This window comes from Nomia melanderi, chromosome 2 (assembly GCF_051020985.1).
Source record: "Nomia melanderi isolate GNS246 chromosome 2, iyNomMela1, whole genome shotgun sequence".
Lineage (NCBI taxonomy): Eukaryota > Metazoa > Arthropoda > Insecta > Hymenoptera > Halictidae > Nomia > Nomia melanderi.
The window spans coordinates 3,389,079-4,482,500 of NC_135000.1; the positions used below are offsets into that span (position 1 = coordinate 3,389,079).

Below are 1,093,422 nucleotides of genomic sequence, written 5' to 3' on the forward strand. Positions count from 1 at the left end.
CTGGAAAAAATGGGCCATTAGTTCTATGAAAAACTGCCAGTCTGCTAAAGGTTAAAGGTGGGTATACTGCGACACGTGTTTCGGAGCTCGAACCATAACGGTATCGCAAGGCACTAGTGTCTTCTGTAACGAGATTTCGTTCACGTTCGTTACAAATGTCGATAATGTTATCCGTTCTTTTTTTGCAGTAAAACTGGAATCTGGTATTGTGTGCTTCAGGTTCCACTGATGTTTTGGGCGTGTAAGTGATGTATCAAGGATTTAGAAGATCTTACTTCGAAGACTGTACTAGACTAACAATAAGAGCCAAATGGTTGTGGAAGGGAATCGGAATCTGTTTACGTTTCCGAGAAACTGCTGAAAAGGAGCGGTGGTTTCGATAATTGGACTGGCCATTATTGGCATACGAAGAATCCCCGCCTACTGGGATCGAATGTTTCCCTCGATAGCATGCCCCGGCTGTGTTGTTTCGTTAATCCCATTCCCGTATCGTGAATGCGCAGAGATTTTTCCATTTTATCCACGACCGGATCGTCGGCTAACCGAAACAATGATGCAAACGTCTCGGAGATCGTCCGCCTCGGGACGATAAAAGTTCCGCAAAGCTGGACGCCAAGATACCGATGGACCGACGCTAACCGGTTAGCCGGCTGTGAACCCGAGACCCTGTCCGATAACACCCGGGCGAAACAAAAAACCGATGATAACGCTCACATGATTTCATTGGGAAAGAGGGCCTGTACGAATGCATCAGGAAAATAGCAAAAACATAATCTGCTCGTCACAAGGATGATCCTAGGTTCCCTGCCTAAATGCGAAGGAATGGCGGTTCATAGTTAAAATTAGCGGAGGTGTTGCTCCAGAAAATGTTTAGCCTCTGTTTTAAAATGTTTGTATCCTTTTCATAAACTGGGAGATGGCTACTGACATTAACCCCTTGCCTTACAACAACGAGTGAGACTCGTGGTGAAGATTTTCAACATGATTCAACAAATATATGTATATTATTCAGTTAATTCGAATTCAAAGTAAATATTGTTCCTCTGTAATCAACTATTATACTTAAAAGGAAATACAGGCATAATATATGCTTAGAAGTTTTCCCTTTTTCCAATAAATTATTAATGACAAAGTAGCCGTATCGATCAGAGTTTAAAAAGAAGTCATAGGCCAAGGGATTAGCCCCTTGGCATACCATTTACTTTCTTTACTAAGCTCGTGTAACATTCTACTATCGACAGTTTCGAAGAAATGCAATCAAATTTTCCATTTTACTTCAAGTGGAAATTCCATTTGAAGATAATAAATTGATAATAGCGAAATAGTTCTTTGCTTCGATCAGTGGGTAGAGAATAACATTGATTGTTGTTGAATTGGTCTAGAAATCTTCGTCACGAGTCTCACTCGTCATTGTACGATGTTAAGCTTAAGGATTATATATTGTACAAGTATAAAGAAAGGATTAAAGAAAGAAGGATTCATTATATTAAATGTTATCGATAATATCAAGCGGAAATTGGGGGTGCCGCAGTTCCACAGTGCCTATACGCGAGCCGTCACTGATGCAAAGTCAGGTGAGATTCCACAAAAACGTCCACAAAAGCGGCATTAAGCAATTTCTGTAGTCCGCCAGTGGACGTCATCTGCATGCAAATGATGCGGCCAGATTGTCGAAGGTACAGGATCACCAGGATAATTGTTTCTAATTTCGATCCCCATGCGAATCGATTTCGAAGTCTTGCTTCCGGTCAGACAAGCTTTTCCATTTGCGAGCTATACAAGGAGAATTTAACACGTTGCATTCCACGGGGATCACCGGTGACCTCAACTACATTGAGTTACTATAATTCATTCGATTAAACTATGATTATTTGAAAACTTTTCTATATTACAAGTAATACCACCTAATGCAGACGTTCGACGAGATAAACCTGCAATAATAATAACGTAATTCAATTACATAAGTTGATGCTACATTAGTTCCATTTTGTATATTTTTCTCGGCAAAATCGTGCGGCACTCAACGTGTTAAACAATAGTTCACAAAATACCACGCCGCTCCAGACGCTACAAAAGGATGTTTTCGAGTCACCAGTCAAAAGCTGTTCGCACTAGCATTGGCTATTTTGAAGTGCAGGGCAGTGTAGAATATTGCAAAAGCAAAATATTAAAATTTATTTAAAAGATATGCCCGAAGTTTCGTTTCAATTCATTACATACAATAAAGATATATTGAAGCTCCTTCAGATTGTTTCACTTTCGTATTTAATTACAAAAACCGGTAACATAGCATAGCTTCTGCGTAAAACTGTCGGTCAAGAATGTGTTAAAACCTCTTCCTCCATTGCGCGTGGAAATGACTTCGTAACAACATTAGCGGCAACATTCCGTCAGACTGAAACTGTCAAAAGAGAGACAGGAAAGCGTGGAAAACCGTCGATGGAATCAACATTGAAGAACGAATTTTCAGAATTATTACGGATTTCCTAGAAACTAGCAAATATGTATATTCGCGTGTCATACAAATGGCCGTCATCCTGAAGCTGCCTAACTCCCGGAGTAAAAGCTGTCCCCGGTGATCTTTGATTGACAGTGTACACCGGGCTGGCCGGGCAAACACGCCGGATTCGAGTGGCAACGAACGGACTCAGCGACTCTGCCCGGGACAAGTAAGTGTCTGGAAGCGGCTCGTTATTTTAATTAATTCCGTGAAACGTCTCCGGGCGCACGCGAGCCTCCGGCAACGCCGACGGAATACTTCTCGCGCTTTGTTAGCCCGTTATCGATTGACTGTCAACTATTATCTCGTGCCCGTTCGCCACCGGACGAGCATCGGTCTTCTCGTTCCTTTCGTAATTAATCGATCGCGGCGAAATGGTACGAAATAACACGGAACATTGGTGTATATCAGAACGGCGTTGATCCGGTTGCCTTTCTCCGGGGCGGCACTCGCTTTTAACACTAGGTTTACGGGCATTTATTGTACAGTTTATTCTATTGTTCCTAGAACAGTTGACATTCGCCTATTTAGATTTTGAAAATTATAAATTTAAAAATAGACAATTAAGATATATTATTGAACAATTAGGATCAACCAAAACCGACCGAATCATTTACCAAGTGATGTTTACAAAATTCAATGTGCGTCAAATTGATGCACTCCGTAAACCTAGTGTTAACATTATCGTATCAGTCAAAATGGCTGGTTTCGATTTGTTTGTGTCGCGATTATTGATGTCTTAACACGTTGACTGCCACGAGAATTTCTAGCGTTTTGAATAGTAATACTTATTCTTTAATAACAAAGACAAATGATATTGAAAATAATTATTAATGACTTAGTATCACAGTAGTCATATTACGCTATGATCCAGTTACTTATGTTACTAAATATTCTTATTTAAAATCAAGTTTTTCATTGTAACTGTTCTTCAGTAATTTGGAAGCTCCGGTCATCGGTGACCACCGTGGCAGTCAACGTGTTAACCCTTTACACTCGGAAGTTTCTGAAAAATATTCAGGTCTTATTTCCGCTACATACAAGGGCACATAGGGGTACAAATAAATGTTTGCGAAATGGCGAAGAACTTAATTAGATTGAAAATAGTGAAAACAATGAAACTACTGTTAACCCTTTGCACTCGGAAGTTTCTCACTAGAAATATTTAACGTTTTTTGACGAGGCGAAGACGATATTCTTTGAAACTAATCACAAGTGCATAGAGAAACAAAACTATTTTATTCCAATGTTTCACGTATCGAGGCATTATACAAAGTTCAACATTGAATGTCAGATTTTATAGTTTTACTGCGTCAAATCAAGTGACTGACCTCTCGAGTGCAAAGGGTTAATACTAGATTTACGGGACCCGTCAGTTTTACGGATATTGAAGCTTTGAAACATTATTTTGTAACAGTTTAACTCGATCTTAATTGATGCAATTTTGCGAATACTCATTGTAATTCTCTGTTCTTGAAACACTAATTTCCGCGATATAGAAACATACACTCTTTTGGGAACGATGGAATAAAGTATAGAATAAATCTCCGTAAATCAAGTGTTAAAAGCATTGAATATTCGAAATGATCTTGGAATTAAATGGTTTCACTTGAATACTATGATGTGTGCTTGAAGAGACTGAAAATAATTTAATGTTGCAATTTTTATAGGAATTACATATTAATCATATTAAATGCTTGGCAGTTCTAGAGTTAAGTTATCGATCATGCAACACGGTTCAGTGGTTTTCACAGTTACCACCATAACGGTAGGGTGTATCCTGTGATCCATGGTTCGATCAGCATTCCCTGAACGACATTCGAGACTTTCCGTTGGGAAAAATTGGAAATCGGTAAATTTGCTGATGAAAGGTGAGAAAACGTGTGATTGAATAGTGTTGGCGATTTTATAGGGAATTGTAAAATTGGGGGAATGTATAATCCCGGATGAATTAAATGCAATTCATTATTAAACGTCCTTCTCAATGACTGTCGTGTTCAGACGAAACTTTCATTAGCGACTTTTGCTGATACTTTCAGCTGCAATAATTAAATTTATTAGCGATCTTTTCCAATTCGTCTCGCAATTCCAGTGGAATTTGGGAGAGGAATCTGGAAGTGAGGGCTGTAACATGAAATTGTAGGACTCTTCGATTTCATTAAACAATCGTCGTATTATTACGTCGTGTGTTCAAGAGAAGCAACTAGCTCAGCCTGAAATCGGACCACTAGAATTCTCTTGAAAATAAGTTAGATTTCACGGTACCAAGTGAATCCTTGAATTTTATTGAAAAATCTTACGTCAATTATCCACGATGCTCAACTAACTCAAACTTAACTCAGATTACTATAATTCTCTTCAAAACAAGTCAAACTTCATGATACCACGTAAAACCTTCAATTTCATCGAATAATTAAGCGTCGTATTAATATGTCAGCCATTCACAGATAGCAATTTCCAGGGTCAGCTCTAACACCAGGTATCCACATTAACACGAGGTTCACGGAACGCGTCAATCTAAAGCATATTGAATTTTACAAACATTATTAAACACTAGAACTACCGAGCGTTTTATACAATTGATATGTAATCCGTACAAAAATTGTAACAATAGATTATTTTCACTTTGTTCAGACATTCATTATAGTATTCAAGTGAAATTTTCGGAACCATTTCGAATACTCAATACTTTCAAGGTATCGATAATTGCGAAACAGGGAAACCGAAACCAGTCGTTTTGACTGGCACGGTAGTTCTAGTGTTAATAAACGTTTCTGTCGACGTTAATTGATGCAGCAATACAAATGTCTATTCCAATTGTCCAATCATTAACACTAGAACCACCGAGCATTTTATACGATTGATATGCAATCCCTATAAAAACTGCAACAGTAGATTATTTTCAGTTTCTTCTGACATTCACTACAGTATCCAAGTGAATCTATTTATTTTCAGGATCGTTTCAAACATTCAACGCTTTCAAGACACCAATAATTGCGAAACAAAAAAACCGAAACCAGTCAAAATAACTGTGTAAAATGTAGTTTTACCGTGAAACTTCTAATTTCCAAAATCTAAATGAACGAACATCAAATTTTGTAAGACCAATAGAACAAACTATACAATAAATGTCCGTAAACCTAAGATCGTCAAATCCCTGTGTACGTAAATGGCTGCAAGCTGATAGATTCAACATGTTGTACAAGACTCAAGAGGATCTTTCAGTAGAGGATGAAGTACACATCGACAAGATCCTCGACTGGCCGAGTAAACGGAGTGGATCGAAGAGGACGTCGATCGCCGGCCGGCCTCGGCAGAAAGTAGCACGGTCGTCGATCGATACTCGGAAAGAGCAGCTGCAACCTGTGTTCATTAGCCAAGCAGCAACACGATTTTCGCGGGTGGTATTGTTCCACGAGGTAGCCGGGATTAACGTTTGATCCACGTGCGCATTAAACGTTCCGATCAAGGCAGCGTTGCGTGTGGTATCGGGGCTGACGTTACACGCCGCCGCTGCCTCCCGTCCAGCCGCCTCCTCGTTCCGTGTTCTCGCCGGGGATTTCCCGAAACTGCCGAAAATTTGCTATACATTTATGACCTGACACGTTCGATCGATTTGCATCATTAAGAGGTTTACCTCGCAATTGGGGCGAACTTAATGAATTTGTTTTATTTTTATTCGTCCGGTTAAAATTGCGTTTCGTTAACGCGATGATCGTTTTGTCGGCCATTTTAGGGGACGTGATTGATTGAAGTTTGCTGATTGATATCAATGATTGGAGGCAAACTTAATGAATTTTTTTCCTTTTTATTCGTCTTAAAATTGCGTTTCGTCGACCATCTTAGGGGACGTAATTGATTGAAATTTGCTTATTCACGTCGGTGATTGGACTGCGAATGTTTATGCGGATTTAGAGAAATTGACATTAAATACGCTACTTTCTCTTTGGAAATGAAATAAATGAGTTTTATTAAAATCGTTGGTCCTTCAAATCTTGGAGATTTCGATCGCGATGCATAAAGATTCACAGTCTAGTAATAATGTTTTTAATGGGTACTGATATTTTGTGATTGTAAGTATTGAAGTTAACAGTACTCAGTGAAATAAATGCACGAAATGTAACACACTGCGAGTCAATAATTTTACACGTTTTCCTTTTTTGTAATGTAATGAACATAATCTTTCAATAATATTTTCCAAATTAAAACGGTAATAAGGGGAATACGAGACTATGGCAGCCATTTTGTCGAACGGCGTTCTATAAAATGGCGTCCGCGGTAGCTGAAGATATTTCGATCTCATCTGAAACGAAACATCGGAATTGAATTAAAACAAAACTGACATGAAATTATACAAAGTATCGTGTTAAATATAGTATGTGATACATACAATACTATATAGGGTGGACAGAGGCGAATCGGATCGAAATAAGATGCTAGGCCATATTTATTACAAACTATATTCCTCATTTCCTACTTGTCATTTGCCAAAGACAGATTACAAAATTCTTTTTCAACTTTTATTATTATATTAACACTTTACCGAAAGCCTAATAATAGACTTTACAATAAAAAATAAGTTTGATCGTTTTCTTGTACATAATAACCTTAAAAAAATCATTCTTCTATGTTAAACGAGATGGTTGATCGATTTACAATGATAATTACTATTGCTATTGCGAATTTTCTTAAAAAATTCTCAGTTGTTAATTATTGATCTCTCACACGTTGGATGCCAATTATAATTACTATATTTCATTCGATTAAACGATGATTATCTGAAAACTTTTCTATATTATAAGTAGTACCACTTAACGCACTGATATTCAAAAATTCAAATCTGCAATAATAACAACGTAATTCAACTACATAATTCGATATTATATTATTTTCACTTTCTATATTTGTCTCGGCAAAATCGTGCGGCACTGAACGTGTTAAAGGATCAATAAATAACTGCCGGCAGATGTTAACGGTTAAGTAGTTTTATTTCTTTATTATCAAACAGACGACAATCCAATTTGCCTTTGTTTACTAATACTAATTCCTCTAAAAAGATGTAATACGACATTTAAGTTATATATCGGGCGTTACTCACGTCTCGATGAAGACAATTCGCAGGATCGTTTGAGGGACGACGGTAAGCGTGCATTGTTCCCATTCATTATCCGCTGCTGGGACAAAGTGTCGTTCGTCTTTGTTTGCTGGTGACGGAATAAATGCTTCCACAGTATCGTATAACCACAAAACACGAGCACTGAGCACGTTGCGGTTCCAATAGGAGCGTATTAGGTCGCAGTCTTTCCTCGCCGCGCGCTTCCGCGGGAAATATTGTCTAAGAGCAAGGATAGTTGCTCGGCGAAATCACTTGTGCCGGTGCCAAATGTCCGTACGGGGCGAAATTAATGCGAGTTCCCTGTCACCGGGGATTCGACAGTCCAAAATTGCCAATATCAGTGTGGGATCGCGAAAATAACCGGGAAGAGATTCACATCTGACGCTCTGAACCTTGATACGGCGTTATATACAAGGTAGTATGAGAAAATTGGACGAAATAACCATTCGAGCAACGGAATATGTGGACTCCAATATGGTCGCCATCTTATATACGAAGCTTGCAAATGTTAATGGAATTTAGGTTATGTCGATTGATAATGTTCAGTATATTCAGTATAAATTTCGAATTTACTTGGGACATGATTTTTTCTTCCGTTGTTGGAATGTTTGGTGATTGAATTAATTACTGACACTCTGTTTTATTCCTACGTATAGTTTCTTTCTCGAAATACATACGTAGATTCCAATATGACTGCCATCTTGTATACGAATTGCAAATGTTAATGAAACTTAAGTTATGATGATGGATAATATTTAGTATATACGGTACAAATTTCCAATCTTCTACTGACAAATAATTTGTTTCATTAATTGTTGGACTGTTTAGAGATTAAATTAATTACTGGCACTTTTGCCACTGTTACGTATAGTTTCCTTTCACGCGCTCTGTTGAGCTCAATAAACTGAATTACAGCATCCTCTCTTTGTAGATCCTTTAGTACTTGCGACTATGCAGTGGTCAACAATGTAACCTCGTAAATCTTGTATTCTTCACTTAATTCAACACAACTTTCATGCAAATACGACTGTTCCCTTGTTTCTCGTAAAAAATTCTTTTCCCGATTGTGCATGGCTCTGGGAACCCTTGCTCGACAAATCTATTTGCGCTTTTATACAACACTTATTTCCTTCTTTCACATACAAAATCTGATTCATTGCATGTCTCCAAGAAACTTCATTCAATAAATCTATTTTTATTTTTCAGCAAATCCCTAGCTTAAATTAGCTCAGTTTCGGTGCAATCCTTTGGCGGGCCGTCGAATCGACTGTCCGCCATTAATTCGGATCAAGAGATCTTCTCGCAAGTTGTTTGCCTTGTGATTGTTCCAGGCCTACGAGGACTGTCTCTAACTGAACTGAGCCTTATTATAGAACTGTGAGGCTGATTCGCGCCATTTTCCTGTCGCGTTTGAGTGTCCCTGGTGTATCCCATGGCTAGGCTAACTGCTCGCCTTCGTGAACCTTTGCAGAAAAGTAGCTCCTGGATCCCTTTGCGGAAATTTCGTGAGAGGAATGCGTACAGCAGAGGATTCAGGCAGGAGTTTGTGTAAGAGATCAAGAAGGTGGACAGAGTGAGCAGCGTGCTAAAGTCCGATGTCCGGTCGTAGCTCGAGTCCCAGTGACGCCAAATGATTCGGGCTTGTTGCGGTAGATTGCACACGGCGAACATCATCACTACCGCGATCAGCATCCTGGAAAATCTTGTTGCTAAATGGTCGTTGGAAATGCTTAGAATGCATTCGAATTTATTCGTATTCTTATTCGAAGAGATGCTATTAAACTTTGATCAACTTCGCTTACAAGTAAATTAAAATAGAAGATACCTTTTCACCAGAAAATTATATAATTGAAAATATATGTAGTATTTTTTTAAAGATAATCATCGAAATTTCTTCAGAAGGTGGAACGTGTCTAGTTCTTACTATAGAATACGAAATAAACTAAAAATCGATTCGACAGCTAAATAATATAATAATTCACAGAAAATTCATTGCTGCCCAAACAAACTGATGCATAATTACTTTAACACGTCATTGAGAAAAATAACAACGTATTAGTTAACACGTTGAATGCCAACCAAATCGAATTAGTGTAGTTCACTCAATTAAACGATTGTTTGAAAACATTTGTGTATTATAAATAGTGTTATCTAATTCGATGATATTCAACTAGATGAACGCGCAATAATAATAATACAATTCAATCGAATGAAACATTATATTTTTTCCGTTTTATGTAGTTCGCTCTATGAAATCGTGCGGCATTCAACGTTTTAACCCGTTTGCATCACAAGCGCATACATTCGCGCCACTGTTGTGCAATTTGTATATTACAAAAAAAAGGAAAGATACATCTTATGAGTGCAATAATTGCCGTGTGGCTATATAGGTTCTTAATTTTTTATACATTTCAAACTATTTTCATTTTGATGCAGTTGAAACATTTGTGAGGGTGAGGACCAATTTTCCACTTTTTCGTATGATGCAAATGGGTTAAATGATAATAATAATTTTCAACTAATTTTATTCGAATAGTACCTGATGACGCCTCGCCTGTCCCTCAACACATTCCTACTAGAACTGTGCATGTGATGACTCTTGTCGTTCTTGGTCCTAGCCACCATGCCAGGGGTAGCTAACGTGGCGCCACTTCTCCACAATCCAATCGCAATCCTCGAGTACAAACAAGTCATCAGACACAGTGGCACAAGGTACAGCAACACCAAGTTCAATGCTTCCAGGACATTCTTATTATGTTTCTTGATGTTCGCTATGCAAATGATGTCCACGTCACCAGTGATCAGCCGGTTGCTAACTGTCTCCACGTAAAAGAACCTTGGCGAGGCGTAAATTGCCGCTATCAGCCAGACCAAAGCCACCACTAGCCTCAAACGTCTTCTGGTTAGCACTGATCTACATTTTATCGGATAGACGATGGCCAGGTAGCGTTCCACGCAGACTAGAACCAGGATCAGCACGCTAGCCGTGTAAGACAGCGCGTGGACGAACATGTAGACCTTGCAGAGCAGGTCTCCTAGTTGCCAGCTGTTCGTCAGGTAGTTGGTCAGCGTTTGGTAGACGCAGAACACGCCCACGCAGAAGTCAGCCACTGCTAGGTTCGCCAGGAAGAAGTTGGTGATGCTGCGTAGTCGTCGGGAGAAGCTTACCACGAAGATCACCATAAGGTTACCTGTGACAATCACCATCACCGAATCGCGAAACTTAATTCCTTCGTAGCAACTTTCAAAGGTTGTAACAAGAATTATAATTGAAGTTCGAAGACAATTTTACACGATGTCACTTTAGAATTTCGTAAAAAGACTTCCCTGTATTTTCAACTTTTTCCCTTGTAACATTAGCCTAGATTTATTCTGAAGATGTCAAACTGGACTTAACCCCGTACCATATAATGACGAGCGAGATTCGCGATGAAGATTTCCAGACTAATTTAACAAAAATCAATGTTGTTCATCGCGCATTAAAGCAGAAAATTATTTTGCTATTATCAATGTATTATCTTTAAATGAAATTTCTGTTTAAGGTAGAGTGGACAATTTTGCTGACTTTTCTTACAAATTGCCGATAGTAAAATGTTACACGAGCTTAGCAGAGAAAGTAAATAATACATTAAGGGGTTAATAAACGTTATACTTGCACTTTTAAGTGTTCAACTTTTAAAGCGAAGGCTTAATTGAGAACTCGGGGAAAGGAATTTCTATTGTTCGATTAGATTTTTAAGGTTAATGAGAAAAGTTTCGGAAGAAACTACAGCGGGAGTTCATTTCATAGTTAAACCCGAAGGCCAAGAGTACGATATTGTTTTGGCGCTGCTGGTCTAGAAAGATACAGATTTGCATAAACATCTGCAGTCCGGTGATTAGGAAGTTGCTGCGATTTTTCATGATCGGGGCGTCCCCGAAGTTCAACAGAATCGCATTAGCCTCGTTCCCGTTTATGTACAGTCGGACCGTATCGCGGGTGCTCTTCCCACCGTAAATCCACTGTCCGACGTCCATCCCCATCCCCCTCATACCGGGTCCAGGACGGAACTCCCTTGGAACCGGACCTCGGCTTTTATCGACCATCTCTTGGGAGCTCAGACGATAAATTGAGACGTGCCAATCTATGGCGTCGTCTACTGGACCTGTTTGCTTCGGATAAGTTAGCAAGATCCATGATTATGGCAAGATAGATGAGGGTATAAAGAAGACTCATGTGGCGACTGTCTTGGGGGCTAATGAAGCGACTGTTCAATCGCTGATTTCCGTGTATGTGGCCCGTAAATGATCATGATGGAGCATTCTATTGTAAGAGAACCTTTGCTGGGTAGATTCAGGGAAGTCTTCGGTTCGAATCTAATCTCAAAATGTACGTACTATCCAAAAGAAGTGATCAACAGAAGTGGTTGATTGCTTATTTTGATGTACATGACTTCAGCAAGTAATTTGACGATGATGATAAAGATGTTTGTAGTATAGGGTTTGTTTGATATTCTTATCACGTTGAATGCCGCATGATTTCATAGAGCAAAGTACCCAACTCGAAGAAATATAATATTAAATCAATTTGATTGAATTGCATTATTATTATTGCTTGTTCGTCTAGCTGAATGTCACCGTGTTAGGCAGCGTTATTTATAATATATAAATCTTTTCAAATACACCTGACCCTCGATTTACGCGCAAATCCGTTTCACGTGGGTTCGTTTTACGCGAACGAAAATCGTGTAAATAGAGCCTGTCGGTAGAAGAGAAAACAATGTATTGAAGAGAAAAGCTGGTATTAGTTTTAGAAATACATATTTATTTCACATAGCTTAACAAAAGAAATAATAATAATGACATTTTAGAAAACAAAAGTATATTTTATTCGCTGTTACCAAATTCAGATCGTGTAAATTGAGATCGCGCGTAAAAACTACGAAAAAAGTCCGCATAAATCGAGAGTCAGGTGTAATCATAGTTTAACCCTCTGTGGGCCCGTGTAACTTTGAAGTCACGTATCAGTATATTGGAATCTTGTCGATTTATTTCATTCAGCATTCAAACCGATGAATAAAATGGGGCAATCGATTAACTGCAACTTTTATACGCTCAGGCGTGAAAGTTTAACGTCATTGTAACTTGAAAGTTACGAAATATATACGTTCGATGATATTATGGAAACTATTGAATATATTGTTTATTCGCATTCATATGTGCATATTTATTAATTTTGTACTGCGTAGATTTTGTTATAATCGTGAACAAAAATTCGGCCTATAGAGGGTTAACTGAGTAAATTATAGTAATCCGATTCGGTTGGGATTCACCGGTGATCCCCGTGTGTCAACGTGTTAACACGTTGAATGCCACGTCGGTCACCGATGATCAGAGCTTCCAAATTACTTGACAGTAATTACAGTTCACCAGATAACTAATATCGAATGAAAATATTTTCTAACGCCAATTACTAGATAACGGTATAACGTACGCATTGCGATACCGAATAATAACTGTTCCTCTTTATCTTTGCTGCGAAAGAATAAGCGATACATGAAACTCTGAAGGTTTTCGTGGCAGTCGACGTGTTAATGAGTAGTTTCCAATTAGACCATAACGTCAAAATTTACATATTGATTGTATATCTGGGACAAATGGTTAATTCATAATTCTCGCATAGATAACTTCGTCAGGCAATCAAGTGTCCTTAATAAACACGCGTCTAAGACAGTCTTGCGAGTAAATCTAAATTATGACAAGTTCTTTGAGGAGGGATCCAAGTGAAGAAACGATATTTTAACCGGTGTCTGCTAAAGACGTGATTGCGCATATATTTCCATGTTCCACTTGGATGGTTCTAATCAGACTAAATTAATTAGTCGCGGCAGCCGCGCGTGTGTATGCTAAAGAGGTTCTTGCATTTTCTCTCCTTGGGTAATTTTCTAATGAGTAACTTAGTGGTTCATAACAGGTGGACAGAAGTGACGGGTTCTAGATTAATAATCCGGCTCACACAAACGCTTTTAGTAAATCACTTAGAGTGCACCTTGCTTTTCCTCTATTTATCCATTTTAGGTTATGTTCACTGTATTCAAATTTTATTCATCACTTCCTGTCAGCAAAGCCTTTCTGCCCATTTTACAGTCACTTTTGTTAATCTAATTATTTAGAGTAAGCTTACGTTTGCTCATTTCTGATGTTTTAAGTTATGTTCAGTCTTCTTTGGAATTTTAAGTTATGTTTACCCTTCTTAAACCTTATTTTTGTCAAACCCTGTTCACTTGCATCGTTTTTCAGAATTTTTCATAGAAAGCTAACTAATTCTAATTTAAAATTTAGTGACTCGTTCGCTTTAAAGATCTTTCTTACTTTAAGAATCGTAGAGCTAACATAAGTCAATCATCCCACTTTATTTCGCAATCTTCATAAACAACGCGTTTGAATAATTAAACGAGAAAACTAAGTAATGAATTTCTCCATCATAAACAAATAACTCAGGACAGTATTAACACTAGAACTACCTAATGGGTCAAAATGAGCCATTCCTTGATTTCTTCTTTTGTGACTACTGAAAAGGTACGAATACCTCTTTGAAAAATGACTAAAGAAGCTGATTAAGTAATACCTAAACTAAAATATAAGCCAATTGAAATCCTAATAAATTCACGCTTTTAACTCTTATAAAGACATTTTAACCCTCTATGGACCAAATTTTGTTTCGTGATTATAAGAAAATGTATGCAGTATGAAATTAATAAATATCAATATATGAACACAAATTAACAATGTATTCAATAGTTTTAATAATTTTATTGAAACAAATATATTTTGTAACTTTGAAGTTACAATAACGTTGAAAGTAAACGTCTGTGTGTACAAAAGTTTAAGTTGATTAATTATTTAATGTCGTTCGTCATTTTGCAATAAAAGATTGAATAAATCAATTTAACCCAGTATATTGATGTGTGATTTCAAAGTCACACAAGCCTATAAAGGGTTAAAAAGACGGTTTAAATGCTCAGTAATTCTAGTGTTAACCCTTTGCAATTGAAAGTTTTTCGCTTGAAATATTCAATCCTTTCTAGTTAGATGTAGACAAGATTCTTTAAAATAAATTTATCAAAAAATCACATGTAAATTAGGGGACAAAGCTATTTCCTTTCAATATTTCACGCATTGATGCAGTATACAAAGGTTAATGGTAAATACCAAAATTTATAATTTTCCTGTATCAAATCATCTGGCGGCTAGGAGTCGCCTCTCGAGTGCAAGGGGTTAAAGCAAAAAACATAGAATATGGCTATTCTTTTTTCTCGTTTTTTAAATAAATTATTAACGACAAACCTAATAGAACTGATCGTAGTTCAAAAAGAAATCATAGGGCAAGGGGTTACAATAGTAAAATACACAAGAAAATGGAATATGTACTGGAGGCACGAGTTATAATTTTCTTGTATCAAATTATCTGGCGACTGGGAGTCGCCTCTCGAGTGCAAAGCGTTAAATATTCGAACCTCAAGCTACTTGCGTGATGGTTCCCGCAATCTCCGATCTGATAAACGGGCGTATCACTGATCTACGACCACTATTATTCTGTTCTGGAGGCATCTTGGAGGGACAAAGCGTCGGGAATCACTAAATAGCGGACTATCGGGACCGCCTGTCAGCATCTCTGTCGCGGAAATGCAAAGGCATTCTTTTAAAAGCTGTCGCCGGAAGTGACATAAGTCTCTGCAACGTGTCAAAGACGAGAGTATGTCTGAATATTCCTGAGTGGAGTGCAAATGTATCCTTTTGCCTCTAATCCTAGCAGCAGGCTGTCAATCACGAGGCTCGACACGAGATCGACACCTTCTTATTTCTCACTCTTGTCTCCCATTTCCGTCCTTAACACGTTAACTGCCACGAGAATTTCTAGCGTTTTGAATAGTAATACTTATTCTTTAACACGTTGAACGCCGCACGATTTCATAGAGCAAAATACACAAAATGGAAAAAATACAATATTAAATCATTTGACTGAATTGGATTATTATCATTGCACGTTCATCAAACTGAATGTCACCGCAATGGATAGCATTATTTATAATATAGAAATTTTTGCGAATAATCATCGTTTAATTCAGTGTATTATAGTAATTCGATTTGCTTGGGGGTCACCGGTGATCCCTATGACATTCAACGTGTTAATAACAAAGGCAAATGATATTGAAAATAATTATTAATGGTTTAGTATCACAGTAGTCATATTACGCTATGATCTAGCTACTAGCGTTACTAAATATTTTTATTTAAAATCAAGTTTTTTATTGTAATTGTTCCTCAGCGATTTCGAAGCTCCGGTCATCGATGACCATCGTGGCAGTCAACGTGTTGACGTAGGCGCAACGTACGAGTCGTGTTTCTCCGGGGAGATTTTAGTATGCTCTTTTTCTCTGCACGGAGACGCATGCACGGTCGCGGAATTAAGGGACGTATAGGCTGTTCCAAAATTAAACATTTTTCAAGATTAAACATTTTGTTCGTTGCAAAGAACCGAAGGAAATTTTGTGCTTTTTGTTTTTTATTTTAGTACAATAGTGGTAGAATATTCTGGTAGAAGGGACTGTTTTGAAGTTTGAGTAATTGGCGAGGTTATAGTATTCAAAATGGCAGTGATTTTGGTAGGGAGACATTTTGAATAGTTTTTCGTTGCTAATCAGATTTTTCTTAATTTGTTTATTGAAATTATTGAAGTTTACCGTACTATTTTGATACGTTTCCTTATAAATACTAATGAAGAATACTACGTTCTTTATAAAATTATGTAAAATATAATCTATAATGTTTGGATACTTCAATATGGGCACCGTAACCTTTTCCTTATTTTTAAAAGTCCTTGGAAAATCGAAAATTGTAGCAGGAAAAACTGATTTTTGTTTAATTCAGCATAAGACTCTCATTTTCTATATATCAGTCGCTTGCAATCAACAAACCATCTTAAGTAACATATGTTACTCATAATACTTTATAAAATTAACAATCAACCGGTAAATAAAACCTTAATATTATCTTTCAACAGAGTTTCCTGCATACGTGCAAAAACAATGATTCGTTAACACGTTGACTGCCACGGTGGTCACGGGAGACCGAAGCATCCAAATGACTTGAGAACAGTTATAGTTCATAAAACAACTGACGTCGCATCAAAATGTTCAATAGAGTAAATAACTAGATAACAGTGTAACGTAAGAATCCTAATCGCAGATAATCAATAATCGTCTCCTTTTATCTTTGCTACAAAGGAACAAGTGATACCTAAAACACTGACGTTTTTCGTAGCAGTCAATGTGTTAAAGAGATTCACGTTACCGTAATACGACAACAATTTCTGAACGTTCAATTTTGAAGCAGCCTGTACACCGATCGACAGGTAGCACACACTCTCCCGGTGGGAATTTTTCTCCGCGACGTTCCCACTCGATTTCCATAACTTAAGGCCCGTCTCGCGTCGGACGGAGCGGCAACTTGTCCACGATCAAATCTCACCGCTCTCGGTTCCTGAATACCGATAATCAAAACTTCCGGTTACGTCGCAGACCGAAGCTTTCAGTATCGAAGGACCGGACTCGAGGCGATCGACGGTTGAAAACTCAAGGGGGGGAAAAAATGCCGCGCGAAATTGCTAAACTCTTCCGCTCCGTCGGCATTTCCCGTGGTTTTCAAAAGTTCGCGCCGAAGTTAGGTAATATACCGACCGTACCGGGAATTTTGAAATGTCCGAGAGTTTGACTTTGCCGCTGATACAGGGTTATATACGAGCGTGCCGTGCAGTTTACTTTGTGTATTATCGTCGATACTATATCCATCACTTTTCGACTGGCACTGTGCATTATCGCCCGCGCGACAACACGTGTTTCCGGACCGATACGCGGCAAACGTTCGATCCCCTTTGAGATTTCCTCCGAATCGAGCTCACTGGGTTCCATTAGAACCTTGCTTTATGACCTTTTTCTGCTGCTATGTAGGTTAAAACCATTTCGTTCCGAACTGTTGTTAGGTGTAGAAGTTAATTGTAATTTCATTTTGAATTTAAATATTCTTCCCGCCATTTTGAAGTCGTCCATTTTTAAAGATGGAGTATATTCTTCGAAAGTAATGCTGGATATTTTGAAGACTAAAAAAGTGTATTATGTTTTACTTTAAATAGGTATTGTATTAATTGCTAGATTTAGAATTAATAATTGGACAAGTTTGTTATAAATAAGTCACTAGGAGAAGAAGACAATGTTTGAAACACTGTTTCAGGATTAATTACAGAGAAATACTAGTAGAAGTTTTATTTGTATACATTATTATGCTATTATAAATAATTATAACAAGAATTGATGAAATGGACGGTTTAAAAAACAAGTGAATAGTACTAATATTTATCATATCCAATTTAAAATTATCTTACAAAAATCGCGGCGCTATAAAGCAGCGGGTTAACGTAATTCAAAGAAATTTAACGTTTCCTGAAATTCCAATTTCCGAAGTTTATATTTTATCTCGCAAATTCAAGATTCCCCGGAATCTACACGTGCAAGCGTAACCAATCACGGCCCGCTTCCGCCGTTGCGCTGAGAACCATGGATTACTGGTTCCGCGTTCATCTCGAACCAGAAAAGATCTTTCGGAGGTCTGGTTATTTCTAATGGAAATCCCGGTATCTCGGCGCGATCGACGCTACCCCACTCTTTTCCTTATGTCGTGCTCAAAGTGGCTCTCATTCGAGGAACGTTCCGCGGGTAAACACTTTACGTCGTAACGAGATTACGAAACTTGAGAGGAGGGAATAACTTCGCGGGGGGCGGGGCGTGAGTGTGCGTGAGCGAGCACGGCACTGTGCGACGGCAGAATTTCGTTTGAAAAACCGCGAGGAAACCCGTCGACGAGAACTCGCGGCATAAGAATGGAGAAAGTCGCGAAGGTCCGAATTGAATTCTATTAAAACGTGTTCGGGTAGGCGGTCTGCGTAATGCAGCCCCTCCCACTTCGCCCCACCCACCGCCCACTCGCTTACCTCTTTCCCGCCGTATTTTATGATTTCGTCCCAGTGACGCTCACGGTTGGTATATAACGATTAAATAGATTAAAATGAAACTCTGCGTGGAAGTCCTCCGCGAGCATTAAGTTTCACGCGTTTTATGGGAGACTGGATGGTGCGGTGGCTGGGGGTTGCATGGACGACGTAATACCGGAGCCAATGTTAAGGGAATGGAAATGAAATTTGCGGTGGGTGGGGCCATGGTGGCTGGGCTACGAGTTTCTCGGGTTTTCCCGGTGGTATTGTCAGTCGAGTCGCGTTTAATCCCCCTCGAAATGTTCTCGGCTGTTCGATTTATGAAACTCCGTGAAAAGTTTCCGCGGAATTGATAAGTTTGCATTTACGAGTCGAGAAGCCGGACTTCGCCTTTGATGTTTCAAATGGTCTTGATAAATAGTGGAGAACTTGGGTACGACGGTTGCATGCCGGCAATGTGCACGTGGAATTCTTGAGCGCATGGAAACTGGTCCTGGGGCGGCTTGGACGTGATGTTATGTGACTCCTTAGGGAGGTCCATAAGTTTGTCACTTTGTAGCGACGTCCTGTGCCATTGGACGTGATTGTTAATCATATTATAATTTACTATATTGTCATGATTTTAAATGTAATCGAAAGGAAATACAATTATGGAATTAATGGAATAGATAGAATAAAAGACCTAACGGAATTTTTTTTTGATTTTGTCGAATGATGCAAGTTGGTCAAGCCACACCTAATTGGGGCGGAGCTTTTTTTTCTCCGCCTATTATTGGAGGTTCTCATTTTAACTTCGAGTTTTCTGGATCTAGATATAATGAAACTTCGTTAGGGGATCATCGATTAGATCACTTTTTTTTCTATTAATCCTCATCTCCGTTATTAAAACGGTGCGCTCTAATATTTTTCAGCTTCCTTTGTGAACTTCGGGGCTGGTGGACTGTTTCTCGCTCGTGCCGCTTTTTCTTCTTCTTCTTTAATTAATTCGATTTCATCTATCTTATCTTGTTTCATTTTAATCACGTTTTCCAGATCAATTAATCACTAAATCTTCGATCTCATTTCTCAAGACCCTCCCCATAACCCACACCCCGCCCCTATCCCATTATCTCGTCTACCGTCGCGTCAGTTGTCATTCACATGAAACAGAGGGAAGGTTACGGTGAATGGACTGCGAACTGCATGAACGTTTTCTCCGAGGAAAATAAAATCATTGTTGCTACTGTAAGGTGACTGTTAACTGTCGCAAGCTTTGCACAATGAGCAGTACCGCTTTTGTTTATCTTTAGGAAAACGTTGGAAAGACTTTTTACTGTTTCCTTTAACCTCTGGTAACAGTCTTCTAAACGCGACAACGCTGCAGAAATGAAATTTATTTCTCAGAGATCCAATAATATATTTTTCTCATACTCTACAGTAAATATTGAAAATATACTGATGGATAATTGTTTGTATATGCTGTTAGCTTTTTTTAATAAATAAACTCTGAAATTTGACGATCGAAATAATTTTTACCGTAAAATTGAAAGCCAACGAAGTTTTATTTTTGAATGCTACACTTCATGGAGTATTTAGAGCATCTTTTTTTGCTTTAGTTACTGGAGTTTCACTTTGTTATATGTCGACACGACTCCGAATATTTCGAATATTTTACTGCGAATATAAAACCAGCTCTGGAGTTAATTAAATTTCATATTTTATTAATTACTGTACTAACACCTTACCTCCAATATCAAATTTCGAAAGAAATTGTATTCCTCAATTCCCTCATAACCAATTATCCCCAAAATTTCCTTACTAATTCCCCGACATCTAATTAACAATTTCACGTACGTACACATTCTGTCATTGTTTAAAACAAAAATCCCATTCCTCCATTGATCCTCAAACACAAGAATCAGCACATCAATCACTATTACCATTCGCTGAATCAAAGCACACGATTCTTCCAGAGAATAATGGCGGAAAATTCAAATTGGAGCAATTAAACGAACGATTCATCAAAGTTAAATCGTTTCTTCCAAATTGCTGGGCGCAAAGCGTTCACAGGGAAAGATTGCCCTGTAGTTTCAAACTTCTCAAACATCTCCTTCTCTCTTTTACTTTTTTTCTCCGGCGCTAATTGAATTTTTACACAACGACAATGAGGTCGACGCCGGCGGGACACAGAATTTATTTCGCGATGCGATTGCCCAGGTTTAATACGCAGCAGGCATTTGAATCACACAGGCCCTTCATTTTTTTCCGTAGCTCGCCGGGCCACTCCGATGAGTTGTTTCCTCGCCAGCGTTTCTAGCCCCTTCCCATCCCCCTTCGTGTAGCTTATTCACCGGGAGTCACGAGTTTCTCTGTTTCTCGCGCAGCTTTTTCGTTTTCCCCGTTGTACCGGCCCGTTTGTTCAGCGAGTTTACACGACGCGATGAAAAAAAGGGGGGGGAGGGGAAGAAGAGAAGCAATTTCGCAGCGATGACAATCGCATCGCGCCGCCTCGAATTTCGAGACAAACGAGAAAGCTGAACCGATCGTGATCCGGACCTTTCCCGTGCACGTTAATATCGTACATTTTTTCCCTTTTAGGTGTGATAGTCTTTCCTTTATGAATCCTTTAGAATTGAAACGTGGCTCGACGGGAAATAGATTTTAAAATAGAAAACGATAGAAAAATATGGATAATTCTAGCTTGGTGATGTGGAATATTGCTCGGAGGTTTTCTTGTAGGAAGAGAATTTTCTTTTTCTTGTTTTCTTGTGAAAATGTTTGTAACTCGACATACAGTGTAGTGTAATGGGAGTGTGTTAATGTAAATACGATTTATTTGTATTAATAAATAAATGTTATGTAAATAAGTAAAAACGTATATACAGCATATAATATATAATATATAATATGTAATATATAATGTATAATATATAATGTACAATATATAATATATAATACGTAATATATAAATATATATTAAAAATACGGTTTTGAATATAGTTTAAAAATATATTTGACACAAAATATCAAATAGCACAACAATGCAAAATTATTTGTCAGAATTCTGAAATAAATTAAGTCTCAAAACTTCGAACAGAATCGTATTCCATGAAATTTTAATTCAACAAATTCAGATCGTTCCATTTCCCAGAAAATCAAGTATTATCCTTCGATTACCTATCAGTATTCAACTTTCCCAGTAAAACATGGAATTCTAACGAACATAAAATTCCCTTACGTCCCAAGAAATGATTAAAATCATTGTTATTATTATCGCTAAATTTTGATTATTATTAAATTTCATTTGTAATTTTTATTATTAAATTCTATTATTATCATTTTCTTCCTAAGTCTAACAAAGAAATCATAAAGCAAATGATTAACCTCTTGCGCTGGAAAGACGTGCCACGCACGTCGAGACGTTTTTGTTCCCAAATCGTCACTGATATGTTTCACACATTGATAATCTCGCTGCATCACACATATCACATTGTTTCGAAATGTACCACTCTATATAAAATTATTAATAAACAAAGTTAGCGTACATACCCGCGTGAAATAGGTAAAAACAAAATTTTTCTCGCGAGACTTTGCCAAATCTCTGAATTAATTCCTAATGCAAGTGGTTAAACTATTCTTCCTAAAAAACTTTTATCCATAACACTGTGCAGCTCAATTTTTCTCTTTTCTTAAAATTCAGGTTATCGAGGTTTAATTATATACAGATGGTCGTATCGAAATAATATGCACTTCGAACCGAGCGGAAGTGGACGGAAGAAACGAGCTCGAAAATTAAGAACGACTGCAGTCCGATCTTGTAAGGGACAATGGACCGGCAGAATTGGCGTTATCGATTTATACATTGTTTACGAGGCCAGTCCCGTCGATAAATCTTCATTCACGGGAGACTGACGTCGCGTATTTGGCGTTCGTTATTTTTTAATTGCTGAGCCCTCGAGGTCCGAGCCACGAGAATATTTTCTTAGCTGGGGCGGCTCGCGCATTAGCACTGCGGAACTAGAGCACCTTCAATTTTGTTTCATGTATAAATATATTTATTAACACGTTGAATGCCACGGGAGTTACTGGTGACCACGACCAAATCGAATTACCATAGTTCTCTCAATTAAAGGACCATCATTTGAAAATTCTCGGTTTATTTATTCGGGGAATATACGAAGCGAAGAATACATTTACTTAACTACTGAGCAATTATACTGACTTTTTGAAATTACTGTATAGAAGTTCTAAGAATGGATCTATTAAGAGTTTAATTGATTTGCAATTCAGTTTGCGTATTGGTAAATTAAATTCTTTTTGATTTTAAAAGCAGGAATGGGTCATTCGGAACCGTCTGGTACTTTTAGTGTTAACGTTCGCGACCAGTGTTCGTTTCAGCAGCAATCTTTATAGTTACAATGTTTTATTAAATGCAACACGTCATCTGTCTAAGAAAATAATAAATTTCAGGAAACGAATTGCGTCAACTTCTACCATTTTGCACCAAGTGTTATTGTTTTAGATACAAACGCACATCAAAGTAATGGAATTTTCTTTGTAAGATACAAGGTATTAAGGTCGTGAACGAATTAAGTAGTAAAAAATAACGAACACGTTGAATCTTTGTACTTAAGAAGTATTTCACTGGAAATACTCAACATTTGCTAATGAGATGCAGACGATATTTTCTGAAACTAACTTAGTGAAAAGTCGCATATAAATCGAGGAACAAAACTATTTTATTTCAATATTTCACATATTAATGCATTATGTACAAAGTTTAGTATTAAATATCAAACTTCACAACTTTGCTGTATCAAATCAATTGCTGACTGAGAAGTTATTAAGATTAAGAGAAATTATTAATAACGTAATTAATTAGAGAAGGGCCTCTGGAGTGCAAAGGGTTAATAGAATACGTCGTTTCGCTATAATTAGAACATAATCGAATTTCTAATATAAAGTCTTACCAACACGTGTGTTACAGTGTATGTATGTTTCGAATATTATAATAGTTCATTATTGTAATATTAACACTTTTTTAAAATGTTTTACAATTTGATTAAAAATTCTCCGTTTTCCTTCGTTCATTTAACATTAAGTCAATTCCTTCGTTATCTGATTAATTAATTTTTCGAGTATTGTCTATCCTTTTGTTTGTATTTTCAGTTAGAAATGTTGACCGTTCGACTTGTTTATCTTTATTTTGCAACTAGTTATTTGGCTGGTTACAATAGGTACGTGTTTGTATGGGGAAAGTGCAGGTACTTTCAGTGTTAAATAGAACTATTAAAGTTTCACGTCTCTTCGAACTGTTAGAAATACCAGTTTCACTGCAACGACGTTTCCACTGTTATATTTCGGTTTGCTAAACGAGACAGAAACATTTTTCTTCTCGCGCGAGTAAATATAAAACGTATCGCAGGCGGCGAAACATTTATTCCAGGGTTCATGCAAATGGAGCACTTTAATCTTTACAAAAGTAGGTGAAAGTTGTACGGGGTATTTCTTGAATTGGAGCAAAACCGAGAGAACGGGGAAAGTATAATGTCGTGCATGAGTATTTGGATAATTGATGTGATTTTAGTGAAATTGTTATGTTTTATTGTTATATGATATTATTAATATAGGTATAATTGTAGTTTAATAATATAAATGTTATTTACGTGATTGTTAGTATTTATTGTACACCCCCTGCGGCAGAATGATCTAAGTCCGATTTCGAGGTTCGATGTATGAAATTGAGAGCTACAAATGAATAATAGTTCCATAGTTCCATAGTTCCATAGTTCCATATTTCCATAGTTCCATAGTTCCATAGTTCTGTAGTTTCGTAGTTTCGTAGTTACATAATTATATAGTTATGTAATTCTATAGTTATACGTGTTATATACTACAGTTACAGTTATAGCTTCTATTTTCATTCCTCTTGTTCCTTTCCGTTTTCTTTGTATAGGTATTATATTTATTCTGCTGTATTATACGAGAGAGGAGATATGAATAATAGTTACACTGCGGGTGGTTATGCAAATTCGAGTGTTCGTACGGTGGTCGGGCATTAGTGATATTAAACTCACGCTCGTCTCCCTTAGGAAACTTATGAAAATTCATAAACTTTACTATTCTACTTTGTTTTGTGACACAGTCAGCGTAAGATTTAAAGTAACAAGGATCAATTAGAGTTAAGATATGTTTACAACGTGTCGGAAAACTTTTGCAGTCTAATTGGTGATTTTGTTAACTAACCTTGCTGTAACAGAATTCAGTTCATAAATTTGTATTATTGTTAAGGTCTTATTCACTGACTAAAGTTATATACCAACTTATTTTTATTATCGCAAGACAGTATTCGATTGCCGTTCAATATGAATTTGCAATTATATCTAACTTTATTTTACAATAAAAAGTCGAATCCGTGATAAATGGTTTATGAGGAATTTAATAAATATAAATTAAAAACAAATATTGTTTCTCTCTGATCAATATTTAACAATAAAATTGCAGGTATATTTATCATCGTAACTCATATCCTTTTATAGTCAGTTATTTCCTTTTGTAAGCGAGGTATTAATGAAAAAGTATTATTAACACATTCAACAGTACAAAAATTACGAGGCAAAAGTTCCGTGAAATTCATAACGAAAATTAATAAACACAAAATGTGGAGTACATTACGCAATAAAGCACTTTTTCTTAAATAAAATGTTTCTCATCTTCATCTAAATATCCAATCAAATTTATTTGTATATTTAATCCGGTGTTTAAATATTTAAGTTACTTTCTTAATTAATAATTAAACAATAAATTAATTTCTATTATTCAGTATAAAAAGTCCAGGAAACACAAATTCAAGCCTAAGAGGGCTCATTGAAACGAATTAAATGAAACAAGCGAATTAATTTATTGGAATTCTCGTATTGACAACCGAGTGACTCAGAATAACAATGGTATAACTACTGTTTCTGAGTTCTCGATGAAAAAAAGCATTTGTGAAATGTTCTTGGAATAATTAAATGCCAATATTATAAAGCTATTAATAATATAAATTATTATTGATTATTAACATTAGAAATTTAGTATTAATTGTTATTATTTACAATTATAATTATTCACATGAATAATTGAGTATTAATCATTAACATTTATAGTTACGCACTGTGCGTTTGATAGTTTTAGTGTTAACCCTTTCCGATCGTTGCCGTCACAGTGGCGACATTTAACATTTATTTTCGAAATCGGCATCTTGAATATGGCATGTACTTTTTTCTGAGTACAGTGTTATTTTATGATCGAGAGGTATTGTATTTATTATTCTTTACAGTATTTATATTCAACAAAACACATTAACTTCGGCAAGTTTCTAACATCCATATATTTATTACAAACCACTTATAGAAAAATAACTTTGAATATATATATATTTACTTCGACTAGTTGGTACTGTCACCAGAAAAATGTGCCGATCAAAAAGGGTTAAATCAAGAAACGATACTTGCCATCGGAAAGATCGACTCACCGAAAAAGCAGCAAACGAAGACGACAGTGTAGAGCGTGATGAAGATCACTTTCACGTCGGTCCTGTCGAAGATGTAGTCCTCGATCAAGGACACGTTCTGCAGGAGAGTTTCGTTCCGTATAAAACTCTCGTTGCCGCGGATCTCGTAGAGGATCGCGTCGCGGTGCTCGATCATTCTGGAACAAATCGCGGGAAAGTTCGTTTCATACGGTATCCACTGGCGAACATCCTTCTGCTCTCGTAATTTCATGGAATATCCAGGCTACCTCGCTAACTTCTTTCCACTTTTACCAGCAAAGTGGATTTGCCTCGTCTTCAGTGGCCGCCATATTGGCTGCGTTGCATTCCAACGGGAATCGTGAAATTCCTTTCTTCCGAAACAATAAGGTAGTGAGAAGTCTTGAATTGAAAATGGTTATTTGAGCTGTTTTCTTTTAAAGTGGTATACGTCCATTTTTTCAGCCGTTCTTTTTTGAATGGTATAAAACCACTTTTGGGGAAAAAATGAGTTATAGATATTTTCTTTTTATGTTTATAGTCACAGAATCAATGACATACGATATCCTCATAAATTAATGAAAAGAAGTTCAACTGTGAAATGTTATCGCAGAAATGTTTTCTTTGGAATAAGTCCATTTATAGCTGAACTATTATTGCATAATAAAATTTGACAAGTTTTGTGGTTTTATGAACATTACCCGGATTGATTGTTTGTCGAAAGTGTAAAAAGTAAAGCGTGATAAGTATGGTTTACGAAGAATAGCAAAAGATAGCTCCAGATCGTTTTGTGTGTTTATCGCTAAATTTTACAATCATTTATACGAAAAACAGGACTTTTATTCCCACCCTATCCTACTTTGCAATAATCAATTCTTCGCGAAGCTGAATAAATGGAATGATAATAAATTTCTGTTACGATTACACAAGGGATTTTTATACGATTATTATTATGCGAATGCAAATTTTTCAGAGCATAATTATAAGGTAGAATTACAATTGAAAATGCTTATTTTTCTAATGAACGCTATAATGAACGCTACATTTCAGATGTGTTACTTATTTCTTCTGTTATGTGGATTCTCTGCAATTTTGCATATGAAAATGTACTACGCGAAAATCCGCGGTCTAATAATAACTTGAAAAAGCATTTTTAGGTTACTTTATCAAAAGAACCATGCTGACTCATAATTATAATTGTTAATTAGCACTAGTAGGGAAAATGCTTATTTATATTCAACTCCTCGTTGCACTTGGCATATTGTCAGAACGAAATTAAACATTTGCTGGGAAATATAAATAGAAAGGCAGCAACTTGAATTAAACGGGTTTTTTCTTACAGTATATTCCATTTAAACGAAATACTAATAAATGAAATAAATAAATCCCAAAAATTTTACACCCACGTCGATTAATTAAAGATATAACTCAATAATATCGTACAATAACGTAAAAGTGATCTGGGTATTTAGGAAGTCATAAAATACTGATTCTTAAATTATGAATCTTCATTAAAGGGAGAAATGATAATTTTCATAATGATGGGCCACTTTACAGAGATTGAAATCAAACTGTTCAATTTACTCGCAATATTCCTATTCATTCGTATTCATATTCATTTTCAGTTGATTTTATATCTGACTTGCAAATATAAATGAAATTGTAATTACGTTTATCACAGGTTGAATCACTTCGATTTCTTTTCCATTCTTCATAATTATTATTTCTGAACACGTTCGCGATTAAAAGTTATCTGACTAACAAATTAAATTTTCTATTAACTTCGGAAGAAATTGATAATATCATTGAAGTTTCTCAGATTGTCTATAATACAGTATTCACATGAACAATGTATAAAACTCGTAGTCTAATAACGACAAATCGAAAGACCTGCATTTGCAGCTGCGAACGGGCGTAGAGATTTATTAAAAACGCGAAAATTGATTTATTCCTCGTCTGTAGACGTCGGATTCACAAATAAAGAAGGCCATCGGGTCAAATGTGCCGTGGATCGGCGATGGCGTGAAATATGCGGTAAGAAGGGAATTTAATCACGTCCATATTTGAAGCGCACACCCCTCCCCTGATTTAAATGCTACTTTATGTATACGATTTCGATTTTACACGGTTTTCAAAATAACAGATTTAACATTGAAACTACCAGACGACTCAAAATGACCCATTCCTGATTTCTTCTTTTTGTAATTATTAAGAAGACGACAGATGTGTCTTTGAGAAATTATTCGAGAAATTGATTTAGCAACACACGAACTGACTTGTAAATCAGTTAAAGTTTCAGTAGATGCACTCTCGGAGTTTCTGTAGAGGATTTTCAAAAAGTCAATTTATCTGCTCGGTAGTTTTAGTGTTAAAAATAAACATTCTCGCTGCGCACATACACTGTTGGTCAAAAGTTTAGGCCCTATCGGTCCTATGTTTTATTCTCTGTAGTATAGTTTTGCCAATAAGAATTATTTTGTCGGAACTTCTTTCTGTGTAAAAATGAAGAAATAATTTATAATTATGTTAAAAAATATTAGAAAATAATACATAATATATAGTACAATAATAATACAAAAAAAATGTTTTATTAAATGTACCAAGCTACACAAGTCACTATTAATAACGTAATTAATATAATTTATTATTTATATTTACCAAATGACGCGGACATCATTAATAATGGCCGGTAATTATTCATACAAACTGTATTTATTGTATCAACCGTAACACAAATACACTGTCGGTCAAAATTTGGGACCAATATATTGGTTAAAGGAAAAAGTACTATTTTTTGTAAATAACTTTTTTGGAGAAGTTTTGTGTATGATGAAGGGCATATGTGTATTAGTCAAATATAAAGATATATAATTTTTGTTATTTTATTTTATACATTTATAAGATATATCGTTTTTAATTTGTGACGTCACATAAGTGTTTTCAAACTTTTGACTGGCAGTGTATTTCTATAGTAAATTTTTTATTTCATTCGATTGGTAACACTGGCGTTAAATCTAAAAAAGGGAATTGCCCAGAATTTTTTGAAACGTAATATTCACTGGTTGATAAACAATTATAATTTTTGCAGCGCTTTTATAATTTAATTAAAATTGTATGGTTTCTTAGTCCGACTTTTCGTTCCATTTTTCGTGGATTTTATATTTCTCGTTTCTATGAAATGTTATATTAATGTAACATTTAGTAATCTAATATTTTTATGTTTTTCATGGTATTCCACTTTTATCTTACGTTGAAATAAACGAATTTAATTACGTACGCGACTGAGTTGTTTTACATACAAAAGTCCACGATTTCGATTTACAAGATATTCCGTGGAACTTAGTGAACGATGGTAGGAGTAAATTACACTTTATGCAAATTCGCATTATTCAACCTGTATGGTGAAATTACGTTTAAGACCCTGCAGATGAGTTTGGCCTTCGGTTCATCTAACTGAGACGAAATTTCGGATAATGTTGAAGAGAATTAGCGAGCCATTAGTTCCAGGGTTTATTTAATTTTTGTTCACCTTTTCGGAAAAAAAACCGGTGAGAAATTACGTTGGTGAAAGTAGTGCAGGATTTTTTTCGTAAAAAGCAAAGTTAGACTTACTTAGCATATTTTGCCCATTTTCTGAATACAATACATCTTCCACAGGACGCAAAGTGTTTTACCGGGTACCATTTCTTACAGAAAAATTAAATTTATGAAATAAATGACTTTGTTTCGCTTTTTCCAAGAGAAAACTGCTAGTTTTTGAATGAATATTAATGTTCACCTACCGTTTATATTTTAAATAAATAAAGAATCTTCAAATAACGTTGATTGTGGAGTATTTAGTTGCAAAATGAATTCAAACTCTTCTCACATTGCAACGATGGTTTCAACAATAATTTAAATGTAATAATAATTTTATAAACAATGATTTCCAACCAAATAAGGTTTCATTAGTAATATGATATTTTTTTATCGCAACAATTGCCAATTCATGAAAAAAGAGTTTTCTGTCAGTCCATCTTTAATTTCAACAAAAATGTCTATTAATAAATATAAAATTTTATTTCACCTTGTAACTCGTAATTAAGGAAAAACAGAAAAATTAAAAGAAAAGTTAATTCAAAAACATGTCACGCGTCAGAGTTAAATTTCACGTGAAAATGTGTTAGTGACAATTCAAAGACCCCTTTGGAACGTTTAGAAAGGAGACATTAAAAATAACTGGAAGCAAAACAGGCATTATCCATAAATAAAGTGAACGGCAGCATATGGACTAATTACAGAATGATTTTATATAACTGAAAATCAACAGACGGATTCGCATTAGCAAGCGGGAACACGAATTGAGAACAGCTGCGGCCTGCACGCCATATTTGCTTCCTATTCGAACGGAGAATTCGATTTACTTTTTCATTTGTTTTTCACTGCCAGCCGACCAAACGGAGAGCGTGTAAACTGCCTTTAATCAGCTTACGTTTGATCGAATGAAGTCATTGTAACTCTCCGCTGACGAGAATAACTACGCCGTACTAACAAGACTCGCCGCGGGACGGGTTATAGTTTGGCAACTACTGTGAATTCATACTAATAATTTGACACGTATAGTGTAGAATATATTCCTATTCTTATAAATATAAATATTAGGTTTTATATCTAATAAAAATATTCTTTTACATTACTATTTAATGAAAATTATTTTTATATTCAATATTTAACATAAAAAACATACATTAATATTATTTTAAAGTCATATTGTTAAGTTTATTCCAAAAGTTTAGTTTAAATTTGAAGATATGACTTTTGGCTAGGATTTCAGTGTTTTAGGCAACTGTATGAATTAGTACCAATAAACTGATATGCATAGTGTAATTTTTATTCTTATAAATATAAATAGTAGGTTTTATATTAAAAAAAATATTATTTTACATTATTATTGTAGTATCTAGAATATTTATTGTAGGATGAATGGTTTGTTGTGCGTGCGTAAGGGCGATCAGGTCGTATTGCGACGGACCGGCGCCGGGATGTTTGGAAAATAGTGTGACTGCGTTTAGACAATCTCGAGTGGCTGAAAGAATGCGAGGAAGATTGTCTGGAACTGAGCGACTGAACCGTGAGAAAAGCGTGTACGTGACTGCGTGAATTTGGACTATGGACGAAAAATGCGAGTGAGAAGGGTGCAAGGGTGAGAAAGACAGAGCGAATGGGGGTGTGTGTTAAAAGCGAGTGGAAATGCGTGCACGAGGACATTTTGGTGAGCGACAGCGGAGAGGAACATTTTTGGTGCGAGAGTCGTGTGTTGTATTTTTAAGTGTTGTCCGTATTGTTTTCTTTATCTTATTAAATATATATTGTTTTCCTAATTCTCTTTTTACTGAAGATCCACATTTTCAATATCATCTAATAGTAAACCACCACTATATTATTTAATGAAAATGATTTTTATATTCAATATTTACTATTAACACGTTGAATGCCATGGGGGTCACCGGTGACCCTCAACCAAATCGAATTACTATATTTCACTCAGTTAAACGATGATTATTTGAAAACATTTCTATATTATAAATAATAATAAAAGCAATAATAATAACGCAATTCAATCAAATGATTTTTTTGTCAATCTTAATTCTCGGTTATAATTAGCATGGTGTAATGTTTCTGATGATCAGGTGGTATGTAAGGCAATAAACTCATCATATCATTATGTTTCTCTCTTGTTATTCACCTTGTTGTGTAAAGAGATAACAGAGGAAGAAACCGAAAATAATTAGGAAGTGTCTTCAACTATTGATTAGTAAGAATGGACTTATTATATTAAAAAAAAAACATTGTTGCAATAACATTTTACAGTTAAATTTATTTTAATTAGTGTATGGCAATATACACCATTGGCTGTATTATTATAATTATAAAAAGTAGTCGTCTATGTCTTATTAAAACTTTCATTAATTCATTTTTTTCCAAAAACGGACTTATTTCGCTTTAAGAAGAAACAGTTCAATTTATTTCGAAAGGTTTACGTTAAACTTATTAGTTATGTTGTTAGTTACGTGAGAATTTGCTCATAAACTTTTGATTCGACACCGCTGATAATCAGAATAAACATCGATTTCGAATTAAGGTACACTTCGACGATAGATTTCGCCGATCATCTCGCTCGATGATCGATCGTTGATTTATCTGTCACGTATGCAGGCTTCGTTTACGACACATGTCATCTGTGTATCGCAGAAAAGTTTTTAGCGCACCTATAAGCGCTTTTTCAGGACTCCCACGCGTCGAGTACGAATTTAAATACACTGAGGTTCGTTTAAATGTCACTAAATTCACTTAAATGTCATTGAAATTTTCAAAGCTCATCTCCGCTTTTCTTCCATAATTCAGTCCTCGAGCTCAACAAAGCTTCATTTCAATAGACAAGGATAAAGAATGAATACAATGAAAAGAAAGAAAACAGGCACACTTCAATGAGATGCCACGATTATGAAAAGTAAACATCTAATAAAGAAAATTTCATTTGCAGTAATTTTTGTCTGATTACCATGATTGTAGCATTAACGGATAGTTGAGATTTTTCTGATTAAAACGAACACACACAAGACGTAAATCGGACTAATTTTAACCATTTAAAATTCATAACAAAATTAATATATGAATTTTCGAAATGGATCGAACTAGTCCGATTTGCGTCGTGTTTGGACTCATTTTAATTGGAAGAATCCCAACAATCCACTGGTGTTATTCTATAAAGATAAGGTGAAAATGATTGAACCTGAAATTTTCTATCTTAAAAAATACTGCTCGCTTAAATTTCACTACTAGCTCCTGAGTTTTGTGAAATTTAAATGTAACATTTAATTGTCTACTTTTACATCTCCAATTTCCAAGATATAAACGAACGAACATCAATTTTTCTCAGAACGATGGAACAAATTATACGGTAAATATTCATAAGTCTAGTGGTAAACGCTCTTCGAAGCAGGCAAAATACTCTGTACCTACCATCTTTTTCAAATATTTTTCTGTTTATTTTGGAAACAAGGAGTCCGGATTAAAATGAAAATATACTGTACGGTAGGGCAGAAATATTGCACACAATTATTGCGCGGGAACCGTAAAAAAGTAGGAATATAGACTTTCTTTTCCGCTAAGGAAATTATATAATTCTGGCTCGAGGCACCGTCAGTACATAAGCCTCGACGTCAACGCTTGTTCAATTTTATTTTCCAGTAGAAGAAAGCTATTTTTATAACCAGGAGCATTGTCAGAATAATTCAACATGGAATTTTTAATCCTTTGTACTATCATTTCTGTCATAAATGTGCTTCAGAAAAATACTTTCACGTTAATAATTTATTGGAGAAAAAGCATTTGGTATTTATTCTGTTCACTACATTCGCTTCAAACGTTAACGAATGACAATACAAACAAAATATTTCATTTATGTTTAACAAGAAATAAATCGCATTTAAATTTGTCAAAGGTTCAAATTGTTAAGCAAGGAATGTGACTTTTTGATGTTGAATTTTTTATTTTATTTTTAAAGGTTGTTTTATGGATCCTTATGATTGAGTCGTTTTTTAAAAAGTGGTACAAGTCCATTTATTCATATATTGACATATTTAAAGGTTTTCATTCTTAACAACTAAAAAAGATTGGTAAACACTAATAAATTCGGGTAGCTTTTTTACAACTGTGAACACGTTAAATTTTATTATGTAAAAATAATTAATAAAATTGTTAAAGGGAAGAATCGGTGTTTTTAGCTACAAGTGGACTTTTACCACTTTCAATAATAACAAATTTTGAAAATCATGAACAATTGCAATTTGCAATTTATATTTTAACAGAAGTTGGCTATTTTAAATTGTATTTTTCTAACGTTAAAAATTATAATTGAAATGAAAGCATGTAAGCAAACGGATAATTGACTTTATTAAAGAATATTTCAGTTGTATTAATAAAGAATGAAAAATAAACAACTATGAGAAATAAAATATTTCGGTGAGAAAAGGGCAACTCAATTTTAGTTTCGAGTATGGGAATGTTTATTGTGGATTTAATGAGCTTTCGATCGATAAAATAGGTTAATTAGTATTTGAGATGTATGTATAGATATATATTATACAATAACCGCCGATTGTGACGGTCTTCCAATTACTACTGGCGTAATTGCTCCACAATCTGTAATTATGCGATTCTTCCGTATAGGGGATTTCTACTGTGGGCGATGGATTGCTATCGATAGACACCACTTGAGTAATTGTCGCGGGAAATCTAGATTCACGTAATACGATAATAATAATAAATTAACGCAATACATGGACCACTAAAGAGAAATTTATCTTTACACGAAATTAATTGAAATTCTTAAATTAACAATTAGAAATAGAATATAACGTTTGGAGAATATAACGTGAATAAAATGATTAATGCAAATTAAAGAGTTTTCCGTTAAATATTAATTTACTAATGATTTACTGAGGAATAAGTATTATTTGTATCAATTACTATAAAAGATTATTCAATTGAAATTGCATTTAAACTAGATTTAACTAATAATATTAAATATCAATGATCAAATGACTCAGATCTAAACATTGAATTTAAATAGAATCAATAAGAAATTACTCAATCCAGATCTAATTACATGATACTTATCTGAGAATCCCAAACTAATTTCTATGTAACCGTTCAATGTGAATACTAAATAATCCGAAGCTGTTTCATTCAGACAGAGGAATCTATTAAAAAGCTACTCATTCTACCAGTGATTTGAAAAGCATTTATGTACAAATTTATTTATAAACAAAGACTTTGTTAAGGCTATAATGAACATCTAAAAATGTCACTGTAAAATAGAAGCCTAGAAACGAATAGAATTTCCAAAGAAAAAGAACAAAAAAGGAAAACGAATATTAATAGATTGAGTGCCATGGGGGGCATCAGCGACCCCCGACCAAATCGAATTGATGCACAAGTGCAAGAATAAAAATATAATTCAATCAAATGATTTAATATAATATTTTTTCCATTTCGTGCATTTTGCTGTACGAAATCGTGCAGCATTCAATGTGTTAAGAAACACTTTGTGTAAAATGAATCGTGGCTACTAATTGGAATGCTTTAACTCTCTGATTGAGTACCTTAATTTCTCACTGAATCTCTTTATCGGCTAATTAGTCACCGGCGACCCCCGACCAAATCGAATTATTATAATTCAGTCAATTGAACGACGATTATTTGCAAACATTTTTACATTATAAATAATGCTACCTAATATGGTGACATTCAGCTAGATGATCGTGCAATAATAATAATACGAGTCAATCAAGTGATTTAATATAATAGTTCTTTCATTTCGTGTATTTTGCTGTAGGAAATCGTGTAGCATTCAATGTGTTAAAAAATTCTTTGTGTAAAATGCATCGTGGCTACTGATTGGAATGTTTTAACTCTCTTTCTGATTGAATACTTTAAATTCTCATTGAGTGCCTTGATCGACTAATTAATTGGTAAGACGATTCGCGGCGAGATCCAATTCCACGATTGAAAATGAAATTTCCTATCTCGACAGGAGAAAAGTGAGACGGTTATCCGATCATTATCATCTGAGTAAGACCGTTATTAATAATAGGGAACCTGACGGGAACTCCGGCAAAACAATTCATAAATTTTCTCGAGTGTTTCATCGAAATCCCCTGTCCCGAAAATGGAAGATTGATGCATAAGAAACACATTCAAACACATTTTCGTTGAAACACATTTCCTGTGCCTCGTCGAACAGTGAATAATAAAACGGGCAAACATATACGAAATGCATTGCAACAGGCAGAAACCATTAAAATTCCTTAACCAACTGAATCTGTCTCTGTTGATTGCTGACAGATTAGTGTATTAGAGCTAATCTGTGCATTAGCAATTCAATTAATTGGTAATAACTATAATTGTATGTTTAGAACACTTTAGTGTTAGTTTAGAGTTAATTGAATTATTATTTGGTTTGATGAAGTATAACAGTAATATAAATTGTAATAATATTATTATAATATTGTAACAATATTAACTCATTATAACGACTGCTATAAATTTTATATTATATTGCATTTCATGTTTATAATAATATTATACATTTTATTATATTGAATTATTATAATAAGATTATTATGAAATAATAATATTAGTAAAACGTAATACAAAATTGATGAGGATTATTATTATATGATGTAATTTATATATTTAAATGTTCTTTTACACAGCGTAACTGCTGTGTAATTTGAATCTAATTTTCATAGTTGTAGTCAATAGTAATGGCACACTGCTTCATTGAATTTTTCTCTCTGTTTCCAACCCTTAGAAACGATTTACACTTTCTCCTTTGTTTATCGTGGGATCGTAATGGCGACGTAATCAAGAGGCAAAAAGTTATTTATCTCTGGTTAGATAGGAAAAATGCATGCAGAAGAAAATGATACGAAGACAGAAGTGACAAATGGCACAGGCAACAAAGACAAATGAAAGGAATCGCGTGAACTTTAACGGAAGAAAAATGATGTTGGAAATTCTTTCTATCAGTAAATAATGGGGTGAAGTTTAAATCTGTAACAATTAGAGTGCTTTTAATACGTTTGTCGTCATTGCTATTTTTGAAAAAATTTTTACGTGTGCAATATTTTATTAAGTACAGATTATTTTCTAAAGGAAATATTGATAAAATATAATTAAAAGAATTCTTGGGTTATTAAATATTGTATCGTATGTCATAACTTTAAATATTCACAAAATTGAATAGCAAATATTTACAAAAATGGAGGTATTTGCAATTTTGATAAATTTTTAATGTTTATAATAATTAATTAATATTTAACACCATTCATATTTAATCAGTTTCAATCAGAGGTTGCAGTTTATTAAAGAGTTATTTATGATGAGCAATTATTTAAAATTAAAACACTTAATAAATCGTACTTAATTAAAAGTTTTTATGATAGTTTCTAATTAAAATCTATACTTGTATTTGTTACTGTTTGCAAACAATACAGCCAACTATCCTACAGAATTTTAATTCTGAGAAAATATAAATAAATATTGGAAAACTGAACTTCTGTTTGTTTAATTCGTGGCACGGTTCATGAAACAGGGAAAAAGCAGGGATTTCGAATGAATTGAAAAGTGAACAGTTATTTATCCAGAAAAGTGATGGGATAATTTTGAGAAACTTTATAACTGTTATAATTGGAATGTCGGAGCGAGAAAAATATTCACTTATTTTCTGCAAAGTACCTGCGACCGTTGATTGATTAAATGAAATTCAGAAAAAGTGTTCATAAGTGGCAAGGAACGTCGACGTAAATCTAACGGAAAAGCTGTGAGAGGAGTTTGCTTAAGAAAGTGAGACAAGAAGTGTCCAAAATAATAGCGAACCATTTTTTTGAGATGAAACTTTAATGAATTTTTAATAACTCTGATAAGATTCTAGATAAACTATGATCACAACGTAAAACATTAAAAAAGGAATTAAATTTTCGGAAACATTCTAATCATTCCAATAATGTGTTTATATCATTACGAAATTTCAAATGTTTTTTGATTTTTGATTTGGAAATTTTTGTGTCGATTAACCCTTTAGATTCGATTTATGATTAATGAAGTTACACGTGTACATATGATAGAAATATGTTCTTATAGAGTAATAGTACATGTATGCAATATTTTATTATAATTCAAAATCTAAAAGTCATTTTCAAAAAAGTTTAGAATTAATACGTTCAAACAGCATAATAAAAATATCTGAAAAAACAATTTAATGAAAGATAATAAAAAAAGTGTAATAAAATAGTAACATTGTAAAGTGTAAGTAATAGTAATAGGAATAATAAAAGAAAGTAAATAGTATTATACCAAAAGTAATAAAAAAGTGGTCAGTACCATTTCAGAGAAATATATACAGTACAAACAAATTTCATAGCACGATTTCATACGAGAAGTTTTCTATAACTGCACAAAACGGAAATAAACAAAAAAATGTCTGTCCAAAGTGAAAAAAATAAAACGTCTCTCTCGTATGTGACGCTAGTTCATAACTTTGTTCGTATTTGAGTCGTTTGTACGACCCTTTTTGGTATCACGATTAGAATTCTTTTACAGGAAAAAAAATTGCATATTAAACTTCAATTTCAACTTAAACTTCATTTAAACATCAATTGATTTAAACAGCAAAATGTGTTTTGTTCGTATTATTCTGTAATTTCAAAAAATAAGAAAGAACCTATAAACCAACCTAATACTTTACGAATGCACAAGGTATCCCATTTTAATCTACAATCACAATTATCTGCAAAGTTATCTGTTATTTCAGAGAAACATTCAATTTTAAGTTTGCTTTTACAAATATAACATAGCATTAAGTATAATTCAATATTTTCACTATTATTTCATAAATTCGTGCAATTACTCTTGCACCCATCAACCCATCAAGTCATCTACACCCAAAATCCATAAAAGAAAATACACCAGTCACGTCTCCTAAATAATCCCTAAGTCCAAAAATAATTGCACCAATGCATTCACTAACAATTGTACCCACTGTATTCCAACTAATAAAATATTCACAGTTCTCCCTGGAGAAGAATTCTAAAGGCTCTGTATTTCTCATTGAAATAAAAAATAAGATTCCCACCCTAATCTATTCAGCCCTGGAGGATCAGAAGGTCCGCGAATATTTTTCCTGGTGTCTGGGGAGAGGTATCGCGATAAATAAATAAATAACGCCGACCGCTGGAAAGTTCTTACCTGGACATCTGTTCGCTCGGGAAATCCACTTCCGGCGCAGGCATCGCGTCTATTTCAACTTTCCCACGGCGAGCAGCCTCGCCTCCCGTATGAAACCGTTTGCGGAGGAAACGTCCCTCTTCCACCCATTTGTTTGCACAATGTTTCTCATTTCGTCCGCCCCTTGAATTTGCAACCACCCCCACCACTGTCCCTCTAACGAACGCACGCACGCACACGAGGACAGACCGGATCACAATTGCATCCTTCCGCAGGAAAGGAAAACAACGAAATGTGGTAAGTACTTGTGTATTATAAGGACTACCCTTGCTTTTCAGAAATAAAATATTAACCCTTCGCAGTCGAATACCACCATAATGGCGACTTCGAACTTTGATATCTAAATTGGACAGCTGCAAATGAATTATTTCATTACTCGAATAATGAGAGATTGATGTGTGGTCTTCGTTTGTGTTTTGTGGAAAAGGTTTTCAAGTATTTTACAGATTTTCTTTAGGGTAAAGGGTTAATAATGATAGTAATAATAATGGTGATGGCAATGATAATAGAAAGTTCATAATAATAATAATGAAATTTTACATTAATAATAAAAATTTAGCAATAATAATAATAATAATAATAATGATGATTTCAATAATTTCTTAGGAAGTTAGGAAAGGAACTCGTACTGATATAATAAAGGAAAATAAAATAAATGATAATAATATTAAATCGATGAGTACATCCCATTAACCGTAGAAATGAAAGAAATATAGGAAGAAGAACGAATGAAAATAATACTGATAGTTATATTAGCAACGGAAGTCACATCGGAATCCTTGGTAGAAAGTATTTAAAAAATGGGAATTAACCTAAATATTGTCAAAACAAACAATGAATGTTCTGAAGTTCGGCGCGGGCTTTTGAATATTTGTAACATAATAATAATAGTAATAATAATGATCATAATGATAATAAAAATAAGAAGATAAAGAAGAAGAAGAAGAAAATACAATAGAATATCCTATAATGCGATTAAAATATTGCCTGTTACAAGGTTTAATTAAGTTGGTATTAACAAATTGTTGACCGGCAATTTTACGGAGAAGTTATCTCATGTCACTGGTTATCATTCCATAATTAAATATGAAAATGAAACAATCTAAATGAACTTCAATGTACTTTATTTGTACATAATGAATTGAAATTAAACTTTGGACATACCCTTTAGATAACTTTTAATATTTTATTTTTGTAATATTCTACGTTGTCCTGCGTTTCAAACATTGAAGTATCTAATGCATGTGTAAACACGAGTTAACTCGTGACCGGTCAACCATGCGTTAACGCTAAAACTACCGAGCAGTTAAATTGATTTTTTGAAATTTCTCTATACAAACTTCAAGAGTGAATCTATTGGGACTTTACTTGATTTTCAATTCACTTTTATTGCTTTATTAATTACCCAGAGGAACGTGTGTTGTCATTTTAATAATTGCAAAAAGAAGAGATTAGTAATGAGCCATTTTGACCCGTGTGGTAGTTTTAGTGTTACGTTCGTCCTTTGTTTAAATCAGTTTCTAATGGAAGATCTCATTTTTACACTTATTTTTCGACGATATTTTAAATCGCATTATAGGGGAGTCCTACTGTATTAAAAATGTGTTGTAATATTAAATAAATACTAACCCAAATCTAACTCAAATGTTTGACCAACGCGACCTTAACCAGTTAGCTGTTCTTGACGAGTATACTCGTTACGAATAAAAAGCAGTTAGAATTTGCTGTTTAAATTAAAATTTTAGTGAAAACTAAACTATATTCATAAACAAGATGTTTTGAATACTTGGAAGCTACAACGAAATAAAACAGACAAATAAGAAGATGTAAATAATTAGTATAAAAAATACTCTATGTAGTGTACATTGTTACAACAATAATATTCAGAAAAAATCAAGATATCGGTGGTCGACTTGCGAAGTGCTGTCATTCATTGTATCTTGCTGTACTCAGTATCATTTCACAACAGCAGATTAAAGTAATCACTTTTCTAAGTAATTAATCTTTCCTGAATTTTTTTCTTTCAAATGCGAACTATGTATGTTTGACTTGAGCAAATGAATGAATGTTATTAATAAAATTAAAAAGTAGAACAATCATTTCATTACAATCTAATTCTATATTATAACGACTACACGTACTCTATGTTTGACGAGTATATTCGTCACTGTTTCTTTTTACGATACATTTTAGGTACATACTTTTCAAACAGATCGCAGTAGCTAACTGACTAAATAATGTAACACGAAGCAGTCACGTTTAGCACAATACACGAACAATAACGATAATGCAACTCGACTAAACGATTTGATTATCTTTAGGCATTGTGCACATTTTGCTCCGTGAATACTGATTTCCGTTTAATTATATTGCGATTCAATTTCGCCGGCGAGACATTCAAATCCGCTACCTTGTGCGATCAAAGGTTTATGAAAATTAATTCTGTACAGCGAAATAATGAATGATTTAATGTTCAACTGATTTTAATGCGAGGTTATAGTGATTGTATTAGTTTATGGCGATTGGGATTTGCAATGGTCTGAAGGAACGATTTCTGCTTGAAGATGTTGAGACTGATGTTGCGATGATTAGAAATGCTATAGTGATTTTTATTGACGAGTTAACTCGTCGTGAAAGTGTTTCGTTAACCCTTTGCCTGGTGAGTTCTTTTAGAATTGGCTAGAATTACTTCGTCATTGATAGTTTACTGAAAGCAAAGAGTAATGTTTAAATACAGACAATATTAATAAAAAGTAAAGTAATGAAGAATAGATGACGAGATATCTCGTCAATATTTTCTTACAATTGCGAGTATTATAACAACTATAATACTTTAACTGATAAATTCTTTACTGATTGTTGCACCCGTCGAAGGACGAGTTAATTCGTCAACGTCTTCTCATAATTTAAAAAATTCCAATAACCCTTCGCTAACTTTTAAATAAAAATTCTCCCAATCAAAAGCAACATACAAACAAATTTTCCACTGATTCTTGCACCTGTCAAAGGACGAGTTAATTCGTCACTCTCCACTAAAGAGCCTTTTTGATCATGAATCACATCAGTTAACAATTTAAGGGTATCTTAATGCCAGAGATTTATTTGTGTCTTTATCAATTCTCATTTCTATTTTTTGTTTTCTTTTTATTTCGAAGGATGGATCGTTCTGCAAACGATCAAACGCGAGCCACGAACACGCGACACTGTCCCGCGCGGTACTGAGGGCTTCGGGGTTTTCATTCATAGCCGCGGAGCTAACCGAGATGTCCGGGGTTTCGCGCAGGCGTTACATATCCGTTTCCTCTCGGTTCCTTTTCCTTCGTCGAGGACGTGTCGAGTCGCCGGGAACCGGACGCGATTTTTATTTGCTTTCCGAAATCGATGACCGCACGACTGGCCATGCAGAGACATCCTGTTGGAACTTTACTTCCGATTGAATCGTGCAAACTGAATACTGAGCTGACTATCTTTAACCCTTTAACGGTGGAATTTTATTTTAAAGTTCTTTATTTGCGCGTGTGGTTGGAAACAAGTGATGACGAATGTACTCGTCGGAGACCGTTAAGGAGTTAATAATTATTCTTCGAGGTATACGTCATTGATTACAATTTCTTGACACTCTTTGATAGTGAAATTTCATTTTAAAATTCTTCATTTGTATCTGTAATTGGAAATAAGCGACGACGAGTGTACTCGTTAAACACCTTTAAAAGGTTAAGAGGGAAACACTCTACTATATCAGTGAAATCAATTAATTTTACAATATTAATTTTGTAAATAATAAATTATGAATGTTTATTAATTTATAGGTACAAAGATACGTTCAAAAACTAGTTATAAAGTATTTAGCTAGTAAATATTTGAAACATGGGTTTATTTAACATTGACAGAAATAGTGATCTATATTTTATTTTTGAGATAAAAACATAGATCAATAATAGTAGAGGTTATTGATAATAATTCCGTAAATAATATTTTATTTGTTTTATTAATGAAGTCGGAATTTACTAACTTCAAATAATATATTTTAATATCTTTCTAACGCCATTAATGAAAGTCTGGTTTGGTACGAAGGCTCTACACATTTTAAATATAATATAAATTGAAAGGAAAGATTTAAAAAATATTATACTGAAAATAGCAAAACATAAATGATAATGATAAGTGCAAAAGGAATAATGAAATTGAATGATATTAAATGCTAAATAAATTCATGAAATATAGTGTGAAGTAAATTATCATACGAATTACTATATAAATATAATGAAATCAGGCATCCTAATTATTATTCAAATATAGTCAAATGAATTGTCATACATACAAACTACTACACAAACATAGTGAAATTATTGAAATACAGGGAAATAAATGACAGTACAAATTACTATGTAAATGCACTGAAATAAAGTGACATAAACTATTATTCAAATTACTACACAATTATATTGAAACAAATTATTGTACGATGGTACACACACACACACACCACTAATCCCGATAAAATTCTTCAATGTAACTCTGTCGCTATATCAATCCCTAATACCATAAATTAGATTCTATCTATTCACGTGTACTATCTCCGGATCTCTATACTTCCTTTCAACGGTAGTCAAGTGTGCTTAGATTGCCACTTGGAATGAAAATATAACATTGATAGGATAAAAAGACAATTTCAATTATTCCAGAAGAACATAGTATCTATAACAGATATCACGATACGATTTCAGTGAACACTTTCTTCCACTATGAAGAGACGTTCACTGTATTTGGGGATTTAGAAAATCGCCGAACAAATGATTCCCCGGGAAGATTCGTTCGTTTTCGCTATTCCAAGCAGAAATCCTACCATTATCGTATGCAATATCGTACAGTGACATAATAATATCGTAATGTTAAGTACCTATGTAGATACTGTTACTTGAAATTGGAAATCAATTGGTCCTACGATAAGATTGTCGAGTGGACTTCCCTCTGTGAAGTATGCTGTAGATAATAAAAAGAAATGCTAGATGCCAAATCTTTGCTAATCTTGTACAGTAATAATAGTAAAAGCAACGGTGATGATAATAATAGTGGGAGAGGTTTCGGGAAAATTTTGAACAAATACCATTACTTCTGACGCGAAAGCGTCGAATAAGAGAGGAAAATTGCAGTCTATGCAAATTGTATACGATACCATCACATTTCTTTGGTGAGATTCACCTTTATCGAGCGGACGTGATCAGAATAAAGAAAATACGAAATATTAACGTTTTTTGAGGAACTATTCCTCTGCGTACCATTCAGAGATAATCCTTCTCCGTTTCATTTATATTTTACATTTGATCTTTCGGTATCTTAAATCTGAACTCTATTATGTAGTAGATACTATTATGTACTTTATAATATGTTCTTCTGTTGCAAAGGGTAATTTTTGAAATCTAATTTAATCTCAAGAAACACAAAAATGAAAAAAATTCTCTTATTTAGTTTTCTTTATATTTTGTTTATTTATTGTGATACTCCAATTGTTTTTTAATATTATAATTATACGTTATTCGTATTATTTAATTTTAATATATTTTTTATGTTCATTTTATGTTTAAATTGTTACTTTTTAATTAGAGTTGATGTTGAGGAGTGTGGTTGTTAGTAATTATTATCGTTTAATACATTGTTCTGGATACTGAATCTGGGTAATGAACATCAATCTGGGTAATGCGTGAAACGAACGAGAAAAGATCAATGGGAAATGGGTGTTGCACAGTTAATCGTTGCAACAAGTAGATACAGAGAGCCATAGACGGACACATTAGTCAAGCCGCGTTCTATTGCGCGAATGCACGGCCAGCTATAAAATTGTTCTTCTCGACATTGTATACCTGGTGCAATATCACGCAATATTTTTTTTATTCTCTCTGGTATGACCACCAATATGTTTTCTTTCCCAATTCTTTTATTAACAATACCTCGTTATTTGTGAATGCGTGAATTCAAACGATAAAACAGTGAAAACAATTCCACCATTTTAAAATTACAATGTATTTACATTTATTGTTTCTTATTATCCGAACTATATCATTTTTGTTCTATTTTATTATTTTATTATCGATTTATAAATTTTTATAACTGGACAAAAGATTCATTTCTTCCATTAATAATAAAACATTATAATACATTTTTCAATAAATACGAAGAAACCTTACAAATGTAAAATTGTGTTTCTGTTTTATTTTAATATCGACTTGTACATTTTCGCAAGTAATTGGAGGATTCGTTTCTCTCGTTAATATTATAACAATATTATTCACATGTAAGCTTGAACAAGGATAAACAGTTAAAATGCTGAGATATTATTTATTTATTTATTTGAATTATATTATCTTACTTCATTTTCATATATAATTTATAAATAGCAGCAATAACGCTGATGCATCTTTCAAAAATACTATTGCAAAAAAAAGGCAATGACATATAAAGAGGAAAATAATGTATCATCGAGAGTTACGTCGCAGGAAACGATTTTCTTATATATAGTTATATTCCCCAAGGTCCCATGATCATCTATATTTCTAGGAAATAACGTAGTGATTAATCATTCAAGCTTTATAAAAGAGAAGCCGCAAATAACAGCAGAACAGTTTACAGATATAGGAAAAAGGAAAAAGAAAAATGTCACACCTACCTAGTCGATAAAGAAAAAAGTAGAAATATTGTTAGTTCAAAATATGAGTATTTATTACAGATAAATGTTGATTTGTTGGTATATCTATTATTAAAACAATGTAGAAAATTTGTGAATATTAATATTTTTTTCCTTTATATTTTACCAACTTACAAACGTTATAAATGCATGAAAATCAATTTGATTGGAAAGCTTTATACATGTATAATATAGTATAATTTAAAAGTATTGATTTTGAAGAATATTATAATGAAAATAGTAAAATATACAATGGCAATATTATTTTAAAAGTTGTATAGAAAATTCGTTTTGTATTCTAAGGAAATTCATTCATATATTATTATTTACATATTTATTTATAATTCGTTTATTATTTCTTACATAAAAACTATTATAAGAATGCGCATAAAAAATGTTTGAATTGTAACTAGAGAAAAAACTCGAAGAACATCAAGATAAAAAATCAAAAGAAACTCACTAATATAAAACCACCAACAGCATCCATACAAAGAAATTCATCAAAAAAAGAAACAACCACAATTGCTTTCCAAATGAAACAGCAATTAAATTTCATTTAATCAAAATGAAATCAAAAGATAAAAAGGAGTTCAGCAATACAAAGCCAACAACAACAGCCACACAAAGAAATCCAAGAAAAAAAGAAAACTGCCGCAATTGTTCTGAACAGCTGGAATCGCTATCAGCATCAAAAGATCAATGCTTCATAAGTACCAGACAAACGATTCTTCACGATCGTCGGATCGTGAACCGTGTTGAATCGAATGAAAGGAGAGTGGGAGGTGAATAGCGTCGACGGAATGGAGTATGGAGGGAGGGACGGAGAGGAGGGGAACAGTTGATAAATACCAGGCGATTACTCGGGATCTACGGATCGTGGATCTGTGTTGTAACGGTCGGTGGCCGTAGTTTCTTTCCGGGACTGCGAGCGAGCACGTGCCGTCTCGATTTCTCGTTTCGCCGGCGCGTCCCGCGACAAACGATTCGCGTCGACGGACGCTGATCCCCGTGAAAATTGACGGCAGCGAGGTACGTGAATCGTTTCACCGAACGCTTCTCCCGGAATTACCCGGGCATGGAGTCCGGCGACAAGGAGGCGCACCGGCCGAATGAGAAAAGTGAGTTTCGACGAGGCGCTTGGTGGATTAATGCGGAAAAAATGAAAGAAAAACGGATGGAGAGAGGGAGATGGAGTGAACTTGCGAGGGAAAGTGAGTGGGAATGGGGGTGAGGGAGAAAGGAGTGAGAGGAAAGGGAGAATGAATGAAGGGGAAGTGAGTGAGAAACGAGGGGAATTGGAGAATATGGAGTGAGAGGGAAAGAGTGAAGATGAGGGGGAATTGAGAGAGAAAGAGTGGGGATGAAGGAGGAAAAGGGAGTGAGGAAGAAAGAGTAAGGATGAATGAGAAAAATTGAGTGATAGAGGAAGAACGGGAGAATGAAAGAAAATTGAGTGACAGAGAAAGAAAGGGGCTGAAGGAGAAGAAGGCAGTGAGAGGAAAAGAATGAGGATGAAGGAGGAAAATTAAGTGATAGAGGAAGAGAGAAGGAAGATATATAGGGGAACAAGGGTGAGAAAGGAAGGAAGAATGCGAATGAAGAAGAAGGAGAAGAAGAAGAAGTGAGTGAGAGAGGAGGAATAAAAGTAGAGGAAAGAGGGTGAGATAAAATTATTGAAACTGAGGGTGTGGAATGAGAGAGAAAGAGTGAAAATAAGTTTAAATAAGAGAGACAGAGTGTACTTAGGGAAAGAAGGTGAGTAAGAAAGAATAAAAATAAAGGAAAAATAATGAGAATGAAATGAGTGGATTAAAGTACAGAAATAAAGGAAAACAGGAAAAGTGAAAGGGTAAAAATAAAAATAAAGTAGAGAAAGTCGGGGGTAATAGGGAGAAAAATTCAAGAGAAAGGAGAAAAAATAAGTGACAGAGATGAAACAAAAACAGAAAAGAGACAGCGGAAATGAATTAAGGGGGAGGAACAGAGAGAAAGTGGGACAGGAAGAATGAAAATAAAACAAGGAAACTGTGAGAGAAGAAAAAGTGAAGAACAGAGAAGGGATGAGAGCAAGGGAGACAGAGAATGAAAGGAGAGAGTGAGTGAAAGAGGGACAGAAACTGAAGGTGAGACGAAGAATAACAATGAAAGAGGTAAAGAATGAAGGTAAAGGAGAAGAAGAGAGTTAGAGAAAAGTCGAGTTGAGAGGCAAGTTGCAGACGCTTGTCCTTAACAATACGAATGCATTAAGGCTGTGGAACTTATTTGTATAATAATTAACTTGGAGACTGTCCTCGACTGCTATCGTAAGTTATCGGGTCATTTGGCGGAATGAAGATACACAATCCATTACTGTGGGACAGCGAGCGGACGAAATCGCGTTGGATGATTTGATAACCAAACCGTGGGTTCTGATGCATCTATAATGAAACGGATTAAAAGTTTGTCAAATAGAAACGGTGGAATGTAAAGTTCGGTGAAATTCAAAGTAACTTCAGCATAGCTTTCATCCATTGAAACTATTTTTAGTGGGAATCGATCAGACTTTTCGTTATTCGACTGTAAACATGAAAAATTGCATTGAAATACTTGAATCGATTAATTACTTTTGGGGGAAAATTTGTATTGTTCTGTAGTTGAGATTGAGGCGTAGATTAAGAGGTTTAAATTATCATACAGTAATTGGTTATTATTCGCTGGTAAACGGAGTTTTAGCGCGTAAAGAGTAAACAAAGGTTTATAGGATCAAAAGTAGATTGAAGTTCATAAGTGTTGATCCTTAAGTGAAGACGCGGCTGAAGAAACGCTGCAAATGGCGGTTTCACGGCCCGGAGCTATCAAAAGCTAATAATGTTCTTTCAACTTACGCTGCCAGTCGAAACTTTGGGAAGAATGTCCGAAAGGAAACTTGAATAATATAAATGATCGTATTCATTTATAAAAACTAGTAAATGAAAAATTATCGCGGCTCTTTTGAAAAATGGTTGCGTTGAGCCGCGAGAAAAGTAATTACAAAACTCTACTTTGTTGGAAATGAACGAGTTTCAAATGGTTGATCAGCGATGTCACTTCTTTAATCGAGGCGAATATTTTGAATTTATTAAACAATTATTTATGAAATGATTATAGAATTGAAAGACATATTTTGAATAATAAAATTCGTAAAAGCTTTGTTTTAAATAGACGATCTCAATAGAAAAATCATCTAGCATTTCACATACTATAAAATAACTTAATTTTGTTTTAATAGTTTAGTTACCTTATTCCAATAATCTCATTATTGTCTCATTATTTAATCAAATATTAATACCACAATTTCCTAACGAACGAGAATAATAATGCACACATTATTATGAATATGTATATATTCACAGTAAAAATAAATTAGAAAACAATTACGTAGACAGTAAGTTTGTTTCCATAATTTTACAGAATTTAACTTACAAAAAATGTTATATATAATATTAGTTTTTGTATAATGCATGAATATGTGAAATGTTTCTTTAAAATCGCTTTGTTTCTTAATTTACGTATGCTTTTTCATTAGTTCGTTTCAAAGAGTGTCGTCTATGTCTCATCGGAAAGTGTCGAATATATCTAGTGAGAAGCTTCCGAGTGCAAAGGTTTCATTGATTTACCACTCAGTTTGCGTATTACTAAATCAAATTCTTGAATAAATCCTTAGAGAAACGTCTGTCATTTTTTAATAATTGCAAAAGGAAGAAATCAAGAATAAGGTCATTTTGACCAGTCTGATAGTTTTAATGTTAATAATTGCAAAAAGAAGAAACCAGGAATAGGTCACTTTGATCCGCCTGGTAGTTTCAGTATTAAATTATCTTTAGAGGACTTCCAATACTATGATTACCATGAAAAATCTAGTGTAAAAAACTACGGTGATCCTAATTCTATCAAGGACTAATAACTAAGAAACTGAAATTATAAAGAACAACTACAATTTGAGTGGATTGTTAAGCTGTATAACCGAAAACATGAATCCGAGAAATGGTAATGTCCTGTCAACTGTACCTCATTGTTCTGTTAAAAGTGTCTTGGTTCAACAAAGGCGCTTGTTGCGCTTACGTGAAACGGAGGTTGCCGGTTCTGTCGTGGTCGACGGCTTATAAGCTCGCATGGCTGCCCCAAGACGTGCTCGCTGGCTTCACGGTCGGACTGACCGCCATTCCTCAAGGGATCGCTTACGGTATCGTCGCTGGACTGAATCCCGAGGTAAATATAAGCGGGACAATCGACCAGGATCCACCATCTTGAACCATATTCACTTATCCTATATCGCCTAATACCATTAGTATGGACTCTACTCGTCGTTCATGGCATCTTTCATTTACATCGTCGTTGGATCATGCGAGAGCATCACCATAGGACCAACAGCCATCATGGCGACAATGGTGCAGAGCATGGTAGCTAACTATGGGGCTGACATTGCAGTGCTGATGACGTTCTTGAAAGGATGCATCATTACTGTTCTTGGGCTGCTTCACCTAGGTTTGTTTGCATTGTTAGTTTCTAGGTTAAACAAGTGTTCTGGTGTCTAAGCTGCATTCTTGGAGAATACGACTGTGATTGAGAATCTGAATTAGGTGAAATTAGGGTATAAGCTGGACAATTAATTGTAGATGAAGATAAGATGTAGGCCTAATGCAGTAGGGGTTACTTCGAGTAGCAAAGGTTACTTTAATTAAGATTAGATGTAGGTGTAAGTTAGTTGCGAATCAAGATTAGATAGAAGCTTAATCTAGGCCTAACTCATTTGTGAATTGAGATTAGACATAGATTTAAGACAGATATTCTCACTTACGTATCAAAATTAAATTTAGATTTTTCTGACCTAGACCTAAGTCAGCTGTAGTTTGAGATTAGATATGGATATAATCTGTAGAACTGATTACTAAATTAATTTAGTCGGGGTTTAGGTAAACCTAACTCACTTGCATATCAAAATTAAACTTAGACATTTCTGATTCATAGGTAATTCAGAATTAACCTAGTTGTGAATCGAGCATAATGTTGTGAAGCTCACTCGGTTTGCTTGAAATTCATTTAATTAGAGAAGAATTAATAAATGACAAGTTGGCGCTTGTCAAATTCTCCAACAAACTGCAGATGTTTCTGTTCTCTATTTCCAGCTGCTCTAAAGTAATCCATGAAATCTATTTCTCCGCGAATATCCGCAGTGTAGTCACGGGGATTTTCAGTGAAAATTTATTAGGTCACGCGTAATCGAAGGTAACAAATGCCGCATGAATAATTGACCCAAATGCCATTTTGAAGACGGTGGAAGCCATTCTTCATTTCCCCTAAGAAACTCGTCGTTTTTCTGTAAGATTAAGCTCAGGATCCGACCATATTTTTCAAGAAAAGCTCTAGACAAGGAAAAGAAACCTTAAACGAAAATAATTGTAAGAAGTCTGTTTGTAAATGCTTTATTCCTGATTAACAATCGGTTATTCAAGTTCATTGACCGTGTCCAAGACTATACTACTGTCTACAGACGATATGTTTTCACGTCTCCGTCGAACTGAACGAGCAAGTGCGGCAATGGTACACGGAGCACAGTTTGACAAAGTCAGAGAATGAGTATAATGAGAAGAAGTGAGACCGACACAGTCCTCCGAGTATCGAAGGTCAAGATGCGGGACTTCAAAGCGATGCCGCGCGCGTTAAATATAAGCATGCAATAAAGGAAATATGAACTTCATTAATTTCAATCTTACTTTCTCAAACGTGGTGCCAGTGAATTGTTGAGATTGTCGTGATTAAAATAAGTCCAAACATGATGTAAATCGGACTAGTTTTACCGATTTAATGTAATTAACAAAATTAAAGGTTCATTTCCTTAAAATTGATAAAACTAGTCCGATTTACATCGTGTCTGGACTTATTCCAATTACGACAATCTCAACTAACCACTGGCACTACGTTTGAGAAAGTAAGATTGAAATTAATGAAATTAATATTTCGTTTGCTGTCTGCCTTTATTGCGTCTCAACCCTCGATACTCGGAGGTCTGTGTCTGTTTCACTTCTTTTCATTATACTCATTCTCTGATTTTATCAAACTATGCTCCGTGTACTCTTTTGCAGCACTTGTGATCGAACATAGCGTCCTTAGAAACCTATAGATATAAATTAAAATGAAAGAATTTAGTATTTCATAAACTTCCATAAGAAATAATGTCTTTTCCTAGGTTTCCTGCTGGATTTCATCTCTTTGCCAGTAATAACAGGCTTCACTGCTGCCGCGGCCATTAACATAGCTGCTTCACAATTCAAATCGTTGTTAGGAATACCCGGTAGATCTGAAGATTTACTGGATTCCCTGATTTCGGTATTCTCTAACTTGGAGAAGATCAGATATCAGGACACATTACTGGGCATCGTTACTATTGCAATCTTGGTTCTGCTAAAGGTATTTACGCCCACCAGTGGGTTAATGTTTGCCAATTAACATTATTTGCTTGAAGTACCACGTTAAGCAGCTTTGGATCAGTATTTTCAGAAAACATTATCCTTTTTCCTTATTTTGTTCATAACTGTGTTAATTAAAGATACTCTATAATTAGTAATTAATTGTATTTTCTCTTCTCGGTCTCTGTATTTACAAATAATCAATTTTGATACTTATCAATTTTTATTAGAAAAGAAAAAAGACCGTATCTTTTGTAAATCTATATTTGATTTAAATATTAAATATCGAATATCTCTGTGATTTATTTCGACTTCAAACAAACAATTAATTTTGATATCTATGAATCTTTGCCAAAAAGAAAAAGTATCTGTTATATATATTATATAGATACATAGAGTAGGTAAATATTACATAACAAATACATTAAACATATCTCTTATAACCCTTTTGTGTTAAATATTAAATATCGAATGTTGTAATTTATTTCAATTCCAAACAAACAAATGATGTTAATACTTATTAACTTTTGTCAGAGGCAAAAAAGAAATCTGTATTTGTTGTAAATCTACATTCGATTCAAATACTAAATATTGAGTATGTTTACGATTTATTTCAAGTCTAAACAAACAAACAATCATAATATTCTATTACTTAATTTTCTTCAATTTTTCTAACGAATCAGAGATTTGATATCGTAAAGCAAGAGGACAAGGCATGCCGGAGAATCTGGCACTGCGATCATGCATGAGTAGTTATAGAGTATAGAAACTGTTAGATCCTAGAGACTCGCATTGTTCTATCTATTAACTGCTGAAAATTCTGATCGCGTCGTCATAACTACAGTCAGACTGTCTAACATTTCTCTGTTAACATTTGCACAAGAATTTGCCTGGACGACGTACCGGCTCATGGCCTCAAAAGCTTGCATGGATCGTTACATTAGCGCGTAACGCTTTAGTAGTCGTCGCAGGGACTGTGATGGCGTATATATTTTTCGTCAACCACCAAGAACCATTTAAGCTGACTGGTGAGGATACAGTTCATCGGAATTTTTATTTAGATTTTAACTCTTATCACTCCTTGGCTGTCAAACTGCCAAACGCGAGCAAGCGTTTTACTTCAATCGCTAGTCTCACTGCCAAACATCAATACAATGTAGTTTTATATTATTTTACGTAGTTTTATATAGTTTTGTATGGTTTTGTGTAGTTCTGTATAGTTCCATATAGTTTTCTATAGTTTATTATTATTATTTTTCTATATAGTTCTATATAGTTTTCTATAGTTTTCTATAGTTTTCTACAGTTCCCCGTAATTTTATATTATTCCATATAGTTTCACACTATAACAAATACAATTATAGAAATAAAACATGAATTAATTTCTTGTTCGTTGGCACCATTTTATGGTTACTATCCCGCGTTTATAAGTATTCTTATCGACAAATAAATATTTTATAAGTATCATATCATGCCTCTGTTTTTATCTTGATATGGTATTTAATAGAATTTATCTCTAGTTACTAGCAAACATGCTATAATATTCTGGGAGTGATAAGGGTTAAAAATGCCATATAAACATTATTCCTCGACATACATTATCACTTCTTTGCTTTTAGAAACATGTCTTGTTTCTCGTCGATAAAATGAAAGATTGATAATGCGAGAAACCGTTTTTGAATCTTTTAGGGACGATGGGAGAAGGTCTGCCACCGTTCGCGCCACCACCTTTCACGATCAGTGCCAATAATCGCACATACAATTTCTTGGAGACAGTTTCTTCAATGGGGACCACGATTTTCACACTTCCGGTGGTTTCTACGATCGAACACATGGCTATAGCGAAAGCTTTTGGTACGTTGGTAGCAAACGTTTCTAATAATTTGTGCTGAGATAATGATTTTATGTTCATACTGTTCACGAAATTTTTATATTGCTTTTACAAAATTTGTGAAAGCAGCTAAGAATTCTTAAATTCAGGTATACAAGAACTAGATAGACAAATAATCGAAAAGTGAAGTTTTCATTTGAATCAATTGAAGTGAAATGAAATGCAATACACATTGTTCTTTTTCATGTCATATTTATACTAAAAAATTTATTTTAAATAGTGATTTTTAAGGACGTTTCTTAATAAGGATCTCAAATTTATGGAGATTATATTAGATTATGAAGATTATATAAATGGGAATAATTAAGAACATAACCAATGGAAAGATGCATTGTTTTATTAATAATTTTAGAGCGTGTTGAAAGTTTTCAAAGATTTCAAAGTAAAATCACGAGAAACTGCAATCCCTTGCTTGAACAATTCTAGAAGCGAAGTAAAATGATTCAACGGCTATATCAGCAACAGTCAGTTTCTGATCAGCAATTCTTCACCGATGTCAGTTCTACTTTTAATCAGTTTTTTAAGCCAACTTAAATGTTATGCTCTATATTGCAATGATTCTAGAAATGATAAAAACATCTCGCAGCCATCATTAAAATCAAAAGTTGACATATACGTTACAGTGTGTTTCTGAATATTTTCTTCACAGCCATACTTCAGGTCATGTCATTAAAACTTTCGTTTCGAACAAATACATTAAAGTCTTTTGTAGTTTGTCTTGATATAAATCAGGAAACTGATATAAGTAATAAAATATAAATATAAACTTAGACTGACATCAATAATAAAATATAAATATAAACTTAGACTGATATAAATAAGAAAATATAAATATAAACTCATACTGATATAAATGACAAAATATAAGTATAAACTCAGACTGATATAAATTATTGAAATCGCTTCTTGCACGATATCTGATACACCAAGCTTGCAGTTTTAATCTTCCAATTCATTACTAGCCTTCGCTTTTTGATACAAGCAACATATATCCGCGTTTCCCGGGTAAAATGATGATGTCTGGATTTCTACTCCAGTGGATTAATTTTTATCGCCGAGTTCGCAATTGCTCATATTTCGATGTAGCCCAACTGTTATTTCATTTGAGAAATACGATATTTTTGGAAAATATAAAAAAACAATACATCACTCATTAAACTCCCACGTGGTCGAAACAATTTTTTAAACGAAATAAAAATAACAAATTTCTAATTTCTCGTGCCAATTGCTTTTTCAATCTTTCATCTCGCAGAACAAAATTCGAGCAGTCTAATATATCACTTAAATTAATTCTTAATTAGAGAAAAATCATTTTTAGACCTACAGAGTCTTTTATATAAAATTCACAAAAATTTCTTCTTATAAAATTTACACATTTTCCAAAGCATGTTGGAAATTGCATAGAACCCGAGGTTGAGCGACGTAGTAATCAAAAAGTTAATTATTCGACTGACTCGTGATACGACGTATACGTTCACGAGATAGCTGAAGCATGAGCCATAAATAACGCTGTACCTCTCTAAGTATATACGTATTTGGTTTCGGTTTAGCGATGGGAAAATCTTTGGACGCGACGCAGGAGATGTTCGCTTTGGGTGTGTGCAACGTGTTTGGCTCGTTCGTGCGATCGATGCCGATTACGGGCTCTTTCACCAGGACCGCCGTCAATCACGCGTCCGGCGTGAAAACAACTTTCGGCGGTTTGTTCACAGGTGAGTCTTCCTTCGATCCTTTTCAACCAGCAGCGATTTCGATCAAACTCATGTGAGACATAGTTCCCAAAAAAATATTTGACACGTATTTTTTCTTACCGGTCAATATCCATTTTGAAGGGGTAAAAACACCCTTAATAATAATTTGAATTCTATTTTTATAATTGTAGCACCAATGGATAGTCGAGCTTCTTCTGATTAAAACGAGTCCAAACAAGGCGCAAATCGGACTATTTTTACCCGTTTAAAATAACTAACAAAATTCAGTATATGAATTTTCGAAATCGATAAAACTAGTCCGATTTGCGTCGTCTTTGGACTCATTTTAATCGGAACAATGCCAGCAATCCATTGGCGTTGCGTTTATGAAGATAAAGTGAAACTGATTGAAAATGGAATTTTCTTTGTTATATATTTGTTGTCTCCAGTCGCGGTATACCTTCGAAGTATCGAGTGCCGACCATGGTGCTCGACGCACTGCGTCTATCCCGCTTACGCTCGTTATTTTTATTCTCTCACTTCGTCGAGTACTGCGGAGTCATTTCTTATAAAAACGACTATACCCTGTCCACTTAAATGTCATTACTGGCTCCGGAGTTTTTTGAAATTTAAGCGGGCATCACTACGCTCCGCGCGAAGCTCCGGAAACGAGGTGGATCTGAGGCAATCGTAGAAAGTCATTTCCGAAGGGTTCCCGGAAAATTGCTTCCACCCTCACCCTTCAAACGGTCGAGTTTTCTGTCATGGACCGCAAACTTTACGTTAATTACGTAGCTTCTTTTCATCGCAGGTTGTCTCGTGATGCTCGCGGCCGGTCTGTTGACCTCCACATTCCGTTTCATACCGAAAGCCACCCTAGCAGGCGTTATTATATGCGCCATGTACTACATGCTCGACTTCAAGACGTACGCCATGCTGTGGCGGGCGAAGAGTAAGTGTTCGACGTCGCATTACTTATGTAAATTGCGAGCGGTGAACGTGAGCGATGCCTTCGCCTCGAGAGCTGAGCAACTGTTTGTTCACTCTTTACGGGAGGAAAATTGGAACGGTTTGTAGTTCATTGCGGAGGCGCGGGGTGTGCTTATAGAGAGGCGCAGATGGGGTTTAGTAATTGTTTCGTCGGTTGATGTTTTTGTCTATGCTTTTCTTTATGTAAATTGTAAATGCAGAGAAAAATTGGATTGTTTATGACCTATTTTGGGTCCTCTTTTTCAAAAATATTGAGAAAGCACAGATGATTTTCTGAGAAATCGTTAGATTGATTTAGGTGAAATCGAGGTAGAGTATAGACAAACTGGGATCCTAATAAAAGTATTTTTATAAATTCTGTATTAATAGATTAATATTATTAATAATATCATAATTAATATTACGTAATACTGTATTACATAACTAATATAATTAATATTATTATATTATGATATAAATTATTATTAATATTACTAATTATTAATATTTAGTTGTAATATGAGATTGATTTATTAACATAACATTAATAATTTCTTAATAATGTTAATATATTAACTTTAAAAAATCTATATTAATATTATTAATTCGTTAATTCAATATATTAACATTATCAAAAAGCTACTAATTTTATTAATAAATTTCATATTATAATTAAACATTTTTACATCTAATACTGCTCGATAGTTTCAACGTTAACCTGAACCATGTCTCTTCCAGAGATAGACTTTCTTCTAATGCTGATCACCTTTCTGTTCTGCGTGTTCCTCAAGCTGGAATGGGGCATAATCATCGGTATAATCGTGAACATAGCAATGTTGCTCTACTTTTCGGCCAGACCGTCCGTTCACACCGAGATCCGCCAGGTAAACGAACTCAAACGAACTTCATCCATCTTCGTGTCGCGCATTCCTTTGAAAATGGGACTGATTCTGTCCAGGTCGACGGAGCTGAGACGGTAATATGCGTCACGCCGGAAGAAGCTGTTACGTTCCCGGCTGCAGAGAACTTCCGAACCGCTATAATGGAGTTATCCGAGAAGAACCCGTGTAACGTCCTATTGGACTGCAGAAACTTGAAGAGGATCGATGTCACGGTCGCAAAGGTAACCGCGATTCGCTCCTATTGTCTTCAACGTGTTGCTCGCCACAAGAATTTCGAGCATTTTGTAGAGAGTAACGGTTCCTGATATGGAACACTTGAATTGAAAAACTTGCCAAAGCAAAAGTTACGCGTTTCTTTCAATGAAACCTGCAGAATCACGAAGAAATTAATAAATGCTCATACTGTGGCGGTATTTTTTCCACTCCGCCAGTAGAGGGCTACCGATACCTAACAGCCTTTTCCGTTTCTGCTCAGTCCGACGCCTATTTGTATATGAATGGCTCTGTCGTTAAATTGGTTAACTCCACTTTCTGAATTTTTTAAGAGTTTATCGTTAAAACACTTCACTAGCTTTTGACTTTCCATAATAAAAATAAATTTCCTTACTACTGGGCGTGACATCACGAAATAAAAATTTTAATACCTATGCAAAACTTGCAGTAATAGTAAAAATTACATCAGAGTTATTTTATATATTTTACATATTTTTTAAATTAAAGTTACGCCTGTAATAACGAAGTAAAATACGTTCTATAATGATTATTTCATTTTCTATTTAACGCGAAATTTTGAAAATCATTGTATAATTATCGTATTATTTTTCACTACTTTCTGTTTTATAAAGTTAATCGATTTGGTAAGTGAGCCATTCAAATATACTATGTGTAAGACACGTGTCTACCAGAAAGCCTGAAGGACCCCATTAAAAAGCAATAAGATATTGTATTTTTTTATATTTAGTGATGTAAGTTAATCTCATTGAAAATCGCCAACTACAAGCCCAGTTTTTTTTAAATTAGCCGGTACACAATGTGTTAAGATTTAATTTTCTTTTCAACCGCTGCTCATGTCTTGTCCCGCAGAACTTGAAGTTGCTGGCGAACGATCTGCACCTCCGCGGCCAGAGCCTGACTTGTATTAACTGCCAAGATGGTGTCCTAGCGGTGCTCAGAACGATCGCACCCGATCTCTGCGGCAGCGACACGTGGGAACGATAAAATGATGGAAATGACACGTTTTAGGTGTTTTGTTCCCATTTGAATGAAAGTTAATCCTCTATAGGTTCGTGTGACTTTGAAGTCGCATACCAATATAAATATTGTTGATTTATTTCATTTTGCATAGCAAAGTGGCGAATAAAATGAAGTAATTAATTAACTTAAACTTTTATACGCTCAGGCCTGAAAGTTCAACGTCATTGTAATTTCAAAATTACAAGATAAAATTAATTTGTATTTACAGGTTGGTATTTGTTAATTTTATATTATATACAATCTTTTTATTGCGATGAAAAGAAATTCGGCCTATAGAGGGTTAAATTAAAATAGTACTTGATGTTAACGTGGAACCGACGATTGGTTGGAATAACTGGTTCGTAGATTTCCATGGGATTGATGAGAGTCTGCTCAAGTTATTCGCGATTTTTGTCGCGATGACGAGTTAATTGCTAACAAGGGAAGTTATCGAACCTGGGAATTCTGAAAATCATGAACCTTTGTGTGTAAGTAGATTAAGTCAATCCTAATACATCGCAATTCTTTTCTAAATTTTTCAAAATTTCAACATTTTTCTTTCTTTTCAATACAATAAAATTTTAATTTTAATTTTATTTTATTAAAATTTTATATTACAATTTAAAATTTTTTTGACTGTCTCTTACCGTTTTCAAGATAATCCATGGTAAAGAAAAATTTGCATTTTCTTCAAGGGATGGTTTCACCCCTTCAAAGTGAAACTCGACACGAGAAAAATTGCAATGTATTAGGCTTAACTTACTCTAGTTAGACACAAAGTTTCATAATATTATTTTGAATTTCCGGGTTCGACAACATCCCTTGTAATTTAAGCAACTAAAGCTATAAAAACGAAGGTCTTTTCCGAGAAGAGTATGATTTAATCCACTTGCGTCATACAACAGTATTAAATATGTTTAATGATAATAGCAAGTGATATGTAACACTTGAGTACAAATATTTGAAACAGTACAAATATCTAGAGGTTCCAGTGTTTCATGAATGACTGAAACGAAGAAATAACTATATAGATCGCAATAGTACGTAATAACCCAATGATGCAAATGGGTTAAGAAGTTGATCGATTTTCCAATTTTAGGAATTTGTTGAACTCACTTTTCAAGAGTTAAATCGTTCTTTTAGCAATCCTGCTAATAAAAGTGGTAACGATCAAAGAAAGTTGAACGATAGGTGTAAATGTATAATAGCGATGAAGTAACAGATTGTAAACATTATTAATATGATTAATACGTATTGATTCATCATTAACAGCTAAGGGAATCATGAACGCCTCAGCCCGTTCGAGTAAGTACTTTAATCATGAAATACAGCCCGAGTTCACAGGCCGCTAACGTTATCGAAAGATATGAAATACGAGTCGAGATTAGTGCTGGCCTGAAACGCGTTTAATCCATCACTCGCGCATCCAATCTCCGATATTTTCTATTCTCCTTTTACCGAACTGTTTTCCTCATTTCCTCGTTCCGACGTTTCTGCAAATGCATTTAACGCGTCCCTTAATAACGTTCTTTGTGTCGCGCGATGCATCTGGGTTAGATGTTCCAGTGTTAACTCGCTAATTGGTCCCGTCCTCAAAATCTCATCCTGACCTAACTAAAGCTCTTCGAAGCTTGGCTACATTTGATTAAGGTTCGCGCGAAACTCGGTTACAAAAGTTTGGTTCACAAGCGAGATCTGATTCCGAGCTAATACGAGTTAAGCTGCTTAGATCTTGGGCGGGGTGCATCTGAATTATACTTGGAAAAAGTTAGGTTTCAATTAAGTTTGGGTACACTCAGTGAAATGTAAGTTAAACTAGATAAAACTCGATTAGATCTGAATTAAGTGCACTCAAAATTGATTGAATACGAGTTTAACGTGGTGGAACTCGGTTAGGTCTGAGTTACGCTTGGACAAACTGAGTTAAGTTTAAATTAAACTAGATTGGACCTGGCTAGGTCTGAATCAAGCTTAGTTGAAATTGATTAGGATTAAGCTTAGCCTAGTAAAACACAATTATATACTTACGAACTAGTCGAGGAGAAGCTTAGTCAAGTGTGAATCAAATGGGATAAAAGGCAGTTAGATTTGTGCAAACATAAAGTGAACGTTTTGGGCAAACAAAATCCAATTAGTTCCAAATTAAACTAGTCAAAACATGGTTAAATCTAAACCAGTCTCACTCAAAACTGACTAGCTCTAAGCTCAGCTCAGTAAAGTTAAATTCGCTCTGATTTAATCTTGCTACTCTAAGTTAGTCTTACGTCAATCGAAGTTAAATCTGCTGTACACTTCAACAGACCCAGTTAATTCTGAACAAGGTTTGACATACCTAGATAAATTTACTTTAAGCTTGTCCAAACTGGTTAGTTTCGTTTTAGTCTTCTCAGTTATGTCTCTAACGCACCTGGCACAAGAAGATAGAAGAAATTTGCAAGTGAATGAAGTAGAGCACACAATATACGGTAATATGTATATTTCATGGATGGACAGATAATGGTAAACGGATAAGACGGGTCCGTATAAGGATTAAGTTACATATTCCGTGGTGTATATAGAAGCTAAGCTGGTTGGCCGAAAATGTTGGTTATCATCCGACGTGGTCAGACGTTAGGGGTTCGTTGGGGTAGTTGGATCGATTCGATGGTTGGTCTCGACGTGTTTCTCCATCGTTTCGTTTTCCAGTAAGATCCAGTAACAATACTTGCAGTACGCTCGACGGTGAAACTTGACGTGTGTCGATAACGATAACAAAGTGGCAATCTGCTCGCGACAGAAATTGCACTCGAATCCCAAGGGTCGTTGCTCTGAAAGCTGTTGTTCGAAAACTTGCTTGGTCTGACTCGAAAAATATTACTTTCGTATTTCCCATTGATGGTCCCGGAACCGGCAGACCAACTCAGAAAACGGGGCAATAGGAAATAAGTGGAGTATAATATGAAATACAATTTTTCGATTAGAACTTTCTCTAGTTTTAGATTGATTCTTGCCGCCAACACCGTGCGCTGTTCATATAAGAACGGTAAGAAATGTTTGAGGCGTGTATTTCGTACGGAAGCTTTGAATTAATGTACAGTATGTAACTGTTTGTATGTTTGCCAAACTGTAAACTGAAGGAGAATGTGTTATTTTGTACTTAATACAGTGGATGGATATTTTGAGACTTGTGGAATAAATTGTTTAAAAATATTTCTGCTGTTTATTGTTTAAAGAATAGGCTACCTGAAGTGTGTATATTTTTCATGCAAAAGGGAATCGAACAAACCTCTGCTATTTTGAGAGTTCAAGTTTTGTTTTTAAAATATTGATAATTGTAGTTTCAATTTCCCCGTTTTCAACGCGTTTTTCATTTTATCTACTAATATTACGTAAATGTATTTTTCATAATTTTTCATATATGAACTTCTCGTAAACATATCGTTTTATTATAAATTTGTGTAAGTATTATGTTCCATTTATATAAGAAATATAAATGTTCCGGGTAATTCTAAACTGTTAGGTCACCCAATATAAATCATATTTTGACATAGAAATTAATATTCAATTTTTTTTAATGTTTCATTTTCATTATATTTTTAGAAAGCAGCTGGTGATATTCTGAATATAATTTGTATATAAATAATAATGTAAATAAATTTGGATATGGTAAACAATAATTCGAATAAATTGCACTTACGTTCGTGGCATCTCCACCGCCGCCATTATCATTCTTCTCCGTGATTACCGTGTACTGAGGTGCTTTAGAGTCTGAGTTCTGTTTGCGACGTAATTGTAGTGGCAACACGACCGGATATTTCCCAGTTTCGAACTATAACCAAATTTTTTTCATTTCAACATCTTGCACGACACTAATTACTCGGAAACTGCAGGAACGTTCGAACCACTAAAAGTTACACCGCCATATTACCAGAGTCAAAACTTCCTACGCAAACTAATTTATTTTGCATATTAAATGACAATATACCTTTGACAAACAACACATAGAAAATCGGTCATATTAAATCAAAAAATTAATTTTAGATCCCATAATAAACAGAGTATAATTATGAACAATATTTTCAAGTAACTGAAATATTAATATCACTTCCGTTACAAAACGTCTACTCAAAATCATAAATATTTTTGATAAGTTCATTTCTTTATAATACTTTTTTTACTTGGTTAAATAATGTATTAATTAGTAATATTATAATCGTAATCGATCGATCCAACGGTCAAATTATGATAAATATTACACAATTGTTCTTATAAATATTTCTTCCCGCGAGTTTCATAGTTGCGCGGTCGAACTTTTCAAGAATCGCACTGCGCATGTCGTCGACTTCAGTCTGTGCGTAGTTTTCGTAGAGTGCGCGTCGCTTCGAACGGGCTGGTAAGATTTTTCATTTTTGTGTTAAATTTTGTACGTAATTATCATAATATTGCATAATTTCGATAGTCGGAGAAACATAGAATATAAATTTAGTAAATTCCAACCAAATTTCATGTTAGTATACAAAATATTCCTTAAAAACTATCGTCGGGCAACGTGTGACGTCACGCGCAGTCGGTTTACCATAGCGACACCTTCGTTTCAAACATTCTGGGTATTCGATTCCATTTGTCTCACTCGTAATTGTTGATTACATTGCAAATTCAATTCTAAATTCGAGTATAAAGCATACTTGTCACGGATCTGATCAACTTTATTGCAAATTTTCGGAATTTATCTTATTTATTTGTCATATACTTTTCGCGGAAAATTCAATGTCATGGCGGTATAAGTGACTGTTGCGTCATTTTCGATTTAAATGTCTGCTCCATATAAATTCAACGCATAAATGTTACATAACATTAGAAACTATGATATTCCTTGAATCAAGGAAACATAATTCTTATATTTAATGCTTCACAATTACCTAGAACTTTCGAGCCAATAGTTTATTAGTATTCAATGTAATTCGGTGAAACTTTTTCGCGGTAAAACGCCGCGCCATCTTGCCTCGCCCAACCGAAGCCGTTACTTGTTTCAAATATTGGCGGTATTTAAATCGCGCGATTTTTCGTTGTCGAGTCTCGCGGTTCGCGTTAATTTGTTCGTTAATTCGTGGCCGAGGAACGATAATACCGTTGTCAGTGTGGTGGGAAAAAAAGTGACTAAAGAGACAATGGATGCGCCCGGGACTAACCTTTCTGAAACTTTGATTCGGCGGACGAATGTCGTAGACGAAATCCTTTTTGGACATCTTCTCGCTGATGTTGCGATTGCATCGCAGATTATACTTGGATGCATCCCCCGACATCGGACTCCTCGACGATTTCTTGCAGCTCTCGTGAGTGTTCATTACAATTTCTATCATTTGTTTATATCATTTGTTTCCGATGCTCATTTGCTTAAAGACGAAAAAAAAGAGATTTGCTGGTTTTTATTATGAAACGTATTTATTAATTTTTTTGTAATGATAAATTACAGATATCCCTTAAATTATTATTTACTTATTCATTATTATTATTCATAATAATAGCTTCGAAGATTTTGCCAGTAAAAACTATGTTCGTAGTAATTTTTGTTACGCGTTATTTTTTATTGAAAGATCGTTAATGCATGAGCCATAGTTGTCATTATGCGAGTTAGTGAACGTATTACGCGCAATAAAGAATAATGATGAGCTAAATTGTCCCTCTGTGCCTCGTAGAAACCCGCAAGTTGTTTTTCTTTTCGGAAAGGACAAAGCTTGCCTCGGGGTCCTTAGCTGCGCCATGACAGTGTCGAAAACAAAGAGATATTCGCGTAATATATACAGGCGATGTTTACGCGTGCCTCGGCCGTTCACGTTCAGCCACCGTGTTGATCGAGTAACTACGTTCAACAAATAAATAAATGTTTATTCTATGGCGCGCGATTAATTTCACATGACTAGAGAATCGTGGCATTGGGAAACTAGGAGACGACGTTATATCACATAGAGAAGATTCGTGTTTTGCAAATAAACGCAATAATGTTGTTATCTTTCTTTTAGTTATGCCCCTAGCGAATTCGTATAGAATTCAATGCCTTGTGCAAGCGCATGAACAGCAACATTTCGAAAGAACACAACAATAGATTACTCGTATCCACTCGTATTTAGGCCCTTCAGGTCAAAGTAGGCATTCCTCGAAATTGTTGACCCCTTCACGCGAGTCTAGTCAAGCAACGTATCATTAATTTTTGTATTTACATCGATAACACAGAAGCTATACCCTTGACACAAAAGAAATGATGAGGTCCTCGCAGTCGTGAGGCGAATAAAAATCAGTTTATTCTCAGAACGGTGATGACGATGATGATGAATCACTGCTCACATTGTTCAGATGCTATTCAAATGAGTGTTCAAGTTGTATTTTGATTCTCTATTGTTCCTTATCGAAGAATCCTGATGCAGCAGCAAGGGTGCTCTCTCTTGCCTAACCTCAGGAAGCGTAGCTAACTCTTGAACAGGGCTTCGCTGCCATATACTCTTAGTGGCCATCTCTTGATAACCTCTCCTCTGAATCTGCAATAGTAAACAAGTAAAATATTATATTCTTGCTATGGTGTGTGATGTATGAATAGGATTTTTTGAAGTAATATACTTGTCTGTGATGAAGTTCATGCAGGTACAATGTAGACAGAGACATATCGACAGCAGTTAATTCCACTGGTACGGACAAATCATTTGAAAAATCAGGACCTGAACCAAAGACAGAAGCGCCTATAGATTGGTTCGTCATTCCTTGTTGCAATCCGGAAAGGAACCCTTTGTCGTTATATATTGGACCCTCCACTTTGCTTGAACCATGTCTAACAGGGTGCAACAAAATGTCTGATTTCATAATCATAGGTTCCTCCACCATAACCGATGCAGTTGAGGTGCCAGGTTGATTCATAAATACATTATTCACACTGGGCATACTCATTTGATTCACCATCGTACTACGAATTATGTTGGACACTATGTCATTGTACTGAAAGGATAGAAATATTTGAATTGATCTTATCGTTACTGTTGATTAAATGGTATTCAATACTCACCCCTGGTCCAAGACCTGACAAACTGTTCAGACTTGCTAACAGAGGATTAATTTCTCCAGGTACTCCTTGCACTTCTTTCTTGGCCCTTTCTCTGAGGGCAGTCACAAAATTCTTAGCTTCATTTGGTGGTTTCCATTCGGGATTGGTCAGAGTGAAATGTATGAGAGATAACTCCGTTTTCCCGTCTTCAGCCTGGGTGTACTGATTAGACACAGGAATCTGAAGCTTCTCCGGGTCCATACAGTAACGATTGTCATATCCTGCGGTGTGGTCTTCCAGAATTGGGCTCTGTGTCACTGTTTGCCACATGGGGTTACCATGCTTTCGAACGTCCATTTGCGCGAAACTGCACACATCACCCACTCCTGTGACTTCGATGGTAAAATTGCGATAAAAGTCAACGATGTCCAAGGCTCGTTGCCTCATGTGGAAGCACAAAATAAAAGGCGTCAGTAAGGGGGAAATTAATTCTTCTAAAAGGTAAATTGCACGGTACTGGAACAGCTGTGCCATCTGAGCTCTAGTCGTTTGGGTATGAGCATGGCCACGCCAGCTATCCGGCCTGTAGTGTGTATGCGCTAGGACAGCGGTTAAAAGTGTTTCCGGACACCAGACCAAATTCTCATCAGGTATAAATGCCCTGGCACCGGCCACCACAGCACCCAGTATTGTTATAGTAGTTAAGACGTGTTCCACGGTCAAAACATCCTCGTCGTACACGGTCAATATTAATAAAACTGCTAGTATACTTCCAGCCACGAAAGCGATGTTCTTTGCGATAACTGTCATAATGGGGGACGTAAATATACTCATGTAATTTGAAGCTGGACGGTATGCACGGTTCAACCGCGCATTCAATTCGTGATCGAGTTCGTTGAAATGGCGGAGATACAGTCGACCATATAAAGACCACATTCTTATGCCTAGTGTACCTGGTTCTCGTTTGATGATCTGTGATAAGAGCAGCATTTGCATCTGTCAGGATCATTGAAATTAGAATTTGATTTATAGACAAAGCAACCTACCTCTACATAATTAAAAAAAGAATATAGTATCTGCCATAGTAAGATCAAGGGACAGAGTACAAAGTTTGCTATTCCAACCCATAGAATGTGTTTAGACAAAGCTCTTGCAAGTTCTTGCCTCTTGTTAGATTTCTTATAATCTCCTTTCAGGTGCCAATTGTTTTCGAATGGCGACCAAGGTCCCCCTGAAACAGTTCATTGCAAGGAATTAATCTTATATTAAATTGATTCATACGAAAGTTTGGAAACTTACAAAATAGAAGCAATTCCATGTTATACTTTAATCCTCTGGTCATGAAAATAACTTCTCCTATGATAGGGACTTTGAGTCGTACGGGCAGCAAGGACTTGTTGATCATAGCCACCATGTAGTTTTTGAATCTTAGTATTCTATGATATATATCTAACTCCGTAAGCTCTCTTTTATGAATACACATCTCCTGCTCCTTTTGAACTTCCCTTACTCGCTTCTGTACCTCGTACCAGGTCAAATTATCCAAATCGCAGTCTTCGATTTTGAGAGCGGTGTTAAAGAACAATTTTATATCCCAGAACTGTGTGAGATGGTATAAAACTTTTACCGCTCTTAGAATCCAAAAGATCGCGGCTACCAAAATACAAATCCAAGTGATCAGACCCATGGACGCCGTACATTCCCCGGTAGACAGTATAGCGTCGTTTATCGACGTTTTGTGCGAGGTATTGTTCATTACTTTATCTCTGGAACATAAAAGAGTCGCGTTGAAATAATTAATCCTGTCCTCTTATTGCTCATACCAGATTTTTGGCACAGCCTTACTTAAATAATACGGAGTAGTCGATGCAATGAAAGAGAAAAGTGGAAAAGGTAACTACAAAAATGAATTGTCCTAGTTCGAGCCCTTCTTGCAACATCATACAAGTGAACCCATGCTTCTGGTGGTAGTGATACATCCTTGTAAAAAATGAATCCAGATCTTCTATGTGATTCCATCTGGCCTTGTTTCCTTCAGGTACCACATGTATCATCACGCCAGACTCTTGAGGTGTTTCCTCATGCTTGTCATCGTCTTCTCCATCGTCCTCCTCCCCCTCGTACGGCTCCATGCGTTGGTAGCTGCCATCCAATACCGTTGTCATCTAGAAGTACAAGATTTCATAGGACCCCTTAAAAGACACAATCCTGTAATGATGCCTTCTCAAGAGAAACAGAAAATTCATAATGCATCCACTTTAAGAACTAAATTGATCTTGTCTGAATGTTGTATATGTTAGAGAAAAGATATAATGAACTTAACAGGAGCATGCAATTCGATGTATTGTGTACGAAGTCCCGCAAGACAGAGCCTTACCGTTTTCGCTCGTCGGTTTGGCTCTACACAGGTAATGACAGTTTCTCGTTTCATTCTTTCATGTCATTAAGATTAATTAACTACCGGTTGACAGTTGCTCCGTAAGCATCTAAAATACAAAGTCAACCGCCAAATCAACGCTTTGACACAACATAACGTACAAATAGGTCAATCTATCAGTTACTCTACTATATGTTAATCAGTGTCGAAAGAAATCCAACTCTTGCAATCCATTCTCTTTGTCTACCACCCCCACCCATGTCGTTCTTATCTGCTGATCAAATCATGATTGCAATTATTTCTCAATACGTTGCGACCAAAACAAAATAGGGGGTTTATGCTGTTCGCGTTATCAATGAGCACCAAGTGAATCACAGTGGTGACTCCGTTATCGCGACAAAAGGGGAAAACACGGAACAAACGGTAAAACAAAAAAACCAAAAAAAAAAACAAACAAAGAAAAGAAAAAAGAGGAGAAAATGATAAGGAAAATGTTACCACGTGAGAGGGACCGTTAAAACAACGCGGATGACACTGCACGAATTTCCCGTTACTCTTCGAGGTGCACGTGAACTGTTACGTGGGTAAATGCAAAACACGGCGTAGAAAATGGGATTCAGCTGAACGTGGAGCTGGCACGAACCAGCCAGTCGGTCGTCGCGTGACAAAAGATTCAGTCCATTCTCTGATAGGAGAATGCGTTTCATTTTTTCCGCGTGCATGGACATTTTTTTTGCTCGGTCTGTCGGTCTCTTCTGCTCGAACGGAGTCGAGAGAAGACCTCATCGGGGCCTTTCGGGTCAGAACGAGTCCAGCTGACGACCTGCGTCGCAACGCCGCCGTTTTGCTTTGTCTTTTCCCTTCCCGCGGCTGACCTTTATCCGACGAAAATAGAAGCGTCGTGCAGACGCGGCCAGGCGAAAGCGACACGAATGTTTGGTAACACAGCTGATCTCCATAAACAAAGCACATCTTCTTGGCCGTACCTTCGTTTATCGCGAGCTTTGTCCCGCACTCCAAATTGACCCGCGCTTATTCCTACCAGCTGCAAACTCATGAACCCTCACTCACATATTGGCCGCAATAAGGGTGGACGTTCACTAACAATTTAGACATTAGAAACGTTAAAACCGTTCCGCCAGTCGACCGTCCTGGCTCACCATCTTTACTGAATTTTCTTTTCTATTTGTGGTTCACCTGTACGCTAGTCGCTCGCCGCCTGCCGTGTGTTGACTTTTGGTACCGTTATGTGGGAACGATTGGTAACGATGATCTCTTCTTTGCCGTTGTTTCGTCGATAAGAGAAATTCGTGTAATTTATAATCTCCCTTTGTTCAGTGGATTCAAATTTTGTCTGTTGAAGTGATATTTGAATTACCATTTTTTCAGCTGATCTTAAGCCTGTGTTCTGGTTTTGTTAATTTAAATTCAAATTTAAGTTCTGTCATTATTCAAATTTAACACTAGGTTTACGGACATTTGTACGCTTGATTCTATTGATCTTCAAAAAATTCATGTTCGTTCATTCAGATTTTAGAAATTAGAGGTTTAAATATAAATAATTGAGATACTGCTGTGACGCATTATAAAATTCAATGTGCGTCAAATTGACGCGTTCCGTAAACCTAGTGTTAAAATACAGTTTCGTCGTTATTCGAATTCAACAATTATTACGTACCTACGCGTGGACTTGTACAAGTGTCATTTACAAGTTCTACATGTTTCTTACAAATTTTGAACAACCGTGGTTACTGTCTCGACGGTGGGTGAGAATCTAATATGTGCTGTCTGGGTTTACCGAATATACAGTAAGGTAGTGGTGGGGAAGTACACAGACATTTACCCCAACTACCTGCTGCAAGGGTGTAGACGTAGGTTTGCAGCTTGTAAGTACATAACGGGACATTTCTAAAAATCTCCGGTTTGTCAGATTTGGCGACCACTTTCACAAAGATTCCGAAAGTTCCCAGCGATGAGTCTATCGGCAATCAAACAGTTAAGGGAACTTTCGCTTCTGAGAACCTTCACGTCTCAACGTCAGTTCAATTGAAATTTAAATGAAAAGATTACCAGTTAAAATGATGCTCAAAACTACAGTTTTGTCAGACGAATTGATATTCGAATGTAAATCGTGTCAGCTAAATTTAAATCTGAGTTCTAATTGTATGAGTTGAACCATCATTGAATATTCGTTATACAAACAATAATTTATTGCGAATAAAATATCTTTTCTCTTCAACGTCATTCGTCATTGAAAAGGTGTGACAGTAGGACGAGGAATGCACACAGAATGCAGTTAATTTTACACACGTTTAATTGCAATATCATATCATATTTACAGTGTAACATGGAACATTGTAATTACAAAAATATTATTACTAGACTGCGGATGTTCACGCCGGTTCGCGCTCCTAATTTACAAACACAGGAATTAAATAGAAACTCGTTTCCCCGTCTAGTTCTTTTTCATCGCCGCGAAAAGCACAATAGAAACATGATCAAACTCGTAGCCATTCTGTTTTTTCTTCTACTTTTCAATCGCGCGATATCCGCAGTTCGATTATTATCATGCGTCGATCATTCTCAGCGACTGTTTTCTCCTTGCTCGATTCCGTCGCCCTTAAATAAAAAAAGATCGTTTCCAATTCGCGCTCTCATTGGAAATCCTAGCGAAACGGAAGCTCACGTTGGTATATACCAGGTCTCTACTATGGCGTCGCGGACGTATATCGATCGCGTCTCGCGCTAAATATCGTGGAAAAGGACGCGAAAATTCACTATGTACATCCGACCTTTTTAGCTGCGAGCTCGAGACACCGTTCACCAAAACGTAACGCGTTCGTTCTTGCGTTCGATTCGCGGACCATATCGCGTCGCTCATGCTAGCTCCTTCCCCCTCATTCGACCCTGTTCTCGCTGGAACGAACATCATGACCTCGTAAACGACGGACGTCAACCGTCTCTCGAAATCAATTCGCCCTCCAGGCCGGTTTTACATATTTTCAAGATGCCAAAAACCCTCTGGAGATCCTCTATAACCTAAACACCTGCCTATGTCTTATCCTCTAAGTACGCTTAATCAGACACGTTCAAGTTGAACAGCTCTTACGAGGATTGAAGAAAGTCATTAAACTTCTTATTCAAATTAACAGAGGCTCATCAAGATTTCTACAAGCTCTAGACCCTTATATTCCTCGAGTCCCCTTCCATCATCTATTTCTGAAAGTACCCAATAAATCAGCCCTACCAGTTAGTATAATTACCAGCTCATTCAGCAGTAGCCTTTAAAGAGTCACTAGATCCGTTCCAACGAGAACCGTCTCAACAATTTTGCAACGAGTGATTCCCTGTCCCACTAAAGACGCTGTTTGTCATCGATGAATCAGACGTCGACGATCTACCGGGTGTCCAGGATCCCCGTCAGCCAGCTCAGTCATGATCATCGCCTGAATAGAGGTGTCTCGATGGATGAGAATGCTTTTTCCTGTTAGAATTGGCATCGAGAGCACCTGGCGTCCGCGTTCTAGGCAGGTCTACCTCCTCTACTTCCGGGAGATCTGACCAGGACGCCGAGGAGCTATCCTGCGCCTGGGCGCCAGCAACCCGCTCAGTCTCCGCGTCTCCTCGTGTCTCGTGCTAGCAGCGGTGCTGGTCTCGGCAGATGTCGCCTCGGTTGGCTCCGTTTCGCTGCTGGAGGTCTGCGGCTCCTCGGATACCTCTTCCTGGCTGGTTTGGGGAACAGGCGCTTCCGTCACTTTGCGACGGGGCAGCAGTGGAGACCTCCTCGTCGCTAGGGACACTGGTGACCTGGTCGTCGTCTTGGGATGCACTTGCAATCGGTTCCGATTGCGGAGCTTGTTCAGGGGATTCACCGTGGTGGACTTGGCAGGAGGTGGGCTGGTCTCAGCGGGCGCCTAAGCAGCACAGTGATTTGTTGGTTAGATTGTTTACGAGAAATTTGTTTGAGAGGGTTAAGATATGATTTATTTAGGGAAAGCTGTAGGAATTAGATTGAAAGAAATAAGAGAGGAGAATACTTTTGAATTTAACACGTTGACTGCTACGGTGGTCACCGGTGACCGGACCAAATAAAAATATTTGGTGACACAAGTAGCTGAATAACAACGTAATAAGAGTACTGTGGTACTAAATCGTTAATAATTATTTTTGTTACCATTTGCCTTTGTTATGAAAGAATAAGTATTACGATACAAAATGCTCGAAACTCTCATGGCAGTCAACGTGCTAACAGTACGTGTTAACTCAGTATTACTGAGTAGGTAGATTAACTGGTTTTGTATTGTTTTATATGAATTATAAGAGCATATTTTTTGAAATTCTGTTTCACTTATATTTTCGTTTGGGTGTTTAATTTTAGTCAATAATTTCTTAGAAATTTTTCTATGTTGTTTACATTACTGCGAAAGAAAATAACAATCAATTGGTCAGTTTGAGCCTGGTTTGTCATTTCTAGTATTAAATTCTAGCGAGATAATCGAATATCCAAGCATTACATAGACGAGAATTCTGTAATTGATCATTTCGACTATCTGATATTTCTAAAAGTAAATTCTAGTGGAATAATTGGGTACTTAGAAACTAGGTGAAGAAAAAATCTGTAATTGGTTACTTTGAACTATCTGATATTTCTAGTGTCACACTTCAATGGAATAATTGAATGTCTAGGAGCTAGGTAACGAAGAAATCCGTAATTGGCCATACTAACCTACATCTCTGATACTTCTAGTGTTATATTCTAGTGAAATAATCGATCGTCTAGGAACTGAATTTGAAGTACGAAACCGATTGTTGGTCGATAGTGTTGCAATACGGAACAGGAGGTTTCTCGAAGATTTCGGACAAGTATTGTTCTTTGTTCTCGTGAATTGATATTCGAAATGGAAATTATTCATGCGAGTACTCGCGGGATCGATTCTTCGAGCATGTCTCGAAAAGTAGTCGCGCGAAGTGTGTCGGCCCGTGACATTTTGCGAAAGGCCATTCGGTGAAAGTGAATCTCGCGGGGAACTTCGGCGAACGAGTCGCCACCCGGGATCGTGCTCTCGATTTGTGGAATTGCAGGCATTCCACGGTCCTTGGAGAAGATATCACGAGCTCGTAAAATCAGCCACCTGAGCGTTAGTGTCCCTGATCAGTCGAGATCTAATTGGATCGTTTATTGAATCCGAGACAATGTCTTATTTCAAAGAAAGTAATTTTTAAAGTGCAGTTCCAGCGAGTTAACTAAAATTCAAGGCCTAAGGATTAATCATTAAGAGAGTTTTAAAATCACGAACGAATGATTTCATAATTTCCTGCTTTTCCAGCATTATATTCACGCTTTAACAACCGGTACCTATTTAATGGCTTTTTGAAACCAGCAAGTTGCAGCTAACGATTTCTTAATCGAGCCTTCAGTAGAAATGGCAATTATGATCGTAAAACAACGTTACTTCTCTTTAAATTCGCACCACGTAAGAGTTTCTTTTACGATTATTACTTAAAAAAAGTTGGAGAAATCTGTTAACCTTTGAAGGATTGACATTTTTCATAAAAATATTAATGAATACTAATATTTATGAATAGTGCTGGTTTTTCCTTCCTTTTCGTCGTTTTATTTCTTATTGTAAAAATAGGTGAATAAATGATTCGTAAATAATTGTATGTACATAAAAAGATATAAATAATCAATATTATACTAATACGAAAGGATTTCGTTCTCTAAAGGTTAACAGGGTAATTCTTTGGCATACGAAGTGTTAGATGAAAGTTGAATATATAATTTAACTTCTAAGAACAAAAGAAGGTTCTAGTACTTAAGAAAATCCTTAAATTAATACTATAAACTTCAAACTCTCAAAAATCCTCAGACTTTAATCCTTCAAATTTCTAATACTAAAACACTCTCAATCTTTAACCCTTCAAATGGTGATTCCTCAAACATCTTCAGCTCCAACTCAAAACATTAAAAAATCCTTAAATTAATACCATAAACTTGAAACACTTAAAATTGCTCAGACTTTAAATCTTTAAATTTCTAATACTAAAAGACTCTCAGTCTTAAATCCTTCAAATGATGAATCCTCCAACATCTTCAGCTCCAACTCAAAACATCAAAAAATCCTTAAATTAATACCATAAACTTGAAACACTTAAAATTGCTCAGACTTTAAATCTTTAAATTTCTAATACTAAAAGACTCTCAGTCTTAAATCCTTCAAATGATGAATCCTCGAACATCTTCAGTCCCAACTCTAAACATCAATTCCAACCTATTTCCCAACACTTACTTCATGAGTCTCTTCCTCAGTTCCCTCGCCAGCCGGTTCCTCAATGGACGCCTCCTCAGAGGTGTCCGCAGGCACAGCTGGCGCAGCGGTGCTCGTAGTAGTCGGCTGGCCCGGTTTCTGTCTCAAGTTCACCCTAACGCCTCCAGGCTTGATGACCGGTGGTCTAGCTCCTGGTGCCGGAAGTCTCGATCGAACCGTAGACTTCGGCGCAGCCGTGACTGCTTCTTGAGTCGTCTCTTTAGCAGCCTCTTTAGAGTCTTGGCTCTCTTCGCTGGCGCTTGGTGTCGCGGTAGTTGGTCTTCCTCGGCGTCTGTTGATGTTCAGCTTGTTGAAGCTTGGTCTGGATACTCCGCCAGACGGCGTAGTCGCTCCTCCGCCATTGGATGGCGAGGAAGTGGTGGACTGGGCGGTTGTCCTCGTGTTGCCAGTGCCACGAAATCTGCCTCTGCCGCTGGTAGACGATGGTTTTTCAGCGTGGACTGAACTGGAGCTTTCTTTCTGCACTGCGTCTTCTTCCACGGGCTTGTGACCTGGTCTTGACCTCTTGAACCCGCCGTTCGAATTGTTACCACCGAAACGAGCTCGGGTACGCGGGGTTTGCTCTGGTGTCTCTGTGGTCGTTGTGCTACCACCTCCGTTGTTGGATTTGAACCTGCAATTGATTAGAGGCAATTTGCAATACCAGCCGTAGTGTAAACTTCTTTAGGGTATTTATAGTAAAATTGAAAATTGGGATTAGATTGTAGAGTTCGATGAAAATGAATAAAAAATTTTCACTCATTTGTTTGATAGATAAGTTATATAGATAAGATAGATAAGAATAGTTTTGTAGACAAGCTCTGGAAAACTATTAGAGAAATATTGCTTAAGATCCTAGGTTTAACATTTTCTAGACTTTCTAGAGTTTATACTCTTTTAGTATGCAACAGTTTGATATATAATTCGATTTTCTATGAAAAATCTTCATTTTGTTAACGTTCGAAAGTCTCATCTACAAAAGTTTGAAACCTTACCTGTTTCTAGAAGTTGCTGGTCCACTCAATCCGGGTCTCCTAAATTTCCCTCTTCCAGCTGCCTGAGTGGTAGTAGTCGGTGCTTCGGTGGTGGTGGTAGTGGTCGTAGTCGTCGTAGTAGTTGTTGTAGTAGTAGTAGTCGTTGGTTCAGGTGTAGTGGTCGCCGTGGTGAGGTCAATGGTAACTGTAGTACCTGAAGAAGCTTCTGTGGTAGCTGCCATGTCAGTGGTTGTTTGATCATCAGCTAGAGTAGTGCCTTCAGAAGAAGCAGCTTCGCTGCTGGAAGCTTCCACGAGATTGTTCTGGCCCTGTTGAACGAATGCGTACAGGTCCAGAGCTACTTTGTCCATGGCTGAAGGATACTCTGTCGTTGGATTGTCGGTGGCTGAAGAGACAGTGCTCGGAGAGATTGACGAGGAATCTTGTTCTTCAGAGTCCTGTCTTTCTAGAGAAGCTAGCTTTTCTTTGCTCTTTTCCGTTGAGGATGAAGAATCTTCCTTACTATCGGTCTCTTCGGCTGATCTGGAGGATTGGATGGGCTTCGATGCATCTTCATCTTCCACCTGAAAAGTGAAGAAAGTTCATTAGTAGAAGAATAATGAAGGAATAAAGAAGAAACGTTTAATAGACAGTTCAAAAGGATTCAACAATTTTAGAATTCAATTTTAATCTTGTACTCATGATTTAAACATTTTGAGAAGCAATATCTTATTCTCAATCTTATATTTATTAACTAAAATTTCAAAAATTATTTTATTCTCAATGCTCACTGAATAAAATAAACTATCCACTAATTATTATTCGAAACAATATTCTAGTTAATATTAATAAATAGTCACCTCGGTCGATGGTGTGCTCGTCAGTGGTCTCCTTCTAGTCGTAGGAGCTGGCGAATCATCAATGATCTCTTCTACTGGGGCAGGTTCTTGAATTTTCTGAGGTCTGCTTCGTCCTCTACTACTCGTTTTATCTTCGCTCTCTTCATGTGGCGTTACTCCTAGGAATCTGACTGGACCTTTTGGTAACACTTGAGGGAACTCAGGACCTTCCTGATGAGTCCTGAAGCTGCTAGAGTCCACTAGGTCTAAACTAGGTCTGGGACGGTTTCCACGAGTTCTGGATGGCTCTGTGGTCCCTGTGTTGTGGTTCGACCTTGACCTGTTTGTTCAACAGCCATTTAACTTAAATAGATAAGGTTACACAAGGGGTTAATAACATTTTTCTACGGTTTTTTGGAAAGATACATACGGTTAGGCAAAGAGTTAATACCATTTTTCTATATTTCGATGAGGTGCATGGAGTTAGGCGTAGAGTTAATATCATATTTCTGTTTTCCAAAAAGATTCATAGGTGTTAGTTATGTACCAGTTACGAGTTAGATCAAAAAAGTTATACAGTGATAAAATGAAATTAACGTATATTTACCATTGAAAAGCAAGTTTGTAATGAAGTGATTTTTTCTATTTAACTTCTTTCCTTTTGATTTCTCATCATAGTTTATCAGTAGATAAAGATTTATCAGTAGAAGTGAAAGAAACATAAGAAATTAAGTATGATCACTCAATGAAAAACCTAATTTAGATGTAAATGCATCTTCAATCAGAAACAGAACTGAACCAACACAGGAGATAAGAAGCTAATTGCAACCACTGAATTACTAACTTCTCTTCAATAACATATATAGATATATTCTTTACTTTCTCTCTAACGCTGGACAAGATTAGGATCTGAATTAGTTGTAAGAATTTAAAAATCAAGTGAAAAACTATCTCCACTACTGAAAGTAACAGATAAAATTGGGTACGTACTTCTACAGCCACAAATCACCAGACACTTAAATCTTTAGATGGCAAATACAAATGGATCAATCTAATGAAATCTTGTAATGATTATTATTAGATACAATCTACTAAAGTCTTGTAACGATTATTGTTAGATAAAAAATAAAAATGAATCGATCTAACGAAATCTTGTGATGATTATATTATTAGACACAATCTACTGAAATTTTATGACGATTATTATTAGATACAAAACAGAAATGAATCGATCTAATGAAGTCTTGTAATGACCATTATTAGACAAAATCTACTGAAATCTCGTAATGATAATTATTATTACACAAAAGGTACAAATTAATGAACCTAATGAAAACTTGATAACAGAGTTCAATAGCAGCGCAGCTAGGAGATCACTTGATGGCTAGCCTGAAGCTATCAGTTTCTCTCATCCGATTTCCTATTAATTTTATCCCCTAATTCCAAACATTTTCGATTACTAATTTACTATTCTTCAATACAGTCACACGTAACCGATCAGAACTACAAAACTGAATCAGAAAGGCACTGTTTGCAGTGTGCCATTTCGCTAGACATCAAGTCACCTCTCTACAGTATCATGTTAGAGGTTTGAATGATAAAGTTCTCCGTAATATTAAAAGACGAAATGAATTATATACCTGGGCGGGAACCTGGTGTTGGCTGGTAGCCTTTCTTCGGACACGTCCTCAGCGTCGGACAATTGTCTTCCCCTGTTACCATTTCTGTTGGGTATCACCTCGTTGCTGGCTGGCTCGACAGTGCTCCGTTCCACGCTACTGTACTTGTTCCTGTTGCTGGACGATCCGCCGCGCCTAGGCGCGGACGTCGTTCTAGAAGGAACGTCGTAAGAATTGGTGACGGAAGAGTCCGCCGAACCCGCCTTATTCTCATCCTCCTCGTCATAGTAATAATATACGTACTCGTATTCGTAGTCCTTGCCGTTCGGCCCTTTCTTTACCTGCAATTTCATCGTGGAATGGACCAATTATAGTAATCAGGGCACGTCTAGTCGATTTCAACGATTTTCAAACCGTCGCACTTGAAAGTGTTTTATTAGAAATATTCGATGTTTCCCGGTACACGTGACATTTTTTAGAACTTTGACGACGATTTTTATGTATATTAAGGAACGAAGCTGCTTTATCGAAACGCATCGATGCATTATATAAAGGTTTATATTAAGACCTATAATATCGTGTCAGACTCGTGATAAAGATTTTACACTGAATTCGAGAAATCTAAGTGTTATTTATTTTTCTTGAATATATGTTAAACATTACTTTTGTAGTATCAGTTGTTAAGCTTTGGAATAAATGTAGGCATAGAAGAAGTATCAAACTTGTTTCTTTTCCTAATGAATTGTTAATGATAAAGTAGTTGTATAGATTATATATAGTTAACACATTGCGTACCGGAAACGAGAAATCTCGTTTTCATTTGAACCTATTTTTGTAATTTAGCGAACTACCATACCATTTAAAGAAATATCAAATTTTATTAGAATTGATTACTTGTTTAATACTTATGAGATAAGATATTTGAATATGTTTCATATAGTGATACTTCACGAACTTATAAGTTGATCTCATTGAGAAATCGGCCAGTTTTCTAAGAATTAACCGGTATGCAATGTGTTAAGAAGTAATCCATAGGTCAAGGGGTTAAATATCAAAATTTCTAATTCTGATGTATCAAATCAAGTGGCGATTGAGTGAGTCTAGTGTAAAGAGTTAAATGTTATTATTCGCAACTTGTTAAGGTTTACAGTCTGAATAATTTCACTTGTAGGCGTTTGAATTTAGTCTCCGGAAATGTTTTCTTTGGTTTGTCTCAGTTTAGCTTGGTTTGTTTTGATTCACTTTAGTTCATTGTAGTTTGCTGTTACTGTGAGTCACTCTGGTTTACTGTCGTTAATATGGTTTGAGATGCTTTGTTATAATTTGATTTACTCTGTTTTATTTTATTTTATTCTGATTGATTTCAGTTTACAGTAGCTTACTTTGATTTCGTGCTAAATGCTTAGAAAAATACTTAGCTACTAGAGGTCATATGCTTCGGTAAATAGCAAACTGACCTTCTTTGATACTTTTCAATTTGATTCTAGACACTCTTAAACTTTTTGTTAAGTTTGGATTGGATTCGAGTTGTTGTTAAGAATATTTTCGTGAATATCTCGAAAATTAAATTCGACTTTCAATATATGTACAAGTGAAATTACTCAGCATCTTGATCCTAACTATACGTTTGGAAATGCTGACTCTCTTTATTGTTATAGTTTTTATTATTATACCTGGATACGCGAGTTACTGCCGGCCGGAACTAAACTGACGTCGCTAAAGTCGCCGAAGTTTCTGTCGCGGAATGACGTCTCTTTTCCGTCGTCGCGGATTATGTTCACCGGGACGAAGTCGAATCCGCGAGCCTCTCGAGGTGTCGTCAGCATCGGCATCATCGTCGTAGGGTACTCATCACTGCGGAAATAATATTAATTTCCTCATTCATCAAAATTTCAAATAAACACCAGTAAACGATGGTGTCGTTATTAGACTGCCGAATTTTTGCATTACAAAATTGTTTTTATAACATCATCAGTCAACAGTTTTATAATTGTAAGGTTGTAAAGAAGATTATTGTAAAGAAGACTTTCCATGATAGTATTGTTCTTCTAATTATATTGTTAGAAATTTAAATTTTTAAGTAAGTATTTCTAAGTAATTGACAAAATGAAGTGAACAAGTTTGAAAAATTTTCCAAAGACCAAGAATGTTTCGAATTGCAAATAATGAATTTCTTAATTTAAAGAGTTATTAGAATGAAATGTGAACAATAATTTATAGTGTTTTTCTCAAATTTTCTAGTAAATGAGATTAAATCTACTGAATTCAAAAGTCTTCTAATAACTTAAATTAAATCTAGTAAATTGAAAAATCTTCTAACAAATTAAACTACATCTAGTAAATCCAAAAGTTTTCTAACATCTTAAATTAAATCTGGTAAATTCTAAAACTTCCTAATTCTACTTGTATTCGCATCGAGTATTATTAGATTAAACACGCGTTTATAACAAACACGATTTCCGTTTCCTTTTAGCAATTTCGTAACGGTAAAACGGTATTAATTTTCTTCATTTCTCTCACCTGACACGAACTCCAGGGATCACTGAATCCCTTTGGCCCTCCGATCGCGTCCTTTGCCCATCCGTCCTCCGAACCCCATCTTCCTGAAGAACGCCTGTATCACTGAAATTCTCGAGCTCCACTCGCACTTGTCTCTTCGTGTTTGCTTTCTCATTCTCGCCGAAATCGAATCGGCGGACCGGATCCAGATTCACCGGCTTCTTATCGTAGCTCTCCAGCCACGGTATCACTTTCTTCGCGTGTTTGCTGTCCTTCGAGACCGTTTTCCTCTCCACGTCGACCACATCATCATCTTCATCCTCGAATTCCGTCCGCCTTGCTATGCTTTCAGGCAGCTTGTGAGACGTGACGAATTCTAGGGTGAGAAGGTTTCCTTTATTAATATTGGTAAATGTTAAAAATAACTTAAATTAATAAAAAAATAATAAAAATAGCAGAAAATAATAGAAAATAAAAAAGTAGTGGACGATAACAGAAAATAGTAGAAGATAATGAAAGGCAATAGAAAATGATTAAAAATAATGAAAAAATCTTTTGTTACTACTTTATCTACTGGTGAGCTATTAATAAATTTTTTAATGATTTCTGATCTTATAATAACATGATGTTACATTACTGTACTCGTGGCGACATATTCAAATATCTATTGCTCAATAAATAAATGACGATTATAAATCTTCAATAAATAATAAATTCCAATAATAATAGTTTAACAATGATAAATGTCGTTCAATTCTTTCCCAAATGAAATATTATTTTTCAACAAAGAAGGGACTCTATTTTCATAATAAATTACTGACGATAAAGTTCTAACAAGGGCTATTGCAAAAGAAATCATAGGGTAAAAGGTTAAAAAGAGGGTTTAGTAATTTTCTTTGAACAATGTTCCTCAAATAGTGATCAAATTCTATTACTCAATATCATTATAGTAATTGCTATTATTAATGAAACTTTGAATAATAAGTCTCTAGGCAATGATTGCTATTCTCCAATAAATGTTGACCAACCATCAGTGAATAACGTGTTAGTATATTCTATTAAGCAAATAATATCGTGGAAAAAGGTTTGAAGAATGTTTTCAGTAACTGTACCTTCGATTTTCACTGGTTTGGTGTTTTCAGCCGAGTCTTCGGTTAACACGCTCGCGAGGACGCAACAGAGCCTTGAACAGAAGAAAAAGTATTGGGAAATTATTGCTTACTGGCTTTTCTTTTTAAGAGGAAAAGTGGATTCAGAGTTGCATGTGATCGTTTGGATTAGTAATTGATGTCTGCAGGTTTTACTCTGGAAAAGGTAGATCTTGAAAGTATTTTTCAGTTAGACACTTAACGCATTGCGTACTTGCTAATTTTCAGAAAACTGAATTGCGCGGATGGCGATTTTCAGTGAAATCAACTTATATTATTACATATAGAAAAACTTAAATACCATATTGTTATGTAACATATTTTAAATGGATAACCAGTTCGAATCGTATTTAATATTTCTTAAAATACTGTGCTAATTAACAAAGTTACACAGCTAAGTGCCTTTATATAAAAACGAGATTTCTCGTTGCCAGTATTCAATACGTTAATATAATGTTTGCGGTAAGAAGTTATTAAAAAATTTCTCTCGATAATGAAATTCTTTCGTATACAGATGCATGCAGGTGCATAAGATTTGTTTTAGAAAGTATCAATAAGTATTAATTATATATTTAAGCATAGAAGTATAATAACTCTATATCATATATATCATTACTAAAACATAAACGAAGACATAAACTATCTTTAATTTCAGTGATCGATCATTATAGTGTAATTGAAATGTACATCGTGTTTCGACGTTGCGTAATGGAAATATGTGATCAATTTACGACCGTTGTAATTAACATGTTAACACGTTGACCGTTATGGCGGTCACTAATGACGCTTCTGAATTGATTAAGAACAATTATAGTATTGACCAGTTATTTTGAAAGTAGTGCAAGTCAATTTTTTCTTCTTTCGAGATATGCGAAGGTTTTCATTCGATTCAAAAGTATAAATAAAGTATATTAAATTCGTCAATGTTTCTATGAATTTTTTTACAATGAAGAATATTTAAATTGTTTTTTACAATAAATATTAAATATTTCAATTAACTTACTTTTACGTGAATTTAACTAAAATAATGCAAACTTTCTAGGTCATCAATGGACTGACACAACTTTCATAATTACTGAATTGTGAAAATCATGAAATTTCGATGATCTCGGTTAAATTTCACTTGAAACATAATTGTGTTTTATTCTGATTTTATTCATAAGTGAGAAATAAAATAGTGTTTTTCATTTTTAAAGTTAAAAACATTTACTTATAGTTAAACTGTTCAATGATAAGTTTATTATTATTACGAACGTAACGTTAAACACTGCTTCTCATTTAGGCCGGTTACGTGGAATTCATATTGCATTCCATTCCGTCACATTACGCTTTTACTGATAAAATTCTTCGTTACACTCTTCTATTATAACTGCTTAATTAGTCTGCGAAAAATGGACTTACACCAGTTTCATAACGAATCGTTAAGCAGTTTCATTCACTGGCGAATTACAAATTCATCAGAACATATGGATATTTTAAACTACTAAGTGTGAATTGTTTAAAAAGAGAAAGTTCACTTTAAATTATTTGTATATCTCGTGATTTCTCACCTTTTTACAAAAGAGAACTTACACCACTTTAAAAATAAATGGTCCGTGTATAAGATGATCGACGTCGAACAAAAACGTTTAATAACGTAAGTCGATGATAGTGTAATGCAAGGATTGCGACGACAAATGAGCCACCTTTTTTTAAAATACCATAAGTTCATTCTTTTCAACATTGAGGTAGTTGGTAATTAGATAGCTTATCTGAACCAGAAAATTCCCTATTTAAAAAATAAGGTACAAATACTAATATTTGGACACAAATATTTGAACCGTTTTTTAAAATGGCACAAGTCCATTTCTTCAAACATTGAGATATTTAAGGGTTTGCGTTTGAGTTAACTTAAAAATATTGTCAAACGTCAATTAGTTCTGGTAACGTTTATGAAACGTTAAATTCTATTATGCAATAATAAGTAATAGAACGGCTAAAAAAAGTACACGATTTTTCAGCTACAAACGGACTTACTCCATTTCCAAAGAAACTATTTTCACGATAACCTTCCGCAGCTAAACTTCCTTTGATCAATTTATAAGGATATCGTACGTAATTAATTCTATGATTATAAATATAAAAAGAGAATATCCATATCTCACTAAAACCACCATTAACTAATTTTACTCCAAAATTAGACTTATACCATTTAAAAAAACGGCTCAAATAGCTAATATAATCGTTGCTATTTATCTTTGCCAGCAGAAAATCTGCGTTATCGAAAACGCTCAAGATTTTCGTGGCAGTTAACGTGTTAAGCGTTAAATACGAGAATTATTCACAAGTGTAGACGCAGTGTAACGTTGGCGAGGCAACGTTCGCCACGGTGAAAGTTTGCGTCAGGCCAAGACCAGCTGGAAGCTGCAACCGACTCGGCCTGTTCCCAACGGGCTGCCACTCGGTTCTTTAAGACCACTTTAATCATTCGATTGGCCTGCATTAAAGTTGAACAACAAAACGCTCGAAAAGTTTCGAGTTTCCCGTTCCAGTCGGAACAGGTGCGTTTGCGGGAGTAACACGAAAAAAACCGGAGAACTCGGACTGTCAAAAGGTGAACTTGTAATTCCGACAGGATTCGAATAAATTACGATTTTGTAATTGCAGTTATAAGAAATATGAATATTATAATATTTATGATTGTGACGAGCGACTTTGCGCACATTAGTATGCATGAGTTGATCAACAGTACAATTGGCCAGTTGAACCGACAGTTTTCATTGACGAAAGTTTCATAAATAATTGGAGGTACTTGGAATTTATAGGATTTTCAGTTATGTTTTACATGAACTTTATTATATTAGTATGTAATTAATGTAGTTCTTATTCGATTTGCTTTAATGATTAATGTTTAATACGAATATTCTTGTTTCCTGAATATTTCTTAGATGACATAAAGGAAGAATTAAAAATTGTGGTTTATATATTTCATGAAAACTTCTATTGGTATTGTATCAGTTCGTATTGAATTAAGTTCAACTACTGTTTCTCTTTTCCTTCAAATTAAGAGAAAATTAAATTAGTACTAAGTAAACTTCACAAGAATTTCCATTGAAGCTCTATCAATTCTTATTTAACTTCTTCACATTTCTATTTCTAATTTTGAATTTCACTCATGTCGAATGATAAAAGTAAATAACACTAATCATAACAATAATAATATAAATGCATAATAAAACAAAAACAAAGTAAAATACTGACATCGAAGTATTACGTTACAAATTTTCCAAAACGACATTCAAACAATTAGTATTTCAACTATAAATATTTCTCAAATGGGTTTAATCAAAATTTCTCTTCATTAGCCAGTTAATTTACCACAATTCCCACGAAATTGTTACACTGCCATTAACAATTTAACGCGTTTCACATTTATAACGAGTACACGTTGCGCGTGGAACGGGAGCAATGGCGGCGAGTCCCGGAGACGTAAAGAGCAATTTTCGTGGCGTTGAAATAATTTGATCGAAGGAAAAAGTCAAGGCCGTCTAGTAGTCTGCCTCGGGACACACGAGAGCGACCTCGTCCTCGTTCTCTTCAAGGTTGTTCGACCGGGTTCGCCAACGACCCGAAATTTGGTGAAAATCGGTAGCGTTGCACTTAAAACGTTCCTCCGAGCTGGTCGCTCCTCGATGACTCAGTCCAACGAGCAGATCGATCGATCCGTTTCAAGTTTTTCACGAAATCACCCTTGTACTACAAGATATTTATTGAACCACCGTATTTTAAAATTTATAAAATACTATATTACTAGAATAATAAAATATGAACCATTTTTTTTAAGTGGTACAAGTCCATGTTTGGTGAAAAATGAGTTAATGGTAGTTTTAGTGGAATATAGATATTCTGTTTTTATATTTATAATCATAAAATTAATGATGTACGGTATTCTTACAGGTTGATCAAAAGAAGTTTGATTGTCAAATGTTATGTCAATAATGTTATTGTCAATAGTTTCTTTGATAGTGGAGTAAGTCCATTTATAGCTGGAAAATCATTTATTTTCTTTGGTAGTTTTTTTAATTATTATTGTATAATAGAATTTGATAAGTTTATGATTTCATAAATTTTACTCGAATTGGTTAACGTTTGACAATACTTTTAAGTTGATTCAAACGGAAACCCTTAAATGTCTCAGTGTATGAAGAAATGGACTTATACCGATTAAAAAAGAAAAACAGCTCAAATCTTTATGTGTCTAAATATTAGTATTTGTACCTTATTTTTCAAATAAGGAAATTTCTGGTTGAGATAAACTACTTTGCTCTAGTTTTTGTGAAATGATTGAAAATGGAAATCGTATGAAAATTCACGATGTGTTTTCATTATTAACCATTTTAGTTAAAAATTTGGGAAGTCTATTAATAATTGTTTATTAAATAAAGTGTTAATTATCTCTTATATGTTGTCTATATTTTCTTTCGCTTCTGAATAATAATAGATTCTCGATAATAATTTAATTTTCCGTACGGAATTTATGAATATAAGAAAATGGAATTTCAATTTGCTAGAATGATAATCTCTATCCAAATTAGTAAATAACAACCAATTTTTAATTAAAATTCGTCTCTAATCGTCTCTAATTTGCTATAAATAATTTTCTACTTGCTTTTACAAGTAATCTTGTTAGAAATAATTGAAAACGCAGTATTTGTGCTTTATACTTCGTGTTCTACATCAAACTCCAACCAAGCGATAGTTCCTCTGATTTGCAACTACTGTTTGTAAAGGAAAACTGATTTTTCCATTTTTCTCAATGATTTTGAATAAATATTATTTACGTGATTTTCAACCAATATTGAAATACGATTGGTATTTATTCCTTCTCCCTTATCTCGTAACATGTTTCTCTTTGAATGTTGTAAATATCGTTCCCACTTTTCTTTTCTGATTCTTTCCTCGAATTTTACTAAATTAGATCAATTGGTTCGGTATTCTTCGCTTAACTACAGTACTTTCGATCAACATTAAAAGAGCTAATCATATTAACCCTTTACATGAATTCAGTAAAACTTATGTTTCTTAAATTCTGCTCAAAATCTTCACCATGAGTCTGACACGATATTCTAAGACAAGAAGTTAAACAGCAAATTGTCACTACTTTTTATACATGACGAGTATACTCGTCGTAACACAAAACCTTCCCATTTCATTATGACAAGTATACTCGTCGTAACACAAAACCTTCCCATTTCTCTATGACGAGTATACTCGTTATAACAAAAAGTCCTGTCATTCCTTCGTAGCGAGTATACTCGTTATAACAAAAAGTCCTGTCATTCCTTCGTAGCGAGTATACTCGTTATAACAAAAAATCTTGCGATTCGTTCGTGACGAGCATACTCGTCAAAAACAGCTAACTGGTTAAAGGCGGCGCGTGAGCGCGCGCGCGCGCCCGCAAGGTCGATCGGTTACGATCGATTACCTGCGACGAAGGAGAGCGGCTTGTAAAATAAAGGCGAATATCAAGGGCTTCACGTTTCTCGAATGGACGATTATCATCCTGTCTTCTCTTTTTTTTTTACCTCTTTCTGTACGGCGTGCCGGTGTTTCACAAGTTTCCACGTCCTTTGCCTTTCAGGGAAGGTCGCGGCACGTCTCTTTCTCTTTCGTTGTCCGTCTCGGACGTTCTCTTCTCCGTTCGATATAGAAAGTCGATGGGTTCGCGGACCCGAGCCCGCGACATTTACGAACGCGATCGAAAGGAACGGTAAATATCCTGTTTGTCGCGCGCGTGCGTCAAGCCGTACTTTAATACGTATTCTAATCACGTATTCCTTTCTTGCCTTTGAATCGCTGATTGATTTTCATTGCCTCGCGCTCGTGGAAACATGCAAATTATAAGTTATACTTATAATATATAACTATTATTCTAATTATTATTATTACATTATTGTTAATATTCTCGTTTTCGTTTGGATTGACATAGTTGGGTGTTTCTTACCCAAAGCAATTTATTACTTACATATTAAATGATAACTGAGACTTTATTATAGTGAAGAAAAATCACGATGATCATGAAAATGAATAATAAAATAATTATTATTATATATAATGGTTATTATTATTATTAATTAAATTTATTATTATAAGTTGTAATACACAATAATATACTTATAATTTACATTTTTCCACGCACACGATAACACGGTTGCACATTTTCCACGAAACACGGTTATAATATGTAAGTGTTAAGGACTTACGTAATCGGAGATAGGATTGAGGCGTAGAGTTGAAGATAAACTTCAGAAACGTGAGGTAAGGAATGAATGGAATGTATGAAAGAAAAGAATTAATGGGTCTAGGGTACAAATGTAAATCAAGTCCACTTTTCTTGACTTTGAAGCTCTATCTATCTTATAAGTATTGGTTGTAAGTAACATAGCAAATGATACCTAGATGTCATATGTGTTGTATAACATTTTGCTAGAAGTGGATAGTAAATCCTGGAGAATCTTAAGGCAAATTAGTGGCACACTTAAGATTACCATAAGTAATTAATTCTTTGATTGATTAATTCTAATGTGTTTTAATTGATTACTTATATTTCGTTTTAATGAATTAAATTTACTGTGTTTTAATTAATTCTAACGTGTCTTAATTAATTAATTGTAGCATGTCTTGATCAATTCATTCTAAGGTGTTTTAATTGATTACTTCGAAATTCCTGAGTTCACTTGGAGTTTTACGATCAAGTTCCTCGATTAATCGTGTGTTTAAAAGTTAATTAAGAATCCCATAGTTAAATGTTACTTGCGTGTTTAATTCTGAATTTCCGAGTTAATTTGAAATTCCAAGATAACCTGTGGGTAACAGAGAAATCTGAAGATTCATTATTCATCCTAAGTTTCATGGTTAATTTCGAATTCCTTGATTAATAGTTAATATTTAGTTTCCCAATAAAGTATAAGATCTAGAAATTATTAATTCGAGTCCATCCATGAATTTTTAATTTCAAGACGATGCCCGACTTCCATACTTCGTATGTTCATCCCACGATCAACTTTAAGTTTTATAATGAATTTCCACTTCTACAATCTACTCTGAATTCCTTTATTAACTCTCGATTCAACGACTAACTCCGAGTTCCTCAGTTAATACTGCCTTTCACAATCGACTCCGAGTTTTCCAATTAATTATAACTTCCTTCGTCAATTCTGCCTTCCGTAATTAAGTCTATCTTCCTCAATTAACGTTGACTTCCACAATTAACTACAAAGGTTTCTCAATCGATTCTGAAAAATTCTTCCTTCAATTTCTCCAAGATTAGGTCTATTACGCCATCCCATAAGCAATGTCGTTTTTTAAATACCAACTTCTAGTGTAATAAAATTAATAATTACGGTTTCTTTTAATCGTCAACGTATTAACCTTTTTCAGTTTTTCAGTTAACTTCTTCATGCCATTTGGAAAAAATATCTTACAAAGTGGGTGAGAGACGACGTTACTTATGGGGAGACCTAATATCAGACTGAATTACCATAAAATGGACTACGTGCCATATATGGAATATCACGATATTAAAAAATTCTAATGTTGCCATCTATTACATAAATCAGGCAATATTAAAGTATTATTAAATGCAAATAAATATTAAATTGTACAATGTTCATTATGTTAATTTTCATGGATATTCGGGTTTCAAAGCCACCCAATTAAAAACATTAATTCGTTCGTTATCAATGTACAATAATATATCTGTGATGGTGACAACCTCGTATTTTACGCAAAGAAAATAGAATTCACACTGCAAAACTTGTTATTAAACAAGATGCAAGAGTTAATCATATTTAGATGAAACATTCCATTTAGGGATTCAATAACTCTTCTTATCTTCATTTTTTCAATATTTTATTTAGAAGTTCTGTTGGATTTCAATAGAATATTGAAGTGAATTACAAACGAAACATTACATTGCAGATATATATTCATCCATTTCTACCACGAATTATCATTATTATATCTTCTTCTTTGAATACCTAGAAATTTCCATGGTTTTACTTTGTTCATAATTTATCCAAGAATGATTGAGTATCTCTATTTATATTGCTAGATTCAGAAATAAATACACTATTACACATCTTTCTATTATTATGGTTTTCTGTATCTTTCCACGTATGCATGAGACAATGTCAATTCTCGTTATGTTTTATATTAAAGATTTAAATCTAATTCTTATCGTGATTATTACTGTTCGTGTTATATATATTCTCTTTATTATTCGGTCTCATAACTAAGAAAAAAGACTTGCTGCACATTTCCTACATATACATGTCTTATCAAGCTAACTTATCCACTCATATTTTCACTCATTCGTACATTCATTCCTTTACATTATTAACCCTTTGCACTCCAGAGGTGACTCTCACTCACCACCTGATTTCACACTGTAAAACTATAAAATTTGATATTTAATATTCTACCTTGTATAACGCATCAATTTGAGAAATATTGAAATAAAATAGCTTTGTTCTTCAATGTACGTATAATTTCTCTTCGAGTTAGTTTCACAAAATATCATTTCTATCTCATCAGAAAGTGTTAAAATATTTCTGAAAAACTTCGGAGTGCAAAGGGTTAAATATTACACGTGCCTTTCTTTGATTCTTATTTTTAATTCTATCCCGATTTAATCTTATCCTAACATTCCTTCCTTTTTGTTCCTTCATTCCTCTTTTCTCTAGTTTTCAATTTCTCGTAACCACTCTACCACCCTCTCGTCCATCCTTCCACTCACTACCTCCTCGATGTTCATTCCTCTTTTCATTTCTCTACAGTGCAGAGTCTACACTCTCTCATTAAATGCTCCAACTAAGTTCTCCATAATTGAAACAGTCATGGAGAACCGAATTGAAATTATAACTGTTAACACGTATGTAGATATATCAGTTCTGTAGTTATATAAAAATGCTCACTGTTTATTAATATTTTTATATTATTATAGAACCGATGTTAAATATAATAAGCATAATAATAAATATAATTGTAGACAGCAGTAATCGGAACGTTTTTGACTAAGTGGACTTATTAATAACCAGTCAACAACTGTAACGTTTTGATTGCTGCAGTCTACAATTATGATACATCCGAAGAATACGTAACTCTAATTGCTTATATCTCTAGAACTATTGATTAATTACACCCAATATTTTGCATATATTAGGAACATATTATCATCTCACAAAACACTATCAGAATCGAAATCGGACAATCGGGAACCTTCTCTTATCACAGAAAATTCAAGTCATAGAGGTGATGATAAAAGAATTGGTACAGAACAAAGAAGCGCTGAAATCATTTAACAGAAGAATAAATGAACATTGAAATAATCATACTAATCCAGAAACGATATTTATAAATTAAGCCCAGCTTTTTCGTTCAACAGAAAACTTCAAATTATACCAACAAAACTAAGAATTGGACACACGAATCTTTCTTACTGCTATTTTATTAACAACAAAAACGAACCAATGTACAATCGATGCAACACAGTGAACTCAATCGATGACAAAGAAAGGAAAAAAATATCAAATAAATGAATGTTCAAATGAGCAATCAAATGAAGACCTTAAAAGAGTAACCTAAACAGTTCACTCGTGCTCTAATATTTTGAAATTTCTAAAAGAAATCAAGATACTACACACAGTTTAATCAGCCAACCACAACTAAGGAATGAACAATACAATTATACATAGATAACCCATCTGCATAATTTAAAGTAGTTGCCAATGGCTCAGTTGGGTTGACGCAACTTAACCCGTTAACCGTGAAATTTAGTTTCAAAAATCTCTCATTTTGCACGCAATAGAATAAAAAAATGACGTGTATACTCGCCAAACCCAGAACGAATGCACCTAGGGTACATTTTAACGAAAATTCAAAGCAAAATAGAGAAAAATTACAAGTTCATCTGAAAAAATAAATAATTCATCGTTGAAAGGTACCATTTCAATCCCTACCATGACGTGTGTACTCGTCAAACCCAGAACGAGTGTACCTAGAGTACATTTTAGCGAAAAACCAAAGCAGAACAAAGAAAAATTACAAGTTCATCTGAAAAAATAAATAATCCATTGTCGAATGGTACCATTTCAATCTCTACCATGACGTGCATACTCGTCGACCGCGGTTAGCTGGTTGAAATACAGGCTAAAAGAACAAAAAAAGAGAACGATCCACCCTCGCACATCCTCAGAACAAGAATCCCCGCGTCTTCGCGAGGAATTCCTCGTGATTCCATATGGAGAAAGCCGCGTCTCGCGCTCGCCATCTACGTAAGCACCGCTAGGCTACGTGGGCATGTATAAGTACCACCTCCGGCAAGGAACACGCGCGCACAGGCGCAGCGCGCGCGGACTCCTTACGTAACCGACAACATTACCTCGCGCCGTGCGCCTATCGCAAGTCGGTAAATATTCCCCTCGTTTTTTTTTCCTACCGCTCCTCCCCCTGTGCTCCTCTTCTTTTTCCCTCTCGCCTACGAAACCAGCGACAACGGCGCTAAACGCGCGCGCAAACAGCGGGAGATGCAACCTTTCGAGGGAAACTTTCTCTATCCGCAAACGAAACGAAACGAAACACGTTGCTCGTTCGTTATGGTCACGCGACACCCGAGGATCACTTGTTAGACGGTGGTTTTTTTTCGTCTGTTTCGTTTTACAGAAGTTTCTAGGGAAACTGGATCGAGATTAGGATTTACAGGAGCGCGACTTGTTGCACGGGGATCAGCTCGGGTCCCACGATTCGTGGGTAGCATCATCTGTCGAAGTTCGTTGGGCAATCTTCGTTGCCAGGGAGAGTCACTTTCCTTCGCTGAAGAATGAAGTTTAGAGAGTGCCGGATGGTGGCAGTTTGTTTGCTGTTGCTGGTGACTGTGCACAGGTTTCGGAGTCATTGGAGGGTTGGGTTTACCGGATGTTTGATGGTTGCTCTTGGAGAATGGGGATTTTTGAGTTGGTGTTTTATTCGGGAAGAACGGTGGGTGGAATGTTTTATTGTAGATTGTAGTTTGGGAATAATTGGGTTGACAAGGAACAACGTTTCGGAAATAATTGATTTGGGAAGAGATACTGTTTGTAATTAATTCATTTAGAGGGAAATAATATTTTTAAAATAATTCATTCCAAGAGAAACATTGTTTTAAATTAATTACTTTGGAGGGGAACAACGTTTGGAAAATAATTTGTTCGAAATGAAACAATACTTTATATTCATTAGTTTGAAAGGAAACAGTGATTAAGAATAATTGGTTTGAAAAGAGATATTATTTCAAATTAATTCATTTGGAAGAAAACAATATTCCAAAAATAATTAATTTAGAAGAAAGAATATTTTAAAAATAATATATGAAATACTGCGAAAGGAAAGCACCATAAAATTTGTTTATTTTTAACGAAGTGTCACATCACTGAGCTTCCTTTATTTTATTACTATTTTTTATATTACTCTTTTTAGTATTATTATTATTTATCTATTTCACAATGTAATATTTATTTTAATATTAACATTCTTTCGTTTCTGTTTTCTTTTTCTAGATTTGCATGGTTAATCAACATCCTCTGAACACTTTACACAACTTTCCAATGGCGGTTGTTTTTGGTAAGAACCACAGACATGTTTATCAATTCCCTTAAATCCTTTCATTACACTTTACTACTAAGTCTTCTAAACATTTTACCCACCAGCGATTTGTCGATAATCTTTTAGAAAACACACGATTAACAATTAAAGATTCCTTAGCAAATATTTCAATAGCAGTAGCAATTATAACCATGAACCATCAATCTCTTTCAGATAAAATAAACAACTTTTTCGTAGTGATTATCCAAAATAATATTTTCAGTTCATTTTCTAGTACAACACGGACGTCGAAAAGTTTATTAATAAATTCTCGGTAGGTAAAGTATTAATATAATCAACTGATAAGTGAAGTCAGGTGAAAGAAGGCAAGAAATTACGTAAAATCATTGAAAATATGGGCCAAAATGGACCCAGGCAACAGTTGGCTAGCAAGAACATGCTTGAGATGAAAATGAGAGCGAGATCGAGCTAGATCCCAGTCCATTGATCGCTCCGCAGACCGAGACCAGCCGTGATTTTTAATTAGACGGTATCGTGCTACCGTGTCACGGAACGATTTCCTTTGGTTGCAGGACAAGTTCTTCCGTTTTCAACACTTTCCTTCTCTTTCTCGTGGCTTTGAATTTTTCCTTCGTTTCATAGATTTACTTACACAGTTATATAGTTCAGTATTTTAATATTAACACTTAGGCAACCGTTTATAAATAACTGCACCTGTAACCGTTTCCATTAACTTCAATTGAATTCATTCAACAGGTTTTATTCAGAATTATGTTTCATAAAGCAAGAAATGAATTTATCGAATTGCAAGTTTTGCGAATTTACTTATCGTATTCCCAGTTTAGGACTTACTAAATAAGAAACCAATAAATAAAATAAATGGCAGTTCGTTGCTAAGGGAACAGTGGTATATCTCTTCATTCGATTTTCTAAATGTTACAATACACTTAATATAGTTATGAAAATATCAAATCATTTACGACTGTAATTTATTTAGAGTATTGCAATTTGTTCGGAGTCGTTCAGATTTTATTTATTAGTACTGGAGTCTTGGTTTCTCAAGGAAAAGTAAAATTGTACGTTTCACGAGGAAAACAGAAATGTATTCTATACCATCCTATTTTCTTCTGTTATTTCACACAAAACCGTTGTTAAGAGTTAAGATGAGTTGATTAGATGAAAAACAAACAAATTAATTACCTAGAACCATTTCAAAAGGTTTATATCTTGTTTTGTATCGGAATCGTGGAAAAGGTTAATTACTAATTCATTTATTCTTCATGCGATCGTCGACAGTTCTGTTAACTGAAGCGTTGCTAACTTATTATGGTATATTTCTCCTAATTATAAATGAATAAACGAATAAATGTACGTTGTTAATTTTATCGTAGCATTTTTGTTTCTACTTAGAAATAAATAAAGAAATATATAGGTAAATATTAATATCTATAATATCTAATAATGATAGAACTAATTTTTCCATTAATATACAGAATAAATAAATAAATAAATAAACAAATAAATAAACGTTGGTCATCTCAATATTATATTTATCTTCCAATAAAAAATAAATAAATAAACATTACTAATCTCAATATAGTACTCATCTTCTAAACAAAAATAAGTAAACGAACAAATAAATATTACTAATTATATTACAATATAATACTACAAAATCAGCAACGAAATAAATCAAATACTCCAGAAATAATTCCCAAACACTGAAAAACCAAAGGAAAATTCAATTCTTGCATCGAACAATACACGACCGGTTCGAATAATCGAGTTTCCATTGTATCTGACCTCTTCCAAGAGATCGTTTCGTCATTCTCCGTCTACGTGACGATCACACACACACAAACATACGCGCAAACATGCGCACACATATTTTTCGTGAACCGTAGACGAACCGTTAACGAGCCGAGAAATTTTCCCGTTAACGAGACCGCGTGCCACGCCACGGACTATGAATCGGTTATAGTCGGTGATCTCAGAATGATTGTTAAAACATGCAGAGGAAAGCGATCACGGTTGCGAAAGAAGGCGATTTCTGAACCAACCGATTGAGAAACAGGACACCGTGACTGACTTTCGAGACGTGCGTTCACGCATTCTGTGCTGTGTCCCGATCCTAATCTCGTGAATCAAAATGGACATTACGCTTATCGGGGCGCAAGTCGAGGCATGAAAGACATGTTTCGAATGACAGAAATTGGAAATTGACACGTTGCCGCTGGGACCATTATTTTTCTTATTATTACATCATAATAAGTACGTTCTTGTAGTGACGCGTTTACACTAGAACTTGTAGTCTTCTTGGCAATTACTGATATGTTAACAGTACTCAATATCCAGTGTGCTTTTGAAAATTGTTAGATTATAAGACCCCGTTTCAAGAAACTTGAATAATTTCACTTAAACACTGTAGCAAATTGAAAGAATTGAAGAAGAATGTATTGTTACAGTCTTTCTAAGGATTGTGTATGAACAACAATAAATGCTAAGTGGTTCCAGTGTTAAGGAACGCGTGTCGGCGTCGGAATTATCGATTCGGTTATAAACAATCGGTTCTGGCGTTGTAAATAGAGCTCGAAATCTAACCGCGAACACCGCGTATCTCGCGTGAAAGGGTTCTAAAGATAGGAAGGTAATGCTGTTTGTCTACGCGACATTAAATTGCGACCAGTTTTATTCCGCGGACTGGAAGCTGTCTGCGAGTAACGCTGCATGTACACTTGGCTATTGTGTTCTATTAGATAGATAACAATTTTTCTTAAGGAATATTGTCAAGCGAATAGACAATGTAAACCGATGGAGTTATTTCTAGATCAAAGTTCAATGCACGATTGGTCGTATTTTTATAGGGATGTACTCAAGTGAATACACAGCATAAGCTGTTATAAGTAGTTCAGATAATGCAGTTTAAGGCCCAATTTTAGAAGTCTAGTTTAAAGTTTTTTTGATTAAAGTATGTTACTCTTAAGTAATGTCTGAGTTAATGCGAGAATTCTACTTCGAAGTAGGCATTGCAGCTTAAGGCCCAATTTCGAAAGAGTAACTAAAATATTTTTTCATCACTACTGCATACATAGCCTGAGATACTGAAGATAGTTAACATACAACTGGACAATTTCACTTCTAAGTGGGCCTGGGACTTAATGCCCAATTTCAAGGGACTGATTCAATCCTTCCTCGATCAAACAATTTCACTTCCAAGTGGTCCGAGTCTGAACAAACTGGCCAATTCTACTGGGCATGTAGCGTAAGGCCCAAATCTAAATCTGTCTTAACTAAACAATTCCATTCTCAAGTGGGCATACAGGCTAACTCGCTAATTACGATTCAAATATGAACTAAACAAACGATCTCACATAAATTAAGGCCCAAACCTTCGACTATAGCGATTCTACTCAAGTGAACACATATTGTAACTTAACACAATCCTATAATTCTCCTCTCAACTGAACACAGCCTATCAATTACCCCAATCACACAGTCCCTCCCTCAAGCGTACATTCAGCCGAGACAGGACCAGGACCCAGCACAAAACCGCATTAGTGTCCGGGCCCCTTTACCTAAATCTAGTACTCACAGTAATGCTTTCAGCCACATGTCGAACAGTCCCGTCGGTCCCTAACTCGAATCAGTCCAGCTCCTCCGAAAGATCTGTTGCTCCTGCTCCCTGGAGATCTTCGTTGCGAAAGTACGCGGACACTGCGCGATGCGGTTCGGATGCGGTTGCGCTACTGCGAACGAGAACACCGATCAGCAAATATCGTCACCGGACACTCGCGACCATCGTTCGTCCACTTCGTCTTCTAGAGTCAGTCTTAGGCACCCTGTCCGCCTGCTGGCCCGATCCTTCAACGAGTACCGAAGGGATCGCGCGCGAATCCTTGCGATCGAGATCCCTTACTCTCACTCTCGGTGATCTCGTTCCCTTAACCGGGACGAGTGAGAGAGATCGTGTACGTGGCCTGTCCGTGTGTGCCCGTGCGTGTGTGTCTCTGTCTCCGGCCCAGCGACAGGAAACTCTCGGTAGAGAAAGAGAAGCAACGGGGCCCCGGGTGAAAAAACGTGCTCCGAGCCGCGGAGTAAAAGTAAGAGGTAGCCGAAGGACGTGGTGAGGGTATGAGAACGGCGGCGAATGCAGGCCTCTACTTATACGCCACCCACCACGGCCGCCTGGAGCACACCCCACTCGACCCATGAAAACTAGACACCGCGTAGCTCTCCGGGCTCGGACACGGTGTACGCGTGTCTCGGGATACCGACTGTTCGGTCGCTCGGTGAACCTGTGTTGGATTAGCGGACTCGTATGGTCTTCGTGGGTGAACGGATAGGTCTGGGTCTGGTTTGTGGGACGATTGGTGTTGGGGTTTTGGGGGTTTGAGGTGGAGATAGGATTCTTGAGGATTTAGCTTTGGGATTTCGTTTGTCTTCGCAGGCTTGTGACCGTGAAGAGTTCCTCTGGGGTTTGGGGGTTCGAGGTGGAGCTAGGATTCTTGAGGATTTAGCTTTGGGATTTCGTTTGTCTTCGCAGGCTTGTGATCGTGAAGAGTTCCTCTGGGGTTTGGCGTGTTGAGGTTTGGAGCTAGGGCTTGTTGGTGTTGTGTCCTGGGAGTTGTAAGAGGATTTTTCTTGAGTTATCAGGATTTAAGAGAATTTTTGGAACGGTGCTAGAGGATAAGGAGGTTCTGGCAGAGTTCTAAGAGTGAATCCTTAGAATTCTGAGAGTCTAAAATAGTTATTTGAGGGGCCTAAGAGATCAAGGAGTCTTCAAGTCCAAAGAGTCTAATAGGATCCTTGGAGTCCTAAAATTGCAGAATTATTAAAATGTTAAGGTACCTAGAAGTTATGAAGCTTTAAAATCCCATGAATCCTAAAAGAAGGGTCTGATAGACCTAGTGGTCTCAAGAATTTTTAGAGTCCTGTCATCTAGAAAAAAGGTCCTAATATTTCGGACTGCAATAATTCTAAAGAAGTATACTTCAAAGTTTGTACACTCTTCAAGTAGATACTGAGTCAAGGCAGTAAAAGTATTCGGGAGACTGAAGCCTGGATCTTGGCGCGAAATTTAGGGGATGACGCAACTGAACGCGTCCTTGCTTGGTTGGAAACCGGCAAGTGTTTCGAAGTCCTATGGTTACTTCTCGTTCACTCGTAAGACTTCTTAGTCATCGGTTTCGGATCTTTGAGAAATTTGAATCCTTTTTCTAGAGTGTTTTTCTCCGTATAATCCTGGTCGTTCACTGACTCAAGGATCCTCGAATTACGCGTCCGGGAATTCCAAGGAGGTTTCGAATTGTTCCTTGATCGACGCAACCGAACTTTCACGAATCGCGTGAATCACTTGGCTCCGCCGACCGCCGCTCCTTCGATCGAAGAAGATGGTCTGGTCACCGTTAGATCCGTGAGACGGGTCCGCTGAAATCCGACATTCGGAGGCTGCAAGTGTTTGCTCGGGAAAGACGACTCTGCAAATAGAAAAACTAAATACTCCGTCGCTTCTAATTCATCAACTACCCCAAACCAAACTCAATTTTAAACAGTTCATCATTGTCCACTTCATTTTAAAAGAACCGTTTCATCAGAAAACGATTTCAATCGCACTATAGAATACCCATTCTATAAAAGAACGTTTTCAAGGACAAGAGTACAGACCTGCTTCACTACCTGTCCATCAACTTCCTCAAAACATGATAATATAAATGGAGACTTTAAAAAGACAACTCCCACTTGTCCCTCTTTTAAATAAATATCTAACCAATAGACGATTTTAAGAACAAAAGTGCTGATCTGCCTCGCTAATTGTTCATCAGATATTTCAAGCAGAAGTAACGCGAAACTGTTGTTCCTAGAAATCATGAAACTGACCCAAGAAAAACTGTCTGTCAAAAAACGGTTTCAGGCAAAGAAATCTCATCTTGCCTCGTTACAAGTCCTTCACCGGGTGTCCCATTAATAAGGGTGTACACTACATCCCGTTCAACTGCCCTGGTATCGATATATCGGCGCGTTGCAGGTGTCAAGGCCCGGCAAAGGCCCGAGTTTCGTAATCATATAAAGCATCCGCGCCCGTAGCAGAGCGCAGTACAGAGAACCAGAAGGCAGTAGGCAGCGTTAAAGGTCTTTACGTCTCGTTGCGCAAGAAGAATGTCGATCCATTAGGACCAGGCCAGGCCAGGCCAGCCGATAGACGATCCGCGATCGACCAGGCTATCGTGCCACTCGTGTCGTCGCAATTCATTCGATCGCAAATTATTCTAAATCGAAATTCCTCTTAAAGCATTAACGGCCGGTAACACGTATGCGTGACTTCTCTAAACCACCTGTTATCAGCTGGTGTGAGGCAAATGTGACTTAAAATTACAAATATTCGTGTTTTGACATTAACGGTGACTTGGTATTAAAAATAGCTTCCAATATTAAATGTAAATAAATGTTATAATCCTTCACGTGTGATGTTAAATTTCTTAATGAAGATCCTGATGTTTGGCAGCCTTAGCAAGGTAGCTAATTAGAGTCCTACTTTATTTGCTTAGAAAATTTGATTAAATTTCGTATATTCGTTTTTAATATTTATGGCATCAGTGATCGAAGGTATTCTCCAATGTTAAATTTAAATAGATACACTTATCCTATAAAATATTTAATTATAGCGTCCCTTTTGACGGCTGACGCGTTAGCAAGGTGGCTAACTAGAACCGTCCGTTACTCCTTCACAAATTCAACTAAATTTCCAACACTCGTTTCTCATTCTCATGGTACCTATTGTTACACAGATATTCCATGATCAAAGCTAAACAAATACCCTACATCCCCATATAAAATCTGTAATTTCGTAATGAAGCCTTAGCAAGGTAGCTAACGAATCCGCTAACGTTCACCCGGAAATTCGGCTTCCCAGCATGTTCTCGCTAGCAAACTCGATCCAATTCGTTAGTATGCTGAACAAAGCCCAGTCAAAGCTTGTTCCTCGCGGTCTACGCAGTACTCGAGGCGCGGAATTCTAATAGTGAGGCGGGTCCGAGCAGAGACACACGAAGAGGAACGACAGGACCTTCTGTCGAATCTTAGACCACATATACTTATAGGCCAAGCTTTGGATAACTGTCACTGTTTCATTTAAATAAAACTCTATGTTTTTCTTGCATAAATAGTTTCTATCCACCATTTTCCATAAGAAAAGATCAAGACATTATCATTGGAAATTGAATATTTTTCGAGACATTTGACTTGGAAAGTTCGATACTCGAATACTTTCTCACATTACGATCACTACTCTGATATCTTATTTATTAACAGCGCGTTTCTAGTGACCATTCGAAGTAAAAGAAACCATTGATGTAAAAAGAGAAACATAGAATTTTATTTGAAAAGAAAGTGCAGCTGGACTTCGCAACTGTATCGATGCATTTGTGAAAAAGCTGGTATTGTAGCGCGAGAGATTCTGTCAAACAGTGCAAACGTTTGTACAATAGTTTACGATTTCCTCCGGGCTTCAAGAGGAACAGTGGTATAGTTTGTACTGGTTACTAGATACACCCTGTATATGGTCTAATTGTTAGTGTCGAACAACGTAGTCCTCGGGTAGGCGTCGCGCGCGCACGCCGATATACACCCACTGACGCGCGGCTGTCGCGTGTATCCGCGAGAGAGAACTTTCTCTCGGCAAGGAGAGCGCGCCCTTTTATCGAGCAGGCATGCGAGACGCCGACGCGGAACAATGTCGACGATACCCGCGACAGAACCTTTCTTGTCGCGACACTGCGCGCCTGATTGCGTATCGTTGCGATTATTGCACTTTTGGGTTGCTGATAGGAGTTAGGAACATTGTAATTGGCTCAGGAGATTTTGGTTGTGGGATTCTTATTGAGTCGGCGGTATTATTTTTTAGTGAATTTAGTAGATTTAGTGGATTTAGTGGATTTAGTGGATTTAGTGGATTTAGTGGATTTAGTGGATGTAGTGCATTTGATAGATTTAATAGATTTAGTACATTTAGTGGATTTACTGAATTTATTAGATTTAGTGAACTTGGTAGATTTACTAGAGTTAGTAGATTTAACAGATTTAGTAGATTTAGTAGATTATGTAGATTATGTAGATTTAGTAAACTTAGTAGATTTAGTAGATTTAGTAGATTATGTAGATTATGTAGATTATGTAGATTTAGTAAACTTAGTAGATTTAGTAGATTTAGTAGGCTCGGTGGCTTTAGTAGAGTATACTTAGTAAATTTAGTAAATTTAATATATTCAATAAATTCAATACACGTAGTAGATTGAGGATCTCCATTCATTTATAACCTATAATCACCTTACAAATTCAAAGCATTACAAATTCCAAAAACTACTTAATATTCTACTTATTACTAGATTGAAACTCACACAGTCGCTAAATCTAAGAAATTTCAAGAATCAAAAACTATAACAATGTTTACAGCATCTACTACTAGCTTACAAATCTTCTTGCAATTTGACTTTCGAGTTTCCCCTAAATTCCACAAAATTTCCTATCAATATCAACGGTCTACTTCTAACCGCGCAGTGAGTAACTAGAAGCACTTTCGAACTCTTTCCTACAACAGTCTAGTATATCGAGGTTCCGCTATAATGACAGACTCTTGTCAGTGACGGTGACGCCAGTCTTTGTCTTCGCCGTTCTTTCTCTAATCTCTGCACAGAACAGTTGGAACTTCCAGGTTTGTATTCCGGGCGCATCGCCAGTGGATCCTTATCTGCCATTATCTGCACCAGATCGAAGATCGTCGTTTAAAGAGGTAGTCGATTACCATTCAGCCCGGCGCTTAACTATATCCGCTGCGACGCGGACCTTCTGCGTACAAATCGAATGCTAAATACGGCCGGCCATTGACTGTGGCGCGCCCGTGAACGCAGGTGCAACGTGCACCACGGCGAATTATGGCTAGACGAGGCCGGCCTCTTTAGGTCGAGCCGTTCCTTACATTTTTCCAGCGTCTTATCGAGATTCAGCATTTTCTCTTAACACATCGTACGCCGGCTAAATTTCAGTTACTAAAAACACGAGCGTCAGTGACTATATCGATACAATTTTTAAACATCAAACAAACCGAAATTTCTAACGTACGAAAGAGAATAGGGAATTCGATTTTGTAATTTTACTTTGGATCTGTGTTATACATATCTAAAATGTTGCATTAACGAAGGATTAGCGATTAAACGATATACTAAAAATCCCGCATTATCCCGGAGCCGGCGCGCAATGTGTTAACACTAAAACTACCAGACGGTTTCTTCATTTTGCAGTTGAGTCGCTCGGTCAATGCGTCCATTTTTTGATAGTTTCTGATTTTTGTCAATTTTAATGGAATAATTAATATTCTATAGAGCGTACACTTTGGAGGAAAACTTTATATACTGTTCTGATCAAATTAACATTGCGTACCGGCTAATTATCAAAAAATTGAATTGCGCGGATTTTCAATGAGATCCACTTATATCACTATCTATAAAAAAACTCAGGTATCATATTATTATGTAATATATTTTAAATGGACAATTAGTTCTAATCAAATTTTATATTTCTATAAATGCTGTGGTAATTGGCAAAGATATTTTACTAAGAGTTTTTGTATAAAAACGAGATTTCTCGTTACCAGTGTTACACGCGATGTGTTGACAGATCAAAAATTTTTCAATAATGTATTGAAAAATACTAATTTTCTCGATTTTTGTTTTCTAGACTTAATCACATTGGCTTCTGAGTGAATCAATTATTAAAACGGTGACAGATGTTTCTTTGAAAAATTATTGAGGAAATTGATTTAGCAATACGTAAATTGAATTATAAATCAAAGTTTCGATAGATGCACTGTTGTAAATTTAATATTACTGTTCAAATGAATTACTTTCGCTGAAAAGTACATTTACTGAGGTTTCGATCGATTTATATTTTAAATTTGCAGAATAATAAATCAATTTATTGTATAATTTGTCGAACAAACATCTGCATCTGTTTAGTAATTGCAAAACAAAAATACAGAATGGGTTGTTTTGAACCATCCGATACTTCAAGTGTCATGAGCTTGATATACAATTTACCTTTCTAATGGAGAATGTTTCCATTATAATACTGCAGAAAATCCTCGACTGCAAAGGTTACTTTCATCGAACTTTGTAAGTACGGGTTTATAATGAATAAAGTAAATCTACCATCCAGTAAAGAAGAGAATCCTCGGGCTACCAGGTTAATGCCGTGCATCTTTATGCATCTGTTTCTTTTTTATAGTTCTGCTATGCTTTATAAGTTCCTCTCGAACTTCCTTTAAGCTTCGCGAATCTCTTTATACGTGGGTTGCCGCAAAAGTTTCGGGAAAGTATAAGAACAAGTCACAAATAAGTTTGGACTAATGAGTCCATTGTTTTTCGCAACGTTCTCCTTCGAAAGTAACACATTGTATACTAATAACGAGAAATATCGTTTTTATATAAAGACACTTGGTTATGCAACTTTACTAATTACCGCGGCATTAAAAAAAATTTTAAATTGGATTCGAATTGATTATCTATTTAAAATACATTACATAACAATACGATATCTGAGTTCTTGTATGTATAGTGATATAAGTTGATAATTTTCAGTGAGATCATCATCCCCACAGTTCAATTTTCTGAATATTTCCCGGTACGCAATGTGCTAACACATTTCCCAGCAATCTCTAGGCTTAAAAATGCAAAGCTTTACGGACACAACGGGCAACCGAATGGCAGTGCTAGGAATGACGGATTCCCGAAACTTCTGCAGCAACCTACGTTCAACTATATGAGTTTCTTCCTCGTTACATGAGACTTATAAATCATTATAGTTCAATTTAATATTAGACTTTGGAAGCCTTACAGTTTCTCGGAAATTTTACACGTTTCTCTTTCGTATCGCGAATCTTACGAAACACTGATTCACATTCATCTAAAACAATTTCCATGTAATTTACGTAGAACACAGAACTACATAAAACTTACGACTCTATTCTATAATATTCTATATTTATTAATTCATAATTGAAGTAGTTACAATTAGCTTCATGTCTGTTCTATTTTTCTACGTATTTTAGAATCTATAATATTTCATTTTATAATTGATACTTGCATCTATAAGGTTTCAACTAAATAATAGAAAGAGGCAGGTTCCATTGGAGACAACTCGGTAAATTGAAAGTTTAAATTATTCAGCCTCCACCGGCGCCCGGGTCACCGGCGACCCACGCAATATTTTCCACGCAACTCACCACCGTTTCTCGCAATACACGAAACCGATGAACGCATTCGTGTATCTATTTCGCTCGAGGGAAATTTATTCATGCAGAAAATTGATTTACGAAACGGCTGACCGAAAGAACCGAGCATCTCGGCGTTTCTGAAACGTTTCTTCAACGTTTTCCAGTGAAACAACAATGATCGCGAAATCGTCTCGCAATCCTGGATACCTTTTTATGCTGTGCTCCATACGCAAAATGCTTGCAAAACGCGTTGCGAGGTCGGAATGCGCTGTGTGACGCATCTTGAAAACAGCTTCTGGCGTGTGGGCTGCGTTCCTCATCCTCTGGTGCCCTCGCTCGAGGGGACAAAGGATCGGTAGCATCCTCCACGTGATCCCAAAAATGTAAAAATCGTCGTTGGTCCTTCAGGAACGACGTCTCTGCGCAATATTGATTCTCATGCCAATCGCAGCTGCTGATGTTACTCTTTTCTTGTTTGTTCCTCGTGTTCTATTCTTTTCGGAATTGAAGGTGGTGGGATAAGTAAATGGTGTTTTTAATACTTAGATATCATTTTTTGTGGCTTTTGGGATTTGGGGGAGGTGTTGGGAACAAATAGTATTTTTATTATTTAATTATGATCTTTTCTTCTTTTTGAAATTCAAGGGAGCTGGGATTAGTAAATGGTACCTTTAATAGTGAGATATCATTTCTCGTGGCTTTTGGGATTTGAGGGAAGCGTTGGGAACAAATAGTATTTTTATTATTTAATTATGATCTTTTCTACTTTTTAGAATTTAAGGTAGGTGTTGGGAACAAATAGTATTTTTATTATTTAATTATGATCTCTTCTTCTTTTCAAAGTTGAGGATAGCTGTGAAATGTAAATAGTATTAATATTTAGATATCATTTCTTGTAGTTTTCAGAATTTGGCTGTTAGAAATGAATAACGTTTTCATTGTTCAATTATTATTGTTTCTGAGTTAGATTAATATAGATACATACATTAGATTAATATAGATACAGATACATTTTTCTATAAATTAAAAGGTTTCAACTGCCAATAGATAATTGTAACATCTACAATGAAGGAAGAAGCATTTAAAAGAATCGAAATTCCAAAGTGTAAAAAGCTACAGTTGAATTAACTATTCTCGATGCAAGTTTCACAGTGAAAAGCCAATAACACTTCATAGCGCAATTAATATTATTCCTTACTTAAACTTCCTTAAACTTCTCTAAATGTCTTTATAAAACATATAACTGTGAATTTCTTGCGATTTCAATTGTCTTATGTCACTGTAAGTATTACTAAATCTGCTTCTTTAACGATTTCTTGAAGAAGCATCGGTACCTTTTCAGTCATTGCAAAAGAAGAAACCAGGAATAGATCATTCTGACTCATCCGGTAGTGTTAATGAATAAAACAATACCATAAATACCATCAAACATGCTTCATTCATCGAACAATCGAAGTATCAGACAGAAATTTCGGTGGCAGCCGGGATTTGTATCGAACCAATGCGACTCGAGCGAGAAACACGACGCGTGCTCGGGATGAGGGAACCTTGACTGCACTTTCGCGGGACTCGAGCAGCATTTCAATCGACCTTTACGGTTCACGCGATTTCTCGATACACTTTCGAGAGAAGAAAGAGACGACCGGGCCAAGGGGGAGAGAACTTCTGAAAAATATCACGGATTCTCGATCCCCCGACACGCTTTCGGATCGAAATTCCGTGCACGGATTACAATTTAACGTTAAAAGCCCGCGGCTTCGATGACCCAGGACTCTGTTTACCGACTGTATGCATTCTTCACAGTTTTACTTTCTCCCTGTTCACGTTCTAGATAGCATATGTAACTAAGATCGAGGCTGGACTCGAATTTTCCTTCGTTACAGGGCGTGTGAAAAGTTTGGCAACTTGGGAACGCCGTTGCACTTGGGTTATCTTATTTGGGGAAAATGTTTAAACAAACGTGTAATAGTATGCAATGTATGAGCTATTCTTTTTTAACTCCTTGTTCTATAATTTCTTTCACAATTGTACTTGATAAAGCTACTTTATTGTTAGTAATTTAGTAGAAGAAGAAAAACTTAACTTACTAAACTTACTAGACGGGTCAAAATGATTCATTCCTGGTTTCTTCTTTTGTTAATGATTAGAAAGATGGCAGATAGTTTTCTGAGGAAGTATTGAAGAATTCGATTTAGCAATACACAAAATGAATTGTAAATCAATCAAAGTCTCGATAGATATACTCTTCAAGTTGTTATAGAGGAATTTCAAAAAATCAATTTAACTGCTCGGTAGGTTTAGTGTTAAAGGTTAAAGATTGATGATAGACTAGTAATATTTCATTTATACGAAAAATAAATAAATAACATTTAGATTTGTCGAATTTGGTTAATAATTTTCATCATCCGTCTGACACGGTGTTATAGGTCAAAGCGTTAACTTTAGGACTATTGTATTTTCTAGTTAGAATCTTATTATTAGTTAGTGTATCTCAGAAGCAATTGAATATTCGTAATAATTTTGAAAATAGATTTATTTAAATACTGTAACGAGTGTTTGAAGGAACTGAAAATAATCTATTGTTACAGTTTTTATGGGGATTAAGTATTTTTATTTGTTTATTATCAGAGAGGCTATATCGATACTTTAATTAGTGAAATAATGTAAGATGGATGTATGGGTTTCTTCTGTTTGGTATTCAAGACTTCGATGTAGAATTCAGTTTTTATGGAGAGAGGTTTTAGAAGTTGGAGGAATCCTCGGAAGGGTTAACTCTTTGCACTTAAAAATTGTTCAGTAAGCTGGATCAAACTGGATCAAACTCTGTTCATGCAATCAAAATTAAAATTCCTCGAACTAATTTGAAGAAAGAAGGGTGGAATAGGAATTGTGACCTTTTGTTAGAAATTTGAATAAGTTGAAAATGAAGTAACAGTATTCTTGAATTCTTAGAAATATTTCTCTACTTTTAATTCCATGTGCTTAATTAGTTATCATAAATATGTAAAATTCACAATCATTAGACAAAGTATAATATTGAATGTCAAGATTATTGAGTTAACTGTGTATGACGAGTATACTCGTCACGAAGAAATGGCAATTTTTTACGTTATATACGAGTATATTAATGAATATACTCGTCATGCATAAAAAGTAGTTACCAATTGCTATTAAAATTGAAATTTTCCGTGAAAACCAAAATACGTATAAATGAAGAGAAAATATAAATTGAACAAAGAGAAAATACATGAAATCATTATGACACATTACACAATATAGGCACACACTTTTAATTCTTTGCACTCGATAAGTACCTATAAGTCGCCATTTGATTCGAGTCAAAAGAATTATAAAACGTAAAATTCAATACTAAATTTTATATATTGTATCAATGCATGGAACATTGAAATGCAATAGTTCCACCCCTTAATCTATGTAAAATATTTCTTTATGTTTGTTGCAAAAAATATCATTGCCATTTCATAAAAAATAACGAATATTTGTTAAAAAAAAACATTCTCGAGTGCAAAGGATTAATATTAAGTTTCGTATAATGCATCTATAAGTGGCATACAAAAACAGCTTTGTTCCTCAATTTATGCGTGACATCTCATTAAGTTACTTTCAAAACATGTCCAAATTTCATCAGATACTGTGTTAAGTATTCTACTACAAAGCTATTCGAGTGTAAAAGGTTAAAAGAGGGCAACACAGCTAACCGGTCAACGATCGAAAATCGATTTTCGAAGAGTTAACCCTATGCAGACGAAGATTGTTCGAAGTATTGAAAACGTTTCCCAAGGGAAATTAAATTGTACATCAAATTCTTAAATGCCGGAGAAAAGGCATTCACTAATCACTGATTTTTCGTTATTCGAATAAATCAATTGCCTGCTCACAACTTTGTATTCGAAATATGAAGTCTTGATGTCGCCAAAATGACATTCGTCCTTCACAAGTTAATACGCAGGATTTTGAATATTTCTTTCTCGGCGCTGTCGATCATTCGCGCAGCGTATAAAAGATCTCGATCACGTCGCATGGGAGCGTCCAGAGAAAGTGAGTTGAAAAGTGATAGAAAACAGAGGAGGACACCGCGAGCGTCGTCTCCTCCAGCGAGTCGCTCGCATTTTTCCCATAATTGCTCTTGTAATCTCGCGACACTCGCGCCGGAACGTTGTTACACACCGCGGCGGCGCTCGCTTTCTATTCGGATCGCGGCGTGCCGAATGGGAGATCTTTTGATCCTCATCAATCCGTTCGATCGCGTTTCCACGGTACCCCCGGGCTACGTTCCTGTGATTTTAAGTAGCCGCTCTTCCACCTTTCACGTTTCCTGACTGTACAGAGCGTTGCGGAAACGTGGCGTGAATGGGAATCGACGGTCGGTACGGTTTTCTTCGGTACACGATCGAGGATCGATCGTTGGATGCGTATGAAATACTTCGATGGTTTCATATTTTAAATTTTATTAGTCTTTTTGCGTAGTTTGTTCATTTGTTATCTGAGTTTACTGGATAAAGTGGCAGTGGGTATTGTATTTGTATTGAAGGGGGCTGAGGTGTGTAGAGCGCATGCGCGAGTAGGCGGGGTTTGGTCTGGTAACGCCCAATATTCTTAAAAGACTGTTACCGATATGTGATTGTAGTAGATATTTTTCTGTTTCTATTGAGAAGTGGTTTTAAGTGTGTTTTTTATGATGAATTTTAACTAATTGTTATTAGTTTGTTATTCATTTTTATTGGTTTCTATTATTGATTCTGTTTGGCCCTTTCCACCAATTGTTATTGACTCCTCCTGTAAAATTTCTACGGTTCTGTAACATAATTTTTGTTAGCTTATTTTGAACTTGGTTCATTAGTTCTTGTTAGCTTCTTCTTGCTGTCGTAAGCACCTTCAATTCTGTTTAGCTCCTCCCACTAATTCTCATTGACGGTCCTGAGAAATCCTAAATGATTTGTTTCAACAATTCTGATTCGTTCCTCTAAACAATTCTAATTACTTTACGTCAACGATTTCTTGTACTGTACCTTCTTATTCTTAACTCCTCCCACTAATTCTTCTTGGCTCCTCCCATCAGCTCTCATTGGCGCCAACGAACAATTTTACATAACTGGTCTCCGAAAAGTTCTTTCTATTTTTATCCACAATATAATACTTTCTTCGACATTATGAACTATTTTAAACTACACTTTCCAATTCGAATTCAAATTTCATTTGCTAAATTGATATTTCATTAAATGTTATCAACTCACGACACATTAAATGAACGAATGCCACAAAATCGTATCAACCCAATTTCTCCGTTCTTATTCTTCGACACACATCGATACACATATGCCAAACCACCGAATCAGTCCACATGAGTTCACCACAGCCACGCCCTGCGCATTCAGGGTCAACCGATCACACGTCGCCGCCCGTGTGTCCCAGTCCCCCCGAAATCGAATCGTCGATCCACAATATCTCCGTGACATCGTCACGGGACCCGCGAGCTTGACGAAAAAAAAGAAAACCTGCGAAAAAAAGGAATCTGAAAAGAAAAGAAAAGAAAGGAGAGAAAAAAGGGGTTCGGGACCGGTTGACCGGTGGCAGAGACAGGTGGGAGGGGCCAATACGCGTGAGGGGGCGGGGCGGGGGAGGTGGAGGCTCACTTTCCATGAAATTCCTCGAGGCGCCTCGAGACGCCGACGCTTTCGTCATCGGGCCGTATCCAACGAAATCGAAAACTATTATCGTCGATGCATTCCTCGTGGCCGCGGTCCTCTTTTAACGGTACCCGGGGCCCGTTTCACGACGGATTTTACGATTCTCTTCGATCACGGCGATTCCTGTTCGCTGTAAGCCACCGATCCTTGCCTTTTGCTTATTCCATTTGTGATTAGGCAAACCTGTTAATAATAGTAATATTTTATGTATTTGTTGGATTTTCATTTTATGTTCTCGGTTATTATTGTGTTGTATCCGTTGTTCCTGTATCTTTCCGTTGTTATTCATTTTCACTTTTGTGTAGGTCTAAAGGGTACTGTTGTTATTATTTCTGCTATTACTACTATTACCATTGTTACTATTCATGTTATTGTCTATGTTTATTGTTGTATTCGTCATTGTTGTTGATGTCGGTGTCATTGATATTGCCATTACAATGCTGATGTTGTTGCTACTATTCTTTTGTTTCTTGTTGTTGTTATTATTACTATCATTATTGCTGCTGTTGATGCCACTATCGTTGTTCATTGTTGTATTCGTCATTATTCTTGTTTCTTGTTACTGTTGTCATCGTTGTTGTACAGTATAGATTTTTGTAATTCTCCAATCATGTTCACAGTACTAGATACAACATACCGAACTCGGTTAATTGACAATTACTTGCGAATTAAGATACTTACGCGTGATCCCGACGTCCGAACATGGCGTCGGCTTCCATTGTCTTCGGTAAACGAAAGTGGCGCCGGTTTTTACGCGTGTCTTAGATTCCGGTTCTCGTTTGTCCTTAACATTGAACGGGCTGGTCGTGTCCGACCTCACGACGGGAGGATGTTTTGCAACCCGGAGATTTCACTTCGATACTCTGCATTCCCGACCCAGCCCGATTTCAGTCGTCCAGCGCGTTTTTCGATGATCGATACACCCCGTCGATTCTCCCCGGTCGTTACATATTTATTTTCCGTCCTGATCTTAGCTATTTACTTTTCAAGGTGATCCATTTTTGCAAAATAAAAAACAGGCAAATTTGACGAATTTGATAGAGTTATATTCCATGGAAGTACACTACTTCTGGCACTAGCAAATGTTCAGAAATTATATTCGTTTTTGGCATAGGTAAATATTTCAAAAGAATATAAATTTTTTAGTGAGATTGTAAATTGCAAAATGTATTTTCCAACCTGGTGATTTCCGCGAATTAAGAAATAGAAATGCGAATATTTGAGAAAAAGTGAATTTTAAAGTGAGATTGTAAATTGTAAGATAGGAATACTTGAAATTATTAATGTTTCTCTATCAGTACATTTGTTTTGCAATTTAACTTTCATTGAGACTGTTTCGCAACGTTTAACAATCCAAGTTATTTTATTTTGATTATTTTTCAGTTTTACTTGGAGCTATTTAATTCACTTATATTTTAATATTATCGTGGTTGTTGTTAGCGGGTATGTTATGCAAATTAATTGTTATCATTAAGTAACCGTGAAACTAGTTTGAAAGGTGGAAGCTATTCTACCACGAATTGAGTTTTTTTCCCCATTTGCTACCAACTTTATGACTCGTTCGTATACTTCCTCATTTACTAATTTGTTTACGTAATTATTGGTTTCATGCAGCAACATTCTGGAGTTCCATATTCAACATTAAATTCGGTAGAATGCGTTAAAACGCGAAATATCGAAATCACATAGTTTCGTTCTTTAATTTCTGTTTGATTTCTAATTACATCATTTATAAGTAGTGTCAATAATGCAACTATTGAGATTTCGACTGATTTATAATAAGTAAAAAATCAGTCATTTTGGACTATCCATTTAGTTCTAGTACTTAAGGTTAACCCTTTGCAGTTGAGAGCTGACTCCCAAGCACCACTTGATTTCATGTAGCGAAATTATAAGGTCTTGTTTATAATATTAAGCTTATATTATATAATAATACAAATATTATTAATAATCTAAATTAATATTATTGTATAATATAGAATAATATATAATATAATATAATATAATGTAATATAATATAATAAACAATACACAAAACCTTCAAACAAAGCATCCCTTAACCCAAGTACATCGCCCAATCAATTAGTTCCAAAGAATGTCCCCTACATCCCACCTCTCAGACGCCGAGCATTTCCACAGAAAACCATTCGATTCCAAAGACAAATTCAAACGTAAACCCACTCACTCCCAACAAGTTCACCAATCGACAATCCTAGCACATCTCTAGATCGATTTTTTGGATCGATGGGAGACGGAATTCACTCTCGACAGATTACATTCCGGGCAGGTTTCGCAGAACCGGACATCAACTTGACCCACATCGGTGTCTACTGTGTTGCCGAGGATGGAACGACCTTAACATTGGACACGCGAGCACACGTCGTAATGATCGAGCGATCGAGCACCGCGATACACGTCCCACGGTGGACGTAGAAAAATCGTCGGTCTTAGGACATCCGACTGAAAACGAAATCGAAAAGAGATTCTCCGATTCTCTTGTTTCACTTCCCTTTCTTTTTCCGTCTCTTTTGTTTCTTTTTTCTTTTTTGTTTTCTTCTGCGGACGTGTCCTTACGGGAGATCCTTGGCCAGTCGGTGCTCGGACGGACACATGATATCAGGGAAAGCGAACAACAAGGATTCCTGCACGGGAGAAAGTCCTTTCCTCGTCCTCCTCCCCCTTGCTCCCCGAGACGATGCTCGGTTTTAGTTTCGATCGGCGTTATCGCGTTTTATTCGACGCGTAATCGACACGCCGTCCTTTCGTGGATGGTTCGTGGTGAATTCTTGGGTAGAGTACTTAGAGACAGGCTGAAAGTTCGACGAGTAAGAAGTGACGAATTGAAAATCATTATTTGCGCCGTGTTTCTTTGTGGAAATGATATAAGTTTAGTTGTTTCTTGTGTATCATAACTATAATGATTTACTTTTTCACTGGTTTTTGGTTGGTATGGTCGTTTTTTGTTAAGTTATGATATGCATTGTTTGCTAGTTCAAAACGGACTGATAGACAAGTGAGCCGTTTTTTTTAAGTGGTATAAATCCATTTATTTATAATAATAAGAAACACAATCCCGAGTTGTCTTTGTCTAGCTCTTGTAAACTATAACTATCATGCTTTATTTTTACACTGATTTTTGGTCAAGAAAACAAAAGGAAATTACGTAGAGTATCTAGAAAATGAGTACTAATAGGTTGTATATATGAAAAAGGAATGATTTAGTAACTGTAGTGTCTGTTAATTGGAAAAGAATTTCTTAATTAATTTTATATTACGTGATAAAATGTGCAATATAAATTGTAATCATCACAATTATGTCATAATTTTTATTAAGTATTCAAATACCGAACACTTGAATACTTTAGTACTTGAAATTCAGTTTCTCTATAATGTACTCTAAATAATTGAACGTATTTGGTTAAAAAATGCATAATTATTCAGTAATTAAGGAACTCGAGAATTTAAATACTCTAAGTAATTGAAAGTATTCGGTTCAAAAATACACAATTGGAAATTAAAGAACTCAAGTATTTAAATACTCTAAGTAATTGAAAGTATTCGGTTCAAAAACACATAATTATTTGGTAAGATACTCAAGTATTTAAACACTAAATACTTATTATTCTTCAGTACTTTTCTGGTACTTTTCCTTTAGTGAATTCTCACCAGGAAGATGAGTAAAGTCGGCCACGTAGAAGCGAGTATTTACGTGAGCCCGAACAAATGAAGTATAATTATGAGTGATACTCACGAGTTCCCAGGGGCGTGTTCTTTCGGTGCCCGTGTTATTCCTTGGTAACACTAAACTACACCGAATCGCATTAGTGATGGGACAAAGTTAATAAAGAACAAAGTTAATCAATCGAACGAAGTTTCAGTTTGATAACTTTGTTAGTAATCAATTATTCATTTTATTCGCAGAACTAGCAAACTGAATCTCTATTCAATTGATTCCATTGGAATCGTGTTGTTCACGTCTAAACAATTGTTTCTTCCCTTTTATTTCTCAAGAAATGACGGAACATTGTTATGGAATAATGAAAAATTACTTTGGCTAGATTTTTAATAAAGGATCTTCTTACAAACTGAGAAATAAAAAGAATAATTCAATAATTTAGAAGAAAATCATTAATATTGATAATCATGCTCTTTTCTGTAGAAACTTTTGAACAATTCATAACAATGGCACCTCTCCCAAATTGAGAAATGAATATAATAATTTAAAAGTATCTTCTTAATATTAATAATAACTAGAACATAGCTATTTTAAAATTTCTGACCTCCAGAATAACAATTAAGAAACAAAACTTCGTAGAAACGTTCTATACATCACCTTCTGCCCTTTCTTTACAAATTTCTGAACAATTTATAACAATGGCACCTCTCCCAAATTGAGACATGAATATAGTAATTCAAAAGTATCTTCTTAATATTAATAATAACTAGAATATAACTATTTTAAAACTTCTGACCTCCAGATTAACAATTAAGAAACAAAACTTCGTAGAAACGTTCTATACATCACCTTCTGCCTTTTTCTGTACAAACTTTTGAACAATTTATCACAAAGGGCCTTCCGCCAGTCACCAATTCAATTGTCTTATCTCCTTTCGAGCAAGAATAGTCAATCGGATCGCTGCCATCGCTGCGCGTTACACTTTCAGCGACGTAATGAGAAGTAATACCGTCCGTCTCAGTTGCATTTCTATAATCGTTTCCTCGTTTCGCAATGACTTTCCGTTTGCGACACAACGGACCGTGCGTCGCCGCGTTCCCGCTGATAGAAGGAGCATCATCTCGCGGAACGGAATTAGAAACGGGAGCCACGGGAGGAGATGTTGTTTTTCGAACGGCTCGCGGAACGAACGATTCGCGGACTTTCTAAAATTTTAGACAAGCTCGCCGACACAGACGTCGTTTTACGTAACTTCCTTCCGGCGACGGAGTGCCGCTTTCGAGCCGCGCAACGCGTAATTAATGTTAGTTGTACTTTCGAAGTAAAATTGCATATTTTTTCGTTTTTTATTATTATTATATGAGGTACCACGTACTTCTTCGTTTATTGTTGTCATTATATCAAGTATTGCGTATTTTTTCATTTATTAGTATTGTTGTAGCAGATATTAAATATTTCTTCGTTTATTGTTATCATTGTATCAAGTATTACGTATCAAATATTACATATTTCTTCGTGTATTGTTATCATTGTATTAAGTATTACTTATTTTTTCATTTATTAGTATTATCGTATCAAATATTACATATTTCTTCGTTTATTATTATCATTGTATCAAGTATTACGTATTTTTTCATTTATTAGTATTATCGTATCAAATATTACATATTTCTTCGTTTATTATTATCATTGTATCAAGTATTACGTATTTTTTCATTTATTAGTATTATCGTATCAAATATTACACATTTCTTCGTTTATTGTTATCAGAGTATCAATTATCACGTATTTTTCCATTGATTAATATTATTGTATCAAATATTACACTCTTTTTTATTCATCATTATTACTATATGAGATATTACATATTTGTTCATTTTTACTGATATCGTGATCTCTTCGACAGTAAAGAACTATGATTACTTAAGCATTAATAATAATTGTAGACTTTCTTTTGCGAATAGGAGATAAGAAATGAGAAATATAATTTGCGATATAATAAATCTCGCATAAATTTTAGTTTCCATCTGATTCGCCCGGTCTACCTTATTATTTTGTGTCGTTAGTCATATCATTAATCATATCGTTTATCATATTATTAATCATATCATTATATCATACTATTTATTTTATGTTTTCATTGCTCTTACAAAGTAATTAACTCCACTTTCCCAATGTTTTCAGATTTTGAAAATTTGGCGCCGTTTGAAGAAATTAAGAAGGTAAGGGTAAAATAAAAAGCAGAAAAATACTAATTGAAACACTTACATACATAAGGAATTAATTAAGTGGAAAATAAATGGCAAAAACATATTTCTTTTGTTATTTAAATTTATTTATATTTATATGTTTCGTCAATCTTCCTGTTCTCGATTCAATAACAATTTTAATATTTTTCTTAAAACATTAAAATATAAGATGTATTATTAAAACGTTGAATAATGAAAAATAATATTAGGTGTCGACTATCGTAACAAAAATGAGTTTTCTCCGCATTTCTACGACACTCAACCATTATTTAAATTAGTTACCTCGATGTACTCCAGTTTCTGTAATCTCTGCCCATAGCTAACCTCTGTTGTCTTGTATGGTCATTCCCATGGAAACCACTTGCGTAACTTCGTTCTGACGATGAGACGCGCAATTCTGCGTCTTCTGATGGAAAAAGGGCATATACGTCAAAATGCTGTTTTAGGAAGATTGGTTTCAGTGTTTTTAATGTTTCGTTACTTCGCGTGAGAAGTAGAGTAACTAAATTCAATTCTCTTTAAAGATGTAGTAACATATTATGTGTGTAACACATACCCAAACGATTTGTGGAGATCAGGTAAACAAGTCAACATTCTAATATAAAACTATTAAAACAAGAATATTAGATAATATTATTAAAATAAGTGATCCTATTTATGTGTAACATAAAAAAGTAAATAATATTATACATTACACGTAGGTAAAGTGTATATAAAATAGTATTTTATATTATGTTGATAATGTTTTTTATAAATCAACGTAAAACAATATTAGAATACTACTAACAAACGCCTTTTCCACGAAAGGCTTCAATTATTTATAATAATTCTTCAAAGTCGCATGATATTGAGTAAAATTATTGTAGTTTAAAAGAAATGAAGATATACAAGTTCTAACATGGTGAATATTTCAAGTGACAGTCTCCATAATGTTCGTAGAATCTCAGAGAGCGTTAGTGAAGGCAGTAGAAAAATATAAATAAAAAGTTCCACTTGAAACGAATGAAAATGATAGCTGATCAGACAATTTTCTCGTACAATTATGTTAATTATAATCACGGCAACAATGCGAACGCGCAATTGTAATACGAAGTCTTCCTAATTCTTACGTAACTCTTACCTAATTCCAAGCAAACAGGAACATTTTCCTCTTATTTTCACTTGTACCGTTATGCTATCGCAATTTGCCGGAAGAAACACTGTAAACACCCTGTATATCGCGAGAAGCAACGATCAGAGTTTATGAAAGGCGCCACGTGGACAGATAGAAAGCGCGATGATCGCGATGACGGTTGCATCGGTGTCGACGACATTACCAAAAGGTCAGCGTTGGGTCGCGAATGCACTTTTAACACCGTAACCACGGGGCCCGTTACGTTGGAAACTCGTATTGAATGTTCAAGATACTCGAATCACTTAAATCTTCATCAAAGGAATGCTAGGAATAATGTCCAATCAATTATGCTAACCATTTGCTACTAAATCTCAAAATAATACTATGCCGTTTATTTAATTCACTTAATTTATTTTCATTTATATTCATATTTATATCATGTGTTATATTTCATTTAATTGTAATGAACATAAATTATATGAAAATAGAAAAATATTTGACTCGACGCAATATTGAGTCATTGATCCTTGAGACGTTAAAAATTGAATATAGGAACGTATCATGTATGCCGGAAGGGATGGATATAACGTCGCGTAATTGTCACGTAATTGATTGAACGAATAGATTAATTAATGAGGCTCAGGTCGTTGATCGAAACCTGACCTGAACGCTTAAATATCAGTTTTGGTCGTCGTGAATATAAAGTATAAGGTATGCGTATAAGGTCCCGTTAGATAATTTGGTTTTATGTAATGGAATCTATATTGAACATCATTGTGTACAGGGTGATTCATATAAAGTGTCCCGACTTGATCAATAAGAATATAATGAATATTTCAGTTTCATGACGACGAACTTTTATTAAGAAATACTGTGCGCAGAGGGAATGTATCAAGCGTTGAAATTTTCAATAAAAATCTAATGCAATAGTTGAATTTTGTAGACAAAAGATCTGTAAACAAATTATTATAAACGAATAACTGAGTTTTACAGAGAAAAGTTTTTTTAAGCAATAGCTAGTTAAGAATACATATGTTTATAATGGAACACGAAGTATTTAGAAACATAAGAATAATGCATTGCCAGTTTAATAAATAAATATTAGATAATTATAATAAAATTACGACAAAATATTTCTATCGAATATCTTGATATACCAGGTGCTTTAAAAGAAAATTTTATCAGATAAAGTGCCTTTTATCTGTAGGATAGAAACTTCTGTATTTTTTATAAAAAATCGTACTCTCTTTAGTTATGGTTTAAAATTGCACAAATAATATGCAAATCCCCGAACAAAATAAATTAGGACCAAGTCTCATGATAGCTTCAGAAAGTGACACATAACCTGGAAAAATTGCATCCTCTTTATTTATCATCACTTTTTGAAATTGCCTAAATAATTTTCAAATTCTCAACGAAAATAAATGGACAATATTAATTTTTGAAACGAGAATGAAAATTGAACCGAAATTCCTACCGAAGATAGAACCAAGTCTTATGGTAGCTTCAGAAAGTGATACATAACTTTGAAAAATTGTATCCTCTTTAGTTATTAATACTCTTTAAAATTATCATTACTTTTTAAAATCGCCCAAATAATTTTCAAATTCTCGACGAACCTAAATCAACGACACAGATTTTTGGAGTGAGAACGAAAATTGCACGAAAATTCCTGCCAAAAGCGGAGATGAAACTCATGAAATATTAATGAATGTCCTTTTGCGAATGGAATACACGATGGATCCGCGAAACAGCGTTCCTGCGTGGACGGGGATGCGCGTGATCTTCGTTGCTCGCCGTTACGAAACCAGCGGCGTCGCGGGAGCGAATAGTCGGCGAGGAAATCGTGGCATAACCTTTAGTATAATAATAATGGTAGAAGCTCACGGTTCGTTCGAGCAGGGTTTCCACTCGCGGCGCAAAGAACAGGGGAGACAGTCGCGACGGAGGTCGAGAGAAACGGGAAATCGTCGACGGAATGCCGTCGCTCAAGGATCACCGGTCAACGGTGAGATCCATCGTTTCCGTTTCTCCATCTGGCTGTCGTTGGGCGAGCAATGCAAACAATATTAACCTCGCATTAGCTGAAACCTCTGAGGATAAAAGAGAGATGTCCGTCGTGGAAAAATTCATTTGTATTGTTGAATACTCAGGTGAAAGTAGTTGGAATTGCGAAAATAAAGTAAACGAAGATATGGCAGGCTATTGGCAGAACTTGAAATTAGAAAACAGACGAGTAGAAACGTGAAGGTGAACTACTTGTAGAACATTTTGTTCCATTATTAATGATTTATTTGAATTATTCAGTTCTAACATTCGTGTGAAATTTAGTTGAAACACTCTGCAGAATTTAAGGTTGAATTAAGTTTGAGACTGTTGTATTAAGGCTAATGAATGATTAGCGAAATATCTTTGGAAACAAATTACGTTTGAACCTACACTAATTGGATATCACGTGATATTTTATCTTTTTTAAAACGTCCTGTATAATCGAAAAGTTTCACTGTACAATATTATATTAGAATCCAAGAATTATCATCCAATTCTTTCCATCAAAGAATAATCATCATACCGTTTTCCAAACACCAAAATTCACTGTATATCTTCTTGAAACACCCGGTAGAATTCAAACTGCTCAAAAAAATTGTGCGAAACCTCTGACAAACACTGAATCTTTTCAAGGAAATTACTCTAAAAAATTCACTCTCAAAGAGAAAGCAAAGTGTAATAGAAAGATGAATATCTCAGGAAACATACTAACCCAATACCAAGAAGCCTCATCCGAAGACCTTAGCGAAGATCCTGGAGTTCTCGGAACCCTCTAAAAAATCTCGCAAAGCGAAAAGAAACAGAGGAAAAGCACGAGGAAAAAGGTAAAAGAAACCCGAGGACCTTCGACCTCAGCCAATGTCTCCGATTTCGGGTAGCAGGATCTGAAGGAAGAAGGAGATGGCGATGATAGCAAAGAAAAAGAAGAAGCGAGGGAGGAGGATGGAGGGAGAAAGGTGGTCCAGTGGAAACACGCAGGAAAGCGAGTGGCACGAAAGTGAGAGGAGGCAGTATCTCGTCGGCCTTGAGGCCTTCGCGAGGGAACATTTCACTTGCAAAGACCATCCGAGCTGCGTCACGGATCCTGATAACGCTCCCCGGGACCAAGAAAGGAAGACGAGGAGGAGAAAGAACGAATTCCTCCACTGGTCACCGAGATTTTTCCAATGAGCGCTATAGTCACAGTTGGCAATGAGAAGCAACAGTGAATATGAAAGATATATTAGGCATTACTCAGACGTAGAATGATTTCCTGATAGGAAATGCTACGTGCTTAGAATTTTTTATGGAATTGATTAGCACGATTAGATCTGTCGATTTTAATCTACGAGTTGTGTTTAATACCTGTTGGTTACACATTTGGAAATTGGTATTATTTAATGTGCACTTGGTGGACGATAATGTTCGATGTAGTCCTTTTTGGGAACACTTGTATATTGGAAGATTTAGTTGTTTTAGAGAATAGTACGATTCGTGGTTGGTTATCAAGGTATCCTTGAAAATATGCTTTGGATTTGTGTTTATTAGACTTCGAAATTTCCGACAGGTTTTTTTTGAAACTCCCTGTATAGGTCAGGGTTAAATTGTTTTAGAAAATGTTAGTTTTAACCTGTATGATTTAAGGTTGAATTACTTTAGAAAGTAGCAGATTCCATGGACGATTATTAATGCATTCGTAGAAACAAATGTTCAAATGACTTGGGCCCCGTATTAATCAGACATTACACTTTCTCTCAAGGTTTCCTGAAACGCCCTATATAAATTTGAAATTCTATTACCTTGAAAACTATAACACTCGAATCTATTGATATTTATTGGTGTACATATTAAGAAACTACTGATTTTTGGAAGTCGTATTCATTATATACTATCCCACGACACGTCATAACCTATTTTGAATCTCTCTGTATAACTCAGAATTCAAATACCATGGAAAGTATTAGGTTTTATAGGCAATTATTAAATTATCCATAAGAACAAATTACTTCGGTCCCATATTAATGAGACATTAAACTTTCTCTCAATCTTTTCTGGAACTCCCTGTAGAATTCAAGATTCGAATACTTCAGAAGGTGTTAAATTCTATAGACGGCTATAAAAATATTCTTAAAAACAAATAACTTCAGGCCCATGTTATTTACACGTCAAACTTTTATCAACCCTCTCTGAAACATCCTGTACAAACCTAGCATTCAATTAACTCAAGAAACACAACACCAATATCAAACAATTCCCAGAACCTCAAATACCAAACGACACTGCATAAAAATTTTGAAACTCCCTGTACACTTCAAAGATCAAATACTTCAAAAGGCATTCATTTCCACAGATATCCCGAGAAACAAATAACTTTGCACCCAGATTTCACACAATAAAAATTAGTTCGATGCTCCTTGAAACCTCCTATACAAACGCAAGATCCAACTACCTTAAACGATACAACATCAATCGAAAACGATTCCTGAAACCTCACCCAACAAATACCAAACCAACCACAAGCTACTTCGAATCTCCCTGTACAATCGAATACTCGAGCAGAAAATTTCCTCCCATCGAACATCCTTAAAATATCCTCAGACTATCGGTCCCGACAAAGAACATATGCGTCGCGTGGAAACAAAAAGTATCCGAAAGTTTCGGGTGCGTTGGACTGTAGCAAAAGTGGGCGGAACCATGTTTAAAGGATGAGCGTATCGAGCACACACGCCCACGACATTCCGCAGCCAGCGTCGGAATTTCTCCCGGTGTTAAAACACGCCGTCACGTATGCAAATAATGTCCGTTCGAGGAAAGGAGTAATTTACGAGATACAGATCGTCGCCTGGTAGAGACTAGTCAAGGTTCCTCCATCGAGGACACCGGGGTGCGGGAATCAAACACACACAGGCACACGCTGGTACGATATCGTTATCAGTTCCGTTGCTTTCGCTGTCTTTTTACTCCATCGATTCTTTTCTCCTTTTGTGTTTTTTTTTCTTTCTCTTTTATTCTTCTCGCAGACATCGTTTTTTTTTATTTGTCGTATTTAATTTACATTTATACAAGTTAAGTGGCTCGGGGGCGCGTTCTGCAAGGCAGCCTTTTCTTCTATATACAGGATGTCCCGCAACGAACGGTACAATCGAGAAGCAGACGAGATCTCGTAGTAGTAACTTCTTTTTATTAACAATTAAATATACAAAAAGGAAGAATTTTTATTTCTTAAATTATTAGTATTTTTTCATTTCTTTTTCGATTTATTTTCCGTTTTTTTTCTGTTTTGGAGCTTGGAAACGTTTTCTTTATTCTCCTCTGGGTTGTACCGGTAATTGCGGGACACCCTGTATACACAGATACATTTAGTTGACAGAAAGTGACACTGGCGACCGTCTCGAAGGAGTTTTGCGATGAACCCTCGGCGAGGAAATTGATGCGTGGTCGCGTTGAGGTTAGGTCACCCCGTCGGTTTTCTTTATTCCGCGTGGTTTACAGAAGCTGGAACGAGGAATCACGGGATCCCCCGGTTGACGGGGATTTTCTTATCCCCTGCGATAAGGCTTCGGTTTTACTTGCACCTCCTCCCGTTGAGTCTCCTCCACTTCTTCCTGTATAGGCTTTCCTCTGGTTCCGCCGAACCTTCCGCGTCCTGACGACTTCGTTTCTGTCGTGGCAGTGCTTTTAGCTCGGCTGCTTGTGCTTGCTCTGAAAAGAATTGATACATTTTTCATTTCTTTAATTATTTGAATTTTTGAGTCTTTGAGGCTTTGAATCTTTGAATCTTTGAATCTTTGAGTCTTTGAGTCTTTGAGTCTTTGAGTCTTTGAGTCTTTGAGTCTTTGAGTTTTCGAATCTTTACATTTTTTAATTTCTGAATATTTGAACATCTGAATTTTTTTATTAGTAAAATGTACTGTAATTATTAATAATTTAATTAACAGAAAAATGATTTTCAGAGTATTTAACAGAGAATACAATAACATATTTTCATTTAAGCAGTTTACGAAAATTGATGTAGAAATATGAGTTTAACGAACAAATGTTTTCAACGAATGAAATCAAGGATAACTTATACACCAACATCATCCTTTCCTCAAAAAATTCGAATTTTAACATTTTTAAATTCAGATTGCAGTGGGTAGATAAGATTACGATGATAATTACTTATTGTTAGATTTTGGCGTGGTCGGTTCTCCAGCCGCCCCACTGGCAGACGTATCTCGATGGCTGGGCACTTGAGCCCTTCTTCTCTTCAACGCCGCCAATAGATCCTGATTCGATCTGTAGAGTAATTAAAGAGATCAGTTTTAAAGAAGATTTCCTGGGAATTGAAGGAATTAAAGTTAAATCACCTGAAGGGTCGAACTCCACCTCGAACTATCTTCGACGATTCCGTGGTGGTGGTGGGAACTTCCTCCTGTTGCTCTGAATTCTCTTCCAGTTCCTCGTCTATCTCCTCTTCCGCTTCCGCTGGTTGTTCTACTGGTTTCGCTGTGGTAGCTTGTGTCTGTGAAGAATATTAGAAAATTGTACGGTTACGATCAGCATAATTCTAATTAATTCATAAGGGATTAAATAACAGAATACTACATTATTATTCTTAATTTAATAATATCAAATACAAACCAGTACAATAAGAGTGTTAAATAAAGTTCTCAGACACTGGTAGCAATGGTATTAAGAAGGAAAAATATTTGTTTAGTTTACAAATCTCGGTTTCCATTTATCTATCCTTTGCCACTGAAATTTGCATAAGTATGCAGTATTGCGTGCAGACTGCAGGCTCGCATTTTTATGGTGAAAAGTCATTGAGATAAGATATTCAGGATTTTACTTACTGCTTTAATACCTTTCCTATTAAAAATTCAATAATTCCCTATTATAAATTATTTCTAGTTTTCCTGTTAACTCTTTGATCCAAGATACTATTTAATCTATGTGCCAGTTAATAGCAACTCGGTATTGATTGTAGAGTAATTAACATACTGAGGCCGCTCCTTTTCTTCCCACGCTGACTCGCCCTCTCGAAGACAGCAGCCCTCCTAGGCGACCGGAAGTCGGCCTAGCCGGCGCCGAAGGAGTAACCGGTGATGCCGCTGGTTCCTCTTCATAGTCGTATTCCTCCTCGGATCTGACCACGGCTATTAGGCAGCCGGTCGCCAACAATCTGTCAATGTTATTAATTTTACATTTATCATTACGTTGTTTTGTGTTTTCAACATTTCTATAAATTACTTTGAAAAATATTGATAAGTTGAAACAATGAAACAATGAATCTTTTATTAATATAATTCATTCACAGATTTAAAAATGAATACAAGTGGTATAAACATATACAGGGTAGGCATAAAGTTAGTTTAAGCATTTCAGAATTTTATTTTATTGTAATATTTATTACAGTATGGACTAGTTTATTAATTATCTGAACTGCCTCAGAAATTATTTGGGAGTATTCTAACTTGTTGTTATAGAATAATTATTCATTATATTATTATATAAAAATCTATTAATATTCTATATAAAAATTTCATTTTTCACTGAAGATAACTTGCATTTTACGAATTTTTAATAATATCCTCGCAATGTTCATTTTCATTGATTCAGCTTGTACAGAGTGGCGAAAGTGTTGCCACGTGCTGCACTATTTTCGCGTCACCCTGTATGTGTACACGATCCTAGAAATTCCACAGTGTCAGCAACGGTGATCGTCGTGTATCGGTGTGCGATTCCGGATTTCCACGGTGAGCGAAATAAATAATTAGCCTGACGCGAAGATTTCGAGCGATAGTGAAAGGCGGCCGCGCATGCAAACGATAGATCGCTAGCTGCGTGTTAGAAAACGCTTTCCTCCGGCGCGGTGTGCGATCGGCTGAGAACAGGAAGTCGATACGACTGCTTCTTGAACGGGCCGCGTGTTCCTTATAACACTGCATGCGGTCTAATGAACAGCTGTTTGATACATGACGATGATTCGTGAGAAAAAATCACTTGCCCGGATAATTGTCATATTACGGACCCGTATCTGTGACAATTAATGAGGGAAATGCTGCGTCTGATTAATTCCTTCAGCAGGATAATTTCTAATCAGAGAAACAAAGATTCTTCTTCCGGATAGAAAGTGTTGTTTATTAAAATCTGCGTAGAAGGTGACTCATACATAATGGCCGGTGGATTATTATATTTTATGTGTTCAGAAAATGTTAGTGTCGGGGGAAATAGATTGAAATTGTGAGTATACGGGAATGTGGGGGTACAGAAGAAAGAAGGTTAAATTGATATGTACAGGGTGTTTCAAGAAAGTATGATAAAGATTTGTTTATCATGTAATTTTATCGTTGTTTGAAGGACGTTATAAGTTTGTGTGAATATTCCTTTAGAGTGTTATTTGAAGCAACCCGAAGATAAACAATTACAATTTTTTATGAACATTAGCGGATTCTATTAATGGATACATTAATATTAATTGTTTTAATACATTAATATTAATTTTCCCTTGTAATATTTTATGTAAGATAAAGATAAATTAAGTAATTTTATAAAATACTGTAATGTTAAAAATAATGAACCTGTAATTATTTTCACGTGCAAATCACAAGAAAAATTAACTGAAACACGCTGTACGTAGATACTTATATTATTTCGTATCGTCAGAAATTAATCGTTTTGAATATTCATATTAATAATATTTTCGTCAATTATTCTACTCTCGACCGTGAAAAATGAAACAGTTTATACCGTTCCAATCCAACTCAGACACTGTATACATAGCTATCGCAGCTACCATTAGGTAATTCCTACCAAGGTAATTTAATCATTTTACACCTGAACCCATTCCCTTTCGTGATCCCCATTTGGGAACCTCTTATTACTATGTAATATAATCTTGGTATTATACTGCACACGTTACGTTGAATCGTTCCCTATTATTATATTTCCAAATTTATTCTGGATTATTATATAAATTAATTTTTTGAATCGTTATATAAATTCCACGGTTACATTAAAAACAAAGATAAAAGATACACTTATTATTTGCTTTCTTGGATTGTTAGTTTCTTTATATTAAAATGTTACTTCATCCAAAGAAAAATTGCAACAGCTAAATTTGGTAAGAAATGGGTATATTATTTTCTTTTGTTACCACATTCGTGTAACTTTTTGTAGTCAACAATTCGCAAGGAACGCAAAGAAACTTTAAAAGACAGTTTCCTGTTTTGATCCATGTTAAATTCATAGTCACGAGACTCGCTGGTTATCTTATTGGCCACTCATTAACTCCACGAAACAAAACACAGAGAAAAATGGTACACTAGTACACTGCTTTTCAAAATTTCTCTATAACTGTAAAATGAAATAAACATTACAAAGTATTCCACTTTACAAGCTTAATATATCCATTTCTTAACAAATTTTGTTTTTGCGATTTTTCTTCGAATCAAGGTACATTTTAATGTGAAAAAATCTAACAATTTAAGACATTTTCAAGAAAACAAATGAAAAGTATATTTTTATCTCCGCTTTTAATATAACCGTGGAACTTATATATCAATTCCAAAAATTAATTTAATAATCCAAGGTAAATTTGGAAATGTGATAATAGGGAACGATTCAACGTAACATTTATAGTATAATACTAAGAATAATTATAGTATAATATATATGTACAGTACAATACTAAGTATAATTATGGTGTAATATATATGTATAGTACCATACTCAGTATAATTATAGCATAATACTATTCTCTAGTATATGTCTTTCGTCGAAAACAAATGGAACACACGATAGATCCCGTCGAACCAATACAACCGGGCAAAATTCAATCGAAAATGGCGACTCGCTGTTTCGCGTGGAAGGGCTGCACCCACTCGACGAATGACTGGGTTCCCAGAAATATACTCGTCCCCGAAAAGGCGCGGGAACAGGACAACCGAGACGCGTGCCTCCTCGAGCGCAACTTTCGCCCGCGAAAGGATCGAGAATAGAATACCGAGGACGAGTCGTTGTTTTAATCATGCAACACGCTTCCAGTTGCGCGGGTGTGTGTTCCCATCCACGATGGAAACTGTAATGTACGAGTAACTTTAATGTTCCCGTGGAGTTGCTGGTACGAACAGGTTTCAGCGGATCGGCGAGGACGATTAGAACACCCGGTATGAATAAGATGTAATGGACAAGTGGTATTTTCAAGAGAAGACGAGTTGGTGGTTGAATTAAGGCCATGGAAGTTGATTCGTTAAGAGTATTTCGTGGGTAATTACTCGTAGAAGCAACTTTGTTCAGGATAATCGAGGTTCGATTTATTTTCTGCCGTTTTCGGTATGTTCTGGTTTGTTTATTCCTGTAAGTATAACCTTAAAGATAATTGGTAGTTTTAGAGTAATGGCTTTCAAATGGTATAGTCTACTTATATTTGTATTGTAATAAGATATTGCAATGTATAATATTATACGGCTTTTCCATTTTGTATTGGAACATAGAAGTAATAGTTAAAAATTGATTTTTGTAATTGAGATACAGTAGTGATTCTGAAACTAGCGTCTCTGTTGTCTGTCGTGTAACATTATAGAATGTCAAACCGTTTTATAGCCCATTAATCAGAGATAATAATGATAATGAATGAACTGTCTTAAAATATCAGTGGGACATGCGGTCGTTCGCCACTGTCAGTGCAGGCAGCGAGTAAGAAAGGAGTTAGAAAGGATGAATTAGCATTTAACAGTTTCTTCTATCAAATTCCAACCAAAAGTTACCAGTTTCTTCTTGATCATAATTTCCAATTAATATTATTGTTAGGAAAGCGAGGTTCCAATTAGAATTCCTCGAACTGTGAAGCTTAATAATACTATTAAAAATAATAATCTTATAAAATCTTATAAATAATGTATTTAACGAAATTTATTTTGAAATGGTTGTTCAAACGTTCAACATTTTTATTTATTGAAGAATAAATATTGAAATGGAATAAAAACAGACGAAACGCAGAAAGGAACGGGGAAACTGGATCCCATGCAGAGAACACGGGCGAGGTGTTAAATGATTAATGCGTCGATCGCAGTGTTGGCCACCGGTGCGGTGGTCGATGCCGTAATTAATTAGATCACGTGGCTCAAATAAACTGTAGTAGGTGTGAACCTATCAACGGTGCGTATTCTGTAATGCGAAGTAATAAGTCTGGACAAGATAAATACAGAGAATATAATGACAAGTAACGGTTGAATAAATTTATTTCTGCTCGTATTATTTCCTCGTATGACGCGAAACGTCAGTGACAATTACAAATACGTTTACAATGAAAATTTATATTACAATCGAAAAAATTAGTTTAGATAATTCGAACAATTAATTTATATAACAATTTATATAATAATCCAAGATAAATTTGGAAATGTGATAATAGGGAACGATTTAATATTTACATTACATATTTTATTCTTCGTATAATAAGAAATATCCGTAGCAATTACAAACGCATTATCAACCATAAATTAACTACACGGAAAAATTTATTAATTCAGAAAAATAAATTTATGAAATGTGATAACAGGAAACGGCTCGATAAATGCATGAATATTACATATTTACATTCTTCGTATAATATGAAAAATCTGTAGCAATTACAAACGCATTTACAACCATAATTTAATTACACGGTAGAATTGATTAATTTACTAAAATAAATTCATGAACTGTGTTAACAGGAAACGATTCAATAAAACAATTCATATTACTTATATTACTCGTGCAATACGAAACATTTATAACAATTACAACCGTGTCGTCCATGATAATTTAATAACAGTACACTTTATTAGTTTAGCAAATAAATTTACGGAATCCTGATAATATGGAGTGATTCAATACACCAATTCATATTGTATATTTATATTCTTCGTGTAATACGAGAAAATTGCTACAATGAGAAGTGTGTCAACCGTGATAATTTAATAAAACAGTAGAATTTCTTAGCATAGTAAAGTAAACTCAGGAAACGTGGTAATGGAGAACGATTCAATGAAATTTCATACATTTTACCGTTACTAACTCTTCGTGTAATACGAACAATCTGTAATAATTGGAAACATACAAACAGTGATAATTTTGTAACACAAATCGTGAATTTTACCGAAATAAATGCACGAAATGCGGTAACAAATACGATTGAATAATCCTATACAATTTACCGTTGCATTCTTCGTATAACACGAAACGCGTGTAATAATAGCAAGTGTATCAGCAGTGATAATCTCGTAATATAAATCACTATAAAAAAACAGCTACAACAAGAAAATAAAGTAAATTCACGAAACATGATTTAATCCATACCGTTTACCAGTACATACTTCGTACAATATAAAAAGTCTATTGCGAAAGTTCTACTAGTGTTAATGTCGTAATATAAACCATTATAAAAGGCAAATACAGGGGAAAACAAATCAAACAAATGAATTGGACATGTTTGAACAGTATCACAGAGTTATGAAATACTTCGTACTATAGGAAATATTTGTAATAATTTAAATATATCAAAAGGGATAATTTTACGACAGACGATAGAAGTTCTTTAATGAACTAATTAAGTTCATGAGACTTAATAATAAAACTCATCATAAAGAAACAAAAGAATGATAGAAAAATGAATTAAATAAATAAATTTAATGAAGAAATTAAATAAATTTATTTAGAATCCATTATCAACCTTTTGGTGATAATGTATAATTAAATATTTTAATAATGTAATTGGACATGCGATATTAAAATAAAATAATCCTATCCGTTGATTTATGTATCATTTGTTTTTAATAAAATTTGTTTCATTAGAGTAACGCATATATGTAGGATTAATTAAGATAATACGAACAGAATTTATGACCCCACACAATTCACCATTACATTCTTCAAATTAACGCAAATTCTCTACTAATTACAAACATACCAACAGTGTTAATCTACGAGTAAAATCGTAATAAAAAACAAATACAAAAAAAATAAAAATAGATGAGGTGAATAAATAAAATCAGTTTATTTGAAGTTTAATTAAGTTAAATAATGGTACTAATTATCAGGATAACAAGCGTGATACAAAAATCTTCCACTAATTAAGATAAAAATTCTCTAATAATTACAAACTCAGCAACAGTGTTAATCAGATAACATAAATCTAAATTCCTAGGTAAATAAATTAAATCAATCTATTCGAAATTCAGTTAAATAATAGTACTAATTACCACGATAACACACGTGATTTAAGAATCGACCGAATTTACTACTATATCCTTCGTATTAACAAGAAAAGTCACTACCAATTAGAAACATACCAATATTGTTAATTTCTGAACAAAATCGTAATAAAGAAACAAATGCAAACGAAAACGAGGAACAGATCAAGCCAATAAATTAAAAGAATTTATTTGGAATTTAATGAAGGCAAATAATAGTATTAATTGCCGCGATAACACACGTGATTTAAGAATCCCACGCAATTTGCCATTACATTCTTCGTGTTAATGCGAAAAGTCTCCAATCAGCCAGCTAGTTAAAGAGAGCGTAAAACCGTGTACCGGACGTTTAGTCCGGTTCCACTGCTGAACGTATCGGGGTGGTTAGCGCACGGTTCTTGGTTCACGGCGAAGGAAAAGCTGCGAAATCGGTTCAGCGACGAAAACGAGCAACCGTGACGTAGTGACACAATCGCAGTTGCGGTCGGTCGGCGGCAGCGGGAGCAACAAGCAACAAGCAACAAGCAACAAGCAACGCGAACGGGCGCGCTGCCGTTGGTGACGGTTGCGTCAGCGCCGCCGGGGCCAACAAAGGCCGCGAACGTAACAAAGAAAAAGAAAAGGGACCGTGGCGTCGCGTTTGACCGTGGCTGGGATCGCGCGAACATGGAAAAACGGGTGCTTTCGAAACTCGAACGGTGGAAACCCGCGCGCGGAACGGAGAAACGACGAAAAGAGAGCGGCAATTGGACTTCCCCGTGGCGCGAATCGCGAAATCGATTGAATTTCATCGCTCGTTCGAGAAATTCGTCGATGTGAATCGTTTCTTTCTTTATATAGATCGATTTTTCCTCAATATAGACTGTTCCTTGACTCGTTTTTCTCTTTCTAACTGTTGCGGTTTTTCCTTTCTTTTTCTTTTCTGTTCCATTCTTCTCCTCTTTTTCTTTTTATTTTCTATTCCTTTTTTACTCCTTTTTCTCCTTTGTTATTCTCTTCTGTTTCTTTTCTACTTCCATTTTCTTTCCTTTTCCTTACTGTTTCCTTTCTACTTCATTTTTCTCTTTCCTTATCTTCATTGTCTCCTTTCTACTTGCTTCTTTCCTTTCTTTTTCTTCACCGTTTCCTTTCCATTTCACTGTTTTCCTTCCATATCTTCACTGTTTCCCTTCCATTTGCGTCCTTCCTTCTTCATTATTTCCTTTCTATTTCACATTTACATTTCTATTTCTTCATTGTTCCCTTCCTAATTCCTTTTCCCTTTCCTTTTCTCTTCCCTTTTCCTTCCATTCGCTTTTTCCCTCTCCTATCTTCCCCTTCTATTCCCTACCACCTTTCGGCTTCTCTATTTTCTTCTTTAACCCACAACACTGATTTCTTATTTCTTAATTCCTCATCCTCCCTCCCTTAATCCCCTTTTCCCATTCTCCCTTCATCTTCACTTCAAACCCCTTATTTCCTTTCGTTTCAAAGCATTCATTAATATAGACTACTCGTCCCTTGCCTGTCATTCTTTTTTCTGCATTCATCCCCTCCTCTTTTCACTATTTTCCTCGGTTATCCTCATTTTTCGTTCTCCCCCTTGTTTCCCCGTCGGCGATATTTATTAGCCGCGTCACGTACGAGCTCGCGCGCACGAACGCGACACGTCCGCGGTAACGGATCGGCCAATCCCGATCCGGGAGTAGCTTGTTGCACGAGCCAGCGAACAGAGCCAGAGAAAGTGAGTTTCGTATCGTGAATGTCACAGGTCAAAATCCAGCCGGCGTCGTTGGCGGATCTACAACGAGAAACGTGAGCACGCTGCGCCGGCCAGATGCGGATTTCTTTGGCCCCGCGAGCGCTCGGACGAGCGAGGGATTATTATGCGTTTCGGAAAAATCGCGGATTGCGAGAGGCGAATGCTGCGCCGCGCCGCGGATACCACCGGAGGATCTGTCGGCCATCTTCATAGATCCTGTTCACGACCGAAACATTCGGTTGGTAGCTCCTTGTTATTTATTTAGGTTAGAAACCTTCGAAACTTACATGAAAAATTCGCTGAACACGTATTTAAATATTAACTTGATTTCCGAGACGCAGTAGATTCTATAGAGAGTAGAAGAATGTACAGACACATCGAATGATGATTAAATGTTTATTAGTTTCTGTGTATAGAGTTAAAGAAGACTAGTGCAGATCCCTCTAAGTTATTAGATTAACGCAGATAAATAAAATTCTTGTCGATACATGGGATATTTATTCGACACTCGGTATATTGAAGTTTATCAACAGTGGCATACAATCTCTAAGAACAGCTCCAAGTGAACTTAATTCAAACTTCAAACAACCGAGTCACAGAGATGTATACTAAACTTTGAATTCTTACAGTTTCTTCAAATAACATTTCTAAAATACAAGAATATCATATCTAACCCTACCAAAATTACATATATATCCAAACTTCGATTAAATCGAACCCGATCAAACCTTTAGCCTAAAGAACGACCTACTTTTGGACCAACCTATAGATCGATGGCGCCCCAAGCGAAATAGCAGTCCTAGTAAAATCGGCAGGCTTCGGCGCGTGAATCCGCCATCGTTGTTCGTATTGCGTGAACGTTTGGAATCGTTTTCACCGAATCGCGCTCGCTTTCCGGCGCGCGGCACTTAACGGACGCGGTACTGACGCGAAGGAAAAGCAACGGTACCGGAGGAGCGGCTACGGCGACGTAATCAATATTTTTCATCGGACTCGTTTTCTAATCGATTTCCTGGTTCGCGGAACGGACCGGGTTTGCATAACGCTCTGACCAACGTCCCGTTATTACACGGCCAGTCGGGTATACCGCCGTTACCCACGTTGTCTTTTGTTTGACGGCCCCTCCGCCGTTGGTTTTCGCAACCCCGATTTCTTCCTTCGGAAATTGTCACGGCGGCACCCGTTGCGACAGACGTCGAATACCGGACACGGTGCCCGGCATGTAACGTTAGATAAACACACCTTTCGATCGCGTCCAAGGAGCCTGGCCTTGGTCACCGAACGCGTGCGCGCGAGAGTAATGCTTGGCCGAGGCGAGAGCCGACTCCGCCGAGTCGAATTCGATAGTGTATGCACGTATGAAAGTGACCGTTCGATGGCTGCTGCACTCCTACGGGGAACAATTGTGGCGCTGGAGGTATTGTTCGAAGGGACTTAACGCCGAGTGGGGGCGCGGCTTTAAGTCTATTATTTGAGATTTGTGTGTTCGAGGTGGCTGGGATTTACTTTCAAGTGGGCATAAGGATTCCCTTTGGAGTTAATGTTAAGTAAACAATTCGAGAAGCTGTCTGGATTGTTGTCGAGTGGAGACTCGACGTAAGAGCCCTTCTTGATTTCCAAGTGGATACGCAGGCCAAGAGTCGACTTTTGTTAACGACTCGTGCAGTATGCAGCGTAAAAGCCAGTTTTCAGAGTTAATGTCACCCTCTAGTGTTTTCTCTCAAGTGGATATGCGACTTTAGATCTTCTCCCGGTGGGGACTATCAAGTGGATAGGTAGCATAACAGCTGATTTGTAGAACAGTGCTGTCTGTTCGAGTCTCAGTGTAGGAATAATTGTTGATGTTTATTCTGAAGCGAAGACGTAGCTTAAGATCTCCTCGGTAAAGACTCTCAAATGGACACGCAGCATAGGAGTTGAACTTTAAAAGAAACCCAGTGCCACCGACTAATGATCGAAGTTTAATTTCAAGTGGATAAGTACCTTAAAACCCTCTCTCGATAAAGACTCTTAAATAGATACACAGCCTAAAAGCCTAATCTTTAAAAGAAATACATCAATTCCTAATCAACCAATCATTAAACTTTAACTTCAAGCGAATATCCTTAACACCCTCTTCCGATAGACTCCAAAACGGATACACAGATACCCTCAACTCAATCCTCAACACCGACCATCGAACCTTTCCCAAGTGAACACGTAGCTCAAAGCCTCTCGATAAAGACTCCCAAGTGTGCCCACAGCCTAAGAAGCAATCTCCAAAGCAAATACGCCAGCCTAGTCCCTATCTTCAACCTACACAAACCGTCGAGGTCTCAACTAGATCCCCAACCCAGGCCAAGTCTATCACTCCAGTGGCCAAACATCCAGTCTACCAACAGTATCAGTCATCCAACTGAAATATACAAGGTACTCACGCGAACAATGCGAGCTTCATGCTGCGGATCAACGAGAACAGGGGTGGGCAGCTACGGACGAGTGCAGGCGTGCTCGGCTCGAAGTCGACGGTGGAAGCAGCGTGTCTCGGGTGTCCCAGTCGCGGGGGATCGAGACGTGGAGGATCGGAACGGACTCTTTCGTTGTTAGCACGTCCGCGACACCGCGAGGAATGGATAATACCGTGAGGGAACCGAACGAAAGCGGCCAACCACCACGCCGACTGCAATCGCGGAGGCTGTGTACTTTGGAGTGCCGCGCCGGGTTTCCCCTTCCCTCTTATATATATTGGCACTCTCACTCGCAGCCGGACAACCACCCGTTCGTTCCGGAGAGAACGAGCCGAACCATCCACCTATGCGTGTGCGATCTCTGATGTGTCCTGGCTAGCGAGGGGGCAACACCGACAATGACGACGACGTCGACGACGACGACGACGACGACGACGACGACGACGCTCGTCGTCGCCGTTTCCTCGCGGCCGTGGAATTCCGAATCTTCTCCTTGGCGTCCGCTACCTGTCCACCATGCCGCGAACGAATGACACTGGAATTCCTGGCGAGCCGAGGTTTATGGGCTAGCCGAGCGGAGGATTTCAGATTCGATTTCATCGCGTTTGATTCGTCTTGCGTGCTGGGGACTGCGGCTGGGTACAGGAATCCGGGATTTTGCGCCTACGGATGCGATGGAATGAGGATTTCCGTTGGTCTGGTGGGTGGCGAGTTTGGTTTCGATTAATTCTGTGTGGATGGTATGGGTTGAAATGCAGTTTCATGTTGATTCGATGATTTGGATTATTGCTGGGGTAGTTCGGTATGGCGATCTTGAGATTGAAGCATGTTATTGTATGTATTATTGTTTAGGTTGGTTTAGACCTATCGCTGGTTGAAATCCATCGAATACTATTTTGACGGAATCGTTAAAGATAATGGCAGTCCTGGTAAGCTTGTGTTTATGGGTTTGAGTGGAGGATTCCGACGTCCGTTTCAGTGGATTATTCTCCTGTTTGCTCTTCTCGTTTTCTTACGATGCGCTCAGGTTGTTTGTCCGTGGTATTCCTGGAGATCCTGAATCTATAGCACATTGGAAACAGAATTTTATCTGTACGTTGGTGTTATTTGAGATTTTGGAAGTGGTATTAATGGGTTTAAATATGCTTCGATAATTGTCCACGATATTTTAAACCCATCGCTACTCACCCCTCGAATCTCGGTAAAAACAATTCAATTGTCTGAAATGTAAAGATTGTTCATCGACATATTCAAGATGGACAACTGTACTTAAAGTGATCGAATCTCAATTTCTAATTATCACTTCCAACCATAGTTTTCGAGGCAGTATTGTAGTTTTTAAGACAATATTCTATTGCAATTTTTAAAGCGATATATTGTAGTTCCCAAGATAATGTACTGTAATTCTTAAACTGATCCATCGCAGTTTCCAAGATGATATATTTCAGTTCCCAAGACAATACACTATAGTTTCTGAAACGATCACGATATTCATTCTTAAAACCCACAGTCTTTATCCATCTCAAACACACTAAAAAGAAACTAAACATCTAACTTAACCCGTTGACTGCCAGAGTTTCGAGCGCTTTGTTATAACATTTATTCCTTTATAATAGAGGAAAATAGTATTAGAAATAATTATTAACGTTTTGATATTACAATACTCACATTACACTATCATCTAGCTTCTTGTGTTACTAAATGTTCTGCTTCAATACCAATTATCTTATAAAAACTGTCTCCAAGCAATTAGGAAGCTTCAGTCACCGGTAACCACCGTGGCAACGTGTTAACATTGATATATTCCCCTTAACCCCTATACTGCTCGCCATTTCTTAAACCCATCACTACTCACCACTCAAATCCCATCAAAGCCCATTCAAGCCTTCAACCTTAAAAAACACTATTCTTTAGAAAAACTCAGATATATCCCCAATATAACCCTGATATATCCTTTCGTTATTTGCATACCGCTCTACCGGGTGTCCCGAGAGACCCCGTAAAAATCGAATTCGTTCCCCCAGAGTGCTGGGAATCGAATCGATGCCCTGGTCCGCCGAAACGAAACCGAGAGCCGGAGCTTTGGACGTGTTTTATAGTTAGATCGAGCGTCACCGGTGAAAGTAAACGACACGGTATCGCGGCCCCGTGGCCGAGGAATGTCGGAGGAGACACCCTGCTGTCCGCGATGCCCTATCCGTTTGAATCCTCCGCGGATTCGGAACATTTAGCAACGGAGAACAGATGAAACAGAAAAATTGATCATCAATGAGAATGCACCCTGAGTTGGAAACCGTAGGCCTTTGTCCGCATGATAAAATCAATTCCAGACGGGTCGAGCCGCCGGGAGCCGCGACGCCGCGCATCCCAGAGACATTCAGAATCTTCCGTGTGTAAATGTCAAAAGGTATTATTGCGGCAAGTGCGATTACGCGGCGCACGTTTCTCGGATCGTTTGCCTCGCCGGCATCGTTTCATGGAGAGGAACTCCGTGGTGCCTCTCCGTTCCCTTTGCTCGTTGCTTGGTACCTTGAAGCTTTCGGCTTTCCATGTAACGGGTGTTTTAGAAGAAACCACTCTATGATAGACACTGTGGATTTGTATTATTTGTGCTTCTTAGGAATTGCATATTGTATTGTAACGAATTGGTTCTGCATGGAATTGCGTATTGTTTTGAAGTGATCCAAGCTTTTATATACAGGGCGTTTCAGAAAATTTCATTTTGTCACCTTTGATCTCTGGGATTGAATGTGGGTTTTATTGGTTGAACATTGTTTTCTTTTAATTCGTTATTGTCTTATGGAGGGGTTACATTTTTTGTAATTTGATTTGTAATGGTTTGGGTTTTCATGTAACGGGTGTTTTAGAAGAAACCACTTTGTGGCAGCCAGTGTCGATTTGCATTGTTTGCTCTTTTTAAGAATTGCATATTGTTTTGTAAGAGGTTGGTTTTGCTTGGGATCATGTATTGTTTCGAAGTGATTCAATTTTTTATGTACAGGACGTTCCAGGAAGTTCCATTTTGTCACCTTTGATCTCTGGAATTGAATGTGGGTTTTATTGGTTGAACATTGTTTTCTTTTAATTGGTTATTGTCTTATGGAGGTGTTATATTTTTTGTAATTTGGTTTGTAATGGTTTGGTTTTTAATGTAACAGGTGTCTTAGAAAAAAGCACTTTGTGGCATCAAGTGTGGATCTAAATTGTTTTTTTTTTTAGGATTACTTATTGTCTTGTAAAGGGTTATAATTATGTAATTATGTATTGCTTTGTAATAATTCAATTTTTTATATACCGGGGATTTAAAAAATTTCACTGTATAGTTCTTGGTTTTCTGGAGATGAATATGAGTTTCGTTGGATGAACACTGTTTTCTTCTAATTAGCTGGTGTCTTATGGAGAGCTTATATTTTTTGTAATTTGGTCTTTAATGTTTTGGTTTTTTATGTAACGGGTGTTTAAAAATATGTCACATTGTGATATTGGATAGTTTAGGATTAAAGGTGTATTTCACTGGTTGAGTATTGTTTCTCTGTAACTGTCTTACTGTTCTGTAATGTCACAGTTTTTCATATACCGGAGGTTTTATAAAATATCATCTTATGACATCGAATATTCTGAAATCAGATATGAATTTAATTGGTTGAACATTGTTCCTTATACATAATTGCCAGGTACTTTATAAGCAACGAATTTGAATTTACAATAATTGTGTGAACATTGTTTCCTTTTAATTGTCAACTGTTCTGCAATATTCTGCCTTTTCATATACCGGATATTTCATAAAATGTCACTTGTGACATCGAATCATCATTATGATTACAAAGGGACTGAATTTAAAGAAGTTTCAGCAGTAAATAATTGGAGTATTGCAATTCACAGACTGCAAGTCCTATCTACTTTAAAATTTTCTGTAAAATAAATCATTGTTCTATCTTATCAGAATTTTAAATACTTCTATGACCACTCTAACAATAATTTAATTTTTTTGTTAACTAAATAGCAATATAATCTTGTGGAGCATAAAAATCATCTATTGCAAATAATTACAAATAATTCATTCATTAGAAACAAATTCTATAACATCTTCCTCCCTAATCTTTAACAAACAATTTAATAAAAGATAATATAAAGTTCCCACCAATTTTCGAAGATAGTAAAGTCGATGGGGTTTCAAATAATTGTTTAAATCAATCTCTATCAATTGATTGTTCAATCATTTTAAGAATACTAGGTTTCAGGATCTTATAAACTATTTTACAGGTTTTAATGAGTCTTATATTCTAATTTAATAATGAATAAGAAGGGTCTTCTTATGATTGTGAGACTGGGATCTCTCTCCAAGGATCGATCAATGGTCTGCGAGAGCAAAACTGTTGGAGAAACTCGTGCTGTCACCTCTCGGTGATATTCAGTAGTGTTCGAGATGATTTTGCATGCGACTCTCTTACCGTACGAACGATAATTAATAACAATTATGAATTAGACAAGGAGAGAAATATATCTAACAAAAAAATTAAAACACCACAGTAAGAAAAGGACTTTGTAACTGTTAATGTATTATTAACTTATAAAGTACATCGAAACCTACTTCCATGGCATGTACCATGAGTAATTATAATGGTATTTCGAGGCTTATTCACTGATATTGGCCATGACATATTTTTTTTCACGGAAAAAGAATAAATTTCCTTAAATATATGTTTCATACTGATTTTTCATGTCAATTTCTCGAGTGTTTTATTATTCGTATTAACAGTACAATTTTTTGGAATCAAATCGACATAAAATTCTGAAGCAAAATTCTTAGATTATGTATCTTTACATGCAACAACATAAATTTTATGTAAAGATACATTATATTATTAACAATGTGTGAAAATGTGAGAAAATTTTCTGTTAATTCTAAATACACATTTACTTTCAAAATGAGACATCGTTAACAGCAAAACAATTTTCTCTGTAACCTGTATATAATCAATATTTTTGTTAAATCTTTGTTAAAATGAAATATTTGATCTGAAAATACGGAAGAGTATTAATATTTCCAATTCAAGTATTTGTCAACCACAAAATATTTTTTCTCTGAGGATTAACAAAATTCATAATTAATCAACAGACACAAGAATCGTTACAAAAAAAAAATACAAAAATATTCCTTAATCCTCAATCAAAAAGTAAATCAATAATCTTTGTCAATAAACAATAGTTTATCCAACAAAAAGAATATCAACATTAACAAATACAGCTCATGCTTTACATTTCCCAAAACAACACATAAGAAATCTAATTAAAATGCTCAACCCTAAGATCAGTCCTGTGATCCTCTCGATCAATATACGGCATTATTCGAATAAACTTTTATTTGAATACCACGAACAAATAATTAATCATTAATCCTATAGAAAACCATTATTCTTTAATATCACCATTCCTTATTCGAATTTACAAATTCAGACATCAACGTACTGTCATTTGCCTTCTTATCATTATACACACCATAGGTCCAAACCTATTCAAACCAACAAATAGCAAATAAATTCAATTTACCCCTTAACTGATATCTACAGTGATGACAAATGATTAAACTATGAAAATAATTTTCAGTTAATATAATAAAAGATATCTTTTAAGACCTCCGATAACAAGTATTCAAAATACAACAGAAACATAATAAAACCCGATATAACATCAATAATTGCAAAATAAAAAAAACTAAAACCTGTACTTGTGCGGGTACAATAGCAGTGTTAGTCACTGTCAATAACTTTTCTCTAACGCTATCGCACAATACGAAACAGTCCCAATAAATATCAATAATTGCAAAATAAAAAAAAGAATCCGTACTTGCGACGGTTACAGTTGTTTCAGTGTTAGTCACTTTCAACTAACATCAATGATTGCAAAATAAAAAAAACTAAAACCGGTACTTGCATCGGGTACAGTAATTTCAGTGTTAGTCACTGTCAATAACTTTTCCCTAATGCTATCGTACAATACGAAACAGTCCCAATACGTATTCAAATGGCCAACCGCAAGATCGGTCCCGTGATCCTCTCGATCGCGGCCCGATGGGTCCCGACGCGGCCCGACTCGGCCCGAAATCCTTGAGATCCCGCCCCCACCACTGCACGCAAGGTCCAGCCGCAGCATGCGACGCGTCCTCCGGCCGCTAGCGCCATCCGGGCTACAGTAGTCGCCGCGAACGAACTAACGGAGCCGCCTGAGACTCGTCCGTCACTTGTTGCATCGCCGTCGTAGGCCTGACGTACGCTCGTCTCGGCTCCAGGCCCGGCGTGTGCTGCTCAGCACCGGTGTCCGCGTTCTTCCGGTTTCTTCGCTCGCTTCTCTCTCTCTCTCTCTCTCTCTGTCCCACCCCCACCTCCTCCCATTTCATCCTCAGTCAACCATCTCTCTCCTACGAGTCGAACTTCCTCTAGTGCAATAGTATACAGTGAATAATTTGTTTTCTTTTCGTAGACATGTTTTTTTCTATTTTGATTTTCGAGATACAGTGAATATTACTCTTGTCTTCGGTTTCTTTTTCTCTTGCTCCTATTGGGAGATCTTGGGAGGTCCATCAGCAGCCTCTTGATTCGTTTGAGTGTCCACCATGGTGAGTAATTTTTTGTTTGTTTTTTGTTGATTCGGGAGTGAATTTAGGAGAGTTAGGCGTTTGGTTTTGGTACTTTGGGATCGCGGCGTGGGTCGATGTGATCCAGGAGGATCCTGCGGCTGCAGGATCATAATGGCTGCGTACAGTGTGGGTTAAGAGTATCCAGTGCGGATTTCAGCGTTAGGGGAAGTGTATATTTAGGGTTTTTAGTTTGATTTGAAGTTCTTTGATTGCGGAGAGGCTGCAGTTTGAGAGTGAGTTGGTCTGGAGAGGATTCTGCGGCTTCAGGATCATGATGGCTGCGTACAGTGCTGTACAAAAGTTTGCAGTGTGTTTGTGATCGCGAGATGAATAACTGTACGTTGAATCTTTCTGGAATTTTGACTCAGTTGTTTGTATTTTGTAATTGAGTTGATCCGAGAGGGATTTTAAGGATCCAGGATCATGATGGCTGAATACAGTGCTGTACAAAAGTCTCGAGCCTGTTAAAGAAGCTATAAATCCGAACCATTCCATTTTGATATAGAATCTTTTGATTGTGGACTTTTATTTTGTCCTAAAACTTTGCGATGGTGAGATTTTGATATTATTTTAGTGATCTTCTAGGTGTATTATATAAGCAAATTAATTAATTCTAATTTTATTTTAGGAAATACGGAATAATCTAACTTCTAGATAAATCATTTATCACTTTGACACAATTTATGTTTATAGTTTATAGTTATTAATTCATAATTTTAAAGATTTCAAAATGTATTATTAAACTTCAGAAATTTACGAGTAGAATTAAAATATAGTTATATGAATAGTTAAATCTCACTTTATTTCAGTTAAATTCAACGCAATATGCAATTATTGCAATTCAGTACACAACATTTCTCAGTATTCTTCTCTTGAAAGTTTCGTGTTAACAAAATAACAGAGAGAGATTACTTCCGTTTGTATACATTCACAGTTTACACAGTTAAAGTCTGTAAAAATTAAACAGACTAAAAAAACAACGATGATAACCGTGGATATAAACAGTAGAACGAAATCTGGTGTCCGTATATGTCGCCATTAAGTTTAACGTCACTCCAAAATTAAATATACGCATCGTGGTGTACTGGTGTCCTCGAAGAGGTCAATCATCAACGCAGCCAAAAAAATTCCATTCACCGTCTGGGTTAGGTCAGCGTCGAAATATTCGGCTTTAAAAGAAACACGAATCACTTTTAAATATTCTAATCTTCACTAATACCTATGTAGATAAATTGCTTAACCTTTGAACCACTAATAAAATCCTTTTTTTAAAAATTGTTTTAAATTTTCAAATTCTGTTGAACAAAATTTTGTGTATACATATACATTATGTATACGTATCAATTTTTCAAAAATAAAAATATACATCTTTTTCCCTAAAAATTATATAAATTCGAAAGTCAACTGTTTTGATGCAGCGAAATTATGCAGTTTGATATGCCATATTAAATTTTGTATAATGTGTTAATACATGAAATATTGTAATAAAATACTTTTCTTTAATTTAATTACGATTATTCTTTCTGTCAATCGCAATAAATGTTATAAATATTTCACTAGACACTAAAAAATATTCGAGTGCAAGAAGTGCACTGTGTTTAACCTCTTGTCTTAGATTCCAAGACTTAGAATATGCTATACTGATTCTATTGTATTTGAAAAAAAAAATTAAAAATTATTATACTTTTACATTCTACGAACATAGAATCGGATTCAATGCATATTATTAAAAATATAAAATTATATATATCATTAGAAGTGCACAAAATTACATTATAAAAAATGTAAATGTAAAGAAATACATTTATACACTCTCACATTTACATTCAAAATAATATATTAAAATATTATATTGTATGAAATTAAATATTAAGACATTATATTGTATAAAATTTAATACGAAAATATTATATCACTTGAAATTTAGTATTAAAACATCATATTTTACAAAACTTAATATTAAAACATTACATTTTATGAAACTTAATACTAAAAACACACAAAACACTTGCACACCTTCATATTTCAAAAATATAATATCTAAACCCTCAGATCTGTAACTCCGTTCAGAGTTACAGCAAGAAATAAGGTGTAAGCGTTACTCGCCGTGCAAAGGGTTAATTATATTTCTGTGAACGTACACGTCCCTCGGAAACTTCTGAACGACAGTGTACCGGCCCGAAGACGCTCCCTCTATCTTATCACCGCCTACGAAGATACAAACTGAAAATTTGCTTTTCCCTTCGGTTCGTCCGGCGTCTGACTAATTTTCACGGTGTTTCCATTTTTGCTTTATTTTTATCCATGGTCACGTTCCGGCCGGTCGGCGTTATCTCCGGCCGATTCAAAGTTTGCAGCGGGTCCGCTCCTTTGTTTCCTGGTCTGGCTCTCCGCGAACTCGATGAACGACGCCACCAGCCACCACTAACGTTCCGTTCCTCTCTGTCTTTCTATCGTTCTCGCTCCGCTCTCTGGAAACCAGTTTCCAGCTGTCAGCGTCCAGTTTCTCGCATATACGCGCACCTATGCAACCGTTTCTGCGACCCGGCGCGCGACCTCCCCCCTCGATCATCGATCCTCCGTGATCGTCTGGATCTCGTACCGGTTATATGTACGACTCGAAATAATGGTGGTCCAACAGCATAAATTTATACTAAATGCGATACCATTTACTCTTTGAACCTTCTGGCTATAGCAGAATTCTGCGTCAACGCACGTGTCTAAGGAAGTGTATTGAAACCATCGAAACTCTGAATCGATTAATTAGCCCTTAGAGTGTTAACGTCGCTGGGAGTGACGCTGAACATTTCTGGAAATAACACGGTTATTAAAAGATAACAATGTTTACTGTACCTTGTAATTGTTTTAGCAGATTAATATAAATAGTAACATTTTTATAGAGATTTCCTGTGAGCTATATATTTCTCCGTGAAATTGCATGGGAATTTTCGAGAGAATTTTGGTAATTACATTTATATAATATATGACTAACGGAAGATGTAATTGTTGAATTAGAATTCACTTGCGTCAGATCTAAGTAAGCTTTGCTGCGATTATTGTCAATAACATTTTATGGACGCCAACAGAAAAGTATGTACTTACCTGTCTAATGTAGACCAAATGCACCTATAATATATTTTAACGAACAGTTAAAGCGATACGAAGAATTATATGGTTATTTAAATAAATAAATAATTCATCGTTGAAAGAATTTGCCATTTTGATTTTAAGATGATCTGTATACTCGTCGAACGCAGTTAACTGGATGATAATAATTCTTTATCGGTGAATCGTAAAATATTTCACGAGTAATAATTTGTTAACCAAAAATAAATTAATCATAATGTCTTTTATCCGTTACGTTCTGAATGATTGAAATTGTAGTTTTAAGGAAATTCAGCATTTCCGGGCTAGGTTGACAATACTCGTTTCACCCTTTGCACTCGGAAGATTTTCACTAGAAATATTTCAACATTTCCTGATGAGATAAAGACGATATTCTATGAAACTAACTTGAAAAGAAATCACACGTACGCCGAGGAACAAAGCTATTTTATTTCAATATTTATCAAATTGATGCATTATACAAAGTATAATATTAACCCCTTGCGGTAAAATGACGAGTACAGCTTCGGGCAGTTCCTAATTGAGAATAAATTAGCGTAACAGTTAGTAATACCTGGATTACTTTTGATTATCATTCTTCTAATTAACAAAATGTATGAATCAAAAAATGAAACACGTCGTTTTCTTTAATAACAATAAAATGCTTCTATCGTTCACAATTGTCCACGATTAAATCATATCGGAAAGGGTTAAATATCAGATTTTATAGTTTTACTGTATGAAATGAAATCGTGAGTAAGAGTCACCCCTCGAGTGCAAAGGGTTAAATTCCACAATATCGGGCCCCAGTGGAATTTAACTGAGCAGAACAAACAGGAGGAAGCTATCTGTCTCCAGGAAAAGGCTCGAGCACAGCCCGACGAAGGCAAAGAATCGATATAGTGAGCGGAAGCGGAATAGACAGTCGGTCAAGCTTCGAGGGCCGAGACGCGGGACTTCAAAGCGGTGCCGCACTCGTCAAATGTAAACTTGCAACGAGGAACATTTTTCCGGAATAATTTTAACCTTATCTTCTCAGATGTAATGTCGGTGAATTTCTTGTTAATTTGTTCTGGTTAAAATGAGTCCAAACACGACGGAGATCAGACTAGTTTCACCGATTTAATGTGATTAAAGAAATTAAAGGTTAGTTTGACCCAAATCGATGAAACTGGACCGCCTTACGTCGCGTTTGGACTCATTTCAATGAGAAGAATCTCAACTTCCGTCTATCGAAATCTTGAATATTAGGAAAACGAAAATCATATGTCAGTCTCTCATTATGTGGATAATTAAATTATTCATTTGCAGTTCTTGATTTTAAATGGTTAGATATTAATATTATTATGTTTTTGATAATGTTGTTATTTAATTATTGATGTTGGTGGTTTTGATATTAGTGTTTAGTTAATTGTAATAAATAGTGATAATTTAATAATGATGATGATAATAGTAAATAGTGAAAGAGACTAATATTACAATGCTACTAATAATATTGATTATTATTATTATTATTCATATTAGTAATTGTAATATTAGTATTCAATTCATTCTAGTAAACAGTAATAATATAGTATGTATTGACTACTTGAATTCATTCGATTCACGTGCCCAATTTTCAATTTCCAATTATTCAGTTTTCATTTCAACATTGTTCGTATACCTATACATCTATTATGGTTTACAAAATGAAAAAATAGATTTATAGAAAAGTACTTTACCATTTAAGGGTAGTTTTCCCTACGAAATACCAAGAAATAGTAAAATGAACTTTTCTGTTACATTTTATTGAGACTTTTTTATTTATAATAAGTAGACAATCATATATAATCTAATTTGAATATATTATTTAAGATTCAAAGGAATAACAAAACTGAACGAGATTCAACCATCAAATTAATTATTGATTCACCTCGTAATATTGTATATTAAATGTTAACGTAGTTTTCCAACTGTTTTATTTAAAGCCTAAATATAAACATTTACTTCAATTCCAGGGAAACACATTTTTCTCAGAACTATTGTTCGAATGTTACACTATCGCTCAATAATGTTTGATCAGTAGGAATGCCGATATAATCGCACTTTCGTGGGAAAGATAAAATAAAAGTCGACGAAGGCTACTTACTCAGAATGGTTCTTTTATTATATCTCTGCAATCGTGTGTATGTATAATAAAAGAGCGAAGTTTATTTTTCCGCCAGATATTATTCAACACAGTTCGCTCGATTCAAATTATGAGCCTCTTTTGTGCGCTTCCACACAGCAGGAATTTAATTTAATTCAAAACAAGAGGAAAATTCACCTGCCAACGAGGAGTAATTTAAGTGATATCTCAAAATTCTATTCACGTGTTAAATAAATATTATTTTCTGTTAATCTGTGATTATAAATGAAAAATTTCTCAAATTTTCAACATTTCTATTATTTATCCATATTTCGTGTAACACTTTCTTTTGAAATTACAGTTAAAATTAACATTGCATCAAACTCCAAGGACTAACAGAGAATTTCCGATGATTTCAAATATTCAAATTCAAAATTGAAAATTTTGCTCTCGTTTACGACAAAAAGATTGCAGTGATGTTTCTCATGAAAAATGATTCCTTGGACTTTCTTAAATAAAATGACACACTTTCCCTTAATTACACTGAAGCACTGTACGCATTTACAGCGTGTAAAAGTTCAAACTTAATTACAAAGTACAAACTTCCGAGATATTTAACATGACCTCATTTCATCTTTAATTTACTAAGTGCGTTGATGAAGATGACAGAATTCCCTTTCTTCAAATTTCTTTTCCAATACAATGAATGTCCATCAACCTAGTGTTAAAAATAAATTAAATATTACGTATCTGTTATCAATCATTAACTTTTGGATTAATCATAGACGCAAAATAAGTACAAAAATGTCTTCTTTTCCTAATAAATTATTAACAATAAAACGGTCGTGTCGATTACACTCAAGAAATGAATCATAGGCAAGAGGTTAAATCTATGATCAATAGAATTACTTTACTATTAATAATTCATTGAAAAAACAGAAAAATTCTAGGCATTTTCTACGTCTATGTTTGCTCCAAAGTATAATTATTGATAACAAAAGAACAACATTTAACACTAACCGTACCAGAAACCGGTCAAATGATCAGATTTAAAATTCTCGTTTCTATTTCGACTAAAAAAATGTATCACCTAACTTTTTTATCTCTATTTTGTAGCCAGTTATTTGATTAGTTATGGCAAGAAAAATGCCTGGTATGGTTAGTGTTAATGTGAATTCAAAAGATTGATCTTAATTAAATTTTAACAAATCCTTGTTAAATTCTTTTTAAAATCCTCACCACGTTTGACACGTTGTCAGAAGGTACGTTGACATTAGTCGATACGCAATGTGTTAACTGCTCGGTAAGTTTAGTGTTAACCCTTTGCACCCGACAATATATTTTATTAGAGACATTCATTATTTTCTGACGAAATATTGAAAATATTATTCTCAACATACATGGAGATTCATCTTGCATTACATCTTGCATAAATTATAGGGCAGTGTTGTTTTATTTCTACGTTTCATGTGTTGATACCTTATTCAACTTTTCATTTGATAATTTTGTTGCGTTCCATCGAATTGCGACCGAGAGTCGCCTCTCGAGTACAAAGGGTTAAACAAAACTAAGAACCAAAACCGATTCCCACGAAGATCCATCCTGGTTGCCGCAGATCGCGCGAAAGAAGCATGGCGGCAGGAAGGAGCTCTCGCCTCGACCGAAATAATTTTCTCTCCCTAACGAAAGTCGAAGGGCGCGTCTCGCACCGAAATAGTCGTGTGTATCGAAACAGCGGGAAAGAGAGATCACCGAAGAAAAAAGACAGAGCAGCCCGGGTCCAAACACGGTTTTACGTTCTGCCGGTTCATTCATACGGGCTCGGTCACAATAGCCGCCCGCGTCGCGAGCGCAGTGGTGCTTTTCGATGAAAAGCTGGCCAAAATTCCTAATTTCATGGGACTTTCATAAGAATTCGTGTACTCGTGTTTTTGGAGCTGCTACATCTGGATATTCTATCAAAAATGAAAAATACTGAATGGATATTTTTGTAACATTTTTAAATATCACTGATATAAACAATTTTTAAGTAAATTTTTGTAAAAACTGATTGTTCCTCGGGTTTTGACAAGAAATATACGATTCAAATATGGAATTTAATTGGGTGACGTTAATTTCATAACGTTTCTGTAATGATTATTTTACTTTTAAGAGAATTATTGAATTGATCGCTGTAAATCGAAGCTTATGTAAAATCGAGATTTCTCGTTATTAGTAAGCAATGTGTTGAGTGTCTTAAAATGGTGCAAATGTGTAGACATTTTTTCAACGAGACATCGTACTAGACATGTCACTTGATATCAGGAAACTTGTCCAAGGGTGACACTCGGTGACACTCACCTTCGTTTTCCTTCCGGTTTATTGAAGCATGACCAAGATTTGTGGTATATTAAGAAAGGAATTACAAGGGTAAATTCAAGGATATTTCACTTTATTTTTATGAATAATGCACGCTTATATCATCTATTTCAATAGTCATGTGTTTTAAATAAGAAATTTGTCAAGAAAAATTTTCCCTGGCACATTAACTTCTTGCCCAACGATTTACTTCTGAGATACGATCGACGCAACTTTGTCATTAATAATTGATTTAAAAAAAAAAACAGTCCCAGACTTGCAACGAAAATTTCGAACTGAACTCGAGAAACCTAACTGTTATATATATTTTTTAAATATAAATTAATCATTACTTTTCTATTACTAATCGTTAACCTTCGAAGCAAGTGTAAACATAGAACAAAAATTTACAACGGAAAAATCTCAAAAAATTCTCAGCCATGCACTACCATCCCAAAATTCTCTTCGAAATTTTTCACAATTTTTACGTACTATTAAATAGGTAAGCTGGTGCAAACACTGATAGTTCGAATTTGCTCTATAACTAACCTACAGTTGAGATAGAAGGCTGAAAATTGGTGTACAATGTTTTTCATGTGTAAGCTATCGGAGGAAAATTTCTCAAGAAAAATCAGTCTAAGGTCACTTTTGACCCCTTTATCCTGCCACACCCTTTATATTATCATCTCCAGCATGACACGAGTGCAAAGTGCTAACCCTTTGCACTCCAAAAGTATTTCACTGGAAATACTCAGCATTTTATAACAAGATACGGACGATATTTTCTTAAACTAACTTGACGAGAATATGTCACATACTGATGCATTATACAAAGTTTAATAGTAAATATCATACTTCACAATATTGTATCAAATCAATTAGCGACTGAGAGGCGTCTCTGAAGTGCAAAGGGTTAAAAGACTTGAAATTTCATCGACGTCGACGGTCTATCTCAATAACCAGTCAATGTATTAGGTTGTCCCAAAAGCACCCTTCATTCAGTTGATATAATAAATGCACAACATTTTATGTCTTATTAAGTAACTCCGATCTATTCTACTTTCCGATCATACCGATCCTATCTTCTTTCCTTTCCCCAAAAGCCTCACAGTGTCATCTGCCCATCGTTTCTGCCAAATGAAACATTCCAATTAGACCACGAAAGAAACTTATAGGAGAGCCTAATATTTACAATTTTCACTCGATGTGAGAAGCACTGCGTGTACACGATAAATCTACAGCATTAGAAAAACGCTACAGCATACTTCGAAAATTGAATTTTGGCCAACTTTTCGTCGAAAGGCACCACTGTGCGTCGCACCACGTTCAAAGTGACGCCGTGTTTGGACTCATTTCAATGAGAAGAATCTCAACTTCCGTCTACCGATATCTTGAATATTAGGAAAACGAAAATCATGTGTCAGTCTCTCATTATGTGGATAATTAAGTTATTCATTTGCAGCTCTCGATTTTAAATGGTTAAATATTAATATTGTAATGTTTTTGATAATGTTGTTATTTAATTATTGACGTTGGTGGTTTTGATGTTAGTGTTTAGTTAATTGTAATAAATAGTGATAATTTGATAATGATGATGATAATAGTAAATAGTGAAAGAGACTAATATTACAATGCTACTAATAATATTGATTATTATTATTATTCATATTAGTAATTGTAATATTAGTATTCAATTCATTCTAATAAACAGTAATAATATAGTATGTATAATGACGCCAATAAATACTATTGGAAACTAGAAACGTTAGTTAGACCACTTGAATTCATTCGATTCACATGCCATTACAAACATTACAATTAGACCACGAAAGAAACTTATAGGAGAGCCTAAAATTTACAATTTTCACTCGACATTAGATGCATTGCGTGTATGCGATAAATCTACAGCATTAGAAAAACGCTACAGCATACTTCGAGAATTGAATTTTGGCCAACCTTTCGTCGAAAGGCACCACTGTGCGTCGCACCACGTTCAAAGCGACGCCAAGTCGGCGGAGTAGGGTGGTCGAGTATTCGGGTAGCGTAAGAAGGGACAGGAAGAAGAGAGATGAAAGAGAGAGAGGAGCAGGCACCGATTCAAGTGTGTCCGAGCTTAAATTCGTTGCGGCTCGTGTTTACTACGAGATTTTTCCGTCCCGGATCCGGATTCCCCCGTTTCCTTTTCCTTCCGCCGACCGGGAAAACCTTCTTGATGGATCTTCTGGGAACTCTGGGATCTAAGGGCACGACCCTAAGTGAAAGTTATTCTTCGAAACTATTTTTACTGCAGCTGTGGGATGATGCCCTTCAAAATTTCAATTTCAAATGGTTTTGTAAATCTATTCTTTTTTTCTTTTATTACGTTTCGGACTATTTTTTATGATGGTTATAATATCAATTCAGTGTATAGTAACCCTTTGTCGAATGCATAACGGAGACTTCAAGGTTTGATATCAAATTTGAATATTGCGAATGAATAATTTAATGATTCGGATAACAAAAGATTGTAGTTTTCTTTTGTCTAGTATTTTAGAGTTCGATGTATTACTCGGCTGTTTTATGAATAAGGTTTTTAAGAGTTGCAAAAATTCTCGACTGTAAAGGGTTAATTAATTTTCTGATTGCTTTGAGGAATTTTGAGACGTAGTTGTTATTATTTATTTAAATGGTTATTGGTTGGACTAATTATTAATAATGAATTTTTCTGTAATGATTATAAGAGAAGTATATACTACGAAATTCATTTTATAATTGTTACGAGAAAAAGAGATTAGTAATCTTGGAACAATGATTTTAAGTTATAATTTGTAAAGGTGTCTTCTGATATACTTCCGTTAAAAGTATTATTATTTTCCGATAAGTATTTTGAGGATATTTTATATTTTTTAAGTCAGAGGGAATTGAATTGTATATTGTTTCTGTTTGCTGAAGTTTAAAGAACTTCATGATTTTGTACAATTTGAATTTTTTAGAAGAAAATTGTTTAGCTTGATAAGGCGCTTGAGTTTTTCTTTATACTGTCTTTGATTATAGAAAGTACTGAAGGTGTAGTTTGTGTTCTAATTTTAGACGGGACACCCTGTATGCAAGGAACGTGATGTTTTGATGTGGTTAAAAGTAGACTAGGGAACCAAATTCACGCCTTCGCGGACGGATTAGAACGAGCATGTGTGTAAAGTTTTAGTTTTTCAAATGACACCTTTGACGAATAAAAAATAACAGGGCATATATAATTTTAATATTAAAATTATACTAAACTCTAATCGATCTTATATTTTGAAAACTTTCAGATATAATAAATTCATAAAGATCTACAAATTACTTATTACTATTTTACAATAACAATCTTAGAAAGTTCCAATATTCAATATTATATCCAATAATTTTGTTACAACGAATATATCTTGTAACTTTGAAGTTACGATGACGTTGAACGTTTACGGCTGCATGTATAAAAGTATAAGTTAATTAATAACGTAATTTCATTCGTTATTTCGCGGTAAAAGATTCAGTAAATCAATTTAACCCAGTATATTGAATATATTTTGTACCATTGGAGGTATAATCACGTTCAACGTTTACGCTTACGTGTATAAACGTATAAATTAATTAATAATGTAATTTCATTCGTTATTTCGCGGTAAAGAATTCAATAAATCAATTTAACCCAGTATATTGATGAATGATTTCAAACTTTTAATCAAATTTTAGACCCTGTCATTTGACCTATTCTCGGTGCAGTTAAACAAAATAAATTACACTCAAGAAGAAAAGAATATATATTAAGAATAATCTTTGTTCAAAGAAAAAAAAAATCGGCTTTGCAGAGGTTAAGAAACAGTGTACCGAGGAAAATCCGTTTCTAAAAGATCTTTTTCCTTCATCTGGTTCAGGTAAAGTACCTATGTAACACCTTAAATCACGAAACTCCCGAATCTTCGTTGCTATTCTGGCAGTAATCTTCTGTTCGAATGATCCACGCCTCTTGTGGGAGGAAGTATGCGGCTCGACAGATGGTGGTTGAAAGCTTAGCGTCAGGTCAAAACCCACGGGAGCTGAAAACTGCACCGTCGTTCCCTCGCGGGACATTGTTCCTCAGGTAGCCGCGGCAGAGAAACTAGCCGTGTTACCTGCGTATTCTACGAGCGCCGCCTGTACCTTGAGGAATTTACGAGCCTTTTAGTGGTAGCGTTCGAAACTTTACTCGACGCGGTGCGTCGCGTCCTGAGTACTTGCATCCACCTCTTCCGGGAATAATTTAACGGCATTGGAAATTACTAACGGAGCCTCTGCTACCTCCGCTGAGTGGCTTTGATCGAATATTTATCTATTTGTATGGTTGTCTGGTGGAATTATTGATTGGGCTCATTATTGGAGGAATCATTGATTAGAGTGGTTATTGGGATAATTGTTAGAAGAATTATTGATTAGAATAATTGTAACGATTAGTAGAATTGTTGGACGAGTTATTGATTGGAATAGTTATTAGAATGATTAGAAGAATTACTGATTGGAATAATTATTGGGAGAATTACTGATTGGAATAATTATTAGAGAAATTATTGATCGGTATAATTATTAATTATATTATTATTTTATTCAAATTAATTATTACTAACATTTCCATTTCCATTTGATCTTATTTTCAGCTAGCGTAATTTTCATTGAAACTGTAAACAAAAGGTTTCAAACAATTTCTAAGCCTTCCCTACCCGAATAATTTCCTTCAGATATCAAAATTCGAATAAACATTTCTCACAATAATAACTATATTCATTAAAACTATTCTCAGCAGTAAAATGACGATTAAAAATTCTTGCAAACAATCATTAAACTATTCTCAAAGTTGGGACAAATAATTTTTCAATTAGCATCACTTTCACCCTCTTTCGTACACATCTATAACTACCAAGAAGTTTCAAATGACACCTTTAATCATTTAATACTTCAATATAATTTCGAAAAAAAGTTCCTTTTCATTTTTATTAGTAAAGTATCATTAACACTAGGTATCACTAACATTCTTTCCCAATAATGAAGAAGATAACAGATGCTTCTCTGCGAAATTACTAAAGCAACTTACTATTACTAAGACGCAAATTGAATAATAAGTCAATTGAAATCTCAATAGCTACACACTCAGAGTCCCTGTAGAAAAATTTGAAAATGTCAGTTCTACTGCTCGATAGTTCCAGTGCTAAGTCACAGTTTTAATAGACGTCCCCTGATATCTCCTTTCCAAGGGACATTCCCAGAAATCAATTGCACACGTCACGTCGGTGGCCTGCAGTTGCAAGGCATAGGTTGCAGTGCAGTGTTTAATTACCGAAACAGCAACGTCATCGAGTAAAAGCGGTATAATGTTTTTTTTTTCTTTCGAATGGAGACCATGGAATTCAAGGAACCCGCGTTCCCGCCCCGTCCTTCGGTCACGTTCCTTTTTTCTTGGCCTCTCGATCGACGATCGAAATTATACACGCCGGTGTGTCACAACCGAGTCGATATTCTTTCGCGTTGCACAAGCGAGTCGCTCGCCTTGCACACCCGAAACACAACCGGTCGGTTGTGTTGCACGCTCGGTAACACGTATTGTATTCGGAGGGGACAAAAGGTGGTGAACGGTGCACGATCGGGTTTTCGCCGAGGTCTCCCGATAGATCGGATCTGGGACTTGCTCTCGAGGAGATTGCTTCGTGACTTCTTTATATATTTTTATTGCCAATGAACAGTGATTTTCGCTGCGATAAATGCATTGTTTTCAGGGTATAGGCTAGAAAGTGATTGGATATGTATGTAGAATTTGTAAATTACGTGAGATAATAATTTATGTAAGAAGATATGAACCTTATTACGTTAATGGTTGTAATCATTTGAATTGTGTATTATCTTCTTATTTATTAACTGCTTTTTGTTCCTTTAAATGGACTTACGTCAATTTCGAAATAAACGGATCATATATGCGATTGTAAGCAGACGAAGGGTCAATATTATTGGTACTGCACTTTATGTAATCGAAAAATATAGTAATGAAAACATTTAATTAACCCCTTGCAGTTGAGAATATTTTTCACTACAAGTATTTATTACTTTCTGATGAAATGTTAAGGATGTTTTTTGCAATTAGCGTAAAGAGTTATCTTATATAAATTAAGGGATAGAATTATTTTATTTCGATGATCTATGTGTGGATTGATTACATAAAATTTAATATTGAATTGAAAATTTGATTGTTTCGCTGAGTTAAAGTGGATGACGACTGAAAGTCGCTTTTCGTAGGATGTTAAGAAATTTTGAAATGTGTAATATTGTTGGGGTTGTGATAAAATGATTTAGAATTTTAGGAAATTTTGAAGCCTGTAGTAACTTGGGATTTGAGATAACTGCAGAATTAGTGGTAATGGAGGATTTATTATGTAATACTTTGAGGCTTTGGATTAGTTTTGAATATCTAATAATTAGGGATTGCAATTAATTTATTAGGCAATAATAGTATTATTAGTAGTATATATAGTACTAGTGTTGCAATAGAAATATTCTTTAGGTAATAGTAGCATAATCTTAAAATTTCTAATAATTTAGGATTGCAAGTAATTTTATGATCCATACTAATTTATGATTCTGTACAATTTTGAAGTTTCAAGTAATTCAGGGTTTTAAGCAACTTTGAATATATGACTATAATATATGAACTATCAAATTCATAAGCAATTCGTCAAAATTCAAGTTTAAATTTACAGTAACTCTAACACTTTCAAATAATGCACTGTACAAGTTGAAATTTCAATTAAAAGTAATTCCAAATTATACACAATCTTCAAATACAAACTAATCTAAGATAATATCTTATATCACACATTAAACTATGACCAATAAAGTGTATAATAAAGTTTATTTATTCTTGACATAGTATAATAATATAGTTATATCACATTATGATATAGCTTCCAACAACTTCAACTTCTACACATCTAAACACCACAGTTACCCAAAGTCCCAAAATCATTTAAAATCTTCATTAATAATCCTCAGACTCTAGTGCTACACCACATAATAAACTGTAAACAATGTGATGTACAATAAAATCTATTTATTAGTGAAATAATACAATGATGTAGTTATATCAAATTATAATAATACCTCCAACAACTTTAACCTCTACACATCTAAACACCAGAATCACCCAAATTCCCTAAACTCTGAAATTCATCAACAATCCTCAGACTGCAATCCCCAAATCCCCAAAATCCAAAAGGAAAACAAAAAGCCCCTGAAATGAAAATATTGCATTGAACGATAACCGACGCGATTGAGAACCGCTGCCACGCTGATAGCACGATGCGTCACGAGTAAACACGCGATGCGTACCTGTGGCTTTCGTTATCAGTTCTCCGGCACCGTGCTCGAACCTAGAACCGCTCGAGCTGCGACATCGGGCTTCAGTCCAGCCGAGGAGTAAATCCGAGCTCGTCTCTCCTCGGTTTCGCGATTACATTCGACCAACCGTACGCCTTTGTTCCTACAGTGTACTGTCTTCGTCTTTCTCCTTTCCAGTTCATCTGCCTATCATCTTCTCTCTCTGTCTCCATTTCTAGCTCACTCCCTCTCACTCTTGGCTCGTGAAGACATCATTAACAGGCTGAACTGACTCTCAGTTACTTTGAACAGAGGCATCTTTCAACTCTTTCTTTCCTTCTCTCTGCTCCTTTGTACTTTTCTTTTTTTTTCTTGTTCTTTCTTGTTGATTCTGCATTACTTTGCCAGCTTTCCCAACTGTTCCTCTTTTATTATTCGTTTGCTCTGTTCTTTCTTCTTTCCTATATTCTTTACTCACTTATTTACTCTTCATGGTTTTCTCGTTTTCTCTTTCCCACTGTCTTTAGTGTCTCATTTCTTCTGCATTGTGTTCTATCACTGACTTTTACATTCTTTGCTTTCTCCGTCCTTCTAGCTCTTTCTCTGTTTCACTGTTCCTCCAAAATTTCTGTTTTCTACACACATTGACTATCTTTTCGTGTGGCTTTCAATTTTTATTCTTCGCACCATCTTCCTCCATTTTTTCTATTAAATTTTTGTTTCTTTTCACATCATTTCTTTGTGTTTCCTTTTCAATAAATTAAGGTTCTGTTCCACACTCTGTTTCTTGTATCCTTAAATTTTTATGATTTTCTCTTCTCTTTTTCTTTCTCTTCTCGCTTTTCCATCTAACTCTTTTTTAAAATTAAATTTCTCTTTATCCCTCACTGCGTATCTTCATCCTTCTCCTTCGTTCTTCACTTTTTCTTTTCTCCCTTTCTCAGTTATCCTAAAATGTTTTTGTTCATTCTCTCTTTTATATTATTTAAAATCTTTTCTTTCCCTCTCATTCTTCCTTCGTTACCTTTTATTCTCTTCTCTCTCTTTCTCTCCTATATTTAAACATTTATTTACCATTTCTCTTTCTCTTTCCTCTCTCCTTCCTGTTCCTCCAATCTTTTCATTTTTCCACTCTCTACTCTCTTTCTTTCCGATTTCTAAATTTTTATTTACTATTTCTCCTTCTCTTCCCTTCCAATTTCTAAATTGTCATTTACCATTTCTCTATATCCTCTCTTCCCTCACTCTTCCACCATTTTCTTCATTCTCTCACTCTCTCCTCTTCCCTCACTTCTCCTCTCATCAAATTTTCATTTACCATTTCTTCCTCTCTTTCCTCTCTCACTTTTCCACCATTTTCTTCATTTTCTCTTCCTCCCTCTTCTCTCACTCTTCCACCATTTTCTTCATTCTCTCACTCTCTCCTCTTTCACCTCTCCTACCACCTTCAAGTTTCCACTTGCCATTTTCTCTTTCTCTTTCCTCTTCCATCAAATTTCTCTCCCCTCGCCTCCCACTTTCCACTCCCCCCATCCCCATCTACCTCCCCCTCGCCCGTCGTCTTCCCTGTTCCTCGCACGGTCCCCCCTCTCCTCGTTCTCTCCGTACCCGTCTCGCGACTCCCTTTCTCTCCCCCGTCCAAGAAGAATTAATTTCTTCTCCGCGTGCACCGTGCCGATCCGTCTGGTCCCACCGGCGTCGGAGCGTGTCCGACGGTAGTAACTCGGCGGCACGGCGCGCCGATCGACGACGGGACGAACCGATCGTCGCGATCCGACGAGAAAACGCGCGGTACCACGTGGCGATGTAGCCGTCCGGCACACGTTACGATCCTTCCATTCGTCGAGTAACTCTTTGTTCAGCGGCGGTGACGATCCGATCCACCGTCAACAATCGACGGAATTATCGATGACGCCGCGAGTGCCTCGGCAACGAACGTGGCCGGTGATTAAAGATGGACAACGCGGGGAATTCGTTTGATCGGACAATAATGTTTACCATGATTTTTCCATTTCCATTAAACGATCGTGGTCGGTTCTGAAGATTCGGGTGGTTGCTCGTTGACAACGGAGGGAGGCGGATGAAAGTGATTGACTTTGAACATTGCACCAGCGCGGAGTGGGAAACGAAGCTGTGAGTAGCTGGGGAAAATGGAATGATGGATTTTTATGTATTTTTCGTTGAGAATGTTTATTGGGGTTTGTGGAATTTTGGGGAGGACTTTGTCGCGTTCTCAGCAAAAATGGTGGACGGTTGTATTAAACCAGGGAAAGTTATTTTGGATTGGAAAAAAATTCTGTTTCTCTTTAATGAACATTTACTCTTCACTTAAATTTACTGTCAACACTTTCTGTTTAACACAATACATTTTTTCACTGACGTTATACGCTTGTGATTATATATGTATGCATAATTTTTATTTTTATTGTGTATACTGTATTCCTGTATGTTTATGTATAATGCTTATTTTTATTTGAAGTATTATATTCTCTTTTTAATAAGGTTTACTAATTAAATATTTATAATAACCCATAATTACCTCTGTTGATGAGTAAAATAAAGTAATCAATAGTAAAAAATTGATATACAATGAAATATTACTGTCTTGATTTATTTTTTTAAATATAGTATGGCACTGGTCGTTAATAAAAGTAATGTATTGTTTGTGATTAGTTAGATTTATATATATCCTTTAAATTTACTAAATAACAGAACGACACAGCTGTCATTAGCAAATTGTGTAATTGCTAACTTGACACCTTTTTGAATTCAAATGATCTCCCGCCATTTTAGAGTACTCCATAATCGACTCAAAGATGGAACAAAGTTGTCGAAAGTAATATTGTTTATTCTGAAAATAGAAGGACAATAAATGTATGTAAATAAAAAAGAAAAATTATTTAATTAATTCCGTGGCAATAATTAAATCTTTCAAGCAATAAGTATCAAAAGTAAGTGCCATTTTTTAAAAATTTAGACACTCGTCAAGCGACATTATTCACATCCAAGATTTTCTACTCGCGTTTAAAATGTAAATAACGTTCACCATTTTTCTTTTTCTTGAAAAAGTAACAGAAACTGACTAGCACACTTCCCGATCCTTCAAATCTACTAATCTGTCTAAGTTGCAATTAATGTGTAGAAACCGCAATCCTGATAGTCGATACGATTTTCCGTCTAGAAAGTTGGTTCGTAAAAATACGCCATAAAAACACCGTGGAACGACTGAATAATGATAAGCTTCGTATCTGCACAGATCATTTAGTTTTTCCGTTTCGCAAGCGGAATGTCCTCGGTTATGTAACAAACGCTGTGTCTTTCGACGAGAGATGGGATAAAGAACATTGCAAGAGAGTTTCGAATCTAATTGAATGTACCGCCGAATAGTTTGCAAATAATTTTGAAAAACGAAAGGGAAAACTTCGAAGTAGACTAGAACCAGAAAATACACGCATCTCAATATGTTTTAAACATTTATGGCTAACATTTGGCAGAGAACTTTGTTTTATAATCCTTAATATAAATTCAGAAGGAAAAGATTGGAGAAATTACAGAAATTTGAAGTACAATTAAAGGATTTGATTAATATACAATAACGTTTGTGGAGTGTTTTAAATGTTAGAATGTTTTATAGGCAATGGGCCTATAAAAACTGTATTCTTTATTATATCATTAAATTGCAGTAATAATTTCAATAATAACGCTTGCTAATTACAATTAGACATAATAGTATTTACAACACATTAAATACAAAGTTACAAATTTTACATCTAGCTAAGAAAAATAAATATAACACCCTCTTGTGACTGAATTTGAGGGTCACTGTATGTACTAAAACAATAAAATAAAAAAAATTCCTTTGCAGATCTTTCCAAAATTCAGTGAATACTTAGGGTGTTAAAGGACATTCGTAATTATTTATTATTAATATCAAATATTTCATTTTTGCTAGACTTACATTGTTTTGATACTTTGAAAGATATTAATGTATTTCATTATTTATTATATGCTTGTTTATCTTGATTCAAAGTCTAGTGTCGACTGCGAAATTATAAATTCGTTCCCAGGATGTACCGGGTGACGCGTCCTGTAAACCGACGGTCGGCAACCTGCAAAGAACAGGGAGCAATGGCGGCGATAGTATCGAATGACGATAATGGGATAACGAGGTCGGTGATAATTAGTGTGGCGGTACCGGTACTCGTTGAACCGACCGACCCTGTCGATCGTTAACTAGGAATTATTAACGTGCCTCCTCCACTTCCTGCATTTTGTTATCGTCTTCTCTTGTGTTCACCCCTTTTGTAGAGCAAAGTTTCCTCGATCTCAGCAAAACAGTCTCCTTTTTATCGAATTTTACGAAGTCACTGTATATATAAACAAGATGTGCTAAATATACCACGATGAAGATCTACATATTAGCCCTTTCTAGAAATTTTCCAATCTATTGGCACATATACACTAATGAGACAGTAAACTAATGAAGTAGAGATTAACAGAATTTTTGTGGGTTATCAAATTTTAGATTTTGTCTTTGCAAAACTGTTGCGAAAGTGTTACGGCGAATTCTTTAAACATTTTTACATTAGTTTATGGTTTCGACGTAGGAATATTCAGAAGATTTAGAAGAAAATAGTATGATATAATATTTTATGGACACACATTCAAATATTACCCATAATTGGACATTTTTATTCTAGTAAGTTAATATTAGGTCATCCTATAAATAATCCGCTTTCCTATATTTCTTTTATTCTTAAGAATAAAGATAAACAAAACATTTTTAAAGTAATCATAATATACAGATAGACAATTTATAGAGAATGAAGGAAAATATATTTTAGATTAAAAAGCAGTTTAATTCTAATAATACTTAACATCATACTCTTATTTTCCATTCTTCATTTCCTTTCTTAATTATTCACTATTAATGCCACACTCTTAATTTTATACTCCAGGATCTAATTCCAGTGATCCTAAGAAATTCTATTAACCCTTTGCACTCGAAAGTTTTTCACTGGAAATATTCAACGTTTCCCGACGAGATATAGACGATATTGTTTGAAACTAATTTAACGATAATACACAGATAGATTATGGAACAAAGCTATTTTATTTAAATATTTCACATAGCAATGCAAAGTTTAATTTAAAATACCAAATGTTAAACTTCATAGGTTTGCTGTATCAAATAAAGTGACTGAGACTCATCTCTCGAGTGCAATGATGTTTAATACTTAACATCATACCATTATTTTTCATTATTAATTTTCTTTCCTAATTATCTACTATTAATGTTACACTCTCAGTTTTATACTCCAGATTCGTCAGGTCTTAAATAATCCTCGTAGAATATAGAACGAACTCGATTTCACTTCGAAAGTGATATTCGAAATTTAAATTTCCCGCTAATTTTCTTTCTTAATTAACTACTATTAATGTTACACTCTCAGTTTTATATTCCAGAATCGTCAGGTCTTAACCCCTTAGCGTACCATTTACTTTCGTTACTAAGCTCGCGTAATATTTTACTATCGACAATTTGTAAGAAATACAATAAAATTTTCCATTCTACTTCAGGTGGAAATTTCAGTTGAAGATAATACATCGATAATAGCAAAATAGTTGTTTGCTTTGATCCGTGGGTAATGAACAACATTGATTCTTGTTAAATTAGTTTAGAAATCTTTATCACGAGTCTCACTCGTCATTGTACGGCAAGGGGTTAAATAATCCTCGTAGAATATAGAACGAACTCGATTTCACTTCGAAAGTGATACTCGAACTTTAAATTTCCCGCGGTTTCTGGTCGCCCGATCCCGCCATTTTCTCCCGCGCGTTTCAAGCGTCGACCTAGGCCAAGCGTTACGTCAGGCTCCGTTACGAGCACCGTTTACGTAATCGACGCGGACGGCGCGTATTTTTTTCCCCGATCGCCGTAAGTCAACACCGGCGGTGTTCATTTCACCGGGCGAATATTGCGTTTCCTCCCCGCGCCCCGCCGTTCCGCTCGGCTCAGCCGGCTCTCCTCCTTTTCCCTCTCGTTTGTCTTCTCCGGCGTGTCCGACTCGTGTCGCCGATTTTTCGATGGCCGATACGGATTCACTGGACAAATGAAGCGCGACCGATTTACTGTAGCACGTAACACGGTTGGTCTGTAAATGCATTCTACTCGTTTTGCGTAAGAAGTATGTGAGTACGAAACGAGTAAAAAGAATTGTATTGTATGAAATATTATATATTCTTGTTGATGAAAAATGGAGATGAAATTATTTCTCTTTTGCGGAAAAGATTGGTTAACGAATGGTTATTTAATTTTGAAACACGTGTGGTATACTTTGTGCTACTAGTATGTTAGATTTGGTTTTTATGCTTTGGAATTTCCTTTAGTAATAGCATGACTTGGGTTTCCATATACGGTGAGTACATGTTGTTACACAATTAATGATATTTATTACGTAAGTTGCAGTTGACTTTGAAACATCCTGTACAAAGTATATGAAATCTAATACAGTAATAAAGAACCTTCGTTAGGGTAAAAATAAACAAATGTTCGACTAAAAAATATCATATTCACAATTTCATATAGCACAGACTAATTTTTCTACTTTTTAGTACTTTCAATCAGTACTTATTTAATTTTTGAACATCCTGTAAACAATATAAAAATTACACAATAAATGTCTTCTGTATTAGAATAAAAATTTCCCAATCAACTTCACTGACATTTCCAAACACAAAAGGAACCTTAAAAAATAAGTCCCTCTTTAGATCTACATTCAACTTTGAAGCACCCTGTGCAACATGCAACCAGAAAAGTTTCTAAACGATTTCACGAACGTTTCCAATCACAAAAGGAACCATCAGCTCCAAGTCAATCTATTTACATTTTCCGTGAACGTGCATTGAACTTTGAGGCATCCTGTACGAGATGTAAACAGTGCATAAAAGACGAACGTCGGTATCAAAAACGACTAGAGCGTCGAACGGTTTCGCGAGGTCCGACAGAGCAGAGTGAATTGGTTACGGTCGTTGCTCCTGGTAGCTTCGCCTTTGCTTCTTCCGCTCCGGTACTGCGAAGACGATGACCGTGCCCGAGCTCAAAGATCTTTCTTCGTTCAGTTACACGGTGGCACAGAAGGAACCGTGTATTCAGAATTATCGTCGTTCGTGTAAACCATTCCGCTATCGGAGTTCAAAAGGCTTCCATGAAACGCGTCGAAGAAACCGGAGACTGCGAATAAATTCTTTCGGCGATAACCGGGCACGAGTCACGTAATGTGGAAGCCGAGATGAACGTGAGCACGCACGCACGCACGCACGCATGCACGCACGCACGCACGGATGGACGCACGGACGCACGTATCGGGGATCGGTTTCCTCGTAATCACGGTAACGCGACACTTAGAAACGAAACCGCGGGCGAATGTTAATCCTGGCGCCTGCAAGACTTCGTTGACTTTCTTGCCTGTCGTTTCGAATGATCAGTTGTCAACAATGTGGACAAGTCTGTGGTTGTCACTGATGCTGTGACTTTTTGTTAGGACCAGCTGTGAAGAGTTGCTTAACCCCTTCACCTGCAATATCGTGTCAGACTTGTGACGAAAATTTCAAACTGAATTCGAGGAATCTAAGTGTTATTTATATTTTTTGGATATAAATTGAATATTACTTTTCTGTTATTAATCATTTACTTTTGAAGTAAGTGTAGACATAATAAGAAAGAAAATTGTGTTTATTCCTAATAAATGATTAACGATAAGGTAATAGGAAATCGTAAGGCAAGGGGTTAATTAGTAAAATATATTAAATAGATAGGTAGCTTAATGGGAAGAGTGGGTTTTTTATTTAATATTTTCGAAGTTTAAACAGGCGAAACATAGGAATGATTTTTCTTATCTTGGTGTAAATAAATGAATAAAAATTAGCAATATATACTTTGACCAGGTTCTGAAACAGAGGAATGATTGAACATCGTTATAAAAAGCGATCTTCGTGTTTTCTGTATTCCAGGCGTCGACGGCCACTGGTACCCGGCTAAAGAAGAATGGAGGCGGCGAAGGAAGTCATCGATGACGGTCCCCGCGCAACAGACACGAGTCAGCAGCCCGAAGAAACGAAAACAGAGCCTGAGAGGCTGCGAGTCCTCTCGGTCGACAAGGTTACCGTCGAGAAGTACGTGTTAGAATCTTCAAGCGGCTCTCGCGAGGTATTCTTAACGAAAAATGAAAGTTCCCGGAAGCTCTCAATCAAATCTGAGCCCGGTAAGACTTTCTTAACTCGATCAGGTAACGAACGGAAGGACTCTGCTTCTGTCAAACAACGTTCCTCACTGCCAGAAGAAGCTTTACTAAAAAACAACCTCTTCAGCAGTCCTCAATCGACAGAAAATACTTTGAAAAACCAAGAACCCGTCGTTGAAAAGAGGATCAGGCCTATCAAGCTGACGAAAAGTCCTTCTATAGGCAGCATAGTAGTCAGTGGTTTAAAACAAAATAAGGTTCCACCTAAGGTACCTGTCAAGCCAGCTTCAAGGAACCTTGTTCCATCGACTTCAACTTTAGAGAGCTCAAAAGGGCCTGCAGAAGAGCGAAAAGAAGACAAACAGCGTGAGATAAAAGAAGGAAGTATTCAGGAAGACGATATTAACTCTGTGGACCAAGAAAACAAAAAGGAGAAGGAAGAACTGGATGCGAAAGATCGTTTAGAAAAAAGCCAATCAAAGATAGAGGATCTACAGCAGCACTTGGGTACCAAAATAGACGCCAACACGGCGGAGAAGTATAAGAAACTGTTAGAACTGCGGGTTAGCTGCGGCCTGAAAGTCCCAGTCGTCGTAGACTCGAATGCAAATGAAAAACTACTGGATGAAGAGTTCCTGAAGAGACAGAGTCTGAACAAGAGGCTAAAAATCGAGGAGTCAGTGCTGGAGACCGAGCTGGACTGTGTGTCCAACGGTGAAGACTATCAAGAGCCTGAAACAGAAAATCGAGAGAAGCCTAGTTACAGCAAGAAGGTATCAGAAGTCGAGAAAAGATGGTCCGGTGAGTTCCTAGAAAGACGTCAGTCATCAGGATCCTCAAAGTCCTCGTATGTCGAGGAATTCGGTAGCGCATCCTCTAGGGAGAGCGTCGGAGAGGATCGCGGCGCCTCCCTGTTCCAGCAGGAAAGAGATTTGCAAGACGACAGGGACTCTATCACTGAAAGACAGACATCCGAGGAGGTGCTAACTGTAGATAGCAGTGACCTGGTTAGCACTGTAGACTCTGACTCGTGTTTAGAAGACAGGATTAAGGCCATAGAAGAGGACATCGAGACAGAGGAAATCGAGAATAATGAGCTTGACGACGATAAGATTGATCAAAGGCCTAGCTACGAAGGGTTCAAGGACGAGTGGAGGAAGGACAGGATCGTAGAGTTGATGCAGCAACACCAGAACCAAGATAAAGGGTCCTCTAGATCTGGGATAGTATCCTCCACAGATTCCATCGATTTAATTGTCACTAGGACTTCACCTGGCAGAGACGGTTACGCGAGTCTGATCAGAGAGTTCAGCATGGAGGGGACGTCTTCCAGAAAGAAGGAGGAGAAGCAGAAGAAGAAGCTGGGTTTGCGACGTCTGTTGCCTGGCTTCTTCTCACCAAAAGACTCGAGGAAAGATTATAAAAAGAAAGAGTCCAAGGAAAGAAAGAAGCAAGATGATAGACACTTCACTAGGTACCAACAGAATGGGAACTACACTAGATCCCCAGACACGATGAACTTAAATGAGGATATCAAGAGAAACGTGAAACTAGACAACAGTTTAAATGGGTCCATGATTGAGGAGAGGTTGGATGAGATTAAGAGGGAGCTATTTCCTGACCAGGGACCTATAACCAGCACCCCAGATCACCTAGCTAGAGATGAGGGTCAAGGCTTGCTCCGTGATCGACAACCTAGATCCTACACCACCGATTCCAGTCTTAGCTCGATAGCGCCTGATGATCGATGGGCAGAGAGAAACGCACACTTAGGTATTTCCCCGGACATCCGAAAGTTTGAACAAAGACAGAAACGTGAAGAGTTTGGTCGAGGACAATTGGAGCGCAAGCACAGCCTTCAGGAGCCTAACAATCGCTACTTCTTCCACAGAAATCATGGACCGTCTGGTAGAATCTCTGCTCCTCCTAGCGAGAGATTCTTGGTGCGTCCTAGAGCGATTCATCCAGTGGACAGACCTCTGCCAGCAATTCCTCATTCCAGGACAGACTTGACGTATGAAAATTATTTAGAAGAAGAAAATCGTCGCGAAATGAATAGGTATGGAGAGAACAACATGTACGTTGAAAAATCCACATATTCAACTGATGCTGTAGGACTCTATGAGAACGACAATGCTTCTGGATTAATATTGAAGTCAGTGTCTGCACAAGTGAAGATCACCAGGCAGCCTATAGTAAACCAGAACCACACAGCTCCTTTGGTAGCCAGGTCGCCTAAGTATCCTTCGCCAGGGTCCAGTCAGAAGTCAGGGGACTATGCGGACTCTAGCTGCACGCCTAATTCCAGTCAGAAAAGTGAATTTTCTCCTTCGAGTTCTAAGAGTGGCGAGTATTATTTACATTCACCTGGAAACAGTGGTTCACCTACGAACGCTAAGGATTTAGATGAGAGGGATGAGATCTATGAGAATGAGAAATCTCCATCCAGATCATCTACCAGATGCATGGAGGACAGGATTTATGACGAAACACCTTCATCGCCTTGTGATGACCATTCCACTCTTACCAATTCGAATCAATTGGAGCGGTCTCCGGAAGAGTCCCCTAATAAGGTCAGTACATCCAGCCATAGTCCGTCGAAGAGTTCCCAAACGACTGAGAAGATTGAGGATACACAAAGACGAGTGGATCCAGTGAGTCCAGGTGGTCCGTGCTCCCCAGGCGGTAGTCAAAACAAGCAGATTCCTTCTAGGCCTCTTCCAACTCAATCTAGAAGAGCGCAGCCTACTGAACAAATTCTAATAGCTTCTCCAAAACGAGAAGCTACTTATGAAACCAGGATACCTAGGCCATCTAATGACGCCAGGCCACGTGACGTTGATTCTCCTGTGAACATCACCAATTCGCCTCTTAGAGTACATGGCCTTGGGTCGATGGACGCAAGAAACCAGGACCCATGTGGGAAGCAGGAGTTCTCTGGCTCGAGAATGACTTTCTCTGGTCAGGCAACTTCAAACTTTCCCACAGGAATCCCTCGACCTGAGCCCGTTTACGTTCAACGAAATGAAGTAGGGCAGCCTTGCGACTACAGGCCGAACTTACAGAAGAAGGACGGAGAAGATCGTGTGGCTTGGGTCCAAGGTAGAGCTTCATCTCCCGCGAAGAGTCCACAAAGAGCGCAAGGTACACAAAGAGTTCAGGCTCCAGAGAAGTCTAATCGCATGATAGATCAGCAAGCAGACATCCAGGGACACCATTCGCAGGTCCAGAGAACCAGGACCTCACCTGGTCAGGCGAAGACTAGAGTGTCTAGTCCGGGACACCGTGAATCGTCTTGCTCTCCTGATCATCAACGTCAACCCAGACCAATGGAAGAGGTTGTCTATGTTCAGAGGATGCCAGAGCCTCTCTACATGCAGAGAGGAGCTATCTCGCCGTCAAAACAAGAGACCAGACAGCATCTGGAAGCTTTCTACTGGCAACAAAAGGCACTAGAGGCACAAAGGAAGTCCATGGCTTCTACAGGAGCTACGAACCTTAGGCAAATCGTGCGCAAGATTGATTTACCTGAAGTTCGAGAAGCAGTCTACTGGCAGCAGCTGAAGAAACTTGACGAGGAGCAACAGAAACGCATCTACGAGCAAAATCTAGCTGACGAAGTGTCCTGCAGGTCCAAGAGTCCTCCTAAGCCTAGACAAGGGTCCACCCGAACTCCTGTTAATTACGGAGATGCATCAAATCCTTGGACCGATAATCTTCGCCGTCCAAAAGGGAATCCAAGTGGCAAGCCTCCGCTGATGCAAAGTCAGAAGGGTCCTAATCAGCCTGTGCTAATCGTCAGGCCTCAGCAAGCTATTAGAGATCGCAGGGAGATGCAGACTAAGCCTATAGACCCTGCCAGGTTAGAAGCTCAGAGGTCGAAAAGTGCTTCCCCTCATTTTCATCGCGGGAATGAGCCGCAACTAGTTCAAAGGAAGACTGAGAACACCAGCTACGAAGAAGCCAATGATGTTGAAGGCAAGACAACAGCACCTCCTCCTATTTTTAAAAGAGGCAGCTTGATCAGTGGAGAGTCTGTGGATTATGGGACCACTGGTGGTGCGAAGAGAGTCAGTTTTTCAAATCAGTCTTCGGTTGGTCAAGACTTAGCTGCTGGTAACTGGCCCACTAAACATGGGACTGCACCGGAACCTCCGACCAGGCGACATAGAAGCGAGGATAGTACTTCTGATACTGACTCAGTGTTTTCTCACGACCGCCGCGACGGTGGACAGTGTCCTGATGTCGAGTACGATGCCGATAGACCTTTGCCGCCTCTGCCCAAGGACTCCACTAGTTCTAGAATACCTGGGCCAGCGAGGAGCAACGTCGGGACGTCGGGGTATAGGGACATGCGTTGGCAGGATCCTCGACGAGTCACTAGTCCGTTGGGTCCTGATTCCTTACAGCGGTCGCCTCGTCAGAAGGGTGAGCGATATTTTACTCTTTCCATTTTTATACTTTTAACATTTCTTGTTAGGTTTCTGTTAGGATACTTTGCGACTTTAGCTTTTTAGAGGATTGTCTTTTATGATGTTAGGATTCTTTCGTAACTTCAACTTTGCGGTAACAAGTGATCTTTTTGTTCCTTGTTACGCTCTTGTTCACTTTGCTGCTGAGAACTTTTTAGAAAAGTTTGAGGACAAATTTCAAGTCATTAAGTGAAGCTGATATTATATTAAACTGTATTTACTTGCAATATTTATTAGTGTGTTATACTACAAGCTCAGCATCGAAAGGAAAAACGACAAACCTATTTTCTTGCTGGCGCAAGCTCCTTAGCGATTTTAGCTTTTTTAGGGGTTGCTTTTTTAGGACTTCCCTTTGAAGCTTTTTAGTACTTGGAGATTGTCTTTTAGGACCTTTTGGTTCCTTGTTACTCGTTCGTGTTGATTTTGTCATCGGGGGAAATTGTTTTGGTAGGATGTCCCGTGGGATGAGGACGCGGTTAGAGAGTCGTGTGCGTTGTCAGACTCGATTCGGAGATACTTCCGGCGATAGGCGGAACACTGTTGCACCCCGGATCGTAATTCCGAGTAGACAAGGTGGGAACTGCTCCTCAGCGTATGACCGTGCATTTCAATGAGCCTCTTAAAGCGAGCCGGGAATGGCCGTGGCATCGCGTGCGGGCACGTTCCTACTTTGCCCGTACAAATCTCGCACTTAGGCCTTAAGCCTCTTCCCAACTCAACGCGGTACCGATTTTCGTGATACTGATGCGCTGCGTTACCTACGGTCCGTGTATTTTTTCGTCTGTTTCTCTGTGAATTGTTTCTAAAATTGTTTGAAAAATGACTGGATCTCTTTGACCAACTGTTTTAATACAAATGGAAATATTAGAATTGAGATATTTTTGTTTTAAGAAAAGTGAAAGGATACTTTATTTATTCTTTGGTTTCTATATTACCTTCCTTCAGTATGCGTAGAACTACAAATTTTAGAATGAGAAGGAACGATGTAGGTGTAAATATTATTGAACTCTATCCAGTATTCAAATTGATCAACTTTTTATCTTTATTATTTAAGCATTCAACCCCGCAAACGATCCCCTAGAAACCATTACAATTATCTGAATTATATAAAAATACCCAGGCTGTGAAATTAACTCTAAACTTTAGAAAAACTATAAACTTCAAAATCAATGACTTCCACACATCCATTCTTTAAATAAAGGTTCAGAACACTCACACCATATCACCCCTGACCAAAGAGCATCCAGCCTCATCAACCCCATTCTCCCTCCGCCCTTCATTCCCCACAAACCGCACTCTCACAGTCAGGTCAGAGGCCGAGAGACCAACCGAGGGAGGAACAGACCCCTTATAACACAGGGGTTCAATAAAGAGGTCGCGGTACCATCGAATGTTTTCGGTGCACCGAATCTCGACCCGAGCCAGAACAACGCGAACAATCGCGTCAACAAACCCCAGACAAAGACGGAACAAGCCAGGGACTAGCAGAGGGGGCGGTTAGGCGCGAGGGGATGATGCGTTGGCGCGATGTGGCGTTCGGGATCGATCCCCGCTTCGTTCCCGTGACGTCACCGCTCCAGCTAGACAGAAACAGCACTAGGAACCCCTACCGAGGAGTAGGGGCTGCAATATCTACCCAACAAAGGGCGGGATCAACTGCTCCATCCCCAAAGTAGCTAAAAAGACACCATCCAAAACTAGAGAAACCTTAGGGTGCTTCAAAAAATTTACATATTACGATACTTATGTCATAGAAATCTCGAAATATATCATGGCAACCTGGACATCTCATTTCAACATAAACAAAAAACACAAAAGTCAGCATAATTGCTTATAATTATACTCGTTCTTCGAGTATACTCATGTGAACAGTAAACTATTCATTTACTCTGGAAGTAAAAGATTCAAACAATCTTTATTCGGCAGTATATTTCATGTACATTATTATTAAGACCTTTAAAGAGGAGTGTTTATACCTATCTCAAACTCTGATCACACTTCTGGCCATGTCATTCATGTTGCCTGCTGCCCTAATGATTTCATATACCCTATCTTCTATAATTTCATTGACATTTTCTATTTATTTCCTTATATACTCCACGAGAAGCTCTGCCCATTTACATTAAACAAATCCTAGTAACAAATGAGAGTTCCTTGTGCAATACAATTCTCACAACAATCTCGCCATCGAGAGGGACTATTCCAGCAACCAGTCCCCGTCCTCGTTTTTCGTTGGTGCTGCCGCCCGGTGGTCCGTCGTTGGCGCACCCTGTCACTAGCGGTTCGCCTAGCAGTGATGGCAGCGTGGCCCGTCGCTCGTGGGGTGGCAGCGTCGCCGGGTCCGTTACCTGTGCGCTGACTGTCCTCTCTCTCTCGTGCTGCTAGGGGCGTCCGAATCGATCGCGACCTTCGGGTCCATACCCTAAACCAGTGTGTGTCTCTCGGCGGCGCGCGGAGCCGGCGGATCAGTGGTGATCGTTCCCGGCCGCGACTCGGGAGTGCGCGGCCTCTGGAAAATCGGATCGTCGAGGAGTCACCGGGGGTGGGCTCGGTGCTGCCGCCGAGCCGGCTGCCCGTCAAACGCCGCGTACCCGCCGCCTGGCATTCTTCGTCTGGTCGTCTCACCCCTCCAACCCCCTAGCAGTCGTATCTTGAAACTTTAAGACTCCGTTCCGTCGGATTCCTCAATCCGGATCAAGTTCTCCGTTTTCAGTTCCTAAAGGGTTTCATTCGGCGAGTAGAAGATGTCAGCTGGCCGCGAAGTTCCTCGAAGATTCTTCAGTGCTAAGTTTTAGCCTCCCATGGCTAGCAGTGATAGAGGGTGACCCAGTGAATCGGACTGAATCCCGGATCTCGTTCTTCCCGGTGAGAAGATTCTCGGATCGCGATTCCCGGCGTCCGTTTAGGAGACAGGGTAGCTATCGATCCAAGCCATGGACCTCACCGTCAGCAGAATACACTTGATAATATTCCTGGTCTTTTTCCTACTGATCGTATTCTTCTCCCTTCTGCTCTTCTCGTTCTTCTTCCGAGTGATTCTGTAATTCCCCGTCGTCATCGATTGGCCGACCCTAGACCCGGTTGCTCCCTCTATCACCGGCTTAGGGTATGACACGTATCGAAACCACCACGGAGACGCTCGGAACAGTTTTTCTTATCGTTGCTAGGCCCCAACGAACCTCTTAGTTCCTTCGTTTCGCTCGAGTGAGGATAGTCTTCAGTGTCAGTGCGACCGTCGATCCCTGGCCTGGTCTTTGAGCTCTGCCAGGGGTTAGCTCGAAAGGGTAGTCGAGGAATAGCGGCCCGACGTTCCTTTGACCCACTGATCCGGTTCGGTAGCGCGGCACGCTCGAGTACGCTCGGCCTCGCGTCGAAACGCCGGAAGATGGCGACGTCATGGGCGCCGGGACGCCGACCAGGCGCCGCGACTGTTGCGCCCGCGTCGACCGGAAACGGTACAACGTCCGTTCCCGTCGTTCCTGGGAACTGTTCCACTGCGAATCAGCGGCTTTCCCTCAGTTTCCTCCGGTATCTTCGCTGTTGTACGCGTGTGGCCACTGTTTTCCCGTCTTTTCGCGAGTTAAACCGTCGTGTTCGTTGAAGTTAGGGGATCCTCTTTGAGCTGGCAGGGCTAGGATCGGCCTGGGATTGAAGTTGAGAGGTCAGACGAGGTGAAGGGCCGAAATATCGAGGGACGAGGACGATTACACCGGCGTTCCGCGGTGATATGAATGAGCCGAACGGCCGGCGAGTGCGATCGCGCGCGATCACGCGCCGCGTACCGTGCACGGTTCACGCGATCGAGCCGGGCAGCCCGGCCGCGAGCCCGGCGCCCGAGCTGTGAGCGAAGCTCGCGCGAGCGAAGCTGGTTCTGCGGACGTTCGACCGGATTGGAAGCATGCTGACCCGCTGGAAAAGCAAGGACAAGAGTTCCGGCAAGAGCTCGTCTGCCGGCACCGGTCTCGGCAAGAAGAAACGCAAGTTCGGCAGAGAAGGTAAGGGTTATTGGGCAAAGCACTGTTGCCCCTGGGGAATATTTGGGGGCGGGTTTGCGAATGGGTTAGTCACAATGGGGTTGGTCACGAATTTAAATGACTCGAGTGTTGGATGTTAGAGTAACGAGTTTTGTTGATGGCGTAATGGCCTACGAATTTTGGGGAAACGAGGGCCAGGGGAATTTTGAACGGTTTTGTTTCTGTAGGATTTTTACGTTGTATGTGCATGTTTAGATGTAGACAAATTTTTAAGTAGACGGGATGATTGAGGAGTTTAAAAATACGCAGACTTAGAGAATTCTGGGAATATGGTTTTGAAAATTTGTGGTGATATAATAACTCCGAGCATATGTCTGAAAGAGTTCTAAAATAAATGAAATATCAACAATAAAATGAGCAGAAAGAGAAGCTTGACAAATATGACCTAGTGAAATTTCGAATTTCGTTGCATGCAGCTAGAGACAGCGACTGTAACTTCGAACACCTGGCTGTAGAAATGTTCATTAAACCCCATACCAGTGACAAATAATTAATAACAGTTCCGCAAGCTAACAAGTTTCACGAATTACCGCGCAGACCCCATTATTCCAACGAAAGCCGTTTCACAGAAAACCCGAGCATCCCCCAATGAAAAAACCAAACACAATCTCGGACTCGTGAAAACAGCAACAAATTCCATCCACCTGCTAAAACACTAAACTCCACTGACAACTAGATCTACTGAAATTCCAAACGGTATCGCGCATAGCCGACCAGAACCCGGCCCCGCGTATCGAATAAAAGCTAAATGACAAACCCATCGACGGTAAACGTTGCACAGAGAAAAAACGAATCGTTGTTTCCGGGAACGGGTTCGATCGCACCGAGGCTATCGCAAATATCCCGTTTACCGGAAGTCGCGATGCAAACATCCGGCCAGTGTTTACCAACAACGCGATCGTCGCCCGCGCGGAAAAACATTTTCGCGTTTGCGGCGCGTCTCATTTCGCGCCGCGCCGTGCCGAATTGTCCCCGGCGATCGATCGAGTCCTAAGCGTGCGTGGGTGGGAAAGAGCTTCTTCTCCCGGTTTAAAATCGCGGCATTTTTCGTCTGTCCCGATGAAAAAGTGTCTCCGGGCCGCGGCAAAGCGGTCGCCATCGATTCTCGATGGCCGCAAGGCCGCGGCTGCGAAACGCCCCGTTCCTTTCCGCGGAATCCCTGCTCCAAGTTAATTAAAAACCGGAACGGAACCTCTTTGCCCTCGATTCTTTCCTTCTCTTCGACTTCGCAGATCCTCTTTCGTTGTTACTGGTTTCTCTCTGTTTTCCCCTTACCCTCTCGTACTTTTCTTTTCCTTAGGAACTGAATTCGAACCTTTTTATTCTACACTTTTACGAACTCTCTGTTTCTCTTCGTTTCCCTTCTGGCTTCTTCATTTCTTCTTTTTGTATCTTAGAGTCTAGTTTGTATGTAGCTCCACGCTTTTACTCTGTTTTCCTCTTCGTTTCTCTTCTGGCTCCTTCGTTCTTTTTATGTCATTTTATTCCGTAGTTTTACGTTATTACACTATTTTCTCCTTCGTTTCCCTTCTGGCTCCTTCTTTCTTCTTTTCGTTGCTGCCTCTGGCTCTTTTGTTCCGCAGTTTTACAATCCTGCTCCCTTTTCCTCGTAGTTTCCCTAGCTTTTCCTGTGTTTCTTGAATACTCTGTGCATTTTTTCTCTTCTTGCCTCTTCCTTTCTCTGTTTCCGAGTTTCTTTTGTTCAGTTCTCATTTCTACTTTCGATGTATCTTGCTGTTCCTGTCTTGCTGTTTGCCTTTAATCTTTTGTTCTTCGTATTGTTTCTTTCGTTCCTTTATGTTTCGTAATTTCTCTTTCTTTCTGTATCTTTAAATTTCACACTGTCATCTCTTCGTCCACCGTTTTGCATCCGCATTCTCCTTGTTTTCCTCTTCGTTTAACTCTCGTTTGCTGTACCTTTGAATATTTTGTTCCTCGTTTTTTCTCCTTTAATCTCATCCTTTCCCTGCTTCGAAATTTCTTTTATTTTTCCCTTCTCTATTTCCTTTTACGTCTATCTCTTTTTCCATCTCTAAATTTCTATTTTTCACCCTGTTTCGCTTTGTATCTTCAACAATTTTGATTTTACCTTATATTCCTTTTTGCTATTCCCTTTTATCTCTTTTCCATTATCCATCTCTAAATTTCTATTTTTCACATTGTTTTACCTTCTATTTTCAACCATTTTTATATTCCCTTATATTCTTTTCTACTATTCCTCTTTACCCTTTTCCTTTCTCCATCACTATATCACCGTTTTCCACACTGTCGCACTTCCTATCTATCTCGACAAATTCTTATTTCTCCTTGTTTTTTCTTTCCTCATTCGCTACTATCTCGTTTCATTTTCCTTCTTTTCCTCTTTTCCTTATTTTCTCACTAAACTTCTGTTCTCCATCTTTTTCTTTACCTGTAAATTGGCTTATCTCTATCTCTAAATTTCTCTTTTTCTGTCTCTAAATTTATCTTTATCTCTAAATTTCTTTCCCTCTATATCTTTAAATTTCTCTTTCTATCTCCAAATTTCTGTCTCTATCCCTAAATATCTTTTTCTTCCCTTAAACTTCGATCATTCAACCCTTCCCTATCCCTCCTCTTCTTCTCTCATCAATCACTCCACCCGTTTTACAGAAAAACGGCGCATAAATTCCGTCCGCCCCCAAAATTCCAAAATTTGCGTCCATCGAGCTCCGTCGCAGTATTGAAAAGACAAACGGGAATTCGAAGGAACCCCGAATCGGTCCGAATGATCGGAAAAAGCGGAAAAGCGCGCCGAACTGTCCGTATAGTGGTGACAATGGCCGGCGAAAACGTTTCCGTCGAAATTGATAACCAAACAAAGCGCGCGGCGAACCGTGGCCCGCCTCCGCGCGGAAAGGTGCACGATAGATCTTGTTCCGGCGTCCCTCTTTTTATCCGGGATACGTATTTTTCGCCGGCATCCCTCATTTCCTGAAACGCGCTGCCAGCATTCCTCGATCCCGCGAAATTCCGTAATATCTGCAGCCAAATGACCAACTTACGCTCTTAACCCCATCCGCAGTGATACCGTGTCAGACTCGCGATGAAAATTTACAAGCGAATCCGACGAATCTGAACGGTATTTATTTATTTTTCATGCAAATGAAATATGACTTCATTATCAGACTATTATCAGTCTTTAACACGTTAAATGCTGTGTTGGTCACAGATGATGGATTCCGAATTGCTTGAAGAAAATTACAATATGCTAGACGACTGGAGTCGACTAAAAGTATCTAATAACATAAATAAGTTAAGAATAATGTAATGCCAAAATGGTGCTAAATAATTAATAGTTCCTATTTACCTTTGCAACGAAGGAACAAATATATAAAACGTTCAAGATTCTCGTGGCGCTTATTAAGGGGGAGCCCACTTAGAGACGTTCTAAACATTAGTAAACTCTGGGATTTTTTTTGTTAACTTTCTTGACTCTGTAGACTCCAATATTGCACCAATTATAATATTAAATATTTTAATGAATTTTGAAGAAACTACTCTAAGATTATTCGATTTTCCACACATCCAAATTTTGTGCTGAGAAGGAAAATAAAAGATCTAAGGAATGTTATGACATTGTTCTTTTTCGCTAGGGGTACTATAAATATTGGTTGAAGTTGCTGATTACAAAACCATCCGCAGTGTTAAGGGTTAATAATTATTTGGTTACATTTATATTTTTTCTAAGCCAAAATGTGATGAAATGGCGCAGTTGTTCGAAGCCCTTTTTCATAAAACATTCGTTGCTGATGGATTCGATTGCAAACAACTAAAACATCCGAGAATAAGAAATTTTGTGGATTTATGAATAGAAATATATAATCTAAGGTGCAGCACACGGATTTTCCGAAATTTTGATTATTATGGGAGTGACAAGCATTTAAAGTCCAAAAACCTATCTTTGCTCCAAAAAGTGAGCTTCAAATGTTGACAAAAAATGAAATAATTAAGATATCGAGAAAATCGTCAGACTTGTTTCAATCTGGCCTTAAGTCAGATCTGCTTTAACTCGACTTGGTCATGACCTAACCCAGACCTGACTCAACTTGACTGTGACATAGATTTAAATTAACTAAACTGTGCTGCGTCCCACACATAAATTAACTGGGGATACTGGTGTAGAGTAGTCAGCTGTAAATCACTTCACAGAATTGAAATGAAGTATACTATGACAATTTGATTGGAATTTGAAGATTTGATTACAAATGCTTTGATACATGGAAATATATTTTGAACCAAATTGATTTAAATTCGACTTGCACCTCACTTCATTTGAATGTGATTTGAATTCGATTCAAACCTGATTCAAGTGTAATTTAAATTCACTTCAGATCAGACACCAATTGAACCAACATATAATTTCGAACTTACTTGAGGTTAATCTAAATTTAATTTCGTCTCGATTCGACTTTGATTAAAATTCAATTCAAGACTGACTTGAATTCAATTTAGCTCCAATTTTCAGCTAACCTGAGTTTAAATTGAATTCCTTTCAGACTTGACTCAAGATTAACTTCGATTTAATTGTACCCAGAGTAAAATAGAATTAAGATTCAATGTTCATCTGTTTCGAGTTTGATTTAAATTGAATTCATATCTGACTCAAGTCCAATCAAAATTCAATTCAGTCCTGACTCACCATTAACTCAGCCCTTGCTTCAAACTGACCATATAGCGGCGCAGTTAGCAATTAATCTCCGACCACGAAACCAATTTTCGCTCGCGGAAACATCGATACGGGCATAGCGAATTGGAACGGGCCAAGTAGCGATTAGAACGAAGAGTAACGATGACGATGTTGCAACATTACTGTACGGACCAACGATGGGACCAACGCAATGTCGTTCTTGTTAGCTCTTCTCCTGGTGCCCTGAATCTCAGTTCTTCGATAACAACATCGAGTGTCCTCGAAGCAGAAAAAAATGGCCATTACTGTTAAAAACTACAATCGCGAGAAGTTTCATACTGTCTTTATATTCTTTTTTATGGTAACTTAATTTATTATCAATTCTCTTCTATCACCAGGAAGAAACAACCATTTTCAGAAAGCGTCACTTCTTTCTAAAGCAGTTAAAGTTTGAAGAAGTTAAAGCACAACTTTCTCAAACTCAGAAATGAATTTTCATCGCAACTTTAATAACTTATGGAATAAATCAGATTTCATTAAAATCTACAACACGCGACAAGCTTGAAAAACCGATCGCCACCCACTCATCAAGTAAATTACACGAACAACATTAACTCGAACATCTAAGATGAATGAAATAAAGATTCACGAGGACGTAGAAGATTGACAAAGGTTAACAGAACTCAGCCGAGATCTACGAAGTGTGGTTAGATTATAAATTCAATCTCCGCAATAGGTTTCAACTTGGACGTCCCGTTCGAGCGAGTTACACAAAGAGTATCAACCCTAACATTGTTCTGCTCTGCGGAACGCAACTAGGTTAAAAATTCAATCTCCACGGCGAATTTCAACTTCAATTCCCCTTTCATCGTTTAAATTCCTTCAATTCCAGCAGACTCCTCGAAATCCCAACTTGCCAGGCAACACGTCAAACTATCAAACTATCAAACTCCCCCGATGTCCTTATCTGGAGGCACCAACAAACAAAATCCCGCGTGCATCCCGACCAGCATCGTCGTCCTCGGGGGCTGCAGGTGGCCGAGGACAGGGTGCAGGCGAACGGTGTGGCGGCTACACCCTGTCACACGGTTCCTCGACGCTTGCGCCGCGCGCAGGTTGCCGAACCACCCCTCCCCTGCCCCCACCCGCCGGCCGTCTCCTTTGCACCTCTGCCAGGCCGAATCCTCCGCGGCAGCGGCTCCCTCCGTGACGCGCCAGTTCTCTCGCCTTCTCCTCTCCTCTCTCGTCATCGGTGATCCAACGTAAACCGGGTGTGCACCTCTAAGGATCAAGCTCTCGCGCTACCAGCCGCTGTCACTGGTCACCCTTGCACCTGGAGCCGTCGTCTTGTCTGGACCAACCCTGGTACCCAGCCTGGGAACACTAGAATAACGAATCATAGACTCTATCAAGCCTGTTCATCCGCTAAACAGAGAACCCAATAGAGGACATACCCTAAATATAGGGTATCGACGGTTAGCAGTGATCATTGTCCAAGTGATTAGGGGCTGGGTTGTGGACCATAGAGTTTGTTGGGGTCTTACATACTCTGTCAACAAGGAACAGAGCTGAAGAGCATAAGCAAGAATCCTATAAGACATTGTAGACATTGATTAGCACCCTAGTGATTAGTGCCAGCTAAGATTCAGCTGTGATTGACTGGACTCGGGAGGTTCGTTGGGAGTGATAGTCGTGAGTAGTGTGACAGTGAGGCAGAGGGATCGAGGATCGAAGACGGATGACGGACAAGGCTCGCGATCGCCGACGTTACGCACCGTTTACGAGCGTTCGCTCATTTGGCTGAAAAGTTGACGGGGCCGGGATGCGTATTTTCGCCTGGAGGCATTGCGTGTCGTTGGACGGTAAGGGAGAGAAAGAGAGAAAGAGAAAGAGAGAGAGAGAGAGAAAGAGAGTGTGCGTGAGTGTACGTGATGCACGAATTCCGACCGATAACGATCGAGGGATTATCGTAGAGGCCAGAATGGGGTACGTTCTTTCGTTCCGTTCGTTCGTTCGCGGTCGCCTTCTATCGATCGATCGGTCAACTACTCGCGGACACCTTTTTCCTGCGAATGAAAATATCGAGGAGGTGCACCCGAAGCGGTCGATCGGGCTTCTTTCTATTCTCTTGGAAGACACTGGGTCGAGATTCTGGTTTGCGTTCGCTTGGGGTCTTCGGGTAGGTCAGGGGTCTTCGGGTGTATTGGCTGGGTTAGGTGAGGTCCGTTAGGCGATTCGATGAATTGTCTTTGATTTTTTAGGACTTGATGATCAATAACTTGCGTTAGTGAATGGGTTAGAGGAGTAAGTTTGTTGGAGGAATTTGGGTTTTGGAAGTTTTTGGTGACCTGGCGGTGACCGGGTCACGGGAGACCCGATGTGTAGAAACTCGAATGTAGTATTGTAAGGTTATATTAACAAGATTTTGAACGGTTCTGGATTGATGCTTGAAAAAATTGCGATATGGGCAGCGTAGAATTGGCGTGGTTTATTTTGAAACGATCTGTAGGTCTCTGTAATTTGAGGAATAGATTCTTGTGATTCTTGTTTTGTGATTGTGGGAGACTGTAGATCACCATTGTTTCTATGTAGGTCATGGTAAACTAGATTTAGCCTAGAAACTGTTAGTTTAGAAATTCTTAATGATAATATACTATATAGGTGATTTCAAAATGTTGATACCTTTTTATTTCTTTTGTATCAAAGTATTTATTGTCTCTATACTCCGATCTTAAACAAGTAGCTCAATATATAGGAACATCATTCTTTTTCATCAACAAACCTACACAAAAACCGTTGCTAACCCAAAAAGCAACACTCAGAAACAAATAACAACATACAAGAATATTATCCCGTTCCCCTAAGACACCAAAAAATACCTAACAAACTTCATTAAACATTCTCCTTTCTCCACAAACCATTAAGAAACAGGATTCCTAACCTAAAAATCCTCGTTCGAAAGCAACTACACAAAAACATAATTCTATCCCCCCCAGAACACTAAAACACTGAACAATTAATTTACAACTTACACGAAACATTCTTCCTTCCCCCGTAACTCTCAGAAAAGAAGATTCCTAACCTAAAAACAATAAAACAGAAACGCTCCGCTGCCCTAAAACAGAGCCAGCAAACTCTATCACAAACGCTCCCATCAACAACCCTTAGAGCAGCCCATATAAAACCAGCGTGCAATTGAATTTCCCCGAAAAATCACCGAACAAACTTCCCCGAACCACTCGAGAAACCCTCTTAACCGTTGGAGCGAGGTGCAAATCGGTCCCAGTAGAACAAGGCGTGGTTCACGCACCCGGAAGCGGAAGCAGCTTATACACCGCGGCCCGAAGGCGGCGAAGGGGATCCCCGTTCCCGCCGTTAGCGAGTTTTACCACAGCTTAATCGTTCGTTAGGTATTCCGCGGAAATGAAGGGCGGTAGCTGAAGAAACATGGAGCAACAAGGATAAAGCAGCACTAGGGGGTGGAGTCTGCGACAGACAGAGAGGAAGATAGAACTCCTTTGAGAGCGACGTGGTTACGCTTCGCGGGCAACCAACGAGATAATCTTCTCGTTACGAGGCCTGGTTGCCCTGATTCTTTACTACTCCAGCAGAAGTGAAGAAAAAATGGGGGAAAATACGGACATTCGTACGGTGCTCTCGTAAAATGGGGTTAAGGTGCGAAAAAGTCGACTGATTGTTTTCGTGTTTTTTCCCCCCCTTTCCGCAGGAAAAAGTGTGGTATTCGCGGTGAGATGAGCTTTAGCTTTGTAGGATAATTACTGGATGTAGAAATTCATTTAGTATTGCTTTGAAATGGATTCAATGTCTACAAAAGAAATCTTACATTTTTCATTTCTCGGAATATTCTAATGTGATGTCATAGAAAGGTAGAATTAAATAACTGCAATGGAAAATCTCGGAGTAAAATTCAGAGGAACAGTTTATTAGTGAAATAACAGAATAAAATGAAAATACTCTTGCAAATGTTAATTTCACAATTTATAATTAATTAAAGAAGCGTATATTGAATAGTATAATGCTATTGCAAAGTGTATTTCAGACACATTTCCTTGGGAAAATTCTTGTTTTATGATAGTTCAGAGTTATATGGAAGATTCTTGGCATTTTTCTGTTCTTCCTTTGTCTTTTTTAATGGGGGTTGAGGACACATCGGTGATTCGGTTTTCGTTTTACCAGGAAGGAAATTACGGGTACGTCGCCGGGCATTTGGTACGTTTTACGAGCGTCGCCCCGGAACGGATATGCACTTCTGCGTCGTCCTGCCGTTTCCCCTAGGTGAACGGCCATTTGTAGTGTAGGTCGGGGCGGTTCGCATCCTGGTGACCCAGTTGTCGCGCGGGCGCGAACTTGGACTCCCGTGACTCCGGCGAATCGACGAACTGGCAGTGGAAGCGTATTTCAATGGGAAGGTTTGAATTATTGTCTCGCAGAGAATTTCTTGGCAGATTGTTCCTCGCGAGAAGAATGATTTTCATGGAACTTTGGTATTTTTGTTCCAATTTCCCTTCCCTCGCGGGCGAGTTTGATGTTATTAAAATGAAGTGACGTTGTAGTTCCTTTGAGAATAGCTTCGGTTAATTGAAAGCAAAGTGGAGCAGGGTTTCAGTCTACTGAATTCTCTGCTGTGCAATTTTTTGGGAAGCTTCACAGAAATTTGTTGCACTGTTTGTCGTGGAGTGTGAGCTTTCGTGGGAGTTTCGGGGAACGGAAATTATATGACGATACGCTTCGTTTCGTGAATAGCTCGAATAAGTAGACAATTTTTTTTTTTTACTGGCATGTTTATTGCAAAATCCATTCGTAGCTTTATGTGCAGTTTTATAGCGCGCGATAAACAAAATATTGTACTTTCAACTGATTAACTGCTCCAGAATCATAAAGTTTACTCTCCTGTTCTCTGTAAATAGCCCTTGAAGCTTCCTTCGAACGTTGCTTCAAACATTGAACAAACAAACTTCTCTAAAAATTGTTACTACCAAACATTATTAACTACATACGGATAAAAATCATTTTGTTATCTATTTCACGTTAACAGAAATTTTTATATCAATCCTCATTCAAATAACGCATCTACAATTATTTATTTGAGAAAATCACAAAACAGTATGTTTAATGTTATTAACTAAATCACAAAAAAGATCTAAATTCTTAATATTTACTACACAAGAAACTTTTCTATCAATCTCATAAGTAATATTTTTTTATGCTAACTTCTAATGTAAAAAGAATTAATATTTACACGTTTTTAAATCATAGATTTAATAATAATAATAATAATCATCATCATCGTTATATTGATCACGGTTGTATATAATCCCCAAATTTTCGATTAATTTTTTTATTTCCGAAATGGTATTAACTCTTTGCACTCGACAGGCGACAGTCGTCATTTGGTTTGACACAGCAAAATTACAAAGTTTGATGTTCAACATTAAAGTTCGTGTAACATAATTACCCATGAAACGTTAAAATAGAATAGTTCTATCCAGTGATTTCGACATCAATTTTATTCACAGGTGTGCTTCTTTGTCAAGATATTTTTAAAATATATTATATTATTATCTTGCTTCCGATATTATTAGTAACATAATAATAATAGTAATAATACAGAGTTATCGAGGAGAAAATCCAAAAGAAATTCGGAGTACAAAGGGTTAATGTTACTTATAAAACATACCATTGATATTTCTTTAAAAAATGAAGAATATGTCTAGCAGAAAAATTTTCAAGTGCAAAGGAACATCTTACAAAGCGAAATAAGCAACTACGTTTGCATACAGGATGACCCAATATTAATTCTGGTCGAAACGAGGGTTACTTTTATCCCACCCTCAGCAAAGATCGTAATTTTCAGCGTATATAAGTTGCACGAGCAGAAATTCCGATCGATACTCGAACAGGTAACGGGATTCCCCTCCCTGGCCCGGTGTCTTTGATATTTCACGACCCACCCCGAGGGCGCCATAAAACCTAGTTATTCGAGGGAAATAGGTCTAGTGTCCCGCGAACCAGCGTCCCACCCTCAACCCCAGGTTAACTGTGTTTGCAAATAAATCATTTCGCTTTGCGATATTTACTCCGGACAGATGTTTTTCATCATTCCCTTTGACGACGATGCTGCTGAGAGTCGACCTTCGCGGGGGTTGATCCAACGAAAGGGATGTAAACTCTTGGAAACTAATTACAACGGGAGAAATAACAATTTCATCCGATTAACGCTGGGAGAAAATGAATTTTTCTTTCTGAAAACGGACTTCAGAAGGTGTCTTGTAGCTGGGAGTGACAGCTGATTGGAATAGGGTTGCAACACTTAATCCCTACGACTGTAATTTATTTGCTGGCAGGCAATTTATTTTCTCTTGCAGTTAATTTTCTCTTGAGGTAAATATATTAATAACCAGTCGAGGCTATAAGGAGAATGTGTGCATTATAAATATATATTTGTGTTATATATTTTATATTTTATTGTTATATTTTATACATTTTATTTTTTCTATATTTATTTCAGTTTGTGTTTTATAAATGTCTGTTAGGTACTAGAGATTTATATTTATATAACTCCAACGGGTTAAATATTGATAGATTTTATTAATATAGAATATATAGGAATAATTTAGAAATTTAAACTTTTATTACTCAGGCAATTGATTATTAACACGTTGAACGCCGCACGATTTCATAGAGCAAAATATACAAAATGGAAGAAACATAATATTGAATCATTCCATTGTATTACATTATTATCATGGCACGTTCATCTAGCTAAGTGCCACCGTGTTAGGTAGCATTATTTATAACACAGAAATGTTTTTAAATCATCATCGTTTAATTGAGTGAACTATAGTAATTCGATTTGCTTGTGGGTCACCGATGACCCCTATAGAATTCAACGTGTTAATGTAATAGCACTATTTATTTCATGAATAATTGGGGTATTATTGTTGTCACTATCAGTGCATGATGAATACTGATAAACTAGATCCATTAACATGCTTCACGTTCTCGAGAAGAAGGGATTAAATAGTTTTGTAGAGCATTTTCGATGAGGTATAGTTAATATAAGCGAACCAGTTCAGTTTAATGCTGTTGGAACAACATGTGAGCGGAATATCAAAAGTGCTTGGATTTTGAATATTTTGTAAATGGAAATTATTAACAGAGGCAGTAAATTGTACCATAAATTAATTGGTGTGCATATATTACTGGCAACACAGAGGCAGGTGCTTCTACAACACAGTTTGTTGAAAGTGATATGAAACGGATTGCATGGGATAAAATATGTAAATGTGAAAAAGCGGATATTTCAATTTGAGAGCAAGATAAATTTTAATTAAAAGGATTTTGTATAATAATGTAGGGAGTTTGGAAATCTAGTTAATGCCACGTTTAATCAGGCTTATGGGATGTTTGACATGACACACGACCAGACCTCATTCAGGTTTAATGTAATGGAAACTCAAGTTTCACTTTGAGATAATTTGTGCTTCATTTAGACCTTGTTAAGGTGGCGTTCAGATTTAATGCACACAGAATTTCAATTTTACCGTGACCTCAATCACTCATACTTCAAATTTTTCTTGTTACATTTTAATTAAGAACCCCTTTCTGATGCAGTTTAATTTCCTGATTCATTTCTTAATCACGTATGGTACTGTGCAACACAAAAATCATTCAGGTACAATCCAAATTTCACAGATGTTAATGAAACATATTTTGTACATTTCTCAAACTATAATCAGAGATTATGGAAAGCTTGATCAGACTATAATCAGACAATTGAAGATTCAGGAATGTTTTAATCAGATGTAATTTATGTTTTTGGAGACTTTAATCAGAGACAATTCGAATCCTCCCTAGACCTCAATTAAACACAATACACATTTTTCAAAATTTATTCAAGTACTCCTCATTAAATATTGTACAGTATATTGTAATTATATTTATAATTGTAATAATATATATTGAACATTATAACGTTGGAAATATCAGACACAATTCAAAGCCTGAGAACACTCACACCTCACTTAGTTGCATAAACCTCTTGGGTGGAATGTAATTACTTATTTCAACTTTTCCTAAGACCTCATTCAAACACAATTCTAATTTCCCTCAGACCTCAATCAGACACTCTCCAAACCTTCCTCATACCTCTTTCAAGTTCGATACAAACCTCCCTTAAAAAATTGAAATTTTCCAAGCCCTCAATAAACATAGTTTCCAAGGACTCAGCCATAATTCAAACAACACATATATTCCTCATTCACATTCTATTCAGACCTACCTTTCAACCCATTTTCAAATCAACGTCAAATCAAACTTAGATATCCACAAAAAACAACTACACTTCCATATCGAACTCATAAGTTATAATTATCTTCTTGTAATTTGAATGCTCCTTAATTATGAATAAAATTAAGAAGAAACTTTCCGTAAGTGCACGAAGAAACGAGACATCAAAGGGTCAAATATATATCATTATATGATTAACACTAGAACTACCGAGCATCTAAACCGTTTTTTTAAAACGTCTTTATAAAAGGTAAAAGTGTGAATTTGTTAAGATTTCAATTGGCTTATATTTCAGTTTAGGTATCACCTAATCAGCTTCTTTAGTCATTTTTCAAAGAGGTATTCCTACCTTTTCACTTATCACAAAAGAAAAAATCAAGCAATGTGTCATTTTCACCCATCTGGTAGTTCTAGTGTTAAAAAATATCTCGCAGAACAAGTTGAAAAACCAGGTTACTAAGTATTCTCTTAATATTAGATTATCACGTAAGAGAATACTTGAACCCTCATCTCCCGCTGAAAAATTGTTTCCCCCCTTATCGTCGCTCCGGAGAAATTGCTGTCCGGCGTGGCGGCGTGCGCCGTCGAAATTTATTCGACGACAGGGTGTCGGACAAACGATCCACGTTCCATAATTGACAAGAATACCGGTGCCGGGTTGAAATACGCGGGACAGCCGGCCCGTTGAGACAAACAAACGTTCCTTCCCCGCCGGATCGATCGATCTTGCTCGAAAAAGCGCCACGGCCATGTATTTATAATGCGTGCAAGCGGCGACCTGTGATCGCCGAGTAAAAGCAGCGCAACGGGCGTTGTTTTCCTCTTTAACGAGTCGCTGCAGCTTTTCTTTTCATCGTACTCGCTCGTTTTTTTTCCTTCTTCTTCTCTCCACGGTTCCGAAAGGGCACGGGCTCGACCTACATACGGCCTTATTTATTGCATCCAGTCCCCTGTAGAACAACAACGAACGAAAAAGACAGCCGGCTGTTTCCGCGTGAAAAAAACGAGAATTTTTCCGATTCAGCTTCTTGAGTGATTAACCTCGTTGTATTCTTCGGGGCTTGTTTGATCCAATCACGTTTTCGTTTTCTTAGCACTGTTTTGTTTGTTTGTTATATATATTCTTAAAATTATACGTATGGTTGAGATTTAAATAATTGAGATTGAGAGAAAATTAAAATGCCATTTTGTAAGAAAAGAAAACGGACGGCTGTTTGCGCGTGAAGAGAATTAGAAATTTTCCGATTCAGCTTCTTGAGTGATTAACCTCGTTATATTCTTCGGGGCTTGTTTGGTCCAATCACGTTTTCGTTTTCTTAGCACTACTTTGTTTGTTCGTTTTTGTCTGTTTTTTAAATTTTAAATATGCTTGAGGTTTGAACAATTGAAATTGAGAGAAAATTAAAATGTAATTTTAAATGTAATTAGTTTTGATCGCAAGCTTGGAAAATTGAGAAAATTTCCAAATGAGCTTCTCGAGTGATTAGACTTATTATATTCTTGGGGTCCTTTTCGACCCAATTGCGTTTTCATTTTCTTGGGACCATTTTGTTTATTTGTTGCGTTTAATATTTTTCTTTAATTTAAAAAATAATGAGAATTGAAAGAAATTGTAATGTAATTTTAATGTAATTTGTGCACCTTGCGTGCAATTCTTGTATTTTCAACTATTCCCATGAATGCAGAAAAATCTCCAAACTAGTAATAACGTTGCATTTTCCCCAACTCAGGTCGTGGATATTTTAAGAAATCTTTTCCTCTTGGACAGTTTGTCTTTGTATCGCTGACTGTTTCTACGTTCCCTCTGGGGAAAGTGAAAACAGAAAGCATTGGGCAAACATGCTCGTTGTGGCTGACTATCGCGAGGGTTTTCCACTGGCAGCAAACGAATGTCGTGAGACTGAATTAAGTAGAATTGACCAGTACTGGTCAGACATCGCGGTGAAATTGTTGGAGAAATTTTTACCGTAGATTTTGCAGAGAATGGAGAGTAATATGAAAGGAAAATAACGTTCAAGATTTTTCACGGAATTTCTATGTACCTGACGTTTATTCAACGTTATTTTATAATGGTTGATAACGTTTGGGTAGGTAAATGTGCTTTAATTTAGAGCATTCAGTTATGAATCACCGCAAATGCTGTTTTAAGTTTGTAGTTGCTTTAAATTTAGCAATGTTGTTAACTTTAGTGCTTCGGGAGATTATTCGTGAAATAGAAATACTACGGACAACGCGAAATTTATTTATTAAATAAGTAGAAACGCTGCAAGTATTTTGTGCCCTTTTAAAAATAAATTTATTCCTATTCATGAAAGAATTTCACGACTTTCATGCTTCGAAATATTACATCAGTACATTCTATGACTTTATTCCATTTTCAAAATGGAAAACCTTAAAACGCCGCGGAAATGTTAACCTTAGCACTCCATATAATATATTCCATAATCCTATTGCCCTCGCTATAGAGACATGCAACATTTGCATCACAGATACCATATTACGGAGAATTCCAAATTCTAAAATGCATCTTCTATTTATTCTGCATTAAAGCGAAACGAATTTACGCTACAACCATCATACATATACGTTAAAGAACCTTCCAGATCTTTCATTTCAAATTTTCCAATTTTCTATACAGAAGACACGAACCGTTTCTAACAAAACTAATACGAAAAATTAATTTATAAAATCCACAAATATTTACTGCACGTTTGTCTCATCAATAATCTCCGCAGCCCGAAACATGAACACTAAGCCAACCGTGCAGTTAAATTGACATTCCGAAATTCCTCTATATCCACTTCGAGAGTGCACCTATCGAGACTTTAATTGATTTATAATTCAGTTTGCGCATTGCTAAATCAATCTCTTGAATTATTTCTCACAGAAACATCTGTTATCTTTTTAATATTTGCAAAATGATGAAAACAGGAATGAGTCATTTCGACTGGTAGTTTCAGTGTTAAACTTCAAATACAACTAAACCAATTAAAATGAATCTAAATGAATTTCCACAACAAACACAAGCGTCACGGTTATTACAAACATTCGTTGCACCGTTGTCACGTAAATAAAAATAACGTTCTCAGCCCAGAACAGTAATTTAAACTATAAACCCTTCGCACTCGAGAGGCGACTCTGTTGCCACTTGGTTTAATATAACAAAATGATAAAATTCAATATTTACCATTAAATCATGCGTATTAAAACAAAATACTTCTATTCCTTGATCCATCAATTTTTATATCTACGTCTGATCTCCGGTTATGTCAGTTATAAAACACATCGATATTCCATCGGAAAGTGATAATTACTCGTAGTAAAAAATCTTTCGAGTGCAAAGAGTTAATCAAAAGGAAAAGGAAAACGCTGATTCAGTTTTCACAATGAACGCCAACAGAACAATTACAATCTAACAATTTCCTGTGGCGATTCGAACGTCGGGAATATAAACGTTCGTCATTGGTCCAGGAATATCGTGCAACGGGAAACGGGTTAAATTCGCGGCCGATGCGTGTACGCGTTTCTCACTAGGTTATCGCAGGGCAGGAGGGTAGGGGCGGGTCGGTGACTCTGGCGGGGTTGAGGGGTCAAACCGAGGTCGGGGTCGGGGCTGTGTGGCAGCAGAGATGAGGAAGGACCGCACCCACCCCGGTTTATCGACCGGGTTACACCCTCAGCCGGTGCTCTCGCGAATTCTCCTTACTTACCTTCTCTTACCCCCTCCATCGGCAGCACCCCTCCCTCGGCCAACAAGATTCCAGTTTCCTCTCTTATCTCCGGCGTACTCCTCTTGATAGCTTAACGAAACATTGACAGGCTGCTTGAAGGCAGGAAGTAAACTCAATAAATAAACCCTAACCCCTGAGAACGCTGTTGGGTAATCTGTACTCCACTCGGGCCTACTTGACCCAGACCTAACCTATTTTCGTTGGATTGAATTTCTGCCTGCTCTTCCGCGTTTGACCTACATATCTTCCGTGATTAAGGTAATTAGGGAATATAACTGAACGATTAGAGGGAGCCCGGCCGCGATTCGTTTGTGGCTGACGAACACCTAACCTGCGTCCGATGGATTTTCTTGGTGATCTCTTTGCATGTTTGACCTATATTACAAACGAGTTTCGCTTGACGAGTGTACTTTATAAGTGAGAGATATAACGGAGTTAGCTTCCGTCTGTGGCTTTGTTTGATACAGACCTAACCTATACTCACTTTGTACGGGTGCAACTTATTTCTACTTGACTCAGGGATCAGTTGCTCTTATTTAGTCAGGTCTGACTGATTCTTGTTTCTCTGAGACCTAACCTATGTTTTGAGAGGTCAGATCGAGTTAACTTGTTGGCGGCACTTAGCTTGTGGATGCTGAATAATCTAGACCTAACCAAGAACCACTTGATTCGAACTTAACCTAACTTTGCCTCATTTAAGACCTGCCTCGCCCATACTTGACCTACTTGAAAGCCAGACCTAACCTATGAATAATCTATACTTGACCTATATCTGCCCCATTCTAGATTGATCCCTAACCTAGACGAAACTTCATATTGTATTCCGAACACATTTAGGTTTATGTCTCCTGGTACATTGTCTCTGGCGAGCCTGTTGAAAACAGCGGCTGAATCCGTGAGTAACCCTAACCTAGACATTTATTCCATGCCTGTTTCATATCTGACCCACATTTGTCACATACCTAACGTATGTCTCACCCGTAATTGCTTTAGACTTCGCTCATACCTAGCCCCTACATATTCAAATCCAACGTCGCGTTGAATTCCAAACACAATTCGGTCTGTATTAGTTTAGATCATCATCTTCATGAATTTATTGAAAACGCCGACTAGATCAGTGAATCTACCATGCAAATTGAATTAACAGAATCCCATCTAGAGACACCCATCTAGATTCATCTTCGCGAAACTACAATATCTTCAAGCAACGATATCCAACAACCAGAAAATAACTAAATAATAAAATAACCATCCCCGACCTAACTTTCCTAAAACCTAATACCCATTCCAGATTTCCTCCGCAATAATCACGGCTGCCTCGTCGATGAGGAAAAAGACTCCTTCCAATCCCGAACTCATTAGACCGTGTCCCCTTTCGCTAGAACGATCAAAGTCACCGACCCAAAGATTCAAATGCCCCGCTACGGGCATTCCCGTTGAATAATTTAACGAACGCGATTGGTTTCGAAGCAGCGGTACGTGGAACAGGAAAAGAAACGATGACCGTCATCGGCTCCGGATGATCCGCGGAAGTCCCACGAGCCAGCGTAGTCGTTGGACCAACGCCAACCGTCCTACCCGCCGGTGTAGAAGCCGCCTCTTTTCAGTCCTTTGACCCCGTTCCCCCGAAGTCCTTCGAGAATATGATCTCCGACGTGCCTCGCCTCCGCAAGCGAGCCTCCGCGGGAGATAGAGAGATAGAGGAGCGGGCGGACGCGAAATAAAATAGTGGCTGCGGGTTCGAGTGTCTGGTGGTCGTGGGACGCCGCAGACTTCCGTGAAACTCCTTCCAATTGGATGATCTGCTCAGCCTCGGGGACAGCGCGTAAGAAATTTTTCACGCGGAAATTGGTGCGCCGGCGATCGTAAGCCGGGAAACGGGTCGGACGCGCCGGAAAATGGGGATAACGGTTGTTATATTTTCAATGTAATCGGCTATAACGCTCCGCTCGTATTGGCCCGGGGAAATTGATATTTCTCTGGATCCGGGGGAGCCGATGTTTCAAACGAGACGAAGTTTCAGGGCAGTCGCTATTTGGAAAATGTAAAAGCAGCAATGTGGCAGAGCGAGCGTAGCGAAGATAATCGAGGTTAGACTCTCGGACGTATTGGTTTGGAGGAAGGGATACTTTCTTGGGTGATGTAGTGTTCGGAAGAAATCGGTGTTTTAGATGATTACCGCCTGGAAGATTACACAAACGTAGATATAACGATGCGAAAATAATGGAGATTCGCCCTAATTCGTCGCGTCAGATGCAATGAATATTCTTCTCGGGACCAGACCTAATATACCGTCCAATGTCTGAGACGTCCAGTTGCCACATAGAAAATTACGTAAACGCAGAAAGCAGTGTACTGGAGCGAAAGTAAAGAAGATAATTGACCTTAAACGTTCTGGCGCGTTGGTTCGGCGAATCCCATCAACGCATTTATCAAATACCCACATAAGCTACACACTTAGATACTCTTTAACTTACTTAAACCTGAGTATCCCACAATTCCCTTGACTCTCAATTAAATACTATACCCTCCAGACACTTAACCCTCCACTTCTCCAAACAGCCCACAACAATTTCCAAAGTTAACCAGTGTCAATCTCTCAAACCCCGAAACCAAGGACCCCGCAAACTGCATTATCCTCAAGTTCACTAACACGTTAAGCCCCGTGTTAGCCACTGGTGACTGACGCTTCTGAACGACTAGAAAACAATCGTAACATACAAGATAACCGATGTGAAACGAAAATGTTTAACACTAGAACTACCAAGTACTGACTTTTGAAAATTTCTTCGTGAGAACAAGCGTGTAGTTATTAAGATTTCAATAGGCTTATATATCAATTTAGGTATTACTAAATCAGTTTCCGCAATAATCTCTCAAACAAGTATCTATGCCTTTTAATTATAAAAGAAGAAACCGAAAATGGGTCACTTCGACCCATCTGCTAGTTCTAGTATTAATAACGTAACTAGATTGACAATGGCGTAATGCAAACATTGTAACGTCAAACAATTGGCAATCCTTCCTACTTTTCTTTGCTACAAAAGAAAAACTCTTAAGATTTTCACGGCGCTCAACGTGCTAACCAGTAATAGCAATACAGCGGACACATTCAACGTCAGATTTCATTTTCCTCGGCTGAAAAAGCCTTTTCCTCGCAGGAGGAAACGAGGACTCTGGAAGGTAGTTAATCCCTGAAACAAGAGGAGAGGAAACAAATCCTCGCTTCCGTTCCGCCTCGAATTTCGCGTGTCCCGTGCGAGGGCAGGACAATGGCGTCTGCGTGTGGGGAGGAGGACGGCCGGTCGGATCGGCTCGCGCGCGCTGGCCGAAAGCGTAGTGCCGTGGAACAAAAGGGCCGAGGAGCAGGCAGCCGATCGGCCGACGTTCTCGGGCTACGACCCTCGAAACGATCCATGAACGAGCTTCCGTTCGAAGGTACCAGCCGAAGATGATTCAATTGCGACGCAGTTAACGTCAATTGCCGCGGGGAGGAACTACGCAGATGCGTGCCGCCGCGAGCTGATTCCGCGACGAAGAACGAGGAGAACGGGCGTGCGGCGCGCGCAGCCTCTCCGGGGATTTCCCCTCTTCTCTCGCGACCGGCTATTCCTTATTCTTTCCGTTTTGCGGAGGAAACGACGGTCTCCTCTTGCCGTGCTCGTTCACAGGAAATTTGGAACCTTGGGAATTGGAGATTCTCTCTTCTCACCCTCTTGGTGTTCCCCGGGACGGCGGGGTGGGTTTAATTTGATGTGTAGAGGATGTTTAATTTCGGCTGGCGAGGTTTTTAGGGTGTTGCAGTGGATTAATGCACCGAGGTGTGGGTTTCATTAGTAGGATGAAAGGGGCGCTTAATTATTGTTTGCCTTAATAGAGAATTAGGCATTGTTTGCACATGGCCGTAATGTAAATGCTGCTTCATTATTCAAGTTAAATATTGTTTGAAATTTCCTGTGTACAGACGCCCGGGTGCCGGCTGTCTTGATCAATGCGTCGTTTTATTATGAGGAAATTAACTGCTTCTTAGCTGGAGTAGATTTAACCCTTTGCACTCGAAAGTTCTTCGCTGGAAATATTCAACAGTTTACGGCGAGATATGAGCGACATTGTTTGAAACTAATCCAACGAGAATCCACGGATAAATTGAGCAACGAGGCTATTTTATTTAAATATTTCACATAGGAATACGAAGATTAATTTAAAGTACTAAATATTCGACTTCATAGCTTTGCTGTATGAAAATAAAAGCGACTCAGAGTCACATCTAGAGTGCAAAGAGTTAATTTAGGTGTTAATTTATTGGGAAATGTATCTGGGGGATTCTTAATGCAGATTTTAAGTGGGTTTTGGTTCGGGAAGTTTCACTTTGATGTGCGCTGATCTAATTGTTCTGTCTTATTATGGGGCAGATTTAACTAATTTCTTCTCTTGGTGTGAAATAAAGTTAAGTGGTTTCTCATCAGGATATAAATCAACATTGATTAGTCTTTCGCTTAGGTTTGAGTTAGAACAAACCCATGTTTCATTCGAATTCGGTCTACTCCATCTAATGAGGCATTTATGGAGATTTATAATAAGTTAGACCTAACCAGTGCCTCGTTTATAATAAAGTAATCTTAAATTTATAACACGTACAAAAAAGATAGCTACATTTTCAAGAATATTTGAATTTAGACGAGATAGTTACGAACTTTTTGCAAGGTTTACTTCCTTCTGATAAACGCAAGCGGTGCTTTCGAGTATGGTCGAACCCTGACCCAGCAGATTCGAATCTTTCCCGAGTAAATTTCGCAGCCTATAACCTCTGATAGTCTCTTGTTCGTAACTAACTTCTCAGTTCCCGGTAACCAAGACACGTTAGAAGCCCGATACGATCAGCCATCAGCATCTCGTTCGCGCACAGAATTCGACTATTGCTCATGAAAGGTTCGAATCTCTCCAAGTTCGAAAGCAACTTGTACAAAATGATTACATTGCAAGCGTGCTCATTGAAACTTTATCGCTTCTGAGGAGTAATCGAAACCCATGCAATGAAACTTGGTTATTGAAATTGACCCAGGTTCGTGAGTACATATTGGACTTGAACCTTTCCATAGTAATTCGCCAGTTGGTCTAACCTAGCGACTCGAGCAGTGAGCAAAAGGCAACGATAAATGTTTTTTGAACAAATATGTTTCCCTTTGTATTTGAAATTCTTTAAACAGATTCATTATTATTTGAAATTTATAATAGTTTATAGTATATGAAATTATTATTTGAAACTTGGTTCGTTTTCAAGTAGTTATAAAATTAGTTGCAGTGAAGAGGAGTTTGAGTTTACTTTAGTTTAGTTTAACATGCAAGGGGAATATCAAAGTCTACAGGTACTCGCCCTAGATACCAAAACTGGTCTTCAACAAATTTTTCCCCTTCTTAACTGTGAAAAATTTCATAGAGGAGCACTCAGGGACCGTAGAGAACATAAAATGGGAAACTACGAGAATTTCGGAGGATTTATCAAGTTTAAAACGAACTTGTACAAAAAGCACGAAGTAAGTAAAATACTTCGAGTGCAAAGGACCAACCTTTTCGGGAGTTTTCCGAGCTCTTCGCTTTGAAACCTGCATCAATATTACTTAATTCAAATACATTTCAATAATACACTTTAAAACCGTATAATCAATCATAAGAATAATTCAAGATTATAATAATATAAATAATTACATCAACGTTCTATCTAATCATACCATATCATCATAAAATCAAACCACTTCCACGAACTAACAAAATTTCAAGTCCCTATGTTCCAAACATTCTCAAACAAATCCCCCAAACAAAGAATTGATAACAATACCCCTAAAAAGAATTATCCCATTATCTTCACCAAAGATACCAAACGACACTATTCCAATTTCGCACCTAAATAAATTTTCCAAATCAAGTCATTCTCCTTCAATGGACTTTTCCACATTTCCCATAACGATTACAAAATAACAAAACAACTCATTAAATTTCTCAAACAATTTCCGATAGAAACCCTGAAACATCCACATTTCATAAAAAAATAATTACAATTCTCGACCATATTCTTATACGATTACAGCACATTTCATAAGTGAACACAACGAACAGCATTCTCGAGTCCAAAGGGTTGATCCCAGGTCGCTGTCAAGCAACCCCTATCTAAAAGGGAATGTTACTCCAACGAATTCCCCAGCCATCCATAGAGAATCCTATAAGATGCTGAAGAACATTGGTAGCGGGGCGAGAAAACGATGACGGCAGTAGGGTGGCGCGCGGAGGGGAAAAGGGGGGAGGCTGGTAGGGGTACGTACAAGGAGGGGGATGGGGAGGGGGGCAGGAATCTCGCGGTGCAAGCGTTCCGAGGGAGGAGCGACCGTGTCAGTGTGCATGCGGACGCCGAGTCGCGTCAGTTTGCTCCGCGTACGTTGCTGCGACGATCCCGCGCGCGGCCTTCGCGAGTGAGTGCACACCCGTTAAGTGGATCGAGCGCGAGTTTTCGAACCTCTCCGCGTCCACAGTGCCGAAAGTGGATGAACATAATGAATAAAACGACCGGTGAAGAAGATCCGTCGAGATACACTCGGCTTGAGACTAATGGTCGATTTTAGTCGTAGAAAGATAGGACTGTATGTATATTTCCGGTGGAACGCTGGGGACTTTGATTGAGTAATTTGTATATACTGTGGTTTTCGTGGTGTCGTCTGGTTTCTTTGGGGTTGGAGGATTTTTAGGTTTTCACGGTATAATGTTCCTTTTGATATAATATCGTTATGTTACCGAAGGTTTGATTCTTGTTCGAATTCGTGATTTCTTTTGTATCTTTCGAAGGGAATTGTGTTATTGAAGTTTTCAGTTTGTGGATTTTTCGGATTCTAGTTTATTTTTGTGTTTCATTTGTTTTTTTTTATTTTCGGGGAGATTGTTTGGGGTTTGAGGAGGTAGTGTTTGAGGTTTGTGGGGGCTTTGTTGGGTTTGATGTGTGGAATGTAAGGGGTGAGTTGTTTCATTTCTACCGTGTTACTTGCAAAATGTTGGTTACTTATGGAAACGTTTCAAAGTGAATGTTGTATGGTGTTGGAGGAAGTGTGTGATGTACTTATTGATTTTTTGTTATTTTGCTTTTTTATAGAGGTAAAGGTCACGTCGGGTTTCTGAGTGAAGGGGTGACGTTTAATGTTCCGGTTGGAGAGAATATTGAGCGTCACGTAAAAAGTTATTAAGGCAAACTCGTTAAAAATGTAGTATTCGTGAAAATATTGTTGAGTATACAGTAGTGATACGTATTCCTTGGTCAACTATATACTCATATTGATAGCAGTGAATAATATTTTAAGTCTTGCTAACAGAGTTATTTACAGAATAGCTTGAGAAAAATTAATTCCTTTGGACCCCATCTACCTCCTTTTTACTAAATTTTGTATAGTTTCTCGAGTTAATTTATTAAATATTACGCATTATACTTAAAAAAGATAATAAGACGTCCACACATTGAAAAATAGTGAAAGATTTTTTTATATAGCAAATATTTTGCATGAAATCAAAGATTCATGCAGTAGAAGAAATTTGAAAAGATTACAATTTTTTCCATTTAGGTCAGAACTCTTTGAATTACCCAGCGGAAATCTCTATTTGCATAAAGATTTAAATATTTAATGGTAAATAGACTGTGAAGTTTACATAATTTTAATAAAATGAACTGTCTACAATGCGTGTTAACGAAATTTCGGTACCCTCTGTGCCATAGATTAGCAGAAAATAAATTTTTCTCGTTTAAATCCGAACGAACTGAATCGAAATGAAAGAATCTCCATTTGCATAAAAATTCAAATGATTAACGCTAACAAGACCTCGAAATTTATGCAATTTCAGTAGAATTAAATATCCAGAATACACAATAAAAACATTTGGAATATTCTCCACACTGGACCGCGAAAGAAAATAGTTCGACTATTTAACTCAGAATCAATTAAACCAGTAAAATCCGTATTTGCATGGAAATTCAAATGTTCAGTGGCATCTGGACGTCGAAATTTATGCGGTTCCAGTAGAATGCAGTGTCCGCGATGTGTAACAAGAGAGTTTTGCGACATATCGCGCCACAGGTTGTAAAAAGATAAGTTTTTTCCATTGAATTCGGAATGAACCTATAAAATTGATCTCGCGCACAATTTTCTAGTTGGTGTCCCTCGTCCTTGGGGCTGCATGAAAAATAGATTTGCATAAACATCCGCAGTCTGGCGACGATTCATTCCCAATTCCGACGATCCTCGCCAAATTCCCGTTGCTCGGTACGCTGGTTCCGGAAATGGAGTTTCTGGACTCGGTTCCAAGTCGACGCCCGGCGTCCTTGCACAGTGGATCCCTTACGCGAATTTCTCGTCACACGGAATCCAGAGCGCGATAAATTTGAATTTTCGCGAACTTTCTTTTTTTTAATGTTGAAGGAAGTAGAGGTAACTTTATTTAAACTTTGAAATGATAAAAATATTAAATCTTCCTCGTTACGCGTAGATATAAAATAGAAAATAATTGAATGTGTGATGGATGGATAGAAAATATAAAATAATCGAATGTAGAATGTATAGATGGAAAATATGAAATAATTAAATGTATCATGTATAGATAGAAAATCTAAAATAATTAAATGTATAATGTATGGATATAAAATGTGAAATAATTGAATATACGATGTATAGGTACAAAATAATTGAATATATGAAATATCTGAATTATTAAATAGGTCAAAGTGACTCGTTTACAGGTCCTATTTGTAATTATTCAACATATACGAGATACAATTTACTGTGGAATTATTACACAAATTGGTTCGCTAATGTGCATTTGTAAATGGCAGATAATGAAAGTTTGAATGAATACTCTTTTCGTATTTTTTGTATTGTAATTAGAGTAACTGGAAATGTAAACCAGAATTTCATTTCGTTTTAAAGTGAACCTGTGAGAGCCGAAAATATTTGTTTTGCCTGCTGTTACGTGTTTTAACTAATTACAGGAGTGCATTGTCGAGATGTCTATTGACTTATATTCTGTCACAGGCAAGAGAGAATCAATTAATTTAATTATTTATCTTAGCGACACTGTTTTAAACTAATTTATTCAAGAATCTAGTGAATCTAGGAACACAAGAAATTCAAAATTGTCATTTTGATTCACCTACTGATTACAATATGAAATAAAAAGTTTTCTTTTAATTTAATAAAAAATTTCTTCTTTGTTATATTTTAGAGATTTTAAAAATTATATATTAAACGTTTTCTTTTAATATAACAACGTTAGATACAACGAAATTACTATAACAGAATAAATTTTAAATGTAACGAAATTAATATTACAAAATAAATTTTAAATACAACCAAATTAATATAACAAAATAAGTTTTACATATAACGAAATAACATAACAAAATAAATTTTGAATATAACGAAATTAACATAATAAAATAAATGTTAAACATAACGAAATTAATATAGCGAAAAATAAATGTAACAACGTTTTCTTCGGCACATAAAAGTATGCAATAGTTTAAAGAGAAAAAGGTAGAACGAATCCTGCGACACTGCACAAGAAGCAAGCGCAGCGAAAGATTACGAATACTGCTCTTTGCCTGCCTTACATGTTTTAACAAGTCGAGATATTAAGGCAACGGCATGCTTTCGCATCTCTGACATTTACTGCCACACATTCACGTGCAGAGTTTTTAACAATAGAACTACACTCTCGTCAAAATGACTGGTTTTCAACTTTCTAATTGTATTGTTGCTGATACAACAATAGCGTTCGTGCGAGAAATTACTTTGAAAGATTTGTATTGTTACGTTCTTCTGCGATACATTTTCTTCCGAATTTAATACGACGATAAAAGTTTTCATAAATACTGTAGGCAAATAGATGTGATATCTCTTGCTAATTAGATTAGCCTGTTACTTCGTATGATACATGGGTCACATTAAATATTTGGTAGTTTTAGTGTCGAGCAGTTTTTCGTCGCGTCAGTTTAGAGTGGTAGCAATTTTTGAACCGAGTTTTATGGAGGATGGCAGTGTTTTTTTAATCAAGTTATATGGAGGATGGCAGATCATTTTTAATCAAGTTATATGGAGGATGGCAGATCATTTTTAATCACGTTACACGAGAGTAACGTCGGTTTTTTCATCGTGCAGAGCTGGCAAAAAATTTTTGTATTTCGTTACATGGGGTTCTGCTATGTTTCTACTGTGCTCCTAAAATTATTTTCATCAAAGGTATCAAAAGGTATCTTCTAAAATTGTAACGTAAAATTGATTCCTAAATTGAATATTATTTTTCCTTATTTGACCTTCCACTTTCTCCTGCGATGATTATAAAACGAATAGATTAATAGAAACGCTAAATTCGTTTTATAGTCGTTACAGGAAAAACGGAAAACAATGTTACTAACCCCTTTATTTTAACCCTTTGCACAACAAAAGTTTTTTACCGGAAATATTCAATATTTTCTAATGAGATACAGATGACATTTTTTTAGATTGAATTAAGAAATCTCACATGCATTAAGGAAGAAAACTATTTTCTTTCAATATTTCGTATATTGATGCATTATACAAAGTTGAATATTAAATATCAAACTTTACAGTTTTGCTGTGTCAAATCATTTGGCAACTGAAAGGCGCCTCTAGAGTGCAAAGGGTTAAATAATTGTGTTTAAATAATTTGGAAGTTCCGGTCATTGGTGACCACCATGGCAGTCAACGTGTTGAAAACATTGATTATGAATTCAACTTTTCATTATATTCCGCGATGATTGATACCGAGACTGCCTACTTCAGAGCGACAGAATAGAAATTCGACACGTGGGATTTGTTACTAATAATTTTGTAGTTACTTCTATAAAGTGATTTTGCAACAAACAATTGAAAATGCAATATTTGTGCTTCATACTACGCGTTCTGTATCAAACCAAGACCAAACCATGATTCTTCTCATTTGCAAATACTGTTCATGCAAGAAACCTGATTTTCCATTTTTCCTGATGACTTTGAATAGATATTATCAGTATGATTTTCAACAAATACTGAAATACAATTGACATTAATTCATTCTCTATTCATTTCGCAATTAGATTCCTCTTGGATTTCGCAGATATTCTTACTTTTTCTTCAATCATTCTTTTTCAAGCTTTACTAAATTACAACAAATTGGTTCGGCGTTCTTCGCTTGGGTACAATTCTTTCAGCAGTAAAAGGTTATAACCAAATAACTGGCTACAAAATAGAGATAAACAAATTAGACAATCAATTTTTTAGTGGAAACAGAAACAAAAGGGAGAATGAAAATTGGAAAAGCAATTAATCGGACAATATAGGAATCGATATAAAATTCAATGAACAAAAGAGAACGCAGTTTTAAATCCAGTCATTTGACCGGTTCGATTAGTGTTAAATGTTATTCTTCTGTTATCAATAATTATACTTTGTAGCAAACGTGGACGTACAATATGTTTAGAATTTCAAATCTTCATTGCTACTCATCAATAATTTATTTTCTAAACTAAACATAAATGAGCCGAAATTTTAAGTTATCATAGATTTCTCTTAATTATTTCAAATAAGTTCATTTCAAATGACTACGCCGAAATAAATTGCGATAGAGTTGTCGTTTCGAATAAATCAACTCAAATAAATTCCTCCCGAATAGTTATTTTATAGAGTTTATTTAAGATAATGAATGATTTGAAAAATTTGAAATAATTTATTTATTATCTTTATTTGAAATAAAAGTTGCCCAGCTCTAGTATTAACCCCTGTAACGAGTTTGACTCGTAATAAAAATTTTGCACGAAACATAAATATCACGAGTCTGACTCAAGGCGACAACACGAGTGAGAAATCGGTTTTCCCCGGTTAAATGGTATGACAAAGGATTAACTCTTTGCATTCGAAAGTTTTCACTGGAAATATTTAACATTTCTCGACGAGATATAGACGACATTGTTTGTCACTAATTTAACGATAATTCACAGATAAATTAAGCGATGAAGCTATTTTATTTAAATACTTTCTGTAGCAATACAAAGTTTAATTTAAAGTACTAAATATTCAACTTCATAGTTTCGCTGTATCAAATCAAGCGGTGACTGAGAGTCACCTCTCGAGTGCAAAGGGTTAACACTGACTGCCACGGTGGTCACCGATGACCGGAGCTTTCAAATTACAAGAAAATAATTATGACTTGAATAATTGATTTCGAATACAAATTTTCCGTAACCTAAATAACTAGATAATAGAGTAATATAAGAATTTTCATATCAAAGAATTAATAATCCTTGCTTTGTATCTTCGCTGTAGAAAGAATAAGTGATACATACAACGCTGATGTTTTTCGTGGCAGGCAACGTGTTAAGAAATGCTCGGTAGTTCTAACGTGAAGATTTTCCAGAAATGTGGACAAAAATCTAGAGTCCGATGATTCACGAAACCAACGAGAAACAGTTCGCGTCCTTGACCCGGCGCGATGAGACGCACAGCGAGCGTGTCGGTGAACGCTCTTTCGCCGCTGTAGGTTGCAATCGGTAGGCCCAGACGCATGCTGTTGTGTGCTCACGAGTGGGATCATCATCACATTCGATCGACTCTGCCTCTTGAACGAGCAACTGGTATATTTAGAAAATCCTCGATCCTCGGACGTGCTTTTTGCATCGAAGAAAATTCGTGTCCGGACGCTTGGTCACCGTTTAAAAATAATCGGTGTCCAGCCATGGTCGCCTGGCAATAGGGTGAGAGGAAGGAAATTAGAGTGACACAGCGAGAGAAAGAGAGAGGGATATAGCACAATGCCACGTTACACGTAATTTTTTCAACAATGGAATAGTCGGCTAATTAAGTTGATTAAGGTCAGCTTTCTAGTTTACAGTTAGTGAAACTATGGTGTAAGATTGATACTCGCGTTTGAAGTTATTTAATATGTTACGAGCGAAGAGGGTTTTATGGGAATTTTTACCTGGAGATGAAATATGAGTTTTTTTGTAAGATTAATATTTGTTAGGAAATTTATACTGGTTTATTAATTAGAATTGAGAAGAATGTAATTTATTGGGATTTATTTGTTGTAAGGTTTGGTAGAAAAATATTTTTTATTGTAATTCTGTTTTTTTAGTTGCATTGTCGAAAATTCAAGTTTGCATGAAGATTTAATTAGTTAATCAAAATAATTAATTATAGGTTTGCAATTTTGCAATTTCCGCAATTGTAAATTGTAAATTGCGGAAATTGCAAAATTGTAAAATTGTACATGCTCCTAAAAGTAGTAGATTAATATATTTTTAGTTGCTTAACGTAATAAACGTACGCTCATTATTTTTCTAAATTACAGTACCGCACAATATTATCGTAATTTCTCTTTTCAAATTAATTATTGAAACTTTGAAACCTCTTAAAGATTCACAGTCCAGTACCTAATTATAATAATACAAACACTTATTTATTTATAGATAAATAAAATTCTATAACTTCTATAATTTACAATAACTATCACAATGCCTTTCTCCAGAATTACATTCTCAGAACCTTGAAATCTCCTAAAGATTCACAGGCCAGTACCTAATTATACACAAACACGTATTTGTCCAGCAATAGAAAGGGATAGAGGGATGTAGAACAATGCATCTGCATCAGAGATTGTCCTTGACCCATGGAAAGCGCGTTCGGGCAGATGCGAGCGAGCGTGGCAGACTTTCGCGCGTTCCTTCACGCTCCAAAAGTTCCCTGTACACGGCCGATCCGATTAAAAAAAGACTGTCGGGGCAGGGAGAATGGGGGCGAGACTAACGCGGCCGGCCTATGAACCGGGGTTCGACGCCGCGACGCGTGCATCAGTGGCTAATTGCTGTCCCGATGGGGAATACATTCGCTGGGAGGCGAACTTTGACTTCAGTGGAGGGGGAGGAACGTTGACGGGAGATCTGATGCGGGATTTATTTTCACAGGGATGTGTTTTGACAATGGTGTTAGGATTAGACGTGGTTGTTGCTTAGTTTCAGGGTGGAAGAATTGCTTGGATTGGTGTAGCTTGGATACAGGGCGAAGAGGATGGAAATGTAACTGAAATTTCTATATTTTACTTAACACTAGAACTACCGTACCAGTCAAAATAACTTAACGCAATCTTATACTTTACATGAAGCAAATGAAATTAATCTTATAGATATTGTTATTTAAAGTTAGAAGCTACGGCGTTATATTTAGGAACTCAGTAATTCGTTCCAGTTTCATTGTTTCGATATTCTGTTCAGAAGATTTATTGGATTAAATAAAATATCACAATTGAGGAGGTTCTTACCGAAATAAACGCTGGTAGCGAACGTGTTAACCGTTTGCGCTCCTATGTCGAATATGACTCTACGGTAGATTTATTCGAAAGTATCCTCTGAAATATTTTTTAACTGTATTATGTTGTTATACAATTTTTAATATTATTGGTAAAAAGAATTGTTCACGTTGATGCTATCAGCTAATTATCTTTCGAAATACATTTCAAGTAAAGCATTTAAAATAATAAAAATTATGAAAAAGTACGTGTGAAAGGAACTCGGAGTTCAAAAGGTTAACACTAGAAGTATCGTATCAGTCAAAATGACTGGTTTCTATCTTTTTGTTTCGATTTATTGGTATCTGAATGATTGATATCTCAAAAGCATTTAATATTCGAAATGATCCTGAAAATAAATAGCTTCAATTGAATGCTATAATGAATGTCTGGAGAAATTGAAAATAATGTATTGTTACATTTTTTATAGGAATTAATCGTATTAAACGGTAATTCTAGTGTTAAATATCTTATTTAAATTGAGTTCAGTGATGTTTCAGACCCAACCTGGACAAATCATTACTAGATATTGTTTTAGTTTAACTTAACTGAGACTATAACTAATGGGACTTAACTCTGAAGTGGTTCATTCAGTATTCAGACCTAACCCAGATTAAATTGGTTCAATTGTCAATCACTGCATAGCTTAATGATTGCTCAAATCTGATTCTACTCCTGTTTTAGTTATACGTTAGGTCTAACCTAGTCTAGACCTAATTCTTCAGTTGATCTACCTTAAATACTATTCAATTCAGCACAAACTTAACAGACAACTAGCTCAATGGTTACTCAAACCTAGTGAAACTTTGAATTAACCGTAGATCAAGCTTATTGCTAATCCTAATAAAACACCCTTAACAGCAATACAATATTCCAATTGTCACCCATTGTCTAATTGTCTCTCAACTTATACAAAATACAATTTGTAAAGTTCAAACTGCATCTCAATCTCAATTTAAAATCTCCAAAACAGTCTCAGACACTTTTTGCAGACGTTTAACACTACCAACCCTTCAAATTTTAAAGAATATTTTCTGTCAACCCCCTCGCTCGAAAAAGAGAAAAAACTCTAGGAAAACAAGTCATTAAAAGGAAAAAAAGAAGAAAAATACCATTTGAAAATTTTGAAGGTCTTTAATTACCGCGGGGAAAAACGCGTTCCTTTCGCCCCGTTTGCACGGGAGGGAAATGAACCGCGCGTGCTGCGGTGCGTTTAAAGAGCGCCGTCGTCGTCGTCGCGAGAGCCTAGCGAGCGTCGATTCAGATCTCTCGCGGAAAAAGGTAAAACCGGCTCGTCCGCCGCTCGTTTTCCACCGCGCCCGGTAAAGTACACGAATGACAAAAAGAACGGTTCCCGAATGCGCGGCACGGGGAACGGGGCAGAGCTCGCGACGACGCGTATAAAAAGAGCTCGCGGTAGCGACGCCGGACGTCTACGGCGCGTCGCGATCGACACGCTTGCCAAAGAGGGCGGAAATGAAAGCTCTCGCGGCACCGTGTCGCGTATTCTCGGTGCACGGGGATCATTAATCTAACGGTTTACGCCAGTTCCCCGGATTAGTGCACGCGTGGGCGCGGCAGTTCAGACGCTAATCCGGGGAGGAGTTTTTTTTGCTTTATCAGGATCCGCTGGTACATTTGGAATGTTAGAGTGTTACCATACTTAAGCTAATCGCGATACTTTGGATTGTTTTCGATGTTCTTTTGTCAGACATTTAGTTTGTCAATGAGAGAAATCGATGTAGGAGACGGTGTATCTAAATATGTTTATAAGAACAACTCTCGAAACTGGAAGATAGGAATACAATACATTTTTCGAATCGTATGATTTGTATTAAAAAATTGTATCAAGAAATACCGAGGAAACATTCCAACATTACAATTGCCACGAACAAAGCACAGTAAAGGAACACAAATAATTCCAAAACGACAGTAACTGACAGCACTTTACGAAAAGATAGAAGCTTAGTTCCCTCTGCCAACAGTGTTCCATCTTTGTAAACTGTCACACGAACAACCCGGCCGACTAATTGAGGTACAACGTTCCTCTGGCTCAACCCTGTAGGAAGGAGGTAGCTCGACGCACTAATCCGGGGCGTGGACTGATACGCGTAGGTGCATTGTGTCCAGCTCCAGCCTAACGACTTCCGAGGACAATTGGTCGGGCCGGTCCAATCGGAATTTCTAATTGATTGTGCTCGCGCGACGCCTCCGGTTGTTGGTCCTAGGCATCTCGCGCCCCCTTTCGCGAGCCTTTGCTCGTCCCATTGCATTCAGCGGCGTTAACGATCTCTTCTAAACTACTCGTGGGGCCCGTGGAGAGCCACGGCGCGTCGCGAGAGACAAAAAGAATGGCAGCGTCGCGCACGGGCGAAAGAACGACGGCCGCCTGTAAGCGGAGAGTGGTCTCGTTTCATTTCCCTCCCGCCCCTTCGTCTGTCCTTTTCTCTTCCTTCGCTCGTCTGGCTAACCCTTCTGTTCCCCCTGACAATTACTCGTTACCTCGTTCTTCTCGTGTTTCATCGTTTTGCGTTGAAAAAAAGGAGAGACTACTCGGTCTGAGGGTAGCGAGGATTATCCTGTTTATTGTGCTCGCCGAGTGGGTTAGGGGATTGATTTTGTTACGACGACCCCGGATTAGTGTACCGGGATGCTCTCGCTAATCCGGGGAACGCTTGGAAGAGACGAAAGTGGTATAGAGAGTAGGACGGAGTGATATGAAATTGGAAAATGCATCTGGTAGGTGGTTAGTTTATGGTAGTTGCGTCTTCCTCGGATTAGAGAATTTGTGAACTTTTTGTTTACTGCGCATTAATGCGGGGAATACCTTTAGTAGCTGTATTTACGATAGAGACCAAGCTCGTCGGTAAGAAATTGAAAATTATATCCTTTAGGTGGTCATTCCGCAAAAAGTTCCGTCTTCCTCGGATTAAAAGTTCCGTAAGCTTCTTACGGTGCGTTAATCCGTGGAATATCTCACCTAACTTTGCAATACGGACTAAGTTATATACTTTCCTGTCTTATTTAACAAATACGTGTATCTGTGTATATACAACCGGCTGCGCAGTTGAACCTTTTGCAGTTGAACCTTTTCAAATGTATACCACTACCACAGCTCTTCATTTTAACAATTCTATTTTATTGTCAATTGTTAAACCAGAAAAATATTATTCTACTCTCGTATCGTTTTACTTTACTCTGGAATCAGGTTGAAAGTTCCAAGGAGTAGCGAAGTCTCTACAAATTGGTCTATTCGTGACGTTTCTATCTATCCCCGGATTAGCGCACGAGAACGGTGAAATTCGTCGAACACTAATCCGGGGATAGCGTAAAATCGCGATGAGACCGGGAGGAAAAGGTGGCCGCCTCGTTTCCCGACGGACGGGTTAATTTCCTGGGTATCGTAACGTCTACTAGACACAAGGAGAAGGAAACCGGGAAAGACAGTCCGTGGTAACCGGCACGAACCGCCGCGAGTGATGGCAACGAAGTTAAACCCCGTCTCCAATTATCCAAAGTCTCGGAGGCACCGTGTAGGAGAGCATGTGCCACTGCGATCCGACCGCCTAATTGTCCCCGGATGAGACTCTTTGATATCAATTCCCGTTCCGCTCGCGAGACCTCGCTTATCCGGGGTCCCCTTAATACAGAAATTCGATTTTCTCGGCATTCCATAGCGCCGAGGATTACTTGTCGCGGATGATACTCGTAAAGAAATACTACTCGACAGACAATTGTCGATTCTATCGACATTTGAAAATTCCAATTTTCCCTTTATTTCGTTTATCCGTCCTTTTAATTAGCTTCGAACCCTTTAGGTACATCTTTCTGAACTTCTATCGAGTGTTTTATATACAGGCTGTCGAATTTTAATCTACAGTCGATGTATCGCGAATAAGAAGTGTATATAAAGGAGTTAAAGGCAATGAGAATTTGTATATATAATACACCTGGTTTCCAATTAGAAACTCGTTCGAATAAAAATCCAATTAAAATTCAGTCAATGAAATAAGTTTGAACGAAATTACTAAAAAAGTTAATCTTTCGAAGCAGGTATTTATCCCTTTGCGGATGAAGATTCTTTGAAATGTATGAAACCTTCAGCAGATTAAGCTAAATAATACAGCAATTGCTTAATTAATAGGGAAAAAGGAAACTATATTCTGATCTCTTGTTGTTCGATTAATTCAATCATTTGTTCGCGATTTAATCTTCTGAATACAATAATTTCATTTCGCAAGAATGCCGACATTCGTTCACGAAGAGTTATAACATCGATTAATTACAAATGTAATATACTGGGTGTCTGGTTTGAAACCTATAGAAACAAACATCTTACTAGAAATTACCAAAGATTCGAACTAAATCACCGAAAACAATGATCCTGCGAGGGTTAAGCGTTTCCTGGCAGGGGTTGAAGACACCAGAGGGGTGAAAACTATACGCAGCTAAACAAAAGACGGCTTTTTTCGGCTCGTCGAAGGGGTGGCCAGCCCCGGGCGAAAGTGCCTTCCGATGTTCGATAGACACGTGCGGCCACCGGAACTGCATATCTCCTAACTGGTGGATGGATCCACGAGGAAGCTGCGTCGATTTACGGGCACGTCACGACATCGATCATATTCGCACGCGCCGCTGCGTAACCGCGGTATATTATGTCAGATGACAACGGGTCTTGGTTAGGTTGTATAGTAATCGAATATTAACACTTTATTTATAGAATGACTAATAACACCATTTTCATCGAAGCTATCAAAAGATACTTTTGGAAATTCTAAGACTACCGTTCCAGTCAAAATGAATAGTTTTTCTTGTTTCACAATTATTGATATCTTCAAAGCATTGAATATTCTATTACACCTGAGTACTATAATGAATATCCGAAAAGACCGAAAATAATCTATTGTTACAATTTTTATAGGGATTGTATATCAATCGTATTAAATGATCTGTAGTTCTAGTGTTAATTATTTGTCAAGTTTAATTATTTTTCCAGAGTTGACTGTTCCTGTAGTTCATGTTATAATTATTTCACAATCAATGGAGGAAAAATGGTCAAACTTGAACATAATTTTGGATGAAAGTTTTGAAAGGTAGTTTTTGAAACATTCGATAAAAATAGTATTAAATCATATAGTAATATTAAATTAAACAGTATGTTAATAATTTTCTTTGAATAATAGTTTGAATAAAAAGTGATTAGATTATGTTATCCAGGATAATTTGTTGAGTCAGGATTGTAATTGCTATTGTTATTAAAAAATTTAGTAAGAAATCTTTAAGCATTAGTTGCATTGGTTAGACTTTAGACATTTTGTAGTCTTCAATGAACTGTTCAATAATCCCCGGGAGATAACGTGTTAACAGTCTTCGGCTAATAATAGATCTGGTATACCTGGGAATAATTGACACTACGGTTTTAATTATAGCGAGGAATAAATAACACGAGAAAGGGTTTCGAATTGATTTTGAAGTCACGCGTTGGTCTTATTATAATTTTGCACCTGCAAGAACGAGGGTGGATGATGTTCGAATTTTTATGGGCAATTTAGGTCAGATAAAATGAAGTGTAAAACCATTTATTTCATCAAGAGTTTTCTTCTATTTATTACTGTCGAGCGAATGTTATAAAAAGTGGAATGAAACTGGTTCTAAAATTCCAATGTCCAATAAAAACGTTTGCCCTGCAAATCCTAACATTCAACCGCACAGAAAAGCCAATGTAAACCAAAATTACCATAATTAAAATTATTCTTCAGAAACCTATAACAAATCTCTCATTCCACAATTTTTTAATCCCCTCTAAAACAACATTCCACAGCCACGCAATAATATCACTAAACAACAAACACAAACACAATGTAAACCAAAATGATTAAAATTAAAATTACTCTTCAAAACCTACAACAAACGTCTCATTCCACAATTGTTTAATCACCTCTTAAACAACATTCCACAACCACGTAACAATATTATCAAACAACAAATAATAATCACGCAGAATGGAAAACCGGTAGAAAGAAAAACAGGACAAAAAGATTACAAAAAGTCAAACACAAAAGTGCCAGACAAGTGAAAGTAGAGACTTAAATACACAGAGAAAAAAAAGGGGTTGAAGGGTGGAACGGCTTAATTAAATAAAGTAAGCCCGGATAAGAGGAGAGAATAAATAATTATCTAGCAGGGGCGAGGTCCATGCTGGTCTCTCTGTTATAAACGCTATTATCATTATTATCGTACGGTGCAGCGTTAGGGCAATCCAATACCTCGCCAGTGACGTCATCGGGAACGCAGACCTCGCGTTAATCTCCGGACCAATGGGATATCGCGTTTCCGTTTCTCGGAAAAAGGGAGTCGACGCTTCTCGGTGTCGAGAAACTCGGCCAGTTTTTCCAACGATCTCTCTTTTCCATCCCTGCTTTCCTTCTCTCTCACTCGTTCACTCTTATTTCGCTCGTCCACCGATCTTTGAACCCGCCCCCGGATACCTAACCTTTAACCCTTTGCGAACCTATATCGTGTCCGACGCAATTTCGTTCCAGCCGGTTTCTACTCGAGTATAATCTAGATCATTAATATGGTTTGTTAGTCGCGGAATGCAACAAAGAGGAGTCTTGATGAAGGTTTTTAACCCCGCCACCATCTTCGGGTCTTTTATGACCCAATCGTTCACATTCTCTTTTTTAGCATTGTCTCGTTCGTTTCATGTTTTTCGGATTATTCGAGTTGTTATTTTGTTACTTATATTGGGTTATGCTATAAATGATGCAATTTTTGTATATTTCTTCTGGTTTTAAATATTCAGATGTTTATTATTATTACTTTGAGGAATTGAGATGTATATTATTATTACTTTTGAAAGTTGATTCATTGCTCGTGGATGATGGAGAATATTTAGGTTACAACCAAGTTCTGTATAAGAAAATTCTTACTACATGTGTTCCTAATTTGTCTTTAATAATATCTCAAACGCAGAAATAAGTTGATGGCTGTGGTAGAATTGAACAGATTTTGTTCTTTGTTTTGTGGGATTCTTTGAATGTTTCATGAAGAATCGAGGGTTTACTTTACTTGGATTTTGTTGCGGAGGATGGATCGTTTTGAAGGACGTGGAGGTTCTGTAATAAAATCAATTTGTATTGGATATTGTATTTAGTAATTTTATAATTCACTGATTTTTTTGTTGAATTCTGTTCTTTGTGATGTTATGATTTAACAAGCGTGCAATTGGATTTTATCGAATCCCGTATTACTTTGCAATTTTATATATAATAATCTGGAATTAAATGTAATTGGATCTCTTTCCTTTGAAGTTTAATAATTTAATTAAATCTACCACTGAATTTGATTTTATTCTGTATTATTTTGCGACTCGGTGATTTAACAGCCTTGATTAAAATTTTATTAGATATCGCATCTTATAACTTCTCAAAATATTTTTATGCACAATCGTAAAATGCGTTTCGATAAAAAAAAAGAGCAAATCAGCTTTCTGACTTTTTTTCTCTCAGTCGATTCAAACTGGCAAAGAAAGTTGCCTTTCCAGCGTGGGCCTCGGGCTTAATCGCCACTCAAGGATCCTGCAAGCCTGTCTCGTGCGCAGTTTCGCAAATTGCCGTTAAACAACACCCCTTTTCTGTTTTTCTCTCTTATTGGAATTTATAATACGTGTTATTATCATTAGCCTCGACATTATCATTTATTTATTCATTTATAATCTGTTTCCTCTGCAGCACTCACCTTACAATTAAAAGATTAAACAATTACTTGTGCGATACATATATTAAAAATATTAATTAGTATTGCCGAGTACAAAAAGTTAGAATTAAATAAAGTTAAATCTTCGTAATATAACAAAGGATAATGTATAAACGTTATTTTACTTCAGAACATTAAAAACATATAATTTGTTGTACAAACGCTTATTTGACAAACTATTAAATACGTGACTTGCGTTAATTAGAAATTTACTATAAAAATACAATAAACATACCAATAGTATTCTATTTTATGTATTAATTCTTATTCCAAAATAAAACTACATTGAAATCTGGTCCTAATATCAAAACAAGTTATATCGTACCCCAAACCCTCGTAACTACTTCGCAAAACACCAATTAAGAACCACTGGTACACAAGATAATCACCACAACCAATAGTTTAGCTCGGACCAAATGACGCGTCCATTAAACGCGGTACAAGCAACTGTTCTCCCTCGTACAGTAGAGAATCCATGGGCCGGACAAAGAAAGCGTGGCAATTATACCGCGAATTCCCTTGTATCGCGCCGCGAAAGGATTAATCCTGGAACATATCGTATTTACAAGGCCCGTAACAAGCCCATCTGCTTCCCTATTTTATCCTGTCCTACATACCTGTTTCTGAATTTCCTTTTACCAACCGATTAACTCGGATTTCGCCGGACTGTCGGAGCCCCTCCCACCGCCCACCGCCCACCGCCCACCGCCCACCGCGCGTCCCACCCATCCGCTTCATATTAATTAACTCGGCTGACCCGATTGCAATCGGGGGTGACTCGGCCGTTTTTAATGCTTACGGTAAACTGGAAAATGTATTTTCTCCGGTATCGGGAACGAATCTCGCTGCTTTGTCTCTCCGGTTAACGAGTACGACAATGGAGGCCACGCCTCTCGCCACCCCCACCCGTCGCCCGCACCACGCCCCTGCGTTCTTTATCCCGCCCATTTCAACTCTCGTTTGCTTTTCGAAATCGCTCCTGGAACCAAGCATAAACGCCGGAGCCAATTAATTTTGTGCATCGGCGAGCCTTCTGGACACCTGTACATTCTATTGTCGAGCGGGGAGATTGGCGTTATTTTTGTTGAAATAATAGCTTTAGCGAAATTTAAGCGGTGGCTGTTCGTGGCCGAGCGTCGTTTTCGGATATTTCGAACGGGTAATGTGATTAAATTTGAAATGGAAATGTTTGATCGTTCGAAGTGATAGCGTGCTCCCTTAAAAAATAGGTATTTTTTTCATGAAGAGCTCGTTATGTATTTATATTCAGTGTTTGTTGGGAGAGCATTCCCATTTGCAAAAGTTGTTTCTGAACAATTTTTGGATTCAGATTAGAGGAGGGATTAATTGAGCCGGGAGCTAGAAGTTGTTCATATGTGTTCGTTTATGTTTCCAAATATATAGTGAAATTATTATGCAATATTGTTATGTCGAAACAAAGCCGTTGCATGTTGACTGCCATGTCTCGTTTGACTGATTTCCACGATAAACCTCGTTATATTAATTTGAAATATAAAAATAAAAAGTGCAAGACATAAATATAGAAAGATACCATAAATGCATGAACATTCGCAGTCTAGTTACCATAATTTTCATTCTGCCCAAGTATAGAACTACTTTAAACTATACAACCAAATAAACTAACTGCTAATATAGATCTTGTATCTCATACTATCGGTCACATAAATCTACACACATTGAACTCCGAATATCCGAAGAACAAGACTTTCCAACACCTTCTAAACAATATCAGTTCAAACTATTCTCAATTAATTAACTTCAAACAATACAACAACATCCCTTACATTCATCAAATCTGCAAAACTTCAAATCCTCGATATCTATCATACACAAATTCCCTCGAATAATTGCAATTCCATCTCCAAAGACACACAACGATTCCATCAAAGTCAACGAAAAATCTGACCAACGAATCTACCATTGTCACCCTGAAAACTCTCCATGACTGACAGTTTACACAACATTCTCAGACATCCTACGTAACGTTTAATTCGGAAAGAAATCAAAATAAAACCGCACGTGCCACAGCCCATCAGGTACAGAGATTCCGCCCCGGGAGCCGCCTCCCCCCACCCGTTCCGCCGAAAATACCGCGAGACGACTCGCCGCGTTACGGCGAACAGCGTCGATCATCCCCTCCACACCCGCCCCTCGGGTTTAGTTCGCGACCGAGCGCCGAGGGGATCGTAACGCGGGTCCGTCGGATCGGCCAGACGCCGCCGGTAGGCCAGTGAGCGAGTGTGACAGTGGTGCCGGGTCCGTTCGGCGGGTACGCCGATGATCGATTGCTCGGAGCGGCGCAGCGTGGCGGACTACGTCGTGCGACACCGTGATCGACGATCGCCGATCGTGAGGGAACCGGTGTGGTGGTGGTGGTGGTCTGTCGCGGCGGACTCGCCAGCCCTACTTGACTCGGACACGATGTGCAGCAAGTGCAGCGAGTGTTGCCAAGGATCCAGGCACAGTGTGGACGCTAGCCCCACGCCGGGATCAGATTCCGACTCTTCAGGTAACCGAAATCCAACCCCTCCCACCTGACAACCATCCATAGGCGACTTCTTTGATGGATTCTTTTTTTGGACCGTTTCTGATGTTTTGTCGTTTGCTCCCAGCGCGAGATGTTGGTTTGGTCAGTGGAATTTGGGGATGGGGATTGGGTAGCTTTAGGGAATGGCATCCGGCTGATGGAAATGTTTTAGGGGCGGGTGAACGTAATTTTGTATGTTATTTTTGCGAGTTTAGATTGGTTTTGCGTAGATCGTTTTTTGCTTTTCTGATGGGATTGTTGTTGAGTAGTTTTTGAGAGGTACTTGTTTAACTTGGGAAGTGGAATTATGTGGTGGAATGATTGTGAAGGGAGCTAGTGGTTTCTTTGTGAGATATATTGCAGTGGTCTTTAATTGTGAATGGTAACCAGGGGAAATTTTTGTAGGTAACATTGGAAAGTTGAAGGGAAAGAAATTATAGTTCGCGAATAGTTTCATGAAACTAACGTTACAAATATCTCAGTAAAATTACAGGAGTACCTGTTAATACTTCTATATTACAATTCTACTTACAGTTCTTATTAATTTCTAATTACTCTTGCAATTTCTTAATGTCCTACATTTTTCTAGTCTTTCTAATTTTTCGAATAACTCGTATATAAACACTTTCCCAGTTTGAATAATCAAAAAATAAAGAACCTAAAACAACTCGTTCAACCATTTGCAATAATTCTAACCCCAAAAACAAGACAACACTATGACTCCTCAAAAGCTCCTTAATTCCATTCAACCAACAAACTCTCGCCAAACATCAATATAAAGCTACTCAAACGCGTCTCAGGCCAAAAAAAGAATCACTTTCCGAGTAACTAACTCAAGAGAAACGCGAGTAACGTAGGAGGAGGTTGGTCCGAGCCGTCAGCAAAGCGTGCGCCGCGTCATAAACAAGGTTAGCAGGAGCGTCGCGGGGATTGGCGGGCGAGCGGAGGCTCAAAAGCCGTGGCCCGAGGCTTCGGCCAGCCTCCTCTCTCTGTTCTCGCAAACATCGTCGCCTTTTGACTTGTAGATACGCCCGGACCGTCACAGGGTAGCTTATCGCGCAGTGTTTTCGCGCTGTGCACGATTGTCATGGAAATTCATGCTGAGGGCGGGCGGGAGGAAATGTGTCTGTGTGTGTGTGTGTTTTTTTCCTTTATTAAATCGTTACTTGCAGCCGCTGCGATCTTCTTCGTCAGACATGTCCAACGAGGGATGCGCTGAAGGGGAGTTCGCAGAAAACAGGTCGGCAGGTCGCGAATTTATATTCATAACTCCCGTGCGGCCGAGAATGCGGAAGTAGACACGGGTATCGGGAATTCGCGCGCGCAGCGTTCCTGAAATATGCAGGATGCTCGCTGAGCCTCTTTCCCTTTGACTCCGGAATATTTCCCCATCCTTTAAATTACGAGTTCAGGGGTGAGGGGGTTGGATGAGGAAATGCTTGATTTCAAGGTCATTGGGCTTCCTCCAAAGGTATCCTCATTACAGCCGTGCTGGTTATTAAGAGGAACATGTTTTTTGTTGTAGGACGATACGTGAGGAGGTTTCATAAAAGTGCGGTTGTCAGGCGTATAGGTAAATGTAGGTGGTTGTAGGTGTGTAGGTGCGAGTAGGTGAAAGCCCTATCCTGTCCTCTGTGTGATCTAAGCTCTATCCGAGCGCGGATGTGTGTTCCCAAGGTATTTAGTTGAGAAAATGAGAGAAAGAATCCTAGATTCTGTTGTTTTAGAAGTGAAAAAGGTTTCGTAAGTGGGAATACAGCTTAAGAACTCCCGATTTGAAGTAGACTGTATTTGGAAGCTTAGATGTATCTTTTCCAACGTATTCAATTGAGAAAGTAGGAAACAGTATTCTAGATTCTACTGTTCTAGAATTGAAAAGGTCTCTCGAATGGGGGCACAGCTTAACAACTGATCTCGAGATCCGTGGACAGGCAGCTTAACAGTCATCCATGAGATTCATTTTCAAGTGGACACGTAATCTAAACTTCACTCCCAATAGTACCTCCCATATGAAAGTATGTAGAAGTAGTTGCTCTCGTTAATGGCACTCAAGTGGGAACGTAGCCTTACTCGACCCAGTGACTCCTGTGTATCTCGCCTCCGCTAGTATTCTTGCTCGTACACCTTTAGAATCCCTTCGCAACAGGCCGCTTTTATCGCTGGCAGCTTTAATTTTTCGTAATTTAAATTTGAAGAAACTCCGCTAGACAACTGTACACACTTTTTCCGTTCAGAAAGTGTTTTTCCTCCAGCCTCTAATGGAGCCGTTTCTCCTTTTTTTCTTGTTGCAGAGGAGGAGTGGAATCCGGATGGCAAGGGTCGACAGTCCAACGACACCGGTGAGTCTCACGAGATTCATTCCATTCGAGAACACTTTTCGTCGATGATCCCACCACCCTCTTAGTTCTCTGAGTTCCTCAGATCGATTCTATTCATTCGTAGACTCACACAGAGATTTCTCCCTGCTACCCCCACACACAACCCCTTCCGCCCTCTTTCTCGTCGTTTTCTTCTGTCGTGCTGCCGCTCGATGTTACAGGCTTAACTTAACCCCTGGAATCGGCGTGGCCACTGTTAGGTTTCCTCGGTTCAAGTTTCACGCACCCGCCCAGTACCCCACACCTCTCTACCCTTTCAGTTGGCCCTTGGCGCGAAAGTGATACGATAAACCCCATTTTCCCCCTCCGGGCCCTTTTATTTCTTCCCTTCGCGCCCTTTAACTTTCATCCCCATTGGCCATGCTGATGGATTTTTTTAGTCGACCTAGTATACTTGATCCTGTTAACAACATTTTTTCAGTGGGAGAGATTTTTTTGGGTAATTTAATTGGAGCAATGGTGTAAGGAAACGTTTCATTTTTATGATGGCGTAATTGAGAGTTGTGAGGGTTATGTGTGATTTCTTTTCACCCTTGGAGACCCTTTGACTTAATTTCAACCCCTAAGATGCAGCACTTATAGGGTTTAATCGACTTGTTATTTTCCCTTGCCGTTCCGTATCAATCAGGAACGGATCTTTGAGGGGTAATGATTTAATTAATTGATTCAGCGATTCGACGAAATGGTTTATTGAATTGAAGTAATTGTGCGCATAGTTTACACGCCCCTGCTGTCAACAGTTTTATTTATATTCTTTCTTTTAAGGGTCCTCTATATTTCAATCCTTTATGATTAAAAAGCTCGTAAATTTTAATTAGTCACTTGATTCCCTTTTGTATAATATGTCTTTCAGAAATAATTTTTCTCTGGTAATTATAATTTAATTAATCGGCAAAGTGTCAGAAAATTGTCTCCCAGTTGTGAGAGGATTATTTATTGCTTGGTTAAATAGAAATAAAACCTACGGGAGAGAATCACGTCTTCATTAGTGGGACTCGAACCGCGCTCCCTGAAATTAGGAGGCAGTCGCCGGTGCACTAGGCTATGTCGTTTCGTTCGCAAGAGTACTTGAATTTCAGACGGTAGTATATAAGGTGTTCGGAAAAAATTTGGGGAGTAATTTACTATAGTAACGTGCGTTGAAAATGGAGAGAAAAATAATTATGCTTTTGGTTTCGTGTTTAATTTATTAACGATTAAAATCTGTCACTAAGATATCTTTAATAATTTTCAGACAAATTTCTGATTGCTAATAATTTAAAAACGAAACTAAGATTACTATTTCATCATTCCTGATTTTTATCTAACTTCTTAAATTATAGAGGTTACAAATGCCACACGTTAAATATAAGCAATGTAACATTTTTTACTGGACAAGACTGGAGGGTTAAACCAAAAATATTGTTATTAAAGTTTGCTATAAATAAGTAACAAATAATCTTTTTATTAAATGAAAGTATTTCCTTCTTGACGTCCAAATTTTCAACTTTCATTCCAATTTTCATCGAGGAAACGGTTCAAATATTTTTCTTCGATTAATATCAATAAATTTCGAGTATATCCGTTGGCAAAGTCTTCCGGTCGGTTTCCAGTGCAAGGGTATACGCCCCCGAAGCACCGAGTCAGCGATGATTTGAAATTTCTGAACGTCCCGTCGGTGCGATCGCATTCCTATTTATGCGTGCGTGATCCAATAATCGAATCGAACGCCCTTAATTCCGAAAAGTGGATTTTGAAGCGTTCAATCGAGGCTCGAATTCGCCGTTCGACCGGAAAAGTCGGAACGTCATTTCCTCTTTCCTGACTTTCAACTATAGGACAGTAATTTAAATTCTTCGATTTTAATCAGTCGAGTTGAAACAATCTTAATTAATCTATATAAATAATTGAACAAATTGCATCAGATCTGATGTATTAAAAAAACGACTGACTGTAAAAATCTATATTATTAACATTTTTCAAATTAGAACTTATTAAATATTCGTCGTCTATATTTAAAAACTATGTACGCTTAATTTACCAAAAATGGTTAACGCCAGATTAAGAATATTTTTGCATCCAAGGCAATTGTTGCTTAGAAGATGCAGTGTAATAAATAAATTATTAGATTATTAATATTTACAATATTATTATTCATTTTATTTGTGCATCCACAATTTTATATTCCTCACTTTTTTGTATTAACACTGGAACTACTGAGCATTTAATACGATTGATATGTAATCTCTATAAAAATTGTAACAAAAGATTATTTTCAGTTTCTTTGGATATTCATTATAGTACTTCAGTGAAACTATTTATTTCCAAAATCATTTTAAATATTGAATGCTTTTAAGATATTAATAATTACGAAACAAACATATCGAAACCAATCATTTTGACTGGTACGTAGGTCTAGTGTTAAAGACACGGGACGAGCTTGATACCTTTAACTCAAAAATCTATTTATTTCCAAAATCATTTCGAATATTCAATGTTTTGAGAATATCAATTATATTGCAAAACAAGAAAACCGAAACCAGTCATTTTCACTGGTACGTAGTTCTAGTGTTAAAGGCGCAGGGTGAGCTTGAGACCTTTAATTAAAAAATCTATTTATTTCCAAAATCATTTCGAATATTCAATGCTTTGAGAATATCAATTATTGCGAAACATGAAAACCGAAACCAGTCATTTTCACTGGTACGTAATTCTAATGTTGGAGGTACGGAATGAAGCTTGAAACTTTTAACTAAAAAGTCTATTTATTTCCAAAATCATTTCGAATATTCAATGCTTTGAATCAATCATCGTGAAACAAGAAAACCAAAACCAGTCATTTCGACTGTTACGGTAATTTTAGTGTTAAATTCTGTCAGAGTAAGTTCTGTCGAAATTAACTTTTCACTCAGTCTTTACAACATGCAGAGATACGAGAACAGTAAATCAGTGTCTAAAACCGAGAACTGGAATATTTAACCCTTGACAAACACTTCTGGAGCTCTACCAACGCGTAGGAAGTTCATCTTTAAACAACCCTCTACTCTACCGGAAGTCCCGAGCATACAGTGCAGACCTTGCTATCTCTCGCCACAAGAAACAAACCAGAATGCTCCTCGAACAAATCCCTCGACGGATAAAACGATGATGTACTCACATCCTCCGTCGGTTCACGTTTTCGACGTTGACGTAGCGGATCGCGTGGCGTCGGCAAGATGGCGCAACGCGTGGTCCGACGTAGTCAATATTCACGTGTTTTCTAATAGATTTTATATTTATTTTTAAATGTTCCTCTTTCTCGAAACACGTATTCTAGGATGATAAATATAATTGTGCACATTTGAACGGCATTTGTGTCCAAATATATTATATAAAATTATGGGGATATCAGCAAATTGCATAGGTTTCTACGAAGGTTAGGTTTGAGTTAGGTCAGGTTTTGCGGAATTGACAAAAATATTTCACATAAATTCGGTCGAATAATTTAATTTCTAATTTAATAAACTAAAGGCATGATTAGGTAGCAAGAGATTCAAGTTTTTCTTGTGTAACAATGTTGAGAAAGGGCGATTGTATTTATATTGTATATTAGATTCATGATGAATTGTTTATTTTGAATTTTGTTGAATTCAAAAGATTCGAACGTTAGCTAATATTCAGATATTAAAGTCTGCTGTCATTTAACAGTACAGAAGTAATTAGATAAATTCCAATCACGAAGTACATACAAAATCGCATGCCCAGAATTTTATAAAACTAGATAGAATTTCAAATATCATATAAATTGACATTTGAAATTCCTCAAATTTTTATAGAATATCAAATATCAATTAATTCTCAGAGCAGTTAAATCCAAAAATCCGCTGTCATCAAGCATCACACAAAATCTCAATTAAGCCTAGAACATGAATTTAATTAAAAAATTGTATACACAAAGTACCAAACGAAAACTGCTTAAAAAATTCTGTTATCGACTTCCCTTTAAATCAGTCAGACACCAAAAGCTTCTGTCGCGTACGAAGCTTAGAAAGCCCCGTTTCAAAAGCATTTCAAAAAATTAGAAATTACATTCAAAAACTAAAATAAACTACAGGGAGAATTCCACAGAAAAAAGATACTCAAGAAATCCCAACACTGACTACCCTTCAAATCAACCGAATACCAAAATCCCCAAACGCACCCCAATATTCAAAAAAAGCCCATTAAATTCGAATTACAAACCGCGTTCAAAAATTGCACCCTCTGTGTTGAGCAAAACAGCAGGTACCTAAAAAAACTCAGCTATCGATCGGTCTCCAAACCAATCAGACATCAGAAGCCAGCAATATTTCTTCAAGGCGATAAAAAGTTCACTTATCGGGTGATTAAAAAAAAAAAGCCACGTTTATCACGTATGCGCGCGCCGGCAGCGCCTTCTCGCGGCGAGCTCTATCCGCACAGCGTGACGGCGTCGTCGTCAACGCCCCCGCCGCTCGGTGGACGCCGGTCGAAGCGAGTCGCGTGTGTGCCAATCTTTCAAAACGGTGCTGTCTCCCTCGCCACACCCTGCCGCCGGTATTCCTTGTTTGAAAAAATCGCGTGGCTCGCAACGTATCCCGCAATCCACCCTCGGAATCCACTGAAAACATCCCCCGATCATCCCCTAACCCGACCAGTGATGCAAAACGGGAAACCGACGCCCACGATCCTCTAACTTTCCCTTTATAGGCAGCCCGATTCCCTTGAAATTCCCCTTGAAATTTCTCTTGAAATTTCTCTCGAATAAAATACACTCGTGCTCGTGAAACGATGATCCCGCACGATCGTCGAAGATGACCAATCGTGACGGTCGCCTCGGGGTGAAGCAGCGACGTCGGGATGAAGATCGACGCCGACCATTCTGGAGGTGCGTTTGCAACTGAACCGAGGTGCGATCCTAGTGAATCCTTTTTTCTTTGGCGAATTCGATTGATTCGTTTCAGTTCGAGTCGAGTAGTTCCGCTTGTTGTTGTAGTTCGGGGGTTGTTGGAGGTTAACCGGCTCGGCCGGCGGGTAACGGCGACGCTACGCGGATCCTAGCGCAAGTAATATTGATTATAAAAGCGGCGGCGACGCCGCCGGTGGCCAGCGTCGAGAGGATGCTGCCGGTGGCTTTCTTTCGGCTCGGTTTTTCCTGCTCCTGTCGATCGAATATCGTGCACGCGGCTCGCCGACCGTTACGGGCACCTTGGTTTTCAGTTGATATTATGTTCCTTTCACCGTGCCGATTTTTCACGAGTTCCCTAGGGATGTGAGTCAGGATCGAATTTAATTGCTGCTCGTTTGGACTTCTTTCGGTGAGTAGTGTTGTCTAAGGCGTTGCGTTGGGAATTTGACGGATGAACCAGCGAACAGGTTGTTGGGCTGGCGTCCATCCCCGTGTGAATGAACTTTGTGGGCGGATTTTTTTATTCGTCATTGTTAGTGCGCTTCGTTGGTTTATTTTTGTTTGAACTTGGATTGTTGTAGACGGTTGTCGAGGGATGGGGGATGGGAAAGAATGATTTGGTAGGGTGAGGATATTGCGAGACAGAAGATGGGGCTGCCATTTGCCTAACTTGTGTTTTCGGTATTTAGGGGATGATGATTCTTGTGATACAGTGGGGTTTTGTACATTTGTTTATGGAAAAGTGTATTGTAGCTTTTTCTGGATTTATTTTGTTTGCGTACGGTTGATTGTTTGGAATTGTATTTTTCTAATGATTTTGTGATTTGTTTAGGGTTTGTTGTTTGGATTCTTGAGGCGTTTATGATTAGAATGATAGATGCCATTTTGAAATTTGAAATTGGCGGCATTCGGTGGAGAAAATGGACGTTGACCGGATCGAAATGTAATTGGAACTTTTTGTGCAGGGCGTTTCGAAGTGTTTTTCATTCTCTGAGTGATGTTATTGTAATAACGGATTTAGGAAACAATTGAACAACATTGTTTAAGTGACGAATTAATTCGTCATTCTCCAAAATTGCTTTCCTTACCACTCCTTATAATCTTACACAATTCAGTTCTTCCAAATCGAAGAAATATACTTCAACTTCAATAACGAATTAACTCGTCATGCATAATTGACAGAAACCATTTCCCATAGAAACAACGTACATTACTGTATCCAATGTCTTAATTGCATTAAATTAAGAATCTCCAAACTGAAAGTACAATTCGTCATCCCCAATTGACAAACATTATTCCCCTCAACATCCAATTACTTATTCCAACTCCACCTAAACCAAGAATCATAATTCATCGACGACGAGTTAATACATCACCTTCATTTAACATACATAATTCCTTTCAGAATCCAAATACACCTCCCAATTCCACTCAGACATCGATTAGACCAAGAAGAAACCATAGTTCCCGAAAACAATAAATGCATAATTCATCGATGACGATTTAATACGTCACCTTCATTTAACACACATAATTCCATTCAGAATCTAAATATACCTCCGAATTCCACCCAGACATCGATTAAACCAAGAAAACCGTACTCCACGTATGACGTATTGATACGTCACGTTCAACGTATGAACGCCCACAAAACTTTTTTGTAAATCGCGTGAAGGGGTTTGAAGCCGTATACGACGCCAAGATTTGCCGACACGTGGACCGTAGAGCGTCGCTAAATAAGAACGTAGAAGCGCGCACGCACGTGCACGTGTCCCGGAAGGCTTCGATATAGATTTTTTCCTCGCGGCACGCGCGCTCGATTCAGAGCCAGCCGTAACACACGTAAACACAGACACGCCCCACACGCAGGCGTACCGACTCGCTATATACTCGATTCGATGGGGGGATTATGGGAGGAACGGTGAATGCACCCGTCCGACGATGGGATTGAGACGCCTGTTTATATCGCAATTAGACTGCGGATTTTGTGCAGTTACCGTGCACACAATGCTGAGCACGTAATTAAGGAAAATGTTCGCGCGAAACTCGGGCTTGATTTATCACGGATATATGTTAAATCGTAATCGTGTTAGTTTAAAACATTGATGGGGCAATATTTTCTTCAACCAGTTGTTTAATCATTTTGAATTCATATTCTTTCCCGCCATTTTAGGATTTCCTGTTTGTAGGTACTTGAGTGATGGGGAATGGAACGGTGTAGGGAGTATGATCGTTTTAAATATACAATTTATTTTAACCGTCTGTAGGCCCATGTAACTTTGGAGTCACATATCAGTGTATGGGTAGCTTGTTGATTTATTGCATTTCGAACTCAAAGTGCCGGATAAAATTAAGTAATCGGTTAACTTAAACTTTTATACGCTCAGGAGTAAAAGTTTAATGTCATTGTAACTTGGAAGTTACAAAATATATTGGTTTGATGAAGTTATTGAAACTATTGAATACATTGCTTATTCGTATTCATATGTGGATATTTATTAATTCTCTACTGCATAGATTTTGTTATAATCTGTAATATTATGTTAAAAAAATTCGTGAACTCCAAAAATACGAGTTTTCCAACGTTTGAAAATTCCAGTGGGATAGTTGATAATTTAATTTTGATTTTTGTAACTTGTATAATGTTTTTAATTTGAGGTACATTTTTTACGTATACTCATTAGTATGCAATGTAATTTTGATATTGGTAATTTGTATAATATTTTTAATTTGAGGTACATTTTTTACATATGTTCATTAGTATGCAATGTAATTTTGATTTCGGTAATTTTTTACAATATTTTTTCATTTGGTCTACATTTCCTATATACATTCATTAGTTTATAATAAATATTGCTTAACACTAGAACTATCATATGGGTCAAAATGACCAGTTCCTAATTTCTTCTTCTAGAATTATTACAAAGGCCCAGACACTTCTTTAAAAAAATGACTAAAGTATTTGATTTAGCAATACCTAATTTGAAATATAAATCAACTTCGTAATAAATTCTAAATTCTCTCTAAATTCTAAATTTCTTCTAAAAAAACTATCTTAACAAATTTTCACTTACAGCTTTCATAAAGAAATGTTCAAAACGGTTCAAGTGCTCGATAGTCCTGGTGTTAACACGTTGACTGCCACGAAATCCTTCAGAGTTTTATGTATCGCTTATTCTTTCGTAGCAAAGATAAAGCGGAACAGTTACTTATTATTCAGTATCGCAACGCGTACGTTACACTGTTGTCTAGTAATTTACGCTATGAAATATTTTCATTCGACATTAGTTATCCGACGAATTATAATTATCGTCAAGAAATTTAGAAGTTCCGGTCATCGGTGATCGACGTGGCAGTCAATGTTAACCCTTTGCACTCAAGAGGTGACTCTCAGTCACCATACAATTCGATATACTAAAATAATAAAGTCTTACATATAATATTAAGCTTCTTATAATCCACGAATATCAGAAATATTGAAATAATGAATTGAATGAGGGAATGGACATACGTTAAGAAGCAAAGTTATTATCTTAAAGGATGTTATCTGTAACTCGTTGGAAACTGTTGAATATTTCTATTGAAAAACTTCCGAGTGCAAAGGGTTAATTTCATTGATTCAAAGAAACTACAAGTTCACAAAATTCCCCTCGAATTTACCGCGCTTCTCTACTTTATTTCATTTACCGCCCCTTCCGAGTGAACAGCATTCGCATGAAATCCAGGGTTTCGTAATTGCCCGGTTCCGTTTAGATAACTGTGCGAAGGGTACGCTACGGCTCCACGCCTAACCTTGATACAGCCTCTCGCTTCATTCACCGGGATCATCAACGCTGCTCTTCCCACGCTCCGCGAGTCTGTTCTTTTTTTTTCTTTTTCGAATTTCACGCGTTCCGCTGCGTCATCCGTTTTCACAGGCAGCTAGAATTAACCGTGTCGCGCTACGTTTTCGCGTAGGTGACCGTGCGTCGCGTCGTCGACGGCGAGGGTACGATGAACCGTGTCGATATCGGACCACGATTATTTTCGTCGGGGATCGCCGTCGGGTCGGGCGTGTTGCGCGAACCGGCCTCGTTATTTCGGTGGGAAGCTGGCGTGGCCCAATTTCCAGAAAATCTTTAATGGCACGCCGAATTGCTGCGATCTACACGGTGGCAATAACGTGCAATCAGGTGTGTCTGTGTTGAAATGAACTTGGAACGTGTTATTATGCCACCCGGTGGATAATGCTTCTTTTGTATGGTTCCCTCATTTCTCAAAATTTCGATGAATGGAACTTTTCTTTAACTCTTGGGCGCACAATGACGAGCGACACTGATGAGGGTTCCTAAATGAATTTAACGCTTAATGAAAGTTTGTCTAAAAAGCGACAGCGTCGCTCTTGGCGACTCTTAATTTTTGATAGTGATAAGTATAGCGGAAAATATGAAAAATTCCATTGATGATTATATTTATTATATTTAATAGTTATATATAATATTGTATTGTATAATATTATATCGTTATATTATATGTTTTATTGATTATATTTTACTAATAAGATTAATTATATAATATTATATTATATTGTTATATTATGTTTTATTGATTATATTTTACTAATAAGATTAATTATATAATATTATATAATTATATTTAATACAACAGAAAATGTGAAAAATGCCATTGATGGTTATATTTATCGCTATCAAAAATAAAGTGTCGCTGAGAAAGACAGTGATACTTTTTGGACAAATTTTTAACGTCACTTGCAGCGACGTTGACGCTCGTAGGGTTGATACAAATCAATATTTTGTTATTACCGGTTTATTATCTTCAAAGTTTTGCACTTACAATGGATTGGATAATTTTGTTGCGTTTCTTCCAAATTGTAGTAAAATGTTAGACGAGATTGGTAGTGAAAGTAAGTAATACGCCAAGGGGTTAATCTGAAATATATTGTCTTTTGTCAACTGTAGATTGTTCTAACTATTTTAAACTATTTTAAACTATTGTAAACTATTCTAAACTATTTTAAACTATTTTAAATTATTGTAAACTATTTTAAACTATTGCAAACTATTTCAAACTATTTTTTATACAGCTCAAGGACTTTGAAATTGGCCTACGTATAATTAATCCTTTACACTCGAACATTTCTTAGCTACGTATATGTATTTATTAGTTTATAATGAAATACTGATTAAATTATTGATTCTGTTGAATGTAAATAATATACGAATCAATGGGTAGAACTGTCATACAATATGATATTGAATATTGAATTTAATAATTTTACAATAAAATTGTATACTAATCTCTTGCTGACGAAGATTCTCTAAAGCATACAAAACCACCTGCAGATTCTACAAATTAGACACTGAATGCTCAAATAATAGATAACAAGGGAACTGTGTCGATTTCTTACTGTTTGTAGTTAAATCATTTGTTTGCAATTTACAAAGAAAGGTATCGAACCCAAAAGTTGAAAAAATTACGAAATCGTGCACAAGTAGAGTAAGTCAAGCCTAACACAACTCAATTTTTATTTCCTACCGAATTTCACTTTGAAGGGGTGAAACCACCGATCAATCAAAACCGACGTAAGCATAACCAAACAATGTTTATAAAATATGCATGAAATTGACGCGTTCCGTGAACCTACAGTTAACCGGTTAGTCGCCGGTGCATTCACCTCAAGCATCACGCAGGAAACATGTCCCATTGTGTCCACGAAGAAAGGGGATCGAGCGACGATCGGAAAATCGATTCTGTCGCGGCCGGATCGATCCCCGCGGTGCAGTCTTATCAGGAATTATCGGATATCTGTGCGCGAGATTAGATTTCTGGTCGGACAGGCGGGCAGAATGGAGTCAGTCAGTCAGTTAGCCAGTCGAGTCGCTCGCTCTCTCGCCGGCTATTCTGAAAATAAACGCGTTCGAGATCTCGCGGGCTCCTCGGCCCGCCAGTGTCGGTCGTATCGTCGCGCGCGACGCTTCGGGTTTCAACGGACCGCTCGGCCAACGAACGGGAAACTTTTCTGTACGCTTTGCACACGAGAGGTGACTCTCCGTCATCGTTTCGTTCGATATATAGTGGGGCCTCGAGCTGCGTTCTCCTGAGTTACGTCGTCTCTACACGCGGTAGTCAATTGTCTTTAATCGAATTTCTTGCTCCACGTTTTGCCAAAAACGACTTTGAGGACTATGAGACGTGTGAGCCGTTTGTTTCGATGTATAGTGGGGCTACGGGTTACGTCCTCTCGATTTATATCGTCTCTACACGCGGTAGTCAATTGTCTCTAATCAATATTTATTTTGCCAAAAACGACTTTGAGGACTATGAGACGCGTTAGCCATTTGTTTCGATATATAGTGGGACTCTGAGCTGCGTTCTCCTGAGTCACGTCGTCTCTACATGCGATAGACAATTGTCTTTAATCAAATTTCTTGCTCCACGTTTTGCCAAAAACGACTTTGAGGACTATGAGACGCGTGAGCCATTTGTTTCGATATATAGTGGGGCTCTGAGCTGCGTTCTCCTGAGTCACGTCGTATCTACATGCGGCAGTCAATTGCCTTTAATCAAATTTCTTGCTCCACGTTTTGCCAAAAACGACTTTGAGGACTATGAGACGTATGAGCAGTTTGTTTCGATATACAGTGGATTCCGAGTTACGTCTTCTCGAGTTTCATCGTTTCTACATAACGCGGTAGTTAATTGTCTTTAATCAATATTTCTCGCTCCACGTTTTGCCAGAAACACCTGTGAGGACTATGAGAAGTGTTCAAAATTTCCGGGTGCAAGCCGTGTCCATTAGGAATTGTTTCCCGACGTTTCGCTAACATTGCAGCTGACATCGTCAGGGGGTTCGAGGACTCACTGATACTCAGTGTCCTCAAACTTAGCGAGTCTTCGAACCCCCTGATGATGCCAACTGCAATGCTAGCAAAACGTCGGGAACAATTCCTAATGGACACGGCTTGCACCCGGAAATTTTGAACACTTCTCATACTTCTCATAGTATCCCTGGCCGTGAGAGCCTGAAACAAATCGATCTGCGAGGACGTTTCTTACAGATAAAGAACGTATTTTAATGGCAATTAACCCTTTGCACTCGAAAGTTTTTCACTAGAAATATTCAATATTCTCCGATGAGATACAGACGATGTCGTTTGAAACTAATTAATGAGAAAACATATATAAATTAAGAAGGAAAGTTATTTCATTTCAATATTCCATATATTGATGCATCATACGTAGCTTAATATTATATATAAGACTTTATAATTTTGCAAATCAAATCAAGTGGTGACTGAGAGTCACCTCTCGAGTGCAAAGGGTTAACCTTTTGCACTAGAGATGACTCTCAGTCAGCACTAGATTTGATATAGCAAAATTATAGTCTTATAGTACAATGCATCAAAATGCGAAATATTGAAATAAAATAGCTATGCTTCTTAATTTACGTATGTTTTCTCGTTTGTTAGTGTCCAAGGACGTCGTTTATATCTCATTGAGAAATATTGCACATTTCTAAGGAAAAACTGTTGAGTGCAAAAAGTTAAAGAATGCCATCCAATACGTACCAGTATTATTCGTAAACATCATGATCTCTTCGATTCTTCGTGAACATTCGTTAAGTGTAATCTCTTCTAGTATTTTTATACATTTCAAAGAAAATAGATCTAATCTGAGAAATACACGTACAAATATGCATGTTCGCGTACATGCATACATACTTGTCTGCTCTGTGTATCCAGAGTTACGTCTTCTCGACGTCGCCCACTCTAGAACCAATTAGAATGCAAGTCCGGGGCCTTACCGTAGCAAAATTATAAAGTCTTAGGTACACTCAGCTCTCAATTTACACGGCATTCGAATTGCACGATTTCCGTTACACGGCAATTGCATTTCACTTGAGCACGGTCAGATCAGAGAAATGCAAAGTTGCATTAATTTTGTTTCGTTTTGTGGATTACATATGCAATCTTGTTGGTTTCGTGAATTTTTGTGTAAAAACATGTGTATAATTTTTTATTTTACTAATAAATAATACCGCTTCATATGGATTTAAATTTATTAGTTAAATTTATTACATGCGTATTTGTTTTCGACGTGAATTGTGCATTCGAATTGTACGATTTGAATTTACACGACGTTTCCGGGGAACCAGTCTATTGTGTAAATCGAGAGTTATGTGTATACGATTAACACTAGAGCTACCGAATACTTACTACGATTAACAGGCGACGTTTATAAACATTGTAACAATAAATATTTCTTGGTTTCTTCAGGTATACGTTAGAGTATCCAGTGAAACTATTTGTTTTCAGAATTATTTTAGATATTTACTGCTATTGAAATATCAATAATTGATAAATAAGTAAATTAATAATCGTCACGTTGTAACAATAAATATTTTTTAGTCTCTTCAGATTTACGTTACAGTATTCAAGTGAATCTATTTGTTTTTAGAATTATTTTAGATATTTACTGCTACTCAAATATTAATAATTGCTAAATAAGGAAATTAATAATCGTCACGTTGTAACAATAAATATTTTTTAGTCTCTTCAGATTTACGTTACAGTATTCAAGTGAAACTCTTTGTTTTCCGAATTATTTTAAATATTTAGTATTATTCAAATATCAATAATTGCTAAATAAAGAAACTAATAATCATCATTTTGACGGTAGTCTAGTGTTAAACTTCATACAATACATCAGTATATCAAATATTCAAATAAAATACCTTCGCTCCCTAGTTTACGCGTGTTTATCAGTTAGGTTCAAAGAATGTCGTTTATATTTGAAATATTCAATAAATCTAGAGAAAAACTTTCGAGTGCAAAGGGTTAACACTTTACCCACCGCTGGTGATCGAGACAACTACATGCTAGTTGACAATATTGTTCTCGACAAGTCGTAGGGGTGTGTCTTCACTTGCAAAACTCTGCAACTTTAAAATCAAGATAAATATTTATAAAGAAGTCTAGTTACGTCGTTCTGACTTCTTTTGTTTTAGAGCAACGTCATTTTAAGAGATTATATATTGTTAAGCATTGACGATTCAGAAGACGGTTGACAGACTTGCGGTGGGCAAAGTGTTAAACGCGAAGTGCTGTTTCTTTTTCAGCGTAGGATCACCGAGGTCGCTAGAATCAAAGGGTTCTTGTAAAAAACTGTGAGTGCTAAAATCGACTTGTCTTTCTCTATTGTCCTTTAACACGTCCGCTACCATCGTCACATATTTGTGACGGGCGCAGTCTTATATTTTACATGAAGCAAATGAAATTAATCTTATAGATTTTATTATTTAAAGTTAGAAGCTACGGCCTTATATTTCGGAACTCAATAATTCTTTCCAGTTTCATTTTTTCGATATTCTGTTTAGAAGATTTATTGGATTGAATAAAACATTACAATTGAGGAGGTTCTTACCGAAATAAATGCTGGTAGCGAACGTGTTAACGGTTTGCGCTCCTATGTCGAATATGACTCTACAGTAGATTTATTCGAAAGTATCCTCTGAAATATTTTTTAATTGTATTATGTTGTTGTACAATTTTTAATAGTATTGGTAAAAAGAATTATTCGCGCTGTTTGTTATCAGCTAATTGCCTTTCGAAATACGTTTCAAGTAAAGCACTTAATGTAGTACAAAATTGTGAAAAAGTACGTGTGAAAGGAACTCGGAGTTCAAAAGGTTAACACTAGAAGTATCGTATCAGTCAAAATGACTGTTCGATCTTTTTGTTTCGATTTATTGATATCTGAATGATTGACATCTCAGAAGCATTGAATATTCTAAATGATCCTGAAAATAAATGGTTTCAGTTGAATGGTATAGTGAATGTCTGGAGAAATTGAAAATAATGTGTTGTTACAATTTTTATAGGGATTACATATTAATCGTATTAAATGCTTGGTAGTTCTAGTGTTAATTATGTGTCTAGTTTAATCATTTTTCCACAGTTGACTGTTCCCGTAATTATGTTATAATTATTTCACAATCAATGGAGGAAAATGGTGAAACATAATTGTGGATTAAAGTTTTGAAAGGTGTTTTTTATACATATAATTTAATATACATATATGTAATTATACAATAATTTTATACATGTTTCTTAAATATTGTTTGGTTATTGTTTATGTCGATTTTATCTCATATACAATCCCATTGTTGTCATATTAACACTAGATTTACGGACACTTGTTCTATTCTTTATTCTATTATTCCTAGAAGACTACATGGTTGTTTATATAGGTCGCAGAAATTAGTGTTTCAGGGACAGAGCATTATAAAGTGCATTCGCATAATAGTATCCGTCAAAATTAACTTAAACTGTTACTAAATAATGTTTAAAAATTTATCCATCAAATTGATGGGCTCCGTGAATCTAGTGTTAATAGGTGTTATACGAATTACTAGATATTATCAGCTAATTGGTTCTTTAAATTTATTCGACGGGGTAAATAAATATTTCACTTGAGAATGTTTAAATTTCTGGTTCAGTTATTTACGAATGGCTACTAATTGGTGTGTTATATTCAGTAACGCATGTAATTAGTATGAAAGTAGTAAATTACAGTTTTTGATGGGAGATTACGTTGATTTATCATGATTCAGAATTTTCCTCACGAAAGGGTAATAAATTTATTACTATTTTTCAGTCGTTCATGAAACTTCAAATTTTATATTGAAATTAGAATGGAAAATGAGAATATAAGTAAAGTAAATAATATGTATTAAATATAATTGTTACGTAGAAAGTACACGAACAAATGTGTGAGTCATTATACAAGGATAATAATTGATGAAGATTATTGACAGCTACTTTTGGAGTAATTCGTTTTGCAAGCGAAATTTTTAGAGCACGTAACATCTCCAGTTTGATGGACGGGGAAGATTTAATTAACAAATGGAGGAACGGAAAACAGTGTTTTTAATTAATTTATCTTACTAATATCTTCGTAGAGGAAGGTCTTTAAAGAGAACATCGTACCAACTGCAATTTTTTATGTGAATTCCTTGTAAAAGTTCATGTTATTTTTGAAAACTGATTTGAGAATATTAATGCATAAGATTTGACAAAAATATTTGTATATCTCACTAAACAGTTTTCATTGTAACATTTCTACGTTAGAAAAAACATTTCTTTTCATATACTAAAATACAAAATTAAATAGAAATCTTTATACATATTTGACAAAAATATTTGTATATCTCACTAAACGGTTTTCATTACAAAACATTTTTACTTTAGAAAAAACATTTCTTTTCGTATACTAAAATACAGAATTAGTTAGAAATCTTTATATAAATATAACTCGTAGTATAAGTATTTCTGTTCTTTTTTTCTTAATTGTTTATAGTACACTTACTAAATACTACGATTATAAAATTACATTCTATTCAAACTGCTCAGCGACATTAATGGTAAACAATCAAATTTGTATAAACTTTCGTGGTTCACCGTGATATTACCGAATTGCAACGCGAGTTTGCCAACAGCTGCAACTTCCGGTGCATTCACTTGAAAATGCCCAGAGAATCCTTGAAAAGCTGCCTTAATTCTCGTGTAGTTGGGTATTTCGTGTATTTCTACGTTGCCGTGAATAATTTTCTTGTTTCTGCGAGAACATGGTGAAATTGCCCAGCGGAATCCATTGTTCGGACAGTTTTACGTGAATTCGTGTTCTCGAGATGATAAATTGATGTGAAACATTTGCAGTATCACTGCTTCGAAGGCCGTGATTATTTCAGTTGACTGGCTGGGCTTTGAAAAGTAGCTTCCAACTTAGAGTTCACGGAAGTTCAGTCTCAGTTCACGTGACCCTGACCCAGCCCAGACCTACAGCAAAACCTAGACCAATCATTGCCATTAGACAACGGAACATAATGCGCTCGCAGCGATTAGAAACCTTTGAAAGATTAGAAAACAAGAAATTCAGTGGATTGGAATTCTGCTTTATTCTATATTCTCAATTTTACTTTCAGTTCGGTGAAAGCTGTTAATTTGCATAGTGTTTTATGGTTTAGTGGCTCGTCAAGTTGAGTTGCATTATTTTGAAATTGATGATCAGACGTTATTTTTGCTTCAAGAAATATTTAAAGGTTAATGAATCGAAACTATTATAATAATAATATAATAATAATGCTAATGATAATGAAAATTCATATAATATAACGTGTGTATATTAACTTTTACAATTTAACTTCTATAGTACTATTATAACTTTTGTAATTCTTATTTATTTTTTAATTTCACAATTGTATTTTAATTACTTCCTTGCAACTTTCTTTATTTATTTTTAATGTAATTATCTTTCATTGCAATTACCTTTTATTTCATCGTTTCCAAATATTATTTCAATCATTACTGATTTAAATTATTTTCACGCCTCGTTTCAATTATTACTCTCTTCAATTATCTTCATATTTTATTTCAATTACATTCACACCTTATTTCAATTATTATTCATTTCCATTACCCTCACTTCTCATTTCAATTATCGTTTATTTCCATTATCTCCACTCCGCATTGCAATTATTATCCATTTCAATTACCTTCACATCTCATTTCAATTATTATTCATTTCAATTACCTTCACACCTAATTCCAATTATTATTCATTCCAAACAAAACACTATCCAGCTCCGCGAAAAATCAAAAACTCTCAAAGCTCTTATTCAAAATCGATCTCGACCACCTCGATCCCCTGTTCACGCGAACAATTTTCTAAACCTACAATTTCTCTAACTGCCCGTCGAATCCAATCAAAATGCTCCTTTTTTGGCAGTGACTCTTGGCACAATGGCCTGTCCCGGGCCAATAAACCATCGGGGGGGCTAAAGTGAAAGTGAAGACCGCAGCTTTCAATGAAGTTTGCCCCTAGCCGCGGTGCCAACGAGACGTCGGAACCATTCTTGGCGAACGTAGTTTTCCGGGCACCGAGAAATTAAGTTTTCAACGGCGAGGTCACGTCGAATCTCCGTTTCGACGCTTTTAACGAATTTCGATACCGCTCGAAAATGTCTTCCGGTAATGGACCGCGCGCGTCTTCTCGCCAGGTGGCACGGCGAGCGCGAGATAACTCGACCAGCAACGCGACGTTTCAATTTCGCTTGACGACCATCGCCGTCGATCGGTCCCCTCGATCGACGGTTATTGATAGATCCCGACCGTCGATTACGAGACGACGGTAGATTCTTCGTTGTTCTTGGCCGAGGAACTTAACCCTTTGCGAACGAATGTCGACATTCTGGCGAGATGAAACGTTCATATTTGGAAGACCAAGTCGCAGGAAAATGATTTAATCACTCGGACAGCAAGAGATTAGCATGTAGTTTCTGTTATTGCTATTATTTAAGCTATAATTTAGCTTCATCTGTTGAAGGTTTTGTACATTTCAAAGAGTCTTCGTCCGCAAAGGGTTAACTCTTAGCGATCGTATTAACCCTTTGCACTCCGAATTTCTTTTGCATTTTTCCCTCGATAATTCTGTATTATTACGATATTTTATTTTAAATGCATTTGAGAAAATAGTTAGTTTGTAGAGAGCAGTTTAAATGATTCTTTTTACTAATAATATTTAAGATAACGTAGTAATATAATCTATTTTAAAAATATCTTGACAAAGAATCACGTCTGTAAATAAACCTGATGTCGAGTCACGCTTGATATAGGAGCGTAAAAGTAGCGTTAATCGTACGTGCAAATGAAGTTTATGAAAATTTAACCTAACTGCCATATTACGGAGAATTGCAAATTCGAAAATGCATTTCCTATTTATTCTGTATTAATCCCTTACACTCCGAGTTCCTTTCACGTTTGCTGTTCCATAATTCTGTATTGTTTTAACACTAGATCTACCGTGACAGTCAAAATGACTGGTTTCGATTGTTTTATTTTGCAAATATTGATATTTTAAACAGCATCGAATATTCGAAATGATCTTGAAAATTAATAGTTTCACTTGAATACTATAACGAATGTCTGGAGAAATTGAAAATAATTTATTGTTACAATTTTTATAGGGATTGCATAGTAATCCTATTAAATGCTCTATAGTTCCACTGTTTTACTTGAAATGTATTTCGAAAGACAATTAGTTCATAGCAAACAGCATAAACAATTAATTTTACCAATACTGTTAAAAATTTCTTCTTTCAAAGAAATCTACTGTCGAGTCATATTCGACAAAGAAGCACAAAGGGTTAAATTAACCGTTCGCACTCAAGTTTCTTACTAGAACTATTTAACATTTTTTAGCGAGGCGAAAACAATATTCTTCGAGACTAACTCTAACAGAAATCACCAGTACATTGAGGAACAAAGCTATTCCAATATTTCACGCATCGAGACATTACACAAAGTTCAACATTAAATATCAAATTCTAAAATTTTACTGTACCAAAAATCAAGTGATGACTGAGTCACCTCCCGAGTGCAAAAGGCGAACTTTCTAGATCTCCAACGCCATGATCACCGTGAAGAACGTTAAATGCTACAGTGACCCCAAGTTTTCGATCGCAGGACCGTGACAGTCCCCCAAACTCTCCGTTGAAGAGTGTGTCGCGTTGAATCCCCGACTCGCGGACGCATTCTCGATCGTCGGTGGCACGCGGGGCCACGGACGCCAATTACACGAGACGCTGATCGTCAATAAGCCTGCTCTCGCTAGGCCCGCGGAGCTCTGGAGCCGGGGCGTGTTACGCGCGTCAGCTCGTGCGCCGGAATTCGAGGCTCGTCATTAATTGGACGTCGACGTCGACGGGCTGCGCCCGACCTACTTTCGTCCCGCGAACGGTCCACCGTCGTCGCCCGGCGCGGCGACAGGATTAATCCACGCGGCAGTCGCGTGCCATCCGATCTGCGTGCGTTACGCGTGCAGTCGATTGGAAACACGGACCGACCCCGCTACTAGGTCGCTATGCTTGTCCCATTTTGGATTCCGAACGGGAATAACGGGCGTGTTTGACCGGTTTAACATTGTTTCGGGGAATTCTGATTGGAGTATGAGTGTTGCCTCGATGAATGCTCCTCTGGGGGTTCACATGGCGAGCATATTCGGAAGCGTGGACCTACAGTGCGTTAGTCGCGCGAGCCAAGTCAGCCTGTGGCTCAAAAGTGAAGAGGGGCGAGGAACTCGGCCAGTAACAAAACCGAAACTAATTCCGCCATTACTATCGAGCCGAGCGCCGCGAGTGGACGTTTCCCCTCTTCACCTTTAACCCCTAGCACTCCGGGTCGTTTTGTAATCTGTCAGCAACTGCAACTAATTTTTATTGTATTCCTAGCGAAAATGAGAAATGCTATAACATTTCTTCGATCTTTTGTTCTCCTTCTCAGTGCAGAATTTGGATGTATGGAAAATCTAATAATTTTAGGGTAGTTTCTTTAAGATTCATTAAAATATTTAATATTATAACTGGTGTAATATTGAAGCCTACAGAGTTCAAAGGGTTAATATTAGAACTACCGTACCAGTCTCAGTGACCCATTCCTAATTTCATTTTTTCCAGTTATTCAACAGATAACAGATGCTTCTCTGAAAAAATACTAGAGAAACTGGTTTAGCAATACACAAACTGAATTGTGAACTGACTGAAGTTTCAATAATTGCACTGTTGAGGTTTCTACAGAACAACTTCAGAAAGACAATTTAACTGCTCGGTTAACACTAGAATTACTGTACCAGTCACAATGACTGATTTCGGTTTTCTTGTTTGGCAGTTATTGATAGCTTAACATTAGAACTACCGAGCATTTCATCCTTTGTACTCGGATGTTTTTCATTAGAAATATTTTTACATTTTCTGATAAGATAGAGAGGGTATTTTGTGGAAGTAACTCGACAAGAAATCATACTTACATTGAGGGACGAAGCTATTTTGTTTGAATATTTCTCAGATTGATACATTATGCGAAGTTTAATATTAATTATAAAATTTTATAGTTTTACTGTATGAAATCAATTGGTCAGTTTCAGTGTCTTCGTATATTAATTATAGTATTCAAGTGCAACTATTTATTTTCGAAATCATTCCGAATATTCAATGCTTTTAAGGTATCAGTAGTTACGAAACAAGGAGACCAAAACCAGTCATTTTGACTGGTACGGTAATTCTAGTATTAAAAGCATGAAATATTCGAAATGATTTTAAAAATAAGTAGTTTCATTTGAATAATATAATGAATGTCTGAAGAACCTGAAAATAATCTATTGTTACAACATTTACAAAGGTTAAATATCAATCATATGAAATATTCGGCAGTTCTAATGTTAAACCACAGATCAGTTTGGTTTACGTCAGTAACGCACTGAATGTTTTACCAAAGACACTTAAAATTCTCATAGCGGTCAACGTGTTTACAATTTTCGCTGTTCAGCTGAATGAAGGTCCTTTCGGTCTTTAGGGGATCGTCAAAGTTCCTTTTGAGGGCTTACAGGAATCCATAGATTGAAAGTTTGTTGAAAGACAGAAAGGAGTTTTGTGAAGAGGTAAAATAGAGCTGTAAAGGTTAATCTCTTTAGGGATGATTCATTTAATATGTTGAGAATGCTTTGGAAGCATTGGTCTGTGGAGGGTATCATGGAAAGACGTAACTTCAAATTTTGTTACTTTGTTTGGTACAGTTGAATGAAGTTTCTTTGGATCTTTAGAGGATTGGTAAAGTTTCTTTTCAAGCTTTGTATAAACCTTTAACTCGCACATTGATTGAAAAACAAAACGAGATTTATGAAGAAATAAAGTAGAACTCTAAAGATGAATCTTTTTAGAGATGAGTCATTTAACTTTTTGAAACGTCAGACTTTTGAATATTACAAACATTTACGATGTAGTTATTTAAACAGTGAAAGATCAGCTCGTAATACTAATTCTTCTTTTGCAGTATATGAAAGTCTAATGACTAATGAATAGGAACTTCCAAATTGTGAAGAGTCATGTAGAAATATTAGCTAAAAGCATTTCCATAACGAATTTTTACTTCTTCATTGAATTCAACACTGAAAATAAATGGCCAACTTTAAGAATGCACAGAGGTCATCTTACATTTTGCTTAATTACATGTCACGCAGCGGAAATAGACAGAAGTTGACACTAAAATTAAATGAAGAGTTAATTGAATTTTCCTCACCAGTTCAGATATATAAGAACTTGTTCGCAGACAGGAAAAACAATTTCCTGGATCAATATTCTCCAGAGTACAAAGGGAAATAGATATTACAATCTTTTATAATGATAATGCAATAATTATTATATATTATTCATTATTATAATAATAGTATTATTCATTAATAATAATGCAATGATTATTATATATTCATTATTATTAATCATTATGTAACATAATTACTTAATAATATCTCCAATCCTCGCCTTCAATTCTCTCTCAAAAATAAATCAATCGAGAACATATTTTAAAATATACAAGATCGTCTACTGAATACATTTCTAAAGCGAAATTCGAACGAGAAATAAAATTAGTCCAAATTGATCGCTGTTCATCGTCGAATTCTGCTAATATTAGAGATTCTACGATGATTTTCATTGGCGAGTGCTCGAAATCTGTTAGTTATCGATCTTAAATTTATAATCCCGCTTTGATAAGCTCATTTACGGTCGTCCGCGAGCCACGCCTCGCAAGAAGGAATCCTGCACTTCCGGTAGATGGAAACGTTTCGAAGCAAAGCGTGGCGCCTGGCACACGTGGCGCACTCGAAACTATTTCCGGCGTTTTCCACGAACCCGTTATTCTCGGCCGAGTTACCGGCAAATAGGTCGATGCACCAGAGAGAAGGCACTGGATTGCTTTCAGCTCTTAATTATCAGAAATCCATCCGAGTGGAGAACCATCGAATCTTGTAGATACGTACTACCCACCAACGACCTGCGGAACGGTGAACGTTTGGTATTCGGACGCCGCATAAATTCTGTGTTGGTAGTTCCATCCATCCGTTCGATCGGCCAAAACGATCTGATTTTCTCGTTTTAGCGGAATGGAATTCCTGTTTTGTTGGGTTTCTTTATTGGATCTGTTAGACGCGGACGATGATTGTTGCTCGATGCATTTAGAGAGACGTTTGTGTTAGTACAGTGTTGTTTGTCTAAGTTATTAATGGTTATTGGTTTTGAAAATTTCTGTTTGGTAGCCATTCTCAAAGTCATCCAAGAACAGTACTGTCGTTTTAAAGTTTGTATAGCGTGTTTTATGATTATATATATTTTGTAGTTGTATTAATTTTCGGAAAAGATTGCTGTTGGACTTCGTTATTCAATATACGAATTCTAGTGGATATACACTGTAGAACCATCATCCATAACGTAATTGCATTTGAAAATGTGAAATGGGTTTCTCTCGTTAATAGTACTTAAGTGGAGACGCAGCATAAAGAATATTTACACGAATGAAAATATCAGGATATATACTTTTAACTCTAATTACCATGCGAAAACATGAATAAGAAATATTATCATTAATAACATTCAAGTGGATAGCTTGTAGAGATACTTTGTTACTTTTACATGGTAACACTTTACAACTGTGTCCAGTATACATTCTCATACGGAAACATTGCAAAAGTCCTACTCTCGTTAATGGCTCTCAAGTGTGCATTCAGCATAAGTTTGAGACGGTATTGTTCCGTTCCCTTACTTATTCTGTCCATTTATTTAAATTAACCAATGGAACAGTAGATTTACAGCAATTAAGTAACTCTCGTCAGTGGCTCTCAAGTGAAAACCCAGCTTAAGTTTGACATAATACAGTTCCATTTCCTTATACGTCATATTCTATTTATATAAATTAACAAATGGGACACTAGATTTCCAGAAACTAAGCATTTCTCGGTAATGACCCCCAACTGTACACCCAGCCTAAGCTTCACTCAATACACCCCAAGTATCTTATTCAATTTCATTTGATTCAATCAACCAACCCGTCAGCGCGCATTTCAACGACTAAATACCAGCCTACAACATCAGAACAATCCGCATATTGATTGATAATATTGACGGATTGTGACGTATTGAAGTATCCCATATACAGAGTTTCAAGATAAAAGTGACAGATGGAAAATAAATTGACATACACATTCATCCCATCCATTTCGTCTAAAGTTAACATAACCTCTAATAAAATCTCTCTAATCCCAAAACCACCAGGCAGCCATCAAAACGAGCCGTCACTAATTTCCTCTTTTACAATCATTGAAAAGATACAACCTCAGAAAAATAACTATATACTCTGATTCGATAACGTACAAACCAAAACATAATCCATTGAAAATCTCAATAAAGACACTCCTACAATATTTCCAGAAGAATAAAAGGAAGTCAATTAGACTGCACATCAATTCAACTGCTCAGTAGTTCTAACGTTAACGTCCTCTAAGTGTACACCCACTCTAAGTCTTACGCCTGCATCATTCTTACCATCATCCTTCTCATCACTCCACCGACGAGCGAATCATCCTCAAAGATCTGCACAATTAAAATCTCGTAACATACAAACCAAAACATAATCTAATGAAAATCTCAATAAAGACACTTCTACAATATTCTCAGAAGAGTAAAAGGAAGTCAATTTGACTGCACATCAATTCAACTGCTCAGTAGTTCTAACGCTAACGTCCTCTAAGTGTACACCCACTCTGTCTTACGCCTGCATCATTCTTACCATCATCCTTCTCATCACTCCACCGACGAGCGAATCATCCGCAAAGATCTGCACAATTAAAATCTCGATACCATTTGTTCCAGGTGGGTCCGGCAGGGGGGAGGGTGAGGCAGGCTCGAACGAGATACCAACCGGTAGAAGAGGCGGCGGCGGTGGCGGCAACGTGGGCAACGGAGGTGGAGGAGGGGGCGGGGGCGGAGGAAGCGTATTGGGTGTTGGCGGAGGCGGCGGAAGCGTCGGCGGGGGCGGTAGAAGCGGGTCCGGGGGTGGGGGCCGGTCGAGGGACGAGCCGAGAAGGCACACCCTCGGCGGCGATCACCAGCCCTCCCTGCATCATCAGCAGTTCAACGCGGCCCAGCAGCTGCACACCCTTCATCCCCATCATCTGCCGCCGCCGCACGGCCAGTACGGCACGCCGCCCACGCGACACACCACCATGGATCTCGAGGTGAATCTTTGCTCCCGCAACATGTAAATACATACATTGACTCTTTTTTAACCGTTTACTCTTTAATATTCTGTCTCTTCTCTGTTTTCTTTTCTTTCACTTTTCTCCCCCTTGTCGAGTTACATTGCCCCTTGCCACCACGTGACCCTTGACCTGATTGTGCCCCACCCCCCACACCCCCACGCCCACCGACCCTCATGGAGAATGGATTTTCACTATTGGCACTTTACAGCAGGCGGAGTCTCGATGATTTTGGCTGAGCCAGGCTCGATGAATACACGACGGTGTTTTGTTTGATTTAGGTTATGGTCGGCTGTAAATATGTTTGAGGTTGTGTTTGGGAGTAAATTGCGGGTGACTCGCAAGAGGGGCGAGGGTGGGGGGATGGGGGAACGGGGTTGGCACGGTCCTGCGCCGGTAATAGGGGCGTCGCGGTCGTTTTGTATTTATGTGGCGGTAAATCTGATTAATGTTGGTAGTTTGGCGGCTTTTGTAGGTTAGGTTTGGTAAATGCGTGAACTTTCGCGGTTTAACGTCGGTATTGATTTGAGAATGGGACTAGTTCCTTGGAAATCGTCAGATTTATGGAAACTCCCGATGAGAGTATCGTAATTGCATTAATTTCATCGCTCGACGTGTCTGGCGGGAAATTCGAATTCGAATAGCGACCGCGCTAGTCGAACGAAATACCAAAACCCAGACACTGAGTTTATGAAAAAGTTCATCATCTAAATAACATTACATTTACACTAAACGAACGCTCTATTTCTCGATCGACAATAATTCAATTCTAAATCGTGCAAAGTAATTAGGCGCGAAATTTGAATTCATACAACGCCACAGCAGTCCGAAAGACAGGCGTAACGAGTGAAATCTAATTCTGAAACAACGAGCACCAGCATCACGCAACTTCCGTTATCAATAATTCCGAGGTAATACGATTCTCGGTCGATTATAAATTACATCGGGTTCAGCTGTAACTCGTTCGCCACGGGTAACTGTGCAGGTAAACCGCAACGTCTATTTTAACGTGACCCAGAATCATCGAGACGAAGCGCGCCTTCTTCCAGGTCGTTTTATCTCACTTCCCCTTTATCTTGTCCCCCCGTTCACGGAACCGCAGGGGCTGGAAAATGGTTGTTCCACGGCAAATGGAATCCCGCTGCCCGTGGGAATCCCTGGGAGAAGATGCTCTTCCTTATCCAGCGGGAGCGGGGAATCGGTAAAAAGTGGAAAACCGACCGTAAATCTCGTTACCGGGTCTCGGGCCGCGTTGGCCAAGGGAACTGGCTCGCGACGTTAATACAAATTAGCGGATCGCGTGCGGTGATCTTAGCATCCGGCGTGTCGGCGTCGGCGAACAGCTTTAACGGACGTGTTCCGAGGTCAAGAACCGGTCGTTACGGAGGGAAGAGGTTAATTAAGCCGCGTGTCCACCTACACTGGCCTGTTCGCGAGTCCGTTCGCCTACTCGAGCTTCCTTTCTTCTGCCGCGAGTACCTGATCCACCTTATACGTTATTACGTCGCTGTTGGCGTGTAACGAAAGAATCCTGTGGTCAGAGATGAGTTTAGGTGCTTGTTAGAACCTGGGCCAGACACGATTCAGAGTTGCTTGAAATTGGAAGGGGAGAGGATAATTAGAACCTGATTTGGACTTCGTGTTAGTATTTGGGATTTAGGTGGAACGAATTAGGGGTTGGTTGGGTGTTGAGAATTAAGACTTTATTAGGCACTGAATTTTGGCAGATTTGAGGTTTTGCTGAAATATAATTAGGAATTTATTAGGAGCCTTGTGTTGGTAGATTTGAGGTTTTGATGAAGTAGAATTAAGAATTTATTAGAAGCCTTGTGTTGGTAGATTTGAAGTTTTGGTGAAGTATAATTAGAATTTGGGAGAAATTAGTAGAATATATTTGTGAGGTGAATAAGATTTAATTAGGAACTAGTAGAAACCTGAGATAAGGATAATTAGAATCTATTGGCAGTTCGAAGGAGACCTAATTAGCATCTGATAGAGGTTGAGATCAGAGGAAATAAGAACTGAAGTAACCATGGTTAGTGTCTGATTCAGAACCTGAATATGATGATTAGAACTTATTGCTAACTGAAAAGAGACCTAATTAGGATCTGATAGAGACTTGACTAACCTAATTAGCAGTGAAATAGATTATGATTAAAGATTGATTTTGTATTTAAATAAGGAAATTAGAACCTATCCCTAATCCAAGTAAGTAGTAATTAGGACCTGACAATGACCTAAATAAAGTGTAATTAGGACCTGGCCAGGATTTAAACACATAACTACGACTTGACCAGGATATAAATAAAAAATCGGTATGAAGCATGATAAATACCTGATTTAAACACTTTCTGAAGCACTTTGAACCTATTTACGACACAATTAGGACCTAATTAGGACCTTAGTAAGACCTGAATGAAGAATAATTAAGTCCTGGCCAGGATTTAATTAAAACACGACTATGACTTGGTCAGGACATGAGTATCATATAATAAAGAGCTAATGAAGCATGATTAACGCCTACTTTAGGACACAAACAAGGTAATTAAAATCCACTCTCAACTTAAATCAAATTAAATTACCACCTGCTTGCACTTCTTGTATAGCATAATTAGGTTCTGTTCAAAATATAATCGTGATTTGAATAAAATACAGTTTGTACGTTATTCAGGACCTCAATAAAGTAATTAGGATTTTCTTAGGATTTGAATTAGAATATAGTTATTACTTGATACCAGGATTTGAGTGTGATTAAAGTATAATTAGCATCGTCCAGTATCTAATTAACCGACAACCCGTTATAAACATATTCAAAACTCTAATTAATATTTAATTAGTACCTTGTACTGTATGGTGCAATTTATTGGAGTCATTAATAAAATGTTACATGAATCACTTGTTACAATATTATTCGTAAAGAGGGTAACCTAGAATCAAATATAGTAATTCATCTCTTTAGCTGTTGCTACCTACAAAAATGATTTTGTGCAAAGTAGGTTAATATATTATTTGAATGATCGTTCCGAAATAATTCTGTGCAAACAGTGTCCGGGCACGGTACATATTTCACTCTCGGAGCACTGGCAAATATTTGCTAACGGTCGAACTATTTCGGAGATCTCGCGAGATAGCTCGTTATCTGGCAGTTTCGAAAAGGTGGTGCGGGTGAGTGGGGAAACGGAGTGTTTACATCGATGGGCGGGGTTCGTTGCGTCAACCGTCGACACCTGGATTCTCTTCGCGTGAAGAGTGACCATCGACAGCCCCTGGGTTCCTTATCTTCCTTTTTTCTTCGTCACTGTATTTTACAACGTTGTTGCACATCAAATGTGATCAATGTATCGATCAAGTGATTTAAAACGGAAAGGAAACCGATGGGTTTACAACGGTTTTAACAAAATTTTGTATAAAGTGTTTTGAAGAAAATTTTCAAAAAGGCTTTGAAAGAAATTTTTCAGAAGGTTTTGAAAGAAATTAATTGAGGAAACTGGAGGTTGAGGATTGGAATAGATGAATAAGTGATCGAATTTTAATATTAAATATTTGAAAGTTAGTAGTGAATTTTAATATTCGAAATTTTAGGATTACTGATAATTAAATTTTAGTATTCGAAATTTCGAAAGTACCAGTGACCAAATTTTAATCGATTTCAAAATAATTGACAACCAAGTTTCAATATTAAAACTTTCAAAATTACTGCTCACTAATTTATAACGATAGTAATAATTATAAATTTATTAAAAACTTCAAAAATACTAGAAATCAAATTTAATAATCAAAGCTTCAAAATGATTGACAACTAACTGTCAATATTCAAAATTCCACGATCACCAATAATCAATATCCAATTCTCTCAACACACACTAAATTTCAAACCAAAAAATGTAAACATCACTAACCATCAAATCTAAAATTCGAAAATGTCATCCACAAAATTCCAACGTTTCAACAATTCGTTTATTAATTTCTACTTAACCCTTTGCACTCGAGAATATTTTCCCCAACAAATATTCATTATTTTATAATGAAACATCAACAGTATTCTTTATAACTAAAATAAAGAAATATCTTACATAAATTAACACGTTGAATACCGCACGATTTTAACGTGTAGAATATCCGAGATGAAAAAGATACGATATTAAATTATTTCATTGAATTGCGTTGTTATTATCGCAGGTTTGTTTTACTGAATGTCACCGCATTAGGTAGCATTATTTACAATGTAGAAATGTTTTCAAATAATCATTGTTTAATTGAGAAGATTGCAGCAATTGAATTTGGCCGGGGGTCACCGGTGACCCCCATGACATTCAACATGTTAACCCTTAAAATGCTGAGTGGGGTCCTATAGGGAGACCAGAAAGTATTTTTCCTTAATAATTTTGTAAGTAATTTTTTGTAATTTTTCATATTTTATGTATTTTCTCTTTTTTCGTCAAGTATTGTGGACGACATGTCTATTTTAAAAACATTACCATTAGTTTGTTTTTAGCTATAAACATCTCTCCTGGAGACCCCAATATGTTTATAGCTAAAAGCAAACTAACGGTAATGTTTTTAGAATAGACAAATCATCCACAATACTTGACGACGAAAAAGGAGAAAACACATAAAATATGAAAAGTTACAAAAAATTAATTACAAAATTATTCTCCTTATAGGACCCCACCTAGCATTTTAAGGGTTAACTAACACAACTATTTCATTTCGCTCCATACATTACATAAAATTTAATATTGAGTTAAAAATTTTATAATTTCCTCCAATCAAATGAAACGGCGACAAACAGGTGCCTCTCGAGTGCGAAGGGTTAAATGTCAAAAGCCATTGGTACCCAAAAATGACCGAAGCAACTCAGAAGACAGTTCCACCGTCACGTGCCTCAAGGTATACAGTCCAACGTTTCGTGTGCGACAACCCGACGCCTTAACGTGCACCAGAACACGCCCTCCTGCTCGCAGTGTCCCGGCGATGTTTTTTACTGATTCTGCTCGTCTCTCCTACCCCGCCCCGTCCGCGAGCGTGTGCCGCCTAACCAGCGTGTGCATCAGGCCACGCCTGTACCGGCTCGCCGATAAAACGCGACCGCCAGCCTCGTCGGCCACGATTTATCTCGGCCGACGTATCTTCGTCTATAAGCCGGATCGAGGGCCAGCGGTCGCCGCTAGATTCTTTGCAGGACTATCCTCGGGCCCAGCCGCTCGGTCGCCGAGCCAAGGATTAACGAGAGCAGCGGTGACGACGCGAAGGGATCTACTCGATCTGCTCGCTTAAACGTCCCGAAATCGACGCAACGCGACGCAACGGCGCGGCGAAAAAAAAACACAGCCCCCTTCTATTTTCTCTGCTCCACGCATAACTACTACACTCGCCACCCACATATATTCATATCTAACTGGTTTTACTTGTGTGTGTGTTTCCGTGTACCCTGCCGACTGCGATACAGATGGGGACCAAGTCTCGCCAGAGAAAGGTAAAGTACCTTTATTTCTCGTCCGTCTCGTTCCCTGCGGTCTATGTGTCCGACGTGTGTCCGGTGCATGACACTCTGTCTCGATGTGGCTGTTATTTTCTCACCTTCTGCTGGGGTGCCTCGATACTTGTCCATGAATGGTTTTTTTTTATATAGCGATCGGTGCCGATTGGCGAGGTATCGAGGTGTAGATTTTTGTATGGCTTTCTCAGTTTCAGTCCACTGTCTCTGTAAGTGTACCGCGGTGGACCCGTCTCGTGTGCTTGTAGAGAGGCACTCCTGTGATTCGAAGTTTCGGGATCGAGGTTGGAAGGTTTGCACGTGGTGATGTGGTTACGCGAACACGTTGGCTTGCTGGTTTCATTGAAATCTGGAGAAATTCGTTGTGTTACGAGGGATTTTTCAGGGAATAAGGAAATTTTCGACCGTTTATGATTTATTTTATTGTTGTTTCTATTCATGATGCAAGGTTTGAACACGAGTTAATTAATGGGAGTTTATTGTATTCGCTTGAACTTTTGTCAGATGCTATTTTCAATAATAACTTTGTCTCATTAGAAGTTCGATTATAAATCAGATAGAAAAATCATATTTGATTATTTGAAATAATAATCAGTCTTAGTAATAGACTAATATTATCGATCAAATAAATGATTAACGATACAGTAGCTCTAACAGAATCATGCCAGAAATCATAGGTCAAGTGTTCAACGAGGGGCATTTGAAAAGTTTTCGAGTTTCGAGTGCAAACTTTCCACCTGATTTCGAACAATGAAAAGTTGGAGAACCAAAGGATTGATTGTTGAACTTTGTCGATTTCAGTCGCCTCTTCCGCGCGGTTTCCCGCCTCCCAATTCGACGATGTTGTTCGATGACGACCCGGGCATCATGTCCGAGGTGGAGACATCAAGCACCGGATTTAGACGGGGCGGCAAACAGAGAAGCAGCCTCCCCGTCGTACGGACCCCCAGCAAAACTCTGGAGCGACCATTAGGTAACAACACACCATCATCCACGATAGAATTAGGGTCGTCTTGTTGCTGCCTCGCTGCACGGTCACCTTGTTGGACATACCTGACCACACGATGCGTTTCTGTGGACGGTTCCTTAGGTCTAGTGTTCCTGCAGTATAGGAACGAGACGAAGCGGGCGCTACTGCCGAACGAAATCACGAGCATAGACACGGTGAAGGCACTTTTTGTCAGGAGCTTTCCGAAGCAACTCACCATGGAATATCTAGACAGTCCTCATGTCAAGGTTTACATACACGACAGCAACAAGGACATGTTCTACGAGCTCGAGGACCTTAGGTAAGCTGAATGCTGCGGTTATTTTGGTATTGTCGATTCATCCTGATCAGATTTGCTGATCTCTGATAAGGTCCTAAGAAAAGATAGAATAATATGTAGGTAACTAAAGGGGGGTTTAAATAAACTATGCTAAGGAGTGAAAGTATAATTGGGTTGAAAAAATATCAAACAATGCAGTATTGTTATGTTTGAATATTTAAATTTTATGACATCGGCAGTTTCAGTTGAAGCCTCGATTTAATCATTTTTATTGCAATAATAAGAGAGAGTAAGAAATAACAGAAGAAGAAAACAGAAATAAAAGAATAATAGTATCCATTTAATCCCTAAAAGAAAACTCAATATTTTCAGTATTGGAGTTCTTGTACACTAATCCGGGGAAATGAAAACTCTCTTATCACTATTTAACGCGTTCTGTGCTGTGCAAATTTCGATTATATTTTGCTTATGAACTGTATTGATTTTTTAAATAAAATATTATCTTATATTCAAGTGTTTAGCCAGTTTTATATATTTTATAAATAGTACACGTGGCACTGAACGTGTTAAGCACTCCAACATGGGAAACAAAAGCAGATAGAAGAAAGCTTAAAGTATTTGTTTAACCTTTAAAGAAAAATTCAATATTCCCCGTATTAGAGTTGTTCTGCACTAATCCGGGGAATGAAAACTCTTCACTGTTTACTCCAACGTGAAGAACAAAAAGGGACAGAAGAAAAGCTAAAGCATTCGTTTAACCTTTAAAAGAAAATTCAATATTCCCCGTATTAGAGTTCTCGAACACTAATCCGGGGAGGTCCGTAGAGGTCCCCCGATAAGCGTTGAAGTTCCAGCGACGTCTTTGTTACCAATCCCCGTGGTCCGTTTCAATTTCAGATCTCATCTGCGAGACATACGGGACCGTAGTGTGTTGAGACTGTTCGAGAGCACTGACGGCGTGACAGGGATGCCGGGCCCGCTGGGAATACCCAGCGGCGGATCAGGGCTGCCACCACACTGGGAGGATCAAAGCTACTTCAGCGAGCCGGAGTTCGACAGCGAATACCAACATCAGCACATTCACAAGAGCAAGGTGAGTACACAATGAATTGTTTCCTTCGTCTTTTTTTATTAATAAAAAGAGGAGAAGAATTTTTATTGGTACATCGTCGATAAACACGTAATACTGTCGCTTAAACGAATTATTCATTAACAATTACGGCTCGAGACTTATTGCTATAATAAATAGTTTCTAGGGTCTCTAAAGTTACGTCTTCGCTTGATAATTGATTAACTGTTAGTCGATAAATTAATAGAGTGAGGACATTTCTATACAAGAGTTTGTTTATAATTCTGTTTTCTATGCCTATTCTTTGATTTCCTTGAAATTTCTTTTGATATTTCATTGTTCTCATATATTTATGGTTCTTTATGATTAATATAAATAATAGTAAAGTAACAAAAGTAAAAATTGCTTATGAAACAACTTGTAACCACTAGAGTCAGTTCAAATAATTTCAAGTTTGTTAATCAGTACGGTTCCTTAGAAGTTAGCACTCTAAACGAAATCATTACAAATAATCGGTCTACCCAGTAAACTAGAGATTAACAAAATCGACTAATACTTGTCTAACATCATCAAGAGTCGACGCAGCTGAAGCTTGATCTTAGATTAACTCTGTCCAATTCTTAACTGGATAACAAACTGGCAAGCCTGCTCTCTCACTCAATAACTCTCTCAGGGAGTGATTACCACTTTCACTAAATCAGAAATTTTTGAATGAAGTTACAGACAAAAAATTACTCTAAATAAATTCTAGGATTTGAACCTCTATAGTTCTCTGTTCGAAGGACGCTTTGATCAGTAATCTTTGACTAAGTACTGTACTCTGGTGTCCTAGAAGTTTGTTCACAGCATTTCCCATCACTTTTCACTCAAAAGATTCCTGCGCCAGGTCCAGACATCTCAAATCAATTAATTTAGAATGCTTTGCAAGTTGACGCAGCTGGAACATGCACGGCACCCGAGTAGAGTTTCTTAGGAACAGACCTCCAGGCCATGATCAATGCTTTCCTGAACGGTTCCTCGGAGCATCCATCGCAGATGTTCATCACTCTCCTCACTTCACCTTCTGCTGGTTCTCTTTCGTCATCCTTGTTCTCATACTTTGGCAATTGTAAACCAAAGTTTGTCAATCCGGAGAAGTATTCGTTGTCCAGTCCTTGATGTAGGTAGCCATCATCTATGATCAAGCCATCCCCTAACTGCACTATTCCTCTTTTCTTCTTTTCAGAGTCTCGTTTCTCTAGTTTCTTGTCTTCGGATTCATCTGGCGCCACGAACGTTACCTAGGATAATATAATATTCATTAATTTTTGTTATTCTTAAATACTGAATTTTCTAACTAATCATATAAATTCGTATCAAACGTAGACATTTTCTTTTAGAAAAGTATTGAAAATAAAATATTTGCAACAAGTCTTATGAAAAAATCATAAAGCAAAGGGTTGAAAAAAAGTATCATCTAAATCTATACCTAATTCTCATACTAATTAATTTTTTTCACTAGTATTTATAACAAGTGCACAAAAAATCCCCTTTCAATCCTAATACTTCAGTATTAACCCCTTGCCTTATAAAAAAGTATAAAGATTCTGAGCAGAATTTAATAAGCATAAATATTACTCAATTCTTTTGAATTCAAATGAAATATTACTCTTCTGACATCAATTACTGTACTTTAAAGTAGACATGGGCATACATGCCTAGAATATTTATCTTTCTCTCAATAAATTATTGACGACAAAGTAATTGTATTGATCATACCTAAGAAACAAATCATAGGGCAAGGGATTAATTACCGAAAACCAAATTCCCCTACCTTGTCATCGATATGTTCTTCCTTAGAGGTTTCGTCTGCCTCTCTCTTCTTCTTCATTCGTTCTTCAACGATGCTGTCGAAACTTAAATCCTCGGATTTCTCGCTCGAGTCTCCAATAGTGAACGCTTCTTCCTCTCGTTTATAAAGAGCGCGATACGGGCCATCCGCGAAATTCATTTCTGCGCCTGTTATTCCGTTCGGCGAGGGCAGGCTAGGTTGTAGGTTACCAAATAATTGTGTAGTCCGCAAGGGAAATGCAGATGGTATGGCGTCAGGGTTAATAGGTGGAAGTGGCTGAGGGAGTGGTTGTTGAGGAGCTAGTGCTGGGTGTCGAAGGGTGACTCCTCCTTTGACGATCTGCAGTGGAGCACCTGGGTTCAATTTCACCTGAAATATCATAGAATTTTATTATTCACATTATATTATTCTGTAGAATGTGCAAGAATTTTTGGAACATTTTTTTGTAAAGAAATTGGATGACAGGAACATTTCGATTGTTTCTAATTTTGATTATTTTCAGCCTGTTTTCATTTATTAAGGTTGAAACGATTGAGAATTATTAATAATATTTGAAACTAGTTAGAAGTTTAACTTATTCTGTACATTATTGCTAATAATAAATTGAAATGAATTACTGAGGGTGAATTTAATAGGACTTCTTATGTTTCGAATGAAACTTTACTAAAAACATTATGGTCACTTGATCTAATTGAAGTTCATTTAGTTGTTCATCTAACTTTTGCGTTTTAACGGTGGGAAATACTCTTAATGGAACGATGAGAATTCCCTTTATACTCTAAGGGTTGTCTTCATTTATAAGAACTGAAAGCAGTGTTTCATTCCATTATGTTGTTTTTATGTTTCGTATAACTTCATAGAAATTTTATTATTATCTTTGTTTTATTATTTTTTTTTTCTTACCTGTGTGTTAATTTGTCCTCCAGTGAGGAAAGGGTTCGGCGGAAGGGGTGGACCAGTCACGGGCGGACGGGTGGGTCTTGGCGTGTTGTTACTTGTGTCGTGTTCGTAGTGGTGGGCGTGATGGTGTTTGTGATCCTTGTGTGCTTTCCCAGCAGTCAACGCAACCCCGTACAATTGAACCATTGTAAACTCTCCGAGATAACCACCGGACCCTAAAAAAATCATTATTTTAATTCAACTTATTTGACCAACTTATACCTTTAATTTATCTCTTTAACATATAAATTTTCCTGGTACATGTGTTAATTAATTCAAATTTGAAATTGAATTTGAGATTCTAATTATAAAGTAAGGTGATTAAAATTTCTTGATGTAGAAGATTGAATTAGCAACGTGTTTCCGTTATTAAAACGATGATCTAGTTTATGTAGGGTTTATACATAATTAATTTCTTAGAAGAGCACTTTAACATTTTATATTAATGAATCCAGTGAAATGGGTTAATTATGAAAATATTTTAGACGATAAAATTGAATGGCTACACCCTGTATATAAGTCTCACCTTTAGGTGCACCCTCGCCTTCCAAGAAACCGCCGCCCAGTTGACGTTGCTCTTGTCCTGTGATCGCTATTCCACCCCCTTTGATCACGTGGCCCACCAACTATTAAGAACAAGAGAAAGAAGAATTAAAATTTTAAAATTCATGAGTTCCAGGGAAGCTTTTTCTAAAGGTTGATTTTACACGATAAAAATTGAAGGGGGAACCTACAGTGACTCAGAAATTTATTCACGAAGGGATTTTAATATTCTTTCTGAGTATGTATAAAGTCTCGAACTCTATATTGCAATTAAGAAAAAAATCATTTGATAGATTTAAATATTATTTATTAAACATATTTCACTGATGTTCTAGTGTTTCTTAATGTTCATGCACTTTAATTTTCGATTTTGTGGTTTCGTGTGTTCTAATTTTCGATTTTGTTACTTCCACTGTTGCGATCTTCAGTTTTGTAATTTTGCTCGTTTGGATTTTCGATTTTGTTATTTCGACTACTGCAATTTTCAATTTCGTATTTCTGTTCGTTTGGATTTTCGATATTGTAATTTTATTTGTTTCAGTTTTCGTTTGATTTATTTCGTGTGTCCTTGATTGTGTGAGGTTCAATGTTTTGCGTGTGAAAGTGTTCCTAATAGATGGACTACATTTCACTGAGTACTGGAAAAACATATAAATTCAGTAACAGTACAAGGTAGGAGTACATGATAAAATCTTCTGCATTCGATCGACGTTTGATGAAAGTAGCACAAATTTCACAAGAATCTAGTTTCAATTTGATGCATATTTATTGCACAATTAATTCATATTTGATTTGGCAGAGAGTTTCAGATCAATTTAAATTTAATTTAATATTTTAATTGAAACCCATTTCATGTATAATTTAGTGTACCTTAGATTTTAATTACTTCCCAAATGTCAATGCAAATTGGTTATCAAATATTTTGTGTTTATTTATATTTCTAGTCGTGTTAATTCTCGAAAAATGCGTATTTCTCTAATTAGTCTCATTACTTAAAGTCATTTGCAAAGAGTAAAGTTCTCTGTAATTTTTGTTTGTTCCTTTACATATACAAGAATTATAGCTCATTCCATTGCTGGATTGAATAATACATTGAAAGACAACTATTTTTGTTATGTAAAAGAACAATAATTAATCACATTAGATATCATTATAGAACGGGTGGATGAGAAATCTGAGTAAAATTAATTAAATAACACATTAACCCTTTAACTTTGTATTACATATACTGATCAAATTTGCAAAGGATATGCAAATTATTAATTTATTTAAATTAAACTGTATATAAACGAAAGTTGTGTGCTCTATTTTATGTGAACAGTATTATAGTCTTATATTAACGGTTAAATAAAAACGAGATTACAATTTGACAAGAATATCTTCTTGGATAGTATACGTATTTTATGGGCTAAATAATTAACTGTTATAATGTCCTATCATTACAAATAATGACAAACTAGAAGTTGATTGAAACCTAACCTAGACCCGAGTAATGATATCCATAATGGCTGACTATTATAAATAATGACCCATTATGTAATAATTTGGCTCATATTGTACACACAACCCGAGAAAACTTACACTTTAAACAGTTGAAAGTTTACTTTGGTTAACATTTTTCGACTTCTTAAATGAAAATAAATTGCAAATTATTGTTTAAAATGGTGTGTCGGAAAATAATGTATTAAAAGTTAACAGTGTCAACTATTTCTGTACCCCTCAAACAAAACAAATGAGACATTAGAAAACAATATATTTCTCTAAATCTTCCTGATCTGCTCAAATAAAATTAAATCACAAATTATATTTTAAAATGATGTCACTGAATTACAGCTTAATATGATGTTCTAATTATTTATTCAAGACTACTTGGAAAGCACTGAAATGGTACCTTTAAATGGTACAATTGCGACACTACAAATAAATATGGAAGAAATGGTTAAAATAAGTAGACGTTGCAATTAAATCGAATATCGAGTTTGACTCGACATAGGACTGCTAAGGATGAAAAGACAACAGTGTTCGTTAAATTTTTTCCATCCCTTAAACATAAAACGAATAACTTTCCAAATTTGTTCGATTCTTAACCCCTTCAGACTTGACGCATAATAATGTACACAGTTTTATCACTTTCAACATATGATAAAATATTGAAACTATAATTTTACATAATAAATTATTGTATATTATTATTATTATATTATAAAGTATTATATAGCAATTGTCATCACTATATTAATCAAAATTAGTTACTATTGTATATTAATTACATATAATCATTGTACACTAACAAAACTATAACTTTAATCCTATTTTTATTAGAAAAGTGGTGTACTACCATATTCCATTCAATATAGATGTCTTTACTAGGGCAATAGATAACCCGTTCATTAGCCAAATCGATGAACCCCACTTCCCGAATTTTCAAGATCTCATTACTAAAGCACTCCATTGGCTCTTAACTTTTTATATTTCAAATAAATCTCATTATCACTGCTTTTCATTCAATAAAAGAATAAAAAGTCCTTTAGGCATATCGCAATAATAATAAAGATTACTTCAAATATATACTATTCTATATATTCTACACTTGTCACACTATAATAATAAAGTAAAATAACATTTTACAATGATTACTCGAGTTTGCATTCAAAAGAAAATTCCAAAAATCAATATGTAATTATTACATCACATTTCTCTACTTTCTGTTCTATGAAATTAATCGATTTATTTAATGAATTGCTCAGGTATCAACCTTCCATTGTCAAGTGAATAACTGCACATTATTACTGACGAAAATCAAGTCCGAAGTGTTTAACACGTTGAATGCCGCACAATTTCATAGTGCAAACTACACAAAGTGGAAAAAATAATATTAAATCATTCGAGTGAATTGCACTGTTAATATTGCTGGTTCATCTAGCTGCATGTCATCGCATTAGCTAGCATTAATCATATAGAAATGTTTTCAAGCAATCATGATTTAATTAAGTGAACCATAGTAATTCAATTTGATCGGGGGTCACCGATGATCCCCATGGCATTCAACGTGTTAAATAAAAACAAATAACAGTCACACAAACTTCTGTTCTAAAAATTCACAAGCGAGGATACCACCGTATAAAAATCTTGGATGACGTTCCCAAAGATTGCTTTCTACTCTAGCAATCACGTGCGCCTCTCGCCACTTTCTTTGACTGCGACACGCCACGAAAACGATAAGCGACAGTGCACACAGACGGAAACACACACAGAAGCTCCGTATTCAGTGTTGTCTGTCGGGCCTGGAGCCATGCGTGCATCGCGATCATAACAATATTCCTCGTTCGAGAAAGCGGCCATGCGGAAACGCTCAGAGTTTCGCGAACAGTGTGCGGTTTCTCAAGAATTCGTTCTTTTTTTTTTTAATTGTTTTACTTTGTGTTTTTTCTTCTGTTCGCCACGCAAAGACGTGCAAGCGAGAGCCGGGGGATTGGAAACGCGCCGTCAATTCCGCTCCCCTTACCCGCCCCCAGAATTTCTTCCATCGGCGAACGAGCACCCGCCCGTTACTTTCACGGTCAACAGCGGAACGTTCCGACTACCGAGGAGCCAACTGTCTGTGTAACTGGCCACGTGAATAGTTAAGCCGATTAGACACTTGAGAACCATGAGAAAATTAATATATCGACAGTACTAATCCGCCAATTGGCTTGTTACTATTGAAAATTAATCGGGCGTTAATTGAATGGTATTGAAAGTTTATTCTCACGATGATGTATTGACACTGGAACTATCGGGAGTGTAATATCATCGGTATGTAATGTTTATAAGGATTGTAATAATTATTTTTCGTGTTTTTCGTGTACTGGTTGCAGTATTGGAATGGAAGTATATATTTTGGTAATCATTTCGGATATTTGACAGTTTTAAGGTATCAGTAATTAGAAAGTAAGAAGTTTTGTTGACAAGATTTGTTAACTGCTCGAGATTTTGAAGTAGGTGTTAGAAATATTTCTTTTCTCATATTGGTGCATTTTAAGGGTTTCTTTTAAGGGTTCACTGCATTTTAAAAATAATATATCAAAAAGTGATAATTGCGTTTATTCTATTACTTTGCTATATGAATTTTCACGAAGTCAAAATTGTTCTTCTAAAAAGCTATAAAATATAACAAATTTATTCGTAAAGCAGCTATTACTATTTATACCGATACTTCTTATACTATCTAAACCAAAATATCTGGTTAAATATAAAAAAATATCTTCCGTAACACATTATTATCAATAACAAAACAATGTTGATTTACAGAGCAAAAGATGATATATCCTACATAATTCTTCACACAATTTTCTATTAAAACTTTCTGCCTTCAAAATGGGATTTGATTCAATCGTCAAGCGTATCAAAGCGTTAAAGAAAATTAATCTCTTCTTTTTAAACAATTTCCATTCGTTTTACCGAGTTCGGTAAAATGCTCTCGAACACCCAGTATAATAAAAAAAACGTACGATTGCGGGGGTTCTCAAGCCGAAACGTATCGAGCAATCGGTTACTCACCCTGTTGTTGAACCCGCGACCGACACGCTCGTCGTTGACCCAGATCTGCCATTCCCCGGTCCGGCCGTTCCAGCTTTGGCAGGAGTGATACCACTTGTTCAATCGCAGGGGATAATTCAATCTGTACAAGTTGTGCCCGTCCACATTCATCATGTAGTAGGAGCTTCTCGGGGTGTTCGCCACCCAGGAGAGTATGCCTCGTGGCTGATCGCCCACTAATCGGGTATAAACATCATTCAATTTACTCGGTATCGATTCACCAGCGATAAACGAAAACATTCATCATTGCTCAATCACTGAACTTTGTATTGATTAATCCGGGTCAAAAATGACCCGGTCACAGGCCAACGTACAATCATTTTTTCGAATTTTGTGAACATTCATTATCATCTACTTGCAGCATTCAGTTCATTCGGGATTGTTTTAGGAATGAGAAAGAATGCTGTTTACTGTTATTCAGTTATTGAATTTTACGTTGATTAATCCGGGTAAAAAATGACCCGGTCATAGGCTAACGTACAATCAGTTTTTCGAGTTCTGTGAACTTTCATTATCTACCTGCAGCATTCAGTTCATTCGGAATTGTTTTAGGAATGAAAAAGAATGCTGTTTGCCGTTATTTAATTATTGAATTTTACATTGATTAATCCGGGTAAAAAATAACCCGATCACAGGCTGACAGAAAGTCATTTCTTAATCTCCAGTTAATTCTTATTAATTACTGACAACATTTCCTTAATTCCAAATTAATTCAGAAACGAAAAAGAAAGTCTCCAATCATTAACCTAGCACTATATTTTATGCTACTTAATTTGAGTCAAAAAGGACCCAATTATCGGCAGGGACACAATCACGTTTTTAAAATTCATTGGATTTTTATCGTCTATCTAAATTCTTAGTCATCTTCGCTAACTAAATAAACGATTGTCACCCGATGAATTGCTTCGATACACTTACAATCTCTTCTACAATATCTAAATTCATATTGAATTTTCAATAACCTCCCAAACCTCAACTCATACTTCCATAGAAAACTACCTCCAAGTAAACAAACCTTAATCGAACAAACCCCTGCAATCAATCGCGAATGAAACCATTAAAATTCTTCAATTTCCTTCGTATAATACGATCACATAAATCCGCCTATTCCCGGCCATCCCATGAATCTCAACCGTGAACCAAACACAGCTCTATCTGCAACGATAAAATTTAACCGAATAAACTCGAACAAAATCGATGTCTTGTTTAAGCCGCCCATCATCCGCTTTCATGACGTTACGTGTCCCATAACTCGAGTGCAGATATACCTTGACTTGCACCCGTTAATGGCTAATAAAAAAAAAAGAAGAAGAAAAAGAGGGAAACGAGAATAGAGGCGCGTGACGTTTCTAAGTAATATCGTTGTGCAGCGTTATATCCCGAGGTCTTCAGGGAAATCCGATCGTTTAACGGTTACGCGATCGCCGGGAATTTTTGAATAAATAATTATTACTTAATACCCGCAGGGGATCGTTAGATGGGGAAACGGTTGCAAAACCGTCTGGCCCCGCAGGTACGCTTCATCTTTCTCTTTTTTTTTTTCGTGGAACTTTTGCTTTCGTCGCCTTTCGTCACCTGCGGGGAAAGGGACCCCTCGGGTGAAAGGGAAACGAAAACTGGCTTCCCCCCTCGGCACTCACCTGCGTACGAGAATAACGGGTGGTCGTTCGTGTGGTTGTAGAACTTGGTCCACATGCACAGGGTGAATTCCTTTATGTCTGGCAGGTCTATTTTGTAGTGGATATACTGCGACATAGGGAATGAGATTTCGTTAACAAATATTTCTATAGGATTTTTCAATAATTTGTGTCGTTTGTAACGGTCTATGTTGTTGTAATACCAATCGTAATATTCTATTGTTCTTACGTTGTTGTTATTAGTAATAATATATTAGTGTTATTGTCGTTGTTATTATTTTGTTGATGATCTGACACTAGAACTACCGTTCTAAATGTGTTAATACTTGAAGTTATTGAAAGAACTCATGGTTTATGTTATATAGTTAATTAATAAATATCGTACAATAGTAACCATTGATAACTATTCTACTATTACAATAATACACTATTCTAAACAGAAAACATTACAATAAAATACTGTTCAAGATTTTCGTCGTCACTATTCCAATATTTTCTATGTTACCATTAGTAACATTCTTATGAAATAATTAGTTCACTCAGTTCTACAAAAATAAGAATTTTCTTATAAACGGGAAAAAGCTGAATAATTATCATAAACATGAATTTAATAATGTCACAGTTGATCTTTTATCATTCACCTAGAAACGTCCATTTAATATTTCCGTTCAGCTCTGCGCGAAGATTGAAGGGAAAAAAAATCAAAGCTGAATATTAATTACCGGTACGTAACCCAGTCAACATGCTTTTCACACATCCCCGAGCGCAAGATCATGAATAATTTACAGCGGCCGAGAGAAGTGAGTTAATGGCCGTTAAATAAATTCCGCTGATTCGAAGCGCGGTGATACGCAGGTCTGCATATTATCCAATACCTTGCGCCGGTAATTAGCATCAGTCACTGCTACGCAACGTTCGGTCTTGATTACGTGTGTTTTTCCCTATCCGCGATTCTTTCCACGTCTAGAGATCGTGACCGTTTGCAAAAGGCCGCTGGCGCCGAGTCCCTTTCGCAGCGCGCGCTCGCGCGAGTTCCCGCTTCTTCTCGGTTTCCGCGAACTGGTCGTTTCCCTTTGCGGCTTAATTGACCATTCCGACGTCGCCTTTTCCGTCCTCGTATCGAGAGCACCGTGCAGAAAAACCGGACGACTCTGAATTACGAGAGGCTCGTGACTGAATTGGAGCGGTCTTTATCGTGTAACACGAATAAACGTGGAGACAACGGTGGACGGTCAAGTCCTGTACATCTTACGCTACGGGTTCACTTGAGACTTTTCTTTACCAGGAAGGTTAGTCGAGCTGAATTTTAACCGTTCAAGGCCTACAGATTTTCTCAAAAGTCCGCTTGAAAAATACCAAGCGGCACGCTTTCGTTTCAATTCTGTTTTTACAGAAATAAATGTTAAATAGCACGATCGTTACGTTTTTTCAGTGCTAAGCGTGTAATATTAGAAATAAGAATGAGTAATTTGAAGGAAAAAGAAATAAATAAGCTTCATCCGATTCTACGAACCGATAGACTGGCACTTTTAGACAGTGTAACGGAGAAGCGCGATCGCGCCGCTTGGGACTCAAACGGTTAAGTGGATATGCAGCTTAAATGTTCGCTACCAGCGCCTATTTCGGTGACGGTCTCCTCAATTGTAATATTTTCTTCGATCCAATGAATCTTCTAAACAAAATATTAGAGAAACTGAAACGAACCACTGAGTTCCTAAATGTAATGTCATAGTTTATCATTTTTAATAATAATATCCATAGGATTAATTTAATTTTCATTATGTAAATTATAGGATTACGGTCGTCACAAATATGTGACTCTTGTAGCGAACGTGTTAAGAAATAGTTTTGGGGAAGTAAAACGTGTACAGGTTTAAGTTCAAGTGTATACGCGACATATGAATTTGTTTTTGGAGAAAATTTTTGTTCGAGTTCAAGTGAAGATGTGACGTAAGTCATTTTCAAGAATGGGATTGTTGCGTGGTTCTGATCAAGTGGATACGTAACATAAGAATTTGTTTCCGGAGAAAATTTTTGTACGAGTTCAAGTGGAAACGTAGTTTAAGAGTCATTGACAAGAATAGGATTGTTACGTGTTCTAATCAATTAGATACATAACATAACAAGTATTTAAACTAACTTCCACGTTCTCTATATAAGTCTATCTTCTACTGTATACATAACATAATACCTGCTGTGTATAGTAAATTTGTATATAAGTCAGTCTAGTTTCAAGTGGACATGTAACCGAAGAGGTAGTTTAGAGAACAAGATTTATTGCAGTCTAATTAGCCTCAAATGGATACGTGAAACAATAACTACAATTTATAGTTACCACGGAAGTCTAGTTTCAAGTGGATACGTAACCTAAGAGTTATTTTCTGAACTGAAATCCTCAATAGTCTAGTTCCAAGTAAACATACAACATAAAAAGTACCTTGAAATTTAGAATTGTTTTGTTTCAGTCGGATTTCAAGTGTAGACGTAGCTTAAACACCTCCGGGACTTCCCCTGAATTCATCAGAACTTCTTGCTCGCGTTACAATTCACAGGATACTCTTCTATATCCACCTCGTCTCCCTTCTTACTTCCGATCGATCCTCTCCAGAGGACATCGCCGCGTTTCACGGAACAATTAACGTCTGCAATCACGCTTCGGAGCAATTTAGCTCGCAATCGAGCCACTTCGAGTGGCCGGCGGGGTATCATCCTTTCACGGCTATCCCTAGCGTTTCCGGTCTTGCCGATCGATCGGGCGTTGCGTGACGCGTGCGTAACTACCGGTCTAGGAAATCACGGCGAAGGTCTTGCCATCGTAAAATCGCTGGATCTCTCCTAGATCGTGTGTTACACAACGGAGAAGCACTTGGAGCACGAAAGATGGCTAACCTCTGAAAACGCGAGCAAGGGAGCCAAGATATCTTCCGTGAAAGCCCTACCTAAGCTACGTCTTCACTTGATATTTGGCTCCAGTGAATTTTACTATTGAATCTGACTTTTTGCAGAGGCTATAATTTTCTGATAGTTGAAAATGTAATTTAGTTAGTTGAAAAAGTAATTTAATTGCGAAATAAAATTTATGCTACGCCTCCACTTAAAATTAGATTCTAGCAGGTTAAAGAAATTGTGAATGTTCTCTTAATATATAGTGTTGGTTAGTTTTACAATTGTGTTCTTTTACTCGTCCTTGTTTAACTAAAAAAATTAACTCTTATGCCACGTCTCCACTTAACATTCGACTCGACCCATTTTCACTCTGAAAATCAAACCTTACGTTACATCTCCACTTCAAATTTATCTCATCCAACTTTTATTTCAACAATTAATCCCCGTCTCCACTTGGTGTTTCACTTATCTCAAAAATTAGATCTTACACCACATCTTCACTTGAAATTTGTCTCATCCCGCTTTAACTACAACAATTAATCCTTGTCTCCACTTGACATTTGACTAATCCCTATCTTAAAATTAGCCTTCAAGCTTCGTTTCCACTTGAAATTCGACCAAATCCCATCCTATCCAAAAAATTAACTCTAACGCAGCATCTCCACTCGACATTCTACCAATTGCCATCCCCCGCTCCAGATCCTCTCCAAAAACGATCGTTCTCCCCGATAACCGTGATCAGGACTTAACTAACCCGTTTTCGTTCCAATTAATCCCAGCTTCGGTCGAGCCCGAGCAATCTCCTGGCTGTCAAACATCGACGGACAGCCAACGACGCACTCGATCGTGCAGTTCCGCTCGACTGTCGAACCGATTACCGCGATAATATCGTCGCGGACGCGGTCCGATGGCTCTCTTGCAGTGCTTCTTTTTCAGTTTCCGTTAACCTTGATCGAAGAGGAACCGCCGAAGTCGGTCATTCTCTAAACAGACACGCGCACGCGTGCACGCACGCACGCAATAGGAAGTCGAGCAGCGTTTTCTCCTACTTTCGTTGCCGCCGCGATCCGTGTCATTTTGCCGGACGCTCTCGACCGTGAAGCCGATCTCGAGGCACGCGAGCCGAGGAATTCGCGGCGCGGAGCTGAAAGAATCCACTGTCGCGCCGAGGATTCCCGTTATGCACCTGTTACCTTTGCTTCCCTTGTCCCAGTCTGTTTTTCTCGAATCTGCCAATGCCACGAGACAAGTCGATCCTTTTTTTCTCGAGATCTCGTCACGCTCTAACGTTCTCTTATGGAATTCATATTTCATAACTGTTCAAACGTTTTTGAGACGCTTTTTTAAAAGAATGTGGAGTTTTCAGTGAGTCAGAGTCTTCGGTTGTCGAATGGAGTTTGTAATAAGTGGATTTGCGGTTTACAATGTCGTTTGAAATTGAGGTGAGCGGTAATTCTTATGAAATTTAATATTTCTGTTGCGATAGGTCGTTTTTGGGTTGGAGTTGTTCACTCGGAGAATGGAGCCTTACTTAATTGGAATTTCGCACCGTTCGAGTATGAAAATTTCAATTTTCTTTGGGTCTCTGTAGTTTAATGTACGCGAAGTCTGTTGATGGGGATAAAAAGATTGTGGGAAAGGAAACTTAGAATTGAAAGTAGTGCAGCGTGAAATGGTATGGAATTAAGAATTAACAGTATAAGTGGTATAAAATGAAATTAAACGCCGAAGAATACTATAGACAATTTTCAGTTATTATTCAATAGTAGTTCTTGTTTTCCAAACTATATTCCCAAAAACGCTATGGATCGTCTTCATTGATTAATAACACCATTACATTAGCAAAAATTAAAGTTTCATCAAATTCCACAAAAAATATACCAAATTTTCCAGTGTAAAGACAAATGTCTAAAATCCCTCAAGCATCACTTCACCAGTTAAGAGTTAAACAGTTGGCCATAACTTCACCAATAAAATTCCATTTACTACCCTATAACTTTCTTTAACACGTTGACTGCCACGAGAATTTTAAGCGTTTTGTGTATTAAGCCTTATTTTTTCCTAACAATGACAATTGGTACTAGACATAATTATTACTGACTTGGTATCACAGTACTAATGTTACACTATTATCAAGTTACGTATATTACTAAATATTTTTATTCGACATCAATTTTCATAATTTATATTTACACCAGCTAATATATTTAGTAATCAAATAAATATATTTCCTGGAAATTTAACTATCATTAAAAGCTCGGTAAAACACTAATTGCTCAGTGAAATTTCAAATTTAATTCTTTATTTCTTCTCGTATTATCTATTGCAAAATTTATGCTGTGTAAATTCCTCACACTTCCTTTATCTCTTCCTTTTCTCTACTAAAGGACATCCACCCGTCAAATAAATAAACAAATAAATAAATTTTCTTCTATAATTGTTTTCAAGCAATTTGAAAGCTCCTATGATCAATGACCACCGCAGCAGTCAACGTGTCAAACAATTCAATAAACAAATTGCTCCAAATACCTCGAAGTACAGTTGCTGTCGCATGGCAACCTTGTAAAGGGTGCATTTGTCCTGTTCCTCGCTTAGTAAAGGCGATCCTTCAAATTCGTAGAGAGATTGAGCTGGACCAGTGTCGTAGTCTTGGAGGATGCTGGTTGGCGGCTGTGGCAGGGATGGCCGCCACGCTGTTGATATGGCGTCCACCCTGGCCGCCGCCATTATGGCGCATACCGAGAAAATGATCAGCGCCATTTATCTACCCTCGACCGGCCTGAAGTGAAAATCAAACGGAACTTTCTCCGATATTGCTCCCGTCGAAGAATACTTTTTTTTAATGAACCCGTTGGCTGCCGTGCCGGCCATCGCCGGCCTTGTAATTAATTGAAGCAACCGATTAGCTGTAACTTCGGATAAAATTCTATAACGTGTTTGCAACGTGAATTTCGATTTCGGCGGAATAGTTTCGTTAAACGTGACAAGAAAGTACTTCTTGTTATATGAAAATCCTTCAGCAGCCAACGAGTTAATTTTGATCACTTAAAATAAAGAAATAAATTAATAATAATTATATAGTTAGGTCAAGTTTTCCAGTTTTAATATTCACTGTAAAAGATTAAGACGCTGTTAATAATTCGAATCGAAAATGGGAAAACGTAGAAATTTGATTATTTGTTTCAATATGAATGAGAAACCAATGCTTGAAGATTGATAATATTGAAACAGTAACAACAAAAGGGGAAATCCAATATTTATGTACTGCTCATATAATATCACGCGTTCTGTTTATACAGCAAATACCAATATCAAGCTACCAACAATGTTCACTATAAAATACCAAATTCCTCTTTCCAATAATTCAGTGAATTCCCGAACAAACCATCAAATATTCAACGTCCAATTTTTCAAGGATTCCCCGCTAACAAACACTATAAATATTAAATTTCGGGCGAAATGTTTACTCAATTATCCGGGCCAAAATTCTTTGTTGAAAATTCGCTTTTCAACGGTGATATTCTCCAATTTCTCAATATCGGGAAAAAATATATCGAGGAAACAGGAAGTCTGACGGCGGCCGGGCGTCGATCGCGTTGCGTTAATGGTTACATTGTTATATACACGTCTACCGGCTCGGTTGCGAAATTCAATTCCACGCCTGCGGAACGATATACTACTCGCCCCGCAGGCGCGATAAAAATCAGAATTTTCCATCGATCCGCGTGTGCACGCACGCACGTCGCTCGGCCGGGCGAGGCGGAGTGAGGCAATCGACGAGGGGATCGCGAAACCGCGGCCGTTCGTTTCGCCCGAAAATTGTCGTCCCGTTTCTCCCTTTTGCTTTTCACTGCGTTCTCCTTTGCGCGCCGCATTTCGAAGGTTTCACCTATGCGCGGAAAAGAAACGAGTCACGTTCCGATCGGGGGAATAGAAACGATTGTATTCGGCCACGAGAAATTTAAGAGGAATGTGTTACATTGTTCTTTTTTTAGGGTTTTAGTTGCTTTTAAAAATCATGTGTGTAGATTGAAATCGACGGAAATCGGTTTCTGATATTCGATTCGATTGAGAATAAAGAAACGATTGTATTCGGCCACGAGAAATTTAAGAGGAATGTGTTACTTTGTTTGTTCTCTTTTTAGGGTTTTAGTTGCTCTTAAAAATCGTGTGTGTAGATTGAAATCGACGAGAATCGATTTCTGACATTATTCAATTCCATTGAGAATAAAGAAACGATTGTATTCGGCCACGAGAAATTTAAGAGGAATGTGTTACTTTGTTTGTTCTTCTTTTAGGGTTTTAGTTGCTTTTAAAAATCCTGTGTGTATGGAGATTGAAATCGACGGAAATCGGTTTCTGATATTCGATTCGATTGAGAGTAAAGAAACGATTGTATTCAACTACAGAAGAATGGAGATAAATTTTTATTATTTTTGAAATCATTTTTGTAGATTGAAATTGACAGCAATCGGTTTCCGGTATTATTACTGATTTGATCGGGGATAATATAAACGATCGCATTTGACCTCGAGCAAATCTAGAGAATTGCATTTCTTTGTTTGTTTTTTTAAAGGATTTTAGTTGTTTTTAAAAATCGCTTGCCAATTGAAATTGAGAAAAATTGGTTTCTGGTATTACTATCGATTCAATTGAGGATATAGAAACGATTGTATTCGACCACAGGAATATCGGGAAAAATGTATCGCTTTCTCTTTTGTTTTTTCTCTTTTTAGGATTTTGGTTGTTTTTGAGAACCGTTTGTGTGAACTGAAATTGACAAAAGTCGGTTTCTGGTATCATTATCGATTCCATTGAGAATATAGAAACGATTGCATTTGGCCTCAAGAAAATTGAGTAAACTGTATTTCTTTGTTTGTTCTTTTTTTCACGATTTTACTTGTTGAAAATCGTTTGTCGATTGCATTGAAAAGAGTTGGTATTACTATCGATTCGATTGTGAATATAGGAATGATTGTATACGGTCAAAAAAAATTGGAAAAAATGTACCTATCGTTTTCTCCTTTGTTTTTCATTTTATTAGGATTATAAAATTGTTCATTACAATCCTTTGTCGATTGAAATCGAAAAAGTTTGGTTTTGTGAATTATTCTCCATTCGACCGAAATTCCCTTTTCAATGATTTCTCTTATTATTTAATGAAGATGGGGCTGGGTTTTCAGATAATAAGTTTAATTGGATTTTTGTGTGATTAGTGTAATGAGAATCGACATCTTTTGATTAAGACTTTTTAATTGGAACGGTCTTTAATGAAGGTGAAACGAAAAGTGATATCATTTAATAATGATCATGGGGGAGTTATTTAATCGTAATTAATTAGGATTTTAATTAGATTCGTTACAGCTGGAAATTCTTAATTAAAATGTATTTTAACAAACGTGAATCGAAATGTTATCAGTTTATTTACTAATGAAGTTATTTCTCATTTATTTATGGTTAAGGGAAAATTGTATAATGTGCATCGGTTTCCAGGTGTTCAGATTTCGCGCCATTCTTTCAAACGTGGGAAAGCTATTGGAATTTTCTTCGGTTGATTTTCCTTCGTTCCACTTTCTTCGTGTATCACTTAATTACGTTCACCTGAATATATATAATCGGTTTCAATCGCTTGCATTACTGCAGGATTTGCATCGGATGCAATTAATTCAATTTGATTGTAAATAATTGTATAAATTTCATAGGAATTCCGAACGAATCGTCCAATAAATTTTCATTAGCGTTCCTTAATTATATTGGTGTGCGATTGAAACAAATCGTAACTGATTCGTCGATATATAAATCAAGGAACTAAATCATGGAAAGTATGGACAAGGAAATTAATGACAATAGAATTGGCAGATGTAATTAAACATTAATAGAAGATTGGAAATAATTGGTGAACGTAATCGTATGTTAACGGGCGATTAAAGAGACATTATACACGTGATAACGTCGATTTCATGTGTTTACTTTGTTCCATCGAGTATAATTAAAAACAAATGGATCTGTCACTTGCAATTCTAAATGTTTTAACTGATTTTGAAAAAACCGAACCGTGAACTTTTACAATAGCTCTCTCATTAATTTTTCCCGTTACAAAATACTTATTATAGATTGTTATTGACAATAAATTTTATCAGAAACCTTTAGTTTTCAAATTAAATTGAAAACCGAAAAATAAACAGAAATTAATGAAAGTCGCAAGTGTCTTCTTACTATAAAGATAGGTTAATCGCGAATTTTTTTTTATAAACAACAAAAATCTCCAAAAAGACAATAATATAAAAAACTCAATAGAAATGTCAGAATTTTTAATTAATTTTATTAATTTTCTTTCGCTTTAAATTCATTTTATTACTCTTCAACAATTTTATTTTAATTATCCTCCCGAACCCAAAGCTGGATAATAAAATTCATTACATAATGTGTATTACATTCTCACAGAGTTATAATTAAAATGATCAAATTCCTTGAAACACAGTTCTTCCCAACCCGAATTCCCAAAATTCTAAAAATTCTAAAAATTGTCAATCCCCATAAGAGATCCCATTACCGCGACCCACCAAAGCCACCAAAATCCCCCATCGCGAAACCGTCAAACACCCTCAAAAGCCCGCAACATCGCCAGAAGCATTTTCATCAAGAATCCCAGCAGAGCGTGAAGATAATCGCGTCAGAACGCTTCCGTCGAATCGACTATGAAAGGATCGCCGGCAATGAAAGGAATCTTTCACGGAGAGCTTACCGCGATCGAGGAAAATTCGTTTCCCAGCCCGGGGCAGGCAGCTCTTCGATCCTCTAGGATCTCAGCTCTCTCTCACTCCTTCGCAACGAACTCAAAAATCGATGTTTATTTCCTCTCGGAACGACTCGACTGCGAAATAATCGACCCGATCACTTCTTCGATCCTCTAAGATCTCACCTTTCCCTTCTTCCTTCGGAACAACAGCTCGAAACTCGAGCCTTGTTTCTCCCGAAACGATCCGATGGCTAATTGATCGGTGGAAACGACGAAAAGTAGGTATGAAATTGAATCGAAACGAAGGTCAAGGAGAAAATCGAGAAATAAACGAAAGGAAATTCACTTGGGGGAGAACTAGATTCACGGCTGGATCGAGCCGTGATCCAAGGAGAAGGTAGATCCTCGCGGTCTCGAAACAGAAAGGTAACTGTCCGGCTGGCTCTACTCGTAGGCCTGGTAAACTCGTAAGAGGTGTGTGCACACAAGCGCACACCTCCTACCAGGTTTCTTCGGTAACTCGCCTTTTTCGTCTCCTTCTCTGTTTCTCTTCCTGCGCCGGGAGGGTTTCCAGTCGCCGATGATCCAACGATCGCCGGACGCCGGATCGGCCGCGTGGAGCGAGTTTCACGATTTAGCGGGTCAGTCGAGCAGACCCGTTCGCGGATTTTTCCTGATCGTTAAGCAGCTCAAGACTTGTTTGGGCATTCTACATTCTAAGGAGCATTTAATCGCGTGTGTTGCTCGCCTATTAAAATAACCTTGAGATATGTTGTCAACCACGTCATTTTCAACAACTTTTTCTTATTCATAAAACGAGCGGTCATTGGCATTTAATTCTCCCTTATAGTTTCGTGATGTATACTGCCTTGCGTCTCCGCAGACTTTTCATAGTGTTCAGAGATTTTTCATATTCTTTGCAGGCTTCTCACTGTCTTTCTGGGCTTATCACATTCTTCTCAGATTTATCATAACCTTTCAGATTCATCATAGTTCTCTCAAACTTGTTGTAGTCCTATCTGATGTATCATAGTCCTTTCAGACTCACCATACTCTTGTCAGACTTATCATAGTCTTGTCAGACTTATTATAGTTCTCCCAAACTTACATTAATCCTCTCAGACTTATCATAGTTCTCTCAGAGTTACCATGATGTTTTTAGACTCCTGATAGTCTTCTCAAATTTATCATAATCCTCTCAGACGTATCATAATACTCTAAAACTTCTGATCGTCTCTTCAGAGTTATCACAGTCCTCTCAAATTCATCATGGTCTAGTCAGACTTCTTATAGACTTATATAGACCTATAGTCTCTTTAGACTTTCGATACTCTTCTTGGACTTAGCATAGTCCTCTCAGACTTATCATAGTCCTCTCAGGCTCTTCACGGTCCTCTCAATCTTACTATTTCTATAGTCTTTTCACAATTTCCACAACTTTCCCATAGTTCTGTGTACTCTCTGCACAAATCTTCTTGTCAATCTTCACGTCTTTCACAATTCTTCTACACTCTTCTCGTAGTCCTTACAACCCTCCCGTGATCACGTTGCAATCCTCGTAATCTTCTCATAGCTTTCCTACACTGCTCACAATCTCCTTTCTAGACACTTCACAGCCACGCCGTGATCCCTTTCAATCTTCACCACCTTGAAATGCCTGTTCAATCCTTTCACAGCCCTCGGAGTCCAGACAATAATACTTGGCCGTCGAAAACGAAGAAATCGGCGTTCTCGCAACACCGTTAATTATCTGTCAGAACAATTGCGAAATCTTACTCGGAGGTCCAGCTAAAGTGTTCCGAGGTCGTGCGCCTTTTTCCTCCGACGATCCTGGAGAAAACCGGATCGATCCCTTCCGAATGCAGTGTGCATCACCCTTGACCCGAGCATCACTGACCAGGAAGGTCCTGTTTTGCTCGCTTTCCCTTTTCCCTTTCGAACATCCGAAGGAACTTTCTTAACACATTGCAGACTAGTTGTTTTGTCGGCAGCCATGCTCAGTAACTACATAGTACCTGTTCATCTTCTTGCTTTTAACATTCACGAGTTATTTATGGCTTGTATAAGGTCAGAAATGATCATTAACAGTATTCCTAACATTCTTCTGTATATACCTATTTTTACCAAGATGTAATTTAAAGAAATCTATTAAATCATGCATTATAATCCAATAAATAATTTAATAGAGTATAGTAAATAATTTAACATAATCCTATAGTATAGTAATAGAAACAGATATCGCCAAATTCAGTTAACAATCGTTATAAGAAAAGTCAAAAAGTTAACTGAGGGGAAACTATTGAAAATAATTTTAAATTACAATTTTGGGAGGTGAAAACAGCGTTAAGATATTATGAATTAGAGATTTATGGTTTGTGTAGAATTAAATCATCGCAAAATATTTAACTTCTGGATACATTTTAGATTGCATACATTTCTAAAATATGCATTTCTTTGACATCTTTACTTGTTAAAGCTATGTCGAATCACAAATGTGATTGACTGATCCAGATGGCAAAGTCTACACGAATAAGAGATCTAGATAATTTATTGAAAGCATTTTTCAACAAGTCGACAATCTTTCTTCAGTCTGTTTCTTTAACCCTTCGAGGATAAGTGCTGACTCATCCACTTCAAGTTTTCGTATTTACAACTGAAACTTGCGAAATCATAATTCGGTCATTTAAACAACGGAAGATCATTGCATATTTGTTCCCCTTTCTGATATTTAAGACTGCAATCCATAATATATTTTTCTATAGAGGAAGTTTTTCTTCGTCTGCAAAGAGCGATCAACAGTTACGAACTCTTTATTATCTTGCTTTGCAAAAGAAAATTCCTTGCCTCGGTGGAAATGAAAGGCGTGTATTCCATTTTTACGCGTCAATCCTTTCAACGGTGATTAGTTGGACATTATGTTCTTACGTGTTGCAGGCTATTGACCTTTCATCATGAAAGATACGTCGAATTGAATGAATTTGCACTTCCCAGGGAAATATTGTATTGATTTTATAAGCATTTCGTAAGCGGATGAGGTTGAAATTTATTTCACGTCATGCATTTTTTTCTTATTCCTAGCCATGAAAGCAAGTACGTGAATAAATACTTTCCTCTTTCATAGAATCCGCAATATAATAGACATCGTTACTGCGAGACAATGTTTATTGCTAAATTCCGTTACGTACCTTTATAGAATACATTCAGATAGTAATGAATTGAAAAACGTCATTATCGAAACATCTATTTTAAATAAATAAATGTTTGTCCGGCGCCAGCTGCCATTGCCCAATATTCTGTTGCACAGAAAGAGTGTCATAAGTCTTTCTTTTTTTTCCCATTTTACGATGACTGCATCAATGCTTCAGTGCATTTTCCGTCTAGACTGAATGTAAATAATGAAAATCTTGATAGCTCGAACGTGGGGACTTGCAGTCGTGATTATATAACCATGCGTTGGATATGCAGATGAGAAAAGGGTGTAACTACGTTTATTGTTATTGCTGTGGTGTTTTATGAATTGTTGATAAAAGAAGCTAAAGTTGAATATGTCAAATTTATTTCGGATTTTCATCGCGTTGTTAAGAGGAAAAAATAGGAGAGAATCTTATAATCCAAATTTTAACTATGGAAACATTCTTCTAGTTAATATGAATAATGTAAAGTAAATAATAATAATAACAACAATAATAATAACAATAATTATAACACGTATTATTATTATTAAAAAATTATCATAATAAATATAATAACATAACGTTATAATAATAGAAATAATATACAGTTACCACAAATAATAAAATAACATAAATAGCACAAATTGAACATAAACAATACGACAATAAAAATACTACAAACACAAGCTAACCACTGCAATAATGAATAAGAGTTCGACTCCATAACATATTCTCCTGCAACAGGAGCAACGGGCAACAGACTCCCCGTTCAAAGAATTCACCAGCGCTTCCATCTTCCGCCAATCCCTTTCAATTTTCGCAAAAACCCAGCTTCCACCGTTCACTCCGTAATTAATTTAAATTCCCCGCACGCGGATTCAGTCGCCGATGAATCACGACCAGCGACGAACGCAAACGTCGTGTCGCGAAGTCCCACGAGCGATCGGTACCGGAAGTCACCGGCGACATTCGCGAGAGAGAAGAAAGTACCCGCCGGTAAACGGATACGCGCCGGGTAGGGGGGAAACCCGGTTCGGAAATAACTCGGAGTCCACCGAAGAGAAAAAATCGACTAACTTCTTCGACGAGACGCCGAGGGGGCGGTGGGGGGATGGGCTCACGCATGCATGCCTTTCTCTCTTCGTTTCGCTGTTCGTCGCGCGATCTCTAGACGTCTCCTTTCTCCGGAGAGCCTTCTACCGGAAGGAAGGACGGAAAGACGGGCCACCGGCGAAAGGAAGACTCACCCTGGAAAATGAAAGTCGGTTCGACGGTTTAATTGAACGCCGCAAAAATGTTATTCCTCCGCGGAATTAATGTCTTTCATTCGTAACCCCTCGTCTCATCCGTTCCACTTACGAACACTTTGTCGCTTTCGCGATGATAGAGGTGCGTGTTCGCATCGACACGGTTTCCCGCCTTCGCGGCCGACGTGGAAATTGTTGGATACCATGGGATTTTCGTTTCTTCGGTGTCGATAAGGGTCTTTGTATGAGTTTTCTTTTATAGGGGTTTTCGTGCGGTTGTTGAGGACTTGTTGTGTGAAGGTATTTTCTTGTGGGATTGTGCGATGTTGATTTCAATTAGAATTGATGTTTGGGTATCTTCGTTTTTGTGAGGTCTGATGTTTGGAGATTTGTTTGTTGGGTGGTTTAACTTGGGAGTGACTAGATCTCTGTGACGACCTGACATTTTTGTTACTTGTGTCGTAGCGTGTTTTGTAAAGGACGTTTTGGTAGCCGTTCAGTCAGCTGTTTGATCAAATTTGATTAACGCGTGTCTTTTAACACGCACGTTTGTTAAATATTTTTATTGCACAGTGAATTTTTGTTTTTAACACCCTGTATATTTCCATATTTTCATTGTATCACACTGTACCAATTAAATCTACATTTCAAAATAGATAGACGATGCAATAATTGAAAGAATACCTGTTTCCTTAGTAAAATTCCACATTCCATACACCTCCACACCTTCATTACATCACACTACACAAATCAAACTGAAATTTCCAAAATTTGAGTAACCAGTTAACTACATACCAGTTTCTTCGACAAAATTAATTTTTCCAATTTTTCCTTTCTTTCCAACAACTCGTACATTTCCACACTTTCATCGCGCCACCCAGTACCCGGAGCTAATCTCTCATCACGGAAAGACAGTGTTCCAAGTTTTCACTTTCAGTAAATGGACTAGCCAAGTAGTCCTCTCAGAGCCAGAAAAAGAGGTATGCCAACGACAAGCCGACGGCGACGCGACATGTCGGTCTTGTTACAATGCCTGCCGGGTACGCATGTAACAGATGCGTTATTGCGCAACCCAACATCCGTTGTTCGGTCCGGTCCACCGGACCGGTGATTCGACCAGCAGGACGCTTAACCGAAACTTTCACCTCGCTCCGGGAATATTTCTCAACGTATGATTACGCTTCGCGTGTTTCCCCCTGGCGTCTCGTGACTCCCGGATACGATTCGACCAACCCAGACCCTGAAATTCGGTTCCGTAGCCGGTTTCGTTCTAGGGCACACGCCGACTGCCACCATTTATCTACGATCTAAGAGGTCTATAAAGGTCGGCCTCGCTGCAACGCCAGCGAATTTCGGTTTCACTGGACACCCACGTCACTTTCACTTTCACCGAATCGTCGGACGTTGTTCCCGGCCCATTTTCCCGCCTTTTCGAGATACAAAATGGCTGACGTACTTAAACCTTTCACATACATATACGGTTTACAGGTTTTTAGGTGGATCTTTAGTTTGGGGAAATTTTGTGATCGTAATTTTTGGATTAATATTTATTTATTTGTAATGAAGTGTTTAGTGATATTCGGTGAAAGAGACACAAAAGTGTATATATTGAACTATCCAACATGGCAGAATTTAGAATTCTCTTTCATTGATTACTCACGTAATAAAGTTATTTTTGTCGGAAATGTTTACGTATACCAATTTGTTCACTTTAGTCCTACAGTAAAAGTCGCGTGGAATCTCTATAAAAGCAGTAACAATTTTTCTATTAACTAACAAACTCGTCAGGTGAACACCTTAACCTTCCTTTCACCCAGACCGAAAAATTCTTACGCACATCAATCTGTTCAATTTAGTACTTCACTGAAAGCCCCATGAAATCTCCCTAAATCTAATAACAATATTTGTGTAAACTAACAAACTCGTCAGGTGAACAGCACTCACCTCATTTAGACTGTTTAAACTACGTCGTGTCTCAGGTACTGGCAAAACATTCAACAGCTCTCGGAGATCGATTAAGCGCCTGGATTCCAGAATACCGGAAGCCATCCGTAGCGCCGCGGCCATTTTACATAATGGACAGTGAATAGATTGCACAATAATTATGGTGGGCCGAGTACCCGCGGCTAGACGCGAGGGTATTGATCGCGCGAGCGCAGTGTGCGCATTTAGGATCAAGAAAGGAAGTTGCCTTTTCGGGGTTAAAACGGCGCACCGCGGGCAGTGCCTCGATCGCCGACGGCTATCGATCAATCCGGGATCTAAAGAACCGAATCGAGAAAGCTGACGGAATAAAAATCGCGGAATGATCGTGTCGCAAATGATCACGTTTCGGCCGCAATTTAGGACGCTTACGTGATCTACCGTGGCAACGATCGAGTTTCTCAGGTCCTAGCTTGAATTGCGATCGATGCAATGATCGTTAGTCCTATGACAGCGGTTCTTAACCTACGGATCGCAACTTAAAATTGGGTCGTTCGTCGTTTTTAACACTGGACCTACAGCTACAAGTCAAAGTGACTGATTTCAGTGTTGTCATTTTGATATCTTGAGAGTGTTAAATATTCGAAATGATTTAAAAAATGAATAGTTTCAATTGAATACTATAATGTATATAGAATGGAAATGAGAAAAATGTACTACAATTTTTAGAAGGGCTTTGTTAATATTTTATAAATCGTAATTATAAGGACATAAAATATTTCGTATGTATTTATTGTTTCCTTTACGTATTGGAGGTTTTTCTTAGGAAATTAGATATTTATTGTAATTAATAGTTGTAGTTATTGTTCATTTTGATTAACAATGGTATTTTATGAAATTTTTCTTGGTTTGCGAAACCGAATTGTTTACCTTTATTTAGGTCGTGGGTATAAAAGGTTAAGAACCACTGTTCTGTGGTATCAGGCACTTGGTTATTGCTCGCTCGTTGCTGGCTTATTGCTCGGTTGGCGGTTAATTGGTGATTAAAAGTGATTAGCTGTAATTAAAAGGGATTTGCTATGTGGGTTTTTGGGTCTTCTAGGCGTTCGATGGCAATCGACCACACTGATCCGTGAAATGATCGTTGATCTTTGGATCGGTGGCTGCGATTAGATTGCGTTGTAATTTGATTTTAATGGGAGCATTCGTGTGATTGGAGGATTTTGTAATTAGTGAATCGTGGGCTTTTATGCAAATGTACATTTTGCTAGAGATTTTGGAAAAGCCAACATTAAAGATCATGGAATTTTCTTCGTGAATGAGTTTAGTGAATTAAAAGTAAAATTAGACTAGATTAAATTTGAATATTATTTCTGTATTATCATATTTTGAAGGTTTTAATAATGGTGCATTATAAATTCATGAAATTCAGTCCAGTAATTAAGTAGCTTTCCCCTCGGAGTTGCACAATAATTAAAATATTTTGATTATATTAATTCATTAAAATTCTAATGAAAATAGGATATCAAGGAATCTACAGGGTGTTCTAAAAGTAAAGATCCATACTCACTCAGATTTTACTTTTTATTTTAAAAATACATCAAATGTACAATTTGCATCTCAAAAACATTTCAATAACATATATTAGTTTACATAAATAGATAAATTTGAATACACTATGTACAGTAACATTCAATAACAGAACCTAAAAGATCCCTCAACTTGGAAGACACGTTATTCAACAAATAATTTAATATTAGTTACTTGCTATTAACGTTTAATTACCACTGTTAACCTCTTGCCTTACGATAATTACCTAAACGGATAGGAGTTCCAACATATATAAGAAATAAAGTTTTAACAAAATAGAATTTCCTGTGGACAGTTGAAAACGAATCAAATTAATATTTACTAAACACAATGTGAAAATTTCGTTACAAATTTCTGACTTAATGTTACAAGGCAAGGGGTTAATTTTAATTATAGACTCTTCTTAATCTGAATAAATTATTTTTCTCTACCTCAGACGCTCTTTTCCGGATGACTGTACACAGATACTGCTCTCAGCAAAAACACACACGCACACCTGAGCAAACGGTTGCAACGGAAGGAAAAAAAGTGGAAGTGAACGTGTTAAAACGCGAACAATCGTCGCGCGGGAGACCCACGGCGACCGCAAAATGGCCGTCGAGTTTCGCAATTCCCACCCGAGAAAAATGGCCTCCGTAATCCCGTTGCGTGTCCCGACGAACAATGTTGGCCATTATTCGAATAAAACTTTATTTGCATAACAATAACGAACAATGAATTAACCGTTATTCTCTTATTCGTTATCTACCATTCATCATTTTTTATCGCGTTCAAATATTCGGTTAATAGCGTGCCAAATCAACGCCAATGTCATTTACGTTTCTCACGTTATTAGTAGGTCACCCCATAAACAATGTCGTTTTCTATATCACTTTGTTATTTTTTAATGTCATGTTGAAAGTTGCATTGAAACGTGGATCAAAAAATGGGGAAAGGTGACACACAATGATAATGTGTACGTCAACGACTGAAAAATAAACGTAATATTCTATATTTTATATTTTCATAATATAAAATATTTATTATATGAATTATTGATATTATTCATATCATGATATATTCATATTATGAATAATCATTCATAATATGAAATATTCTATATTTTCTGATTAGATAACAACGATATTTTTGGAAACTTGCTTAAAGAGAAATTACTCGTAAATTACAGAATAAAGCTGTTTCATTTCAGTATTCCACATCGATGCATTATGGAAAGGTTAATTTAAAGAAACGACGTTATTTATGGAATAATACAATATATGCAGCGTTGTGTAGAAGTTGTGCAAAATAAAGATTAGAAAATTCTGAAAAAATTCAATCAACTTATTATCTGTGAATGACGAATAAATTAATTATTCGTTATTCGCGAATAACAGTCGGGTTGAATTTATTTCTTACTATTTTGAATGACATTTGCTTAACGCTGCCAGCGAAATCGTTCCGATGACGGTTGTCCCGTTGAAAGAAACTCGCCCTAGATGGATTTGCGGATGCAGGCTCGTGAGAAATCGTTGCGAAACCAACACGAACACGTCTCCTGCACGTAACGCGTGGCATTGTGTCGCCACGAGTGTTTTCCGCGTCAGGCTTCGACACTTAAGCTGCCCCACCATTTTCAATCTTGAGGAACAGACTCTTTCTCTCACTTGCACGATCGATTTTTTTTTGTTCACCCTTTATACTGCGATTCATTAGGTAACTGCGAATGTGTAAGAATCTCTGCTGAGAATTTATTGTTAACACTGGAACTGCCAGATAAATCAATATGACCAGTTGTTAATTTCTTTTTTTAGAATTATTGAAAAGCTAATGCAAAATTGAAACTAATTGAGTAATGCGCAAATTGAGTTGTAAATTATTCGAAATCTCAATAGCTGCACTTTTAGAGGCTCTACAAGAAAATTAAATAGTCTATTTTGACTGCTCGATAGTTTTGACGTTAAAGGTTTTACACGTTTAACAATCGACCAATCAAATGTTAGTTAATATAACTTTGCTTTCGAACCTCGAGGGTTTCTTCATGAAATTATAAATAATGGAGATATTTACACGTTGGTTTGAAGTACTCAAATTTTTGTTGAAGGGATTTCTGTACTGTATAAACTACTAGACCTCTCTAAATGCTCGTTGGTTGAGTTTGGAAGCGAGTATCTTGAGAGGCGCTGCTACTATGTCTTCAAATCACACTAGCTCAAAACTTGAAAACACAATTTCTGTGTTACCAGTAGTAACACGATAAACATTTTCAGGGATACGGTACTGTTCACAACACAAACATCGAGTTTTCACGTTTCGAAGGTACTCGTTGAGATAATAAATAATAAATTCTGCTATATTTAAAAGTACCTTATATTCTCCTCCAACTGTCACATCTCCATAAATCTCACCAAATATTGAAAAAGTATCTTATTCTTTCCCTTAACTGCCACATCTTCGTAATTCACTTCAAATATTAGAAAATCGATGCTTATATCATGAAAAGTATCACACCTCTCTAAATGCTCGCCTGCAGCTCGAAGTAACGAACATCTCGACAGATGAACGAACATCTTAACCCTGCTGTATCATACCAAGTTATTTTCTCAAGAAACTTAACAAATTAGTTTCTATATTATAAATAATATCAGACCTCTCAAGATATTCGTCCATGGTCCCGAGTAACGAGCATACACAGTGGCACTCCTCTAACGAATCCTTCAGAAGTCCCCACACTTGCTATTGGCATTTTTGACAGTCGCTCCACCAAACACTCGAACAGGTGTCCTGGTCCAAGATATGAGCATCAGTTTGCCACCAATGAAGGGACTCCCTCTGCCAATTTCGCATCGAACGTAGGACAATTTAACTAATTGCAAGCCTAATGGCTCGTGCTTCAGCGCAGGCACTTCTTGCAGTTCGTCTTCGTGCCAGGGAACAATTATTTTCGACTGAAACCTCGAATTTAGGGCCTGTGTCGAGCGGCCTGGTCGATGAGGCTGGAGTGGCAGAATTCTTTCTCCAAAGATGATGCTTCGGGGCACTGGCTTCGGTGAAATTTTAGTGAACATTGGGGTTATAGGATGACTCGACACTGGAGGCAACGTGTTCTTTGAATCATGGCTTAGAGGATCGAAAGCTGATGCTAGCACCAGATTGAATCCTAAGACTGTTCCTTCGATACCCTCTTCTAAGCCTTTATCAAAGTCTGTGTACTCTTGGGCTAGCACAATGTCTCCTTTGCTAGGTATCACGTGACCTACAGTCTGAAAATGATTGAGAATAATTTTAATAATATTTTTATTGATTTCTGCGATTTTTAAAACGTCGAATGCGATTGAAGTAACCGGTGACCCCAAACCGAATCGGATTACTGTAGTTCATTCGATTAAACTATGATTATTTGAAAAGATTTCTATGTTATAAATAATACTGCCTAATGCGGTGACAGCTAAATGAACATGCAATAATAATAATGCAATTCAATCAAATGATTTAAATGTATTTTGCTTTATGAAATCGCGCAGCATTCAACGTGTTAATGATGCTTTAATCGAGGTTTGTGTTGATTTTTAATTGAATTCGTTTGTAATTAATATTTATGCTAATCTTAATAATAACTTGTATTAATTTTGAATGTAGCCTAGTTTTTTCAGGGTTACCAATTTCATTTAATTTTCTGGTAATTGCTGGTTTGGTTAAACGATCATTAGGAACTTTAATTTATATATTAATAGAAAGTTATAAATAAGTGATTATAACTGTTTATAATAGGTTGTAATAATTAGTCTTCCACATAACTGGCGAGTTTATAGTTATCAATTACAGTTTCACAATTCTTTACACTGATTGTCGTAAACAGACTGTTTACAACTTTTCTTATGTAACTTTCGCTCCCTAATTTCTTATATAACAGCTACTCTTCAATAAATCCTCGAAGGGGGTCAATAATATGAACAAATCGTTTCCAGCAGCAAGTCGGACCGTTCACAAATTAACAACTTTCAGAAGTCTATACAAAAACGGTTCACCTCTGATCAAAGAGTAAAAACTATTACTCTATCAAAAGATAAAACCTTAGTCAGTAAAAACAATATTAATCCTGTAATCTTCATATGAAACAATGCAAGGTAATAAAATTAATAAAGAATCAACCCGTTTGCATCACATGGCATAATAGAAAGTCTTTAATTATCAAATTTTCCACTTTTTATTGTATCTAAATAATTCCAGAGCGTAGAGATCATAATCATAAAGTGAAATAAAAAATAATGATAATAATCTAATGATAATATAATAATATTGATTGACTGTTTATTAACAATCTACTTTAAAAAAGATATTACAATACCTACGTTAATGATGCAAGTAAGTTAATAAACGATACAAATTGAGGAAATAGATGAAATGCATAATAAATAAAAAGAAAATTAAATATACATTTAAAAAGCGAAGATAAGGATATGCAGAATAATTGTCGAAAGACAATGTAGCTCGAGATTCACAGGTGACAGAATGATGGAGTGCATAAGAAGCAATTCAAGTGCACACGGTGCAATTTCCTGAACCGATAGCGATCTCCGGTGATCTTCTTCGCTCGTACGAACCTCTTCCGAGCGGCCTTGAACCCAGAGCTGCCCGTTCACCCACAGAGCGTAACGACCGGCCTGATTCTCCCAGCTCTGGCACAGGTGGTACCAGCGGTTCTCGTGAATGTCGGTCGGCGCCACGAACACCTCTATTCCCCCGATCTCTAGGTGAACACTGCGCCCGTGGGACGAGATCCAAGCTCTGACCAAACGGTCGCGTTCATCCTCTGTCGGAATTGGAAACGGACAGTTTAAAGATCGATACAGTTCACAGTACCAAGAAAAATTGGGTAAATTAAAAGTCAGGGAGATTAAGATAATTAGAAAGTAAGAAAAATTTGAATAATTAGGGAAATTAAGATAATTAGAAAGTAGGAAAAATTAGATTTAATTTTCTACTTATATAAAGTTAGTTATCAAAATCCGAATATCTAGTAATAGACCCATTAATATATTAATAAATAATTCATAAAAACAATCAGGAACTATTTTAGTATCATTCTTTTCAAATAGAAAGTGCGGGAAAGTAATAGAAATTCAAACACTACCATTGATATCTCAATAAGTTCCTTAATTAAAATGGAAAGTATATCTTGCTTGGCATCACTGATTAACAATCACACAAATTTCAAACTCGCTATTACCAAATACAACATTCACATTACGTATAATATAAAAATAGGCATTTTTACTATAAAGGAAGCATTATTAAATTTATAATAACCGTATTATACAAGCATGTTATTAGCTTTATTATAAAAAGACCTTTATTACACAAAAGAAGCATAAAACTCGGAATTTCTATTATAAAACTCGACGCGTGCACAACTGTATCATTATCCCATAACCAATAATAACAATCACCGAACTGTACAATTACTGTTTTCAAAGATATGCGTTTTAAAAAACCTCCCTCTTATAGCTCATATTTTCCAAATTGCACTGTCAATACCAAGCAACGGTGCATCATACACAACCGCACAAAGCTCAACTGATAAAAGCGTTTCACACTATGAAACAAATGTTCCAACGACAAAAGCAAAAGGAAGAGAAAAAAAGGAACTGTCCGATAAAAAAGTTTCATAGTTCTATCGGAACCAGTTCGAAAAGTAGGCGAATGAAATTCCAACGAGATTGCTTCTCTCGGAGTTTTCCGTTGCGCGGAAAATCGGATCCGATTCGTTTCCCCTCTCTTTTTTTTTGTCTCCTTCCATCCTCGGATTTTACTCACTCGAGTAGGAGAAGACGGAATGAGGGTGCGCTAGGTCATCCGACTTGATCCATAGACAGAACGTAAACTCAGTTAGCTCCGGGACCGGCAGCTCCCATCTGAGGAACTGGAAACCATACTTTTAGTTTACTCCGTTGGACTTAAACGGGGAACTCTGTCGCAACTGGTCAAATTTGAAGCGAACTACGTGGCGTTATGTGGGCCGTTCGATTATGGAAGCAGTGTGACTCCATTTTTGGGGAAACTGGGGAAACGAGAAGTTTACGAATGCAGTTTGGAGCGAAGTTTTAATTTGTAGCTGATTTCGGAACGTTGAATGTAACTAGGAATTTGTAATGAGCTTGAGAATGTTGAGTGTAGCTAGGAATTTGTAATAGGTTTGAGCATGTTGAGTGTAGCTAGGAATTTGTAATAGGTTTGAGAATATTGAATGTAGCTAGGAATTTGTAATGGGTTTGAGAATGTTGCAGGTTATTTAGAATTTGCAGTGAATTTGAGAATGTTGGGGGTTATTAAGGATTTGTAATGGATTTAAGAATGTTGGAGTTCATTAAGAATTTGTATCTGATTTGGGAATGTTGAGTGTAGCTGGGAAATTGTAATGAATTTGAAAATGTTGGAGGTTGTTAAGAATTTGTAGTGGATCTAAGAATCTTGAGATTCATTAAGAATTTGTAATTGATTTGAGAATGTTGAGATTTATTAAGAATTTGTAATGAATTTAAGGATGTTGGAGTTCATTAAGAATTTGTAACAGATTTTAGAATATTGAGGGTCATTAAGAGTTCGTAATGAATTTGAGATTGTTGAGGTTTATTAAGAATTTGTAACGAATTTGCAACTGAGGTTCATTAAAAAATCAATGAATTACTGCATAATAATCGAATTACAGGTATACAATAAATATCCACAAAAAAGGGAAGTCAACAATTATATCAATGAATATTACACAATTGATTACTTTTTAATATTCAAATAACATACACATGAAATAAATATCCACGTAGAAAAGGAATTTAAAACTCATTTCAATTAGCATTGCTCAATTAATTATTCTTAAATCGAGTTACGAGCGTAAAGTAAATATTCACACAAAAAGGGGATGTAAAAATGATTTCAATGTATATTACTCAGTGGATCACTCTTAAATTGAGTTACAAGCATAAAATAAATATCCACAAAAAAAAAGGAAATAGTATTACGTTATGTTCGTGACAAATGGCCCATAAATTAAGCGACAGGTAGTTCGAGAGTGCGAAACTAACGGCGGGTACATTCATTGCCAACCGAGCCCACCTATATTTCCATCAACGACGTAGAGAACGCAGCGACGTAACCGTAAGAAACTAGATCAGGGGCTTCGCGTGCGAACGATCGCTTTCTAAGCTTTCTTCGGACAGCAGGGGATTTCGTAACGGACACGGTCCTGATTGCAAATTTGCATTTCTCGGGAGAAGAAATTTTTCGACGATGCTTTACGACCGTGAAGAAAATATATCTAGAGAGTTAGTCATGTTTATGGATGTTCTTGTCCTTCTTTTACTCTTAAGAGAATTTGCTGTTCGTCTGATACAGGATTTATTGGACCATTTAGTAGGTTAGTGACTGTTTTTTGGTAGTATATTTTTAAACTAGTATTGAGGTACGTAAAGAAGTTTATAAAAAAGATGTTTTTGTTTATGAAATTTGAAAGAAATGAACGTTTTATAGAGCTTATGAATTGTAGAATAAATGGTAATGTTTTTGATGTAATTGTAATGAGAAAAAGTGGAGAATAAATTTCTTTTTAGTGAGAGTAGTTTTTGCTGCCTCGTATATTATATCCCTTTAATTAGTTTAATTTAAAATGAAAATGTTTAAGAGAGAACAGATAATATTACTTTTTATGGGTCTCTGGAGACTGTTTATTTTTTGAGGATATTTTTATAAAGAAATATTATAATTAGTTCATAATGATAGCTGATGACAGAAAATGAGTGGTTGCTATTGCAAATCATAAAATTCAGGTACAATAATCTCAAAGATCCCAAGAACTTCAGATTATTAAATTACAAATCACAACAAACAAAATAATTCACAATTGCATAATAAAGTCTGATCAAATAAGGGTAGTCTCTGACACTTATCAATCTTCATATATAACGTACTTCTATTAATTTATTTAAACCTAACTAAAATTTAAATCTTAAATTCTCAATCTATTAAGTACACAATTCATTACATTCTAAATAAATGTAAATTCAAGTAAACCAAATACCACTTCGAATATAACCTTAAATTAAAAATCCCTGAAGTACACAGTCATTCTCTTCTAAACAAATACAGTTTTAAACACACAAATATCATTCCAAACATTAAAAAAAAAATATTTTCGAACTGCCTACAACTTACATCCACTCTCACAACAGCGAACAAAATTCAGCATAAAGTAAAAACATTTCAAATAGGGGTTACCACCACCGCTCAACCCTCACCTGTATGTACCCCTTCTGCGTAAAGTGCACCTTGTGCATAGGCGTTCCACGATGTTTCGATCTTTGCTCCAAGATACACACCCCCTGACTCACCACCAACAACATCAAACATCCTCGAAGTAAAGTCCCAACCCTTTCCTCCATCTTATCCAAACCATCCCCTTTTCCTTCCTCTTATTTAAAAACCCTTCCCTACTCATTCAACGAAGTTCCTTATTCAAAACTTTCTCGAAAGAATGAAAGTACAAGAGAGATTCTATTTATCATCGACTATCGATGCAATGGCCATTGTACTCGCGATCGGCTCGAGGTGGAGGTCCGATGACTGTGCGCGAGTGTGGAACACTAAACAAGCCTGGCGGACGGCCAGTTCAGCCACGACCGAGTTGAGGAACGAGGGAGGGGTGAAGGAGGATCTCCTCCACCTGGAGAACCGAACCGAAACGGGGACCGGTCGTTTAACCCGCGGCCCCCTTGATTTCCACGTGGAGATCGCGGTTTTGGGAACGTCACGCCGGAACCAGCTCCTTCGAGGAATCGTGACAGCGACCTTCCCTTTTCGGGCCGCCGAGTAATTTACTTCATACATCTCCTTATCGAGACGCAATCACTTGCCGCGATGAATCTCGAATGTTTCGGACGCTGAGATTCGGAAGATTTTTTCGAGGATTCGGGTGACTTGGGATTGGAGTGTTTTTTTTGGAGAGTTCGGAGTATTTGGAAATCGTAGTACTTTTTTGTAGCATTTAGGAACTAGAGTGTTTTTTAGAGAATTTGGAGTACTTGGGAGTTGTAGTGCTTTTTTTTTTAATATTTTGGAATTGCAGTATTTCTTGCAGAATTTGGAGTATTCTGTAATTGTAGTATTTTTTACAGAGTTTGGAATATTTAGGAATTGGAACATTTCTTGAAAATTTGGAGTATTTGGGAATTGGAGTATTTTTTAAGAGTTTGTGGTATTTGGAAAATGGAGTATTTTTTGGGAGGTTTGGAATGCTTGATAAGATCGGAGAATATTGATGAGAAGCATTTAAAGGGCATCGATGACAAAGTCCTAAAAACAATATTATACTTCTGATATTTTTAACGCTTACATAATTTTTAACATTATAACGTATCACAATAATATAATAATATCACACATTATAAAAATTTAAATACTAAAACAATATTATAATATTAAAAGTACCAATTCTATGAGTAACACTGTTTCAGTCCAAACATGAATTGCCATTAACTATCAAATGAATGAGCCCATAACAAAAGAATAACTTTAATCTCTTCATCTTTGCTATTAAAATTCAGTTGCAACATTTTATAATGTAGACAACAGCCGAAAAAACTAAATTTAACCTAATAGTCCCTTATCTACAAACATATGAATCGTCTGTACGCTAAAAACGTTAACAAGATCTCAGAAACGTTTGCACAATAAACACGTTAAACTGCAAAACCCAGCAAAGCATAAAAAAAAACAAATGCACATTAAGATCCTTATTTCAGACAAAAACTACAGGCACACAACCACGCCACAACGATCACAGGAAAACAATTTCTCCGTTGACACAAATTCTCATGCCAAATTGGGAGTAGTTCGCGAGTGAGCCAAACGAAAAAAGAAAAAGAAAGAAGAAACAGCGAAAGCGTAATTACGATCGAGGCGAATTGCGTAATACGAGGATTATGTGGTTTCGACGTCTGGACACGATCGTTAGATAATCCAAGGTGTTGAACAAAGTAGTTTCCGATTAAGAATTTATATATGGCTCTTTTGAAATCACGAAAGTCTAAAGTCTTCTAACCTGGATCCAGTGATCGATAAAAATCGTTAAAAAAAACTGAAAGAAAGGAAACCGTGCACTGGGGAGCATTGTCTTCCCAAGCAGGTGCAAAATCTGTCGAGTTGGGAAAAAAAGCAAGTCCACGAACGATAACGAGTGAGTTTATGGATCGTAAAATGGCGGAGAACGGATGGACGCGGTTCACCGCGGCGACAAAATGAGGGATTATTACCGTTCTTGGCCCGTGTCGTTTTCATTGCCAAGCAGCGCGAACGGTTTCCCTTTCTCGAGGCGTTTTCTCCGCGCCCAGAGCACACGCGATCGCGTTCGCGTGGAAATTCCGCATAGCGACGTTTCATCGTGCAACGTTGTTGAGTATTATACTTTTGGAAAACCGGAGAAATAGAATTGCAATAGAAAGTGATTGTTCTTGACAAAATTTCCGTTGTTGAACATTTTGGTATTGGGCATCTAAAAATTTTGATTTTTGTGGACAATTTATGAGCGTCAAATTTATAATTCATGCAAAGTTACTGTTTAAAAGGTTTCGGAAAATTGGAGAAATATAATTGTGATAGAAAGTGATTGTTCTTGACAAAATTTCCGTTGTTGAACATTTTGGTATTGGGCATCTAAAGATTTTGATTTTTGTGGAGAATTTATGTGCGCTAAATTTATAACTTATGCAAAGTTACTGTTTAAAGGGTTTTGGAAAATCGGGGAAATATAATTGCGATAGAAAATGATTTTTCTTGACACAATTTCCGCGTAACGTTGAACATTTTGATATTGGGCATCTAACAATTTTTATTTTTGTAGAGAATTTTATGAGTGCCAAATTTATAATCTATGAAAGTCATAATTCAGTCAATTAAACGATGATTATTTGCAAAAATCTTTATATTATCTATAGCGCTACCTACTGCGATGACATTCGGCAAGATAAACGTGCAATAATAATGAAACGATGCTAATGAAGTAATTTGATATTACATTTTTTTATTTTGTGTATGTTACTACGAGAAATGCCTGAACGTATCGTTTCGAAACTTCGCAGCTTTGATTTGTAATATTCGAAGGATACATAAGGATTTTTTAAAGTGAAAAGGTTCACTTAAACGAAAATTATAGCAGTCCTATGGGAATGATGCCGTACACTGAAATTTATTTATTTTATCAAATTTCATTGTAGTTTTCTAAATCTCGAAACTCAGATTTTACAGATATATCCACAGTTTATACTACAAAGAGAAACCTACTAAACACGTTTGCAGAGTTAAATCAATTAAACAAATCATTTTCGAAATATGTTCTCTCTTATCTCAGACACAGGATGATTTATTTCATGCGAAACGGAAAGAATATTTGAAAAAAAAGTCACGCCTCCAATCAAACAGGATCGGCTGAAAACTAGTTGACTACTTACCGGTTGAACTATCAGTTCACAGAGAAATTAGAATTTCGTGTTTTATATGAAGATTAATCTAATACAGAACATGATCCACGTCGAGGAGAAAGTAATCTACAATTTTTTTTCCAACATTTTTGCTTTTTTATCAGCCTATTTATCAATACCCAGACAAGCAGTAAATATATCAGACTTAAAATAAAAGGAAAGGTGTTAATTAATGGCGATAGTCGAATTGCTTTTATCTGATTCTTTTACTTCAAATCAAATAGTTGCTTACGTTGAGATAACTTTCTATCCGTGATCGTCATTTTCCAGCGGAGCGATTGCACAATTTCGTAAATTCATTTTCGATATCTTCCCGCATGTACTTCGTCCGAATGGATAGATAATATCGCGATGCTTTCCATTCGATCGTATATCATCGTGTTTCCGGCATCTGGATAAATCAAACTTCCCAGTTTGTCGAATTAAAGCAGTTTGGAGGCGTCCAATGTGCTCCTGTCGATACTTTATGCTCAACGCACGCCGAACTGCCTCACGGAATTTGCATAATTGAATACTACGTGACTGTAAACGGGCCATTCTCAGATTTTGAATTTTCTGATTTACGTTCGATATATTTCTTAACCAGTTAGCTGTTTTTGACGAGTACACTCGTCACGAAGGAATAACAGGATTTTGTGTTGCGACGAGTATACTCGTCACGAGTAAAAAGTGCTGATGATTTACCGTTTAAATTGCAGTTTTAGTGAGAACCAGTTCGTAAATTTCAATGTGTTCTGGATATTTAGAAGCCAAGACAAAATAAGTTGAACGAATGAAAAGATATAAGTAATTATTGTGAAAAACTGTGTATAACGTGAACAAAGTAATTGTTTCTTTCTTTGTAGATGTATCGTACTCTAATGATATTCCATGATATTACTCAATATCATTCCACAACAGCAGAACTAACTAATCACTTTCTTGAGTAATTGATTTTTCATGAATTTTTTCCTTTCGTATGCAAACTACCTATATTTAAATAAAGTAAATGAATAAATATTAGTAATAAAATGAAAAAATAAAACAGTCATTTCATTACAATTTAATTTTCTGTTATAACAGCCACGCATACCCTGTGTCTGACGAGTATACTTCATCGCTTACTCCTTGCAACATACTTGAAGTAAACTTTTTAAGGAGTGACAGCCGACTTTCAAGTCGCGACAGCTAACTGGTTAAAAGATGGATAGAAGTTCTGAGGATAGTTGCATGGTTCCAGTAATTTATATCTTTTAAGCTACTATTTTTTAATGATAATCGAGGTTACGTTCGAAAAATCTGTTTATTTCTGTCACCTTTATTATTACAACTTTCTCCTGATTCAACTTGACAAAAAGATACCGTATTCTCTGCATAAACATTAAGGTTATGTTTAAAATTCAAATTTTATTTTTTCATACCTTGTAAAACCATATTTTACTACAGGAAAACAGTTACAACAAATCTTAATTTATAATAAAACTATTAATCAAACTTCTATCAAACCGTTACTCACGCGTGTATTACAAATAACGTGCAGTATATAAATTAGAGCGTTAAAACTCCATACAATTGTATTGCATGTTGAAATGTTATAATTATACTTACAAATATCAAAGCACTACTTTCACAGAATATAATTACTTCATGTAATTACACTTATAATTGCACACATTAAAACTAGAATTTTAATAATAATTACAATAATGATACCTCTATTCTAAAAATGGATCACAAAAGTATCAAATAACGATAGAGAAAATACATAATAAAAATAATTAATCAATACATTTCTATTTTAAATGGAACATTTCCGTAATCTGATTAATACGTTCACCAGCGTTTATTTCAGTGACAATCTCCGCATATATAATATTCTTTTCGACAAATCTAAACAAAATATTGAAGGAATGAAACTGAAACGAATCATTGCGTCCCGAAATATAATACCGTAGCTTATAACTTTAGATAACAATATTTATAGGAACAATGTAATTTTCTATATGTAAAATACAACATTACTACCGTCATAAATATGTGACGCTATTAGCGAACGTATTAAAGGACAATAGAGAAAGACAAATTAATTTTGGCACTCACAGTTTGCTACAAGAACCCTCCAATCAGACCTCGGTGATCCTACGCTGAAAAAGAAACAGCACTTCGCATTTAACACTTTATCCACCGCAAGCCTGCCAACCGTCCTCTCAATCACCAATGCTTAACAATATATGATCTATTAACCCTTTGCGCTGCATAAGTCTTTCATTAAAACTACTCAACATTTTCTAAGAAGATACCAACGACATTCTTTCAAACTGACTTGACGGAGAAATCACACATAAATAGAACGAAACTGATATCTTTCAATATACCACATATGGATACGTTGCACAACGATTAATATTGTAGGAGAAAGAGAATTTTATTTGAAACAGTATAATTATTTCATGACAACTCGCAATAAAACAAACCACAAATCAAGCAACTGTTTCAAACAAGTGTCCTGCGGACACTTCAGTAGCACCGTTTTCATTGGAATGCTACTGAAATAGAGTATTAGATATGAAGGAGGAAGAGAATTTTATTTGAAACAGTATAATTATTTCATCACAGCTCACAATGAAACAATCGACAAATCGAACAACGCACACACTATTTATACACTCAGACTCTTGTCTCATTCGCACACTTTCTAAAACATTCTTTCATTACCATGCATTAACTTCACGTATATTTGGAATATTCTAGATTCATAAAAAACGAACATTATTAACATAAAAATCAATGCAAAAAAAATCAATTTAGATTTTCGCGGTTCGCGATGTAATGTATTCATGCGGAAGGGATATTTTTCTGTTTCAGACGGCGAAGAACTCGACTTCCGGCAACAGCGGCTATTACGTCGGCGGAAGCAGCACGTTGCCGCGAAGCGGACAGCTGATGAGGGCGTACAGTCCGGCGGCGTCGTCCGTCGTCGGTGGCCCGACCGCGACGCCCACCCAACCGTTGCCACTGGCCAAACCAGGTACGACGGACGCGCTCATAGGAATCGCCGTTAAATTCCGCGACACACGGGACGTCTTCGGGAATCGGTTGACCGACTAACGCGAGAAATGCTGCTTCTGTGCCTATTGTCAACCCCTCATGCTTGTCCACGCTACTGTAATCTCTACTCTTGACTCTTCGGTTCGCGGTTATTGCCCATAGTTTCACCGTCAGCCGGTGCCTGGGTCGTTTTTGGACCCGTGTGCAATTCTAACATACAGTAACCTCTCGCTGGTTCCGCCATGCTGTGCGTGTCTCGTCTGAAACGACTTATCTGAGCGAAGTTCTCAAACAGTGGTCCTCAACGTTTAGTATACTGTTTTGATTGAATTTTGAGTCTAAGTTCGTGTGCAAGAGATGCTAGATAATGAAGTATAAAGAAATATTCGGTCCTGTTTCATTTGATCTTGTTTTTGTGGGCGTGGTCTGAAACAGTGATTCTCAACTTGGAGGAGCTTGTTTTTAATGCATTAACCCTTTGCACTCGGAAGCAAAGGGTTGCTGAGAGTCACCACTTGGTTTGATACGGTTAAATTAGAAAGTTTAACGTTTAATATTGAACTTTGTATAACGTGTTATTATGTGAAATTTCATAATAACATACTTTCATCCCTTAATTTATCGATTAAATTAATTACATTAATCGCGAAAAACGTCGTCTATATTTTATCGAAAGTGTTGTATTTTTCTGGCAAAAGATTTTCGAGTGCAAAGGGTTAAATTAACAGAAATTTCGTGAGCAAAACATAATAGGTACTAGAATATAACAAACTATTTTACTTTGTTTTACTTTATTTTTGTTTGACAATTTAATGTTCTATCTAAAATTATTATTTGTTACAATCGTAAAATTATAGTCACCGATTATTAATAATAAATAAGAGGGAGGGGTGGGAACAGATTGAGAACCACTGCTCTAAAGCAAACTCGTTCAGCCAAGAAACATACTCAGATGGTTATTCCTAGTTTAGACAGCTTGTAACGAACTACTAACCCCAATCATTAACATCACGGGTCAAAACATACCCAGCCATCGCCGAACGAGGATTGCTCCCTGCCAAAGGGACATTTTCAATTGAGAAACGCTGTGATCTACCGGCCACTAACCCGAGTGTCGTTTCCGGTCACCCTCGAGGTGTGACCCAAAGGGTAGACGAAACGATTCGACGTTATTTGCTCGCTAAAGTCTCGCACGCTGTCGAATGAGTTCCGAGAGTGACCTAGCCCGATGCACCTGCACGCGCTGACCCCGCCATCCGATCCTGCCTGCAGTGACGATCGATCATCGAACGAGTGACGGTCCGTCGAGGAGTTCTGGTTGACTGGGCAAACTATCATCGTGAAAGTATGTCGATTACAATTCGCTCGGTTTTTTGATTCCTATTAATTTATACAGTCGTCGGCTTGCAAATTGCGCAGTCAACCTTTACTCGTAGACTTGCACTAGTCAGGGCTGCATTAAGGCTCTTACAGGCCCTTCGCATCCTTACGTTTGATTATTTCTTTTCTTTTCCCGTTCTTTCCTTGGGAACCTTTTGATTTCTAGAATTTCACAAATTCAATCGACGATGAATTGTCTGATGCTTATCGAGAGATTTTCTGCGCCAAGTTTCAACTTGCCAAAACATTCGCCAGCTTCACGTTTTTATTATGAAATACCAGATTCAAATGTCTCAAATGTTTACTATAAATAATCTTCGTGAAGGATACACTCACCAAACAATACTCGAGTTACGAACTGCATAGGCTTACAATCATAAATATTCCTAATTGTCTAACAAATATAATTCTCGTCCATGAAGTCCGAAAAAATTCCCTAGTACACATCTCGATAGCTACAGTGTCCTAAATTTTCTTCCAAATTTTCCCATGCGATTAAACAGAGAAAATAAGCTGAAACTCGATAATCCGAAGTTTTCCTTGCAACTAGCCTACCTATCAAGATAAAGGGTTGAAACTTCGCACAAAGTGTCTCATCTAAATATTCCATCAAACTGTTCATCAACAATTCAATTTAGTCTGGGAGCACTATAGACCTTTTAATCCGAACACACCCTTTGTCCTCAATCCTCTTTCTACACGCTGTAAAATTTCCATGAGCTGTAAGATTAAAGCTGCCCTGACACCAGTCTCGCGGCCGTGCTCGTTCGACTCGTATGAACGTTGCCTGTCCCGATCTTCTTCGTCCAAGCTTTTCAACGCCAGGATTGCTAGCACGAGACCTATTTGCCCGTTGCATTCGCCGACGCGTAGATCTTCCCGCCGCGGTCCTCCTGTCATTCGCCGACAGTCGACGAGCATTCATGTCACATCATTGCTACCGTGTGACAGAAGTGTGCGCGCCGCTCTTCTGCAACATATTTTTTTTTCTCGCGCGATATCGTGCGTGATTTTGTCAATCCGCTGGCCGGTACTCTTCTGCCAAGCGAGTTACAGCAGCGACGTCCATAGTGCTCATGGCTTCGCGTTGCCAACCGTGTAAGAAAAAGTCACTAGAAGTGTAACATCTCCTTAACACTTAACATACATTTACGTGTTCCTTTAATTCGAGGAAAAAGCATCTTCTCTGATAGATTCTCTTAAAATAGCTGGCAATTAGATTCGAAATTAAGACTAGAACTACCCGATGGATCGAAATGACCCATTTCTTGATGTTTCCTTGACGATTACTTAAAGGTACGAATGCCTCTTTGTGGAATTACTAAAGAAGCTGATTAAGTAATATCTAAGCTGAAATTTAAACTAATTCAAACCTTAATAAATTCACGTTTGTAGTTTTTGTAAAGAAATTCTCAAAAGTCAGTTTAAGGGATCGATGGTTCTAATGTTAAATCGAAGTAAATTGTCTAGTGATTTGAAGATTTAAGGAACCACTTTACAATGTTGCCTGTGCTGTATATATATATTGTTCCGGGGATTTCCCTATGTCGATAATATTTTTATACAATTATATTTTTATAAATTGATTTACTTTACAGAATATTATAAAGAAACATACTAAAAGGTAAAGAAATTTCTCGAAGAACTTAGGGAATACATGGTTCAATGAAACAATATTTTCCTTCAGATTTTTTTAAAACCTACCAAGGATTTTAACCAATCATAACAACCTAAAACACAACTATAACACACACTGTAAACTCAGATCACGTTTATATTTTCCACCTATTTTAAATTCTTAAATAATTCTGAACCACAAAGCAGCGTGCTCTTCGCGAATATCCTTATTCGAATTCCAACCTCTTTGAACGTTATATTTGATTACGTTAATTACAACATACGATGCTTCGATAAGTATCCATGTCCGAGTGGTACGGTATTGATACGAGCACTATGGGGATCGTTGATGTGGCAAGAGACGAGGTTAGGGAGCGACGCGACGTGAACCGGAACAAGCTGGGTACATTGGTTTTTGTTTGGTTTTTCCGGACGGTTGGATAGGTGGTGGCGGGGTGCCGCCGGCCAAGCCGCTTCGCAGCTACCAGTGCGGTAAGACTCCCATCGGAAGCCTCGGGGGCTCGGCTCGCTTCTCTAGAGACAGCTCGGTCTCCCTCTATAGCATAGCAGGTCAGTAGTTATCCTTAAACGAAGAAGACGACAGCAGAAAGAAAGAAAGAAACGTCAGAAACTCCTCGACACAGAGAAAGCGAAAATAGAAAAAGCAACAAAATCGTTAAGAACCAGATCCCCGTCGATCGGATCTCTCCCGGGACTTAATCTTTCTCCCTAGATCACGGTACTCTCCGCCTCTCGAACCGTTCGAATACACTTTGATGGCGAACAGGCTTGACGATTCTCGACGCGAAACGGCTCCTCCTCGACCTGGGTTTCCCCTGAGACAAAGGTGACGCCAGGCTCGAGGAACAAGTTTCTAGAAATGGGGTTTTAGGGATATCTGTTGGTCGGGTCGTCGGGAATCGGTTAGAATAGAGGTGTCGAACTGCCTCCCCTTATACTAGTGACTCTCGATCAACGTCCCCTACTATGTCTACCGTAGCAGCTGGCCGAGACTGTGTTTGTGAGCAGCTCTGTGTAGGGTTCAATGCAAACAGGTAAAAGTAGGTATGGCGAGAGTAACTCTCCGTGAGGGGAAAGTCACTATGGAGCTCGCGAGCTCCCAGTTCGACACCCCTGGCTTAGAACGTGTGCGCTCGGTGAACAGACGAGAGGTGAGCGACTAGTTCGACTGTGTGGAGGCGATTTGGTCGAAACCGGAAATCCTAATTGGCACCGTGATTTGGTTCGTCGGATTGCCATGAGCATGGCGTTTCTGTGGCTCTGTTGAGAACCACTGAGGCCTGGATCAGTGCAGACAACTTGCTCTGGGTTGTGGTACTTTAATTCACGTAGAATCGAGTAACTGGGTAGCAAAAGTTTCCTAGATCTAATTTGTTATACGTGTGAAGGTACTATTTGGGAAGATTTTGTAATTTGTTTGAAACAGTGGTTTATGTAGATTGAAGTCTTTAGCAGCTCCTGATCTCTCTAGTAGAAGCTAACACAGTACGAGCTGAAGTCCTTAACATTTCCTAACCTTAATAATAAAAACTAAGAAAGTACTATGTATAGGTAAAGTCCCTAGCCATCCTTATTCTCGGTAACAAGAATTAAGAGTACTCTATGCCCTTAAAAGAAGTCCTTAGCAACTCCTAACTTCAATATACAAACCGTACTACTATTATTGTATTACATGACATATACTGCATATTATATTATTATATCACTGTATGAAGGCCCTAGGAGATCCCAACCTCTACAACAGAATTGTCTAGGCCAATCACAGGAGAACTCACGAAAAAGCATTGCACTAAATCCGACGCAACTGAATCCGCTAAAAAGAGACGCAACCCGTTCGTCGACCCAGAAATACCTTGCGACGCATATGTATACTACATAACCCTCTCCAAATATGTGGCATTCCGTAACTATCAGTAGAGCATCGCAGTCGACCCCAAATATTTGCTACAACTATTCTGTCCCGTTACTCCATTGTATTACCCCAAGGACGTAGAAGTTACTATTTGGTATATCCCATCCTAAGAAGCACGCCCGTGAAAAAGTCCCTATATAACCTAATGTATATTGTCTTCCCCGTCGACCCTTTGCTGGCTCGAACCGACACGACCGGTGCTAGAAACCCTTTACCAAGAGAAATAAAGAAAGAAATGAAAACGAAACGCGAACGCGATGTGTCGTCGGTCCGATTAATCCTCTCGATTGCTGCAGATCGATTGCACGGGGAGACCGGTTACATGAGCAGTCCGGAGAGAGGTGGCGGAGTTGGTTCCGGGACCGGAAGATACCCGGCTGGACCGTACAGTGCCGGCAGCAGCTACGAGGACCCGTACTACTCGCAGTACTCGGGAACCGTGACGCCAGTCATCGACGAGGAAGCCAGGTAACCGGAGTTCCGTGGTCGGTTGTTTTCATCGGCTGGCGCTAGGGGACGGGTAGTTCGATCGGTAATCGAACTTGCCGCGCTCCGAGCCGAGCCGCGTTCATTTCACGCTCCGACGGACTTCCCCTTCGTTTTCGCCTCGCGCCGCGACGCGAAAAACGGGTCATCGGTTTGATTCGATTTGATCGGAGTATCGATACCGCCGACGACGACCGAATTCCCCCACGCTGCTTGATGGCCTCTTCTGGTTACCATGAATGAGGGAGTAAATGTGTTTTGGTTGTTTCGTTTGGGGTCCAAGTGTGGGTGATAATTTGGTACGATTGCGCAGGATGTAATTGACAGTCCGTGGATCTTTGAAATTTATTGTTTAGTTTGATCTGGGTCTAGGGGCCTGTTATCTCTATAGGGATCATGATAGATTCGGTAGAAAAAAGATGGAGTTTTAGAATTAATGATTTCAACGTGAATGATAGATCCAACTCGGGAGTCCACATATATAAACTCGAAGAGTTTGTAACCTAGAGTGTCTATAAACTAGAGAATTTATAACCTAGAGGATCTATAAACTAGGTAATTCATAACCTATAGGGTCTATAAACTAGAGAATTCATAACCTAGAGGGTCCATAACTTGGAGGGCCCATAACTCAGAGGGTCCCTAGTCTAGAGGACACATAGCTTAGGTAGTTCATAACATTGAGGATCCATAATTACAGAGTCCATAGACTAGGAAGTTCATAACATAGAGGGTAGATAATTTAGAGAGTCCATAAACTAGGGAGTTCAGAACTTAAGGGGTCTATAGCCTAAAAGGTTCATATGCCATAAGGGTCCATAATCTAAGAAGTCCATAACATGAAGAGTCCATAATTTATAGACTCCATAATCTAAAAAGTTCACAACATAGGAGATCTATAATTTAGGGAGTCCATTACCTAGGGAGTTCATAACCTAGAGGTCCCATAATTTAGGGGGTCCATAGCTTAGAAGGTTTATAAGCCAGAGGATCCATAACCTAAGGAATCCATTACATGGAGGGCCCATAATTTAGAGACTCCATAACCTAGAAGATCCACAATGGGGATTATGATAAATTCATTAGAGAAGTCCATAGCTGTTCAGAATCCATGATCCATATACGAGTTCAACCAGATTCAACTAAAGGTCCTATGGATCACCCTGTATTCTAACGAAATGAATAAAGTTATCGTGCAATAATCGAATGACATCCTGCGCAAACGTGGTCGGCGGGGTTCAGAGGGGAAGAACGATCACGTATCATCATGGATGGCTGATAGCGCGGATACGTATGTCTCTGTTGTGGATGGTGCAGCGATACGGAGCTGTTGGAGGAATCATACAGCCTATACGGTGTGAAACCGTCAGGCCGTCAGCCATCCGGTCCTCCGCGATCCCCGTTTCCTCCAGGGGCGCCACCACCTCTGCCACCTGGTGGACAGAGCTACGACGCTACTCGGTACCGATCATCCACCTTGTGTATACACGTCGATAGAAATGAAATCAGTGAACGTAGAGCTCCGCCGATGCGATTCGGTCTCTTCGTAAAATCTGATGCTAAGTTTCCGTAGTCGAGAGTTATTCTTTATAGATCTTGGATTTTTAAAAGTTTTACCCTCTTATGGAATCTTGGCATTAGAGTCTGAACGCTTTTAATCTGACTCCAATGCGCTTGCGAATGCGTCGTCCATAGATCTAACGGCCATCGTTCGCGGGAGAATTTATTAATAATTTTAGTAAAGTATTTATGGATTGAATAAAAAATATACCTATACAGGGTGTGCTTTAATAACGAATATCGAATGATGCCATACTAAACAATTAATTGAGGACTTAAGCTAGGGGTTTTCGTTTAAAATGAAGCTTAACTATCTCGTTTTAACCCCTTGTCCTCCAACGAGTGAGACCCGTAGTGAAGATTTTCAACATGATTCAACAAATATATATCACTGAGTTCATTTAAATTCAAAGTAAATATTACTCCTCTGTAATCAACTATACTTAAAAGGAAATATAGGTGTAATATATGCTTAGAATTTTTCTCTTTTTCCAATAAATTATTAATGACAAAGTGGCCGTATTGATCAGAGTTGAGAAGGAAATCATAGGCCAAGGGGTTAATTACTTTCCTATTTGTAGCAACACGTTTATATATTTGAGTTACATCGAACACCTTGTATATGAGCTGGAAGAAAGTGAAAAGCTCGCTATTCCTCTCAGGTCGACGCTCCACGTAGCTCCCTCAGCTCGGTTATTTATGTTCGCCCGTTTATCGACACGTTACATGTTTATCGATCGGTGGGACGATGGCTTCATTGACCTGGGTGGAGGAAGCGCGAGCTGCTCTGTACCAATTCTCGTTAGGTTCAATCCTCCCCGGAACGTAGGTCGTTCGTTTGGATGCATGTATAGTACGCGTCGAAGCATGCAGAGATCTGGGCTGCGTATGAAATCGAAACGCGGAAGCGTCGGGTAATTTTGATCAGTTAGTTTAGTTGAACCATGTTGAACCGTTTGGTATGACCGAAGAAACGAAGTTCGATCTGGACGACGGTCTAATTCTAACGAAGGACAATGTTTAAATTTTAGAAACTTTATTCGGTTACCTACAAAATAATTTGATACTTTAGGTTGATAGCGTAACGTATGTATGATCCATATAGGTGAGGTTCAATATAGAAATCTAGAGCCATGTTATAGGTTAGGTGCACATAGAATTCTGGAGCCATATAGGTTAGGTGCACATGGGACTTCGGATCCACATGAATTAGGTGCATATGCGAGTCTATATTCTGATAAATCAAGTTCAAATTGAGTTTGGGATAGGTAAATGAATATGAATCTAACCTGCTTTTAGATTAGGTGCATATAGGGTTTTTGATCCATACGAATTAGGTGCATATGCGAGTCTATATTCTGATAAATCAAGTTCAAATTGAGTTTGGGATAGGTAAATGAATATGAATCTAACCTGCTTTTAGATTAGGTGCATATAGGGTTTTTGATCCATACGAATTAGGTGCATATGCAAGTTGAGTTTGTATTGTGATAAATTGAGTTCAAATTTAGTTTGGAGTAGGTAAATGAATATGAATCTAACCTGCTTTTAGATTAGGTACATATAAGATTTTTGATCCATACGAATTAGGTGCATACGGAGTTAAATGTGTATTCTGATAAATTAAGTTCAAATTGTGTTTAGGATAGATAAATGAATATAAATCTAACCAGCTTTTGAATCTGAGTCCATACAGATTAAAATATCGCTAACAATCAGTCCCTTCAGTCTTACTTCGTTAGATTTAGATATAACACAGTCATAAGCTAGGTTTCCACTGGAGTTCCAATTGAAAATCATATATTTAATTCATAATTATCCACTGAATTTTCCAACTATTCGCTGGCATCGCTGCACAATCTTACAATCGAGTCCCAAGCATCTCAGGAAGCCCAACATTGTCCTTTCCAGTCGTTTATTTGGTCAGATTCCGCGCGTTCGACAACCAATCGGTGGAATGCAGCATGCCGATTAGCGATCGTAGTGGGAATGCATATCAAGCGCTTTTATGTATATGTACGACATGTCGTAGACCTTGGGAGTAATCTCACACGGGCCTTGATCATCCATTTAGTGATTCCCATCAATGTTGGACCCAAGATTCCGTGTGACGATTCAGCGTTAGCATACTTCGCAGGCAGAAGAAACCTTGCACGCGATGTCCAATCATTGTCATTGTCTCCTGGTATTGGATAATGGGGTAGCAAACTTAGTACACAGATAAAACAATTTTACAGTATTATTGGACTCAAGCCTTTAGGCATCCTCTAATCAAGGTTATACCAAGGTTGCTACCGCCAGATATCGTTATCATTGAGTATACATGCATATGATGAAATGCTTTACGAAAGCACCTCAGTATAATTCCCTACATCCATAGTTGCTATGTATCATCTGTTTCCTGATTGAACACTGAATTCCCGGTAATCGTTTCTGCCTTCGTTTCCCTAGGATAAGGGTCGAACACATGGAGAGACAGTTGGCCAACCTGACGGGACTAGTGCAGAAGGCTCTGACCCATGCCCCTCACACGAGCCCGTCACCAAGAGATTACCTGCAGGTGCCAGCGGGTCGCGACCCTTACGCGAGAGGTCCAGGTACGTTCTCCGATCTAACAACCGCCGTTTTCTATAAGTTAGGTTAGCCGAACTGTCCTAGGTCCCGTCTTCAAAGACAGGGAATATGGACCCTTTAGATTCGACCGGAGCTGGATTTTAATAAACGTATTATTTATTGATCAAGTATTCATTGAATACCAAATAAATATATTAAATTTCTAAAAATCTGAATGTCTTTCGTGGCGGTGTACGTAGGGTGGTCAAGAACGTCTTCAATATCTCACCTAGGAAATAAATGATTTTTTTAATTCTAGTTTATTTAGTATTTTTTGTTTATTTTTCGTAGCTGTTCTATATCACAAGGTTGCCATATTTCTTGATCACCTTGTATAATAGCGAAATTTTGAATGAGACAAAAATTGCTTGAGGTTCGTTCGATTAAATATTCAATAAGCCACGCCCAGCTCCGGTGTTCGCGCAGTCCCCGCCCCCTTTTCTTTTCCGAGTCTCTTGAGTTTCCGCTCCGCCCTTCTCCCCGCCCACCGGTTCGCCTCCGACGACCCGGACGTATTCGCATTTCATTTCTCATATGATTACTATCTCTCTTTCTGTATCGGTCGCACCTAGACGCATTAGAAGCGTTAGCTACGTTTCGTTGAAGTCAGATTCATTCTCTGCGACGCTTTAAACGCCTCTCTGCCCGTGAATGTTATTCGCCCCCGCTCAGTTCGCTTTCCCATTCGTTCGACTACGCCCCGCCCACCGGCCCCCCACCAAAATCAGTGTCACCCCACGTTTATCTCATACATCGCGACTCTTCCGCTCTCTTTTAGATACTTTTCTAGGTGATCGATCGATCGGAGCAACGGACAGCTAGTGCTGGGACCTGAGTACAAATTTCTTCGTTATTTTTAAGCCAGTCGATAACAGACTATCTTTTTTTTTTTGTTTAGGCACCTTGGTGCTGCGTTAATAGTTGACAGGATTGGAAGTCCCGAATACGATAGAAATTTAAACTATTCGAAAATATGTAATATTGATTTTTTATTAATGGAACTTTCCAGTTTGTAATACTAAAATTAGTATTAATCTATTTTCAAGAGAACTTCTAGTCCTTGGGACTTCCAAAGACCCTCGTTAAACGTCTCGAAACTCCTTGAATTAATCTCTTCGGCTCAAGGTATCTCGAGGTGATTTGAGGTTAGAATCCCATCACAGCCGGCCATCTTAATAGCTGGCCGCGTTGTTCGAGCCGCGAGAGTGCGCCTCGATCAGACGTGAAAGTACAATTTGTACCGTGGATTACGCGTCAGCAGTGGTGCTCAACCTTTCTCATTTCATTATCCTGTGTTGCACATTGAAGTAAAGGACAAAAGTTTATATCATTTTTCTTTTTATTGAGAAATTTGCACCACTCTGCCGTGTCGTAACACGGTTTAATACAATTTCCTGAAACCCTGCTGTACAACTGCTTTGTTATTCCGACTGACGCGCACACCAGGCGCCGGGGACGAGTTCGACAAACACTCTAGCTCCAGCTCTGCCTCATTGCCAGGTGTGTCTCTTCTCATCTTCTTCTATCTTCTATTTTCCTTCGAATCACTGTAACTGCCATATAGTTTGGTACACTATCGGATGGAAGTGTCAGTGTATGTTTGAATCTACTAAACAGAATGGTTCTCAATTATTATGTTTGTTACATTTTTTTATAAGTCAGTTTATTCAGAAATGAGTTGAATGAATTGAATGAATCTTTTATATAAATTTCAAAGAAAAGTTTGAAATTTACAATTACCTCGAATAACCTGAAATCATTGTAGGAAAGCAGATTGTTTTGTTGAAGAAATAATTGTTAGAATATTAATTGAACTATTTAAGAAAGTACTTCTCAACCTTAGAAATTGTCAGAGCAGTGAGATTTTATAATATTGTTTTCCGTTTATTTCTTTTTTCATAAATTGATGTAAATAATTGATGTAATTCATACTTTCGACCGATGGTGTACGATCACGCGTAATGCATAATATTTATTACTATTATTATTATAATATTTTATAATAGTGCCCTACGTTCTACCACTGTGTGATTAAAACGGTTCTCCTTTGTAAAATTTAAGTGTCTCAACCTGCCGTTACAGATGACTCGTACTTAAGGACTGACGTAAAACCACCAAAGTTAGGCAAAGGTGCGGTTCACTACATCTCCACAATTTCTTCCTATATAAGCACCATAAGCATCGCGCCTATCGCCTAGATGTCGCTGTGATCGTACCGTGTGCTAGTCGTCTGCACGCCGCCATCTTTCTTTTCTTAACCCCATCACATGCTTATTTCTTTTGCACACAATATATATATATTACTGCTCGAACGATTCATGCTAATTCTGACTATAAATCTGCAGCTATTAGTGGGGAAAAAATCATTCATGCATCGCCCACAATTCGAATCACATTCACAAAAAATTCCGAATATGAATATTTATATATATGTATTGATTTTATATTTTTAGGTTATGTTCTATGGTTATTTCTTCCCAGTTCTCCTTCCTTCTAAGGGATCGATGATTCTGCATGACTTTTTCTGAATATATCTACACATATTCTTTTAGTGGATCTAATTGTAATTTTTTTCGCTTTGCTGTCGGTTACAGCAACTGTTTAGGTTGTGTGACGGGAGCCTAGTGATTTCCCCAGTGTCAATATAGTTTCTTTTCGGTTTCCCTTTGCCGCCACGCCCCAACACCCCCACCCATTGACCCGGAAACGAGAAAGCACCGCTCGACGCGTTATAGCACCGTTTCTTCTTTCCCCTTTCTCCTTTTTGAAAGTTTTGTCGCGCACGCTCTGCCACGCTTCACCCTGCCCGGCACGGGATCGCAAAAATACGCTGATCAACATCTATTCCAGACAAGTCGGTGTCGTTCGAAAAGTCAGTGTCCTTCAGTGACGAGCCACCAGACATGAACTCTCCCAAACAGCATTCCCCGCAACACGCAGGTAACCATTATACTCGCACTTTTGCACATTACTGTACCAGAGCGCGAAGAGCAATTCTATTGGCGCGTTCAAGATCTAGCCACGCCTCCCACTCGTCTGAGAACCAGTGGTTCTCAAACAATTTTAGATTAACGTCGATGCACGTACCCGTTTAGAACAGTGATTCTTCATATTACTAATACTAAAAAATTGGAAACAATAGAAAGATAGCAAAAATAATTTTCAAATATTGCTTTCGAAATATTATTTACTGAAAAAGTATTAACTCTTTGCACTCGACAGGTGACTCTCAGTCACCATTTGATTTGACATAGCAAAATTGCAAAATGTCGTATACAATATTAAGTTTTGTATAATGCATCAAAAAATGAAATTTTTATATAAATTAGCTTTGTTTGAAAAGCTTTGGAGTGCAAAGGGTTAACAATTCATATCAAGTATATAAAATAGCACAAATATATTTTCTTACCAAAAATTCTACAAGCTTTCAGTAATCATTTACTCCAAAGATACGTGCATATTCTTGCAACAAATAATTCAGATAAATTATTCAGCCTCATTTGAACAAATCAAATATCCTTGAACGCTACGATAAAACTGATCTCCGCCTCAAGCACCTCCTCCCGGTAAAATCGGGTCGTCCGAATCTGCGGTAAATCGACGAAACGTTGGAGCCAGTTGGGATTCCCCATAGATCGTTCCTGTGTTTCACGAAATCACGATCGTATCCGTTGGGACAGACGATAATCCGCGAACGAGCGGTTTACCGTCATGCTCCAATGTTTCCTCGACACGGGACTCAGACGAGGCAAGACCTACGTCGATGATTGGTCAAATACTAACGCAATAATCTCTAACCTAACTTCTCGTGCAATGCCTACCACGACTAGCGGACACTAAGCCAACGAAACCGGCGATCAAATCCTCCACGTTGCCGAGGATGTCTTCGCAAGGTAAACCCGTCCAGCGTTTCTACTATGTGTGTCGCGGAACCGGTATCGATTTTTCGTTCATGATCGCCCGGAACTGTTTCCCTAACCATACTTTTTTTTCGGTCGTTCGTCCGCCATCTTGTGTTCTCACCTCCACGCACTCTTATGTGTGCCATAACCTCTCATCCATCATTTTCTCGTGTCAATCGTCTCGCCCCATGTGCAGCAACTCTTTCCTCGCGTCTCTGTGGCTCCGAGAGAGTGCGATCGAACCGAGAAACTCGTTTCGTTATGTAAAATGGAAGAGTAGAAAAAAATGGCTTGGCCCGAGAAATGCTGTGTTACAGGAATAAATTCGAGATCGATTGTGCAGTAACGAGTTCGCTTTTCTTGGACGTGTTACGTATTTCTATCCGCCTTGTCGGAGTGATTAAATGGTTCCGTTATGGCGAGTTAATTTCGCTCTTCAGACTTGGGTAATTTCTTCTTCCGCGTAGTGGTTCGAGGCTTTTGTAATTTTACTGATGTATACGTAGAGTACACATTTTTTAGAAATTTACAACACAAGATTCACTAAAATTTCATATCATTTTTCAAATTCCAAGTTTCCAATGCCGTATTTATTTTCAATTTATCAGTAACACAGAAAATCGAAATATGTAGAGTACACATTTTTTAGAAATTTGCAAGACACAAGGTTCACTAAAACGTCATGTAATTTTTCATATTCCAAGTTTTCAATGCGGTATTTATTTTCAATTTACCAGTAACACAGAAAATCGAAATTCTCTTTCAAAATTTCCCTACGAAAATAATTTCCCAGAATCTACTTATAACAAGAGAGCTCAATTAAAAGTAACGATTTATTTTCCCAAGTTTCGTACGTAATTTCGATCAAAAATGTTCCAAATTTATTTAGTTAATAATTCATTTATTAACTTGCGCGTGGCATACAAATTCGATTACATTAATGTAAAACGTAATATTTATTTTCACTTGTATAATGTTAAAATGTTTGAAATAAAATCTATTGTGGAATAAATATTCGAGCCCAAGTGCTTAAGTTTCTCGTGCCGATCGCGCGCCATCTTTGACGCAACCGGAGGTTTCTATTGGACGGAGAATCGCTCGAAGGTAAAATCAACCCCCCGGCAACATCATGGACGCGCGTTCTCATCCTGCTTCCGTCATCGAGCCAATCAAACGCTGACACTTGAGGCGACAATAAAATTGTCCGTCCGTCTCTCCCTGCCTCCCTCCACCCGCTTTCCTAGTCCGGTTTCCTCTCCCCTGCCGTTTGATCGTGCGAAAGGCGTCGAATTTAACGAGTGACAAGTGGCGTCAGCTCGCCGAATTTAACGAGCATTGTTTGCGGTGACATAATTGAGCCATCCACGTTCAAGGATGAACCGATTGGTTTCGTTACACTGTGCAACGCCAATGTTGACCTAGTAATAATTCTATGAGCGATTCCCGTTGCGTTTCCTGTTTAAAAATCGAATCTTATTCTTTGAAAAAGTTAATTTTAATAAAAGAAATATAATACTTTTAAATTAAAATATATTTAGTAATAATTATAAACCTCCGTAAAAGTTTCTCATTTCTCCAAAATGAGATGATACGTACATGTATTATTGAAACATCATAAATATTTGAACGAATTAACCCTTTGCACTCGAGAGGTGACTCTCAGTCACCATTTAATTTAATACAGCAAAACTATGAAGTTAAATATTTAGTACTTTAAATTAAACTTTGTATTGTTATGTGAAATATTTAAGTAAAATATCTTTGTTGCGTAATTTATCTGTGAATTATCGTTAGATTAGGTTCAAACAACGTCGTCTACATCTCGTCGGAAAATGTTGAATATTTCCAGAAAAAAAACTTTCGAGTGCAAAGGGGTAAAATAATGTTTCAAATGAATAAACATATTTCAAGGTTGATGCTTAAGGACACCATTACTTCTTTGTTGAAGTTGAGAATCACTGACTTGTACTTCGTGCCTTGTAAGGCTGTTTTACCTTTTAAATAAAAACTATAATCTGTTCTGCAGCTTCCGTTTAGCTTAGAGTTAAGTTAAAGGTTAATGTTTATTTGACAGTATTATTAAAAATGTGGAAATAACTATCTGAATGTTTATTATCGAACGTTTTCTATCGAAAACATTTTACTTCCTTTATCAATGAACAAACCTACAAAATTAACGAAGAATATGTTTCGAATCGTTGATAAACAACAGACGATTTTCGCACGGTTCAACGGGCGTAAGTCCGAAAACTTTGAACTCGTGCTTGTGGACAACGTGAGTATTGTTATTGGTAGAGTCCCGTTTGAACCTGGCCTCAATCGTTTCAGAGAGAGACAGGCACAAACCGACTCCGCCACCGAAGCCAGCCGCTCTGGTCGCCGGACAGTATGTTTACCGAGACCTAGCTCTAACACCGGAAATGTACAACCAGCTGCGAGGCTTGCAGAAGAAGGCGAAGGATCTCAGGCAAGAGGTTAGAAACCTGAGGCGTATGTCTCAGGCACAGGCACACACCGTCAGAGAAACCATCAGAGACACATTCATCACCATTAGGTATCTAGAAATCAACTGTTCAACTTTGCCTTGGTTTTCTTGATGAGTATGGTCTCTAATTACCAATGGGCTACAGGGCCATGTTGCTGTCGGGTGGAGATGCTGCTTGGTCAGCTGGGGACGCGGAGAAGGTTCGACTGAGCCGCGAGGAAGACCTCTACAAGCAGGAGATGCTGAGGCTGGAAAAAGATCTGACGTAAGTGTCCCCTTTAACCCTCTGTAGGCCCATGTAACATTGAAGTCACATATCAGTATATTGGCATCTTCTTGTTTTATTTCATTTTGCACTCAAAGTGGTGAATAAAATTAAGTAATCAGTTAACTTGAACTTTCATACACTCAGGCGTGAAAGTTTGACGTCATTATAACTGGAAAATTACAAAATATATTCGTTTGATGAAATTATGGGAACTATTGAATACATTGGTAATTCATATTCATATGTGGATATTTATTAATTTTATACTGCATAGATTTTGTTATAATGAACAATTCGGCCCATAGAAGGTTAACCTAACCATTGAAGGCAGGTGTGTGCTAACAGAAACTGATGCTTTTCAGCGAGCTGGAGAGCACGGTGGAGGAACTCCGTGGCAACGTCATCAACAGGAAAACGCGTGTCAATATGTCGGACGTGGAGAACATGGCCTTGATCCTCAGCAAATCAAGGTGAGAAATCTAGCATACGTTTGTAGTCAGTGCCCTCTTCCTCCTCCTCCTCTTCTTCTTCTTCTATATTTCTTCTCGCCTTCATTTGTTCAGTAAAACGGTAGCGGATTTGAAGGTGCGATTCCCGAGTCTCCAAGAGGGTTTGAAGGGTCTCTTGAGCTCCGAGATGGAGAAGGTAGTGCGCGAAGAGAAGTTCCTCAAGGAGGAACCAGAGCGACTCGAGTCCGCGTTGAGGCGCTGCAAGAAGCTTACCGGTACCCTCGTGACGCTCAAACGGTACGTGACCTGGCCCAAACCTAACCTAGACCTGACAAAATTTGAAGGTGATGACATAGAGAGGTGGCGGATCTTATGAAGCCGTAGACAGAAGCCTTTCTTGTAGGCCAGTGTTAAGTAGGATTTTCTGGTCGTCTTTAGAATTCCAAAATCATTCAGATAAGGTCTAACAGGATAGCTAATTTCGAACAATTGTCCAATTCGATGCTAATCAATCTTTAACCCTTTGAAGACGAATGTCGTCATTTTGTCATCAAGTTTTCATATTCCCAATACGAAGTTATGAACGAATAATCAATTTGTTCAAATAAAGAGATCAGTGATTAGTTTCCTTTTTCTCTGGCATTTAAGATTTCAGTGTACAATTTAATGTCCCTTGCGAAACGCATTAAATACTTCAAAAAATCCTCGTCCGCAAAGGGTTAACCCTTTGCACCCGAGAGGTGATCCTCGTTCACCGCCAGATTTCATAACTTTGTTGCTCAATGTACGTGTGATTTCTCTTCGAGTTAGTTTCACAAAATATCATCTTTACCTCGTCAGAAAATGTTAAAGTATTTCTAGTGAAAAACTTCCAAGTGCAACGGATTAAGCTACCTATTGTTCAATAGCAGTTCGACTATTGGACCTAATCCCACTATCTCACTGTGTCCTTACTTCTAGTGGGAGTTCCAACGATTAATAAATGAAAAGTTGCGGATTTGAAGCAACACTTGTCTGTCCACAGCTTGGCGTCGGTGCAAGAGCAGCGATTACCAAACGCGGCGAGCGTGGATGCCGAGGAGACGCCTCCCATAACACCTACGTCTGCCCAACATTCCAAGGTAAAGCTCCACTTGTCCCAGCTGCTCGCTCGCTCTCTGTCTTCCCATTCTTTTTCTCTTTCAGTTTCTCTCACTCTCTCTATCTCTCTCTCTCTGTCTCTCTCTATCAATCTTTCTCACGTCTGTCTATCTGTTTATCTGTTTATTTGTCCTAAGGATCCTTCCCCCTCCCACTCCCAGTCCCAAGCTACTTCCAGTGCATGAAACCTCCAGATCGTGATCCCGAAACGATCCCCAAATATCCAGTAATGTCGCGCTTCGAGAAACCTCTTCGTGAAGGAAGAAAAAAAATGAACAGCAGAATTCGATTCACGGGAAATTCAATTTCGACCAGCCACGACACGTCGATTGATCGAGTCACGAAGAACGATCAAATTTTCTGCAACCTGAAATCCTTCTACTCGACGCGGTCTGTGTTTCAAACCCGAAAGTTAAAATTTCTCGCGCCTTCCCTCGTCGACTGCTTCCCCGTGGAATAATACCCTTGAACGAAACAAGTCCCCCGGCGAAGTAGACACGTCGATGACACCAATCCACGCTTTGTAGATCTCTTTCTCTCTCTCTTGGCCTAACAGAGTAAAACGATGTGTGGTATCTCTTGCAATGACGTGTATCAAGTCCGACCACCGCTTACCTCCGTATCCTATTATGCTAATAAGCGCATGCACCGAGTGATATAGAATTTTGTCTACACATGTATATTCATATACATATGTGTGTATATACAGAAGAGGGCCTGAAAACTGGGCCCTCCGTTCGCGAAGATAGAAAAAGCACAGGACTTCGCACTGTGTGAGATATCACACTGCAGGCGTTTAGTTCACCCACGCCACAGTTAGATGGCCAAAGACTTACTTGTTTTTCTCGAAAGTATGTTCATATTATACCACTGTGTACACTGTACATTCTTTAGCTCCGAGAATACATAAAGTTAATTTTTCTATCTTCGATAAAGGGGGAACTTCGACTACCCAGTTTCCTGGCCTGTGTATACTTGACGGCTGTATTCGTATATATACATACATGTATGTATATGTACATCTATACTTAATTTTTGTATTCGTGTAATACGTGCTCGTGTACTTTGTATTGAGTACTGTACATACGCACGTGTGTTTGTACGATGAACGCCCCCTCACCGCGACAGTTCGTGGGGCCAAGAATGTGGTAAAACGATTCTGGACTGTCACCTCGCGAGATTTCTCGCGTCAGAGGATCGGTTCCCTTTGAGTTCGACGAGTTTATCCGCCTATCGCGAATTGGCAACGAGAGTACACTCGGCGTGGATCGGTAGCGAGGGGAACACAGATTTCCTCCACTACTCGTGCCGCCGATTGTCGGGAAAGATAGAGGGCTCCACACGATCACCTCGGTCAGTAAATTGTCACCGGGTGTACACGCTCCAAAAGTCTCTAGATTATCATCTCCGACGCTTGGTCGATCCTTGTTCTCGGTGCACGAAATCTAATGTAAACCTTTCCTCAGGGAACACAGCGCGTGACTCGTTTCGGGGGGGAAAGAGCCCGTAACCACGAAACACCAAATTTCATCGCGATCCCGTGCGAGGCAGTGCTCCACTAGGGGAAGGGGGCAGTGCGGGGTGAAAGGAAAAGCTGATTCCGTCCAGCGACACGAAATTTCATATTGCGATTCAGGCTGTTTTCTTTTTTTTTATCTTTTTTTTTATATATGTCTAAGGAGAGGGGAGGGGATACAGCGACTTCCGATACGTTTCCCGATCAGAAGGACAAGATATGCGCGAACTCTCCTCCAAACTTGTCTCTCTGTGTGACATCGGACCCACTTCCACCCTAATTAACCCCCCACAACCAATATTTTTCAGTGTTTGCTGTGTCCCGAATAGTATAGATATTATTTTATAATACGTTTAGCGTATATGATGTGACAAGACCGACCACGCCTCCTATAGAGTGGGCGGGGCGACGACTGACACGCGTCGGCCTTGTCAGATCATTTTTCTCAGTGGTAGCTGTGACTTAAGGAAAATACGAATATTGTTAATGGAAGAACAAGAAAGCAGGATACGTAAGAAAAAACGAGAGAATCTGCGTCGCGACGAGAGAGTCGGTTTTGGTTCCCTCTTCTGTTTTGCTTGCTCGCTGAAAGGGTATCTCGCTCTTTTATCTCTTTTTTCCCCGCTGTTTCTCATACTCTATATTTCTATCTTTGTCTCTCTCCCTCTTTCTCAATCTCAATCTCTCTCTCTTTTTCTCTCTCCCTTTGTCTTACTCTGTTTCTCATTTTTCCGATGATATTACGAGCGAAGCAAGAGGTTCCGATACCGGATTCTGAGTCGTTTTACATTAGAGGAAAAACATACTGTGCACGGGGAATCGCAAGCGACGCGGGTTACGTCTGAGAAATTGAACAAATTAAGGAATATATGCAAAGCGTCTCGTAATTGTTTGTTGAAACTGACGTCAGACGATTCTGCCTTGGAAACTTCATCGAACATGTGAAAAGAATTTTTTTCGTACGACGCACCGTTCACGAGAAAATCGAGTTAGAAAAATTGACCAATGCGCGCTCTACGTTCCACTCATTTTCAACGCGCGTACGCGCAATTTTCGATCTTGATTTTCTCGCCAACGAAGCGTCGTACGAGAAAAATTCTTTCTACACTTTCGACTGCATTTCTCCTGTAGAATCATTCTTTCGTGTTGTCTCGCTGATCGCGTGACGCCCCGCATATATGCTTCACTAAATATATTCTCTCTCTTTATATATATATATATATATTATATCTCTCTTTCTCTCTCTTTTTTCCTTTGTAATGAAAACCTATAAGTGTAGGTTACAGACTACAGAATAGTGAAAAAGTGATATTAATTTTTTAGTATGGCTGGAAGTGGAGTACTAATTTCAAGGAGGCCATACAGACCAGTCACGAGTAATTTTTTACTGATTCATATTTATAAATTATTAATTATTATTATTAATATTTCTATTTATTATTCTTATTATCATTATTATTATTATTCTGTACTATTTTATATATTACATATATATATACATTTATATATATATATACATATATATATTAATATATATATATTTGCCCATAAGCCCACGCCATACACATACGTCCAAACATACATATACATACACATAGACATTTATATATACGTATATATAAATATACACTTATATAAGTATATATAATATATATATATTCTTTTTCGTCGGTATAATGTCTGCCGCACAAATCATCATATTGTTTATAGCTGTTTATCCTTAGCGACAGTCGAAGCATTTCGGCGAGTCGAATTTCCGAATCGCTCGACGCGTAACGTGATCAGAAAATCCGCCGGAATTCTTCGAATTTCCGCCGCTGTGAACACACATTTACACTCATTCTACCTGTCTACACCTTACTCTCGAGCTTGTTCCGAGATTCAAAATTTCCCGCCGTATGACTCGTGCGATCCCGTGACGCACTTACCGGGAATTACCCGTCGCCGTTAAATCGTCGCGACCGAACCGCTGCCGAAACGACGTTACGTAGCCGACGTTCTCTCACTGACAGTGTTTTGCATCTTTTAATGAAACTTAGAGCTTGATCATTTCTGTCCTCGCTACCAACCTGACCGCTTCAGAGATATGCGTCCGAGACACGCGTACCAACCCCGGGGAACTCCCCGCGCCATAAAATCCGCGCTGAACGATTCGCCGCTCTGTGCTGCGCGCTACGCTCTCTCTCTCTCTCTCTCTCTCTTTATCTCTCTCACTTGGCCAGTCGTCCCTTTGACTCACTTTATTCTTGTACTTTTGCAAAATCTCTCTGTCCCTCTTTCTTTTCTCTGTTTTTCTACCTCTCAGTCTCTTTTATTTTTCTCTTGCTCTTCTTATTTGTTCTTCATTTTTCTTTACTTTTCTTTTCTATATTCTCACGATCTGTTTCCTCGTGGACGCATAAAACCATCTCGAGGCGTTTCGCGCGTGCGCGTCGTCGATTACGAAACGATCTCGATTAGCTCGGGGACAGGGTTGGCAGCCCTGCACGAAACCGCGTGAAGGTAGAACCGAAGGACAAGAACCGCTCGTTCCAATCCAATTTCTTATAGTAAGGTGTAACAACGCCCCCACCCGCCCCCACCACGCCCCTGAAACCACGCCCCCGAAACCACGCCCCGTCTTTGTTTCTCTCGTACACACAAGGTTTACATTGGATTTACCCCCGTGTTACCGGAAACCATGGCGACGAAATTGCACGTGATCGTCGTCGGGAGCGCTAACCCTCACCTCCAACCTCATTCGTCATATCATAACCCCTCCCCCTAGCACTGTCACCAACCGATTTACGGGGAGAGAAGAGAAAGAATGTTGTGAACTGAAAAGTCCCTAGTGCTTGGGAAACCGTAGAGAAAACTGGAGCTGATCGTCGAATCAGTCACGTTTTTTCCTCTGCTCACTGTGCGATATGGGTAAGACGAACCACTGTGCCGAGCTCTTAACGATGACAAATAAGTTATTATAAAATTTTCTAAAATTACATCTATGATTCTTTGTGTACTTAATATTTCCATGTGACAAAATTCGCGAAGTTCGTGGCCACCCAGTAGATATATCTATAACTATGTGGCCCCTAAGATTATGCAACTCGTTCTGAAGCAATGTGTGACCGTAATGCACACAACCATAGCTTGGCCCAGACTCTGATCTCACCTTGTATACAGAATTCATATATTTCTTGTTCAAAGATCAACGCAGGAAAGTCTCTCTTCGTGAAGAAAATTCATTCGTCATTCAAACCTCGCCGCGCTCATATGAAATTCCCCCTGGCACTGTGCTTACTTCGCTCTAATCGACCGTCAGTTCAGTCATCCACCATCGAATCGATTCGCACCTCACCTCGCTTTTCTCGCCATCAGACTTTCATTCGCCTTTTCGTCCTGTCCGTCGATGTTTCGTACGACACACAGATTTCGTTAACACACACCCATGTTTCTCTTTCTCTTCCTTCCCCTCTTTTTCTCTCTCTGTGTATCCGTCTCTGTCTTTCTGTCTATTTCTCTCTCTCTCTCCCTCCCTCTCTGTCTTTCTCTTTCTCGCTTTCTCTTTCTTTCTCTTTCTCTCTATTTCTCTCTCTTTCTGTTTCTTTCTCTTTCTCTCTCTGTATATCATGTGTACAGAGTGAGGCATCCAAGAAAGGTGCCCAAACGTCTCTGTGGTTTTTGAACGAACGAAAACATAGTTTGAGTTGCATGAGAAACGGGAAGGATGGGGGTTAATTTGTTCATGGTCATTTTCTACAGTCATTGTTACATCCACCCTCCAATCGTACATACATTTCTCGTTTTGCACTGTACCATCATCACGAGATCCTCCATTTAACCTTAAGTGATCTAGTTAATTTCTCTCCAAAGAGCGAAGTCCCAAAAGAAAACAGTGTTTTGTCCTTTTAAAGCATTCTTGTCACGTAGAATCATCATGTAATCGTCATGACTTCAACAGCCACAGAGGCTTTCAAGTATGCACCCTTGAGAAGTTTGAAATAACTTTGTCAGCGTCTGCAAGGTTGTCCCCTCCCTCGTCACCGTTGCGATCCACAGTCAGTAGTTCTCAACTGGTAACTTAGACTCTTGGTAAAAAAACAACCCCTAGATCTGAATTACAGCTTCGGGTACCCATTAGCTCCTCCAGTACACTTGAATAATTTAAAACTTGCCTCCGATCATGCAGACGCCAACGAAGTTTGCTCAGTATTTCAAACGCCTCCGCCCATGTGTACATGTTTTTGGTGGAAGAAGTATAGTGTGGCCTTAACGAGAAGTTCTGGCGTCACTTTATTTTCAATGTGTATTCAACTGTCACGATCCCAATCACCTTCGCACCTCATACTTTTCTCAGTACTCAGTGTATAATATTTTTCAACAGTTATTTTGCACGCTACACCCAGAACAATAAATATTTAATGATTCTAATAAACGCAGCGATTACTTTTCGAGGTTCAGTGCAGACATCATCACGGTAACATGGCAGCTCGACTCGTCACGTGACCCCTCACTCACTGGTCCATCTTACTTTACTCACAACCGTACCAAACCTATCTCATTGTGTATTGAATTCGTGTTATTCTACTCGATACGAAGCTATAAATATTTCTGTATGTTTCTTGTGTCACACGTCTAGCCCCCCCAATCGATCAAAATTTTACGACCACGTTATATCATTTCCACCAAAAATGTTACAAAAGCGTATCGTTGTCGTACACATACGCAGCTGTTCGACTCTCGAGTCCGTCTGTGTATACATATATGCATATGCCTTACTATAAGGATTGGACCGAAGGTTTCGACTGTGTATCTTTTGATTGATGATTTTAGCCACTTTTACACCTCTGTTTACTCGCAAGTCTATACTCGAGAGCATGCTACCCCGTGTGTATATACTGTGTGCCGTAGCATGCGGCATGTGTGTGTGCGTGTACCAGTAAGCGTGTGTATATGCTGTACACGTAGGCGTGAAAACGTTTTGAGCACGTTTTTGTTTTCTTTTTTAGTAGAGTTCTGCATGCATTGTTAAAACTCTGGAGCTTTGAAACCGCGTCGAGACTTTATCGGGCGTCAACGAAGATTAAGTGAAAAAAAGTATTTTTTTTTCTTCGACGCCCGACGACGCAACCCGCCCCACCCGAACGCCCGCTCCAAAATGGCTTCCCCTCTTTTTCTGTTACGTCACGATTGAACACTGACAAAGAAGATTAATGGATAACTATTAGAGATTATCGGCCGTCGGGAACAGTCGAGTGCACGCAACTGATTCACGACTATCTTGTTGATTTTTGGATTTTTGATTTTCCGTTTCTCTGTTTCTTTTTTTAAGTTGACTAATACTGGACAGCAATCGATGCCAAACGTAAAAGAGCCCCAAACGAGTACTGACTTGTAACACGCACAACGCACGCACAAAACGCATAACACCCGACCGCAGGTAACTATCTAACGGAAATAATGCATACGTATTATTGTTTTTCTTTCTTTTCGTTAAAAAGAAAACTTTCCGTTACTTAATTTACTTTTTCTTGTATTTTATTCTCACAGGCCATTGATTTCTCGTTAATCAATGGTGTCGCTCTTCGTTCGCGATCCGGGTTAACGTGTACCGGGTGTCCCGGGAGGAAAACAACGAGCGAGCACATTCTGCGAGTCAGCCTGAGAAAAAAGTCACGAGCACTATCGATTTCCATTCACGTTTCCTCCTCCGACGACTGTTCGTGTTCTCATGGAAACTGGAAACGTTAGTGTGCAGAACATCTTTCTCTCATAATGGGGTGGAGTGTTGTAGCAGTTCGCTAGTTTCGTCTTAGGACACCCTGTATATTGTGAAATAGACTCGCGTCTTTAAATCGATTTCTTTCTCGGTCATCATTGTTCTTATTGTTTAATCATAATGTTAAACATCATTTCTTCGCCTTTCTTCACGTTTTTTTCTCTCACCCTCACGCTGTTGCCCCGCTCACCATTATTATTGTCTCACCGGCATCTTGCATGGAACACCATTCGCGCACCATTCTACTATTATCAGCATGACGTAGATGATAAGTTACCAACTGCGGCCAGTCGAGCGCCATTCGTCCATCGTCGACCTGTTTGGTGAAAAGGGACATGCGAATCGTATACCCTGTGACACGTTCAAACATATATCTCTATATAAGACCACAAGCGATCACCATATTGGTTGACTCGACGAACGGTCGATTGGGCCTCGATGCACTGCTTCCGAAGGAAACTCTGCCAAGAGTTTCTCGTCAGAACAGTCCACAATCTTATTCGAACTTCTGACGAGACCTCGAGGACTCATCGACGCCATGCTCGCATGTACGGGCTGCAACGGTGGACAACTTCTTAACGCTGGATTGCCACGTGTGCACCACCTTCGATCACAGATCTGTCCTTTCACGTGAACCCATGTATAATAAATCAAGAATGTATAGATCCGTTATCTGCACTCCTCCGATCCTCTATTTTCCATTCGTTGAATATATTCTGTGTGGCACCCAGCGTAGCCTGTACAGTCACTTGAACGTGGCAACCCAGCTCAAGATTTGTCCCATCGGTGCTACCCGTTACAGGTCATACTGCGACCGGTGCCTAACATAACCTCAAAAACCTGTCCGAAACAGGCACCTGCCCCTGTGCCAGCGGAACGCACTGTCGTGGGGTCAGCGAGCGTCATCGGGGGAGGGTCCCACCCTCACGAACCACCCGCCACCCATCAGCAGCGTCCGGAGAACGCACTCGACGCTCTGCTAGACGAATTGCAGACCTTCTCCAGACCGAGTTCCCAGTTAGGTCACGTGCCTGGCTCATCAACGGTTCTGTCAGACCTGAGCAGATCGGGTAGCAGAGAATCCACCATACCGCCGGCCACCGGTACACCAGGACGAGCCCCGTGCATCTCAGACATAGGCAGGAAAGGTAGCGTGGACTCGTCCAGTGGGATCCTGGCCAGTGGAGCCGTGGTAGGTCCGGCCGGGGCACAGAATCCCGGCGGGACCCTGAGAAGATTGCATTCTTACCCATCGAGCTCGGACACGGACACCTCACCACCCATAGCAAGACTCCAGGTGTCTTTGCAGGATCAACCGAGCCTACCAGTGCTACCCCAAGGCTTCGTGCCTGGACAGAAGCCACCAGTTCCCGAAAGGAACGCGGAGTTGTTGCAGTTAGCTACTGCCAGGAGGGTACCACCACCTCCGCCGCCCAGGACCAGTTCCAGATCGCCGTTAGCCAGCCCAACAAGCCCTCAGTTGCCACCCAGAAACCACGCTTGCAATTTAATGACGGGCAACTCAACTCTGCGCAGGCCACCTGCTAGGGGAACCCTGCCAAAGGAAGGCAAACCACCCATGGCATTACCTACCGAGGCGACGAACAGCTTGGTGCCATCATTGGAGCCAGTTCTGCACAACTCCTCCTCTTCTCAATCATCCGCAGTGCTGTCCGCCAGTAACTCAAGCTCCTGCGAGAGCGTGAACTCGCAAGAGGGCGTGCAGAGCAGAAAGGGCCGGCAGGAGCAGCTGGAGCAACGACACCAAGAACTACTACGGAAGCAGAAGGCATTACAGGAACAGTACGCACGGTTGCAGCAGCTGCAGAGGAACACAGCTGGTTTAACTACCGTTCCACCAGCGCCGCCAGATCTTCTGAAAAAGACCGGATCGGAGAGCAACCTGCTGGCCAAGATGGGCCTCGGCCTCAGCACTACCAGCTCAGGCTCGTTGACCAGCCTGACCGGTAAACCGTCAATTTCTCAGGAGTCCTCAGTGGACGGTCAACAACTCGTTCGCCAGGAGGAGAACGGAGAGCAAGAAACGACCAACATAGTCGGTAACTCGATCTGCAATACAGGCGCGGGTACAGGCGTAACCAGCGAACTGAACGGCCAACCAACAAACGTACCAGCGACTACCGGCAACATCATCTCGACTGTCACACCGAACACGACCAGCACCATCAACACCAGCAACACCACCACGACCACCAGCAAGATCTACGAGACCGACATTCTGTGACCTAGAGATCGATCCTCATTGATCAAGATCACCGCCGAAGTCGTGCTAGCGAGTTAACCCTTTCGATCAGCGTCCCGCATGCGGGCTACGCCCAACACGAGAGTATTCTTGATATATCTATACACACATACACAGGCATGCATACACACAAAGGCATACGGACACCATGATTATACAATTATTCCGCATGGCGGGGAGTTCGATCCGAGAGAGGGCGTTAAATCCGTGCCGACATCTGGAAGGGTTGACGCAGCGCTGTTTGGACGCGGTTGATTATCATTACGAAACTCACGACCACGGGACGCTTTTCAGTATTAGGGGAATCGAATTCGACGGGTCAGCCTCTGTCAACCAGTAGACGAGGAACGCGTCTGCGGCCGTTCCTGCAGGCGTCCACTGCGCATCGCTCGAGGTGTACGCGAGCGCCGGGATTCCCCGCGTGCGGCGTCCGCCCATGCGCGCGGTCCCCGGGGACCATGCACACCGAAACGGTTTCGAACGGCGGGAAAGTAGGGAGAGAGTACTGCGTAGAGAATGTTTAGAGCGAGTCAACGCGTAATTTATAATATTGATTATCATAATTAAACGGTAATAGTATTAATAATCGTAAACAAAAAAAAAACGGGATGTGTCCGGAGACGCGTGTTAATCGGAGAAGTATTTCAGTGTCCGTGAGACTCGAGTGGTTCTTCGAGGCTCGAGCAACCCCTTTCGCAACGATTGTGCCAAAAAAGAGAAAAAGAACGGATCAAGGTGAAAATGGGAACTGATGAGAAAAAAATATCACGGATCCTCGACTTCTGCTGCCCTTCGCGTTTCCAACGCGAAACTCGATCTATTACGCACACGATAACAACGTTCGCCGCGCTCGCAAGACAACGGGTGATTTCTATATATATACGACGGGAGTGGGGAGAAAATTTATATTTAAACGAGTATTTAAGGTAGGGTAGACAGACCGAGCGGGTCTATCGAGACACATCGAATCATGTGAATCGCGCGGGTCAGGGTGAAAGTCACGGATAGAGAGAAATCGGGCTGACTCTGTGCTTGGTGGTCGAACAGAAAGATGGGGTGAAGTATTTTCGTACAGAGCTTTATTCTTGAGGAAAACAATTATGAACGTTCGGCAAGTGAAGCATCCACCTGGTAACTGAACAGTGTTTTCACTTGCATCGACGTTCGTGATTGTTCGAATAGTGTAATATTTTTTATTTGATTTTCGTTCCTCAATTATTGCGGTAATAGTTGATTAAAAAATATTTTTCTTCGATTACGCTGTAACTTTCACCCTTGTCCGCGCGGTCCCGGTCGCGTTAACATTTTCTCCCGTGCGATCAATAAGAGAAAGGGGATTCGCGCACTTCTAAGTGACATTAATTCAAGGGGAAAAATCGTGTGCGTGTGTGAATCGTGTGGGAAACGCGAGGTGGCTGAGAAGAATTATCGAGGACGGGAATTCCGAGGATCGATTAATTTTTCAACGGACAGAGGCAAAGATTGAAAGGAACATTGCTCAATATTTACCGATCGAAACGCGGCGAGCGTGTTGCGATTCGCCTCGACCGATATTTTTGCGCGGGACTGTACCGTTCCAAGATCGTTCACGGCGCACGCGGGTCGGCGCACGCCTCGCCGCTTTCACGCTACACAAGATTCATTCCTAATTACACTTAGCCGATTAATTGATTCGCTTGGATCGTATCAGTTCGTCGATAGTTCACCCTTCGATCCCGTTTTGTCAACGACGACGACGACGACGGTGGCGGCGGCGGCGGTGACGTCATCGCGACGTGCACGGGGTGAACGGGAGAAAGGAAAAAAGTGGGCGGCGACTGTGGCTCCGCCCCGAGCGTACGCAGGAAACTGATTGGAGAAACGAGCGGTTCCCTGTCGGTAATACGTTTTCCCTTGATGCACCTCTGCGTCGCTGGTTGCCTATCACCGGGTCATATCTCGTGACCGTGGGCATTAGATGGCTACAATGATTGTTTTCTTTTTAACGTGAAGGATTTAAGGTTGCTTAGGTGCATGAAGGAGGTTATTGGATTGAGTCGACTAATTCTCGCAACGGAATTATGAAGAAATTATGGAATTATATTTAAACGATAATAATAAGACTATTTAAATTGTATAACGTTTATTAAGTTTGAATAGTTATAAAGGACACGTGTTATAAGTTCGTTAACTTAATCGTTAATCGTACAGCGTTTTTCGTCGACATCATTGTCAGCGAGGCGAGCGAAACTTGTTTCCGATTCGATCCAAACAGATCACGCCGTATCGAACGATTTGTTTCTCGTAATCAATTTTTCACGTCGCTTCGGATGGTGTTCCAGCCCTGGCAGAGGAACGAAAGAGATAGAAAAGAAATTGGAGAAGAAGGGTGTGTTCCCGACGCTCGACAGAAATCCGAGATATACCTATATAATCGATACACGCATACCTTTTGCTTCGAGAGGCCTAATAGCCGATAGATTCGAATCATTGCTTGCCTCCCCCATCCCCGTATCCCTTGTTCGTTTCCTAATTTTGTTTGAATCGCGCGCGGTTACGCCCAGCACCAGAATCCCGCCCCCTCGCTCCCCCTACTCCCGCGCTTCATTTTGATCACCAATCTCGACATTTAACATAGTGGATTAGTCAGATTTCGTCTTGCTACACTTGCGAGTGATTATCGTGCTCTAATTTGTTTTTCTACATACAGTCAGGAAAACGCATCTATATGGAAGTAATAATTAAATATTTAACGATAAGAGTAATACGCGTAAGAATATGGATAAATAACGAGGATCATCGATCGCAGTTTTATTCAGTTCCAGCGAGTGTGTGTTTTAAAAAAAACGAGACAAGACGCGATAGACGATCCCCCGCCCCTAATCCCCACCCCATATCCCCGCCCCATTACTAACGCTCCACCCTCCCGATGAACAAACACGTTATTGTTCGATCGTACCCGATCGGACCTGTATATTGTTCCATTCGCGAACAGTAGGTACTTACACACGCAATCTTCAGCCGTCATTGTATTTGTACAAAGCTGCTTTCTATCGACGCATCTCTTCCCTGATTTCCTTACCATCGTTTTCTTTTCTTTTCTTTTCTTTTTCTTTTTCTTTTTCTTTTTTCTTTTCGCCTTTTATTTTCCTTCTGTTTCTTTTCGTTATCGGCTCCACCGTTCTTCGTTCGTTCACCGAATCTTTTTTTTGTTTTTGTTTCTCAAGGGACTGCGTTGCTCTGGTTTTGAATTTCGCGCCTTCGCCCTCCCATGAAACTTAACCTAGTTCATAAATTACTGTGCCCCTCTCATTACCCACCACCACTCACTCACTCACCCGCCAAGCGAGTAACAAGTGTCTCTCTTTCGAGAGAGGGAGAAGAGGAGAGAAAATCCGATACAGAGCGGGACCCGAGTTCCAGTTTAATTTGATCCGTAACATTAGCCGATATTATCGATATCTAATGTTTTCCGACGATCCTGTACGCCAAATCGAATTGACTTGTTACATTTGTAAATGTTTGTAAGTACTATCACGTAATAAAATAATCGATTCAATAATCATTGAACCCGCTTGTTCATTGTTTCCTTGTTTACTACTAAGTCGTTCGAAGTTATATTTTACTAGTTTAAGTTATGTCTCTTACAGCTCTTCGAAAAAGCACGGTGATTTCACGAACTTCGGAATTAAAAGAATAGACGTGAAAGTGTCGATGAAAGTTGTAAGCGGGTTAGTAAGTACAATAATATTATTATTAGAGAATTAATGATATTTATTTTAAGCAAATGCGTTTAACGCATTTACACGGGTATTTATTTTATTCTGTTTTGTCTTGAAGATTTTCCTCGGTGACATGTTTCCCATGGGCTGCTTTGATAGTATTGTCCAATTCTTGTTTTTCCTCTTGTAACTTTTTGTAATATGACAGCGCATGCTCTATGTTATGCCTTTTTGACGAGACATACTTGGCATAATTTTGTATTAATTTTATGTCGTCGTCATATTCTACAAACTCGGCTAAATTAGCTGTAGGGTGAATAACATTGTAAAGCTTTATCAATGACACTGCTTCGTCTAGCCTGCCACTTTGAATTACATCTGTCAGTAAATCATCTATCTGCTTTTCCCAAGTCAGATGAAAAACTAATGGGCCAAAGTGTCTAGTAGAGCGTAATGTATCATATTTCTTCTTTGAATTTACAACATTATAAACTTGTTTTGTAACTCTATGATAATCTGGTTCATCAGGATCAAATTGTATACAGGCTCTGTCTAAAATAAAGTTGAATTCCTCTCTTTCTATTAGGTCCTGTAACAGTGCATATTATTTAAACATAATATTTTGCTTTTACTTTATATAGTAAATAACTTTACACTTACAGCTAAGTATGGATCGTAAAACATTTTTGGTGTATCTATTTCCTTGCCTTCTATAGGAAAGTACGACTGATTTATTCTGCCTCTTTCGCTTTGCTTCGCAAACCTCAATGTGCCCTTTGGTTCTCGAACTACTATTATCCTATCTTTATTTGTTACTCCAGCAGATATATCAGTGAATACGTATTTAGAGGGGCTATATCCTTGAAGAAGATGATCTTCAGCTAATACTTTGACTTCGTCATCATTCATTTTTATAACAGGTGGCATCTGCAAACGCAGATTCATCTCCCTATTGGCCTTTCTCTTTGCTTGTTCTAACTCTTCAACTGTCATAAATTTAATTATTGGAGCTTTTAAGCGTTTTCCTTCTTTACGTGTTTGGAAAACTTTTTCTTCATCTACACGTGTTAATGATCTCAGTAGCCTCTGAACATAATTATTGAAAAATAGCTTTCCAGGATTTGCAGATGCTGTAAAAATATACTGTCAGAAAGAAGATATCTTTCAAACAGGTATATAAAATTTACACTACCAGATATAATCTATAACCTAATAATAAAATTGTAACAACACTTAACAGAAGAACTGATTCGATTTACCCGATTCTTTGGAAACTGATGAACAGAAACGGCAACTCCAAATAGAATGTTCATAAAACTTTCTCAGAATCAAGTCTGTTCGAGTGGACATCATTATTAATGTTTACACCTTAACCTTAATTGTTGGAAATGTAAGTAAGTACAAAAAGCACGAAAAAAGGGGCATAGAAATAAAACTAGTTCCAAATAATATCACAACTGTTCACAAATGCAAACACCGAAATTAAAAACTTAGAATCGTTTCACGTATACTTTGTTTCTAATATTTTATACAACATTCTGTTTTAAAAGTGTGAAACATGTAGATACAGAAACACATGTGTCTACCATCTGGTAATTAACTTACGAACTATATGGTGAACCGAATTATGGTCCGTAAGTTACGATGTTACCAACAGAGTTCTAGTTTTTCCAGATATAAAAATTAATTGTTCGGAAAACGATAAGAACTTCGTCGATTATATTCTGCAATTAAATTATGTACATTTGCAGTAAAAATTCAGTATTCATATTGTATTGTACTTTGAAATAGTGAATGACTTTATACCGAATGAAGAACTGTTTCACATTGAAATACCCCTACATACTATGTACAGTGCATTACTCATGTGAGTGAAGTCGGCCTATAGCTCGAAATAGGAAGACATCTCTTGCCTCATCATGCTTCGCGAGTAGGTACCAAGGACCGATGAAATGTCTTTTCGAAGTAGGTGGCACTAGGCATTATCTTTCTAGCCTTGTCGTACATTGGCTCTATCCTTGTCTTGCTCATTGCGGGAATAGGGAAAAAGCACGCTTTTGCCTCATAAGAAAATCAACATGGCGTCGATGGCCGCCGTGATTCCTATGTACAATCCTACACTGATGAGATGGCGTGCTATCCGCGAGCTGTGTGGTAACGCTTGCCATTTCCAAACGTGGGAAAAGGCTCGTTCACTTCCACATCTAAGAAAAATAGGAAATGGAAACACAAAAAAAACAGCAACACCTTTTTTGTATGTTCACCCACGCCGACAGGTGATCGGATAACGGAATAAAAAGAAAGCATGCGACTCATCGATCGCTGTTCGCAATCGGTACATAGCTTAAGTTGAGCTGAGAACCACTGGTTAGGACTGGTCAGTCTGGTAAGCATGGATCTGTATTGATTTCGATTGGTCAATAGTGGTCACTAGTGATCAGTAGTGGTCAATAGTGGTCAGTAGTGGTCACTAGTTGTCACTAGTGGTCAGTAATCATCATTAATCGTTATTAATGGTCAGTAGTGGTCAGTAATTATCACTATTCGTTACTAGTGGTCAATAGTGGTTAGTAATGATCACTAGTGGCCAGGGATGGAGGTAGGAGAAGATTGGTAAGCATGGATCTGTATTGATCTCAATTGGTCAGTGGTGTTCAGTAGTCGTCACTTAGTCATCACTAGTGCTCAGTAGTGGTCAGTAGTAGTTAGTAGTCGTCACTAGTGCTTAGGGATAGAGGTAGGAGCAGACCATTGGAATCTAGAGAGGTCAAGAAAGGACCGAGACTGATTTGGACATCCTTGTGATGGTGGAAACCAGAATGAAGGGAATTTCAAGCCCTATGTTGGTACTCAAATAGATATTCGTTAATAGTTTGTAGCACTCACTAGAAAACAGTATCTGTCAATATCGCTTGTAAGTTGTACTTACCTTTAAAAACAATGAAGTTTGAGGTTAGGGGATTAACTGTAAATGAAGTTATACAGCAATGGTGAATTTGTCAGACGTCACCAGAGCAACGAATAAAAGATATTAGTAAAATGTTGTGCTACGATGGGAAGCTTAGCTTATTTTGTTTTACTGTGGCCGCCTTAATAGCGGTTCTGCCGGAAGTTTTTTTGAGGTTGGAATTTGACATTCCTTGGGCCTATTTTAGTAATCTTTGGATTACGCATTTATTTCAATTTGGTCTATTGAATATCCTACTGCTGCTTGCATTTCGTGGCTTTTCTTATAAGGTAAATGCCAAATTAATACTGTTCTTATATCTGTAAATACATATATTACGTATATGCATTACATTGGTTCAGGTTGCAACGAGAGCTGCTTTGTTAGGATATGCATTTGGAATTGGCCTTTTAGTGGCTCTAATGGCACCATCTTCATGGCAAATGTTCGGTGTATACATCATTGTATTGGCTACATTTCATTACTCCGAGTTCTTGAGCATAGCATGGACAAATCCATCTTCCTTATCTATTGATAGTTTCATTTTAAATCATAGTATAGCATATGGAGTTGCTGCATGCTCCAGTTGGGTAGAATTTATTGTGGAAAGACAATATTTACCAGGGATAAAGGAGCCCTCATTCATATCTTATTTTGGATTAACATTGTGTATCTGTGGAGAAGTATTGAGAAAATTAGCTATGTTCACAGCTAAGCACAATTTTAATCACATTATACAGAGTGAAAAGATGGACAACCATGAACTTGTTACGCATGGAGTGTACAAATTCTGTAGACATCCTAGTTATATGGGTTGGTTCTATTGGTCTATAGGAACACAGGTGAGAATCTCTAATCTGTGTGAACATCATTTTAAATAAAAGGTATGCAAGTCTGGATTAGATGGTGAAATAATTATTGTATTCTGTTTCATAGCTGATACTCCAAAATCCATTTTGCCTTTTGGCATATACAGTGGCATCTTGGAAGTTCTTCCATGTCCGAATACTTCTTGAGGAGATCACGTTACTCTATTTCTTCGGACAAGACTATGCGGATTACCAAAAATCAGTTGGTACAGGATTGCCATTTATATCCGGTTACAAAGCTAATTTATAGCAGCCGGTTTTAGTCTGAGTGTACAAATAAGTGACTAACTTGTTGTTGGAAAACAGTTCCATCGCTAATAGTTGTAGAGCAACGATTAAGCAGTGTCTTCTTAACAAAATTATATTTATTGTCTCATTTGGTTTTCGAAGAATTATTCATATAACAATAAACTACACTTTCATATTATGATAGATACTTTCAAGTGATGGTTACACATTGTGTGTATGTATATATATATATATACATATATTTATATACATATATATATATTTATATACATATACATGTATATACTGCATTATGGCGTAATGCTGCGGCTAACATTTTTGCATCGACATTCAGAAAGCATTCATTCAGTATCGGACAATTAGAAGATGCTAGACTCGGCGTAACGTACTTACAGTGTTTCATCGGAGCAAATTTCTGTACACGGACATTGTATCGAGACAGTTTCGGATACACAGTTTACAAATTTCGACGCGGTCGTTAACAGTTTATACTGCCTAGACGCGGCTCGCAGGGACATTTCGTGGCTGATTTTGTGTCGTTCCTGTGGAACAAGTCCAAAGACGTGAAAATCGACGAGAACTTAACGCGTTAGAACTACATATTGTCGGCTACCAAAACTGAGCGCTACACAGTTCCTTGTTCGTTTATACAAATCTAGAAAACTCTGTACTTGTAATTGACAGTGAATCATTTGACAGGCAGACACATGACTGTAAAGTAATCTTACTATCCCCTTTTCCATTTTGTTCACGAATCATGTCTCAACGGATGTACAATGTGTCATTGTATTGTTTCGCGATCAATAAACGATATTCTGAGATACTCTATACTCGACTAATCATTGCCTATATTCCCCTCAGACTAATTCAACTTATCGTCGATAGTTGAGAAACAGCAGTCATGTTGAAATATAAGAAACCTCGAAGATTGCGTGACTAATTAACCGTTAATTATTTACATACTTTCATCGCATGATACAAATCGCGTTAGAACTAGCAACGAATCTTACTAGCACCGACCTTAACTATGTACGATTTCCTCGTAAGTAACTTTCTTCCGATATCACATAAATGGAGTTCGAAGTGTCACGTCGGAAAAGAAAATCGAGACAGCGCTTCATCGAAATGAAAATACCGTCAACTGATTTTTCCTTCGTGTTCGATTAGCACTGGATCCCTTCGAGTACACTGATCTACAAAAAATCAACTTTTTTTCCTCTTGTCACAAAAAGTTTAATAAGTGATCTTAATAGCTTTAATAGGCGATCTTTATAAAATATCAGGAAGGTCCATAGAACAATACTGTGTAACGAAACTTTGAAAAATTTCCATAATTAAGACACAAGAAATGTCTAAAGATGAAAATACAAGTTTTTTCTCCAAAATTGATTTTCTCACAAACTGGGGGTAATGGAAGAAAACGGATTGCATATTTGAATTCAGCAGAAGAGATGCTATTAACCCTTTGCGGACGAGTGTCGACGTTTCGGCAAAATGAAATGTACATATTTGAAAGATCAGGTCGCGGGCAAATGATTTAATTACTCGAACAACAAGGGATCGGCACGTAGCTTCCTTTTTTTATATTAATTAAGAAATTGATAGGTAATTTTAATTTTAATTTTAAAGAATCTTCGTACTCAAAGGGTTAACACTAGAACTACCGAGCAGTCAAATTATCTTTTTGAAGTTTCTCTGTAAAAACTAAATAGAGTTCAATTGATTCGCAATGTGGTTTGTGTATTGATAAATCAACTTCTCCAGTAAGTTTCCAAAGAAGCATCAGTTATCTTTGCAATAACTGGAAAAGAAGAAATCGTGAGTATGTCATTTTGTCCTCTCCGGTAGTTCTAGTGTTAAAATCATCTATTAACACATTGAATGCCGTACGATTTCATAGAACAAAATACGTGAAATGGAAAAAATCAAATATTAAATTATTTGATTGAACTGCATTATCGATGTTGCACGTTCATCTAGCTAAATGTCACTTCGTTAGGTAGCATTATTTAGAACATAGAAATGTTCTCAAATGATCACATCGTTTAATCGAGCGAACTATAGTAATTCACCGGTGACCTCCACGGCATTGAACGTGTTAAACCTTTTGTGACAAAAACCATGTCGACTAGTGTTATCAAACGCAGTCGCAAGCAGTGGCTTATCGTTGGCCCAGGCAACCGTCGAAAGAATACTCTGTAAACAGAGAAAAAGAAAAGAAAAAGAAACTGCTTATTGGCGATGATTGTGCTTTCGTCGGATGTTCATTAAACGAGTCATCAGGTTACAGGGTTTCAAGGTAGACCGTAAGTACTCTTCTTCATCGTTTCGCTTACAAGTGAATTCATTGGAGCTTGACGACTGTATATTGTTCGCTCCTTAATGAACGAGAAAACGTGTTCTATCGGGGGACTAAAAAATCGACGGCAGTGAGAATTGATTACAAAAATCAATATACCCTCAACTCGTATTCAATCACCTGTGCACTGAACGTTCGAACTTGGCAGTCGAATAGAGAAGCAAAGTATCGTCGTAAGCGAACAAAAGAATTTCACGAACAAACGAACCGAACTGGCTCTCCCTTTCGCACCTCGTAAAAGAACAAAGCCGTAGAAAACGTCGTAGTCAGTACAATTATAAAACGTTAACGTTAATACCGTTCGCATATCCACAGATACAAAACTGTTCGTATTTCGTTTGGCTTTTCGATTGAATTCGTTCCCGGAAAATCTTCTGTACCCTTTCGCCGTCTTTCGACGGGTTTCCCTGTCTTCGTCTGATCGAGGGACCGAGAGACGAGACTTCCTATTGAAACGTTCCAAGATCGCCGCGGTATGGAAGTCTGTCGTCCAGGTTACTGTGAAGTAGAAAAGAAAAGAGAAGTTACATGGGAAGGTTACAAAATGCCTGGCGGCACGAGTCAGTGGAATTACGAGTCTCAAGAATAGGAGCTCTAGATAACACGTACCATGGGGATACACCTTGCCTCAGACTTTAACGAAGCATTAAAGAATTTACAAATTTAATAATTACAAGAACTATCCACCCTAGCAGCTGTGGGAGCATATGTCTTTTTGCCACGTGGTTCTGTGATTCTCACGTGCCAGGACATACACCCTCAGTCTGTCCACCGTAAAGAGACACTTAACTTAATATACACTTCATCGCGTTCACGGTGTCTATGCATAATACTGTAAAAAGCACGCTCTGTTCTCGAACGTCCATGGTGAAGGCAAGCAGGTTTTGGAGCAGGATTAACAGTGAGTAGTGTTTGATATTGTAAGCGGCCAGGTTGGCTGCTGGCTTCGGATGGATAATGTTTACAGGAGGCGGAGGGACAAACTCGTCAAACATGTCCGTGTCCGCATCAGTGAATACCAAGGAAGACGGGATCCATCTTGCTCTGGGCAGCATGAAAAATCATAGGTATCATTTGTAACGAGTTAATTACAATTCTTCGGTTTGAACCGTTTGAGTCTGACTGGAAAATGTCAAGCAGCGATTTATTTGATCTCACAACTGTATATGATTGAACATGGCTACGTGATTGTGTGGCATGTTACTCAAACGGTTAATATAATACCATGCAAATGAGAAAATCTGATAATTAACCTGGTGCAGGGTGAGACATTCTTCCCTCGTATAGCTTTTTCACCAATATCTATGGCTCCGGAGTCCTGTACCTCCATGGTATAAATACAACCGGAGAATCCCTCTTGGTACTTTCCATAAGTCATTGCGTAATCAGGTACTCCACCCAAGTAAACACTGCCACGAGTGTTCAGGTCCTGTTGTGTACCATAACTGGCGCCGCTCTCCATGTGTTCGCCATTTAATTCAATGCTACCATCACTACCCTGGCGTTTTAGGATTATTCTGTGTCTCTCTCCATCGTCTACCTTTTGAGCAGTTACACGAATCACTACTGGTCCTGTGCCTAAATTGTACTGGTACTCCACGTACCTGTTAAAAAGAGCGGTGGAGTTAACGGTGAATTTAGGAGGAGAAAAATAAAACTGAATTACTAATAGGAATTACCCATCAACGACTGCAAGAGCCATGTAATGGTCAGGGTTAAGATCATTTGGCGTCTGCCCATGCCACATGATCAATCCTTTAGTTTTATTAGTTGAAATCTCGAAACCTAAAACCTCACGTTCCTCATCATGGGTCATGACAGATCTATCTAGTTCTAGCCACCCATCTCCTTTAAAGGTCACGTCATATGTGATTTCTGCGACTGAAAATCAATAGCAATTTGAATAAATTAGAAGTGAAATTTCAACCATTACTTCGATGTCCTTTTATACATACGTTTCTCACAGTTCTGTCCATTGAAACCTAGTCGACAGTCACACTTGTAAGAGCCATGCAGATCTGTGCAAGTACCACCATTTCTGCAGGGAAGAAGCAGTTCACATTGTTTTAAGATATTCTCACAATTTCTGCCCACATAGCCGTATTCACAAGTACACGAGTACTCGTAGGACTCTGCATTCTGGCATATGCCATGTATACAAGGATTAGAAGCGCAAGGATTGTAGAACGTTGTTGTAGACGATGATGTAGTAGTTGCGATAGTTAGCTTAGTTTGATTAGGATGTAACACGTTGCAGTCATCTACGTTGGCAGAGTCTATTGCTGACTTTAATATGTCTACATTCATGGAAGACACTCCGAGCTACAATGGCAATGGAAATATGTTTCATTCTGGTCAGTTTGTTAATATTAAACTAAATTGGGAGGAATAATAGTAGCTTTGATGCTTTCACGGCCTGGAATATTACATTCATAAGTGGCTTTCGGGTGAGAGCCATGTCGAATAGGAATTTGTTCCCAATGTTTCGCCTTCATTGCAGCTGGCTTCATCAGGGTCTAAAGACACACTGATACTGGTGTTTGCCTAGGAAGACTGCCTTTGTATAGGTACCTAGTTCATGTCCTGGATCGGTAGTCATCAGTAGTATTTAATCAGCTAACCAATTAAAACCTACTAGTCACTACTGATCCGGAACATGAACCCAGTTTAATTGCTCAGCTGACCAGTTAAAAACTACTGATGATTACTGATCCGGAACATTGACTAGGTATAATTGTTTAATTGTGCAGCTGGCCAAATAAAAATTACTGGTGATTACTGATCCAGGACATGAACCAGGTTTAATTATTTAATTGCTCAGCTGACCAGTTAAAAACTACTGACGATTACCGATCCGGAACATTGACTAGGTTTAATTGTTTAATTGTTCAGCTGGTCAAATAAAAACTACTGGTGACTACTGATCCAGGACATGAACCAGGTTTAATTGTTTAATTATTCGGCTGACCAATTAAAAACTACTGGTGATTACTGAACATGGACCAGGTACCTATATAAAAACAGTTTTCCTAGGTACACCAGTATCAGCGTATCTGTAGCCCCTGACGAAGCCGGTTGCAATGATGGCAAACGTTGGGAACAAATTCTTATTGGACACTGCTCTCACCCGAAAGCCACTTATGAATCTGAATTAGGAGATACTTACATCACTGATGCAGCCACGAAAAGTACGGTTTACACCAGCATTTTTGTTCACTAAGATTCTCCTGCGATCAACACCACCAATATAAAGTGGTGTGTAAAGTGTCATCGTACGTGCACTTCCTGGAGATCTCCCTTGAATAGTTGGCTCTCCGTTCACGGTTAAGTTGCCGTCTTTAAAGTCTCTGTTCACTGAGACGTGGGTCCACACACCGGGTTGAAGGATATGATTAGATTTGATGATTGCCACGCCTGTGCCTATGTCATACCGGAACTCTACGTGCCTATCCTTGACGACAAGTGCCACAAAGTCACCGAGGCCTTCGTCGCTTTCAGCACAGTACATCAGGATACCATCTTTATTATCCATAGGATTGAAGTTCACTGCAGCTTTGAACCTATAAGAGAATTAGAAAGTTAATATGCTCCTTCTACGTTGCTGTGGAATGTAAGTTCAAGGGAGATCCAATACCTGTTAGTGGGAGATGGAAGCGACGTTAACATTGGAGGAAAAAAAAAAACATAAAGAGATAACACTTACGTGCTTTGGAACTTACCATCCAGCGATTTACTAGTATTCACGAAGTATCTAGAGAAGTGAAATCTTCAACAAAATGTAAATCCTGTTAAAACAATTTTTATTTGCATTTCAAAACATGTATTTATACTTATAGCATTGCTTGAAGCCTATCGAATATATTAAAGGTCATTCCGGGCATGAAATACACTTCCTCGGCACGGTTACCTACGTAGGTTCTTATAGGTAAGTACAAACATATGTGTATGTGTGTGTATATACGTGCGTGTCTGTATGCATGACGTGTTTTGTGGGAGTCGTATTTAATACCGTGACTTCAACAAATCACTTAAGCTTCGAGTCTTCTGTTAAATGCAATTCATTTGGCAGTGACCTAATTAATGCCTTATTATTTTTAATAATAATTATCATTACTAACACAATGCATTAAGTGTATTATTCAAGAAGCTGTACAAAAAACCCGTTGCGGTCTTGGAAGTATATCCATATACAAGCTTTCTCACAAAAAAAGAGAGCTGTTCTTAAAAAGAAAAGAGGAATCCCAAGTTCTTATAAGAACTCGGCGATTCTAGAACACAGATTCAGCGAAGAATACCTATTCAAGACCGTAATAGGTTGATATATATATATATAATTTATATTTATAAAAGTATATAATTAGTATATCGACTCATAATCTAATATTACAGCACCATGACGTTCATTCCAGGGAATTACTCACTATACAGGCTCTTGGCAAACGCCTAGCATCCTCACAATCTATGACACTTATGAGGCAGAAACAAGAGAAATCTAATACGTAAATAAAATTCTCATAAAAAAAATATATATATAATATGTATATAATGCTGACTGACAACTATAAATAGCAATTATATAAATTGATTTGTTCCTACGATTACTATCAATCAATAGAAGAAATGACTTTTTTTTTCTATATGTGCACAGATTTGGTGAAAAGGGGACTAATGTTTCGTGTGGTGCAGATTATTGTGGTGATGTGGCCTCGACCGTGGCGTTCTAACTTGTACGTTGCGTGATCTTAATCGACTGTGTGTAGTGCTCATTCTCGCCCTGAAAACAATTGGTTACAATTAGGATTCGGAGATCATTCCAGACGGATTGCACGGGGTTAGTGTCTCAATTATGAACTTGAAGATCCTCCTAGGAGATGTGGTGTTAATTTGATTAAAAATCATCCACTGTCTCACATTATTATTTATAACACAGAACATTTAGAACACAAAAACTTGAATTGCTCTTCTAAAATATTTCTCTAAAATAAAGTGGAGGTGCCAGAATAATCTATCGACGTAAATTGGCAGTAAGAAGCTACTCATGCACATATTTCTAACGAAGGCTTACCGTCTGAGGGCTTTGGGCGTGTCGTGTGCGACGAATGATTTATCGTCATGGAAAGCTGGTTCGTATACCTTCATCGAATTCTCGCATCTGGAGCCTGTTTTTCCGTATGGGCAGTAACAATCGAAGCCTCTTTCGTTCTCCACGCATTTGCCTTCTCCGCAAGCACCTAAAATATTCATACGTTACCAACGGTTCCAACTAATCGATCAATAATTAACTGATCAATCTTTACCTGGATAACAGGTTTGGCCAACGTAGTCGCAGTGTTTTCCACTGTAACCAGCTCGACAAAGGCAGGTGTATCCGTTCTTAGTAGCAGCTTCCTGGCAGACACCTCCATTGTTGCAAGGATTTTCGGCGCAGGTCTCACAGTTAGTGATTCCAACGTTCTTCGCCTGGTTGCCGTTCAAGTCGATTTCTTTTTCACCAATAACCAGTCTGCTGATGCATCCAACGAATCCACTGACTACTTCCGCATGCTTGTTGATGGTGTTATCAGCTGGAACTCCTCCTATGTACATCAGTTCCTTCACGTCTAATCCTTGCTTTCTACCAACTGCAACTCCCTTGTAAGGCCCAGTTCCATCAACCAGCATGCTTCCTTCTTTTCTGTTACGCTGGAGTTTAATCGTGTGCCATTCGCTCAAAGTCACTGGCTTGTCAGCACGAATAACCGTTGGTCCTGATCCAAGGTCGAAGCTGGAAGATATTTTTTAATGTTAAGTTGAAATCATTTTGAGTTGGAAAGAAAATTGCATTGAAAAAAAATTACCTGAAGTGTGGATAACCCCTCACCAAAGACAGCATAACGAAGTCACCATTTCCATGGCTCGATTCATCATTGTAGAGAATGATGCCGTCATAGCTCTCAGGTTTAAATGATATCTCAATGTTGAACTTCAAGTAGCTGTCAGGCAAAGGAGGCAAAGCTATGAAACTCTCTGGTGCTTGACTGAAGTAAGGGACTACCCCTGTCACTACTAGCACTGTTGGTATCTCTATGCTCTCTTGATCATTGTTCGCAGTACAAATATAAGTGCCTGCATCATCTACCTTGACTTTGGTCAGGTTCCATTTACTCTGGAAAAGGTGTGAGATTAGAGTCACATAAATTCCCAATTAATTGATAATACTGTAGGGCATTTTTAAGTGTTTCCCCTATGGTAAAGCTCTACCTCGAAAACTTGGGTGTCGCGTGGTAGAAGTCCTCCAAGCTTGCTCCAGTGGAATTGGAGAGGTGGATCAAGATTAGGTTTGCAGTTCATCTCTATGCTGGATCCATAAGGAGCATATTTGGTTTCAATTGCTGGTGCATCGTTGTGTCCACCTAGAAAAGAAAACACATAATTTAAAGTAGCCCGTCTTTTATTTTATTTCTCTTCATACTCACATTAAGCATAGTTTCGAGAGCATGAACAAAATAAATCAGTCAGTTAATTATTTTATTTAATACTATGACATTAACACGTTGAACATCGCACGATTTCATAGAGCAAAATACATAAAATGAAAAAAATATAGTATTAAATCATTTGATTGAATTGCATAATAATTATTGCACGCTGGTCTAGCTGAATGTTACTACATTAAGTAGCATTATTTATAATATAGAAATGTTTTCAGACAATCATCGTTCGATTGAATGAACTATAGTAATTCGATTTGGTTGAGGGTCACCAGTGACCTCCGTGGCATTCAACGTGTTAAATGAACAGTATGAGTAATATCTCCTAAGAAAGAAAAGAAGAGCTGGAATAAAAAATTTTACCATGAACAACGAGATTAAAATCTTGATCGAAGATGCCTTCAGGTGTTTCTGCTGTACACCTGTAGAGTCCACTGTTGTCTACAGTAACACTGGAAAGTCTCAGCGTGTTTCCATATTCCTGAGCATTGGGTGGCAAGCTTAGATGATGTGGTCTAGACCAGTGGTAACGAGGATTATGGGTACCAGTACAAGCACAACGGATGTCAATGGTGTCTCCAATATTCACTGGGTCTTGAGATACTTCTACGCTAACTGCAGGCATGACTGTAGCTAAAATAGAAAGATACCTATTAGCGAACAACTAAGGAACCCTTTCATGTATATACATATGAAAACTGTTTTCCAGTATGCTGTGTTCCATAACCAAGTCATGATTGAACCCTCAATATTCATCACAAATTCACAAGATGGAACAGTGTTGATTGATTCGTGGGTAGGATGACAAAGAAGTAATGTCGTGGACACTGATACAAAAATTGATGAAACAAATTGACAACAGCACACATGATGACACAATCAATGAGACTCTTACTGTCATTGTATATATTGTCTGTCTGTAGATAATTGACACTAAAGATACTAAACGCAGACTTAGTATATTTTAAGTCTGCGTTCTGTGTGAGACAACTGAACAAAGCCGATGTCGATTAATAAGGGAAGAAATGGATTAATCCCAAGAGACGTCACAGGATCACATATATCTCATAACAAACCGCGTCGTTGCTGAAGATAGTGACGGTTTCCCCCAATGTTGTCGGAGTAGTCACTGTTATTGTTGAGGTACCGAACATTGAAGTGGCAAGAGAAATCCAACAGTATGCATCCTTGAACGCCGCATATGCACTCTCTTTGCCCGCAATGCGTTTGGTTCGCTCGTGTGCAATCCGGAGGTATATTAACTACTAAATAACAACGCGACCGCTATAAATCTTCCTTCATTGGCAATGCATGTGGATCAATGATGATTACACGACTGATCGGTGCGTTCTACTACAAAATTCTTCTGCTACCAGATGATTTCGATTTTATAATTACACTGTAAACACTCTCATATGTCAGGTGCTTGATTCCTTAAATATCCTTAATTCTTTTCACCTATAAAACTCGGATTACATCATGTGACTTTACCACTTAAAATGTCTGCGTGGTTTTACGTAAAGCGAGGAAACATTTTAGGTGATAAAGTTAGATGATGCATTCTCCAAGTGTATATACACAGTATTATCTGAGAGAATGCAGCAGCCTGATGATCATCAGAATAAATGAAGTTCGTGTTCATAAAACTTACGGGACACGTTTAGATTTATGTAATCGCTGGAAACTCCATGGACTGTTTGGATTCTGCAGATGTATCTTCCACTGTCCTCTGGTTTGGCTCGTGGCAATTCCAGGTAATCATCCGCTATTCTGGCGTTCGCAGGCAAGCCTTGATTCTCTCTGCTCCAGTGTATGGTAGCTCGTTCTTGCACTAGGCACTGCAGGCGTACCGGTGAACCAGCGTAAGTAACTACGTCCCTTTGAGCCGCTTTGACACCAGCTTCCTCGTACGGGTGTTCTGAAGAAGTCGCAGATACATAATTTTGGATGTAGAACGAATTTAACAATTCAAAAACATTGGCTGCAGTTGAAACGTACCGTTCACCAAAACTTCAGCTACAGCTTCAGCAGTTCCTGCCTCATTGGAAGCTTTGCAAACATACTTTCCAGCATCTGAGTATGTAATTCCATGGAATTGTAAGATGCCATGGTCATGGGAAACACTGTATGGAAGATCTCGACCTATAGCAGCCCATTCGATGCTCATTGGTTCATCCCCTGTCGCGCTACAGACAATAGAGGGATTTTCACCGGGTCCTACGGTTTGTCTAGGTGGATTCAAAACAATCCTAGGTGGTGCTGAAACGATAAATTCAGTTTCGTAAATGCTACTCAGAGAGAAATTTAGGTTTCAAATCTCATGGGTTCCTTACATGATACTTCAAGATGAGACTTTGCCCGGAAAAGAACATTTCCAGCTTGGTCCATGCCTAGGCAGACGTATTCGCCAGCAGCACTTTTGTCTACAGCAGGAATGGTTAAAACTCCATTGTGGACCATGTTGCCTTCCGGCAAGGGACGACGATCACTTCTCTTCCAGTCTAAGTATATGTGGTTTCCACTGGAGACGTACACCTGACAACGCATTTCCACCTTGCCACCATTGGGTATCTTGAAGTACTTGTCTGGAGGATCATAATCAGGAGGAGGTGTGTTCGTATCATCAGTGCAAGGTATGTCTCCTCCGCAAGGTGAATAGACCTCATTGTCCTCGATGTGAATATAGACTCTTTCTTCCGTCATTCCAGCAGCGTTCATGGCGTGGCAGGTGTATGAACCTTCGTCGTTATGTGAGACAGAGAATATTTCATAGACGGCGCTCAACGGATTTTTCTGGTTCATGTCCAATGTAGAGCTGCTGAGGTGAAGAACAAGTGGTTACAAAGGCAGTCCAACGAACCTCATTCTAGCTAACACTATAATTAACTCGAATAGGAAGATCACTTACTAAAACGGCATTCCATTCACATGTTTGCTCCATTCGACGTTCGGCTGCGGGTTACCGGTCGCGCTGCACACCAGCCGCACTTCCTCGCCTCGTTTCACATTTAAGATACCAGATTGGGGCGTAATATTAATCACTGGCAGGGTATGCACCTCTATGTAAGCTATTGCTGAAGTGGAACCAACAGAGTTTGTCGCGGAACAAATATAGGCACCGCCATCAGTGATCGTAATATTGGACAGTCTTAACACTCCGCCAGGAAGTTGCTTGATGTTATTAGCAAATGGTCTGCCATCGTTACGGGACCAGTGTAACTCCGGCGTTGGAGTCCCAGCGACTGCTCTGCACTGTACATCCGCTGATCCTCCCAAAATGACCGCCTGCGTCTCCATAGGGTACAGTTCCAAACGTGGTGCTTCGCGAGCTGTCCCGAGCAATAAGTGATCTCTTAATGTTAACCAGTATTACAGTTCATTTAAAGAACTGTGACTAGACTGAGATAATAAAAGGATTGACACTGAACACGTTCGTGGACGTGAATATAGCATTCGTTTTCATTGTGATGCAAAATTACGTGAATGCTATAACATTGAAGTTTACAAGCCACACTGTCATGAATTGAATTCTATATAGTGTTAACTTTTTAAAATTATCATGCACTTTAACCCTCGTAGTACGACATTTGAATTTTTTCTATTTTCGCGGTTCGTTAAATTTTATACTGTCCGCGAACGTGTTAGTTTAGTAGTCAACTTACGTTCTACTTCAATGATAGCGCTAGCTTCTTGGCTGCCAGTAGGTCCAGACACTTTGCAAACATACACTCCTCGGTCAGAGATTTGTACGTTCACTATTCTTAGACTGTCGCCCACCTGCTGAGTATTGGGACTCATTGCTTCCTGATACTTGTTCCACCTAATCTGCAGACCTGGCTCCCCGCTGGTTAGACAACGCACTTCAGCCACACTGCCTTGCGGTACTGTTTGTTTCTCAGGTTTCACTTTGACCGAGGGCGCTGCTCTCATGGGCTGCACATTAATGTTGATGATGCTGCTAGCTTCAGTTCCAACGAAACTGACGGATGTACAGACATAGATGCCTGAATCGTAAATGCTTGGGTTCATGATGATGAGCACACCGTCGCGTTGCCTGGCAGAGGATGGTAGCGATAAGTTCCCTTCCCTGGTCCAAGTGACGTTAGCGATTAAAGTGGGGGTGCAGGTTATCCTGATCATTTCTCCAACTGTTCCTGTCCATTCTGATGGAGTGATGGTGGGTGGTCTGCCCTTTCCGGGTGGTTTGTTGGGGTTTTCTAAGGACGTAATAATGATTTATAGCGACCATAATGTAAGGATTTTTTAAATTTCAAATGGACGCGGTTACATCGGCATTCGGCATTTCATAATTGACTGATGCCACGGACGTGTCGCTCTTTTATCACTTCCGAACCGGAAGCTGATCTCAACCGAACCTTCTTGAACCTTCTCCGACAATCCGAACCTTTCTCACGATTTTCTTTTCTGACAGTTTCCCCTTCGAACTTGCCGCTTTCGAGCGTCAATGCAGCACGTCGTGGTCATCAGTCATCTCTACTCTATTCTCACTACGTTCACACTACGTTCATATTTGTCCATCTTTACACCACGTTCACACCTGCCTTCTTACAATAAGGTTTTCTGTCTAATAAGATCACTTGTAGTGGTACCTCTAACATAAAGAATGGCGGTCCTCTCGTCCACACCAACGTTGTTCCTAGCAATGCATTTGTACTCAGCTGCATCGTTCCTCGATACCGCTCTCAATGTCCAAACTCCATTCTGTATGATCACTTCAGGGTTCATGCTACCTTGGACGCGAATCCAATCAATTTGAGGCGTTGGATTGCCGCTAGCGTCACAACGGAATTCAGCTGGCTCCCCTTCGGACACTTCTAACGACGGCGGCGCGATTACCGCTCTTGGAGACACTGGGTTTGCACCTTTAGGAAAATTTAGAAGGAATTACTGCTGATCCGCCAATGAGGATTCTGAATTTGTTTCTATAGGTTCACATCATGTACCTGACATCTCTAATAAACTTTTTGGGAAAGCTGCGTCCACGAGAGACAGGAAGAGACAGTTGAATAGAAGGAAGACTTACGGTTAAAGGTGACATTTATTTATCTTACTTCCAACAGTGAGGGTGACGTTCTTGAAGGCAATGTGTACACCGTCGCTGACTTCGCATACGTAAATGCCGCTGTCTGATACTTTAACGTCTCTGATGATGAGGAGACCATGGCTGTCATCGACGCTTCTTCCAGGAGGCAATTGGCCACCTTCTTTCTCCCACTTCACTTGCACGGATTCCTGCCATGAAACAAATGTAGCGTGCGCATGTTTTACTGTAGCACACATTTCGTTTTACACTTAACACATTGAATGCCGTACGATTTCATAGAGCAAATACACAAAATAGAAAAAATATAATATTAAATCATTTGATTGAATTGCATTATTATTGTTACATTTTCATCTAGCCGAATGTCGCCGCATTAGTTAGTATTATTTATAATATAGAAATGTTTTCAAATAATCAACGTTCAATTGAATGAAGTATAGTACTTCGATTTGGTTGGGGGTCACCGGTGACCCTCCACGGCATTCAACGTGTTAAACGTTCACTTACATTGTCCAAAGATCTTCCGGAACAGTGATATCTGACAGTGCTTCCAGTTTTAACGATTTGGAACTCAGGTCCCTTGATGTAGACCACTATCGTTGGTGGAGTGATAGCGGGGTAGGACACAGTAGTCGTTGGAATGGTATGCTCTGCAATGGAATCACACGAACTTATACAGATTGCCACAATGCAACCATAATACACAGAAACATAAAATGGTAACATTCAGGTTACGAAAGAGAAACATCGGTGGAAGAATTTTGGTTTGATCACTTGTCGTACACCAGGATTGATACAATATAAACACTGAATCCATAGTTTGGCGAAGGAAATATCGATGAACGTCAATTTGTGATATTTTCAATATTTAAAAGTATTCCAGACATAGTATTTTGACGACTGTATCACGAATGGCACGGTGATCTTTATTTCCTTCTTCCAACTGTTGATCCAATTAAGCTCCTGCACCCACACGAATGATGTAAGCGCTACTAGACTAGTCGATGATTAACATCATATAGACAATTGGCGTTGGAAGATCTACAAATAGTACATAATTAAGGGAGATGTCTGATGAGGACACTGTGTTAAGAATGGTGACTGAAAACCCATGGTGTCTTCGTTCCCCAATGACGGACAAATACTGAATAGCCCTGTGGTCCGTCAAACCTGGTAAAACCGCTGTCACAACCCTGATCAGTTCCTTGTCGGTATTGTTCTGGATAAAGCACTCCACGTTGCAAGGATCTAGCTGAACGTAAACGTGCCAGGTTCGATATGCTCCATCCTCCGTAGTCACGGTGGGGCCAGGGGCGGTGCTGGTTGCGGTTAAAGGCGCGCCACGGTATGGCGAGAGTTTAAAAGAAATGCGTAATCGTTTCGAAGACTTGTAACTGCAGGTGAACATTATCCACGAGAACGGCTTTACCTCACCCATCATTGGCGTTAGACTTACCATCACTTCACCTAACATTTAATTAGTTATTAATCGAGAAACAAATCAAATCTTTAAGGGGATCTTACAGTTTCTCGGAAGAACCGACTCTTTAGAAAGTATCCTATTGGAAAGTGTCATATTTCAGTAATATCCTCTGAAAATTTCAGAGGAAAATTCGGAATACTTTCGAAGTTATAGACACTATAACATTTAAGAAGAAGGATACTACCGGATGAAGTTTTCATCCAAACTGAAACTACAGACAGCATGCACTGCAGTTTCTGATAAGAAATAAGTCTATCTAGAACAAAATGCCAAATCGACCACGCGGAATTTCGGTCGTGTTATATTAATTTATTAAGTATTAATTAAATTAATTTAACGAGAGGAGAAAGAACTCTTGAGAACGAGATGTATGAGGAGTCGGAAGGAATTTTGTATATAGCAGGCATAGCTGACTAAACGTAAGACTTACATGTGACAATTCGCGTGTCAAAACGCGTTTTTCTTAAAACGTTTTTGTAATCGGCGTGCATGGTAACTTATAAAACATTTAACCAATCGGTCTGAAATTTTAATATGTTCTTCCACACAACAATAGCTTCAGTATAGAGTAGAATAAATAGGATTGGTTAATTTTTTCCTCAATTTTTAACGTTTCTTTTACGAAGAAAATTCTATTTTTGGAGACCACCAATTTTGGAGGTCCATTTTGTGAATTTTTGCTCAAACAAAATAATCCTAGTCTATACTAGGGCCATAGTCATACTTTTTCTAAGGATAATTCTGTTTTTTAGACTTTCCAATAAGCCGCAATCGTGCACGCCAGCAGATCAAATTTTTTAAAATGACCTCCATGAGGCTGCAAAAAGCCCCAATAAAATATCATTTATAAAATTATATAAAAATTTTTTCTTTATTTGAAGACTTAAGGTGTCTGTAAAAAAAATTATGAACTCAAAAAAATGTTTCTTCATTACTTTGTCAGTCCCACAAAAATTGTCAAAATTTTCGACCGAGAAAGTGTAAGGTCCCCTTAATATTTTTGATTTTGAGGTCGTTATTGGGCCTGAAACTGCTCAAATAACTTAGAAACAAACCAGCCGTTTTAGCTCTGAAAATTTCGCTTTACGTACCATCGTCTTGACAATATTGTCCTGTGTATCCTGGCTGGCAGTGGCACTTCACTTGTCCAGTCCTAGAGATCTCGCAGCTCTCTTCATTTCTGTTGCACGGGCACGGCTGACAGGAACCTAAATAGCTAACTGATCGGTCCTCGATGTCTCTGTAGTAGCCTCTGGCGCAGGATTCACAGGATGTCCCGGTGTAGCCGGTCGGACAGCGGCATACTTCCACTTGAACGGCTCTTCTGCTTCCAGGCACTTCTACCGCTGTGTCTAAGCTAATGTCACTGATGTAGGTTGCTGTCATTCGTTCACTGTGCGATGCTCGGACCAGAATTGCTTCAAGATTGGAGAGGACAGTCATGAGGTCTAGACGTGAAGCAACTCTTGGCCCCTCTGTGGTCAGGCGTTTCCATTCTGATTCTCTCAGAGGCACTGAATATGTCTAAGTGAAATAAATGCAATTTAGTTATCACCTGTTGATTATGCATTATTACTGGAGCTTCAGAATTGCTTAAATACAATTACAATAAGAAAACTGGTGTTGAATAAAAATACTTAGTAACAGAAACAGCTAGATGACACGTGTACTGTGATACCAAGTCATTAACCCTTTGCACTCGAGAGGCGCCTTTCACTCGCCATTTGATTTAACCCAATGAAATTATAAAATTTAAAACTCAATATTAAATTTTCTACAATCTACCAACACATGGAACATCGAAATAAAACAGTTTCATCACTTAATTTATGCAAGGTATTGTTTTATATTAATTGCAAAAAATTCCGTTGATATTTCATCAGAAAATAAGGAATATTTGTTGCGAAAAATATTCTCGAGTGCAAAGGGTTAATATATAATAAGTCACTAATACCATTTGCCTTTGCGATAAAAGAATATTGGTACATAAAACGTTCGAAATTCTCGTGGAGGTCAACGCGTTAACTTAATCAAGAACCTTACGTACCATCGGAACATCAGGTTGTATCTCCACAGGATTCGTCCAGAACAAAGTAATGCCATTTCCAATTAGAATAATATCCTGATCTTTGTAACTCAGGGAATTGGGAGCTGCTGTAATGTGTTGGGTCAGTGTAAGATTGCCACCATAGCTTTTAACCTTGTTACCAGTCAACACTGGCGGAAGGGACCAGAAGAGTCTGCGGCCTCGGCCTGCCGAGTAACGGTAACCGATTTCATTCATGGCAATGTTCAGTTCGAAACCGTCGTCGATCACCTCTTGCCTAGTTCTATGAATGGGAAGCATGTTAGTATCCTGTAAGTCCAGATTCATTGATTTCAAGGTACTCACGCGTCGGTCAGAGTGAAACCATGCTGAACATCGTACACCCAGACAGGTATCTGTTGCGCGTAGAGCGAGCTTTCGTGACACTGATCGGTCACGCCACTGCAGTAACATTCGATACATCCGTCAGGGTTGTCTGCGGACAAGCCAAAGGTGGAAGGTCGACATCTGTTACATTCAGGGCCGTCTACGTTTCGTTTGCAATCGCATCGGTTGCCTATGCAGAAGCTGCTGCGCGAACCAGCTGGATTGCAGTTGCATGGACTTGGTCCTGGGTTTCTGTCGCAATCGTAGGGGGTTCCCCGAGTCGCATCGCCCTCGTAACCTGGTTCACAGACTTCGCAGAAGTCGCCAGTGGTGTGGTGTGCACAATGCTGGAAAGAATGCCCATTCATCGTTAACCCCTTGGCTTACTATTTACTTTCGCCATGAAGCTCGTGTATCGTGTGCATTTGTCTTATTTTCTTTCTGTTTCTTTCTTTGTATACTACTCTTAAGCGACCTAATTGTATATAGATATATTAGACTTCTTTATTATTTATTTCTTCATTTGTATTCGTAATTTCTATTCTAATCGGCGAGGATCGGAGGTAATAAAATAACTGCGCTCCAGAATTCTTTGACAAGAATTAATTAAACATTCTCTATTCACGCGATAACCGCTGGAAGCAACACTCAATGTACCGTGCAATACATGGATTCTACTTATTTATTTATTTTTACTCCTGTATTTTATTTTTGTGTTAACTTTATTTTTATTTTTACTGACCGTTTATACTGTTCTTCATTTTCAGTTACCCTTGTATATTATACTTTGTTGTTGTTTAATTATAGAACATTTTCTAGCTATATTAAGTTTAAATATTTATTGTTGAATGACGAATGCTTATTTTGTGATGTAATTTTGTCAAGTTATAAGAATCTAGTCACCCTCGCCATGCAGGCGTATAGTTTGTATTCACCCCCGACCGAATTTTGTAAGGCCGGGAGAACATTTATTGAGAATAAGCGGCTTTTTACTATCGATAATTTGGGAGAAATGCAGCAAAATTGTCCATTCTACTTCAAGTGCAAAGTTTCGTTTGAAGACGATACATTAATGTTATACTAATATATTACATTAATGTTATAATACATTGCTATTAGATAATAGCAACATAGTTGTTTACTTCGATCCGTGGGTAATGAACCAATATCGATTGTTGTTAAGTTAGTCTAGAACCTCGTCATTGTACGGCATGGTGTTAACACATTGCGTACCAAAAACGGGAGATCTCGTTTTTATATAAATACCTACGTATGAAGCTGTACTAATTGTTGCATGATTATGAAAGTAGAAAATTTTATCAGAATCTATTATTTGTTTAAAATATATTAAATTTTTCTACGTTTAGTGATGTAAGTTAACTCTTTTAGTGCCGGGTGAAAAACGAGTGCCTGTGCAAAGATAACCGGACGTATTTACTGTTTAGGAAAAAGTTCATAAAAACCAAACTAAAAATTATATTTCCATAATGCAAAAAGAATTCTTGCAATGAAATTAAACCGTTTATAACGTTTCATAAATTTATTTTGAGATAGAGTTCTCCCGCAATGCAAATAGTAAGACGCTATTGAATGCGGAAGCTACTTAATTGGATCGCTAGCATTTTTCGCAAGTGTTGCGAAAGACGATATATCGTCGTCCAGCACTAAAAGGGTTAATCTCATTGAAAATCGCCAGTCACACAGGCTAGTTTTCTTAAAATTAGCCGGTGCGCAACGCGTTGAGAGAAATCAGGCGTTCAAAGGTACCTCGCATACTCCAGTGTCAGGATTGCAATGGTTGGAGTGACCATTGCAATTGCAAGGTTCGCAAATGCCCAGATAGAGGCCTTCGTTTGCTCTGGTGTATCCCACGTCACAATCTTCGCAGGAGAGACCTTTGTATCCAGGTGGACAGCTACATTCCTCTACCTCTACTGCTCGAGATTTTCCTGTATTATGCTTTTCAGCTGAGTCTAGGGACACTAGAGACAATCTAAGAAGCCAAAGAGATAACCAATAAGAAATCTATCCAATACGTTCCCAATGGATTAATCATTAAATTAAACTACGTACGCAGCTTCGTCGGTGTGGGTTGTGTAAGTAGCCTTGATTCGAATTGCCCTTACGTCAGCCAAAGCCATTAACAAAAGATCTCTCTCAGCTTTAGTTCCATCGTTGCGTTGCCAATATTGTTCTAACAGTGGTACAGTGAATGTTTGCGGTGTGTTCGGTTCGGGGGATTCCCGGGAGAAGTATAACAAATTGATGTCATTAGCCTGTAGAATGAATGGATGGTGTCAATCGGTAATAAATAATCTAGTTCATTTTTTCGATTAAAGAAACTAGTTAATATACTAACGCTAATCAGTTCAACATCAGCTGCATTATTCCTAGAACTTTGACCACCGGGTGCTGGGACATAACGGATAGTATATTTGAGATTTCCACCATAAGATGCAATCTGATCTCCTAAGAAGATATTAGGCAACTGCCAGTAGTAAACATCATTGTTCCCACGATTAGGGAAGTTATCGTAAATGATCTCTCTGCTCCATATGGTATCTAGACGTATGCCATCGACGATGGGAGGTGCGTCAGGAGTCTTTGACTCGATCAGCGAGAAACCTCTGATAGAGTTGGTGAAAGAGACGCGAATCTACAATACATCGTACGTTAGATTTACTTGTTTCACGGCGATATCACAAATGTAACACTTACTTCACTTCTATACCAGTTGGATGATACACATTTGTTAGTGATACCCATGCAGAAGCAGCTGATACAGCCAAATTGATTCGCCGAGGCCAGATTGAATGTGTTTGCCTTACATTGGTTACAGGTGGGACCAGTTGCAAATTGCTGCAAAAAGGTGCATACAAAAGATAGGTTATCCACACGTCCACCTCGAATCTTCTGTTACGCTGTTTCCTCTATTTCACTTACTTCAGGTTTTCCAAGTGAATAAGAATGCATTAACAGTACATTGAACATGTTACGTAATCTCATTGGAAGTGTATAAAGTTAAAGTAAAAGATTCTATTTGATAATTGGAAATCTAGTTAACATATTTCACTGACTCCCTAAAAGTCAAATTAAGTACCTTGCATCGACAGAGTTTAGTCACAGGATCTACGACCGTACTGAGACTGCCATTAGGATCGCAACGCTGCGATGGGATACACATGTCGCCAGGCCTAAGGGGATTACCCTGATACCCTGTGTCGCATTGTTGGCATCTACGACCAATGTATCCAGGTGGGCAGTCGCACGTGGGTTGACCGTCTGAACTCAGATGGCAAGTTCGGGCGAATCTATTTCGAAATGTTCACATAGCTGTAGCTAGAATTTCTTTGATCTGCTTAAGTTTCTATTATGGTGTTACGTACTGGTTGGATGGGTTGGTGAGAGGGCAAGGGCAAACTTGACAAGGAATATTTCTTGACGGGTCTCCGTAGTATCCTGGAGGACAAGGTTGTTCATCTTGGTAGCATTGGCCAAGCCAAGGACCAGTTTCGCGTCTGAGGAATCCAGGAGCGCATTGCTCGCACGATAGGCCACTATATCCTGAGTAATGAGTATTTCACGGTGAGTATTGCATCAAGTTAACCCCTTGTGCTTTATTTCTTAGCCATAATCGATGCAACTATTTTATCGTTAATAATTTATTAGGAAAACGTAGAATTTTTATGCTTATTCTACGCCTACGTTCACTTCAAAGGTTCATGATTACTAATGGAAAAGTAATACTTAATTTATAAAAAATATAAATGAGCTTTCTCAAATTCAGCTTGGAATTTTCGTCACGAGTCTGACGCGATATTCTAGGTAGGGGTTAAATTACAAAATAAAATAACTCTTGTCCACACACCGGAGGGGCATTCGCATTCCTCTACATAAGAAGCGGACCCTAGACCAGTGTTCCGTACATCAGCAGTATCCATTATAACCTTAGTAATGTGAACATCTAAGGGTGAGTCGTCGTACTGTACTCTGCAAAAGAATTGACCGTATAACTTGAAAATATTCCATACGCAGACTTCATTAGTTTCACGTACTTGATCAGAATGTTGTCCACTCTGGCAAGAGTCATCATGATGTCCTCTCTAGTGGCAAGTACTTCACTGAAACCCTGCTTCTTAAACCATTCACCCTGGAAGAATCTAACAGATTCCTCAGATTCGTAATAAGGTGGTACATGTTTGCCCTTGTGCACCAGTACATAATTATTTCCCATGAGGATGACCGCTGGCGCTGAGTTAGGCGTACCAGTACCGTTGTATCTGATTCTGTACTTCAAGTAGCCACCATAAGACTTCAGTTGGCTGCCATGATAGTGCTCCGGCAGTGCGAAATAGGGGATGCTATCATCGGGCCTCTGTCTGATCAATTCGTCATGAGCACCTTCCGCTGTGTACAGGTGAATGCTGTCCGCAGCAGGTCGAGTGACCTCGATTTGCTGGCTACTGACGTCGCTGATAATTCGGATTGCTGGTCGCTGTTCAACGAATACGACTCTGAGATGGTCCAAGGGTGGAGGGATTTTATATGTGAAGAGATTCGCACTTCGGCATTCGGTGGCTACTCCAAAACAGAAGCAAGAGATACACTCGTCCACGGATCTAGCCTCGGAGTTGAACATCCCCTTAGGGCAGATGTCTTGAGGCTTCTCTACCATCACTATAGCGTCTGGCACAGCGAATACGAAACCGGCGATATTTATCCCCTCGCAGGAGTATGCTCCTTGGTCCTCTGGCTGGATATCAGGACATGTGAGGGTGCCTGTGCCGTTCACCGATGTCATTGTACATTTTGAGGGTATGTGTCCCCAGTTTAGACGCCAGTTAATCTCCGGAGTGGGCACACCAATTGCTGTGCAAGTGATTATTAGGATTGCCCCACGTTCCAGGGTAATCATCGGAGGAGGCGGCTTAATTATGTACACCGGGGCTGAAAAACAAATATACTGATTGTTCTGCTTTATGTTCACCGTTCGAAGGCTGCGTTGAAGAGTGTTGCGCTTCTTTCGTTTCGATTCGGAAACCGAATTGCGGTTTTGTATTTTTATGTAAAAGAATTCTAAATAGTGCGAACGTCTCGGTTTTCCATTAAGCTGGTAATAACAGAAATGAAAATAGAGAATTAGAAGGAGAACAGTTAAATAAATTAAATTTAACACCAACTGTGCTCTTGTCCAAGCTGGTAATGACAGAAATGAAAATAGAGAATTAGAAGGAAAATAGGTAAATAAATTAAATTTAACACTAACTGTACTTTTCCCACTGTAGCCAGTCAAATAGCTGGCGGCAAAATGGTAAACAAGTTTGATAGTAAATGTTTCTTAGTGGAAATAGAAACGAAAGGAAAGCCACGCTTAGCACTCAAACGATTAACACGTCGACCGCCTCAGTCACCGATCACCGGAGCGTCCTAATTACTTGAAAACAATTACAACAAGAAAACTGAAACCGTATCGGAATATTTAGCTACACAGGTAGCTAAATAATAGTATAACTTAAAAACTACGATACCAAACCATTAATAATTAAATCTAATATAATTTGCCTTTGTTATGATACGATAAGTTATACGAAACGCTCTAAATTCTCATGGTGGTCAACGCGTTAATGCATGGAGAGGATAAACAAAAAAGAAGTCCTTACAACATCCTATCTCATCGGTGCCGTCTATGCAATCTTTCTCGAGGTCACATTGGAAGCTTTTAGGTATACATTGGCCGCTGTTACACGCGAACTCTGTGGAACGACAAGGGGAGCCCGGTCTGCTCACTACGCAATTTTCTTCGTCGCTTCCGTCAGCGCAATCCTTGTCACCGTCGCAACGCCACACTTTGCTCACGCACTCAGTGTTGTTGCACCTGTACTCGTTGGGCTCGCAGCCATGGGGACCTTATCACGAGGACCGTGTTAAACGAAGGAACATGTAAGAATTCAGAAGAAATAAAATGCAACTTACTGCATCGCATTTCGTCTGATCCATCGGTACAGTCTATTCTGCCGTTGCACACGTAGGACTTAGGGATACATTCTCTGTTGTTGCAAGTAGCTTCGTCGTATCCACACGTGTAAGGTTTGCTGGTGGATGGCAGCTCCACTGAAGAGTTTTATTCGTTAGTCTAATAGGTAACTAATAAGCTCCAACTATTATGTGATGCTTACGTTTCTCTACTGTCAGGTATACGGTGACTTGTTGTCCAGAAGTGGATGGAGGATAGCCCACAGCCTCGCAGATGTACGATCCAGAGTGATCCATCTGAATGTTTGGAATCTCCAAGCGTCCATTGATGTCCCGACTGCCAGGAGGTAAGGGAAGATTGTTCCCACGGAGCCAACGTACCCTGGCTCTCATGGGACCTTCGTCACGACATTGGAAGACAACTTCGCGACCTGTTTTATCATGAGAAATTGTATTTCCCAGGAGTGAAGCGTCGTGATTTGCTACTCGTACGTATAATTCGTGAATGAACTCTAACGCATGCATTATTGACGTGTGTGTACGGTGTTTAGTGTAATTAAAGAAACACGTGAACATGAGGTGACCAGTTCTTCGCTGCATTCACTTGTACATACATCGTGTCGGATGTTCTATTAAATTGATAATGCTGAAATATCTCACAAATCATTGAATAAGTAACAAGTTGTTATTGCGTAACATTGTATGAGATACTTCTGTAATTACAGTTAAATGGTACACCCTGTATATTAACTTGCATATGATGTTTGTTCGAATATATTAAACAAACAATTAAAACGTTACCCACCATGTAATGGGAGATAAATTAATTGGTATTAAGCTTTACGCAGACATATGATATACGTATTACCCTGAAAGGTCTTTGAATGAACATAATACTGTTTTTGCGTTATCAATTTTCCCTAGTGGACAATGAGGCATTCCTTAATGGATTGGATAAATATTAATCAAATATTAATATTTTAATTTTGCTATGTTTGATATAGCATCGCATAGAATTTCTTCTTAAAAAGTCTTACCTTGCTTTGCCGGATCTGGCCAAGGCAAGAAAAATAACGAGAATTTTCATTAATAAATACTTCAATACTATTGTTCAATGTATAATTCAATATCAAAAAGAATAATTGTTTTCTTAAGAATACTGTGTGTTTTCCAATTGTTCTACTTACTTTCTTTTATCACTTGTTCACTGGGATATGTCTTCAAATTGAGATGAGACGATTCCTTAGCTGGATCTGTGAAATAGAGAAGGGAATTATTAATGGGACAGAGTCGAATAAAGAACACGAAATATACGACGGCATGATTTCTCCACTGACCGCAATTTTCTTCATCTGATCTATCTCTACATTCTGGGACTCCATTGCAAATGGAGGACTGAGGAACACAGTCTTTATCTGTAGTACACATGATGTAGCCAGCTGGGCAACGTCCAGGCATTGGATGGTGACCTGGTCGATCTGATAAAACAAACATAAAGGATATTAATCCTTTGCACTCGGAAATATTTCTTGTTATAAATATTTATTATTTTCTGTTGGAATATTGATAATACTGTTCGCGAGTAACATAAAGGAAGATCTTACATAAATTAAGGGTTGGAACTAATTTATTTCTAAGGTTCATATGTTGATACCTAATATAAAATCGAATATAATTTCGGTGTATCGAATCAAATGGCGAACGAGAGTCGCCTCTCGAGTGCAAAGGGTTAACACGAGTCTATTGTGAAACTGTTTCAAATATATTAAAAAAACAAAATTACCGCATCCCTCCTCATCAGAGCCATCAGAACATTCGATGTAAGTATTACACTTTTGATCAGATCTGATGCACTCTCCACTCGTACATTGGAACTGGTCCTTTCCACATCCTAAAATGATAGCACGTATTTCAAAACACAGGAAAATACACGACATACCAATGAAATCATCATGTATATCTGTTGAAAATGTGAACAAGACATAAATGTATATCAACCAGTCATGGAATCAAGAATGGGAATCTATTGTTACCATTTAAACAGTTATCTAAGGATATGTGGGTCACCAAAGTATCTAGAACTAAGAACGTCAGTAAAATAAATCTGCACAGAGAAATAATTCAGGATTTGATGCGTGGCTCTCTCTCTCTCTCTCTCTCTCTCTCTCTCTCTCTCTCTCTGTGCATTGTGTATAGATATATAAACAATGTTTTACTGTTATCTACAACGCCTATTCAGAATAGGACGAAGTTGTCAAAAAGAAGAACACTCAAGTGACATGCCAACGAACTACCAATTCTATTGTCAAGGTGTCCTTCCTTTCTGAAATCTCTACAAGATACAGGAACCTACTGTTCTCATGCTACAGCAAAATGTATGTATTATCTACGAACAGATATCAGGCAAGGGATGCACTATGTATGATCTAAATATATGATCTAAATATATGATCTAAATATATGATCTGAACGAGTCCTCAAGTTTCTACTCGAGCAACCTAAGTCTATTCGGCTGCTAATACAGACTGAAAGAAAACGTAGATTCCAGAGGATCTGTGGCATTCTGGTCTTAAGGGAAACATCTTAAATAGTTCTACGGACCATATTGTTTAAGTTCCATAAACCAAGAGACAAAGCAACTAACAAATAGCGAATCTCAAATTAGATGATGTGGGAATCGACACCATCAGATCTTCAGGATCTACCAGTGATCTAACCGAAGCAATACTGTTCGTCGGTAAAGTCGCGGCAATCGTAGAAATGGTCGCAGTGGTGGGTTTCAGGGATGCAAGTGCCATCAGCGCAAACAAAATCATCTGGAGCACAACTCCTTTGTGTGCTCTGGTTAGCCGGTGGCTGATAATCCGGCTTGTAACTCTTGCTAGCTTGGTTCTCGTAGGTTAGGCTGTCCGGATTCCCTCTCGAGGAGGTTCTATCCGCATTTCTACCTAGAAGTAACCGAATCTAAACCAGCTTGCCCGCTAAACGCACTCGTTTTTGGTTTGGTCTTTCATTGGGTCCTCGACTCGCCTTTTGGGATTCCCCCTGAACACGAGCAGTTACTTATATCCGCGGTTTCCGGTTTGTTAGGTGCCTCAGTGGATAATATGATTACGTGTGTTCAAAATTGGTGCAATAGAGAATGTGTCCTTTTAGTGTTCAAGAGGTTCCACAGTGATAATGTTTCTTGAATAATCACTTCGCCTGTGTGTATATATCTAACTCTACTTGAGAAACTATGATCGAACATTACAGAATTTAGAGAATTGTGTCTCTGTCAAACAAACACATACGAGAATTCGATCGTGTATGATTATCTAATTAACAAAATTTGCCACTGTGAATCTTCCTATGACTTCAGGTACTAGAAGAAGTTGAAGCAAAACAGTTTCTTAATTATCAAAGTTGCTCTCGATGATCAGGTCATCTGGCAGCGGTATAAAGTGCAGTCAGTGCAACAAAGTTCGTTGCCTCTAGCAGGTGTGCACATTTGTGTCACAGCCAAACATTGTGTACGCACCTGGTGCTTTGCGTGATCTAATGGATCAAAGGTGCAAGATCAAGTGGAGCTTATTTACAGAAAGTGAAAGTGGTCCTGACCAAGTCAGACATTTCCTGGATGTCCCACTGTCCTCAGTGAACATTCAGATTCTGATGACATCTTGCAGGCGTCGCTTTGAAGAGAAATCTCATCAGTTTCAAAGGTGACAATCTTTGAAAATTATCTTTCTATACTGTTAAGAACTGTGCAAGATGTCACCAGAACGATTGAAAGAAGATACCCTTTCTAGCCATGTGTGTTGGAATGATTTCATACTAATATAACATTATAACATTGCTCAATCAATTTATGCTAGTATCCTTTTCTTAGGTTACGTCCACTGTTAACCCCTTGTCCTATTTCTTTCACAACTCTGCCTGATGAATCTACATTATCATTAATAATTTCGTGCAAAAACAAAAGAATTCGTTGTTTATTCTGCGTCTGTATTCTAAAGGTTAAAGACTGATAATAGCCAAATAACATTTCATCTATATGAAAAATAAGTAAATAACATTTAGTTTCGTCGAATTCCTTTGAAAATACTCATCGCGATTCTGATTTGACATTATAGGAGAAGGGGTTAAGTAGTTCTTATCTTTTCGAACGCAGAGTATAATATAATATATAAATATACAGGTACTCGATGTAGAATCATTCCTATAGACATGGCAAGTTCAAACTGTCTGATTCTCCTGGCAGTATTGTCCTTTTCAGGCTTGACTACGTTTCTATAAACAGCGCCTAGGTATGCTTTTCTCACCCTTTTATCCCCAGCCACGTCTGTTCACTCACCTTGAGGACAATTGGATTCATCATCCCTATTAGGACAGTCTACTCTTCTGTCGCAGACGGCGTACTGAGGTATACAGCTACCATCGCTGCAGAGAAACTCGTCCGGCCGACATTTTGCTGGCGTTGGTACCACATGATCTCCATGTCCCGCTGCAATTTCAATTCTTAATGAGAACGATCCAATACTATTAACAAACGATTAGATTAACTCAACTAATCACTCAGCTATATGCTACAGATACGTTAGTTAAAGCTAGGAACTTCAACCGAGCTACATTCAGATTATATTCAAGATGACTGAGCATCATCCAACTAAAACCAGTCAAACTTTCTCAACCATTTCAATTCTAATGCTATTCTGACTTTTCACTGTTGCTTTTACAGTAGGTACTACAAAACTGTTCAAATAAGACGCTCGCGAAGTACAAATGTCTTTGATATGAGAACATCTAAGTATATCTGTGGCAATGGATGTATTTGAGTGTGAGAATAGATGTATTGATGAGTGATGAATGTGTGTGCAATAGATGAATGACGCGACTGTATGCATGAGCGCGTTTCGATTGAATGTTCAAAGCATTGAAATATTCTAGACTAAATTGATTTTCTTTATATTGATTTTTATATTAATAATGTTCGTTTTTTATGAATCTAGAATATTCAAAATACGCGTGAAGTTAGTACATGGTAATGAAAGAATGTTTTAGAAAGTGTGCGAGTGAGATAAGAGCGTCTGAGTGTATAAATAGTGTGTGCGTTGTTTGATTTGCCGATTGTTTCATTGTGAGCTGTGATGAAATAATTATACTGTTTCAAATAAAATTCTCTTCCTCCTACATATCTAATACTCTATTTCAGTAGCATTCCAATGAAAATGGTGCTACTGAGGTATTCGCAGGACAGAGTGTCAAAATTGAAGTCTACCAGAGCCTCTATGCTAAGAGATGCTCAAGCTCAAACGTGTTAGAAGAATTGAAAGTAAAATTGCTCCAGATGCAATGTGTTCTTACGGCAGTCACTCTCGTCGCTGCCATCCAGGCAGTCAGGTCTCTGGTCGCAGAAGAAGTTCTTGTTGATGCAAATGCCATTCTTGCAGGGCAATTCGCCGTCAGGACAATCTGAAAAAATCGCGTTCTAAGATCAGCCGAGGCAGTGACATCTGCGAGAAGCAACCAAAAGACACCCCATAGAGAAGAGAAAAATGGGCAGTGCACACGCCAGTGATTTTAAATGGCGACCAAGGTAACGGGAAGTTTTCTGAGAAATTTTCGAAACGATTTTATTCCTTGGTCCCGTGATGGCTAAATTGAAGGAGAGAAAGAGAGATAGAGAGTGGCTGAATAAGTGGCTGCGATAATTAAGCGATCGATATACTGTCCCACGAGGGACCAAGGGAGGATAAGCTCGTCGAGCAAACAGCGTGCACACTGCCGGATGTCATGCGACGTTTTAAAGGAGACGCGGAGTACGCCGATCATCCCATGGTGAACGTGTTCACCGGTAGCTTTGTCCTGTGGACGGGATAACTGTAGAATTGGAACATCAATTCGAACCGATCCTTTCGAACCCGGAGAACGGAGTCCCGGGAAATCCCGGATTGAATTCGCTGATAATTCGATCTGTGATCTTTTTAGAAAACCCGAAAATTTACTTCGAGAATTTCTCAATGTCTTGGAAATTTTGATGTTCAACTTTTCGATCACTTGTGAACTCGACGCGCAAATTCGTTGACAACTAAAAAATTCGATTTCCGAGTTTCTTGAAAATTCGTTCTGAAAATTTCTTGAAATTTTGAACATTTGAATTTTTAGTTTTTCGGGAACTCTAGAGATTGGCTCTCAAATTTTTTGACAACTCAAGATTTCGATTTTCAAATGTTTTGACAACTCGGAAATTTGATTTCCGAATTTCTCGAAAATTCGGTCTGGAAATTTGTTGAAATATTGAACATGTGAACCGTCAGTTTTTCGGGAACTTGAAAATTTGATTCCCAAATTCCAGTCACTCGGGCCTACAGAAGATTAAATATCAATTACTTAATGAATACAAAAAAATCATTTGTCTATGACTGAGTCTACCAAATATAAATAATATTAATAATATTAAATCATTCGACTGACTTGTATTATTATTATTGTGCATTCATCTAGCAAAATGTTACATTAGGTAGCACTATTTATAATATACAAATGTTTTCAAATAATCGTCGTTTAACTGAGTGAACTTTAGTAATTCGTATTAGAAGGGGGTCACCGGTGACCTCATGGCATTCAACGTGTTAATTGAACTTATAAATAAATAATGAATTAAAAAAAATTACTTAACCCTCTGTAGGCCCACGTAACTTTAAAGTCACATATCAGTATTGGCATTTTGTTGATTTATTTCATTTTGCACTCGAAGTCGTGAATAAAATTAAGTAATCAGTTAACTTAAAATTTTAAGTTGACTTGAGTAACTTGAAAGTTACAAAATACATTCGTTTGATGAAATTACTGAAACTATTGAACACACTACTAATTCGCATTCATATGTGGATATTTATTAATTTTATACTGCACAGATTTTGTTATAATCATGAACAAAAACTCGGCCCGTAAGGGGTTAATAAATAAATAATTTTGATATATCGAATCAAATGGTGACTCCGAGTCACCTCCCGAGTGCAATGGGTTAAAAAATGAACCCCACCGTATGAAACTTCAATGAGTGATGATTTCGAATAATCCGATCGCGCGTTTTCCGTTGTCAATACCGCGAAAAATATTATTGCGGGGCTCGGTTCTCCGCGTCGGGTCGCGCGCGAGCAATTCGTTACCGCTATCTGCGGCCGCGTCATTCGACGCGTTAATCGCGTCGATAATCAGCATTACGCCAAAGGCGTCGCCGCAAACGCTGCCGTACCGAATTGAAGAAGGACGCCGCTATCGGAAGAGTAGCAAGTTACGAAAATTTCTACCGTGCAGCCACGATAACTCCGTGAACTACGTCCTCCCTGGGGAGGCGGTTGGGTGTGTAGTACGTTCTTTCCCAAAAGCTACGGAACACGTTCAAATACGGTATCACAGATAGATCTAGGCAGAAGGAGATGCCTCGTAAATCTAAGACTATATGTATATATATATATATAAATGTATATATATAAATATATGTGTTATACCATAAGACAAAGAGACAGAGAAAAAAAATAGAGATAGATAAACAGAGAGAAAAGTAAAGAAATACCGTGTACCAAGAAGCTCGACGGATAAAAAAAAAATGAAGCTTCTCGGAGACACGGCCTAAACGGTTCCCATTCGAACAGAAGAATCTTGCCGCGCGCGCCGTAGGATGCCGTGCAGCGGGCGGCAAGAATCAAATGCTCCGTTGTCCAGATAATTCTTGCCGCGGTGCCGATGCCAATCATACGGGGCGGTCGGCAAGAATTATTCACCGTGCACAAGGGTAAATATATTCTTGCACTTGGATCGTGCGCTGTGCAGTGGTGTCTCAACCATTGTTATTCATTGGTGTCGAACAGAACACATGTACAAGTGAGGGAGGGAAAAGAATATGTATATGCTTTTATTCGCAATTCAGTCTTCAGGCAACCTGTGCTGTATCAAGAAGTAGAGAGCTTGAAATAAAAACAGTGGGGTATGGGGATGGGAGAGGGGGAGGGGTAGATAGAGAAATAGAGCAAGCAGCGTCACGATTCGAAAACAGAATGATTCGTTGATATTGTGTTAATTAAACATCCTTGGATCGAGCTGAAATGTAAAACAGATAAATTGTCTGAGGGGGTGAGTTGGGTTAGTCGGAATGTCGCAAATGATTTTTTGATTTCTGTTTTTTTTTTCTTTTTTCATTTGCGAACGATTCTCTCGGACATGGAACACCATAAATCGACGGCTGTCCATTGAACGAGGGACTAGCGGGAGAACGCGGGGCTGGGAAAGCGGGAGAAACGCGAAAAACAGGGCGGAATAGTAGACTCTCTCTCTGGCTACATCCCTCGCGAATTATTCGAACGAGAAACGGCGCAACTGGGTCGAGGATTCTAAAGAAATTTTTAGCGACGGGAACCAGCCGAATAAAATAATAACCACTTTGTTCGAATAAATTGTGCGCGAGGTGTCGCCGTGGGGGGTGGTTTTTCTCCCCTTTTTTCCCCCCTTTTTCCGTTTCTTCTATTTTTCAGGGAATTTTTCGGGGAGAAATTAAATCGTCGCGAGTGGCGAATCTTCGGGCGAAACTTGATAGGAATAAAAGTTGTTTTTTTTTTCGCTTTTTCAACGCGGACCTTCGTCCCCGAGAAAAACGTCTTCAAAGTCGGTCGAGGGTGCGTGCTCGCGCGTGAAGCAGCATCAGCGGTTTTCAAAATTCGAGACTCCGAACCGCGCGGTGCTGTGTTCTACGGAAATAGCGACGGAACGATTCGCCGTGGAAATAATGCGGAATAGATTTGATGGAATTTATTTTGATTCAGAATTGAAATGGAAATTGATGAATGTTGGTGTTATTTTTATATTGTATTTCGTGAGCGATTGTAAATCAATTTTATGAGGTGAACTAGGAAACAATAGCAATTGTTATCGGTGATAGAAATTTTGTAGTGTAAGTCTTCAAATGTCTGTCTGTTTTTCTTAAAAATAAGGAACATTTAAATGAATTATCTTCTTAATTGTAGAAAAATGGAAAAGTTGAAATGTATATACTTTACAATGTATTCACACGTGATTTTCAGTGGCCAATGAGCTTCCTGTTCTTTTTTACACAGTATTTTAATACAAATTTCAGAAAATAATATTTTTCAATAATCAAAACATCGACAGTAACATTTATTCTAAAAACTGCCCTTAAAAACCAAAAATAAGCGACTCTACTATTTACACGAGATTTACGAAAGTTAAAGAACTTTCCTTATTCTTTCGCACACCGCTTTAATTCGAATTTCAAGAAATAAAACATTTCGAAATTCAAAATACCGACCTTTATTTTCAATCTAAGAACTATCTTCCTCAAAAACAAAAAGAAGACATCTGTTATTCACACGAGATTTACAAAAATCAACGAACATTATTTTTTCACACAGTTTTAATCTAAAAAACTAAGTCTTTCAAAGTTAAAAAAACAGACTTCTGTTTTCAATCTAAGAGCTGCCTTCCTTAAGAACAAAATATACTACTCGTAAGATCTTCAAAAGACAAAGAACTTTATTCTTTCACACACTGTTTTAATCCAAGTTTCAAAAAACAAAGTCTTCCAAAATTTAAAAACTAGACTTTTGTTTTCAGTCTAAGGTCTGTCTTCCTTAAAAACAAAGTATACTACTCGAACATAATGTTCAAAAGCCAAAGAACTTTTTTCTAGATCATTTTTAAATATTCCGACGTCGTGTTTTTGTAGATGATTGATAGATAAAATGCCGATTTTCGAAAAGGGGGCGTCCGAAGCGAGCAGTCAACGTCCGCGAGTCGAAGAGGAGAACACGGTCGATAGAATGACGAAACGAGATTAACGGCTCCCGCTCGTCTGGCCGTGCCGGGCCCTCGCATTAGTTACAGCTTCTTAATTGCCGCCTTGAAGACCGACGCGCGACCCGGGGAAGAACCGGCGAGAGTGGCTCTCGCGATCCCGCGCGCACGCATCGATTTCCATTCCCTTGGCTTCTGTTCTCCTCGTTTTTCACCCATGACTCTCGTTTCCGCGGCCATACGTAGCCGCGTTCCCTCGGTTCTTAACAGGAAACACACCGCGCGATAAACAAACGTCAGGAAGAGTAGCTCGAATTCATCTGCTGACTGGGGTTAAGTGTTGAAACTGAAATTTCAGCGTTGAATAGGAAATTAAGGGGGAATTGCAATGTTGGGTTAAAAGATGATAGGTAATTGTTATGTTGAATTAAGAGATGAGAAGGGATTTTACTGTTAAATTGAATTTTGACACGAATTGCAATGTTGAATTGAGAGGTGAAGGTAAATTTTAATGTTGAAGTGAAAGTTGAGAGGAAATATTAACGTTAAACTGGAAGTCGATAGAAAACTGTTGAATTTAAAGTGGAGAGAGGATCTCAATGCTGAATTGACATATAAGAAGAATTTTAATATTTAATTGAAAGTTGAGGGAAACACTTGTTACGCTGACCTTTCGAATCTCTATACGAAATTTACATATTATTCAGTATTTCAATTATTTCGATTAATCAGTTTAATGATTCATTGTTAACAATTTACAACTGAAACCGAAATTTGCAAAAACCAAGGTAATAAATTGTAGTACCATTTGTCGGTGATTAATCTACAATCGTCAACCGTTAAATACGAAGTAATTTCGATTATTGCAGTTACGAACGAAAAACGTACACACCTTCTGTTTCCAAGTTATTCAAAATATATTCTTTCAGTGCTCGGCAAAATTCGTTTGTCGCTCCTTCTTCAAGATCACCATAGAAAAACGTTTGAATAGAAACATTTAACTCTTTGAACGCGAGGTGTACCGCAACAAAAGACCGCCAACATCGTTCCGAAGCACGTTGTTGCGCGTGTAATTATTCCCGGCAACTGAATCGCGTTGTTCCAAACAAAAGGGGACTTCGATTTGTTCAGTTGCTATGCAACGTATACAGGAATATGATCATTAGTATATAAATTTAGTGAAATAATAAACGCGGCGCGCCGAGCGCGGTCAACGGGTTAATAAACGGGAAAAGAATCACAGTAATTAAATTGAAGAAAAAATCGAGGGAACGACGCGGACAAAAAATTGCTAATTGCAGCTTGCAAGATAATTCGGAAGTTGCTAAAAAGTTGACTCAGCAATTATCTATGGTATATCTGCTCATAAACACGTTTTCGTGGTGGTCATGCTATTAACTGTCACATTCACTGTCGAAGACTTTACACACTAGAAAATGAAATTTTATGATAACCTATCGAGTGAACTAAATATTCTTTAGGATCTACGATGTTCAAGAAAGTTGAAAGAGTAATCACTGTGAGAAATCTTGCGAAGTTTCTGTTCCATTAAATACATTGACTTTATCTCACGTTTTCGATTTAGGTTTTCGTGTCTACATTCTTCTTTGTTGTACTATGATTTCAAGAGAGACTTTCTATATTTGTTGTTCGCAATTAAAATGGAAGAATGAAACGAAGATTAAATATGAAACGAAAATATAATCGAACGTATTGCGCGAGAAAAAATGCGCTAAGGAAATTTATTGGGAAGGGTGTACTGGAAAATTCCAATCAAAGAACAAACTGATGAAACGTAACTATAAAAAGGAAGGGAACTGTCGAATTAACAAAAAGAAACAATGAAACGTGAAAAATTAAATTACAGTTGACAATAAAGAGAACAGAAAATATTAACGAACTCAACAGGAAAAACGTACCGAATGGAAAACGAAAAGTGGAAAACGAAATTTTAAATTAAATTAAAAATAAAAAGACAATAAAATAAACGCGAAGTTCAGTAGCAGAACAGTATAAAATTAGTTATCAAAATAAACAGTACAAGAGAACTTATTACATATAATTGACAATGAAAAATTAGTTCGAGTGTTAAGAAATAATGAAATATAGTCCAACAAAAAACAAAATTATACAATTGGATATGTAATATTAGATTTTACATGATACATCAATGTATGAAATATTCAAATGAAGTATTTAACTGACAAAGAAAGGTCACGAATCTGGAAGTAGAATAAGTCAAGTCTTTATTCGTGTCGAATTTCACTTTAAAAGGGTGAAACCACCCCTTGAAAAGAATTAAGATTTTTATTTCCCGCGAATAATCTTGAAAACGGTAAGAAAAGCGAGAAAAAGTTTAAACAAAAAATACATTTTCCTTTCACGCCTGTAAAATTGGAAAATAAAAGTTCTCAAAAAGGACAAAATTTTCAAAATTTTGATTTTGAGAATGGTTGATATCAAACTTTCATTTTACAATTTTATAGGCCTGAAAGAACAATGTATTTTTTGTTTAAATTTTATTTAAAATTTGCATTTTTCCAAGGGGTGGTTTCACCTCTTCAAAGTGAAATTCGACAAGAAGAAAAGATTGCAATATATTATTCCAGATTCGATACTTGTTACTTTCTTAATACGTTGACTGAGAATTTCGAACGTATTGTTATAGTAAGATTTATTCCTTTATAATAAAGGCAAATAGTATTTGAAATAATCGTTAATGTTTTAGTATTACAGTACTCATGTAATACTATTATCTAGCTTATTGTGTTATTAAATATTTCGATTCAATATCAATTTTCTTATAATTCTTTTGAAGTAATGTGGAAGGTCCAGTCACTGGTGACCACCGTGGCAGTCAACGTGTTAATATAAGTGTGATTTCCCTCTAAATTAGTTGTCAAAACAGTCACCCCTGGAAAATATATCCCATTAAATATATCTAAAATATCTCACTATATCTCACAAGTAGACGTTAAATATTTCCATAGAAAAATTTTCGAGTGCAAAGGGTTAATGACAGAATATTCGTTGAAAGGTCAGCGTAATGTTGTCGAAAAGTACCGAGAAGATGGCGCCTAAGCTAATACGCCGTTCCCGTTCGATCGAGCAACCTCTTCCCGAAGAATTCTGTTTTCCGCTTGACGCGTGCTACCCAGACGAAATTGCAATCTTCGGGAGAACGAGTGCATGCGTGGGCGACGAAGCATTCCCTCAAGAACGCCGGAATCGTCGGTATTAAGGGACTCGACCGGAAGATTCGCCGCCATTTTACAACGATCAACGAGCGAAACGTCAAAACTCGACGTTTAATAATTTATCTGCCGAGTGTCTGACTTTCCTTGATGAAATTACGAGTTTGTGGGGGGTAGGGGTCGAGGGGAGGGTCGAGGTGGTTGCAACAGAGGGAAACAAACAGGCAGATAAGACACTGAGAGAAAAAATTGGCCGAGAATGAGACAGGAGTGATTTTCGTTGCGACTTGATTGGCTTCAATCAAGGAAAATTGCCTCGAATTCGCGTCTGATCGAGCCTGGGTCCTTCGAGATCTTTAGACTTTTCAGTTGCAATTGATGTTTGTGTAAATGATAAAGTTATCGATGTTAGTTCAATCGTTATTCTATCCTTGAGGTCGATGGTTCTTTGAGAAAGATCGAAGTTTACGATAGATTACTTATGTACAATGAGGATGTGGAGGTATATGTGTTTTAGTTTGATCTGTTGAGATAGAGCTAATATATGTTAGATATGTTTGAAATATATGTCAAATCTATGGCGAATCTATTCTAAATCTATGTTATATGTATTTAAAATATATTTTAAATGAAGTTCAACCTATCTCAAATTTGTTTTGAATCTACTTTAAAAATATTTCACAAAACTATTTCAAATTTATCTCAAATCTATCTCAAATCCATCTTAACAATATATCACAAGTTTATCTCAAATTTACCTCAAATCAATTTCAAATCTATCTAAAAAATGTAAACTTAACAACCCTTTAAGTTAGACCACTCTATAACACAGACTAATTATACAAAAATTCAACTAAAAAAAACCATTACATCAATTCGATTTCACTCCGACCTATCCTCAACTTCCAGTTCGATCTTCAGGATAGACCTAACTTCAACGTAGATTTCCTACGATCCGAGGATGTTCAGTCTTGATTACGATCGCATCGAGGGCAATTTTATATCGTGGGCTCGCAGGTGTATTTAAAGTTGGCGAGCCTGAGATACGTCGCTGGTAGGAAAAGAAACAAGTACCAAAGGTGGGGGTGTCCAGCCCGGAGCCCGGAGAAGCGCAATCTATCTCATCTGAGCGGTCCCTGCAATGGGGTCGGCCGTCGCAGCGTTTCTTACTGTCGATGCATAATCCGTCGTTACAGCGGAACATTCCAGCCGGACATTCGTTCACTACAACGTGATCTCGAGATGGCTACGTGGCTCTTCGTCACAGCATCGTGCAGTGGTGTTCAGAATAAGGGATACAAGGATCAAGAAAAGTGGCCCCGATGGCAGCAGTTTAATGTCCCCCTCAGCAAGATTCATTTTTCCAGATAAATAAAAATAAACATTTCTTCATTATTTGTTTTAATTCTTAATGCTCGACGCTTTATAAATCAGAGGATTTTGCTAGGTATCAGAAGCTTTTTGAGACTGAAGAATCTTTAGGAATTATAAGAACTTTCAGTTTGTCAAACCTTGAGAACTGAGTAATTTGCAAAACTAGAACTTTTGAGGTTTATTAAGCTTTTAAAATCTTCTGAGATTGCAGTATTTTTAGGACCAGATCTGTTAGAAGAAGTCCTTTGGCTTCAAAGGATTTGCAAAGATCAGAAGAATTTTCAGGATCTCCTGTTTTAGGACTAAGACTTCAACAGTTTTTAGAAATTAAAAAATATTTGGGACTAGGAAGTCTTTTAAAACTAGAAATCCTTTAAATTCAGTAGATCATTAATTATCAGTAGATCGTATAGATCCAGTAGACTTTAAAGTTTGAAGGAAGATTAGGGAAAAAATGATTTTTATTATCTGATCAGTGCTGAAGAGGACGTTCAACTCTGCAGCCACCCTTTCCCCAAGCTACCTCGCATACACGTTGGTCCCACAGAGTCCCAGAACTTTAGGAAGTACTTACACATTCGGTTCAAGTTGTCGAAAGACCAATGAAACATGCAAGTACAAACGCTAAACACATGCAGACAATAAAGGCATGCAACACGAATTCATCAAACGATCCTGTGTTCACACTAGGAACATCCACTAAACCCTCTACCAATTGTTCACTTCGTAATGGATCTCGTAACACATATGCTTATCGATGGTGAGGGAATGCGATTGCTAGTTACTCTGAATTGCCAGTGTTAAGGGTGGACGATGGTCTCTCAGTGTGCTGAGAATGTCGAAAATAAATTAGTCAGATGCGGATTGACACTAGAACCATCAGTTAAATTAGTTTCTATTCTTGTATATCACGAAACATATTAGTCAATTAATTAAATAAACAGGATATGCATATTTGTAAAAATTGGAAAAGAAATTCATTTGAAATGAATTAGTTTGATTAGGTAGTTCCAGTGTTATGAGAGGGTACATTGCATGCATCTGACTGTCGTTGTCAAACCTTGTCAAACCTTGTCAAACGCGATTTTCTTTCGATAGGCAGCAAGGTAGAGGAGAGAGGGTGAAAGGCCAGTTTTCATGGTTGAATTGGGGATCAGGAATGGGCAGGGTTTATAGTTACCACATCGATCCTCGTCGGATCCATCAGCACACTGGATCACGCCGTCGCATCTCTCGATTTCCGGTAGACATTCACCGCTGGCGCATTTCCATTCAGCCGGAGTGCAGACACCTTGGCGGTATGAACACGTGTAAAGCACACGAAGAAAGCGTTAACTTGGCAGGTTGGTTCACTCGGGTGAGCGGGGATCACGATTGATGAAGAGGAGAGAGGGATGCATCGCACGGGTCACTCAGAAATTCCGGTTTCTCCAAATAATTCCAAATATCTTGATATCGAGACTCTAAGTAGTTTAGGTTTGTCATAGTTCAGGCTTAAACGGCTCGAGAGGATCAAGCTTGTCACTGTTCAGATCCAAACAAGTTTCTCTACCACTGGGTTTTAGTTTGAACATGTTCGAAGCAGTTTTAACCACTTGCTTTGGAATTCAATCGAAGACTGCTCTATATCCATGTAATCTTGTAATAATGCAGAACAATTTTCGACCGAATAACAAAATTATTTAAAACCACTAAATTAAATTGCAGGTTATACTTATAACACAAAACTAAAAGAGTGAAACAAAAGTAAATCTCCTTGAACCTTTCGCCTAAAATTTTCATTAAAGCAATTAGAAATGTTATTTCTAATCAAGTGATGATGTTTGACCATGTTTGACGATCCCAATACAGTCCTCAAACATCGATCTACGCCAATGATCGTGTACTAGATTCCGAGTGACCCGAGGTGGACCATATAAAGCTCTTACCACATCCCAGCTCGTCGCTGCCGTCAAGGCAATCGAAGATATTGTCACATTTGCGTCGTAGTAGAACACACTTGCCGTCGTCGCAACGCATTTCCCTGCTTGGATCGCATTCCCTCGTACTCTGAGCGGTCCAGCCAGGCCAAGGCAGGGCTGGGCGTACATACACACAAACAACGCGTTGCCAAAACTACTTCCAAACGAAGCGACTCTAGCGAGGGAGCAAACATAAAGACCGGGGGACCACGCTGCCATAACTTTGCTCCCCAACGTTCCAGGACAAATAAAAGAATTAGTCGAGTGGGCTTATATTGTCAGCCAAAGCAAAGAAAGCGGATATGTAATCCCTTCTAATTAATTAAAGGTCTTGGGGCGACCGGTCGCATGGTCCCCGTCGCAAAGTGCTGGACAAACAACTGGCAAGTTTTATCTAGATAGGCTTCAAACTCATGCAGAGTACAGAACAGAGGAAGAGAGGAATCGTATCACAGTCCAAGACCAGACATTGAAACACATATGAAAGGGTCAGGGAACTGTCTAGATGACATAGAAGTCCACTTGTTTCAATTGGTTTGAAGCGGACCGCGAGAGAAGTGGCCAACCCTCGAATTCCACTTGTTCAAACATCTTCAAACATCGCCAAACTCGCTTCAGTCGTGGATGCGTTTCATTTTCTAACTGACAGTTCCCGTTGGACCAATTTATTCACGAGGAACACTCAAACCGATGCGACTGTTCATAAAAGAAGATATTTATGTAATTGAAGAATGAAACTCTTCGGAATTCTTGTTGATTATTTACTGATTTGATATTTTCTTTTTGTTTCGAGTATCGGTTATGAGGTTTCTCGCGCGAGAAGGTATTGTACCGAGAAAAGATTGACAAACGAAAACTGAAAAATGAAATGAAAGGGATAAAAAGGCGTACTGGTAGGCTGAGTGACGTGTGTAATGGTTTCGTTCGCGCAATCTTCGTCGCTGTGATCTGGACAGTCCGGACGGCCGTCGCACCTGTAGACACCCTCGATGCACTTTCCGGTGAGGCATTTGAACTGCGTGGGTGTGCATTCTCGTTCTGTTTGTTTTGTGTGGCGGTCGTTTGTGTGGTCGCAGCGGGTATATATATGAGCAGAGAACACACATTTATGTACACAATGAATGTTGACGATCAACGCTGCTGGGAAGCGGATGACTCTCATTCGGAAGAACGGGAGGAAAGTTCGTTTGGCACGAAATTGCTCTTGACACTCGTAGGCTCATTTGAGATTTATGAGTAACTGTTTTATACGAAGTGGGGTTTGATTAGTATTTGAGTGAAGTTTTGAGTTAAGATCTCAGCGAAGTTTAAACAACCTCAGGTTCAGTTTTAGTCGAGCTTTGTGTCAAACTTTTAGGCGAGCTTGGAATCACAATTTGAGCCAACTTTGAGGAAATTTGAGCCAAGTTTTATTTGTAAACTTCAATACTTCATTCAGATTTGTACATTCATTTCACGATAGTTTGAAAAGATTTTAAAAGCAAGAAAATTCTAACTAAAATTTGAGTTACGTTTTAAGTTGACTTTGAGGCAACTTCCAGGATAAATTGAAATAAAACTTGATCCTGTAACTATAAGATCTATGTGTTCTCTTTACGATCACCCAGCATAGTATAGAATCATCAAGCGAAAATGGCTCAAAAAAATTTTGAGCACAGCGTGTTCCAGGAACTCTAAGACACATTTGAGATTCATAATCTCATACTCGTATTTCAAAAAACAAGTGAACTTCGATGAAAATTTGAACCAAAATTTTCTCCCGATTTTCAACAAAAACATAAAAATTAGACAAAAACTTCCGCTCAAAGATGCAAAGGCTCAAATTAATCCTCGCTCGACGTAGACCTCTCCCGTTCCTCGACAGAGGATAATCGTTCTTGACTTAAAGGTGGGCCACTACAATCGTGTACACTATTCTCCTCGGAGTTCCGCTTCTATTGTGATACCACAGAAGCTGTAGAAGCTCGAACAACGAAAGCGTTCGATAAACAGTAACACGAAAGCAGTTGCTTGTTACGAGTCAGGGATGTTGTATCGGGGCTCGTACGTTACAGGATCACGTTCCGACAGTTAATTGATCGATTAACCGGACACTGTTAGTTCTACAGTCCAACGATGAAGTTATCGTCTCCTCTATTTCTACGCACAATTAATTACCATATTGGGGCTGTGTAGGGGCGCGGGTGGGGATGAGGTTCACGCTCATCAAGCTATTAATGCACAATTAGCAGGGTCGACCATAAAAGCTTCAACGTCCATCGAACTCACGCTGTTCCATCACAAAAATAAAGGAAAGGGGTCAATCAGTTTTAAATTCAATCTCGACGGTTCTTATTTTCAGTGATATAAACCAGTAATTGGTCAGACCTCAGAATAAATTTCTATGTGGTGTTTTCAAGGAATTTCAGGAGATTCGACGTTATCCAATGGACGTCTGTCTTCATTAACCTCAGAGTCAATACGGATTAACGGTATTGGGTGGAATGAGAGTTTCATGATCCATCAAATTATAGCGTGTTACAGCAGAGGGGTCATTGTATAGCGTCAGGTCGCAATTATGTTGAAAATCTAGGAACTTTGATTGCTAAAATAAGAATTCGTATGCTGTTAGACACTTTTACTGGAAAAGAGACTTTCAATCTCAAATAAAAATTCTTTTAAACTGACAGGTACCTGTCGATGAAAACAAATAAAAAGTAAATTATAATTTACAATCCTGTAGATGATAAACTAAAATACTCCAAACGACTGAGATCCATTGGGAGTTCCTTTTTTTGGTTTTGATTCTTGTCAGAAGGAAATGCAATGCTGCGTCTCGCAACGTGACAACGTCGCATAAAATGCGCGACAGCCATTGGCTAGGGCTTGCAATACATAGTACGCACTATAGCAAAAACAGTCTGGCAGTGGTACAGTCAACGATAATGCAGGCATCGGAACTGTATCTCATTTAGAATTTTTCTGTGAATATCGAGGAGCGTTGAAGCTTTCATTTTTTTTATCACGACTTCCTGATCTGTGCCTGACAGTGTCACAGGAAAGCCCCAAAAATCGATGGTCATTTCAGCAAGCAGAAAGAAGGACCGTTCGCGTCACGTGATCGATTCAGAATTGGGCAAAATATAATTTGATAATACATTAAAGTCAATGATTAAAATGCAACCTTTTAATTCATTGTAAATTTCTAGCTGTAATTATTAATTTAGATTCATTAGAATTATTTTGATTTTAATTGCAAATTAGTGACAACTGATGATTACGAAGGATGATTTGCAATTGAATCAACTATTGCATTTGAAATACTTTCAATAATATCTATTCAGAAGATTGTACATTCTTATACATCAAAAATTTAAATGTGGTAAATTGCAAGAACGCATATTACCCAGAAAAATATATAAAATCTCGAAAGTGCATTGCCTCTTACAATATCCCTTAACAAGAATCATTCTCTATCGTAATTCTATGTCACTATTAATTATCATCTTTAAAATTCGAATTTCTGTAACAATCCGCAGTCCACTAATCAGATCACATTTTGCCCAACTCTACTTCGCTTAATGTATACAGTTGCTCACAGAAGTATCCGACCATCCGTATGTATAATATATTTCACCAAATTAAGTAATATAAATACGTTAAGATCCAAGGTCGAACATGTCTTGATTTTAAACCTTCAATTACGACTTACTGCAAATATGCATAACTGTGATCAACAAAAAGCCACTTCCGGTTAATTAAAATCTTGCATTGCTTAACAAGTTCACGATGCTAATAATGAAAAAAAAAATAATAAAATGATAATAGGATAATAATAAAGAAGGAGTTTGAATGTATCCAAACATATTTATGTTACGACCCAATATTTAGACGCTGAACGGTCCGTCGATAGAACGTAAGTGATTTTTATACCGCAGTAAAGCTCGTCTTCTGCCATCGGGCAGTCGTCCAATCCGTCGCAGACCGAGCTCTTCGATATGCAAGAGCCGTCGCTGCAGGTGAAGTCCATAGAAGGGCACGGGGCCAAATCTACAGGGCGCCACCGGCAAAAACAAACAGCCTGTTTCGTCAACCCTTGACCCCCAGGCGTGATTGCGCCGCAGGCTCTTCAGGGTCCCACCGGGCCACCGTGAAGTGACCTTGAAAGGGGATCGTGAAAAGCTTGCAGCCACGCCGGGGATTGTTATGTACAGAAGCTGTCCGAAACATTTAAAGCGATATGGGACGTTGATACACTGAAAGCAGTTGTTATGGTGATTGAATACATGGTACACTATGGGCCTGTGATATTTCTCTTGGCCTCTGAAGCTGAACGTTCATCTTGGATCGCTGATTAGAGGATAGCTGCTGATGTGTTTGAAATATTCCTGATTAACACAAGCGACGTTTTTAGTCCCGCAGAGTAATTTAGGTTTAGGTTTGTCAGTTCGGAATTTAGGTTATGTTTACGTAGAGGTTTAGGTTAGTTTGTCAATGCCTACGTTGGGGTTAGGTTATCAACACTAAAACTACCGAGCAGTTAAATTGACTTTCTGAAGTTCCTTTATAGATACTCTAACAGTGCATCCATTGAGACTAATTGATTTACAATTCAGCTTTGGTATTGCTAAATCAATTTTTTTAATAACTTCTCGGAGGAACGTCTGTTATCTTTTCAATAATTACAAAAAGAAGGCATCAGGAATGGATCATTCTGACCACTACCAAATGGATAGTTCTAATGTTAATATCTGAATTAGGTCTAGCTTAGATCTAGATCTGATTCAGGTCAGAATTTGGATTCAGGAAATCGATTCCTATTTAAATATTTTGGATTATCAAGGTCTAGGTTAGGTCTGCTCTTATGTTAGGAATTGTCTTAGTTCATGTTTGAATTAGACCTTTGGATTTTACATTAAGACTAGAACTACCAAATGGGTCAAAATGACCCATTCCATAACTTCTTCTTTTGCGATTACTGAAGAGGTACGAACACCTCTTTGAGAAATTACTAAAGAAGCTGAAATAATATTTAAGCGGAAATTTAAATCAGTTCAAATCTGAATAAATCCACGTTTCTAGTTTTTATAATGAAATGTTCAAAAGTCAGTTTAAGTGCTCGGTAGTTCTAGTATTAATTAATTTCTAAGTTATATCTCATTCAGTTCACGTTTGAAGTGGGGGGGGGGGGGGGGGGATAAAGGTTGGATCAATTCTGAGTTGGATCACTGCGGTTAACATCAAGCTTGATCCATTAGGAAAAACGATTCACTTCAAATTCAGTTACCCTTCCCGATTCAGCGTTCCAAGATCAATGATTCTCTTCGCGGTTAAGGGATCGTTTCTCCATCGAATGTCCGTAGCCCAGCAGAATAAACGACCCCTAGACCACGTGGGGCTGGGTGATGTAAGGGGTGAATAAGGGGGCAGACTTATTACAGGGGATTCCTTCGAAGCTGACTAACACTTAAAGCAATCTGAAGAAGCCCCTGGTATAGGCGTGTTAAAATAATATTACCATGGTTTTATGTACAGTGTTTCGGTATCGTGTGATCGTGTTGTATCTGTTCGGAGCTACTCGGTATATACAGGGTGTCAGGCTTAACATAGTATCGTCGAGTATAGGATAGTTTTAACTGCAAAAATAACTCGAAAATGTACAAGATTCGTTCATTTAAGACCTTTCCGGAAGAATCAAGATCCAGAAAATATTTTAGTATACATTTCCTATTTATCTTTGTATGAAACGATAAACTATCGATTATATCATTTGTTTTTAATTAGGACTAAACAAGGTTCTAAATAAAGAAACTTTCTTTGATATTCGATTTACTCTCGCGTATAAGACCACCTCTTCATTCTGCAATACTACATTATCTAGGTCACCCTGTATACACATGCATTCCTCTACGACAGAGGAAACAGGAAAAAATATGTTCGAGTGGACTAAGTAATCTCGTCTCAACGAGGCACGTTTCGTCCGAACTCTGAACAAATCCTTGAATACCAATAAACAGATCTTAATCGCATCCGGTTATACATAGAACAAGTTATCCACTGTCTCGTGGACTCCTCCGGAGATTAAAACCGTCTGGCAGACCCTTCCCTCGCATTCACGAGAAACTCTCCCGTCTAACCAACTGCTATCAGTAAAATGTCCCTAAAAACACCCCTTGTCTAACCTGAAAAATCTTTTCAATTCCCCCTAGATAGATCTATCCTGCTAGTATCACTGATACCGCAAACTGAATCATCCATACATTTCTTCCCCACCTTTTCAAGCGCTGCCAAAGATCGTGAATGCTCAGGAAACTCGCCAATACAGAAAAGAATGCCGTAGGGTGGAAAATGCCCCTAGGCCGGTCCTCCCAATTTAAGGCGTTTGTACAGCACAGATGGACATCACAAAAAGTAAGTAGAGAAGTATCCAGCGCTCTTCGTGGACTCTCCCGAGTCATTATACAGCACATTGACACAAAGATAGTTCCCAGTCATTGGTCGGCTCCACTGACAACATCAGGAAGATGTCCTGGACATCCCACGAAATGAGAAGACAGTTTGTACAGCGGAAGCAGGCATTGGCTAACTCTTTCAACTACCTTGGTCTTCACAGTCCACTTCGTCTCTTCCGTCGCTGCACTGTGGGATCCCGTCGCAGGAGTACAGGTTACTGACACACCTCCCATCACAGATGAATTCGTATACTTCACATTTCGGCTGGTTGCTGACCATGAAAGTGTAACCCGTGCTTCCTTCGGTGTGATCGACGCAGTTCGACTCGTCAGTGGCGTCTCTGCAATCTACCTTCCCATCGCATTTCATTCTGCTCGACTTACAGACCACCTGATCGCAGAGAAACTCGTCGTCGTTGCACGAGTAGTCTTTGGTACTTGAAGACGGTTTCCAGAGCTCTTCGCGAATGATGGGATCCTCTGTTGAGCTAGCAGTTGACCATTCTCCAGATGCCTCTTCCGAGTTTGTACTTGGCTTATCGGTGTTATCTTCTTCACAGTCGTCTTTGAGTCTTGGCAAGTCCCATGGCCACGAGATACTTTTTGTATAGTTATTCTTGCACCTTTTCGTTGCCATTTCGAGTGTTGGGAGATCTGTGACTGCTGATGCTGAAGATGTTTCTACCATTTGGTCAGTAATATTTTCCTTGTGCTTTAGCATTGAGGGTTGTTCTTCAGGCTTGGTGAAGAAAGAGGAGGTTTGATTGGGAGTTGAGTACTCGATGGTGGAATAGTCGACGGTCGTGCTGGAATTATCCTCTATCTTCTTCCTGCGATCTTTCTTCCTCCTCTGATTCTTTCCCTCCTTCTGTTTCTTCTTGTCTTTGTTCTTATTTTTATCCCCCTTCTTATCCTTCTGTTTCTTGCCTCCCTTTTTCCCACGTTTACCAGGTTTCGTCTCATTTCTGCTCGTCAGCTGCTCCACCAAGTCGGGTGACACTGTTGTTCGCGTTACGTAGCTGGTGTCCCAAGTCCCACTTTCTTCCTTTAACGTTGGGTCAAGCGTTGTCCTTTTACTGCTCTTGTCTTTCTCTAATTTTTCTTCTTCTTCCAGTAAACCTGAATCCACGTTTCCGACGTCTTCCTCTCCGAACGATCCAAGGGACTCGTTCCTCTTGTTCTCTTCGTGGGCACTCTTCGAGTACTCGTCGCAGTGAGTCACATCGTCTGAGTCACATTTGCTGATATTTTTCTTCAAATTTTCATCCCACACCACTGAAGAATTGCTTGTGGATTTATTCATCGATCTATCCTTGCTTAAGAGATTTATCGTGTCGTTGGAATTCTTCCCATTGGATTCGAACAATGAATTCTCCTGTTTGACAGTCCATTTGGCGGTTGTCTTTAATGTGGGGACTGTCGTAGCTGACGGCGTCACGCTTCCCTCTAAGTACTTATGATAGTAATATGCAATATCACCGCGTTTCTTCGCTTTGAAGCCGTAGATGTCTTCTCGGCTCATGCTGGCATCTTCTTCAGGATCCTCTTCAGCATGTTCTTCGGGAATTATTGGCCTGAAGCTACTGTCCGGGTATTCCTCGAAAGATCTTGTAACATCCGCCGTGTTCAATATAATTTTATCTTCCTTCTTTTCTGGATCATCATCTGTATAATCCTTGAGCTCCTCAGGTACGTTCATTGAGCTTTTCTCAAGGTTTCTCTCAGTAAACTGTGTACTCAAAGTTGCTTGAGACGTGGTTTCTTCTCCTTTCTCTCCTGGATCCTCATCTATAAACTTATTGAACTCTTCAGGTGCGTTCGACGAGGTTCCTTTAATGTCTCTCTCAGTAAACTGTGTACTCAAAGTTGCTTCAGAAGTGGATTCTTCTTCTTTCTCTTCTGGATCCTCATCTGTATACTTAGTGGCCTCTTCAGGTACATTTGACGAGCTTCCTGTAATGTCTCGCTCAGTTACCTGTGTACTCAAAGTTGCCTCAGACGTGATTTCTTCTCCTTTCTCTTCTGAATCCTCGTCTGTATACTTAGTGGCCTCTTCAGGTACATTTGACGAGCTTCCTGTAATGTCTCGCTCAGTTAACTGTGTACTCAAAGTTGCCTCAGACGTGATTTCTTCTCCTTTCTCTTCTGAATTCTCGTCTGTATACCTAGTGAACTCTTCAGGTACGTTCATTGAGCTTCTTTCAAGGTTTCTCCCAGTGAACTGTGTACTCAAAGTTGCTTCAGACGTGGTTTCTTCTTCTAGTTTCATTGTTGTAATTTCTTCAGGCGTGGAAGTGCTTCTCAAGGTCTCTTCAAGAATGTATTTCCCGGAATAGTACCGCTCTTCTGCATTAGTTGGTACATCGTTATTAGAATGTCTGTCAATTATTATGTTCTGGTAGTTTGATAGATGTATTGTTTGGGTGATCTCTGTAGCAACTGGCGGCACTGTCGAATTGGCATCAAGGAACAGCGAGACTGGTGTAGGAAGATTCTCCTTGCGTTTTAAGGTCAATGGATCGGTGCTAGAGTCGTTCTTCATGTTCTTTCGTCTGGATTTCCTTTCCCTGTTTTTCGTCCTCCTTCTTCCTTTTCGTTTCTTCTTTTGTTTTTCATTTTGAACTTTCGTTCCTTCTTTCTTCAAGTTGTCAGCCGATTTTGAAGAGCGTTCACTTGGACTGTTCGTGGGCATTGTCGATGTTGAAGTGTTTGTTTCTTCAGCTTCTTTAGGAAACAGTTTTTCGACTCCGGGGACGGATCGAGGACTTCTGATTGGTCTCCTCGAGAGTAACTCCTCTTTGATCCAATTTTTCGTGGTCCGGTCGCGGTTCATGTTCCTCCGTTGCAACATGAATTTCTCCCAAATTGCCCTGTCATTGTACACGTTCCGCCACGGTACTTTTTCTAGGATAACGATTGGTCGCGATGAACACGCGGGCGAGAGAAAAAGAAAAAGGAGGAAGTGATTTGATTCACTTTGATACACCAGTTTTTAATATCTTTCCTACTGCTACTTTCTTTCTTCAAGATGCGTTTCAACGTTTGCAAGAATTACTTATATATTATTTGCTAAGAGTATTGCAAAAATAACACTGTGACGTAAATTATTTAATAAACGAACAGTTCGCATTCTACGCAGTCAATGTATTATAACACATTGTGTATTAATTATTGTTTATTTTGTGATAATATGGGTTGATTTACTAAGGTAAAATAATATCTTTCTTTGTTTTCTTTTCCTGTTCCTTCTTCTTAACCCTTTGCTCCTTTTTATCGGAACTCTTAAGAATTCTCCCTAGAAATTGCCCCAATGTTCAGGAATTCCCTATAAAATCTGATAATATCTTCTAAACCCCAGAGATTTTACTTAGAATCTAAGAAATTAATTAGAGAATTCAGAAATCCTCTCTAACACAAATTTTCCCCAGAATTCATAATCTGTTACCACAACTCAGGAAATTGTCTTTATCGTTTATAAATTCTCCCTACGACAGAACAGTACGTCCTCAGACCAAAAAATTTTCCCTTGCCTACAAATATTTCCCAGATCTCAAAAGTATTCTTTAAGAACCGATAACCTTCCTCAATCGTCAAAAACTCTGTTTTCAGATATCAATAATTTTTCCTGAAACCGAATATTTCCCCTCGGAATCTTATATAGAAATTGAAGCTCAATAATGCCTCGAATCTCTCACGATTACACCATCTCCTTCGGCAGGAATTCGCTTGAACTTGGAAAAAAAGTCGACACGCGTGAGTGTTCGGTGTACGTGTCAAGTGTGAAATGCAAGAGTATGTGGCGTGAAATGTCATAATTACCGCAATCCCTCTCGTCAGAGCCGTCAGAGCACTCCTCCACCCCGTTGCACTGCAACTCGTAGCCGATGCACCAGCCGTCCGCGCAGCGAAACTCCGCTTCTCCGCAACCTGCTCCACACACCACACTCATGCACATTTAACCCTTCAACTCTAACGCTCCCGAGTCAACATCATTACACAAAAATTAACCGTATCCCCGGACAACCAACGAAAAAAGAAACAATTTTAAGGGATGATCTTCTTACATTCAAAACTGAGCATGATTATTCAAACCTGATTAATCAAAAGAATGATTCGTCTGTTAAACACTTTCGGCTCGATGAACAAAAACGAGAGACAAGAGAAATCGAAGCTTTCACCAGGAAACAATTTTTCAACGGGTCGCGGAAAATTTTAATTGGCGCTCCGAAGGGTTAAAAGTGCAAGAGAAGTCCAGGCTTCTCGTCGGCCATTGTCCCTAAACCACGCGGCATCGGCTTACAATTCAAGCGTCCCAATTGTGCTCCCTTCCTTCTGGCTCGGTGAAATCGCCCGTGAATCATTGTTACTTGTCAAGCTGTATGATCCGGGGAAACCCCTCGCGGATGATCAATGGAAGCGACGCGCGAAATCCTTGGCAACGGGCCCAAAACCAAACTTCTCGACGGTCACAAATCGCTTCGGAAAATTATCCGTCGAAAACGTTCACATTAAAAACGAAGAAGAAAAGAATTCGAAGCGATTCGGGGTTGGAACCCGCGCCGAACGGGACAGGTATGATACGACAGATTAGGAACGATCTGTGAAGGAACTTTCGAGAGAGCTGGAAGATCCAACGGAGCGTGTCACGGTGGAAAATTGTACGGGAAACGTAGCCTCGAAGGGCTGGTGTTCGGTCAGCGTGGAAAATCGCAAATCGAACGCGCAGAAGCGTATCCGAGCGTATCGCGAGCATCCTCGAGGTTAGGATTGATCTTCTGTGTTCATTCAGTTGTAAGGGGATGAAATCAACATCGCCTATCAATATTTTTCGATCCCGTGATGTCTAAGATGGTGAAAGGAATCGTTGAAAATAATGGGAAAAATGTGAATACAGGTTAGATTCGTTGGGATGGAATGTCGTTCCATTGTGCTTTTCGTGGTGATTCAAGGCGTAGACGAGGGGGAAGGGGTGAAGTGTCTTTAGCTGGATGTTCGAGTCCTCCCCAAACAACTTCAAGAACACTGGATCAATCCCCGTCGACGGCTCGACGCTCGGAAGCAACTTGTTGCTCCGGTAATAAGGGGATTCAGACGTTCGTCGTCAACCCCTTTCCAAGAGTTGCGGATCCTTGGGGTTGCTTGTGACCGCCCGGGGCGCTCGAGCACCCGGCGGTGCGTTTTCACCTGTTTCCTGGGAGTGTGATCAGAATAATGGTCCTCTCGGTCTGGAGGAACATGGAATGGGCACACTTACCGCACTGTCTCTCGTCTTCGCCGTTCCGGCAGTCGGGCACATGGTCACACCTCTTGCTCATGCTTATGCAGGTGCCGTCTATGCATTGGTACTCCTCGTTGCTACAGGTGGTCACTAGAACAGTGGAGATCATTGTTAATTAATTTTTGTTTCTGTGCATTCGAATGTTTATCGAAATGCGATCGTCGTGAATGGTGTAGAAGTTGGCTGATTAGTTCGTAGAGTGTTGTACTTTGATTAGTAATATTATATAAAGAAAATTTAGATAGTTTGTGGATTATTAAATCGTTGATTATTAGAAGAGATTGTATTTGGAGGAAGGGGAAAGAATTGAGGGAAAGTTGGAAGGAACAGAAGTTATGGGATTAACCCTCTTAGCGCCTTAGAATTATTTGGAATGATTAGACATTCTTGGACCAATGAACTTTTTCTGTATCGATGAATTTTTTCAGTATTACACAGTTTCTTTGTGTTAGTGCTGTACTGAATAATGTTATTTAACTTGTCATTTGTCTTTACATAATAATGTCGAAAAATAGTTGTTACATTGTATCTTTTTATAAGCAATTGATGGTTCATGAATGTCATTGCTATTCTCATTAAAATTTTTACCAAAAAGTGCTTAATCGTTAATGTAATAAGTGAAAATCATTTGTTCTAGAAATATTCTTCTGTTTCAAATATTAAAAACAAAAAGTTTCTCAATAGAAAAGGCATAAATACTTTGAATTTTATTTATTATTTTCGGTATAATTATATTCGGCTACCAAGAGGGTTAATTAACTAAAGAGAAATATCTGCGGTGTACCAGAACAGAAACTTAAACGTAAGGAGAGAATAAAAGATAAAAAGAAATGAAACGATACCGTTGCAATTGTACTCGTCGGAACGATCAGGACAGTCGGAACGACCGTCGCATCTCGCGCTTATGCTGATGCAACTTCCGCTGGCGCACTCGAATTCGTCTGACCGGCAGAGCTCGGCTGTTCGCCGAAAGAAACAAAAAGAAAAAGTAATGTTAACGGCAAAGAAAAAAACGATGAGTTCCGAGCACGCGCAAGAAATAAACGGCGAGGCGCAACGATTTGAAAAATCCGCGCCGCGGAAAGGAGAGACGTGATTTAAACGGAACGGCCATTTTGTTCTTTTATTCCGAGGAAACGGCGAGATAGGGTTTGAATTTGTGGGATTAATGAAAAATTGTGTCGAGCGTTTAATTTACAGTACTTTTCCGAGGCGAAAAGGAAAAAGTTATTACTAAAATAGAGTTTAAATGAATTCCTTTAGTCGAATGGACGCCATTATTTCATTTCCAGCGAACAAAATGGCGACGAAAAGTAAATAAGAAAATATGATAGGATTTGAAGTTGTAAAAGATGGCGTGATAAGATTATTGAATTCTAGGATTTGAAGTTGTAAAAGATGGCCGGATAACATTATTGAATTCTAGGATTTGAAGTTGTAAAATATGGCGTGATAAAATTATTGAATTTTAATTTCGATTAAATTTTAAAGATTAGAATTATTAAAATTTTGAGTTTGCAAATGTATGGCTTGTACGGCTGGTGCAATGTTCATCTTGCTTCACATGTAAGAAATTACTGTTTATTCAATGAAAATTGTTTTGATTTTAGAAATTAGCAGGTGCACGTTGACATCTACGAATCGCAATATAAAATTGAGTTATTAATGATTAAATGAAGGCTGAGAGTAACTACAATGATAAAGCTTCGTCAAATCTAGGAACTGTAAAATTTAATGATACTAATCCTAAAGAGAACGACAATAAAAGTGATGTAATATCGTTAATTGCTTCATAAATTGCAAGGAGCTATCTCTATACATACTTTGCGTATGTCTTCTATTAAACATTAATACTACACACGACCCAAACATTACAAATGAATACTAGAAAAATAATAAGAGCCACCTAACAAAGTGATAACGCAATTCCAACGAAATTCAATACAACAAACTAACATCTACCAAAAATATTTCCAAAAGACACAAAGATCCCTAAACAATACAAAAAGAAATATATTCCATCAAAAATTTCATTGTTCAATACGATAACTAGAGCCACCGACAAAAATCAATATTCACATAAATATAAATCAACCAATACACGTTTCATCATTTACCAATAACACCATTCGAACTAAATGAACCATTATCAAATTTACATGCGATCATTTTTCCAATACATATAAATCAATCAACACGTATCTTACTATTCCCCAGCAATCAACCAATAAAAATTCCGTCACGTCCAAATGATTGGCCAATAAAAGTTTCATGTCCCAATAATTAACCAATACACGTTCTACCATTCTCTGTCAAAAGATGGCGGCCGCAGGGGATCCCTCTGGATTCAGTGGAAAGTGTCGCGAAAACGGTGGACAGTCGGCGAAATTGGTCTGTCGATGGAAACGAGGGTGCACGATAATTAGTCAGCCGAGCGATCGTAATGAAATCGGATTAATCGCGCGGAGTATCGCTGCGCCTCGCCCTTCACGCGGAAGAAAGGAACGGGCGGGAAGGAGATTCGCGCCGAGAGGAGCGGAAGGAAGGAACGAACGACTCCGAACTCTCGGGTCATCGTGCCGTGCAATTAATCGCTCGAGAAACAACCGTCCATTATCGGAGCCGAGCGTTATATTCTCGGACGGCCGATTACTCGGCCGAATGGCCACGCGACTGCCTCACCAAGTCGAATCCTGCGATCCACCCGGCGTTTCCTGTCCGTGGGAATAACTTCGGTACTGCGATCGGTCTACATACAGGGTGCTCCTTAACCTTTTGCGCTCTGAATTTCTTTTGCATTGTTCTCGCATTGTTCTCGGTAACTCTGTATTATTACGATATTTTATTTGAAATGCATTTGAAAGAATAGGCGGTTTGTAGAAAGCAAACGATTCTTCTTACTAATAATATTGAAAATATAATAATGTAATCTATTTTAAAAATATCTTGGCAAAGAAGCATACCTGTGAATCATACTGATGTCGAGTCATCGACATAGGAGCGCAAAGGGTTAACGCTAGAACTACGTACCAATAAAAATAACGCTTCGAATTGCTTGTTTCGAAATTATTAATGTCTTGATAGCATTGAATATTTGAAATGACCTTGGAGATAGTCTCATTTGAATATTATAATGAATATCTGAAGGAACTGAAAATAATTTGTTGTCACAATTTTTATAGGGATTACAGTGTTAATCGTGTTAAATGCTTGGTAGTGCTAGTGTTAACTAGTTAACTGCGTTTGACGAGTATATACGTCGTCTTAATTCTTCTTGAGAACGAATACAGATGATTCTAGTTTGGTTAATTCATTTTGTTAAAACTGATTCGAGTTGAACAATGACAGCCAGGAGACAGACAGGAATCATTCATTCATTTGACTACGAATTTTGATACGTGGGAGATTTTGTTCAATTGAGATCAGTTTATAAAATATTTGTTATCTTTCAAGTAAGCTGTTAAGATAATTGTTTTAAGATAACCATCGACTTCCCAAACTGCAGATTCAAATGAATAAACAAGTAAATAGAGAAATATAAGAAACAAATTTAAGTAGATAAAATCAATTAAATTAAACAAACGTACAATTGTTCCAAATGAAAATTTAAGTCAACAGACGTATTAGTTTTCGAAATATTATTAACACGTTGAATGCCGCACGATTTCACAGAGCAAAATCTACAAAATGGCGAAAATATAATATTAAATCATCTGATTGAATTGCATTATTATTATGGCACGTTTATCTAGCTGAACATAGTATAACTAAATAAACTATAATAATTCGATTTACTCGGTGGTCACTCAGACCTGAACATGGCACCCTGTATGTAGTATTTTTCGAAGGGAGATCCTCGCTGGAAATTAGTTCCGGTACGAAGGGCTCATCGGTCATGATTTATCGGGCAGGGGTTAAGCAGGGGAGAACGCGGGATAATTCAGGATCCACGTGTCACGGGCGAAAGTCGTTTCCCGCCCACGCGAACCCGCTCGCAGCGACTTGTATCTATATTGTTCACGTTCTTTACGATCATTTCCATTCGAATTTCCCGCGTTTACGAAGGAAATACTGCTCAAACGTTGGCCAGACTGGCAGTCAGCTGATCGAACGATTCGCGCGAGAAATTCAAACGGAAAAGAAAGGAAACATAGCGAAACGCGATGAGATTCAGGAAATATTCGAAAGATCATGCGTGCTTCTCTGCCATTTCCATGCTGTTGTGCTTAAAACCATGGTATTTAGTGAGTTAGTCCCGTACTCATGTTCCCACAATTTTCCTCATCCATTCCGCCGATGCAATCGACGACACCGTCGCAGCGTTTCGACACTGGCACGCAAAATCCCGGGGTGCATTCGAATTGGTCTTCCGTGCAGGCTGTAAGAATCGTAACACTCGATCTGACAGGGATCCGGATCGAATTCGGAAAGAATCCGATGGGAAGGTCGTTAAGAAACGGACACATTAATCGCTGGTCGCACACTGACGACAATGACGGACACGTATTTCCCAAGTGAACAATGACACAATTTGATGAGAGAAAGAGTGACGAACAACAGACATACATTAAGAACAAGATGCACGGTCCTGACCTGTCAATTCAATACGACGCAGATATTAATCACGGGATACAAACGAATAATGCTGACAATTATCAATATATGATATGCTACGATCATCGAGATGCACAAGGGAAGAAATTCACATGGGAAAACTTCGAAATTAGGATGAAATCGTCTAAGAAATCCAAGAAAAACCGGCCGGTCGTATTGGTACGGAACCGGATTGGAGTCTGTATCGATGTTTCGTACATGGAGGGGTATCTGGCACCTGTGGTCAGCCCCGCGAAGAAGTTTCCTGAGCTGTTGCTTCCTTTTCGCGGAAGCGCATCTCCAGGAAACGTTGTGCAGATTTATGAGAGGAACCATCCACTTCCGGTTGGAGAATGGCTTGGTATTGACGACGGTCGACCGGATATCGGAGAGAATTCCGGCTGGCGCCGGGGAAAAAGATGAGAAGGAGTAACAGGCTGGAGGAAGGACGGGCGAGGACGTTGAAAAGAAAAGCAGTCGCAAGGAATTAATTAACGGAGGAGCACGTGAGCCCCGGAGGTCGGCCATTAATTAACACGCACCTAAGAAAATTTCAGAGAAGTGATTATAAATGAACAAAGAGTTACGCGGAGGCAACACGCGGCTCTAATTTACGGTGGCAATTAGCTAACGATCGAGGATGGACGACTCTCCGAACCGAGTGCACTCGAAAGAATAAGCTACGCGGCGGGAGCTTAGTAGTGTTTTCGTGCCAGGAATTTCCGCGACTTCCTTCCAGTGGCCGTGCAAGAAAATACGTAAGAAAGTCACCGAAACCAACCAATAAGCAATAAACACAAACCCAAGAGGCTGAGACGGTTCCCTTACAGTGGTCTTCTGGGACACACTGTATGCATATGGATCACGAGACAGTCATTTAAGAACACACCGCACGTACGGAAGAAAAGTGAACTGTTCATTCGGAAAGAAATTGTTTTCTTCAGAGAGAAATTAGTTATATTCCAAGTTACCGTCGGACACACGGTATACACGCAACGCAATTGCTGGAACGCGTTCATTAATTAAACACCCGTTCGCTTTTGGCTGACCTTGTATACGCGAATATCAATCCAATGGAATGAGCCAAATGGTTTCTCCGGTTAATGGTTGCCCTACTTTCAGGACACACAGTATACAACCATTGAGCCGGGCTAATGGAACCGCGATGGTTGTTTAAGAGACGACGATGTGGAAAAGGCAGTTTCACCTGTTTCCCGATGAACTCGGATCGACGTTTGCATTTGATCGCGTGCGACAAATTTTCGCGTGTGAAGTAGAAAACGTTCAGACGATTAAAAAACGAAAGAAAAAAACGGATAGCATGTAGAGAAGGGGGAGAAATACATGTAGAAAGTGCTTTGTATCGCATAACCGATATACCGTTTAATGGAAATGCGGAGACACAGTTTCGTAATTACGGCGTGTGTATAACACGTTTCGCGTGCCGACAATACGGCGTGCCCCTATTGAAGGAAACACATGATGCGACAATTGAACTCGGCGCTTTTATACGCGCGAACCGCTTTGTCCATTCTAATTGCTCGCCATTATATGCAAATTGCGCGTCGCGGAAGGAAATATCCGGCTCGATTCGCACGCGTACTTTTCGGACACCCGGTACGTAGCGTTTGGCGCGTGTTTCGGTTTAAACAAATTTTCCTCGGAAAGGAAGCGACGTAGGGCGAAAATGTATTAGAGATTTTTTATCTGGAGTGGAACAACGAATCTATTGACCTATCGCTGGCCAAAATCGATTGCGATTTCGAGGAGTTATCGTGGTTTAAAGTGACCGAACGAGTGCCGGTTACAGGATGGAGGCGATCGAATCGCGGAAAACGTGCGTGCGAATTATCGGCGTAATAAAATCAAGGTTAACCGCGGCCAAGAAATAGGTCGTCGTCAATGCTGCCGAACAATGGCGCTCCATTCTTCGCGATAGCGTATTGAAATCAACCGATTGGCACGGTCGACGCGTTTCTGCCTCAAGAACGCCGCTCGTCTCCGTTCCCTTCCATTCATCGATTCATCGAAATATCGAGCAGGGGACGTCTCAAGAATAATATGAACGGGAAACAATCGATTCGACAGGGGAATTCGCAAATAAATTTCACCACTTTATGCACGGGAAATTTTATAAACTCGTAGCTGAGATATGGGAGTGTCCTTATTTTCTCGATATATTCAGATACACTCAGAATATCTTTTGACAGAACTTTCTTTTCAAATGTATAATTCTTCTACTAACGAAATAACTTTGGACAGAGGATTAAAATATACAAGGTGATATAATAAACAAAGTGGAAACATATCGTCTATTATTAATTATATGAGAAATGTTTCGAACACCAGCATATGAATTTATTACTTTGCGATTAATTTGTACTACACAAATTTTGAATTTATACTATATCGTGGTATAATACATAGTATTATATTATATTAATATTAATGTAATATATTAAATATATAGTACATTAATACAAATATTATATTGACCAAATAAAATACATATATATTATACAATATATTAATATATTAATACAAATATTACATTTACGAAACAAAATATAATATTTTAATACAATTATCTTATTTACCAAATAAGATATAACATAATAAATATTCAATTTATACCACACAGCACATATTTCAATCTACGTCGCACGAACGTTTCATTTTCAATTCACATAAACCCCGCAATACGACTCCAACTTAAAAGTCTGATTACAACACCCATTAATCGTTCGCAAAGCAAAATCACGTTCACGTGTGATTGCGATCTATAATTGCTTGCTGTAACGAAGTGAAATATACGTGACAACGGTCATCGAGTCACTAAGAAGAAAAGTTATTTACTTTAAATACGCGAAAGAATATTTTATTTCGCATTGTTGATCGAGCATCTATGAAAAATTCAAGTCGAAACGTGTTCATCCGTGATTCTTTCACCGCGGGTCACGTGCCTCCGCGTCGGAACGGGATTAAAAGTCGAAATTAATTCGATCCCGACACGCGTGAGTCCGCGCCGCGTAATCTGGTTACCGTTTAACGCGATTCCGCGTGACGTGACCCTTTTTCCGCTCGATCGGCGAATATAAATCGCGCGGATCGCGACCTCGAAATTGGCGAACGCGACGCGGAACGGGAATCTCGAAGGAATTTCCACGGTTTTCCCCGTTACGGGTTCAAGGCCTGCCCAACCCATTCCACGATCCAGCAGCGATCGATTCGATCTTGATCTTTACGTTTAACATTGAAACTACCATTAGATTTCTTAATTTTGCAATTATTAACCCTTCGATTTATTTTCAACGTTGTTGAGTGAAAACTTGTATTTATTTTTAGGGAAATGAATGAAAGTAATTTATAGCGGTACAATTCAACGTTTGATATTTATTTTATTAATTATTATAATAAGATTGAATTTTTATAATCTTTTAAAATGAGATACTTTTAAAAACTTTAATAAATTTGTATCATCTCCAACATGACATACGAGTGCAAAGGGTTAATATTAATATTCAATCCAATTTATTCAATATTAACTCTTTGCACATGATTTATTTTCAATGTTTTTGCGTGCAAACTTGTATTCATATCTTGGGAAATGAATGAAAGTAATTTACAGCGGTAGAATTCAACGTTTCATATTTATTTTATTTATTATTATAATAAAGTTGAATTTTTATAATCTTTTGAAGTGTGATACTTTTAAAAACAATTTCCGATGTTTTATAATAAATATCATCTCCAGCATGACATACTAGTGTAAAAGGTTTGTAAATTAATAAGAATACAGAAATGAATCGTTTCGAATACTCAGTAATAAATTATCTCAATCATTTAAAGAAAAAAAGCAACTTTAAAGATTTTTCATTTTCTTCACTTCGAGGCAAACAATTGAAAAAAATTTCTTTTCTACATTCCCTACTATTTCTACTTAAAAATGCACACAAGTTTACACTCAACAACACTGAAAATAAATCGAGTGCAAAGGGTTAAGTACGAAGGTACTTCTATTAAAATTTCAAGTGACTTATATTTTACAATCCACATTGGTAAGTCAGTTTATTCAATCATTCTTCCGGAAAGCACTGCTGCGTTCCCAATAATTGTAAAAAAATATTTTCGAAATATTTGGAGGTTAAGTTTTAACATTGCAGGAGAATTAATATTATTATTTTTCAATTAGATAGAGGACGCGGCGCGCGCCAATCACGTGACCCATAATTTGACTGCGGAAGTTCATACGAATTCGGAGTCCACGTGAACACAGATACAAATAGAAGCTAATGTTCGATGATTTATTCCGGTTGCATTAAGTTTTGAAAAATCGACGAACTTTAAGTGAAAGTTCGTGAAAGACCTAACCACCACTTCTTTATCAAATGTTACATAAAAACAAGCAAAATTTTCCTTATAACAAATTGCGTCCAAAAGTACAAAACAAAAATACAATGAAATTTAAAAACAATGGAACACAATAAAATAAAATAGAATTAAAAACAATGGTAACGCGTTACATAAAATTAAAAACTGTTGGAACACAACAGAACAAAATCAAATTAAAACTGCAGCGCAATCAAATTAAGCTAAAAACAATACGAACTAAGTTAGATACATTTTTTATTGAAAATATTTGAAAGTTCAAACTGCTTCAAATGATACACAAAATGATTCGAAACTTCTTGTAAAATGTCCAATTAAAAGTAGTTCTCCTAACTAATACCTCCTTTCAAAAATTCTAATAAAAAGAAAATAAACTATCATTCCCAAAATATCTACGACCACTTCTCTCCTTTGCATCCTACGTACTCGTGTGCACGATAAATCGAAAAGACCCACTGTCCCACACTTTTAACACGCGCGGTAACCGAAGATTCCATGAAACGCCGGTTCCAGCGTCAAAAACGACACTCCCGAAAATGTGTATTCATTCTCGACGAGAAATACCAGGACGCAGTAATAAAAATCCAAGCGGGCGAAGGGCAACGTTAAATTTTTATTTCATAAGCATACGTGTGGAAAAAAGAGGATCGAGGGAAAAAACAGTTTTTCGGATTGAAGAAAAATCGGAGCGACGCGTGTCCAAGCGTAGAACGGCCGGCGCGGCCGGCTTACTGGTCGAATTGGATTAAACCGGTGAAAACAGGTGAAATTCCTGGGACGAGGCCGCGCGAAAGGGCCGTCCAGACCCGCTGGAGATTAACGTCGGATTAAAATTGCAGCCGGTTATTAGGGCGGCGTAATAAACGCAGCAAATCTCGTTGGTCGACCGGCGGTGGGGGTGGTCGGGGGTGACCGGCCCTAAATTCGGCGTGGAGGGTCGCTCGTCCTCGTCGCGCCGATATTAATACCACTAATGAAGTTCGTTGACGAATTAAAAAAAAAGAGTGTAAAAATAAAACACCCACCCCCTAAATTCTCCCCTCGGGGGATGAACGAGAATGAAAATTGCTTTCCTCGGTTATCGAGACTTTGTTGCCCCCTATATATTGGTTCTTTTGGGATTGTCGTGTTGCAGGTTTTTTAGGGGGCGGACTGGGGGTTAAAGTATTTTTTACGTTGGAATTTGGGTAAGTGGAAGGGTTCTAGTTTGTTTTACTTGGGGGAGTATTGGTGAAATGTGATTGATTTTTGTGGGGTGGTTGATTTAAAGAAGGTGTAAAAATAGAAGATCCACCTCCTAGATTTTTTCCCCCTAGAGACTTTGTTGCACTAATATATACTGGTTCTTTTGAGATTGTTGTTTTGTAGGTTCTTTTTCGGGGATGGAATGGAGGTTGAAATTTTTTTGACATTAGAATTTTGATGGGATTGATGGAAAGTTTTTAGTTCTCTTGGTTTGTGTCGATTTGTTTAGAGAGTTTGGTTGGTGAAGTAATCTGTTTTTGTGGGAGTCAAATGGGGATGAAATATTGGAATTCTTTTTTATGTTAGCTCTTTTAGTTCACAATTAGTGTGAAGGTAAAAATATATTTCTGCGGAGGTGAGAAGGAAATGTGTTAATTTTTTTAAGGGTTGAAATAGTTTCGACACTAAAACTCTCTTATCACAACTGCTAAAATAACCATCACAATAACTATGAAATTATTTCTTTAGAATGTTACTGCCAAAAATCAATTAATATTTATATCCACAAAACACCACAATTTTCCTACAGAGATATAAATACATAGAATCACATAACATTTACATAAAAACAAACCTACATACAAATCACTCAGACCGAAATAAACGAAAAGTATCCAAACCTCTTAAACCCTTTCAAATAAAATATAACTTTAAACAAGAATCATCCTTAATTTAAATAATAACAACAATTCCCTCCACGATCAATCCATTACAAAACCCCACATCCGCTCTTAAATCTCTCCAAAAGCATTTTTCACCCCCGCAATGGGGGTGAACAGGTATCACTCCGCATTCTATTTAATTTGAATTTCGCGACTGAAAATTGATCATCCCCGATGCTGGTGGTTATTCGCGACAATAAAAGAGCCACGAGTGTTGCCGTGAAAGGCTGGATGGAAATGATAGGGGTTGAAGGGACAAGGAGTAGAGGGTGGGAGGGGCTGACAAGTGCAATGGCCTGAAAACGCGAGGCCAACCCCTTCTGGTGGTCCGCACGCTATTGTTATTGTCACAGCTATTAGAACTATTGAGCGCATCGTAACATCATTGCGACCAGTCCTGATAGCCCTGATAAAACACTTCCACCCCCACCCCCAACACGCGTGTCTCGCCGCTCTTCGAATTCTTTTGTGCCTTTGGTTCTCGTCTAACCCTTCAATCGGAGGGGGAAAAACATGACTGCAATCGTATTCCTTCGATTGACTGGTGGATCGAACACAAAATTATACAGGGCGACTCAAAAAAACAAACGAGTGTAGATTGTAGTGGTTTGCAAGTAATAATTGCGAATGAAAAAAATTGATTACGGAATGGAAGGGTCGTTTGAGGGTGGTTCGTCGTTTTCAGGACAATCGAATTCGCGGAATCGATTGTCGCGATTGTTCTTGGCTGTCTCGTGCCCGTTTATCGCATACAATTTCCGTAATGGATCGCTTCCGATGAGAAGCTTGAAACAGGGAAATTTTGTTTTGTTGTTCTTTCCTCCGTTGTCAGCTTGTGTTTTCTTGTTTTAATTTTGGGACTCGTTTGGGAGATTCAGTTTCGAGAGGGTAAGGCTGTGAACCGTCCCTTGTTTGTTTAAGTAATAAGTAATTTGGGTGGCCTTGTGATCTGCTTGTGAAGTAATTGAAAAATTAATATTACTGTTTCGTATTTGAATTTTCTAATGGGTATTTATATCAAATAATTGTTTATTAAGTTATTGATAAGATTTGTATTTTATTGTGTTTCACTTCTATTGCATAGGTAGGCTTATACAGAATGTTTTTGAATTAATGGTAGACTTGACAAGAAACACATGAATTCATTTGAATCCGTTTGAATAAACAGAAAATTTAGAGTGACCTTTTATTACATGAAACTCCGATTACAGCTGAATCGATAATGTATTTGATTTAATTGTAATTTAACACTCTACTGCATTCATTTATTTATGACACTCGAAAAGTACTAAAACTGTGCTTGTATATGGTGCAACCATGATATTGTAGATAAATGTAAATCAGTAAAATACGTATCGATTGCAATAATATTTCAATAAATTGGAATTGGAATTAATGGTAAAAATGGAGAATTTTGCGAAATGGCGGGAAAACGTTTAAAGTTAAAATGCGTTTGCAATAGATTAAATATAACTTCCATAAGTATGAAAACAATTGAAGATAATAAGTTAAAAATATGGAATAATATAACATTATAATTAATATATGTAAATATATGAGCTATTTTCACAGTCTACGTTCCAAATAATTGACTTCGAATTTAAAGTACAAGTTTCATTGAATAATTAAATTTTTGGTATTGAGGAATTAAAATCGATTGATTTGATAATTTGTTATTTATCAAATCGGAAATTTCTTTCTACATGTTTCTCCAAGAAAGTGTAATTAAAAACATGAAAGCCATTAGAGAACGTCAAAGTGGAACGAAAATTTAATTATAAAATGGTCACATTAATTTTTCAATTAGAGCAGAAGCAAAAGTTTGCGCCACGCAAATTATTCATAGTTACTGAAACCGGGGCATTGGCTGTGTTGGATTTAAATTTAATTCAGTTTCATTCATAATACATTAGATCGTTCAATTGACATCAATTTGAAAATAAATTTCGCATGATAAACAAACTATTAAACGTAGAATAAGAAAAATAATTAAGAACACATGTTTGCTCAACAAAAACGACAAAGACACGGTAAAATATTAATTTAACAATCATTTGGACAGTGCACAAAGGTTAAATTCGATTTGTTCAAACTCAGTATTGGTTTAAACACATCGCTAGAGCCAGAACAGGGAATTAACCCATTGCCATACGATTTCTTCCGCAACTGCACTTGTCAGAATGATTTTATCGTTAATAATTTATTCGAAGAGGAAAGAATATTTTGATATTATCAGTCATACGATTATTTTAATGTTGCATATTAACCCTTACTGAAATAATAATTGTATAATTTGAATAATAATTAGTAAAAGATAATTGATAGCAAGAAAATATTTAACTTTAACTAGAAATAATTAAATACTACTGATATTTATTAAGTACTGTTTCAAATGTTTGTAATGACTCTGATATTAAAATGCAAGAGGTTAATAAAAGGAAAAACGAGTTTACATTTATAATGCAAACAAGATTTACAATACACAATGACTCACAAGTTTTATTACGAGGAAGTGTAACATTTATTTCACCTATATAACTATATGTAACAATTCAAACTTTAAATTAACTTAAAATTAAGAGAAATATATTATGATTGATTACAAAGGTAGAAGATAATGAAGAGATAATTGTTTCATCGAAAACGTTATATATTCGTTACATATTAGTGAAATAATTGTTACTTAAATGAACAAATATGTGAGCCATTGTATAGTTTCCCGTCAAACTTAGTTAGAAATCAAGTGCCAATCTTGAAAGCCACGTTTCAAATTACAGGGTAATAGGTCAACAATTCACAAATATATTTACACACAGGAACATAACAGAGAAGCAAAATTATATACAAAACCAAAGTGATTCGTGTCTACCCTTCATTCAGGAGGGATTGATTATGCAAATCCCTACGAGATTTGATGGCATTTTTCCGGTAAGACCGGTGTTTCGAAAAACGGCCCACGGAATGCACATGCTCAAGTGACATTGATTCAACGACGATAAAGAAACAAGTAAAATGTTAAAATATGTACTTTCACTATTTAGTAAGCGACAAAATAACGACAAGCAAAAGAGGGAAGCGGTTTTGTTGGTGTACTCACGGCAATTTCGTTCGTCGGAATTATCATGGCAGTCCTGGACGCCATTGCAGCGCGCCTCTATGTCGATGCACTGACCGTTTCTGCAAGAGAACTGCGTTACACTGCAGGCTGCAAAAGAAAGATAATATTTTTGTTATATTAATATTTCTAGTATAACGTTACTTATATTAATATTTATTATATTATTTACTATAATATTAACATGATATAATAAAAATATAATATGTTTTATTATAATATTATATTAATCATTATTGTTATATTATATTAATAATATAATAAATATGATATTTATTCTTATTACTCATATTTCTAGTATAATATTAATTATATCAATGTTGCATTTTTTGTATAATTCACTGAGTGGTATTTTTGAAGTACATTTCTTTAATAACATCTGTTATTGAAAATTATTCTAAAAGTAATTCCATTGTGTATTACTTCTATAATAATCTAATGTAATTTTTTAATAGAATTATCTAAATATAATTATTAAATAATTTATTATAATTACAGTCTTTGTTATCATATACAATATATTTTTATAACATGTTTGCCTTAATTTCAGTATAAATAAATAATTCCAATTCTAACAAAAATAAATGAGACACCCGTTAGCAATGAAATCTATGATCATTGTAAGCAGGTTCAGCAAGCAGAAAAGTACGTTAGTTAGAAGAATTTCTCAATTACGTTCCTTCGGAAATGTATACCTTAAGATGAGAAATTGTTGTAGATAATTATACAAATTTCTGGATGGATGTTATCCAATTACCGTGCTATAATTTTTATCTTTATAAATAAACAAACAATAATACTGAATGCAACCGATTTTATTTATATTTTCACACGGAAAGATAATTTCGAATGTATTCACGTGGAATCAGAAGCGATGATCGCTGCTGAAAGAGAATTCCGTTCGTTGGTTTACAAAGTCCTCGGTCTTCTCATGTGTCAAACATGGTGCAGACGATATAGGATGGATCGAATAATGTCAGACGTTTAATATAATCTCGCAGGATCACCTGTGAAACGCGCGATCGACTTTCAAAGACGCGTGGGAGCGCGCGGAGATTTTTCAAATCGTCCAGGGAATTTCTTATCTGTGTTTTCCGTGAATAACAGGACTCCTGAGGATTAGCCATGGTTTATTACGTAGGTTACTGCAAAAGTGTCGAGAAAGTATGAGGAAAATCACAAATATGTTCAAACCAACGGTTTTATTATTTTTCAAAATGTTTTCCTTCGATACCAATGCATTCTCTGTTGTGTTAGAACATAAACAACTAATGGGAGCACTAGAAATGGCGAATTCCCAAAACATTCGCAGTTGTTTTTTAATATTGTACCAGACTCGTGGTAACGATTTCGAATAAAAGCAACAAATACAAATATTATCTTTCTGTTATGAATTATTATGTTTTAGAGCGAACGTAGACATAGAATATGCCTAAAATTCTTGTCTTACTTTCACTAAATTACCAACAACAAACTAGTTAAATAAACTAGTTCAGAAAGGAATGATAGGGTAAGGGGTGAAATCAATCAAATCGCTTATCAGTGATTGTTCACCAAAATGAAATTTTGCTCGAATAATAGGCAACATTGTTCAAAGCGATGCAATTGCTTTCCAGAGTTCGCCGACTGTTTCCCTGGCATAACGATTTATTATCGATTCTGCCGACACTCGAGACACTTTGAAAAAAAAAAAATGTTCCGCGTGCGTTGCGTTCCGCATAAACATCGGCCAGAGAGCACGGGCTCAGTTTCAACAGACTCCGGTTCGTTTCCACTCGACCGATACGAATAATGTCGGCAGCGCGGTGTTGTTTCAGCAATTGGATCGGCGCTGGGCCGAGCCGAGCGCGGCTCGCAGTTCGTTTTCACAATTATGTCATGTTCATTCGAGACAACCCGTTTGCTGCTGCTTTGGATTACGTTACAATGACGCGTTAAGCGGAGGTGTCGAGTTCTGGACCGATCGGAATTGTTCGTTCCACCGCGCGGAGCTCGTCCTCCTCTGACCTCGACGATACCTAAAATACCATCGGGATTATAACGGGCAACAGATTTCGATCGATGGATCGTTGATTCGTGGTTTGGACAGTGTCGGAAAAAAGATTGCGGATTTTTCTATTATTCTTTCGAAACTTCCAATTCGCTTTGTTCATTCTTCCCTGTAAATTTTTGTTGAATTTTATTTATCGTTATTTTTTAATAATATTGCCTGGGAATTTCCTGTTATTTCATCTGTTATTATTCCGAAATTTTCGATTCATTTTTTCTATTGTTCTTTACAAGTTTCGAATTTTGATTTCTATTCTTTTTATTTTCATTGTCGTTTATTTGCTGTTGTTGCTCCTTGATAATTTGCTTCTTTGTGCAGAGCATGAATTATATTTTGGGTAGATTTTATTTTAAAGTCGCAACCTTCCTGAATTTGTTACACGAAGATTTCTGGTATTTAATTGTATAGTACGGTTATTTATCACCCACTGACTGATTTATTTTGCGTTGCAAACACTCCATTCTGTTGTGAACAGTAAAGTGCGATAAATAAACTTTGTTGGAGTTATTCTTTCGCAGATGTGTTTATTCTTTTTAGCATCCTTAACGATCGAATAAAATTTCAGTAATTGTTAATAATTTTATATGGTTCCGCTATTTTGCCATTATAAATAATACATAATACATGAAGAAGAATTTAAAATCTCACTCAACATTTTAATTACCTAAGTAAAAAATTCTCCACTTTATATATTCTTTTATGCCTACATTAAAGGGTGGTTTCATCCTCCACATTCAGGACACAATTAACCCTTTCTTCTTCAGATTCTCTGAAATATACAAGACTTTCAGCAGATGAAACTAAATTATACATCGATTGCTCAAATAATAGAAAAAAAGGAAACAGCGTACTGATCTATTACTGTTGGAGTAATGAAATCATTCATTTGCTGCTCACTCTTCCAAATATTAAAATCTGATCTCGAAATTTCGTCTGCGAAGGGCCAATAAAAGAAAAACGTGTTTCTCACATGTTCTCATTTCTAGTAGACTTTCACACACTCCCGTACGTGGCTCGCATCGCAAGGTAATTCGGTTTCACTTGGAGGGGTGGTTCGTTCGGGGGGCGAAAACCGAACCCCTTGTATCCTAATTCCCTGGCGGCCACCGAAGACACACTCGAAATATTTTACGAAGTAGATGACGCTACCAGTGACGCTCGGCCAGCAGAGGACGAGGCGAGAGACCCGTCCGCTTGCCACCCTTCTGTGGGGTGGTAGGGCCGAGGGTTAAGCTTGGATTCCGGTTGCGGTGTGGAGTGACTTTGATGATCAACGACCTAGTGGGGCGACCGGGTATCAGTCTCCGGTGTCAAAGCACACTTGATTCCCCGTTTATTCCCACCCTCGTGTCGTGTATTATTAACCCCCTCCGCAGGGGTGAGTTAGCAGCAACCGCGGAACTACAATCACACAACACCCTAATTCCCTTCCAATTATTCTTTTAAACGTTTACACTTGTCCACTCTGTAATACTAATTTTCTTCTGACCACAAAACTCACCAGCAAGGGGTTGAACAACCCTTTTAGAAATTCAAGTTTCACACTGTTCCCATCTGGCCGCTCGAAATTCTGGATAATCGAGTCGCATCGAAACTTGGCATTAACATTTTTATTGAGAAATGGGGGTGGGAGTGAGAACACAGCCGAGGCTCTCGCGAGTGAATTATTGAGAGTTGACGCGGCGCACGCGGGCCCAGGCGGATGGAAAAGTTTCCCCGGGTTCGTTCCTTCTTTTTTACGGCGTCAAGATGCACCGAGAAAGCCCACGGACTTTACGACGCGCGCCTTTTTACACTCGCGATTCTCTTATCAGCCCCCGCCCCCCTCCGGCCCTCACGGCCTGCACTTCTTGGCTGCCTCGCTCTCGATCATAACTATTTAAAGCGAAGACAAGTTCCGGAGAAATTGCTGTTTCCTCGTGTAACCACTTTGACGCGAAAGTTTGCCGCGTGGTTGCCATTTTCTGCCCTTGAATACCGCACCCCTTTACACACCGTTTTAACACCCTAATGCCTTCTTCCCGTTTTTGCTCGTCTTCTTGGGAAGCGCCCTTTATCCACTTTTCAGGTCCTGTGTCATTCGGTGAAAATTTCGTTGGTTCCGTGGCTCCGTCGAGAAGCAATTTTTCCCTTCCTCTCTCCCCTTTATACTTTTCCTTTTTCGCCGGGGTTCACGCTTTTTCGGGTAACGTAACGAGGACATTAGTATCGCGAGCAACAGCCCGTGCGAAGCTACCGCGGCAGCGGCTTGCATATCTTTTTCGACCGAGGAGAGTGGCCAGGGTCTTCGAGGCATCAGACGGGATTAATTTGTCTCGCAAGGATCGCCGGAGGTTTTCCCAGTAGGAAAATTTACAAAGAATTTCCCTGTCCTTGGAGGACCACTTCACAGAATTATTCCGTTGCCATTGGTGGTACTATTGGTTGTTACTATGAACGAGGTTTTTAAATTTCTTTCGCTGACACGTTGACGGAAGATCAATATGCCACGACCTGAGAATACAATATTCTTGTATCATTCCTCCTGTCCAGTTCAATTTTTCATAGCTGCTCCTTTCTATATTTTATGAAGACTATTTTCAGTTTGTATAGACTTGTTAACTTAATTTTCCAGTAACGTTTACGTCAGAGTGTTCTCCAGAAATATCTTGGAAGATGGAATTGTAAAAAAGGTGTTTGTTAATTTCTGTAGGGATTCACATATATGATTACACTTGTTTAATTTTCGGTAATTTTTAGGTCACAAAATTATTCTCGGAAAGATTTTGAGGTTGGCTGCGAGAAGAAAGTCAGAGAGATGGAAGGGGAAATACAACCTCGCGACGGGACTAAATTTCCTCCGTTGGCAGTCCATTAGAACTGCACGGACGATTTAGCAGAGGGGTTGCTGCTGCTTTTAGGGTCCAGCAATTTGATGCTGCCGGTTGTCTGTCATGCTAATATCGCTCGGCTTTTATATCGGGCCGCGGTTTTTTCTCCCCCCCTTCCCCTTCTGATGTATGTTTTCGCGCGGAAGCGGTCTGAGGAGACGCATCGTTGAATACCCGCTGCTTTTCCTGTCTTCCATTTCCTCGGGAAATTCTCTCCCTTCGTCCAACAACATTTCACGGAACTTTTTTGTTGGATTTTTCTGTTGCTCTTTTAGAAAGTTTCATAGAAGGCCAGAGGAAGAAGACACTGGGTGGTATATGTAAATTTTATATCTCTCCCTCAGTGTACAAAGAGAAACCCTCCCCCCTCTCCGCCCCTCACATATGTTTTTGCTCTCTTTATACTTCTACGAGAAATTCTTGTTGTGTGGGAAAAGTTTATTGTTTTTTGTCAACGTAACCCACTTCTATTTTTGCAGTTGTTTTACGTAATATTGCACGCGATCAAGTTAAACGCCAGTTACGAAAACTCCATTAAATGTAACAAATTTAATTGTACCTACAGAAAATTATACTTGCTTTTCGTTTACGGGGTGAACGAGCGTGAGGTGTCCACCCATCCTTTTTATTCGGTACATAGAATTATGCCACTTCACCTCAATGATCGCAAGCAAAGAAATTCTACCACTGCTGCAATTATTGTCTCTTTTGTATACAGTTAACTGAGAAATATTATTCGGATGCTTTCGAAGTTACAGTATTCAAAATTAATCCGCAAAACATTTTTTTTGTGATGGAAGGACTATGTAGAACCTCGGCTGACAAAAAGACGAGGACACTGCATAACAGAAAAAGTTGTTCAGCGTTGCTACGCTAACCGAGAATGCTCGCGTGATTTAGGAGATAACGAGTTCGGTGCTTGCTCGTCCTAATGAGACACGGAAACAAAAAGGGCGTGATTTCCCTTCGAGGAACGGAAGGGAGTCGAAGCTGCCGCGACTTTTTCCGCTCGGCTTCCCGCGACGTTTAAGTGTCGTTCTCACTTTGCTTGCGTTTACTAGCAAGTGTATTTTAAACACAATTGCTGCTTACCCCAATTATATCGTATTACGTTACAAATATCATGAATTGTTATAACAGTATTAAACAAAACAACGTTTACTTTCTTTGACTGCCTGTTCCTCATTACTAACTGTTTCCCTATGTATTTTTTTTATACGCGAGCGAAATTTTCATGCATAAATGAATTGCAAAACAATAATATCTATTAAAATTGATAATTATAACAATATAAATATTTAAGTTCCAAATAACATTGAAAGAAAGACAATTTGGAGAAAAGCTAAATATAGAAAAATTCGATTTTTAAACATGAAGTCAAACAATTTTCAATGTTTTTGGTATGGCTTCCTTCGGTTTCACCATAAATACCTCATTTAACAATATAGTAATATTTTTATTATTCCTCATACACGAATGCTATTTATTATTTATTACTCATCATACACTAATACCACTTATTACTTATTATTCAAGATTACACTGATACTATTTATTACTCATTACTCATCATACACTTATTGTACATCGTACACTGACACAATTCATTACTCGCTATCCACCATACACCGATACTACCCCTTAATCGTCATCCATCATACTCAAATACCATCTACCAACAAAATACCAAATACCACCTTCCTTTATTTTTCCTAAATCACCCTAAATACACTCGTCACAACGAAAACCGCTCCCACTGTCCAATCTCCACCAATAAAACTAGCTCCAAGGGTATTCGCGTTGTCTTTAGACGGCGAAACGGCGATTAACGGCGCAAACCCACGAGGGACGCGCAGATAATCACACCGTCCCGAAAAATTACCATCGATTTCATACCGGTGAATTTGCATGAAAAATCCCCGGTCGATAAGCGAACACGGGGCGAGCGGTAACGAGCGATTCCGGGCGGTCCCGCGCCAGATACACGCGTATAAAATATATTCCCGTCATACATCGTGTTTCGGGGGATGTAAAATCGGCCGCGCCGCGCATCCGTGCCCGTCCTCGCCAGGGATTCGACATATTTTAGTGGCCGATTTGCAATTTAAACGTTATAATTAGTGGCGTACCGTCCCGCGTACGGCGAACGTGCCGCGGAAAAAATAATTCCGCCCGGCGATAATTGTTGGGATTCAATTCGCGCGGACGGAAGCAGTTCGCTCCACTTTTCGAGAAGATCCCCGCATCGTTTCCTTTTTCCCCTATTTCCCTCGCGATGCAAATCGCGTTTAAAAATTTCCATGAAATCGGGCGAAGCGAATCGAACGACGGTCCATTTTTTCGATTTTTGTATAAAGGACTGGGCAATTTGAATTCTTTTTGTATTCCTTTAGAAAAATTTGTTTGGAAATGTTTGAATGTAGGATTGTTCTTGGAAAATGCTTTTTTGTTGTTCAATGGGCTGCTGGTTTTAGGAATATTGAGATATTTGAGTAGTTTTTTTTTTATTGTTTTACATATGAAAAGGTAGGCTTTGAGGAATTCTGATTTTCGGTAAGTTTTTATTTGAGTTTACCAAAATTGAAATAGAAAATTGAAGGTTGTGAATATATTCTTTGAAGAAATTTGGATTTCCCGTTTAAAATTACCTCTGAAACAAATTGAAACTCTGATATGTTTTTAAGCTTGCCACTAACTCTAGAATGACTCCAGAGTTCTCTAAGCCAGTTGAATTGACGGTTTCATATTCCTCATTAATTATCCTAAAATTGTTATAATTATAATCATAACCTACAATATAACACAAATCTGCACCACAATCATTCAAAAATTCATCTATATTGGATTCCAGCGCATTCGCAGTCTCTTTAGTCATTAATCAACAATTCGTTAATACCGTTAAACCAACTCTTCCCTTTCTTCGGTCACACAACAACAAAAAAACACCCCCCGAGAGCCTGTCACCCCGAAAATTTCCCTCAAACAACCCTCGGAAACCACCGGTGTAATTCAATTCTACCGAAATTCCCGGACATCAAGCCCGAAACCGATCGATTCGCGAAACAACGAATTTCCTGCAACAAACGAAATTTTTCACTCCATCAGTTTCATCGGGAATTAATCACCGCAACGTATGCCGTTGATAAAGACTCGCGAACGTAATTAGCTCCATTAGATAATTAATATTTACCACCGGTTCGGATAAAACCGAACGCGAACGCCGATATGCGTTTCGTTTTGCTATCGTATTCCGCTGTTACTGTAATTAATTTCGTGGCCGGGGGTTTGCGCACGTCTGTGTACGGTGGGAAGGATCGAAGTTCGAGGGAGCGTTGTAAACGAGCGGGAAAAGTTGAACGGCGACGCGTGAAGATTGAAAAATTCCGAGACGCGACCTGGAATCGATAAACAAATCGTCGGGCGGCACAATGAACCCCGCGCACCGGGTCCCGCAATCGATAACTCGTTCACAATTAATTTCACCGCGAATGACGGACATTTTTGCGCTGCTCCCTTTGAACGGGAGTTGTCGCGTGTTTTTTTTTTGGTTCTCAGAGTCTTCAGCGGTTCTTTGGTGTTCACGTTGTTGGGAAAAGATGTGGTTGATGTACAGGGTGTTCGGTAGTTGGTCGTGCTACCGGAGAGACGGTGATTCTATATGAAAGAATCAGTCGGAAGTATAGCCGATATTTGTCAACACCGGTTCTTATAAAGGTAACCGGTCAGAACAACAACAATTAACACGTTCCGTGCGACGGGAACTTCAGTTATATTTTGCTTGTGAACTGTATTCATCTTCTAAATAAAATAATAAGTTGTATTCAAGTTTTTGGTAATTGTTATGTATTTTGATACCGTTTCTTTATATTTCCACTGCTTTGTAACGTATACCGCTATCTGTGACATGTGTCCATTAACCAGTTAACTGTGTTTAACGAATATACACGTCATCGTAAAGCTTGACACGATACTAATTCTTTCAGCAATGAATTCTTTATTTTTTCACATAAACATGTAATTCTTCTTTGTTTCGCTTTGATCTTTCACTAAAATATACTCTACGTGCATTCGTCCTGCGTCCGACGAGTACACCCTCCATTTTTCGATTTTATTGCACGCAGAATGAGAGGTTTTTCCAACTAAATTTTACAGTTAACTGGTTAAAAATATTTTCTTAGAAAAATCTAATTCTAATCTTTGGATATTTTCTGATTTTTGTCAGTTTGTTGGAAATATATAATATTTTGTTTCGTTATTAGTTATTCACAGTAACATTTCTTGGCATGAAGCTTCGTTTTCGAGAACATCGATTTTGAAGTTTGAACGAGTGAATATAATTTAATGGCCGTTATTCTGACCGTTTACCTTTATACGAGCCGGTGTTTATAAACATTTACAGTGATATGACTGAAATAATAGAAAGTGTTTATTCAGATTTTGTAGTCTTTCATTGTTTACTATTACTTTATATTATTACTTTACAAGTATCGTTGGAAATGTCCTGCCCGCTGTTGTAAACATAATTGGACTCTGCAAGTGAACCAGTTAACTGCGTTTGACGAGTATGCACGTCATCTTAAAGCTTGAAATGACACTAATTCTTTATTTTTTCAAATAAACGTGTAATTCATCAACGTTTTGCTTTAGTTTTTCGTTAGAATATATCGCAGGTGCATTTCCTTTGCGTTCGACGAGTATACAATGAGAGATTTTAAAACTTAAATTCCACAGTTAACGGGTTAAAAATGTCTGAACGCACTGTAACGTACTATAGCTCATTCAAAAATCTACATAAACATTTTGTTTCCTGTAAACAATAAATAACAGTGAATCTAGACATGAACATAAAATCCATTTTTCTTCCAAAGAAAAGAATCAACGGTAATTTGATTAAACATTAAGACTGCCATTTCGAAGACGAGCCTTGATTCTTCAACGACTTACTTGTCGCAATTGTTAATTAGTGTCCACAGTGCCAATTGCCTCAATTTCAACGAAAAACAAAAATAGCACGTAACTGAGTGATCTATTAGATCTTAAATCGTCGAATTACGTTCCGCCCAATTCCAACTCCTACAATTGCAATCGTAGAAGTAACGACTCGGCGAGAAGTTAACCCTTTGCACTCGAAAGTGTTTCGCTAGAAATATTCAACGCTATCTCATGAGATATAGAGAGGATTTCTGACTGACTCGTCACATAAACGTGAATTAAAGAAAGACGTTATTGTCTTTCAGTATCCCACATATCGACGCGTTATGCGAAGGTTAATATTAACAATTCTCCTATGATTCCCTCCACAACTGTGCTAAAACTACCTTCAACAGTTTAGAATTTATCATTACTCCATGTATATATTTACTCCATCAGTTAAATACTGCTAATACACGAGTAACATTTCATTTACGTTAAAAATAAATAAATCAATCAATCGAATTCAGATTAACCCATTAATTGCGGGGGGAAATTTTCATACATATTCGAGAAATGCCAAACAATTTGAAACAAAGGTGCACGATTACAAACGAAAATTTATATTTTCATCAATTTCGATCTAAAGTTCATAAAATTTGCACACAATACTAAAAGCATGACTTCCTTTATTACTAATCAAATGAAAAATAAACTTTCCGCAAGTGCATGAAGGAGCGATGTATCGCTCGTTGGCACTGAAAGGGTTACGTTCGGTTTGAAATTTTCATCTGGCACGACACTGCGGGAGAAGGGGTTGATTATCAAACTTTAAAATATTATTACATCGAACTGTATTGTGGCTGAGAGTCGTCCCTTGAGTGCAAAGGGTTAATAGACACGCGAGAAATTTCGAGTTAAAGGTATTTGACCCGCGACGAAAGGTTTAAGGACAAGATCCAAAGTGATTTAAGTGACTCGGGGAGTACTCGGGGCTCCGTGGTCCGTTTCCAGAGCGAGAAGAGGCCAGCAGCGAGCCGGGCTCGCGATTCGCCGAGCAATCAGCGCCAGTCTGCGCGCGATAAACACGATTAAACCGCTTATCGCGACCCGGTACACCGCGGTTCTCGTTTCCGCGAGCAGATCCACGGCTATCTCGTGAAATCCGAGGCGGACCGTTTCGTCCTAGCCCCTTGAACACGCGAAAAATATCAAGACGGTCTCTGGTGCTCGTGTGAACATCGTCGTTCACGAATCTCAGATGATGGAATCCGAGTAAAGCCATCGCCGATTGGTGGTGCAAGCAGAAACATTAACACTAGGTTTACGGAGTGCGACAATTTGACGCATACTGAATTTTATAAACATTACTTGGCAACCGTTTATGTCGATTTTGGTTGATGCAGTTATAAGAATACGTATCGTAATAACCTAATTTTAAATCCCTAATTTCCAAGATCTAAATGGTCGAACAATAGTTTTTCTAGGAACAATAGAATAAATCGGACAATAAACGTCCGTAAACCTAGCGTTAATATTCTAAGCACTCATGACGTTATCAATAAATAGAACGTATCGTAATGTAAGTCTGTTTAAGCGAGGAATTTAAACAATGTCGATAACAATAATCAATAAATGGGAAAATTAAATTGGCAGAATTAAAATAATTGAAAATTGGAAATGTCATTTCTACTGTTGACCGAAGTGACATTTTGTTGGTGACTGTTTGGAGATGGAGAGTTTTGCTATTGCATTATTATGGTTTAAGATATTCTTTGTTGTCGTTGCTATTATTAGTATTAATATTAGTAAAAATACTATTTATTATTACTACTATTATTATTGTCATTTAAAACAGTATTTATTACTGTTGCTATTATTCGTGTTACTATTATTGAAAATATTATTTATTATTACTGCTATTATTATTATGATTATTATTATTATTGTTATTGTTATTATTATTTTCCTTTGTATTTATATAGTTGCCAGAGTTTTTATTACTCAAGGCAATTATTACTTGTACACTAAGTGAAAACTGAGACTCTGTTATAGTGAAGGATAGCTATTTGACTAACTAGACATTACTTGCACACTAATTATTGTTGTAATTATTATTATTATATAAAACGTTATTTACTACTATTTACTATTCATTATTGTTATTGTTATTGCTGAAATTACTCATTAAAAGGAACTTGTATCACAATAGTTATATTTCTTCATAACATCATGAATGCTTACAATTTCGGTTTCCATAATGTTCTCAAATCAATCGGAAAAGTACGACATTAAATTATTGCTGAATTGTGGACGACTGACGCAAGTTCTCGAATAAAACGCCGAGGGACACTTCGGGTTCCAAAGGGCTATGCTTGCTGCATACGTTAAAATCCGACGCCCCCGTGTAAACTGCTCACGTCGAAGAATTCCGCAGCCAAGCTCTGATAAAAAGATATCGTCTGACCGCGTGTCTCTCTGCTGCGTTTCTCCGCGTTAGTACGGGATTACAGTGAAACATCGAAGAGTAAAGTGGGCGAACAGTCGAGAATAGAATTATTAGCTTCAGAGAATTAGATTTTATGTTTAACAACTATTTTCTACTGTTTTGATACTGTTCTCGATTCTTTATGAAACATTCCACTATCTTTGGATAAACGGGACACTCTGTATATAGGACAATAAAGAGCTCAACTCAACTTTCTGTCCTTTTATTTTCACCTTTCTGGAACTTTCCTGATAGACCACAGGTTTCCCTGGATTTCCAAATAAACTTCAAACATAAACTTTCCTAATAAACCTCAACATCAATTTTTCCAGCACACGTGACATTGAAATTGGAATATTTAAACGGGCTGATATAGTAATATGGGAATTCAGATACCATTAAAATTTATATGCTTCTACGTTTGCTGTGAAGAAATAAAAATTCGCGCGTTTCATTTCTTTAATAGAACTTTCTCTTTAATAGAATAGTTCCAAAATAACCAACATGAGTGGTTCAGAATAATACTGGTCTAATTTCTATTTCCGAGTTCTCGGGAAAAGAAATTAGAGCCATCATAGTTTTGAACATTTTTGTCCTTACAAACTAAAAATTCTAAATTGTCTCAATTCAACTTGTCTGGTAGATCTAGTGTTCACTTGAATTTCCTTAAAATTCTACAGTGTAATTATAATACATTATTATTGGTCTCCTCAAAGATGGCACCAATGGCACTAATGTTTTTCATTGGGAACTGTAATTGTGTCTCCGGGAAATCGCAGAATCGCAGTGTCCACGCGAATGCACACAAATAACTACGTGTACGTCAATTAACAAACGAACCGGGGTACTGAAAGTTTTTACAAAAATTAGAACAATATATTCCTCGAGATTTTATGGGTCCCTTATTCTTGTATCTATATAAATACACAAACTTATTTTCCAACCTTTCGCAAAAGCCTTGTCACAATTTAGATATTTGTACACTAAAATTTCTAAAATGTGTCAACTTGACCCTGGTAGTTCTAGTATTAACTTGAATTTCCTTCCAATATAAAATAGTGTGATTATAACACACCATTACCGGTTTCCTGAAAGATGGCACCAATGGCACTAATGTTTTTCATCGGGGACTGTAATTGTGTCTCCGGGAGATCGCAGAACCGCAGTGTCCACGCGAATGCACACACATATCTACGTGTACGTCAGTTAACAAACGAACAAACGAACCAGGGTACTGAACAGAGATCGGTGTAGTGTGTCGTTCGACGAACGATAGCCTGACCCGCGTATGAAATAACGATCCAGCGGCGGTCCAGCTGCTGTCCGCCCACGCGTGACACGTATCCGCGGCTCCGCGGCATTTATTTATCGACAATTCGTTTTACCTGGACGTTATTTACGACACTCGAGGGCGGAAAGAGGTTGCGGCCGCCCTAGCCCCGGTTATCGTGCATCGTCCGAGCGCCGGTCGTCATCGATGACTCGGGCCATGGGAACCGTACGCGACTGATGCATCGATGGCACCGCTTCCATTTAGCATCGATGACTTCGTTGCACGTGATTTTTGGTTTCAGGGGCAGGGGTTGAAAACAGTTATGATATCGGTTTCGGTTTTTAAAGCAGTCGTGGAGAATAGAAATAAACAGTAATTGTTCGTAATATCGGTTAACACATTTAATTCTTAGAAAATCGATTTTTTAGTGACATTTCATAAGTTCGACATCACTATATGCAAAATATTTAAATATCTTATTATTTCATAAGTATTGAACAAGTAATTGGTTTTAATATAATTGAATGTTTGTTTAAATGGCGTGGTAGGTAGCGAAGTTACAAAGGTAGGTTTAAATAAAAACGTGATGTCTCGTTTCTGGCACGCAATGTGTTGACACTAAAACTACCGAGCAATTAAATTGACTTTTTGAAATTCCTCTATGGAAACTCGAAAATTGTATATATTCAGATTTTAGCTGGTTTACAATTCATTTGATTTTCACAGGAAAAGGTGTAGATTTCACTAAATACTGCAACACTAATAAGAAATACATTTATCGAGTTTAGTGTTCGAAGTTTCGAAGCATAACAACCCCTTTACTCAAAACGATGAATTAACTCGTCGTTCAAGTCCAGTTTCATTTCTCAACTCCTTCAACATTTCCGTGTTCGTTCAATAAATAATTTCTATGTTTCATCAACCTATAACACGTACTGAAATATTTTTATCTTTCATCAATCCATAATACGCGTTGAAACAGTTTTATGCTAGTACGAGGCATGTGATATTCAGCTGTATCATTGTCCAGTGTTCACCATATTTACCCTTTGCACTCGAGCGGCGACTCCTAATCGCCAGATGATTTGATACAGGAAAATTATAAATTCTGGTATTTACCATTAACCTTTGTATACTTCATCAATGCGTGAAATATTGAAAGGAAATAGTTTTGTTCCCTAATTTATGTGTGATTTTTTGATAAATTTATTTTAAGGAATCTTGTCTACAACTAATTAGAAAGGTTTGAATGTTTCAAGCAAAGTATGCTTCCATAAATACTCACGTCCGAAGAATACACAATTAAAGCATTAAGCGAGAAATCTCCGTATCAAAAACTCATTACCCCCAATGTAAAAAGTTCTAGTGTAGTCTATTTAAGGCCTATCTGAAGTCATTCGGGTTCAGACAAGATTTCTGTGTAGCGGACTCGTCAACCGCGCCCTGTCAATTGCCGTGTTTTCGTCCGTCAAGGAAACTATCCTGATCACCAGGAATAAACCATCAGCCGCCAATCTCGACCGCCCGCCGCGAACTTTTGCGAGGTGTCGCGGAGTTAACGACACGCCTCGCGATTTGCATCCGGATCAAATATGAAAACCTCTGTTGCGGTCTCTTTATTTTCGGTGCGATGAATTTTTTTATCGTCGTTTTATCGAATATTGAAATCTACTCGGTGTCGAAACAAGAAGGATCGGATCGAAGGAAAACGGTTAGGAGTTTTGAATTATTCATCGATCCTTTTTGTCAAGGCAAGAGAATCAGTGATGGACACTTTCCCCGCGATTGTGCGGGCGAATCGGGTTAGAATAATTGTCGAGGAGAGTGCCGGACCAATGCGACCGGAGAATAATGTGCGATTTGCGCGTTGTTTTTTGGACGTATAATTGATAAGGGAGATAATTGTCGTTGAGGTAATAACTTGAAAATATTGGTACTTATAAGGAGAATTGAAGTTGAGTTTAGTTAACATTGTTAATGTTTGTTATATGCGTGTTTAAGTAGAATACTGCTTTGGTGTTTACTGTTGCTTTGTTTTTATGTGTAGAACTATGCCAACACGTAGCCAGTGAAATCTCTAATTTTTAATATCTAAAATTAAAATCAGAATCTAAGTAATTAAGTTTTCTTTTTAAAGTGAAATGTTACAGGAATTCTAACGTGAAAGTTCTGCTTGTTACATTAAAACGTAGAACTGCGATTGAAATTAAAATTTACTTTCCGAAGGAAGAATTTGAAAAATCCTGGTAGCTAAGCAATAGCTTCTAATATTAAAATATAACACCGAAATTTGAATAATTAGGTTTCGTTTCCAAGTGGATAATTGAAAAAAGATTCTAGTGCCACAAGGTATTTCACCTTCTTACTTGAAGTGTAATCATTTCGACCGTAAACGATCGCGTATACCAGAAACAATGATCGGCATGCGTGCACGAGCGCGCGTGTCTGATACATACGGCACTTTTTCACGAAGTCTGCGGCTGGCCGATGAACGGTTCGCGGGGAATGAGAGATGGAAGGCGCGTGCATCGCGAGTTATGTCACGGTGGGCCGGAGAGTGTCGCACGCGATGAGTTCATCGGGAACTTATCGGGATGCGCATCGCAACTGAAGCGATGATGTCACCTTCTGCTCGCCCCGTTTTATCGTCCGTCGATCGGATTGTCGTCGCGCGTTCCGACGAGCTTCCCCCGACGCACTCGTTCGTTTACTCGTGGATCGCGTGTCACTCGATGCCTGATCCCGCCGCGGATCGACTGCACCGGAGGACGCCGACACGGATCTCTCTCCAACCCCTTCCGGATAACACGGATTTGCTAGTTTTCTCAGGTTTTGGAATCTACTTCTCAATCATTGTATTGATCATCAACTTTTCAATTGTTGAATATGATATTGTAACTGATTGGAATTCAGAATGGCTATCTTTGGATTATTTTGAATTCATATTTTACTACATTTTTTTTATTATTAGGTGATGGGGGAGAGGAGTAGTAGTTAGTTTAGAACACAGAATTTAGTATCCATATTCTCATCTAATTGGGGGGGGGGGGGGTGCTGTCGATCCTTAATCATTGGAATTTAATATTCTAAATATAGTTTAGAATCACAAATTTCATTATTGAATAATTTCTATAGAACTAGGATATTCTAATTTTCTGAAGCAAATTTTCTTAATTCGAATGAATTATTATTTTTTGTACCGTTGAATTTATTATTGGTGGAATGCAAATCAGATTATAAGGGAGGGAGAGAGTAGAGAGGATGTTTTCTATAACACAATAAATATAATATATATTATCTCACCTTTCAACGTTTTTCTATTCTATTCAAGGGAACTGTTAACAAACAAATTCTGCGCTATCCAGATAGATTTTTATCTCTCTCTCTCAGTAACACTGTATTATTGTGTATTATCATCGATCTGAAAGGGGAGTGTAATAATAATATTCTCTCTCTCCTCTGTCTCTCTTCTTCTCAGAATCTCTCGCATTGACTTCGTAATCTCCTCCTAATCTCCTAATACAAATGGTTTCTCCTCCTAACGCTTTAAACCCGCCCTCTCCTCACCCTCCTGACCTAACTTCCGTGACAAGCCGCACACAACAAACACACATATTCCAGCACAACACGATATCGTCTAATCACATTAAATCGAGTATACAACGGAGAACGGAATTTCTTTTTCAATCGCAAATTAAATCATCACTAAACAAACAAATCTCAACACAATGTCGTCATTGACGTTAGACCACACAATGGCAGAATATTTCCAAGCAGAAAAAACACCACCAAGTGAAAAAACCCATATCGTACAGAAGGGGAAGAGAAAAAACACGGTGGGGATTCGATCCGTGTGTGACCCGGCGGGCGGTTGGCTCTTGAACACGAGACTTAACCAACTACGCTGTTCAGGCAATCGATAAACTCTTCACTTTTAAGCGTAATGTATGCGCCAATCACCGACTCCCCAGTCGCATTAATATCAAATTAAATCATAATTAATTTCCACTGATACCGTTCCGCTCTCGTACTTTATTCGAGATATAAAATTCTGAGACTTCACTTATGTTTCATCGAGAAAAAAAAACGGAAAGAATAGAAAAAACGAAATGTAAGAGAAATGAAAAACAGAGAAAAAATACACGTAGTACGGAATACGTTGGGTTAGAGCGTAGATTCAGAAATTAATTCATATCTCGTTTGCAAGCGCACAATGGCAGGGCTGGTTGCGTATCCTCGATATTAAAAGATCCACGAAACATTGTCTCCGTTAGATTAACATATTTACCCGCGATAATTAAATTTTCTCGCGAACAAAAGGGACGTTTTTCAGAATGCAAAAAATGTCAGCATTCGTACGCACAAGGAAACCAAGATGTTAATCGTATAACCTAGAACTAGTATTTCTATCCGGCTATATGAAATACTCGGGTACCCGAATACTTATGAAATACCTGGATATTTGAGTACTCGAGTATCTCATGAGATACTTGGATACCCGAGTATTGGGCTATCTGATAAGATACTTGGATACTCGAGTATTGAACTATCTTATGAGATACCTGGACACCTGAGCATTGGGTTATTTCATGAGATACTTGAATACCCAGGTATTCGGGTATCTGACTGGTAATCCGAGCATTTCATAAGTCACAGCTCTAGTGTAGCCGGCCAACTGCTCGTCTAACTTGAAGCCTAATCGAATCGCGGCGTCCAGCTACTTTGTAGGCTAATTGATAATTAAGCGGCGCGCGTTTCCTTGGAAATGATTTGTCATCTTTTTAATCGCCGGGCCTCCCGGCGAGATCATGCCTGCGTGGGAGGTAACCGGTATTCTGTGTCAATGTCGTTTAAAATCGCTCCTCCGCCTTTCGTGGCGACTGAGACTGTTTGCTGGAACAATTCAGTGGACAATTCATGAATTGTCTCACTTCTATGTTGTCCGAGGTACCATTGTTCTCCGTGGAACGATTAAGCACTTGATTTCGTGCGATTGTTTGTTCAAACATAGAATTTTCTGCGAAATGGATCAGTCTGGAAGAAACGATTCATAAAGTGATTTGACACTGGAAATAGTAGACGAGTCGAAATTACTAATTTTGCACTTGCTTTTCTAGAATTCTTGGGACGATTTAGTTTTGTGATTATAGTTTTGTGAGGAGTTGTTAAATAAATTGGTTTCACGATGAGAAAGATGAAATATAACGTTAATTCGTACAAGAAGATGTAAAATAGTCGATTTGATCGTTTAGTAATTATAGTGTTGCAAGGAATAAATGGTAAATTGCATTCACTAACAGCTACACTTAGTAACCATAATTGACTATATTACTCGTATTGATTATTGATGCCAATACAAAATCACTAATTTTCGAAGAACTCAATATTCAAACAGACTAAACAATAGAAACTTCAATCTCCTTTCCCCTATCCCTTCCACCTGCCTTTCTCCCCAAGTAATGCAGTCAATACGCACTAACAAGAACGCACAAATTCGATCTACAATTTTCCAACACCAGCATGCAACGCAAATTGCATTTCAATTAAAAACCCACAATCATTCCGTCGATAATCACACATCTTCAAAGAGTATATGTTCACACTGCCACTATCGCAATAAACACCCATAAAGGAGAACATAAATTCCAAAACAAGAAAACTCGAAAGAAATTCCACGAAGAAGATTGATATGCAATGGTATGAATGATACGAAACTTAGTTATACATTCAATCAACGTCTAGAGCTGCCCACCTTAATTTCCCGTCGTGTGTATGCATGATCGTATTCGATAATCGAACATTTCAATTATGATCCTTAATCATTAAATCCATCAGACGTTACCCAACGCTGGTCTAATCGGCGTTCGATTAGAACCGCTAATGATTGGTTGCGTAAGAGAAGTATGATCCAGGCCCGGACGATCCGCTAGATCGTTAACGGCAGATGCGGCCTTGATCGATCGATCGTTCTTCGTAATGCAGAAGGTGTTTGATATTTTCTATTTGTTCTCCAGAGTCGGGTGAAGATGATCGGAAGGCGGAATTAATCGGAATCGATCGAGCATAGCCGGGGGCAGAAGAACCGTGGTGGATCCAGCGGGAATTCAAGGACAATTTAGATCAATGAAGGATCGACGAGGAAGGTGGAGTTAATCGTGGATTCTTCGTAAGTGGCCAAGGATTAAGTGAGATGAAAAGACGAGAAAAATGGGGACGTAGCTTCGGAGATTTAAATGCTGAAATATACCGGGTGTCCGATATAATAGAGATTTTATGTGTGGTGGAATGAAAGCGTCTTCACTGCTCTGGCGAAATGAAACAATGAACGTGTAGGTTCTAAATTAAATAGGAGTATTAAAATAATTTATTTGTCTTGGCTGTACTGTCATGCAAATGATTTTGAGCGAGATGAAATGAGAGGGTGACAATAAAGTGGAAAGTTGATTCGAACAATTATTTCCAGAGAACTTCGATGATGATCTGCGATGAAAGTTAAACAAACCGAAAGAGACATTTTCTGTCGATAATTAGATTATTTGTTACTACTTCTGTTCAAACATGATTTATCAGTAAGAACATTAAAAAATGAGAATAAGAATAAGAAATAAAATAGAAATTCTATTCATGGAATTACTTGAATGAAATAAAGTAATAAAATTAAGAAAATTAATGAAATAGAAGTTTCATATCTTGAAAGCATCAAAGCTACTATTCATTGGAATAATTAAATTAGATTCATCTAAATAGTTCTGTTCAAATAATTTCGACGAAGACAATCTACCACGTAAAATAACAAATAGAATACAAATTTTATTATAACAAATTCTAATGAAATGTCCTTTTTACAATGAGTTTCTTCTACTTTCCCTTTACAGATCCCAGAATTGAACATGCAAAAAATTCGGCTATAGGTATTGATTGAATTAACCCAGAAACTCGGGCGACTCAAAGAGGAACGTAAAGACGATTTCATTGATAAGAGACATCGGAGAAGAATTCGGGGAGACGTAACCAGGTTCAATGAAAGTGACCCCGCGAATAATCGAAGCGACAAGACGGTTGATTCCTCTTTTCATTGAGATCATTCTCTCCCCGCCATTGTTGACACCAATTGCGGAATGGATTTGAATAAATCTGGCGATCGTTGCCCCCCCCCCCCCCACCCCCAGTGGTTTATTACAGTTTCTACGTCATTGAATGCAACTGCAACGAGAAAAGAGAACGAGAAAGATGATCCATCATCATCGTGGAATAACTTGTTCTATCATTCTCTTGGTAACTACTCATGTCAGAACGTTTTCGTGAATAATAGTTTATTAAGAACGAAAAAAGCTACTGTGTCTTGATTTTATTGGGAGCTTGAAAAATTATCGAATATGACGGAGGAAAAAAGATTTTTTGGTGAAAGGATTTCTGACTGAGAAAGCAAATAATAATTGTGATTTCGAGCTGTTAATATAGAAGATTTCAGGTTTTGAAGTGTAGAATTGGAAATTGCACGTGAACGATTTGAATGTTTAAATAATAACGAAGAGGTGGAGTTAAAGATTTGAAATATAGTTTTAGTGCAAATGGTTTTCGGAAGTTCAAGACATTCTTGAGTAGTTAGAGTAACTAATTCTGAGTTTCTTCAACAAATTCTCAAGGATGTGTTTATCGAAATTTTAACTGATTCATATTTTAAAATACAAGTTCATGAATATATTTAATAATTATGATATAATTATTATATTACATATATATTATATTATTATATACATTAGATTATGAATATAATTAATATATTATATAATTATTTAATAATTTCTCAAAAATCTAAATAAATCAACACTCTTTCTTGAATAACACTCAAAATACCTATTTTTCCTAGACTACACATTCTCACGCTTTCAACCCCTTATTCATAATTCCTCCTACCGACCACTAAACTAATAACGTTTTTCCAATAATTCCAAAACGTAACATACCCAACTCCAATTAAAAATATTCAATAAAAAATTTGAAATATTCGAAAATGTTTACATCACACCATTCCCAAGAAAAAAATTAAAAAAATGTTTCCAAAGTACAATAACGAATGTACAAAAAAATGGAAAATATTTCCAAAACACAATACCAAATATACAAGAAAAGGATGAAGATATTTCCAAAGCACGATAACCCATAAAAAAGCAGCACTTGTTGCAATTAAAATCTAAAAGCCTCAATTGAGATGTGTATCGCACAAATGCTAATTCCCAAGGCAAGAGGTTAATTACTAATTACGTCCCACCGTTCCTTCTTCTGACGTATTCTTCGGACTTTTTCTCATTTCTGTTTTCGAGCGGTGACATCATCCACCAACGAACCGGGCCGTTTCTTTCCGCCGGTTGACGGTTCTAAGGAACGCTGCTAGTTGACACCCACGGCCGCCGATGAGATCAACCGACTGCTCTCTCGCGCGCGCGCGTGGTGCGTTTTAATTACCGTGAATCCGTGGGTGTTCCGCGCGGCTGAGCCCGTTTTAAAACGCCGCGCACGAGGAAATCGCGCTGCTTCCCGTCGTGTCGTCTGTTTAATTATTTATCAGGCCGTGTGTTCCCAGTTACTCAATCAGATCACGGCTTCTTTTATTTCTTTTCGTCGCTCCCATTAACCTTTTTCACGCGCCGAGCGCAATTGTTTTAACGATTACGGACGATCGCTGTGGAACTTGTGCCAGCGCGCGCGGAGGCGGAGGGGAGGAGAGGGAGCATCGCTGTTTTACGGACGCCACAAGTGTCCCGTACCAATACGACCGGCCCAGGACAATTAACCCCTTGGCTTGTGATTTGTTTCGCGATTAGGAGAGTTCCGATTATTTTTATGTAATCGTTTTTATAGAGGGGGATGAAATTTTGGATTTGCCTTCAGTGTTTGTTTAACCCTCTGTCAGCCGAATTTTGTTTCGCGATTATAACAAAATTTATGCAGTATGAAATTAATGAATATCAACATATGAACATAAATTAACAATGTATTCGATAGTTTCAACAATTTTATTGAAACGAATATATTTTGTAGCTTTGAAGTTACAATGACGTTGAACGTAAACGCCCGTGTGTACAAAAGTTTAAGTTGGTTAATTATTTAACGTCGTTTGTCATTTTGCAATAAAAAATTAAATACGTCAATTTAACTCGGTATATTGATGTGTGACTTCAAAGTCACACGAGCCTATAGAGGGTTAATGGAGGGATGTTGTGTTTGTGAGCTTGAGATGCTGTTTTGTGAACTGCACAGTAAGTTATTAAATGAAGTTTAATGTTACAAGGTAAGTTATATGTAATGTTGGACAAATTAAATATAGTTTATTATTATAAGATAAGGGATAATTTCTAATATTCCTATAAGCGTGTTAGTTCTTTCATTTGTGATTTGTTTTGCGACTGGAAGGGGAGATATTATTTTACTAACAATCGATCTGCAGTAGGGGATGAAATTTTAAACTTCTTCTGGTCGAAAATAGTATTTCGTTATGTAGAGAATATTTATATTTGTTAAGATTATTTTAATTTTTTAATTGTGTATAAGGGGGTGGTTTTTATTATTCCTGTAAACATGTAAATCTAAAATAGTATCTCATGAATTAAAAAATACTATAAATAATATCAAAATTAATTGTAAGCCTTCGTTACCTATCTGATTCGATATCATAAGGCAAGGGGTTGATCTCTAATGTTCTCGTCAAAGTACTAACCGCTTGCCTCACTATTTATTTCACGTCACGAAATTGCTTCTCCGTTAATTATTTCACGAAAGAGCAAAGAAAACCTTTATCTTCGTCACAATGTAACATGTAAACCTTCTCACCCCCTGTTTTCCCTATAATTATTTGAATTACCATAATCCTGTTACATGTAAATACAATTTCACACCTTGCCAAATATTTTCACGAAAATCATCATTTCCCACTATAAATAATTAAAGATTACATACCGATGATAACAAACTAGTCTTTCATTTTGATTCACGATTGAAATTCAACCACCTCAATTTCTAAATGTAACATTCTCCCCTCGTATACACGGTTAACAGAAAGTTTCTAAACACTGCAAAAGTCCATAGATGGGCTACAGATTTCTGAATAAGTCTTGACGAGAGAGTTCATTACTCCCTGAACAGGACGATATCTGCAGCCAGGGATCTCGGCCTTTGACTCTTGTTCCGGGTGTGGACGAGCCACGTTGCCGGCTGTTGGATCTCTTCCCGTCGTTCTTCGCGGTTGTTGGATCCATTGGATCCTAATCTCGATACATCAACACACAGTAAGCGTTCTGTGTCTCCTTAAACCCTCCATTTCATTTTTAGATTTTTATTGTGAATTTTACTCCATGCTTTCCACTCACTCGTTCATTTTAATCTCTTTGGTTGGACTACGATTTCGGGAACACCTTGTATATGACTGGATAAAGTGAATTATATATAGAAACAATAATTGAGATACTTGATTTCTCGAAGGAAGTTACAATTCGTTTTCTATAGTCAGAAAATATAGAGGGGTTGTTGCCTTTAAGTAGGGATGAATCGGATCACCCTGTATAGGAATCTCCTATTGAATGTACAAGTGGGATAGTAACAGGATGAATAGATTTTTCAATACTTTGGTATATTCAAGCTCTTCAATAACGAAAATACCGCCGAAACGTTGAAATTCGTGAAATATGTCAATTAAGTTCAGCCAGAGAATCATCAGATTAACAAAGTTTAAAATAAAAAGGTCTATTCGTTAGATAGAATTGTATTCAATTAAGCGTTGTCCATTGTGTTCAGTAGCATTCAACCATCCCCCGACGTATTTATTCGCAACATTTATTCAGTACAATATTCATAAAAGTTCACTGAGAATTTATTTAATTTAAAATTTACTTCATTTATTGAGCATTATAAAGAGAAATTATAAAGAAATCACAGCGAATAATTATTAAAAAGAAAAATACCGCGATATTTTGATCAATAATAAATAAATAATAACAGTAACAGATCAGTAATAAATAAAATATAAATAAATAGTAACAGTAACAGATCAGTAATAAATAAAACATAAATAAATAACCAAAATTAAAAATAAAACAAAATCTCCCAACAAGAACGTTCGAAATTTCATTAACAAAAACCTTCCAACTGTCTCTTCCTACAATATACCGTATGTCCCAAAAGTACCATCAAGAACTTCCATCGCGTAGGATGTCCATATTGGAACTACAAATTGAACAATTCGACCATGAATATCTGAAGGTCCGTTTATCGCGCTTAAGTCATCGGTAACCGCAGCTTCCGGTCGATTTCCTCTTCACAAGAGCTTCAATGGAATATTCAATGAAGCTGGAGGAAAAAACAAAACACCGTCGCGTGGAAATTCATCGAATCCGAACAATTCGGCGGATGAGACGACAGAAAACACGTTTGGCCGTTACACAGTCGAATCGCTAATCTCTGGGAAGAATAGAACAAACGCGGACGCCTACTCCGCTTCTCTCGCGCGCCGGGAATTACGTTTCAGGACTAAGCGGGGTCCTTGTAACGTTTCGCGAGACGCGAATTCTCAGCGGGCCGCGCGATTATGTTGCACCGCTCGCGGAAATTCACTTCTCGGAACTGGTCTCCGTCATTCCCCGTTTATTAAAAGGAGTTTCTTGGCGTACTGCGACGACAATGCGAGGAATCTAACGAGTTCCATGGGCGTGGAGGTATTTGCTTGGATTAGGTCAGGGTCCATTGTGGATTTCGTCTGAAAGGCGCCGTTGTTTGAGAGTTCTTTTGAGGTTAGACTCTAGGCGGTCGTGCGGTTAGGTTACGTAATTTGGTTACATCTTGGAATTGGAATGAGATTGTAGTTAAAATTGAGGTGGAACATTTTGGGAGGAAGTTGTAGTCCAAATTTGGCTAGGTTTAGAATTTGATAAAAAAAAGTGATAATTCAAATTTGGTTAGGCTTAGCACTTGAAAGAAAATTAGTTTAGTTAGATCTAGAATTTGGTAAGAGAAATTAATGCTCGGGATTTTTATGGGTCTAGAATTAGATAAAAGGCAGTGATAATTTGAATTTGGTTAGGTCTAGAATTTGATAAAAGAAAGTGATAATCCAAATTTGGTTATATATAAGTTAGATTTTTTCAAATCAAGGTCCACTTTGAATTAGTTGGGAGAAAAATTGTAATCCAAATTTGGCGCAAGTTGGGACTAGGTTAGATCCAGGTGAATTTCAGTTTCAGACTAAAAGATATCGTAGTTCAAAAGTTAGGTTTTGGTTAAGCCTAGTTCCATTCTAGATTTCCTAAGAAAACTACAGTATTAAAATCTATCATAGTCTACATTCAATCAAGATCCACTTTATATTGTACATGACCTAACAAAGATCATGATCCATACCAGGTTCGGTTAATTTTAAGTATGAACAAATAAGAGTCTGTCTATGCTCAGAGTCAGTGTGCCTGAATTTTGATTTCAAGTTCTAACTGTTTTGTATTACACCACTGTTGAAGAATGCAGTGTTAACAATGTATTTACCCAACCGAACTCTTCCTACCTTAAGGCTATTTCATATGTGACGCGGATTACAGCAGATAAGTGTGATTCAGAACACGGATGCAAGGTTTGCGATTAGATAGCGACCTCGGAATGCCACTACAGCGGAAGCTTGTTCGTTCTAAGCGGAAATGTTGATGAAGAATGATGAGATCCTCACGAGACAAGGAGGCAACAGTTAACCTGTACGTTCGAATTACTTGAAATTCAATGGATCACTCTAAGAAACTGATCGACGATGAGATCAAGCATGGAATACCCAATGATCCAGCTTGGACATAGTTGCAAAATTGTGACTGTGGAAATATTTGCAGACTGCATTCTAACGTGGCTTAAGATTACGACACGATATAGGTAATAACATTCTGGTATTTTAATAAATAACGCAGGAACAGGTATATTAGTGCCGGTTCGCTCGCCTAGCTAGTTAGCTAGCGAATTTCACTTACACTGTACCATTTTTGTTTTATTTAGCGCCAGCGTGTATAGCAGCCATGAAAATCGGATGGAATCCATACACGACTTAAATAGGGCGACTAAAAATAACGGAAACGTTTGCCGAAGTTTGTTTAACTTCTGGAATTGACTGTATAATTTATAGATGTCGAGAATACCCTTAGTATTTAGGGCGAAAGCTAATAGCCATAATTTCCACTTTTGTACGTGAAGAGTGGCACTATATTTGTAATGGTACGGGAGTTTACGAAATGGAAAGAGTTTACAGTACCTAATTGTGTAATCTGGATTCTATTTGAATCTCTTCTAGCATCTGGATTATATTCAGACCGTTCATTAGTCTTGGATACTGTCTGGATCTTTTAATGAACTTAGTGATTTAGAGTCTTTAAGACTCCACAGACTTTACAGAATTTCGATGTTATTTGCATCTTTTATGAAATTAAATTCTAGTTGGACTATGCTTGAAATCCATGCTTAAAATGGCACTTTGTGTAGAATGAGAATGTGGATTTAACCTAATCTTGACATAAATTTTCCACAGATTGGAAACGCATATGATCCGTTCGTTAAAGTCAGACATTGTTTAGACTCTTTATCAAATTTCATTTTTGTTTGGATCTTATACTTAAATTTGGACTGTGTCTGATACTGTGGATATTCATGTACCTAACGTAAATCCTTTTCCTAAATTTAGACTCAGTATAGTCCCCACATCTAAATTTTAAATCCATACAGAATAAAGGTGTATACACTTAAATTTAAACATCGTTTGGACATTTCAACAAATCTAAACTCAATGTAGACTCTACATGAAAATTTCAACTGCACATAGACCTTATATCAATTTCAAACCACAAAACAGTTCGGACCTAACCTAAACCCTCCCTTAAATGAATCTCGTTTAAATCTTATTCGGTCTCTTTGCCAAATTTCAATGAAATTCATTTATTCATTTATCACTCTTGAATTATACATCCCACAAAAATTCGTACATCCCCCTTTAACACGTTCAACCCGGCGTGAACCACCGATGGTCCACACATCGTTTGGTCCATCTGGCGGCGTGGACCACCACAGTATTTTTAAGAACTCATACAACTACTCAGACTCTGGTGATTGTTACTGATAACGTGAAAAGTACTGAAGTAAACAAGCGCTGCCAGATAAATAAACTAATTATCACTTTGTGCACGTCGAACGTAGAGACTTCGAAAAAATGCGCCGAGTTGAACGTGTTAATTTCAATTCCGCCATCTTTGGTCACCGCGACGCTCCTTCGTAACAGTCCAAAGTCTATTCGGATTATAATGATTTCCCGGAACAGTTTGCCCCGCGATGTCGAACGAAGATTCTAGGAACAGAGGGCGTCGCGACGTTGTGTGCCGAAGGATCGGGCTGCGCGCAGATATCCTACAAAGTAGATCGACTGCATCACGGGAGAAACATCTTAACCGTATCCGAAGCAGCGCGTGCTTCACACACACACACCCACGATAAAGCTGTTCCAATATGCATTAGAACGCCGTTACATGCCAAGGTGAACGCGGCCGAATAATTTATTACACCGACACGGCAGGCTCACGCGACCGATCTCCTCCGAGACCTACATTTACCATTTCCAGCGCGATGCGTGTCATTTTCACGCGGCTTCCTTCCCCCTCGCCGACGATCGGGGGAGCAGTTCCCTGTACTCCACGTCTTGGCAAGATACGGAAGAATACAGCTCGAAAAATACGCGAGGCGATCTTCCTACCGAGAATTTTTAAATGATTCAACCCTTAATCCTTCGGTGTGCCATTTTATTCGCGACTACGTTTGTCAGATTTAGTTTATTATTCACACATTCGAGACCGGTAACGTAACCTTGCGTCGTTTTTAATTTTTTGGGAGAATATTGGCAACGTAGTTCTACGTTATTTAAAATTTCTTTATAAAAGCGCTGGTAACGTAGTTCTACGTTACTTTTAATTTTTCTTAGAAGGACGCTGGAAACGTGGTTTAATGTCATTTTTAATTTTTTGTTTAGAAAAATGCTGCTAGCGTAATCCTACGTCGTTTTCAATTTTTTTGAAAGAACATTGATAACGTATTCCTACGTCATTTTCAATTTCTTGGGAGAATATTGGCAACGTAGTTTTACGTAACTTTATACCTTTTTATAAGAAGGCTGATAACGCCATTCTACATTGCTTTCAATTTTTTGTATGAAAACGTTGGCAACGTAGTTTTACGTTATTTACAATCTTTTTTAAAGAACGTTGGTAATCTAGTACCACGTGATTTTAGATTTTTTTAGAAGAATGTTAGTCGCTGAATCCTACGAGCGATTGTGACTCAAATATTACAAAGTATATTCATTATAATAAAATAATTGAAATTACTATAAAAATAATTTCAACGAATCTTTTGATGTTTCTGAAAAAGTAACTACTTGTTTAAAGATTAATGGATACGTGTCTTTCCACGAAATAAATATTACATAAGTCAGATCTGAACATGGTGACTGACTACACGACACTTTAACCTTTCCACGAGAATCTCATTCATGAAACCGTCATCGGATACACACAGTCACATTCGTGTGCCAACGCTATTTATAAAGACGATGGATTACAATAACGATGTTCATTTGCGGTATTTCAAACGGGTGAATAATTTATGCTACAGAAGCGTATACCGAATGATTCATCTGAGAGATAAGAAAATTATTCAAGGAACTTTATGTTATCTAATAGTTCGCTATAACAGTTCTGTTCGTGAACAACAGTGAGCCTAAAATAAATCATGGACTGTAAAATGAATCCTATGGATATGTTCGAAATACTCTGAGTATTTGAAGTACTTACAATATTCAAAGTGATCGAGATATTCAAAGCATTCAAGTTACTAATAATATTTAGGGTACTGAAGATGCATAAGTCCTTACAATATTCAAAGTGATCGAGATATTCCAAGCATTCAAGTTACTAATAATATTTAGGGTAATGAAGATGCATATTAAACTTAAGGTTTTCCAGATATTACAGATACTGAAATTGTTAGAGTATTTGTGGTATTCTAGGTACCAAAGGTGACAACGATTTTCAAGCTCGCACAGATATTAATAAAATTTAAGATACAAAAGGTACCAAAGATATTCAGATTCTCCATGATATATGATGTATTCAAAGTATTCAAATTACTCATGATAGATTCATGGTACTTCAAATACTCGCGGAATAGAAAGTACTCGGCATATTCATGAAATTTAATCTATCTTAAGTAACCAAAACCTTCAAAGACATCTAATCCCCACAGGGTACTCAAAGTACCAAAACCCAAGTACTCAATACACCAAAAATTTTAAAACTGCTCGGAGCATAATAATGCGTCTACTTAATAATAATAATACATCCACTTTAATCTATCTCAAGTAACCCAAGCCTTCAAAGACATCTAATCCTCACGAGGTACTCAAAGTACCAAGACCCAAGTACTCAATGTACCAATAATTCAAAAAACCTTTGGGCTATTAAAAAATTTGGAAAAATCCAATGCAACTTAAACAACTTCAAGGAATCGAAGATTTTAAAAATACCCCGACCACACGTGGAACTCAAAGCACCACCGCCATTGTCCATGCTTCCAGTACAAAACTCCCGAATGGAAAAAATCTCCACGGTTGACAAGGTGCACCAGTGGTCACACGTGGGTCATGGTGGTTGCGCGCTGACCGCACGGACGCGGCGGTCGTCGAAGAAGAGGGTCGGGGGTCGGCGGCCGGTCGCTCGTAAATATCGCGACTCAAACGATCGCGGATTCCATCGCGAGGAGGTCGACGATACCAGCGCGATAAGAGGTCCCACTCTGGCGAGGCTCGCGCTGCCATGTGTTCCACTCTCTCTCTCTCTCTCTCTCTCTCTCTCTTCCTCTCTCTTCCTCTTTCCTTTTCTTTCTTCTCTCTCCCTTTGTACGCGTATGTACGTGTCGTCCTCTAGTGGCAATTTAAAATCGCTTAACGAGCGCATCGCTGACAACATTCGGGTCAAACCAGCAGGAATTCGAGTGGTGACTGATTCATCGACGCCTTTTCACGCGACCCGAGTATCGATCGATCGATAGATCAGATTTTTTCGTTCCCTCTGACCTGTCGTTCCTAAAATTCCCGTTTCTGTTCAACTTTTTTTTTCTGTGCGGAACAGAACGGACGGTTCATTCTTTGACGCTCGTACTCGATGTAATTCGAATTCGTGGGGAAAAAACGAGGGCCAGAGGTCGCTGAAATTTGCAATGAAAAGACAGGGGACGGTGGTTTTCAGTTTATCATGGCGGATGGAGAACATTGTTGTTCTTTGAGCTTTGCCCGATTTTCGAGTGGAAACGGGGAGAGCGTGTTTCCGCTGTGGCGGGTCGCGTCGCGCGCTTTGTCACGTGGCCCGGAACTACGCGTTGGAAAGGGCAGCGCGAGAAGAGGCGATCAGACATGTTGAAATGAAAATGGCGACGGCCGTGTTGCGCGGGTTTTGGGTGGCAAAAGGAGTTTTTGATTGATTCAGTTCGAATTGTCTGGGGATTTACGAGCGAAACGGTGATTGGACGTTTTATAAACTGTTGGTGTTGGTTACTGCTGGAAAATAAGTAAGATGGTCTTGTAATGGGGAAATTCCATTTTGGAAAGAGTTGTGGCCATCCGTTTTGAGTCAATCTGTTCAAAGTTTTGAGAAATTGGCATATTTTTATAGGTTATCTAACATAATTTTGTAAACTACAGTATTTAAGATAATCAAGCTACGGTATTCATAGTATTTAAGGTATTGGGGATGAAATATTCAGTAATCGAGCTATTAAAGGTATTTAAGTATTCCAAAGGCATGAGGCTTAAGTATTTGAAATAGTAAAAATACTTAAGATATTAGAATATTCCTATGCATACTTAAATACTTGATGTATTTGAAGCACTAAAAGTACTCCCGGTATTTAAAGTACTCTCTAGATGTACTGGAACTTAAGCTTCTAAACTACTAAGTACTTTTGTAGTATTCAAAATTCTCATAGAACTTAAGGTACTCAAGATACTAAATACTAAGTGTATTTAGAGTACCTAAGTATTCACAAAACTAAATCTTCTATGGCCTCAGGATCTCGTCAATATCTTAACCTCTTGTCTTACAACAAGGAGCGAGACTCGTGGTGAAGATTTTCAACATGATTCAATAAATATACATATTACTTAGTTAATTCGAATTCAAAGTAAATATTATTCCTCTGTAATCAACTATTATACTTAAAAGGAAATATAGGCATAACATATGCTTAGAATTTTTCTCTTTTTCCAATAAATTATTAATGACAAAGTAGCCATATCGATCAGAGCTGAGAAAGAAATCATAGGCCAAGGGGTTGACGACATTCCGATGAACCACAATCCCCGAATCAGTTAAGATTACTATTGTCTCGTCGTGACACGAACTTTCCGATGATAAGGTGATCCCATTTGTTCCTCTCCTGAGGACAGATTCCCAATGAACCGGCGAAGTCAACGTTGCCCAACCCCAAGCGACAAATATCGCCAATCTAATATCGACTGATGAAATAATTCGCGGGTCGCCGGGACACGGGATTTCGTGTTTCCTGCCGCCGAGATTCGTCGAACGACCGGGGGCGGCCTTTGGAAATGAAATTCGAAGGGGTGGAACCATGTGCGGCCCGCGAAAAGTATGTTTACCCGGGGGGGACGCCGAATGCCAGGCACAAATCTAATAACTCCGCGGATCAAATATCCTCCCGAGGAAAACGTGGTTCCCTAGGGCTTGCTTGTTCCCGCCATGCTTCTCTCTTTTTTTCAGACAATTTCATTGTGAGCAAGAACTCCCACGTAGTTTCGTTGTATTGGGAGGAATGACTTTTTCGGAGGCTGGATCCATCTAGTTCGGACTTGATTCAGACGTAAGTAGAAGCTAGGTGACATGTGACGAACGTTGGGTACGAAATGGATCTAAAAATTGAATGTCGGGCAAACATGGAGCTGACTTCATTTCAAACTGCTCTCTATTTTGGTGTCGCTTTTTTATTGAGTTTGGACTTCTTGAATGTCGGTTAGGTTATTTTTTGCCCTGCAACTTATCTTAGATCTCGTGAATTTGGTTCTAAATATATCTTGATGGTTTTAAATGAGACTTTTGCTTTAAATGGGATCGTAAGTGTTGAAAAATGCTTGGTTTGCAGTTCAATCTTCTGAATGTATCTGGAATTAAGTTTGAACCTCTTCGTCTTTTCTTAGACTCCATAGGTACAACTCATAATAAAATTGAACCATTTGAATTTGGCTAAGTTCTATTTTTAGAGACTGCCTTTTATTAGACTTCAATCTTCCAGACTTTCAAACCAAATCTTCAGTTCCACCATACATGTCTTAACACTGCACCTGACCTCTTTGAATCTCTATTAACAGAAAATTCATCCTTTCGAGGTCTTCCCTCAGCCCATCGTCACACATTCTATTCAGAAGACAACATCCACGCGTTCCATTGTGCTTAAATCAATCCAAGCAACCAAACTTCGTCAAAGAACTTCTCCCAAACAATACCTAACCTCAAAACCAGCCGACTTCACACCGCACAGCAACCACTTCATCTCGGAAAGAGTCGCCATTGTAGTTCCCTTCGAATGCACATCATCCCAGCCTGTTCCAAACAATTTATCATTATCAATGAACCTCGAGCTTCGTGTCTTCCCTTAACGGAACGACGACCAACCGAATACGGATCCACCGATCGGCAACTTAAATGGTCTTCGACGCCGGTTACCGCCTCGAAACGTCATCTTGAATTGTTCACTCCCTCTCGCTCATTCGGCTGTTCATAATGCAACGATACAGCGCCTCAACTTCGAAACTAGGCTGAATGGATTGACACGCTGAAAATTATCGAGTATCCAGACACGGAAATATCTACCCTGGAAATAAACCTGGGTCATATAGAGCGGTTTACAATGCTGTTGGTTTTTTAAAGATTCTAAAGAAAAGATCTTTTTTTAAAGATCACGCATCTTCGTTATTTCTCGGTTAAACAATAGGGTCACCATTCTTGCTACGAAGTTTTCTTTCAGAGGATTATTTTTTGCTCGTATTGCCTTGTTTTAATTCGGGCTCAGTTTCATTGGTTAACTCTTGGTTCTTGCTGTTCTTGTTATTATTGTTACTCTAGCATGAATTAACGGAAATTCCGTCATTTGGATAATAAACTTGCAATAATAGAGTATTACGTATAATAATGTAATAAGGAATATTATATATATAAGTAATAAGAAATTTTATATATATGTATTAGCAGCTAATAAAAATTATTATTAAGTTACATTTTGTTCCTTTAGTTCTACAGTTATCCCGAAAAATGTGGAGAACTATGGGTAGCTTTAATTCTTTCATCAAGAACTGTATTTATGTAAGCAACACTTATGATAGAATATTTTCTGATATCAAGGAGGAAGCACATCTTCCGATAAGATGAATTATTTATACATCGAAGACTCGGGAAATAGTTGCATCCGTGAGCTACTTTTTCCGTTTACTAGAAAACACTCGTTCGGATCCAATTATCGTTTTCCGGAGGGCAAATGAAAAGTGACATCTTGTCCGAAGTTAAGGGTCTCGGTTGCAGTCTTAACACGATACGGAAATCCGGTTTTCTGATTACATGTCGATCAAGTTTCTATTTTATCGGAGCTAGAGATTGCTTCTTAGGTTGTTTCTTCGATGTTGTTCGAGATATATTTAAACGAATAGCTTATGATTTGGATGTCTATTATAGACGATTCTCAATGACGAACGGTGCCAATGTTGTACCCAAAAACTTGTTTAATATTTGCTGTAACAAGTAAAAATATTTAACAAGATTGTATAGAAAGAATAAAGTATATTAAAAAGGATTCATCTGTTCTTATTATTCTGATCTTTCTCCGTATCACAAAAACAAATATGCAAGATATTAATAATAAGATTCTATAGCCTCAAATGAACACCTGCAAGGACTAATTCAGCATTCGTTGTACAACTCAAGTACAATTATTATGAAAACCCGAAGCCGTCGTAACGAACTAATTAACTTCATCGCAGCTCCAATATCCAATAAAATTCAGATGACTCAATACCCCAGCGTCACAATTAATTTTCAAATCCTCGCTAACAATTCACTCGGATTTCACCGGCACAGTAGTCGCCGCGTTAAAAGGAATTCTCCCAAACACCATTTCCTCTCCAAGAAAATAAACATGAAAGGGGTGATTCCAGTCAGAGCAGTTCAACCCTTTCCCGAGGGCGTTGAATGCCAGAAAACAAAGTCGAAAGAGAAGAATTAAAACAGAAACCTAAGTGGAAATAACGTTGGATATTTCAACAATACCTGCACCCTTTCCCGCCCCTTTTTCACCCCTTCAGGGGGTGGTTGACCAACCCGGCTAAATTAAACGGCGAGAGGACAATCCCGCGAACGAAAGAAAAATTCCGCGGGGATCCACGAAATATTCAAGGAGCTCCCCACCCCTTCGGCCAACCGGCATCCCCGACTCACCCCCTCGACCGCCCCAGGTCCTCTGTAATCGCGCCTCGGACGGAGTAATTAAATCCTTCGCCGATTCGTTCGCCCGTGCAATATGCATGAACAGATTTTACTTGGGCCCAGGGATGACCGGGGGGGATGAAAAGACCAAGGAAAGAGTAAATCGCGAATAATCTCGCCGCGGGGCGGATCCCCGCCATATTTAAAATGTAAACCTTACGGCAGTACGATTGAGTGTTTGATGATAAGACGTGCGGAGGTTGGGAGTCAAATTAAATTGATCAGGGGACGTTGAATAATTTTTCCGAGAGTCTCTCGTTTTTTTTCAGAGTGAGGTTACGTTTGTTTTGTGGGGTCATGGAATATGGAATTATGGGAGTGGGGTATATTTTAGTTCGAGCGTCTTTTTTTCGTTGGGAAATCTGAATGTTCTGTACTGTTTAAGGGACCTGAACATTTTCGGGAATTTCGTCGGAAATTTGATTGGATGAAGTTTCTAATTATATAAATTGTACGTAATTTAATATTTAAGCGATTAAGTATTACATATAAAATTGTAACATTAAAATATTGTTAAATGTACGATTGTATTCAATTTACACCTCAACGAAATTAATTTTATTATGCGTTTTCGATTTATTTTGTTAGTACTATTATTATATAGTTTATAGTACTATGTTATTCGAGGCATCCTGTAATATTCATTAAGCACCAATGTCTCCTTCGGAAGATAAATATTCGTTAGGGTAAAATAATATTTCTTTTCCACTGATCGAAAAATATTGATATTTATTAACCTCAATTCTAGGTTTGCATGTTTTTAATACAATAAAAGGCCCAACCCTTCGTTCCCTTTAAACGGGAATTTAAAAAATTTACGAGCTAGTAAAGACGATCCGTTCAACGTTAATTATTCCGGTAACCCAGATTCCCCCGTCCAGCCAAGTAGCTTTGCGGAACGAGGAAGGATCACCTTGGAGGGGGTGGAACAACATTATTCACGGGGCTAGCAATGAGAACGATGACGAACGCAATATTGAGCAATAGTTAGACATCTTCTGATTTTTCTGTTTTCCTTTTTCGACTAAAAAGATCAAAGTACCCGATAAAAAAATTTACCTTCAAAATATTCATTTTATATTCAAAATGTTAAAAAGAATTTGTTCAAGCAACAAGAAACGTGTAGTTCATATTCTAACAAAAAACATGTATTTACATGTTCAAAGTAAATCGTGTCATTTACCAAAAGGTAAAACATTAACAATTATTCTATATTCAATTATTTTTCGATAATTATGTCCTGTTCTTATTGTTGAATCATTCTGTACGAGAATAATTCTGGTTATTACCATTAACTACACAAATGGCATACTGCAGCCATTTGTTAATAATCTCAAGTTTCAATAATATTAATTATTCCGAAACAAATCTACAAAGAGTAAATATATTTACCGAGTAACATCAAAGTGATCGAGCAACAATAAATAAATCACTGATCAGAGTCACCAGCAAAATTTGTGTCAAAAATCGTGTCCCAACGATTCTGAATTTTAACGAGACAGCCTCGATTCTTAATGCAGACGTCCACGGCTAAAATTGATGGGGGTTGATTATCAATTCAGAATCGATCGAAAGTATCTGTAACCGTTTATCCATCGGTTGCGCTAAAATTGTCGTTTTATCGTGCATTGTAAATTATTTCCGACGCAATTCAGTTTTCTCGTCTCTTTTCATCCCCACAAAGGGGATGCAACCTTCTTAAGGATCAATAGTGATATCATCTGAATCTATATTACATTGATCACTATCTTAAAATGTCCGCTTCACGGTTTATTAATGTTTCTCACTTTCCGCGTCCCCATTTACATCGATTCCTTTTTTGCACCCCTTGAAACGTTAACTATTATGTGGATCAACGGTGAAATTTAAGGTCCACGGTTATTTTAAAGATATAATGTATATACTTATCTTAATATTTATTTAAATTTTTCTGTGGGAGGTAATTCTTAGGCGTTAAAAGTGTTTAATTTGCTGCTTCAAAAACGAGATTTAATTACTTGAATTTTCATTTTAATTTTAATGTAAGGAGCAATACTGCCATAATAAATTCTTTTAATTAATCAGAAAGTCATTGTTAATAATGAAACTATGTAATTTGCAGTGCAATTTCTCACACATTCATGTTTATTGATGTTGGCTTCAAAGAAGCTAATCTCAACAGTTTACAAACAAAAGTAAATGTAACATAACCGCAAAAGATAAGATAACAGAGAAACTCAGTAAGTACCACGTATGTATATGCATTATATGAAGCTCGGCGCCATACGAAGAAACTAGAGCCCATACCACGTACAATCACATTTCTGAGAAGTTAATTCTTTGCTTTATAATATCAAGTAACAACCTTTTAATACATAACAACATAGTTAGTTCTCTTATTAATTCAGAGCTCTCAACTGAGTGCAATAACAAATTCCAAATGCACTTAAGTGAAATGAAAAATTACATATAAATCAAAACCTAGACTACGTCGACTACGAATCCTGAAAAAATGATAAAATTGAACCTTCAATGCGGTCAACATTAAGATCTACAATTGGATCTAAAACCGGACCCATTTTAAACTTAATTTACACCTTAATTCAGATGGCAACGTAGGCCTAAATTAAGCCGGAGACAAATTTGTATGTAGGTACAATTAAGCGTTCCAGACAGATTTATATTTATAAAGTCCAATATAGGAGTATCCAGTATAGAATATAGTATTCAAAGTTCTGTATACGTAGAAGTTTAAAATTACCCCCACCTCAAGCCCAAAATAAAATAGAAGTTGTTTCCAAACAAGGGATAAAATTGCAGTCCCGTCTAGATCGAAGTTACAATCTAACCTAGAATTTGCATTAGTTCCAAGCTAAAATTTAGGTTAGATCTAACCTAGAATTTGCATTAGCTCCTAGCTAGAATTTAGGTTAGGCCTAACCTAGAATTTCCATTTACCTCAATAACCTAATAAAATTATACTAAAAATTCCCACATGTCTCAGAAGCGAGCCAGAGTGGAACGAAGACACCAAACAACTCCTTAGCCGCCAGGGATCAGTTGCTCAGGTTAAGAACCCGCGTAAACGCATCCAGTCGTTAACGACGGTTATGAAAGTTCCCAGGTTTTGCCTGGCCATTAGGCACGTCGTTCTCACCCCGGAACATCCGGAGCCTACTACTTTACCGCGCAATCGTAAACGTATTAATAAATAATAACGAACTCACGGTTCCGGCACCCCCACACGGTTATAACCCTATTTCAACCCCGTTCCACACCCTACCCCTTCCGCGCGGCTCCTTTATTCATTTCGTACGGCTGACCTCATCCCTCTGTTTCCCCCGGCCCCTTTCCACCCCGTTTTATTCCGGGAAACTTTCATCCCCTATCGGGAACTCTCCACCTCCAGGCTTCTTCTTGGATATGTAGTTCGTCTTGGGGGTGGATGAATTTTCTGTTTTTTCTCTTGGAATTTTTATTTATTACCGTGATACCTGATCCCTCCCGTCTATGTTCTCTGCCTATTTCTGTTTTCTTGGTTCGCGGACTCATCCCTTCTGCAGCCTACTTTTATATCCTAATGTTCTGTGTTGGGGTTGCTTTTGATTCGAAATGCTTTCATGCAGCTTTGGAAGCTCCTATTTATTGTTTCTGATATTTTGAGTGTATTTTTAGTGGGGAATTAGTTGGGGATATTTTTTACCCTCTGGAATATTTTGAAGTTTTTTTAGATATGTAATTTAAATATTATATTACACATGTAATGCTATATTGTTCAGTACACCCTGTACATTTTTCTAATATTGGAGTTGTAATATCTCTCGGTAGAAAACACTGACTCACTATTATAAGCAGATTCTTTTAGTTCCTAATCTATTGCTTCCGCACACAACAAATTCTCACCCCTCTAATTCTCCCTTGTTTAGATTCACCCCTGTCCACCCCTAATTCCTTCTCCATTCTTACCCTCACCTACCCAACGACGTAACTCAACCCTCTCTCTGAGTCTCATCCCCAGACCGCTCTCCATTCACCCCAAAACCACCCCTCACCCCCTGACAAGATCATTCTGCTACCCTTCATCGTCTTCCTCGCTGCACCTGCGTTAGTGATGGGCTTGATACCAGTGTTTCTCATGAGATTAAAGCAATTCAGTGCTCAAGTACTTGGGAATATTCTATAAATTAATCAATTATTTAATTATTTACCTACTCAATTAAACAGTTACTCAATTTGTACGCAGAAAGTCCCAAGTCACGTAATGTTATAAAATGTCCGCATTTTCTGACTTTTCATACTAAAAAAAAAATACGAAAATGTAGCTAAAATATTTCTTAACATACTCTACAGAAACCTTGGTTTTTTAATAAGAATTTGTCAGCGAGAAAGACCAGATAAAGATAATACTTTTAACCTTCCAGACTTGCAAATTCTATTAACCGGTTACCTGCTTCGATAAGCATGTACACGCCACTTCAAAGCTGAAAATAGTACCACTTTCTTCAACAATAAATTATTCACTTTTCAAGTAAACATACAATAACCCTCCCGCGTTTTTCCTTAGTTTCTAATTGAAATATATTATAAATTGATTTACTCTAAGCATGTGCTCGTCGACTGCTCCGTTCGAATCACGTACTGTACCGGATATTTTGAAAACTAAGCTCCCTGGTTTAGTGGTTATATACGAATATAACTCGAACAATATCATTTTCCATCAGTGATCTGCGTTCCAGAACTGGTTTCGCTCGCCTTTTCGGCTCGCTGCTAGGACTCGTGAGACGAAGAACGAAGTGGGTGGCGTGGGTGGAGAGGGCGTGGGGAGCGATAAGAGGGGTTGAAACCCTGGCGCGCCGCCGCTTTTCTATTGCATGCATTTTACAGGGACGAGGCAAGAGAGTCTGCGGCGGGAGGAGTAAAGTGCAGCAGCCACCGTGCGATGACAGAATCATGCGGTGCCGAACGGTTCGATTATTTATAGACCGTGTTTCCGTCGTACGGCCGGCACTATTTTCGGCCGCTCGCGAAGAATACGCGGAAAGAAAGCAACGGCCGCGACGTAATCCGTGACTAATGGCCACTACACGTAGGCTAGAAGCTTTTCGGTATTGGCTTTAGAAGGGTAGCTCTGGTTTGGAGTTTGGATTAAGAGCAACTGCGAGTCGTTATGTTTGACACGGAACGATAGGGGGCTTTAGTGGGTTCTAGGTATGTTTGCAATGATACATGTTGATTTATGTCCGGCTTGAGTGGGCTCTGCGATCTAAATGTGTCCGATTTTTATTAATGGGCAGTGGTTATTGGATTTGTGAGTGTCTGATATATGGGATTTTGATTAATTGTCGGCGGCGCTATGATAGGGTTGATGTAAGTTTGGGAGAGATATAAATTGGACGCGAATTAAGCTGGATCTAGGTTAGGTGTAAGATGAAATTGATTTAAGAATGTATCAGATCCCAGTGAAGCTTTAATGAAGTCTGAGTTTAACCCAAAATGGACTTGAATTAGATATCGACCAGACTTGAGATACTTAAATTATATTCGGGTGAGTTTAGGTTAGGTCTAAGACAACTGATCCAGGTCTCAGAGAAGGAATAAAGTTACACTTAAGTCGAGTCTAAGCAAAATCTAGTCTACGTCCCAATCAACTTGGTTTGAGTTAGCTCTAAAGTCCCAATGATATCTCAGCAAGATCTAAGCCAGGCCTAAGGGTAAACTAAGTTGCATTTAAACTGAGTCTAGATCAGGTCTAGAACTAACTTAGCCACCGAATTGATCTAAGCTAGGAATAAATTACATCTTAGCAAACTTCTATCTAAATCCGAGGTAAGTCCACGCTTGATTTACTCAGCTAAAAACCAGTTAGGCCATACATACTAATGCAAAAGAAGACAAGTATCGTATAGAAACCAACCCCTTTCAACATCGAAACATAAAACACAGCAATACAAATCAAACAACTTTCCAACTACACTGCAACAAACTTTCACAACAACCCCTAACAGTCTCTTTCCCAGAGCTCAACATTCCCATCCAATCATCTATCCTCAAATCCCTGTCAAACTCGCTTCAATCAAACATATATTACTTCACCCGGCAATTCCCTTAATATAAACGGAACACGGGAATTCCTCTAAACCCAATGAACCCTAACAGTATAATACTTTCCAGTCCAGACCTCTGTTAGCCTTGCAATCCATCCCCTCAGCCTCTTGCTACCCAGCCGAGGCGATCCGTAATTTAATTCAGCCTTATTTTTCGGCGCACGTTTCCCGTATTTGTTTCGGTTAACGAGAATTTAGAGCGCGGACAATTGGTCCACGGTTTCTGGGGAAGGCAACGGGCCACGCAACGGAACACCGCGCCGCCCGTAAATAGACATAATGCATGACCTTTAAGCGGGAAGCAACGATTGTTTCATCCCTGAAAATGATATTCACGGGCCGCCAGACTAAAAGGACTCTACGCCGCGCGTGCTTCTCCCTCGTTCCCCATGTCCCCCACCCCATCCACCCGCTCTTCTCCGCGTTCCCTTTCCCGTCTCCTTTTTCCAGCTCTCGCGCGCTGCTCGCTCGCCATGCTATTTTTTAGCAAGAGAAACAGCACCACGGTTTACCCTGAAAATACATCGTGGCCCCGGCATCATGCAATTAAACGTGAGTACGCGGGGCCGGACCCGCGAGAAAGGGCAGATGGAAAAACGTGCAAACAGAGAATGTGGGGGGATGGGGCGAAAAAGAGAGGCAGGGGAAGGACGAAAAGGAGAGGGAGTGTGTGGTACGGACGAGGAAACGTTTGTTTTTTCATCGATGCTCATGGATGATGTTTTACTGATGATTCTAGGGGACGTGGTGATCTTTGGAGAGCGTAGGATGTGATAGTAAGATGAATCTTTGAGACAGATTGTTAGAAATGGAGCTGTGGAACTTAGAAAGGGTTAGCTTTAGTTTAAAATCAGATTTCTTTTATAGATAGGATTTGATTTCAGTGGATTTAGATTAAGGTTCGGTATGAAGAGGTTTGAATGGGTTTAGGTTAGGTTAGAAGTTGAGTCCAAGTAAGGGTCTGAATTAACTTGGATCTAATATGAGGATGAAATGAAGAGTTGAAGTAGGATCTATAATTTGAAAAATGCAGAGTTCAGTTTAGGGTACATCGAGTTTCAAAATAAAGTCAAATATAAAGTCAGTTCAGGTCCAAATCAAGGACCAGAATAAATCTTAAGTAAACGTTGTGCATAGTTCAACGTTGGATGCATAACTGATGCCAATTACGAGCTTGCAATGGAACCAAGTTGATTTTAAAGTCAGCTGCAAATCAATATTCCCCTTCCTCTACTGTGAAATAAAACAGTCTGCCAAATTGAAACCTTATACGTTCTAAGATCCGCAGATCCTAAGATCTTTTTATAAGGCGCAAACTGTTTACGTCAACAATTAAAACAAATTCCATACAACAATTTCCCTTATTTATATAGAAGACGATAAATAATATTACAATAATAAAACATAAGTTATTTAGAGAGTACAATTCAAAGAGAAACAAAGAAGATAAGAATCTCAAGCATGGAGGCCCAGAACTCACGACCTCCATTATAACCAGAGATGCTACCACTGCTACTTATTAGCAGACACCTTCTAATCCTCTTATCACAGTAACATACAAAATTGAAACTCATTTTGTTCGAAAACGAAGGACCATCGTCGAAAGAACCATGAGAATTTCTCATTCGTACATATGTGCTGCAATACGCAAATAGTTTTATTCAAAAACAGATCTTTATGTCTGGCCTCCTTGTAAGAGGTTGGGGTCCAGGTCACGAATCCATTGGCATCGCGGTGGCACGATAAATCAGCGAATTGAATGGTCCTCGACGTCGACGTCGCGGTGACAATGAAGAAATCCGGGGGAAAGGGGATATCCCGAGTATCCGGATTCAAGGCGTTAATCTCCCCGCGGTGTTAACCTCGACGCGGAAACAATCGTGAAACGAGCAGCAACGGCGACGGGGAAATTTGACACGCGCTGGCACGCGTGCACCGCGCGGGGTAATTGTTTCGCCCCCTGACGTGACACCTCGGAGAGTTACATTGAAATTCGCTTGAAAATCACCGCGCGCGCCGCTCGGTCCATAGTTTTCCCGGCCGCGAGTTCCGCGTTAATCCTCGCGCTTTTCGGAACCGGTGCCGGGGGGAAAACGGCGGAGTGCTTTTCAACCGACGGCGTTTATAGAAAATTCAACTCATCGGGGGATCAAAGTCGCCGACAATACGAAGAATTTCGAACTCGGTGATAATAGCGCGGTCGCATCGTGATTTTACATACTGTTCGCCGCGACAATGCGGTTTGCATTATTTCGGTGAATATAATTGCGATCGTTATTCCTCTTGACTGTCGGGATTTTTCGTGGACAGATTTATGTGCCACGGGGATGATTTGATCGGAAAACTCGATGGTAAATAGTAATTGCTTTTAGTTTAATTGAGGGTATTAATAATGTTAAATAGATTGTAAACGTTGATAATGTTGAAAATGCGAGAGTAATTGTGAAAATTAATTATGTATGTTTTATCGTGAAAATCCATCGGAGGAAGTCGGTTATAAATATCGATCGTAGAAATTTTGTTTGGGAAATTAGTAGATAAGGGTTCAGCTGTAAAAAGTAATCAGGAAAGTTCAGTTATAAGGTTCTGTTATATTTACTAGTTTCGTTGTAGAAGTTAATTAAAGTAGATCAATTATAAAAATTAATTATGAAAGTTCCAGTATAGAAATTAATCTGACTAATAATTAGTAGGTATAACTGATAATAATTGATTAAACCAATGAGTAATTTATTATTTGTCGTTGGATTTAGTACCTTTTTCGATGCATATTGAAAAACTAAGCAATTTTGAACATTTTATATATTCTGGTTTAAGATTCAATAATAAATAATTATAGGAGATGGTTACTTTTCTAACTTCGAATTTGTAAGAATAGTATCAGGCCTTGAAAAAGAATATGAATAATTTCAGGCAGTAAATATTTTTTATTCCAATCCAAACGCGATCGGATATTTTCTTGTCCGTCATGTTAGATTGGAATTAAAGGACTGCTTCAAACAGTCCAAAGCACAAAACATATCCTTGAAAATAGTAAACATTCCTTGAAAATAACCAGAGATTTCCTTTAGTAATAATTAATTGTCTTGGGATAATAAAAACATTGTAGTATCAAGTGTGTTTAATTAACCCACAAATTAATTATCGATAAATGAAAATAACAAGAGATTTCTTTGGTAATAATTAATTGCCTTAGGATAATAATAATATTGTAATATCATGTGTCTTCAATTAACCCACAAATTAATGATCGATAACTGAAAATAATAAGAGATTTCTTTTAATAATAATTAATTGCTTACGAATAATAAAAATATTGTAGCATTATGTGTCTTCAATTAACTCACAGAATATTTAATGATAAATGAAAATGACAAGAGAATACTTTGGATAATAATTAACTGTCTTAGGATAATAAAAATATTGTAGCATCATATTTCTTCAATTAATTCACCTATTAGTTAATAATAAATAAAATTTATTGGAGAAAAGTTTCATTTACCTCTGTACCGCGGACGGTTAGACCTCTGCCTCTGGCCAGGACACAACTGTGCCAACGCGAGCAGGAGCACAAGGATCGCGAGGAATCGCCTCGCCGGATGTCCCATTTCACTTTCGAGTACCGTTCACCGGCGTCTCATTTGCCGCGGTCGATTTAGAGCAAGATTCGTACTTTTTCGTTCACGACGTTCACGAGCCTTCGATCCGAGTTCCTCGGGGCGCAGAACGCGAAAGAAGGGTTCCTCGACTGAATTTTACACTGATTAATCGGTGGTTTTCTGCAAATAGGTTCGAGCCTGTGGCGTGGTTCAGTCAAAACGAAGAAAACTGCGGTAGTGTTTCGATGCTAGTTCGACTTTAACCTTTTTACTAAAAATATTTATTCGAATTTTAAATGACAGTTTATGTCGGTACGAAGTCTGTAGTTTATTAAGAACGACTTAAAGGTTTAAATGTTTAACGGACACTAATTAGACGGAGGGGATTGATGGATCGCTGTGACCTATTATGGAGAGACTCCTGTAGAATGAATGTAGAAATCTACGAAGGTACTTCTGTTAAACTACATGTAACAGTGTATAATGATTATTATACAATAAATAATTTCCCGACCAATTTAAAAGACAAACAGGAGGGACTATTATCGAGACACTACAGTTTAGTCAATTTAAACGTTTTCTGATGAATTTTCGTCGACACAGTAACTTATTTCTATAGAAATGAATTTCAATCAGTCCCCATTTAAATAAAACTATCTGATGAACTACTAACGACGCAATAGGTTACATCAAATTCAAAGAGTCTCTAACAGAGTCCAATCAATCTACCAACTCATTTACATAGACAACCCAAAGATCTGCAAATCGTAACCAATTTTCACAATAGCGAAATCAATCCAGTGAACAACTATCGAAGTACTTCAGTATACCAAACCCGGAGCTCCCAAAAAACTCCAATTAATTTAAAAACATATATAGAGCAATCCAAATTCTAATCATCCTCGACAATCGAAAGCTTCCAACGACCAATCACCGAGGCACTACCGTGCCCTATTAACTCCCCAACAGAAAAATGTCCCAAAGAACCAGATCAATCTAAGCGTTCCGCGCCCTTAGTTACAAAACCGAACTCCTCGATTCTTTTCTGACTAATGCAATGAACAACTATCGAAGCACCCCAGCTCAACAAACTCCAATCAACCGAAAGACTCATTTGCATAAGATAATCAAAATTTGAATCGTCCCCAACAATCGAAAGCTCCCAAGGACCAACCACCGGGGCACTGCCGTGCTCTATTAACCCTTTGCACTCGGGAGGAGTGACACTCAGTCACCACTTGGTTTGATACAGTAAAATTATAAAGTTTGATGTTTAACACTATACTTTGTATAACGCGTCACTATGTGAAATGTCAAAGTAAAATAGTTTTGTCCTATAATTTATCGATTAAATTATTTACATTAGTCGCAACAAGCATCGTCTATATCTTATCAAGGAGCGTTGAATATTTCTATTGAAAAACTTTCGAGTGCAAAGGGTTAACACGCCAACAAAAAAACCGCCCGAAGAACAACGTCGACCGAGAGGTCCCGTCCCGTTAGTTACAAAACGGAACTCCTCGGCTCTTTTCCGACCAATCCAATGAACAACTGTCGAAGCACCCCAGCACGACAAACTCCAATCAACCGAAAAACCCATTTGCATAAGACAATCAAAATTCTAATCGTTCCCAACAATCGAAAGCTCCCAAGGACCAACCACCGGGGCACCACCGTGCTCCATTAACACGCCAACAAAAAAAACCGTCCGAAGAACAACGTCGACCGAGGTGTTCCGTCCCGTTAGTTACAAAACGGTATACCGCGGGCGTCTTTAAACCGCCCAGCCTCGTCGACGATTCGGTTTTTGTCTGGCCAGGATTACGAGGAATTGAGGTGAACCAGAGAAACAGGGGGAAAACCGGGCTGAAACGGAAGGCGGCGAGGGCGAGAGGGCAAGGAAATTGTGCAGCGACGGGGCCACAATAGCCGGTGCCGGAGCCGGGCCGCTGTGCTCCGCGACACGCTGTGTTTTTCAATTATTTTTAATTATTTTCTGAAAGCCGCGACCGCGCGTTTGATGCACACACCACGTTCGCCGTCGGGGTTCACCCTCTATCCGCGCGTTTTCCCTCTGTTGCCCGTGGACCAGCCGTTTTTCCGTATCGATCTCTCTTTTCTTCCAAAGAGGCGCGCGTGCACGCTACGCCGGCGTCCAATTTAAATGTCCGACTCCTCTGACCTCCGCCGCCCCCGCCCCCAGTTGTCACACGAGGGTGACCAACAGACAAAGAACCCTCGGGACGAGCCGCGAGGACGAGGAACCAACCACGCTGTCCCCTTTGAATTCTCCGCGGGACGGAAACACTCGACTGTCGGCCGATCATTCGCGCGTTCAGATCTTCTGGTGCGATTCACCGAGGACAGAGCAGTGGTCTCAGATGATCGAAGTCGAGGGGGTTTCCGGTTTTTCATGGAATTCCAAGTTTTCAGAGAGGAAGGTGAAGCATGGAAGTGTACAGAATATGAACAATTGTTAATTTGAGGAAGTTATGGGGGATTGAGTTTTGAGATTTGATTGAGCTCGGAGTTTTGAGATTTGAAACTTGAAGTGCGAGATTTGAGATGTGCGATTTGAAATTCGATACCCTGGGATTTGAGTTTTTGAGGTTTGATACTGGAGACTTGGAGTTTTTGAAGTGGGAACTACAGGTTTTGATATTTGAAATTTTATGGGGTTTTGGAATTGGAATTAGAAATTTCAAGCTTTTATATTGGAAACTTCAAGTTTTGGGATTAGAAATTTCTGGCTTTAATACTCGATATTTGATATTTCAAGTTTCGAAATTGAGAACTTCAAGTTTTAACATTTGAAACTTAATATTTGAAGCTTTTCAAGCTGACATTTTTAGTTTTGAAATTGGAAATTTCAAGTGTTTAAAGTGCAAATTTCAAGTTCTGGAATTAGAAATTTCAAGATTTAATATTTTAAATTTTACACTGGAAGTTTTTTAAGCTAAAAAGTTTCTTAAGCTGAAATTCCAAGTTTTTAAATTGGCAATGTCAAGTTTTGAAGTTTGAAAATACAATGTTCACAGGATGACATATGAAAGCGTGAGCATTCAGTATTTCAAGGGAAAATATTCGAAATTTCAAAGATTGAGCTTCGATATTTCAAACTTACAGTCCCAAAAACCCTACATTTGAATTCCCAAACTCAAATTCGAGAACTATAATCCACATTCAAAAAAGCTAAGGTCCTAAAGCGCATAAGTTGAAATTGTTGTATGAACATAAAGAGCTAAGATCCTAAATCACAATGTTTCGACGGCCATATTTCAAGCAAACATACGATTCCTATTAAACAAGCTCAAACGACTTTCAAATCTAGCATAAACCTAAAACGAATTGCGTGCAACAAATCCCAGGAATACGGATGGAAAACCGTTGTGAGAAAGTGTCCTTATCTATACTGCGTGCGATACAATGTTGAGTAAATATTTCATTGGCCTTAGAATAGAAATGAATTCATATCGCTTCGAGATCCGCGAGTAAATTACAATAGATAACGCAGCTTGAATAGTTCTGGCATTAATTCGATTAGAATTCAAATAACATTGCGTTTGTTACCTTTAGAAATATCCTCTATTTCCATGGATACGTCACAAAGCAAAGAACAACAGGATCTCTCAAACGCACAAAAGAATTTTTGCAATTTCTATTATAATCATGTATCTACCTATTGCAATGCATTTTTATAATTTAATTATATATGCATCTATAATAACTCTTTGTATGAAAATAGTTAGTAAAATTCGAAGATTTTCATTATTTCATTATTTTCATTATTCATTATTTAAATAACAAAGATCAATATACAATTTTCTTCCTTTTTTGCATTCAACTTCAACGTGCAATCCAATGCTCATAGGAAAACTTTTTAACCGTTTAAAAAATTCTTGCTCGTGAAAGGTTAACAAATATCACTGTCACTCATCGCGCGTAAATCAAACAATAAAATAACTATTTCGTTGTTGCCAGTATTTAACCTCCAATAAAAAAGTAAGTATACAATAAATAAAATATTCTTTTGTCTTTTCAAATGATTATTTCGTTTCGTTTATCAGTGATTAAAATTTCGAAATAATTAATAATGAATTCTGAGACAAAACAAAGGGTTAAACAAACGAAGAGTTCTTTGATATGATTGATATGCTCACCCTTTCTAAAATTCTCATATAAAAATTACCTACGCTTTATTTCCATCTCTGTACGTTAACTTTCTAAAAACATTCACTATGATATCCCATCTCGCCAGATATTGAATTAACGTTAAAAATTCTTAAACCGTCTCAACTTCGACACGAGTCACGGAAAATTTTATTCGAAAATTTGATTTCAAAACTTTATTAGAAAACTTTATTAGAAAATTGTATCAGAAAATTCATTTGAAATAATTTAATCACAAACTTTCTTAGTAAAGTTCGTTACAAAATTCTCTTCGAACATTTTATTAGTAAATTCGTATTAAAGAGTTCTCTCCAAAAGTTCTATTCATAAAAATTTTATTTAAATATTATATTCAAAAATTCTGTGAAAAAATTTTATTCGAAAATTTCATTAGGAGAATTTTATTTTTAAACAATTTTACTCGAAAATTTTATTCAATTATTCTCTTCAATAATTCTACTCGTGGATTCGCTCCAAACATTTCATTAGGAAATTCTATTAAACAATTTTCTCGAGAAATTCCATTCGTATAAATGCATTTCGAAAATTTACTTAACATATTATACTCGAAAACTCCGTCCGAAAATCCTATTCCAAAACATACTACAAAAACCTCACTAATAAATTGAATTAAACAATTCTCCCCAGAAACTCGTAAAAATCCAATTCGCAAATTGACTCAACAAATTATACTCGAGAACTCCCTTCAACAATTCTGTTCCAAGCTGTACTCAGAAAATTGTACAGAAACATCCAAAGATTCCATCTTAAAATTCAGTTCTAAAATTCGGTGGCTCGAGTCACGTGCGTCCCGCGGCGCGGCGCGTTCTCCACGTTCTGGATCGCGAAGATTCCCGAAATCACTGGCAGGTTCTCACTGACGCACACCACAGGCTTCGAAAAACTGGCCGAAAAATTGGCCGAGAACTGGAAACTGTTCGAAGATCCAAGTGGATCAGGTGGGAAAAATCGATCTATAGGGTGGAACGCGATTGAAAGCCTCGAATCCTCTGTGTCCACCGTACCTGAACAGGAATCGCAGAATGGAAACGATCCGGAAAACGGCGCGGGCACCGGGCACACAGAGCTCCAAGTAGGTACCACCGCGTTGCCTGAGCCTGACAGACTGGCAATCTAGTAGTCACCATGAACCGAACGAAGAACGGGCCACCCCACCTCCGCTGTCAACAAGGGAAGCGTGGGAGGAGGCACTAAGCTGCTTTAGATTTTTTTTCCTCCCCGACTACGTCGACGCCGAGACCGCCGCTACGCGACCCACCTTCCGCATCGCGCTTTTCCGTTCAACTGCGCCCGCGATCTCGGATTTTCGACCCCGCGCAGTCAAATTCGCGGTGCTAAGGGGAGCGAATGTTTGAGAAACTAACGCCGAAATTTCGGGATTTGATAAATTTCAAGATTCTAGTATTTTTTTTCTTTATTTTTGCTTGTTCTTTTGGTGTAACGATTGAATGTTTGAGAAACTAACGCCGAAATTTCGGGATTTGATAAATTTCAAGATTCTAGTATTTTTTTTCTTTATTTTGGCTTGTTCTTTTGGTGTAACGATTGAATGTTTGAGAAACTAACGCCAAAATTTCAATTTGACAAATTTCAAGATTCTAATATTTTTTTTCTTTATTTTGGGTTGTTCTTTTGGTGTAACGATTGAATGTTTGAGAGAATAACGCTGAAGTTTCAATTGAGATTTGACAGATTTCAGAATTTACTTTTCTTTCACTTTGTGTTGTTGATTTGAGGTAACGATCAAACATTTGAGAGAATAATTCGGTTTTCGTTAAGATTTGAAAGATATCAATCGGGATTTGAAAAATTTTTTAATTTTATTACTGTTCTTTTAGTTTGTGCTGTTGGTTTGGTGTAATAATTCGTGTTCAGGAAATAATCCTTCTTTAGACTATGACTAACTCTTTGCGAATTTCGAATTTTTAATAATTCCTTCTATAGAAAGATGGATTATTAGATATTTATTAGAAATATTATTGGAAATATTATTTGCAGTTTTTGGCTTTTGATAGTAAAACTTAGGAGAAGCTATTACAGTGACCACCCCTTTCATCTGTTTCTCTTCTGCGAACTGTTTTTCTTTTCCTTTTGCTTTTTTGAGTTCGATAATTCGTTTGTAATTTTTGGTATGAGAGGTTTAGCAATTGTTGCGATCATTTTATTGTTTGAAATTGTTGCATATTTTCATTTTTGTTTATTTGAACTAGGAATTGATTATTGAGAAACGATGATTTTTATATGATTTTACTGGGATTTGGAAAATTTGTTCATTTTTTAAACGATGTACTGATTTTGATACGATTTTTTTCGAGTTTAGTAAATTATATATTCCTTTCTCTGGAAGTTCCCAATGTTATTTTCTTTATTTTAATCTCACATTGAAGTCCACTTAAATCACAATCAAAAAAAGTATTCTATCTACAATTTGCAAGTTAAAAATTTAACACTTTTACTTTAAATGTAAAAGTCTAACCTCTCAGTAAATAACTTCGGTAACAACTCTCCATTTTATTATATTTCATAAATTTAAAAGAAACTATTCTACAAAATCATCATTTTGTATAACTGATTACACTCAGGGTAATTGAAAAATATAAAAACATTAATTCCCTTGAAACATCATATCAACTCTCCAATTTATTATGTTTCATGAATTAAATAAAGAACTATCCCACAAAATGCTCATTTTGCATAACTAACCACACTCAGGGTAATTGAAAAATATAGAAACATTAATTCCCTTGAAACATCATATCAACTCTCCAATTTATTATGTTTCATGAATTAAAAAAAGAACTATCCCACAAAATGCTCATTTTGCATAACTAACCACACTCAGGGTAATTAAGAAATACAGAAACATTGATTCCCTTGGAATAGTTGACTGTCTCTAATCAGTCTTCACCGTTAATCTTCAAATTACTCATCATGAAGCTGTCCTAAGTCCTTGATGACTTTTGAGTAGGATTGTACGATTCGTTCGCAGCGATCCAGGGGATTACGCGCGAGTTCTCGAAACGCAACAGGCGTTCACCGGTCTGGAAGCGGCGGGAAGGATTTGTGGACACACGGCCGGCGCCAGGGTTCGAAGGATTTGTTCTCCGATTGGCCAACTACCACGGGGATACTAAATCGTCACTCGAAACACACGAATAAACGAGAAGGAGGAGGATCATCTGTAATTTACAGAATGTCTGAGAGCTAGTAGCACTTGTAATATTTATGTTTAATCATGAGGTACACATGATTAGCGAGTCATGTTTAATGAGCAATACTTCGTAAGTAATACTTCTTGGAAAATGCAAGAAGTGAGATCATCAGAGTCAGAGGTCTGTAAAAGTATCTGAGTTGGACGAAGACACTTAATGTAATACTTTCAATGTAATTACATTTGATCTTGGTTGATATAGGAACTACTTTGTGACTGGTTTAGGTGATATTTGAATCTAGAGTATTTGTGGTTGGGATAGATTGGAATACGATACTGTCTGTGTGGTTTAGCATGGCTGTATCTTGTGTGAGTTAGGCTTAGTCTGATTAGGAAGGAATAAATTGAGTGTCATATGATTAGATAGTATCTAATACTCATTCAAAGTTAGATCTGAATGAAGTTGCTTTAAATAATGCCCGAACCAAGCTTTTGAAGTTGGGACTGGACTGGGTTAGTTTTGGACTAAACTAATTCTAGACAAAGTTGCTTTTATACTAACACTAACTCAGTCCAAACTGAAGTTAAATCTGAATTAAGTTCTGAACCAACTCAGATCTGATCCAAATCATTCTCGACTAGGCCCAAGGTTACTAAAATTTAGATCTATCGGTACATTAATCAAAAGTCGTTAAGATCATTCATTCAAAAAACTTCTTGGACCTATCATATATTCTACTTTAAACCTATCAGTAACAATTGGTCTGGTCGATCACAGCCATAAACTAATTCCGTACCATTTTCTTATAAGCATTAGCTCAAACCAGCTTTATATCTCCAGCAAAATTCTATTACAAGCAAAGTAAATACAAAATTCCCATTAACCAGTTAACCATCTAAACAATAGCAACGATCATCCCCTAAAGCTTTCCAAATCCTACATCAACTAGACGTATATCCCCCTCTAACAAGCTTGTCCAAACAGACTAAACCCCAAGACAAGGGTCAACGAAGAACCACCTACCCTCAAACCAACAAGAACTTCCATCAAACTATACTCAACCACAAAAGCAACAGAACAAATCAGTGAAAACAAGTCACCTAACTCTCGATTCAATAAAAATTCCCAACGAACCACGTCCGTTTCTCAAACTAAAGCCACCCTTAACTGAAAAACCACTCAAACATCGTCAAACAACAATCTCCAACCGCGTTCCCCCTCGAATCAATCGATCAACAAGCAATCAGCAATGACTCACAGTGGCAAGAGAATCAACCGACGAAAATAATCGCGTACCAGTCAGTGGTATCTGAACGACGTCGATGGAGGGAAATCCGGAGGAGGGTGAACTCGCGAGTGGTATCAAATCGTATCGGATTCTGATCGGATCAGCGAGCCGAGCGGTCGACCGAACCGCGTTGTTCCGGCCGAGTAACTGTCGAGAGGAGCGTGGAAGGTGTTACAGGTACCGCGGCTCTCCGCGCCGTAATGGGAATATCAGGCGCCGCGACGTCAGGCGTTTGCCGCGCCGCGTCCCGCTCGGGAATCCTCGGCGATCCTCGTGCGTCATCGCGAATCAACCCCCACTCCACCCCCTGAACGATGCTGCCGGTGTGGTGGCAGAGTCGGCCGAACACCGGCAGGAAAATTGAAAACCCTTCGATTATTCCGAGTAGCCGAAGGGTTTTATCGCAGTCTAAAAACAAGATTCTACAGGGTTCAGGAGGGAATAGTAAAGAGATCGCTTTACAGGTGCTGGGATGTACGGGGGTGGTTTTATTGATGTTTCTTTTCTTTGGATTGAGTTTTCTGGGGGATGGATACTTGGGGGTGTTTTCTAGCGCTTCTTTGGTTTGGGGACTTGTTTGAACGGTGAGATTTTGGGAGTGATTTTTGGTACTGTTTTCGGTTTGAGGATTTTTTGAGGGAAGCTTTTGCTTAGGGTGGTTCAATTTTGGTTTGATCGTAGTGTAAATTCTGCAGTGGATTCCAACCCTCTCGTGATCTGAAGTTTCATGAAAACAAGATGCTACGGGGTTTAGGGTGGAATAGTGAAGGGATCGCTTTACAGGTGATGGAGTGTTCGGGGGTGGTTTTATTGGAATCTTTTTTAGATTGAGAATTCTTTTTGTGGGGTGGATTCTTGGGGATGTTTTTTGGTATTGTTTTTTGGTCTGCGGATCTTTTGAAAGAGGTTTTCGCTTAGGGGTGGTTTAAGTTTGGTTTTATCGCAGTGTAATTTTTCCAGTGGATTCCAACCCCCTCGTGATCTACAATTTTCATGAAAACAAGATTTTACGGGGTTTAAGATGGAATAGTGAAGGGGTCGCTTTAGCTGCTGGGATATACGGGGTGGCTTTATTCATGTTGTTTTTTTCTTTGAATTGGGGATTCTTTTGAGGGGTGCATTTTTGGGGTTAATGGAAGTGTAGATGTTTTGGCTGAAGGATAATTTAGAATGATGTTTACTGTTATTTAGATGTTTGTGGGTATTATATGGAAAATTTTGAATTTTCTTGGTGGCAAATGCGTTGGGGATGATTGACATGATTTAAATGTTATAGGATTTATTCTACTCTTAAGAAATTATTTTTAAAAATTACTTTGCATTACTAATGCTACTTTTGTCAAATTTGTGCATTTTCATTGGAAAAGTAAAGTTAGATTTCAGAGTGGTTAAAAGAGGGTTGAATATTTTCAAGATTCCTGAATATGTAAGACGATTCAGTAATCATTTACATTTTGGTGGTAGTTTTTGGAAATGATTAGTATTAATAGAATGTATAAAAAGTTATAATACATTTAGATGTTTAAAACATTATTAGATTTCCAACAGAATTGTTCACTTTTATTGAAATGTCAATTGAATATTTCATAGAGCTGAATTGGAGAAATTGAACATTTAGATGTTTAAAACATTATTAGATTTCCAACAGAATTATTCACTTTTATTGAAATGACAATTGAATATTTCATAGAGCTGAATTGAAGAAATTGAACATTTAGGAATACTTCAATAGAATGGCGAAGTTTGAGAGATTCGTGACGTGGCTTCAATACTCCAAAATTTATTCTACACTAAATCCTTTAAATACCATTCAATATTACTAACATCGACCTTATTTCATTTCAAACATACAGATAAAGAAGGGGTATATAAACTTGCCCTAATTTAGAACATTATTCACTATTATTAATAACCATTTACATAATTCATTTGTCGTTCCTAAAAGAAGAACCTTTAGTACACCATTATTATGGACAATCGAACTATCCTTTGGACAAAATAAAAACTGTAAGCTGTAAACAAACTATACACATAAAAATATAAATAATAATTAACAGCTATAAACACGTATACAAATACAAATTCAACTTCCGAATCATCCAATCCAACCCAAATCTCCAAAACTCATATTCGAAAAAACCCTCCGAAGCATCCCCCAACAGCAGCAAATTCAAAACCATCCAACCGCCTTCGTTAATTCCGAAATCCACGAATTCCCCAACAAGAACACATGAATCCAATGAAAGCCAACATTATCATCGGAGTCTTACCAATTTACCAGCGCCAGTCGCGGAACGATCGACCATCAAAAAACGCGTCCCGTGTCGCAGGAATTCGAGACGGCTGCATATCACGGGGGCGAAATCTTTTCAATATACCTGCCCCCGAACTCCCCGCAATTTCGAGGGAAACCCGGCCCGAAGAATCGTCTGCGAGCAATCGTAAACCGCCGTGCGCCGAGGGGGTGTGCGCGGGGACATAAGAGCGTAGGATTGAGGTAGTGTGCTGCGAGGAGGGTGGAAGGGCGGCTGGGAGAGTGCTTTCACGTTCGACCGGGCGGATTATAAAACTTTAAATAAAATAAGTTCAGAATCGCGGTTCGTGCTCGGATATGACGGCTGTGCCAGGCCAGGCCGTGGAAAAAGCTGTTGCACGTCGTGCGCCGGGTGGCAGATTGGGGCGAAAGGGGCGGGCGGGGTGTATGTTTATTCAAACCTGTCTTATATCACATTTTCATACTAATGGACTTCTTCGGGAGTTGGACAACGGTGTAAGCCGTGTTAAACACGGTCGCCTCGAATTATCTTTTCTTTGTGGGGATTAGCCGAAAGTTTCTGGTACGACGAGACGAGTTGAAGGAAAAACCGATCGAATTTAAATGACCGATTAGCGTCCGTGGGATTGAAATGATTCGAGGAGTTGGTCTTGGTTTGTTTCTTGAAACGTTTGGTGGACTTGTCTTCGGAGGACTGTTATCAACACTAGAACTACCGAGCATTTAATACGATTAATGTGCAATTCCTATAAAAATTGTAACAATAGATTATTTTCAGTTTCTTCGGACATTCATTATAGTACTCTAGTGAAAATATTTATTTTCAGAATCATTTCGAATATTCAATGCTTCGGAGATATCAATAATTGCTAAACAAAAACATCGAAACCAGTCGTTTTGACTGGTACGGTAGTTCTAGTGTTAACCGTTTGCGCTTCGAATTTCTTTTGGATTTTGTTCTTAATAACTACTATTAAGTTATCTTATATTAAGTTATATTAACTGTTTGAGTGCCACGGTCTTTCCAAAAACCCGGTCGAAAAATGCCAGACGGCGTGATTGCGCTTCTTTCGTTTCAGCTCAGAAACTGAATGACAGTTTCCTATTTTCAGTTTAAAAATTCTAAGTATTACGATCGTTCTATTTTTCCATTTCTAAGCACGCAATGACAAAAATGAAGGTTGATAGTTAGTGTTGTTGATTGTTTATGGAGTTGGTGAAAATATAATATTAAATGATTTGATTGGATTACATAATGATTGTTCATTTAGCTGAACGTCACTGTATTTGGTAGAGTTATTTGTAATGTAGAAATGTTTTCACATAATCATTGTTTAATTGGGCGAAATATGTATTCGATTTAGTTGGGTCACCGGTGACCCTCATGGCATTCAACGTGTTCAGGTGAATGAGGATTGTTTTTGTTTTATTCTTATTAATGTGTGAATGTTTATTGGCAATTAAGTAATGATGAATAGATTAATGTGAATATTTTCTAATATGAAGTTGCCATTCTTCTTTTATTTTACAACTTTATTGTCAAACTCTTTGCCAATGATATAGACCATTAATGACGAAAATTTAGTCTGATTGCCTGGGTATAACATTTAAAGAATCTTGTACCTGTAGAGATTAGATACCCTAAGTGTCATTCTTCATGATCAGTTCAATTCCAAGTTTTAAAAGGAGAAAATTATTTTTGTTCCTTCAACCCTTAAGAATTAAATGCATGCAATTAAAAAAAAAACTCAATCTACATGGAATTTAGTATAAGAGTATAAGTAATTTCAATTAAATTTGGTGGGTTAAAAAATATCCCGCCATGCATTAACTGTCAAAAAACAAATTGGCACAATTTTAAACCCATCTAACCCCAATAGGTTAATGGTCTATACTGCTATAATTTTATGATGCAAATGTTTATATTATTGTACGTATTTGTATCAATCATTGTTTTTTAGAGAAAACTTTTTTTCTTGTATATACAATATGTGTGTAATAATTTTAAGTATATCTTATTTTAGAAGTGAATCTTAAGGGGCGAATTATTAATCTTGACCAGTGTTCGGAATATTTAACAAATTTATAGGTCATAAAATCCTTTCAACTTTCTTCTACGGGTACTCTGAGAAAAGACAAATGCAGTGTTTCGTATTCATTTCGAGAAAGGGGATAAAAATAAAGACGTTATTTTAAACAGTAGACTAGAAGAGTCTCCGTTCGATATACTTCTTTTAGAATACTTTTGTGGGCGTCCCAATTGCTATTTATAGTTTTAAATGGATGCGACTGACCTGTGACATATTTAAATATCCTAAAACGTTTTTAAAACTACCAATACTTTTATCCCCAATCATCTTCCTCGCAAAACGCACACAAACACAAACAACCATCAACTACACCTAAAACCTACTAAACAGTTCAAAAATCCACTATAAAATCAACACAAAGTAACACAAAACCAGTGAAGAACACAAGGACCACCAATAGTCACATAAAACAAACTTCCCACCAAATCCCACCCCATCTCAACAAAAATCCCACCCCCGTCCCAATATCCAAATCAAAAACCAAACTCCATAGTCTCTCTGATTCCTCCCTCGACCACGCCCTACTAACAAAGTCTCAACAACCATCCCCTAAAAAAATCCCACGGAAAGTTCCGCGCCTCAAACAAAAAAGCAAAGAAGAGAAGACCTAAAGAGGAAAACCTGACCACAGAGAACAGATCACAAATTTATCTTCGGCGAACGTGTCGCAATTACGATCCATCTGTTCCAGATTTACGATACCGCGAGCAATCCGTTCACCCTGGCCAGTGTTCGAGGGCAAGGGGGTTGAAGAGGAAAGCCAGGGGGTGAGGGTTGCAAGCCGCGGGACCACTGTTTCATCAGTGACGCTTTTTAGAATTCATTTTCGGGTTTAAGCTTCATTTCTCCGGTTGGAATTAAGCCGGTGTCGTTGGCTAGGGGTTGCGAGGGGGTGGCAAGGGTGTGGGTGTTGGCTCGTTGCAGGGGACAAACGGCAGATTGGTAGGCGTTACCGTTGCCCCGCTGCCACACTTAAGGGGTTCCCAGGATAACGAACGAACTCACCCCCTCCCACAACCTCCACCCCCTGCGAGGTCGTCTTTGTGTGTAGGGGGTGCATCAACGCGGATATATTCCGCGCAACGCGCCGGGTACGGTTCGGGCCCGGTTATTCCGCGGGAACAATTCGCCCAGCTTTTTTGTAATTTACGAGGATACGAACGCGACCGACGGGATTACGAGCCAGCCCCCTTTTCGCGTGCCCCTTGCCCGCCTACGGGACGTCGCGTCTGCGCGGAGAGATGGCTTAATCTGGGAACGGAAGATGCGTGAACGCGGTTTTCCGGTTTTGTGGGATTTTTGCTTTCGGGCTGAGGGCTTGTTTTCATGGGTTAGCCTGAAACTTGGGGTGGAACGGTGTTAGGGGATGGATTTCGGGGGTGGTATGAGAACTCTTATATTTGGTTTCTCTTTTTATTTGGAGGGTGGATGATGTTTGTTGTAATTGTGTGGATGGTGTTGGTTTGTTGGTTTGTTGGAAGTTATTTTTAATTATATTGGGTACAATTGATTTAGTTGAATAATTGAATTATGATGCGTGGGAATGTGGAATGTGTATGGATTATTAGAATTTTTCAGTTTTGTGTTTCGAGAATGGGAGCTGATTCGTTGAATTTGAGTTTTTATTTCAATTTTAATATAAAAGGTGCTTTGGTATTGGATTTGTTTAATTCCTCCTTTTGAAAGTAAAATTTAATCGCTGACGTTTGGATTTTTATTTTGATTCTAATGTGAAGAGCAACGGTTTGGTAGTGCAATATTTTAATTTCGCATTTTAAAAGTAGCATTCAATTATTTATATTAATGTATAATTTTATAAATGTTAACTATTGGAGTATATTAACTCACAGGTAGCTTACTTCTTTGTTTGTCTGTAGTTTGACTGCTTAAATTACCATTGCGGTTGTAAACGACGATCAATTTCAGTTTATAGACCCCATGATATTTGCAAAAGGGTTGCGGAGAATGCAGAAGGGGCTGAAAAATAGTCAGCACAATATTCGGGGTGAACGCCGAAATAGAAATGTATATCGGGGTCTTGTGGCGTTGGGAGTTCATCATGTCAGAGATAATGTGAAGATATATTCAAAGGGTTGTTTATTATTCTAGTTGACACAGGGGTGAATTCTTTTGAAATATTAAGATCTTAATCAAGGAATGTATACTCGATGTACCTGTTATATTATTCAAAAATTTTCTAATATTTTTACACCTTTACCAAGTAGTAGGATCAATGGAAAAAGATATCCGGAAAGTATTTTTTTCCTAGCAAATTGTTATATGTGTTATTAACGGCCTGTGGAATTCTAGCCATTTGTAGTTTAGGCAAATTTTCGAAAAATAATATAGAAGTTATAATGAAACTGAATATAATCGTATAAAGATACAGAGACATAGACATATAGAGATATAGAGATATAGAGATATAGAGATATAGAGATATAAAGATATAGAGATATAAATATATAGACATATAGAGATATAGAGATATAGAAATATTGAAATAATGAAATAATGAAATAATGAAATAATGAAATAATGAAATAATGAAATAATGAAATATAGAAATATAGAAATATAGAAATATAGAAATATAGAAATATAGAAATATAGAAATATAGAAATATAGAAATATAGAAATATAGAAATATAGAAATATAGAAATATAGAAATATAGAAATATAGAAATATAGAAATATAGAAATATAGAAATATAGAAATATAGAAATATAGAAATATAGAAATATAGAAATATAGAAATATAGAAATATAGAAATATAGAAATATAGAAATATAGAAATATAGAAATATAGAAATATAGAAATATAGAAATATAGAAGTATAGAAATATAGAAATACAGAAATATGGAAAATGGAAATACAGAGATATATAAGTACAGATAATATAAAAATTACAATAAAATACGATACAATATCATTAAATCTGCTAAAACCATTTATAAATTTGAAAAATTATATACTTTGCAATATTACATAATGCTTTTCAACATTTTCATTAAGATATATAGGGTTAGTCGCAAGTGCATCGATTGTAGCGAACACTTTAAACACTTGAGAAAATAAAAATTATTTTCTGAATATCTCAGTAATAATTCGTTTTCCGTCCTACATAGAATAACTATTTTTTATGCAGAATACTTACTTAGAAAATTTACTGAACAGCCGCAAGCTAATTACCATTTACAATATATTAATTTTCTTCCAGTCACAACAGAAACTTTCCTAAAATCTGACTCCAGTTATTTTCCAAACACAAATACTTTCCTCCCTTACATTTCACCCCCTTGATACAAAGTGTAACGATGAAGAGAAGATCACCCTCGCGGCGGGGGTTGCTGTTTGATATCCTTACCCGGTGTCTAGGTGATCGTGGCCATCCGAGCCATTATCTGCGGCGTTAATTATTTACGAAACGGGCGCAAGGCGCACGGGCTTCATCCGCGGGAACTTACGGCGGCAGTAGGCCGGTTCGCCGATGAAATTTCATGGGGTCTTACCCGCGACCAATCGAGAATTATTCAACGCCGCGATACTACCACCGAGTAATCTAAAAATACCTTGCAACATTCTACAATCAAACGTTTTAATCGACAGAAAAATATTTCTCCTAAAACAGATGACTTCTATAAAACCTATTACAATAAACAACCACACAAATCCAATTGTAATAATTGTACAAAAATAAAAAAAATATAGCACACCGTATCAAGAAAGTTTAATTTTTATGTCAACTTAAAGTATAATTACGTAATTATCAATTTAGCATTATACAACCTAACTAATTCTAACCTTAAACAATAAATAATAAATAAATAATAAGTCAATAATATTTGAAAATAAAGTTAAGACGTCGCTTGATGGTTATTAATAGAAAAAAAAAGAAGATCAAATTCACCTGTTTCTCAGTAGAGCACTGTTAAAACGATTTATTAATAAAGTCCTCGAGCAAAAATTTCAGTTGCACGTGGATTAGGTAAAAAGTCACGCGACGAAAGTCCGCAGAACGATTGAAGGGTATGGGCGGGGGGTTGTGTTTCCGGGGCGGGTCGCGAGTCGCGACACATTTGCATGCGCTTACTTTGTCAATAGAAAATATTTTCCCGCGTGGAAAGAGCGGGAGGGGAATAAATCTTCCAACCACAGGGTTGCTATACAAATAGCATCGAATGTAACGATTCTAAACCATCGAACCGTGACACGAGGAACAAAAAAGCAGCCGGCGACTGCCGGCGAAGAAAAATCGGTGCACGCGGTTGCTCGGTTCGTTTTCGGGGGAAAAATTAGGGGCAACCTGTAAGCCACGAGGTTTCGTGCTCGAATTTCAGGCGCTCTGCGTCGTCCCGCTGATATTTATTCCCGGCTAAACGGGTACCATATTGCGGGGCAACGTTTAACTAACGTTTGCACACTGGGTGGCCAGTAGAAAAACATTTGCATAAGCGATCAAGTTGGTAATTTCAATCTGACAGCGTTAAATCAAATCGATACCTCCTCATTTGCAATAGAACATTGACTAGGAAGTTTAATAATCAGTTCGAAATGATTCAATAATGAAAGAATCCTAATTGTGCTACAACCAGCGTTGCAGACAACGCTGAAGACAATAAATTAGCTCCTAATGTCCATATTTTCAATTACTAATACAAGAAGCAAAGTAAACAAGGAAACCCACAGAAAATTCTAGAATATTAACTAAAATAAATTCTAAAAGATAATTAAATCACTGTAGCTCCAAAGTGTCTACAATTTTGAGGTTAGGACTCTTTGAATGAACAGAACGATTCGTGTTTAGACACCCAGTACGCGGACCAAGAGGACGCACCTGAATAATGTCCCGGGACATGGGGGTTGACGTTTGTCGTGGCGGTGCCTAGCGTGCTGCCACCGACTACCCTAACGTAACTCAACCCTCCCCCCGTTCACTCTTTCGAAGTTAGGCTTCCGCGACCCCTTGGCCCGCCAAGACTCATAATTGTCCCCCGTCCGAGCCGGCGTATCAAGGAAGCAGCCAACGGACACGAAAGTGGTTATGCGCATTCCTGTCCAACCTGAACGAGCACCGAGCTACACGGTTTTAGGGGCGAGAGGGGGGAGCGAGAGGGTTGTAATGAGTAGCGATGGACTCAAGACACTGGGAACGCGTAGCCAGATAAGCCTGGAATTCGGGGACTGTAAAGGATCTGTGACCAGCTGACGGATACTAAACAGCGGTCTGTTGATTGCACTTAGAGGTTAGGTAGCTTATGGTCTGCAAGGTGAACATTCAATTCGATAGGCTATTTTGAAGTGTCTGTGGGGTAGAGGATCTCGAGTTTCGTTGATTTTATTAACTACGAGATATTTAGAGGTTCGTTCTTGAACTTTAAGGTGAGAATAATAAAGTGCGCTATACATATTTTAGAATTCTAGGACGAACGCTTTAACCACTTGCCGTACAATGACGGATGAGACTCGTGATAAAGATTTCTAGATTAATTTAACAACAATCAATCTTATTCGTTACCCACGGATCAAGGGAAACGACTATTTTGCTATTATCAGTTTATTATATTCAAATGAAATTTCCACTTCAAGTAGAATGGGAAACTTTGTTACATTTCTTCCAAATTGTCGATAGTAAAATGTTAGACGAGCTTTGTAGCGAAAGTAAGTAGTACACCAAGGGGTTAAGGGTTAATGAGTCCTAGACTAGAGATGTGAACGACTCCAAGGTGTTTAGGGAAAAGGGACTTCTGGTTTCAATGGGTTTAGGTAGAACTTGATTTTTCTTTAAGTGTTACAATGGTATCCTATATTCAGCTGACTTCAGCATCTTAAGATAAGTGACCTCAAGGTCTATGTTAGGTCTTCGTAAACTACAAAATTACGGTTTAGTGACAGTATCTATCTAAGATCTAGTTCCAGAGTGAAGTAACTTTGCAAATATCAAGCAGGTATTACTATTATTTGAATAAAACATTTAAAAAAACGATTGTTTCATCCTTTGCGGACGAATGTCGACGAGATGAAACTTTCACATTTGGAAGACTAAGTCGTTGACAAATGATTTAATTACCCGGGTAGCAAGAGATCAGCACGTAGTTCCCTACTTTTCTATTGTTCAGTAATTGGTATATAATTTAGCTTCATCTGTTGAGGGTTTTGTATATTTCAGGGAATCTTCGTCCGCAAATGGTTAATATTATACTTCGTACAATGCATTTTGAGGAATATTGAAATAAAATAGCTTTGTTCCTCAATATACGTGTGATTTCTCGTCGAGTTAGTTTCACAAAATATCGCCTTTATGTCATCAGGAAATATTGAAATATTTCTAATGAAAAACGTCCGGGTGCAAAAGATTAAACAACATATCACATACTCCTGCATTCTGTCACTCATACTTTTACTGGCCAAAACGATCGCATCTATAAATCAAGGAAGCTCTACGAGCTACTGAATCGTCAAAAGGAACAGGAATACGAACTGATCTTGCGTCACTGTTACTCTAAGAGCCGACTTGTGTTATGAATACACTGAACTCGTTTATCTGGAAACGTAGAGTCGTTTAGGTTCTAGAATCTGTTATGAGATTTCCAACAAATTGCTCAAAAACTTGTAACAGAGTGAATTGAATACCCATCGCTAGAGCTGAGAGCTCAGTGGTTGTCGTGGAAGAGGGGCGAGGGGGAGGGAGAAAGAGCCGGGGACACCGTGGATCGTTCCCTTGTGCCTCGCTCGCGGCTGAATACTTGAATATTGATTAAGCATGCACATCGCGATTACTGGAAGCAGGTAAACGCGCTTCCAGCCGGGCTGCGTGTCTGCGGACATTTATACGGGACGTTCGCCTGTCCCAGTCTCTCTTTCTCTCTCTTTCTCTCCCATTCTCTTTGTCTTACTCGGGGCAGACATAAAACTGTCGAATACTCTAGACCAGCTTCAAGACGTTTCCATGATAATGAAACAATTGTTCGTTTACGATAGGTCTTTGGAGGATCAGCTTTGGTCACATTGTTGTCACTGACAGGTTGAGTAGTAGTCAAAAAGAAAAACTGGAGGGTCTCATAGAATGTTCACTAGTATAAGCGAGACTATAGGGAAGAGAATGGATAACAGGAAATATTAGTTGTACAACAGGTTATGTTCAGATTGCAACTGGGACCTAAAATAAGTGTAGCTTTATGGCGATTAATCCTTTGCATTCGAGAATTGTTTTGCTAGATATATTCTTCATTTTCTAATTAAATATCAATGGTGTCTTATAAATGACATTGATATAAATAATATAGAGATTAAGGGATAGAACTATTCTATTTTAACGTTTCATGGATAATTACGTTAGATGAACTTTTATATTGTACAACAAACTTTGTAATTTTGCTCTGTCAAACCAAGTGGCGACTGTGAGTTGTTACTCGAGTGCAAAGGGTTAAATTGATATCTAAGTTTAGTTTGGGCCTAAGATTATATCACAGAGTGCATCGGAAATTTTGGAAAAAGGATTCGCTGATGTTATATTAGGTCAAAATGAGCCTAATTAAAGTTTTGAACTGTAAATTGAAACTTGGCATAGATTAGCCCTTGGTGAAGTGCGAGTTACCCTAAGTAAAAGGACATCCCATGTATGTATCCCATGTATAGGACATCCCTTACGTCGACCCTGATTTAATTCCAAACTAGTTTAAATTAGAACCAAATCGATCCAAACTAAGTTGTCATCTAACCTAATTTTATTTTGAAGTTACACTATGTCCTAATACTTCCTAAATTAGGTTCAAAGTAAAACACAGCCATTTTATGGGCTCTATCAGTCAGATTCAAGACTGAGTCTGTAGCAACATTACCTCCCCTGACTCAGGACCAGTCCAAGAAACTCGAAGAATCTGATAAATGCAAATGTCCCTAGGGTCCACTGGTGGGACACTGTCCCTGAAGCAGCCGGCAATTGCAAACAGAGCCATTACAGATCTCAGTGAATAGGTCAGGCTATTTGCGTCATCGATCTCTTGGAATGCGACGCCGGCAATCAAAGAAACACCGACGACACATCGGCGTGTATCAGGTAACTTGTCCCGCGTATTTTTTCTGTTTCCTTTTCGCCCGTCCCGCCGCGACGAGTAGAACAATGAGTTCGTCAACGGTAAGTAGGTTAAAAAGAGAAGCCCGCGGTGTCTTTGAAACGCCGAGCGAAAAAATGCCGAGTGTCAGCCGGTGATTGCCGATTGTCAAAAGAATGCGAGCGGGGGAACTGGATCGAGGAATCATTATCACGACCGATCCGTAGGCACTCGCGAGAAAACGCGAGACTGTCATTTACATTCCTAATTCGCTACGTGGGTGGTTACTCATGCTGCGAGACACTTGGATCTAGAAAAAGATCACCGGCTGAATGGTGAATCTCTAATTTCTTGAGTGGGTAGTCGACGAATCGTCATTCAAGGAGGACTATCGCAGCTGGACCTAACCTCTAATACGAATGCCACATGAGAAGTTAATTTGTCAAAACTATTTCAAAGATTAATTATTTTATCACCACTTGAAGATCCGATGACTAAGCATGATTGAAGTAAAAAGAAATGGGACAGGAATGTGTTTTAGTGTGAAGAACAGTGGACCAATTTGATTCCTTAAGTAGGTAGCTGATAAGTAGCTATTTATGAGGTTTATGGCAGCCAAATCTAACCTCTAATACGAATGCCACATGAGAAGTTAATTTGTCAAAACCATTTCAAAGATTAATTATTTTATCACCACTTGAAGATCCGATGACTAAGCATGATTGAAGTAAAAAGAAATGGGACAGGAATGTGTTTTAGTTTGAAGAACAGTGGACCAATTTAATTCATTGAGTAGGTAGCTGGTAAGTGGCCATTCCTGAGGTCTGTGGCATCCAAATCTAACTTCTAATACAAATGCCATATGAGAAATTAATTTATCAAAGCTATTTCAAAGATTAATTATTTTATCACCACTTGGAGATCCGATGACTAAGCATGATTGAAGTTAAAAGGAAAGGGAAAGGAATGTGTTTTAGTTTGAAGAACAGTGGACCAATTAAATTCCTTAAGTAGGAAGCTGATATGTGGCAGCCAAATCTAATCTCTAATGTCATGTGAAAAATTAGTTTCTAAAAATCCTTGGAACTATTTTACCACAATATGAACATGGAATGATCAAGCATCGCTGACGTAAGAAAAAAATGAAAAAAGGCTATGTTTTAATTTGAAGAGGGGTGGACTGTCCAATCAGTCAGCCTAGAAGACGTGTTAGTACGACAACGTCCCGACTTCCGTGGCTAACATGGCCCTCGCCCTCCACTCGACGACGGCGTCTAGGGCGAAAAACAGCAGAGGCGAAACAGAATGGGTGGAGAAAACGGCCCTCGAGATCTGAATATTCACCAGGCACATCCTGGTCGGCCTCCACCTGACCCTCTTTCTGCCGGAAAAATCGGCACGTTCCGGCTCGTCTTCGAGGCTGCTCGAAGTTCCTCTGACGAGACACCGACGGAACGGCTTTTTAATTAGAACGTCGGCAGATCGGAAGTTGGGGGAAGGCTACCCGCGTTCCGGGGGCAAGATCATCGATCCTTTTCGTCGGTAAAATGGAATGTTACATCAAATGTACCTGCTAAGAGCAGGTAGCATTTAAATATGAATTAAAATATTTGACAGAGAAATAATTGGGATATTGAACATTGAAAAATGAAGAAGATTTAAGCATTGTTATACAGTATTTTTAGATTTTACGGGACAATTGAGATGGATTAAAAACGATTTTGATGGTAGAAAATATGGTTTAGATAGTGATTCTCAGATATTTTATAAAGTTTGTCGTTGTTAATATTTAATTTGTATGGTAAATGGCCTAGGGAATTGTAGAGAGTGAGTTTATCTACCGAGATGGCAAGTGTCTAGTTCTATTTTCAGTTTTACCATGCGAGCAGCTCAGTTTTCTAGTGATTTTTTGCTTCCAATGGTGGTTGCTGGGCCGGTAACTTATTTACAGAAACGGGAATTCCCTTATAGCGTCCCTTTCTCGGTATTCTGTTTTATCAGTTGATTCCTAGAGATTTCTTCTTTATCAAGAGAAAATATCGCGACATAGATTTCGGATACAATGCAGATTTAAATGATGATGAGGTTTGTAGAACATATTGCAACAAAAACTCAATTCTCATCATTCGTAAGCGTAAACATCATCGCGTATGATGATTTAAATGTAAAATAAAATGCAATTTAAGTGTGGCTTCAGCGCAAAACGGAATTATAAAAAATTCATACAAAGACACATCTTCAACTATCCTCTCAAGTTACATAGACATTATTTTCAACAATATTTACATTACAATTAATAACAACAATGTTCACAACATATTAACTCTCCAAACAGACGCACAAAAAATCAATGAAATCCTTGTTATAACAAACCAGACTGTTTCTGATATCCAATATTTATACTAAATTTAGACATAAAACAACCATAAAATTCCTTTCCACAAATATTATTAAAACTTCCCCCATATGCTGTAGCCACACGAAAATATTCATTTAACACGTTCGCTACCAGCGTCACATATTTGTGACGGCCGTAATCCTATATTTTACATAATGAAAATGAAATCAATCCTATGGATATTGTTATTAGAAATTATAAACTACGATGTTATACTTAAGAACTCAATGACTCGTTTCGGTTTCATTTTTCTGATATTTTGTTTAAATTTATTGGATTAAAGAAAATATAATTGAGAAGACCATCAGCGAAATAAGTGCTGGTAGCGAACGTGTCAACCCCTTGCCTTATAACGTGTCAGACTCGTGGTGAAGAGTTTAAACAGAATTTAACCAGTTAACTGTGGAATTTAGTTGGAAAAACCTCTCGTTCTGCGCGCGATAAAATCGAAAAATGGAGGGTGTACTCGTCGGACGCAGGACGAATGCACGTAGAGTATATTTTAATGAAAGATCAAAGCGAAACAAAGACGAATTACATGTTTATGTGAAAAAATAACGAATTCATCGCTGAAAGAATTAGTATCATGTCAAGCTTTACGATGACGTGTATACTCGTCAAACACAGTTAACTGGTTAACAACCATGAATATTATTCAATTCTTGTGAATGTAAACAAAACATTATTCGTTCGTTATCAATTATAATACTTTAGAGGAAACATAGGCATAGAATGTACCTGGAATTTTATTTTCTTTTTAATCAATTATTAATGGCAACGTAGTTCTATTCATCACGGTTGAGAAATAAATTATAAGGCAAGGGGTTAAACACTCCGCACCCGAAACGACACACGAAACATAAAAATCTGACTCACCAGGGTAGTTGCAGTCGTGTTCGTCGCTCCCATCATTACAGTCCTCGACGTGGTTGCAACGTTGGGACTCCAAGATGCATCTGGATACGTCACAAGCGAATTCCCCAACGCTGCAGCCTATAAATCAAACAGTCCTTCACTTTTCTGGCAAAACATTCGACGCGTTAAACAGTTTATGAAACATCAAACACGAAGAATACACGATCAACAATGCTCATCGAGAAAGATGCTAAATGGTAACATCGATTATGACAAATGCAAAATGAACATGCAATTTATATACATATATACAATACGTCCACGATGTACGACAGGCACTAAGGAGAGACAGAACTTGTTGCTAGTGATCAGGGCGAGCTTATACCTGGGTGGTCGCAATCGATTTCATCGGAGCCATCGTTACAGTCCTGTATGCCATCGCAGAGCTGCACGGAACAAATGTAATGACTGCCGTCCTTGCAGCGCACCGTGTCGTCGGCGCGACACTTGTTCGGCACCGGTGTCAACGTTACGTCGTCGGGACCGTCATCGGTCCCTTCTATGTCCTTAGTGATCGTTACTTCTTCCGGTTCCTCGGTCTCCAAGTATGGAACTGTATCGGGCTTGGTGATTATACGTGTCGGAAAAGTGACGAAAATGATGGTTGTGCATGGATTTAACCCCTCGCCTGATGAATTGTTTATTTATTTCGTGAATTTCTTCGTATCTCGTTTTGGAAATTTAACTGCTTTTTATATTCTGAATTTTTTTTAATTCTGTTTTGGAAATTTGGTCGTCTTTGACTTTATATATTTCTTTGTATTTCGTTTTGTAAACTTCCCTTCCGTTTATTTTATAAAGCTCCTTTCCCTTCGCTGCGAAAATTCTCCCTTTGTTTATTTCTGACATTTTCTTTCCTTCTATTTTACACATTTTTTAAAATTATATTTCATAAATTCCACGAGCTAATATTCAATGGGAAAAGCTGTTTTTCCTTGAAAAATTTGCTACTTTCTTATCTCTCAAGATCATTTATTTATTTATAATTAGTTGCATATTAAGCCGAGAGTAATTTATTTCTCGGAAATGTAAAATTTTATAAATTTGAAAGAAAATTTTGTGGCAAGGGGTTAATGTGACAGGTGAATGGTGAATGTAAAAAAAAGAGTATTTGAGTATGAATAAATGATGATGGAGTCACGTGTGATGTTCATGTGTGCTGGAGCTACATTTTAGAGTCATGGAACTTCCATTGATTAATAAGATACTTTGAATTAGATTGAATGAAAGAGTGAACCATTTCTGTGATTGAAAATCTATTTCTTACGATTGAATATAGTCGAATCTCAAGTGATAATATTAAATAATCATAAAAATACCAACGTCTAACTGCAGTATGATAGAACTATTGATTTCTTCTTTGATCCTCTACCTTCATTCATGACGAGACTAATATACTAATTGTAAGAGAATAATTACATAATTATCATTGCATCTTATTGATCCTTATACCCTTATACATTTAATTCTAAAAATTTATCTATGTATCATTAATGAATAAACGATAACGCACATTACACACTTGATTAAATGTAATTTTACACTTTCTTAATAAACATAAAATAATAATAATTTTTATTAAAATATACATTCACATTAAATTTACGAGTTACTCATATTGAATTTCATAAACAGTACTCACCCGAACGTGTATGGTAATTGTCTATTGTTAAACTAATTACCAAGATCTAAGTGGAATACCAATTTATTTAAGAACAACAGAAAAAACTGTACAGTACAACGATAATTATCCTAATAATTATGATCAATGGTCTTCCATGTATCAAATGAAACAGCCCCATGTATTTACAAAACGGTTGTCTTATGTTGTTGCGTTATGTATTATTAATCACATTGATTATTATACTCACAGTGATAAAAATCAAGTGTACATGTCACGGTATAAGACACAGTGGGAAGATGTGTACATTTTCCGACAAATATATAGATCTGCTTACAACTGAAGTAAAAGTAGATTGCAAACAATGAAATACAAACTGTATCCATAAACACACCAGAAAATGTACACCATAATTTCACTATTTCGGAAAATGTGAAACTAATAGGGGATAATGAATATATACTTAGAACCTACCCGGGTAGCACGCCATCTCGTCAGAGTCGCACTTTAACGCACTGTACATTTGCTTAACCCTTTGTCTTACAATAACGTGTGAGACTCGTGGTGAAGGTTTCAAACAGGACATAACAATTATAAATATTAGTCAATTATTGTGAACACAAATAAAATATTATCCTTTTGTTATCAATTATTATAATTTAAGGCAAATATAAGCATAGAATATACCTAAAATTTGTCTCTCTTTTCAATAAATTATTAATGGCAAAGTAGTTGTGTCAATCATAGTTGAAAAATAAATCGTAGGGCAAGGGGTTAAAGGAGCTGATAACAGTGTACCGTTAGTTGCTGAAAACCTGGCACTCATGACGTCATAGGGGCGGAGACAGTCGCGCCGAGGGATCCAATCGCGAATCCAGACTCGACTCTCCGCGCCCTCTGTCGCGCGACTCGATCGATTGACGCGAGCGGCTCAGCCAATCAGGCGTGCGCCTTCGAATCTGACCACTCAGACGAGAGTGCCAGGTTCGCTGCAACGGACGGTACGTTTGCCGGAAAATTGATACAGTATTCCGAATATGCAGTTATACCGTAACATATATACAGTCAAGGGGAAAATGGCGGATGGCACTTACCAGACGTGATCGTGGGACAATCGAGCTCGTCGGACTTGTCGTCGCACTGAGCAACCCCGTCGCACCTGGCATCTAATGGCACGCATGCACCGTTTCTACATCTGAGCTCGGTGGATTTGTCGCATTCCTCTTCGACGTCGTCTGTACCAACTGTGTGTGTGTGTTTTGGCGAGTAGCGTCGTGTCAGGGAGAAACATAAACGGAAAAACGAAAAACCGAGAAATTTAACGAAAAAGAATAATTGTGAACTCATGAGAACCGGGGCGGGGGGAATAATGGAAACAAGTTTTACCGTTGAAAAATAGTAATTAGAATTTGGTCGAATGTTATTAGATTTTAGGAATTCTTTCGATGTTTCCTTTGGAATGTGAAAGTAACTGCCAGAATGGCGGCAGAGGATACATTGAGCGATATTAGAGTTAAAGTAGTTAATAATATAATGATTGAATGGTTCAGAATGATCTATAAAGTAAAATATGTATAATACAATAATAAGATATCAGGAAATGATAATAAAATAATACAAGATATAATGAAGTGATACTAAAATAATATAATAATATAAGATATAATAAAATAACCTATTTCATATTTCTTCTTCTACGATCATTGAAAAAGTACAAGTAACTTTGACAGTTATTTAAGAAATCGATTTTCCCACGCTTACATTAAAATATAAGTGAGTATAAATTTTTTAAATATACCAATTAAGTGTGACTAATTTGAATAAAGGAAATATACAGTAAACTGTTTAATAATTCTAGAGTTAAGAGTGAAAGGAACATGGTGGTAGTATTTTCTGTCTGCTCTACATGTTCAAAATATAAATTGCGTCTACTTAATGTATGATAACCATTCCACGTGCAATATCGAATTACATTAACTACATAACTGGACTGCGGATTCTTCTGTAAATTTAAATTTCTAAAAATATAATTAGAAGAATAGAATCACGATAAAAACTAGTTCCTTCTAATAAATATTATAAAAACCATTATACACTATATAATAATACATTAATATATGATAATATATAAAATATAAACTGTAATATTATAATAATATAATATTACAAGTATAAAATATGAATTATAACATTATAATATATACTATTAGAAATACAAATGATAAATTATAATATAAGTTAAAATATTATATTCCATATGAACTATAATATTAATCCATACTTTTATAGGATATTATTTATACCTTATTATATAAGATATTAATTATCATATTTCTTTTATATAATTTTTTACATATTTTACATATTGTCCTAAACTAACAAAAAGAAAAATAAACAATAAATCTATTCTGAATTTCCAAATTTCCCATACAATATAAAATATATTTCTTTTATGTAACTTTTTATATATGTTACATATTGTCTCAAGATAATAGAAACTAATAGAAACAATAAATCAATTCTGGATTTCCAAATTTCCCATATCATATAAAATATCATATTTTTTTATATAACTTTTTATATATTTTACGTATTGTCCCAAGCTAACACAAACAAAAATAAACAGTAAATCAATTTTCGACTTCCAAATTTCCTATGAATGCATCAAAATCCGCAGTCACGAATGACCGTTCTCTCTTCGAAGAGAACACGTCAGGACAACTTCAGGGATCCACCAAGAAGATCCATCCGTCTTCCAGCCTTTTAGAGGATACGTGTCAAAGTAACGTCAAGAAGTTCGTGAACCTTCGACAGGGAGTCGATCATCTTTGCCAGTCTAAAATTTTCGAGAACAAATTACCTTGGAATATTCGGAAGGTGAACCCTTCGGGGTACAGTTGGATGTTGCCCAAGGAATGCCGCTGCAGCTGTTCCTCGATGATGTTCCTAACTTCTATCTCGTCGGAGAACATCAAGCCGATGTCCATGGTTACTTGCAGCTTGAAGATGTCTGATGCGATTGGTCTATATAAACAGAGAACAATGTCATTGCCTTTTCTTTGTGCTTTTTTGATGGTTGACAAGTAGGGTGGACCGAAAGAGCTGAAACTCTTCTACGATTTTCTATTACAAATTCTAAAAAAATTGTTCGCATCATATAGAAACTCATTTGGAGATTTTTATTTGCAACCAATACAGGTTTCAATCTTTGCACGCCTTTAATTTTTACTGGGTTATTGAAACTATTTATTGAAACATATGTAGGTAATACAATGCAAAAAATATTTAGCAATACGCAAACTGATTATGGAACATTTATTATGTTTAAACACGTTCAAATACTTTTGTTGCTAACTGTATATCGTATGTTATATAAATAAATAATTAAATTGAAGAATTTAAATGAAAGATAATTAAATACTATATTAGTTAGTTATATAATTTACTTATTTATTCATTTTGTACTAAAGTTTAAATTACTCATAAGATTTTGGTTATTGATATTATTATTTTTGACTCTGTTAGATTGAAATTCTTCTAATATCTTCTCTAGAAATTATTCCTTACCACTCGATATGTGTAGTTAATTTTTTATATGCAATTATTATTGTTACTTATAATTTGTCTATTATTTCTTTTGCTGTCAATTACTTTAAGTAGAATTCTTCGTTTTTTGGAATAATTCAAAAGAGTGCTTAACAATGTTCTGTGAATCACGAATCACAGTGTCAGTGTCTAACACATATAAAATCAGTACAGCCGAAGTTTTATAATAATAAACAATAAAGTACAAACATTATAGCATGTACAAATAAACGAGAAAACTACTGGAACATAAATCCGAACACTTTATTTTTCCTGTAACTAACATATCTACTGCAAACTCCAAGTTGGGCCCAATTAAAAACGGAAAAATGATAGTTTAGAAAAACATACCCTCCGCTGAATGTAAAAATAATATAATTTATATTATCCCGGATACCGTAATACAGTTAGCTTCAAGAAATATTAATCCATAAAAATGAAACGTAAAAATCTGTGCAGGAAGCAATAAAATACAACCGACTTGGTATCTAGTCTTCACCGGGTAACAGGTTAACACATTGCAAACCAGACATTTGTTTGCCAGTCATGCTTAGTAACCATCCACTTCTTTTGTATTAAATATTTTTATAATTGTTTAATATTAAATATTTTTCAATTTTTTAATGTCGAGTATTTCTCAATTATTTGATATTAAATATCCTTTAGTTATTTAATATTAAGTATCTTTCATTTATGTAATATTGAATATTTTACAATTACTGAATATTAAATATTTTTCAATTATTCAGTATTATATATTTTCTAATTATTTAATATTAAATATTCAAGTTACTTCTATATTTAAAGTTAAAAACCATTGTCGTGTTGAACACATAACTCCAACATACATTTTAAAATCACATATCCTTTCAATATACAAAGTTACGTTAATAACTAACAATAGTTTTCACAAAGAAATTTGTAAACGTCAGTTTAACCTCTTGAGTGGAAACGAGTCTCGCCTGCACGTGCTCCCCACATGAAAATTGATTTTCTCCATTATTTTACAAATCTGCCATATAGTAACAAAAATCATTCTCTTATTTTCATAAGTAAATTTAACTCTTTGTACTTAGAAGTTTTTCAATAGAAATATTTAACATTTCTCGACGGGACAAAGACGATATTCTTTAAAACCAACTCGAGAAAAAACCACAAGTACATTCAGGAACAAAGCTATTTTATTCCAATATTTCACGTATCGAGACAGCGTACAAAGTTCAACCTTGAATATCAGATTTTATAGTTCTACTGCGTCAAATCGAGTGCAAGGGGTTCATTGAACTCGCAATACTACAATTTCCTTTACAGTAACTGTATCCATAAAATTTTACGAAACTAAGTACCATAAACAGGAATATCTTTGTTGAAATAAGTCGTAGGGCAAAGGGTTAACACTAAACGTACCGGGAACCGGTCAAATGACAGTATTTAAAATTTTACGTTTTCTTTAGTTCATTAAACTTTATATCAATACTATACTGTTCAATTAATTGGTTCTTTAGTGTTCATCCTTCCTTTTGTTTCTATTTCGACTAAGAAAAATTATTATATTTATACATAATAATATATAACAAAATACTAAATAATTTTATATATATATATATAGTATAATAAACAAAATAGATGATCATCTCTATTTCGTAGCCAGTTATTTGGCTAGTTACGGTAGGAAAAGTGTCGGTACGGTTAGTGTTAAGTGATCGGTAGTTCTAGTGTTAATTAGTTAACCACTATCGACTGGTACTTCGGCATCGAATACTCACGATATCTTGACGACGCTGGCATGGTGGTTGTGGTCGGGGCTGAGTTGGTTGTACAGCTCCTCTAGGGCCTGGGTTAAATTGGCGCTCAACTTCTTGTACTGCGGACTATTTCTGTCCGCGTACTCGCTCAAGTACGGTTCACCGATTGTCAAGGTTATCCGGTAATATCCTGAAATCACCGATCAACGGAAACCTCAAGTTTTCCCGCGAGTTGGTTGCTCATTGGTTATCTAATGTATACATGGTAGGTTTATCTGAGTGAGTAATTCGATATGTTTCCTTCATTACTAAAGAATATTCATCACCTGAGTAATCTAAAGGTATATTGCATTTTTAGATAAGCATCTTATGTATCTACATATCAGTTGTGTAATTTAAGTTCTCACTTTCATTAACCAATTTGCATTGTAATGAAAAAAATGACCTTATCCGAAATTTTTCTTTTGATTTCATCGTAAGCAAGAAAATTACAATTAAAAGGAAATTCTGTTAATCAGAATTACTACTTTCATTTCTAATAACACCCTCCATTTTTATTTATATATACATATATATGTATATATTCACATACATATTTATATATAATTATATTTATTTAATACATATATCCTAAGGAGAAAAGAATATATTTAAAAATGTCTACTCACTTCGTTGTTTTCCAGTGACAGCTCCTTTTTCGTCCTCGGCACTACCTTCGAAGCCCCCGGACCCAGTCAAATCTTCGTCGTCTGTGTTAGCAAATCTCGCTGGTTCCCTGCGAGTTTCAGCTGCATTTCCAATTTGATTGTTCTGTCATGAATAATAATTAGAATTATTAACCAGGATTGGAACGAATTATCGTGATAATCTAATAAATGTATCTGTCACTGTACAACCTCGTCAGTTTCTTCTTCGTCATCCTCGGCGTCATCGACCACTCTGGCAAGTTCGTCCATCGTCGATTTCTGGGACGATTTGTGATCGAATTCCTCCTTCGCCTCCTCCTCATCTTCTTCTGGAATAAATTCTTTGAAAATCATATTTCATTTTCCATAAATTAAAAAGTTTAAATTGAAAAATATACTTATAAGAATTATTGGCAAAGTTAATTAGGATTACAGTATTACATTAGTATTACATTAATCTTCAATTAAGAATCTTCAATGAGATAATTTTATAGCAAAACTTTTAGAGTAAAACAAATTTTTTTGAACCAGAATATTTGAGAAAGGTCGATTATCTCAAATTGAAGTATCTTTAATACCTTTAATACCAAAGTATTAATATATTCTTTAATACCAAAAAATCTTGATTTTCAATTTGTATATACAAATTCGAAAGTAAAAATTACCAATAGATATTTATCAGTGATTAAGATTCTGTTGGCTATTATCGAAGGGAAACTCATTTAAGATCAAACGATTGTATTAATATGTAATTTACATGAAAAAATTTGATATTAATAGTGATATTAACTTAATAGACCGATGTCATACTGACTCAACTGAATTGCAATTACAACTTTGACAATTACGACTTGGTAAATTCGCAAAGTCTCCAGAATCCTTCAAATATACAATAATCCACCATCTAATAAGATAATTTAATTTAATAATTTAATAATTTACCTGGCGGTGGCTCAGTTGTGGTATTTGTCGACAAAGGATTAAAGATGGAGAAGAGATTCCTCTTTATCCTGTGGAGAAAGGACTCCTGCTGTCGGGACTCGATCAACGGTGTTTCGATGTAGGATTGCTTGCCATCTTGGTCAAAGACCAAATCGTCATTCTGAAAACAAAAATCAATATCGCCGTTAATGAAGACCGTAACACCCGCAAATGCCGAAGTGAAATCACTCCGGTACCATTCTAAGTTATTAATACGGCGGCGGCTTAAATAGCCGTCCACTTAGATCGCAATCAGAAATCAATAACACTATCCCTCCCAAAAATAATCCCTTTCTCAGCGCTAGTCTATTCTCATCCACTTAACCGACAGTAATAATTGTTTTCGGGAACCGCATCAGCCAAATCGTCTCTTCCGAACGATAAATCGAATCTCAATCGACGAAAAAAATGTCCAGTGAAAGATTTATGGTATTTTCTTGCAATAGATATTAACGAGCATCTACATTTACCAAAACAATACGGATATCACGAAATTTCACCGAGATATATCGAAAAAACCGCCCGATCGTATTGGTACGTCCCTCGAAATCGCTTTAATCCTCTAGGCTCCTATATCGAGCGTGACTCGACGTCAGTTCTATTCACAGGTGTGATTTATTGTCAAGATATTTTTAAAACAGATTATATTATTATATTACTTTCAATATTAGTAAGAAGAATCTACACACTAACTATTTCTTCAAACGAATTTCAAATAAAATATCGTAATAATACAGAGTTAAATCGTCGAATCACCTCGAATAACTTGAGAACTCGAAGTTTCTTTCTTTCCCTTGGATAAATGCTTCATTATCTCTTGAAGAAATGTTATAAAACATGATTGTACAAATGATTTACACATACGTTTATTTTAACGCGATGGAAAGGAAGGCAATCAATTTTTTAACTGCTCAACCCCGGTTCAAGTCTCTCGATCACGTGGCGGGCGCGAGTCTTGGGCGAACTTCTCTTCTAAACAAGAAGCTTTCTCAAGTAGATAAAATACTCCTAAGATCCTCCTGTCGATCCATCATCGAACTAGGACACTGCGAACGAGGCGAGCGTGAACCGCGAACAGGAAATATCGAGTTTGTTATTCGCGACGCGGGAAAGCCATCGATGCCCCCCCTTGCATAACACCTGACTCGGTAACGATACTTTATTTCGTCGAGTTACTGTATACCCAGTGTTCCTCCTTTTCCTCATCTACTACCCCCACCCCCTGGACACCCCCTGTTCACGGATAGTAGTGTATTCTGATCCTGGAAGCGGAGACGTCGTTGACCAGTGGGAACGTTGAATCCTGACCAGTTTAGGAATCATGGGAATGGGTCGCCGATCCTGAATTTATATCGCGTGTTTAGGTGGGAATTGGTTCTTTATGAGCGCCACGTGACCGACGCTCGCAGACACACCCCGCGTAGAGACAATCGATACTTTATCACCGTTCGCGGTGTTTCGATTCTCGATGGTCTTTCGGGTTTCGTCCTGGAATAGTGAAATTTCTGAGAAATTTGGATTTCTGGTTTGCCTACTGGGGATCGGTGGGTTTTCGGTTTCTTATTTTGGGGTTTGAGTCAACTTTGACCTAAGCGTTGATTGAGTTGATTAGATTGAATGATGATTTATACATGGAAGTTTGGGGAATAATTGTAGTAATAATTATAGAAATAATTGTTCGTTTGAGAAGAGTCGATAATCGTTTAATTGTTTGGAACAATAGTTTTATAACGATCGCAGATGTATTTATTCTGTTATGATTTTTATAAAAATAATATTGTTGCAATTTTTACATTTTTGTAAATGAAGTACTTCATCTTGTGTAAGTTGAATTCTATAAATCTAGTTTAAATGCCACGTGTTTCACACATCGACAGTGAAAATTGTGAAGATGAAAAGAGATATGATTCGACCAATGAAGATTAATTTATACAGTGGAATTTTATAAAAATAGTGATTATTGTTACAATTCTCACACTTTTGTAAATAAAGTACATCATCTTCTGTAAGTTGAATTCTATAAATTCAATTCAGTTTAAATGCCATGTGTTCGGCAGATCGACAGTGAAAATTGTGAAAATGAGAAAAGATATAATTTGGTCAATGAAGATTAATTTATACAGTGAAGGATTCGGGATGTCCGACGGATCATTTTAATTTAAACTAACGGAAGCGTTCGGCGTCATGTTTCGCTGAAAAAAATAGAATTGCTTCCGCGAGTGTCCGCTTGGTGGCAACAGGGGGCCGGAAGCACGCGGCGACTTTTCCGGTCGTGCTGATAAAGCTTAAACCAACCCAGACGCGACGTATTGTTACGTTTTCGACGAGTAATGTGTACGCAATGGTTGCGTAACGGCGAATGTAACCCTACTGAGCGAAAGACGCCAAGTGGAATGAGCCGTTCACGATCAGACACGTGAACAGTGATTTATATTTGACTCGTAAATTTTTGACAGCTCAATCAATAGCGGTGTAACTGTTAGAAAGTAATATATGGTCGCCAGTAATAACGCATGAGCAACGAAATCGTTAAATCTACAAAAAAGAAATACGAGAAACATGCGGAGAACTGCCCGGTCGTATGGGCTCGAATAACGAATTCGCTGCAAATATCACTTCCCAGTAACTAAAGCAAAGAAAACTATTTACAATGCCTTACCAGTACCACGGAGAACACTCTCAAGCAAACATACAACAAATAACTACAAAATCCTGATAACAGGAATAATAAAACTATTCGGTCGTATTGGTTCGAATAACGAATTCGCTGCAAATATCACTTTCCAGTAACTAAAGCGAAGAAAACTACTTACAATGCCTTACCGGTACACCACGGACAACACTCACAAGCAAACATACAACAAACAACTACGAAATCCTGATAACAGGAACAATAAATCTGTCCGATCGTATTGCTACGGAACCAACACGAGCCGCCAAGACAAACGCACCAGCGTCTAACGGGCCAACGATATCAACTCATCAAACGGTCTACTTTCACAAGTGGAGACCCTAAACAGCATTTAGCCCGAAAAAAGCGACGCGGGACCGATGAAAAATGCAAAGACGGTCATCGTCGGCTTACATCCCGAGCATAAATCGCGACGATAATGCTGACGGCGGGTAAAAAGACGTCGAGAGATCGAGGGGCGGTGGAGAGAACGGGGCTGCCGAGACAAAACTTTGCTATTCCGGGCAAGTTTTACACGGGATTTCCCAGCTAAGTCCAGTCTATGATCCTTTCACGGCAACTACGTGCTCATACTTCGACAAAACACCGGCCGCCGCGGTCCGAAATCCTTAAAATGCATGGGGAGGACGTGTCGGGGCAGGTTAAGTGGGCCGAGAGGAAATTCGTCCTCGGAAGTTTCTTCAGGAGCCGATCGTGAAACTCCGGCGGGGAGGGCCGAACACCTTTTTCATTCATTTTCGATTACATCGTTCGAGGACACAGGTTTTCCCCGCGCGCGCGGATCAACGCGACGCGAGCCGCGGAGACGCCTTTGCCTGAGACATTATGCAACCAACACGTGCGTGCACGGTTTAACGATGCAGCGACGATGACACAGACACACGGGGCCAATTTTTCAGGACCAGTTCCGACGCTGAGTCATCGGTCTGCGCTCATTTTTGCGCGCAGTTCGTTCACCCTTGCTCTGGCAGACCTCCTCCTTTCCACGCGGCCGTCCGTGCAACGTACCTTCATGACTGCTCGAGGGAATTTCGAAAATGAGGGAGTACTCTTAATATCCAGGTCTTTCTTTTATTGTTCCTCTTTGTAATTCTATGCAGTTTCGTAAACCGCCTCTTTGAACGTTGTTCTGAACTTTGGACTTCTCGGGGTTAACTCGGAAGAAGTACCGGGTCAGGGGTCGATTTCTTCTTAAGTCCAAGTTTGGATCCCTCTAAACGAGGAATTTTGAGAGTATGGTACCGTTAGTGTCTGGCGGCGTTTTTAATTCTTTCTTTTTAAAAGGTGTATGCTGTTTCGCGATGTTTTAGTTCAGGCTTGCTGCTTTTTTAGGTTATGTTAGATTGAATAGTAGGTATAGGTTATGTTTTTGTTTGTTTCTAGATTCAGGTTCCTCTAGATCAAGTTTCTCGTAAGGTAGATCTAGGTTAGTTTTCTATGAACACATCGCTTTTGTTTTATTTTCACCACTTCTTGCTATTGTAGGTTAGATCACCTCAGATATGGTTTATTATAGATTAGATAATACTGGAGTCAGTTTGAACTAGATTAGATCAGTTCAGGTTTAGACTGCTTTAGGTTAGATTACTTCAGATTCGATTTACCCTAGACTTCCTCTATTTTAGGTTAAACATATCTAAGAATGATCTGCTTTAAGGTAGACTTCTCAAAGTTCTTTTTATTTCAGATCAAGCTTCTTTATATTAAGTTCATTAGATATAGGAATTCGAAGTTAGAACGCTATACACTTGTTTTATTGTAGCTTAGCTTCGATGTGTTCTAGATGAGGATCACCAGAGCACATCTCCCTGTAAACACTTCAAATTCGTTTTACACGTAACAGATAACTTTCTGTTCAGTTTGAAATAAACTACGCTTAAGCTAGATCTAGTTTAACTCGGATCAACGTCCTTTGCGATAGGCTCCCCTAAACGAAGTCACTCCAGATTTCATCCTCATATCAATCTTCTTTGTACACAATTTTTCCAAATTGTTTCCTACTACGTTAACCCCTTGTCGTACAACAGCGAGTGAGACTCGTGGTGAAGATTGTCAACATGATTCAACAAATATATATATCATTCAGTTCATTCGAATTCAAAGTAAGTATTATTCCTCTCTAATCAACTGTTATACTTGAAAGGAAATATAAGCAGAACATATGCTTAGAATTTGTCTGCTTTTCCAATAAATTATTAACGACAAAATAGCCGTATCGATCAGAGCTGACAAGAAATCATAGGCCAAGTGGTTGAATCCAGATTATTCCAGAATAAAACAAAGATGAACATCTATGTGATCGGATCCTGCAAATACATCCTCCAACACAACTCACCACTTAGATCCACCTTATTACCTCAACAAAAACATAGTTTACATCAACTCATTAGAATCACTGTCTAGATTACACCCAAGTTCCCAACACCCACGAACGGAATCCACTGAATGAAAAATCCACCGCAGCATCCACACCCCTACCCTAAAGCCGAAGAAGAGCAACTGCTTGTCAGGATCATGGTCGATCGACTTCTCAAAGGTCAAGATCCAGCACGTCGCCAGGCTCCTACGCTCTCCAGTGTACGAGGAAATCCTCCAATTTGAAGGACTTCCAAGGAGCTCGGTGCTAACGAAAATATACTGCCCGACAGAGACAGGGTAGCAAACCAAGATGGCGTCCGGCAACGTAACCGGGGACTCCGCTGGCCGTGCTCGTCCTTTGCTTAAGCCGTGCTATATTAATGTGAAGAACATGCTGGCAAGTAGGCTCGGAAGGGTGGTTGCCGGCGGCTAGGCGCGGAAAAGAGGTCCGCCACTGTTCGGAATACTAAAGAGCAGCCGCGAGAGAGGCGCACACGCGTGCCCGAATCTTCTGCGGATTGGTAGGACCGTCCTGGCGCTACCGAAGACCTAGCCTTTGCATTTTAACAGCTCGGTTTCGGCGCCTTCTCGTCCGAGGACCGGGGGACCTCTAATTTTCGGGCTTGGGATACTGGCTGGACATAGTTAGTCTTCGCATCGGGGTGGTCCTGATTACTTGGAGAATGATTCTTTGATTATCTATCTGTGCTATACCGAGTTTGCTGTGGAATAGGGTAGAAAGATTCAGTTGTTTTCGGTACGTGTACAGTTAGAGTAAGAAGGTCCTTTTTTATTCGGATTTTATATTTTGTATTGTATATTGTATTTTTTAGACTTTATATCCTGTATTCGGTAGTTCATATTTTCTATTCAATACTCGATTTTCTATATTGTATCTTTTATGTATTATATTCTTTATTCTATGTCTTATGTCTTTTATTTTGCAATCTATACACTGTATTTGATAGCTGATATTTTTTATAATCTACGTTCTATATCTTGTAGTTTATATTTTGCAAGTTCTATGGGCTTACATATTTAATTTTGGACCTAACCTACATCTTATCCCTTTGAGTACTTCTCACTTTTTTACTTAACCTGTATCTTATTACTTCGAACTTGTCGCTTTTGAATCTAATCTATATCTTATCGCTTCGAGTACTTGTTATTTCTTGACTTAACCTATGTCTTACTACTTTGAGTACCTCTCACTTTTTGACCTAACCTATATCTTATTACTTCGAACTTGTCACTTTTGGACCTAACCTACATCTTATCCTCTTGAGTACTTCTCACTTTTTTACTTAACCTGTATCTTATTACTTCGAGTACTTATTACTTTTAAACCTACCCAACATCTTATTACTTCAAGTACTCATAACTTTTCGACTTAACCTATATCTTACAACCAGCACAAATTGAATAAAATCCGAATGCACCTATATATTTGCAAAACAAGTTTCTATAAAAAACAACAATACAATTCCCACATTATCACAAATACAACACTAACACCACGTTCCTTCTCCCGGAAGGGGATAAATGGCGGATAGATGAGCAGCGTCCACGTGTTGATTCCCAAGCCCCGGAACGAACGAGAGGACCGTGAAGATCCGCGATGCCGGATCATCTTATATGAAGTTTCATATCCTACCGGACAACCGGTCGAAATGCCACGGTGCTCGAGATCGCGGACAGGGAACGGTGAAATTGCAGGAATCACGACGGGTTCGACTGCCCGACGGGAACGTTACTCCATCCCCTATCCGCGATCCGCCAGTCAGACGTCAACGGGTGAAAACTGTACGTTGGCGTTTGAAAAAAAGAAGAAACAGTACTGGTAGACAGTTACCGTTCGAACTGTCGAAGGAGAATTTCAACTGACACGCAGATTTCCTGCGGCGGATTCGAATTCGACGGAATCAACGATCCGTACCTTGCGCCTTGACAAGGATTTTTGATGACTGAGTTCAGGGATAATCGATTCGGATTACTGTAGTTGATCCACAATTTTTTAATTTGTATTTTCCGTTATTGTTTGTGTTATTATTGGCAAATGAAAATGGTGTTAGTAAAGTTATCATTGTACGAACGAAAAATGAGTAATTTAGAATTTTTAGAATTTAATTTGCAATTTAAACATTCTGTTGTAGCTTCCTTTCGAGTTTTGGAGAATTTTTGTTTTAAAAGTCTTAGGCTTCACAAAAAGTACTCAGTTCCTTTCATAACGTTTAAGCTTGAGAAATTCTTGGCCGTTCTTAAGGTTAAGAAAGCAGTACACATTCTCAATTATATATTTATTATACAAAAACGAAATTGAAATATTTTATTCTCGTAGTTGAAAGATATGTAGTCTAGTAATTATTAATGTCGTCTTAGCGTCATAAGTTATTCAATTGTCCGCGATGATGAAAATAATATGACCTAAAAACATTTTATATGAACAGAAAGTGGGGTTAATAATGGTAATTATATTACGGACGAATTTTTATTCGTCGTTCAAATAAGTAGTTTCAAAAGTATGCCAAATGAAAAATCACATTATTTATTGTTGGATTTGACGTGAATAAAGATATCCACAGACGAAATGCAATACACACTCAAAGTGGAGAAGTGAAAATTTAGTTTTTCGTGAACGATGTGACGAAAATCGTGGAATATTCGATACAAAACGGCTCACAAGTGGTATCGTTCGATCGATGTCAGTTCGTTTCCGCTTAAACACGTCGGCTAACCGCTCGCCCGTCTCTATCGCGCATATATCTCACCCTCTATCTCCCATTTTCGCGTTTTCACCCTGCTGAGGGGTGCACCGGTGAAACTCGATGCGACCAGTAACCTAGGAGAAAGTCCGAAACTCGCTTATCCACTTAAGAAACCGAATCTATTCGCAAACTTCCGTTTCCCCTTATTCTCAATTTTCCTCTAAACAGTTTGGCATTATATTTTAATGCCTGTTGTTATAATTATTCGATTTTCAATAGGATTATTAGAAATTATTTTCATTATAATTTGTAATGTAACTATTAGAACTTATATTTATTATAACTTGTAATGTAGCTATTAGAAATTATTTTTGTTACAACTTCTAATGTAATTATTACAAATTATTATTATTATAACTTGTAATGTAATTATTAGAAATTACTTTTATTATAAATAGTAATGTAATTATTACAAATTACTTCTGTTACTTTGAAGTTTGTTATTTTATTAACTAGGTTATTTATAACATAATTATTGCGAAGTCTTTTTGTTATTATTATTCTGTCTGCAACATAATCATTGCAAATTGTTCTTGTTATAATCATTATATTTGTAATATACTCGTTACAAATTATTACTATCATAATTGTTATCTAATTCAATGCTATTTGTCTCACAAATGCTCGAAAATAAATGATTACGATGTCATAGCAAACTATAGTCGATTCAACAAACTTCGACGCAAGTTTCGCAGTGGAAAATGGATTTCTCTTTCAACTGCAAATGATTACACAAAAGTTACTGATAAAAAGTAGAAGATTGTGTAACGCAAAGGACAAATTATGTTTCTGAACAGCATAATTGCGTGGAAAAACGCTCGGATCGCGTAGAATCGCGCAGAAATCTTTTCTGGCCTCGTGGTCTACCGTGTATTTTTAAAGAAAACAGTATTAGCCGATGCTGAAGCGATGGCCATGTCCAAAGAAACCTCAGTAAACATTGAATAATTTTTGCAAAACGTCAGGGAGATACATTTGATGGTCTTAGAACAAGATACGTCCATCAGTACGAAGATTTTTCTCTTGCCACACGATTTTCTTCTCAACTTCAAATTTATTTCGCTGTTATTCATTCCCAAACACAGAGAAATCCATCGTACATTGCAAATACACATTTAACTCGGAGATACAACGAGAATAATAACGAAATAACCTTTACCTTCGACCGATGTGTAATAACCAATATCAATTTTCAATAAATTAAGTTAGAAATCTTCTTCAGTTAAGAATTATTTGCTTCAACCCATTGTTTTACGGTTTCTTTCGCAACTGTACTCTTCAAAATTATTTTGCCATTCAATAATTCATTAGAAACAGCTTCGAAATATGTGAAATTGCCAATTTGATAAAAATTCATTTTATGTTCACTACTTTACTGCTCTTTCTTACCACTTTAGACTAAAGCTCAACAATTAATAATAATAATAATGGCCTTGGATAATAAAAGCCCTGGCAACCATGTCAATTCAAAGGAAAATGATAATAATAATAATCAAATTAAATGTATTTTACTTAAACTTAACAAGATCAATTGACATTTATACTTGTTAAATTCTGCCATGGTTTTGACGCGCTATTGTAAAGCAATCTCCGCCTAAATTTCACAATTCGAAGCGGAACAGAAGGGTTGTGCGTGCTGCGTGCGTCAGTTACGCAGAAAACAGGCACGTTCCGCGAAAGCAAACAATTCGCCGAGAAAGCAACTTCCGTTGGATCGAGAATAGATATGGGAAATAATTTTAACCGACGTGTAGCATAAACTGAATTACAGCTGAACCTCTAATAAATGCTTCGAGAAGCAGAATTAGGTGAAAAATGGAGAAGAAAAATTACGGGGAATGGTAGAATGAATTTTTTGTCGTTGTTTTTGTCAATTTCGGCATTTTTAATGAATGGATGTAAGTCGAACTATATGAAACTGTGTAAAACTATGTAAATCAATATTAAACAATAAAAAATTGTATAAGATTATATAAAACTATATAAAACTATATTAAAACTATATAAAACTATATAAAACTATATAAAACTATATAAAACTATATAAAACTATATAAAAATATATAAAACCATATGAAACCATATAAAACTATATAAAACTGGATAAAGCTGTATAAAACTATTGAAATAAAAAAAAAGGAAAGAAAATGACTGCTTACACTATGTATGTGTAACTAAAAGTAAGTTATATATTTTAAAAACAAGAGGGGATCAAATATATAAACAAACTACTGTTCTATACTTTGTTCTACTCCAAACACGGTAGAGATTCTACTGTATTTTATCAAGTTAAAAATGATTATTTAACTCCTTAACCTACAATATCGTGTCAGACTCGGGACGAAAATTTTAAATCGAATTCAAGAAACCTAAATGTTATTCACTTTTTAAAAATATAAATTAAATAGTACTTTTCTATTATCAATCGTTAATCCTTGAAGAAAACGTGGACGTAGAATAAGCATCAATACTTTTTCTTCTTGATAAACTATTAATGATAAAACAGTTGCATCAATCATAGTTATGAATGTAAATCATAAACTCCGCTGTTAATTTCAGTGATATTTTGTACTCCAATAACGATTTCTAACAGGAAATCTGCGTTCTAAAATTATTCACCATGTAATTCGGTAAAAGGAGAATAACGGAAATTTTGTGGTACTAAAACTAAATTATCTCGCTAAACCGTCACTCACATTTCCGACTCCCGTAATTTCTTCGTAATTGGCTTTGACAAGCAACATTTGACGATGGAATTAGGCATTTGATAAGAAAGTGACCGCAAATTTATTTGATAACTCTTGGTACCCGTTTGTGGTTCGCGAAACGATGGGGAAAAATATGAACCCCATCCGGCTGAATAAAATATACGGGATAAAAAGATTTCCGCTATTACAGTCCGCAAGAAGTTAAATTAATTATACCTCATCCGCTCTCCATTTGTTAAGATTTTGATTGACTTAAATTTTAGTACGTACATAAATCAGTCAATTCTTTTGATAATTCCTCAAGAAGATATCCATGTATTTTCAATAATTAATTCTTTCTTATAAACGGTTCAATATTAATACAATTTAGAATTTCAGTCAGATTATATTCTTCTAGGAAATACCGGTTCGGATTTTTAGCAGATTTGAGCTCATTTTTTATGAAACCTTCAATGGATTAAGATCTTCGATTTCGTTCTGATTTTAGTCGGGCCCTTATTTGACCTACTAAATTTCCTATCAATCTTCAATGGATCAGGTTCTAATTCTATTTAAATCCTATCTGGGTGGTACTTAAATCTCAACTGGATCTTGGTTAGACTTCTGTCAAATCTTTCATTAAATTTTAACGCATTTAGTGCCAGAAGAAAATTCAATAAAGTCTCTGGGTTTAAACAAATTGTTCTGCTTATTGCATTCACAAATACCATAAACATTAATAAGAAACTAGTATTATATGCCACCTCTATTTACTTTAATTTTTCAAGTTTATATTTATGCATAGGCATAAATAAATTATAATAAACGATTTATTAACCTCTCCTACACCTCCACTCGATCAGCACTCACAACCTACCTAAATAATCACTTTACCTTCGACAGACTTAATCTCTATCTAGGTTACATAAACGTCTCCATCACCTAACCTGAATCAACAAACCCAAAGTTCCATTGTTTTCAAGCTTATATTTGCACATAGACATACATAAATTATAGTAAAGAATTTATTAACCTCTCCTACACCTCCACTCGATCAGCAATCATAACCTACTTGCATCATTTCACCTCCAACAGACCTAACCTCTATGTAGGTTATACCAACGTCTCCATCGCCTAACCTAAACCATCAATCTCAACACAAAGCTTCCCTACATTCCTCAACAAAAGACCACAACAAAATAATTTCCAAAGCCTACAGTCTCCCCCATGACCTCCGAATTACTCACTCCCATTCTCCGCACCCCAAGAATCCCAATCCCCTATCGCCCGTGCCAGCCGAACAACTCATCTCCTCGTTCCCCAGTCAAATTCCAGACTCATCCGCTAAAAAATCCCCTATCCTCTCGCGGAATCCCTCACAGGTGACCGAACCCGGCCAGAACAATAGGCGTATCGGATGATCCTGATCGATCGCCGGCCTAACCAAGGAGGGTTCAGGTATACGAAAAAATATCCAGGACAAGGTGAGGCGCACGAAGAGGAATTTTCGACTCTCGTCGCACAAAGCGGCCTCCTGGACTAGCGAGTCGTTGGTCTGGCCGTACAAAGAGCAATGTGTGCGACGCTTGTTCGTAACAGGAGGGGGTTGGGGAGGGGGCGAGTGGGGGCGTGGGTGTGGGCCGAGCACTCTCGACGATCCTCTTCTTCCCTCCATCCTGGCTTCTGTCTTCGCTGGCAGCCCAGAGTCGCACAAAGAGTCTGCATACGCGAGCCGGCTTACCACGAAACTGCCCTAATAGTCCATTGTCTGACATCCGACCGGCAAATCCTCGCCGCCCCCGACCGCCCCCGCGTCTTATTCCTCTCGCCTTGAGTCGGTGGCTGGCTCGGACGGGGTTGAGGACGCTGTCGTTTCAACAATTGTTTCTACTGGTTTCGCACGCATTTTTCTGTAGGTTACGTCTGGGACGTTGGTTGGCTGCATGGGGAGATTTAGGTTAGTGGGGATTGATTTAACCCTTTGCGGACGAATTTCGACATTTTGGCGAGGTGGAATGTTCATATTTGGAAGACCAAGCAAACGAGTGATTTAATTACTCGAACATCTACAGATTTACACGTAGTTTCCTTTTTTTTATTGATTAAGCGACTGATAAATCATTTAGTTTCGTCTGTTGAAGGTTTTGTACATTCCTAAGAACCTTCGTCCGCAAAGGGTTAAGTTTGGAGGCGTGGAATTTCGGTGGTTTGATGTCTTTGGTGGGGAATTGGTGAATTTGTTAGGTATTTAGGGTGTAAGTTGTAATAATTAATTGGTTTTGGCATGATAGTTGTATGTTTGAGTTTGTTGCAGGGTTTCGTTGGGGAGGTTAGGTTTGGTAGTGAGGCATTGAGGTGGTTTGAAGAGTTTGATAGAGAATTCGTGTATTTTTTAATTATTTAGAATTTAGGTTACGTAGAAATGGAATTAGATTTGTCTAGAGAAGTTGGGGTTTTCTTGAATTTTCGGATTAATTGTTTTAGCTATTTGTATAATTATAATATATTACAATTCTAATTCTATCCGGAATAATTGTTTCAAATCATATATTATACAATTGTATAAGAAATATATCTTATTTTGTTCAGAACTGCACTGTGCCTGATTAGTGCTGACTAATTCTAATTACCCTTGACCTAGACTAAATCCACTGATGCATAGACCTAGTCCAACTATGTAATTCCAAACACACTTAATCTGTACCAACTATCTTTCTGCCCAGCTAGATCATATCAATCCAATTGCATTTGAACTTATTCATACCAAGTTAAATCAGATTAAATGTTCATACGTTCAGTCTCTATTGAATTGAAATTAGAATCAAACCTACTACACGTCTGAATTAAATCAGACTTATTCTACTTACATTCAATCAAACCCCAATCTTCTTACTTCCGATCATCTACTTGATTACATAACCACTTTTAAACAACAAATTCTTCCATGAATATTTTCAAAAAATTCATCCTTTCCAAGAATCAACTAAAACTTTCCAAAACTTGTTGAAACAAGGAAGGGAATATCAAAGGTAGCGCGTACACGCAGTTTGCCCCATTTCCCAATTCTTTGCCCGTTTAAAATCGAAATAGAATCGTGCGTGCCTGAAGGACATCCTGTGTAACAGCGAGGCGAGACGCTCGTCTTCTGATTCGTGACTCAATGACGGAGAAAGCACGTGGCGGAGAAACGCGGTGAGTCATTGTCCAGAAATACTCCGGCGAGCCGAGATATCACGGCTGCAACGAGACTCTCGATACCTTCTCTTTTTCGATATCGAATACATATATGTGTCGACGGTACCATGAGTTCAATTGAATCTCATGAAGACCATTATTGACATTCCAAAAATAACATATGTTTTTAATACCATTGATATTTGAATCGATTAACATAATTGAAATTCTATAGATAAAATGAAATATGTAAAGATATAATTGTAATCCTCGAAAATATTATTGAAATTTCAAAGGTATATTTGAAATTCTACAAATAGAACCGGAATTTTAATACAAATGAAACTTTGAAAACGTAATTAAATTACTAAACATATAATTAACATTTTGAAAGTGTAAATAACATTTTAATCGTGTAATTAACAATCTAAATATATAATTAAAATTTTCAAAATACAATCAAATTTCTAAAGGTGAAATCAACATTCTAAATGTATGATTAAAATTCTAAACATAAATGACATATTGAATATATAATAAAAACTCTAAACATAAGTAACATATTGAATACATAACTAATATTCCAAACATGATCAGTATTCCGAATATATAATTAAAATTCTAAAAGTAAAGAAATTTCTTTTCGATAAATATTTGATCATTTTTCCCTCTATTTCATTTCCAACTGATTTTCCAAGGGTTTATGAAACTTGACTCCACGGTACGTAGTCTAACAATAAGTCTATGGTTCGAAGAAACACGAAGAGATCATCGATTATTATTATTGATCAGAGTGGGGCAGAAAGGGATCAACCACGCGTAAGAACCAGAATTCGCCGGTGACTCATTCGTCTGAAAAGTTCGTCTGACGTCCGCGAAAGTATGTCGGGGTGCTCGGCAGACCTCGGTGAATAAATTTGTAGTTACATGAGGAAACAACTGTGGTCCGCGTTTTCGGAAATGTTCCCATTTATGTTGTCATCCATGGCCTACAAAGCGTAATCCGTATCTCTGGATCTTTTAATTTGCTGTTGATTAAAATTGAGCTAATAATAATACATTTAAATTACATTACAAATTTACATTAAAAATAAGTAACGCAAATAATATAAATAAATAAATCACAGTGTTACAAGTAAATAATACAAATAATACAAATAAATAATAGTATTATAAATAAAAGATAAGTGAACAATAGTATTATAATCAATAATTACGAATGCTAAAATTTCTCTGGATAATTCAAAGCATTTCTATGTAGATTAACAATCATCTATAGATCTTTTTACAAGTTTATTTTTTCCAAGTTTACTTTTCCCACTTGAAAAAGAATCATTTCTTCCTTCCATAAATACATTTTTTCACTTTCTCAAACAGAATTCGCATCATTATCAGTTATCGTCGAATGAAACTTTCAATCGAGACATCTTAGAATGGGAAACGAGTGACTCAAGGCATTCCGTCTCGCATCCGACGAAAGAAAAAAGAACGATCACTCCCCTTTTACTTGCGAAGCAGTCTCCGAGTCGCGACGCATCACAATTAACGTCAATTGTCGAGCTTCCGTGGCTAAACGTTCGTTCATCACAAGACCAATTTCACGAGCAATCCTCGAGTATAAATTATTTCGCGGGCAAAATAGAAAATAACACGACAAGCCGTGAAATGCATTTCGTAGAAAATATTTAACACTATTTCTACCAAAAGTGTCAAAAGTCACCTTTCGAAATGTTAACTTGAAATTATTTTCTCAATTGAATAATTGAATATGAATCAATGAATAAACATTCCCCAAATAGTGTTCTTAAAATTCAACACAACTCAGATCGATGCGTCCCGTAAACCATCAACCCTTTGCACTGGAAAAATGACTCTTATATAATTTTGTACAATATTATGCTGACATATACAATATTATACAATATTATTGTATAATATATTGTATAATACTGACAATATTATTGTGTAATATATATTGTATAATACTAACAATATTATTGTGTAATATATTGTATAATACTGACAATATTATTGTGTAATATATATTGTATAATACTGACAATATTATTGTGTAATATATTGTATAATACTGACAATATTATTGTGTAATATATATCGTATAATACTGATAATATTATTATGTAATACATTGTATAATACTGACAATATTATTGTATAATAATAATATATTATATAAATTGTTATAATGATATATTGTATAAATTATTGTGTAATAATAGTATATTGTATAATACTGACTTATCCAATATTATGCTCTGTATAATACACCGATATGTCAAATATTCAGATAAAATAGCTTAGTTTCTTGATTTATATACATTTCCTCATTTGTTAGTTTGACAGGACGTCGTTTATATCTCATTGAAAAATGTTGCATACTTCTAGGAAAAAACTGTCAAGCGCAAAGAGTTCAAATAAACTCTTGACACTTTTACTAAAACTTCAATAAATCCTAATCACATTCCCACTTAACCCTCTCTGATATGATTTAATCATGAAAAGTTGTGCATGATAGGATCACTTTATTTTTATTAAAGAAGACAATATGTTTCATTTTATGATTCATACATTTCGTTAATTAAAAGAATATTAATTAAAAGTAATCCAGCAAGATACTATTAAATATTACGTCAATTTGTTCTGAATTAGAAACTGCACAACTTTTGTGCATATGAAAACGTGTTACCTGTAATTTTATTCACATGACGAGTGCAACTCATCGTGCGGTTTGTCAAAAAAAATTGATAACGAGCTATACCATCGTTATTATCATTGTTGCGCGGTTACTTTGCTAAACGTCATCGCCTTACGTTGCATTATTTCTAATACGGAACAGTTTTTAAATAATCATTTTTTTAAATTATAGTAAGTAATTATAGTGATTCGACTTGGTTGGGGGTCACCGGTGACCGCCACGGCATTCAACGTGTTAACCCTTTGCAATCGAGAGGTTCTCACTTGAAATATCGAATACGTTCTAATTAGATGCAGACGAGATACTCTGAAATGAATTTATTAAGAAATCACATATGAATTAGGGAACTAAAGCTATTTTCTTTCAATATTTCACGTATCGATGCAGCATACAGAGGGTAATGGTAAATACCAAAGTTTATAATGTTGCTCTGTCAAATCGTCCGGCGACTGGGAGTCGCCTTTATAGTGCAAAGGGTTAATCTTCCATCGATTCTCCACTGAATCCACCACTGCATCGAGATTGGACATGGGTTCTAAACCCTATTTGAATAGTATCTTATCAGCAAATTTTTCAGAAGAAGAGAAACAAGCCGTAACCACCCATTGTATTATATTTCATCCTGCGGAGTCATTGAAAGGATCTATAATCCACTCGGATCACGCGCCGCGCCGTGGGTTTCTTTCCTCCCTCTTGTCGGGCAACACGGCTTTATTTACCTGTGCCTCGATTAGGCCGGCCGACTGCACGCGCCGGAAACAATAGAATCGAGCGTAACGAACCGTGCTCGTAGACAGACGCTCGATTGCCCCCTCGTTCTTGACTCTGAGGAGCGGGCCCGTGTGTCTGCGGCCAGGAAATCGAAAGGTGAAATTCCGTGACTCGATACAGGCCGCGATTGCGACACCCATTGTTTACTTTCTTACAGATTCTTCCTGCACGAGAGGATTGGAACGTCTGTTTCAACCTGTTATGAAGAGTCTCTATGAGGCATCGGTTATTATGTGTTAACGCGTTGACTTGTAATAACGCGTTAGACTCGTGGTGAAGATTTTGAACAGTATTTAACACTAGAAGTGCCGACTTACACTGACTTTTGAACATTTCTTTGTGGAAGTTATGAGGATGAGACCATTAAATATTAAATATCAAGATATGAAACTATAAATATCAAAATATCAAAATATTAGAATATCAAAATATCAAGATATAAAAATATCAAGATATAAAAATATCAAGATACCAAAATATCAATATATCTAGATATCAAGATATCAAGATATCAAAATATCAAAATATCAAGCTATCAAGATATCAAGATATCAAAATATCAAAATATCAAGATATCAAAATATCAAGATATCAAGATATCAAGATATCAAGATATCAAGATATCAAAATATCAAAATATCAAAATATCAAAATATCAAAATATCAAAATATCAAAATATCAAAATATCAAAATATCAAATATTAAATATTAAGTATTAAGTATCAAATATTAAATACTAAATACTAAATACTAATTGTAAGTGTTAAATATTATAAGTAACATAAATATTACATATTAAGTAACATATTAACCAGTTAATTATTGGTACATTCACCATAATTACGTCATAGCGTTTTATACGTCCAATCCACGACCAAAAGCGTAATTTCATGGCCGTTCCCTTCGTCGAACGTGATACTTTTCGAATTTAATGTTTTCAACAATCCCCCATCGGCGCTGGCTGAGAACCGATGCGGCTCGTGTTCCATTAATTCCGGCCACGGATTTCTTGACACGGTGGATTATTTGCCGGGCGTACATTTTCCCCGTAATCAATCGGTGATGAGCTACGTTAATGACGATCGGCGTACACTAAGTGTTGCCCGGGAAATATTCGGATAATTGCCGCTTAATTGGAAACCCGATAACCTTGGGATATTAGGTTCGTTTGCGGGGTATTCCGCAGCTATCAGCCGCGCCAGCCAGTAAATTATATGCGGACGCTACGGTTCTACGGGCTTCGGATCGACGATAAACGATAACCATGATGTTTCTGTTGCGGTATTGCGATCCACGATCAACGTGCTTTATTCTCGATGAAAATGTATTGCAAATGCCTGTTGGAAAGTTATGTTTTTCGTGGATTAACCCCTTGCGGACGAAGATTCTCTGAACTATACAAAACCTTTTGTAGATTCTGCCAAATCACACATCGAATGCCTAAATAATATGGAACAAGGAAATTATGTACTGGTTTCTTGCTGTTCTAGTAGTTGACTCATTTGTTTGCAACTTAATATTACAAACAGGAAAGTTTGATCTCGGTAATGTGTCGACATTCGTCCGCAAATGGTTAATGGAGATGTTTCTTGGCGTTTGAAGAGGGAATGCTATGCATCATTTTGGGTAAAGATAAGAATAGTGAAATATTATAATTGAATGGATTATGTGTATGTACTCTGAATTTTTGTTGGATTTTTATTGAATTCTGAATGAATTTTGTTACAAAACTTGCAAATATCTTTGCCAGTTTCTAACATTTTGACTCAGAAAAAACAAATATAAAGCAGAAGGTCAGAGTTATATGCTCAGCTAAAAATCAAAAGTTTCTACTTAATAGTTATTAACAAAAAGATTGCTGAAATGTTCCTTTAGTTATCTGTGCAACGCCTCTCATTCTCCATTATTCTTAATTTACATCACGAGACGGTTACTCAATAAACGCATCGCGAAACAACAGAAACCGTCGCGACAGCGAAAGCAGATAAACTGACAGATGACAAATCATTTGAATTAAACCGCGTAATGCCAGGGTCACGCGTGGTCGTTTCCTCTATAGATTATCGCGCATCCGTTCTCCACGTTGCACGTCTACCAGCTCGACGCTTTCCCATTTATTACCTAACCGAAACGTTTCGACGTCTTCTCCAAACATTTATATCATCCCAATAATATTCGTCGTATCAAAAATTCATCAATTTCACAGTTATCAGAAAGAAAACGTTATCGAAAAGTTATCAAAAGAAAAATTGTAGACTGAATAAATTACTCTGGAAAAATGGTAGAAAATGAGCTATTTCTTTTAATGACACAAGTTCATTTTTGGAAAAAGATGAGTTAATGGAAGTTTTAATAAGACAGACGTCCTCTTTCTTCTAATTGTAATAACACAGTTGACAGTGTACAATATCTTTATAAAATAATCAAAAGAAATTTAACTGTACAATGTTATAGCAAGAATGATTTTGTTTTAAATTGGAATAAGACCATTCTCAATAGATGAAAACGGTTTCTAATCGCTGCTTTTTCTCACTATTGTCTGTTCACATAAATGCAAGATCAATGACAGGAGAGACAATTTCAATAATAGACAATTTCTGGTGATTACAATATTAATAATTTATCTTACCGAAGCATTTTATTTCTCACAATTGTGTATTTTTAATTCTTCATTAACATGACCGAAGTATTTTTTAATGCAGTCAATTACATGTTTTCATAGTAATTATTATTTTTAAAACAGCCAACTTCAATTAAAATATACATTATAAATTCCACTTGTTCGTAGTTTTCATAATTTGTTGTTATTGAGAGTGGTATAAGTCTACTTGTAGCTAATAACACCGATTCTTTCCTTTAACAATTCTACTAATTATTTTTACGTAACAACATTCAACCTGTATGCGATTGCAAAAAAACTGCTTGAGTTTATTAATGTTTATCAGTCTTTTTAGCCGAGGGATACTTTGTATATACCTATACTTGTTATAAGTAGACAAATTATAGTTATGAAAAAAAGGCAAACAGGTTTTTGAAAACTGATCAATCGGATAATATGGGAATGAATTCAATGTTGAATGAACGAAGGAAAACGGTGAATTTTAAATGAAATTGTAAAATCGGTCGTTTGACCGTTCGCGGTACGTGTAGTGTGAAAAAAAGCGGCTCAAATGATACTACAACTGAGAGTTTCAGCAGCGAGATTCCAGAAAGCGAGGGATTGAAGGCTGTGGAATCGCTGGAGCACAATTAAACCTTTCATTTTCGACGACCTAATCTCTGGTAACACGCGAACCGTTTCCTTCCTGCGATTCCGACGTTCGGCCAAGTGTAACCCAGTTTTCGCGGGCGCGCGCTCGTTCGCACCGTGTTGCAAACTTATCTGCGTCCGCGTTTGACAAGATATTACGCGAAATGAAAAATCGGTGTTCCGTTTCCACACATGGTAGAGTAACAGCTCTGCTACCCGAGGTTCTTTTTATCAGTTTATCAATATCAATATAAATATACAGATATTCTCATGGTGACTAGTCAAAAAGTTATAACCGGTTATACAATGGAGGTACGTAAATTACGATATGTAGGGAAACAGAAATGAGACGAAAGACAAATTAAAAAGCTAATCCATCGGATAATGTAAGAACCGATACGAAGTTGAATGGAGAAAAGGAAATGCAGAATTTTTAAACGAATTTTAAACAAATTTGAAAAACGTTTGGAAAGTTGGAAATGGAAGTTGATAGGACTTCAGAGTCAAAGAGGGTAGTATTACTCAATTAGTTCTAAAATGAAAGTAAACAAATGACGAAATATGGGAAAACAGAAATGAAACTAAAGACAGAAATTAAAAATCTGATCCATAGGATTATTTAAGAACCGATGTGAAGTTGAATGGACGAAAGGAAATGCAGAATTTTTAAACGAACTTTAAACAAACTTGAAAAATGTTTGGAAAGTTGGAAATGGAAATTGGCAGGACTTCAAAATCAAAGGGAATAGTATTATTCAATTATTTTGATTTATTGTTGTATATTTGTTTATATATTTCGTATGTGAGATAAGGTAGACATAACCTAATCGAAAAAATAGAACTATAAATTACTTAATAGCCATTAACAGAAAAATTCCTAAAGGTCACCTATATTTATGACGTCTATAGATAGTGTCCACCCTTAATACCAAGGACTTTAACTCCTTATCTTATAATAACGTGTCAGTCTCGCGATGAGAATTGCAAGCTAAATTCGTCAAATCAGAATGTTACTTATTCATTTTTAACAGAAATGACATATTAGTCGAGAATTATCGACTTTTAACCTTTGGAGTGAACGCAGACACAGAATAACTATAAAATTCCTTCCTTCTTCCACGAAATTATTAAGGATAAAATTGTTTTATCGAGCACGGTTGACCTGCGGACGTGTAGTCTCTCAGACTTCTATATAAAACACCGTGAATGTTTATGGAATTTGACGGATATTGAATTTTTTAAACATTATTTAGTAATAGTTTAACTCGATCTTGATTCGTGCAATTATGCGAATATGCATTGCAATACTCTGGTTTTGAAGCTACAATTTTCGCGATTTATATAAACAAACACGTAGTTCTCTAGGGACAATAGAATAAAGTATAGAATAGATGTCCGTAAATCTAGTGTTAAATCAGTGAAATTTTCCTTATACTATTACATAACATCCCTGTAAAACACATGATTACGACCGTCACAAATATGTTAACCCTTTTTACTCGTGTGTCATGCTGAAGATGATAACACAAATTTCTCATAGAACGTTGTAAACTATTTTAAACAGTACCACACCGTAAAAGATTATAAAAATTCAGTCTGATTATAACAATAAATAAAATAAATATAAAATGTTGAATTCTACCGCTGTAGATTACTGTAATTTATTTCCCCATAATAAATACAAGCTTATACCCAGTAATGAATGAAAATAAACCAAGTGCAAAGGATGAAACAAGTCGCCGATGAAAGAAATAAACGAAAGACAAAAATATGGAATGAGAGTGGCGTGTCGGAAAGAAGAAACAGACTCGCCGGCATCACGAAGCGCTTAATATTTTTTCCGGGGTCGCGGGTAACACCGTAAATGGCCACATTATACATCGCCAGATTATGAAATGTGTGTAAATACTTGTGTGGCCGGTGACGGTTTCTCCACGGCAAGCAAATCGGTATCGTGTCAACGGCGACACAAGGCCGGTTACACAACGCTGCCGACAATCGGATGCCCAGAAGAGAGATTCAAGACGCTAGAGTGCTATCTATAGTCACGCACCGCGACAAAACGAATGGCACACCATATAAATATCAATTTTCTTAACCTTCGAAGCGTGGCTTCGCGTTGCTTCTTTATTAACACGTCACCTGTCGGTCGTTCGCCGAATGGTTTCTTTTGAATCAATTCATTGTTAAGAATATCTGAAGCGATCGATCAGGATTATGATCTAACGACTCTTCTCGGGAGAAATAAATAGTAATGGTTTCTTTCGAGATTTTTATGGAAAAACATTCGCTTTTCATGGAATATAATTGACGTGTGAAGAGTGGGTTCCTTGTTTGGAGTCTTCTCGAGAAATGTTAATAATTATTGATTCCTTTCGTGCTTTTTATTTAAAAAAAGCTACTTTCTCATGTATATACCATAATCGTTGTGATGTTTGTCCGTAGAATTCTTGTGAATATGTTGAAAATGCTGGTTTATATATTCACGATTAAAATCTCTGTTCTCACTAATTCAAACGAATCGCATCCATATCATTAATGAACAAGTCCCTCAACTTATTCTTCACAATACGAGTACAACAGCTCTAATGTTAACCAAGCTGGTTCTTCCATATAAGTGCTTATAAAGTAAACAATAGAAGCTATTAAAAAATAGATGAATTAAATAGACCAAATTCCGAAGACCTGTAAATATTTGCTAAAAGTTTCTTGCCAGTGTCAATTCTTTAATTTAATTTCCCTTACAACTGATCATTATTAAAGTTAATTTATATTAATTTACATTAATATGAAATTATCATTAAATTTAATTTCCATAGTAATTGATTACAGTGGTGCATCACTTTAACGCTAGAACTACCAGATGAGTCAGAATGATCGATTCCCGATTTCTTCTTTTATAATTATTGGAAAGGTACAAATGCTTCTCTAAGAAACCATTGAAGTATCTGATTTAGTGATATCTACACTGAAATATAAACCAATTCAAATATTAATAAATACACGGTTATAGGTTTCATATAGAAATTTGGAAAAGTCAGTTTGAGTGCTTGGTAGTTCCAGTGTTAACATTAATTAGTTTATGTCGCTAAATCTGTATGCTAATTGCAAAATATTAGAGCGTCGAAAATGATTATTGTCATAAATATATTTTCGCCTCTGAATGTATCCGTATTTCAGTCAGCCTTCTAGATTTTCGTTACACGTTCGAATAATTCGCTTTTGGAGGACTGTTCAAGGTGAACTCGCGAGTATCACTGTAGAGCCTCGTCGTTTTTTTCTTTCCTCCACCTCTTCCATTTCATATTTTCCCTCCTTTTTTCCCCCAGTTTCTTCTTTTCCTTTTTATTTCGCGAAGATATATGTCGAGGCGATCTCTCATTTATTTTCTCTCGCTCGCTCCGCCGACAAAATCGTCGCGGTCAGACTGGAAAGGGGTCAAGCCTCGATAAAACATGTTTTCTGCGAGGCGCGTGCGCCGATAAAGCCGTTGCACTCGTTTTCTGCAACGGCTTTTGAATTTTGCGCCGCGCCGCGAGGATTTTCCGTTTTCTTTCGCTTTCGAGTGGATCGAGCCGAGCGAGACAATTGCAGTTGATGAAGAATAATACTGTACTTCCTTTCACTCTTTTGTTTATTCTATTTATCGAATCTAGTGTTCTGTGCTCATTAATTAGTTTCGGACGAGTGGAAATATAAATAGGAATTTTCGCAAATTTATTTATTGACGACATACTGTACTTTCTTTTGTTTTCGATTTTTCTATTTACTAAATATACTGTTCCGTGTTCATTAATTAGTTTCGAACGATTGAAAATATAAATAGGAATTTTCGCGTATTTATTTATTGGCAATATACTGTACTTTCTTTTCTTTCTTGTTTATTATATTTATTAAATACACCACTGTGTGTTTATTAATTGGTGTCATTCAAATGGAGATATAAATAGGAATTTAAAAAAATTCACTTATTGACCATATACTGTACTTTCTTACCTTTTCATTTACTCCATTTACTAAATGCACTATTGTATATTTATTGATTGTTTTCGAGCAAATAACCTACACAGGAACTCTCTTAAATTCATTTCATCTTTCCTTACTCGATTTCTGTTCCTAAAACTGAAAGTACACCGGAAGCTGCCATTCAAGTCCCAGCTCGAATAATATTAAAATAAAACTAAAGTAACGTCTAGGAAAGTAACTCGAAACAATAATTTGAAAAACAATAATATAACGAAGATTATATTATTACATAGGTTACAGGGCAAAACAATTATGAACGCGACCTATAGGTTATAACCCGTAACAAAAAGGAAGGAACGCCGATCAGGAGCAATAGAAATGATTGACGATCAATTATCCTATTTGTCTAGAAAGCGTGCCGTTGATAACGCCTTATCGAAAGGCCAGAGGCTTGTGTTCATCAACTATCGGGGTGGGACTAATTGCGTAAATCGTATTGGTCAGAGGGCCGCTGACTAATTGACCGAGTGAGTTCACTCCCCGAACTGGAGCACCCGTTTCGTTGCATATTTTAACCGAAGACCGTATCATCGTAAGTGCGTATTTATAGCGTCTTACACATATTCCTCCCTAACCCCTGCCCCCTCCTTCTCCACCTCTTCCTCCTCACCTCTTCTCTTTCTTTCTGTTCGTTAATACGCGAGGAACAGCAGTCTTTTTTTTTGGGTAACAGTATGACGAAACCGCTGGGAATAACTGCACCGAGAACTTTTTTTCAACTCTCTAGAAGCCCAGTGTAACATAACCTCTTATCTGTTACAATGATTGATGAATTGAGATGTTAAAAGTTTTACAGATTATTTTATTTTACGGTGGTTAATGATAATTAATAATCTCTTCGGTGTCAAATAGTGTTTACACTGTCTTAAAGTCGAATATGACGGAAAGTTCAGTATTTCACATTTCCATTACTGTAAATCGAGTAGTGTGTTGGTAAAAATATTATGTAATATGTATTTTGTTGGCCTTTGATCAACAAACATTAGTCCTATTGATATAATCATTCGCAAAAAAATAAAAGAAAACAACGTTCCAACGTTTCTAAAAATTTGTCTTATTTGCGAAGACTGTTTATAATATGGTTTTGTTTATAAACGAATACCGAGTCTTTCGTTTTTCCAAATAATTTTAAATAGCCGTTATTAACACGATTTTTAACAAACATACAATTGGGATTAATTCATTCTCCCTTTATTTCGTAACGTGTTCCTGTCCGGGTTTCCTAAATATCATTCTTACTTTGTTTGTAATTTTTTTTCACTTTTCTGAAGTTCCCTGTGAAGTTCGAAATTGTACACATTTCTAGAAAATGTATGTGACACCATTCAATGAACAAACACGTGAGTCAATGAATGTAATGAACCATTTATTACGAAGAATTGAAAGATATTTTTATCTGAATGATCAAACAGAAACTAGATTAATAGTTGATTCAAAGTTCGTGAATAACATAGGTGTGCATACTGGGAAAACAGATATTTCTAACAAGGAAAGGTATCGAGTTCGGAAGTATAAAAAATCATGAAACTCTGTGAAAGTAGAGTAAGTCAAGGCTAATACACTACAATTTTCTATCGCGTCGAATTTCACTTTCAAGGGACGAAACCACCCCTTGAAAAAAAGCAAATTTTTCTTTCCCGTGTATTATCTTGAAAACGGTAAGAGATAGCGAAAAGAAGATTCAACAAAAAATACATTAACCTTCCACGTGTATCACATTGCAAAATAGAATTTTTAAAGAATCCTTCAAACTTTCAACATTTTCAAAAGTGGTTATAAAGAATTTAACGATAGTAATATAAGTAATTCAACGATCAAAGAGGTCTATGTTAGGTCTGTCTCCGAAATAATACAATATTTCAAATAACAATAACATTCAGACCTAACGCGCATTATAATACACACCGTTTCATTACTTCGGTATCCGACAAAACATTAGAGCTACAACGAGCGACAACTTTATTATCATTTTCCCGAACCTAAATCGCATCGAATTCGTTCGGTATTCCTCGCTTAGGTATTGTACAATTCCTTCGTTCACCGCCGAAAGGGTTAAACAAAGTTCCCGAAGAAGATCGTGGCCGCCATTTTACCCCGAAATGTTCGGATAATTGGAAATCCGTGAAAAGACGTCGCGCTCCTTTTGTCGCGCGCTCTGCAAATCTCCCGGCTCGAACAAAATTCCGGTTCCCCTTTTTTTCCCCTCTGACGGGTCGTCGTCGGTATTTGGGTCGCGCGTCCCACATTCCGACCGCGTCAAAGTTAATTGCAGGTGTTAACGACGATTACCGCGAGCTCGCGCCACCCCCGCCTCACCTATACACCCTTTCCCTCGTGTGTCTGGCCTTTTGTCCCTGTTTCCCGGGGGATGAATCAAATTTCATCACCTTTGTTTCCAACCCTAACTGTAATTTCTCTCTCTTTTCCTTTCTGACCCTCCCTTTCTTCTCGCTCTCTCTCACACTGTTTTCTCTTTCTTTCTCTGTTTCTCTCACTCTCTCTCTCTGTCTCTCTCCCTCTCTCTTCTGTCCTCACTCTCTCTCTCTCTCTTTTTTCTCTCTCCTGTCCTTTCTCTCTCTCTTTCTCTGTCCCTCTCTGTCGCTCTCCCTCTGTCCCTTTTTTCTCTGTCTTTCTCACTCTAACTCTTTTTTCTCTCTCTCTCCCCCTCCGTGTTTCTTGTCTCCCTCACGCTTCTCTCTATCTCTCACTCTGTCTCTTTCTCTCTGTCTTTCCTTCGTTCCTTTGGTTTCTGTTTAGCACAATGCTTCCGCTGGCGGCTCGCGTCACGTGCATCGTTTCCAACCCCCTGTAATCGCGAATCGTCGACCTAATATTTCTTGAGGGTCGAGGCAGCCCCTTACGCTTCATCTGACGTTCTGGGTGGTTTAAAGGAATGTTAAGCAATTTGTGTATTTAGTGATTTTGATGTGAAGTTTTTTGATATCATATGATACTATCATTAGGTCAGTGATTTATAATTGTTTTTTGTTGATGATCGTTGGTGAGAAATGTCTTTGTAGGGGATGAATATTTGGAAGATAGTTTTAAGGGGGATTTGAATCGCAGGTTCTATTATTGTAAATTTTATTTTCGTACATTTATTTTCGAATGTTTAGAGAACTGTTTGCACGTGTGTTCACTTTGGGAGGGATGATTAGGTTCTTAAAATTTGAATCTAAAATTCTAACAGATGAAAGTAATATTGTAATTAAGAGAGAAAATTCGTGGTAATTTGAAGAATAATGTAGATGAAAAATTGTGAGTAATTTGAATAAATATAACGTAATAGATGCTTCTAATAATCATTTTGGTGCTTACCAAAAAGAAACATTTTAAATAGTTTCAATCATTGCACTCGACAATAGTAACATTTTCTACCACAAACATTTACAAAATTCTAGAAACTTTCAAAAAAGTAAATTACTTCAATCCCTAACCATTTTCCAAATAACAACTGACATCCAACGTAACTCAACAATTCCAAACCACCGCCGCAAAATACTATAGAAATAGAAAGAAGTAGCATTATTAAATCAATTTCTACAAAATTCTACCCTCACAACTTCGTTCTACAAAAATAAAAATAAAATTAACATTACCAAACACTCATTTCGAAAATCCCACCCCACAATTCTTTTCGTACAGAAAAAGAAGATAACATAATCATCATCAAACCAACCCCAATCTTCTTATAAAAACTCCACTCCCTTACTCCTCCTACAGAAAAAGAGAAAATATAATAATTATCATTAAACCAACCTCCAAGCTTCCTACAAAATTCCATCCCCATACTCTTGCATAAGAAGAAGATAAAATATCATCATCCAACCAACCCCCATCTTCTTACAAAAATTCCTTCTCCAGAGTCCTCTTCTCAGAGAAAGAAAATAAACGAATCATCATCAAACCAACCCCCATCTTCCTACAAAAATTCTTTCCCCACACTCCTCGTTCCACAGAAAGAAAGAAAATAAACGAATCATCATCAAACCAGCCCCAATCTTCTTATAAAAATTTCACTCCCTTACTCTTTCTACAGAAAGAGAGAAAATACAATAATTATCATCAAACCACCCCCAATCTTCCTACAAAATTCCATTTCCATACTCCTGCAGAAAAGGAAGATAAAATAATCATCATCAAACCAACCCCATCTTCCTGCAAAAATTCCTTCCCCACACTCCTCCAACGGAAAGAAAGAAAATAAAATAATCATCATCAAGCCAACCCCCAATCGTCCCACACAAAAACGAACTCCTTCCACTCCAGAATCCTCCGCAGCCGCAGTTCGAAGGGCGCGCGTCGCGAGCGAAGGTGTATCAAACGCCCGCCGCTAACCTCGTCGAGGAACAAAGACAGGGGATCCTGTCCGGACGTTCCGCGAATCGCACGGCTCGTTTGCTCGAACGATTCGGTTCGGTTAAAGTCACCGTCGTCGCCGGCAGACGACGTCATTATGATGGCAACAGAGGGCGGTCGCTTGTCGCGGGATAGGGGGAGAGGGTGAGGACGAGGACGCGCCGTTTGAGACTCATTCAACGGCGCCGGAAGGGTGATACATCCGCGTGCGGTCGTTGCACGGCCGAGCTTTTTGAAAAAGCGCATTCTCGGCGCTCGACGGAGCGGCTGCCGTCTCGGCGCGCGTGCTCGCTCGCTCGCTAAACGCGGGTATAGATTATGTACGAAACCAAACCGGCGGAGGGACACACGTTGTTGACGACGTGTCGCTGGCATTCAATGGGCTCGGTGCGTGCGCTCATTAACGCGCGCGATGGAATCGAAAAACCGCGTGTCGCGATATCGTTATCTGAGCGATACCCTCAAACGACGCGGCCGCGAGACGAGCGACGCGCTATGCCTACGTCGAGAGCTTGTTTCTCTTGGTAAGCGAAAAATTTGAATGTTGGGTGGAAATAATAGGGAACGCCACCTAATATGGAATACTTGATTTGCAAAGCTTGCGGAAATGATGGATGCGCATTTCTTTCCAATAGAATCTGCATTGAAACACGAAGAAATTAATAAACATTTGTACACTGATCGATAATAATGCGCGAATTTAAGTGTCTTCGAACCATCGTAGAAAATGTAAATAAAGTAAAAAATAGTGCTGTTAAGAAATGGTTCCTAATATTGAATACCTAGGTAATTCGTAGAGTTTTTCTTAACAACTTAGAGATATTAGTCTTCCTAGTATGCACACCTACGTTATTCACGATCTATGAATCAACTATTAATCTTGTTCCTGTTTGATCATTCAGGTAAAGGTATCTTTCAATTCTTCGTAATAAAAGATTCATTATATACATTGACTCACGTGTTTGTTCATTGAATAGTATCACACTTATCTTTTCTAGAAATGTGTGAAATTTCAAATTTAAAGTTTCATAGAGTACTTCATAAAAATCAAAAAGATTTGGCAATCAACAAAAATTTTCCATCGTAATCATGTTTCCTGAATTATAATCAAACCCTTACATACCCTCAATGTATGGAAAAGTGGACTTATACCACCTTAAAAGAACTGCTCATATATCGTTATTCTGCACTAGAAGGGTTAATAGAGTAAGCAACATGACAGTTTGAAGTGGGTGATACATTGGTGTGTAGAATGTCTTGGAAAATAAATAGTGAAGTACAGGTTGTTTCAGGAGACATGTACTGCAGCATGAGATGTTCTATTTAAATAATATATACTTTGGAAATAAGGTATTTTTGTAGATGATATATTAGAATGTCTTGGAAAATAAACAGTGAAGTACAGATTGTTTCAGGAGACATGTACTGAAGCAAGCGAAATTGTTCTTTTAAACAATGTCTAATTTGGAGCTGAGTTGTCCGACACTAAAAGGGTTAATAGAGCAATCAACACGGCAGTTTGAAGTGGGTCACCCTATACATCGTCCGCTAAAGATAGAAAGGACACCGGGAACCACAGAGTCGAACCGCCAAGCGGGCCTGTAATTCCTGCCGCCTATTTAGCCAACGATTTTCAACGGCCCCGCGCCAGTCCAATCAATTTTCCGCGGCGAAGATTAACATCCTCCAATCGAGCCGCGATTAAGTTAATCGTGTCCAGCATGGACGATGGAATAGATCAACGCTGGATCTAGACGAGACGCGCAGCTATTCTTCGAAATAACTGCGTAATTATCGGACGATTGTGTTTTGATTTTCTAGACGGCAACTTTGAGAGAAAGAGAAAGAGAGAGAGAAATGGAAAATAAGGTCACCGCTGCCGTTGCTGGTTTGTTAACAGCAAAAATCCTCGATTTCTCGAGATAGATCGACGCGAGATTTCCTGGTAATTATCGGGGAATTCGAGGGTTATCCGTGGATCGATCTATCTAAGCAGGAAGTGAGTCGATCGACAGGGGTCAAGGTACAGTGTGCGTCATAAATTGTACATTGCGGTGATCCGACGCGAGATCAATGATAAAGCAGTAGAAAAGCAAATTAATTCAATTAATCAGCAGTTTTTGATGAAAGAGAAAGGCGATTGAAGTGTAAGAGATTTTTCTAAGTTTCATGAACAATAACTCTAACACAACTCTCCAAAAGGTACACTCAAAAATTCCGTACAAGAAATATGTAAAATTTAAACCAAAGTCTTTAACGACAAATGGGATAAAAATTAAAAAAACCTAAAGTATAAAACATAAACATACAGAAACACTCACCAACCACCCTTCACCTCCAACCGTCACTCTCACCGGTGACCCCTAATCAAATTGAATTGCTATAGTTCACTCAATGAAACGATGATTATTTGGAAACATTTCTATATTATAAATAATATTACCTAATTTCGTGGCATTCAGCTAGAAGTACGTGCAATAATAATGCAATTCAATCAAATGATTTGCTATCATATTTTTTCTGTATTGTGTATTCTTTATAAAATCGTGCGGCACTCAACGTGTTAAGAATCACCCTGCACATCTCTGGAACCGCCTTAAGCTACAAGCAACACGCGAGAAGTGACAATCAAAGCAAACGCGCGAAATAATTTGCCAATTACCGAGAGTAGTTTAGCAGATGATTAGTTAGCGGTGGCATAATTATTTCCAATAATAGCTGATTAAGTCATGCGGACCATGGAAATATTAATGAGTCCACACGAGATCGGAGTCGCGTGAAATCGAACCGGTGACGCAACCGCGCGTGGCACGCAGCCCGATTCTCTCGATCGGTATGACAAGCTGAATGAGCTATCGTGCCGCAGGTTGCTATTTGCATGTCTTGCGCGACGCGTCGCAATGGCGCAACTCCGACTACAGTGTCTGTACATTGTCTAACGTCGGATTGGTCCTCATGAAAACTTAATGTACCCGTTCTTGCACTTAAGAACTATTTATAACACTCGGATCAAGAGTCGGAACACGTATCAACGTGTACATCTAAATGCAATTTGCATTTTAATCCGTTCGAGTTGAACAAAATGAAGTTTGAGTTATACGGAACTGTTAATTAGCTGAGTGGAATTATTCCAATGTTATAATTATTCGTTATTTACAATAGTTCAACACTTGATTCACCGATTACTGAGAATTGTGGATTGAGTTGTATAGAACTGTTGGTTAAACTATTTACGAATTATTTACGTTTATCACTTATTGATTGGTTTAAATGATTTACTGATTAATTTACCGACTGTTCAGAATCGAAGGTTGAGTTATATAGAATTACCAGTATTCAAAGTAGGTTACTATTTCATTTGTTAATTGTTCGAAATTGAAGTCTGTATTGTAAGGAATGATTAAAAACTGTGTGAATAACTTCTAATTCGATTTGTTCAAGATTTGAATTTCAGTGTAGAAAACTAGTCTGTACTTCATAAATTATAGGAGAGGCAGTTCAAAAATGTGCCCCAATCCATTGATATTCAGTGTATATATACGGTGATCCTAAAATTGCGACTGTCTATTGAGATATGATCAAAATTTATGTAAAAAACAAAGCTTCTCCTATTCTCCGTTATTGTTGTTAAAATACAAACAGGAATTTGAATCGAATCATACGAATGATTGCATCATCGAATAATTATTACCTATATGTACTACGCTTGGAAAATCGTGTTCCTTCATAAAAGTATGATCCATCTTCTAATCATTCCACCTACCCCAATTACTCTATCTTCTAATTATTCCAATCAATGTTCTTTTCACAACTACTCATCGATAGCTACTAGAAAATTCATTGCAATGCTAATTCACCTCTTTCCTCTTCCCTCCACTCAAATGAATTTATTACTATACTTATTAATTAACAACTTATATTAATCTATTAATATATTTATTAACTAATCACTTACATTAATTTATTACAAATTAATTTAAATAATTTATATTACTTGAATTAACTGATTGAATTTATTCAATTAACCAATGAAACAACTTCACATCCATTTACTTTGATACCTAGAAATAATCACCGATCAGACGATACAAATTCAGTATTTAGTCCACTCGCATGTTAACGAAGAAATGTCAGTCGGGGTGACTTACGTCTCTTCCCGGACGATTTATTGATTATCGTTCAGCCGGATGCACGATCTGCCGATCTTTGAATCGGGTCGTGGCGTCATCGACGGCCGCCTATGAAAATGGAGACACTATGACCTGAATCGGGAATGAATGGAGACTGCAGACGCGCCGTCACGTTCGCGATTCGATGAATGCGGCGGGGCGCATTGTCTCGCCGATCGCGGACGTCTCGTAGATGCAATTCGTCCGCATTCTTTCGAATCATCGAGTGCACTCTTTGTGTCTCGATACTTGCACATTCATAAATCATCCAATGTTTTTTTTCTTAAGTTTCAATGTTTAATTCTCTTAGTTAATAATAATAGTTATTGTGAACATGTAAGGTGTTTAGTAGGGTAGGATATAATGAACCATTAACAGTTTGACTGTCGCTGACCCACATATAGGTGACGCCATTTTTTATATAAACTTGAACAGTAATTTTCTTGGTCAGATCTTGTAATTAATAAAATAGTAATAATGATAGAAGTTCTCATGAATATTATTCTTACTTCTTTATATGCTCGTCATTGGACCGAAATGTGGAACTTGTAGGAAGGTATTATTTAAGTGAAATATTATTCTGTTGGGTTATGAAGTAACTTATTTTAGAACTATCCTCAACCAGTTAGAGCATCTTTAAATCATTCCTTCTTTATATGCTCGTCGTTGGACTGAGATATGGGGCTTGAAACGTATTATTTAAACGAAATGAATTCGCTTCTTATTTTAAGGTTATGACGCGATTATGTTAGAAATCTCAGAAATATTTTCGATGGATTACAAAATAGAACTGTTTGAAAAGATAGACCTTGCAGAAGGGTATTATTTAAACGAAATAATTATTTTCAGTTACTTAGGTCATCTCAGAAACATTCTCAACAAATTATAATACCTCTAAACCAATATGTCATTATACAAAGAAGTTAAATAAATTGACAATAAATTGTCAATCTAATTGCAAACAAATCGTTATTAATAATAAATATATGTTGACATATTTCTTTTACAGTTATTCCCGATGAGATACAGTATAATCTAGTCATTGCTTCTCTATGTGCCCGTCGACGGACCCACATATAGTATGTACAGAGAGACATTCTTCATATAACTTACGTTAACATATATATTTACTAAAAAGAAGAATTCAATTATTCCTCAATTATTCCTAACAAGATACTGTAACTTCTAAATACTGTAACTTCGTAAATCACTGCTTCTCTATATGGTTGTTAATGGACCCACATGCGGGACATATAGAGAGGCATGTGGCAATTCTCCTTTCTTACGCCTATTTCACTTTTTTAGAGATCTTTTTCATATTAATTGCAGCAGGGCGGTCAGTAAAACGTGCCACTTAATTCAAGATTCCTCCAGAATTCAAAGCACTCACTCTATTTAATGAAATCATCGTACAATCGTCACATCACACCCGATGAATTCTTTAAGCAAACATTGGCGACCGTTTACTGGGAATATTGGATATGACGTAATTCTATTTTTAGGGCTGACACAAGAAATAACCAAAACTATTTACAATTCCTGTTACCCGGTATTATGCATTCGCGCGTTTAACTATAATCGCGTTAACAGTTCGTTTTAAGTCATCGTATAACTCGCGCCGCGAACGATACACATTAGCGTCAGTTCTGGAAATAGATACTGTAATTAGCATAAACAGCTCTTCCAATTCATGGATTCTCTTTGCACGAGTAAATACACATGCAACAACGAAGATACGGCTCGCAAGCCGCCCTCGGACAGGTCGCCGGGTCAGTTCAGACCCAAAGTTATTGGTTATTATCAGACCCAACACCATTGTTGCATCATATTAAAATCATATTATCTGTTTCACACATTATATCGTATCGACAGATTCTTTATTGAATGTACTTATCACTAAAGTTCAGTCCAAAAGTTTATTAACTTTCGTAACTATTAAATATTAGTGTTAATACGGAACATTAAGTATAATGTCGTCATAAACGTATATAACATTTCATGTAATATAATATTAACGATTGTTTGATCGTTATATATGAACAATATTATATTATAAAATAGTATGGATATTTATAATAAAAATTTTCGGTAGTTATAATTATAGTGATGATGTTATTAGTGTTAATTATAAATATTAATTCGAATATAGATATTGAAACTGATGGAATTGATTTTCTGCTGTTTAAGAATTTGCTGTAGAAGAAGAAAGTTTATTATAAACGAGGAAATTGGAGATACGTTTTTGTATTTCAAGGTTCGAAGACGCGCGAACCGTCTTACTCGTGGTATTGCTTTGATGTGTCGCCGCTAATCGCGAAGTAAATGTGCTCGAGACAGACGACGCGTCTAATTGGATGACCGCAAGGTTGATTTCTCATTGGAACGGTCCGCGCGTTTTGCATATTTAAACGGTGCCAGCGATGGACTCGAACGACGCGCACGAGCTTCAATCCACGATTATCAACCCTTTACAGCATAATTTTTCTGTTATCCAATTATTCTCCAAATATTATTTAAATATTATCTAAATATTATGTACACATTATCTAAACATTATCCAAATATTATCCAAATATCATCTAAATATTATCTGAATATTATCTGAATATTATCTCAATATTAATCAAGTATTATTCAAATATTATCTAAATATTATCTAAATATTATTTAAATATTATCCAAATATTATCTAAATATTATCGACATATTATCGAAACATTATCTAAAATAACATATATTTATTCTCGCTCATTTCCCTTCTCATCTCAGTTGTTTTGTTTCCTTTTATTTATAAGTTTTTGTGAGTGTGATACCTCTATCAATGAAAAATTATAATGTCGAACGAGATGTGTGTAAGCTCGAAAGAGGTTAAAAACTCCTACATTGAATTTTCTATACTTTTTTTTAAGTGCACAGTATTTAAATCAGCGATTCATGTATACAAAGAAAATACTTTAGAATTATTAGATTATGGAGTTAATGGAACTGACGGCTTTCATGTGAAATATTATCATATTCACGACATAAAGAACGTAACGGAATTGAATTGCAAATTAATTTAAAATAAGGCATACGTGATTTCTTCTCAGAACTGTAGGTATACATCTTTTTCTCAGTTACTGTGCAATGATCAAGGTATCATGTAAAAGTTAATATTAATTCACCAAGTAACGTCGCGTATGAGAACCTTCACGATTTCAATAATTACGAAATACGAAAGGTGAAATCGATAATATCGAGCGTGGCAGCTTCAATATAAAATTCTGTTAAATTATGAGCGTGAATTAATTGAATTTATCCAGCAGACAATGCGAGAAAAGAAAGTCGAGGTAAGATTTCGAGATAACCTCAGACAATGTAAATATTAATTCTTCAAATAGTTTTGGATATAAAAACTTTTGTGATTCTCACAGTTACAAAATACAAAAACTAAAATCGCCTATCTTAACAAATGTAACATGGCTAATGTTAAACCATGATGACTAAAATTATAGTAGAGTAAATTAGATTACATAATTCACAAAGTAAATAAAAAATTATATTAACAAAACCAATATAAATATTAGCTTCTGAAATAATTTCGTGTGTATGATAATTTTAAAAATCTAGATAATTCTGATAATTACAAAATAAAAAAATTAAATCCACTGATTTTTAGTGCTACATATACACAACGATTCCATTGTTACAATTATAGTAAAAAATCTTGAGTATAAACATCCTTAAAAATATAAACAAATTATATTTCTTTATTCCGCTAAACAAAGAAGCAAAAGCATAACTTAATTTTTGAAGATAAAAGACAACGGTACAAACTGACCAATTGTTTACCTTCCAAGATTTACACCTATTTTTCACATCCCTATCGTTCTGCAGGTAAATTTCTAATTCCCGATTTTTCATGAAATTCAACCTGTCCAAAATTCATCGATTTCTACCAATATCCTTTATCTTCAAAGATTAACAGTTTCGTTTTTCTGCTCCAAAGAAATGAACACGATTTAATCATATTTTGAAAAACGTTTAAACAATTTCTAAATCATTGCTTGATCGAATAAAATCGCAGAACTCGAGAGGAATCGATCGAATATTTATCTGTTTGAAATTACACGGCAGACAAGGTGAATTTATTTACGATCGCGTGCGAATCGAGACGTCGCGCCGAGAAAATGACAGTGATCGAACAGTGATCAAACAATGCGGAAAAGGGGAAAAAATTCAAGTCGTGCTGCTCCGCCGAACAAGATAATTTTCAACCACGGCGGACGATTAAATCCACATGGCGAACTGACTGTTGCGTAATTCGAGGCGACTGTTTGACCAGTCTTTCGCACATTTTCACCCAAACGACGACGAATTTCGAAGTGTTAACTCGAGATTGATGGGTACTTCGCTTCTTGGTTTATTCCACCGAAGATTTCTCTGTTGCTTGGCTCGAATTTCTGCTCGAGTACGATTGGGATATTCGAATATTCGATGAATCGTTGGTTCCTTTACTTTTTTGTTCCATTTATTTATTAACCCTCTGCACTCGAACATTGTTTCGCTAGATATATTCTTCATTTTCTAATAAAATATCAATCAATAGGTTTTGTAACTAATATTAATATAAATAATATAGAAATCAAGAAATAGAACTATTCTATTTTAACGTTTCATGGATAATTTCGTTAAATGAACTTTAATATTGTACCTCAAACTTTGTAATTTTGCTATATCAAACTAAATGGCGACTGTGAGCCGCCCCTCGAGTGCAAAGAGTTAACTGTTTTCACTTTTTCAATGCATCATACAAAATTTAATATTGAATTTGAAACTTTGTCATCTTTGCTGCGCCAAGTTAAATGACTCGATCGAATTACCACAAAGTTTGTTTGAAATTTGTTATGAGTGTCTAGATTATGTCTAAACTATAAATCTCGAAAATTGTAAAAGTAGAAATCCAAGATAATTTTCGCTCGTCTAGCAGATCTAAAGTTAATAAACTCCTGGCAGGCGAAGTGTTAACAGATTTTTCCGAATTTCTTCGATCGAATGGGGGATCCAGTGATCGGCCACTGTCTAAACGGCCCACGCAGCTTACTGTGCGGTTCTGGCACGGTTCATTGAGCCTCAAAGACTGAATTTATGGGGCTACGATAAGCTAGAATTTATTGGTACCGTGGCTCTTTCCTCAAAACCCACGCATTTCTGCGTGCCATGCAAGTAGGTACACGAGCCTGTGCATCGTCTCGTTTATCGGAGTCGATTATTGTCTTCTGAGATCGATCTAGACGCCGATCGACGCCTATGGGATCGATAGTGCTGGGTTCGAGTTGCATCTGTACAAGTGTTGCTGAACTCTTTTCTGAGTCAATATTTTATTCACGATGTTACTGTGACTCGTAACACTTTATAATGTAAATTTTGTGTGCTTACATATTATACGGACTACCTTTGTTTTTAATCGGTTAGCTATTTTTAACGAGCACGCTCGTCATGAAGAAATGACGAGTTTTTGTGTTATGACGAGTATACTCGGTAAAACAACTATAACACGATTTTCAGCATATTTTAGGTAACTTTTCGAAGAGGTAGCAACAGCTAACTGGTTAAGAAATGAAATATTAATAATAATAGGTATGGTAATGATAATAGTAAGAAGAATATATTAATAATGTGTTATGATATTAAATGAATAGTGAGTCAGATTTAATCTAAATGTTCGTATAAGACGTACGTATCAATATTCCGAAGGGCCTTCTCTTAAAGCCACTTTATATTTTAATTTGATATACATAAATAAAATTTTGCATATTTGATACTAATTTTTATGATCATAATACTTGATATATCGAATTTTTGAGAATCTAATAGGTTGAAGTTACTTTATAATTTATTTCATTATAAATAAATGAAATCGAAACTATTTTGTACTAATTTTTATTTCCAGTTTTCACAGAATGAAATGTATAAGAATTTGGAAGGCTAAAGTCAGTTTATATTTTAGTTTTACATAAATAATTTTTCGCTTGTAAAATTATCGTTTTAAAAAGGAACAGGATGACGGTACGCAATGTTTGCGAAAATTTTAGGCGAAGAGCTTTTTCCCAAACTGTGGAAAAAATCAATTATTGGCGATATCGTTGCTTAGATACATAATATCCAGAACACGTGTAAACAATGAGAACATAGAGTAGCAGCGGGCCGCTGATAAGGGCTGATAACACTATCTAATAAATTTTACCATATTCCTCTGTGTACCAACATTTAATTGACGATTCTTTGAACAATTAATATGAACTAGTGCAACTTTCAAGTTTGAAAAGTAAATTAAACATTTACACTTGACAAAGAATCAACTGTTAATCTTTAATATTTATTTGTATGCATTAAAAAATACAAGCATTTCAAAAATTATCCAATGACAAATTTGCATATAACAGTTACCAATGAATTAGCAAACAATACAAAAATTTAATAATGACTTTAATTATAAACAGCTAACAAAATTTAAATATTATCAATTAAATATAAAATTAAAACATTATCATTTGAATTGTTTACGATAAGCATTTACCTTTCTTATCCGTACAACACAATGTCAATCATTAGTAAAAGTAGTACATAGAAAATCATTTCAATCGATTCATCCTTTTGAATAATCATTTGCCTTTATTTCCACTTAACCCTTTGCCTTATAACAATGTATCAGACTGGTGGTGACGATTTTCAGCCGACTATAACAAACGTAAATTTTACTTAATCCACTCGCGTTTAACCCTTACAGTGCTAACGTGGTGTGAGCGACGTTGAAAGTTTCTACAAATAACACGGCCACCAAAAGATGAAAATGTTTACTGTACCTTGTAAACGTTTTAGCACATTGATATAAATAGTAAAATTTTTATAGACATTTTCCGTCAGGTAAATATTTCTCGGTAGAATCGCATGGCAATTTTCGAAAAAATTTTAGCAGTTACAAATGGCACTCGAAGGGTTACATTAAATATTATTCTTCTGCAATCAAATATTATATTTAATAATATTCTTCTCTCTGTCCGATGAATTATTAATGACAAACCAGTGATATTGATCAAAGTTGAAAAAGAAATCATACCAGAATGGTATCAATCATCATACCAGATGGGTCAAAATAACCCATTCCTGAATTCTTCTTTTATAATTACAGAAAAGGTACAGATGCTTCTCTGAGAAATCATTTGAAACCTGATTTATACCACGTTTGTAGTTTTTATAATGAAATTTTCAAAAGTCAGTTTAAGCGCTCGGTAGTTCTAGAGTATCTATTATTCTCACATTCCTACAAGCCCAATTATATAATTATAATTGTTACGAGTTATGACTTTTATAAAGAAATTTGGAAAAATCAGTTTAAGTGCTGGATAGTTCTAGTGTTAATTTTCTTTATGCATACGAACGTACAGTTTTATGTTACTAGCTCCGAAAATGTCGATCGAAAAATCAGTTTCGCTTTGAATCGGAAAATCGGGAATCCGTGGAATGTCAGGGGACATTTTCGTCGAGTTCTCGTTTAACGAAGCTAGAGCGGTGACGCGTCCCCGCGATAAGAGCCGCACTCAAGAACAACAGCCACTCCGCGTTCCTAATCAGTCGCCATTCACTGGTTTCGTTGATCCTCGTCAGTCCACCAATCACAGCCACGGGGTGGGAGAACGATCCGTGAGATCGAAATCCAACGAGGAAAAGGCAATAAAAGCAACGAAAAACTAAAGACTCTTCTTGTTCGTTTTTAACATAACCAAATTTTAGGAATTTTATTGTTAATCACTATTAAGTGAAGACTTCTAATTTTCTTTTTTGGGTATATAACTGTGTCCCTCTGCTTTATTATTATATTGTTCTCAAGATAAAGTATTACAAAATGGCACATTATTTGCTAGTTTTGAAACTCCTTTTCGTAAAACATCCATTGTTGGTGGACTCGATTGCGAACAACCGAAACATCGGAAGACAAATCGTCGTGGATTTGTGAATAGAAATATATTATCCAAAATTTAGCATACGGACTCTCCGAAACTTCAATTATTATAGAAATGGCGAGCATTTGAAGTGCATAAACCTGCTTTTACTCCGAAACACTAGGTTGAAATGCTTATAAAAAATCAAGTAATCGCGAAAAATTAATAAAGTTTACTTATATTTAGGACGCCTGTAGAGGGGTCACCCCTTGACCATTTAACGGTGTTTGACGAGTATACTCCCCGTCGTTTGTTTCCAATTGTTAATAAAAATAAAGAGTTTTAAAATGAAATTCCATCGTTAATGGATTAACTTATAAATTTTCTAACCGATTCAGATATATTTTTGGTAGATAATGACCAAAAAGATCATGCAGACGATAGGTTTCTGAATAAATAACGAAAGTTTTAAAAAAGACACTATTGCTATTTCAAAAGTTCCAGAACATTCGAAGGGAACGTCAGAAAAGCGAGGAAAAGAATAGATCAGATAGGAAACGAGAAATTGTCTTCAATTGTGATGCATATTAACTATAATCTAGCATACAGTAGAAAGACCATTTAAAAGTCATTACATAAAAGTGATTAGCAACAGAAAATTATCATTATTAAGTACATGCATCGATGAACTCGTGACCTAGAACACCTTCACCTGTAAAATAGGTACGTAGTGCCACTTTAAAAGATCAAGGTGGATAATGCAACTTGCATCCAACTAAAAATCGATGAACTTTTGTCATCAACCATCTTTCCATCTTTCAAATACTAAAATTTCTTAATACAGATAGGCCAAAAAATGTTGTTTTTTCGTGATTTATAGTAAAACATATTTGTTTTCATTATTCAAAAGCAATTTTCCATGAGTTTAATTTCTTAGAATAATTATTACTTTTCCATCGGAATATGCGAGTTCTTAATATGGAACACGTTCCATATTGCGTGTACATTCTTTCTTGACGTTACATAGTATTACGTTACATTTCAATTTTATCGTGGCAGTTACAAAAAATGATAACAATGAAAAAAGGTATGTCGAATTCATTATGTTCAACATAACAGTTTTAATTTAATTTAATTTAATTTAATTTAATTTAATTTAATTTAATTTAATTTAATTTAATTTAGTTTAATTTAATTTTGTATTCAACAAAACAAAAGGAAGGAAAAAGCTACCATAACTTGAACAAAGTTAAAAATTCGTTTGTTCATACTTTTTAATTCTATAAACATTCATTTCCCACGATAAAAATCAGTTTCGTTCACAAATTACCTGCGTGTGCCATATTAGCTGCCATTTTTTCAGATCGCCATTTCTAACTCGATCTACATTTTTCACCGTAGACATCCAAATTTTTCCATTGTTATTCAACTAGTTTATCAATGCTTACTAGATCCTGTCCGATGCAGGTTCCATTGCAAAAAAATGCAAAATCGGCAAGCTGTTCAACTCAGATGTTCTACATTACATACCATTACTCTATTTCATTAACATAAAGTGCACGTTCAAAAGCACAGAACATAATTCAATTTCCAGTTTTCTGTTTACAGTCGCCGGTTGAGTTTCCAATACGACTACTCCACGGTTCCAGAATTTCCGTGGAAAAATCACGCCGGAAGTGGGTAATCGAGGCGGAAGAGTGCAGCCGTCGGATAACCGTGCGGCTCGGCCGCGATTAAATGCGATCATTCGAATATTACCCGCGATATCGTTTTCGAGAACAGCCAGTGCGCGCGCGCGGTCTCGTTATTTCGCTGTCGGACGGGCCGCGTGTTTTAATTAAGATAAATCGAATCGCGGAGCGGCGTCGTCGTTCCCGCGCGAGCTGAAAGGGAGTAGGACGAGGATGAACGGGCTCTGGATCGTTTAATTTTACGTTCGGCGAGGTTTATTCGAGCACCGCGCGCGTTATCGTCGTTCCGAGAACCGCCGAGAAACACATCGTGCTTCTTTTTTCTTTTCCCCCTTTTTTTCGTGCGCGTTTTGTTTGTTCCTTTTCGCGAGAGCGACGTGTGTGCTTACTGTTTCGCGGACTCTTTCGACGTTCTCTTTTTATCTTTTGGCCCCTACTCCTGAATCGAGTCGAACTCGCGATGGAAATTTATTTAACACCGCCACGGCGGTCACCGATGACCGGAGCTTTCAAATTACAAGAAAATAATTATGACTTGGAAGATAATTAATTTCGAGTACGAATTTTCTGTAACGTTAATAACTAGATAATAGGGTAATATAGGAACTTTCATATCAAAGAATTAATAATTCTTGCTTTGTATCTTTGCTTTAGAAAGAATAAGTGATACATAAAACACTGATGTTTTTCGCGGCAGTCGACGTGTTAACGTTGAATACCATGGGGGTTGCTGGTGAATCCTAACCAAATCGAATTATAGTTGATTTAATTAAACGGCGATTATTTGGAAAGATGGAAATTTATAATTGTAATATGTTATTAGTGGTAGATACATGTACCACAGTCTGAGAAGCTCTGCTTTAGAGTGGACATTGGCATAGATGAAGGATCAAATTCTTTTCTTTTTTCTATTGAATTGTTTAAGGTAATTATAAAGTTTTGTCAAGTACCAATGTAAAAGGAATCGTGGAACAACGGATTAAGTCTTAGCGGTGTCGCTGATTTTGTAATCTGTTGGCATTGGGAAGCGAAAATTCGCGTTTTGTGATGCGAATATTAGTTGTATTATATATTAATTAGAAAATAGGGAAGAAAGCAGTTGAAAAGAAGAGAAAGGGAAGATAAGTAATAGAAAAAAGAAGAGAAGGAGTACGAAAGAGAAGGAAAGAAAAGGAAACAGAGGAAAAAGGAATACGAAAGAGAATAAAACCAAGAAAAAGGATAGAAAAAAGAAGAAAGGAAAGATAAATAATAGAAAAAAGAAGAAAAGGAATGCGAAAGAGAATAAAACCAAGAAAAAGGATAGAAAAAAGAAGAAAGGAAAGATAAATAATAGAAAAAAGAAAAAAAGGAGTACGAAAGAGAATAAAACCAAGAAAAAGGATAGAAAAAGAAGAAAGGAATGATAAATAATAGAAAAAAGAAGAAACGAAGTACAAAAGAGATAAAACCCAAGAAAACGAGTACGAAACAGAATAAGACCAAGAAAAGAGGTAGAAAACAGGAGAAACGAAAGACAACTAATAGAAAAGGGAAGAGAACGAGTAGAAAAGAGAAGAAAATACAGCGAAAAGCATCTCCTATCCCAGTGAGCACGACAAATTCAGAGTCCGCAGTCATCGTCCAGCATCTGGCGATCGCTTTGTCGAGGGCGGCATGACGTAACACCGTCTAAAAATGCGAGGCGACAGGCATACGCGAAACCCCATAAACCCGACCCGGCCGTAAATCCCGCGAAACACGGCCGGTTTCGTGGAAAACCAACGATCCGGGCCTCGTTCTCTTTTTTCTCTCCTCTCATCTCTCATTTCTGTCTATCTCTCTTTCTCCCTGTCTCCCTCTCTCTCCCTCTCTCTCTCTCTTTCTCTCCGCTCCGTGTTTTTCCCCTCTTTCTTCTTTTTTATACACGCCAAGTGATCTTGTTTGCACGTTGTCCAGCGATCGGGACCGCGGATCTCGTAAACCGTCGTGCACGCGTTGCGCCCCGGCTAATAAACGTCGCGAGCTTCCATCCAAAAGATAAACTGTCCCGTTTCGATTCCCTTGAACAAGTATCCGGGGATCTCTAGATCATCGCCGACGATAAAACTCTCTTCCACTGAAATCGAACGTGCAAATAATTGTCTTGTCTTCGGATAATGCTAGAAACACTCTTCGGTTGATCCAACGATCTATAAGTGTTTGCCAGGATCGAACTATCGATAGTTCCGTGCGGTTTATGAGGCCAACGAAGATAAATGTAGATCATTAGTGATCTATCTGATTTTTATACTGGTTCCCTGGACATTTATATCTGTTATTATGTTTCCGTTCGTTGATTTTAGTTGTTTGTTATTGGTATTTTAATCTTTTGTTATTTGTTTCAACAGTTGTTGGCGTTGCTTTCTCTTTTTGTTGTTTATTTCGAGGTTCTGCAGCGTTGCTGCTAGAACTTTTTATTATCTGTTTTAACCTTTTTTGACATTGTTTCCACCTTTCAGTGTTTATTCTCACTGTTTTACGATAAAAGGTAACAATACTATTTCACTTTTTTGTATAATAAATGATGAAAATATGTAAATTAAATAACAATTCATAATAATACAGTAGCAATTCTATTTTTTTTAACTTTTTTATTTTTACTGTTCCGCCATTTTATTATTTATTTTAACTTGTTACCACTGTTTCTGCTTTTTATTATTCTAATAGAGTCTTTGATATTTATAAAGATCCTATCATATAATTTTAATTCGAATAACAAAAGGCAAGATATCTTGAACAATTTCTCAAAGTGAAATTCTCTTGACACGTAATTTATTAAGACGATTATCTTTGTTTGACTGATAACTATGCATTATTACGAATGCTGTGTGTTTCTTGTATGATGAAAATGAATTTCTGAAATTTCGAAGAACTATCTCGTTGATAAATGATTACAACTTCCTGTGCCCATTACGGGTTGATGAATTAACAGTTATTCAGGGATTGGAGAATGCAGAATGTCAGCGTGAGAATATATGTGGACCGTTTGATATGAAAATAGTTCAGTGCGCTGTAAATGCATAATTTCTGGTGCTTGGAAATGAACAATTCACAAGACAGTTACTCCAATTTTTTTTAACCAGTATATCACTCATTCTGCTGTGCTTATTTACGTGTACGTGGTTATATAAACAATTTCCTTTAAACTAAATGTAGCACTATAGTTTTCTTATTAAATAATTGTTCTGTTAAGTAAAAAATTCAAACTATTTCGAATTTGTAATATGTAACTATTTCCTTTCTTCATTGCATTCAAAAATAAACTTACACCACCTTCATTTACAAAAAAAATTTTAATCAATCCTTTCATGAACATTTCAAGATATAAACCATAAACTGTCTATAAACAAAAACTTCTCATCAAATCATATGAAAATATCTCTTATCAATCTTTTTCAAAACGTCAATTTACATTTTCATTTACCAACAAATTTTTTATTTACGAAACCCTACTATTATTTTACAAGACAAACCAAAAACTCTCTATGAGCAAAAATATCTAAGTTTTATACAAATTCTTCTCTTCAATTTTTCCAAAAATCGACTTACGTTTACATTCGCCAACAAATTTTCAATTAACCACACCGTACGGTTACTTCAAAAAACAAACCAAAAACTTCCGACGAATAAAAATATCTAAATTCTATGTAAATTCGACCCCTGAATTTAAAAAAAGATGTCGACTCGCATACCAATTCCATAATAAACGGTCCATATTTCCGAGGGACCTATAAAACCGAAAGAAGAGAATCGGACGTGTCATGGCGAAGGACGTCGAGCCGTTCGAGGTCCGGACCGTTTTCACGTTGCATTATTCAGGCCCTATGAATTCGAGATTCGTACCTATCGAAGTCACGGAGAAGCTTAGCCCTTTCGAGATTGTCGTGACAGAATGCGTGCGTGCTAAGGAACGGAATTCCAGGCAACAATAAGCCACCGATCACACCGGTGAATCCGGAAAAAGGGATCCACCAAGCACACCTGATCTCCAATTTAGGATGCAACCTTTGGCCTTTGGTTTTCCACCCTCGTAAAGAGTATATCATACATGCTTGGCAAGCTAGTGCCAAGTCTAGGGAATTTTTCAGCAATTTTCGTGAAAGCAGGTTCTACTAGATTCTTGGTTGCTTTCTATTTTAAAGAAGAACGTAGCTGGAAGATATTTTTGTTTAATTTATAATTCGCTAGATTGCAACAGCAGTAATAATATATTATCATTTTAATAAAGACATTTCTTTTGGTTTGTAGGTTAGGTTCGTTAAGTTTCTGATTAGATTTAGGTCTTTTAAATTGAATTGGGTTTTAGAGTATTGTTAGTTTGATGTTTGCTGATTTTCATTTCTGTTTAATTACATTTTGTTTGAGTGTAACAGAAGTAATGGTGTACTAATTGTAACAGGGAAACTTCTATAGGTTTATACATCTTCCGAATGAAATTAAGTTTAAAATTCTTGAGGACAATCTTCAATAAACCAGTAAGAATAATAAATCATTTCAGTAATTATAATATCATAGTACAATATGAACAAGTTTTGCTACCACAATTAACTCTACAAATCGAAAAATAGAAACACCACACAAAATTAGATAAAAAAACGATGAATCAAGTATTTTTAGCATTAAAAGTGAAAAACCTTCAAAAACAAACCACTAGCAGATTTTGAAAATCTTCAGTCTGAGATTATTCACACTGAAATTAGATTAGATCGTTACATCATGTCTTAGAGATCTTTATTTCAACTTCAGTCAAAATAAATGTCCAGACAAGATCAGTTAACGTGACTGAAATGTCTGCGAGTAAATATGTTCGATATCGAAGCGATCAACGGACTGATTGACTCATTACCCAGTGAATTAATGGTCCCGTCGGAGAATAGAGGCACGTGGCCCGAACCAGGACAAGAGCTAATTACCGTCCATTTGACGATCGTGCTCATTATTCCAGACCACTCTGTCGAGACGTTCGACGCAGCCATCCCGAACAATCACTGATTGAATTTCTTCGATTATTTTCGGAGTAGCTACGCCTAGGCTGCGATCAAAGCAGGGAAGAATGCCAAAATTTGAATAGGACTAACGTGAACAAGAAGCTATTTCTGCGGTAATAGCGGCCATTGACCCTAAAAAGATGTACTCTGTATTATGAATCACCCTTTATATTTGTATTCTATAGTTTGAATATTTTTGTGTTCCTCTCTTGCTGAGTTTCTCTGTTATTTGTCGATTGTTTATAGGCTTCGTGTTGTTAATATGATTTTGTGGATACTGTATTTTGCCATTCCATTCTATGATACTTTATAATTCTATAATAATATGTAATTATTACTGTTCTGAAATTCCGTGATATTCTGTAGTTCTATAATGCTCTGTAATTTTATATTGTTCTGTAATTCGGTGATATTTTATAATGTTTCATAATAATGTTATATTCCAGAAATATAGTATATTATATTGCAGTGTATTTAAGCAATGAAAATCCACTGTCAAACATGAAATTTTCAATCTGAAACATTCTTTTCGCGTGAACTATAAATACCTTTATGTTTTTCTGATGGAGAATGATACTGTGAAATCTTTCGAACAAAATGATGCATAATATTCTAATAACATTTGGATAATGACGATCGGAAGGCAGTCTGGAAGCAAAATGGACGTGGCAGGATGGGCCTGGTGCACGCATTTCTCGGAATCTTCGGCAATACTGCTTCACATGTGCAACAACACACAAACATTCTTGCTCAAAAGTCATCAAACCTTTACGAAAATACTATAAAGACCTAATAAAATATATGTGAATCATTTCTTTAATATTTAAAAACAAAATTAGTTTTTGACCATGTTTTATAGAACTATGTGTAGAATAACTATGGTGTACAATAAATTTTTATGTTTCTCAGATATCAATTGTATTAGGTTACCTTATTAGATAATGTTATTAGATAAAATAAGGTGACGAGATTAATAATTAATTCAAAATTCTTGTGATGAATATACTTATATTAATAATGATATAACCTACACCTACTTATACTAATAATAATGTAAATATCATTAATACAATTTTCTTATTATTATTAATATAATCCTATTATTATTATTATTATTATTATTATTAATATAAGTATTTTTAATTTATAAATATTGAAAAAGTGCGTGAAAAATTGTTAAGCGGTCAAACTTTGTCACAAAAGGAGTGACCTAAGACTTTTGACTGGGAGTGTATGTCGCAACAGCGACAAGTGGTTAAATAAAGAGGCGACGCGTAACGTACACCCGGTACGTGCAGATTCGACAAGTCGCGAGACATTCCGTGCCGAGAATGGGTAATCTCGTTAGCTACGGGATGCAAACGACAATGCCGCACGTTTCCTAGGAACGTTTCTTTTCTCTCGTTGCTACGCGAACGCGTCGGAAGACCTGGCACAACTGTCAGCTAAAAATTCACAGTTCGATCTCATTACTGAATGCACTCGAGATGTTTTGAATGTATAATGTCATTTGTATTCATGAATTTATATATTTATTAATTTAAATATGATTTAAGGTTGCTCTTCGTGAATTCGTCGTCCTCGAACAGTTTAGGGGCTTGGGCATAAAATACAAAACATCTCCATGTAAGTATGTATGTACACGTTACAATTTGCCAAAAGTAGCTAAAAAGAAACCCAAAATAAAATTTAAGACACCATCTCCATGTAAGTATCTAGATACACATTAAATCTTGTCAAAACTAGATAAAAAAATCCCAAAACAAAATTCAGGACACCATCTCCATATAAGTATCTAGATACACACTAAATCTTGTTAAAACTAGATAAAAAAAGACCCCAAAATAAAATTTACGACACCATCTCCATGTAAGTATCTAGATACACGTTACAACTTGCCAAAAGTAGCTAAAAAGAAACCCAAAATAAAATTTAAGACACCGTGTCCATGTAAGCATCTAGATACACATTAAATCTTGTCAAAACTAGATAAAAAAATCCCAAAACAAAATTCAAGCCATCATCTCCATATAAGCATCTAGATACACATTAGAACTTGTCAAAACTAGATAAAAAAATCCCAAAACAAAATTCAAGACACCAGTTCAATGTAAGTAAATACCTAGGTGCACATTAAAACGTGTCAAGAGTAAATAAAAAACCACTCCAAAACAAAACTCAAGACACGATTTGAATGTAAGTGCCTATATAGGTGCACATTAGAACGTGTCAAAAGTAAACAAAGCGACTGCAGCATAAAATTCGAGTCACCATCGCTCAGGAAAGTCACAGCAGCCTCGAAGAAGGATTTAGGTACTCCAGATTCATCGCTCGTTTATTCCTGTCTTGGCATTCCGTGCGCGAAGGGGGCACCACAAAAGAAGAGAGCAGAGAGCTCCGTGTGGATTAGAGTATTAAGATTCGACGCCGCCACGTGGAACGGAAAAAAGAACAGAGAAAAGGGAAAACTGACTGGCGGGTGGCGTGGGAGGGGAGAGGGATCGGAAGAGTCGCGTTGTTGAACGCGTGGGCGGGTGAAACTGGTTCCCGAGCGTGTCGGTGTCCCTCGCGAGCCGAAGGGAGGAGCAAAGGTGAGCAGACACCGGCGCGAACCGTATCACGAATCGCTGGTCCGACGCACAATGATCCAGAAGCACGTTTTTCGTGGCCAAAATGATCTCAGGGTTATTTAACGCTAGAACTACCGAGCGTTTAATACGATTAATATGTAATCCGTATAAAAATTGTAAGAATAGATTATTTTCAGTTTCTTTAAACATTTATTACGGTATTTAAGGGAAACTACTTATTTTAAAGATCATTTGGTATATTCAATGCTTTTAAGATATTAATAATTCCGAAACGAACAAATCGAAACCAGTCATTTTGAGTGGTACTGTAGTTCTAGTGTTAGGTAAAGTATATAATGAACTTGATAATGTATTCAATGAAGGCTAGAATAATGCTGGTAAGTGTATTCAGTAAGTCGATAATAATTCTAATGAGCCTATGTAATAAGTCGATAATAATTCTAAAAAGTCTATAATGAGTTTAACAATAAATTCAATGAAGTCTGTAATAATTCTGGTAAGTCTATTTTATAAAGTCTATAATGAGCTTAACAATAAATTCAATAATGCCTATAATAACTCTAATAAGTCTATTTAACAAACTCTATATGAAATTTAATAATAAAATCAATAAAGTCTGCAATAGGTTTAATAACTCCATTCCGACATTATTCTTCTTATTAATAGTTCGATGGTTCGGTGCAAAAATTGCACGGAGAAATTCAAAGTAGAAAAATAATCGTAAGAATTTGAGAATATTAATATTTCATATTCTCAATGCCAAAACTCTCAGAAAAAATCGAAATCCGTTCAACCCTATCAATTATTTCAAAAAACCTTTAATAATTATTTTAACGAAAATAATGTTAAAACATAATTTACTTTGCACTCCAAAAAAATGTCAAGTACAAGCGCATTAAATAGATAACAGTAAATTAAATTAAAAATGAAATAAAACCGCAACAGTAAAACATAAATTAATTTCTCGTTTCCATTATTTCCTTACATTCAGCCAGCATTTATTATTCAGTTTCTCCTTTGAAATTCAGGAACTTCATTTGTATTACATACACCTATATAGCAATTACTGTACAATACTCTTGGAGTAATAAGGGTTGACACGAAAACGATAGAAAGTGAACAAAAATAACGTTCGTATTTATTAAACCCAGCCTGCAAAATTCACTGAGAGCTCGACTCGATGATTCCATATAAGGCAAAGGGTTGAGGGAATGACACGTGTGCTGTGGCAGAATGAGAAAGTGGAAAGTCATCCGGGGCGAGAGATTGATCATCGTTGATTTGGTTGAATCAGGTGGGGAAGAAAAACGGTGGGGAGCGGCCAATGCGAAAACGGATCGATACGATGGGCCGGTGGAGAGGAGGCGAGCGCTTTATTTACCAGTGCATGCGTGGTACAGATGCAGCAAAGTTGTCGGGGAGGATCCGACCTGTCCAGGCGTCGAAGTTACCTGGCTCGGCCCGCGTTGCAGCTCCCTAACCAAATTCACATCACCGAAACAAGGAGCATAGCTCTTGCCATCAACTATGAAGAACGACTCAGCGACTCGTTCACGTTTCGAATTTCAATAAATTAATCTGCGAAATTTCGAAGAGAATAATAAAAAATATAAACGAATTATTATAGAAATAACAAGCATTTGAAACCTGCTGGAAATTAGCTTCAAATGTCTATAAAAGATTTAATAATTGATACATTGAAAAAATCGTATGCTACATTGTTGAGTATTGTATGTAGAATATTTATTTAGGTTTATAGAAAGAAGTAAAATAGTAAAATCTATACATCGGATTCGAAAATATCGAACTAAGGGAAGAAAAATGTATGTTGATCATTTATTGTCTCGATTATTTGTTCCTTAAAAGTTAACGATAAAAAGACATGAAGTATATTTAATAGTCTATACTTGTTTATTATGATTAATAGGTTAATGTAATTTGATATTGTATTTTATTTTAAGAGGTCCCAGTAAATGAAGGGGACGGAAGGTCAGCACGCTTTTCATTTTCGTTTTATACGGCAGTGGTAGGGTTAATAGAAGACTGGGGTTAATACCTTGACAAGGATTACGTGTAAAATCGATTAGAGAGTAAAATCGAATCGTTAACGCGCCACTGGGCTCCTTCATTCACTAATTGCAGTCAAATGGAGCTACAAGATAGGAATTTTCACTACTTTTTGTACAGTGTAGACTTCTATTCAAACTTTAGGCAAATTATATTCCAAATTTTGGTTGGGAACTCTTTTTTAATTCTTAAACAAATTCTTATTCTCAGTATTAATCCTTTGCACTCGATTTATTTTCAACGTTCTTGCGTATGAACTTGTAATTATTTTCAGGGAAATGAGTGAAAGTAATTTACAGCGGTAGAATTCAACGTTCTATATTTATTTTATCTATTATTATTATAACAAAATTGAATATTTATAATCTTTTAATCAAGTCAATTCAAATCAATTCAAATTCAAATTCGTGTCACCTCCAGCACGATATCCGAGCGCAAAGCATTAACTTTGAATTTTTCGCTATTGAATCCGAACTGATCCGATTCGCCAGAATCTACCCTGTGTCCCCATTTCATTCTAATTTCCAAATTTCCCAGGCCAGCCGTATTTGCCGATGACATAGAACGTCAAGAATCGAGTTAAGAAATCAGGTATCGGTGAACTCATCGTGTGCGAGATGTTATCTGCGTTCCGCGCGAGTCGAGAGAGATCGAACCGTACAATCGAATGAATATTATATATGGTCGCGTTGCCTCGGACGGAATAACAGAAAGGCCGTGTCACGGGTCTACGTCAAACCTTCCACGAACGCGATCCTAACCTCGTATATCTGTTCCACGTTCTCGCAGATAAAAAAGAACCGTTTAATCGCGCACCGCACTGCGCGGCGAGCGAGAATTATTTCGTATCGCGAGATGGACCGGTGTATATTATGTCGCCGAGATGAAACTTAAACGAACGGAGGAGATTGCTAATCTGGAGGTATCCGTCTCGCGGATGCTCTAATTGTTTGAATCCTTTCTGACGAAGTGTCTGCAGTTTGCAAACAAAATTTGCCTGTTATTTGCCGAATTCGCTATGTGATTTCGAACTGCGGACATGACTTGATTATTCGAGGAAGTTCCCGTTATTGTCTTGAGGCGAAGAGTGGATTCGAACTGTAGAAATATTTTATTAATCATTTCTTTTGCAATGAAAATTTATTTGGTTCGAATTTTATTTCATTGAAATCGATTTGATTCGAAATGTTATTCTATTCGAGTTTATTCGATTACAAATTTTGTTTTTTGATTGAAATTCATTTTATTTGAAATTTTATTTCATTGAAATTTTATTCTATTTGAATTTATTTGATTACACACTGTGTTTTGGGATTGAAATTTATTTTATTAGAAACGTTTTTAATAAATCCAAGTAAATAATTTAATAATTTGTTAGAAATTTTTTTCATCATTCTAAAGGTAACTCAAGCTTTTCAACTAAAATTAATTCAAATCAAACTCACTCTAAACTCAACCAAAATTAACTTTCAGCCAAGCATTACCTCAATATCGACTCAACACTGACTCAATACCAACAATATTAGTTCCTCACAAACCTAATATTCAAATCTCAATTTCCCATATCCTTATCGTAAAAGAAGTGAATGCAAACTTAACAAAAATTCATTACGTTTTAACAAAATCTTGATCCGACGATCCGCGAAGGATCGACGAGAAAACAGCTTTAAAAAAAGAAGATCGTGCGTTGCGTCACAAAGTGAAAAGCGGAGGGACCGACGCGGCCCGAGATGAAAGAAATATTACGCGACGGAATAAATCGTCGGGCACGAGAGAGAGGAACCGCCGCGCTTAATTATTCCATCGCAGCTGGACTGAATTAATTGAACAGGAACAATTGACGCCCTCTTCGTTGACTCGAGTGGAACGTTTTTAGGTGCTTCCCCGTCGTCGATGTTTACGCCGGATGAACGAACCGATTCCATTCATGGTTTATATACAGCGTGTTTCTGCGATCTTAGAACTCTTAACCCTTTGCACCTCCGAATTTCTTTTGCATTTTTTCCTCGATAACTCTGCGTTATTACGATATTTAACTTAAAATGCAATTTAACTCCTTACCATACAATGACGAGTGAGACTCGTGATGAAGATTTCTAGATTAGTTTAACAAAAATCAATATTATTCATTGCTCACAGATCAAAGCAAAAGACGATTTTACTATTATCAATGTGTTAGCTTCAAAGTAAATTTCTGCTTAAAGCAGAATGGAAAATTTTGTTGCTTTTCTTCCAAATTGCCGATAGTTAAATGTTACACGAGATAGTAGAGAAAGTAAATGATATGTCAAGGGATAAAAATACAAGAGGATAAATGATCTTCGTTATTTACCTTTCAGTTGTTTTAATATCGTTTTAGTTTGATGTTTCTTAGTTACGTTGTAACGAACTGAACCGTTCTTGTTAATTTAATGATTGATTTGTTTATGGATTCAATTATTTAGTTAATCGTTATTTCATTTATTATTTAATTATTATTTTAATGTTAATTTAAAAATGAATTACTACTAATTTTATTATTCTAGAATCCGCAGAGTTTCTTGAGAAAAGATTGCTTTCGTCTCGTTTTCATGATTTATATGTCCATTGAGAGTTTTGTACTACTGGAGTCTGGGAATTGACTACTGTGCGTCTGTCGGAGAACGCTAATAGCTGTTCGTTTTCAGCAACACTCTCTCGTAATCCATCCTCCACTTACGGAGTGGAACACGGAGAGAGACGTTCATCGAGTTCATCGTGTTGTTGCGTGGATCAACATGACGCCTTGATGTCTTACTTCACCGAGCTGATTTCGACACGGAAAGTCTAATTATACGGCGGAAGACGTGGCTAAATGTTCGTGTTTCCTGGGTAATTTGTCAGAGTTTATGAGATGGTAAGATCTGAACGAATTAGACAAGATTGGAACGTAATTTTTGTTGGATAGTGTTGCTAGTTTGAATCGTTTATGCATGGAGTATGAACATCCATTTTTTAATTACATTACATAAGTACTAAGTTATTAAAGGTACAGTGGCAATTTTCTGATCGCGTGATACAGTGTCATTAACTTCTCAATCTCATTATATAAGTACCAAGTTACAAAAGCTACACTATCAATTTTCCAATGAGCATCAAACGCTTCAATTAAATCACACAAATACCTAATCGAAGAAAAACATACAGCAAACAATTTCTAATCATGTAATACAGTGTCAACCATTTCTTAATCCCATTAAACAAGTAAGTACCATGTCACACGACCTCCCACAGAAGCAATTCAGAAAGAGTGAGGAATCACGTTGTGAAGTGGTTCCACCTCCACCCTTTAGTCGCAGGGCCGTGTGAACGCGTGAACGGAAAGTGGTCAGGGAGAGGATCGTTTCTGAATCGTCGCTGCGAGAAGTCGCGCTTCGTTCTTCCCTTCCAGCGATAAGGCGCGCTCGAGAGGCTGCACTCGTCGGTTCCCTCGAGAGCACCGCCACTCGCGGACAAGGAGAGACCACTTCGAACCACGAGAATCCCCGAGCAGTCCTCCTCGAGAACCCGAAACGAGGCTGGCAATGGTAGATCGATCTGCCATTCGCTAGCCCTCGTCCCCTCTTCTCATCGAGGCTAACGCGATTTTCGTCACACCGTCATCCACTCTGCTCGCGTTCCACTGTTCGAGATGCTAATTTGTCATGCCGCTTGAGAATCACGATAAAAATTAACACTTTGGTCACCACGCGTCATATGGTAAATATAGCCAATTGTAGGTACATAAAATGTTGATGTTAAGTAAAAACGCAATATACTCTTATATATTACTCAAACGAAAAATATTATTTGGTAATGAATGAAGTAGATTGCATTATTCACTTAGATAAGGCTATCATGTGTGTGATTGGAATAATGACTGTTATTCTGATACATTCTAGATATTCGTTTCTTTTCACCATAAATTGAAGAATGAAGGATATAGTCTTAAAGTACTGTTAAGTTGAAAAGGTTGTTATTATAATATTGTTGGGATGCTTTGTCTTCAAAATTGAAAGCAATTTAAAGTTCGTCGCATGAATGGCACACTTGGCAAATCGATTAGCTCCATGTTTTGAAGTTTTGGAAATAGTGTCGAAGTACTTGATTTATTCCTGAGTATTCATATTATACAGAAATTTCTCTGGTAACAAGGATTAACTATTACACGAGAAAATTCTTTCGGCCGTTGATTGTTAGATTCTTTATTTCAGACGCAAATCTAAATAATTATATACTCTGATTTAAATCTTTGATAATTTTATTGATGCGTAATGAAAATTAGATAAAAGTTTTTTTATGCAATAATGTAATACGAAATGATAATGATGTTGTTGTTGTGTCGTCACGAAAACAAATGTAATATAAAAAATATTTGATCTGTTACAAGCATGTATGATACAACAATCAATCAATCCAATAATAATACAACATGTCAGTTGTATCATATACACAGTTAATTCTAAATCAATTACAAAATCAAAGAGAAATCATTGAAAATCTTATCAACATAACTCCTGGCACTCAACAGTTACCAAAAAAAGTAGGTACAACAATCAATCAATCCAATAACAATACAACATATCAATTGCATTATACGCACTGTTAGTTCTAAATTAATTACAAAATCAGAAATAAATAATTGAAAATCTTATCAATATAACTCCTGGCACTCAATAGTTACCAAAAAAAGTAGGTACAACAATCAATCAATCCAATAACAATACAACATGTCAATTGCACCATATACACTATTAATTCTAAATTAATTACAAAATCAAAGAGAAATCATTGAAAATCTTATCAATATAATTCCTGGCACACAATAGTTACCAAAGAAATAACTACAACAGTCAACCAATCCAGTAACAATACAATCATCAATTTCAGCCCATCCCCCTTTCTCCCCATCCAAACAACGCTAAAAATATAAAACACGAGGTACGTAACGCCATCCCACGAAGCAGTGTCCTTTTTCTCATGGACACGCGCGTCCCGTTTGACCAGAGCCATTCCTTCTTCCAGGCTCGAATAACCGGGAGGGATTCGGCCGGGAAAAAGCCTCGAAAGATTTGTACCTTATGAAAAATATGGTAATGCACACAGTATGGGCACGGCCAGATACCGGTCTCGTCTTTCGCGCGTGAATTTATACGCGAATATATGATGCCCCTGGTTCAGTATAAAGCACGCCCGAACGGCATGCAGGAGGCGGGGGCGGCTGGCGAAGATTTTGAGGCTTCCACAAGGGAAGGAGGAGGGATGGGATTCCTCGGCGGCAGGAGATCGCGTAATTTGAAAAGTTACCCCGGCCCCGTACAAATGCACGTCTTTGATTTTTTTCCCGCCGGTGTCTATTAAGAACTTTTTTTACACTCCAGGAGCTTCCAGGTTAGAAAAACGAGAAGGAACAGGAGAGGGAGGTCGTGGAATGCACGGGAAACGGAATACAGATATCCGGTTGCCGGTTCGTTTATTCATTACGTGGTATATGGGATATTTTTATGATTTACTGGACGTTTTCGCTCGATGTAGCGGTGGTTCGTAATATTTGGATCAAGTTTCTGCGAGGGTACTGTGTGGTTTGAGTTCGGCGTTTACACGGTGATTTTCTAGGTTAGGATTGTGGGCCTTGTAGCAGGGTGAGGGTAGATTTTTGGTAATAGGTTAGGATATTTGGGTATAAGTTTGTTGAGCTCCTAGATTGTTGTTGACTGAGGCTTTTAGATTTATTTTGATTATAGGTTCCTAGGTCGTCTTAGATTTAAGGTTTTCAGAATTATCTTCGATTGAATCCTTAGGTGTATCTTTTGTTCTTAGGTTCCTAGATGATTATTTTAAGTTACATGTCTTGATACTCCTTGGATTTCTCAAATCATCATCTTAAGTTAGGTCCTTGAATCTATTTTGGTTAGGTTCCTAAATTATTTGGGATACAGTTCTGGAATATACTTTTCCTCGGAATCCTAGTTCTAGGTTTACTAATACTTCGTATCGCTAATAATCTGTATTTGAATTATGCTTTTGATAAATAAATTAGCTCCAGCTGAGTTAGGGATTGGAAACAATATTTCCTCATCTTTAAAGAATGTAGAAATTTATGAAAATGATGTAAGTGAATAATGCGATGAGAAAAGAGTAATAAAAGAACCTGCTTAATGGATTGTAATGAATAAGAAATTAACGACTGTTATAAAAATCTTCCATAAGTCAGGTGCTACAGTAGTTAATTCTCGAGTAAAACTATTTTTTCATCTCATTTCCTCTGGAATATTCTTCACATTCTAATTTTATCATTCCCACAAAAAAAACGAAGGTAAACGAAACAATTATAAGGAAATCATAATTAACAGCAGATAAAGGAGTTTCGTAACCGCAAATCCCTCATGCGTTTAAAGTACCGCTTATAATTAGCGACCTTGTCGCGAGACGAACATTCCAGAGGTAAAAAAGAGAAAAGTGGACGTGTCTATTGAATTTTGTAAAACCGCTGATTTATTGCAGCTGATCGGAACTTTTTATGCTGTCGATCGATATTATACGGCAGAATCATTGCAAAAGAAATGTATACATACATTTTTTCTCAGAGCTCATTCCTTTTTTGTTCTTCAATTTACGTACAGTTTCTTACTTTGTCGCGTAAAGTATCGTCGACGTTTCGTAAAAAAATTATAAATACTTCTTGCAAAAATACATTTAAGTGCAAAGGGTTAATACTACAGTATTTAACCTGAAAAAGGAAATTCCTCTTTTTTTATAGCTTGTTAATAATCATATTTGTTAATGATCTATGACAGCAATGAAATATTTGGGCAAAATTTCTTATGAATCTTGGATTTTTAGTTTAAATGAATTATATATAATTAATACATTCAGTCAGTTCATTAAAGGACTGATACTTTGCATTTTTCATTTGTACGTAATTTTTATTTTACATTGTATTTCATTTTCGTTTATATTTTACTTATTACTTTCGAATAGATGAATTTAACGAAATCATTCACTGAATTATGTGGACTTTTCTCCGACGTACACGGTGTTCCATACGAAAATCCATGATTTCCATTATTCAGGTGATTTAGCCTTGACGTATGCGCTCTAAATAGGTTAACCGAAGAATTTCGATGCTGAATCGACGATAAAAATAATCTTACGCCGACGTTTATCGTGCGATCATCGATAAGAAAGTGGCCCTCGTCGCGATTAATATGTCGGGTTTCGTCCACGCAATGAACGGTGGCAATATCGGCGGACTACCTGCAGTTAAACACTGCAAATAATAAATAAAAATGGATCATGATATGAGAAACGATTTTTCCGGTAGATACCTTGATTTATTTATTCCTGCTGGTAGAAGTTACCTTTATTTCTTATTGCAAAAGTAGTTATTATTTTGCATTTTTTATTTTTTACTTATTGCATAAGTCAGTTATTTATTTATTTATTTATATATCCATCCATCCATTTCTTGATTTATTTACTTATCTATTTCTTTCTTTGCTTCTTTACCTGTCTATTTTTTATTTCTTTATTTATGGTTGAGTACAAAGTAACCTACTTACAAATAGATTTAACTAAATTATATTAGATTATCATTTAATTTAAACGTAAATGGTTTGTTAATATTACCAATATTATATATTTTAACTATAATGTAGCTGTAACCTGTTAGTTGATAATCTTTCCACCATTACGAGGACATTATGTTACTTGTCATTATTTATATTATTAATTTCCATTTATTGTTTTAAACTGAATTACGTTAGAATATTGATATGGCATAATTAATCTGTATACAAACACTGTGGCATAATTAAGTTAACTGTAGCTTTAGTAAATATATAAGAAAACTGTATACAAGGATACTTTTCATATTCATTTTTCTATTAATGTTCATATTAATTTCATTTTGAAAATATTAATTATTAGTAGAAAAATTGTGTTTGTAATGTGAGTACAATAGTGTCAAGATTGCGAAATACGTAGCAACTAGAGTGTAACTAAGTGACAAGACTACACAAGGCTTTCCAGTTTACATTTCCATAAATGAATTACAATGATATTAAATCAGAGGTTAGTAAATTATACGTAAAACTAAAGATAACAAGTGTTAACTAACATCACCTGCTTAATATTTCTCTCAGATAACCCATTGTTTTCCGATAGCCCAAACTTACATGTAAATACACTTATCTATCATTATCTTCGCAGCAATTATTTGCCTTCGGCATTCGTCATGCCTCACATTTAAGAAAAATCACCAACCTTGTAACAAAATGTAACATCAGTGTTCATTCATCTCTAGAAAATTCTGCATTCTTCATTAAATTGACAGATGAAACAATTCTTCGACAGGTAAATAGTGAGTCATTGTTCTTGAGACACTAGTTTCAACATGTGGCGTACAATTGTTTATCATGGACCATGTCATACATTAACACTAATAAACGCATTGTTGATTTAAATAAATAAATAATAAATAGATACAATAAAATATAAATAAATAACGATAAATACAACCAACTGTAATAAAATATATTAACATAGTAATAATAATATTCAATAATATATAATATACACAATAGAAAATATAAGAATGTTAGTAAATAACAAAAGTAAAATATACATGTACGTAGAACATGTAAAAGCAAAAGAACAACTACGTATCAGTAGCGACCGTAGATGTGAAACTTAAGGAATGATTAAAGAAAGAAATATAAATATTAAACGTACCTGCATTTTAACTATCAATCATATTTTTACAAAAGAAACATAGGTAATTATTAACTTAACACGGAAACAATGCACAAAATTATTTTTGCATAATAAAGAAAAGATTATATATTTTAATTTGTTTTTAACAAGAACGAAAAATTATAAACACATTTTTTAATTTCGAAACATCAGTTATTTAACAGGTATTTTTAATATTAACCCTTTGCGCTCAATAAGCCCCGCAAGGCACCACTTACAGTACTAAATATTTTAATGAACAAAGTTGATAAAACTACCCTAAGGTTATTGCATTTGTTGAACATGCAAATTTTATCCTAAGGAAATTGAAAAATCCGGAAAGTATTATACGTTTTCGAATTTTCATTAGGGGTGCTATAAAGGTGGTTTGGAGTTACTAGTCGGTTACAGAAGGGGTTGGAGCAGTAAGGGTTGATAGTCAAGTTAACAAAAATCATCTTAACCAGCAAACTGTGTTTGACGAGTTTACACGTCATCTTAAAACTCTTAATGGTGATAACTTTCTCAACGATGGATTATTTATTTTCTCAGACAAACATGTAATTCTTCTTCGTTTCGCTTTAGTTTTTCGTTAGGATATATTTTAAGTGCATTTGGCCTGCATTTAACGAGTATATACTTCATTATTTGATTTTATTGCGCACACATTGAGAGATTTTTCAAACTAAATTCCTCACTTAACTGGTTAAAATGCGTTCTATACGGTGGAACGACTAAAAATTCAGCAGGACTGCGTGGCGAACGTCTGGAAGATCTATTTGTGACGCGAGGAAGACTGTGTCTGGATTATCGAGTTACGGTTAAACCATAACCGTCACGACAACGCCGAAATAACCGTTTTAATTTAATATGCGTCGAGTATAAGCGCGCCGGACCAGCTTCGCGTTCCGTTTCCACCGAATAATCTTTCCGGCAGGATTACAATTTGTCAGCTGCCTCGTTCCAATTATTCGGATCGATGTCACGTGGACAGAAACAGCCGCATACTTACGGATGCGATTCCCTATAGCCAATTGAACAATGGAAGTCACCTGCAGCGAATTTGCTAGTGGAGTTTGCTTTTGGTGAGTTTGATGACTTGGGACTTCTGGAACTTTAAAGACTTTGAGAAGTTTGAGGGCTTCGAGGGACTTTGGGGACTTTGAGAATTTTTAATGGCTCTGAGACCTTTAGGACTTTGGGGACTTCAAGGCTTTGAAGACTTTGAGAATTTTTAATGACTCTACGACTTTCAGGACTTTTAAGACCTTTAAGACTTGGAGGGACTTTGAGGACTTCGAGAACTTTGGGGACTTTGTAGACTTTGAGAATTTTTATTCACTCTAAGACTTTTAGGACATTTAATGACATTAAGATTTTTAGGATTATTAGGATTTTTAGTGACCCCAGAACTTTTATAACTTTTATCATTTTTAATGGTTATTTTAAAGACTTTTAATGGTGAAGACTATTATTGACTTTAAGACTGTTAGAACTTTCAATGACTCTAGGATCTTTGAAATTTAAGACTGTAGAATTTTAAAACTGTGGGACTCGTTTATTTAGACTCATTTATAGACTCATTTATAGACGTTTATAAACTCATTTTAAGTACCTAGAACTCTAAGACTCTAGGACCATGGAACTCTAAGATTTTAAGACATTAAGGATTTAAAGCTTCCAGACTTTAAGACTCTAAAACTCTAAGACTCTAGGACTCTAAGACTGTAGGACACTAGGACTCACTTAGTGAACTTCGCAATACGGTTTTCACAGTAAATAAACTTTCAATTCAACATTTTTAAAGTTTCCATGGTAAACATTTTTTCATTTCAACAGTACGGTTTTCATGGTAAACCAAGCAACTAAATTAAAACAATTCTGTTGATTCCTTAATTTATTTTATTATAATGGAATCTAGCAATAGTTTTTAAACAAATAATTTCACCAGTAGCTTCTCTTAATAAATAATTTGATTATTAATAGAAATAAATTGTTACTAATACTCACTGACACTATTAGTAGTCTTCTATTAAATTTAACAGTAGAGTTCTGATAATAAATTCATTAACAGTGAACTTATAGGAAATTTAGAACAGTAATAGTATCTTAATAAATTTAGCGTTACAGTTCGATTAGTAAACTCCGGAATAATTGTAGCTTTCCAATGAATTCAGCCCTAGGATTATATTTCTGATATCCTCCGCACAAAACTACAAAAATTTTAATCACCCCGCAATTTTAATCGCCCTGAAGCCTTAGATTTTTGGCAAATCTTTATTCGCCTCTTCGTTGGTACATCGAGACCGAGGAGCAACCACAATTACAGTTTAAATTTGGGGAAGAATTTTCGGTGATAGGGTCGCCGATCCGGCAAAAGCAATGATTAAATTCCCAATTAGCGAAAGCACTTGGCTTCATTATCCAGAATAGTCCTCTAATTATTCAAAATCATCTTTAAATCTCGATCCACCGCTTAGTGAACATTGCCAGACTATTTCCAATTATCAGAGGACGAATTTAATCTGATTTCCATATTGATATTAGAATCAATATTTTTTCGTGAATTTTGGTTGATATTTATACAAATAGTCATTAAATCTTTTGTCCAATATGAACGACAGAGCGACACTGCATATAATTTTTCTAATATCATTTTTGGATATCGCCAGAAAGATTCTTTTTCATTTCAGAAGTAGAGATCAAAATAAGGGATTGTTTTGAACTGCATGCTGAAAACACTTGCGATCGATTTAGATCTCTTTTTACGATATCTTCGCTGTTGCAAACGGTTTATATCTACTGCTCTCAATGGATAGGAGACGTAATCAATATGTTATCTAAAATTTTATCAAAAATCATGGAATATTTTTGGAATTAGAAATTAACTTGGATATTGATTTTGCAATTTGAACAATATGAGAGTCCTGCTTGATATCAAAGGTGAGCAGTTATTTTATAGAGATTTTTAAATTTAAGAACTGATTTTTTGTAGAATAAATTTCTAGATTCAATATTCAATTTTAACTGGAAAACTGTATTACAGATATATTAATATATAATAATAATTTAACCCAAAAATTATACTACAGATATATTAGTATCTATCAGTAAAATATAATTTAACTAAAAAATTATGCTACAGATATATTAACATCTATCAGTAAAATATAATTTAACTAAAAAATTATGCTACAGATATATTAACATCTGTACAGAAAAATATATCAGTAAAATATATAGTTTATCCAATTATTTAACTGAAAATGTCTAAACATAGACTCAGTATTTGTCTCACCGTCAACTCAACAATAATCAAGAAACTCATGAGGTTCACCGATTATTGGCAAACATCAGCGAAATCGAGGCTCATATCGTCGATGACCTATCGAATTATCGTTTGATAAACTCTCAAGGAAAAATAATTCTATCTCCCTATGCACGATTGCCAAACTAATTTTTCTTATTTATAATTTAAAGTCGCATTCGTGGTAGAATTTTTAGTTTTATTTGCATTTTAATGTAATTACGTTATAATTATGTATCATATTTATTTACAACAGAATATATTTGTATAACAATAAATTGATGCAACATATTGCACATCACATTAACGTCGTTTTACATTTAATTAATTTAACATTAACATAATAAAACAAAAAATACAATATTAAACATCTGTTATCCAACATTTAACACAATCGAAATATAATTTACAAATTTCAACTTGTGACTCGATAAAATCATAATAATAATAATAATCTGGCCATATTGAAAAGAAACAACATCAATCGAGTTCAACAATGATTAGCCACTATTTACACGATACTAATTAATGTACATGCGAAATGAGATTACGGTTGTCATAAATTATCAAAAATGTCAGTGAGCTGGCGAAAGGTTGTCAGCGTTCTGATACGCTGTCAATTCATTTATTTCGCGAAGTTTGTCAGCAATGTTTTATTTCCTCCTTTATTCGTTATGTCTTTAACATTTCGAGGATAATAATTTAAATAATTGTAATTATTATTTGGAATATTATTGTACAATATTCCGAGAACATATTTGATCCTCAAATTTTCATATTTCTCGCATCGTCAGTTTTTTACGCATCATCACATTTTCGTTAAAAATTATTATTGTATGTATTACTTTCATAGGTAATTAACTATTATTGGAAATAGATTTCGTTAATGTACTATTCGTTTCTGTGGAAATAATATATATTTTACTGTTTCTTAATGAACTATTGGAAACTGTCACTGTAATGACATCTCTTAATCGTATAATTTCAATTATTCAAACTAATACCAAAGAATACGGTATTAAAGAATTATTTATATTCCTTGCAATAACAAAGATGTAACAATATAATACATTATACAGAGGCTCATCGTTTGAATAATTGTGGTATTAAATCATGATTTAATTGTCGTAAATAGTTTAAATATTTCTCTAATTTCAATTATTTAAACTAATACTAAAAAATACGATATTAAAGAATTATTTAAATTCCTTATGACAATAAAGATATAATCATATAATATCGATATAAAGATACAATAATTAAAGGTACAATCAAATAAATATCGATATAAAGATACAATAATTAAATAATAATTTAATACTACAATTATTCAAACGACGAGACGTTCCAAGTATTACATATTTTAATCACCATCAAACATTGATTAAAATCTATTTTTCCCAAATATCCTCATCACGAAAAATGAGTTTATTATAAAAACCAATTAATGCGACGAGTATACGTCCATATTATTACACCAACCGAGCAATTACTCGGTCGATCGATAACCAAGATAACAATTTCGGGAAAGATAATGACCGAGTAAACTTCAAATCATTCTTTCCCACCGTAGCTTTCGAAAAATAAGCAACCAGAACGACGAAACTGTTCGTCGATCGGTGAAACTTTCTGCGGAAGGGACGAAAATTGAGCAACCGGGGATATAGTATTTCGACGGATCGACAGTTTCAAGAGCCGACGACTAACGTTGGGCAGAAGTTGTTTAAAGTGACGAACAACGAATGATGAATAAATCCGAACTCGAGAATAACGAATAATTCATATATTAGTCGGTCACAGACACGGTAAACAAATGAAATTTACATGAAAGTTACACAACGATGCATATGGTAACATAAGGAATAACGTTAATGATATTGGCTTGTTATGATACGATATTGTAAATGCAAATAAGAAATAATGAACAGTAAATTAGCAACAGGGGTTCCTCACACGAATAACGTAGAAGCTGCAGTAACAAGTAACCGAATAATGATTAATTATTTATTTGCTCAAATAAACTTTCATCTAAAATTTAAAAAATATATAATAATCGTAATAATAACAATAATAATTTACTATGATTTACATATTGTAAATATATTTTCATTTAAAAAGGTAACTGATTACTATCCGATTATTCGTTAATACATAGATTTCTTTTATATAATGAAAAGAATAATATATAAACCGGACAACTATTAATTATATATGTTCTCAAATAAACTTTCATCTGAAATTTTCAAAAATATCTAACAATCACAATAATAATAATAATATTTTACTATATTCCAATTATTTTAAATAAATCTTCATTTAAAGAAATAAACTATCAATCATTATTCGGTCACTTGTTGCATATATATTTGTAAAACATAAAATGAATGAAATGAATGGAAAAATAAATGAATTAATGAAATAAAGAAATAAATTAATTAAATACAGAAATAAATAAATGAATTAATTGTTTATTCGTTGTTGTTACTCGGATAAAGTTTCAGCCGAGCAATGTCCAACGTACTTAGCCGACGACCACGACGACGCCGCTCTCGTCTGTGGACCGACCAAGTTCCCGATGTGATCGGAATATAATCGACGCGTCGGCAATTATTCGCGCCAGTATAGAACCGTACGCCGCGAATAACAATTCGGGGGTTGCGCGCAACGCTTCTTACCGGTGTCCCTCGCCACGGGCGCATTGTTTGGGAACTCGTGACACCACTGGCGGAAATACAACACCTGATATCGATGTTCAACAATTACTAGACCGCGGATTTTTCTGCGTTTATGGGAAACTCGGAAATGTGAAATTGGACAGGACGCACGATAACAATTGCAGTCATATGGATAATAATTTATGTTAAATGAAGATCCACCGTTGCATTGGATTTGTCTTTAGAATTGAGGAACAAGTAGTACGCTTTATTCGTACATATACGTTGTCGTTAATTTCATTAAAATTTAGTTATTTAAATTTAAAGTCATTTCGTTTCCTTTTATCGTTTTGCGTCTGAAACTGTCTTAAATTCATTTCAATTTCACTCTTACTGGAAGCAACCGTTTACTTATTTAACCCTTTACAAATGAATGCGGACATTTCACGGAAAGCAGATTTTCATGTTTGATTGAATTTCTGAAACAGCGAGAGATCGGTACGTAATTTCCACTTCTACTGTTCTGTAAGCAATCAATGTATAATTTAGCCCCATCTGCTGAAGATTTTTATTTTTATTCGCAGCTGAAGATTTCTTGACGGATCTATTGTCAGTCAGCAAGTTTTCATTAAATAACACGATGTAACAGTCTTTTCGGAGCTGCTATTAAAAAGTGTTATAGTATGTAGCTGTCGATTGTTCGTTGTACATGAAAACCATTGTTTCGTATTACCATTGAAAGTAATAAAATCTTTAATAACTGCTGTGTGTAGGAGTACATTCTATGCTTTTTCCGTACAAACCCGTTTTAAGTTTAAACGTTTCCCCGGTTCCAGACATTTAATTTTTCAGATAAAAATAGAGGAAATGTCAGCGAAAATAATAGTAGATAGAGATTAAAATATGTATATCCTTTTTTCTAAATTCATCTGCATACAAAAGTAAGATTTCAAAATTTATTTTTTACATGAAAAATCTCTGAATATAAACAAAGTTTGCATAACATTTCGTTCTATCGCACTGCTTTTAAGCTTTGAGAAATTTTACCACGAAGAATGTTATAAGTATTATATATCATACATCATATCATACTGTATCATATCATATCGTATATCATACCATACTATATCATATCATATCATATCATATCACATTGTATCATACCATATCACATATTATATCACATTATATCACATTATATCATACCATATCATATTATATCATATTATATCATATAATGGTATGATATCATATTATATCATATTATATCATATTACATCATATTATAATTAAAATTGCAATAACACTTTCTTAATATTTTTATACGTAACAAATGTTAAAATACACGTTTAATATCATCGTTCCCCTGATTTTCCTTCGACTCATGTAACAATTCGAAAGAAATTTGCAGCTGAATGATGACAATCAACATGGTTGTACAAATATTGTATAATTTCTATCTAATCGTGATTCGAAGATCATTGGTAAAGGTAACCATGCAAACAAGCACGATAAAGAACATTAGACATTGTTACCAGGTGATCTGAAAGGATCGAAAACGTATTTCGTACCGAAATATAATTCCAAGTGTTCCCTAATTTTACTCGCATAAGGTAAGAGACTAATTAATTTGGACAGTTTCCTTTGATTTCAATCAATCCATCTTCATTCCGACCACGCGTTATCGATTCGATTATAAAATTCTCGAAATTACTTTAAAAATACAATTTCCCTGTCACTAAATTACAGACGGCTATGAAAAATACATTAATTTAGCTTAAATTATTTACCGTACTGATTTCTTTACTATCAATCAAATCTAAAATTAAGTGCAAACGTTTTCGTTCCGATTCCGTGTACTTATTTACTCCTTAATATAAATTGTATTTATATTGTGTTATGTAGAATTAAATGTATGCCATTTTTTTCAAGCAATAAATATTTCATTTGTTAAAATAAAATGTATCTTTGTTCCTTAAAAAAATATTTCACTCGTTAAAATAAAATATATCACTGTCAGCTGAAGAATAAATATTCCATTTGATTAAATAAAATGTATTTAATCTTTTATATAAAATCAAGCATATCTTTTTTACTGAAAAATAATAAAAAAACAGTTAATATAAAAATATTAAAAAGGGACGTTGATGCCAAAATGTTTAATAAAAGAGTTTCGAATAAAAGCTACTATAATTGATTTAATTAGATCTATGTAGTATACTATAATAACAATAATATCTATTACGTTTGCTGTTCCTGAAGAAATTCGAATGCTCGAGTCATACGTCGCGACCTCGAAGTAGAAAATTCGGGAACAGCTCGATTTTGCATGATTCCTCGCTGCAAGTGAGATTCGAATTCCGATCGTGGAATAACAACGAAGTATTTTTGATTGGATTAAACAAAATAATTACGAAGTAATGGTGAAATTCAAGACGAAACCGGAAATGTAATTGACGATGGATGGTAATTCCACTCGGATTGAATAACCAACAGTTTTACCATTCTGATTTCTATTACTCTGACCTTACACGAGGTACGTGTTGGATGAAAAAAAATGATTGTAAAACACTGGCCTCGGTATTACGGTTTCATTCGTGCAGAAGAAAAAAACGTCATTCATGTAAATTTTGAAGAGACTCCGAATCTGCGTGACGATTCCCTGCAGTAAATTTGGGAACCATGAAATTTGGATTATTAGGATCATTAGCTGTAAATTAATGAACATTGTTATTGCATCGAAGTGATTTTGTGGGCTTGCAATGTGTGTTGTGAGTGTACACTTCGTCGGAAGTACCATTGTGTTCAGAGAATCTTTAATTCAAATAGAAGAAACGTTTAGTCTAAGTCGAATCATAATTAGATCTTATAATAAAATTTTATAATATTTAATATATGATATATTGTGAAATCTTGTAATATCTAATATATAATAAAATTTTGTGATATCTAATATACGATAAAATCTCATAATATCTAATTGTATATTATATATTAAATCTTATATTACATATATAATGTAAAGCAAAGTACGCAAATTAAATTACAAAACAATTGAAACCTCAATAGATGCACTCTAGGAATTTCTGTAGAAGAATTTCAAAAAGTCAGTTTGATTGCTCGGTAGTTTTAGTGTTAAAAAACATGTGCGTTAAATTTTTATACTGTTTTAAATAACATTAGACGATCTAGAATACAATAGAAGCAGCTAAATGATTAACTAATGTAAGAAGTTACAGTTTCACAGTATTTTAAACATCATTAGATGAAATAGAGTATAATAGAAGCAGCTACGTGAATAACTCGTGTAAGAAATTACAGTTTCACATTGTTCTAAATATCATTAGATGGAACTGAATACGTTAGGAATAGCTATATGATTAACTAGTCTAAGAAACTACATTTTCATATTGTTCTAAACATCATTAGATGAAATAGAATATAATAGAAGCAGGTACATGAATAACTCGTGTAAGAAATTACATTTTCACATTGTTCTAAATATCATTAGATGAAATAGAATATAATAGAAGCAGCTACGTGAATAACTCGTGTAAGAAATTACATTTTCACACTGTTCTAAATATCATTAGATGAAATAGAATATAATAGAAGCAGCTAAATGATTAACTAATGTAAGAAGTTACATTTTCACACTGTTCTAAATACCATTAGATGAAACTGAAAACGTTAGAAGCAGCTTCGCGAATAACTCGTGTAATGCCAAAAAATAGACTTATCTTGTTTCAAAGTTCACGGTTTTAATTTGAATTCTAGTTTTTGGTTTAACGGAGGAAAACCAGATCGATATCTGAAAATCTTCTGTTTCCGGAGTTCGGAACTGATCATCGAAGTCATCCGAAAGAAGCAATGGCGCGTAGCGTGTATACATAGCACACCTATATCTCGGCTGCTAACGATAAGGGGATCCATGGCGCTGAAAGAATGCGAAGATTCTTATCGTTTCGCGTAACAGCCGCGAATAATCCTGTTCCCCCGGGTGAACAAACTTTACAGCTGGCGAGGAATTCGGGCAACGGGTCGCTGACGAAATAGCCAGATTCAACAGTGCCAAAATTTCGTGTTCGCATCGGGGAACTACTTATTCTCTTTTTGCAACGTGGTGTCTTCAAGGTTACCACTGGTACCATCAACCTGTTCCAACAGTCGACGGTTTTTCTACATAAATGTTCGGTGTAACGATTGAATATTGATTGTAGAAATTGTTTGTGAAACGTTGAACGAATCAAATTTCGCTAGCGGTCTGTCAGATATTTCGATGGAAACTGGAGAAATTGTTGAAGAGAATATGGGTGTTTTGATTGTAGAAGTGAAGTTGAGAATCGAGTATCAATGGTTTAATTTGTTTCGATATTTTGACGGTGAAGATTGTTTTTTAAAAATTTATTTAGAATTGAATAGGTGTGACTTGGAATTACTGGAATTTTAAAATAAAATATATTATGGAAAATTGATGTTTATTTCTGTGTGAATTTTTATATTGAGCATAGCTTTGCTGTATAGAGTACTGGTACCTAACTCTTGGAGTCTGGAGAACACGAAGATACATAAGGAAATGTGTAAGGTTGGTACAAGACAGAAGAATAATTTTGATAAGAATCAATCCTCTATTAACTATCTCAACCACCTTATCATACTTTACATAAGCCACTGGCGAACTTAAAATAGCATTCCCCCAATCGAGCAACTCAAACAACTAAAAATTCTCATCCTCTCCCAGAAAACAATTGAATCCCACTGATCCTTTTCAAAACATCAAAAACAAAAGAAGGCCCTATGAATCCAATTGCTCAATCAACCCGATTGAAGCATTCTCTAAATTCCTCATCTCAGAAGCTCCCGCTCCAAGTTACCCAAAAACTCTCATCCATCCTCTAAAACCGATAGAACCCCACATCTCTTCAAACTCCTCAAACACTCCAACACCTAATAAATCAGTAATTGCAACATTCGCTAAATTTTTCCAAATAACTCAAAAATCTCATCGACCCTTTACAACTATGAAAACCCCACATTCCCCTACAAAATCCTAAAAGCAGACCAAGTACCCTACGAACCTACTAAATCAGCAACCAACGTTCACCATCCTCAAAACTCCCGCAACCGACTCAAGAATTTCGCCCCCCTTGAGCACCAGTTCAACTTCGAATCCCCCTTCAAATCCCGAAAAACAAGCGAAACACCCTATCCCAAATCATTTACCACCTGAAGTCCTGGAAACTTACCTCAGAAGCCGCAGCCAAAGCAACACCCGCCAGCACCAACAGCAGCGGCAGGCAGTGCCTAATGGACCCAAGGTGCTTCATGCTGCCTAGGAGTTCCCCCAGCAACGAAGAAGAAGGATCGGAAGAAGAACACTCCTGTCTCCCGGGGGATCCTCTCTGAAATCTACGGGATACCACCAGAAAAAAACACTCTCCGGTCAGCGATCAAAGTGACCGCATATCACGGTCGACGGATCTGTCCCTCGGAGGACCGGCAACCTCCTTCTCGTCAAGGGCACCGGATGGAAACTGAACCACGAGTCCGCGAAAACCTCGCCGGAGGAATGGACACGGAGAGCCAGTGTCTGCTAGTCCGTGGAGGAACGGTAACACGAGGGGAGCGCGCGCGCGCGTCGCGGACCACCGTACAAGAGCGTACCGGCGTTCGGTAGCGTCTGAAAGGCCGAGCGCGCCGGCAAGATAAAACTTTTTCAAAAGCCCCGGTGCTTTCCCCACTCCACGCGAGCCAGCCACGCCGGCAGCGTTCTCTCGCGAGCCACCACCGTCCTTTTCTCGCGGAACGCTCCCCACCGCATCCCCCTACACCCGCCGACCGTGACGCCACTCGGCGAGCGGGCGCAGCCACGGGAATCCCCCTCCGCCGAGGCTGCTCCGCGCGAGAGCGATCTCACGGCTTCCCCCGCCCTCCGCCGTTGGTTCCCTACTACGGCCGCTGGAAGACCGTTAAGCCCCGTGCACACGAAGGAACATGTAGCGATGCATGCGTCGATTTAGGATTACAAAGGGCTGCATCTGTTCAAGCTAGTGATTCTTGGTTAGTGGTGATACGTTTATTGCCAAACTACTGCACTACTAAACTAAACTACTACTAAACTACTACTGAAAAACAAGAGCGTTTTACATATCACTGGTACCTAACTCTTGGAGTCTGGAGAACACGAAGAATTGGTTTAAATTTCAGCTTAGGTATTACTTAATCAGCTCCTTTAGTGATTCCGCAAAGAGATATTCGTATCTCTATAGTAATCGCGAAAGAAGAAATCAAAGAATAGTACATTTTGATCCACTTTAATTCTAGTGTTAAGAACCTGGTAAATCTGATAACCTTAAACCCAAGATGATCTCTGCTTAGGTAAAATAGATTCAAGAACTTTAACCCAGGACCATTTAGGAACTTATAAACAAATTAAATCTAAAGGCCTCAATAATAAGCCTATTCTGACTTGTTTTGTATTGAACACTATCTTGGACCTAACTCGAAAATCAAACTTTGGTATCTTTTGGATTTGATAAGTGAAACGTTCACCATCATATTTATGTTTTTGACGTGCTGTTGTGTGTACTATTTCATGTCGAAGGATTTGCAACTTTGGAAACAGAGATGGTTCGAGATCCAAGACGAATGTAACGCGAAATAGTTAATTTATTAAAGAATTATGTGGTTTATTGTTTACGATTGATTGTTTTGATTTTGTTAGAAATCATAGAGACCGAGCACTAACTCCTTTTTGTAAGAAGTGAATGCATGCATCGCAACATGTTTCAATGTGTGTACGGGGCTTTAGTGTCTCCTTCGAGGCATCTTTCTCGATTTCATCGGACAGCCGATACTCGTCTTTGTTCAGCTATTGGGATGATCGTTCGGGTTGTCTCTTTCTGCTGGATGAGGGTTATGAGTTTCTTTTTTGGCGGGCTGTCTTTATTCTGCTTGGTCGTGTTGCTTCGAAAAGAGAGAAAGAGAGAGAAAGAGAGAGAAAGAGAGAGAAAGAGAGAGAAAGAAAGAGGATAGAGGCTTGTACGAGAGATTTCGCGAGTATGCTTCGTCACCGCTCGAAACCGGACCCTGGGTCTTACTTGGTGTCCCTGTGGGGTCAAAGTCGTCTGGCACTAAAGCTGAGGACCGAAAGTGATTATTAGTAGGGACCTTTTTCCAACTCATTAACACTACAACTACCGACCATTTAATACGATTCATATGTAATCCCTATAAAAATTGTAACGATAGATTATTTCCAGTTTCTTCGGACATTCATTGTAATATTTAAATGAAACTATGTATTTTCAAAATCATTTCAAATATTCGATTCTTTTTAAATGTCAATAATTGTGAAATAAAAAATCTGAAACCAGTCGTTTTGTCTGATACGGTGGTTCTAGTGTTAAATTTGTAATGGACGAATGGTTACTGTCATTCGTTATCATTCCATAATAATTGCTGAAGGAGGCATGTTTTCATTAAATACAAAGTATTTATTTAATCATTAATCGTATTAAGAGTATTTATTTAACTCTTAATTAATATTTGCTGACTTAACAATAAGTCTTTTTTCATTTTAATACTCTTATACAATATATTTTCCTTGCCGTCAATACAAAGTTTCAATACATAGTATTTATTTAATCATTAATCGTTATTTATTTAACTCTTAATTAATATTTACTAATTTAGCAATAAGTCTTTTTTCATTTTAATACCCTTATAAATATATTTTCTTACGTCAATACAAAGTTTGAATACAAAACATTTATTTAACACTTAATTAATATTTACTAACTTAGCAATAAGATTTTTTTCATTCTAATCCTCTTATATTTTCCTTGCCGTCAATACAAAGTTTGACATTTCACACGTTGCTAACAAAAATAAATATAACACCCTCCAGCAAACAAGCTCGTGAGCCACTGTATACGACACTGGTAGCAAACGTGTTAATGGAGAAAGGATAACCTTCATTCCCCAAGAATAAAATGGCTGCACTCCTACTTAATAATATTTTGGGGATGTTTCTCTATACTAGTTTTTACCTATTATCTTTATTTAATAATTAAACTATTAACGTGCTTAATCCGTGTTTCAGCCCAAAAAAAGACAGAATCTCCTAAATCTCCAAGTATTTACCAAGAGCATACACAATATTGGCAAATCATTGAGTTAGCATCATTCACCAAGGAACCCCAAGGATCATCAGAATGGAGGAATATTTGATAGTCAAAGAGTCTTGGAATCAACATCCTTGAAACCGTCGTAAAATTATAGAATCCGAGAGGTTAGGTCACGACATCCATAGAGGATTATTTGAACGTTCTATTCTAGCTCGCATCACTTTCCAGACTCGAAATAATGCATTGATGAATGGAGTTTAAATAATCATCGGTCTTCAGGCCCTCTGGCCCCTCACTGAACCCTATAAATCATTTGCCAGTAAAAGTGGAACAGGAGAAACCACATGGCACCTTGATAGAAAATCTGCTTTAAACGCTATACATCTCCTGTCTTTCGCGTATACGGTACAGAAATACTTGGAATATGGACTTTGATGTTCGACGGTTTCCGGGAATCCCCTGGCACATCTCAAAGCTCATCGATCGTTTAATCCTTCCCGAAAGTTTCAGGAAAATTCATTGCAATATTGACAGCCGAGGAATGGTCGTCCAGAGAACGAGGATGAAAAAAAATGTATGTATATGTTACAGACAATGCGTTTAACACTAAAACTACCAGAGGTCAAATGACCCAACAGATGCACTCTTGCTGAGTTTCTATAGCGAAATTCTGAAAAATCAATTGTGCTCGGTAGTTTTAGTGTTAACGTGGGCATTTTGTAAAATAACCGGGCATTGTGTAGAGTGCCCCATTTTTTGGGCAATGTATATAATTGACAGGTATTTCACAAATGGCCCGGACATTTTATATAATGCCCACGGTTCGATCTTGGTTACGTCTTAGAGTGCAGGTCTATCGGTGAGCTCTGTAATTTTGTTATTACCGCGAAACAAAATTCGGCCCATAGAGGGTTAACTTAAACTTTTATATGCCCAGGCGTAAAAGTTTAACTTGAAGGTTACGAAATATATTTGTTTCATGAAATTATTGAAACCATTGAATACATTGTTAATTCGTCTTCATATGTGGATATTTATTAATTTTGTACTGCATAGGTTTTGTTATAATCATGATCAAAAATTCGGCCCGTAGAGGGTTAAACACATTGTCCGTAACATATATATTCCCAGAGTTTCGTCTGCACGCGTGCTTCGGCGACGGTGGTTCCCCTCCTTCGTCTCATCCAACCTTTACGGCAGGCTGGAGGATCTGTTGCGCTCAGCAACAGATGCGAGGGTGATCTTTTTTAAACGAGTCAATTGCGCCGTTTCTGCTAGTTAGAAATGCATCCGGCTTCAAGGGACACCATGGAAGATGGAGGACGAGTTATTATTTCGACGAAGGTACAAGAATCTAGTTTAACCCTCTATGATCCGAATTTATGTTAATATGTAATCATTAATATAAACATTATAATATATATATATTATCATTAATATTAATATAAATAACATATTAACATATGTTAATATCCACATATTAATATGAGTCAACAATGCATTCAATAGTTCCAATAATTTCATCAAACGACTATATTTTGTAACTTTCAAGTTACAATGACGTGAAACTTTCACGCCTGGGCGTATAAAAGTTTAAGTTGACTGATTACTTAATTTTATTCACCACCTTGAATGCAAAATGAAATAATTCAATAAGATGCCACATACTGATATGTGACTTCAAAGTTACACGAGTCTATAGAGAGTTAATTTCAATCTTTTCTTAATATCTTTAAGTCCGAAGGGGATATTTTCATTTCGACAATGTAGGTAAATTGTGTTACCGTGAAAGAAAAACGAATTTATATTAGTCTAGAGCGTTAATACATTCCGTCAATAATATATTATACCCTTTTTATTCCAGCATCGCGGTTTTCCTTAACGCTCACCGCCTGTCTGTTTTTTGAAGTGAGCTATTGATATCTGTGTCAGAAGAGGAATAATGAAGCGTAAAGGATTTATGAAACCGGAGTATACGGTGCAAATAGAAGCGAAATGTATTACCTCACATGTTAAGTGCAGTATAAGCTTCCTGATTCTGTTACGTCGAAAATCCGCGGTACGTTGAGAGGAAACTCGCGAATATTAGTATAAAGATAGCTGAGACGTTTAATGAAACTTCCAATTTCCTGATTTCGAAATTCCTTCGAGTTATCCTGTTCATCATTACTTCTCCTTACTCCAAATTATCGTACGCCTTCGATATCGCAGAAATTAACTTGATAAATAAAAAAAAATTATTATAAACATTACTTGTTGAATATGAAACCCTCAACCCTTAAAAAACTAGGGAAACGTCCTGTACAATTCTATACGAATCATGAAATTTTCTACAACAGCCGCATCGCATATTTGCAAAAATTCGGTTAAAAAAGGAAACTCAGATGCAAAACTATCAGTCAATAGTAAATAGTTCTAAAAGTTGTAAAAACGAAACAGATGAACCACAAAATCAATTTTTCAAGCAATTGGTTCAGACCTTCGTTTATATTGACCAAAATGGATCACTGTTACTGTAGAGAGTGCGAAATCACTAAGGAATACTTTGGTTCAACAAAGAAGATCCAAAACAATTATTTTATGAAATAATTGCCATTTTCAATTGATTCAGACCTTCAATTATACTGACAAAAATGAGTCACTGCTATGGTAGAGTGTGCGAAATCACTGAGAAATATTTTGATACAGCGAATAAGATCCAAAACGATTATCTTACGAAATAATTGCCATTTTTTATAGTGACCGAGCAGAAAAGGTCCGTGTTTCAATTAAATAGAAACATTGTGATAGGTTGAAGGGAAGAGACAGCGCACGAGTCGATCATTCGCAAATACGCGAAAATGTGAAGAGAATTTTCGCCCGTGGGATCCACGTCGCGAATATAAACGAACCTCGCCAACCGCGGAAAAATGTCCAAATAAATTTCCTGAATACAAAGTAAACCGTTCAACGATTTATGGTCAGACAGCTGGATTCCTCGATCGCCGCGTGTGCCCTTCGGCAGTTTTTAGACGCCGCTCGAATACTTCTTTTTATATTTCTTTTTTTTTCTTGTCTGTTTTCTCTTTTTCTTCAATTTCATCGGAACAGACCGTCTATTTTCAGTGCATTAGTTACACAGTTCCTTCCGTCCCTCTTTTTCGCCGACTGAAATTGGTTCCTCGCGTTTTCAGCTATCAGCCCGATCGTACTTTCATTTCTCGAACATTATTACTGTCGGTTTTTGTGCAAAATGAAATTTTGAGAAATGAACCGTTTGCTTTGAAAGTGGTTGAATTTTAGTAAAAAGAAAGACAAAAGTGTTAAAGATAAATGGATAACGTAGAAAAAGAATTGTTGTAGGCATTAAGTTCGTTTCTTTTGAAGAACGGACTTAAGTCACTTTCGAAATAAACGATTTCTGAGCAATTGAAAATTGAACATTTGAAAGGTTGAAAAAATTGTTAAAAATTAATAGATTATATAGAATTGGAATTTTTATAAGCATTAAGTTGATTTTTTTGGAAAATGGAGTTAAGCCACTTTCAAATTAAGCAATTTATGAGCAGTTTATTTTGAAAGTGGTTTAGATCCACTAAGAAGAAAGAAAATACTGTTGAAAATAAATAGATAATATAGAATTGGAATTTTTATGAGCATTAAGTTGATTTTTTTAGAATTTCAGATTTTTTAGATAAAAAATTCATTCAATACTGAAAAAATTACATAGAATTGTAACTATTATAACAATTAACTTGATTTTAACAAGGTGTTACAGAGTACAGGGTTAACAAACAGTTAGATTTCTTTGGTTATTGCAAAAGTTTATAAAAATTTGGTTAGTCTAATCTATTCTATAATAACGTGTCACACTCGTCGTGAAGATTTCAAATAGAATTTAACAAATATAAATATTATTCAATTTCTTTGAATTTAAACTATGTATTATTTCTCTGTTATCAATGATTATACTTCAGAACAAACGTTGACATAAAATATGAATTTTACAGAATTTTTCTTTTATCAACAATAAATAATACATAATCTGATTTTAAACAAACTACAATCAGTAAAGAAATCTAATTATTCGTTAACTCTTTGCAGACGAAGATTCTTTAACCCTCTGCACTCGAGAATACTTTTCTCAAGGAATATTTATTATTTTCCATAAATAAAGTGACAGAACTGCTTCATTTCGATGTTTCATGTGTTGATACATTATAGAAAATTTAATATTGAATTTGAAATTTTATCACTTTTTCGGATCAAATCAAATGTCGATTGAAAGGCGCCTCTCGAGTGCAAAGGGTTAAAGTATGCAAAACCTTCTGCAGATTCTGCCTAATCGCACATCGAATGCCTAAATAATATAGAATGTTGATCCACAATGTTAATCCAACATGTAAAATGTAGGAACAACAGATTTACGTTTACATTTGAAAGAATATCTCAATATGTCAGAAGGCTTAAAGACAAACCGTTTGCATACAATAATCGATGCATGACGCAACGATGAAAAAAAACACTGTGGCGCCAACGCTTGAATCGAACCGTTTCAACATAGAATAAGTAATCGATGTACTGTTTTTTTGCTGTTTGAGTAGTTAAATCACTTAACTGCCACGAAGAACATGAGCGTTTTATGTTTCACTTATTCTTTCTGTAGCAAAGTTGTAAAGCAAGAATGATTAATTCTTTGATATGAAAATCCTTATATTGCCCTATTATCTAGTTATTTGTCGTGGACCGTCGTGGCAGTGAACGTGTTAGAAGAGAAACGTAATTTTCATATCAATTTGATAGATCTACAGAGGTGATTTATTTGTTACTGGAATATTCCAAGCGGCGTATCCCCTTTAAACGCAAAGTTTTACATGAAAAAACCGCTGAATAAAAGAACTGGAACTCGGGCGTGGATCCTCGAGTACGTACACCGCAAACGAAAAAGTTCTACCAGCGCAACACTTTATCGGCAGCACAATAGATATTTAGACAACCGAGCAAATGTTTGCATCTGCCTCGCTCGCGGTTTTCTAACTAGCAGATCACACGCGATATTGTTCTCGGAACTTCCGGTTCGCTATCGACAAAATAAAGGGGGTAGACCAGTTGGTAATTCAGAAAGATTGAATTCTTTCTTAATGTTAAGTATATAATTCAATACTTGCATATGATGATAATAATTATTATATATTTTATAATAATATAATGATATAATAATATAATGATATAATAATATAATGATATAATAATATAATGATATAATAATATAATAATATAATAATATAATGATATAATAATATAATAATATAATAATATAATAATATAATAATATAATAATATAGTAATATAGTAATATAATAATGTAGTAATATGGTAATATAGTAATACAGTAATATAATAATATAGTAACATAATAGTATAGTAATATAGTAATATAGTAATATAATAATATAATAATATAATAACATAATAATATAATAATAATTATTATATATTATATTCTAATAATAATTATATATTATATAAGTATATAATAATTGAATGCAGAATATATTTTTAGAAGTATCAGTTAACATTTAGCACTTCCTTTTCCTTAGATTTTTATCCATATTTTATAAGGATTCAGAGCCAACTTGATATCTTCCTAATTTTCTCTTGGAAGAACTGTCTGTAACAGCGAAATTATTAATTCAACACTCGTTGATGCATACAATGGAAGAAATCTCGGCTGAAATGGAGCAGTAATTAATTATTAATAGCATAATTGACTAAACTTAGAAATGTGTCGGTTTACCACATTTCAATCGATTGCCTATAAATTGAATACATGTTGTTAACAATTCTTCACTTTAATAAAGTCCATCATTGAAATCCGACATAACCTCACACAATTCATTTAATATAAATTATCATCTTATAATAATAATTATAATAATTAAATTATCATCTTATAATTATAATATCATTCATCATGACTGGACATTTTATAGATTTACCGAAACTTGTTATTATCCATGTTACGAACACAACGCATAAAACAAGTGTACAAACATAAAAAATATCCAATGACTGAAAGAAAGTAATCACAGGCTCGTATTGTACGTTACAAAGTATTTAATAACATAACTCTGCCATTTATAAAAAAATATTCCAAAAACAAACACAGAATAACGCTTCGTAGAGCGAAATCATTTAAAATTAATAATGGTTGCAGTTCTGCAGAGATAAACTGACGCTGGTGTGACAGCGGCTGTCGGCGTCATATCATATAAAATAAAAAATTGTCAATAGTTTCGATCAATATTTTTTTTATTTATTACGTTTTGAGACATGATTATTTAACCAGTTAAGCGTGGCATTTAGTTTGAAAAATCTCTCATTGTGCGCGCAGTAAAATCAAATAATGAAATGTGTACTCGTTAAATGCAGGTCGAATGCACTTGAAATATATCCTAACGTAAAACTAAAGCGAAGCGAAGGAGAATTACATGTTTGTCTGAAAAAATAAATAATCCATCGTTTTAAAAATTAGCAGCGGTAAGAGTTTTAAGATGACGTGTATACTCGTCAAACAGAGTTAACTGGTTAACTAATTACATGCTATGCCCGTTTATACAGTGTACGTTTTGTAAAACATTAAGTTACACGGTTATATTACACTAAAACTAAGAGTCTACGGCGGATTGCAGTTTTCGAATTGCACATATTTATACTTACTTCACCTTATATCTATCTTATTCTAACCTACCAGCAAGAGTTTTAGTATTACCCTTAACTAAACTACCTATACAGTCAAACCTGTTTTTGTGCGGTAGATAGGGACCGCATAAAAGAAACCGCACAAAAGGAATGTTCAGAAATTTACGAAATAGTGGGAAAGTGCTTTCGAACGAAATAAATAATTAAATTACACACGGAATCATTTAAAAAGAATTTAAATTCTCATACATGGAGAAATTTTCACAATGCGTATAATTCACTGCTACTCGTAGTCGAAAACGCGCATCTTCTTTTGATGAACTGGTTCAAAGTCGCTTTCATGATTTGAACACCGTTGGAATTCATATACCGCAAAAAAAAATTGCACAAAAAAAAATCGCGCAGGAAAGGATCGCACAAAAACAGGTTTGACTGTACTCAGTCTTTGATAAATTTTTGTTGTTGACAGTACCGCCATCTAGCGGTTGGAAATTTTCGAGGCTTTTCCCTATCCCCGTAATGCGTAAGACGAGGACAGAGCTAGTGTGCGACAAGGACGAAGATGGTGTACCCGGTGCCACCTACTTCGAAAAAGCATTTCATCGGTCCCTGGTACCTACTCGTGAAGCATGACGGGGAAAGAGGTATCCGACAAGGACAGACTACGTGCGGCCATCTAGCGGTTCCATGAGAAACTAAGACGCACGGTATTAAAGAAACAAAAAGGTAAAACGGTAGGTAAGGAGGTATTAACCCTTTGCACTGGAAAGTTTTTCACTAGAAATATTCAATATTCTCCGATGAGATACAGACGGTGTTGTTTGAAATTAATTAATGAGGAAACATATAAATTAAGAAGGACAGTTATTTTATTTCAATATTCCACATATTGATGCAACACACAAAGCTGAATATTACATATAAGACTTTATAATTTTGCAAATCAAATCAAGTGGTGACTGAGAGTCATCTCTCGGGTGCAAAGGGTTAAGAAATTGACGCAATATTCGATAATTACTTCCTATGTATGAGGGTTTAATTAGTATTAGCTATCGGAGAATGTGAAGGGGATACTCAGTAACTTTTGTAATGCATTTTCAATCATATATTATTCGTCAGTAAATATTTATTAACAATCGAAGGGCGGCGTGTGCTTGCGTAACCTCAAGAAAGTTTACAGGTCGCCGATAAATTAATTGTTTTCCGGATTCGCAGGAATAATTAGCGAACCTTTGTGTTTGTAGAAATTAAAGTGGACCTTCAGAAGTAGTTTAGTTGTGAAATTTGCTCTAATTAAATAGTTATTGACAATTGGTGTGTACAATGGTCACCTTTAATTAATAATGTAGGAAATATTAGATTATATTTAATGATAAATGAGACATACTGTAGACGATGTTGAATTATTTAAATACTCGCGAGTCACGAAGAAGAAATCTATATTTGTAAAATTCACAAAATCAGTCGATATATTATTAATTAGAAATAAACGTTATACTCATCGTTGAATTCGTCTTAAAAAATACAATACACTGACGTTAATAAAAACATATGGTTTCCTTGAAAAAAATGTATTTACCTTGAAATTTTGTTAAATAACAATGTAACAAAAAATCAAAACAACCCACTAAATGTACCTCACTATGTCAAATAACTTTTATTTGAAGCATTTTCTCGTATTTTCACAAATTACAGAAATATTCGAATAAAACTGTCATATTGTATATTTTGCTGTTCTCTAAACGGCAAATTTAGTTCCAGCATTTCACCGCGAGATGGCGATACTATTTGCGTGCCCGTTGGCGAGGTATTTTTCAGAAAACGTATAAAACGTAACAATTAGGTAATTTCGACACACCAACTGAATTCGCTAGATTAATACAAACATTTTGGTACCAAAAACATTAATTTTGACCGCTTGGTTTTCGAGAAATTTAAAATTTTCTATTCTTGTTGTTTGCTGATTTCACCGGTAGATGGCGCTGCAATCTACCGTTTGAAACTTTGTTCGTTGTTTTATTAAATTATTAATTACTGCAACTTTTTAAGCTCTGTTTTTTACTTTAGATCAATTAAGGGGATATTTCTAATAGTTCAGTGTGCGTAAAGTATGTATTTTATTTGAAATACGCATGATATAAATGTTTCTTTTCACTGGTATGTAGAATCTGCGGGACTTTTAGTTCAAACGTTTCGCCGCTAGATGGCGATACTATTTGTATGTCCGTTGGCGAGGAAATTTTTAAAATACATATGAATTGCAACAATTATCCCTCTGCGTAGTAATATCGTGTCAGACTCGTAGTGAACATTTTAAATATTGTTTAACAATTATAAATGGCATCCAATCATTTTGATTTCGAATGAAACAGTATTTTTCTTATTGGCAATTTGTATGGTTCAATGTAAATCTACACATAGGGAATAGAATTTTATGTTGTACTGTTTCATTATTAACGATAAGTAGTTCTAACAAGTGCCACTATGAAATTAAATTGTAAGAGAAAGGGTTAATAATTTCTACTGATTGATTTGAATTGTTTGTAATCTTAAATTATAAGAGAAAGGGTTAATAACTTCTACTAATTGATTTGAATTGTTTATAAGGTTACATATTTTTTTCTACAATTTATTATTTTAAGTGGTGAGGTAGGATTGGAAGTAATGGCATTAATGTTTAATCATATAAAACTACTATTTAATTAGAAAATTAATAAATTATTACAGGGACATTGCAAAAATATATTTTGAAAATAGTTTGAAGAATAAAATTTATTATTGTAACAATTTAATATCATCGCATTTCATAAATACATTACTGTAGTTGGAGAGTTTATTTATTATTAACAGTTGCACACTGTTTAACACGCACAAGTTAACAAATTATAACAAGTACAGAATACATAGATTAACTTGTTATAATTGTTAGTTAACCGCAATGTTTACAATTCGTGGGAATTATTATTGTAACTCACCTACTCCTTTTTATTATTTATTAAATAAACTGCTATGTACTACTCTTACTCCTAATCCTTTTTATTATTTATTAAATAAACCATTAAGAAATAACATTACAAAGAAGAATACAATCAAATCTATCTGTTACTTTCACTCTTTCCTTCCTTTTCCAACACAGTTACAAATACCAAAAACTTTATAAAAAACGCTCACGGAACTTAATAACACTCTATAGAAGTTGTTCAACATTTTAATTTCGAAAATCCAAAAACATTAACAGATTCCGTGCGGGCCATTTTGTTCATTTCACCTTATAGCAGTTACATTCAATTCATTTATTTATTATTCGACATATTTTCGAGAGTTTCCATTACAAATAGAAATACTTTCAATCATACGCAAAAGGAATCAACTATCTACTATTATCAAAAATGGTAATGAAGTTATACAAGTATTTAATTAATACTACTAGTGTTAACCCTTTGCACTCCAAGGTGTCTCTCAGTCACCACTCGATTGTTGCATAAAAATTATACAATTTCATATTTAACATTAAGTCCTGTGTAATCTGTCGATACGTGAAATCTGGAAATAAAATACCATTGTTCCCCTTATTTTGTGAATAGATTCCCGGTTAAGTTTTCAAAAAATGTCATCTATATCTCATAAAAGTAAATTGCATATTTCCAGTGACAAATTTTTGGAGTGCAAAGGGTTAATAATGAGAACGTCAACTAATAAAAGTAGAAAATAAGTAAACTTCGAATAAAATTATCTTGCGGATGAAACATATTGCAACAATTTCCGTTCAACAACGAATCTATGAATATAAATACGGTTGTCGATTGACTTGAACATAAACCAACGAGACCTTTCAGTGAAACGGTCTCTCCAAAATGATCGTGGAACGAATGAACAGCTATTAGCCTTATCAATTATCCGATAGTCCAAGGACTACAAGGACTTCAAGGACTTCGGTTTCTTAGATCATATCGATACACACTATCAAAAATTCTTCGACGTGCCAAACAGCCATTGAAGCGATTAGAACTGCCGCGAATCGTTTCCTAGAAGCATCGTTCTGTATCACATTCTGTGCTTGCATAACGTGTGTATACGCGTGGGACATGACTCACTAGCAAAGAAAACAAGAGTACGTTCCAGTCGGTTCGATGAAATCAACGGCGGAGATCTCGTTCGCTTTGCATAATGTTTGACTTCCAATAGATAAAACGTCTTTGACTGGATGATTCAAAACAGACATATCTTAATGGACGAATAACATTATTAAAATTAACTGTAGCAATGAAGTCACTTTTTATCGGCTGTGTAAATACTTGAAACATCGTTTGTGTCGGATTCATGATTTCTTTAGCACGTTGGAGAAAGATGTAATATTGAAAAAATGGGAAAAGATGTAATATTGAATTATTGAAATGAATTCTGTTATTGTTATTGCACGTTTACATTGCTGAATGTCGTTGCACGAGGTAATATTATTAATAATGTAGAAATGATTCGAATAGTCAACGTTTAAATGAGTGAATCACAGTAATTCGATTTGATTAGGGGTCACCGGTAACCCAGATGGTATTCATCGTATTAAAGAAGCAGTCTCTGATAATAAACATTTGGAATATAAGAATATTTTTAGTACTCTTTTTTTATGAATAATTTAGTTTGCAATTAATGCAGTAAATTTTAATATGACTTTACCTTTCATTTTCTTCCTTTAGGGATTTCTTCTTTTCTTCCTCTTTTGGTGATGAACATCTACTCAATCCATGGAAATAGAATAATAATCTTTTGTAGTAATACTGTATAAATATTTCTGTGAATCCAAGGTTTCCTCTGTCCTGAAAATTGAAAAAGTATTCTTACAACGTAATTACTACCTGGAAATATCTTCTGAAGAATATTAGAAAAAAGAAACGTATGAGGACGTATTTTATAATAAGAGGAGAATTACTAGTTTGACGTGTTTTTAATTTTACGATATTCAAGGACAGAATTTTACATAAAGTCTTTAGAAATAAAATCATAATCTCTAAGGAATTTTTTCCTGTAACTTCCATTAATTTATCTCATTTTCCGAATTGAATGACACTGACAATATATAGACCTTGTAATTTATTATTTAATCATTTAAAACATATATAGATTTGTTTCCTATATTAAGATACCGAAGTTAAATATATTTAGTACATAAAAATATTTTGGTGAAAACTACAATAATGTTTGTGATCTTCCTATAAATGGTATCATTTGTATATAATTTAATTCACTGCCAAGGAGACTTGAATCAAAATCAAAGACACAAAACTGTTTTGTACATTGAATATTATTGATGTGAGAAGTCAAGTATTTTATTTCCAACTTGCAAACCTATTTGGTGAAAACTACAATAATGTTTGTGATCTTCCTATAAATGGTATCATTTGTATATAATTTAATTCACTACCAAGGAGACTTGAATCAAAATCAAGGCCACAAAACTGTTTTGTACATCGAATATTATTGATGTGAGAAGTCAAGTATTTTATTTCCAACTTGCAAACCTATCTAAATGGTAACTACAAAGTTTTCTATTTTCTTCCTATAAATGGTATCCTTTGCATATAATTTAATTCACTGCCAAGGAAACTTGAATCAAAATCAAGGATACCTGTGAAATAAGAAAAGCAAGGGGTTTGTATACTCAATGGTACACTGGCCATGTTGCATACATGATGAGCCAGAGGTAGGCAAGAGATAGAGGAAAGGAGAATACATACATCTGGTGGAGACTCTTGAAGGCTATTTCGCACGTGAATTAGCAAGTACGCGAGTAGACTCGTGACAAGGTAATTGGAAACGATTGTATGATACGTTTCCAGATGAGATCATGTCTGCTTATATAGGTCATATCCAATGAACATGAAGGAAGTCGAATTATCGTAGCCAGGACTTGATAATTAGCTTGAAAACAATTTTTGGAATACACCAATTGCTGAATCATATTTTTTCTAAAGCTACACATACTATCTTCAATGATTTAATAGCTGGAATTATAGATTCTGTAGGCCCATGCAAAACTTGAAAGAAATAACTTAATGTTATTATATTATATCCTTGGCTATCTGAATCTTATTATACTTAATATATTCTGATTAGATTAATAAGATTATTCATTGTCACTCAATTTTTCAGAGACATCTGGCTGCTGGGAGTACATTGATTGGAATTTGAATGTATGGCTGCTGGAAGAAGATTCTAGAAATACTTCTGATTTACTCTTGCAAATAAAGTAACATTATATAATCATATTTTGCTGCATATACAAGCCTATATCTGCATGTTTATTTACTCCTAAGTGTAAAGTAACTTTGTGAGATTTGTAAATCAGTTTGCAGTATGTGTCGACGTAAAAAATGATTAGTATTTTTTCAAATTGGAATAAATATCGGTATCTTGCAAGGCTGAACTAGCTGCGGATTAATTATGATTTGAGAAATGTATATAGAATTACCAGAGAATTTCTTAAGAATCTGTGGTATATGGAAAATAACAAAATTAATAAGAATATAATATTTTAAGCTTAGTTTAAAATTAAAAAATTGCAATTCGATGGTGAATTTCGACGTTGAAGAAAAATTTGTAAATCGGTTTGTAGTGTGTATTAACATAAAAGTTGATTAGTATCTTTTCAAATTGAAATAAATATCGGTATCTGTTGCAAGGCTAAATCAGCTTCAGATTAATTAAGATTCGAGAAATGTATATAGAATTACCAGAAAATTTCTTAAGAATCTGTGGTATATGGAAAATAACAAAATTAATAAGAATATAATATTTTAAGTTTAATGTCAAATTTAAAAATTGCAATTCGATGTCAGGATTAATAATTCCTCAGATAAGCAAGAGGAAACTTCAGTTGAATGTTGGACGTTGTGATGGAGTTCCACGTAACCGCGATAACCCGAGTGAAAGGTTGCGCCTCCGCTTCAGTAAATTAACGCACGCCTATTGGTATTCTGATAGTTAGCAGCAAATGGAAGAACACATTAGATAATGCTTGTAAACAGGGCACGATGGAAACTGCGCCGCCAGGTTCTTCAACTTCCCATGTCTATATTTCAGTGTACTAATCGAAATCATGAAGAAAAATAACAAATGATTGAAGTATCAGCTTATGTGTTGCTCAAGATCATGCCACTGATCAAATATTAATTACTTTCTTCAACTTATAATGGGTTCTCCTATTTATATTAATATTTATAAAGATTCCAATTCCTATATGTCAGTGTACTAATCGAAATCATGAAGAAAAATAACAAATGATTGAAGTATCAGCTTATGTGTTGCTCAAGATCATGCCACTGATCAAATATTAATTACTTTCTTCAACTTATAATGGGTTCTCCTATTTATATTAATATTTATAAAGATTCCAATTCCTATATTTCAGTATACAAATCAAAATCAAGATGAAAAATAGCAAATGATTGAAGTATCAGCTTACATATTGCTCACAACCACACCACTGATCAAATATTAATTACATTCTTCAACCAATAACAGAATTTCCTATTTATATTAATATTTATATAGATTAACGAAGCAACAATTGTTTCATAAATACACAAGTATAAATTATCATAGAGAAAATAATGTATCATACATTAAATAAATGAATTATATCTAAGCATTCAATAATCTTTATACGTTAAGGTATAGTTAAGTATTCAAGGAAATGTTTACTTGATAAGAGAATCAAGACTCTAAAAGTTCTCTTGGGGGGGAACCCCCTATCATTGATCATGCTATGCAGCTTCGCGACTAATTTTCCAATCGCTGTTCCAAGAAATTTTTCGAACCCCTGGCCTTCAGTTCTTGGACCTGCCTACCAACGAGATTCGTGTATGCATACGCGAGCATATTGGAGAAACTGTGTTTGGAAGATCGTGTTGATGACGTAAGATTGACAAGCCCCACTACCACGACAGAGATCAGGCCAAGGTATCAAAGTCTCTGTCGAAGAAATTGTTCCAGACAGTCTGCTTCTTCCTTTCAGAAAGGTAAGACGTGCCTATAGCACTTTGGTTCTTTGTGCCAAACTTGTTTCATTACTGCAACATTAATTATATTTGGAACTTCCTGTGGAACATTCTGTAATTTTCTCCTAAAGCAAACTTTCTTAAAGACTGTGTAGATTCTCAAAGTCATTCATCTTAAACATATTAGAGAAATTAATTATTAGTTTATATTATTAATTTTATTAGTGGATAATAGTAAAATATTGTATGAGATATAGCTGCTTCATATTTAAGCAAAGAATCTTAGGGAATAGTTTAGAGAATTGTTAATTATACTACTCTGTTACTTGTTTTTAATTATGATATCATTAAGAAGTGTTAAATATACATGATTCAGTATTAGATTAGTTAAAATGATTTGTGTCGATCAAGAGAAAGTAATTAAAGAACTGTAAAGTGCTGTGAATATTAAAGAATTATATTCTACTCGTTTCAGGGCCAGTCTGCAAGGATGAAAGTATTATTTTTTGCCGCTGTTGCGGCATTCTGTGCTCAATCGGTACTCAGCGTTGATACTCATGAACATAATAAAGTTGTGTGCTTCTGGAACAGCACAGCCTACGAAAGACAAGGTAAATTTTCTGCTTGGATGACAATTTTTATATTCTCACAGACTTTTAACGATAAAAAGATATAACAGTATTATATAATAGTATTTTCTCCATCTTGTAGCAAAATCATTTTTTCTTTAGTAGTACTAAATTGCTATAGAACTAAAGCATAGTTAACACGTTGAATGCCGTGGGGGTACCGGTGATCCCCAATCAAATCGAATTACTATAATTCACTCAATTAAACGACGATTATTTAAAACTGTTCCATATTAGAAATAATGCAACCTAAGGCGATGACGTTCAGCAAAGTAACCGTGCAACAATGATAACGCAATTCAATCAAATCCTTTGATATTATATTTGTTCGGCATTCAACGTGTTAAAATATTCAATGATTTTCAGTTGATAACTGGTAACATGTATAGCAACGCTCGTTTAAATTCCACGATCTCGGGTCCCAGCAGTGAAATTTGACCGAGCAGAAAAAATAGGTGAAAGCTATTTATTTTCAGGAATTGACTCGAGCACAGCTTGTCAATGTCAGAGAATCGGTATAGTGAGCGGAAGCGAGGTAGACACAGTCTACAGTAAACCGAAGGTCAAGACGCATGACTTCAAAGCGATGCCGCACGCGTCAAATATAAACATGCAGCGAAGAAAATTCCAATTGCAGTAATTTAAACCTTACCTTCTCAAACGTAGTGCCAGTGAATTTCTAAGATTCTTGTGATTAGAATGAGTCCAAACACGGTGGAAATCGGACTAGTTTTACCGCGTTAATGTAATTAATGAAATTGAAGATTCGTTCCCATCAAATCGATAAACCAGACCGATTTACGTCGTGTGTGTACTTATTTTAATGAGAAGAATCTCAACATTCCATCTGTACTACGATTGACAAGGTAAAGTGAAAATTATTGCAATTGAAATTTTTTCCGTTACACCTTTATACTTGATGCGTGCGGCATCTCTTTGACCTGTCTATTTCCCTTCTCCTCATTGTACTCATTTTCTGTCCCTGTCTACTGGGATCACGTTACCTTGAACTCGAAACAGTGAGAACTGAGAGAAGAATATGGATGGTGCAGTGAAATTTAAGCGAGCATCACCGTAGAACACTGTTCACGTGTAAAAATAATTTTAAACAATAAACTGAATCTTGTTTCAGGACCAGGGAAATTCCAGCTGGAGGATGTACGTCCGGCACTCTCCCTTTGCACTCATTTGATCTATGGATTTGCTGGGATCACTGCTGATAAGTTTGAAGTTGTCTCATTGAATCCTAATCTCGACACTGGTGCTGGATATGCTTACTACAGGCTGGCCACACAGTTGAAGAGATCCTTCCCAGAGTTGAAAATTTACCTTAGTATCGGTGGCAATGCTGATCCTGAAGAGGAAACTCACAAATACCTTGTTCTTGTAAGTAACATTGACTCATTGCACACTTTTAGTTTTAACCCTTTGCACTTGGAAGTTTTTCCACTAAAAATATTTGAATATTTTCTAATGAGATAAACACGATATTTTGTGAAACTAACTCGACGAAAAATCACACGTACATTGAGAAACAAAGCTATTTTATTTCAATATTTCTCAAATTGATGCATTATACGAAGTATAATATTAAATATCAAATTTTATAGTTTTACTGTATGAAATCATGTGGTGAGTGAGGGTCACCTCTCGAGTGCAAAGGTTTAAAATCTTACCCAGAAACGCAGTTCTTCTATTGTTTCTTTCGACTCGTTCAGGTCACGAAAAATCGTACATAAAATCAACTTACATGTTATCTAGACTGTTACATCATTTTTGTTCAATGTATTACCGAAGAATAGACAAATAAATGCATCAGTACAGTCCGTAAAATGGACGGATGTAGCCATCGTTTGCAATGGGTTAAACAACCATTCTACGATTCTGTTAACTATAAACATTCACGAATAACTAACATAACGAGTGTCGCTTTGTTTCCCACAGACGGAGACATCAGAGTCAAGATCTAAGTTCATCAACTCTGTACAGAGGCTCCTTAATGATTATGAGTTCGATGGAATTGACCTAGCGTGGCAGTTCCCTCCGGTGAAAGTCAAGAAGCAACGCAGCACACTTGGTTCATTCTGGCATGGAGTTAAAAAGACCTTTGGCTATGGGAAATTCAAGGATGACAAGGAACAGGAGCACCGTGATGGTTTCACCATCTTGGTCCGTGATCTGAAGGCTCAGCTTAGACCTAGGATGAAGGCTTTGACTGTCACTGTTCTGCCTCACGTGAACAGCAGTAGTTAGTATTCTTACTTAACTTCAGCAATGGCGTTTAACACTTTAACTGCCACGTTACCCGAATACGGGTGACACCATTTTTAACGTAATCTTGAATATTCGTTTTCTTGGCAACGTATCGAACGAACTAAGTTTTATTGATTGTGTGAGATATACAGAATGTAGTAAAGTAACCGTTACGAAGAATCTTGACTCTTTAGTTTTGACTTTATTAAGAGAACTATTTCGATGGCATGAGAATTTTGGTGGCTATTTACTGGCAGTCAAAGTGTTAATACTGGTAATTGGTGTCTATCTATGAGTGGGTAATAGATGTTAATAGTTGTTTCGCTAGCAACGTTTCAAACACTAAAAATCGATCTTCACGCATACCATTTGATAGATCTCTTGAAGAAACTCTTTTTACCAAGTTTTAAGCCCCTACCCCTACCATTAAGGTAGTTACAGGGTGGAATACTATACACAATTTATGGTAGTTTATGTTCTGTTTGATATAAAATTATGAAAAAAATCATAGTTATTCTAGATATATATGTGCACCTTTAGGAATTTTTTCAGAATTTTGTATCAAAGAGGATATAAAATATCAAGCATAAACTGTATGTAGCATTTCAACCTATAACTAACCTAATAATAAGGGTAGGAGCTTAAAGCTTGGTAAAAAGGAATTTCTTCGAGAGATCTATTAAATGGTATGTATTAAGGTCGATTTGGTTTGGGGACACTTTTGATACTCCTTATTCGGTTGTGCCCTTTGAAGGAAACCTGATAAGACGGTTCTCTTTCTTGTTTATCGTGAGAAACGTGCTAGCAACGCGAGTATTTCGATCAGCGCTTTAAATGCCCGCAGTCAGTGTGTGTGGGTGTTTAAACTGGGTTGTAATCAATGTCACGTTCTCCAAACACTGAGCCGAAGTGGGATCTGGGACGCGTGCCTCTGCAGCAAAATGAATTGTAAACAATATACTTCCGCGTAAAGTGTTTTTTCATTTTCTGGCACACTTCCAGATAAATGTGTGTGCATTAATGTTTGCAACTGGTAGAGGGAAATCCCAACGTTCACTTATATTTTAGTAATTAACGGGAAGGAAATATGAGATGCTGTTGACAAATTGAATTAAAGCAGGTTGAGATCTTTATTGAAACGATCGGTTTTCGTTTTGATGAATTAATAATATCCATGCTGCCTGTTTCAGTTTACTATGACGCAAGACTGTTAGCACCTAACATCGACGCTGTACACCTAATGACTTTCGACCAGAAGACGCCGGAACGCAATCCTCAGGAGGGCGATTATCCTGCACCAATTTACGAAAGCTATGGTCGCGTCCCTCAGGACAACGTTGATGCAACAACCAGGTGAGAAGTCTAGAAATTAATATAATACTTTCTAATTCCTTTTTCACGTCATATTCTGAGCTTGGAAAGTTGGTAACTTAAGTTTCAGGTGTACCAACCTTCTAAATTCAGCAGATGATTCGTTAAATTCTGAATAGTTAAGATTAGAATATCATATTTGGTACTTGGAAAGTTGATTAACTTTCTGGTATACGAACCTTCTAAATTCAACAGATGCTTCGTTAAATTCTGAATGGTTAAGATTAGAATATCATATTTGGAACTTGGAAGATTGATCATCTAACTTCCTGGCATACTCACCTTTTAGATTCAACAGATGCTTCGCTAAATTCTGAATAGTTAAGATTAGAATATCATATTTGGAACTTGAAAAGTTGATTATCTAACTTTCTTGTATACCCACCTTTTAGATTCAACAGGTGATTCGTTAAATTCTGAATAGTTAAGATTAGAGTACTTTAAAACTAGCAAATGGCTATAATATTACGTTTAAAAATACAATAACTATAATGTTAATTAATGTATAGAGAAAAACTTATGAAAAGTTTGCTGAAATCCTTTGCTCCATATTACAAACCAAAAATATCCGTAAAGTATTAATTCTACTTCAAGGTATTGGCTTGACAACGGCACACCAGGCACAAAGATTGTTGTGGGCATCCCAGCATTTGCCAGGACATGGAAACTAACCTCTGACAGCCAGATGTCAGGAGTTCCACCTATTGTTGCTGATGGTCCAGGAGCAGAAGGACCACACACGAATATACCAGGCCTTCTCTCTTATTCAGAGGTGTGTGTTCGTTTGACTGAAAGTGCTGTTGGTCGCTTGAGACGAGTCAGTGACCCATCCAAGAAGTATGGTAGCTATTCCTTCCAAGGGTATGATGAGAACACAGGTGCAGATGGAATCTGGGTTGGGTATGAAGATCCTGATACAGCTGGGAACAAGGCTGCCTACGCTAAAGCGAAGGGCTTGGGAGGTGTAGCTATTTATGATTTATCCTTGGATGACTTCAGGGGAGTCTGTACTGGAGACAAATTCCCCATTGTCAGGGGTGCTAAGTATAAGTTGTAAGGAGTGATTAGAGACTGAGGATGAATGCTAAGAAAAACTGAAGATGCCAATTTGAAAGTCTAATGGAAAACTCCCATTATTTTCTTATCTCTTGACATGTTTCTTCAAGATTTAAATGCTCCTTAGAGGAAGAAATATCTGCATTGTTTGCTTCCTACTTTTTATATATCTGATATTTCTAGTTCCTTGTGCGCATTATACATGGATTGAAGATTTTGTTATTCTGTTGCATGATTGAGCAAGTGGAATGATGTATTGTCAAAGTGATATGTACAAATAAAAGTCATACTTTTTCAAATTTTCTCTTTCTATTTATTGCATTATTCCAATTATCTTTATGTTATTAGATCTTGATGGTAAATGAATAGGGTACGTTATGGGTAAATAACTGGAACTTCGTTGTATGTATAGATAATATATATTTCGTGCAGTCTATGAATTTGGTTAAACACATTTGCTCGGGTGTGTATGAAAGGTTTCTTTGTAAATGGACTAAACTTGGTAAATATATCAAACGTTAGGAGTTATGGCACACGAGACATAGCTAATCCGCAGCCACTCTTATACTTAGAAATGAAACGTTTCTGTCTCCCAATTTCGCTCCTCAAAAGTATCTCATTGAAGAGAGTCATTTTCGTGCATCAATCGAACTCACAATGTTTTTAACAACTCACCAAACATTCGTGCATATTGGTTCAGTGAACATAGCATCCATTAACTTTAATCTTCTGTGTTACTTCTTTCAAGGCTGCTGCTTTACACATGTTCACTAAATAGCACGGAAGCAACATTAAATAAATATATAAATAATTAAAGAATGAAAATAGCTGTTGACACAGCATTATTAACAGTGATGCTCGCTTAAATTTTACTGCGCCATCCTTACTCTTCCCCACTATTCACTGTCCCAAGCTCAGTGTAACGTGATCCCAGTAGACAGGAACAGAAAATGAATGTAATGAGGGGAAGAAAGACAGCGATGCCGCACGCGTCAAATATAAACATACAACGAGGAAAATTCCGATTGCAATAATTTTAACCTTACCTTCTCAATCGTAGTACGGATGTGATGTTGAGATTCTTCTCATTAAAATGAGTCCAAACACGACGTAAATCGGTCTAGTTTTATCCATTTGGTGGAAACGAACCTTTAATTTCGTTAATTACATTAAGCCGGTAAAACTAGTCCGATTTCCACTGTGTTTGGACTCATTTTAATCACAAGAATCTGAGAAATTCACTGACACTACATTTGAGAAGGTAAGGTTGAAATTAGTACAATTGGAATTTTCTTCACTGCAATTCCTGGAAGCACATAGCTTCTTCCTGTTTTTTCTGCTCGGTCAAATTTCACTGCTAGGACCCGAAATTGTGGAATTTAAGCGAGCATTACTACATATGTTACCAGTTATCAACTGAAAATTATTAAATATTTTAACAGAACTATACTTCTAGTTATATATTCTAAAATACAGTTATGTACATATACTGGTAAAGAAAAAATAATTTTGCATTACAACGTGAAGAAAATACTATTATTATAAAAAAATAACTATATTCTAATACTTCCACACGTTTCTTACACAACTAAATTTTGCTTATGCTTTCATAAACAGAGAGTAAAAAATTCGTGTCAGTGTGTAACTATATCAGCAAAACAGCAGACTAGAAAGAGTTACAATAACACGAACACATCCTGCTGCATAATCATAATACTTAGAAAATACTGGGCATGGTAGTTGGAATAGCTTACACACTATAGTACAGTTAATAATTCGATATACACTTGAACAGGGGTAGGGCACTCATTACATTACAGTATTTAATATAATGAAATATAATATATGTAGCATTACAACGTACAATAACACAATTGTTATCCCTGATACTTAATCCTAAGCTACTCTGATCTCGGTCCTCGGCAATTGTTAATGCAAACTCGTTCACAAGTCTGTGGAACTATTCCCAAAGATAGAAAATATCAACAGTAAAATTAGACTTTTCGTACAATATCTTACAAACAGATGACACAAGTATCCCCGTCGTTAACATAGACAAACAAATCATGTTCTCTCCCTCCTATAACGTTCAGTTCCTTCTTGCAACAAATAAAAGCACCGAAAGGGAGTGATACATACTATAAAAAGTTAACAAAGTATCAGCACCTCAACGCCTCAACAAATACCACTCTCTTCCACAAATAAAGAGAATGCAGTACAGATACAAAAAAGATTGGTACCATGATAAAGGAAAGAAAAGTTAGCGAGAAGTAACTTCTCACATTTCCTGAATTCCATGGTATTCAAGCATCAACAAAGGAACCTGGATCGACTGGGAAGGAAACATTGGTACCATACCAAAAAAAAGTAAACCAGTAAAAAGTAATTCTTCGCATCATCTAAACTCCATAATATCCATACGCCAAGAAGAAAAATATACATACCGTCCGTTGCAGGGAATCTGGCACTTTGATCTGATTGGTCAGATTCAAAGGCGCACGCCTTGTCGACACGAATTTTCGGTTCTGGTGTACGATTCGCTGAGGTACTCACGCACATTAGTCGCGTCGCGCTTCAGAGAGGCGGAGAGTCGTTTCCGGACTCGCAATTGGATGTCCCGGAGCCGTAGAAGGGGAATAGGCGGGCCTACCGAGCGACTGTCTCCGCCCCTATGACGCCACGAGTGCCAGGTTCGCTGCAACGTACGGTATGTACAAGTACCACGGGCAAAACTGAAGCAGTACGATGGCAAAGAAAATGAGAAAGGGTCAACGATGAGGGGTTACAATATTGTTAAGTAGAATACCTCCATTTGCCACGGTTGTATTGGTTCACTGAGTGGAAGTAGAACTTTCAAATAAAATGTAGGCATCACTCGTTCATTGCTGGCGTGTCCTGAGTTTCGCGAACGAGTTCGGCTAGAAGTATCGAGGACAATCGAAGGATTCTAAACAGGAACACGACACACTCGACGAGATTATGTTTGCTGAAAGCATACGATCAGGCGCGACGACTGTTGCTCAACGTTCATGAGCAACCTGGTGCCGGACAGTGAAAAAATAAGTACGGAGATCTCTGCTGTGACTTTCATTCTATGAGTGAATACTGTGTGTGTGTGTGTGAGGGGGGTGGTGGACGCTCCCTCGAAACCTATACTCTTTTGTTTAATGTGGGCCCTTTAGGAAGTAACGTCCGGTCGCTGTTTTATCGACTGATCCACAATGAATCGACGAAAGGGTTCCTATACGCTAGAAAATACGTCTAATCCCTAAATTACCTGATTGTTAGACATCCGTTCGTTTATTTTCTCATTTGGGAGGCAGGGGGGCACTGGAATGAAAACCTTCAACGTCTATATACTTCTGAGGTTCAACGACGCAGGTCTGCAGGGCTCTTGAGGACACGTGACCAACTGATGCTAGGAGGCTCGCTATTTCGTAGAGATTTTTCTATTTTCTTATTCCTCTGGTTTCCCATTTTGTATGCTTCACGATTCGACATCGAGAACATGCCCTCGAGAACGCTCTGCGCTCGTAAATGCACATCAAGTAAATGCAAATCGCGCGATTGGTCAACTTTGAGATAAAATATGGAGTCATTACAGTGATACTCGCTTAAATTCCACGATATCTGCTCGGTTAAATTTCATTACACCATCCTTATTCTTCTACTGGTCACAGTGGACAGGGACAGAAAATGAATACAATGAGGGGAAGAGAGAGCTGTACGCGTCAAGTATGAACATGATGAAGAAAATTTCAATTGCAATAATTTTAATCTTAACTTGTCAATCGTAATACGGATGGGATGTTGAGATTCTTCTCATTAAAATGAGTCCAAACACGACGTAGATCGGCCTAGTTTATCGATTTGACGGAAACGAACCTTTAATTTCGTTAATTACATTAATTTGGTAAAAGTAGTTCGATTTCCACCGTGTTTGGGCTCATTTTAATCACAAGAATCTCAGAAATTCACTAGCATTACATTTAAGAAGGTAAGGTCGAAATGACTGCATTTAGAATTTTCTTTACTGCATGTTTAAATTTGACTCGGTTTTAGGTGGACCGTCTATCTCGCTTTTGCTCACTATATAGATTATCTGCCTTTGTCAGGTTGTACTCGATTCAATTCCTGGATGCAAATAGCTTCCTCCTTTTTGTCTGTTCGATCAAATTCCACTGATGGGCCCGAAATTGTGGAATTTAAGCGAGCGTTACTGTAAATACAATGACGGTTGACAGTCGAATTGCTGCGGAATGACAAGACGTTAGAAATCATTTGAAATCGCCGCGATGTTTCACTGAAACATTGAGAACAATGATGAAATCGTTGGTGCACGTTAACGTTTCGAGCAATTCGATCGTCGACCGCCGATAACATTTTTCTCAGTATAATAATTTTCCTCTGAAACGTTTTTCTTTATAAATATAGTTACTTCGCAACTTCGTTTAATTTCGTACAACGGAACGATCTCAGATATAAACTCCTTTCGGTCTCCGCGAACAGGCAACGCAGACGAACGTGTTTCCGAATGGTATCTGATCAGAACTTAAACGCGAATTACACACGGGTCTCGATAGTTGAAAGTTCACCCTTCGGGGACGGAATTAGTTGTAAAATGCAAGCGTGTAAACGTTAGAATCCTTGGTTGCATTTTTCTTTTTAATTCGGTTCGTTAATATAATAGGTTTTCGTCTATCGAAGAGAAACGCATTGACAACAGTTAACATTCCAACAAAAATTATTATAAACATCTTTCCAAATAGTTGTTAATCAAGAGTACTGTTTCAGATGTATTTGATACTTTAAATCCATTAATGAAAATATTCCATGTGAACGGAAACGAATTATTGAAGAATCATGAGAAATGTTCAGCGGGAAATCCCTTTCATTCGGTTGGATGAAATTTGGAAGATTCTGTGGAATCGACGAATGAAATAGGACCTCTATCGGTTCTAAGTGTCCCGTGCCTCGCACGAGACGTTAGATTTTTTTCACTGATCGCGAATGATATCCGAAATCTTCGTATCAAATTGTTATGTTTCAATTTCTTATTTGATCCTTAAGTTTTCTTAATTACTAGTAACGATCATTAACCTCTTACCAACTGTACAACGAAATTGTAAAAGACAAACCGAAATGATCTTCCTTCGGGTGTTTCACGAAAGAGTCCTTCATTGTTAACAAAGTGGACAACAACGAGAAATTTTCCCAAACAGTGTCGCCAACTCAACAGTTAAAACACACTCACACGCACACGTACACAAATAGCTGTGTGTTTGCGCAAACAAGCGAAGAAATAAATAACCATCGAGCAAATCCTTCTCTGCAGGATTTAAACATCAATATTCATTCTTCCTTACATCGAGATAAATACTCCGATAATCCACGAGTCAGTTTAACAACATCTTGCAACTCAATGGTTACTGCGAATTGTATATTATTTCTTCTCCCCTTGATTTCCAGATCCGATCGTTAACTTTCTATCTTAAAAACGATACAAATATCGATTTCTCTGTTCCCAGAGGTGAATTATTCAAACTCAACAAGCGATAGCACTAAGACTCGAGTCACATTGAACAAAGAACTTCCTTATGACTAGTACAACACGTGCCCCACAAAATGGGACACGCGTTTTTTTGTAGCTTCTTTCAACTGAGAAACTGCATTTCGAGTTTGTTGAACTCAATTTTAAACGGATGCTCTAGGAAGGGCTTTGAATTCATGCTGTAGAAGACGCTGATGTAGATTTCTTTTTGTATTTACTGCTCTACAAAGTGTTGTAATAGTTTACAGTGATGCTCGCTTAAATTCCACAAAATATGCTCGGCTAAATTTCACTGCACCATCCCTTCTCTTCTCTCACTATTCACTGTCTCGAGTTCGGTGTAACGTGATCCCGGTAGACAGAAAATAAATACACTGAGCAGAAACAGGATAGACGCAGTACTCCGAGCGTCGAGGTTCAAGGCAAGGACCTTCAAAGCGACGCCGCACACGACAAATATAAACATGTAATAAAGAAAATTTCAATTGCAATAATTTTAACTTTACCTTGTCAATCGCAGTACAGATGAAATGTTGAGATTCTTCTCATTAAAATGAGTCCAAACACGACATAGATCGGCCTAATTTATCGATTTCATGGAAACGAACCTTTAATTTCGTTAACTACATTAATTTGGTAAAACTAGTCCGATTTCCACCGTGTTTGGGCTCATTTTAATCACAAGAATCTCAGAAATTAATTCACACTAGATTTGAGAAGGTAAGGTTGAAATTAGTATAATTGGAATTTTCTTCACTGCATGTTTATATTTGACGCGTGCGGCATCACTTTGAAATCCGTGCCTTGACCCTCGATTTTCCGTGGACTGTGTCTATCCCGCTTCCGTTCACTATATCGATTGCTTGTCTTTCTCAGGCTGTGCTCGAGTCAATTCCTGGAAGCACATAGCTTCCACCTGATTTTTCTGCTCGGTTAAATTTCAATGCTTGGACCCGAAATTGTGGGATTTGAGCGAACATTACTGTAGTATCAAAGGTAATAACTCATATGTATTTACCTCAAATAAATCTGAAGGATGCTCAGTGTAATACTTCGAAGGAAGTACTTTGTAGTACAGAAAGTAGAAAGTAATGTTGATACGTATTAACTGATGTGTCAACCTATGTGCTTATGTTCTTTGGATTTTCTATTGACGAATGTTCCTACGTATAAAAAAAGAACACTGGCTTGGCTTGTAGTCCCCTATCGAAAGAATCAACTGGCTGCTAATCCGTCTCTCTGCACGTCTGCCTAGTTCGAGTGCAGCTTTAAACAATCGGATTCAACTGACGTAGTCATAAAACATCACTGGCCATTACGAATCACTTCAAATGTCATTTAGAGATCTTGGAAGGACATTGAATACAATTTGGTTTTCACAGATTCTCCTTCATCGCACTCAAATCGGAGCTGTTAGTACGAGCACAGAAAGTTTAGTCAGGATAATTCAGACCGAGCAACGTGCACTCGAAAGACACAATTGTTCGTTAAGTTGATGACGTTCTAAAGCTATCACGAGGACTAATCCAAGACAGTCTTGACGATAGCGTGTATATTTCCGTGAATTAGGAAACAGGTCTGTCCGTTTGAAGACTAATCTCTAATAGCATTCAAAGTGATCAGTATCCTCATAGTCAGCTTCAATTCTCAGCCCTGTCCTAACGGAGCATCACCGGGATTCGGCCCAACAACCATCTACATAGTCCTTACATGACGATACACCGTGAAACATTGTATCTATTATTTTGGTCCACATTGTTAACGCTGAATACACGTAGCAGCCTTTCTGTGTCCTTACAGACATGTCTGTTCTGCTGTTGCTGTTTCATTAGCCTTATCGACTTCTTCTTCTTCTTCTTTTTGGTCTGCGGCAGACTTAGCTCGAACATTTGCTCGAGTCTCAGCCTAATAGGCCAGCTAGTCTCCTCTTGTTCATCGTCTTCGTAGGTCTGGAACGCGTAGTTCATGGGCAACAGTTCTTTGGGCTGGGAGAAGGAATCGTAAACGCGAACTGGACGAGCTAAGGAGGAACTCTTTTTGGCCGGGGACAAAAGCAGAGGCTGATTCTTCAGGGACTTAGACAGATTAGAGTTCTTTGGGTTTTTCTGTAGGATCTTGGTATTGTCCTTGATCGTCGAGGGACTAATGTGATTGGTCACTCGATAGTTGTTCGTCCCACTCTTCTGGGCTACGTGATTGGTCTTCGCGATCTTCTGGGCAAGCTTCACGTTGTTGTTCGTGCTGTTTGCGTTGTTGTTGTTGTTACCTGTGACTACACTGGTCACGTGACAACACTGTTCTGCACATTGCAGACAGTCATAGTACTTCTCGGCCACATTTCGACGCGACGAAGCGGAGAATCGCTCGCGAAGGTAAGCGCGACTCTGACGCTCGTCCGCAGGGTGGCCACCCTGCCGAGGCTGTTGTCACACCTCCTGCAGGTACTTCAGAGGGCAGAGGGTTTCCTTGTAGAGTACCTCACCCTCCTTGCCTGTGTGGTCCGCCGAACGGACGTCCGCGGCGCAACGCACCATAGCGACACCATCTACCTCTTCACCGACTTGTATAACTATCTACAAATGGGAAACGATGAAGAGGTGACTGTCGAGTTTCTGAATTTCTGAAGAAGTTACGTCTGTCATAAATCCTCAAGGAACACAGAGCAAATGGTACACTTGGAAACTGAGTTGGTTCTTGTGGAAGATAGAAGACTAATGGTCAAAGGATAAAGGGAATTAAAGAAGACGTTAACATAAGCAGTGGTGTGGGAAGTCTTGGATTAAAAGAAGAGAAATCTTAAGTAGCCCTTAAGAGGATGTCCATAGTGGAGGAGTTGAAATGTTAATGAACAAATAAAAGGGAAGGCGAATGACTCATTCAACAATGGCGAAGTAATCGAAGCGTTAAGAAATAAACATTACATGCTATGTCCGAGAATATAGATATACTTTCAGTTTTAACCAGTTAAGCGTGACATTTAGTTTGAATAATCTCTCATTGTGCGCGCTATAAAATCAAACAATGAAGTGTATACTCGTTAAATGCAGGCCAAATGCACTTAATATATATCCTAACGAAAAACTAAAGCAAAACGAAGAAGAATTACGTGTTTGTCTCAAAAAATAAATAATCCATCGTTGAAAAAGTTAGCACCATTAAGAGTTTTAAGATGACGTGTATACTCGTCAAACACAGTTAACTGGTTAAAGAAATGTGTGTTTACCAAATTGAAGCTGAAAGGATTTTTAAGGTGCAAATGTATTCGTACAGAAGGGAAGAAGAATAGAAGTCAGACACATTCTGCAGACTGTGAAGTGATGATTGTTGTAATATTAAATTACTGTACCTGATCACGTAGCAGTGTGATTTGATCAGTAAGCTGTAAGTTACGCGTAACCTGGAGGGTCTTCTGGCCAGACTCCACTCTCATGACATATGCACTCGGGAAGTAACCCACTCTTCCACCCAAACACTTCCCTTTCCACCAGTCCCTTTCTGATTTGCCGATCACTGTTATTTTATAGCCAGCTCTGAAGCAATAATACAATAATACCAACATTAATAGAAGCAATTAATGGGGCAAAAAATAATTTGTACAATCGAATTGTGGAATCAAAGAAAAGAAAGGGGATTGAAGTTGAAATGTAAAAAAATAAATGCCTTAATACGAGAACTACCATACCAGTTGAAATGACTGGTCTCGCATTGTTTGTGTCGCAATTATTAATCTTAACACTTAGGCGACTACAAAGAACTATGACTGCAACCTCTTCCATTATCTTCAATTGAACTCATTCAATTAATTCGGTTAGAAACTGTGTTTCGTAAAAACAAGAACCGTATTTGATAAATCGCAAATAATCCCACATCAATGCTTACTAAATAACAAAAGAAAAGACAAACATAATAAAAAGCAATACGTTACTAAGTGAAAAGTGGGAGATATCCCGATTCGATTGGCTAAGCGTTGAAAGCATTGAATGTTTGAAATAATCTTGAAAATAAATAGTTTCATTTGAATACTACAATGAATGTCTGAAGAAACTGGAAATAATCTATTGCCACAATTTTTATAGGGGTTACATATTAATCGTATTAACCCTCTATGAGCCGAATTTTTTTCCAAGATTATAACAAAACCTATGGAGTGCAAAATTAATAAATATCCATATATAAATACGAATTAACAATGTATTCAATAGTTCCAATACTTTCATCAAACGAATATATTTTCTAACTTTCAAATTACAACGACGTTAAACTTTCACGCCTGAGCGTATAAAAGTTTAAGTTAACTGATTACTCAATTCTGTTCACCACTTTCAGTGCACAACGAAATAAATCAACAAGATGCCAACATACTGATATGTGACTTCAAAGTTACATAGGCTTAAAAGAGAGTTAAATGCTAGGTAGTTCTAGTAATTGAGCAAAATGAGCGTCTTAAGGCTATCAGTTTCCGAGAAGCGCACATATTAGTTAAGTTCTAGATAGAGCATTCTGCATGGATGATTACTTTAAGTCCAACTCATCCCGGTGACGTGCGTCGAAGTTGTAAAGTGCTACGTAAAGGTTGTTGGGCGGCAGAACGCGTTTCCCCAGTGGATTCATATGATTCTGGTTGTTAGCGTGCGGCGACGGGCATGGCGAAGTGCTGGCTGAGGAATAGGATTTCTCGTTTTCATCTGGTAATTCCATGCTTGACATCCTGATGGCACCTCGTATGTGCTTGTGAACACCGTGTCCTTGACCTGGGCTGCATGGAGCTGCAACAGAATAGAATGAAAAGATGTCATAAACAAAACAACTATACTCTAATAAAAAATTAAAAATGTGTCAAGAATTCCATCATTAACACGTTGACTACTCGGTGGTCACCAATGATCGGAGCTTCGAAATTGTTTGGAAATAATTATAATAAGAACATTGATATCGAATAAAAATCTTTAATAATATGAGCAGGTAGATTATAGCGTAATATGAGTACTGCAATACCAAATCATTACTAATTACTTCCAATACCATTTGCTTTTGCTACAAAGGAATACGGATTATTATAACGCAACGCTCGAGATACTCGTGGCAGTCAACGTGTTAATAAGACCTTCGTAATTAGATTCACTGACTAGCTATTCCAATCTATCTATATTACCCAGTAACTCCGTTTGTTTACCCCAGATCGAACTAATTAGCTAGTTGTACAATTTGAATCTGTTACCAATACATCCGAAATAGAATAAAAAGACGTCATAAAGCAAACATCTATGTTATAATAACAAATGAAAGATGTGTCAAGAATTCCAACGTCAATAATACCTTTATAATTACAATCACAGCCTAGCTATTCCAATCTATCTATATTACCCAGCAACTTCATTTGTCTACGCCAGATCAAACTAATTAGCTACAGTTGTACAGTTTGAATCTCCTACAAATGCATCCAAAATAGAATAAAAAGATGTCATAAAGGAAACATCTATGTTATAATAACAAATGAAAGATGTGTCAAGAATTCCAACGTCAATAATACCTTTATAATTACAGTCACTGCCTAGCTATTCCAATCTATCTATATTACCCAGCAACTTCATTTGTCTACGCCAGATCAAACTAATTAGCCGTAGTTGTACAATTTGAATCTCCTAGCAATGCATCCAGAATGAATCTCCCCAGATCAATTAAGTCCAAATGACCTAAATTACATTAGAAACGTCTGATCCCCTAAATAAGTCAGACATTATTCATACGACTAATCTCAAGAATCAAATTACTGTTCACTGGCATCAAGTTAATATCTCGAGTGGCCCAATCTATCAGTGCCCCGCTGATCGCGGTAACTTTCCCTAACGTTAACGTTCAGTAATTGGGACACTGGACTGTACTTACACAATCTGTTGATGCTTCCGCTGTCAGAATGCCTGGGCGGCGTGGACTCCCTCTGGCCACCGGTCGAGTAATCCCTAGGACGATGTCGAACGTGCGCTGTCCCTTCCGGCGAGTCCAGGCTGAGGCTCTTCATCCTGAGGTTAAGCCTCTCTCGTCTACGTTGCGGGCTATGCGGCGCTTCACGTGCCACAATTATCGATCATAACAAGTTAGCGTTTGAAATCGGCCTGGCGCTCGACGTTGACGCCATTTTCGGCAAGCCGGTTCGTTAGCGAGTACGTACATTTGTCAAGCGGACTAGAGGATCACCAGCGGAAATGCATACCAACGGCTACTCACAGTCAGAGACATTCTTCAACGTTGTGACAGATTTAGCGACAGTACGGAAACTCGTGAGGTAAATGTCTAGACGGGTTACTTCCTCATCGATTGCGATGACCTTGGTAGATGTTGCCAAGGTCGTCGTTATGAATAACTTTTTCCTATACGTGTAATAGGAATAATAATATCTTTTATTCTTTAAGATATTTATATAAATATCTCCGAGAAAGGGGAGTTATTGAAATTATTTAGAAAAAGGATAAACTTTTGTATGATCTTGATGGTGAGATATGTTGTGAAGATCATTGTTCTGTGTGGCTAGCAATTTCAATTTTTTAGCAGAGATGGTTACAAAATTATGAAGCAAAATTTCGCAGTAAGCTCGAATCTTTCGCTTTTATATTTATTCATTGATATTGTTTTTTACTATATGTAAATTGACCCTTAGGTGTTAACTTACCTCTATTACCTGAATGAAACTAATTGCTATATCATAGGGAACAACTTCATTAAGTGAAAAACATACAATATGATACATATTTTTGTGTATAATATACAAAAGATGCTCATCTAGATATTTACCGCATATTGTTGCATGTAACTGCAAAACTAAAAGAGACCGCCTATTATATGTTTAGGGAAAAGTTACTCAGAATTACGTGCTTGACAACATATTTCGGTGTCATTGAAATCGGTGAGGTGACTCGTCTAGGCATTCACTTTGACCGAAGTCCAGTTCACAGTTAGTTGTTAGAAAACGAAAATATATAGAAAGCTTGATTGTTAGTAGTGCTCGTACGAAGCAAGTAAACGTGGTGCGCAAAGTCGAAAGAAACGGGGATTCCCCTCGTGTAGCAACAGCTGGAATGGAAAGAAGATACAGAACTTATGCAAGGTGCACACAGGTTAGTCTCTCAACCCTTTTCGGTTAGACATTTCTGGTTGAAGTAGATCAGTGGTTTTTTTTTTCTCTTTCTTTTCGGTTGGCATCAACGTCGAGGCTGCGGAAGAAAAAACACGGAACAACGACACGGCCAGAACACCATGAATGCACACAGAAACGTTTCTCTTTCAGGCGACAGATTCGACCAATGGTAGAATTCACAGAGAAAAAGAGAATTTCGTTTGAGAAGCGTACTTCGTCGTTTTTTTTTTCGTTTTGCAAGTACAACGAAGTAAAAGAAAAACTGAGAGAAAGAGAGAGATAGAGAAAAAAATGGGACACGACTCGCGCGAAGAAGTGACAGCAGGGGGTTGCAGAAGACACAATATTTTATTTACAATATTTACATGGTATCTCTGTGACGCTTTCAGGTATTTTTTATCTGCTTTTTGTTTTTCTTTGATCCTCTCCTCGTCGGGAATTTCGTTCGCTTTTGATCTGTGGATTCGTGTTACGCACTGCCTATCATCCACGTTTTCCCTCGTTCTCCTCCTTCCCCTTTCTTTGTACAAACTTTCCCCCGCCTATTATCCTCGACCTTTACGATGAATACTCTATCGTTATCGATAATTGAAAAATCAAAGGAATTTTTAAAAGCGCATTAAAAAAAAAAGAAGAACAGGGGAAAAACAAACGGAGAAATAAGATTCTCGTTTCTGCACTACGGGTATTCGATACTTCTCAAAGATATTTATTTCAGATCGTAGCTCGAGGGTGTTCGAGTTACATGGACAAGCTTCCGTTCGTAATAAAGGGAAGATACGCGAACAATTCCGTGTAGATTCAGTGTTGATTTTTATTCAGTTTAGCGTTTCTTGTCTTTGCAACATATAATTAAGGTAAAATACACGGTCACGGTTCCGTTGAAGAATTTTTTTCTGTGCTTTTCTTTGTTTTCAAACGATCTCATGGTCCTCAAGATTGAGAAACAATCCGAAATTCGACAAAACTCCGAACAATCTCGTTTCAAAAGAAACTATGCGGTGGAATTGAGCAACTGTCTCAAGTTTTACGGAAATTTAAAATAATCCGAATGCAAATTCCGATTTTATTGGATTATTCTCTATTTAATCGTGCAGAAATTTAACAACGTTTCGTTCCCGTTCGATTTGCATTCTCAGATTATTTTAAGCTGTTATAATATATAGGGGGATCCTTACCTTTGTAGCATAGTCTTTTTTGAAACAACCTGTACGTAATAAACAAAAGTCCTGCAAATAATTTCACCGGTTTAGGAACTTCGGATATTCGTTTTCTTTCTAATGATTTGGTCATGCTGAATTCAAGAACGAAAATATGCAAAATTCTCAATATTCCCTTGAAAAACAATGGTTTCTGAGTTGATCGCAAACCTCGAAAAATAAGATGTTCATAATTCAGCAATTCCAAATTGTTTTTCGTTGTTTATTAGTTGCCAGTAATCGTGGTTGTTTCGGATAAAAAATATAAACAATTGGAATCTATACCATGCTGTACTGTAACTTGGCAATTCCAAAACTTCTTCTCAGTCTATCGATAAACAAATGAAAAATAAAATTGCAATTCCAATTATCAATAGACAACGTAAGCCTCGGCAATTCCTTCTATTCTATTCAAATTTTCATCGTAACAGTTTTCGTTATACGAAATTGAAAGGAAAACATTCGCGGAAAGGGACGAAGGCAATTGATAAATCTGTTTAAGCTAGAATATCGAAGACAGAATAATTCATAGCATCAGAGTAGAACAACTTTCGACAATTCCACGTTCCATTCCCCGGCAATTCCACCTTTCATTTCTCCGAAATTCCAACAGTTCTTTCTAGTACAACACAGAAATTTTCGAACGATAGTTTCGTACGTTTTCATTCCGTCAAATTCGATCTTCTCTTAAAGAATTTCATAGTGCAAAGGTCACTCATGCACCCTACCACTGCTCAAACGAGCAATAAAACAATTACTGTGTCAATCACAGCAACGACCATGTAATTAAATCACATTGGCAATTCCGTCCTTCTACCCTACGATTGCTTATCGAACTTTTCCTAACAATTCCATCCCTTTATCCCGTAATCATTCATCGGAAAACACTTCTAACATCTTCATCTCTCCATCCTACGATCATTTCTAACAATTCCACCCTGTATCCACTGCAATTCCATATTCCTCGAGTGCCAAGATAATTCTCTCTCAAAGAAAACTACCGTATCGATCAACGTGTCGATTCTCGATCAATTGACGCTATCAATTCCATCGTCACGACCAAGCAATTCCACGGTTAGTAAACGTCGAACGTGTTTTTATAACAACGGCACTGTTCCGCGTCCCGAATGACGGCGACCAGTCGTTTGATTTCGTCCGTTCAACGATCGTGAATAAATATTTTCGTGTTTCGGATCGCCCAGGCGTCGTCGTGCGATTCCAGGACGCGTGGCCGCTTCGCAGGTCATCGTTTCCTTCTGCCGATCGGATTCGCTGGGACCGGAGGGGCCGAAGTCGAGGAGGACGGTGCCAACTGGGGCATCAACACCAACGGTTGCCCAAACGGCCTGGTCCCGGACATGGATCCGCCGCTGCCTCTTCCTGCTCAATTGGAATTGCAACGATTTCCGGCGGTGACTCGGTTAATTTTCCCACAACACTCCAACAAACCGGCTTTCTCTCTCTCAACGCGACCACCCGAAGAACCCACTCCTCGAAGAGTTAAATTGCTCGGTGTTATTTGGTTGGCTACTTTGTTAGTCGACGCAATTCCACGTTGTCGTCATCGGTACGTTCGACGACTGATTTGTGACTTAACCTTCCTGTAGGCTTCTTCTAGGCTCTCGTGATCGCTGATGATAATCTCGGATGGTGTTTCTTTTTTTTTTTACTTTCAACTTAGAGCTTTTCTGGAGTTGCTTGGAATTGTTAGTCTTTGACGCTGCCCTGCTCGGAATTTCTTTTTCGTGGCTCGATATTCGAAGCTTGGCAGTGTTCGGCGTAGAGAATTTAGAGTGAGAGTTACGTGAATTTTGTTACTGACGAACGAGAAAGGCGAAACCTTTGGCACCAAAAAAATGAATAGAAGATATATGACACGTGAGGTTCCTAGTGCGTCGTTTTAGATTCTTGGTAAATGATTTTAAACGGGCGACACGTGATCTAGGATGGCAGCTGTATGTCCGCCATCTTTATAGTAAGATCAACTATGCTTTTCACGTGTTCGATTCATTTTTTTTCTGAGGAATAAATCGGTTACAGAATCATGAATTAAAATACCGAAGTAAGCGATGATTGTTTGAAGTAATTGGCTGGGAAAGCTGCTTTTTGAAGGTTATTTGTTACACTTGACCCAACATTAGCCAAAGAAAAGCTTCAGAGAAGTGGAAAAATGTTTCGTTCCCTTGACAAAGCCACAATGCGGACACACCGAATTGTCGATGTTTAATCGCGCGTCTTTGAGGGTTTTGAGGCACGCGGGAGGGTTCTTAAAGACACGTCGAAAGAGGCTTTGCGAAGATCCTTCAAAAGATAGACGCGACGCTTTACAGTATCACAGTAAGCGTGGCACACATTTTGCAATGAAATACTTTTCAAACACTTTTCGAATACTTTCTGACCACTGGTCGACCTCTAACAATAAAAAATACAACAAAATTTACGTATTATAATATCCTTTGTATTATTCATTTAATGATAATTTATTAATAAACAATAAATTAATAATTTCTTTGCTCCTTCTTGTTCACGCCCCAACCCCACCAATAATAGGTGTAATGCAAAATGAAAAATACATGAAAAAATAGTAATTATATCGTAGTTGTATTAATAATAATTAGACAGAGGCACTGAAGGGATTCAACACCTTCGTCAATGTTCCAGAAAAATGTTTCAAAGCGAATTCTGTACGTCGAAGTCAAGATGAGAGTGAGATGGCGAGAAAAGTCTGTTGAATTTGTTTTCCGGGCAGTCGCGACAGAATAAAAATTGACGATGGCGCAGGGCAAAGGGGAAGAATGAAGATGAAGCAGGAAAAGTAGAAAGTCAGAGAGATAACTAAAGTAAAAAAAGAAAAGAGAGAGAGAGAGATAGAGAGAAATAGAGAAAGAGAGAGAGAGAGAGAAAGAGAGAGAGAGAGAGAGAGATAGAGAGAGAGTGAAAGAATGAGTGAGAGAGAGAGAGAGAGAGAGAGAAATTACGAGTCATGTCCCTGAAGAAGACAAGCATTCCTTCTTCTGATTAAAAAAATAAAAGAAAGAGAATAGGGTTACGTAGGATCTTGAAGCAGAAAATGATGATTTCTCTGCCAAGTTATTGATGGAATCTGTTTCTGAGTGCACTCTGCAATTTCTTGGTTCAAAGTTTTCAGTCCAGTACGATTGAAAATTGTAGATCTGACAAAGGTTTTTGACAAATTATAACAGGAATTTCATTTTAAACGATGCTTCTTGTTGGAGTAACGCAATGAACATGAATATTGCTACAAATTACTTCTTTTAATTATTACGAAAGTGAAAGTATGTGAACATTTCAATGAATTTAGTTCTTCGAAAGAGTGAATTCAAATATGAATTAAAATTTATACTATATGTATTATAATATCTTTTAGTACTAGAAAGAAATATCGAATCTCTTCGTTTGTAGTAATTATAACGAAATACTTCAACTATTGCTAAACACGGTTTATAATAGTTTTAAAAAAGGTAGAATTGATCGCCTAACAATATAAAAATTGCAATACTGTATAAAAGAAAGTAGATTTCATTTTCCATTGAATTGTACCGTAGATTCTTAAATTTAATATCTTTTGTATAATAGAAGTACGTATAAAATGTGAAAGAAGTTTGTCATTATAGATAAGAACACTGATTATAAATTTTACTAACAATCCATTTTTTGTCCTCAAATGAACCCTGAAAATTAGTATTCAATATCTAAAGTTACACAAATCCATACAGCACGAGTTGTTTAGAAAGTTCTACTTTATCATTGCTGCTCTCATCATGAACTACTACCGCTACCGCCAATTTACTTTAGAACTTCATCAATTAAACTAAGTTGCGACTGCTATTAGTCTTCAATATAACTGTTGCACCAGTATTACTCATCCACAACAATATCCCTCTCTCCCAAGCAGCAATCAAACTCATACTGCAAACATTGTTTCCAAGTAACTGCCCTTCTCTTTGGGGCTGTCTAAAAATAACTGAAGCCTACTTCAACTACTGTAAATCAAATCTGTGCTACAACAAACTTTGAGAACCTACGCAAGCTATAATTTCAAAGATAACGTTCCCCATGCACTTAATAGTTGCCTATCTACGTAAATTATAATTTGTTGAATCAATAAATATAGATCAACATATATATCCCACAATCTAGAATTTCTTTACTTATACACTTGTCAATTGCAACAATATCTCCTACATTACTGTAACAATACTCCACCAATCAAACTATGAACTTAATTTCCTCAGCAAGGAACTGAATATTCTATCAACCTATTCTTTCTTTACACTCTCATAAATATTTACAATCTACAACAGGAATAATTCTAAACTTCTAAATACAGTTTCTCGTACTCAGAACTCAATTGATTTTATACTCCAAACTAGGCTTCATATTTCTATCCTATGTTTAGCAATCTATTTTAAGCTTACACTGCCATGAAACTTGATACTCTACAGCATGTATACTATCAAAATTGTAAATATGGTTTCTTATATACAGTGGAGTGCACTCGAACAGCTCTCTCAGTGGCAATTTCAAGAAATACAGGCTACTATCTCTTTCAGAATTGTACGAACGTTCTGCTTCAAGGTCAAGAGGAATTGGTGCTGTGCCTTACCAGAGGTGGACGAGGAACAGGGGTGGGAGGAGGCCCTCGCTGACGAAGGTGCTGCACCGGAGGGAGGATGATCTGCTGTGGGAGGCGTAGGTGGTGAGTTTGTCGAGTTTCCACGGATCTCGCCTGCCTGCTTCAGCACCTGGTATATGGCGTCCACGTCTGCCCACACGGGATAGAGAGACAGCAATGCAAAAGCACACGAGATACATCACAGGAGGTGCTTTCCTGTTGTTTCTTCTTCTTTAGTTTTACTTCATTTTTAATTCTTTACTCGGGGAAGGCCCTTGGATAACAAATGTCCTTGCCTGTTCAATTCTTTATGAGTTTTAGGGTGTAGCCTTTCTTCTATTTAACTTGATTCAGGTTAGGTATAGCTTAGCAGTTGAAGTATTTTGTAATTAATCAATCAAGAAGAGTATAATTAATGAACAGTATTTTTTTATTTGAATTATAGTGAAAATGAAGAGGTGAAGAGATACTTTCACCAGTTTTATTAGCTTCTCCCTTTATGTATATCTGCTGTTTGTGTGAAGAAGAAGGAATATAATTGATCTGAGTATTGTTAATACTCAGTTAATACACTTTGTAAGGCGGTACTTGCAATTGAGAATAATTGTAATGATGAGATTTAATAAGAACTTGATTCGTTTAAGTAAACTTGTCTTTATTAGAACAGATTCTCTTCCCTGGAAGAGAATATCATGTTATTAAGAAGAAAAACAGCGAAGAATACATTAATTTGAAGACATTTGTTATCCAAGGAACCAGTACTTCCCAAGAGTCAATTTTCACTGGTGCTTCGTCGGGGTCGTTAGTTCAATGTCACTGAAGTTCGTCCAATTAAATGTAAAGAAGACAAAGGTCCTGTTGCAGGAGGATCTCGCTTCAGTAGGAAAAATTTGTTTGGATCCTAACAGACCGTGGTGGCCAGGATACGTAACAAAATTGCTATTGATCGTCCGGAGGATAGGTTCACTCTGACGTCAATTGAAGTAAATCATGTTGAAAGGATTAAGAGTATATAACATGCCAACGCGTAATTTGAGGATAAGGATCTGGGGGTGGGGGGACCTTCGAATAATTTTCTAGGGGAACAAGGTGGCTCACGTGATTGACAGAACTTCCAGACAATTCGGAGAGTAATTTAATTAGATCATTTTTAATTCTAATGAAATAAAAGAAATTCTATAGAATAAAATCATAAATGGAAATACAGACAAATTTTTTTTAAACATACCACCAACTATTTTTAATGTTTTTCTGGACTATTATTTTTTGCAAGAAAATATTTCAATGTTTAATTGCAAAATAATGTAGAAATAATTTTATTACAGAGCCAACCCTTGAAAACTTCAAATATTACATTCGCGTTATTTCTAAATTAATCGCCAATTGTAAATGTAAATTAAATAAAATTTACTTAAATACCATCACCACGTATTTTTAATTTCTTTTTCAACTATTATTTATAGTGATAAACCATTGAAAATGTTTCAATATTGAATTTTTACAAATTATTTGAAGAACTTCATCATGAATTTAATATAATATAAAAACACGCGAAGAAAATCACGCGTCAAGATAGAGAAAGCAACGATATTTTTGTAAATTAACTTTCCAGTTTGTTATTAGTGTTACTATTATTACCGTAAAAGAATAAAGTGACAATGAACGATGTTCTAAAGGTTACACGCCAATTTGAATTAAAACTGGTTACGTTTTACAGGTGCATTTCGTTTTAGTTTCACTCCGAACGATCGGGTTTAGCTTCAGTGACACCGAAAGAAGACCAGAACGACGCTGAACGATCAAGAATCATCGTATGAATGATCTTTCCTTTTCCTGCAGCCTCTTCCAGTGATACGGTTTCGTCGATGGACGACGATGAGAAAGTTTCAACTTGTTTCGTCTGCTTTCTCGTGTGCGATTTGTTAAAAAAAAAGTGTTAATTCGACGATATGGACTTTGTGGTACGGGCATGTCGTGATCTCCGATCGATTATCTCGTGCGTTGTCGAGAGAGACGATTGATGCGGTGATTTTTGGGGGAAAAGCCGAAACCCGTTATTACACGACGATACGAATAAAACGAGGAGCGAAAACTTCGTGTAAAGTTGTTCCTCCGAAGACGCTTGTTTTTGTTTGATTCGGTTGGCGGGATGGGTCGGTGCTCTCGCGGGATTTATAATAGCTCTAGTTTCTCTCGGATTCAATGAGGATTAATCAATTTTTTTTCGAATTTCCGAATAAAATGGAATATAAATGAATTAGATTAAATATAGATCAATAGTGAATAATACAATAGTAATATAAATAAGAATCAGTAATGAATCTTTTATTAGAATAAATAATAAATAATAACTGTTATAAATAATAACGAATGCATTTCTCCAATATACCGGAATTATCGATTTTATTGAGAAACGATGGACTAGTATATTTATCGAGAAATTAACAAAAGAATGAATCAGTAACTCAATGAATTATTAAAGTAAGAAGTAAACAAAATTTAATCTATGTTCCTTGATTTACGAGAATAAAAGAATGGAAAACTATATTTCACAAATATCTCTACGATACTACAATATAAAAATGCGTTTCCTGAACACGGGGTATATCAATAATTCCCTGAACAATAATACAGGAATACTAATGTATAAACAATAAAATAAATCAAAAGTTACTTCTCCAGTTTTTTAAAAATATAATTCAATGTATCCAGCAATTAAATAATCTGCAAGAGCATCGATCATCCCTAACGACGAGAGAGAAAGAAAGATAGAAGGAGAGATAGTAAAAGAGTGAGTGAGAGATAAGTAGATAGATAGAGAAAAAGAGAGAGAGACAGACAGAGATAGAGAGAGAGAAAAAGCAGGGATTGAAAAGATTCCGAAAATAATTGTTTGAAACCGTTATATATTGGTTCCACCGAAACAGTCATGGAGAACCGAAATAAAGTCACAAGTGTTATTCGGTATATCGCTTCTATATCGGTTCCATAGTTTCTATATCGGTTCTATAGAATCGATGTAATATCGGTTTGAAAGAACTGGAACCGAATCCAATATAGCTCAGTACCGATGTTGTATCGGTTCCGTAAGTGCTATTTTTCACATGTATTTTTCAAATGTAGAATCGAAATGTAGAATTCATATTATATCGGTTCTGAGCTATACTGGAAAAATGGCAGTTGTTTTGAAGAACTGGAACCGAATCTAAAATAGCTTAGTACCGATACTATACCAGTCTTGTAACTGTTACTTTTTGGTTCTTTTTGGGTCTTTTTGGTTCAGTCTTGTAACTATTACTTTTTGGTTCGTTTGGTTCAGTCTTGTAACTGTTACTTTTTGGGTCTTCTTAGTTCAGTCTTGTAACTGTTACTTTTTGGTCCATCTTAGTTCAGTCTTGTAACTGTTACTTTTTGGTTCATCTTAGTTCAGTTTTGTAACTGTTACTTTTTGGTTCTCAAAGAAGTACAGAAACGAAATACAGACCTGAAAAGTAACAGTTATAGAACCAATATTATATCATTTCCGAAGAACAATAACCGAATCCAATATAGACCTTTATCCCAGTTCTCCATATCTGTTCCAAGAATCGGAACCAATAATATAATTATTTTCAACCCCTGAGAAAAAGTCCTCGCCCGGCGGGACAAGGAAACCAGAAACCCTGTAAGAGGACCAGGTATTTAGGTAGAACACTGGGCTCGTACTTACTGTGCTCGGAGGCCGGCGCCTCGTCAACCTGGGCTTGAGTTTTCTGTCGCCGCAAAAGGGGGATACCGCCGCTCTTTTTCGGCGCCAGGCTGGGACACATCGCTGGCTGTACCAGGTGGATGCAATCGGTGTGCGCGTTCGCCTTGCAGCCGCGACACCTGACACCCTGCCGGCTGTGACCGCGCAACACCTGACCGCACGCGTCGCAGGGCGTGATCTTTCGATAGGTGTACTCGCGCCATGTGTGACCACCCTCGGACTCCAGGCTTTTTCTAAAGGAAATTGAATTTTCTTTTCATTCTATTATCATTTTGGGAGGAAATTATTTTTTTAGAGTTGTAGATGTTTCAGGGGGAGTTTTGTAACATCTTCTACGGAAATTGAACGCCATATGAGTTCATGGTTTTCAATAAAGAGAAATCGATTTTTTTTTTAATTTAGAGAGTATTGGATTTGTTTGGAATGATTTGATAAATTTTTGGGAGAAAACTATTTTTTTCGGGTTGCAAGTATTTTAGAGGTAATTTGTTTTATTATCATTCTGGGAGGAAATTATTTTTTTTGGGTTGTAGGTGTTTTAAAGAGAGGTTGAAAGTATTTTCTAGGGAAATTGAAAGCCGTGTGTGTTCATGGTTTTTACTAAAGAGAAATCGATTTTTTTTTAATTTAGAGAGTATTGGATTTGTTTGGAATCATTTGATAAATAATTTTGAGAGAAAATGATTTTTTAGGGTTATAGGTGTTTTAGGGGAAGTTTGGCAGTTTTTTTACGAGGGAATTCAACGCCATATGTGGCCACCTGAGACTTCAGGCTTTTTCTAAAAGGAAATTGAATTTTCTTTTTATTCTATTATCATTTTGGGATGAAATTATTTTTTTACGGTTGTAGATGTTTTAGGGGGAGTTTGGCAGTATTTTCTAGGAAAGAATTTAATTTCTTTTTATTTTTAAAGAGTAGTAGCTTTATTTGGTACGATTTGGTAAATAATTTTGGAAGGATAATTTTCTGGAGTAATAGTTCCTTTAGGGGATGGTTTGATAGTTCTTTTCTACCTTTGGGTTCCAGGTTTTTCTAAAACAAAATTGTATTTTTTCTTATTTTGGAAAGTATTGGATTTTGGCAGAAAATTATTTTGTTAGGATAGTAGTTCTTTTAAGGATTGATTTGATATTTCTTTCCAGAGAAATTGGAATTCTACAATTGAAACCGTAGTAATTTATAAATATTTATATAGGAGCTACTCGAATTAAATAAATTCATTCTTTGCAAGAAATGATCATGGAAAAAATAATACATTACTATAAAAGTAGTTCTACTCACGAATAATTGATTTCAATCGAAAATGTAGGGTAAGCGTCAAAGGAAATAACAAATGAAATAGTAATCTTTCGAACATATTGAAAGATACTTGCAGAACACATTTCTAAAATATTAATATTCAATATTATATTACTATATTTATAGGCAATCGTTAAGTTTTTATCAATTTAGAGAAACCAAGGATTTTACCTGGACATGGCGACGACCGTCGAAACGGCATGGTACATCGCCTGTTTCCCTCTGTGTTAGTCAGCATTCGCAAAACAACAATTCCAGTTACTCAAAACTTCTCGTTAGCACACGGACAAAACACACTATCGTTACATGAAAAGGAAAAGAAACAAACAAAACAAAAATTGATTAGTACCATTCATACAAAACGTCACATTTTAGTTTAGTAAAATAAATCTCTATTAGTTATTTGTTTCCTTATAAATTTATATACTTTCATCTAAAACCTGCCACATCTTGCATTATATACTGTATTGTCAGAGACTGATAATAATTAATACGTCGAATGCCATGGGGATCACCGGTGACCAACCAAATAGAATCACTATAATTCATTCAATTAAACGATGATTATTTGAAAACATATCTGTATTATAAACTATGCTATCCAATGCGATGATATTCAGCTAGATGAACGTGCAATAATAATAATATAATTCAATGAAATGATTCAATATTATATTTTCCCTATTTTCTGTAGTTTACTCTATAAAATCGTGTGGAATTCAACGTGTCAACTCTTTCCGCTTCTATGTCGAATATGACAGATTTATTCGAAAGAGTGACATTTTTTAATTGTATTATGTTACACTATTTTTAATAGTACCGGTAAAAGTAATTGTTTATGCTGTTTGCTATTAACTAATTGTCTTTCGAAACGCATTTCAAGTAAAGCACTTAAAGTAACACAGAATTATGGAAAAGCAAACGTGAAAGGAACTCGGAGTGCAAAGGGTAAACCCTTTGCGGACGAAGGGTCCTTGAAATGTAGATAACTTCCAAGCAGATGAAGCTAAATTATTTATCGACTGCTTAAATAATGAAAAAAAGAGGAGGCTACGTACTGATCTCTTGCTGTTCGAGTAATTCGATCGTTTCTGGATTGAACAAAATTCAAAAATTTATGGATTGAAAAAAATTCAAAAATTTGTGGATTGAAAAAAATTCAAAAATTTGTAGATTGAAAAAAATTCAAAAATTTGTGAATTGAATTGAAATATGAGCACTTCATCGTGTCGAAATGTCGACATTCGTCCGCGAAGGGTTAAAATAGCTCGTTTCATAGGGAGGTTTCAGCAAAAATTGACTGACGTGAATTTGTTAAGAACGCAATTTTTGAAATATAATATGGAGACTGACTTGTCCGCGGATGGTGGTGTCGTCGGCGAACTCGTCTTCAGACTCTTGAACGCTTTCAGCCATTTGTGCTTGGTGCTTCCGGTCGAGCCATTCGACATCTTCCGGCTGGTCACCCCATCCGGTTGACCGGCTTCTCCTCCACTGAACAGCTCTTTCTGTAAATCGAAACGATTCTCGAATGAAATACGAGCCTCGCGTGGCACAGAGATATTATTATAAATTTACGTTGAAAAATGATTATTTTTAAACCTGAACTTAATTATTGGTTGAACGTTTTCATTTCTATCGACCCTTCTGAGTAATTTGACATTTAAAGGAAATTGAATGTTATCCATTTTTTAAAGATGAAAAGGAGCTTTCATTATTTTTGAAGAATTACTGTCTAAATTTCATTTATATTATTGTCATTGTCTACATTATTACAGTTTCAAGAAAAGTCGAATTTTATTTTTAGTATTGGATAATTGAAAGAAATAGCGAATAATATGTTTGTAGTTGATTATGACTTATTGATAATTCCTTGTTGAAATGTATAGCATGATTTTTTTAAAAATTTGTTAATTATAGAAATAATAAGTAGAACACAGTTTAATCTATTTAATTATTATTGAAGTGTCCAACAAAACATCGTAAACTACAGGTTAAATTTAGGGAAATTGTTTAAAAATGGTAGAGATGAAAATAAAGGTGACTGTGGACAAAGAGAATAAAAAAGTAATTGTTCTTGTGCATGACAATATTTCAAAACGTTTCAACTGTAAAATTATTCATTCGGGGAAAATAATAAACATTCCATTTTGTTTTGCATCGATCAACTGAAGCCATGAATTCCAAAACAGCACAAGTTCACTTTTTGACACTATATATAATTTTAATATAAAATATTTAATAATATTTCAAATATTTTAATGACATATAAAACAGCGTGAGAATCTGTATTTTTTAAGATTAATAATATTCGTAACAGCACACGTCCTTAACATGTTTGGTTTTGGAACTCACCAACAAAATACTGTGAACGTTGAAATGAGTTTCAAAGCTACGTATAAAATCATTGAATATAAAATAATATTGTAACTGTAAGCACAACAGCAAACAAATTAACTACGCAATCGTTCCCATTTAAAGGAAGAGCTAATAATTTTAATATTCACGGAATAAAATCAATCTATAACAGCGAAATTGCTCTAAAATCTGAAAAATGTCAAAATATAAAAAAGTATTTGTCATCGATAAGCCCGAATCATCGTCCATACTTCGAGAATTTATTATAAAAATGAGAATCTATTCAGAGCACCAAGAATGATAATTCCCACAGTGAAATGTGGGACACTTTCAATCAAAATTTTTACTAAATTAGTTAATAATATGATACTTCTCTCAACCATTTCCAAAACAGCACAAGTACACGGTTTTTCAAGGCTTTTCACGCAAAAGCCAATTACCTAATATTATTAAAAATACGTATAGAATGAAAGCACTTATACAATCAATATTCACATAATAAATAATCAAGATGAATATTGAATTAACGAAGATATACAAAAAACACTGATGTCCTCGGAATATTAGTTACTGGACTTGTGCTATTTTGGAATTCATGGCTTAAACTAATTAGCTGTTTCACCCCTTTGAAAAGTGTATACGTGTTCATATTTAAAAAGAATGTTTTCAAAAATTGTCATTCAAATAATGTGTACTTATAAAATTGGTTCCTTCAAAAATGAATATTCCTCTAACCAATTAGCTGTTTTCAGATGAGCATACTCGTCATAACTTAAAACCTTGCTGTTTCTTCATGACGAGTGTACTCATCGAAAACAGCTAGCTGGTTAATTGGTTTTCTTGTTCGACGGAAGAAAAATATTGGATATTCGATGGATGTTAATTTCGGTCGATGGAAACAGGCATGTTTCCGGTTCACTTGTTTGACGGGTCGTGCACGACCAACTGGTAAATAGGCGGACCAATGAAAGAGGAAGCCAGCGGACGGTTTTAATGCGACGAAGGAATCGGCATTAATTGGATTCGACGGTGAACACGTGATGGCCCGTCCCGATACGCGTTCATCTATGCACGTGCTCGCGTGTGTGCATTCTGTGGACACTTGGTTCTATCCTACTTCCATTGTTTCGAATGGTTTAATCTAGGGGAAGGTGCAATTGTTTCGAATATTGCACGCAGTCGTGCTGATACAGTCGAACATCTACGAAAATGAATGTTTCCGTGTAGGACAATGCTTCAGAAAAAGATCGTTAAGCAAATGCTAATTCTTTTAGTAAATTACTTAGTACTAAACTGGAATTATGAATTGAGAATTAAACTATTACGAAATAGAGCGAAGAAAAATTGTTAAACAAATGGCAGTTGGTTTAGTAAATTATTTTGTATTAAATTGGAATTATGAATTGCGAATTAAGAAATCAATTATAAAATAGAGCACAGAAAAATTGTTTGAAGATTATTTAACTACAATTTTGAATGAAAATTCAATCGTCTGATACTACAAATAAAATCTTTGTAATTATATAATCACTTATAAACCTTTGAATCGTTGCCAATGTTTATAAATAATAATTTATGGCATCTTACTAACAAAAAATAGATTTATTTCTAACAAATTTCAGTTCTGACAGAAATTACGAAAAATTGTTTGGCTGAACGTTCGGAAATTCATTTATCGTCTCTTGATTGCGATTCCAGTGAAAAATGTTCTCTCTACATTTTTAATAGATATTTCGTTGTATATTGCAGATTAATTGACTGTGAATATTGGAAAAGGTATTGTTTGTTCTCTCGTTTGAGCTGCAATGAATGTTACTGTCGGAGCTTGAGAGGCTGCTATTGCTCACAAACAAGTCGCGAGGTATGATCGCATTGTATCGGAGCGCGTATATATCGTTGGGACTTCATTCATGCACTGGCGGTGCATCGACCACACAAACTGCATTCAGTGTCACCCGACAATGCACTATTCAACACGTTTATCATCTGCAGAAAACGAACGGATAAAAAGTAACTGGGAATAAATGCGAGGTTTTGTTGGCAATAACAATAAATAGTTGGACCACAATGGCAGAAACAAGAAGAAGTAGAAGAAGAAGAAGAAGAAGAAGAAGAAGAAGAAGTAGAAGTAGAAGTAGAAGAAGAAGAAGAAGAAGAAGAAGAAGAAGAAGAAGTAGAAGAAGAAGAAGAAGAAGAAGAAGAAGAAGAAGAAGAAGTAGAAGAAGAGCAACAACAACAACAACAACAACAATAATACAAATTATAATTAGCAATCATAGTATAAATGCATTATTGTACAAGGACAAAATGAAATACACAAAAATAAAAATAAATAAGGTACGAAGAGACTCAAGTTAATTTTATTTTTGTTTAATTCAACTTTATTGTGAATTGTACAAGAAAATTTGTAAATAATTGATATTGAGATTGATAATGAACCTTTATTGCATACTTTCAGTACAAAGTGTCAAGATAATGGAAAATACAAATGCAAATTGCTTTGATGCAAGGAAATGTAAATAAAAACAATTTAATTATGCATTAATATATTAGATAATTAAATTGTTGTAATGTAAGTAATGTTTCAATTGTTATAATGCGAATAATCTGAGGGAAAGTCAGTTACACCTGATCGATCTTATCGTTATTGTAAATTCTCATTGATCTGAAGGAGATGCGGAGGGCAGCCGTGGAAAGTGAATGAAGGGTGAAAGTGCAATAGCCGCGCGGTATTTCAAGGACCTAGTTCCAGAATGGCTCCGACCTCCCGAGAGATTAAGAATTAATACGAACATAAAAGTTTCAAACACCAGAAAAATCTCTATCCGAAATTCAAATAATAACATTCCTAACACAACAAAAACTTCACGTTGCATAATCATTAACTCCAGCAAAATTAAAACAATTTCCTGGTATTCCAAATCCCTTCGAAATGACCAAACATAAATTATCAACAATAACAATAAAATGGAAAAATGACAAAAAAACGAAGTGTTTACAATAAAGACACATTCAATTACCAAAATAATATCTGAAATATCCTAAAAATGATCAAACACCAATTCTCAGACACAATCGAGAAAGTACTAAGAAGAAACAGTATCAATAAAGCACGTCCCACTAAACTAACAAAATTAAAGCAACTATCAAAACAATCTCCGAAATGCCCTAAAAAACAAACAGCAACGATCAGATACAACTATAACAACACAACGAATTCATAAAAACAAAAAGGAAATACCGAACCAAAAACAAAAGAAAAAAACAAATAGAAAATAGAAATATACAAGGAATATTACAATCACTGTTCACCGAGGAAATATCGGGGACCATTAAAACCTGCGGCAGGGATCATCCCAAAATCATCTCACTCCCGAAAAGCGACTCCACACGCGTCGCCATGCGACCGATCCACCGGCTGCGTGACGCGGTTTCAGAAGAGTCCATTCTCCCGCAGCCCTGGGGATCCCGCGCCTCGCCACCATATAAACAATTTCCAGCGGGCACGTGTTCGAAACCATGTCCACTCGGCACGTGTCCACATAGCTCACTGCCTCCGGGAACCCGGAACCGAGTCACATGACCGGGTGATCCCCGAAAAAAAGAAACAAAGGAAACGCACTGAACTAGCCGACAACTAACAACGGAACTCTAGCGGGAACCCGGATCCTCTAAAACTGAAGGATGTCCTCACTCTGTAGTCCGCAATAGGATCGAAGAGAAAACAGCGACGACACGTAGGAACCGAATGATAATCCTTGGTTCGCGTGTTGTTTGACTGGCTTTCTTTCATTGAGGAAGTCCGGCGTTGCATAGCAACAATCGCCGGACTTCCTCAATGGAGGAACACCAGGATGCTTTCAGGTGGATGATTCGAGCGAAGTGGCGCGTTGTCTGTGCCGATTGGGAGGGTCCTGCCAGTCGATCAATGATTTATAGGGGATCCCGTTGCTCGGACAGGTGCACGAACGGAGATACTAACGACTCGTGTACGTAACGTCGTCCAGCCCATGTCTGCGAGAGGAACCGAGACGCAGGCGGCTGCTGCTACCCTGACCTAGGAAGGCGGACTCGAACGAGAGGAGGCCGGGAATGGATTTTCAGACGCGGAGCGTTGGACGGTGACCCAGTTGTGAGGGCGCATGTCGCGCGATTGCGCGCCGTATTTATCCGCGACGCGCGGTTGGAACTCGGTTTTCCGGGGGCCGGTTTGTGTTTACGAGAGTTGCCACGGGATTGGGGCAGATTGCGGGGGATGGGTTTGGAGAGGTTTCGATGAGGATGTGCTGACGACGGAGAGAGGGTTTGGTGGAGTTTCGTTCGTTCGTTGGGAATAGTTGGTCGGGAGGTTTGTTTAGGGGTGTTTGTAGGTGAAAAGAGGATGGGAACTGGGGTTTGAGGAAGTTTCGATGGGTAGGTTCGTTTGAGACTGACTGTAGATAGAAAGTTTAGAAAAAGGAGTTATGGTGATGAGAGTTGGATTTATAGAGAAGGTTTGTTGGTTGGTTGGTTGGTTGGTTTGTTGGTTTGTTGGTTTGTTGGTTTGTTGGTTTGTTGGTTTGTTGATAATTCATTGGTGATTACAACAGTTATTTGGGAATGGTTTTAGATAAAAATAGAAGGTGATGCTGAGAGTTAGGGTTTGGGGAAGTTTCGATCGCTGGGTTTGTTTGAGACTGGGTGTAGATAGAAGATTTAAAAAAAAGAGAGTTATGGCGATGAGAGTTGGATTTAGAGAAGGTTTATTGGTTTGTTGATATTCATTGGTGATTAGAACAGTTATCTGGGAATAGTTACAAAATAAAAATAGAGGAGGTGATGCTGAGAGTCAGAGTTTGGTAAAGTCTTACTGATCTGTTGAAAACAGTTTATTTGACAACCGGAGCTTCCAGAATGCTTAAAGACAATTACGCGAGGGAAACTGATGTCGAACCAAAATATTTAATAAGTTGATAGACATCTAGAAGATTAACCCTACACTGAAATCGATAATTGAAATGTTCTACGATCTTCCGATCACTTTCTTAGAACTTGGTGTCCTGAAGGCGACACATGAGGATCTCACGATCGCACTCACACCAGTCAACCATCTGGTACAAGCCAGTGGAGAATGGGTCATCCCCTAACACGAAGGAAATTGCCACGACTGATCGAAGCAGCCAATTATCGATAACCGGACAGCTTGTTCCATAGATATTCGTATCTGGTCGCTGTCGGGAGGTCCATTAGGACACGTCTTGTTGAAAATTTTAGCGAGACTAGTCTCCCCCCTCCCCCTCCGCCGTCCCGATATCGACGCTCCCATGAAAGCACGCCGATTAAATCGAGGCTGCTTCAATCGCTAATCTGCATGTCTGAGACCCTCGGTGGCGGGAAGATAACTGTACCACATGGTATTGCGTACTGGTAAAAATAGCGTAATATAATAGTGAAATTTGCAAGAGAGAATTCATTGCGTACTTGATCGAATCGTAGATTTTGTATGGAATTATTTTGCATTAGGTTGGCAAGAAAGTAATTTCGGCTTTTTAGTGTGAAATAAAACTCAATTTTTAATGTAATTTTTAATGGTTCTCAGTTGTAAAAAAAATTACATGGGATTTGTTTCTATAGTAACCTAAAAGTGTCAACTGACAAATCTCAAAAGAAACAAATTATAACATTGACAGAAGAATAACAAAACGAACATGACGCTGTCTATTTGTGCAAACCGAAATTACTTTCTTACCAACCCAATAGAATTATTATTCATGGAATGATTTTGTAGAATAATTTTTCGATGGAAGTTTCCTTTTGATGGTATACTCTAGAAATTATATTTTTCTATTCTACTTTTTTTACATTGAACTTTCGAAATTTAGAAATTGAGAATGTCGTTTAATTTATTATCTTATGATTGTACGTTATTTATTTATTTTTTATATTATTTTTGAAACGATGAAGCTCTTCATTGAAGACTTTATCTTAAACTTATCTGCTGGCAGTAGAAGAAGTGAGCCATTGCCAGACGTGATATACCCATATTAATTTCAAAATTTCAAGAGTTTCAAAAATTTTTTAAATTCGAATTTTAAATGAAATGCACCACTGTGCCTCAAAATATTTGGAAACTAAGACAGTCATAATATAAAATAACCCTGTAATCTTATAAAATATATTACTTCTTTGACACTTAGCCTCTCGAAGAAATATAATATAGTGTCAAACACTTTTCCTCATATTAGCCTACAAAATCCCTCATATATTTAATTATCAAATTATTAACTATATCATAAAATATATCACTACTATATTTTTCGTACAATACGAAAATTCATTGACACTTAACCTCTCGTAGAAATATAATATAGTTTCAAACACTTTTACTATTTCTTAAGTCCAAAGTCCTCTAAATATTTAATTTCTGAGTTATTAATTACTGACCATCCTATACGTTAAATGGTACCAGTATAAAGAAATGCCGACAGACGTCCCGAATACCGAGTTTACCGTCGACGGGCCATATTTCGCGGTATTCGAGCTGTCCGCGTGCCACGAGGAAGGTTCAGGACACGTCGCATTCAGGAATCGCGCGAGTGCTCGAGCGGAACGCTTCGAATCAGGCCAATCGTCCTCTCGATGGGGCCCCGGTGCATTCGATGCGCGGGCACATGCACATACTTGAGAGTCGTACATGCAAATCAATATTATTGAATTCCCGGCGCGGGCTTTCACGGTGGCATCAAAAGTTGTCGTATTAACAGTTTTTTTTATAAGAGAATCGATTAACATTGGCATTACTCAGCAGGTAAATGAATAATTTTAATTTTCTTATAGAAGTTAGAAAGAATGCAATTGAAGTTTGGAGTGTCTTGCATTTTGGTTAATACGTTATTGAAACAATTTGTTTAATAGTTGAGAATTGATTGTATCTTTATACTGTAGTTAATATATTACTGATATAATTTGTTTAATAATTTCATAGAGAATTGATTGTATCTTTATATTATAGTTTGCATACTATTGAAATATGTAATATGTATATGTAAAATATGTATTTTTGTATTTTAATTCATATATTATTCTAGAAACAATATTTTTTAATAATATCCCAGAAAATTGATTGCTTTTTTATATTGTAGTTTACATATTATTGAAACAATTCATTTAATAATGTTCTAGAATATTGACTGTATCTTTCTAATAACTCTAAAGAAAGAAATCTATTTTGTTACACATATTATTTTAATAAATAACATTCCTATGTAATACGTTAAAATGACAAAATCTTATCCCCTCTCCACCCGAAAATTTATTTTTATCAATAAAAGGTCTATTGCACATTTATTTTCATCAAGAAATTGTCTACTGAACATTTACTCTGATAACAAAATGTGCTACCTAACATTTATTTCAATCAAAATCAATTTTCCATTCAACAAATTTTCTATTTCATATATATTCTAATAAAAAAATTGTCTATTTAAACTTTATTTCCATCAACAAATATTCTACTTGATATTCATTTCGATCACGAAATCTATTCAAAATTTATTTCGATGAAGAAATCGTTTACTCAACGTTTATTTTACCACGTCTAGTGCCACACGATTTCACACATTAAAATGCACAAAACCAAAAAAACGTAATATCAAACTATATCATTGAATCATTTTATTATTACCGCACGTTTACCTTGCCAAACGTCACTACATTAAATAGCATTACTTATAATATAAAAAAATTCACAAATAATCATCGTTTAATCGACAGAATTACATTAATTCGATTTGGTCGAGGGTGAGCCCCATAGCAATCAACGTGTTAACCCTTTCTACAACGAGTTAGACTCATGGTGAAGATTTTCAACATGATTCAACAAATATATATATTACTCATTTCATTCGACTTCAAAGTAAATATTATTCTCTAATCAACTATTATACTTAAAAGGAAATATAGGCGTAAGATATACTTAGAATTTGTCTCTTTTTCCAATAAATTATTAATCCCAAAGTAGTCGTATCGATCAGAATTGAGAAAGAAATCATAGGCCAAGGGGTTAATCGACAAATATTCTTAAAATTGATTTTGATCAAAAGTGTTCGATTGTACGGTGCAGTGTAATCTCGTTTCGAAGATTGTACTCACAGGGACAGATCGTGCAGCCCCAGCGTCCGCCTCGTATTCCCGCACGCGAAATAGAAGAATCGGCCGACGCCGCGGCACGGCGGAACGAAAGTGGCCGGCCGCGGCTGCTCGAAATGCGCTCGCCGCACGTGCAGGTGCATTGTACTTGGTTACGTAGAAGGGAACAATAGGCAGGCTCGTGCTAATTTTAATCGGCCGATGCCACTCGAGCGGCCGAGAACGACTAGTTCTTTCTTTCGTTCGATCGGCGCGATCCGCTCTCTCGTTTTCTTGTTTCACACGTCTTCGATTGGCAACCGGCGTAACACTGTCGTAACAGGGAGAGGGGTTTGAGGTTCATGGGAGGAATAATATTGGATTGGAGTTGATAGGGTGATTTGAGGTGTGTTTATCGTGGTGACGATGAGCGTGGGGGAGATTTGAGATTGGGCATAATTTTGGGCCTTATTTTGGGACTAATGGAGCTTTAAAAATGGTCTCTGTGTTGATTGGATTGTTTGAATGGTTTAGAGTGGGTAGTCGTGGGCTAATAAAGTGGGTGTTTGGATAATTTTGAGAGATTGGGCATAATTTTGGGCCTTACTTTGGGACTAATGGAACTTTAGAACTGCTCTGTGTCGAGTGGATTGTTTGGATGGTTTAGAGTGGAAAGTTGTGGGCTAATAAAATGGGTGTTTGGATAATTTTATAAGATTAGACCCTGTTTTGGGCCCGATGAAATAGTCTGCGTGTTGAATAGATTAGTGGAATTATTTGTATGTAGATTATTTGGAAAGCTGGAAGGTTGATAAGATGAGTATTTGAGTGAGGTTGAGATTGTGCCTAATTTTGGGACTAATATGACTTGAGGAATAGTCTAAATACTATTTAAACAGTTCAGATTGACTTCACTGAAAGATAGGGGATTGTTAAAATACACATTCTGATCAGACCTTGAGACTGGGTCTCATTTTGGGACTGATCTAATTCCTGATACAACCTATATAACAATCTAGATTACTGTTTTTTCTGAAAGATAATTGTCTGAGAGAATATACCAAGATTCTGTTATGAAAATACAAGAATTGGGTCTAATTTTGTGACTAATTTCACTTAAAAATACTATAGTCATCAATTTAACTATTCAAAATGTCCACTACAGGACAATGACTAAATAAAATATACATTTTGATGAAATTTGTATTAGATCGAAACTGGGCCTGATTTTGGGACTGATTTATACCTTTCACCGTTCCATTTCTCTTATTCCACTTATACCTATCTTAAAAGGAACTCTAACGGACTAAACTATCAGCATTATCGCTGAAAGTTCATACAACAAAAGTAAATGTAAACGTAATTGGCCAATGGCACTTTAAAACGCGGTTTTTGTCTACTATCGAGGCTCCAATCGCAGCAACGCCGATGTCCCTAACGGGCACGGTCTGTCCGAAGTTTTCCGTTGTACAAGTTCGAGAAACTTGGCACTTTCGCGTCTAACCGCGTTCGTTCGCCGCTTCGAAAACCGCGACAAGGCTCGTCGAAACTTTTTTCATCGGACGCGGGAAAGTTCGCCGCGTGGAACGACCGCAAGAAAACGAGGAGAAGCCGTACCCAGACTTTCGACTTATATAGACAACGCGTCCCCCGGGGCTCGGCGAAGAATTGTCGATTCTTCCCACTTTTTGTATTAGCTCTTACAAAGAACGAAAATATAACTGAGACATCGTGTACAACGGCTCGAAAGTATTGCCAGAATTCGAAGAAAAGAACCGTTGGAAGTTTAACCGTTTGCGGATGAAGATTCTGCGAAATATACGAAACCTTCAGCAGATAAAGCTAAATTACCCATCAATTGATGAAATCATAGAAAAGAAGAAGACTACGTATTGATCTGTTGCTTTTCGAACAATTAAATCATTCATCCGCGACTTAATCTTCCAAATACGAAAATTTCATCTCCTCGAAATGTCGACATTCGCCCGCAAAGAGTTAAATTTATAGAAAAAATATTGGTCAACGAGAGTATATTTCGGAATATTATTGGTCGATTTTGATGAAATCTTGGTGGAAAGTTGTTCTCGAAAAAATATTTGTCACGTGGTGTTTTATGTTAATTGACATTTACTTTGAAGGGGTGGAAACAACCCTTAAAGTTGGATAGACCGCCAGAAAGAAATATAGTTTGGTGGATTTCTCAAAAACTACTGGAGCTAAACGAATTTTGTACAAATCAAATTTGTATACTTCTTAATAAGGAATCCTTTTGTGTAAAGGGATTCTAACAAAGTTTATTTGTTCAAATAATATAATAAAAAATGACGTTTTCTGTTAATTCTTCTAATATAAAGAAATTCTAACAAATTTTATATTCAAATAATATGATTAAAAAATAACGTTTTCTGTTAATTTTTCTATCAAAACGTTGGTTCGAATACAAAACACGGATAAATTGGAATTTTCATTTTTGCATAGTAAAAGATATTATCATTAAATAAATACCTGTGCTTGTACAGCCGCGAGATAGAGCTGCGCCTCGCCAAGCTCGAAACGTTTCATGGAAATGTCTTCCTGTAGCTCGGCCACTTTAGTGTAAAGATTGCTTTCGGCACTCCTGCAATGCACAAAAGAAGGGAAAACCGTTCAGCGGTTCGAGTTTCAGGGAATTAAAAGGGTCGAGTGTTTTCCTGGGCGGAGGAAGCGTCGCAGAATTGCTCCTTCGTCACGTGTTTCTCCTTAAAGATTAAACGAGCTCGCAGGATATGGAACAAGAAGTGATTAGAATTCTTCTTTGCTCGCAATATTAAAATTCATAATGTTTTCTTTCGACTTTGATGCCGAACAAGTCTTTACTACTTCCAAATATTTGCTAACAATTAGCAAATAATTTTTCAATATTTTTATATTTTATGTATAAATGGAATATATATTTTTATTTCTTCTACCTGACGAATCGATAAACTATTCTAGGTCAATTGTAACATCACCCTACAATTCCATTTAGCTCACCCAATATTTTCATGAAGAATTTATCAACATTCAAGAACAATTTTTTGCACTTTATTTAAAGGGAGGAAATATTTGATTTAATAATTCTAACTATCTGAAGATTAATTGTGAAGCTATCTCTAGCACTTCACTTTGTATTCTCAATAACTGGGAAGCAGTGGTTCTCAATTCCTCAAACTGATTATTTAAAAGGCGAAATAATTTGGAGGTAAATTGTTTAGTATACAATTGAATGTTACGTACTTTTTTTGCATGCCCACCAGTGCATTTAAAGCGTCCTGGATTCGTGAAATCTCTTGATTGAGACCATCGTATTCTCGTTGAAGATCGTCCATCAGCGGCAGGGTGCTGGTTCCGGTTGGAGCCAGTTCATCCCTCAACGATGGCACCTGATTGATTCTCTCTATTGGCACTTGTTCTGGAGGACCTGGAGCCACGAACAAACGTCTGGCTGGTTTCTTAGACGGTGCTGCGTTGGCTGCCAAACTCCTTGCCAGAATCTGAACAGAGGAACAGGATCCTCTTAGTAAAATTAACATTACAAGGGAAACATAGAAACGAAGGAATAAAATGGTAATCAGACTTTAAATAATAATTTGACAACAGAAGTCTGTATAATAAAACGATAATACAAATATATATAATAAAATAATAATAAAAATCTATTTCTAATATAATTTTCAATAAGTTATGTTTGTCTTAGTATCTCTAATTCCTTAATGTTCTGAAAATACCTTAAAGTACCATTTTGAATTTGAAAGTTCCATTGGTAGGTATTTTAAAAATTTAATTGAATTTTAATTAAAACCACTGTAGTGTGTAAATAATTTTACATCCTAATGACACTACTGTGTTAAAGAAATTGTTTAGATCTTAAAATTGATCTGGCTAACTATAAATAAGTTACTACATTAAATGAGTATTTATCAATACAGATATCAGAATAGAAAATTAGATAACTCAAGAAATAAAGAGTTAGAGTACAATTATTATTTTTTGTTTCATAGTTCGACTAAATAAGTCCACTAGCTTCAACTGAAGTCTAGAAACGTTTTCAGGGTGTAACACGAAGTGCAAAGGGCGAATTCCAAGAACTTCAGAGCTAAGATACAAAGATGGCCGCTGGGAGATTGAAAAGGCTACTGAATATCCTTGGACCATTGAGCTACGAAGCTGCTCGAGGGAAAGACTTTATATTCAGCTTCAGCGTCCCATTCGCGTGAAGTGCCGTAAAGCGAAAGTTCTTTCCAGTTCGACGCGTTTCTATGACTAATCATCTCAAACGCCTAACGGGGGGGCTGTGTCGCGCGATAAAAGCCTTTTCCATCTTACCCCCGACCCCTTCCCGAACAGAATGACTTACCCATAGGAGCCAGTAATTCGAAATGGAAGCTACAATCGAGTTTACGAGTTCTGGATCTGTCGAGAAATTTACTCGTTCTCCTCTAGAATCCTTCGAAATGGGGGTAGCTACCCTTTAATGGCTCTCGATATGATGAAAGTAGATCGGAGTGAAAAAAATGTTGCACAAAAACATTAAAAAAAGACATCTTATGGAGCTTATGAAATAAATCTTGTTGCCTTTTTAATTTGTAGCTACCCCATGAGGTCACGCTTGCTTATGACGACGTTAGAGAATATTGGTATAATTCTGGAAGATGTTTTTACATAAAATTCGACGATTAGAAGCAATATAACTTTGAGTTTGTTTATTAGTTTCACTGGTTCAAAGTAAAAAAGAATATTAGAAAAACAGTGTTATAGAATTTAAACTACCTCTTTTATTAATGAAGATTCTTTGAGATTATCCTAGTAAGTTGGGAGTCCATGAATATCAATAGCCTAAGAACAGACTTCAGAAAATGTCAGAAAATATACACATTACTGTTCTTCAATTTTCTTTTTCTTTCATTTCCATCTGCTCATTTCCACAAAACCGACCCAGAGCCTCGTAAACTCGAGTACCTACAGGTAGTAAGGTGTCTAATTAACCCCTGACTCCGTAATACCCTGCTGGACTCGTAACGAGCATTTCGAACTGAATTCGACAAACATAAGTGCTACTTACTTTTAATAATATAAATTGAATATTACTTTTCTATTGTCAATCACTAACTAATGTAGACAGAGAATAAATACCAAATTATTTTTTCCAAAAAACAGTTAATGACGAAATAGCTTCATCAAACACAATTGAATTCACGAACCCCAAAACACAAGTCAACCAATCAACATTTCCAGAAAATCAATCTTCCTTTTCATCTTCGTTCATTCATTCGTCATACATTTCATGTACCCTTACTGCAAGCATTGTCTATACATACAATTTCGTTACGTGTACGTTTTCATATTATTAAATAGGCCTGAATAAGCTAAAAACCTTCAGTCGCCCTTTAAAAAAGTCACAGGAAAAACTAATCCAATAATTCAAATAGAGTCGAAACCCTAGATCCTGACCAGAGTTAAATAAATAACTCGCATAGATAACGTTGGAAAGTGGACTTGTGCAGTTTTAGATTTCACAACTTCAATCATCAAAGAAATCATAAGATGATAAGGGGTTAATAGCAAGACTAATCCCAGGAGGACCTACTTGCAGGTCGTTCAACGGCACGACGACCTGAGCCTCCTTGGCGACACCCTGATAGCACTTGGCCTGCTCTCTGGCCCTATCCGCCGCGGCCTCGGAGATCCCGGCGACGCATTTGCACGCCAAACCGCACAGCTCCTCGTAGACCTCCGCTATCTCCCCCAGAATGCTCGTTAGGCATCGCGTCTGATACCGTTCCGTGATAGCGTTAGTGGCCCTTAGTTGCAGAACGTAGGCGTTGTGCGCCTCGAAGTAGGCGCGTTTCAGCTCTTGCTCGGTGCCACCGTCGATCATCAGCAGCGCGGCGTACGCGCGCTTGTAGTCGGCTCGGGCACGCTGCAGCTTCTCCTCGGACTTGGCTACCACTTGCTCGAAAGCCTCGCGATGGGCGAATACCTGGAACACAAAAGATCAGTTGGTTGGTTAGTAGTGATCGTTAATTGTGGCAGGAGGAGTGAGAGTTTCTAGGGAGCAAGAGGGTTAGCAGTGATCAGCTGGTTTGGTAGGATATCTGGGACTTTCGAGTGTAGAAAGATGTCCGAGACTTCGAAGTGTAATAAGAGATCTAGAATTTTTGATGGAAGGATGTTTGAGACTTCGAATTTGGAAGATAGAGGATTGTGTGTTGGCAGTGATCGTTAGATATAGGTTAGTAGTGATTGTTAATTGTGGTAGGAGGAGTGAGAGTTTCTAGGGAGCAAGAGGGTTAGCAGTGATCAGCTGGTTTGGTAGGATATCTGGGACTTTCGAGTGTAGAAAGATGTCTGAGACTTCGAAGTGCAATAAGAGATCTAGAATTTTTGATGGAAGGATGTTTGAGACTTCGAATTTGGAAGATAGAGGATTGTGTGTTAGCAGTGATCGTTAGGTATAGGTGGTTAGTAGTGATCGTTAACTGTGGCAGGAGGGGCAGGGGTTTCTAAGGAGCAAGAAGGTTAGCAGTGATCAGCTGGTTTAGTAGGGCATTTGGGACTTTCGAATGTAGAAAGATGTCTGAGACTTTGAATTAGGAAGATAGAGGATTGTATTTTAGCAGTGATCATTAGATATAGCAGAGTATCTAAGACTTTTAAAGAGAGCAGGACATTTAGGATCTTTGAGTATAGAGGGATGTCTAAGACTATAAATTGTAGGCATAGATGATTTTATCTTAGCAGTGATCATTAGTCATAGCAAATCATCTAGAACCTTTAAGTAAAGTAGAATATTTAGGAGTTTTAACTGTAGAAGGGTGTCTAAGATTTTCAATTGAACAGGTAAAGGATTTTAACTTGGTAGTTATCATTAGTAATAGTAAAAAGTTTGGGACTTTCAAATACAGCAAGGTCTCAGATCCAAAGTTGGAACTATAGTCCCTGATCAAAAAATTTGGCCACCATTGATACCATCTTAGAGAAAATTAGCAATGATATATTATAACTCAGGTTTAATTTATTTACTTAACTCTCGGTCTTAACTATGATTAATAAAAATTTAATTATAATCATAAAATACAATAATGATTAATAAAAAATTTTAGCAACTATGAGTGGCCCCAATTTTTTTAACAGGGCCTGTAAAAAGATACTTGCCTTCCTCGATTGAAGCTTCCGATGAAAACTGGCTTCCAAAGTGGGCCTAGACAATTGTTGTTGGAAAAATGCTGCTACGTCCAGGTGGGCTACCGCGTCAGCCTCTACCTGGCGGAGTAAATTCTCCCAAACCCGTCGCATGCCACCTGTGTCGATCCTCATATCCCCGGATCTACCGCGAAACTCGTCGACCAGACGCCGAACGTTCGCGGAATGGTTCTCCATCGCAACGCCCAGCTCCTGAGCGAACTCCGACACTGTAACAAAACGGATTATATTAGTTTGACATCGTTGAACGAGGTTTGAGATGGGCAACTTTAATTTATTATGTTGAAACGTAGAGAAAGATAGTTCGGTAACACTAAAAGATAACGTTGTTGATGAGTTTTAGTTTGATTGGTTTGCTTATGTCGTTGCACTAGGTTTGACGTGGATGAACTAGTCTTGATATCTGCTACTGTGAAACTTATCTTAGATCGTGGGAATCTATTTTGGTTCTAAATTAAATAAATTGATAACAAATTTTGTTTACGCTTTCCAGTTTGACTGGTTTGAATCGTGTTTGAACCATGTTTGACGTTGTTGACTTAGATTCTTAATCCATAGAAATAACTTGCAGCAGAGAATTATGATTTGTTTATGATACTAACATTAATATAAAAAGTATGAGGCGGTTTGACCAAGTTTGATCACCGTTTAAAAATATTTTAGTGAACGCACTAGGGAAGTGACAGATGAAAAACTTCAAAGATGCAAATGTAGTAAGAATATAATGTTAAAGAATCGACAATGATCTATTAATTACTCGATTGCATCAACGTTGTAACGACGAATTCGTTGATCTCATTCATTGTCAATCAAATCGCATGTTGATTTGTTTCCAGCCACCGAAGGGCGAAACCACATAACGGTTAACCCCCAAAAATGTCCGTTATCGAGTGCGCTTCCACGGACGTTGCCCGTGCAACAATGGCCACCACTCATTGAATTAACAGACGCCATTGCAAACTGTTTGCCGACACGACTCGTCCGTTTCCCGTGCGTTGAATTATTTGAAGAGAACTCGAAACCCCGTGTAATCGAGGCCGCAGACTTTATGCGTGTCTGATGTGCGTGAAATATCCCCAACAAAATTACCAAATTGTGATTTTAATAGAATTTGATATAACTTTATTTTAGTTTCAATTTCCTGTTGCTATTGAAAATTGAATTTTATTTAATGCCAGCTATTTTAAGTGTCTTCGTACAAATGTGTACATACTCATATAAGCTTCTATGGTCTAATTATAATTTTGTAGAAAATATTGATAAAAATATAGATATGTAAATATATATTGTTAAGGATTAATTTATAAAGATTTGAGCTGAAGGGGAATTTGTGTCATTTAATAATAATTTTGGTAGGTTTAACATTAAAAGAATGTTCGTCAAACTTCTCCAAAGTATCAACTTTATCAAACATTTTATCATACTACAAACTTCATAGAAGGTAACAAACATACTAAGAATGATCATAATAAATGTAATACTTTATATATAATTGTAAATGAATTTTTGTTCACAAAATAATTAATTAATTATTGTTTATACATAATTCTAAAATAAAACGATTAGAATCAATTCATTGAATTAATACATCAATCCTCTCCACGAATTTATAGCTGTTCACGATAATGAGGGCCAAGTCCTGCCTCGATTACTTGGAGTCGGAAAACGTTTAAGTTCTGACGACGTCCGTAAACGTCTTCCCTGGAAAATTCCTTTTAACGAGGGAACAGCTCTGATAAAGCGTTAATTAGGGTGCGAACAGTCCTCGTTAACAACCGATATCTAATAACTTCTACAGTTACGTCTTAGCGGCAAAAATTCTTTCAGGACCAATTAACGGTATCATTAATGTCTCTTGAAATATCTCAACATTTTTGCAGCTTGTAAAGACGCATCTCTTCATTTCATTATTCATGGATCAACAATTAATATTCTTTTCACTAATATTTGTTAATATCATACGAAACTTTCAAAAGGAACATAAACTTCGCCGCTTTTTCTATAAGTTAATTAAGAAAAGAATTTAAATAAATTAGATTACATTAAAAAATAAGTTAGACCACTATTGCTTCAAGCCACTTATTTATGAACTTCAATTTATCATAACTACTATTTTTGAGTTCTCGAAAAAATAAGCTTCTATGAAAAATTGTTGGATTAATTAAATACTAATATTGTAATATTATTAATAATATTAATTAATGTTGATTATTAATGTTAGTAACTGTAACGTTGTAAATTGCAATATTCCAGATTATCATGTTCCAATTCACAATACTCTAATTTACGAAGTTCCAACTTATAATGTTCCAATTTACAAAGCTCCAACTTACAATATTCCAATTTATAATGTCCCAATTCACAACGTAGTTAACAATATCAATTATTATTAATTATTTATATCACTAATCGTAACATTACCATTTAACAAATCTTAATCAATTTCCAACAAATAAAAGTTAGATCACTAAACCACTCAAATAATAGATACGATTTTTATTTTGATGACAGAATAATGACCCAAGGTTAAAGATTTATTTTAACAGTCAAGCCTTTGAAACGGGATCGTTGGAAACCCGCAAACGTTTCGTTAGACCCTCGGATCGTTTCCTCGCGGCTGATAAATTACATTCATAGGGTTCGAGGGGAAACATTCATGGGGGTTCCTTTGGGGTGGCCGTATATAAGGTGAGATTGGATAGAAAATCGAATCGATGAGTTTACAGCTGTAGCTAAGGGGAAACTGTGGATTAAGGTGTCTTCCTCGCTGAGAAAAATCGAATTTTCTTACCGTTTTACTGGGCTGAACATACTGGTTCGAGTATGAGAAAAGTAATGACAAAAGTAATGAGACTATTCTTAGGGAAGCTTGTAGGTTGAAAGTATTTCGAATGATATTAAGTGAGTGCGAAGTCTTCGTGAATTTCTGAATAGTATAAACAGTATGAACGAGTAATATAATAAATAATAGTAGAAATAAGTAGTATACTAACCCCTTGCTTTATAATAACGAGTCAGACTTGTGGTAAGCGTTTTAAACAGAATTTAATAAGCATAAATGTGTTTAGAATTTGTCTCTGTTTTTCACTAAATTATTAAATTGTATCGATTATGGCTGGGAAATAAATTGTGGAGCAATGGGTTAATGTAGTAGTAAAAAAAGGATACATAAGTAATGTAATAGTGTAAATGAATATATTGTAAATATTGATTTACCAAATTTAATTTATTTAATTGCCTGTTCTTCTTCCAACTACTAAATTCTGCACAATACACATAAACACTGTTTGTCATTGCATAGATATTACATCATAGACTTAAAATCTTTTATATTTCATATTTATTTTCCAATGGAACATAGTTTCCAATTAAAACTTTGAAACAAATAATATGGTTTTCGAAATATCTTCCAGAATTTTGTAGCAACAATTTCATTACTTTTCTGCTATGTCTAGTATTTTACATAAATCTTCAGAAAGGATATACAAGATATGAATTTCGATGACTTACCAAGAAAAGACTCTGTGACAAGTTTCAACTTTCTATCTTCATTAAAAGAGAAATTACAGAGGATGTTCTGACTATCTGGTTTCTCTTTACTTTCCCGATTTTCTCGTGTGTAAAAGTTTCAAAGAAAATCCGATAGATGAAAGCCAGTGTAACAAATGTCAGTGAATTTCCTGAGATTTAATGGATTCAGATCCAAGTCGTGACATAATTTTGAGCAGCATGTTTGTCACAAGGACAATGACATCATCGGCTTACTAGATTGAAACCCTACGTTACACACGAATCCACCGAAAATGATTCCGCTTGTTTTGTAACAAGATAGTTTGGCAGCAAAACAGTATCATTTCTAAATGGAGCGAAACGAACGTCATCACTGGGTCACGGTTTTTCGAAGATGAAATCGCTGGTTGACATCGGATTCGTCCCAGAATTAATGGGACAGATCACTAAACCGAGCGTGCACTATTACAATTTCAAATTTCATGTTTAAAACTGTTGACGATCATAATGCTACTCTGTTATATTCTATTTATTTTCTTTTTGTTACGCATTATTACGTTTTACTTCGTTACTTCTCAAACTATATTGTATTTTATTTTATAATTTATATTGTATTTTATTTTACTTTGCAATTTATACTATATTGTATTTTATTTTACAATTTATATTGTATTTTATTTTACTGTACAATTTATACTATATTGTATCTTATTTCACAATTTATATTGTATTATACTTTATCTTACAATTTATACTATATTGTATTTTATTTTATTACTTGACGTTATTTAAGATTGCTCATTGTTTACATTTATGTTTTCAATGCTAAATTCACGTAACCTATATTTATTCGGAATGTTAAGAGAACTATGATATATTTAAAGTAATTGTTGTTTAAAATTAACATTAAACATCGACGCATATATCACTTTTCTCCTGAAAACATGTACCATCTCATAGATCATCTATTTAAATCATTTTCTGAACAATACTCATTTAATTCAAGTCAAAAATTCTTTCCTTTCAATGCCATAGTTCAATTTTTCTTAAAACAATTAATCCATTCAGTTATCAAGCGTAGTATTCATTAAAATCTTGTCAAATATTCTTTCCTTTCAATGTCATAGGTCAATTTTCCTTAAAATAGTTAATCGATTCAGTTCTCAGAATTAATATTCATTAAAATCAAGTCAAGAATAAAATTATCGAGACGAGATCGAAATTCGCTGCATCACGGAATTAATGAAGTCTCTATCCACTGTATTTTTAGCCGTGTCTACGTAATTGAATGTCAATTCCGTGTTCGTTAACGAGCCAGGTTGCAAAACATAATCGCCTTTGCGTTGGAGGCGGCCAACGACAAACGAATTTTCCTTTTTTCCTTCGCGGAAATGATTATCCGATACGCGTGAGCCATTTTGTGTAAGGTTTTTATTTCGTAAAAATCCATCGTTCAAGTAATTGTTTCATATACTCTAATTAATAAAATATTATTGAAATTAAAAAATAAATTTTAATATCTCTTTGCATAATCCCACACTTTATGTTTTCTAATTAATAAAATATTTATTCAAATAAAAAAATTCATTCCAGTTTCTCTCTGAAGGATCTCACATTAAATATTTTTTAATTAATAAACTGTTTACTCAACCTAAGAATTCCAAATTTAACTCTTCGTCCAAAAACCCCACATTTTAAATTGTCTAATCAATAAAATATTTATTCAAACCAAAAAATCAATTTCAATACCTCTTTGAGCAATCTTACATTTTATATTTTCTAATTAACAAACTGTTTACTCAACCTAAAAATTCCAAATTCAATTCCTCGCCCAACAACCCCACATTTTATATTGTCTAATCAATAAAATATTTATTCAAACCAAAAAATCAATTTCAATTCCTCTTTGAGCAATCTCACATTTCATATTTTCTAATTAACAAATTGTTTACTCAAACTAAAAATTCCAAATTCAATTCCTCGCCCAACAACCCCACATTTTATATTTTCTAATTAACAAACTGTTTACTCAACCTAAAAGTCCCAAATTCAATTCCCCTCCGCACAATCCCACATCTTACATCGCACGATTCAATAGCTTTCCTAAAACGAAGGTTACATGAGATTCCATCATGGCGTCGGTAACGCTGTTCAACCCCTCAGCAGCGTATATCCAAAACGAAAACAGATTTTCGTGTCGTGCATCACGAAGTGGCAGCACGTGAAAGCGTGTGAGTAACGTTCAAAGTAACCGTCAGGCACCAACAACGTGATTACAGTGGGAAACGCGTAAGCACATTGTAAGGCCTGCTCAAGCTCGCTGCCAAGATGGTGGTTGACGCACGACTCGGCACTGCGAACGATCTTTCCTGCTCCATCGTCACGTGCCAGAAGAATAAACACTGACAAACTGTTACTTAATATTCCACCCATGCGACAAAATTGAACCGATTCGTTTACCGAACAGTTTCATCATTCCGCCAGTTCAATGAGCAAAAGTTTCAGGTTATTCCATGTTCACCGGCATTTTACGATTATTCTAATGGCGCCGTACAGTTTTATGGAGCCATTTTGTTCTGACGATGGCATAATGTTGCGTCGCCATCGCGTTATCACTGATGCGGATGGATTAGAATGTATCGGACACGATAAAACAAGATTAAATGGGCATGAGATGATAAAATAAATAGAATATGGGATAATAAACTATTACTATGTATAATGTATAAGGTAATATGATTAACTTTTATGAAGATTAGTTTGTTTTATTGTATTTTGATATTCTATTTGCTGGTTTTGTAGTAGACTGTGTCACATAGAAGTTATTTGATATGTTAAATGTTAAATGTATTCTGCTAGTTGTTCAAGGACATTCTTGATGTTTCAATTGATCTAATATTGTTGAGCATTGTTTAACATAAATGTTAGTTCTACTTATAATAGCCTGCGTTTAGCTGGAGATTTAATTGTTTACCCTGTCATAGGCAAATTAATGGTGCACCAGGTGTTATGTACTTAGAATTAGATCAGGGTTAGGTTTGAAATTCCATGGAAGTAGGTCTAGGTTAACGTATCACCTACACAATGTAAATTAACCAAAACTAAGAACCCTAGTCTTTCCTGTGCACAATATAAATCATATCTAGATAATAAAATCTTAAATTGCATCTAAACATGCAATCATTCTCATTGCTACTAACAATAAAGTACAAAACGAAACAGCAATATTCTTCCATTAAATTTAATTCTCTATTGTATCATCCCATGAATAATGCCTTTTGTTAATTCTTTTCTTTCGAAAACTTAAACGAAGCTCTTTGTTAATATAAAATTTCTATAAATGTTTGTTTTAATCTGAGACAATGAAAGAGAATGCATTGCAGATTATCTATAGACATTTTGGATTGATCTAAATTATCTATTATTTTTACCTATAAACATTTTATTTATAGGTGTTATGTGTTTATTTATCATAGATATTTATATATTGCATCTACTTGTTATAGATAATTGCATATTACATTTATTTATATATACATATATTTATTTATAGCCTTAGTAACAGTATTAGTGTAATACTATTAGCCATTATTATTAACAATAAACTGCTTGTTGTTAACCAAGTTGAGCTTTCTTCGAGATTCATTTATTAATACTACAATTGGCTCTCGTTCAGGATTTTATTCTACAGGTGTATCACCAAAAAACACTATTACACTATCACCTAGTTACTTACACTAAATAAATGGTCATTTTATCTCGCCCGGTATTTTTAGCGTTAACCATAAAGATTTATTACTCAATTAAAAATATTCTTCAGTTAGTGAAGACTTCAACTAAAATTTAACCAACATAAACATTATTCCACTTGTTTGAATTTAAATTACATATTAACCCTCCGAAAAGATTTCAAATAGAATGTAACAAACGTAAATATTATTCAATCTGTTTGAATTCAAACTATGTATTATTTCTCTGTTATCAATAACTATACCACAGAGCATACGTTGACACAGAAGACTGTGATTTTCTGTTATTTCCACTAAATTGTTAATAACAGAGTAGTTATACAGTTCGATCGCAGTTCGGGAAGAAATCATAGGGCAAGGGGTTAATGTAAACATCACTTCAACCTACAACAGCTGCGTTTGACCCCTCGCCCTGTGATTTATTTTTCAACTGTGATCGACATCACAACTTTGTCAACAATAATTTATTGAAAAAAGAGAAAAGTTTTATGCACATTCTATATTTACGTCTGCCCTATGATGTAATAATTGATAACAGAAGAATAATACTTAACACATTGCGCGCGGGCCATTTTGTTCATTTCAACTTATATCAGTTTCATTCAATTCATTTATTTATCATTCAACACATTTTCAAGAGTTTCCATTACAAATAGAAATACTTTCAAGCATACGCAAAAGGAATCAACTATCTACATTTACCAAAAATGTTAACGAAGTTATACAAGTATTTATTTAATACTACTCGACGATACATAGAAATAGTACTTTTACGTTTCCCGCATACATAGTGTTAACCCTTAATTATTAACTAATTTTTATAGTATTCCTAGCGAAAATGAGAAACGCTATAACATTTCTTCGATCTTTTATTTTCCTTCTCAGTGCAAAATTTGAATGTATGGAATATCTAATAATTTTAGGGTAGTTTCTTTAAGATTTATTAAAATATTTAATACTATAACTGGTGCAATATTGGAGCCTACAGAATACAAAGGGTTAATTCGAAGTCGAAGGAATCGAGTAATATTTATGTTCGTTAAATTCTATTTAAAATATTCACCACGAGTCTCGCACGTTATTGTAAGGCAAATGGTTCATTGAAGATTTAATTGTTTATCGGCACGGGGAAAAGGAAAATCGCGCTATATCTCTTCTCTTCTTTGACAAGTTGCCACGGGTTACCCAGGTAACTCGAGCCGATTCCGTTCGCGGAGATTTCTCTCCGTTCGGTCGAGTGCTTTCATTACAGCCGTTGTTTGAATACGAGCGTCGGTGTCCGTTGTTTCGACGTGAGGCGAACGGGAATCGATTATCCCCGTCGGTGCCGCGTAAATATGCTCGTCTGTCGACGGTCTCGGACTAGGAATTGTCTTTGGCCTCGTCTCGGTTCCACGCCCACGTGTTTCCTTCTGCGACGCATCAACTTGTCTCGTTTATCCAATTTGGTCTCCTTTTCGGTGGGATTTTAGGGAAAGCGTTCGACGCTGTACTGGTTTAACGCTAACCGGAAGTTTTTAGGGTAATGGCACTTAATATGGTATAGAACAGGCAATTTGATTTTTAAGGGGGGCAATGTGAAATTTAACATGTTGAATGCCTCACAATTTCATGGCGGAAAATACACGAAATAGAAAAAATTAAATATTAAATCATTCGATTGAATTGCATTACTATAACTGCACGCCCATGTAGCTGAACGTCACCGCAATAAAAAATAGTATTATTTATAATATAGAAATATTTTCGAATAATCATCGTTTAATTGAGCGAACTAAAGTAAGTGGATTCGATTGGGGGTCACCGGTAAGGTAAGATTTTTTTCAATGAAACCTGAACTACGAAGAAATTAATAAACATGTGTTTACTGATCGATAACAACGTAGAAATTTAAATGCAAACCATGGTAAAAATTGTGAATAAAGTCGAAAAGAGTGATTTGAAGTATTCAATATGGTACACCTGATTTGTAAAGCTTTAAAAAGTATTATAAGGATAATAATATCCTTAATTATCTCAATTATCGTTCAATTCCTCATATCGAAGTTTATCATTTCCGTCTTCAGATCTAGAAGAAACTAGAAATATATATTTCCGAATAATAAAAAGAAGCTATAGATATTTAAGAATATCCAAACCTTAATTTACAATTGTAATTAATCAAAAGAGTTTCAAACTTTAACCATCTTGTACATGATTAATCACGAAAGATTCCAACTACCTAATGGCTAAAACATTCGAACAACCAAACAAGAATAGAACAAAACGATTTATTTATTTCACAGAAACTGCAACGATTAATGTTTTTCGTATAAATCCGAGCAGTAAATGTTTTCCAGGTAATTGGTTTCTTTCAACGAGCATTATTGGCAGTCCCATCATGCACCGGGTCCAGGACGTTAACAAATCTCAATATGTCCAGAGCATATTCGCCATTTGACACCTTCAATTATTCGGTTGCGTGTCAATTCCAATGGGGAGCCAATCGATACTGCTGCAGCAGCCGATGCCAGATGAGGGCGGCCGGAGAATTGTCATGGATGACTGATAAATATAAAGCCCTCGCTGTCAATCGGAAAATAATTAGCGAAAGTCCTGCTCGATATTTTCTATCCCCGTGTTCCGCCGTCCTCCGCTTATTGATTTCCATTTTTTTACACGGTTGACCTCAAGAGTTCTCCTGGTATTCCCATTTTTTATTGTATCACAGTCGATTACAAAAGTTACATAGCCATTTCTGCGACGCTGAACAATTTCGACGCGGTGCTTCTCAGTTGTCACCGGCGCGAATCACGAATGCAAACTGCCCAAATTTTTATTTAAACTCGCGCGTAGGATAATTTTAATTGAAGGTAGGTAATTTTAATTAAATTGAAAAATTAGAACGACAGTTTCAATTGGATGAACAAAACTGGGAATTTTCTGAAATACAGAAATGCGGTGGATTTTGATGTCGACGAGGAGACTGTATGATTAACGCTCGAATATTTGTAAATCTGTGAAATGTGTAAAATGGAAGTCACGGAATGATGCTTTTTTGGAATTTTTCATCGGGTATTATTTGTAAAATTCTTTTGTAGTAATGAAATTGTATTGAAATATAATGCATTCGTTGATTGAAAAAATAATTTAGTACACAAATTAAAACCAAAACTGAAATAAAAATAAAAATAAAACTAAAAATAAAAATTAAAATAAAAATAAAAATTTTAAAAATAAGTTATTGAGTGAGTTGACAGAAAGAAAAGCAGGAATAAGGAAAGAATAATTTCTTGAACAAGATTTTTAGAATATAGGGAGTCGCCTTGACTTATGACGTGCGTGAAACGGAAATTCTGTGACGTGGCTTTTGTTCCATAGATTATTTTCGGAAGATGCGTGGTGACGCGTAGCTTATCGTGGATCACCATAAAATATGATAGATGACGGGGCGATTAAAGTCGAAAGAAGCGTGGTAATCCCGCACGATCAAATTCGATCCCTGACTTTTCGTCGACGTTGAATTATTGTTAGAACAACCGAGGCCTGCTAATGAAGAAACCGCCGTCCGCCATATTAATGTTCGAAGGAAATTGACCGGGAAAAGGTTAGGTCACTTAACATAGCGTAATAATTTATTTTCTAACCAAGAAATAATCGAATATGAAGTCTATAAATGAATAAATCGCAATTTTCTTTTATAAATTTGGAACTTCATTTGAGTTTACTGTGTTTTATAGTGGGTTTCTTGATTAAAGATGGCGACAGATATTAGAAAATAGGATTGGAGGTTATTGGAATAAGTCTCTCGGTGTTCTTAAGGTAAATGAAATGTTTTATGAAATTCGATAGTGAATAAATGGAATTTGAGACTCTTTGATGAAGTGAAGCAAAGTTAATTATTTAAGGAACCTCCATATTGGCGCTAAAAGCCTATTTATCAGGATACCTCGTTCGCCATGTTGGCGTTTCAAGGAAAATTAAACGGGAAAAAGCGATGGCGGAATATTAAACGCAATATTGCATGCAATAACAGATATCGATCGCAGAATGAATCAAACACCTCTTTCGATTTTGGAAAATCAAAATTATGTAAAACAATGATCAAAAATTCAATAAAAGGATACTTAGAAGCTTTCTATACGTTTCAATTTTATATTCCTAAATATAATAATATAAAATTTCTAGTAATCATAACAATTAAATTTAAGGGGAAGAAATGTCTAATATTATATCTATAACAATCTATGTATCTATCTTAATTTATTTACTCATCTACCTAAAATATTCTGTATCTCAATCTTAATTTATTTGTAATAATTAATACATTTATGTTAATCTATCTATACAAAACATTCTATATATCAATCTTAAATCTATTTATAATAATGTATATATCTATCTTAATCTATTTAACCATCTATCCAAAATGTTCTACAGATATATATCATAATCTATCTAATCGCCTTATAAAATATTCTATATATCAATCTTAATCTATCTATTCATCTATATAAAATATTCTATATCTCCATCTTAGTCTGTTTGTAATCATTTATATATCTACCTTAATCTATTTTCCCAAAATATTCAATACACAAATTATAATCTATCTAATCGTCTATCTAAAATAATTTGTACACCCATCTTAATTCTAAATAAATGAACAAATAAATAATAAAAATTGTTCGCACAAACAAATTCTCTGTCCCGTTAAATATGCACGAATCAATGCTTCCAGTTACGAAAAGAATGATTTATAACGGTTATTCCGCGATTTTTACCCTTCTAATCGGTTTCCTTGGATCGATCTCATCGAAGACGGGGCTGAAAGTCGCAACGACCTCTCGAATTAATAAGCCAACCCCCGTTTACCTCCAACTTTGATTCCCGGAGCAGTCGACTGTGCTCGCCTCGTCCACTGACCCGATTCGTACCGCGACACGATCCATAAACGCGTGGGTCATTTGTGACCCACACTAAAACGTTCATAACCTATACTTCGCATACAATTTCTTCGCTAAAATTCAATATATGGACTTAGCCATTTTACAACAACAATAAAACACGTAACAATATTCAACAATACGACTAATAATGTATCTGATGACTGAACCTTAATTATAGAACAAATACTCCTGTCAGAATTTTTATAAAACGCAACAGGAAAAAATACGTTTAAAAAAGATAACAAAATTTAAGAGTATATAAATAGCAATAAGAAAATGATTAAAAATTGTATATCACTGTAATATCTTAATATTATCCTTATTAGAAATAATTTACCCTTTGCACTCGAGAAGAATAGACTTGAGAAACTACAAGTACTTCTGAAGGTACCTCGGAAAGTACCACAAATAAAGTATAAGAAATTTGTATTGTCATTTTGAGCATGACATACGAGTGGAAGGGGTCGAAGGAAGTTTTCAACGACACGCGTCGGGGGGTTGATTTGCGTGAAGACGGCTGGGCGAGCAGGTTAATGGCCATTCAAAACTCTAACGAGGGTAATTCCTAATCCCTAGCAAATAGACATCGACCTTATTTGCTCCGCCAGGGGCGATATCGATCGGACGTCCTACGAAAATTGACGTGACAGAGTTAAATTGAGGGGGCGTGGCGAGGACCTACCGTAGGACTCGAAAGAACCACGATTGGCAAACAAGTATATCGGACTCCGTGCACGATAAATTCAATGTCCATCGACTCGTGTAATTGTATTTCGTGTTTGTGCATACTTACAAGGGAATCTTTTCAACCAACACACGCCGATTTTGATGAAAGTCATGTGCGACATAGTTCTTAAGGAAATATTTGACACTAATTTTTCGAACGAGTGAAAACACCCTTCAAAGTTAAGGGTTGAAAGTATATTTTTTATATCTCTGTAACTAGGGGGTGCGAAAAGAAATTTTCTGTTTAAATTGTTCACCTCAAAATGAACATTTCAGATTTCTTTTCTGAAAGGAAATTTCTGAAAGAGCTTGCAAAAGAAATCTAAATTGTTCATTTCGAGGTGAATAATTTAAAAGAAATTCTTTTCTACAACCCTTAGTTTTAGGGATATTGTGAAAATATATTTCCAACTCTCAATTTTGAGTAGTGTTTTCACTCGTTTGAAATGAGTGTTGGCTGATAAGAAAAAATACGTGTCAAATATTTTCTTGAGAACTATGTCTCACGAAAGTTTCATTAAAATCGGTGTGTGTTGGTTGAAGAGGTTTCCTTGTTAAATATGATCGAGTTCTAGGGAATTTTCAGGCTAGTTGGTAGGCCTGTTTTATAACATCTAATGTTATGTTAACACTAAATGTACTGGCACTTTAAAATGCCTATTTCTAAAGTAATCAGTCGAATAAGTGATTATAAAATAAAAACAAACAAGTTAGATAATCGAATTTTCTTAGTGGGAAAGGAAATAGAAGGAAAGACAACAACTGAAAAACTAATTAATTGGACAATATAGAAAGTGGTATTAAATTAAATGGACGGATTGAAACGCAGAATTTTAAATAGAATTTTAAACCGGTGATTTGGCTGTAGAAATTGAGTATAATGTTTTTCTGAACATGATAGTTTTTGAAAAAAGTTTTAAATTTTATGTTATAGATAATTGTGGATTTTGTCCTGGTGATTTAATGATTTCAATTGTAGAATTACAATTCTTTCCTGCTGTAAAATAGTATTTAAAAATTTCACATTAAAAAATACCGAAATTCTATTTGCAAATTACAAATTCATAAATCTTAAAAAGGTCTTTTAAAATCAAAATAAAACTATTTGCTTAATACTAATTAAAAATTGAAAATACTGTATTCTAAAATTTGGAGTAAAATATTTGTTCAGGAATGTGTAACCTCAGTAGTACCATTTTTATCTGTTTCTTTGTTAAAGTAAAGGATCGTAATCAAATGAGAAGATGGAGATTAAGTGAACGATGGTTGAAACTGTATAATCAGTTATCTAACGCGAATAATGGTAGTCAATTTACATCAGGTATGTAAATTCCTTGGGACTGAGAAGCGTAGAAGTCGTACACTTGAACTCTGGCCAGGGTTTGCCTAATCGTCGACGCGAGTGCTTCGCTGTGGCCATGAATTGTTTATGGCACCTGTTTTGGGTGGACTGACACGTGACTCATTAAGCAGCTGTCTGGAATAATTCACGCATTTTCGTGTGTCGTTAGACCGCACGCTATGAATCACTAATAAAACCGCTAATAAAATTCAAATTTGACAATTTTCCGTCCAATCGAATTTAGGGGTTAATATTAAAAGCACTTCCAACCGACAAATTCGGGAATTGATTCAACACATTGGCAAATTGAAACGAAATTTAATTATAACACTTTATAACAGTTTATATTGAATTATCACAATTTACTTAGAATTTACTGTTAATATTATTCATATTTAATATATGAATATATTATTAATAATAATATTATATTTATGATATTTAGTATTTATTGTGATTTATTCTGATACCTAGGGAATCTGGGAAATTAGAACAAAAATTCCTTTTTAACAAGGGCTTATAAATGTATTATTACTTTATTGGAAATTTCCTTGATTCATGGCCTTCAGTTTAGTACAAACTTCGTACAGTCTGCTGTAATGTTCGGTTTTAATTCACTCTAACCGAACTTCGGCAATTAATGGCCGTTAAAATATTTAGAAATGCCCAAGTTCATTAGAAGCTCATCAAGTTCTCTCGTCGTAAAGTCGGCAAAAAGTTTCCAGAGTAACTTAATCACGAAGTTTCTGAAAACGCGAAATTATAACCCGGGGAAGCCCCGACCAGGCTCGCCAATCTCAAGAAACTATAAAACCCTTATTCTTCGCGAGAACATAATTACACTGCTGCTGTTAACTATTCGTAATACACTTTACAATATAAAATATATACAAAACTAATATTGTTATCATACATTTTTTTTAAACTATCAATCTTATAAACTCTTCGACCAAATTTTTAAGTAGACATAACCTGATAATGCAACCCATTGAAGTTCCACTGCACACGTCAAAATGTACATAAACATCAGTAATTGAATTACGAATTTATTAAAATTCTTTTATTACACGAACCAGATCCTTAAACAGACATAACCTCAACATACAAACTATTGAAGTTCCGCTATGAGCATCAAAATGTACCCAGATATCAATAATTACAACATATCAATAAGTACAAAGTAAAAATTACCATAAATATCGATAATTTACTTATACATTCATGGAAATCCCAAGGAGGAGTGAAATCCACAGAGGAACATAACCTGAAACCTCCAAGTTTACCAACATGTGCGCGACAGCGAAGAGCGAGAGTCCCAAAGGGGGCGGCACAAGACAACATCCCCAACAATCTGCCTGTTCCCCGTAGAAAGGCGGAAGAGGCCTAAATCCAGCGGGATTTGGGCAACGGGCGTTTCGTTTTAATTAAATACCCGGCCGTCAAGCGGAGGACAGTGAAAATGTGACGTGGTCGGCCATTTTCTCGACAGACCCCGGGAGGCTCGCGATATTTGTCAAACCTCGCCGGGGAGGGTTGCGCTGTCGGATTAATAGAGGGACATCAAGGACGAAGGCTCTATTGAAACTCGCAGGATTCGAGCCTGACAAGGCGCAATCTTGGAAATGAAACGTTCTGCAGGTCGGGGGTGGCCCAAGATCAATTTCGTATAGGGAAGTTCGAACCACGGGTCGACCGGGTCCCAGAGATGCAAGCTTCTGGCTAGGGTTGCAATCGTTGCCGGGTAATTTTAGCCGAAAGCTGTCGAGCCTCATCCTTGATATCTTCAACGGGGACCGAGCACGCCTACGGGCGTCGTGACGGAGACAATAATTATAGAAGGGGATGACGAAATTCTCATTGGCCGCTAGACACTACCCGGAAACTCAGAAACGTCCTTGGAACTAGGCAAGAGACTTCGGTGGTTCAGTCTGGTTGCTCGAGTAGCTGGAATCGTGAGCTTGGAGAGTCTCAGCTTTTTGCAAGGTCAAATTTGTAAGACGTGTGTTGGTCAAGGGGTGGTACGATATTAACCCTTTTCGGAGGAAGATTTTTCAAAACGTATGAAGCTAAATTACATAGCAATCGGTTAATTAATAGGAAAAAAGGAAACTACGTTCTGATCGCCTGCTGTTCGACTAATGCCATCCGTTAATCATTTAGGATTCTAATACATTTTATAAAAAAAGATCTAATATAATGAATTGTGTTTCTTGTATTTTTCTTTTTCTTTGTAAAATTTATTAGAATAAAGGATTAATAGATGGCAGTAATAAAGATGAATAGTTATTCTGCTTCCTTTGTTATCGTTGACGTTATGTTAAGTTGGTAGCTGATAATAAGTAGTGTTAAGTTGGTACAACACAGTGGATAATGTTAAGTTGGTAGTACAGAGTAAGTAATTTTAAATTGGTAACACATAAGCTTATAGCATGCAGAATTAAAAAATTGGCGATCTCATGTATAGTGAGAGTGATATCAGTGATATAAGTTACATTTCACGAATAAAAATGAAATCATTGCTGGCTATTCATTATTACAAATTAATTGTCGATAAATACAACACGAATGTATACGATTCTAAATAGAAGACACATTCACGCTTCCTTTATTGTTCAACATGTCACCATTAATTCTACTGCAAATTTTTCACATAGCCTAGAGCGTTCCATAACCTCGATAAGGTCAAAGGTTACCGTTATAACGCAACTTTTTCGCGTTTCAGATTCAAATCCCGATGGAATATTTTACTGGGGCGAGGCATCATTTATTCAACAGTGAAAACGTGATGTTTCAGTCCGTCAGAGGTGTGCATCAAAGAGCACCGTTTCCAACGGATCGAATTGATCCGTGATCGTGCTCTGATTTTGAATGGTTTAACTGGGATGAAAGGTCGTCCAGCCGCGAATGCTAATTTGTTAAGTGACACCGTGCGCGCTGGGACTGGGACGGTCCGTTGTACAGGAAGAACACCGTGGAAACTCGGAAAATTACACGGAACTTTAATGGCACGATAATTACTCTGTCTATCCCCGTTGGAAGCAGTATTAATGGAGGCTCCATTATGCTTTATAATAATATCCGGTGTAAATAGACGGTTGACCTTTGCCGAACTCCTTAAGAACCTATCCATCAGTCAGAACCCTGGGTCACGTGTCCGCTATTCTCAAATAATTTACGTGAATTGACACGACCGTTAAATAAAGTAAAAAATTTTCCTTTACTGGAATAATAAAACAAAACCAAAGAATCTCATCCTCACTTGTATTTCATATTCCCTTTGAACTTGATTTTTTACTGGGTACAAAGATGTTCATTACAAAGTTAGGTGAGGTTTGAGTTTGGTTAATGTTTCCCCCATATTCTTAAGTTAATTTATTTATTAATGAAATATGTAATAAAATTCTCTTAACAATTTACTAACAGAGAAATAGATATGTATTAAGACATTCGTTACAAAGTTAAATTACGTTTGAGTTTGGTTGCTTTTTCTCCAATATTCTTCTCCAAGTTAATTTATTTACTAATATAATATCTAATCAAATTCTCTTAACAATTTACTAACAAAGATATGTATTACGATATCCATCACAAAGTGAGGTTAGGTTTAAGTTAAGATGAATAATATTTGGAGATTCGAAGAATATTGTTGATAAGAAAAACTAACGCGAGAAATTTTAACCATTTGCTAATTTTCTAATGAAATAATCATTCCATGAAAGTGCATACGAATTAAATTCGACTAATAATTATGCATTGCTGGAATTATTCCGGCAAATTAATTGGATCGACGACGGCTCCGTGGCGATTTCGATAGAAATTTAATAAACCAGTCCCCTTTCCCGAGCAACGTGTCCTCGGAATAAATTTTTCGGATATCACTCCGGTTCTGGATGAATAATGAATGCTTCGAATGTACCCGATCCGAGCGTCTCGTTCGAAATAAAATCGAGAACTCGTCGAACACGTTCGCGCTGCCGTGTGTCGCCGCAAGGTTGCCGACGTTCGCGCGTAAATAAATAAACAATGATCCCCGGGGACCGATCAGGGATGAAATATATTCTCCCCCGTTCCCCAGGGCAGTAAGGTTCCACCGCCCGCCATTTTCCATTTAAATTTCGCAAGGTACCGCTGTAAAGGTGCAACAAATTCGAAATTGTCATGCATGTATTTTGAAATAAGTAATAAGCTCCTAGAATTTAATAAAATGGGAGTGAAATTGAACTTTTTACGGCAACTTCATGAATTGGACATATTTAATAAAGTGAAGAACGTGTTTAACCGTTTCAAGATGGCGTCAAATTTTATGGCACCACTAGAAGTCTATTTATAGGGAATTTCTGTTCGTTGTGTATCAAGGAGAATTACAGAGAAAAACTTAGGCATAAATGTAAATGGAATATTGTATGAATTTATCAATGATTATCGCTAATTAAAGGAATAGATTAAAACTCAATTTGAATGTATGGGAAATCTAATATAACCTCAAAAAAACTTAGTGCAAAAGGCATAACTTTTGGAAATTTTAAAGAAAATACTGAATGATAATGTTCTTTAAACTCTACTAAAGGTTCAAATAAATGTGAGACGTTTAAAAATGAAGGAACAATAAGCTTCTACGACCGCAGAAGATTGAAGTGTATCGGTTTCCATTTCTTACAGCAGAATTCCATTGTCCGCCATTTGCCTGTGAAAATTATGAGGGCTAGCCACCGTAAAACGTGGACGAATTTAAATCGTCGACCGATCGGGACCGAGACGGAATTACCGCGGGGATCTGTAATCGTAACGAAATTTTACGCCCACCCGTCAAATAATACCAGTTACCGGCGGCCAATTGATTTACCAGCGGCCACGACTGACCGTAATGGCATTATTTAATGACGTTATTTCGCCGTATCGTTTAATCGAGTTTCCATGTAAGCTGAAACCCCGTCGCGGTCTCGCGCGTCCACGGCTTACGATCGTCGTCGCCATTTTTCAAAGTAGTCAGCGATTTTCATTCTTTCCGCCTACAATTTTCTCCACAAACTAACAAACTGTTTATAATTGTCAAATACCTGTTACCTTAAGCAACAAATTAAAAACAGGAAAACTATATTTATTTTGAAAAAGTTAACTTAAAAATAAATGAACTAAATTTAAGTTTAAGAACTTAATTAAAAACGAATGAACTAAATTTATTTTTAAGAACTTAATTAGAAAGAAATGAACTATATTTATTTTTAAAAACTTAATTAGAAAGAAATAATATAAATTTATTTTTAAGAACTTAATTAAAAACAAATGAACTAAATTTATTTTTAAGAACTTAACTAGAAGGAAATGAACTAAATTTATTCTTAAGAACTTAATTAAAAGTAAATGAACTAAATTTATTTTTAAGAACGTTAATTAGAAAGCAGTGAACTACATTTATTCTTAAGATCTTAATTAAAAGTAAATGAAATAAATGTATTTTTAAGAACGTTAATTAGAAAGCAATGAACTAAATTTATTCTTAAGAACTTAATTAGAAAGAAATGAATTAAATTTATTCTTAAGAACTTAATTAGAAAGAAATGAACTAAATTTATTTTTAAAAGATTTACCAAAAAACAAATATACCATTCATTCCGAAAGAATCAAGGATCATAACCAAACATTAATAAAAAGAACATACGATGTGGACGATCTGGGGAACTTTTCGGTGGGGCAGCATGTTAATTCCATTAATGGCGGGTTTCCAGCGGACCGGTGATTCCCCGTCAGACGTTCGTCCCACGAGTCATTCGGTGAAATCGATTGTAAGGGAATGATCGCTGGGAACAGGCGCGAAATATCGCTTAATTGCTGTCGCCATTATCGTTCCCCGAATCGATTGAACGTTCGATCCCGATATCCCGATGAATGCTTTATCGTCGCGTGGACGAGTGAACCGCATTCGGCGATTATTGTGCGCGCGATCGTTAAAAAGCAACCAGGGTACAAGGTACTTCGTTATTGCCAGCAATTTTACAGCTGCGTTGATGGTCCCGCATGTGTCTGGGGAAAGATAAACGAAATCGGTGCGAGATCGGATGAAAGCATTCGAAGTGCAACGATACACGAATAGGAAATGTCTTTTCCAGCTGTAAAGTTGGCAAGCTTGTATAAGTGTCAGTAGATGCGTTCCTTTTATCACAGTGATCTCCAGACAGAGTATTTAACCTTCTGGCCTATGATTTCTTTGTAAACTCTGATCGATACGGCTACCTTGTCATTAATAATTTATTGGAAAAAGAGAAACATTCTGAGCATATGTTATGCCTATATTTCCTTTTAAGTATAATAGTTGATTGCAAAGGAATAATATTTACTTTGAATTTGAACGAACTGAGTAACATATATATTTGTTGAATTATGTAGAAAATCTTCACCACGAGTCTCACTCGTTGTTGTAGGACAAGGAGTTAATTGTTATTGGTGGATCAATAATATGGTTCTTGTATGTAATTGTTATGTATATAAATTATTGTGTTTATTGATTAACACGTTGACCGGAGCTTCCACATTGATCGATAATAAATGTTATTTATAAGGTAACTAATGTAGAATAAAAATGTCCCCTAGTATAAATAACTAGGTAATCGTATAACATAGGAATTGTGATGCAAGTAATAATTTTTCTTTTTAACTTCGCTACGAAAGAATAAGTGACATGCACGAGACTGAAGCTTCTCGTAGCAGTCAACGCGTTGATATTAATTGAAAATAACCCTAGATGCATGCAGCAATTTTAAGTATTTAGAAATATTGTAAATTATTGATGAATTATCTCTATATTCAGGTATTGTGGGATATTTCTAGTAACATTTAACACGTTGACTGCCACGAGAATTTAGAGCGTTTCGTATAGCATTACTTATGGTATCATAACAAACGAAAATGGTATTAAAATTAATTAACAATAATTTGATATCATAGCTCTTAAGTTACATTATTATTCAGCTACCTACGTAACTAAATACTTTGATACGACTCTAGTTTTCTTCTTGTAATTGTTTTCAAGTAGCTTGATCGCTCCGGTCATTGGTGACCTCCGTGGTCAAAGTGTTAACACTAAAACTAAGAGACTGGTCAAATCGACCCATTCCTGATTTATTCTTCTTGCCATTATTAAAAAGACTTAGGAAATTAATTTAACAATACGCGAACTGAATTATAAATGGAGTCAAATCTCAATAGATGCACTCTTGGAGTTTCTATACAGACATTTGGAGCGACCTATTTCTAAGTTTTTATAAAATTAGAGTAATATATTTCTCGAGATTTAATGGGTCCTCTATTGTTGTATCTTTAGGAGTACACAAATTTATTTAAAAATTTTTCGCAAAAGCCTTCGTCATAATTTGAATACTTGCAAACTAAAAATTCTAAAATGTGTCGATCTGACCCATCTGGTAGTTTCAGTGTTAACTGCTCGGCAGTTTTAATGTCAAATGCTCCCAAGTAACTATGTACATCCCTAGAGCAATAGCTTTCAATTCATTTCAACGAAATCCTCTCCATTCTAATCGAACATTTACGTTTTCCCCTGTAGAGCACTATGCGGCGTTTACTCTTCAAACTTTCTTCGAGTTATTGTTCTAAACGCTCAGTTCGAGCTCGGAAACGGAACAGAAGTTGGCAAGCCCTGCTCCAGACACCTCTAAACACTAGCTAGTGAGTTTTAGAGTGTTCCAAGTGCTTAGGAACGTCCACGGAAGTTGGTAAACGACTGCGGATATTGCACAACGTGCCATAAGACCTCGTGTGAACCATAGAGATCTATGAATAACTCTTGACACCTGTGGACGTCTTCAGAAACTGTGTAACATTGATCGTTAGCGATTTGTAAGCCACCTTCGCGTACCTCAAAACGCTTAGGGGTATTCCAATTTTTCAGAATCTCTCCCGCGGCGAAGTTTCCTCGACTGAAATGCTCGGATACGATCCCAGGAAGCGCTCGGCCCGTTTAACGTAGCAATTTCACGTTAGAAAAAGAAAACACGGATTCAAAAAGTTAAATATCTCTCGTTTAGACCTTCAGCAGGGATACCATCTACGACGCAGAGAAGTTTCTTAGCTTCTTGGAAACCAGAAACCATTGAAGCTTTCCGCGATCCTATTGGTGCCCGAAGTTACCTTGATTTAACATTATACGTCTCGAAGGCACTAGCGAGAACTGTTGTGAAAATACTGCTGTGAATCCAATGTCTTCTGACTTTTATTTGGAATTTTATAGCAACTAATGTCGAGCAATGGATATGTCCATGTAGACCTTACTATGTAATTATGTTCTTTGCTTTATTAGTTTGATTCTTGATGGCACTATAAAAAGTGAGATTAGTTTTATGTCGCTAGTAACCTTTCTGCGGAAATGAATGTACTGCAAATATTAAATCATTCCGGTAAACTACATATTGCCTAGCTGGAGGAATCTGTTTTCTCTGATTTTTGATGAAACAATTTTCGAATAAACAAGATATATCATTTAAATCTGGCAAACTACTCGATGCTGCAATCACGTAGAAACCGATAATTAAAAAACAGGACCATAGAATCAGAATCGAGAAAATTGAAAAGCAGAATTGCAATAAACGAAAATAAAAAAAGGTATAAAAATAAACGTATCGATCCTCTCTTCAATCTAGTTTTGCCATACATACAGGGTGAGTCTCTTAACATGACGACTTAACTCTTTACACTCGTATGTCATGCTGGAGATGACAATACAAATTTGTTAGCGAACGTTGAAAATTGTTTGAAAAAGTAGCACACTTCAAAAGATTATAATAATATAATCTTATTATAATAATAATAAATAAAATAAATATAAAATGTTAAATTATTTTATACTGAAATAAATAATTGAATAAAATGAATTACTTATTTCGTAATTAAATTATTCATTTCAGAAGCCAATTTAAATAATTCCATACACCAATTTAAATCTTTTGCTAATTTTACTAATACATAATAAAAATTAGTTAGCAACTTTTTTAATGCAATAAAGTAATACGAAATGGTAACAGTAAATTGTATACTGTTCCCGTATCATCACAAAAACAAATAAAACAAAAAACATTTAATCTGTTACAGACACACTGCGGCTGAAGCAGTTACTTACAAATTTGAACAATTATTTCAATTTTAATATCCGTTCCTAAAAGAACATACCGTTACAATATTACCAAGCACCAGCGTAATAATAATTATGAAAAGTGAAGCTTAAATTTAATGTTTCCTTCACTTGCCGAACCCATTAACCCCCTTAACCACGCAAAAATCATAATAACAACGATTGCTCCAAGCACATATTCTATCGTCCACACTTCATACATCAAATAAAAGACACATCTACAGAAACACATGTCGCGTCTATTCCAATTTACAATACACAGGAACCTTCCTAAAACACACAGTATTCATTTTACCACTGTCCTCCGCTTTCTTTCGTCTAGTTAATCGATTTGGCAAGTGAGCCATTGAAATATGCGACGCTGGCTGCGAACGTGTTAAGTCGTCATGTTAGAAAGCTCACCCTGTATACGCGAGCCGCCTCGTTCCGGTGTGGTAGTACAGAGGAGGGCACGCGACTGGTGCCACCATCCTCTATCAAGATGTACTATATCCATAATGCATGGCAGTCGCGTGCTCGCCGCGTAGACAGAAGGATCAGGGCTGGTGGGGATGGGGACGAAGGTCGGGAGAAAAATCCAGCTGGGTCGCGGTGTAGGGGAACGCAACGGAAACGTCGTAGGCCCTGTGTTACACGGTGGGGAAAAGGTGTTCAGTCAGGGGCTGACCTGAATTCAGGTGGGCTGAATCAATACCCGGCGCTCGTTCACCTCGCAGTTACCGTGGCAACCAGACTCCTTTATTAAGCGCAACCTGCACCGTTTCCTGCGTGCCATCTCGCGTCAACCCCTACCGGCCAACCCACCCGAGCACCTGTCCCACCCGGTGGGTCGACGACCCGTTGGAAAGACTCGGACAGAGGACTAACCGGACGACCTGGTCGCTAGAATCAACCGGCCTTGGCAGCCCGGACGATGAACTTAGGGTCGGGTGCCAGGTTTCAGGAAGAGGCGGGCCTGGCCTTGGTGTTTGAGCTTCACCTTTGCCGGAACTGTTTCTCGGTCTTTCAGAGCCGTTCCTTACTTTCACCGAGATTTAGGTTCTTGAACCGTGCCTCTGAACTGTGCCGCTGAAAGTGGACTATCAATCTTGCGCCCTGGATTATGGCACTCCTGCCTTTTACTGGTGTTATTGTGCTAGGTAGCTATTCATGTTTTAGGGGCTTGTTTATGACTGTTGGGAGTCGTTTATGACGGCTGCTGAAAGAAGTTATGTGTATATTGCGAATTAACTTCCAGTTGAAGTTTTAGTTGTTGATATTGGGGATGAGGGTGTATGTATGAAAGGTTCGTTTAGATTTGATGGTTCGAGTTTAAGGTTTCTAAGAACTTCGACGCTTATGCTTGCATTTGGAAAGTTTCAATTGAGTGCTGTGGATAGAATTTTGATTGGTATGTTTTGTGCAGTTTGTGAAGTTTGAGAATATATTCTGCAAGGTGTTATTTGTTTTCTTTGGTTGCTTGACTACTTTGACATTTATGGATCACTTTGGTTGATGCTGGTGTGTACTTAGGGTGTACTTAGGGTGTTATAAAATATTCATGAGACTATTCAACTTATCTATTCAGGGAGATAGGTTGTATCCTTAATGTAGGTTACTGGAGAAGAATGTATATCTTAACAATACACCTTTGTGTATCAGTCTTCAGCTGGTTACTAACATTGAAAATGTCTCGTGAGATCTTCTTGCTCTTATCATATGCAGCTTGAACATTAGTTATAGATCATCTTTTGAAAATTCAATATCAAGTAAGAATATCTACTTCTTGTACGCCACATCTTGACGTATCTAAGATACTTGGCCTGTCTCTTGACCCTTCCTTGGGTTTTTCTTAGACAACTTGAAGAGCTGCCTGGAGGGTCCAGCTAGGAGCAGTCTCTTCAGAATTCAGGATCACTCGGTGTAGACAGAATGCATCTCTTCAATTACTTTGACCAGTATTGTTGGTCACAGTGGTTTGCGAAGTATTGCAACCACAATCTACGGATAATAGTTTATGGACGATCTTATGGATTTTGGAGCTCTGATGGTAGTCATAAAGGATTTAATTTGCATGAAGCCCAGCTTCCATGAAATTGCAATGCTCGCCGGTATTAAAACTCCACTCTATTGAATACGTTGGAACGAGACCAAACAACTCTTCAATTTCAATTTTAATTAGTGTTACATCAAGAGGAGGTTTAAATCGAGATCCTACGAACCCTAGGGACCTTTAATTCACCAGGTTGCTCTCGTTGCATTTTACCTGTTTGCTTTAATCATCCGCTGCAGTGAACGTTGCATTCAATGGAAGTGAATTTTCTACAATGACTTCACACATTTTACAATTTTCACCGACTTCGTCTCCCCAGGGAAATACTGTGTATGATTATGCCACTGTCGACATAACCTTACTTTCTGAGCACGCTTAATGCTTCCAATTAAGGAATTAATGAAACGTTTCAGGATACATTGGAATATCATTAAACAAACTGCTCCGTGGAATATTTAATTAATTAAACTATATTCCGCGAAGGAGGCTAATGCATTCGCGCCGATGCAAAGCGTTTAACCGAGTGCAATGGAAATAGACACTGATCAGGAGATCGAGTATCCTTGAGGCCTTCGAAGAAGAGCAATTTTCAAGTCGATTTCCGTCTTCTCCCAGGAAATCAATCTCTATTTCCTACTCATGCACCGGAATATCTTCAATAAATCTTTCCAGCGTTACCTTCCTCGGCCTGTACTCTTCTGTTCGTCGTTTCCCTATTCACAAGCAACCGGTCTAAAATCCCTAAGAACTTTGCTAACAGTTCCGGAATTATAATATGAATGAGCCGGAAGTCTCGTGCAGGTAAAGCCTAGTGAAACGTTCGTGTATATTTTCAAGCGGAGCCTACGGTCCTCTACGTTAGCAATAAACACCTGCGTTGGCGTTCCGCAGCCGCGACAAAGTTACTCGTTGCCTTGGCGAGTGTCAAACTTGCATTACGAAAGTTTGCAGGTGCGCCAGGACAGATTAACTCGAACCTCTGCGTCGTAGCTCAGGCTATTCGTCAGAACGCTGACTTTACGCTGCATATAACGTTCACCGCAATATTTCTTGTTCGACGTTACACCCCACGCTTCAAGGCAGCCGAAACTAACAACTAATTCCGACGTTCAGATTCAGTGAAATGGATACTGCAACTCGAGACCGAGATTTAAAGGCTAGAACTGGGGGTTCACAGACTCGGTGCAGTGATTTTATGACTTCGCACTTGGATGCACCGAGCGAAGTGCAGTTTGCACTAAGATTCTCAGGTCTAGAGATTCATCGAAATACTACGAACGTTGATGTTTGTAGATTGAGGTATTACTTGAAATTTATACTTCTAAAATGTTGGGACTACGATTTTCAGGTTATGTGTACCGATACTGAGATCTGTGACCAAACATTTGAGGCCATAAGACTGAAACTGTTGAGACACTGGGTCAGATACTAAAATTTAGAAGTTCCGACGTTGATTCTATAGTAATTTACAGAGAATAGTGAGTAAGAAATTTGATACCAAGATTCATAATGATATTCTGAGAACTGAGCCTGAAGGCCTGAGGGAATCAGATTAAGTTCTCGAAGTAAACGATGATACTCGATTTGAGGAAGTACAGGTAACATTTTTGAATTTATGTTTGCCACCGAGAATTCAAGACACCGAAGTTGAACCATTAACCCAACAGTAGTCGAATTTAACCTCTCGTCGAGCCGAGTCAGTAAACAGCTAATCCTATTGAGATACTGTGGAGGCACGGTTATTTCGGCATTACTGGAGCTGCATAAGCATCACTGTTGCTCGCTGACTCGTAATGAACGCACCGCTAATTAAGTACCCAGCCAGGTCGAACGCGGAAAGAAAGAGCAGGAACGGCGCGACCAATTGAAGGGACGACCTGGCGCCAATGATCTGAATAAGCATCCAGGTCACCACACGTGACAGCCAGAAGATTGTTTGGACCCGGCGCACCCGCTGCACCGCGGGGGCTGTTAAACTGAATCCACGCCAGGAGGAAAGCTCTATTTATATCGCGGTAACGAGGTCTTGGATGTAATCTTGCGAAACGCTCCGGGGAGAATTCGTTTCCTCGTGAAAGAGCACTGCTCCGACGATACACACTGAATCGACTGGTTATCCCAGCATTCGCTAAAATCTGCTTGCCTATGGCGGTTCTAGTGGAGAGGGTATCCTATCAGAGTTTTAAAATCCTAGACTGAGACCGCTGAGACCGTTGAGGTTGCTGAGGTTAATGTTGTCATTAGAAGAACGAGGGGAATGTTATCTATCACAAAAAGATAAATAAATTTTTAATATAAAGTATTAAGAAATTTCCTAAGTGATTCTGAGGGAAGTACTGCTAGTGGCTGAGACTATTCTAGTAGATAGGATATTCTATCAGGATTTTAAAAGGCTAGACTGAGACTGTTAAAACTGCTGATACTGCTGAGATTTCTGAGACTAATATTGCTATTAGAAGAACGAGAAGAATGTTACCATTGACGAAAAGATAAATAAATTTTTAGCCATGAAAGTTAGAAGTGTGCTGATGGTATCAAGAGATTTCGTAAGCAATTCTGAGAGATGTATTGCTAATGTCTGAGACCGCCTACACAAATGCGAAGGGAGACATTGTTATGAACATTTTAAAGCCAAGCACCGGGAGACTGAAATATGACAACAATATTTTTGCACATGATGCTCATTAAGATAATGAAACTAATATCAGCGATCTGAGACATATTTACGAGAACCTGAGAATTGGTACTGACTCTTTGAGACAAAGATCGTAGACAGTTTGAATAATGATGCTGAGCCAATAACTCATTATGCCAAGAGTCTGAGTCGATGGTAGAATATTTTGTGATGTTCATTACCGAGGCCCGCGGGCTAGGTTCGATAACGACCATTTTTCAATCCCACACTTGATAACCTTTGTAGCTGCAAAATTTGTACAGTAAATGAATCTCGCGCGTGATATATGAAAGCGATTCGAAAACGTATCAAAGGGCGGCGTGGAAAAGAGGCGAAAGCGGAAAGCGTCGGGTAAGGGCAAGTGACAACGAAATGAAGCCCGCGCAACGAAACAAGAAGGCCGAGGAATTAAAAATCACGCGACACGTGCCCACGCAAAACGCTTGATTAATTTATCAAATTGCTCCGACGCACTTTCTCGCGAAATGGGACGTTTCCATTTCCAGTGCCGCCGCCGGCGTTTCTCATCTGTTTTTTTGTCGGGTATTCCCCGCGGGTCGAGTGGTCCCGGCAATTTTCGATGCACGATAATTGTTTCGTTCGTTCGCGATTGACTGACATCTGTCGACGCCCGTGAAAAACTACAGGCGAAAGGTTGCACCGAGGAGGAACGAAGGGGAAGGGTTGGGAAGAGCAGACGTGAGTGAGTGAGTGAGAGGAAGAGAGAAAAAGAGGAGAGAACAGAGAGAAAGAAACAGAGACTAGAGAGAACAGAGAGAAAGAAAGAGAGAGAGGAAAGAACAGAGAGAAGAAGAGAGGCAGAAAGAGAGAAAGACAGACAGAGAAGGAGAGAAACAGAAGAGAAAGGGGGGAAAAATAGTGGGAGGAAAAGGGGGTGCGGAGTAGTTGGAAATTGTTTCCACGAGGAAAAAATAAAATGCAATAACACGAAACGTTCGAGGAAAATGTACTGTCGGTCGCGTGACACGTATTTGTGTCACCGGGACACACCGTGACACGCTGCTTTTTATCGCGAGTAATTATTGCTCCTCCTTCACCACTCGCAACCCATCTACCCCGACGGTCGTTACAAAATTACGGCTACTAATTCATGAACAATTTCGCAGTAGTTTGCTCAGCACGGATAACAACTGCCCGGTGTAATTGAATTAATGTGCACTCGAGACAAAGTGTCTCTTTGCCAGCGGTTCAAACCGTAGCCCATGTAAGTCGAGAAAGTTGATAATTGCGTGAGTCCGTTAAATCATTCTTTGAAGAACGAAAACACTACTGCGAGCCGAGATTTTAATTATTCGGCTGGTTCCACTCGCGTCTAGATTTCATCGCGCTTTGATCGTGGAGTTCTTTCAATCCTAAATCTCAGCGGGTGATTTTTCATTGGAATAACTTCCCATCTCAAACAACATTTCTCTTCTGGAATCCTCTGTCAAAGGAAATCAGTTTTTAAGGTAGCACGAACTCATAATATTTTGAAGTACCCAGAATCTATCCAAACGGCAGAAACGAGAATCATCCTAACTGTTATGCCAATTTGTTATAGAACGTTGGAAATTGTTTTAAAAAATACATTTTAAAAGATTATAAAAATTAAATCTCATTACAATAATAAATAAATGAAATAAATACAAAACATTGAATTCTACTACTGTGAATTACTTTCATTCATTTCCCTAAAACCAAATGCAAATTTACACCCAACACTAAAAATAAATCGAATACAAAGAATTTAACCTCCAATCGTCAAAACGTAATATTTACAAGAGAAATGTTAATAATACAAAACGTTCGATTCAAAACCTACTCGAATTTAAATTACAAAAAAGTAGTCTCATCAAATCTCGCTCGCGCCAGCATTATTAACGAAAGCTCTGCTCCCAAGTGTCCTCGAGTCATGAAGGTTAAAAAGGGTTACACAACTTCTCGAAGTATGACTCGCAAAAGATGTGACCCTAACCTAACCACAACCCCCCGAAAATTGGAGAATTTTCCGTTATCTAGATGTCCGGGGTGGATCGATCGCCGCGGAAAGTTAATCAGTTCGACGTTTCCGGTGCGAGTCACGATAACAATCACGGCTGACAGAGACCGATGACGAAAAAACTCTGGCAACCCGTGTCCATCCCTCCCGGCGTAATTAATCTTCGGCCGCGTGATTGGCCGCAGACGAAACTCGTGGTGAAAAACATCATTGCTCCTCCTACAGAAAAATTATCTCTCATCGTGGAGGAATCAGTTTCTTGTTCGACGGAAGTTCGGCGTACCCTTAGCGACCGTTGCCGTGAAGAGGTTAGGAAGTGGGTTCCCAGCCCCGGATCTGCCATCATGAATAATGAATTCGCCTCCGCGCGAGCCGTACGCTCGATTTAACCGATGGATTCCGACGGCACACGGCTCGAGGAGGCTTTAATCCTTTCTTTCCCTGCTTTTTCCTAGTTTCTGTCGGCCGTGGACACGATCGATCGATCGGGTACGTACTTGTTGAACGAGTTCGGGTCTAATGAGGAAAAATGGTCCCCTAAACGAGCCGTTTGAACGGTGCATAGGGGGCACCATCGCAGCTTTACCGGTCAAAAGTCAGTAAGGTTTGGATGAATGCGTACTGATAACGAGAAATCTCGTTTTTTTATAAGACATTTGACGCTAGGTTTACGGGCATTTATTGTACAGTTCATTCTATTATTCCTAAAAGAATTGATGATCGTTTATTTAGATTGTGGAAACTGGAGATTTGATAGTAGGTAAATGGGGTACATGTCAGTGTGATCGCATCAATCAAAATCGGCGTAAACATTTACAAAATAATATTTCTAAAATTCAATATACGTCAATTTGACGCGTTCCGTAAACCTTAGTGTTAACTATGCAACTTTGCTATTCACCACAGCGTTTAAAAAAATATTAAATTTGATTCGAACTGATTATCTATTTAAAATACATTACATAACAATATGTTATCTGAATTTTTGTATGTATAGTTGATCTCATTGCGATCTCATTGAAAATTGCCATCCGCACAATTCAGTTTTCTGAAAATTAGTCGGTACGCAATGTGTTAATAATTGCACGAAAAATATGATAAGTATCTTATATAGGGTTACTCGTAATGATTAGGGATTATTGTTATTACTTTTGTATTTCGGTAAACTATATTATTACACGGTTTAGTCTGAATATATATTATTGCTGGGTTTGTGTATTTGCAGACGTATTTATTAGTTTCTAAGGGACTTATCGTTGAACTTATTATTAGTAAGTATTTTGTTTTTAATTAAACGAATGACTTTGTTTCTTTTGCATTTTGAGAAATTGGTTTTTGCTCGTAGGAATATTGATATCTTCTCATTGTGCGTTAGTGGAGGTAATATAGGAAATTTCTATGGATTTTTGCGAATTTTGAGGATGGTTTTCGCTTGTTTGATTCGGGAAATGTAGATCCTTCACTTGGGTGGCAAGTTTTGAGATTACTTTGGGACATTTGGGGTTTACTTTGTTTGGAAGTTGGAGGACTTCAAGAAAATTGAAAAAAAAAGAAATTAAACATTTTTGTGTCAATAGAAATTTTTATTTAAGTGTCTATTTTGGAGATCTTTTTAAGTGCTTCAAAACTGAAGAAACTATAAGGAAATAAAAATTTAAACTCTTTTAACAATTAAATTAAGAACATCACTTAATATTTAGAAATGTGATCATGAGATTTTACAGGATTTATTTATTGAACGTATATATTTCAAACGATGTCAATCACGATTACTGATAGGTTTAATAAAGTTATAAATTATTAGATTAGTTTTACTTATTTTTCATTATGAAACGAACAAATTACTGTTCATTTAAGTACCAAGCTCTGGAGTATTCAAAGTTTCAAAGAATAACTGCAGCAAAAAATATTCGCTCGTAAATTGCCTCTCCACTAAAAAAATTGTACCTCAGTCTTGTAAACTATTCACTGCTGACACGACAATAAAAGCGTCCAAACAAAGTTAACAAGTTCCCTGTCGATGACAGGCGACACAACAAAAATCCGCTAACAATGTTCTTTAACAGGAGAGTATTTAAAAAAACGACAACCGAAGTAATGTCCAACGACAGATCAATGGTAAAAGAAACTCCTATATATAAATAATATAAAAATATATAGAATATAAAATAATACTTTAAAAAAACCATTGCAAGTAGATAAAAAGAAACGCGCTCAATTCTGTTTTCACTTTAAAAAAGGTTAAAAATTTGTGTTAAAAAATATACCCATAGAAAACTAGAGATTTGCTACAGATTTAAGAATCTAACAAACCATATAAAAATTTATATTAAAATTTGGACGATTCCGTTCAATCAAACCAAATCGTGCAAAAGGAAATGAATCCTTTTCTCGATTCGTATTAAATCAAACTAAACTGTGCAAAAAGAGATAAATAATTAGTATTAAATCCAAACAACAATAACAGAAAAATGATTAAATCAAAATTGTGTAAAAATAAAATAAGAAACTTTTCTCCAACTGTCGTTAAATCAAACCAAATCGTGTGAAAAGAGAAAAATAATCAATATTAAAACAAAATAATAAAAATAATAAGAGAAAAACAATGCGTATTAACTCAAAACTGCGTAAAAATAAAATGAAACCACTTTTCGATTGATATCACACCAAACTGAATCATCTAAAAAAAGAAAAATAATTGATATGAAATCGATATAATAGCAATAAGGGAAAAATGTTTCGTGTCAAATAACAATTGTGTAAACACGGTTCTCTGTAATCGAATGGATCAACGAAAAAGGAGACACCCTTATATAAAGAGAAAAAAAAAAACATTGATCGGTAAGCTCTTAGATGAAAAAGAAGGAGAAATGGATGAAAGTGGGCGGGCGAGCCGGAGAGAAAATAAAAGAGGAAGTGAAGGGTCGCTTAAGATGTTCGGCTAGCAGCGACAGAGCAATTATAAACGGGAAAATGGCGCTCCGCCATTCAGCCTGCCGTTTCGCGGAGCACGTGTACACGTTTTATGGGGCAATAATTCACAATTATGTCATCGCGTCGGGTTATTTTATCCCGCTCTGGCTGCCACCGCTTCTGTTCCCGTGAATCTATTTTTTTCTCCCCTTCGATTCCCCCTCGCGCGAAAGAGAGGATGAATTTCTGTGATATTTTTTTGTTCGTTTCTCCTGTCGCCGAACGAGCACAGGATTATTCTCGTCAACCGTTCGAGAGGACAGGGAACCGTGGAAAAAAAGGTTGTCAAGCTGACATTTCGAAAACACAGGCGACGTTTGTTTTCTTTCCACCGATTCGAACACACCCCGCTTGTCCCGAATTTCGATTTCGTTCCCATCGGACTAATTGTTATCCGATATGCAATTATTTTTTTCTAGTTTGCGTGTGCAATCCTTAGTTTCCTGAAACGAACCGAAAAGTATTTCGCGATATGACACTTGTGCAGTGTATCCTCCGTTTTGAATACTTTTTTTTAGTTTGTTCAAATATTTGCAATATACGAGGACGCATAGAACTGTTATCAGCGGAAAGAATTTATTTATCATGTATAATTTGCTCATGAATTAGCTGCAGAATTGAACAGATGTTTTCTTTTCAAGATTAAATTTCTTAGAATTAGTTTTGGATTGAAACAAAGAATTTAGTTTCAGTAATCCATTCATGAGTAATTTGAAAAGTGGAGCACTTGATGTTCTGATTTCGAGGTTACACTTCTTAGAAAATGAATATTTGAGAAAAACTTTGAGAAAAACTTTGAATATCTTAAAAAATAACGAGAAAATTGATTATTAATAATATAAGAAAAACTTGCGGATCTCTTCAAATTCCTTCGAATTCCTTAGAAAACGAATCCTAGGAAAAATGATTTCCACAAAACATAAATGAAATTTATAATTAATTCAAGACCTCTTCAAATTTCTTCAAACTCATTACAAAATGAATATTTGAAAACCAAATAATTTTCCAAAAATATAAAAAAAGATAGACTGTTAGACTGTTTTCTTCCGTTATTAAAAGCGAGTGAACGATAGCGAAGTTTGGGACACCGAACGCGTGGCTCCTCTTGTTCTGAAACTCTCTCATCGCTGGACCACGCCGCCGCGCCGCGCATAAATCTCCCGACCGAGTTCCACGAACCCTGAATTGCTGTTACGGCGACAGTGTCTACGCCAACGTGGGGATTCCGCGAGTTTATTTCGCCATACCGCCATTCTTATGGGCGAGCTCTCGTTTTCCCACGAATTTATCGTTTACAACGTCGCGTCGCCGCGCGAGAGTCACGTATATTAAGATCATGATAAAAAGCTTCGGACGTTATTGTCCGAGCTTTTCGGTGGCGGGTTTGGGGGCAGAACCGTTGCCAAAATGTTTCCCCTTCCGGTCGAGTCGGCTCCATTGGCGTCCGCCGAATTGTCTCGCTCGCAGGGTCGTGAAACTCCTGTCGCTGATATTGCCGGGAGAACGGAAGAGCAGCACCATTATCGATATTGCTCGGAGTTCACGGAAAAAGCGTGAGAATTCATTGGAAATGGACAGCATACCCGGTACAAGATTCTATTTCTTAATTATCAGTGTTAACCGTTATTTGAAAAATGCGAAGCGGCGCGATCGCGCTTCGATTCAATTTAGAAACTGAATTACGCTTTTCTATATTGACAAAAACAAATTTTAAATAATGCGATCGTTACATTTTTCCAGTTCTAAGTGAGTTATAACAAAAATAACAAGGAATAATCAGAAGGAGAAGAAATAAATAACCTTTATCTAATTCTACAAACCGATGGACTGGCACTTTTAGGCAGTGTAACGGAGAACCGCGATCTTCGGACTCAAACGGTTAATATAATTAGAAACTTAAAAAGAAATTGACGTTGACAGCTGACTTTCAAATTGTGGGTTAGCTTATTATCAAGTGTACCAAGTATATCTCAGAGAATTGAGATACTATTAGAAGCCTGAGAGAATTTGTGTTGTAAGCATTAGTCACCTTGTATATGATTTATAAATTGGAATTGTCTCGAAAGGATAAAGATTCACGACCATTGAAATTTAGTAACTTTTACTGAACGTAGAAGTTTGCAGTGGTATGTATAGGTTAGGAATGATGAATGGACTATCAAACCCCTGGAAAATGTCCAAGTATCCTACAGTATGCAAGAGATCCTATTGTAGCTTAAAATACTAGATTGAACTCGATGATTAATTATCCTTGGAAAAATAATTTGCAGCGTGTTTTGCCGGTCACCCTGTATGTAAAACGACTGAAAAATCACCCCACAGAAATGACGAGGTTTATCTCTCTGAACTCTGGTTCACGTTTTAGGCAAGCGAAGCTCTTAAGCGAGTGGTTTGAGGTCGTTCGCGAGGCAAGTTACAGCCCCCGTCAGGGCACCTAAGCGCACATTACGATATAGAGTGTTACACCCTATGTTATCGCTGAGCTAATAAACAACACAGTGCCCTAAACGCACAACGTTACCAGGTACTAGATACAGGAGAAAATAGCCCTTAATCACGAGAGCCATGTACACTAGAAATCTTTGACCAAAGTATCTATGCACGTATAATCGAGTTGACTGTGTTTCTGTGACAAAGTGATTGGACATTTGCAGAACAGTTTTCCAATAGAAAATAGTTCTATAGTAATTATAAGTCCCAAAATATGGACATAGCAATAATTACTCTGTTCTCCAGATGTACTACAAATGTTTCAATTATTTTGAAATAGTCTATATATTACATTTACATGATTAAACTGTATATTCAGTAGAAATCAGTTATTTTGTTTAGCAGAATTATCGGTGTTAATTGATTTAGAATTACACAGGAGGAAATATGTCCCGAGGGAAGACCACATTTTCTAACAGGACTCATCTGTTGTTAGTAAAACCAGTATAAACCCCTCTTGAATCACCGTCTATTGTGTTTGCATTCTGTTTGTATCGTGTATGCACACATGAGGGGACATTAGCCAGGGCTCGTGTACTGTGATAGTAAAGACAAAGCGAGGGAAAAGCTTACGGTGTTCTGCACTATTTAGATTATGGAAATGTATTCAAATTAGAGGCTAACTCTTACATAAACAATGAGATACCTTTAAAAAGTACTTAGGGGAAGGTTATGTTATATGGGGAGGGACACTAAATCCTAAGACCAAGGACACTAAAGCTAGACCTTGGCATTAATGTTTGAATAATAACCTTATGCATGTAAATTAATTAGGAAGGAAAAATGAATTGAAGTAAAATGATACTTTGAAATCCTCAAGCATGGGGATATTATTATTATAATAATATAATAGATTATTTCTGTTGGGAGACATCTATTTGATCTAACACCATGAACTATTAAGAAAACTCCTAAGATAATATTCACAGACTCTAATACAGAACCATGTTGTTTTAAAATACATAAAAATAGATATATCCTGTCCCTTGTACCCTGAGTCCTCTGACCTTCCACTTCTTTACTACTCTTTGTGCAATATGTCACTAAAACCTTCATGAACTATTTCGAGTACCTTAACCCAACTCCCTTAATACTATAAAACTCTCACATGAGGCCCAAGATATAACCGCTAAGTATCACTACAAACCGAAGACTTTCTAACCTTAAAACCTTAACAACGTTCTAAAGTGTACTTTACAAAGTCAACAAACTCTGAAATACACTCTCAAATTAGATTTAGGAACTCGGTGATGAGATCCAACTTTAAAAATGATATATAATCCAGTATCTCATACACCCCCAGTGACAGGATCAACAGATACCCAAACCCCAAGCGTACTACCAAAGTGGTTTCAACTCTGCAACACTCTCTGGGTCCATCTCGACCCAACCAAGTTTCAAATAACACTTACCACTCTTTCCCAACGAAATTACATTCCCCTTCTTTCAAACATACCTCCGTATTTTCGAGACTACATAAAACCTGTTACCAAGACAAGCAAGCCTCTGTTGAAACAGGCGTCTAACTATGGTCTGAACGGCATCACCAAATTCCCGGATCCGATACGCAGCTATAAATACCAAGGGAACAAGACCAGAAAGCAAATCCAAAGACTCACCGGTCTGCACGAGCTTGAGAGCTGCCGCATTGTGCTGCTTGAGGGGCTCGTTGAGCCCGGGCTGGGTGAGGTCCTTGAAAGGATTGGCGGCGTCCTCGCCGGCGCCACGGCTGTTTTGCATAGTCCTGGTGTCGTTCCTGGGACGAGTGTCCTTGGTCTTGCCGCGGCCTCGCGTCTCGCTACGCTTCACAGACTTTTTACGCGACCACGAGCCGCGCACACTGTTGCTCCTTCTCTCCTTCTTCTTCTTCTCGCGGTGCTCCTCGTCGAGCCGTACCTCCTCGGTTCTCTTCTCGCTGACGGCGATCACGTGGATCTCGCAGCTCGGCCGGCGTTCTACAGTCAACACCGGGCTGGAATCGCGCGCGACGGCTGGATTCTCATAGATACGCAGGAGCTCGTCCGCTGGGTAGATGACGTACATGCCCAGCCGATGATGTCGATGGTGTTCCCCTCGCCCTCTTTCTCGCCGACACGTACCGCTCGATGATGTCTGTGCTGCTGAAGCTGATGCTGCTGTTGCTCGCTGTTGCCGCCTTCGCTGCTGCTGCCCCTGCTGCTACCGATACTCTCGGGTACGCGTGAGCCAACATCGCTGCCCGCCAATTCATCGTTTACGAGTATACCGCGAGTCAAGCTGCCAGGCCACGCGAACACCCGCATCTTCTTGGCACGCGAGCCACCTTCGCCTCCTCTGTTTGTTACGGCGGCCTCTAACGACAGTCCGCTCCCTTGAACGTTTCGTGATGTCAGCCTCTATCCTTCGGTCGCCGGTGATAGTTCACGATCTCGATTGGTCGGGAATCCACCGGCTTACCAAGGGGGTGCGGTGGACTGATGGCCTCCCATGGGCGGAGGATTGCTTCGTGCCTGGAATCGAGAGGATCTGGTTAGCAGAGGCCTCACTCGGGACTACGGGCTTATGCATTATTACATGTACACCCTATGAATTATTTATATCCCCTTTTACAAATCTCCATAAGTTAATAGATTCTATAGGTACACACCTCGGGGCTTTGGAGGTCTCTAGGTATCTGTTCCAAGGCTATGCATGTCCATAAGAGTATACCTCGGACCTGTCAGCGTCTATAAGTGTCTACCTTAAACTTTAGCATGTCTCTGGGTGTCTATTTTGAGGTTAGTCATGTTTGTAGGTGCTTAACCTAGACCTCTACAGGGTCAAAAGTATCTAATTTGTGTAGGTAGATAAATAGGTAATTATAGATACCTGTAAACGCCTACCCTGGCCTATGTATGTCTATGAACTTTCTCCTTAAACCTTAGCACATCTGTAGATGTTTGTTTTGAGGTTATGTATGTGTGTAAGTGCCTAAAAAAAACCTATGTACCTTTATAGGTATCTATCCTAAAATTATTCATATACCTATTTTAAATCCTATTCAAAGTCTCTAGGAACCTTCTCTGAGTATGCATATATGTACGACAGATTGATGTATGTAAATAAAACTGTATTTAATTGTAGTATAAAGATGTTCATGTGTAATTAATCACTGCTAATAAAGATCTATAGTTACTTAATCTAGGCATATACATAGATGCTAATAGGCATCTGACAGATGCTATCTGTATACGTCAATAGGAATAATTCAAATATATTGAAAGAAAAGAATTCTGTCAATAAGTATTACTCACTTCATCGATGACTGTTATTTACCCAGTTCTATTCTTACTTCTCTTTCCATTGACTGTTTCCGATTCAATGGCCGGTCTGAATTTATTTAATAAGTAATGGTTTCCGTATGAATTATTTATATGTTCCATTTCAACGCGCAGGGAAGACTGAGTTCGTGACGTCGTAAGGGGTGTACTTTGTTTACAGGGTAAACAACTTATTCAAAGTCCGAATAAAGGCAGAAAACGTCCTCTTATTCCCGTGGTTCAAGAATCTCGACGTCCATGCAAATCTCACCGGTGATTTAAATCTAATTTGAATGGCATTCAATGGTGGTTGTACGCTGGCTAAAGCCCGTTTCGAGTACCTTTTAATACCAAGCCAGAAGGAACTCTTTCCATGAGTATTAAACAAATTTGCGCTGCGGACATTTATTTTAAGCAGACGGGAGTTAGTTTAACCGGATGTCGAGGGCGAATTAAGTTTATCTGAACTTTTTTTCTAATTAGTAAATACACCGGTTATTATTAATTTCCTAAATGTCAAAACTTCACAAATTCCAAAGATTCAAAATTTCAAATTTTTTAATTTCAAAATATAAATTTTCCATGTTTCAAAGTTTTAGAATTTCAAAGTTCCAAATTTTTAAGTTTCAAAGTTCCAAATTTACAAATGTTAGAAATGATATATTTTCAAAGTTCTAAAACTCCAAAGTTTCTAATTCATTAATTTTTTAATCTCTCAATTCTCAAATTCCCTACGTTTACAACCACCAACATTTTTCAAAATCCCTGAAGTCTTCAACTTCCGAGCCTACAAAACCTCAGTCTTTCAATTCTCAAACTATCAACTTTCCTAAGTAAATTTCAAACATTCAAATTCTCGAAACACTGAAAATATCAGAAAATTCTACTACTCCATTTCCAAATGTCCAGTACAACGTAAATGGCATATTCCTGTAGCCATCATTCTTTCGAAATTAGTCTCACCCATGTTGAACTCCTCTAAACATCCAGCTTGTCAATTTTCAAACCATCAGCTTCCCTACGTAAATTTCAAACATTCAAATTCTCTGAACGCTGAATGACAGAAAATTCCACTCTTCCATTTCCAAATGTCCAGCATAACACAAGTAGCATATATATCTGTAGCCATCATTCTTTCCAAATTAGACTCATCCGTGTTCCCCAACAAATATTACCGTAACGTGGCCATCAATTACCAATGGATACATCACGTGTTCCAGCAATTCACACAGTCCCGAGGGAAACTCGTGGCCCATTAAGTGTGCGAAGAACCGTGCGTGCTCTGTATGGGGTTCGATCAATCAATCAAGATAACGTGCGATCCTTCTTCTTACAGAGGGATCAAATAGGAATCTCATCTGCCTAGACGCTCGAAGCAACCCCTGACGCACACCTCTCTTAAATCTTAAATTTCTACCCACAATTCAATATGCTCGACACATCACCTAAAATAAAGAAAACAGTCTCTTAAACAGTACTATCATTTTCATATCTTCTTCAACTATCATCGACACAACTACTTTGCCATTAATAATTTATTGAAAAGAAAGAGAAAATTTTAGGTATATCCTAATAATAATAGATAATCCTCTAAACTATAATAATAGATAACATTCAATTTGTATTCGCAAGAATTGAGTAACATTTATGTGTGTTTAGTATAGTATAGAATAAATTTCTCGATTGCTAATACGATACTTACCACGATCAAAATGGCGTCTACAAGAAACACTCTCGGAGGGGTCAAAGGTGAAATACGTCGCTTCCTTCATCTATTTAAAAAGCCTTTTTCGATGCAATTTTCAAATTATGAATTCCCCTTTCATTCTACTAGTTAAATCTGGGAAGATTAATAATGCTCGTGTCAGAGAGCGAGCCCTGTTAATTTTCCTTAAAAGCTTATCTGCCTCGGCAGAGAGGACAAATGATGCAATTATTATGGCGCGGGAACTGGAAAAACGCTGGGAGTGGGGAGAAGAAAAAAAGGTGGAAACAGCTCGATGTTAAATTCTATCCGCCGGTCCCGCGCTGATAACTCTTGCTGAAGGACCTTTTTAAGTAATTGAACAGCGCTATCGTAGAAAAGCACGGACGGCGATTATTCCGTCATAAAGAGCTATGCAAACTGCGATAAGCCATTTCGCATAATTGCATGTCCCGTCGATGGCCGCCGCCTTTCATTCTCGCGAGAACAAATTCGCGGAGACCTTTGTCAGAGTTTTCATTCGGTATTTGACGCCACCAGATCGTTGGCGCCGCGTTTTTCAACGATTTGGCAACCAGTCTTCGGTATTGTTCGAAGATCTACAACTCCATTAGCATAAATGCATATATGAGCAGTAAAACTACCAGCAGAGTGAAAATCATCCATTGCAGGCATTTAAATTTTCGCATTGTTATCGATTAGTGTACAAATGTTCATTAATTTCTTCATATTTTGATGCAGGTGTCTTTGAAAAAACTGCATACCTCTCATTTTTGCAAGCTTTTCAAAACAGATGTTCCAATAGGTACCATTCTTTGAAATCGCTGTTTTTAACTTTATTTACATTTTTTATTGTTATCGATCAATGTCCGAATGTTAATTAATTGCTTCATATTTTGATGCAGGTTTCATTAAAAAAAACTGCGTGGCTCTCATTTTGGTAAACTTTTCGAAACAGACGTTCCAATAGCTGTCGTTCCCCTACATCGAAATATATTTCGAACAATCATGGCGTCGCGTCGCCGCCTCAATGGCGGCCCGAGACATTCAAGGAATCGTACGATTCGCCCACCGTTGTTTATGCATCCAATTCGATAAATAAGCGACTGAAATCGGGGAATTCGTTGAATAAATATGACACACTTCGCGTCGCCGTTCACTTCGCACGATTCTCTTTGTTATTGGATTACCGAGGAATCCCGTGTTTCATTATTTTCCCACGACCACTCGATTCATACGCTGAGTGCACCACTTCTCCGCGCCACGTAAATTATTTATTGCGATCGATAAACCATGCTCTTAACATATTCTCCATGTACTGCCGGAGATGATCGTAATTTTATTCGATTAAGAAATTATGAGATCGAGTTTCTGTTGCTTGTCAGGTTAATTCGTTTATCCGTCTCTTTGTAGTCTAGGCCTAGATAAAAATATAGGCACCGATACTACATTTGTATCGTTGTATTGTATACTGCGTAACGAAATAACGAGTACCGTAAATGTTTAGAATAGATTGAATTAGGATTGTTAGATCTTGTGGATAGGTATCCACCTTATGTCTATATAAATCTATAAAATGCACAATTATGGAATATGAAGATCATTAGGTACCTGCTGTAGATTTAATCCTTTGCACACGTATATCATTTTGAAAAATTTGAACTACAATTTTATAGGCGTGAAAGGACTATGCATTTTTTCTTGAAACTTTTTCCCTTGTCTCTTATCATTCGCAAGATAATCCACAAGGAAAAATTTGCATTTTCTTTAAGGGATGGTTTCACCTTTTCAAAGTGAAATTCAGCACGAAACAAAAATTCCAATGTATTAAGTTCGACTCACTCTACTCACACAAAGTTTCATAATTTTTTGAATTTCCGGGTTCGACAACTTCCCCTGTTAGCCCTAAACAATACCGAAGCTACCTAACTCAGACCTAGACAGACACAAAACGAACTTGCAACTTCAATTACAGAATCAGAAACGTCTTGAATGCTCACTAAACCCACCAAATTGCTTTAACTACCTACACTTCAAAACCTAACTCAACTACACTCGTAATAACAAAAATATACATGGTGTTCAAAAGAATTGTAGCAAAGTAGCTTCAGAGCTAACAGATTTAGCATTCACATCTATTAAGACTTCCCACTTGCTTCCACGAGCGTTACATGTTCCCAATTTTCCCGATCCGACTTTCCTGAGTTTCACGGCCCATCGGAAAGATGAAATACGGAGAACGGAGGGGACCGAGTCTGCAACCGTGGCCAAGAAGTAACGATCAGCCGAAAGTTTCGCAGCAACGGAAACGGTCGTAACAAACGCGGAGTAGTTCGAACGCATCGGGGGAAAAACATATTCCCCCGAGGATGCTGTCGAGAATTTCTCGGTGTGTAATGCGCGCACGTACACACGGGCGCAAGTTCTCGAACAGCGGCGCACCGAGTGCCGGATAATTGAGCGAGTACTCCAATTATTCCGCCGTTGGAGACAGAACCGCGCGCGCGGTGCTCGCGGGACCTTTTTTAATCCGATATTGTAACACGATTTCCGGGACTCCCCTTGGCGCCGGTTTAAAATGACTGTCTCTCTACTGCAGTGTTTCTCAATTCTTTTACCCTCGTGGCATATTTTCCAAAGAAAAATTTCACGGCACAGCTACTGTCCACAGATCATATCTTTAACACATCGACTGCCACGGTGGTCACCGGTGACCGGAGCTTTCGAATTGCTCGAAAACAATTAGAAAATGGATATTCAATCAAAATATTTAGTAATACAAGAATCCAAATAACAGTGTGATATGAGTACTACAATACCAAAACAATAATTATTTCAAATACCATCAGCCTTTATTGTAAAGGAATAAATCTTATTACAAATAAAACGCTCGAAATTCTCGTGGCAGTCAAATTAAAACAGAGATTTCAAAGCGATGCCATCAAATATAAACATGAGATAAAGGAAATATAAATTTCATTAATTTCGATGTTATTTTCTCAAACGTAGTGCCAGTGGATTGTTGAAATTGTTGTGATTAAAATAAGTCCAGGCACGATGTAAATCGAACTAGTTTAATCGATTTCAAGGAAATGGATCTTTAACTTTGTTAATTACATTAAGTCGGTGAAACTAGTCTAATTTACATCGTGTTTGGACTTATTTCAATCGCAACGATATTTATTGCTTAACTTTAGCTTATTTTTTATTAATATTTTGTTCAACTAGCAAAATATTCCTGCTCTTCCGAATAACTTTGGATATTCATCTCTGACTGAAATCCAAAATATATTAGACCAGACGCTAGTTTTCTTTAAGATTTCGCAGCTCACTTGGATATTTTATGGCACACCCTTTGAGAAACACTGCTCTACTATGTCCCTTTATTTTTCCGTGACTTCCTCCTTCGTTTTGTTCGCCGGCGCTTCTCGCATCGGCGACTAACGAATTAGGTTACCGGCTTTGAAAGGGAGACGAGATGCTAATGAAGGAAGGCCCGAACAGTGCCGCTTGATTTCTTCGTGCAGACGATCTTGTTAATTATTCGAATCGAAGGGACGCGGTTTTTCGACGGACACTCCCCTTTCGCTTGGAAAAATTATCTCTTAACCCGTTGCACTCGTATGTCATGCTGTAGATGACAATACAAATTTGTTATACTTTATTCGTGGTACTTTAAAAAGCACAACGTCAAAAACCTTCACTGACTGCTTTTAATATAAATTAATGGAGCTTAAAATGTTTCTTAGCATGACATCTTTCGAAGCAACTTCCCAAGTGCAGGTCAGATAGTCGCGTACATGTTTTTCTTTAAAACTTCTGGTACTCAAACGGTTAATATTAAATATCAAACTTGATAATTTTGTTGCGTCGAATCAATTGGCGATTGAGTGGCGCCTCTGGAGTGCAAAGGGTTAAGTTTCGTAGACCAGTGCAATTCGCGATTTACTCCGATTCCCGAAGACGCCGCGCAGACGGTGCTTCCCCGAGCATGCCGGCGACGTGTCAAGTACGTTCATCGAACCGCGTGTCGCCGCATAATTTTAACGCGGCACCGGCTCCGACCCCGGAAGGATGAAGATAGAAAGCCGGGAAACTTGATAATGAAGCTGACTGTAAGCCGCGCCGCGAGCCGACGACAGAAAGCTTAGTGATTGATAATCAACGCCGAACACGGATTAGGTAATTACTTTCCAATAGACCACTATAAAGGCCCCCATACACGCTGAAACATACGGCGACGCGTGCATCGCTGTAAGTGATGGATTTGAGTGTTTTTCACTTTTTGTTTGAGTGCAACGTGTATCATGAAATTTTGGAAGACTCGAACCCATCGATACAAGTGATTATTTATTTTCAATAAATAATTCGAAGATATTTGGAACTTACAGTCGCGATTGATCCTTTTCGTTTAGAGCATTTCGAGAATGCTACTCGATTAGTCATAGCGCTCAGTCGGTGACAAATTAACATATTTATGATTTATATTTACTTATTTATTCAACTCTTTCATGTTGCAACGCTCCGATAGTGGGCTACCCGATTGGTCGTAGCGCTCAGTTGCTAATAAATGAACATATCATTTACATTTATTTATATATAAATATGCTCAACATAATTCTAATTTACATTTATTTATATATAAATATATGTTTAACATATTTATAGTTTACACGTACTTATTTATTTAACAGTTACAATAAGGCAGCTAAAAGAGTCAGTCACTCAATTGACAAAACAGTCAAACCTTTGACGATACCCGGCTCTTATCTTGTACGATAAAAGTGCCATGCCGGTTCATGCCCAGACTTCAGCCGGAAAGGGTTAAATTCGACTTGCAGATTTCAGTTCGATCGCGGGCCGATCGTCGTCCGGATGATCAGTAAACTCGATGAAAAACAAATAGATACTGCCTCTGCCGCCGATACGCGGCACGGCTTAGGATTTAATTGGGAAACCGAATTACCCGAAGCTTTTTCGAGGGACCGGGTTAACGAGTTTCCGGCGGCGAAGGAGGAAAAACCGGGGCGAATTGAATCCTATGTCATATTTGCGTAACCGGAAACCCAAAGAACCGAGATTTCGGTAAACAGAGATGGGTTGATGAGAATTGATGTTTCCATTATGTTGTTTGCTCGATATCATTTGTAACGATAGCGGATGTTTAATAAACACTTTTAAATTCTTGTTTCACAATGACTTTCGAATAGAAATTGTCATTATATTCTGCGAAATAAATATTAAATGTTACTCTTTTTATCAACTGTTAATGTTCCCAATTACGGGACAACCATAGAATTCTTTATTTTTCAATAGCAATAGTTCATTACTATTAATGAGAAAATAGTTATAGCAAGCACAATTATGCAAGGTTAAGTGGTTAACCAATCATTTTCATATTTTCCAATTACTAACACCATAGAACCATTAAAAACTCGAAGGTATTTAAAAAGTTATTAATTTCATTCACACAATGCAAGAAATATTAACAAAAATTCAGGTAAATATATTTTTATAATTTTACAATAACATGAATCATGTTAGGTACCGAAAGAAATTCATGCGGTTTTTTTAATCGCTTAACCTTGCATATTTGTGCTTGCTATAACTATTTTCTCATTAATAGTAATGAACTATTGCTATTGAAAAATAAAGAATTCTATGGTTGTCCCGTAATTGGGAACATGAACAGTTGATAAAAATAGTAACATTTAATATTTATTTCGCAGAATATAATGACAATTTCTATTCGAAAGTCATTGTGAAACAAGGATTTAATTGAAATATCATTAGTTGGTAATCTACTTGCAAATATTTGTACGCTATTTTGTTTAAATAATGATACAAATAATTTGTCTCGTTGGTTCTCTGTTACTACTATTGTTTGTTCTCATTTATCGTCTGCTAAGTTGGTAGACACGATTAACAGAAATGAAAAATAATTTTCATTTGAACCGCCGTTCGTTTCACAAGCTTCCTTTGTCGATATGCTTTTAAATAGCTTCGTTATTTGAAATATTTTTCCATTCGTCGAACCATTTTTACCGGAGCCTGAAACCGACACCAATTAGCGGGGATTCCCCGTTAAATCCAATAGCGAATCCCGAGTAAATTGTGTTTTTATTGAGCGCGGAGAGGGAATCCTTTGATAATCGATTCTTATTTGTTTTGAAAGGCCTTTTATTTTAGCAGATAGCAAGTTAAAAGGAACTTTATAGTTGGATAAAATGGAATGGATAAATTGCTGCCAACAGGAAACACTAGTCCCTTCTATCAAAGGAAGAGATCAAAAGGAGTCCAGTGTTTCAGAGAAACGTATGTTCAACATATATTTGACTTTCTACGATTGGCTCCTCTAAATTATGTAAATTTTGTACTTTCCTTTGTGCTGTGGCACAATGGAACTGTTAAACCTAAGCTTACAGGAAACTGAAGATGAAAAAGCAAGGAAACGTGGAATATAGAATAAAATTATTTATTTCCTAAGATCAGGTATGCAAAATACTATGTGTTACAACATGATTGACGTCCAATTGTGCTCATAAATAAAATTCTGATGAAATTAGAAATAAAACTGTAGTTAATTGGATCCTGATTTTCCTATTTCAAGTGATTTGCGTGCCATTGATAATGCACCCTCTTTGGTTTTACATCCACCAATGAAACGCACTGAATGCACAAATACAGCACCTTCGATTCCACTGACACGTTCTAGTTCCTCATTCCTCAGACCTGCCCATGCTTCTGGTAAAAACATTCTACAAAATAATATGATGTGTTAAGACTGTAGAGGATTCCTTTATTATCGCTTGAACAAACTGCTGCCTATGTGTACCTGCACATGAAACTTGAAGGTGCTATTGGGACACACCGAACTCGATAGGTATCATCATTAAAAACAATATACTTTATTGTGGGCTGTACATTCAATTCCTTTTCTATTGTAAATAAGTGACTCATAACTTCTGATGCAGGTTTAGTGAACTCTATAATTTCCCCACTTGAATCAACCTGCAAATATTTATTATCGCATAGCTGAAATCACTTATTCCACTGGCACAAACTGGCATGATAGTTGCAGACACTATTATACTATTCATTACATAACACTATATAAATTATTTTCACCTCAAAACGATTGCGGATAACTTCTTCCACATAAGACCTAGCTGGTAACCAATTATTTATTGCATATTTCACATGTTCTACAAATTCTTGACCAGTGAGTTCAACTGCCTTTAAAAACTGTTCATCGCTAACAACACTGTCACTATTCATCGGAGGATTTAAAAATTGTACACGAGAAGATAGATCAGTAACAATACGATATCTAAAAAGAGAAATATTATAAACTTCATTTCAAAGGTTCAATTGAATTATTCTAATATTTGCAGTATTAATCATCACCACTTACACAGGTTCTCCTTCAAACATTGGAACTCCATTATCTATACCATCAATTTCTTGAATAAAGGTATCATAAATTCTCTTAAAAATCTTCTCTACATCGTTGTCACTTAAATTTGGACTCAACTGTTTAATAATTTCATGGCCAAAGTGGCAGTAAATTAAACCTGCACTACTTAGTTTCATCTTCCAATCATACCCAGGCTTTTTTATAACTGTACTCACGGATTCCTTAAAGTCTCTAATTCATAAGAAAATATAGTCTATGAAGTTCTATCCATTCGAATATAAATAACAACATGACAATTTGAAATATACCTCATATGATGGTCATAACGATGACTAGAAGGATCATATTTCCCACCAACATCAACTACCAAGTCACAAGGATTTAAAATATTAAGATCTCTTGATCTAAAAACAACCTCAATTCAGGTCCACTAATACTGTGAATTTCAATGGAATATTCAATAGTGTTGCTTCTAAGTGTGTTTAATTTCTGCTCTAAGAAACATCAGTACCGAACATCGAATAAATGAAAAAATATATATATATATTACCTGACGATTTCTGCATCTTTATATTGCGGCAACATCTTCAACATAGAGCAAGCGATCGCCTCGTCGCAATGAAAGTTACCGTTGTGCGTTCCAATTTTTATATTTCTAGCCATTGTCACAAACTTTTGCGATTTCACTCGGGTATAGGTTAGGAAACCTGTCGGGGCAAGTAGGTTAGCGGAATGTTGTAAAACGCGCACTAGTAGCGAACAAAATTAAATTATTCTTTAACTAGTAATTAACAAACTCGCACTAGATATTAGAAATTTGGACATTTCACGTTTCAATCACATAAATACACGTGTCTAGCTATTCTAACGATCTCTCTGCACGCGTGCACCAACTTCCCACTAACTATAAGAGTGCCTGGTCGGATTGGTACTGTAATCGGTCACGAGCGCGCAAAATCAATAAATCCCCGAACGCGCGGGAATATTTGAATTTCATTAAACCTCGTTTATTCCCTATTACGCTTAAACCGACTTCAAAATGAACTTCTACGCGTTTGTTCGTTCGTTCTGTTTCGAACAGTAATATCTGACATATCTTATAAACTTAATAAATCCTCATATTTATATAATATAAATAAAATATCCAAGCAAAAGTTTCAACAAATATGTTTTCTAAATATATTTTTTTTTTCTTCAAATAATCTTTTTTAAAAATATTTTTCTTCTCATCAAATAATTTTTTTAAAAATATGTTTCTTTTCTTCAAATAATCTTTTTTAAAAATACGTTTCTGATTTAAAGATTATCCCTTTAAAAACATTTTTCTGGTTTCAAGATTATCTGTTTAATACGTTGAACGTCGCACGGTTTCATAGAGCAAAATACACAAAATGAAAAAAATATAATATTAAATCATTTGACTGAATCGGATTATTATCATTGCACGTTCATCAAACTGAATGTCACACAAACTGTACTTATAATATAGAAATGTTTACGAATAATCATCGTTTAATTAAGTGAATTATAGTAATTCGATTTGCTTGGGGGTCACCAGTGACATGGCATTCAACGTGATAAAAAACATTTCTTTTTTTTTCAAAATATTCTTCTTTTTTTTAAATAATCCTCCTTGAAAAATATGTGTCTCGCATAAAATAATACGAGCAGCTCCTTTGCTTCAGCACAAGGCAACAATATTCTAAGCCTCGTGTTCTCTCGCGTCTCTAAAATCTTCCGGAAGTCCCATTCATTTTAATGCCGAGCTCTAAGGATCCATAGCACCCAGGACACGTTCCGATAAGATGCAAGAATGCGAAATGTTTTACGAGTTCACCGAGAATGGACAGATAAGATAGTATAGAATACTTTTCCGATGATGTTAGGGTAGATACGTCACGAAATATTTGCGCTAAGTCCCCGGAGAAACCGAAATTTCAACTATTTCATCAAGTTCCCAACTTAAAGCTCTCACTACTCTTCTCGCTCGGATTTCAGCTTGTTTTATTGTTACATTAGCATTCGAATCGGTTCAACGAAACGTTCGAACGATTATTTAAAATTAATCCCCGATTAACCGGTACGTTAGCAGACGAAATGTTCGCGTCTGTTCAAGCTCCAGTGTCACAGAATTTCCATACGCACTCATTATTTCCGAAGCAGAAATTGGCATATGCAACTGTTCATAAAACAGAGATCCGATTTTATCAAATTTCCAGCAAAACATAACAAAATCCACGGTTAAAAGCATAAAAATATACGCAGTCGCTGGTACGAGGCTTAAATGGTTGGGCCAGCGAAAAAATCGTTCTCCCTGTTAATACTTCAACCGTGCTCCGCATAATCCCTCGATTTATCGACAAGAGTCCGCTGTCAGCATCGTTGACACGAGCCGAGCGGAAAGTTCTAACGCGTATCGATTCTGGATTTGAAATGCTAATTTTCCGGCGCGTACACACCGATCGTTCCGCGAAACTTCGGAATCAACCACGGTAAACAGATTATCGGAAATTGCGTTCGCCGGAGTCGCGGATTTAAACGCGGACGCCAGACTTATTTCGTTACCGGGCCTCTTTCGTCGAGTCCCCGCAACTTTTCACATTCCGGGAAATGTGCAGACGGAATTCTTTCGATGAACGACAGCTCTTAAAATCGTGTGAGATACTCGAACGCTTCGAATCAGGGTTTTAATTTGCGAATTTACGCTCTTTAACGTCTGACAGGGAAAGTTGTCTAACTCAGAAATTCAAAGAGTTATGAAACTTTGTGCATAAGTAGAGTAAATCGAGGCTAATACATTGGAATTTTGTTTTCGTACCGAATTTCACTTTGAGAAGGTGAACCCACCCTTTGAACAAGCATTTTAAGCAATGCTATTGAGAATGATGAGAGATAGGGGAAAAAGTTCAAACAAAAAATATATTGTTTCACTTGTATAGAATTGCGAAGGAAAATTTGTCAAAAAATCAAATTTTTCAAACTACCCAACCACCAACCCTTCTTGAAACATTTTATTAAACAATTGCATATATGCTTTGGAGGATCTTCTAGCTATGTGCTTTGATTATAGTTTTCATTGATCACGTGTAATCGTATTGACGAATAGCAAATTGGTATTTAAGGTGAAATGAGAAAACATGAAAACTGACCAATTAGATCAAAGTGCCATATTTCGTGCAACGACCGCTAGTTTTTTATATTTATCGAATCCTGAGGACACGAAGACTTGGTTACTGTTTCCTGAAAGGACGGAGATGGGGCCGATTCCCCTTGCCTGTGCGCACTTTTAGCTTTGCGATCACTATTGCGGAGAAAAGAGGCAATAGCCACCCAAGAATTGACAAGTCTCATGAAGATAGACTGCTGGTAGCATCGAATTCACTTTCTAAAACTCTACCAGCTATCCAGGCTAGTGACGGAACAGGTGAGGCACTGCTCACGAGCCAGGACCCTGGAAAAAGGGATCCTGGCCAAGTACGCAGGCTATGAACTACTGTCCCATCCAACCCAACCCAATGACCTGGCCAGCACTGGTCACCAAGGTACTGCTAGATCACTTAATGGCTAGACTAAGAAACTCAGCTGATTGATCAGTTTTCATTTGTTCCCACGCAATTTTCTATTACCTTGATCTCCTAATTCCTGATCTTTCTGAGCACCAATTTACTATTTGTCAATACAGTTACGTTTCACCAATTAAAACTATAAACTAGAACAAGAGTGTTTAACTACGTGCCTGTGGGTACTCTAGTAATATTCTCCTCACAAAGTTACCGTCTCCATACCTACATTCGCCTGTTTGTAGTAGACACAATATAGATCTGATCAGATACAGTCTTGAACAGCTCTTTAAGTGGGGGAACGCTGTTTTCGAGTTACTAGCGAGGGGAGTAAGTTAGACACCACTGATCTGACCAAGGCACCCCTGTGCGGTTATGCTAGACATAAAGTCGTCTCCCTGTGCCAGTTATGACGGTCAACTGGAGAGTCTGCTAGGACAGGGCTTTGGCGTCCTGTCTTCTAAATCTAGGTAGCTTATCGCTATCAAGACTTTGACGCACCGTCTTCCAGACCTAAGCAGCTCATTCCTATCAGGACTTATTAGTACAGATCGAGTACCGCGAATCACCAATTCCTGTACTGTCATAAGTGGCGGCCCCTAGAGGATCTTTGCGAAGAAGCCTAATGTCCGATGATATTTAAAAGAAGGAAGATGGAAGGGTGACGAGGCTATCGGGGATCACGGTTAATTTTATGCTTGCCGCCGGCCCTGCAATGGCGACCTTCGTCGCGCCGTTGCCGCGTGTAATGCCAACCTTTCCGTGCCAAAAGCGACTCGAAGGATAGGATTCCTCCGCTCGATCAGCTACGTGAATTCTTTTGTCGAGATTCCTAGAAAGTTCCGCGAAAACTGGGTCTTTCCGAATGCTTTCTGTCGCGGAAACCACTCGCGCGTGACGAATCCCGATTGACCGCCATTGGAACGCGCGGCGGCCATCTTTACGCTGCCGCAAGATGGAGACGCTTCTTCAGTAGCTGTAAGAACTTCGACGTTTCTTCAGAAATATGAAGACAATATCGTAGCACCCAAAATTTTCGTGTATTGCAACGTAGTTTAGAATATTTTTAACCAGTTAACTGCGTTTGACGGGTATACACGTCATCTTAGAGCTTGAAATTTTTCGATTTCATTCCGCAGAACGAGAGATTTTCTAAACTAAATTCCACAGTTAACAGATTAGGAAGCTTAACTGTAGGATGAGTGTGAGCAAAGGGATAAGAAAAAGCTAATAAAAGAGAAAAGTTGCAATGGTCGAAGGGAACTGGCCTTTGCAATGTTGCAGGCCTAAGGTTGTCAGTTTAGATTTGAACGGGTGTGTTTGAGAGTTTGCTGATAGTGCGAGTTAGAAGAATGTAGGGAGAAAATGATTTTTATCGTCGAAAAGAGTTTTGCTGAAAAGTCGTGCGTTGGCCTTCGTAGAAATAAGTTGTATACAATTATATTTTACGTGCGGTATTTAATCATTATCCAGTTTAGTTTATACACATTTCCACCCTTCAGTCTTAACACTAAAACTATAGAGCAAATAGAATAACTTATTTCTAATTTCTTATAAAAATTAGAAGAATATGTTTCTTAAGCCTCGAAGAGTCTTCTAGTTCTGTACCTGTGCAGCTGCACGAATTTAATTGAAAATCTTTCGCAAAAACGTCTTCGAAATTTCAATATTTGCAAAATAAAAATTTCGAAGTGCCTCAAACTGGCGGTAGTTTTACTGTCAATAATAACTACACTGTACTATTTGAATTATTCTTCAATGGACTCTGTTCCAATGAATCCACGTGGTTGAAGGATTGAACAAAAGTTAAGCTTTTTCCGGGACGAGGTCGAGAAGAAAGGAAAATGGAGTTGGAGCGCTCTCAAGCGGAAAACGAGCGATCATTCCAATGAAGTTGTCTGACTGACACGCAATTCAACCTTATTCGTTTCATTTGACAGAGAATCGTTCCTGCGGGGAACAGAAAAGGATTTTCCTATTTCACTTTAGGCCGCAACTTCCACGTCGCGTTCAAGGGCAGCTGAATTTTAACACTAAATTACCAGACGGGTCAAATTGACCCATTTCTGATTTTTTGTTTTGTTGATTTCTTGTGTTTTCCAGCTGCAAAGTTGGCAGGCTTGTATAAATGTCACTAGATGCATTCCTTTTATCACAATGGGCTCCAGGCAGTATTTAATTCATATTTGTGGATCAATAATACAGTTCTTGTACGTAATTCTTATACATTTGTTAATTAACACGCTGACCGAAGTTTCCGCATTAATCGAAAATAAATATTATTTATAAGATAACTAATGTGGAATAAAAATGTTCCTTAATGCAAATAATGTAACACAATGAATAATTTTTCCTTTTTAACGTTGCTACGAAAGAATAATAACCCTAGATGCATCTGATAATTTTAAGTATTTAGAAATATTGCAAATTATTCATGAATTACCTCTATACTCAAGTATCGTGAGATATTTCTAGTGACACTTAACACTAATTCTACCGGACTGATCAAAACGACCCATTCCTTATTTCTTCTTTTTGCAATTATTAAAAAGATAACGAATACTTCTCTGAGAAATAATTAAAGAAATTGATTTAACGATACGCAAACTGAATTTTAAATCAATTAAAGTCCCAATAGATGCACTGTTGAAGTTTCTATAGGAGGATCTCGAAAAGTCAATCTAACTATTCAGTAGTTTTAGTGGTAAGGACACGTCACAGACGCAGAAGTTTTCATTCAACCCTCGCAGTTATCGATCGTCCGGTGACCATTATTTATAAAATCGAACCGTACCCCGTTTACGCAACGATACCGAACCGATACAGAAACTCGTGGCGCGGATACAAAAATAGCAAATAAAAATAATCCCCCGTCCGCGAAGCATTAAATCCCGTTTCTGTCTCGCCTACGGCTCGCCACGATTTTCCTCCGCTTTTCCGGCGATGTCGCGCGCCCAACCCTTTTCCCGCGTTTCTATCCCCTCAATTAGAGAAAGTTCCCGCGAGTTAGCGGGCGCGGGAACTCGAAACGCGACCGTTTTTTGCGCCGTTCGTGCTCAACCGTCGGACGAGGGAAATTTCGAACACGAAATTTTCGCAGGTCTCGCGAAATTTTACGCGCGAACTTTGTTCCTAAAGGAATGCGCTACTGGTTTAATCAGTGAACCGCGTTTCACAATTATTTTTATAATAATAAATCCTCAAAGTATAAAGGATCATTCGGGTTTGTCGAAAGCTTTTCTATATTTCGCCATTTTTCAGATTTTACCGTAATTTCGCTGTTATAAGCTGATTTTATTCCGTGAATATTAAAATTATTAGCTCTTCCTTTAAACTGGAACGTTTGCGTAATTAATGTGTTTGTTGCTGTATTTACAGTTACAATATTTTTTTATATTCAACGATTTTATACGAAGTTTTGAAATTCATTTGAACATTCACAGTATTATGCTGATGAGTTCCAAAACCGCACATGTTAATCAATTAACTGTGTTTAACAAATCTGTATCATTTTAAAGCTTGAAATGATACTAATTCTTCAGATAAGCATGTAATTCTTGTTGCTTTGGTTTTTCATTCAAATATACCCTAGGTACATTCGTCCTGCGTTTGGCTAACGAGTGGCTCGTATGACATGTGTCGATAATATAAAATAATATAAAATAATATAAAATAGTATAAAATAATATAAAATAATATGAAATAGTATAAAATAATATAAAATAGTATAAAATAACAAAATAATATAAAACAATATAAAACAAGATAAAATAATATAAAATAATATAAAATAATATGAAATAATATAGAACAATATTCTTCAGCGATAGCATACAATCCTAAATTAGTTATGACAAACAGTGTCCATAATTACGAAGTCATCATGTACAGCTTTCAAAGAAATTAACTCCACTAACCGTACTGCCAAGAAACGAACTTGGTCTTCACGGAGAAGGCCCGAAATTCTATCGAAGCAGACAGACGCGCGACTCGACTTTTCCTGGGCGATGAAAGCCGAAAAGCTCAGCGCGTCAAGGCGTCATTCCCTTTGCAATGCTAATTCGCTCCCCTCCCCATTCCAGCCAATTTGCAAGTACAACGAACACGATTTGCCGGAACGAATCGGCCGTTTTCGTCAGTTTTGCCCACCTACCCCCAACCCGGTCGTCCTAGGGAATTCCCGTTAATTCTTCTTACGCCGAGGGATTCCCCGAGGGTCGTTCCTCCCCCCTTCCCCCAACCACTAACGTCATTCGTTCTGGAAAAGTGGAGCAGGGGTTGAAACTTCGTAAAGAACTTTGCGCAGCCCCTTTCTTCGACGGAGAAAAGAGCGATTCGATCGGTGAGTCATTGGTTACCCAGTGAAACACTTTTTTCTTCCTGGTCTTTGAGTTTCTTTAGCGACGTGACGTTCTGCTGTGCCTTTTTTTTAGAGTTTCACGGTAATATCGACACTTTTGTCGGCGCTTTTGAAGGTTAGAATAATTATACAGAAAGAAAAGGAAGATTCTGAAGTGTTTTATTTTTTATATATTATGTTATGTGTGGTATAATTAATATGTATTGTAGAGTTAACGCAGTAAGCTTGCTGTTCAAAAGTGATGAGCAAGCTGACAAAAGCTAAGTCATTATATAAACAAAAGCTTATAGACCGCAACCCAATCTTGTTACTGGATCAACGCTGCAGAGGTCAATTCCTAAGGCATTTAGCGCCATGTTTGAAAACGTTATTAATTAGCCACACGCTGAACCCTTTATTTAATGTTCGCACTTTTGCTCTATAAAAGCGATAGAATAAAGAAAATAAGTAAAATAAACGAAAGTTCCTTTTCAAATGTACCGCCAATTTAGGAATCACAGAGGCTAGCTTACTGCGCATGGTCCAGTTACAAAGCGCCAAATTCAAATGTTCGAAACGATCTTCTTTAATAATTCGAAACTAATCCAATGAAAAGAATATTATCTACAATCTCCATTAACTTTCTAATCAGTAGACAATACTCTCGACAGTATAGACGTCTACAAAATCGATTTCATCGATGCAAAATGACTGATGTCATATCATCATTCGATCAACAATGGAAAACCAAACGCTGAATTGAAACATAGCGACTTCTACGACAGAATTGTTACAGCAACAAATTACTATAATACGCTATAATATTTTATGTCCTTCATCTCACTGGTCCGCAGCTTTTACGTGATCGCGGTGATCTCCGAAATCGTTGTTTTCGCGTGCAAAGCCACCGGTTTGCAGACGCCAGCTGAAAAATACAACGGCGAAACGTCTGCCAAAACGTCCTCGAATTTGGAACGGAGTCAGAGGAAACGGCCGGTACGTCAGCCGCGGTCCCCAACGTCCCGTGATGCAGTTTCAAGCTTATTCACCTCGGTTTTAATTTATTGGTGTATTTACAGGTCTTCGTTTTCGGCCGCGTCTGTATCCCGCCGCCCGCTGCAATTGTTTGCACACGCTCCCCGGATTTATTAATACCGTTTCATCGCGCGCGTCGGCTCCGGGGATTCGATAAAAACTGAGACCCGGCCGAATTGATGCGTTCCGGCACCGATAATACTTTCATCAGTCACAAACAATACATTTCACTCTTGTTCTACTCACGCAATAGAAAACACGGTAATTATTCGAAACACTGATTCTTCACCGATTTTGATGGCCTTGAAATATATTGTTGAAAACTTGATTCTGAACAACCTTCTCTTATAAGTGTTGCCGCTCGATCTTAGTTTTCCAGATATTTGCAAGAATATGTACGGGAATAGGGTGTTTTCGTGCTCATTTGCAAGATAGTAACCTTCGTATGACCTTGATCTTGACATAGTTTGCTAAGATCATTGTTCTGTATACGTTTAAACTTCTTGGTAGTGAGTATTGGTTGAAAAGTTATAAAAAAATTAAAGTTTCGCATTGCGATAGAAACGTTCGTTTTCATGTTCATTTTTTGAGACGAGTTAACTCGTTGTTCACGTTCGGCTTTGTTCCTCAGTAGATCTTCGTTTTTAAGTTCGTTTAACAAATCATTTCTCTGTTCCACCGAATCATATTCGTGCTGATATAAGCCATGGAATATCGAAGTGTATTGCACGACAGAGTGTTTACTATATTAATTTAATTCGACCCGAGTTTCGCTTCCGCGAATGCTCACGTCCGGGGAACGCACAGTTAAAAGGTTAACGAATTATTCACGCCTAGTCACGTTCCCGTTTCAATCTCCGCGGTATTGTAAACGCGAAATTGGAATTATGTAGAATTTTCTGAATGAGCAAAGTACCGTTTGCGTTAACGTTTAATTACATAAAACGGATATTTGCGTGTGCAGCCAATTCTGTTTCGATACTCAAATTCCCTTTGAAAAAAATTCGTGTAATAATATATATTGTACCTGTAGAAACATAGCGATTGGTTCCGGACCTGAGAGATCAGTGAAATAATACGATGAACTGTATGAAAATTAAAATTTGGGCGATTGTATTAAGTCAAGCCAAATCATGGAAAAAGAAGGTAAATCTTTTTTCCAATTTGCGTTAAACCAAACAAAATCGTTTGAAAACAAAATAATCTTCTTTTCTAATTTGTAATAAATTAAATGTCTTGTGTAACAAGAAAATCAAAATAGAATCAAAATCCTATAAAAACAGAATTGAGCTGCCGTTTTATGTTAATTGGAGAAAAAACGAACTTTTGAAGGTGATTATGTGATTACTTACGTATTATACAGACTACCTTTGTTTTTAAGATATAAAATATTAATGATAATAGTAATAATAATAACAATAATAAAATATTAATGTGTTATAACATTAATTCAATGCGAATTCCTCGATAGAAGCTTCAAGAGTGCATTTATTGAGACTTTAATTGATTTACAATACAGTTTACGTATTGCTAAATCAATTCCTTCAATAATTCCTGCGACAACAGCTGTTATTTATTTAATAATTGTAATTTTCAGAAAACTGAATTGCACAAATGACAATTTTCAGTGAGATCAACTTATATATACACAAAAACTCAGACATCATCTTGTCATGTAATATATTTTAAATATATAATCAATTCGAATCAAATTTAATATTTTTTTCAATGCTGTGGTAATTAGCAAAGTTGCACAGCTAAGTGTCTTTATATAAAAACGAGATTTCTCGTTAACAGTACGTAATGTGTTAAATGACTACCTAATATGGCCCTCAATTAGGAACCAAAAATGATCCATATGTTAAGCCCATAATCTTTGTAAAACAATGTTTTTATAAGGGAAATCGTGAACGTTTGTTTAAAACGATTCTTCGAACAGAACGATTCAAATTTTTCATTTGAAATTTCGTTTCATCGGAGGAATAACGGACGTTCGTCTGCTATTGTCACGCGGCGGGGGCTTAAAGGCTCGATTCAAAATGGCCGTCCGACCGAAACGCCGACGGTGTTTCGTTCCGGTAACTTTTTACTTTAATTGGTAACTGTTCTCGCGAAGAGATCGATTTTATTTTCCCAATGAAACGTTCTCGCGAGCTTTTTTTCTCGCGCGCGTTAACGACTCGACATTTGAACTTGCCAGAGATGTGCGGAATATAGGTTGTGATAAGGGTTTGCGTTCGATGCGCTCTCACCTGATTTCTACACGATTTCTACACGATGAAACAAAACGCGAAAGAGAGAGAGAGAGAGAAAGAGAGGGAGAGAAAAACGGTTTGGAAAATATATTTTTCCCGGAAGAGTGGGCTTTTTTTGATGGTTTTATGGATAATGATGCTTACAGATCCAGAGTTCAAATTTAACCATTTGCGGATGAACGTCGATATTTCGACGAGATGAAATTTTCACATTTGGAACCGTAAGTCGCGGAGAAATGACTTAATCTTTTAAACAGCAAGAGATGTACGTAGTTTCCATTTTTTCAATTATTTAAGTAACCGATAATGAACATAATTTGTATATAATAGTAATATTAATATTAATTTATATATAATAATTTATAATAAAAGATGCAATTTAGCTTCGTCTTTCGAAGGTTTTGTATGTTTCAAAGAATCTTCGTCTCCAAGGAGTTAATAGGAAGGTTAACACATATCTTAGAAAAACGTATTGAGAAAAATAGTTTTAGAAAATCGGTAATTAACAATTTGAATAGTAGTTTAATGTAGGACAAAATATAACATAATGAAATGTTCTGATGACAGTATTTTGAAGACAATAAATAATTAATTGTTATTTATTTACGATTGAAATTGAGGTGGTCGCAGTGAATCATAATTAAGAATTACGAGTATATAACGGTTTACAATTAAATCAGAAATTGCAGTGTAACTATTAATTTTAATATACAATTGAATTATTAAAATTATGAATTATCGATTGCTTTTGGATATGTTTTTCAGACATTCTTCTAAGAGAGGTATTGATCTTTTTATTTTTAATGTAATACATCGATAACAACGATAATAACATAAAGTCTAGTAATTATGGCAGTAATCATTAAAAAATGGAATAATAACGACTGTAATAATATAAAATCTGATAACAATGACAATAATAACAATAAAAATTCAAATAATAATAATAGCAATAAAACTAATTTTAATAATAATAAGAACAACAATTCTACTAATAATAACAGCAATAACACTGAGAAATTCTATTAACAATAATCTAACAGAAATGAGAAATAAGAAATTGAATCAATCCCTCGTAAATTTGGGTCAAAGTGGACCCAGACACCGGCGTTCGACCGTTAATTATCGAAAGTCTCACGGGAGAATGTAATAGAAAGGGATGAAGGGAAACCATTCCGGTGTCGCGTGTTCCTCGACGATTAAGCTGGGAATCATGGCTTATCAAATTTCGCCTGGAGATTAATACCCTCGAATCGGGATTAGTTTTTAATTACTTGCGTTGGCCAGGCTGGCGAGGTTGATTTATCAACGAACCGGCAAATAATTCACGATTCCGATACACGGGATTTCTGTGTAAATCTCCTCTCGTAATGTTTGCGTTTACTTTCGACGATACATTCGTCTTATTTAATCAGCATTTATTAACCAACATTCCTGCGCTACATGACCAATGATTTTATTCCTGTATATTCTATCTCGTGATTTACTACTTCAATTTGTCGTTGAATAGAAACTTTCAGCAACTCTATAAATTGATTCTTATTTTGTATAGAAAACCAGGCGAATATTACACCTTTGAAAATGTGAAAATATTGCTGCGACAGTTTTACTTCGAAATAGAGAAATGTTCAAAATGCTTTACTAAATAGAATTATTCGTTATATATCGATCCAGCTAATTAACGTGACATATAATCAAAAGGAAGGTAAAATAACTTAAATTTATGTTAAAAGAAAGTGGAGTAACTTAAGTTTATGTTAAAATAAATTGAAATAACATAAATTTTTTTTTGATATTATTACTTAATAATTTAATAATTCTGTTATAACTGAAACTGTTTTCAGCTAAAACTAGTTTCTACTGAGTAACTCGCAATATACACAGCTGTTGATTATCACAGTGCTTCAGTGTGAAAGCGCAACAGGAACAAAAGTAATCAGAACGCGATCATCTTGAATAATCATTTTCATTTCGCATTCGTAACAATTCGAAATAATTCCAATGCAAGAATGAACCGTCGCCAAGCGTTTCTTGGCAATAAACTACTCGCGCCTCGATTATCAGCTCGTTCGTTTAATCGAGTTCCATTCCGGGGAAGGTAATTTTATACGTTCATGTGTTTGCATGACAAATCGAACACGAAACCTTCGCGGGGTCACGAAACCAGTTTACACCGACGCGTTTCGAACATTAATAACTGGACTGTGGATGTTTTTGCATTCACGGCAGACATGAAATTGCGGAATTGCACAGAATTACTGCGTCACAAAAAAGATATATAAAATATTCAAAATCTGGTACTTTTTATAATATTTCCTGGGGAAAATTATTTTCTATCGTAATTCTGTTGTTGTAATTATAGTATTAATGATTCTTATGCATTTATGAGAAATATGAAATTGCAGAGTTCCACAAAATTTATGCAACTCGAAAAATATAAAATATCCAAAGTTCAGTATTTTTTATAATAGTTATTAGGGCAAATGATTTTTTACTATAATTCCATTTTTGTAAAAGCATTCTTAAAAATATATGTAATTGTATTCGTATAAATTGGAATTTTGCATGGAAATTATTTTCCGACTACATTATGAAGTAGGTCAATTAAGCTTGCGAAGTAAGGGATTTTTGAAAATATACAAAATTTTCAGTCGACGAAGCTAAATTATTCATTAAACATCATATATCCAAGAAGACGAGATTTATGTAAATAAGTATTTACGGATCTCTTGTTATTTGTTCAGCGGAATTATTTGCTTTTCATTTTGCACTGTGTATTACATAATTAGCAATAACTCAGTCGGTGTGCTCTTGTAAACGGAAAAAATATGGGTCGTAACTTTGCAATGGCAGGACAGTGGAACTAAAATATTCTCCTTTATTAATTCTCAGGCCACCTCGTGGGAACCACGTGTTCGAGCTCATGCCTCGTGCACCAAGATATGAGAGCGCAGTATGAGTACTAAACTAGCGTCGTAAAATTGTCAGTGGTGACTTGATCGTGGATTTCGTGGACCGTAATGACGGTAATGACTTATTCACTACGCTGGAAAATTGGAGGAGGTAATATTAGTTAAATTATTGTTTACAGTTGTGACAATGTGTCTTTTTCAGTTGATAAAATTGTTAGTGTCATTATTAGGCAAAGAATCTTTTAAAAAATTCATTATTTTCAGGGTTTATTAAATTCTACTTATTGTTTTTCTTAATATTTTGACTACAATTTACAAATTTTTGGAAATTATAAATATATCACAATTATGAACTACCATGATTCGAAGATATTTAAATTTTTGCATTGTTATCGATCAGTGTATGAATGTTCATTAATTTCTCCGTGCTTTATTGAAAGTTTCATTGAAAAATATCCATATCTCTCTATCTGGAAAGCTTTTCAAGTCAAGTGTTCCATAGTAGGTGCCATTTTTTCAAACTACTGTTTTTGCCTTTACATTTTCTACCATGATTCGAAGATATTTAAATTTTTGTGTTACTATCGATCAGTGTATGAATGTTCATTAATTTCTCCGTGCTTTATTGAAAGTTTCATTGAAAAATATCCATATTTCTCTATCTGGAAAGCTTTTCAAGTCAAGTGTTCCATAGTAGGTGCCATTTTTTCAAACCACTGTTTTTGCCTTTACATTTTCTACCATGATTCGAAGATATTTAAATTTTTGTGTTACTATCGATCAGTGTATGAATGTTAATTAATTTCTCCGTGCTTTATTGAAAGTTTCATTAAAAAATATCCATATATCTCGTTCTGGCAAGCTTTTCAAGTCAAGTGTTCCATGTTAGGTGCCCTTACCTACATGTAAAGAGAAGTTTGAAAAAAACTGATGCACCGAGGTAAAGTTCAACCTTGTTTTCGCGGAAAGGGTAATAATTGAACGGCAAACAGGAAACAGCAGCGTTTCCAGGCGCAAGGCGAACTTTCCAATCGTCAATTATTCTGTCGAGATCGCGTGTACACAAGTAGTGCCCGTCAACCGTGGCTGGGCGATTTCAATGAGAATTTACGGGTGGAGCCCCGACGATTTAACGCACGCGGATGTTTACGCTACACACGGTCGGTTGATTGGTCGGTCATGGATCGCGAGATCACTAGTCGATGTATAGCGGGGAAAATCTTAGTTTTAATGGACGGAAGTCTGTAATGTCTGAATAAATGGAGATAAGTTGATTCGATAAAATGGTTAAAATTGTAATATAATTTTAAATGTATATTTATTAAGATTAATAATTTTTTTGTTAATTTAAAATTTAAATTAATGGAAATGAATGACACTGGTCTATAAGATTTATTAATAAATAAATTGATTCTGTAGTAATAATGGAATATTTTCTAGCAATACAACGTATGTATTTAGTTAAATGTTTTAATAAATATAATAGAATAAAATTATTAAAACTAGAACATAATTTTACTGTATACTTACTGAATACAATGATGCAAAATGTTTGAAAAACTGTTAGGAGTAATATTGTATATTTAAAATTATGTGAGAAACGTATTATATTTATCATTGGTAGTTAATCCGTTGTTAATTGAACAAACTATTTCGTTTCTTTAAGAACACCGAAAAATTGATTATTGGCCACGGAAAAATCGATGTTTTCCTACTGCGCGCCGTTGAATGATTTAAGGAAACGCCGTCGGATCGACCAAGAAAATGTGAAAACAGATCGGAGAAATTCGCCGGTGAGATCATACGTCCGTCTGCTGTTGACACGTTCATTGCCAAGTTGTCTGGACAACGCAAACGTAGGGGAGAGAAAAATATTTCACCCCCGTTTCAGAAGTATGTATTAATAACTTATTGCGAGTGTGATAACAAGTCGTAGAGAAAGAAACTTTTAGATGGAATAACTTTACTTGTTGTAAAGGTGTAGAAAAAGATGGAGAAGAAAGAAGAAAAATAGGAGAACAGGTAATAAGTAATAAGAAAGAAGAAGAACAAGGGCAAGAGAAATATTAAGAATAGAAGGGAGCTAGAAGAAAGCGAAGAAAGTACTAAAAGAGAAGAAAGAATATTCGAAAAGAAGAACGCTGGAAGAAAGAGAAGAAAAAGTAAAAGAAAAGTGGAAAAGAAGAAGAAAAAAATGAAGAAAAAGAGAAAAGTATGAAGAAAAAAGAAACCTAGAAGAAGGAAGATACGAAGAGTTAGTAGAAGAAAAAAGAAGACAAAGGGAAGAAAGAAGAAGAAGAAATGTATCTTCAGATCTACCTCTTTAGATAGAAGGAGAAACAAGAAGCAGAAATATATCTTTATATCTACCTTTTAAGTAGAAGAAGAAAAAGAATTATATCTTCGTATCTACCTCTTCAGACAAAAGAACAAACAAGAACAAGAAATATATCTCCATATCTACCCCTTCAGATAGAAGAAGACATAAGAAGCAGAAATATATCTTTGTATCTGCCTTTTAAGTAGAAGAAGAAAAAACAGAATTATATCTTTATATCTACCTCATTAGAAGAAGAAACAAGAGGGAGAACTATATCTTCATATCTACCTCTTTAACTAGAAGAAGGAAACAAAGAATTATATCTTTATATCTACCTCATTAGAAGAAGAAACAAGAGGGAGAACTATATCTTCATATCTACCTCTTTAACTAAAAGGAAACAAAGAATTATATCTTCATATCTACCCCTTTAGAAGAAGAAACAAGGAGAACTATATCTTCATATCTACCTCTTTATTCATAAGAAGAAAGAAGAATAATTATATCTTCATATCTGCCTCTTTAACTAGAAGAAGAAACAAGAAGAAACCTATCTTCATGTCTACCTCTTCAGACAAAAGAAGAAACAAGAAATATATCTCCACATCTACCCACTCAGATAGAAGAACAACCAGGAACAAGAAATACATCTTCATATCCACCTCTCCAGACATAAGAAGAAACAAGAAGACTAATAAAACAGAATCACCAAGGACAAGAACAAAAGAAAACTACGCACATCCCTCATACCCCAATCTTCGCTAACCCCGCATACTTCTCCCATTCCTTCGCTCCTTTCTTCCTCCGTCATCTCTTCCCAAGCACCAGTCGGTCCACCCTGCGCGCCAAGTCACGCCCGAGGGGAACAAGCACTACAGCTTCCAGCTACCAGTTTGTCCCGTACTCTAAATATTTCACCCCGCTTCACCCCCAGGCGGCGGAGTCTCTCGCCCCCGAGCGATATCCTTGGTAACGCTGTGTTTTTAGACCCGGCAGCCCTTAGGCGGTCCCCTCAACGAGACGAGGAAAAAAAACGTAACGGGGACCTGACCCGGAGCAGTTCAACAGCTACCATCCCCTAAACAGGTGTGCGCTTACACACGATCCTCCCCGGATCACGTGACTCGCGGTCCACTTTACGGAACCAACACGACCCCACCGAGAATCGTCGAAACGCGGGGGCAAACTGGAAGCTATTCAAGAGGGTGCAACGTTCGGATGACCGCCGCACGGGGTGAAACGGGATACGACGACGCTGGAAGCACCCTTATAGTGTGTACCTCCGTTTTCTTCCCCTTCCACCGGCCGAGGCTGTTTACAGCGCGTCCAAACTACCCCCGCTCCTCGAGAAACCCTTTTCTTCTATTGTTTGGCCGCTAAGCCGGCCGTTCAGACGGCGAACGATACGACTGGCTCCGGGAAATGTTGCAACGACGCGTTCCGAGACGCTTGCGGATCCCTTTGTGCTCGGGATTTCGATAAATTCGATGTTCACGCTGGCTTGGACTCTGTGTTTCACTTTGTTTTCCTCCTTTCTTTTTTGCTTCTCGGCTGAGTTCACGGTAGAACTACCCAGCGTTTAACCCCTTGCTTTGTCGAAACGTGGCAGACTCGTGGTGGAGATTTTACAGAGAATTTAACAAACATAAGCATTGGTGAATATAGATATAGAATTTGCATGGGATTGTTGTCCTTATTTAACGAATTGTTGATAACGTAGTAGTGTCGATCATGGTTGAGAAATAATTAGTTTATTATTCATAATTTAGTAGGGAAGGAAGGGAATTTGATGCTTACTCTGTGTCTACGTTTGTTCTGTGGACTATAGATTGGTAATAGGCAGGTTATATTTCATTTATATGAAAAAATAAATGAATAACGTTTAGATTTTAGTCGAATAACTGAGTAACGATTAATTATTGTTATTGTCGTTCAAAGAAAGTTTTATTCGAATAACTTAAAAACCGAACAATGATAAGTTATTGTCATTGTCAGTCGAAGCAAGTTTCATTTGAATAACAATGAATCATTGTCATTGTCATTCCAACAAAGTTTTATTCGAATAACCTAACAACCACGATTGATTATTGTTATTATTATTATTCGAAGAAACTTTCATTCGAATAAACTAATAACCAAACACCGATTAATTGTTATTATTCTCATTCAAAGAAGGTTTCATTCGAATAACAATTAATTATTGCTATTGTCCTTAAAAACAAGTTTTATTCAAACAATTGATTATTGCCATTATCACTCCAACAAAGTTTCATCCAATTAACCAAACAATCAAATAACAATTAATCATCACTGTAATCATTTAAAGAAACTTTCATTCGAACAGTGCTCACCACTAATGGGAAACAGGTTCAAAGGGTTGCAAATTGCAGATTGCATTCGGCACGTTTGACGATGAGTCCCTCTCTGTTTCTCGTTCGAAACGGAACGACGGACATTCCCGTCGGTTCTTTGGGAATCAGCAGACACTTGTCAGTCTTCTTGTCTGTTCCAGTTCGAAATATTAATTTATACCGGTGGCCACCGGTGTGTCCGAGGGAAGCCCGACCGACCCCAATTATCATGCGGATCGGGCTTGCACGAGCCACGATATCTAATCCTCTCTCGGCTCGCGGGATTCTGCGGGTCGATTCGATCAAACCCGCAAAACCGACACACCCATAATACACATACGCACACATGACCGATTTTCTTATCGAACCGCTGGAGTTAACCCTTTGCACTCCGAATTTCTTTTGCATTTTTCCCTCGATAACTCTGTATTATTGCGATATTTTATTTGAAATGCATTTGAGAAAATAATTAGTTTGTAGAGAGCAGAGTAAACAATTTTTCTTAATAATAATATTGAAAATAACATAATAATATAATCTAGTTGAAAAATATCTTGACAAAGAGTCACACCTGTGAGTAAAACTGATATCGACTGCAAAGGGTCAAGGGTAAACACAGGTAAATATTAAGAATTTTTGTTGTTAATAATTATCAATTGGAAACTTCTGACTTTTTCTTGAGTGTGTAACTGTAATCATCTGCTTTATATTTATATTTTTACTAAGCTGAAATGTTATAAAATGACGCAGTTATTTGTTAACTTCGGAACGCTTTGTCGTAAAATATTTATTGTTGGCGGGCTGAAACATTCGAACACAAATATCTTTGTGGATTTAAAAATAGAAATGTATTATTTAAAATATAATGTACAGTTTTTTCGATATGGCAATCGTTTAATTTCTTATGAACATTTGAAGCTAATTTTTGGAATAGAAATAGGCTTTTGAATAGAAGAAAAAAAGTTTTAACGAAAACTACAGTGTTCTTCTCATTTTCTTCATATTTTGAAAAATTTGAAGTTTTAGAACAAAAATTGCAATGTATTAAGGTTGACTTACTCTACTTATACACAAAGTTTCATTAATTTTTTGAATTTTCGGTTTGATAACTTCCCTTATCAGCAAATATATAAACGTAAAGCAGACAATCACAGGTACACACACATGACAAATCAGAAGTGTTCATTTAATAGTTAACAAAAAAATTCTTAAAGTTTACCGATGTTTAGCACGTCTCTAGGTTCCCCCTTAAGCGACCCGCCAGTAATTGCTCGCTTGCCCGTTTCAAAACGGCGGAATTAAAAATGGCGGACGCCTAACCTATATAAACTTAAAAGAAACACGGAAAATGTGTTTCCTTTGTGGACGGAAGTTTGAATTTCCAGGGAAAATGATTTCTCTGGCGATCGATTGGGATAGGTGTGTTGGTAATTGTAGTTTTGAAACTTGTACTAGGCGTTTCGCGTTTGTAATTGATAAACTGAGGATATTTATGCAAATCCAAGATTTTAAGAACATAATTACGATGGAAAATAGTCTTTTTTAAGAAATACCATAAAAAGTACTACACTTTGGAGATTTTATGCATTTTTCTTGTAATATGTGCAACCTGTGCATTTTTACACTCTTAAGATTTCCATAAATGCATAAAATTCTGTAATCTAGTAATTAGTATGGAAAGTAGATTTAATAAAGGAAGTGGTGAATATTATGTAGAATAAATTTTCCCTGGATTTTTTTTCTTTAAATCGGTTAGAATATTTTATAGAAACTAATGATTTTGTGATTGGTTTTTGTTTCATATTATTTAACAAATATTTAAAAAAAATGTATTTATAGAGAAATATTGATTTATGTAATAGATATGCAAAATTGAATATAATAACGGAATTGAATGAACTCTTGTGTTCAGAATTTGAATTCGATAAATTCTGGTTTAATTAAAAACTTTGTGAAACCTTTGGTAATTCACAGAAATTTTTGTTACATTCCATATTCTATAATTTCGTGCAACATCCTACACGCTTATAAATATTCTCATTGTATTTAACAAGCTTGCTGGATTCTTGTACCATTAATTTCAACTAACTATGTTTACCCTCTGCTAATTTGTTAAATGGATGAAAGTTTAAAATACCGACACGCGGAACTTTGTTACTACAATATTTTCATGGACTTATATTGTGCAAAAGTTCAACAAAATAATAACAAAACGAACATTCACTAAAACAAACTTTCGTTACAAAGTAACCATAAATTTAGATTATTCTGATAAAAATACTATTATCCCTACAAAATTGTATAGTTTATTCTATTTTTCATAGAAAAATTGTCAATTTAATTAATAAATTAAGGGGCAAACCTATTTTACTTCAATATTTCACATAGTGATTCATTAAAAACTATAAAGTCTGATATTAAATAATGAACTCTGTCATCATACAAGGGGTTAAATTCTGTTGAAACTAATTTAACTAATGTATTAATTAAATGAAATGTATGAATTAAATCAAATTAGTTAAATTAGTTTCAACAGAATTTAACCCCTTGTATGATGACAGAATTCAATATTAAATATCAAACTTTACAATTTTACCGTGTCAAACCGAGTGGCGATTGAGAGTCACCGACCATGTGCAAAGGGTTAAATTATGTAGGTCTGTGTAATTATAATAATCCGTTACTCCAATCGATAAAACGTAGACTTTTGCGGATTTACATTATGCAGAAACAAACGAAAATATTGAGTAACCCCACACATAATACAACTTTCAATATTCCTTTTATTTTTATAAATAAAGATAAACAAAACTATTTTTAAAGCAATAATAATGTATAGATAGACAATTTATAGATAAGGGAGGAGAACATGTCTTATATTAAAAGCAAGTTTTGTCCATCTTCATTTTTAAAAATGAAACAAATATAAAACACTGCATTATTCATGGGATGACTCAATATGTTTGATCTGTAGCATTTCAACCCTTTTCCTAAAACTTAAAATTATTTTGGAAGTAACTGACAAAGTAATATTAACGCTTCACACTCGAGTATATCTTTCCTAACAAATATTCAGTATTTTTTGATGAAGTATCAATCACACTTCTTGCGATTAACATAAAGATATATCTTGCATAAATTAAAACTATTTTATTTCGGTGTTCCATGTGTTGATACATGATACAAAATTGAATATTAAATTTTCTATTTTATAATTTTGCTTAAATGTTTATTTTCCTATCTTCTCTTTAACAAACTATTATAATTAATAATATCGCACGTATTTAGATTATTAAATAAATTACTTTTCATGAACAAAATACTGAAATACTCAAAGAAGAGAATAGTAATGAGAGAAAGATTCAGTAGGACGGAAATGTTCCATTTTGTTCTCAGTTTACGCGAACCATTCACAAACCGCCATGGAATTTCATTGAATGTTCCTAGAAAACTGTGAAGTTTCCATAAACTTCCGCAGTTCTAGTTGCTATTAATCTGCCCACGGTTCTGCTGCAGCTTTTCGTGAGACAGCTGTAACCAGCGACGCTAAATATTCAGCGTGAGCTTCTAAATAAGTGTCCCTATAAATAGGGCCGAGTCTATTAGCGGAAGGTGTAGAGGCCAGCTCGCGACTGTCGAGAACAACGCGAAATTCGTGTAACGTATACGGAAAGTGAAGAAAGTGACGGACGTCCCGCAGTGCTCGATTCTCAAGCAAAATGGGACGAAGATAACGAAAAGAATTGTTTTAACAGTGGGAGACTTTTATGTGATTTCATTAATTACAGTCTCATAACATTAGTAATTAGTATCCCTTTTAATGAATTTTTATTAGAATTAATAATTAGTAGCCCTTTTTATGAATTTTTATTAAAATTAGCAATTAGTATTCCTCCAAATTTATGATAATACAATATTTATTATTGAATTTCATTTGACTTCTCTAAATTTGTGTTAATAAGTAATTAATTACTAAATTTATTTTAAATTTAATATACAATCATATCATATAATTACTAATTATTAAATTTTGGACTAAATTAATATTTACCTTGATCTTTGACCCTTGATTTCTATGCGGAAGATTTACAAACTTCGTGGAACCATTTAACTTATCATTGATTTATGTACCTTAGAACGTTCTTCATAACTGTAACTTGTTAGAGCACAATTAAATTCTGTGTTCTCTACAAGTCTACGTTTACTATGAAAATATCAATAGCACAAGAATATTTCATTTAGAACTTAATAAATTTCATATTTACCAAACATTTGAGATCTCTATTGTAAGTATATAACAATCTTTATAAATTGAAAATTAAATCAAGTAAATCTAGAATAGTATTAACTAAACGAAAAATTATATATATATTTGTTGTAATTAAAATCTTAATAGTGCAATTAAAATTTAATTGTATAACGAAAGAGGGTTGAAAAGACCAAGAGTCAACGGTTGACAGATAAAACCTTCTCAAATATAAATTATGAACCACAAGAAAATATGAAGAAACTTTATTCAGAAAACTCCAGGAAGCCATAATTCAGTTTCTCTGTATGTTAGAACTGAATTTTACAGAAATGAAATTCTGTTGATTAAGGAGAGAGCAAGTACATAGTCCGAGGAGATATAAGGTGCTCCGATGTAATTTCCCGTCGATTAAAAGGAAGTTCCACTAAATAAAACTGGAAAGCAGAAAGTAGAATCTGCCGAGGATTTTCTCTTATTTGTACACACACACACGCTTTTACGAAGCGACGGAAATGGAATCCTATAGGCGGACAACGAAATGAACTTGGAGAAATACGAGTCCTCCATTTTGGAACTACACACTCCTGGCAAATGAAATTTTTTCGGTATTTCTTCTTTCTCTAAGCGCGTTATCCTCGTTCAAGAAAGATCCGCCATAACTGCTTATAGAAATATTATTTCCTTACAAAAAAAATTTTAGAAATGTTTAAAACACGATGAACTTCGGAATATTCATTGTTTGTTTTTATAACCGATAATATTTGTTTTGTTTCATATCGTTTTTGAACACTGAATTGGTTAAAATGAAACATATGTGTATCGAAATATTTATTTTGATATAATTTATTAAATAATCATCCAGTTATAACGATTAGATGAAGTTTATTTAAGAAAGTATTTCGTTTTTTATTTTCAAAAAACGTTATTCTATATTTGAGTAAAAAATTTGATAAGTGTTCATTTTTGTACGACAGGATTTTATTTAAAAATAATAACTTTAGAAATAGTTCTTAGTTTTTGGAAAGTAAATTCTTCAATACTTACGCAAAGAAATTGAACGTGATAAGTGTTAAATATTTTTATGACGAATTATTTTATTTTTAAAAAACAATCTTCTACATTTATAAACAAAATTTGGTCATGTTCAGTTGTTCAATTTTTGTACGTCAAAGTGTTTGGAACTTTCTTATAAATAAATAGTTAAAACAGAAAAAAATATGCTGATCGCTGAGATAGGAGAACAAGAAAATTCATCGTATGATAAGAAATTTATTTCCCGAAACATTAACATCAATCAACAATCCCTCCACAATGTCATTTTCTGCCTTAAAACGGATTAACACTAGAATTATCGCAATTAAATTGACTTTTCGAAATTCCCCTATAGAAACTCCAATAGTGCATCTATTGAAGCTTCAATTGACTTAAAATTCAGTTTACGTATTGCTAAATCAATCTCTTCAACCATTTTTCAACAAACATTTGTTATCTTTCAAACAATTGCAAAAAGAAGAAATCAGGAACGCTTCCGCTTGACTCGTTTAGTAGTTATAGTGTTAACCACTTAACTGTGGAATTTAGTTGGAAAAACCTCTCGTTCTGCGCGCGATAAAATCGAAAAATGGAGCGTGTACTCGTCGAACGCAGAACGAATGCACGTAGAGTATATTTTAATGAAAGATCAAAGCAAAGAAGAATTACATGTTTATGTGAAAAAATAAAGAATTCATCGCTGAAAGAATTGGTATCATGTCGAGCTTTACGATGACGTGTACACTCGTCAAACACAGTTAACTGGTTAAAAACGGTACCGCAAACTCGAATCACCGCAATGATCCGTCAAACGCAATGTCACCGTGGCGAACGCGAAATTTCTAATTGTTTCCTTCATTTTGTCGATTCGTTCGTTCGCGGTCATCCATCTTTCACGGGCAATAAAGCCGTTCGCATGAGCGAATGAATATTTCATCGTCCAGGCAACGACACACACGCTCGCTCGTTGCCCACCCTCGTTTTACCTCGCGCGGAAAGCATTTCCGTTTCATTTTTCAGAAAGCCCGGCTGCGCGATGTAAACAGCCCTTATCCCAAACCGTGTTACCCAGGGAAATTTCACGGTTCATTATGGCTTCGCTGGATTCACGCTCGTTGCCTACGAATGTCTTCTCCCCCGCCGAGTTTTTTTTTTCGTAAACACCCGTCGGGAACGACGTGGAAGCTCGCGTTTTGGTTTGCCACGATCCCCGCGTGGGACAGTGACGAATGGGTTTGAGGGATTCGCGGGCTCTTTAGTGGGTCGTATGCATAAAAAAGGGGAATGCTAGGCATAAGTGTATTAACCCTTTGCGCTCCTATGTCGAGCGTGACTCGGCATCAGTTTTATTCATAAGTGTGATTCTTTGACGAGATATTTTTCAAGTAGATTCTATTGTTATGTTATTTTCAATATTATCAGCAAGATGAATCGTTTACACTGCTATTTACTAATGAACTATTTTTTCAAATGCATTACAAGTAAAGTATCGTAATAATACAGAGTTATCGAGGAGAAAGTAGGGAAGAAATATGGACTGCAAAGGGTTAAATATAAATATGTTGAGTATGAGTATATTAAGTGTGAGTATGTTAACCCCTTGCTCTACAATTTATTTTTCAACTGTGATTGACACAACTACTTTGCCATTAATAATTTATTGAAAAGGGAGACAAATTGTAGGTATATTCTATGCCTATGTTTGCTTTAAATTATAATCATTGATAACAAAAGGATAATATTTTATTTGTATTCACAATAATTGACTAATATTTATATTTGTTAAGTTCTGTTTAAAACCTTCACCACGAGTCTCACATGTTATTATAAGGCAAGGGGTTAATTGTGAATATGTTCACTAGGAATACAGTATTTTAAGTCCGGGTATAGTATCTTAAGTATGAAGGTAGTAATGTTAAGTCCAAATATAGTATGTTAAATCTAAATATAATATGTTAAGTATAGCTATTGTGTGTTAAGTATAAGTATAATATATATTGAGTTAAGTATAAGGAATAAGTATATCAAGTATGTGTAGCATATTTAGTATAAATATAGTATGTTAAGTATAAGTATAATATAAGGTACAAGTATCATTGACACAATTACCATTAAAATTCATGTTCTTTCATTTGTAATTCTAATTCTTGTCGATCATTTCATAAGTAATTAAAGTTTGCTTGAAAATCAAATCTTCTAATTATTTTAGTTCTAATTTAAAGTTTCAAAGATAGCCATCTCCACCAGAATTGTCCTAGATAATAGATTTCCATTTTGACAAGAGATTAATGAGAGTTGAACATTTCAATCAGTAATTAACTATTATTCTCTATACTATTTATATACAATACAATACTAAAAACCGTTAAAAACTGAAATATTAATTTACGAGAACAAAGAACATAAATCCAATAAATGTCTCCCAACTAATCATCGAAAGCTTCGAATTGTATTTCTATCATGACATTTTCATTCGAAACAAACGCCCGCGATTTCACCGGAAATTTGACTCTGGCGAGCTTCTAAATTCGCTCCTCCCTTAATTAACGGAATATTTCGCAATTTAATACCGCTCAGCAACAAATTGTTGCGCGGAAAAAATTAATTTGCTCGCCGGGCATCGAAATGAAACGGAAATTTACATTAAAAACCGTCGGAATTGCGAGTGTTCCCGGAGCGAGCCTCCTCGTTCTCGCTCATAATCGACTGCACAGGCAATTTCTTCGCAAATTCGGTTATTCCGATCCCGGCCGGTAGTTCCCGGAAAAACTGATAACGAATTCGCGAGCCTCTCGCGCAAATACCAACGGTGCGAATATCAGAAATTTCGCGCGGGATTTGAAAGGCTTCTAACGCGAGTTACAATATGCAAATTTGATCAGGTAAACGGATTGAAACCTTCCTCGTTATGATCCAGGTGTAACGATAATCGGTTTACTCGACCGCTTTTCTCAGATAACTATTGTCATTGTTCTCCGTTAGAAATATTCGAAACGCGCGCCAAACTTCGGAACACTCGTCGTTCGCTTTTGTAATCGCTAACATTTGTTTGTTGTCGATTACAGGATATTATTCGGTACCCTTTAGATTGACCATGTACCTTTTTATATAATGAATTATTTCAAACAAAGCATTAAATATATCGAGTGATTGATATATTCACAATGAAAGCATTCATTCCAAAGAAACCATAACTTCTTTCATGGTATTTTCTATTAACACTACGTTCTCAGACGTTTATTGTATAATTTATTTTATTGGTGTTGGAAAATCTGATATTCGTTTATTTAGATTTTTGGAATTTGAGGTTTGAAGATTAGACGATTGAAATGCACGTTTTAGCTGTTGCATTAATTAAAATCGACATAAGCATTTACTGAGTAATGTCTGTGAAATTTAATATGCGTCCAATTGAAGCGTTTCGTAAATTTAGTGTTAATCAATTATTTTGATATCTTTTATTGAATAATCATCGAGTTGTAACGATCAGATGAAGTTTATTTAAGAAAGTACTTCTTTTCATCGATTTCAAGGAATATTATTCTATACTTGAGTAAAACCTTTGATGATGATGTGCCGAATTTTTTTATGAGTGTTCCTTTTAGAAAGAAAGTAGTTTCTAGAGGTAATTCTTAGTGCTGTTTTTAAAAAGTTAATTCTTCAATCTGTATACGAAAAAATTGAACCTGATAAGTGTTGAATCTTTTTATGATAAAGTGTTTCGAATTTTCTGATGACACAATGTCTTATTTTTAGAAAATGATCTACGTTCATAGAAGAAATTTGAATATGATAAGTGTTTAATTCTGTCATAATAAAGTGTTTTGAACTTTCTTTTAGGTGATGATTTGGAACACGAAGGAATACTGTAGTTGTCATTGAAATAAGAGAGAATGCAAGTTCGTAGTATTATAAGAAATTTATGCTCGAAGGAAACAAAAATACGTTCGAATATTGTTTTCGAATGAGAAATTATCGTTTAAGGTAGTACTAGCACACGTCTTTACAATATAAATATTGTTGTACGATCTGTGCGTGCTTGCTTCAGAAATATATGCCATTGTGTAGCTTCAAAATGGCTACCATACTTCTTTATTGATTTTGAGATTTTATTGTGGATTTATGTGAACGATAGCGAGTAAATACTTGAAACTTTATGGAAGATTAAAAAACAACTGTTGCTGGCAAGTTCAAAAACATTTAACACAACATGATTTTCCATTTGCGATTCATTCTGAAATTATTGATTTATCGTTTTGTTCGTCGAGGACGTTGAATTTTCCTTGTTCTTCTGATTTATTATAGGATAAACGATGTCTCGACTGTTACTGCGTCTAATGTACTATGCAAAATGTTTCAAGGTCACTCACTAACTTCTGGGAAAAGGTAACACTATAAACAGAAAGAGAACTATAATTCTTCATTCGCATAAAATAATATTCCTGTTGTTAATACTGTCTATAATAATTCATAGAAGAATTTAAGTGATTCAGTATCCTTTAAATGAACTACTTATGTGCTTTCACGAATAATAAATTATTTCAAACAACGCATTAAATATATCAAGTAATTCATCAAATTTTCTCAAAAATATTCGTTCCAAAGGAACCATAACTTTTTTTTATTGTTTCATGTATCATCTTCCAAAAATTCAAACAATTTCCCAAAACAAAATAGCAAACAACTATATTATACACGTAACATACGATTCATCGGAAAATTAATCGTCCTATTAAACAATCACATGAAATTCGAATTGGTGGTTTAACATCAATATTTATTTTCTCATAAATAATGTACTAAAAATACGAAAAATCCAAAATAATTTAACAAATGAATACTACCACACAAACACAACAATAAAACAGATCCATTATCAATTTTCAAGGATTACACATCAATCGTATGAAATACTATTAATTACAATATCGAAAAAATAAAAACACAAAATTACTAAAATTAAGAATCAAGGGTGACTATGTACCTATCATACGGACTACTTCTGTCTCTTAACTGAAGGTCGTGCTTTGTCATTCGCCTGAGTTACTATTTATTTAATATTACACTATAGTATTCTGTTTACCATGAAATTAATTATTAAATATTCTGAAATCTAATAAAGCCTTACATTACAATATAATAATATAATATACTATAATAATAAATACCAATATTACAAGAAACTATTTTATTATATTTAATATTATAATATAATAATATTCTAAATTATTTTATCATATATAATACAACAGCTGCATGAACATTATATACTATAAAAATTGTAACAACACATTCTTTTCAGTTCCTCCAAACATTTATTAAAGTTCTCAAGTGAAACTATTTATTTTCAAGATCACTTCGGCTACTCAATGTTTTTAAGATATAAATAATTGCGAAACAAAACAATCGAAACTAGTCATTTTCACTGGCACAGTAGTTCTAGTATTAAATATAATAAAACAATAAAATCTCACATTATAATATAATAAAATAATACATCATAATATTAAATATAATACTACAATATACTATTCTATTATATTTAATATTACAAAATATTATACACATATTATTTCATTATCTATAATATTACAACATTATATGCATATTATCTTACTAGATTTAATATTACAATATTATATATCTTTTCAGTATATACAACATAACACTATTCTCTACACATACAAAATTTACAAAATTTAAATTCATTTCCTCAATCCAGCAATCCATATAACCCCCAACTACAAAATCAAGAAAATAATGCTCACCTTTATCGAGGATCTATCGAATCTATCTATCTTCCAATTGCCGAAGTCTTCGTGGTAGAGAAAAATCGTCAGAGAATCAGTCACTTGACACGAGAAAATTAGAAAAAAGAATAGTCCTTAGAGCGGTTTAAAGGAAGAAAAGGGGTGCGATCGTCCGATCTCGCGCACTCACGGAGGAACGGTGTGTCCCGGGGGCAGCGTGCACGTACTCGCGCCACGAAGGCCCGCGCACCACTGGCCGACCTGACTCGTGTCGTCGGCACGCGTTACTTTCGGGAAACTCTCTCTCCCCACGGACGCTGCCACGGAAGACTCGATGGTGGGGGTGGCGGAGACATTTCCGCGAACGGAGACCTTTGGCCGCGGTTCCTCTTCCGTGGAGATCTGCGAATCGAACGATTTCACCCCTTTCCTTCGTTCAACCCCTTGTCTTACAATAAGTGAGACTTGTGGTGAACATAGGATTCTATACACAAATGGCACGCTTGCAGAATTGGACTATATGTAAAAAGTGGAGAAAAGTGGTAACATAATATAGTATGTTTAACTGAGAGAATGCAGTAATTCGATTTGGTTGGGGGTCACCGGTGACCCGATGGTATTCAACGTGTCAAATAGGATTCTATAAACAAATGGCTCACTTGCAGAATTGGACTATGTGGAAAAAGTGGAGAAAAGTAGTAAAATAATATAGTATGTTTAATCCTTTGTACTCTTCCGCTTTTGTAATTGTTTACATACATCTGTTACTAGTCTCTTCCATGTTAATATCATAATGGTATATTTTTCGTCTTTTTTTAAACTAACACTGAAATTGAAATAATTATTTGAAAAGTCACAAGTAACTGCTCTAAAATAAAGATATTTTTCATGTTTCATTTGATTTCTGTGATGATACAACAGCAATAAACAATTCACTGTTATCGTTTATTAAATTGTCTAACATGAAAACACCAAAAGTTCAAAATACGTGGAATATTTTACTACAACACTAGAAGCCCTCGATATCTTTTTTATCATTGTCATTGATACTATTTTATTATACTAATCGTTCGTTACATTCTTATTAACAACATTTTACTACATTAATAAAAGTAATAAAACAAAAAGGTATCGAAGCCCTCCAGTATTGTACAAAAATATTCCAAGCATCTTGACTTTCATTTTACCGCGTGGATTGAATCAGAATTTTTTCTCCCCCGAGTTCTCAAGAAACCGAACAATCAAGATAAAAGTAAAAATCGTTCCAACGACGTGGAAGGGTCGAACTACGAAGAAAAGGGGGAAAGAAAGGGTGGGAAGCCCGTCAGGGTTACAAGGTTCGCCGAAACCGCGGTAGCACTCGTTCGCCAGGTCGAGTACGGTCTACGGGAAAGTGTATCGCGGTTGCGCTTTTCATCCCCGAAGAAAACTGCACCCCTTTCACTCGCGGAGGGCTGCTCCATCGCTTTTGTTCCGCCCTCGACGTTCCACGGAACACGCTTTTGAAGGTTGACGTATTCATTTACATTCAACGCGGCACAGTTCGTCACGTGATCCGCGGATTTCAGAAATTCGCGTGATTCAATTTGAAGGAAAACATCGGAACGCAACCCCTGCTGCTGTATTATTCTGTTTTAATTTACTGCTGTTTTTAATTAGGGCCGTGAATTAGAAAACAGCACGAGTCCAGTTTTGAGCAGTATTTGAGTTATTCAGATAGTTGTTTTTAGTTTATTCGAATTCATGTAATGATATTTAGGAAAATTGAACTCCTCAGATGGTTTTCATGGACAACGATACTTGAAACAGCACAGGAAATAGAAATAAATCAAAATTTCTCTCAATATATTACAGTATTAACATATTACTATAATATTGTATTACCACATTATGATATTACAATATTACTATATTACCATATCACTGCATTATTATAATACTGTATTACCACATTATCATATTACAATATTACTATATTACCATATCACTGCATTATTATAATACTGTATTACCACATTATCATATTACAATATTACTATATTACCATATCACTGCATTACTATAATATTGTATTACCACATTATCATATTACAATATTACTATATTACCATGTCACTGCATTACTATAATATTGTATTACCACATTATCATATTACAATATTACTATATTACCATATCACTGCATTACTACATTGTATTACCACATTATCATATTACAATATTACCACATTACCATATTACCATATTCCCATACTACACTATCATATAATCATATCACAATATCACCAAATCTCTATACTACCACTCTATTATTCCATCACATTATCTTATCAATATAGCATCACGTCATCATAACATCACACAATCAAATCATCACTCCACAACATCAAGATCTCTGCGTTTAAATCTGCATACAACTAAATTGCTTCGTAATACAATATAATATCTAACAAAAGTATTTATTCATATAGTCCTCTCGGGGAAACTTTGCCATTGGAAAGTAGGTCTCCGAAGTATCATGGTTCCAACCGGAAAAGAGGATAGAGATCGATTCAGATTGCCTCGAAGAGGAAGCCAGGCCTTTTCTGCCTGGAAACGAGAATAGACAAGCGGACGCACTGGGAAGAAGAATAAGAATCGGGAATCGCAGCTGGCAGAAAGGATTTTGTCGCGTGTGTCGATATTTATTAGACTCCTGTCGGTCGACGTTTATCGTCGCGGCGATGCTCGAGCGAAGTTGGAAAATGCATTTGCAGAAACGGAGATATGATTGACGCCCGGAGCCGAAAATATCGGCGCGGCTTCGCGTTAGTTCGAGCTTAAGAAAATTCGCTTTTGACCGAGTTCTCCAGCGGACCGGAAATAGAATTCGAGTTTGTCGGTTTGTAAGAAGTTCGGAAGCACGATCTGACACAGTTTTTTTCTCTGGGAGGAACGGGAAACGCGCACTTATCGAGAGATTGTATCGTTTTAGTATCTTTCAGTGAGAATGTTTGGGGGGAGAGCAGAAGTTATGTTTCTCTGTGATTCGAGGATGATGCAAGTGGAGATGTGAACGTGGAGATTCGAATGTCGTGTGGCGGTGATTTGATTGTGAGATATTATGATGACGCGATAAGACGTTCGTAGGATAGTGTGACGGAATGATAGAATGGTGGGATAGTGATATGATAATATGGTAATATAGTGATATGATGATATGGTGATATTGTGATATGGTGATATGGTGATATGGTAATATGGTGATATGGTGATATGATGAAATTGTAATATGATGATATGACAACATGGTAATACAGTAATGCAGTAATATAGTAATATAGTGATATGATAATATGGTAATATGACAATATAGTAATATGATAATATGGTAGTATAGCTATATGATGATTTAGTAATATAGTAATATGATCACATAATAATATAGCTGTATGATAATTGAGTAATATAGTAACTTAGTGATATTACAAGTAATAATAAATTATAGTAACATAATGACACAATGATGCAGTAACATCACATGATAATATAAAAACAAAATTATAATACTACTTAATACATACCATCATCATCTGTTGAACACTTTCCCCATCTTTGTCACTCTCCCCTTCACCTTCAACCTAAAAAAACACAAAACATTAATAAAAAGAATCTCAAAAACAATGATAAAAAGTCCATTTTGAATTAACAAACATTTTATATTATAACTTAACAAACACTGAGAATATCAACCAACAATCCAGCGTCAAAGGTAGATCATTATAGTTACGTACGAAAAATGAAGAAAGACATTTCCAGATCGTTTTATCATTAACCTTTAACGGTCAAAAGTCTTTTCTGTAATACTCGCGCATAACACGACAAAAAATTAGGTGAAAGCTTATAAATTATTTATAAGAATGAAAACTTAAACAATACATTGAAACTACTTTATTCAGACACAAATTCAGGATATTTACTTGATTAAATTCCTTACATGTCCCCGTATTGGTGCCTTCCGTTTTCTATGGCATAAGTATTGACACATCGTTGACCGGTCACGAGTTAACTCGTCTTTGCATTTGCATTAGCTATTTCAATTTTTGAAAATATTCAAAATTATATAAAAGATACAGCCAAAGTTTCATTTCAACTCGATACATAAATAAATAAACTATATAGAAATCTATTTAAATTGTGTCACTTTCGTATTTAACCTCTTGCACCCGTTGATTCAGTCACCACTCGATCTGATATAAAAAATTATAAAGTCTTATATATAATATTAAACTTTGTATGATGCATCAATGTATGAAATATTGTAATAAATAACTTTCGTTCTTAATTTATATATTTTCTCATTAATTAGTGTCAAAATACATCGTCTTATCTCATCGGATCACATTAAATATCTCTAGTGAAAAACTTTCGAGTGCAAAGGGTTAATTACGGAATAATAACCGGTGACATAGGATACCTCCTAAGTAAAACTACCAATCAACAATATGTCAACACGTACCGGTAACGAGAAATCTCGTTTTTATATAAAGACACTTAGCTATGTAACTTCGCTAATTACCACAGCATTGAAAAAACTATAAAATTTCATTCGAATTGATTATCTATTTAAAACATATTACATAACAATATGATATCTGAGTTTCTCTATGTATAGTGATAAGTTGACCTCAGTGAAAATTGCCATCACAATTCAGTTTTCTGAAAATTAGCCGGTACGCAATGTGTTAAAAGTTCAATTTCACAATCGTTTATTCGAAAAATGTACTTTCATCCCCATCCTGCTCCAAACATACCCCGCACAACCCCAAGGCAAAGCCAGATTCACGGGCAACGTAATAAACGTAAAAGCACCGGCGTGCACGGTAAAGATTATCGGACACGCCGGGATGGAATAAAAATATGAAACCGTTACGAATGTCGGGCGTCTTTTAATAGTCCGCCTAACCCAGTTTCCTCCCCCGACAAGCTTTTCCACGGCGTTTTTAATCGCGCCGACCGGCCGACTGGCCGACTGGGCCCGCGACATCTGACAGGTTCGTTAACGTCGTGGAATTTCCAGAAAAAAGAACTTAATCATCCCTTCGTAAAGCCGCGGTTAATGAAGCCGGGCGACCGGCGTTGGATCGACGCCGCATTAAAATTCCGCCGGTGACGCCCACCCGCTACGTGGCCGGCAAACGTGAGTTTCGCCCGCGTCGCGTCTAACGCTACGAAATATGAACGCGGGATTCCCCCGTTTTCATCGGCGGCAGGGCCGTCCTAAGATATTTAAGTTGGTAGCGCCCGTGGGCTAATAACTTTGGCCTATAAATTGAATGGGATTTAATTGATAAATTTAACGGATGTTTTATTAATTGAATGAATTTAAGGATGATTGTTTTATAGTTTTTGAGGTATAAATTCTATTGGATTTAACATTAGAACTACGAAGCACTTAAACTGACTTTTGTGAATTTCTTTATAAAACTTCTAACTGTGTATTTGTTAAGGTTTCAGTTGGCTTATATTTTAGTATAAGTATTACTAAATCAACTTCTGTAACGATTTCTCACAGAAGCATCTGTACCTTTTCAGTAACTGTAACAAAAGAAATCAGGATTGGGTTATTTTGACCTATCTGGTAGTTCTAGGGTTAATTAATAAATTTAAGGGGTGTTTTATTAATTGAATGAATTTAACGATGATTGTTTCATAGTCTTTGAGGTATGAATTTTATAGGATTCAATTATTAAATACAAGGGATGTTTTATTAATTATATGAATTGAAGGATAATTATTTTATAGTCTTTGAGCTATAAATTTTATGGGATTTAATTAATAAATTCAAGGAATGTTTTATTAATTAAACGAATTTATGGATTATTGATACAGTAATGCTCGCTTAACCCTTTGGATACGGTACGCAATGAGCGGAAGCTGGATGGACACAGTCCGTCAAGCATCGGTGGTCCAAACGTGTGACTTCAAAGCGATGCCGCACGCGTCAAATGTAAATATGCAATGAAGATAATTTCAATTGCAGTAATTTTAACCTTACCTTCTCAAAGGTAGTGTCAGTGAATTTCTGAGATTCTCGTGATTAAAATGTGTCCACACACGACATAAATCGTACTAGTTTTACCGATTTAATGTAGTCAACGAAATTAAAGGTTCGTTTATTCGAATGATTATAAATTATTAATTGTTCGCGTTTGAAACGTAAAACGTTGAATGTGGTAAATTGGATTTGTAAATTTTCATGGTTAGAAACTGCAATATTTTTTAGTTGAGTGTGAAAATTAAAAGCTTCCCGTAAAAAATGATTTTGTGGAGTTTAATGAATTAAATTATATATATTTTAATAAGGTTATGAACGTGTGACAGTATTGAGATAATTTTTAAAGCAGACACATTTATCAAACACTTATGTCCGTAATGATTTTTTGTTTGTTTTGGAAATTGGTGGTTTAAGACTTTAAAATCGCATTATAGACTTTGTGTTTTAATTGAGAAAGTTAAATGTTTGTAGAAGACAAGTTTGCTGTCAGTGATTCTCAATGTGATACTTAAGGATGACACGTTCGTTCTCTATTGAATCTTATAAATATTCATTTTGCAATTTGCATTATTTTATCTTTAATCGCAAAATAATTGTATTTATTATCTTTGACATTCCTTATTTTATTTTAATCAAATTTATAATTGGTAACTTACAATAAAAATGATATTATTTCTATTCTCATAGTATTTACTTTTTTTTTACTTTGTAAAGTATTTTGATATTCGATTATAAAGAAATTTTCACGAAGATGCTAATAATAATGTAGAAAATTGATTTATAAGTAATTATCAGTACTTACCTTCAAAATTTCATTCTTGGTCATTGAAAGACTTTGAAGGGAGGAAACCAAAGGTAGAACAGCAGTACTTCTTCGAAGAATAATTAATAAACGCAAAAGATTGTATAAAAAATTAGGAATTATCAATGCTAGAAACGTTTTTAACTTATTATTGTTTAATATGTGTACGTTGGCTTCGTTCAATTTTAATATTCACTGAACGAAGATAGTGCAAAGTAATGAATACCACAAGAAAATGTTTAAAATTCACCATGGAACGCCGTGAAAACGAGTTCCCTCTTTCTTATTGCATCATAAGGAAATGGAAAAAGTTTTGAAAAAGTAAAGTGAAGGAAACCATAATACAGAATCCTTTCAGAAACTATTTTGAAGCATCTATTTCAGTAATCGTGTGTGTTGCTCACATACACACGTAACCCTGAATGACCTAACACGCTAATTTCGAATGATATACGCATCTAGGACCTAAGTAGACCGATATAGCAGCTTCCAGTAATTTAGGTCGGATCTGACCCTGAGAAACTGAAGTGTTAACCTCCAGAGACCTGACCACTTAAATAGAAACTAATGTCACGTAATATTTCAATCAATAATGTATCTAATTAAAGTTAAATTTTAAATAATAATTATTATCTTTTAGTACTAACATACGTGTCTGCCTATACTGATTATTGATAAGAAACTTTTTGTTTCTTTTTGCAATTTTAATATTTTTAATGTTAATCTTTATTTATACAAAAATGTGAAATTTGGATAGTTCCATTATTCGTGAATAAAACGGTGATTCATGAAAAACATAAGATAATATATAACACAATAATAACGATTACTTTTTATTTAATATTTACATTGTATTTGTTTATGCGTGCCACAAAGTGATTAGAAAATTATAATTAACTACAGAATTTCATCTTAGTGAACTTACTTTCGTACCAATAGCACAGTACGATGAAGAAAATGTAGAACTTCTGAAAAAATGTAAATACACTATAATAAGAAAGACAAACGATAAAGGGTGACTCACAAACACGTCCATGGGAAGCCACCGAAGAAATCCAAGTTACGAGGTCTAAAGTACTCTATGAAAATGAAAAAAAAAAAACATACACCACAAACACTAACAGTGACAAAGACAAACAAATGGAGGGTTTTCACAATGAATTATTATTCGAAAATCATCTGGACAAATATCTGAATGATCCTACATGTTATTAGAAATCCTCTTTCGTCGTTTACAGAATACCCATAAAAAAGGTTCCACGATTTCATTAGAAATTTGCCGTTGAACGAAATAGACACAGAATCGGTGAGAAGTTTCAATGAAAACGTCGTAGTATAGTAGATGACAAGTGACACAGTAGAGGTTGAAACGAAAATGGTCCATTTATTTCGAAATAACGAAGAGACACACGGTTCTCATTGATAATCCGAATCTCCACGTTAACAGCACAGGATTTTATTTTCCTCTGATCTGATCGATACACAATTCTCGTACAATTCTTGCTCCTCGATCGGCGATCATCTCTTTTTCCCCATTTTTTTTTGTTTGTTAATACTTATTAATTTTTTTTTGTCTTCTTTTGAATTTCTTCGATTACACGCGATGGCGATTTTTATATTTTTCTTCTCCAGAGTCGCGTCTGTGTTCACACGAATAAGTAACGCTTACATTGCACTTCATTACAGATTCAATAATATATATATATATATATCTTTATATATATCTTCATATATATATATTTATATAATATAATATATATATATATAATAGGTATTTTTTTTAAACATATTGCTGTATGTACAGAGGGCAGCTTGCCTAGTAAGTTTGTAACGCCAGGCGAGGACTGAAGCAGTCGGATTGGACGCCATGTTTTCTGTGGTAATTGACGCTGAAGACCGATGCACATTTTTATTTTCTAACTGATTCACTAATCATTGTTTATCAGTAAAAACAGATTCAATAATTTCGATTGTGTTTAATGTTTATATTCTTTTGTCCCAATTTATTCAATACACTTTTGTTCTTCAATGAAACAATAATATAAAATCCAATTATATGAATAATAAAATTAATCACTACTCATTTCAAATAACATTGGTAAAAATAATTCTTTCACTCGAGTAGGTAATACTAATTAAAATACAGCAAAGAAACTAAAGGCAATTTGTCGTAAGAATAAATATTCGTTCCAATAACTTTTCATCGACAAAAATAGCTTCAATAATGTCCCTTTCGTTTAATCTTCGTATCCTTTCGTTCCACTTTATTAAATACACTTTTATTGTTCAATGAAACAATAATATAAAATCCAGAATACACAAACAATAAAATGAATCGTTACTCATTTCATGTAACACTGACAAAAATAATTATTTCAGTCGAATAAGTAATTCTAATTAAAATACAGCAAAGAGACTAAAGGCAATTGGTCGTAAGAATAAATATTCGTTCCAATAACTTTTCACCGACAAAAATAGCTTCGATAATGTCCCCTTCGTTTAATCTTCGTATCCTTCTGTTCCACTTTATTCAATATACGTTTATTGTTCAATGAAACAATAATATAAAATCTAGATTACATAAACAATAAAATGAATCGTTACTCATTTCAAGTAACACTGACGAAAATAATTATTTCAGTGGAATAAATAATACCAGTGTTTAAAATACATACAGAAATACAAAGAAACCAAAGACAATCGGTCGTGAGAGGTGAATATTCGTTCCAATAATTTTTCGATCGCGTGAACGATGAAATTGCTTAATAAATACTCGTGGCAATATTGTTCCGGCCATTATTGTTGCAGCCAAATAAGTATGGCATTATTCGCACGTGAATTCGTTCGTCGAGAGCCAAACGCACCGAATGGAAACCAGGTCGGCTCGAAATGTCTTTCAACCGTCCCGCCCTTTTAATTAATATATTTCCCGTCAATGAAGGCCTCGCTTTGATCGTTCTCCAATTAATAAGAGTGAAGCAGCGAGAGATCCGAATCGTTGAATTCGCCGCGATCCCGGGATCGCTCGCGAAATGGGGCCATCGACGCGCCGCAGTCGCAAAATGGCCGATCCGTCTGTTCCAGTTGTATAAATACCGGTATTTCGCTTTTCTTGGAATCGATCCGCCAAGAATTGTTTGCTTATTGTCACGCGAGCTTAGAAGCCGGGAAATAATGCCACCGCGTTCGATTTCAAACGGTTCAAAATGTTTTTTTGTCCTTTCAAATATCCTAATCTTCGCCATGATCAATTTATAAAAATTATCAATTTCTTTCTAATTATAAGTTATCAATTTTGCTAATTGTAAATTATCAATTTTTCTAATTACGAATTATCAATTTCCCTAATTATAATTTATCAATTTGTCTACTCACAATTTATTCTAATTATAAATCATCAACGAAGGGTTAACGGTTTATAAAAATCGACGAGTTCAAGAAAGAAAGGAGAAAATAGGAACTAAAGTTTCAGAGAATACTGAAAGATAATTTAAACGTATTCATTAATCTTTGAACTCGATTGACTCGAAGAATAATAGTGCTAATGTTATAATGAATGCGGAAACAATGAATGTAACATTATTTACTATTTTTCTTTACACACGCTTGTTCAAACATATAGATCGTATAATTCTATTTACAAGTTATTACTATAAACCCATGAGAATCATTTCGTGTAGGCTGTGCAGTTTATAATAGTAACTCATAATCGCAATTTATAATACAATTTCAATTGCGTTGCACCGCCCGGTTGGAACAAACATGACACTTTGTACACATTACCCACGCAATTACAATTATATTACCATTCTCATCGATAGAAACCGATTGTTCCAAGAGAAAACATCTACCTCCCCGCCCTTTCCGAATTTTCATTTACTTAACTAACGATCAACGAAACGTTCGAATTTCAAGAAGAAACCGTTACCTCTACCTGCCCCAACGATCCGGTCCAAGAAAAGCAAAAAGTCCCCGGTACGAGGCGGACGCGCTGCCAATCGTCCCGGAATCCCAAAGAAGCCCCGATCGTCCAGGCCGACTTGCTTCAGCCGCCGCGACACAATTCTATTTAACATCTCAGGTGCCCGAGCTTGAGCCTTCGGAAATTAACGTTGTGCATCGGCTCGACGTCGCCAACGTTTCAGGTTCGAACGAGGACAGCCTCGAAAAACAGTGGAAAACTGTAGACGGTCAAAGAAATACCCTAGACTCTCTTAGGACCGGTAGAAACAGTGTTGCCACCTAGGGCGAAATCTAATCCGAACACCCTATGAATGACACAAACGTACAGCTACGCGGCTGGGAAAACTGGAAATTCTTTTCAAGTGGTTCAGTAACAAACGCGAAGGAAGCACCTACAAGGTTCGAGCTAACTACACATCCGGTTCCCTCCTTGTCTTTCGTCTTCGAGGCGTCGATCGGAATCCCCAACGTTCCAAACACCATCGATCTTTGTCCCGTGGCGATTTCACGGTGTCCGACGAAGTTTCCGCGCGCTTCGTCGCACACGGTCCTCGTCGAACCGTTTAGTAATCCTGAAAAGGTCTCGAATTCCTGTGAATCCTTTCCCTCGCAGTCAGGTGAGAAATAAGAAGAGAAAAGAACGTATGTACATAACCAAGAATAATGTTCAACGTGTACGACGTTTCGTTAAATACAACACAGATATATATTTCTTTCTTTGTTGCCAGAGCTGCAATTGAACGCATAACATTTATTTGTCACATGAATTGCACGCTTGAACGCTTTAGGGACGCGCTGAAGCCGCGTACGAGCTTCGAAGGAATATACTCCAATCCTGTTACAACTGCTGGCAACATTCTCAAATATTTCTCCATGAAGCTGCACGCGGCTCGGCGCGTCGAATGCACTCGGTTACGAGTCGAGGTGCGCTTGAAACCGTCAGCAACAATCACTATCGAGCCAGTCGCGTTCCCTCGAAGCTGGTACACTGATAATGAGTTCCTAATCTGCGCCAACCCAGAAAAGAAGCGAGAGAACCGCATGGGAGATCTCTAGAGCCAGTCAGGTTCGGAGGAAGCTTCTAGGGAACGCGCTGACTCGCCGAAACAATCCCCGCGAGGAACATTATTGCTGTCCTTCGATCCTTCCGCCACCGAAAATACATTCCGAACGAATTTCTCTCGCGCCAGTTTACACCCTTCGTCTTCCGCGTGTTGTAGAAAAATCGTTCCCTCTATTATTGTCCGACCGTCCTCGGGATTCGAAAGAAACTTCACTGATATGAGAGACTCTGCATTGCCGACCGTCGGTTGCGGCGATAGGCGGCGGTCTGAATCTCGCCGAATTCAAACTCTCCGGTAAGTTTTTTCCCCCATTATACATTTAGAGCTTCGCGTTTCTCTCCGCCGCTATCGTCGATACCCCGGTTCCCTTACCTCGGACAAACCCTTTCGAACCCGAAAGAAAGAACGACGTCTGCTCGCGATCGGGCTCGGATCAGCTCGATGGCACCTCCGCGCAATCAGGCTACAACCGTCATACATGTTTCTATATGCATACAAGGTGGACCGGCTAATCTCTCAATCAGCCGTGCCGTGTTCAACCTCAGCGAATCGATCCTGTTAGACTTGGCTTGGTGCAAAGCGGTTTTGTTCTTTCGTTTAAGGTACGTTCACAGGTGCACCGAATGTTGTACCGTGCGGTACACATTAACCGATGGCAACAACGGGAAATCATCCGCTGAAAGAATTAGAAAAGACGGTGTGGTATACACGTTGTGCACTAGCGTCCCAACTGGTCGGCTTGGACGCCATCTTGGAATTCTTATTCCACGATGAAGCTATGATAGAATATCGAGGGCGTTGTTTCTCTGTCGGATTTCTGTTCGTTTCTAGATCGTGTCATCGCGATTCGTTAATAATCTCGATCAACGGCCCCTTGGATACGCTACGGCACACCGCATAGCTCGACTGAGGAGGAAGACAAGCAGTCTAATCGACGCGTCGCGATCCACCCTGTACATATATACGTATTTATGTGCACATATATATAAATATATATTGATCGAGAAAGGAGGAAAGAAAAAAGAGCGGAACGAAGAACGGCCGGAAACCAAAGGGGTTTGTTAAAGGAACGACGAACAGGGTTGTGTGAACTAGAGCCAGCGTTTTTGTCACTCGACCCTCCTCCCCTTCGCTCTTTCTCACCCTCTCCCTTTCTCCCTTTCTCTTTCCCACGCACACACTCTCCGCGTACACACACGACCAGGCAAATACCCACGCGCCACGTATCACGCACACATGTACAGGCATACACGCGTCCCATCCTCTAAGGTATATCCCTCCTGTTGTTCCTTTCCCGTGTTTATCCGTCTTGTAGAGAGTTTAAGTGGGGCATCCCGCGTTCTTTTAGCAATTACAGTTGGTGTTCACTGGATTGGTCGGCTGGTCGGTGAGCGTGTGGCCCATCATTTGGCCCCCGCCGCCGGCGATCAGGCTCGGGTCGATGTCCAAGGACTCGCTCATCTTGTCGCATATGATGTCCACCAGCTGCTCGAACACCGCCTGCGCAGAAGTTTGCGGTTCGCGGTGAATCCCCGTTACGGAGGCGCCATCTCTCTCAGGATTGGGTGAGGTATTGTCGGGAGCACCATTGTGGTCTTTGGAGAACTTGGATAATGCTTTCCGTTGAGCCTCGGAATATTGATGGTCGTGTAATGTTTAATGATTCAGGAGTGTCGATGATGTCAGGAAGCGTTTGATACACTTGTTAGTACTTTTGGGAAGGATTTGTAGTTGTGCATGAGAAAATAGGGTGTCACTTCTTTTGATGTATCTGATGGATAATGGAGTCTTGAGGATTCTGCTCTTATGAATTTCAGTTTTTAGTTTGAGTCAGTCGAGTGTTCCTCCACATTTTATAGGATTTAGGTTTTCATTGTCATTCAAATGTTTGATTGATAAGATCAGGTATGTTCCATTAACACGTTGAATGCCATGGAGGTCACCGGTGACCCCCAACCAAATCGAATTACTATAGTGTTATATATATTATATATTAATTAATATAGAAAACATTTCTATATTATAAACAATACTACCGAATGCGGTGACATCGAGCAAGATCAACGCGCGACGTACAACGTGTTAACGAAGCCTAATGGATGCAGCTTGGGTAATGTGAGATAAGTCACAAATGAATGCCCTAATTGAAATGTTAGACAGTCAGGGCCAGATATGTTCCATTAGAGAATTCTCAGATGCTTCTAACTGATACTGAGTGTTTCAGTGAAATTTTAATGACTCGATAGTGGTTTCCTCCACTGCAATGGCATCCAATTTGAATACTGGAGCCCTCTAACCAGAATGTATTGCTTCAGTGATTTCTCAGATAGTGCTTTTGAACACTAAAACCTTTATAGAAAGATCTAGTGCTAAGAAGACTTCAGGGCATGTCTACAATTAAATAATCATAGCCAATTTAGAGTTTACTTTGCCAGTAGCAAGAAGTATCTTTAAAATAAACTTTTTAGTGAGAATACGACTAACTGAACCATAAATGCACTCAACGAGTGCTGCGAAAGTAGCATTTCTTCTGGCGACAGGATCACTGACTGCTTTACAGACTCAAGGCAGACACTCTGGGGATAAAGGCAAAGGAATCGATCGGTGGAACGTTGATGTGTCAATGCCAATAGGTTCGACCAGTTGTGCAGGCGTGATTAATGGGCGCAGATGAGCGTCAATCGAGGACAGCCGATCGAAGGTAATGGTACAGTACACACACAAAGACGCACACCTGGCGGATGGAAATAAGCGTTGAAACGTGACACGACAACCTTTCCTGTCGTCGCGCGCTAATGGCGGCGACACGCGATCGTCGCAAACCATAGGGATAATGGATTCGGTAAACGAACGAAGGAGAAAAATGAAACGGGCACGGCTGCGAATATGCCCTACTTTATTACTGTCTCACTGGAAAAGAAGCGTTTTCAAGGAATTGATGGTTCCAAATAATTGGAATTGGATCGTGCATTTGATTTCACTGTCCTGTTTAGACCCTGTTAGGTTAGCCAAGAGGTCTTTGCTTTTCTAAAGAAGCTCGAAGAGAAATTTCATTTTAGATTAAGCTTCCGTTAAATTTCTTCGATACTTAACACATTGCGTACCGGCTAATTTTCAGAAAACTGAATTGTGATGGCAATTTTCACTGAGGTCAACTTATCACTATACATAGAGAAACTCAGATATCATATTGTTATGTAATATATTTTAAATAGATAATCAATTCGAATTAAATTTTATATAAAAACGAGATTTCTCGTTATCGGTACGCAATGTGTTAACACGTTGACTGCCACAGTGGTCACCGGTAACTGGAGCTTCCAAATCGCTCGAAATGAACATTGCTATTGAATCGAAATGTTCAGTAACACGAGAAGTTAGATAATAGTGTAATGAGCACTGTAATACCAAAACATTAATAATTACTTCTAATACTATTTTCCTGTATTATATAGGAATAAATCTTACTATAAGGAAAAGCTTGAAATACTCGTGGCAGTCAACGCGTTGATCAAATATCTAAAATATAATATTCCATGATAATGTTAATATATGATAATATTATAATACGATAGTATGGTAATATGATAGTATGATAGTATAACTTCTTGGCCAACCAAATACTCATTTTGCAATGTTTCATTATTATCATAATACAATAATATGATAGTGTTGTAATGCGACTGTATAACATAGAGATATGTTGTTCTGATAAGATGAAGATATGACTTGTCAACCGAACAGACTAATGTTTAAGATAATGGTGTAATAATAGAATGATCTGTTTATATGATAGTATAGTGATATGATTCTATGAGAATATCATAATGTGACATTTTACCTTAATGTTAATGTTCTCTTTGGCGGATGTCTCGAAGAACTGCACCTCCAATTGTTCCGCCAATTGTATGCCCCTCTTCTCGCTGATCACCCTCTCCTCGGCCATGTCGCACTTGTTGCCGACCAGGATCACTTGGGCGTTGTCGGACGAGTAAGTCTTGATCTGCGTGATCCAGTCTTGCACCGAATTGAATGACTCTTCGTTCGTGATGTCGTACATTAAAATGAAACCCATCGCGCCCCTGTAGTAGGCCGTTGTTATCGTTCTGTATCTCTCCTGACCCGCCGTGTCCTGAAACGATTAACAGTACAAATTACCTTCACATTCCTCCGATAAAAATATTTATGAAATGCTGCCTGTTTCACAGAGTAATAACAGAGAAACAGATTACGTTGGGCGACGTTACGTTGAAAATTTACTTGTTGGAAATTAACGCGTTGACTGTCACGATAATTTCTAGCGTTTTGAATAGTAATACTTATTCTTTAATAACATAGGCAAATTATATCGAAAATAATTATTAATGATTTAGTATTACAGTAGTCATATTACGCTATGGTCTAGATACTTGTGTTACTAAATATTCTGATTTAAAATCAAGTTTTTTATTGTAATTGTTCTTTAGCGACTTGGAAGCCTGGTCATCGGTAATCACCGTGGCAGTCAACGTGTTAATTAAAATTTTTGTTACCGTGGAAGTATTATTTTGTGATGTTACTTATATTATTATGTTATATTTGTATCAGTTATATTATTTGGGTTATTATTTATATATTTACATGTGTACTGTAAATTTGAAATGTTATTTTTCTTACAACCATTGTCCATCAATAATTGTTGGGAATTTTGTTTTGAAGACTTGTTGAGAATTAATTAAAATTTTTGTTATTGTAGAAATATTATTTTGAAATGTTACTTATATTATTATTTATATATTTACACGTGTACTATAAATTTGAAATGTTATTTTTCTTACAACCATAGTCCATCAATAATTGTTCAGTGTGTAATAAAAGAATAAGTGACGACGAACAAGGGAAGAAGTAATTTCTAAAAGTAATGCATTATTTGCATGGAAAAATGATTTAGGATCCAACGGACGACAGCTTCGGGACTCGGGGAAGCATATATCACGCGAAGGAAACAACGGACTGTCATAAATAAGATGTAATAATACAATGACAATGTATGGTCATGGATTTCTTCCTTCGAGTGATAAATGAAGCCACATGTGGCTAAACTTTTGTAGCCATATTTAGCTTTCGTTTCCGGTTCTTCGAAGCTAGTCATGTGGTTTCGTATAATCAAGATGGCGGCCAAGATCAAGCAAACTGATTAAAATTCAACTTACGAAATGTTTTCGTTTCTTCACATTTTAATGTGAAATGTATCTGCATGAACATTTTGTTGAAATAGAAAGTTGGAAAAATTCAGCTTTTTCGTAAGAAAGTAAGGAATTGTAGCGAAGAAAATTGAAAGATGGATACTCGGATATTTGTTCGATTAATTTGTTAACCCCTTGCCTTAAAATAACGTGTTGAACTCGTCGTGAAGATTTAAAATGATTTATAATTGTGATGGTAAGTAATAAAAATATTATTCAATTCGTTTGAATTCGAATTAAATATTATTCTTCTACTATCAATTATCATACTTTGGAGTAAATATTAACATAGAATATAACTAGAATTTTTCTGTTTTACAATCAATTATCAATGACAAAAGTAATTGTATCGATCATGATTGAGAAATATATCATAGCGCAAGGGGATAATTCCAGAAGAAATCATAAAATAAATTAATTAGAAATGTAGAAAAATTTACATAGAAAACAAAGATGTACATAAAATATACCTAGAATTTTTCTCTGTTTTCAATCAATTATTAGCCCTTTGCACTCGAAAGTTTTTCACTTGAAATATTCAATACTTTCCAATTAGATGTTTACAAGATCCTTTAAAATTAATCTATCAAGAAATCGCACATAAATTATGGAACAAAGCTATTTTCTTTCAATATTTCACGTAATCACGCAGTATACTATCGAGTGCAAAGGGTTAATGACAAAATATACTTGTATGGAACATGGTTCATAAATCGTGGAGCAAAGAGTTAATTGCAGAAGAAATCTCAATAAACATCAATTACAAATTTATAAAAGTGTGAACAGAAAACAAACATAAATAGAATGTATCTAGAGTTTTTCTGTGTTTCTCAATAAATTGATAATTGGCAAATATTGTATCGATTACAGTTAAGAAATAAATCATGGGGCAAAGGGTTGATTTTCAACAAGTATTCAGTCGAGCCATGAGAACTGTTAGTATCGATTCTATGAAGTTCCACTGACCCAGATCTGTAGCTTCACCCTTTTGTCGTTCCTGAAGACGGTTTTCACTTTAAAATCGATCCCCACGGTCGATACGAAGGCCGAAGTGAAGGAATCGTCCGCGTAACGGAAGAGGAACGAGGTTTTCCCCACGGACGAGTTGCCGATGATCAACAACTTGAACATGTAGTCATAGTTTTGGTCCGTGGCCTCCTTTTTTGGGTCCTCGACTGCTTTGGTGCCCGCCATCTGCAACGAAATGGACGATTAAGCGTCCGCGAAGCACGCCGCCATCTTTGCAAGAGACTGCATGCTTCGATATAAGCTTCCCAATAAGCGCACAGAATTTCCTGGGAATAGATAAAGAAATATAAATATTTTGATATTTAGGTATTATACAGATTACCTTTTGAGAAATATAATAATAGTAATCATAATGATAATAATAATACTAAAATCTTAATACTGTGTTGTAATATTAAATAAATATTAACCCAGAACTAACCTATATGTTTGTATAATACGTAAGTACCAATATTTCTAAATAATATAATAAAATATAAAAAATATAAATATTCTATAATGAGACAGTATTAATAATTGATTGGCTCAAAATAAAATAGTAGTCTACTACTTCTAAGTTTTCGTAAAACATTTTTGGATCAATTAAATACTAATATTGATAACTAATAATAATTGATATCATTAATAACATAATAGCATTTTTCTTCTCGACAACCGAGACGTAGTAGTTACACCATTATTATTCTGATTCACTCAAATATTAACAAGATATAAATAAAAATGAAATAAAGATTCATATCATTAAATAAAGTGACTGTCACTTATTAATTTATTGATGATATAAATTGATTAAGATCGTAAAGTTTGAACATTCCATATGAACCCCTGTGATTTGAGTTATACAGTTAATTAAAGTGTGTTTGTATTTTGCTGGAAAATTGAGAAGGGTTCAGTTGACCCAATAATTTATATAAACGCGAAAACTTTCATATTTCACAGTGTGATATCGCGAAGAGGTTTTTCAAGAAGGTCGAGGGTCGCGTTAAGTGAATTTCCTTTGCCACGCACCCCCGGGAAGTTTCTGTCGAGCTTTTTAAGCGACACTTCATCTTTCCACCCGAAAATAAAGGGTGGTCAACGACGCGAGGAAATATAAGACCTGATCGCTCCTTTTCGGATCTCCTTTCTCTTTCGAAGGAGTTACTTCTGGGATCCGGAGGATGATCCTGTTTTCTATCGGCTTTCGACCCTTTCAAACCTGATTTTCGTGCAAATTATATGCACTTACCTGACAACAAAAGACTGATAGTCAATGCATCACCGATAACGATATCTATTTTTAATAAAATATGATAGCATACCACTTATCTGATAAAAATAGACTTAAAGTTATAGTTATATTACTATAGAATAATTACATATAATTTCTATATATGTACTTGACTTGTATGTAACTTAATAAAACTATAATTTAAATAATAGATTATTATCATTATTATTATTATTAATAATGATTACTATAATAATAATTACTATATTAATAAAAATTAATTTTTGTTACATAGAATTGATTATTACTATATTAATAGTAATCTGATTATTACTGATTAATAATAATTACTATAGTAATAATAATTATAATAATTTATTGTTTAAAATTATAGTTTTATTAAGTTATAATTCTTATATTTTACCATATATTGAACATAGTAAAACAGTGTACAGTATAATGTATGTCAGGTCTGAGATTTTTCCTACGGAAATATCTTACTTTTTAACTCAAAGAATATTTTAGTTAATATAATAAATGTTTCCCTGCATTAATCGTTAAGAAAAATGTTTCAGAATGGAAACTTGTAAAAGTAACCACAGTCATATTATCGGTCTTCTAGCTAGAGGCCAGGCTAGACTGTTAATTTTTGTTGCTCCCTGTTTCCATTTTTCGTTGGAGAACCGGATCCGGAGATAATATTCATAGTGTTTTGTTATGTAAAACCACGTCGACAGCGGAAACTGAAGGAACATATATTTTTCAAATAATTGTTAATATTATTATGACTTCAAGTTCCGTACCATACTGTTAACAACATCCGCATTATTATATTAAATATTCAATCGTGAGTACAATTTCAAATATTCAACGATTTACTGTTTTTACAAATAAAGATAATTTGAAAAAATAATAAACACTTTTATAGATTATTCAAGAGTAACTAAATATTTATTTTTCACTGGATAAATCTTGTATTCAAGTGCTATGTTCAGAATATTTCTTCTTTTCAACACTAAAATATTCATACTGTTTTAATTAAAACCTCAATCCAATTAAAACCTTTTTCAATGAATTTCCATCGGAAACTCGTTTTATAGAATAATATTGTCACATGGGATTTCACCTTAAACGTCTCTCACTTTCACGCGTCCCATTAATAATCCCCGATTACCACGTTATCTCTAATCCTCCCCGATTCACGGACTACCAATTCACAATCCATCCCGCACCTCGTCTTCATCAATTTCCTACCTTGAATTTCCCACGCCTTATCGGTTCCTTATCCGTCGCGTGTCCTACCAATCCCTTCGCTATCTCCTCCCTCTTGGATCCGACCCCGAGCAAAATCTACCAACTGCACGTAAAAGCAATGGCCTCAATCAATATGCATGCCTGCGATATTGATCAAGAAGATTTGAAACTGTTTTAACCCTTTGTACCTTTTATTGCTTCTTTTCTTTAAGATACCTCGAGACCTTTCGGATAATGAGTGTTTTTAGTGTAAGTATACTTTGAATTGGAGGGTGAATTAATTATAATAAAGCAAGAAATATTATTAACTGGGTATATGATGAATTGATCGTAATATATTAATTAATAAGTATTATTAATTTTATTTGCGATGGATTAACCATAATAAATTAATTATTACGTATTATTGATTTGATATATGATAAATTAATCATATTAATTCAGTTATTAAAGTAGATCTAATTTAATCATCAAAATTGAAAATGGTAGTATGAAATGTTATTATTGGGAGTATAAAGTATGAAACACACCACAAACAATTTAATGTAACAACAAATCAATTATATTTTGTTGTAAAGAAACCCAGTAACAAAGTTTAAATTCAAATCTTCACACTCAGTATTAATACATGAATCAATGTTTCTAAAAACACATAGACCTTTCGTTTACTTAAATATTCTAAACTGTTTTAAAAATAATTCCATAAAGATCTAAGAAAAATATACAAACCTTCCTTCTCCAAACTCACACGACCATTAAAATTCTTTACAACCATAAAATCCATATACATATACACCTAACACTACATCCCAGCTAAACAGAATTCAAAATTAACACTGCAATTCGAACCAAAAAATCCTTCAATATCAATTATTCATATTATTACCATCGATCATTAATTATCACTTACTACTGATCACCCCAAAACTACAATAACAATCTCAAACCAAACTCATCAATAATACCAAACACAAAACACAAACTCAACCACCCAGAATGTACCTCATACAGGTAAAAAGGGTTAACACTTCCAAACGATTTCAAACGAACGGCTCAGCCATTACTTTCCCATGAACCGGACGCCCTCAGACACTCGAACCGTGCGCGTACCCAGCGCAGCGAATACTATTCCGAATGGAATGGAAACAACGCGGCTACAACCAGGAAATGAACACATGTCGGTACCGGAAGCCTGCGCCGCGGTGCAATCTCGACGATGGACATCAGCCGAGCCATCCTTGTCCGCAGCTCCAGCGCGGAATCCCTCACGGCCATCGTACACCCATTTCCGGTCTCACTTTTCTGCTTTCGCTGCATTTTCTAACTAAATTTCCTCTCCCTGTTTTCTTTGATCTTCAATGAAAAAACTGCGCTGCCTGGTTTTGCAACGGATGATCGAATTTTTTATGGGGTCCGTGTACACCCTGAGTTCGGTGAACGATCGCCAGGAACCGAACGCGAACCACTGGCTTCGTTTCGAATGAGTATCGTTAATCTTCGACTAGCCCGCGGTATCGCTTTCGTTAATTTCCGCGTCCGGTCGTTTCGTCGTTGAAACGGTATCGCGGTTTCTTGATACCGATACACGTGTTCAAGCCGGCATGATTGAAGTATGGCGCTGAGGAAGGTCACTGGGCTAGAATTATTTTAGCTGGTTCTTTTGTCTTTTTCTGTGACTTCTTTGGTAGATGTTAGGTTTGGGAAATGGTACTCATTATAGGGAGAGATAATCTGATATTTTGTAGTCTAAGTTTTATAATGTTGAAGTTTTGTTGATATTTCTGTGCTGGATATTTATTCTTTATGTTAGATAGTATTTGTAATGTTTGATACTTATTGTTATTGTCTGTGGTATTGAGGTAAGAACGAATTTGAATGATCTATATTTATTACGGGCGATTAATAAATTATTACTGGTAATTGACTTTGTTTTCTGTGAGGTACTGTCTTTGTACTGATTGGGCTAATGTTTATTTTTCACAGTGATTAATGAAAGAATATTTATGGTTTCATTTTTTCTATGAAGATTCTAAAGATATTTCTGTAATAACTAATACAATGGGGATTAATTTGTGTATATTTTTAATTGGAGTTCTTGACTCCTAATTACAGTGACTATATCCTTAGCTCTATTATATTCGATTCTATCAACAGTCTGATGCAATTGCAGTAAACTACTAGACACACTGAAGTATAATGCAGTCTGTCTGTCTAATATGATTACAGCTATAATCATTCCCAGTTTCACTAATTCCGCAATTCAATCCCTTAATTTAGTTATCTTTAATCAAATGATGGTAACAAGTTTCCAACTAAACTGCACCGAACAATTTGGAGCATTGTTTGGTATGATTCGATCCAGTCATCCGATGCAATTTCAGTGATGGCTGATGGAATCAAAGCAGCATTGTATGGAATCAGTGTACCATTTACCTTTCTGATCAAACTCGGCACATTAATAAGAAAGAAACATCAAGCTTACATATACAGGACTGAATACATGAAACAGACGAAGCATATGCAAAGGAAAATGCAAAGTGGAATAGCATTTAATGTGATACTCAGTCAGGGGATTATGTTTTTATCCATTGAAACAATTTCAATGTAAAGCTGTCTGACATTTCGTTCACTCCTCTCTTGAGACTTCAATATCAGTTGCATTTGTACAAATACTCTTATGCTTCTGTTGCGGAGTTTCAATTCCCCTTTCATTCCCCCTTGCCATGTTTTCACGTTTCTCTCTATGCTTCAAGCTGAATACTTCACGCTAATTCTCGTTCAACCCGCAGTACTTCTGCCATAATCGGTCATTGGTAATCACTTAGTACTTCCTAAATGATACGAGGAACGTGTCCATGACTTTTTCCGGACAGCAGGTGCGCCTATAGATATCGCAGACCCACGTGGAATAAATTTGTTTGAAAGTGTGCGCTCTGGCGAGCACAACAGTAAGTAAACTTGGCCAGTGCTGCACGTGGCTGCAGCTGAACCAATAATTGCAAGCTGCGGTTGTAATACCATTAAATAATTGATGGCTGCAATGACCACAGTGCCAGGTAATTGCAGGTTCTAATTGCAAGTGATTCAGATTATTGCAACTTGTGATTACAGTGGAATCTGCTGGCCGAAAATTGCCATTCCAGCTAAAATGAATAGCTCAGGTTTATACGTGCAGCACAATCACACAGGATTGGCTACATGGATATCAAAGTTTTAATTAAAAACGTTCAGGCTAACTGGAAGTTGTGTAGTTGAATAGATTGTACAAGTAAATTTAATAACTGCCTTGGATAATTGAATATGGCAAATTTAATTGGAGCAAAGAACTAAAAAACTGTAATAACCTACTGTGTAAACCAGTGGCAACCCTGTTTGCTAATTGAAACTTCCTAAAAGCAATTAATATGGAAAACTGGAGGCAGTAACGGTATTGGTGATCATAATTGTAGATTAAATTCCGTCCGCATTATGCGCTGCTGCAACAGAGGATTTTGTTGCCTGGAAAGTGGAACCGCAGCTACAACTTCATTTATTACAAAGTATCTGATTACATAACTTCAAACTTAATAACCAACAGAGAGCTCCATCTAGGCTCAGAATATTGAAGTGCATCCATTTATTCAACTGAATAAAGGACTTCGAAGTTTCCACTGTTGGAATTGTATGAGATGACTGGAACTTGGTACAAGTGCATCTAAATGGATGGAAGTAAACAGCAACTGCGACCACACCGTTTCTAATTATCCTCTTAACAAAACTGTTCCGAGCAAATATGTTTCCAGGACGTCTTCATTATCCTGAAACCCTTGCCAGACACTCTTGCACGTGCATATGCATCAAGAACTGTAACTCGAAATGCGTCACGGTCGCTTGTAATTAATAACATTGTGAAATCCGCGAGAAAACGATCATAAGGGAGCGATAGGTGCATAGGATGAACCGAAGGCATAAGTGCAGTTACGCCTAAAAATGTGTTCCAGCAGAGAAGACTATAAATAAACGACGCTGAGGCACAGACACTGTGAACTTTTTAGACGGGGTGGGAGGTTCTTATCGATTTCATGCTCGAGTCGCAGCGGCAACTCCAGAGTTTCCTCAGATTTTCAAGTTCTATCATTTCTACCTCACTTATTTCTAGGATGCTCGTCGAACGAGAAGAAATTAAAAGGTCCTCCATCCCGCTAAAAACCAATCGACTTATCAACGCGTCGAGTGCGCAATAAATCCTGCCGTAATGTTGGAACCATTTCTTCGCACTTCGCTTCTAACGTGATCGTGAAGACATGAACATAAAGTATATATGAAACTCTATTAAATAATCATATATTTTTATGAAATTTTTTATTAAATAATCATATATTTTTAAGAAATTATTCATGTTCTATTAATTCTGTGAATAGTTCAATGAAAAATAAATATTTATATAATATTAATCAATAAACAAGTGAATGAAGGATAGAATGGTTCCATTTGAATATTTCAATTAAACTCCAAGTAATGATATTTTAGTGAAATTAGTCATTTGTCTGAGGCAGAAGCATTAGGAATATATAATTCAAATTAATTTCCATTCCTTTATTGAAATTAAAAGGAGCTGTGGTTTTTAGATCCTAAAATGGAACAATACTCGTTGCCAAAAGCTACCAGCAACGAGGGCACGGTTCACGAGCGAGCTGTTTGACACGATTCCAAAAAATCCGGTTTACGAGGGTCCGGTGGATCGGCACGAAAACACCGGAAGTTCGATAACCTGCTGAAACTCTGGGAAATGGTTTTTCACCGTGGAAAAATGTGTCAGCTGCCTACGCACAGCACTCCGAACGCTGTGGAGAAAGAAAGTGGGACAAGGTTCGCAGTAATCACACCGCCGCCCATATGTTAACGTTGACGTGCTGCATACAATTGCATCTTTAGCACAACGATGCAGCTTTGTGCGGAATTTTCTAACACGGAAACACCGGCAAGGAGAATAATGATTATTTGGAACCTACAAGCATGAGAAAGGGAGGAGTGAGAGTTAGGAATGGTCCATTCTGTAGAACACGCATGAAGCATTAAATCTTACACAAGATGGAAGTGTTCGGGACTGAAATCATAACCTATATCAGTTTTGCTGTACGAAGTTACTAATTTGTCACTAATGGTGAAAAAACATCATTGTTTTAGAAGCGTAATTGATAAAGGAGACTTTATTGAGCATATGTCTCATAAGTTTTTATTACCACTTGTAATTGTGATATACTCGACTGTAAAACTTTGTGCACCTGTGTATGCTTGTGAATGAAGTTCAGCAGAATAAAACTTTTAATAGAGTTGAACAGAGATTTAATATTCTTCTTTGACTAATAAACATGTTTATTAAGTTACTGAACTTCCGTCTCGCTTCTATTTTCATTTATTAGTCCTGTGTAATGCAATTTATATGATAATACATATGAATAATTAATAAGAATGTACAGAGCTAATTATAATACTAAAGTACTAGATGATTCTAGATTAAACGCGGCTGTAACATATACTAAACACACATACTGTAGTATCATAATTTCAAAGAAAGAAGAATCTCAATTTTTGAGCATATAAGCTTCTTGGAAACCATAGTATTTACTATATTCCCATTTAAAAGGAACTTGTTACCCATATAGCTTAAATATTGCACATAAGAAATTTAATTCGAAATACTCAGATATCTAGACATAATTCACCAATACATCACCATACAATTAAAAACAAAGCTTTTATTTAACAATCGAATACCTATACACCATATATAGAGCAATTTCCATATGTAACCCAATTCTAGACCAACTCATACTTCACAGCACTGCATCCTGAAAAGGGGATTCCCGATCCCAGACTTTCTGGCTGCCAAAACAACCCCTTATTGCCCCATTAACTTCTCCAACCACTTGCATCCCCTAACCCTTTGAAAATCGTAGAGGAGTGCCCTATAGAAAGTCCCAGCAGATCAGCCAGCGAGCCAAGCGGAGAGTATCAGTGAAAATGGCGGAAACGTCATTGAGAAAAGTGAATCCCCCATGCTAGTCGATTATGTTTCGCCCCAGACGGGGGATGGCGGTTGATTAAGGAGCAAGTGGGAGGGGTGGAAAGCGGCGGTGGCGTGAGAAGGGGGCAGGCAGCACAGCAAATATTTTCGGAAGATCGATTCCTAACCCCTGACCGCCCACGCCGCGCGTTACATAGTTTCGATTTCAGTGGCTGGCGAAATGAGCGTAGACGGAAGATGGAGCCTCTGTATAAGCACACCGTGACGCTCGAATCTGGATCCCGAAAACTCGTCCGAATCGATAACGCTTGATGCCACGATATCGGCGCTCGGCTGATAAATATTTAACGCCTACGCCAATGGTTCGGCAAAAGTCGATTTCCGTGCAAGCCACACTTTGTCCATCTAATAACCGATTCCGTCTACAGCTGGCACGCGTTCAGGAGGAAAACTCCCCAACAAATTAGAGAGATAAAAAGAACAAACCTCTTAACCATAGACAAGCGTTTCTGCGAATGCTACCCTAAAGTGGACCCAGACAACCATAGCTGATCCCAGTAGCCCCAATTTCACCCGGGAGTCTGAATAATTCACTCAGACTGGCACCATGTACCTCTAACAGTTGGACGTGTCCAACAGGGACATCCCTCTGGCAAGGTTGCCGAGGGAATCCCCGGGGAATTAGCTAACCCAGGAACACTGGGAGAGGAAAACTGCGTGGGTAGTTCAGCCACGGTTCTCCAGCGCTAGAGAGGAAAAGCGAGCCAGAGAGTAAGAGAGAGAGAAAGAGAAAGAGAAAAAGAGAGAGAGAGAGAGAGAGAGAGAGAGAGAGAGAGAGAGAGAGAGAGAGAGAAAGAGAGAGGAAGAGAAAGAGGAAGAGAGAGGAAGAGAAAGAGGTGGAGAGAGATACAGAGATAGAGAAAGAGAGACAGAGAGCGCGATAGAGACAGAGAGGGAGAACAGAGAGAAATCAATAAGCAGTCTATCGACGGACTGGCTGGTCGGACAGAAATGTTCAGGCTCGAAAGTCGCGGTGCTCTGGGTGATCCTGTGTGCACCCACACTGGACGCGAGTCCATCTCGTTCCCGTCCGACGAGTCGTCAACGACTTGTACCTCCTGTGAAAGATGATCCTCTCACGACCGATCAGCGAATGAGGGGATGCACACCGCGCGAGAGCTTCACTTCCCGGCCCCTGCACCACCGCTCGACGAAATATCGTGTCCCCAGGTGGAGGTACACGATCCCAGAGAAACGATCACCCGACGTTACAACGCGCAGCACCGGGGGTTGTTTCGCGACGACTTTAAAGAGACTGGACTGGCCTCGGTAAAGCCTCGCGCCACTGTAACCCCCGCTATAGCTAAAATATCGACCATTTCGTGGACCCCCGCCCGTCCTCGGGCCAATCCCGAGGAAGGCCGCGCCTGCGCCCGCCGCAACCCGGCCGACATCAATATGCCGCCATCAGGAACGAATCTTTGCTCGGGGACACTTGTTGATCCCAGATACTGACGTTGCCTACGACTATGCACGAGCCGCTGGGAACATTCGTGACAGGGATCTGCTTTATTGGGCGTCGATAAATTACCAATTGTCAATTCGGGATTTCTAGTACAACGGATTATGCAAATTGTAGTAGTTGTAAATAGATTAAAGGTTTTGTGGATATTTGTTGCCTTTGTGAATTGAAAGTAAAGCGAGACTGTGTTAGAGGAACGTGGGTTTTCAGGTATTTTGGAATTAGAGTGTTTGCAGGGGAAGGTTTTGACACTTGAAAATTACATTTAACTCCTTGTTCTATGAGTTCTTTCGCAACTATGGTCACTACGATGACTTTGTCATCAATAAATTACTAGAAAACAAAGGGAAATCCTTAATTCATCTATGTTTACTTTTAACTCAAAGCATAACAATATTTAAAACAGTATTTAATTTTCACCCAATATAATCGAGTATGATTTTTATAACGTCCGATCCGGAACTTCCTCACGAGTCTGACTCGATTTTATATGGCAAGGGGTTAAACAGCACATGTTACTAAGGATTTGAAATTATCCGCGTTTGAAACTCATTTCGTTTCGTTTCTGTTTGTTTGGTGGGTTCTTGGTCGCGTGTTAAATTCCCGGGATATTATCGTTGATGTTATGATTAGCGTGGATGCAAAATTAGTCTTTTAACTATGTCATACAATAATCTTCGTATAGGAATAAACAGCTACATTAAAGAGAAGCAAGTGTTAGAACCGGAGGCTACTTGTGAGGACCATCCTGCGAAGCGATCGCAATCTGGGTGTAGAATCAAGAGAGTAAATCTCAAGTTAGTGTTAATTAAAATCTGTACAACAATCTTGTGGATTTAAGTTTTCAATAAATTTTGTCAAATATTAAATTTCGAGTCCACTTTTCTGTTTTCATATTTTCGTTAATTTGTGTAACATTTCTTCCAGCTTGAGGAAATGTCGAAGCGTAGACGGGCCAGCGAAAAAAAGGAGAAGAAGAAGAGTTAACAGGATCAAGAGGCGAAGCCTAAAGTTACCACAAGTGCCGGAGAACATTGTCAACCTTGTGGACATACTACAGCACGAAAACTTCCTGAAAGTGGTCGATCAATACTTCAAGCCCGGCGTGAACAATCAATTGCGAAAGAAGTCACAAGGGAAGAAGTCAAACGCGATTAAAAGCTTCTCACGAAAAAAGCGTCAGCTCCGCAAGAGAATTTAAAACCTCCTAAATTGTAATTTGTCACGAACAAATTTGTAAATGTACAAATAAATGTAATTACCTGTTAAAGAAAATAATCTTCAACTTCCCTCATTACCATTTGTTTCTATCTACCACTATTAAAATCGTACTTTTTCTTGTATATATATTACACTTTATTTTACAAAGGTAACGACTGAGAATCTTATGAAAAATGTCTATTTGCGGTATAAAAAATACTTTCTGGTATTTTCTATTTGTAACGTAGCTATTATTTGTATCTATTTCTTCCTTTGTGCAGCTTCACTTAAGTTACTTGTAAGAGAATTTTACATCAGATGTTCCTATAAAAATATTTTTAAACTTAACAATCTTCTGAAATGAAATCAAGGAACGTCAAGTCAGATAATTACAGTTACATTCTGTCTTTATAGTCATTCAAGGCCATTGACTGAGCCAACAATCCTAACACAGTCTCTAACCTAGTTTTCTTCAGTTCACAGTTTACTCTCATTGTCATCACAAATCACAACTGGATTCGACGCTGCCCACTTTTCTTTAATTGGTATAGACTCCTTTTTTGGTTTGTGCTTTAAACTTTGTACACCAGCATAGTGATCCTCTATCTCCTTGAGAGTCCTGCCCTCCGTTTCTGGCAGCATGAAGTAGAGTACAACACCACCCAGAATGTTTATCAGTCCATAGAAGAAGAAAGTGCCAGCAAGGGTCATCCCATCCATCATGTAAAGGAAGATCTTGTTGGCTATAGAGTTGAATATGTAACCAATCGAACCAGCAATCCCTGTTCCGCTGCTCCGTACCTAATTAACATTCAAGGAAGTCTATGGTTTGGCTGTGGCCTCTTAAAACACCTCCTGGCCAATTTAATAATAAAAGGAAGTGTTCAATATAGGATTTTCACTATCTAGGAGTATATAAATTACATATCACAATATGTAATGAGATATGAAGGCTTCTCAGCTACTGCTAAAGTAACTAACACTAAATGAGACAAATGGAACAGCATAGATAACACAATGGTACTTATAGGTGTGACAAAATGTAGATTAGAAGTACAAAATTACCTTCACAGGGAACACCTCACCAGCAAGGACCCAAGGTAACAACCGAATCCCAGTATGGGATAGGAAGGCTGCACCAATCATCAAGGTAGTCGGCAGCCAGCTGTAGTTTCCTCCATTAATCACATGGCTATCGTTTAAGTATCCATAGATACCTGCCCCACAGAAGCAAAAGGCAGTGCCAGCAATAGACACGAAATTCAGTTTCCGTTTTCCAGTAAAATGAATAGCGAACACGCAGATCAAAGTACCCACAAACTGTGCCAGACCAAGGAACACTGCAGCTGTGTACTGCTCGATGGGTGCGTTCAGTCTTTCAAAAACAACCACTGCAAAGGTTTGCATGGTTATTGTGCCACCGAATGACCCAACAAAGAATGCCCAGGTGACCAACAGGAAAGGCATGTAAAAAGTCCTTTTACTAAAATCGCGCCAGATCTTTTCTCGTGACTCTGCTGGCTTGTGAACTTCCTGGCAGACGATATCGAACTCTGATTTCACTTCAGCCGGACCTACCCACCCTCTGAGCCAGCAGAGAGCGTCTTCAGCTTTCTTCAATCTACCTTTTGCTGGAATATATAATTTAGCATGGGATCTATACGATATATAAACCAATCAGACCTAAGTTATTAATAACCTTATTTTGCAGTGATAAGTCCAATAATATTTGGCTACATTTGCAAATAATTTGTTTCTTATTTTATTTAACTCCTAAAAGGGTAAATCAGTATAACAGTTTCTTATTCTGAATTCCAATAAATTTGTACTAAAATTTCTGAGACAAAAGTGTTCATGATTTCCTTATAATTCAGTCTAACTGTGATAAGAAACAAGATAAGTATTTTTCTGATCACACAGGTTTAATCTGTATTGTATTCTAAATGCAACCAATCGAGCAGTTAAATCACCTAGACCTAGCCTACCACTACCAACAACACAACACAGCTCACCAGCAAGCCAGTGTGGGCTCTCCGGGACCACGCAAAGAGCCATGAAGCAAATCACAGGGTAGACTATATTAATCAAGGCCACAGTTCTCCAAGTGGTCAACTTTCCACCTAACATTTGAGTGAAGATGCCTAAAATGACGGACATGCTCGAGGTAGCAGACAACATGCCACGCAGGTGAGGCTGCGTCACCTCGGCCACGTAGGTCATCACAGGTGCCTCCAGAAGGCCACCAGTCAATCCTGTCAAGGCCAACGCAGTGAACAACATCGCAGCGTTTGTAGCATAATGGAAAATGATCCACGCTATTATGAATGGAATGTTGATCAGCATCATTGTCCTCTTTCGACCGAGATACTGCGACACCGGCCCGCTAACGAAGCAACCAATCGGTACCAAGAAGAGATTCAAACTACCTGGAAAAAATGATGTCCCAGGTGTCAATCAATTGTCTTATTACACGACGATCGAACGATTTCGTAACAAATATCCTTATTTGTTACGAAACATAGTTGCCAAGGTGACTCACTGATCCATGTCAGCTCTTCCATGGTAACGGGGATTTCCGAGTTCTCCTTTTTCAACTCAGGGATCAGAATTGTGGAGAATCCTAGTGTGGAGCCGAACGTGAGCATCAGGAGATTCTTCGCGCAGACTGCGAAACATTGTGGCAGTGCTTGGCGGAACTTTGATACGGAATACACCTCCACGTTGCCGTTTTGCTCTGATGGTAGGCTTTTCTCTCCATTCCTGAAATGCAAATGGAATCTGTCTTTCAAGGGGCAGAAGAAGGAACCGGTGGCATTGAAGGGATGGAAGAAACAGATGGAATAAATGCGAAGAAACTGAAGAAGTAGAAGGAAATGCGTAGAAACCGAAGAAACGCGAAGAAACTGGAGAAGTAGAAAGAAGAAATGCAAACAAATAGAAGAAGAAATAGAAAGAAATGTGAAGAAACTGAAGAAAAAGGGGCAAGGAGAAGAGAAATTCAAAGACACTGAAAACAAGAGAGAGCAGCAGAGAGAAGAAAGCAAAAACACTAAAAATGAAGAAGAGAAAGAGGCAGAAGAAAGAAGAAAGCTAAGATATTGAAGAACACGAAAAAGAAACTGAAAGTACTACAGAAAAACAAGGGAAAATACTAGACGAGAAAAAGAAGAAAACAAAGACACCGATGAAAATGGTAACAGTAGTCTTCCTATCCTACAAGAGCTGGAAGTAATCAGTAAAGATTCTCTAACAATTTTCAACGTCTCTTCCAACGCAAATCGATCGAGTAAACAGCGAATACTTCAAAACAGAATGAAATTTCAACTGACAAGATGAGTCGAGCGCATCAGTAATTTGTACGCGGTCAACTGTTGCGATTCCTGTCATTGACACAGATCCTTTCGGCGTGAAAGGGTCCTTCGCTTCAATCTGCCGCGATTACGCAAACATCGGTACACGTTCTCCCGAGTTTGCGTAATTCAGCGTGCCGATCTTCGCGAACCTATTTCCGCTACACGAAAACTTGTTTCTTCTGCGCACAGTAAAAAAATGGTATTTTCCAGCTTAATAATTTTTAACTAACTTATCTTTCCACTTGCCTCGACGAATATCAAACAAAGTCCAATGAAAGCATTAAACTATAAATGACATTATTAACGGAAGAAACATCTAGAGCAAACAATTATTTCAATAGATGTTTAACACTATAACTACCGACCAGTTAAATTGCCTTTTCGAAATTCCTCCATAGAAACACCAAGAGCGTATCTATTCAGACTTAAATTGATTCTTAATTCAGTTTGCACATTGCTACACCAATCTCTTTAATAATTTCTCAGAGAAACATCTGTTACCATTTCAACATTAGAACTACCGAGTAATTAAATTAGATTTTCTAATTTTTCTATGGAAACTCCAACATGACGTCTATTGGGGTTGCAATCGATTTATAATTTAGTTTGCGTATTTTTAAACTAATTTCTTAACTCATTTCCCAGAAAAGCATCCGTTCCTTTTCGATAATTGCGAGAGAAAAATATAGGAATGGGTCATTTTGACTCATTTGTTAGTTCTAGTGTTAATAATTGCAAAAAGAAGAAGTCAAGAATGAGTCATTTCGACCTGTGCGGTAGTTTTAGTGTTAACCATAAATTTTTACACTTATTTGAGAGCACAGACTGAGGTATTAAACTTGTAAACTCCTAAACCTACTTCATTACACTTCGCATCGAACAAGAAGCGACTTCCTTGACGCTAAACACTGAACAACTCTCTTCCTCATTCACCACGGCCTCTCAATTTATAGAATCCCTTCAACGCGCTGTGCTATTTCACCCAATCATGATGCTGCCACGCGAAAAGTGTTAAGCCACTGTCAAGACGCGTCTAATCCCACGCCTTATCGGTTCCAGGAGTTACGGCGAATGGATTCCGCAAGCAGATCGTCTATAAAAGTGATTCTTTTGAGCAGTAAGGAAACAGGAATGCTAGAAACAAATGCACTCATCTTGGGATTAGAGCGGATGCGACGCGATAAGGTGGTAACAAGCTGTCGATGGACGTTATTCCGGTTAATCCGTTAATACGCGACGGACGACAGCGATTCAGATGTATAGAGTCGTGCACTTATCTCGGAGAGAGCTGCTTTCCAATGTGCACCCTCTGGTACCAAATTTTTGGCAACCTTGTGCAAATAAAATAGGAATTATGGTTTCAATACTTTGTCCCTTGAATTGTGTTATTTTTGTTTTTAGACGTGGTACATACTAAGCATGATTATTTACGAGTAAATATGGTGGTTAATCGGATGAAGTTTCAAGAAAAGATTTCAGTATATTTAGCATTTGAGTTATAGATAATAAATAAGCTTGGAATGTTTGAGATACGTGGGTATAGTCTTCTGTAAACTATGGATTAAATACATTTAATAGGATGCATTGGTTCAAGAAGAAAAGAAATAAAAAATGTTATTGGTTCATTATTTTTCATTAGTAGACTGTGGATGTTTATGCATTTGCAGTGAATATTAAATGGAATGTAGTGGAAAGATGTTAATCAAGTTCAAATATATTTGGTAATATACTTTTTTAATTAGAAATATTTATTAACGTAGCAGGCTTCTACGTACAATAATTCTTATTCTCATAAACAATTGTTTGTTCTGCAGCATTTCAAGATTTCTTTGGTCACATTTGAAACGATATTCAAGTGCTCTGATTTGGTATTTTATATAAGGGAAGAAATTGACTTTCATTGGTACCATATTTGCCATTATGAGACACTGCTAGAATGATTGTCTAACATTATTATTGCCATTACTTTAACTCCTATTCTCCTATTATAGTTGACATTAAATAGCTTGTAGTAATTTAATACGGAATGGCAATCTGATACTTATTAAGTAACTGGTCTCTTTCCTTTATTGTTAATGACGCCTTAACCTAAAAGTATGTAGTTGTTAACTTAGAAAATAGATAATACAACTTGAAAAGGAAACATTCCAATAAGAAATGTTAATATCATCAGCATCTGTCATAAATTGTTCAAATCAAAGTGAGTGTAGATATGTGTTTCAGAATATTAATATTCCTTCCCTTCACCTGTATCATGTAATACTTAAAACAAATGTATTAGTCAGCAATGGAGTGGATCATTCGTGCAATATTTCTTTAATATCTTTTTTAAACGCGTTTACAGTGTATTGCATCATCTAATACCTAAATAAACTCAATTAGAAAAACTATCAGGAATTAAATACTATCTTTGAACAGAGATTTCAGTATCTTATTCTTACACAATATTGTGTAACTGTACCCTACATATATCATAAGTTACATACAAGCAATTCCTTATACAGTCTATTGTCAGTTGTTCGTGCTTTCACCAATATACTTATAAGTCCTATATAACCCATTATCAACAGGAGCATAAAAATTTCCAGCTGTCATAAGTAAGAAAAATAGACAATGTCTAACAAGAAATAAGCTGGGATAATAAAGATAAACTGAAGATAGAATATGAAGCTGTCATGAAGATATTCACATACATATACAGAACTGTATGCTTATCAAAATTATAATCTGACCCAGCACATATGCTTTTCTATTACTTTTATTTTGAGCAGAGTGTCTGTCTTAACTTTTCATTCTGTTATAACAGGTAGTTCACAGAAAAAATTCATAATTCCTCCACAATTAACACTAGAATTACCGAGCATTTAATATAATTGTATAATCTTACAAAAATTGTAACAACAGATTATTTACGGTTCTTTGAAAAGCATTCATTATAATATTCAAGTGGAACTATTTATTTTCAAAATCATTTCGAATATTCAATGCTTTTTAGATATTAATAATTGCGAAACAAAAAAAAACCGAAACCAGCCATTTTTATTGGTACGGTAGTTCTAGCGTTAATAGTCAAGTAAAGGGATGACTACAGTACAAAAGAAACTGATGAATGTATCAAGAATGCTGAATTCAAATAAGCTGAATGAGACAGTGAGGCAAACAATAAATATTATTACACATGGAATCAATTCTTAAATATTATCTGACAGGACGTTAACTGATAGCAATGCAGTAAGTACTTAAAAGTCAGTATTTATATTGGAACGTCATTCAAAACGGAATGAGTGCGTCACAGACAAAACTTGAAAGCAGCAAGTCGCCTAAGAAATTAAGCCAAAGCAAACGTAGTCTAGCAATATCGTTGGAAACGATATCTTAAGTTCAATAGAGGCGGTCGTTGTCACTCATCGCGATAATCCTACATTACCTCTAAATCCATTATTCGTGGGAACTTCCCCAGATAATGGGCAGAATCCTTGATAAAGAGACTGTAAATTGTTGTTATTATAGTTTTACACAAGCTACGCAGAATTTGGTTCATCTTGACGCGTTTATAGTCGATGAAACCAAGTATTTTCTTAATACTAACCGTACCGCGAACTGGTTTTAAAATTGGATTTAAAACTCTGCGTTTTCTTTCGTTCACTTAACTTTATATCAATTCCAATATTGCCCAATTAAACAGTTTTTTCAAAATTTTTATCTCTTTCTTTGTTTCTATTTACACTAAGAAAAATATGTCATCGAACTTGTTTACCTTTATTTTGTAGCCAGTTATCTGACTGGTTACAGTATTAGTAGGTATATACAAAATTCCGGTACGGTTAGTGTTAAATAAACTTTATTTATCATTATAACTGAATCATGATTTTATTAAATAATAATTTTATTAAATAATTTATTAATCATATTAAGAGAAATAAACATTTTGGAACAAATAAATTACATTTTAACTAAAAACGATATCAAGCGAAACAAAATTGATATCGACTCATAAAGCAAACAATGAATCTTCTGAAGTTCGATGCGCACTTTTGAATGTTTCTAACAATAGGTATTACAATGAGAGTACAATATAATAATGATGTAACTGAAAACAAAACATTTGTCGCGTTCAATAGTAATTTTTTAGCACGTTGACTTGCACGGGAGTCACCGATGACCGTAGCATCCAAATTACACGAAAATAATTATAACTTATGAAAAAACAACTAATGTCGATGTGGCGGCATAACGGGACACAGGAAAGGTTTTCTTGCCGTGCGGATGCTCTAGCCCAGGTAGCGCGGGTAAGCAAACATCAGCGTTGCAGACCCGCGCGGGTACGTTAAATTGTTGAGCCCTAAAACAGGCGATGAAACAAACAAACTACCTAGCTCCGCACGTGGGGGAAAACCTCCCTTTTTCCGAACGGAATCATGGGAATTTCCATGTACCCCATATCTTTGTCTGCGGACAAAGATGTGGGGGTGAAGCGACGTTAAATGGAAGCCGCCGTGATAGCCACGACACACACCACGTCCGTTCTTTCTGGCGCTAGGTCAGACGGAAATCTTTCCGCGTATCTTATAAGTGTTGATTAATAAATAAGAGTTTTCGTTAAAGACTAGTCAGTCATTTCGCACCCTACTACCCACAGTCGAATACAAATGTTTCATAATGTAAATAATTAGACACTAGTGTAACGTAAGAATTCTGATACCAAATAATTTGCAATTCTTCCTTTTAATTTTGGCTACAGAAATAATAAGCGATACATAGATTATGAATTTTACATTAAAATATATGTATAATATATATACTTCGTAAACATCTGTCACTTTTTCTTTGTATAACCAAAATGAGGTCATTTTTAATAACCGTCATTATCACATCTTAAATACACCGATAGTCAAGGTCCTAATTTTATCAGACAGTAATTCATTGCCATCACTGTTTTTTAGCAGCAATTCAACGTTTCGTGGATTGTTAACGGAGAATCCACGCAACGTGTAATTAAGGAAAAAAATGTTAGAATCTTCCGTGAGAAATAAATTATAATTTTAATGTAGCTTGTTTAATGATTTGTTTGAATCAAGAGTCACGGTAGCTCTGCGTGATTGAAAAGTTTTTCCGTGACTGACGTGAAGATTAATGTGTCGTCATTGGACATTGTGGAAGATGATACAAATGGTTTGAATAATTGCCGGTGAAACACGACCGTCGAAATGTACGTCTTTACTGGCTGATTAAACGTTCAAACGAAGCTTCAAATGGCTGCTTCCTCGATTAGCGTCTCGAATACCGTGCAAACATTGCTACGCTAATTCTATGTCATTGCTAGAGCTTATCACGTCGCGAAATAAGCGGTTGATAAGCAACTAACACTACTGTGATGTAATTTTGAAGCTAAACGACATTCCATTGATTCCTCGTGGAGGATTTGAACAATGTAATTCTGAGGTGGGGATATGGATTCTGGGAGGTGGAGAGTTCTGAAGATCCAGAAATTTAAAAACGATAAATTTTCAAATTCCAAAATGAGAAATCTTTCGAATTCAAGTGTTTAAAAATTGAAAATAAAATTTACAAATTCAAATATATTAAAATTGAAAAATTTTCAGATTAAAAGATGTTTAAATTCAAATATAAAAAAATTCAGAAATTAAACAGTTTATATGTTTGGTAATTTAAAAATTAAAAAATTTATACACTTAAAAATCCATAGATTATCGAGACACAGGTGTTTGGAGACAGTTCAAAAGTAAAGAGTTGGATTTGTAAATAATTAGAAATACAGAAATTGAAGTTCAAAATCTCTAACTTTACTTGACAACTCTGTTGATCACACTTTTCTTGTAGTTGCACCAATTGTACACTTCTACACAATTTAATCATGTTTATATTCATTAAAACATTTATCTTGATTGTTTCAAGATCAAGGTTAGCACTTCTATTTAATTGTTGGTAGTTCGACGAACTCGTTATCTCTTCCGCATACATACTTGCATGCAGACGAATCAATGCGGATGCATAATACTGATAAATACATCGCATGCAAGACGTTGCATGCAACAAGTTTTGCGATATCTAAACGAGATGCAACATGGATGTTTGAAACACGTTGTCAAGGTCTACAACTACACGTAGACATTCACTAGGAAAAATGCACTCTGTGTTTCCGTATACCGAGCCAGAGACGTTTCTGCAGTGAAACTCGTTTCTTTCAGATTTCGTTTATAAATGTTCAAACACAACAATTTTTAAACTTATGGATTTTCGAAGATATAAATTAAAAAATGTTTAAACTTATGAATTTTCGAACACATGAATTTAAAAATTTTCAAATGTATTCATTTTTAAACTTTTGAACTTTTACATTATCGAACTACCTCGATATTTTAATTGGCGTTTTATCATTTCAATTTTCAACTCCTCTAAACCTGATATTTTGAATCTCAAGATAATTTTCATAGCTATGTAATGAATTGATTAATATGATTCACTAATATTAATTAATTCATATTAAATAATTAATAATTCATCAATTTCCATGGTTTTCAAACATTCCTATGCATTTGGAGATTTGTATTTTATGGGAATTTTAAGTATTGAATTTAAAAAATTTGTTTAAATTTTGAACCTTCAAATTCTTTGAAATTCTGAACTTTCAAAGTTTTACAATTTTATATTACCGTAATTTTAAACTCTTAACACTTTTTTTAACGTTATCGACACTTATTATTTCTAATTTTTCAAACTCCACTTACAACAAATTCTGTTAGATTGTGATATTGATTCCTAAGAGTGAAATATAGTGCACGAAACGCTATTATGTAAAACCGTATGATAAGTTTAGAAATATTACGTTTCCCGTTTTAGAAGTAGGACTGTCACAATTTTCTCAATAAAAGTTTCCTACAATTCCGTTCTTAAAAATCGTTCGCGTTTCTATTTGTCGTGAAGGACGAGGTTGTCGATCGTATCATTGAAACGAATTTGGTTCGTGAATTCAGTACAGGCTGTTAGAAAATAAATACACGTGAAATATTCGCAAAATAATCATTCTTTATATCCTAAATTTTCTAATTCCTTAATCAATTTCTGCTGTTATCTTTAAATTTACTTATCATCTTATTAAACTATAACTTTTTCCTACTACATTATTAAATGTCAACGCTCCTTCTAAAAATATTGGCTTTAAATATTAGTTTTGGAGCACAAATGTTCCCGCTATCATCATTAAGAGTGCGATTAACCATCAAACTGCGTAGACGAAGATAAGTGATAAAAATACGATTATTTCAACCGATAACCAACTATACACAAAAATTAATTCCTCTAATTGCAATCAGACTACCACTTATCTTATGATTTCTTTCATAACTGTGTTCGATAACACTACTTTATCGTCAATAATTTAGTAGAAAAAGAAAAAAATTTGACGCTAATTCTGTGTCTACGTTTACTCCATAGATTAAAGATTGATAATAAACAATATGTCACTTATATTGAAAATAAATAAATAACATTTAAATTTGTCGAATTTAAAAGTGAAACATTCAGTGCAGCTTCTTCACAAAATGATGGCTAAGTGTCGTGCATTGGAATTCGATAACAAATCGTCATCGATAAAGCGACGAGTGTGTCTTTCAGAAACATAAACATCATTAGCTCGTCATATGATAATACAATCGTAATGATAATCTTTCTAAATAATTTTCGATTATCTACCAAATATATCAAACATACTCTAAATTACTATTTTTAACTGAACAAAATTACAACAGCGTTTTGTTTTAACCCCTTAACTGTAACATATACAAATTCACGAAAATATTAAACAAATATTAATTCTCATTCATTTTTAAAAATTCTGAAGTACGGTTTTGTTTTCTTACATAAACGAAAAGCTTCTGTTGCTAGGAATTGAATGGCAACAGTTTCGTATTTAAAAGCAAATAGGTACAAGGCTAATACTTGACTTAATGGTCTCGAATAACACTGTTCACCAAGAGAATTCGACAGTTAAGAGGTTAACAATCGCGACAGCAGTTTATAAAAATAAAAATCACAAACCTGTTCGTTTCTTCGTTTGGAGAAAGGTGTTGTGCCATTTTGGGAATATTAGATGCGGTCCACCGCACTTGAATCTGTCCTTAATCTCTACAAGCTTCGCGCCTGCATCATCTACCTTTTAAATATTCCAACTTCAATTTTACCAATTTCAAATACAATCAAAGACTACTTGATAATTCCCTTTAACAATACATTCACAATTCCTTCCCTCTTCGCGAATTCCTCGGATCTCCTCAAATGTCCTCAAGTCTTTCAAAAAGCTTCCCTGATCTTACAATATTCTTCCACCTTCAACAATATTCACCAAACAACATCTTCCTTCCAATCATACAATCAAAATCCCTCCTTAATCTTCAATTCTCATCATTCTTGTCTTTATTCTTTCTGCCCAAAAGCATTCACCTCCATCTCTATACCGAGCAACCCGTTCCTGGCAGCGTCAGTAAAAGTCGGAGCAGTTACCCAGCGTTTTCACTTCCCTTCTCTTGCTTCACTTCCTCTTTTCAGCGTACAAGCAAGTCCAACCGAAATCGGTTATTAAACGAAGCTGACTCCGTGAACATCCATGCTCGCATGTCTTCGATCTTAATCTGCAATCCTTCAAGTCCTTGAAGCTATCGAAGCTATCGAATCATGCAAAACACGTCAGTGTTAATGAGCCGAACAATACAGTCTTTATCAGCAGCCTCCTTTCCTCTGTTCGCTATTGTAACTCGGAAACCTCTTTGTTGCTCTTGTGTCTCTCTTTGCAGTCTTCTTCGCTAAAGTCCTTGATGTTGATGGGACCAGCAGGGTCTTCTTTCGCTTCCCTCAGGATGAAAGAGTAGGTGGTCCTTCTTTGGACTATTGTCAGCCACTGAACGACCAAGCAAAGCGAATGGCCGCGTACCTTCTAATTTCTCCTCCTCCTCCTGCTCCGTTGGTGGCACGTTCGCACGAGTTGTTTCATGAACGAGTGATCCCCCTTCTGTTTCGCAACTTGGCTGTTACACCTAACGCGGCGGGCAGTCGTATTTTGGAGCCGCCGGAGGAGAGTGCCGCTGGTAATCCTCTTTGCGACTCAACGATAACGTTCGACCGGTGGAAAACCGTTTATTAATGAACAAAGGTATTGTGTGTGAGTGTTCCCCTGTTGCCAAGAAGGCGGCAGACAGTTTGCTGGGATAGGAACTGGTTTGCCAGTGGTGGAGGACAGTTTTCGATGCAAAAGGATTCGACTGTAGGGATTCCTTTGTTTGACTATACGTTTCGAAGGAATTAAGAATTTTTGGATGAATTATTTGTTACAATAAAATGAGACGTTTGTTGGTTCATGCGAAGGTTTGGGGAAGAATGGGGAAAGTCGATCGAGGACTAATGTGTTCATTGTTTTTCGAAGTATTCTATTTATATTAAAACCACCGAGCATTTAATACGATTGATATCTAATCCTTATAAACACTGTAGCAATCGATTATTTTCAATTTCTTCAGATATTTATTATAGTATTCAAGTGAAGCTATTTATTTTCAAAATTATTACGAATATTCAGTGCTTTAAAGATATCAATAATTGTGAAATAAAAAAATGAAACCAGTCATTTTGACTGATACGTAGTTCTCGTGTTAATTTCGAATATTGAATCAAGGTATCAATCATTGCGGAACAAGGACACCGAAATCATATAATATTTCTTTTATACTGTAGACAATATTAGGTGGTACATTATAGTTGCCACTAAGCAGTAACATTTTCCGAAACTATAACTTTATTTATTACGCAAACTACGAAATTCAACAAAACTGAAGGATACGTCTTAACATTTATTTCCCTGGAAACAGTTTCTTTTCCCACTGAGACAGACCTGTCCATGAAATAGGACGATAGTAATAATGTAAAACCAGTGAGCCATTATAATAATAGAATTTTAACACTAAAACTACCGAGCAATCAGTGACTTATTTCCAATTTTCTATAAAAATTAGAACACGTTTCTTGAGATTCGAAGAGTCGCCTAGTCTTGTATCTCTACAAATACACAAATTCAATTGAAAATCTGTCGCAAACACACCTTCATAATTTACATACTAGCGAAATAAAAATTCTGAAGTGGATCAATTTGACACGGCAGGTATTTTTGTATTAAGATAAATATAGTTTCCACTTTCTTGTGTCAGCACTTTCTAAACTTAAAAATGTGAAGCTTTACAAAAATAACAAACCGAATGACAGCGGATTTCCGAAACTTTCGCAGTGATCTATGTTATCAGGGACTGACGTCTTCAAAGTGTAAAATATATCTGTGATAAGTAACACGATTAATAAAAGATACTGGAAGAAATTGTTTTTGGATTTGTAAATCACAGAGAAAACTTTTCTGTTTAATGGTTAGAGATTTATTGATATGTTATGAACATGACTTTTCAGTATGTTCCTTTTAGAAAAGACAGAAGATCTTTTGCTCCTATTTTTAAAATAGTAATATGTTCTTAAATTGTAGATATGAATTACTGTGTAATTGCTGTGTAATTAATCTTCTTCTATGAGAAGCTTATCTTCTCGTGGGATTACAAGGTAATTGAACACGGACCAACATAAATATTCATTTGACACAGTTGTTTATTATAGAGACTCTGTGTATTTAATCTGCATAATTAAAAGATACTATCGAATTGTAATTCGGTTGCAGCATTTCATTTCAACATCTGCATCGGATACTTTGGGATCAGATAAAAACTGGTTGAAACGGTTTCCTAGGAAAGGCTTCATTAATATTTAGCTAATGTTTTTATTAACTAACGTTTATCCATGCAAATATTGTACCTGTGAATAGGGTAATTGTTAATTCACAGTAACATGTGTTACTTGAAATAATGCTTCTTCATAAAAGTTTGTTATTGACAAGTTACTGAAAGCCTTATCTTCTATCGCTTGAATAACAATAACGGTTATTAGTAAAATTTAAAAACCAAATATTAAGATTGATAGTTCGTATAAATTGAAACCTTGTAATGCAGTGATGTAACTTTTCATGAATTTTTATGGCCAAGTTTCCACTCTCTTTACCACAACATGAACACTTTCACTAGGTTACTCAATCAGTCAGGTCGACCATTGAACTTGCTATTTAAAAGGAGTAACAGCTGCAAACAGTGTTACCATTCTACTGATTATGTTTTTGTTATTTTGAATAGTGGAAAACCTGGTTGAAAAACTCAACTAACTGTTTCAACTGAAGAAATTTGAAACAAACATCTCTCATTAGAGTTCTCCTTGCAAAAGGTCCAGAGGTTTTATCATAGAAAATTGCACTTTCGAGCATCATTTAGATAAAATGGATGAGCTTATCAGCCATGCTGTCTACTCTGAATAACTACTTACTTACCTGTATTCTTGTGTCTGTTCGTCTAACGAGATTAATCACTTTCAAGTGTGCTATGTCAATTGATCATATTTCACAATTTATTTCTAAGCATGCAACACGGGATTAGTTCTTAATATCAAAATCCTAGTAGTACAAAAATTTAATCAGATAACGATTTTGTAAGAATAGGAAATTTCTATAATAATAATCCATGCGAACATCGTGTAATGCAGACCAGATAAGGGGTTTAATGATTAAAGTAAAAGTAGACATTAAAATAGTAAAGCAACATGACAAAATATTCGATCTTTTCACCCCCTGAAATTCATTAGGATTTTTTCTACCAGTTGTAACAAATAAATATTTTCTATTAACACTTGCTACACTTATAAGTGCATATTAATGATTTATTTATTATTTCATTATTGTATATTAAATATTATATATTCAATTAACATTTTTATGTTACTCTCTATTAATAAAATAATCATTCTAAATGTACTAGAGATTCCAATATGGACAACATTAATTAGAAAATATGGTACTGATGATAAACGCACATGCCGTCATGTACGTGATTATCTGGAGATCACGCACTCCACTTTACTGTCTTACAGGAGATTAAAATTTGCATGAGACATTACGCACGCCGTTTAATCACGGAATTGTACTACACCTGCTAACGTTGTTCATTGATCTGCTAACTTTCTATCTCGTACCAGATTAATAACAATCTAATCCTCGTCTACAGGAAAGTTCCATTAATGTAGACCACCATCTCGTCTCAGTATTAAAATATAATCCCTTTTTATTGATATAATATTGGAGTCTTTAACATTTCAAATAATTTAATATTTAAGTTAAGAAAGATTATTGGATAGAGTATCTCCGAAGTAACTCTATTTAAATATTAATATAACTTCTATTTATTGCCCTTTTTTTGTTAATTCATTTTTCTTTCTTTTATTTCACTTATACATTACAAGGAAAAAATGTGAGGAGAGAAATGCGTAATGTTAACACAAAAATAGAAATAAAATCAAAATTTAATAAATGTGAGAATTTATTAAGGATGATATATCTGGTGTACGACAGATTTGCACTTGGTAAATTAATTAAATAAATATAAAAATCACACGGACTCCTAAATGATTGTTAGCCAACCAGCTGTGCCATCAGAAGCACTTATTTTTTCCCATTTTTTTTATGCGTACTTCTTTTGTCAATTAATTTCTACTTGCGCGAGCGTGTCACGACCTGATATGATTTGCAACTTTGGTTAAGAAAAATATATGTATATATATATATGTGTGTGTGTGTGTAAGTGTATGTGTGTGTGTATACATATATATATATATTTCTATATATTAATAGATCATGATCGTGATCACGAGCACTAGTTACTTCGAACAGGGTATCAGAAAATAAAAGAGACTCGTCGATACAAATCGTCTTACAATTCAGTCTAAAGGCGTATAAGATCACTATGTTGTAAAGTTCATTTCGCAACACTCATATTAAATTTCTATCGCAGAAGGAATGTCCTAAAATTAACTGGAAATATTTGTGTAAAAATGTTTAGACTCTTTGGACCCATGTTACGAAAATAACGTTATTTACAATAATTTTACTTTTCCCATTCTTCGATGAATCCCCACGAAACCCATTGTTCCATTAGAAGGTGTTTAACGTACTACTATACACACATATCACATCACTGGAAGCGTAAAGTTTGAATGCAATTAAATAATACGTTGATCTTCAAGGTAATCAATGTTGAATCGATTAAACACTCTTTACACCTTAATAAATTCCATTCGAACACACACCCCAGTTAATTATTAGGAATCCTTCACATAATATTAAACACTCTTCAACAATGACTCTACTAGCTGCTCATATGGACTCTGCACACACTTCGACTCACTCATCCTTCAATGTGTCACAAAATGTAATTACTCTCCGTTGAAACTATCATATGTTGTGAAGCAAATATGTATTTTATACACACTCGTAAGTCTTCTACTATAATTATACATATAAAATAGGACCCAAAGTTCGCTCGGCTTGGAGCAACGATTCTCCTTACAAAAATAGACCGCTAAAGCTAAACAAGACTAAGCGTTTAGTACAGGAGGTGAAAAATGGTGAAGTTTTGAATGTAGGTGTTAAACTTAACAGTACAAACAAGTTTTGCTGGCGAGACTGAATTAACTCTGTCATCTATACCTGAAGATCAAATGTTCTAAATGAATTAACATTCAGCGTACTATCAATTTGAGTCTCCTCCTATGTTACATAGAACTCCCTACGTATAAGGAGACTGAGATCCCTTCCTTTAATGTCTCATTGTCCTTTGCTACAATACTTCCCCATTTAGTTGCACTAAACGGAAACTGCATAAAGGCACTCTTAGACCGTTATACATGTAACGAAGTTACACATACACAAAGACATTTTACTATACAATAAATGTAAAACTTCGTAACATTCATCTTAAAACTTTCAAGGTCAAATACTTGGTATGTTGGACGCGGCCCTCAATCTTCCTACCTTATCCTCGATAAACCGGTACACCACGTGCGCTCTCTGTTCATTGAGATTTCGGGAAACCGTCTTTATACACGTCACAGTTAATTAACTTCGTTATCGTACTCGGTTTTACAACACAGAAGTGAAAATCCAGCACCCCCGTGTTATGGAACAGCACCGGTTCAACAAATGCAGCTTCTACTTATCGTAAAATTGACCCAAGCACATCGATTCGCCTCGAAACCAGTCGCATAGAAAATTAATTGCTCCTAAATCGCACTGCGAAACGATAATTGGATGCTTCGAAACGTAGCACAGCCATACTTCTAAGACAATGAACAGAGATACCCGAGTTGAACTACCTAAAAATATTTTTCTGGATCTTGTGTTACTATCCTTTGTGTTTACCATTGTTTTTTTTTCTTTTTACAGTGCGTTCCCGCATCCTGCATCCTGATTTATATGAACAATCTCTCCCGCAAACCGATTAAAAACTTGTATACGTTTCTCATTGTCAAAGACAAGCGTATTTCACTTACTTACTGTCTGAATGGAGTATAAATATTAAGGCGCGACCGTGACATAGTCGTTTATGTAAAACATTCATATTAAAATTGTGTACAATCACTTAAAATATAAAATGTACGTCGTGTAAAAATTTCTATTCCCAGGCGAGGCGCGAGACCTCGCTCAAGTATGAAAATTAAATAAGAAAAAAAACAGAAGAATAGAATAGAAGAGAACAAAACAGCTATGTACAACGTGCATATACAGATCTTAGTCTAGCTTGTCAGAGACCAATGGGAACCTGATTATCCGCAACTGTCGTCCGAAATCGCAAACTACGCTATCCCTTAACGCTAACATTTGTTTTACGAAAATACAACTATCCTTGTGACCCAGCCTCACTTCCCGCACAGGTTCTCCCGTCCTTACATCCCAAACTACTAGTGACCCCTGAAATTTTACAAGTCACACATATTTATTAATTCCTTTATCAAATCCTTATTCTAACCTCTATGCATAAAGGAGCCTAATATTTTTTATTCAGTATCTACACCTGCCAGGAACGTCTAAATAAAAGTTCTGAGTCCTCAAAAAACAAGGGCAACATTTATACAGACTAAGAATAAAATAACAGCTTTTAAGAAATAAATTTGAAAGTATACAAATTATTGTTAGGAGGTATATGCAGTATATATCATTGCTATCAAATTTCAAGTTTTATAAGAAAATGAAAAATGGCATACCTGATTACTAGTGATGAGTAGATGATGCGTTAACATGACTAACTGCAAACTGTACGCTGATCTGTGTGCTGGAAGAGCATGTAGTAAGTGTCCCTGAAACCTTTCCCACACACACAATCTTTCATCAGTTCCAATGCTTATCACATATGACACTGAACATGTAATAGCTGCCACTGCACCATCATGGGCTTGTATACTGTACATGCACGTTCCTGTAAACAGAAAAAAAAGAAGGAACAGATTAATTCGTTTGTTCAACAAATTGAGTATTGCAGTGAAATTTGATTATGTCACTTGGATTGCACTGGTATTTTTTTTAATTTATGCAGCCTGTCACTTATGTAGCTACTACATTTTCTTGATTTAACAATACACGTACCAGTTAAGAGATCCCAAACACATAGTAATCCATCTTGAGATCCACTACCAGATGTCATTGGACTCATTCTATCGATAAATAGACAAGATATGGGTCCACAGTGCCCATGAAGAGTATACAATGGCAATTGATCCTCTAGCCTGAAGCATAAAACGAAATGAAGTCAACTGCCACTAAATAACTGAAGAGAAAATAAGGATACACACCTATATACTTTGAGAGTGTGATCCTGACTACCTGTCAAAACACGACCACCCTCACTGTCAAGCACAGTTATTGCTTGCTGGTGTGCTCTATGAGAACTAATTTTTATGCAACGAAGGTCTTCTTCGGATTGCATGATGTTATTTATATCCATAGGTGAGCCAGCACTTCCTGTTCTAACATGAGCTATAAAAAGATAGTAGTACAAAGAAGGGCAGACCAAAAAACTAACACACAACAATTATAAACAAACTTACTTCTTCTGTACGAGGTGAAACCCCAATCAATTTGTTGACCCTCACTATAACTCTCTAGTTGTAAAAAGTCAACGGAGCCACTTAATTTGGCCGCTACTACTCGACTACCGATAAATTTAACTGCGGACAGCCCAACTCCTGATCCATCATCAAACAAACACTGAAATGTTTCATTCATTGTTTTCGATTTTCCTTAAACATCGAGATTCATTATGAATTGTTACTCACCTTGAATCTACCTGTAGTACCTTCCCAAAATTCTAAACTTCCATTAGCACATCCCACTACAATTAGGTTCTCTTGATAATCCATGCACCATATAGGGGATACTTGTGAATATTGTATGGTTTTATGTGTATTTAGTGAAGATGTACTGCCCACTAAGGCAGATGTATTTAGTTTTCCAGTAGGCATACATAATTGTTCTGTGCTCCCAGTTTTTTGTAATTCATCTATAGATTTATTGTGTTTTTCAACAAGATATTTATATTGATCACCAAAATCAAACCCATGTTCATAATTTTGTTGAGTTGAAGCGGGTTTCATAGAAGAGAATTTGATATTAATTGCTGACTTCAGGTCAGGAATATCATAAGCATTGTCTAAACTTCTGCGTAAATGCTTCCTTTTTTCAATATTCATTTCATTCACCTGATACTCATACTCTAACGTGTTTCCCATTGAATGTCTCTTATTAATATTATTACTCTGTCCTCTTTGCGTATTATATAATCCAGGAGATGATTTTCTGTAGTTGACTGCCGAGTATAGGCCAAATGAATTAGTGCCCTCCATTTCTCCCCTTGAAGGAGGTGAACCGCTTTCATAATCAGACATTAATTCATCCACATCTGTTGCCGTTTGACTTAAGTTTTTTTTTGGACTGCTGAAAAACTGTTTCCTGTCTATATGAGCAAGTTGTTCACCGGACGTCGCATCCCAGACACGGATGTGTCCAGCTAAACATGTACTAGCAATAGTGTTATTATCTGTAGCAATGCACTCTACTTCTTGTGAGTGTCCTTCAAGGACCAAAGGCAATGCCTCTAGAACTAGTTGTGTTGCTGAGTCATGAGCTTTTTCTGGTTGATGCCAACTAGCTCTCCATTCAGCATAATTTCTTGAACAGATGCATCTATAAAGTACGACCATCGTGTATGCAACAACGATGACGCTGATGAGACAAAGTACTGCAGCCAAAAATATTTCCATAGGGCTTGAAGGAATAAATGGTGCATCCGCATTAAAACCTCTACCCTCAGATCTGCTTGGTAGTTCTATATCTATGATAATTGCAGGACATATGTAATTTTCCAATACACAAGTTGAATCAATAAGATTTTGATAGATATACACACCTGAGAAATCTAATGGGTCTAGAGCAGCAGTAGCAAGACTCTGCCATTGAAAATGTTGCACATCATTTGGATTGCTAATTTGTTTGACTAATTGTGGACTTATAGCATGAGATAATTTTACTGTTGGCAATATAGTTATTCGTCCACCAGCAGCAGAAATATTGTACATAGAGAGAACTGAAGACCAATGATAAAGTGATAAACGATTCCAAGGTGGAAAGTCCACAGGTTTTAATTTATTTAATTCTTCAGTAATATTATTAGTTAGATCATCCTATTGTACAATAAAATTTAATAAATTAAGATTGCCAATATTTTCCTAAATATCTATTGATATACATGAATATATGTTTATTGTAATACCTGTCTATTTAAATGATCTGGGGCAATAGTAGAAGAGGGCAATGATAATGGTTTCATTGTATTTAATTGGATATAATTACTTAATGACTGAGGTCTGTCTATAGTATATCCATCAATCTCGGATTCTGGTTTCAATGTTTCACTCAAATGTATAACATGCTCAACAATACCAGAATTGTAGACAATCATGCTGATCCATACTATCATCCACACCATAAAGGCACGTTGAAATATTCTCGTCCGTGCCCAGAAGTGTACTATGCGTAAACGCTTTGGAATTTTGCCCAATGTATGAGTGTTCTGTGTGTTTGGAGCTATCACATTCGTTGGACCGTTAGATAAACCATTTAGTCTCGGGTGTGACTTCGATCGAAAAATGTTCGGTTTTCTACTTGTGATTGTTGTTGTAAATTGTTGTTTACGCGTATTAGGAATATGCGGCATATGGAACTTGGATGTTTCACTAGATAGCTCTGTGCGTTTAATGTCAATTGCAAGAATTGTTGAGAAAAATACCATTTGCAGAAAAAAATCGTTAACCAAGCCAACAATGGCAAATATGCAAAACTCTTGAATGGCTGGTACAAAAGTGAACAAGCCAATTGTCAAGATTGTCACTTCTGTTAGTAAATTTTTAGTAATAGACCAACCCTCTTTGGACAAGGCCTGAGCAACTCGTATTTTCACATCCAAATGTGTTGGAGTACTCACTACACTTTTAGTTAATACCAAAACATTTTCCAGCCCTACGATAATCACCAAATATGGAAACACTTCTTTTCCACTTAAACTTAACGTTAAGCCAAAAAAAAAGCATACACCCACAGTCATACACAGTGAACCTATCACTGTAACAGTTGCGCTAAATGCTATCCCAATCTTTGACTTTATTAATTCTATCTTCCTCACAGAAAAATAAACATAAAAGAAAAGCGCATTAAAAGTCATCATTAACGGAAAAAAGTCACTGTAATTAAATTCTCCAGGGTAAAAAATGTGTAACGTTTCGTCTGTGGGTATGTATGTGCTATTATCAACTTCTGTTTGATGAAGGTGATAATAACCCTTCAATCTATGGTGTAATCCTTTAATAAATCTGAAAATTGATAATAGCAAATTTAAGTCCCTGTAAAAAAAAATATTAAATAACTTGCTAGTTTTAATTCATTACTCACTCAGGATCATAATCCTTTAAGTAAATAGTTACTGCATACTGCAATATTCTTTGTCTAAGACGGATTGGATACCGTTTTATGCCAGTTTCTTTAAGATTCATTCCAAACATTATTTCAGCTAAACTAATTTTACCCTTTTGTAAATTCTACAATATACGAATACATAAATGTACTAATCCTTTATACTTAAAGTATACTTAAACATAAATACACTTAATGCACTACCACCTAAATGTCCATACCTGATATGAATATATTGTATTTATTAGATTTGTATCTTGTGCGTACAATTCTATACTTCGTTGCCACAAATTTGCGGGTGAGAGAACAAGACAGTTATATTCTGGTAAAACCTCTGGTTTTTTACCATTTCTTTTTTTAACAGCTTCAATGTGTAAACATACTTGGCCAAGTGTTTTTAATCTATAAGTTATGTGAACAAAAAAAAATTAAAAAAAAGTCAGTAAACATTGTACTTAATTCTACGCATGAAACTTACGTTTCTGGATGTTGATAATTTTGTATAATCTCTAACAGATTAAAAACTTCATAAAGTGGACCTCGAAATGCATCCATCAGCGTCAATTCCTCTGTCCATGGAATAACTCCAACTCTTAATACCACTTGTTGCACATAGAACACTGAGCCCTCTGTATTGTTTTCAGGTACAAATGTATGATTGATTATAGTCCTTGGCGCATTGCCAGGCATAGGCAAATTGACCAAAGGGTAGCTAAGCACAGAACAATCCTCCGTTTACAATCAATTTCGTTCAGTCGATATACAATTTAAGTAACACATTACTAACCAACATAATAACATTATCGAGATTGCTAATGAAATAACAGCAATAGGATGAGAAGAGCAGAACAGGCCATGGGCGTAATATAGCCCAGCCACCCTATCCGGCAAACTACGGAACATTTCACCTCAAGGTTGTCTCATCATTGTGTCTCACAGCATGTAGATACACATATTGCTCGCAATCGACCTACGAACAACCCACAAACCTCTGAATGCCGAACCAAGGGAAGCGCTCTGCTAGGGAGTGAACTGTACGAATCAGTCATAACAAGAACACCAATCAAAGATGCCTCTAATTGTATTCAATAAACCAGAACACACACACTGCTCCGAATACATATGCAAAACATTGGTCGCGTGTAACAATGATTCCGCTAGACAGGGACAAGGGGAGGTTACACAAAAGAGAAGAAAACGTCCACGTGTTTTTCCCGCAGTTATCAGTGACGTTACGCAATTGACACATCATTCATCTCGTATTTTCTCTAGATCGTGAAAGGGTCAACGATGCGTCGTGCGTAACGCTGCGACGTAATAACTGTGTTTCCTTCGCGTAAATTAATGACGCAACAACGGCAATAAAAGGAACGATGATACGACAATCCGATCCAACGGAGACGGTACACGGGTCGGGAGCGCGCTCGCAATGAAATAGATATATTTGTTGCAACTTACGTATGCGCGCACTAATTATATCATTCCTCGGCCAGCCCTGGTCCCGCTTTACATCTTGGTACCACGAGATACGTCAGTAGCCGATGATCCTCCTCAGGTTGACACGGGACACCGTTAAATGAGCATCGTCACGCTTCTCGCTGCATCATCCCGCAGAGTACGCGTTTCAGGAACTCCGATTTGAAAAGTAGTCTTAACCAGTGATAGTCCCCGCAGCACTCGCGACGCTCGGAGCACAACGACGAACCCGGTGCACCGTGAAACGTGCTCGCGGACTGGACGCGGTTACGGCGCGCTTTTTGAGGTTATGTTCAACCTTCCGTCGCGCACATTCACGCGTAGATAACACTGGGAATTGATCTGACGACGAACGACAGCCGTAAAACACACCGATCACTCACACGTGTTCTTGATCGCGCGTCATTCCTCAAGCAAGTGACCACCACACGCGCGGTACCGCCGGCGACGAGAAAACGCACACACGATTCGGACGGCGCGCGAGCGACCGAATGCCCGGCGTAAATTCCCCGAGTGCACTGGCCGGTTTCAATTTAACTCGCGCGACACTACGCGCAGTGCTAATTTATTTTTAAACGGTCTGGTCGAGCCTCCGTCTAGCGGCCAATCGTCAGGTGCCATTAATGTCATGCGACCCTGTCCCGCTCCCTTCTCGTACCTTTCACGTGGCGAGCGAAATCACTGAATCGTTCCTGGTTCGTCATTTTTATTTTAATTTTTCTTTCGGACGCGCCGCGATCGCGCGCGCGAATAGAGAACACGCAGGGGGGCGCGTACGCGGTTAGTAGTCGACGAACCGGTGTAACATTGGAAACGTTTCGATGCTGGTTCATGAAATCCAACGGGCGCCGCGATTTATCTTCACATTTTAACGGTATTATATTTAGTGAAACGAACACAAATTGCACGCGTGAACATTGAAGAATGAAAGCGTATTTTCTTTTTTCTTTCGAGCACTCCACGCGCAACAATGTTCCGAACGCGTTACTCCCGCGAATCGTAAATAAGGCGCGACCAGAAGACGTCAAACGTGTGAGTAATTTTCGCAAAGAATTTTTCGATGACAAAAAGTCCGATTATAATTTATTGGATAATTCGTTGCTGTTCGTGATATGAATATTTTTCACGATTTCCTGGACTGTAATGGGAGAATAAATTTTTTTACGGTGCATTTCGTACCTGAACGATTCGAGTAGTAGGGTTTTGAATTCGGTAGTTAGTCGGAGGGAATAGTCTCAAGTCGTCGGGTCGAGTTCGTGTTCCGGCAATTTTTTCGTTTATTAGTCGTCTAAATTATCGTTGTGCAAAACAAACAGAGAATTAAAAATGTATTCGACAGGCGAAAGCGAGAGGGAACGCGTCGTTTCGTCAATGGCACGCACGAGGATGAAGGTAATCATCTTTTTTTGAGTTTGAAAAGTTGCGAACGTCCTTTCGTAACAGGCTGCGCGCGCATTCCGCGGTTATCCTTCTTTTTCAAGTTTTTGTATACCGATTAGGTATCTCAGAAAATAATTTGTATATTTGCTGATTGCAAATCTCGTAACTATTTAAATTTAAATTTTAATCATGCTTACATATTAATTACATGAATATTATCGGTGACCGTGAACGACGCCATTTTTATTGCACTCCCCCTGTTTATGATATACTCAATGATTTGTATTGCGAATAAAATATATATTACAATATTATTTATATTGAATAAAAAATATATATATATTTGAATAATATTCAAAATGTAAATCATTGATTATCTCATAAACAGGAGGAGCGCAATAAAAATGGCGTCGTTCACGGTCACCGATAGTTGCAATTAATTATCATTAATTTAAAAATCAGTTATCCCCTTTTGCCTGTAGAAATAATTTAACACGTAAATTCGACTCTGTGAAATCGTAAATAATTTCAGGCTCGCAGGAAACTTCACATAAACTTCAATTACTCGTGTTAATTTTCATATAATCGACTTCTGACCTTGAAATTACGAAGACGATCACCGTACTGCATTTTATGATTATTTCAAGTTTCTTTTTTAATGGTTTATTAGAGGCTTAATATGATTATTGAAACGATTTAGTGCCATTGAGGTGAATAGAATAAAGATGAAAAGAAATGGTCAGGCGCGGGAGATCAAGTTAGTGGGTAATTAACGCGGGAAAGGCCATTGTCGTAGGAACTATGTCACGAAAAGGACAATACGCGCGACGCGTGTATTCCGCTCGTTTTATTATAATTCGCTTTTAATAGCGTGTTCCACTTCAGTAAAAAATCACTTTGCATTTTAAATTCAACACTTCGTTGAGACATTTATTTTGATGGCCTGTAAAACTTGAATTTAAAAATAGAACGATCACCGCACACTGCAAGAAGTTTTATTCTCGGAATCCTTGAAATGTTATCCATAAAAAGTAATATATTATTATGAATTATATATAAATACATTAATATTTATTTATTGTATTTATAATATCAATATATTTACCAATAATATTAATATAATTATTTATTGTATATTATTATATACATTACTAACAATATATTATATTAATCTAATACAAATTTTCAACCTTTTCCTCAACGAAACAATTTATTAGTACTGTAGAATTGTAGAATGAATACACGTTGGACGTATGTTTGTCATTTTTACACATGAAATGAGTTGTTTATAAAATGCTTAAGTAGCTCGTCGAAGTATTAATAATTGCATGATCCTGTTGTACTTTGAATTGCGACCGACTTTGATGTGTAATGATGGATAATCATGAGCCATTAATAATACGAACTCCTAGGATCAATCTGTACACGATCTAGGAAACTCGATCATTTTACTCGACATTCTATCCAGGGAAAAAAAGGAAGAAGGCTCACGCGGGCCACAAATTGTCGTGAAATTCTGCACTAGTCATGCGAACTGTGTTATGCGAACGTAAACGAGCATTTCCTCCTTTCCGCGAATTTTCTTCACTAATTATGGACGAGATATACCCACAGAAAGAAGAAACGATTTACGTTTATAACACTTAATAACACGTCATTTATTTATTAAGTTATATAATTCATTTAATATAACTTAATTTTAATATTTAATATATTTATCTTTATTAAATTTATATTATATAATTTAACCATCTATTTATTTATTTATTTAGATCATTCATTTTTAATAGTATAACGTAATTAATCGTTTTTCTTATCAATGAGTGTATCGACGATTTTGTTGATAATTTGTTAAATATTCGATATGTTTTTATGGTTTTCTTGCATTGATAAATTTGTTTAAAATATAAGTAAGAAATCTGTAAGAACAGAATTTAATAATATTTTTGTGTGAACTGTAAAAATATCTGTAGCATTAAGTTATTATTGTAAACTTAATCTACAACTTTAAACTTAATTTACATCTTTGAACTATTATTTCAAACTTAATTTACAACTTTAAACTATTACTTCAAACTGAATCTACAACTTTAAACTATCACTTTAAACTTATTCTCCAGTTTCAAACTAGTTAGTAGTAGGATAGCTGATATTTTTATTTCCAAGAAATTTTCCTGGCCTAGTTACGCGTTATCAATTGATATTTCCTGTCGTTGACTCGAAACCGTGACCTTGCGTCAAATTACCACATTCAAGTCAAATCAAATGCGAGCCAAACGATTCCAAGCATCCACGGCTCTGTTTCTTCTGCTGGTCTTAGAACGCATGCATCAGATCTAATGTGGTCATTGAGTTATTTCTGTTGGTCCTCCCACTCAGCATCTCTTCGTCCAGAGGTTCTTTATACTTTGTTCACTCGTGAATGAAGGAACGAACGATTTCCAATGTTTCCTTATGTCTAGGACTAGGATTTCTTTTCAGAAATTTCTGTATTTTTCGATCGGAGAGTTCGATTGATCTTTGATCTTATTGAGATTCCAATCTCCCTTTTGTTTTGATTCTTTAATTCATAAAATTGCAATATTAAAGTTCGCAAGAATTTTTTATCTCATTCAGATTCTAATCTTTCTTCACCTTTAAATGTTTTCATTTATGAAATATTAAATATAATTGCTAGACTATAAATTATTATTTTCACACTTTGGATTTCTAATTGTATTATGCTATTACAATTGGATTTATATTAATATTCTAATATTTTAATCCAGAATCTGATTGTTTACTCAGATTAGCTCACATTCAGAGTCCAATTTTCTTTAGATTAAAATTATTCTCAAGTTGTAGCTACTGAGAGTCTTATTACTTCTTCTCTGTCTAGATTAATCAGAGATATATGGAATTTCCTGGTAATATTTCAGAGACATTTGATCTTCGTTAGTACCTAATGAGAGACTTTGATTGTTTTTATCTGTGAGCTTGTTGTGGTGCACCCAACATATTTTCACATGCTGGACACACAGACATACATGTCCCTGATAAGTTGACTATTGTTTTTGTCTAGTAGGATGGCCCAATGTAGGCTGTTTGAAGAAATGGAAAATTTCTAATTTCTGTGAGGCCCTGGTAATCAAAGGAACCTTTAAGTGTGAAGGTTATCTACCATTCCGTGGAAACAGCAGATATGGTTTTCGTGTGTCACGCATCTACTTCATGGCCTGTGTGAACGAATTTTCACTATTTGAATGTTATTCAACTGTGTCTCACTGAAAAGACGCAATTTTAAATGCTACGTATCATCCCAGGCTGTTTTTTTTATATTTCTTCTATATTTAAAAATAAAGAGAAATAAAACTGTTTTTAATACGACACATACGAAACCTCATTATTTATGGAATAACCCAATATGTCTGATCTTTAACATTTCAACCCTTTTTCTGAAACTTAAATTTACTTTAGATGAAACTACATAAACAACAAAATAATGTTAACCCTTTACAATCGAGTATATCTTTTTCAACAAATATTCATTATTTTTTGATGAAGTATCAATGACTCTTTTTGCAATTAATATAAAGATGTACCTTGCACAAATTAAGGGGTATAACTATTTTATTTCCAAGTTCCATGTGTTGATACATCATATAAAATTTAATATTGAATTTTATATTTTATAATTTTGCTGGGTCAAGTTGAATAGCAACTGAAAGGCTCCTCTCGAGTGCAAAGGGTTAATAGAAAAATAGTGAGGTGTGTTTACGTGTGCTAAAGATTCAATGATACTAAATAATTGAAAGCAGCTGTTATCAATGGAATAAAGTGAATAATACAAATGCAGATGAGAGCATTAGTAACTGATCACAGTAACTCTAAGTTTTTACATTGAGTTTTCAGTAATTTAAACACGTATGCAATATTTATTAGTCATTACATCACTGCAAATGGTTCTATAGATACGTACAGTGACAAGGACATCTATCCTTATTTTTTATTTACGAAAAAAGGATTGTAGTGTTAAGTGACCTCAAGAGAGTTGTAAAATGCTTCATTACACCTTCTGCTGTTGCTTTAGTGACATAAGTCTCATACAGTCGAGATTAAAATTAAACAATCCGCGGAATTTTATTTCAAATTTCTTGGATGTAATTAAAAGGAGTTCTTGAATGTTTGAAAAGCAAGTAACTTGAAAAGCTCAAGGATGAGTTCTTCAAGATTAGAAATCAACTTTCAAAACATCGAGGAACATCAACAAAAACTTTCTCTTCTAAGAAACACAAAGATAAGGAATATTGGAGAGTTATTCAAGGTTTTATCTAGAGATTGAAGCAATCTCTATAAAATCTAGAAATCAGAGAACTACAAGTGCTCTCAGAAGGTTTAGGAACCAGCAAAATTGTTCATTCAACACATTGGTTATCGCGATTGTGCAGAAAACAAACGCCGAAGGTCAACTCACTTTTTTTTCCATTTATTGACACATTCTGACGACAGGAATACATTTTTGAAGATATTTTACACGGAATATATATTCTAAGAATTTTTTGCAAATTTTTATTCTTCACATTTTAATGGCGAAACCTCCAGAGAAGATATTCAACCTATTAACTGTGGAATTTAGTTTCAGAAATCTCTCTTTTTGCGCGCAATAAAATCAGAAACTGACTGTATACTCGTCAAACGCAGGACGAATGCACCTAGGGTATATTTTAATGAAAAACCAAAGCAAACCAAAGAAAAATTACATGTTCATCTGAAAAAATAAAGAATTCATCGTTGAAAGAATTACAGAGTATCATTTCAAACTTTAAGACGATGCGTGTACTCGTCAGACGCAGTTAACTGGTTAAGAATATGACAAATGTTCCCGAGAGCCGCAAACAGGAAAACAGTTTGAAAAATCATAGAAGCGGTGAAAGATAAAGATAAGATAGCAGTTCTCGAAAATTTTAATTCAGGAATGACGTGAAAGCTACAAATGTACTTAGTTTGGAGGAGGAAGATTATGCTATGAATCATAATTCGATTAGATTACGAATTAATCGGTCATCGTGTAATAATTATGTAACAATGTGTATAACGCTCGTATAAATATTATGCATTTGACATTGTTCCTGGAGCGTCTTTTAACCTTCTTTCACCTCAGTTTCAGAGGAGCGACAAAATGGCGATCAATCGCAACTCTGACTCTACGAAAAGGTGAGTCAACCAGCCATAATTGATTCTTCAGGCTTAATTTAAGGTAATAAGAGGGATCACCGACAGCGTTGACATACTTTCGACGCCTCTAACATGAGTATTTATCGCGCTACTGAATGGTATTAATTGAGCCATTTTTTTTAACGGTGTAGGTCCATTTTTGGAGAAAATGAATTAAATTGAGTGAGATATAGATATCCTCCTTTTATATTTATAATCATACAATAAATGATGTAGGATATCTTCATAAATTAATCAAAAGAAGTTTAACTGTAAATGTAATCGCGAAAATGTTTTCTTTGAAAGTGGAATAAGATCATTTGTAGCTAAGAAATCGTTTATTTTCCTCAACGATTCTGTTCATTATTATTTCATAATAAAATTTGACAAGTTCATGGTTTATTAAATGTTACTAGAATCGATTAACGTTTGCTAATATTTTTAAGTTGATTCAAACGCAAACCCTTATAAAAAATTGACTCTCAGCATTTAAAAAGAAACGGCTAAATTATTTGGTATTCGGGGCCGTAAAAAGCAACTTTTCGTCCATTTTTCGGCCATTATCGACTCTTGAACGGCCCCTTCGGTTATTTTTCGCTCGAAACTAATCTTTGACAAGTTCCGACGTCATGTTTATATTATAACGTATCAATTGCGTGTGCCATGTTCATGAATATTTACGATTCACGCGCGAGAGACACGAGATATGAGAAGCTTGGACATTTTATTCTTCGCGGTTCTCGTCGAATTCTTTTCTTTTCGCTCTGTTGTGTAATAGGGTCAGTTCAAAAAGATTTATCGCGCTTCTTAAGAATATTTAGAAACGTGTTTCACCTCGACAAGTATTTTTAATTATTTTTTGGATACCCGTTTCTAGTGACCATTAGATAGGATAATGGCACCGAATGTGGAGCACCTGATTTGGAAAGGTTCGCAAAACGAAAGATATGTATTTTTTTTCAATGAAACCTGCATAAAAAAGCGAAGAAATGAATAAACATTCGTACACTGACCGATAACAATGCAAAAATTAAAATGCTTTCAAATCGTAATAAAAAATTTAAATGAAGACGAAAACAGCAATCTGAAAAAATGGAACACCTAGGTCATTTGTAAACAAAACTTATTTTTATCGCGAGAAATTCATATTTATGGAATCAAGAAGAATAATTAAACGAATTTTCCACTTTTTTGAATTTGTATTATGTGAATTTGTTTCCTGCATGCGAATAACACATCGGGACCATTACATTCTTCGTGAATACATTGCATTCGACATTTTTTCTATTATTATCATTTTTGTAATTACCACCATAAAATAAACATATAGCATAATAATATGTAACGTTAACAAAGAATATGCACCCAATATGGAACGTGCTCCATATTAGGTATTGTATTCCGATGGAAAAATAATAAGTATTTTAAGAAGAAGATAAATTTACAGCAAATTGCTTTTGAATAGTGAAAAACACGCATGTTCAATGATAAGACACGAAAAAATAGAATCTTTTGGCCTATCTATATTAAGAAATTTGATTATTCAACTCGTCTTTCAGAAAATTCAACGTACTAACAAACACAATAATGCTTCGCATTCAATAACAAATTTCTAATTAATGTTCAACTATTAATATCATTGTTTTCTATTACTAATAAAGTGTTTCACATGTTAACTAACACATCAAGCTATTTATTTTCCGAAATATTGTGCTCCATATTAAGTGCCTTCACCCTATTAACTTTTTTAGTGTTTTTAAACTTTGTAGAATCTAGGAGCAAAGTTTGCAAGCGAAATTCTTTGACGAAGATCATTTCGATGTCGGCATTTGTTGATTTTTCTGCGAAATGCACGTTTCCTGTGGCAATTCGAAGAATTTCTTAAGGTTTTCTATTTTGCTCACAGTGATATTTGTCGAAAATGAATAAAATCCGTGGTGTTCTTATGACCTTCGATCGATTATGTCACAAAAATAATATGTTCATTACTATTTATTTATTATAATGTAAACGTTGGGTCAGGAAACAAAACTCGAAGAGTTTTTGTGCGTCAGGCATAAATGATTTAAAACGTGAAATGAAAGGTAAACGATACAACTTTGGTAAATATTGTTAGCTTCTCGTTGGAACAATATTGCCAATAATTGTTTCCGAGAAACAACGCTTTAAATTTTTTTAATTCTCAGACGAGGATAAATATTTTCGAAAAAATCAGCGGCACCGTTTATTAATGCACCTATTCCCCGATTTACATGGTGTTTTATTTACACGGTTTTCAAAATAACAGATTTAGAAAAAAAAAATATTAAAAGTAAACCTTTTCGCCACGCACACATTTTTATAGTAAATTTTTTATTTCATTCGATCGGTAACGCTGGCTTTAAATCTGAAAAGGGAATTCCATTTTTGTATGTGCACAAAAACCATTCATGTAGATTAGAGCAGTAAATAAATTTTTAGCAAAAAGCTGTGTGCCGTTTTGCCTTTTCTAATCGGAATGAAACGACATATTTACTGGTTAGTGCAGTAGCATTCCTATAATGTACTTAAAATTGTATGGTTTCTTGGATGAACTTTTCGTTTCGTTTTTTCTGGATTTTATAGTTCTCGTTTCTGTAAAAGGAATTATGTAGTTATAGCTTTACATAATTATCGTAATGTCTTTATTATAATTTTATATATCTCTCATTTCACAAATGAACTGATATCTTCATGTTTCCCATGGTTTTTTACATTTATTCTACGTCGAAATCAATGAATTTAATTAAATGTGTAACTACCTGAATTATGCACGTTTCGGTTTGGTTTTGGTTTACACGATTTCACATACAAAAATCCACGATTTCGATTTACCTTGTTCCGTGTAAATCCCCGATCTTCCGTGTAAATTGAGGAGTAAGTGTTTTTCTTTGTCGAGCGTTAGCGATTATCATAACGATCCTTTCATAGCAGAACGGATTCGAGCAAAGGCCCTCGAAAAAGCAAACATGGCGGCTGCGTAAGCTGAGTCAACCTTGGGCAAATATATTCGAGTCTCGTTACTGTCTCCATGCGATTTATGTAACGTAACAAAAAAAGATGGAGTTCTGCATTAGAGCTTTGGGTCTAATTACATGTACGATCGGTAATGCGTCGTTTGATCGTCGGTGTCTGCAGTTACAAAAAGGTATCGAAGGATAATGAAGTCAGCATTTTAATATGCGACTGATAATTATCGAGAAAACATTCTGAATGATCGAAAAAACGAAGTTGAATTTTTTCTGTGTATCTTCTGTGTCGTAAATATATGTTTAAAGTAACAATTTCAATTGTAACAATCTATACGTTAGACATTTGTCTAATTTTTTATTTGATTTCACGGTGACAATTACAAAAATGACACTATACAAACACTTGTCTCACATTTTTCAGATTTCCCGTTGGTTAAAAGTGATTATATCAAAGTTTCATCTATCTATAATTGAAAATTGTTACTTCAATGTTGTTGGGTGTAAACTTGTGTCTACTTTTAGGGAAATGAATGGAAGTAATTTTCAGCGGTAGAATTCAACGTTTTATATTTATTTTATTTATTGTTATTATAAGACTTAATTTTTATAATTTTCTAAAGTGTGGTTCAAACAATTTCCAACGTTATATAATAATTTATCATCTCCAGTATGACACACGAGTGCAAAGAGTTAATAATTGCAAACAGAAGCCATTAGGAAAAAGTCATTTTGATCTCTCTGGTAGTTTTAGCGTCAATAAAAAACACATATTTCGCCGTTAAACTGACAGAGAGTCATAAGAGAAAACAGGAGTGCCCACCCGTGACTCGTGCGTTTCCGTGACGTCGTCGTTCACGCAGACGCTTGACCCCAGACCGGCATTGACCATTTCACAGCAGCCTAATTTCCATTTATTACGCAATTGATGCAATTAGATACGTCAATCAGCGGGATAATGGGCTGGACGAGATAGACACTGTCTGACAATGCGAAGTTAATCCGACTTCAAACGCCGCCATGATGAAAACACGCCGGCGCGCCGCGGCACCGGACAAATGGCCCCAGCTGCACAAAAGTATCGAATGAAAGAAATTCAAAGGTGTTTTCGCGAACTTAGATTATTGTTAGGTCGTGTAACAGCAGATGTCGGATGTTCCTTACTCATAAATGTTTGTACTTCTGTTGTCGTTAGCTCTTTGTTCTTCTTACAACCTCTTAACATGAGAACTACCAAGCATTTAAACCGTCTTCGTAAAATTCCTTTATAAAAACTATAAGCGTGAATTTATTAAGATTCCAATCGATTTATATTTCTGTTTAGGTACTACCAAATCAGTTTCTTTAATAATTTCTGAAAGAAGTATGTGCATTTATATACCTTTGCAGTAATTCTAAAAGAATTGAACAGTTTCATTGTTGATTACACTGGCCTACAAATTCAACTTTCTTTTTGTTAGAGAAGATTTAATGGGTGATATTAATAGTATTTCTTATGATGAATTCGAATTATGCAATCTCTCAAAAACTCAATTTTTCAATTTTGAACATTTGTTGTGTCTTAATTATGAAAACTTTTCGAACTTTTCTTGCGGACTATTATTCTGTCGACCTTCCTGAACACAGTGATGTAAATTTTAATATTCTAAATATTTAAACATGTTTAAACAATGCTGAAAGGCAAAACTGCCCCTGAAGCGTACCGGTTTTTATCGATATTTCTCAATTTATCGGAAAAACTAAGCGTCTCGGAGAAAATCTGACTTCAGCATGCTGTAGAGCAGACATCTACTTTGATAAATCCGTTGAAAAAAGTTCCATAACACGTTTCTCTTATCTTCTCTTAGACGTACTACCGTTATTCATATAAAAGAAGGAAAGAAAATTAACATAATGTAAGTTCAACAAGATTGAAAATTCTTTTATTTATCCTTTTTAATTCCATAAATATTCATTTTTCATAATAAAAATGAGTTTCGTCTGCAAATTACTTACGTGTTGCATATTAGGTGCCATTTTTTCAGGTCGCTGTTTTTGACTTTATTTACATCTTTTATCGTGATTCGGAGGCGTTTAAATTTTTGCCTTGTTATTGTTGACTAATGTATGAATTCATTAATTTCTTCGTGTTTCGACGCAAGTTTCATTGAAAAAATGCGTATCTCCCGTTTTGGCAAGCTTTTCAAATCATATGTTCCATATTCGGTACCATTACTCTACATTTTCTTTACGGACAACGTGTTTGTCACGTGAAAACAGAATTGAGTGAGTTTATATATTCTCACTTGGTAACAATTTATTGTCGATACAGACAGCCAATTACATTAAACGTACAATTTATTCAAAGATAAACTTCAAACTAAGTGAAACATTATTATACTTTGTATATACTTATTTCATTCTGAGATAATAACCCTGACAACGGTGTCATAAATAATAATATCGAATTATCAATACTTGAGAAACCATTTATTGTCGATTATATTTTTCATACTTTATCTGCTCGCCTTGAAAATTCTCTTCTCTGCATAGTGATCGGTTTATATTATACTGGAATTTATAAAAAAACGATGGGAAGATAAAGAAGAAAGATATCATCCCGATAAAAACGAAAGAACAAGTACATTTGTCAACTTAATTGCAACATTCGAGGGATAATCGCTTCAATCTGTACGTAACACCTACTTAGTTTAAAATCACCAATGCCTGCAAACAGTTTTCTGACATATAATTATGTAATCATTTTTAAAACCATTAATGCCAGCAAACAGTTTTATAACACATAATTATGTAATAATTGTTGTCACGATTTCTTCTTCTTTAATCTATTCATAATTCCACTGCCGTTTTGCGTCAACGAATATTTTATCCCCTTCCAATTGAAAACAATTATTGAAATCGGTCTCGTGTCGATAACGGAAATTGAAGGTCACCAATCTTCTTTTTGTGGCTTAACGTCTCATCAACGTCAAATATTATTAAATACTTATTTAATCGTTCAGTTATTAAATATAATTGTTCATTGATTACTGTTTAATAGGTGGGAATTGTCGATAGAATGAGAGGTCGTCTGTGTAGTCGAATCGGTATCTTTATAGTTCATCGACAACTCCGCGTATCGTCCGTTGCAGCGAACCTGACACTCACGTCTGAGTGGTCAGATTAAAAAGGTGCACGCCTGATTGGCTGAGGCGCTTACGCCCACCAATCGGGTCACGTGACGAAGAGTGCGAAGAACCGTTTCCGGACTTGCAATTGGATTTCTCGGAGCGGCTGTCTCCGCCCCTATGACGTCACGAGTGCCAGGTTCCCAGCAACCGACGGTACAATAATGCTCGCTTAACACTAAAACTACCGAGCAGATGCATTAACTTTTTGAAATTTTGCTGTCATTGGTGTATTGCATATTTCGCATAAACTTACTTGGTTGTTGCTCCGAACGTGTGAGTGTGTGAGTTTAGCGTACTCGGTTCTGATTCGCGTTATTGCCACTTGCTATTTTCTGTTGAACTTGGAATTGGTTGTACGATTAAAGTAATTACTAATGCTTACTAATCTGTTGCTAAATAGCCCCTGCCATGCAAACTGATTTTTATTTAAAAAAGAAATGAACAATAATCACTGTTTGCCACGATCAACATATTTATATTTTTACCTTGTATTCATTGTTAATTCCTTGACCTGCAATATCGTGTCAGAATCGTGACGAAAAGTTTAAACTGAATTTGACAAATCGAAGTGCTGTTTATTTTCCTTAAATGTGAATTAAATTTTATTTTTCTATTATCAATCGTTCACCTTTGGAGTAAGCTTATATATAGAGTAGGCATCAACATTTTTTCCTTTTCTAATAAATTATTATGTAATGTAAATAAATTCCGTTTCTCTATTTATATAACATTAGAATCGAAACGTGAAATATGCATTGTCATTTAAAAAACTTCACACTATCTCTATAATGTGAGGAAAATATAACTATCGTATGTTTAACTCTATACACTCATACTTTTTAACCAGTTAACTTGGTTTGACTAGTATACACGTCACTTTAAAGGTTGAATGATACTTCTTTCAACTATGTATTCTTTATTTATTCAGATGAACATGTAATTCTTCTTCGGTTTGCTTTGGTTTTTCATGAAAATATACCGTAAATGCAATTTGTCCTGTGTTTGGCGAGTACATACTTCATTTTCTGATTTCATTGCGTGAAAAACGTGAGATTTTACAAACTAATTTCACAGTTAACGATTTATGGTATTGACGTTTGTCCAGAAAACGGGCTTTCGGCCGCACCGTGCGACGGTGCTCGGTTATCGGTATTTTGATTCATTTGCGTCCAAAGTTTGCTCCCCGCGCCTGCCCTCAACAGTATATCGTTCCGATCGGCACCTGAGCGGATTTTTCCGGCGATAAATCATCGATTCATCATAATTTTCAAGCAATTGCGCGTCAATTCGCGCGACACAGCGAAAGATTCGTTTCAGAACCGTCCTTTTTTTTGTATTTTCAAAGAAAAGAGTCGTTTCTTTTATCAAGATGTCTTCCTAGGTTTGCCGTAATGTATTCGCAAACCTTTTTTCTTTCCCCGTGAAGCTGAAATAACAAGTTTCACGTAATCGGTTGTAATTTATTCGGAGTCCTTTAAAGACGAGCCATTATTTACATTTTTGACGCGATCGAACAAATAAACTCGTTTCTCGGGAATTGATGGCGGACATTCGAATTCCCCTCGATTTCAAAGGCTTGGTTCAATGTGAACCTCCTTGGAAATGAACCGTATCGCTTCTATGAAAAACAATTTGCTTTCCAATGAAATATAATTTATTCCGTGAAAAGAAGGAAATAATGTTCTCCGCGTAGCTTTTAAAAGTTAAGCCACAAAAATACAAGTAATTCTGTACTTATCATTTTAATTCGATAATATGTGATCAAATTGGGTAAAGTCTTCTTGCAAATATAATGAAACAAAACGGCAATATATATAATTTATTTCATGAGGGGAAGAAAGTAACTCTTCTGACCTGTTAAACGTAAAACTACAGAAATACAATAAATAATTCAGTACCTATAATGTCAATTCAATAATTCATGATGAAATGAAAAAAAAAGTCTTTCTTCAGTGTAGTTAAATAAAACCACAGCGAATAACAATTTATTTCGTGAGAACGCGAAGATAAACTTCACACGTTATTTTTAAAATACAAATACAACAATATCTCGGTTAATAATGTCACTGGAAATATCGTTTCACGTTATAACAATAATTTACAGTCTTATAATTGATACTGGGCACAGTGGTAAACAAGAAATCGCAGTGAACACCGTTGGCAAATAATTCTTACCGCCCATCCTGTTTACATTTTTCCGGTTGTTTGCGGCAAGAATCATTCGCTGTAGCCTCGCACCTTTGACTTCTGGTTCACAGATGGACAAAGTAAACACAAACTCGATCTGTGTGCTGTGGCCTGTTGTAACAACACATGATTAATGCTCGTTTAGTAATCCAAAACCTTGACCGTCAGAGTTCATCGCCAGTTCAGTGTTTTAATGCACAATTTTGCAATGAGCTTCCATGGACTGTGCTGATAACGCATTCTCGATAAAGAAGAGGCAACTGTTGATAAGCTGGCCATTGCAGAGAGCTAAATACCTGAAACAGGTGGAGTTAGTGTCCATGTGTTTGAATATATTTCCTTAAAAATGAAATATTTATTTTAAAATTAAGTATAATGTAATTCAATAAAAATGTATAATATCCGATTGGATTTTCTGCGACGTTTACGCTTTCAAATTCTTTCTAGAATTAAGTTCAGAACGTAGATTGCGATTTGACGTTTGAATCGCCCGCACTTTTGCTCAGTTAATAAAGTCACAATACTGACTTATCGACTCTAGCCATGAATTAAGAATAGATTGAATACTTTATGGATTCTCATAGCTAATACTTTGTTTTCTTAGTGGAAAAATCATTTTTGGAAGAGTATTTCATAAATTTAGGAGACAAACAAAATCTGTACAAAAGTTACAAAAGCATTTATATTTTCAATCTATCATGCCACTTATGAAAAAAGAATAAAGTTGCAAGCTTAATAAGGTAATGCGAGAATTGTTCATTATAATATAAATTAAATTCTATAAATACACTAATTAAGCTTCATGTACAATTTTTTCAGTGAATCTCATAAAAATTGATGTCAGATTTATCAAGGTCACTAGATTTAGGGTTAAGGTCACCTGATCTGGGTCAAGGTCATTCGTAACAGTCCACGAAAATACATCAAGTGTCAGATCTATCCTATGCTTAGTTTATGGGGTATAGCTCCATCGGTAATTCAGTTCAGATAACGGCCTGAGATCTTCTGCTAGAGCCGAACAACCGACGGTAATCTGAGCTCTAACTGTCGATAAGAACAAGACGATAACAAGGGGCTTATGACTGGCCATTGGTCCCACTGATAAGCCGAAAATGGCAGCTCGACCAATAATGTGAAACCACGACGAAATTTAGTTTAATGGGTCACGGTGTTAAGAAAAGAACCGATGATCTTCGCTGTCTTAATTTCTCTTTAACAGTTTCTTATCTAAGATTAACCGTTAATCATTCTTGCTTTAACGAAATTTCCTCTATTTTTACACCAACGATTTCTCGTGATTCTTCATTTTCTGCTGAATTATTTTCAATAATAAATCGTATAATTGTGAAGCTGATTCTTATATATTTATGTAATAATATCTTTTTCATAAAGTCGGTAGAATGTTCAATGATGCAGACTGGGTAAATTTTGATCCGGATTCTTTTATTTGAATATTACAATTGAAACGTCTCAGAAAAATGGCATATTCTTAGGTGATATATTCTTGCGAAGGAATTCGCCATTGCGATTTCAATAACTGCATAACAAAAGGGTTCCTTTTATTTTCCATATTACTGCTTTTTTGCTTACTTTAAGAAATAATCTCTCGACACTTGTTCAGGGAGTCCTTCATGTATCCAGTAGGGCAGTCCTTCCAAGGTGCGGTAATGATCTGAAGCACACCTTGTTTCAGTTGAGTATTTTTTGGCTCTGTGATCTCTACAGATCGGTCGTTGGCCGGTGACGCGTAGATCGCTGTTGCCATTAGAGACAACAGCACCAGCAACAAGTGTCCAAAGGAGATCCTCATTGTGCTCACTCAAAAATTCTCTATACTGAATCAAATTTCAAAATTAGTCCATGAAAATCATTCCTCATTGATCGTACTCAAAATATTCAAATATTTCTGCTCACTCGGAGAAAGTCGATTTTTCGAAAATACTTTTAAACAACGTATTTTTTCCTCGATCCCTTTAAAATTGATAATATCGTTAATCAATTTTTATATTTACCTTGTCGATTATTGTGGGATTGGACACTACAGACACTGACAGTCACTTGGACACGAATCGGATTCACTGAAGATTTAATTTTTCACTCGATCTTCACGGTGAGAGACAAATAGATCAGTTGAAACGATTAACTGACTGTTTATTGTAGTTGTTTTGATAGGCTTGAAATTTGTGAAATTTCGGTGATACGGACGCGTTCGACGAGACGCTTCCGCCGCGATCAATATGCATACTGCGAAGGCTAGCTGGTTACAGTCCCGCGCGATTAGTTATTCGAAGAAAGCGGGTCTGGAATCTCGCAGCAGGTTGCTCGTAATACGCCCGGGGATACTTCTGTGGTAATTTATTCTTAAACTGCCGAATATTTGTAGAATTTCTCGAATTCCAGAATCATCTGAATCTGAAGATTTAATTTTAGACTTCGTGTGGTTCTTGGAAGTCGCTGCTGTTTCACTGTTTCTTCAACCCTTATAATAGAAAATTCATTGATCTATGTTTACGATAAAGATTTTTATACTTTCTTTTATATAATTTATCATATTTATTATTGTGAAAACTATTTTTAAACTGCTGAATGTTTGTTGAATCACTCGAATTCCAGAATCATTTGAATCTGAAGACTCAATTTTAGACTTCGTACGATTCTTGGAAGTCGCTGCTGTTTCAGTTTCTTCAACCCTTATAATAGATAATTCATTGATAATTCACGATGTCCATTTTTATATTTTCTTCTGTATAATTTATCACATTCTCGTAAAAATTGGATAAAATTGCTTCGAATCTCCATTCAAAACTAGGTAAAAGAATTGTTACATGAAAATTAGATTTCAAAATTGAAAGATATGAGTGAAATATTCTTGGATTAAATACTAATATTATAATGTTATTAATAATAATAATTATTATCAATTATTAATTAACCGCAGAATATTTCACTCATATCTTTCAATTTTGAAATTTAATTTTCCTATAACAATTTTTCAATCTTTTGAACAGTGATTCGAATTCATTGTAATATTAATATTCAATCAATCCAAGAATATTACAATTACCAATATTAATATTATTAACAACATTGCAATATTAATATTTAATTAATCCAAGAATATTACAACTATTAACACCAACATTTAACAATACCTAACACTATCAACATCATCCCATCATCCCATCATCATTCAATTAACCGAATAACATCTCCCTTGCCTCCAAAAAACGCGAAAATAAAGAATCACTATCACATCGAGCCACTCATACAATAACGCAAACAGTAGATATATCGTCAAAAAAACAACACTATGAATCTAAGGGCTGATATTTACTGTACGTCATCTTTGCCAACAACGTCCCGCGTTCCCCTTCGAACGGTCATACGTCTGGTTTCGTTATCAGAGGATGCTCCCCGGGGGAAAAAGTCACCGGGCCACGGGAGAACCGGCGAAAGTTTCCAATTCACCGGCCCGGCGATAAAAGCAATTCCTTCAACAATGTTTTCCGGCGGTGCACGCCGTCCCAGACGCGAAATTCATGGAACTCGAAACTTTTCATCGCGTGCTGTATCTTACTGGGCCGAGTTTCGCTGCCTTTGAGGAATTCCCGTCCGTTCATTGTTGGGTTGCTTTTATTTCCCAGTAATCCCCTTGTTAAACTTCCTCTTTTCCTTCTTCTCCTCCCCCAGCTCTATAATTTTCGTTTCCCGACGGAAGGCTATCATAAAACTTCCCCCGGGCGTCCGTATCGAATTTTGAAGCACGCGAATCGACCTCCAGCCACGTGCCGGTAATATTCATAACCGCGATACCGAAGTTCATCAGGGTTCTTCTTCAATTAATATTCCCCCGATTTCGTATTCTTAGCAGTCGACCACGACTTTCAGTGTTTTTTAAACCGCCGCATACAAAGCAGCCAATTATTCGTCTCGGCACGTTTTACCTGAAATTTTCATTGAATATTTATTGGAATTATATTACGCGTTGCTCGAAACTTTTTGTGTAATTTTTTACCTTTTTGTGATGAATAAATAGTCGGTTCTATTAGACTGTGTTAGAAATATTTGGAAATCGTAGAGGAACTCCACCTTTCGAAAATTAACAAATTCTTACCTTTCTATGGTTTCTTTTCCGACTATGAAATAATTCATTGCAGGTGGAAAGAAAAAGTTAACCAGAAGTCTAGAAGGGTTGGCATTGTGAAGCTTTCAGGAAAATGGAAAAGGTAGCAGATCGGAACGAATCGTGCATAATTCAGTAGCGGGGCGTAATAAAATATTATGCATCCGTTATATTAGGTTGTAATGTAAATGCGATCGAATATAGTCAACGTTTTTTATAGGCAATTTCAAGCAGCCGTGAAATAACTGGATTTAAATGAATCAGAAATGCCCTCTTGTCACTTGCAATAAGTCATAATTAAATTCTTAGAACCAGAACGTATTCAAATTTGAACTTATTTACGTTACTATCTAACATATTAACCCTTTACATTCTGTAGGCTCCACTACGACACCATTTATAGCATAAAGTATTTCAATGAATCAATTCAAAGAAACTACCTCAAAATTATTGGATTTTCTACACATCCAAATTTTGTATTAATAAGGAAAATAAAAAGATCTAAGAAATGTCATAATATAATATTTTCAATTTTCGCTACGGGTGTCATAAAAATGGCTTTGAGTTTGTTGATTGATTACAAAATCGTCTGGAATGCTAAGGGTTGACAGATACGAGACCTGTAACATAGTCCCATCTCATTTCTGGCTTTCTCAGAATGATGATTGTAATATAGTCCTACGCCAATTTATATTTCTTATAAGGAGAGCGCCAGACGGAAAAATCTGTTTTTGAATGAAACCCTATGCATATCATAATACATATCTAGAAATGAAAAACCCTTATGGCGTTTCTGACCTGCGATCGATCTAACTACTTTATTATTAATAATTAATGAAAATAAGAGAAAGTCCCAGTCCTATTCGGTCAACGTAACGTACAATCACTGATAACAGAGGAATAATATGTAATTTACATTCAAACAAATTCGATAATATTTACGTTTGTTAACACTAAAACTACAAGACAGGTCTAAATGATCTATTCCTGATTTCTCCTTTCACAATCATTGAGAAGGTACAAACATTTTTCAGAGAAATGAATAATAATCTGATTTATTAATGCGCGAACTAAAATGCAATCCAATGGTGATATCAATAAATGCACTCTTATAATATCTCCAGAAGAATAAAAGGAAGTCAATTCGACTGCTCGGTAGTTTTAGTACTAAATTCCATTGGTAACCTTCGCCACGAGACCGACACGATGTTGTAGGGCAAGGGGTTAATCGAGGCCCTAAAGTGCACACAGTCCTGTCCGCCACGCTTCACGGACGCGACCCGCGAAAAACACGGCGGATCCAGTTGATTCTAATAAAATCAGCCGGAATACGGAGGCATGCGCCCTACGCGGGCTCTCGCGTACGTACGAAGGGGTAGCAAGCTTCAACCCTCAGTCTGGCGCCGCGTGCGAGCGCGAGTCGACGAACGGCGCTCGCCCCCCTCCATTCCGGGGAAAGACCGGAACACGTTCCCCCTGTCGCGATCTTTGACCGTCGGGCACAATGATCCGCGTGAGGATGAACGCTCAGACAAGATCCGATGATCCCACTTGAACGGTCAGCCCGAACTGATCGTCATCCCCAAATCAGCACTGACCAAGTGCGCCTCCGGAGATGAACATTCAGCTCGTAACCGCGTGCTCCCCTCCGATCCTTGCAGACAAGTGTATCCCCCAGGTGCCGAGACTGCCGCGAGAAAGTTTCGCGTGGCCAAAGACAGTCCAGGTGATAAGATGTGACCGGGGCGCAGATTAGTGGGCGTGAGGTCGCTGGATCCGTGGTAGGACACCGACAGTGTGCCGGCGATGCCGGAGCAGTGTGACTCGACGTTCCGTCCAGGACCGGTCCTGGCCGCGACCACGTGACCGTAGGACCCAGAGAGGACCCGTAGCCCTCCGAACGGCAGAACCCCTAAGATGAGTGTCCTGGTCGGCTGGTACGTCCTCGTTCTGGCGACGTGCACGCAGAGGCCCGTGCTGGCTGGGTTCGGGAGCCAGGAAGCGCAGATAGAGAGGCCTAAAGAGCTGCTGCGCCATCAGCAGAACCACAGGCCTTCGTTCATTGATAGAAAGCTAGAGAACAAAGAGGACGCCGAGCCTGTTTTGCACCTGGACGATCAGGCTGATGGGTTTTCCAGCGGGGATGGCGACGACAATGAACTGATCCGCAAGTTGAAACCGGAGACCAGCATCGAGAAGCCTGCCACGCAGATTAGACACAGCAGATCGAGAAACCACTTTGCTAGACAGGTGAAGCTTGATGATCCGGAGCTAGCTTATGCCAGTGGGTCTGGCAAAAGAGTCCAGCTGACGGACAACGTGTCCCGGAGTGAGGACAGCTTGAAGCTAGCTAAAGGCAAGGGTTCCGGGGTTGATGAATCTGGACAAGATGCTAGGTCCAGCGGTACGATTGACGAGAGGTCAACCGTGGAACTGGACAAACTGCTCACTAGGCTGTCCGAAGCTGGATCTGATCGCAGGAAGGAGGGCAAGGCGAGGAACTCGCCGTCGGTCCGTCACAGGAACAACTCGTTCAACAAGCTAAAAAAGGTGATGGCGAAGAACAGGGATAGGATGTTCAGCAATCGTACTGCGGGCAACCTGACGGAGATTTATGGTCATATTGTTCATGGGACCCAGACCGGAGACAGGAATGATTTAGACGGCGTGGAAATGGAGATCCTGGAGGACTATGATGTGTACAGTGACAACGAGAGTGGTAGGAACAGTTCCGAGCGCGAGGATGATTACGAGGATTACGGGAGGACGATGGTAGACCAGGCGAAGTCGGGCAAGGAAGGTGTCCACGTGGACATCGTGACGAGGTTCTTGAGGATCATCGAGAACCAGCATCTCCTAGGCGAGAACTGCACCGCTGGAACGGATTTGAACCTCGGCGAGGGTGTCGTCGATCAGTATGCCCAGGAGAAGTTCCGGCTAGAGGCGAATTTAGCCGTGAACAGGGCGAACATGCTGACCAGGCTCTGGAAATACGCGCCCGACGTGATGCTGTCCTCGGAGTACCTGCTGCACGCGAGCGTGCTCTCGATGGTCGAGTTCGACGAGGACATATTCGCTGCCGGGAACTGCTACGATAAGCTTCAGTACAAGGATCGCTGGCTCTACTGCCCGTTTGCCCATCGGTTGCAGGATCAGGACGGGATACTCGTCAAGGACCTCGCCATCGAGTACAAGTATCTCAGCAACAGCAGCGAGTGGTTCTATATAGCAAGGAAGAACGCGGAGAAGGTGATCGCGAACAACGAACAGTTCAGTCGCGGTGAGTTTCGTTAGGGTGCTAAGTACGCAGATGATTCGTACCGGTTCCTTATTTACCTCTGACTTCAAACGAAAACTATTGTCATTATCTACGACAGCGTTTGTTACATCCGTAACCGCTGTAATTCCTGCGGTACACCCTTTATACAAGGGGTATTTCAACAATTATCTTTGCGGCGAGGGGAACAGGGATCGTCAATTCATCTCGTTTGTTTATTTCCGTCTCCAGGGAGCTCGAAAAAGGAGTCTTTGAAGCGCGGCGAATAAGAATTCCCATCTCGTCGAGTTTATCCCACCGCTCTTTCGATATTATCGCCCTGGGGATGGAGTGGATGAAAAGAACTTCATTAAGGGTGGAGCCTCTCTGCCATGAAACCGCTGCCGGTTCAACTTAGAAGCGTTCACGCTGAATTATGGAAAGCAAGGGGAAACCGTATCGAACCCGAATAATTGCTTTCCAGCTCGACTGCACGCGAAAAACTGCGGTGCTCTGCGACCATCGGGAATCAGGATGCTCCCGTAAATTCCCGCCGGTTTTTCGAGTGATACTCTAGACGGTATTCAATCCTTTGCACTCGAAAGCTATTCACTAGGAATATTCATCGTTTTCTAACGAGTTACAGACGAGACTTTCTAGAATTAACTTAAAGGGTTGAATTAACCTCTTAGTTTATATTAAAAGTAATCAATGAAGGTCTTTAATTGTTTTTCAGCTTATTTTATATTTCATCCTGCTTATAACTTTATAAGTCTTTAGATATGTAATGAATTGATAAAAGTCAATAATCAATTCGAACCGGTCTGCTGGGAATAGGACCAATTAATTTTATTGTTAATAAACATAGTTATTTGCTAGTTTTTCTATATTTCCGTATATTATTTCCGATTCAAGCATATATTCACTATACCGTGAAATACAAACGCCAAAACCAGTCGATTTGATGGGTTAGACGCAGCGAGCGCTGAATTTCTTTCCCGTTTTCATGGGAAATTGTTCTTCGAGGTCTATTGTTGCTCTTTCATAAAACTTCGATTCGCGTTAATGCATAAATGCATAATATCCAGAGCCCGATGATAAAGTTTCTGCATCGCGCTCGAGTCAACCGTTTGTCCGACTTTCGTGGGAACTTCGGCCGGCAGTTTACTTTTGTTTTTAATCGTATTCTTTCTCGCTGTCGAGACGAGTAAGTTATTAATTAATCATACACGACTCGTAAAAGTTTCTTTTTTTAACTTGCACGCACGTTGCTTTATTACACAGGATGCCCATTTTCATTTAACCTGTTAACTGTGGAATTTGGTTACAAAAATTTCTCGTTTTGCGCGCAATAAAATCGTAAAATGAAGCGCGCAAGTTATTTTTATGAGAAACCAAAGTAAAACAAAGAAGAATTACATGTTTATCTGAAAAAATAAATAATCTGTAGCATTTCAAGCTTTAAGGCGACGTGTGTATACATGAAACGCAGTTAACTCGTTAATTCGAAGCATTTTTAGTATTTCTATTCGAAACCCTGCACGAGAATTTCGAAAAGACTGCTTTTTACTTATCTTTGTAGATTGATATTCTAGAAACATTAAAAAACAAGTTTCGTTGGAAAATTTACTAAATTGACAAAATTATGGTACTTTGAAGCTGGCAATATAGATGCTATTTTAAAAAATCCTTTTACCTTTGCTTACATCGAACGCAATAATTCGAACAGCGTTCAACTAATCGATTTAAAATTTTGCACACAGGTTCCCAATAATACTTCACAATAACCAACGAAGCCTTTTATCAGCTGAAATTTCCATTGATTAATGACAACGAAATAAATGAGACTTTTTTACGCGAAAATCGTGACTGTTGCAAATTCCACAAATGCGCTTACAACTTTTGAAAAGAGAAATAAAAAATATCAAATAAAAAATTACGATCGAATCGTTGCGTCATAAAACATTCCATAAGCTGGCCCATTTTCCAAGGTTCTGAACGATTAATTCAGTCGTTAATTCTCATGATATTAATGCGATACTTATTCGAATAGTGGAACAAGGATGTTTCCGGGGGAATTACCGCGAGAATCCCATTCCGCGCGAGTATTATCGTTCCCCGCAAGTGCTATCTTATAGATTTCTTCGCGTGCACGAGCGAAATAGGTGAACCGTTGAACGAACATAATTCGAATTAAATGAGAAAAAAAAACACTTACAGTCTCTGATCAACGAATTAGGGCCACTCATAGTTGTCTGGGCGGTAATCGTGGAAGTAAAAGGACTAAATGTGATTAATATTTATTTTTATTAACCACTAATAACAATAATAATATAATATGCATGTTATTGGGTCATCCCATAAATAATGCGGTTGTTCATATTTCTTTTATTTTTAATAATAAAGATAAACCATACTGTTTCCAATCTGAAATATATTCTCCTTTATAATCTATGAATTATCTATCTATACATTATAATTATTTTAGAAAAAATTTCATCTAATATAGTTCTATTTTATAAAACTACAATAATTTTTGTCTTTGGATGTTTCAGTCGTTTGTAATTAAGTTAGCTAATAATGGATGTTTTAGGAAAAGGGTTTCTAAAGCTAGCGATTAACTGTGGCATTTTGTAACATTTTTGATTAGAGAAAATGTAAATATGAAGCAGAAGGTTACTGTTATGCACTCAGAAAAAATCAGAGGTTTTTACTTGATAGTTATTAATTAAAGAATTCATCAAGTTTACCCATATTTAGGGCGTCTTCAGGTGGTGTCCCTCTTTAATCCTTTATTCTATGATTTCTTTAACAATCTTGATAAAATTGGTAATAGAAAATTATATACAATTTATATTTTAAAAAAAAGTAAATAACACTTCGATTTTTAAAATCCAATTTAAAATTCAAGGGTTTAGTTTGCTTGCATATTAAGAATAGTTTTCTTTCATTTTTTTCATATATTGATAATAGTATTTAAGTGAAACTATTTATTTTCAAAATTATCGGCCGGTACTTTTGTTTATCGTCGTAGGATATAACGAAACCGTAGAATGCAGAAGCTCTCCTTTACCCGGTTCCACCGTGCTCGAAAATAGAATGTGCCGTAATTTCCAATATCCGCGGCGGAGAATTGCCTTCCGCCTTTAACAAAATTCTTTTCTCGGTGAACACACTAATTTCTTCGAACGAGAAGATACACTTCGTGGAAAGCTTCGTTAATTATTTTCATAAATCTCATCTACGAGAAAATTACATGAGAAATACGCTCGTGCTTCGTTTAGTTCCAATTTCCGATGTAATTGAATGATTTCGTCTGTCGTTCGTAATAATTTATGTTTCTTAATATTTTCTTTCTGAATACTAATGGAATATTGTTTTGTAATTATTTCGTAACGATTCAGGTTGTAAGTAGAAACGAAACTGGAGATAAATAAAATTGTTTTCTTGTTTATTAATTCTTTCGATAAAATAAACGAATGATAATGTACCAAGGAATTGTGTTAAAAAATGTTCATGCTTTGCTTAGTTAGAATTTCCGAATTAATTGAATGATTTCGCCTGTTGTTCGCAATAATTGGAAACTGAAGAATTTCAGGAATTAAATTTTCTTCCTCATAACACTTTCGATAAAATAAACGGACAATAATGTGTCTAATTTTGAATGCAACTGAAAAATTTCATTTGTTTTTCGATTATCACTGTTTCCTTCATTAACATTTCCGATAAAATAAACGGACAATAATGTGTCTAATTTTGAATGCAACTGAAAAATTTCATTTGTTTTCCGATTATCACTGTTTCATTGAAAATCGAAGAATTTCAGAAATTAAATTCTTTCCTTCATTAACATTTCCGATAAAATAAACGGACGATAATGTGTTTAATTTTGAATGCAACTGAAAAATTTCATGTATTTTTCGATTATCGCTGTCTCATTGGAAATCGAAGGATTTCAGAAATGAAATTCTTTCCTTCATTAACACTTCCGATAAAATAAACGGACGATAATGTGTTTAATTTTGAATGCAACTGAAAAATTTCATGTATTTTTCGATTATCACTGTCTCATTGGAAATCGAAGGATTTCAGAAATGAAATTGTTTTGTTCGACGTTAACACTTTCGATGAATGAATAATAATGTGTGAAGGAAGTAACGTGGATAATTGAAATTTCGATAATTGCGGCGAGTTTAAGCGGACGACCGGGACTGTTAACGAACTTGATGGAATATTAACAAATGGCCGACATAATGAAACAGTTGAGGCGTGAAATAATAATAATTGCAACTGCGTCGAGAGTAGAAGTGACTGCGGAAGTTGCTTATAGGCTTAATAATCAATTGATGGATCACTCTCGAAGCTTGTTGCACGGTGAAAAAATTTCATCGCGACTTCTGCGAGTCAATTCATCAATTAACACGTTGGCTGCCCAGGTGAATTGCAAGTTTCCGGTCCCAGAAGTAAATTTGATTCAATTATATTATATTGTTTTTAATTTTAAATATTCTACAGATAAATTATAAAAATTTATATAATGGTATGGCGAAGTATGGCGAAGTTTTGTGTTATGACGAGTATACTCGTCACGCGTAAAAACTAGTGACAATTTGCTGTTTAAATTGCAGTTTTAGTGGAAATTTCTATAAACTTATAGAAATTTTAGTAGAAAACTTTAATAGAAAGTAGGAAACTTTAGTAGAAGAATATATTCGGGAATTTCAAGACGAATATTTGGAGGCTAAAACAAAATAAAACGAACAAACAGAAAAATGCAAATAATTATTACGAAAAAGCTGTACATAGTGTAAACAAAATAGTTGTTTTTTTCTTTGTAAATGTATCACACACAAATTACATGATATTACTCAATGTCGTTCCACAACAGATTAAACGAAACTAATCACTTTCCTAAATAATCGATATCTCATGGATTTCTTTTCTCTCATACGCGAACTATATACATTTAAATCAAGTAAATAAGTAAACGTTAGTAACAAAATTAAACAATAAAACAGACGTTTCACAACTTAATTCTACATTATAATAGCCATACATTACTCTGTGCCTGACGAGTACACTCGTCGTCGCTTACTTTCTGCGACACATCTCAGATGCACATTTTTCAAAGAGATCGCGACAGTTAATCGGTCGAAACTATTCTAAACCACACTGAAATACACGAAAATTCTGGATAGTACAATACGATTCGCGGACCGGACCAATTCCAAGATTCTGGCTCCGTTCCGCGGTTCGGCCCTGACGTTTAATTAAGGCGAGAAATTAGAACGAACAGGATTTCAACAAACTTGTCCACCCTCTCCTCCCCCTTCTCTTCTCTTGCGGCAAACTTATTGAATCCTTTTTTAAACATTGCTGCAATTATCGGAAATCGATGCTACGCCGTCGGATTTTACCTTAATTTTTCTGCCGAGTAAAAGATAGTTTCCCCCGCAGCCGCTGCTTAATTGTACACAGAGCAGGAAATAATTATTTGTCGCGGCCGGACTGGGAAATGTTTTTGTCCGTTCCTCTTCCTTTCGATTTAAAGGATCCCTCTGATCGCTTGTTAATTACGGTACAGGGGAAGGTATCCGAGTTCGATGAACCGGACATATTTTCTGTTTACCGTGGTTCTATGTAGACTCCTTGATGCCATTGGAAATTGTTTGTTTAAGTTTCTTCTCGAAAAGTAAGAAAATTGTAATCAGATGATAACGATTTGAATTATAGCTTTTGTACGCTTGTATTTAATATTTGATTGGTTTTTATTGTTGCTGTTAAGGGTGAGATACTCTTAAGAGAGGAATTTTCTAGGACAATGAATTAATTTAGAAACATCGTTGCCAGCTGGCAATTAGGGTAACGGCGCTTAATATGGAACATCAGAATATTTCGGAGAATAAATAGTTTGGCGTGTTAGTTGCCATGGGAAACACTTCATTGTATGTTTTTGTAATTAAATAAAGTAGATTTTAAGTGTTATAAATAGTTAATACTATTATTAATAGGAAACAATCGTCTTAATAGTTGGATGTCAATTAGAAATTTGTTATTGAATGTTAAGTATTGTGTTTGGTAGTATGTTAAATTTTCTGATGAACGAGTTTCTTAATATATATAGGCCAACAAATTTTATTTTCTTATAATTTATCATTGAACATACTTGTTCTTCAATATTCAAAAGCAATTTGCAAATTTATGTTATCTTCTTCTTTATCTTTCTTCAAATCAGGTATTCTCACAGGTGCCGTTATATTATCTCACAATTATTTTCCGCGTCATCGCGTCGACCGCCATTTACGATGCGTCGTTCACTCTTACAAGTTTTTTCACCATTGCAACACGAGAATATCGGTGCCCGTTCAACGAGAACTCGCGAGATCTCGCGCAAAGTTTAATTAAAAGGTTGCAACGCGGGGAAACGCGATCGCGTTGTACCGACACGGACGTACCGGCCACCGGCCGCCATTGTTACGCACAATGGCGGCTTTCACGGAACGACTTTTGTTACGGTTTTTCGTTCTTTAGAAGACGATCGTGTTTTTTTCAGCGTCCTTTCGATTGTATGGTGTTTGGATGGATCCTTTTAGGGCAGTCGATAACGTTTTCGGTTGGAATAGTCGGTTTGTTCCACTGGAATTGCAGAAAATCTAAAATTGTAGGGAACTTTCGATCGTTTATGTTATGGTAGAATTTCCAATGGTTTAGCTAATGAATTTGAAATGGTGCTTATCCTTTCTTCCTTTATTCTCATGTTGATTGAAATGTCTAATTTGTTAACAAATGTAGGAAATTATTGGAGAAGAAACGCGACAGGTATAAAATAAAATTTGCAAGATGAAGGTTATACAAAAAGGTATAAGAAAGGAAAATAAAATGAAAATTCGTAATTCTTTATAAAGTTCTTAATTAATATTACTATTAAGCTTCTTAACATTATTATTAAATTCTTTCATATCATTATCAATTTCCTTAATATTACTTTTAAGTTTCTCAATGTTATTGCTCTACATAAACAAATAAAAATGCATTCCTTCTCAATTCTACCCAGTCCTTTTCTCATAATTTTCACCATTTCCACTATAAATAATTCCATAACACACATGACAAGTCGCATTCACAATATCACGTGAATTACAATACAATATCTATCACTTAAGCACAATACAACGTTACACCGTATCAATTACCCATTAATAGCAACGTAACAAATCACAAATAATTCAACGTTGATAATACCGCTGGGTCCACGGTGCAGAATATTTATCGTACGAAATTAATTACGAAAACTCGGCGTCCAACTAATACTATGAATCAGCGGTAACTCATGAACAAGATCGAACGCGCGTAAGAACTTCCCTCATTATTCTCTCGTGATTAATCGAACAGTTCTCGAAGAAAACACTGTAACTGACAAAACTGACAAATTTTCATTTTACGCTCTTATCCTGTCGCATACAATCACCCAATTACAACAGTCAAACGTCGAATGAGCAACATTTCGATCTATGGTCTGTAGATATTTTATTTTTCAATAAATCCTACGGAAAAAATTCATGAAATTTCGTTTCCTTCTAATTATTAATTTTTATTTTTATTATTACCCACTTAGAACTGAAAAAAACATAACGATCGCACTATTTGAAATTCCCTTCTGTCAAAATAGAAAATTATAATTCAGTTTCTGAATTGAAACGAAAAAAGCGCGATCGCGCCCGCTCGGCATATTTCGATCGGGTTTTTGCAAAAACCGGTGGGATTCGAACAGTTAAAACCGCTCCGCCGTCTCCGCGGGGGGAAGATAGATGGCGAATCTCCAGGTGGCTGCGGCTGCCGGGTATTCGCGACTTAATTTCGCGCCTAGGAAATTCTCACCTATTACGGATATTGGAAACGTCGGTTTCCCGCGGGAGTGAAGACTCGACCCAGATTTTAATGGAAGACCGGTCTTCGGATTACTTCCGTTTCCTGTATGGTGCCGACGGACGGAGGCGGTGGGAGTCTTATTGTCTGTCGGAATTGAATGAACGAGCAACGGCGAACGCGGAACGAGAAAAATTAGAGCGGACGGAATCATTCCGCGATGGGCAATGACGCGAATGATTTCCGACAGGATCTTCCGCTGAGGACGGGATCCTTGGATCTTTAATCTCCTTGGATCTTTAATCTCCTTGGAACCCTTTAGCGATCTTTCGTCTTCTTTCGTGACAGTTGGAAGAGCTTTAGTTTCCTGGAAATGGAAAAGAAACATTCGATTGTCAATGTGGATCTTGGTTTGTGATTGATTCCAGGTAATTTAGAGGTAATTTGGTGTACGCTAAAATCACTGGACGCACAGTGCGGCCAAACAACCGTTTCTTGGATAAAATTCAATAATTTAAAAAGTATGAGTAATAGAAAATAAATGCTTCAGACGAAAGTTGTAAGGTATAGAGTTAAAGATATGATGGTTGTATATTTTTTTATATTATAGGGATATTATGATGTTTTTTGAACGGCAATGGATATTTTGCTTTTCGGTGTCGACGTTATATAAATAGAGAAACGGAATTGATTTGCGCAAAACTTTTATTTCCGAAATGAAAATTATTTTGTATAGTAGGGTCTACTTAGCAACACATTAGTAATTTTCAATTTTCGTTGTGTGTGTAGTCGAATTTTGGGGTTTTCACACAATTCACACAAATTGACCCATTTTTAAATTTTTAGGTTGGAAATATTTAACCGGTGACAAGAATTCTGCGAAAGATTGCAAAATTTTATGTATTTGTACGGATATAAGGGACCCATGTAATCTCGAGAAATATATTGTTCTAATTTTTATAAGGACTTGGAAGTATGCCACTCAAATTTCCAGCTAATTTTAACGTTAATTTTGATGTAAATGTATGCATTAATTTGGGGTGCTTAGGATAAAATAATTTGCCTCGTTTTGGTTAGGTTTACGATATGTTAATGGTGAGTGTAAAGATTGATTGAGGAGGGTAATTGAAGTATTTTTTTTTTTAAGTGGTTGATAAGGGCTTATTTGTATTAAGTGATCCGAACAACGTGGTGATCGTTATTGAATAAGTAGTTAGTCGTGCAAAAACGTCTGGAACAGTGCCAGCCACCACATGCACCATATATGTGCGGAGAATGTCCAAGTGGAGCGTAATGGGTGAGTAGCTCCACCCCTCGAATTAAAGCCACACCCCCTAATTAATTGAAACGTAAATAACTCTCGTCGAGAAACATTTCTCCCAGGGGCACTATTTTTTCCAAATTTTCTATTCATGTATCGAGTGAGAGAAGATTTAGCGCTCGTTTAAAAAAACAGTGGAGGAGTCGCCACGCCCTTAATTGGCCAAAAGATTAATCACTTTGACAGAATAAACTTTGTCTTCCTTCGCACACCTTTTTTCCGGGATTGAAAGATCTCTCTACCTGCAAATTCAACGCAAGAGGATTCAGTTCTTATTTGAAATAAAAACTAGCGGATTCGCTCCGCCCCTGATTTCAAATTCAAGCCCCGTAATTCGTCGAAATGTAAATTACTTTCATGAAAATACATTTTCTCTTTTGTATAGGGCGTCTTTCTGAATAATACACGGCCCTTTTACGTAGGATGTGAAGAAATGTGTAGGACTAATCGATTGTTCTTTAATTTCCATGAAAGTGGGAGGAATTGCTCCGCCCTGTTGCTAAAACCAGGCTCTTAAATCTTTTAAAATATAGTACAACCATTCGTATAAAGAAAACGGCGTACTTGGTTTATTTACAAACATATCTTCCTTTAGAATATTTCCCTTTCTGATCATTATATTCAGAAACAATTAATTTAGATGAAAGTCAGAGTAGTTTCGCCTTTTGTTAAAACCACGCCTCCAACTCATTCAAACTACAATGTAGTCACTCTTACAAAGAAGAAGATTTAAATATATACATACTTCCTTTTCCAATCGTTTTTATTCCTTTCATCTTACTTGGAAACAATTCAAATGAATGTAGGAGTATTTGCTCCGCCCACACAGTCAAAATCACACCATCACATCATAGAAAGTACAATACAATTACTCTTATAAAAAAAAAAACTAAAGAAACGCATCAATTAAGACGCAGTTACTTTCACAATCATCCCATCTTTTCCATTGCATTCAGAAACAATTAAAATATAAGTAATAATTTTCTCCACCCCATTATCAAAACCACGCCCCCAAACCACACACACAACACCACCCGCACAAAACTACAGAAAAAAAGAAACACTTGGAACCAAATAATTCTGTCTACAATCATCCCACCAGCTCCATTGCATTCAAAAACAATTGCACTGAGTTATTCGAGGTTTTCCCGCACACCCGGTATTACCGCTAACGGTTACGACGCACGTGCTTAAACGCGATGTTCCTTTCTCTGTTCCCCGCGGAATAAAGAGAAAACTGTGCTTCCGCTTGGCCCGGCCGCCCCGCGGAAAACTTCCGGCTAATCGCGACGCGACAACGATACGCGTGCAATTAGCGCGGCCCGCCGTGTGCGCCGCAGGGGCGCGAGGGAGCGGGGCGTGTAATTAAACATTTAGGCGTTAATTTGCGGCGGCGCTCGGTGACGCAATGAGTGTGTCTGCTGGCGGCCTGTTGGTACAAGTTTCAACGCCTGTCAAACAGCCGACTGCGAACGCCCGCGGAATTACATGTTATTCCAATCGCAACACCCCCGCCATCCCCTCTTCTACGGCATAATTACGAATCTATGTCGATTGACTGCCGACTCCTGTTCTCGCACCGTTTAACCCCTCGCCCTAGAATGTCACGTCTGGCACGTGAAGATTTCAGATAGAATGTATCACTAGATTTACGGACCTTTGTTCTATACTTTACTCTATTGCTTCTAGAAAACTACGCGTTCGTTTATATAAATCACGGAAATTGTAACTTTAAGACCAGAGCATTGCAATACGTATTGGCATAATTGCACGAATCAAGATCGACTGAAACTGTTACTAAATAATGTTTAAAAAATTCAATATCCGTCAAATTGACGGGTTTCGTAAATGTAGTGTTAAGAAACATAGATATTATTCGATTTGTTTGCATGAAAATTATTATTGTTATACGTTTGTTATCAATGATTATATTTTTAACACACGTTAATATAGAATGAGATGGGAATGTTTTCTTATTCTTAATAATTTTTAATAAGAAAGTAGTTGGATTGATCACAGTTTAGAAAGAAATCATAGGGTAAGGGGTTAATTGGCCTTTCAGCTTTTATTACAGAAGGGATAATAGGGAATTAATAATTGAACGACTGAAATTAGTAATCGTTGCGAAAGATATTAACATAGTATATTAATAATTATACAGAGATGCTTGGGAAATAGTTGTAAGTGAAAATATTAAAGAGAAATCATGTTTTACAACATGATAATTAATGCGAATAATTTACAACAGTAATTAATAGCTATTATTATTGAACGAGGAAGTTTTTGCAATGAGTTGAAATGAAGTGTTTAATATTAAACAAGTAAATGTTAATAAGGTTCTTAATATCAATATCTATCAGCATAAAACTGTATGGTTTCTGGAATAAGAATGAAACAAACATGAAATTAAGAAATAATATAAGATTAGGTACCATTATATAAATAAGTATAAATGAAGTTTCCATTATCGATAGCCATTACTATCGTAAATCAGTAAATCTCCGTAAAGGACATAGCAATCCTGCGCATACGTAAGGATCGCTCTGTTCTGTCGAAAGGAGCGTATGCAAAATATCGAAAGAGGGAATGGCAACAGAGGAACCTGGTTTCCCAACAATTCAAAGAAAGCCGAAGGTTTTCAATTGCTGCCCCAGCATTATTGCGATTGCGGGGAACTACTTCTATCGCAAATAATCTGGTAATGTATTGGACAGAAACGCTGCACTGGACTGAACCCGGGTTCCTACGAAAATCTGATCCGCCTCGTGGAACGTAACCAGGGATTGAAAAGGTTCCGAAAATGACTGTTTAAAACTGTTGTGTATCGGTTCCGACTGAAACGGTTATGGAGAATCGGAATCAAGTCATGAGTGTATTTTCTTGCATTTCTTTCAGAAGTGAAAGGTAATAGTCACAGAACCGATATTAAACATAGTAATGAATATAATTATATAGATAAAATGATAAATATAATAATATAGAAATGTAATAATAGGTATAATTGTATAATCGAAAATTAAGTCATAACTGTATTTCTGTGAATGTCTTTCAGAATCGAAAGATAACAGTTATAGAACCGATACTAAATATAATAATGAATATAATAACTATAATTATGTAGATACAATGATAAATATAATAATACAAAAATGTAATAACAGGTATAACTGTATAAGAAGAAATTAAGTCATAACTGTATTTCTGTGAATGACTTTCAGAATCGAAAGATAATAGTTACAGAACCGATACTAAATATAGTAATGAATATAATGATATAAAAATATAATAATAAATATAATGATATAAGAACATACGCAACGGCGAACCATATAATTGACAACGAAAACCACTTACCGGTCAAATTCCGTCCACTACGCAGTTAATTACGAATAACCGGGGCCGGGCGTCGTCAGCATTGGCCCGCCGAAAAAGAATGGCGACACGTTCGCTCCATCCGGGACAGGCAGCCGTGACCGGCTAATGCAATTTCCCGGGGCCGTTCAGCGAGCAATAAACCCTCAAAGCAACCGGCCGATGCCAAGAAAGTTCGACCGACGTCGTAACCGCATTAAAAGTTGCAGTTGATCGCGAGTTACCATCATTAGCTGGGGAACGGTCGCCACAGGGTCCCCGTGGAATAACGAATATCGAAAGAAATCGACGCCCTCGAAGTTGGAACGTCGTACTCTGGCGCATTCGCCTGATCTGGTCTGTCAAAGTTAATGACAGTAATACGAGACGCTCAGAAGCCAATGCGGTGAAGTCCTGCAAAGAAAAATTGAAAAACTACTAAAAAAGTAGTAATATTAATGGTAGTAATAGCAGTAGTAGTAGTAGTAATAATAATAGTAGTAATAGTAGTAGTAGTAATAGTAGTAGTAGTAGTAATAATAATAGTAGTAGTAGTAATAATAATAGTAGTAGTAGTAGTAGTAGTAATAATAATAATAATAATAATAAATTTCTTTTATTTTGAAGAAATTAATACGAATATTAGATTTTTTAATTGAGATACATTCATCCTTATTATCGGTGGATTAGTTATTTATATATTAATTGTTAGTAATATAATCATAAAGTTAGATTAAAAGAAGTTTAGTTTGTTTTGTTTCTGAAGAAAAAAGGAATGTGAAAAATTGCGCTAATTATAGAACAGCCCAATGTATCACAAATATTAAATTTCCAAATATAAGAAATTAAAACATAAAAATTTTAATATATAAAAATGTTTCAATATTTTATAAAAATTATAAAGATTACAAAAGTTCAAGAAATATCAGGATAAATATTCTGTTGACTCAATGTAGATCACTTTTAATTGTCTATTGACACAATATTGTTAACTGCTAATCTTCAATAAATATCTACCTCAATCATATACTCGTTCTATCGACAAACTATATTTTCGAAGCAGCAAAAACCGTGAATTGCAAATATTATAAATCCTAAAACTCTATTCCACATATCGGTGGTATTAGTTTCGTGGAAAACGTACAATAAATTTTTCTCGGTTCGATATTTTCGCAAAGCTGCGGAGTTGGATAACGATAACGAAATGATGGAATAAAAATATTTATTGTTATTGGTCCGGATGAATGAGACAGCCGTTATTTTTTTGTCGAATATTCCACTGGACCGAGCGTTTATTTGCGCATAGTATTTATTTAGGTTCTTGGATGAGCAGTCTGGAATAAGGACGAGGTCCGTAGCTCGCAATAAAAGATTAATTAAATTCACTTCAGTTTAATTTAATTAAATTACCGTTCATTATTAGTTCCTTTGCTTTGGAATAAGTTAACCGATTCATTTGTGAAAGGGTCGCTTTTTTGTTGAGTTTCTTTTGAATTCTAACCGTTTGCTTTATAATATCACGGACTAGTGGCAAAGATTTCGAATAGAATTTAATAAATATAAATATCATTAAATTCTTTTGAATTTTTTTGTAATTTTTGAATTTTTATTACTTCCTCGGGATACGTGAGATGCTGCATTACATTCTCTGCTTTTTGGTGTATCATTAATTATTCATTAATTTAGTTAGTGATAATAGTAAGATTATTAGTAATTAAATAACTAAATTTTAATTTGTGACGTTACATATCATTCTAAACTTTTAATCAGCAATGTACATAAATTAAATCTAGTTACAATGTTGAATGATTCAGCGAGGAACGAACGAAGATTATATGAGAAAATCATCGTCTGTCCTTTGGCTATTGTTCGAAAGTTTCTTGAATTGCAGAAAATTCATTCAGATCGCAGACAAGTGTAAAACATTGAAATATTTCTGTTATTCTATTTCATTGTTCAATAAAATTTGAGAATACACTTCAAGTACAACTGCAACGATAAAAGAAAGCTTTACAGTTTCGCGTTCTGCGGTTGACTGTTAAAAAAATTCGCGAAGGACCGATCGAAATTGGAAATTTGATTAGAAGAAATCGTAAAAGGTTACCGCACGTTTGTGAAAAAAAACGAATCAATTTTATTTGAACTCTTTTCCTTCGGGGTGAGAGGCTTTCTGATTATTTGCCCCATACGGGAACGCATAAAAATAAGGGAGATATGAATTTTCCTGGAGTTGCATCTCCGACGTGGAGCGTTAAACTTTAATATTTAAGATATTACGCAATCCAGACAGCTCGGCAGGGAAAATCGAAATTCTTCCGTTGTAAAACGAAAATTGAACGGTTTAAAATCATTTTCTAAACGTTCCACGGAACGATTCGGTGTAATGGAAGAAATATGGGAAGCTTGCGTGCAGCGTAAAAACGAAAGCGTTTTTCTCGAATTTCACGCTTCTGATCAGCATAACTCGCTGCTGGAATGTTGCAAAACCTTGAAATTTCACGTGATTATGCTGGAATACGTTGTCTACATCGGTGCGTATAAACTTTTGGTTTTATTCAGCTGAGATGGTTTTTATAACGGAAAAACGGAGCTGATTTAAGTAGACTTATAATTCTGGTTATAAATCGAAATTGTGATACATTCTAACTGTATTTAGTATGGTTAAAATAAAGTATCTAAAATTCTTAAAGAACTGAATTGATTAAAAATATATGTAAAAATAACGCAGGATTAGTACCGATTGTATGTGTAAATGTATTGATTGCTAACTACGATTAATTGCTTGTGTTATTTCAATGGTATGGTCAAATTTCAAGTAAGTAACGTTCACATGAGGTGTCAACAGAAAACAGTATCAATATTTAGATAAAATAATATACAATATTCAAATACCAAAATAATAGAGTAATAAGAGAGTACTTAAGTGCCAAAATAATAGAGTACCAATAATACAGCAATATCAAAGTGATAGAATACCAAAATAATAGAGTACCAATAATACAGCAATACCAAAGTGATAGAATACCAAAATAATAGAGTACCAATCATACAACAATACCAAAACGACAGAATACCAAAATAACAGAGTATCAATAATGCACTACTCAAGTACCAATGAAACATTCAAACAACACGAATTTCCTACGAAACAAAAAGAAAAGGAAACTCCAAATAAAATGCTACACAGGTTCCTGTCGTCGAGATAAGAATCCGTGTCGAAAAGGGTTAATTCTGGAAGCGAGTACGCTGGCCCGACATCCGTTGGCCGGATCGATATACTGGTGGGATCGTTAGTAAACCGAGAACGATTTATCAGGGTCCGCGCGAACATTACTTGTCCACCGTGGGAGCCGTGGCCCTGGGGACCAATAGGGGACGAGCGTGCATTATTTATTTCGAGTGTCTCCCGTTTAAGCCGCGTCTTATCGCGAAACTTTTCCCTGGTACGCCATCAGCGTTCCTTTATTAGTCGCGTCTCCCACGGGGGATACGCCGTTGCGCGACGCAACCGTCCGCGATCCCGCGAATTTCCAGCATCAGATACATATTTCTCTGATAACTGTAGATCATTAGCCGCGAAACTTCCTCCAGGAAGTTACTACAGCCGGTAATACGATGTACACGTTTGAAAAAAAAGGCAAGCAGCGACTGCAATGTTATTAAAATTACGTTTTAAACTGTTCCTTTTGAATCCACGCCGGTAGAGACTTTCCACATGGACACGGATATTAAAACTCAGTTGCGAATTTGCACGAATTTCCGGAATTTTGGTAGAAGCAAACTGGTTCTTCATGTTAAATTTGATCTGCCCGTGTTTGGTTGGAAATATGTACGTATCCTGCTGAAGGTATTCCTTTAGATCCGCGTTTTGAAGCTGCGGAACGTGAAGTGAATTATTTTTCCAAATTGGGAACCTTTGCTGGTTCAATTTAATCGTTATACAGACTAGCTAGAAAGTTTTCGTTCAAATATTTACTTCCTGGCGGAACACTTGTTCCGGATTTTTCAATCACGTATATGACGACGAATTAACGTTAATTTCGAGCAATAAAAATAAGCGACAATTGTGATATACACTTTTTTTCATGCGATGCGTCGTTTCGGAGGAAATTAAGTTCGAAAATTTACATTGCATGCGCGCGTCGGAAGGGGCGTGGTCGCATAGTCGTAGGCAATGATGGAACCTTAAAATTTCAATCTTAAGTATCTTAGAAACGACGCGTCCACGAAGAAAACATTATAAATCATTTCCTTTTTATTTTTTCTCAAAGACTCATACTATCCCCCAAAAATATTACAAAACCTGATTGTTAATATAAACTAACAATAAATTGAACATTGAAGTTTCTCCAAGAAGTTACATTCATCTTGCTTTTCTTGGAGGAGATCTCCGTCCAAGATTAAAGATGTCAAACATCTTCCAAGGATTGAACAAAGAATTGTTAACGAAGGATTTCCAAGGGAATGAAAATCACTGCATCGGAATTAATTATCGCGTGTCGAGCAGTAACTCCGTGATTCAACTTTTGATCTTAACTTTAATTTTATCTTCGCTTTGTCAGTTATTAATGCGCTAGTGTCGTGTTCTTTTGTTACTCGCCAAGAAACAAAGAAACGTTCCCTGCGCCAGTAACAACATTCCTCGAGTACTACCTAAAAATTGTGGCTCTCAAATCTACAAACAGAAATTTTCATTTCTAGCAACGAATAATTTGCGCCCGGTTCTGTTTTAAAGGGAATGAACCCTACGTGCCATACGTCTCCCAATTAATTAACTTTTTCAATAACATCTCGTTATTTCCCGTCTCCTCCAAAAAATTCCACGTTTCGGACTATTTTTACCATTTAATTTAATTTGCACTTGCTTGGTGCAATATATTTTACTGTGCATTCCTTGTGCATCTACATATTCGTTCTTTTATTGATAATAATCAATTATGCATAGTTTCCTATTATTTTCCACCTCTTCCTGCTTTTTTATTTATTTACATATTCATTCTTTTACATTTTCTTCTGTGCTGTAATAAATATCTGATTGAAACATTCAATCTTTCTTCCATCATTCGTCGGATGATTTACCTCAAATGGCAGCTTCATTACATAAAGAGCACATTATATTACAATTATCATCATCCATAAACTTAATTCAATTCAAACGTTTCGTTGTAACTTCCTACTAAAAACATTGAATTACATCTTACTCAATAAAATGAAATTGTTTAAGCAGAATAATAATATTTCTGTTTAAGGGGAAGAGGAACTCCAACTACCATTAATATCATTAACGAACATTTAATCTCGATATGAAAATTCAACCTATTACACTTCATCAAAACTCCCCAAAAACCGAAAATTATCTCAAACTCCCCATCGAAAATCCCAAAACACGGTGGCAAGCTCGCTTTACCGCTGTTGGACTGCTCATTTACTCGTGTCTCCCAGTTAATTCGGATAACGTCGCTGCACCCCATAAAGTACGAAATAATCAGCGAGCACGCCAGGTATCGTGTCCGACCCGCGTTCGACTAGCTTATTAAAGGTGCCCGGTAATTTTCGATTACGACAATCAGAAAATATCTTTTAACACCGTGTCGGGCTTGTTACGATTATTTCGAACGGAAACGATCAACTATAAATATCATTCTACTGCGTGGATTAAAAAAATTAAATGTTGATCTTTTATCAGGAATGAATTATCAATTTTTACAATAAATGTAGACACAGAGCGATGATAATACTATTATAAAAATTGTCGTTTAAAATTAATTGATCAATTAGTTAACTAAACATCGCAGTTATATAACGTAATATTACAAATAACAAAACATAATCGCAATTATACGCACAAAAGATTTACTATGATATTTGTTTAGCTCTCAGCATTTTGTTTAACATTTCTTTTATTATAGTATTCAACCCCTGTTCTTCTAAAAACAGCAGTTTTTGCAAAAGTTTCGAATTAGGTTAATTGAATACATTGCGATAGATTTGGCTAATATTAATGATACACGCAGAAAAAATTAAACTCCACTAAAAATTTTTAGATTAAAGCTTAATAAATGAATTATTGTATATATATATATATATAATCTTTAGAATAAGTAGACACACAACGACGACAGTTCTATTATAAAAATTATCGGTTACAGTTAACTAATTAATCGACTTAACGTATCATAACAAATAACCAAATATTATCGCAATTATACAATATAATGTACTACATAACGCAATCATAATCTTATAAAATAATTATCGCACTATTCTTCCTCTAATTACGCGAGAAATATGGCAACGGGTTAATCGCGCATCGATCCGGCGGTTCGGATGGAATTAACGAAATTCCGCGGAGCGATCCACTTAATAACGTTTATAATTGAATTCTCTGCTTTAAGCGGCGTTTCGAAACCGCCGCGCGGTATCGCAGGCACGAATCAGCTGACGCGGTCCACCCGCCCCCTCCGGCCCCCCTCCACTCAACTATACTTAGATCAAATAATCGTCGGAATTGATTCCCTTGACACGTTAATGAGCCGAAGAAAGTGGATATTTACTTTGAAGGTTGCTAGAGGGAAATGATGGGAGAACGTGACCGATTAAATGTCAGACACCTATTTATAGTGGTCCGCCCGTGACTTGGCTTTATCTCGCCGCGTGAAGCGCCTCGAGTGGGCCGCGGCGAAGAGGTAAGTATCGCGATAACATTGAAACTCGATCGGCCGCAATCGAGTTCGATCCGGTGGATTTCGGGTGTTTGACGGGCTGAGAAATGGAGACCTTCCAGCGCGGCGGATGCGGCTATGTTTAGAACTGTAAAACTGCCGGCTCGCTCCACTTGTTAATCCTTTAGCGATACCCGTTGCGGGGACAAGCCCTATCTTGTTGCGCGACCGTGAAACGGTCGGGAGTTTCGGTCGATTTAAGGGGGATGATTTTATGTAGGGAGGACGAGGAAACGGAAGAGAGAGTGTAGTGACTATGTGAGTTGTAATATTGTGTGATGTAATATGATAATAGGATGGTATGATGATATGGTGGCATGATTCTGTGATGATATGATAGTGTTATATGATAGTATTTTATCATCATATTGTGCTGGTATGGTGATATGATAGTGCGATGAGTTGATTATATAATTCGATGATTCCACGACAGGAGATTTTATCACCATAGAATAATAGATAACGTTATGTTATTGTATGTATGATGCTATTATCATTCTATCGTTGTATCAGTCTATCATTCTATCATTCTATCATTCTATCATTCTATCATTCTATCATTCTATCATTCTATCGTTCTATCGTTCTATCGTTCTATCGTTCTATCATTCTATCATTCTATCATTCTACCACTCTAGCATTCTAGTATTCTAGCATTCTAGCATTCTACCATTCTACTCTTCTACCATTCTATCATTCTATTATTTTAACAGTCGATCATTCTATCATTCTATTATTCTACCATTCTACCATTGTCGCATTCTACCATTGTACTCTTCTACTATTCTATCATTCTATCATTTTATCATTCTATCATTCTATCATTCTATCATTCTATCATTCTACCATTCTATCATTCTATCATTCTGTTAGTCGACCAGTCTATCAATCGATTAGTCTATCAGTTCATCAGTCTATCATTCTATCTCCCTGATTATACAACTACATGATATATCGAAGAACGGTATGTGAAACTATGCTGATTTTCCAAAGTTCCTTCCTCAAACGCGACAAAATTAATTAACTTATTAATTGACCGTCGACCCAGTTCTGCGGTCGAACCGTTCAACTTCTACCAGAGTCTGCACCCAATGAAAAATCATATAAATCAAAGTGAAACTTTCTGATCATTGCTCCACATAGGGTCGACCTAATGTTTTCCGAATATCCCTTGACGAGGTACTAAAGGATCTAGGTGGCAATTTCCAGCGAAAGTTTCCGCAATTAAAAATTTTTTCACGCTAATAGAAGAAATTCCCTTGTAAAAGTTTCACGAGGTCCTTGGGAATTCTCCCGCCACCTTGCTCCTCGTCGAGTTGGGGGAGTGATAGCGAGCGATAAAGAGGAGATATCAAAGTATTCAGAGGAGCTGTAAAAAGGCACTTATCGTCAAACGAATTCCGGCCGTAACTTCTCTCGTTAATATTGCCCATCATGCCGCGTTACATGTTGAATACTTTGCACCCTTGCACTTTACTAAACCTAAAAAAAAGAAATTCATCCACTTATTTTCTATGTACCTAACATTTTTATCGAATTTCTCGTTCTTAACCTCTAAATGTTTATATCATATTTAACCCTAATCGGACCACGACGTAACTTTGAGTCACATTTGAACTTTTCACTTAAATTTTTTGATTATTTCATATTGCATTTTCAAAAGTTTTTTTGGACTTCTAAAATTTGGGCGCTATAAACAAAAACAATAACATTTTAATCATTCAAAACACGTGGTACGATTAGGGTTAAAGAGTTCCCGGATAGTCATCTGATGAGATTCAACCGAAAGTTTCGCGTTTCACGAATTTCCCGAAGTATCAAAACCGGCGACACGGTTTAAGGGAAGTTTAAGCAGATTTTATTGAAACTTTCAGCCGCGCGTCACTCGATTTGATAAATAAAGGCCGATGCTAACCGACTTTAAGCTCGCATGGAGTCTCAAAGTGGCATTAAGATTACCATTAATCTACATCTTACTCGAACTTTATAGTGTTTACCTGCCGGGCGAAAGTTTCGCCGCGTAAATTCGGTCAACGACAGTGAACCTAACTTCTTCTGATTGTTTGGAGTACTATAGATCATAATAACATATGCTAACTGATGCATGTTCTTTTGAAAAACGAAATTTCAGTTATCGAAAACTTGGAGAAAATATTTGTTTTCGTTTAACGTGTAGTGCTTGAAAATTGATGGAATTATTGAACACTGTACTTTATTAAAATTATATGAATAAGAAAACAAAGATCGGTTTTAGAGAGGAAAAAATTATCCTACTTCTGACAATTTTCTATTTATACTATACATTTAGAATTAGAAATTGCAAACAACTATTTGATTTATTTACGTACAAAATCAGTACTTTCGCATTAGAAAGATTTTTAATATTATTCAAAATTAAGATTAACAATCGATAATTGTTTAATTACTTCTCATTTCATCTATTAAACAATACAATAAAACAGAGAATACATCTCGAAGTAATCCCAATAAAACAGAAGATACATATATTTAGAAGTAATCTCTTCCGCGAATAAAATCTATTCCAGCATGTTTCATCGTAAGGAAATGAGCAATTCTGCCAGGAATAAAATTTTTTCAATCATGCTTTATCGTAAAAAAATAAATAAAAAACTCTTCGACGAGTAAAATCTGTTCGAGCATGTTATCGTAATGAGCTCTTTAGATATTCATGAGTTATCGATGCGTATTGATAGAAACAGTGGCTAATGATGTCGAACTGGCAGCTGCAGTAAGAATTGTATACTGCTGCCACCGGGTGCACGGTAATAAGGTGAATCGTACATCGCATAATAGTGCTACATTTCGATCAATAAAGCAGTTCTGAATCGATCGGACGGGCTGGTTCTGAATCAAAGTGAAGCGGGCATCGAAACAAGGGGCCGGTTGTAATTAATTCTCCCCGACGCATCGACGCCATTGTTAGTTTCCTCTCGACGAAACGGAAACCGAGTGAAGCCTTCCCGTTTGCTGATCAAACTTTTACATCAACGCTCATGCGAGCATTCAAACTTCCCGCGCCAGTTATCGCTATGAAATGATAATAAAACGCGTGTTTCACTGCACATAGCATTAATACTCCATTTCATACGATTTTATCATATAAATTTACAGTTGATGGCAACGGAAATCGCATCGAAATGTTTTGAAATTAGATGAGGCTAAATTGTATGTTACGAGGTTATGTCACTGTAATAGAAACATAACCTCACGTTACAATGAAACGTAATATTACTGGAATAAAATCAACGGATACTGTATTGAAATATTTTGAAATTCGATCGGATGAAGCTTATCTGACGATATATGTTATCTCTGAATGAAACTTAACCTCTATTTCTCATTATTCAAACAGAACAACATTTCTTTCATACGTTTCCCTCTTTACCATAGACCTACATTCCAGGCGTAATGCAACAATTATTATTTCGAAGTTCAATCGAATGAAACTGACATATACCTGACGAGGTTATGTAATCCATAAGCCATCTCCTACATTTCCTTTCCCTACATAAATTCCGATTTCAATCGCACAACAACGGAAGCCGCATCAAAGCTGCATCTCAGCCGGATCAAATAAATTGCTCATCCGAAGAGGTTATGCCATCCGTGACTAAAACCTAACCTTACTTTCTATAATCCAAAGCAAAACGATGCTGGAAATGATCGTCTCGATCGTTCTGTATTATCGAGAGGCTGGTTTTGCAGCGGAAGCCGGTCCACTCGGATAAACCATTCACCAACTTTGTTGCCGAAAATACCGGAAGCGGCACACGTAACTGAACAGTCAAAATATTGACCGAGCCTGAAACAGTTGGCGATTTTGGGTTGCCGCATGCATTGGACAGGCTCGCGGTGAATTTGTTTAGGAACGTTCGATCGTTTGAATAAATGTTTCCCCTTCCTCCTCCCTGCCAACCCCTCTCGTACCTAGCCACCACCCTAACCTTTTCGCCCCTCCTCTTCAGACAGGAATGCTCCCGTGGGCTGATTTTTCGGCAAACACCGTGGGAATCGATGTAACGCGAAATAATTTGCAAAGCTTAATTTCATCCGAGTATTTGCACGGCGGAGGAGAGTCGTTCGAACGGTTGCCCAATGAATTTTGATTCCGAACATAGAGCGTGTCCCATTAATAATGATCATCCGCGATTATTCATTGAAACTTGTATCGACATAGAGGGCGGTCATTCGAGTGGCCGGCCAATGAATTTTAATTCTGCGCATACGGTTGTTACCGGCGTTTACAGGGTGTCCCACTAATAACAATCACAGAAATTATTCATTGAAATTTGTATCGACATAGCAGGATCCATCGAGTGGTTAGCCAATGAATTTTGATTCCATGCATACAGTGGTTAGATTCCCGATCTCTACAGTGTGTCCCATTAATAAGGATCATGGAATCGGTATCGACGGGAAGGATTATCGTAATAGTTGCCGAATGAATATTAATTCTAATGTAACAGTTATCATCCAACTCGTTTACACAGGCTGTCACGTTAGTACTAATCCCACAAAGCTTTCAAATAGACAGCACAATTATAACAAGTTCAGTTAATTTAATAATAACCCACACATATAAAAATAACATATAAAACAACATTCTTCCATAGTGCAAACCAACAAATCCACAAGAAAGACGAATGACGATTAATCTTCGAAAGAAAAGAATCCAAGATACTCCACATATCACAAAAGCCGTCCACTCCAGACAAACATTACGTGCCAGGAGTTGGATGGACGGCTATTGTGACTCTCTTCTCGAAAAAAAGATACTATACTCGTAACTCCCACCCCTTTGAACCTCCGTCAACCCTCTACCCTCGATGGTACCCACGTTTCAACGTGGCCACGATATTTTCTTCGACCTGCTACGATTATTGGCCGGTATATTTCCGAAGGGGACATAAATTATTACTCGAGCCGAGCGTTCAGGGGTTTCTACCCCTGTCGTGACCGCCTGCAGAAGCTCATGCTCGAAGAGCTTCGGTTTGAACGTCTTTAACCGGTTCTGCTCACGTAAAGCTTCTTCCGTTGAGGTTAGGGTGGCACAGTACAAGGGAGGACAGGGATAGAGAAAGGTCATCCCCCGATACTCCATGGTTCAGACTAATCGAGTGGCTTGCCGCAAGAAGCCAGAGCCCCTTTTACACCCCCGAAACTGCGGGAAACACCGGCGGACGTGTTGCGGCGGTGCCCTGCCGACCCTGTTACAGCAGCACCACGAATTTTCGGGCAGCTGAAAGCGATCGGACAAAGAAATATCTAAGTGACATTATTGTGTACGTGTTTTTAGTTTTGATTTTTATTTTGGCATTTAGAAATTTGAGGAATCTTTCAAAGAAATGTCTGGGTGACACTATTGCACACGAGTTTTTGGTTTTTATTTTCAGTTTGGGATTTAGAAATTTGAGAAATCTTTAATTTCTTCAATTTAGGAGAAGATTAAGTTTTGTTATTTAGGGGAAATTTAAGTTTTTTCGGAGTTTTATCATACTATCGATTATTGTAGTTGCTAATATTAATATTTTTTGAAGTTTTCTTAAATGGCAATCCAAAATGTTTATATTTTTATTACAACAAAGACACTAGGAAAGTAACTATTTCAACCCTAAAACATCACTTCGGAAATAGTCCTTTTCGCGATGATTATTTTATTTTCTTTTTATCAATACTTCAAACTTTCCCAAATTAATTATCTTAAAATCAAATATTTCTTTGATCCACAACTCAGACAACACTCCACTAACCTCCAATCAAAATCTCCGCAAAAAACACTTCAAAAATCCACCCCTTCCCAAAAAAATTAAAGACTTCGCCGAAAAAAATCACTCACAAACATTACCCCTCTTTTCTCGTTATCCGAGTATCCACCTCTAACCTAAAATATCGATAAAGTAATTCGCGTTCAAATTGAGCCGTTCCAGCGTCGCAGTCGTCGTCGGGGGAGGGCGAGGGTGGTAGCTTTAAAATTCGCGCAACGGTAACCCATCAACCGAGCGACGAATTAATTCTTCGGATTAATCGAGCTGGAACCAATTAAACTTGTCGGTGCCAGATCCGAGTTCAGGTTCCGTTGCGCGTAGGGTTCTCCCGCGACGGGGCAAGATGGCCGCGGATCGTAATTGCTCGAATAAAGTCCGCGGAGCTGGCGTGAACGAGTCCCTCCTTTTAAATTTCGAGCCAACACGCCGCGAACGACTACGGCCGGCCCGGACATAATTCCGGGGATTATTCGGGACGATTAAATCCGGAGACGATCGATATCCGAGTGTCGCTTTTAAATTTAGACGGATCCAGCGCCGGGGATCGCTTTACGCCCATTCGCGGAGCTTTCCCCGGCCGCGTGATTTCCTATTCTCTTTCTGAAAAGGTTAGGGTATACTTTCCTCAAGGCCCGCCGATATATTCTGTATTACAGCACGCCCGCTGAAACTTAAGCCCCGGCTAATCCAGTTCGGCCGTGAGGGTAACGCGAACCTCGTTCGGATTCAATACGGGCCTAGAATGGATTTACATTCGAGACTTTAGTTTCTTTCATCGACGTATTTGAAGCGGCGCTGTAATGGCGGGAGGACAAGGAATTGGAAGATGAGTGGGGAGAAGGAGTTGTTTGGAATCTACTGGACTTATCAGTATTAACTCCTTGGTGTACTATTTACTGTTGCTACGAAGCTCTTATAATATTTTACTATCGACAATTTGTAAGAAATGCAACGAAATTGTCCATTCTATTCCAAGTGGAAACTTCATTTGCAGATACTAAGCTGATCTGATCAAAACAGTTGTTTGCTTTGATCCGTGGGTAATGAACAATATTAATTGTTAAATCAGTCTAGAAATCTTCGTCACGAGTCTCACTCGTCGTACGGCAAGGGGTTAATCCTTTGCACTCGAGAGGTGACTCTCACCACCGCTTGATCTCATGCAGTAAAACTATAAAATTTGATACATTATACAGAGTATTAAATATTATAATATTAAATATTATATTCTGTATAATGTATCAATTTGAGAAATATTGAAATAAAATAGCTTTCTTCTTCAATGCACGTGTGATTTCTCTTCGTCTTAATTTCACGAATATCGTCTTTAGCTCATTAGAAAATGTTAAAATATTTCTAATGGAAAGACTTCCATGTGCAAAGGGTTAATATTGTAGTTAATATAATGTTCTAGAATATTGTGTCAGACTCGTGTGGAAGATTTTAAATAGAATTTAACAAACATGAATATTATTCAATTTGTTTGAATGTAAGTTACGTGTTATTTATCTGCCATCAATGATTATACCTTAGAGCATACGTTGATATGGAATAAGAATTTTCTCTTATTTTCAATAAATTATTAATAACAGTGTAGTTAGATTAATCACAGTTCTGAAAGAAACCATTGGGCAAGGGGTTAACACTGGAACTAAAGTAGATACATTGTTTTTTTATGGAAACTAAGTTTCGAAGATTCTAAGAGTAAAATTGCTAAATGCTTTCTAACTTAAATAATACTCGTTTACATTTCCTTGAAATACCGTAGCAATTAGGTTAATTGTATACATTATAGTAGGTTTGAGTAATATTAATGATAAACGCAAGAAAAATGAAACTCCACTAAAAAATTCTACGAAGTATGAAGAAGATGTCACACAATCTACGTCTCACCATTAACCTTTTATGTCCCAGGGCACTACAAAGTAGCAATTTCATTAAAATGCCGCTATGAATAAAATTAGCTTCTGAATTAAATTGAATTTAAATTGAAGCACCATTATGTGCACCCGCATTGTAATACCTGCAAAAAGTGTTCGTACAGAGTACATCTCCAAGTACCAGGACCAAAGTTGACGAACGCAGAGATGAAAACTAATATCACTCGGGAAGGAAAAGATTAAATAAATATCCCCGATATGGAAATACTCCAGCAATCTCTGTGCGAACAAATATCCTCGTTCCACTTTTACACGGTGCGAAGTTGGAAGTGCTCGACAATGAAAAATTAAATCTCAGCGTCGGCGCAAGCCGCGCGTAACCTAAATTTAAGGTGTTTACATTTATCCTGGCGACAGAATGTCCGGCAAATGTAATAAACCAACTTCCGCAGTCGCTGTAGTTTTCGCCCGGCGACCTTTTACACGGGAAACACCGCCGTAACGAGACATCGCTTTCCAGCGCATATAAAACTGGGAGAGAAATGACCATCCGTGGGTTATTTCGTCGTGGACATAGGTTTTTAACGGTGCGTATCCACTATTCTGGCCGGGCTCTGAGGAAAAAGCTTATATGTCTACATCGAACGCTCAGCATTATGTCGTTGACTTTACGAGGAGAGTTCCTTCATACATTCCCTGAGGAAGGCGTTGGTCGTGGAACAGAGTCTTGCTTTCACATTTTTATGGCAAACCCGTCTAATCCTCTTTCTGGTTGTTCCTGGACCATATTATGATAACTACATATTGCTACCTTCATTAATAAGACATTTAACCACTTTCTCTAACCATCCCATGCCCTTTGGATTCTTTCTGACCCAGTTATCTTTTCATCCTTTTCATCTCACCGGTCCTCCAATTTACCTTAGAAAAGCCAGACTTAGTAAAGCCACTTTTGATCCTTTATAGAATACCTAATGCCAACTAGATAATGCTTTCTTACTTAATAAAGCATTCTCTGAGACTTTGAATCTTTTTCATCCAGCTTTATTTTTACTTGATTAAACTCACTGTGGGTTTTTAATTCCCTTGGACGAATTATCTATTCCTTTTCTTTAATGTGTTTGTTGCTGGATTAGTGTTTTATATGGAGTATCTTTTTATGTAACATGAGTTTATGAGTCAATATCTATATGAAGGGTTACACTTTATATGAGTCTTTATATAGGGGAATTCTATACACTTTGAACTTGTTTTACTTTGTGTCATAGTGTAGGAGTAAACTTGTAGCCCTGAGTAAAAACTTTTGTTGCTCTTGTATGTAGGATATGACACTGAGGATATTAAACATTTTCACGAGTCTCTGAAATGTGTAAGAAAGTTGCTGATATCTGGTTCTTACTTCTGAACTGTGTAGCACTTTTAGGGTTTAGTACTTCCTAAACATTAAAGTTTCCAGAGCCAAGTGTATGTAGTCAAATTTATCTTCAGACTGTCCTCGGAACCACTTCCTGGCTTCAAATAATTTTCATCTATACTACTTAAGCTACTTCAGTGCTGAAGTGTAATCACTTAGCTTCTGTCAGTTGCATCCACTCTATCAATCTATTATTCTGGTATTGGGTTATAATGTTCAGTCATCCTTTCTGGTATAATCATCCATCATGTTTACTCTCTACCATCTACCAGTTTTGAAACATATTTAAAATATTCTTATTTTGACATACAGTACATTAGCTTTGAACACTAATGCTCAGCCTTTTGAGTTTCGTAATATTTTGTGATTACTAAGATTTTGACAAACTTCGTTTGCCTTTTAAGATTGTAATGTTGAGGCTAATACGTAAAATTTCTGAAGCAATTATTTCGGACATTCGATGGGTTAGACATATTTGGGTAGGGCTTTTGCCAAGTAATTTTGTACAGAATAAAGAAATAATTTGACATTTTGTTGAGATAATTCGACAACTTGTAAAGGTATAATTTCAGTTTGCTATTTACATTTTGCACCCTTCAATTGAACAGAAATGAAAGAAAGACCTAACCTAATCATGCCACTATCAATCTTTAATCATCCATCATGTTCACTATCTACCATCTACTAGTTTTTAAACATATCATTTAAAATATTCTTATTCTGACATATAACACATTAGCTTTGAATACTAATGCTCAACCTTTTGAGTTTCTATAACCTAATTTATCAACAACTTTCAAAGCCATTATTTTGGATCTGATTCATGTTAAATTATGTCTTAAGTATTAGGCAGTTCTGACAATTTTCTCCACAACTTTCGAAGTTGCCAATTGATCTCTCTACTTAAAAACTGTCGTTTGAAGTAGTTTAAAATGAAATACCGAGTCGTCTGTATAGACTCATCAGTGTAGCAAAGTGAACCGTCGAAAGAGACCAACGAGCGACGTCCGGAGGCTTCCTTCAAAGGATGAAAAAGATCTCGTTTCCTTTTCACGAACCGGAAGCAGAGGAACATCGAGGCTGAGATTGAGCCGCGAATACAAATCCATTAGGCAGAACGAAGTTCAAAGTGGCGAATTTATCATTGAAAGCCTGAACTTTCTTCAGTCACTTACAATTAATTCCGTCGCCGGCGTTAAAGTGTATTAATGCCAGAACTCTTGGTAGAAGTTCCCACTTTTGATCACCTTTAACTACTTTAATGAAATTACCTGGCAACACGAATGAAAAATATTGATTAATCCAGTTAAAATTGCTTATGTCTGGGTTGAGTTAACGCATAATAGCTCCCGAGTGGTCTCCAAGTTTCTAAGCTTGATACAACAGATGTTTTCAAAACAGTAATAATCTTAAATCTACACCTGAAGGAAACTAACCTTTAAAATTCAGCAACCTATACGTGATAATTTAGTTCTGAAAATTTCTTTGGAAAATAATGTCATTAAACTCGTAACGATTCATCAGTACCAGTTTAAAAAGCATAAAGAACTATAAACAATTTTCTAAAATTGTTGCAATAAAGGGGAGTAATATATTTCTGAAATTTTATACATAGAGGATTTCTAGACATTCTGGGGTTTATCATCAGATTGCATATAAAACGGTGAATTTTATTTAATGAAGTTAGCGTCTGTGTCACACACTGGCGTCGACTATGAGACTTTTCACTCGTCGATGAAACTTTGCCCGACGGGGTCTAATGTGTTCGAAACAAAAGGAAACCTTGGCTGCCAGCTATAACTGACTTTATAGCTGCATAATCGTTTCACGTTCCCAGACAGGGGGATGTGTTAGCCGACACCGGGACGCGAGGAGAATGTGAAATAGATGGCTATCTTCATGTACACACGTTGCTAGAGTGATATAACCTCCATATTGGACTCTAAAATCCAGTGGTTCTACATTTCTGACTGGCTGAATATGTGCAGTCCCGGTGCTAGTTCCTATATATCAGCCGCGGGATGACTTTAGCCAAGGAGAGAACGAGACGACCGATAGAAGGTTATTATTGGAGAACAGCTAGACTATATTCTCAGGTCGTTAGGTTGACCTAAATGTGTGCACAATATATTGAGACCATTCCTGTGTTGATATTCATGGCTTAGATCTCTTTGACTCGTAAAGCTTGGTGGCTTAGAATTGCGTGGATAAATATAAGTTATGGTGGTATTTGAATTTATACCATGGCACTTAACCTGGTAAACCTGTCCTCATCTTAGGGTATGTTTTAATATATGCTAGAAAAGAATAGATGGATCTTAGGAATGTGTGTGATGATACTTATTGTACAGTGAATAGTGACAGTGATGGTAGAAACTGAAGAAGTAATTGTTAGAGAAAATTATATATTATCATGATAACAATTTGAAGTGCTAATACATGCAGAGAGAGTGTTACATTTTAAAAAATAAATCATAATTCTCAAATATTTCTGGATATCATATAGACACTTGGGTCTACCAGCGATAAAGAAAAATATACTTTTGATAAGATATATCCACTGAAGCTTAATTACAGAATCCAATTGCCTTATTCCAGCTAAACCACACATTAATTCAAAATACCACCTAAGATCCTCAAAACCCAATCGCACAGCCAAGTGTCCCCACTTAAGACCTTCAAAGCTGAAATCAGATTCCAGCGAACCCACAAGAATCAATAATAATACCCAGACATCCGAGTGCTTCAATTAATTCCATCCGAAGTTGAATGCCAACAATCTACAGATGAGTATGCACTCGTGCCATGAAAAAAGAGATTCAGAGAGACTGTCGAGGGACCCTCGACAGGACTCCATTGCATTAATGAATGATCGATATCCGTGGAGCTACGAAGCCGTGTTCCCACTGTAGATTCAGGAAGCACCTATCCGTTCTCATGATCCAACGGGTCCGTAAGTGCAGCAGGAGGAAAATCCTCGAAGACAGAGCCTCGGAAACGCGATAGGAGGGCCGGTGCAAAAGGTAGCCAGTCAGCAGGTGTGCGCGAGGAGTCATTCGATTACCCAACACGTTCCCAGCGCTAAACTGACTGCTGAACGACAGAACGACCGTGGCGAAAAATCTGTTTAACCCCGTTTCCCGGTGTCTGTCGGCCCCCAGGGCGCAACGTCCGATTTCACGGTTGGAATCTAATCGAGCTGCTCCGTCTAGCTCCGTCGAAACCCAGCAAGAAAGTTGGAAGGCCGGTCTGGAAAGGTCAGTGTAACCCCGCGCAAAAATAAGCCCGGCCTTGCTACAGATCGATGCCCACCGTATTGACCAATCGCTGGATCGATTCCGCACGTTCCCGGACACGTCTCGCCTCGAGGAAACTTATCGGTTCTATAGCCAGTACCGGGAACAGAGGTACGCTGGAATAATTGGTCGAGTGTTCCGCCGGCGAAAGGAAACGTGGCTCGCACACGTAACCTCCTCCACAAAGGATAGGGCTGCTACCGAGCATTGGCTGGCCCGATGAAAAATGAATCGTTGCCATTTTTTAATGATCTAAAAAGGGAACGTTCACGGTTGCACTTCTACAAACGAAGCCACGGTGTATTATTCCATTGGCAGGCCGGGGGGGCAATAGAGGATTGCTAAGAGCTTTTCAGACCTGCTGAATCCTTCATAAATGTGATCGCGTTTCCAGTGTGGAACCTGTATAGAACTACTCACTGATGATGTACACTTGGCCTTTATGGCTCTCCAGGTGCAACAGATATTCTAAGGCCGATTGATAACTTCCTAAGCCTTTATGGTAGCTAAGCAGCTAACATCATCGATTCGGATACCCTAAGCTACCAGACATGTCCTTCGCTTCTAATTGAGTTTCAAACTGGAACGAAGGGACTCTAAGGCTGAACGGGTTGTCCGTTTTTTATCTTCTATCCTAGCTGCACTTTTCAATCCCTAGGAGGCATCGAGATAACGTAATTCCTGGCGGTCACGCAAAATGGCCGCGCCAAAAACAGCCGACTGACCCGCCCAGGTCGTAAAGCAGCCGGCGTGCGATAGCCATCGAAGATCGGCCTCCGCCGTCCCCTTAAGTCCAGCAATCGTAGCCGTTCCGGTAATCCGGCCACGTTTCTCCTTTTAATTAATTCGCATTAGCACGGCCGCCGCGCCGCGCTGCTGCTATTTGCGATCGGCACGAAATGAGCGTCGCATTTCCAATCTCGCGATAGGGGAGGCCCGGGTAAATCCCTGCTTAAGCTGGTTACACGCGACGCTAATATCGTTCCGTTATCGCAGGCGGAGGTGACGCTGCGGAACGATAGATACAGATTTCTCCGGCACGACTCGGCCAATATGGAGGCGATCGCCTGCGACTATACGTCGCGATGAGCTTTGCCGCTGTCTCTCTCCTTCGCGCGGGACATGGACGACCTATTGGCTGCTAGCTGAATGGGAATGAATATGTATTGCTATTGCCAGCCTTTACCGTTCCTCGTTCTGTGGCCCGCTAGTGTTTTCTAGTTCCCTTACTCGATAGGGACTCTCTGCAATTGTTTTACAGAATCATTTTTAGATACCGGTGTGTTTGGACTCGAAGAGTTCTCTTTGAACAGGTTAGCATTTTTGGGGATGTCTCGTCAGTAATTCTGTGGTGCTAAGGAGGCTAACTTCTAAAATTTAACAATAGATCTACTGACATTTACTGTACAGTTTGTTCTATTGTTTTTGGAAAAATTATTATCCGTTCATTTGGATCTTAAAAATTAGAGGATTAAGAGTAGGCAATTAGAATACATATTTGCATAACTGCGTTAATAGAAATCGACCCAAGCATTTACCAAATAATGCTTATAAAATTCAATATGAGTCAAATTGACTCGTTCCGTAAATCTAGTGTGTAGTGAAGGGTTGTGATATTAGAACAAGAGGAAAACTGAGAATTTTCGGTGAGAAGTAAACTTGGTTTACTGGTTATGGGAGGTTTGAAGACTTGTGAAGTAATAGTGATTTTGAAGCTAAGTTACTAGGTGGTTACTATTAAATGGAGGATATGTTTTAAGGATAGTTACAGTTTTGTTTTTTGGTGCTTCTGGGAAACAGCAGCCCCGATTAGGCACGCAAATTTCCCAAGGAGGCGTTCCAGTTTTTATCGAGCAATCTCGGGCTAGCACTCGGAACAAAACAAGAAACCTTAACGAGAAAAAACTACTAGCCGCGGGAGAAACGGAAATGTATACCGTAGTTTCCGCGTGGATCGCCCTTGGCCTCGGTTAATTGCGATTTAAGGCGCCACTAATGGATCCCGCGATGGCTTGTTTCCGTTTTTCGTGGGTCCGAAGAATATTTCGCTGCCTGTTTCTTTTCATTAACGTTGGACTTTCACGGCGGATTGGTCAATCGAGTTGAAACCGAGGACGGAACTGCCGAAGACGCTTGAACTTTCTTGTCTCGCTGGTTTGGCTATTTTCCGGGGATACTTTTTAGTCTTTAATTAGGTTAAGGAGGAACTTTCTTAGGAAAAGTGTGTCTTTAAAAAGATACGAACCGTTTCTTAAACTTTTCTCAGTAATGTAATTTGAAGAACGTTTCGTCGGTGCTATCTTAGAAACAAAGATGACATTGTAACATGAAAACACTTTATTTAAATATTTTGTGATTACCAAAAGTTTGACAAATCTCGTTTGCCTTTTAAAACTGTAATGATGAGGTCAATACGTAGCATTTATGAAACAAGATTGTTTCGGACATTTGATAAGTTAGACATATCTGGTTAGGGCTTCCGCCAAGTAATTTTGTAAAGAATGAAGAGATAATCTGATACTTTGCTGAGATAATTCAATAACTTGTAAAGACATCATTTCAGTTTGCTATTTACTATTATGCTATTATTACTGTTTACTATTATGAACAGAAATGAATGAGAGAACTAATTTAACCATACTACTATCAACCTCTTATAAACCCATCAAACACACTTCCCAATCCCCAGAAAAGCTTCAAAAACCAAGAAACCAGACCAACAATATCTTTTTCGTTGCTTATCAACTATAATAATCCTTATGACCCACGAGAATCCGTCTGTAATCCTGTATATAGATAGTAACCCAAATCTAACCTAACTATTCATTAATACCACTATCAACCTTTAACACTAAAACTACCCTTAAACTGACTTATGAGAATTCCTTTACAAAAACTACAAACGTGAATTTATTAAGGTTTGAACTGCTTTAAATGTCAGCTTAGGTATTACTTAATCAGCTTCTTTAGTAATTCATTCAAAACACCAGAAAATGGGCCATTTTGACCTATCTGATAATTCTAGTGTTAATAAACCCAGCCAATCCACGGAACACACTTCTGAATCCCCAGAAAAACTTGAAAAACCACGAGAGAGCAACAATATCATTTCCGTCCCTTATCAACTACAATAATCCCTACGGCCCACGAGAATCCGCCTACAACCCTATGTATACGGTAGGTATCAGCTGAGCGCGACCATTCCGTAGATACGTGTCATGGCCAGCCAGTCGCCGGTAGCAAGGAAGACGGGGCGCGAGGCAATAAAACGCAGGGGAAATCCCCGAGTCAATCTATAAAAGGACATCGTCAAATCCTAGGTCCGGGATTCCGTGATGTAAAGTTATCGCTGGGGCGGCGAGCGTGCGCAGCCAGTGCAAATAACATTTCTCGCATTCCGGGGAGCGCGGCCGATAAAGCCGGGCAATTTTATTCCCACTGGCGGAAGCCACGTCAAATAAGACCATTATCGGTCGCCGGTTGGGGCGTGGGTCGGGGTAGCCGAGGAAACAAAACTCATGGGGTTATTTCCTTCATTTGGTCCCCGGGACCCTACGCGGCCGTTCCCAGCGTTGTTTACGTTTCTGGCTGGTCGCAGTTAATATTGGCAATCGTGGCGGCGGACGATGGCCGTCCTCCGATCGCGGAGTGGCGAAAACAATTGGAACCAACGTAGCTCGCGCGCGGAGGGAAACTATTATTGCCGCGCGGACCGTTTGTCAGTGGCATAGAGGAACAGTGACAGCATAATAGTCCGCGTAACGCGATCAACCGGTCTTATCTCGTTTCGCCGATTAACCAACGCGCAGATTAAAAAGTTTACGTGGGGGGGGGGGGCGATCGTTATAAATCAAGCGTTATCTGCGACTGCATTTTCCGAGGTACAAATTTTAGGCAGTTTCTGCTCGGTTCGCTTTTTTTCGGATTGGGATAGATAGATTTTTGGTTCGATCGGATCCCGTTTACGAGCCATTGTTTTTTTTTTTCGGGGTTGTGTTCGTGGACCTGGGACATAACCTCGAAAGCAGAGCTGTTGGAAAGGAAGGTTCATTTGTGTATGCGAACGAGTGGAGACGGTTCTTTGGTAGCGGCATTGAAGGTATAAGGTTTGAGGTTAAGTTGGAGCTAGTTTCAAGTTAACGGTTCGAGGTTATGTCAAAACTAGAACAGTTTTGCGGTTAGGTGGGTATTAGATTAAACTTAGGTAGTGGGTAAGAATAGTGTTTGGTGTGAGGTTATGGCAAGCCAGGTTTAGGTTAGAACAATTGAATGTTAGGTGAAGAGTAACTGAAGGAAACACTTTGTGGTTGCATTAATGCTTTTTAGATACTTCGAATTTAGGTTAGAATAGATAAAATGAACCCAGAACATTTGAAAGATAACAAGAAGAATAGTTGACTTAATAATAGCTGTGAAATAACCTCTGTCCCCGTATAAATCAACAGACCAATTTGCATAGAAGGAGAAAAGAATTTTCAGTTGTTTCGTGTCCCATAATAGTTGATTACGAGACACCCAGTACGTACAATCGTTTCATTTCAGCGTTCCCTTTATCAGCGTGTCTTGTTCCCAGCATCTAAAGCTTGTTTCCCTCGTATCCTCTGTTTCCTTTTTCACGGTTGTCCTCTTTAAATCTTCCCGGGAATGGGTTGAATCCCGGATTCGGGTCTTGATATATTCTCTTGCCGTGGACCGTTCCGGGATGGGGGCGGAAACCGAAAATACGGTTTCGCGTGGATTTTCCCGGTGAAAGCGTGGAGAACCGCACGAAGCGAAGAACAGAATAAGAAGAAACGCGATTTCTTAGACAGAGGACAGCGAGGGGCTCTCTCTACCTTCGAAGCTTTCGAAAGTCGAGCTTTGTTACACCCGGGGACGCCGGTCGCCTCTTATGAGATGGCCTAAGAGTCTAGGGTTATAATATTCCCATAAAGAAACTATATTTTCCCGGAGTCACTTTGGACGCCATCAAAGAGGTACCTATGTAGAGGTATAAAGTATCTCTCGTACCTCGGATAAATCGAACAGTTCCATCGAAAAAGGAAATGCACGTGTAACCACTTTATGGTGATATTTGCTGATACAAAAGGCAGTAGTTCCCTTTTGACAGTATTAACTGTTGTTCAGCTTGAAAGAACATTTTTTTAAGAGAACTGTTGGGGAGAGTAGTGATATGAAATTTGGAGAAATTAGTGTACCTCGTTTTGAAGTTGTCAAATCGTTGGGAATTTCATTTGTGTATTAAGATTGATCGATTATAATAAATGCAATAAATTTGATATTTGAACGAGAATTATTTAAATTTGGTTGTTGAATCATATAAGATATCAAACAATGTCAAACCTTTAGGAATTTCATTTGTTTGTTAAGATTATTCAATTTTATTAGATGTAACAAATTTTATATTCAAGCAAGAATTATTTAAATTTGATTATTGAATCATACGGAAGCATCAAACATTGTCAAACTTCTATAAGCCAATCAATAGTACAAGAATGATTAAAATCCATTAAATTCCGTACATTCTTCGAATTTCTGGGAGGTATCAAAATTGTGGCTACCAGAAATATTTATTCACCGGTCTCGAATCTTCCGAAAACATCGAAGAAGATAAAACCCGCAGGATCCCATCACACTAGCAAACAGTCTCCAACTCCGTTAAACGTCCCCGATTTTCAATTACTTCCTACAACAGCCGTTGAGTATTTAATCAGCGGCGAGAAGTCACCTGAGAAACACAATCGATTCAGCGGACTGTACAAGCGAAAAACGCCGACCGTGGTAGACAGTGGAAATAAAACTATCCACCCGCGCCCCTTGAAGTCTGTTTCCCTAGCCCGCGTTTACCGTGGTCCAACATTTCCATTGATTTTACAGGTCTCCGATTCTTTTGTCCCCGGGGTCCTCCACGGTTGTCTTTGAGGAACCTCGATTCCCCGAGGTGCCCCGGGGCCGGGATTTTGCCGTTCGCGAAATTTCCTCCACTAGCGTGAATAAACGTAACGTACGGAAATGGAAAGAATATTTACCGGAACGATTCTGTTCTACAATGGCGACTGAGGAACTTTCTACTAGCTTTTTTTCTATATCTGAGCTACGTTTTACTATCATCTATACCTACTCTTTTCTCTCGTAATTTATTTCTTCTTCTCTTTTCCTTCTGCATTCTCATCTGTTCCTTCTTTCCCTTCCCTCGTTTTGTCTCTTTGAATATAACCTTCTGTTTTCTCTGTTTTCTTCCCCCTCCTGATATTATTACTTCTCTTTTTTCTCTTCTCTCTTCTCATTTATTCTGTTTTTGCCTCCTTATGGATGCCCTTTCCATTTTTCAGCCTTACCATTTATCTCTACTTTTATTTTTCTCCTCTCTCTTGATCTATCACTCCTTTTCTTTCTTTTTCTTTTCTTGTCTACTCTCATATATTCCTTTTTTCTTTTCTCTTTCTTTTCTTCCCTCTTCTCTGTTCTACTTGATCTCTTTCTTTTCTTCTTAGATTTCATCTATCCCTTCTTTTTAGTTTCTTCCTCCTCATCTATCTCTTTTTGTTTTCTTGCATCTTTCCTGTCCTAATCTGTTACTTCTCTTTCTTCTTATTTATATTTTCATCTATCTCTTTTTACTTTCTTCTCTCTTCTCATATAACTCTATTTTTTCCTGTCTTCTGTTTTCTAATCTATTTCTCCTTTCTCAGGTATCCCTCCTTTTCCTACCCTTCTCTCTTCTCATCTATCTCTACGTTTCCTTCTCATAGAACTCTTTCTTTTCTTCTCTTCTCCTTTATAACCTATTTTTTCTTCTTTCTCATCTATCCCTCGTTTTCTTACCCTTCTCTCTTCTCACCTATCTCTACGTTTCTTTCCCATATAACTCTTCCTTTTCTTCTTTTCTCCTTTATAACCTATTTCTCTATCTCTTTATCTATCTCTACCTTTCCTTCTCGTCCATCCCTCCGTTTATATTCTGTTTTCTTCTCGCTCTTTCTTCATTGACTGATCCTCTGGTGTTTGCTTTCCTGTCGACAGGTTTCCACACATACACCATGAACGAGACTACGCACACGGAACGGGAGGAGGACGAGATTTTGACCGTCAGATACGAGGACGGCAGGTGGTCGAAGCCGTACTACGATTGCGGCGGCGGGAATATCTGGATGCTGACTTACACCGTTCCTTTCTTCGGCTACGTCAATGACACTTACTTCTTCAAGTAAGTGGAGAACCCTTTTATCGGTGTCCAGGCTCTCGTCGCGCGAAATTTTATTTCGATCGAAGATAAGAACGAAGTTTCGCTGAATATTCGTCCGACGCTAGTTTAAACTGTGCCGGACATTTGTTGCAGAACGCGAAAGTTCGAGTGCATTCAGATTTTTTTTTCGGGAGAACTAATCAAGGAAACTTTAACAACTACAGAAACTTCTGTTCGATTGAATTTCTCGGCGAGTTTCAGGCGATTAGTAATTTCGAACTAATGCCGGGTAAAATTTTTATTTGAACCAAGGAATCTTGACTCGGTAATCGTCTATTTTGCAAGATAACGGCGTTGGTGGATTGAATATAAAATGAAAGTGTCAAATCTGTTTGACATTGGTATTTTATGAGTCTTCTTTGAGACTTCTGCGCGTTGCAAGTGCATGAAGCTTCGCAGTATGATTACAAATCTTAAGAATGAATTGTAGTTTACAGTTCTCTATGAAATATGGAATTTTATGAAAGTAGTTATCATGGAAATATCGATTATCCATTTTCCCTATAAGTGAGTTATTTTAAAAGGGTGAAAACTGCCCTTAAAGTTAGAAGAAACATTTACTAGAATATCTTGGTAAACATAGAAACCAGAATAATGGTTTAATTAACGAAATTACATATTCTTTAATAAAAAATTCAACTGGATTTCTGAAAACTTTGTTCAGACAATTTGAGGACAAATATTTTCTCGTTAATCTTTACAGTGAAATCTATTTTCAAAAATATTTGTTTGTCTCAACTAACCGGATCGATCTGCAGAACCGTTCGACCTATTCAATAACGAAAGAACAATTAACAATGTTCACGGAACAATTGAAACGAACGCATTGTACAGCTATGCATCGATTGTTGTTAATAAAATAGCTCGTTATTGACGTTCATTGAAAATTAAAGAAGTACTAAAGGAACAATGCAACAGCACCGATAGCCAATGCTGGACGTTATTCGAGTATAATTTTAGAAACAATAACGAATAAATAAAATATCGTTATCGTTATTCAATTTATTAATTATTATTACATATATGATTTATTTTATGATTTCTTAGCTTCTTTATATTTCTAAATTATTATTAGAGGATTTACAATTTAAAAATTTACTAACTTATAATATGATGTATGATTATTTGTTATATTAATACTTTATTATTATTTTGTATTTTCACATGATTTTTGAAAAATTAATGATTTAAACGTTTACTTACTTATTCACGATTTATGCTCGTTAATTATATTAGAGTGAAATCTTCATTTAAAATTATTTTTATTAGTTTAAAGAATTATTAATTATTGTTGTAAATATTTATTATATAATATAAAATTTAATATATATTAAATATCTATAATAATAATTAATAATTATATGTATAAATGTAATATAAATATATATATATATATATATATATAAATATTAAGTATTTATCGATTAATATTATTATTATTACTTTATTCACAGTAAATTCATATTGAACAAAATACATATTCAGAGACGAAAGGTTTAAAATTACTTTTTCCCAATAATAACCGGATTATCGAGCGAAACACTTCGCAGCCTCGCTCAAACGGCAATGATTTGACATTTCCGCCGTTTCTAAGAAAAGTGGAACACCTCTGAGTCGTATCAATTTGATAATGCAAGACGATAGTCTCGATTCGCGAAGACGATTTTTCGACGAAAATTTATGAATAATCGCCGGCCATTGTTTACGAACCGATTCACGGCTCGGCCCGGCGAGAGTAAACTTACCGTGAAAATAATAGACCATTACTCCCGTGCTTTCACCGTTAAATCAATTTGGCTCCGTATTGTGCCAGCGCCATGTTCCGCGTTCCCTAATGATTTATTTTTCGGCGGGTACTGTAAGCGATTTACCGTTCGCACGGCAGATAATACAGCGGCCGGGTTAAATCGTCCGATACAAAATACAATTAAAACTGCGATCGCTGATCCCATGCCAAAACGGCAGACCCACGTACGCCACGCTACTTGTCTCGAACTTCGATCACGTTGACGCGCCATTTTGTCGCTGTGATAGGTGAACGTGCATTTGAAATTGTTTCATACTAGATTTGCTTACATTTATTGTAGAGTTTAGTTTATTTTTATGTTACTTTCTAATCACCAACATCTGAGGCCCCAAATTTTTAACTTTAAACAAAATTTGGAAAGACATGATTCATCAAAATATCCGATGCGATCTTTCAAACAAACCTTCACCGAGATTTCAAAGGTTATTACATATCCCAGACTTCATATTCCTAAATTCAAAGGATATTTCCTGTTCGGTTGGCCCTAAAGCTGAAACGCAATTTTCATATAATACAAAAAGGTTCCGACATGCGGGAGGAAATCGTAAAGTGGGAATGACACTGAACATGTTGTCTCTGTAAACTGTTCCGTTGTATTAAACTGTATTTTCCGAAGAGAGACAAAACAAACGTATGGAAACTTCTCGGCAACGGTATCCACGAGAGTACAATCAACAGTGAAAATATTCAAACGACATGGTAAAAAGTAAATTGTAAAGCGTAAGTTGCAAATTAACCAGAGTGCACGAAAAATTAAAGAAAGATGTATAATATTATTTCATGTATATGTTACACACCAATACACAGACACAAATATTTGAAAACATGAATTTATATATAACAAATTTTAAGTAATATTAATTTTAATTAAAAATGAAGAATTACCTTTATTAAATATAATATTTATAATATTAATAATATATATATTTAAGGTAAATTATATTTTATACTACAATGTAAGGTATATTTTAAAGGAAATGTATTTAAGAAAGGTAATTCATCATTTTTAATTGAAATTAATATTACTTAAAATTATTATGTATAAATTCTTGATTTAAAATATTTGTGTCTGTGTATTTGTGTATATTTGTGTCGCTAAACGTTCCAGGATTATGATTACGACCGCGTAGGTGGAAAAATACAGCTTCCGGCCGGAAACCGACAGATTTAGCGATTTCGAAAGGGGTCCGAGGCGAAATTTCTGTCGACGTCACGGTTTTATTGATGAACGATGCGTTCACTTTTATCGCGCCCCGGTCCCGCGCGTATTATCCGCCGGCCACGGGCCCGGCATCAATCAATAAAAACACATCGAAGGAATATGCGCATGGAAAAAGACGGTATTCATTTCCATTCGCTGCTTGAGATTAAATTGCTTCCCTGATCGATGGAAATTCGGATCCTGCGTGGCTAGCGATGGCTTTCAGTCGCGTCGAGATCAGTTTGTTCACTGTTCAAAGTTATCGACAAGGAAAGCTATCGAACCCAGACATTCCAAAAATGATAAAACTTTGTGTGTAAGTAGAGTAACTCAAGCTTAATACATTGCAATTTTTTTGAAGATTGCAATTGAAAAATAATATTTCACTTTAACCTGAAGGAATTTAAAAAAAAACATTAATTTAAGGATTGAAGAATTCAAGTTTGAATTGTACAGAATTATATTCGTCTAATAATATTACTAGGCAAAGGGTTGAACTAGATTAAAACATATTACAACACTTCTATCAAATACGATTAAGTATTGCATTTTTCAATATTTTTTCACTACTATATTTATTTCTGTCACTAGTATCCCAGGTTATTTGATAATCTTCATTAGAATAATTTTACAGCCAAGTAGGTATTTAATTATAAGTTTTCAATCAGTGGTATGAGTTTGACACTTGTTGACTGTGCTTGTTCGAATTAGTGACTCGAGAGCGTTCAGTTCCCATCGCTAGATACCTGTTATAGGATGAAATGAATTCCTCAGGCCGAAGTGTAGGAGTTCGGAAAGAGCGCAGTCTTCCAGTTATGAAAAACGGCCAATATTTTCATACGGCGTGGCTCCCAGCATCGTTCCACTCTCTATTTGAAAGGTCTACAAGCTTCCCCCGACAGGCACTGATTTGTTGGCTCGAGCATAAGTTGGTCCCATGACCTGACTGAATGAATTCCTTTCTTCAACGTGCTGAGACATCTATTGGTTACCCTTGAAGAATCATTTTCATCGAATTTTCCAATAAATATTTTTTCCTCGTTCTTAAATCCATAATGATACGTGTCTAATCTGATTCTACGATCCATGTGGTCTATATAGAAGGAAATGATTGGCTACTTTGGAAACAAGATTATTTTATGCAAATCTATTTAAATAAGTATTTATATATTTAACCTAGAAGTCTTATGATACGTTTTGTGTCTAGGTATTTTTTCATTACTTAGATAGAGCTTCTCAACATTTTCTCTTTGTTAATCCTATTATTGACTTTCTTCATTTTCTACCCCTATCTTTGATTGTCATAATTCTTGAGATCTAAGTAAAATGTTTTATTAAAATATTCAAGATTTTATAAGCCACTGTATATCTAGATATCTTTTCATTAGCTGGAGAAAGCTTTTTGACCTTTCTTCTTTATTAACAATTCTCTTAAACTTTCTCATTTACTATCCCTATTTTTCTCTTCTTTCATAATAGACTACAAAATTTCAGCAAAATATTTTATAGGATCTAATGTGTACTCAAATATTCTTTTAAAGGCTAGGGGAAGCTGCTTGACCTTTCTTTTTTATCAGCCCTTTTGTTGACCTCCATCATTTGCTACCCTTATCTTTTCCTTTTCTTCATCACAACCCAACAATTAAATCAAAATATTTTTTTCTATTACCTACTGTACTAAGATATCTTTCTATTACCTAGAGGAATCTTTATATCGTCCCTTCTTCATCAACCCCTTTCTTGACCGTACTCATTTACCACCCCTCTGTTTTCCCTTTCTCGAAACTAGTTTCCAAAATTCAACCAAAATATTTTCTGTAACCTAGAGTGTATCAAGATATCTTTTTACTAGCTACAGAAATATTCATATCCATCCTTTCGTATCAACCCCTTCCTCTTTCTCATTTACTACTGTTTTCCCTTTCCTTTAGCAACCCTCTAAGATGTATTCATGAGTCCTAACTACACTACCTGTTGTACAAGAAAAATCTACTCTCCCCTGCCAGAAGAACTTCTTAGCCCATATTTACCTTCTCCACCCCACAACCCTGTAACCCCTCTCAACTCCGACGAACCCGTTCGTCCACATTTAGTGGTCAAGCGTAAACCTGTCACGAATCGTGTTCTCTTCGGTACTGGCGTGTCCCACGGTCGAAGTATCCGTGGACAGTGGTCGCCGACAACGCAACCGGAGCCTCTTAATTGGCTCGCGCGGCGTATCTCAATCGGAAACGGACGTTGCGCACGCCTCAATTCGTCGTCCGGCCGCGAACATCCACCGTTCACCGAGTTTATCAGCCGGCTATAAACATATCTCCATTCACGCTAATGTAAAATGAAGGTGGGCCGGCTCCATGGGGTGTCCCGTCTAACTCTTAACGATTTAGAGGTTTTTTTTTAATAATAATATCGTCCATAAGACGACAGAGAATTAGGTGAAAGCTTATAAAACGTTTATAAGAATGAAAACTTGGATAACACAGATTGATTTATTTCGATATAAATCCAACGTATTTAGTTGATTAATAAATTTAAAAGTATCCGTAAAAATATGGGCGTTTCAGGTGTCATTTCGTCATTTTGCTACATTACATTCTCTGCTTTTTGGTATATCATTAGCCCTTTGCACTCGAAAGGTGACTCTCAGTCACCGCTTGATTTGATACAGCGAAACTATGAAGTTGAATATTTAGTATTTTAATTGAAACTTTGTATCGCTATAAGAAGTATTTAAATAAAATAGCTTGTCGCTTACTTTATCTGTGAATTATCGTTAAATTAGTCTCAAACAATGTTGTCTATATCTCGTCGAAAAATGTTAAATATTTCCAGTGCAGAAACTTTCGAGTGCAAAGGATTAATACGTTATTCATTAATTCATTTAGTGATAATAGTAAGATTGTTAGTAATGAAATAACTAAATTTTTATTTTTGACGTTAACCCCTCGCCTTATAACACTGTGTCAGACTCGTGAGGATTTTCAACATGATTTAACAAACATGAATATTACTCAATTCATTCGACTTCAAAGTAAATCTTACCCTTTCGTAATCAATTATTCTACTTAACAGCGAACATAAATATAGAATAAATAGTTTCTCTCTTTCTCCAATAAATTATTAATGGCAAAGTAACCGTATCGATCAGCGTTGAGAAAGAAATCATAGGGTTAAATATCAAGTGGTTTCTAACTTCTAACCAGCAATGCAATTGTTATTGTCTCGAGTGGAGTTAACTTCTAGTGATTTTCACATTTATTGTTACCAACAACACCAAACTTCCTACATACTTCTGTCCATCGACGCACCCCATGGATGTCGGAATTCGGTCTGCTACAGTTTCCCGGCCCCCAAACCCTTCTGCCTAGCGGCGTCCACCTTCTCGCCGGTGGTATTTCAACGTCGCGTGACTTCCGGGCTTGAGGTGGGTTGATTGAAACGTGAGTGTGTCGGTTGCGGTTGCGTTCCGCGTGTACTGCCTTCATTCCCTGGCCTCGGATAACATCCGTCCGCGCGACTCCGAAATAACGTGGGCTGGGAATGGGGACGAAGGGGCGAAGGACAATATTCGAGTCTTCGTCGTACGACATTCTTAGGAATCGGGACAACGGCGCTTAACAATCAAACCACCAGAGTTTTGATTTTTGCAGGTATTAACCCTTTGCACTCCGAAGTTTTTCACTAGAAATATTTCAACATTTTCTGGTGAGATGAAGACGATATTTTGTAAAACCAACTCGACGAGAGATTCACGTGAATTGACGGACAAAGCTATTTTACGTCAATGTTTCTCAGATTGATGCATTATATGAAGCATGATATTCAATATCAAACTTTATAGCTTCACTGTACGAAATCAAGTGGTGACTGAGAGTCACCTCCTTTTACCAATTTCTGTATAAAAACCATAAGCGTGCGTGTATTAAGGCTTCAATTGATTTCTACTTCAGTTCTGCTATTACTGAATTAGTTTCGTTAATAATTTTTCGTAGAAGTATCTGTACCTTCTCAGTAATTGTAAAAGAAGTAATCTGAAATAAGTCAATTTGACCCATCTGGTGGTTCTAGTGTTAACACCAGATTTACGTGAATTTGATGGATATTGAATGTTTTAATCATTACTTGCTGACAGTTCAAGTGAATTCTGACTGATGCAATTATGCGAATATAATAATTGTAATTCTCTGTTCTTGAAACTCTAATTTCCGCGAGCTATATAAACAAACTTTAAGAACCATGGAATAAAGTGTAGAATGAATGTCCGTAAATCTAGGATTAGGAATAATACTAAAGAAGGAAGGAATAATATTAATAGTTAGAAATAATACCAACCTAAAGATTAAGAATAATAAATATGTAATTTTATTAAAAGTTGGGAATAATGAATATCTTATTTTATTAAAAATTGGGAATAATGAATATGTAATTTTATTAAAAATTAGAAAAAAATCTGTGTAGTTGCTCGGTAGTTTCAGTGCTAGTCCTTATCATCAATTCTTTTTAACATTTTATTTAAGTAGAGAAATTATAACAAGTAAAAAGAACTTAAGAAAATAATATACAAAATATAATAAAACTTATATAAAAAATAATGAATTATTATTATAATTCATATAAATAATATACAAAATATAATAAAACTTACATAAAAAATAATGAATTATTATTATGATGTATATGATTAGGAATGAATTGTTCTTAATACACATTTAGCTTCAATATTAGTAAAAAAGATTTTAAAAGATTTAAAGATCTTCGTTTTATAAACGAGAAATTGGAGAGTGAGAAATATCATTGGGTTCTCATGCCATAATAATAATTAATTTGGTTTAAAATTTCTATTTGATTGAATCTGGTAATGTTGGCCATTTATAATATTCAACAATGAATTATAATTCTATCCAAATTAATAATATAATTTAAATTAACAACATCTACGAATTATAAAATGAAACATGTTTTCTTGAAGTAAAAATTAAATGGTTATTTCATGCACAATTGGCATGATTAAATCTTACCGGAAGAGATTAATAGAAGCTGAGCCTTACGAGGAATCAACGTACGAACTTTACTGTGAATCGATCGTTTGCGTGATTTGTATTACATAAAATATTGGGATATAGAGGCCCGACTTGTTTCAATTTGATTAAGTCAGCACAAATTGAACACGATTCAATCCATCCCGAACTTAATGCGGTTTTCAGTAACCAGCATTGGTCAGACACGCCTTATTCCGACTGAAGTAAATCCGAGATAGATCCATTGACGTATCAAACTTAATTTAATCCTGAAGTTACAAGTGCACTTGCCAACTGAAGTCCAATATCAGTCGTCAGCGATATCCTACAAAATATCGAGTTGCATGAAACTAAATTTAGGCGCACTCTACTTAATTTATTCAGATGGAAAAATTAGTTTATAGTCAACGAAAACTATAGATGTGTTTAATTAATGATCCACTCAACTGTAATTCGTAAATAAATCAGATTTAGTAATCAATGATTTCAATTTATTCATTTAAAAAATTATTTTGCGCTCGAGAGAAAATTTTTCAAATTTAATTCAACTAATTCTGATGTAAACATAATTAACAGTTTATAACAGTAATTTTCCTTAAATGTGTTTGCTAAATTAGTTGTAATATCAATGTTTGGTGTGTGGATATTAGCAATCATCCAACCCTACAAAAATATAAAAATAATTCAATTCCAAATAATTAGAAGCTAATGAAAATGTTTTTCCTCAAGAGAATTACGTTAATGAATTAAGCAATACATTAACGTTTAGCACAAACGCATTGCCAACAATGATTATTGTCGTAAACAATAATCATACAACCCTGCAAAAATATAAAAATAATTCAATTCCAAGTAATTAGAAGCTAATGAAAATAATTTTCCTCAAGAGAATTACGTTAATAAATTAAACAATACATTAACGTTTAGCACATAAGCATTGTCGACAACGATTATTGTCGTAAACGATAATCTTCATGATTATCCTGCGAAATGCCATTTCATAGTTCCCCAACGATGTCGTATCTCCTCGACTCACCCCAAAGTGCACAACCCTCCCCAACCCTCGGTTCATTCACATCAAGCCCGTCACTCGAACGTGACTTCCGGAAAACGAGCCCACTTCCGCGATGCAACGATTACGACGGGCGAATACACATACATACATACATACATACATACATACATACACCATCGAAAAGAGAGAGAGAGAAAATATCACGACCAGTAAATTTTCACGTTAACTCTGGAATTATGAAGAACAATTAGAGAAGGCGCGAGTGAAAATGGTACTTCGCGCAAAGAGCATTATTTGGAAAACGTATATGTCGGAGTTACTGCGAGGGAGTATTGTTCGCGACCCTTGTTATCCGATAAACTAATTTTGTAAATAGACTGCTCCACTTTGTGCATGTGCCGCATTCAAATATCTGTAGAATGTTATTATAAACTTCAATCTTAAATTACTGTACATTTTGAAGCATTTCTTCTTTCTAATTCTTATTCTCGGAGTTGGCTCTGAGCTAGGATGAGCTCCTCTCATTACAATGGGGAAAATTTTTAGAAATTTTGAGAATTTGAGGCAAATGAGCCCTGAATTTCGTTAATTACAATATCGGTAAAAATAACCCAATTTCCATCGTGTTTAGATTAATTTTAATCACGAGAATCTCAGAAATTCACTGGCACTACATTTCAGAGGATAAAGTTGAAGTGATTGCAATTGAAATATTCTTAATTGCATACTTACATATTTCTTTGATCTGTATCTGTCTAACAAAATACATTAACTTAAAATATAATCCATATTTTTTAATATCCATATATTTATTATAAACCACCTATAGAAAAATAACACGTTGAATGCCATGGGGGTCACCGGTGACCCCCAACCAAATCGAATTACTATAGTTCACTCAATGAAACGAGGGTTATTTGAAAACATTTCTATGTTAAAAATAATGCTACCTAATACAATGACATTCAGCTAGACGAAGTTTAACAATCATAACAATTCAATCAAACGATTTACTGTTATATTTTTTCCATTGTGTGGATTTTGCTCGATGAAGACGTGTGGCTTGTTTTACCTGCTCGCTTTAATTTTACTCCGAAATTCCGGGATTTAAGCGAGCGTCGCTGTGCAGGGGAGAAGAGGTCGAACGAAAAATCTGCACTGTAGATGCAGGCTCACGTGAGTAACGTACAATAGCTTCCTCTTGTTTTACCTGCTCGCTTTAATTTTACTCCGAAATTCCGGGATTTAAGCGAGCGTCTCTGTGCAGGGGAGAAGAGGTCGAACGAAAAATCTGCATTGTAGATCACGCGTTTACTAATTCCGACCGGGTCTTCGGCCGCGGGGGCTCGGTAATAAGATTTCCTCTTCGCATTACCGGGATGGCAGCATTCACGGCGTGCGCGGCGCGGGGCTATTCTCGCAGAATGTGGCTAAACATGTCTTGGCGCCGTGCCAGGTTTAGCTCGTATCCCTCGCAGCTGTCGCCGCCATTTATAATCTGTTAGTTTTATTCGCGGCCCGGCCCGCGCCGCTGTTATTCCGGGAAACCGTTGTCACCGCGTTGACGACAGCGGTCGACGGGCCTCGATAACACGCGGGGGTAGTTTTGGTGGATGATATCTTCACCCTTAACACATTCCACTTCGAATTTCTTTTGCACTTTTTCCTCGATAACTGTGTATTGTTACGATATTTTCTTTGAAATGCATTTTAAAAGATAGAGGATCTGTAAAGAGCAGTGTAAAAGATTCTTCTTACTAATATTATTGAAAATAGCATAATAATATTGTAGGAATTATTTTATTAAAATCCCACGTGTTGCCATGGTGAGGAATAAAAAGAAAGAATTAGACTCACTAGATAACAATAATAAATACTTTATTCTATTATAACTCGCTGACTCGCTAACTGTTACTCGCTGTGTTACTCTATGTCACGCTCAGAAGATCACGCTCAACTCAGGTCACGCTCCACAATGTCTCTCTATCTGCTATCACGCACAAAATGTTCCTCTCCACTCTCTTGCACAAAATGTTCCTCGAGCACATTTCCCACTGGAAATAGAACAAATGTCCCACTCGCTTTTAATACACACTCCCATTCGCTCTGTCTTTCTCACCCTTGCACGCTTTTCACTCGCATCTTTCGCCCATAGTCAAAATTCACGCAGTCACGTACACGCTTTTCTCACGGTCCAGTCGCTCAGTTCCAGACACTCTTCCTCGTATTCTTTCAGCCACTCAAGATTTTCCAAACGCAGTCGCACTCTTTTCCAAATATAGTGGCGCCGGTCCGTCGCAACATGACCTGTCGACGGCACGCACGCACAACAAACCATTCATCCCACAAGATAATCTATTTTAAAAATATCTTGATAAAAAAGCACAATAGGAGTGCAAAGGGTTAACCCCTTACCTTATAACTTCTGAGACTCGTGGCTCAAGATTTCAAATATAATTTAACATTAATTCTACGGGACGGGGATAAGCTAGAATAACGATTACTCGGCTCGTGTTAGGTAAGCATCATCATCATTACCATCTGTGTTAGATAATTCTCGAGGAGTAATTAGTGGATAAGGTAATAGAGGCTTCATTATTCACTCATGCCTTTTAAAGACAACAGCCTGTACATTTCAATATCGTTCCTTTGGCAGACAGAACACATTATGTATTCAGTTTTCAAGAAGCTGCAGATGATGTATGTCTTCGTGGTAATCCTATTGCTACTGATAATGGATAGTTCTGGGTAACAAACCTCTAAAGAATTTGTAACAGCTACGCTTGGAAAATACCGAAACAAGTGCATCGAATAAGGCAGCAAGGGAAGTAACAATTAACTAGAAAATTGCCAAGTTGGCCTAGATGTATTTTATAAGTTAATTCTACTGTTTCCCTAAAATAATTTTACTTTTAATCAACGAGTGGAAAAATGTAACTGCGTTGGAAAATCAGATATGTGTATATTTAATGTTGTACATGGAGGTACTAATGTCGGTCATCAAGTATAAACAATGTACTATTGTGTAACACTCACTGCCAACAAAATTCATTGTAGTGGGGAACCGTGATGTAATTCAAGATTATAAAAAAGGAAGGTTTCCCATGGTACTGTGATCAGTTCTGTTGTTACACGCTGAGGAAAGAAAATCACAGCAGCATGAAGTGTTCTTTCTTAGCAGCTGTTCTGCTCCTGATGGCAGATCTGTATTTGGAACCGTCCTGTGCAGATGACTTGACTGACAGTAACGAAGTAGAACCAGTGCAATTTACATTGCCTTTGTCTTCCATGATTATAGTCCCTGATAAAGAGTGCCCGGAGGGCCAAAATTTAGATCCCGCTGGAATATGTAGAGATTTGATTGCAGATTAAATAGGTGAGTGATAAATAACGTTTCAAGAGTAACCTTTTGTTAAAGGGTGAGCTCTATAATTCTATAAAGACTATAGAGTTGTTCCTAAAGCATATCAATTGCAAAATATTAGGAATACGTTATTTATTTCATCTGAAACGTTCAGACAATGTTACTTCTTCCTATTGATTCCTTCGTTAGAAACTATTTCAGTATTTTTCTCAGTTTAGGGAAGATATTCCTGAAAGAGAGCATCAGAAGTATTTATTAGCTCCGTTCGCAGGTTTCATATCTAATAAGTTTATTAAATTACTTAATTAATTACATGGTCGAGAATATATAGAATACTTCGCAGTCTCGTTTGCTGAATGACCTCGTCCTCAAGATAAATATCGCTTTATTTTTCCGTAAATAACTCAACCGATTAGGATCTGTGAACTCTTGCAATCAACTGAGGAAGAATATTCTAACCGATGTCACATTCTGCATAGATAAGTCATGTAATCAGTATTTCTGACGTATTTTCCATGATATGTATGACTTGCTTTTGAAAATTCTTAACGAAATGTCACCAGCCGAATACGGACAGGCTATATAAGAACCGTGTCAGCGGACCAAAAACCATTGTTACTTCTGTTCGCTAGAGTGAAGGTGCCTCGTTGACAAAATGAAGTCCATCGCTTTGGCGATTGTTATGTTGCTAATGGCAGAAAGTGTACTTCTTTACCCTGCCGTCAACGAATCTGACACAGGAGTAGGCAGGCTCCCCCATGTTGGTTTAGCTAGAGTTATCATTACTGTTGTAAACCTTCCACACAGAACGCCTCTCCCAAACTACAAGATGGATGCATTAGGGCACGTACATAAAATTTTTATGCCTGCCGATGACAGCTAGTAGTCAGGTGCGTAGATAGTCCCTCTACTGTAGTAATTACAGCTCAATAATATCCGACAGAATGAATATTTCGGATAGTATTTAACCTTAAATTTAGTGGTTGTTTGTACTATTGTAGTGATTTGGGTTAGGCTCCTTGCCACGATAGGATTCTTTCATTATGATCTTAAGCTTAGGTGTCTATCGAGTTGCTCATGTCATCCATAAATCATCTCAATTGTGTACGCAATCTATTAACACAGGTTCTGTAACAACAGTCGTTAGTGACAGTGTACCATTATTAAATCATGGAACTTCCAAGCATTAGCAACATGTTTGGAAAAGGAATTGTTGGAAGTATTTAAAGAGGCCTTTCTTCATCCTGCGAGGTTCAGTTCTGTCGTGCTTCTTCACGATTTAAGAATAATTCTCTCGCAAAAATAAAGTGCATACTGTTAGTGACTGTTTTATTGCTGCTTGCATGCGATGTTTATTCGAAACCCGCGTGCGCGGGCGGTGGACCAATAAACCCAAGAACTGGGCTGCCCCTTGCCCTCGAGGTTACCAACCAGGTTTCAGAGGAAACTGTGTTCCTGTATTCAGGAATTATTATGGATATATTTAGGTGAGTGACAGATAATATCGTTGCTACACAAAGTGTTTGTCACTGAACATTGTTGGAGGATCCTTGTTTTGCAATACTGAGTCTAGATATCTATATTGTTGGTATGCAACTGTAGGTGCTGATTGCTTATCTTTACTTAGAAATATTCAATTATTCATGATTGGGAATATCTGAAATATTTTTGCCTTTCTTCAGACAGATAACTAAAATATTATTTCTCCATAGCTAACGCCAATTACGATTGTAGAAACTTTAAAAATGTGTACTGTCTCATAGCTATGTGTTTAATTAATAAATTAGTTAATTAATCCTTAAAATGTATTAATAATTAGAATGCATCTTCAGCTAGTACACATCGATTTATCGTCGTAGGAGACATCTAAAATATTTTTTATAAGTTTCTTCATTCTCTTACTTTGTAAGCAAAACACAGATCATTTCAATAAATTAAAGTTAGCCGTTTAATTATTTATTTTGAAAGCAATAACATTAGTTTCTTTGTTTTTGCTCTTATGTTGTTACGTCTCATGTCAATATCAGTTAAGCTAGAAATCTTCACCACAAGCCCCAGTTCTCATTGCACACTGAGAGGTCAAGTTAGGTTAAGATAAACATGGCGAATGAAAATGTCACGTGGAAATTACTTTTACCACAAGATAGTTTCTTCAGAATCACTATATAGCATCTTCAAAAAAAAATATAAATGGCAGTTCTGTCTGACCAGTCCCGTTACCATTTTCTTCAAGATTAAAGTTACTTAGTGACTTTGTCCATAAATAATCCGCCTGATTAACATGTGCAAGAACGATCCAGCAGTTCAAAGGTATTCAGAAAGAGGGTCCTGATATCTTCATCAATTATGCATGGTCCTTGAAATTTTGACAGTATCTACTCGTCCAATTTGTTTAGACAGAATCATATACAATTTCTACTTAACATCAATAAACCAGTAACTCAACTGATACATTAACTACAATAAAGATAGCTAACACTAACACCATTATGACAAATAAATGAGAAATTACTTTTTATATACATAGGCACATTTCTTTTGATTCCAGGAACATGACGATGGATGGTCAGTCAAAAGATAAGACAGTTTCGTAATTAGAGACTGTCTTAGATTTCGGAATACGACAACTATATGTTATGGGCAAACTAACTTATATGTAGATTAAATTGAATAAACATTAAATTTACAGTTTCCTTATATTATGTGTCACTCAATACTTCACAGTTAGAGCTATTGACAAAAAGATGGGTATATTCCTTGCGCAAGATATTTTTCCCTCTTCCATTCAGTTTTCCCCGTCGAACAAGAACACCCGAGTATCTCCATCTAACAGAACGGTGATATGAACAAGAACCCAACATATGTAAAAGCTAATTCGATCCTTATTTTTCTACCAAATACAGGCCAAACAAAAACGAACAGAGTAAAAAGGAACAAAGAACAAAACAAAAGAAATAAAAACGAACTAGTTATTCTATATCAAATTTACTGTGTCTATCCATCAACATATCACCACTAGTAACTCTATTTACGTTCTTTCCCAATCAAAACCAGAGAGCAAACGAATATACGAGCCAATCTTATTACAATTTTAGTGTAATCAGCGGACTGCGGATTTTATGAAAAAATAAAAATTGAGTACTCTATAATAAAAATTGTACACTCTAAAAATAAAGAATACGTAAAACATTCCCATGCTTGGCTGTTTATAGTTTTCCTCAGGAATAAAAAGTAGTGATACTGACACTATACTAAATAATGCAGTAATATTTACTATACTAAACTAGTGTAGCACCTTACTAACTAAAGAGCGAACATTTAATGCAAAAATATTCAGTATAACACAGCATATGCTTTTTTAATTATATTAATTACAAAATTGAATTTACATAAGGGTCCACATTCTAGAGATCATACTCTTGTTCGAGCGCTGGAATTACGAGACACTATGCTCCCTGCATTTTTACTGGAAATCGATAACGCGTCGCCATATGCCAGCCGGATCGAGCTTATGTTGGACGCCATCTATGTATATTTCATTGTCTCTCCGGGGTGCGGTAACGATATGCCTCTTCGATCGGCTTTTGATTTCGCCGACGTGCAGCTCCTCGCATTCCTTTTCACTCGTTATCACTTGCCCATCGACTGTCTACTTCTCCAGGATTGCTGATCCAGGATAACTGTTGCTTTTTAATCCGTTGAGCCCGCTGGTCATCTGCGTTCCTCGGTCTTTACGACTTTTTTAGCTACTTCTTTTTATCTTCTTTCTTGTTTACATGCGTGGGCGCAGTTCATACTTTGCATTGGTTTCTGCGGGAAAAAGAATTAGCTGGATTTTTGCGTCGCCATTGCAGTGTTGGGGTTTGAGGTGAAGTTTGTTTCTTGTTTTTCTCTTTTCGTTTGGAAAGTTGTTGGGTACCTGGTGGAGAAGTTTGCCTTTCTTAGAGTATTAGGAGGGATTAGTCGGGTATTTAATACGATGAATGGAATAGGATGAGATGTCTATTTGTGTCTGTTTTGATTTCTATATAGAATTCTGACGTTCAAAGCTTTGGGAGATTCGGACATTATGAAAATTATGAATGCTTTGAAAGTTATTAAGATGCTGGAATATTTCAAACGTTCAGAGGCTTCAATATACTTGGCGGAAGTCATTAAGTCTGTAGGTTTAAGAATCTTAACATTTTTTTAACAAGAGCTTCACCGTAGGAAATTTGAAAATAATAATTATTTAGTAGTGATATCAGAAATTTACAATGTTTCTACATTTAAAAACTTCTTTCATAAAAGCTTAAGCATAGGTGATCTAGCTTGTCATCTAGTCCACAACTTAATCATATTTATGACATCTGTATGTCATAAATATACTGGAAAAGAAGTGTCTACGCGGTCGCTAAATTATAGCGCTCGTAAATGAAATTCACACGTGTTGCCGTGTATTAAGTACCAAATAAACGTTGCCTGATCAGTGACTGATCTGTTTCACTGAAAATATTATAAGTTAATGCCAGGACTACGGTACCATTTAGTGACATCTTTGCTTATACTCTTACATATATCAGCAAAACCTGAAAATTACTTGATTCATATGTAAGTGCAATTAACATAATATTCTAGAAGAAAGAGAATATTTTATTTGTTTAAACAATACTTTTACTATACTATTTGCAATAAGATAATGAACCCTAAATCAAATCGCGCTTACAATATATACGTTTCTAGACATTCATCTGACTTGCACACTTCCTAGAACATTGTTTAGTAATCATGCATGAACTTCACGTACATTTGGAATATTTTAGATTTGCTTAACATGAATATCATTAACATACAACAAACAATATTACCGAAAATCAATTTCGCTTGGAATGTTGCAGCGGCTTAATCATTTATTCAAAACACACGTATACGCAGATTTGTGCCGTTCATCCATTCCCAGGGAAGCGAGCCGAACTATGATAGTTATATGTAATTGTATACACTCATAATTCTGCTCGAGCCGGTCTAACCAGTCTGTGATCTTTCTCGCACGAGATGTACAACTCCGTGTAACACGTAGCGCTATGTATTGTATTTATCATTCGTGAATTCTTAAATCTTTTGCTTTAAACTATCGTGTGAAACTCGTGTTGGAGATTTTAATCATAACTAAACATTATTCTTCTGTTACCAATCATTGTACTTTGGAGGAAACATTTTTTTCTTTTCTAATCATCTATCGATGGCAAAATAGTTTTATCGATTATAGCTGAGGAATAATTCGTAAGGCAAGAGCTTTAATTGCAGGTGCTTCAATGAATTAAATTAAATTAGAACGGAGTGTTCAAATAATTATTATTTTACATTTTTAATACATATTTTATTGCTAACATTAACTAGAAAGTCGTAGATATACCCCTTCGTACATTGGTTTAATGTAATTATGTAAATGATACTTTATTATGTCGGAAAGGATATTATAACAATTTTATCCGAGCATCATCCAGATATGACATACATTATCCTCTAAGCCTGAATTTCGATTACTCGGCTGGTGTTAGGTAAGCATCATCATCATTACCATCTTTGTTAGATAATTCGCCAGGAGTAATTAGTGGATAAAGATAATACGGGCTGCATTATTCACCCGTGCCTTTTAAAGATAAGTGGCTCACCATTTGAATATAGTTCTCTTGACCGACAGAACACATTATGCATTCAGTATTCAAGATAATAGACGGATCTATGTGACATACCTCTAAAGAATTTGTAATAACTTCGCTTGGAAAACACTGAATCAAATGCATCGAATAATGCAGCAAGGAAAGTAACAATTAACTAGAAAATTGCCAAGTTGGCCTAGATGTATTTTATAAGTTAATTCTACTGTTTCCCTAAAATAATTTTACTTTTAATCAACGAGTGGAAAAATGTAACTGCGTTGAAAAATCAGATATGTGTATATTTAATGTTGTACATGGAGGTACTAATGTCGGTCATCAAGTATAAACAATGTACTATTGTGTAACACTCACTGCCAACAAAATTCATTGTAGTGGGGAACCGTGATGTAATTCAGGATTATAATAAAGGAAGGTTTCCCATGGTACTGTGATCAGTTTTGTTGTTACACGCTGAGGAAAGAGTATCACAGCAGCATGAAATATTCTTTCTTAGCAGCTGTTCTGCTCCTGATGGCAGATCTGTATTTGGAACCGGCCTGTGCAGATGACTTGACTGACAGTAACGATGGAGAATTAGTGGAAACACTGTTGTTTTCTTTGAATGTAGATATGGATAGATTGTGCCCAACAGGCCAAGAGCTCGATCCCGCTGGAATATGTAGAGATTCGAATGCAGATTAAATAGGTGAGTGATAAATAATATTTCAAAGATAACCTTGTCTGATAGTCTGAGCTTTCTGACCCTAAAGGGATTATAAAGTTGTTCCTAAAGCATAACAATTGCAAAATATTAGGAATACATTATTTCATCTGAACCGTTCAGACAATGTTACTTCTTCCTATTGATTACTTTGTTAGAAACTATTTCAGTATTTTTCTCAGTTTAGGGAAGATATTCCTGAAAGGGAGCATCAGAAGTATTTATTAGCTCTATTCGCAGATTTCATATCTATTAAGTTCATTAAATTACTTAATTAATTACGTGGTCGAGAATATATAGAATACTTCGCAGTCTAGTTTGCCGAATGACCTCGTCCTCAAGGAAAAAGTCGCCTTAGTTTTCCGTGAATAACTCAACCGATTAAGATCTGTGAACTCTTGCAAACAACTGAGGAAGAATGTTCGAACCGATGTCACATTACGCATAGATAAATCATGTAATTAGTATTTCTGACGTATTTCCTATGACATGTCCGACTTGCTATTGAAAATTCTTAACGAAATGTCACCAGCCGAATACGGACAGGCTATATAAGAACCGTGTCAACGTATCAAAAACCATTGTTACTTCAATTCGCTAGATTGAAGGTGCCTCGTTGACAAAATGAAGTTTATCGTTTTTTCGATTGTTCTGGTGCTAATGGCAGAAAGTGTACTTCTCTATCTTGACGGTGGTGTATCTGATGATAAGAGTAGGCAAGTTCTTCAGTGGTCACTACCATATTCTGTTTATTGTATGCCTTCTGCAGAGAATGCCTCCCCGAAACTACAATATGAATGGATTAGGGCACCTACATAAAATTTGTGGGTAGTCCCTTTACTGTAGTAATTACAGCTCAAGAATATCCGGCAGAATGAATATTTCGAATAGTATTTTACCTTAAATTTAGTGGTTGTTTGTACTATTGTAGTGATTTGGTTTAGGCTACTTGCCACGATAGTATTCTTTCATTATAATCTTGAGCATAGGTGTCTATCACGTTGCTCATGTCATCCAGAAATCATCGTAATTGTTTACGTAATCTGTTAACACAGGTTGTGTAACAGCAGCGATTAACAGCAGTTGACTACTATTAAATCGTGGGATTGCCAAGCATCAATGTGCTGATATCCTGTTTGGAAAAGAAATTGTCGCAAGTATGTAAGGAAGGCTCGTCGCCTTGCGAGGTTCAGTTCTGTCGCAGTTCTTCACGGTTTAAGAATAATTCTCTCGCAAAAATGAAGTGCATACTGTTGGCGACTGTTTTATTGCTGCTGGCAAGTGATGCTTATTCGAAACCCTTGTGCGCGACTGGTGGACCAGTAGACCCAAGAACTGGACAGCCTATTTGTAATGACGCATTCGTTAATCCTTGCCCTCGAGGTTTGCAACCAGATTTCAAAGGAAACCCAAATAATTGTGTTCCTATTCCCACGGAGTATTATGGATAGATTTCGGTGAGTGGAATAGTGTTTGTAATTGGAGATAGTCGAAGTATCTTTGCTTTGGAATCTTGTGTTTAGATATCTATTTTGTTGGTATGGAACTGTGGGTGCTGATTTTTTATCGTTACTTAGAAATTATCAATTTGGAATATCTGAAATATTTTTTACCTTTCTTCAAACTGATAACTGTATTATTCCTCCATTTCTAACGTTAATCACGATTATAATAAGCTCAGAAATGTGTACTTTCTCACAGCTAATTGGCAATGTACCTTAATTCACTGAAATTGCTGATACAGTGCCATTAGTGGTTAAATTTATGATAATACATAAATATAAATAAAATCTAGCGTAAACAATAAATTACAAAGGCTGACGAAACTGCCATTTAATTCTACAACAATTCAGTTTGATGTATAAGGAAAGAATAGAATACTTCTCTCTTTATTCTGCCGAACGTCTCCTTTTATCTGAAAGTCGCTTCAGTTGCTCGCTGGTAACCCAACCGATTAAAATCTGAGAACTCTCGCAGCTGACTGAAAAAGATTACATCGGATATCCCAGTAATCATGACTAAATCGTACGATCGTCATGTCCACGATCCATTCACTTTATTTCTAGAAATAATTGATGAAATTACGTCACAGAGGCTTTTAAAAATGTTACTTAAGCACTCTTGCATATGCAGCGAGGATCAGTACTACTGTAATTCGTTGAAGAAGAAGTTTCAATTACGCTGGTAAAATGAAGTCTGTAGTTTTGACCAGTGTCCTGTTGCTAATGGCGGAAAGTGTACTTTCGCATCCGGCTCAGTGGGGTCGCGGGTTTAATACGGCAGTTAGAACAACATTCCCACTTTTTCCGACTCCCATGACTCCCCGAACGCCGGAAGATGCAGTTGGTGCCCCATTACCCAACATTATAGTTACACCTGTGAAACAGTGTCCGGAAGGTCAGCAAATGGATCCAGCAGGGCGTTGTCGAGCAACTGTGTTTTTTTGAATCAGGATACAATTAGGTATTCGGTTGATCACAGAATTGCAATGATTGAAGTTAGGTTAATTGCTGAGGTATGATTCTCTCTTTTACATCTTGGCTTTGGTTAGGACAAAATGTAGTCTGCACTTTTGGCGAGTCTTCTGTTTGTACTTTATCAAGGACTTCAGAAATATTTTTCATGCTTATTTTATGAACCATTCCTGATTTCTTCATTGTGCAATTATTGGAAAGTTAATAGTTGTTTCTTTGGAATATTCTATAAGAAATTGGTTTAGCAATGCGTAAAGTGCGTTGTAAATCAATTAATCTTAATAGACGCAGTCTTCGAGTTTCTATAGACAAATTTCAAAATATCAATTTACCTGGTCGGTAGCTTTAGTGTTAACCCTTTGCACTCCGAATTTCTTTTGCATTTTTTCCTCGAGAACTCTGTATTATGATATTTTCTTTGAAATGTATTTTATAAAATAGATAGTTCTTACTGATAATATTGAAAACAACATAATAATATAATCTATTTGAAAAATATCTTGATAAAGAATCATACCTGTGAATAAAACTGATGTCGAGTCACGCTCGACGTAGCAGTGCAAAGGGTTAACGGTACACCAAGTAGTTTGATACGCGAGCAAAATTATAGAATTCTTGACTGTCCAGTCTCCTTATCGTCTTCTTCAAGAAGATCGCTTCAATCGCTCATAAATAATTTAACCGATTAGAATCCGAAGAACGTGGAACATCAAATCCGATATCGCAATAGCCACGAATAAATTACCCGATCATCATGTTCGTGACCTGTTCAACTTGTTTCCAGAATAAATCAATGAAGTTACATAATAATGTTTTTCGAAATCCTACTGATGCATTCTTGCACACGTGACAGGGATCAGTTCGAATGCAATTCGACGCAGAAGTGTCACTTTGCCGACAAAATGGCGTCTGTACTTCTGGGGAGTATTCTGTTTTCTCGTTGTCAGGGATTTCTGAGATATTTTGTATGTTTATTCAAATGTGAAGTTTAGTTATTCGTTCCTATGTGACTAACGTTAATGACGATTGCCATATCTTTATCTGTCGTAGCTGATAAGTAATCAAAAATATCTTTTGTCTCTTGATTCATTGAATTTATTCGAACAGTGTCATTGACACTTTCATTTATTAATACACAACTGGCATTGGTAAACTGTGATAAGCGTTTCAATTACACTCCATTCCAAACACATTGAACATAAATTCCAATGTAGTTCAATTACACCCACGATCCGAGTAATTAGCGATTAAACGAATTCAATGGTTTGAATTATGCAACGCACTCGTAGCATAACTCGAGTACCACGAAATTAAATTACATTCTAGTGAAATCACGTTATCCAGTTACAAAGTGTTTCAATTAGCACCACTCTGCTGTCCAGTCATCTCAAGCTGTCCTTCGTATGCTGAATGTGAACACACATTCTTCTAAATAATCATCTCCCCGATGATTCAAAACCTGTTCAAACGTCCTACGATGAAGGTTTTATCGTACATCGCAACGATCGCTAATAAATCATGCAGGTAATCATCATGTTCGATCACTTCCTTATGATCCCCCAACTTGTTTCTGCAAGGTTTTATTCAAATCCCATTATGCGTCTTATGAAGATGGTATTTAAGTGCTTTCGTGCGCATATTGATGCTCAGTTCCGTTGAAGTGCGATAAAGGAGAGGTTACATTGACAAAATGAAGTCTGTAGTTTTGGCCAGTGTCCTACTGCTAATGGCTGAAGGTGTGCTTTCGCATCCGGTCAAAGGGTTTCAGGGGTTCGATACGGAATATAAAGTACCTGTGCCACCTGCACCGACGTTTAGACCGCCTACGACTACCTCCACGGTACCGCCAGTGGCATATTATCCGACACCTGAAATCATAGCTCCGCCACGAAAACAGTGTCCCATAAATCATCTCCTAGATCCAGCAGGCAACTGTCGGGCTATTGTGCTACCTTGAGTTGGAGGTTAACGAGGTGGGTGATTGCATTAATTCCGAGCATTTTTGATGATGTATAGGGCGACGTTTTCGAGTATAGACTTTTGGAGATGTAGGTTATGTTTGGTGATATAGTTTGGTTACTTTGATTTTGATGTGATTATCTTTTTGTAAGTTTAAATACTTATCCAGTTGATTTGAAGCGTGTTTATATTTATTGTGTTGCCTTGAGTTGGAGGTTAACGAGGTAGGTGGGTGATTTCATTAATTCCGAGCATTTTTGATGATGTATAGGGCAACGTTTTCGAGTGTAGACTTTTGGAGATGTAGGTTATGTTTGGTGATATAGTTTGGTTACTTTGATTTTGATGTGATTATCTTCTTGTAAGTTTAGATATTTATCCAGTTCATTTGAAGCGTGTTTATATTTATTGTTGGTAGCCGTGGAGTTTTATTCTTTAGGAGTATGTAAAATGTGTTTTAAAAGTTTCTCCAGATAGAAAATTTTGTTAGTGCTTCTTAGTCGATATTGCTGATAATTAGTGGAATGTTATCTATAACCTGGTATCGCTGATTGGTAAGGGAGAACTTTGTTACACGACTGGATCACCTGAATTATTCTCGTACTACTATCAACATTTTCATTTATTCAGAAATAACTTCGATATTAATAAGTCTATCAATCAGAAATTATTAATATAAAAGTGTAAAATTTGCATAACTGCGATTCAATTCTGCACACGAGGAGGAAAGTAGAATCGATTCTTCTGTCTGCAGCCTCGACATTTTCTTTTCAAACTGAAGGTTACCTCACCTTCTCATAAACAAGCAATTAAATCCTGAAAACTAGAAAATCATCCACAAGAAAATCCTATCCGCCACGTATATATCATCTCATCATCTCTCGTCATCGACTCTACTTGTTTCTAATAATACTTATTACGATTACATCACTGAGTTGATGAAAGTACTACTTAAACACTGTCGCACTCGTAGTTGGGATCACTTTTAGTGCAATTCTTTAGAGAAGTGGTGTCAATTACGCTGACAAAATGAAGTTTATAGTTTTAGGGGGTGTTCTGTTGCTAATGGCGGAAAGTGTACCTTTACATCCGGTTAATAGGCGTCACGGGTTCTACACGGATGTCAAAATAACTGTTCCACCTGTTCCGTCTGCCGTGACTCCCACGACTTCCTCCATGCAGCTGCTAATAAGACATTTCTACTCGACACCACAAATCATATTCGCGCCCGTGAAACAGTGTCCTCAAGGTCAGCGACTGGATCCAGCAAGGAACTGTCGAACAGTTCTGACACGTTGAACCATGATTCAATTAGGTGAGTGGTCGATGGCTGGGTTACAGTGATTGATCTTGGCTCTGATTGCAACAAAATGGAGTTTGTTAGCGAGTGTTCTGTTTGTTCTTTATCAAGGACTTCGGGAATATTTTTGATGTTCATTTAACACTAAAATTACCAAACGAATCAAACGACTCAATCCTGATTTCTTCATTGTGCAGTTATTGAAAAGATAATAGATGTTGCTCTGAGGGATAATTCAAGAAGTTCATTTAGCAATACGCGAACTGAATCATAAATCGAATAAAGTCTCGATAGGTGCATTCTTGAAGTTTCTATAGAGAAATTTGAAAAAGTTTGTTTATCTGCTCGGTAGGTTTAGTGTTAAATATGAAGTTTAGTTATTGTTTCCTATGTAAATAATGTTAATGGTGATTATCAGAACCTCACATTTCACACTTGATTAGTAACGCAAAATTTTCTTATCGAAGTTATTTGTATAATGTCACTGGCAGCTTTATTTATTAATATACAACTAAGTAATATACTCACTAATTGATAAACTGTGATATCCAACATAAGGAATCTTTCGAATTGGTCCAACTGATACCATAATAATCCCCAATAAATTACATGATCATTATTTTCGTATTGTTTCTTGTTGACTCGTCCGACTCGTTTTGGAAAATTCTTAAAGAAATGTCATCAGCCGAAATATAGAAAGGCTATTTAAGAACCATGTCTGCGGACCGAGAATCATTGTTACTTCAGTCCGCTAAAGTGAAAATGCCCCGTCGACAAAATGAAGTCTGTCGTTTTGGCGATTGTTCTGTTGCTAATGACGGAAAGTATACTTCTCTATCGTGTCGCTAACAAATTTGATACCTTAAAAATAATTGCGAATCCTGCAATTATAGGCGCTCCTCGGAGAAATCCTCTCCCGGATTATAGACGTGATCCAGTAGGGAGAGTGCGGAAAATTTTTTAAGTTGATGCCATACCTGCAGACAGGTGCGTGGATAGTCGCACTAGTAATCGGAGCTCAGTAATATCCTACAGAATGAATATTCCGAATAGTATTTAACCTTAAATTTATTGGTTGCTCGCACTATTGTAGTGATTTGTGTTAGGCTACTTGCCACGATAGTATTCTTTCATTATAATCTTGAGCATAGGTGCCTATCACGTTGCTCATGTCATCCATGAATCATCGTAATTGTGTACGTAATTTGTTAACACAGGTTGTGTAACAGCAGCCATTATTAGCAGTTGACTATTATTTAAGCATGGAATTTCCAAGTATTAGTATGCAGGTAACCTGTTTGGAAAAGAAATTGTCGGAAGTATTTAAGGAAGGCTCGTCGTCTTGCGAGATTCAGTTCTGTCGCAGTTCTTCACGGTTTAAGAATAATTCTCTCGCAAAAATGAAGTACATATTGTTAGCGACTGTTTTATTGCTGCTGGCAAGTGATGCTTATTCGAAACCCTTGTGCGCGACTGGTGGACCAGTAGACCCAAGAACTGGACAGCCTATTTGTAATGACACATTGGTAAATCCTTGCCCTCGAGGTATGCAACCAGATTTCAAAGGAAACCCAAATAATTGTGTTCCTAAACCCACAGAGTGAGTGGTGAGGTGAGTGGAAGATGATATCGTTAGTACAACCGTTATAAATCGTTAGGAAAACCATTGCTTTGGAATCCTGAATTTAGATATCTATATTGTTGGTATGCAACTATGGGTGCTGACTGCTTATCGGTACTTAGAAATTATCAGTTATTTATCATTGGGAATATCTAAAATATTTTTTACGTTTCTTCAGACAGATAATTGTAATATTCCTCCATGGTTAACGTCAATGACGATTATAATAATTTCAAAAATGTCTACTTTCTCATAGCTAATTGTTTAATTAATCAATGAATCAATTAATGCTTAGAAGGTAGTAATAATTAGAATGTATTTTCCGCTGGTACTAGTCGATTTTTCATCGTTGGAGACATTTAAAATATTTTTTATAAGTTTTTTCGTTCTCTTACCTTGTAATTAGAACACAGATAATATCAATAAATTAAAGTCAGCCGTTTAATCGTTTATTTTCAAAGCAATAACATTAATTTTTTTGTTTTTGCTCTCATGTTGTTACGTCTCATGTTAACGTCAGTTGAGCTAGAAATCTTCACCACAAACCACAGTTCTCATTGCACACCAAGGAGTCAAGTTTATGTTAAGATAAACATGGCGAATGAAAATTTTACGTGGAAATTAATTTTACCACAAGATTGTTTCTTCAGAATCATCATATAGCATCTTCAAAAAAAATTCAAATGGCACGATCTGTCTGACCAGTCCTCATACCATCTTCTTTAAGATAAAAGTTACTTTAGTGATCTTGTTTATGAATGATCCATCTAATTAACATATGCAAGGACGATCTATCGGTTTAAAAGAGGTATTCAGAAAAAAGATCCTGACATCTTTATTAATTATGCATGGCTCTTGTTATTTTCGTACAGTACCTATGTGTTCATCCAACTTGTTCCTAAAAAAATTGTATTGAACTTAGTTATACCGGTTTTGTGGCTACTTATGGTTTGTCGTCTTCGCAACGAAGATCAGTTCTACGGCAAACCTTTGTAAAAAGGTGTCCATTATCTTGGTAAAATATAGTTTGTAGTTTCGGTGGGCATTCTCCTGTAAATGGCTCAAAATGTTCTGCTTCATCCGATGAAAAATGCTACCTACCTAATAACGACTCCAAATTACAGTAGTAATTCTGAGGCCATTGTCGATCCGCCTGATAAAACGTGTCCTAACGGGATGAAACATGACCCAACAGGGAAATGTCAAACGATAATACTTATAACGGATGGATATAAAGACTCGGTTAGGTAGGTGCATTGAGATTATGTTAAAGGTTTCTTATAGCATATTGTGATTATGTTATACATGCATTTGCATTTAGTTTTCAAATTTATGAAGATCTTTGTAATCCACGAAAGGAATTTCCTTGTCAGATTCAGTTGCAGAAAGATTTCGTTACCTCCAGATGAATTGTTTTATTATTGGTATGAGTAGATACTTTTTCTTTGGTTTCATTGTAAGGGTATTTGTGTTTTAATAAGTGATCAGTATTCTAAATGTATATAAAATATCTATTATTAGCTATGAAGTCCAGTAAAGTATTTGGCTTGAGAAATAATATTTTCATCGTTCTAGTGGTGGAATAGATTTTCTGATTTTCAGCTACAGTTTCTATAGTTATAAGTATTATTTGAGAATTCGTAAAAGATGAAAGAGTTTTAAAAGGATGCTATCTGATGAGCTGTGCAGGTTATTCATTTTCCGAGGATGTATACGTCTATTATAGATGTAGCTTCTTAAATGAAATTTCTTCACATAAAAGGCATCTGAACAATTTTCGTTTCTATATTCTATGGTAGAGGCACTTGGTGTATTGTCCTTAGTAAAGTAATGTTCTACGTACCCAATTGATGGTTTTTATGGAACTCGTAAGACAGAATCATATTCAGTTTCTACTTTTAACGTCAAAAAAGCAGTAACTCAACTGATACATTAACTACAATAAAGATATCTAACACTAACACCATTATGACAAATAACTGAGAAATTACTTTTTATATACATAGGCACATTTCTTTTGATTCCAGGTACATGACGATGGATGGTCAGTCAAAAGATAAGACAGTTTCGTAATTAGAGACTGTCTTAGATTTCGGAATACGACAACTATATGTTATGGGCAAACTAACTTATATGTAGATTAAATTGAATAAACACTAAATTTACAGCTTACTTATATTATCTGTCACTCAATACTTCACATTTAGAGGTACTGACAAAAAGATGGGTATATTCCTTGTGCAAGATATTTTTCCCTCTTCCATTCAGTTTTCCCCGTCGAACAAGAACACCCGAGTATCTCCATCTAACAGAACGGTGATATGAACAAGAACCCAACATATGTAAAAGATAATTCGATACTTACTTTTCTACCAAATACAGACCAAACAAAAATGAACAAAGTAAAAAGGAACAAAGAACAAAACAAAAGAAATAAAAACGAAATTGCTGGTGAGGTCTGAAGAGAACTGAACTAACTCTATTTACGTTCTTTCCCAATCAAAACCAGAGAGCAAACGAATATACGAGCCAATCTTATTACAATTTTAGTGTAATCAGCGGACTGCGGGTTTTATGAAAAAATAAAAATTGAGTACTCTATAATAAAAATTGTACACTCTAAAAATAAAGAATACGTAAAACATTCCTCAGGAATAAAAAGTAGTGATACTGACACTATACTAAATAATGCAGTAATATTTGCTATACTAAACTAGTTTAGCACCTTACTAACTAAAGAGCGAACATTTAATGTAACAATATTCAGTATAACACAGCATATGCTTTTTTAATTATATTACTTACAAATTTGAATTTACATAAGGGTCCATATTCTAGAGATAGACTCTTGTCCGAGCGCTAGAATTACGGGACACTATGCTCCCTGCATTTTTACTGGAAATCGATAACGCGTCGCCATATGCCAGCCGGATCGAGCTTATGCTGGACGCCATCTGTGTATATTTCATTGTCTCTCCGGGGTGCGGTAACGATATGCCTCTTCGATCGGCTTTTGATTTCGCCGACGTGCAGCTCCTCTCATTCCTTTTCACTCGTTATCACTTGCCCATCGACTGTCTACTTCTCCAGAATTACTGATCCCACTTTGATCTTGTTCCCCGCCGACTGTTGCTTTTTAATCCGTTGAGCCCGCTGGTCTTCTGCTTTCCTTGGTTCTTACGACTTTTTTAGCTACTTCTTTTTATCTTCTTTCTTGTTTACATGCGCGGGTGGAGTTCATACCTTGCCTCGGTTTCTGTGGGAAAAAGAATTAGCTGAATTGTTGTGTCGCCATTGCTATGTTGGGATTTGAGATTAAGTTTGTTCCTTGTTGCTATGTCGGTAGCGTGGCAACCTCGTTAGATTGCACGCCCGTGCACGGTCACCAAACGCGGATTAAATTCCTTGGTTGGAGTTGTAAGGGCCAGCTTTAACTTTAGGTCTCGTTGATGATCGCGACGCTTCGATCTCCGAACTTAATCAGAAACCGACTGTTTCGATTCTGATCTCCGAATGATCGAGATCAGATCACCGGTTTCTCACGATATTGAGAACCCGTTTTTATGTTACGCGTTTCGAGAAGAACGAATTCTCGAATTTTGAACTAGTTGCTTCTTCGGAGTGTGAAGCTGAGGTGTGTGTGTCCCGAACGATGGACTTTTAGTGTAGCGGAGTGTGTTACGAAAGATTGTCGAATGCTGTGTGATACGGAAGGTGTGTCGAATGTGTGTTTTACGAAAGATGTGTCTCGAACGATGGACTTCTAGTGTAAAGTGTGTTGCGCGTGCGATCCTGTAGGTGTTTTTGTACGGCACCTTCAGGTCGCATCGAGGGCGCTGGTTGGATATTTTCGAATTCCCAATCAGCGCATAATTAAAAAAATCGGAGGCGTTGTGGATGATGCTCTTTGATCAGCCGTCTTGGTGCGAGAGTGAGGGCAATGGCCACGTGCGGAGGAACTTCGAAGATTCGCCGATACTTTGGAAATATCCTTTAGATTGACTCTTGTCTGAAGGAACCGTTACGAACGAGGTTCGAGTCGACCCTTTGGAAATTCCCGGTTTACGATACGATCGGTTCTCTGGACGAACGGAGCAAGATTCCAAAACTATTGTTTGGAAAAACGCGGAATGACTGAATGACTTTACTATTATTTAGGGTGAAATTGCCCATCGTAACAAAAAATAAACTGAATTTAGAAAAAGCTAATCCCGAAAATTATTTTGTTGGCACGTCCTTGTCGCAAACCAACCTTCGAGGATTTTCATCGTTTTGTTCGGCATCGGACGGAGTACTTGTTTTTTTCTTTTCGCTTGGAATGTTGTTGAGTACGTGGTGAAGCATTCTGCCTTTCTTGGAGCATTATGAGGGATTAGTCGGGTACTTAATACGATGAATGGAATAAGATCACATGTCTATTCGTGTCTGTTTTGATTTCTATGTAGAATTCAGAAGTTGAAAGCTTTGCGAGTTTTGGACATTTTGAAAATTATGAATGCTTTGGAAGTTATTAAGATGCTGGAATATTTCAAACGTTCAGAGGCTTCAATATACTTGGCGGAAGTCATTAAGTCTGTAGGTTTAAGAATCTTAACATTTTTTTAACAAGAGCTTCACCGTAGGAAATTTGAAAATAATAATTATTTAGTAGTGATATCAGAAATTTACAATGTTTCTACATTTAAAAACTTCTTTCATAAAAGCTTGAGCATAGTTGATCTAGCTTGTCATCTAGTCCACAACTTAATCGTTTTTTTATTAGCTCCATGGTAAGATAAACTCCTATTTAAATATTTGTCCCTTAAGCGATTATTCCAACAGATTTATTCGAGAAATATCATAATAGTTTATTTATTGTTTACATAACCCTCGACAATATCTTGCAAATACATGAATTATTAAAGCAGAAATAAATATAAATGACACGAAAGTATTTTGTTGCGATTCCACATAAATATTCACGGTATAGTAAAATGGAACTTGTTACTAATTCTTATGAATAAAATACAGTGTATGACTCATTTATGAAGCACCCTGTATGTCATAAATATTATTGAAAGAGAGGTGTCTACACAATCGTTAAATTATAGCGGCCATAGAATGAAATTTACACGCGTTGCCGTGTATTAAGTACCAAATAAACGTTGCCTGGTCAGTGGCTGATCTGTTTCACTGAAAATATTATACGTTAATGCCAGGACTAACGGTACCACTTAGTGACATCTTTGCTTATACTCTTACGTATATCAGCAAAACCTGAAAATTACTTGATTCATATACAAGTACAATTAACACAATATTCTAGAAGAAAGAGAATATTTTATTTTTATAAACAACACTTTTACTATACTATTTGCAATAAGACAATGAACCCTAAATCAAGTCGCCCGTACAATATATACGTTTGTAAACATTCATCTGACTCTCACACTTCCTAGAACATTGTTTAGTAATCATGCATGAACTTCACATACATTTGGAATATTTTAGATTTGCTTAACATGAATATCATTAACATACAACAAACAATATTACCGAAAATCAATTTCGCTTGGAATGTTGCAACGACTTAATCATTTATTCAAAACACTCGCACACGCGGAGTCGTGCCGTTCGTCTGTTGTACACACGTTCATCTATACATCCATTCCCAGGGAAGCGAGACGAACTATGATAATTATTTGTAATTGTATACACTCATGATTCTGCTCGAACCGGTCTAACCAGTTCTCGCACGAAATGTACAACTCCGTGTAACATGTACCACTATGTATTGTATTTATCATGTGTGAATTCTTAAAGCTTTTGCTTTAAACTATCGTGTGAAACTCGTGTTGGAGATTTTAATCATAACTAAACATTATTCTTCTGTTATCAATCATTGTACTTTGGAGGAAACATAGACGTAGCATATGTTTAGAATTTTTTTCTTTTCTAATCATCTATGGATGGCAAAATAGTTGTATCGATTATAGCTGAGGAATAATTCGTAAGGCAAGCGATTTAATTGCAGATGCTTCAATGAATTAAACTAAATTAGAACAGAATGTTCAAATAATTTTATTTTACATTTTTAATACATATTTTATTGCTAACATTAACTAGAAAGTCGTGGATATACCCCTTCGTACATTGGTTTAATGTAATTATGTAAATGATACTTCATTATGTCGGAAAGGATATTATAACAATTTTATCCGAGCATCATCCAGATATGACATACATTATCCTCTAAGCCTGAATTACGATTACTCGGCTGGTGTTAGGTAAGCATCATCATCATTACCATCTGTGTTAGATAATTCGCCAGGAGTAATTAGTGGATAAAGATAATACGGGCTGCATTATTCACCCGTGGCTTTTAAAGACAACTGCCTAACCATTTCAATATAGTTCTCTTGACCGATAAAACACACTATACATTCAGTATTCAAGATAATGCAAATGACGTATGTCTTCTTGGTAGTTTTATTTGCTACTGATAATAGACGGACCTACGTGACAAACCTCTAAAGAATTTGTAATAACTTCACTTGGAAAACATTGCATCAAATGCATCGAATAAGGCAGCAAGGGAAGTAACAATTAATTCGAAAATTGCCAAGTTGGCCTAGATGTATTTTATAAGTTAATTCTACTATTTTCCTCGAATCATTTTACCCTTATTCAACGGTGAGGAAAATGTAACAACGTTGAAATATCAGATATGTGTATATTTAATTTTATACATTGAGGTTCTAATGTCGGCCATTAAGTGTAAACAATGTACTATTGTGTAACAGTCACTGTCAACAAAATTCATTGTAGTGGGGAATCGTGATGTAATTCAAGATTATAATAAAGGAAGGCTTCCCATGGTACTGTGATCAGTTTTTTTGTTTCACGCTGAGGAAAGAATATCACAGCAGCATGAAGTATTTTTTCTTAGTAGCTGTTCTGCTCGTAATGGCAGATCTGTATTTGGAACCGTCTTGTGCTGATGACATGACTGACAGTAAAGAAGAAGAATTAGTGCAATTGGCATTCCTTACGTCTATGATTATAGTCCCTGATAGAGAGTGCCCAGAAGGCCAAAATCTAGATCCTGCTGGAATATGTAGAGATTTGATTGCAAACTAAATAGGTGAGTGATAAATAATGTTTCAAGACTAACCTTTTGTTAGAGACTGAGCTCTCTAATCCTAAAAAGATCATAGAGTTGTTTCTGAAGCATTTCAAAGGCAGAATATTAGGAATACATTATTTATTTAATCTGAAACATTTAAACAATATTACTTCTTCCTATTGATCAGAAACATTTATTAGCCCTATTCGCAGGTTCCGAATATAATTAGTCAATTAGACTACTTACTTAATTATATGGTCGAGAATATATAGAATTCTTCGCTGTCTAGTCTGTTGAATGTCCCCGTCCTCAAGGTAAAAGTCGCTTCAGTTGTCCGTAAATAACTCAACCGATTAGGATCTGTGAACTCTCGCAGTTGACTAAGGAAAAAGATTCTAGCCGATATCGCATTATGCATGGATAAAACGAGTGATCGCCGTGTTCACGATACGTTCAATTCATTTCTAGACACAATCCTGTCATTATAATCCTGAATACAATATATAATCAATATCTGTGACATTTTGTTTTTGACTCGTCCGACTCGTTTTTGAAAATTCTTAAGGAAATGTCATCAGACGGAATATAGAAAGGCTATTTAAGAACCATGCCTGCGGACCGAGAATCATTGTTACTTCAGTTCGCTAAAGTGAAAGTGCCCCGTCGACAAAATGAAGTCTGTCGTTTTGGTGATTGTTCTGTTGCTAATGGCGGAAAGTGTACTTCTCTATCGTGTCGCTAACAAATTTGATATGTTAATAGTTAGCGTCGGCAATGGTGATATACAGCCGTACGCCGCGAATCCTGCAATTATAGGCGCTCCTCGGAGAAATCCTCTCCCGAATTATAGACGTGATCCAGCAGGGAGAGTGCGGCAAATTTGGTAAGTTGATGCCATACCTGAAGTCAGGTGCAGTAATCGTAGCTCAGTAATATCCGACAAAATGAATATTTCGAATAGTATTTAACCTTAAATTTATTGGTTGCTCGCACTATTGTAGTAATTTGGGTTAGACTACCTATCACGATAGGATTCTTTCTTTGTAATCTTGACCATAGGTGTCTATCAAGTTGCTCGTGTGATCTATGAATCATCCCAATTGTGTACGCAATCTGTTAGAAGAGGTTCTGTAACAACAGTCGTTAGAGGCAGTTGACTACTATTAAATCGTGGGATTCCCAAGCATCAATGTGCTGATATCCTGTTTGGAAAAGAAATTGTCGGAAGTATTTAAGGAAGGCTCGTCGTCTTGCGAGGTTCAGTTCTGTCGCAGTTCTTCACGGTTTAAGAATAAATCTCTCGCGAAAATGAAGTGCATACTGTTAGCGACTGTTTTATTGCTGCTGGCAAGCGATGCTTATTCGAAACCCTCGTGCGCGAGCGGTGGACCAGTAGACCCAAGAACTGGACAGCCTATTTGTAATGACGCATTCGTTAATCCTTGCCCTCCAGGTTTGCAAAGAGATTTCAAAGGAAATCCAAATAATTGTGTTCCTATAACCACGAATTATTATGGATACATTTAGGTGACTGAAAGATGATATCGTTAGTACAACCGTTATAAATCGTTAGGAAAACCATTGCTTTGGAATCCTGAATTTAGATATCTATCTTGTTGGTATGCAACTATGGGTGCTGACTGCTTATCGGTACTTACAAATTATCAGTTATTTATCATTAGGAATATCTGAAATATTTTTTACGTTTCTTCAGACAGATAATTGTAATATTCCTCCATGGTTAACGTCAATGACGATTATAATAATTTCAAAAATGTCTACTTTCTCATAGCTAATTGTTTAATTAATCAATGAATCAATTAATGCTTAGAATGTATTAATAATTAGAATGTATTTTCCGCTGGTACTAGTCGATTTTTCATCGTTGGAGACATTTAAAATATTTTTTATAAGTTTTTTCGTTCTCTTACCTTGTAATTAGAACACAGATAATATCAATAAATTAAAGTCAGCCGTTTAATCGTTTATTTTCATAGCAATAACATTAATTTTTTTGTTTTTGCTCTCATGTTGTTACGTCTCATGTTAACATCAGTTGAGCTAGAAATCTTCACCACAAACCCCAGTTCTCATTGCACACCAAGGAGTCTAGTTTATGTTATGATAAACAGGCAAATGAAAATTTTTACGTGGAAATTAATTTTACCACAAGGTAGTTTCTTCAGAATCATCATATAGCATCTTCAAAAAAAATTCAAATGGCACGATCTATTTGACCAGTCTGCATACCATCTTCTTCAAGATAAAAGTTTCTTTAGTGACCTTGTTTATGAATGATCCATCTAATTAACATATGCGAGGACGATCTATCGGTTTAAATAAGGTATTCAGAAAAAAGATCCTGATATCTTTATTAATTATGCATGGCTCCTGTTATTTTCGGTCAGTACCTATGTGTTCATGAAACGTGTTTCTAAAAAAATTGTATTAAAAAAAATGCAAATAGCAGTTCCGATTGATCAGTCCCCCTAAGGTCTTCCTTAAGATAAAAGTTACTTCAGTGACCTTGTCTATGAATAATCCATCTGATTAACATACGTGTGGGATTGGAAGGTTTGTTGAAAATAAGCGTGTGTAATTGTAATTCTGTTTAAATAGAATACAGCTGGACTAAAATTAAGCTACACTTCGGAACTATACATCTATTCTACGCAGTACTACAGTATTCGCCAGTGGCATACGCTGGCCTACTACTCCAAACTCTCAAAACTACATTGTTCCACGCTGGTGCTCTCTGTCCTGCTTTCCTCAACTCGCAAAACTACACTGTTGCCCAAAAGTCTTACAATCATCTTAACCTTTCGAATAGAAGAGGTTTTTAAAAATACACGCTCAAAAAAAGCCGAACAGCGTGATAGCGCTTTCTGAATGCGATGCGAAAAGATCTAAGCGGCGCGATAGCGCTCCTTTTATTTCATGTCGAGAAAAGCCAAGCAGCGGGACAACGATTGTCTTAATCTATGTCAATACTATTATAAATATATTAATCTATAATAGGTAACAACGAAATACAAAATGTATTACTCGGATTTCTTATATACAAAGAAACTAGCGATGTGGCGTACATGCGTCTGAAAAGTTGTGCGCGTTTCGCCAGATTGTGTGTGCGCCGTCAGTTGTTCGTATCGTTCAAATGCGTTGGGTTTTTTCGACATAAAATCTGAAGAAAGCTACGCGTGGCACTCAAACGGTAAAATTCTGATCTCGTCAACACGTGGCATGATTCTGCAGGCCATCGTCGTCTGTCAGCGAACCATCCGAGTCTTAATAGGCCTGGCCATAAACTATCCCACATATGCAAGGACGATCCGTTCGATGATACCGGTTTTGCGGCTATTTAAGGATTATCGGCTTCGACTCGAGGATCAGTTCTACAGTAGACGTTGGAGTAGAGGTTTTCATTACTTTGGCAACATGAAGTTTGTAGTTTTGGTGGGCATTCTATTGTTAATGGGGGAAAGTGTTCTGCTTCATCCGGTGAAAGAGGACTACGGGATTTATCCGAATATTCCACCATATATGGCGGCTGATACTGAACGAAGGACTGATCAGCCATTAACGGGTCCAATATTCGCCATGCAACCTATATCCATTATCGTGACACCTCTGAAAAAATGCCCCGAAGGTCAGCAACTTGATCCTGCCGGGAAGTGTCAAAAGGTCATAGCTTGAGTCGGCATACTGGGACTCAGTTAGGTAGGTGCATTGGGATCAATTTAGAGGATTCTTATGACATATTGTTATTATGTGATAAATGCGTTTGCATTTAGTTTTGCATTTAGAAAATTTATGAGGATCTTCGTAATCCGCGAAAGAAACTTTCTTGTCTGATTTATCTTGGCAAAATTTAGTTTGTAGTTTTGGTGGGCATTCTGTTCTGCTTCATCCGATGAAAAACACTACCCAGCTAATAACGACTCCAAAGTACAGCATTAGTCCTGACATCGTTATAGTTGCACTTCCGAAATTGTGTCCGGACGGCATGCGACTTGATCCAGCGAGAAACTGTCGAATGATAATAGCTTGAGTTAAATAGGTGCATTGAGATCAACTTAGAGGATTTTTATAACATGTTATTATGTAATAAATGCGTTTGCATTTGGTTTTAAAATTTATGAAGATCTCCTTAATCCATGAAAGGAATTTCCTTGTCGGATTCAGTTGCAGAAAGATTTCGTTAGCTCGAGATGAATTGTTTTATTGTTGGTATGAGTAGATACTTCTTTGGTTTCATTGTAAGGATATTTGTGTTTTAATAAGTGATCAGTATTCTAAATGTATATAAAATATCTATTATTAGCTATGAAGTCCAGTAAAATATTTGGCTTGAGAAATAATATTTTCATCGTTATAATGGTGGAATAGGTTTTCTGATTTTCAGCTACAGTTTCTTTAGTTGTAAGTGTTTTTTGAGAATTCGTAAAAGATGGAAAAGTTTTAAAAAGATGCTGTCTGATGAGCTGTGCAGGTTATTCATTTTCCAAGGATTTATACGTCTATTATAGATGTTGCTTCTTAAATGAAATTTCTTCACATAAAAGGCATCTGAACAATTTTCGTCTCTATATTCTATGGTAGAGGCACTTGGTGTATTGTCCTTAGTAAAGTAATGTTCTACGTACCCAATTGATGGTTTTTATGGAACTCGTAAGACAGAATCATATTCAGTTTCTACTTTTAACGTCAAAAAAGCAGTACCTCAACTGATACATTAACTACAATAAAGATATCTAACACTAACACCATTATGACAAATAACTGAGAAATTACTTTTTATATACATAGGCACATTTCTTTTGATTCCAGGTACATGACGATGGATGGTCAGTCAAAAGATAAGACAGTTTTGTAATTACAGACTGTCTCAGATATCGGAATACGATAACTGTATGTTGAGGACAAACTAACTTATATGTAGATTAAATTGAATAAACAACAAACTTACAGTTTACTTATATCATGTGTTATTCAGTACTTCCCATTTAGAGCTACTGACAAAAATATGGGCATATTCATTGTTTAAGACATTTTTCCTTTTTCCATTCAGTTTTCCTTGAACAACAAAAACAACTGGACAAATTGATCCGAAAGAACAATGATATAACCCTTTATAGGTTGGTGGCACATATAGATGCCATTTTTATTACGTGTCAAATTACAGGGACTCTGTTCACCATTTTGATCCTTATGGTGTTGCAGGAACGGTTAGTGGCACAAATAGGTGTCACTATAAAACAAGGAATCTAGGAAAATGTCGAAAAAAAATTCTCAATAACAATTGTTTTTTAAAGTATTTCTAATATGTATACGGTAGGAAATACGAATTATCATCAAAAAAATAATTTGCCCTATAAAGGGATAAACAAGAACCCAAAATATGTAAAAGCTAATTCGATAGTTACATTTCTACCAAATAAAGAGCAGACAAAAACGAACAAAGTAAAAAAGAGAAAGCAAAAATGAATAAAGATGAAATTGCTGGTAAGGTTTGAACGGAACTGAAGAAAGCACATTCAGTATCAAGTGTTTATTCTATCAAATATAATGCGTCTATCCATCTACATATCGCTACTGGTAAGTCCGTTTATCTCGCTAAATCAAAGCCGGAGAGCAAACGAATATGTCGACGAATCTAATTAGAATTTTAGTGTAATAATTGCACTCCAGATTTCTATGTATTTATCAGTAATTTATAAGAAAGATAAGAATTCAATACTACGTAATAAATATTATACACTCCAAAACTTAAGAGCATATAAAACGAATATGCTTTTATAGTATTCGTTAGAAAAACGAAGTACTATACCAAATACTATGCTCATATTTACTACACTAACTCAGTATGACATTGTACCAAATACAATACTGTTATTTACTATGTTAAACTAGTATATTACTGTACCAACGACGTTAACATGTACTATACTGAACAAGAATGATGCTATACTAAATACAGTACCACCAGTTAATATACTAATATTCAATATAATACACCATGTGCGTTTCTAATTATATTCACCCTTTGCACTCGAAAGTTTTTCAATGGAAATATTCAACACTCTTTAACAAGATATACGTGATATTGTTTGCAACTAATTTAACGATAATTCATAGATAAATTAAGCAACAAAGGTGTTTTATTTCAATATTTCACGTAACAATGCGGAGTTTAATTTGAAATATTAAATATTCAACATTATAGTTTCGTTGTATCGAATCATGCGGTGACTGAGAGTCACCTCTCGAGTGCAAAGGGTTAATTACAAATTTGAATTCACATAAGGATCCACGGTCTAGAGATCAGGCTCTTGACCGAGCGCTGGAATTACAGGACACTATGCTCCCTGCATTTTTACTGGAAATCGATAACGGGTCGCCATATGCCAGCCGGATCGAGCCTATGCCGGACGCCATCTATGTATATTTCATTGTCTCTCCGGGGTGCGGTAACGATATGCCTCTTCGATCGGCTTTTGCTTTCGCCGATGTGCACCTCCTCGCATTCCTTTTCACTCGTTATCACTTCCCCATCGGCTGTCTCCTTCTCCGCCATTGTTAATCCCGCTTTGATCTTGTTCCCCGCCGACTGTTGCTTTTTAATCCGTTGAGCTCCCCGGTCTTCTGCGTTCCTCGGTCCTCGCGACCCTTTTAGCTACCCCTTTATCTCTTCTTCCTTGTTTATGTGCGCGAGCGGAGTCCACTTTCCCTCGGTTCTCTCTAGGAAAAAGAATTAGCTGGATTTCTGTATCGCCATTACGGGGTCGGGGATTGAGATGAAGTTTGTTTCTTGTTTTTCTCTGTTCGTTTGGAAAATTGCTGGGTACTTGCTGTAGCATTTTGCCTTTGTTGGAGCATTATGAAGGATTGGTCGGGTAGATCTGATCCTTTTGCGGGCGCTTATGTGGGTTTTGGATTCTGTAGGTTAGTCCATAGTGAAATGAGGAAAAGAACTAATGGAACATTGTGAGAGATGAATGGAGCATGATGTTTTTGCCGTTCGTGTCTGTTTTGATCTCTATGTAGAATTGAAAACTTGAAAGTTTTGAGAGTTTTGGATAGTATGAAAATTAATAATTCTCAAAAAATTCATAGTTTTCATAATACTAACGAACATTCGAAACATCGGAGCGTCTTAATAATTCTCAAAACATTCATAATGTGCTCGGATGTTTCGAATGTTCGGAGGCTTTAATGTACTTGGAAATCGTTAAGTCTGTAGGTTTAAGAATCTGGACATTTATTTTAACAAGTGTTTCATCGTAGGGAATTCGAAAATAATAATTATTTAATAGAGATGTTAGAAATTCATTGATAATGATAGTACCATTCACATAATTCCAGTTTCATCACTGTTATCTAAAATGTTTCTACGTTTAAGGACGTTATATCTTCATTTATGACCACGCTAATTCCTTTTTCATAGAAACTTGAGCATCGCTTATTTACAGTTGATCTACCTTGTCATTCTGTCCACTATTTAATCGTTTTTTATTAGCTCCGTGATAAGATAAACTCTTGTTTAAATATTCGTTCCTCAAGCGATTATTCCAACAGATCTATTGAAGAGATATCATCGTATTTTATTTATTATCTACACATCCCTTCGTTAATACCTTTCAAATACATAAATTATTAAAGCAGAACAGCAGTTTTTTATTCCGATTCCACATAAATATTCATTTCATTCAATCAGTGAAATAGAAGTTGTTATTAATTTTTATGCATAAAATACAGTGATTGAATCATTCATGGAGCACCCTGTATGGCATAAATATTACTGGAAAGTAGATGCCCACGGAATCGGTAAATTATGGCGGTTATAAATCAAATTCACACGCGCTACCGTGCATTAATTATCAAGTAAAATTCGTCTGACCAACGTCTGGCTTGTTTCACTGAAAATATTACACGTGAAAGTCAGTATGACGTTACTAGTAACGTCTTTCCTTCTACCCTTAAATATATCAGCAAAACATTATAATAATTTCATTCACATTTATGCGTAATAAGAATAATATATAAAATAAAATTTATACTAAAATTTCAGTATAATGAAAATCAAATTTATAGGAAAACTTAAGTATAATTATAATTCATTCGTAATTCATAATTAGGTATAATATTGCAAGAAAATTTTATTAAATTCTAAATCGTAGAAAAATTAAGAATCATTATTTTATCCTTGCTTCTTTTGCCCTCTTTCTGTAATCTGCATGTAATAATATGCTAAACTTTGAACCCTTTGAACTCTGTAGACTCCAATATTGCACCAGTTATAATATTAATTATTTGAATGAATCTTAAAGAAACTACCCTAAAATTATTAGATTTTCCACACATCCAAATTTTATACTAAGAACGAAAATAAAAGACCGTAGAAATGTTATAGCATTTCTCATTTTCGCTAGGAATACCATAAAAATTAGTTGCAATTGCTGACAGATTACAAAACAACCTGGAGTGCTAAGGGTTAATATACGTTGTAATTATTCATTTAATAATCACTTCACCGATTATGATTGGACATTTCCAATCTAAAGTTATTAAATAATAAATATGTGCAATATGCAATACTGTATAAGGGAAACAACAGAAAATTATTTACTTTATGTTACTATGATAAAACAATCCAACAAATTATAGAAAATCAGTTGGCATACCATTTGTATATGGTTAATATTTATAATACACTTGTTTACGCGTCATTCACAAACATTTCACCATTAAAATTACCAAATAGGTTAAAACAATCCTTTCCTCGTTTCTACTTCTGTAGCCACTGAACCGACGCAGCTGACTAAAGTTCGAACTCATTTGTTTCGAATATAGAATACAAAAAAATATTGTAGATTGTAAACTTCAAATAAAACTTGGCTGATGCATCCACTTACTGCATCTACTTTAAGCTCGAATACCTGTGCAACGTGCCAAGTTTTAACTCCAATTTATTTCAAAATAGATATTCCACAATGTCACTGTACATTTTTCACTTGCTTCTGCATCGGGTTGCACTATTACTCTAGCAACACCCTATATAGATGAATAAAAATTCTAGAATCTTCTCCTGCCTACTTTCGGTGCTACCCAATATAATACTCCTGCATCTCAATCATACGTTCATTCCGCTTACAAACACTCTCCCTACTTTCGAAACATCCTATATAGATGAACAGTGTATCCCAGAACCTTCTTCTATTTCTCAGACAAATTTTTAACATGCAACGTAGTTCCATACTCGTGCTTATCGATCACACGTGAATTCTACACTTTCATTACTTTCCAGTCACCCCATATGTACCTATAAAATGAATAAACATTTTCTGCTTGTCAGTAAAAATATATTTCTTATAATATTAAACATTTTACTCTTAAAGTATATTTATTTTACACGTCAATCACACGTCAATTCTACACTTCCATTACTTTCAAAACACCCTATATATACCTATGCAGTAAATAAACATTCCCCGCTTGTGAGTAAAATTTTGAGTCTGCAACACAGCCTAATACTTTTACACATCAATCACACGTGAATTCTACAGTTCCATTACTCGCGAAACACCCTGTACATACGTATCAAGCAAATAACCATTTTCTGCTTGCCAGTAAAATGTTCAACGTGCAACGTAGCCTAATATTTCTACATGTCGATCACACGTCAGTTCTACTTACGAGCATTTCCATTACAAAGAGAGTGTAAACCTTTCGATCCGATTGCACCGAGTGGTCAAGTATTTATGGACAGTAGAACGTACACGTTTCACCGAGTCGCAGCGGACAGGTATTCCGCGCTGCCTGATTTCACGGGTGTCGTCGACTGATCGGTAAAGCGGACTGGCGTACGCGTCAATCGTTATCGGGCATTGCCAGCTTATCGGCTTAAAATTTTATCGTGCTTGTAAAATGGATGTCTGTCAATAGATACGATTAGAAAGTCGATCCTGGGCCAGGGGAAAACTGGGACCGTCGACGCTGAGTCGCGATAAAATCGTTTATCTGGCCCGTGATCTTCCGGTCTGGACGCGTTAATCGCGGTTTCCAAATGGAAAAATGAATATTCGATCATTCTTGCGGAGCACATGGTATATACGAGCATCAAAGTGGATATTGTGCAATATACTCATTAAACAGGAATTAGAGTAAAAGATAAGTGGAGTTCCGTTAGATTTTTCTTACTGTGTGAATGTATATACCGGGTGTCCTTTTTGTTACTTGATTTTCTTATTGGTTTAAGGTCATCGATGTTTTATTTAATATAATATTTATTATAGAATATAGTAGGACGTAATATACATGAGATATATGATATACAGTGTTGAATAATATAATAATATAATAATAATATATTTAACATTATTTAATATCACATTTAGTGTACAGTGTAGTATAGCAGACAATATGTAGTGCAGTTTGTTTTAGAGTCTACAGTATACAGTGTAAGGTATAGTAGATTATATAGTATAGTACATTATACAGTATAATTATTGCTTCAGTGTATAATACAATGCAACATACGATATTTAAATAATTATTTATTTTACTATTCATATTATTGTACGAAGACTAAAGTATACAGCATACAGTATAGCACACTGTACAGTATAATATCTAATTCAATACAGAATATTCAATGTATATTATAACACAACACATGATATTTAAATAATTATTTATTTTATCATGTATATTATCATACAAGGACTAAAGTACCCAGCATAAAGTATAGTACATTATACAATACAATATCTAGTTCAATATAGAATATTCATTGTATATTATAATATAATACACTATATTTCAATAATTATTTATTTTATTATTTATATTATTGTACAAACATTAAAATATACAACATAAAGTATAGTACATTATACAATACAATATCTAGTTCAATATAGAATATTCATTGTATATTATAATATAACACATGATATTTAAATAATTATTTATTTTATTATTTATATTATTGTACAAACATTAAAATATACAGCATAAAGTATAGTACTTTATACAGTACAATTTCTGGTTCAATATAGAATATTCATTGTACATTATAATATAACACACGATATTTCAATAATTATTTATTTTATTATTCATATTATTGTACAAACATTAAAATATACAGCATAAAGTATAGTACTTTATACAGTACAATTTATGGTTCAATATAGAATATTCATTGTACATTATAATATAACACACGATATTTCAATAATTATTTATTTTATTATTCATATTATTGTACAAACATTAAAATATACAGCATAAAGTATAGTACATTATACAGTACAATTTCTGGTTCAATATAGAATATTCACTGTACATTATAATATAACACATGATATTTAAATAATTATTTATATCATGCATATTATCATACAAGAACTGAAACATACAAGTATATTATACTACATAGTACAATACATAGTTGAATACAGAATACTCATTGTACAGTACAACGCAACACACACTATACATCACAAAATGAACGCTTAAACGACATACGAGTATTAAAAACACCGGGGAAAACCTATTATCACCCGCAACGGGTCACGATGTTCCTAAAAGCTCCGCGAAGAAAGGCAGTTAAATTTTCAAAACATTAAAAGCAAGCCCCGCAGGCAGAAAGTATTTAATTCAATCAGTTGCGCGATCTCCATTATTCCCGGCGTCCACACATAATCCTGAGGACAGAGAAAAGCTTGTCCATATTTCTCCCTCGTGATGTTTTATTACTGCGGAATGAATGTTGCGCACGACAAACATGTTAACGACTCTCGTAACAATTTCGCAAAATAATTTCACTCGGCCATTATCCTCTCCGGTTACGCGGCAAAACGTCGCGCCATTTTGTCCCTCGTCCGCGGACAAAGTATCAAAGAGAGAACGCTGCGAGCAGAAAAAAAAAGAGAAAACGAGACGCAACTATTGTAAATACAATCCGCGCGAGATTAATATAACTACGTTTTATCGTCTGCGAACGCTCGGACAAAGAATTGCACGCGGTATTGTGTCAAAGAGATCGTCAAAGGGTTTGAATAAGTTAAAAAAAAAAGTGAACAATTTCGCGTTGATCGACGCGGCAGAGATATTATCGCGACAAACGTTCGACTGTTGGATGAAAAAGTTTCTGCATTATTTAACAGCCATTGTTCGAGCGTCGAGCACTGAACAATTCGTGTGCAATAATAATGAATACGTTGCTGATCAAGAATGTTGTACTATTTACTGAATCCTTGGCTACTGTAAACATTGAAACTTGTACGATTGTTATTGTAGTTATTTATTTATTTCAGCAATTAACACGTTGATTGCTGCACGGTTTCGAAATACTCGAAATGGAAAGAGTAGAATATTTAATCGTCTGATTGAATTGCATTATTGTTACTGCGCGTTTATCTAGCTGAATGTCAAAGTAGCATTGTTTATAATGTAGAAATGTTTTCGAATAATCGTCGTTTTATTGAGTGAACTGTAGTAATTCGATTTGACTGGGGGTCACGTATATGACTTCATGGCACTCAACGTGTTAAACGTTCCACATTAACCCTTTGCACTTTATACAGCAAATTACTGAAGTATAATATTTAATATTAAGTTTCGTTACATTGAATATTAATATGTGAAATATTAAAACAAAACAGCCTCCTCCTTTAATTTATGCACGATTTCTCGTTGAGTTAGTTTCAAGAAACATTTACTATATTTCATCAGAATGTGTGTTAGGCATCTTTGATAGAAAATATTTCGAGTACAGTGGGTTAATACTCCAAAAATATGAACAAACTAGAATTTGGTGCAATCTAGTGCAGTTAATAATTAATATAAATTTCGTTATTATATTTATATCATTTTCATATATTAATTAAATACTTTTTACTATGATTAATATATTACATATGCAGTACTTCTTTAATTATAATTTAACACTAAAACTATCAAGCATTTAATACGATTGATATTTAATCCCTATAAAAACTGTAACAATAGATTACTTCGGGTTACAGACAATTATTATAGTATTCAAATGAAACTATTTATTTTCAAAATCATTTCGAATATTCGAAAAAACTGCCAGTCTATCGGTTCGTAGAATCAGATGAAGCTTATTTATTTCTCTTCCTTCTAATTGTTCATTTTTATTTCTGTTATTACTCGCCTAAGACGGGAAAAATATAACGATCGCACTATTTAAAGTTTGTTTTTGTAAAAATAGAAACGCGTAATTCAGTTTCTAAATTGAAAGGAAAGAAGCTGGAGCGCGCCTGGCATTTTTCGACCGTTTTTGCAAAAACCCGTGGGACTCAAACGGTAAAGATACCAATAATTCTGCAACAACACAATGGGAACCAGTCATTTTGACTGGTAGTTCTAGTGTTAACACGTTGACTGCCATGGTGGTCACCGGTGACCGGATCTTTCAAATTGCTTGAAAACAATTACAATAAGAAGATTGATATTGAATCAAAATATTTAGTAGCACGAGAAGCTAGATAACAGTGTAATATGAATACTGTAATACTAAAAACGTTAATAATTATATTTAATACTATTTTCCTCTGTTATAAAGGAATAAATCTTACTATAACAAAACGCTCGAAATTCTCGTGGCAGTGAACGTGTCAATAAATAAAATACGTTTGTTAAGTGAAACGGAATTAATTCGTATGTCAGCTGGATAAATTTGATCCGATGTAATGAATAGACGTTTCCTTTGAACAGCCGAAGAAAATTGTATTCGGTGAATTCCGACTAGCAGTCGGCGGAGTTTCGAGAGCAGATTAAAAGTCGCGTCGCGAAACTTGCGAGATTCCCGCGACACGAGCCGCTGTATGTCGCGAAAATATTTCCCCCCGTGAGAGTGGGCTCTCACGAGGCTAACTTCTCCTCGTACTTCAATTCGTCGGCATTGTGCACTTTTTCCCCATGCCCTGGCCGATTCCATTTAATTAAAAAGTTGCCTGTCGAGCGGCCGATAATTTCATCATAACTCGCCCAACATTTTGCGGTCCGCTACCTTCTGGCGCGTCGGAAATTCTTGTGGTTCTTTCCTTCTGAATAGCCGCTAGCATGAAAACAGTATCGAACACGGTGGAATGTCGCGGAGTTTTGCATTAATTATATGCGAAACTGAGCATTTTTCGCGTTCGAGTTGGAGCAAATACTTTGGAGAGGAATGTAACAGAGAAATGTCAAATTTCCTTCCGTTTTCCATCGCTTCTTTGCAAATAACTCGGTAACCAGGCTTTGTAAATAGATTTTCAACACAGTTTCGGATTCCTCCAGAAAAATTGAAGAGAAAATATATAGTGTAATTTTTTCGTGCGACGATTCACTTCCGAGGTACATCGCTTCAAATGTTTGCTGCGCGTCGATGACTACTGGCACTGTCATGGCGGTTCCAAAAACGACGCGACCACACAAATCGATCCTTTTTTTCTCGGAAACGGTACGTCGTACGGAAAAACTGTTTACTACAAAATCGTTTGAGCTTGTATCGTAGAACTGCGTGACGTTGTGATTTTAAACGATTTACGTCGGCAAAGTACTTAATTCCAAGGGAAAATGGAACAAAAGCGGTCCGGGCATAAGGGGTCAGTGTATTTACATGTCTCCCCGCAGTTCTCTTTTCCTGATGAACTGCGTCCGAACTTCGGTGGCCAAGCGGAAGGCCGAATTACCCGGTTTTCTCTTGAAATTCTCTCAGGCCCTCGACACCGCAAGTAACTCAGTCGACCTCAGTCCCTTCAACCTTTGGACGGGGCTTCCTGTACCAGACTGTGTTACGCAAACCAATTAACGGGAGCTTTGAGGAATTTCGAAAAATCAAATCGCATTGGAACCTGCAAATTTTCAATCTATAATCAACGCTTCATTAATGTGTCGTAACAATAGATGCTTAACACAAGTACTGCCGAGCATTTAATGCAATTAATATGTAATCCTTATAAAAACTGTAACAATAGATTATTTTCAGTTACTTCAGACATTCATTGTAATATTCAAACGAAACTATTTATTTTCAGGATCATTTCGAACATTCGATGCTTTAAAGACATCAATAATTGTGAAACAAAAATATCGAAACCAGTCATTTACAATACAAATTAATGTGAGTTAGACCTGTCAACGTCAGTGCTGAAGGGGATGGTGTATTGAAAATAAATAATTGTCTTTTACATAACAATCTTAAAAGGAAGGACTTAGCAATGTATAACTTTAGTTATCGTTGTTGCTCAACAATTGAGTAAATTAAAACTGAAAAATTCAATTTGACTTTAATTTTTTCATTAAATACTTAAATTCTCAATGAACTTCTCGTTTTGCAATTATTAGAAAGATAACCGCCGTTTCTCTGAGCAATTATCAAAGAAACTGATTTATCATTACGCAGACTGAATTGTAAATCAATTAAAATCTCAATAGATACAATATCGGAGTTCCCATAGAGGAATTCCAAGAAGTCAATTTAACTGCTCGGTAGTTTCAGTGTTAAAGGATCTAAGAAAACAAACATTAATAATTAAGAAACTCGTAATTATTAACTGTTAGGCGTCACGAGAGTGATAAATATGCATTTAACCATTAGTATATCAATTGTAGTATCGTAGGTTTAAGACAGTGGGACAGCGAGTGTTCCAAGGGTCATAAAAGAGAAAGGAACTCACGGAGACCAGGTCCAAGGGTTGGTGGGTATTTTCCAAAGGATACGTAGGCGAGGATGATGAGTGCGTGGTGGTGAGAGTGGGGTGCGTCTGAGAATTTGTTGGAAGTGTGAGTAAGAAGAATGCTTATGGGGGAGAGAAGGGTTTTTAAGTGCGGATGGTGAGAGATTTTGAGAGAGTTGCGTTGACCAGAGAAGAGAAAAGACCTGTACACTGCGAGCTATATCATTTCTATTTATTTGTATTTTATTCAATTATCTATTCCCGTGTTTTTTAAAAATAAAACATATTGAAAGTACCATTAATACCACACAATTACAACAGATCATTGAATTAAAGCAAAAATAAGAAACGTGGTGATGCTCGAGAATGGTTTTCCTCGATGGGTTTATGAACGCAGTGATATCTTCAGTGTTCGTAAAACACGATGTCATGACGGTCACGAGGAAGATTCCGCGCTGAGAATGCATATGGCGGGTGGTATGGTCGATGAAATTGCGCGAGCCGCCTTGGAGATCATTCGCCCTGCTGGTTTATTGGCCGGCGAGCTTTTATCGCGTCCCCGTAAAACTGAGCTCGCAGTGAAATTAAACGTGACGACTGTAACGGACTCGCTACTCCTTTGCTTTACGATTATATTACAATCGTATTTCAGATGACTGCCTTAATATTTATTACTATTATTATTATTATATATTTTATAGAGTATATATCATGAATGTAAAGTATGTAAAGTCTTTTTTCCAAGGATAGATTCTGTAACAATAGAATATTATTCTAGAATATAACAAAATTGACTTAACCTCAGTATTAGCTCCCGAGCGACTGATACCTCAGTGCTTAATTCATAAGCTACCAGTGAAGAATTAACCCTTTCATATTTCAGTTTAATTCAACAATTACATTTCCGTTAGAGGTATATTATATACATGCGATTTTTTTAGATTGGTTTAATTTAGTTCAATTCAGTGTGTTCATGGTTTCAACACACTTTCTTAGAAATATGCTACTATTCTTATATTGTTACCCAACTACCTAATACGACAGTCATCCCCAAACCTCCTCAAACCAACATACCCGAATATACAAACCACCTATATCTAATTTACTAATCTACCACTATAAACGTCACAATCACTAAATCAAAATCCTTACCGAAATTCTATTCGACCAATAGCATATTCATCCCCAAACTTCCTCAAACCAACACACCCAACTACACAAACCATTCAATACCTCATTTATCAATCTACCAATAAAAACACCGCAAACATATGAATCAGCCATAACATATTACTTATTATTATACCCAACATCAGCCCTACAGTACTCGCACTCAATTTTCTCCAGAATTCGTGGATTAACAAAAACGAAGTCGTCACGCGACAGAACGTGTGTGTTCGTCTGTCCAGCGGGTAAATCTGCCGTTGAAAGTGTTCCTGACGCTCGGAATTAATAAAAGCATGCTCCTAGCAGGGGAAGCCAGGGAACCGGAGTGGAAACTGGAATCTCGACGAATTTCACGACAAGGGGATCCGCGAGGCGAACGGATTCTCACGGACTGACGAAGATATAGACACACAGAAAGAGAGAGAGAGAGAGAGAGAGAGAGAGAGAGAGAGAGAGGCAGAGAAGCTTAGGCTGCCCTTTTTATCGAGTCGCTACGATTGCCTCAGTTGGCTTACGCGATTCTGGGAAAAGCCGTGGGAAAATCGGCAACTGTCGCTAACGTAATCGGAGCGTGAAATCGATAGAAGCGGTCCCTTTTCGCGGCCGTCGCTCGCGAAAACGCTTTGTCTGGTACGTGGCTGCGAGGGAATCCGCGGAAACTGCTTGGGTACTGTTTATGCTTGTTCGTCAGTGTTTCCGTTAAGCGCCGAGATTGTTTTGCTTTTCCTGCGTTCGGGATGGAGGATGGACGAATTGAAAAACATTTAAATTATCGTTATAGATAACAATAAGATCATCGAACTGTGGGCTTTTCTTTGTTTTCGTTTGCGGAGTAGGACTATTGGTTAAGGTTTGTTTGTTGGAATTTATTTATAGATATTCATTGTGTAGTTTGTTTGATAATTCTTAGGAAAATCGATATTGGTTTGTTTGGATTGATTTATAGATATTTATTGTGTAGTTTGATTTATGGTTGTTAGGAGAGTTGATATTGGTTCGTTTGGATCGTTGAAATTAGAAGTTTGAAAGGTTTGGTTTGTGGAGTGGGATTATTGGTTGAGGTTTGTTTGTTTGGATTTATTTATAGATATTTATTGTGCAGTTTGTTTTATAGTTCTTAGGAGAATTGACATTGGCTGGTTTGGACCTTGGTTAAATTAGAAGTTTGAAGATGTCTACTCCTCTAATTGTCTAATTGCTCAATTAGAAATCGACTCAAACATTTACCAAATAATGTTTATAAAATTCAATATGAGTGAAACTGACTCACTCCAAAAATCTAATGTCAATTTTGATTTGAGATTACGTATATGAGTAGTGATATTGATTCGAAAGTAATTCGAATTTGAACGTGGAAAGATGAGGTTAGGGTCGAAGTGGAGGGATCTGAGGATTTGTAGGTACTGGAGGATAAGCTGTGATAGATGAAATTGAATAATTGTATGATATGAGAGTCTATGGACTTGAAGCTAGTAGTCTGCAAGAATTCAAAGTGTTGTTAGAATTTAGAAATGTAACTTTATTGTTTCTCATTGTTTAGTTCTACTTTCTTTTTCAACTGGTATATTTTTCTCTCTCTCTCTCCCTCTCGTTTTTCTTTCTTTGCCTCGTCTTATCTTTCTACTTGCTTTCTTTTCTCACTTATTCCTTTCTTATCTTTCTCTTTCTTTCTTTTTATTCCCTTCTTATCTTGCTCTTTCCTTTCTTATTCTCTTCTTATCTTTTCTTTTCTGTTATTTCTTATTCTGATTTCTTAAACCTTATTCCCTTCTTATCTCTTCTTTCCTCTTATTTCTTATTCTGATCTCTTGATTCTTATTCCCTTCTTGTCTCTTCTTTCCTCTGATTTCTTATTCTAATCTCTTCGTTTTTATTCCCATCTTTTTCTTCTCTTCCACACTTATCGTTTACTTTTCCATTATTTTTTATTTACTTTTCTTTTTTATTCCTCTCTCATCTCTTTTACTCTTATTTCTTATTCTGTTCTTTCGTATTGCTCTCTTATCTTTCTCTTCTCTGTCATATCTCGTCCTTTTTTCTCCCTCCTCACCTTTCTCTGTCTCCTTTTCCTTTCTTTTCTTTCTTTCTGTCTTCCCCTCGAATCTTCTCCTGCTTCTCTCACACTTTCTCTTTCCTTCGTTCCCTCTTTAATTGCCTGTTCCAAAGGACGTCGCTTGCCGATTAATGCTCCACTTTACTCGCAAGCTACGTTCCCTTAAGTGTACCATCGGATTGGTCTCCTCTGAAAAGAAACCCGCAAAACTAGCGTTCCGAGAGACCAAAAAGTACCCGAAAGGGTACAGGGAAATCCTCGGTGCTTTAATCAACGGATTCTAATGAACGTAAGGAATCCATGCGGTTCTCCGTTAAAACGGCGCCGTAATGGGCCGCCGCCATTTACGTGTAGAATCCGTGAGAGTCTGTATGCAAATGACACTGGCGTTCAGAAGAAACTGAATTCGCGGTGAGGATTTCAATTTTCTTGAACTCTGTTTGTGAAAATAAGAAATAATCCTAGAAGTATTGTTATAAATTAATTATTACTGTTGTAATAAATGAATAGATAGCAGGATCAAGTAATTAAGGATATATAATTATTATTATAAATTATAATGGAATGTAATAATAAATGAAGTTAGATGATTTGAGATTAAGTTTGCATTTATTTTTAATAAAGGAGCATTTCGAACAGTATTATATAATCTTAATTAAATATTAATATAGAGAATACAACAATAATTAAAATTAAATAATCTAGTTTCTTTGTTTTTTCATTTTCATTGAATAAGATAAACATTTCAAAATATATTGTACAATATTAATTAAATTTCAAAATATATATAATTATGAGAAGCAGTAGTACAAAGAATATAAAATTACTATTACCAATAACAAAAAAATACAACAATAATTAAAATCAACTGATTCGTCTTTACGTTCACATTTCCATCGAACAAAGCTCACATTTCAAAGTATTGTACAATATTAATTAAATATCAAAATATATATAATTATGAACAACAGTAATCAAAGACTATAAAATTACTATTACCAATGACGAAAGAATACAACAATAATTAAAATTAAATGATCTAGTTTCTTTGTTTTTTCATTTTCATTGAATAAGATAAACATTTCAAAATATATTGTACAATATTAATTAAATATCAAAATATATATAATTATGAACAACAGTAATCAAAGACTATAAAATTACTATTACCAATGACGAAAGAATGCAACAATAATTAAAATCGACTGATTCGTCTTTACATTCCTATTCCAATGTTCTGCAATATTCCAAATGAATATAAAAAAAGTTCAAAGTCGTACAATTATCCAAGTATTCTCGTCGTTATCCCCGTTTATCGGGGATGCCTGGTAGTGAAGAGTTCGCGAGTTCTGATGAAGTAATATTGGATCGAATTCCGAAACGTAGGGAGCACGGACCGCGTCAAATTTCGCTGCTCGCATTTCACGGGCAGGTAAGTGTTACCCCGGCCATTATCGGTGGAGTTTAATGATTCGCGCGGCGATTGGCGGTTTGCCTGAACGACGCGAATTAACATACTTGATGCCCGTTCGCTGTAGCCCCTGGTTTACCATGTTCACCGCAGTTCGACGCCTCTATCGATTCACGTATTCGGAAGAAGCCTTTGCATCGTGTTCTTCGTTATCGGTTCTTGCCCTCGCAATTTGTTTAAACTATTCTATTTGCTTTTTATTCGTACATCACGTTAACGGAGACGTTCAATTTGTTCGTGGAAGAATTCTGTCCGTTTCGACGAATTGGTTTTGGAAATGTGACTTTGAAATATCGCTATGGAATATTTCATTAGTATTGTAATTAATATTATTTTGGAAATTAATATGTAATGTGTAATATATTCGAATGTGAATAATAATATATTATATAATACTGGGACATACCATGAGTAATGCTGTTTTATATATTTCTTTCATTTTTACAAATAAAGATAAATGAAACTGTTTTTAATTTAAAATATTCATGATTTATGTATTGTCTATCTATACATTATAATTACTTTAAGAAAGTTTTGTTTATCCTTGTTTTTGAAAATAAAAGGAATATAACAAACGTTATTTATGGGATGACATAATATAATATGAATAAGAATATATATTATAAATAATAGTATATATAAACTGGTATTTTAAATGAAAAAATTTGGAATTTTGTAAAATAGTGAGATTTGTATTATAAATAATATATTTGTGTTATAAATGTAAAGATAGTTGTTAAATGTTTCGCAGTTCTTTCTAAAGAAATATAAAATATATGAGCTATTAATTTAACAGTACGAATATTCTGGAATATCATATTATTTCTTATATAAATTCTGTATAATGTTTTAACATAGATGTGGTAAAATATGAAACATAATACCATGTAGTTACAGTTCCATAGTAAAATTAGAACTTTCAACGAACATATTAGTTACTCCAAAGTTTCTCGAATAACAGTTAATTAGAGCATTATAACAAAATGGAAGTTACTAGTTCAGAACTTTTAATTTAAAACATCCGACAAACGTGTTAATTATTCTAACATGTTTCAACTTCATGTGTTCGAAACTCGCGTAATAATCCCTACAATCTCGATTCTCTTTTCAAAATAAACTACTGATCGCAAAAGATGCAATAACACGACTCAGAATCTGAGCAATTTAAAATAATGCAATCAATTTTTTTTTATTTTCTAATAGTTTAGAATCATTGAAAATATAACATTCTTTCTAAAATAAAAAAGTAACTTCAAAAAAGTTATAGCGATATGTCTCTGAAAATTTGTCAAATTTAAAAGAATGGAAACACAAAAAGAAACATTAATAGCTCAGTTACAATCTAAAATGCAGAACCCAATTAAACATCAAAATTTCAAAAAAATACCCAAGAAAAAGTACGTTGTTCTCTCACGTCTATAAAATTATAAAATAAAATTTTCAAATCAATCATTTTCGAAATTAAAATTTTGAAAAATTTCATTTTCCAATTTTCTAGACGTTACAGTTAAATATACTTTTTGTTTAAACTTCGTTTTACTATCTCTTACTTTTCGCAAGATAATCCATGCGAAAGAAAAATTTGCATTTTTTCCTAAGGGTGGTTTCACCCCTTCAAGGCAAAATTCGACAGGAAAAAAATTGCAATGTATTATACTTGAATCACTCTACTTACACACAAAGTTTCATAATTTTTAGAATTTCCAATTAAAAATTTTTGGAAAAATTTGCATTTTTCCCGAGAGGTGGTCTCACCCTTTAAAATAAAATTCAACCGCCAAAAATTGCAATGCATTAGGCTCAATTTACTCTATTTACACACAAAGTTTTATATCCTTCGAAATTTCCAATTTTTTGAGAAATTTGCATTTTTCCCGAGGGTTGGTCTCACCCTTTAAAATAAAATTCGAGCGCAAAAAAGCTGCAATGTATTAGTCTTGACTTATTCTACTTACACAGTTTCATAATTTCTTCAATTCCAAATTTCTTGAAAAATCGGAGATTCGATTCTCTCACTAATTACAAACTTCCATTCCCGTCGAGTGTTGCAATTATCCAATATTCACTGTACTTCGATTGCTCTCGAAGGACACGTGTTCGAGACGTTAGAAAATTGAAAAGGACAAAAACACAGATCGAGCGGTTTTCCCTGTTTTCGAATAATTCGCCGATGAACCGTTCCTGTAACTTGCCTCTATTAACGGAGGAACGCGGAATAATTAAAGGCCAGGCTACAAACGAAATGGCGGTGCAGCTCGGTGTTCCGTTCGTTTCAGTCCAATTCGTGCAACAGCCGGTGGAATCGAGTGGTTTACATTCACCAAACGGATCCGTTCGGATGCTGCTCGTCACTTAAACGGCTTCTCCATTATTCCGCTTCTTCTTGATCACCGTTCCGCGTGTGGGCCAGGAATTTATCGAATTCAATTCCCCCTCGAGCGGAGTAACTTTTCCTTTTTTCCTTTATCGGCGGCCCGGACAGCCGTTAAACGGCCCCTCCGGCAGAAATTCCGGGGATCACCCGGAATTTTTCCTAAACTGATGCAATTATATATTCGCATCCACATTCCATATAGTAATTTATCATTTCATTTTTTCCTCTTTATCGGGGAATATACTCTGGATGGCTGTCGAAATGTATTATAGTTGTATGATAATTAGCGAAATTATTTTCATAGTTTATATATTTAATTTTATATATTTTGTATAGTACTTATTCAAAGTTGCGTTTTGTATTAAAAATATAGTGAAGTTATTTAACTAAGTAAAAAGTACCTTTGAGTGATTATTAACAACGTTACTTAATATGAAGTAATCAAAAAGTAGCTTCGAATAATTATTAACGAAATTATTCAACATTAAGTAATCGAAAGGTACCTTTGAATAATTAATAGCAAAATTATTCAAAATTATACAATCAAAAAGTACCTTCGAATAATTATTAATAGAATCACTCAAAATTATATAATCAAAAAGTACCTTCGAATAATTATTAATAGAATCACTCAAAATTAAGTAATAAAAAAGTACCTTCGAATAATTATTAACGGAATTATTAAAAATTAAGTAATCAAAAAGTACCTACGAGTAATTATTAACGGAATTATTAAAAATTAAGTAATCAAAAAGTACCTTCGAATAATCATTAACGAAATTACTCAAAATTAAATAATCGAAAAGTAGCTCCGTATAACTATTAATAGAATTATTTCAAAATCAACTGAGTAAAAAATAATTTTCAATAATTATCAACAAAATCACTGTAATTATCCAATCCAATTATCCATAAAATAATTTTTAGTCACAACTTTACGTTTCTCTAGCTGAATCGTAACGAAAGATCCCTTCTGTTGTGTTACTGATCCTCCTCAACGATTCAAATCAAACAAGCTCCCTTTCTTACGCACGTCCGTGGCTGAAGCTCGATTTATCGCCGCCATAAATCGCGCCACTCCTGTATTTCATCGCATTTTATCGAACGATGCATAAGCATTCGCTGCTCAACAATGAACGCGACGATACGTCGAAGCTGGACGAGCCGATTAAATCGTAAATCATCGATCGCCGGCGACAAAGGATCGGATGCGCCGTCGTAAATCGAATTCGAGAGCGTCGGAGGAGGGCAGTCGGCCCGTCGCGTCCGTCCACGCCGTTTTTACGACGGCGTATACATCAAATTGACGAGATTTATGATGTTATCGTCGCGGATGTGCCATTATTCCCTCTTCGTTTCTTCCGCGGGGAATCCCGGCTCGCGGAAACCGCGGACGGGAAAGGTGCGGTGCACAGTGGTGCCATTTAACGAAACAAATTCCGAAATTCTCAATTTCATAGTCGGGGAATATACAAAGTGAGCGGAATATATGGTAATTCTGCGTGAAATGGCTCGATCTCATTAAAATCGTCAAATTTTTTCAATTCTTTTGAGTGGTAGGATAATGGCACCTGATATGGAACGTCTGATTTGAAAAGTTTGCTAAAAAGAGAGATATGCATTTTTTTTCGATGAAGTTTGAATTCTAAACACGAAGAAATTAATAAATTCATACAGTGATTGATAATAATGCAAAAATTGAAATGTCTTCGGATCATGGTAGAAAAGTCGGAAACAGTGATTTGGAAAAATGGCACCTGATATGGAATATCTGATTGGAAAAGCTTGTTAAAAGTAGAGATGTGCATTTTTTCGATGAAACTTGAAAATTAATAAATATTCGTACACTGATTGATAGCAATGCGGAAATTTGAATGCCTCCGAACGACTAAAAAATGTAAGTAAAGTCGAAAACAGCGATTTGAAAAAATGGTACCTAATATCGAACACTTAGGTAATCTGTAGATAAAATTCATTTTTATCAGGAGAAATGAATATTTATCGAATTAAAAAGGGTAAATAGAATTTTCTGCTATTTAGAACTTGTATTATGTTAATTTTTTTCTTTTATACACTGTATATATAAATAACTCATCGGAATCACAAGGTAATGAAGTGAAAGTGAATTTTTATAAAAATTGATTGGTTCCCAATTTTTGACAAATGGAAAGATATATTTTGTTCACCCAGATATAGAGTGTTTGCTGTGTTTAAACATTGCACTCGGTATGTAGTGTCGATATCATATCAACACTTACTCAACATTATTTTAAAAACAAAGTTTGTTTATTTCCATTATGTTTGTAGTCGGTTCCTGCTCAGCCATTATCCAAGCTTGTCATGAATACAACGTTTATTTTATTCATTGAATATATTCACATAAATGTTAAAAAACATATGTTCACATTATTTTCTAACGTTAAGTATTCCAAATTAGAAATAATCACAATTTATTTTAAAGAGTTAATTTACAAATACTTCCAAAATTATCAAAAAACCTTCACAACAATTTTCAATTATTTCCTCTCATATTTTTCCATCGAAATATCTTCTAATTACCAACCAGTCAGTTCGACAGTCGAGTCATCAACGAATCTGAAATAATTCTTCTCGCCAGCCCATTTGCAGAAAAAGAGGATGCGAGTTCTAGTTGCGGCACAAAAGAGCAATTTATTTTCTTGAGCATCCATTAGCAGTGCTAGCTGGCCTTTCACAGGGCTCCGAGCAATGTTCGGGCTGCTTCTAATGAAATTGCTTTGACATTATCGCCGGCCGATCTCCGTTAATAGCAGCCGTACAGGAAGCTAGAGAAAGACGTGCGGAATATACTGATTCCATGGAAAATTTTTATTCAGTTATTTATGTTGAATTGGATAATATCCGCACATTTGCTATGTATGTCTGCATTTGAAATTTTGAGATAGGGACGTCGCTCGCAACACTTTTACATTGTTTTTTCTTTTCCTCTTCCGCCTTCTTGTGTTTTAACAGTTAAACTACCGAGCAATTGGAGTGATTCGTTTCTAAGTTTTTATGAAAATTAGGACAATATTTCAAAACTTTAAAGTGATCAACATTTTCAAATCTTTAAAATTTTCAATATTTTTAAATTATCAAGCGTTCCAAGATTTTCAAACTTTGAATATTTACAGGATTTTCAAATTTTTAACCTTTTCAAGGTTTCCAAGATTCCAAAATTGTTCAAATTTCCCGCTTCTCTAATTTTCTAATTTTACAATGCCCTAATATTCTAATCGTATAACTGTCTATTTCTCCAACTTCACAAATCTCCAATTTTCCAATTTTCCAACTTTCCAAATCTTCCAATGACCACGTACATTCTAATTTCTAAATATCCAATTTTCTAATTTTATAAATCCCCAATTCTCTAATTCTCTAACTTTCCAAATGTCCAAATGACCACGTACATTTCCAAGTACATCAAAAACATTTTTCTATTCCACAGTATCCCCCTTAAAAATTTTCTAAATCACGCTATACAACATACATCTGTAACATAAAAAGATAACTATTTACATGGCCTCCATTAGTCGTGACACTTATATGGAATATTTTTGTCCCCCAGTGCTGGTGGCATTTTTTCAAACCGTATTGTACGCGTTTCTCCCCGGTTCCGCCTGCCGTCGGATAATTGTCGCGATTTAAAACGCACCTGCCGGCTCGATTATCCCGTCGTTCCGCCACGAACGTTCTACGAATCGGACCCGATTCCCGATAATTGGCTTCCGGTGGAATACTTGTTGTTGTTGTTGTTGTCGTAATAACCTTCGACTACCGAATTAATGGAATATTGGAACTTGCAAACGGCACGAAGCGTGAACGAAAAATTTGTTACAAATATTTGTTAACTCTGTTACGCACGTCGGGTCCCTTTTGACCCAATTACGATTTCATGCTTTTTTTAAACATCATTTCGTTTATTTCTTTTTCCAATTTTATCGAGTTCTTATTTTGTCAACGATAATTTCGAACTGAACTTTTCCTTATAATGTTTCTCTTTCGCCTAGAAACATTCCTATCGATGTATTTTAATACATTTCATACTGGTAACGGGAAATCTCGTTTTTATATAAAGACACTTAGCTGTTGAGCTTTGCTAATTACTATAGAATTGAAGAAGATATTAAATTTGATTCGAATTGATTGTTGATTTTAAATATATTACATAACAATTTGATATCTGAGCTTTTGTATGTACAGTGATGTAAGTTGATCTCGGTTTTCTGAAAATTAGACGGTACATGATGTGTTAATAAGTTGCAAGATATTAATTTAAAAGAGCAGTAAACGGTTTCTAGTGTAGTAGTTTATTGTTTTAATGAACGAACGGTAAGTAGTGGATGAGGGATCTTTATGTAAATAATGAAGTACTTGAGTAATGAATAACAGAATAATAATTAATTGTTTATTTGTTGTTGTTGTTCAAATGAAGTTTTATTTCTCTATATTTTTATAAAGACACATTTCGAGTGCAGAGGGCTGACTTGTTTGTGTCGGTTTTTGAGGATATCAGGGTCGTTACTCGTGAAAATTGTCGCTTGAAGTTGAAGTTATACGGTTACTTCGGATGCTTTCCGGTGACTGATGCGGTACTGCACACAGCAACTCATCTTTTGAAAGGTGCTTCCTCTTCGTTTTCCGTTTTAGTTCTCTACTCGGACCGTATATACTTACTTACCTCGACGTGAAATTTTTCACCTTTGGGAGTGAGAAAAAGTCAGGTGGAGCGAGTTTGGAATTAGCTATGAAAAAGCAATGAATGTTCTTTCTCTAATACTGCAATAATAAATTAGAAACGTCTTTTTGATAGGTTTCATTTAAAAAATAGAAGTTGGTATATTGCTTCTTGGAATGAAAATTCAAAATAAATATTTCCCTTGGGGAAATGGAATCAATCGTAGGAAAATAAATACTTTTAAATTGTATTGCACATTAGAAGTTTCACCAGTAAGTTCATAAAAATTATTTAATATTTCATTCATTTATAATTCATCATCACAGAGAAAAAATTAACGATTCGAAGTAATCTGTCAACAAGATTCTACAACACTAGCACTACTATGCAACTTACGAATATTTCTTATTACAAACAGTTATACAACTTTTCCAATTAATTTATATTTTAACACGAATACAAATACATAAATTTTTACAATGATGCTTTGAAAATATCACCTTCGTCTCTTCAGTAATCATAGATAAATAATCTGTCAGTAAAGGGCTATCAACTATATTGCATAGATATAAATCTACTAATAGAAGGGCTACCAACTATAATATATAGCTACAAATCTACCAATAAAAGAGCTATCGACTATAATATATAATTACAAATCTATCAGTAAAGGGCTATCAACTATAACATATAGATACAAATCTACCAATAAAAGGGCTACCAACTATATAATATATAGCTACAAATCTACCAATAAAAGAGCTATCGACTGTAATATATAATGACAAATCTATCAGTAAAGGGCTATCAACTATAATGTATAGATATAAATCTACCAATAAAGAGCTACAAACTCTAACATATAATATCTAATTAAAACCATAATACATAATTATTACATAATGTACACCTATAAATCTACCAACATGTTGACCAGTTTAGTAACTCCAATACTAACATACACTACGAATACTAGAATATTTTACATTTTAAACTAAAATATCAATAACATTAAAGGTAAATCGCTACACAACAGCAAACGGTCTTGCGTACAGTAATTGCCGATGATTAGATGTAAGTACATGTGCTACACCTGGCCGAAACGGAGCACCTGTTCAAGAGGACAAGGGAATCGCACGGCGTAGACGGATCGATTTGTGTCCCTTTGTAAGATGCATGGTTCACGTTGCTAATGACGGGACGGTCGGTTATAGTGCCGTCGCACGTGGTAATGGCGGGAGAAGTGCAGCGTTCGTCGCGGTGCCAGTACGCATGGAGCTGCTATTGATGAAAGCATTAATGGTACCTTTAAGGAGTTAATGGCCGGGGTGATTACATTAATAGTGGATCCGGTGCTTGGTGTGTTTCAATGATGATTGTGGCTTGGACTGTGGTGATAATGGGAAAAAGTTCGTGGCTGGTAATGCTAGATGCTAAGTCTCGCTTTTACGAGTGATGAGCTTGTGTTGAGGGTGTCAGGAGGAGTTAAATTCGTGGCGAACTCCTGGGACACTTGTTTTAATGTGAGTTAGATAGACTATTGTAGCTTAGGGTTGAGTTTCGATTTGAATACATATTGCATCAAAATGTTTGTTGCGTTTTGTATTGTATGAGAGTGTATTGTTTTATATTATATTTGTGTTCGAATTGAATTTTAGTTTAAGTTTGTATTACTAGACTTAAGTGTACATTAAGTTTGTGGTCGAGATTGACAGTATTTCGAGGTTTGAGTTTGTTTGAGTTTGTTTGAGTTTGTTTGAGTTTGTTTGAGTTTGATGTGTGACTATGTGTATTCTATGTTGAGATAGGGTTCTATTGAGTTTTTGAGTGAATTTTGATGTTGTGGTGTAGGTTTGAGTTTGTATTATATTAGATTTAAGTGTATATTGAATCAGTAAGTCCATCGAACGAAGACAAACGTAAACCGAAGGTAAATTAATTGAAAGTATATATTCGATGTAAGTTGAGATTCAACTGAATCTAAATTAGATTTAGCAGGTCTATGTTAGATCTATCTTAAATCAAGATTCAATTGAATATGTTAAGCTAAATTATATCTATTTTATATATGACAAAATTATCTTAGATCAATTTCAACATACAATTAAATCTCATAACGACACCAACGAAATTTAACATTGTATACAAATACATATCACACATTAAACGAAGACAAACCTAAAACTAAGTTAATCTAAATTACATCTATGTTATATATTAAAATTATCATAAATCAATTTCAAGTTAAAATTAAATCTCATAACAATACCAACGAAATTTAAGTTGTATCCAAATACACATCACACATCAAACAAAGACAAACCCAAACCTAACTCATCTCAGTATGAAATTCACATTGATTTTAAACCAAGTTGAAGTCAAGACCATCTGCAGTTGACAGGAGACCCATGCTCATCGATCCTGAATTACGTCTACGTCTTTAATCAAAATTAGTTCATACTTGACTTAGGCTCGGATAAATGATCTCGTCTCAGTTTCAATAGCGTTTTATTAAATTGCTTTCCCAAGCTGTTACGATGTTCGATGAAATATCGACTCGTGGTTCCTACGCCTGATTCAAACTGATACTATCTCGTGCGGACGGAATGTAATTAATTATGCTACCCCCTCCCCACCCCCTAGCCCCTCCCACAACGGTGGAGTCAGTGGTCTCATTAGTGCGTGTCGCTCCATGAAATTACCTCAACACATCATAATGACGTCTCATTCCTCCGCGATCGGATAGTAAGTTACGTTTGTTCATCTAATTTGCCTGTCGGAAATGTCACATGAACTATTCAGTCAGTCAATTGTCGACATCACGATGATTCAATAAATTCCCATCGATCATTGATAGCTATCAATCAACGAAATTCGAATTCCCAGTTCCTCCATTAAAATTAATCACCTAATACGAGTTTTATTGATTAGAAAATGATAAGTACATAGAAATCATGATTAATATAGTTAGTATAAATTATTCTGTTATTATTTGTGGCTTTTGAAGGAATAATAACTGTATTATTGGTAGAGAATTTTATTATAAATTCTTATTTCTAACGGAGAACGTCAATTTTTCTTTAACGATTCTTAATTATAAGTTGCATTTATAATTTGTTATTTCTCTGCGAGAAATTACTACTGTTTGTTTTTGTACAGAAAAATTCAATTATTTCGCCTTTGTTCCTATGTTTTTAATTAAACCGAGATTGAAAGGGGAACAGGGAAAACATCAGTTGGAAAATAGTAACCGTTAAAAATATTCAGAATGCGCGACAGATTTCAAAAGATTTATTCTTTGTTTTATAATCGATAACATTTTTTTTGTTTATATTATAGTAATCCCGGCTGAGCCCCCAATTTTATAGTGGGGCCACTATTATTATAGATATTGAAAAGGTGGATCTTCAGTAAAAAGAGAATTAGGAAACAATATGGACAACACTTAAAAATACAACTTAATACCACGAAGGCCAACACACGACTCTCTATCACGTACAAAAATGTTCTTCTCCGCTGTCTCTCACCAAAATGTCCTCCTCGCACGCATTCCCACTCGCTTTTAACACACACCCCCATTCGCTCTGTCTTTCTCACCCTTGCATCCTTCTCACTCGCATCTTTCGTCCATAGTCAAAATTGACGCAGTCACGTACACGCTTTTCTCAAGGTTCAGTCGCTCAGTTCCAGACACTCTTCCTCGCATTCTTTCAGCCACCCGAGATTTTCTAAACGCAGTCACACTATTTTCCAAACATCCCGGCGCCGGTCCGTCGCAATACGACCTGGTCGCCCTTACGCACGCACAACAAACCATTCATCCTACAATAAATATTCTAGATACTACAATATCGATCTATGTTTTGTTCTCTGAATTTGCTTAAATGTTAAACCTATCTGTTTAAAATATTTACTTCTTTTGACATAATTTGTTATATAAATATTATCCAGTTATAACAATGAGATAGTTATATAAAGATTATTTAAAAACATGCTTCATTTTATCAGTTCGTTTTACTCATGTTTTAATTACTGAAACGTTAAATTAATGTTTTTAACGATAAGGTCAATATCTTTAATATTTTTTATTCATTAATTCATATTGGAACATTATGTTTTGCTTGTTTCAGGGGGACGAGTGGTATAGATATAGATCTACGAAGATTGGACATAGATCAGTGTCCCTTGCCACCTGGATCCACGCAGCTGAATATATTTGCAGCCAGTGACAAGTGCAAAAAACGAACCACCGAGGTAAACGACCTTTTTCAAACATTTTTTTATACTTTTCCCTGTGGTAAACAGCATCCCTGTACCTGACAACGAACTTTTAACGAATCGTTCGTTAATTGACCAATAAAGAGACATAAATGGGTAAACTTTGGATACTTAAAATAACTATATATTGTATATTTACTTCATCACTGGATATTTTTATAAATTGGTAAACTTTGAATGTTCAAAATAACTATATATTGTATAGTTATTTTAACACTGAATATTTTTATAAATTGTTAAACTTTCGATCTTCAAAATAACTATATATTGTATATTTATTTTATCACTGGATATTTTTATAAATTGCTAAACATTGGATCTTCAAAATAACTATATATTGTATATTTATTTTATCACTGGATATTTTTATAAATTGCTAAACATTGGATCTTCAAAATAACTATACATTGTATATATACTTTACCATTGGTTATTTTTATAAACTGTTATGTAGTATATAGTAATGAATAATAGTAAAGATAATCAATTTACAGAACTTCAACTTTTTTAATATGTATGTTAATAATTAAATTCAACAAATTTTAACTTTCATTTAAAACAAAAGGTTAACAAATATTTTAAATGTCTAGAATCAATCATTTTTCAACAATCTTTTCAGCTTTAAAATTTTTAAGTTTTTAATAATTTAATGAACATGTAATTTTGATTCTAGTGCATCGCCATACCAGGTTTGGGATTTCGTCGTGGGAGCTACCGATGCATCTGCAAGCGTGGATTTTATTATCCCGATACGAAGTCGATGAATCGATATTACAATGGCACCGTGATCGAGGAAGAATACGAGAAACTGATGATGGTGAGTGTTATTAATTTCTTTTCATTAATTTCTAATTATTTATATCAACCTATATATGATGCATAATTACTCGATATAGTCATCATAATTTGTAATTATTAATACTAGATTACAATTTTAGTTATTTCATGTTAATGAAATATACATATATCTTTTTATGTTAAAATAGAACCTTCGATTATCTTCTATACGTTTAGATAATCTCACAGAATTATAGACAGAAATTATTTACATAGAATTATAATCTTAATTTGAAAACAATTCGTGAAACATCGCAAATTTGAAATTCACGAAATAATTAATACTATAAATGAATGATTCAAAAATTTGTTTTCGAAAACAATAAGCTGATTCAAATTTAATGTGCCACTGCCTTATTAATTAATGATATTTCTCACTGGTTTCGAGAGGATTATTAATTGTAACTAGGAACTAGAGATTGCATAGCTGTCCGTGAAATCTATTTAAAAATATTTACGAGTATAAAATTATCTCTGAGATACTAATTAAAGCTAAATGATTGAATTATGTTGTTATATGTCCCTTTGATAACTCGTTAGCAAAGAACTTGCTACCATTAAAAAGAAAAACGTAAAAAGACTCCGTTTTTAGTAATACCTGCTTTAATTGTCGCAGACATAATTTATTTTAATTATCACGGAATTATATAGAAGCTGAGGTGGCAGACAGAAATTTCCTCGAATTGATTTCAAAAGCAGAATGGAATCTTTAATAAATCGCATTAAATCCTTTCATTATATTACAATATTTCTCACGAGCATTATTCCTTCATAATAATTAGATATCAAGAAGATTATTAATTACATTTCCGATCTCTGTACAGTGAAAATTTATGAAAAACCTATCTGAATTTTTGTCTTTAATAATTTTTTCACGGTGCTGAAAGTAATGTTAATACCGAAGTTATAATTGAATTCGTTAATTTAAATATTCTTTAGAAGTCAAGAGTTTAAATTGTCAATTATAATTCTATAAGGATATTGAACTTCTATATAATTTTAAAATGCACTTATTATAATATATATTAAAATACACTTAATTTGATCTCAAATATAATTTAATATTGGCGGTAAAAAAGAATAATTAAAATAAATACTTTTTTTCATGTTATCGTTTGATTAATGTATACTTTATTAAGGTATTCATTAACAATAAATTATGGGAGTTCAATAATAATAATATTATATATATATATATATGTATAAAGTTATATTACAACATAGATATAATATAAACAAATATACAATATAAATATTTTACAAAAGTCTAAACATACACATCCTCCGTGTACGACATAAAATGTCAACACATCATTACACAAGTCCATAATTCACAATTCTCGAGCGAAGGACACACCGTGTATATTTTCGAAATCCAAGGATTCACGAAGGTAGATTAGAAGACAACTTAACAGCGATTTGTCAACGTCGCGAGCAGCCCGGTAAAAATCGTGAACAAATTACGTCGCGACGCCATTACTTCCAGGTCACGGAATATTCATACTAATCCCTTTCTTGCGGTGATCGCGAAGCAACTCGGCCATAAATCAGTTTCCAGATAGCGGCGGACGCTTAAACACCTTTCGGCTGGCGCTGAATGGTCCTCCGAGTGTTGCTCGACCTAGTCCTCTTCTTTCTCCCATTTTTCCACCCGTTCCCATTGAAACTGAAGACTTTTTGGCGAACACTCAACTGCATTCACGTGTCTTGAAGCAGCTGTCTGCGAGATAGACCCATTGCCAGTGAAAAGAAATATTTATTAGAAATAGTGCTGTGCAAAAACAGTTTCAGTAACTTTCATAATTAATACATAAGAAATGTTCAAAGGAAATTTGAATTAAAAAAAGATATTGATTTATATAAGAAATACATATACATAAGAAATACTGTTATGATATTCCATTAAACCTTTTGAGACAAAAAAAAAAGTTGCATTCTGTAGATTAGTATTATTTACCGCGACTACTGCACCAGCCTTTAATCTGATTGAGGATCTATAGAGACCTTGGTGGCAGATTATTAACATGTTGGCAGCCGCTGACGTGTTTCTGCGTCATTCTGGAGTCTATAGTTGGCTACAGTTGCTGACGTGGCTTTCTTGTGCTTGGACAACAGTTTTGGTTATTTTGCTGTTACTATTGTTACATTAAAAACAGTTAAAAGGAGAACTAGGACTTTAGTTATTTAAAAATTTACTTATCTTTTCATTCTTCCATGCTGTTTAAACAGCAAGTTCATTTTCATATCTCATTTTCTAAATGAATAAAAAGTGATTTGCTCCTCTTTCAATTACCAATAACAATTATTACAGTAACTTCTCTTATAACTTCACCAATGATCAATTATTACAATAACTTCATTGATAACTTCACAAAAATCTCCACTAAAATCTCATATCAACAGTCCCATTTCAGATCACAAAAGTTTCCAATGAAATCCACCAATATCAACCCCAAAATTCCCGTAGTACAATACAAACCCGCGTCAACCGCTACCCCTTCCCCTGCCCTCTGACCTTGAACCACCGAAACCGCCAATCCGCAACAAACCGCACACAAATGGTTCCGAATTATCCACCCCGGAACAGCGGTCAATTCAATTTGAAGCGTCAGCCGAGAACCATCGTCGCGAATAATTCACGAGATGGGTCCACCGTGCGAAAGGGTTCATGTCAGCGAGCGATCAGCCGAGGGTCACGCGGAACCTTGGAAAATTAACACGGCTTAATGAGAGTCCGTGTACCCCCCACCCCCATCCCGGGGTCCTTGATAAACGAGCAGGCATTTGTACAAAGGGCAAGCATTGCAGACCGTCCTTGACGGTAATTAATATTCCCGTTGACAGCTCGGTGAAGGATTAACCTTTCGATAACCAGAAGCGACGGTTACGTGACCGAGGGGGCTGGAAAGGGGGCGAGGGGTTTATTTTAATATGCAACACGCGAAAGCGACTGGTCGAAGTGTTCACGAGACCCCGCGGGATTCTTTGTCCGTTGAAATGCTAATTTGAAGAAAGGACTTCGCTAAACTCGGGAGTTGGTAATCTTATTTTCTTTTGTGCCGAAAGACACGGCGTTACCTGGTCGAGAATTGGGGGGGAAAGTTGAGAATCCTTCGCCTCGAACCGGAGAAGTTGCAGTTAATTCGCTTTTGTTGATGGATTCTGGGGTATTGATGGGAATAACTCCGACAGGGTTGCGATTTGGGGGGTGAACCTTACGGGAGGTGGTTGCGCGGGGTAAATAGAAGAGAAAGTGTGGAGAGGTGTTTTTTCGTGAGAGGCACCGTTTTTGCGTTAATTGCGTGTCTGATCGTTTCTGGATGTTTCTACTTGCTGCGAGTAGACGACAGTGTAGTGTTGTTGCTTTCCTGTTGAACGTTGAACTTATTGATCATCGAGTCGTGTAAGGATATTGTGGATAATGATTAGCTTCGCAATAACTTTGCAATAAGTAGAAGTGTCTGGCTATGATCAGACGTAGCTAGTAAACTGAAACGTTCGACCAATCTTGTCACGTTTATCTCACCAACGAAGCTCCGCACGAAAAAGTGTCATTCCACAAATTCTATTCAATTTCCCCAATACGACCTCCCGTTTTCACATTTCCCACGTACCTTTATTTATTAACCTATAAATAAACATTTCTCACGAAATCCCCAAAATTCAGTATTCATATTCTTATCAAACACGATAGCATTCAAATACAATATCACCGCAACCGAAAGACTTCCATATTCCCCTAAAATATTCGTTACCATTATATTATTTATAACTAATCCCTATAAAATTCATACATAACACTATCAAATCTTACCAAACATCGTCAAACATCTCCTAAGTCAACTTCGAAACCATCGAAGGTAAGTTCATTAAAAATTCCTCAACTTACCTGAACATTCAGAGGGACACCTGACAGGTAGAGAGGAAACTGTGAAAGGGTTGTCCGGTCCACGTCACCGTGGAAATCGATGTCGCCAGTGCCCTTCCTCCGTCGATGATAACGCGATAAGCCGCGACGTAACGGGTCAGTGAGGGGGACGGGTAAAAGAAACAAGACGGTTTTAATTTACTCGGTGACAGGGTATCACGCTATCACGGGTACCCTGCCAAATTGAATTTTATCCCCGGCCGCCTGTTAACACCCGGCCGCATTCGCTTGCAAAGCCACGTAGATGGCGTAAAATTAATTTCACGTCGCCGCACCTCCGCGCCTCCTTTTTCCGCAACCTGTCTCCCTCCCTCTCTTTTGCCGCTCGTACATTTCCTGTGACGAGCATAGAAAACAAACCCCACGTCACGTGCCAATTCAAAGGATGCTTAGGGAAAATATCATTAGGGTTGCTTTCAAAAATATTCTGCCCTTTTTCGAACGGGAGTTCCGAGGATTGACGATGGAAGGCGTTGTTTCGTTGAAAAATTGCAGGGAAACCAGAGGAAGCTTGCTTTTCTTTGGTTGGCAATCCCCGAGGGATGTGGAGCGTGCATATGAAAGATTCATGGCGCCGCTGCTGCCGGTGGTACGTGCGTTATCAATTTTCAAATTATCGTCGGACATGTTGCTAGCTACCCCGAATCGTAAATTACACGAGTCTTTAATATTTTGTGTTCTGATGGAGATCTTTTTGGTGGATTTTGTTCGGGATTGTTCAATATTTGATGGCCTGCTGATTCTTTTGGGATCTGTAACTTTTTTTGTGGGTGTAGCTGTTGATTTAGAGTGATAGGTGTGTTAGTCTTCGATCTGTAGTCGAGAGAGGTTATGTTAAAAGTGGTTCTCAATTTGAATATTTTTGTTGTTGTGATTTTTCAAATTTTCAAATTTTCAAATTACCAAATTACCAAATTATTAAATTACCGAATTACCAAATTACCAAATTACCAAAATACCAATTACCAAATGTTCAAATTTCCAGGTCTTCAAATTGTTAAACTTTGAAACTTTCAAACTTTCAAACTTTCAAACCTTCAAACCTCCGAATATTCAAATCGTTAAATCTTCAAATCTTCAAATCTTCAAATCTTCAAATCTTCAAATCTTCATATCTTCAAATCTTCAAATCTTCAAACATTAAAACATTCAAACATTCAAACCTTCACATCTTCATATTTTGAAATCTCCAAATTTCCATATCTTTAAACCTCTAAATTTTCAAATCTTCAAATTACCAACATTTCAAATCTTCAAATCTGCAAAAATGTCAAATTCAGATTTTTACGTCCTCAAATTTTCACTACACTTCCAGGGAAAGTTTTACCTCAGCGTCGACTCGGTCATTGAATTTCGTGTATCGAGCGAGGTAATGTATTTTTTGCGGTTGAGTTCGGCGATTGGCTGCGAAGTTTTCCCTTCGTTTTCGATCGTCGAGCGACAGTTCTATGCGCGGGAAACACGGCGAAGGTAACAGGGTCGACGACAAAAGAGATCCGCTCGAAATGTCGACAGTGGGTCGTCAAATTAACAACGTTTCGCTTAACCGCCAATGGAAAATCGTTCCGCTGTCCGTAGCAGGTGTGCCGCGTCAAATCGCCCTGGGATGCCTAACTCCCGATGACAATATGGACGACAGCGTTGCCGCTGTCGATATCCACTTTCCCGATGAAGAACGAACGAATTGACGGCCGTTCGTTCATCGGTATACTGGGCGTTACGCAAGTAGTAAAAAGAAAAAGAAAAAGAAAAAGAAAATAAAAAAATGTATATGAACATTGTCGATATTGAATGAATGCTTCCTTCGAAAAAAAAACTTGGAAAGTCTATACATTGATTCAAAAAATAAAAAAGGTATAAAAAAGGTTTTCAAAAGAAATTATTTAAGAAATCATGATAGTGCGCTTCAAAAATATTCTTATTTAGTAAAAATTGTCTTGTTACAAAAAATACACTAATTTGTATGTTGTTCATGGCATTTTGTTATTTTAATAGAAATTGAAAAATGTTTTAATAAGTATTAATTTAAAGTATTTAATGATATACAAATAGTTTTAATAACCTTCTCCAGGTGTTTATTATAGTTTTTAACATACAAGATGAAATATTATAGAAATAATTTTGGGTTTCTTCAGTATTGCCATTCGAATGCACAGTAATATATTTAAAATAAATATGTTCTAGTGTGTCTGACCATATCAGACACATTCTACTTCTAAACACATTTCTATATAACCAACGATAGTTTCACTTCACATTCATTTATGATCACTTGATAACCATGAAAACATAGTATACTTCTAAGTAGAAACGTCCAATATTACTTATGCATAATTTATACAGGGTGATCCTAATAAAATTAGAATCTAAAATACAGTGATTATTTTCAGTGAAACAAAACTTTCCGCTACTTAAAGAAGAAAATGCTCTCCCGAGCCGTGGCAAAACTATTATTAGATTCTTCCCTACCAATTTGATTACACTACTAAAAGCAACAAGGACACATTAAGTTCCAATTTTAAGCGGCTCACTCTGTGGGTCTCTGCTGAAGGTATTTCAAAATTAGATTTCCTCTCAAATTTTATGCTATACTTGATACGCCTTTCACGTCGCACAATCGCTTCATCCTTAATTGTGCTACTAATTGCAAAGCACTCTCGGTATACCCGGTGTCCAAAAAGTAAGGATGGGGAAAAAACAGAAATTCATTCCATTCGAGCGGAAACAGTTTCGAAACTATAACTTGTTTAGTTAGAACGAGGAAAAGAGAGATGAGATACAACAACAACGACGAATGAAAAATCGCTGAAATTCTGGTCCCAGTGTCAGTCTATTCGACCTTCGTGCTTCCGGTGTCCAGTGCCAACTGTTTGTAGAAGACATAACATTTGTTGCTCTGGCAACTTGCCAGGAAACTTGTCTGATCATTCGAGGAGAAAATACTGTTGTTTCCGGTTTTAATTTTTCCTCCTGTATCTGTGTTAATTGCAACCTATTTTTCGTTCATCATCAACGTTGTAAATAGCTCCTTTTAAGACATTGCAATCGTTCTCTTCAATTATTGCTTACAAGTATTGATTTAGGTTATATTTTATGTTCTACATTTTATATCTCTTACGTTTTATATTCTGCACCGTACGTTTTGTATTTTATATCTCATATCTTGTATATTTCATGCTGCACGAGTTACGTTTTGTATTTTACATCATATATTTTGTGTTTAAGATTTTATACCTCGCACTTTATATTTTACATTTCATATTTTTTTCTATTTTATGTTTTATATTGTCCCTCGCATGATCCGACACGACCTTTCGTACAATCTGCATCCAGGATTGCACTGAATAAACTCCATCAACAATTTTATTAAAATTTCAATCAGTTCACTTTCATCGCTGGACATTCAGGTTTAATAATCCATTCGGATGAAATTTTTCAATGGGACGTGCTCTTTGCCGAAGGTATTTAATTAATTTTTAGTGTGATGTCCAGCTTTTAATTAACGTTCGATAAGTAAATAAAATTCAAGCCTTTCCAGTCTCATTTATTGCACAATACTGTAATTGCAATTAATTCTGATGTAACTGGTAATCAACCATCCGCGTGAGAGAACGTATCGAAGCTTCTCTATAAAAGTGTGAATTTTTCCATTATAGTAAGCAATTGTAATATGAGTATATTATTTTAAAACACCTTACAATGATTTTTTTCAATGAAGAATATTTTTTAAAAGATTCTACTATTGTTTTTAACGCTATTTTCCGTTTTACTCTATTTTTAAACATTTCTCTGAGTATAAAATATTTTTTAAACAATTGTTCCATTTTTATTCATGTTTTTTGGTATCTTTCTTATATTTTTGAATATTTTTCTCAGTTCAAAATTGTGTTTGAAAAATTGTGCCATTTTTGCTCATATCATTCTATGTTCCTCTTTTATTTTTAAAAATTTTTCGTTTTGAAAATTAAAAAAGAATTGTGCTAATTTTCTTGACATCGTTTCGTGCCTCCCTTTCATTTTGAAGCATTTTATCGAGTTGAAAATTTTGTTTTAAAAATTGTACCATTTTTGCTTATATCATTCTATGTACTTCATTTATTTTTCACAATTTTTTGAATTAAAAATTAAGAACAAAATTGTGCCATTTTTCTTGACATAGTTTCGTGTCTTTCTTTTATTCTTGAGCATTTTTTCGAGTGCATCCAGATAGTGGGACGCACTTCCGCGGAATCGTGATGGGAAGGGATCGATCCTATGCGGGATCTGGCGATCTATCGGGCGAAATGAGCGTTGCATCGCGATGATTACCGTTTTGCGGGGAAAACGCCATTGTAGTTCACCGATGTGCGCCGATTGTTAATCAGGCCCATATGCGACGGGTCGGTGGCCACGGGTTGAATCAAATGTAGGACTCCGAAAGCATCCTGAGCTCACCAGCCATTTCCAGTTAACTAATTATTAAATTCTAGGAACAATTCGACACCGACAAATCATCAATTATTAATATAACACTGCTCACTATAGCTAACGAAAATTATTCCTTCTCATCACTATGAGAAACATTTACAATATCAACAAGGACTCTTCGAAATAACAATTATCGAAAATAAACATTTTTTAATTATTTCACTATTAGCGTAAACGAAAATTAAAGAACACGAAGGAAGTATAAGAAATTAAATGAACACCAACACTACAAAATGCAAAGGAAAGTATTCATTTTGAAATAACACAATAGTAATAAAATATAAACATTTTTTAAAAATAATAAAAATTAATATTACCTATTCATACATTTTTCCTTATTATTCTATTCCTACAATACACACTATTAAAACTAAAAAATATTAAAAATAAGAAGTCGCGTCCTAGTAATGTTAAAAATATACTGACATCAATAAACATTTACTAATTTTTAATGTATATATTTCGACGTGAGAAATTGTACGACATAAGAATATTTATCTTTGATTTCAAAATTGCTACAGAAACAAAGGTAATGTCTTGATCTGTAACTTTGGTTATCGAAGGGAACTTAAACGTTTAACATTGAAAGAGGTTCCATACCTCAGGAATGGAATTTCGGTAGTGAAGCAGACAATAGGCGATAAAAATGGATTACACCGATTCCTCCAAGCGTCGTTTCGGTTTTCATTACGAATTCGAGTCGTAGCCTCGCGTGATGCCTCCCAGAGGAACTTCCAAGTACATCCGGAGAACAGTTTCCCGACACTTGGCGTTGTTTGCGTCTCGTGCAGGTAGCACCGTTGTTCCAAGAACTTAACGTGATCGTGATCTCCATATTTGAAAGCATCTTCGTCCGGTCCCTTACGCGTTACCCCACATTGGAACACGTAGGGGAATACACCGAGCGAATATTCTCCCCTGGAACCGTTTAATTAAAACAAATGCACAATGTTGCCAAGCTGTTCTTGATTCTATGAATAGTACGACTTGGCCCACTGCAAACTGCATCCGCCAGTACATAATTGAATCACTTAACTCATCAAAATAAAAAATTCTTAGATTATTAACGATGAAAGATTCTCAAATATTGCGCAGAAAACTAATTTCTATGAAAATGGTTATCTTATATATTAGTTTATGAATTTCTAAGATAATTGCCTTTGTGCAAAGTAAAATTGCGTTTATAGTTATTCTTCCATATATAATTACTAATATAATAATAGTAACATTATTTATAACGCACTATAATAATGAATATAATAAATAATATATATATAACTTAGCAAATAATAACAGTAAAAATAACAAATCATATAGTAACAATAATAATATCAGAATCTATAGTAATACAACTCAACAAATAATAATAATAATTGCACAATAATTGTATCGTGCCAATCCACTCAACAATATCCCATCAATCTTCTCTTCCCCGAGTAGTTCAAAATCCGTACGCTCTGAACTCAAAAAAAAAGAAATCAGGGACCAAGGAGTACCGTCAGTGACGTAACACGTCCAGCAATTTTTCATTTATTTACCTATCACCCCAGGAAACTCGATTCCAAGGGCGAGGCTTTGGAGAGGTCGGGATTCTCATTTGCAGATTACACAATCCTTCGATACCCTTCCCTTTTTTCCTCCCTCGGCCACGGGGACGTAGCAGAAATTTCCATTACCTTCCCCCACCCGTCTCCAACTCAACACTGTTTTCGAGTGGCCCGCGTTGAGCCTGTACGTAACGCCGGCGAATGGTAAGCGTGGATCCTGCAAAAGGCCAAGGGGCGAGCGACGGGGGTGGAGGAGGGTGGCTGGAAACGAATGACACGAATAGGCGGAACGGAAACGAATACCGTGCCACCCAGCTGATGGGAAGTGCTCTGTGACGCGAATGGGAACATAGGTGCATCGGGTGTCCGACGGAATCGATGGAGTCTTTTATCATCGGGCTCCGGGAAAATTTTTACAACCCATTAATTCCGGAGCAAGGACGTTGCCTTTAGACACAGGAGAGGTTCGAGGGTCGGCTCTCCTTGGGGAGACTGGAATTTGGGTCGGTTTTTGAGCAGGGAAGTGGCGGAGGTTGATGTTTGGAGAGGCAAGTAGTATAGGTCGGTTCACGGTCGGACAAGTGTCATAGGTCAGTGTTTGGATGAATAAGTGGAGTGTGTTGGTGCTCGGTCAGACGAGGGGAGCTTTTCAAAGGCTGGTTTGATAAGTAGTATTAATTGGAGCTTAGATAGACAAGGAGTGTGCTTAGATGTTTGGTCTGGGAAGTAGTGTAGGTTGATGTGTGGTCAGGCGAGTGGCGTAGGTCAGTTTTTGGTTCAGTGAGTGGAGCGTGTGGGTGTTTGTTCGGTCAAGGGGAATTTTTAGGAAGCTGGTTCGATAAGTAGTATTAATTGCTGGTTAGTTTGACGAGGGGTGTGTTTGGAGGTTTGGTGTAAGAAGTGGGTGAATGTGTTTAGTTGGACGATTAATGTGTGTTGAATTGTGATTAGAGGAATTGTATGTGTCATTTGTTATTGTATTATGTTATTTTGCTACTATCTTGAATTACTATATAGTATACTATATAGTGTTATATTACTATACAGTATTATAATAGAATAGTAATACAATAGTAATTACTATATAGTAATAGCAATGCCATAGTAATTACTATATAGTAATAGTAATACAATAGTAACTACTATATAGTAATAGCAATGCAATAATAACTACTATATAGTAATAGTAATACAATAGTAATTACTATATAGTAATAGCAATACAATAGTAATTATTATATAATAAATTATAATACAATAGTATATAGTATTATATTACTGTACCTTATAATATTACTATTGTATTATATTACTATATAATCGTCCAAGGCATATATCCAAAGCTCCAGCGATACAATATATCTAAATTCCCGGTCAAACAAGTGGTATGCATAGACATCTAGTCCGACGTGCACGTAGAAACTGTCTTAATCAAATGCTATATCTAGATCACATGGTCAAACGAGTAGTGTATCTACACATCAAGTCAGACAAGTGCCACCTATCTATTTCTCCACCAACAAGTGGTGTATTTACATTTCTTCTCACACAACTAGTACATCTCGAAGTTTGGTCGAACAAGTAGTACAAACCAATTCCTGACCAGCCAAGTAGTACATATCAGCCTTTAATGAACCAAGTCCAATTTTTCCACCATTTTACCCAATAAAACGTACTTCTTTATGGTCTCTAGATACAGTACCTCGTTCCTCGCATAAAAATAAATATCCTCATCCAACTCGGTGAACCTAAAAAAGAAATCTGCTTCTCGTCTTCAACGAGTTTCGAATCCTGCTCCGCGAATGGCAAACAAACCCGGTCGTAACCCCGAAGGAACACCGTGCAGGAACTGTTACTCAGAACGAGAAATGTATCCAACCGTGCATTCGCCGATCTATCGAACGTGTCGTCGTCGCAGCATGCAATTTCGATTCGCGCCGGATCGACGATAATCGAACGTGTACCTACCCCCCCGGTGGCGTAACAGCGAATCATCGATATCGCTACCTCGCTGTTCGTCTTCTATGACAGGCTTGTCATTTCTGATTAAACGTCTCTCCTGGCAAGTTTCTCGCTGCAGTCCAATCCTGATTGCCTTCTGATTAGAATTCGTCGCGGGGAATCAGCATTAGAGTTCGCGGTACTCGTGATCGGAATCCGAGAAAAACGAGTTACCGGCGTATTCTACCGATCTATCGAGCCTCGATCTAGAACGCTTCTTAACACTAGAACTACCAGAGAGGTCAAAATGATCAATTCCTGATTGCTTCTTCAACAATTACTAAAAGCAGAACAGATAGTCCTCTGAGAAATTACTATAGAAATTGATTCAACAATAGGCAAACTGAAATGTAAATCAATAGAAATCTCAATAGTCGCACTGTTTGAGTTTCCACAGAAAAATTTCAAAAAGTCAATTTGACTGTTCGGTAGTTCTAGTGTTAAGGTTCCAGAAAAATATAATAGTAGAGATGTAGTAATAGTAATGATAATAGCAGTAATGTAAGTAATTATGTTTCTACAATCTTATATTGTAACATGTTATTAGTAACTTCTGATTATTATTGTTTACAACTTATGAACTTATTATATTATCATTATTTATATTTATAAGTTGTTAATAATAATTACAGACTGTTAATGATAATATTGATAATAGTAATTCTTTGATAATAACATACAGTAAATCAATGATAACAATATATATCACTATAATTCTAAGACATTACATAACAATAATACTAATAATAATAATAATAATACTTTATATACTCATAAACCCATTATCATATACACATACTATTATACAAAAAAATATACAAAAGATATTAATAATACATATCAGTATAAATAATAATAAATGAAAGTAGGTTACTAACTTTTGTTTAACTCTTTGAAGACCTTGTTTCAAATATGCAGAACCTTCATCAGAAGCTAAATTATATTTCGATTAGTTAATTAATACAAAAACAAAAACTACCTGCTCATCTCTTACTATTTTAGTGATTGAATCGTATTTGCAACTTAGTCTTCGAACATTCGTCCGCAAAGGATTAATTCATTATTTCACTAGTACCAGTAAGACAAAAATGGCGAAACAATTTCAGCAAGCTGTAGCGAAGAGACGATCGGAAACGGAAGAAGCTTGATTTATGCTGGCGCGATCGATGCCTTAAAAAAAAAAAGCGTCGAGCTTCCGGCGGACGAACGAAACAAATAGCCCGGTCGATTACGGAAACGGCTCGTTAGACGCGGCCGCCAACGCCGGGAAGGAAACGGCGCGGCCGGTTTGACCGTTTTCTAAATTTACTCGCGCGGAATCAGCCAAACCCCCGAGGCTTCCGGTGATCGATGAAACACGCGGCAATTAGACCGGGCGACGGCGCGAGCACGGGGGCAAGTCTGGGACAAGAAATGGGGCAATAAAGTGAAACAATGCGACCGTAGGTGCCATTATAATGCACGTGAGTGTTGTAAGTAGGGGAGGGGTGTTGTTAGTGTGAGGATAAAATAGCAGTGACCATTTTGAATCGGCGTGGCAAGGAAATATCGAACTCGGAAGTTCGGAATATTATGAAACGCGTGGAAGTAGATTAAGTTGGGATTAACACTTAAACTACTAGACTACTAGTCGAAATGACCCATTGATTTCTTAATTTTGCAATAATTAACCAGTTAACTGTATTTGACGAGTATACACGTCATCGTAAAGCTTGGCATGATACTAATTCTTTCATTCTTTGCAGAATTCTGAATTCTTTATTTTTGCACATAAACATGTAATTCTTCTTTCTTTCGCTTTGATCTTTCATTAAAATGTACTCTACGTGCATTCGTCCTGCGCTCGACGAGTACACGCTCCATTTTGTTATTTTATTGCGCGCAGAACTAGAGCTTTTTCCAACTAAATTCCAGATTTCACTGGTTAAAATGGTAACAGATGTTTCTTTTGAGAAATTATTCAAGAAATTGATTTGATAGTAAGAGAATTGAATTTATAAATCAATTACAGTTTCGATAGATGTATTATTGAAGTTGCTATAGAGGAGCTTCGAAAAGTCAATTTATCTGCTCGGTAGGTTTAGTGTTAATATATTGCAATTTGTTTTTGTGCGGAATTCCACATTGAAGGGGTGAAACCAATCCTTTAAAGAAATGTAAATTTTTCTTTCTCGAGGATTAGTTTGAAAATGATACCATATGGGGGAAAAAAGTTTCAATGAAAAATATATATTGTTCTTTCACATCTATAAAATTTCAAAATAAATTCTTTCTTAATTTTTAGAAATATCCCCACCAAATCATTTTGCAGTTTTATAAGCGGGAGAGAGCAATTTATTTTTTGTTTAAACTTTTTTCACTATGTTTTACCATTTTCAAACTAATCCACGTGGAAGAAAAATTTTCAATTTTTTCAAGGGGTGGTTCCATCCCATCAATGTGAAGTACTGCACGAAAATAAATTGCAGTGTATTACGCTTGACTTACTCTATTCACACACAAAGTTTCATAATACTTCGAATTTCCAAGTTCGATACCTTACCTTGTAAGTTGTCTCATTTGTATAGTTAGACAATTTATTTTTAACTTCTGGAACTGTTTAATAGAAAATATTTTTTTTAATTTATGGATTTGTTATGCAAAACTATTCTTCTTTTAATCTCTGGATTTGCTGGTGTTACATTTCATTGGAGCTGATGATCAAATTAAGTGTTAATTTTATTAATGTGAAGTATAAAAGGTGATGAAAATAAAAATTTAATTATAATAAATTGTAATATATTTTAGTGCGTTTTGGCTTTTAGGAAATTTCTTTTTGTAATTATTAATTATGGTGTGCTTGAAGGAATATGTGAGATGCTTTTGTTCTTTGGGAAGTAGACGCAACCCTTAAATTTGAGAATGGAAAACAATTGTTATTTTACTGGAATCTTTGGTTTACAATGGTTTGTTTTTCGAACAATAAATTGATTAAATTTCAACATCGTTTTTTTGGAGAATTTAACAGTTTTCCCACGTTCTCGTAAAGTACTTAAGGTAAAGTGAAGTCCGAATGAGGAACACGGATACTTTGAAACTTTCTCCCAGTCTTCTAATAAAAGTTAGGGTCGTTATACTGAAACTGTTATCTATAAAGGTTGGGGAAGCTCCAACAGTGTCCCTCGCATCATAAAATGATGTATCAGATTTGAATTTGTCCATAAAAAAAGTATTGATCCCTTCTCAACCCTCTACATTATCATTGATCTTTACAATATTATCATAAATTATTCAAAAAATGTTTTTCCTATAAAATACTCTACAGTATCTTGTACAGAATAAGTACAAGCTACAATAAAAATTCGCAAACATTTAAATTACAATTGACGAATACAAAATGAACTCTAAACAAACTAAATCGGTAAAATCAGAAACTACCCTTTACGTTAATTATAATCTAACAATAAACAATATTACTATTATTATACTATTTCATTATTAATGTAGTACATAATATTATGAAACAAATATAATAATACTTCAATATTTATTTCTGTAAATAATTATTAGTATCTGAATTGAAAAGATATATTAATTTCTTATTATCATAATTATTTATCACTATAAATTATTATGTTATCTTCAATATTATTAGCAAGAAGAATCGTTTTCACTGCTCTCTACAAATTATCCATGTTTTAAAATGCATTTCAAATAAAATATCGCAATAATACAGAGTTATCGAGGAAAAAATACGGAAGAAATTTGGGTTAACCCTTTCCACTCGAAAGTTCTTTCCTAGAAAAGTGTAACATTTTTCAGTGAAATATAAACTACATTCTTCGAAACTAACAAATGAGAATACGTGTATAAATTAATTATAATAAAATTATTAATTATATATAAAACGATAGTTTTGCTGTATCGAATCTAATGGTGACTGAGACTCACAAAAAATGATTTAATACGTTGAATGCTGTACGATTTCATACAGCAAGATACATGAAATGGAAAAAGTCGAATATCGAATCATTCGATTGAATTGCATTATCGTTATTGCATGTTCGTCCACCTGAATGCCACCGCGTTAGGTAGCATTATTTAAAACATAGAAATATTATCAAATGGTCATCGTTTAATTGAGTGAACCATAGTAATTCGCTTTGGTTGTCACTAGTGACCGCCACGGCATTGAACATGTTAATTACTCGGATAGTAAGAGACGTAGTTTCTGTTTTTTCTATTGTTTAAGAAATTAACATATAATCTAGCTTCATCTATTGAAGGTTTCATTGAAATGCTCGAATCGACAATCGACGTTCCAAAGAATCTTCGGAAGGGTTAACCCTTTGCGGACGAAGATTGTTGAAAGTATAGGAAACCTTCTGCAGATTCTGCTAAATTAAACATTCAATGCTTAAACCGTAGAGAATAATAAAATTGTGTACCGATTTCTTACTGTTCGAATAAATCATTTGTTTGTAATTTGTTACTCCAAACATAGAAGTTTGATTCCGGCAAAATGCCCACGTTCGTCCGCAAAGAGTTAATACCACTAATCCCCAGCGCCCCATCTAAAAAAAAAGCATTTACTCCAACACCTCTTAGCATCCACGCTCACCGATCACGAAACCCGATGAAACAGAAATAAATCGACGGAACGCCACTCGAAATCCCGAATCCAGCCGACAATAGACTCGATCGCATCATTCTCGGCCGCGAAGATTCACCGTGCGCTCCGTGACACGCGGTGGCCCGCGCCGCAGCCCGGCCGTGTTTCGTCGCCTCTAATATCCCGAACCATAACGCGCCCGGCCTCCGTGATTTGTGCCCGCGATAAATCCGCTGGAACTTAAGTCCGATCGTGAATACGATTTACGACGTCGTGATTTGTAGTCGCCGGGATTTCCCGGGAGCGCTATGATACCCGTCGCCGGATAAGTTGTCCTGCATCGTTAGCCCGTTATACGTGAACAACGGGACATTTCACAGGGCGTTCGGGCCAGTAGGGGGACGCAGGCACGGGGTTGGGCAGGGGGGAGGGGAGGGGAGGGTAGGAGCAGGGAAATTTGTTTCCGGGCCAATATTCCTTTTAATGGCGTTTCATGCGGTCGGACGTTAATGAACCCGACCGTCGGCCAGCCTGAATTACGAGCGCGGGATGGGATTAACAGCATCGAAACTTGATAAATGATCTGGGCTTACGCGATTATTCCAGGATGGCGGACAACGGTGTTTGAGCTGGCGCGATCCGGGACAATGGTAGTTAAGAAGCGGCGGGGGTGTGTGTTGAGTTAAAATCCCTTTCGAAAACTTCCGAGTCACTTTGAAGACGTTGCCTTTGTCTGGTGAATAGAGGACTCGTGTAGCTAACTCCGGCGGGTAGCTATTATTTAAAGGCTTGTAGGTGCTTGATGGTCTTCTCGAGACGGGATAGAGTTCGGGAGCTGGGACTGGTAGAGTGGATCTTCCGAGGCTTCGAGGGATGATGATCTTCCGGCGTTTCCTGTCGGTTGCTTCGGGTTCGAAGATGCGAACACTTTGTTGATTAATTTGTGAATGAAAATGGTGGATCTTGGATCTTTGGAAGTTGGGTCTTTGCTTGGGGTGGTTTGACGATGGGGAAGGAATGAAACTTGGGATTCATCTTAGGTGTCTATTCCTTCACACGTTCGCTAGCAGCGTCACATATTTGTGACCGCCGTAATCCTATATTTTACATAATGAGAAGGAAATTTATAATTTCTAATAACAATATCTATAGGATTAATTTACAACTACGACATTATGTTTGTTATACTTCATTATGCTAATATCTTGTTTAGAAGATTTATTGGATTGAAGAAAAGAATTATAAATGAGGAGTCTGTCGCCGAAATAAGCGCTAGTAGCGGACGTGTTAAAGACTTTTGTTCGGTTTAGGTTAGGATTAAGATTGATAATCATAAGAGTTTCGTTAGGTCAGCAATATTTTACATCGTGTTTAATTTTATAATACTGCAGCCGTTATTATATGAAGTTCACAATATTAATATTGGCATAGATCAGTCAACAATTAATTCTCTAAACCTCTAATCCAATGAAACATTTTTATCTGATACTAACATATTAATTAATAAAAGTACTGTAAAATAAAAATGTGTCGTTAGATTAGAGTTTTAGAAAAATGAGCTGATTTATTATACTAATTAATAACATTAATGCAACGATTATAAAAAATTCAACTGATATTAGTACATTAATCAATAACATTAATTTAACAATTGTAGAAAATTCAACTGATATTAATATATTAATCGATAACATGAACGCAAGACTTTTAGAAAAATATTCATCGATCTGGATTTATTGTAAAATCTCGATTTCAAAATTCATCTGAATTCCTCTATGTTGTATTACCAAGATCAGCAATCACCGACCATGTGTTTGCTACTGTCGCCAGGGGGAGGAGAGCCAATACGACGTGGACGGCGTGTTCGAGTGTCTTCCTTGCGCGGAGGGCTGCGAGTCCTGCGAGGATGACTCGCCGTGCGTCGTGTCCTTGAACTGGCTGATGAGGACGGCGATCCTGATTCTGGAATGCTGCGTCATCGCCTGTTTGCCCGCTGTCGTTCTGTTTACCTGGAAGTACGGGAACGTCAAGGTACGTGGACACTGGTTGATCGATTGTCAATGTTACTCACGCTTCTCGAATTACGCCGGTAATAGATGTACTCGAATCGACAAACAAGCTCGTTGCTTTGCCCGAGCTTTTGTCACATTCGAAAAAACGAGGCGTTTGATTCGATTCATTGAAATATTTGCCTTTGGGTATTTGCAGCCTTGTTGAAGTTAGAAAATCATTCGACTCGAACTCACAATGGTTTATAATATTCTGTTGATATTAACCCTTTGAGTAGCAAACAGCGATATATCGGTTGTTCATGCACTTGCGAAAAGATTCTTCTTGATTTGATTAGTAATAAAGGGAGTCTAACATGTTTTTAGTATTGTGTAAAAATTGTATGAACTCCATTTTTTTTATTTATGAAATATAAATTATTTTTGTACTTTTTCTATTATTATTTGTGAAATATACATTTTTATTTATAATCATGCATCTTTCAAATAGTCTGGTATTTCTCGAAAATGTACGAAAATTTAACGTGGCACTCAATGGGTTAAAATTAATGTTTAATTAATATTATATTATTAACATTGAATGTACCGAAGCAATTAAACAAATCAAATGATCAATTTTTCTCACAGTGAAAATAGAAACGAAAGCAGAATGCAGAGTGTAATAAACAAATTTTTATAGTATTCCTAGCGAAAACTAGAAATGCTATAACATTCCTTCGATCTTTTATTTTCCTTGTTAATACAGAATTCGGATGTTTGAAAGATCGAATAATTTTAGGGTAGTTTCTTTAAGATTCATTAAAATATTTAATATTATAACTGGTGCAATATTGGAGCCTACAGAGTTCAAAGGGTTAACACTAGAACTACCAAGCACTGAAATTGACTTTTTGAAACTTCTCTATAGAAACTTCAAGAGTGCATCTATTGAGACTTTAATTGATTCGTTATTCAATTTGCATATTGCCAAATCAATTTCTTTAATAACTCCCAGAGGAGCATCTATTTTTTTAACCCTTTGCACTCCAACAGATTTCTACCAAAAATACCCAATACACCTTCTGATGAAATATAGTCAACATTTCATGAGACTAATTTAACGAGAAATCGTACAAAAATTAAAGAAAGAGGTTGTTTCATTTTAATATTTCACGTATTAATGTATCTTACGAAACTTGACATTATATGTTATACTTCGTAATTTTGCTCTACCAAATCAAATGGGGACTGAGAGGCGCCTATGTAGTGCAAAGGGTCAATAATCGCGAAAAAAAGAAATGTGTATTTTTAGTGTTAACGAGTAACTCGTCGCAAAGGCAGGATATTAAACGTGGGAAAACAAGAGAGAAGATTCTATTGATACAGTACACATTTAGTTAACGCGGTAGATGTGAATATCCGATACCGAACTTCAAAGGAAAAGCTCAGATAGGAAACAGTGTTTATACGAACCCTGTTTGTTGGTCCAACGTGGCCGATCCGCCCCGAAAATTATGCTCGTACGTTTCGCGACATCCTTTGTTGGATATTGTATAATGCGTTGACACAATCTCGGGAATGAGTCGACGCGAATTGCATGCATATACCAAAGGAAACATTAACATCGGATTCCCTCTTGGGAATTAATGCTAAAGTGTATTTATAGATATTCTATTTCAATTTGCGTCCGTTACACGGTGGAAACTTAAAGGTTTAAGCTGCTTCCCGGACACGTGGAAATTCTGTTTTGAGTCGCTCGAATATTTCACGATCGAATCGTTGGGAATTCTATTCTGGACGGTGTGTGTCTTTGACTGGAACTCCCTTGAATCTTTTTGCAAAGCACAATTATGTGAATCTGAAAATTTTATTATAAATTAGAAGCTATTTTATTATAAATTAAATATTTGTGAAATTTATTTCGCTTTTCAGTATTCTTCAGTTTTGAATCACGTTATTTGGTTTATTCCTTTTTATATTATCATTGCAACCATTTTTCATAGATTGTTTATTACTCAAATATATTAATACAGTTTTGAGTTCATTATACATAGAGAAACATCGATTCAACATTTGCCTTTAAGGATTTAAAATATATATTCTATTTACGATCATCCCACGTTCACTTATTATTTACTTTAACCCAATTATATTTCATTAGTAATGACTATAATAGATTCAAATCATTTGAAATTTATATGAATACGAATATTTCAATTAATAAATTTTCCCTAGAGAGTTCCCAAATATTTATTGTAGTTTAACTCATTAATTATCAAATTTAACCAATTTCTTTTTATCTTCCTTATACAATAATATTACTATTATTATTGTTATTATTATTATTGTTGTTATTATTGTCGTTGCCATTATTATTATTGTTGTTGCAGGTGTGATTATTAATATTATTTTCTAGACTAATTCTAATTATTACCATCCTATACTAACATTATATAATTATACAATAACCTCGTATAATTACATAATTACATTATCAGTAATCTTTCGAAGTGCACTGATCCCTTCCAACAAAGGCATTCTATAGACCATTGAAAAGAACCGGAGCGTTTTAATCTCACTCGAAGAAGTTTACATCGGCGACGAGTCATTCCGAAAGTTTCGATAGGAGAATAAGTGCCTTCCCTTGGGACTGTTCGAAATTAATTAATTTGAAGTCCGAGAGACGAGACGGACCGTCATCGCAATTCCACGCCAGGAAGCAAGGGGTTGAGGTTCGGTCCGTTCGTCTCGTGTTTCCTCGATGCAGCTTTCGCGTCCACGTCGGGAAGTTTGGGTGTAGTTTTCAATGGTAATCAATGCCACGCGATGTCTCGGTGGCTCGAATTACCGGTTCAACTTCGAGTGTGATTTCTTGACCCTCCTCGACGGTCACCAGTAAATACTGCCCTCGATTCGAAGATGCAAATTGAATGCCTTGGGCTTCCCAAATGTTGGATATTGAATGAAGCATAGTGAATTTAATTTACAATATTTATATTTATGTTTATAGTATCTAGTTTTTAAGCTTATTTTCTTTATCTCTGTTTCTTGATTAATGGACATTAATTTTTGTTGCATTCAAAGTACAATGGCTTCTTTTATGTTGTATTAATTCGAAGATGCATATTGAATGCCTTGGGCTTCCCAAATGTTGGATATTGAATGAAGCATAGTGAATTTAATTTACAATATTTATATTTTTGTTTATAGTATCTAGATTTCAAGCTTATTTTCTTGACCTGTTTTTTTATTAATGGACATTAATTATTGTTGCATTCAGAGTGAAATGATTTTTCTTATGCTGTATTGATTCGAAGATGCAAATTAAATAGTTTGTGTTTTCCAAATATTAAACACCACTGAATGAAGTATAATAAATTTAATTTACAGTATTTAAATTTCTATTTTTCGATTTTACTTTTTCCATTTACATATTAAAAGTAATAGAAATTAATATTTGTCTGATTGGCACCAAATTGGCTTCCGTTATACTGTGCTCGATTTCAGGTTTCAAATTCAATGCCTTGAATTTCCCAAATAATGAACACAATAAAATGAAATCTAATACATTTTATTTACAATATATCAATTTCCATTTATATGTTTCAATTATTGGAATTTAATTTTCGTTAAATTGACACTAAATTGGCTTCTGTTATACTCTACACGATTTCAGGATGCAAATTTTCTTGCATTACCTTGAATTTCCCAAACATTGGACGCAGTCGAATAAAGTATAGTAAACTTAATTCACAATATTTAAATTTCCGTTCATAGTATGTAGTTTTCAATCTTGTTTCTTTAATTTCTATCTTCAAATTACTAAGAATTATTTTTTGCTAGGCCCTCAGTAAATTGACTTCTGTCATATCCATAATCAAATCTATATCGCACTGTTCTCTACAATTTTCTTTTATTTAAAAAACAAATCAATTAAATAAAATATATTAAGCTTAAATATGAACTCACATTGATTCCTAATTTTGAAGCTCCTCTTCTTAATTCCTATTTTCAAATTACTAAAAATAAATTTTCATTGCCTCAGTAGCAAATTATTTTCTATTACATTCAGAATTAAATTCAAAATTCCCGGAAGTTTCGTTAACCACTCATTTCATACTTTAACCATAACAACCATAACCATAACTCATAACAAGTTCTAAAGTATTTAATTCATCCCAATATTACATAATCCCAGAACATGGTTTCCTCGTTTTACAGCAGAGTAGCCCTACATTATTTTCCATTAAGCGAAGCTTTAGTCCGTTAAAAGTCGCTGAACAAATATTTCCCAAAAATTCCTTTAGCATAACGTGACGCTTAATATTCGCTGAATATTCATACGAACACTATAAACTCTCGTAAACTCACATTTTATCCAACGCACCCTCGAAAGCACAAAAATTTCGCATTATCCGAGTGTTTCAAGCGGAACACTCCTCCGCATCCCCTCTCTGGAAAATAAAAAACCGAAGAAAAATAGGACACTGCACACCGTCAAATATTCCCAACTTAATAGCCAGACCGCAGGAAAATGCCACTTTCCATCACGCCGCGGAAAACTGCAATTCCAAAAAATCCGCGCGCGACCCAGCCGCGGAAATGAGTCGCGAAATTGTTCCCGAGCGAATGAGGTTCATTAGAAATCCACGTAAAGGGTTCGCGCTGTACTTTGAGTGAAAGAATCGACGTCGATGTTCAGCACTGTTCGAATAAAATTTCATTTCACTAGCCATAATGAGTAAGTAATGTATATTTATTGAATTTCTTCTTATTAACACTTTATTAGAAAATACATTTCTATAGAAATAATTGAATGCTAATATGAATAGGAATAATAAATAACAAATGAAACAGTAACAAATGTGTTTTTAATAAATAATAACACTTTTATAAATACGTCGAGATATGTAACAGATTGTATTTTGTATATTTTATTTTATATTTTGTATTTCATATTAACAGATTGTATTTTATTTATTGTTCAGCTAACAATTTTGTTATTCTGATATATTCAGATTATAGCTTATTTTGTGTATTTAATAAAATTGTCATTCTTCATTAAAAACCCAACGCGTTTGTTACTATTTCATTTGTTATTTAGTATTCGTATTTCCTTATTCATATTTGCAAATTCAATTGACAATATGATCTTTTTTATATGGTTTATATTATTCTTTGTATGTTTTATATTTCTTTTTAAATTTTCTGTCTATATCTTGTGGTGTATTCCTTTTCTTTTCGTGTGCCAAAGGGTTTATTTAATCTGTGAACAATAATAAATGAATAATTTTATGCTTATGTTATTATATGTAAGTTTGGAAAAAAGTTATTAAAGATAATATATAATCGATTAAGAATATATTCAATTTATTTATTATTTGTATTTGATGAGTGTATTAATTATGAATTATTCGTGAATACTGATCAGATGGAATTTATACGTTGCTTTAAATAACTTTTGCTGAACACTGTTTGTCATTCCGTTCCGACCAATTGGGAATTAACGAATCCTGCGATCCCAGAGAACGCGGATCCAATCATCAGGGCGCAATTGAAAAGACAAACGCATTTTCGAGCGTGTCGCCTCCGCGTGCCTCGCTAATTGTTCGTTTCGAGCGGCGCATTTTTCCAGGGACGCGGAAAATAACGGTTTTCCTGTATGAAAGGCTGCCCTGCGCCGGAAATTAACTGCGGAACGTTGGTGCATTGTTTTCTCATAACTCCGGGGATTTTTAAGTTCTTTTCACAGCGAGTTACTGGTATTTATTCTGTTTCCTTTTTGTAATTATATATTCTCCTTTGTTGTGGATATTGTGTGTGACATCAGTAATTTCGTAATATTATTTCATTTCGAAGGTAGGTTCCTACAAAATAATTGATTGGTTATAAATTTGGTTAAATTGGAGATTAGTTTGAAAATAGGTTGAACGTTTTATAGGTTTTTTTGTATGTTTATGTAAATGTAAAGTATGAAATTTACAATTCGAAAACTTTGTTTGGGTTTAAGGTTATGTTTCTATAACAAAGAATTCACTTAGTAAAAGTTTTATTAGATTGAGAATAAATATTCACTGGATTCTTTAAGTAATTCTATTATACATTTTTCTATGTTACGACTAGTGTATATATATTTCTTTTTTTTGCATTCTTTAGCTTTAAGGTTAAGTTTCAATAACCCTTGATTCACCCAATAAAAATTCAATTAGTTTAAAGATAAATTAAACCTTCATAAAAATCTGTTACATATTTTTTCACTTAACTTTATTCCAAATTTCTACTTAACCCAAACATTACACAAAAAATCCAGAATTATCCCTAAACCTCATTCTTCAATTTTGAGGTTAGATTCCCATAATCAATTATCTACTTGTCAAAAATTCCACTGGTTCAAAAATAAATTCAACCCTCTCCAAAAATCATCGCATACTTTTTCACTTAATTTTATTCCAAATTTCTACTTAACCCAAACATTACAAAAAAATCCAGAATTATCTTTAAAGCTTATTTTTCAATTTTGAGGTTAGGTTTCGCAAACTTTGCATAATGACCCCGAATCCGAAGAAGGAGTCGCGTTGGCTTTCGAGTCACATTGTCGATGCTCGCACAGCACCGCCGCAGGTTAATAAATTCCCTTTAATTAACCGGAAACGGCCCGAAACCTAAGCTCCCAGGCACTTCCTACCAACTACCGGCGCGAGTTGTTACGGAAATTTATTACACGAATCGCCCAAAGACAGAACCCCGAGTCACCGTCAGGTTTACGGAGTTTCACTACGACGTCAGCGCTGATAAGATTTCGATGCCGAGCGATCAGGATTACGGGAGTTGATCGTTTGCGAACTCTCGACAGCCGAATCTTCCACGGTTTCCGGTCATTATTTAACCCGTGAAACATCCTCCACTTTCCCAAACCTCGTTTTCCCTGGAAACACTATTTCAACCTTTAATTAATGAATAATTAACTATTTCAATCATTTTCTTCGTACGTTTATTAAATAAATTATGAAAATTATTTTGTATTACTCTTTACATAAGCCAAAATCGAAGCTCGAAAAGAACTAAATTAATCAATTCATTCAAATCAGTAAATTGATCAATTATTTATTAAATTAAGTAACTTTTTGTGAATGTTTTTTGAAAATCTTGTTAGATAAGAATTTTAGTAGATTGTTACATTTTTCTTTTTGATGTTTCATTGTGAAAAACAGCCCTTTGCAGGTAAAGTTATTAAATTTATTATACATACGTATGTTCCAGACAACGTGAAAAATTATCGTTTCTCGTTTACAATGAATTTTCCATTTTCCGTCGCCTGATTCTCGCCGTTCTCCCTCGACTTTTAATCAAATCCAAAGTCCCCAGTCTCAGAAGAACTTTATTTGACACGTGAAAAGTATCCAAGAGTGGCACTCTTATAATTAAAAATGCAAAAAAATTTAGGAAACGAAGTGAACATTCTTCTCGGAGATTGTGAAGAATGCAGGAGGCGGTAAAAAGTCTCATTAAATTGAAATACCTCTTTCTTTCAACCTTTCTTCACAGATTTCCCCCTTCCACAGCTTTTCTTTACATTTCTCCAGCAAACAACGAAGTTATTGTATGCTATCGTTTGCATACAATTACTCTCAATGGTAGTCATCTAACTGTGTAATATATGTTTCTAAATTAATTAACATTTCCGTTTTAAGAAAGCATACACAATTTCTTAATTAAATGTACAGTGGCATAAAGTATATGAGACATCGTTTATAACAATGTAAACTTAATAATTGGAACTATTAATATTACTGCAGTTTATTCATTTTTTATTATACACTTGTATTGTATTATTTTATTATGCGCTTCAAATAAATATATTATACTTATTAACCGAAATAGATACTTTTCATATTTACTATTATATTTATTATTTACTATTGCATTTATTATTTACTACTACATTTATTATTTACTACTATATTCACTATTTACTATTATATTTACTATTTACTACTATATTCACTGTTTACTACTATATTTACTACTTACTATTATATTTATTATACTATTACATTTACTATTTATTATTATACTGAGTATTACCATTACATTCACTATTCACTACATTCAATATGTATCATTCACGTTTCCTATACATTTACCATTTCCAAAAGAAAATTTTTTCCTACCGTCACCATTTGTTAGATACGTGAAACACATTATGCAACTAGGTGAACGGATACTTTTGACAGTGACTTTACACATTCGAACGAGCGACCACGCTGCCCTCAAAAATTCAGGAAAATGGCTTTCTCGCGTTTCCTCTTTTTCTCCCCTTTCAACCAGAATTTGCATTTACGAGCTGTGGCGAAACACTGTCGCCCACGGGAGTCTTTGAAAAAATCGTCCTGCCCGAACTGTAATGACGGTCATCGCGACCGAGAGGACGCCGGCGAAATTGAAATTTGAAAGCCGTAAATGCCACTTTGTTCGCCGCGCTCCCTCGGCTATTCCGGCAAAAATTAAGAATTTTATTCTCGCGTCTTTCCTGCGTCTTGCAATCAGATTTGTAAGATCAGATTTTCTGAATTGACGGTGCGGTGTTTAAAACAAAAAAAAGATAAAAAAAGTTGTTTCAAAAAAGTTTCTGAAAATTCGGCATAGAAGTATCGGTCTTGCGAGTATAGATTTTTTGTATGAGATTTTATCATTATTAATGATTGTTATTTATTGTTGTTGGCATTGTTATTAATTACTCTTGTTACTATTATTTATTGTTATTGTCATTATTGTATATTATTGTGATCACTGTTATTTATTATTGTTGTTATTATTCATTAATTATTGTTGTTACTGTTATTTATTATTATTGTTATTACTGCTACTATTTATTGTCAGTATTATTATTCATTACTGTAAAATCATATTTTATAGCTTCGTACGAAATGAAACTTTCGAAATTTTCAAGTACATAAATCACTGTTCATTTTTAGTGAATTATTAACTCCGTTTGAATTGACGATATTTCCCCACTTTTCCTTGCTTGGAAGTACTAGTGTATTTATTTAGTAATGAATATTAAATTTGATGGAAATTATGATCATATATGTCTATATGTTTAACGTTCAATATTGGGAAACGTGTGCAGTCAAATATTTCACTTTTCCAGGATTTTTCAGGGTTTCCGTTAGATTATTTACAAAACGGTAAGAGATTAATTGTTACAACAAATATTCCGATATTCCACTATAAAAACTACATGGAAAATATAGGATACACTTTTGTAGTACAACATGCAGTTTGCGAGAAGTTCGAGTTGGAATGTTTGTTGAACACTCGTGTTTCCATGTTACGTCTGACCAGTGGTCACTGTATCTACTGCAAGTTTACATTTCAAATGTCTGGTTCTCTCATGACTGCCAGTTCGCATCAACTTATCGTGGAATATTTCTAATATATTTGGTAAATATTAACTGCAGTAGAATTGACCAAAATTGATCAGTCATGTATGCAGTTCTTTGCTTGATGCTGCTACAAGGGAAGTCTTAGGTTTGGTGTTCTCACTTGAGAATGTTAGGCCACGGATCGATTTGCATGTGTTATATTATGTAACTGTTTCTGAATATTAATTGTACCTGTTGCATACAGTTTGATAGTATTTGTGATAACTTCGTGGTCTTATGCTGTGTAACCACTCGACAGTATAATATTCATGAGTTCATTTAGAAAGAATTTAGTTTACGTGTATTTTCTCTTGGGAATCGTGATACTACGTGTTTATTTTCAAGTGGATTTGCTGTGAATTCACCTTAACAATATACGAATTTATTTAGAAGGAGTTTATTCTATGTATATTTTTTATTCACTATTGTGATACTACCTGTTTATTTTCAAGTGGTTTTGCTGTGAATTCACCTTAACAATTTATGAGTTTATTTAGAAAGAATTTATTCTACGTATATTTTTTCTTGACTGTTGTGATACTACGTGTTTATTTTCAAGTGGTTTTGCTATGAATTCACCTCAAGGTATTTCTCTCATATACACTTTAGAATCTGTATACTTCGTAATATTCACACTACGTGTTCACTTGATATCTTTTTAGTTTCATTTTAGTTATATAAATTCGTTACAGTATTGACTGTTCATAAATAACTAATTTCCATTGCACTTGTGACATTTACCGCAAACAATTTACCACTTATAAAATTAGACCATTCACGATAAATAAAAAGATAAATAAACAAACATTATAAATACTAAAAAATGTACTTCAAAAAAGAAATCAATTAACTATTTAAATGCATAAGGTACATAATATTATAAACTTACCCTTAACAAACATTATACAATAACAATTACTCAATAAAATTCTAAAAATTCTCAACAGTTAGTACCCTCACTCTCTTTCCTATTTTTCAAACAATAACAATTACCCAACAAAATTCTAAAAATTCTCAACAATTACTACCCTCACTCCCTTTCCTCATTTTCAATTCCGTTCTCGCGTTTCAATAAAATAATATACAATAACAATTACCCAATAAAATTCTAAAAATTTTCAACAGTTAGTCCCCTCACTCTCTTTCCTATTTTTCAAACAATAACAATTACCCAATAAAATTCTAAAAATTCTCAACAGTTACTACCCTCACTCTCTTTCCTCATTTCCAATTTCACTCTCGCGTTTCAATAAAATACCATACAATAAAAATTACCCAATAAAATTCTACAAATTTTCAACAGTTAGTACCCTCACTCTCTTTTCTCTTTTTCACTTCCGCTCTCGGGTTTCAATAAAATAATTTCAATCCTTCCACACCCAGTTTGATGGCAGTGCAGCAGAATATTATTCGCAGCTCCCAGCTCCCTCCGGGTTTCCTATTACAAGGCGCAGCGGTCCACTTTACCCGCGCATATCGCTGTGTCACGTGTCTCAGCTCCGTGGTCCGGAGATCAGCAACTTGTTGCGTTCCACGAGGTACCGTCGCGTCGCGCGATTCGATTGCCGGACGGCACGTGACCCGACGTTCGCAAATTACAACGCGCCTCGTTCCGAAAAGCCGATCAATTTCGTCGAACCCCGAAAATCCGTCGAGCGAATTTTTTCCCCGAGTTTTTTGTTTTGTTCACGATTAATTGAAAACTCTGGCCGACGAAAATATTCCACGTACGCGCCCCTGGAATTCGTTTGTCCATTTTTTTCTCGTATTGGCTTTTCGAATGTTGTCGGCGTACGCTTCTTTTTTGTTTGGTCGCTACGCCGCAAATAATACTGGTATTGATTTCCTGGATATAGTATTTCCTGAAAGCATTTAATTGGCAATATCGTTGTTCGGTCGAGATCTGATTTTTAAGTGTTATTTGAACTTTGCGTGAATAATTGACCCCTTGGCCTACAATATCGCGCCAGACTCCTGGTGAAGATTTCAAGTAGCACTGAACGAACATAAATATTATTTCATTTGTTTGAATACAAATTACATATTATTCCTCTGTTATCAATGATTATACCTTAGAGCACACGTTCACATAGAAAAAGACTGGAATTTTCTCTTGTTTTCAATAAATTATTCAGAACAAAGTATTGTAGTTAGATCAATCACAGTTTACAAAGAAATCATAGGGCAAGGGGTTAATTGTGAAAACGATGTTAGGTTGTGGTGGATATTTGAAAAGAAATTCTCGGTGCGTTGGGAGTCAAAGGAAATTGGCGGACAGATACTCAAGGCGTTTCCTATTAATATTAATTTGGATGTGTTCAGTGAATAGACTATTTCAAGAGTTCTCGGGAAAATTTCGTTTCTAGTAATATTTCGATGGAATTATTCATTGGACGCGAATAATGACGCAGTGTTCCTTGGAAGTTTTCACAGGTAATTTGAAAGGAATAAACAAATTGATTTTCCTTTCTGTCCCGTTACATTTTTGTACGAGGGGCTTTAATGAATATTTTTCTGTTGAAAATTTGAAGGAAATTGCTTGAAATTTAGTGCACAGACTGTTTCGGTTGATTAAAAGTAAATTTTCACTGAGAGTTCGTTAATTTAGTTCATTGAGGACAGTGTTCGTTTTGTAGGTTATTTTCATTGAAGATGATTTGTTTTTCAATGTTGAATAAAAAGTTCCTTTGCAACGAGAAACAAGGGGGCACTGTATTTCGCTTGTTTTAAGTTAAATTTTATTACGTTATAGCAAAACTTAAATGGTTGTATTACTTTTTTCACTAAAGTTGAGTTACAGTTGAGTAAATTTGCAGCAAAGTTCAATCAAAGTTCAACTGAAGTTTACTTAAAGTTTATAGAAACTCCAGGTAAAGTTGGCTCAAAGTATACTGAAAATTAAATCAAATTACCAAAAGTAAATGATTTTCCATCCAATCGGAAAGACGCTAAGAGTTAAAAACGAAGGCAGCTGATTAAAATTACTGAAAAATACTTTCTCCTTCGAATCATAACAGATTCATCGAAAGAAACACAGAACTGTCCGTGGAAAAGAGCTGGAGAAACGTTAACGTTATGATTCAATAAATCGACAACAGTTTTCCCCGCTCGAAGAAGAAGTTCGTGAGCTGTTTCACGTATGAGGCCCGTTAGTTGAATCGCTGTGCTATGTACGCATGAGTCCAGTTTCTTTTCCCGAGGTCGCAGGGAGAAAATATATTCGCTCCGGATCGACACAGCTTGTTTATCGGCGGAAAATACAATTCCCCGTGCTTTATGGAATCGCGGGGGGGTTAACGAGAAACGCGCCGGTGACCGTGCGATAAATTCCGTTTCCAATCCACGAAAAAATTGCTACAGGGACGGCGAATTATGTTTACGAGGCTGGTTCGGATGACATTTCTGTTCCTCGAGGGAGAGACTGCGAGAAACGGGGAACGTCTGAAACGTCGCGACGTATGAAATATTAGTCGAGTCGAATTCTTTTTTTGCGGTGGATAAAATTGCCGCAGTGTATGCTCGTTTATTAATCAGGAATCATCGTGTAACGCGGGGAATCAAATGTTTGGTAAAAAATTCCTTTCACTGGGGACACATGAAATGAAAGGGAAAGTATGGTAAAAGAATTATTTCATTTTGTTATTGGTGAGTAATGTGTGACATGCGTTAGGTTTCAAATAATTGTACTCTTAATATTGATTTATTTTAAAAGTAAGTTGGACTTAGATGAAACTTAAGTAAGACTTGACTTGTGTCAAACTTCTGTTATATTTTAATTGAACTTGAATCATACTTAGATTAAACTTGAATCGTACTTAGATTAAAATTGAACCATACTTAGATTAAACTTGAATCCTGCTGAAATTAAATTTGTATCATACTTAGATCAAACTTAAATCATACTTAGATTAAACTTGAATCCTGCTGAAATTAAATTTGTATCATACTTAGATCAAACTTAAATCATACTTAGATTAAACTTGAACCATACTTAAATTAAACTAGAACCATATTTAAATTAAATTTCGATCATACTTAAATCAAACTTAAATCACACTTAAATCAAACACAAATTATACTTCAATCAGACTTCAGTTGTACCTGTATCAAGCATTGAGTCCGATTTATTAGACTTAGATCAGAGCATCAGTACATTTTAGACCAGCTTTAAATCATAGATCAAACTTCGCCTACGATGATCATTTGGAATAATTCCAATATAATATTTAACTAAAAATTGTATCAACAAATTTCAAAGCTATTAATCATTCATATCGTATATTCATTTTAACCTCTCGCCCTCGATAAAGAATAATTAATTCCACGGTACAATAAATTCCCAGAAAACGCTCGTTTTCTTGCTGCTCTCGATACCCGAATAAATCGTTTGGCCCCCGACACTTTGGCCCGCTAAAATCTGCGAGTTGCACGCACGTACTATGGAGCGAGCCCGCCGCGTACGGACGTGAACGGAATAAACATGTGCATATAGAAGTTGGCCTGGCACCATACATCCAGGCAATATATAACAGTTTAGCATATAAATGTTGCCACCGCAGTTTCCTCCTTTCGACGGCGGCTGCACTGTGCTTTCCATCTTTGCATCACGCGTCTATCTAACATCCTAACTGGTCTTACTTCCTTGTAAGACAGAAAATGTGACTTCTCGCAGAATCCGTTGACATAAATTTCGATTATGTGTTACTGGGTCCAGGCATTTGTTTGGCGATGACTGTTTAAATGGCGGTAGAAGTTCTAGTGATACGTGGTAAATCTCTTGGCTAAATAAACGTTAAGTTTGTTGGTGCTAATGTATCAAAGGTAGCTCTGCATAGTGCGAAGAAACATTCATATAGTTGATGTAATAGGATGATTCGTTTAATATACAATATTTATTCGAGTTATATGAGATTTAATATAACATTTAATAATAATATTAAGTTAATATCTGTTATCAGGTTCAATGCACTTTTTGGTTACTAATAATCCTTAGTATTAAATTTAACAATGAATATCACTACTAAGTAGTCACTAGCTCTACTTTCAGGTATAAACAATTTCAAGTACTAGTACCGTCTCTTCAGGTACTATTCCTACTATTCTGAAAAATTTCACTAAAATATTAAATCTATGTTAGTTAATTTAACAATTGTACATAAAATAAAACATCAATATTAAATGAACATATACCCGACATTTAAGAAGTCAAGTACCAAGAAGTTCAAGTGTCACGTCTGAAATACAAATAACTTCACATTATTCCGTGCTGATAATGAATTAATTAACCCTTTGCACTCGGGAGGTGATTCTCAGTCACCACTTGGTTTGATACAGTAAAACTATAAAGTTTGACGTTTAACGCTAAACTTTGTATAACGCGTCACTATGTGAAATATCAAAGTAAAATAGTTCTGTCCTGAAATTTATCGATTAAATTATTTACATTGGTCGCAGCAAGTATCGTCTATATTTTATCGAAGGGTGTTGAATATTTCTAGTGAAAAACAATACAAAATTAATCGAACCATAGTAAATGGTCGTACACAACTACAGTCAATGCGACAATAATGAAAAGAAACGTCGCAAGTGTTAAGATTTTACGTTAGGAGTTACGAATCACTATTACTTGTAGAATGGTCTAATAGCGGAAAGTAAATTCTTCAAGCAGATGTGATCAAACTTTCGTCGTCCAGGTTCGAATGCCTCGGGTGCCAAGCATACCGTATTCAACGCGCGTCCCTCGCCCGATATGTTGGATCAGTGGGGGCTTTATTCGACAATATCCAGACAGTAACCGCGGGAGATACTTTCAGCTGAATAAAGAATGTTCGTCGGACGTGGCGCTCCCTTCGCCCCGGCATCCTCTAAACGTGGCTGATCTTTGACCCCGTTCCATACGGAATTGCATCCCCGTGAACTCATTTTTCAAATGCCGGCCACGCGTCCACTGTAAACGAATTGAATTGATAAATCGTGGTAAATGATACGGTCGAGTAGTACATTTTAGGACTATCTGGGGAATATTAATTTTAAAGGGAAGTTTCAATTTGTTGATTCGAGTTGGCATCGTTGATGTGGATTCGTACTCAATGATGGGGCGATTTGTTTAATAAGTTCGGAATTTGTTGAATTGTTGTTTAATTAAATATTGTGATAGATTCTATGATGTTTCGTGACAGTAGCGCGAGTCGAAATTTGTAGGAACGTAGAGAGGTAGGGATATTATCTTACAAGTGAAATGAATATTACATAATTTGTTGTATTGTTAATACAAAAATTAGTTTAGAAAGTAAGGAATTTCAGAGTTGTCCAACCAGAACCCACGCCAACTTCAGGAATCACGTGAATAGTAGTTTTCGGTCGAGGGGTTTACATAACAGCACAGGTTTCAACGAGTTTCACTTGAAATTCAGTAGTACGAGTCAATAATTTCGGAGAAATACGAGCTACATCAATAATTCACAGGTGAAACTAAAGGCGCGCGTCAGCGGCGCAATTATTAACGCGAAACCCAGTTGCAAACGTAAAAGAACTTGAAATTTACTGAACCGATAGTAACTGCGTTAATTGAACCTCGATCTCGCGCGAAATCCCCAAACAGCTTGAGAAAATTAACGACGGACGCGTCCTCGAACTGAAACACTGTTCTGCCAATACTAGTAATAGGTCGCCAGTTGACACGAGTTTATTAATTCCCATGGCTGCTAGGCCGCTACAGAAGGACCGCAGCTTTCAACGGTATTGGAAGCTTAGCCGAATCCCACGTAGCCGCAGTATGTTGACGCGGGCCAATCACGGAAAGACCAACACCTGTTTCGATACTGGCGCGCCGCCATTAAGCGTGAAGTCATCTGAAAACTGAAGATAACCTGCGCGCATTATCAATCACGATTATACACCTGATAATGCAGAGCTGTTGCGTTGCAGAGACTCTCGTAATTTACCAGTGAATAACGACGAGGGAGGTGCACTTCGCTCTTATTGACCGTCACCCCTTTGCCAAACTTGTAATTTCATTCGCAGGTGTATTGCAGCTGCACTCGAAGTTCCGCAGTGCAATCAAGGCTCAGGTTGTCCCTTGATCCTCGCTAAAGAGAGAATTAATGGTGTTCGCGGAATTCTTCGGCGATTACCGTTTGAACTTCGAGGATCCTTCATCCTTTATCCTTGGAGCGAATGGATTCTACTTTATCGTGAATAACACTTCGATTCTTGTTACAGAGCTTCTATTTGCACCTCCCTGTTTTCTACTTTTATGTTTCTCTCTTTGCTTCTGTCTTTTCTCGTCTTTACCTTCTTTTTCTTGTTTACTGACTTTTCATTAATTTTTTCTTCTGCTTCTCTTCCTATTTCTTCTTATGTGTCCTTTTCCTTCTTCTTGCTTCTAATCTATCCTTTTTCTTGTTTCACTGCCTTTTAATCCATCCTGTTTCTTTTCTTCTTCCTTCTACTCCTTTTTCTTTTTTCTAATGTATCTATTTTCTTCTTGATCTTGCTTCTAATCTATCTTTCCTCTTCCTTTTTTTGCTTCTGATGTATTCTTCTCCTTCTCCTTTCTTTTAATCTATCGATCTTCTTCTTTCTCTTCCTTGGAATCTATCTTTTCTTTTCTTTTTATTTCTTCTAATCTATCTCTTCTTCTTCTTTTGCCTTCTAATCTATCTTTTCTCTTCTTTTTCTCCCTTTCAATCTATCCTCCTTTTTCTCTTCTTCTTCTCTCGTTCTTCTTACTACTATCTCTTCGGTCATTCCCTTCTCTCCTCGCTTCTCCATTTCACATCTTCTCTCCCTTTTCTCTGTCTTCCCCCTCACCGCCTCTGTCACTCAGGGATTAACCGGAGACCGGAGCAAAGTCATAGCATTAATGAGTTTCTTTGATGTAACGATGCCGGCTGAAGACCAGTCACATTAAACCAGTTTACGAGGTCGCATGTAATATGCGCCGTCTACGTTTACGAGCGACGTAATATTCGCATTTTCCTCCTTGGCCTAACGAGCTAGATGCGATATTCCTGGTCGCCATGGCGAAACGCCGGTGACGGTTTATCGCCGGCTGGTCCAGTGCAACGGATAGATTAACCTTTTCGTGGTGACGACCGCGTTACGTACAAGCATCCACGAAAGGTCAATTTAACAATGCAAACGCCGTTAACTGGCCGAGATAGCCACTCTTTGACACTTCAGTTCAAACTCACGCTAAGTGACCGAACCTGCTAAATCCGGCCTGATAAATTTAATGTGAAACATTAAACCACTAAATCTCACCATAATACGCTCTGGATTTATTCGGAGCTATTGAATGCGTCGCTCAAATTCAGATTGGCGTAGAGAGATATTTAAATTACCTTATGATTAACTACTACGTTGAATCAAGTTTCTGTAGATCTAGCCGTACGTTAAATCTAGTTTGGTTCTCCATGAATCTGGGCTATCTAGATTACGCATAGATCAAGTAGATTTATATTAAATATTGATTAGTTGTGCCTGACTCAAGTAGATCTAGATTAAATCTACGTTGATCGATTCTGGATTAAACAGTTCATTGTTTTTTCCTTGATCTACGGACATACATTGAATTTATGACATCATCGAAAGAATCTCAGGTACGATTTGTTAAATCAAAATTATCGAATTTAGTATTTGATATTAAGCTATGCGTAACGTGTTGATATGTGAGATATCGAAATCAAATACTTTTCAATAAATGTTGTTTATATCTCGTCGAATGATATTGGATATTTTTAGTGAAAATCTTTTGCCGTTCAAAAGGTTAATATTCAACATTCCCACATTTAGCATTCTCCGAAGCAAGTCATCAAGGTATTCCCTCTTCCAAACCTGTCATACCCTTCGTCCCTAACCTTCGCTTTGAATCTTTAATCTTCCCCACAGATCGATACCTGTTCTTTCATCCTTCCCACACCTCTCCTAAACCGACTCGACACCGAGACATTTATCACATCTAGGTTAAGTATATTAATCTTAGGCGCCCGACACTGCGCATTAAACTCCAATTACATTTCCGTAGCCTGGTGTGCGTTAACTTGCGTTTGCATATCAGTTAGATTAGTTTGTACTTCACATTCTGTTCCACGTTAATTTCAAAAATATTTGCTTATTTACATTGCGTTGAAGCAGGCCTGCAACATTCAACATTGATATTCAACTCAACTATGGCCAATCAATTTCAGATACCACTGACAGTCCTCAAACCTGAAGTCTCTCAACACATCGACTACAGGTCGAAAGTTAGCAGTAGCAAATTACTGTAGACTATGCGAGAGATTAAGGTGCGAACGAAGAATGTTTATAATCAAGCGATAGGAGTGTAGGGCATGCGAGAGATGATGGTGCAAATGAAAAGTGTTTATGACCGAGCGATAGGGATCAGGTGACAGAAGAATGTTTAAGACCGAGTGACAGAGCTTGAAAGATCGAGGTACAAATGAGGAGTGTTTTGGGATCGAATGTTAAAGACTGTGTGAGTGAGAGAGTGAGTGCAAGAGAAAGATAGAATAATTGGGAATGAAATAAGATGCGTGAAGGCAGCATCACACATTGGAGGAGTCAAGAGTATTAAAAGTGTATTAAAACCCAGAGAGTATTGCTCATTACACCTCTCCTACACAGGACACACATTGAAAATCCTACATTACTAAACCACGAAAATGTCCACAACCTTACGAGGTTGTAGAGGTTATATGCTCATACAAACTTTTCCCATTATTCCTGTGTCCCCTGTCCTCTCATCAGCTGGACACACTTTATATTCAAACCTTCCCTACATCAAAGCTACAGATTTACTAGAAAAACCCTTATCACACTCCACTATCATATAAAACACTTCTCCTCCTTTTACCCTGGACAACCTTCATCAGACATCCCTCACCTATTGGGGAGGGGCAAGAGATACTTTGAGATTTTTACTCATTAACTAGTTAACTGTGTTTGACGAGTATATACGTCATCTTAAAACTCTTAATGGTGCTAACTTTTTCAACGATGGATTATTTATTTTTTGAGACAAACATGTAATTCTTCTTCGTTTTGCTTTAGTTTTTCGTTAGGATATATTTTAAGTGCATTTGGTCTTTAACGAGTACACACTTCATTATTTGATTTTATTGCGCGCACAATGAGAGATTTTTCAAACGAAGTTCCACGTCTCCCCTTGCCCCTCTTCACTCCCTCCAGGGGCCACATGGCGATTGTGGTATGGGAATTGGCGATCGAGTTGGGCCAACCAAACCCTGGTATGAACGAGATACAGAAATATGGAAGATATTTCTTATTCATGCGTGTAAGAAATGAAACAGGTCTCATCAATAGACGTACGATAATTGGTACTGGCTTCGTAGTGACAATGGTCGACCACCTACTCCTGAAGTAGACAAGACAAATTATAAAGAAACTTCGAAAAAGAAGAAAGGGAAAAACACCACGGAACCCTCTTCCTTTCTCACATCTAACCTTCCAAACCAATCTCATTCTAACCCGCTCATAGCTGAACATGCATTTGCGGTTCCCTGATACTCCTTATAACTTACTGCAGGACACTGGCTAGTCGAAAGTCAAACAATTTAGGTGAACAAGTACCTGAAACCGTTGGGGTATTAAATGAAGAGATGGGGAATAGATCTAACCCCACTTAAAGCCACCTCAAGTCCTCTGATACACTGATTCCGTAAATTTCGTTGAGAATCCTGGGATTTCCTTCTTTCTCACATTTAGTCTTCCAAACCAATCCCATTCTAACTTGCTCATAGCTGAACGTGCATCTGCGGTTCCCTGATGCTCCTTGTAACTTACTGCAGGACACTGGCCAGTCGAAAGTCAAACAATTTAGGCCAACAAGTACGTGGAACCGTTGGGGTATTAAATGAAGAGGTGAGGAGGGGGTTGAACACAGAGGTCTGGGTTGACGATCAGGAGTGGTAATGAGACCGCATATGTGACGCGTACATAGCCCATTAGCGTAACAAGTCGCCATAGTTGTGACGGTTACTATCCCGGAAATTATTACACCATCCCCCCTCGAAAGCCAGCCTCGCCCCTACTCAACCCCGAATCACGTGGACAATTGTGCCGACTATCTGCAAGCGCGAACGCGTGCCAAACTGCCTGGAATTTGGTCTTGAAAACCCCGTCGTTTCACGGCGCTAGCTGTGTTGCGTCAGCAGTGGAGGATACGCGAAGCCTACGTGTGTATCCCGGCTGACCGTCACTTGAACCTAGGGGTTGGAAATACGAGGAAATCGTTGTTTGCCCTCGGAATTGCTCGTGTGCGTCGTTACTGGGTCGATTCGATTGTTATCGGAATTATTTATTGATTTTTCCCGCCGCCGAATGAAGTCGGGATGGTTTGTCATTAGGGGTCAGTGGCAGGTGACAGCAGGTGTTCGTTCGGTTGAATAATACGTGAGGGTGTTGCGCTCGCGATATAATATGAATGGCGATTAATAATTCTCAATTTTAATTAAACCGGCGTTGGCCCGGGAAATGTAACGGCCAAAAGGTTTATTAATTTCTGTTGTTGTTGAGCCGCGCGTTAAAAGTACCTGTTAACATGTGTTGCAGACGGGATTGATTGGCGTTGTAGGGGTGAATGCTGTGGACAGCCTGGAAAGTTTGATGCTTGTTCATTTGGAGTTTCGTATTTTCCAGATTTCGGGAAATTAGTGGCTAATTGTGTGTTGACCTATACTACTGATCCCTCTTTTGACGTTTTTAATGAAGTATTTAGATGAGGGAGATTAATTTAAATTTCATGGTTTGACGGGAATATGGAAATTCATTGGGAAGGTCTGTGTCTGGTTGTACAATGTTGAAGCTGCTTAGTATTTGAAACTTTGTATTGTAAATTAGCGAGGTGGAATGTCGCAAGGACTGTGTCTGACAATAGAACTTCTTATACTACTGTTCATATTAGAATTACTCTAATAATACTTTTCTTATGATCTCCGAATGGAATTCTATCTGATTAATATACAACGCAGAGGATTCCCTGCTGAAGTTTTCATTGACTTATACTACTGATTTCCATAGTTTCTCCTTACTCGACATGATAAAAGGGTTTCGTTCTCGTATTCTCGTTCGGTAACTCGAAGATCTATACGGATCCCTCCCGTGGGTAATGAAACTTGACAACAACAAGAGATTGCTACTCCCTTATACAAACGAACTTTAGGGGAAAACTACAGTCCCTGACTATATAATACTCCACTACAGTTCTTTTATGATTCCACCCTTCAAACTGAAGAAGAGATCAGTTTCAGATCTAACCTTATAAAGTAGGTTCTGGTTACAAGTATTTATTATACAAAATTATATTAATTTTCTAACAACTGTCTGGCTACATAAAATCTCATACTACTGATCACATAAAATTATTTTATCATAGCTTCTTTCATTTTTTATAATCTGAATACTATCCACATGTTCGAGCGCAATAATTATATTGTTCAACAAAATCCTTGGATATCGTGGCATTGACTTATACTACTGATTTATAGACTTCCCCTTTTTCTAACGTCGCGAAAACTTTTATTCCCCTTTTTTCATTAACAACTCTAAGACCCATAGGAATCCCAATTGCGAAACTTGATTGTAACAAGAATTAGCCACCCCCTCAACTTACTATAGTTACCTTAAAACCTGTCTGACCATTCCAGGGTTTCATTCACTGTGCCACGATCGTGACTGGCTCGTCTACCCAAAAGGCAACCGACATTAATTAACTGAACACGGCACGGGCCGATGCTCGGAAGTATTTCTGACATGAAACCCCCGACTGGCAGAGTAATTTTCTTCCGTTCCAACGAAAGTTGTACACAGTAGGTAAAATGATCGAGTTTTTTTTCACATCGTGACGGTTCTTAGTCGCTAGTCATTCGAGATCATATGATGAACTTCTTGTCTCCCTCAATTATAATCCAGCTTCTCGTTCCAATTTCCTCGGAACACTTTGATCTTTCCTTCAGAATCTTTTTTTTAAGAGCCTATCCGTTCGAACGGTTCCGAACAAACAGAAAGGGAAACCGGGACGGACAGAGTCAGTAGTATCGACCAGAGTATATTCGGACAGTGATATTTTCAATTCATATTCCTTTTGAATTTTGTGACCCGAATTTGTGAGGGAATATTGGAAGTTAGGTGTGTTCAGTGGGATTCTACGGTTTCAGGAAATCGCTGAAAAAAATGGCTGATAGATCTGGGCGGTATTGATCACAGTGGTATTGAACGGTGTGTACGGTGACCTAACTTCGACTGTTCATTGTCATTCTGAAATTACAGAAGTTCGCAACTTCAGCGTGATCGAATGTCCAAGTTTTGAATTTAATATGTACAGTGTAAGGGAAGTTTTAATAACATCCCAGTAGTATAGGTCAATGTTTAAAGACGCAAATGTTTAATTAGTTTGTGTTTAGAACCACGTAATGGTCTAAGTTAGGTTTCAAATAATACTAAAACATATTACAAATTTTATCAAATAAATATTCTAAGATAGTTCTAGTAGTGTTGGCCACTATATAGGCAGACATTGGTGACATTAATAATTTTATAATTATTCTTTTCTCTTGGAAGTACGTAGAGTTTAAATAAATATAAAACGTTACTGGAAATTTAGTAAAGTATAAGACTTAAAATTACAAGCAACCAAGTAGTATAGATTAATATAATAAGCAACAATACATAATACGCATAACCATCCTTTAATTGCAATTCCTCGGATCGTCCGTAAATATATTTTTTACACAGTAAAGGGTAAAATATGACACCGAGGTAGGATTTATTATTCATCAGTAACGGACAAGTGATATAAGTCAATGTAGACGTAAGCATACTAGGGATTCAGAAACTCCGTGAAGCTTCTTGTATAATAAAACTTCCCCTGCAGGATATTAAATTCAATTTTAATAATTTTCATCTGGCTGAGAACAACACAATAACGTTGCGCTGTCCCCCGTACCGGCAATATAAATTCTTATCAACGAAGACAGCCGAACGATACGTCATGATCCCTTTAGGGCGCTTTACGATGATGGAAAGTGCTCCATCCGCATTTAATGACTTGTACCGGCCGCTGTAAACGGCGAGACAATAGAAAATCAATTCCAGTGACACCGTAGATCAACGTGCCAGGCATGAATAATACCTAAACCCCACCCGAAACTCCTCAGGAAGCCTTTAATTAGAACGAAGCTTCCGGTGTCTCATTGACAAACCGCGCTTTAAACAATTGGAGAAACTTTTTAATAATCGCCCGGTTGCCCTGGAACTCGCGAATTCCAATTAATTCCGCAGCTCATTAACCCTTTGCACTTCGAACTTTTTACTGGGTTCTTTTTCTAATAACTCCTCATTATTTTAATTGCTTTGTTCGAAATTCCATTGCTATCAGTCGTTAATTATACGGAGATATTAGAAATTTGAAATATCGAGGTTCGGAGAGCTTAGGAGTTAATAATATTATATATTGAAAACGGTAGCAATTAACGCTATTAGGGATTACAAATTAAAAATTCAATTAGAAATTAAAGGATCAAGAATTCAGAATATAAAGAATTGAAAACATCGTAACTAAGAAATATTATGACAAATATTAAAAATGATAGCAATGAAGAATTAGGAGGATAAAGAACAATAAAAGCATTAAACACGAAGGTATAAAATAAAATTTTATAGAATTTCATATGTAACTAAAATTCATATACATGACTTGATTCAACGGAACCGAGAGAATCTCTATCGGGTGTCCACGGAGTAAAACTAAAAAATATTCGAAAACCATATTAATTAATTTCTATGCTCACAGAACTCCACTCGGCGTCGGGGAAAACTCCCTTCCCCATTGTTCCGCCGCGTTTCCCCGTTTCCCGCGGGAAAACAGGATTAACGGGGGATTCTCGGAAAATTAAATTCTACGATACTGTTATGGCGGGAACGCGAAAGGTTGCGTGGAATGTAGCCAGATTTCCGTCCGGGAAATAGTTTCGGGGGATGGTGAAAATCGGGCAGGTCGAGTCGAGGAAAATTAACGCGACCGTGCGTGAAAGAGGGGGTTGGTTAGGGGTGTGGGGGTGGTCGGAGAGACCCGTTACCGGAAAATTAAGAGGCGAAGCCCTTTGGCGCGAGACAAGAAGACAGGGGAAATCATTAGCTAAAGGAGGGCTCTTGTCCCAAGTCGAGCGGCTTAACTGCGCGACTATTCTGACGTCTTCGTGATTCGAATGGCGGCCAGACGTTACCCGGATACTCCTTCCGTTTTCTTCTCCCCTTTCTTCCTTTTTTTCACCCCCGGCCACCCTCTTCCTGTAACGTTCTATCTCGTTTTAATATTTCACTGTCTTTGATACTGAATTTTTCCTCGGGAGACCCACCCCCTTCCTTCCCTTTACCAGTGTGCACAGGTTTATTCATAATTCATTGGACAGTTGGTTGACTCCGGGAAAATGAACATTTCGTGATAGAATGGTATACTTTAACGGAATTTATTTCTTTTTTTTTAATGGATTTCAGAGGACGAGGGATTTTTAGAGAAGAATGGAGTGCGAACGGTGAGAATGGTCGAGGGATTTGATTTGGGGATTGCGGTTTCGAGGGACGTGAAGTGTTTGTGGTTGACTGTTACTACTTGATGGAGTTAATGTGAATGGTGGTGTCTGTTTCAGATGGCGAATGAAGGGAATTCGGTTTTTATTTGATAGAGTTTTGAAATTATTTTGAGCATGCGGGATAGGGGATGTTTGGGAGTTAGTAGAATTTGTCAGTATTTAGTCGCACAGATTCTGGATAGTTGTAGAAAGTATTTAATGATGAAAGTTTGTTGTTATGGTTATTATAATGTGTTCAACTTACAGGTGCACTGATAGATTATATACTCAGGTACCTTATTTATAATATTGAATGTTATACGAACTATGGTAATTAAGAACTCTGTTTAAAAAATGCTATATATTAAAAATCTGTAGCAGTGATCAATATTTTTTAACTATTTCGTAATATTATAGTTGTTGTATAGTTGTTGTATAAAAACTGTTTTACTTATATTTTTCCACAAGAAAGTTCGTCTGTTATTGGTTTATACTATTGAATTTGATTGGTTTTCTAAGTACTGTTATAATGTTTTCAATGCTGTGAATAAAATTGGTTCATTAAATTATGATTTCAAGTAAAATATAGCAACATCGGTAAAGTTTATATTAAATGGTGGAGGTTTACAATATTAAAAGTTTCTAACAAAGTATTTGCTTGGAATTCGCTATGAAAAGTTTATAAAATCCTGAAAGGTTACTAGTCTGAACGGAAAGGATCGCTCGCGGCTGGTTATTAAGGGAAGTTTGATGGAATCAATACCGACCTCCCGAAAGGCGACTGCAATCAGATCATAAGTTAATCCGCGGAAGTTTAATTTCTCGGTATCGCCGTTTCGAGATTGGGAGGGAGTATCAATCTCGTCGAATCGAACACTTTCCATTTGTTTGATGAATAATATTTTCCCACTCAAATAAATGTTACCTAACTCACTCAGGCATGCATCACGTATTTTTTTGCTTATTTACTTTAAAATCCATCTGCTATATATATTTTCCAATTAATTACAAAATAATCTGCTTAATAACCTACAAGAATCTTTAATTAAAAATTGAGCAGTATAGGCCAGCATATACAAAGACAGCGTTAATGTCTATAAACTTAATGAATTTCTAAAAAAAACTTCCTAATCAAATTAGTGGGATCGAGTAATTTATTAAAGTTGATTACATACAGAAATGCTTTATTAATAATTCAATAGTATAAATCAACATGTACACAGACAATTTGACTTTTTATAGAACTCAGGAAATGTGATTAATAATTTCCTAATAAAATTTGTGAGGTCGAATAGTTAATTGGGTTTGCTTTGGTTGCAAGAAAAGCTTAATTATCCAATCGATTACTAAATAATTTTCTTGATGACACACAAAAATGCTTGATTAATAATTCAGTAGTATAAGCCGACATGTACACAGACAATTTGACTTTTTATAAAACCCAGGAAATCTGATTAACAATGTCTCAATACAACTTTCTAATAAAATTTGTGGGTTCGAATAATGAATTGGATTTGCTTAGGTTGCAAGAAAAAATGGTAGCACGGAATGCTGCGGTATATTGTCGATACTGTGGCCAAGTGGAAGGAAACTTAATTTGTCGTCGGCGGTTGGTACCATTAATTTCAAGGTGGAGAAAAAAATTGATTCTATCAGGGAATCCCTCAGTCGTACAATCGAAAAGGGCAAACGGATGCAAACAATCGTTGCGGTGCACGCAATGACGCATTATCGCGTGTGCACTCGTTAATCATTCTGCCAAGTTGGATGAAATGAATTTCTATTTTTAAGGGGTGACCCAGTTTCCACGAAAGACCGGGTTAATTGTTTCGTTAAATTTCGTTTCTTTCGATTTGCTGGTGTCGCGGATTATTTAATTAATTATTGTTGAATGGTTATTGCAAAGGTATTATTACTAATCGACAGGGAATTGTTATGACAAGGTACAATGAACTTATTAACAAGACAAGAATCGTTGAGCTGCTGGGGATTATAAACAAGCCAGCTTCATTAAAAGAGTACTGTCTGGCCTTATACATTGGGATGATATATATATATATCGGTATTACATCGGGATTTTTCATTAAGAAATGCCCCCAGGGAAATAAGAGGGTTGAACGGTAATACAGATTGAATCGAGCTCGTTGTTCCGAGTTGGTGTAACTAACCGTGCTCACGGTTAGATTCCAGACTCTATTTTAGAATTTTTACTGAATTTGCAAATCTTATTATCCACTTTACAACACTCTTAATTAAAAATTCATGATAATAGTATAGTATATGGTGGTTTTACTATTAGATGATATTTGAAAATGTGGATCTTTAGTAAAAAGAGAATTAGGAAAACAACAATATTTAATAAGATAAAGGAAACAATACGGACAACACGTAAAAAATACAACACACGACTCTCGCACCAAAAATGTTCTACTCCGCTGTCGCTCACCAAAATGTGTCCTTATGCACGCATTTCCACTCGCTTTTATCACACACCCCCATTCGCTCTGTCTTTCTCACCCTTGCACCCTTCTCACTCGCATCTTTCGTCCATGGTCAAAATTCACTCTGTCACGTACACGCTTTTCTCACGGTTCAGTCGCTCAGTTCCAGACACTCTTCCTCGCATTCTTTCAGCCACTCGAAATTGTCTAAACGCAGTCACACTATTTCCCAAACATCCCGGCGCCGGTCCGTCGCAATATGACCTGGTCGCCCTTACGCACGCACAACAAACCATTCATCCTACAATAAATATTCTCGATACTACAATAGTATATAATTTAATAGAATTTAAAGTTAATACGACTTAATACTAATATAGAACCAGTTTATTTCGATCCTAGATACATTTTGACAAACCAGGATCCACTTGGGATCCACCTATATTCTTTGAATAGACCTGCATCCACCATAGACCCTTTGAATTAACCTAGATCCACGATATAGTCTTTGGATCGATCTAAATCCATCATGGACACTTTAGAATAACCCAGACCCACTTTAAACACTTTGTATCAATCAGAATCCACCTTGAATCTTTACAGCAAACATAGATCCATTTGTCCAGTCCAAATCCAGCCAACGTCCACTTATCTCATATCTAAATCCACTTTGGATCCATCATAAATTTAATTTACAACGAACTGAACTTTTATAAATTCTGTCACATGTTATTGAATCACTATCGAAAAAAATATTTGAAGTTTAACTTCAGGAACTTCAGCTTTCCCTCGTAAACTTTCAATGATTTTCACTCATGAGAGATAAAGTCTAATAAGATTATACGATCTCTTTGAAACTCTTCGAACAATATTCGAAAAACGATTTTCATTTTGCCAACAGGGCAGAAGCCCTTTCATTTTCCAGCGTCGACACTCGCCATCCAAGTGGAAGAATTCCACACTGAATTCTTGTTCTTCTCTCTAGCATCAAGCCAAAGTTTTCATTTCAGATCGCATGCTCCCCGACAATGAACCTGATAGAAAAGTTTCACCCAGATTTCTCTCTTACCAATATCACAGCGCAGTATCGCCATATGCACTTTCGTACACGAATTTTCCACGAAGTGCATCAGTTTACAAATTTTTAGTTTTTCAGTCCCGTCGGAATGTACATATCGAAGAGAATATAAGAAAGGGGAATTCATCGAGCACCAAAAGCTGAAAAAAATTGTCGAAATCATTTGCTTCCTCGCGGAATTCGACGAAATCAAATTTCTCTTAAAAACTCAAACGAAATCGTCCAACAGGATTTCCCCCATCACGGTTCGTTCACGAGAAAATCAACTTTGACAGTGGCCCGCTCGCTCGATTTCAACTTCGTTTCCCTCGGAAACGAAAATTCCTATGGAAAAACCGGTGCCGCACACTTTCGACGTATTTTTGCCCGGTGAATCGATCTGAACGAGTAAACCGGCCGTTCGCATATCGCATTCTACGAAAATTGAACTGTATTTGTAGAAAACATTGTAAACGGTGAATTTAAAATTTCTCGTTTCATCTATCATCCATGTGCACTGTATCGAATGTCGAAAAATTTAATTGGAAAAGTTGCATTGCAATAGGACACAATTGTTCCCAACAAATATCACGGAGAACATTTTAAACTGTTATTTTATATTGTAGTATATTTCATAGTGTTTATTAGGAAAAACTAAGTAATTCTATTTCTCAGTTAGGTTCTCAAAAATTTGAATTCGCATGAAAATCCGCGGTCTAATAATAAGAAATGTTACTTTGAAACGAAACAATTGAATGAAATTGAAGTGAATCGGAGAAAATTGAGGAGGGCCGAAGAAACTGAAGCAAATTGGAGAATATTTAAATTAAACGTTGCAGAAAATTTAAGAAATTAGACGAAATTGAACAAAACTGTACAAAACTAAACGAAACTAAAGAAAATTGAAGAAAACTGAACAAAACAAAAATTCGAAGTTTTCCAATTCTAGCATTTAGAGTTTTCAAGAAAAACTGTTCAGTCTCGTCGGAATGCACTTTCGTTGGAATGGGTGGGCGATTTGTATGCACTTTCACAACGGTGCAGTTCGCCGTACCTGCACAACTTGAAACAAACTGCGGTCATTCCGTTTCCTGTTATTTTTCCGATGTTGTTTCTCGCCGTCGCCGCTCTCCGCGGCCGTTAGGGAGTTGAAAGATGGTTTTCGCGGCGGGAATCGTTCGATAGGTCCTCTTTTCTTCGGAGTCAAGGGGGAGATTCATCGTTCCTGACCCGACCGCAGGATTTTCTCTACCGGAATCGATTAATAAGCGAGGAAACGCTGCATCATTCCGTTTGTTCTTTCCCCAGCGATGATAACCATCCACCTTCTGACGATAAATAAAATGATTCGACGTTCTTTGTCTGGCGGTTTCTTCTTTGGATTTCTTGTTGTAATCTGCGAAAACGTTTTCGAGAGAGAATGGATCATAAAAGGGAATTCTTTTTCAGCTACAAGTTCTATTTACTGTTGTCTTTGTTCGGCGATGACGTTAATCACTTTTGCTCTGAGTTATTGCGCTTTTGTTCGTGGAACTGTTATTTCGTATGAAGACCTTTTAATTAGATGCGGTTGAACGCGAGGAGGATTTGAATTCGTAACTCTGTATAATTTATGGCTGACCAATACTACTGTAGATGAAAAGTTTGTTGAAAGTGCTTAAAATGAAATTATAGCAGAATTTTTTAATTTCTTATTGCGGTATTATACATTCATTTGGGTCTGCAGTTGTGTCTGACTTAGGTCTGGTCAATACTACTTTATGAAGCAAATTTCGAGGAAAAGTATTTAAAACTTTATTTATTAGGGGAATTTCGAAATTCTATTAATTATGGGATATAATGTCTGTTAGGTAAATGTTCATTTACATTTGTAATCGTGTTCGACTTATGGTTGACAGATACTACTGTATAAAGAACATTTGGAAGGAATTTATTCGAACACTCATTTCTACTCGAGATTTGGAAGTTTTCTGTTATATTATCATACTTTCACTCAAAATGTCTGAATTGTTTAAGGGCATTTCTATTGTCTTTAGTATCCTACTAATTGATATCTTATAGACAGCTATTATTTTATACGAATTGTGTACTCTGTAAAATACATATTGATATTCCAGAGAAGGAATATGCAATTCATCACAGTAGTACAGAAATGTTTAATACCGGATGTATATCGGAGTTCTTTTCCTCCACTTGTCTGACCCGTGTTTGTCGAATACTACTGTATTCTACGTGTACTACGGCTGGAGTCAAAATTTCTTCTCCCTCCGGGAACCAGCAAGATAAACTCTCGAATATTTCAACGGCAGCAATAGAAATACAGCTAAAAGCTAATGAAAATATTGTGGCATCCCATACAATTTTTCAGATTGATCCGATAGAAAATACAAATCCTATTGATTGGATATGCTATTCAATTTTTATAAATTTTATTGGTATTTTTATAAACTTTTCATATACTTCTTTTTCCTCTGTTCTGATTTTTCTCAGTTCTCTAAATCATTTCCTGGGTTTCATTCTCTTCTCTAATATTTCAATTTTCTATATTTCCCTGCTTTGAAGCCCTCTCTAATTTTCCTAACTTTCTCAGTTTCCAATTCTACCAATTTTTTAATTTTCACTTTTCTTAATTTTTATATTGTACTTTCCCTTTACTCAGTTTTCTCATTCTCTCAATTTCCCAACTTTCCCAATTTTTATAATTTTCCTAGTTTTCCATTTTTTTTAAATTTCCTCGCTTTTGCAGTGTCTACACTTCGTTCGTCACTAACAGTTACCACCAATTACTATCTGCATGACCCAACGCAGCAGAATCGACGATTCGAAGTGGCAACCTGATCATTATCATAGTTAGTCATCAAATATTCAGACCCGAATTTGCACAATTATGGCTAGTTTCGCCCCTAACAGCCTCCGAGCGAAGTACAGTGAAGCATCAAACCAGTTACATCCGAATCATTGCGAGCACTGTCTACGTGCTCCATATTATCCACAATAATAGTAACGTTGCTTATATACGGATATCAATTGACAAACCAACCGTTTCTATTTCCGTGCCTACGATCCGCAAACTCATACACACTCCATTCATCCAGTCTCACTTCGACCATACAGATCCCTCATTAATTTCTATATTCTATTACTGCATGGAACTAGAACTTCGTGCTCCATTCCATTTTACAATTAATATAGCATAATCAATAGCCTATTGAAATTCCTATTTCCCCTTCTGTATTCCTCTGAACTTCACAATTAACGAAACTTAATAATAGCTAATTAAAATCTTAGTTTACCTTAGAGGCCCTCTCTAATTTTCTTAACTTCCCCAGCTTCCGATTCTTCCAATTTTTTAATTTTCAATTTTCTTAATTTTTCTATTTTCCCCTTATCCAATTTTCTCATCCTCTCAATTTTCCAACTTTTCCAATTTTTGTAATTTTCCTAGTTTTCCATTTTACAATTAATATAGCATAATTAATTGATTTCAATAGCCTATTGAAATTCCTGTTTTCCCTTCTGTATTCCTCTGAACTTCACAATTAACGAAACTTAGATAACAACTAATTAAAATCTTAGTTTAACCTCTGTTTATTTCTTCGTGTGAAACGTTGTCTGAACAAATTCATTCATTCATATAATTTTGAAATTTCTTTCATTTGAATAAGAATATAAAAAAATGTTAAAATGAATGGTAAGACGTGATTTTTGAAATATTTTGAGGGTTTTATTTAAGATTGAGAAGAATCGAATTGAATGGTTCAGGAACTAGTCGAGACGGTCCACATAGTGAAAGAATGACCACCATTTTGCAACGCCGCAAGAAAGTTAATCCACGGTGTGACACCCCGCTCGGATCTGTCCGGGACAATAAAAAGAGGCGAGATGATTTAGAGTTATCCGCAAAGTAACTCGTCTGGCCACGAGATTTATAGGTACGCTGGGTTTTCAAACAAAAATATATATTTATGCAGTTTTACGTGGACTGCTGCGCCATGTAGTCTTTTTTGCTAACACATCCGGTTATATTTTCATGGAGCATGGAAAATTACTTGATAAAAAGGGGATTCTTTAAACTTTAATTCTGATTTGAATATTGAACATGTACTGTGCAAACGATTCCTTGTTGCATTTCTGCGTACATCAAATTTTATTTACAGTTTATTAGGATCGAGGTTGTTAAAATTTGTGATTCGTTCCTGATGCATTATTTTTTGAATTCTTGGCTAACAGTTCATTGAGTCGTTGTGTCTTTTGAGTCCTTATCTCAACGTCCATGGAGTTCCAACCTCAGAATCCCAAGAGTTCTTGTTTCTAAATTCACGGAGTCCTTGTTTCGAAGTCCATGAAGTCCTTGCTTTAAAGTCGAAGAAGTTTATGTCTCAAAATTCATGAAATCCTAACCTCAAAATCCAAACAGTCCTGATTTCTAAATTGGTGGAGTCCTAACCTCAAAATACAAGGAGTCCTTGTTTCAAAATTGGTGGAGGCCTAACCTCAAAATCCAAGGAGTCCTTGTTTCGAAGTCCATGAAGTCCTTGCTCCAAAGACCAAGGAGTTTGTGTCTCAAAATTTATGAAATCCTAACCTCAAAATCTAAGGATTCCTTGTTTCGAAGTCTATGAAGTCCTTGCTTTAAAGTTCAAGAAGTTTGTGTCTCAAAATTCAGGTAATCCTAACCTCAAAATCCAAAGAGTCCTTGTTTCTAAACTGATGGAGTCCTAACCTCAAAATCCAAGGAGTCCTTGTTTCGAAATCCATGAAGTCCTTGCTTTAAAGTCCAAGGAGCTTGTGTCTCAAACTTCAGGTAATCCTAACCTGAAAATCCAAAGAGATCTGGACTCAATGTCCATTATGAACATAATGGACCTTAAAGTACATGGAATCCTAATTTCGAAGTCCAAAGAGTCCTAGTCTCAAAATTCACGAAATCCTTGCTTCAAAGTCCATAAAGTCTTTAACTGACAGACCATAAGTTGCTTCTCTTCATATTTCTCAACGTGTGAACTTCTCAGTTCTTTCAAAACTAAACTGTCCTCTTTGTCCTTATTATGTGTAATTCGAATCTTATCTACCATTCACCTTGAGTTTCATTCAGTCCTTATTTCCTGACTCCTCCAATTCCCCAGCATTTACTTTTCTCATGCATTGTATTTAAATATTTCTAAAACACTTCCTAGTTCCATTAATACTTTTTTGGTGCTTCATTTAAATTCATTGGCTTCTCTTGGTTTTCACGTAAGCGGTTTCCTGGTGTTGCTTGCTTTTTTACTTTATACATCTTTCATGAGTTGCTTATTTCTATCTTGAGTCCTTGAGCGGACCTTCCTTGATCTAGACAATATTCAAGAGACATCCTTCGTTTTGCATTCAAGTGTTATCATGGTTTCAAGGTTTTTTTCTTTAAACATTTCCATCTCAAGTTTTACAATTGTTCAAATGTTAAATTAAGAACACTGAGGCTTCTAACAGTGATTTTAATTATTATAATTTTTATAAAATCTCGAAAAATCATGTTTGCAATTTCATTCGTTGGATAATTCCTGGGTTAACAAAGATAAAATTCATATGCATTTTCACGCCTCAGATATATTCCCTAATTATACATTCATTACATTTGTTTTCACGTGCATAAATATTCTACAATCTGTCTGTCCACAATTTCCAGTTTTGCCAAAAACATGTTCGCAAAAAGATGGCTCCAACATCAGCACAGATAGCATGGAATTTGACTTCCGTTGAAATGGTTGTGCATTCTACAACATGGGACAGCAGTCCACCCCTTGATTAACGTAGAGTGGGTGCTGCAAAATGCAGGCTGTAATTCGAGAAGCTTGCCTCAGTGTGGTCTATTTTCGACTTCTGACCATTTTTCTGTATTTCCTACGATGGACAACGTATATCCAAATAAAACTCGAGTCAGGTTCAGTTAACCTACTTCTGAACAATAAAAAATGTTATATAAATTTAATAGTAGTCTCCATTAGCTAAATGTTATTTTCTGTCTCTTATTTTGCATGTTTTTAACATTAAATATAAATCATACCTCACGATCAACTTAAACTTCAATTGCATTTAAATAAAACTTGAGTCAAATTAGCTCTACCTCAGAAAATAAGATTTAAAATTAAAAGAAATTTCCATTAGCCAGATTTACATTAAACTTAGTTCAGGTGTAAAGAAAATATTATTTAAAATTAGAATAAATTTCAACACGCTACATTTCTATCAAACTTAGGTTATGTCCAGGTTAGGTCTGAACCAGGCTGACACAAAATATAATAAATATTATTTAAAATTAGAATAAACTTCAACACGCTTCATTTCTATCAAATTTATGTTATGTCCAGGTTAGGTCTCAACCAAGCTCGCACAAAATATAATAAATTCATCCCTCACATTTTATCCTACGTCTAGTACTTAAAAATTGTATTGTTTCAAACATTTTCCAATGTACAAAATAAATCAATTGTCCTGCTCAGAGAAAATGTTTATTCTAAATTAGAAGATACAGCATTGTAATCAGGATCGTGGACTAACTTGAGGGACTTATAACGATGTCGTGAGGGCAGTAGCAAGCAACAAGGAGCACGTACAGATAAACGAGCCAGTTGATGGTAATTCGACCCGATATAAAATGCAGAACGTTCGGTGAAAGTGGTCGCAAGTTTCATGCCCTTTAACGGGACGCGAGTACTTAGGGAGTGTTTTTATTTTCCGTGTATCTCACGATGGTCCGGCCATAAATGTTCTCGGCTCTTGCCACGGCAAAAAATGTCCACTAGTCCAGTGCTCTCATGATTTTTTAATTGAGTTCCGTGGTCCGGGTAATACGAATTTTTTCTCCCAAAACAAGCACTTCGATATTTCCTCCGCAAAAACTGTCCTTTCAAAACTTCCGAATTTTTCATTAAATAAAGTTCAATATGCATGCCTTCTGAATTCGACGAGCTTTAACCAATTATGAAATAAAGCTGCATTCAGGCTACGAAACGACTACATTAACCGCACAGATAACATTCAAGCATTCCGAAAACCTGGGGTGAGGTATATGAATGTTCAAATTAATTAAACGAAAATCATAAAAGCCACCTGCAAGCTGGAAGAGTTTCTCGTTATATCTTGATCACCCCCCAGGTCCATTCAGTTTAACATATTCTTTGCAAAAAGATCCGATCAAATATTCGAGGAACAAAAACCGGATGGAACTAGGTGGAAAATAAATTTTAAGCTTGGAATTTCTTGAACAGGTTATCTTTTATTAATTCGAGAGTGGTGGTGTTTTAACCCATTAAGTCCCGTGACATTTTTTTTTTAATTTTTAGATGAAATTTTGTATTTCTAGTAATGAGTGTTCATACTATCTTGAAAAGATAGTGAAAAAAATCTGACATATTCAATATACTGTATATAGCAGTGGCATATTTATAGATCACCCAAAATAATTGTTCATAACATTGTTTATATTCAATGTTACTGCATATAAATAAAGTTTTCATTAATCTGGAAACATTTATTTTGTAATTCCAAGTTGCAAAAATGTTAACTTTGTTATTTCGAATTTTATAAATAATTTCTCGCGGCAGTGCAATCATAGAGCATTTTGTAAATTTTCAAAACTTTAAGTGAAGTATAAATTTTATCTGGAAATAACGTCTGATTCAATTTATTCATTCTAAATACTAACTCATATTTATCCCAATCATTAGATACATTTTTTATTAACAAATAAATTGTCCATAACAATTTAGAGTGAGTGATCTATTAACCAGTTAAGTGTGCAATTTAGTTTGAAAAATCTCTCCTTGAACGCGCTATAAAATCAAACAATGAAGTGTATACTCGTTAAATGCAGGCCAAATGCACTTAAAATATATCCTAACGAAAAATTGAAGCGAAGCGAAGAAGAATTACATGTTTGTCTCAAAAAATAAATAATCCATTGTTGAAAAAGTTAGCACCATTAAGAGTTTTAAGATGACGTGTATACTCGTCAAACACGGTTAACTGATTAATAGATCACCGGGACTTAATGGGTTTAGAGTATAGTAAGTGAGGATAATCGAGATTCCGGTGCATTAAGTTTACAAGTGAAATAACTTCGGAGCACTTGTGCGAAGAGTGGTCGCCACAAATTTTTGCCGAATTAAAAACGGGAAGTGTTCCATCGAGGAGCTCAGAATAGACGGGGCGGATAGGCGAGTGAGGGCGAGGGGTGGGGTGGAGGGCAAGCGACGAGAAACGATCCTATTGTTGTCGAGGAAGTTCAGGCCGGCGGTAGATTCTCCGCGACGAATGCAATTCCCGAAGTTCTGATTTCCTATTTAACGAACAGCCCTCGAGTTTCGATAATGTGTCTGTTTCTTGCGCGAACTGTGTCACGGGCCGGGCGAAAGGGGCTGGAACGTCTGGGAAACTTGGGGACGATTAAAAACATTAAAGAGCCTCCTGTGGAGGCAGCGAATCTCAATGGACCTTCACTGACACGCTATAACATACGTGTACGCGCGTCTGTGTTAATACGAACCTTTCTGCTTAAACTGAAATGGGGAGGACTTAAGTCGTCATAATAGCGACTTCGAATGGCTTTTAAGTCAATTGAAAACACTGTGCCGAATGCTTAGACTTCTCAAGTTCAAAAGCTTTTGGTATATAAGTTTCATATTTTCAAATAGTTTTCTACGATTTGAGAACGTTTTCTGCGACTCAAAAGAATTTCCTATGATTCACGGAAATTTACTTTGACTTGAATCAATTTTCCTTGAGTTGAAGAGATTCTATTTTACTTAGGTAGATTTGAATTGGTAGAATGAAGTTTCCCTGGAGTTGGGAAGATTTTCTGTGATTTGAAAAGATTTTCTATGAGTTGAGCAGATTTTCTATGACTTAATTACATTTTCCGAAACACTGTAATGTTTTCCACGACTTGAGAATGTTTTCCAAGATTTTCCACGAGTTAAGAAAATTCTCCGTGATTTGAAAAGATTTTCTTTGATTTGAGCAGATATTCTATGAATTAAACAAATTTTCCAAAACTTTATAATACTAATCATGTCTTAATTACATATTCCAAAACACTGTAATGTTTTACACGACTTCAGAGCGTTTCCTAAGATTTTCCACGAGTCAAGAAGATTTTCTGTAACTTGAAATAATTTTTCACGACTTAAGAAACGTTCTATAAATTACAATATTTTTCTATAACAAACTTTTCAAAGCTCTATATAACATCCTGTACATCTCAAGTACATTTTTCAGGCCTCTCTAAGATGTTCCATAACTCAAACAAATTTTCCAAGACTCAATACAATTCTCCATTACTCAAGAACATCTTCCAAGTCTTTACAAGTGTTCCAAGACTGAGAAAGAGTGTCATAACTCTCCACAAGTCCTTCTAAAACCTAAAACGATTTCCACTGACTCCATGATATTTTCCATAACTCGAAAACACTTCCCAATACCCGGTGCCAATAATTTCCAGCCGCGCTAAGGAAATCGTTATCATTTATCGTTGCAGGTCGTGAGAGCCGCGAGCCCGGTGCTCCTCCGCGTGATCGTGCTGGGTGCATTCTTCATATATTGTACGGTAAGTGTTCTCTTTACTTTTTATTATTCTGAGGAATAGCTATCGTCGTCGAAAAATTTCTCCCGTGAAACATCTCCCTGGTAAAGCCACGCGATATTTCTTTTTGAGGAAAACAACAGCGGAGATGAAGCGGGACAAACAACGGACTCGTAACTTTGTCACTGAAATTTAAAGACCGTGCCACGCTGTTGCGTTTCTTGCTTCGGGAAATTGGAACCGGATGGAGGAACGGACGTAACGGTTTTTCCAAAATAGATTTGTCCTCGTAATGGTCAGCCCATAAATTGCCTTCTCTTTCGTGACGTTTTCTTCGGGCCGGCGTGGAATATGTTTTATAGAACGTTGCCCGTGGCGAGAGTGTTTGACAGGGAACTTTTTGCGGACAGGTGAATCGCTTGTGACGGCAAAACTCGCGAGAAAATTAGATTTCCATCGTAGTCGGATGGAAACCCGTCGAATTACAAGGAACTAACGGAAATCAATTTCCTTTTGTTTCAGACCATTGTAATGTACCCCCGACCGAACGTCATCACGTGCACGGTGCGAGTCTGGCTACGAGAAATTGGATTTTCACTCACTTACGGCGCGCTGATGCTCAAAACCTGGCGGTGAGTAAGAAGAACTTCTCACCGAACGATATTTAACTTGATATCCAGCCGTCAGCTGCTTGTATATGTCTGTGGCACAAATGAAACTCCCTCGGGAAGTCTCTTACCGTAGGCTGTTCAAACGCTGCTAGGGAAAGAAATTTCGGTAAACCCAGGCACGAGGAAGCTTTTGTTGATCTTGGTCATTTTTAATGGAATCCGGAACTTACTTAAACATTTCACTTGTTTTTTAACGTTGAACTGTTTGATGTTATTCTTCGTGAAACTTCCTCTGTGTCTTAATAGTTTCTCAGTTATTCTGTTTAGTTTTCTGCGAGTCTAAAATATTTCTCATGTATGTCTAACAGGATTTTAAGAGCTTAATACACTTTCCCATGACTCGGGAAACTCGATTTCTCCGAGAAAACCTTTTCTTGAATTCATAAGATTTTCCATGATTCTATCGAATTTTTCATGACTCTACATTTTCCATTAGTGAATCAAATTTTTCACGAGTCCGTAAAATTTTCCGTAATCCCATAAAGTTTTCCATGACACTATAAATTTTTCCATGACTTTGTAACGTTTTCCATTAGTCAATCAAATTTTTCACGAATCCGTACAATTTTTCGTGACTCCATAAAGTTTTCCGCGGCTTTGTAAAATTTTTCACGAATCTATCAATGTTCCCAATGCACGATAAAATTATTCATGAATTTATAAAATGTTTTACGAGTATATAGAATATTTTCCATGATTTAGGTATACTTTGAGCTGCTTCCAAGTGAACAAATAACGTTCCAGAGGAGTTGTGTGGGGAATATATTTCTTGCAATGGAAATGAGAGTGAGCGAGCAGGATGAATAATCGATAGTTTTCGTACGAATTTCTATGAAGAATATTAATCTCCACATTATTGTGAGTTATAATCACGTTTCCCGCAACACCTGCGTAATGAATTCCCACAGAACGTTGGAAATTCACCGAAGTCGACCTCAATTTAATACTCGCGCCGGAAAGTTCGACGGAATGCAACAATTTTTCACTCGAGAAATGAAGATACTTCTGAAACATTCCAGATTAAATTATAATTGTATTTGCGCACCCAACATCCGTCAGTTGCATGAACAGGTTTTGCCGATGGTCATGAATAGGAATTTCATGAACTCCGTACATTTCCTACGATTTTTAAATAGTTTTCGTAACTTCAATATAATTCTCTTGATTTCTGTACAATCTTATAGGAACATTTAATTTTTTCTCCGTGTTATAACTCATAATATTTTTCTATGGCTAGAACTACTTCGCAATTATTTTCATTAATTTTTACAACTGGTAGAATTTTTCTATGACTTAAAACAATTTCTTATGACTCACATCGTGTTTTCAAAACCCAAAACAATAGTTTTCTATGACTCCTGCTTTTCCATGCACCAAAAATTTTTCCTTAACTCATACTACACCCCCACTAATCAAGTCCATTTTCCATTACTCACACTACTTTTACATAACTTCAAATATTTTTCTATGACTCTTGTTTTTCCATAACTCAAAATATTTTTCCTTAACTCATACTACATCCTCACTAATCAAGTCCATGTTCCATGACTCACACTACTTTTACATAACTTCAAATATTTTTCTGTGACTCTTGTTTTTCCATGACTCAAAATATTTTTCCTTAACTCATACAGCGTTCCCATTAATCAAGTCCATTTTCCATGACTCACGCTACATTTCCAAAACTCAAAACAATATTTTTCACAACTGAAAACAATTTTTCTTGATTCCTAATGTATTCTCTCTAACCAGTGTTATTTCTCATCACTCAAGATTCCTGCCTAGAACAGAAAATCAGTTTATCGGTATCGGATAATTTATGATACAAACATCAGGACGACGCTCCTCTTCAATTCTCGCAGCTGAAAGAACACATTTTTATTTGTAAGGAATCAGTTCGATGATTACATAAAGTAGGGAACAAAGGGCTCAAGAAAGCAAGCCACGATCACTCAGTGAAGCTTTATTCGATAACTGGCTTACGAATTCAACGGACGAACCTCGGGTGAACATTTTTTTTCCTCTCGTCGGGATCAACGAGGGTGGGGACCGCATTCGAGGGGAATAAGGGATGAAACCCTTGGCGATCTTTATCTTGGAATTTTCCGAGTACCGGAAATTCTGCAACTGGTCGAAGATAGCAATTTCGCGGAGAGCCAAGGGAAAAAATGGGAAGGGAAGCGGAAGTTATATACTGGTTGACCGGCGATCGCTGGAAAAGTTGTGGTATCGTTCTTGTGTTTCATTCTCTGTTCGTTTCGAGTTGATCCTCGACGGTCTCTCGAAACCTATCGGATGGCACAAGTCTGCCGAGGCAAACAAAAACAGACAGAAAAAATGTTGAACCAGAATTTATCGTGTTCCTTGTGAAAATATATTGGTACATTGTAAACTGTTGTTTCTTAGTGGAACAATTTTCAGAAACAATGTAGGTAGTGTTTCGACGCTGTGAAAATTTTATTTGTATCTTGAAAATAATTGCGACATTTGGGAGAGTTAATTTGAGTTTCGGAAAAGTCAAGTGAGTTTTGGGAAATTACTACGACTCATGGGAAACTAAATAAAATGTTTCACAATTCATGGAAGTATGAGAAGAATTATTTGAATTGTATTTTATAAAATTCCTATAACTCGTTGAAAATTAACCCCTATGACTTATTTCTCAACTGCGATCATCATAACACGTCCTCATTAATAATTTATTGGAAAAAGAGAAAAATTCCATATATATTTTATGTAAAAATTTACTCTATAATATAATAATTGATAACAGAGAAATAATATTTCATTTGAATTTACAAGAACTGAGTAATATTTATATTCGATAAAGTCCGTTTAAAATCTTCACCGCGGCTCTCACACGTTATTGTATGGAAAGGGGTTAATTGACGTATTTCAATATAAATTTAATCTTCTGAAACGTGTTACTGTTTTCGAAGAGTAGTGATATTATTGTTCTGAATTTCGAATGAACTTTTAATTAAAGAGTTACCAGCTGTGATATAACTTTCCCTTTTCATTAATTATTCAATCAAAGGGTGCAAAGAATTCAGACGAGGTCTGAATGTAGCGAACAGTCCCACACCGAGTTTGTAATTTAAAAAGTTGAATTAAGTTGAAGCGTCAGGATGATTCAAAAGTCTTGAGCGGACAAGATTAGTTTGAAAGTCGCGTGGCGTTCGTTACTAAAGGTGTAAGAACTTACAGGTGTATTGAATGGTCGCACGAATGCTATTCTCATTTCAACGTAATTAAAGGCCCATTAATCTTCATCAACTCCCGTTTATTCATATTCTCCTATCGACGAAACATTCACTGGGAAACTTTTGATTCAGTTGAGCTGTTTGTTAAATAGATTCCTCGATTGTCCTCCTTTAACTGTCCAAGAGTATTCCCTGGAAAAGTTTCATTTCTTTACAAACTGGAAAATTAATTTGCGAAAGAACACTCGACGTCGCATTTTAAGTGAATGCTATTAAGAAAGAAACTATAATTTATGTTCTATTTTGATTTAAGTTAATCTCTATGATAGGTGTAGTCTTAATATCGATGCAACTTTTATGTTATGTCTAATTTCAGTCTAAACATAGCCTCAACTCAAGTGGAGATTTGAATCCTAATTTAGAGTTGTATTTCAAGTCTTAACACTAGGTTTACGAACGTTTATCGTGTAGCTTATTCTACTGTTCCTACAAAGATTGACGTTCGTTCATTTGGATCTTAAAGACTGTAAATTTGAAGGGCGGACAACTAAGATATATACTCGTGTAATTGCATCAATTAAAATCGATTTAATCAGTTACAGAATAACATGGATAAAGATCGATATGCGTTAAATTGGCGCGTTCCGTAAACCTAGTGTTAAAATAGATATACTTCCAAGACCAATTAGCAAAGAACCACATTAAGACTTCCATATGAGCTTAGGTGAGGTCCAATTGAAACATTAATTTTCAATCGCATTCCAAGTTCTAAATTATACATAACTCCAAGACCAATTATCAAAGGCCCACATTAGACTTAACTATAAGTTCAGGTTACCTGCAATTGAAACATTAATTTTCAATTTCATCGTATTTCCAGTTCTAAATTATACATAACTACAAGACCATTTATCAAAGACCCACATTAGACTTCAGTATGAGTTTAGGTTAGAATCTAATAGTAATAATAATAAGTTATATTAATTATTATCTTATAATAATAAGTTTGAATAATTGAAACTTCAGTAGAAGTCCAATTCACACTTCACTAGTCCAAATCAAACATCAACAAACATCCACTATAGACTTTTAAAACAGATCCTCTCGAGGCTTTATACGCAGCTCTAATTTAACAGTATTTCAGATAAACCCAGATCCAACCTAACTGTCCAAGCTATACTCGCCACTAAATTAGTCTCCCTGTTTTGCATCCCATGTCACGAAAACCGAGACACCAAGAATTACGCCATCAATTGTATTAATCCCCTTTACCTATACCCTATTATTCCTGCAACCTAGCTACCTCAAGGAGCCTTAACCACAGTAATGTCGCGAGGACTGCCTACGAAGCCAGCAGACTGTTCCTCAAACAACGAGAAAATCCTTCAAGGTTGTCATCTGTGGATATCGACGTTGCGTCGATTGAATCCGCCTGTAAGTTCCGGCGCGTACAACGCGGGAGGCAGGCTATTCAACAGTCTGATGGTCTGATGGAGATTAAGTGCGCCGTCTACTTATCGATGATATCGATTCCCCTTTGCGCTGTGTCGGCAGCTGGAGTAGACGTCGCGCAAAACATTGGCCCGGGATCATTCCTTGAACCGACGATCGTCGATTACACGGACAATACACACGCCATACCGCCATTCAGCTGGTTCGTTTGCCTACTGGATCATGGCTGATACGTGTGCACACAATCTGACCCAGATGGCTGGGCCACTTTGTCTTGAGGCAACTATCGAGCTGGGATAAACAGGAAAATATTGGAATTTAAGGAAAGCCTGATTTCGTATGAGAATTCGAATAGATCGAGGATTAGTTTGCCTTTGATAGGTGTTAGGTAGCTAATCTTCGATTGAGAGGTTGGGGCTGTAGATTGTATTTCATCAATTTACACTAAATGGAATCGAAGAGAAATTTCTTTGATGTTATGAAGATTTTTTAGGATGAATAGAAAAATATTGGATTCAAAGGGAAGCTTGATTTCTTATGAGGATTAAGTTGCCTTTGATAGGAGTTAGGTAGCTACTCTTCGACTGAGAGGTTGGGTCTGTAGGTTGTATTTGATCAATTTATACTAAATGAAATTGAAGAGAAATTCCTTTAATATTATGGAGATTTTTTAGGATGAATAGGAAAATATTGGATTCAAAGGGAAGCTTAATCTCTTATGAGGATTAGTTTGCTTTTGATAGGAGTTAGCTAGCTAAGTATTGACTGAGGGGTTAGATGTGTAATTCACACTAAATGTAATTGAATAGAAATTTCTCTAATGTTATAAGAATTCCAGTATAACCTAAGTGAAAGGATTATCTTATGGAATTTTTCTAAATTCTATAATTTATAGTCATAGTCAATTCTTTTTTATTTCTTCGTAAATTTCATAGTTTAATAGCGTAATTGTTCATCATGTTAACCCTTTTGTCGATATGACTATCATAGGTGTCAGTTTGTGCTCGATTGATTTTTATCAATCTTTTCATTGTTGCATAAAATTTACAGTCTAATGACTTCGATTGTCATTTGTCTATAACTTCTAACTATATCGACGGATAGTGAGAATGATTAAAGTACATGATGGAAGCTGCTAAGGGATGCTGTAACAGTTGGGAATTCTATGACAATAAGGTACGATATCCAGATTGATCCAAAAGCCTTCGAGAATACCGCGACAGCGCTACAACAAGTAGCATCTGGTACATGTGTCTAGAAACTTGCATCCGACTTGTTACTTGGGGTCAGATCGATAGTGTTCGCTGGGTCAGCATACTGAGAAGTCTGACACTGGTTGTCATACTACATAACTACCACCCACGTTGCATATAAGGACCCTGTGACGTGGTCTATTTTTTAAAATACAATTTAGTACTTATGTACAGTACGTTATGCAATTTTCCATTGTTCACAAAAACAGTCCAATGTGACTATGACATATACTCAACCTGGCCTAGACTTAACAACCCTGACAACACTCTAATCATTTAACGTCAGCTTCACTCTTGCCCAAGTCGTTTATGGTGTAATGGTTAAAAAGAATGTGAACTGTATCATCCCAAACTTAAACATAACCCTAACTACTCTAAAATGAACCTAATTATCTAATATTTACCTTCCATTAGAATGAAATCAGATCCAAGCAATTCTTATTTTCTTAATTAATTATAATATAACGATCAATATATACAGAGATAATTAATTATAAATAGTAAAGATAAATAATTACAATATTTTTATTCCCGAGCCAACCGTAATTCTAATCAACAACACCTAAAACTAGTTTTCTTAATTAATTATAATACAACCTTAATAATAACCTAATTAATACATACAGAGATAATTAATGATAAATAATAAAGTTAATTAATTACGATACTTTGATTCCCGACCCAAACCTAACTCTAATCAACGTAACCTAAAACTAGTCACTTAACCTATACTTAATTTCAATTGCACCCTATTTCCAACATAACCTAAAAATCGCTGTCCACCCGAGGATGGCAAAAACGATGGACGAGATCCTCCAATAATAACTCGCCAGCTTATTTCAGTTGACAGTATTGAAATAATTCAGTCGGCCTTCTCGAAAGTGAGATGCAGCTGGGGATGTCATGTAATCCCGAAGTAACCTTTTTATCTATTCAATAGGAACGTATTTGGCGCAGCCGATGACGGCGATTCTGAGGATTAAAGGACAAAGTATAAAACCTGGTTCGCCTTGCATTCGAGGGAAGGGAGTGGGGGAGAAGATGAAGAAAAGGGCGCGTTGCTCTTAATACTAACTCTTTCTCCAGCGTAGCCGGAAGTTGCTCATCCCAGAAAGTTTTCCGGGACAGAACACGGCTCCTTAAGCGGCAGTAAGACTTACTCGGCTTTCATTACGTAAATTCAGCTATGGAACTGGCCTCCTGGTAGGCGCATCCCCCAAACATATCCCCAAAACAATTTTAGAAGACTCTGTCCTCCTATTTAGCTAACGTTTCTGCTGCCACACAGCGTTGTCTTCATTCGAGAGAATGAGTCTCACGGGGATTAATACTTTAGTCTCCTTAACTCTGGACAATGACCTCTGCGACAAATATAAGACCATTCTCCTTTTTCTAGGAAACGGTTGATCTTTGTTGAGCCGTCACGGCTTAATAGAGTCGACGCATGCAGAGACTTAAGCTCTTTACAGCACGGGGCAAAAAACGGCTCTTATTGTTTAGTATTTTAACGGCACATCGCGGCAATACTCATTGGCCTTTTGAAATCAAATCCCAAAACTTTCCTTTTACCCGCATGTGGCAGCCAGCGACGGGTTGTAAATGCATATTTCTGAGGGGCGACCAAACGGTATCCTAAGGACACTCGGTACCTGGGCTTTGCCTGGAATAAATTTGTATCCAAGCTAAAAACATAGTCTCTGCATGTCTTAGGTAGCACCCCACCCTCGTTAGACTAGGCGCGCCAAGGGCGCAGCGACGGTGGAGACAATTCGTTTCGAAAGCCCCTGATTGGGACTTGTCAATTTTGGCGATAACCAATCAGGGTGTTTTCTTAAATTTCGGAGCTGACGATCCGACTCGCAGATCGCCAGCGAGACAGACAACTCAAAACGATCGAACGAAATACATCATACAAGCGCGTCTTAGTGTTCAGACATAATTGTACACGCGAGAAATACAGTCCACTAACGAAGAAGCAAGCGGTCTCATTTAATCAGCTGCAAGTAAGGACGCTGCTGTGAACGCCCAACAATCTTATTATAAGCTACGCTTAGCTTGGGCATAACCTAAAAGAAAATCTTTTATTCAAAAGAAGGCAGAAGTTAGACTTTAATCGAAGGATTCCTTTGGACTCTTATATCAAGTTAGACCTAACTTATGACTACATGCTAGGCTCAGGTTCGATCATCTTTACCTCTACTTAATAAATAATTAATTTAAATATAGACTATAATACATCTGATTTATGTTTTACTGATCTAACTCTTAGAATGAAAGTAGGGTCTTACTAAATTTTAAGAAACTCTAATTTTACCTCCTAAACCTAACCCTATTACCTTAGTGTAAATGTAAATTAAATGTAAAAATACATTGTACTAAATGTAATTATGGACTGTCCTTGTCTAGGCTATGAAATCTAAACCTAACCTTAATTTAATCAAACCTATCTGAATATATACATAACCAGAAGGAATAGCAAGACTAGAAGTGAACCGACGATATCGCAGACCTAACCTAAACATAACCTCTGAATGATCGGTGCTTTTGCATGCTTTGAAACTCGAAGAACCAAAGGATCTATCGTCCCCAGAACTTTAATACATCCTGTAAGCCGATCCCGTCAACGGGATCTTGTTTCAATTCCCGTTTTTAGTCGACCTCAGCTTTTGATACTGCATCGTGAATCTGAAAGAGGTCTTCGGACAACATAAAGTGCCCTCTTTCACTACCGAGGAATTTTCAATCTTAGGATTTTCAAGATAAACGTGGTTCAGGTGCACCGTCAGTTTTTCAAAGGAAAGACGTTACGGTATTCGACGTTGTTTATTTTAATCGCGAACAATGGTCCAACCCTTGTCAAGTATAATGGACGTTTCTTTCAGAAAGAACGCGGATTTTCAAGGTAGTTCGTTTAAGAGACACCCGGACGCTTGGTCTGTTGACAGGATATCCGTGATATTCAGAGTGAAGTCGGCGAAAGCGGTGAAAATAACGGACGGCAGCCTGCTGAAGCGGCTGGGTGTCATCGTGATGATATTCAGCGTGTTCCTGAGCATTCGCACCCTCGTCGCGCCGCCGGTGGTGATAGTCGCTCGAACTGCAGACGACCTGAAAGCTTATCTGTGCCGGACGGACTGGTGGGATCACAGCTTTACTACACGTGAGTAGCTTGGGCATATTCTACGATTCAGTGAGCAACGTTTCGCGCGGTCAGAAATTCTGATTACGGCCGGGACTCTTCGAAGTGAACTGGGACACTGTGTATTTCGTTGGAAATGAATATTTATTGTTATTGGTATTTGTTGGATATTAATTGTCATCAAGTGAAGTGGAAATTTGATTTAGATTCCTGGCGGAATTTCGATTATTTCTACTTGTCTGACCACATATACATTAGCTCTACTTGCCTGACCCCATAAACATTAGTTCTACTTATCTGATGCAGTATGTTTCTGCTCTACTTGTTTCATTCAATATGCGTTAGTTCTGCTTGTCTGGCCTAATATGTTCTTGTTCTATTTATCTAATTTAATGCGGTACAATATTATTTATGTAATTAAATGTAGTATTTTTGTTTCTTTCTGACTTAATACGTATCAGTTCTTCTAGTCTCACTCAATACGTTCCTTTCTTATCTGATTCAATATACTTGTCTGACCCAACATCTTCCCGTTCTACTTATCTAGTTTAATATGATACAATTTTACTTATATTATTAACTATACTATTCTCTTTTCTACCTGACCTAACATATCAGTTTCACTGGTCTGACTCAAAATACGTTCCTCCCCTATTTGCCTGATCACATGTTTACCAGTTCTACTTATCTATTCCATTACGTATACTTCTCTTATCCGCTTCATCCAATCTACTAGTCTAACCCAATACCCACCCGTTCCACTTGTCCAACCAACTATATCCAATTCTACTTGTCCGATCAAAACCGGACTCGTTCCACTTCTCTTCGCAAAATATCACTATCAAACAACTGAGTTCCACTTATCCGACCAATTATACCCAATTCTACTTGTCCGATCAAAACCGGACTCGTTCCACTTCTCCTCGGAAAATATTACTATCAAACAACTGAGTTCCACTTATCCGACCAATTATACCCAATTCTACTTGTCCGATCAAAACCGGACTCGTTCCACTTCTCCTCGGAAAATATCACTATCCAACCACTGAGGTGCGCTACTGATTCCTCTACAAAAAAATTCACAAGGCGCCTTTCAGAGGCTCAGACCCTTAAACCCACCCCTAGGATTCAAGGATCCTTTCACGGTTGGTTAAACAGCGCTTAAAAGGGGGCCGATCGATCGTCGGCAGTATAATAAATCGACCGACACTCACAAACGACGCAAAACGCGTGCACGGCTGATTTCCTTTCAAACTTGCTCCCCTTTGACCCCGCGTCTGGCTGGAAACCCGGCAACTTCCGGTGCCCATTATCAAAGGAGGACCGAGATTCCTCGGTGGAGCGCGGCGAGAAAGATACAGACGGCTGTCGCACGAACTCCCACGTGATCTCTTTTTCCCCTTTCATCCTGTCAGCCCCCACGGCCGTCGGTGGAATTCTTTGGTCACGGCGGGGACGAAAGAAATAAATGTGAAAGGGAAAATATGAATCCGCCCCGGCGAAACCAGATTCCGGATACACGCGAAGGGCGGGAATTCGGCCCGAGGGGAAAAAGGGCTCGAACAAGAGTTACCATAAAACGACAGGAAACGGGGAAATCTGGAAATTGAATCACGGGAGAGTGATCGAGCGATTTAGGTAGGGTTAATGTTTTACTTTGTCCTCGTGGAAAGATTAGAATTATATATTAATGATTGATGTATTTTTGTATCGTTCTATTGGAGAGTATAGAATGATTTGAATTAGAAAATAATAGCAATAATATATTCTCCTAGTTGCTGTGATATGCTTGCTTTATTGATTCGTTGGAATTTTGTTAAATTCATTTGAATAAATTTCACATTCGAATGAAAGTAAATTCATGTGACTTTGGAAATACCAGGAGATTGACAGTTAAATTAATTTTGTATTATTGTATTTACTAAAGATTAATTATTTAATGTTCGATACAGAATTATGGATTAAGGATTTTATTAATAATTTACGTTTTAAACATCTTTTAGTCTCACGTCAAATATTATTTTACGTTATTTAATACTTAAATTATTCATAGGAGTTAGTTAAGCACCTTTGTAAATTAATTTGCATTATTCCAGAAGGGCTTGTATTTTGTAGTAAAACATTCTTTATGATTCCCAGATGTAAGAGGGAGGTCAATTTAATTATGGTCATGAAAATGTAAACCCCCTGACACGAGACAATCCTCTTTCTACACTTTTAAGACGCCCTTTCATCCTCCTTGTTGTTTGTGTTGCCAACGAGTCAACTCCTGGAATTTCAATGAGCTCCTCCCCCCGAAATTACCGGGAATTCTACTGTGTTTTCACGCTTTTAATGACCGCTCGGAAAATTCTTGGAACCACTTTCCACGGAAGATTCCATCTTCACCGAATTCGGAACGCGTTCCACGACAAATGCTTTCCCTGCAAACAGTCTCCGAACCTTTCCCTTACTCACACGAGGTCAGTAGAATAAGACAATACGACCTACGAGCATTTCTCTAAGTTTGATCAAGAACCCTGCCATTTCCAAACAACTTTTTCTCATTTCCTCTATTTCTCCATGTTCCACATTGAAACTGTTAATTGCACTGCTACAACTTATTTTAATTTATTATTATTTTGTGAAGTTCCATTATTACCAATTAATTATCTAGTTACACTTTTCATACGTGCCTCAGGTCATCATTTCTCATTTATTTATTCTTCTGTTATATTGTAATTTCTGTTGCAATTATATGCAACGTGTTGTATTTTTCAATTTATTATTTTATTATTTATTATATCGAATGGAGGCAATGAATCAGAGTAATGCAATATTTCTGTCTGACTTTCGATTAACTTTTTCTGCTGTGACCTCATTACGGATTCTATCTTCGTCCTTTGGGGTGTTCTTAATATTCGGATTGCCCCTGACGTTCCTCCTAATCATTCAAACCCAGAACGTACAGCGAGCCGCGTGGTCTGGTCGGAACCACCTAAATCACACCGTATTAGCCGCATAACTTAATTGCACGTGCTCCTTTTTCGAAGCTAATCCTGTAATCTTTCCCTGGAAGTCTTTTACCATACGTTAAAACCTCGACCCTCCTCTGAAATATGTTAATGGTGCTCCAATTACTTCTATCTTTCCTTCCATATTTTACATTCCTTTGAATTCAAAGGTTACTTCGTTCATTTCGTATTTTTGCATACTTTTAACCCAACACTATTTCCACCGAAGGTGTTAAAAGACGCCTCGTGAAATTTTAGTTTGAAATTAGATTCTCGGTTCAATCATTTTTCCTGAATTGAATATTATACATTTCTTATAGTCAATTTTATAATCATTATTGGAAAAGGATTCAAAATATACGACTAAGCTTGGAAAATAATTTTAAGTTAAAATCTCAAAAGGTGTCGTTTAACATCTTCGGTAGAAATTATGTTGGAAAGTCTGTCCACACTTCTGTATATTTAAAATACTGTATACGTTTTTTTAGTATTTTTCTTTCCATTTGTTACACAAAGAAGCTGATTTATTGCTATTTGATATTGCTATTCGAGTTACTGACGAACCGTCTGCTGGCTCGTTCCGCTTGTTTGACGATAAACATGTTGATTCCTCTGGTCTAACCATGTACCCACTTATTCTACTTGACCGATCAAACGTTCGTTTGTACTACTGGTTCGGTCTCGATACCTAATCTACTTCTCCGTTCATGGAATCTCCTGTTCCACTTGTGAGGTTGTATAGTCATCGGCTCTTGTGGTATACTCATTGTGGCAATAGTTTCCGGAATCTGCTGACTTTAATACCATTCGTCGAACAAGTTAATGTATTGCTTACTGGTTCAGACTATTTTTTTGTATACTACTTGTTAGACCAGATATTACCTTGCACTATTTGTTAAATTATATACTACATATACTATATATAAAATATATGATAAATGATAAATGGCATAACTCAAATTTGTTTAACAAATTATATGAACGAATTTGACACACGTTGTTAGTTGAAAAAAAAGAATTGTATTTATCAGAAAATGTGGGATATATAAGTAAACAAATGCGTAAGCAATTTCGTGCCAAAGTGCTTCAATCAAAATCACATTTGAAGCAACACAGCAGAATTGCTATTTTAATCTGTTTATTATTTATATATATATATATATAATCTCTCTATCGCATTAAATACTTACCAGTACTACTTACCTGAATAGATATTGTCTTATACTCCTTATCAAACTGTATATTTATCTTATAATACGTGTTACATTAAATATTCCCTAGCAGCTCTTGTCTGACTAGACTTCTTATACTACTTATCAAACCACCATTTCTACTATTTGTTAAACTAGATATTTCCTTACGTCACTTACATTACGTATTATCTTATACTACTCGCCAAACCAAAGTAACTCTTACGCCACTTGTCTGACCATTCGCCATCTTACACTACTTCTTTCACAAAAGAGTATCTAAATAATTACACAGGTCTCGCCTGACCACATTGCCCATTATACCACTCCACAAATCCCAACATCCTTTACGCAAACTTCTCCGCGACCACATAAAAAAACCATTAGTCTCGTTATTTGCTCTGAACCAGTATCATTATCAATAAAACAACGAATCTCCCCGTTTCCAACCTACATTAAAATACATCCCTATCCCGTATATATCTGCGAAGTCCCATGGCCATAACCATAAAACTCTCTTCCCGTGAACTCACCATCTCGAATCAGAAATAATGTTAGTCACACGATCACGGGTGTCTTCATTTTCGTTCCCCATTTCCCCGGTATGAAAAATTTCTGACTTCGACCGTTCCAGAGAATTCGAGACTTCCGCGCGTTTTGCATTGGACAGCGGCCAAAGGGGAGCAATCCCTCCGCCGGTGAAAGGTTCTATTTGTTAGAACGCTGGCGTTATTCCCAGATGTAAAGCCACGCGGCGGTCCATCACCTTAACCGGCCGCTATTTCTCGAAAAAAATTTGCATTTCACGGCGGATAGGGGATGGTTATCGGTCGGAAATAAATTTATCACCGACGGAAACCGAAGATTCCTGGGCCAGGCCCGATCCGCGGGGAGCGATCGCTCTCTGGATAGATATCCGACCGGGGCGTTCCGAGCAATTAAGGTTGCGCTACGAATCAGTGGAAAGTGATATTCCGTGGAAGTTTCCGCGGGAAAGTTAGGACGCCTTGTCACATACCTTGAAACTTAGATTGAGTTCCCGGCGCCAATTATCCGGCGTGCAGTTCGGTGTCAGTGATATTTTAAATAACATCGTTCTAAGGTGTTGAGAACTGTTGGAAATGAAGGTACAATTTGTTTGTTTTTTTGTAGTTTCATTGTTTGAATTAACGGTTTCGTGGTAGTTTTGTGATAGCTTCAATTGAAAGTAATTGTTAGTAACATAATTAGTAGTGATTTAAAGATCTTCATAGCTTTGGAGGAAGATAATAATTTTCCTGATTTTCAGTGATTTTTTATTAGTACTCAATGTAGTTGGGAATTAATATAATAATGTTTGGAACATTGAAATTATTGACGATCGAAAATCAAGATACAATTTGTTTTTTCAAATTAATGGTTTCGTAGTAATTTTATAGTAGTTTCAATTAGTAACAATTATTTGTAATATATATATAATTAGTAGTAATTTAAAGATCTTCATAGTTTTGAAGTAATTTAATAATTTCCCAAATTTTCAGTTAATTTTCCCTTAATAATGCACTAACTTCTGAATTAATTTGCCTTCGTAATATCAAAATGGATTAACAGTCTTCGTAGACTCGATGTAATTTAATCATTTCCCTACTTCATTTGCCCTCTATTATTCGAAATAATTTAATCATCTTCATAGTTCAGAGTGTTTCAATTTGCCTCGCTATTTCGAATTAATTTAATGTTCATAGTCCGGAAATAATTTAATAATTTTCATCACGTAGAAGTAGCTCAACAACCTTCACAATCTACAAATGTATCAATTATTTTCTAAATTTTCGAATAATTCAATCAACCGTATAGTTACCAACTAATTCAACAACTCCCATCGACTTCAAATAATTTCTCTGTTTCAACTAAGATAACAATTGAAACATTAAGTCCTCTCTCACCCCTAGTTTTCGAAAAAAATCATTCTCAGGAAATATTTTTAGGCTGGTCCACGTAAAACTCGTCAATTTTCAATTCAATCAACCGTATAATTATGAACTAATTCAACAACCCCCATCGACTTCAAATAATTTCTCTGTTTCAACTAAGATAACAATTGAAACATTAAGTCCTCTCTCACCCCTGGTTTTCGAAAAAAATCATTCTCAGGAAATATTTTTAGGCAGGTCCACATAAAAGTCATTCGGCAACCGGGCATCGTTCCGCGCCACGAAAATTCGGTAGCTAATGGAGCTGGCTAAAATTTATTAACAAAGATGGACCGAATAAAGTTATCGTTTCGCAATGCCCGGGAGCATCGTAATCCAATTTATCCCCGCCGGGACTGCTTTCTCAAAAACAGAACACAGACTAATTCAATATTTTGCCCGGCGGAAGCCTCGGGTACGCTCGGCTTGGTTTTCCCATCGTAAAACCGCGAAACGCGTGTGTCGCTCGTTTTTCCGCAATTTTAGTACCACGGAGACCGAAAAACTCGGCCTCGTTACCACTCACGTGTAGTACTTCCCATGAAATATTTCCTTTGACCCCACCCTCTCTCAGTGATCATAGTTTATTAACCCTTTGCCACGCGATGAGGAGTCAGACTGGTGGTGAAGATTTTTAACAACTAGAACCGCCAAGAATTTACTTGGATTAATATGTAATTTTTATGAAGATTGTAAAAATATTAATAGAAATAAATTCTTGATGGTTCTCTTATGAAGATTGTAAAAATAAATCTCTTTTGCAATTCCTTTAGACACTTGATGTAGTATAATATTGAATACCTTGTAGGTATTAATAATTGAAAAACAATTTATTAAAAGTCAATGTCATTTGTTATACATAGAGAGCGGTAGAGAAACATTTTGTTGTTTTTAAGGATTTCATTTTGGAAATGATCTTACAGTTGCAATGAATAGAAAATTTCGTTGGTTTCTCTCGGATTATTGATAGTGTTAGTAATACTTGTATACCTTGCTCCATGATTTATTTTGTTATTAACTTTGTTCCTTAATTTGCGTGTCATTTCTCTTCAAATTAATTAAAAAATATATCCTTTCTATCCCATTAGAAAATGTTAAATTTTTTTAGTCAAAAACTGTCGACCACAAAGGGCTAATCCGTTGCCCAATGATTTATTTTATTATTAGCTTAGTTCCTTAATTTGTGTGTCATTTCTCTTCAAATTAATTAAAAAATATATCCTTTCTATCCCCTTAGAAATTGTTAAAAAATTTTAGTAAAAAACTTTCGAATGCAGTGGGTTGATACCTTACTCCATGATTTATTTCTCAACCATCATAGACACAACTACTTTGTCATTAATAATTTATTGAAAAAACGAGAAAAATTCTGGCTACATTCTATGACAATGTTTGCTCTGAAGTATAATAATCGACAACAGAAGAATAATATTTCATCTGAGTTGACAAGAGTTGAGTAACAGTTGTGCATGTTAAATCCTGTTTTCAAATCTTCTGAGTCTGACATGTTATTTCAAAAAACGATGAGTTAAATCGTCACAAATGACGGTTGTCTAAAACTGTGAAAACCCGTATGCATCTGGCATCTATATTACGAGCGATCGTATTCAGTGGCATATGTAATTAGAGCGATTCCCATTAATAACTGTGATTGCATGAAACAGGATTGTTAAATCGATACCACCATTCCTAGATGATTAAATGAAAGTTTGTTCGCCTAGCCTATAACAATCGCTCCATTAGATCACATTGCAATTTGGTCGTGTCGTCTGTGTAACGCAAAATGAGGTTAGGTTCGTTCAGATCGTTGTATAACCTGAAGTCGGCTCATTTGGAATTAGATTATTTGAGGTTAAGTCGCCTGGAAATATATAATCCAGAATTTAATTATCCACGGCCACACTTTATGGAATTCAATCGTCTGAGGTTACAGAATTCCAAATGAAACCGATAACTGAAATTTGATTTGATAAAGTGAAACCATGATAGGTTCTGTCATCTGGAATTAGGTTATCTGATCAATCTTTAATCAATCTCTAATCAATTCTTTAAAGTGGAATTTCCAAATTTAACCTCCCTAAGGACGAATCTTCTGAAATGATATCCCCTAAACTTAAATGTCTTAATGTTAGATTATGTTGCGTAGCCCACAGTTTACTGAGACTAGGTTAACGCGGTTAAATATTCTAACCTCAAAGTTAAACAAGCCTAATTGAGCATCCCAACCCCACTACCTCTGAATTCCATACAATGTTAGGTCCATTAAAGCTATATATTTTTAGATTAGGTATCACAACATCAACAATTTGAGGTTAAGTATCTCAAGATTACCATTTCAAGATCACCCACCTAGAAATTAGCATTTTAAGGTTAGGTCTGCCAAGATCAGCCTTTAAGATTATGTGTCCCCATTCTGTTCCCTCGGGATCGTAACTATTCCAATACTTCTGGCGCAGAGAACATAAAGAAACATGAAAAAAAACAGTTAATGAATAGATAATCCAAGGCTGTCCGCAGTTCTTTTATACTTTTCCACTTCATTTTCCCGCGGCCTCCTTCGGTGTATTGGATATTATGATAAATATATATTGCACTGTGCTCCATGGATGAACTTTTACCAACGAATAATCTGTTTTGGATTCGCGGAATCAGCGAGCCATGCTCAGAATCGCATCCCGTGCTCGTTACTTCTCATTCCGCGATAAGATTGGGTACCATTTCTTACAGTTTCCTTACCGTTTCACCCTTTATTCGCAAACGCCCGGTGTTTGAGCTCGAGGGGGAGAATTTATTCAGACGGCGGTTCCCCGCGAAACTTTGCTTATGGGAAGTAATAATAAATTCTTTCCTTCTCGCTTCTCTTCGTTCGCTTCTGGGACGACAGCGCCGCGAAATTCAGGCTATAAATACTTCTTGAAAATTATATTAGATCCAGCCACTATTCCCAGAAATTTGCTCGGCAAACCTTTCGAACAAACTGCAAAATATCCTGCAACAACGAGAACTTTTTTCTGTTAATCGAGCTGCCGACATTTACACTACAGCACGGTCCTATCGCGTGCAAACACGAGAAATCAGTCTCAAACATCGTCAAACATGGAATTTTTAATAATCGTACGTACTTCTGAATGAATTAGGATGTGTAAGAATTGGTGGATAAAATGATTACGAACTTTTATTCGTGGTTTTCTGTATCTTCGTCGAGTAGGGGTAAATAGAAGAAAGCATGGAAATTGAGAATTTCGGAGGAGTGTGCTTAGTAAATTTATGTAGTTTCCGACTTTAGAGCAAATATTAACGAGAAAAATAAGTTCAATGGACTCAAACATGGTCAGACATACTCAATCATACTATTCAGACATCATCAAACCTTCTCAAAGCACGAGGCGAGATCCAAACTTCTCTTTGATTTTTCGACAAACAACACACTTCCAGATACCAACGAATCATTCACAATACAAAAATTCTCCTAACGAAACGACCAAAAATAAAAAAATCCTCATTCAAATCCCCAATCATTTACAATACAACAACTCACTCAATAAAAAGAACCAAAAATAAAAAGGATCTTCGATAAACTACCGCCGACTAAAAGCAAACAATTTTTTGTTTTAAATGGATCGTCAGAAATCCAAACAGAAGTACCAGAGAAAAATGGGTTCCATTAACGTAATGCGCGTGCCACTTAATGCGCAAAGTTCGTTTGAAAATTGCCTGCAGCGGTTCGATCCAGGAAAAAAAAAAAGGAAAGATAGAAATCGTGAATTTAGAATTGTACATCCCGGCCTGCCTGAATTTTGAAACGTGAGTTGGAGCATCGCTGCGTGAAAGAGGGATCCGTCGATCGGACGCGGAGATTCCTGTCCCGAATAGCCAGGTTTCATCGGCTGAAAGGCCGTGCCGGAATCGAGAGGTTCACGATAATCGCCTTGATAAAGCGGGTCGACGTTAAAAATCGCGAGGAACGAGGTTTTCCCTTCGCATCGCGGGGAAATTGAAATCCGCGCGGGCGGGAATTTTAATTCGACGCGGATCGATCGGATCAGCGAGACTGAGAATGATATTCCGACTACTCTGATAAATAAATTAATTAAAGGGAACGATACAACGGTTGAAAAAGAAATTTGTATAAAATTTGTAGAAGATTACAATCTGTTTTCAGTGGTGAAATATTTCCACTATGGTGATTGGTTGTAGAAATTTGAATGTGTCCGTTATTTTTAGAAGAATGATTCAATTTAATGGAGATTCAATAACGTTGAAATTATATGTAGATGAGAAGCAAATTGGAAATCATACTTTGGCCAAGTCAATATTTAATTATGTTAATGTAAAATAAATTCAGGTTTTGAATGTTTTATGTAGATTTCACTTACCGGTGAATTTTGTGAATCATTTAAAATACTTTATAATATGTGAGTGTGAATACTGATTTACATATGGTTTTATAGGAAATTACAATTTGTTTTTAGTATTATTTCTTTTTGGTGATTTGTTGTTAAAATGTAAATGTCTCTCGTTTGTTCAGTGAATTATTAAATTTAATCGCGATTAAATAACGTTGAAATTACATGTATATGCCATGAAAAGCAAATTGGAGGAAATTGGAAAATCATACTTTGGTCAGATCAGTATTTAATTGTGTTAATGTTAAATAAATACAGGTTTTGAATGTTTATGTAGATTTAGCTTAATGGTGAATTTTGTAAATCATTTAAGATCAATTATAGTATAAAAGTGTAAACAATAATTTACATATGGTTTTATAGGAAATTACAATTTGTTTTTAGTATTATTACTTCTTGATGATTGGTTGTTAAAATATAAATGTCTCACGTCTGTCCGGTGAATTATTAAATTGAATTGCGAGTAAATAACGTTAAAATTCATTTCAGGCTGAAATCGATCAAGCCTTTCTCATGACAACGTTTCAGAAATTTCATAAATGTCACACCGATGATCGCGGATGATTAAGTGATCCGTGCACGTAATTTCGTGTAAAATTTGTAATCAATTCTGTGTATCGTATCGGGGTACGACATTGGACGGTTTCATTATATTGGATCTCAACATCAGTGACGGGAACCAATTAAATAACTTCATGGTGAAAGATCGAAGAATTATTCCACACATTTCATTCAGTGCTTCATTAGAGGAGAGTTAAGATACTAATCGTATAATTATGTGTACAATTATACTACTCTTTGTCCATGTATTCTCTTACATTACTTGTCAGATTACATGTGCATTGATATTACATACTAATCATTGTACAAACTATTTGTCTGACCACGTACAGGATGTTACCACTGTCTGATTATACATATACTCATACTACTTTATAGACTATATAAAAATATACACTCTTTATTTCACTGTATACAAATTTGGAATATCATACAAGTTGAGCCCTGCAGACCGTCACTATATGTCTGGCTATGTACAGATTTAAACTACTTGTCTGACTAATCTCGATCATGAACTACTTCTGGAGTCATACACATATTTGAACTACTTGCTGAACTATCCTTAGGTCTACACTCTTTGTCTGAGCATGTACTAATGTAACTACTTATTTGACTCTTGTCGAACTTGTTCCACTTGTCTGACCACACACATAGTAAAACTACTTTCCATACTATGCACAGGCTTGAACTCCGTCTCTGATTATATTTAAACTTCACACTTGTCTGACTATATGCCAACTTAAACTCCTTGTCTGTTGTATAGAGACTTAAGCTACTTACGTGGGTATACACGTGGTCTGACTATGTATAAACCTGAGCCCCTGGCTCTTCTAGTGTAAAATATGAAAAAAATGAATAATCCAGAAGCAATATTTTTCTAATAGAAAGAAAATTCTTAAAATAACTTGTATGAAATCCAAATTAAAGTTAAAAAAAACTAAAAGCCCGAGGCTTCAATACACTCAACATCACCCTCATTCACTATTTTATTGCAATATTTCTCCATAGAAGTCACTCATAGCTAACAGCCAAAAAAAACTTCAAATCTCTGACAAAAATTTTTTTTCACCCGACTATCACTCAATCGTGCCGGCAGCTTTACGAGGATTTTTTATTTGATCCCTGGCCACGTTTTCCGGCGAGAAGCGAATCCGAACACTGGTGTTCGCCAATAAAGTTCGACGACTGTTGTTATAGACATTCAGGTACACACAGTTTAGGTCCGACTACCAGGATATTCCGCGGCATTCCATTTTACTGTATAAAAATTTCGGAGATTTTTCGAGAAATATATTAACTCGTTACGAACCGGATAATCTGTTGAAGTTTAAGTTACGCACCAATTACATAATTAACAAAAAATCTTATCAAACACTGATTTAAAGAATTGATTTAAAATTACATTCGTTTACAAGAAAGTTGTTAATTACACTAAAATCTGAATTAAACCAAAGAAATGTTAATTAAATTAATTTAAAATAAATTGAGGCAAACGACATTGAATTAAGTCATATTAAATTAGAACAATTTAGTATATAATAAATTTAAAAAATTAAATGTAATGAAATTCAATTCAATTAGATCAAAGGAAATTTAATTAAGAAATAGTACTATCACAAATGGAGAAAATGATATTTCGGTGGTTTGTTTTACATCGAGAACCTTCGCATATCCGAACTCCAAACAAACATAGAATATAGTGCACTCGATTTTTGAGGTTAACAGCTTTCGTTCGTTCAGCCATGTTTACTGATGGAGAAAAAAAAGTTGTGATAGTTCGATGGTGGACATAGATAAAAACTGTTTCCCTCTCCTGGCTGGTTTTATGCGAGGTTCTCGTTCGCGCGGACGCATTACCCTGAGAGTTTCTATGATGAGGAAAAACAACCCCTTTCTCTGTGTTTCTGGCGCTGTTACTCCTTTCCATCTTCCTTCTGCCTGGTCGAGCGAAGAAAATTATTTATGCGGACGTTAGTTCTAATTAATTTTTCTTTTCTTGTTGCCATTCTTTGCCGCGGCCAGTAAACATCGGGATGCGCCAGGAAATGCAAATATAAAGGGGAAATTCTTTGCTGAATGTGCATGTTGCTGGTTTTTCGAAACGCATTTCGTGAAATGATTTTTTGTTTCGTTCTAATTTTAACTTTTTAGTGCTTTGTTGAGAGAAATAAATATTGTGTAGTTAATGTGATAAATAATATTATTGTATAAATATTATTAATAAAGTAATAAAAATTACATGACCGTGGATTCTGTATATTTTTGATTTCTACTAGGAAATGATTGTTCCTTTTAGACACATAAAATGGTACTTAATTTAGAAATTTTGTTTCTGCAACTTTTTTTGATTAATTAAGAGAAGTCTTTGATAAATTGACAAAAATTCTTTGATAACTGGGCATTCGTAATTTTACGGATCGTTCGTTTTATCACACTATTTTTGTTTCTTTTAAGCAATTGTACTGTTCATAATAAATTAATAAAATTCAATCTGTATTATCGTTACAATTACTCTGTAACGTTTCAACGTTTGAAATTAATTTTAGAAAAAGGTGATTAGTATTGTTAAAAACACGATGATCAGGAAAGTACTTTTTAAATGAATCTTTCCTATTTGAAATTTTACTTTTTGAAATGTTTTTTTTTCTTGGTAACTTCGAAAAGAGTTAATTAAGGCGTTGGAGCTGTCATATTTCATTGTTTGATCGATTTGGTGCGACGAGAAGTACTCTGTTATGTGATTCAGATCGCTTTCCGTCATTCATGGTCGAAGAAAGTTCTTGCTGTCACGAAATTTCCGGTTAGTCACGGTAGATAGGAGTTACTCGAGAGATCCTTTATCCGACAAGCGACACAATATCACGGTACTGACACTCGGAATCCCTAGCGACCAATGCGACGGAGACCCTGTAACACGAGAATTCCTTGAGACAACAGGACGTTTCGTATTCTACCGTTTTCTAATTCCCTTGTATCGGAATTTCCTAATTTTTCAATCCTTCACTGCACGTAACACAATATCTTTTTGTTTAAAAATTTATTTCGGAAATTTCAATGTTCATGAATGTATCAGGATAACGTAAAGTAGTATTGTTTGGTTTAAAAATTTATTTTGAAAATTTTAGTGTTCAAGAATGTATCAGGATAACGTAAGGTAGTATTGTTTGGTTTAAAAATTTATTTTGAAAATTTTAGTGTTCAAGAATGTATCAAGATAACGTAAAGTAGTATTGTTTGGTTTAAAAATTTATTTTGAAAATTTTAGTGTTCAAGAATGTATCAAGATAACGTAAAGTAGTATTGTTTGGTTTAAAAATTTATTGTGTAAATTTCAGTGTTTAATGATGTACCAGGAAAATATAAAATAATATTGATTCGTTTAAAAATGTCTTTAATCAATTTCAATATCAAATAATTACAGTGTACATGCTGCTCGCAGCAAATAAGAATTGTTGAATAAGAATTATTATTTTAAAATCAGTTCTATAGAACGTTTCCAACATTTTTGTGTCTTTAATTTCCTATGCCTGTAAAAATTATATTAACAAGAACAAATTATCACAATATGAAAGATGATTGACACCGAATAAAAATGTTTAATAGTGTAAATAATTAGATAACAGTGTTAAGTAAAAATTGTGATGTCAAATGATCAATAATTGATTCTCGTAGCAGTTAACGTGTTAATACATATAATAATCATGTAATTACTAACAAAAACAATAATTATTTGTTACAGTGGAGGTGATGTTTCTAATATGGGGCATCCGGTTATGCATCGTGGTACGCAAAACTCCATCAGAGTTCAATGAGAGCCGCTTCATCTCGATGGCGATCTACAACGAATTTCTACTCTCAGTCTTCCTAAACGTTTCGATGTAAGTTCCTTTTAATTTCTAGTGCCGCCCTTTAGAATAAATCATCCCGGACGTAATTTATCACGTAACATGGAATACCGCAAAATGTTACCTCCGGTGTTTGAAGAATATTACGCAATTTCGTAATTCTTTCTCATCCCGGTAATAAGGCTGCGCCGTGGAACGAATTTCAAAGCACCGGATGCATCTGGAATTGCGGACGTTGATCTAGTGGGTTGCTCGAATGAAACTTCAGATTAAACGATTTCGTTTTAAATACATTCTCTTGTGTCTGCTGCTGAGTGTGAGAATTATTCTGAAAATATTTAACGCCTCGAGATGGTTTAATTAATTATTTCTCGGAGATACGATTACTTTGTTAATTTTATGAAATAATTTTGTTTTAACTAGTCACGCGGTGCCTGGGTTAATTTTGATAAAAAATTAACTAAAGTTCGAAAAACAAGATTGAGAGTTTTGTCTTGTTATTTCTCATTGAAGAATTTTTGATATTTTTCAAAGGCAGAATCAATTGGCGTCTTCTAATTACGCGATGTTTTTCAAGATCCTCTCGCGATGCCCGGGTCAATTTGGACCCGCGCCTTAGAAATCCAATATAAATTTTTATTTTTCAATTTTTCACGATTTATTTGAACCAGCGACTTCCATTTAAAGATATGAAGCAGTGTGACATTAAAAATTCATTTGAAATTCTGGCAATGAGAATTTCGACCATTCGGTGCCGGAAACCGTCACGTCGTGGACAAAAGCTGTCCTTGCGGCCAGCACTATTCGCCATGCGTCGATGACGATGCGACAGACGCGTCCGCGTAACACGTAACGCTGGTTGCAGCTACGAATCGTTAATTTTAATAATGTATCCCACTGATACTCGGGCCACGTTCCCCGCGAACTGGAGCAGAACACCGGAAGCTATTATGTCGTCGCGCAAGTGCACATATTCTGAATAAATGACGTCACCGCTTGCCGCTTGCAACCGCCGCGCCAAAATTATACATCGAATTGGCCGAAACGGTCTTCGCCGCGGTTAAGAATTCAACTATCTTCTCGGCTTAATGGGTTGGTCACTGAAATCTAACCTCAGTTTTCAGATTTCCAGAAAACTCTTAAGACGTCCAACGATGCGATGGTCTCATCTTTTCTTTTGGGATGAATTTTCAGTATTTATAGCGTAATGGAAACTTGAATAATATCAATTTTGCGAAAATATGGCGATGACGATTCATGAAAACTAACCTCTCTTTGCAGTCTTTTAGAGGATTCTTAAGACTTCTAGTGCTGTGAAAGCCCTATCTTTTCTTTTGAAATGAATTTTGGTATTGATAATATAATGGAAATTTGAGTATCAGTTTTGCTGAAATATGATAATGATGGTTCGTGAAAATTAACCTCACTTTTCGGCCTTTTAGAGGACTCTAAAGGTGCCTAGTGCTATGAAACCCTATCTTTTGTTTTAAAATGAAAATCTAGTATTGATTATATACTGGAAAGTTGAATGATATCAAATTTTTAAAAGTATGATAATAACGTTCCCCTTACTTTTAAAATCAAAATCTAATATTTGCACCATAATTTCTAACGAAAAATTTAATTAAAGTAGAACACTACCATGGCCCATGAAACTTAACCTCACTTCTTAGCCTCTCAAAAATCGCCTAAGACTTCCATTACTGTAAAAGCCCTACCCTCTCTATCCTAAATGAAAATTTACTATGTATAATACAATTTTAAGCAACGTAAATTGTATTCAAGTATAACAATATTCATACACGTTTTATTTACAAATGTTAAGGTTAGGTTCATAGAATAAACAGTAATCCATTCGTTCTACATTAAAATCTTACATCCTCAATTTAGAAACTGAAAATTGAGAAACTTTTCAACTGTTTGTGCTAAACTGTTTCCTTGTAATTGGCACACCGCGTGCACCAATGAACTCACAGAGGCTAAAGGAGATTACAGTGTAACCTAATCCTTGTCAAAACTCTCTCAGCAGCCCCTAACCTTCCTGCAGAGGGCCATGGAAAAAAGGTTCGCGCGAAACAGACATCTCAGAAGTTTGTAAACCGCGCTGGTCGGAAGTGCGAGTCACTACAAAACCGCGGTGTCGTATACGCAAGAGCTTAATCGTGCGCATAATTATACCTGAACTCGGCGAAGCTGTTCGCGTAAAGGTAAACTGGCGGAAAGTGGATTCTGTACGGTAAGTTGTCCCGAAATTCGGGACCCTTCGCGAAAGAGAAAACTGCGAAGTTCCGGGCTCCGGTCTCCTCGAAGAAACTCGCGCGCAAAACTTCGGTAGCAACCACTACAAGTCACTCGGTAAACTACGGCCAATTGATTCTTGCCGTTCTTTGTAGGCTGGCTTATGGCCCGTACGGCAGCATTATATTGGGTATCCCGAGATCTAAACGTGTCGATATCTCCGTTGCTGTTGTAGTTTCGAGAAACTGTTCGAGATGAAATTTGTTACCTCTGAGCAGAAGAATATTTATGGCAGGAAGCTTTTCTACATCAATGATATATTCGAGAAGATGTTGCCAATAATGTCTCCCTTTAGAAAATCAAGAAGTTGAGTGTTTATTTTTGAAGATGCAATAGTTTTTAAATTTGTATTTAGTAGGAAATTATCTGGAAGACTTTGAAAGAACAAATATGTAAGGTTCGATTCCCTGTGTCTGTCAATATTTAATGATTTATTAATGGTATTCATATTTCAGGAAACGAAGGGTTGAGGAATATTATTTTTCTTTAAGAAATACATTTGTGTTTCATTGTCGAAGATTTTGGTTCCGCTGATTTGGCAATTTTTAAATATTGTATATCAGAGAATAATCACAATGAAAATTTGTCCAATACAAAATGAAAATCGGTTCACTATAGAATGAAAATTGAACCACGATAAAATGAAAATTTATCCAACACAAAATCAACTAATTACAAAAAGAATATTCATGCAATACAAAACGAAGATAAATCTAATGCAAAATGAAATTATCACAATTACTTCTATTTGAATCGTTTACTTTAAACATTACTTCAATCAATTTCCGAAAAACATAAACTTAATCATTACAACAACTCCAATTCTATATTATCTCTCTATTTCTAACAGCTTCCCCTTCTTTTTTTTAATACGTTGACTGCCACGAGAATTGCTAGCGTTTTGAACAGTAATACTTATTCTTTAATAACAAAGGCGAATGATATTGAAAATAATTATTAATGATTTAGTATCACAGTAGTCGTATTACGCTATGATCTAGCTACTTATGTTACTAAATATTCTTATTTAAAATCAAGTTTTTTATTGTAATTGTTCTCCAGTAATTCGGAAGCTCCGATCATTGGTTACTACGTGGCAGTCGACGTGTTAACACTAGGTTTACAGAACGCGTCAAATTGACGCATATTGGATTTTAGAAATATTATTTTGTAAATGTTTACGCCGATTTTAATTGATGCGATCACACTGACATGTACCCCAATTACCTACTATCAAATCTCCAGTTTCCACAATCTAAATAAACGAGCATCAATTCTTTTAGGAACAATAGAATAAACTGTACAATAAATGCCGATAAACCTAGTGTTAATGAACTCAAGCTTTCGAAACAAGCGTGTGATTTATCGAAAAAAATTGCCCGAAAGAAGCGCAACTCGTTTTTCCCGTCGATAGATGACAGTCTCAGTCGGAACGAAGTCTCAAGCGTCGCAATCTTTCTCGTTGCAGGTTGTTCTTGCAATCGCCGGCCAATCCAGATTTATTGTACGTGATATTTTTCTGTCACACCCAGCTCACCGTCACGCTGCTGCTGTGCCTGATATTCGGCAGCAAGGTAAGACAAAATCGGCAAATATTAACGAACGCGTGGCGCGAAATTGGGAATTCCGGCGGGCAGCAGTTTGCCCGGCGGAATTTATTTATTTTACGGGCCGTGTATTGATCATTGGATGCACCGGGCACGGGCCCGTGAAAGTTGTAAACTACATAGTTCCGTAGGTGCGCGAAATAATTTATCTGGCTCGGTGGTCTGCGCGAAAAGGCGAGCTCTTTAAACTAAATATTCCATCGATGGTGGAAAATGGCGATTGGGCCGGAAGCCTCGAATGCGTGGCTTGCTGGAATGGCCGCGGCGCACGGGGCGATGCAAAATTGCCTGTGAAACGTTCAGTTAATATTCAGTTTTTTTTTTCATATCGTTGAAAAGCGAGGAAAATTGCAGCGTGTTTGTGGAGGCCATTGATTTTTACGGTTTATTGTTTATTTGTTTGTACGAGTTTTATTGGGTTGGGAAGGGAAGAGTGGATTTATCATTTGTTTATTCTTCTTATATGCAATTACACGAATTATTGAGATTACTGATTAATTAAGTTTGAATGTAATTTAATCTGTTATTCTGTTATTATTTGTTATTTGTCAATTTGGAGGTGGTAAAGTTTCAAAAGTGATTTCATTGGTATCCGATGTTTGAGGTGATTGTTTGTTGAGTTTAAGACGATTTTACTGTGATGTGATGATTGTTGGGAAAATAATAATTGGTAGACTGTGGATTTTTATGCGAAATTGTATAGTGGTTTTTATGTCTGTTGAGAACATTTTTTTTATTGCAATTCTTTTGAAAAGTTGAATTTACATGAAAGTCCGCAGTCTAACAGTACATAATTTCGTTGAAACCTATGATTCCATTTTCTTCCTTCCTGTATATACTATAATCATAAACGTGTACACACAGGATGATCCAAAATCTACATAACAGATCAACAAAAACATTTCTTGTTCCTCCAAAATGAATTAGAAAGAATTTCATAACCATTGAAAAAGGAACTATACTAATATAAGTAAAAATCAAAATATTATTACAAAATACCATGGTTCACCCTGTATATTATACTCACCCCGCACCATCATCCCCCAGGAACTTTGCCATTTGTCGAAGCCTGGTCGTCCGCGATTCACAAAAAATCCTGCCCCGCAGCAGACTGAAACTTGCCTGTTTAATGCAGGCCTACGTGAATATGGATTCAGTACAAAATGAACTGATTATAAAATGGAAATTCGTCGAGTAGAAACTGAAAATTAATCCAATACAAAATGAAAATTAATACAGTATGAAGTGAAAATTTGTCCAATACAAAATGAAAATTAGTTTAGTATAAAATAAAAATTGAACCAGGACAAAATGAAAATTGATCCAGAACGAAATGAAAATCGGTTCAGTATAAAATGAAAATTGCTGCAGTACAAAATGTAAATTGACGTAATACAAAATAAAAATTAATCCATTAGAAAATGAACATTTATCCAATACAAAATTAAAACCAGCGCACCATAAAATGAAAATTGAATTAAAACAGAATCAAAATATATCCAACACAAAACAAAAAAATCAGAAAATAAAAATTAATCCAGTACGAAATTCCGACTGATCCAACACAAATGAACCAGTTACACAATAAAAATCGACCCACTACAAAATCCATTGTTCACCCTGTACATCGTTCCCACTCCACGATCGTTCCCCGGGAACTTCGCCATTTGTCGAAGCCTGGTCGTCCGCGATCCACGAAAAATAGTGTCCCGCAGCAGACTGAAACTTGCCTGTTTAATGTAGGCCTACGTGGTGTTCCGTAGCGGGGGCAAGGACGACGCGAAACACTCGGGCGCGACGGGGAAATTTCTGGGGAAAAGCGGTCGGCCGCCAGGCACCAGCAACCAGACGAACTCCATCTCCCTTCAGCAGGGAAACTTCACCGACGAGAGCGACGGTGCCACGGTAAGTGCACTCGAAACTACCCCCGGGTCCACCTTCACTCCCTCACCCTTTACCCTGGCTGACCTTTTTTCCGATTCCCCTCGTGCCAGTCGGCGACCCATGAAAAATATGTCTTTAATGGTATTTTCGCGTGACGTTTCATCAACATTTTCGAGCCGGACCTCGTTCGATCCGCAATTTCGTTCGGCCGTCCCACATACCAGGCATTTCTCCCGATCATTATTAAGTGATTAGGGTAACGAGACCCAACCCCTTTTGCACTCTGTTTTTAACGTCCATAACGCAGTTCCGCCGATAAAGCTCCGCTGGAATTGTTCTACGGGCACGGATTACGGTTGAAAGGTATCGAGTAATGATTGTGATTAACCCTTGGAAATTATCGCGTTATGCCACGTAACGGGTGTGCGATTTCGTTTGGTTCTCTTTTGTGGTGGTTCGTGATTTTTGGGACTATGGGAATTGAACTATTTTTCTTCGAAGTTTTGTAAAATGATTTTTATTAAGACACAGTTGTATTTTCTTATGGTACACCCTGTAGATTTTTTGATGGAGAAATTTATTTTCAGGTGTGCCGTAGATATTACTCGAAATTATTTAAATGAAATTGCAATGGAGGTTTTCAAAGAAAAATAATACATTGCACACAGGGTGTCCTACAAGTGTCCATCTACTATTACAACAAAACTATAATTCATAAAGCTGTAAATATAGATAAAGTTAATACGTTACAACAATGTGTACGAACTTCCTTCCATTATTCGTAAAATTTATATCCACATTTTACTAGTACACCCAGTAAAGGGTTGAATTAGTTAAACAAACAACTGTAACAAACACACTCCAAGACGTGAATCTATTTTCCAAGCAGTTTAGGGAACGTTCACGATGAAAATTTAATTTTAATTTACGACTTGTGGGATACCCGGTGTACGGTTAGCGGTTATCGAAACGTTTCGAGAATAGGTGATGTTATGGACGGCCCATGGGAAATGATGTCGAGACGAAAACAGTGGGGCATGGCGATCGTATACCGTTCGACAAAAGGAAACACAGTTGGCGAGTGTGTGTTGCGTGTAGCGAGAGAGATTCGACGAAAATCAATCTTGACTATCTTGCAAGCGAGGAACGCGTATGTTCTACGTCCGCGGCTTACAATCGAACCCCGATTAATAGATATCGAACCATCGTAGGGCTATTGTGCGAAAAGCCGATTAATAGGCTCCGCGGTACGCTGCGTTAATTATCGATATCGACATTAGCGTAGCCGATTTACGATCGAGCCGAACCTTTGGAAATCAGCTGGTGTTTCACGTTCGAATCGGATGTTTTGTAAATATAGCATTAGCTGGCGCAATGTTCGTTGCAAATTGCCTTTGGACGATCTTATCTTTAGTACTTTGTGTTTGGTATTATTAATGTCAGCTTGTTTTAGATTTGGTATTGTTAATATTGTTTATTTTTGGTATTTGGTGTTGTTAATATTATTTATTTTTGGTATTTGGTATTAGTAGTACTATTTATGTTTGGTACGTTGTATTCTTAATGTTACTTAATTTTAGTATTTAGTATTTACTATTCTTTTTTACAGTATTACTCTTATTCGAGAAATTTCAAGGTTTAAATTAACTTCATTTATTTACACTTAAGAGTAAATTAAAACGTATTCATAGAGATTCGTTATTATAAAATATTCATAAATACTTAATTATGTTAAAATTAAAATACATTTATTTAGAATTAAAACTCAATTGAAAAATTCAATTGAACTGATTTGAAGTTTAGTAATTTAAAGTACCTACAGACCATGAAATATTAAAAAATGTAATACTATTTTACATGAATAAATACTGAATAAATTTTGGCATTTGTCAAACTTATATATATATGTGTTTAGTGATTGTAAATGTATTTAAATTAGTGAATAGTAAAAAAAAACAATACTGTTGTCAAATAGGACTTTGTATTAAGTAGAAAGAGTGAGCAATATCCAGACAGAGTAGTCAGCTGCATTGAACATAGTACTTGCTAAACTTTCACACTGTTCTCCAGAAAATTACATTAAACAAATTAGAAGAAATATATAAAGATTAGCTTTTATCGTACAGATTATTTGTTGCAGTTATTCTGGAATATTTTATTGACCATTTTATTTCCATCTACCTTATTCCAATTCAATCCTAGTACATTGAACTCAAGACCTAACAGGAGGTAACCTAAAATATGATTACTCAAATGTAAAATTAGCTGCCCCACATATGAGCTGTCAAATTCAGGATTTCAATTAATTAAACGCAAAATGTGATTAGCAAAGGATAAAATTAGACATGTCAGTTCAATGAAATGTAATTTAACATCTGAGACAAGCAGAATCCAATTACCCAAATGAAATCAGAAACGTTACTTCAGTGCATTATAAATATCTCGGTCGACTAGACGTGAGATATAATTACAAAGTCAAATTAGGAATTGTCAATTTCAGTTTACCTAATTTGAAATTTCCGGCCACCAAACTTGCAATGTGGCTATCAAGCAATTAAATCAGAAATTGAATATAGACTATAGTAGAATTTAAATGTATAAAATGTGAATTGTAATTATTATAAAATTTCTATGTTCTCTATAATATTACAAAGATATCATTATAGTCTATATAAAATCTGCATAATAATAAAATATATAATAATACAATAAAACTGTAATTAAAAAAAAAATATCAGAAATATATTATAATAGTATAATAAATTAATATAATAGAATATAATTATAAAATCTCTATAAAATCGATACAATATCAAAATATTTAATAATACAATAAAACAGTAATTAAAATAGTAATAGTACCAATGTAATAGTATAACAAATTAATATAATAAAATATAACTACAAAATCTGTAGAACATAAAAATCTATAATAACACAATAAAGCAGTAATTGAAATAGTAACACTAATAACCTAATAATATAATAAATGAATCTAATAAAATGTAATTATAAAATCTCTATAAAAATCTAATTATCGTAAAAGCCTCGTTTGCATATCAATTAGAATGAAACTAGGCTAAGAGATTCAGACGAATATCTTCCATCTTGAACTCGCGATAGTAGCGACACAATGGGATCATTGAATGACCAGAAAGCAGATTTAGGACTGGGCATACTAATGCCACCGATGAGAAACATCACAGCCGACCTGTAGAGTTCGATAACGCCATATTAGCTGGCTGGGTGAAAGCAAAGCTCGCAATTAATAGAGGATCAGGTGGCAGGCAGGCTAGATAGTCCACTAGACAAACTTCTGTCTCAAGGAAGTCAATGAAAGGTATCGTCAGTACACTATAAATTACTGGAACATTATCTGGTACACTTGCACACTGCTAGTTAACTCTTTCCAACTATCGTTAACCCTTTTCTCTCAAACATTTCTATGATACATACACGTCTACCTTGAAGTTCAGTCGATTTTTTAATTAAAAGAGAATAATACGTTGTCGATACATTTATTAACCCTTTCAGGACAATTTTGGAGAACTTTTATATCTGAGATATGAAGTTACTAACTTATAATTGAATTATTCAAATGACAGATGGTGCACAGTTCTCTTTTCCTTTAGTATTTAGGAATTTGGTATATAATTTAGATTTCTCTGTTGATGATTTAGAATGTTTTGAAAACTTCTCGTTTTAGAATGTAGTTTCCATTTTGCTAATCACCTATTCCCAGCCTAAACTTTCTGTCAGACCTAATATTCATCATTTTCTAATGAAATACTGATTAAGTTGTAGATCACATTAAACAGAAATAAAAGTTCAATCAAATATTATAATTTCCATTATTCTAAATTATAATTTTATATTTAATTATATTATACGTAAATCTTGATATCGAATATCGAATTTTACAATTTCGCTGCTTCAAATCAAATGACTATCACATGCAGTCGAGTGCTAAGGGTTAATTAGATAAAACATAAAAAATACACAGAACATCCTACAGTTGCACGAAAAAAATGGCACAAAAATGTAGATTAAAATTTTTTCACTTAAGACCTCATTCTCAAGAAAATCGAGTTCATTCTGTCAACGTAACCAAGTTTTAGATCAACTTTTCAAACTGGATTTTCTCGAGAAAGAAGTCTCGAACGAAGAAACATCATTCCGCATTTTTTATTCAGTTTCCAATGTGGAACAACATGCTGCATACGAATCTGCCACTTGAAATCTTTATCGATTTTTATGGGACAACCTGTGTATCGATGGACAAGATTTTAATAATGTAATAGGTGCGTTTAACACGTAGAATAAGAAAGGGTAAAGTGATTTCATGAAAATAATGAAGTAGATAAGGGACAAACTTCATTTCTTTTCTTTGGTCCCTTATCATGGAACGAAATGATACGAGTGCAGTGGAGTCATGGTTAATCTAGAGTACGTCGAAGTCTGTCCGAGCTCTACCGAGACCTAATTTACGCCTAGCGGCGCAAAGTTCTTATTGAGCTGGGCTATTTCACAGTCAATATTTCACCTCGATCATATCGCGGCTCTAAACAACCCAGTTACTCTAAATAATATCAGATGTAACAGTGAAATCCTCTATCATTTCACCCCTAACTTATTTAAATCAATAATTTCAATACAATGATAGTTTCCCTTACTTTGTGCTTAGTAAAAATAATACAGAATTTCGAAGGAGAGATACGATTTTGTAAATTGGGACGAAAATATAATATCATTGCAAATGAATGACAAATTTGTTAATAGACAGCGAATTACTCGTATCCTACCTGTCGTCACACACCTTGCACTATAAATTTAATTCATGAAGAATATATATTGTAATATAATATACTATCTGTGAAATTACATTTATAATAAAAAATTTCAATATATCCGGTTAATGAATATTTTCATTTAATTTGATTTATTCTTTATAATGGTAATATTTTATTATCGATATTACTGTTCTTATTATTATTTTTAATATTATTATTACAGTCAATTTTAATTCAGCAATCTGTGAACTAACACGTGTCTTAATTATAATAATCTAATTAATATAACTGTCCTATCGCCACATAACAAAATATAACCAAATTAAATTCACACCAAACATCGAACCTCGCGTCGAGCAGAATAAGCTTGTATACTGAATTTCTAACCATTAATAATAATAATATGCCACCGTTAAACCAAATATCAAATTCACCAGTCTCCGAACAGATACATATGTTCCCCGACTGTTCAACGTGTTTTATAAATTTTGTTTACGAGGCGTTAAGGTACCATAGCTGATCGTCGCGAGTGAAATGTCAGGCCAGACAACCCAGCTCACCCTTTCGTTCCTTTTTTCCCTCTGTCACGTTTTTTTTTCGCTCCCAACGACCGTATCTTCGAGGTCGACGCAATTTTCCAGGCTTTTTGCGATTCGCCGGTAATCTTCGGCACCCTAAAAGCTCGCGCGGATGAAATTTTTACGCGCAGCCCTTTGTCGGCGTTAATGCAACGGTCCTGCGCCACGCGAAACTCGAGTCGCCTAATCGTTGCGACGATTCCTTTCACGTTTACAGGTGTATGGGGGTAACGGCGCCTAATATGGGGTTCTTTGGCATTCGCCGTTAAATTGTAATTTATTTTTAACCGTTTGCACTCATTTGTCATGCTCGTGATGGCGATATAAATTTGTTATACTTTGTTTGTGGTACTTCTAAAGTGTGGCAATTTTCAAAGATTATAAGACTTAAATCTTATTATGATAATGATAAATTGAATAAATACAATACGTTGAATTCTATCGCTGTAAATTACTTTCTTTCGTTTCCCTTTTTTAGCGATAGATTACAAATGGAATATAGTCGCTTAAATGGGTGGAATTCAAGGTTTTATATTTATTTTATTTATTATAATAAGATTTCTATAATTTGGAGATAATTCTATAATTTATATGTAATAAGATTTTTATAATCTCTTAAAGTGTGGTACTTTTTGAAGATTATAAAAAGTATATCTTGTTGTAATAACGATACATTGAATAAATATAAAACGTTGAATTCTATCGCTGTAAATTACTTCATTTCTTCAGAAATAAATACAAGTTTACACACAACGTTGAAAATAAATCGAGTACAAAGGGTTAAAACAATAATGAATAATTTCCATATTAGGAAAAGGGGAATAAAACAATCATATAATCCAGATTAATATCAATTGCAATACATTTCCATAATTTCGTACCTATTTTCGCTGGCATTTCAAGGATCTCAATTACAAGTGAATTATAATTACAATTATCAATCGAACAATAGCGTTTTGGATTTCACCAACGCATTGTACATTAACGTTTGGTTTTTTAAAGATATCTTTAGTATCCATCGTTAAATTGTAATGTATTGTTAAAGCAACAACGAATAATCCTCGCGTTAATATAAATCAGATTAATTTCAATTACAATATGTTTCAATACTGTCGATCATTTCGATAATTTCATACGCAGTTTAGCACACATTTCAATGATCTCAATTATAAGTGAATTATTATTACAATTTTACAATAACGCTTCGAATTTCATGAACGCATTATACATTGACGTTCCATGTTTTAAAGATAGACTAATTACACCTAATATGGAACGCCTGATTTGAAAAGCTCACCAAAACGAGGGACATACGTGTTTTCAGTAAAATCTGTATCAAAACACGAAGAAATTAATAAACATTCGTAAACATTGATCGACAACAATGGAAAAATTTAAATGTTTGCAAACCACGGTGAAAAATGTAAATAAAGTGAAAAACAGCGATATGAAAAATTGACACCAAATACGGAACACGAACATTTATGGACTTCAAAAGGATAAATAACCGATTTTTTCAGTTTTTTTGCAATTGCCACCATAAAATAAAAACGTTATCGTTTTAATTACTAGATCGTAACTGCCAGTTCATTTCGAAACAAACTTTTCGTTGAAAATAAAATTTCGAAATAACCATCTAATTTCCTTTTTTTTTCTGCCCTCTCCTATATTTTTTAAAACTTCTATTCGTTAATTGCGAACACGACGGAACTGCAAATTGGATTTCGAATTTAGCCATCTATTTAACGCCGAGATTTTCCTGCGTGTGACTCTGTAATTCGAAAATAAATGCCAGGAATTAAAACCTTGTTAGTCGCATAGGAATATTTTAATTTAGTGTGAAATTGCAATTTAATATTCATTTTCTTTGAAACTATTTTTTCAGAAAACAATAGAATGATCGTGGCTATTTTCAAAATTGAATTTGAAATTTGATAATTTATATGTTGTTGAATTTTTAATTTGCAAACATATTGTAATAACTTTGTAATTTGTAAAAGAATATTTTTATATAAAGTTTTTTATATATATTTCTATAAAACCATAATTAATTGTTTTAAATATAAATTATCCATGAAACTATTTTGTTGTGATGAGAATGATAATAATTACATTTGTCTTCTTCTGTAATAATGTTAACATTGTCTTGTAAAAAGTCTACCGCGATGACGGACGATAAAGTATAAAAAGGTCCTGACCTATATTTAGCCTTTTAATCAGCTTATGGGTTTCTCTGTAGATTTATCAGTGTAAGTTGCACGGCCCTTGTAAACGTCCCTTGGAAACTTCATTAAGAAGATGTTGCTGCTTAAGCGGATATCCTCAAAGATTTCCCTTTATAAGGCCAATGAAATTAAGCAATTATTTTTAATAGCGGATTCTTTGAATTTGATGTAGACACCTGTAAACACCCTTTGAACGTTTAATCAGAAGCAAGCATCTGAATGAAAATATTTTCTGATTAAGAAACTTTTATTCGAACAGTTAAAAACTGAATGGTTCAAATAAAAATTGTTAATATAATTTGATCGTTATTATCTTTGAAACTGAGATACACGTTGAATTAATTCGGGGTTAACCGTAACTCAGTAAATACCTAATGTGTATTCAAATCCTTATCTAATCCACGCATAAGCCCTTAATTAAATCAAACTTAGCTGATATCCTGTTGATCAAGATTAAGCCTCATTTAATCTTAGCTAGCACCTAAACAAACTAATATGTTATTTCAATACAATTCTATATTAGATTTGATGGAGATAACATATGGAACAATTATAATTGAAACATACAATCACACTCACCCATAAATCAGACCTAACCTAGACGAAACTGAGTTATAGGTTAGGTCTAAATTAAATCTAATTCACTCGTCACTTAAAGAATATTAACTAGATATAGTGATTGTCTAAGCCTAAATTAGATTTGACATAATGGCAATTAGATTCCATATCATAATTAGCTCAAGCTTAAAAATAAATACTAAAATAAACCTAACCAAAAATCTGAACTGAATGAAGCTTGTTTACGATGTTCCTAGCTTATATTGTACCAATTTAATACTCAACCATCATTTTATTTTCAATAATCACTTTAAGACTGTCATCAAACGAAATCGAAAAAAAATGATTTCTCAGTGGTTTGAGATTGAGCAATTAATATTCCTGTCGTATGTAAATAATATACTCGAATTGAGAATTATATTGTCGGAACACTGGTTGGCAGTTTCGATGAAAGTGTGTTAGGCAGACTCCTGCTGATTGCGCTGAATTATCAGTAAACTGGACGCTTTGAAAATTATAAACGACGATCGGATTATACAAAATGTTTAAATCAGTTATGTGCGCGGTGGTGCATTTAGAATCATGCTCGTATTCACCAGCCAGCCCACGAGCTGCGCATTAACATGACGTATTCACAGGAAACACGTCGCTAATAATTCAGACATGATTCGTTATCAACTGTACTTGACGAATCTTTCTTGGCACACTGTATGTCTATTATATTTGACTAATTGTCAATTAGCTGCTGTGTATTTATACATCACTAAGTATTAATTGTTACTCATTTCCGAATCATAATCACCTATTAACTGTTATTCCTTAATTATCACGTGTTATCTATTACCCTTAAATCATTGAATATTTCCCTTTGTAAATAATTATTCAATTAACTGCCCCATTACATACATTGATTAGTTTACCTAGTTTCATAATCTTCCAAACATTCTACTTCATAATACGCAGTTTCGAATATTTCAATTTACTATACATGTACAGTTGCATTAAAAGTATAGACAATCAAAGGAATTGAAATGAAAAATGTGCTGATCATATGTAAGATCCTTAGATGTTTCTTATGTATCGTCACTAAATTTTTAACAGTACTGTACCAGAGTTTCTCAAACCTATCTCTGACCAACCACTGTATGACGAAATATATTTTGCATAAATTGTTTATTAGTTTTCTCCTTTATTCTAGGTCAGAAACAGTGACTATCATTTACTAAGATATACATATAATCCCCAGAATCATTCAATTTTATTTACCAAAAATCATTTGTAAGATCCTCAGATGTTTCTTATAAATTGTCACTAATGTTTTAACAGTACTGCACCAGTGTTTCTCAAACTTATCTCTGATCAGCCACTGTATGACGAAATATATTTTGTATAACTTTTTTATTCGTTTTGTTCTTTACTCTAGAGCAGAACAGTGGCTGTCATTTACTGCCTATTAATAATATCATGCGGTCCATAGTTGAGAAACACTGTTCTAGACAAAGTTACCCCCTAGAGTAGGCTTACGCAGCCAGTGACCCTGTCTCCTTTTCTAATAGCTGAACTGAATAGATGAGATCTCGGACCTCCAATCTCATCAGCTGATTCCCCAATCCTCCTTCGCGATCCCCTAATCCTTATTACTGATGGGGCTGAAAACTTTGGACGTGGAGTGCGGATCTCATTGGTCAGACCCTTGATTCCTCATCGCGGTACACGTGACTAACCTACATATGGAACGGGGGCGTTTATACGTTAATCCAGTGTCCGTTGTTCGGTGGGTTATCATTGCATAGCCCTGGCCCTGCAGTCTTAAAATGCAAATCTGCAAATTCTCTGTTTAATTAACCACCTTAAGAGAAATTTATTTGCCACCATTCTATTTTGAAATTGGAGAAACTTTTATGCAAGCAATTTAACCATTGCTTAATTTCTTATTTTATTAATTTTTTCATTGGAATCAAATGCTAATATTTAGAAGAGTGCTGTTGAATATCTTTTGTCTCTGAATCCAATTTGCAAATTCTACCAAGGAAATCAAAAGATTCTGCTATTCCATTGTAAAAGAATTAGATCTTAAAGTCTGTGTGTTTTCGTGTTAAATACAAATGTTTGGTTCAAAATTAAATAATGATGATGGAAAGTTTCTCTAAATATTTTATTCACATAGATCCTCGATTAATCATTTGTTCTTGTTTGTCATTTTAGGAAGAATTTCGACGGTTCATTAATCAATTAGAGGTTCTCAAAGAGAAGAACGTTCTTCTTGGTAATCACCACCTTGTGAACAAGTTGGCAGCCATGCACGAGGCAGCGAATCGCGCAGAAACCCAAGTCTCCACGATACAGGCGATCTCTTCGAGCATGAGACTGAACGATCTGAATGGATCCACGGCGATCGCCGAGACGAACGTTGGCGGGTCGTACCAGGTTGACAGTGACAAGAAAAGCGGTGAGTCAATAACCTGCATTTATTATTTTCTATTAGTTTTTGGACTCCGACACTGAAAAATCAACAAAAACTCCTTTCATCATTTTTTTCTCATTAATTCCAATTACGATACCCTATATGATCACTTATGTGAGACTCCAACATTGAGAAACCAACAATGACTTTGAAATTCTTTTTAGATAAATTCCTTTTAACAATTACTGACGTTAAGTCCAATTGAGACACCCTATATAATCACCTATATTCGCTATTGATAAAAACATCCCAATGTCAAGCGAAAATCATTTCTTGTCACTATAATCACTAGACCATAGATCTTTGTGCAAACTCAAATTCTTACGAACGTAGTTAAAAAATAAAATCACGATGGAAAATAGTTTTTCCTGAGAAAAACTATAAAAAGTACTACAATATTGGATATGTTATATACTGTTTCCTATTACGTGCAATCTGTGCACTTCTGCACTTCCAAATTTCCCATAAACGCGTAAAAATCTGTAGCCTACTGATTACTTTACTTTAGTCATTCTTTTTCTTTTAGTAATTTAGTAACTTTTCACTCTTAAACTAAGACTTCAAACTGTACGAAACAGTCGTGAGATCAGGGCGTGAAACAATATGTTCAGGTGTCGAGTCGAAGGAGGAGAAGAGGTGCCAGGCCTGCCTAGAGAAGAATGGCATCAAAAGTAGGGAGCAAAGCTCCTCAAAGGACACCAGTGAGGTCCTGGTGACTGTCGAGGCGAAGAAGACTCCTCGTACCACCGACGTCGCAGTGTCCACTTCCAGTAGGCCAAGCACAGAGGACATTGGCACGGAAACCAAGCAAGAAGAGAAGGAGACTAGAGAGAAGAGCAAGAGCAAGTCTGGCCACGCCAGGACTCACGCCATAGTCATCAACCTGGACGACAAGAGCAGGTTCTCTGAAGAGGTCACTGTGTAGAGACATTGGTCACATGATCTACGGACTATCCTCTTATTAGAGTACTCTAGCTTCAAGATTTGTCATTTCGAATTGTGCAGTGGAAGAGGTCAGTGTTGTTGGTGTTCGCACGTAGACAGTTTGAAGGTGTGTTCAACGGGAGATCACTGGAAAATGTAAGTGGAAAATTGTTTGAAAATGCTGTTCGGTTTCCCAAAGGCTCGGGAACGACGTGGACCAGATTTGTAAAGTTTCTGAGAACGTTGAGATCACGGTTTTTCACTGTTTGGAAACGAGCGTCTTTGGGAAACCGAGGTGGGAAGTCTTTGAAAGTGTCTGTCTTTCGAGCAGTGAGCAGAAAATGGAGTAAACTTAGTTATCGAACGACGGGACTTGCAGCAAATGGGTAAACGCACTCTTCCCGGAGATGTGCATCACCGATCCGTCCCAGATAGAAAAGTTCCGCACCCTTTCTCTACTTTCACCGATTTTTATGGGCATCCCTCGACTTCTGGGTACTCCGGTAACGTTAACTTAACCTACATAGCGTCTGCGTCGTTATTAACGAACGCATTTTATTATCAGCGCACGGTGCTGCAAAATTCGAGTCCGAAACTTTGACAGAACGATTCTTCGGGTGAAATTACATCGAAAACATCTAAAGAACTTTCTTTCTAGGGCGTACCGTTCTCGAGAAAAAGGAGTTAAAAGTTCGGCACCGCCCACAGCTCTGGTAGCCACGCCCTTTTCGACGCGCGCACAGTTGTCATATCTTCAAACCCAATTTTCTCGGAACGGGCGCGTCCTATGAGAAAATTTCAAGGGGCAATTTCGATTCGTTTTTGATCGAGAAATCAAATGTCGTCGAGATTTCACGCGAAACCGAAGCTTCGCCGATAGAACACCTCATCGAATCACACCGTCTGAAGCTGTGGAACACGAGTCTTGATTTCGCGCCTCGATATTTACTGTCGCGAAACAATACTTGTTCAGGGCTCAGAGTCGCGAACGTTGTTTATTTACGTATTGAATTCTATCTGGGACACATCCATCAGTCTCGACGCGCAGCGATGTTCGCGCGCTCGCTCAGCTTCTGTAAATATACGCTCTAGCCGCTTATTCGAAGTCTTCTGCCGTACGCGTAAGTCGATCTGTAAATAATACAAGTCGCTCCGCGAACGAGTCGCGAGTTCTACATGATCGAACCCGTTTCCGCCGAGATCTCGAGCGTGTCAGCGAATGCGGGGGTGGAGAGGGGGCGGGGCGAAAGTTGCCCCCACATCGCGCGCTCGTCATATCAGTCCAACTGTAAATAACGTTGTACATAAAACACGCGACGCGAGTTTGCCACTAGACTAACGATCGAGTTTCGTTGTTATGATCATGCGTTAGGTTACCACGGACGTCGTTAGGCTAAACGAGAAGTTTCGTCGGGTTGTTGCGCACGTGGCGGTCTTTCCGAATTTCCGGAAAATTTCATTCGAATCCGAACGAATTTTGAACAATTCCCAACACTTTTCGCCAATGAATTTCGACGATATTTTCATTGCTGAAAAATATGTTGTTTGTTGATATTTATACAGAAAAAATTGTTTAATGGTTGAATTAATTTAGGGATTTCGTTTTTGGTGATTCAAAATTCATGTTGGAAGTGGAAGTAGATCAGAGTACAATACTTTGATATAAATTCGTTGAAGGTGAACTGGTGGATAGCTTTCCATTTGTTTTAAAGAGCGTTTGACAGTGAAGTGTGCTCTCGACATGAATGAGGGAATAATGATTTGAGAACACTCGAATGTCCCGATCATGTGCAACAGCCTGATAATCACGCGACAATGGACACTTTTCGACGCGCTGCGTTGATGAACGAATGATGATGGCGAGGAGACGTCGATGGGACGGTGATGGGAATATTTATTGACGTGGAATTTAAGTTGGGTTGTTGCATACAAAATGGTGTAGATTCTTTTTCATTTTTATTGGATTATTTTTATTAAATATTTCTGTTGGACGAAACATTTCTATTGTATAATATCATTAGTAATGTTTTTTGGTGACTTTTTTGTCGATGAATTTTCATTGTCTATAGCGAATAATTCTTTTTGTTCAAAAAATAAATTTTATCTTGAAATTGCAATGAAATTTTGAGTTTCAAGTGAAATATGCGATTTTATATTCTACTATATTTTACGATAATTAATAACACACCCGTCGTACGTGCGAGGTTAAACAATTAAATCCACTGTTCCGTGTGCAACAAGTTATTCGATTGAATAATGCTCACTGAAGTGGTGGGAGTGTTCATCGATCCGTGCCGAATCGTTAACAAGTCAAACAGTCAATTCTTCTCAAATCTAACACACTTGATTCCTTTAAATTATTATTGCATAATAAAAGTAAACTTCTTAAAAAAGTATATACGAAAGAAAACAATAAAAAAACTCCGAAAACATTAATTAATAAACTCACAGACAGAAAGATTATTTAGTTACTTAAATTTATCATTAAAAGAAACATATAACTTGTTTTCTTAAAAGAAAACATACATTTTGTAATATTTCTTTATTTTTAGAACAAATAATATAATTAATAAGAAAAACATATTTTTTTTAAATATCAAATACAATTGAATATTTTTATTTTTAATATTATTAGGTTCCTACAGAATCTAAGATTCCCAGTCTATCTTCCTTTCGCAATCTCGTTCCCCAAGGGAAGCGACGATTAATTAGATCGCCGATTATTTACCACCGTAACCGGAGTCACCTGGCTGTTACTCGGATCGGTAAACCTCCCGCCAACGAAATCTTGCATGAAGATTAATTACCGTTTTAATTGGACGTTCCATCTGAATTCGCAAATTCCCCGACCGGATCGATCAGTTTTTTCTCGACGTCATCTACCAGTGAGTAACGGTATCAATTGCCTCAATCCTTGGTATCAGTCCTCGGATGTTTATCGACGCCAATACGAGATTCTACTAATTAAGTAAACATTTTAATTATGCATATCGGTCTTCGGGAGCCTTGGTCCGCTGGGAGAAGAGTTTTTAAGGTACTCGCGGTGCATTACCTGGTGTGATTATTAACTGGCGTCTGAATTTAGAATTCCAAGGATTTAATATTTCTTGATGGCCTCCTTATTAGATGGACATCCATTGTGGAGATGATAGAGTGATGAAGAGTGGGTTAATTGGATAGGTATACTAAGAGATTGAATATTTGGAAGTTGTTAAGGTTAGAATTGGTGTGTTGAAGATGGTTGTGAGATTTTTGATTAATTTTATGGCTACAGACTTCTGATCAATCTTAAGTCAACGAGGTTTTAGTTTATTTTGAGTCCTCAGACTTCTTGTTATTCTGAATCATCAGAATTCTAGTCAATCTTGAGTCCTTGGATTTCTAATTAGTTCTGAGTCTCTAGTCCGCTGATCATTCTTGAGTGTCCAGGCTTATGGTTAATGTTGAGTATCTAAGTTGCTAAGCAATTTTGAATCTATAAATTTCTAGTGAATCAAATTTCTAATTATTTGAACGTTCAAACATTCTAATCAATCTCGAGACCTCGAACGTCTAGTCATGTTGAACCCCTAGAATTCTAATCAATATCGGGTCTTTAGATTTCTAATTAATCTTGAATCTCTAAGCTTCTAATAAATCTTTAGCCTTCAGTCTTCTGATGAATCTTGAATTCCCAAACATTTGACCAATTTTGAATCTTCAGACTTTTGATCAGTCTTTAATGATAAATACTGAACCCTTAAATTTTTTATCGATTTTGTATCTCTAGATTTCTACTCAATTTGAAATCAGTAGAATTCTTCAATTAGATTCCAATTTAGAGTCTTCAAATCTCTGGTCAGTCTTAAACCCTCAAAGATCTGACCAAACTTAGACACTAAATAATCTGGGGAACGACTTTATATGTAAAGGTATATATATTGTCCTGGATCAAATTAGATCGTCATTCGGAATCTTCGAATATAAAGAACGAATCCCAGGTTTTCTGTATCCTACAACCAAGGATCAGCAGTAAACCTTGATATCATAGATACGATCGCCCCATATTCCTCGCAGCGTTAGACAATATTTAAATGAGCCATTCGTCGAGATGGGAGAAGGAAATACAATTGAAGGATAGCCAGGATCTTTAAATTTTCTGTCTCCTGGACCTTCTGTTCGAACAGATTAAACTTCATAAATATGTAATAACATTAATAAGCTACACTACTTAATAATAATCAATCATTTTCCTCGAACAATAATTTTATTATAAATTATTAAATTGCAGTATTGAAGATGATTTATTGGCTCACTATTCCAATTGCTATCATCACATTTTCTAAAGAAATTATTAGATATTGATCATTCGTTTTCAACAAATGTGTAATAGCGAATAGTTAGAGTACTGCAGTCGAAAATGTATTTCATCCCTTCGTCCCTTAACATCGAATTCCGATAATCGAGTCGAATGTCGGTGGTACCCGGCTTCAGATAGGGAAGACGCCAGTCTCCGGTGGAATTGCCGCGGTGGAGATAAACTCGCCGATACTGGGATCTTATAGACCCTCTTCTCCCAGGGGACCGGTGGATGGATCGCGTTACTCCTATAATAACGGGAAACACCGAGTAGTTCTAACGAGTATCAGCAATATCGCTTTCTCGATTAAAACTGGCGCCGGCTCGCGTTTCATTTTCCGCGGGAAATTCGAATCACGGCGCTGGACGACGCGCCCAGTTAAATTGGGTCGCGCTTTGGTGCTGGTAATTCACTATAGATTTCTCCATATATATTTACTTCCATTTATTTTATTTACATTTATATTTATTTTAATTTATTTTATCTATGTTTATACTCATGTTTATTTTAATTTATTTTATTTATATTCATATTTATGTTTATATTAATTTATTTTATTTACATTTACATTTACTTCAATTTATCTTATTTATATTTACATTTATATTTATAATTACATTTATTTCATTCATTGTTGATATTTATTATGAAAAGCAATTAGTACGGAATACTTCTAAACTACTCTCATTTATAATCGTTTAATTTTCATTGGATTCTTGTCAGACATTCATTTCCAATGAATCGTGGGATTTATTAATTTCTTCGGGGAAGAGAGGATGTTTGTAATTAATTTCAAGCATCTACCAGTTTCGTGTCCTGTCCTTGTTTCGTTCGCGCACGACGGAAACGTTCGATCCGAAAATGCGCCGAGTTTCCCGCGGATCGTCCGCGAAATTGTTTCTCGGCTCTACGATGAGCTTGAAGATCCTCGAGCAGAGAACGCTCGGGAGACGGAAAAAAATGCTCGGTGTCGACGGGGATTGATCCGTCGCCGACGGAGGCTGGTTCCCCGTCGCCGCTGCGCCGGGCACGAGAAAAGGAGAAAAAAAAAAACGGGAACTTGTATCGTACGTGTTGTTATTATTCGATCGATCGTCGAGTAACTCTTTTGTCCGAGAGAGCGTGTGTGTCGGTGCGATTTGAAGGGTGAACAGAGTCTGGTTCCTCCTTGCCTGTAAAACGGACACGGCCGACGGGCGAGCGTGTCATTAAATAAAGAATTAAATAAACGAATGAAACATTGAAGCGTGTGTGTAAGTTTAATGACCATTACCGTTGTTTCGTTTGGATTTCGTTTGATTTGGAAAGATGCCACTGTTTGATATTGTAGGGAAGGGCATATTCGTTTCAGATATTTTGGAGGGGTGTATCGTTCGATACACTGATAATACAGGAAAATATTGGACTTCATTTCTTTGAGAATGGTAGACGCTTTTACGAAATTTGAGGAAATTATGAATTGATAACTATAAGGAACTATGATATTTGAAAAATGTGAGTACGGTAGTACGCATAATCCTATTGAAAATGTGGAAGAACAACGGTTTTTATTTTTTTTAACTGCGTTCCTTCAATCTGAGAAATATAAAAAACTAGAGTATTAATAGTCATGATAAGACAGTAAGTTCTTGGAAATATAAGAGTGATACTCTGATCACACGTACGTTTCTCAATTGCAATACGTCTAATTAATAAATAATTTAATCTAATCCAGTTGACTTTACCTTATTGCAAATAGTATCAATATTTTACCATTAATGTCGTGTTATTTGTTCATCCCATAAATAATGCGATTTTCTATATTTCTTTTATTCTTACGAACAAAGATAATCACAACTATTTATAATCTAAAACATATTCTCCTTCATCGTCTACAAATTATCTATCTATACATTACAAATAATAATAATAATAATTATTACCTCAAAAAAGCTTTTGTTTATCTTTAATTTTAACTCTTGCATTATTTGTAGAACAACACAATACTCGGGGAATACAATTGGAGTTTATTTAAAAATACGAGCAACATTCAATAAAATAACAGGACCTCCATATAACAAAACATAACAAAGCCAAATTGGTACTGAACCTTGCAACGAACAAACCAAATTCATAAATAAATAATTTGATAAAAGTAAATAATTAACGAATAAATAAATCAAGGATCCTATAAGGAACTAAATAAATATTGAATAAATAATTCAAGGATCCTATAAGGAACTATATAAATATTGAATAAATAAATCAAGGATCCTATAAGGAACTAAATATATATTGAATAAATAAATCAAGGATCCTATAAAGAACTAAATATATATTGAATTAATAAATCAAGGATCGTATAAGGAACTATATAAATATTGAATAAATAAATGAAGGATCCTATAGCATAACTACGAAGCAGTTCCACCTATTCACGACTGTTCCTTTCGGCGTGGCAGTAATTATCTCGGTATCGCTAAACGACACCGATAAGCTCCGAATCGGATGGCAATAGTAATTAGCGGCGTAGGCCTGGCCAGTATACTCTGATTAATTCTCGCTGGTAGATGTTCACCGGCCAGTCCTATGTTTCTACGGCGAGCATTAAAATTGATTATGCAAACTAGATGTATTCCTCCGGGCGTGGCGCGCCCCACGGTGTCGCGATTCAATAAGCGACCACCGACTGTTGTCGATGAGTGTTTTACAATCGATGATTTAACGATACTGCCTGTTAACGAGGCATATCTCGCTTCCAGGACAGGACTATTCGACACTGGAATAATTGATCTCTGAATTGAGTAATGGCGTGTGTGACTAGCCACCAGAAACGGAATTCTGAGTGAATTATTAGCGGAGTTTTATTTTTGTTACTTTATTTATGTGTTGCTGTAGATATTTTTGTATTATCGTAGTTGGTTGCATTTTGTTGTAATTATTTATATATTGTCGTAATCAGTTGTATATCATTATAGTGGCTTGTACATTGTTATAGTTATTTGTGTGTTCTTGTAGTTAATAATATATTTCTCTGCACTGAGTAATGACGCGTGTGATTGGCCACCAGAAACGGAATTCTGGGTGAATTATTAACAGAGTTTTATTTTTGTTATTTTACTTATTTGTTGCTGCAAATATTTGTGTATGATTGTAGTTAGTTGCATTTTGTTATAGTTATTTTTATATTGTTGTAATCAGTTATATATCATTATTGTTACTTGTGTATTGTTATAGTTATTTGTATATTCTTGTAGTTACTAATATATTTTTATTGTTGTTTATGTATTATTATAGTGGTTACAAGTACTAGATGATTTGGAGACTGATGTTGGAAGGCTACTGCTGTGGCAAGTGCATTTGTGGCTTTAATGGTGAGTAATGTGATGATTTTTTACATTTGGGTACGTGCCACTCTATAAGCGCGTTGACGGTCCCTTCTAGAGTAACTGTATCGAGGGAATTTTGTATTAGACTATGAAGATATTATGTTTCAGATTTTTGTGGTTAAATCGGTATTGTAGACAAGTTTAAAAATTGGGGAATTAAATTTCATGCATAAATTACAGGTAGTATTTTTATAATATTGACGGTTGTCAATGTTTGTTAGAAGAGCATTGGATTGTTATAGAGAGCTTCGTGTGTCACTGTGCATGATATGTTACTTTGTTTGAATGTAGAATGATAAATAAGATTTTATTAGGGAATGTTTAATTTGTTTAAAACAGTCATGATTTCTAGTTGCAAAATAATTGTTATTGTATTTGTTTAGCATGAGTCTCTGTGTGTCACTATAAAACATTCTAATATAATTTTCAGATCATAATTTAACTAGAAACAGTGAATAATGATTTCAGGATAAAATAGATAGGGTTGGACTGATATTTGTTGTAAGTAGAAGTGCGAGATAATGACCAGACATATTTCCAATTTTCTAGGAAACGAAATTTCTTTTAAGAGAACATCATCCCATACTATCGATTCGCTTTTATATGAAAAATCACCCTATAACCATGCAAAGCATTGTCCGCCTTTGATCCTAGTAAAATAATCGTGCACAAGTCAGACAATATGCTCGTTTTCCCCATGCATACAGATCCAATTTTTTCGAAAATGTAACCTCTTACAAAGAAACTTCCTTGTACCTCATCAACCCGTTTTCATATGGGCAATCACTCTTTAATCAGTCCATACAGGGTCTTCTTTTGTTCAGAGTGGAAACATTCATCAATAGTCAGACTATGCATGACTGTTCCATATATATTCAAATGTAATTTTCTCAAAACTGAACCTCTTTATAAAGAAACTTCCTTTCACGTCATCAACTCACCTTTGAACACCAAATCACCCTGTAATCATTATAAAATAAAATTCTTTCGTTCACAGTAGAAGCATCAAGCAATGGTCAGCCTACGTTCTCATCTGTTCCCAGTTTTCTCAAAAACAAAAGTTCTTTTGCAACACAAACGCTATTCTTCATTGTTGATTCATTTGCCTGCGAAAAATCATGTTACAATCATTAAGAAAATCATCTGCCTTTATTCCAAGTAGAAACATCGAGTAATGGTCAGACAACATGCCCTCCCTCCCCATACATTCAAATTAATTTTTCTCCAAGACGAAACCCTTTACAGAAGAACTTCTCATACATTATCCTCTCATTTATACACAATTTCTCTATAATAATTTTCACCGATTTCCAATTTTTTCCAAGTGGAAAATTCCTCGTATATTCAAATTCAATTTTCCCCAAGACAAATCCTTTTACAAAAGAACTCAGACATTACATTCCCACTTTTACAGAATCCCCTATAACAAATAGTCTCAATCTCCCATGTTTCCAAGTAGAAAAATCAACCAATGATCAAACAATACTCTCTGTAGAAACACAAAAGCTCTGTACAAAATAACTTCCCCCTGCACTATCGACTCAATTTCAATCGAAGTGTCATTATACAATACTTCGAAGCCCGAAATGCATCGCGTGTCACTTAGTCAACACTATTAAAAGGGCAGACAATCTTGTAACTGCTCGGCCACGACAAAAGTAACGCCAGCCGTCGCGACGAAGTTAGAATTCTGGGACGAGCGGACAATCGCCAGTGAACTTTACCAGAATATCTGTGTACGTGTGTATGTGTGTTTGTGTAAGTTATATCGGTAGGAACGATCGAGTGGATCCTGCCGATACGATCCAGCCGGGTGAATTTGTCGGTCGCAGGGCGCGACGTGTTCGTCCGCTGCACAAAATTAGCGCATGCAGTGCGGATGACGGGGCCGCGGCGACAATTAATATCGGCGAAATCTCTGGAATCCATGCCCACGGATTATTAACACTGTACACGTGTATTCGTGGTCGACGAATTATTTGTGGCGTCCTACCATGACTGTCGCATCCCTCCTGGCCCGCTTATTGTTAGGAACAGATTGTCGGCCGTCCCACCGGGGACCAATTCGAACCTGCCACGACAGTGGAAACTTTAACGACAGGATGTTCAAGGAAAAAATTTGTGGATGTTGCTGGTTTGTTAGGATGGCGGTCGTTGTGGAATTTTTAGTGGAATTGTGGTCATGTTTCTGATGGGAATTGTGATAATATTGATGATGATGTGATAATATCTATGATAGTAGTTGTGATGATATTAATGGTAATGATATTATAATATTTGTGATAGTGTTGATGGTAATGATATAATATTGATAGTAACGATATTGTAATATCTATAATAAAATTTTTGATAGTATTGGTGGTAATGATATAATGTTGATAGCAACGATATTATAATATCTACGATAAGATTTTTGATAATATTGGTGGTAATGATATAATATTGATAGCAACGATATTATAATATCTACGATAAGATTTTTGATAATATTGGTGGTAATGATATGGTAATATTGATAGTAATTATATGATAATATTGATAGTAATGATATGATAACATCTATGATAAGGTTTGATAGTATTGATGATAATCGTATAATATTGATAATAACTATGTGATAATATTCACGATAAAATTTATGATAATATCGATAATAATGTTGATGATACACACCAATGACAATAGTGGTAAATACTACACAAAAAATATCAATTTCGGATAATTCTAGAACAATTAAATTTCCTAATCAGTCATCAATAAATAATTAGTTAATTGTATAATGATTATAATTGTTACAAATCAGAGCTTTTAATTATTAATTAAAAACTACAGACTGTCTTGAAACGTCCAGTGTAATTTCAGAAATCGTTTCACATTCGACAGAATTTAGGGTCGTTCGTAGTACAAGAGTAGTACACAAAATGAAATTAAATTTTCAATCATTCCCGAGTAATTGATTTTCCTGATGAAATGTCATTGAAAAGAACGCAGTCACGTGTATGTGATGGCGGCTGTTGGCGGATCGTCAACAGGATACACGCGTCGAGCCTGGAATTCTCGTTGCGAAACGTGAAATTGACAGGGTTTATTGTTTTATTCCCCTGGTTTCCATCGGTATTGGACGATTTTCGTCTCGTCGACGGCCATCGAGGAAACTGTCGTCCCGTTTCCCGTCGCATGTATACGGCCAGTCGATGCTTTACGACCCGGAAGAGGATAAAGACGCTTTTAAACTCGTTCTTACGTTAAAATCAATACACCGAGTGGGAATCAGTCACGCCTCGAACTGGTTCTAGGCACGTATCGACGCTTTTTGTTGGACCATCGAGCGCCGGCTGCCATTGTTCGTCCCTCGTTCCCTTGCATAATCACCGCGCGGAAGCGTTTGTGGAACAACGTTCGACATTAACCGACAGTCTTCGGGGAGGTGAAATTGAACCGCAAGAAAACAGCGTGTTATTTCCAATTCAAATACCTCGACACCGTTTAAGAAAAGGAATTAATATTTTCTTTTTTTGAGATTAGGTTTTAGTAGATTCGTTAAGTAGGATATATAGGTTAGGATTATGATTAAGTTTGTTCTGATTAACCAAATTCAATTGCGAGGGAAATAATGTATTTCGTGAAATTTAATTAATTCATAGGAAAAAGAATATTTGGATTGATGTTAGAAATGGGTTAGATACGTTAAGCAGGTTAGAATTTCGAGTTTTATTTAAATATATTAAAATAAATTTAAAGCGCATGAAAACCACACGTGTAAAAATTATTTCAACGTCAACAGAGAAAAGAAGACTAAATCTTAATAAAAATGAAAACTAAACTTAGGTTATGTACATTAAGTAGGTTAGAATGCTAGATTTGACTGGATTGAATGTACATAAGTTAATAATACTGAATCAAAGGAGAAAATACATTAAACTCAATAATCCCATCGTCAATATACAGAAAAATATTTTTATTCTTCTTATTCATTTACACTTAAATTACTCACGTTAATCAAATTAGAATAATAGCCTTCCACAAACTAACTTTTGCTACCTTCCATCAGCAAACATCTAACCAAACAGCTGACAATATTTCCAACACTACCCTCCACCTACCCAAACGAAATCACAGAATCTCAGATCCTCCGGAAATCAAAAAAATGTAATTTCCCGAAATTCCTCTTCATATCCCAACCACGGTAAAGTCCACGGGAAACACAGAAAAAAGGCAAAGGAACTCGTTCCTCGTGCTAATAGTCGACGAGCACGGAAAGTCGTGCATCCCCTTTAGTCAGGGAACTCGCCGCGGTCGGTGCAACTTTAGGGGATGTTTCCCTTCCGACTTCTGATCAAAAGAAGCCCGGTCTGCCGGGGCTAACGCCGTCGTCGAGATTTTTTCATATTTATAAAGTGGTTAGCCACTTTCCGAGTTTGCTGATCGGCGCACTGTGTGCGCGGGCGCTTGCCGTTCCGTTCGTTTGCTGGTGGATAAAGAGCGAGGAAGGCAGCGGAGAGACGGGGCTGCGATTTCGTTGGTATTTTCATGTCAGCGGCCGAGCCGAGCCAGAAAGCGATTAAAAGTTTCGGATGAAAAAGCCTCGGCGCGCGGTATTGGACGAGGCTTGTTTTCGGATATTTCTGCCCCTGCCCTCCGCCGCGTGTCTTCGCATCGGGGGTAAAAGTTGAAACAATGGCCGCGCTTCACGTTCGAACGATAAACAACGACGTTAATAAGGGAAACTCGAAACAAGCACGTTCCCGGTATTAAACGCCGCGGAACTTCGAAACGCGCGGACGTTTTTCGAAGAGCTGGATAAAAAGAATTTTTATCGTTATTATCATTGTTGCTATTACGACGTCTCTTCTAGAAAATTTTATAAGTGTTGTCATTAGTTCGTTGAAACTGAAGATTTGAAGACCGTAAATATCAGGCTATAAGTTTCATAAGAGCGATCCTCTAAGTGGCATAACCTAAAAATTTTCTCATTGTTGCAACCCTTGTTCCAACACATTCGAATATAGCTGACCTTGCAAAATCCATTAACCCCTTGCACTCAAGTGACTCTTAGTCACCATTTCATTTGATACAACAAAATTACAAAGTGTTATATATAATATCAAGTTTCGCATAATGTATCAATATGTGAAATATTGAAATACAACAGCTTTGTTTCTTAATTCACGTATGCTTTCTCATTAGTTCGTTTCATCGAAAAGTGTCGAATGTTTCTAGTGAAAAGCTTTCGAGTGCAAAGGGTTGATAAGCTTCCAGTAAGTCTAATAATCGGTAGTATCTCGATAAATGTTTCACTAGCGATAGCAATTACAATCACGGACCAGTAAGTTCTCTCGAGTGACATAACCTAACAATTTGTTCACAGAATTATTTCATAGAATATTAGGCTCTGTATCAATTTGTCAGAGGCGAATTTATTAATAGACTTTCGACAGATGAAACAACAAATTTCAGCGGTGCAAGAATCGCTCGGGTCACTTTTGACCCGGCCGCCGGCGGGGATAAATGTTAATTTGTCCAACGAGTGTGTTCAGACGAATCGGGAGGCGGTGCCCGTAGGTATATCGATCCCAGAGGATGTACGAGCTGTCGTACGGAACGAACGATCAATTTTTTCCCCCCAGTTCTCTAATTGAAAGCCATCTTCCGGCGGACGCCTTCTCCAATGGGACACATAAGTTCTCGGGGAACGGGTACGTACCTACAGTTCCACTAGCTCTCGATTTACGACTCGGCACGCTCCGAAGGATTTCTCGGGCGAACGACGTGCGTTCAACGTTTGTCATCCGTACGTGACCATTTCGTTGAACGCGACACTCCTCTGTAAGCGATTCCTCATTCTTCACGTTAGTAATGATCGAATTATCGTGAACCATGAAATGAATAAGTGCTAGTGACTTTTGAGACGTTGGCACCGTTACAAGGAATATTGGTAGTTCCTGCGGGTTCGTACACGTGCGCCATTTTTCGTCTTACTCGAAGAATTGTGAAGCGTCGATGGAATTTTATAGATAATTTTGTTGGAAATGACAGTGACTTTCGTTTCAAATAATTGTAGTTGAAATATCGAAGGAGATCCTACTTAAACATTCAAGCAAATTTTACTCGATTAGTAAAGGTAATCTCTATTAAAATATTCAAGAAAATTCTACTGAAATACTCATAATAAATTCTACAAATTTTGAAAGAACTTCCACTCTATTAGTGAACGAAATTCTATTTGCTTCTTCCATTTGCATTTTCACTGAAGCATTCAAGAATTCCTCTCTTCGCGAAACTTCGTTTCTTTATCCCATTCTAAGACGTATACAGGATGTCCCATAAGTCGCAGTTGAAAAGGATATAAGCACACGTGAAGCAACTAATTAACGTAAAATATTCTTTCGGTAACTTCGAGATTATCACTCGTGGAAACTCCGTCGGACGGGAATTCTTGAATAAGGGACGCATTCGCGTAAACTCCGTTCGTACACAAAATGGCGTCAGCTCTTCGTAAATGGCGGTACGCTCGGATTAACCTCAATTCCCCGAGCCCCTTCCCGCGGCTCCTACAAATTTAAATTTAAATCAACATATTCCGTTTAAATAAATAGGAACAAGCGGGCGTTTATCATCAATGTACATTTGCACCAAACGAACCATGTATGATTTATCGGGTGCAACAGATAAACAAACGTTCACCCGTAAATGGGCATGCCCACTAATCGAATGTTTGGCTGAAAAGTGATCGTATTTATTTCTCTGCCTCCATTATTCAATGATTAATAATTAAACCAAGCATACAAAACGGTGGATTCGACAAGTGGCAATTAACGTCAGCATAATAAGCGTTTCTCGCGGTTCGGTATCGTCGGTGGCGGGGGCGGGGGAGGGGGTGGATGTAGGAAAGCAGGAATATTGAATTTATTCGATAGAATTCAAAATCTGTGACGGTAAATCAACGACCGGAACAATTTGCGGTCACGTAAACAACAATTGCCGGAGGCCTCAGGGCAACAATAAATAACGATTAAACGGTTAGATAAATAATCCGACGGTCGAATCGGTTTCCTGGCGCATCTCGCGAATTTTCGTTCGAGTTTCTGATTCCCCCGTTGTCGGTGAATTAATGAGCCACGACAATTAACTGCTGGGATCGTTTTATTAATTGGCCACGTTCTCGAAATATTCTTCTTCGACGGTAATTAGCCGATCCACGGTTCGGATAATTAGTTCTTCGCCGCTAATGATACGTGAAGAGGCCGATTAACGGTATAATGCGTTTAAAGTGAGGTTAAAAAGGTTATAGTCTCTTTCTGCTTCAAGATGGCGGGCCAAGATGGCGGCGCCGGCAACGCGATCGTTCCGATAATTATCTTGTAACGATATTACAAAAGGGATTGGGGATAATTCGCTGAAGACATTCTGGTTAATGGAACGGAAAAGTTTTCTGAATCAAAATCGGAATAGAAGATTAGAATAATAAGACGATTCTTTAATGTAATGGGTCACTTATTTATTTGCTAATAATAAGGTTCAATAAACATCTAATAAAGTTAAATACTTTTCGTCAAAGAATATTTAGATATTCATTTTGATATAATTCTACGAGTTAATTAAAACTTCTCATCATCCTTTTAATGAAATCTTTAATGTTTCTTTCTTGTTTGATATTTACAACAAACAATTAATAATAATATCGATATTATAAATATCAATACTAACTTCAACCTTCAAACAACAGAGCTAACCTCATAAGGGGTTAATATCTAAACCTAACCTCAAAAGAAACTAATATCTGCATCAATCACTCTGAAATCACTCATACCGTCAATACACAAGGAGGTCCGAAAGTCAGTTCACGTAATTACAGAATAAAAGATAATTTTATTTTCTCCTAAAAAAATTATCGAAAAGTAAAGCACGAACGCTATAATAATAATTTGAAACTCCGTTCTCGGAAGTAACGGATCAATATCTGCGTCATCCAATATCAAGTCTCTTCCCTGATTTTTTAATTAGACCAATTCCCCTGGCGTAGCTGTCGAACATATCGCATCTGCCTGATTAAATTGAAATTCGCTTTCGAAGAACAGTTGATAAGACACGGAACCGCGCAATTTTTCATCGAACAAAGACAAGTGAATATCCAGTATTGAATGACAGATTGATTAACGAGCAATCGACCGTTCCAGAAGCTTCATCTATCGTTGATTGAACGCCCACCGAATGCTTTTCATTCCTCGTCCGGCTGTCGATGATTTATTCTGCCGGAAACCGACTTGAATGCACTCTTTTCCGCGGCTTCAAAACGTCCTCGTAATTAATTCCGAGCTTTAATTCGCCTAATATTCATTACAACTCTAACGCGACCCTCAATGGCGAAATGTTTACGCGTCCCGTATCCCTTTGAACGGTAATAAAGGTAAAACAAAAAGAAAGTCGAGAATAAAAGACTGAATCTGAAAGCGCGATAAAATTTTGTCTCGCAATTTTCGCACGTGCCTTTTGCAGGCCACTTTCCGTGTTCAATTCCGGAAGAATCGGGGAAATCTAGCGCGAAACGACACTCGATTCGAACACAACGACCCGAGAATAAAATATTTTGCTCCGACAAATTTTTGTAATGGACGAACTGTATCATCCGATATTTCGAAAACTCTGTTGACGCGTTGAAAACGGTGTGAATCAAGTACGTCATAGAAATTCGAACCGTTTACAGAGTTGTGATATTATCAACGGAATAAAATACGTTTGTTGGCATATTTTTTTATATTTGTAAATTATGACTATAGTTTACCGCAGTTTAGAAGTAATAATTTTCGAACGTTAAAAATTATAGTAATTTTCAAATATCATAATTAAGATAGTAATTATAAGGTAGTAAGATATCAATAATAATATTAATTAACATATTATAATGGAAAGGATATTTACTTCATTGAATAGGATTTATGGGAGAAAGACAATTTTTATTTTGTCAGTGGTTTAGGATGTCAATCGACAAAGGTCGAGAAATTTCTGAATAACGGCCATTAATCGAGGAAGCTTTCCCGCAATTAATTACTAGAACGCCTGTCGGATACCGCCAATTACTTGTACAAGTGTTTCACGGCCCGTTCAAAGTATCCCCGTGACACGATTTAACGATGTTTCACCGATAAACGTATCGTGGGGCCAGTGTTGGTCGTTTAGTACCTGCAGCTTGCCGTTGCAAAATTATCCGCCGGTTAACGTAATTACGAGTTCAAGCTGCGTCGAGAAGCCGACTTATTCTTACGACTGTGTGGACCGTTGAACAAAGCTATCGGAGCTTTCTGAGTAAAGCTAAGCTTTCTAAGTTTTCTGATTAAATAATTAATTATTCATTTTTAAACAATTAAATAAATCTTTTGACTAAATAAAAACACCTTACTAACGATAAGAATAATAATTGTTGTTTAACAAAATATATTAAGTATATTAATTTACGTTGTTAAGATTTAAATGCAATTACGAGAATATTCGAGGATCTTAATTTTAGATTCACCCTGTATTATTTACAGACTCGAAATTTTAGTCAATTCATATTTGCCACCCTGTAGATTTTAATGATTAATATATCATTGCCCTGATTGAGATTGTACGATATTTTAGTATTTCTAAGCTTGCAGACGTAGAATTGTGTGTTGTGGATGTTTAATTGTTAGTTGACCACTATTTTTGAACGCTGCGTAAGTCTGTCATAATTTCAGACGTGACAAATATATTTGAAACTGTTTTGAAGCTCTGATTGCGTTGTAAAGAATAACCGTGTTACCTTAGATTACAACGAGTCATCGTCAAAGTACAGTAGTTTTAATATTCAAGGGTCTTTGGTGACCCAATCATCGGCGGGCAAGTTTCCTTATTAAAACTTCATCAAAATTTTAACCTACTGGTAGTAATATTCACTCTATACGATTTTCTCTTTTTTACACATATTTCACTAAACATTATCATACAGTTCAATTGTTTTAATGAATTTAATAACTATATCAATTAGAACCTGAATTAACTAACTAGTGTTCCTAAAATATTTAAAACTAGCGACAACCATCGTTGATTTTCCTCCTACGCAAATTCCAAACTCGCCATGTCTTAAACAAACCCACAACCTTTGGAACACGCTGTACAACCGAAGACAAACTCAACACACGAACAACCCAATAAGGATCTACCGCCGCTCATAACTAAGTCACTGACATAGACGCGAAGTTCATCTGTCCCTTAGTCAGCGCCCCGTAGCCAGAAAATCGCGAGCTCAATTATGGCTGCTTAATTAATTATTAGCAATAGTTCCACGCGCCGGTGGACTGTGCAATTCTCGGTACTCGTTTTACACTGGATGAACTCAAACATTGAGTTAATTAAATACCGTCGGCACCCTGGCAGTTCTCACTGTTATAATTCCAGCCCGGTTGAAGTTTCGAAACAGACAAAGAAGGAAAGAGGTGGGATGCGGGCGTAGGGGGCGGGGAAAAGTGGGCGGGGTTTGAGCAGGTTGACGGACCGAAGTCCACGAGATTGTGGACTAAATTTACATACGGAACAACTCTGTAAAGAAGACTCCTCTCTCTCTCTCAGACCGCAAATCGAATGGGTATGAATTTTTCATCGAGTTTCTTTCATTCGTCTTCGAATCGCGCGTCGAATGGTTCTCAATGGCGGATTGAGGGGGGGTGGTGGGGGAAGGAGCGTGAGAAAATACGATAGATCGGTTTATTAACTCCAGGCATGGGAGGGTTTAAACGTGGCAAAAGTGCTGCGGTGAAAGGACTCCGTGTCGGTCGCACGTGGTTTTGACAGTTGCTGTAGGAGTGGGAACGGAGGTGGGCGGGGCGTAATGGAGCGAACTGTGACGCAACCGAAGCGGTGTCGACCTTTTTCTGACGGGAATGGGTAGAAATATTTATAATGATTTTCTTTTCAGTTTGAGTTTCTTTTCAGTACAGGGTGATTCAAAAACTGGTTGGAAGATTTAGTTCTGTGTAGGAATTGATGGAACCAATTCGTCTTGTTTTATAGCGTTTTAGATTGGCGTTATGTTATTCATTTTTGAATGAGTCGATTTGAATAGTACAGTTTGTTTGTATAAGGTGATTCAAAAGTGTGGTAGGAAACTATTTCCATAATACAATTTACTGTAACTAATACGATTTCCTTCGGCTGTTTTAGATAGCCTGCAATGGATATTATTCATCTCTTACTAAATTTGATACAACGCTAAAAGATATATATACAGTGTGACCAAGAAATACAATTCAGTTTCAAGCACGTGGTGTTGCCTAAAATAACTGCACTTCATTCAGTAGGCTGACAGATTTACAAAAGATGCATATTGCTTCTTTCTAATCAACTACCTATAGGCAGAAGCAATTATACACACCGGGTGATTATAAAAACAACGTCAAATAATCGTTATTACTTCTTAGTTATTACTTCTTAGTTCCTTCTTGTTTTAATAAATAAGACAATATCAATCATAACCTAGAACAATGTTCCAGCTAGTTATTAGAAACGTAAAAGCAATATATACAGGGTGACTAAAAAAAACACACAGATCAGGGCGCATAACAAAATTTGCTCAGTCTCATTTCCGTAAAATGCAATCTCCATCAATTACGTGCATACTGCCAGTCACTTAACAAACCGAAAGGTCCACATCTCGAAGCGGGTTGAAGTTCTGGTGCAAGGGGGCCACTGTAACTTCGAAATTAACATAGAAACTGGAGTGGATATGAGACAGACCCGGTTAACAACTTCCCTCTCGAAACTTTCGACATCCATTTGGGAACACCTGAGCTTTATTTAATTTCCGCGTTATAACCGTCGCGATAATAGAAGCACACCGGGGGCTTAAAGCTTGAATGGCGCTGAATTCGAGGGGACGTTTCAGCTTCATTTCTTCGTACCGCCGCAGCCAACAGGTAGCTTTTGTTCGACATGGCGGACGCGCACTGTTCGCCGTTTTCACCTTTCAAGAAGGGGCGAACCTTCTTAATTAACCCGTGTAATCTTCATCTTAGCTCCCACATTACCCTTTCAACGAACACCTCGTAACGTCACTTCCGCGCTCTTTAATTGAACTTAACGATGAACTCGTGGAAACGTCAGACAATCCTTTTTCCGAGGGCAACGAAGCCTTTGATCTCATCGCCGAATCATTTGATGATTATAAACAGGTGAGACACATTTTATAAGTATTATTAACTGTTTATGTAAATAGAATAAATAAAATGTGTATCCTTGAATCAAACCTAACCTTAACTTTCTGAATTACAATATAAATAAGAATATTCAATAATAAGTAAATAAACTCTATTTTACAAACAATTGGTGCTATGTTATAATATAAACAAAGGAAATAGAATATAAATTATTCGAGATCGTGACAATAAGATTGATAGATTGTGACTATCAACAAATATAACAAATAATTATAAATAGATAAGATATATTTCACAAATAAGTAATATAAAATTACAATATCCATAAAAATATTGAACAATAATAAATAAATAAAATATATTTCACAAATAAACAATACAAAATTACAATATACATAAAAATATTGAATAATAATAAATAAATGAAATATCCTTCACAAACAACTGGTACCAAATTACAATATAAATCAATATAATAAACATTGTCGAGAATCGTGTTCCCTGCGAACCCCTTGAGAATCAATTTTCCAGGCGCAAAAATTCTATGGAGAGGTGAACATTTCGTTCGAGCCGGTTGTGCACCGAAGGGAAGACTATTTTACGCACAATTGCGCGGCCCTGTGATCCGTGGATCCCCTGTTGCGAAATGATTCGTGCCGTCCGCGCCATTTCCTTCCTCCTTCCGGGGCGGGCCGTTGCTTCTTGCCCGGCGGCGATCGCGCCTCGAACGGAAAAAGTTCAGGGAAAAATACGTGTCGCGTCTGGCACCGATTGACAATCTCGACCCGGCGTTAAACCTTCGAACTTTTCATTACCCCTCGAGGTACTCTCTGTCACCCATCCTCCTGCTTTTTCCGAACCGGCTAATTGACTGGTTAATTAAAACTTGGAACGCTCCGCGAGAAGGTAAATTGTGTATTACTTGAACTTTTTGCTAATCGCGAGTACAACATTCTTTGTGACGTTCTGTGTTGCAGGGAATAATTAAATGTATAGTTTTTTTTTTTTAATTTGAGAAAGTTTTGAATTGGCTGCCTTCAACCTTCTTGTACATCAGATATAACAGCAGTGATTTTTTTAGTTGAAGGAGTTTATTGTTAATTGAGTTTAGTTGTTTGTAGCGATTAATAATTGGGATTATAGTTTCTTAATTTGGGGATTCTTAATTAAAGTTTTAGATTAACTGGTTTTATATTACAGTGTTTGAAAAATGGGAATGTGTTTTTCGTTTCAAAATGTGTGAGATTGACTGACTATACAAGGATCTAATCTACTGATAATTTTGAAATTCGATCGTACATTGTTTTTGATAATTATGACGATCGAAGTGTCAGTTGATATAATTTGTTTCATGACGTGTGTGTTTCTATATTTTTTATTTCACGCGTCTGATCAGTGACTGGTTGATTTCCCTTGAAATTTGTAAATTCAACTGTGTAGCGTTTCTGACAATGACGATGATTCAACTTGTAGGGTAATTTATCAGAAATTAGTGTGTTATATACTGTTGCGTTTGATATTCGAGTGTCTGATCATCGATCGAGTCATTCCTCTTTCCATTAATTTGTAAATTTAACTGCAAATCATTTCTGTCATGATACGTGGAATGTCACATGGGATGGCTAGTTCATCAAACATTAATAAAGTGAATATTCACACTCTGTTTTAGTATTTATCTGTATGACCATGTATTGACTTATTCCACTGATAATTTTTTAATTCAACTGAAATTCATTTCCAACAATCGTCATGAATCAAATATCACGTGGAGTAATTTGTCTGTTGGAGATCAATGCGGTGTACACTTTTGTACTTGATATTCATTGTCTGACCATCGATTGACCTATTCTCCTTCTAACATGTAAATTCCACATAGTTTGTTCTTACTTCTTACAATTCCATTATGCTAATGTCCTTCTGGGAACTACTTTCACAACAACTCATTTCTTGCAAGCCGACACGAGTTGAAATTACATTGAATATGTTTACGTTTGACTATAGACGAACATATTTCCCTTGATATTTATGGTCCTACTATTTGTTCCCTGTAATTTGATGTGTATAGCTAGACCATTGTTCGAATCAATACGTATTGCAATCTGTTTACCTGATCTAACAATGGAAGCTATCTATGCAACCATGCCGTAGCCAAACTCCGCTTAAAATATGGCGATATTCATGCAATAATTAGTACATGTATAAACAATCCACCGTTTACTTAGTTACTATCAATAATACTATTAGCTATCATTTGTTTGCTTCGTTTATCTTTTATATCGTTCGATTGTTTAATTATTATTAACTATTATTATTAATTAAAAATTATATACTTCACACTTGTGCGGAAAAGTACTAAAACGAATTAGAACATTTCAAAGATAGTTACTGTGGTCAGCATTTTTAGTTGATTTTAAATTGAATACTAGATGTAAATTAGAACGGAGTGTCACTAATTGGTGCACGAAATACGGGAAGGGACAGAAATTTTAATCAAGTAAAGTGGTGGTCATGACTGTGTCTGACAATTCTCAGACCTCTTCTACTTGGTACGTACCGCTGAGAAGAAGACACCTGACGGTACAAGTGGCGAATTAGGAGAGCAGTAGAGATGGCATGGGGAACATAGTGGGGAGATGCCTCCTCATCGACACTGATCACTCAGTCGACATCAGTCTGTGAGAGTGTACACATGTGTCAGACTAATCCTTCGAAAAATTCGGGGCTCGAGAGTGTCGCGCTTCGTGCCAATGATCTTAAGTGATCAGTTAACCCTGCACCCCTTCAATGAACTACCCAGATAACTGACACACTTCCTACGTATACGAGTATTTTCTTCAGTATCAATTAAGGTAAATACAAATATATTCTACAATTTGTTTAGAATATTTGTATTGCATTTTTATCATATTATTTAAATCTAATCTTAGTGTATGCATACTCGTGCCTGAATTTTATACCTGCGGTATATTTTATTTGAATTTCACTTGCAATTTTTAATTATTTATCAATTTATACATGAACTATATTTTTATACTGGAGGTAAATTATTTATTTTCTTGTATTTTATATTTTGAATTGAATTATGTGTACAATACGCACTCCACTGTTATTTTTATTATTATTATTATTGCAAACAACTCTATAATATTATTATTATAAATAGTACTAAAATACTGTTATTTCTGTTTTTATTGTACTGAATTCTAGAACATTCTTATTACTATTATTATTACTATCTACAATTTGGGATACCAATATTATAACTATCATTACCATTATTATTCTATTTATAAAAAAATTACAATTACCACTATCTATATTTCCCACTTCCGAAATAAATTATCTTCTGAAATTCTGAAATATTTCGAAGCTGGTTAGATTTTCAACGGACGATTCTATAACGAAAACAATAACTCCCTCTCCCCAGTGACCTTCAACCCCAAACCACCGGTGTCTGGCTTTAATCAATCCTCCGCATGAATAATTCATTCGCAAACAAAATTATCTCAAAGATAAATTCTTCCGGTCAGCCGTCGGGACGTCAACAATCGAATCCGTGTCGCGACGCGTTCGAGTGTTATCTGCGACGCCGCTACGCTCGCGCGGCAAACATTCAATCCGTCGCCGCCGGGACCCGTGACGTTCATTATTGAACGAGCGTATCGCGAGTGGCGGACACTGAATTGAGCCCGATTAGCTCGCGTGACACACTGTCGCGAATACTTCGCCGCGGAATTCGTAACGCCGGTCACGTGGGCCCGCTTGTTACCCGGGAATTCGACGGTCGGACACGCCCACCGGAGAAAAATTGGCGAGATTTCACGGATAGTTTCCGTCGGGTTACGTAAGGGTCCGCGCGCCGTGAATTTTTACGCGGACCGGAATTGACCGTTTCGGGGACAGGGGTGGAGTCGTCGACGGAATCGCAAATCCGCGACCTACCCCTTTCTTCCCTCCTTCGGCGGGGCAAGCAACTGGCAACCTGCGCCAACTGCAAAACACTTCTCACATAATAAAATTCACGACGCCTCGGGCGTTGTGCAACTGGGAATGTTTGAGGAGAATGGGTCGGTGTGTGGTCGGGCAAGTTTGTAGTCGAATGGAATATTCACTGAGACGGAGGCTCTGTATTATATTTCGCTGGAAGGCTATTGGAATAATCTGGGAGGAGGTGATGGTTCGAAGAAGAATGAGTAGGTGTTGTGTCAGATTATAATTGAGAATTAATGGCTTTTTAAATTTTGTTTGGAAGGTGTATTTTATGCATGCAGGTTGCGTAATGTGTTTTGTTGGAAGGCTTTTGGAATAATGTGGGAGGAATTGATGGTTGAAAGGAGAATGTGTAAGTGCTGTGTCAGACTATAACTGAGAATTAATTATCTTTGGAAGATTTATTTAATGAATGGAGTTTGTAATGTATTTTATTGGAAGGCTTTAGGAATTATGTGGGAGGAGTTAATGATTGGAGGGAGAATGAGTAGCTGTTGTGTCAGACTGCAATTGAGAATTAATAGTTTTTTTAAATTTTGTTTGGAAGATTTATTTAGGTTGAGGATGAATATATTGTAATATATTTTATTAGAAGGGTTTTGTAATATTGTAGGAAAATATGTTATCTACAAGGAGAATAAATTAGTCCTTTAACAGGCAAGCCAAAAGGTTAAAAGTATTTCAAATCGTGCATGAAACATTCCGCGACTTATCAGATATATGTGTAATGACAGTTATGTACGTAACGTCGTAAGCAATATTTTTCCGATGCAGTGTTAACGGACCGTAAGTTATGGTGGAATATCTAAAACATCGATATCCGTGTAGGCGAACCTCACGAGCAATTCACTGTAATCGTCCGGAATCTACGTTTGAATTGGAAATTCGTGGAAAGTTCTGGCAGAAGTGTTGACATTCGTCGGAACTCCCATTAGAATCACGTTCCGGGGATATTCAGACGTTCATAGCTTTTTGCAACGGGTTGCTTTCGAAAGTTTCCGACAGCGATGCAAGTTGTAGACGGGACACGTTCCCAACACAGCAATAAATATTGATGACGTCGTTTAAGACCCTTCACCTGAAAGCGAAATGAAGTATGAAGGGGGACAGGTTCGACTGAATTTACCATAAATCGTACGTGCCAAGGACTCGAAATTCTCGATACCTCACCAGAATCACAGTAAGTAACTTTCTACGGGCTCAAAGTAAAACGGGACAAAACGTTCTCGTTCTCCCTCTTTTTTCCAATCCCGTCGCTGTGCATGTAAATCCTCTTGTCTTCAATAGGTTCTTCTTTCTTTCATGGAACGTTGAATAGTCATTAGCTACCTTTCTCAGGAAGTTCTTTTAGAAATTCTATACCTACAAAAATAATTGGATTTTACAGAAAACGCGATGGAAAGAATAATGCCTTGTGTTTCCTAGTCACAAATCGCAACTTGGAATGTTGATTGTCGAAATGAATTGTTATTTAAAATATAATAACTTTCAATGCATTTGATTTTTCTGCTGTTTCCTATTTGCGACTTCTTTAATAGAAAGTCCTCCATCTCACAACGGATCATGACAAGACTAATATTTGAAAATAAATTTTCTAATGTTTGTCCTTTTCTTGAGAGTACAAATTCGTGGCAATTAGTTAAATAACTTCAAGTGCAATTATTGCAATAAAGTTAAACTTCAGAATGCAGTCTTTTAAACAATATTCTACTTGTATATGCTGTTCTTCCAACTTCATCAATCTTCACTTTATTTTCAATTTTCCCTTTTTCAAACTTTGAATGAACATCAATTATTACTCTTTCAAATTTCATCGAACCACAATTTCCACCTTTTCAAACATCATTCAACTTGAATTTCCACTATTTCAAACTTTCTCAAGCTTTAATTTCACCATATCAAACTTTACCAAACTTTGATCTCCACTTCTTCAAAGTTGATCCAAGTTTCCTGTCCACTTCTTCAATACCCACATATCAAATCGAAAGCCAAATGTTGCAATATTTTTCCACCAATACTAAGACATCGAAATACGAAGTTCCCCTTCGAGGACAAGCATTTCTATGAGACAAACGTCTCGATTAAGATGACTAATAGCCCTAATGGAACGGCTAAAGCACGCAGATGATGTTCCCGGTTCTTGACTTGCAACTTTCCAAGAATTACTTGTTGATACAGTAAATTACGTAGCTGCAGGCTGCTCTCGCTTACCCTAGGTGTCTAGAACGTGTCACACGATACCTGCGAACTTCATCTCGGCGCGGCCGTAAATTGTACACCCAAGGGGCTTCCCCCGTTGAGCAACTCGCGACAGGAACCGGCGCTCCGCGTAATTTTGTGCGGGACGCGTGTGCGCGCTGTTTTACGAAACTTCTCGTTTTCTTGTTACTTCATTTTTCCTCCGGCAAACAAGCGCATCGCAACTCCTCGACGCGTTGCGTGTGCCTGAGATCTTTTCCAATAGTTTCGGTGATACGTTCGTGGGACGACAACAGATTCCGCAACTTTACTGCGACGACTGATACCCTTGCACTTTCCGAGACACTTCGACGCGAGGATTTATCTCCTATCGGTCAATTGAATTGATGGGAACGTGTCCGTGAAACGATTGATCGTCCAACCAAGGGAACTGGAAAGTTTTCCTTACAGTGATCCTCGAAATCATTTCTCCAGAAAATTATTGAATGTTTGAGAAGAAAATACCTTGGAGGTGGCTGACTATAGGTTGACCTATTCTACTTGAAACTCGTTCCTCGTGCTTTTACCTCTGCTAATGGTGTTACAGGGAACTTTTTATCGATTGAATTTCTCGGGTAATTTGTTTTTCAGGCGAGGATATGAGGTAAATCCACCTCAGAGTTTGCAAGGTTGCATCTGACTAGGGACACATCCACTTCGCTTAATTTTGGGGACGTAACTCTTGCACCGTGTGGTGCATGAAGTTTTCCTTCACGTTGGAGCTTGTGGTAACATGTGTGATTTTGTGAGGAATTAATTCTGTGTCGTTTCTGCTGAGAACAGGTGTGCCTGACAAGTCACTGACCTATTCTACTTAAACCCCTGTTGTTCTGCGTTCATGAAATATACATTCTCCATTTTTCTTCCGTCGATTTAAACAATTTTATGAGTTTCTTGAACAGATTAATATTTGCAATACTTAATCAATATTAATATTGCAATTAATATTTGGCACGAATATTTTCAAAAACTCGAAAGAAAAATCACTTTTACAGCGCTTTCAAATTGTGAAAATTTGAAATCTTTCCCTCGACTGATACTCACGTATGAATTAATATTTTGCCACGAGAATTCCAGCGGTAGAGTTAATCATTTCCTTCACATAGATCTTCGGAATATGTGGAAAAACCATCCAAGTCCACAATGCAGTGACACAACTCGACCATCTTTCTGTCACCGAGCATCCAGCGCACGAAGTACTAACTTCTTTTATTAAAAACTATGTGTTTCCCATTTCGCGAGGAAACGCCTGCAACTGGGAAAACATTGTAGCGAAGTTAAACTTTTTCCACACGTGACGGAGTCCCGGTATCTCGAGAACTGAACTCGGGTAACGGGTAAACCGAGTATTCAGGTTAAGTCACAGTGAATTAGTACGTTTTTACCGGGCCCTCTACAGATCGTCTTGATGCGATTGTTCACTGCGAAGTCTGATCCCCCATAACGAATGCACGTGCTTGTTTACAAGAGAAACGACGGAACGTTGCGTGGAACGCCGCTATTCCCGGTTTAATTACATCTGTCGGCAGGAATTCGTTGTCTGAACGTTGCTCGCTGCATATTTTGGATTCAAGGCGGAACGGTGGATGGTGGAGGACGGTTATTAAGGCGAACTAATTATACGGACAATTCTCGTTTATTAAAACATCCGCCGCCCATCGCGATATTGACTCCCAATGCAAATAAACTAGGAATCGTCTTGGTCCGTGCGATCACCGACCTATGCTCGGCGATGAAAATAGATAACGGACAGAGCAATTTGTCAAAGCGACGCAGAATTATATGGTAACGTTTCCTGGAAGTTTTTTTCTGGAAACTCGATACTCGAGTGTCTGATAGATACTGATTACTAGTACTTATAATTCACATTTATTTAGTTTTCATAGATTGTAATCCGCTATACCTCGGTGTAATTATTAAAAACAAATATTACGAAGCAATAGTGATCAAATATCCAGAAACTAGGTCAAGTAGAATCGGTTGACACTGGTCAGACAACAAAATAAAACTATTTTCCATTTCATCAGTCCTCAAAAAATAAATATTACATAGCAAAGTGATCGAATATCGAGACACTAGTTCAAGTATAATTGGTCGACACTATTCAGACAACCAAAGGGAACCTATTTTCCACTTCATCAATCATCAAAGTTTATACAGAACCGTGTCAACATACCATATTTCACAACTATAATCTAAATTCTATTTGCGCAGTTTTCTGAACGCCATAAATTTCGGTGCACCCGGTATAATTACCGGATTCCGTGAAGTAACAATTTCGATTCGTGTCGGCGTAAGCAATTCCGAGGCGGAGTCGTAATTTTTCGTCAGATCTGGTTGCGATTCGGTCCCTCGAAGCTGCAGGAAGTGATTCCGGGAAATCCAGGGATAGAACCGGAAACGGCGGAGTTACGCGCGGGATCCGTAAGACGCGAGCGTGCGGATTATTATATTCGCGTTGCACGCGACCCGATCGCGTGTGTTACGCTCGGACCGTATAATCCGGACATTAAGCGTTGTGTCTAACTGCTAAGCGGCCTGCTTAACTACTACTTAAATCAATGGATTAGGGACTCTTCCGCGCCCCGAAATTTACGGTAAATTTACCCCCGTAAATTCGAATTACAGTTTCGACCGCAACCTGCAATTCGGGGGGAATTACTTTTCGCGAAACTGAACGTATTTTTCGAGGGGGATTTAATTGAAACGTCAGGCGATTTTTCTGCTCTTTATCGTCACTTGATTTCTTCGAGTGGAAACATCCCTTAATCCGTAGCTAGCTTTTGAACTGTGTACTTTGGAAATTACAATGGGATCGAAGACATTTATTTGCAATGGTAATTTAATGCACTTCGAAATAATATCAAAATTGAAATATTTAATAAAATAAATTGCACAAGTCTTTTATTGAAATTTTTATATTAATTTTTTTAATGGGTGATTCTTATTTAGCGAGGAGTAACTTTTTGAATAAAAGAATGAGCGATGGGTTGTTTTCCAATATGGTTTACAAATAAATTGTAGTGCTCTGAAATCTGCTTGCTCAGCTGGATCTTTTATTACAGAATATACAATTTTTTTTCTCTTATCATGTGTCTGTAGCTCCGGTAGTTTCCAACATATTGGGCGAAATATGTTTCCCACCCCTGTTTCTCTGAACTTTGCGGGTCGTTTTCACCCCTTCGTATGAATCATGGCCGATAAAAAAAGTACACGTGAAATATTCTCGTGTAAACAGCCCTGTATCAAGGTTCCTTCAAAATCAACATATGTCGGATGTTCTAAAGCCCTTTTCACTGGAATTCAGTAGTATAAATCAATATTTGCTTTGTCTGGTTCTTTATTAACTGGTATTACCGTCTCAGTTGTATCTGTATTTCCACAAACTCACACTTAATATCAAATATTAATTATAAAACACAAATCATTCACCTTCTCAATGAAAATCAATGATGACAATCAATATTTACACTGAAATTTGTCTGACTCATCACTGAAAATACCACTGCCTACTCAATGTTAATTACAATCGACATTTTCATATATTCTCAGAGAAACAAATCTCTTTCATCAAAAAATTTATTACATCAAATCAGTACTATTAACCGATATTTGTAACAACGCTTGTCTGACTCAGCACTGACCAACACTACTTCATCCAATACACTGAATACTCGCATACATTCCATCCAACATAAAGATCACTCCGCTCTATAACAAAAATCCGTAGTGTAAATATATAATTATACCAATCCTACTATCTCCGTACTTCCCAAACATTTAACAAAATTCCGAAATATCTCAAACAAGGCACAAATTACCTACGTGTCACCTACTTTTTGAATTCCCGAAACAAAGATCCAAGAACGAAGGATATTCCAAAAAAAGAAAAAAGAAACAGCTCGACCCGGTTCCAAATTGCCAAAGGCAGAACAATCACGAAACATCTATCGCAATATCTCTTTGTCCTTTCCGCTGACGCACGTGTGACATGCGATCCACGTAAGCGTGTAAGTACGCTCATGTGTCCCACGGCGAAAAAAAGAAAACCGTCGCCCTTGTGACTGAATTGCACTCCCGGCGGCAAACACGTTGGCGCGCCACTGTTTTGTGCAGGCCTCCGCGTGTATAACGGCGAATATTGTTCGCCGGAAACAACGGAAATCTGAATGGATCCGGCGCGCGTCCCGTATTTTCTTACGAACACCGATACACAGGGATTATTCGCAGCGTATTGCTTTCTGGGATAGGAACACGGTTCCCGTTGAGTTCGTGCGGTCTGGGGGGCGGTCGGGGGCACAGAAGTGGCTTGTAAACTCGCGAAGGGTGTTTGTCGCGCGTTTGCCACGTCAAAGAAACGCGGATTACCGTTGCGCTTCTTTTGGAATACCGGGCGAATACAGGAATTTTGTAAAAGCAGTAGTATTCGGATGTTTCGGCGCCGCGGAATTGGTGGAAATGTTTATATGCCGTTTGGACGCTTTGGGGATGCATGTTTGAAGTTTCTGCTTTGTCAAGATTGGGGGGTAGCCGTTGGTTTTGTTTCATTCTTTCGGGGTTGTTTAGAGAAATTTAAATTTTTTGGGATGCGCTTTCGAAGTTTCTGCTTTGTAAGGATTCACGGGTAGCTTTTAATTTTTATAATTCTTTGGGATTTGCCTGAAAAAATTTTAATTTTTTGGGGAATGTGCTTTTGAAATGACGTTTTGTAGAGATTTGATGGTCACTACGATTTTTTTCTATTATACTTACTATTTCCTATTGTATATACAAATTAATGTACAAAAAGAATAATTTTGTTACGGTATAAAGTCTCATCATTTTCTTGTTATAAATGTAATATAGTTATTTCAAATTTAATGAATAACGAATAAAAGTGTGATAGACAATTTTCGACGGACAAACATTTGGCGTGCAAGATTCATGAGGAATACGCTGTGGTTAATGAAAGTTCGTTGCGCGAGAATCGATGGTCCCGAGGCGACCGTTGCTATAAAATGTCATCAATTGTACCGCGACTACGAAGCGTTACGTTTCGAGTGCTATAAGTGGCATAACAATTGGTGAAAGTATATAATCTTCAAGTGTAGAGCACACAAAGCGTCAATTTAATCAATGTTAAAATTAGGATATTAATAATGTTACAGTCCGTAGCATTGCATTATTTAATAAATGATTATTTCATTTAATTAATAAATGGATAAAACAAAGAGATTGATACGAAAATAGATTGTACGTATGTAATTAATGATCCTGCAATCCAAGGGTTGGTGTTTTTCTAAAATAATTCGTGAATATCATTATATCCATTCGTTAAACTCCCACCCCTGAGCCTCATTAAAATTTACATTCAGTTAATTCATTTTAATATACATTCACCATTCCCCTTCATCTATATACTTCGTAATTATTTCGTGAAATCATCACCCAATCACCCCTTTACTAACTCTCAAAAATTAACTACCCTTATTTTGAATGTCAACCCCCATATCGGGTGTTAGTTAAATCCAATATCTGCCTTTTTATTCCTTCTCTCTCGCCCGTAACAATTTAAATTTCTTCCATCGCTTTGCAACGAATTCTCTTCTCACTCGTTAATTACTAACTACCCCTATATTAATTAAAACATTAGTCCAATCACTATCCTCGTATTTTGTATACATATCCCCTATCAGTTCTCTTTATTAAAATTATAAAGAACTTCTTTTCAGTAGCCAACTCTTAACGACCCCTATTTCAAACACTAACCCCCTCAACCTAAATCAAAATATTATTTAAATACCTATCTTTTTACCTTCTCATACATCCCTCGCCAATTTTCCTGGTTTGCATTGTAAAGAATTATTTGTTCGATCATTAACCCTCAACTACCCTTATTTCAAACTGAACCCCCATCCCAGTCGAAATACAAATCAAACATCAACCTTTCCACTTCCCTTTATCTCTCAATAATTCCCCTCTCCCAAATTGCTCAGTACCAAACAATTCTCTAAAATTATCATAAACTCTTCCCGAACTGTTCTTACCAAATTAAAAACTACTTTCCTCAACCCTTTCGAATTAACCCCACCCCGATGAAAATTCAACCACGACCACTTTCTTCGTTCCGCCGAGCCCCATCAATCCCTCAATAATTCATCTCGCACGAATTCGAACCGTCCCACTTACCAACCCCCCGTCCCACCCCTACAGAAACCATATCTACCCCTAGTGCTCGCTTCGACGCTCCCGACCATGTTCACCGAATCAATTCCGCACGAAATCGATCGAAGAATCGCAGTCTGTCTCCGATGTCCGTACCGGAAGTCGAACAGGGGGTGGTCACAGGGGGATGGTCAGTCTCCCAGCAATTTTACGAAACCGTAACTAGCGATGTAAATATCCTCCGACCAGAAAACTGCATACCCCTCGAAGTTTGCAGGAATTTTTGACGGTCCTCGTGAAATATCGTTCAAATAAATCTACCAAGCCCCACCCCGTTCAGCCCCTAACCCGCTGAATGGCTCAGATCAATTTTGCCGCGGTCGAATGTCAATTCCGAATGGCCCAGGAATCGGTCGGTCGGAGTTTTACAAATTGTTGGGTGTCGTGGTCACGATTGCCGCTCAATGGAGCGCGGACGATAGCGGATACCGTGATTTTTTCCATTTTTTTCCACCCTCGTTTCCTCCGACCTTCCGCCCCCCGCCCCCTTTTGTCTCTTTCTTTCATTTCTCAACACGTTTTATGGCTACTTTCTAAGTGCGGCGGTGGGATTTACGCGTTTCTCTTATTTCCTTTTCGTGATCGAATTTTTAATCACGGAATGTATTGAGCGGGAGGGGGTTGGCGTGGTTTATGTTACTTTTTATGTTATTTCCGGTTCGCGATGGAATTTCTGCATGAACGACTGTTCCCTGTTTTTTTCGTGTATCTCGTGCTTGTGTTTTTAAAATAATTGGAACCCGGATTTCTAGTTGATGAGAGAGCAATGTGGAATTTTTGTAGACGTACGCATGTTTGGATAGTCTCTTTTTGTTTTTGCACAACTGTTACATTGTTCATTGAATATTTTGTTTTTTCTTCGTAACTCTAAACATGTTCCTTCACTTGTGCTCAGTGTTATAGTAATTATATAATCTGATGGAAATATTGTTCAGTTATTTAAAACGCATAATTATCCCTTAGCATACCTACTGTAATAATAATCAGATGTTTGTATAATTTCCTCCTCTCATTAACGATCGACAGTTCTTTTGAACTATAAACCTTCATATACACGGTGGTACAATAATTATTCAATTGAACCCAGAAACTACGTGGAAAGGGTAACAAAACTACCCTTTCAAAGCAATGAACTATCTATAAAATAATTATAACTACACAATAAGAAAATAATAATTAAACCATAAGATAGACTACAAAACAAACTATAAAATATACTATAGAATAAACCATAAAATAAAATAAGATAATAACAAAAGAGCTACAAAATATGAAATAGTGCAACACCTTTCAAATCCAGAAACAAAAAATTATTAAACGAATACACTGACCAAACTTCCAGCCCCATTCCTCCAACCACGATTATCCAACCTCTGCATAGAAATAACATCCCTTCCCTCATTTATTACGACGTTCGACAATTCATTCGTTATACGAAACATGATGCCATAAAGAAAGAAGCAAGTAGCTGGTTTTACGGCGTCCATTAATCACACTACAAGAGCGTTTGAACACAGGGGGTCGGAGGTAGGAACAGCATTTCCGAATCCGCTTAATGAAACGGCCTCGTGTGAACTCGTAAACAGTGTTTCAGGACAGCTTTGACTGGCAAATCGGGCTAATAGCACGAGCGAGGAAATAATTAATGGAATTTAAGAGCTCACACTTGAATGTGGAAATCGGCGCGTCGGAAGAAAATTTCGTCGAACCAAGCAACGAGTAAGACGTGGATTTTAACACATCGAATGCCATGCGGGTCACCGGTGACCCCCAATCAAATCCAATCACTATAGTTCACACAATTAACACTAGAACTACCGGGCAGTCAAATCGATATTTTCAAATTTTTGTATTGAAACTCTATAAATGCAGCTCTTGAGTCAATGATTCAATTTACTTATTAATAAATCAATTTCTTCAGTAATTTCGCAGAGAATTTTAAATAGAATAGGTTAATCACTCAATGACAGGATGATTATTTGAAAGCATTTCTATGTTATAAATAATGTTACCTAATATGGTGACATTCAGCTTGATGAATGTACAATAATAATAATGCAATTCAATCAAATGATTCAACATTATAATTTTTTTCCATTATGTGTATTTTACTCTATGAAATTGTACAGCGTTCAACGTGTTAAAGGGGTTGGGGTGAAGGGTGAAAAGTGTTGACGAATGGAGGACAATTAATTCGCGGCTGGTGTAAATTCCGACTCCATTTTTCAATGAAAAATTCGCGAGGGGTAAATTGGAAATTTTTTAGTGGGGATGATTGATTCTGGGGAATTTTATTTATGGGGCAGCTTGCGGAAAATTTAATCGGTTTTAAGTGCTCTATTGTGGTTTGAATATTGTTCGTTCGTAATTCAATAGTAGTTTGTTACTATTTTGGGAGATTTTGTTGCTAGTGATGTAAATGATGACGTTGGGAGGAAGTATTATGAACTGAAATTCTCTGTGACAATTTGTTATGCTAATTTGAAGTAAATGAGGTAAATCATAATAATTTGTTAAAATAGAATTTGGTAAGTGATAATAATTTTTTAAAATAGAATTTGATAAATGATAATTATTTTTTAAAATAGATTATTCTTTAAATTTCGTCGTAAATATCGTTGACTTAGAAATAATGAACATTCCATTTCCAAGAGTACAGAAATATTAACAGTCTTCTGTGGTTTACAGACAAACTTAATAAGTAAATGAATCGTGAGTCTAACCACCGTACAGCATCGCGAATTTCGTACAAAGCTTTGAAATGCTAATTAAGGGTCTCACAGGTGAAACATAAAGGTGTTAATTATGAAAAATGTTATCCTGAGCATGTATAATACTTAACCCAGTTACGTCGACAGTAGAATTTCCAACATTAGTCAGACAAAAGATACACGTTCTTATTACGAAAAATTCTAAGATAAATTTGATAATATTACAAACAAATAGTTTCATCCATCTTTTCATCTACACTTCAAAAAGTAATTCGTCCAAAAAAACGGACAAGATCCTGTTCATTCGAAAACGATTAATCGACACGATTTACATGTTGATTTCCAGGCATACTAATTGAACAACGGGTTTGCCTTACCCGTCGAATTACCGGACTCATCGCGTTTGCGAGGCCTCGAAATTAATTTCTAGTTAACGCTGATTGAACGCGTCACACGCGTGTAGATACAACTGTCACTATCAGCTCATTCATCGCCAACAATATCGATAAACATTCTCCTATCGAACACTCGTTCGTATGAAATACAATACCTAATTTGTAACAAACATAACAACCAACGATTAACAAAATGAAAAATAAAAATCTTTCTCTCATCTCGTCGTATTCTACTCGAAAAAACAATACGAAAATCCAAAAGAACCATTTTTATCAAACGAGCCGTTTCCCGGCAAAAGCTGAATAAAGATTCGACCAATCCACGCGCAGCGTGACGTCACACGGTGGGCGGAGCGCGAGCCGATTGGCAGAACTTTAACAGGTTTTTGCGGGAGAACCGTTCGTCACAGACAGACCGTTCTTTGAGAAAGTTTTATTTCCTCGTCGAGCGGAATAATCAGAGGTACGAGTTTGAATTTTACCTCTCGATCCGGTGTCTCTTTCCGAAATTCGATTTCTGCTCTGTTGAACTGGGCAAATTTGAATTTTTATAGAAATTGATCTCGCGGTTCGCGGCAGAAATTAACGACATCGCTCGCGCACTGAGATCAGAACCGTAAATCGGATTACGACTCGTAAAAAGTTTCACGATGCATTCGAACGTCGGTAATCCAGTTCCCGAACGGACAAAGAAGATTCGTGCTGGGGTTTTCCCACGAACGAACTCACGTACGAATCGACGAAGGAATTTCTACGTTCCTGGAGAACAGAGGGACGACTCTGAGAGGAGTTAAGCGAGGTTAAACTGATTCCTGTGCGTTCAAAGAAGATGCGGACTACAGAACAGACGCGGCCCTTTGTGCCCTATATACAGGGTGCCCCCGAAATCCAGAACGGAAATTACTTTATCTTACGAATTGAATATAAAATGTAGAATAATATTTTTTTATACAAGTCGTTTTCAAGGCAAAATAATTAACTCCACTTTTTAAAAGTTTAATTAATAAAATAAAAATGCATAATTTTGTTTATAGACACGCGTAAAAGGTTATTCTTTTATTTCTTTCCTTTTGTAGAAATATTAACTGAAAACATGACAATAGACTCCACAACTGTCAATTTCATTTTTATTGTTAGTCGTGCTAGAGGTTCCCTTGGAACGATTATTCTTATTTACGTTAGAAAATCATTCGGAATGGGGATAATTGAATATAACCACTACAACTTTTGATTTAATTTTCGTAATAATTCTATTATAAGTCTTTTTGGAATTACGTTAATTCAAAACAACCACCACAGCTTTCAATTTAATGTTCATGATAATTCTATCAGAAACCCTTTTGGAATGAGGTTAATTCGAAATAACCACTAAAACTTTCAATTTAATTTTCATAATAATTATATTATAAATCTTTCTGGAATGACGTTAAATCAAACTAATCACTAAAGCTTTCGATTTAATTTTCATGATAATTCTATCAGAAACCCTTTTGAAATTAGGTTAATTCAAAATAACCACTAAAACTTTCAATTTAATTTTCATAACAATTATATTATAAATCTTTTCGGAAAGGCGTTAAATCAAACTAATCGCGAAAGCTTTCAATTTAATTTTCATGATAATTCTATCAGAAACCCTTTTGGAATTAGGTTAATTCGAAATAACCACTAAAAGTTTCGATTTAATTTTCATAACAATCGTATTATAAATCTTTTTGGAACAAGGTTCGTTAAAAATATGTTTATAACGTTCGATGACAGTCAGCGAGAAACTTCTCGTCCCGGGAGGACCATTAACGTTCCCGAAACGCGGCTCGTCGCGATTTCGCCAGACACAAAGAGACGCGCGCACGGAAATTGTTGCAACTAATCCGGCCTTGACGTCGACCTGACGAAGGGCTGAGCAACTCTGCAAACGAGCGTCGCAAATTCGCTAGCACCCGGTGGCGAAATCCACAGAACTGCATCTGCCTGTTGTACATACTTAGTTGCAGTTGCAGGGAACCCGTTTACACAGCCTATTTAATTCCCTTTATTCGACGTTGTTGTTGTTGTTGTTCTTGTATTTCGACAACTGCCAACGGAAGACTAAAGTTTGGCTGATCGTCTGGGGAAACTGTTGATACCAAATTTTCCTGTGCCAACTGAGAATTCCAATTTTCTGTCGAACAGGTCCAGCAAATAAACTTCTTGTAGAATAAACTCGGTAAAGGACCATTTTTAGTCACGAAAGAACTTGCGTTATTTATTTACACAACTAAAAATTACATTGTATTATAAAATTTATGAAATTATATATAATAATAAATTTGTATTGAATCATCAGATTAATTTTATTTTATGGTTACTATTGAATTGTAATAAAAGTGTCATAGCTTGATAAATAATATTATTTCAAATTTCTACTCTCTTTCGGTTACTTTCTTTTTAAAAATTATTCAATAGTTTGAATCATTCCATTAGAGCCAATATATTTTGCGAGTTCGAAAGTACAACATCGAACTTTACGCCTGTGTGTATAGAACTTCAAATTAATTAATTACTCAATTTCATTTGGCAGCTTGCAGTAACAAACTAACTACATCAACAAGAATGAATGAAATAAAGGGTTAATCAATTAAACAGTGACGTAAACGAGAAAGGAAATTATTCAATATCCAATGGTCAAGATAAAAGTATATTTATTTTCGTTCGTCTGGAATTTTGCACGATCTTCTGAAAAAGATCGCGTTGAATTTTTACATGTGTGTTTCATGAAATGGCGACACGATCATTCTTAATGGTACAGTTAAGTGGAACGGTATCCTGGTCGCATTTTGTTTGCATTTTCTTGAGAAATCCTCCCTCATCGCCGCGTCCCCGAGAATCCGGACTGGATCTTCTCCAAGAATTCGCGCAGAGTGGCTTCCAGGCCAGGGACACTTTGTTTAAGGCACCATTCCGCTGTCGTCGGGCATATAAGAAAGATGGCGGCGACGGCTGTCAACACCGGGGCGAGCAGCATCCATATAACCTAAAACCAACGGTTTTCTTGTATATAAGTAGTACTATTGCCGCAATTTCTTGAATTAGGAAATCTAAATGAAGATTACAAGCAAATTTTCATACATAGAAATGACTTTTTAAAGCAATAATAAATTAAACGACGAAAATGATGATAATACGAGATGCAGCAGCGACAAAATGGCGGCGACTTACTTTTAACGGTGCAATAAAAAAAACTTGTTTTTGTGAAAAAGAATATGTTTCGTAGAGTGTAAAAGTGGAATGAATTGTGTATGGAATATTTGCAGGTTTACAAATTTTATAAATTCGTAATGGTTTTAGTTTTTGAAGATTAAATAGAGTAATGACGTTTAATGTGAAACAATACTATATTTTGGGAAATAGCTTGCTGTGTCAGTTACAAGGGAAACAGTACTTTAGTAATAGGAAACAATCGTGTTAATAGTTGGACATTAATTAAGAATTTGTCATTGAATGAGAAGCATTATTGTGTTTGGTATTGTGTGAAATTTTCTAAAAGACGAGTTAAATAATCAAATTTCTTAATATAGATGGGTCAAAGAATTTCATTTTTTCATGGTTCATCATTCAACATGTTTGTTTTTCAGTAATCTAAAGCAATTTGTTGGAAATTTATTTTCTTCTTGGAATAGTAACTATTTTTCTTTAAAATTTTTGCATTGTTGTATATCAGTATACGGATACTTATTCATTTCCTCGTGTTTTTATAGAGGTTTCATTAAAAAAATGCATATCTCTCGTTTTGGCAAGCTTTTCAAATCAGCTGTTCCACATTGTAACACGAGGTATATAACAATGTGATCATTAAATCAATATTACCTTACTCCGAAAACGTGCACCAGTAAAGTGTAACAAACGAAACACGCCAAATTATGCATGAATATTTCTCTCTTGTTAATATTTGCCATTTTTATTCAATTAATGTTATATCGACTCCGAGTTTCCTGATCAACATGTTCGGGAACAGCTAATTACATTGCTCCCCAATTAATAAATGAACGCAGAGTCGTCACTTGTTGGGAACAAACAATCGCGTTAACGAATCGGGGATGAATTTAAAATGAAAAAGGCACAGAGATAAAGTGGAGGATTCAATGGGAACAGGTTTATTATACGCACGTAAGATATCCACGACACAATTAGCCAGCCTAATAATATGGTGCCGGCTGTATTCAAGTATGGAGCGTATTGCGGCCGCAGAATATATTGCAAACACGGAAATCTCCCATTTAAATCGGTCAGGATGCTTTCAAGCTGTATGAACGAGTGACGAAAAAATTTAAACATTAGAATCTGTGTTGTGATAACTCAATTTAAAAGGAGTCGTTTGATCTTGCTGTGTAAATTGAATGTTGACTAAGCATTAACACTAGAACTACCGAGCATTTAATACGTTTGAAATGTAATAACTATAAAAATTATAGTAATAAATTATTGTCGGATAATTCAGACGTTTATTGGAATATTCAAGTGGGACTATTTATTTTTAGAATCATTTTGAGTGTTCAATGCTTTGAAAATATTAATAGTTGCAGAACAAGGACCGAAATCATTTTGACTGGTACGGTAGTTCTAGTATTAACTAAACGCTGACTAAATATTAAATATTGAGTAAATGTTGACTAAGCACTGACTAAATATTCACTAAATATTGACTAAATATTAACAAAATTTTTAAAATATTAAAAAAGTTTTAAGAAAATATTTTAAAAATTCTAAGAAAATACTCAAAAAATATGAAGAAAATATTAACTAAATATTAACCAAACATTAACGAAACATCAACCAAATATTATACCAAAATAAAAATATTCACCTGACACGCAGAATTCATGAATACAATTGATATATTAGCCGGATAATTAAACGTCCGTTTTATCAGCGGCAATTAAAAAATATGCAACACACTATAAGTACTCACGTCCATCTCGAAAATTTCGCCTTCGATCGAGCCTCAGCGCGAGAATTTAACGCGGTCAATTACGGCATTCCCATTTTATGATTGCTTTATTGGCCATTAAAAATGTCATTGCTCAACACGGCGTATGCGCGCGCTGCGAAGCACTGAATTAATCTTGACACCACCGTTTTATCGAGTGATCACGTCCACCCTTTTCCGCGAAACGCACCGCGGAAAATCGGTATAATTAAAGCAAACAAAATTCGAGCGAACAACACGCTGCGCACAGCGAACGGAGCGACACGTGGCTCCGTTAGTTTTCATTTCTCATGAGTTTCTCGCGTTACGTTATCGTCGTTTCGAAGGAAATAGTTGAACGTTCGCTGAGGCAACTTCAAGGAACAAACACACATGTTTTGTCTGGTAAACAAAAATAAGAAGAAAATTTCAAGTTTGTTTAACATTCTTTTAACCTTCTCAGTTCTGTGATAGCGTATGCTGTTTAGTTTGAGAGCGCCTGGAGTCATCGGAATTCTATTACATGAAATAAAAGAAATTGAAGTTATCAAATTTAAAAGAAAACTGTTTAAAAGCAGTAATATAAATTGCTTTTATTGGAGATTTACCAATTCCAAATTGATATTTCCAAATTGATCCTTTGTTATTCATTTTCAATGAGATCAATAAACCAACATCTTCTAAAATTCCCAATTATAAATACTGTTTGCACATTCAAAAAGTAATAAATAAAATTTACTGACAAAAAGATATTTTTTTAGATAGGATCCTAAGGGTTAATAATCATTTCTCATACTGTTATAAACAAATATTATCAGTCAATGTAAATCGATGAAAGTTCAATAACACAGATTATTGAATTTAGATTTTAACTTTTACTGGACATTATTAGGAGACCTTATAATTTCGAAGTAATTCAACATTTTGTGGTGTTCCTATTTGCACAGTAACGTGTTCTACATTTCTAGGAACGTACAAAACCTTTGTGTCTCTTAAATTTGTTGAAAAAACTGCAAATTAATTATTGCGCATCGGCGGGATGTGTGAATACTTCTTTCTTCTTTTTCTGGACGAAATTTCTAAAACATTTTCACCGTGCTCTCGTGTTTGTAATTTCATCCCTCGCGGAAATAATTCAAATTTAAACTGTTTCACTCGGTGAATCCGCGAGCTTCGCTTCTGTGTCGGTTTACAGTTACTAAAAAAGTTTAATTACCGAAAACTTTGTACCTTTTTCCGAGTAACTATAAGTACTCGCAATTTTCAATCCTTGGTTCGGCCAGTGAACAACACATTATTTTTATTAAGGAATCAAACGTTTAAGAGGAGATCATAACCTCAATATATTAGAATAATATTCGATCTCATTCTACAATAAAGGTAGCCATTTTTAAACACGAAAAAGGCGCGAAATTTAAACGAAATTATTGATTAACAGAGACAAAAGTGAATTATTGATTTTTCAAAGTTGTTACGAATATAATTCCGTTGAAATTCATCAAGAAATTAAATTACGTGGAAGATCAAACAATTTCTACTGTTGTTGGCAATTTATTGTTGAAGACACATTAAACAGTCGGTTTATATAGATCGAAGGTTCTACAATCTCATTGATCGTATTGTTAATAATTCAGTGCCTCTTAACAGCATAATGAGTGGCCGAATAATTAACGATTTAATAAATAACGAAACCCATCAGCGATGCATTGAAATTCGCCACCGACTTCCAAATTGTCGAGGACTGCTCGACAATTGGCCATTCCCTAAATCACCGGCTCCCTGGCGATTTGACGGGCTTTTAATTAATATTTCACGTGGGAAAATTAATTATCGCCTGATGACGATGCCGTACAACGTGTCTGTATCCCCGTGTAACATGATCACGAATTTTCACGCGACGTAAAAAACATTTCGCGAGATTTCCATACAACGAACAATCAAAAAACAGGGACAACTTTGAAAATTCTTCTCAAGAAAAATAATTAATATATCAATTTCAAACTTTTTAGCATTATTTGCTAACCCTTGAAAAAAATACGTGAATTTTCTTAGTTAAAAAATAATAATTATTCTCAAAGTTATAATGGTACCAACAACGAAAACGTAAATTTGTCTCTATTCCCAATACTTCATTTCCAAATTCAAAGTTTATTTACAGAAATTCCTTTCGTCAAATTGTAATCTATTATTGAAACAACAATGAATAATTTGCGCGTTAGCGAAAGGGAACCGAGCACTCATATAATCTAGATTAATTTCAATTATAATATATTTCAATACTATTGATCATTTTCATAATTTCGTGCTCATTTTCGTATAGATTTCAATAATGCCGGTTACAATCGAATTATAATTACAACTTCGCCATGTAGTTGCACAATCACATTTAAAAATTAATCAACGCATTATACATTGACATTTGATCTAAACATACGGTAACGATCATAATATGAAACACCTGATTTAAAAAGCTCGCCAAAGAGAGGAATACATTAATATAAACGAGGGAAAAATTAATTAATATTCAGACACTGATCGATAACAAAAATGATGCTTCGCATTCAATGACAAGTGCTTGATTAATGTCCAACTATTAATATGATTATTTTCTATTACTAACGAAGTATTTCCCATGCTAACTAACTCATCAAGCTATTTATTTTCCAAAGTATTGTGATGTTCCATATTAGACGCCGTTAGCATACTTCTTTCAATAGAAACTAAGGAACAAAGATTACCGTCAATTAATCTCTCGCAGAACGAAAAAATTTCACTCACGTGTGTCAGGAATTTCGCTATTCGAAGGATTAAATAGCGTCGCGCACGACCATCCGAAAAACCTGTACTACACGGAGCGTGACGTTCGATTTCCTTTGACAGGAAGGAAGTCGAAACAGTCCCCGGAATGTGCATTCAGTTCTTATTGCCGTCGAATATGTCGCTGATCGCGTCTTCGACGGTTTGATGAAGCTGGTTCCGGGGGAATCCCCCTGGAAAAACGTGTCTGGCGCACGTTCGCGCGCAAAAACATCTTCCATTCGTAGAATTTCCAATTTCTTCCGTGGCCCCGTGATGGAGACTTCGAGGGTAGAAGCTTTTGTTGATGTCGAGTGCCATTTAAATGATTGGACGTATTGTTTGACCCCTGGAAATGGCTGCTCGCGTAAGTGCAGCGCAGTTATTGCGCTTTTAACTCTACGTTTTTCGCTTTTCGTTGAATTCTTCGTTGCATTTGAGGCTTCAATAAGTTGTTCATAGCTTATTGTGATAAATTGAGTGTTCATTTTGAGGAAAGAAGATGAAAATTGACGTAAGTACCGTTAATAACGCTGGGAAACGGTTTATATTGTCGAACGCCATTTTTACGGCAACAAAGGCGGGAAACCGTGCTAAGTTTAAATTAAAAAGGGCGTTTATTGAGAATATTGTGAATCGTTAAGGTATATAAATTAATAATGTTCTCTAATAAAATGAAGATTCTTCGTAATCCTATGATAATTGTTTAAACATTGAGTGCCAAAGATCTTAGTTATTGTTTCCTTTACAAAACGAAGAATAAAAGGCATGCAGTAAATCACAGATGCAAAATTATGTTAACTGAAGATTAAAAAATACTCAATTCTCGTTTTCATTACATTGAAATTCGAATTTAACATACAAAGCTGAAACCTCCAATTATTGGTTAAACAGTTTTCCAACTTTCTAGTTGAAATTCAAAGTATCGAACACATGAAACCTAATTAGTTCGTAACAACAATATCAAATGATCAAATAGAAAAAAGGAAAACCATGTTAAAATAATTGCACATTTTAAGTTTTTTAATAATCCAGTTTTATTTCACATGAAATCAATTAATCAGCGATTAGGACGCCCCTGCAACCTCATCGTCATTTTCCTCTTCTTCAACGTTATCTACTAAAAGACTCGTTTCTGCCTGAAAATCCGGAACCACGTTTACAACGTACTGCACTTCCGGTGCCCTTAAATCGACCACGATCCCCTTCGAACAGTCCCTTTTACACATTCGGCTGAACGCGCGAGACGTTGTACGTGCGAGTTCATTTACCAGACACTGTGAACAACCAGGTTTGTAACATTAACTGGCCATGGGCTTCCTGGCCCTGTCCCTTATTTCCGGTTGTAACGAAAGTAGAAAACTCAGTTTTCATTCTCATCCCTAACTATTTCACTTTTTCACTTTTTTATTGTAATTTATTCGCATAGAAATGTAACATTATTATTAATAGATGAATACTATACTAATTAATGTTTTATTATTCTATGATTTTTACTCGTAAGATCAGTGAATTTATTTTATTACTTAGTACTTTTTATACCGTGTTATTGTTATCCTTATTTTATTTTCCCTTATCTTGTTATAATTTGTTCGAAGAGAAATGTAACATTATTATTGATAAATCAAACACTTTATTAACTAATATTCTTTTATCCTATGATTATTTTCATTCGTTCAGTGAATTTAATGTTTCATTATTTAATACTTCCCAAACCTTATTCTATACCTTGTTATTTCATTTGTCCCACTTTTATTATAATTTCACGTTAGTGACATTGTCATTGATAAATTTTCTATTTTATTACTGTATTACTGTTGGCGATTATCAATTTAGCGAATTGAATAATAATTATATTATTCAGTACTTTCTATACTGCATTATCATCAAATTCTTGTATCACCGAACTATTGTTATCGATAATTAATTCTATACTATTTCCCAATCCGTTTTTACTACTTTTATCGATAATAAATATAGAAGTATTTTAAGAAGTAGAATAACTTTATTCTTGCTTATCCCGTTATTCCTAGAAAAATTGATGTCCATTCAATTAGATAGTAAAAGTTAAAAAACTTTAAATAGGCAATTAACACGCATATTTGTAAATGTATATAAACATTTACCATATGATGTTTATAAGATTCAATACGCGTCAAATTGACGCGTTCCGTAAACCATAGTGTTAGAGACCTCAAGACCGCCACTTTGGAAACTTATTTAACTTGTTTCGGAACACGACAGACGTCACCCAACGTCCCCAGGTTTTCTTTAATAAGGGGCAAGAGAAAGCACTTAGCGTGGCCGCCGGAAGCTTATCAACGGTAATGGGGTAGAACGATTATTTTACAAGTAAACAGTTTCGTTTCCCCGGCCATTACAGGGTATCGGAAACGAAATGCTTTGCTTCCATTAGAGTTCCAATCGTTTAATTTCCTTGTTTTTGAAAATTTCAATTTTCCCAACTGAAAGTTTATTTGTCATCTCAGCGTTATATTCAGACGAATCTTCGTAAAACGGATCGTATAAGTATTAAGGTTATTAAAAGTACCTGCCTTCTGAAAGTTATATTGAAAACAATTTTTAAAGAACATATTTTTAGTCGTATAGATATATGTAGATATACTTGTGGCAGAGAGAAATTATTCAATAGTAAAGTATAATTATTCAATAATTATTATTGTTTATATAGAAAATAATTTAAGTTCGTCTGCCTTTTTTAAGATTATACTGAAATGAACCTTCAAAAACACTTTTCTAAGTATTAAGAAAATAATTTAAAAATTCACTGGTTTCCCATAATTATATTAAAATAAATTTTTGCAAAACATTTTCTAACTTTTAGAATTATATTGAAATGAATTTTCAATAACCATTTTTTAAGTACACAAACATATGCTTCTTCTATACACAAAAATTAATCAATAGTAAAATACAATGATTAAATAATTATTATTTTCAAAATGAAAAATAATTTAAAAGATTCGTCTGTTTTTTTGAGATTATATTGAAATGAGCTGCTTTTAAATATTTTCGAAATGTTCGAAAAATAACCTAAATGAATTTCGTTGATTAGTGTTTCACGCTGAAAGCACGATTACGATTATTATTATTATTTCGATGAGATTCGCTTGAGGCGGAATTTCAGGATCGAATGTAATGGGTGATCTAATTTTACAGAATAACTGGGGCCGACGGATTCCGGGACGACGTTGGATTACCAAATCGCGTAATAACCTAATATTTTACTAGACTTCCCTCAGTCACGATGACAGTTTTCCATTTTCCCTTAGCGTTCTCGTAACCTGGGAAAATGCATGGGACCGAATCATCGGCGAATATTTAGATAAGGCACGTTGAACGAACACTTTATTAGAATGCGAGTTATTTCGACCTGAGCATTCAGATGGAAAAATAATTGGGTATCAATAGACGCGTAGCTTTATAATATTAATTTAATTATTTAGTGATTAATTCTTACTATAAAATAAAAATATAGAAAACTAAAAAACTGATGAAATGGAAAATAACAAATTTTCTTACTGAAAAATAACAATTATTGAGTTACGGCGGCACCGACAATAAATAATCAATTTCATTTGAAAATTAAAAACTTCCTATCTACGACAATTTTGTTTAATATTCATTATTATATTATAATCTATTACTGAAACCACGGTAAATTAATTTCTATATTAACAGAAGGGAGAATTTATTTCATCAATTTAATTATTTAGTACTCATTAATTATTATAATGAAACTTGACGAATTTTACTATCTCTATTTAGCTTAATAACATTATTAATAAAAATTACGATGGTTTGTATTTAATAGCGATTTTCAAAGTTCGTAAAGTAAACAAACGTGAACGTCTTTCAGTGGTTTAAAGTTTTTTACATTCTATATTTCAGTAAAGTTATATTTATTTTAATGTTAAACGATTGAAGACACTTTTTAGCAGAATTCTTGTTTTATTGTTAGTGTGATGGCACGTTTAATTGGAGAAACGAATTAAATTCTGTATTAACTTTACGATGCTAATAATAATTTGGTTATTTGTGTCACGAGTATAACATTTTTATGTCCCTCGGGAAACGAAGTTTTTAGGGGCAATGAAATTTCCTTCATATACTCACAATGACCAATTTACTGGACTGTCTGAGCATAAAGACGGTCAGCGGGTAGAGTAAGGCGATAGTCACCTCCATCAGACGTGACACAGCAGCGACGGCGAATAATACTCCAGTTAGAGCTCCTAATATTGCCAGTTGGAAGAAGCCAAGCACAGCCTGAAATATTTAATTTCGACAATATACATTATTATTAACATTTTACGATTTAGTATTGAACTTCTAAGTTTTTGAAAATAATATGAATTATTAAATTTGTACAAGAATTTTACTTCTCAAATAATTGTCAAATATTAATTCCATCTACATTCCTTAACTTTTAAATAAAGACTCTAAACTGAATTTCCATCTACTTTAAATCATCTACCATGGAAAACTTCATTGCCACTAAATCTATAGTGAATTCACCATTTAAATTCAACCAACCAATTTCCAACAGTGAACCACACCAAACCCCAGCAATTTCGAAAAAAATCTTTCCAACCCTGACCCCGCCCCATAGAAAAGTGTTATTCATTCAGTCTTCCCAAATCAACATAAAAACCACCAACTTTGCATAATGTCTCCCTTTAGCTCAACCCCTTCACCAACATAAACTACAAAATCTAACGAAAAAGATTCTACGTAGAATTTAATCAACATAAAGACAAACAATCATGAATCCTTTCATCGACAAGACAGTTCCTGTAAAAGTATATGCAATGAAATTGTAGAAAGATCCAAATCATTTTATTTCATAAAATAATAGTGGATGATAAGTCACGAGTATTTTTATGTGATTATTATTTAATATAATGTAATGATGATATATTTTTTAAACGAAGGTAGAAAGTCATACGTCAAACTATCAATTTCACACAATCTCTACGTTCAACCCTTTTAAACCCTTCACCAGCATAAATGAAGAAACCTAACCAAAAAGAGTCCACCAAAATCCCATGTCCACAAAACAAACTAACAAACACCACACAAATCTACCCATAACAAAATTCTCAAAAATATCTAAATCCGCTTATTCCCTAAAACAAGGGTAGAAAGTCAGGGGTTAAAGTCAGCTTACACAAAGGATCGACATCTCGCCGTGGCACCGAATGAACCCCTCGTCGATTTCACGAGCGCAGTGCCGGTATCCAATTCATTTCACAGGATCGTCTCCTCATCCTTCCGTTTCTACCCCTTTTTCCACACCCTCAGCCCCAGCCTCGAACCGGAGAATAAGGAGTTCCTATACAAGAGGCGCGGCGAGGGGTGGCCGAAAAAGGGGGGAGGAAAACAAAGAAGGCTGCACGAAGGAAAAGAGAAAATTCGTATTCCAACGTTCGCGCGTTCCTTCGCCAGATGACACTCGAAGCTGGGCGAAGGGGTTAGTGGAGGGTTGCAGGGGTCGGTGGCGCGAGACGTCGAAACAAAAGGAAACGGAAATCCTCCGGGATGTTTGGCTTCTATCTTCAACGCGGCGGGGTGGCTTCGTTTATTTTCGAGACCGACTATCGAGGTTACCTCCGCTGAATCCCGTATAGGGGATGATGCACCAACTTCGACAGTGTTTGCGCTCGATCGGGAGCTCGAAACCCCTCGAACCGAGCACGGAATCGCGGAGTGACAATTCGTTATTGGGAACACGAGGGCGCTGATGGATTCCTCGTTTTTCCGCCCCTTTTTGGTTCTGTTTTTTGTGTTTTTTTTTTGTTTGGTTAGATTGATCGGGGATGAATCGACTGGGAGGGTTTTTGTGTCGGGATGTCGGAAAATGTGAGTTAGAGAGGGTGATAAAGGAACGTTCGAGAGTGAGAGAAATTTTGTGAACGATTTTTGATTCGGGGATTTGTTGTTTTGAGTTGTGGGCTTGGTGGGGGTGGTTTTTTAGTGGGGAGTTCAGGGAAGTAGAATTTGTTGATTGACAGCTTTCTTTGGGAGTGCAGTGAGTTCGTTTGCAGCTAGAAAATCGTGTTCCTTTAATGATTTTATTGATTGTTACTGAGTAGAAAAATTAAGAAGCTTATGGTTTTATAATAATATAAACATTACCCGAATTGATTAATGTCCGCCAATATTTCCAAGTTGATTCAAACTCAGACTCTTAAATATCTCAATTTATGAAAAATGGACTTGTGTCACTTTCAAAGAAGACGTCTCAAAAAATGGACTTATGTCGCTTTCAAAACAGAAACGGCTCAAAAAATAGACTTATACTACTCTAAAAAGTATACTCAATTTATAAGAATATATCATATCATTGGTTATGCGGTTATAAATATAAACAGAGGATATCTATATGTAAAACCACCGGTAACTCATATTTTTCCAAAAATGGCCTTATACCACTACCAAAAAAGGAACGACTCATTTAATACCAATCCATTACGAACAGAAGGCTTCGGGTGTCAGTCGAAAATCCTGTAACACGCGTTGTCGGTGCCGGTGAAAACCGCCGGAAAACATTCCCCGCGACACGGTTTCTCGACCCAGTGAGCGCCCGTCGAAATCCCGTGAAATTTAGCCCGCCGCGACTAATCGTGATCGTCTGAAACGGCCAGACGGGCTGTAACATCGATATTTCGCCGGGTTTTCATCCGCTGGATCAACGAACGCCGCCGAAACACGTCCGTCCAATTGAATTCCAACGCGAGAGGGTTGATCGATCGCTAACCCTCGTCGATCTCGAGGACCGACCCCTGACGAAACGAGCGAGCAAAGGTCACGAGAACATGATAATCGCATTTCCCACTGGGCCGAATATTTTCGTCGACTCGTAGTTAGAACGACATAAATTGCTCTCCACAGTCGGACGGTTCTGTGAAATTTGAATCTTTGTTTTACAAATTAACCCCCTTTCCAGTGATTCTCCAGTTTCCATTGGGAAGCAGATTTAGATTGCATTTAGAAAGTGTACAGGTTGTTTGTTTTCGCGACTGTTTAATCAGTCAACTGCGCCGGCCGGTGCACACGTGATTTTAAAGCTTGAAACGATGCCATGTCATTCTTTCGACCATGAATTATTTATTTTTTCAGATAAACATGCAAATCTTCTTCGTGTCGCTTTGAATGAAATGATAACATGTAATTCTTTCAGCGACGCTAAAGCGTTAAATGATAGTATGAGATTCTTTCGACGATGAATTATTTATTTTTTCAGATAAACATGCAATTCTTCTTCGTGTGGCTTTGGTTTTTCATTGAAATATACTTTGGGGGAATTCCTTCTGCGCTTGGCGAATACACACTTCGTGCTTTGATTTTATTCTCGGAATAAATTAAATAAATAAATATTCTCTCAGAACGAGAGATTTTCGAAAGTGAATTTCACAGTTAATAGGTTGAACTTCGATTCTTTATTATTCTTTTATTGCTGTAGAATGATTGACAGTTTGGTTGTGACGTTATGAACACTAGATTTACAGTCGATTTGACTCATGTTGAATTTTATAAACATTATTTGGTGAATGTTTTGGTCGATTTCTATTGATACAGGTACACTAATGTGTATCCTAGTTTTTAAACCTCTGATTTCCAAAATCTGAATCAACGAATATGAATTTCTCTGCGGACTATAAAAGATGATTATTAGTACAGTATCATAGTGTAAATATTAATTTCTGTTTCACGCGGTAGATAACTACGGTTTCAAAGAACATGAATTTTTCAAGAAGTTTTATGCGCAGCATAACACTGCCTCTCCGTTCGCAACATTATAGTTCTTTTTAATCGCAGCGTATTAACGCTTGCTTTCAAGGATAATCATGCTCTCGAAGCATTTGAATTTTTAACGCTCATTTAAATTTGATATAAAGCCGCATCTCCACTTGTGATATTAATGAATATTTTTCAGAGAAAGCTCGTCAACACAGTTTACCTATGAAACTTTTAGAGAAACTTTGACTATCGCATAAAACTGCATCCTCATTGGTCTGTTCTCGTTAATGGAATCCACTAACGTTCGCAAATGAGCCATTTTCTGTTTTATGGTATAGTCCATTTATTCGTACATCAATGTATTTAAGCGCTTTCGTTCTCATCGACTAAAAAAGTTGGTAAACATTAATAAAGTCTTAAAAAAAGAATTGATGTTTCAACTACGAGTGGACTTATACCACTTTCGAATAAAAAAGAAAACGGTTCAAACAATTATTCCCTTCACGGTATTTGCATCTTCGGCGAAAGTTCGAGTGCCGTGTTACAGCATGATTTCCAATTCGAAATTTACGGTTCGGCCAAAATTTAAAGTTTCCGGGTTTAAACCGTGTTGCGCGCGGTTAATCGAACCTCTATAATGTCTCGTGTGCGCATTAGGACGTTTTAGAATTACGATCGCAGCGTATAATTCGAAACCAATTCAGCTGCAGCGTTAAATTTCATTTACACGGGTTACTCGGGCGTCCATGAATTGGATTTGATTTGCAGTAACGATTCGGTTGCTCGTAGTTTGTTTAGACTGTATCGATGAGATTTGTCCGATTCAATTTGTAAATCCGGTTGAGAGGAAAATTGCGAGGCGTTCGAGAAAAATAAACTCCGCCGGACGGGTTAAATTGTGTGCGAACAATTGCTGAACTGTTCATTGATCTAATTTATCAACGACGGGTTGCGCAATGTTATTGACACGATGATATTATCACATTTTTTAGGAAATATTCTATTATTTCTCAAATAAAGTGGGAACGTCATTTGAATTCCCACGTTTTCCCGCTCTTTACCTCCGTAAAAATGGCGGATCGTAACGGAGATATGTTTCCAGAATAAATTTGCAACTTTTCGGTGAAACAAATGATTAAAATGATTTGATAAAGAAGATTAAAGATAGACGAGTAGATATCTTTTTATAAAACTCAGCAAAATTAAATGAAAACTAACGATATTTGTAAAATTGTTGTAATTATATAGGCAACCAAGTATTTTGAATCAAAGGAGTTTATTAATGGACATTAACTTCGTTACAAATCTTTGTATTTGTCTAATAATTAGTAATTAAGAAAGGACACAGAGAACAGAGTTTATTTATATATAATAATTATCAAAGGTTTGGACACTTCCGGTCAGCTGTCCTTGTTTTCGCTACAATTTCCGGCCTTTCCCTTCATGTAATGGATTAATGGAAACCTGCGGTCACGTGTTCAATGGGATGTTAATAGATTGGAGCTAAATAATCAATTAAGCCTCATTAATCGAATTGCATTCCGATAGGAATTAAATTAGCGAATCCATTGAACCTGTAATACCTTTTTCGAGATGCACAAGGGTAACGCAATAATTATGCAGCAGTATCTATATAAAATGTATTTAATAATATACAAAATTTAATAATATATATTTAAAAATATTCAATAAATTATTAATGCATTATAACATGTACACTAACAAAAATCATTACAAATTTATTTAAACGCATTACCATGCCGACCATTGAAAAGTGTACAAAGACATTTTAAGTAACACATTACGTGCCGGTTAATTTTCAGAAAACTGAATTGTGCGGATGTTTTCAATGCTCTGGTAATTAGCAAACTTGTATAGCTAAGTGTCTTTCTATAAAAACGAGATTTCTCGTTACCAGTACGCAATGTGTTAAGAGAATGAACGAGAACAAAAGTTTTTAATTAAACCATCAAACTTTCAAAGGAAACCACGATCTGCAGAAATTTAAACTCACAACAAGAATGATCAACGAAGAACGACTGCCATTTTAAACGCGAAACCGTTAAGTCCCGTTTTCATTCACGTCGCCGAGTAACGTCGCAGTCGAAGTATTCCATACAAAGGATTTCCACGGGAAATTGGTTGCCACAGAATTCCTCGTTTAATTCCCGCGAATTGAACATTTGTAATTCGTTTCCGCGGTTGCAACGTTCGACATGACCACCTTCGAACTGGTTAGGTTAGGTTGCATTTTTCACCGAAGAAAGATGGCCGCGCGGGAGCTCTCGGAGTACGGCCGCGGCTTATTCATCACGGCCATGAATAATAATCAAGGGAAGAATAACTGCGATTCCGTGGGAACCTTATGAATTCCGCCGGATCTTCCGCGAATCAGTTTATTTCAAGTTGTAATTACGTGCCGAAGGAACAATGTGGTAGATGCAAATGCGCCGCGTCTTCTTGGGAACCGGGCTTAAGTGGCAGAAAGCCGGCCGTGGAAAAATGTAAACGAGGAGTGGCGTTATTATTTTTGCATTTGAAATCGACAGTACTCGCATACCACGTTAATTTACTTGCAATGAGCGACGCTTATTTTTGGAGCACGCTGTGTTGAATGTTATTTTCTAATTCCGGTTGCTTGGGTTTCATCAAGAGCAGTTTCAGGGGACCTTCAGTCTAGAGAAGCTTCCATATATTCAATGTTTCTTTGAAACGTTTCATATTCAATCGAATTAAAAGTTCTTCATTATAAAGAACGATTGAATTATGTACAGGATGTCCTACAGATTTCTATTGCTCCAAAAACGAATCAAGTTGAAATTATTACACGAAATATGTAGTTTACTTTGAACTCCTATTTCTTACGAAAACTACCAATGGACCCAATTCTTTGGGCAACTCTATATAGATCATCATATTCTCCATGTTCCACGTTTTTACAACATTTATCTTTTAACATTCCTAAATACCAGAAATATATTCCATATACTCACAAATTCCTAATTTACGCCGTTACCATACTTAGTTTCAATCCTGATACCCTACTTAATCATTAACAAAACTCTCCTCCAATTCAGTTAGGAAGCCCTACCTTCTAAAAAAACCCTCGCATGAAGACTCTCGGATCACCCGGTACGCTAACCGACTAAAAAACTAAACGGCAACGGGATTGTTTCACTCAAAAATCGTTGCAGCGCCACCGGGAGGTCCAATGAATTTAAAGTTCATTTCGCATAAAGCGGCGGGCATATTGTAGGGCCGCGGACATTTCGATTTCTGCCGCGATACACATGTCCCGCGCGCGACATCCCATTATTTCCGGCGCCGGCCATATTGGTTCCCTCCTCGGGAAACGAAATTGAAAGATCGCGGTACAGGGGGGGGGGGGAGCCGAGCCGCGTCGGTGTTTCTATTATAACCACGGTTGCGTTATTTAACCGGTGACAGTGGGACAAAAGACTGTATCGGCTAACGGTTTCAATTTATGCGCAACCGAGGCATCGAGGGAAATCTGCTTCGTTAAACGGATAGGTTCGCGTCGCTGGCGGGAAATACGGTCACGATACGTCGTAACGTACCGACCTCGATGGACCTTTAAATTATTCGGTTGATCGCCGCACAGCAGGACTGCGTCCTTTCGATTCTCTCTAGAGCGAATTCAAATTTCCCGCCATTTAGTACGTGAACGATGGGCGCGCAGAATTCGAAAAGGTAAGTGGAAAAATGTGGTCGCGATTGGTTATAGAAGTAGGTTTTTATTCGAGTGAACTGGGCGGTGGGATTTGGTTAGTGGATGTTTATTGATGATAATTTTTTAGGGGAATTGCTTTCTATGAGGTATTTGAAGTTCGAGGGACAGGTTAGGTAGGTTAAGTTACGTTTTCATTGGTAGTGTTGTTTTGATTCTTTTAATGAACGATTACTGAAGCTTCTTTTTATTTGCTTGAGGAAAACATGATTTGTTGTTAGTTTCTTGATATGTCACCTATAAGAACGCGACTTAACCTGTACATCCTGTTTGTACTCGTTTTTCAATGAATGTTTATTGATACTTGTTGTCACTTATAATTGTCTCACCATTATCTCAATTTGCCTTATTAGAAAGAATAAGTAACAATCTTTACGTAACAGAAATGAAAACGTAACTTAACCTCTATATTATAACATGTTGACACTATAATTCTCTAATTACCACTTAGTTTCGTTTAACATCATATTCCCTAAAAGAATCCGAAATAATTCCGCCAAATTCAATTAAAAATATATCCTAATCAATATTAAACATCCCAAAATATCCAAGTGCATAGGTTACAATTTTTTTTTGTACAATTTTTTAATTACGACTTGACCTCACTTCTAGCTCAGGTCCCAAAAGAATTTCGAATGCTTGCAACGAGTTCAAATAAAAAGTCAGATCAACGATCCTTAAGCATCTTAAAGGATATAACTCAAGAATCTCCACGATATCTCGTGACAAAATTATCGACAACCTCCTACTATAGTAGCTATCAAGAAGTCCCGATTAGAGCCCTAACAGCACATGAATTTTCGAAGCTTCCACCAATAATGTCTCCCGGGGGACCGTTTCGGTCTGTCCAGCGCCAACGATGCATAAGCAATGATTCAATACTTCCACGTTCGCCTTCCCTCGCCCAACGTCACCTTCTATGACCCCGATGTATTTTTCACGCGGAGACGTAAAAAGCTAAGCTGACTGAACATTACCGCGTGAGAAGATTACGTTCTCGTCGAATCCTCTTTACCACGAACCGATACCGCACTATCTCTCCTGCTTTCCCGGGGAGCCTCTTTACGCCCTTAGCGCCGCTTTTTGATAGTTGTCGGCGCTCGCGCGCCGGGGAATCCCTAGGAAAAAGATTGTCACACGATATCACTACTTCCGCACGTGGACGAGACGATTGCCACTGCGATCAAAAGGCAACCGGCACATATCTGAAACTTTGTAGATTTATTTAACACGTTCACTGCCACGAGAATTTCTACCGCTTTGAATAGTAACACTTATTCTTTGATAACAAATGATATTGGAAATGATTACTAATGATTTAGTAAGATTTAGTTAGATTTACGGTAGTTGTATTACTCTATGATCTAGCTAATTATGTTACTAAATATTTAACAAATAGTTAACACAATTAGCGAGCATTTAATACGATTCGTGATAAGTTATTTTCAGTTTCTTCAGACATTCATTATAGTATTCAAATGAGACTATTTATTTTCAAGGTCATTTCAAATATTCAACACTTCTAAGATATCCATAATTGCGAAACACAAGTCAATTAAGATTTTTTCTAAGGAAAAGTAACAATCACACGAATTTCACACTTTAAGATTTTTTCCAGACGAAGTAACAATCACACGAATTTCAAACTTCACAGGTTTATTCACCGATGCCCTTCGAACGCGTACAATTTTTTTCATGCAAAAGTAATCATTTTGACCGAGGTTATAAAAGAAAATGTCGCTCGATATCGCTTCCGCACGTGGATGGTTTATCGATCGCGACGACGACCAGGACCGATCAGCCATTCGGAACGCTTTTAACAATCGTTCCAATGGAATCGTAGCTGGCAATTCCGTGATAAATCGCTGGGTGCTCGGTCTTCGCCGTTTGACAGCGGTTCTCCGTCGTTGTCCGGTTCCGCGCAGCTTTTTAGGGTCGACAGTCGTCGCGTATTATGCGAGCCAGCTGACAAGCGATCGTTATGGATTGAGATCGAACGTCTCGATCGGGGGATCCCATTTTGGACGAGGTCCAGTCCACCAGTTTTGAGCTTATGTTGCTCAATTAGATCCCGATGCAGGTCATTTTGAAAGAAAGAATTACGCTTGTTCTTTCAACCGAGGGGAACAAAGGTAAAATTAAATTCGCTCGCAGTTTAATTTGCGAACTGTGAAAATTGTTGCACAGGTTGAGTGGAAAATCGTGTCACGTTTTCATCGAACGACGCGGCCATTTTTTTTACTCGTAGCTTAATGTACGGGAAACAAAAAACGTGTACCGGCTGGGTAGAAGAGTGTCATATTTTTTGTTTTTTTCATTGAAAAAGGGTATTTCAGTTCGGAATTTGTATGCAAAGGAATGATTCACTTAAAACACTTATAAATAAATAGCTTCTAACGAAAGTTAAATGACCTGTTGTAAAACTTTTCATAAGGAATTAATGGATAACAAACAACGAAAGACAAGATTATTTTATATTATTGATTTTTATTTATCCTGAAAATCATGGGAGAGCATAGATCACATCTACCGCCATCTTCTTGTCACAGACTCCTTAAATCCAGCGCATTACATCTGCAAACCACAAAAATAAATCATTATTTTCAAATAAACTAATATAATTAAAACTATTTACAAAATCTTCTGAACATGACTTTCGAGTCAGAACACGATAAAGAATTGTTGAAAGAGCCCTCAGTCGAAGTAGAACGTAAAGGCCACTTATAAAAATGAAGTACTCGCAAGATATTATCGCATATTACTACAATACACAAAGTAAACATTGCTACATTACAAAAAAGATTCTCCGTTCATTAAACTGAACAAATATACTATCAACCTACCTTCATTGCTCCATTCATCATCTTAGCATAAGGCGCTGGCATAGGTTTCCTTACTGCCATGAAGTGCATCGGGTTCACAGATCCAACGGCAGATCTGAATGCACCAATGCCTTGTTGCCCGCAGTTGCATTGCGACACGAGACCCTGGCTTTGATGTTGGCAATGTGGAATCTTAACTACGGTTGGCTCAGGCACAACGACCATAGGCTTGGGTGGCAAAACCACCAGCTTCTCGTTGCAGACAGGTGGAACAGGGACATACTTAACAGTCTCCACGATCTCAGTCTGCGGCACGATGATCTTCTCAGGAACTGGCTTAGGCGTAGATGGCACAGTGACTACCTCAGGTTTAGGTGTAGTCACAGCAATAGTCTGAGACTTCGGTTCCACCTGTACAACAGCCTGTTGGGGGCAGGGCTGGGATGGCTGGATGATCTGCAGGGTCTGAACTGAAGGGACAACCTGTTGCTGGACAACTGACGAAGGTATCACCTGGGAAACGACCTGCTGAGGGATCATCTGAGGCACGAAGTACTGCTGAGGAGCAACGAAGGACTGTTGGGAGGCCAATTGAGTTCCTTGGACGACGTTCAATGCTTGGACAGGCTGGCCAGCTGACTGGATGCTGTAGGTCTGCACCTGAGGGGACTGTTGGATCACGTTCAAGCCCTGCACCTGCAGCTGAGACTTGTCCTGGGAAGATTGTTGGTCGTTCTCAGCGCCTGGACGAATCTCCACGCAGAATGAGGCAGCTTTCTTCAATCTGTCCTTGTCGTCACCGGTCTCTTCCAGCTGGATGCCCTCCATGGTCTTCGTTGGCTGGTCTGCTACCGATTTTTGCTCGACTTTACCTGCTGGGACGGCTTGCACCGCCGCCAGGCAGACCAGAAAGAGACAGAAACAGGTCTTCGGGTACATTGTTGGGAATTGAACTCTTCGGTGAGGACTGAAGATTCGGTGGACTGGAATCCGCTTTTAAAGGGGCCGAATTCGGCGAATGATGAAACTGCACACGCATGTTCCACGCACGACGCTGACCAAGCGGAATTTTCGCGTGATTGGGAGGGTATCTTTGAAGTGAGGGGAATTGTTGGAGATGATTGTGTTAGGATGAATGGAGGAAAGTGGGAATTATGTGGTTACACTTTCGAATTTCATGAAAACTTTGTTACTTCTTCGGAGGATAGTTCGTTGGTTCTTGGTGAGGATTATAGGTTCTGGTTCTTCGTGTTATTTTACTTTTTGAGTTATTGCGGTTAGTTTTAGATTCGTTTTATTTTGGGAGTGTCGATGGGAATTTAGTGGTAGAATTAATGAGAAACTTTTTATTGTATAGCGTTTTTAGTAATGGCAGAGTGGGGCTTTCTACTACTTTTTGGTTCTTATTTTCTACTTTCCCAGTTTGCAGATTAGTTTTAGTTGAACTTTGTTGTGATGGTATTAGATCTGGAAATTTAGAATAAGAATTGATTAGAAATCATTTTTGTAAATAGTATTTTCAATGTTTTAAATGTATAGTTCTTTGTCTAGTTGCTGGTTCTTAGTACTTTAGCTTCTGAACTATTAATAAAAAAACTCAATACTATCATTAGTACAAAACAATTGTTATAGATACTTTGCATCATTATTTAACTAAAATATCAAAATATCAAAATATCAAAATATCAAAATATCAAAATATCAAAATATCAAAATATCAAAATATCTGTACTATTTCATGTAGTATCATCTACGTATTTCCGAATATCAATTCCAATTCAATTTTGTTCTACAGACATTAATGTGCTATTCAAAATTTAATATTGTATAGACCCACGCAGAGTTTCGTGTATCTATTCAAACAATATTGTTACATTTAATAACACAGCATTGGTCAATAAAATTTAATCAGCAAATCGTTCAAATTTCCGAGTGACATTAACAAAACAGAATCTCGAAAATGATGTCGCCGATTTTCATATGTTTGGAGACGCCTTCATTACGGGCGCACCGGGAATTACCGCTAAACACAGTTTCGAAAGCAATCGTTCAACGTGGATTATACCAACAGCATTCGAGGCATTAAGTTATTTGCAGTTTCATCGTATTTCGACACGAGCATAATCGAGGACAGTTTTGTCCATTCGATGGCCGCGTTTTCGTTACCGTCAGCACTGTAAAAGCGTCACGTAACATTGTTTTCAAACAACGATACGCGGATGGACAATAACGAGCCGCGTCCACTTAATAATAACCGCAATGCTGGCATTTCAGTTTGTTTTCGCAAGTGTAAAATGTGGAATATTAACTTCAAAGTGGAGTGTGCTCCAATTTTAACGACCCTCGTCACCCACGCGGCGATTTCTTTTGCAACCACGCTCATCAAAGCTACTTTACCGTTAATATTACAATTCTCGTTGTAAATCTACTCTCCCTTTGAAGCTTAAATATTTAAAATAGTAACGAAGCATGGTTTTCTACTTTCTCGAATCAATGGGTAAAAGAATCTTTAAGATTTTTTTTAAATGAAAGTAAGAGGCGTGTAAATTTGAGACTTTGAAAAGGTATTTAACAATATTCCCAGAATGTACACAACTTTTTTGATGCCAAGATGATCATTGGTTTTGGAGTTATAAATATTGAAAGCAGGAATAATGTATTTGTTTCTGTTTTCTCGAAGCAATAAGTAAAACAATCTTTGAGATTTTTTTAAACGAAGATTGTGTCTTTTAGAAAAGGAATTTGTCTTTAAAAGAAGGGAATTTGTTTTTTAAAAAACAGGAATTCATCTTCAAAATAAGGAATTTGTCTTTAAAAAAAGGGAATTTGTTTTTTTAACAGGAATTTGTCTTTTAAACAAGAGGAAATGGTCTTAAAGAAAGGGGATTTGTCTTTAAAAAAAATCTCGGGCTCAAATGGGTTAAGCTGTTCCGCGATTCCATGCAGGATTCCTTTATCCGCGACGCTCGAATTCCTCTTCCTCCCACGCCCCAGAGCCGGCGAAACTAAGTCTCAATCTCTCGCCAGGTCTTCCTTTCACCGGAAAACACCACGGTGAACTTTTTCTTATCTCAGTGAGTTTGATTAGAGCTCCGCACCCGCGCACGCTCTTTCGGTGGAACAGCTGCACCGGAAGCACGTGCGGAACCATTTTCTATTAAGAATAGTACCTTATCGCGGTGAGCCGCTTCGTGGTGCACGATATTTCGAGCGTTTCATCTGATAACGATGCTCTTCTGTCGATTCTGATGAAACGGGATTAGAAAGAAAGGGTTGTAAATGGTACTAATTTGTTTTTTTTATTAAAACTCGTATAATCCTTAATTTATCTACAAATTTGAAATGTTGTTAAGAGAGTAGAAGCACGCATTAGAATTAGAAACATCGAGAGCACGAATTAGAAATAAGGGGTTGTAAATGGTACTAATTTATTTTTTTTTAAACTCATACGATGCTTAATTTATCTGGAAATTTAAAATATCATTGAAAGAGCAACAGCACGAAATGTAACGATAAGTTCCTTAAATCATTTGATAACGATGATCTTCTGTCGATACTGATGAAACGGGATTAAAAAGAAACGGTTCTTAATGGTACCAATTTTTTGTTTCACACTTTTTTTGTCCATTAAAACTGCTGCGGTTCTTGATTTGTCTACAAATCTGAAATATCATTGAAGAAGTAGAAGCAATAGTCTAATAATAATTCTGTCATACTTTTCCACTATTTTCACATTTAAAAGTATCTTCGACAAAATGAATGTTGTAATGTTAACTGTGGAAGATTGTTCTCATTTTGTGTTTTCCGAGAATTCAATTTATCGCGAGAATTAAATTCAGTTTCGTTTATTGATTAATTCTTTCATTTTGCAATTATGGAACAATTGTATCGAATAATTGCAATTATATCGATATGTATACCTAACTTATAATGCTTCTTAAACTTCAAATGAAAATTTCTAATTGAAGTTACTGGATACCTCAACTTCACATTCTCAACCAAAGTTTCCACGTTAATTAATATTTCATAATAAAATTAATTGGTTCAATTTTCTCCAAGTAAAATACACACATAACATCAATCATTTAATAATCATTTTTATCCAAACTCGTATAATTATTACAGTCTTTGCGAAATACAGTAAAAACACACCGTAGTAACTAGCGTCACATTCCAAAGAAGAACTAGAATTAATTAACCGCGAAAATCTCTTTACTCCTACTAACTTATAGATCCCAGAATAATAATCTCAAGTATATTATCAATCTTTATTTCATCCACTTTTGATCGAAAAAAAATTCTCTTACCAACTGAACAAAAAAGAATCATACTTTCATCAACAAAATTTAATAATTATCAATTTCACAATTCAATTGCTTCACATTACGCGTTGAAAGAGTACAAAAAATTAATTCCCTAGGTTTCTCCTCGTCAGCCCATAGTCTCTATATTCGTTAGATCGAGAACCGGAAGCTCGGTGGTCGTCTGGAACGGAACTAACTCGGCACCGCTCCAATCCAGTTGATCGTCCGCAGTAATTTTTCTATCTGCCGCGCCCCTCTTCTCCTTGACCTCCTCCTGCAGCTGTTTCTCGCGAGGATCTACACCCTTATTACCCTGATCGCCGCCATTTATCTTCTGAATAACCTGACTCTCCCGCTGACCACCCTGTTTCTCGACTTCCCGCGAATTCTTCTCCTCCGTTCGATCCTCCAACGAGCTATGGTTCCTAAGCATAGCTCCCATCTGATGTATCAGCTTCATAACGTTGAAATTCGACGCTAGATCACGAAAATCGTACCTAACCTCTGGTACCTGAATCAGACTAGGGTCCCTAGACCGATCCTCTTCACGCTGCGTAAATCTATCTGTAGTCCTAGGATCCCTGGACTGATCTTCTTGAACAAATCTTTGATCCATTCTGAAACCACTGGTTTGATCTTGGGGATTAATGAATTCAGGAATGACACTAGGATTCCTGGACGGATCTCCAGGTTGATTAAATCCAGCAGTCATCCTGGAGTCCCTTAACTGATCTTGGGGCTGATCAAATCTTTGATCCATTCTGAAACCATTGGTTTGTTCTTGGTTTAATCTGCCAGTCATCCTGGAGTCCCTCAACTGATCTTGAGGTTGAACAAATCTTTGATCCATTCTGAAACCTCTGGTTTGGTCTTCTTGATTAAATCTGTCAGTCATCCTGGAGTCCCGCAACTGATCATCTTGGGGCTGAGCGAATATCTCAGCTTTTCTGATATCACCGGACTGATTCTCTTGGGGATTCATAAATCCATACTCCATGCCAGGCTCCCTAGATTCATCTTCTCCTGGTTGAATAAATCCTCCATCCATCTTGAAGTCCCCGGACGAATCTTCTTGTGGTTGAATAAATCTTTGATCCGCTCCAAAATCACTTGGCTGATCTTGGGGATTAATGAATCCACGAATGTCACTAGGGTCCCTACTCTGATCTCTCGTTTGAGCAAACCTATCCGTCATCCTGGAGTTCCTAGGTTCATCTTTCTGAGCAAACCTTAGACCCTGAAGCATTCCGAAGTCCCTAGACTGACCTTCATAATTAGATCCACTTGCCAGCCTGGAATCCCTGGACTGGTCCTGTTCAGGCTGACCTAATCTATCAGCTCCATTCACCTGGACACCAACTTGCCTTCTGACACCTGGTCTTCTATCAGCCATCTTTCTTGCAGGGTAGTCCAAAGGATAAAGAGGAGCATCCTCGTTAGATCCATCGTCATACTTGTCAGCCCTGTAGACCACAGACAACTTTGTCTTGGGGTCTTCGAAGAGAGGTGGTCCCAGCTCGAGCGAATCGTATCGCAGGTGCTCGTTGTTGGCAGGTGGTATGGATTGACGTTTGATCAGATCGTAGAAGCCAGCTTTGTTGAACGGCCTGGCCAAGTTGGCGAGGCCACGTGATTGATAGGGAGCGACAGGTGCGTTTAGACCGTGAACAACGGCGGCTGGTGCAGGAGCCAGGTCAGTATCGAGGTCCCTGGACTTGAAAGCGAAGGGATTCTCGCGTCTGCAGGTGCCCCCGGCTGACCTGTTGATTGCTGGGGCGCCTCCGCTTCCAGGGGCTCGGCCGTATGGATTTGAGGGATTGAGTGAATAGGGGTTGGAAAGGAGGGACGGCTGGCTCGGTTCAAAGGGTCGTTCGCCGCTGGGCCACCGAGCAGTTTCTGCCTGGACGCCTCTCGCATACGGCGCCGCGTTCCTGGAACGGGATTCCGCTGGGTAAACAAACCTTTAAAGTCACTAGATTTTCACTAGAAGAATTTTCCTTATTTGATCAAACATTTTTCTAGCGTCCGCAAAATCTTTCTGTTTAGTTTGGGCATGTAGTCGGTAGATGTTTTTGAGGTCAGAATTCTTATTTCGATAGAAGGGTTTTATTAAAGTTACTAGAACTTCGCGAAAATATGGAAATTACTGTTCGAATTTTAACCCTGATCGGACCGCGATGTGATTTTGAATCACATTTGAACTTTTCACTTAAATTTTTTGATTATTTCATATTGCATTTCCAAAAGTTTTGTTGAGCTTTTAAAATTTAGGCCCTATAAACAAAAACAATAACATTTTAATCATTCATTTTATTCTCATAAGCGACTGAGAGTCACATCGTGGTATGATTCGTTGTAAGAACACGTGATATGATTAGGGTTAAGAGAGTTTAACCCTTTGCGGAGAAATGTCGACATTTCGGCGAGATCAAATTTCCAAATTTGGAAAAGTAAGTCGCAAACACATGATTTAATTACTCGAACAGCAAAAGATCAGTGTATAATTTCCCTTCTTTCTATTATTTAAGCAATCGATATGTAATTTAACTTCGTCTGCTGAAGATTTCGTATATTTCAAAGAATCTTCGCGAAGGGTTAAGTGTTTCGAATTCTTTTCCTCCAGCGATTTGTGAATGAGTCTTATATGATTCGTGTGTTATTAATTCGATAGATATTTCGAGAAAAATTCTGGAAATTTTAGAAAATTCTTTTAAAAATGCGTCTCAAAATTACGAAAGTTGAAATGTTTTTAATTGTTCCGCATGGAACTGTAAATATAATTTTATGTAACAACGTATAGAACCTCAATTCGAAAAAATCGTTGTATTTCGATGTATTATGAAAAATTCTGGTAATTTTTTATTTGACACTAGATTCTCGTCAATTTTGATTAATTTTCCATTAAGGTAATGGAAAAACCGTGTCGCCCGCGTTTGCTCGCGAATTTATAATAAAAATTTTGGTAACTGTTCATTTGACACTAGATTATCGTCGATTTTGATTAACTTTCCATTGAGATAGTGGAAAAGCCGTGTCGCTCGCGTTTCCTTACCAATTTGCCAAGGCAGCTGGGCAATCTCTGCTGCACGAGGGACAGGAAGCATGCCTGTGGCTCCTGGCTAGATCACTAGAATAAATCCCCGGCGATCCAGCGACCAGGACCACGTTCACGAGCAGATAAAGCGGAAAGTGTCTCCAAACGATTCCTTCGAACATGCTACCGGCTTATTAAACGCTTCCCCGGCCGCGCGACTGTTTTATAAGCTAACCGAGCGACTCTTGTTTAATATTTTCAATAAAAACGTCCTCGAGTTTTCTTCCTCCGTTCCTCGTTGCATCAGAGCCATGAGTTTTATTCAATGTGTCAGGGTGATTCGATGGTTCTTTGTTTGTCATTATTGAACGATATTTTTCCGGCAATCGCCTTGAACCACTTTCGGACGATTTACGAAAGGAAGCCGAGAAGATGACGGCGCGGTGGGAACGGTTCTGTTTTCTTTCGTTAATTGGGAAAATATTTCCCCAGCGAATTTTGAAAGCTGCAAATTGCGAGAGATGCTCAAACGATTTTTATTTTACACTCGGTGATTTGTGGGAGTTCTTATTTTAGACACTATTCTTTCGATTGTGGTTATTATTAGTAAATAATATAGATGTTTGCTAAAAATGTCGAAAGATGAATTATTTGAATGAATGATTGTTGTAGTTTTAATGAAGTGGTTTTCCTTTTTATCTGTAGTTTTTAGTGAATCTTTAAATTGGATAAAAGCATTCGTTTAATATTTATAAACGGCTGATTTTGACTAAAAGGAAAATTATCATTTTGTTACGTGATTATCTTATTAATTCAGTGAACGTTAATTATTAACTCGTTCGATAAATTGCAATTAAATGAACTCCAGTAACATGGAATCTTTTATCTTCGATATGAAATATCATTTGGTTGATGTTTACAGTACAGAAATAACGCTGCAGGCAGTGTAAACAATATAGGGAGGGACATAATACCGCAGTTGTATTAAACAATGCTTCACATTCAACAAGTATATTTACGGACAAACAAGATGGCGTGAAGCTAATCCATAAACTCCATGTTTGCCGGCTTTCCGGCCAATATTAACTTTCCAAGCATCCTCGAATTCTGACAAACAACCAATTAAAGGACGCATTCGATTATATACTCCAAATTGCAATAGTGATTACCCTGACTTCCCTGGATAATAATAAATATATCGTGAATCGTTATGCAAAACCAACATTTCCAAATCAATTTCAAGGAAAAGAACAAAAGTTAAATAACAAAAATTATTTTCTGCTCTTAAGAGTTTTAATAAATTGAAAGTAGAATAACAATACCTTAAAATTCTTCTAATTGCAGAAATTTGCTAATTCAAAAATGCACAGAATATCTGCAATAAGAAAACATAAAATAGTTAAATTGTTAATTAAAATTTCCTATTATTTATACAAGATTACAAAACTAAAAAAATTATTTATTTATATACGATCACACTGGTAAATCAAATCAAAATTAACAGAATCCTAAAGTAACGACGGGAAAGGAGCATTCCATCGAGATTAACGCATAAAATATCTGCAATAAGAAAACACATAAAATAGTCAAAGTGTTAATTAAAATTTCCTATTATTTACACAGGATTACAAAATTAAAAAATTGGTTTGTTTATATACGATCACACCGGCAAATCAAATAAAAATTAACAGAACCCTAAAGTAACGACGGGAAAGGAGCATTTCATCGATATTAACGCATAAATCTTTCATAACGTGACTCGCGTAATTGTTCCGCAACGGCAATGATTAGCGTAATTGTGCGAGGCGGGCACAAATTCAGTTCGAAACAAACAGGGACGTGGAATGGAAGTCCCTTGTATGTAAGTACTGCGCCGCGTTCTCCCAGTAACTTTTGTCAACGCGTTGAAAGCGTCGCGCTGCTCGCCCAAGATATTTCAAATAACGCCGCTGTTGTTTATTATTGTTATTTCAGGGCTGGCGACGCGACTGCAAAATCCCGATTCCCAGTCCGGGGACTCGTAACTTCGTTTGCGTCCCGAATGTGCCAACTTCGCGCGTTATCTACTGGGAATTCAAGGGAAATCGGACTTAAGATTTGAATATTCTGCAATTTGCGAATTTCATCTCATTCCGATCAGATGTTTTCGAAGTTCTCGAAGATTCCTGTGGAATTTTCTATGTAGGTCGATTGTTGACTTGTTCTATGGGTTCTAGAACATTTTTTTATAAATTTGGATCATCTCTTTCTCAAGTTCTGCAAGATTTTTGTGCAATTTTCTTATTATACTTTAATTCCGAGTAGGGATTTAATCATTTCTTTCCGATCGGATATTTTCGAAGTTCTCGAAGATTTTTGTGTAATTTTCTATGTAGTTCGATTATTGACGTGTGCTATAGGTTCTAGATTATTTTTTCATAGATTTTAATCACTTGTTTCTTAATTTCTTCAAGATTTTTACATAAATTTACAAGTACTCTGTATATTTAAATCGGGTTAGCAGCTGTTTATATCAAACGAATTTTCAATTTGACGAAAGGAATACTACAATCTATGAGAAATATTCAAAACGCAAACTTTAGAACATTCGTTATTCATTTTACAAATCGATAACATCGATTTTTCTTTTAATCTCGTTTTTGTGTCTCTCTGAGTAGATCAAAATAAAATTTATCTGTATTAAAACATTTATTTCTCTTAACACAATTTATTAAATAATCATCCAGTTACAACAATTAAGTAAAGTGTATTTAAGAAAATACTTTGTTCGCCGCAATCTCCGTAATACGATTGTATATTTATTTTAAAAAATATTCCACCGCAAACGTAATGGTACAACATTATATTTGTAACATTCGACCGAATGAAAGTAAAATAAACATGAAAACTCTCGCGGGAATCGTAGACAACAAAAATCAGGGCGTATAAGTAATGATTTTCACATTGCATTATGAAATTGTGCTTCGCGAACGAAAAGTACGTTTCGTTCATTAATTACGAAAGGATTCCGCGTCCCGTCTAATGAAACCTTTAACGAATAAAAGAAATCGCAGACGTGAATTCATTTCAGTAAATTACTCAATTAAATTAATAGGGTCGCGTGAAGACTCGCGCAACCATAAATAATCGGAAACAATATTTTAAACCGGGTTAATTAAAAATAATATTTCATTCGAGCGGAGTTTCCGCGATACGCGTCACGGTCCTCATCCCCGCCATTTTTAAAACTGAACGGGGAATCCTTTGAATTTATAAATCCTCTATCGGATTTATTAACAAAAGAAAAAATCGATAAGCAGCAAAACAAAATACAAAACAGCGTAGCAACGTATGTATCTGGGTCAAAGAAATGTATATCAGACCAGTCGTGTTTATGCAAACTCGCAATCCGCGGGCACGATAATTAACCGAGAAATCATTTCTCTCGTGCGAAATGTGTAATAATCCTACTTTTGAACAAAACTTTTATCGCGCTTGATTATAATTCTTGTTTCGCAACATTTGAAAGTTAGCAAAGCGATCTGCGATCTTAATTGTACCGATAACCTTTCGTATATGCCTGTTGATGTTATAATTATAATTCTCGTAAATCCAATGTCACGGATTTAACCGGCGCGGAACCGGCGAAGATTAAACAACGCGAAGCATGGGCAAATATCTGACCGTCGAATCTCTGCGCGAGCAAAACAAAACAATTTTCCGTTTCGACAACGGCGCGTCACGCGATGTTGCATGCTGCTGTCGGCGTTTTTTAAAAATCTTACAGCTGTGCGAACTTCGAGGTAACTTCGATCTGAAGGGAAAAGAGGAAAGATTCAAGGAAAACTTGGAATTGATACTAAAACTACTAGATAGATTAAAACGACCTTTCCTGACTTCTGCATTTCGTAATGATTGAAAAGATAACAGACGTTTCTCTGAGAAATTATTACAGAAATTATTTTAGCAATACGCAAACTGAATTATAAGTCAATTAAAGTCTCGATAGATGTACTCTTGAAGTTTCTATAGAGGAATTTCGAAAAATCAATTGAACTGCTCGGTGGTTTTAGTGTTAAGCTGAAAAGAAGCATATTCGGAGACAATTTATCGTTCGTTGCGCTGGCCGCCATCTTGTTGGCTACGGCGCGCTGGCCACCAGGCCTGCCATCTGGCGTTGAAGTCTCCGCTGGACTCATGCCAAATGCTTGCGCATTGAAATGATTGCACCTAATAAATGAGAAAATTGAAGATGTTCATTGGTTAGTTACATTGTTGAATGTTTTTTAAAGCATGGAGCAAGGTTTTAAGTCTTATTTAACATTTAAAATCAGGAGATTAGTGTTAGGAGAAGTTTTTGACACGTATTTTCAATTTATGTCACGATACGAGATCGAGAGCAGCTGCGTAGTGATGCAACAGCTCGATAACTGCTTGGAAAATTAGATTATCGCTGAATAATGGATGCAGAAACGCTGTTTCATATTTTTATTCAATATTATCCTTCTGTAAAGTACTCGTGAACGGATTCGGCTCGAAGGACCAAATGTTAACGCACTCGTGAACGTTGATCCGGCTCGAAGGACCAAATGTAAAGCACTCTGACTGTCACGAGCAGTTTTGAGTATATGCTGAATTTTGCTCGAAGGACCACCCAATGTTGAGACTAAGAGTTCTAATGCCTGAATGACTGAATGATATACCTCCCTGAATGGAGGTTTCTTGAAGTGTTTCTAATTTGTCCCTGAATAAACGTGGTTACTAGATGAACGTGTTTCTGATTGAACGTGTTCCTGTTTCTAATTCTCAACTGATTCTGATTCTGGTTTGTTTCTAAACTGTGTTCTAACTGTACTGATGCTGTTTCTGGTCTGATTCTAAACTCTGACTGATGCTGTTTCTGGTCTGATTCTAAACTCTGACTGATGCTGTTTCTGGTCTGATTCTAAACTCTGACTGATGCTGTTTCTGGTTTGATTCTAAACTCTGTGAAGGGTTTTTATAATCCCCCTGGGCCCACTCCCTCCCTCTCGATGTACGAAGGTGGGTCTCAGGGACGGTTTTCTCATCCCTTCCTAAGTATGATGACCGCTCCTGTGTCATCCCCTTCCAGTACGCCCATAGCGCGGTATTTCCCTGGAGCGGGGGTGACGGAGTTGGTCGCTACGCTGAACGAATGTTTGGAAACGTCGAGGAAATTCCGGTAGGTCAAGATCCTTGAGGACAGTTTTTTCTGAAATTCTAACGGACCTTCTGGAACACGACTTTACGATACCTGGGCTGAAGTGAAAAAATAGACAATGGTTGATCTCTAAGCTGAACCCTTATATGCCGCATATTGGTTGCAGGCCGGCCTGCTAAAGTACCAAACGGAAAGCTAACGGTTATGAACGTCTCTATGAATACTTTCCCGTATCGTAAAATTGTCCCCTTGTTGTCCTAACACTTTCGTTTTCGTTGCTTTGTGGCACAAGTTTACACGGTACCGTTGCGAATAAATAAAATAAACGCGCACCAATTCCACGCCAGCTGCCATATTATTCCACGCGAGGCATAAATAATTCATCGTCGCCGACTAAGATTCGACCAAAAGCATCTCCGAGGCCGGCGAATCAATTTATGAAGCGGAAACTTCCGAGATCCTGAGACGGTCCGGAAGCTTTGTTATTCCGGGAAGTATCCGGGCACTCGTAAGAGAGGCGATCGTCGCATCGAGGAAGATCTTTATTAAGTAAAATGGCACCGGACGGCCTCGCGGGTGTTGTAACGGGAACGGTACTCTCTTTCGCGTGGAAACTCGATTTCCCCGTGCGGATTCCTGTTTTCCGAAAACTTTTCGCTCTCTACCACGGACGAAAAATATTCATGCCTCACGTGACCCGGTACCGAGGAATTGTAAGTTATTAGGAACAGGAGACGTTGTTAGGTGTATTCAGAAAGCAATGCAAGTAAAGGAAACTGTGTGATAATTGCTGGTATTATTATGTAGTAAAATATGAGAGAAAATGTATAAAATTGGTAAAATGTCCAGGGAAACGTACGGGGTTAGTGAGATATGTGATAAAATATATAGAATTAGTGAAATGTGTGAGAAAATGAATAAAATTGGTAAAATGTCTAGGGAAATATACAGGGTTAGTGAGATATGTAATAAAATGTATAAAACTGGTGAAATGTATAATAAAATGTATAGAATTGGTAAAATATGTGAGAAAATGTATAAAATTGGTAAAATGTCTAGGGAAATGTATAAGGTTAGTAAAATATGTGATGAAATATATAGAATGAATAAAATATGTGATAAAATATAATAAAATATGTAGAATTGATAAAAGATATGATAAGACATATAGAATTATGAATAAAATACTTAATAAAACACAACAGAAAGCTTCATTTTATAAACATTTCTAAATATTACTTCAAAGTACAATTCGCAGTTTCATTATCTCATAGAAATTTGTCAACGTTACTTCAAAATATAATTATCAGCTTTATTGCTTCGTATAAATTCTGTAATATTATTCTAAAATATACAATTCCCTTCCTCCAGGACAGTTATTGTGCGGTCCATTGTTATTCTGTTATTTAGTAGTCCATTTCTCAAGTCCACTTTTCAGGTTAATCTGGAAAAACTAATACGAGAAGGTTAATATTAAAAATTAATATGAACAGTAATGGATTTCTTTCCAGCCACCCTAATATTTTTGTAAACTACTGGTTTATACGTGACATCGATTAATTTACGAATTCTTTTATAAATCAAGTTTTATTTTCTATTGGATTACGTTGAAACGCAGGGGAAGTTTCGTGAATATTCTTTCAATGAAAATAGTAAGAGTATTGATTTTTAATCTAGTGGGTACACTCTAAACTCTACTAAACAGAGTGTACGTGAACTTTTTTTCAAAGGAAAATGAGGATTATGTTTGAAGTTATAGTAGCTTCAGCTAAGTGCCATAGAAGAATTTTTATGGCTGTTGAACGGCGAGTTTGGAAGGGGGTATTAAAAAAAATAGTACGGAATAAAAAGGTGGCAGGGTGTAGAATATGAAATTTGATTGTTGTTGGAGAAATGGAATTTTGTTTTTAATTCCTGTGAGTCGAGTTTTTTATTTAACCTGTAACAACGAATTTTTTAAGGGAATATTTTACGGTGAATTGAGTGTGTTAGGGTTGTTAATATTATTTTTCAAAAGATTCTGAATGCTTGTTTAAAGAATTAGCTATTTTTCAAGCGTCGTTTATCATCAAAGATGTTATAATTGCATTTGCCATAATTGCAAAATGTTTATTTCCAGACAAGACACCGACGATGACATAATATCAGAAAAATCATTGCAATCTGTCAAGCAGACGATTGATTTCCTCAAGGAACGTAAGTAATTATTATAAATCATTTGAACAAACGTAGATCTTCTTCTAAATGTTATAACAAGTTATACAATTACTTCTCATTATAAAATAATTGTGCAAAATAATTTGAATAACTCTGAAAAATTTCCATCCTTTCTTTATTTTCTTTCATTCTAATTCAAATAATATCATTATTCTACATTTCGAAATTTTCCGATTTCTCTTTATTCTATTGTCTTCTACTCTTAGCTACAAAATAATTGTACAAAACATTTGCAATTCCAAAACATTTCCACCTTCTACCTAACACTATTTTCTTTCCTTCTACTTTAAGCAGTTCCTTTATTTTACTTTCTAAAATCCTTTCATCCCTCTTCAGTTTATTTTCCTGTGCTCCTATTTACAAAACAATTCTACAAAACAATTGCAGTAATTCTAAAACCATCTGTCCTCCTATTATCATATATTATTATATATTTATTTATTCATTATTATTATACTATTATTATATATTATTATACTGTTATTATATATTATTATACAATCCACCTTCTTCCATTATATCTCTTATATCTCGCGCTTGATAAAATCTCGTAATCGACGCGATGAATCCAAAACGTTTCAACGTTTAAACGTCTTGATATGTTCCATTGAAGACGCGAGGGAGGAAGGTCTATTTCGTCGCGGCGGCCGCCGGGATCTCAGGACGCGGATCCTAAATTCGCTGAAGAAGGGGGAGAAACCTCATTTCGGCAACAACAACGCGGCCCTCGAGTGCGCCGCGGCGTTGCAGCTCTTCCTGGGCCATTTGAAGAAACCAGTGATGCCTCAGCACGTCCAAGAGCTCCTCTTAGGTAATCCTGGGCCCTCGACAACGTCGCCCTGAATTTCTTTCAATATACCCGCTATATAAACTCGTATTAGCATACACCCGAAAATCTCTGAAGACCTCTTGGGTCCTCATTTTATGTAAACTCCACCTGCTAGACGTTTAAACCAATGTCTGTCTTCCCTTGTCTCCCTCGGAATTCTTTAAATTCCAAAGGAAAATAAGAAAATGCCTTGAGGAAATTAAAATAAATGTTTGTTGCCGAGAAATTACATGTTACGGATGAAATTTGAAAATTCTTTATCTTTGGTTGGACGTTTAAACTAATGTATCCCGTCCCTTGTTTCCCTTGGAATTTTTTGAACTGAAAGGCGAAATAAGAAAATCCTTTGAGGAAATCAAAATAAATAATTGTTTTGGCAAATTGAATGTTAGGGATGAAATTGGAAAATAGTTTTCCTTTGGTAAACCATGAGAAAGAGGTGAAACTGAAAGTAAATTGGAAAGATGCTACAAACAGAAAGGGAAATTTGACGCAACACATCAAAATTATACGTTTTCACCACTTTCTAATAACAATTACCATTATCTTATCAATTACATTTATTCCTCCACAGTTTTTAAGATAACAGCAGTTTCTCTGCGAACTTATTACAGAAGCTAATTCATCAACGCGCAAACCGAATTGTGAATCAATGAAACTTACAATAGCCGCACTCTTCGAATTTCTCTAAAGAAACTTCAAAAAGTCAATTCAACTGCTCGGCAGTTTTAACATTGAACGTTCACACGTGTTCTCGAATGGTACCGTGTCACGTGAAACTTGTTTTAACCAGTTAACTGTGTTTGACGAGTATACACGTCATCGTAAAGCTTGACACGATACTAATTCTTTCAGCGATGAATTCTTTACTTTTTCACATAAACATGTAATTCTTCTTTGTTTCGCTTTGAACTTTCATTAAAATATACTCTGCGTGCATACGTCCTGCGTTCGACGAGTACACGCTCAATTTTTTATTTTATAATATTATTTTATAATATTATTTCATAATATTTAGTTTTTCCAACTAAATGCCACAGTTAACTGGTTAATTGAAAACCACACTATTCCGACGTTATCCTTCGAGTATCGCGTCGCAATTATTGAAGTCAGCGTTCGCTCGGCTAACGTCGACGTCTCCGAGCTCGTGCAGTCGGAAAAATTGATAAACCGGAATTTTGCATCGTCCAGCTGACAATCCAGGCGTGACCGCCCACGTGATCGCGAGGGACGCCCTGGGATTAATACGGCAGGACGTCGGGGGCCGTCACGGGGAGCTGCTAGCCGAGCTTCTTGATTTACTGAGACACTTGACTCTTTCCGGGCCGCCATCCGAGAGATCTGAGCTGCGCGGCTCGCCGCTTCCGATAGCGCTGCTGCCAGTCTTTTTCACTTTAACGGTAAGCCGCGGGCTCTTATCCTTCGCCTATTAACCTCTCGCCTTATGACTTCCTTCTCTGCCGGGCATCGCGCAGGCCGCTTTATTGCCAATCCCTAAGAACGTCAAGGCTACCCTACGTCAACGCTGTAATCCTGCGTCGATATTATAGTGTAGTGGGCGACGGAAATAATCGAGGGATATTTTACTTAGATACCAGATAGATACGAATGTTTATTAACCCTTTGCACTCGGGAGGTGACTCTCAGTCACCACTTGATTTCCTACAGTGAAGGTATAAAGTTTGATATTTAATATTATACTTCATATAATGCATTAATCTGAGAAATATTCACGTCATATAAATAGCTTTGTCCGCCAATTCACGTGAATTTCTCGTCGAGTTGGTTTTACAAAATATCGTGTTCATCTCATCAGAAAATGTTGAAATATTTCTAGTGAAAAACGTCGGAGTGCAAAGGGTTAACACGTTCGCGAACGTGTCGCATATCTGCGAGAATGATTCGTTTAGAGCAGTGCTTCCCAACCTTTTTTGTGCCATGCTCCACTTAAGCCTTTCTAAAGTTCTTATGTCCCCTATGAGACATATATATAATTTTTAATGTTGTATTATAATATTTTTATAATATTTATTATAATATTTTTGCTATTTTGTTCATTACGTAAATATTGTGGAATATATGAAGTGATATTTCAATTTTTAAATTTCCCCATTTAGGGTGTATTTAGCTGTGATGTTAACTTGTGTTTAGCTGTGATGCTAATCTATGTTTAGCCTATATTTAGTTATGATGATGTTAACTTATGTTTAGCTGATATTCAGCTATGATGACGTTAACCTATGTTTAGCCTATATTTAGCTATGATAATATTAACACTAGAACTACCAGATGTGTCAGAATGACCCACTCCTGATTTCTTCTTATACAATTACTGAGAAGATACAGATGCTGCTCTGAGAAATCGTTAAAGAAGCTGATTTAGTAATACCGACACTGAAATATAAACCAATTAAAATCTTAATGAATACAGAGTTATAAGTTTTATAAAGAAATTTGGAAAAGTCAGTTTTGCTTGGTAATTCTAGTATTAATCTATATTTAGCTACGATAATATTATCCTATATTTTGCTGCAATGTTTAAATAATCATTAAATTAAATAATCCGCAACATTTCTTCTGACGGATGAGAAACATGACTTACGATTTGAATAATTTGTAAATACTTCCATTTTCTCCGTTACAAATAAGATTAACACGTTAAGCGCCATGTCAGTCACTGGTGACTGACGCTTCTGAATGACTAAAAAACAATCGTAACATACAAGACAACCGATGTGAAATAAAAATGTTTAATAAGGCAACTAAGTTAATAATAGTGTAAGGTAAACGTTGCAACGCCAAACAATTCATAATTATTCCTACTTTTCTTTGCTACAAAAGACAAACTCTGTGGGAAAACGCTTAAGATTTTCGTGGCGCTTAACGTGTTAAACGAAAAAGGAATCTATCAGTTACATATATCAGAATATAATAAGCCAAGTCACATAAAAATTTCCTATTTTTAAAACAATCTTTTTTCCATTTTCGTCCCAATTTGTCCGAGAATCTGACCACTGTGCGTAGATCGCGGCTCGACGCGCACACAGATTTCCATGCGATTGATCGATCGTTTCCCCATTGCAGCCGGCTGACCTGGTGAAATGGAAGCAAGTAGCGACCAGATTCAGCGAATTAATTACCGAAGCGCCTGACCAACTGCAGCTGAATGAAAATCGATCGCAGAGGATGGAATCAGCGGCCGAAAACTTAAGGAACCGGAACGGCGAGCTAGCGGTCTGAGAAAAAGGAGCAGCCCTGGTACCGGGGAAAATTTCAGCCGAAGCTGATTTAGAAACGAAAAGAAACGTAATTAAACTGTCCTTCGCCTGTCGCAGCTGCCTCTATCTACCATCTGTATCTCCAACGAAATTAAAAATATATCTTTATACCGCCTCGAATTGTAACGAAAATTGAATTAAAGTGGATTGAAAATGTTAAAGGACCCGTGTAATTTGTGCATGATAAAGTTCGTTGTGGTCGAATTAAAATCGATAAATCTGTTGAAGTTTATTTAATATCGTTAAATATATACAGATTTAGAGTAAATGAAAAATATTCCTCGACGCCTTGAATTATAGTAAAAATCCAACTTCCATTAAAAATATTAAAAACCATGTACAATGAATACATGATAAAGATCGTTATGACAGAAACAATTTTGTTGAAGTTATTATGATATCAAATGTATCATTGCAATGTACGCAATATTTATAATAAATTCTACTGTAGCAAATAGTAATTCATTGAATATTTTGCTCATAACATGTGCTATTAAATGTATTATTAAATATATATATATAATTATATATATAATTATATAATTCGATTAAACAATTAGCTATAATTGGAAGAAGAAGCATTTATTTGAACAACTGCCACTTTCATCACGAAATATATTCGTTAACGGGATTATCCAAAGTCCCTCGCGTTTTTGCCATTTGTCATCGTTCCCTCGACCAAAATGCGTTTTCCCCGGTGCACGTTCTGTCTCCGGTTTATTTTTTTCGAATCGAATAGAATATTCTTTTGAAGGTTCCTTTCCACTTTTTTCTTCCTTTGTCCCCATATAATCTGCTTGCCATGGTCTCCCCATGAAAACGGACGTCGCTCGGCCATTTTTAAGCCCCGTTAGTGGGAAAATATAATTTGCTCGGTAGCCGGACAAAAAAATTTCAATCGGATTTGCCGCAAGGTATTTTTCATACGAAACAATCCTCAGAAGGCCACGTGAAATATTTATCGAGATTCTGGCCAAAAGTCATACTTTCGAGTCTAACGTAAACTTTTCGAATTGATTGTAATAATATAACCGTAATACCAGAATAACGTGAATGCTTTCTCCATTTTCAGTATTGGAAATATGAGAATGATTTTTCTTAAGTATAACGATAATAATATTCACTTGTGAGAATAAAAATATGTAATTAGGATATGATTGTAAGTAAACACTAATAAACTGGTAAATAAAGAGTAGAATGTGTTTTCATTCTTATAACTATTTCTCCTGTTGTATGTGATTTTATTAATTCTTCGATTAATTTTAGTAATTTTTACAATTTTTATTATGTGAGTATGTATATAATGTTAAATAATATTTAAAGGTTATTTTTCTAACTCAAGAGAACTCTCGATTTGTGACGATCAATCGAACAGAAATGACAATAACTCGAACTTTATTTAACAAAGATATTACCTCGTAACTTTGATTGAATTATAATTATTTTCCCGGAGAAAGAAAAGAACAGATCTTGAATTATTTTTTATTATAATTTATTCTAATTTTTTATAATGTTGATTACGGCTCATAATAAAACCAACATATATTATTCATTTAAAGGATGCAGATAATTATCAATATTTGGCTTATATTCAAAGCGAAACCAGAAACTTATGTTCAATTTCATTTAAAAAACCTCGTGGTACAAGATTAATAACTTAGGCATCGCATATCGTCGAAACAATTGTACAAGAAACACTATTGGATCATTCCATGAATAATACGGTTTCTTCGTACTTCGTTTACTTTGAAACATTCAGGTAAACGAAACTTATTTCAATCTAAACTGTTGTATATTGTCAATATGTCACTTGTCGGTGGCGAAACATACAGTGCATGCAATTGGAAAAATCCACATTACTTATGGAATGACTCGATATCATTACTAAAAATGACGTATCTTGATGGATCACAAATAAAATGCAACATTCGAGTTTTTATTTTATAATTACGAAACACATTTGTACACTTTTGGTAATAATTGTTTCAGGTTTCCAGCGAAATAAACCACGGTGTGGCGGAGATCGAACAATCGTTTACGGGCGAAACGAAGGTGCACCGTTCCGGAATATTTTAATTTTAATAACGAATTTATACAAATGCACGGGTTTATACGGGATATCTCGAATTCAGCTGTTTTCCAATTCCGATCGATGGGGACGGTATTAAAGGCTCGCGTCGTCCTAATCAGCCGCTATCAACTCGAAACGACCGAACCTTAAACATTTATATCGGTCCGGGAATACTGGCCGTTACATACACGGACTTCTGATAAATATGTAAACCGTCGTCGACGAAATCTTCTTACAATTCGTTCTAATTGTCTTCTTTAACGTCGTCGGTTTCAGCATCGACGAGCCATTCGACGTTTTCACTCGGGATTCGAAACGTTTCTCCGGGGTACAAATTTAAGGAAATTTTTAGAAGGAAACGGGAATTGCCTAGAACATAGTGAAAGATATTTCTTGAACAGCAGAAGAACAAGAAACCGGAGTTTGTAGAATATTAATTGTAAGAAATAAGGACATATTAGGAAAAGATCCTTAAATGTAGGTGAGAATGAAGCAAACCCAGCGTCATCTACGCTAAAACGTTTAAACCGTCAGCGGAGCAAGGGTTTCTTCGATTAATCTATTCTCTGGATAACCCAGGAATGAGCAAGAATTCCTTCCGTTTTACCGGATAGAATCTTAAACTACAGTCCTTGATGATTAATTTAAACGGTCGAAAGTCGAAATTGCTCCGCGGGAAGTCATTCGAAAAATGATTCCATTCTTGTCCGTCAACTTGAACACGTTGGTAAATCCTGATATCGATCACAATTTCAATTGTTAGCGTGAAATTCCATTTGTTTATATTGTTCCATTAAACAGAATATTAAAGCACAGTCTTCGACGATCAATTTGAATGGTCGCAAGTCGGAATCAGTGCACAGGAAGTCACCAAAACTTCGATTCATTCGTGACAAATTAAACGGAGTTATGAATGTGCAATGCCGGCTGCAGGTATTCAGGGGACAGGCTCACGTGGACGTGACAGCGGCCGTTCCCGTCATATTGATTTCTACAAGGCAAAAGCGAGTGTTTTCCCTATCCCCGTAATGTATAAGACAAGGACAGAAATACTGTGCGACAAGGCAGAGAGAGAATTCCCGGTGCCACCAACTTCGAAAAAGCATCTCATCAGTCCCTGGTACGTACGCGCGAAGCATCAGGATCAAGGAGGTATCCGACAAGGACAGACTTATGCGTTCTTTCGTGTAAGACAAGGACAGATATATAAGAACCACCATCTAGCGGTGGCAGCGCTGAACTACATGCGTTACGCAAATGGAGAAAAACAACGGTATCAGCAGCGAATTCATTAATAACTCGACTCCCGCGAATAACCCGTTAACATTTACAATTTGAAATCATAGAATAGACCATTCCCTACTTTCCTACATAATTTTCGATAGGATTTTATTCCAGGTTAATTATTTATTAATTATTTTTCGGAACGGTATCACCAAGGTAAGCAAGAGTTTTTTGACAGCGGCCTAATAAATTATAAAGTTTCTCACTTAATAGGCGTAACTGATGAACACCTGCGATTGAAGAAGTTAAAGTGGAACCTCAGAAATAATCTAGTGGCCGATTCAATCACATTTGAGTTGTAATTAATAAGCTATTAGCGATTTTCCGAACAGCTCATGGTAAGACAAGAACAAATCTATAGGTGCGAGGTAACGATAAATGATTGGTGGCGCCACCTAGTGCAAAAACGCCCAAGCTTATAATAAAAACAGTGCCTGTTGTCTCCGCTAGATGGCGCCACCAATCACTATCTATGGCGTGTTTCTTTATTTAATGTAATATTTATTTACAATGTTCACTAAATTGTAATGTTGAAATATTTTATTAACTAACTTCTATAACGGCTTATTTCTAAACTAATATTTGCAAAAAGCGTATTACGGGTATTAACAAAAGAATTTAAAATGTAAAATTAAACGATTTCTAACAACAACCGGTAATTGATTTTATCTACAAATGGAAACCAACATTACAGATACTTTGGCAACACCTGGTAAATTCTTCCGTCGGAAACATTTGGCTGCCAATTTCACTGTTTTGCCACGGATGACACCACAATCAATCTTTTGTTGCGTGTTTTTTTCATTCAATGTATTATTTATTTACAATATTCACTAAATTATAATGTTGAAATATTTTATCAACCAACTTCTATGACGGCATGCTTCCAAATGAATATTTGAAAAAATAATATCTAATAATATTTACTAAATTATTATTAAAGAATGAAAGAATATAGTACAAATTATACATTTTAAATTCTTTTGTCAATATCCGTGATATTCTTTTTGTAAATAGTGAATTTGAAATAAACCGTCATAGAAGTTGTTCGATAAAAATATTTCAATATTATTGATATTTTGAATAAAGGAACACGGCACAGGATAAGGCAAGGCGAGGCAAACAACACACGTATTCTGCTTTGCCGATCTACCAGGGGCGCAGGATTTTATTGATAGGTTATACATAGTTTAAACAATCTCGTAATATAGGTAAGATTTATATTTAATATAAAAATGTTATATGTATGTATTTAATATAAATAATACAATAATAATATAAAATATCTGTGTATTATGTTAATGCAAAATCACGTAATGTTTATTTATAAATGTATGAGCAAGTAAGTACACATATACATATATGTATACGTAATTAATTAATGGAATGATTAATGACTCATATTTTAATTCTGATTACGATCTAGTATTTGAATTTTGACATCAAAAGACATGCTAGTTGAGCAACGGAATTCTATGTTTAATATTTTTAGTTCTAATTACTATCACTTATTGCGCTGCCATGCAAGTCAGCCTTACTCGATATGACAGGGAGTAACATGAAAATGGTAAGGAGTATTTAGTACCCCCGAGTGCATATGGTCTCAACTGCCCCTTGAGTTGATATAGTGGAGGAACGCTGTTTTCGAGTTAATAGCGTGAGGGGATTAAATTAGACACCTCTGATAATTTTTCATAGATCAAGTTGAGAGGGTTCTGTTATTGTCATTTTCATTTTACTTTCAATATCACTCAAAGTATTAATAAATAGGAATGTATAAAGTAGTTTTGAAACATTTTTTTATTTAGTTATAAGAATTTCTATATTTATTTAATATTCAAATATTTACTAATGATACTTGTAAATAATGGTATTAAATAATACGTAATCCTATTACAGTAAAAAATATTCTTCTATTTTAATCCTTTTAATATACAAATTTCACTATATTTTTCATCGATCCGAAAATGTCCGACATCGAAGAACAATTTAAAGCGTATCAAAAGGATTCACGAATTTCTTGTCGATATGGAGCTAAATGTTATCAAAAAAACCCCGCTCATCACGAAAAATACAAACATCCTCCTTCCAAAAATGCAGTACGTCAAAACTATTTTCTTTAAGTATCTTACTTTAATATATGACAAACGTATTTCATTCAGCCTATATAATTTTAACCTAAATTTATATCTACCTTCTTTATGTTACTTGTTGATTACAATTTATTTCCATTGTTTTTATTTCTCTTATGCCATAACAATAAATATAAAAAAAATATTACAATATTCCTTTGCATTTATAGAAAAAACAAAGAGGTCCAATGCGTACAGTTATCAATAAAAAGAGGAAACAAAAGGACAATGCTGAATCGTCTACTGATTCTCCAAAGAAAAAAGTACAAAAAACAGATGATAATGTAACAGATGAAAATGCTTCACAAATTAGTAATATTAAAAATAAAGAAGAAAGCAAAGACCACGATGAAGCTATGAGCAATAAATCAAATTCTGACAATGAAAAATCTGTAAAAGATCCTATTGTCAAAGTTACTATTGCATCATTGTTGAAAGATTGTAATGTTACCATCGAAAATGATGAAATACTTCCAGCTGATGTACAGACGATCATTTCTCATTTATTTCTAATAGAAATGCCAACAGACTTCTTTCAATTATATGAGTTCTGTAAAAACATTTCTGAAAAAGATCCTTTAAATGCCTTTAAAGATGTTCAGTTGCAACTTGTGGGTCCTTATGATGTATATAGACAGACATTTTTAAATTCTAAAGTTGATAATAGAAAATCACTGCTGAGACATTGGAGATATTATTATGATCCACCAGAATTTCAAGTGAGAAACCTAAGTATTTTCTTTTGTGATCTAAATAACAATTGATAATAATATGAAACATTTTTCAGACTATTATTAAAGCTAATACCAAAGAGGGTTTGCATTTTGGTTACTGGAGGGATGACCCATCAGAAAAACCTGTATTTGTGGCAAAAAACAAAGCAAGTATAGATTGTGTAATTGAACCAGTTGCTGAGAATATATTTGGTACACTTCAGTAAGAAAATAATTAATTTTTAGACATTTTAATGTTCTCTATTTAAAGAATAATGATCAATAATAATACGTAATTTATATTTTAGTATTTATATAGGAGAGAAATTAAAAGCAGCTAATCCATTTGAAAAAATCCGCATAGCACAGTTACACCAAAAATTGAAAGACTATGCTAAAGAAAAGGATATAACATTGGATAAAAATACAAGTAATATGCGAGCTAGGGAAAAGAAGGTTGTTACAAGAACTTTCCATAAAGCTGGCATTGTAGTTCCATATGATAAGAAAACTGAACTGGGATACAGAGATTTAGCCGTAACAGACAGTAAGTTGTTATTGGAAAGCATTATGTTTGACTGCAGTATTATTGTTTAACTTTTCTTTTTTAATTCAGATGAATTAAGAAAACTATTGAAGCAGATAGAGGAAGCTGGTACACCAGAAGAAAAGAGAAAACCACTTTCAAAGCTTGAAGAAGTCATAAGACTGGCAACAATTGCAGCAGACGAATGCGATTTTGGCACCTGTTTAGAACTGGGCCATGATCTTTTTTGTAGTGGTGTTTCTTCTGTGCAAAACAAAGCGTTGCACATGCTTTCTCTGGCCTACAACCTTTTACAGAGGCCACAATTTTTGAAAATTGCTCAGGCACATTTGGAACTTAGAAGAAAGGATCAGGATCTGAATGTGCTTTATTAAAATAGAAATACTTTTAATACAACTGCTGTTCAATAAACATTTATTACTTTTAACTCCAGAATTTCTATAAAATTCTTCATTAAATGTTATTAATAAATTTCATTATATGAAATTATAAGTCATCTAAATATTTTACGAGAATTTACGCATCGTAAAATGTTATCTTTTTATCATTCATAGATCTAAGATTTGATTTGCAGAATTTTTTAAAAGGTTACTGTAGTTCTATGAACTGTACATGGCACATGTTACACGATGCTAAATCCTCGTAATGTATTACGGCAAACATGGCCTCAAGGTCTAGCGATGAATAGAACACGAGTGCGACGGACGAGGAGGAGGACATAGAGAAATTATTTAAGATGATTCGTACAGAGGTTTATATTACAGCCTCGTCGGAGGCTGAGAAGTGAACCTTCATCGTGGATTCTCCGAAAATGCCTTGACTTTGATCCACTGTTAAATAATCAGCGATCGCACGATAATGAAATTAAGCGGAAACTAAACGGAATCGCGGTGGTCGAAGGATATCGTTTTCTATGGTTTTATTTCTACACGGTCGACGCCGATCACTTACGCGTTCGCGATGGAAAGCAAAAGCTGCAACAATTTTATAAGTTACGTGGGCCTCGAGGAACACGAAATGCAGGTAATTGTCCGCTACTACTTCTCATGTAAACATTGAGACATAACCTCAATCTGATGCTTTTCTATGTTCCTTGATCTAACGATATTGCATTCTGCACAGCCACTGAGTTCTAGTCGACGTAATTCGCTATCGGAAAACAGTATTAAGTTACTTCCCGGCGAGATTCTGATCACCAGAGCGCAGAGTGTTCTAATGTTTTCGCCTGTCAGTGATCTGAAGCAAGGAACTTCTGGCAATCTATCAGTTACGAACTTTAAGCTCACTTTTATTACAACGGATGACACCAATGGAGATGTAAGTAAATTTGTAAAAGGTTTCCCTTTTGAAAGGTGAACAATTGAATTATAACGCAGGCAAGAGTACCTTTACAAAAAGGAAGTATAATTTTGCTCGCAGGACATGGTTCGTCAACAAAATCATCTTTATGGATACATGGATACTTGTTTAACGAATATCGAAGATATTTATATCACTGTAAATGATAAAAAAAGACGACTGGTACCCGGCAATACTGTACCATCTAAAGTAAAAGGGATATTTATCATCTGCAAAGTAAACATTTATTTGTCTGCTATACTGGTAACATAAATGTAATATTAAGAAGAGAATACAATATACAAGTTATTGTGAATTTCAGAATTTACGAACGTGGTCCTTTTCTTTTAAATTTTCACCTATTGGAGATGGGAAAAATCTCTTGACAGCATTGTTACACCATGCTTCTCCTAGCAGACACGATTTATTATTTGGTTACGATTACAGAGAAGCTTATTACAGTAGTCTCGATAAAGCTGTTCGCTTATTTCGAGACATATCGGATTGGCATAACGAATTAGAAAGAACCATAAGTAATGAAAAACTTAGAAAATTTTGGAGACTGTCTACCGTTAATGTAGATTTCAAGCTTTGTCGTAGGTAAATGCCATGTATAATAAAACCTGCATTAACGATTTAAATAAAATATAAATTACTAATTCATTTATAGTTTGTCACGATACATAATTGTACCAGCATCCATTACTGATAATCAACTGATGGATGCAGCTAAACACTTTCAAGGCAACCGTCCACCGATTTGGTCTTGGTCCAGTATACACGGTGCAGCATTAGTAAAAATGTCTGAGCTCTCACCGTTGATTACCAATAGGATGCAAGAAAATATTTTGTTTGAGAATGTTCGCAAGAGTCATCCTCAAAAAATGGCACCAACTGTTTTAGAATTGAACAAGGAAATTAGCACAAAGTTGATAGCTATAGCTTTCTCTAAATTTGCTAATCTTTGTTCCCCAGGTAAATATTTTTTATCACTTACTTTTCTGGACTATAAATGTTTTGTATTTTAATGGATCCCTTCTTTTTTCAGAAAACATCAGGCAGTTTTGGCTGCAGGATAATAATTTTTATACATTAGTAGAGAATACAAAGTGGTTAAAGTATATATCTTATTGTATGCAAAAAGCTGTTGAAGCCTGTGAGCAGCTCCATTTAGGATTTTCTGTTATTTTACAAGGTGAGCGTCTCATGTTATTATTATCTGTTATCCTCATTTTAAAACGGCGGATTTTCAGAAGGTGCTGGCACAGATATTTGTTGCATTATATCGAGCTTAGTTCAATTGCTACTGGACCCTTATTTTCGTACCATAAACGGGTTTCAGTCACTCTTGCAGAAGGAGTGGGTTGCCGGTGGGCATCCATTTTGTGATAGATTAGGTCATATTGCCAAGAGGAAGTCTGAGAAGGTATAGACTAAAACAATTTCTTTATACATGATTATGTAAAAACACTTCTATTTCAACAGTCTCCAGTATTCCTTTTATACCTTGACTGTGTTTGGCAACTGAGTCAACAATTTCCCGCGGAATTCGAGTTCACGGAAACGTACCTGACAACATTATGGGACGCTGCTCATATTTCAATCTTTGATACGTTTATTTTTAATTGTGAGAAAGATCGGATGATGGCAGCTACGGTAAACTTCTCAAAATGCTACATTAGTTTGCTACATTAGTAGACGTAGATAATAAAAACAAGTTACTTTCAGGACCCAAATAAACCTCTGGTTCTTCGGAGTGTCTGGGATTGGAGGGAACAGTTTAGCGAACAAGACATATTGTTATTTTACAACCCTCTATATACCTCTCGTGACTCAAATATAACTGAAAAAAGCATAATAAAGCCCCAGTACAATGTAGTAAGCATTGAGTTGTGGGCTCAGTGTTACTTTCGATGGATACCACCTTTAGAGATCCGCAATGGCGGGCAAAATCACATAGAGCTTTACGCAAGATTACTAAGGAATAATGTGAATCAGTTGAAGATGAGCATAAACGGAAATTGCGATTCACCTATCGCAAAGACGAACAGCTATTCCGTTCAAATGAATATCGACAGCTTTTATCCGTTTTCAAATAAAAAAACTGGAAATACAGTGAGCACTCCCATAATAAATAGCTCGATGTTAGCTACGGAGAGCTTACTGGACGCGCAGTCTTTAATAACTGCATGCGACTGATGTACATATCGCGACAATATTTGTTCGAGATCCGTGGGCTATGTAGAGAAAGATGTTTCAGAGTGTTAGGAAGTAATCGTTAAGTCCTTCCGGTGCCAATTTTATACTAGCATTTGCCTGTAACTGCCGGCCATTTTGTTTCCGTGTATTTATACTGTAAATACGTATTGAATTCTGGCGTATAATCTTGTAACGATCCAGTGAGTCTTATAAATTATTACTGTCTTTCCATGCTTGGCTTTAGTTTTCCTCGATTTGGCGCTGGAAAGGTCAGAAGCATCTTAAGATAAGAATGCGAAGTTTCTTTTTTTACATGTTACGTTGTAAAATAGCTGAATTAAGGAGAACCGATATTTAATAACATGCTAATGTTATAAATTAAATAACAATAAAACTATTTTTTGTAGAAAATCGATACATTCGTCTATTTCCTTCCCAAAAATCATGTTTGATCAGAGAAAGAGAGAAATACATGATGGAGTAAGACAGAAAGAGGGACCAGAGAGTCAATAAAAGCCGCGCTGGCAACACCAGATAACCGCTCAGCTTTTTGAATGTGTCAAATGATGTCTGATGAAATATAATTCGAACAATGAGTGTTACAAAGTCTAAAAATATTTTTAAATTGAAGAACGCGAGAAAAAGTGATAATACGCCGGTGAAATGGAACCCGAACAAAGTTCTTTTACAAGTTTTCATTCTTGTCACATGTCTCAAAATACTTTTAATTCCATTATAGTAAGTTTTTCCATATATACTGAAAATATGACATTTTCCTAAGCAATTTGAGGTTATATATAATTGTAATTATATTTTCCATAATTCATTTTATTTTCAGTCGTTCCACAGATTTTGAAGTACATCGTAACTGGCTGGCTATAACGCACAGTTTACCAATTCAAGAATGGTATACTAATACTAGGTCACAATGGACGTTAGATTATCCACCACTCTTTGCGTGGTTTGAATACTTTCTTAGTCATATAGCGAAACTAATTGATCCTGAGATGCTTAAACTGGAAAACCTCAATTATGCATCTTCTGGTACTATCTGCTTCCAAAGAGGTTCTGTTATATTCTTGGACCTGTTATTTGCTTATGGAGTGAGAGAGTATGTTTTCAAAACTATGTAAATAATAGATAATTATTTAATGAATGTTTCAATATATTATTATTCATATTTTAGAATTGGGAAAGTATTTTGCTCATCCTTCGATAGTTACGTTATTTTTGTAATTTTATCATTGTGCAACATGGGATTGCTAATAGTGGATCATATACATTTCCAATATAATGGATTCCTACTTGGTATTTTACTACTAGCTATTGCGAATGTATCAAAAATAAATAACCAGGTACATATAACAATATTACTTCATGTTTATATTAAAACTAAAAAGAAAACTGTGTTTCAGATCTCGAATTTACAAGGAACATTATGGTTCGCTTTATTATTAAATTTAAAACACATTTATTTATACGTTGCTCCAGCCTTTATAATTTGGCTGTTGAAATCATATTGCATAAATAGTAATCACTTATTTAAGCGTTTATGTGCACTCGCGAGCATAGTTTTAACTACTTTAATGATTTCATTTGGACCATTCGCATCTCAATTACCTCAGGTAAAATAATAAAATACTACTCATCTGTTTCTACAATTAATTATGATTCTTTTAGGTATTATCAAGATTGTTCCCATTTAAGAGAGGTCTGGTACACGCATATTGGGCCGCAAACGCATGGGCTTTGTATATAGGCTTAGATAAAGTAGCAGCACTTATTTTAAGAAAATTAGGTTGGATAAAAACTATGAAGACAGCAGTAATGACTGGTGGTTTGGTACAGGAGCAATCATTAATTGTATTACCAACACCAACTCCATTTGTAACAATGTTACTAACATTTATTTCAATATTGGTAAGTCTAACACGTTCGCGACCAGCATTTGCTTCACCCGCAATCTCCATTACTACAATATTTTATTAAATGCAACAAATTGTCTTCATACAATGAAAATAAAATTCAAGAAAAATGTCTCGTCAATTTCTTGCACGTTACACTGTGAATTATGATTTTAGACAAAAACACATGTAGAAGTAATTTAATGTCTTTTACGCAATATATAAAATATTGAGTGTTAATAGTATGTGACACTTGTCGCGAACGTGTTAAGAAATGTAACCGTTAGCTAGTATTAGAATTTAATAATAGTAATGTAAATTACAGCCGTCTTTGTACTACCTGTTTTTTAAAAGAGACTGTGACAAAAATCCAAAACAATTCGTACGTTGTCTAGTGCTTTGCGCCTTATCGTCATTCATGTTTGGCTGGCATGTACATGAAAAAGCTATTTTAACTGCCATCATTCCACTATGGTAAAGTAAAAAATTATTATATTCTAGAAACAGTGATAATTCTTAACTAATTTTTATATATATTTCAGTGTTCTGGCTGTAACGGACAAAACCGATGCTAGAATATTTTTAATTTTGAGCAGTGCTGGACACACTTCTCTTCTGCCACTACTTCATCCAAACAATTTAACTCCATTAAAATTATTAGTACTTTTAACGTATACGGTTGCGTCATTTTTAGCTATGTCGCGAAAGTTCAAGCAACGTTTGCTTTATTATCATGAAACGATGTACGTTGTTTTACTGCCATTCTTAACAGTATACGAAAGCATATTGCATAAAATAATATTTGGCAATAAATTACCGTTCTTGCCCCAAGCAATCACTTCAATATATTGTGCGGTAGGAGTGAGTTATTGTTGGGTACTTTATTATTATATATTCTTGCGGTATAACGAAAATATTAATGACCAAAGAAAGAAAAAGGAATAACAACGTTCATATTCTATATTTAAAATCGTACGGAAAGAAAAATAAATGTATTTATATTTTAATACTTTTGCAATTTTGTTATTTTAACACATATTTCTTCCGCTTCGTGATTCTTTATATGAAATAATTTAAACTGATATTTACCACAGACGAGATATCCTCATTTTATCACTTTTAAAAAAAAATTTTAATAATAATATAATATTAAATTACGAATTATAATAATAGTATGATATTAAATTAATAATTGTAATATTTTATTATTTTAATAATATTACAATACTAATCAATGAATTATTAAAATTGAAGTGTTAGCAGCTACATAATAATTAAAAAGTAATAGCAATAAAAAATGTATAAACAATGAAAAAATATTGTATCAAAGTATATTTGAAGAAAATAGAGCTTCAAACTTCGTACGCTGATCTGTGTTCATTAAACGTTCAGATGGTAATTTCTTGTTATGACAAACCAAACGAGATGTCGTAACTCAAGGATGTCGAAATCGGTGCTTGCAGGCACTCTAGTAACACTCTCCTCACGAAAAGGTATATACGCATTTTAAGCTGCGTTCAATATTTTTAATTCTAATTCCTATCACTTATAGCGTTGTCATGCAAAACCAACCTTAGTCGGTATGACAGGGCGTGACATGAAAATGGTAAAGAGCGTGTGACAAAATTTTACATTGTATGTTATGTCTACCGCGTGAGGGGAGTAAGTTAGCATCTCTGCCGTAAGATTGACCGAATGCCATAAACATGGCGGCTTGGATACCAAAAATTGCGGTACGAGCAACGAGTAAGTTTATTTATTCAGCTTGTTTGTTATCTGTTCTGGTATATTTTTGTCATTGGTAAACCATCATGTGTTTCGTTTAAATTGTTATTTTCCATTGTCAATCCAATACTCTTTGTTAAAAATACATCGTAATTATATAACTATAATGACGGTTTGCATTGTGTGGTGCAGAGAATCAGTATGCGTACGCTGCGACCCAAACGATACAATGTCGCGATTGTACCAATCAGCCAAGGATCATCAAAAATCCAACTACAGCCAGCTTAAAAAGAGGTACTGGTGGTCGTAGTTCTTTTAATGGAGTAGTGTGTACAGTGTTCGGTGCTAGTGGTTTCATTGGACGGACTGTGTGCAACCGTCTTGGGAAGATTGGTACGCAGGCAAGTTACTTGCTCTATTTCAGAATAGTTCTTATGTTTTAAAGGACACATTAGATTTTGATATTCCATAAAGGAGAGTTGCTTAAATTAATGAATCTCTTCTTGCAGTTAATAATTCCACACAGATGTGATCCGTACTATGTTCTGCCTCTCAAACTATGCGGAGACCTGGGACAAGTTTTGTTTCACCCTTTCCATTTAAAAGATGAGGATTCTATAATTAAGTCCATCAAATATTCCAATGTGGTGATTAATTTAATTGGAAGCAATTTTGAAACCAGAAACTTTAGTTATCATGATGTGCATGTGGAAGGAGCTAGAACGATTGCTAAATTGGCTAGAGAATGTGGCGTAGAACGTTTAATTCATGTGTCATCTTTGAATGTAGATCCTAAACCTGAAGTGAGTTATGGAATTGATATTCGTAGCAACAAGGGTAATAAAGTTTAGTTTGGAAATCTTAGTCTTTTTTAATTCTTAGCCGAGGGTATTGAGTGGTGGTTCACAAATCCTCAAGACGAAATGGCATGGAGAGTGCGCGGTAAAGAAAGAATTTCCAAACGCTACTATTGTTCGACCAGCAGAAGTATATGGTCAGAAAGATTGGTTTCTCACTCATTACATGAGTCCATTGAGGAGATTTATTAAGTAATATATTAAATTATAAGCATGCATTTATCACTGTATCATGTCTATTGATTTAATGATGTTTAGTGATACTGTACCACTATGGGAGAAGGGTCTGAAAACTGAGAAGCAGCCGGTGCATTGTTCAGATGTAGGCGCTGGCATTGTTGCGCTTGTAAGAGATCCTAGTACTGCTGGTAAAACTTACCAGTTTGTTGGGTAAGTAGAATTTATGCTGCAACGTAAGTATCGATAACAGTACCCTTTTAAATGATTCTAACGATTCTGTTATACAATGTAAAAATGATTTCCTTGTAGCCCAAAAAGATACACACTACATGAAATTGTGAAGTGGTTGTACATACTAGCCGCAAGAGGAGTGGTAGACGCAGCACATCAAGTATCGGATATGAAATATAATTTTTTGTTTCAAACACAAGTTTCTCTGAACGACCTTATCTACAATATCTATCCAGAGATGCCTGTAACTTGGGAATTAATTGAAAAAGTGAGTCTACACTTCAGATCTATGCAGTAAAATAAATAATAATTACTATTGTATTGATACGAAGGATAAAATAAATAACATTTTATTCATCTTTTACAGTATCATGCCACTGATGTAGTATACCCGGATTTACCTACGTTAGAGGACTTGGGCATTACACCGGTAGATATGGAATCCAGGATGGCTTGGGAGATTGTCCCATACAGGTTTCATAACGAGTACATGGAAACCGTGGGGGAATTTTCAAAAGCACCTCCACCAAAGACAGTTCCCCTACATTAATATTTGCGTATGATTAAATAAGACTAGTATAAAAATGATGTGTGCTCTTCTTGTAATAAAAAGGGTGCATTGTTACAGATTTCATTTTTTTTTTCTTCATACTTTAATATTTACTTGCTCTTTTGAATGATACACGTAACTCGCTCTTTATTGTTTATTAAATGACAGACTGTTCTAACTACAATAAAAGGTTACAGTTTCTAATTATTGTTTTTTGTTATACGTTACGTGTTAGATGTTGGTAAAAAATATAAGCTAGTTTGGTCCTCGGTTACTATGCTGACCGAAGGCCACGCAGATTTTACATTATAAATGACAAGGGGAAAAACATTTCCCTTTTATCCCTATTCTTTCCATAATTAAAAGTGTAGTGTTCGTTTACCCCACTTCAAACGATCGATCTCCAAAGAAATAACAACGAGACGTTCCACAAATGTAATTCTAGCCCAGTGATACGAATACTTGAAAGCTTTGGAGCAAAAATTTAGAAAGTTATTGAATACTGCCCGCAAAACGTTTAGGTGTGTACAATATCGGGGAGAAGTTATGTTGTAAATTTAGGTCGAAAAATGAATTGTAGCAGGAGTATGAAAATATTTTAAACGAAGACAATAATTGTTCCCGGAATCCAAGCTACTGCTTATGATTCGCAAAGAAATTCTCTAAAGTACCTACTAGACCTAGGGTACACCGGTACGTGTCACAAATTTGACTATACGAAAGTGATTTGTTTATGCAAGGAAGACTACGCGCACGTAGAACAACCTTAGGATGAATTAACTCCCAGATAACAAATTTCTATAAATAGAATAGATAACAAAAATCAATAGTTTAGAATAATGTAACGAAATAGAGATTGATTCTTCTAATTATATTTATAGCGAGGTGAATATATAAGATGCAAATGTCTTAATTTATTGGACTATAATTGTAGAAAGAAGTGCCATGGTTTTATAATTTAATTAATTCTTTATAGCAAGAAGTTAACTCTTCCTAAGATCAAGCATAAGTCACCGCTATTTGTCCGCTCCAAATTCCGCGAATTTCAATCCTTTAACGAAGGATCTTTATAAGTTTAACTTATTTAATCCTTAATTCCTATATACTTTCATCATCGACGAGATTTATTTGCTCGAATCTTGTGGTCAACCCTTTGTTTTATGCATTGCAATACAAATGGAGATATTTCACTCATCTATATATGGTAACGCGTATAAAACTAAAGAATTTAATAAATATTTATAAAAATAAATATATTCTACAAGTATTAAAATGAAATGTCTTTAAAGAGTAGAATTAGTTTCATAATTATTTAAATGGAAAGAGAGGAACGAACAAAACAAAGGGTTAACGTTATATGAGGTGGCAAACGTGAGCTGATCACTCACTTGCAATCACCTCTAATTTACAGAATAAATCCAAAATGGATGCAGTTTGGCTGATCCAGTTATACAGATCAGTTTAAAGCTCATAGTCGCATGCTTAAAATTGTGCGAGTTACAATAATTGATTACAGTGAATGTCTGAAAGAGTTCTTGATAATTGTTTTATAAAGCAGAAATACAATAACAATAATTCATGTAAAGTTTACTTCTTCAAATCATCGGATGAACAAGATTAGTGAATCGTTATTTAAACAATACAATTCCGTGATCAACTGTTCGCACAGTCACTGTTTTTTTCGTTTTACGTGAAACAAAATATCAATTTGCACATTCGTATCATGCAAAATTATTTGTTCTATATAGAATAATTTAACCGTAACAGCTCATATTAAATTGATCTATGTAAAACTTTCTTATACTTTCAAAAATTGCCTAAATGGAAAATACTTAAATTAGATAATTGGAAATAGTTCCCTCGAGTACAAAGACCGTTCATAATTCACAAAAATCGAAATCTGTACAAACGAACGACAATTTTGTAAAGTTACTTTTGGCAACTGAGAACTAAGTCTCAACAATACGTTGTAAGTAAAATTGTAGAATTGATTCAGACTCATTGGAAGAGATTCATTGAGAACAAAAGAACAAAGAAGAGAGTGGTCGGCAATGTGAAGATCCCGACGACACCCGAGCCCAGGTTATCTTGCATAACGTTATCATGGCACCTGGCGATCAGGTCGAAATCCACGAAATTCATTGGTTTCCCATTGTACTCGATCGGTGAAATACAGTAGTTCTTTTTTTGGAACTCGGTAGCAGTGCCATTCACAAAATCACTCTCAAGCACGTTATGGGCTTGACAATCGCAAGGGAAGTGATTGTCGATGGCGCTGATCGAGTTCACTTCAAGGTTGATATCTTTAGAGTGGCGCGGTGCCTCCAGCACGTGATTCCCGTGAAATCGAAATAAATTAATGTTATTCTCATATCTCAAGAACAGTCTTTCGATCAGATCAATTTTGTTTTTCAGTATATTCAGTTGACCGACATAAGTTAGGCCGGTGAAGGCGTCTTTCTCGACGATCCCCAAGTCGCTTTCGTGTATGTTCAACGAATGGACATAAGAAAGACCGCGAAAGGTGTACGATTGAAGAGAAGACAAGTCCATGTAAGTTAGCTTGAGCATATTAACATTCTGAAGACCGTCGAACGCATCCTTCTCGATAATCCGAATACCCGCTGGAAAACTCAAATAGACCACGTTCGTCAAGCCTGAGAACGCGTGGCTTTGGATCCTCAGTAACGGGTTGTTGCTCAACAGAATTGCTCCTATGTTCGACGTCCCTGCGAACGAGTAGCCCTCTATGTACCGAATTTTATTATTTGCCAATATCAATACCGATACGTTCTGCAGGGCAGCAAACGAGAACTCCTGTATGTACGGCAGAGGTGTATACTGAATGGAGAGTTTGCGTAGCTTGTTCAGACCCCGAAATGCGAATGGCTTTATCGTCGAGATATTGTTACCATCCATGGTCAGGTTTTGCAGAACCTTCAAACCGGCAAATGCATCGCCTTTTATTATTGGGAAGTTGTTTTTCGTTAAGGAGAGCTCTTCCACCGTTGGAGGCAGCTGCTTGGTGGGAATATCTGTTAACCCACCCGTATTGCAGAGTACCTGAAATATTGAATAACGTTGAAACGTTTTACATGTAACAAACTGAATCGGTAATATATGAATGTATTAATTAATATATATTTATTAACCCCTTGCCTCACTATTTAGTTCCACAGTAGCACTTGTTAAAATTGATTGTTTAATGATTTATTATAAAAACAAAACGTTCTCTGCTCTTTCTGTTTATAAGTTTACTCTAAACCATTCAAATTAACAACGAACAATATAATATTCTGTTTGAACTTAAAGAAATCAAATGATATTTACATTTGTTTAACTATATTTGAAATCTTTGCCACGAGTTTGAGGCGATATTATAAGGCAAGGAGTTAATTAGATAAATATAAAATTAGATAATATATTATTAGTAATATATAATATGTTTTTTTTCTAGTGATAGCTCGTTATCTTGACGAGATTTAAAAATAAAACAAGAAGGTAGAGCAGTGGTCCCTAAATGTCTATAGGCCGAAACACGTTTCTGAGAACAATACATTTCTGTGTCTCATTTGTTTATAAAACTTGCTACAATTAATTTAACGAATTTGGAATACATACATTCGATATATAATGCGTCACGACTCACATTCTGGGAACTTCTAGTGTAGAGATCATGTGTAAATCATAGAAAGTAACTAAATAGGTTTTTAATTACCAATGGATTAACTTTTGTAACTGATGTACCTATGTAAGTGTAACTCCCCTGAATTAGTTGTGTGTATGTTAAATCTTCTACTGTGTAAGGTTAGTATAATCATTATGTGTCCAACTGATTTTGTGTAATCTTGATATCCATGAGAGGTGGGATGTGAAAGATGGGTTTGAATTGATGTATGCTGCTGTGTATTATTTGTCCACATTTTTGTCTAGTCCTTGAAGATTGTGCTGTAATATGCAGACGAGGAATACTTGTAGTACGAAATTGTCGATGTGTTGTTAATTTTAATACAAAACATACAACTAAAAGAGGTTTTCATAAATTTATGAAAATATATAAAGTTTGCAAATTTAACATTAATAAAATAGATATTTTTGGGTGTCCTTAATAGAATTCTCGAGTTTTTTATTAGCAATGAATTATTGGAACTGATAAATACCTGTTTTGGAGAAAGACAAATACATTCTGCAGGGCAGTCCCAACTTTGTACAGTAGTAATTTCTTGTTGTAGGGTAAATTTTAGACTCAGTGTCACTGTCCACAGCAGGTAATAAATGCAGATCTACAATTCAAAAGAGAGAAATAATGTTATTAATATATTTTATTAATCGTATTTGTAATTGTAATTTCCAAGATTATAGTATCTCTATTTACTCTTGACACAAGATCAAATAATTTTGACATATTAATAAACAGCTTAGAAATTATACAAATTATTCACATTCCATTCAACTGTCAATTATCATGTTTCATTGTCCGCCGAAAAATTAGTTGTATCGATTACACGTTCACGAAGGAATGTTCGGTATTAAAAAGTCAATTTGGGATGATATTAGTTGACCTGATAATTCCAGAAGTTATATCTATTTCGGGGACCAGTATAAAAAGTCGATAGGTGCTTACTCGCAAATTAATTTTCAAATAAAATTCATTAGGAACTCAACATATCAACATATGTGCTAATTTAAATTATGATATATAATGCAAGAAGAACTGTTTTAGAATTCTAAAATAACTTATAACAATATTTAAACAATTGACAATGCATTCATCAATCACATGTGAAAATATGATATGTTCATTTACAAAAAATCAACTGCTGGAACTGTTTACCTAAGTCACTATAGCAAAGGATATTAATAAACATATCACTTTAACCAAGCAATATGAAATACGTACACAGAATTACTACATACTTAAAAATTCCACATAAACTAAGTAATAAATACTTCTTAACACGTTGACTATCACGAGAATTGTTGTCGTTCTGTATAATATTTATTCTATCATAACAGAGACATATGTGATTAGAAATAATTATTAACGATTTGGTATTATTGTATTCGCGTTACACCATTATCTAGCAACTTATGTTAGTAAATATTTTTGTTCGACATCAATTTTCTTATTGCAATTGTTTTCAAGCAATTCGGGAGCTCCGGTAATCGGTAACCACCGTGGCGGTCAACGTGTTAACACTTAAACTACCGTACCCGGCAAAATGACAAGCTTTAGTTCTCTTATTTTGCAATTATTAATATTTTAAAAGTATTTAATATCCAAAATGATTTTGAAATGAAATAGCTTCACCTAAATACTATAACGAATATCTGAAGAAACCATAAAAGAATATATTATTACAATGTTTATAAGGATTACATATCAACCCTAATAAATACTGTGTAGTTCTAGCGTTAATGTCGTTCCTCTAAAGGTTCAGATTACTTGAAAATTTCATAAAAGTAAAAGGGACCAATGCAAGGGCAAGATAACAATCCAAATTCGACTTATCAGTATCATCAAATAAGATCAAGATCTCCTAAAGACATGTACTCGGAATGAACGGAAGCTGTACGAACAGGAAGCTTGAATCGGCGCGTTCGAAAGAAGAGGAATGACAAAAGCGTTTCCCGGCATGCAAATGGATGCATCAAAGTGACGGTAACGTTGCACACACGCGAAACGATCTGATTTGTACCTGCGCTCTGCAATACATCAATCCCGAAGTTTTTAGGGCGCATGCCTCAGCATCCAGGAAAACGTCACGAGCGGCTGCTGATGTTCCAGCGTGTCTGGAAAAATGGACAGCTTACAGGAAAAATTCTGTTCTACCCGGCCTCGTCGAAGACACCGTCGATTATCCATAGTTCTTTTCTATTCCCACAATGTGATCACCGACGTACCAAAGCTTACCGAAACAGTAAGGCAAATTGCTCGCGTTCAGACGGGGTGTTCCTTGACTTCCGGAAGAACTAAACAAGCCGAGAGAAATTTTGCTATCCGTGACCGCATTCACCGGCTGGGCTCGGGGCTTTATTTCTCCTTAGCCACCCACCCTCCACCCCCGACGAGCGATCTGCGCAAGCCCATAATTATTCTCTCGGTGCGCGTAGCCTGGAATGAGACTTATTAGAGGGACTGAACTATAGAACAGAGGATGACCAGACCGAAGCGTACTGACCTGGGATAATGCGCCACAGTCTGTGGGATTTGATCGCCAACGGTTGGTCGTTGACCATGCTGATACGACTCCATGCTTCTTTCTCTCTCTCCCCTACCATCATGCCTCCATCTTTGTCCATTCTTCCTCTTTTTCCGAGGGGCGACAGAAAAACCTCTGAGAACGATGCAATTTACCGATTAGAACCAAGGGGAGGGCGAACGGCAGGGACTTTGGATTGGAATGAATTGAAAATATTTTACAATTGAATGGTTATTTTTCAAATTATTGCAATACTCTTGGAAAGTCGCTTGGGGGTTGGTATAATTTCGAAATTGTAACCGGCAGTCGAAAGTAGTCGAAATGGAACCGAATTTGGAAGTTTGAAAATATACTTACGATAGATTTAAGTGGTTTTTAAATGGAACTTGGGGATGGTCGAACTGAAACATAAATTTTGTTTTTTTTTAAGGCAGGGGAAAGGATGATTAAAAAAATAAGTAATAAACAATCAGTACTAATAGAAGATTAGTATAATTAAAACGCAAAAATTGCAAATAATTTTCCCCATTTAGGAGGTGAATTTGTCATTTAATTAACAATATTCATATTTCATTAGAACAAATTATAACGCGGTTTGTTATTATCTTCATTGAATTTGTTCATAAAATTTCTACATTAGTGTTTCTAATTGGAGAATGGTCTAAATAATCAAAACTCTTAATAGTTTTGATAAAAATATTACTTATTAATTATTTGTAATAAAATATTAATTGTTCAATCTTTAATTTTTGAAAAAAAGAAATTATAATGATTCTACCTTCAATTTTGATACCTAATTTCCCTCGTTATCACTGGAACTTGATTTTAGAGTAAGTATATAATATAAAATTGGTTCTATGCTTCCTTTTTCTCCACATGTACGGCCGCCTATTCCCGTGGCCTAATTGAAATTCTTGCCTGCAGCAATATTGGCTTACCAGCACTGACATCGTAGTGATCAAACGGAAACGGATCAAATAAATACAGAAGCTTGGTTTTTCTATTTCGGCGAATACCGCGCTTGTACTAAAATAATAAAATAAAATCATTAACATTATTATTTGGGGGTAAGTTTTTGCCGCGCAAATTCTGTGGCGGTAAAAGGATCTTCATTACCGACAGAGAATGCTATAAAATATATCATTTTCATAATATGAAATTTGCTGTTATAAACATTTATTCGCATCGTTAAAGTCCAGCTTAACAAACAGAGATGTAATTATTTCATAGGTAAAATAGTTACATTATGTATAGTGTAGCATTATAATTTATATTAAATAAACTGTTTTACATCACGTTTTACTTACTTCAATGATGGACTTTATTAAAATGATAATCTGTTGACAACGAAATGTTCAATTTATAAAATTGATAATCTACATAGTGTATGGCAGACCGTCGTAATTTGTAAATGTAGACTGACATCTAGCGTGCATCACCTGATTTATATTTTCATCGATCGATAAAGCTATCGATCCAACTGTTACAAATATAAGAGAGGTTAGAAAATTTAATTATACATTCATATTATTTTTAACCTACCAAATCAATTAGGATATGAAAAATCAAATGTTACGTTACCTCGGTCCATGCAAATGAAAAAAAATATAAAATTTTGATAAACGTTCGCAGCACTGATAGAAAATGAAATTACAGTAGCATGCTCTATAATCATATGGCGACTGAGCTGCGACTAATATTTTCTCAAGCTTGGTCAGACGACCCTTGGCGAGGTTCAACGAACCGGAAACCAAAACAGAACTTAAGCCACGATATTTATATTCCGGTGTTCGTAGCAAACGAATGACTATGTTTTTATACTGAAACCCGTCGGTAAAATAATTCAGCGGACAATCCGCTTTTCATGATAATTCCTTATTTTTATAATATGTTCTTGTAATATATTAATTTATTAATATATATTATAATATATATTACGATATATATAATATTGTCTTCATTTTTTTAAATATTATATAATAATTTCTGGATATTTATTCGGCAATAAATAATAGGCACAAGTTGCATAGGATTTCTAGAGATAATATATTTTATAACAAACTTGTACAATTCTAGCAACATATGTCCAGACAATGGAAACGGGTAATAATACCTGTAATATTTTTTTAATGGTGGTTAAGTGTAAAACGTAGTAACGTACGATTAATTAAAAGTGCGATTTCGTGTGTGTGTATACTCGTGTACGGTCGTATGTGCAAATTCCCAGCATAGGAAAAATCAGTCTTAAAAAATAATACAATGCTAAGTATACGTACAAATAAAAGGCAATTGTTTTTCTCTCTCGCACTCTCTCTCTCTCTCTCTCTCTCTCTCTCTCTCTCTCTCTCTCTCTCTCTCTCTCTCTCTCTCTCTCTCTCTCTCTCTCTCTCTCTCTCTCTCTCTCTCTCTCTCTCTCTCTCTCTCTCTCTCTCTCTCTCTCTCTCTTTTTCTTCATTCGCTTTAGCTTCTGATTATGTACAATCTTAATTCAGTAATTGATACGTCTAATGTGTTACAGTATTGCTCCTGTGAATTCGCAAAATTTAAGAAATACAGCGAGAAACGATACATGCTATTTAATCTTCGTTTTCATTTGCTGAGACTCGTCTTTGTGGGAGCCAAAAAATTGGAAATCGCGCGAGCAATACCATACGCTCTCGTAAGGCATCGAAATTTGCATCTACGCAATAATTAAAATTACGCTATATGAATATAAACTTCTGAATTTCGCTTTTCTTTTCCACGCATACACACATCCACCTGAACCACTTAAAAATATGTAATTTAACGCGACGGGTTTAACCTTTATTCTCGGATAAGATCATTTTCGCAATAAAATTATTTTTTGCAGTATTTAAAAGGACGTCTCTGACTGCGGATTTCAAAATGTTTTGTTGTTTCTAGCACCTTGGGTTATATTAAGTTTCCACTTTTCTCTGTCTGCATTGAACACACTGTATTAGTATGATTCTTTAATAACAACAATTACTTATTCAGACTTTTCGATATGCATTAAATATTACAATTATTTCTTCCTTTCATTTGAACTAGGTATTGTCTGCTTAGGCACTTAACAATTTCAACTATTTTGTTAGTCTCTCACTTCTTTTGTTCTACTATTGTTATAAATATCTCTATGTTTTTTAATTTTACTATTTCGTTTTTATTGCTATATGGCGGTTAAACAGACTTTCACGTCTAAGGTCAGTCGTTTTCTTTCTTTTCTATACATAAATATCATTCTATTTCATAATCGCATTGCGATTAATGCACAGGTACTGTGTTACATGTTGTATTTATAAAACTAACAAGGCTCAACTTTCATTTCATTTCTATTCCTTTACAAAAAGTGTAACAATGAACAAGAAAAATATGATTAGATTGAACTATTTCTTATTTCATAGAGTATCATACTTCTGTAGCTTGTATTCTCTTTGAAAAATTGAGCCTTACATTCCATATTATTTACCATTATTTTAAAAAGGACTATGGAATGCTGAGGTGAAAATGTTCCAAGGCAGCTTTGGTTTGTACTTATCAAGAAATATTCTGCTAACTGTACAGTGAAACTTATCCAGAACTTCAACGAATAAAATGTTCCTACAAAAACGTTTTTAGTTTCTATTGCATAGCTGACAAATTTCACTGTACAAATGGCTTGACATAAAGTGAACTCTTACTATCGTTGACAAATCGACAACTTGTACTATATATATAAAATCTGAGATCCATAATCAATGTGACAACAATTCATCATAAAAACAATCTTCGCTGTCTCTAATTCCGCGCCAAGAGCATCCTTGTATTACATATATAAATCCTGAAGTCTATGCAACCGGATGGACTCTGACTAAATGTATCTGTTACTTCTCAAGGGCGGACAACGGAAAACTAGGATATACCAAACTATACTGTGTTTCAGTAAATCATTGTATCCGGCCGTTGCACGGCGATGTTAACATGTTTAAGAGAAATGCAAGTCTCGTGGCTTATATTCTAGCTACGTCATAATTAAAATTTATATCTCATAATATAATATATTTCTCATAACTTATATAATATATACGTATATATACATATATGCGCGTCTGCGTGTGTATATATGTATACATATGTATGTATATTCTATTATATATACTACTCTTTTCTTCTGTATATATATATATATCAGCGTTTGTAAAATAAAATAAAAATACCACGGTTCCGTCGAGTTGGTAACGCAGGTTAGGTTCATCAGTCTTAACGTAAAATGAACAATCTTGTTCGTTGTACAATATGAGGTAGTTCGTTCTATGTGTTATTGTATGCATATGCGTAATATTGAGCAATATTGCAGCTGTATCCCAGGGCCATGATCAGTAACGATAATGTAATCTTATAATTACCAACAAATTAACAGCAATATCTCAGTCATTAACGAAACTAATGAAATCAATTCTATCTTTTCCCTTCCTCTCTCAGTATTCCTTAGATTATACAGCTCGTATATAATCGTATCCTACTGACAGCATTTAATGCTAAAGATAGGAATATTTCTCCTAAAAGAAAAATAAAACAATATTGCTAAAATAATATACAATTTTCCTTTCTCTCGTATCGCCTAACTTAGAATCGATAAGGCTGTCATAGTACTACTATGTCCATTGCAAAAAGAAATTAAAATACCGAATCACAAATAATAAAAGTTATACATGCATACTCACTGGTCCGAAATTGTTTAAAGCTTAATGCAATTATAATATTTGTCAAATAGAAGAAACATATAAAATTAATTCCCTTAAATAAAATCAATGGAGAACATTTACGCATAATTTTGTAAAATCTTTTTGCCTTACTCATGGTACCAAACTGCCAATTCCTGTTAAGGCGCAACAGTTTAGATTTTTCCTCAAGAAAAAGACACAATTTCTTTAATCGTTAGCATTAGGCTTTAACAACTTTGGAGCGCAAACTCTGATTACGTTTCAGTCTCTTGAGTCCACAATGCACTAATCAGTCTTCTGTAATATAATCCAAGCAAAAGATTTCATGAATCTCTATCTTGGTTTTCATACCAAGTTCATGGTAAATGTTTGCGTCATCATTGACATTCTATGGCTTAGTGTTGCAGCGATAACATACTACTAATCCCTGAGCTCCATCAAATGTTGACTTAATTAGCTTCTAATTTACCTTCACTTTTTGCCTATTTCATATAAATTCTCTTCGAAATATAAAAGTGATTGTCTATATACATGGTACCCTTATGAAAACCATCAACGCAACATAGGCTGCACGAGTATTGATAACTTTACAAAGTAATATGCGTTCCTCTCTTATGTTTCCCTCTAAACTGTTACTTTTAAGTCACCTAAGATCTTACGTTGTTGCCGTTGTAACCAAGATATAGTACGTTTAGTTGTTGTACGAAGTCTCCCAGTGACAATGGGAGAAAAAACAAAAGAAAGGTATACGTTAGTTATGGTTACACGAATCAGAACCAATGTCTTCCTCCTCTTTGATAGCCGACGTAGGCGGGACTATCACACGGACATCCGACTTACGACTCACGGAGAGGTCCTCCACCTGATCCTCGTTACTCTGCTGTTTCACAGAATGTATAACGGGGCTAGGACTGCACCGAGTGATGTCTAACATTTCCCGATCAATGGGGCCGTCTCTGGCTTTGTACGTGTCTAGCATCGACCCAGGATTTTCAATTACTGCGTTGCTGTTGTCGTTTTCGTTCTCGGACAATGCGCCACCGTATATACTTCCATTCACGTTGCCGCCGATTCCGTAAGGGAAACATGCGCCGCTGCCGTTCGAGCCGCGTTTAAACGGCCGTGATGTTGTAATGCCCAGCTTCTTCACCTTATCGTAAAGGGTTCGAGATGGTACGCCATACTTACGCGCCGCCTGCAGGGCACTCATTCCTGAACGTACAGCCTCGATAGCGGACATGATGTCGTTTCGTGTGTATTGCTTGTATCGTTTCCATTCAGGCTTCTGCGTTGGAACATAATTGACGATCCCTAAAAGTAAGATTATTATGAACCGTGGTCTCGGTAGGGCTGACCTGCTTCTTCAAAAAAATGTACTTTCTCTCTATTTTTTATTTATTATATTATTTTTCTTCTGGAAGTGATCATAAAATAAATAGGTCAGCGGTGCATTTAATGGTGAGCAAATTGGGTGCTTGAGGGCCGTGAACCTGGAAGGGCCCGAAGTCCTAAGCCAAGATAGTAAAATATTGTTCTACATTTGATGTGCTTAATAATTTTTTAACACTATAACTACCAGATGGGTCAAAATGACCCATTCCTAAATACTTTTTTTACATTTATTGAAAAAACAATAGGTCCTTCTCTAGGAAGTTTCTAAAGAAATTGTTTTAGTAGACAAATTTTGAAAAGTCAACTTGACTACTTGGTAGTTTTAGTGTTAATCTTTATCGAGTCTCCTATGAGCATTTTGCACGCAGAATCGCAGCGTTCTTCGTGTAAATCAAGGAAATAGATAAAATGAGGCCCTTTCAATGCTACCGTCGAGCCCCTAAAACCCAAATCCGCCACTTAGACGACGCAAAAGTTACCTGACTAAGATGCATTAGCTACCCTCATAAAACCCTTTCCAATTTTTCAAGAAGCCAAGCTGAAGACCTTCCAGAAAATTGATTTGAAGAAACCGTATAGCCGGTAGCTATTCTCTTGCATCATTTCACTGCTACCTAAAGAACTATGACACCTGGCTAAAGCTAAGTGTACCCTTTCCTAAAATTCAACGGTCCAGCTTCCTCCTTACCTGACTTAACCTCTCCAGGATACGACTGCGGCGAGGGTTGCTTGTCATCCTCGTCCATCATAGATACGTCCGTGTAAGGGCTGTGTGCAGGTTCCCCGTGAGCGATGTCAGTGCTGCTGCGCCGGTCGCCCTCGTGCGAGGAGCCATTGCTGTTGTTCCTGAAGTGATTCTCGTGGCTGTCCGGGTGCAACAGAGGGATGCCCTGCGAGCTGTCCGCGTGTCCCTGGCCCAGCACTGTCCTGAGTATCGGCGTGTCTCTGTTTATCATCATGTTGGAGAGCTTCTTCCGTTTCAGCGGCGAGGTCTCGAAGCCGTTGTCGTAGGAACCGGTGAGAATGGAATGTTGCGGATGAGTCGCTACTTGGTGATTACTGGAGTGCGAGGAGATGGGAATCCCCGATAGAGGCCACATGTGCAACGGCAGGCGGCTGGCGCTCCTCTCCACCGACGACTTGCCGTACACGTTGTAGGAAGTTCCAGTGGAGTGTGGCGGTGACGCGTGACCGCTGCTGTGAGCCGCGCTGCTGGTGCTCGTGCTGATCGCTGGCGGAGGAGACATCGAGGTTTCGACTTCCTCACGTCGGCCTTGGGAACCGTTCTCCTCCACCAGGCCCTTCACCTTCAACACCTCAGCGACCTTCAGCAGGCCAGCCAATTGCTCCTGTGCCACGTTCACCTCACCCCGGTACATGTACTCGAGAATGGCCTTGATCTCGGAGTACTTGACGTCTTTGAGGACGACGATCGGGTGTTTACACGGCAAATCGATGAACAACGTTTGAAAGTAAGAGGAGCAGGCGGCTAGTACCATTTTGTGACATTTTACCGAGGCACCGCCGTCCACCGCGAGCGTCACGTCGGTGAACGCCTCGTTCTGCAGCAGCTCGTCGAACACTGTCAGCAGGTTCGAACGGTGGTTGTTCCAGCGTAGGCAGTACTGCTGCGACGTGCTCGCCATGGTGGATGATCTTATCGGTGGGGGCTGAAAAAAGGGGTTGAGATCAGTCGGTTGATACGAGACAGGAGCGTTTTATTTAATAAGATCAAGGAATTCGAAGAGACTACTAAAAGAAAATGATTTGTTTAGGAACCTAGAGAAGCATCCCGTTAAAGAAATATTGTTCTCGTTCACTGCTTCAGGATATTCAGCTAATCGCAGAACAAAAAGAACGTCGCGTATAGAACGGCAACCCCGTCTTAATTAAAACGTCATTATCCACCCGTGCAGAGCAGCAGAACTTTGAATACCGTTTCCCAAAAGTCGTTAACCGGAGTCGGTAATTGTCCTTGAGTCGCGGTGTGACTCACTCACGTGGAACTAGCCCCCTCCGCCGTTAGGACAGTTCGCCTAACACCGAAAAAATGCGTAAAAAACTGCCAGCGGCGCGCATGTGCGGAACGGGTACCGTGCGGCCGACATACGCAGGCGGAAGTCGCGTGCAGTTCGAACAGTTCAATCGATTCACCCGGAATGAGGGGTTTAAATGTATAAATAAAACAGGAACTGACTCGCAACATCCTACCGCAAACACACCCTATACGCTATATTCGTCAGTGGGCAAATTGACAAAATTGATAACGTGACTATACTAGCAACATATAAATCCCTATGCTCACTAAATTGCTAAACAACGTCGCTTAAAGGGTGGCACGTATGATGTTACGTGACGCAGTATATAAAAAAAAAACTTACTCTCTGAGACGGTGCCTTTTTTTCCCCGATACGATGGCGCCGTGGACTTTCAAATGGCCGCCGAGGTGTACGCTAGGAGACGCACGGTTCTGCGTGCGTGTGCACTCGCATTCGCCGCACAGTGTGCCTTGACGTTCCTAAAAATCGGGCCGACTAAACGCAAGCCGCGGGTCTATCATTCACCCTCAGTCGTTTTGCATGGCGATCGGAGGCGCGTGCGCGCACGCCAACAGAACTGATCAAAACAAACCTCGTGACTTCATTCTCGCTAGCGGCTCGCATGTGTATGTGCGCCCGCGCTCTTGATGTTTTGATAGAGGCACGCAAGAAGTGTTACACGTACACGATGGTAAACACGAGTCGGTGCACACTGCCTAGCGACCGAGAGGCCAGAGGGAAAATTCTATTCTTCCAACGAAGAAAACTTCTGTAGGATCATCCGTCCTTTCTCGCGATGGTCTCTCACTGTTTTCATTTCAGGGGCCACGAAAGATGCCCGGCCACGTTCATCGTTTCCTTCCTTTTTTTTTTCCTCGAGCTTTTTCCTGAGACGTGTCCCTCTCTCCTTTTTCCCTCCTCCTCTAGGTCCAAGAATGTACTGGCGTTGATCGTTGCGATACGAGTGCACACCCGCAGCAGGACGAAGTTCTTAACGCGAACGGAAACCCTCTCCTACGACCTACTCGGCGACCACTGACGAGCCGTGCGTTTAGAAGAAGCACTTGCAGCCAAGCTGGTCATGGCCCGACTCTCGCATAGGGGTGGCCACGGGCGTGCATGTATTGGTGTGTTGCTCTATCTCTCTGCCTCTCGCTCCTTCGCCCTCTCTGTCCGCGCGACGGCTGGCTGTTCGTGCGCCTGTGTGTCCGCGTGCCTGCGTGTGCGTGCTGCGTGGAGAGCGCGAGTGGCGTCTCAGTGGCGTAACCGGCGGCTATGGGACGCCGCTTCTAATGCGAAATGTTTCGGGTAGATTTGTGCGGCTGATTTCTGAATGGAGTACTGCCGATAAGTAGGGAGTACTTGTGCAGTACGGCTCGAAGAATGTACCCCGACGGGCGAGCAGGGAAACGGTTAAGTGATTACGCAGATTCGCTTAACGGGCTCTGGCTATCGGCCGCAATGTGCGAGCATATTTTCACGCAGGAAAATTTTGGGCAAATTAAAGCGAATTCAGTATCGAACAGGGTTTCATTGTTTCCAACGCGTGATTTTTGCGAATGCGAAATTTCATTGCGAGCTTCATTTTTGTTGTTTGATGACGTAGCTGTTAAGCTAGTGGACGATACTCAGGTGATGGAAGAGTCTAACAAAGAGAATTGATGCAGTTTTTAGGTAGTTTTTGAGTTAGCGAATTTGCCATTGAAAGAAACTTATTTATGACAGTGACTTCTATGGAACGGTGTCTGAAAATAAGAATTTATATGATGATCGGTTGCCTACTAATTGGGGTCCAGTAATTGCCATTAGCCAGCACTATTTGTGTCAATAATGACCTGGATCCCGGTTCAGAGGTTCCTCTGCTGTTACTGAGCCACATTACGCGCGTCTACTTTGCGAAATTGAAAGCAACCCGGTTTGCAGGAGACAGAATAACTCTTTTTTCGAAAAAGGAAGCTAAAAAATGCGAAGCCACGCGGTTACGCCACTGAATAGCACACACGAGGAGAGACTTGCACAGGCATCGTCGTCCCTGGTTACACGAACGGCCAATCACGCAGCGTCTAGGCCAATATCCTGCGGGGTACGACGCATACACGTGCAACCAGTGCATACGTGCGGCAGTGTGCATACGTGGACGGCGATGCGCTCTTCTGTGTGCGTACACCCACGTCTTTTACCGGGGTATCACTGTTAGCGATGGCTCCTAGAATTTTTCTAGCTCGCGAGCTTTTGAGCAAACTGTCGTCTCGCGTTCTTTCATCTTAAAAATAATCTTAAATGATCCTTTTCCGTTTGCAATTAACCTTTTGCCGTCGAATGTCACTGCAATGGTAACTCTAAACTTTAATTTCTAAAATCCGAAGTTATGGACGAATAATTTAATTATTGATATAACGAGAAATGTGATTCTTCCTTTTCTGGCATTGTAATGCATAATTCGGATTTTCATGGAAAGAATTTTTAAAAGTTTGAAAAGTTCTTGGCAGAGGTTTAATATTCTTCAGTATTGTTACCTAAAAACAGATAATAGAATATTAATAAGTTTTCAATTGGAAAATATGTTTCAAATAAATTAATGATAAGATAGACTCACAATTATGAAGGTTTCGATTCTATTCCTAAATGCTTGAGATATATTCTGAAAAACATAGGATTCGTTATATGGCAAAGATATTTGGAATTTGAATGTAGTCATAAATTTTAGTTCATAGGATTTTTATGGCAAGTTGCAAACCAGTCCATTTTTAGGTCAACCAGTACCAGTGGCAAGGTTCTAAATTTTAGACGCTTTCACACGGAAATCTGAACCATCTCGAGCCCATCAGTTGCGCGTCTCCAGGCATCGAGGACGAAAAACCCGCGTGTCTGTGAGCGTCCCCGAAAATTGCCACCACGCCCTGGCCTGCGATGCGACCGCTGATTGCGCCTGCGTCTTATAAAATCCTCCGAATTTTTCCCAGGGTTCCGGGGCCCTCCAAGCCACGCAAATCAAATATGTGACTTATGCTGGCTGGCTTAATTCTCCACCCCCTACGAAATACCACATAGTCAGGCAAATACAACATAGACAGAAAAGATACTCATGCAATATTATAGCAAAAATTTAAGCCCATAGGAAATCAAGCAGCAATTTTTTAGAAATCTCGTTTTTGTATAAATATCTATCTACATATATTTGCTGGTTACCAAATGGTTTAAAAAAATGTTCAATACTAATATATAGTAACTACAATAAAAAAAGTTCTATATAACAGTAAAATATTCAATTTGATCAGAATTGATGGGTTTGAACTAAATTGAATAACAAGACATTCGAATCTTTTTACATATAGTGATATAAATTAAAAATCATTGGCAACAGAGGCTAGTACTCTGAAAATTAGCAGGTACACTCGTTAACATTACAACGGAAGCAGTATCAACGCTAGATAGTCAAAACTAGCGAAGCAAGAATTCTTTTTCTCTACCCAATCCCCTGCATTAATGAATACGCTTTACGATTCCGTGATGCGGCGCATGACGCGAATATCAATACAGAACGAGACTAATAAAACGTTTTGTCGATAGCTTCCCGTCCAACTATATAAATGCCATTTCCTGTGGATCGCCTCGCGAAGTGACATTAGAGGGCCAGGTCCGAAAATACACGCTTCCGATTCCCCTGTCTGCCTTATCTCGGCGAGTCCGTACGGCGAAAGAAGAGGACACAATAAACACAGACGATAGCGAGGTCCGACCGAAAAGAAAATCGTCTGCGCGTTTCCGTGCGTACACATGCGTGCCCGACGGTAGAGGTTATGCACACGAGCGACACGGTCCTATAACAACGCCACAGCGGTGACGCCGTGCGATTTTGAAAGAACAAAAACGTAAAGTTCTCCTGAAGTTATCCTTTTTCTACGAAACAGGAGGACTTTGTTTCTCTATTACCCCAAGTGTCGCTTATGTGTATACAGCCTGAGAGTCCTGCACACGTTGAAACGTGCGACGAAGCAGGCATCGCTACAAGCAACGGGTTTCAGCCTTTTTCATTTTTTGTTTGAGTGCAACACGTATCGTGAAACCTTGAAAGACTCAAACCTATCGCTTGCATCGTCGCAAGTTCAACTTGTATGTGGGGAGGACCTTCCACGCAGGCGACGCGTGTGTGCGTGTAGCGTCGTGGCCCTAAGCGTAGAGAAAGACGCAGGAAAAGGGGGGAATGCGAAGCTGCTAAGGTGAATCCTTGTACCGTTGCGCCATCCAGAGAAATTCCATATCCGACGCAGCCATGTAGAATGCATCGACCTCTGGCTGGCTGGATTCTAAAAACGTGGGCCGTTCGTGCGACGCTAATTCACCGGAATCGATGCCCTGTTATTACTTCTATGGCCGGCTATCAACGGAACTCGAAATTAGGCGCCGATTATTATCGTGCTCGTGTTGGTATATCGTTGCGTAATGCGGCCCGAGATTCTCCATTCTTCTTAGAGACGGTTTGCCACGTTTCAATGGTGTTCCAGAGTCGACAGTTTTTTTTTCTGCGTACCGCTACATATACGTGCCCTTCATTTTGAGAATGGTCTAAGTCACTTCAAGCATCAACAATTATATTACCTTATGAGTTGCATATGATATTACGCAGTCATAATAAATTCTCGTTCTTCAAGACCAAATATTGTATAAATAAGAATATTTCAGAAAATATTTGGTTTTGAAAAATGATGTTTTAAAATTATATAACTATATATTAAAACAATATATAGTTATAGTATAAAAATATTGTTTAATTAAATGTAATTGAAAATTTGTTTTTAGATATCTAGGAACTAAAGATATGTGACTTAGTCCACTTTCAAAATTAACAACGCATATATGAGTCAGATACAGTGGAACCTTTTCTTATCCGAAATAATTGGAAGAACGAGACAAATTACAAAAAAGTTGCAATGATCTTATCCTATCTAAACCTATATATTAGCTTGATTATGAATAACTACACAAATCCATTCAAGAATTGCATTCACTAATTTACATTTATATATAATTTACTTTATACTAATATATTATTTATACTTACAATAATTTACATCTATATTAGCAAAGGTTTGACTAAGGAAACAGATGTTCCACTGCATCGACATCGGACAGAAATATAATATTACAGATCCCTAGCACTTTGTCCAACAATCAACCGTCTCCTAAGCGATCCAAGATTTTTCAAAGCACGCCACAGAAATTGCTGCGCTTTCGGATGTGCGGGTCTGCCCGATGAAACACGCAGTCAGCGTACCGGATTTAGCAGCAGGCTGATCCCTCTTGTCTCAGAACGACCGGATTTTCGTGAAAAAAAGTCAGGACCGGCGAAAAGCGTCCATGAGGGTGCGGGATGCTGAAAGTAGAAAACGATCAACCTTTTGCACTAGAACATTTATGCCATGGTGAATAGTAAATTTGTTTATTTAGGGTAGGTAAGGTAAGGTAAAGGCACCAGTAATTGACCTGGTATTAGTATGACTATTTTTCAGGGAAACATAAAATACAAGGTTTTCAAAGTAATAATCCTTCCTGAATTACATTGTTCATCACAAAAACTAACAATTTATTTCATTGACGTTGCTGGTACGCTTCCAACGTCTAACATAGAATTAACTCCTTTCCATTTATATTTGTCCTTTTACTTTGAAGGTGATTAAAGTAATCCCCTTTGGCATTTTTGGTTTTACTATAAGTAGTCAACTAGTAGCTAATTAATATGGCCACTAGTTTTCTCGTTTCAAAGGATGGTCAATCAAAACTTGGATAATATAACTATTTTAAAAAGTTCCCTTTGTTACATAATGTAAGAAGTTCAAACAGCATTGTCACGCTCAGAGTTTCTCTATTTAATAAACGGACAAGCGTTTCCTATTATTCACCCAAAACATTTTTCTTAGCTAGTCAACTATTGGTGCCTTTACCTTAAATATTGAAATCAATGAAACACGAAATCACGCGCATCTAAATTTTAACTGTAAATTCTGTCTGGCCTTCAGTGCAATATATTGTTGGTATATTTGAGAAATACACTTTATGTATAACGCCAAACTTTGGCAGTGCAGTTCGAGTGCGAAAAGTTAAAAAGGAAAGCCAGCCGTGGAAACAGGAAAAATAAATTCTTCGGTGAATAGCGTCCGTGGACGTATTAGTGATAGATATAGCAACGTTGCACATTATCTATGAGCAAAGTGATGATAGAGGGATACCAACTGTTAGCTTATCGGCTCTACAGATAGCACGGCAGTCTAGATTCCGTATTCTCGCGTATTTTGTCGAAATCTTCGGCCCGCTCGTCTGGCTGTGAACGAAAACGAAAAATTCATCGTCATTAACACTTGAACTACCGTACCAGTAAAAATGACTGATCTCGATTTGTTTGTTTCGCAATTATTGATATCTTAAAAGCATTTGATATTTGAAATGATCTTGAAAAGAAATAATTTCATTTGAATACTACAATAAATGTCTGAAGAAACTGAAAATAATCTATTGCCACAATTTTTATAGGGATAACATATTAATCGTATTAAATGCTCGGTACCTTCAGTGAAACGAAGCGTTAGGTCGGTGCACATGGATTGTTGGATTTTGCGGAAAAAGGGAAACCTTATTCGACATTCTAAAAAACGTTTATTCGATTCGATACGTTTTTGCTTTTTATTTTGCAAAGAGACAGCGATACGAAGTTTTGCAGCATTTTTGCAGTATTATTCCCAAATGCGTTCTTTATATCTTCAATTGTTTTTGCAGCGTTTTTTTCGAGGGTGAATTTGTATAAGAAAATTGTGTTTGTTCATATAAATAGCGAAAATTCGAGTTTCAAGAGCAGATATTATATTACCACAATTACATTACCACATAATGTTTAAAAAATTTAATATCCGTCAAATCGACAAGTTGCGTAAATCTATTGTTAATACAAGGTGTAGCAAAAAACCACACTTTATTAGCTGGTAAAACGTTGAATTTTATTTTTATATATTTTTTTGAATTTTTAATCAAAGCGTGGTAATATTTTTTTGCGACACCCTGTAGAAAGACGGGAAAAATCGTATGTGGTTCGTACGAACGATAGAAGAAGATGGGCATACCGTTACACGAGGCTAGAGACACATGTGTAGGTGAAAAGTCTTTTACAGGGAACTTTTACACGGGTCCGGGCCCAGTTTCAGCTGAAAAGGTGGATGTAAGCAGCTTTTCAATCCCTCGCAGGAACCTGTTTTCTTTTTCATGCGTGTTCCTCTCGCGGTTCGATCGGGGCCCCACGAATGTCTGATTTCCCCTTGTGCACCTGGAAAACCGACATTTCATTTTGGATGAAGCAAAAGAGAATGGAACGATGGAATTCACTTGACGCTAGAACCACCGAGCAACTGGAATAGCTTGTTTAGAATTTCTTGTGAAAATTGGAATAATTCTTGAGATTCAAAATGCAAGAGGATTCTTATCAAATTAAAATTATGGAACGAGTTGTTTTATACTGTCTGATAATCCTAGTTGTAATTCAAATATTGTTCATCTCAGGCGGAATCATATTATAATATTATAGTTATTATAAAATTATAATGATATTATAATCATGTTCACAAGTAATTCTCACTTATCACTACTCCTATTCAATTTCTTTGGTACGAGCAATTTGTATCGAATAATTACTATTTACTAATAATAATAATTACCAATCCATCGTTGCTAAAATATAATAATGCTATAATTATTATTACAAATAATTCTCACCTATCACTACTTCTACCTAAATTCTCCAGAAGCAATTTCAACAAAATAATTACTAATCCATTGCTCACCGAGTTATCCACTGAATGATGCTTAATATGACAAAGAGCAGCGAGTTAGGTCAAAAGTCATAACAATGGGTTAGGTCAGTCCAGTCGACCATGTTACAAAGTTACAGGTGACTCGGTGAAGTGTCGGGCAACGGGTCAAGTGACGGAATTATTGTAGTCCCCGCTGGATCAGTCTCCCCCACGGGAATTCCCGTTTCAGCAAGCTGTTTTGCATATTTCCTTCTTCTTTGTTCGATTGCGCAATCGTCTCTATTTAAAGAAAAACAGGAGAAAGAGAGAAAGAAGGGAATTACGTGGCGGGACGAGCGACGCAGGTGAATGGGGCGTTGCACCCGTCGCAAGCGATGAATGGCCGTTCCGCAGCGCGAGGTGAAGGTTGTTCTTAAACGGCAGAACGACCAAGTGCATTCGGTTACACAGAATAATTGCACTTGACGCCCAAAGGTTCCCACCAGACCGGGAATACTTTCGCCATTGTAAGGCGAACAATGTATCAGCAGGTAGCTGATCATCGATCGGGGTCCCTTCGGTCAATGGCCTTGCAATGCACCACCGAGCCAGGCCCCCCTCCTTTTCACGTAACGCGACCAGTACAAGGTGTTAATAAAAATCGGACAATCTCCCTCTTGATTCCACGCATCGCTGGATCAAAGCCGCCAATAGGTCGCTAACAGTATCCTCGATTATGATCGGTAGAAAGCTGACGTGTAACCCTTTGCACTCGGGAGCTGACTTTTAGGTACTTGAGTCTATGTGGTAAAATCATAAAGTTTGAGAGTTAATATTAACGTTGACTGCTAAGCTTAAAGACAGTTGTAACTCATAAGATAATTGATGTTCAATAAAACTGTTCAGCAAGTAGCTACGCGATAACGTAATAACTGTGATAATTAAATAATTGTTCCTTTACCTTTGCTATAAGAGTGTAATTGATAAAACGCGGAAGTTTTTTCGCGGCAGTCGACGCGTTAAGCTTTGTTCCTTAAGTTACGTGTGCTTAAAAAGGCAGCAAAAGCTAAGTTTCAGAAAATGTCTACGTCCCCTTAGGAAACATTGAATATTTCTAGGGATAAACTATCAAGTGGCAGGCCATTTACAGTACAACGGTTGATCATTAACATACTAATATCTAACAAAATGCAGCTCAGTATTTTTCAATGTTACTGTTTAAGCCGCTCAAGGTAATCCTCCTGGGATCTTAATCCGTTAATCCGCTATTATAGCAAAAGGTGCAGATACAAAACAATTTGCCAATTCTCAGTAGTTCCAGTGTTGACATTGTTTCACAATTGCTTTGTAAATCATGATAAGACAATCTAGGCCTAACAAGACGGTCAACTAGCGTCTCAACTGTTATTCTAGGGAGCAAAGGAATCGACTGCAACGTTTTCCTTGCAATAAGAAAAAAAGAATAAGTAAGGTGTATCGGATAGATGGTACCCTTGTGTGTAGGGCTAAGGTCTGTCTGTGGTAGGCTAGTGTCAGTGGGTCGACACCCGCAAACCGGTCCTGGTCACGTGGAATGTGAGCCCGCAGTGCGATGTTGCCACATATATGCATGATTTCCCAAAAGTGCATCCACCAGGCCCTGCTGCGCGGACACGCACACGTTGCGTCCCCACACATGCACTCCCTCTTCACCTCTCCCTCCTCCCCTTCGCTCTGCTTGCCTTTCGTACGATTTTGGGAAAAAACTGTGACTCCAGGGCCTGGGTTTCACCAACCAGCCGCTGAAATAATATTCAGATGTTACTTCCCGGCAACTTCTGCAGCCACGTGTGCTTCACCGTGTCGCTTTCCACTCATTCACCACCGCGAATCATTCAAACAACGACGTCTTACAATTTTCTATTTGATTCTGTAAACAATCTGCTTGGACGATCATTTTAGCACGCTGTAGTTTCCCGTTGAAACATCAACGTGAATAATACAACAACTTAACTATAGCGTGCCAAAAGCGAAATCGTTAATTTAAAATAATAAATAAATAGAACGAAGAAAACTGATTGGCAATGTTCCAATACACTTTTACAGATTTATTGATTCTTAAAAGTGCATACTAAAGATTATCAAGCTTTCATCGACACTCTACAATCTACTCGATGTTATGAACAATCTGCTTAGAAAGAATACACTATAATTCAGCACACCGCAGCTTTCCATTAAACCATCGACGTGGATAATGCAACAGCTGCAGCGTACTAACACTAAGACTGTCAATTTAAACGAATAGACAAATGAACTGAGCAAAGAAGATAATTGGCATTATCCTCATGCACTCTTACGAATTTTCTAACTCCTAAAATTGTAAACTAACGTTTCCGACATTAGTTCATAAACTTCCGGCGAACTTTCCTAACGAGTCGTTCCTAAGCATTTCCCGGATAGAACCGACTTCGCGGTGAACCCCGCCGCGCTGCATTTTTCTGTACAAACACATGGAAGTCGGCCGCCTCGTGTGCAACAAGCTAATGTATATCGTAGGGGCTCTCCAACGGCGTAGAAAGAGGGGCGACGACTTCTACGCCAGGTCAGACTAGAAAGTGGCGCATAATTTACGCATCTATGCGCGCGCCATTCCCGCCTGCTTGGACAACCCTACCCTCCAAGGTCATCTTTCTTCTATTCTACCGGCGTCCTTTTTATGCCCGCTCGGAACGGGACAGAAGGAGTTTTTATAGCGTCGTGTCCTTGGAGCCCGACAATGGCAGCGTATTTCCTGTGAGGCACCTGTTGTATCGTTGCTCTTTTCTCGGCCACGCCTAATGTGCACATCCGACGCAGATCGGCCAGCCGTTTTCCTCTCTTATTCTGTCCCCCTTGGTTCTGCTACTGCACGGAACGATTCCTCCCCTGCGAGCGACGGACAGAAATAGTCACTGCCCTAACGGAGAAAGAGGCGAGAGTCCTTTGTAATATCGGAGGAGACTGTGCGAAAGTAGACGATAAGAATAGTACAGATAGGCTGGAGCAGAGATGCACGGGGGTAACAGGCGTTTTGTTTAAACGCGGGATCGTTGGCTCGACGATAACTTGAACAGAGAGCTCCGTGTGATCACCTCGGGGTACAAACTTGCGCAATTTCCCGATGAAACTTTGGGAATTGCGGCTTGATGCTCTACGCCAATGTACTCCTCCCAAGAAGGTGCGACGGAGATTTATCTAATTATGTTCTAAAATAGAGATAACATAAAGAATTCATTAAGATACTAAATATATTCTTGGTTTAGTGAATACGTATTATAGGAAGAATTTAATTGAAGATTGTACCTTGATATATACCGACAATATTTTATTAAATAAAATGTATCTTTCATAAATGAAAGATCTCCTCGACTTCTAGCATATCGCGCCATGCGTTGTAATAATAGATATAAACACGTGTAATTTTCTATTCTTCGCGACAGTATATGAAATGTTGATCATTATAAATATGTGACGCCGGTAGCGAAAATGTTAAGAAAAGAATTAACACTAGAACTACCGTACCAGTCAAACCGACTGGTTTCGATTTGTTTATTTCGCAATTATTGATATCCTAAAAGGATTGAATTGAATTGGAAATAAATAGTTTCACTTAAGTACTATAATAAATGTTTGAAGAAATTGGAAATAATCTATTGTTACAATTTTTATAGGGATTACACATTAATCGTATTAAATGCTCGGTAGTTCTAGTGTTAAAGCAATTGTGTAGGTGGATCCCTAAAATTAGACTTTCCGTCGAACTGGCGGAGAAGAGAAAGTTTGAAGAAATAGCAATATCTGTAATCGTGTAGCAATTAATAGATTCTACGCCATTGCACGGTTTCCCCAACGCCGACGTTTCTTCCGATTCGAGCATCGTAATTTCTCCTCCGGGCAAAAAAAGAAACAGAGAAGAAACTTCGGGCCGAAGCCCGAACGATTACAGGGACGTGATGTAATCCGCGCTGGAAGGTCGAAGAAATGCCTGGAAGAAAGTCGTTGAACCAGATTGTCGTCGGAGCATCGACCACGGGAGCTGACTGCCGCCTAAACACTACCTCTGGCAAAAAAAAATTTTGATTGGACCAGCTCTATAGTCATTACAAAGTATAAATAATTATAATAATAATGAAGAAAGTAGAAGGGAACAGTCAGTTTTGCATAAATAATAAAATTAACGTACTTACATATTAATAGATCTTAGTATTTTTATTAAATATTCCATTTTATTCCTTAGATATAGGTATATACGTTATTATTTGCTATTTAGTAAAGTTAAAATTATAGATATTTGTTTATAATAGAAAAATTGTATGTACAATTTCTGATTATTGGATTATTAGAATGTGTCGTGTATTTGTTGCGTTAATAAATGTAGAAAATGTATTAAATTAGAAACTTACGTTAAGTGCAACATTTTTTGGTTATTTCTTCCCGCGAATTTTTCTCTCTATATATGACATTCAAAATGTTCACAGTTTTCATTGAACGCTTTTCCAGGATTATTGGAGTCACGCAAATAGGAAACCTGTTTCTCGTCGATTGCGAGTCCCACGCCCTTTTTGTGGTTCTTTCGTCCCTTAGGAACGCCTTATGTGTGTTACAGGGTCAAACCACGATGAAATGTTGCAGAGCGGTAACGTTGTGGTTAATAAGGGTTCGGCTCGACACCTGAAAGGATCATTACATGCATGAATCGTGGGAAATGTGTGAGGATATAATGGGAAATAATTAAAAAGTAGAAACAGGCATTTTCCTTGCAGACAAACTCTGAGCAATTTCTATGAATTCAAAAACAACTTTTGTCTTGCAATCAAGATGTAGGTACTGAACGTTACCATTTATAAGATTTTAAACCGTTACCATTTAAACGTAGTGGCTTGTTAGAATTTTAGTACAAGTTATTTTCATTGTTAAACGATAACACATGAAAACTTACTCTATAGAAATCAAGATGAAGATCCTTTACATTTTAATTGGCCTGTGAAGTTCACTTTAAAGGTTACACATTTTACGAGCAAAGTAAAATTAACAATTCCCGTCGAATTCAAATGTATTGCTACATAGTCACTATAATTTTTAAGAACACGGTGCAGTCACCTAGCGGTAGAACTAGGAACCTTCATATCGAATACCAGTTGCTCGAATTCGTGCAATAAAACGTCGTGCAGACGTTCACGATCTGTCAATCCATCGAGGGATTGTATTTGTTTTTAATTTTGAGAAATATAGCATGCTCATATCAATATGGATTCGTTGGTACAGAAAATAATCTCTGATTCGACTGAGGAGTTCCCAAAAGACATAGCTACTTTTCAGGAAAACGTGAGTCTTCAGTTTTTCAAATGTAGTTGAACTAATTGTTATGTATACAATTACAATGGTACATGCATGTATTGTTTTTTAGTATGGAACCAAGACTACGTTCGAAGAATTAAACAAGGATCAATTACGGGAAAAGTTATGGCAAGCTCTGTTTCTTCAGATATCTGATAATTCAAAATCTCTCATTCATGAACAATGTCTATCCACCTTACGGATTCTTAGGTATTGTTACAGCACAAAATAATTATATACAATGTTTATAAGTTTCTTGCGCTGATCTTATTCTTTTGTATCAAATAAATTTTTATTTCTAGCAAACTGTTAAAGCTTTTTTTACATGTACCGATAGCTTTAGCAAATATCGTAAAGTAATTCTGTTATTTTTCTCCATTGACATAGCCGCGATAAGACAAATTTAAATGAATTAGTGACAATCGAAAGAATAAATCTAATATTAGATAAAGCAGCTTTAAAAGATGCTGATTCGGAGAAACAGACTTTCACTGGTGGTAAGTATTTTGCATATAAAACAGTGCAACAAACAAGAATCTTTTCTTTTTTAATTCTTTCGTTTTTTTCCACAGTTACCACTGAAGCGTTAAAGTTACTATGCAACCTTATATTTAATAGCACAAACGTACAATATCTAATACCGAAAACATCTTGTTTACCTTCTCTCGTTGAACGAATGAGACGATATAACAAAACTACTTCTTACGATGTAATGTTATTTGACACAAGAATTCTATTTTTAATCACTGCAATAAATAGTCCCACACGAAAAGTAGTCAAAGTAGGCTTAAAAGGAGACGAATGTCTCATTAAAATGTTGGAAGAGATAAATATTCAATGTGAAGAAAAGAAAACTGATCTAATTAAGGTACACTCATAATTAAACAGCAAATAAAAGTAATGAAACGTTAACACTAAATTTTTACTTTTAGACGGATACTGCAATGTTAGCATGCGAAGTATTAAAAACATTATTTAACTTATACATGTGTGTTGATGATTCAACAGATGATAAACAAGAAAAAGATAAGAATTTAATGTCAAACCTGTATAAATTACTGTTATTTAAGTGCGAGAAAGAAGACGATCTGCAAAGGTAGATTTTGTATAGTTCAATTCTTATGTAATCCTAATTGAATCAACGATATTACATTATTCTTATTCTATATTAATTTTTGTTATAGCAATATAGTTAATTTACTGACAGTTATGCCATATAGCAGTTACTCTGCAATCATACCTTCTGTACAGTACAAAAAGAAGCAATGTCCTAAAACGAAACAAGTATTCCAAGACGTGGATATGACAGCTGTATCCATTCTATTAAAATTTCTTGATAAAAGGTTAAATTGCAAGGATGACTTGATAGGAAATCTTAGTCCGATTGTTACTGTTCTTATTAGAATGGTTAAAACTGAAAGATTAATACGAAAGTATACTAGGCTACAGGTACAAGAAATCATTTTCTTTTTTCTTCAATGTCTACAAGTTTGTTTATTTTTTAGATTTTACCTCCTTTGAAAGATGTAATGCATCGTCCAGAAGAAGGAACGACTCTAAGAGCAAAGCTGTGTAAACTGTTAACTATTCCACTGACAGAATTACGAGACCTGGTTGCTGAATTTCTATTTGTGCTCTGTAAAGAAAATGGTGCGTCTAACGAATTTAATGAAATTAAATGAAGAGATAGATGAATATCATATATACATGAAAAAAATGTTACTTCCAGTTAGTCGCATGGTAAAGTACACAGGATATGGTAACGCAGCAGGCATGTTTGCGAACAAGGGATTATTAGGTCCAAATAGGAAGGAGGCAGATTATTCTTCGGAATCAGAGGACAGCGAAACTGAGGAGTACCTGAAGCATAAGGAACAGTTAGTATAAAGGATAAAAGTAATATCTTCTTAATCTATTAGCTTTCCTCTTAATAATGTGTTCCTTTCATTCAAGAATTAATCCGGTAACTGGTTGCTTTGAACATCCAAAGCCTAATCCTCTAGAAGGAATGTCAGAGGAACAAAAGGAGTATGAAGCCTTGCAACTTGTAGGTCTTGTTGACAAATTAACAAGGTTGGAATTATCATAATTATCTTCAACTTGACAGTATTCATGTTTCAGCATTTAACTATGATATTGTTTTAGGCAAGGAGTCGTGATGCCCTGTGGAATTGGGGAGGATGGAAAACCAAAGCCAATCGAACACGTTCTCGAATTACAGGAGCAACTACCGAAACAGCAGTACCGTCATAACTCAGACTCCGATTAAGCACTGAAAAATTAAAGCATATTTATTGTAACGAGTATTTATGAAATATAGACATGCTATGTGCTTAAACGTTTTACAAATCTATGTACACCTGACCGATTTATGCGATCTAAATTTAGTAACACCGAATAGATAGTACTTTTGTTTTCTAAAATGTCAATATTATTATTAGTTTGTTAAGTTATATAAAATAAATATGTATTTCTAAAACTTATACCAGCTTTTTTTTTGCAATATTTTGTTTTCTCTGGCACCGACAAATTCTATTTACTCGGTTTTCATCCGCGTAAAACGAGTCAGGTGTATTTCATACTTATACCATAATAAATACCTGAGTCTCCCTCAGTGAAGTCCTCGAGGAGACGGAACTCCCTTAAAATAAGCTGAAACACTTGAGGTTCACGCGGAAAGTGAAAAAACCCGAAAGTCTGTTTGCTTACTTTATTGAAAAAAGAACAAAGAACAACATTACAAATTAAACAATTGGCAGGAAATAAAAAATATAACAGTTTCCAAAATCACATGAAATATGTTAAACATTACAATTTTGGTAAATTATGTTATGTGCTTTCGTGAGCATCACAATATATTATTATTGCATTTTGCAGCCTATGCGCAAGACAAGAACGTATGTTTCTACATGTTTCAAAAAACTGCGACAGTTTTTTTGAATAACCGGCTTGGAAACGTGTCGCCGCGGGCCGTGAGCGAGGGCGAATTGACAGGTAAAATGGCGAGAAAAATCGTTTTCCTTTTTTTTTTTAAAGTTCACACAGAACAACTATACACGTATCACGTACCCTTCGTGGTGGGCGGTGGGCGGCGGGAGCGACCACCACAAAACACCATCGACAACAACCAGACACTGCGTGTCCCAAAAAGCCTTTCCGCCCGTCCCGCGAAAAAACTTTTCCAAACGCACACACGCGCGCGCGCGATACATTTTGACAAATATATAAGTAGCAAATGTCTCTATATATCTTTAATTACGTAATAATATAGTATTGTAGATTAAAATATTTATTCATTTATTTTTTTTCTTTTTATTGTTGCTTGTAAAAGTGTATATAGATGTGTATACGTATAATACCATAAATTTGAATATTCCATATAAAAATGAAACTAAAATTTAGTAGGTACGATGTAGAAGAAAAAGAAAAAAAGGAAAATATAATAATAATAATATTAATAATAATAATAATAATAATAATAATAATAATAATAATAGTTAATAATAAGCGAAAACCCGCGTTAAACGAAAGGAGAGACCTCGGGTTGAATACACATATATGTATGTATATACCTACACAGATATACACGCATATATACTTTACAGTCTTTCTTTTGTATTTATGTGTGTATACGTATGTGTTATATAAGACTAGGTTTAACAAACTTTGGGGAAATTCGTGGAGTATAGGAGGAATTAAAATTAGTAATCGTCAAAAGTATCGCTTCCTTTTTTTTTGTTTGTTTGTTTGTTTGTTGAAGGACTTAGTCGAGAAATGGATATACATATATGTACGGTACGTACCATGTATATAAATATATATATATTTATGTAAATATTGAAATATTTTAAAAATGAATTCGCGACTATAAATATATATATATGTATATACATCATATATTATTTAATCTAAAGGCTGAGTAGTCTTGGGGGACTGACAATTGATTACACGGTCGGATATATGTGTGTGCATTACATATTACCGGTACGTGTAACAATAAATAATACAACATTTACGTTTACAACGCGACCATGCTCCTTGGCATCCATTAGCATATATAAAAAATATATTTGGAATACACGCTTTCTCCATATTGCATTTACGATTTACCATTTCTCTTGTCTTGTACTATCCCTTTTATACAGTGTTCTCCCGTTTTGAAGTATAAGCAACTTGTCGGAACATTTAAAATCCATCCCATTTCACGAATAGTCCCATTTAATAAAAAATACCAATGGAGGTTTCAGGAATATATGGTTTATACACATTGAACACTGGATTTCATTCCTCTTCCATTTGGTTGTCCCTCGTCTGTACGTGTGTATCTTATTATTTGCTTTGTGTTCCTGTTTGAGACATTACGCACAATACCTAATACATATATGTTACTTTAAATTCTATATATATATAGAATATAGAATAATATTTTAAATTCTATATATATATATATATATATACATATCAATAAAATGTTATCTCGTTATTTATATTCTGGTGTACGAGGAGTTCTCCTTAACATATGGCTCGGCGTTCTTTCCCTCTGACCGTGTAACAAATTTAACTGGTACCATTTTTTGAGATCACCTTGTACGCGTCGTCCACAATCTCTCTTCTTCTATGAGAAAGTTTTTGATTTATCTCTCAAGTATAATTAGGAGACGTTTTATATTCGACGATCCTAAAGAAGCTCGTAAACGATTCAGATCTGCGTCGAATCTGTAATCTAGTATTTGATCACCATTTCGAGAGCGAGTGAACTCTTTCAATCAATCCTGTCAACCTACTGTAATTTGAATACAAAGTTCGAGGCCGAACTCGTTTGTACCCTTTCTGACTAGATTGTATGAAGAGCTGCCAAACACAAGACTCCGCAATTATCAAAGAAATCTAGACTACACGGGATTTGGTCATCGATAGAAAACCTCGGAGAAACGTAAATCGAGGGGGTGTCTAAGGGAACTAACCACCGTTACAGGAATTACAGCGAAAACCTTCGGACCCTGGACCATTTACCGGAAAACATCGGGTAACTGCCACTGGCACAATGCGGGCTTGTAGATAATAAATTACAAATTATAAATAACAAATTACTACAACATTGCACGAACGAACGAAACGAACATTACCGAAACCAATTCCCATTCAAGAAACAATTTCACCTGAAGTCTTTGTATATACCCTGTCTATTCGTAAAAAGTTAAAGATGACCATCCGATTCTAACATTTATTGATAACGTGAACCCGTTAGAATAAAATATTGCTATTCATATGTTTCCCTTCGAGTCCTCTTCAATTCCCGACTATAAAGCAAAAGGCATCGACCGTTGGGAACCACATTTGAAATGGAACGCCGAGCCAAACACTAAGTCCAGAGAAACGTCCTACCCAGGCAGATCTTTTGCTTACGTCAATATACAGGATTTACTCCTTAGAAGAACCATTTCTAATTAGCTTCGAGGACGTTCAATTGTCTCTAGTCCCAACAGAATATTACCTTGAACAGGAGAGGAGCCTGTTGGGCTTCCTTCTCAGCAAGCTCAACAAGTTAGTTGTTGGAAAAGTGAAAAAAAAAAAAAAACAGAGAGATCATGGGGAACATTGAAGGGCGTGCACCAATGACGCCAATGGAATGCAACGATTTCTCAGTATGTCCATTTGTGGTCAATTTCTTGATATGTCAAAGAAAACATCTCCGAAAAAAAAACAAAGGAACGTGTGTCAATATCAAAGTAATCATCGCGGCTTTGTATACATATATGTGTGTGTATATATATTATGTATATCATATATATATATATATACATATACATATATATATATATATATATATATATATATATATACATATATATGTATGTATATATATATCATGAGAAAAAAACAAAAGTTGTCCTTTCCTTCGTTTCTGTTGCCCTCTCTCAGCCCAGTTTTATCATATTTCTCGTTTGCTCTTGTTAAGTATTATTAAACGTCAAGTAACTAATGCAAATATAAATAAAGCTATCAGAGGCTTATTAAGGAATGAAACAAAGTTTTATACGCGGCTACGCGTCTTTTCTCTCTTTCTATCTATCTCTCTCTTTCTCTCTCGCTTACACGCTGTCTTCCTTTTTCTCCACCTCTCTCTATCTCGCTTTCTCTCTCATTCGCGCCTCACTTATCAACTATAATCATATAGAATACATTTAAACATTTGTACTTTAACTGACTAAGCAAGGATTTTTAATAATCATTTAATAATTCTTTCTTATCTTTTTTTTTCCATTTTCCTTTTTATAATGTATGTGTGTGTATATATATAGATATATATATATTTTTTCCCCATTTCACACTTCCTTTCCTTGTACCCCGCTCTCATTCGTCGTGTGCCCCTTAAAATCTAGAACCATTGACACCCTGTCGCTACGCGGCGAATGGAACTCAACCCAACGAATATTATCACTAGAAATAAATAGTCAACGAGAAATAAAAAATAAAAATAGTAATCAGCGAACGAGCTAACCGCTTTGTTGGTTGTTGTTGTTGTCGTCTCCCTATTCGTTCCGTTTCGAATCAGAGAAGAACGGTGAGCACGCGAGCACGCACGCGCGCGCACAGTCCGTTGTTCGCGTTTCAATCGTATCTTTTTCTCACCTTCCTTTTTTTTCCCGTTTTTTGGCACTAAAGAATTTAAAATCACGAAACAACGAGCCGACGAAGGAAAAAGAACTCTTTAAAGAGGAAAACGCTGAGGCCGCTAAGGAAACGCGTGTGAACCGATGTGAAACAACGCTCGTGTCCTCTCGATCGAACCCCCGATTCAGCCAGGGACGAGGCATAAAAAAAAAGAAAGAAAACTTACGAAGAATGAAGAACAAAAAAATGTCGTATTCTTAAACGAAACAAAAAAAAATATATGTATATACTCTGGCCAAGAGTGGGTCAAAGAAGGACAAAGAAAACTAGCCATTTGGCACACAACTACGTTCAAAACAACGATCACCGATCGAATTTTCCAAACAATCACGATCTAACGGGAATATATTGTCTTGAGATCTCTACCTTGCACTGCCTTTTGTTAACTAAACAGAAGAAAGAAAAAAAATGCAAAGTCTTAGTTCAACTACCCTTAGATTAATGTCTATTTTCTCTAAGCAGAAATCTACCGTCAAGAGATAAGAAGTAAAATAAAATAATATAATAATATTAATAGTAATGATACAATAATAAGATAATAGTAATAGTAATATTAGAATAATATTAATAATAATAATTCTTAAAAACGTGCTTTGAGTTATTTAACGGAAACAACATTCAAAAGTTCGATTAAGGGGGGATGGGGGCGCGAAGAAGGGAAGTCGAGAGGCAACGAGACGAGAAAATTCTTTTTCCCATGCCATTCATCGTCGCTTCAATCTGAGTATTCGAAAAAAATCATAAGAACGAGAAAAAAGAAGAATTGAACGATCCGGAACAAATAACCAAAAAAAAAGTAAGAAGAAAATTGTGTAAAAAAAAAGAAGATATATGATCGTAATCGACGAGCTCGCGAGATGAAACGAAAACAGGTGGTCGGTGGGTGAGGGGAAGAAGGGAACGAAAAAAAATGCTAAAAAGAAACTCAAAAATATAGACGTCATGCCATAAAAGGGGAGGAAAAAAAAACTAAAAACAATAAAAGTAAATAAACGCCACAAGTATGTAAATAATATATGTATGTGTATATATATATATATATATATATATATATATGTATATATATATATGTGTGTAAAACAAACGGGTATCGTCGAACACAACAATCGTCAAGAATGGTAAAAAAGAAAGAAAAAAATACTCCCGAGGAGGAACGGAATCCGAACGATGCCTCGACACATGGAACACACACAGGGTATAATAACAATAATAATGCCTCGACGAAGTGATTAAAACGAAACGTTTACGCTTAAATTAATAATCTACGACGAGGAAAGAAGAAAAAACGACACGAGAGTAAAAGGGAATGGAAAAAATGCCATTTACAAAATTGAGAGAAAAAAGAAGAAAAAACAACGAAGAAACACTCTCGTCGACGTGTAAACTGTCGTAGAATATGGTTCCTCATTGAACCTGTGGTATATATCTTCTCCTTCACAGACACACACATACGCACACACACCGCACACACTCTCTCTATCTCTCTGTCTCTCTCTCTCTCTTTCTCGTCTTTTCATAACCTTTTTCCACCCATCTTAAATGTTTTGTACAAATACACGCCGAGTAACGGTCGAAGGAAAATATATATGTATACATATATAGCGTTCTCCTTATCCTCTCTATACCTTATACACTCCGTTTTCATTTTTTTGTTCTTTTAGTTGATTTACGCAATGCATAAAAGTCATGTTTCAATAAAAGATCCTCAGCAGATCGACTCAACCGCCAATTCTCGTTAGAGCACATAACACCATCATCGTCCGGGGGATTTACAACTTTCATTCAGTTACATCCCTTTTGCTTTCCTTTCTAGCTATATATATATATTATAATATAGTAATTGGCCGCGACACGGCTTCCGACGGGTCGCCGTGACCTAAAAAAATCAGTAATCGCAAAAGACATACGTTTTTTTTCCCTTCTCATTTTCCCTTTTATCCAGGACTCTAGGAAGACTATGATTAACCGTAGGCTAGAATTAATGTTGCGTCGTGTGTGTGTTTTCTGTTTCCATCCATTTCTCTTTTATCTCCTTCGAATCTTATCTGTTTATAAGGTACGCGTATATAGATATGTACAGGGTGTCCCGCGTAGCCGTCCACACAGTTCTCCAGGCACCGCTGATAAACCCATGAAGAATGTTCCAACTAAAAATCAATTCACCTTAAATGGACTGTAATACTAAATACAAAATTTCCAACAAATTTCCTTCAATTATATTTTTGAGGTCATATTCTTCTAGCCGATGTCAAGAATTCAACGACCGAACTCGAAGACAACCCCAAACGTAATTCAAGAGACCAGGCTTTGATGTTCTAACCATAGAAAAATTGTTTAGAAATCTTTTGCAGTTCGTATCCCATTTGGCGTGCGAGTGATTCATTTTTATTGGAAACATCTTTCCATTGGATTATCTGAACTGTCTCAAAACTCGTGGTAACATTTACCGAGACACCCCGTATACATTCATATAATTGCAATGCGCAGATGCCCCTGTTGATGTTCGCAAAAAAAAAAAAACAAACACGCGCGAAAGTTAGCTTATTTTTATTGTGTCGTCTAACGTGATGCGACCTTCGAAATCAGGAACATTCATTATAACATTTTTCATCTTCTCCTCTCGGAATTTTTTCGTCACTTCTGATATATATATATATGTATGTATGTATACATATATATATGATGTATGTATGTACATATGTATTCGCGTCGGTGTTGTTCTTTTTCCCTCTAGTTTCTCGATGCTACGCGATACAATTTTTCTGTCCTTCATTGTCTTTTACGGCTGGCCTGGCAGATTTTTCGTCGCTCATGGTTTTTTCTTTTTCAATTTCTCCGTCGAACGACATGCGTAGCCTCATAGCTGCAGCGAAATTAACGGATAATATTCGTGAACATGTATATCTCATATATTCTCGCGGTCCATCGATCTTTTGGAATTCGTACGATCTTACTATACCGCATCCCAGGTTTAATCTGTGAATAGGATTATTTATAATGTCGATAAAACACGCGTCCACGATCCGGAAATCTGTAAAGTCCACTTCCGGATTAACGTTGTTAATCGTATAATTATTATTTAACGATTGAACCCTTGGTTTTATGAACGAATAACGCTATTTAATTTTAAAGAGTGATTGGCTTGAACCTGCGAACCCTTTCCACGGTGTTACCAAGATCGGAGAACGTTTGATTCCTCTCAATGTAACAGCGAATCGTTATAGCCGCAGAGAATTCTCGGATTCGAATCGCGAAAATATTGAACGTTTGTTCGTGATTGATCTGTATTGTTTTGTTTGTTTGTTTTTTTGTCTTTTTCCTTGTTTTTTTGTATTTTTTTTTGTTATTTTTGTTTAAAGCTGCACACATATAGCACGTCATCGTAAATGAACACAAAGAACGATCAGAAAAACCGAAATCGTGTCGAAAAAGTTCTTAGGTGGCACCTAAAAAAAGGCCTTGGAAACTATGTATCAGCGATTGAAAACATTGTTATCAGTTAAAAATAATACGTAGAACATATCCTGAAATACGTTATACAATAGACTGACAGTATCTTTCTTTGCTTCTTTCTCTCGTGAACTGCTTACAGATAGAGTGATATATTCTCATATTTTTTTTGTTTCATGTTGTTGTTGTTGTTGTTGTTGTTATTGTTATTGTTTAATAATTAGTTTCAACAATGTAAGCAGAATTCATTTTTTTTAATGTAGTTTATGTAGAGTGACTATTATAATTCTATACATATTAGGATAATAAGACTTTTGAGATTGTAAAAATCATCAAAAAATCTATCACAATTACCATTTACGTAACAAGTAATTCTCGTTTCTTTTTTTTCCTTTTATATTATTATTGTAATTTAAACATCAAGGCAAATAAGGGGTGAATTTCAACAGTGGCCTAAATTAGCCAAGTAGTCTTCCACAGATAAAAATATGTAAATAGAGTAAATCTATACTAAAATATTCAAGTATATATAAGGTGAGCGTAATATAATAATTTTGTGAGGTAAAAGACCCTCTCATTAATGGTCATCCATTCGTTACACTATGAGTTTAGTTTTTTTCTTTTATCTTTATTCATTAAATACGACTGGCAAAAATTTTGCAACATATTCTCTTTATTTTTTTTTATCTTTTTCTTTTACTCAATATCTTTTTCTTTTTTTTCCCTTCTTGTATTCGACGTACCATTAGAGACCATCGATGGCGTTGTGTCCGGTGTTATTGTGCATCGAACATAAATACACCTTCCACAATGCATCCACTAACGGTGTCTCGTTTTGGTACCTTCTAATTTATATTTACCTAGCAACAACATCAGAGACTCTGTAAGGACACAACTTATCCTGACGATACTATTATCACAGGCATTATTTATATAACTCTGCTAACCATGACTATTAAATACTTCAGAGTTACTTCTTTTTTTCCCTTTTAATATATATAAAATTAAAACTTCTAATAATAAAAGATGATTACGACTGATTAGCTTAGGTGTACGTACATAGGCTTCGTGCAATTTACTACAAATGTTATGCGCAAACTTCTGAGTAGCCCTTATTATCAATCCTGTTTATGTTACCACCTTTCTCTCTCCTACTTTCTCGGTTCCCTTGTTTCATTTCCCTCT

The 1,093,422-nt window shown here is 36.7% G+C and overlaps 31 protein-coding genes and 9 long non-coding RNA genes across 162 annotated transcripts in view; 18 read left to right on the plus strand and 22 right to left on the minus strand.

The window, feature by feature from the left end:
• Window positions 1-6,250: 6,250 nt before the first annotated feature.
• Window positions 6,251-62,670, minus strand: LOC116425953 (trissin receptor-like). Of its 3 annotated transcripts, XM_076374598.1 has the most exons (6): window positions 41,819-42,193; window positions 38,927-39,318; window positions 26,404-26,508; window positions 26,138-26,313; window positions 10,156-10,807; window positions 6,980-9,309 (listed from the first exon to the last, which is right to left on the minus strand). In XM_076374598.1, exons 2-6 carry the CDS (start codon window positions 38,968-38,970, stop codon window positions 8,904-8,906), a joined length of 1,383 nt encoding a protein of 460 aa, XP_076230713.1. In that variant the 5' UTR covers window positions 38,971-39,318; window positions 41,819-42,193; the 3' UTR covers window positions 6,980-8,903. The 3 variants fall into 3 exon arrangements, 1 of the variants encoding a protein (XP_076230713.1); XR_013001498.1 differs by lacking the exons at window positions 26,404-26,508; window positions 38,927-39,318; window positions 41,819-42,193 and adding exons at window positions 6,251-6,803; window positions 62,435-62,670 and having other exon boundaries at window positions 7,599-9,309; XR_004234808.2 differs by lacking the exons at window positions 38,927-39,318; window positions 41,819-42,193 and adding an exon at window positions 6,251-6,803 and having other exon boundaries at window positions 7,599-9,309; window positions 26,404-26,546.
• On the plus strand, window positions 46,529-61,939 carry LOC116425950 (sodium-independent sulfate anion transporter). 2 transcript variants are annotated; one of them, XM_031974315.2, is made up of 11 exons: window positions 46,529-46,765; window positions 49,693-49,874; window positions 49,955-50,150; window positions 51,853-52,073; window positions 52,956-53,100; window positions 53,762-53,926; window positions 55,514-55,675; window positions 56,466-56,606; window positions 57,362-57,507; window positions 57,582-57,746; window positions 58,609-61,939. In XM_031974315.2, the coding sequence occupies exons 1-11, from the start codon at window positions 46,723-46,725 to the stop codon at window positions 58,741-58,743; spliced, it is 1,701 nt and encodes a 566-aa protein (XP_031830175.1). In that variant the 5' UTR covers window positions 46,529-46,722; the 3' UTR covers window positions 58,744-61,939. The 2 variants fall into 2 exon arrangements, with proteins under 2 accessions (XP_031830175.1, XP_076230705.1); XM_076374590.1 differs by lacking the exon at window positions 46,529-46,765 and adding an exon at window positions 46,998-47,268.
• A 424-nt stretch (window positions 62,671-63,094) lies between the features above and the next one.
• Window positions 63,095-325,899, plus strand: LOC116425946 (uncharacterized). 26 transcript variants are annotated; one of them, XM_076374563.1, is made up of 28 exons: window positions 63,095-63,130; window positions 63,661-64,070; window positions 93,105-93,168; window positions 115,982-116,019; window positions 164,145-168,802; window positions 216,531-216,578; window positions 241,256-241,620; window positions 247,091-247,117; window positions 247,940-248,111; window positions 248,229-248,427; window positions 249,304-249,499; window positions 290,913-291,075; window positions 294,537-294,662; window positions 296,322-296,493; window positions 297,829-297,972; window positions 300,523-300,668; window positions 302,131-302,184; window positions 302,746-302,814; window positions 303,535-303,624; window positions 304,515-304,577; window positions 306,915-307,140; window positions 307,217-307,336; window positions 307,702-307,809; window positions 307,903-308,085; window positions 308,813-308,909; window positions 317,056-321,968; window positions 322,095-322,175; window positions 325,854-325,899. In XM_076374563.1, the coding sequence occupies exons 5-26, from the start codon at window positions 164,179-164,181 to the stop codon at window positions 318,445-318,447; spliced, it is 8,784 nt and encodes a 2,927-aa protein (XP_076230678.1). In that variant the 5' UTR covers window positions 63,095-63,130; window positions 63,661-64,070; window positions 93,105-93,168; window positions 115,982-116,019; window positions 164,145-164,178; the 3' UTR covers window positions 318,448-321,968; window positions 322,095-322,175; window positions 325,854-325,899. The 26 variants fall into 26 exon arrangements, with proteins under 26 accessions (XP_076230678.1, XP_076230682.1, XP_076230680.1 ...); XM_076374565.1 differs by having other exon boundaries at window positions 63,114-63,130; window positions 63,854-64,070; XM_076374567.1 differs by lacking the exon at window positions 93,105-93,168.
• On the minus strand, window positions 64,223-69,367 carry Atg9 (autophagy-related protein 9). 7 transcript variants are annotated; one of them, XM_031974311.2, is made up of 8 exons: window positions 69,020-69,366; window positions 68,145-68,253; window positions 67,613-67,932; window positions 67,067-67,533; window positions 66,814-66,998; window positions 65,789-66,739; window positions 65,350-65,721; window positions 64,223-65,270 (listed from the first exon to the last, which is right to left on the minus strand). In XM_031974311.2, exons 2-8 carry the CDS (start codon window positions 68,196-68,198, stop codon window positions 65,085-65,087), a joined length of 2,535 nt encoding a protein of 844 aa, XP_031830171.1. In that variant the 5' UTR covers window positions 68,199-68,253; window positions 69,020-69,366; the 3' UTR covers window positions 64,223-65,084. The 7 variants fall into 7 exon arrangements, with proteins under 7 accessions (XP_031830171.1, XP_031830170.1, XP_076230703.1 ...); XM_031974310.2 differs by having other exon boundaries at window positions 69,131-69,365; XM_076374588.1 differs by lacking the exon at window positions 69,020-69,366 and adding an exon at window positions 68,643-68,972.
• LOC116425948 (uncharacterized) lies at window positions 70,477-97,267 on the minus strand. Of its 2 annotated transcripts, XM_031974308.2 has the most exons (10): window positions 96,743-97,267; window positions 81,496-81,566; window positions 80,405-80,759; window positions 79,558-79,738; window positions 78,188-78,225; window positions 77,906-78,097; window positions 76,287-76,605; window positions 75,448-76,010; window positions 74,435-75,086; window positions 70,477-72,058 (listed from the first exon to the last, which is right to left on the minus strand). In XM_031974308.2, exons 1-10 carry the CDS (start codon window positions 96,760-96,762, stop codon window positions 71,687-71,689), a joined length of 2,763 nt encoding a protein of 920 aa, XP_031830168.1. In that variant the 5' UTR covers window positions 96,763-97,267; the 3' UTR covers window positions 70,477-71,686. The 2 variants fall into 2 exon arrangements, with proteins under 2 accessions (XP_031830168.1, XP_031830167.1); XM_031974307.2 differs by having other exon boundaries at window positions 77,906-78,225.
• Window positions 122,198-134,828, minus strand: LOC116425956 (uncharacterized). Its single transcript, XM_031974326.2, has 5 exons — window positions 134,563-134,828; window positions 124,172-124,352; window positions 123,538-123,692; window positions 123,350-123,466; window positions 122,198-122,890 (listed from the first exon to the last, which is right to left on the minus strand). Exons 1-5 carry the CDS (start codon window positions 134,580-134,582, stop codon window positions 122,728-122,730), a joined length of 636 nt encoding a protein of 211 aa, XP_031830186.1. The 5' UTR covers window positions 134,583-134,828; the 3' UTR covers window positions 122,198-122,727.
• Window positions 249,777-269,040, minus strand: b6 (pentraxin-related protein b6). The gene is made up of 8 exons (XM_076374592.1): window positions 268,635-269,040; window positions 264,419-264,668; window positions 259,007-259,112; window positions 257,328-257,542; window positions 252,772-252,871; window positions 252,210-252,421; window positions 251,289-251,675; window positions 249,777-250,755 (listed from the first exon to the last, which is right to left on the minus strand). Exons 2-8 carry the CDS (start codon window positions 264,647-264,649, stop codon window positions 250,387-250,389), a joined length of 1,620 nt encoding a protein of 539 aa, XP_076230707.1. The 5' UTR covers window positions 264,650-264,668; window positions 268,635-269,040; the 3' UTR covers window positions 249,777-250,386.
• Window positions 278,008-285,163, minus strand: LOC143176937 (neuronal pentraxin-1). 4 transcript variants are annotated; one of them, XR_013001500.1, is made up of 5 exons: window positions 284,832-285,163; window positions 282,358-282,463; window positions 281,145-281,353; window positions 279,191-279,803; window positions 278,008-279,120 (listed from the first exon to the last, which is right to left on the minus strand). XR_013001500.1 is itself a non-coding variant. In XM_076374599.1 (4 exons), the coding sequence occupies exons 1-4, from the start codon at window positions 284,973-284,975 to the stop codon at window positions 279,258-279,260; spliced, it is 1,005 nt and encodes a 334-aa protein (XP_076230714.1). In that variant the 5' UTR covers window positions 284,976-285,163; the 3' UTR covers window positions 278,008-279,257. The 4 variants fall into 4 exon arrangements, 2 of the variants coding, with proteins under 2 accessions (XP_076230714.1, XP_076230715.1); XR_013001499.1 differs by having other exon boundaries at window positions 278,008-278,260; window positions 278,908-279,803; XM_076374599.1 differs by having other exon boundaries at window positions 278,008-279,803.
• mRpS22 (mitochondrial ribosomal protein S22) lies at window positions 322,189-324,482 on the minus strand. 4 transcript variants are annotated; one of them, XM_031974321.2, is made up of 4 exons: window positions 323,973-324,482; window positions 323,405-323,890; window positions 322,827-323,296; window positions 322,190-322,755 (listed from the first exon to the last, which is right to left on the minus strand). In XM_031974321.2, exons 2-4 carry the CDS (start codon window positions 323,517-323,519, stop codon window positions 322,264-322,266), a joined length of 1,077 nt encoding a protein of 358 aa, XP_031830181.1. In that variant the 5' UTR covers window positions 323,520-323,890; window positions 323,973-324,482; the 3' UTR covers window positions 322,190-322,263. The 4 variants fall into 4 exon arrangements, with proteins under 4 accessions (XP_031830184.1, XP_031830181.1, XP_031830180.1 ...); XM_031974324.2 differs by having other exon boundaries at window positions 322,189-322,755; window positions 322,827-323,309; window positions 323,426-324,482; XM_031974320.2 differs by having other exon boundaries at window positions 323,405-324,482.
• ste14 (isoprenylcysteine carboxylmethyltransferase ste14) lies at window positions 324,800-327,059 on the plus strand. Its single transcript, XM_031974325.2, has 3 exons — window positions 324,800-325,403; window positions 325,476-325,955; window positions 326,050-327,059. Exons 1-3 carry the CDS (start codon window positions 325,206-325,208, stop codon window positions 326,230-326,232), a joined length of 861 nt encoding a protein of 286 aa, XP_031830185.1. The 5' UTR covers window positions 324,800-325,205; the 3' UTR covers window positions 326,233-327,059.
• Window positions 327,060-327,194: 135 nt separating this feature from the next.
• Window positions 327,195-332,540, minus strand: LOC116425952 (basement membrane-specific heparan sulfate proteoglycan core protein-like). 5 transcript variants are annotated; one of them, XM_076374596.1, is made up of 7 exons: window positions 332,421-332,540; window positions 332,310-332,356; window positions 331,757-332,150; window positions 330,546-330,912; window positions 330,270-330,471; window positions 329,844-330,194; window positions 329,360-329,634 (listed from the first exon to the last, which is right to left on the minus strand). In XM_076374596.1, exons 3-7 carry the CDS (start codon window positions 332,120-332,122, stop codon window positions 329,376-329,378), a joined length of 1,545 nt encoding a protein of 514 aa, XP_076230711.1. In that variant the 5' UTR covers window positions 332,123-332,150; window positions 332,310-332,356; window positions 332,421-332,540; the 3' UTR covers window positions 329,360-329,375. The 5 variants fall into 5 exon arrangements, with proteins under 5 accessions (XP_076230712.1, XP_076230711.1, XP_076230710.1 ...); XM_076374595.1 differs by having other exon boundaries at window positions 332,310-332,341; window positions 332,421-332,513; XM_076374597.1 differs by lacking the exons at window positions 329,360-329,634; window positions 332,310-332,356; window positions 332,421-332,540 and adding exons at window positions 327,195-329,088; window positions 332,225-332,275.
• trol (terribly reduced optic lobes) lies at window positions 332,374-542,521 on the minus strand. Of its 34 annotated transcripts, none has more exons than XM_076374536.1 (55): window positions 542,074-542,521; window positions 469,850-470,009; window positions 469,118-469,233; window positions 468,890-469,031; window positions 468,243-468,411; window positions 465,752-465,915; window positions 463,986-464,135; window positions 461,596-461,823; window positions 461,232-461,348; window positions 392,011-392,118; window positions 382,286-382,402; window positions 378,867-378,983; window positions 378,001-378,114; window positions 376,566-376,673; window positions 372,891-375,650; window positions 367,207-367,353; window positions 366,283-366,432; window positions 365,535-365,645; window positions 364,055-364,204; window positions 355,341-355,448; window positions 354,331-354,480; window positions 351,778-351,885; window positions 351,332-351,472; window positions 351,182-351,247; window positions 351,032-351,046; window positions 350,198-350,425; window positions 349,995-350,132; window positions 349,682-349,927; window positions 348,077-348,968; window positions 347,890-348,011; window positions 347,408-347,585; window positions 347,122-347,332; window positions 346,740-346,880; window positions 346,381-346,677; window positions 346,095-346,297; window positions 345,789-346,014; window positions 344,001-344,368; window positions 343,656-343,938; window positions 342,700-343,132; window positions 341,296-341,592; window positions 340,633-340,775; window positions 340,133-340,313; window positions 339,671-339,943; window positions 338,723-339,277; window positions 337,969-338,389; window positions 337,394-337,878; window positions 337,059-337,319; window positions 336,712-336,978; window positions 336,137-336,325; window positions 335,424-335,693; window positions 334,831-334,982; window positions 334,428-334,735; window positions 333,888-334,354; window positions 333,656-333,821; window positions 332,374-333,364 (listed from the first exon to the last, which is right to left on the minus strand). In XM_076374536.1, the coding sequence occupies exons 1-55, from the start codon at window positions 542,152-542,154 to the stop codon at window positions 333,256-333,258; spliced, it is 14,307 nt and encodes a 4,768-aa protein (XP_076230651.1). In that variant the 5' UTR covers window positions 542,155-542,521; the 3' UTR covers window positions 332,374-333,255. The 34 variants fall into 34 exon arrangements, with proteins under 34 accessions (XP_076230651.1, XP_076230649.1, XP_076230664.1 ...); XM_076374534.1 differs by having other exon boundaries at window positions 469,118-469,236; XM_076374549.1 differs by lacking the exon at window positions 372,891-375,650 and adding an exon at window positions 370,228-370,344 and having other exon boundaries at window positions 469,118-469,248.
• On the plus strand, window positions 333,274-337,975 carry LOC143176938 (uncharacterized). The gene is made up of 3 exons (XR_013001501.1): window positions 333,274-333,421; window positions 333,521-337,693; window positions 337,769-337,975. It is a non-coding gene; the product is annotated as an uncharacterized LOC143176938 (long non-coding RNA).
• Window positions 408,311-413,186, plus strand: LOC116425958 (uncharacterized). Its single transcript, XR_004234810.2, has 3 exons — window positions 408,311-408,449; window positions 411,635-411,786; window positions 412,496-413,186. It is a non-coding gene; the product is annotated as an uncharacterized LOC116425958 (long non-coding RNA).
• On the plus strand, window positions 457,864-461,792 carry LOC143176939 (uncharacterized). The gene is made up of 3 exons (XR_013001502.1): window positions 457,864-457,962; window positions 461,235-461,467; window positions 461,546-461,792. It is a non-coding gene; the product is annotated as an uncharacterized LOC143176939 (long non-coding RNA).
• A 12,394-nt stretch (window positions 542,522-554,915) lies between the features above and the next one.
• LOC116425987 (uncharacterized) lies at window positions 554,916-558,185 on the minus strand. Of its 2 annotated transcripts, XR_004234814.2 has the most exons (4): window positions 557,370-558,185; window positions 556,312-556,451; window positions 555,732-555,837; window positions 554,916-555,662 (listed from the first exon to the last, which is right to left on the minus strand). It is a non-coding gene; the product is annotated as an uncharacterized LOC116425987 (long non-coding RNA). The 2 variants fall into 2 exon arrangements; XR_012998075.1 differs by having other exon boundaries at window positions 554,916-555,837.
• Window positions 558,186-559,483: 1,298 nt separating this feature from the next.
• On the plus strand, window positions 559,484-565,239 carry Idgf4 (Imaginal disc growth factor 4). 3 transcript variants are annotated; one of them, XM_031974360.2, is made up of 6 exons: window positions 559,484-559,652; window positions 560,107-560,242; window positions 561,393-561,646; window positions 562,205-562,508; window positions 563,704-563,866; window positions 564,461-565,239. In XM_031974360.2, the coding sequence occupies exons 2-6, from the start codon at window positions 560,122-560,124 to the stop codon at window positions 564,939-564,941; spliced, it is 1,323 nt and encodes a 440-aa protein (XP_031830220.2). In that variant the 5' UTR covers window positions 559,484-559,652; window positions 560,107-560,121; the 3' UTR covers window positions 564,942-565,239. The 3 variants fall into 3 exon arrangements, with proteins under 3 accessions (XP_031830220.2, XP_031830222.2, XP_031830221.2); XM_031974362.2 differs by having other exon boundaries at window positions 564,479-565,239; XM_031974361.2 differs by having other exon boundaries at window positions 559,604-559,745.
• LOC116425977 (uncharacterized) lies at window positions 564,991-572,908 on the minus strand (the record flags this gene model as incomplete). The annotated part of the gene is made up of 1 exon (XM_031974347.2): window positions 564,991-572,908. A coding segment is annotated over one exon (711 nt), but the record flags the coding sequence as incomplete, so codon positions are not given.
• Window positions 572,763-684,234, minus strand: Stacl (SH3 and cysteine-rich domain-containing protein). 5 transcript variants are annotated; one of them, XM_031974355.2, is made up of 14 exons: window positions 683,975-684,234; window positions 643,373-644,242; window positions 606,144-606,400; window positions 604,576-604,968; window positions 602,226-602,482; window positions 601,476-601,587; window positions 589,860-590,014; window positions 588,678-588,728; window positions 587,168-587,433; window positions 583,450-583,608; window positions 576,378-576,554; window positions 575,008-575,257; window positions 573,838-574,021; window positions 572,763-573,064 (listed from the first exon to the last, which is right to left on the minus strand). In XM_031974355.2, exons 2-14 carry the CDS (start codon window positions 643,794-643,796, stop codon window positions 572,918-572,920), a joined length of 2,832 nt encoding a protein of 943 aa, XP_031830215.1. In that variant the 5' UTR covers window positions 643,797-644,242; window positions 683,975-684,234; the 3' UTR covers window positions 572,763-572,917. The 5 variants fall into 5 exon arrangements, with proteins under 5 accessions (XP_031830215.1, XP_031830214.1, XP_031830219.1 ...); XM_031974354.2 differs by having other exon boundaries at window positions 587,168-587,439; XM_031974359.2 differs by lacking the exon at window positions 643,373-644,242 and having other exon boundaries at window positions 587,168-587,439.
• LOC116425985 (MYG1 exonuclease) lies at window positions 653,196-655,079 on the minus strand. Of its 2 annotated transcripts, XM_031974363.2 has the most exons (7): window positions 654,957-655,079; window positions 654,704-654,860; window positions 654,462-654,557; window positions 654,151-654,384; window positions 653,865-654,066; window positions 653,572-653,747; window positions 653,196-653,494 (listed from the first exon to the last, which is right to left on the minus strand). In XM_031974363.2, the coding sequence occupies exons 1-7, from the start codon at window positions 654,976-654,978 to the stop codon at window positions 653,317-653,319; spliced, it is 1,065 nt and encodes a 354-aa protein (XP_031830223.1). In that variant the 5' UTR covers window positions 654,979-655,079; the 3' UTR covers window positions 653,196-653,316. The 2 variants fall into 2 exon arrangements, with proteins under 2 accessions (XP_031830223.1, XP_031830224.1); XM_031974364.2 differs by having other exon boundaries at window positions 654,704-655,073.
• Window positions 668,302-672,461, plus strand: LOC116425986 (uncharacterized). Its single transcript, XR_004234813.2, has 3 exons — window positions 668,302-668,405; window positions 669,921-670,147; window positions 670,233-672,461. It is a non-coding gene; the product is annotated as an uncharacterized LOC116425986 (long non-coding RNA).
• Window positions 684,235-692,159: 7,925 nt separating the features above from the next.
• Rab3 (RAS oncogene family member Rab3) lies at window positions 692,160-711,905 on the minus strand. 13 transcript variants are annotated; one of them, XM_031974055.2, is made up of 6 exons: window positions 705,451-705,682; window positions 705,270-705,353; window positions 704,541-704,643; window positions 702,014-702,241; window positions 699,664-699,954; window positions 692,160-697,322 (listed from the first exon to the last, which is right to left on the minus strand). In XM_031974055.2, the coding sequence occupies exons 4-6, from the start codon at window positions 702,239-702,241 to the stop codon at window positions 697,167-697,169; spliced, it is 675 nt and encodes a 224-aa protein (XP_031829915.1). In that variant the 5' UTR covers window positions 704,541-704,643; window positions 705,270-705,353; window positions 705,451-705,682; the 3' UTR covers window positions 692,160-697,166. The 13 variants fall into 13 exon arrangements, with proteins under 13 accessions (XP_031829915.1, XP_031829917.1, XP_031829912.1 ...); XM_031974057.2 differs by having other exon boundaries at window positions 704,541-704,681; XM_031974052.2 differs by having other exon boundaries at window positions 705,427-705,682.
• Window positions 711,906-713,658: 1,753 nt separating this feature from the next.
• Window positions 713,659-726,180, minus strand: LOC116425844 (facilitated trehalose transporter Tret1). 2 transcript variants are annotated; one of them, XM_031974045.2, is made up of 5 exons: window positions 724,681-726,180; window positions 715,809-716,029; window positions 715,282-715,695; window positions 714,335-714,900; window positions 713,659-714,070 (listed from the first exon to the last, which is right to left on the minus strand). In XM_031974045.2, the coding sequence occupies exons 1-5, from the start codon at window positions 724,716-724,718 to the stop codon at window positions 713,747-713,749; spliced, it is 1,563 nt and encodes a 520-aa protein (XP_031829905.1). In that variant the 5' UTR covers window positions 724,719-726,180; the 3' UTR covers window positions 713,659-713,746. The 2 variants fall into 2 exon arrangements, with proteins under 2 accessions (XP_031829905.1, XP_076220601.1); XM_076364486.1 differs by lacking the exon at window positions 724,681-726,180 and adding an exon at window positions 717,482-717,694.
• Window positions 716,660-719,009, plus strand: LOC143174202 (uncharacterized). The gene is made up of 3 exons (XR_012997967.1): window positions 716,660-716,821; window positions 717,682-717,934; window positions 718,024-719,009. It is a non-coding gene; the product is annotated as an uncharacterized LOC143174202 (long non-coding RNA).
• A 2,871-nt stretch (window positions 726,181-729,051) lies between the features above and the next one.
• SCAP (SREBP cleavage activating protein) lies at window positions 729,052-738,050 on the minus strand. Its single transcript, XM_031974041.2, has 13 exons — window positions 737,021-738,050; window positions 736,350-736,532; window positions 736,041-736,274; window positions 735,784-735,964; window positions 735,542-735,687; window positions 734,367-735,462; window positions 734,004-734,277; window positions 732,874-733,928; window positions 732,646-732,805; window positions 732,391-732,574; window positions 732,185-732,324; window positions 731,806-732,017; window positions 729,052-731,512 (listed from the first exon to the last, which is right to left on the minus strand). The coding sequence occupies exons 2-13, from the start codon at window positions 736,463-736,465 to the stop codon at window positions 731,333-731,335; spliced, it is 3,978 nt and encodes a 1,325-aa protein (XP_031829901.1). The 5' UTR covers window positions 736,466-736,532; window positions 737,021-738,050; the 3' UTR covers window positions 729,052-731,332.
• Window positions 738,051-747,178: 9,128 nt separating this feature from the next.
• LOC143176894 (uncharacterized) lies at window positions 747,179-752,093 on the minus strand. Its single transcript, XR_013001394.1, has 5 exons — window positions 751,944-752,093; window positions 748,594-751,194; window positions 748,302-748,450; window positions 747,763-747,952; window positions 747,179-747,666 (listed from the first exon to the last, which is right to left on the minus strand). It is a non-coding gene; the product is annotated as an uncharacterized LOC143176894 (long non-coding RNA).
• Window positions 752,094-757,485: 5,392 nt separating this feature from the next.
• LOC116425847 (metabotropic glycine receptor) lies at window positions 757,486-1,035,474 on the plus strand. Of its 2 annotated transcripts, XR_012997961.1 has the most exons (16): window positions 757,486-759,358; window positions 797,994-798,177; window positions 863,027-863,150; window positions 863,848-863,991; window positions 882,376-882,576; window positions 920,564-920,632; window positions 921,131-921,240; window positions 930,133-930,347; window positions 945,168-945,306; window positions 949,040-949,145; window positions 950,922-951,083; window positions 961,419-961,662; window positions 962,289-962,757; window positions 970,217-970,293; window positions 1,034,710-1,034,786; window positions 1,035,421-1,035,474. XR_012997961.1 is itself a non-coding variant. In XM_031974063.2 (13 exons), exons 1-13 carry the CDS (start codon window positions 757,996-757,998, stop codon window positions 962,600-962,602), a joined length of 3,375 nt encoding a protein of 1,124 aa, XP_031829923.1. In that variant the 5' UTR covers window positions 757,486-757,995; the 3' UTR covers window positions 962,603-968,258. The 2 variants fall into 2 exon arrangements, 1 of the variants encoding a protein (XP_031829923.1); XM_031974063.2 differs by lacking the exons at window positions 970,217-970,293; window positions 1,034,710-1,034,786; window positions 1,035,421-1,035,474 and having other exon boundaries at window positions 962,289-968,258.
• Window positions 811,200-813,318, plus strand: LOC116425849 (uncharacterized). Its single transcript, XR_004234788.2, has 2 exons — window positions 811,200-811,511; window positions 813,170-813,318. It is a non-coding gene; the product is annotated as an uncharacterized LOC116425849 (long non-coding RNA).
• LOC143174201 (uncharacterized) lies at window positions 817,533-826,510 on the plus strand. 5 transcript variants are annotated; one of them, XR_012997962.1, is made up of 3 exons: window positions 817,533-817,700; window positions 825,463-825,585; window positions 826,366-826,510. It is a non-coding gene; the product is annotated as an uncharacterized LOC143174201 (long non-coding RNA). The 5 variants fall into 5 exon arrangements; XR_012997963.1 differs by having other exon boundaries at window positions 817,545-817,700; window positions 825,466-825,585; XR_012997965.1 differs by lacking the exons at window positions 817,533-817,700; window positions 825,463-825,585 and adding exons at window positions 823,690-823,704; window positions 823,935-824,329.
• LOC116425848 (uncharacterized) lies at window positions 832,650-836,419 on the plus strand. Its single transcript, XM_076364490.1, has 3 exons — window positions 832,650-832,896; window positions 834,696-835,160; window positions 836,271-836,419. Exons 1-2 carry the CDS (start codon window positions 832,867-832,869, stop codon window positions 835,134-835,136), a joined length of 471 nt encoding a protein of 156 aa, XP_076220605.1. The 5' UTR covers window positions 832,650-832,866; the 3' UTR covers window positions 835,137-835,160; window positions 836,271-836,419.
• LOC116425845 (uncharacterized) lies at window positions 1,019,730-1,021,079 on the minus strand. The gene is made up of 2 exons (XM_031974047.2): window positions 1,020,113-1,021,079; window positions 1,019,730-1,019,843 (listed from the first exon to the last, which is right to left on the minus strand). The coding sequence occupies exons 1-2, from the start codon at window positions 1,021,028-1,021,030 to the stop codon at window positions 1,019,838-1,019,840; spliced, it is 924 nt and encodes a 307-aa protein (XP_031829907.1). The 5' UTR covers window positions 1,021,031-1,021,079; the 3' UTR covers window positions 1,019,730-1,019,837.
• On the minus strand, window positions 1,023,416-1,027,642 carry LOC116425843 (uncharacterized). Its single transcript, XM_031974043.2, has 2 exons — window positions 1,027,448-1,027,642; window positions 1,023,416-1,026,326 (listed from the first exon to the last, which is right to left on the minus strand). The coding sequence occupies exons 1-2, from the start codon at window positions 1,027,609-1,027,611 to the stop codon at window positions 1,024,523-1,024,525; spliced, it is 1,968 nt and encodes a 655-aa protein (XP_031829903.1). The 5' UTR covers window positions 1,027,612-1,027,642; the 3' UTR covers window positions 1,023,416-1,024,522.
• A 7,900-nt stretch (window positions 1,035,475-1,043,374) lies between the features above and the next one.
• Window positions 1,043,375-1,046,168, plus strand: Hpf1 (Histone PARylation factor 1). Of its 4 annotated transcripts, none has more exons than XM_076374519.1 (6): window positions 1,043,375-1,043,480; window positions 1,044,253-1,044,368; window positions 1,044,572-1,045,120; window positions 1,045,189-1,045,337; window positions 1,045,423-1,045,661; window positions 1,045,731-1,046,168. In XM_076374519.1, exons 3-6 carry the CDS (start codon window positions 1,044,590-1,044,592, stop codon window positions 1,046,033-1,046,035), a joined length of 1,224 nt encoding a protein of 407 aa, XP_076230634.1. In that variant the 5' UTR covers window positions 1,043,375-1,043,480; window positions 1,044,253-1,044,368; window positions 1,044,572-1,044,589; the 3' UTR covers window positions 1,046,036-1,046,168. The 4 variants fall into 4 exon arrangements, with proteins under 4 accessions (XP_076230634.1, XP_031830118.1, XP_076230633.1 ...); XM_031974258.2 differs by lacking the exon at window positions 1,043,375-1,043,480 and adding an exon at window positions 1,043,723-1,043,836; XM_031974259.2 differs by lacking the exon at window positions 1,043,375-1,043,480 and adding an exon at window positions 1,043,847-1,043,926.
• A 364-nt stretch (window positions 1,046,169-1,046,532) lies between these two features.
• LOC116425933 (myotubularin-related protein 10-B) lies at window positions 1,046,533-1,049,198 on the plus strand. Of its 2 annotated transcripts, none has more exons than XM_031974252.2 (9): window positions 1,046,533-1,046,684; window positions 1,046,784-1,046,978; window positions 1,047,081-1,047,236; window positions 1,047,322-1,047,599; window positions 1,047,670-1,047,974; window positions 1,048,048-1,048,194; window positions 1,048,253-1,048,425; window positions 1,048,485-1,048,655; window positions 1,048,728-1,049,198. In XM_031974252.2, exons 1-9 carry the CDS (start codon window positions 1,046,622-1,046,624, stop codon window positions 1,049,196-1,049,198), a joined length of 1,959 nt encoding a protein of 652 aa, XP_031830112.1. In that variant the 5' UTR covers window positions 1,046,533-1,046,621. The 2 variants fall into 2 exon arrangements, with proteins under 2 accessions (XP_031830112.1, XP_031830113.1); XM_031974253.2 differs by having other exon boundaries at window positions 1,048,256-1,048,425.
• A 149-nt stretch (window positions 1,049,199-1,049,347) lies between these two features.
• Window positions 1,049,348-1,052,104, plus strand: xit (ALG6/ALG8 family glucosyltransferase xit). The gene is made up of 8 exons (XM_031974255.2): window positions 1,049,348-1,049,467; window positions 1,049,606-1,049,936; window positions 1,050,037-1,050,309; window positions 1,050,385-1,050,553; window positions 1,050,614-1,050,823; window positions 1,050,879-1,051,118; window positions 1,051,428-1,051,576; window positions 1,051,645-1,052,104. Exons 2-8 carry the CDS (start codon window positions 1,049,791-1,049,793, stop codon window positions 1,052,045-1,052,047), a joined length of 1,590 nt encoding a protein of 529 aa, XP_031830115.1. The 5' UTR covers window positions 1,049,348-1,049,467; window positions 1,049,606-1,049,790; the 3' UTR covers window positions 1,052,048-1,052,104.
• Window positions 1,052,105-1,052,677: 573 nt separating this feature from the next.
• ND-39 (NADH:ubiquinone oxidoreductase subunit 39) lies at window positions 1,052,678-1,054,724 on the plus strand. Its single transcript, XM_031974245.2, has 7 exons — window positions 1,052,678-1,052,848; window positions 1,053,020-1,053,228; window positions 1,053,337-1,053,630; window positions 1,053,710-1,053,876; window positions 1,053,943-1,054,074; window positions 1,054,174-1,054,363; window positions 1,054,463-1,054,724. The coding sequence occupies exons 1-7, from the start codon at window positions 1,052,809-1,052,811 to the stop codon at window positions 1,054,643-1,054,645; spliced, it is 1,215 nt and encodes a 404-aa protein (XP_031830105.1). The 5' UTR covers window positions 1,052,678-1,052,808; the 3' UTR covers window positions 1,054,646-1,054,724.
• Window positions 1,054,430-1,062,658, minus strand: LOC116425925 (uncharacterized). Of its 5 annotated transcripts, none has more exons than XM_031974244.2 (9): window positions 1,062,430-1,062,658; window positions 1,062,156-1,062,328; window positions 1,061,627-1,061,874; window positions 1,061,206-1,061,249; window positions 1,060,828-1,060,983; window positions 1,060,550-1,060,760; window positions 1,060,345-1,060,438; window positions 1,058,806-1,058,928; window positions 1,054,430-1,057,708 (listed from the first exon to the last, which is right to left on the minus strand). In XM_031974244.2, the coding sequence occupies exons 7-9, from the start codon at window positions 1,060,360-1,060,362 to the stop codon at window positions 1,056,644-1,056,646; spliced, it is 1,206 nt and encodes a 401-aa protein (XP_031830104.1). In that variant the 5' UTR covers window positions 1,060,363-1,060,438; window positions 1,060,550-1,060,760; window positions 1,060,828-1,060,983; window positions 1,061,206-1,061,249; window positions 1,061,627-1,061,874; window positions 1,062,156-1,062,328; window positions 1,062,430-1,062,658; the 3' UTR covers window positions 1,054,430-1,056,643. The 5 variants fall into 5 exon arrangements, with proteins under 5 accessions (XP_031830104.1, XP_031830101.1, XP_031830103.1 ...); XM_031974241.2 differs by having other exon boundaries at window positions 1,060,560-1,060,760; window positions 1,062,430-1,062,657; XM_031974243.2 differs by lacking the exon at window positions 1,061,627-1,061,874 and having other exon boundaries at window positions 1,060,560-1,060,760; window positions 1,062,430-1,062,656.
• Window positions 1,062,659-1,062,875: 217 nt separating this feature from the next.
• LOC116425858 (uncharacterized) lies at window positions 1,062,876-1,078,745 on the minus strand. 4 transcript variants are annotated; one of them, XM_076374524.1, is made up of 12 exons: window positions 1,078,651-1,078,745; window positions 1,078,249-1,078,538; window positions 1,076,809-1,077,557; window positions 1,076,095-1,076,294; window positions 1,075,214-1,075,301; window positions 1,074,045-1,074,356; window positions 1,073,217-1,073,556; window positions 1,071,720-1,072,015; window positions 1,071,579-1,071,623; window positions 1,069,325-1,071,498; window positions 1,067,632-1,068,613; window positions 1,062,876-1,066,862 (listed from the first exon to the last, which is right to left on the minus strand). In XM_076374524.1, exons 11-12 carry the CDS (start codon window positions 1,068,587-1,068,589, stop codon window positions 1,066,303-1,066,305), a joined length of 1,518 nt encoding a protein of 505 aa, XP_076230639.1. In that variant the 5' UTR covers window positions 1,068,590-1,068,613; window positions 1,069,325-1,071,498; window positions 1,071,579-1,071,623; window positions 1,071,720-1,072,015; window positions 1,073,217-1,073,556; window positions 1,074,045-1,074,356; window positions 1,075,214-1,075,301; window positions 1,076,095-1,076,294; window positions 1,076,809-1,077,557; window positions 1,078,249-1,078,538; window positions 1,078,651-1,078,745; the 3' UTR covers window positions 1,062,876-1,066,302. The 4 variants fall into 4 exon arrangements, with proteins under 4 accessions (XP_076230639.1, XP_076230637.1, XP_076230638.1 ...); XM_076374522.1 differs by lacking the exons at window positions 1,073,217-1,073,556; window positions 1,074,045-1,074,356; window positions 1,075,214-1,075,301; ... (2 more) ...; window positions 1,078,249-1,078,538; window positions 1,078,651-1,078,745 and adding an exon at window positions 1,072,916-1,072,974 and having other exon boundaries at window positions 1,071,579-1,072,803; XM_076374523.1 differs by lacking the exons at window positions 1,073,217-1,073,556; window positions 1,074,045-1,074,356; window positions 1,075,214-1,075,301; ... (2 more) ...; window positions 1,078,249-1,078,538; window positions 1,078,651-1,078,745 and adding an exon at window positions 1,072,916-1,072,972 and having other exon boundaries at window positions 1,071,579-1,072,015.
• A 3,203-nt stretch (window positions 1,078,746-1,081,948) lies between these two features.
• Window positions 1,081,949-1,084,444, plus strand: ric8a (ric8 guanine nucleotide exchange factor A). The gene is made up of 10 exons (XM_031974179.2): window positions 1,081,949-1,082,100; window positions 1,082,183-1,082,322; window positions 1,082,500-1,082,609; window positions 1,082,685-1,082,980; window positions 1,083,045-1,083,208; window positions 1,083,297-1,083,561; window positions 1,083,618-1,083,762; window positions 1,083,842-1,083,989; window positions 1,084,066-1,084,185; window positions 1,084,258-1,084,444. Exons 1-10 carry the CDS (start codon window positions 1,082,023-1,082,025, stop codon window positions 1,084,379-1,084,381), a joined length of 1,590 nt encoding a protein of 529 aa, XP_031830039.1. The 5' UTR covers window positions 1,081,949-1,082,022; the 3' UTR covers window positions 1,084,382-1,084,444.
• Window positions 1,084,445-1,084,808: 364 nt separating this feature from the next.
• Window positions 1,084,809-1,093,422, minus strand: part of LOC116425916 (protein meiotic P26) — a 17,160-nt gene continuing 8,546 nt past the window's right edge. For all 8 annotated transcript variants that reach the window (XM_031974216.2, XM_031974210.2, XM_031974215.2 and 5 more), the window contains one exon: window positions 1,084,809-1,093,422. This exon is cut by the window's right edge and continues 2,833 nt beyond it. The gene's annotated coding sequence lies outside the window, so the exon portion shown is untranslated.

Excerpts from the sequence above, each read along its gene's own strand:
- LOC116425953 (XM_076374598.1), bottom strand. The coding sequence starts at position 38,970 with ATGCCTGCGCCGGAAGTGGATTTCCCGAGCGAACAGATGTCCAG. Across the intron at positions 26,509-38,926 it reads CCGAGCGAACAGATGTCCAG|AAAGGAATTTCACGATTCCC; the intron begins GTAAGAACTTTC and ends TTGTTTCGGAAG. Across the intron at positions 26,314-26,403 it reads AGTGGAAAGAAGTTAGCGAG|AATGATCGAGCACCGCGACG; the intron begins GTAGCCTGGATA and ends GATTTGTTCCAG.
- LOC116425950 (XM_031974315.2), top strand. The coding sequence starts at position 46,723 with ATGGAGTCCGGCGACAAGGAGGCGCACCGGCCGAATGAGAAAA. Across the intron at positions 46,766-49,692 it reads GCACCGGCCGAATGAGAAAA|TGTCTTGGTTCAACAAAGGC; the intron begins GTGAGTTTCGAC and ends TTCTGTTAAAAG. Across the intron at positions 55,676-56,465 it reads TTTCGGCGGTTTGTTCACAG|GTTGTCTCGTGATGCTCGCG; the intron begins GTGAGTCTTCCT and ends TTTTCATCGCAG.
- Atg9 (XM_031974309.2), bottom strand. The coding sequence starts at position 69,103 with ATGGAGATCAGCTGTGTTACCAAACATTCGTGTCGCTTTCGCCTGGCC. Across the intron at positions 66,999-67,066 it reads CATGGAATTGCTTCTATTTT|GGGGACCTTGGTCGCCATTC; the intron begins GTAAGTTTCCAA and ends GAACTGTTTCAG. Across the intron at positions 65,722-65,788 it reads TGTCAGGTCTTGGACCAGGG|TACAATGACATAGTGTCCAA; the intron begins GTGAGTATTGAA and ends CTATCCTTTCAG.
- LOC116425948 (XM_031974307.2), bottom strand. The coding sequence starts at position 96,762 with ATGTGGCTGAAAGCATTACT. Across the intron at positions 81,567-96,742 it reads ATGTGGCTGAAAGCATTACT|GCTCTGTTGCGTCCTCGCGA; the intron begins GTGAGTACTAGA and ends CTTCTGTTCAAG. Across the intron at positions 76,606-77,905 it reads AACACCAGGTTCCCGCCCAG|GTCAAGGTCGAACCACAACA; the intron begins GTATATAATTCA and ends TTGAACAAACAG.
- LOC116425956 (XM_031974326.2), bottom strand. The coding sequence starts at position 134,582 with ATGAAGCTCGCATTGTTCGC. Across the intron at positions 124,353-134,562 it reads ATGAAGCTCGCATTGTTCGC|ATTGTTGGCGACCGGCTGCC; the intron begins GTGAGTACCTTG and ends TAACATTGACAG. Across the intron at positions 122,891-123,349 it reads ACGCCAAAATCTAACAATAA|AGCAAGCACAAGCAGCCGAG; the intron begins GTAATTATCATC and ends AATTCTTTTCAG.
- LOC116425946 (XM_076374563.1), top strand. The coding sequence starts at position 164,179 with ATGGAGGCGGCGAAGGAAGTCATCGATGACGGTCCCCGCGCAACAGAC. Across the intron at positions 249,500-290,912 it reads AGCACATTCACAAGAGCAAG|ACGGCGAAGAACTCGACTTC; the intron begins GTGAGTACACAA and ends TTTCTGTTTCAG. Across the intron at positions 308,086-308,812 it reads ACCCTCGTGACGCTCAAACG|CTTGGCGTCGGTGCAAGAGC; the intron begins GTACGTGACCTG and ends GTCTGTCCACAG.
- b6 (XM_076374592.1), bottom strand. The coding sequence starts at position 264,649 with ATGGCGCTGATCATTTTCTCGGTATGCGCCATAATGGCGGCGGCCAGG. Across the intron at positions 257,543-259,006 it reads CCCGTTATTCTCGTACGCAG|TGGGCGATCAGCCACGAGGC; the intron begins GTGAGTGCCGAG and ends ATACCCGATTAG. Across the intron at positions 250,756-251,288 it reads AAGAACATATCGATGACAAG|GTAACGTTCGTGGCGCCAGA; the intron begins GTAGGGGAATTT and ends ATATTATCCTAG.
- LOC143176937 (XM_076374599.1), bottom strand. The coding sequence starts at position 284,975 with ATGGAGGAAAGGGTTGGGACTTTACTTCGAGGATGTTTGATGTTGTTG. Across the intron at positions 282,464-284,831 it reads CGCAGAAGGGGTACATACAG|TTCCTCAGATGGGAGCTGCC; the intron begins GTGAGGGTTGAG and ends TATGGTTTCCAG. Across the intron at positions 281,354-282,357 it reads TTCCGTCTTCTCCTACTCGA|AGGATGAACGCGACCGTTTG; the intron begins GTGAGTAAAATC and ends CAATTCCGACAG.
- mRpS22 (XM_031974321.2), bottom strand. The coding sequence starts at position 323,519 with ATGATGTCCACTCGAACAGACTTGATTCTGAGAAAGTTTTATGAACAT. Across the intron at positions 323,297-323,404 it reads TAAATCGAATCAGTTCTTCT|CATCTGCAAATCCTGGAAAG; the intron begins GTTAAGTGTTGT and ends ATATTTTTACAG. Across the intron at positions 322,756-322,826 it reads TTTACGATCCATACTTAGCT|GACCTAATAGAAAGAGAGGA; the intron begins GTAAGTGTAAAG and ends GCACTGTTACAG.
- ste14 (XM_031974325.2), top strand. The coding sequence starts at position 325,206 with ATGTTGTGCTACGATGGGAAGCTTAGCTTATTTTGTTTTACTGTGGCC. Across the intron at positions 325,404-325,475 it reads TTCGTGGCTTTTCTTATAAG|GTTGCAACGAGAGCTGCTTT; the intron begins GTAAATGCCAAA and ends ACATTGGTTCAG. Across the intron at positions 325,956-326,049 it reads ATTGGTCTATAGGAACACAG|CTGATACTCCAAAATCCATT; the intron begins GTGAGAATCTCT and ends TCTGTTTCATAG.
- LOC116425952 (XM_076374593.1), bottom strand. The coding sequence starts at position 332,256 with ATGTTAACGTCGCTTCCATCTCCCACTAACAG. Across the intron at positions 332,151-332,224 it reads CTTCCATCTCCCACTAACAG|GTTCAAAGCTGCAGTGAACT; the intron begins GTATTGGATCTC and ends ATTCTCTTATAG. Across the intron at positions 330,472-330,545 it reads TGGACAGAACTGTGAGAAAC|TCGCAGAAATCACATATGAC; the intron begins GTATGTATAAAA and ends ATTGATTTTCAG.
- trol (XM_076374530.1), bottom strand. The coding sequence starts at position 542,154 with ATGAAGCACCTTGGGTCCATTAGGCACTGCCTGCCGCTGCTGTTGGTG. Across the intron at positions 354,481-355,340 it reads CAGCGACGAGAGTGACTGCC|CGGGACATGGAGATCATGTG; the intron begins GTAAGAACACAT and ends TTGAAATTGCAG. Across the intron at positions 348,969-349,681 it reads CACCGATGAGATAGGATGTT|CCCCGGTGTACATAATTAAG; the intron begins GTAAGGACTTCT and ends TTTGTTTTTCAG.
- Idgf4 (XM_031974360.2), top strand. The coding sequence starts at position 560,122 with ATGAAAGTATTATTTTTTGCCGCTGTTGCGGCATTCTGTGCTCAATCG. Across the intron at positions 562,509-563,703 it reads GCCTCACGTGAACAGCAGTA|TTTACTATGACGCAAGACTG; the intron begins GTTAGTATTCTT and ends TGCCTGTTTCAG. Across the intron at positions 563,867-564,460 it reads AACGTTGATGCAACAACCAG|TATTAATTCTACTTCAAGGT; the intron begins GTGAGAAGTCTA and ends ATATCCGTAAAG.
- Stacl (XM_031974354.2), bottom strand. The coding sequence starts at position 643,796 with ATGTACGTCATCTACCCAGCGGACGAGCTCCTGCGTATCTATGAGAAT. Across the intron at positions 574,022-575,007 it reads CGGGATGAGTTGGACTTAAA|AGCTGGCTATAAAATAACAG; the intron begins GTAATCATCCAT and ends TTATTGCTTCAG. Across the intron at positions 573,065-573,837 it reads TCACACTGCTACGTGATCAG|ATAGTTATACAAGTCGGTGA; the intron begins GTACAGTAATTT and ends TCCCATTTGTAG.
- LOC116425985 (XM_031974363.2), bottom strand. The coding sequence starts at position 654,978 with ATGTCCAAATTTCTAATATCTA. Across the intron at positions 654,385-654,461 it reads CGTTATGACCATCATATGAG|AGACTTTAAGGAATCCGTGA; the intron begins GTATATTTCAAA and ends CTTATGAATTAG. Across the intron at positions 654,067-654,150 it reads ATGTTTGAAGGAGAACCTGT|ATATCGTATTGTTACTGATC; the intron begins GTAAGTGGTGAT and ends TTCTCTTTTTAG.
- Rab3 (XM_031974048.2), bottom strand. The coding sequence starts at position 705,857 with ATGCAGCGAAAGCAGAAAAGTGAGACCGGAAATGGGTGTACGATGGCC. Across the intron at positions 702,242-705,725 it reads CACCGCGGCGCAGGCTTCCG|ATGGCGGGCACCAAAGCAGT; the intron begins GTACCGACATGT and ends ATTTCGTTGCAG. Across the intron at positions 697,323-699,663 it reads AAGAGAACATTAACATTAAG|GCGGTGTTCGAGCAGCTGGT; the intron begins GTAAAATGTCAC and ends ACTTCTGCGCAG.
- LOC116425844 (XM_031974045.2), bottom strand. The coding sequence starts at position 724,718 with ATGGCACAACACCTTTCTCCAAACGAAGAAACGAACAG. Across the intron at positions 716,030-724,680 it reads CCAAACGAAGAAACGAACAG|GAATGGAGAGAAAAGCCTAC; the intron begins GTTTGTGATTTT and ends TTTGCATTTCAG. Across the intron at positions 715,696-715,808 it reads GGAAGAGCTGACATGGATCA|GTAGTTTGAATCTCTTCTTG; the intron begins GTGAGTCACCTT and ends CATTTTTTCCAG.
- SCAP (XM_031974041.2), bottom strand. The coding sequence starts at position 736,465 with ATGTTCCGTAGTTTGCCGGATAGGGTGGCTGGGCTATATTACGCCCAT. Across the intron at positions 735,688-735,783 it reads ATACAATATATTCATATCAG|AATTTACAAAAGGGTAAAAT; the intron begins GTATGGACATTT and ends CGTATATTGTAG. Across the intron at positions 731,513-731,805 it reads TACTCATCACTAGTAATCAG|GGGTCACTAGTAGTTTGGGA; the intron begins GTATGCCATTTT and ends GTAAAATTTCAG.
- LOC116425847 (XM_031974063.2), top strand. The coding sequence starts at position 757,996 with ATGAGTGTCCTGGTCGGCTGGTACGTCCTCGTTCTGGCGACGTGCACG. Across the intron at positions 882,577-920,563 it reads GGAAGTACGGGAACGTCAAG|GTCGTGAGAGCCGCGAGCCC; the intron begins GTACGTGGACAC and ends TTATCGTTGCAG. Across the intron at positions 920,633-921,130 it reads CATTCTTCATATATTGTACG|ACCATTGTAATGTACCCCCG; the intron begins GTAAGTGTTCTC and ends CTTTTGTTTCAG.
- LOC116425848 (XM_076364490.1), top strand. The coding sequence starts at position 832,867 with ATGACGCATTCGTTAATCCTTGCCCTCCAG. Across the intron at positions 832,897-834,695 it reads CGTTAATCCTTGCCCTCCAG|GCCATCGTCGTCTGTCAGCG; the intron begins GTTTGCAAAGAG and ends ATGATTCTGCAG.
- LOC116425845 (XM_031974047.2), bottom strand. The coding sequence starts at position 1,021,030 with ATGTACCCGAAGACCTGTTTCTGTCTCTTTCTGGTCTGCCTGGCGGCG.
- LOC116425843 (XM_031974043.2), bottom strand. The coding sequence starts at position 1,027,611 with ATGTTCGAAGGAATCGTTTGGAGACACTTTCCGCTTTATCTGCTCGTG. Across the intron at positions 1,026,327-1,027,447 it reads CCAGCTGCCTTGGCAAATTG|GAACGCGGCGCCGTATGCGA; the intron begins GTAAGGAAACGC and ends ATCCCGTTCCAG.
- Hpf1 (XM_076374518.1), top strand. The coding sequence starts at position 1,044,237 with ATGTCCGACATCGAAGAACAATTTAAAGCGTATCAAAAGGATTCACGA. Across the intron at positions 1,044,369-1,044,571 it reads ATCCTCCTTCCAAAAATGCA|AAAAAACAAAGAGGTCCAAT; the intron begins GTACGTCAAAAC and ends TTGCATTTATAG. Across the intron at positions 1,045,662-1,045,730 it reads AGATTTAGCCGTAACAGACA|ATGAATTAAGAAAACTATTG; the intron begins GTAAGTTGTTAT and ends TTTTTAATTCAG.
- LOC116425933 (XM_031974252.2), top strand. The coding sequence starts at position 1,046,622 with ATGGAAAGCAAAAGCTGCAACAATTTTATAAGTTACGTGGGCCTCGAG. Across the intron at positions 1,046,685-1,046,783 it reads TCGAGGAACACGAAATGCAG|CCACTGAGTTCTAGTCGACG; the intron begins GTAATTGTCCGC and ends CATTCTGCACAG. Across the intron at positions 1,047,600-1,047,669 it reads GATTTCAAGCTTTGTCGTAG|TTTGTCACGATACATAATTG; the intron begins GTAAATGCCATG and ends ATTCATTTATAG.
- xit (XM_031974255.2), top strand. The coding sequence starts at position 1,049,791 with ATGAGTGTTACAAAGTCTAAAAATATTTTTAAATTGAAGAACGCGAGA. Across the intron at positions 1,050,310-1,050,384 it reads TTTGCTTATGGAGTGAGAGA|AATTGGGAAAGTATTTTGCT; the intron begins GTATGTTTTCAA and ends TTCATATTTTAG. Across the intron at positions 1,051,119-1,051,427 it reads TAACATTTATTTCAATATTG|CCGTCTTTGTACTACCTGTT; the intron begins GTAAGTCTAACA and ends TGTAAATTACAG.
- ND-39 (XM_031974245.2), top strand. The coding sequence starts at position 1,052,809 with ATGGCGGCTTGGATACCAAAAATTGCGGTACGAGCAACGA. Across the intron at positions 1,052,849-1,053,019 it reads AATTGCGGTACGAGCAACGA|AGAATCAGTATGCGTACGCT; the intron begins GTAAGTTTATTT and ends TGTGTGGTGCAG. Across the intron at positions 1,054,075-1,054,173 it reads AAAACTTACCAGTTTGTTGG|CCCAAAAAGATACACACTAC; the intron begins GTAAGTAGAATT and ends ATTTCCTTGTAG.
- LOC116425925 (XM_031974239.2), bottom strand. The coding sequence starts at position 1,060,283 with ATGCCGGGAAACGCTTTTGTCATTCCTCTTCTTTCGAACGCGCCGATT. Across the intron at positions 1,058,929-1,060,199 it reads ACAGCTTCCGTTCATTCCGA|ATCTGCATTTATTACCTGCT; the intron begins GTACATGTCTTT and ends TTTGAATTGTAG. Across the intron at positions 1,057,709-1,058,805 it reads TTTGTCTTTCTCCAAAACAG|GTACTCTGCAATACGGGTGG; the intron begins GTATTTATCAGT and ends TCAATATTTCAG.
- LOC116425858 (XM_076374524.1), bottom strand. The coding sequence starts at position 1,068,589 with ATGGCGAGCACGTCGCAGCAGTACTGCCTACGCTGGAACAACCACCGT. Across the intron at positions 1,066,863-1,067,631 it reads TCCTGGAGAGGTTAAGTCAG|GGATCGTCAATTATGTTCCA; the intron begins GTAAGGAGGAAG and ends TCTTACTTTTAG.
- ric8a (XM_031974179.2), top strand. The coding sequence starts at position 1,082,023 with ATGGATTCGTTGGTACAGAAAATAATCTCTGATTCGACTGAGGAGTTC. Across the intron at positions 1,083,562-1,083,617 it reads GAAAGTATACTAGGCTACAG|ATTTTACCTCCTTTGAAAGA; the intron begins GTACAAGAAATC and ends TTTATTTTTTAG. Across the intron at positions 1,083,763-1,083,841 it reads TGTGCTCTGTAAAGAAAATG|TTAGTCGCATGGTAAAGTAC; the intron begins GTGCGTCTAACG and ends TGTTACTTCCAG.